Genomic DNA, 1,153,433 nt, shown 5'->3' with positions numbered 1-1,153,433 from the left:
CTGGCTCTCGGCTGGACGAGGAGATCCTCGGCCTCTGCGGCCTTGGCCGAGCTACACTGGCTACCTTTGAAGCAGCGGGTGGCGTTCAAGTCCCTCTGCATTGTCTTCAAGGCGCTGCATGGACTTGGACCCAGACCTCTGCAAGATCTGTTCTCATGGTACACTCCCACCAGAGCCCTGCGATCATCTTCAGCCTATCTGATAAAAGTGCCCAGATATAACAAAGAGAGAACGGGGGGCAGATCATTTAGGGTCGCAGCGGCCAAATTATGGAACAGTCTGCCTATCGACATACGCCAAATCTCTCAACTCCTCCCCTTTCGGAAACGGATTAAGACCTGGTTATTCCCTTAATTTTCCTCCCGTTTGTTACCCGCTATCGTTCATCCTCTGTTGAAGTATTCTCCAGCGCCAGGAAGCCTGCAAGGTATCAGCTGCGCTATAAAAATTCCAAAAATAAATAAATAAATAAATCATAAAACCACTCCTGCACTCCCAGGGCACGCGCTGCTGCCACAAATGCTGCATCCTGGGGAATGCAGGAGTATAGAGATTCAACATCAATTGTGACCAGAATTTCACCAGAAGGATCGAAAACCATATCCTCAATTACATTTAGGATATCCATGGTATCCCTCACGTACGATTTTTGTGTTTTAACAGATTCTCGCAGAAAATAATCTGCGAACTGCGACAATGGTTCCAGAACTGATTGTATGCCCGACACAATCGGCCTGCCTGGTGGTGGCCGGGCAGGCTTATGTATTTTTGGCAAAATGTAGAATGCAAGAGTTCTGGGGTTGGTACTCACCAAGAACTCTGCTTCTTTTGAGGATATCCACTTCTTTTCTCTCGCCTCTCCTACCATTTCCTTTATGATGGTAAGTAATTCTGAGGTTGGGTCTTTGTTCAATGGTTGGTAGTTTGCTCTGACATTCAATAGGCGATATACTTCTGTCTCATAGTCGCAGGTATTTAACACAACTACCGCGCCACCCTTATCTGCGCTTTTTATTGTCACATCTTTATTGTTCTGCAAGCTTTTCACGGCTTCCCAATCCTGTCTAGACATATTTTTGTAGGTAGTGTTCCTTTCTTCTGCTTCAAATAAATCAATGTCTTGTAAGACCTTAGATTCAAAGACAACTATCTCTGGACCAACCGATCCGCTCGGAGATAGGATGTTATGCTCCTCTTGCTCCTCAGGGTTCGGGTGATGCTATACGGGTTCCACTTCCAGATAGATCCGAACTCAACATAACAATCACTGAGTTCAGGACCGATCAGGCAGGGGATAAAGGTCGGGAAGGGTCAGCAGGGACAAAGGATCTGAAAGACACAGGCAGACAATATTAGCAATCTCACTCCCCCCCCCCCCCAAATGCTAATCTCATTTAGGTCTCACTAGGGAATTATATACCTTCAATGCAGATCCTCTGCCAAAAACAATACGAACATAACCATAGATCCAATAGTAGTTCAACGGATCTTATCCTGCTCTTGGAGAATCCTGATTACTTCATCAGAAATCCTCTTTAACAAAAACCCTTCCTCTATAGTCTTAGGTGAATATAAGTTTATTTTGTGCCAAAAACTGGAAGTCACTATCTCAATGTTTCATAGGCTTCCACGGTGTAACAACCGCCGCCATACACAGCAAGTTGAAGCGCTCCTCCTCACCGGGGGATCAACACGCTTTCTCTGTCGATACCAACAGATGTCTTTTCCCCGACCACCTCTACTATGCGTGGGGAAACCAGTGCGTCCACTACCTCCTCGGCAGTAGTCTGCTGCAAAATTCAAAATAAGCACAGCAGTGAATATCCGCCTTCTATACAGTTAGAGACGGAGTTTTTGCAAAGGCGCGAATGTCCGTTAGCTTCACGGAAACGCCTTGAACAATACACAGTCCGTCGGGAAGTGTTCGAGAGACAGAGTAATACTCCTCTCTCCCTACCTGACGGCGAAAGAACCTTGGGGACAGAATGAGCGGATCCTCGCTCCGATACCTTCCCCGGGTTCCACCAGAAAACCGTCTGTGTCAGCTTCCTTCCAATTTCCGATGTAGTTCTCAGGAAAACGATATGAATTACGCACACGCTCGAATGCGCGTTTCCGACTTTTAATGACTCCTCCTTGACCTGAGCTTTCTGGGACTCGTAGTTCCGCTATTTCGCCCGTTCCTCACATCTTGGCAGGCACCTTCGCTGGATCTTGACATAGGAAGGTCGATGGTTTTCTCAAGTTGGTATTGAACCCCTTTTGGGTTTCTTGCAGTTGATTAGCAAAACATTTTTTATGTTTAATCTTTCGTATTGTTTCAAAAAACTCAACCCTACATTTAAAAGAATCATGTATGGGGGTAGGAACGAAGCCTAGTCCTTTGTTTAATACTCGTTCTTCACTATCTGACAGGGTATAGTCTGACAGATTTACCACAATACTCATCACAGTGGTTGTCTGCCTCTGCTCCGAGTCTGTCATGGACAGAAGGTCTGCCATTGGGGGGTGGACGATTGCCATGCCCTCTTCCTCTTCCTGTTTGCCCTGCCCCTCTGTTGGACCCTTGGCCCTGCCCTAAAAAAGAGCGTAGTAAAGTGCCTAGGTCAGCGTTATTTTGTTCTTGAGGATTAAACCGTACTCTGTTGGTTTGAGGCCTATCCTGCTCGTCCTCACTGGACGTGTTGTCGAATGTCCAGTTTGCAGGAGTACATTTTTGTTGCTGTCTGCCACTCCACCCTCTACGTTGCCCGCCTTGGTTGGATTGTTCTGGGCCTGACTGATAGTGTGTGTCAGTAATGTAGGGGAAAGCCCACTCGTGTGTGTATTTTTGTAGGTTTCTCTGGAGCCCCTTGATCTTTTGATTTATCATATAATTCTTATACTCGTTTAGGTCTTCCTGTATTCTGCTTAGGTGTTCTTTGGCATTCGTGAAGGTATTATCGCAACTAATGCTTTCCTCCAGTTCCAGGATTTCCTTCAATAGTTCTTCGCTCAATCGTTGAGCGGTACTAATAATAAGAATTAGCCAATCCCTGGTGCATTTGTTGGCTATGTAGCTCCAGTCTAACCTAAATTTCTTATCATCTAGAACAATTCTAGGTTCTATTCTTGCGAGAAGGCTTGCTGGTGCGGCTCCTACTGTATAATATTCGGACATTAATGCCCCATGTAGGGCTATCCTCACTTGCTTCTTCTTCAAACTGCTCAATTTCTCCCACTCTTCTCTAAATGTGGTATTCGCTAATAGGGGCGAGTCTGAGAGCAGTGAGGGTCCTGCTAGAATTGCGGCTATCTGCTGATCTGTAAATGCTAGACAGTTCTTGTCCATGTTCTAAAATCAATTTTGTATACTGGTGTTTATGTGCAATAGGAATAACCACATAGGCTCGGTAAAACAGCGTGTTGTAGATTTATTGTAAAACAGGGGACTCTTTTATGGTCAAGAAACTATGCTCTCACGGCTGAGCCGCCGTTCACACTATGTCCAACAACAAGGAGCTCAGAGGGAATTGGGGTCATAGGTCGCCCTCCACTCGACAACTTTTCAGAAAAAAGAACCTACACCCTAGGCACTAATCATTTTTTACTTAATGGTGTATCATGTGTCGCAAGACATTACACTGGACTCCCCTCTTTCAATAAATGGGGTAGGAGATACATCCACACTGTGCCTTAATTAAAATATGCCCAGTCCCTATTCATAAAATAACAGATGTGAGACAACAGACAACACACACCAAGGTGTCACGTTAGGACAAAAGAAAAAAGTGTGTGTGAGCGAGATGGCACCTCACGGGCAAACCACCAACGGGACCTGGCAGGTACTCACCAGGATTGCCCTGCTCTCATCATCTTTTGAGAATTAGGGGATGGGCTTGGCAAGACAGGATTGAGCACTGTTACATCCCTCGTAGAAGGGCACAATGCCACACAAATGGATACCTCTTTTCAGTATTGATTAAGATGGAATTCAGGTCTAACTTCCTTAAATTGGTATGGCTACTATACACGGAACCCCAGGCACAGGTAGTAGTCAATAATAAAAAAATTACAGTCTTTGCACTTGGACGTGGAACTAGACAGGGGTGCCAACTGAGCCCTTTACTCTTCACGCTGACTCTGGAACACCTGGCAGCATGGATCTGCAGGGACCCCGCTATTTTGGGCCTGAAATGGGCAGAAAGTTAGGAGGACCACATCTCCCCTTAAGCAAATGATAGTCTGCTATATCTGGTATCCCCCAAAACATCACTCCACAGAGTTCTCAACATATTCACAAATGTTGTCAAATAGTCCGGATACGCCATCAATTGGAGTAAATCCCTATTATATGTCCTCCATGGAAAGCCTCCTTCCCTACATAGGAACTGCCCTATACAGGAAGCGATACCTCGGGGTCTACATAACAGCAGACCCTGGTACTAGTTACAAGCATAACCTACTCCCCTCGCTGCCGAGATTGAAGCGTGATGTGGCAAACTGGAAAACTCTTATCGTTATTTGGTAGAGCAGCAGTATTCAAAATGATGTCATTACCATGCTTCCTCTATGCCTTCCAAAACTTTCTGAACCCGGTTCCGGCAAAATACTTTAAAGAAGTAGAAAGCGTCCAAAGAGAACTGCTCTGGGATAGACATCCCTGCCTATCCTTCTCAAAACTAGTGAAAAGTTGGTATGACGGGGGAAGTGGGCTCCCTGGCGGCTATCAATATCTGCACATACCGACATTGGGATGACCCGGGCTCTAGGATGGATAAATGGCTACTACCTGGTGGTAATTTTAATATGCCTCTTGACTCTAAACCCACCAAAGTTTCCCTGCCTCTGCCAACTAGGCACTCGGTCCAAGTGTGGCATAAGTATGGGGTGGGGTCTGAAACCTACGCAGGCCACTCCCCTGTGAGATTCCGCACAGCTGGTCACCCTGAAGAAAACAAAGGGATTCGACAAATGGGATATGATCAGGATCTCAAGGGTAGGCGACTTATGAAAAGGGGGAGGAGTCATACCATTTCCACTCTCCAACAGGAACATGAGATGGCTGACACAGAACACTTCTGATATCTGCAGGGGAGGCAAGCACTGCCATCACAGATACCGAAGGGAGAGTCTCTCCCTGAGGCCTCTCCCTTGGTGGATAACTCATCATCAGATACATGCAAACAAAGACGGTTTACATATAAAAAACTGATCAATAATGCCCCCGGATCCCTTGTAATGCTCCGAAGACACTGGGAAGTGGATGTTTTGGAACTGGATGAGAATGAGTGGCAAGAAGCGTTGGCCTCCCCTAAGGAAGTCGCGATCTCCGCCCGCTTGCAACTGGTGCAAATTAAGATCCTTCATAGAGTGTATGTCACGGGGTCAACACTGGCTAAAATGGGCAGAACAGATGATTTGGATTGTAGGAGACAATGCGGCCAGTAAGGTATATTTATACATATATTGTGGGAATGTGTACACTTTCAGAAATTCTGCGCGGAAATTCATCAATGCTTCAGGTAAGTCTTTGGGGTATGCATGGACATTGATGCCTAGAGAAGTCTACTAAATATCTGGGAACCTACAGACATGAATAGCAAGGATAAAATATGGGTGACACTAGGCCTGATGGTGGCTAAACGGAACGTGACCAGACTGTGGGGAGCTAGTGCAGCTCCTACAGTGGCAGTGTGCCAGACAGACATTGGTGCATGATGCGAGAAAAAACTGTTTATGTTACAAGCGGCTGCCCCAAAAAATGGGCACAGGTATGGGGCAAATGGAATGAATATCGAGGTAACATCTGTGTCCCGCCAAGTATCCCCTCTACTTATGTTCCAGGTACACCATAAAGAACATAATTCAAATTCTTGAGTATTGAAATGGTTATTTGATCTCTGTAAATTTTGTAAACCTCAAACTAGACTCCATCCCACTCGATTGTTAATGTGAATGTTGCATCACAGTTATTAATGAAAATATTTATTAAAAAAATAACAAACTAAGATGCACATGGAGGGGGATAAGTCAGGGCAGCTCCTGGCCTACCTCCTCCACAGCATAATGCTAACCCAGAACATTACGGTGATTAGGGATCACCTGAACCAGATGCACACTAGTAGGCAGCCATCCATGAAGCCCTCAGGGTGTATTGTTGTGGCCTGTATGATCCCCCGCAGTCTACCCAGGTAGATATTTTCAAGTTCCTGACTGGATGGAATCTGCCTGTACTTGATCTTGCAAAACAACAGTTGATGGGGTGGCAAAGTGGGTCTTCGCCACTAGATTCAAGCAAGCCAGGCTGAAGACGACTGAAATGCCAGAAACCGGTCCTCGGAAGCTTGTTTCCGGTCCAGGGAAGGCATGGCTTGGCAGTTCGGGCTGGACTGTTCCCATGAGGCACAGGGTCAGACTGATTTGCATATGGCCATGTCTGAACTGGGGTGGCAAAGTGGGCTAAAGAACGGTGATGGATTAAACCCAGATCTGTTGACTGGGTGTGAGTGTTTGATTGGTTCAGATGCTCCGTCTATCACCACCCCCTTTTGTACCACTTTGTTTGCCATAAGTTGGCAGGGTATGCTCAGACGTGAGTCCCTTGCTCACTTTGCCACTGGATTCAAGCAAGCCAGGCTGAAGACGGCTGAAATGCCAAAAACCGGTCCTCGGAAGCTTGTTTCCGCTCCAGGGAAGGCAAGGCTTGCAAGTTCGGGCTGGACTGTTCCCATGAGGCACAGGGTCAGATTGATTTGCATATGGCCATGTCTGAACTGGGATGGCAAAGTGGGCTAAAGAACGGTGATGTATTAAACCCAGATCTGTTGACTGGGTGTGAGTGTTTGATTGGTTCAGGTGCTCCGTCCATCACCACCCCCTTTTGTACCACTTTGTACTTGATCTTGCAGCACATGCCGAGATTAACACCCCTTTGGCTGGAACCGTAGATAGGCGGAGTGATTATGCCACGTTTAAAACTCCTTGTTAGACTCCTGTCCAATCTCTACAAGGTATATGAGCCTTTACTTGCCCCCAGGTCACTGTAGCCCCATTGGGCCACCTTAAATGAGTGGAGACAACCGCAATCCATGTGAAAGTGCTTGTTGTTGTTGGGATCACTGGTAAAACCCAACAATGAGTACAAGGAACTGATGTGCTACCATCTATTGTCCGTGCTAGGTATGGATTAGAAAAACATTGGTAAGGTACTGGCCCTCCGCCTGCTGGTACACAGGCTGCATCTAGTGCATAGTGTCCAAAATGTTTTTATCCCTGATAGATACACCACGCTTAATATAGAGGGTTGGAGCTGGCCTGGGGGAGGTGGCTCTATGTAGCCCATCTAGTGCTGAACTTAGAGAAGGCATTCTGTTGATTGGAAATACCTGTTTACCACTCTGTCAAAACTGGGCATTACGGGGCAGCTGCAACAAGACATATGGCATTTTTCTACCGAGCCAACTTTCCGAGCCAGGTTTTGGTAATGCACATCACCCTTTTACAGTGAACAGGGGCGCTCAACAGGGCTGACCCCTTTCCCCACTGCCCATAGCCCTGGCAAAAGAGCCACAGGCCCAGCAACTTTGTCAGGGGTGGTATGCATGGGGAGTTCCACTGGGCGATGAGGTACCTATGGTATTCATTGTTGCAGACGGCATGCTGCTCTATAATCAGTATATCTGCAGGGGAATCCCAGATATTTATGAGAAACTAGTTGATTTGCAGAGTGTTTCGTGTTTTGGTGTTAATTGGGCCAAGTCTTATGTTTTTTCCCCTCTGTACGGACTATCCTCCACAAGAGGTTATGGTCGGGAGAGCAGAGGGTGATGTGGGAGCTACAGGTTGTTGTGGAAATCTGGCCTGGGCCACATCCTCCTTACATCCACAGATGTCTGTTTTGAGCAGTCTCCCAATCACAGTCCAAGGACGTTTCTCACTATCCAAGATGGCCATTTCTTGGCACATGGAACACCAATAGCTGAGATGGGACACCTGTGGAGGGTCACAGACACTGAACCGGAGATTCACCCACTAACCCTTGCTCTGCACGGCATGGGGGCAGCTTGGACACTGGTGACCTTATTTATTAATGCCTTGGTGCACATGACTACTGACCCTCTGTCGTCTGTTCGCCGGCTATAGGACACTGTTATAGGATGAGTACTCATTCCCAAGGAGTGGGAATGCAGTATGCACTACCTTTGTAAAATATCTCATAATGTCAAACTCCAGTGCATTCAATTCAACAACCAGCAAGGGCATGTCTCACACCAGGGGCCCTACACAGAAGTTTGTGTCCTTAGCTCTCTACCCACGATGTCATGCAGGATTTGATACATATGTTCTGGGAATGGCTGAATGCAGTGAACCTGTGGTCCAGAGTCACAGATGTACTTGCCGCAGTGACAGGTTATGTCAACCTCCTTCGTTTGAAGGGGACGCTGCTAGGGATATTCAGGCAGATGAGGGCTCAAAAGGTAACAAATCAAATCATATATTTGGCAATGTTCAGAACATGCCAGGCCATTTCGATGCCACTGCACTCCCAACACTACAACACTTGGGCGCAGTGACTCTCAAATGGGGTAGGGCTGAGGCAGCCGTGCTGCACAGGGAGTAGGTTGTGTGCCTTCACATGATTGTAATTACTAACCTGTAGGACAACTTGCTATACAACTTACAAGATACCCAGAAAGAACCACTGGATGGGTGAAGGACTTTGAAGGCCCAGGCTCACGGACACATGGTCATTGATCTATCACAGGTGGTCCTGACATGGCTTCATGAAGCTGCTGCTCTGTCAATGAGGCAGACTGGCTGCCTGACATCCTTCATTCACAGTGTACGGGGTGGGTCTTAGAATCCACATATGCTAAAAATGGGAAATGTTACAATGGCTTTTGTGCTAGAGTCCATGGACTCACCCCCCCATGTTTGGACTGTGAGGTATCTGGGATGCTGACCATCTAAAGGCCCAGGATCCCACTGTGATCGGTTATCTTGTTATGGTTATAGAGGTTTTTGGAGTTGATCAATATTGAACCATATGGTCCTGTTGTGGTAAACTTGACTCATTGATGAATGTTTGTATGCACAGCCGACCAATCTGCATTGTTTGCTTAATGAAAGATGATCTACATCCATATAAATGTGTTCCCAAAAATGATCATGAGATGAAAGGAAGAGATTGAGTATGATGTTGAAATGTCTTGGAACTCATGTGCAGCTACATACATTGACCGATATGCCACCAAATACAGTTCTCTGGGTCTTTATTTTCTATGTGAGAAATTGTCTTAGTTTTGAAATGTGTGACTTCCTTTCCAAAGGTTTCAGATCATGAATCATCCTTTATGTGCCTGCAGAATTCAAGCCTGATTTTTGTGGACTCTTATTACTCTAGGCCTTTTTAAGAACTGTAGCTCCAAGTAGGACATTTTGAGACCATGTCCTGATTGGACAGGTAGGGACGGCGCATCGGAAATACGCATTGTAATAGAGACGGAACTTGCTCCAATTGGCTCCATTCAACCTTTCTGAAAGTTTTGCGGGTGGAATTTGCAGTCAGAGGAACTGCGTCGGTCGGTAAGCAATGACTTTTGGGCATCATAATACTGCGGTTTGACAAACCCCCATCGACAGTACCACAGAGGCACTTCCGACCAACATTGTAAGGGGCACCTAAATCTTTAAAAAACAAACCATTCTAATTCGATTTTAAAAGTAAACCACTTATAAATCTTAAAATTTAGTAACAATTATGTTACACGTTAAAAACATAATTTCAAATTAACAAAAGCATAACAATATAAATTATTGCAATTCAAAATAAATTCTTAAATATAATATTTAATACATATACTATTATGACTACTATTTATACAAAACTACACATCTTATTATAATAAATATAGATAAACTGTACTACTCCCACGTTAACAATTCATAAGTAATAAAACTAGCTAAAACTTAAAAATCTCCCTCAGTAAATACAATAATAATGAAAGTGTTGGATTGCGTATACGTAGTATTTACTATGCCCATTCCAGCCAGTTCAACAATAACCAAACTATTGGAGTTTAGAGAGAAAATGTACTATTCTCACTCCAGTCAGTACAACAGTATGCAAAATGTTGGATAGCAGAAGGGTAAGATTTACCACTGCCACTCCAGTCAGTATGACATTAGGGAAAGCGTTGGATTGCGGAGGGGTAAAATGTACTATTCCAACTCCAGTCAGTACAACAGTAGTGAAAGTGTGAGATGGCAGAGGGCTAAAATGTTCTATTCCCACTCCAATCAGTGCAACAGTAGGAAATTGTTGGATTGCAGAGGGGTAAAATGTACTATTCCCACTCCAGTCAATACAACAGTAGGGAAGTGTTGAATAGCAGAGGGGTAAAATGTGCGATTCCAACTCCAGCCAGTACAACAGTGGTGAAAGTGTTGGATTGCGGAGAAGTAAAATTTACAATCCCCACTCCAGTCCGTGCAACGTTAAAAATAAACAAAATATCTTGAACAAAACAGAGTTATTCATTAAAACAAAGTAAATAATGAAAAAATTAATATGTTGTGAAAAAATACAAAAATATTTAATATCGAAAATGTTAAAAAAGAAAAATAAAACAATCTAAAAATTGACAAATGTTTTTATTAATAAAATACAGAAATACGTTTCATATAATAATTTGCTTGTTAGTTATTACTTAACCCACATTTTGTTATTACATATTTATAATTTAGTAACTTCCCAACCTATAACCTCACAAGACTCACACCCTGAACATAAAATGTAACTTTTAAAAACAAATTATTTACACTGTTAGTATAAATATTTATCACCAAACTAATTATGATTAAATAAATATTAATTATTAATTCATTACAGTTAATGTACTTCCCACAATAAACCTACCAAAAACACACAACGCACATAACATTTTCAGATGAATAGTTACACAATTAACATAATTAATTATCAAATTAATAATTATTAATAATTTAAATAATTGGTCATTAGTTCAAGGGAATTTAAATTTTATCCTTTACCCCTATAGATCCCACAACCCTTACCTAAAAAATGTAATTAAACACTTAATATAATTATCAATTATTTAATTAATAATAATTAACAATTAAATATAAATTAATTAAAATTAATTATACCCTACCCTTTACCACTATAAACCCCACAACCTGCACCTAAAAATAATTAAATTAGAAAATTCACATAATTATCAATTTAGTAATTAATATTAATTATACATTATTTAAAAATAAATCACTTCCCACCCTTTTCCTAAATAACCCCACAAACTGTAGCTAAAACAATGCACAATTGACATCATTAATTAATAATTATTTAATGTTAATTAACAAACTATTCATTAATTTAAAACTCATTACTTCCCACCCTTTACCCCATAACCCCACAACCTGCACCTAAAAAACAAATTACACAATTAAAATAATAAATTGTTATTTCATTAATGTTAATTTGCTAATTATTAATTAAATACAAATAAATTACTTCCCACCCTTTTCCCCTATAAACCACACTTTTTAACAAATATATAAAATATCATAAACAATAATTAACCAAAAAATTAACACCATATACATTTAAAGAATATAATAAAATACATAACAATAATAAAAAAACAATATTTTAAACAACTATATTTTTGCGAACAATGTTAATACGTTTGGTAGTTTAAAAATCAACATTACTTACCTTCAAATAGATATCCTTGACATTGATATTCTTGCTTACAATATTTCCATGTCACGATATTTAAACTCAATATTTCTGTAGGACGATATTTTAAACTGGATATTTTTTTCTGAATACCTTATAAATTATCCTGGGTCCTATCATCTGATCACAGGCCTTAAATAGAAGTGTAAAATCAGTTTCAAATTCAGATTATCTGGTAACGGCTTGCTTAACTCACTTGCCCATTGATTAGCTAATATAGGCAGTAGGTTCTTCTTTAATCAAAGAACCCACTTATTGGATGCCCTGCCATTTTGAATTAGGCTTGAACTCCCACTAACTTAGGGGGTCATTACGATGGTGGGTGGATCACCACCGCCGGCCGGGCGGTTGCGATCCGCCCACCATCACAAGCCTATTTACCCACCGCCATGCTAATTAGCATGGCGGTGGGTACTGTGGCTTACGGAAAGTCTGTCCGCCACATTTCCGCTGGTCAGATTGCTGGCCGGGCAGGAAAAGCACACAATATGGTGGCGGTGCCTTACAGGCACCCCCATCCATATTATAATTTATGCGGTGCATATGCCTTTCCATGGCAGAGACTCCGCCATAGTAAGGCATATGGTAAATGGCTTTGGTGACCCATTACGGGCCCCTGGAGGGCGGGGGTGGGTGGCGGCACTTGGAGGATACCCATCCTGATTGGCTCCGTGGAACTGCTGCACCTCTGGCAGTCGGTCCCGTTTTCCGTTACGGTGGTGGGTGGACAAAGCCATCCGCCATCATAATGGGGCCCTTAATTCTGATTTACTCTTAAAAATCGCCTTGCTTCCCTAGATCTAACAGAATGCAATTATTGATTTGAAGGTAGTAGATGTCTACTAAGCCTTTTTATATAGGTATACTATATAAGTGTGAGTATCATTAAATGACCACGATGATATATATGTATTGTTCAGACTACAGATGGCCTATAAAAGGTGTCAAATTGTTTATTTTCATAGGGACAGGTTTAGATTAATTTCTCTCACTTTATTCATGGCATGCATGATTACCATATTCAGCAAGATTTGTGGAAAAATGGTCACCTTATTTAAGGACTGGTTTTGCAATCAATTGAAAACTATAAGTAAAAATTATGGGGCTCCAGAATGGAAAGGTAGCAATTTCTTAAAACAAACTCCACTGGAAACATTAGGTGAAATCTGAAGGGGAAATATATAAACACATTTATAACAACAATGGGGGAGATTTACAAAAATGTAGCGCAACGCAATGCAACCCTCGCGAGGCTGCGCTGTGTTGCGCAACAGGGAGGTTGCAGGAGAGCTCCATATTTTTAAAGATATGGCTCTCTCCTCCCCTTTCCCTTGCGCCGGCTCTTATTTCAGCAGCCTTGCGCCATGCACACAACTTAGTACTGTAACGCTAGGGTGTGTGCATGAGTGTAGCATAGGTTTTATACAGGATGGGTACCCTTCCTGTACAAAGTACAATGCTAGACACGAGGGAAAGCTTTTTCCACTTTATATGCATGCTGCACAGTGCAGCACACATGCGCCTACTTGAAAAGGACGCACTTTTATCACGCTAAACTCATTCTACTGTTTTTAGTAAATTGGGTTTAGCATGAGAAAGCTTGGGTGGTTGCATGGGAATGCCCATGGATCACCCTTGGCACGCCTCGACTGCTCAAAGTAACGCAAAACAAGTTTAGAGTTGGAAAGTTAGTTAGGAAAAAAAGATTTTGCGCCATTTTGCGTTACGTTTGTGATGCAAACATCTTATTAAATCTCCCCAAATGTTTCTATTTTTGTAACTTAGATTGTATTGCACCACCTTTTCTATACAAATGTGTGCATTGATCTAAGTAGAGCAAAATATTCAAATATCCCTACTAAATAAATTGTACAATACCTTATTAGTGGAATTCAATTTTAGTTTCATGCTATTCGCTGACCTATAAAACCAACAGTTACATTGTTCACTGAAGACTGCATGTACAAACTCTTAGATTTCTCTTTTCACTTTACAGGCATAGTTTCCTTGTGGTCACTCACTATCTTGGCCTACGAACGATACAACGTGGTATGCCAGCCTGGTGGAGCTCTGAAGTTGAGCCACAAGAGAGGTTTCTTTGGTTTGACATTCATCTGGCTTTTCTGCCTCACTTGGGCTGTGGCACCGCTCTTTGGGTGGAGCTCGTATGCACCAGAAGGAGTGAAAACATCATGTTCTGTCGCATGGGAGAAAAGATCATGGAGCAACTACAGCTATATAATTGCCTACTTCACAACATGTTTCATCATACCAATAACTATCATTGGATTTTCCTATTGCAATATCCTGAAGTCATTGTATAAGGTAGCTCTTTTTTTGTTATTTCATTTAAAAATTATTTGTATTTCATCTAAGTAACAGGTTTGGTTCCTTCAAATTAATCCTACCATGTGGAATGACTCCTAATCTTGTATATTATTTCACATGCCACTAAATGTAACAGATAGCAATGCAAGGAACTTTAAATTACATTGTCATTGATAGTAATTGGAACAATGTGCTAAATGCATGTAAGACTTTGAACATACCATCAAAAACATTGCTATTGAACCAAATATGTTCAGTAATTATTTTGGATCAGTATTTAGAGTTGTATCTTCTCAAGAGAATCCCATATCTGTTTGCTGTCTGTGTGAAGATTACCATTATTTTAGGGCAGTACTAACAAAAAAGGGCTAGCTCTAATCAGTAAGGCTGAGCCTATCAAACAAACAAACAAAGGAATGTGCCAATACTGATAGGGTTATTTAACACGCTTAGTGACATCCAAAAAAGAAAAGGAATTCAAAAATGGAAATGGCTATTTAATAGCTATTTATTTAAATCAGTTTTGAAAATACCAAACATGAACTTTAGTACAAAATAGGAAAATTGCAGACGCAAAATTAAAGGATAAGACACAATAAAATACAATTTATATAGCCACAAAAGTCACACATATCACAGTCATCCAACTTGCATTCACATCCAAACGTACAAACAGGAAATTCAAAAGTGATTACCCAATACAGGTAGAACTAAATACCCGTAGGGGAAATCCAGAGCGGTCTGCTCTAATTGCAACAGAGATTACACAAATGTTTTTCAATCACTAACCACTGAGATATTTTTGTCACAGTCAGGGCTATTAAAAAACACACTTTGAGTGAACATAATATACAAAATATTCGAGTGCGAAACAAGTTAGCACAAGAACACACAAGAGAGCAGACCGAAGGAAAAAAGGCCTACGCGTTTCGAATCCCTATAACTCAAAGAGGGATTCTCCTCAGGGCCAGAAGGCGTGGCTCCTGTATCTGACCCATGCTCTATCATGGTCATCTTGACTTTTCAGAACTGACCCTGGTGCAGCACAATCAGATAGCCCCGGTTGATGCTTTATGACTCAAAGCTGTACATTTCAATATATTCTTAAATATTTATAACTCCAGTTCTACTTATTGTGTTATTGTCATTTTAGTCTTCTTTTGTTCGATACATTACGCTCTCTGTTTATAACCTAGCATGGATTACCTTTGTGTGGTTTTGTTGTCTGCTTTACTGCATTAAATAGATCACAAATACTTTACACATTGCCTCTTAAGATAAAAGCGTGACTGCTCTGTGCCAAGCTACCAGGGGGTGTGAACAGGTTAATTTAGGGTGTTATCTGACTTACCCTGCCTAGGATTGTGGTTCCTGCTTGGACAGGTTACATACCTCTGCCAACCAGAAACCCAATTTCTAACATTGATGATCAGCGATGAGGATGGGACTTGTGTTTGTGCAGTACCTTATAGCAAATTGGTGTACACTACCATCCACATAAAAGACCAATTCGAGTTGATTCCTCCTGATTGGCAGTTTTTCGTCTTCACTCTCTGATTGACATTTAAATTTTTCAAATTCTCCCTGATTGACACTTTGCTTTTCCCTAAAATCATGTCTCTAACTGGAAGTTCTACATCTGCACCTGTAAAAATTGAGTTTGAACTAGCCAAACTCAAGGGGTTACACTGTCGCCCAGCTCAAGGATTTCTGCAAGGACTTTGGACTTCCTATAAAAAACACTACCAGGAAAGTGGAGCTGCAAAATGCATTAATAGCCTGGTCTGAGGCCCATACTGCATTGCTAGAGAACCAAGAGGAGGATGAGGATGAGGAGGAGGATTTGGACCAGCGCCCAAGAGAGTGCCTTGGACTGCTGTCTGTGGAGAAGGGGGGCAACATCCTTCCACAATTGGTGATTCCACCCCGGGCAGGGAGCAGTCTTTCATATAGAGGCCTGTCCCCAGAGGCGCTGGACGACAGGAGGGAGGGAGTTAAAAATGGAGCAGGATAATTCAGATTTTCCACAGGTAGGATGGGTAGAAAATCATGATTTTATTAAAGACACGCAGGCTGATATTATGCATATTTCTTTAATTGATAACTCACAGTAGCAACTTACAAAACAATTAAAATCAATAGTAAACTAACATTCTAAAGTATATTTCATCCTGTGTGAGGTAGCCATCTTTCCTCTTTTTTGCTGTAAACTTTCCGCCACTCTAAATCGTGAATGTAAAGTAACTAACAGAAGAATCCATGATTCCCATCCTAAATGTGGAAAATCTGAATTTTATGACAAGGCATGGAGCCCAATGTTATACATGTTTAAAGCCTTGCGGTAATATACCTAACAGCAGAATCCACAGGTTTAAAATAGAATTTCTAAAATACGAAATCTGATGACCAATCTGCTGCAGCTATAATTAATACCATGCAAACCACCCACAAAAAGGAGGGCCTTTGAAGCAATAGCCCCCTAGCAGAATGCACTCCAAATTGAGATAGATCAATCCCTGCTATTCTCATGACCTCCCTGCCCCATCGAGCAAAGGTAGGCGAAGATACCGCTTTATGCGGGCTCTGTAAGAGATTATCAGTTGAGAATCCGCACTGCATTTCGAACATTCCGTTCTTCTCTCATACTCACATAAACAGCTAACCACACAAATATTCCTACATTCGTCCAAATAAGGATAAAAAATAGTTTGAAACATAGTTTTGGTTCTTTTAGAGATACAGAAACAAACCCCTTCTGGTATAAAGCTTTGACCTGATATTTCCAGAGCTCTAACATCAGAAACTCTTCTAAAAGAGACCAGACATAACAACTTAACCAATTTCACTGACAGATCCCTCAAATTTAAAATTTAATTTTCGCTCCAAGACAGCAACTCCTTATGGGCTTGATCAACATCCCAAAGTGAAGAGTATTTCGCGCCTGGCGGTGCCTTTAAGAGTACACTTCTAAACAATCTCTTGATCACATCATGTTGACCTACTGGCAAACTGTCTATTAAATCATGGCCAGGGGAGATGGCAAACCTAGCGATGTTAACAGCACTATAAGACTTCCCTTAAAGGAAAGATTCAGTCAAATAGTTCACAACCTCTACCACAGGAGTTGAAACTGGATCCAAACCCCGTGCAGAACACCAACCAAACCATCTTTTTCAGGCCAACCTGTATGTTTTTGAAGTCCCAGGTGCCGAAGACTCTTTAATGAGTCTCGAAGCTTTCAGTGATAAGCCCGACACATGCCAGGCTCTCCCGAAATCAACCAAGCCATCAAACTTAAATGATCTTTAAGAGCCAACTCGTGAAATTCCCCCAACGGGTTCGTCAACAGCTCTGGAACGACTAGAAGAAGTACCTTGTTGGCAATCAACATTTCCAGAATGTTTGGAAACCAAACTTGTAAAGTCCAGAAAGGAGTTATTAGCACTAACTCGCCCCTCTCCTTCCTTATTTTCAGAAGCACCCTTTGAATTAACGCAAAGGGGGGAAATGTGTAACTCCGACACATTCCTCAGACCTGCAGAAATGCATCTACTGCTTTGGCTGCTTGATCCAGTCTCCAACTGAAAAACCTGCAAATCTGGACAGTCACTCTTTTTGCAAACAAGTCTATTGCCAGTAGACCCTATCTCCTGTCTAAAGCAACACACCATTCCCTGTTCAACTTCCAATCGCTGACATCCATCAATTGTTTCGAATTCCAGTCTGCAACTGGATTGTGTACCCCCGGAAGATACTGAGCTAGAATCATGATGTTTCTGCTGAGAAAATAATGGCAAAATTATTTCACCAGATCTGCTAGAGCCTTTAAACGAGGTCCCCCAAGTTTGTTTACATATCTCACTGCCCAAATGTTATCCATTAGTCTGATCTTTTACAAAGCTTTTTACTGCAAAGAAGCCTGCCATCAACTCCAAATAGTTGATGTGCATTTTTTTCTCCTGACCTGTCCAATTCTCAGCAGTTGCCAGAGAACCACATCTCGCTCCCCATCCCTGCAAACTGGCATATAATTCTATTACAACATCTGGAGTCGTCCCGAAAATCGTCCTTCCATTCTAAGCCTCCTGATTTTCCAGCCACCACTCTAACTCCTCTCTTGTCTCCAAATCTAACTGAACCCTCTGAGAGCAGCTCACCCCTTTGTGCAAAGTCAGAGTATTTAGCCTCTGGATCCCATGATAGTGCAAGGGACCCGGAAAGATAGCTTGAATGTTCGTTGAAAGAAGACCTAGAACTCTCGCTATCTGCATCAATGTTACCCACTCGCTTGCTAACATTTTCCCTATCTCCTTGCAAATTTTCTTTCCCTTCTCCATCAGTAACCTCAACACACAATCCAACATCAAGAACTGAAAACCCAAGAAATCAGTCTCCTGGCTTGGTTCCAAACAGGACTCCTTTCTGTTTACAACAAAGCCCAAGTCCTCGAACCGCCAAAGTTGTGTGTTCGTGAGCTAAATCCTTGCTCCGTGCCATAATCAGGATATTGTCTAAATAAATGATTAGCCTGATCCCCCTCATCTGTAACCTAGCCGCTTTTGGTATCATTAGCTTTGTAAAACACCAAGGGGCTGATGTTAAACCAAAGGGGAGACTTTTGAATCTCCCCATGGTTCCCTTCTCCCTTCCCAGCTGCTGCGTGTGCTCCTCGCCCCACTGCTGCTCGCAGAGCCTGCCTCGCTGATCCTGGCCCTCGCCGTATCTGCGGGTGCTATCTCTGTATTTGTGCCGAATTACTCTGTTTGTCTGTATTTCTCTCCATTTGTGCCTCTAACACCAGTTTTTTTCTCCCATCTGTGCTGCCTTAATCTTTTTTATCTAGTCCTGTGTTTGACGCTGTTTTTTTCTCTCCCCAGCGCTGTTTAGTATTTCTCTGCCCGCCCCGCTTCCCGCCGCTGTGATCGCGGACACGCCCCCTTTTTCTTCTGTGCCCTCCCCGCTCCCGCCTCCCAGCTGCTCCTCCCTCCCTCACACTTCGCCATAAATGGCGACCGCGCGGACGCGCAGCGGTCACGCGCAGCGGGCGCGCCGATTGTGCGCCAAAGGCAAGCCCGTCTGCGCCCGTCCGCGCCTTGACCGCGCCGAGCGCCAGGACCCCTGGCCCCCACCAACGCAAGACGACCCGACAGATCCACGACGCCGCCGCCCTCAATGCACTCAATGCCGGCCGGAAACCCGCCTGCTGCCGGGCCGCCCCGAAACTCTTCCACGGACCCTTCACCTGCACTACCTGCAAGTTCACCTGCCTCCGAACATGCACCACGCCCGCCAAGACTAACCCCAGCAGCGACCTCAAGTGCATCCTGCTTAACACCCGCTCCGTCCACAGACACGCCGTCGAACTCTGGAACCTGCTCGACACAACATCACCAGACGTCGCCTGTCTCACTGAAACATGGATGAACGCCTCCTCAGCCCCCGACATCGCCATTGTCATCGCCATCCCGGATGGATACAAGATCATCAGGAAGGACCGCGTCAACCAGACCGGAGGAGGCATCGCCATCGTCCACAAGGACACCCTCCGAATCACGACCGACTCCAACAACACCTTCGCCGCCGCCGAACACCTCCACTTCCAGATCCACACCGACCCAAAGACGACCCTCAGAGGCACCCTCATCTACCGACCCGCGGGACCACGCACGCAATTCAGCGAAGACATCACAGACTTCATCAGCCCACACGCCCTCCCCTCCGCCGACTACATCCTCCTAGGGGACCTCAACTTCCACCTAGAGAACAACAAGGACCGCAACACCGCCGCCCTGCTGGACAACCTCGCAAACCTCGGACTCAAGCAACTGGTGAACACCCCCACCCACTACGCCGGCCACGCGCTTGACCCCATCTTCTCATCCAGCAAGTACATCGCCTTCAGCCACTCCACCGGACTTCACTGGACCGACCACAGCTGCGTCCACTTCAGCTTCAGAAAAACTACAACCCACCACCACCCGCAACAGGTTCCTCACAGAAGCTGGAGCAAGATCACCGCCGACCAGCTCACCACCTCCCTCAGCCAGAACCCACCCGCCAGTACACCGGACCCCAACAAAGCAGCCCGTAACTTCACGCAGTGGCTGACAGCCTGCGCCGATGACCTGGCACCACTGAAGAACCCTCCCAGCAAGCCCAGAAGCCAGAAGGCCCCCTGGTTCACCGACGAACTCAAGGACTCCAAAAAGACCTGTCGCACCCTCGAGAAAGCCTGGCTCCTCGACCAGACCACGGACAACATGGCCGCCCTCAAACACGCGACCCGCAAGCACCACCAGCTCATCCGCACCACCAAGAAGAAGTCACTGAAGGACCGACTGGACAACAACGCCCACGACAGCAAGGAACTCTTCAGCATCGTCAAGGAGTTCTCCAACCCCAGCACTGGCAACAACGACATCACCCCTTCACAAGATCTCTGCGACTCCCTCGCCTCGTTCTTCCACCGCAAGATTGCCGACATCCACAACAGCTTCGGCACACCTCCCCCGCATCCAACCGCCGAACCAGAGCACCCCACCACGACCCTCCGCACCTGGACCGCAGTGACCACCGAAGACACAGCCCGCACGATGAACACCATCCACTCCGGATCTCCGACTGACCCCTGCCCCCACCACATCTTCAACAAGGCCGACACTACCATCGCACCCCAGCTACGAGACATCATCAACACCTCCTTCGACACCGCCACCTTCCCAGAAAGTTGGAAGCATGCCGAGCTCAGCGCTCTACTAAAGAAACCAACAGCGGACCCCACCGAACTCAAAAACGTCCGCCCCATCTCGCTCCTCCCGTTTCCTGCCAAAGTCATCGAGAAGATCGCCAACAGACAGCTGGCCACCTTCCTCGAGACTAATGGATCCCTCGACCCCTCGCAGTCCGGTTTCAGAGCCAACCACAGCACCGAGACCGCCCTGATCGCAGCCACCGACGACATCCGAGCCCTTCTCGACAACAGGGAAACAGCGGCCCTCATCCTCCTGGACCTCTCCGCAGCGTTCGACACTGTCTGCCACCGCACCCTAGTCCAACGCCTCGGCAACACCGGCATCCAAGAGAAGGCATTGAAGTGGATCATCTCGTTCCTCGCGGGAAGAACACAGAAAGTCCGCCTCCCCCCGTTTCGCTCCGAGGCCACCGAAGTCATCTGCGGCGTCCCGCAAGGATCATCGCTCAGCCCCACCCTCTTCAACGTCTACATGAGACCTCTCGCAGCCATTGCATGCCAACACAACCTCAACATCATCTTTTATGCTGACGACACCCAGCTGATCCTCTCCCTCACCAGAGACCCCGCCACCGCCAGAACCAGCCTCCACGAAGGGATGAAAAACGTCGCGGAGTGGATGAAGAACAGCCGCTTGAAACTGAACTCAGACAAGACGGAGGTCCTCATCCTTGGACCATCACCCTCCGCCTGGGATGACTCCTGGTGGCCCCCAGCCCTGGGCACCGCCCCCAAGCCGACAGACCACGCACGCAACCTGGGATTCATCCTGGACTCCTCCCTCTCGATGACCAGACAAGTCAACGCCGTCTCCTCTTCATGCTTTCACACCCTCCACATGCTCTGCAAGATCTTCCGATGGATCCAGATCGAAACCAGGAAGACGGTGACCCAGGCCCTCGTCACCAGCCGGCTGGACTACGGAAACACGCCGGAACCACAGCCAAGCTACAGAAAAGACTGCAGCGCATCCAGAACGCTTCCGCCCGACTCATCCTGGACATCCCTCGACGCAGCCACATCTCCGGCCACCTGAGGAACCTGCACTGGCTCCCCGTCAACAAGAGGATCACGTTCAGGCTCCTAACCCACGCACACAAATCTCTCCACAACTTGGGCCCCAAGTACCTCAACGACCGCCTGGCCTTCCACACGCCCACCCGCCAGCTACGATCCGCCAGCCTCGCCCTCCCCGCAGTACCATGTATCCGCAGAGCCACCGCCGGAGGCAGATCCTTATCCTACCTGGCGGCCAAGACATGGAACTCCCTCCCCACCCACCTTCGGCTGACCCAGGACCACCTCGCCTTCAGGAGACAGCTCAAGACCTGGCTGTTCGCGAAGTAGCGGCCCCCCTCCCCCAAGCGCCTTGAGACCCTTCCGGGTGAGTAGAGCGCTATACAAGTGCTGTGATTGATTGATTGATTGCTTCCACTGGAATTTCAAAAGATCCCTCTGTTCCTCGCAAACTGCGACGTCCTTTAGGCCCAAACATGTCAACCAGTCCCCTTTTCTTAAAATATCCCTCAACCTATGAATACCTTCCATCTCAAAGTGGTTGTATTCCATCCATCCATTCAAATCTTTCAGGTTTAGGACCAGTCTCTTTCCTTTGTCCGTTTTTTCCACCAGAAAAAATATTCTGAAGCAATCTGTATGGCACCTTTTTTCTCCAATTCCAAAACCACTTGCTCTACTAACCTTTCTTCCTCTTTTGAAAACCTTAAGGCGGGAGACCGCTTCACCTGCATCAGAAACCCCACAAAATATATTTGATAACCACTTACTGTTTGTAAAACCCAGGGATCGGAAGTAATCTCCATCAATCTGTCCATAAAAAGGGTGAGTCTGCCACCCAATTTTACTTGAATAAACAAGGGGTTGTTTAGCAAACATACCTTGGTTCCGAGTCCTCCTTTTTCTCTAAATCGGCCTCTATCCCTCTGCCTTTGGGGGGTAGAATCCAGGAGAGTAGTATCCTGCTTGGAAGGATCTGGGTCTGTACCCACGGGAAAAAGAGCTTCGTGAGATTCCAGTGCCTTGGCCGGGGAATCGACCCTGCATTCTTCCGGCTGAACCAAAAACCTTTCTAATGTCCTTTTGGACCTTTTGAATGGAATTAAAGGCCCCAGCACAGCAAGCCTTCTCCCTAACAAATTCCTCACCAAAAAGTAAACCATTAGCTTCCAAGCCTGACTCCTTCCCAGCTAACTCAGCCGATTTCGGGTCGATTTTCACAAGTATGTTTTTCCTACGCTCAATACATAAGGACACATTAGCGTTCCCCAATAAGCAGACTGCTCTCTGAATCCATTGTCTTAAGTCAAGGTTATCAAAAGCAGTCTCCTGAACATAAGCCTCTTCATAGAAGTCAAAAATCTTGGTCAAGGGCCCAAGCACATCAAGAAGACAGTTTTGACACCCTTTTAGCCCTTTATCCAGACCCTTTCACACATCGCTTCCAAATGTATTCAAGAAGGTAAGCATCTTGCCATCACGTGCAGGAGTATAGGCCACCTTATTTGAGAGGGAGGGTCTTGGGCACTCTGAGCGGAGTCTTGTCCTAACATCTTTGGGCATCTCTCTTCTTATCTAATGTTCAACGTACTGAGCAACATGCTTAGACATGACCCACTGTGGAGAGAGAGGATGATGAATAGTACTTGGGTCAAACATAAGATCACCCAAAGGATCCATCATGTGATCCAAACCCTGTTGCTCGCCCTTCTCCTTCTTAATCCTTTTTAATTTTAGTCTCATCCTCTGAGGAATCAAAGTCTGAAGAGCATGAAATTATTATATCTCCACTACTGGAAGATTAATCGCAGGCCTTTATAGCCTACTCATTGTACTCCTTAAGAGTTTTAATAATAAACCCTTTCTGTTAAAGGCTTCCTTTGCCTTTAAAACCCTCTCTTTCTCAAGATGTTTTCTCTTCTTGGTTGCCTTTCTAGCCTCTCCAGCAGACCAGGTGTTCCCAGCCATCTCTTTAACAGACCAATATTGCTCCTCATCATTCTAAACAGTTAACTTCCCTTCTAGTTTTTCCATACACTCCTCCAGTTTTTTACCCAACTGGAATGCTAAGGCAAAAACTGCCTTATCTACGCACTCTTGACCCTTGTCCTCCATGCCAGATTCAATCAAACTATTAACTTCCATTAAATTAATTATCCAACTTAACCCTCAAAGTAACCAAAATTAGACCAGCACTCCAAAAAGACTATATCTCTAAATCAAAATCAGTGTCCCTAAAGAGATAAGAAACAACACCTAATAAATTCACTACAGACGTCATCTAATCCAATTTTAAAGATAAGAAGCAGTCACAGAGAGGTACACCTTCAATCAACTCTTGACCCTGACAGGAAAAACTGTGAGGAAAAAACTGTAATTTTCAGCTCACTCGAGTCCCAAAAGATGGCCCTTTATATCCTAATGTAAGAGATTGCAAGTACTCCAATCCAAATTGCCCGCCGGGTCATGTGACCTCTCTACAGTGGCCAAAGGGGTTCAGTCATTCGAAAGGCAGGTAAAAAAGAATTACTCCTATTCATACCCTAATTTGAAACTAATCTAAGTAATAATGTGAGTGCTGTGTTCGCACACGTAGATTTCATTAAAAATGATCCATTCAGCCTCATTCGAGATTCGCACAAGTAAAATGCTCGCGCTCTCGAAAAGGCTTCACGCGCATTGCCATAGGTTTGGAACACGATTAAAACATTTGCCTGCTCCCATTTTAAATTTCAACAAACCTCAATCTCGAGGACAAATGCCCTCACTCTTGAAATACTATTGAGCGGGAGGAGAATTTCTCTCGCACTCTTCATTCCAGTGACAGCGCTGAACTTGCGCGCTTGCCACCAACGAACCTCCCAGTTCAAGCCTCCCAAGGAGAGCCAAAAATAAATAAAATATTCCCAAAACCAAACATCCAGGTCCTAAAATCAAGTGGCAAATTCTTCAGACCAACAATCCAATGTTATAATTATGCGTGGGGCGATAAGCGCCAAGGAAAAACAAATACCACTTAAAAATGGCAAATAATTAAACTGATGAAGTATAAATAAATCAACTAAGGACAAACAAAGAACACAGACAAAAGCATGGCACTTATTCAAAATCCATCCATCATGTTTAAGTCCTCACGACCCACAAAGACAGTTAAATGTAAGCACACAAAACAGAATGAACGTAACTTGGCCATGAGCAGCAACAAAGAAGGAAGATGGCTGCCTCACAAAGGATGAAATAGACTTTAGAATGTTAATTTACTATTCTAAGTTAATTTTAATTGTTTGGTAGGTTACTGCTCTGAGTTAGCAATTAAAGAAATATGCATAATATTAGCCTCCATGCCTTGCCATAAAATCTCAAATTGGAGAAGGAAAGGCATTAGAGGAGAAAAGGCAGGCAATGGAAGAAGAGTAAAAGAAAACCAGGTTGGTCATGGGGCAGCAAAATCTGTCCATGGAGGAGAGGCTCCTCCATGGCCATGGAAGAGAGGCTCATCCATGCCACTCCAGAGTGGTTGGCTCATCAGAGGAGCCGAAAGGTATTGGACTTCAAGACTAAGTAAGTAGAGTCCAGTGGTGGCAAAAATACTGCAGTGTCTTCTGAGACAAGGGTCCACATCCCCAAGGATTTGCCATCTGACTTTGTAGTGGGAGACAACATAGACAGATGGTTTGAGATCTATGACATTGCTGTACAAATGCACAAGGGCCATGAGGAGGATTGGAGAGCTCGTCTCTGGAGGGACATTCCTAGCGATGGGAGGGACACCCTGCTGGCCATAGAAGTGACAGGGTGAGGTACCCCATAATGAAGGAAGCCCTAATCAGAAAGTTTGGTTTGACCCCAAGAACAGATAGAAGTCCAGGGATAGTCAGAAGCTTTCTCAAAAGGCCTGGGTGTATTGTGTATATTCCTTTTGCAAGACAATGGATGACTCGATGAAGGGCAGCGATGTGAAAGATTACCAGGGGTTGTACACTTTGATTTGACAAGAGCACTCGTTTAGTCTTTGTTTTGCAGATCTGTGCCAGTGCCTGGTGGATAGTAAGCTCACTGACCCCTAGGAGCTTGCTAAGGAGGTGGACCGTTGCGTCAGCACCAGGGTCCATAAGAAGGTATCTGGGGGGGGATCAACCCAAGTGTGGGCAGGGTCCTCGCCAGAAGAAGGAGACTGGAACAAAAATAGAAGCAAGGAGTTCTCTAAAGGGCCACAAACTAGTTTTGTGGGTCAGGGCTCCCATCCCTCTACTGAAAAGAAGAAGTGGTATCCTGACAGCATGTCTGCAGGGAAGGCACCCCTGAAGTCTTTTGAGTGTCAGCAGGAAGATTACTTTAAGGGAGATGCCAGGTAACCCAAGCCGGTACAGCCCCCATCAGTGGGCAGTCACTGGGGTTGGCTAGTGTAGTGCTTGGGGAGGAGAAGATCCAGATAGTTTTGGGGACAGTGCAGAGGTTACCCTACTGTCCCTGGGTGACAAAGAGATGGTGCAGAGAACCCACATGCTTGACAATACTAGAAAGTACAGTTAGTGGGTCACCAACATTGGGCCGAGGGTGGAAGCTCTAAGAGACACAGGAGCCAGCATGAAAACCATCAGGTGTCAAATAGTGTCTTCAGAGCAGCTAGTCCCTAATGTGTTCCATCCAATGGTTACAGCTAACAACTATAAAAGCTCCTACCCAGTGGCTCTGGTTGACTTTGAATGTATGTGTGGGGATTCAGGTCTAGTTAAGGTAGCTGTATGTTCATCCATGCCTGAGGATTGTCTGCTGGGTAAATACCTGGAGCATACCACCTGGAAGGAGGTGGAGCTCAGATCCGGGAGAAGGCTGACCCTGAGGGGGATGCCCCGGTACCCACAGGGGAGGAAGTGATGAATTGGGAAACCTGCCTGAGCAGACCAATTAGCAGCAGGATGGGGTCTCACCACAGAGGAATTCTGCAGGTTGCAGAAGGAATGCCCTTCTCAAGAGGGTCTGTGGCAGCAGACTGAGACCCAGGCAGCTTGTGATACCTCTGGCAAGCACCTAATCTACTAGGAGAATGGTGTCCTGTATAGCGAGCCTAAAGTCCCTGAGCCTGGGGCAACATATGTGTTGGTGGTCCCCCAGGGCTACTGGACCTTCCTACTGGGTCTGACTCATGATGTGCCACTGGCAGGTTATTTGCAGCAAGAGAAGACCTGTGACAGGCTTGTCACCCACTTTTACTAGCCTCAAATCAGGAATGGCTCAGAAGTGTACTGTAGGTCCTGTTCTACGTACAAGGAAAGTGGCAAGACAAGGGATAAGTGCAAGGCCCCCCTGCAACCTTTTCCTGTCATTTGCACCCTCTTTGATAGGATGGCCATTGACATCATTGGGCCTCTGGACCCCAAGACATCCATGGGCAACAGATTAATTCTGGTCTTGGTGGACCATGCCACCTGTTTTGGGGGACCATGCCACCTGGTACCCTGAAGATATCCCTTTGAGGACGGTGACTGCACCCACTGTGGCCAGGGCACTGATGGGGATCTTTACCTGTGTGGGTTTTCTCAAGGAGGTGGTATCTGACCAACTTCATATCTTACTATATGAAGGGCATGTGGATGGAGTGTGGGGTAACCAGTAAGTTCTCCTTTCCTTACCACCCCCAAACCAATGGGTTGGTTGAAAGGTTCAACCAAGTCCTTAAAGGTATGATTAATGGTCTACCAGAACACATAAGGCGTACGTGGGTTGTCCTCCTGCCATGCCTTTTGTTTGAATACAAGGAGGTACTGCAGAGGGGGGTGTTTTAGCCTCTTTGACCTTTGGTATGGCCACCTTGTGAAAGGGCCTCACAGTTTGGTAAAGGAGGGCTGAGAGCAAGCTCCCAGCAGGGCTGCACAGGATGTGTGCAGCTACCTCCACAACCAAACATCCCGCCATCGGAAGATCGCCAAGTAGACTCTGTATGCTAGCCAGGAGGACATGAAACGCTGGTATGACAAGAATACTAGTCTGGATGAGTTTCAGATTGGCCAAAAATTATTGTGAGTTATGGAGCCCATACAGCCTAGAGCTCTGCAAGACTGCTGGTCTGGGCCCTATGAGACAAAGGAGCATAAGAGCGATGTCACCTATCGGGTGGACCTCAAAACTCCAAGGAACCCTTTGAGAGTCCTGAATGTTAATTGCCTCAAGCCCAACTTTGAGAGCTACCTGAGATTACCATGCCCTTGGTAACTGATGATGGGGTGGAGGAGGAGATCAATCAATTAATCAGTGGATTTGTAGAGCGCACTACTCACCCCTGAGGGTCTCAAGGGGCTAAGGGGGGGGGGGGGGGGGAGGGCTGCTACTGCTCGAACAGCCAGGTCTTGAGAAGTCTCCTGAAGGTCAACAGGTCCTGGGTCTGTCGCGGGTGGATGGGGAGGGTGTTCCATGTCTTGGTGGCGCAGTGGGAGAAAAATCTGCCACCGGTGGTGGTTCGGTGGATGCGTGGAACGGTGGCAAGGGCGAGGTCAGCGGAGCGAAGCTGGCGGTTTGGGTTGTAGAAGGTGAGTCATTTGTTGAGGTATGTTGGTCTGGCGTTGTGGAGTGCTTTGTGAGCGTGGGTGAGGAGATTGAAGGTGATCCTCTTGTTGATGGGGAGCCAGTGCAGGTCTCTCAGGTGGGCAGTGATGTGGCTGTGGAGGGGGATGTCGAGGATGAGGCATGCAGAGGCGTTCTGTATGCGTTGAAGTCTATTCTGGAGTTTGCCCGTGGTTCCCAGATAGAGGGCGTTGCCATAGTCCAGCCTGCGGCTGACGAGGGCATGGGTGACTGTCCTTCTGGTTCCGGTGGGGATCCATCTGTAGATCTTGCAAATCATGCGGAGGGTGTTGAAGCAGGAGGAGTAGACAGCAATGACTTGCTGGGTCATTGATAGTGATGAGTCCAAGATAACCCACAGGTTGCGTGCGTGGTTGGTGGGTTTCGGTGCAGCTCCCAGGGTGGCCGGCCACCAGCAGTCGCCCCAGGCGGAGGGGGTGGAGCCGAGAATGAGGACCTCCGTTTTGTCTGAGTTCAGTTTCAGGCAACTGTTCTTCATCCATTCAGCGACGGCCTTCATTCCTTCGTGGAGGTTGGTTTTGGCAGTGTCAGGTCCTTGGTGAGGGAGAGGATCTGCTGGGTGTCATCGGCGTATGAGATGATGTTGAAGTAGTGCGGTTGAAATTCTGAGGGTATTCCTGTGGACGATGGCAATTCCTCCTCCCGGTCTGTTGGGGCGGTCCCTGCGGGTGATCTTGTAGCCGTCCGGGATGGCTATGGCAATTTCGGGTGCCGAGAAGGGGTTCATCCAAGTCTCTGTCAGGAAGGTGACATCTGGGGAGGATGAGTCGAGTAGGTCCCAGAGTTCAATGACGTGCTTGTGGACGGAGCGGGTGTTGAGTAGTATGCATCTGAGATGGTTGTGACCTGCCCTGGTGGGGGGTCAGGAGGAGCTGGTGTTCGGTGGCTGGTGAAGCTGCAGCTCTGGCAGAAGGGTCCGTGGGTGAACTTCGGGGTGGCCTGCAAGCAGGTAGATGATCGGCCGGCATTGAGTTTGTGGAGGATGTTGGCGTCATAGCGGTATCGGGCGTCGGGGCGCTCGCGGGGGCCAGGGGGTCTGGTGCTGGGCATGGTCCGGGCGTGGACGGGTGCCAACGGGCCTGCCTTCAGCCGCACCAGCGGCACACCAGCTGCGCGCGGCCGCCATTAAGAAGGGGAGGTGGGTGGGAGGAGCTTCTGGGAGGCGGGTGCAGAACGAATGAGCAAGGGATGGGGCGGGCCGCAGGTGAAGCAGCGCCAGGAAGGGGAAGTGGAAAAAGGCCAAAAATGCAACAGAGAGCCACAGAGAAAAAGAGAGCAGAAAAAGGCAGATACAGTGGAAAAACAGCAGACAAGTAGAAATGGGCAGTATAGAGAAAAACAAAGAGAGCAGGCACAGGAGGCACAAACTCGTGGCAGCAGCGGGAGTGGGAATATGGGCACAGTCAGGTAAAGCTGTGCGGTGTGGGGAGCGACCTGCCTGGAAACAGGGTATGGGGTGAAAGGGGTGAACATTTCTCCAACCTCCAACAGGGTAAAGGGGTGAAAATCTTTCCAACCTCCTATCTTAGGAGTAGGATTGGTCAGTGGAGGGTGTCAGCCTCTCCCCCACACCGGCCCTACATCAACATAGAGATTGCTGCCAGTTACTGGGCCTTCTGTGAAAAATAATATTTAAGATGAGGGCTAACATTAAGAAAGAGGTCTCCAAAATGTAAGCATTGGGGGTTATTGAGCCTTCAAACCGTCCTTGGTTCAGCCCAGTGGTGCTGGTCCCCGAGGCTCCCCTTCCAGGTGTCCCACCTGAACTTCGGTTCTGTGTGGACTACAGTGGGCTCTGTGCAGTCACTAGGACTGACATGCACCCCATCCCTTAAGCTGATGAACTCATAGATCAACATGAAGCTTCCAAGTTTCTCAGCACGCTTGACCTAACGTCTGGGCGCTGGCATATTGCCTTGACCGAGGGGGCAAAAGAGAGGTCTGCGTTCTCCACACCTGAAGGGCACTTCCAGTTCCAAGTCATTCCCTTAGGGTTAAAGAACGCCCCTGATATCTTTCAGAGGTTTGTCAAGCAAGTCCTGGCTGGGTTGGAGAACTTCAGTTATGCCTCCTTATACAACATTACGGTCTTCAGCTTCACCTAGGAGGACCACCACTACCACCTCAAGGAAGTGCTTCAGAGGGCAGGCCTGACTATCAAGGGCAGTAAGTGCCAGATACGGCAGGGGCATGTGGTCTACTTGAGTCAACAAGTGGAGGCTTGGGAATCCCCCCAAGACCCAAGACCTAGATAAAGGTGAGAGTCTTTTTAGGCCTCAATAGGTACTACAGGTGATTCGTCAAGCGGTATGGCACCATTGTGGCCCCCTTGACAGAGCTGACTTCCAGGAAGCAGCCTCAACAGGTGATCTTGATAGAGGCTTGCCGGAAAGCCTTAGATGCCCTGTAGAAGCCATGTGCATGCCACCCACACTCAAGGCCCCTGACTTCTCCTAGGAATTTATTGTCCAGAGAGATGCCTTTAAGCATGGTGTAGGGGCAGTGCTCTCACAGCTAAATTAAGAGGTATTTTTAAGACAAAACTTACTGGTAGTAATGTAAGGGAGGCGCACCTCATGCACATATGAAATCAGATTAGGTCAGAAGGTAATATGTTCAAAGGTCACTAGATATCAAAAATAACCATTTGGGATTGGGGCCACTCGGGATAAATAAGCACCCTACTACCTGGATGCTCAAGTCCACAGGTCCTGCCAAAGCATTCACTGTGAGACACAATATTTCTATACCGATATCTCGGCACTCAAAAGTGACTTTTCTTTTTCTGTATTTTTGCTATTGCAAAATTCTTGGTCACTGCCTCAGATGTTTGATGATCTTGCAACCTCTAGCAACTCTGTTGTTTCCGATACCCTTCCGAATTATGGATAAAGCCTTGAGAAAGTCACTTGATGTGATGAAACACGTGTCGGCTGTCGCTTACCGTGGACCAGGACGAAGAGGACACAACTATTGTTCTAAATTAAGAGGTACTGGATCCCAAAAGCTTTATCAGCAGGAGACTACTTCCCAGGGAACAGGTGTGAAGCGCAATAGAAAAGGAAGCCTTTTCTGTGGTCTGGGTGCTGAAGGAGCCACGGCCATACCTGTTTGGCACTCACTTCCGGGTTCAGACAGACCACAGGCCCCTCCGATGGTTATTACAGATGAGAGTGAGCCCTCAGGTGTTCCATATCCCTAAAGGGAATGAACTTTACAATTGAATGGGGGGCACTAGAGGGTGCATGGCAAGATGGCTGAGCATTAGTGCAGCTCCGCCGGCTACTCTTTCAATCCGACACGTATCCTGACTATAAACAAGGCAGCGCGACATATTGATAGAGGCACAGTGCCTGGGCTTCCTTTGGTACCAAACTGAGCTGTTTGGTGCCCTGCTGAGAGAGAGACTACTGAGACACAAATGTGGAACGACCACAGAGGGAAGTGAACAAGATGGCCACCGTGGCCCGCGATTGACTGATCAGCCGATGGCACTGGCAATCGCCGCATCTACCCTGCTGAGCGTGCGAGGAGGATGGAGGGCGGCTGATCGGCTGGTGGTGTGGGGGTGAGATAGTGCTGTGGCTCTGGTGGAGCAGCGTGTTGTGCCCAAACTTCAATGACCGGGCGGCCTGACCGTGGCTCAGGAGAGACTCCAGATGCAGGGTGTAGCAAAATAGTGAGTAGCAGACTCCGTACCTGTGATCGGATGTGCTGGCTGCTTCTGAGGCGTCTTCCAGAGTGCAGCGGATACTTCAGACAGGAGCCACTGAGCACCGCGGTGAAAACGGTAAAAAGCTAGCCGGCTGGAAGAGCGGGCCTGAGGTAACGTGGGGGCCTCGGCTGTCTGGGGTGCTGCACCCGGATGTTGGCAGCCGGTCACCTCACTGAAGAAATCTGGATTAGTCTGCTGAGGTGGCTGGGGTGGGAACAAGCTGGCAATCTCATACCCCAACATAGATGAGACAGTTGGATCCGGGAACTTAATTAACTACTGCGGTCACCAGTGGCAGGCTGTGGAGGGTGTGGCAGAGCATTGCAACAAGTGAGTTGGTGTCCTACAAATTTGGTGAACACTATTGGCGTGTGAGGAGACACCTGACGCTCCTTTATTGATTCTGCGTGAAATGCTGTGACATGGATGTGTGACTGTGGAGTAAGAACTGGGGCATCGAGTTATAGAATGGCAGCGCTGCAGCCCTAAAGGTAGCACTGTACTACTTGGGACATAAAACACGTATGTGGATGCAGCCTTGTGCCGCTCTGGACTGTGTAGGTGGTAGTGCCAAAGGCCTACAGTGCATAGGAGTGGGCGGACAGGCTGCACACTCTGGGACTGGCACACTAAACTACTTGATCCTCTACTATACTGCCGTGAGGCATAAAAGATGGCACATTAAATATAGCTGCAGCACAGTGCAAATGACACCACAATAATTCGACCCCTTTGGGTACTATATCTAAGTGCATGATCTGATTGAAGGCATGTGGTTCCTGAACATGGTTGGCACGGTAGCAGGCGCTAATTGATACTGCTGTCGGGGGACTACTGAACATGGGCAAGCCCAACAAGACCCAAACGCGTCTGACGTTTGAGATGCACAAAACCGGCAGATCACAGCAAAAGCCGACATTGGACCAGAAGTGGAGGTCTATTGGGACACTGCTCCGACATTGGAATCCACGCTCTTTGCAATGCAACATAGCCTGCAATCTATTGATGGAAACATAGATGCGTTAAACCAATGCATCGATCATATGGCGGTGAAACTTGATAAACAAGGCACTTGTGGGGGTGAGGTTGAACAGCAAGTGCCAACTGGGGAAGATGATGTGCATTCTGTGTCGGACAAACCTTGAATATGGAAAAGGTGCTGGTAGTTATCCAAGCTAAGACTGAGGACCTGGAGGCGAGGTCTAGGAGGAATAACATATGGATAACGGGATTGCCGGAGTCGACCAATGTTGGCAAAATGGAACACTGTTTGTAGAGGGGTTGTTGAAAACAATCTTCAATGCGGACACTCTCTCTTCTATGTTTATTGTGGAGCAAGCCCACCGCTCTCTGGCAGCGTGCCTGATTCCGGGTGCCCCACCACTACCTAATATTGCACGGTTATTGAACTACTGCGACACGATCCTTCGTCTTGCCCGGAAGAAGGGTCAGATCACATATCAGGGGAGCGCACTGGCTGGGTATAGTTTTTGCGGTTTTGCTACGCAAAACTCCGCGAAGTTACAAAAAAACTCCACGGAGTTCCACGAGTGGCGGAGTGCAGTACGAACTGCAGTTTGTGCTGGTATTCCTGCCGCTCAGGTAGAAATTCTACCCGAGCGGCAGCTTGCGCTCGCGAAGTTCGCAACCTCGAGTGGGAAAAAAACTCCGCTGCACATCCCGAAGCAGAGTTTTCTGCACTCCGCGAGCTCTGCGGAGTGCAATGTGCAGAAAACTCTGAAAACTCCGCAAACGGAGCAAAGTTCACCGCCAAGGCCTAGCTTTTTTCCAGATTTCACAACAGCAGTCCAGGCCGCCTGGAGAGAGTTTATCCCTACAAAAAAGCTACTGCAGGCTGAGGAAATCCCCTACGCCATGCTGTTCCCGAAGCGCTTGAGGATTGGATCAGAGGGTGCGTCCAAGATCTTCCCTAATCCGAAGGCTGCAATGGAAAATGCAAAACTATTAAAAATACTTCTGTGGTAAGCCAACACTGACCCTGATGAGAAGGAAAAGGGAGCACTGATTTGGATCTACAAATTGTTCTGTTGTTATTGGGGATGGGCTGTGCTGGGGGCCTGCGTAGGCTGAGTATTGGTGCTCGATCGGATGGCTCCTCCCCCCTAAAGGATGGTAACATGGATCGATGTTTGTACGACATGCTGCTCGGTCGGTACCGGGGTTTAAATCTCACTGTACTCTGAGTACACACTGATAAACTATATATTGGTGCTGTCCTATAATATCCGATGACAATAAGTTGCTGTCTTGTTGCATTATCATTATGGGTGGTTACCTCCCACTTCAATCGGAGGGTTGCTGCACCTAGTGTCCCCTAATAGGAGTTCCCCGCTTGTCACTTTGGGAGTTTTGTGCATTGGGAAGTTCATTAATTTTTTTATGGGCTATCTTTAGCAAGTTGGTGATGCTGAAGTGGGTTGGGGAGTTGTGGGGGAGATTCATGGTGGAGTGGGTGGAGTGCAAGTGCATGGTTCAATAATATGTGGAGTTGCAGGCCCGGGCACTAGTACTAAGTTAATAACATGGAATGTGCATGGGTTAAACAACCTCAAAAAACCTGTAGTGTATTAGCCTACTTAGATAGGCAAAATGTCCAGGCTGTGTTTCTCCAAGAGATACATCTCACTAAACAAATGGACCTAATGTTTGGAACCCTTTGGGCTATGATGAGGGTTGCCTCCTCATTTTCTTCGTACTCTAGAGGATGATATTGGTAAAAAAAGGCACTTCATACACTTATATCAAATCTGAGGCGGATGAACAAGGAAGGGTGCTGCTTGCACTGGGTAAATTGGGGGCAAAATGTTGCTGTTTGTAAACACGTATGGACCCAATGTTGATGACCATGCCTTCTTCAATGATGTCTGGAGGCGCATCTCTTCTTACCCACTGGCAGTGGTAAAATGGGGCGGCGACAGGAATGTTTGCTTGGACCTAAGATTAGATTGTTCCACTGATGCGGAGGGGCATGGCAAACATGCAGCGACGATCTTAGGTGAGTTGATGGAAGCAGAGGGGCTCATAGATATATGGAGGAATCACAATTCAGGTGGGAAAAGAGGGAACATTTGTGTCGACAGTGTATGGCTCGGAGTCTCGATTGGATTACTGGCTGGTCTCCAGAGAGGTGGCCTCGTGGGCCGTTTCCATTAAATACCTAGATAAGACACTTTCGGATCACTCCCCAGTCCTGATAGAATTGAGGGTACCATCTGTTACTAGGTCTCCATTTCAATGGCGGCTAAAGCCATCCTCCCTAATAGATCCAATTATCAGGGACAAAATTGTAGTGGCGATCTGCAATTATTTTTCAGAGAACGAGGGATCGGTGGACAGTGCATGTACACTCTGGGAAGCTTTTAAGGGCACCATAAGGGGGTAATGGGTGGGCGACAAGGGCGCGGGTATTAAAAGATCTTAGGAACCGAATAGGGTCCTTAGTGGATAAGATCAGCAAGCTAGAGCGTGAATACGAAACAAACTCTACCTCTGATACTCTGGCTCATATATGGGAGTTGGTTACCGAACACAATCAAACCGCAGATGAAGAGATATTGTACAGCTCCCGAAGATCCAGAGCAAGGTACTATGGGGAGGGTGGTAGGCCTAGACGCTCAATGGCACATAAGTTAACACTTCCTAAAGGGCAGGAGCACATCACTTAATTGTTAGATACAAATGCAGTTGTCCAGTACTCCACTGCTGAGATTAGCAGAGTCTTCATTGATTTTTATTCAAAACTATATGGGGACAGGCAGACAGTTCCTGGTGATGCAACTAACAAGTATTTGGAAGACATTGCATTGGAGTGGTTATCAAATGGGCAGCGTGAATATCTGACACAACCTTCGATGTGGGTGATGTTAAGGAGGCTATAATGTCCCTACCTACTAGTAAGGCACTAGCAAATTTTACAAGGCATATATAGATGATTTAGCTCCACAACTCTTGAAGGTCTATGCTGAGGCCTATGATTGGTGTACTGCCCTCTTCCCTCAGGGAAGCTTTGCTAGTCACGCTGTTAAAGCCAGATAAGGCCGCAAAAAAATGTGAATCGTACAGACCGCTGTCTCTCATAAACATTGATACTAAAATCTTAGCAAAAATGATAGCATGCACATTGCAGCTGTTGATTCACAATCAAGTTCTCGTTCTCCCTGACTAGTCAGAATTTGTTCCCAAATGCTCCATAGTGAATAACCTTCATACAATCTTTGTGGTATTGCATCAGTTGGACCCCCAGACCCCTGCTGTTGCAGTGCTGCTGGACGCGGCAAAAGCCTTCGACTCATTTAAATAGGGATATATGTTTGTAATCCTACAGAGAATGGGAATGCCACAGTTTTTTACAGTGGATATGATTATTATATACACACCTGGTTGCTAGACTACGAGTCAACGACTGGGTATTTGATGTATTTCCAATTTGTAGGGGTACACGGAAGGGCGTCCCTCTTTCCCCAATGCTTTTCTCTCTGGTGCTGGAACTGCTGGCTTTCAAAGTGAACCAGAAGCACACGGAGGCAGCATTGGGGTTCCGGCAGCGTCCACTTGTTATCTCACTATATGCAGGTGACATGTTATTATATGTCAAAGATCCGGCTATACACCTAGCATCAGTGCTGCGGGAATATGTTGCACGTGAAACACACTCTGGGTTGGGGGTAGTTTGGGAAAAATCCACAATACTTCCATTAACAGACAGCACACAAGAAATTTCGCTAGAATACCTTCTCTCCTGCTCTGTAGACCCTGTGAAGTATCTGGGGGTCTGGGTACACAGGGACCTGGCGGCTGTACTAAATATGAACTACGGTTGTGCAGTCTTCAATATCACTGAATAGGTTGCTCAATGGATACGACTGCCATTGTCATTGGTGGAAAGACTTGCAGTTGTAAAGATGTCAATACCTCCTAACCTACTTTATTTATTTGTTAATGTTCCAATAAAATTGAACATAACATTCTTTAAGTCCCAGCAGACCTGTCTGCTATCATTGGTGTGGGCTGGCAAGCAACCAAGGTGCAGCTGGAGTACGTTAGCATTGCCTTTTGATTACGGGGGATTTGAAGCTCCTAACCTGAGGCACTGTTATCTGTCTGCGCAAGTTTTATACAAGGGTGATGGAGGAAATAGGATGAAGATTAACCTGGTTGATGGCACTGTCCGGGAGTGGGGCGCTCTCGCAGTCCAAACGGGAATAGAACAGGTATGTGCTCTGAATATGCCAATTGCTGTCCATCCATATATTTCGGTTGCTTGTGAGCGTGGGGCCCTGGATATTCTGTAAAGTGTAGGATTTACGAAATTAGGGGATATGTATTGTAATGGTACATTCCTCTCCATGAGTTATTTCCAAAAAGGACAATCATATAAGGCTATGCACTGATTCATATATTCTAGGCTGCGAGCGGCGGTACACTCCTTTTACCCAGACTTCCCGCAGGAACCAAGTGGGTTGAAAGCGTTACAAGTGGTATTCAAGAGGGGTGAAAGTCGAGGACTGATTTCCAAACTATATGAGGTTTCTCAATCTCATCTGCGCTAGATAAATGGAATGTTGTCCTGGAATTCCCCCTGTCACAGGAGAACTGGGAGCACTGCTGCAGGTTTACAGGGTGATTGACTACAAATTGCTACCTCTGGATTATTCATTTTAAATATTTGCACCAGATCTATCATACCCCTGTGCAATTGTTGAAATTTGGGTTAAGGGATGATGATAAATGCCCTAAATGTCAGCAGGTTGGAGTGGTTTTTATACACTTAGGGGCCCATTATGATGTCGGGTGGGTTGCCTCTGCCAGGCTGGTGGAAATCCGCCCGACATCCATTCCCGAATCCCCCCCGCCATATTAGCATGGCGGGGGGGACCTCGGCGGACGGAAAGACCGTCCGCCGCTTTTCCGCCCCGGTCGCCTTGCGGCCAGGGCAGAAAAGGAATAATATTACAATGGGCATTTTACAATGCCTTTCCATGGCAGCATTGAGGCATGCGTTCTTTACTCTGGGGGCCCCCTGTGGGCCCCCAGAGTGAAGGACGGGTGGGGGCTGCACACGGGGGTAATAGGTACCCCCCCATATTTGCATAAACAAAGCGGCAGGCACCGCGCGGTGCCTGCCGCTTTGTTTATGCAAATGCTGAAATGCATTTCTAGCATTGTGGCGCTGCCCACAATGCTAGAAATGCAGGATGTGCCCGCCACTTTGGCGGGCACATCCTTATGCCCCCCACGGGACCCCGGCCCTTATGGTGGGCGGTACCACTCCCCGCTAGGATGACGGGCGGACAAAGTACGCCCGTCATCCTAATGGACTCCTTAGCGTGGGGATGTCCCGCTATCGCAATATTTTGGCAAAAGGTAGTTAGGGCTCTTACAGATATGACAATGGAAGCAGTTGGTTATACACCAGAGGTATGCCTGCTGGGGCTACTAAATAAAATTAAACCATGTAACCGACGCACAGTATCTATAGCCACCCTGTTTGCTAAGCGAGCTGTTGCTATGCATTGGAATTTCAGGGCAGCACCTACTATTGTTAAGTGGATTAATGATCTAGTTTTTTGTTGGGAGCAACTGAATGTATATGATGAAGATTTACCTGAATCCTCTAGGCATAAAGACGTTTGGGCACTACTCACTATGTATTTACTAGAGCACCCTGAAATAGTATAAGAATAGATGTTTAAGGCCGTTAGATGTAACATTGCATTGCCAAGATATGCTAGAATATTGATGCACATTGTCCCACATGTGTTGCATTGCTTTCTCACCACACATGTTCTGCCATGGGGTTGTTGGGATGAGGTTGGGGGAGGTAGGGCGGAGTTTCTATCACAAAAAACAAAATTGAAAACACTGCTGTATAACATGTGATTTTAATCTTGTTGCTATGTTATAGCTTTAATAATTGCAACTGTATGTATACAGCAATTCAATAAAAAAAAGAGAAAAAAAACTTTATGGTGGAACACCATCCTGGAACAGACCAGGCCAATGCTGATGGTCTCTCCAGGTTCTTCTACCTTATGAAGAGAACTCCCAAGGGGTTGGGTACCTCTCCCCACTTTCAGCTGGATAGAGCATATGTTAGACCTGGCATCCTTGGTGTGGTTTCCCCTGACTTTTGCTTTCTGGCCTCCTGTTTTGTTGACTATGTCGTTTATGGTCAGTATTGTATTTCTGTGTATCATTGATTGATAGTCCTAAATCGCTGTGGACAAACCTAGTTGAAAAGCAATTGTTTCTTCCATGGCAGAACCTCTGTCTGTATACTGTCACAATTCTCCACGTTCTGCATGGTCTGAGATACCGCTTTGATATTAATGGGCTTTAGGACTCTGGGCACTTTAGCACTGCTGACCAGTGTTAAAGTGCAGGCACTTTTCCCCTAAAACATGGTAACATTGGTGTATCCACAATTGGCAAATTTAATTTACTTATTAGTCCCTAGGAAAGTGCACTTCATGTGTACAGGGCCTGTAAATTCAATGCTACTAGTGGACCTGCAGCACTGATTCAACGGTGTAACATAAGCCCCTGAGGTAGCCCCCTCAGCAAACATGCTAGGTGGTGGGCCACGGAGAGGGGCCCCCCTCTGTGCACTTTGCAGGGTGCCCTCTCAAGTTTCGTTATGCCACTGCACTGATTGTGCCATGCACTTAAGTAACCCTTTAGACATGTCTCAGACCTGCCACTTCAGAGCTTGTGGGTGCAGTTTTAAACTGCCATTTCAACCTGGCAAGTTAACCCTCTTAGGGAAAAACTAGATCAATTAAGTGTACTCGAACACAACTGCATTGCTGGTGCCCTAAGGCTTCAAAGTGAACTATGTAAATCTAAGTATTTCAAATAATCAAATGATACAACATTGAAAATGGATAGAAACAATAATACAAAAGTAATCAATGATTTGCTTGTAGGTTTCTCGTGTTGTTACAAATGTTGCTTCATACTTGAATACGAGGAAAATATAGCACTCTTTTTTATTATTTCTTTTTTATTGGTTTTTCACATGAATAAAACATGTGATCAACACGGTAACAAAGAACTCAGTACCGCAGTTTACACAATATGACTGTCGATACAGTTGATTTACCAGTGAGTTTCATCAAACATAGACCAGCTTTTGGGAAGTTACGAAGCGCACACATTACGGAGGAACATCCCAATCAAGAAAAATACATATGATATTACAGTACTGCACGGCCAGTCTGACCTGCAGACACCTCCACACTATAGACTAAGGAGCACACTGCATTGCGCAAGGAGGGTTTATGTGGCGTCCGTGCCAGCAGTACAGAGCCAGTTTGTAAATGAGGACCATATATCTTTAGGGCGGGATCGTGCCTTAGGAGCTCCCAATAGCATGATAGTTGATCTCTACAGTATGTGATGTCAGTTATCCAGGCTTTTATGGTTGGGGGGTATTTTGCACCCTAGTGTAGAGCTACTTGTCTTTTTGCTAACAGCAGCAGCCGTGCAGTGTGTCACCTTACCGAGGTTGGAGTATTGGGCACTTATCCTAAAAGTGCCACCAGTGGAGTGCTCGGCAGAGTCTGCTCGGTTAAATTCTCAGTGTAATTAAGTGTTTTTGTCCAGAAGTTAGCCATGGTCCAGCATTCCTAAGCCAAATGTATGAAAGTTGCTTGAGGGGTCCCACACTGCCAGCAGTTCGGGTCAGGTCACAGTCCCATGTGTTGTAATTGTGTTGGGTGCGATGGAGGCGGTGTATATATTTAAAGTGAATTAGCCGAAGATGATAGTTAGGAGACAGATGTTCCCATTGGCTGCAGCAAAAGCCCCACTGCTCATCTATAATTTCCTTTCCAATATCAGCCTCCCATGCTCTGCGTGATTGTGGGACTATGATTGGATATTCCCTTTGTGTGATTGTATAAATGCGGGTCTCCAGCCTTCGGCCTGAGTCTACTGCAATTATATGTTCCAGTGCCGGCAGTGACAGAAGAGTATTGGGAAATGTGTTATATTTAGTCTGGCATGCTGCTCGTAATTGGTAGTATAATAGTGTACCTAGTGCCGGGTGCTGTGTTGAGCTGCACATTTGTTGATGTGTTAAGGAATTGATCCCCTGGATACAGGTCGCCACCATGAATAATTTTGTTTGATTGTGCATGCCTGTGCCTTCCTGTCTATCAATGGTAGAATCAGTGGATAGTTAGCCAGTGGAATAGATGGTGCATATAGTGCATCTATTTTGGCCCGTTTGCAGAGCCCTTCTCAGGCCCAGCGCATGGTTTTTGTGGTGTCGATTTCTTGTCTCAGGCGTTTGTATTTTTGGTTTAGTGCAGTATTCAAGGGGAGTGGTGCCACTCTGTCCATCTCGACTGCCACGTGTGGTTGGAATGGTGTTGGATGTTGCCCAAAATGCAAGAATTGGGCCTGGGCACTGTATGCGTAAAGTGCAAAATTAGTAGCTCTGAGCCCTCCGCCAGTGGTAGTGTAAGTACTTCCCAAGATATCCTGGGCTGATTACCTGCTCATACAAGCTCGATCATGATATTTGCAAAATCAAGCAGCGAGACTTATCTGTAAAGTCCCGAAGTGGGAATCGATTAGACATGGACTGCAGACCTTGCACTGGCTGCCTGTGGAGCAGAGAGTAATGTTTAAGGTGGGTTGCATTGTGTTTAAGGCTTTGGAGGGCAAGGGTCCCATGTTTCTTAGACAACTGCTGCGTAGATATCAACCTTCACGCAGCCTGAGATCCGCCCACAAAGACCTACTTGAGGTCCCCCGTTTTAAAAGGAAACGGCAGGGAGGCAGCAGTTTTCAATTTTTAGCTGCCTCGCTGTGGAATTCACTCCCCCTGACTTTGCGACACAGCAGGGACCTCCTTACCTTTAGGAAGACATTTAAAACTCTTCTTTTTTCTCAGGTTTACTGTAAGTAGCGACTTGTGTCTTTTATATACTGTTATGTTTGACTCTCTCCAGCGCCAAGAAGCCCTCGGGCGTATGTGCGCTTAACAAATAAAAAAATAACATAACAAATAACATAACATGATAGATCTGAGCCGTTTAAAAAATGGTGCCATGATTAATATGGGTATATTCACTAATAGGTACAATAATTCTGGAAGGAGAATCATTTTTGTTATGGTGATGTGGCCTGCCAGGGATAGGGGCAGAGTCTCCCATCTTTGAATTCTGTCTTCTATACAGTCCACTGCCCTGCCATAGTTGACAGTCCAGATTTTTATTGTAAGTTACTGCTGAGCCAGTCGCCCAGGCTATTCGATATTCAGTGTCAAAAGCGAGTGTACATGATGTTAATGGAAGTATAATGGACTTCCCCCAATGGATTGTATCCCCGATATGCCTCCATAGCGTACTAGCTCTTTTGTGATTGGTGCGATATTTCCCCCCGGGTCAGTTATATAAAGAGTAATGTCATATGCGTACATTGACACAATCAGACCTCTGGTGGTAAATCCTATCCCTCGATTAGCATGGCGCTGTCTTAATCTGGCCGCCAGTAGCTCTGTTGCTATAGTGAATAATAGGGGTGACAATGCACATCCCTGTTGGGTGCCCCTGGTAATTTTTATGGGATCAGATATTAGACCATTTACTTTGACTCTGGCAGTAGGCAAGGTGTAAAGAAGCTTAACCTGTGGAATTAAAAAGGGCTCAGTCCAAGCCGACTCAGGAGAGTGAACAGAAATTTCCACTTCAAAGAGTTGAAAGCCTTCGTGGCATCTATTAGTGCTGCTACTGCTGAGATGTGAGGGGTGAGATAATGTAGCAAAGCAAATATTGTCTTCAAATTATTTGAGGTGGAGCGAGCCGGCACGAATCCGGACTGATCCGGCTGTATGATTAATGGGAGTAGTGGTTGTAATTTGTTGGCTGATAATTTAGCAAATATCTTTGCATCTAAATTGATTAGTGAGAGCGGTCAGTACGAGTCGCAACTCAAAGGGTCTTTGTCCGGTTGTAACAGTGTGATGATAATAGCCTCTCATGTGGATTGTGGTAGGATACCGTTCTGCGAGGATTCTTGATATACCTCTAAATGGTGAGGGACCAGCAGCTCTGCATATTCTTAATAAAATGGGGATGTGGGCATCAGCCCCTGGGGCTTTGTCTGACGGTAAGCTTTGAATTACCTGCCTGATGTCATTCGCAGTAAATGATTCATCAAGGTATTCACGATGTGCCCTGTTTAGCCACAAGAGTTCTATCAAATCCAGATATTCTAGGAATTCGGAGTCAGCCGAATCTGACAGAGAGGTATACAGTTGTGAGTAGAAGTTTTTCATTATGTCCAGGACCTCTGGTGGTGTCCGTGCCAGCGGTGCTGTGGGAGTGAGAAGTTCAGTGATAAATGTGTAACTTCTGCGGGATTTTAGACGATTCACCAGTGTCTTCCCAGGCCTGTCCCTTTCGCCGTATCTGCGTGCCTGTGCATAATTGTACAAAAATGTTGTCTCTCTTTCAGTCTCTTCTTGAAAAGCTGTAAGTTTACCTAAGATTTGCCCTAGTACTGAGGATGATGGAGAGTGAAAGTATTGTAGTTCCAAATTTCGGATCTCGCCCTCCAGCCTACCCAAGCTGTTGCGGATGTCTCTGAGTACCCCTGACTATAGGGCTATGTAAGTTCCCCGAATCACCACTAGGCCTCCCATATTGTACCCATAGAGTCCACAGAGCTCATATTGTGTTCAAAGTATTCTACTATGCTTTTCCTGATCTCTTGCCTGAATACTGAGTCAGCGGTACAAAAGGGGGTGGTGATGGACGGAGCATCTGAATCAATAAAACACTCACACCCAGTCAAAAGATCAGGGTTTAATCCATCACCGTTCTTTAGCCCACTCTGCCACCCCAGTTCAGACATGGTTATATGCAAATCAGTCTGACCCTGTGCCTCATGGGAACAGTCCAGCCCGAACTGCCAAGCCATGTCTTCCCTGGACCAGAAACAAGCTTCCGAGGACCGGTTTCTGGCATTCCAGCCGTCTTCAGCCAGGCTTGCTTGAATCCAGTGGCAAAGTGAGCAAGGGACTCACATCTGAGCATACCCTGCCACACTTATTGTGGCCAAAAGCGGTACAAAAGGGGGTGGTGATGGACGGAGCATCTGAATCAATAAAACACTCACACCCAGTCAAAAGATCAGGGTTTAATCCATCACCGTTCTTTAGAACACTCTGAGACCCCAGTTCAGACATGGTTATATGCAAATCAGTCTGACCCTGTGCCTCATGGGAACAGTCCAGCCCGAACTGCCAAGCCATGTCTTCCCTGGACCAGAAACAAGCTTGAGTCAAGCAGTGCATTTGGGGGGATCCGCCAGGTGAAAGGTTGAATGTAGGTCTTCGGAACTAGAATTTGATTATGACAGGAGCATGATCAGACAATGTGCGGGGGTGATTTGTGACTCTGATTACCCAAGAGTGGAGGTCTTTGGAGGTCAACCAAAAATCCAACCTGGACCATCCTTTGTGTCTTTTGGTTATACATGTGCCTTCTCGGACTGTTAGGTTTAGTGTACGCCATGTGTCAATCAAGTGGTGGTCATCGATTATGCTCCGCAGTGCTGCAGCCGCTTGTGGATGATGTGTGTGGGATATGCCTGCTCTATCATCATGTGGTGAGAAAACTACATTGAAGTCTCCTCCCCACAATATTTCAGCATCTCCCAATGTCTGCACTTTGTGCCATACTTGGTTAAAAAGCTCAGGACTATCAGTGTTAAATCCACATATGTTATTAATGAGGACCTGTTGACCGTAAATCGCGCCCCATACTAATATGAAGCACCCCTCGAGGATGCAGACAAAAGTACCAGAGTGAAAGCTAGTTCATGGAAAACAACCAAGTTTACAGAGATTTCCTAAATGCCAAAAGGTTTGACTTAGCTTTGATAAAGAGAGGAAGGTCATTTCATACTTTAGTAGCATTAAGCAGGAAGCTTCTGCCATCTGAGTAGCACACTTAGAACTGGTCACTACCACAAGTTTAGCGGATGCCGATTGTAAAGATCTGACAGACACATATAAGGTGAAGTTCTTTAAAATGTACAGCCTTTTCATACAGAGCTTAGTATACAATACAAAGCGCTTTGAACTGCACCCTCTGCTTTGCAGGCCACCAATGAAGCTTCTTAAGAGATGTGGAAATGAACTGGTACTTGGACATTTTTAGGAGCACCACGTTTTGTAGAGTTTGAAGTTTGTTTAAAACGGGCTGGTGGGCATTCAAATAGAGCCCTCACAGTAATCAATCTTCAAAAGCACCAACGAAGTGACTATGGTTTTCTGTAGGTTAGCTGGAATTAACAGTAAAATCTTCTTAAGAAGACAGGAATTGGACCAGGTGGATGGTAGGCTAAAGTGCTATTAAAGGACTGATTATTAGACAATTCTGCACAGAAACACATTGCTTTGCAGAAAAAAGAAGGCACTGGGCTGCAGTGGACCTTTAAATCAGATTTATAAATAACTGCAATCCCTCCTCCCCTTATACCTGAGGAAACATGTCTGAGAATAGCATAGCCATCAGGAATAGCAGATAAAATATTAGAGCTGGCTGATAAATACGCCCATGTTTCTGTGACAAATCCAACGAGAGGCTATGTTTTTCTAGAAATAGGTTGAATTCAACACTGTGTTTTATTAATGATCTGGCACAAGTGCGAAGGACAAATAACTATCAAATTCAGCCTGCCGGGCAGTATATTCTTTCTGATGGCTATTAGTGTTAGTAGGGACTGGCTGTAGTTTGGATATAAGCAAGTCCACATGCACTACACAACCCTGGCAAATTAAATTGCACTTGGGACTGAACAACATCAGGTCAATCTGGCTGGAGTTTGAAAACTCACTTAAGTTATTGAGAGCTAGCGAGTTGCGCGTTCAAATAACTCTGGAGCATCCCTCTGACCCAGGACTGGCAGGGGGGCTGGCGCTGGTCACGATCCAGACCCGGATGGGGGCAGACGGGCTTGTCTCTTGTGCATCTATTCAAATAGCCCACCATAAGGGGCGTGGCCAAGGACGAGGCTAGCTCCTTCGAAGCAATAGTTAAGCGATATTCAGACCTTACAGTGCCCTAAAAATAGTAAAAAATCAAGAAATCGCAGCTTGACCCATCATAATATACATTTAATGCAAGCTGTAAATTGAAACAACTATAATCAAAGCTTCCATCGGCAGCAGGAGAAAATGAAGAGATCACAATATAACACATCACAATATCCACATAATGAAACCTGACAGTCATAACAATATGCAAGAGTGGTAATGACATTGAGTATTGGCCATTAATCCCAAATCAAAACGGCAAGAGGTGCTGCGATGTACATCAAAAGTACAAAACATATTGTAATGTACACTGAGTGACTTTGATTACAATCAAACTACAGCAATAACATCATGCATAAATTGCCACAAAGAATACCTAATACCGACTGAACCCTTTACAAAGTGCTGCCATTTCGAAACACGGTGAACAGACAGAATATCGAGTTGTGTTGATCGAACTACTAGAATATCGAGTTGCAAATATTGTGATACAAGAATATCGACTGCAAGAATATCGTGGTCCAGAATATCGACAGTAAGATAAGAAATATTGTTTTTATTACTATCGAAGTCAGTAATATTGTTTGTATAAATATCGTTGTTTATAATATCGATTTTTATATTAGTGTGATGTATTTTAGTATGTATTTTAAAAGTATATGATTTAATTTTTTTAAAGTATTGCTTTTTTTTACGTATGTGTAACATTTTTAGAAGTGAATAATTTTATGGTAATTAAATTTTGCGTTTTTTAGTTCTGTAGCAGGCGTGGGTTTATAGGGGAATAGGGTGGGAAGTAATTTAATTATAATAAGGTAATTCATAATTTTAATTTATTAGTATTTATAAATACATTTTTAATAATTAATTATTAATTGATTACTAATTTTTATTAAGTGATTCAATGATAATTATTTTAATTGTGTTTTTTAAGAGTGGGTTGTGGGTTTTTAGGAGAATGGGGTGGGAAGTAATTTAATTATAATAAAGTAATTAATACTTTTTTCATTTATCAGTATTTATAATTATTTTTATTTTTATTTCTTATCAATCAATTAAGCAATCGTGTTTGTGAAGCGCTACTACTCACCTGTAAGGGTCTTAAGTTGCTGGGGAGGAGGGGAGGTGCAGGTTCCAGTCCATTTACTTTACTTTACTTTAGACTCATTTGTATGGCGCCCGAAGGAGAGGCCAAAGTAGAGTAAACTCATTTAGAATAACCAGGTCTTGAGCATTTTCCTAAATTGTGGTAGGTTGGGGCAGGCACACATTTGTTCAGGGAGCTCGTTCCAATGTTTGGGGGCCAAATAAGAGAAGGCGCTGCCACCCATTTTGGCTTTCCTGATCCTCTGGCTGCGGAGCAGGCTACGATTACTGGATCTGAGTTGTCGACCAGGTTGATAGCGTTCAATTTTGTTAGTCAGATAGGCCGGTCCCATTCCCTATTCTTTTGGATTAATTGTGTAATTGTTGAACTTTTTCTGTTACATTGTTGATTCGCATGTAAAGCGCTCTGAAACCTTAGGGTCTAGCCAGTGTAATATAAAACTCTTTAAATAAATACATTTGTGTGGGAATGTGGCTGTCGTAATGAGATATTACAGATGTCTGCAAATGTATCCGCTAGAACCAGGGTTAGCTCAGACATAACAGCTGGCGCTATCGGGTCTTGGGTAGAGCCCGATTTCGCCTGATCTAATAGAGCACCAACCTGCTCACCAGTAATGGTGGGGAAGAATTCCAAACTCGGGGAGCAGGGATTTTCCTATCGTCAACGTCCTCTTCAGGTCCATCAAGGAGGGGGTCTGTTGAAGAGCCAAGTTTTGAAGTTTCTTGTGAAGATGGAGAGTGATGTCTGTCTGAGGTGGAGTGATAGGGCGTTTCGGGCTTTGGCCACGAGGAAGGGAGAAGGAGCGGCCTCCTGATCTGGTCTTTCTGGCACGGGGGACCATGGCATCGGAGAACTGTGCTGATCGTAGGGACCTATGGGGTGTGTGGAATTTGAGTCTGCTGTTCAGGTATGCTGGTCCAGTGTTGTGGAGGGCTTTGTGTGCGTGGGTGAGGATCTTGAAGGTGATTCTAGTCTCAATGGGGAGCCAGTGGAGTGTGCGCAGGTGCTGGGAGATGTGGCAGTGTCTTGACAAGTGAATGACCAGTCTCGAGGTTGTGTTCTGGATGTTTTGTAGCTTGCGGGTGAGGTTTTTGTTTATTTTGGCATAGAGTGCGTTGCAGTAGTCAAGTCTGCTGGTTACTAGGGCATGAGTGATGGTCTTTCTGTGCTCGAGGGGGTTCCATTTGAAGGTCTTGCATAAGAGGCAGAGGGTGTGGAACCTGGAGGATGCGACAGAGTTGATCTGGCGGTCCATTTTGAGCTCGGAGTCCAGGATGATTCGAAGGTTGCATGCGTTCTCCGTGGGGGTGGGTGGGCTTCTGAGGGCAGGGGGCCAACAAGTGTCGTTCCAGGCATCGGGGTGTGGGCCCATGATGAGTACTTCTGTTTTGTCGGTGTTGAGTTGTAGATAGCTGCTTTTCATTCATTTGGCGACAGCTTCCATGCCTTCTTGAAAGTTTTGTCTGGCTGCGTTGGGTTCGTTGGATAGGTTGAGGATGAGTTGGGTGTTGTCTGCGTATGAAACAATGTTGAGTCCGTGGGTACTGGTGATGGGGACGAGTAGAGCCAAGTAGACATTGAAGAGCGTGGGGCTGAGGGAAGACCCCTGGGTACTCCACAGGTGGTTGGTGTAGGGTCCGAGAGGAAGGGAGGGAGTCTGACCTGCTGTGTTCTGCCTGGGAGGAAAGAGTGTATCCAGTCGAGGGTCTTGTCCCAGATCCCTGCATTGCGGAGTCTTCCTATTAGGGTGCGGTGGGAGACTGTGTTGAAGGCCACTGAGTGGTCAATGAGGATGAGGGCTACTGTTTCTCCTTTGTCCAGTAGGGCGCAGATGACGTCTGTTGCAGCGATAAGGGCGGTTGCTGTGCTGTGGTTTTTTCTGGAGCCGGATTGGGAGGAGTCAAGTATGTTGTGCACTTCGATGAATGGTGGCGAGTTGGCTGTTGATGGCTTTCTCAATGACTTTTGCTGGGAAAGGGAGCAGGGAGATGGGTCTGTAGTTTTTGAGGTCGGTGGGGTCTGCCAATGGCTTCTTCAGGAGGGGGTTGACCATGGCGTGTTTCCAGTCGTCAGGGAAGGACGCAGTCGCCAGGGAGCGGTTGATGGTGTGGCAAAGCAGGGGTGCACTGGTGTCAGCGGCTCTGTTGAAGATGTGATGGGGACAGGGGTCTGTGGTGGCCCCGGGGTGGATTGACTTAATCGTCTTCAGTGTGTCTTTGGTGGTGAGGACTGTCCAGCTGCCAATCATTGGTTTCAGGGTGTCTAGGGTGGCTGGTGAGGGTTCAGTGTGTTGGTTGTCTCCGTCGAAGTTGTCACAGATGTTCTTGATTTTGTGGTGGAAGAAGGCATTGAGTTTGTTGCAGAGGTCTCATGAGGGAGGATTGTCAGTATCCTCGCTGATGGGTTGGGTCAACTCCTTGATGATGCTGAAGAGTTCTTTGCTCTTGTGTGCCTGTGTGGAGATTCTGTCTACGATCGCTGTTTTTCTCGTATTTCTGATGAGTTGGTGGTGGGCGTTGGTGGCGGTTCTGAAGTTGTTGTGGGTTTCTGTGGATTTGGAGTTCCTCTAGGCCTTTTCCAGGCAGCAGCATGTGCGTCTGGACTCTCGGAGTTCGGTGGTAAACCATCTGGCTTTCTTGGTGTGTGTGTTGTTCTTCTTGAGGGGGGCTATGGTGTTGGAGCTGTCAGAGATTCATCTGTGCAGGGTTTGGGCTCCGGTGTTCGGGTCATCATCATCCACGGTGGTTGGTGTTGAGTTGCTGAGTGAGGAGGTGAGATGGTCGTCAGTGATTTTGGTCCAGTTTCTTCATGGGAGCAGGTGCTGGGTTCTGTGGATGGTGGATGTTCTGACAGTGAAGTGGATGCATCGATGGTCTTTCCACAGGAGTTCAGTGGTGTGGCTGAAAGGGATGGAGTTTCCTGATGTGAAGAGGGGGTCAAGGCTTTATACTGCTGAGTGCGTGGGTTCGGTCATAATCTGGCAGAGTCCAATGTTGTGGATGTTGTCCAAGAGGGATGCGGTGTTGGGGTCTAGTTGGTTGTCTAGATGGAATTTGAGGTCTCCCAGCAGGGTGGAGTTGGTGGATGCGATGGTTTTTAGGGAGATGATGTCCATGATAGAGTTTGTGGAAGGTCCGCAGGATCCGGGGGGTCGGTAGATGAGAGCTCCTCGGAGGGCGGTGGTAGGGCTGGCACGTATCTTGAAGTGCAGGTGTTCCATCAGGTCTGTGAGGTCGTCGAGGAGTGTGCTCAGGTGGAGGATGGATTTGTGGACAATGGTGATTCCTCCTCCCTGGTGGGTGGGGTGGTCCTTCCGGGAGATCTTGGATCCTTGGGGGATGGCCATGGTGATGTCTAGTCCCGAGCTGGTGTTGGTCCAGGTTTTGGTGAAGAATGCTACATCTGGGGTGGTGCTGTTGAGGAGGTCCCATATTTTGGTGGCATGCTTGTGGAGTGATCGGACGTTAAGGAGGATGCATTGCAGGGTCTTCGGTTGGGTTGTGTACTTGCGGGCGAGTTGTGCTGGGTTAATTTTTAATTGGTTATTCATTTTTAATAATTAATTGATTAATAATTAAGTTAATTGTGTTAAGTTTTTTTAGTAGCAGGTTGTGGGTTTAAAGGGGAATAGGGTGGGAAGTAATTTAATTTGAAGAAAGTAGTTAAAAAAATATTTATTGAATCTGAGCATGCGATTTGAAGTACATAGCCTAGAGTGTCCTGTCCTTATAATTCCAGAGGGAAATCCTCTGTGTACCAGATTCCTCCATAAATACCGCCAGGGCACTCGATCAAAGGCCTTTTCCGCATCCAGGAGGACCACAGCCATTTCTAACTCCTCCACACGTCTTGTATGGTCTGTGGTCCCCCTGCCGGGAACAAGGCCATGTTGCCATGGTGATATAAGTGTAACAATGGTCTTTTGTAATCGAGTGGCCATTATTTTTGAGTAAACATTCGCATCCGCATTCATAAGTGATATTGGGCGATACGATAATGGCACTTCTGGAGGTTTATCCTTTTTAAGAAAGACAACCAGGTCCGTATCCTGCCACGATATGGGTGGGATCCCTCTGTATTGTATGTTCACAAAAAGATCTTGCATAATCTGAAGTATTTGGGGTAGGAATAATCTGTACATTTCTATGTGAATTTTATTGGGGCCTGTAGCTTTCCCCAGTGAAAGAGATTCTAATGCTTCCTGTGCCTCCTCTATAGTTATTTCTCTTTCTAATTCTATAGCAACCTCAGGGTCCAATCTTGGTAGGAGAAGGTATTCCTCTGCTCTTTCGTCGTGTTGAAGCGAGTATTCTTCTGACTGGTATAGCTTAGTATAGAATTCCTCGAATACCGCGATGATTTCTTGTAGTCCAGATACTAGATGGTTATTTCTGTGCCTAATTGTTGCTATGTTATTCCTAGCAGCTTTCTGTCTTGTTCTTAGGGCTAAGAGTTGCACCGTATTCATATTCATATAATTCCTCCTGATAAGCTTGAAACATCTGGGCCACTTTTGTCTGAAAGTATGCATTTATTTCCGATATAGCAATAGCTAATTTAGTCATTTGTTCAGCTACTAATCTCTCAGGACCCCCTTTATTTATTATCTGGATATGTTCTGCTTCTAATTTAGACAACTTACTAATTAATAGATCAACCTGTAGCTTGTGTTGTTTCTGGGTGCAAGCTACAAACCCTATTATCTGACCTCTCAAGGTGACTTTAAAAGTAGTCCAGACCACCTCGCGAGATGCACTATATCTGTTGCAATCAAAGAATTCTTGCGTCCTTTGTTTAATATATACGCAGAATTCTTTATCAGACAGCAACGTTTTATCAAATGACCATAGAGACATTTGTCTAATCTCCGAGGCCCCCCTTAGCTCCAGGATCAGAGGGTTATGATCAGAATATAATTAGGGCAATTTTATAGTATCTAAGTTGCCTATCTGTAAGTGGGAGGCAGGGAAGTAGTCCAGCTGTACAAATTTCCTGTGTGGGTGAGAAAAATATGTAAACCCAGGATCTTTTCGCTGTTTTTCTGCCCATACATTGCACAGACCATGGGTAACTTTAAGTGCTCTAATTGCTTTATATACCTTTGGCTTCCTTCCTACATATGTTTGTTTCTTGGTGTTGAACAGCTCCTGATGTATATTGAAGTCATCGCATATTATCAAACGTTGAGACCAGTTACCTAGTTCCATTTCTAATTCATTCCAAATACCATCATCATCTAGATTAGATCCATAGACATTCACAACTGTTGGCCCATTTGATAGTTCTGCTATTGCCCATCGCCCCCACTTATCTACGGCTGATCGTACTGCCGGCCCATCCCGTTGTCTGGTGGGCATACTTTCAGGCGAGTGGAGGTTGCCAGAGGTACGCGCCAAGGCTGTCCCTGCTCTCCTAGTTTGTTTGCATTTTATATGGATCCTTTTATTATTCGTATTTTATACAATCAGCTGATTAAACTAGTTATAATACACGATCATGAGACGAAAATTTTAGCATACGCAGATGATATTGCGATAATTATGGCAGAACCTTGAACGGCCATCAAAGAAATTGAAAATATGGCAGAAAAATTTGGGGAGAAATCTGGTTATCTTCTAAATAAATCTAAAACACAAATTATCTGTTCTTCGAAGTGTTGATTCCAAGACCCTCGAGAAGTTAAGACAGCTACGTATTTAGGGGTCAAAATAACGGCAGAAATTAACAAAATTTGGGCGCTTAACATTGACCCAGTGCTACAATTAATAACTAGCGAGGTTGGACGCATTAATAATCTACATCTCACAATAATTGGTAGAATAAATGTGATTAAGATATTCCCTAAGATTCTGTATTTAATACGTGCAGTACCATTGGAATTTATCACGACTAAAATACATAGAATTGAGACAATGTTTTCTAAATTTATCTGGGGATACCAAAAGGTACGTCAAGCTTATACATTTCTGACGCTACCTAGAGAACGGGGAGGTTGGGGAGCCCCAGGATACAGCTTTACTACTGGGCTACAGCCCTGCAACACTTTGGATCTCTTTATCATCCTCAAACGGGCGAGATGGGCAAGACGGAGCGCTCTGGAATACCCACTATATATCAATTTGCCATGGGGGGTGAGGCCGTGGGATTATTGCAACAACAAAAAGACCCAAGATATAAAAAAAACTCGATATAAGTACATTGAGAGTTCGCTAAAGATCTGGAAAAAGGTGGAAAAGAATTGTCAAATCAGTAGGTACAATAAGTATACATCACTCTGGCACTCTGATCTTTTGACATCAGCACTGTATGATGGAATCGCCAAAAAATGGGAACCGGTGGGGATTATAGCACTGACAGATCTCTATTCTAATGCGGAAAGAAAATCTTTTTTAGAACTAGTTCAAGAGTTTGGTATACAAAAAACCTCTTGTTTTAAATATCTACAAATCCAAAATCGTATCAAAGGGTTCCCTATAGGGCTCATCAATATTGATCTGCTCCCTATATTAAAATCTTGAAAAATCCAGAAAGTAAAATAAAGGACTTTTATCGAGTGCTATTGTTAAGATACCGGATGATATAGATAAAATAGAATCTAAATGATCTAGTAAGCTGGATGATGGGGACATTTATATAGCTATGGTATTAGAGGAATCACTGGCAGAATATCGACGGACAGAATATCGACCTACAGAAACATCGACGCTGGAATATCGAAGGTAAGTATATCAACACCCTATCTACAACAAGGTAAGAACAAAAATATCGAAACCAAAATATAGATGTTAAAAATATCGTAATTAAAAATATTGTTATTTTTCTGTAAAAATGTAAAGTAAATAATACTTAGAGATAAAATAAACATAGTTAAACATATTTAATAATGTTTAAAATTAATAAATAATACATATAATAAAACTTTAATTAAAATATACATAAAATGTATAATATATACTTACTTAATAATACTTTTTAATAATTATTTTATTTACCTATAAATTATTAAAAAATACTATAAATTACAAATACATCTACACACATAAAATAATAACATAAACAAAAATAAATATTTATATTTAATAAATTAAAACAATTAAATATACTTTCCATATTTTTAAAATTAATTAAATACAACATTATCTAAAATATTACAAACAATATTAAATACATAAATAAATAAAACTACTATTTAAAGTCCCCAAAAAACTACAGTACTGAAAACAATGGATAGCGTAGAACGTAAAATTACTAGTCCCACTCCAGAAAATTCATCAGTAAAGAAAGCGTTAAATAGCGTAGGGGTAAAAATTACTATTCACACTCCAGAGTGCAACAGTAGGAAAAACGTTGGATAACGTAGGGGTAAAAATTACTATTTCCACTCCAGAGAGTGCAACAGTAGGGAAAACGTTGGATAGCGGGTGGGTAAAAATTACTATTCCAACTCCAGTGAGTGCAACAGTAGGGAAAGCGTTGGATAGCATAGAGGTAAAAATTACTATTCCCACTCCAATTAGTGAAACAGTAGGGAAAGCATTGGATAGTGGATGGGTAAAAATTACTATTCCAACTCCAGAGAGTGAAACAGTAGGGAAAGAGTTGGATAGCGGATGGGTAAAAATTACTATTCCAACTCCAGTGAGTACAACAGTAGGGAAAGCGTTGGATAGCGTAGAGGTAAAAATTACTATTCCCACTCCAGTGAGTGAAACAGTAGGGAAAGCATTGGATAGCGGGTGGGTACAAATTACTATTCCAACTCCAGAGAGTGAAACAGTAGGGAAAGCGTTGGATAGCGTAGGGGTAAAAATTACTATTCCCACTCCAGAGAGTGCAACAGTAGGGAAAGGGTTGGATAGCGAAGGGGTAAAAATTACTATTCCAACTCCAGAGAGTGCAACCGTAGGGAAAACGTTGGATAGCATAGAGGTAAAAATTACTATTCCAATTCCAGAGAGTGAAACAGTAGGGAAAGCGTTGGATAGCATAGGGGTAAAAATTACTATTCCCACTCCAGAGAGTGCAACAGTAGGGAAAGGGTTGGATAGGGAAGGGGTAAAAATTACTATTTCCACTCCAGAGAGTGCAACAGTAGGGAAAGCGTTGGATAGCGGGTGGGTAAAAATTACTATTCCAACTCCAGAGAGTGCAACAGTAGGGAAAACGTTGGATAGCATAGAGGTAAAAATTACTATTCCCACTCCAGTGAGTGAAACAGTAGGGAAAGCATTGGATAGCGGGTGGGTAAAAATTACTATTCCAACTCCAGAGAGTGAAACAGTAGTGAAAGCGTTGAATAGCGGGTGGGTAAAAGTTACTATTCCAACTCCAGTGAGTGCAACAGTAGGGAAAGCGTTGGATAGCGTAGAGGTAAAAATTACTATTCCCACTCCAGTGAGTGAAACAGTAGGAAAAGCATTGGATAGCGGGTGGGTACAAATTACTATTCCAACTCCAGAGAGTGAAACAGTAGGGAAAGCGTTGGATAGCGTAGGGGTAAAAATTACTATTCCCACTCCAGAGAGTGCAACAGTAGGGAAAGGGTTGGATAGCGTAGGGGTAAAAATTACTATTTCCACTCCAGAGAGTGAAACAGTAGGGGAAGCGTTGGATAGCGGGTGGGTAAAAATTACTATTCCCACTCCAGTGAGTGCAACAGTAGGAAAAGCGTTGGATAGCAGGTGTCGGTAAAAAATTACAATTCCAACTCCAGAGAGTGAAACAGCAGGGAAAGCGTTGGATAGCGTTGGGGTAAAAATTACTATTTCTACTCCAGAGAGTGCAACAGTAGGGAAAGGGTTGGATAGTGTAGGGTAAAAATTACTATTTCCACTCCAGAAAGTGCAACAGTAGGGAAAAGGTTGGATAGCGTAGGGGTAAAAATTACTATTTCCACTCCAGAGAGTGCAACAGTAGGAAAAGAATTGGATAGCGGATTGGTAAAAATTACTATTCCCACTCCAGACAGTGAAACAGTAGGGAAAGCGTTGGATAGCGTAGGGGTAAAAATTACAATTCCCACTCCAGAGAATGCAACAGTAGGGAAAGCATTGGATAGCGGGTGGGTAAAAATTACTATTCCCACTCCAGTGAGTGCAACAGTAGGGAAACGTTGGATAGCATAGAAATTAAATATAACATACTTATAAATAACTTTTGTATTTAAAATAAATAATCATTTAAATTTAAAACAACTCAACATCATTTACAAATACCCATTAATAATTATTAAAAACATAATTACAATTGAATAATTAATAAACAATAAATTAACAATAAATACCAATAAGTATTAATTAATAAATATTATTTACCAAATAAAAAATATTAAAAATAAATAAAATACAAAATAAAAAATATAAAAAAACAACATAATAATAAAAATTGATCAACTTTTAAAATTAAACAATCACTTTATTTTTTACACCCAAAAATACTTTTCATAAGAAATTAATTATAAATTATTAAAAAATAATCTCCAAATAAAAAATAATAATTATTAATAAAAAAATACCAATAAAAAAAATATTATTACCAATTAGAAACATTAATTACCAATAAAAAAAATTAATTACCAATTAAAAACATCAATTTCCAATTAAAGATTTAATTAACAATTAAAATATTGAATTGCCAATTATTAATTAATTAAAAATAATTTAATTATGTATACCAATAAATAAAAATAAATCATTACCTAATTACAATTAAAATACTTCCCACCCAATTCCCCTATAAACCCACTACCCGCTACAGAACTTAAACGCAAAAATTAATGAAAATTAATTTATAACTCCTAAAAAAGTATAATTAATTTACTATTATTAAATTACTTCCCACCCTATTCCCCTATAAACCCACAACACGCTCCAGTACTAAAACATAACATTTACTTAAAAATAACATTATTAACATATAAAAACAGTACACATATAATAAAATACTTAACAAAAAACATATATCACATACATATTAAATACATAATAAAAAGACATAACAATAATACATATATCAATATTAGTAACATCGAGATTAGTAGCATCGATATTTTTGATATTGCACTTACTGACTTCGATATTACTTACATCGATATAAAAAAACGATATTACTTACCTTAGGGTCGATATTCTGTCCAACGATATTCTTTACCTCAATATTCTTAACCTTCGATATTTCCTACTCGATATTTTTGTAGGTCGATATTGCAGACTCGATATTTAGACTGTTTACCGTATTAGAGATTGAGTCAAAATTTCTTATGTCAGCCAATCTTAAAGCCCAGCAATATAAAACTATTCATAATCTATATTATACTCCCGCCAAGCTATTTGAGTGGGGAAAGAGGCAGACTGATAAATGCCCGAGGTGCCAGATGGGCCCGGCAGATAGTATACACATGTTCTACTCCTGTAATAAGCTGAATCTGTTAAAAGAGGGTTTCGAAAAACTTTGGGGCTCATTAGGATGGCGGGCGGACTTTGCCCGCCCACCATCCTCACGGGGATTGGTACCACCCGCCATAAGGGCGGGGGTCCTGTGGGGGGTATTAGGATGTGCCCACCACAGTGGCGGGCACAGCCTGCATTTTTAGCATTGTAGGCTGGCGGTGTCTATTAGACACCGCAACCATATTAATACTTTTCCGCCCCGACCGCAAGCGACAGGGGCGGAAAAGCGGCGGACGGTCTTTCCGTCCGCCGCGGTCCCCCCGCCATACTAATATGGTGGGGGAATTCACTTGCGGATGTCGGGCGGATTGCCCCCGCCAGGCCGGGGCAATCCGCCCGACATCCTAATGGGCCCCTTAATCTTTATATGTTTGACACTGATTTTTAATTAATAATAATTGCTTATTTGATCATTAATTACATTAATTATGGAGGTACACTTTTATAGAAATTTAGATGTGTGTTATGAAAGTTGTAAAGTTATAGGGTAGGAAATAAAAATTATTGTTTTTGTGTATTAATTAATGTTTTTGATTATACGTATTTTATATTAAATCTAAATGTGTTTGTAAAATGTTTTTTACATTTTTTAGAAAATAATGTTTGTAGTTAATTGTGAGAATTTTTTAACATTATAATAGGTTTATATCTTGTTTTAATTTTTAATATTTTAATATTTTTTTAGTTTTGTGTTACTGACAATTTTTGTATTGTAGTTGATATTTTGTTTCTTTTTTATGTAGAATGTATTGTTCTGGAAATATAAATTTTAACTCTTTGCAATCCAAAATTTACCCCACTGTTGCACTCTCTGGATTTGGAATAATATTTTTTTATTTAAAAGATCCAAATAAAAAAAGATTATTCTTAGAAAAATCCTTAGTTTATTATAGAGAGCACAGTACATCCATCCAGGACAAAGAGCAGTTCTGTATGCCTTACACAGATTCCAAAATGACATCACATAAACAGCATGGCATGTGCCACTAATTGAAAGAATACAGATTCTAACATTAAAAGGGCATTACATGTAAAAGAAAAATGTAACACATTTTCCCTCTTAGAAAATAAAGAAAAGACATTTCTATATTTGTAACAAATTAAGAAACTACATTTCTACATTTGGAAACACGTCTAACATTCCAAACATGACCATCTTGTGTAACAATACTATTGGGATTAACTTTAACAACCTTCACTGGTTTACCAAATTTGTTGTTACCCTTAAGAATAAATCCCGTTTTTTTAATTCTAACAAACTCACCAACCTTAAATTCAGGTGTCCTGACTTTCATACGGATATCATATAAATCCTTACTTTTTTGTTGTTTTTTCTCAATATTGCCAGCCAACACTTCATTGTCAACAACAGAAGAATGAGGCCCCACATTCTTCTTCAACCACCATGGACACAATTTAGAAATTGGATCTCGCCCTTTGAGTAAACGGAAAGGGGAGACCCCCGTTGTTGAATGTGGTGTTATGCGGTACATCCATAACCTTTCCCTCAATTTATCTTTCCACTCAGCTCCAAAACTTCGAGGCCACATAATATCCTGTTTGAGCACCCTGTTAAACCTCTCTACCTGGCCATTACCTTGTGATTCATAAAGAGGAGTAGTGACATGAGTAATATTATGACACTTTAAAAATTCTTCCATTTCATAAGATTTCAGTTCTACCCCATTATCAGATATAATTACTTCTGGTGTTTCTTCTCGAGCAAAAACTTCTTTTAGAAACAAAATAACACTACATGTATCAACACGTGGAACCAATTTTACTTCTGGCCATATTGAATGGTAATCTACCATGACAATGGCAAACCTACAATCGTGTGGCAAGAAATTGTACGGACCAGCAATGTCCAAACCTACTTTTTGCCAAGGAAAACTAGGCCATTTTACTGGAACTAGAGGAGCAGGAAAACACTTAAGAGATTTCTCACTATTCACACACTCAGCGCATTCTCTCACAACTCTATCCACAAATCTATCAATCCCTGGCCACCAAAAAGTAGATCTGATAAGTCTCTTCATAGATGACATACCCAAATGTGTCTCATGACTCAGAGCCAAAAATTTTCACGTAAACAACTAGGAGGAATACATTTACCATCCCTATATACAATGTCGCCTTCCACTACAATTTCATCAGAAATTTTCCAAAATGGATGTAATTCCTCTGCAATTTTATTCTTTTGTGGCCAACCTTCCAAAGTAAATCTAATGACATCTTGTAACAACACATCATTCATTCCTCTATTCACAGATCCTCAGAAATAGACCCAAAATTCTCAGACAACACTTCTGTGATATTGGAAACAATCTCTTTAGGACACGGTTCCTCATGAGCCACGCAAGGTAGTCTTGACAAGCAGTCTGCAACAACATTACACTTCCCTGGAACATATTCAATACTAAAAGAATATTCCTTCAACCTTGACATTAACCTTGCTATCCTGGCTGTAGCATTTAATCCTCCACCTGGTGATAATATGCTAATCAAAGGTTTATGATCACTTTTGATAACAAATCTTGCACCCCAAATATCGTTTCTGAAATGTTCTACACTCCACACACACACCAACAGCTCCTTTTCAATTACTGCATAACGCCTCTCTGTGGCATTCAAAGTTCGTGAAGCAAATGCTACATTCCATGTTTCTTTACCAGATACTTGAGACAAAACACAACCCAGACCATACTGACTAGCATCAACCGTGAGCACACAAATTTTACCAATACAAAACGGTTTGAGAGAAGGAGCCCCCACCATATCTTTTTTATTATTCTCTTAAGCAACCTGCTGCCTCCAAACAAATTCTACATTTTTCCTCGACAATTCTCTCAAAGGTTCCATTTTCTCGGCAAAAGTTTTTATACATTTACTGTAATATTCACATAACCCTGAGAATGAAAGTAGTTTCTCTTTGGAATCAGGTGATGGTGCTTTAAGTATGACATCTACTAACGATTTCTTAGGAATTACCCCTTCCTTAGACAATGTATGTCCCAAATATTCAACTGAATCCTGAAACAATTTACATTTTTTGTTCTTTAAAGTCAGTCCATGATCTTTCAGAATTTCACACACTTTTTCAAGATGTCCTGAGTGCAGCAGATTGTCTGGAGAAAAAATCAATATATCGTCCTGAAAACATTTCACAAAAGATTCTACCCCATCAAACAAATGACACATAGATCTTTGAAAAACAGAGGCCGCGGATGCTAGTCCGAACGGCTTTCTCTTAAATTGGAATAGCCCAAAAGGTGTGATAAACGCTGTCATATGACGAGATTCTTCAGATAACTCCACCTGATGATAGGCTGATCTTAGGTCTAAAGTGGAGAAAATCGTTGCCCCACCCGACATGCTAACAACTTCATTTATATTGGGTAGAGGATGACAATCCACAAGAATATTGGCATTCAAAGCACGAAGATCAACACATAACCTTAAGGAATTATCGGATTTTCGTGCTAAAACAATCGGAGAAACCCACTCCGACGACTCCACTTCCTTAATCACTCCTTCCTGAAGCATGTCTTTTAACAGTTTTCCTAGTTCTTCTCTTACATATAAAGGAACATTCCTAAGTTTTTGTTTAACTGGAACAGCATATTTTTTTAATTTGATCACATTACGGAAACGCTTAAGTCTTCCCAATGAATCTGAGAACACTTCAGGACATTTTTTTCCAATACCAACAAAATCATCTTCCTCAAACTCATTCTCTTGTATCATCATGACAGGTTCTTTGTTGCGAGGATTGAGCATAATCCCTAATTTCCACTGATCACGCCATCCCAGCACATTCACATCTTCCTTCACAACATATAATTTAATAAAAGCCGTCCTTCCCCTGAATATAACATCTGAAGAACATACCCAATGAAATCTATTGCAGAACCATTGAAACATCGTGCTAAAATATCAGGAGGATTCAAATCATTCAAAGACATGATATTCCCATACTTTTCATTAAAATACACCTCAGTTTTGATGGTCCAGGGAGAACCAGAATCTGTCATCAGTTCAAGTGTTTCATTGAGAAATGTCACCACACATTTTGGAGATCCAAGACTATCTTCCACAGCACAAACATCAATGATAGAAACTATTAAACCCTTCTCTTCACAATGGTTTTCTCCCAACTCTCTCACACAGGAAACTCCACTTCCCTTACTTAGTAAATTTCTCTGAGAATCAAAAGTTTTTCTCCTATCATCCTTGCACGCCTTGGCGAAATGTCCAATCCGCCCACACTTGATACATTCGTTTCCTATAGCGGGACAAAATTTGAAAGACGCCACATGGTTGGAGCTACCACATCTAAAACAAACAACATTTTTGTTAAATTGTTGTATGGGCCTTGGTGGAACGTATTTTTTAACAGTACACACTTCATCTATGCACTTACTACTATCACCCTTTGAACTCACATCCTCAATAGTTTTCCTCCACTTGTCAGTTTGCTCAAAAGCTTTAGCTGTTGCAATTGTGTCATGCAGATTAGGATTTCCTAAAATCCATAACTGCTCCTGAGTTTTCTTACTTCTCACATTAACAATAATCTGGTCCCTAATCATTTCATCTGCTAGATTTCCAAAGTTACAAGAAATTACTAAACTTCTAAGAGCAGTAAGAAAATCATCAAAATGTTCTGATTCTCTTTGTGCTCTAGTATAAAACTTATACCTATTAAGCGCTATGCTAGTGGTTGGTTTAAAACGAGTCTCCATTCGCATTAAAGCTTCATCAAAAGTGCCCAAATCACCACTGGCAGTAGGTAAAGTTCTAAACACTGCTTAACCCTCAGAACCCAGACAATGCAATAAAATATTCTTTTTCCTCTCATTTCCCATCCGCTCACCATCTATAGCTTTTAAATATGTTATGAATTCTTCCTTCCATCTAGACCATGGGATAGGGGGTTCACCTTTAGATTGCAAAAATTTACTTCGTGGATCAAACTGCATCATAAATGTTTTGATAAAAATTACAAAACAAATAAAACTTAATAATGTATTAATTGCCTAAGTTTGAACATGAAAATAGGTGAAAAATGATGTTGCCAGAGGTAATCCTTCTTCTTATTGTTGAAAGATGAATAATGAAGATGAATTAGATGTATCCCAGTTCAAAACGATTCCAAATGTTAATTAATATTAATCGCCAAACAAATCCTTAAAAACGATCGAAGAAACAAATCTTACAAAGTCCAATGTTGAAAACGAACTTCTCAAGAGAAATCGAAAAACGATTGCATTTTCCAAAGTAAAATGGCTGCCAACGTCAAATCGTCATCGCGCACGCTCCGTTAGCGTCAGCGCGATGACATCACCATCGTCATCTCTCCAGAGTGCGATGTCGTCGGGAAGAAGCTTGTTCACAGTAAGTTCCACAATGGCACGTAGTATGTAGCGCGTCTTTTAAAATATAGACGTTGCAGTAAGGCTAAAACGTTGCGGGCGATACAAACAGAATATACAGTTGTCCTTTTGTATTTTGGGCAGAAATATCAATCAATGTTCGTAAAGTAAACAAACTGGCCGCTGATATTTCCTCCAATGCCCCAAAGTATTTTCTGTAAAAGTTAAGTAAGCCCGATGCACATAGAATAATGCAAAATAACGAAAATACCTTACTGTTCAGTTCTGTGCCTTATTGTTCTGTTCCATGAGATTAGTAAATGAGGAATTCCTTGTTAGATTAGCGAACAATTCAAAATCATGAAGTAAATCTCCAACAACATTAAAACAAAATCCATGAAATCCAAGAATTGGTACTACTCCTGTGCTCTAATATGTCGCAAGTACCAGTTTCCCTCGTCGCCAATGTAAAAGATCCAAATAAAAGATGATTATTCTTAGAAAAATTCTTAGTTTATAATAGAGAGAACAGTACATCCATCCAGGCAGAAGAGCAGTTCTGTATGCCTTACACAGATTCCAACATGACATCACATAAACAGCATGGCATGTGCCACTAATTGAAAGAATACAGATTCTAACATTAAAAGGGCAATACATGTAAAAGAGAAATGTAACACTTTTGCTATCAAAAACTTTCCCTAGTGATGCACTCTCTGGAGTGGGAATACTAATTTGAACCCCTCCGCTATCCAACACTTTCCCTACTGTTGCACTCTCTGGAGTGGGAATAGTAATTTTTACACTTCACTACTTAACACTTTCCCTACTGTTGCACTCACTGGAGTGGGAATAGTAATTTTTTTCCTTGCGCTATCCAACACTTTCCCTTCTGTTGCACTCTCTGGAGTGGGACTAGTAATTGTTACCCTTCAATATCCAACTCTTTCCCCACTGTTGCACTTACTGGAGTGGGAATAGTAATATTTTCACTTACTCCATCCAACACTTTCCCTACTGTTGCACTCTCTGGAGTGGCAATAGTGATTTTTACCCTTCACTATCCAACACTTTCCCTACTGTTCCACTCACTGGAGTGGGAAAAGTAATTTTTACCCCAACGCTATCCAACACTTTCCCTACTGTTGAATTCTCTGGAGTGGGAATAGTAATTTTTTCCCCTCTGCTATCCAACACATTCCCTACTGTTTCACTCACTGGAGTGGGAATAGAATTTTTTTTCCTGTGCTATCCAACACTTTCCCTACTGCTACACTCACTGGAGTGGGAATAGTAACTTTTACCCCCACGCTATCCAACAATTTTCCTACTGTTGCACTCAATAGCGTGCAAAATGTAAGTTTAAAAAATTAAAAATATTTTAACAATTTATTTGATAATATGTTTTTATTATTAGATTTTGTGTTATTGGTTTATGTACATATATATATATTTTTTTGTATAATTTTTTTTTTTTACACAACACAACGCAATGCTATTGGATATGATCTCATACTGTCTCCACAATAACATCTTTACATTTGCCGGACAATTGTACCAACAAAATCGGGGTACAGCGATGGGTACGTGCTTCGCCCCCAGCTACGCAAATCTTTTCGTCGGCTGGTGGGAGAAGCAAGTAGCCTGGGGGAAGCCATTGACCAATGGTTGGATAGGATTGTACTTTGGTCGCGATACATTGACGACCTCTTTATTGTATGGCGTGGTAACCAATCCTCGGCTGAGGAGTACATTGCCGCCCTAAACAATAATGACTTAAATCTTATATTCACAGGCAACATCAGTGACCGTACTGTGAATTATCTAGACCTTCAGGTTTACATTGAGAATAGCACCTTACTGACCCGTCTCTTCAGAAAGCCCACAGCAGGAAATGCAGTCCTGCATGCAGGAAGTTACCATCCTATAAGTTTGATCAAAAGTATACCCTAAGGAGAACTATTGCGCTTGAAGCGCAATTGTACCACCAAGAAAAGCTACATAGTAGCCAAAAATGAAGCACTAGAGCGCTTCAAAGAGAGAAGGTATAGAAAGGGCGACCTCAAATTGGCTGAAGAGAAGGTACATAAAATTGAGAGGAAAAATCTGTTGATTTCTAAGAACAAGATCCAGGGCATTAATGACACCAATGTACGAATGATCACTAAGTATAATGAGAAATCAGCCAAAATAATTCAAATCTTTAAAAAGAATTGGCACATCCTCAAGACAGATAATGAGCAACCACCCATCACTTATAGGAGATGTCCCTCGATTGGGGATCAGTTAATACACAGCCATTTTACCAATTCTAGAACAGTACAAAACAAACTGGGTATAAATGGCTTCTTTCCCTTTCGAAAATGTAAAGCATGCAAATATAGTGGAAAAATTACCACCTTTGAAGGCAGACCCGGGGATCCGAGGCCTACACGAACAATTGCGGAATTTTTTTACTGTAATTCCGAATACACCATCTATTGCCTAATCTGCCCGTGTAAGAAAAGATACATAGGCAGTACCAAGAACCCCACTAAGAAACGCATATTAGAGCACATGCGGGCTATTTCAAATAAAGATCCAACGTATCCCGTCGCAAGACATTTTGAAGTATACCATCAAACTAACAGGGATCTGTTACAATGTAATTGTATTGATGGGGTAGACAAATATGAAAGGGGCGGAGACAGATTAAGAAAACTTAGGGGCATATTACCAAGGGGTTTATCTCTGCTTTTTTGGCTTTAAAAGCCAAGAAAGCGGAGATAAAATGATCTCCCTATTACCTAGCTGTCGCTAACACCAGTTAGCGACAGCTAGTAGGAGATAGCGACCATCTTGGGCCCCACTTTGCATGTCAGAGAAATGTATCCCTAATGAAATGCAAAGTGGGCGTGCCAAGATGTTAGCGACTGGAAACAGTTGCTAACATCGCTATCTCCTATTACCAACTTTTGGAGATATTCGCACTAAGCACGAATATCTCCAAAAGCTAACACCTGCCCTGAGCAGTTCTTAGTCATGTTATCCAATGGGAGGTGGATAACATGGATAAGATCATTAGCTTGGTAATACCAAGGTTTATCTGCGATAAAAATCGCCTCAGGTCGGCGATATATTTTTGTCTCTAACCAAGCAATAGCGATAATTATCGCTATTGCTTGGTAATATGCCCCTTAGAGCCATGGAATCCCGCTACATCATTGAGCTGCAATGCATGAGTCCGGATGGACTCAACAATGATGAAGAATTATGGACACATCTAGAATAAAAAGAGAGATGCTAACATTAAGAGACCATACAGCAGCATACTTTCTCTTTCTCCCTCTCCATTTCTGCTCTAATTTAAAATAGAATGTTCTAAGAAATTAGGAGAAGCAACAAAAAACTAGACAAGGTTAAAAGCCCATCCAGGGCACAATTATGGAACCACAATTAGGTTGTATATCAATAATACAGAAAGATAACTACAATGAATGTATGAATTTCTTTTTCCTAACGTGGTAACCAATGAGGCATCATACATCGATTTTTATGAATTAATATGCAAATGTTATGTATTGAATTTCCCTCATTTTCTATTTGTTATTTTATATAACTTTTTGGCACACACACTTTTGAATGTAAAAATGTATTGTTGTGAACATTGAAAACCACACTGTAAGATGGCCGCCATAGAAAGTATACCATCGAGGTGGGTGGAAAGTCCATCTTCTATGTCTAATACAAACTATGACGTGTGAAGGGTTTAAAATGGTTTTACTTTACATCTAAAATCGACATTGAAAAAGCCGTGAGGCGAAACGCGTCTGTCGATATGGGGGGGGGAGGCTGAGCACCTAATAAAGCATTTTTGCTTTAACAGAACTTCGTGTGTGCCTTTCGTTTATGAGCAGAAGGGGTGTTTGCTGTCCAGAGAGTATATATATATATATATATATTTATTTTTTTAAATATTACATTTCTATATGTTTATAAAAAAATTTATTAAGTTATTAGTTTATTCATTGTTTTAAAGTAAATATACATTTATATATTAAATGTTATATATGTATGTTTAAAGTTTTTTAAATTAAATTTGTTTATTATTTTTTTTAAATGTACATTACATCTAAGTAATTTTTTAAGTTAATTTTATTATTTAATGTATTTAACATTTTTTATATCAATATATTTTACATCTATATTATTTTTTTGCTATTTTAGTAATTTACATTATAAGGATAGGATGTCGACATTTTGACTATCGATATTTTTGCAACGATATTTTTGTAAGTAGATATTTTTGTTTTCTATAATATTTCTGTCATTCCTTCTATACCACAAGATGAAGGCATCAAGGCTGTAGAATGGGCATTGGTCAATCAAGGTGAGTTATGTGCCAACAAATTCTTACTGTTATAAGTTCTTTACTCCTGCTTGTTCCATATCTACTTTGAATGGAAGGATATCTACTGTAGGAGAGTAGGGTCTGCTATCCTATGGTCACCCCAAATTTTTGCTTTTTGCTTCACTGGTTTATGCCTTACTGTGGCTGTGGGCCTGCTAATCAGACCCACAGCCTGCTGTTCTCTCTCTAAATTAATGCCAATGCACACTAGGTGCATTACGAATTGGAACTGGTTCACCTTATTGGCCCCTGTAACAGTGTACCCCATGTACCCAGGGCATAGGTGTTTCCAAGGCCTACCAGGGGCTGCAGCATGTATTATGCCACCCCTGGCCTGGCCTCCATATTTGACACAACTGGCTGATCACTCAGCTGGGGTAAGACCTCTTACTTAGGTATAGTATATCTATATCTAACTTAAAATGGACACATATGTTCCTATCAGCCACTCCTATGGAAGGCCTCATCAATCCTGGAGGCAGAGTGCTTGGAAATATGTGAGATGGTGCTCTAGCATGAGCTGAGCCTGTCTGCAGCTTTCGGAACCACGTCCTTTAGCTGTTCCATGATACTGCCATACCATATACTCTTAAGTGCATTATGAACCTCGCGGTTAAATGCTATCTTTGGTTTTGCTTTATCAAAACATGTCGAGTAAGGTGTCATACGAATTGGAATACTACCCCCTCACCAATTCTGGCGACGGGGGTAGCATTCCACCCTTCTAGAGGGACACGACATGTACATAACCTGAAACCCGGGTAAAGTTAAACATGAGCCTCAGCATCACAAAATGGATGCTGCCACCACAGACACAAGTCTGACCTCCTGCTGCTGGGAGTCCTTCCAGCGAGGGAGGCTTGGACAAAGGGTTTCCTGCCTTGGGAGGTGCTAGCACCACCCCAGACAGGATTTTGTGTATTGGGTAGGACAGGGCTGAATAGAACGAGACATGCCTGAGGCACACAAGGTGTCCCTGTGCATAAGCCAGTCCAAACCAGTGCTGGGCCTTCCCAGCCCCAGTCCTGGCGCAGAGATGGACAAAAGAAAGGGGGTGTAACCACCCCCCTTCCTGGTCCCACCCAGAGGAGGGACCTAGCAGGTAATCCGGCCCCTAGATTTGGAATAAGAGTAGGAGCTGTGTCCCAAGACTTCAGATCATCCTGAACTCGACTTGAAACTAAGAAGAAAACTAGACTTCGACATTCTGCTGCACAGAAGACTGAATAGAATCTCCCTTGTGGCCAAGGAGTGACCATCCTGTGAATACAGGCACCAACCAGCAACTCGACATCTGCTTTGCTGCCGCCTCCCGCCGGAGCCTGAGCCCAGAGCCCAACAAGACCTGGATTTCCAGACATCTCACAGCCCGATCCACAGTCCCTAAAAAGAAGAGACCTGTGGAGGCATCGAGAGATGTGGGACCGGCCATCTTGAAAGACCCCCGAGAAGCTGACTGCGCAGCACCTGAGGCACCCTCGATGCTGTGCTTTAGGGTTTAAGAAGCCCCACCACCGAGCAGCATTTACACTGAAGATCAGCCCCCCAGCATCTCCACGATCTGCGTGGGGCCCTTTTGCACTTTGCCACTTGACGCATCATCCCAGTCACTAGCCCGTTGGCTGGTGGCCATCTTGGAGACGAAATCTACAAACAACACTGCTGGTCTGGTTGCTCCAGACTGGCCCTCACTCCCCTGAAAAGGAGCACCTGCTCTGACCTTGCTGGTCCGAGTAACAAGCTTTCTTCACTTCCTGCGTGGCTTGCATTAGCCAAGGCCTGTGTGCTCCAATCAAGTTGCCGACACTGCCATCAGCTAAAGCCTTTGTGGGACAGCTCGTGACCGACTCCTGGACGTCCTCAACCTCTTCATGTCCACGTGGCTGCGGAGACAAGCTACACCTCTTTGCCTGTTTGCACCCGACATCGCCTGGTTCCATCCTGGTTCCACGGTAGTCACTGGCTAGTGACTTTGAACATTGTCCCCTCTGCTTTCAGGTCTTCACCTCTTCAGATCCACCCTTGGATCCACCGGAACTCTCCTCGACGACCCGCCTACAGCATCTTCATCTTCAGGCACCATCGACCTGCGTGACGAAACCCGACACTACTTCGCACCTGTGCACCCGCTTCCTGTGGGTGAGGTAACTCAGCAACGCCAGTGTTCCTACACTGGTACACACCTCTAGTGCCTAGGTCTAAAGTTTTTTCCTTCTAGGTCAGTCGGAAGGTTCCTTAAACAGTAACTTTATAACTTTTACGCACCATTGACATTGCATTGGTGCATGCGTGTGCTTTAAGCGCTGCACCCGAGTCCCGTGGGCCTTTCCCGACTTCTTCACTGTTAGTCCCGAACAGCTCCAGCGATTCCCCAGGCCCTAGGCCTATTTCCTTTTCGATTGGTGGTCCTTATACCACTATTTTAGTATATGGTTTAGGTGGCCCCTAGGGCTCATCCATATTGTGCAACTTTTGTATATTTAAACTGTGTTTTGTTTTAACGCATTTGCTTCTGTGCTCATAAAGAGTATAGGGGATATTTGTAGTAAATAAATATATATATATATATTTTCAATATATATCTGTGTGGTGTCCTTTCATTTGGTATTCAAGGGGATTGTGTATGGTAAAACAGCTTGCTTCACATGCCTTTACAGAGTTTAGCCTAAGACTGCTTTGTCCATGCTACCACTAGGATAGCTGGTCTATAAGGTTGACTTACAACCAATCATCATAAGAGTTGCTTGGCATGGTACAAGGTGATCACTAGAACTAGTGAGCATCATTTACCTGGCCAACTTCTCACATTGGTGAGCAGCGGTTGGGATTTGAGCTTGCTGTTGTTTTACCATTACAATCTTTGAGAGTATCATTTGAAAGATCATACAGGTACATGTTAGGTACATATAAAACAAGACTAGTATACTTAAGTTCTACTGAACTTAGTTGTTGTAGAGGATAGGGAGTAGCACACCCTGACTACAACTACTAGATAGGTTTAGTAGGTAAACACCAGTGTAGGTAGATTGCAACATATCCACCCACACTAGAGCAATGTCTTGAGCAGAGTGGTCCACTGGACCTGTCCCTGTTGAGATTGACCCTCCAAAGGCACCATCCAAATTTGCTATGTTAAACTTTAAATAATTGAGGCAGCTGTGTACCTTAAGAGGTCTCAAGACGGGTCCAACCCCTACCACAGACCGCCTCAGAGAGCTTTTAGACCAGTCTGAAGCTCTAAGGACCTCTAAACCAGGCCCCAAAGGGTCTGGAGAAGGAGGCTCTCCCTCTGAAGATGATAACACTGATGCCCCTGTCCCTGTCGTCCAGATAGATGAGGAAAACCAGAACACTGGAGATACTCAGCCTGAGGATGAGGAGTAGGAAGAGGAGGAAGAAGAAAGTGATTCTGATGATGAGAGACTTAGTCAGATGCCAGTCAAGAGACTTAGCCAGGCTAACTTAAGCCAATTTGGGACTGAGTCAGGGTCAAACCCACTCAGACCACCAAGTGGACTTAACCAGGAGTCTAGGAGGAGAAGGAATCACTCAGGTGAATCTGACACTTCCCATGCTTACAGAGGTTCTCATGGTCACTCTAGAAGGAGAATGACAACCCCTCAGAGGAAGGAACATGAGGCCAAAATGAGAGAGGCTGAGCTTAGGATCCAGAAGCAAGAAGTAGAAGTTGCCCTGGCCCAAGAGAAACTTGCTATAAGGTTGACTTACAACCAATCATCATAAGGGTTGCTTGGCATTGTACAAGGTGATCACTAGAACTAGTGAGCATCATATACCAGGTCAACTTCTCACATCTACTACCTACAGAAGAACGGAACATCTATGGGCTTTTTTGGGGCCCCTAGTTATGCCAGCATTTTCATGTCAACGTATGAGGATAGCTACATTGATTATGTATTTAAGATACATCGATTACATATTTTTGATTTGGAAAGAATCTAGGGAACACCTTGAACAACAAATTGTTGACCTGAATCAGAGAATCCTATAATTCAATTCACACATTCCATCCAAAAATCAAGCATTCCTTACTGGAAAGTCCAACTTCAACCTATACCATTCGACCTGTCCACCAAAATCTTCAAGAAGTCAACTGACCGAAAAGTATGCTACTATTCAGGAACTTTCATCCAGCATCATTGATGCAACCTTTGCCATTTTCACAATTTCACGAATACACATCCCGTCTGGATCGTTAAACGCAGCTGCAGATAAAACAGACTGTGAAGCCATCACGTGCAGTTTTCGTATCTAAATTTTCCACGCAATCAACTACCATTAAACGCATCATTACCCAACGTTGGGAACTCTTCCAAACGGAACCAGATTCCAATGGACTCTTTGTGAATAAACCTTTACTTGCTCACACATGTACCCGAAATCTGAACAAAATTCTATTGTCGACTCCCCAGAAGGATGTCACACTCATAAAGGGATGAAGAGGTGTCAACATTGTAGACTCTAAAGCAATGTCATTGTGGGCAATACCATTTCCCACCCACAAACAGACAAATTAACACAGCTGAAACATTTGGCGTATTGCAATACCCAACCAGTTATTCATGCCATTAAGGGCCTGATTCTGATGCAGTTAGGAAAGCATTCCCACCTTGGGCCTAATTCTGATGCGGTTAGGAAGACCTCCTAATGGCATTTGCTCCTTCCAAATCGGATCGGGAACATGTCTTACTGAACGATGGCCCAATTGTGATGCGGTTAGGAACATATGCTCCCCTTGTAGTCAATGGGAGTCCAACCAAATCGTATCAGTAAGCATCCGGATGCATCGTACTTCGTCGGCCGGACTCTCCCGACCCGAGTGGGTTGGAAACCAATTCCAAACTGATTTGGTCGGGAAGCTTTCCAACCCGCATCAGAATCGGGCCCTAAATGTTCTTGTGGCTTAACATACGTGGACAAAACAGAGAGGCAAGTCAAGGTGTGCATCATGGAGTACAAGAGCATGATTAGATACAAGGACAGAAACTCATCTCTTGTGGTACAATGGATGGACCTCTAACATAACAGCGCTCAGTTCAAATTCATAGTGCTGGAAGCCATCACTGTGAACCCTGAGATCAATACCCAAAAGATGTTATTACAACGTAAGACTCATTCGATTAAGCACTTGAACAGTCTAATTCCCACAGGTCTCAATGACAAATGGTTTGTTTCCAAAAGACTTTGAGTTTTGTAGACACCTCTGTTCATGCTTCTCATAGGGATCATAGCATCAGACACACAACTATGTCATGGTAACCTTGGCACATCCAGTTTCCACAGTACGTACTCGCAACTGTAATTGCTTGTTATGAGTTCACAAGCATTAAATGAACTGAGTCGCGGAGCATAGTGTTCAGGTGTCATTAGACATCTACTATGGCAACTCACATACAGTGTCATTGCTGATGCTTGTTTGTTATCAATGTCACTCACTGTAAATCATGTTATATTTTCAACTTACATCAAATGTATATTACGATGGTTCATTCACAATTTCTTAATTTTTTACTTTTTTATGCCAATGTATGGTCTGATTATTCTTTAACATGACAGTCACATTCACTCTTTGTATCCTGAATACATGTTTTCACACAGTGTTTTCTTGTTTTTATTATTTATTTATTTTTTGTTAACGTTTTAGTTGCTCTTATTTTATGCTTATGACGTCCATGATACAGTATTTATTATATTTATTTAAAACATTTATAGAGCGCGGCTGTCGCCTTGCAGGCATCCTGGCGCTAAACAGAGAGTAGCTCCACAGAGGGGAAAAGATAGGGAGGCTAAGAACGAGTGAACTAGAATAGATGGTTTGAACGAAGGTTAAGGGGAGGAGGTTAAAGTAAACAAAGGTTAGGGGAAGAGCCAGGTCTTGATGCATTTTCTGAAGGGAAGGAGTTGCGGTATTTGGCAGATATCCAGGGGCAAACTATTCCATAGTTTTGCCGCTGCAACTCCAAAGGATCTTCCTCCAGTCCTGACCTTGTTGAATCTTGGGACTGAGACAAGGTAGACTGAAGCTGAACAGAGGGCTCTTGTAGGGGTACACCAAGTGAACATAGCTTGCAAGGGTCTGGGTCCGACTCCGTGCAAAGCCTTGAACACAAGACAGAGTGCTTTGAAAGCCACTCGTTGCTTCAGAGGGAGCCAGTGCAGTTCGGCTAAGGCTGCAGTGGCCGAGGATCTCCTTGTCCAGCCAAGGGCTAATTTGGCGGCGTCCGTCTGGACCCTTTGGAGTCGGTCTAACAGAACAGCTGGGGACTCAAGTAGCAAAGCGTTACAGTAGTCAAGGCGACTAAGAATAGTACACCTGACTACCAACGCCCGGGCTTGTACCGAAAGGAGTGGCATAATCTTGCGAAGAGAGCGTAGTAGGCCCGAGCAGGTGGACACTGTTCTCGCAACCTGAGTCTCCATGCTTAGTTGTTGTTTATCATAACCCCCAGATTGCGGACAGTAGTAGCATTGCGTATGGTTTGGTTCAGGGTGGGGGGGGGCATGGGGCAACCTGGAGTATATTTTGTTTCCCATTTAGAATGGAACTTTATGATGTGGATTGATGCAATTTACACCTGACATATTGTTCTGGATATCCTTGACTTAATATTAATTATGTTCCTGGAACTGCGGAAGTATACATTTCATGCTCTGTACCACTATGTTTCAACACAAAATCAATAAAACATGTCTATATTAATAAAAACAAGAACTCAATGGCATCATCTGTGAACCTGGGTACAGAGTACAAGGATGCCAGTAGAATATCATCAATAAGGCAAAAACAACCTGCATATTATTTATGTAATCACAGCACTGTTACTTTCCAACCACAGCCATTTTCTATTTCAACTCTGAGTTGTTGTGTCCAATATATGTAAGCATCTAAAGCTATATTGCACAAAGTTCAAACGTTGGTGAAGATCGAGATAGACTAAATCTTGGCTCTGACTGCCATATAAAGGAACTTTTACATTGCCTTTAAATGTCACATCACATACAATGTTCTCTATACACACAAGGTTGAATTGGTATACTCAACTGACATTCCTAAGTTTAGAGTAAGGCCTTCGTACATTGGTGCTGGTAATTCACATGTCACAAGTACATTGAATGTCATACTGGGCTGTAATCTATAGATAACTGGCCACATATGTGACTAAAATGTATGACTCCGTGGATATCATTATTTTCTAGCTAGCTTCATTTTAACAGCCAGACCAGTATATCAAGTGGGCAATCATTGCTGTACAGGGAAAAGTGTTGTGTTGTGCAGAAATGTGTTTTATAATTATGTGTGAAGTGGTGCGTTGCAAGGGAACAATGCATCTACTTCTGAAGGTAAAAAAACTGTTGTAAGACAAATACTAAATCACTTAAAAGTTAAAAATAGGGGGTGTGCATGGATGTACTGACCCTACACCCTATATGTAAATGCCAACATGTGTCAACCCAAGTCAAGTTGACCAATGGGACCACAACATTTTTATCAGGACTGAGAAGCTATGTAGAATGGCACTGGCACTTTTAGCATCACAAAGGACCAGAGAAACCGCCTTCCTATTTAAATGAAGATAACCTAAGTTGACCCAAGCGACAGATGCTTTTCACCTTCAGACATTCATCTCTCTGCACAGCAAGAGCATAAGCTTTTGGTGATCAGACCTATGAGATAGTTCCACATTTACATAATCTACATGGACATTTACAGATCGGGAGAAGCAACTCAGACTTCCCTCAATGTGCAGAAAGACTCAGATCCTGGAACCTGCCCTGAGAAACTGAGAGCTGTGGGAGAGACCAGCAACAAGAAATATTGTGACTTACGTTTCTAACTTTCTGGGAGCTAGGGCAACACACCAAAGCTCCCTTAGATAGGCACAGATTAGCCTGCTAAGAACTGTCAGTTTGTTGCACTCTGAGCTTCTCTCTTGGCATTCAAAACTACTAGGGGAATTCCAAAACAAAGTATCACACCCTGTGCAGTCCTTGTCAGCGAATGTATGACGTTACAACGCATACATTTACATCGTGGTACATTACATTGCGGTTTTTACAACGCAAGTCGTTACAACGATTTGCGTTGGAGGGTGCTGGACTTAGGAGTAGTATAATTTACTATTCCAACTTCAGTCTACGTACAATAGGGAAGGTGTTGGATAGTAGATTATACTATTCCTTGTCCTAGAGCGCCATCCAGCGCAAGTCGTTGTAACGACATGCGTTGTGAAACCCGAGATGTAATAGCATTGCAATGTAATCCCTGCGTTGTTAACGATGTTTCCCTTGTCAGCTATAGTCTCCTGATTTGCCCACCTACAGGAATCGGAGAACCAAATCATTGACTCAGTTCAAACATGAAACTTGGGAGTGGGAGCACGGCAGCAAATTCATCCCTGCATTGAAGAAAACTCATAGGCTCTAAAATCAGGCTTTGTCCAACTTGAAGTTTTTGGAACCAAGACTCAAGTCTTTGGTGGGAGCACAACAACAGTGTTGGGCCTGCCTCTCTAAGCAGGGTCACCCCCAGATTTTTGCTTTCTGTCACTGACCTAATTTATGTTCGCATTAGTACTCTGCAATTTTCCCTGCTAACCAGTGGTAAAATACTTGTGCTCTGTCTGTAAAACATGGTATAATTGGCCTACACCTAATTGGCACAATTAATTTACTTGTAAGTCCCTAGTATATGGTCTTACTTGTAACCGGGCTTGTAAGTAAATGCTAGTGAACCTGCAGTACTCATTGTGCTACTTACTAAAGTAACACTTTAAAACATCTCTGCCACTGCCTCCCGTAGCAAAGTTTTTTTTTTTTTTTTTTTTTGCAGAGTTTTATATAGCGCGAACTAGAACCGAACCGAATCAGTTATCAGAGCGCTTTACATAGCACCAGTTACGTTACATGAGGACACACTTTCATTTTAGGCACGGGGAGATTAAGTGATTTGCCCAGAATCACAGGGGTTTTTTGGCGTCGTTACCGAGACTCGAACCCCGATCCCCAGGTCAGCCAACCCCTCTCCTCTCTGATTGATCAGATTTATAACATGCTTTATTGATAGATTATTTAGGTGTCATTACATGTACATTTTTCTGGTCAATTGGTTCTTCTTTCGGTTAATCTTGGTCAATGTGACAAAATGATGACACACCTGACAAGAGGATGCCATATGCGTCTCTTAGATGTTATTGGACTCATTGGCATGCGGCCACTTGATGTCACTCCTGCTCGCTTGTAGGCTTGGAAAGGATGCATGCTATTGGCCCACCATTCCATGCAGCACCAGGATCCCTAAGATATCAAGTTCTGTTCTGCAGTTAATTGGGTACATTTTCTACAGGCCATTGACTTTTCAATCTGCTGATGGGTGCAGCATCTGCCCTAGGCATGCATAAATGTCCTGGAGTTTCATCCTTGGGTCTGAAGAAGGCAGTAGCAGTGGAACTCTTGCAAGTTCCTATCCTGAGCCATAACCCCTGCCCCTAGAACTAAGCCAAGCGTATGACGCCAAGCAATGGGGGATGCCTCACTCCTGGGGCGGGGGCTCAGAGTGAAACAAAGTTAAGCCTAGGAAGGGGGGTTACATATGTAGAAGGGGAGATAGGTCTAAGTCCCAACCGGCTATTACCCAGAGGGAAGGCTGGTGTTTCATGCTCAATTATTTACTTATTGCCTTTCACAGGGATTCAAATCAATGTGGTAAAATTGGAGAAAAGAAGCAGCTGCCTTAACCTATTATACGTAAGAAGGGCCTGTGTGCAGAAACAACCAGGTATAACTAGGCTAGCTGTGAATTATTTTTGGAACAGCAAGTCTCCAAAGAGCTCTTTTTTGGATAATTTAATCCAGATGATTAAAAAATGGGAGGTGTTATTATTGAGGAACCTGAGCACTTGGTATGAAGCAAAACAAGCACTGGCAAAGCTAATAGGTCTCGCCATTGGACCTATTGGATTTGCCAGTAGTACATGCTGTACATTATCCCCGATGTTATATGTGATGTGATCAGCTGCTTTTAGCACTGCTGGTGACTGCTGCTGTTAATTGGTAATGTACTCCATGTTCAGGCCTAGCACATAGATATGCGCTACATGGCAGCCGTGGCTAGGTAGGTTGAAAAGAATATTCAAGCACAGGTTGGCCAATCAATAGTATTATCTCCCACTTATAGATGTGCCCCGTCATCCTAGGCTCCTAGAAGACAGTTGGCCTACATGACATAGCCAGCATGATTTGATACCAACGTATACTTTCCGTTGTGTTACTTCCTGCAGGAACAGGTAAACGGAAGCTTGTAGCAGTGTCCTGTGCAGGAGTAAACTCCACTTACAGGGACGTGGGTGGGTGTAATCTTTCACTTTTGCACACTTAGAAATGAATCATTCTCATGTTTATCCCTCATGTCCCTCTTATTTCCTCCTACATCGTGCCTCGTGCTAACACCTATTCAACATCCTAACAAATGTAAGTTTCCCTTTCACCGTACGCCAATCCGGTGCAGCCAAGCTGGAGATGTGATTCAAATGGCATAGTGGCCCCATGACCTCATGTGACCAGGGCGACTTTCAGCCATCCGTGTTTTTTCAGCCAAAAGAACTAGGCATGCTGTTAATTTTCTATCTCTATTTATCAAAAGGGAAACTACAAGGTCCAGCATGCTCTTAGGGCCTGATTATGAGTCTGGCTGTCAACGGACTGCCAGAGTCACGGTGGAGCTGCGGTGGCAGTCCAGCCACCTCCACACTGGTGGCCGATCGCCCCATTACATGTTGGGCAGTCAGAACGCCATTGTACCACCACGACCGCCAGGGATCAGAGATCCCTGGTGGAGGCGCGTCAGTCTTGAGGTCGCAATAAGCTTGGTAGGACCGCCAAGGTCCCACAATGCATATTAGGGGTTTCCTCTCTACCATGGTTTTCGTGGCAGTTCTTCTTCAATGAAAACCCATGTGGAGAGAAAACAAAGGGGCCCTGCAGGCTTCCCTGTTGCCTCTGGGCCAAGGGGTGCATGCAGGGGGCACATGTCGTGCCCCCCTATGTGCCGGCACCTCAGTTCCTGCACGGCATGGACAGCACCAGTCCATGCTGTGCAGGTACTGCCTTTGACGTTCCCAACGCCAAAGAACATTCCGCCAATGACTAAAAAAGTCATAATCTGGCTGGCGGTGAGCACACAGGTTTGGCGGTGTGTGAGCGGGCGGCGGCCTGTTGGTCCCGCTCATACACCACCAAACTCGTAATCAGGCCCTTAGTATCTGCACAAGATGTCCAATAGAGGGTTAATCATATTAATGGCTCACTGTATACATGTTGTTCCATCGTTTAGTAAAATGGTCCTCGCAACCTTACCATCTCCAGCAAAATTTAAATGGAATATACTAACAAACAAGCAGCATTTCTCCAAGCAATTCGTTCAACACAAACGGTAACCTGCAGTATAGCACCAAATATACCGCCAGGAGAAACCAGGTTGCCAGAAATTTGCTGTCTTTCTATGAGCTCATTGAAACGAACACCATCAATTGTAAGACTGAGCACATTGTTGTAACTAAACGGGCTTGTGCAGTTCAGGTTATAGGTGTAAGCATTTGGGAGTATTGCTACATCCATACTGATGTTAGGGCATTAGTTTTATCCACAATAAAACCAAAACTAATTCAAAAATCCGAAATCTTCATTTTTCTGATGAGAACAGTGCCTAGTCTTTTCACATTTTCCAAATCATCTCCCATTTTATTACAAGTCCATCAGATAATACAAGTCAATTGGATAGTCCTCTGTTCACCTGAACCTTAAACTAAAAGGTCTTTGGTTCTCCCGATGGAAGTGAAAATTCCATCTTGTGAGGTTGAATCAGGGTGATGTCCTCTGGCATGAGTTTTTCTGCAGTGTCTTTCCTGAGGTTAGTCAATGGTTTATTGTAATGCTCTTTTTAACTGCTTGTGGGATTTTCAATGTATGATTCTTGTCATCCCTTACTTATTAATGTTGCTAAATCATCATACCTTGCTGAAGTTGGTTACCTGTCTTGTAAAAAGTCCAAATATGTACACACCCATCTTCTATTTTGACCTGTGAAGCACACCTTTTAGTAATACACTAACCGTAGATCCTCGGTATCTAATCCTGAGTATTAGTGGGGATGAGAGGTAGGAAGTATAGGCTGCACCCTCCCTAGTATAAATCTCCGAGCGAGCGGTTTAGGATGTTTCACGCCGCTTTTTAACTATCGCGTTGTAAGAGCAGCAGAAATGAGCGGCAGCTTTTAACTGTCAAGGCAGAGCACAGCGGAGTTTACCTCACCTCACTTCCTGACCAGCGCTTTTAAGCCCACTCTTCGCCGCACCCGCTTCGCGGGTGCCGCTTCACAGGCTGCGGACACCGGACCAGCTGAGCATCTTTGTGTGGCGGTAAGGCGGCTGTGGGCGCGAGGCGTCAGCGGGGCTGCGAGCGTGCAGGGACTTCATTTCCCAGAAGTCCCTGCTAGACCGACGGAGAGCTTCCGGTCCGCTCTCCCTGCTGGCCCGCCCCCCACCCCCCCCACGAGGTGCTTAAGAGGAGTTCCCAACCGCCAACACTTGGGACATTATTTTTACAGCAGCAGCTTTTAACTGTCAAGGCAGAGCACAGCGGAGTTTACCTCACCTCACTTCCTGACCAGCGCTTTTAAGCCCACTCTTCGCCGCACCCGCTTCGCGGGTGCCGCTTCACAGGCTGCGGACACCGGACCAGCTGAGCATCTTTGTGTGGCGGTAAGGCGGCTGTGGGCGCGAGGCGTCAGCGGGGCTGCGAGCGTGCAGGGACTTCATTTCCCAGAAGTCCCTGCTAGACCGACGGAGAGCTTCCGGTCCGCTCTCCCTGCTGGCCCGCCCCCCGCCCCCCCCACGAGGTGCTTAAGAGGAGTTCCCAACCGCCAACACTTGGGACATTATTTTTACAGCGGCAGCTTTTAACTGTCAAGGCAGAGCACAGCGGAGTTTACCTCACCTCACTTCCTGACCAGCGCTTTTAAGCCCACTCTTCGCCGCACCCGCTTCGCGGGTGCCGCTTCACAGGCTGCGGACACCGGACCAGCTGAGCATCTTTGTGTGGCGGTAAGGCGGCTGTGGGCGCGAGGCGTCAGCGGGGCTGCGAGCGTGCAGGGACTTCATTTCCCAGAAGTCCCTGCTAGACCGACGGAGAGCTTCCGGTCCGCTCTCCCTGCTGGCCCGCCCCCCGCCCCCCCCACGAGGTGCTTAAGAGGAGTTCCCAACCGCCAACACTTGGGACATTATTTTTACAGCGGCAGCTTTTAACTGTCAAGGCAGAGCACAGCGGAGTTTACCTCACCTCACTTCCTGACCAGCGCTTTTAAGCCCACTCTTCGCCGCACCCGCTTCGCGGGTGCCGCTTCACAGGCTGCGGACACCGGACCAGCTGAGCATCTTTGTGTGGCGGTAAGGCGGCTGTGGGCGCGAGGCGTCAGCGGGGCTGCGAGCGTGCAGGGACTTCATTTCCCAGAAGTCCCTGCTAGACCGACGGAGAGCTTCCGGTCCGCTCTCCCTGCTGGCCCGCCCCCCGCCCCCCCCACGAGGTGCTTAAGAGGAGTTCCCAACCGCCAACACTTGGGACATTATTTTTACAGCGGCAGCTTTTAACTGTCAAGGCAGAGCACAGCGGAGTTTACCTCACCTCACTTCCTGACCAGCGCTTTTAAGCCCACTCTTCGCCGCACCCGCTTCGCGGGTGCCGCTTCACAGGCTGCGGACACCGGACCAGCTGAGCATCTTTGTGTGGCGGTAAAGCGGCTGTGGGCGCGAGGCGTCAGCGGGGCTGCGAGCGTGCAGGGACTTCATTTCCCAGAAGTCCCTGCTAGACCGACGGAGAGCTTCCGGTCCGCTCTCCCTGCTGGCCCGCCCCCCGCCCCCCCCACGAGGTGCTTAAGAGGAGTTCCCAACCGCCAACACTTGGGACATTATTTTTACAGCGGCAGCTTTTAACTGTCAAGGCAGAGCACAGCGGAGTTTACCTCACCTCACTTCCTGACCAGCGCTTTTAAGCCCACTCTTCGCCGCACCCGCTTCGCGGGTGCCGCTTCACAGGCTGCGGACACCGGACCAGCTGAGCATCTTTGTGTGGCGGTAAGGCGGCTGTGGGCGCGAGGCGTCAGCGGGGCTGCGAGCGTGCAGGGACTTCATTTCCCAGAAGTCCCTGCTAGACCGACGGAGAGCTTCCGGTCCGCTCTCCCTGCTGGCCCGCCCCCCACGCCCCCTATATTACATCATCCGCCTCCCGCAGCGCGGGACGCAGCCCGGGCGAAGACAGGGCAAAGACTGGGCCGTTTGAGGCCGTTCGAGGACGGCCGAGGACTGGACTGGCCTACTCTCTTTTGCCCATCTGGAAACGGCCGAACTGTGGGTGGAGCTGCTAGGAATTTCTAAAATTTATAGAAGGTTTTACTGGGTTAGGTTTTTAGGTTGTTATTGTTAATAAACATGTCAGTTAGGATAACCCGTAGTAAAACTGGCAAGGGAAACACTTCAATCAGTGGCCCTATGGATGACTTCATCACTCGTACTAACCTGGCCATTGATGAGGAAATTTCCAAATTACAGACTCGTGTTTCCCTTGAGTTGGCAGCTGCTAGAAGATTATCGGAGGTAATTACTACCTCAAAAAAATCTTCTCTGGGGTCTATCGCCACTGCTGTTACCCCGGAGCGACCTGCCACTTTTAAGTCACTAGTTTTGCAGGCAGAGGTCCACCAGGTTCCAACTCTACAGCTTGCTCCACAGGCTGTAGAGCTAACTGAAGATGCCGGTGATATTATTTCATCTGTATCGTCTCCTGTGAAAAATGTTTCTTTTAACTTTTCTATTCCAGCATCTGTAAAACCCCTTGCTGATACGCAGGTCATTAGCTCTAATTTCCCTGACCCCGTAATTTTTAACTCATCCAGAACTAATCTAAATTTGGGTACTTTCCCGCAGAGGAAAAAGATCCCCCGGTATACCTACTATGGGAAAAGGGCAAGAGCCGGACAGAAACCAAAATTGCCCACTATACAAAGTCCCAAAAAAATTGGAGGGACTATTCCTAATGAACAGATACAACTAGAAGGTGCTAAGGGGATGTCAGAACCCGTCCAAACCATTAATATACCCCAAGAGGGGGGTCTAATTGCTGAGGGCCAGGAAGACAAGGAAGGGAAGGACGGGGAATTCATAGGCATAGTTTGGGAAACACTTAAGAAACTACTCTCCCCTCTTGCTCATAGACTCTCATCCATCGAAAACAGTCTGTTGGAGATGGAGAAAAGTATTATAGCCTTGGCTACTCTTGGCTTGAGAAGCCTAGAAAATCAGGGCATTGGGGTCGAGGATTCGATCTCACAGGTGTCCTCTTCTATTCCTCTACCTGTAACACCACTGGAACGTCCAGTTCCGAAACCACGTACAGTGGGTGTGAATCAAACTGTTGCATCTAAACCTGCTGTTCCCCCCCGGTCTTCTTGTATTATACCCACTACAAATTCTAATGTAGTCCCTTCTTCAAAACCACGGCCCACAGACTCTCGTCAACAGCACTCCCGGGGTACCTCTGTAAAGAACAATTTTAGAGGGGGTTATATTGATCTCCCCCCAGAGGCTAATGACTATGTGGTTGTTTTGACGGGTGTTTCTGAGCTTGAAAATGATCACCACGAGAACCATTGGTCCCTGAGGAACAAGACAATGCACTGGCTCAATATGAACCGTGCAATTCCTAACGGAAGAAAAAGCAGGGTGCTGATGGTTCGACGTGTTCCTTGGGTGGGCCCTACAAAGAAATCTGTGGTTGGAGATTGTGTAGTGGTGACCTTTGAGGACCCACATACAGCACGCTATATATGTTCCTGTCCCAACGGGGAAGGTTCTTATGTTATCCCTAGACTCTTGTCCTTTTTCTACCCCCCACCCCCTAAAAAACCTTTGAATGATGGATGGTCACTGGTACAGCGTCATCCTTGGAGGACTTACTCCTCTAATTACCAAGATTCCTTTATGTGCTGGAATGGCCTACCCACCCAGAATAGGTTTGGTAGCCTCGAGGAGGTAGACTGACTTATAAGGCATCCAACGCCCAATGTAGAACTAATGGTCTCTGCAACTCTTATGGCAGGGCCTCTTGTAAGTCCTTCTATAATGACCGACTCCAATCATGGACATATGGAAAGCTATTCAACTCCGACACTAGCACAAACTGATAATGTTGAGGAATGTACAGTTGATAAGACTAGTTCTTTATCCAGGGTACTGATTTTGGACGCAGAATTAAGGTTAGACGATCCACAGCAAGATAGTGTAGCCCCCCCCTTGGTACCATCGGTTCCTAAAGTTGAATCTGATCCCCCCGGTACAGAGTCAACCCCACATTTGTTTTTCCTGTCATGGAATATCGCTGGAGTAGGCAAAAATCTGAGAGACCCAGAATGGGCAGATTATGTCGACACCAGCGACTTTTGCCTATTGCAAGAAACTTGGGCACTGGATATTCCACACAGGATGGGATACAAAACTTTTGGCACTAAGGCCACTCAGTCCGCTAGGGGAAGGCCATGCGGGGGATTGATCATATGGCTTAAAATTACTTTAGTCATAAGAGTTGATGTCATAGATACAGGAACCCCCGACATTCTGGCCTTAAAAATTAGATCAACTGAAGGGGGTGAATACTACATTATTAATGTCTATAATAGACCGATAGGGTATTCCAAAGTTTCGCCCACCTTGGAAATTTTGGATACCTTTTTAAAGAGGGTGGTGGGAGAAATCCCTGTAATATTAGGGGGCGATCTAAATTGTAACTTTGAACCGATCCTTGGGATTTCCGATGTTCTTCAAGAAGAAGACCAAGCATATAACATCCCCCAGCTTGACACCGTGAATTATGTCCCGTGTAGCACTCTGGCGGTTCAATTATTGAGGCTAACAGTTGATCATGGCCTCAGAGCGTGCAATGGTCGCCTTTCGTCTGATCTTATAAAACAACCTACCTTTGGGAAATCGAACAGTAGATTAGATTTTATTCTTGTTTCTTTGTCTATTTGGCATTTTATGATTGATTTTAAAGTATCATCGAGGGTAGAGAGTGATCACTTTCCCCTGGAACTTTTTATTGATCCGCACATAATTAGAGACACTTACGACCTGGCAACATGTGAGGTGGTTACTGATGTCCAATGTGAGCAGGCACACATAATTAATAACAACAGACGTGCTTTAAAATGGCCACATCTTTTAAGGGAGGGTAAGACCTTGGCTGCAGTTTATTCATTGTTTAACAGCACTTTTTCACCTCTAGTAGGTCAATCTTTATCTATTGATAACTGTGATCATTTTGTTGAGTTACACAAAGGTTTCTTTGATGAATTGAGAGTTCATATGTCCAAACTGCCCAAGATGAATCAGCAAAATGTACGCGTGGGATGCCATGGGAAACTTTGGTATGACCATGCTTGTAAATTGGCTAAGAGGAACCTCCTTTATGCGATTAAAAACAAAACCCAAGATGATGTTAGACTCGCTAGGGAGGAGTATAAGCGAGTCCAAAGGGTAGCACAGAAAACATGGGAAGAGTCAATTTGGGCTGATATGTTGTCTGCTGCAAAACTTAATGATAACGTTGGCTTTTGGAGGTTGGTTGCAAATGGGGGCCATGCCGGTAGACCTGTGAGGGACTCGTTCATTGATGAAATGACATGGGTGACGCACTTTTCCAATTTGTATAAACCATATGATGACGGTAAGGAAGAGGAGCTCCCATGTCCACTACCACTACCTGTGTGTCTTGATTTTACTTTGGAAGAAACATATAGGGCCATCAATGAACTTAAACATAACAAAGCCCCTGGGCCAGACAAAATATCGGGTGACCTCTATAAACATGTACCTGAAGTTTGGGCACCCTATATTAATCGTTTGTTTAATGCTCTGTCCATTAATTGTAGTTTTCCTGATAGTTGGCGTGCAGCAGAAGTTGTTCCCATTTTTAAAAAGGGAATAAGGTCTGTTCCCTCTAATTACAGACCTATTAGTTTAATGGACACTCTGCAAAAACTTTATGCCAAGCATCTGCTTTTCAGGATAAATGACTGGTTGGAGGACTCGGCCATACTTTCCAAATTTCAGGCAGGCTTTAGGTCTAAGACCAGCACGATAGACCAGGTCTTTAGATTTTGTTGTCTGATTTGGAAGTATGTTTACATTCGGAAAGGACACCTGTATGTAGCCTTTATCGATTTGAGGGCGGCATTCGACCTTGTTCCTCGCAATCTGCTATGGAGATCATTAAACATAGCCGGTCTGCCAGACAGCCTTTTGGTCCACATTATTGAATTGCATGCTAGAAATCACGCAAATATCAGATGGGGTCCGAAAGGTGAACTGACGCGTGATATCCCGATCAAGCATGGTGTCCGACAGGGATGCGTCCTGGCCCCAACTCTATTTTCTATTTTTGTTAATGATGTGCCTGATTATCTCAACACTTGCAATAACGATTCACCACAACTGAATGGAGAGAGAGTGCCTGCGTTGCTCTTCGCGGATGATACCATCTTAATATCCCAAACCAAGAAGGGCCTCCAGGCACTCTTAAACTCCTTCAGCAGTTACTGTGAGACTAAAGGGCTAGAAATAAATATTGACAAAACAAAATGTATGGCTTTAAATCCTATTAGACCGGATAGAGGGAACCTGACCCTGAATGGGGAAACTTTAGGTACTGTAGAGAATTTTACTTATTTGGGGGTGGTACTTGACTCAAAGTTGACATGGAAAGCGCAAATCGAAAAAAGTAAGGTGTCATATGCCCATAATGCAAAACCTATAATCTGTAGATTGAATGCTAGTACAAGTAAAAGTGTAACTCCCGTACTTGAACTTTTTTAATTTAAAATTCAATCCGCAGCTTTATATGGGGATGAGATATGGGGTCCTTGGGCCAGGGAGAGTTTCCAAGGGCTCGATAACAAATTTATGAGATCGATTGTAAAGGTCCCAACCAGCACACCTTTAATACCTCTTCATCTCGATCTGAACTTTAAACGAACCGACCACCTAGCTATTATAAGACCGTTAATGTTCTGGATTAGGATTTGGTACACTCCGGAACTGGTAGATTACAGAAATGGTCTCCAAGAAGTTTTGAATCTGGACTCCTTCAATTCCATTCGGTGGTTCGGGCATGTTAAAAAATGGTTTAACAATCTGGGGTTGAGTTCCTTCTGGGAAAACCCAGAGAATTTACCAGCTCTTGCCAAAAACACAGTAAAAAGAGCATACTGGTGTTTCATGAATGACAGATATATTCATGATAGTAGAACCGGCACCCTAACCAATCATTTTTTAACTTTTAAAACTGAACCATGTTTTGAATCGTTTTTGGACGAAATAGAGCCTCCCCTTGCTAAGACTCTCTTCCTGAAGTTCAGGTATGGGAACCTCATGCTGAAATCTAATACTGAGCGTTGGACAAATAAAAAACTGGATTGTCCTAATAATATAAGTGAGAGATGCCCTATGTGCTCAGATATATGTAAGGAGAATGAGGTGCATATGTTATTCATATGCAAAGCATACCAGAAAGCTCGAAAAAAATGGCTCAAACCAATGTGTGCTCTTTTAGGCACTAGATCTTGTTATATAGCATACAGGATCCTAAAAACTAATACTGCACAGTTTATCGTATTCAGTATCAGTAGGTTTCTTCATTCAGTTTTTATTGTCCGAAAGAAAATGGGACAGGTACTTTGAAGATGGATAGATTCTAAATAGTGAATTCTGCTGTTAAAACTGTATTTGCCTGCTGAATGAATTATGTCCTTGATTTAATTGGTGAGAATTAACTTTACACCTTATTACTGTAATTATCGTTTTAATTGATCTTACACATGTATTATGTTCTAAATGTATGAGTTAATGAATGTATTTATGTGTGTCTTTTATGGCCGTTGGCCGAAATAAAGAAATAAATAAATAAATAAAAAATAAATCTCCGAAATAGGTATCCTACACGCTTAACTGATCCTCCTGTGGATCATGGAGGATTACTAATGTATATGGAGTGAAGGTATATGTAGGCCCTCTTACACCCTATTGGTGTCAAGCTTCATCATTGGTCTCATCCTGGTCCCTACGGAGCAGGATGGGCTCTACCTCCTGATAGTCCCCAATAGGTAGTTATAGTTAGGACCAAAGTTTCCATAGGAAAGGTGTTTTATTGTTTTGCCAATAACTTTGGTGCCACTTGACGAATCTCCACCAAATTTTCACAAAACTTCCCCTTTTCAGTTCAGCTGTTGAAAGTTTCAGGGTGATCTGTCAAGCAATGGCCATGAAAAAAGGGGGGGCTACCAAAACACATTTTCCCCATGTTAAGTCTATGGGGATTTCTAATTTTTTTAGCATGACTAAAGTGCTGAACGGAATTGCACCAAAGTAAGATGATGGTCCAGAAAGCATGCTTTTCATGATTTGGGGTAAATCTGTTCAGGGGTTTTTGAGATATCTAACTTTAAAAAAATATAGTTATTCAGGGACGCAAGTCCTTGCACTGGACCCGCGGATCCTAGTCAAATTTGATTGGCTACCAACACTTCAACCAGGATGTGTTGGGAGACATCTTGGGACTCAGATTGAAACTGGGTCCCAGAATTTTTTTTAAAAATAAAGAAAAGACGGCAGGGTAGGAATACTCGTACCTCAGGGACCCGTCATGTGTGAAGTGGTGCGTTGCAAGGGAACAATGCATCTACTTTTGAAGGTAAAAACACTGTTGTAAGACAAATACTAAATCACTTAAAAGTTAAAAATAGGGGGTGTGCATGGATGTACTGACCCTACACCCTACATGTAAATGCCAACATGTTTCAACCCAAGTCAAGTTGACCAATGTGACCACAACATTTTTATCAGGACTGAGAAGCTATGTAGAATGGCACTGGCACTTTTAGCATCACAAAGGACCAGAGAAACCGCCTTCCTATTTAAATGAAGATAACCTTAGTTGACCCAAGCGACAGATGCTTTTCACCTGCAGACATTCATCTCTCTGCACAGCAAGAGCATAAGCTTTTGGTGATCAGACCTATGAGATAGTTCCACATTTACATAATCTACATGGACATTTACAGATCACGAGAAGCAACTCAAACTTCCCTCAATGTGCAGAAAGGTTTCTTGAAATGTTTGCAGTCAAGTAAAACAGGATGTGCTAAAAAACAGAGGGTGGGTTATGTCCTATGAAAACCTCAAATCAATGTCTGCTGCACAGCATAAATATGGAACCTCACCACTAACACCTCAGAACATTCCTCGATGTGGAAGAAAACATATTGAGGAACATGAATCCTGGCTGGCCTGTTACAGAAAGAGGCTTAAAGGACTCATGCTCTGCCCTTGCATCCAATGACGGGAATTGGCATAAAAATGTCAACTGGCTGGCCTCTTTTGTATGCCAGAGGAACACAAAATGCTGAAGGACTCCTTCGTCAGTGGGAGATCCAGCTTCCCAGTGGGAAGTAGGCTACATTGGAACATACGAGAGCCCTGGAAGGGAGAAGACTCAGATCCTGGAACCTGCCCTGAGAAACTGAGAGCTGTGGGAGAGACCAGCAACAAGAAATATTGTGACTTACGTTTCTAACTTTCTGGGAGCTAGGGCAACACACCAAAGCTCCCTTAGAAAGGCACAGATTAGCCTGCTAAGAACTGTCAGTTTGTTGCACTCTGAGCTTCTCTCTTGGCATTCAAAACTACTAGGGGAATTCCAAAACAAAGTATCACACCCTGTGCAGTCCTTGTCAGCGAATGTATGACGTTACAACGCATACATTTACATCGTGGTACATTACATTGCGGTTTTTACAACGCAAGTCGTTACAACGATTTGCGTTGGAGGGTGCTGGACTTAGGAGTAGTATAATTTACTATTCCAACTTCAGTCTACGTACAATAGGGAAGGTGTTGGATAGTAGATTATACTATTCCTTGTCCTAGAGCGCCATCCAGCGCAAGTCGTTGTAACGACATGCGTTGTGAAACCCGAGATGTAATAGCATTGCGATGTAATCCCTGCGTTGTTAACGATGTTTCCCTTGTCGGCTATAGTCTCCTGATTTGCCCACCTACAGGAATCGGAGAACCAAATCATTGACTCAGTTCAAACATGAAACTTGGGAGTGGGAGCACGGCAGCAAATTCATCCCTGCATTGAAGAAAACTCATAGGCTCTGAAATCAGGCTTTGTCCAACTTGAAGTTTTTGGCACCAAGACTCAAGTCTTTGGTGGGAGCACAACAACAGTGTTGGGCCTGCCTCTCTAAGCAGGGTCACCCCAAGATTTTTGCTTTCTGTCACTGACCTAATTTATGTTCGCATTAGGACTCTGCAATTTTCCCTGCTAACCAGTGGTAAAATACTTGTGCTCTGTCTGTAAAACATGGTATAATTGGCCTACACCTAATTGGCACAATTAATTTACTTGTAAGTCCCTAGTATATGGTCTTACTTGTAACCGGGTTTGTAAGTAAATGCTAGTGAGTCTGCAGTACTCATTGTGCTACTCACTAAAGTAACACTTTAAAACATTTCTGCCACTGCCTCCCGTAGCAAAGTTTTAAACTTCTATTTTGACCTGCGAAGCACACCTTTTAGTAATACACTAACCGTAGATCCTCGGTATCTAATCCTGGGTATTAGTGGGGATGAGAGGTAGGAAGTATAGGCTGCACCCTCCCTAGTATATAAATCTCCAAAAAAGGTATCCTACACACTTAACTGATCCTCCTGTGGATCATGGAGGATTACTAATGTATATGGAGTGAAGGTATATGTAGACCCTCTTACACCCTATTGGTGTCAAGCTTCATCATTGGTCTCATCCTGGTCCCTACGGAGCAGGATGGGCTCTACCTCCTGATAGTCCCCAATAGGTAGTTATAGTTAGGACCAAAGTTTCCATAGGAAAAGTGTTTTATTGTTTTGCCAATAACTTTGGTGCCACTTGACGAATCTCCACCAAATTTTTACAAAACTTCCCCTTTTCAGTTCAGCTGTTGAAAGTTTCAGGGTGATCTGTCAAGCAATGGCCATGAAAAAAGGGGGGGCTACCAAAACACATTTTCCCCATGTTAAGTCTATGGGGATTTTTAATTTTTTTAGCATGACTAAAGTGCTGAACGGAATTGCACCAAAGTAAGATGTTGGTCCAGAAAGCATGCTTTTCATGATTTGGGGTAAATCTGTTCAGGGTTTTTGAGATATCTAACTTAAAAAAAATATAGTTATTCGGGGACGCGAGTCCTTGCACTGGACCCGCGGATCCTAGTCAAATTTGATTGGCTATCAACACTTCAACCAGGATGTGTTGGGAGACATCTTGGGACTCGGATTGAAACTGGGTCCCAGAATTTTTTTTTAAAATAAAGAAAAGACGGCAGGGTAGGAATACCCTGACTCCCCAGATATGGTGAGCTCGTACCTCAGGGACCCGTCAGTGGGGTAAAAAGCATTTTTATTTTTTATTTTGATGCAGACTCATCGGTGGATTCCACGCTTGCTTTAGAATAACCCATGGTTGGACCAGGTCCTAGGGGTATATGGTATATATAGGAGGGGTTGCATGGGGCCAACCTCTAGGGCTTATCAAAATCCCGGGGACCACCACCTCCCCGGGGCAATTTTAATTATGAATGCAGGTGAGCCCACTGGTACCACCGGTAGCCCCGGGACGCCACCTCTCTAGGGCTAATTCCAAATATGTGGGGGGACCTGGCAGACACCCCCTACCCAGGAGACTGTCCCCTTCCCTTTTAAAAAAAAGAAAGACCTGGCCACAGGGGTTACGGTACCCGGGGCTAAAATCAGCCTTGGGAGTAGGGACCACATGGCCCCCGTCCCTTTCAATTATAAAAAAATTAATAAAGGGCATGCCCCGGGGGATGAGACATGGCCCCCCTCCTGTTTATTTTTATTAAAGAAATTAAAAAGTGTCAGGTCCTGGGGATGGAGTCTTTGGGGCCCAAAAATGGGCCAAGGAAGGCGGGCCAAGCAGCCACCCTTTCTAAAAAAGAAAAAAAAATCTGTCAACTTGCCGGAGGCCCCGCCCCCTTTCTCCACTACTCTGCAAACGCACCTCCTGGTGCGCTCCAGGTTGGGGAATTAATTTCCCTTGGCTGCTGAAGGTCTATATGGACAAACAAGACTTCCTCTTACCTCCAGTAAGCCCCACACAGTGGTATGGTTGAGAGGTGGTCAGAGGCCACACACCCTTTCTCCACCACTATGCAAATGCACCTCTCAGCACACTGCTGGTAAAGAGATGAGGTCCCCTTGCCTCCTCGGGGCTTGAGGACTAAACTGTGCTTCTTCCCCAAATGAGTGGTGTACCTCGAGGCATCTTTGCAGTGTGGTGGAGAAAGGGGGCATGGCCTCTGAGAACCTCTCAGCAATCTTTCTGTGAAATTCTTACTGGAGGTAACAGGAGGACTAGATGGCTCCCAAGGACCCTCAGTAGCCAAAGGGACTTTATCCCCTGCAAGTAGTCCACCAGGAGGTACATCTTCAGAGTGGTGGTGAAAGGGGGAGTGAACTTCTCTCAGGTCTCAGCAATGCTGCTGTGTGGGGTTTTCTGGAGGTAGCAGGAGGGGAAGTTGACCCCCAAGGATGCCCTTGGGGCCAAATACCACTCCTGGTATCTCAAATAGGTCCCCCACAGCAGGATTGCTAAGAGGTTTTCGGAGGCCATGCCCCCTTTCTCCACCACTCTGCAAATGCAGTTCATGATGCACTACTGGTTGGGGGATGAAGTCCACTTTACTCCAGAGGAACCTAGGGGGTCACCCTCTTGGTACCACCTGTACCCCATACATTGTGGGATTCCTGAGAGCTGGTCGGAGGCCCAGACCCCTGTCTCCACCACTCTGCAAACACGACTACTAGTTTAAAAAACATAGAAATTCACTGAAAAAATCAAAGGTTACAGGGATGTTTTAGTTAGAAAATGGAACAAGGAAACCTTACAAATTCACTGAATAAACTAAAGGTTACAAAAACGTTGTACTTAGGCTCAGGTTTCACGCGTACAAAACCTGAAAAAATCAGCATAGCTTGTGCACCCACAATACACTGCTTAAGACCTCACATATTGTATCACTGAAGACATCATCCAGTGACTGCGAGTATTTAAAAAAATGTTTATCAGTGTTGGGTGTACATCAGTGGGTGAATGAGTGCCTGTATAGATGATTCAGTATATTCGTGACTGACTGTATAAGTGACTAATTAGGTGTCTCAGTGAATGTATGGGTGAGCGACTAGGCTGTGTGAATGTCTGTATCAGTATGCCAGTTGTTGTCTAAGTGGCTGTATGGGTTAGTGGGTGAGTACGTGAGTGGCTGATGGGTGATTGATTGGTTGTCCCAGTACCTGTATGGGTATATGAGTGTCTGTGTGGGTGGATGAGGGGGTATGTGACTGCCTGCATGGATGAGTGAGAGGGTGAGTCATGGGTTAGTGAGTGTATTTGTGAGGGGCTGTATGGGTGACTGAGTGTGTATATGGCTGCGTCGGTGACAGGATGGATGTGTCAGTGGTATATGGATGAGTAACTGCATATGTGAAAGGCAGTATAGGTGAGTGTTAGAGTATATGTGTGCTTGTGTCAGTGACTGTATAGGTGAGTGAGTATGTGTTAGTATCTGTATGAATATGTGAATGGGTGTGTATAACTGTATACGTGAGTCAGTGGTTGTGTGTTTGACTCTATGGGTGAGTGAGTAGCTCTTTAGGTGACTGACAGTGTGTGAGTGGCTATATGGGTGTATGAGTGGATATATCAGTGGGTGTATTAGTGAGGAGGTGGTGTATGAGTGGCTGTATGTGTGACTGAGTCAATGTGTGTGTAGATCTATGAATGATGACATCATTGTGTAGGCCCACCAATATGTGCCGCTAGGCCTCATGGGAAATTTAGTGCCTACGGCAGATTCCGGACTCAAGTTTTTATATTGGATTAAACAGCCTTGTGAATCCTAGTGCCCAGGAATGGAGGAATCAAAGGGACAGGAAATTATTTCTTTAGCTCGGTGGCGACCTATTTTGTATTTTACTGTGCTACTTCAAAGTGAACAAATGTGATATTTTTTCTTTATCAATATTTTTTATTTAAATTAGTTATAATAAAGTTACAGGGGCAATATAACAACAGTGATGTGAGTACCCTAATGAAGTCGCAGATACCCTGGGGATATATATTTGCAACTAAATCATGAGATAGTGCAAATATATTCTCACTGTAGCTGAATATGGTTCATGAACAGGGTGTTAGAGAAAAACTAATTAGTCATCTAGGGCCAGATTATTCAAGGTTTTGCACCCCCCTCACACCTTGTAAAGGGGCGCAAAGGAGAAGCAAAACCTATGTGAGATTTATAAAGCCATGCAAGGCCACCTGCATGACTTGATAAATCTGGATTAACACAAGGCAGCACAAATCATTTACTTGTGTTACTCTGCCCCAGGGAGGCGGTCTGTTGCCACGCATCCATCCATGGATTGTGGTACATTCCCAGATTGTGAAACAAAGAAAGCTGGACTGTTTCTCAATGAAATGAATGTACTTATCAAGCGAGTGGGTTATGGATGGTGTAGGGTCACGTGGTTTCCTACAATTGGGCATCCATTTTGTTGGATGTAATGCCCTCACACCCTTGCAGGTGTGAGGGCATTACATCTGGGCTGCTCCTCGTTGGATCGGCGGTGCAATACCCAACGGGCGACACCTCAAAGAGGGGCACTTTGGCGGAGATCTTTTATCCAACTGCCGTCAGGTGAAGTGTGGGTGTGGGGCCAGAACAGGGTAGACGTGTTAAGTGAGTTAAAATAAAGCTCGGAGTACCAGGATCAGTTTTATTCTGGGGGTCCCCTGCCTTAATTAAAAGGTTATACAATTGACTGGGACTCGGTGGAATATAATGCTTCCTCTTGCCAGTCTCAGTTCAGTTTGTGCCCTAATCGGTCAACATGTTTCTCGCGCTGCCCATTTGGCTGCGATTCTTCAGGACCTAAATACAAGATTATCACTGTCTACGTAAGGGTGATCAATTGTAAGTATCTGATGTTATGTATATCAGTAATTTACATTTTCTACAATGATTAGTGCTCCGTGTAAAATACCTGTGTTTCCTGCATCTACCTATTGGGTTTAGTATACAGACCGCAATAGTACCCGGCGTGTTGTACAACGGGTTCAGAACTCCAGTGTGGTTCAATTTCGCCTTGTAACCTCTTCTGTGACCTACCCATCAACGCCGGGTCCGGATTTCCCATTAGGTGTGGACCTAGGAATGTGTCAAAATGCAATGCGTCTCCAAATGAGGCATAATGAGGAGAAATATTGTTATTTCTCTTTATTTTTTCCTGTTTCTACTTGTCCTGCATTCTGCAGGACACATAGAAAGAGGAAAATATCTCTGAGGATGGTTTTTATGCAGGGCAGGAAGGTGTCCCTTCTTGCACAAAAACAATCATGCCTACACACACAAGCACTCTTGCACCATAACTCAAGGGTGCCCGCATTGGTGCTAGGCAGCTAAAAGTGGGTGAACAACCTTTACAACGAAACTTTTACAACGCACTACCATTACAACGCGGTCATTACAACGCAAACCATTACAACGCATTGCGCTGGGGGGCGCTCTAGGATAGGGAATAAGTTTAATTTACTATCCAACACCTTCCCTAGTGTCCACGGGGACTGGTGTTGGAATAGTAAATTAAACTTTTCACTATCCAGCACCCCAAAGCGCTATGCGTTGTAATGGATTGCGATGTAAAAACCGCGTTGTAAAGGCAGGTGTTGTAATAGCCTGCGTTGTAACGTCATACATCCCTAAAAGTGTACCAGCACTAGGAAAGGACTGTAATGTGCCGTATAATGTTAAATACAGCATATTCCTGCCCTTTCTTTTTCACGCAGTACAAGAAGATAGCTTGCTGCCTAGCACTGCATGAATAGAATGATAAATATGGGCCCAGGAGAGTACAAGTCCATGGGATTTCATCATTTAGTCCTGTAAGGGTGGGTGTGCAACCTGTACACACACACTGTTTTTTATGGGTTAGTAATACCATGGACATATTGGGTTTAATTTCCATCTTTTTAATAACTGCGCAGTACAGGTCTTCCTCTGAGTGATTACTTTGTAGGTAATGTGCTGTAAGGCAGGATGTAGTAGGTTACTGTTGTGTTCACCTATACAAATCTTTACTTTTCTGGAGGTCATGCCTATATACTTGTTGTTGCAGGGGCACCTAAAGAGGTATATCACATTAGTTGAATTACAATGAGCGTGGCTCAGTTGTTCCCGTGGATAAGACCTAGGTCAATTGTTTTTGTGGGTGTTGTAAAATGATATAAAGGGCCAGTTCCACAGGAAAAATACCCTACAACTTTTGGCATGTGCCATAAGATACATTGTACCTTAGTCTCCTCTTGAGGTCTTGTTTGGACCAACATGTCCCTAAGAGTCATATTTCACTTAAAGGAGAATAAGGGGTTTCATAGTGTAGTTTTCCACTGTTCAAGATACGCCAATGTTTCGTATTGATCTGTACAGGCAAACACAGCATTAACATCCAATGCCAACACACCTTACAGCACAGTACCTAGAATGTAACCACTTATATGAAGACCTGCACTGGACACGTGTCCCCCCAGCTGATAGTCAGGAGAGTTATCCAACCCCTTGGGAGGTCTCATCACTGAGGTTGAAGAACCTGGAGAGACCATCAGTATTGGTGTGGTCTTTTCCTGGATAGTGTTCCACCATAAAGTCCTGTCCTCCTGGCTAGCATCCAAATTCTTCTAGGTGAGTTTCCGGAAGCAGGCGGTTTGGTTGTGAAGGGCCAGCATGTAACTGACCACATCCTGGTGGGCTCTCCTGGGAGCTTGCTTCCAGCCCTCATTTACTAAACTGAGAGGCCCTCTCATAGAGTGCCCATACAGAAGTTCAAAGGGGTTGAACGCAACCCAATCCTGTGGTAACTCCCTGTATGCAAACAAAAGACATAACAGGAGCACCTACCAATTATGCCTCATAGGTTCTGGTAGAGCCATAATCATCCCTTTTAGGGTTTGGTTGAACCTATCAACCAACCAATTGGTTTGGGGGTGGTAAGGAGTGAAGAGCGTCTAGGTTACCCCACATTCCTTCGACATGGCCTTCATGTAGTTAGACATTAAGTTGTAGCCCGGTCAGTTACCACCTGTTTTGAGAAACCCACATGGGTAAAGCTACCCATCACTGTCCTGGCCAAGGTGGGTGCAGTCACTGTCCTCAGAGGGATAGCTTCTGGGTACCGAGTGGCATGGTCCACCAAGACCAGAACAAATCTGTTGTCCATGGCTGTCTTAGGGTCCAGATGCCCAACAATGTCAATGCCTACCCTCTAAATGGAGGTGCTAACAACAGGGAAAGGTTGCAGGGGGGACCTTACATTTCAATAAAAGTGGGTGAGAAGTTGTCCAGGATCTTGTCTTGCCCCAAATAGCCTGCCAGTGACACAACATGAGCCAGACCTTGTAGGAAGGTCCTGAAGCACTGGGGTTCCACCAACACACATGTTGAACCAGACTCAGGAGCCTTAGATTCACTTTACAGTAGACTATTTTCCCAGTAGCAATCAACAAAGGGAGAGATAGGGTTATAGGGCACTCTTAGACCCCAGTCAGTTATCAGATAAACAAAAGAAGAGTGTCCCTCAGAGAAGCGTTGTAGCACGTAAGATTCGAGGCCAGTTGTAAGTGGTCAGATACACAGACCAATTTCACGAAAAAATACAAGATTTTTTCAAGAAACCCTCACTCACCCTAGTGGTGACATGCTTCATCATCGGGTCCACCGGGAGAGATCGAATACCTCCCCGGTGTGCTGCGACGCCAGGAGACTGCGGAGCAGGTTCTTGTGAGGGTAAAGTGTGAAAAAAGTTAAGTGAATTTAAAAATGTCCAGGGTTGTACCAAAAAATCATTTATTGGCTGGTCAACCTGACATATTAAAAATTAACTATGTGTAGGGAGAACTCACCAAGTAGAATATACTTGGGTTTCCCTATTAAAGAGAGGTCAACATGTTTCTGCCCGTGGTATGTGTGACTTTACAGGGCTTTCTTCAGGACAAGTTTGTGAGTGTCACCTTAACAGGTGTGGGCGCGCTAAGGCCCACCCTGCCAAAGGCGGTGAAAGTTAAAAATAGCACTATGTATAAAAAAGGTGCATTAAAAGAAACAAACTAATAAGTCTGGGGAATTACCTCTGTTACGAGGAACCTAGAAGTTTGTACAAGAAGTGAACCACGCCCCATAGAACTCAGGAGGGGGGTGGGAGCGACAATGGCACACCGCCCGCAACGCTCTGCACCCTCTCGGTACCTAGCTGTTCCCTCGCTGGATCTCGTGGATCATCCTAGCTGTTCCCTCGCTGGATCTCGTGGATCATCCATTCTTCCAGGCTCCTGGTCCTCTTGACCACCCTGTTGGGCTGCCATGGACCGTGTGGTAAGGCACACCTACTCATGCAACACTAATATCTCCATGTGGGACCTGAGCTCTACCTCCTTCCAGGCAATATGCTCCAGGTCACCAGCCATCAGACAACCCATAGGCATAGATGGACTCACAGCTATCCTCAAGGAACCTGAGATTTCCCATTTAAAGGGAACCAGAGACACTGGGTAGTGGCTCTCATGGTTGTCGGCTTCAACCACCTGGCGGAACACATTAGGGACTACCTCCTCTGAAGCCACCAGTTGACACCTGACGGTAGCCCCTGTATCTCTCACAGCCTCAACCCTCTGCCCATTTATGGTGACCCACTGAATGTACTTCCTAGTATTGTCAGGCATATGGGTTTTCTGGACCTTCTCTCCGCCACCCAGGGATGCTAGGGTAATCTCTGCATTGTCCCGAAAATTATGTGGGACCCTCTCCTCCCAAAGTGCTGCACAAGCTAACCCCAGTGACTGCCCACTGGTGGGGGGCTGTGTCCTCTTGGGATGCTTGAAGTGCCCTTCCTACTGACAATCAAAGCACTTTAGAGGTGCCTGCCTGCAGACATACGGTCAGGGAACTATTTCTTCTTTTTCTCAGTAGGCGGATGGGAGCCCTGACCCTTTAGAGAATCACTTGTTTTTGTCCCTCCCTCCTTCTTCTGGTGAGGACCCTGTCCACCCTTGTGGGACCCCCCCTCCCCAGATATCTTCTTGTGGACCCTGTTGCTGCACCAGCAGTCTGCCTCCTTAGTAAGCTCCTGGGGTCAGTGAGCTTACTATCAAAAAGTCATTGATGCAGATCTGGAAAACAAAGATTGAACAGGGGCTCTTGTGAAATCAAATTATACAGCACCTGTTTACCTCTCACTGCCCTTCACTCAACTATCCAGTGCCTTGCAAAATTAATCCACACAATAAATTAATGTCTGTTAGGATAGCTTCTGGCTGTCCCCAAACTTATGTATGTACTTCTTTGGTGTCAGTCCAAACTTCCTGATAGGGCCTCCTTCATGGGGGGATACCTCATTCTGTCACCCCCCTAGGGCCAGTAGGGTGTCCCTCCCCTCACTAGGGATGTGCCTCCACAAACATGCTCCCCAGTCCTCCTCAAGGACCTTGTGCATCTGTAAAGCAATCTCATAGGGCTCAAACCATCTGTCTATGTCATATCCCAAAAAAGTCACCAAACCCTTGGGTATGTGGACCCTCTTGTCAGAGGGCACTATAGGATAACTGCTGCCACTGGACTCTACTTGCTTAGCCTTTAGGTAAAGTTCCTTCAGGCTCCTCTCATGAGCCAACCGCTCCAGAGCACGCCTCTTCTCCATGGCCAGTTTTTGTTGCACCATAGCCAATTTCTTTTGTTTCTCCTCCTCCTCCATGGCCAGCTTCTTTTCTTCCGTGGACAATTTCTTTTTTTCTATTGTACTCTTTTTCCAGCCTGAGCTTGGCAAGCTCAAATTTAAATTTCTCTGCTCCCAACTGTCCTCCAGCTGCTCTGGGTACAGGTCTATATATGCTACCCTGCTCCCTACCCTGGGGAGAACCTCCACTCCATTGTCTCACTGCCCCAAAGGCAGCTCTAGATTCTCCAGTGAATCCTGGTCCAATCCACATCATCCCCCATTATCTCCTCCTCCTCCTCTGGGGTCACAGGTGGTGCATCACAGGCTTCAACCCAGGCCCTCAGTGACATTAACAGCTCAACTTTTTGTGAAACCTTTAGTAGAAAGCCCAGACCCCTTGCAGAAATCTTTCTGCTGGATCACAGTGTTACTCTCCAGCTTGACCAGCTCACAGTCCATTTTTGCAGGTGCAGGTGTAGATGTAGGACCTCCAGTTAGTGACAAGATTTTAAAAAATGTAAAACGTCAATCAGAGAGAGTAGGAAAAAAATGGCAATCAGGATCAGAGATAATTTATTCAAATTGATCTTATGTGTGGATGGTAGTGTACTCCAAATTACTGTAATTTACTGCACAAACACAAGCCCTATCCTCACCGATGGTCACCAACATAGGAAACTGGGTTATTAGTTGTGTGGCTTGCACAAGTAATAGGTTCACAATTGTACTTACTGGCAACTCAGCACCGCATTTTAGCACTTGACTGTCTCAGGGTAGAGAGGCAGAGCAGTCCAAGGCCTAGTCAGGGGAGGTGAGGTGGGCTAGTAATTACTATTCACTGGCACACAATAATAACACTCAATAAATATTGTCCAGTCATACTTTTTCTTCAGGAGAAGCACATCACACACACACTACTAAATACTACACAATAATTTACAAATATGTACACTGGCAGGTGGAAAATACCATATAAGACATTGTGTAATCGGGTCACACAAACAAATCAAGCTAGTATGTTGGTTTTGCCAAGGTTTAAGAGCAACAAACCACATGTTAAAATCATCACTGTGTACTTAAATGCAATAGTAAAAAAATAATACTGCTCAATGAATGCACTTATTAATACAGATGAAACATTTATACTGTGAGCAGAAATCAAACCAATTTTGCTTCATTTTTGCTGGCTTTAGGATTATAGGCACTTTACCACTGCTGATCAGTGCTAAAGTGCATGTGCGCTTTCCCTAAGATAGGGCTACAAGGCAATGTCAATAGATGAGGCCCCCTAGGGGAAGCTTTCATAAGTGACACTTGATGGTGAGAAATGTATAAAAGAAATACACAGATACAGGTTTTACACATTCTAAATGCTTTATGGATGGTGAATCAATAAAGCATTTAGAATGTGTAAAATAGGTCAGAGGGCAAAAAGTCAGGGGAACCATGTCAAGGATGGCAGGTCTAACATATATTATTTAAAAATTAGGACATGCGGGTTTGCGTTTTACATGTCCTGGCAGTGAAAAACTCCTAAAGTCATTGTCCACTGTTACAGGGTTATCTCTCCGATAGACTATCACTGCGCTACTTTATTACAGTTAATAAAGTGCTGGCTTCAAATTTGGGTGAAGATAAAGAAATGCTTCTGTGACTCTTTTGAATTGTAATTTACAAACCTCTTCCATTGTAAAGTTAGATTTTAAGTCACAGAATACAACTTGTAGAAAGTTAGGATTTCTATACCCAAATCAACAGTGCCTTTCTAACAGTAAAAAATATCACATGACTGTAGCTGTCTCTTCTGTGATGGGTTGATGATTCCTTCCAGACATGGGGAAAAAGGGGCTTAGGTGGGATTGGATGGCAGGATGTCTGGGGAGGACCTGTACCCAGCACTGAATATATTTAAAAGGGCCATGTCTGTTGCACACACAAAGGAACCCAACACCAGACAACCAAAGTTGTTGTTACCCCATAAAGTTATGAGCCGAACTCAGGAAGGACAGGGAATCTTGTCAGAACCAGTTTGAGAGGGGGCTAGGGGTTGCCTCCCAAACCCAGAAGAAGGACTGTTCTGCTGCGCTGGTGTTAGAAGGACTGCCCTGCTGCCCTCTGGCATGGGAAAGGAAGACTGGACCTGTCCCTTGAATCCAGTACCACCAGAGTGACTCTAAGGGCTAGCTGGCTGGCCTTCTGTGTACGTTACAGGACACAACAAGCTCCATAGACCTGCCCTAAAATAACCAAGCTGACCAGCGTCAACTGGGCCTGCCTGGGCCTGTCTGCGCCCTGTTGCTGGCCTCTGAAGAAGTGAGTCCTGCTCCCCTAGCGGTGTGCCCGAGGTCTTGGACCCTTGGCTGGAGTCAGAGGGTACTCCTCCCAGTGCAACTGAAGGTTTCATCAGAACTGATGCAGCGCAATGCAACCCAGCGCGCTACCTCGTATTGTAGTGTAGTTCCTATTATCCCAATAGGCTCTGCGCATTGGAATAATACCTTCAATAGTATAGGCCTAGACCAGACGTTAACTAGGTCTACTACTGTCGATATTAGACTTAAAGTTTTGGGTTTTGCCAGCTAGCTCAGAGTTCACTAGAAACTTTCTCGAATAGGCAAGGAGGAGTTGAACCTCCCTGGATAGACAAGAAGGGATTTAGTTTCTGACAACCATAGAACATGACAACTTTGCTCTACCCTAATCAAGAGTGTATCTCTAGAGTCGTGTGAAAACAAAAGACGACTTATTTTACTCAGTCAGTACGTGCATGGTATCTCTCGTCTCTGGTCTCGATATTCCAGGCTGCCTGCGAGGGCTACCCGGAAGCGCCGGAGCTGGATTTCTCGGCAGGAAAAAGCAGCGTCTCGTTCTCAGCGCGTCAGGAAGGCGGGGCTGGGCCAGCGGGGTCTGCTCTGCTCTGGGCTTCGGCAAGTCTGGCTGCTCCGATCTCGTCACCACCGCGTGTGTTTGCATAGGGCAATATCGGTAATATTTATACCTTTAAGGTGCCGAGATTGACGTAAGGATGGACATAGATACGTCAATAAGGATGTCATACGACCTGGTCGTTAGCACATTCTTTTGCTGAAGTTCTCGGTGAAATCAAAACAATGGCCGCAGGGTTTTTCCCAGGTCTGTCATAGGTTTGATTTGTTTTGAGAACTCCGTATGCCTTATCAGGGGCTGGAGGAATATCGCTTGTCTAATTAGATGGCAAGCGTTATGACTTAATCAGATAACACGTTCCTGTGCCGTAGTGTGGCTTTATCAGATAACGGTTCCTGCATCATGGGGGTTTTCTGCCTCATGGGATGGCTGCTAGTTAACTTGTTAACCAGAATAGGGTCAGGAATAGGGGGATCGATACAGAACCTATAGGAATACATCACACCCACTCCACGCTAACTATGGACATATTTACGAATCTATGCATAGTAAAACATACTGTAGAGTATCGTGTATACCTTACCACCCCAAAATACATAAATGCATTTTGAAATTATCAAATATACGGAAAAAACAGTCACATGTAATATATGCACTCAAGCTGTACAATAATGCTAAAGTAATCACGCATATCTATACATTATCACTAATTTGTATATGAGAATTTACACATGAAATGGCTCTTAATACAGAAAAAAGTTTCGAGACCATTCCATCACAGAATAATATAATTATGAACATACCAGCGGGCAGCTAATGTCTATAAAGTATCTAAAAATAGAAATCTTAGTTCTCTAAGAATAGTTCTTACTTTAAGCAGAAAATAAGTGTCCCGAAAAATTCGTGAAAATATTTTGGGGCTGCTGAAAAAAAATTGCTGTCCGTGAACTGGAGGGAAAATTGTTCATGGTATTTTGCTATTCTAGTTGAAGGCCAAATTCAGGGAACGCCGTGTGAGAGCTTGCTCAAAAGTCTCTATTTCTGCTCTGGTGAGAACATCATATCATTTAGACTCTCGAAAAAGTTGTCAACAGCTTCCTGGGAGAGTTCCACTAACTCGGAAAAAGGTGTAACCATGCATTCGTGCGCATGATTGTCTCCATTGACGTTTTGATTAGTATTGCTGACAGAAGGTCGTACCTGATCAATGCTGCTTTCATCATGAACTTCACTACCCCTTAATCGTAGTGGTGAAGTTTCCACGAATGCCGTCATCAGGATTGGTAGCCGTTGAGGGCAGCACAAAGCATGAGCCTTTATTGGACTCAACAATGTTTCTGCATCCATTGGCGCATCTGATTGTAGAGTCAGACAGGTGTCTAACACGCATTCTTCTCCGCATAGCAAGCACCTTAATACAGGTAAAACACATCGATGCCACATTGGTCGAAATGAAAGAAACCAAGTCATGTTCAGGTCTCTAAGCCGGGATAGTCTCAGGATTTTTGATATCCGGTCCCGGTATCCAATGGCTAGGATTGTTTCTTCCCTTGTCGCAGGTGTTTTGTCTGTGACATGGTTTGCCATAACGAAATATAAGGACTAAGAATAGGATTCCTGCAATTAGTCCCAAAATGAGGGGAAGTCCGCCAAAAATCGAATGGTCGAAATCTGGAAAAATACCCAGTATGGCTTTAAATGGTGTTAATGCCATCAAAAATACTGTCTTAAATACTTTTGAGACTCCACTGGTATCAGAAATATTTAAGATTTCATTCAGGATTTCTGCGAAATGTATGGAGGAATTAGTTGATAATAAGGAGTGAATCTCTGCAGTCGTCCTTGCGACTAGGAGATCATACGTTTCTTTTGATGACGTGAGTCTGGTCGGCGTCTGAAGAAGCACTGTTTTCATTCTGCTTAAAGTATCTATTCGAATAGAAGTAATTTTCAAGTTGGGCCATGCCCTTGCCTCCCTGTCTGGAAGGGAGCTGGGGAACAATAAGCGTCCACAGCACTTGACCTTCGCAGTCGTAGTTACAAGATAAGGAGTCCCGGGCATAAGACTACAGCATCTGCGATCTACAATTAGAATGTAACTCCCATTATAGAGTCTTTGAAAGAATGGTTCTATCTCTGTTGCAGGTGCGCCTAGCTGGTGACATGAAAGGTTATTTGAGTTCCCTTCACAGGCTCCATGCAAACTAATTCCATTACACAGAAGTGTACCGCTCAGTGACATTGCACAATTATTGCCACTAAGAAACACTTTCTGTCCTTTATTACTGACACATGCATGTGAATAGGGCAAGTTCCATGTTGTTTTAATGTACCCCTTTCCCAATTTTTCGTACATGCCAGCCTGTATATATTTTTGGCAGTATTGAAACCTGAAGGTTGATATTGGAATATTAATTATCCCATGTATTATCCATTCACTGACAGATCGTTCTGACATTGTCACTGGTAATCTCTCGAGTTTCTCAATGCTCATGATTGTATAATCAGCACCCTTCTGGGCCATACTGATTTGTTTATCAGTAAGGTTAAAGATATTGAATAGTGACGTTGTGTTGATTAAACGCCAAGGCACATAGCCTGAACGCAGATTTTGTAACGTCCAGCCAAGCTGTACAATAGAACGCAATTGAGACTGACCGTGTTGTAACAACAGTAAGTCTTGCGATATTATGTCAATTGCTGAAGACACAATGCTGTCCAGAGAAAAAATTCTGGAGGACAGAGTCATAAACCCATTATCCACTACAGAGAGTGATTTTTCCAAATTAATACGGTCAATTTCCCGTATTCTTTCCGCTGTCTCAATTTGAGTCACCTTCCAGGCCTCGTTGTATGCTGCATATACAGAGGCTGCTATGAAACGTTTCGCGCGGTCCCATAATGAAATCACGCAAGTCAGCACCATCAGTAAGTAAAGTTAGGTGTTGCTTAATTTCTGCCAGTGTGGAAGTCTGTAGCCATTGAAGGCATAATTTGCCCACACTGTAGGTGGTTATTATTCCTGGGTGTTGTCTTTGGGAATATCTAGGGTCTGGCCTGGTCATTTTGAACCCCTGTGTTTTGTTCAGGAATCTGTCTTGACAGTTATTAGTATCTGTGGGCCAGATCAACCACTGTTTCCAATCAGGATGTGTTCTGTTTTGGTTTAATACATAATTTACGTCTATCTCTTCATCTGTGGAGCTATTGCTGTTCATTGTTAGTTTTGGAATAGACGGTTTATTTAAGTCTTTGATTTTGGCTAAGCCAAGACAGGTAGTTTGTTGAACAGTGTCATTCAAAAATATAATTTGTTCTGGGATCATGCAGGCTCTAAACAAAGATTCTATACCCTGTACTTGCCATTCTTTTGTACCCCAAACACTTTTTACTTCAACATTTTTGTCCCAATAATCAAAACCAAAAGTATTCATTTGTTCAAAGAATGAGTCTGAATATATCAATTTTGTGTTTGTTATCATGGTCTTTGTCCCTGTCTTATTTGACAATTTGAAATAAAATGTTTCAGCATTACTTGTGTTAAAACCTGAAAAGTATGAATATTTGTCATAAACGGTTCTTGAGCTTCCTTTTGGAGGGGTTGCACAATGTTCCCATTGATTATAATTTAAAACATTTCTAGGTTGTGCAGATCTATGTAGAAAATGGTTACCATAGTGGTTATAACAGTACATACTATCATAATTTGTCGAACCCTGCAAATAATCATGTTTGGTAAATTTAGCAGACATCACTAAGTCAGACATCATATTATTTATACTTTCAAAGTCCCAATCATCAGCAAATGAGCTTGGTTTTACAAAGTCACTCAATGAGATCTTAATTTGGTGTGGATATTTCAGGATTTCAACCGGACCATAAATTTCGTAGTCAGTTTTGTCCCATGCTACCCCACCCGGTATAGGATTGGCTGTGAAGTTGACTGAAGAAAGTTCTCTTTTCTCGACGTGTGAAGATGTGTGTGGTTTGAGGATCAAGTTGATTTTCTGACTTGCTGTGTCCATTTTAGCATATTTTCCCTCAATGAAGCGTCCCAAAGTTAGTACCATGATGAGCCAAAGTATGAGGATAAATGCACCAAAACCCACCCAAAATTCAATCCATGGAGAAATCAGATATGTTTCTTTCAGTTGTTTCAAAAGTACTTTAACTTTATCTTTAAAGGTTTTTGTTGATGGCTGTGTTTTTGATTCAGTGAAGCCTTCAGAGGAATCATCGAAGTTTATGAAGTAGCCGGATGCAGTTCTGTCAATTGTTCCAATTGCTTCAGGATTACTGTTTCTTGCATAGTCGTTTGTTACTTCATTATAGATTGGTGTGTCTCTGCTAAATGTTTTTATTTGGGTTTTCAGAGGTCTAAGTTCCATTGCATTGTTGCATAGTCCTTGTTGTAGTTCTGTAGGCGTTTCGAATGTGATTAGCCTCTTAGATTGAACCTCTGTGTTAGTAGCAAATCTTGGTGTTCTACTACTTCTCGGGAGTCCACTTGGCCTACTATTTGTTATCGGCCACATGTTGTGGTTTTACCAGGTCGATGGATACAACTCGGTTCTCCTTTTTACCAGCAAGCGGCGGTAGTACAACTGATCTTGTCCCGTTGACAGACAAGACAGGAACTGCTTTCCTGTAAGAAGGCCCAAATTCCTTCTTTACCGCGATCTTTTCTCTGACTAGATCCCCGACTTTTGGAATCCAGACAGGTCTTGCTGGGACAGGTGGTGGTTCTTCAGTGGTTGTTGGCTGCTGTTTCAACTTTATGTTGCTCAGGTCTTTTCTTGTTTCGTTTAAGTCCTGCAAAATAGCCAAACGATCTTTGATATCAAAGCATTTTTCCTTCACCACTGAAGTCTGACTGTCGAGATCTAAGACTAACATCCTAGTTCCAAATAATAATTCGTACGGACTGAATCCCTTCAGAGAATTTCTTGGCAAGTTATTTAGACTACGTTGGACACTTATTAGATGTTTGACCCATCCAGCTCCCGAACCTAATATCCTTTCTGTTATAGATAGCTTTATGCCTTGGTTTTTTCTTTACACCATCCCGTATCCCTCAGGAAGGAAGTGAGAAGAGTCCCGCTGTGCTATGCTCACTTGGCCATGTTTCCCCTCAGGCTGGAGGGCCAGATTGAAAACAATGGTCAAACGTAGCATGCTTCTAGCGTATATGCCATTTAGACTCGCAAATCTTTGTATAACAGTCCAGACGTCAGCCGAGTGCTGATGATCTACATTATAAGTGGAAACTAGCCTGTATATGTTAATCGGACGCTTTGCTTTTTACTGTTGATTTTTTCTGGAGTGAAACGACACGGTATTACACCGTTTCTCTCACCACTGCGATTTCTGTTACAGTTTGGGCAGTTCTTTACAAAAATGGTATGATGCAGGCTCATGCCTGGCCACCAGTACCTTGATTGTAATTCTTCCAGAGAATCTTTTAGTTTGAGGTGTCTGAGACCCTCGCCCATATGTGCGTCTGCTATTAACAAGTCTCTCCTGTCCGTGTTTGGAATCACTCTATCCCCCACTCCAGGGATTCGAGCAAAAGGGACGGAGTTTGCATCGATTATGTATGTATAATTGAGTGGATAGTTGATCGGTAGCGCTGAGCAGTCGCCTTTTGATGACGTTTTCACCGCCAACACTGTTTCACCGTCAATATACTTCACTGTACGCTTTTTTCGAGCTACGGAAGCCGATTTAGTTGCTACCGCTGTGGCTGTCTCAGCCAATGAATTCCCTGCAACGTGAACGCCATCACGCTGATGACTCAGTGAGTGTGTCACGTGAGTCTTTGGTAGTTCTTTTTGTAAAAGAGCTATTTGTTCCCAAAGCAGTTTTTGCTTTATTGTTGCACCTGTGTCATCTTTGTAACCGTTTTGAATCCATGTCTGCAAATCGTTGTTATATGATTTGACGCAGTAATATGAATCGGACACTATAAGTGTCGGGAATTCGCGATCCGCATTATCTAGCGCCATTTTCAATGCTATTATTTCAGTCTGTTGTTCTGAATTAGTTTCTATTGAGTGTGTTTTTGTTAATAGAGGTCTTAGTTTACCTCCGCGCCACACTTCTTTTGTAATCTCACATGTGGGGTTGTATGCTTGTTCTCCCCAAACGGAGGGTTGAGCATGTCCGTCTGTATAGATTACACAAGCGTATTGTCGTAAGGGCAGAATGTCGATAGGCAGAGGGAATGTTCTTTCATAGTCTAGATTTTTCAATTCCTTTAGTTCTGGATCAAAGTAGTAGTATACTTTGTCCGTTGTAATTGAATTCACCCATTGTATCCATTCCGGATTCAATGTTGTTGTTGGTAAATTACAAGGTGTTGTTAATGCCTCAAAGGCTGATTCTGCTGTTCTGACTGTGATACGTCTACCGTCCGCTTGATCTTTTTCTCTAGCTATTGCGGTTTGAACTGCATGAACAATGTTTTCTTTAATGCTGAATTTCTTTTCAGCTTCTGTGTACAAGTGTGATTTGAATGCAATTGGTACCTTTTCTCCCTCATTAGAGGTCAGGTATGTGAATCCGCATCTTCCTGGGATGACTCGAATCACAAGATTGCGTGTGTTATCACGTGTTTCTAATTTTGTTTTAATTAACATGTCTGTTTGTAAGGATCTCAAAATTTCTGTGTGTATTTGAGTCCAATTGGTTCTTTTAAAATCTGGTTTTATTAGATCATAAAGGGGTTTGACCCTTTCTGCGTAATTTGCGATGTATGTTCTTCCGAAATTTAGGAAGCCTAGAATTGACTGTAGGTTTTTTAGTGTTCTAGGTGCTTGGAGTACGGCACATTTCTCTAGGAAATTGTCAGCCAGGCTTTTGCCTTCACTTGATAATTCGTATCCTAAGAACAGGACTGTTAGATGGGCAATTCTGGATTTTTTAAAGTTGAATTTGTAACCCTCTGCTGCGAACCCAAGTATTATGGTGTTCACTCTCTTCAAGTGAGTATCCAAGTCATCATCTGTTAAGTATATGTCGTCGACATAAGATAATGCTTCGTCATCATATGTTTGTAGTAATTCTGTTACTCTCGCTGAGAATACCCCTGGGCTATTCTTGTACCCCTGGGCTAACCGACAGAATTGTTTTTGAGTGCCATTTATTGAGAATGCAGACAAATATCTGCTCTCTGGTGCTATGTTTTGACAAAAGAATCCATTAGAGATGTCTAATGTTGTTTTGTATTTTTTGCGCACTATGTTATTCATTAGTGCAGCACTATGCGAGTTTTGCACTGCAAAAGTTTTGCAACATGAGTTAAGGTGTCGGTAATCCAAAACTAGACGATATGAATTGTCTGGTTTGGAGACCGGAAACAAAGGGTTGTTCATTTGTGAGGTGCAAGTTTCAATCACCCCCTGGTATTCTAATTGATCTAGGATTTCTTTTACCTGTTTTTTAGCTTCTTGCTTAATTGGGTACTGTCTTTGTGCAGTAGGTTGTGATTTTAACTGGATTTTGTGAGGAGGAGAGTCCTCATCCCATCCTACATGATTTTTGTATAAAGCAGGAGCTTGAGCTACTGCCCACTTTCTGGCAAGTGTGTATTTTTTATGAATTGGGATATGATTTGAGAAGGCAGGCATAATTATTTCTTCGCCATGAGGGCACTCCCTGACAAACTCTGGTGGCCAGTCTTTTTCAGCTAGAAGGATGTCATAGCCCTTGGAGAGATTATCCCAAAATAGTCCCCTTATTTTTCTAGTCTTATCCCCTTCTATACGTAAAGTTATTTCATATATTTTGTGAGGTTTGCTAACTCTGGTGTCTGCAGTTTCCACTTGAAGATATTCATTCGTGTCCACTGTCTCCAGATGATTCATAGGGACTTTGCGAGCTATGCTCACTTCTGCTGCGCTGTCTAGCATTGTCTGAGCCCATTCTCCGTTTTTCAGTTGTGTCCTCAGTATTCTCGGCATTGTTAACTACCTTGATACTGGCTACCTTCTTTTTTGGAAATTGTAATTTCTTTTTTAGATGAGCAGGTTCCTTGTCTTTGGACTTGGCGTGCTCTTCTCTTTGTTCTGATCGTCCTCTTCTTTCCGATTTCTGCGAGGAAGTCTGAAAAGATTGAGAGGGACGTGTATCGATGTCTTGATATCTATCAGGCTTCTTTATATTATCCCTATTTCTAAGGTTATATCTTTTCCCAGAGGGGTCACTTTGGGGTGACCTGTGTCTCTGGTTCGGAGATTTTTCTCTCCGCCGAGGAGACCTTCCTCTGGACTGGAATTTCTTTTCTTTAGGATTGGATTGTTTGTTTCCATCCCAGCTCTTTTTTTGTGATGTTGAATTATTATTAAAAAATATTTTTTCAGGACTTTCAATCAGTTGTGGTTTTACTGGTATTCCACCTAAACTATCTCTACCTAGTTCCTCATAGGATTTTTCTATAATTCTGGCAATTTCAGCTGGTTGGTCTGCTATATCTGTCTCCTTTAACCTCTGGCGGATCGCCACGTTTGCTGCTTCTCCCTTTATGTTGGCTAATAATATAGCCGAGACCTGCTTGAAGTCTTTTAGTAATTTCATACCAAGAGTTAAAGCGGGTTCTGGACCGTATTCGTCTTGAATTTGTTTTAGCACATCTGGTATTACCGAAATGGATGGAACACCGTGCGTTTTTGTGTAGATGGAAGCAAAGACTGTACCCCAAGTGTCACAGTCCTCCACGTGTGGTGCGATTCCCATTGGAAGACAGATAGTCATAATCCTGTGTTTTTCTAACGGGGTGGTGTCTGGAAACACCGCCTCTATTTGGGTGATTTTTTGTGCTAACCAGAATGGTATTTGTTCCCGTTTAGCTGGTACTTTACCTAGGCAGGATTGTATGTTCTGTGGTGTAATTTTATTTGTGTTCCCCTGGTGAGGGGTCAGCTGTGGAATTTTAATTGCTGGTTGAATTGTTGAAGTCCGCATCACATATTGGACTAATTGTCTATGTAATTTTATTAATTGTTTTAGCTGTGTTAAAAGCTCTGCTTGAGGCATCCCATTGATGTCTGGATGTGGTCTGTATCCGGCTAGGACCGGCCACGTTGCTCCTGGTCTACCTAATGGACCGAGCCTGGTGATGTGATTATTATGTTTTAGGGCGCCATTAAATAAGAGCAGATGCTCTTGAAATTTAAGTGGTACTTCCACCTCCTCGAAAGGAGTGTACTCATTAGGAGGGTCCTCTGTTTTGTAATAGTGGAAGTACTTTGTTACAGCATTTGCTGCTGGAAAATGTATCCATGAATAATATACCTCTGTCTGCCGATATTCGTGTGCCTCAATTATGAATATGACTGTGCCACCTCTAGGTGTCAGTCCATTTTCTATAAGTTTTAAAGTTATAGATTTCCTCTTGATGACCGGGATGAGTATTATATCCGGGTCTGTGTCTAGCAGTACATTATCAGCTGCTGCGAGTTCAGTTGCTATCCTAACTGTCTCTCTTTCTTCATCACTGTCTACCATTTTACCGACAGGAAGGTTATTTAGTTTGTTTGCAGATCAGGTTTCTTATGGAAACAAAGATTAGATGCACAATATTTTGGAACAGTGTATCCTTCAACGTTGACTAAACCAAGGACCATACATAGGAGTTTCCTCCTGCGAGGTCTGGCGGATATTACCTTTTACCCACTCCAGACGTCTTTGGAGTATTATGGGAAAAGGGGTCTGAGTGAAAAAGCACGACTGAGTTACTCTAAATGTCTTACGTTAGTTTTATCGCCCTTCCAAACGCGTTGGGCGCCATGTAGTGTAGTTCCTATTATCCCAATAGGCTCTGCGCATTGGAATAATACCTTCAACAGTATAGGCCTAGACCAGACGTTAACTAGGTCTACTACTGTCGATATTAGACTTAAAGTTTTGGGTTTTGCCAGCTAGCTCAGAGTTCACTAGAAACTTTCTCGAATAGGCAAGGAGGAGTTGAACCTCCCTGGATAGACAAGAAGGGATTTAGTTTCTGACAACCATAGAACATGACAACTTTGCTCTCCCCTAATCAAGAGTGTATCTCTAGAGTCGTGTGAAAACAAAAGACGACTTATTTTACTCAGTCAGTACGTGCATTCTTAGTCTCACCAGATTGTAGAGAAAAGGAAGAGACGGGCGTGTTCAATAAAAGATGTTATTTATTGATCAGTCTCTTTTCTCATACAAGAGAAATGGATCGATATTATTGCAATACTTATGGTTAAGTAAAGTGCATACAATAAAAGCAGAAGTATAAAATAATACTGTAAAAACATTGATATGGTTTCTAAGCCATATGAAGGTTTAAAATGAATAAAATGAATAAAATGAATATATACACATTTACATTTGACTAATCGTACTCAACTGGTGTTTCTAACTACGCCTACCCCGTGTACCTGACCTAAGCCTAATACGTGGGCGGGAATAGAAAGTAGCAGTTTAAGTTAAGTTTGTTTTGCCAAGTGACTGACTAAAGAATTCTCTGCAAGGGGTTATTCAGTTCTGTACCTGGAATCTAGGATGAATGAGGGATGGTATCTCTCGTCTCTGGTCTCGATATTCCAGGCTGCCTGCGAGGGCTACCCGGAAGCGCCGGAGCTGGATTTCTCGGCAGGAGAAAGCAGCGTCTCGTTCTCAGCGCGTCAGGAAGGCGGGGCTGCGCCAGCGGGGTCTGCTCTGCTCTGGGCTTCGGCAAGTCTGGCTGCTCCGATCTCGTCACCACCGCGTGTGTTTGCATAGGGCAATATCGGTAATATTTATACCTTTAAGGTGCCGAGATTGACGTAAGGATGGACATAGATACGTCAATAAAGATGTCATACGACCTGGTCGTTAGCACATTCTTTTGCTGAAGTTCTCGGTGAAATCAAAACAATGGCCGCAGGGTTTTTCCCAGGTCTGTCATAGGTTTGATTTGTTTTGAGAACTCCGTATGCCTTATCAGGGGCTGGAGGAATATCGCTTGTCTAATTAGATGGCAAGCGTTATGACTTAATCAGATAACACGTTCCTGTGCCGTAGTGTGGCTTTATCAGATAACGGTTCCTGCATCATGGGGGTTTTCTGCCTCATGGGATGGCTGCTAGTTAACTTGTTAACCAGAATAGGGTCAGGAATAGGGGGATCGATACAGAACCTATAGGAATACATCACAGTATCGCCACCGCTCACAGCTCCTAATGTGCAGCGCCATCGGAACGGGTGGGGTATGGTGCAACGTAATACAGGAACTTGTATCACAGCACCTGATCAGTGGCTTTGTTGCGGGGATTCTTCATATACACAGAACTATGCGCAGTAAAACAGGACCTCAGTCTATGGGGGTTGTAACTTCCTACCACCTTAGTACCCATAATCCCAAAACCGACAAGCTATAGTGTCTCATTTATTCTCCTACATACTCATGAATCGACAAATGATTAGACAACCCAGAACACAACACTGCAGACTCTCTCAGGAATTGCGGTAGCAAGATATACCCTGACTAGTTTTTGTCCACAATAAGAATTGTCAGAGTCACTGTATAGTTCAAAATGTTTATTTTAACTATCGTGCTCTATAATGCAGTATACGAGGCACTACAAGTAGCAAAATGCATAAACCTAAAACAGTTAGCATTGTTACAATACCATAGAAAAGAAAGGGGGATGTCATCATATACAGACAGTGGAAAATGACTATAAGGCCTAACTACCCTCCCCTTGGTAAGGTTGTTTATTATATAAAGGAAGATCTCTGGGCTTTGTCAGCAGACCCCATACCTTAGAGCCTAGACGGTAGGTTTACACCATAGGAACAGCATAACTCTTCTCCAAGGAAAGGTCTCTCTCCAAGTGGTGTGAACAACATGCATCCCCGTAATATCAAAGCACGAGTTTCCAGCAGTGCAGCTGTGTTTAGCACATTTTGTCTAGATGCTAGGGACTGACCAGATCAGAATAACAAGGGGCATGTTTATCAACCTTGCACATTGTTTTCAGACGAAACTCCAGGAATAAGTAGAGAACGCAGAAAGCAGACAGTTCTCATGTGAAAGGCACAAACAGTGTCTTGCAAAATAAAGTCATGTAGTAACGTGCGCAAAAGCAGCATCATGGCAGCAGAACTCATGATAACTTAGCAATGTTGACAATTACCCTAACGGCCATATAACAGCTTCACCGGAACTGTTGCAACGCAGTGCCTCCTGACACAGGACATTGCAGCAAAGCACCTTGCAGTTCCTGACCAGTGGCTTCTCCTAAACCGACACAGCACATTGCAGATTGACGCAGGATCTCGCATCTCAAGACCAAGTACACAAAGATACATGTCCCATCAAGCCAAGCTCGGTCCTATAGCCGGCACGCACTCCATCACTGTCGGCCTGAACCTGTGGTTTTAGCTCGGTCTTCGCCAACCGTATAACCGCTGTTGCCACTCTGTTCTTTTTGGTGCTATTTTTCAGTACAATCTTTAAAAACGTATAAATCCAGTTCTACTCAAATGTTACCCATAGTTATTAGCGGGTGAGCAAAGTTTCTCATTGACATCTGTTGTGACGTGGGAAGACTATGTTTTATTAAGTTGGTAGGGTTGTCCTTCCCAAAAATTAAACCACTTTTTCAGAAGTGGAAGCTTTTGTTTTTATTTTTGGAGAGGGGGTTTGATATTGCACTGACACGGGCTTTAGGGCCAGTAGACCTCTGCACAAGGGAGAACCTGAAATATGTGGTTAGAGGGTTCAATGAAGGGCTTTTAAGTAGATCCATTTAAACATAAATACCACTCTTTTGGCTTGCAATAGGAAGATGTCTGAACAAACAGTGGTAGCTTTGTAGATTACACAATTTACTATGAGAAAGGTATGCAGATGAAACTGACCTATATAGGAAGAAATGTTTAATAATCATGGCAAGTGTGATAAACTGGCTCAGAGATATAGCCATAGATAAAGAGGGATTTGGGTTTGGATGTTAATTCACCAATATCGTAACGGTGACCGAAATTTACTTTGCGGATGGATAGCTGTATCACATTCTCATTGTGCCAATGTATTTGTTTCTATAGGAGTCCTTCAGTCACTCAAGAATTGACTAAGAAACACATGAGTTTGTATGTCAAAACATGAGCTAATTCAAGCTTCAGAGACCCTTAAAAGCATTTGCAGTGTATAAAGAAGGAAACAAGAAAAGTAGCCATCAAACAGTAAGATAATGAAGGAAACATGAGGATGCATTGCTTAAAAGAATGGATTTTGGTCTACTCAATCTCAGCATGTGACACCAAACAGGTTATCATATTAGACATTGGTTTAGAACAGGGTCAACGCTAGTTCCCTTTTTTTAGGTTGAGCCTGAGCCAGCGTGCATGCGCTACTCTGCGAGACTTAAGACTTATTGTAGACGAGTAGTGAATAGAAGTCCGCCCACTCTATGCTCATGTTTGCCATTGGATTGTGTCATTGTCTGTCCTAAATGCTGGCTTCTGGTTCATCAATAGGCTTTTTAGTCCCTCCTTAGTACTGCACGGTACGTGTTATTTAGACTGCAAGCACTATTTTCTTTAATGAGGTTATGTTATGTTATGTTATGTTAATAATGATTTATTAAGCGCACTGACACCGATTGGTTTCCTGGCGCTAGGTTCTCCTACTGCCTTCTTTACTCCCTCCTTCCTCCTGTTGTTCGTGCCTTCTCCCCTCTCCACCGCCCTCACTCCCATTGTCCGTGTCTTCTCGGCTCCGCCTCCCATTGTCGGTGCCTCCCCCCATTGTCCGTGATGACTACCATTGCAATGCAGTAGGTCTCATGTAAATGCGAGACCTATTGCATTTGAAATGCTTGTTTTCATTAGGGTTGATTTTGTTCAATTGATTAAAACATGGCATGTCCATCATATATACTAAGCAGACTTTCAAACCATACCCTAGTATTGTCTGCATACTACAAATTTGTGGGCATATTATTGCGAAGACAAAGATACTGGGAGTCAATATTTTTGTTAGGGCTAGGTATGCGCTAATATTTTTAGTATGTGCTTTGTATTTTACCATTATAATGTCTACACTTGTATGTATATAAAAAAATACATTATGTCGACTGATGTAATTGTAGACAATAAGGTAAAACATATAGAACATACTAAACATTTTATATATATGTATTCAACCTTCTGGACACAATATATATGCAGCACAATTATTTGCGATCTATAAAGAAGCATAAAAGGGACTATTGATGCTTTCTGAATTACCAGGCTCTTCTGGTCTTGTAAGAGGCACAGAATCATGGAAATGTTTTCTTCTGTCCAGGTAGCACATATAAACATTAGCTGAACATCACAATAAACTGAAAAAACATTGAAGCATTCCATAACTAAAGAAAGCTGGATATAGGAATGCTGTTGATTGTAGGTTTATTCAGTAAAAGAAGATCCCATCCATCAGCTGGCAGGCACAGGCATAAACTGACACTCTGTCCTGGTTACCACTAGTTCTACATGGAACCATCATTACATACTTACAATTCCTTATTACATACATATAATTCTAACATGATATCAACTTACATAAACAAGGCAGAGAGATGGGAACACCACATACATACATTACTAAACAATAGACACAAAAATATGAACATGCACCTAAATCCATCATCAACCACTTGACCCAAATATTCTAACAGTCATTATTCAATTTTACCGATAGAATAGTAAGTGAAGATTATACATCATCTGTTGATTGAAACGTTGTGATCTTATTGTGATGAATATGGCTGCCTTTGTAGAGTCATCCTGAAATACTCTCATTATAATAGAAAATAAACTCAGTTCTGCAATGACGAAAAGCGAGTTTGTCTAGATTTAAGAGTTCAAAACAACTCGGAATATTTGTAGGGATGTTTATATATGGGAGATATTTTAGCAATAGGTGTTTTTGAGTTTTTTTTGGTATGTTTACACATGGAATTGTTGTTCAAGCGGAGTATTCGGTACTTGGTGTACAGAAAAATGGAACACTTGATTTTACTGTGACGTGTATCTCAAATATGACATGAGCATTAAAAAAGAACCATAAAATAAGAAAATCATTGTATCCTTACAAACATGCACACACAGGTGTATTAATATTAAAAAATACATGCAATTAAATTAGTCTTAATAAACTGAGCAGTGGCAGTTATATTTTTTCATTTTAGTGGGAGACTTTGCTCTGATTAGAGTCAAATATGTGGTATCTTTTGCCTATTTAAAACGTTCAGTGTGCATTTATAGTGCATCTTTGAGCATACCATACTTATGCAGTACTAGGAGAAAATAAATCCTAATGGATACTGCTCAGTCTCTGTGCTCTTTATTCGTAGAGAGAAAGTGCAGGGGAAATGGCAAAGGATTTATGGACAATGAGTGTTGTGTTATTGTAAATAACCCCTATTTTAGAAAGCGTACAGTTGAAAAACCATCAAGTATTTTAGTGGAAATATTATTTTACTTCAACACTGCCAAGAATGAGCATTAATCGTATCCTAATTCAAGATGGGACTTGAAAAATTATGAAGTTCATTATTTATAAACTAAAAAATATATTGAAGAGATTATACCAGCAATTAATTGCCCAACTCAAATTATAAATATGTTTTATGTAGGTCGGGTTGAATTATCAGACAAGAATCTTGAAAGAGACACGTTTCCACTACGGAGCCTTTACTAACATTCAATCGAAATCCCTATGATATTTCATGTACAATTTGTATGTCAGTTGTTATTTAAATGTTTTCAAACTAAGATAAATGCATTGTTATTCAATCATTACTTCAAGTGCTGTTCTCCCTCCTGTATATCTTTCGAGGTTGGAGTATACTCTTCACAGTAAACAAAACAAAATTGTTGAATGTTTTGTTGGATTTGTACCAAACCACATATGTGAATATTATGTGTTATTATCAAAATTGTACTCTCGTATCTGTTCTAGGGATATGTTTAAGAGGGAATCCTTTTATAAATAGTCCATTATTAAGTCCCTATGAAACATTCAAAGATGAGAGGGGTTAGTTTCAAGAGAAACAAAGAGAAACAAATTAGTCAGAATTATCTTAACAAATAGGCAGTCATTTACAAAAATAATTCTAATTTGTGGTAGAAGGGTGCATCTGGTGGGCCAAAGAATAAAGACGTCCAAGCACTTCGTCCAGTAGGAAAGGCCCAATTAACAAAGAACTTGCCCTTGGGGATTTGCGTACCGGTTGCCAGTCTATATCAGTAGTAACCTTAACATGGTCTGGGATTGTTACCATCCTAATTCTCCTATGGAGCCTTTTTCCTTCTTTTTCTATCTCAGCACTTCGGAGGGGCTTGTTTTACCTTCTGCCTTACCTGATCTGTTGCATTTCTTGATTTCTATGCTACCCCTCACTCACAATGTACTTTAGTTTGAATGTGATGATAGGAGAAAGACGCAATTGAAAGCGTGAAGGGTTATTTTATTTAGTTAGGATGATAATTTTGCCATTTAACAAGAATGTTCAGTTTAAGAGAAATACAAGTTATTTGATGAGGCCTTGTGTTATGTTTTATGGATGGTGAACTGAGTGATCCTATTCATTATGGAAGCTCTGTCATAGTTCTTGGTTCTCCTTGCTCCTTCAATGAGATTCTATTGCGTGAGTGTGTGTGTGTGTGCGCGTGTTTTTGCACATGTGTGGATATGTGTGTGTGTATGTATGTGTATATATATATATATATATATATATATATATATATATATATATATATATATATATATATATATATATATATATATATATATATATATATATATATATATATATATATATATATATATCCCAGATACTGACACAGGGACTCAGAATTCGATTAAATACTGTAGTTTATTTCCAGGCTTGCTCACACAATGAACGCCATTGCCAGTACTTCATTTTAAAATCACAAACTTTTGATCACGTGGTGTGCTATTTCCATAGCAATGGAAAACAGACTCAGCAACACTTCTTGATTAAAATAAACATGATAAAATTACCATGTCGGAGATTATACAATCCTCTTAAATTTGTTTTTTCACACTAATGATTCATTTTAAAGTTCTTTCAATAAATTTCAAAGCTTTGGAGTCTAACATTTCCTGTATGTTCATTGTACAGTTAATGCTCAAGAATATTTCCTCACTCCTCGATTACCATTCTGTCTGGGGATTTTGTCATGTTATGAATGATGTAATATGTGATGTCATCAGCAGTGCATTGCAGGGGCGCAAGTTATAGTTAGATGTACTACCTATAATGGCCGAATTTCTCTGGTTTTGTACGAGTGAAATGTCTAACTAACTATAACGCCCATGAAACATTTGGTTTTTTTCAGTGAATTTGTAAGGTTTTTTAAATGCTAATTTCTAACTATGACATCCCTGAAACCTATGGTTTTCAGTGAATTTCAGAGGTTTTTTTAATGCAAATTTCTAACTATAAGGTCCCTTAAACCTCTGTTTTTTTAGTGAATTTCAAAGGTTTTTAAATGCTAATTTCTAACTATAACGTCCCAGAAACCTGTGGTTTTTTCAGTAAATTTCTATGGTTTTTAAATGCTATTTTCTAACTATGCCTACATAGGTAGGACATATGCCGAAAGAGGAAGAAAGGCACAGAAAGAAGCAACAGAAATGCAGAGAGGCAACAGAAGTCCAGAAAGACGAAGAAGGGTGCAGAAAGAATCAAGAAATATGCAGAAAGAACCAACAGAGGAGCAGAAAGAGGCCTTGTTGCAAAGTCATCCTGTGCCCCAACTTTTTGCTGACTTGTACTGGTGGTAACTGACCAGACCATGTGCTTTGCTAAAAGACACTTAGAATACAGTGAAAACACCTAGATACACTAGGGTACACTATGGGATGGGGTACCCCACTGATTAGCATGATCTCCCATGTAAGGCCCTATAACATAATAGGTCAGGGAGACATCGAAGTCAGAGGTGCAGAAAGAAGCAAGAGCAGTGCAGAAAGAACCAACAGAGGTGCATATAGAGGTAAGAGGGGTACAGAAAGAGGCAAGAAAAGTGCAGAAATAAGCAAAAGAGTTGCAGAAAGAGGCAAGAGAAATGCTGCAAATGGCAACAGAGGTGCAGGAAGAGGCAGGAAAGATGCACAAAGAGGCCAAAGGGGTACAGAAGGAAGCAAGAGGTGTGCAGAAAGAAGCAAGAGAACTGGAGAAAGAAGCAACTAAGAAATGCTGAAAGAGCCAAGAGAGGTGCAGAAACAGGCAAGAAAGGTACAGGAAGAGGTAACAGGGGTGCAGAAAGAGGCAAGAGCAGCGCAAAAAGACACAAGAGAAGTGCGGAAAGAAGCAAGAGAGGTGGATAACTAGGGAAGAGGGATGCAGAAAGAGGCATAAGGGATGCAGAATCTTGCAAAAGAGGTACAGAAAGAAGCAAGCACAGTACATAAATAACTATCAGAGGTTCAAGAGGGGTGCAGAAAGAGATAGGAGAGATGCACAAATTGGCAAGAGAGGTACAGAAAGAGGTAGTAGGGATGCAGAAAGAAGGAAGAGAACTGGAAAAAGAGGCAAGAGAATTGCTGAAAGAAGCAACAGAGGTATAGAAAGAAGCAAGAGAAGTGCAGAAAGAGGAAAGTAAGGTGCAGAAAGAAGCAACAGCAGTGCAGAAAGAACCAGCAGAGGTCCAAAAAGAGGCAAGAGGGTTACAGAAAAAGGTAGGAGAGGTGAACAAAGAGGCAAGACAAGTACAGAAAGAGGCAAGAGGGTTGCAGAAAGAAGGATGAGAAATGCAGAAAGAAGCACCATGTGTTGAAAGAGGCGCGATGGGTGCAGAAAGAGCAAGAGAAGTCCAGAAAGACGCAGCAGAGTTACAGAAAGAGGCAAGTGAGGTGCAGAAACGGGCAGGAAAGGTACAGAAAGAGGGAACCGGGGTGCAGAAAGATGCAACAGAAGTGCAGAATGAGAAAAAAGGGGTTAGGCAAGAGGGGTGCAGAAAGAAGCAAGTGAGTTACACAAAGAGGCAACAGAGGTGCAGAAAGATGCAAGAGAGGTGCGGAAATAAGCAAGAGAAGCACAGAAAGAGGCAAGAGGATTGCGGAAAGAAGCAACAGAGGTGTAGAAAGAAGCAAGAGAAGTGCAGAAAGAGGCAAGTGAGTTGCAGAAAGATGCAAGAGAGGTGCAGAAAATTACAAGAGAACAGCAGAAAGATGCAAGAGGGATACAGAAAAGGGAAGAAGTGCAGAAAGAGGCAAGTGAGATGCAGAAGAAGGCAAGAGAACTACAGAAAGAGGCAAGAGATTTGCAGAAACAGGCAGGCAAAAGGGTTGCAGAAAGAACCAATTGAGGTGCAAAAAGAGGCAAGAGGGGTAAAGAAAGGGGCAAGAGATGTGCAGAAAGAGGCAAGTGAATTGCAAAAAGAAGACAATGAGGTGCATAAAGAGGAAGAAAGGTAGAGAAAGATGTAAGAGAAATGCAGAAAGAGGCTAGAAAGGCACAGAAAAAAGAGAGGTTTGTGCACCAGTAGTACCAATTTAACACCCACATTTAGCAATAAGTAACACATGACCATTCCAGCTTTGCAAAGGGCCTTCCAACACATTGAGTTTATAGTTTAGCTTCCATGGAAACGAGGAAGACTAAACCTGAGGTAACCACTCCACAACACAAACTATAATACCACATAATTACTCTCTAAAACACATAATCCCACGCCACATAATTCCTATACACTAAAAACCATATACTTTCTATTCACATAATTTCACTGCACAACATACCACATAATTCCACTACACACAATGTACATCCACTCTACACCAAAAAACATTAGTAAAAAACTTTTATATTTACAAAAACAATAGCTTTTACTCTTGCAAATGTGAAACCTATTACATTGCAAAAGCTTCTTTAAATAGTTGTCACGCTTGTAGAGTGATGGAGAAAAGGTGCTGGGCCTCCAACCAACGCTTAGGAATTCCACTGCGTAGAACATGTAGGAGGTACCAGGAGGGCTTCTTGGTCCCTAAAGTCCCTCAAGAGTAAAGTGGACTTCATCCCCCATCCTGTAGTCTGCCAGGAGGCGCGTTTGCAGAGTGGTGGAAAAAGGGGGCGTGGCCTCTGAAGACCTCTTAGCAATCCTACTGTGTAGGATTTACTGGAGGCAACAAGAGGGGTAGTTGGCCCCCAAGGACATCCTTGGGGGCCAACTACCCCTCCTATTACCTCCAGTAAGTACCACACAGTAGGATTGCTAAGTTCTCATAACAGGCCATGCACCCTGTGCCCACCACTCTAAAAACGTGCTCCCTGGCATGCTCTTGGAGAGGGATTGAAGTCCCCTTCACTGCTGGGGTTCCTTAGGAGCCAACTAGCCTACCCCTTACCTCCTAAAAGCCCCACACAGTGGAATTGCTGAGAGGTGGACACAGGCTACACCCCCTTTCTCCACCACTCTGCAAATGTGCCTCCTGGCGGGCCCTTGGTTGGGGGATGAAGTCCCCTTTCCTCATGAGGATCCCTGGGGGCCGACTAGCCCTCCTGTTACCTCCAGTAAGCTCCATATAGCTGGTTTGCTGAGAATGCTCAGAGGCCATGCCCCCTTTTTAGACCACTCTGTAAACGCTAGTGAACGCAAAACACATGTTGGCTGTAGTACTTGGCTGTATTGCTGTAATAATTGACTCATCAAAGGAATAAAAATATAAAGAAAATCACAAGAATCAATACAATAATATATATATATGTATATTATATATATATATATATATATATATTCACTGAAAAAACCATAGGTTATAGACCATATATAGTTAGGAATTAGCATTTAAAAAACCTTATTTTACTCACACAAAACCATTGAAATTCCATATATAGTTAGTTGCACTAACTATATATCGCGCACCCGCAATCCACTGCTGATGATGTCACATATTACATCATTCATGACATGGTCAGTGACATCACTGATGACATCACTGATGACATCTCAAATGACATGACTGATGACATCATCCAGTGACTGTGTGTTTCTGTAAAGTTTAAATATGTTTTACATATTGAAGAATGAGTAGATGTAGAAGTGTCTGGATGAAGGATTTAGTAGGTGCGTGACTGACTGTATGAGTGAGTGATTAAATGTGTCTCACTGAGTGCATGGGTTAGTGACTAAACTGTCTTAATTTGTGCATCATTATGTCTGTTGTTCTGTAAACTACTGCATGTGTTGGTCAGTAGCTATATGAGTAACTATATGGGTTATTGATTGATTGCCCAAGTATTTGTATGGGAGACTGAGTGTGTGTGGCTGGCTGGGAGGTGTGTGACTCTGTGCAGATCAATGTGTACTTGTATCAATGATTGTATAAGAGAGTAAGTATGTGTTAGTATATGTTTCAAAATGTAAGGTGCTCTATGTTTAACTGTATAGATTAGAAAATGGAAGTGTGATTGATTATTTACAGGACTGACTAGGTGTGTGAGTAACTCCATGGTTGAGTGACAGAGTGTGAGAGTCTGTATAGGTGTATGAGTGCATATGATAGTGTTGTAAAGATGAGTGATTGTATGTATGAATGATTGTATGGGTAAATGAGTGAATGTGTGTGTAAACATAGGAATCACTGAGTGCGTATGTAGTAACTAGTATTGGTGTGTCAATGGTTTCAAAAATTATACTCTGTATTTAACACTGGGTGTAACAGAGATTATATTAAAGTGTGAGGAGATGCATTGTATTGTCACATTTATGATATCATCAGTGATGTGGTCATTGATGTCAAATGAGATGTCATCAGTGATGTCATCAGTGATGTCATTTGAGATGTTATCAGTGATGTCATTTGAGATGTCATCAGTGATGTCATTTGAGATGTCATCAGTGATGTCATCAGTGATGTCACTGACCATGTCATGAATGATGTAATATGTGACATCATCAGCAGTGGATTGCGGGTGCGCGATATATAGTTAGTGCAACTAACTATATATGGAATTTCAATGGTTTTGTGTGAGTAAAATAAGGTTTTTTAAATGCTAATTCCTAACTATATATGGTCTATAACCTATGGTTTTTTCAGTGAATTTTCAAGGTTTTGTAAATGCTAATTCCTAACTATATATGGTCTATAACCTATGGTTTTTTCAGTGAATTTCATTGGTTTTTTAAAAGCTAATATCTGTAGCTGTAAAATGTATTCTTCTTTAAATCCAAAAATATATTTTATATGTTTATTAATAATTTTTTTTTTTAATATTTTTTTTTCTTCCCTCCCGCTTCGCGAATCGGGAAGCTTCCCGTTAGCTGGCCTTGATGCCGCGAAATAGTCCGCAAACCGGTAAACGTTCCTTTAACGCAACTGCCGCGTTAGAAAACATCCTGACGCCTCGCGTCCGCATGACGTTTCACGTTGTCGCGTGATACGTCATATGACGTGCTACGTTAGCGAACTGGTACGCGAAGCGAGGCGCGAAGCGCAGGTTCCCGGAAGCAAACCGGGAGGCGGCGCAAAGCGCGTAACGTAAACACAGCAGGTCATGTGACTTGGTAATAACACTTTTCATTGGTTCATTTCACTTTTGGTTTCCTAATGATGTAACACTAGGTCATGTAATGTAAAATTAACACTTTTCATTGGTTGAGAACTATTGTTTTTCACAAATGATGAAAACCCCTCCTTCTTTCCTCACTCTGACTTTCATCTTTGTGAGAGAAAGACCCTTTGTTACCAGTGAGCAATGGCTTCTTTAGTAGCTTCAGCTGGTGCTTCCCCACCACCTCCACCACATCCAAGGAAGAGAGGACCACCTGCTGAAGTTATAATTCAGCAAGAAGAGGAAGAAGAGGAAGAGGAGGAAGAGCAGGAAGAGAGGCAGTTTTTGCCTGAGGAGCCCAGGAGGTCTCACCGGAAAGAAAACTTCATTTGGCAATTTTTTAAATTTCCCAAAGGCGAGAAAAAAGTAAATGCAAGATACGTAACTTGCCTTATATGTCAAGATAGACTGTCCAGAGGGACCGAGAAGAAATACAGTTACGGAAACTACACAATGCATCGCCATATGACTAGGTGGCATCCTAACAACTACAGTGCTGCACAGTTTCGTAACGAACTAGATAATCCCCCTATTATGGCCAGAAGATCTGTTGTACCCGAAGTGACGGGACCAGAGGGCAGGGAGATGGTGCCAAATATACAACTAAGATTTGGGGAAGTAAAACAAGTCTGCGTACTTTGCAATGGATTCATTTGCTACAGAGAAAGTAGCATCACTCTGATCAACAGAGCTATTGACAATCATCTTCCAATTTGTCCGAAACGCCGCAAACAATAAATTCTTTTTTTTTGTTGCTCCTGTTGAGCCCTTTACAATGAATCGTTTTCGTTTCCCCCCCCCCAAAAAACCAAAAAAAATATAAAACCGTTCAGAAAAATTCAAAAAAAGTAAAAAAATGTTCAGAAAAAAATAAAAAAAATATAAAACAACAAAAACAATAAAAAAAAAGTTCTTTTCAGAACTACCTCCCCGTTATTAAAAAATTGGTAGAATATTTGGAACTCTGCCAACCTCTATTTCTCTTAGTTCGCTTCCCAGTTCGCTCGCCGGTACGCGAACCGGGAGCGAACCCAAAAATGTTTTTTTTAAAAAAAGAACAGTAAGTATAAGGGAAGGAAACAGACAGTTATGTTAAAAGAAAGACAGCTATAGGGGAGTAAACTAGAGATACTATTACCCGTAATCCACTGCTGATGATGTCACATATTACATCATTCATGACATGGTCAGTGACATCATCAGCAGAGGATTGCGGGTAACAGTATCCCTAGTTTACTCCCTATAGCTGTCTTTCTTTTAACATAACTGTCTGTTTCCTTCCCTTATACTTACTGTTCTTTTTAAAAAAAAAATTTAGATCAGTCAGAAACAGTGAAAGTAATAGAGACAGAGTGAGTGACCACGAGTGAAGAAGTATGAGAAGAGAGGGACTAAGAAAAATAGTGAAGGAGTAGAGTAATTAAGTAATAGACAAAGGAATGAGCGAAGTAGCAAAGGCAGGAAAGTGATTCTTAAAGAAATAAAGCAGTGGAACTAATAGAAGTTAAATGTGATAGAAATATAACAAAAAGAGTACAAAACATTTACCTTATAATTGTCGTTAAGTTACTCATTTGTTCTTTTTATACTAAAAAATCTGTGAAAGAGAGAACAAACATTTGAAAAATATTAAAACATGTTTTTAATAAATTAGAAAAAACAAGGGAAAAGATTGAAGGACAAATAGTTTTTCAAGAACTTTGACACTTACAGAAGCCTCTGCTTCTCCATGCCCCTACACAGTCCTAAAAATATACATTTTAAACTAATAGTATCTTGATGCAGATGAAGTGAGTCCTATCTTGCAACATTGTGCATCTTTTGCATGACTGCTGCATCGGTTTCATGAGGCATTGTTTTTTTACAGCATGACACATCTTCCTAGATTCATCATTTTATAATTTTGTCGCCTCATACCAAATCTTTTCAACCGCGACTGCGTTACAAAAGTGACGCACAGTGGCGCAAAAGAGGCATACACCTATCATAAATCTGTCCCTAACATGTTAAATAATTGATTCAGGATGACAATAAGGTGTGGCCTATCCAGTGGTTTGTTTAAGGCGAGGCCTACTCAGGGTTGCAGATCAAATTTACACTTATTGAAGAATACAGAGAAGAAAATACATGTGCAGGCCTACCAACCAAGTGTGTCATGTCGACTGCACTCTTGGACAAATGTTAGACCTCCTCTGTCTCCAGGAACAGGCCTAAACCTCATCTACACAATGTGATGTGTAATGTTAAGAAACACAGGTAATATAATTGAAAAACGTGCAATTTTTTTTCCTCATTCCACAATCATATCACCTGTGTTTCCTTTGCTTAGGTATCTCATTGTGGAAATGTAGTCTATCATATGAAAGACTACGTAGAATATGAGCACTGTATGCAACAACTTTGACACTTACAGAAGCCTCACCTTCTCCATGCCTCCTACACAGTTCTACATGTACATCATAAATGCAAACAGAACAGAATTAATTATACATATTAAATGGTTTATTTTTGCTGTTCTCAGAATGTATCAAATTTCACTAAAAACAGTGACTTGAAGGTATTCATCATATAACAGCGGGGGAAAAAAAACACAATCAAAATGATTGTGTTTAAAAAACCCATACAACATAACAAATCAGAATTCAGAACTCCTTAAAGTTAACTTACTTTCCATGACGGCGAAGGATGTCCTATGAACAGCTTACACTCTGTTGTGCTGTTATTACTTTCAACCCGCCACTTTCTGAAAGAAAACCTCCATTGTTTTCAAAAACATGTTACATACAATAAATGACTTCTCGCTCTCTACCACACGTTTCCACAAGGCCAAATCGTGTCTGAGCCATTTATAACTCTTAGAATTCTTGTAAGCCAATCCCGTCATGTTGTATTTCCGCAACTTTCACAATTAAAATATTCAAGATCATTTTCACAATCCTGGACTAGTAATATCTTCCCCTTCTTGCTCAATCATGTTCTACATTTCCTATGACACTGATACTGCTTACTATGAAGCAGACTTACACTACCTTTATGACTACTACAATTATTTAATTCTCTACATCACTTTTAATCACAAAGCAATGTAAAACAGTAGACAGCATTGCAGACTTACATTCCCTCTACTCCATGTTTTGATTGGCTGCTTCAATTAGCTTATAAAAAGAAACAGTTTTTCTGAACTCATTCAAAGTGCACGTATTTCTCCATGACGTCCAGTGTTATGGTAAGAAGTTGTCTCTGTACTACACTTATCCTCAAGGCCAAATCGTGTAGGAGCCATTAGAACTTCTTGAAATTCCTCAGAGCACATCCCGAGATTCTTTCCCTAAAATTTTGGTTTTAAAAACACCAGGTAAGAGTTTTTAAGGTCATACGGCAATTTTTTTGTGAAAATTAAAACAGAATCATTGCAGAATGACCAGCCATTTCTAGACTTTAAATAAGCTGTGTAATGTCCTGATGTTATTGAAGGACCGTCATGATATATAATTGCTACAGTTACAAAAGTCCTTCCTGATATTGACAACTGTGAAGCCACAAAATTTTTAATTAAAGTTGTCAATTTTGTTCCATCAGGCCTACATCGTTGGAACATTAAAATGACATACTGGCCATATGTTCGTATAAATAATGTGGACATCATTTCAGATTTACATTGGCTACACTCCATGTTGTGATCAGCTCCTTTTACTAGCTTATTAAAAGAGACTGATTTACTGTCTGGCAAAGTTAAATATATAAATCTTTCTGAGTCTACACTAGTAGTACTTGATACCCTACAGTTCTCGCAGTCATGCTGCCATTGATAAGAAAGCCCAAACAGGTGATCTACATCTACACCTTCATCATGCAATACATCAAGCATATACATTAAAAACTCCTGACAATCTTGCTGACTATTTTGAGAGAATTGTGTTTGGCCTGAACATCTGTCTAACAGATTTCGAATTTCAGACACACTTTCTATGTTTGTTCTATCAGTGCTACATTTCTCTAACACAGAATTTAACAAACTGCAAAATCTTTGATCAGAATTGACCACAATCTCTTCTTTTACATTTTCTAGAGAAAACAAAACATTAACCACTACATTAGCATAGCAGTTGACACCAGAACTGTTTTCAAATTGAAAACCAACAACATCTTCAACAGAATCCTTTTTGTTTCTGCTTATAATTTCAGGTTCATCGACTTTTCGTCTTTTTGCTACAACCTCCCCAATATTGGTCACATTTCTTCGTTTCCGGCCTACCACACGTTTCTCAAACAAAGGATACTGAGGCAAATGTGGCGCATACTCTCTTCTTAACCTATTGTATTCCTTAACACAATCTAGATCGGCACAAATGTTTGTGACATCACACTCAATCAAGTACAATCCCGATAAAGTTCTAACTCGTGACAATGCCACATATGCCATACCCTCCTTGAACACAGAACTGCCAATATTCACCAATGCACTGTCTACACTTAAACCTTGCGATTTATGGATTGTCACCGCATATGCCAAGCAAACAGGAAACTGCTTACGACGAACATATAAGTCTTTTACAAGCAAAAATCTAGCAGAACAACGACCAATTAGCTGTACTTCCTCAATGCCATCAAATTTAATTTTTAAAAATTCAATTCCATCTCTATTTCTGTATTTCACAAAATCAACAACATTACCCATTGATCCATTTACCAGACCTCTTTCAACATGTAAATTCCTTCTTAAAATTATACGGCAGTTCAAGCACACATTCAGAGTCTTTTCAAAACCTGCAGTTTTAGATATACTCTTCTCTAATGAATCCAATTTTGTTTTCAGATTCTCAGACAAAATAATTGTTGATCCCATGTGCTCTACTCTGTCAATAGCTTCCAGTTTCACAATCTCTTGCTTTTCTAAATGCAACATTTTGTTGTTGAATTTGGCACATTCTGCAAGAGTTGGCATCAAACATATTCCAGATTTCTTCTCAGTAATTTTCTGAAAAATATTCTCAGGCACAACATCTTGGTCTGGATATAAATTTGTCAGTAATCGTGCATGTAAACCTTCTTTCCCATGCTCGGTCACTTTTCCAATTCTAACATCTTGTAGAATAGTCTTGTAAACTTCATCCTTCGCCTGACGCATATTTTCATGCAGTTCAGCATAATTGAAGTTTAACCATATATTGACGTTGCCAATGCTCCCTAGGCACTTCCTGGTATCTTCATGCGTGAGCATTTTGAACACAGGTTGCCCTTTCACTGGTGTCAGCTGCAGAAGATCTCCGAAAACAATGATGTGTTTGCCACCAAATAACACATCATACTCTGTTTTGAGAACTTCTTGCATTCTCAAATGCACAAAGGCAAGCATGACATTGGAAACCATGCTTACTTCGTCAATGATAAGAAGTTTCATTTTCCTCAACACTCTTGAAACTTCAAAACAAGCATCTCCCGATAGCTTGTGATATTGTAATTTGTTGTCATGCTCCACTGGCAGCATCAGTAAACGATGTAAAGTAATACCTTTAATGTTATGTGCTGCCAGTCCAGTTGGATCGGTGACAACACAAGACAGCGATGACTCTGTCCTTTCCTGCAAATAACATGAAATTGCTTTAATAAGGAAACTTTTTCCAGTTCCCGCTTCTCCACTCACGTACAGTCGAACAGGCTTCAACGACTTAATCCATGATCAATTTGCATGGTAACTTCGTCATATATTTTCTTCTGCTCAACGTTGAGGTGTCTTTCCAACTCTTCTAAGTTAACCGCATCCTCCTGAGCATGTGCCATTGCTCTTTCCACTTCATTCATAGCAGTGGCAGCTTCATTTTCGATAACAGGTCCTCCTAGTGGATCCTGACTCGATGAAGCAGAACTCTGACTGTCCTGAGAACTGTCTCTGGCAATCTCCGCTGCAATCGTTGCTTCCTGCTCAATTTCCACATTCAACATTTCTACATATTTGGGAAAAGCAGGACATTCTATGGTCTCCTTGGCAGCATTGAAAGAGTCTTCATAACAGAGGAAATCTCCAAGCAGTTCCTCTTCTGCACGCCAAGGCTTAAAAAGTTGCAAAAGTGCTAAATAGAAAAACTCCTTTTTTTCAGGAGATTCGCCACTCAATTTTCGATGGTTTATCAAGTGGCATTTTCTTTGCTTCACCAGACATCCCTCACTTCCTATTACAGCATACACTCCTTTCTCAGTATCTTCTTTGATGTTCCTCTTGAATATGTAATTTTGCAGAACCTCATACAGACAAACATTCTCGAGGTGACTGCTTCGATTTGGATAATATGTATCCAACATGTTGCTCTTCAAAATGTCTGTACTGTTTGGCTCCTTTTCCGCCAAATACTCAATTTCCCGCACAGGTTTGAGAACTCGATTACGCGTTGCAGCAAGACCAAGACTCGCCCAAACGATACTCCTGGACTTGGCATAGAGACTTGCTGAAGACAACCGGTCAGAACATTCGTAAGCTACGATTTCTCGATGCGACAACATCTTCAGACTGAAACTGTACAACTTCTTGCTGAGGCTCTTTTCATGGGAAATGTCCTCCCACATATCCTTCAATTCTGTCTTCTCTTTTTTGGTGATGTAAGATGTCACATACCGAGCCACAGCCATACAGTTATCAGCCACAAACTGTATATCCATGTTAGCATTCCACATGGACAAAATCACCGGGTTGTAGTCGTTGATGTACTTAGACTCTTCGTTCCTCTTCAAATTGTATGTGTTTTTAGGTGATTTCTTCATCACATTATGTCGCAGCGAAGACATCAAACTGTTCACTCTTCCTTTAGAAATCACCGGTCGTGGAAAGCCGAAACGACATTTGGTGTAGAACTTGTCTTTGTTTCGGAATTTACGACGACAGTACTTTCCACATCGATGGCTTTGGAAACGTAGAACTTTTTCTCTTAGGCTTTTTTTCTCCTTTGCGTTTGGAACAGCACACGTAGAATACTGTTCTATGAAACTCATCACTGAGTCTTCTGGATCCGTTCCAAATTTAGGTGCATCCTTGATCCACAGCAACATATGTATATGAGGAGCACCTCTTGCTTGGTACTCCTTTCTCCAGAAGAAATCCAACACCTCTCCAAGAGGTGGATTCTTCTTATTCATGATGAAAGACATCATACCTTCAAATCTATGATTGAAGTACCTACATACATTGACTGGATCCAAAGAGCACAGTTCTCCGGGTGTCTTGAATTCGATGTTTTCTACGTTAGCATTTGCCTCTCGTAGAAATTCAAGTAAGTCTTCCCAGCCATACTCAGCACAGCTCAGAGTGAGGAACCATGTGGGAGTTCCTAAGTTCCTCAGCATACATTTTAAATCACCATGACGACGGTACCAGTACTCATTAGTACCACGCTGACACGCCATGAGATTAATCAGGTGAGAATCCAAAATACTGTCTTGGACATTGACTTTATCCATAAAGTCACTTGCCGAGATGTTTTGCATGTGTATACCACTTTTCAAGATGTGGTTCACTGCATATGACAGTCCAGACAGATCGCTTTCAAACAGGAGATGAAACAAATAAGGAATGCATTGTCGAAACCTAGCATCTCCTGCATACAATCGCAAAGTCCGGTATTCAGAAGCAGGAATTTGATGAGGTCGCCCATCATATCTTCCTCCCTTACCTGTTGGAAAAAGCTGTGGGAAACACCGAGCTTCCAAACTTTCCTCCCAAACACTAATGGGACTCCCTTTGGCTTGTTTCATTTGAAACAACTCAATAGCATTCCCCATGACTTCCTTGGAATGCAAAGGAGGAACACTATAATGTTCATATATTTCTTCACTAGTACAGGGTTCTACTTTCTCAATTTGACCAGCACACAAATCGCTATCCTCTTCCTCACTTACTTCCTCTTCTGCAACATATACATTTTTATAGTATTTATTATTTTTTTTCAAATACAATGTTGCCCTTTTGACTTTCCTAACATCTACTAAATCTTGCCATATTTTCTTATTCTTTGTCGGAACCCCATTAACTAAGATAACCAGAGGTTCCTCTTCCACTTTTTCTACTCCAATTGTGTTAATGTTTTTCTTGAAATCTAGAGGCAAATAAACAACTCTTCCCTTTAATCCTCTCTGTAAATCTGATGGAGGCAATTTCCCTGTCTTTGGCTCCATTCTTACAATAGCCTGAAAGGGATGGATACTTTGAATCAAAATAGATTCATAAGTATTTAAATCCTTCAATTCAGAAGGAATCTCAACCAATTCCAGATTATTATGAACTGCTCTAGCAGGCATCTGGTTTTGATTTAATTTGTTACAACAATAAGTACACACACGTTGATCCAATCCCAAATCAAAACAATTTTCTACCATCAAGTATGTTGTAAAATCCTTCCATTCACTATTATTTTCCCTTTCACTTTTTGCATATAAATCCACTAACTTAGTCTGATTCTTATAATAAGTGCGTCGACAACACACACAAGTGAAATTTGGCCTCTCACTTGATTTCACCTCAAACGTCGCAATTTCCCTCTGGAAATTATCTGTACTGGAAACCTGTACACTATCTTCCACATTACTCTCTTCTTCTTGGTCAATTTCAACATTCTCCTCTTTACTTCCAAAGTAACAAAACTCAATTTCTTCACATATATTCTTCACATCTATTTCAGAACCATGCAAAAGAGCAGCGCATAATTGTTTAAGCATAATTGCTGGACTCTTAGCATAATACAACATTCTAACTAATTTCCTCACTTTATTATGATGCACTGCTAGCATCCTGAAATGATGAAAAACACTCTGGCATACTCTCCTGGAAAGACAAGCCAGTGAATGACCATGCAAACCTATCACTTCTCTCACTCTGCAAGGATCTAATTCTTGCAACAACTTCATTTTCTGCTTCAAACTTTTCTTATTAAATGACCGTATAAAATCACAAAGCAAATTGATGGAATCCTGTCGTACACTGCAAATACTACTACACTTCCAGGTGTACACAGGACCCTTAGGACGTCTCCCTAAAACCTCATTACCTAACACCTCTTCTATCTCTGTTGTCACAAGTTTTTCTTTTTCAACTGGACAACCATCTTTCACTTCATAAGCTCGACCACTGGTGTCAACTGCATGCACCAAATCATTATCCTGGAAATAACTCTCCTCATTAAAAAATGCCTCACAGCTTGAACTATGCATCCATTCTCCAGAAAAAACTTCACAAAAATTACTACGATTAACTATTCTCTTCCATCTACTATTTCTTTTGAAATCATAAATTGCCTTGTTTAGATTCCTAATTCTATTGATTGTCAAAATAAATAACTTACGTTTAATTTCAAATGCCTGATCAATAACTTTCTCAACTATTTTTTTTCTCTTATAAAAAACCACTTTCTGTTGACCTTTCTTAATATTTTTTAACAAATTGCCAATTATCCTGTTGCGGAACATTCGTTTACGAATGTCCCTAAACTGTTGTTTCCTTCTACTTTCATGCATAGAGTTATCTCTTACTCTAGCAGTAACATTTTTCATTGGCCTTTCCTTTCCATTTGAATTGCTTCTCCTTTTCTGGACTGAAACATTTTCTGTAGTAATATTTTTTTTACCACAGATATTTCTTATGAATGTTTTTGTACTCTTACCCGGTGCTTTCTTGGTGACTTGACAAATCTTTTTGTTAGAGGACTGCTGCTTTTTTTCATTCACCTGCTGTCTTTGACGTTTTGCAGCCTTTCTCACTCTTTCTTTGGTTGGCATGCTGAAATCTTGAAATGATCTGCAGTTGAATCTGTGGTAAAATATAATAAAAAATGTTATTAGCCACTATTACCCAACAGTAAATCAATAACAGTCATCAAAAACTTAACACATTACTTAACATTTTTACATAGAAGATTTTTTTGTGCATGGCAAATTTAGAATACAGAAATAGCAGAAAAGAAATGGAATTTATATTCATTTTACCTGTGCTGTTTTATATGTGAATCTGATCTAATTTTATGAGCATATTTTAATATTTTATTGAAGACACTACACATAACCTGTTTTTGAAGGTGTCTTTATTTTTAAATTAAACGGTTTACATTTTTACTTTTTATTTATTATAAATTTATAAAATAAATGTTTATAGTTCCATAGGCTCAAGCACGTCAGCTTCCCATCCTATGTCATACAATTCTGACAAATCTGCATCCTCATCACGTTCTTCTTCATCCTCAGGATTTAAATCATCCAAAGGATCAACATCCACTGATGTTTCAATTACGAGTTCAATGATGAGGTCGAAATCAATTAATTGCTGATTGTCGCTCATGTTGATGTTGTCTTTATCTTTAAAGAAAGATAACAACAATGAGATGTTGCAGAGTAAGAGACAAATCTCAGAGATTATAATAGTAAAATTGTTTAACAAGAGTAACATTTTGCAGCTATTATTTAACCATGTCCAGCGATGCTGAGGAGGCAGCCGCGGGCTGTGGAGGAAGTTACGGTGGGGCAGGGAGGCGGGAAGGGGGAGGGGCAGGGTGGAGGGACCTAAAAACTGGCATATGGATAATTGCAGGTAAGTACACAATTTAATTATTCAAACGAATTTCGTAGCGCGCACTGCATCGCAAAATGCGATGCTGTGCGCGCTACGAATTTCGTTTGAATAATTAAATTGTGTACTTACCTGCAATTATCCATATGCCAGTTTTTAGGTCCCTCCACCCTGCCCCTCCCCCTCCCCGCCTCCCTGCCCCACCGTAACTCCCTCCACGGCCCGCGGCTGTGAGGAGGTGAAGCCTATGTCCAATTTTTCAGTGAACAGGACTCATCTCTTCTTAACCTTGGATAAACCTCACCGACTCTGTGTCCCCTGCACATAATTAATAATAAAAGGGGCAGATTTATGTTAACTAGCACATCCCCAGGGATGCACCAGTTAACGTGCACCGCTGCTCTGCCACCCATGGTGTGCCGCATTTACAATCAGATAGGACAAAGCTGCGTCAAAACCCTGCGCCTGCTTGAAGCAGGCATAGATCTTGACGCAGGTAGGCTGAAAGCTAAAGCAACAACTAAGGGCCCCATTAGGATGACGGGCGGACATTGTCCGCCCGCCACCCTATCGGAGAACGGGACCGCCCGCCATAAGGGCGGGGGTCCCGTGGGGGGAATTAGGATGTGCCCGCCACAGTGGCGGGCACATCCTGTAGTTTTACCATTGTGACGGGCGGTGCACTCTGCACCGCCCGCCACAATGCAAAAAATGCTTTTACGCATTTGCATATGCAAAGCGGCAGGCACCGCGCTGTGCCTGCCGCTTTGCATATGCAAATGTGGGGGGGTGTGCACCACGACAGTGGCGCCAACCTGGGGGCCCTGCAAGGGGCCCCCGCAGCAATGTCCGCATGCCTTTCCGTGGCGGCATTGCCGCCGCGGAAAGGCCCACACATTTCGCCATCATAATATGGCTGGCGGTGTCCATTGGACTCCGCCACCATATTAATCTATTAACGCCGCGGTCGCAAGGCGACCGCGGTGGTAAAGCGGCGGACGGTATTTCCGTCCGCCATTGTCCCCTCCGCCATCCTAATCAGGCGGAGGGGAAAACAAGAGTGGTTGCCGGTCGGATTGCCTCCGCCTGGGTGGCGGTGGCCACCGCCACCCTGGCGGAGGCAATCCGCCCGATATCCTAATGGAGCCCAAAGTGTCGTGTGCAGAAGTTGCAAAAAAGGAAAAATGGCGTTTAAACCGGTAATGAGCCCATGCTAACTTAACACAGTGTAAAGATATCCAGGATCTACATCAGTTTGGGGTTCACGAACCTGGCAGGTACAAGGCACTGAGGCTTTGCACCGTGCATGTCTCATCCCAAATCATATGTTGTTTGTGAATGAAACAATTTCCCAGACCAAATGCTTTGGATTGGCTACTTCTAAAAAATTAAACACCCCTACTATCCCGGAGTTAGAGGAATATGATGGTTGGAGTCATTTTACTCGGTTGTCCATTAGTGATTTACAGGCCCTACTCCGTAATTCTTCCTTTAACATTTCCAGTATAAATCCAAAAGGTTGGCTGCTTTGGCAACGTGCCTTATCCACGGTTTAATAACGCTGCCTTTTGCTTTATATAAGTTTTCAAATTGTATGAAATATATACCAATAGGTCGTTATGAACCTTTAGGTAGTGGTTTTCTTCATGAGGTCTGGTCGCTTCCATACACATACAGATGTTTCAAAGATGATCAAGAAGTTTATCTGAATGGAGAGGAATGCACTGAGACGCCAGATCATTCACTAATGTGTACGCACATACAGTTACACGGTTCATGCAACAAAGACCGACCAAATATGGCTTGCGTGTTGCAAGGCACGCCAGTTCCTGCTATCATCCCCACGTTCAAGTTGTTGGAAAATGGTAGTTATTTGATGCTCAATAATGAAGATTGTTCTGGGTTAATTAAAAGTATTCCTTTTATCGTAACAGTAAGTGAACGGGTTATTTGCTGCAGAAATGTTCTATTTCCTCCCACACATGAACATAGGGAGTTTTCAATCTGGCCACAAATACCAACCTTGGGAGCAGATTTCAACGGCATGGCAAGAATAAGCGCTCTTTTGTCTCAGAGAGAGGTGGCCTTGAGTTCGGCCCGTGAAACTTTCGTGCTTCACATAGCGAACACCCGTACAGAGGTGCAGACCCTTTTAAATACTGATTCGCCTTTGCATTTCAGCGAGATGGTTCGGACTATCTTTAACGCGTCCTCCACAAAGGCCCTGGCGCATTTTTTTAAAGTTGTTAGCAGTGGTCTCGTGACTTCATTTGAGAAAATCTTTGGAGTCATCCCTGCTTTCTTTCATTCTATTTTTTCCACTTTGTTTGGTGGATTCCCAGTTTTACTTGCATTAGCACCGGACGCTCTTGTGCTTTTTTACATTTTTAAATATGGATGTCCCTCCTGTGCAAGGTCCCGCCCTGCAGCTGCTAACGCTGTTCCGCAATCGCATGCTTGAATATTATGGCACAATGCCGTTGGCGATATTAAGCATGGCATATGGATTATCTTTTCGATTCTCCTACTTCACCTGTGTCCAGCCTGTATTTCACTGCCTGACCTGTGATTTCGATTGGGCCATTAATTTGTGTCTCTGCGGACCGGTTTCTCCTGACGTCGACTTTAATCAGCTGATGAGTCCTATCATTGCTCACAAGTTGGTTTGTCCTGGCGAAAGGATTATGGCTGTGGCATTGATGCATGGACTAATTGGTCCCTGGAATTTACTGGCGGCAACACAGTATTTCTTGGAACAGAGCTTTCTTGAAAACCCACCTAGCTGTCCTCTGATGGTGATAGAGGATCCGGTGCTGGGAGAGCACGTATGTTCTTTTCCGCTTTTAAATTGGATGGCTGAACTCTTTTCGGATGAAGACGGTGACTTCCTATTGGAGGCTGTTGCAGCTTATTTTGCATACACAATTATGTCATAGACCTTTTTCATGTTTGATATGCTGAGTACTAGCATTTCATTGACAATTCATTGACTTATTTGTCAAGTTTTTATTATTTAGCTTGCCTATTGGCTTAAGCCTCGATAAACTAGTTGACTGTTTTATTTTTTCTTAGCATTAAATTTTGCTAGTTTTTAATGTTTTACCTTGCGGACCGTGCACATATAAAGTTGCAATCTGCTCTCATGAGAAGGCACTTCTATTACCTTATTTTGTTCGTTTCCGGATCATGGAGGGGTGTCATGTAGATCCTGGATATCTTTACACCGTGTTAAGTTAGCATGGGCTCATTACCGGTTTAAACGCCATTTTTCCTTTTTTGCAACTTCTGCACACGACACTTAGTTGTTGCTTTAGCTTTCAACCTAGTAGTTCATCATGGTTTACATGAGAATAATATGTTATTGCTCTACTATCTGCTTTGCTTCTTAAACTATATCTGTACAGCGAGTGCTGAAGTTTCAAGAACAACACGATACAGAATTGTTATGAGGTCTGATCTCCACGACTTCATAGTCATAACATAAGTGCAGCTTCTGCCAATTCTGGGCATGAGGCGGGTTTTATATTGCTTTGCCGAACACACACATACACAACACTTGATGCGGTTCACATGAAGAGAGAGCTGGTGTATGCTGATGTGATTCCTTCAAATCTAGGACACTAAAGTATAGGCACGCCCTAAACTAACCCAAAGAGACCTTCTTAGCAAATAATATAATATGTGTATTAGGCAGGGTGAGATATAAGTGTTGCTAACTCTTATTCATTTACAGCATGTTAACATACTGTCACCATTCGCTTTTTATGTACTAGTAACTATGCTGGTAATTTTGCTACTGATAATTGTGGTAGCGTTCTAGTGTTCCTGCACAGGAACAGGATTTGGGGAAACAGAAAGCGGAAGGCAGCCATATTGTTTGCTTGGCGCCGACCGTTCAGCAACAGCTTAGCCCCGGCGCTCCGGAATAAAGATAACTAAAAAGCATTTAAAGACGTACGTTCTCACATTATTACAATGGCGACGAAGATGTGTACTTGTATTATCTAAGATACTACGCCTGAGAAGACGGCATTAGTAAATAAACATTTCAAATACACATGTGTTCTTCTTAACTCCATGTTCTGGTTTGTAATGAATATATAACGACCGAGTGTTCATGAGTTCCACGTATCCTGAGGTACTGTAAGTTCATATTCTGGATTGTCTAAACATTGAGAGTTTGTTATATCCAATGTGACACTGTAGCTAGCTTGCTAAGGGGTTTTTGGGTACTAAGGTGAGTTTTGGGGCACCCTAATTCGCCGAGGTTCCAATCCTCTGTGCACAGTTCTGTGTGAGAACAGAAACCCTGCGACAGGGGCACCCCTGAGCCTTGCTGGAGCTTCATCACACTTGCGATACAACTCCAGCAATGCGCCACCTTTACGGCACAGATGCGTCACGCATCTATGCTGTTTTTGCCCCATGATGCGCCGCATTGTAAATGCAGCACACCATGGGTGGCGGAACAGCGGCACAGGATGACTGCAGCCGCGGGCCGTGGAGGAAGTTACGGTGGGGCAGGGAGGCGGGAAGGGGGAGGGGCAGGGTGGAGGTACCTAAAAACTGGCATATGGATAATTGCAGGTAAGTACACAATTTAATTATTCAAACGAATTTCGTAGCGCGCACTGCATCGCAAAATGGGATGCTGTGCGCGCTACGAATTTCGTTTGAATAATTAAATTGTGTACTTACCTGCAATTATCCATATGCCAGTTTTTAGGTCCCTCCACCCTGCCCCTCCACCTCCCCGCCTCCCTGCCCCACCGTAACTCCCTCCACGGCCCGCGATTGGATGACTGGCACATCCCTGATGATACGCCAGTCATCATAAATCTATCCCTAAGCTTCTTATCTTGTTAGAGATGAACCGCCATATGTATCATCAAAGTTTTTTACATTTCCTAAATAGCGAACTTTAAGGAATAAATACCGATTCTTTACCATTCCTAGTTTGCGATGAGCTATTTGCTAATTACAAATTACCCATTCATTTCCATGGAGCAGGAGGCCCATAGGAATGAACGTGCAATTTGCGATTAGCAATTAGCTCATCGCAAAGTACGAATTTTTCCGAGGGTGCAGGGGTGTCTCAAGAACACCCTGCTGCACCCCTGAAAAAGAAATTTGGGGGCATATGGCGCACATAAATTTTGAAAACATTCCTTTACCTCAAAAACGATTTTCAACTCATAATTTGAAAACACTGCCCACGGGGAAATGACTTAAAATGTCCTCAAGACACATGAAAATGTTTTTTTAAAGCCTTTGCAACTTTTTTGGGTCACTTTTAAAATGGCTAAGTAACTCAAACAGTCAAAATCTAAATTTACCATGCACAGGTGGGAGCATATTTACAAGGAATTTGCTCCACGGAGAAAGGTCTTTTAATTTAATATTGCAAAAATAACATCAGAGACACTGAAATGCCTTATAAAGAAGCATACACCATTATGTCCTTGTCATAAATTTTAAAAGCATTCATTTTCCCCAAAAACGATTTTCAAGTCATAATTTAAAAACACTCCACATGGGGAAATGACTTAAAATGTCCTTAAGACACATGAAAGCGTTTTTTGATTGCCTTTGCAGCATGTTTCGGTCACCTTTAACATGCCTATGTAACGCAAACATTCAAAATCTAAATTTGCCATGCACAGGTGGGAGCATATTTACAAGCAATTTGCTCCACAGGGAAACGTCTTACATTAAAATAGGAAAAATAACATCAGAGACACTCAATTGCCTTATAAAGAAGCATACACCATTATGTCCTTGTCATAAATATTAAAACCATTCCTTTTCCTCAAAAACGATTTACAAGTCATAATTTGAAAACACTCCACAGCTCCTATGCACATAAAAACCCTGTCAGTACTAATACTTCACATTTTCTCCAATTACAATTTCTCAAAGAAACAAAATCTATTTGTAAAACACTTGAGACAAAGCAACATTTGAAAAACACAACTTTCTTCATAATTTTCTCCTTAAAGCACACTATTTTCTATCTAAATTAAAGAAATCTTTTCTCACCTTAGCAAATACTTTGAGTTTCAAAACAGTCTCAGAAACACACCAATTTGTCTTCAGCAGAGCAAAAGGTATGCACTCCAGAGTCTGCAGCTATCAAAAGCACAGAAATGCTGTAATTCTTCACACATATCTCTCATGTCACCCAATCAAAACTCTTCCCTCACTTTTTTTCAAATCAAAACCCTTCCCCCCCTCTGCCCTCTCTGCTTTTTTGCATAGCAACCACCTCTTGCAAGACCTCTGGTGTTTGCAAGTTCACACAACAATGTTGCAATTGAACTCTGAACTCTCAGTGCACCTGCATATCCAGTGCATTCTTCCATTTAATGATTTTTTCTTCGCCACTCAAAATACATCTTTCAACGAACTCATCCATGCACCCTAACTTTCTGTTTTCAGCAATCAAAATCCACCAATCACTGTTACTGCTTCATTAACACAGAAACTCCACAGTTTTTTTCATTTTAAACTCTTATTTTTTCAACTGCCATTTCATTGCCACACTTCATCTGACTGCAGCAGAACCTTCTCTCGCCATGTTTTCTGTCTGGATTGTTGGACATAGTTACATCTATTGGGCTCAGAGGTACGCTGAAAACAGGAATTTACCTAACCTCAATTTACAAGATGTGGAAATTAAGTGGTTTGGCCACAGAGGATTAAAATGTCACCAATTGATACCATTGGTGAAAACCTTTATGCATTTGCCAAAACCTGACCTGTTAATTGTGCACTGTGGAGGTAATGACTTGGGCACTTTGACTGGGGTAGGTCTGGAAATGCTTTTAAAGGACACCTTTGAGCAATTGATGGCACTTTTTCCTCAGACTGCCTTGGTATATTCAAATATATGCCAAAGACAGAAATGGAGGTGGTCGAACCAATTTTGTCCACAAATTGAGAAGTCGAGGAAGCATGTAAACAAATCTGTTTCAGCTTACATGAGAGACCATGGAATGGGCTCCTTGTACAACAATAACTTGCGTTACTACATGCAAGATATCTACAGAGGAGATGGAGTTCACTTCTCAGATGAGGGCAACAGAATTTTCATTCTGAATTTAAGACTGTGCATTGGTACCTACTTATAAGTACCTAAATGTACCATAAACCCAAAAGCTCTTCTCAGAGCTACCCTACATCTGATCACTCACAATTATTATTTTACTCTAACTTTTTTCACTAATTTTCAAGAAAGTACGCTCCCCAGAACGCTTCCCGGTTCGCGAACCGGGCGCTCCCCACGCAAAAGAACTAAAAAAACGATTTTTTTTTTTTGCCCTGCGAGGCCCTTTTAAAGCCTCCACATCAAACCTAGGGGGTCAGGGAGGACCTACTATGCCCCCTTATGGTCATTTGCCCCTTCGCTTTGGCCTCCTCTTCTCTCTCGATCCTACCGAGAGACAAGATGGCGGCCGCTACGGACTGTTTGCAATGTTTACAGACGCCGAAGAACCAATCAGCTTCGCAAAGCTCCGTAACGCAAAAAGTACGCCAAGCGGAGCGCTGTTACAGATATATATCTTTTTTTGAACGTTAATTTCTCAAAATCCACTGGAGCACATATATTGAGACCTAGCAAAGGCACATCGGGCTACCAGTACCTACAATTTCCCCAAGTTTCGTGCAAATCCATTCAGCCGTTCGATTATTATTATTTTTATTTTTTTTTGCCCCGCGGGGCCCTTTTAAAACCTCCACATCAAACCTAGGGGGTCAGGGAGGATCTACTATGCCCCCTTATGGTCATTTGCCCCTTCGCTTTGGCCTCCTCTTGTCTCTCGATCCTACCGAGAGACAAGATGGCGGCCACTACGGACTGTTTGGAATGTTTACAGACGCCGGAGAACCAATCAGCTTCGCTTCACAAAGCTCCGTAACGCGAAAAGTCCGCGAACCGGAGCGCTGCCCGGTCCGCTGTTACAGATATATATCTTTTTTTGAATGTTAATTTCTCAAAATCCACTGGAGCACATATATTGAGACCTATAAAAGGCACATCGGGCTACCAGTCCCTACAATTTTGCCAAGTTTCGTGCAAATCCATTCAGCCGTTCGGGCTAAAAGTGAGGCCAACCGCCCTATGGAAAACTCAATGTTAAAAACACGTTTTGGGACCCCCCTTTTTTCTCGGCCCCCCCTTGACGAAACCCCCCCAAATTTTCAGGGGCTGCTCAGAAACAAAATGTTCCATTTTCCTGAAAGTTTCAGCCAATTCCGTCCACAAACGCCAAAGTTATTAGACATAGAATTTTCAAAAATCCCATAGAGAAAAAATCCTAACTATATATACCTACTGGCGACCGCCAGTAGGTAATATATATATATATATATATATATATATATATATTCACTGAAAAAACCATAGGTTTCAGGTCTGATATAGTTAGGAATTAGCCTTTAAAAAACCTTAGAAATTCACTGAAAAAACTAGATTTTAGGGGTGTTATAGTTAGCTGGACATTTCACTCATACAAAACCATTGAAATTCCTCCGATATAGTTAGTTGTACTAACTATATCTCGCGCGCCCGCAATCCACTGCTGATGATGTCACATATTACATCATTCATGACATGGTCAGTGACATCACTGATGACATCTCAAATGACATCACTGATTACACCATCCAGTGAATATGGTTTGCTTTGTTATTTAAATATGTATTATATATATAGCAATTTGCATTGAAGAATGGGTGGATATATAAATATAAATATCTGGATGGAGGATTTAGTAGCAGTGTGATTGACTGTTTACTTGACTAATTTAAAGTGTTTCTCCAAATATATTGGATAGTGACTAAACTGTGTGAACATCTGTATCACTTTGTCAGTTGTTGTAAAAACTACTTCTCCAGTTGGTTACTAGCTATTTGAAAGTCTATATTAGTTATTGATTAGTTAACTAAGTATTTGTATAGGAGAGTGAATGTGTATGTGGTTCGGTGGAAGGTGTGTGACTGCCCACAGATGTGTGAATTGTTGATTTAGTAGGTATATGACGTTAAGACTACATGTTATAAGGAGTCGCGCGAGCGCGTCGACCAAGATGGCCGCCACCACCGGAGCTCCGTGAGTCTCCCGGCCCAATTAGCCGGTTAACGACGATTTTCTTGTCAGGAACTGTCAAATAATAGCGGCGCTTGCATTTTCTTTATATCGCCTACCTTATGCTTCATTTTTAAGCGTTTTCTTGTGGGGAAGTGCTCCTGTTGGCTTCTTGGTTCCTCTCCCCTGCCTCTGCTCCAGCTTCTGCCGGCTTGCTCTGCATTGGGGGCGGGGTGATCACGAAGAAAGGGCCTGGCTTGGGCCTGGCCACACCCACGACCCAGTTTAGCTGCTGCACCAGTCCTTTTGAAGACCTTTTGGGGAATTTTACGTCCTTTTTCCCTCATATTTATTAAATTTTGAGGTGATTTTTCATTTTCTGCATTTTTCTGACACAAAAGGTTATTTTTTCACCTCAAGATGGAAATTAAAAATGTGCCTACTAATAAAAGGAAACAGCAGATATCCCCTCCTCCAACTAAGTCTAAGGTGGTTGAATCTTCGGAACCTTCCCTTGCCCTAATTTTGGAGGAAATTAAGGCGCTGCGTATGAATACTGATACTATTGCAACTGAAGTGAAAAATGTTCGTAAAGATATGGCTTCTATCTCCATGAAAGTGTCTGATAATACTATCAAAATTCAAGACAATAAAAATACATTGGACGCTTTTACACCTTTGGTGAATCAAATAGTACTAATGCATACTCAACTGCTGGAATTGGAAAACCGTAATAGGCAATACAATCTCCGTATTTTCAATCTTCCTGAAGAGGTTGAGGGATCGAACTGTCGCTTATATCTAGAGTCCTTGCTTCCTGGTCTCCTAAATATCAATTTTCCCGAAAAATTTGAAATAGATAAGGCTCACAGAATTCCCTCACACAGGAATCCTCGCCACACTTAGCCCAGGCAAATGATTTTTAAGGTTCTGCGACACCATCATTTGGTCCTTATCAGGAAAGCAGCAAGAGACATTCCCTCCCTCTTAGTAGATGGCTGTAAAATCTTTATCCATCCCGATTTTGCTAAGGAAACGGTTGCTATTCGCAAGGAATTTTCCTCTTTTCGTCCACAATTGCGAAGCCTTGGTTTTAAGTATGGTCTATTTGATCCCTCTACGATGAGAATCTGGAAAGACACCTGTGAGACGGCGTCCCGAAGAGCCCGAACCGGAGGCCCCCCTCCCCCGCACGTACCTCGTCCGTTTCCACCTGGACTTCAGCCCCGCTGCCAAAACGCCATAGCCGAGACCAGACTCGGGACACCAGCCATAACCAACGACACCCCGCCCTTCTCTCTCCCGCAGGGACCAACCAGAGCACCAGGTCCGGAGGAATCATATCACACTGACCCCGGAAGTCCCGCCCCAGAGGCAGCGTCAGCACAGGATAAAAACGAGGATCGAGGACAACACGCCGTCGGAGTTTCGTGGCAGGACCCTCTGGCTGGAGACTGAGAAGGAGAGCAGACGTGCGACGAAGACGAGTGGACCGAAGAGTGGTGGAGTCCAACGGAGGTGGCTGGAGAGCGGCCGTGACTCACTGGAGAGTTACGGCGGACCGCGTGAGTGCCTTTAACCTTCTTGTTCCTGCTCATTAGGAGTCACTGTAAAGTCCCTGTAAAAACCCCCCTTTCTCCATAGTCTCACCTCCCCTGCACTGTAGATTACTAGTATAGCACTTCACAGTAGCCCCGACCCTCCCCCTCACGTCCCGCCTTGTCACCCTCTCTATTCCTCACCCTTTGTTCCCTCCTCCCGGTACCCTCCTTTCCTCACTGCCTCTTTCCGCCCTCTCTCGCACTTTCCGGGTGACGGTGTACAGTATATGCTACGTTGAGTACTGGATAGGACTAACGGTCCCTTGTTTTTCCCTCTCTTACTGCCCTCCGTGGATCCTCCCCGTCATCGGAGCCGTCCTTGGAGTGCCGGAAGACCCGAGCAGGACCGAAGACCAGGACCGGAGTTCATCGCCTGGAGCCTCCTTATCTGCCCGTTGTGACATTCCTTTTTGTTCCTCTGCAATAAAAGTCCAGTATTGCCCACTTCATACGGCCTCCTCACCTGCTTTTCCGGCCCGCTACGCTCACTCCACCACATCTGGTGTCAGAAGTGGGATTTGCTGGAAGCATGGAGGCCGTAGTCCGGAAGATGGCGGAGTCCCAAGAACAGTTCAGTAAACTGATGGAACAGTTCCTAAAAACCGCGGAAGACGACAGAGGGCAGCTCCACGACATCCTGAAGGGCCAGGGGGTGGCCCACGAGCAAACCATGGTGAAGCTAACGGATGCCCTAGGGCAACAAAGACCGGTGACCTCTCTCCCCTCCGTAGTCCTCCAAAAGTATGTCCCAGGGGAAGATCCGTACTACTTTTTCACAAACTTTGAAAGAATAGCCCAAGCCGCCAACTGGCCAGTGGATCGTTGGGGCCAATACTTGGGGCCACTCCTCACTGGCGACCTACAAGCCGCCTATCAACAGGCTAACATACAAGGCAACACCCCCTATGCGGACATTAAACAGTGTATATTAGAACGTCTTGGAATTGACGACGATACCTATAGGGTGAAACTTCGCCAAGCCAGGGAAAAACCACAAGAGAATCCAAGGGCCCTCTCATTCCGGATCCGAGATCTCGCAAACCGATTGCTACGGCCCGAGACCTCCACCAAGGAGAACATCCTGGAGAAAATATATCTAGAACAATTCCTTACCTCCTTAAACCCGGCCACACAGCGCTGGGTGAGACAGCATTCCAGACTCACCCTAGAGACGGCCATAGAGATTGCTTCTGCCTATAGCCGTGCTCAGGAGCTCCAACGGGGGAAGGAGGAACACCCCCACAGGGCCCCGTCCGCTGTGACCACTCGCCATACCCGGCCCCCACCGGCCCGCCGACCTGAACCAAACCCCCCTTTTCCCTCCCCGGTTGTGTTCCGAGCCCCTACTCCTGGACCCCAGTGTTATTCATGTGGAGGGTTCGGACACATCGCCCGGATGTGCCCGCAGCAGGAGGAGCCGATGGAGGTCGGCTTTGTGAGGAACTATCTGTGCACCCCTCCTGGGTACACACCCCCGCCATTCCACTGCCCTGTGTCAATTGACGGTCAAAGCCTCATGGCCCTTGCCGACTCTGGTTGCCGTCAGAGTGTCCTAAGACCACACGACCTTAACCCCCCGGTCAGTAATCCTACGGGAGTCGTAGCCATCCAATGTGTCCATGGCGACAACAAACAGTACCCAACGACTCAGGTGCGAGTACAACATTCCAAGGACCCCGGTACTTGTCTCACCGTAGGTCTCGTACCCGCTCTTCCAGAGCAAGCCATTCTAGGGAGCGATTATCCGGGACTACCTACACTCCTGCAAGACACCTCCGATTCCCTGGCCCAGTGGTGGAAAGACGCTCCGTATCCCGGACAACCCATTCCTGTGCAGGCTCCCAAACCCCACAAACCTAAAAGTCAGAAAAGAAGAGAGAAGAAGGAGTACGTCGGAGCTTATCCCGCCATCATCGAAGAACACCCTTGGCAGACTGACAGAGAGTTCAGAGCGGCACAGCAGGAGGACCCCCTCCTCCAGGAAGCCTGGGGAAGAGCCCTTGATCACGAGGACCCCTTGCACGTAGGTCCTTATTTCTATAAGAAAAACGGTCTACTATATCGAAAAGGGGGGGGCCCAACAAAACGCACAGTTACTTATCCCCGGTCCCTTCCAGGACAAAGTTCTCTTCCTGGCACACAGTCATCTTCTAGGGGGTCACTTCGGGGATGAGAAAACCAGCCAAGCCGTCCTAGAGAAATTCTATTGGCCAGGGGTGTATCAACGAGTTAAAACCTACTGCCGTGAATGCGTAGTATGCCAGAAAAACAGCCGTCACCGGCCTCCCCGGGTTCCGTTACAACCCCTCCCTCTCATAGACGTCCCCTTCAGCCGCATAGGGATGGACATTATTGGGCCCCTCTTGCCCTCCCGTAGTGGGTGTCGCTACGCGCTGGTCGTAGTTGACTATGCCACCCGCTTTCCGGAGGCCATACCCCTACGACAACCCACTACGCAGAATATAGCAAAGGCCCTGATCTCCTTGTTTTCTCGGGTTGGGTTTCCCAGGGAAATCCTGACCGACCAGGGTACCCCTTTTGTTTCTGCTCTTATGAAACGGGTCTGTGCTGAACTTGGGATTAAGCAGATCAGAACATCAGCATATCACCCGCAAACGGACGGGTTGGTGGAGCGTTACAACGCCACCTTGAAGCAGACACTGAAAAAACTCCTGGGCCTAGAAGCAAAAAGATGGGAAGAGATGCTCCCTTTGGCCTTATTTGCAATCCGCTGTAAAACCTAGAGCAGCACGGGTTACTCCCCATATGAATTGTTGTATGGGCGTCCCCCTCGTACCCTGCTAGACATGGCACGGGAGGCCTGGGAAGATGAACCGGACCGCACTCGTCCACTTCCCGAATACCTGGAAAACCTGAAAAATCACCTGTCCATGATCCGGGACATAGTCCGACAAAACCTAGGGAACACCCAGGACAACCAAAAGAAGCAATACGACAAGGGCACTCGCAGTCGGGTCTTTGCTGTTCAGGATTTAGTACTCCTCATGATGCCCTCGTCCGACCAGAAGCTTCTGGGTCAGTGGCAAGGTCCCTACACTATCCTCCGGCAGGTGACCCCAGTCACCTATGAGGTGGAGCTAGACCCCACACGTGGCACCTCCCAGATATTCCATGTGAATTTATTGAAAAAATGGGAAGGACCTCGTCCGGTGCTGACCGGAACCTGCAGCAGTGTCCTCTTCTCTTTTGACCCCTGTCTAGACCCTGACCTAAACCCCGTACAGATCCAGGAACTGCGACAAACCCTAGGATCCCTGAAAGATGTCTTTTCCTCTTCCCCGGGGCGAACCAACGTCACGGAACATGCAATAGATACAGAACCCGGGAAAGTGGTCCGGCTGCGCCCTTATAGAGTACCGGAGGCCCGCCGGAACGTCATCCGTCAGGAGATAGAAACAATGCAAACGATGGGAATCATAGAGCCCTCAGTTAGCGAACGGAATTCCCCTATTGTGCTTGTGCCGAAACCTGACGGGTCTGTCCGTTTCTGCAATGACTTTCGGGAGGTCAACAAGGTGTCCAGCTTCGACACCTATCCCTTGCCCCGGGTGGACGAAATGATTGAAAAGATTGGGAAGGCAAAGTTTATTTCCACCCTCGACCTATGCAAAGGGTACTGGCAGATACCCCTCAGGGAACAAGACAAAAAGAAGACTGCCTTTTCCACCCCTGAGGGGTTATACCAATTTTTAGTCATGCCTTTTGGTCTTCATGGCGCCCCAGCCACTTTTCAACGTGCTATGAATCGCGTCCTGTGACCCCATTCCCAGTACGCAGGCGCCTATTTAGACGACATCATTATCTATAGTGACAGTTGGCCCCAGCATTTGCGGCATCTTTTCAGCGTCATCTCCTCCTTGGGTTCTTTCGGATTTGCCATCAATCCAGCCAAAACTACCTTAGCGGCAAAAACAGTCAAATACCTGGGGTTTCTTCTGGGGGAGGGGCTGATAAGACCCCAAGAAAGCAAAACAGTGGCCATCCGGTCCCTTCCCTTTCCACAAACAAAAAAAGACCTTCGAGCCTTTCTGGGGCTTCTAGGGTATTATAGGCGGTTTGTGCCCAGATTTTCCCAGAGAGCAGCAGCCCTTACGGACTTACTGAAGAAAAATAACCGTTCCGATGAAATGCTCCGAAACCCCTCTCCCGAAGCATGGCATGCCTTCACGGATCTAAAAGACGCCTTGACTTCAAGTCCTGTCTTGGTGCCCCCTGACTACTCGCTGCCTTTCATCCTGCAAACGGATGCTTCCGATCAGGGGTTGGGGGCCGTGTTATCCCAGAAAGACACCCTAGGTAATGAACGACCCATACTCTATGTAAGCCGCAAATTGTTTCCTAGAGAAAAGCAATACGCCGTAGTTGAAAAGGAAGCCTTGGCCATAAAGTGGGCAGTAGACAATCTAAGGTACTACTTAGAGGGCAGAGACTTTGTCCTCTACACGGACCACGCCCCCTTGGAGTGGATGGCCCGGAACAAAGGTCAGAACGACAGGGTCCTACGCTGGTTTCTGTCCCTCCAGCCCTTTCACTTCCAAACAAAACACCGGAAAGGCTCAGACCAGGGTAATGCTGACTTCCTTTCACGATACCCTCATTCTCCATCCCGTACAGGAAGGACAGCTAGGGGAAGGGGATGTGAGACGGCGTCCCGAAGAGCCCGAACCGGAGGCCCCCCTTCCCCGCACGTACCTCGTCCGTTTCCACCTGGACTTCAGCCCCGCTGCCAAAACGCCATAGCCGAGACCGGACTCGGGACACCAGCCATAACCAACGACACCCCGCCCTTCTCTCTCCCGCAGGGACCAACCAGAGCACCAGGTCCGGAGGAATCATATCACACTGACCCCGGAAGTCCCGCCCCAGAGGCAGCGTCAGCACAGGATAAAAACGAGGATCGAGGACAACACGCCGTCGGAGTTTCGTGGCAGGACCCTCTGGCTGGAGACGGAGAAGGAGAGCAGACGTGCGACGAAGACGAGTGGACCGAAGAGTGGTGGAGTCCAACGGAGGTGGCTGGAGAGCGGCCGTGACTCACTGGAGAGTTACGGCGGACCGCGTGAGTGCCTTTAACCTTCTTGTTCCTGCTCATTAGGAGTCACTGTAAAGTCCCTGTAAAAACCCCCCTTTCTCCATAGTCTCACCTCCCCTGCACTGTAGATTACTTGTATAGCACTTCACAGTAGCCCCGACCCTCCCCCTCACGTCCCGCCTTGTCACCCTCTCTATTCCTCACCCTTTGTTCCCTCCTCCCGGTACCCTCCTTTCCTCACTGCCTCTTTCCGCCCTCTCTCGCACTTTCCGGGTGACGGTGTACAGTATATGCTACGTTGAGTACTGGATAGGACTAACGGTCCCTTGTTTTTCCCTCTCTTACTGCCCTCCGTGGATCCTCCCCGTCATCGGAGCCGTCCTTGGAGTGCCGTAAGACCCGAGCAGGACCGAAGACCAGGACCAGAGTTCATCGCCTGGAGCCTCCTTATCTGCCCGTTGTGACATTCCTTTTTGTTCCTCTGCAATAAAAGTCCAGTATTGCCCACTTCATACGGCCTCCTCGCCTGCTTTTCCGGCCCGCTACGCTCATTCCACCACAACACCTTTTCTAAATCTTTTCATCGTCCTGAAGATTTGAGACTCTTTCTGGCGCAACAAGCTTCACCGTCAATGGACATTCATGATCCAGTTACTTGAAGACGTCTACTCTGATTTCTCCTGACATCTATACTTCTCTCTCTTCACGGGCTCCAACGGTTTATATGGCCATGCTTGAGGAACATGTGTGCGTCTCAATCTTCTTATTTATGTCTCTGTTTCTTGTTTGTTTTTCTTTCCTTCCTTTGTGTTTCTCCCTTTTGTGTCCTTCCTTTTATTACTCTATACGTACAGTTACTTTTTCTCTGTGGCTGTTTATCAGTTCCTCTTCCTTTGAATCTTTTCCTATCCTCTTCCTTCTAACTCCTAATGGCTAATACTCACTCTGTTAAACTTGTTTATCTTAATGTTAAGGGCCTGCAGCATCCAGTAAAACGCACGAAAATCTTGGACTACCTGGGTGCATGCAAAGCTGACATTTGTTTTCTTCAAGAAACGCATGTTGATGATAAGATTTTACACTATATGAGGAAAAAATGGGTTGATAATATTGTTTCCTCGCCTGCGTTGGGGAAGAAAAATGGGGTTGCGATTTTCTTTGCAAAAAGGTTGCACTGTCAGATTCTTAGTAAGTTTAATGACGCAGAAGGTAGATATATTGTAGTTAAGGTAAAAATGTATGACTCAACCTTCTATTTGCTTAATATTTATGGCCCTACGGCTGATGACCCTTCGTTCTGGTCTGCTATAACTACTGAAGTTCTGAAGTTAGGACAAGTTCCTTTGATTGTTGGGGGGGATTTCAATGTGATTATTGATCCGTTATTAGATAGGCTTTCCTCTGCAAAATTCCGCCCTCCTACAGTTTTTTATGCCTTTAAATCTTTCCTTCGATCCACCAAGTTGGCTGATATTTGGAGAATACACTTTCCTACTGAGAAATGGTTTTCCTTTTTCTCTAATTCCCATAATTCTCATTCAAGGATTGATTATTTTTTGCTTTTGCCTTCTTTACTCCAATCAGCTGACAATCCTGTTGTAGGTAATATTGATATCTCGGACCATGCCATAATTTCCTTTGTTTTAAATGTCTCCTCTACATTTACCAAACAAAATAGGTGGCGTATGAACACGAATGTTGTACTTAACCGCATGCGCGCTAGCGGGTTTTCCCGCTGTGCGCTGCGATATGTAAAAACCCTCGTTACATGACAAGGTCAGCTCGTCATGCGCGCAGTGCAGGTAAAGCCCATGATGAGCTGACCTTGTCATTAGCGTCAAAGGGGTTAATGACACGCATAAACCTAAACTATTACAAGCTGTTCAGGACTATTTTTTATTTAACCCTGAAGGTTCAACTTCACTTGTCAATAGATGGGATGCGTTTAAGGCTTACATTAGAGGTACCACAATTTCTATTATGGCCCATGCAAACAAGCAATTTAAATCTAAAGTTAAACTTTTGGACAAACAAATTGCCAAATATGAACGTTTATTTATTTCTTCTAATGACCCTAAACACAAATTTACTCTACAAAAGCTTCGTTATGAATGTAATGCTCTACTCAGTACTAGAGCAGGGATTCAAGTTGCAAAATCCAATGCTAAATTTCGCTTTAATGCCAACTGGTCTGGGAAACTCCTTGCAAATTATTTACGAATCAAAAAGGATAAGACCCAAATAACCTCGATACGTGGTGCTAATGGCCAAGTTGCTATTTCCCATAATGATATTGTCCAAGAATTTTTTACTTTTTACTCTACCTTATATAGTAAACCTGATACCTGTGATGATTCTTTAATTGATTCCTTTTTAAATAAATGTAATTTGCCTCAAATCTCTCCCTCCGATAGATTAACTTTAGATTCCCCAATTACTTGTGATGAGATCTTACTTGCTATTAAATCCCTTCCTAAGAATAAATCCCCAGGCCCGGATGGTATCCCAGCTGAATTTTATAAAGAATTTGATTCTCACCTTTTACCTTATTTAAGTGCCCTTTTTCCCATTTTGGTTCCTCTGGTACTATTTCGGGCTCCTTTACGGATGCTTTAATCATTGTTTTGCCAAAACCTGATAAGGACCCTAACCTGGTCTCTAATTATCGTCCCATTTCCCTAATAAACCAGGATTGTAAGCTTTATGCTAAAATCCTTGCCACTAGATTGGCTCCTATTCTTCATTCCATCATTCATCCAAATCAATCTGTTTTCATGAAAAATAGATACTCTGCAAATAATACCAGAACGCTTTTACACGTTATTGAACAGAGCTCTCACCTTACTTCTCCTGCGGGAGTGATGGCTTTAGATGCAGAAAAAGCATTTGACAAAATTCATTGGCAATTTTTATTTAAAACTTTATTGTCTTTTAATTTTGGTATCCATTTTATTCGTATGATTTCTGCCTTATATTTTGCCCCTACTGCTCGTTTGTTTATTAATGGTCAAATTTCTACTCAATTTCCACTCTTTAGAGGTACTAGGCAGGGTTGTCCCCTTTCCCCACTGTTATTTTTATTAGGAGGAATTGAACCTTTTCTTAATTATGTTCGATGCTGTGATACTATTCAAGGTGTTGCGATACATGATGTCACTGTTAAAACTTTAGCATATGCAGATGATGTGTTATTGTTTATTAGCAATCCTCTCTCCTCTGTTCCCTCCCTCTTAGACATTATTATAAATTATTCTGTAGTTTCAGGTTACAAGTTAAATGTAAGTAAAACTGAATTTTTTCCTTTAAATGCTTTTTGTACACCGGATATGCTACCAAACGCAGATATTCTTTGGCAAAACATTAAGCTTAAGTACTTGGGTATTCTATTTGCCTCTTCATTGCCTGCTACATTAAAATTAAATACGGATTTTATACTTAATTACATCAAAGACAAAACGTCCAAATGGTCTCCCCTTCATCTCACCTGGTGGGGGAGAATGGAGGCTGTAAAAATGAATATTGCACCAAAAATCTTTTACTCTTTGGCTTTGATTCCCACTCAGTTTCCTCTCAAATTTTATATAAATTTTGATAAACTGCTATCTAAATTCCTTTGGTCCAGCAAAGTTCCTCGTATTGCTTACAGAAAATTAAAACTCCCCAAGTCCCAGGTAGGATTTGCCCTTCGAGACTTTTACCTTTACCATAAAGCTTTTATCTTAAAACAAAGTTCCTTGTGGTTTTCAAATTCACATGTGGTCAAGCCTCCAATTTGGTTAGATATTGAAACCTCAATTGTACGCCCCTTTACATTGCTTTCTTTGATGTCAATGTCCTCTGCTTCTAAGGTTGTTCATCGGTCATCTATAATTAAATCTTCTAGATTAATACTTAATGACTTAGACTCTAATTTTGAATTACCCTTACTCTCTACAGTCCACTTGTCTTTATGGCACAGTGCTCTACTTAAACTAAACAGAAATATTAATTTTTGGTCCTCATGGATTTCAAAAGGAATTTTATATCTTAAAGATGTCTTTTGTAACAATGCCTTTATTCCTTTTGAGCAACTACAGTTACAGTTTGGTATCCCGGTTTCTGATTTTTCAAAATACCACTCTTTATGTAACTCTATTTTTGATTCCTTTCCCAATGGTATTCCCTCTTCCACCACTAATGACCTCTTGATTTATCTTAAGGTTGTTACGTCATCCTCCAAAGCTGTCTCTGTTTTTTATAAAACAAATTCTACATTCCAGGGCTCCAATGTTGGTGCAATATCATCTTTTTGGAACACTGAACCTTCCATTTCCCTATCAGATGACTCATGGTCCTCAATATGGCTCAGCAGCATCTACGGTTGGCTTCCGGTGTCCCTTTATCAGACTAATGCTTAAATTTTATTTAACGCTTTATGGACCCCATCTCGATTAAGTCATGCAAAATTGATACCATCTGATGTTTGTTGGCACTGCAAGTCAACTTCTGGATCACTTCATCATATGTTATTTGAATGTACAATTATTATGAAATTTTGGTTGGATGTTTGGAATGTCATTTTGAAAATTTTACCTTTACATGATGATATTTCTTATGCTGTGTTAATATGCAAATCGGTTGCCCTCTCCCATCCTCTTAATGATTCAGAGACAAAGTTATTTAATTTTCTAATTACAGCTGCTTTAAAATCCATTACTTTTTGTTGGAAAGACGCTTCTTCTCTTTCAGTTCATGCTTGGTGGTCTTGGATTACCTTTACAAGAAGAGGAGCTCAGCTGTCTCTTAAAGGCGTTACTCACAATTCACAGTCATTTCAATCTTTTTGGTCGCCTATTGATTCGTATGTTCTGCAATAACGTGATTAATATGCTTTTATGTCTCTTGATGATTAATTTTTTCTTTATTTGCCATCTTTGTTATATTTAACCAACTGGTAACTCTATATGTTATGTTTTTATGATTCTATGTTATCTTCATTCCCCTATCCTCCCATCCCCTTTTCTCCCCTTTCCCTTCCTCTTCATTTTTGGATTATTGCACTTCAATCTTATCAATTACTCATTTACGCATGTACAAATTATTCTTTCTGTATTGTACTTGTTTATTTCTTTTCTTGCATAAAACTTCAATAAAAACGTTTTGAACATAAAAAAAAGACTACATGTTATAACAGTTGTTTGGGTGAGTGAATATCTTTATGGGTGTGGTGATGAGCAAATATCTCTCTTAATAGTACATGTCCAACAAAGTAGAAAAATAAAAGGCAATGTATGTGTCAGTTGTTGTTTATAAATAAGTATACGTAAGACTCACTGATTGTATGCGTGACTGTATAGATAACTGTATACTTGTAATAGTGATTTTATAACACACTAAGTATAAGTTACTATCTATATGAATAGGTAAAGTGGTGTTTGTATAAGAGTATAGCTAAGTAAATGTAAGTATGATCCATTGTTTGCATAAGTGAATAGGATGACTTTATAAGTGAATAGGATGTGTGCTGGTGTGTAATGTCGATATAGGTGTATAAGTATATTTGATAGTGTTCTATTGATCATTGACTGCATGTATGAGTGAATCTGTAGGTAAGTGATTAGATGTGTGTATAGATCTAGGAATCACTGAGTGGTTTTTTAGAAACTTGTGTCGGTGTGTCAATGGATTTAAATATGGTACTCTGTATTTTACAGTGAGTGATGAAAGGTTATACTAGTGTATGATGAGGTGTATCGTCAGGTGGATGATGTCATCAGTGATGTCATCAGTGATGTCACTGACCATGTCATGAATGATGTAATATGTGACATCATCAGCAGTGGATTGCGGGCGCGCGAGATATAGTTAGTACAACTAACTATATCGGAGGAATGTCAATGGTTTTGTATGAGTGAAATGTCCAGCTAACTATAACACCCCTAAAATCTACAGTTTTTTCAGTCAATTTCTAAGGTTTTTTAAATGCTAATTCCTAACTATATCAGGCCTAAAACCTATGTTTTTTTCAGTGAATTTGCAAGGTTTTTTAAATGCTAATTCTAATTATGATGTGTGCGAAACCTATGGTTTTTCTGTAAATTTCTAAGGTTTTTTCAATGCTAATTCCTAACTATAACGTGTGTGAAATCTATGTTTTTTTTTCAGTGATTTTACAAAGTTTTTTAAGTGCTAATTCCTAAATATAACGTGTGTGGATTTCCAAGGTTTTTAAAATGCTAATTTCTGTATAATTTTTATATTTTTTATATATTTATTTTCCAACAAACTGCCTGTGTATATTGTAATACATTGACTGTATCCTGTAATATGCAACGGCACAGCTAGTTTTTATGATTTGGATAAAGTTAAACTGTATAGTCTACATCTTCAATCAAAATATAAACAGTCAAATTTGTCAATTATTTTTTTTTTTTCAACGTGCGCGCACCTCGTGATTTTTTTTTGTAATGGTTTTTTTGCCCTTCGGGGTCCTTCAGAGACCCCCTGAGAAGGCCTAGGGGGTCAGGGAGTCTCTACCCTGCCCCCTTTTCACGTTCTCCACTATTGTTTTTGAATCCATTCTGCCTCCTTTTCACATTTTTAAAAGCTTTTACGAAAATCGGGTAAAATGTCATTTATATGCGACGGTCGCGCAATGTGCACGCATGCGTGCACACACATTGCGCGCACGTAAAGTCATGTGACATGAAAACAACACTTTTGATTGGTTTATAGTAGTTTCTTTTCCAGAATCTTGAAAAACCCCATCCACGTCCCTCGCTATCTCTTTTGGTTTCCTGAGAGAAGGATCTCTGCTTTGTTCCAGCTTTTTTCATATCAAAATGGCAGAACAGCAGCCACAGGATTCTTCTGAGTTTGTGTGTGAGTAACTCTATAGATGAGTGTCCGTGTGTAATAAGATGTATAGGTGTATGAGTACATATGATGAGTGAGTATATATGTATGAGTGCCCATATAGAACTGTTAGTGAATGACTGGATGTGCATGTAGATTTTGGAATTACTGAATAGGTTGTTCTAACTGGAATTGGTATCTCCATTTTTTTGAAAATTTTAGTTTCTATTTTTGAATGTGTGTATCAAGGGTTATATTACCCTTAGAGGAGGTCTGCCACTCTTTCACAAGGATGATGTCATCAGTGATGTCATCAGTGATGTCATTTGAGATGTCATCAGTGATGTCATCAGTGATGTCACTGACCATGTCATGAATGATGTGATATGTGACATCATCAGCAGTGGATTGCGGGCGCACGAGTTATAGTGAGTACAACTAACTATAACGGGGGAATTTCAAAGATTTTTTAAATGGTAATTCCTAACTATAACATGGCTGAAACCTATGGTTTTTTCAGTGAATTTCAATGGTTTTGTAAATGATATTCTTTAAATGTATTAATTGTTATATTTTTTATACTGATTTACTACATTATTTTAAAATATTTATTTTTAGATATTTTATTTTTTAAATTACATTACATATTTTTAATATAAATTGAAAAAAAAATGTTTTTACACCTCTCTGCAACGCAGTCCCCTGACGCGTTTGCAGAGGGGGAACTAATTCCCCTTGCATACTGGAGTTCCCTGGGGGCCAATTAGCCCACCAGGAACCTCCAGTATTCCCCGGGGGATGCATTGCAGAGAGGTGTAATGAGGCCACACCCTTTTCTACACCTCTCTGCAGCGCAGCCCCCGGGCGCGTTTGCAGAAGGGGAACTAATTCCCCTTGCATACTAGGGGTCCCTGTGGGCCAACTAGCCCACCTGGAACCTCCAGTATGCGCCAGGGGGCTGCATTGCAGAGAGGTGTAATGAGGCTATGCCCCTTTTTACACCTCTCTGCAACGCAGCCCCCTGGTGCGTTTGCAGAGAGGAAACTAATTCCCCTTGCATACTGGGGAACCCTGGGGGCCAACTAGCCCACCTGGAACCTCCAGTATGTGCGAGGGGGCTGCATTGCAGAGAGGTGTAATGAGGCTGTGCCCCTTTTTACACCTCTCTGCAACGCAGCCCCCTGGCGCGTTTGTAGAGGGGGAACTAATTACCCTTGCATACTGGGGGTCCCTGGGGGCCAGCTAGCCCACCAGGAGCCTCCAGTATGCATCAGGGGGCTGCGTTGCTTTGCCCCGGGGACGGCGGTCCCCGGGGCAGTGTGGGGGGGGGGATTGGCCCCCCCCCACACTTCTTTATCACTATGCTCCTGCGATTTGGTCCCCCCCGGGGGGTAATTTGAAAACATTGGGGGGCCCTGGGGGTCCTTGTGGCACCACCTTGGCAGGCCTAGGGGGTCGGGGTGTTTCTACCCTGCCCCCGTTTGTTTTTCTGATTACTTGTGCCTCGGTCTACCGACCACAAGATGGCTGCCAACACTTCCTGGTTTGAAGTGCTGAAAGCCAAAGAGCATGCAGCTCGTGCTGATTGGCTGCCACTGTCTGTCAACACTCCAAAACAGAAATTGTTGGCAGCCATCTTGTGCCTCGGTAGACTGAGGCACAAGAAAGCAGAAAAAAAATGTGTAGAACTCAAAAAGGGAGCAGGGTAGTAGCACCCTGACCACCTAGGCCTGCTCAGGGGGTCCCACAAGGACCTCACTTCACTTGGAGCACAGGGGGAAAAGACGGAGGAGACTGCCCCCCACTCAAAGCCTATTCATACAAAAAGAGACTCCTCCTACCGGACACATATTCTCATATACAAGTGACTCTGTGGGAGAACCAATTTTTCGTATTTCCCTTTTTGTAAGAATTTCATTTATTCATATATGTCACTGTGTCCAATTTATAAAAAACACACACACTGCCCATCAACTACCACCATCAAACCCCACATTCCATCCAGTGAAAAAATGTGAGGAGCGAGAGAGAGCACCTCACGGAAGAACCGCCACAAGGAGTTACTGGCTGATGATTACCAGTTTACCCACTTATCATCGGTAACTCTTTCTCACTTATGAAAGGAAGAAGAAAGGAAAGAAACGAATAGTGAAATCAACACATCAACTCACTAAACAGAGAACATAAATAATAACTCCCATTTGTGCACATGTCTCCAAAAACACACACCCCTCGTGAAACAAACACCAAATATGATTCTCATCAATAAAATTGAGAGGCTCGCTTAGCCACTCTGACCTTTATTCTGTGGAAGGAGGCGCAAACACGGCGCTTTACAGGGAAGTGCCTGTTTGCAGTTTGAGACAGCACCTACAAAGCTGAGCAGAGACTTTACATGACTTCATACCAGCCCACTTGGGTTTTAATTTTCCTTATCGGTTGGAGATGACAACTCGCCCACATGGGAATAACATCCTGGCACTACGTATCCCAGAAGGCATGTGGCGGCCACGCCTACCAGGGCAGGGATATATGAATATTGAGTGCACAGGTGAAGTGTGCTTCTCGTCTCCATTTGGAACTTACGCCGCTGAAGAAGAGATTCATTCTCGAAACGCGTCCGGCGTTTCACTCCAGGCTATGGGTGCATGATGAGGGTTTGCGAGCAAGCTGCTGTATCGCAATAAAGAGCTTTAAGAATTTCAGCCTCCTGTGGTCTCCGTTCAAATTGGTTCCTGTTTGTTGGACATATATATATATATATATATATATATATATATATATATACATATATATATTCACTGAAAAAACCATAGGTTATAGGCCATATATAGTTAGGAATTAGCATTTAAAAAACCTTTTTTTACTCACACAAAACCATTGAAATTCCATATATAGTTAGTAGTACTAACTATATATTGCGCACCCGCAATCCACTGCTGATCATGTCACATATTACATCATTCATGACATGGTCAGTGACATCACTGATGACATCACTGATGACATCTCAAATGACATCACTGATGACATCACTGATGACATCTCAAATGACATCACTGATGACATCACTGATGACAACATCCAGTGACTGTGTATTTCTGTAAAGTTAAAATATGTCTTACATATTGAAGAATGAGTGGATGTAGAAGTGTCTGGATGAAGGATTTAGTAGGTGCATGACTGACTGTATGAGTGAGTGGTTAAATGTGTCTCACTGAGTGCATGGGTTAGTGACTGAACTGTCTTAATTTGTGCATCATTATGTTTGTTGTTCTGTAAACTGCTGCATGTGTTCATCAGTAGCTATATGAGTAAGTATATGGGTTATTGATTGGTTGCTCAAGTATTTGTATGGGAGACTGAGTGTGTGTGTGGGTGGCTGGGAGGTGTATGACTCTGTGCATTGGTGAGTGAATGGATATCTCAGTGCTACATGTCAAAGTAAGTACATATGTAAAACACAGTACATGTGAGAGTTGGCATATATAAATAACTGTGCATAAGAGCCAGTGAATGTGTGAGTGGCTGTATGGATGATTGTGAACTTGTATCAGGGATTGTAAAAGAGAGTAAATATGTGTTAGTATATGTTTGAATAAGTAAGGTGTGTATAACTGTATAGTTGAGGAAATGGAGGTGTGATTGATTCTTTGCATGACTGACTAGGTGTGTAAGTAACTCCATGGATGAGTGACAGTCTATGAGTGTCTGTTTACACTGAGTGTATCTAAGGTTATATTAGAGTCTGAAGAGGTTCATCGTATTATCACATGAATGATGTCATCAGTGATGTGATCAGTAATGTCAAATGAGATGTCATCAGTGATGTCATCAGTGATGTCATTTGAGATGTCATCAGTGATGTCATCAGTGATGTCATTTGAGATGTCATCAGTGATGTCATCAGTGATGTCATTTGAGATGTCATCAGTGATGTCATCAGTGATGTCACTGACCATGTCATGAATGATGTAATATGTGACATGATCAGCAGTGGATTGCGGGTGCGCGATATATAGTTAGTACTACTAACTATATATGGAATTTCAATGGTTTTGTGTGAGTAAAAAAAGGTTTTTTAAATGCTAATTCCTAACTATATATGGTCTATAACCTATGGTTTTTTCAGTGAATTTTCAAGGTTTTGTAAATGCTAATTCCTAACTATATATGGTCTATAACCTATGGTTTTTTCAGTGAATTTTCAAGGTTTTGTAAATGCTAATTCCTAACTATATATGGTCTATAACCTATGGTTTTTTCAGTGAATTTTCAAGGTTTTGTAAATGCTAATTCCTAACTATATATGGTCTCTAACCTATGGTTTTTTCAGTGAATTTCAATGGTTTTTTAATAGCAAATATCATAAGCTGTCGAATGTCAAGTACGTGGTAAGAAAAAACATTTTCGTGTTTATGCACACTGATCTGCTTTGAATGCTGCCCCCCCCCTCATTTCTATTAGGAGTACTCTCTCTTTGCAGATAGTGAAGGGTAGTTAATGCAGGCCTTTGCCCCCGTTGTAATCCGTCGTGCCTGCTTCTCTCTCCATTTGATTGATTGTTATCCAAGCATTTACTGTTTTAGAATTGGTTCTCTTTGGTTCATTCTCTATTTACAAACAAGCACAGAGTCGCAATACTCTGTTTAGTCTTTGCAGATAGCGAAAAATCGTGTAAAAAAACAAAAGGAATTGAGCAAAATCAGTAGGCCACTAATGGGATCTCTTTTTGACCTCGCTAAAATAGAAACATTAGGAACAACCCCTCATGACAAATACGAAACTAGTGAGATGAACTGAACTCCACACCATGATGGCTGCAAGACAGCTCGGCTCCGCCACCCACCCCGCCCAAAATAACGATAAACTCTATGCAAATATATACAACACACCAGCAAAGTAACAGGGTAAAACATTTTATTAAACAACTATTTACATAACTATTTTAAACTTTTTGTTGCCCGATCCGGCTAGCTCAATCGATCGAGCATGAAACTCATGCACTCTGATGATTCAAAGTTTTGAAGAGTGCTTGTAACACTGTCTGAAGCCTATTTGCACTTGCTTCATCTTCAATATTCTAAAAGTAAGTGGGGGCTGTTTGAGTACGTTACTGCATTTGTAAACAATGTGATGCGGTGCCACCCTGAACCGCTTAACGGAGGCCCCCGAGGGACGGTGTGATGGCGCGGACTCGGAGGGGGCGCTTGGCTCCGGCCCCCTCCCCAAGTCGTGTTCTTCTGGTGTGGCCTGAGATTGCCCCCGACATAGGTGGCCGGCTCCCGGGATCAAGCGGAACTTTTTGCCTTTTGGTAACTCTTGCATTCTTGACCTTGTCCCACAATCCGTTTCACCTAAAGACACGCTGTAGTGGGGCGCCCCTTTACCATTTCAGTTGCCATTCCGCCCGCTTTTGCTACACTGTGCCTCTTCCGCTATTCAGCTGTTTACCGCCCGCTCTTTCGACTACAACGTCTCGCTCACCATGTAGTTGAGTTGCTCCCGCTCTTGCGGTGCAGCGATAGGCGGCTGCCACAGGACTCTCAAAATGGCGGCCGGCCCTTCAGATTTGGGCGTGGTCCACTAAAATGGCCCTGCGACACCTTGGAACTCGGACGCTTGTCTGCTAGAGCTTGGGCTCCATTGTCGAAAGCGTCCCCTCAGCCTTGAAGATTCTACAAAAGTCTTGGGGGCCCCCGACTCCCGCAGGCTTCTGGTGGGGAGCGGCTAGCATGATTGCTCGTGGAATGGCCACGACGGAGCTACGAAATGGTGGTGCTCTCATGCTAACGCCAGCTTCAGTCTGAAACATCCAGAAACTCTGTAGACTACCAATTCGATCAGTTCCGGTAGCGCCCCAACGTGACCCGGTAGAGAAGAACTTGCCCTCCCCTCTTTGACTGATGGTTCTTGTTGCCTGTCCCTTCTGTTGTCATTTAACAGAACTATTTAGCCTGCTGAAAGGGGTTGTGTTCCGACCGCTGGTTGGTGGAGACATTTTGACTATATTCTTGACCTGCGTTGTCGCGTAATGCGTCATATGACGCGCCGCGTTAGCGCATCCGGAAGTGATCCGGCGCGCAGCGCGTAACGTAAGCATAACAGATCATGTAACTTGTTAATAAAACTTTTCATTGGTTCATTTTACTTTTCTTATTCTAATGATGAAAGGCTTGGTCATATGACCTAAAAATTACGCTTTTTATTACTTTCGAACATTATTTTTTCTTAAACATATGTTATAATGTTCCAGGCTAATGAACTTTCCCGGAAAATTTACAACTGTCCTGCAAGTAAAATATATTCCTTTTTCGAGAAAAAGGGCGTTTCTTCGTCCCATGATGGAGCCGTTGAGCAAAAGAGGGTCGGCCTGCTGTCTTAGTCGCCGATACGCCAGAATATCAGATTCTTATCGATCACTTTATGTTGCAGGAGTAGAAAATACAACAACCCTTGACCATTTATCTTTACTGCGTTCCTGCGTATTATACCTTTTACCCTTCATGTAATTCGAATGCTTTATTTCACTTGCCTTTTACTGATTCTAAAACAGTGACTATTATTAAAAACTTTACCAATGTAAATACTACTACCATGTTTTCTTTTAAAAACCTTTATTGTGAAAATGTCAGTATACAAATACGGGCCTATAACCACGTGGGCCGGCCACGGAGCAAACTGTAATCGTATATGATGAGTAGACATTTACACTGTAGAGGAACGTAACGGGCGGGCCATTAGGTTGCAAGAACTAAGGTGTCTAACAGTTGCGGAATCGGTGGACGTACATTTTATAATTAAAATACGACAGGGCCAGTTACAATAAAATTATCTAGATATACATTTGCGGGCAAGTACCATGGGTGACGTTAATTCGAACTTTCAATAGTACAGTAATCAATAACACATCAGAACTTAATATCAATAGGGATGTCGAAATATTCAATCAATTCTCGTCCCCGCCCGCCATGTGCTTCAAAACTGCATATGTATCTCGTGATTTCAAGGTTCTGCAACCAGTACACAACAACGAGTTACGAGTCCCATTTATTCCGGCGCCATTTTGGGCGAGGACGGGCAGGTCCAGGATATAGTCAAAATGTCTCTACCAACCATCGACTATGATGATGTTCATATGCTGTATTTATTAGAGTAACACTCATCTGTCCACATGAAATTAATTTGCCACAATCTAAACATGTCATTTTAATCTTTCCAAAGTTCTTCTAAATATTTGGGACCGTTTCCCTTGCCTCTGATGCTGTCAGTGCCAGTTCTTTGATGAATGTACTGGCAGGTCGGGGGTTCTCCTCCAAATCTCTCTTTTATGCAGCACTATAATTAATCGGTGCCACCTCTCCATATGACGATGCATGGTATAGTTACCATAACTATATTTTTTTTCGGTTCCTCTGGAGAGTACATCGTGGCAGATGAAGCGTGTAACGTACCGGGAATTTACCTTATTGCATGTAGAGGAAAGGAAAAAAAATTCGAGCTTTCGAGTTCTAAGGTGTCCCAGGGCCATTTTAGTGGACCAGGCCCAAATCCAAAGGACAGGCCGCCATTTTGAGAGTCCTGTTGCAGCCGCCTGTCGCTGTAGCATCAAGAGTGGCCGAAACTCAGCTGAATGGCAACTGAAACGGTAAAGGGGCGCCCCACTACAGCAGACGAGCCTCCACCTGGCAAGGCCCGTTCACGCCGCCTCCCCCCCCCCTTCGGGCACCCCACGCCGTTATTCGGAGCAGGATTGTAGGATGGCCACACCAATGCGGCAACTTACTAGACACCACCTCGGTGCCAACCGAATCTCAGCGCCTTGTGGTGTCTTCTATTCAGAAAACATTGTTGTGCTGCCTTCGACCTATTCGCCGCAAGTGCGCACGCAACTCAGCTGCATAGCTTGCTAGACACCACCTCGGTGCCATCCGGATCTTGGCGCGTTGCGCTGCCTTTGGCCCCATTCGCACATCGGTCCGCTACTGACGCCACCTCACAGGCCAACGGGGCGCCCCACGCCGACTTTCAGCATTATAGGATGGCCACACCAGTACGGCAACTTGCTAGACACCACCTCGGTGCCATCCGGATCTTGGCGCGTTGTGCTGCCTTCGGCCTATTCGCACATCAGTCCGCTACTGACGCGAACTCACAGGCCAACGAGGCGCCCCACGCCGACTTTCAGCATTATAGGATGGCCACACCAGTACGGCAACTTGCTAGACACCACCTCGGTGCCATCCGAATCTTGGCGCGTAGTGAAGCTGCAGCAGCTGCAAATAAGCTTCAGACAGTGTTACAACCGCTGCTCAGAACTCTCAACTATGACACCACCTCGGTGCCATCCGGATCTTGGCGCGTTGCGCTGCCTTTGGCCCCATTCGCACATCGGTCCGCTACTGACGCCACCTCACAGGCCAACGGGGCGCCCCACGCCCACTTTCAGCATTGTACGATGGCCACACCAGTGCGGCAACTTGCTAAACACAATCTCGGTGCCATCCGGATCTTGGCGCGTTGTGCTGCCTTCGGCCTATTCGCACATCGGTCCGCTACTGACGCTGCCTCTAGTGCCAACGGATTTTCTACGCTTTTTATACCCTATGCCGCATAACAGGTCATGTGACTTGTTTATAAAACTTTTCATTGGTTCATTTTACTTTTGGTTTCCTAATGATGGAAGGCTTGATCATATGACCTAAAAATAACACTTTTCATTGGATGAAAACTTATTTTTTTTCCCAAACGATGAAAGCCCCACCTTGTTTCTGGATGCACCACCATCTCGTGGCTCCGTCGTGGTCATTCCGCAAGCAATCATGGCAGCCGCTCCCCACCGGAAGCCTGCAGGAGTCGGGGGCCCCCAAGACTTTTGTACAATCCTCAAGGCTGAGGGAACGCTTTCGAGAATGGGGTCCAAGACCTAGCAGACTAGCGTCCGATTTCCAAGGTGTCCCAGGGCCATTTCAGTGGACCACGCCCAAATCTGAAGAGCCGGCCGCCATTTTGAGAGTCCTGTAGCAGCCGCCTATCGCTGCACCGCAAGAGTGGGCGCAACTCAGCTGAATGGCGGATTTTGACACAGTGGACCAAAAGCGGACGGAATGGCAACTGAAACGGTAAAGGGGCGCCCCACTACAGCAGACGAGCCTCCACCTGGGGAGGCCCGTTCACGCCGCCTCACCCCCCCCCGGGGCGCCCCACGCCGTTATTCAGAGGGCGGCAACATCACCTTGGTGCCATCGTTCTGCTGCCTTGGAACTATTCGCACAACAGACCGCTACTGATGACCCACCCCATATATATATATATATATATTCACTGAAAAAACCATAGGTTATAGACCATATATAGTTAGGAATTAGCATTTACAAAACCTTGAAAATTCACTGAAAAAACCATAGGTTATAGACCATATATAGTTAGGAATTAGCATTTAAAAAACCTTATTTTACTCACACAAAACCATTGAAATTCCATATATAGTTAGTTGTACTAACTATATATCGCGCACCCGCAATCCACTGCTGATCATGTCACATATTACATCATTCATGACATGGTCAGTGACATCACTGATGACATCACTGATGACATCTCAAATGACATCACTGATGACATCACTGATGACATCTCAAATGACATCACTGATGACATCACTGATGACAACATCCAGTGACTGTATTTTTCTGTAAAGTTAAAATATGTCTTGAGTGGATGTATAAGTGTCTGGATGAAGGATTTATTAGGTGCATGACTGACTGTATGAGTGACTGATTAAATGTGTCTCACTGAGTGCATGGGTTAGTGACTAAACTGTCTTAATTTGTGCATCATTATGTCTGTTGTTCTGAAAACTGCTGCATGTGTTGTTCAGTAGCTATATGAGTAACTATATGGGTTATTGATTGGTTGCCCAAGTATTTGTATGGGAGACTGAGTGTGTGTGTGGGTGGCTGGGAGGTGTATGACTCTGTGCATAGATGTGTGAGCAGTTGATTCACTAGATGTATGGGTTCAAAAGTGCATGTGGAAACAGCTGTATGGGCGGTTGACTGTGTGCATCAGTGTATTGGTGAGTGAATGGATATCTCAGTGCTACATGTCAAAGTAAGTACATATGTAAAACACAGTACATGTGAGACTTGACATATATAAATAACTGTGCATAAGAGCCAGTGAATGTGTGAGTGGCTGTATGCATCATTGTGAACTTGTATCCAGGATTGTATAAGAGAGTAAATATGTTTTAGTATATGTTTGAATAAGTAAGGTGTGTATAACTGTATAGTTGGGAAAATGGAGGTGTGATTGATTGTTTGCATGACTGACTAGGTGTGTGTGTAACTTCATGGATGAGTGACAATCTGTGAGTCTGTGCTTACACTGAGTGTATCTAATGTTATATTAGAGTCTGAAGAGGTTCATCGTATTATCACATGAATGATGTCATCAGTGATGTGATCAGTAATGTCAAATGAGATGTCATCAGTGATGTCATCAGTGATGTCATTTGAGATGTCATCAGTGATGTCATCAGTGATGTCATTTGAGATGTCATCAGTGATGTCATCAGTGATGTCATTTGAGATGTCATCAGTGATGTCATCAGTGATGTCACTGACCATGTCATGAATGATGTAATATGTGACATGATCAGCAGTGGATTGCGGGTGCGCGATATATAGTTAGTACAACTAACTATATATGGAATTTCAATGGTTTTGTGTGAGTAAAATAAGGTTTTTTAAATGCTAATTCCTAACTATATATGGTCTATAACCTATGGTTTTTTCAGTGAATTTTCAAGGTTTTGTAAATGCTAATTCCTAACTATATATGGTCTATAACCTATGGTTTTTTCAGTGAATATCATTGGTTTTTTAAAAGCTAATATCTATAGCTGTAAAATGTATTCTTCTTTAAATCCAAAAATATATTTTATATATTTATTAATAATTTTTTTTTAATATTTTTTTTGTTTCGCTCCCGGTCCGCGAACCGGGAAGCTTTCCGTTAGCTCAAATTGATGCCGCGACCCGGTCCGCGAACCGGTAAGATATCAACATAGTGACGGTATCGCGTTGCCGCGTAATGCGTCTTATGACGTACTGCGTTAGCGCACCCGGAAGTGCCCCGGGGCACGGACCGAGGCGCGAAACGCAGCTCCCCGGAAGCGATCCGCGGCGCGTCGCGAAAGCGCGACGTATCGCGTTGCCGTGTAATGCGTCTTGTGACGTACCGCGTTAGCGCACCCGGAAGTGTCCCGGGGCGCGGACCGAGGCGCGAAGCGCAGCGACCCGGAAGCTAACCGGGGCGCGTTCCGCAGCGCGTAACATGAGCGTGAGAGGTCATGTGACTTGTTAATAAAACTTTTCATTGGTTCATTTCACTTTTGGTTTCATAATGATGTAAGGCTAGGTCAGGTGACCTAAAAATAACACTTTTCATTGGTTGAGAAGTATTGTTTTTCCCAAATGATGAAAACCCCTCCTTCTTTCCTCACTCTGACTTTCATCATTGTGAGAGGAAGACCTTTACTACTATATGAGAAATGGCTTCATTGGTAGCTTCAGCTGGTGCACCCCCACCACCACCTCCACCTCCTCATGGGAAGAGAGGACCACCTCCCCAGGTCATTACCAACACTGAGGAGGAAGATGAAGAAATGGATGAGGAGGGAGAAGAACCACAGTTCTTAGAAGAGGTGCCCCGGGTTTCCAGAAAGAAAGCCAGTTTCATCTGGCAGTTTTATTCGATCCCTCGTGGCCAAAAAAAAGTCAATGCGAGGTATGTCACCTGCCTCATATGCAAAGAACAATTATCAAGAGGGACGGACAAGAAATATAGTTATGGAAATCACACAATGCACAGGCACATGACAAGGAAGCATCCACTAAATTACAGCCGGGCGGAAATAAGGGATATGCAGGACAATCCAAGATCAACTCCTGTGGCCAGACCAAGAATACCAATTTCATTAACACCAGAAGAGGCACGGGAAACTGTGCCAAATATACAAGAAAATTTTGGCCACATGATACACTCTTGTATGCACTGTCGTGCGTTGTTAGCGTGTGGCAACATGAGCATCAATGCACTCAACATGGCGTATGAACACCATGATTGCCCTAACCGCCCCCAGTAATTTTATTTTTGCTCCTGTTGAGCCCTTTTCAACGCCTGTTTTTTGTTGTTTCCCCCCCCCCAAAAAAAACCAAAAAAAATATAAAATCGTTCAAAAAATACAAAAAAAACAAAAAATAAAAAAAAATAAAAAAAAAATATAAAACAACAAAAATATTAAAAAAAAAGTTCTTTTCAGAACTACCTTCCCTTTCAAAAAAAATTGCTAGAATGTTTAGCACTCTGGCAAGCTCTATTTCTTTTGGTTCGCTCCCGGGTTAGCTTCCCGGTACGCGGACCGGGAGCTAACCAAAAAAAAAAAAAATAAATAAAAAGAGTAAGTATAAGGAAAGTAAACAGAGAGTGATGTTAAAAGAAAGACAGCTATAGGGAGTAAAGAAGAGATACTGTTTAATAGATCTATTTACCGAAGAAAAGACGGAAGAGGGTATAATTGTGAAAAACAAAATAGATAACGAAGTGAAAGAAAAAAAAAGAGAGTATAACATTAACAAAGAAGAGTTTCTTGGAGAATGTGAGTGAATGTTCAAAATAAGATTAAAACATGAGGAATAACAGAGAGAAAAAATAGAAAACAGAAAACAAAAAATAACAGAAAAAGATTAATTGAAACAGCAAAGAAATGTAAGTAACATAGAGCCATATCATCAACATAGGCAATAAAAGATTTGCAGCTTTTATTGGCAGAAATGTGTCGCTAAAGCTGCTTTTGCGGCAGAAAACTGCCGCTAAAACCACTTTTGCACCAGTTTTCTGCCAATAAAAAGAGCAATAATTTTATTGGCTGTGTTCATAATATGCCCCTTAGTGTGCTTCAACTACACAGAGAAAGCATTATGAACAAGTAGTGATAGAGTAATCAGTCAAAGACACTAAGAGTAATAGAGACGGAGTGAGTGAACAAGAGTGAGGAACTATGAGAAGAGAGGGACTGAGAAAAAGAGTGGAAGGAGTTGAGTAAGTAGGTAATAGAGAAAGGAATGAGGGAAGTAGCAAAGGCAGGAAACTGAGGGTTAAAGAAATGAAGCAGTGGAACTAATAGTAGGTGAATGTGATAGAAATGTAACGAAAAGAGTACAAAGCATTTACCTTATAATTGTCGTTAAATTACTCACTTTTTGTTTTTATACTTTCAATCTGTGAAAGAGAGAACAAACATTTCAAAAATATTAAAACATGTATTTAAAAATTACAAAAGACAAGGGAAAAGATTGAAGGACAAACAGTTTTTCAACAACTTTGGCACTTACAGAAGCTTCTGCTTCTCCAGGCCCCCTACACAGTCCTAAAGATATACATTTTAAACTAACAGTATCTTGATGCAGATGAAGTGAGGCCTATCTTAAAACATGGTGCATCTTTTGCATTGCTGTTGTCTCAGAAAAGTGTCGCAAGACACTAAAATTTTAAATAATTGCTTCAGGATGCCAATAAGATGTGTCCTATCCAGAGGTTTGTTTGAGGTGAGGCCTACTCAGGGTTGCAGATGAAATTTCGAGTTGTTGAAGAGAATAGAGGACATAATACATGTGAAGGTCTACCAATGAAGTGAGTCATGTCCACTGCACTCTTGAACAAAGTCCAAACCTCCTATGTTTCCCTGGACAGACCTAAACTTGATCTGCACAATGTGATTCGTAATGATAGGAAACACAGGTGATGTAATTGAAATACGTGCAATTTATTTTGCTCATTTCACAATCACATCACTTGTGTTTCCTTTGCTTAGGTATCTCATTGTGCAGATGTAGTCTAGCATATGAAAGAATACGCAGAAGTGCAGCACTGCATGCAACAACTTTGACACTTACAGAAGCCTCACCTTCTCCATGCCTCCTACACAGTTCTACATATACATCATAAATGCAAACAGTACAGAATTAATTATACATGTTAAATGGTTTATTTTTGCTGTTCTCAGAATGTATCAAAATTCACTAAAAACAGTGACTTGAAGGTATTCATCATATAACAGCGGGGGAAAAAAACACAATCAAAATGATTGTGTTTAAAAAACCCATACAACATAAGAAATCAGAATTCAGAACTCCTTAAAGTTAACTTACTTTCCATGACGTCAAAGGATGTCCTATGAACAGCTTACACTCTTTTGTGCTGTTATTACTTTCAGCCCGCCACTTTCTGAAAGAAAATCTCCATCGTTTTTAAAAACATGTTACATGCAATAAATGACTTCTTGCTCTCTACCACAAGTTTCCACAAGGCCAAATCTTGTCAGACCCATTTATAACTCTTGGATTTCTTGTAAGCCAATCCCGTCATTTGGCATTTCCGCAACTTTCAGAATTAAAATGTTGAAGATCATTTTCACAATCCTGGAATAGTAATATCTTCCCCTTCTTGCTCAGTCATGTTCTACATTTCCTATGACACTGATACTGCTTACTATGAAGCAGACTTACACTAACTCTATGACTACTACAATTATTTAATTCTCTACATCACTTTCAATCACAAAGCAATGTAAAACAGTAGACAGCGTTGCAGACTTACATTCCCTCTACTCTATGTTTTGATTGGCTGCTTCAATTAGCTTATAAAAAGAAATAGTTTTTCTGAACTCATTCAAAGTGCACTTATTTCTCCATGACGTCCAGTCTTATGGTTAGAAGTTATGTCTCTGAACTACACTTATCCTCAAGGCCAAATTGTATAGGAGCCATTAGAACTTCTTGAAATTCCACAGAGCACATCCCAAGATTTTTTCCCTAAAATTTTGGTTTTAAAAACACCAGGTAAGAGTTTTTAAGGTCATACGGCAATTTTTTTGTGAAAATTAAAACAGAATCGTTGCAGAATGACCAGCCATTTCTAGACTTTAAATAAGCTGTGTAATGTCCTGATGTTATTGAAGGGCCGTCATGATATATAATTGCTGCAGTTACAAAAGTCCTTCCTGATATTGACAACTGCGAAGCTACAAAATTTTTAATTAAAGTTGTCAATTTTGTTCCATCAGGCCTACATCGTTGGAACATTAAAATGACATACTGGCCATATGTTTGTATAAATAATGTGGACATCATTTCAGATTTACATTGGCTACACTCCATGTTGTGATCAGCTGCTTTTACTAGCTTATTAAAGGAGACTGATTTACTGTCTGGCAAAGTTAAATATATAAATCTTTCTGAGTCTACACTAGTAGTACTTGATACCATACAGTTCTCGCAGTCATGCTGCCATTGATAAGAAAGCCCAAACAGCTGATCTACATCTACACCTTCAGCATGCAATACATCAAGCATATACATTAAAAACTCCTGACAATCTTGCTGAATATTTTGAGAGAATTGTGTTTGGCCTGAACATCTGTCTAACAGATTTCGAATTTCAGACACACTTTCTATGTTTCTTCTATCAGTGCTACATTTCTCTAACACAGAATTTAACAAACTGCAAAATCTTTGATCAGAATTGACCACAATCTCTTCTTTTACATTTTCTAGAGAAAACAAAACATTAACCACTACATTAGCATAGCAGTTGACACCAGAACTGTTTTCAAATTGAAAACCAACAACATCTTCAACAGAATCCTTTTTGTTTCTGCTTGTAATTTTAGGTTCATCGACTTTTCGTCTTTTTGCTACAACCTCCCCAGTATTGGTCACATTTCTTCGTTTCCGGCCTACCACACGTTTCTCAAACAAAGGATACTGAGGCAAATGTGGCGCATACTCTCTTCTTAACCTATTGTATTCCTTAACACAATCTAGATCCGCACAAATGTTTGTGACATCACACTCAATCAAGTACAATCCCGATAAAGTTCTAACTCGTGACAATGCCACATATGACATACCCTCCTTGAACACAGAACTGCCAATATTCACCAATGCACAGTCTACACTTAAACCTTGCGATTTATGGATTGTCACCGCATATGCCAAGCAAACAGGAAACTGCTTACGGCGAACATATAAGTCTTTTACAAGCAAAAATCTAGCAGAGCAACGACCAATTAGCTGTACTTCCTCAATGCCATCAAATTTAATTTTTAAAAATTCAATTCCATCTCTATTTCTGTATTTTACAAAATCAACAACATTACCCATTGATCCATTTACCAGACCTCTTTCAACATGTAAATTCCTTCTTAAAATTATACGGCAGTTCAAGCACACATTCAGAGTCTTTTCAAAACCTGCAGTTTTAGATATACTCTTCTCTAATGAATCCAATTTTGTTTTCAGATTCTCAGACAAAATAATTGTTGATCCCATATGCTCTACTCTGTCAATAGCTTCCAGTTTCACAATCTCTTGCTTTTCTAAATGCAACATTTTGTTGTTGAATTTGGCACATTCTGCAAGAGTTGGCATCAAACATATTCCAGATTTCTTATCAGTAATTTTCTGAAAAATATTCTCAGGCACAACATCTTGTTCTGGATATAAATTTGATAGTAATCGTGCATGTAAAGCTTCTTTCCCATGCTCGGTCACTTTTCCAATTCTAACATCTTGTAGAATAGTCTTGTAAACTTCATCCTTCGCCTGACGCATATTTTCATGCAGTTCAGCATAATTGAAGTTTAACCATATATTGACGTTGCCAATGCTGCCTAGGCACTTCCTGGTATCTTCATGCGTGAGCATTTTGAACACAGGTTGCCCTTTCACTGGTGTCAGCTGCAGAAGATCTCCGAAAACAATGATGTGTTTGCCACCAAATAACACATCATACTCTGTTTTGAGAACTTCTTGCATTCTCAAATGCACAAAGGCAAGCATGACATTGGAAACCATGCTTACTTCGTCAATGATAAGAAGTTTCATTTTCCTCAAGATTCTTGAAACTTCAAAACAAGCATCTCCAGATAGCTTGTGATATTGTAATTTGTTGTCATGCTTCACTGGCAGCATCAGTAAACGATGTAAAGTAATCCCTTTAATGTTATGTGCTGCCAGTCCAGTTGGAGCGGTGACAACACAAGACAGCGATGACTCTGTCCTTTCCTGCAAATAGCATGAAATTGCTTTAATGAGGAAACTTTTTCCAGTTCCCGCTTCTCCACTCACGTACAGTCGGACAGGCTTCAACGACGTACATGACCACTCTTTCTTGTCATGACTTAATCCATGATCAATTTGCATGGTAACTTCGTCATATATTTTCCTCTGCTCAACGTTGAGTTGTCTTTCCAACTCTTCTAAGTTAACCGCATCCTCCTGAGCATGTGCCATGGCTCTTTCCACTTCATTCATGGCAGTGGCAGCTTCATTTTCGATAACAGGTCCTCCTAGTGGATCCTGACTCAATGAAGCAGAACTCTGACTGTCCTGAGAACTGTCTCTGGCAATCTCGGCTGCAATCGTTGCTTCCTGCTCAATTTCCGCATTCAACATTTCTACATATTTGGGAAAAGCAGGACATTCTATGGTCTCCTTGGCGGCATTGAAAGAGTCTTCGTAACAGAGGAAATCTCCAAGCAGTTCCTCTTCTGCACGCCAAGGCTTGAAAAGTTGCAAAAGTGCTAAATAGAAAAACTCCTTTTTTTCAGGAGATTCGCCACTCAATTTTCGATGGTTTACCAAGTGGCATTTTCTTTGCTTGACCAGACATCCCTCACTTCCTATTACAGCATACACTCCTTTCTCAGTATCTTCTTTGATGTTCCTCTTGAATATGTAATTTTGAAGAACCTCATACAGACAAACATTGTCGAGGTGACTGCTTCTATTTGGATAATATGTATCCAACATGTTGGTCTTCAAAATGTCGGTACTGTTTGGCTCCTTTTCCGCCAAATACTCAATTTCCCGCACAGGTTTCAGAACTCGATTACGCGTTGCAGCAAGACCAAGACTCGCCCAAACGATACTCCTGGACTTGGCATAGAGACTTGCTGAAGACAACCGGTCAGAGCATTCGTAAGCTCCAATTTCTCGATGCGACAACATCTTCAGACTGAAACTGTACAACTTCTTGCTGAGGCTCTTTTCATGGGAAATGTCCTCCCACATATCCTTCAATTCTGTCTTCTCTTTTTTGGTGATGTAAGACGTCACATACCGAGCCACAGCCATACAGTTATCAGCCACAAACTGTATATCCATGTTAGCATTCCACATGGACAAAATCACCGGGTTGTAGTGGTTGATGTACTTGGACTCTTCGTTCCTCTTCAAATTGTATGTGTTTTTAGGTGATTTCTTCATGACATTATGTCGCAGCGAAGACATCAAACTGTTTACTCTTCCTTTAGAAATCACCGGTCGTGGAAAGCCGAAACGACATTTGGTGTAGAACTTGTCCTTGTTTCGGAATTTACGACGGCAGTACTTTCCACATCGATGGCTTTGGAAACGCAGAACTTTTTCTCTTAGGCTTTTCTTCTCCTTTGCGTTTGGAACAGCACACGTAGAATACTGTTGGATGAAACTCATCACTGAGTCTTCTGGATCCGTTCCAAATTTAGGTGCATCCTTGATCCACAGCAACATATGTATATGAGGAGCACCTCTTGCTTGGTACTCCTTTCTCCAGAAGAAATCCAACACCTCTCCAAGAGGTGGATTCTTCTTATTCATGATGAAAGACATCATAGCTTCAAATCTATGATTGAAGTACCTACATACATTGACTGGATCCAAAGAGCACAGTTCTCCGGGTGTCTTGAATTCGATGTTATCTACGTTAGCATTTGCCTCTCGTAGAAATTCAAGTAAGTCTTCCCAGCCATAATCGGCACAGCTCAGAGTGAGGAACCATGTGGGAGTACCTAAGTTCCTCAGCATACATTTTAAATCACCATGACGATGGTACCAGTACTCATTAGTACCACGCTGACACGCCATGAGATTAATCAGGTGAGAATCCAAAATACTGTCTTGGACATTGACTTTATCCATAAAGTCACTTGCCGAGATGTTTTGCATGTGTATACCACTTTTCAAGATGTGGTTCACTGCATATGACAGTCCAGACAGATCGCTTTCAAACAGGAGATGAAACAAATAGGGAATGCATTGTCGAAACCTAGCATCTCCTGCATACAATCGCAAAGTCCGGTATTCAGAAGCAGGAATTTGATGAGGTCGCTCATCATATCTTCCTCCCTGACCTGTTGGAAAAAGCTGTGGGAAACACCGAGCTTCCAAACTTTCCTCCCAAACACTAATGGGACTCCCTTTGGCTTGTTTCATTTGAAACAACTCAATAGCATTCCCCATGACTTCCTTGGAATGCAAAGGATGAACACTATAATGTTCATATATTTCTTCACTAGTAGAGGGTTCTACTTTCTCAATTTGACCAGCCCACAAATCGCTATCCTCTTCCTCACTTACTTCCTCTTCTGCAACATATACATTCTTATAGTATTTATTATTTTTTTTCAAATACAATGTTGCCTTTTTAACTTTCCTAACATCTACTAAATCTTGCCATATTTTCTTATTCTTTGTCGGAACCCCATTAACTAAGATAACCAGAGGTTCCTCTTCCACTTTTTCTACTCCAATTGTGTTAATGTTTTTCTTCAAATCTAGAGGCAAATAAACAACTCTTCCCTTTAATCCTCTCTGTAAATCTGATGGAGGCAATTTCCCTGTCTTTGGCTCCATTCTTACAATAGCCTGAAAGGGATGGATACTTTGAATCAAAATAGATTCATAAGTATTTAAATCCTTCAATTCAGAAGGAATCTCAACCAATTCCAGATTATTATGAACTGCTCTAGCAGGCATCTGGTTTTGATTTAATTTGCAACAACAATAAGTACACACACGTTGATCGAATCCCAAATCAAAACAATTTTCTACCATCAAGTATGTTGCAAAATCCTTCCATTCACTATTATTTTCCCTTTCACTTTTTGCATATAAATCCACTAACTTAGTCTGATTCTTATAATAAGTGCGTCGACAACACACACAAGTGAAATTAGGCCTCTCACTTGATTTCACCTGAAACGTCGCAATTTCCCTCTGGAAATTATCTGTACTGGAAACCTGTACACTATCTTCCACATTACCCTCTTCTTCTGGGTCAATTTCAACATTCTCCTCTTTACTTCCAAAGTAACAAAACTCAATTTCTTCACATATGTTCTTCACATCTATTTCAGAACCATGCAAAAGAGCAGCGCATAATTGTTTAAGCATAATTGCTGGACTCTTAGCATAATACAACATTCTAACTAATTTCCTCACTTTATTATGATGCACTGCTAGCATCCTGAAATGATGAAAAACACTCTGGCATACTCTCCTGGAAAGACAAGCCAGTGAATGACCATGCAAACCTGTCACTTCTCTCACTCTGCAAGGATCTAATTCTTGCAACAACCTTATTTTCTGCTTCAAACTTTTCTTATTAAATGACCGTACAAAATCACAAAGCAAATTGATGGAATCCTGTCGCACACTACAAATACTACTACACTTCCAGGTGTACACAGGACCCTTAGCACGTCTTCCTAAAACCTCATTACCTAACACCTCTTCTGTCTCTGTTGTCACAAGTTTTTCTTTTTCAACTGGACAACCATCTTTCACTTCATAAGCACGACCACTGGTGTCAACTGCATGCACCAAATCATTATCCTGGAAATAACTCTCCTCATTAAAAAATGCCTCACAGCTTGAACTATGCATCCATTTTCCAGAAAAAACTTCACAAAAATTACTACGATTAACTATTCTCTTCCATCTACTATTTCTTTTGAAATCATAAATTGCCTTGTTTAGCTTCCTAATTCTATTGATTATCAAAATAAATAACTTACGTTTAATTTCAAATGCCTGATCAATAACTTTCTCAACTTTTTTTTTTCTCTTATAAAAAACTAGTTTCTGTTGACCTTTCTTAATATTTTTTAACAAATTGCCAATTATCCTGTTGCGGAACATTCGTTTACGAATGTCCCTAAACTGTTGTTTCCTTCTACTATCATGCACAGAGTTATCTCTTGCTCTAGCAGTAACATTTTTGATTGGCCTTTCCTTTCCATTTGATTTGCTTCTCTTTTTATGGACTGAAACATTTTCTGTAGTAATATTTTTTTTACTACACATATTTCTTATGAAATATTTTGTGCTCTTACCCGGTGCTTTCTTCGTGACTTGACAAATCTTTTTGTTAGAGGACTGCTGCTTATTTTGTTTCACCTGCTGTCTTTGACGTTTTGCAGCCTTTCTCTGTCTTTCTATTGTTGGCATGGTGAAATCTTGAAATGATCTGCAGTTGAATCTGTGGTAAAATATAATAAAAAATGTTATTAACCATTATTACCAAACAGTAAATCAATAACAGTGATCAAAAACTTAACACACTACTTGACATTTTAAATAGAAGATTTTTTAGTCCTTGGCAAATTTACAATACAGAAATAGCAGAAAAGAAATGACATTTATATTTATGTTACCTGTGCTATTTTATATGTGAATCTGATCTAATTTTATGAGCATATTTTAATATTTTATTGAAGACACTACACATAACCTGTTTTTGAAGGTGTCTTTATTTTTAAATTAAACGGTTTACATTTTTACTTTTTATTAATTATACATTTTAAAAATAAATGTTTATATTTCCATAGGCTCAAGCAGGTCAGCTTCCCACCCTATGTCATATAATTCGGACAAATCTGCATCCTCATCACGCTCTTCTTCATCCTCAGGATTTAAATCATCCAATGGATCAACATCCACTGATGTTTCAATTACAAGTTCAATGATGAGGTCAAAATCAACTGATTGCAGATTGTCGCTCATGTTGATGTTGTCTTTATCTTTAAAGAAAGATAACAACAATGAGATGTTGCAGAGTAAGAGACAAATCTCAGAGATTATAATAGTAAAATTGTTTAACAAGAGTAATATTTTGCAGCTATTATTTAGCCATGTCCAGCAATGCTGATCAGGTGAAGACTATGTCTAATTTTTCAGTGAACAGGACTCATCTCTTCTTAACCTTGGATAAGCCTCACCGACTCTGTGTGTCCTGCACATACTTAAATGTAAAGGGGCAGATTTATGTTAAATGGCACATCCCCAGGCATGCACCAGTTAACGTGCACCGATGCTCTGCCACCCATGGTGTGCCGTATTTACAATCAGATAGGAGAAAGCTGCGTCAAAACCGTGCGCCTGCTTTAAGCAGGCATAGGTCTTGACGCAACATTGTGGAGATGGGGCACCCCTGAGCCTTGCTTGAGCTGCATCGCACTTGCGATACAACTCCAGCAATCACTACCTTTACAGCACAGATACATCACGCATTTGTGCCATTTTTGCCCCATGATGCCCCGCATTGTAAATGCAGCACACCATGGGTGGCGGAACAGCGGCGCAGGATGACTGACACATCCCTGGTGATGCACCAGTCATCATAAATCTATCCCTAAGCTTCTTATCTTGTTACAGATGAACCGCCATATGTACCATCAAACTATTTTGCATTTCCTAAATAGCGAATTTTAAGGAATAAATAGCAATTCTTTACCATTCCTAATTTGCAATGAGCAAATTGCTAATTGCAAGTTACCCATTCATTTCCATGGGCTAGGAGCCTCATAGGAATGAAGGTTTAATTTGCGATTAGCAATTTGCTCATCACAAATTAGGAATTTTTCCAAGGGTGCAGGGGTGTCTCAAGAACACCCTGCTGCACCCCTGAAAAAGAAATTTGGGGGCATATGGCACACATACATGCCCTAAGGGCATGTGTTGGCGTCATATGGGACCTTTTGTTTTTTTGAAAAAAAGCTTTTTGAAAAGAATTCACAAATTACCACCAATTTACCACAATAGTTTCCAAATCCTTAATGTCATTTTTTACATATTTTTTGTTTGATACATTGCATTTAAGTAATCGCAAAATTTGCAAATCCTTCAGTGCAATCGCAAAATAAGGAATAGCAAATTTTGCTACTCCTTATTTTGCATCAAACTTGTTTGATACATACCATTTGTCTAATTAACATTCGCAAAGGCCGAAATTCGCAGAATTTTGATCTTTGCGAATGCTAATTAGCTTGATACATATGGCCCCAAGTGAGGCCTGTCTTGCAACATGGTGCATCTTTTGCATCACTGCTGCATTGGTTTCATGTGGTACGTTTTTTTTACACCATGACATATCTGCCTAAATGCATCAATTTGTAATTTTGTCGCCTCATAGCAAATCTTTTGCACCGCCGCTGCATCATAAAAGTGACGCACAGTGGCGCAAAAGAGGCATACACCTATCATAAATCTGTCCCTAGCATTTTAAATGATTAATCCAGGATGACGATAAGGTGTGGCCTACCCAAAGGTTTGTTTAAGGTGAGGCCTACTCAGGATTGCAGATTAAAGTTACGCTTGATGAAGAATACAGAGGAGATAATACATGTAAAGGCCTACCAATGAAGTAAGTGATTTGCACTTTATTTCGCCAGTCATCATAAATGTATCCCTAAGCTTCTTATCTTGTTACAGATGAACCACCATATGTACCATCAAACTATTTTGCATTTCCTAAATAGCGAATTTTAAGGAATAAATAGCAATTCTTTACCATTCCTAATTTGCAATGAGCAATTTGCTAATTGCAAATTACCCATTCATTTCCATGGGCTAGGAGGCTCATAGGAATGAAGGTTCAATTTGCGATTAGCAATTAGCTCATCACAAAATAGGAATTTTTCCAAGGGTGCAGGGGTGTCTCAAGAACACCCTGCTGCACCCCCTGAAAAAGAAATTTGGGGGCATATGGCGCACATACATGCCCTAAGGGCATGTATGGGCGTCATATGGCACCTTTTGTTTTTTGGAAAAAAAGCTTTTTGAAAAGAATTCACAAATTACCACCAACTAGAAGTTGGTGGTAGTTTCCAAATCCTTAATGTCATTTTTTTACATATTTTTTGTTTGATACATTGCATTTAAGTAATCGCAAAATTTGCAAATCCTTCAGTGCAATCGCAAAATAAGGAATAGCAAATTTTGCTATTCCTTATTTTGCATCAAACTTGTTTGATACATACCATTTGTCTAATTAGCATTCGCAAAGGCCGAAATTCGCAGACCTGCATATCCAGTGCATTCTTTCATTTAATGATTTTTTATTGACCATTCAAAATACATCTTTCAAATAACTCATCCGTGCACCCTAACTTTCTGTTTTCAGCAATCAAAATCCACCAATCACTGTTACTGCTTCATGAACACAGAAACTCCACAGTTTTTTTCATTTTAAACTCTCATTTTTTCAACTGCCATTTCATTGCCACACTTCATCTGACTGCAGGAGAACCTTCTCTCACCATGTTTTCTGTCTGGATTGTTGGACATAGTTATATTCACTGGGCTCAAAGGTACGCTGAAAACAGGAATTTACCTAACCTCAATTTACAAGATGTGGAAATTAAGTGGTTTGGCCACAGAGGATTAAAATGTCACCAATTGATACCATTGGTGAAAACCTTTATGCATTTGCCCAAACCTGACCTGTTAATTGTGCACTGTGGAGGTAATGACTTGGGCACTTTGACTGGTGTAGGTCTGGAAATGCTTTTAAAGGACACCTTTGAGCAATTAATGGCACTTTTTCCTCAGACTGCCTTGGTATATTCAAATATATGCCAAAGACAGAAATGGAGGTGGTCAAACCAATTTTGTCCACAAATTGAGAAGTCGAGGAAGCATGTAAACAAATCTGTTTCAGCTTACATGAGAGACCATGGAATGGGCTCCCTGTACAACAATAACTTGCGTTACTACATGCAAGATATCTACAGAGGAGGTGGAGTTCACTTCTCAGATGAGGGCAACAGAATTTTCACTCTGAATTTAAGAATGTGCATTGGTACCTACTTATAAGTACCTAAATGTACCATAAACCCAAAAGCTCTTCTCAGAGCTACCCTACATCTGATCACTCACAATTGTTATTTTTCCTCTAACTTTTTTCACTAATTTTCAACAAAGTACGCTCCCTGGGACGCTACCCGGTACGCGAACCGGGAGCTAACCTCGCGAAACTTTAAAAAAAAATGTTTTTTGTTCGCACATATAAGCCTCCTCAGCCACCCTCACAAAACCTAGGGGGTCAAGATAAGTCTACTGTGCCCCCTTCTACCCATTCTGAACATTATTTGCCCTCCATTTTGTATCTTAATTCGACCGAAACACAAAATGGTGGACTCCCGTAACGCTTAAGGTTCGCGAACCGGGGCGCTTAACGGTTCGCTTACCGGGTCGCTCCCTGGGAAGCGCACCATCAAAAAAGGTGGGAAAGTAGTTCACAGAAAAGCCACTGGAGACAATTTCACCAAATATAGATTAGCTCATACTACATACCAATCCCTACCATTTTCACAAATTTGATTGGAATTCCATTTAGCCATTTAGCCTGTAGACCTCTCTAAATACCGTGAGGTAAATTACTTCACAAAACACATCTGAAGTGTTGGAATTGACAACCAATTAATATGTTACTTTCATTTTCTACTTTTTTTACCTGACATTTCATTGGTTATATACCTGAATATATATAAAGGAAGAGAAGAAAACACAGCCATTTTGACTACTACTTCTTGGTGTACATTTCAATAGGATTTTCACTAATTCCTTCAACTTCTTTCTAAAGGTAAGTTTTTATTTTTAAAACTGAAGTATATTGTGCACTATAAGTTAATATGGTAAAATTTTTCTGATAGTTATATACTATCCCTCTGTAGTAGTTATAGATTTAGATAGACTTCTCTGTTATAGTTATGGATGGAGTTAGGCTTCTCTTGTATAATTATGAATTTACTTACGTTAAATCACATACACTTTTTTATATTCCTACTTCCACTCTGATACTATACACTGCCCAAAGATAAATTCACTGATAAAAACTGCCTATCTAAAATTAATCCCAACAGTGCCCTATCTCTACTAATATATATTTTTTTAATCTAAATTTCAGGCAAAATGGAAGGTGAACAGAAAGTTGAATTTCAAATTGTCCTGCAAGAGAGCAGCCAAGAAATCATTGATGAAAATGATATTGAATTTTTCGATGAAACTTTAGACAAAGAACTACTGCAATGTGTACAAGCAGTAGATAACCTCCTTGAAAATGAGGACATTTTACACCCTCAGAGACTACAATGTATATTCAATGATAATTATGAAATTTCTGACAATGAAATGTTAGAAAGTTTAATAAATTATGAAACACAATCACAATAAAAAAAAATGCTTAAAAAATAAAGAAAATAAAAAATAATCAACAAAACCAACAATCAATTAACATACAGCATTTGAAAAGTCTATCATTCATTTTTCATTGTAGTACGCTGCCTAGAACGCTTCCCGGTTCGCGGACCGGGCGCTACCCACGCAAAAAAACAAAATTTTTTTTATTTTTTTTTGCCCCGCGGGGCCCTTTTAAAGCCTCCACATTAAACCTAGGGGGTCAGGGAGGATCTACTATGCCCCCTTATGGTTATTTCCCCCTTTGTTTTGGCCTCCTCTTGTCTCTCAATCCTACCGAGAGACAAGATGGCGGCCGCTCCGGACTGTTTAGAATGTTGACAGACACCGGAGAGCCAATCAGCTTCGCTACGCGAAGTTCCGGTACGCTTAAGGTCCGCGGACCGGAGCGCTGCCTGGAGCGCGCTTACAGATATATATCTTTTTTTAAACGTTAATTTCTCAAAATCCACTGGAGCACATATGCCGTTGCTATGTCTCAATATATGTGCTCCAGTGGATTTTGATAAATTAACGTTTAAAAAAATATATATATCTGTAACAGCGCTCCGGTTAGCGCCCCGGTTCGCGTACCTGACGCGTAACGGAACTTCGCGAAGCGAAGCTGATTGGCTCTCCGGTGGCTGTCAACATTCTAAACAGTCCGGAGCGGCCGCCATCTTGTCTCTCGGTAGGATCGAGAGACAAGATGTGGTGAAAAACGAACGGGGAAATGAAGGAAAGGGGGCAAGGTAGACCCCTCCTGACCCCCTAGGATTGATGAGAGGGATATTAAAGTGCCCCGCGGGGCAAAAATAAAAAATAACAATTTTTGCGATTTTTCGCCGTAGAGGCGCGTCCCGGTACGCGAACCGGGCAGCTCACCGGGCAGCTAACCGGGCAGCTAACCGGCAGCGTAGCTGTCAACATTGTAAACAGTCCGGAGCGGCCGCCATCTTGTTTCTCGGTAGGTTCGAGAGACAAGATGTGGTGAAAAATGAAGGGGGAAATGAAGGAAAGGGGGCAAGGTAAACCCCTCCTGACCCCCTAGGATTGATGAGGGGGATATTAAAGTCCCCCGCGGGGCAAAAAAAAAAAAAGAAATTTTGCGATTTTTCGCGGTAGAGGCGCTTCCCGGTAAGCGTGCTCCGGCGCACTTACGTTACGGGTTTTGTTTGCGCTGCAGAGCCGATATGTCACGGTTATGCGACGCGTCATGAGGCGTCTCACGTGGCTACGTGATACGTCACGTAATAAAGAATATATTTTACAGATATAGATATTAGCTTTTAAAAAACCAATGAAATTCACTGAAAAAACCATAGGTTATAGACCATATATAGTTAGGAATTTGCATTTACAAAACCTTGAAAATTCACTGAAAAAACCATAGGTTAGAGACCATATATAGTTAGCTGGACATTTTATTGACATAAAACCAATGAAATTCCATATATAGTTAGTTGCACTAACTATATATCGCGAACCCGCAATCCACTGCTGATGATGTCACATATTACATCATTCATGACATGGTCAGTGACATCACTGATGACATCTCAAATGACATCTCAAATGACATCACTGATGACATCACTGATGACATCTCAAATGACATCACTGATGACATCATGACACACCAATACCAGTTACTACATACGCACTCACTGATTCCTACGTCTACACACACATTCACTCATTCACCCATACAATCACTCATACATACAATCACTCATTATTACAACACTATCATATGCACTCATACACCTATGCAGACACTCACACACTGCCACTCATCCATGGAGTTACTCACACACCTAGTCAGTCCTGTAAAGAATCAATCACACTTCGATTTCCTCATCTATACAGTTAAACACAGAACACCATACTTCAGTGACATCACTGATGACATCACTGATGACATCTCAAATGACATCACTGATGACATCTCAAATGACATCACTGATGACATCATGACACACCAATACCAGTTACTACATACGCACTCACTGATTCCTACGTCTACACACACATTCACTCATTCACCCATACAATCACTCATACATACAGTCACTCAATATTACAACACTATCATATGCACTCATACACCTATGCAGACACTCACACACTGCCACTCATCCATGGAGTTACTCACACACCTAGTCCGTCCTGTAAAGAATCAATCACACTTCGATTTCCTCATCTATACAGTTAAACACAGAACACCATACTTCAGTGACATCACTGATGACATCACTGATGACATCTCAAATGACATCACTGATGACATCTCAAATGACATCACTGATGACATCATGACACACCAATACCAGTTACTACATACACACTCACTGATTCCTACGTCTACACACACATTCACTCATTCACCCATACAATCACTCATACATACAGTCACTCAATATTACAACACTATCATATGCACTCATACACCTATGCAGACACTCACACACTGCCACTCATCCATGGAGTTACTCACACACCTAGTCAGTCCTGTAAAGAATCAATCACACTTCCATTTCCTCATCTATACAGTTAAACACAGAACACCATACTTTTTCACACATATACTAACACATACTTACTCTCTTATACAATCACTGATACAAGTACACATTGATATGCACAGAGTCACACACCTCCCAGCCAGCCACACACACACTCAGTCTTCCATACATCCACTCATTCTTCAATATGTAAAACATATTTAAACTTTACAAAAACACACAGACACTAGATGATGTCATCAGTGATGTCATCAGTGATGTCATTTGAGATGTCATCAGTGATGTCATCAGTGATGTCACTGACCATGTCATGAATGATGTAATATGTGACATCATCAGCAGTGGATTGCGGGTGCGCGATATATAGTTAGTGCAACTAACTATATATGGAATTTCATTGGTTTTATGTCAATAAAATGTCCAGCTTACTATATATGGTCTCTAACCTATGGTTTTTTCAGAAATATATATATATATGTATATATATATATATATATACTGAGACAGAGGCTCAAAGTACACATGTGTGTTGGTGCAACTTTTGATGTACCCTGATTGATTTAACCATACGTTCATTCATATACTGAAACAACAGCCTAATGTGACTTTATGAATATATGCCAATGGGGTTAGTCTACGTAATGAATTAGTGATTTATCACAGCATATCTCCTCGGCATTTTAGATTATGGCAGCGCAATTTTTATACATATATTATTTTAACTGTGCAGCTGAGCACAATGGTTTGATTTGGCATATGTAATTATCTGGCTCACATTAATATGAAGGTTGTTTCTTTTAAATGTTTAGTGCTCTAGTATGATTCATTTTAATGTGCTACAGTGGTTTGTTTGCACTATGTGTTTGATTGTTTATGACATTAATAGCCACGATGCACACATCGTTTATAAATTGTTTCTATTCATGAGTCCACCGAATATATGGGATAACTACATTTTTAGTCGTCATGAACTTTTCTATGTCCATGATTTCAAAAGTGTTTATAGGCCGACACCAATATGGCGCTCATTAGATTGAGGAAGGCTGCTGAGTCAGCCGAAACGCGCCTCTCTTTACTGGGTCGGAGGAGACTTCATTGAAAAAAAAGGCCTTCACCTGAATATCCCTTGTGTGCTTGCTCTTTTCCTGAAGTGGAGCAGTGGTTTCTATATATATAGAGAGACATGCAATATATTTGAGTTGGTGTTGAGAGCAGAACGGAAGTTGTACATTGAAGCCTGTGATGTTGCTGTCCCAAAATTATCCACAGTTTTAATCTCCTGATGACAGCCAAATAAATACATTAATTCCAGCAGTGGAGACTGATTACTAAAGTCTTTGACTTGCATTGTTTATTACCAGCTCAACAGAAAAATCGAACAACAAGGAGGAAAGAGAGAGTCAGCAGAAGAGAAGCGAGCAGTGAAAATGGTGCTGGCTATGGTGACTGCTTTTCTTATTTGTTGGCTGCCATACGCAATCTTCGCTCTCATAATTGTCATCAATCCCTCTATATACATTTCGCCAATTGCTGCAACACTGCCAACATATTTTGCTAAGACGAGTCCGGTCTATAATCCAATTATTTACCTTTTCTTCAACCGACAGGTAAGGGCAGTTATGATTTGGACACCTAACACCAGTTTATATATAGCTTGTATTTTTGGGGGGATTGTGCGATTGTTGACTGGGAAAGAAATGTTTACCAAAGTAAGGCTTTGTAGATGTGTTTATTATATTTAGTGATGTATCTCTGAGTCCATTCAGCACTCTGGAGGAAGTGGATCCCATAACATATAGAATAAAGATTTCTTCCAAAAACTGCCTAGACCTGATAGCAAAAAAGCTTATTGCTTTTCCCTGCAGCTTGTTTTCTATAACTCCCACAGACGATGAGAAGTATGGGCAGGGTTGGACATTAAGGACAAGCTCCTAATGGTATAGAGGTCATATGCTCCAGGTTCTAATTCTACTTTCAGTTCAAAAGACATCATTAGGTATCCAGGAAAATGAAAAAAAAAGTTATTTGTAAAGATAACACCTTGTGGAATATGGTGAAGTCCACGGGTAAACCACACAGATATGGGGACACAGTAAGGATTCCAAGGCAGAGGGAAAACTCCTGGCTTACTATGGACAAGAAAGGTCCCCAACTACATCTGGGATTGATGCTTTGCGCATTATGTGTCCTTATTGATGTGAATACTTTCATGGCTGGAAACAAATGGTAATGCCCATAAAAGCCGCAAGTCCTTTAAAGACCCTAATTGTTTTGTACGTGGGATTGAGGGAAACCCTCCGGGGTTTGCCTCAATCCCACCTACAAAACAATTAGGTTATTTTGTCTGTTAATGAAGAAATTATTCCCTCTAATCCTAAATCAGTGTAAAAAATCTTCAAAACGCTCAAGGCTTTTTTTTATATCGGCATGAAACAAAAATAGCAATATCGCAAAGTGTAGATATCCATGATGCAATAATGTGCACCTTCTCAGACACACTTTAGAACTCTTCTATAGTGAGGAAAACTATCACCTGAAGTGCAATCTGAATACTTCTGAAATGGAGACATCCTGCAGAATTTGGGAGGTCATTTGTGCAGCAAATCCACTTTTCTTGCATATTCACCTTGATTTTTCACCTTTTTCTGAACCCTATTTTTCCTTCACTTAGAAATCTGTGTTCTTTTACCTTTACCCCTGCTAACTAGGGGTAAAGTGCCTATTCCCCATTTAAACATGGTTAAATTGGCTTATCTCTGATTGACATTTAATTTGTCTACCAGCCCCTAGTATATGGTATACAAAATGTGCCCAGGGCCTGAAAGTTAAATGGCTCCTGTTGACTCTGGCACCTATTGCATCAATTGTGCCATCCACAGAGTGGGCCTGTAAAACATGGCTTCAGGCCTTCCATGTGAAACCTGATTGCAGCGGCCTAAAAACCTGCTGTCAAACCTGTAAAAAAAAACGTTTCTGACAAGCAAAACACCCTGCTTTAAATATTAATGCACCCCTAAGTTCCACCTTGTTGCCCACAAGGTCAGATGCCAGATATTGAAAATGGGAACATATGTGCCTTTAAAGTTGGCATGTTCCTCCACTCACAAGCCCTCAAAAGCAATTTTTGTTGGCAGGGGTGTAGTAGAATCCTAGAAAATGTCAATGTAGAGATTATAAACTTTAATCTGTAACATTTGACTGTAAACAATTACTGTGAGAAAGTAGTGTAATAGTTTAACTGGATTGGGTCCACCACAAGTAATAAAGTCACTATCCTGTTAGGCTCAGTCAAAGTAATTTAAACCTCAGCTCCACCTGTAACAGTAATGGAACAAAGCAGAAAGGTTTAGCTTAATGAATATGCAGAATGCATTTAGAAATACCATAACAGGAAAAAAATTGACAACATAACACAATAAAAATCTCACTACAATGAATAAATATGGAGAAAAATGTAATAAGCAAAATGGCATAAAATTGACATAAATTCAATAGGAGGTACTGGAGATATGAATTTTTAAATATTTAAGGGAAAACTGCACCAAAAATTAGGAGTGAAGCAATTTTGTCGAACTATAGAAGTCAGGACACAAACCCTGGGAGATGTTTAGCAGTATGCTAGTGATGGAGTCAGAAAACCAGCAGCATCATTCCAGAAAAAGTGCAGTAATCACACCAAAAATGGAACTTTTCTACAGCTACAAAAGTAATTTAAAGACTTTTTATAATATTTATTAAAAATCCAATTTAGGGGCTCATTACAATGTCGGGCGGAAAGCCTCCTCCCTACTCGAAACCGGGACCGACCGACTTGGGGTCGGCGATTCCGATCACCGGACTTCGATGCAACGAGCACTGTTCGGTCGGATTCCCATTGTTTCCTAGGGGAGCTCTTGTTACGCCCAACAACTGGCCATAACCCAGGCTCCTTTGGGGAAATGGGGTGTTTGCGGAAAACCCTGCACCCTGTTCCAGGCACCCCACGGTGCGTGCCACACAGTGCTGGGTTTAACAGAGGGGTCCCTTTGGTAACCCCTCAGCCATCAACCGAAGGCCGCAGGTGCTAGCGGGTCCTGCCAGGGGCCCCCAAGTCACTTTCCGACAGCCTTTCCGTGTCAGACAAGCTGATGTGGAAAGGCTGTTGGAAATCGACATCGTAATCCCAACTGCAGAAACGCTGTCCATAGGGGTGTACTATGCAGTTCCAACCAACCGACCAATTCGGTCAGAAGGGCTCCGAAGCAACCAAGGAGATTCCGACTGTCGGGAGGAGGCTTTCTGCCCAACATCGTAATGAGCCCCTTAATTGCAATGTTAGATTTTTTGTAAATATTCAGGAAACTTCATTTTTTAAACATTACTTTTAACCTGCCTGAACCTCAGTTGCTAATTAGCAGTAACCTACTGACACCTGGTGTGCTAGTGATTGGCTTTAATGAGGTGTGAAAACTGCTTCCAGAGCAGAAAGAATGACTTGAGTATGGATGTGTTTCTTCTCCTTTTAGGAAGACTAGTTAGACTTGACCCAGAAACTTCATTTACTTGAAAAAGGCTGAATAGACACTGTAGAGAAGATAGAGAATAGTCTGCAAACCAACAGCTTAAGCCCCTACCATCATTTTATCATAAGGTTCTCCTTGACAGGCCAGGTAGAGTATATTGGAGACAGGTAATAGAGAACATTGTTTATAATCATTTCAGGGATGTGCAGAGACGATTTCTCTGATTAAACGTTTTCTACAGTTTTAACACTGGGGATCTTCCACCTACTGTTACTTGCCTCAGACCTCTGCTTGCAGATGTTGAATTAACAGTCAGAGAAATGTGGTGGATAAAACACATGTCTCTTCAAGGATTGGAGGTGTAGTTGTTCCTGTCTCCTGTACAGGTGGAAGGTTGACTCTTGGCCACTTCGTTTTGCTTTTAATTATGTTGGTAGAAAGATACACAACCACTCCAATCAGCAGAACTGGATTTGTTGAGGTAAACCATAACGCAACCAAAACACATGCAAACACGACAGTAGACATTCAATATTAAGTAGTTGATGCTCATCTTAGAACGGTCCACAGTACAAACTTCATAAGGGACTGGTTAAGGGATTAATCATATCATGTGCATGCCCCCAGGTATGTACAAACAATTTCCCCCAGGGGACAGAGTGAACATACAGCTAAGAGACTTTCCTTAGTAGCACCTGTGGTTTGTTTCTTTTAGACATGCATTTCATCTGCATATAGTATAACGTGTAGCACCGTATTATGGCCAAATCAAGCAGTGCAGTGCAGTAAGTTGCCTTGCACCAGGTGCAAGGGTGCCTGCATTGTAAAGAGTTTTGTTTTTGTGCAGGAAAGGGCACCTTCCTGCACAAAAATAATCCCCTAGGGCTTTTTCCTCTTTCTATGTGTGCGTCAGAAATCAGCACACATAGAAAGAGGAAAAGAAAGGGATACAAAAACATATTCCTCCATATTATGCCTCATCTGGAGAGGTGTAGGTTTTTGTGCATTCCCAGGTCTACCACTACTGGTAAATCTGGAAATACGTCAAAATCCATGAATATTGTGTGGGAACATTCAAGCAGCGCCCATGGAAATGCCTGAATAGGGCAATGTTGCAATGCAGCGATTTGCGCTGTGCTGCATCATTCGCAATTATATGAAGCCACTCCGGACCCTGCAAGGTGACCTTGCGTGGCTTTATAAATCTCATTTTTAATTCGCGTCACTCTTGCACCATGTTGGGTGGTTGTAAATATGCCCCTTATTTTTCCTAAAACTTTTCTACAAGCACTTTGCATAATACATCCAGTTCTTGTTATTTAGGACGGTATCCTACCATTAAACTCAAACTCCATTTTACTAAATAAATTGCTGTTCTTTATAGCAAAGCCATTTCTTTATTTCTTATTTCCTATGTAATGACAACAGAACGTGAAGCCTGTCACAGTTTTCGACTAGATACAGCATACATATCACATTCAATTAGGTGGCCTCATAATTGAAAGAGCCACAGAAAGCACATTGATATGATTAAGGTGCAAGTTCACATATTTTGCAGTACATATATTGTCATGTTATTTTCATTATTTGTTAGTTTAATTGGAATCATGTGTACGGAAATGTTAGAAGAAATATACAAGTCACACGTTATAAAATGTGGGTCTTTGTCTCGAATTTTTCATAAGTATGCTCGTGTCCCGTATTTTCTGTAATCTTCCCAAGAACTACGTTTTAGCATATAAAACACATCAAACAGGCAAAATCCATTATTGAACCAATTTCAAAGCCAGTGTTGCCATTTTAGTTCCATAGTCCATATTGCCTCCCATTGCCTCTGTCATACAAATGTATTTTCATTTACTGAATTTGCGTATCATGGTAGCAATCAATAATGGCCTGGTCTATTAAGGTCGTTACCAAGGGAGATGGGCGGGTTCAGTGTGACATTGTTCACTCTCCTCCAGGTTGCTCTGGAAATCCAGGTCCACAGACACACCAACAACAGACCAAGTGAGCCGAAAATTAAACCTTTACTGCTAAAGATAATTACCTTGCTGTGCCTTAATAAAATGCACATTTCCGGATTCTTCTAAGAGTTCGTGTCCCTTGGCTTCAGAGAGGGACGATGGACCTCCCCCTGCACCTGAGTAGCTACAGCAGTGCTTCTCTCTAACTGCATAAGGCCTGATCCTGCCAGGGTGCCAGTCGCCTGCATAGCAAAGGCTTCAGATTCCTATCCAACGAATCATTCGTATCCTGTTATTGATGTTGAGAATGCTCATTTTATCCTGAGGAGGCAGTTGTTAATTCCACAGGGGGAGGGTTGCTCTTTGATGTGTTGCATTTGTGCAAGTCGCTATAATAAATGCACCCTAGAGGAAAAAATGTCATTTGATACCTGCAGCATGAATTATGTGCAAAGGCAATTATACGAGGTTCCACATTTCTGTGTGTTTCTAAGCTTTGGCACTAAAATACTAGATTCATTCTGTTTACCAACAAGAAAATATCCACCTCAAAGGGGAGCCTTCAAAATACATTTCAGCAGAGCATGCTATGAGCACAGGTGTTTTCCTGAATCATGCGCATCACAATTTTCCTCTTCACTTGGATACCATGGTGCATCCAATGCGTATAGGCTCCATGAGATGGATCTAGTTCCTGAGATAATGGTGTCAGAGTAACTAACTTTTGTTTCGATAAGGTCATCCATAGCTTACTCTCACTGCATGAAACTCGTTTCTCATCTCGAAGGCTATCACCATGTTCCTTACTATATTAATTTAGTTAACTGCATGTTTGAGAATGAACGCATTGACCTCATCCTCTGCATATTGCCCTATCTTAAATTTCATATGGTGAACCAAAAAGCTGCTGTTTCCTATTAAAAAGTGAATTAATGGTCCCTGTAGTATCCAACATGTAAAAGAGATTTGCCTTGTCAGATGCGAATTATGGATCATCCATTTATCAAGAAGCATATGCTCACAAACAAAAGGAACACGCATATGTTCAATGGCCTTGATTACCAGTGGGAATGTGTTTTCTGAGCCCTGCATAAACCTCTGTTTGCACAGAGGTAGGAACTATAAGTTGGGTGGTATATACTGCATCCGGTAATTACCAAATGCATTAAATATCCCACCCTTTTTAACATATCTGCAGTTCAAACAAGCTGAAATTTAACAGGTGAAATGCGTATGGCATAACATAACATAACATAACATAACATGTACTTTTGTATAGCGCACGTATCACCCGAAAGTCTCAAGGCGCTGAATAACAGAGGTGAATGTTACCCAACTCAATGGTACTCATTTTATCGACCTCAGATGGATGAAAGGCTGAGTGAACCCGCCAGGATTAGAACCTGTGACCATGAGATCGAACACAGGCCCCTACAGTGGATGCATTTGTCCACTGCGCCACCAGACCCAGCTTTTACTGTACCATACAGATTGTAGCGCGGTAAGCCCCACAATCCTCATGTTATTTCCCAGAAACTCATAATTGGGGCTATTTATTGCACGCAATAAGTAATATATCAGAGGCTATCGTTATTTATTTTAAATAAAAAGGACCCAGATTCCGGTAAACTCAGAATAAGAGTCTAAGTCTGCTTTATTGGTCCTCTCTCTGCTTACCTGTCATTCACGACCACCACAATGGTCATACAGTATATATTTAAATGCATCTGGCACCATAGTTGATATTATTTGAGTTTCTGGCCATGTTTAATTTCATTACTTTTGTTTCTTATTTGAAAGGAAAATCACAGGATATGGTCAATGCATTCAGACACTGGTCATCCACGAAAATGTAAATTATTGATTTTGAGCAGTTTTATATCCAAATGCATAGTGGTTATTTACCTTCCTTTCAGTGGATTATCAAGATACCCTGTCTCACAGGATGTTAGATTGCCTTCTTTTGATGGGAACAGTCTGAACAGAAAGGCATATAGTTATTGTGACATGCAGGCAGAGCTCAATTTGAGCCGGTGGTTTCTGGTACTGCGCAGCGTCACTTAATTGCAGGAACCTGCACTTATGACAGCTGCCACATGTTATGTTATAGTGGCTTGTAGAGCGCACAGCTGCCCCAGCAATGGGGCGTCCCGGTGCTGAAAGCAGAAAACTGCACAGCTAGTGTCCAGAAGGCAACTGACAGCTTTACGAAAAGGCAGATAGGTCTTTATACTGCGGGTGGAAGAAGGGAGCACATTCCAAAGTTTCTAAGCCAACACACGGAAGGAGCGCCCTCCAGCATGGACCCTCCTCACCCTAGGGACAGCCACAAGATTCTGTCCCATAGACCGAAGTAGGCGGGAGGGGGTATAAAAGGTATGCATATTGGCCAGGCTACCATGAGAAGAAAAATTCACAATTTTAAACGTAATGCAGAGGGCCTTGAATTCTATGCATAATAAGTAGCCCGTTCCAACTGAATTGACCTATGGTATTGCTTGATCGCAATTTGAAAGGGCCTCTTCAATTTGGGGTCATAATTCCTCCTCCATGCTCTCTCCAGCCTCTTGCACTCTTTGCACATGGAAGTGAGCATAGAGTTGTACCAGGGACTAGATTTGGAGCTGTGGCTTTTAGACCATTTTGCTGGGATAAGGAAGTCGAGGGCACCAAAAATACAGTCTAACAGCAATTTGTCGGCAAAATCTGAGTTGGCTGGAAAACTAGGCAGAGATGAGGAAAGAAGGATTTGGAATTGCGCAATGTTTATGCCAAGGGCGTCTAAGTGTATGCTTCTGAGACGCCCTGCACAAGGGCACAACCCCAGGGAGTGTCATTGGTATAAGATAATAATCTGATCAGCGCATAGGGGAAGGAGGGTGAACAGTCAGGAGAGCAAGATTAGTAAAAACTGGGTCCAATAAATGACCAGCAGAGTGTGTAGGGCCTTGCACTAGTTGGACTAGCTGACATGCCGCAAGGTCGTCCAGAAAGTTGCCCATGTCAGCATCCTGAGGATTGTCCAGATGCAGATTCAGATCCCCAAAAATACTGAAAGTCGCCACTCTCATGGCCAAAGGTCCTACAACATCAATAAGGGCAGTTCTAAGCTCTTTAGACGGCCTAGGCGGGCGATAGATCAATAAGCCCGACAGGGTGTAATTGGCATTAAGTGAGATCTTGAAGTGAACAGCTTCGCACCCCGCGAATGACTCCCTCTCAATGTTCCACGAATAGGAAGATTTACCAATAACTGCAATGCCACCCCCCTAGACCCTCTGTTGAGTGTCTCAATACTAAAACCCAGAGGGAGCGCCAAACCTGGCTCTACCACATTGTCACCTGACAGCCATGTCTCAGTTAGAAAAAGGGCATCGGCTCTTCATCTTGTAACAGGTCGTAGACATCGGCGTGGTGTTTAACTAAAGAATGGCAGTTGAGACTGAGAAGTTGTAAATGGTGGCACTGTTTGTGTAAGTTAAAGATGAGCAGAGAAACAGTTGTTTGGTAATTTAATATTTTATATTCATTAAAAACAACTAATACCTGCCCCCAAGCAATTCTTAAAGCTTCTCGAACAGTCTGAATAGTCAAACTTCAGTGTGAGGGTTAGTAGTTGTGTACCTACAGTGGCAATGTGCGGTGCAAACGGTGGTGGCCTCCTGATGGGGGACCCAGCACCTATATTTTTTTTAATTTAAGCACTGCGTGCAGGACGATACAGTACTCCAGCAACAATGTTTCTGTCTCTATGAGATGTACAGCAAGGTCATGTACAGCAAGTTCATACATGCACCCAAGTAACTTAACTTTCAATGGGCAACAGTCGCTTCTTTTGCTTGTGGCTGCTGCTTTTCGTTAGTCCACGCTTTTATATTGAAGAAGGTCTCACGGTTCTCAGCACAACTCAAACAGATTCACTTAAAGTAAGCCACAGGGTGTGTACAGTGCAACTAGATCACATAAGAACTGCAGCAATAACCTAGGCTGAAAATTCAGGCTCTGAACCCCTAAATGACGTTCGATGTTGGCATATATTGTTTCAAATTTTAAAAAGGCCTGTTACGTAGCTGGCAGTAAATAGCTTACAACTATGTGCTGCTGGAATGCCTCCAATTTACTAACATGCACCATAAATAGTATGATTCTTCTGTTAGCCTGGTGTGCAAAGTATTTAAAAAGTCCTATATTATCAAACAATCATTAATATACTCGTGAGAGAGGCATACAATGTTTCCAATAATGCTGAAATATGCACTGTGTTAGTCCAATCACTTATCTCAAATTCAACTTCTGGTTTACTGGTTCTGGACCCCCTGAGGATAAACTGCTAACATGGAGTTTTTTTTAGACTGTAACATAAAATATGGTGTAAAATGTATCGTGGGTCACAAATATCGTGCCAAAAATATAGTGATGTTAAAAACTTCGTGGGGCAGAATAGAACAGGTAAGAATATGGTCTTTTTAGTTATTTAATATAGCTTTTGAATATAGTTGTATATAATGTAATTGCACTAAATAGTTTGATAGTATTAGTTATTTTAGTATTATTGTTAGGATTATGATACTTGTGTTTAATTTGCTTTAAAAGAAGTTTTCATATGACATTCAATTTTTGTTTAATTTAATTAGAAATTATTAATTTAGGAGCAGGTTGTTGGGTTTGTAATAGGCTAGATTAGAAAGTTTCTTGAAATGCAAATTATCGTTTTTAATTTATCAATCATTGTTATATAATTTAATGTTTTAATTATGTAAATGAATCTTTTTTGTATAGTTATGTATTTTTTGTTATTTTAAAGATGTGTTGATTTTAATTCCTTTTTAATTTTTAACAGTGCATTTAATTGTTACACTATGGTAAATAATTTTATATCTAATAACTGACGTAATGTTATTTGATTGATGTAATATTTGATTTGATAATAATATTTTTTTCATTTTTATAATTGTATTTATGTATGCATTATTATTTTGTCAGTGTTTGTGTTTGATGTAAGATTTTTTAGCATTTGTTAATAATGTTACTTTTTATTTGTAATGTACAATGTTTCCTTTTAATGTTATTTGTTTTCTATTTCATGTATACATATATTTGTCGGTCTGTATTTAAACATTGGAGTGGGAATAATAAATATAGCCCCTCCAAATCCCAACTCTTGTCCTATTGTTGTTTAAATTGGAATGGGAATAGTAATTATGACCCCTCCCAAGTCCAGCACTTTTCCTATTTTTGTTAATGATGGACTGGTAATAGTAAATCAGACCCTTTTAAAGCCCGTTGCTTTCCCCATTTTTGCTAATGATGGAGTGGCAATGGAAAATCTCAGCCCTTCAAAGTCCAACACTTCCCCTACTGTTTCTCAGATTGGAATGAGAAAAGTAAATCTAACCCCTTAAAAGTCCAGCACTTTCTTTACTGCTGCCAAGACTGGAGTGTTGAAAGTAAATATGACCACTCAAAAGTCTGTTTTTGAGTGGTCAAAAGCTGTTTCCCTAATTTTGCTTAAATTGGAGTGGAAATACTAACTCTCACCCCTCCAAACTCCAACACTTTCCCAACTTTACTCAGATTGGAATGGGAATATTAATATGGCCCCTTCGAATTCTGACACTTTCCCTACTACTGCTAAGATTGGAGTGGGAAAAGTAAATCTGACCCCATCAAAGTCCAACATTTTCCCAATTTTAGCTTGCACTGACACTTTGTGGCATTCAAAGATTTCTGAAAAAATACCTAACAGGATTCTCAAGAATTAGTGTCAGTGTTCCAATCATGCAGAAATACATGATTTACCAGCAATAGAAAACATACACATATGCATATAAACACTGCTAGCCCAGAAGTCTCAAACATCAGACTGGTTCTTTACTGTGCAAGCGATTGTATTAGATTCAAGTCATAAACTGTTAGATAGCTTGAGCATTCTGATCTAGATCAGTCTGCAGTAGTGTGGCAATGGATATAAAAGTCAAATGTTTCATTACTGCCAAAGCCATCCTCAAGATTTACCATTTTCACTGCTTGTATTCAATCAAGTATATAGCAATCCCACAACAAACCTTACAAAGGCACAAGCCTTATTTCCATACATGACAACAGTTATTCGAGCAGGCACAGCAGAAAAAATATCTTAGGCTGCTATCAGTTGTTACCTGGACTTAAGGTCTTGCCACCCACAGGCCATGCCGATTATGGTACTTGTGGTGATGAGTGAGGTAGAAAACACTTAGGGCACCATTAGGATGTCGGGCGGATCGCCACCACCATGCGGGTGGTGGCGATCCGCCCGACATCCTTCCCCGCCCGCCACCCAGTTCCTCCCGCCATATTACTATGGCAGGGGGGACCGCGGCAGATGGAAAGACCGTCCGCCGCTTTTCCACCCGGTGAAGGAGTTGAACGGGCGGAAAAGGGTTTCATATGGTGGCGGTGTCTGCTAGACACCGCCATCCATATTAGGGTGTGTGTGGGGACATGCTCGTTGCCGCCACGGAAAAGCATGCAGGAATGTCTTGTGGGGGCCCATTGCGGGCCCCCAGAGACTCCGGGAAGGTGGGGGGTGCACTTGGGGGGTACCTATGGTACCCCCCTGCACTTCACTGTACAACGTGGCAGGCACCACTCGGTGCCAGTGTGGCAGGCGCATCATAATGGCCTATATAATACAAAGAGGAGCTAAGAGGGAGATATGGGTACCTGTGGGATAGCCCTCCACTCAACTGAATTAACTACCAAAAAATCCCTGTACCCTGGACATTGGTTAGTATTCATCTAATAGGCATGAAAACATAATCTGTTGGAAGAAATACTGTTTGAGTCCAACATCACCCCCTCTACATTTATGGTTAGGTGTATGTTCTCTAATGCCTGACCGTCCACATCAAAACACTGTTTGTAACTGCAAGCGGGAGATTCCGGGCAGAGTTCAACTCGACACATCCAATGATGTCTGCCCCACTGAGACAGTACATCCACCCACACTTAGATGATAAACAAACAAAAAATGTGTGGTGAAGAGGAAGGCACCACACTGGCAAACAACCCTCGGGGAGCTTGGCAGATGTTACCAATTCTATGCCCCTTCCTCATCATCGGTCGCCATTCCTTTTAAAAAAGAAAATAGTGACCGAAACAAATTGTGCATAAAGATAGGTGCTGAACAAGAAGCTGAAGCTATCGCTCCTTGATGTGACAAAAAAAGTGATTAAAATCAACAGCCATACCAATTGTACAACTTTATTGCTAAATCTGGTGTGTGCTGGTGAAATAAAAAGGCTGGTAGCTTACTGTCGCATACCACTACCTGGAACCGACATGTTTCACTGCCCTGTGTATTTTATGGCAGATTCATCAGGGTCCACCAATCGGTCACCGCACCAGTGTTGGACATCCTTATTTTGGAAACTGTCGAATTGAAGAACAAGGCCCAAATTAAAAACACTTCCGGAAAATACTCCTCGCATTCATCATATCTTTACATGTGATAGCAAATGAAAGAAGAGCCATTACCCTCAACCAGCCGCGTCCTCTCATACCAGCTGGCCAGGGGAATGTCAGCCCTACTGTAGATTGTTGTATCAATCTGAAAGTAATCAAACCTTAATCAAACACATACTTATGTTGATGGATTATGAACAAAAACCTTATCTAGTGATGTTCAAGTAGCCCATCAATTGCTTACAGCAAACACATGCCCCCTTGTTACATGTATACATATCCCTCATATGACGGCCACATGCCTACTGCACTCTGATTCAACCCAGATGATAGAACCAGTATTCGAGATTGTATTACGCCACATGTCACTATGAAAGAACTCGTGAGGGGTACGTTATCTGGCCCGAATGGAACCCATTACCGGGTGGCAAACAAAGTATCGAAATCTGCGCAACGGCTGTACCTCTCACAGTACACAAGCCATTCACACCGCCCCCAACTCCTCACCGTACAGGTATCGAACCGGGACCTTAAATCATCCCAGGAACGCCGCGGCAATGGTGCACACGCCTTTTGAAGTAACACTGCTTTCCCAAATCCCGGATGTTCCCAATCACGTGATAGAGCGAACGTGATAGAGAGCAACAACCCGCCTCAGTGAATCTTGTGGGCGCCATCTTTAGGCGGAGTCAATCTCTATGTGTTTCTATGTATTACATATCATAACTTTCTATTTGATTCATCCACATCATGCGCGTGTCCATATTCAAAACATAAGGATACTAAACCAAGCGGCTCTCAGCTCGATCAATAATTTTCCACCAAAAAATCTTATTACGGAGTGTGTGGTGCCACCTTTGCATGAAATCATGTTAAGATCTTATCGGTACTATGCATAGTATGTGATGTAGTCTGTTATCCAAACGCAAACGTCCACAATTCACCGATATTTATAGACAGACCAAGTTTGAATGAGAAAGCAACATGCAAGGCGGACACTATACTCAAGAGAATGTTTCCAAAACTACGGCCTTTTCCTTGCTCTCCAAGTTGTTTCAAACAAACAAAAAAAACTTTATTGACAATACCTGAAAGTATTGAACCTTCCATAAATCATTTGAGGAGTGCAACCCTATATATAGAGAAGCAAAAACGGATTTGTAAATAAGGTGGTGCATATATAGTCAAAGCAATGCGTGGCATTAGGCACTATGACCTCTTCAACTGTCAAGGTTAAAACTATTTTATAGCCTAAAAGGTAATTTACTAGGTGCTAGGCCTATAATACCTGTCAGTGACTGAGTTGTAAGAACACAGCCTATCCCTCTAGATGGACAATAAGGGCACCTATCCAGGGAGACCACCAGCTGCCATCAGCTTAAACTGTATAAGCATAATAGAATGCTCAATGTAGGTTGTTCTACCTCACTCTATTCTACTCAATTATCTCGTTCAAGCCCTGTGTGTCACTTCTTTCTCTAAAAATCCATCTGGCTTCCTTGCTTAATAGCACGGCCTCAATGTTGTTCGACCTTCAAAATTCCTTCCCTCCATACCCATCAACCATGAACACGCCTCCCCCCTTCTCGAACATCCCCGTCATATTGGGGACTAGTCGTATTCCCCTTTCACCTGTCTCACCTAGACCCCCTCCTCATCTCACCTCCATCCATACCCTCCCATCCCCCAAACCCACTCCCAAACCCCTCACCTGCATGCTTGTTAACTGCCTCTCCGCTGCCCGACATGCCATAGAAATCTCTGAAACCATCCTTAGCGAATCCATCGACATTACGTTCCTTACAGAATCCTGGTTAACAACCACTCTACTAGCATTCTTGACATACTCTCCCCCCCGGGCTACTCCATCATTAGGAAAGATAGACCCATCCGAAAAGGTGGTGGTGTAGCTATCATCTTTAAAGACTAACTACAGCTCTCCCTTATCAATTACGCCGAATATGCCTCCTTTGAATACCTCATAGCCGAACTCAAAATACAGGGTTCACCCCCATCCGCCTTCACAATATATATAATCCGCCTGGAAATCACTACCCATTCATTGATGAGCTATGCAACCTTCTTACCCAATCCTCAATTTCCAAATCTAAAAACATCTTTCTGGGAGACTTTAACCTCCATTGGAATGATACTAAAGATCCCTCAATCTCCCTCCTCTCTGACCTTCTCGAAATTAACGACCTCAAACAAATCTGTCAGTCACCAACCCATTCCAAACGAGCCAGCCTTGACGCTATCATAACCAGCAAAGATCTAGCCCTCCTATCTAACATCATTCCCATTGACTGGTCTGACCATCACCTTATGCTGTTCTCCATAACCACCTCTGCCTCCCCCCCTTCCAAAACTATTAAACCCATGAAACTGATCAGAAATCTCAGTCATATACCTCCCGACTTACTTGAATCTAAACTTCATGCCCAGCTTCTCGCTATCCCTCCCTCCCTTAACACAAATGAACTAACCGAACAATATAACAAAGCTGTCACTGCTACCCTTGACCTTCTTGCCCCTCTCAGACTCAAAAAACAAAGAAATATCCCCTCCAAATCATGGTTTAACACAGACCTAAATAATGAAAGACGTAGACTCAGACTGACTGAAAGATTATGGAGACACCACCCCTCTCCTTCTAACCTGACCCGACTCAGACTTGCTAGATCGTCCTACAAAAAACACATCTTTAGACAAAAAACTTCCTTCTTCAGGTCACAACTAGATCGAGCTCAGAATAGGCCAAGAGAACTATTCAACATTGTGCGCAATCAAACTACTTCCGCTCCCCCTGTCCCACTGGCCTCGACGACTAGATGTGAAGAAATAGCTATCTTTTTTTCCAGACAAAATTAAACTAATTGAGCAATCCTTCCTCTCTACTTTGATCCCTCCCACCAATCCGAACATCTCTCTTAATATCCCACCCTCCACCATAACTCCCCCTACACCCACTACTGCCCATCAAAACTCTGATCTCCCTCACCCCCCCTTGCCCTCCAATTTCCTTGACTCCAATCACCCCAACTATCTTACTAAAAATAATGCCACGTGGCTTAACTTCCAGCCAGTCACTGAAAGAGACGTCTTTAACATCATTTCCAAACTCAAGCCTTCCTCCCACACCAAAGACCCTCTCCCCTCCAAACTTGTCCAAAACCTCAAACACATCATCACCTCTTCCTGGACCTCTAATATCAACAGCTCCCTTGCCACCGGCTGTGTCGCCACTTCATTGCAACTAGGCCAAATCACCCCCATTATCAAAAACCCTTTGGCAGACCCTAACGACCCTAATAACCATCGTCCCATCTCCAACCTACCCCTTATTTCTAAAGCCCTGGAAAAATGTGTCCTTCTCCAACTAGATAGACACATTGAACACTTTAACTTACTAGACCCCTTCCAATCTGGCTTTAGGAAAGGATGCAGCACTGAAACCGCCATGCTAAACATTGTTGACGACATCCACCACTCACTTGACAATGGTGAATCTAGCCTGCTGATCCTCCTTGATCTCTCTGCAGCGTTTGATACTGTTAACCACTCTGCTCTACTAAATGTTCTTAGAGATCGATTCGGCCTGAATGGTACGACACACAAATGGTTTGTCTCATACCTACAACACCATTCTCAACAAATCAAAATCCAAAATTGCCTATCTAACCCTACCTCCATCTCCTTAGGAGTTCCGCAAGGATCCATCCTCTCTCCCACTCTCTTTAACCTTTTCATGGAACCCCTCACATTCATTCTTAAACAAGCCGAGATCAACTACCACCTCTATGCTGACGACACCCAACTCTATTATAAGATTAAAACTCATGCTGACATCCTTCACCTCAACAACACTCTCATCAAGATTCAATCCTGGTTCCACAGTAACCACCTCAAACTCAACCTAAAAAAACTGAAATTATTCTTTTTTCCCCTAAAAATAACCAGCTCCCCATTCAGAATTGGATCTCTGACCTTAACGCCCTCAACTGCTCCTTATCTTTGTCCTCCTCAATCAAATCACCAGGGATCTCCCTTGACAACCTCCTAACCCTCAAGGTACACATCAATAATTCTGCCAAAGGAGCCCTCTTCACTCTCCGCCACCTTAAGAAAATCAAGCCCTTCATCCCGATCGATGATTTCAAACTAGCGGTCCAATCCCTTGTTCTTTCTCGCATCGACTATGGCAATGCCATTCTCACCGGAATTCCCAAGATCCACCTAGCACCTCTTAAATCTGTGCTTAACCTTGCAGCTAGGCTCACCTCAGACTGCAAGCGATTCAACCACATATCCCCTGCCCTTAAAACCCTCAAATGGCTCCCCATTGAAGGTATATCCACTTACAAAACAGCCTGCATTACACACAAAATTCTCCATCAGAATACACCGACCTACCTCGCTAGCAAACTCACTAAAGCCGGTTGCTCCCGTTCCTTGAGAAGTACTAACACCCTCCTTCTTATCCCCCCCTTCTAAAAAAGAAAACCACCCAGTCTCGATCCTTTTCCGGCAACGCTCCTTGCATTGAAGTTGCGCTCTGAGACCTGTACTTTGCGGTTTCGCAAACGCCTTAAAACTCATTTGTTTCCTGCTTGATGGCAGTGAACCGGCCGTTGGTTAACTGTTGGCGTCTGGACAAGCGCCGGGATGCCCGAGGGTAACTGTGCGCTATATAAAATTTTAAATAAAAATAAATAAATAAATTTGGAATGTACTTCCAACTGACCTTCGCTGCAACCCTTCCTACTCTAGTTTAAAAAAAGAACTCAAACTACATCTCCTCAATAAATACTGGGGACCCTAATCCATATCTGTTCTCTTCCACTGGCTACATCTGTCCGACCCTAGATGCATTCGCCCTCCCTTTCTTTAGCCTTTCTCGCCCTTCCTCCTCGTCACTTCCCCTCCCCATTTACCACCTTCACTCCTCCTTGCTCCTCCCCTTCCCTTGCCCACCCTCACCTCACCTCAGCCCGCATCCCCTCACCCCCCACTTCTGCCCCTACCACTTCTCTTCCTTACCAACCTAACGGACCACTAACCTGACTCCGCAATTTTCCGGCTCTTTTATTTTTCAATTTTGTGCCTTTTTGATATTTTTGATTTATCACATCTTTCACATTTTGTTGTGCTTATTTCCCATATTTATCATTTTGAAATCTGTCAGGCGGAGACCTATATGTTGTGTATTTACATTGATGCTATGTATGTCGCCTGTCTTATTGACCTTTCTTGTCTCTATAATGTAAAGCGCTCTGATACCTCCGGGTCCAGCCAGTGCTATATAAAACCTCTAAAATAAAATAAATAAATAAATAAATTCCCCTTCACTGTCTCAAGTACAGTCCATGTGAAGCTATGCTTCTCCTGGTGACAATGCTGGACCAATTTGGTAGTTAATTTGTCTGCTTTTATTGTGCTTAAGTGTTCCTGTACACAGAGTTTTATTTTTCTCCCAGTGAGTCCAATGTATTGAAGACCGCAGCTACACAGTAATCTGTACACCACGTTTGTGGTGTTGCAGTTGCTAAAATGATTTAAAAACCATTATTTTCCCGCTGCCAACGTCACACTGCTGCATTTCTTGGTTAATGGGCACACGGAGCACATCCCACAAGCATAGTGCCCATTGGGGATGGTTGTAGATTCGTTTCTAGGGGCTACCCGGTCGCGGGTATGGACAAGCCTGTCCTTTAAATTGCCCGACCGTTTAAAGGCAAATCTGGGTGGTGGCATAGAGAAATCTTTATTGGATAGTAAATTCCAATGCTTTCGAATAGACTGCCTTATCTTAGTGGCCATAGGATCAAAAGTCATCACTACTGGCAGGCAATCTTGTCTTTCTTTACTGGTATCCTCAAGTAAGGCACTTCGAGGAGTGTTCAGTGCCCTTTTCCTCGCATTCCTGACCACCTTACGGGGATAATTACGCTGTTCAAGTTTCTTGGTCAGGTCACGGGACTGCTCCAAGAACACATCCGTGGCTGAACAGTTCCTCCGGTACCTGAGAAATTGGCTTAACGGGAGATTATCCCGGAGGGCTCTCGGGTGGTATGAGTTATGTAGGAGGAGGGAATTTCTGTCCATGAGTTTTTGGTGGACCCGGGTGCTAAGGCCTCCCTCTCTCCTTGACTCAACGTCAAGATTCAAATATGTAGCGTTGGTGTGGCTATAAGTCCAGGTAAACTTAAGGCTCTGATCCTGTGAGTTCAACCACATAAGGAACTCCAGCAAAGAGTCCTCAGAACCTGACCATATGCAGAGCACATCGTCTACATATCTTTTCCAAAGGCAAATGTGCCTCTGGAAGGGGTTGGAGCCTGGGTAGACGATGTGCTCCTTGAATTGGCCAACATATATACATGCCAAACTGGGGGCCATAGTGGCCCCCATTGACGTGCCCGAGGTCTGCAGGTAGAGTTGGTCTTTGTACATAAAGTAGTTTCGAGTGAGAGCCAACTCCACACATTCCATGACAAAAGATTGCGGAGTGTCATAGAACCACTGGAGATCCCCCAGGGCGCACGCTGCATCCTAATGGCCCTCACGGGACCGCCGCCCTTATGGCGGGCGGTCCCGTTTTACATCGGGATGGCGGGCGGACAAAGTCAGTCTGCCATCCTAATGGGCCCCTTAATGTGGGCCTTTTATAGATCGATGTTGTACACCATGCAGCGTACCACAACAATGCAGCTGATCACTAATGTGTTATAAATGTTTGGAAATAGAATGCTTAAATACCATTCTCTCAATATTTTTTCATGTGCGCTAGTGTTCCCTGGTATCTGCCCTCTTAACATCAGGGGGGTCATCATATGGGGTGTTATTCACCATAGGTGTGACCTCATTGACCAACATCATCCCCACATCCACAGAAGTCAACATGATCTCATATGTGGAAGACACCAAACCCATCTTCTCCCTCATGGAGGACACCGCCACCACCAGATGCAACTTCCGGAATGCTATGACAAACATCACAAACTGGATGAGATCCAACTGAACATAGACAGGGCCGAAGTTCTCATCTTTGGAAACAACACCTCCTCATGGGACGACAATTGGCAGCCCCAGGACCATCACCTGCTCCCACCAACCACGCCCGCAACCTCACAGCCATCCTTGAGAGTGACCTGTCAATGAAGCCACAGGTCAATACAGTCACTTCTACCTGCTTCAACACCCCCGCATGCTTCCCAAGATCTTCAGGTGGGCCTCCACCAGCACCAGGAAAACAGTAACTCAAGCCCTCACCACCAGACATCGAGACAACAGAAATGCACTTGACAGCGGATCTGCCACATGTCTCCTCAAACGATTACAGACCATCCAGAATAGCACAGTCAGACTCATCCTCGACATCCCAAAATGGACCAGCATCACCCCTACCCAAGAAACCTCCACTGGTTTCCCGCCCCGAAAAGTTGCCAGTACATGCTGCTTATTCTTGCCTACAAGGCCCTCCACAACACTCCTACATCAACCACCTTCTGTCCTTCCACCAACCAACCAAATATCTCAAATCCAGCTCTCTGACCCTCAAACACATTGCCCACATCTGACATAGCGCAGTGTAGGCTCCTAATCCATCCTCACCGCAAAGTCCTGGAACAAACTCCCTCTCCACTTCTGAACCCATTCTTATCTGACTCCTACAGGAAGACTCTCGTCCAGGCCCTAGTTATAAGCAGGATGGACTACTGCAATGGCCTGTTGATCTCTGCAAATGAGGAACAACTGCAGAGATTGCAGGTGATTCAGAACATTGCTGCGAGATTAGTCCTCAACGCCCAACCAAGGTCTACCCCACTCCCCCTGTTGTCAAAACTCCACTGGCTGCCAATTAGACAGCGTGTCAAATTAAAAATATGCTGCACTATTCATAGATGTCTATTTGGCAAGGGACCTAAATATCTGGAAAAAATATTCAATCCCTATACTCCCAGTCGCATTCTGCGATCTAGTGGCCAGCAACTTCTCCAGGTCCCTAGGATAAAAAAAGCTAGGCAGGGAGGACGTGCCCTGTCCTACAAAGGCCCCATTCTCTGGAACTCTTTGCCTTGTGCTCTCAAAAGCACAACCAATTTCCAATCTTTAAGAAATCCCTGAAAACATTCTTATTTGTCGCCTACTAGTTATGCCTCCCATACCTCTCATCCCAGTTATCAGTCTTAGGCTCTTTTGGTAATACTCAAGCGCGGAGATATCCTTTCGAGGATTGACATCCAGCGCTATACAAGAACACAAATAAAACCACCCCGTCAATCACTGACTTCAGGAGGGGACTCAAGACTTGTCTCTTCGACTGATGCTCCCCATACCCCAGTGCCTGGATAACCACCAGGGTGATAAGCAACACTTAAGAAATACAGATTGAGTGATTGATTGAATGGCAGAGGAGACTTTGAAGGTGTTTCATGATACATCCCCGTGCATCTCAGTATTCACGTTACATGTCCACTAACACCATATACACTAGCAATTTGGACATCATGAAGGTTGGTTTGCTGGAATATGCAGCTGTCATGCTCAGTATCTTGTTAACCTAATAACAGTTATGTAAATTGAAAGTATATCACGGTTTTATACTTCCCATACAAACATCAAGATCTATCTGCCCAGGTACATTCTCTGATCTAAAGTTTATTTCTGAACTGTAAACCTGAAATTCAACAGATGCTGAATTGGAGGCTCATCATTTCCCATAAGAAAGCCCAATTGGGAAGCTCTGGTTTAAATATCATTAACCCTTTGGCCTTTAGTAATACGTTAATTACCAAGATATCCCCAACTCTCTGAGCTCACCATAACCATAGATCATAGAAGAACCATACTCTGGAATACCACATGGTGAATGTAAACCTATTTTATGAAATTCCCGTTGCATTTTAGCTAGACATGCGCTCAATATGCCATAACTGAAGCACATTACTGGCCATCAAGTATAGCATCCAACACATCCTCATAAGTTCTTAATCATACCCTTGCACACATATGTAACTAGCCTCTGCATCACTCCCTAAGCTGTTATATTATGCAGATTTGTAGAGCACATCATCACTATAGAGGGTATCCTGGAGCTGAGGAGGCATCAGTCTAGCCACACCTAGGGCCTAGTGGAAGTACTTGAAAAGCAGGTCATAATCTTTTTGAAGGATTCAGTAAGTGAGGAGGAGTCTGTTATGTGTTGTGGCAGGTAATTCCATACCTTAGGAGTGATGTTGGCCAGATGAGCCAGAACAGCCAGATCTGGGTTTCCATATTGTTGGATTTGTGCAAGAAAGAGTATGGACGAGTGAAGATATCTAGAAGGTTTGTGAAAATAGATTCAATTATTGAAGTATGCTGGGCCAGTGTTTTGTAGTGCCTTGAAAGTGTGGGTGAGGAGTTTGAATTGTGCTCATTTGTAAAAGGGGAGCCAGGGTAGATCCTTCAGGTGTGGAGTGATAGGTGAGCGACATAGGAGGTTTAGAGTGATTCCGGCGCAGTGTTCTGAATGGTCTGTAGTCTTCTGGTGAGTTTTTTGATGATCCCGGCATAGAGGGTGTTCCCATAGCCCAGCTTAATTGTCACCAGGAAGTGCATTACAGTTTTCTGGGTGCAGTTTGCGAGCCATTCGAAAATCTTCCTCAGCAGTTTCAAAGTATGAAAGCATGAGGCAGTGACCACATTGACTTGGGCGGTCATGTTAAGTTTGCTGTTAATTATGATCCTGAAGTTCTTTGTGTGGGTGGTGGGGGTGGTTGCCTGTTCTAGCTCCGCTGGCCAACAGGTGGAGTTCCTCTGTGATGATCCCATGGTTTTTGGTGTGTGTGGTGGGGGTGAATGTTGGTCCTAGCTCTATTGGCCACCAAGTGCAGCCAAAAGTGATGTGCTCTTCCCATAGATCAGTCAGTTATTAGCTTAAAAAATGGTGGTCTTCATCCAGTGGGCGATTTCATTCATGCAGGCATTGGACTTGATCTGGGTAATGAGTTTCTTGTCTGTGAGTAAGAGAATGAGTTGCGTGTCATCGGCGTTAGAGAGGATGTTTATGTCATGAGAGAAGACAATGCTGGCTAGAGGGATCATGCATTCGTTGAAGTGGGTTGGGTTAAGGGGGGAACTCCACAGATGAGGTCACAGGCATCCAAGGTGTACGGTGCCAGGCTGAATGACTGGGTCTTTCTAGTTAGTAAGGAGCAGATCAACCATAGCCCTTGTTCTTGGATTCCAATGTCGTGTAGGTTTCGATGAAGATGGGGTGGGAGACTATGTCAAATGCTGTGGAGAGTTCCAGGAGGATGAAGGTTGCCATGTCTCCTCTGTCCAGAGTCATGCAGATGTCTGCTGTGACAGTGATGAGGACAGTTTCCATGGTGTTGTTGGGTCTGAAACCAGACTAAGTGGTGTTGAGGAGTTGGTGGTCGGTGAAGTATCTGTTAATGAATTACCCTAAGACATTGGCTGGGAAAAGGTAGCAAGGAGATTAGTCTGTAGTTGGTGAGCATTGAAGGTTCCACAGAGGGTTTTTTCAGCAATGGCAGGACAGTGGCATGTATTTTTTTCCTCCAAAAAATTTGTATTGGATTTTTCTTTTTAAATAGCAGAAGATCAATCAGTTCCCAGGGCCAGAGGGTAAGAATACATAACAAATCCAGCATGTATGAATTGAGAAATTGCAAACATAATTATATGAATATAGACATGGAGCAAAAGAACAAGGAGGAGGAGAGCACCAAGAAAATACAAAGTAGGATCCAAAACTCTGGCCTAGGCTGACCATCCCTGGAAACCAGCCAACACTGCCAACCAGCCCCGAGCAGTATCTCAGATCCAACTCAGCCTTTTCCTCCGATGGTCATTCTCAATTAGCACCATCTCCAGCCTGCTCATATGTAAGAATTCCTGCCACCAGATCCAGGGATGGGGTGGCTCACTGGCGAGGCAGAATCGTGCCAGAACCAACCTTGCTAAAGTTATACAGAAGATATATACACCCAATAGACAAGGGGGAATAGCTGGTGAGTGCCCCAGCATAATAAGCTTCAGATCTGGAGAGACCGCCATATTGGATATACCACCCATTTTACCGAAGACAGATTGCCAATACAGGCATAGCATGCGGGAAGATGCTAAAACATGAACCGCATTTGCTTGCGCTGTAGGAAGGTAGGATCCTTCTGCATGGATACCCTCACTCTTTGCCTGGTGCTAAGCTGTGTTTTGACTAGTCTGACTGGGATCCTGCTAATCAGGACCCCCGTCTATCTGCTTTCTCCCTAAACTGCTATGTTATGTATTTAGGTACAACCCAGATTGGATACTGGGGTACCCTTGTCAGTCCCTAGTAAATGGCACCCATGTACCCAGGGCATAGGTACCCCAGAGGTCTCCCATGGGCTGCAGAATGTATTATGCCACCCATGAGAGACCATTCAAAATGGAACCACAGGCCTGCTATTGCAGCCTATGTATGTTGGTGCATGCACCACTTACTTAAGATATAGGTTCATGATATCTAAGGGTCACTGCACTTAGTTACTCCTATAGCAGGCCTTTACAATCCTGAAGGCAGGGTGTGAGGTTCTGAGTGAGAGGGTGTCCCTGCATGAGCTGGACACCCCTGCAGCCTACATTGTCCATTCTCCCGGGCTGTCAGTGAAGCGGCCAAATACTAATATAGAGGGGCATTACGTGACCGCATGATGACCATATCAAAAACTGCTGCTACAAACCCTATTGAGTTCGGTGTCAAACATGTTGGAATCATACCCCACCACCGGTAACCGATGTGGAGGTATGATTCCATGCACCAGGAGCGCCCTCCGTGGGGCTCTCTGTGTTCCCGGTACCAGCCTTCTAGCTACGGACAGCACAAAATGGTTCCTGCCGACCAGAGACACATTTATGCCCTCCTGATGCTGAGCCAAGCTCGAGCAGAGGAAGGCAGGACAATAGGCATTCTGTTACAGGGAGGTGTGAACACCTCCCAGACAGGATTTAGGGTATTAGGGCTGTGTGGGTACACATGCCAGTGCCTGAAAGTCTGCATAAGGGGAATATTTGGTGTCCCTGTGCATAGACTAGTTTAAACTAGTCCTGGGAGCCATTTGCTCCCACTCTGGCACAAAACTGGACAAAGGACATGGGAGTAACCTCCACCCTGGCAAGACCCTCCCCTGGGAGGGCCCCCTGAATCTTCCCAACCCTCTCCTGTGGGTACTTAAGGGCTTACCTGGCTGTAGGACCTTAGATTAATGATGGAACTAAAACCACTGCACTTCTACCATCTGGGCACTCTGGACTTCGCTGGACTTCATTTGGGCCTGACTTCATCTCCCTCTCAGTCTGCTGCATCGTCTGTGCCTGTGCACCATACAGGATCCATGTAGGACCTGTGGAGCATCCAAGACGCCTGAAGATAATCTCCCTTGGAGTGAAGGAGTCACTCCTCTACAGACTTAGGCACCGCAACACTGCTGACCAGTCTGCTTATGCCAAGCTCCTGAGGACTCCGAAGTGTTCAACAACACCGGTGATGGTTATCTCTAACTCCCCAGGCCCAAGCTGCCCTCTCACCAAGTTTGAGGTCAGAATCCCTTGTGGGGGCTGTAATAACTGAACCCCTGGGTACTGCATACTTTTGCAGTTGCATTTGCTTGTTGGTGACTCTGCAACAAGTGCATTGGGCTCCACGTAGCCCCAAACACTGGCAACTTGTTGCACCAAGATCTTCAGCCACATCGCCCATGGGCACCGTGGCCTGCTACTTTAGTTTAGCTACTCAAGGTCTTCTCGCGACTCCTGTGGATCCAGTTGAGAGTCATCTTAATTTCCTTGGACTCCCCTAATTGTTCAGGGCCTGCCCTGAGTCCCTGGCATGTGGTGAGTCCCCTGGACCTTGCTGGTCCGGACCATACATTGTCTTGACTTCCTGCATGGGTTGCATTTTAAAAGGCTTGTTGGTGCTTCCACCGAACACCGATCCCTCAGCTCTCGACAACCTTCATGGGACAGCTCGTATCTGACTCCTGGTCATCCTCAGCATTGCCTGGTCCCCACAGCTGCAGAGTCAAGGTCACTGTCAACTATCCTGAAGCACCCAACATCATTGGGCATTTGTCTATCGAGCCCCTGGTCACTTCCAAGTGACCCAGACTCTGTCCCCTCCACTTTCAGGGACTCTCCATCAAGAATCCACATTTGGATTCCTCCGGACACTTTCTCCTCTTCCAGCAGCTGCACTTTCTTGAAGTCCTCCATTGGTTTTGACAGCGGTTTCCGACACCACTTCACACCTATGCACCCGGTTTCCCTGGGATATGTAACTTGGGTACTTCGGTATCCACGGTTGGGGTGGCTCACCAACCTTCTGTCTTCCACTGGGTTTCTTCAGGGTCGACTGGGAAGGGTCCCTAATCTTTAAACTACCTTTTTTTATTTGTATTGTATTATCATTTTTCAATACATCTAAATACGATTAATCATCAAAGCTCCACCTTACCCCACCCTGAACCACCCAGCCCAACACATGTCAACAGTTGTAAACAGCAATCCAGAGAAAATCCTTTTGTTTAGATTGCTCCATCTTACATAAACCACTGAATTCGTAAAAAACTGGAAGAATAGAAATATTTTTCCAACATACAGAGTCTTAAAGTGCTGACTGCTAAAAACCAGCTACATATGCACCTGATGGTGTGTAAAGTGACCTATGAAAAAGTGCAGAGTGCAAGGTGCAAATGGAGCACCACCTTAGGGGCAAAAAAAAACCAATCTTTAAATCTCACACATGTAAAAAACTATTATGCACAAATATAAATATTTATTACTAAGCATATACAGTACTCACTGTAGGTTTAATGAAACAAAGAACCAACGGCGGACTCCAAATGCCGCACTTTCCTCCGCGTGTTCCCCAGTTTAGTTTTTTGAATGTCAGTTGGTGGTTGGTGTGCACAGTCAGCTCCTGCACCCACCGTTGTGGGATGCCACCCGACAAAACAGAACTATAAGAACAATAGAGCGGTGCACTCCCAGGACGGTATCACGTTAATAAAGAAGCTTGATCAGTGTCTTCGTTGAATCAATCTTTATTTTTGATAATCCATGTGATTAGTAAAATACATCAGCCAACGCGTTTCATTAATGAAATGAACTTCGTCAGGGCAAAGTTGATGAAGAATGGAAACTTAGCTATAGCGTTGTATGGTATGGAATCAGCAGCGCTCGGTGTGGTAACTGGCAAATGTGAAGTGGCCTCCTTGATAAGGGCCGGCAAAGAGAAACCTGAAGTGGTGGTCTCAGCGTGTCAACCACCCGTTACGGGTAAGATAGTAGACGGTGTTAACCGAACCTCTCGCAATAAAACTACCATAAGAAATCCAGAGTTTTTTTCCAACAAGGCACCGAGCTTCACACAGGTTGCAAACATATGAGTGGAGTCTGCACCCTGTTTGAAACACCGGAGGCACTTAGTGCCTTTACCCGCCCCCATTTCACACTTTTACTCGGGGTATAATACAGAAATAAACCACGTTTTTAAAACTGGGCTTGCAGGTTAGCTGAAAGTAGATCGGTTTGTGCAGAGCAGAGAGCTAACAGGAAAACATTATGTGTAATGCCTAGTTTCAGCTGCCATTTCCTAGCAATCCTAATCAAGTCATCGGGCATTAAGCTATTAAGGACGCCATAGATAGTACCGATTTGTGGTGTATTTTGCTCAGTTTGTTTCTCCATAAGCTCACATTTGACAAACCCCCCGGACCTCCCTGCCTTTTGTTGTAAAAAGTTCCATATTGATAAGTATTTAAAAAACTCTTTTTGACCAACACCAAATGTTATTTTAAGGTCTTCGAAGGCCATAACTCCTTCAGATGAGTAGAAAGCCCCCAATTTATTGACTCTTGCTTTTAACCAAGTTGATAAGTATTAACCCCCAAATATGTCAGGCAGCTTCTCGTTATTTCTAGTGGGAGGATAATAATTCAGTCTACCAATCCCTAATAATTTGCAGATGGCAGTGAAAGCCTTGTAGGTTCCCATAAGGGTCTTGAACAGTACTCTCTTAAAATATCCGTCTTCTAGTTGTCGCCACAAACATCCCCAAGCTTCTGGGCCGATAAAAAGCTTGAACGCGGAACAAAGTTCAGTCGTTCTGGCTTGGGGGTGGTCCTGCAACAATACAAGGCATATCTGCATGATGGTGGCCCAATAATATAATTTTTAATTCGGGAGCGCCCATCCGCCTGTCTCCCTGGGGAGTGATAAATACTTTAAATACCTTCTAAGCTGGGAATAGGCCCATAAAAACTGTGAAAATAGATTAATATTTTTTTATCATTAATTTTGTAAATTCGAGGGGGATAGCTCTAAAAAAAATATAGGATCTTCGGGAAAAAATCTTTTTCAAAACATTGCACAGGCCCACTAAAGAGAGATGTAGATTATTTAGTTGATGCAATGATTTCTTCATCTGAGAGGCTAAAGGGGCTAAATTCTCCTTGACAGTCGAGTTAGTATTGGGCAGAATATTCACCCCCAGACATCTAGCCTTAGTAACTACTCTGTGGTCTGTCCAGTTGATTTTCTCATTCATGATTATTTGAGTTTTTTCCTTATTTAGTGCATAACCCGAGACCTCCCCAAAATTCTGAGCCTCATGTTCTATTGCCTCAATTGCTTTTGCGGGATCTGGTGTCACAAGTGCTACATCGTCGGCATAAACCATAATTTTGGTGTCAAATCCGTGTCTATGTATTGAGGGGATCCCCCGGTTGATTTCTAGCTTTTTGATGAAGGGGTCAATGTACATTGCAAAAAGCAACGGGGAACAGGGGCAACCTTGGCGGGTCCCCGGTGTGATTGCAAATTGTTCTGTCTGCACCCCATTGATCACGACCCTAGCTTTGGTATTTATATATAGGCTTTAATAGCCTAAATAAAACCAGGCCCTAGTCCCATTCCCTGCACATGATGGTCCACAAGAAAAGTCAGGAGACTCAATCAAAGTCCTTTACGGCGTCAAAAAGTATTAGAGCCATTGGGTCTCCTGTAATCTGTGTAGCACCAAACAATGTAATAGTTCTCCTTATATGGGCATTAGTGCTTTTTTTAGGAATGAATCCATGTTGCTATCTTGAGACTAGTCTTTCAATAACTACCGATTGTCGGGAAGCTACAATTCTAGAGTCAATTTTCGAGTCTCTGTTAATTAAGGTTATTGGGTGATAAGAGCCCATTTCCTGGCGAGGTTTGCCCTTTTTGGGAAAAATAATGATTTTTTTCCAGTGACCAGGAAGAAGTAGGAGCCGAGCCATTCAAAATTTGTTCTACAAATGTTTTAAATATATCTTTAATCTGGTCGATAAAAACTTTATAAAATTCGACCGGGATAAGATCAGTGCCCACAGCCATGCCATCCGGTAAACTGGTTATAAAAGTGTCAATCTCCTTCCAAGAAGGGGAACCTTCTAAAAATGTGCGATCCTCCAGACTCAGACTTGATATCGAAACTGGATCTAAAAAATCATTGATAGCTTTTTATCGAGTTGCTACTGTGCCAGTGCCTTCCTCAGTGTACGAGGCTTGGTAAAACTGGCGGAAAGCTGTTCTAATTTTATCCGGCTCAGAGGTTATCCTGACAGCCGGGTCTCTGATGGAATGTATCCTGTTATTCGTGGTGTGCTGGTTAGTTCTCAAGGCTTACTGGTGGTCAATTTGCTCGCTAAATTCATAAATCTTTTATCGAGCAGCAGCCCATTTGGAAGCAGCTTTTTAGGCTTAAGTTTCACCAATTGAAGCTCTAACTGCTGGAACCTCCAATTGTAATAGCTCGATTTCCCTTTTTAGCTGAACTGCCGCAATAGGTTTTTCTTTAGCACTTGATAATTTCTTTTGGAGCTCTTGTATCTGCTGTTTTTCCCTTTTATACTTCCTTAGTGAGTACTGCAGTGTTTCCCCCATATACACGCCTTAGGGCATCCCAGTTCACCCGATTTGAGCAGAACCATTATTTCTTTCCAGGAAATCCCGAATCCAGCCTTTCATATAGTCGCAATATTCCTTATTAAATATTAAGGCCCTGTCAAAACTCCAAGCCGAGATTTCTTTGCTAAGAGATGTTCCCTTGACCCCTAAAATTAAGGGATTATGATCTGACATAAATCGGGGGATATGCTCAATATTAACAGCCTGAATCAGTGAGGCAAGCACTAGAAAGATGTCTAGGCGGGCATGCAATTGATGAGGGGTGGAATGATAAGTATACCCCAAGTGGTTCGTTCTCAGATGAGACCAAACTTCAATAAACCGTGAAAATGGAATAGATTCCTTAAAGTCTGTACGACTTTATGTTTTCGACCTGTGTAATGCTGTTGGTTAGCCATGTCCCATTCACAGGGTAAGTTAACATTCAAGTCCCCGCATATTATAATGGGGAGAGGCCAGTGAGCCAACTCCCCATTAATTACCCCAGGGTGGTCTGCTCTGCTACCATTGATCGGGCATAAGTTGAAAGAAGGCTTAAATGAGGGCCTACACTCTGTTGAAGCCTATCTCCCATGGGGGTCTACTTTAGTTTGAATGATTTGGAAGATACTTTTACGGCGGGCTAGGATAGCTACCCCTCTGACCCGAGCACTCTGTGAGGTCCCTCCAATCAAAGTATATCCCAGTGTGTTTAAAAGACCAGAGTGTGCCCCTTCATTATGTGTCTCTTGGAGGCAGACACAATCTACCCCCAACAATCGTAAGCCCTGGGAAACCTACTGTCTCTTTTGCAAATCCTTTAAAACACAGACATTAAGTGTGACAATTGTAAAATGCGCTAAATTCAACATAATGGTGTAACTGTTTTTCCATTACATTGTGACAGATAAATATACCAGAAATAACAGAAAGAAAGAAAAAAAGAGAAGGAAAATAAAAAGTAAGAAAAAAAGGGAACGATCCCCCAGAAGCAAAGACCCGCAAACCACAAACCAGAGGCTCACAATAAACCAATCTCAAAGTACTCTACAATAACAACAAAGCATCATTTTTGCACATTTACAACCATGCTTCATAGTGTGGGACCCTGGGCCTACACCCCTCACCACCCAAACCTCTCTGTCCCCCAGGACCCCTCTGCACCCACCCCCACCCCCTCCCAAAAAAGCTGAGCAATCATTACTAGCCTGAATGAGGGATGCCAAAAATAGAAACCTGTCACACGCCCCCACTGTGTTAGCCAAAAACACAATTCAGAAAACAGGAAAATACTGCCTATTTAATTTGAGTGATTCCTGTTTCCCTCCCCAAAGAATAATATCAACTACTGTTTTCAAAGAGGAAAAAAAAAACTAGCTTTGCCCATATATTGCCTTGGTTTCATTAAGATATTCTTGAGCCTTAATTTCAGACGTGAAGCTGCGAGAAGAGCTATTTAAATTAATGTTAAGCATAGCCAGATTCATTATAAAAACTTGGACTCCCAACTGTTGATAAGGAACAAACAGCTGAAGGAGACACCATCTGCGTTCGACTGTAGCATGGCTGAAGTCTGGTCTAAAAAAAATGACACCCCTTCAAAACAATTTTGTAGTTCAGACAAGCATGTTCATAAACAAATTGTCTTAGCAAAAAGTTGCAGAAAAACACCAAAAAGACTCTGGGTTTCTCCCCTTCGTTAGGTTGCTGCTTTTTCCATGTAAAATGGAATCGATGAGCCCTCTGTATCTCTGAATCCCAGTTCCACTTGGGATGGTCGGGAAATGCGCCTTTCAAAAGCTTCACTATAAATCGTCAAGGGTCATCTTCTACTACTCCTTCGGGGATCCCCAGAAGTCGGAGGTTATTCCGGCACTGCCTGTTCTCCTGGTCCTCCAGCCTCCACATGACATCCGTCATGCAAGTGCCTTGGGAGGTACCCGCGTCTTTAAGGAGGTAACGTCAGCTTCCAGGCTCTCAGTAAGGTTTTCAATTGTCGTGACTCGTTCTGCGATGTCTGAGCACGTCTTGTTCAGTTTCACATCCCCCTTGTAACTTTTGGGCCACACCCTTTGCTTGTCTGTTGTCTGTCCGAACTTCTTCTTTAAATTGTTTAATTGACAGCAGGATGGACGACAAAGAGGGTTCTTCTCCTAACTCTGTGCTTGCCCTGGCTCTGTCTGATCCCGAAGCCCTGGGTGGTTCCTCTCCGTTAGGAAAGGTAAGCTGCGAGCCAGAATAATCCCATTTCAATTGGCTGTGACTTTCATGCTGTTTCCCTTTCCATTTGTTGGAAGTGGTCCTCCGACATTGCGAAGTGGCTGAATTGTTCGTGTTACAGCTGCAGTTTGAGTCTGAATGGGTATCTTTGCTTGAAAAGGAGTTCCCAATAACCGAGGAATCTGATCCATCGGTGACGGAAATGAAGGGTTCCCCCACCAGCTCTGGGAAGAAATCAGGCTTAGATATTCCCCTCTAGCTGACGTACCCTTTTCAATGACCGCAGCAGTAGGAATGCTTTATCCCTGTTCTGGTTCAGCCGGGAGCCTCCCAACTTTGGCCACAGGGTCAATAGTTACACCTTTTACGGATGCTTTCAAGCTGTTTGTTCCCTTGGGGTCACCAGAAGCCAGGGGGGTTGCAATAATATCAGGCAGGGCTGCCCCATTGTCCAGTTCAGAACATAGGGGAATTTCTTGGCTGGCCTCAGGGTTAGGTTTAGGGGGGGGGAAGCACGAATCGGGTAACTGCCGTAAGACCACAAGCACAGTAGTTGCTTCAGGGGCTTTATGGGCTGCCCCCTCATTATCTGGATCAGTCGTTCACCTCCCCTTGGGGCTCAAAGTACAGGAGGGGGAAAACAGGTTTGCAATGGAGGGTTGGGAGCCCACTCCTTCTTTAAGCACTGTCCCCCAAATCGCCTGGAGAGCCACTTTCTTGTTACCTCCTCCAGTGTCCCGTTTACCTCTGGCTTTAGAATCCTGTGCAGTCGTTCCAATAGCTCCGGTGCTCACAGGTAAAATTCTCATTTTGGTTCCCCTCGCGCCACGGGCTTCCATGTTGTACTTCTGCTCTGTACTTGCTCATATAGCCCGCCTGAACGCAACGGGTGCCGCAGAGTGAAGAATGGAAATTGAGGCAGCAGTCAGGAGGCAGTCCAGTGAGAGCCTACGGCCGTCCCTCAGCTCAAATCCAATTCCACGGGAAAAGTGCTCACCTCTTCCCAGCGCGAGGAGAAGCAGCTTCCTGATCAGAGGCCAGACTCCAGAGCACATAGCTGATGGTCCAATAAAGGAGAAGACATGGTGCGGGCAACAGGAAACGCAGTGAACTACTCGGGCGCCATCTTGCTCTGATCCAGACACCTTCTCCTCTTCCAGCAGCGGCACTTTCCTGAAGGCCTCCATTGGGCTCGACAGCGGTTTCTAACACCACTTCACACCTATGCACTTGGCTTCCATGGGGTAGGTAATTTGGGTACTTCGGTATCCATGGGTGGGGTGGCTCACCAACCTTCTGTCTTCCAAGAGGTTTCTTCAGGGCCCACTGGGAAGGGTCCCTAATCTATAAATTTCCAACCGCAACTTGCACATTGACTTGTACGGGGCACGTGGCAGTGTTCGCACACTGCAAACACACTCCGTGGGGTCCCTATCTACTCACCTTAGGTGGTTCCTTGTGATCCCAGCAATTCTACATCCTCTTGAAATTTTCCTGACTCGAGTTGTGGTTCTTATTCCACTTTCTTAGTATATGGTTTGGTCTCCTCCTAGGGCCCACTGTGTATTAGTGTTATTTACTGCGATTTCTTTGCTAAAGTATTGGGTGCTTTGTGTCTATCTCCATATGGGAGTTATACTGTAACGTACTAGGTAGTGTTATATAATAAATACATATTTTTATAATTACTGTGTGGTTATCTTTTCATTTAAACTATACTATAAGATTACATTCTGGTCAAACAAGCTGCTTTACACTCCTTCAAGACTAAACCCGAAGGCTGCTCTCCACAGCTACCGCTTTGATAGCTTTCTAAGGTTGTCTGAGACCTCTTAAATCACCATAGGGTTGTCTGGATTGGTGCAAGGTGCCCACTTACATTAGAGAACATCATATAACAGGCCAGCTTCTCACATTGGTGTGCAGTGGTTAGGATTCAAGCCTGCATTGTTTTACCAGATAACTATTTTGTATTGATTAACTGAAAAACCACTAGTACTAGGCACATATAATTCAAGCTTAGAATAGTAAGTTTTACTGAACTTGGGGTTAGGTAAGTTAGGGGTCTAGCTCACCCTTTCTCCAACCTAAATGATTTGAGCTCCCACTAGGTAAGGTAGGTGCAATACCACACCACACTTAGTATGTCTACTAAAGGAGATGCCAGTGGCTCTCTGCTTTCTAGATACAGTGAACTTCCGTTCCAAGAACTGCAAGCACTGTGTGCCTCTAGGAAGATGAAGACAGGGAGGGGTGCCAACACTCAACACCTGGTAGAGGTGTTACTCCTAGATGGCCTGAGGAAAACCCCTGGGTCAGATGAACAGGACTAGGGGGGCCAGGGTATGAAGATTGGGCTGAAGAGGAACCCCTCTTTGACCTAGAATCTAACTCTGAACACGTGGTGCCTGATGGCTCCCACCTGGACCATTCAAACCCCCCAGAAGAGAACACAGAGAGACGAGAGGATGCCCCCTTTGATCCTCCTGTGACGGTGCAGATTAGACCAAGGAGGTCTATTTCCTCCTCTGCAGAGTCCAATTCTTCTAGACAGTCAGTAGGGACCTCCATTTCCAGTTAAGGAAGGAACTCTTTGGATAGGGAGCATCAAATGCCTTAACTTGAGAAAGCTAGGCTCAGGAAAAAGCAGTTGGCCATGGAGAGAGAGTCCCTAGAAGTCCAGAAGGCTAGTAAAAAGTTGGGACTAGAGTCCCATGGTGGCAGCAACAGTTTCCTTAGAGTTAAGGAACATTCCTTTGATAATACGAACCTGAGCAAGAGTGTCCCTCCCTACCATGTTGTGGATGACATCCATAAATGGATAACTGCTTTAGAGAGGGCCTGTAAAGTTCAGAGGGTCCCTCAAGAGCAGTGGGCAGCTATCTTGTGACTCTCCTATGCTGACAAAGGTAGAGATACGCTCCTCGCTGTTAGAGAAGAGGATCCTGACACGTTTTTACTCAGTTTTGAAGTGCTCTCATTGATGGGTTTGGCTTAACCACTGAACAGTACAGGGTTACGTTCAAAGGTACCCAGAAGACACAGAATCAGGACTGGGTTGACTTTGTGGATAGTGCTATTAAGGCTCTGGAAGGTTGGTTCCTTGGCAGCAAAGTGCATGCCTACCTTAGATTGTACAATTTGATTATGAGGGAGCAGATCCCTAATAATTGTCAAAAACAGCTTTTGCTCCAGTACATGGTGGGCTCAGATCCGACTTCTCCCCAAGAATTGGTAAAGAAGGGAGATAAGTGGGTCAGATCCAGGGTTAAGCATAAGAACCAAGGTGGTGGTGATCAGAAGAAAGATACTACTAAAGCCCAAGAGAAAGGTGGGGATAAGTCGAAAGAGAAATCCTTTGAAGGTCCACAAAAGTCCTCCTCTGGGGGTGGGTCCCAAAATCCTGCTTACCCTGGAAAGAAACTGTATTTCTTTGTTTGTAAAAAGAAAGGCCACACGAAGTATGATTCTGATTGCCCAAGGGCCAGCAATAAGGAAAATATTCCTGCTACTACTACTGCACCCCCTAGTACTCCTAGCAGTAACCCCCCAGGTAGTAGTAGCACACCCAAACATTTAGTTGGGTTCTCATGGGGTACTGAAGTGGATAGTGGCCCAGCCAGGCCCCCCACACAGGCCACCTTAGTCTGTGATAGTAGCATGGGGTTTGCCATTTTACTGAAAATCTCTATACTTTGGGCAAGTACAGACAGGAGCCTCTGGTCAATGGTCAGAAAGCTGTAGCCTATAGGGACACAGGGGCTAGTGTCACCATGGTGACGGTAAACCTTGTGCACCAACCTCAGCTTTTACCTGAGTACAAGTACCAAGTAACCAACACTGATGGTGTTAGGACAGATCATCCCATGGCCATAGTCAATCCCAGATGGGATGGGGTCACTGGTCCCAAAAGGGTTGCAGTGTCCCCAAACTTACCTGTAGATTGCCTCTTGGGTGATGATCAGGAGACTTCAGCCTGGGCTGAAGTGGAACTGAAGGCCCATCTAGAGATGTTAGGCCACTCTGAGAAAGTTGGTGTGACCCTTAGGGCGTCAGTCCAACCACAGGGAAGTTCAGGAGTAGTGGAGCCTGAAATAATGGTCCACTTTACTCCATCAGAGAGCAAAGGGGATGAAGAGAAGTACTTTCGCCCCAGACTATATGTAAGGGTCAGCTTACTGAGGGAACTGATCTTACCCCTTGTGAAGGAACAGCCCCAGAGGTGGTCAGGCCTTGCCTGGTAGAGTCACAGAGGGCAGAGGAACGTTCCAAAGAGGTACCCAGTCTGGAGCAGGTATCCTGCCCCTCACTACCCAGCCTCAGTGAGCCTAGGGCTGCAGAGATAAGGGATGTCAGTGGACCCCACAGTTTAGGGAACCCCAGCCTCGTAGTGCTAAACAGGTGGATAAGCCTCAGCAATCTGAGGGATCCTTCTTACCTTAGCTGTCCCAAACCTTCACTGGCCCTCCATTGTTCCCACCAGTAAGGATCAATCAAAAGCTGTAGTCAACCAAAGGTTGACCCCTAGAAAACTATATAAGTCAGTCATAGAAAGAAAGGCCTCCATGGTGGCCAGTGATCTGAGGAAGCTGAGACCAACCCTGTCAGGGCCTCACTTCCCAACTCAAACACCCCATCAGCCTCTTTCGTGGCTCAAACAGCTTACAGGCAGTCCCCCTAAACTTTTGAGAGGATCCAAGATAGAGGGTATGCATGGACCTTCCATATATGTTCACTTAGGAAATAGAGTCTCAACTAGGCAAGGTTAGCCTCATCTCCTTTCATTTGGGGGGGGGGGGGGGGTTATGTAGGAAGGTAGGATCCTCTACATTGATACCCCCACTTTTTGCCTGGTGCTAAGCAGTTTTTGACTAGTCTGACTGAGATCCTGCTAATCAGGACCCCAGTCTATCTGCCTTCTACCTAAACTGTTATGTACTTAGGTACACCCCAGATAGGATACTGGGGTACCTTTGTCAGTCCCTAGTATATGGTACCCATGTACCCAGGGCATAGGTAACCCAGAGGTCTCCCATGGGCTGCAGAATGTATTATGCCACCCATGAGAGACCATTCAAAATGGAACTACAGGCCTGCCACTGCAGCCTGTGTAAGTTGGTTCCCGCACCTCTTACTTATGTTATAGGATCACTATATCTAAGGGTCACTGCATTTAAAACCTATAAGTCACCCCCATAGCTGGCCTTTTCAATCCTAATGGCAGGGTGCTTGGTTCTAAGTGAGAGGGTGCTTCTGCATGACAAGGACACCCCTGCAGCCTACGGTGTCCATTCTCCCGGGTTGTCAGTGAAGCAGTCATATACTAATATAGAGAGGGGCATTACGTGACCGCACAATGACTATCTAAAAAACGGCTGCAACAAACCCTATCGTGTTTAGTGTCAAATATGTTAGAATGATACCCTCACACCAGTAACCAGTGTGAGAGGTATGATTCCACCCATCAGGAGTGCCCTACGTGAGGCGCTGTGTTACTGGTAGCAGCCTTCTAGCTCCACATAGCACAAAATGGTTGCTGCCAACAAGAGACAGATTTCTGCCCTCCTGCTGCATTCTGTTGAAGCAAGCTGCTTTACACTCCTTCATGACCAAGCCTGAAGCCTGCTCTCCACAGCTACTACTTGGATAGCTTTCTAAGGTTGTCTGAGAACTCCTAAATCACCACAAGGGTTATCTGGACTGGTGTAAGGTGCCCACTTACATTAGCGGACATCATATACCAGCCAGCTTCTCACACGCGCCGTCCCACAATGGAAGCATTAGACCATAGCTTCATGATAAAAAGATGACACTGGGTATAATAGCAATTATTAATACATTTAAGGTGATGTACCTTGATATGAGATACGTTCAGAACTGAAGGAGACATCACATTACTATGCCGGACATTGGTCTCAGTAACTTCAGTGCTAAATCAGAAACTCCACTTACTAGGCCTCTGCTGGAACAAGTCATTGACTTGATTAGGTGAAGCCATATAGATTGAATTGTATACCAACCTAATATTTCATATAATTGGCATATTCCTAATACGGTCCAAGCAGGAATTGTCGGGGCAATTCAAATTCTCTTCCTTATGACTGAAGATAAAGTGCTGCAACTGTGAATATCTAAAAAAAAACACACACGTAGAAGGGAAGGGAAGTCTGCTGTTGTAGGCTGACAAAGGAGGAAAATAAATCACTGTCAAAGAATTGTACTAAGGTCAAGAGATTAACACTTCCCTACATCTCCTGGAAACCATCATTGACAACATTAGGAAAGTTAGGATTTTAACCCAAGTATGTGAGCTGATTAAATGGGATGATACCCAGAAATGATCTCTTAAAGGAGCACGAAACATAATGGAAGACATCTAGGGCCCGATATAGGTAATTCTTATTTACCACTTCTTAAATACCGAATTTTACCGATTCGGTATTTAAGAAGTGGTAAATATGAAGGGGGGAGATGTAGGTATTTCCAGATGTGGAAATACCGAATCTTTAAGACTCGGTATTTACCGAATCTGGAAATACCGATTCGGTATTTCCTATTGATTCCTATGGGCTGTGAAGCCCATAGGAATCAATGGGAAATACCGATTCGGTAATTACCGAATCGGTAAATACCGACTTTTGCAAGGGTGCAGGGGGTGTCACTTTGACACCCTCTGGCACCCCAAAAATAGGCATGTGCGCCATGTGGCACACAGACATGCCCTAAGGGCATGTCTGTCTGTCACATGGCTAGGTGTGCATGCACACATGTGCATGCACACCTGAATTCGGTATTTTAACACCCAATTGGATTGGGTGTTAAAATACCGAATTTGTAGGGCCTTTGGGACTCTGAAGAGTCCCACCTACATCTGAGATTTACCGAATCGGTAAAAAATACCGATTCGGTATTTTACAGAATCGGTAAATTTACCGAATCGGTAAATTTACCGATTCTGTAAAATTGTGCCCCTACATGCCAAATCTGTAATACCGGTCGGTAACGGCCGAAAATACCGATTTTTGGCCGTTACCGACCGACCTACATCTGGCCCCAAATGTCTTAAAGCGAGTATGTTTGAATTACATTATGTCAACAATACCCAAACCGGGGACAATTGATTTACCCAATGGAAGAAACTCTGTGAACATGCCACCCAGTGGCCACGGTGTCTACCCCAAACACCAAACGGAGTTGTGTGAAAAATTATGACAGAAAGTAAAACCTAAGCATAGGAAGCAATACCCTCCCCTCCCCCACCATCTTCCTTAGGCTGCTGTAAAAAGTGAATCTTACATCAAGGTTTATGGAAGGACCAGATAAACTTCTGCTATAATACCTCAACTCTGGCAAAAAAGGCAGCTGGAAGAAAAAATGGGATACGAAAGAAGAAGTAAAGATACAGAGGGAGAATAATCATCTTAATGAGATTACAGTGACCTAAAAGCCCCAGATGCAGACAATTCCACTTGAGAAAAGCTTCCACTGAACTCCACTGGACTGACCATCGATGCATCCTCTTCAACTTCTGGAAACTCACCAAGCACCACCGCACTCAACAGATCCCCCGCCGCTGCTGGAGCAAAGTCACCGAAGACCAGCTAACCACTACCCTCGCCCGGAGCCCACCCGCAGACCCGTCCAACCCCGACACCGCTGCCCGCAACCTCAGACAGTGGATTGACAACTGCGCCAACACCCTTGCCCCGCTCAAGAAACTCTCCAACAGCCACACCAGAAAGAAAGCAAGCTAGTTCTCTTGAAGACCTCCAGACCTCCAAGCAAACCTGCCGAAAACTAGAGAAGAACTGGATCCGTGAACGAACACCGGAAAGCTACGCAGCCCACAAGAACGCCACCTGCAGACACCACCACCACCTCATCAGATCCGCCAAACAGACCTCCTTCAAAGACCGCCTAGACAACAACGCACACAACAGCAAAGAGCTCTTCAATAGCGTGAAGGAACTCTACAACCCCAGCTCCAACACCAACGACATCCCACCTTCGCATGACTGTGCGACTCGCTGGCCACCTTCTTCCACCGCAAGATCGCAGACATCCACAACAGCTTCAACGCCATGACCGCCCCGGCAACCAATGAGACCCCCACGACCACCACCAGCACCAACCGCCTGATCTCCTGGACCAGCATTAACAGCAACAACACCATCAAGATCATGAACTCCATCCACTCCGGATCCCCGTCAGACCCATGCCCACACCACATCTTTAACAAAGCCAGCACCACCACCTCACCCCATCTCCGGAAAGCCATCAACATCTCCTTCGAGACAGCAACCTTCCCGGAGAGCTGGAAGCACGCCGAGATCAACGCCTTACTCAAAAAACCCAAGGCGGACCCCAAGGACCTCAGGAACTTCCGTCCCATCTCCCTGCTCCTGTTCCCGGCGAAGGTCATCGAGAAGGCCGTCAACAAACAACTGACCAGATTCCTTGAGGAGAACAGCATCCTGGACCCATTCCAATCCGGGTTCCGCAGCAACCACAGCACCAAAACTGCCCTCATCACCGCCATTAAGACATCTTGACCCTGCTAGACAATGGAGAAACCGCGGCCCTCATCCTCCTGGACCCGTCATCCGCGACATGGTCTGCCACCACACACTAGGAACACGCCATGATGCCGGGATCCAAGAGAAGGTCCTGGATTGGACCAACTCCTGCCTCTCAGGCAGAACACAGAGCGTCCGCCTCCCCCTTCTGCTCCGAAGCCACCGAGATTATCTGCGGCGTACCCCAGGGCTCATCCCTCAGCCCAACGGTGTTTAACATCTATATGGCACCGCTCGCCCACGTCACCCGACTGCACGACCTCAACATCATCTCCTATGCTGATGACACACAGCTGATCCTCTCTCTCACCCAAGACCCCCTCACCACCAAAACCAACCTCCACGAAGGAATAAAGGCCGTCGCCGAATGGATGAGAAACAGCCGACTAAAGCTGAACTCGGACAAGTCGGAGGACCCACACCCTTGGCCTGGGATGACTCCGGGTGGCTGACCGCACTAGGAACAGCTCCAACGCCCACCGACCACGCACGCAACCTAGGGGTTACCTCGACTAGACCCTCTTCATGATGAAGCTTGACAACGCCGTCTCTTCCTCCTGCTTCAACACCCTCCGCATGCTCCGCAGGATCTACAAGTGGATCACCACCAAAACGAGAAGGACGGTCACCCAGGCCCTCGTCATCAGCAGACGGGACTACGGAAACGCCCTCTAGGCAGGAGCCGCGGCCAAACTCCTGAAACAGCTTCAACACATCCGGAATGCCTCCGCACGCCTGATCCTCAACATCCCTCGCCGCAGCCTCATCAGACCTGCACTGGCTCCCCGTAAACAAGAAGATAACCTTCAAGCTCCTCACCCACGCACACAAAGCACTCCACAACACCGGACCAGTGTACCTCAACAGCCGACTCAGCTTCTACACCCCCACCCGCCAGCTCCACTCAGCCGACCTCGCCCTCGCCACTGTCCCCCGTATCCGAAGAGTGACCGCCGGTGGCAGATCATTCTCCCACCTCACCGCCAAGGCATGGAACACCCTCCCCTTCCACCTACGGCAGACCCAGGACCTACTGATCTTCAGAAGACTCCTCAAGACCTGGCTATTCGAACAGTAGCAGCATTTCCCCCACCCCTCAGCGCCTTGAGACCCTCACAGGTAGGTAGTGCGCTTTACAAATAATGGATTGATTGATTGAATGTTTATACAAATTCCCATAGTTGTGCTCAAGAATGCCAGGGATGTTAATTTTTAAGATGACTCAGAGACAAACCAAGGCCTGCACCCACTTCCGATCCTCGGTAGGCGGAGTAACATTGGATAAAATCTGGGTCTTGTTAGAATTCAGCTTGTAACCAGGAACTTCCTTGAATGATTGGGCTGCTGCCACCACAGCCCTTAGCCCAGTAATCGGTGCAGGTGTCAAGACAGCAATATCTGCGTACACAAGAAATTTAACTTCATATTGGTATAGCCTCAAACATTGTATGTCATCATTCCATTTAAGAGATTGAATGAACGTTTCAATGTAAAGTGCAAACAACTGAGGGGAGAGAGCACCATTGCCGGGTAAAATGAAGAATAGCAATAGGGTTTGATAATGGGTCTGCGCAGCATAACCTTGCCTCCAGGCCTTAGTAAAGGCGCCTAACCCTGAAAACAAATATGGAACCCAAACCAGTTGAGTACGAGACCCCCAAAGGAAGGGCCATGAGACCATATCGGAGGCCTTTTCAGCATCCAAACAGATCATACCTACTGGGCTCCATACCGCTGAGGTCACCTCCAACACCGTAATTGCCATGTTTGCATGTAACTTTGTATCATGGCCAAGGATGAAACCATACTGGCTTGGGTCCACCACTTCCGAGATAATTACTGATGACCAATTAGTGAGAATGCGCATATAGATTTTAGAATCAGCGTTGATTAGGGAAATTGGGTGGTATGACCCGCAGAAAGTAGGATCCTTCCCTTTTTTTTTTGGGAAAGATGACAATATTGTCTCTTTCTAAGACTCAGGGATGCTATCTGAACGATCAAATGACTTAAAAAAGATCCCTTAGCACTAGGGCTAAAATCTGTGAGAAGGTGGCATAAAACTCTGAGGGTATCTGGTTGGGACCCAATGCTTTCCTGCTGACCAGAGAGATAATGGCCTCTATAACCTCAACAAGAGTAATAGGTGCCTCTCGCTTAGCGTGCTCGGTAGGGGTCTCTCTAAAGTCTGGATACCTTCGGATAAATCAGGATATCCTCTGTGCAATAAAGACAGACCACTCTAAAGAGATCCTGATAAAACTGACAAAAGACCTCACACACTGAAAAGGGATCAACACCTAGGAACCCATTATCATTCCTAATTTGCTGAATGTTATTCATGCTAGATCTGTCTTTTATCCTGAATGATAAGATCGGCCAAATTTCCTCACTACTCCTGAAATATGTCATCTGTTGAGCCCTATCTTTTTTTGACCACCGTCTCCTGGATGATTTTCCTAAGGGAAGCTCGGAGGATGGTGGACTGTTGCAGAAGTCCGTTGGCCCCAGCTCCGTCCTTCACCCTAACACAATTTTCTAGATCAGATTCCACAGACCGGAGAGTCCATCGGATCATGGTTTCCTCCCCCAATGCCATTGTCTCAGTCTGAGACAAATGAGTCTCTTATAGACATAAGATTTGTGTTCTAAGAATTTTCAGTTCTTCCCGTACAAGTTTCTGCTTTTGTAGTGACTTGACCCACATGAGTTTTCATGATAAATATGCAGCTGCTTACCAGGACCTCCACCTTAGCTAGCAGTTGCCATTACCAAATGAAATCCAAGGGCTTCTCCTCCATCAACAAAATAAGATGTACCAACTACAAGATTCTTTTGCCAGACTGAACTATATATGTTGATACACCATAAGAAACCTTGCTCCAAGTCAAATTGTCAGAAAAAATACCACAAATGCTCAGAAAAACAAACACAGCACCCAAATTCACCACACAAACCACCCCTGGACCCACCCCTGACTCCCATGCAGGAGAGCCAACCCACCTGCCATGCTAAATCTCATGCACCTAGGGCCTAACCCCAGAGCCTGGTTGGTTGTTTAAAACAGGCCCACCACAATCCAGCCCCCGTTCCACCAGAGAATCCACGACTGAGACAGAAAACAAAAAAAGGAACAGACAGAAAGATCACCCCCCAGAAATAGAGCCTTCCATAAGAAGAGATCCAGACCAACCCAACCAACACTCCCTCCTCAAACACCCATACCCTTTCAAACAATGAGAAGAGAATATCCAACCTGGAAGCCCCCCGTAAATGATTACTCCTGGCCCAATTGAAGGCCAAGCGCATTAACAAGAAAGATAACAAGCAAAGCACTCATCTAACTAAGCATACGCATGATTCAGCAAAAAAAGGTCTTCATCCAACACCCAGCTGTCTCTTGGTTAGCAATTCTTGAATTTTGGGACCATCATAACAGTAAAAAGTCTAGCCTTATTTACAAATCCGCAGAGTTCCAGGATCCATAAGGAAAACAGAAGCACCATGGTTCTGAAGTGCCGGAATGAACTCCTGCAGCTGCCAACGCCTCACAACTCTTTGATGACCAAAGTCTGAGTGGACAAAAAAAATCAATGCCACATGCTTTGGCCAGCAGCTGAGGAGTTGCTGCCCAAAAAATCTATTGTCAAAGGAAAAAATTCCCAATATAAATCAGTATGGCCTGAGGGTACCAGGAATGTTTGCTAGGATGCCGAAAAGGAAAACAAACCACCACTGTATCTTACAATCCATATCCCAGTCACTCAGAGCTGGAAATGCCTCTTGGAAAAAAAGAGGACTATGAAGACACAGGGATTGGCACCTTCTGCCCACTCTGGGATCCCTAAAGCCTGCCTTCCACAACACCCAGCCATAACTGGATAATGTCCATTTTTTTGATAACTTGCAAATAACCACGTGGGTCTCTTAAGATGGGGAGCCTTCAAAGCCATTGAGTCCCTACGATAACCCACTCTGTGCTGCAGGAGAAGGTGATAAATGGCCCCTAGCATGCCAAGACAGTAGGTAGAGATCCAGAAGATGATGGGATGACAGCTAAATCATTAGAGCAAGATGGCACAGCCAGGGATGAGCCCCCCAAGGGAGAACGGTTTGTAGGGGTCAACTCAGTTCCATCAGGATCCCATAAAAGTTCATCTTTCACCTCCAGTGGAGCAACAGGGTCAATTAAATCGTGATCGAACACTGCAGACACAAGAACCTCTACTGAATCCGCGGGCAGGCCATCACCCTTATTCCTCCATTGGTATGGAAGAGTGGAAGGAGTGGAGTGCCCAGTTGTAATCCTGGAGGAGTCATTGCGGACATTTAGAAACCAATACTGTGTAGGTTGCCTGCTCAAGACCGTCATCTAGTTCACTGCCAGAAAGGTCAGAAAATGAGTGAAAGGCCTCAGGACCCCCTCCCCCCAGTCAACTCCAAGCTACCTGGACACTGAAGGTGAACAGATGGAAGAGATTGTGTCATGATTGATGGTATCCAGAAAACCGCTGAAGGCTCTAGTACAATAGCCACTGGGACCAGGAAAACCAGAGGAGCCAGTTGAGTGGGTAAGATAAGGATCAGCGGGTACAGCCTGTCACTGCCGGGTATAGCTTCACTTGAACAAAGGGATAAAGTTGTACTGCTGATGCAATCATCTGCCCCTCATCCTGTCCAGGCTCAGTAACTTCAGCAGTAGTTACAGCAGAGGGGGTGGTTTCACCATTAGAAATGCATCCATTGTATGTTGGGTGTGAGGTACTAGGATGTCCCTCCCCAGTCCAGCCGAACCTGATACAACAATGTCCCCGAGTACCTTCTTACTCGGGATATGTCCATGATGGCCAAAACAGGGGAATCTTCTACCTCCTGAACTTTAGGGAGAGAGGTTGTGGGCAGATGATAACTTTCTGCCCCTTTAGCCCACTGCAGTTGTTTATACAGCCATCACCCACTTTAGCTGGCGGTAGACGCTTCTTCTTTAGGTCAGACAGTTGCATGTTTCTAAGCGTCTGGGAAGGTTGGGGAAGAGGTGAAGGCGTTCAGAATAGGTGTGAGCATGGCGCTGATGGGTTGCAGTCCTCAGGAGTAGGCATGGTGAGGGCAGGATTCTGATGGGGCCCCTGAGTGGATGGACTCCATTGTGGCAATGGTTTCTTCTGTGGTGAAGATGGGCAATGTGGTTAGTATTGGATCTTTGGATAAGATCAGGAGGTGTTTCACTGGTCTGCCTGTGGGCTGAAGTTGCTATAAATGGCAGTGATTTTGAGCTGAAGAATTGGGAGAGATTGTTGCAGATGTCCCATGAGGAGGTGATTGAGTTATAGACAGCCAGTAGTGAGATGAAATCTCTCACAATGGCGAACATTTATTTGCTTTAGTTGGTTCTGGCATCAATGCAGTTTGCAGGAGTGGCGTGTATTGTCTTGGCTCATTCTCCATTTGCGCTCCAGTTGTTTGCAGTAGTGTTTCATCAGTCTGAGGTCCTCTGTGTACTATCTATGTACATAGAAATTCAGCAGTTATACTTACCTGAGCTAACTATAACTTACCTTCGACTAATTCAAGAAATAGGAAAAAGTTCAGTGCAACATCTGCTGACTATTCAAACCACCTTTTCGATCCAGCCATATCTGAAGTATAGCCTAAGTCAATTTGAAAATGTTTTGCTTATTCGATTTAGACTAAATACTTTTCATAGGCTGATTTCCTTTCCAAAGCAGAATGACTGGACTAAGAACTTCCCACCATGTCCATGCGACTGTAATTCCTCGCAATCCTCAATCCATATTTCCCTGTTCTGCAAGTTCTATGAGGCTCCATGCAGACGATTGATCATCCCGATACTGAGGCAAATGGGTCTCCGAACTTGCCGCCCAGCTTTCTTAGCACTACAGATGTTAGAAAATGAATTATATGCTAAATTCATTGTCTGTTTTTTAAAATTTTGTGTAAACCACCGTCCAAATTTTAATTAATTAATTATTGTTTTATCTTTTAGTCAAATCATGTATTTTCTTTTTTTTTTTAAAAGAGTTTTGTGTTGTAAATATGTTAAGTTTGTACTTTTATGGTTTTCCTCGAATAATGAAAATCTAATAAAGATTTGACTGACTGACTGACATCATACCGAGAGTTTAAGTATTTCAGAAACGTTCTGGGACTTAAAGATAAATACTAAGCTACAGCGAATTATTATTTTTTCTGTACTAGTAATTTTTCATACTATTTCTAACATAGCTCATCTGAGTGGCTGTTTAACTGTCTGTATCAGTGTGTGAGTGGGTGTCTGAGTGGCTGTATGGGTGTGTGAGTGGATGTGTGAGTGGTTGGATGGATGTGTTAGTGGTTATCTCAGTAGCTGTATGGGTGAGTGAGTAGGTGTGTAAGTGGCTATATGGGTGAGTTAGTCGCTGTGTGAGTGGCTGCATAGGTGTGTGAATGGGTGTATGAGTGGCTGCATGGGTGACTGAGTGGCTGTGAGAGTGGCTATATGGATAAAGGAGTGGGTGTTTAAGTGGCTGTATGGGTGAGTGAGTAGCTGAGTGTGTGCATAGGTAAGGGATTGGGTGCGGGTGGCTGTATTGGAGAGTGAATGTCTGTGTGAGTGGCTGTAAGGGTGGACGAGTGAGTGAGTGTATGAGCAGCCACTCATACAGCCACTAACTCACCCAGACAGCCACTCACTCACCCATACAACCACTTGCACACCCACTCACTTACCAACATACCCACATAAATACGCATTCAAATGCTCTCCGTCCTTGTTAAGGGGAAAAAAAGGACAAGGACGGAGAGCAGACTTCCATGTATTCTTGGCGTAGGTGCTTATTAGGGTGCTGATCTAACTGATATCCTTATTATGGACCGTTTCTTCTCACTCCGGCCACAGCGATTTTCTTGTTGTCATCGCACTCAAATTTGGGCTTCACATCCCAGGAAGTTATAGACTTCCCCATGCATTTGGTCCCTGCACCTTATATGGTGCTGAGCTGATTGATACATCGATCTTGGATCGTCCCAATTATATTTTGAGTGTCTGAGTGCTCTCTATTTTGCCCTCTTCTCCTCTGTTTTACCTTTTTCTGCTTGTTTTCCTGCTCTCTGTTTTGCCTTTACTGCTCGATTTCTCCATTGTTTTGCCCTCTTCTGCTCTGTTTTGCCTTTCTTGCTTTTTTCTGCCCTCTGCTTTGCTTTTTCTGCTTGTTTTTCTGCTCTCTGTTTGGCCTTTTCTGCTTGTTTTTCTGCCCTCCATTTTGTATCTTATGTGCCCTTGGTGCCACCATCTCGCCGGGGCTTTTCTGATATTAAGGATGGGGTAGTGGGTACCCCCCTCCATCGCGGCCCCAGAGCCCCGGGGAATGCCACCTCCCCAGGGCTTAATTTAAACCATAGGAGGGAGGGTGCATGGACCCCCCTGGGGATTTCATATGCCCCCAGGGGCTAACTTAAAAATTCAGCGGGGGTTGTGCGGACCACGGATCCTAGGGACCACCACCTCCCCGGGCCAAATAAATTCATTAAAGTGGGGGGGCATTCGGCCCCCCTCCCTGGCCACATGTGGCTCAAGGAACCCATCCCCCCAGGGCCCGGCCTTAACTGAATGGGGGAGGGAGGCTGCGAGCACACCTCCCCAGGCCAATTGTATCCCAAAGGGACCCAATTCCTTGGGGCCCATCCATGTCTCCTGGTTACCCTGGAGCTCTCCTTGGGCACCCTGTGTGCAGCATGGGGACCGCGATAGAGCCTCAAGGCACTGCAGTCCCAGCCAGCTCCCCATTCCTGCAGGAGCCAGCATTGCTGTTGCACCCTGGGACATAGCAGGAGCCAGCCCTGGGGGTGGCAGTCCCCAGGGTCGTTAATGGCTCCAGGAGCCACATGGCCCCCATCCTTTTACTTGGGGAGGTGGTGGTTCCTGGGCCTCTGTGTGGCCCAGGAGGGGGCACAAGGCACCTCTCCCATTATTGTGTCAGTTTTTGGCAACAGGGAGGTGCTGGTCCCGGTGGCTCGGAGGTCCACAGGCCCCCCATTAGACGTTATTTAGCCCCAGGGAAGTGGTGGTCCCCAGGGCTTGGGGGTCCATATGGCCTCCCCATTCCTGGTTATTTAGCCCTGGGGAGATGGTGGTCCATGAGGCTTATAGAGCTTCGGAAGAGGGGGCCTGTGTGCCCCCTCCTTTTTTATAAATAAAGTTCTGGGTGGTGGTGGTCCCGGGGCTCCAAGAACCACAGGAGGGGGATCCTGTGTGCCCCCCTCCTTTTTGTAAATAATGCCCCCAGGAATTGGCACTTCCGGAGGCTTTTTTTAAAACAAGCACGGGAGAGCGTGCATTTTTTTTTACATTTTCACCGGATTCGTGGATCCGCCATGATTTTTGGTGAGTATTTAAAAAAATCCTTTTTCACCATGGGACCCAAGCACCAGAGCTAAGGGGTCAGGGTATTCCTACCATGCCCCCTTTTCTTTTTTATAGTCTTTTTCAGGGTCTCGGCTGAAGCTGAGTCCCAAGATGGCTGCCTACATTTCCTGCTTAAAGTGTTGGCAGCCACTCAGATCTAAGCACGAGATCGGGATGGTTTGCGGAGCCTTCATGTACCTAGATATACGAATATACAAAAACCACTGAATAGTTTTACACCAAATAGCAAAAAGGGTTCTTTCGGGACCAAGAGCTACCTTTATGCTTATATTTGGTGAAATTCCATCCAGCAGTTCGGTCTGTAGTTGCGTCTAAAATCTCAATGGAAATGAACATGAGAAAAACCCTTTTATTTACCCTCCCTTTTTCTCAGCTCCCACTTGATGGATCACCCCGAAACTTTTCGTGTAGAACAAAAGCCACCGGTGCTCCTTTTTTTTTTTTTCGAGAAGATTTGTCAAACGGCATCAAAGGTATGGGCAAGTCAAAAAAATACTTTTCCTATGGAATTATGGTTCTAAGTACAGCTGCTTACTGGTATCCGCCAGTAGGTAATATTTCACTAGTATTTCTGAAATGTACGTTATCCCCAATTTAGGAAGTCACAAAATCGCATGTACTGTCCCATATGTGGCCAAATTAGCAGTCACATCGCAATTTCTGAAATGGCAAATTCTGATTACCAAACCAATCCCAATTTGCGAATGTGGTCGCAATCAGCAACGCATTTTACATAAATGGGATTCTGTTTCCTGGGTCAGAAGAAGGACCACATACAGAGGAAGTGCTGCCCACGAGAAGCCAGTAGAGCATTTACATTGAGGAGGAAAGACCTGCAGCACAACCAAAGAAAGCTGAGGAGCCCAAAAAGCAACCCAACAACGCCAGAAATGGTTAGCCAACAGGGAAGCAGGAAGCAGGGCAAAGGAAAAGAAAAATAAAGTTCTATGAAAGGGAGTGCTTCATCCATCATGAGCTGCTCTTTGGCCATGTCTTCATGACTCTACTGCGGTACTCTTGGGACACACCCCCACTCTCAACTTAATGGCGGAGACGACTCTTGAGGCAGAGGTACTTGCAGGATTTGGGAGCCTGGACAAGCAAGAACTTCCACCATCACTAAGTAAGTGTGAAACTGATATCATGCTACCTTTTATGCTCTTAAAGATGGTGTCTACATGCATGTAACACAACCTTACTGGAACATATTTGGATGGGTCAGACACTGTAGAACAAAATCATACATGATGCATTATAGGAAATGTAGTCTCAGACATCAACGGTGTAGTTAGTGTCAGATATTATCAGAATAATGTTGTCAGACAAATTAGATAGTGTGTCACATGTAACATTTCCATCATTCCCTTATCTAATTAGGGACACCTGTGTAAGTACTAGATGAGCTGACAGTTGAGGGAGAAGACCAGGACCAGATGGATAAAGTTCCATGTTGAGAGCCCGAGAGTGTGCCAATCAGATCATATGTGCAGTCCAGCAGAGTGTCCATCTCCCCCAGCCAGCAGCAGAAGAGAGGCAGGATATCAGGCAGCCATACATCACTCCTCATTCAAGTCAGCAGGGTGAACAGCAGCGCTCCACTCCACATGGGCGGGATTGCCATCTGAGAAAGCAGCCATCAAGGTCCTAGTTAACGTCCGGCGGGCTGGAAGAGGCTATGATGTAGGTTCAACGCCTACTGCAGAAACAAGTCTGCATGATCAATCATAAATTGAACCTGGGATTTAACACCATTACCAAGCACTTAGCAGAAAATCAGGCCTGCTTGGGCTCTAAAATGGATGATCTGACAGGTGCTTTCACACAACTCTGCACTGAGCTGTCAGAGGACAGAAGACTGCAAAGGCGTAGGGAGAAGAGCAAAGGTGGCAGGATAGATGCCATGACGATGGCCATAGGGAGGCTAGCACAGCCTACCACTACTCTGTCAAAACGAATGGTGGCCCTACAGGTGGAGAAGGGCCACACATTGGGGACGTGTCACGGAGCCTAACACAGATCAACGCAAACTTGAAAGCCATGCAAACTGCCCACATTGCCAGCAGCGTGGGTGCTGAAGGTCCAGACTGAGGTGTCAAGCCACAGCAGCGTATTTGCCTCTGATGCCTGTGTGCTGCACCAGAGTATCAGCCACACTCCAGCCCCTATGCATGGCACTAGCTCCCACACTGGACATCTTTCGAAGAAATGAGTACAGGGTGACATTTTGGATTTATTTTGTATTTGTCCTGTTATTCCCTTTAAGTGGGCCGTGATGTAACCAACTAATAAGTGCACTCAGCGTACGTATGATTATGTGTGACAGACTGGTTGTCTGCCTCGGTTTGTTGAACCCTGGCATTAAAGGGTGCTTTGTTTTGAGAAATCAATTAATGTCGCCTTTTCTGTTAGTATAGTGCAAAGTAATGTCTGGCTACATTGTCCCTGTGCCTTCTCCCCTCAGCTGCTCTGCTTGCCTCGGTTTGCTGCTGGGCAGATGGGCCAAGATCCTCGTCCTCAGAGTCACGTTCCAGTCATCTCAATGGGTAAGCCTCTCCTGCAGGAAATATTGTGGAGTATGGCACAGGTTGCACAATATTGTAGGCAGTCTGGAGCGCATACTACGAGTCCCCCCCACTTTTGTGCAGGCACCTGAAGCGGGTTTTGAGGAGCCCAAATGCCCACTCCATCACTAACCTGGTGCGACTATGTGGTGTGATGTACCGCCTCTCATTTGGGTTGTTGGGAGACAGGTAGGGTGTGAGGATCCATGGCCTCAGGGCACACGGACTGTCACCTGACAAAGAAAAGATATGTGTGAGACAATATACCAGAAATGATGATTGGGCAATAACATATGAGTTGTAACATTGCTTTCCAATAGCGAGTCGGTAACCTTCATCGAACTCCCCACTTTCCAGTTGTCAGTTAATCCCACTGTGCTTGAACATGTAGGAGTCATGGGTGCTCCCTGAGTATCGTGCCACAATATCTGTGATGATATTATGTGCATTGTAGACAACTTGGATGTTCAGGGATTAGGTGTTCTCGCGGTTCCTGAATAGGTATTCCAGGTGGGAAGGGGGACATATGGGTGCATGGGTCCCGTCTGTACACCCTATGACCAGTGGGAATCTAAATTGCAATTTAGCTGTTTTCATTTCCACATCACCCCATGGCAGATAAATATGTTGATGTATTCAGATGAGCATTGCATCTAGGAATCTGCAAAAGAAACACAAGAGTGCATTTTGTGACACCCCTCCAACCACATCCATTATGTTTTGGTGACTGCCACTGGCCAATAGGTTGAGGGAGCACAACACTTGGACATGGGTCGGGACTGCGTTGCTGCGCTGTGTGCTGCTTTCACGGTGTGGCTTTAAGGTTGCTATTAGCACAAGGATAACATTGCTACTCAGCCTGTACTGTTCATATATCACTTCCTTTGTCTTCTCAAACATGGTCAGTTGACTCGGAACACCCTCGCCTCTCTCTACCTCCTCTGCTGAGCAGCCTGTATGCGCATCCTCCTCGCTATCACGTACAGGGCAGTTATTGTGGAAGCCTCTGGTGCATTCTGTACCTGCTTTTACACTTTGGAACAAGTTACCACCTGATTTGAATTGGTGATAAATTGCATATACAACAAGACCATTTTGCAATTATTCGAAATTTGCGACTCAGGCGCAATTAGCGATTCCATATTTGTGAGTCAGAAATTCTGGTAGCAAAACATACTGAGCCGCAATTAGGTAGAATCACTTCTTGTTTTACAAATGCTTTTCGGACATCGTGTACGGCCATTTTAGCATTTACAAAATGATTTGTGACTGACTTGCAAATCGTTCGTACATGTAGCCCTATATCTATTGGGCCTTCCCCAATGTATTTCGGAAAGATGACCCTTCTTCATTGGAGTATTTTTAACATATTTTATGATTGCTATTGACTAACCTGGTTGCATTTTTTTATTTGTTTTCCTTCCTGAATGTGTCAAAGACGAAATTAGCATTGTCAGAGGATTTAAACTGTATTTTGGTCATGTCAAGACTTGATTATTGCAACAGCCTCTATCTAAACATCCAAGAGAGGCTGTTGCGGAGGCTTCAGCTGCTGCAGAATACAGCTGCCATGCTAATTTCCGGCCTGCCTAAATTTTCCCCCATCTCTAGTGAGATTCGGAAACGTCATTGGTTACCGGTGAGACAACGGATACATTTCAAATCTTTGTGCCTTGTTTTTAGGTCACTTCATAATCAGTGTCCTCACTATCTTCAGGACCAATTTCAATGGTATTTACCATCAAGAACCCTGCGCTCATCAGCTCATAAATTAATAAAAGTACCACCAGTGAAAAAGGCTCGGTGGGGTGGTAAGAGCTTTGTGGTAGGTGCAGCAAGACTTTGGAATCAGCTCCCCGCTCATCTGAGGAGCTGTACAGAATTACTCCCTGTCAGAAAAATGCCTAAAACCTGGTTGTTTTAGATCCTCTTTTATCCAGCAACCCTTTTCTTCCAGTAGAGATAGCAGATAGCGCCAGGACACCTTCGGGTAACAGATGCGCTTTACAAATTAATTAACATAACATAACATAATCGGGCACATGTAGAAAATTGTGCTCTACGCCACCCACCACTAGCAGAAAATGCACTGGGGCAGGGCAAAGTTATATAACTTAACTCAAGAAGCAAAAGGGGATTTGTGTAGCTTTCAGTACATAATTGCTGATGCTCTCCTATGTTCATCAGCATCTTTCCTTTGCAGGTGCTGAATTGTCAATCAGAAAAGGAGTTAAAAGCATGAATCCTGAAACGCTGAGGCTTTTTAGTAGTGATATAGAACAAATATTCTAGAAGGCAAAGTTGAGAAAGAATAGGAGGACAAATACATTTTCATACAATAGAGAAAAAATACAAAGAAGCTTATACTGTTAAGCACTGGAGATAGGGTAATGATTATCTGTGCGTGATTCAGCCAGGCAGGAGACTATATGCGTGCACATTTCTCACGTGGACTTTCTAAACTAGAACATAACCGCTCACACTTGGCCTCACACAAAGGTGAGTGCTAATGCCCGTATAAAACCTTTACATTACTCCACCATTTTACTACTTTAATTCTGCAGAATTTAAGATGTCAGCAAAACAGATTATAACAAACTATTAATGCCATGTTTTTGTTAATTTTTACCACTCCATTACTACCAGCTAAATGCTGCTGGTAACATCTTTGGAGTGCACTGATGCTGCAACAAAATTGGCCTGATTCATAGAGTTAAACTTACACTTTTGTGTTAGTTTACAAATTTTGGGGTATTATTTTACGACTGTGGAGGCACTTGTGTCTGTGACTCTCCACATTAAAAGATAGGCCTATCCTATCTTTATGATAGATGATGTCGGCCTCGGTGGCAAGAGCTCCGCAGTCACAAAATTACAATTAGCAAAATTAAACTAAACTTAAACTTGTAGTTTGTGAACAACAAAAAATAGTAAACTTACACAAACTTGTAAGTTTACCTTTGTGAAAGCGCAATGCCTCAGTAATCTAAATAGGATATATGAGGATCTCGAATTTCAGTACTGAAGGCAACAGCTACTGTTCCAGAGAGTTTGCATAGTCCTCAATGTTGCCACATGAGTATGTATATAATTTTGCGATGATGACTAAAACACCTTTAAAAAATATTTCTATGGTCGCCCCTGGCAACAACGTATTATGCTCCAGCGCAAAGGATACCATTTAAAAATGCCACATAGTTCCATTCGAATTCACTTGCTTCAACCCAAGAACGTTTTTAATAATATGATGTACTAGTTTGTTTTGAACTTGGGAGGGGGTGGCTAAGCTTTAACAAGTAAGATAGCACAAGTTTATGACATTAAACCTCAAAAAGGTCTCACAGCTCTTCGTTGATTTCCAGTATCATCGACGTGTGTAGAAAAGGGAACCATGTTCCACTTAGTAAAATCTGTTCTGCTTTCCCCAGTGAAATAATTTCTGTGTGTGTAGTGCTGCAGCTACTAATATGTACATCGCATTACTTCTGTTTTACTTTACAAGAATTTCTATTGCTCACTTTTCTGAAAATGTATTCTGAACATTGCACCAGCCAGTGCATGAACAAACATTTTAAGTGTGTTTTAAGAGGTGCAGCCGTCATAAAAACCTCCTTATCTGATGTGTGGTTCGATCGGAATGCCAAGCGCCTGAGGAGTGAAACTCACACTTTCTGTTGACATTGCCAACTCCTTGAATATAACCAGCTCTTGAAATTTACCCAAATCTCGACACCAATAAAACTTCGCACAGAGAATAAATAGTATTTTAAAAAATAACAAAGTGCAATGACCTCTTTTTATCTTGTCTCACCTTATTCTATTGCTCGCACATGTCACCATTCAGGGCAGGGGGAGTACAGTTACAAGAAAAGTGGCGAAGCGTGTTGTTAAGCCAAGGAGGCTAACAAAGCGCTACGTCACTTTAGAAACGCAGGGCTGCACCATACTCGCAAGAATATGGTGCAGCTCAGCGTTTCCCCCTGCGCTGGCGCTAAATTTAGCTGCCTAACGCCAATGCAGGCAGCCTTGCACTGTAGTGCAAGGGTGCCTGCGTTGATGAGAGTCATTATTGATGTGCAGGAAGGTGTCCCTTCCTGCACATAAACAATCTGAAATGGTGATTTGAAGCTTTTATGTGTGCTGCTTAATGCAGTACATATTGAAGTTGCAAAACGTAATTTTTTTTAAAGGATTGTTTATGTGCAGGAAGAGACACGTTCCTGCGCATAAACAATCATAGGCACATGGAAACAGCAAAAAGGAGAAATATAAACATTTATCCTCGTTTCGCCATGGTAAGACCAGGTTTTTCCTGGTCTTAATTGTGGCGCTGCCCCATATTTACGCCATCCATGTAAATATGGGGCAGTGTCAAAATCAATGGGTGTTGTGGTGGAACACCCACAGCAACACCAATTGCCCTCCACGTTCAGTGGCCTAACACTGCCTTGAAAATAAGGCGGAGCCCGTATCGTCACCACAACGTCTTTAAATGTGACGTGGTGATGATAGGGGATTATAAATATTCTCCTTTTTTGTCTCTACCCATGTCTCTTTCTCTATCTCTTAATCAGTGCAATCTGTCTCTTTTTAGCCTTTGCTTATATCAACTCGGACACAAAGTGCTTGGACGTCCCATCAGCAGTAGTAAGCGCTATATAAACAAATTACCATTACAATATTTGACTAGGACAATTAAAAGCCAAATGTTTAGATTAACAGATTTCAGAAATGGTGACACATCGTGTAGAGGTGGTAGAACTGGCTTTATTAGTAGACAGAACGAGAGATTAAGTGAAGAACACGGGGGGAGGCTCAACTGACTAACTGCCGGGAGCATTTATTACGTAGCAACAAGAAGGTTTGATAACAAACCTTTCCCCGACTGATTCATGCACAGATGATGCACAAACAGGCAATACACAAATACTAAAAACAAAATTAAAATTCAAAATGCATCAACATATGCAAGTTTAAAAATTAGAGAGTATATTCATATTCCTCTATTAATCATGTTACATTTCTGAAATGGGTTGAATAGGAAGCCAGGTAATGGATCAATGAATACACTTGGCCTCATTTATGAAAAGTGTTGCATCGCTGCGTGAAAACAGCGATGTGACACTTTTCAGTGCGTCCTCCTTGCAACACCATGGATGCGCCGTATTTATTGTATGGCTCTACATGCCGCAAAGATTTACAGATACGTCAGTATTCCTGATGTATTTGTAGGCACAAAGGAGATGCAACTCCAGCAGTATGTCCTTTCACATGGGGCAGGCCCCATGTGAATAGGCCTACATCAGTCTTACACCTGCTGTGAGGCACACGTAAGGATTTGCCGCAGTACTGTCCTAGAAGTGTTGCAATGAAATCTCATAGATTTCACTGCAACACTTCTTCAAGTCTTTTCTGCGGGGCAACGCCCACCTTGCATACATTATACCTGACGCAGGTATAATGTAGCGCAGGGGTTTACAAAGTGACGCATTTGCTTAGATGCATCACTTTGTAAATATGTTGCAGTGTGGCGCATATTTTCTGCTAACAGTGCATCACAAAAAGTGACGCACCGGCGGCGCAAGCGGCTCATAAATAGGCCCCAGAATTTCTAAAGCAAGACCATTATTGTAAAAAGAGCCAAGTCTTCAGCTGTTTCCCAAATGACAAAAGGGGAGTGCATTCCAGAGAGCTGGCTCCATAAAATAGGAGGATCTGCCATAATGTCTGGCAAGTTATATTTTACGTATCACCACTAGAAATTTGTAAGCTTAATGGGGGCATCTACTGGGAGTATTCTTTTGGTCTTTACAGCTATCTTAGCTGGGACCAAAGTTGTAATAGGCTTTGAGTAAAACACAGTGGGCCTCATTTATGATAAGAGACACATCGCTGCGAGAAAACAGCGATGTGTGTTTTCATTGCGTCCTCCTTGCAACACCAATGATGTGTCTTATTTACAGTATGACGCATCATGTCGCAAGGAGTTAGAGATACGTCAGTATTTCTGATGTATTTGTAGGCGAAAAAATGACGCATTGCTGGAGTGTGTCACAAAAGAGATGCAACTCAAGCAATGGGTCATTACACATGGGCAAGTCCCATGTGAAATGTGCCTGCGTCCTAGAAGTGGTGCAGTGAAATCTTATAGATTTCACTGCTTCACTTCTATGACACTTTCTTGCGTCTCAATGCCCCCTCCTGCATACATTATACCTGGTGCAGGTATAATGTGGCGCAGGGGTTTACAAAGTGACGCATCTACCTAGATGCGTCCCTTTGTAAATATGGAGCAACAAAGGCGCATTTTTTACACCGCTGGTGCGTGACACACCGGCAGCGCAAAAGTGACGCAACTGCTCATAAATAAGCCCCAGTATTTGACAAGTTACTGTTCCCCTCACTACCTGGAAGCTGGTGGAGAGCTTTCAAGTGTGAGAATACTGAAGTGAATCTATTCAGACCAAGGATTATTCGTGCAGTCCCATTTTGAACAATCTGAAAAATCAGTTAAAGATATTGAGGAAGACTAAGGTACATGACAGTGCCGTTGTACAGTCTAGAAACAACCAGGGCTTGCTCTGTGGCCTTCCTACAAGTAGTGGGCAGTACCCGGAAGATTTTATGTAATACACACAAATTATCGAAACAGATGAAATTCCCCCAGTTAATTTGGGTAGTAAAAGTCAATTGATTATTCACGAAGACCCAACGAATTTCTGGCACACTCTGCAGGTGTTGGCATTTGATCAATTAGTTTGGCCACAAAGCTGGAAACCATACTGGTGTATGTTTGCCAACAGAAAAACCTCACTATTTTGCTGCATCCAGTTGTCCAGTTCAGTTATTCAATCCATAAATATTCTCCTGAACACATCTGCTTTCTAGGATATAGACACCAACACTTGGCTGTCATTCGCATAGGACATCAAACTCAGCCTCTGTGTTCTTTAACTATATTATCTGTTTCTGCCGACATGCTAACTTCCAGATATATCGCCTTATATACAACTCATTCATCATGTAATTTTATTTTCTCATAGATAACTACCTGAATCTTATTTCTATTTAGGACGTAGCCAGAGAACTTCCCAAAGTTTTCTGCTTCTTCTTCTGCCTCCTTAAGTGCTCTTAAGGGATCAGCAATCACCAGGGCAACATCGTTGGCATACGCCAACACCTTTTTTTCTCGAGCTTGTGTCTGAATTGGTAAGATTGCACCATTATTTTTAAGCCTCAATATCAAATGGTCAATATATACTGCAAACAAAAGCGGGGAACACTGACAGCCTTGCAGAGTCCCCAGTTAAATTGGGAATGGGTCTGACAATACACCATTCACACATACCCTGGCCACCGGGTGATGACATAGCAATTTGATGCTTGAATGAAGCCCTCACTGACACCCAACCTTGAAAGGGCCACCCACAAATATGACCCGGAGACCCTGTGAAAGGCTTTTTCTGCATCAAGTAAAATTAGAGCCATTGGCTCTCCTGTTGCACGCGTAGCATCAAAAAGAGAGATAACCCTCCATACATGATCTGTTGTTCCTCTTCCTGGGATAAACCCATGTTGTCAAGCTGATACTACCTTATATATTAAATGAGAATCTTAAAGTTTCCCCACGAATACCTGCCTTCATTGGGTACCACACTATATATATTGCTGCACTCCCCAAATTGTGTTTTAAGAAAATAGGAATCCAATTCATCATGTGGTTATGGTAGTCTTCATTTACTAGAGGAGCCTGGTCAGAGTTCCAAAATATTGCCTCAGGCTTAAAGCTTTCCCCTTTATTTCTACCACTAATGGGTTATGACCTGAAAATATGTGAGTTTTTTTTCTATAAAACAATCATGAATTAGAGAATGAGAAACAAATACATAGTCCAATCGAGTGTGGGAAATATGTGGTCTAGAGAGAAAGGTATACCCTGAATCTAAAGGATTTTGCCAGTTCCATAAATCAACCAGACCATGATCTTTACACAGGTTCCGCGGGGCATAAAACAACCTTAAGTTTCTTCCTGGTATAAACCCAATCCGCTTAAGGGCTCAGGGTCCATCTGACCAGTATATTGATATTAAAACCCCGCAAACATCTACAGGAAGGGGCCTCAGTGTTAATTCCATAGTCACCCATTCAAATACTCCTCAGTCCTCTACAATGCTTCCATAAATTGAGCATATAGAAAAAGTTTCCCCACTACATGACTGGCATTCAGATATGACCCATCGGCCAAATTTATTGGCCAGTGTGCAGGTGAATTGCAAGCTTCTATTATGCACCAGGATAGCCATGCCACATGTCCGAGTGTTCTGTGTTGTCCCCCAACCAGCTTATATCTTAATGGGAACTTCGTTCTAAGGTAAGTACTTTTTAAGTTATGATTTTTCAAAGTTCACAAAAGAAATCACAGTTGTGCACAATTACGCACAATAGAAGTCAATGGGAGAAAATAGGAAAAAGCATAGAAAATCACAGTGGGCTTTTGTGGTTCACCTTCTGGATTTGGTTAAGTAGCAAGGCCAGGTCCAAAGTTGGAGCAGCAGAAGTTTGGGAGCATATGAAATTTGGCTGGAAGCAGGGTGCTGAGGTTGTTAGTAGCAGGTGTGCTATGAAGAAGGCGGCACCTGAAAACACACTGAGAGGAGGACTTAAAGGTAGGTCTGGGGGTTCCTGCTCAAAGGAGCAGGTTGCAAGGGTCTCGGGACCATGGGAGCACAGCTGGTTGATCGTTGCCCAGGCCGGGCAAGCTGCCTGCAGAGCAGATAGGGCAGCTACGTATCATGCCTCAAGACTGTCCTCGTGGTCAGGGGCAGGCAGGTTGCAGAGGCGATTTCGGGACAGCTGGGACACTCACAGAGTGGGTCTCAGGGGTCTAGAATTCCCTAGCTGGGTGTCTGTGTCCTGTTTCACTGGAGTCCAGATTGGACTCTTTCTTCTTGGTCGTCGGTGCAGGGTATTGGTACGGCATGGCTGCAGTAGGTCCTAGTATCCTTCCACACCCACTCACAGACCGATACAAGGAATCATACATGCACTTAGAGTTGTTTAGATAGTGATGTACCCAGTGCGATGCACAGAATCGCTTATGCCGTTATGGATTTTATATGTGCTCGTGTCTGTCTACTTTTATTTTATATATATGTGACATATTGCAACATATTCACAAATTTTTAAAGCACTTTTAAAAAAGATTTTTTTAAAGAAAATGGACAACATTTTGAGAAATCAGGAGGCTTTGAGAAGAGCCTTTGTGTTGAGTGTGTGTATATGACAGCTACACATAAGATAGGATGTAGAGTTTCAAGTTGCTGAGAAACACCATGTTACCTTCCTCTGTGGAGTGAACACCGTCACTTCTATAGATTCCATGCATGTCAAAATTCATATCGTCATTGTAGATAGAGCCTATGTTATGGTCTCTGAGGAATGTAGAAACAGTGTTATTAACATGTTTCCTGGCTTTCTAAATCTATGAAGAGAATTATTTGGACCACTTCCCTTTCTCTCTTTTGCATATGTTGAAGTGCACCAAGGCAGTGTAAAGGAAAAGTGTCATTAATAGTAAAAAGGCATCTTTCATTAGGATTTCCAGCTCTACCCCAGTTAGTTTGCTATGTCATTGCCACCACAGTGCAAAATCATGAGGTCAGGGGGTTGGAAATCTACAAAGATTTCAACCAAAGGAAGCAATTGACCCTACTTTAACCCCCTCTGGCCAATCCAAGTAATGTCCACTGTAGCCAAACTCAAGTCCCTGTCTATGTCACTCTTTCCAACATGCTCTCTAGCTCAAAACACATAGCTGTGGCCCACAATCCATACTCAAACCTTATTTGGGCAAAGTCAAGCAGCAGTAGCAGACAGGAGAAAGCTGGAGCTGAAGAAGACAGTTTTCAAAATGAAAGGCAGTTTCAATGGAGGTGAGGTCCTGGTTTAAAAACATATTTGATTGAATGGTGTATATATGCAGGTTCATAAAATTAGGTCATGTCTTTAAAGGATAAGTAAGTAAGTAGATCTGTGATTAGCTTTGTTAAAAAATTAAAACATTTAATGCAAACAGGGAAACTAATCGAACATTGTCGTGCACACAAATAAGTGCAAAAAGTCACAGCTGAAAATGTTATTTGTGTGGACAATGTAAGAAATAAGCTACTTCGCTACATGGGCCTATCTTGGGAATATCACTGTTCTTTATCTGAAGACTCTTGTTGATGGTGTGGCTCCTCCTCCTGATTTCCTCCAGATGCCATTTTATGTAAGTAAGAACACAAACAAATCAAGACAGTTGTAGTACTGCAAAATAGAGGACACCTCCACATATTCTTCCAATATCTCCAGTGGATGTAAAAAAAAGAGATTAATGGGTGGGAACTTCTTTTGAAGATCAATTAAAAGTGTCATGTCCAATCTAATCTCTTTGTTACAAAGTCACATGATATTTGCGAATGAAAACCAGCATCATCACAAAGACAACATGTAGAATTAAAAAGTGTTTTTACAATACTTTTTAAACATTTTTTATTGTTTTGTTATTCATAATTTGTCAACAGTTATAGGTAACAATAAAGTTCTCAATTACCAGGGAAAAAGTGAGTGCAAGCAATATCATTAGAACTATGCATTATCTTCATGCATGGTATACATTAGCCAGACGATGTTCCCAGCCTGTAGCACAGAAAGTACAAAGTTCCCCAAGAATGTCTAGAGACGGAGAAATAAAGGGAAAAGGGGGAAGGAGTGTGCAACCTAGAGTGGGTAGAGTCAGGGAGCGAAGGGCTCCCTTATTAGAACTCAGAGGCCTCACACACCCAGCGAGCTAGATGTCATGCTTCATCATTGGCCTCTTGCTCCTCGACAGGCTGGCGCTGCAATGCCTGACGGGCGCCACAAGGGCGCTCTTTGTTGGAGATCTTCAGTTCAAGCCAACGGTTGAGTGCATGTGAGGGGGAGAAATAAGAGTGTAGTCTAGTGGGGAATGTGAGATTAAAAAAGGTGAATCAATTCACAAAGATTTTTATTGGCGTGACTGATTCCCTTGAATAAAAGGTGGGAGGGGAGATAGAGGCTGTAACGGGCACAGGGAAACTACCTCGACCCTCAAATCAGGTCGACATGTTTCTTGCTTAATAACGCAATTCTTCAGGACCTAAAACAGTAAGTACTACACAGTGAACAATATACAAGTGAAAAAGGTGAAAAAGAAGCGATACAACCTCTCAGGGTCTGTAAAGGGGCAGGCCAAGAGGTTCTGCATTGAAGGGTAAACCTATAAAAAAAGAATATGAGAAGATTGACCACAAGGTTCATACTGGCACCATCAACTCATCCAGAGGTAGGTCACACTTAAATCTTTCTTGTGAAAATATATACACACTCCAAAGGGGGATTAAAGAGCCTCCGCCTGACCATCCGATAATGTGGAGCTCCCACAGCCGTATCATGCACACTGGCCCTCTCATTCCTTTAAATAACTACCTTGAACCAGTGCGTTTGTGTTTTTGTTTTTTTGATTATTGTTCCCCCTCAGGGTACTTTCCCTCTTGTGCTGCCCCACGGGAACAGACTGCGAGGCCCACTAGGGACTTCCATTAGGGTAAGCATCAGCCTATATTCAGTTGTTTGTGTTGTTGCCATCGTCATTAATTTTACAATTTATCCTGCGAAGGCCCTATTTTCTGATAGGGACTCTGCTTTTTAATCCCCCTTTGGAGTGTGTATATATTTTCACAAGAAAGATTTAAGTGTGACCTACCTCTGGATGAGTTGATGGTGCCAGTATGAACCTTGTGGTCAATCTTCTCATATCCTTTTTTTATAGGTTTACCCTTCAATGCAGAACCTCTTGGCCTGCCCCTTTACAGACCCTGAGAGGTTGTATCGCTTCTTTTTCACCTTTTTCACTTGTATATTGTTCACTGTGTAGTACTTACTGTTTTAGGTCCTGAAGGATTGCGTTATTAAGCAAGAAACATGTCGACCTGATTTGAGGGTCGAGGTAGTTTCCCTGTGCCCGTTACAGCCTCTATCTCCCCTCCCACCTTTTATTCAAGGGAATCAGTCACGCCAATAAAAATCTTTGTGAATTGATTCACCTTTTTTAATCTCACATTCCCCACTAGACTACACTCTTATTTCTCCCCCTCACATGCACTCAACCGTTGGCTTGAACTGAAGATCTCCGACAAAGAGCGCCCTTGTGGCGCCCGTCAGGCATTGCAGCGCCAGCCTGTCGAGGAGCAAGAGGCAAATGATGAAGCATGACATCTAGCTCGCTGGGTGTGTGAGGCCTCTGAGTTCTAATAAGGGAGCCCTTCGCTCCCTGACTCTACCCACTCTAGGTTGCACACTCCTTCCCCCTTTTCCCTTTATTTCTCAGTCTCTAGACATTCTTGGGGAACTTTGTACTTTCTGTGCTACATGTTTGACTGGACGTGTACACTGGACCCCACTAAATATTGTCCAGAATTGGTCCCCCTTTTGTTTTGACTGTCGAGCGTGGGTTGAACTCCCACGGACCCTTCATAGGCTACCTACAGTGATAAATTCGCTGTGTGGACCTACGTTTTAGAACCCCCCACAGGCTGCTAGAACAACCACCCCTTCCTCATCGTTTAGCCTAGGGGACATTATACCCCCACCAGGTTTTGATCCTCTAATCATGGAGGACGTGCCTGGTCTCAGCTTCGATGAAGATGCCATAGCCGAGGCTGTGAGATCGACTCCACAACTCCTTGGAGTAGGAGCGGCTACTGCCTCAGGCACCACTAACGACGATTGGACAACACTCACTGCACTGAAAAAAGAATGGCTGAGAATCTCAGTTCATGGGATTATTATGATGGAATATCTGAGGGCCAATATAGCCCCTCAAGGACTCTTAGTGACCATCATGCCAAGGCTCTTCCTTGAAGATGGCCAGTTTAAAGGTGACTGGTGCCAGGTGTCATGGAAGTGCACCAAGGACCTCTTATTTTTAATCGTTAAGACAGCTAAGAGACTTGCAGATGCGCTGTTGGTCAAAATCACGGCCCTAGAAACAGCTATTAGGGGCACTTTAACCAAAACTCCCTTCAATACCAAGCTGACAGAAATCAACCAAGAAATCTCTGACAATCAAGATTTTCTAATCAAACAAAAGATGACGAAACTCCAAAAGGATTTAAATAAATTTGACAAAATGAAGGTTTATCCATACCTTAAGGAGGGTTACTCCAACAAGAAGAATAGCTACTCCTCTGATGACAATTCAGACAATGGTAGCCGGAGGGGCTCCTCAGGCAGTGACTCTAGTGGTGGTAACCCCACCAATAACACCCGCAACCAGCGACGCCAGAACTGGAACCAGGGTTTCAACCAGGGACAGATGTTTCAAGGACCACCTCCCCAAATGCTACCACCTTGGCAATATCCTTTTTACCCTCAGGGACCACCTCAGTTCTTTCCTATGAATCCTCCTTTTCACGACAGAGGTTGGGGCAGAGGAAGAGGGCGCAGGCGAGGAGGTCAGAAAGGGGTATAGTGGCAGGATCAGTCGACAGCATCAACATCTGTAGAGACCAGGAGCACAACCAGAGGGAAGAGAGCCTGATAGTTAATCTGTCTACTAGAGCCCTCACACCCGTTGAGATCAGAGTGCTGGAAAAAGGGTTGGGCTTTGTCCCAACCCCCATCCCAGATAAATTCCAGGAAATGTGTGAGGTCAAGCAACTCTTCAGAAAGGTACGACTCCGTTCCTTTTTCAATGACAAACCAGACCAAGAAACAATTGACACAGGACTACATAGACCATCCAAATTCACACCAACTGATGGTATGGTCCCTCCTGAAGTTCTGGTCTTTGAAAAAGCGGTCCTTAAGTCTCTTGAGGCTAAACCCAACCTGAGTAGCTTCAACAACCTTAGCCACGCGGAGAGCATGGCTGTGAAATCCCTTGGTAATGACAACACGATTGTCATTAAACAGGCGGCAAAGGGGGAGCCACAGTAATCCAGGACGCCACTGCTTATGATATAGAGTGTAAACGACAACTGGCAAACACTAATCATTATAGGCCACTACCCATAGACCCAACTCCTAGACTCACTACCATGATCACTAGTTTGATTATGGAAGGAGAGGCCAACGAGTGGATAAGTAAAAAGGAGGCAGAATTTCTACTGACTACTGACCCTATCATCCCTTACTTCTACACCCTACTCAAAATACACAAGGGGACAACACCGGTCCCGGGTAGGCCTATTGTATCTGGCATTGGCTCACTCTTGGAACCCCTTTCAAAGTTTTGCGATGTATTCTTCCAACCACTGGTAAAGAGAATCCCATCCTACTTGCAGGACACTAGGGATGTACTATGTCTGATTGAATCTATTAAGGGGGAAGAGGGCGTCGACCTCCTCCTCACATTGGATGTCGAGGCCCTCTACACAAACATTCCCCAACAGGCAACCCTTGATGCAGTGGAGGACACACTCCGGATGGCAGAGTGGACTTCGCCGACACCCATCCCTTTCATCATGGCCTGTGCTAGTATAGCCCTTACGGAGAATTTCTTCCAATATGGGTCCCAGCTATACCACCAAATCCGTGGGACATCAATGGGTACTACCTTTGCCCCCAGCTTAGCATGCATCTACATGGCCACTTTTGAGGATAACATCATTAGATCAGACCTCAACCCGTTTTCTGAGAATATCATTCTCTGGCGCAGGTATATCGATGATATACTTGTCCTGTGGCGGGGGGATCGTGAAAGATGTGATGCCTTCTGCTCTTGGATTAATCTACAGAACACTTTCCTGAAATTCACAGGAACGATTTCAGACACTACTATACCTTTTCTAGACCTGACGATCAGTCTGAACCAAGAGGGACTGAGTACCAGCTTGTACCGAAAGAGACGGATAAAAACAGTCTTCTTTTATACAGCAGCCACCACCCTAAGGCCCTAAAAGATAACCTCCCCTTTGGACAGTTCCTTAGGATACGTAGAAATTGTACCACTAGTACCACTACAATAAGGAATCTGTCCTACTTCAGCACAAACTCCAGGATAGAGGTTACCCCACCAAGCTCATTCGGAACTCACGCAAAAGGGCGCTTAACAATCCCAGAGAGGCATTGCTAGAAACACACCCAAAAGAACACGACAATTTGATTACCTGTGTGACCTGCTTTACAAAGAATTCGACCTTCTTCAAAAAAACTGTGAACAGGCACTGGGGGTTATTGAACACAGGGGAGTTAGACATCCCACGACCCCGTTTTGCCTTCAAACGTACATCTAATCTCAAAGATGCCCTCATCCACACACGCCCCAAAAAACGAACCCCCACCGGTCAAAACACTCTCTGGAATCTACCACCGGTGGTGGGCCACTACCAATGTGGGGGATGTGTTGTGTGTCCTCAGACAATCCAATGCAAAGACATAAAACTGTCTGACACTTTCACCTGGCACCTAAACAGGCATACAAACTGCAACAGTCTCCGTTGCATCTACATGCTCATCTGCCCCTGTGTTAAACAGTATGTTGGCATGACGATGAGACAGGTCAAGCTAAGAATAATGGAACATAAGAGCAACATCCGGTGTTCCAAAACACATACACGCCTTTATGATCATTACTTGCAACACAACCATCATGCTGACAGTATCAAGTGGGTGGTACTTGAATCACACCCCTCGATCACACAACAAGCACTGTTCAGAATTGAGCAACGGTGGGTCCACCGCTTACAGTTAGACACCCTTGGCCTTAACGACTCGGTCCCATGGGCATCCCTGACTAACTAGGGATGATTGCCTCACTACCCTCCACTGGCATCCCAAAACCCCAATTCCCCCCCCCCCCTTCCGGGTCTCCAGATTGACAGTGATGATACCCCTGAGACATCACCACCAATCAACACTGACCCTTCTCTGTTTACCCCATCATGATGTGGATTACACTCACTCCTGAATTAGGGGTGACTGTACGCTCGAAATTCTGTGCAATTTGATTTTTCTTGCCCTGCAGCGTCAGTGCCATTTCCATTGCTCTATTTGGTACGCTATTTCCACCTTTCCAAGAAGGCCGCTGTGATCCCTTCCAGTGCTAGCCCTCATTGTCAGTCTTTGCCTATGCGTGCCTTGTCAGACCGGATCCCTATACATTCTCCGGTTGACACCTACTCCCCGATTTTGCGTGTAACGCACTCTTATCTCTGTGCGCTCATTCTTTGCTTGACCTGGAACGTCATTGCTGCCAACATTGCCTTTCCTGGAGGGTTACTTCCCCCACTCCAAGATGGCCGCTATGATACATCTCTGGGATGGTCCATGTGTGTGTACTCTGTCCACGCGTGCGCAGTTAGCCTGTTTTCCAAACCACGCCCTCCCCGCCTGGCCGCCGAAGTGGAGTGTCGGACAGCATATAACCCTGATACACCGGCACTGCCGTGACCAGCTGTTCCGCGCCTGAGTTCGAGCGCTTCGCGTGTGGGTAGGTTTGCAAGCCATGGGCTGCACTGCCAACAGGTAAGAGTACACTGCTTGCTCCATGCCTTCCCCCAACGGGAGCTAATGTTTATCGTTGGTACTGGCCGACACGGACCACGAGTCGGTGTTTACGATGTTTGGCGAGTCTTTAGAGCAGATGCCCTGGCCTCGCTGACCCGCTCCGGACTGGGTGGGTGCGTGCGGCCGGGATGAGGTGGTACTTCGGGGGCACTCTAGTATGTGCTTCTCGATGGTTACGGACCGACAGTCCTTGAGTACACTGCTCTCGGTGGACACGGTTGCCATGGTGGCGTGCCCTCGTTGCGTGCATACCGATATTTGGGGCCACACTGCACGCTTCCTTCACCCCAGGGGGGTCTAGTGGGCTGGTACCTGGCTCTGAATGCCCCGGATGTCGGGCACCGGTCTTTGGCGGTGCCTCCGCCTGACCACCCGATAATGTGGAGCTCCCACAGCCGTATCATGCACACTGGCCCTCTCATTCCTTTAAATAACTACCTTGAACCAGTGTGTTTGTGTTTTTGTTTTTTTGATTATTGTTCCCCCTCAGGGTACTTTCCCTCTTGTGCTGCCCCACGGGAACAGACTGCGAGGCCCACTAGGGACTTCCATTAGGGTAAGCATCAGCCTATATTCAGTTGTTTGTGTTGTTGCCATCGTCATTAATTTTACAATTTATCCTGCGAAGGCCCTATTTTCTGATAGGGACTCTGCTTTTTAATCCCCCTTTGGAGTGTGTATATATTTTCACAAGAAAGATTTAAGTGTGACCTACCTCTGGATGAGTTGATGGTGCCAGTATGAACCTTGTGGTCAATCTTCTCATATCCTTTTTCTTATAGGTTTACCCTTCAATGCAGAACCTCTTGGCCTGCCCCTTTACAGACCCTGAGAGGTTGTATCGCTTCTTTTTCACCTTTTTCACTTGTATATTGTTCACTGTGTAGTACTTACTGTTTTAGGTCCTGAAGAATTGCGTTATTAAGCAAGAAACATGTCGACCTGATTTGAGGGTCGAGGTAGTTTCCCTGTGCCCGTTACAGCCTCTATCTCCCCTCCCACCTTTTATTCAAGGGAATCAGTCACGCCAATAAAAATCTTTGTGAATTGATTCACCTTTTTTAATCTCACATTCCCCACTAGACTACACTCTTATTTCTCCCCCTCACATGCACTCAACCGTTGGCTTGAACTGAAGATCTCCGACAAAGAGCGCCCTTGTGACGCCCGTCAGGCATTGCAGCGCCAGCCTGTTGAGGAGCAAGAGGCCAATGATGAAGCATGACATCTAGCTCGCTGGGTGTGTGAGGCCTCTGAGTTCTAATAAGGGAGCCCTTCGCTCCCTGACTCTACCCACTCTAGGTTGCACACTCCTTCCCCCTTTTCCCTTTATTTCTCCGTCTCTAGACATTCTTGGGGAACTTTGTACTTTCTGTGCTACATGTTTGACTGGACGTGTACACTGGACCCCACTAAATATTGTCCAGAATTGGTCCCCCTTTTGTATTGGATGTTCCCAGTCTAACAAAATGTATAACGTCCATGTGTCCATGGAGTGAGCGAGGGTTGCCTGAATCTCACGCAACATAATGCATTCTGCGTTAAAGAAAAAACAGAAAATAACCGAGAAGAAGGGGGAAAAAGAGAAAGATTGAGAGGTAAGAGGTAGAGGAGGGGATCTCTCTGGCCACAAATTGGAGAGCACACCCGGAAGTCTGACAGCACATTTACGCTGAATGAGGGTGTTCTACATGCGCCTACAGGTTCGAATTGATAGGGGGCACCGCCTGGTCAGGTAGCAGAGCAGCAAGGTAACTCTGCAGCGGTTCCCAGATGTTCTTAGGGTGAGACTGCACGGGCATGAGCTACCAGAATTCTGCCAACTGGTTATGACAGAAAGCAGCGTCTTTAAGCCAGTCAGCCATCCAGGGTTTCCGCTTGCGGCCCCAGCATATCGCAACCCGCCTCTTAGCAAGAAGAAGAAGCATTACCACCAGCTTCCTGTTTTCAGAGGGTACATTGCACACATAGCCAAGCAGGGCAACTAGCGGGGATCGCTCACAAGCATACCCCGTTATCGCCTCAAGTAGATTGAAGATTTTACGCCTAGTATTCCATGATGGCAGAACATTCCCACGCCAGGTGCAGAAAGGAAGCAACCGGAGCTCTACAACGCACACAGCATGCAGCATCACTCAAACCCACTTTATGCAACCATGCCGGGGTCCTATATAGCCCGTGGAGGAATTTAAAATCAATCAAGCACAATCTGTAATTAGGCGATAGCTCCCTATCCTGCGGGCAGCAGTATTCCCACACTCCATCCCCAAAGGGGGCCCCCAGGCGTTCCTCCTATTTGCGTACTGCTGGCAGGGTGCAGATCAGAGACTCACGCTGCACACCCAAGTACCAGAGGGTGATGAGTTTACAAGGGGACGGTATAGTCAGAAATTCCTCCAGGACGCGCAGTGTCGACGTGCTATTCGGAAAGATTAGTAGGCCTTACGCAACGCAGCTCTAAGTTGAAAATATGTTAATCTATCCAGCAGTCCTGTGTGGGGATCCCCCAATACCCTCTCCATGCTTATGAAGGTGCTGTCAGGAAATGCGTTCTCTAGTGTGTAAAGCTGCCGCCCCCGTAGTCAATGACAAACACCAGTCTCAGCAGTAAAAGAGAATGCGGGGTGTCTGATGAGTGGCATAGAAGGTGCAAACAGATGGTACAGCTGTGCCCTGCGCTGGAGCTCACGCCAAGCCCAGACAGTGCAGCCAACCGTGTCGATTCCCCCCCCCCCCGGGCAGCTTTGTTTCTGGAAAAGTGCCATAAGAAGTAGGATCGGGTCCACCTGATCGCTCTCTGGGGAGGTGTGCTCCATGAATTGAGTAGGGTGAACCCAGTGGAATCCGAACTGGGCCTGTGCGCAGTTGTGATACAGCTCCATGTCTGGGGCACCGGGGCACCCAGCCCACCCTATGTGCAGAGCGCTGGTTGCTGTTTAATTTTAAACTCCCTCACTTGTCACTCGATATTTTAATTGCGCCGCTCACTACCCCTGCGCCGTGTACCTTGTGCTTAATATAGCGCTAGCTCCTTACTTGCATTTAAAGGTGTTTCACCCTGCATTTGCAGGAATTAGGGCAGCCAGGGACTGATACCGGGGACTCTCGCGGACGCCATCTTTGAGAGGGCTTCTGTGGCAGCCGAATTTCGGGCGCCATCTTTGAGAGGGGAATAGTTTCCTCCCCTCACACTCCTCCCACGTCTGGAAAGGGGGTGTAAGAGTGTATTTAAGCACCAGGACGATCGCGCTCAGGTAGATTTGCTATGTGCAGCGCGCTGGTTGCTGTTTAATTTTAAACTCCCTCACTTGTCACTCGATATTTTAATTGCGCCGCTCACTACCCCTGCGCCGCGTACCTTGTGCTTAATATAGCGCTAGCTCCTTACTTGCATTTAAAGGTGTTTCACCCTGCATTTGCAGGAATTAGGGCAGCCAGGGACTGATACCGGGGACTCTCGCGGACGCCATCTTTGAGAGGGCTTCTGTGGCAGCCGAATTTCGGGCGCCATCTTTGAGAGGGGAATAGTTTCCTCCCCTCACACTCCTCCCACGTCTGGAAAGGGGGTGTAAGAGTGTATTTAAGCACCAGGACGATCGCGCTCAGGTAGATTTGCTATGTGCAGCGCGCTGGTTGCTGTTTAATTTTAAACTCCCTCACTTGTCACTCGATATTTTAATTGCGCCGCTCACTACCCCTGCGCCGTGTACCTTGTGCTTAATATAGCGCTAGCTCCTTACTTGCATTTAAAGGTGTTTCACCCTGCATTTGCAGGAATTAGGGCAGCCAGGGACTGATACCGGGGACTCTCGCGGACGCCATCTTTGAGAGGGCTTCTGTGGCAGCCGAATTTCGGGCGCCATCTTTGAGAGGGGAATAGTTTCCTCCCCTCACACTCCTCCCACGTCTGGAAAGGGGGTGTAAGAGTGTATTTAAGCGCCAGGACGATCGCGCTCAGGTAGATTTGCTATGTGCAGCGCGCTGGTTGCTGTTTAATTTTAAACTCCCTCACTTGTCACTCGATATTTTAATTGCACCGCTCACTACTATAAGACCCAGCTAAAGAAAGCCAAGGCCCAGTTTCTGGCGGATACTTTGACCAGGGCCGCCAATAAATCGCAGGTATTGTTTAAATTGGTAAACAACCTAGCCCACCCGCCTAGTGCTGCCTCGACTATTCCCATCTACCAGCACTTGTGTGATTCGGTGGCTGATGCGTTCGAGGAGAAAATTAGGAAAATTCTGAGTGGACTTCAGAGTTCTGCTCAGTTAACATCTTCCTTGCTCTCCCCGATAGAATCACCCGTCATGGTGGCTCAGCTGTCCTGCTTTCCGTGCCCCTCCTTGGAAGAATTTTGCCTTCTGGCAAATGGTGTGTCATCAGGATCACCACTTGATCCTATGCCTCACAAAATCTGGAAGGCTTTCCAAAATGAACTGTTCCCGCCGCTCCACACCATCTGCTGTCAGTCACTAAGTACAGCAGTGGTTCCAGAAAGCTGGAAAATGGCAATTATTAGACCTTTGCTGAAGAAGGCCTCTCTGGACCCCTCAACTCCGGCCAACTACAGGCCCATCTCGCTCTTGCCTTTCATAATAAAGGTTGTAGAGAAGTGGGTCACAAGAACTCTATCCAGTTTCCTGGAAAACAACTCCTGCCTGGACATATCACAGTTCGGCTTTAGGCCGGCGCACGGCACGGAAACTGCATTGGTCGCCGTGTTGGACGATCTACGAGTGCGAGTCGACATGGGCAAATCAGCATTTTTAGTGCTGCTTGACATGTCGGCCGCGTTCGACATGGTGGACCATGCAGTATTGCTGAGCCGTCTGCAGATGACAGGAGTAACTGGCTTGGCTTTGAGTTGGATTACATCTTATCTTAGTGACAGACAGCAGGCAGTGGCTTTACCACCGTATCAATCTGCCACTCATCGTGTGGAACAAGGCGACCCTCAGGGATCGGCGATCAGCCCAATTTTATTCAACTTGTACCTCCAACCGCTGCTCGCTTTGATAAAGTCATTCGGCATATCGGTCATCAATTATGCCGATGACACCCAGTTGATTTTTTCATTTGAGGGCGCCAAGGCAGTGTCAATAGACACATTTCATCGCTGTATGTCGGCTGTGCGCGAACTCGCTCCAATTTAACAGCTTAAAAACGGAAGTGGTTCATTGCTCCTTAGACCGTACACCGCGCCCGCTTCCGGACGACTTTTGGCCTGTATCTATTCCGGGTACGGTAGAGGCCGCTGAATCGGTCCGTAACCTGGGAGTCCTGTTTGAATCCAACCTGCAGCTTGATGCTTCAGTGAACAGAACCATAGCGACTTGTATGGGCCTACTCCGTGCCCTACGCAAGATTTTACCACTCCTCCCTGTAGAGGCTAGAACAGAAGTAGTGCGCAGTTCTATTCTTAGCCGTTTAGATTACTGCAACGCACTGCTTCTGGGGGCCCCAAAAATCTTAATCCTAAAACTCCAGAGGATACAAAATATGGCAGCTAAGCTGGCCCTAGCGCGTCCTCGATCTGCCTCTTCCACTGGAGCATTGGCCGATCTTCACTGGCTGCCTGTCCAGCAGAGAATCTCGTTTAAGGCAGCATGTCTTGTTTTTAAGGCCCTGCATGGACAGGGGCCGACGCCGATTCAAAATCTTTTCTCTTGGTACTGCGCCACTAGATCCTTAAGATCCGCCTCCGCGTTTTTAGTGACGTCCCAAGGATCAATAGAGTGAGGATGGGCGGTCGGGCGTTTGGTTTCACGGCCGCTACTCTTTGGAACACTCTCCCGTTGGCGCTGAGGAGCAGACAGGATCTCCCTTCCTTTAAAAAGGATCTTAAAACGTTCTTGTTCCCAAGAAAAATGTAATGGCAGTCCTGCCTGTAGTACAGACGCAGTCTCAGCGCCAGGATACCCTTTGGGTGGCAGCCGCGCTTAACAAATAAATAAATACATACATACAAATACATACCCTGCTTGAATGGGAGTGCGAGGACCTCCCATGTGATACGCAGTTGTCCGCCGGCCGAGACAAGAGAGATCAAATTCGAACTAAGTTTTTTCTTAAATTCCACAGTGAGGGGCAGTGGAAGGTTGTTAAAAACATATAAAAACTTGGGCAGCACTATCATCTTGGCGTAAGCAATCCGGCCAGGCAATGAAAATGGGAATGGCTTCCACCAATGTAGCACTCAAGCCACTCCATCAGTTTGGCATAATTTTAGCACCAGATCTCTTCAGGGTCTTGACTGATCCATATGCCCAAGTACTGTACCAGGGAATCTGCCCAGCCAAGAGGGAACTCTGATCGGAACACATCTGTAGTTGCAATGAACTGGAGGATTATGGGCTGCCCCAATTGATCATCACCCAGAGAGGCTGCCGAACCGAGTGATCTCACCGATGAGTGGGTCCAGGTTGGTTTCCGGTGGTTAACATATAGAGTCACATCATCCACGTACAGCGATACCAGGATCACTCGAGGCGTGGAATTAAGACCTCGTTGCGCATGATGTTGCCGTATTTGGGCTGCGAGTGGTTCCATAGTTGTGGCGAATAGGAGAGGTGACAGCGGGCAGCCCTGTCTGATGCTACGCCACCTTAATAGGAGGTGAGATCACGCCATTTATCCACAGCCTCGCAGTAGGAGAGGAGTACAGGAGAGGGATCTTTTTTTTTTTTACAAAAAGACTCAGGCCAATACGGGCGAGAAGTTTAAAGAGGTAAGGTCATTCCAAGGTGTCAAATGCCTTGGTGGCATTTAAAAAAATGGCAGCTGCGGGAACAGATGGGTCAATCTCTTGCATGATGGCAAAAAGGGTGCAGAGGTTATGGGACATGCTCCTACCGGGGATTAAGCTGCATTGGTCAGGCCTAAGCACCGTAGGGAGCATGGGAAGTAGTTGGGAGGCAAGCAGCTTGGCAAGTATTTTATTGTCAAGATTGATTATAGATAGCAATCTATAAGAATCGCACCTCATACGGTCCTTGTCAGGCTTAAGAACAGTCACAATCAGTGATTCTCGAAGGGAGGGGGGGAGGAAACCAGGCTCTAGTGACTCCTTGTACATGTGGAGGCGATGGGGCACAAGAAGTGGAGCGAACTCCTTATAGGAGGCAAACGTGAGCCTGCAAGGCCCGGAGCCTTGTCTCCGGGCATCGCCCGTATCACCTCTATCACTTCCTCTTCAGAGAACGGCTCATCTAGGTACTTACGATGAGTGTCACTTAGCCATACCAGTTCAAGCATATCAAGGAAAGTGAGCAGGTCTGGATGTACCTCAGTCTGAATCACAGTGTACAATGAGGAATAAAATGCCATAATTTCTGCTTGCACTGCCTCTGGACCTACAACAGAGGCATCTTCGCCAATCCGTAACTCACTGATATAGTTGTTTGACCAAGGTTTTTTGTAGAGTTCCGCTAGGGTTTTCCCGGCCTGATTCCCTCCCCATACTGGCGGGCTTGAGTCTCCTTGCCTAAGTAGAGTGTCTCTCAATGCGCCGCTTCTTCAGATCCGGTCATCTTGCCCTTGAGCTGACCTAAGATTGCTAGGTGGTTAGAGACGAAATATTTAGATTCCTGCTCCCGTATCTCCCCCTCCAAGCGCCAGAGGTCACCCCTCAGCCTCCGCAGGACCCCGTCTCTTTGGCGATACACTGGCCTCTGATGACGGTCTTGAAGGCCTCCCATAACGTAGACGGGGAGTCCACCGAGCCCTAGTTAATTTCAAAGTACTCAGTAATTACAGATCTCATCTCTTCCCCAAAGACATAGTCCCGGACTGCTCTGGGAGCCTCCATGAAATACATGAAAACACTCTGTGAGGAGCATAATGCAGCTTGAACTCCAGCAGGACTGGCACATGGTCTGAATGGGATCTAGCGAGGTGGGCACTGTTGCACACCCAGGTGTACACAATGCTTGATGTCAGCCAATAGTCGATTCTAGACCATGAGGGTGGAAAGGCGGGATTTTACCTCTAGAGTCTGCTTACCATTCTCCAGAATCCGTCACCTGTCGACTAGACCTTTTTACCTGTCATAGAGTGAATTAGGCAATCTTGTCTATGGAATCAACAACACTTTTAGAAATCCCAACAGCTTCCCCCAAGAACCACTGACCAAAGCTAAGTTTGAAGATTTATTACATAACCAAAAACAACTGGAGATACAAGCACCTCAGCAAGAGGTTCAAAAGATACACTGGGACTAATACAAACATAATTCTACGGAAAAGTCTCAAGCGACTGATGAATAAAACGAGAATCAATTCCAGAATCATCAGACTAAACAAAATTGCTATAACCTGAGTTCTAGTACTCATTGGGATAATAGACATTAGTTCAAATTAGACTGTCCCTACTCTATACTAGGTGACATCCCTACTTACCAACAGTCCATCCTAGCAAAAGGTGTCAGCCGTGGTGACTTCCAAAGAAGTTCACTCACGTTCTCTTGAATCAGGTGTAATTCTCAATCCTAGCTAAGCTCCTTGCCATCCAACCGCTCTCTCTAGCTCCTCAGCCCATCTGCTCTGCCTCCACCCTCGGGGTGCTGTCCCTAATACGAAACCCCAAAATGTGAACGACACGCCTTCAGGTACGCCCTCTCGAAGGTGTTGGTTACAAGAAGTTTTCCGCTATGGCATTCTTCCATCTTTGTCCGTTAAAACGTCCTTGGGTCTCAGACTCTCTGTCGCTTCAAGTTGTATCTTCAAATTCCTGGTCTACTCCTCCATGTCTGAGTCTAACATTTCTGACTCTCATACACAATGGGCCCTTCTACTCTACTATCGGCTTGATGGTGCACCTGCAAAGGAATACATATAATTCGGCTCACATTCTATAAATGTTGCAAAGTTTTCTAAAAGCATCTTTTATAAAACATTTCCACATCTAAATGCTAAGCAAAACTTTCGAACAGGCCTGCATTAATTCTATGAACTAGGCCTCAGGTTGAGTTAAAGGCCCAACATTTTACATTAGCAATCCCTTGTTTCACTAGGCCTCCAACCTTAACAGCAAATGCATTTTCTACTTTAAGCTAGCTGTTCAAATATAAAGGCACAGTTAAATCCAATAAGCAGATATAAATGCACAATAGTGCTCGTTTAAACGCACTTCTTATAAGTGAAAGATTTCATTTTAACGACATTTCTAGGTTATACAGCAAGTGTGGATGTAATTCATAACCCTGGCTCTTCAGATTTCTAATACCAGTTTCTCTAGTTCTCCATCCCACATTGCATCTAAACATGATTAAAGTCCTCTATATGTACGGGTGCTGACTACTTGTACATATGATGCACCCCTACAAATTTCACTGTAAATGGCGCTCTCTCAAGGGTCCAGCTGTCGAAACACAAGTTCCCTCTCTACGGTTCGGGTGACGGCAACACCAGACATCCACCAGATCATGATCATCCTTGGGGACCTATAGCTGTTCAGCTGCCCACGGATGAGATCGACGGGGTCCACCTGATCTGTCCTTCTCAGGGTTAAGAACCACATTAAAATCTCCCCCTTATAGTGTCGTGCCCAGGGATTCTGCCTATCGCCAAACTTTTGCAAAAAAGAAAGGATCGTCAACATTAGGTTCATACACCGATGCAAGCCGGATAGGGCGACCTCCGAGCACCCTGCCTCTACAACATAACGATCCAGGGGATCGCAAATCAGAGCCTGAGCGTGCCACGGGAGTCCCCTTCTCAAAATAATAGCTGTCCCCCTAGCTTAATTAGAGTACCTGCTATGCATTTTTCACCCATCCACCCTGTGCACATGCGTGCGCAGCTTGCATTCGTTAAGTACAACTCAAGGAAAAAAAACAATGTCCACCCAATGGCGCTTAAGGTATGCTGCCATGAGACGCATCTGTCTGCAGTCATTCAAACCACACACGTTCTAGGTCACCGCTTTGAAGGAGGTCACCTGTGCATCATTCTCAACCATGCAAGCATTTACAGAATCAAAATGTGTAGGCATTGGGGCAACCCTCCTTGTGTGGTGATAGGAGGCCAGGGAGGGGGGAGGAGGAAGGAAAGTAGGAGAGAAAAAACCAAATCAGAGAATACCAAGAGTGCATAACCCATTACCCAACATTCCCACCCCCCACCCACTACAGGCACCCACCCAGGCTGAGAGAAAGTTCCCCTGCCCCAAAAGGGCGAACAGTGGCCAATATTATAGCAAAAAATGAGACTCATCACATAGGGTGGCAGTGCTGGGTGGCTGGATAGTTGATACGGAGAGGGACTACCTCTCCTACAGTCAGGCTATCTTGGGCAGTTCTTGGCATGATCCATTAGCAAAGGTCGTTGCTACCAGTAGAGGGCCAAAGTGTTTTTCCCTCTGGTCCTGCCAGACCACATGGGTTTCGTGCTATCCCATTAGACAATACTAATTCAGGGTTCAGTCGTTTTCACTGAGGGTATCATCAGTTGCCCAGTCCTTGTCCTTAGGCGCTGTGGATTTGGCAGGCTGGAGACTCCACACAAACTTGGCAGCCAGCTTAGGGTCAGTGAAGAACAAGGTTTTACCAGAGGGGAAAATGCAGAGTTTCGCAGGCTAAAGAAGAGAATACTTAATGTCCTGTTGTTGCAGCAAGCGCTTCATTGGCACAAACTCCCGTCTGGTGGTCTGGAAGGAGATAGTAAAGTCTAGGAAAAGGGAGATGCCCTTGTATCTACTTTCCTGCAGGTCTCTGGATTTCCGGAGCACCGTATCGTGGTCCCTATAGTTGAGGAGTCTCACAATTATTGGCCTGGCCAGAGCACCCTGGGGTGACCTCGAGCCCAGAGATCTATGGGCACGTTCAACTCTACAGACTTTATATAAAGCGTCACCAAAAAGGGAGCAGAGCATTTCTTCGATGTAGTCCTCAACCCTACTCATTGCTGTAGTTTCAGTAATCCCAAGAATCCATAAATTATGATACTGCAACCTGGCTTCAAGGTCTTCATTCTTTTTTCGAATGACCTCCAGCACCTTCTACATTTATAGCACTTTCTCCCGGGTGGTATCTTCCAACGCGGAGGTGCGCTGTTCAGCCTCAGCAATGCGCTCATCATGATTCGGCACCTTGTCTCTGAGCTGATCCAAGTGGTCGGACATAGAGTCTATTTTGAGGTCAATCGCGGACAGGGATTGTTTTAAGTCTGAAAATATTCATGAATCTTAGGCTCATCGCTGGATGATGCGGCCATGCTGGTCGCAGAGCACTCTTTGGCTGGTGGGTCAGCACCCCAGGGGGTTTGCGGAGTTTGAACAAAATCTTAGGCTGTTTTGCCTCAGATTTACCCATGCTGCTTATCGTGCCTCCGGCACAGGGGCGCAAAATCTGATGAGTGAGTGGTCCCAAACGCTTTCACTCGGGTCTGATACCCCATCAGCGCCACCGTCAACTTCTCTATTGCAGTGTCCAGGTATGGCGTGCTAAGGCTGTGGCCTCCAGCAGCCCCTCACGTCTGCTGGGCCACGTCGTCACTCCACCAGTCACCCCCATAGATCAGAATGAGTACATGTGCTCCAAGCAGGGTTCAAGGTTAATGCACTGTCCTCTACCACGGGTGGATGCAGTCTGCCTTCTATTATCCCAGGTGGCCAGTGGCATCAAGACCGCGTCTACCAGTCCTTTGCCACCTCACCACTAGCCACCTCCAAAGATCAAGGTTAATACATGTGCTCCAAGTGGGGTTCAAAGATTTCGCACCATCATCCACCACGGGGGGTTACAGTCTGCAGTCTATTATCGCAGGTGGTCAACGGCGTCAAGTCCAGGGATGTCGTAACACAATGCGGCCAACCAGATGCCTCCTGGTTTCCGGGGGTCCTCCCAATAGTGGTAAAGTGGTTGGTGCTGGGGGTGAGAGAGAGAGGAAGGGGGGAAAGGGGGGCACGTGACACCTGGTCCCCCCTTGCCAGTGCATGTCTCTCCCTGGCAATTTAAACATATGCTTGCAGGCTCTATCCCAAACAAGCCATTGGATCAGGTGTCCACACGCCGCAATATCAAGCAGACCCTAGCCCCAGGTAGGCGCCACCAAGTTGCGGCCTGCTGCTCTGCGGCCTTCTCAGCACGCCCCAGGCACCAGCAGCAATGTCGCAGCTTCCTCCCGACCAGGCGGTATCCTGGCTGAATTCAACACACCTCAGGCTTTCACCTTCGCCCCGGGACCTGTGGAGAGGCTCACTGCACTCCCTCGGCAATGACCAACCACAGCTTCTGTGCTCCTCAGGGGGCTTCACGGCCCGCAGCTGCACCACGGAGAGCCTAGTGCAGGTTCCAATCCCCGCTGGGGGGGTGTATCACACGGCCAGTCCCCTGCACAGCACCAGCTCCTTACGCCAGTCAGCCTGCCACCAGCTCCCGTGGCTCTCGCTTCGGCACGGCGTCTCCGTCCCAGTCTGGGCTGCCATCTTACCACTCCGCATCACGCTTGCGGAGTCGCTCCGCTAATTTCCTCGCCCTCTCGGGACAGCATCCATCAGCACGATTGCAGACAATAAAATGCTGGGTGCCTCAGGGATCGACCTTGCCTTTGCAGGATATATCAGCGGCCCGATCCGTCCGATAAATGTAGGATAACTTATCCAGCCAGCAGAGCCTCACTACGTGGTAGCCATTTCGCAGTAGGCACACTAGCAACCCCCACCCATTTTTACAATAAAATTACTTACAGAAATACAAGTTTAAACTCTATACTAGTAAAGTACTGATCGCAAACCTTATTTAGAGTATGTGTATATATGTGTTTTACACTTTTTTAAAACACCCCTGACACCGAAAATAAGTATCACGATATTTCACAGCCATTTCACGAATTATAATATATATATATATATATATATATATATATATATATATATTCAAAAATACCCTCACAGGCAATGAGCACGCACTCGAGAGAATCCTTTCTTTACATTTCTTTATTGCACCATAGTACTTGCAGTTTAGATACCAACGCGTTTCACCGCCTACAGACGGCTTGATCACGGTCAATAATCATTCACTCTCACACACCTTTAAGGCGTGGTTGTGCAAAGTCACATGATTATACAAACTTCCTGTCAAGGCTAAAGGATTGTGGGTGATGTAGTGCTTACATATACCGCTAAGATCAATATTAATCGTGTGCACCTAGATGCTTTCACTATTATCTTATCTGTATAGTAATAACAACCTAGATTAACCAATCTCGCCCTCTGGTGGGCTCTTATTTGTTGTTTGTAAGGATTTCTCGCCCTCCAGTGGGCCTCGGTCATTATTATACTCTATATGTCCTTTAGTTTTATGCAACGACAACGTGGAGTTACTAACCACCATTACCCACATATTTCTCAAATGTACATATGCTGTTACTACATTCCAATGACATTTACGGAAGAAAAAAAGATTATTTACATATATACAGTGACATTGTCCCAATTTGATACTACTGCAGCTCAGCTTCTTACTTATTTACAAGGACCAATGTATTTACAGATGAACATAAAGTTCTTCACTCTGGTTCAGACCTTCCGGATGTAAAGTTCTGAAATTCAATATTTGCCGGGATTCCCTTCATCTTAGCTTACGTTCTCTGTCCCCCCTCTTTCATGTGGAACAATGGTTTCCAGTGCATAGAATTTTAGAAGTTTCCAGTCCCCGTTGTGTGACGCTTCCATGTGCTTGGCCACGGCATTGCCCCTGTCTTTATTCGCCGTTGCTTTTATGTGCTCCAAAATTCGTAGCTTCAGCTCCTTCTTTGTGCTCCCAATATATTTTAATGCACATGGACACTCAATCACGTAAACAACGTATTCAGTTTTGCAATTTATCAATTGTTTAATGATCCAAGTTTTGTTATTTGGCAATGTGACTTCTTTTTTGTTCACTGCAATCTGACATGCTTTGCATTGTTGGCATTTCTTGAAACCTTTAGTTTTCAGCCATTGGATGCCTTTTTTCTTTATTTCTGGGTTTTGATGGTGCCTGTGAACTAGTTTGTCCCTCAGACTCGTAGCTCTTCTATATGTCACCTCCGGATGTTTGCCCATGATTTCCCCCACAGTTTCATCCAGATGTAGGATTTTCCAATTTTTCCTTATGATGTTAACAATTTGTTTCGATTCTCTTGAATGGTCCATGACTAGTCTCACTTTCTGATTTTCCGAGGACATCATGTCCTTTTTTTTGGGGTTCGTTTTTAATATGTCCTCTCTTTTGGTCTCATTAGCTCTTGTCCAGCCTTTCATGATAAGTCCTTTCTTGTACCCCCGTCGAGTGAATCTTTTGGCCATCTCGCAACTACTCGTTGCCCAGTCCTTTTCCTGTGAGCATATGCGACGCAGCCTCAGGAATTCCCCGTAAGGGATATTGTTTTTTACCGAGGGCAGGTGGAAACTTTCCGCATGTAGAGTGGCATTTGTTGAGGTTTCCTTCCTGTATAGTGTGGTCTCCACTTTGTTGTCATGAATATAAATGTTGGTATCCAAGAAGGTTACTTCTTCCCGACTGATGGTATATGTAAACCTCAAGTTTGTATCCGTGGAGTTCAATATTTTGAAATATGCCTCAAATTCCTCCGCAGTTCCATCCCACACTATCAAGAGATCATCAATGTATCTCAGCCATTTTGCTATTTTGTTTACATGATGATCATTATCCGGGTGCCAGGCCACCTGTTGCTCCCACCATCCCATCGTGAGACATGCGAACGCTGGACTAAAGGAGAAGCCCATCGCGCATCCCTTGACTTGCTGATAGATTTCTTCCCCAAAGAGAAAGATGTTTTGGGTAAGACATAGTTCAATCATGTCCAAAAGCATCTGGTTGTGCCTGTTAAACTGTATGTTCCTTTCTTTTAGAAAAAATGCGCATGCTTTTATACCAATGCTGTGGTCTATATTCGAATACAAAGCAATTACATCCATTGTAATTAACATGTAGGTGGGTTGCCACGATAGATCTTGTAGATTTTTCAAAAGATCACCTGTATCTCGTAAGTATGAGCTTAGATTCAGTACAAAAGGCATGAGAAAATAGTCAATATAGTTCGCTACCGGTTCCATAAGTGAGCCCTTCGCCGAAACAATTGGCCTCCCTGGTGGTTTTAGTGGGTTCTTATGCACTTTCGGTAGAAAATAAATAGTCGCAGTTACAGGGTGCTTCGTTGTTAAAAATTTACTTTCATCAATATCGATAAGATTTTCACTGCACCAGTCTGTTATTTTTTTGTCCAGATTTGTTTTGAAAATTTGGGTGGGATTTTGCTCCAATTTCCTGTAGTATTGTTTGTTTCGTAACTGAGAATGGGCTTCAGTTATGTAATCTTTTTTATCCAAAATAACAATATTTCCACCCTTGTCGGCCATTTTTATTGTTATCGTTTGGTCTTCCATAAGGTTTTTTAGAGCAGTTCTTTCTTCCATTTTCAGATTATCCCGATATTTTGTGCCTTTGATTTTATAGATATCTTGGATTACTGCCTCCTGAAAGAGGTCGATTTTATTACCTTGTGGCAATTGCGGGTAGAATTTGGACTGAGGCTTTTTGCCACTGAGACCGGCTCCCTTTTGGGGGCAGGCTACTTCTTCAGTAATCACATCATTACCCTCCATGACATCCAAGTTTACAAGGGTCATTAGTGCCGGTAGATTGCTAGCTGTTAGTCCTTGCACCTCCATGGTTGTTTCCGTTTGTTTATACTTTTTCCTTTTTGCATAGTTCGACATTTCCAGATTTTCTTGAAAGATTTTCGCCAATTTAATTTTCCGAATATATTTGTATATGTCTATGCGCGTCTGCGCCATATCCATTGTTTCCGTGGGGCAAAAGTTGATACCATACTTCAATAGTGATTGCTCATTCTGATTTAGGGGACGAGTTGATAGGTTCATAATCACTAGGTCATCCGATTTGTTATCTTCTTGCCAGTTCACTTTAAGGTTTTCTGACGCATACTCCTTGTCCTCGTTCCGATTTCTTCGGAGGAGCCACTTCCTCCTGTTGCCTCTCCTGTTTTTTTTGATGATGCCGGGGCACCTGATCTGGGTATCCACTTGCGTCCTCTGCCTCTGGCTCTTCCTCCTTGGCTCTGATTTTGGTTTTGTTCCCACATTCTTTGGCTGAGAACTAGCCTCATATCCCCTAAACAACAACAGGTGGCCTGGCACCCGGATAATGATCATCATGTAAACAAAATAGCAAAATGGCTGAGATACATTGATGATCTCTTGATAGTGTGGGATGGAACTGCGGAGGAATTTGAGGCATATTTCAAAATATTGAACTCCACGGATACAAACTTGAGGTTTACATATACCATCAGTCGGGAAGAAGTAACCTTCTTGGATACCAAAATTTATATTCATGACAACAAAGTGGAGACCACACTATACAGGAAGGAAACCTCAACAAATGCCACTCTACATGCGGAAAGTTTCCACCTGCCCTCGGTAAAAAACAATATCCCTTACGGGGAATTCCTGAGGCTGCGTCGCATATGCTCACAGGAAAAGGACTGGGCAACGAGTAGTTGCGAGATGGCCAAAAGATTTGCTCGACGGGGGTACAAGAAAGGACTTATCATGAAAGGCTGGACAAGAGCTAATGAGACCAAAAGAGAGGACATATTAAAAACGAACCCCAAAAAAAAGGACATGATGTCCTCGGAAAATCAGAAAGTGAGACTAGTCATGGACCATTCAAGAGAATCGAAACAAAATGTTAACATCATAAGGAAAAATTGGAAAATCCTACATCTGGATGAAACTGTGGGGGAAATCATGGGCAAACATCCGGAGGTGACATATAGAAGAGCTACGAGTCTGAGGGACAAACTAGTTCACAGTCACCATCAAAACCCAGAAATAAAGAAAAAAGGCATCCAATGGCTGAAAACTAAAGGTTTCAAGAAATGCCAACAATGCAAAGCATGTCAGATTGCAGTGAACAAAAAAGAAGTCACATTGCCAAATAACAAAACTTGGATCATTAAACAATTGATAAATTGCAAAACTGAATACGTTGTTTACGTGATTAAGTGTCCATGTGCATTAAAATATATTGGGAGCACAAAGAAGGAGCTGAAGCTACGAATTTTGGAGCACATAAGAGCAACGGCGAATAAAGACAGGGGCAATGCCGTGGCCAAGCACATGGAAGCGTCACACAACGGGGACTGGAAACTTCTAAAATTCTATGCACTGGAAACCATTGTTCCACATGAAAGAGGGGGGGACAGAGAACGTAAGCTAAGATGCAGGGAATCCCGGCAAATATTGAATTTCAGAACTTTACATCTGGAAGGTCTGAACCAGAGTGAAGAACTTTATGTTCATCTGTAAATACATTGGTCCTTGTAAATAAGTAAGAAGCTGAGCTGCAGTAGTATCAAATTGGGACAATGTCACTGTATATATGTAAATAATCTTTTTTTCTTCCGTAAATGTCATTGGAATGTAGTAACAGCATATGTACATTTGAGAAATATGTGGGTAATGGTGGTTAGTAACTCCACGTTGTCGTTGCATAAAACTAAAGGACATATAGAGTATAATAATGACCGAGGCCCACTGGAGGGCGAGAAATCCTTACAAACAACAAATAAGAGCCCACCAGAGGGCGAGATTGGTTAATCTAGGTTGTTATTACTATACAGATAAGATAATAGTGAAAGCATCTAGGTGCACACGATTAATATTGATCTTAGCGGTATATGTAAGCACTACATCACCCACAATCCTTTAGCCTTGACAGGAAGTTTGTATAATCATGTGACTTTGCACAACCACGCCTTAAAGGTGTGTGAGAGTGAATGATTATTGACCGTGATCAAGCCGTCTGTAGGCGGTGAAACGCGTTGGTATCTAAACTGCAAGTACTATGGTGCAATAAAGAAATGTAAAGAAAGGATTCTCTCGAGTGCGTGCTCATTGCCTGTGAGGGTATTTTTGGAAATTGAAATCGGCGGGGCTCTGCCGAGGAACACGCACCGGTGATAGAGCGCCAGGGGTCAACCAAAGCTGAGCCAAGTTGTGGAGATATATATATATATATATATATATATATATATATATATATAGATATCCAAAACTAGTTTGCCTGGAAGAAAGAGGGGCCCTCGAGCAAGGTGAAGGTTTCAGCATTTAATTCTTTCTAAGGAGCGCAGCTTGCGAAATGGATGGAAAAACAGCAAATTCAATGAAAGTCAGCCTGACGCGTTTCGTATTGCTACTTCTTCAGAGGCACTGACTCGAGCTTCAAGGCAGACATCTTTTAGGCAAAACCACGGCAAAAGTGCCCGCCCAAGTGGGCGAGGCCGGTCGCAGGGCTTCATGGTACCTGTAGTATAATGTCCTGTCCTCCTTCAGTGAGTGGTCTGCCTTGGAGCACACTGTTAATGAAGAGGTGAGACCACAGTGGGGTATGCAGAGTCACATCACAACTCTGCAGCTGTCCATTGTCCCCAACAAACGCTCCTTGCTCCCAAATCGGTGGCGTTGTTAGGCGTCTCCGTGGGGGGCTGAAACAGCCCCAGGGCTGACCTCCGCTGCTCAGGCACGCCGCTGCAATATCCAAAACTAGTTTGCCTGGAAGAAAGAGGGGCCCACGAGCAAGGTGAAGGTTTCAGCATTTAATTCTTTGTAAGGAGCGCAGCTTGCGAAATGGATGCAAAAACAGCAAATTCAATGAAAGTCAGCCTGACGCGTTTCATATTGCTACTTCTTCAGAGGCACTGACTCGAGCTTCAAGGCAGACATGTTTTAGGCGAAACCACGGCAAAAGTACCCGCCCAGAGGGGCGTGGCCGGTCGCAGGGCTTCATGGTACCTGTAGTTTAATGTCCTGTCCTCCTTCAGTGAGTGGTCTGCCTTGGAGCACACTGTTAATGAAGAGGTGAGACCACAGTGGGGTATGCAGAGTCACATCACAACTCAGCAGCTGTCCATTGTCCCCAACAAACGCTCCTTGCGCCCAAATCGGTGGTGTTGTTAGGCGTCTCCGTGGGGGCGCTGAAACAGCCCCAGGACTGACCTCCGCGGCTCAGGCACGCCGCTACAATATCCAAAACTAGTTTGCCTGGAAGAAAGAGGGGCCCACGAGCAAGGTGAAGGTTTCAGCATTTAATTCTTTGTAAGGAGCGCAGCTTGCGAAATGGATGAAAAAACAGCAAATTCAATGAAAGTCAGCCTGACGCGTTTCGTATTGCTACTTCTTCAGAGGCAGTGACTCGAGCTTCAAGGCAGACATCTTTTAGGCAAAATCACGGCAAAAGTACCCGCCCAGGTGGGCGTGGCCGGTCGCAGGGCTTCATGGTCTCATATATATATATATATATACACAAAAAAAAGGAGAGAACTCTGGGTAGTTCCCAAGTTTAGGTGGAAGGCAGCTCCTGTATAGAGCGCCCTCAACACCAGCGACACTCTAAATTTGCTCACCTCAAATGTCCGCTTTTCTATTAAAAGTTTTAAGCATAGGATTAGCACAGTGCTATCCACACCGAGATAGAAATGGACAAAGTCTTTTGCCATCTGTACAGCAAAAGTTAAGCATAGGATTAGCACAGTGCTATCCTCACCGAGCTGTAAAATGACAAAAGCCATTTACCACTCCAGGCACAATATTACAGCTTTGGATTGGTAAAATGCCATCCAAGCCAACCTGAAATGAATAAAAGCAACCCCTGACACGTGTTTCGCTGTCATTACAGCTCTTCAGAGAGGTTTAGCTTTGTCCAGGCACAAGGGAGCACCCAGTATAAGTCAAAACAATACCCTTGCAGGCATAGAGTGACGCATAAATTATGCAAAAAAGAAGGAGAGAACTCTGGGTAGTTCCCAAGTTTAGGTGGAAGGCAGCTCCTGTATAGAGCACCGTCAACGCCAGCTACACTCTAAATTTGCTCACCTCAAATGTCTGCTTTTCTATCAAAGTTTTAAAGCATAGGATTAGCACAGTGCTATCCACGCCGAGTTAGAAATGGACAAAGTCTTTTGCCATTTGTACAGAAAGTCTTTAAGCATAGGATTAGCACAGTGCTATCCACGCCGAGCTGCAAAATGACAAAAGCCATTTACCACTCCAGGCACAATATTACAGCTTTGGATAGGTAAAATGACATCCAAGCCAACCTGAAATGAATAAAAGCAACCCCTGACACGTGTTTCGCTGTCATTACAGCTCTTCAGAGAGGTTTAGCTTTATCCAGACACATGGGAGCACCAGTATAAGTCAAAACAATACCCTTGCAGGCATAAAGTGACGCATAAATTATGCAAAAAAGAAGGAGAGAACTCTGGGTAGTTCCCAAGTTTAGGTGGAAGGCAGCTCCTGTATGGAGCACCCTCAACACCAGCGACACTCTAAATTTGCTCACCTCAAATGTCTGCTTTTCTGTCAAAGTTTTTAAGCATAGGATTAGCACAGTGCTATCCACGCCGAGATAGAAATGGACAAAGTCTTATGCCATTTGTACAGCAAAGTCTTTAAGCATAGGATTAGCACAGTGCTATCCACGCCGAGCTGTAAAATGACAAAAACTATTTACCACTCCAGGCACAATATTACAGCTTTGGATTGGTAAAATGTCATCCAAGCCAACCTGAAATGAATAAAAGCAACCCCTGACATGTGTTTCGCTGTCATTACAACTCTTCAGAGAGGTTTAGCTTTGTCCAGACATACGGGAGCACCCAGTATAAGTCAAAACAATACCCTTGCAGGCATAGAGTGTTGCATAAATTATGCAAAAAAAGGAGAGAACTCTGGGTAGTTCCCAAGTTTAGGTTGAAGGCAGCTCCTGTATAGAGCACCCTCAACACCAGCGACACTCTATAGCAGCGACACACTGTATATATATATATATATATATATATATATATATATATATATATATATATATATATATATATATATATATATATTGTCTCTCCAAGGTTGTCCACCTTTGAGTAGCACACGAGCAGCAGCTTGATTTATGTGTAGGTGAGGACGGGGATCCGCACCACACTTCCCATAATGCACAGTCTCATTTGAGCCTTTCATTGGTGGGTGTGTCATATGGAAAATGGAGAAGTAGGTTAGCGGTTGCGCACACCACTTCCGTTAAAGGCCCTGAAGAGAAGCATATGGAGCTTCGAAACGCCTCGGGCAGATCCATTACGGAGCGGCATCTACAAGCGGATCCCCGTCCTCACCTACACATAAATCAAGCTGCTGCTCGTGTGCTACTCAAAGGTGGACAACCTTGGAGCGACAATTTATACGCGGCCGTCCAGCCGCGGAGTATGCACCACCCCGTCATCCTTGGGAGTCACGGAAGTGAAACAACAGCCGTACACGGGATCGAGGACGGGCCCACTTGCGGGGTCCATACAGGACTTGATTATGTGCTTTCCGCACCACACTTCCCATAATGCACAGTCTCATTTGAGCCTCCCATTGGTGGGTGTGTCATATGGAAAATGGAGAAGTAGGTTAGCGGTTGAGCACATCGCTTCCGTTAAAACCCTGAAGAGAAGCATATGGAGCTTCGAAACGCATCGGGCAGATCCATTACGGAGCGGCATCTACAAGCGGATCCCCTTCCTCACCTACACATAAATCAAGCTGCTGCTCGTGTGCTACTCAAAGGTTGACAACCTTGGAGCGACAATTTATACGCGGCCGTCCAGCCGCAGGAGTATGCACCACCCCGTCATCCTTGGGGGTCACAGAAGTGAAACAGCAGCCATACACGGGATCGAGGACGGGCCCACTTGCGGGGTCCATACAGGGCTTGGTTATGTGCTTTCCGCACCACACTTCCCATAATGCACAGTCTCATTTGAGCCTCCCATTAATGGGTGTGTCATATGGAAAATGGAGAAGTAGGTTAGCGGTTGCGCACACCGCTTCCGTTAAAGCCCCTGAAGAGAAGCATATGGAGCTTCGAAACGCGTCGGGCAGATCCATTACGGAGCGGCATCTACAAGCAGATCCCCGTCCTCACCTACACATAAATCAAGCTGCTGCTCGTGTGCTACTCAAAGGTGGACAACCTTAGAGCGACAATTTATACGGGGCCGTCCAGCCGCGGAGTATGCACCACCCCATCATCCTTGGGGGTCACGGAAGTGAAACAGCAGCCGTACACAGGATCGAGGACGGGCCCACTTGCGGGGTCCATACAAAACTTGATTATGTGCTTTCCACACCACACTTCCCATTATGCAAAGTCTCATTTGAGCCTCTCATTGGTGGGCGTGTCATATGGAAAATGGAGAAGTAGGTTAGCGGTTGCGCACACCGCTTCCGTTAAAGCCCCTGAAGAGAAGCATATGGAGCTTCGAAACGCATCGACAGATCCATTACGGAGCGGCATCTACAAGCGGATCCCCGTCCTCACCGACACATAAATCAAGCTGCTGCTTGTGTGCTACTCAAAGGTGGACAACCTTGGAGCGACAATTTCTACGTGTCCATCCAGCCGCGGGGTATGCACCACCCCGTCATGATTGGGGTTCACGGAAGTGAAACAGCAGCCGTACACTGGATCGAGGACGGGCCCACTCTCGGGGTCCATACAGGACTTGATTATGTGCTTTCCACACCACACTTCCCATAATGCAAAGTCTCATTTGAGCCTCCCATTGGTGGGTGTGTCATATGGAAAATGGAGAAGTAGGTTAGCGGTTGCGCACACCTCTTCCGTTAAAGCCCCTGAAGAGAAGCATATGGAGCTTCGAAACGCGTCGGGCAGATCCATTATGGAGCGGCATCTACAAGCAGATCCCCGTCCTCACCTACACATAAATCAAGCTGCTGCTCGTTTGCTACTCAAAGGTGGACAACCTTAGAGCAACAATTTATACGCGGCCGTCCAGCCACGGAGTATGCACCACCCCGTCATCCTTGGGGGTCACGGAAGTGAAACAGCAGCTGTACACGGGATCGAGGACGGGCCCACTTGCGGGGTCCATACAGGACTTGATTATGTGCTTTCCACACCACACTTCCCATAATGCAAAGTCTCATTTGAGCCTCCCATTGGTGGGTGTGTCATATGGAAAATGGAGAAGTAGGTTAGCGGTTGCGCACACCGCTTCCGTTAAAGCCCCTGAAGAGAAGCATATGGTGCTTCGAAACGCGTCGGGCAGATCCATTACGGAGTGGCATCTACAAGCAGATCCCCTTCCTCACCTACACATAAATCAAGCTGCTGCTCGTGTGCTACTCAAAGGTTGACAACCTTGGAGCGACAATTTATACGCGGCCGTCCAGCCGCGGAGTATGCACCACCCCGTCATCCTTGGGGGTCACGGAAGTGAAACAGCAGCCGTACACGGGATCGAGGACGGGCCCACTTGCGGGGTCCATACAGGGCTTTATTATGTGCTTTCCGCACCACACTTCCCATAATGCACAGTCTCATTTGAGCCTACCATTGGTGGGTCTGTCATATGGAAAATGGAGAAGTAGGTTAGTGGTTGCGCACACCGCTTCCGTTAAAGCCCCTGAAGTGAAGCATATGGAGCTTTGAAACACGTCGGGCAGATCCATTACGGAGCGGGATCTACAAGCGGATCCCCGTCCTCACCTACACATAAATCAAGCTGCTGCTCGTGTGCTACTCAAAGGTGGACAACCTTGGAGCGACAATTTATACGCGGCCGTCCAGCCGCGGAGTATGCACCACCCCGTCATCCTTGGGGGTCACGGAAGTGAAACAGCAGCCGTACACGGGATCGAGGACGGGCCCACTTGCGGGGTCCATACAGAACTTGATTATGTGCTTTCCATACCACACTTCCCATAATGCAAAGTATCATTTGAGCCTCCCATTGGTGGGTGTGTCATATGGAAAATGGAGAAGTAGGTAAGCGGTTGCGCACACCTCTTCCGTTAAAGCCCCTGAAGAGAAGCATATGGAGCTTCGAAACGCGTCGGGCAGATCCATTACGGAGCGGCATCTACAAGCAGATCCCCATCCTCACCAACACATAAATCAAGCTGCTGCTCGTGTGCTACTCAAAGGTGGACAACCTTAGAGCAACAATTTATACGCGGCCGTCCAGCCGCGGAGTCCAGCCGCGGAGTATGCACCACCCCGTCATCCTTGGGGGTCACGGAAGTGAAACAGCAGCCGTACACGGGATCGAGGACGGGCCCACTTGCGGGGTCCATACAGGACTTGATTATGTGCTTTCCGTACCACACTTCCCATAATGCACAGTCTCATTTGAGCCTACCATTGGTGGGTGTGTCATATGGAAAATGGAGAAGTAGGTTAGTGGTTGCGCACACCGCTTCCGTTAAAGCCCCTGAAGAGAAGCATATGGAGCTTCGAAACGTGTCGGGCAGATCCATTACGGAGCGGGATCTACAAGCGGATCCCCGTCCTCACCTACACATAAATCAAGCTGCTGCTCGTGTGCTACTCAAAGGTGGACAACCTTGGAGCGACAATTTCTACGTGGCCGTCCAGCCGCGGAGTATGCACCACCCCGTCATCCTTGGGGGTCACGGAAGTGAAACAGCAGCCGTACACGGGATCGAGGATGGGCCCACTTGCGGGGTCCATACAGAACTTGATTATGTGCTTTTCACACCACACTTCCCATAATGCAAAGTCTCATTTGAGCCTCCCATTGGTGGGTGTGTCATATGGAAAATGGAGAAGTAGGTTAGCGGTTGCGCACACCGCTTCCGTTAAAGCCCCTGAAGAGAAGCATATGGAGCTTCGAAACGTGTCCGGCAGATCCATTACGGAGCGGCATCTACAAGCGGATCCCCGTCCTCACCGACACATAAATCAAGTTGCTGCTCGTGTGCTACTCAAAGGTGGAAGACCTTGGAGCGACAATTTCTACGTGGCCATCCAGCCGCGGAGTATGCACCACCCCGTCATCCTTGGGGATCACGGAAGTGAAACAGCAGCCGTACACGGGATCGAGGACGGGCCCACTTGCGGGGTCCATACAGGACTTGATTATGTGCTTTCCACACCACACTTCCCATAATGCAAAGTCTCATTTGAGCCTCCCATTGGTGGGTGTGTCATATGGAAAATGGAGAAGTAGGTTAGCGGTTGCGCACACCGCTTCCGTTAAAGCCCCTGAAGACAAGCATATGGAGCTTCGAAACGCGGCGGGCAGATCCATTACGGAGCGTCATCTACAAGCGGATCCCCGTCCTCACCTACACATAAATCAAGCTGCTGCTCGTGTGCTACTCAAAGGTGGACAACCTTGGAGCGACAATATATATATATATATATATATACAGTGTGCAAACCACTAAAAATGCTCCTCAATAACACAGCATGCACAAGCATATGTCTCTTAAATGGGTGGCTCTTTCACAGTCACAGGAAGTTTATGGTGCAAGGCTGTGTAACTGTGTGAAAGGCCAAGAGGGAAGACAGTTACTAGAGGTGTTACACTGCAAGCTGTGATTTAGTACATAACCTATGAGCTATGGTTACCATGCAGGCTGATTCAGAGTCAATTTGGATACAAAGAAAAAGCATATAGCCAGTCTTACTGTGAGCACTGACAAGCAGCTATCAATAGGGATCAATGCACCTGTATTCCAAAGATGAGGGGGTGTATGAGTGTGTTGTTGCTAGTGGTGGGGGAATGCTTGAAAGAAAACAAATGGTTCTTACCTGACAGACACACAGCTCCACATACCTACTGGTAAACAGCCAACACCACTAAGGGGCCCATTAGGATGGCACGCGGATCGCCCCCGCCAGGCCGGTGGTAGTCACCGCCGGCCTGGCGGGGGCAATCCACCCACCATCCATACAGCAAAGACCCCCCCGCTATATTATGATGGCTGGGGAGTACGCGGCGGACGGAAAGACCGTCCGCCGCCCAGAGGTGACTGCATGCTGCTGCGGAAAGAAGTCTCCCTGCTCACCTTCTGCCACCGGCGTGTGTGTAAGAGGGTCCACCACATGCCGAAGCAACCTTCTCAGGCGTTGCATACTCGCGGTAAAGCAGAGCGCACAATTCAGAGTGGGTGTTGATTGTCAGGATGGCCACGCATCATCGCAGATTTTTTGCACGTTCAGCTCTGGTGGTGTTGGGGGGAGGGGGGTGAACGTCGATTCGTGGCTCACAGCCTGTTAGATAGAAAGCAAGATAAGATTGTGTGTCATGCGTCCATCAAAGGAGAGAGGAAGAGAGAGAGAGAACGAAATGAAGAGTGAGCAGAAGACAGAGAGAAATAGAGAAATAGTGGGAGGAAGAGCGAGAGAAAAGAAAGAAAGTGAGAGGAACACAGAGAGAAAGACAAAGAGAGAGAGAAACAGTGAGAGAGAGAGGAAGAGAAAGAGAAAGAGGGAAAGAGGGTAAGAAAGAGGAACCGAGAAACAGAGCAAGAGTGAGAGAGAGAAACAGAGAGAGAGAGAGAGAGAGAGACAGACAGTGTAAGAGGATGAAGGAGATAGAAAGAGTGTGAGGGAGATAAAGGAAGAGATGAGGAGGGATACTGAGTGCCCACACTGTGTATAAAACCATCACAGCTTACCTTTACACCGCCGCTCTATCTTCAACCACGTGCCGAGACCTAGTGGTACTCTCAAGCTCCATCATCTGAAAGATAGTACAGAATTAGTAATGGCAAAGCAGGGTTGGATTAGGATTCAAAATTGGCCAGGGCACGCAAAAAAAAGTGGCCCACATTTGCATATTGCCTTTCCTCAAAACACTGCTTTGGCGAAATCTTATTTAAAAAAGGGGGGTTGGGGGAGATACCAAAAAATGCACGGATTTGTTTACACTAGTATCTTAAAAACAAGTGAGGCCACTTCTGCTTAGGCCCTCTGCCCTGCTAGGTATGCATACATTAATGGGCCAGCCCGGCGAGAGAAAGAAAGTGACACCTCTGCCTGTTGCTAAATGTGAGGTAATGACGCCTATCTGCCTCCAGAAAGGCCATTTAGACACCCATTGGGCTGCTGGCTGTATCTGAACAACAGCGGCACCGCCCAAATCTGCCCCCCAAACTGCTCCAAAAAGCAGCCCACCGTTGGAACTGGGCACCGGCCCCTCGGGCATTGCACCAGTGCCCGTGTTACCAATCTGACGCTGTGGCAGAGTATATACGAGTGCGTACGCCTAAATAGCTCTGCCGTCTTTCTGCATTCAGGCTGCTGAATCCCATCCACTCTCGCCGCCCAGAGGTATCAGCCCGACCCTGCGCACAAAGGCCTCACTGCTCACCTTTTCAGGTTCAGGGCAACCTCCACATCATGCACCTCCATTCTGCAAGCTAACAGGTCTCACATTTGGTACTGAGTCTTGATATCGCCATGGCAGAGGACATACTAGTGCACCTATCATCATCGCAGGTTGTACACCCGCTCAGTGCTTGCGGTGCTACTAACTCAGTGAGAAGTGAGGCCACACACTCTAAACTGTAAAATATTGTATAGCACGTGAGCCCGGTCTTTTATATTAGCAGGGTCACGTGTCTTGTGATGCCTGTGCTGAATGGGTGTTGTGTGGGTGTATACCAGCCGTGTGGGAGTGGCTGTGGTACTTTTTGATTGGCTTTGGGCTATGGAAAGCTTAACAAATCTGACAACACTGGATGCAGGTGTCTTTGTTGGAGTGCTGTCGTCACCCGGGTTGCAAAAGTCAAAGTGTCACTTTGTGAGCCAAGTCCAACAATATGGCCAACATTTTTGGTACGGGAGGGGGTGGGGTCGCACACTACTCACACACCAGCGGGATCGCCCCTAAGGACTGTGGACCCCGCACCTACGCGCCTGAGTGGTACTAAACCTGGCAGATATTTGGCAGCCACCGGCAACCCCAGAACACGGCCTATCCCTGCTTACGAGGGGTGATACCCCGAAACACGTGTCCAGGGATGGCGAAGCCAGTGAAGATAGCAGAGAATCGAAAGAAGATGCATCGCGGAACACGTAACTAAATTTACCATAGTCCTTAGGGGCGATACCGCTGGTGTGTGAGTAGTGTGCGACCCCACCCCCAATTGTAATGTTTGGTACGGGGAGTCACTGACCTTATATTCATCCATAGTTCTACACAAGAAAGATGGTGGACATAAGACATCTGTGAGGATATGAATGTTTATTGCACATTCAGTGGAGTCTTGCAGCTGTAGCAATACTGGGCCACGGAAAGGGTGAAGTTTCAGTTTTTGGCACATGGCATTGTCAGAGTTAGACTGCTCTAACATATGTACTTATACAATCACTGCGACGATCCTCACGCACTTATAAATTCACTATACACTCTGCTTGCAGTACTCTAATTATGCACTTGTACAATGACTGAGACAAAGTTACATAACTAAAGTTTTTCCCCACTGTCAAAGGTAAGATGGTTGCATACACTGTCCAGAGCACTATGTAATGTGGTAGCGCCTAGGAGCAACATGTTGCATACATAATGAACACACTGACACAGATAGATAGTGGAACGGGGTACAGGCACGTGCGCTCGACTCCTTTTTATTACAGGGTCACATGTCCAGTGACGTCTGTGGGGTGATTGTAAGCCAACCCCCCGGGATGGTTGGTGCTGGCAACATATACAACAGTAATCATTGGATCAGACACAGAGATTCAATCATAAAGGGTCAATGATTTGCACTGCACTACGGTACGGGCACCAGATATGAAATAATACAGAAAAGATTCTATCGTAAAGGGTTCATGACTTGTGGTACACTGAGTTAGGACAGCAGATGTGAAAATATACACATAATATTTTATCATAAAGGATTGTAGTGACCACTCCACAGACGTATTTGTAATTTCAGTGATCATTTATTGGTAACTTCGTCCAGCTATAAAGAAAGGTGCAAGTACGATCTCTGCCACATCACATCTGGCATCGTAACGTTCTCCACCTCTCGAGTGCAGTAGTCAGTACAGACATCCAGGAATGTTTTTAGTCACTTCCACTTGACAAAGTTTGAGGACATAGAGTACAATTCTCTCTGAAATAAATAAAACATGTCTCAATTTAAATTGTGAGCTCTTCTGACCGCAGTATGGGTGTATGGAACAAAAGATAAAACATTTATGGAATATACTGTTGAAATATGTAGGTTTCAGGGTCGTTCGTAGGATCCAATTTCTCGATGTGAAGGCATCTTCAATTTGAAGCTGTACCATTTTTTGTTAAGTGTCTTCTCCTGTGAAATTTCCTTCCACATTTCTTTCAATTCTGTCTTCTCAGAGTTGGTAATATATGACGTGACATAGCGAGCAACAGCAATTGAGTTATCTGCAACATATTCTATGTCCACATCTTCAAAATCACCGGATTGTAATCATTAATGTACTTAAATTCTTCTGTTCTTTTTATATTATATTATAAGTATTTTTGTGTGGTCCGGCGGCCGCCCTCGGATCAATGTCTTTTTGTCTGTTGAATTCTGCCTCAATAATACCACTAGGCGATGACTTACGGTGCACTAAGTTAGTAGTACCTTTGAGACTCAGTGTGTATTACCGTTAGTTGTTTTATGGAAGCTATTGCTGAAAAACTGGGAATATTGGCTTTTTTCACTAGGTTTATAATGAAGTGATCATTTAAATTCACTGGAAAAACTATAGGTTTAAAGAAGATTATAATTACAAATGAGCATTTAAAAAACCTTTGAAATTCTCTAAAAAAAACAGGTTTCAGGGGTGTTATGGTTACAAATTAGCATTTAAAAAACCTTTGAAATTCACTGAAAAAACCAGAGGCTTCAGGGACATTATAGTTACAAATTATCATTTAGAAAACCTTTGAAATTCACTGAAAAAACCATAGGTTTCAGGGACATTATAGTTAGTTGGACATTTCACTCATACAAAATCATAAAAATTCCGCCGTTATAGTTAGTTGAGCTAACTATAACTCGCACCCCCGCAATTCACTGCTGATGACGTCACATATTACATAATTCATGACATGGTCAGAGACATCACTAACCATGTTATGAATGTATATATGTATAAATATATCGAATCAACAACTCCCAGATGCTTTTGGTAAAACAGAGAAACGGACGCTTTTCTTCTCTCTTGAAAAGGCAGGTCATTTTATTTTCAAAAGATTTTCAAGTGAACTGCAAAGTGCAAAAGTAACCCAGACGCGTTTCGGCGAACGCAGTCGCCTTGCTCACTGGAATAAAGTGCATAGTGACACAACATGATTTAAAACACCACAAGCCAATCCGGTGTTTGGAAGTCATATAACCTGTAGACAAACATGGTAAAAAGACTCAATACACCACGCCTAATCCAACAAGGACACTGGCGATACTGATTGTAAAATACATTTAAAACACTATATCCAAAATGTATGACATCTAAATGGCAGAGGTTTCAATTTTACTTGATTTGACAAATAATAACTTTATGAATACATGGAGACTGTTCCATTCAAGAACAATCATATTAACATGGTTATTACAGATGATCAGAATTTTCTATTGAATATAATTTTCATGAACAAAAATATCCTTACTGCATAATACAAAGTCCTATTTCTTATCTGAACTTCAATTAGTGAATATATCATGATTAATTCAATTGCATTTTACAAACAAAACACATATTATCCCCATGATTCGAAAGCTAACAATTTTTTTACAAAAAGTAAACACCCTATCTAAATGATGACTTCCAAAAAGTGCTAGTGCTAAAGTGTATTGTGCATATTACATTTTTTTGTTTTTTAGATTTATAAAAATCCAAAACTAAATCAACCCCAATTTATATATATTTTGACATGGGACTTATCCTGAAATGTCCCAAGATCCCAGCTGGGACCGATTTAAATGGGTTGAGGTGTTGGGCAGAGAGAAAGTGGGAAGAGCGATTAACTAATTCACATTGTGATCTTCCTAACAAATAAAGTAATTATCCTTAATTAAAAATAAGTATGATCGACAATCGATCTCTATTGATAGATTAAATTCTACAAATAAAGGATATTTACCAACATGTATATTTAGAGCAAAGGATTGGAAATTCATGGAACGAGTGCAGAAACCAAAACACTTTCAAATACATTTCAAATTGAGACCAAACTTACATTCCAATAGGTGTGGTAATATTAGTCATGACAAAAACAGTCAATAGATCCGTGCAAGTACGCCAATAAACAGCATAAAACCATTCATTCATAAATATAATTCATAAATTCATGGTAAAACACATATAAATTGACCACAAGACTAACCTAAAAACAATTGATATAATATATATATATATATATATATATATATATATATATATATATATATATATATATATATATATATATATATATATATATATATATATATATATGTATGTATGTATGTATATATATATATATATATATATATATATATATATATATATATATATATATATATATATATATAATGAAAGTATCAATCCATGCTGTAGGAATGGGCCTCTTTTGACATGGTTAGCCCCCACTTTTGGCCTGATGCATGATGTGATTTTGAATGCAAGCGCACTGAGTCCCTGCAAACCAGGTTCCCAGTGCCAGTTCTCTTTCCTAAAACTGTACCACGATTGGCAAAACTTTAGCAACCTGTGTAAGTCCCTAGTAAATGGAACCCTGTTACCTAGGGCATTGGGACTGAAGAGGTCCACTAATTGTGCCAACCCAAGGACCCCTCACCAAGACCATAAACATTGACATTGCAGGCTGCATGTCTTGGTGCAGAGAAAACGGAATAGTCGACATGGGGCACAGCCCTATGTCCCATGCCCACTGACACTGCATGAGGAATAGGTAAGTCACTCCTACTGCAGGCCTTAGAGCTTTAAGGCAGGGTGCACTATATGCAATGTTTGGACATATCTGCATGAGCAGATTTCACCTTACTGTATCTAAGTCTATTCCTGGATACTGTAAGTGCACAAGGAAGCCACAGAAAGTACATAGGCTGGACACTTGTAATTATGTTTCCCAGCTCCATGATGACTTCACTGTACCCTAAGATGTTTGGTATCAAACATCTCATCTTAATAAATCCTCACTGATGCTAGTGCTCTCTGTATTAATTAATCCTGGGCAAAGCACTACGCTGCGCTTGCATAGTTTGCAAAGTTTGTGCTACGTCGCACTACACGAATTGCGCGTAGCACTGTGCAAACATGCGTAGTGTAGTGCAACGGTCATTTTTTGCTTACTCGCGGTTCTCAACGTCAAGTTGGCAACCACGAGCAAGCAAAATGACATCCCGGCGATCACAAGTGTGAAAAATAAATCTCCCGGCGAGCTTCTGAACGCGGGGAGGTCAGGTTTCTCATTGTGAGTGGTCGCGTATGCTCACGACCGCTCGCGATGAGAACCTACCAGTCCGCGTTGAGAAAGCTGCCGCTTGAGTAGAAATCTACTCGAGTGGCAGAAAACAACCGCTTGCACTGTGCAAGATGCAGTTTGCACTGATTTCACAGTGCGGACAAGCATCCGGCACTGTGCAATCAGTGTGAACAGCATTTTGCACAGTGCATTACGCATTTCGCGTCGCTACGCGTATCACGCGAAGTGCACTTCGTGTAGCTACTTTGCAAACTATGCCCAAGGTTAGTATTAATAAATACACACAGGACACCCTTTTAGAGGGTCCCCTGATAACCTACCAAGCACTGGTGTTGTCTGTGATTAATCTTATCCACCCTCCCACCACCAGACATGTTTCAAGCAACTTAAAACATGGATTTATACTCTCCCAGATGATTATGTAATGGTCGTTATCTAGTTTTGTAACCATAACTCTTGCACACTGTTTCTCTAGCGCCAGGATGCTCCTTTCGGAGCGACAGCTGCGCTTTACAAATACACAATACAATACAATACAATGTTTCTGACCTCATGGGATGATAACCAGCGGTCTCCGAGGCCCAGAATGAAACCTGCTCTGGGCGGAGATGCTTCACATCTCCTCCATGCCAGGAGGGCCTGCCAGGATGAGAAGCTTCATAGGCAATGCCGTCTTTGAAGTGGAACCCAGTCATCTCCAGGATACCCTTTCCTGGTCCCCTTTCGGTGGAAGGACAGGTGGGATAATTAGTTAGGTTGGGAGGTGCGCCCACATTCAGCGAGCACCACCCCTAAAGTGGGGCAGGCATTGTGAACACTACTTTTCCAATTCCTCCATCTTGTGATGGTAGGAAATCAACCTATCAGGGTTAGTGTAGTGCCCCTTCCCACAGGAAGGGGTCACATAGAGGGTGTAGCTACCCTAAAGGAAGGTATGCCATTGGCTACTACCTGTCACCCCTTTTAACACCCCTAAATTTAGGTGGCATCCCCATTCCTGAATTTAGATGTGAAAGACTTAAGAAGAGCAATGGACAAATAACAGCTGCTGACCAGAGAACTGAACACCTGCTGCAGAAAATTTGTGTCAAACCCTCCCATGACTTCCTAATCGTGGTGTGATTTCTCATCCTGCACCTGTGAGATGTCCAAGAACCCCAGAGCACCTCCAACCTTCAAACAATTTCCAAGAGTCTCCCATGGGGTAGATGAGCTTCTCCCATGCAGCCTGCAGGCACAGAACAGTGAAGTCTGGGTTCGCGATCTGCTGCTCTCCGGCGACTCCGACACAGCACCGAAGCCAGAAGAGGTACATCAGCTCTGGAGGGTCAGATCTGTCCCCCAATCAAGTGAAAGGACACCAGGTGCTACCAAAGCTGTGCCAATACCCAGGGTACTGTACCCCCAACACTGAACACCAAGAAGAAAGAGTCCGATCCGGAATCTAACTACTCAGGATGTCGACACCAATCAAGGTACTTCGAGACGCCTGAGACCTACTCTGTGAGTGGCCCAGTTGTCCCAGAATCATCCCTGCAACTTGCCTGCCCCTGACCACGAGGGCCATTTTGATGCAAAATTCTTGGCTGCCCTATCTGCTCTGCACCCAGCCCACCCAGCCTGGGTAATGATGAACCAGCTGTGCTCCTGTGTTCCTTCTTTGCAGTGTGTGAGCAACCAACAACTTCAGTACCCTGCTCCCAGACAAATCTAGGACGCCCCCGATCTTACGCTGCTGGAACATTGGACCTGGCCTGGCTACTTATCTAAACCCAGAAGATAAACCTCAAGAACCCACTGAATCTTTTGGTGTGGTTTTCCCTATTTTCTCCCATTGCGTCTGTTGTGCGTAATTGCTCAATTGCGCACAACAGTGATTTATTTTGCTAACTTTGAAAATGTATAACTTTAAAGGTACTTACCTTATAACAAAGTTCTTGGTCTAATTCTTTTTTTTAATCAATGTTATTTTTACAAATTGGTCTCAGATTTCTACTTGAGTGTGTGTCTCTTTTATTGCCTCTTAGTACAACAAATGCTTAGCACTACCCTCTGATAAGCCTAACTGCAAGCCCACACTGTCACAAAAAAGTTTTGGTATTATCTGCTTTTGCCTCTGTATACCAGAAAGGAATCCACTGGACCCTCTGACTTTGTTTTACTACAATATAAATGGGGCCAGCCTCCTACATTGGTGGATCAGTGGTGGGAAAGAAGACTTTGCATTTGCTGATACCACTCTGTCAATAAGTGACCACATGAGTAAACCTAAACATTGTCTTTTGCCTAGTTGTAGTTTTTCAATTGGTCTAATTTTTCAAAACTTCTCAAATTAATTGCTCCAAAAAGGTCCCAACTCTTATAGAAATAATGAATGGAACAGGGAATCTGGCTCTGGAGCTTGAACTACACGTCCTATGCCAGGCTAAAGGCTCTCTGTATATTTTACAGTATCAAAGAGACTGAAATACTCCTGAGGCGAAAAGCCGGGAGAAGAATTGTGCTGCTGTTTGTTTTAATCTTTGTTTTTATTGCTCGTTTTTAAAATCCACCTCCTCCCCTGAGCACTTACTTGTGGGACAGGGCGCTTCCTGAAGCAGACGCGCTGCGGACTTAGCGCTGACGCGCTGCACAGGGTAATCTTGACGCCACTCCCCCAGCCACGCACAAGCCACGCCCACTTTAGCGAGGCCACGCCCCCTCTGACGTATAAAAACTGCGCTGATCACGAGCGTGCCAGAGACTGAAATACTCCTGAGGCGAAAAGCCGGGAGAAGAATTGTGCTGCTGTTTGTTTTAATCTTTGTTTTCATTGCTCGTTTTTAAAATCCACCTCCTCCCCTGAGCACTTACTTGTGGGACAGGGCGCTTCCTGAAGCAGACGCGCTGCGGACTTAGCGCTGACGCGCTGCACAGGGTAATCTTGACGCCACTCCCCCAGCCACGCACAAGCCACGCCCACTTTAGCGAGGCCACACCCTCTCTTCCCTCCCCTATCGCTTCCATAAAAACATGTGCCTTTTCCGGACGCGCAGCGGACGGGCGCAGCGGGCGCGCCGTTTGCACGCCAAAGGCGCGCCTAAGGCAAGCCCGTCTGCGCCCGTCCGCGACCGGCCGGGCCCAGGGGCCAGGCAGAATGGAGAACTCACCAGATACTCCTTCGGTGAACTCCGCGCCCTACAGAACTCCGGCCCATCTCTCCTCGATCCTACAACTCATGCCCGCTTAAAGATTAATAACATTCATATCCATCATGTATCGCAGGAGCCATCCTCTACCCCGTCCCAAAGCCCCAACTCTTTCATTCCGCCCTCATGCCCCGATGCTCGGACTCTCCACTGTTTATACCTTAACACCAGATCCCTGGTAAAACACCAATTAGATATTTTCCTTTTACTTCAATTGGATAGGCCTGACATATTGCTTGTCTCAGAAACCTGGCTTACCGCAGACTCCTTGCCAGATATTCTCGCAGCATTACCATCAGACTATTATATATTGTTCGCAAACAGAAAACCAGGAAAAACTGGTGGTGGCGTCGCAGCTATCATCCACAAAGACCACACGTTCACCACCTTATCCTCTCTAGACCTACCAGACACTGATAACCTGGTAATTAAATCTGATAACGACATAGGAACTATGGTACTAGTTTTGATTTATCGTCCACCTATACCTATGCCGTCCTTCCCAGTCTCCCTTTCTGAGCAACTGGCCGGCTTGACCGTTGACTACGACAAAGTCATGATGATAGGGGATCTTAACTATTGGTATAACCACCTGGAGGCAGGACCTCACGCCTCAGAACTCTTTGAGCTTCTTTCCAATTTAAATTTTTATCAACATGTCCAAATCCCCACCCATGATAAAGGTCATATTTTAGACCAGATCTGGTCGTATAATATCCCTACCTCCAGCCCTACTGCATTACCCTGTATATGGTCCGACCATCACCTGTTGCAATTTTCCATCACTTTGCAGGGCAATTTGAAAACTCCTGCGCCCTTGGGAGGGTTGGCCAGGAAATGGAGATCGCTTAGCTGCCCGGAGTTCTTAACCACCTTGACAGACTCCCTCCCGGTTCAGGATCTGGACATTAACCTGATGGATAAAGCACTTACTGACTGGCTTTTATCTGCCTGTGATGCACATGCCCCCCTAACAAAGTTCTCTCGCGCTCGTCGAATGGACGCCCATAGGTGGTTTTCTACAGATTTAAAAACTCAAAAATTAGAACTCCGCCAATTAGAAAGAAAATAGAGGCAGGGCTATCATGAAAAAGACAGACGCTTATTTACGAAAGCTCGGAGGAATTATAATAGTTCCATCTTAGCTGCTAAGGCAGCCTTCTTCTCTGATAAAATTTCTACGGCTCATAATAAGTCGAGAGAAATTTTTTAAGTAGTTAACGATCTATGCAATGACACCCGCACCTCCCCCTCCCAACCCCCGACTCAATTACTGTATGATCAACTTAACGATTTCTTCAGGGAGAAGATTGATATTATAAAAGCTAGCATTCAGACGACTCATACCAGGGCAACAAGCAAGTAAATTTGCGAAAACCCACACAAACTCCAGTCTATCCCCCACATCGATTTTCCCAAACTGGTGGAGCTTATGAATCGGGTAAAGTCTGGTTCCCCCAATGATCCCTGTCCCCCGCATATACTGAAGGAAGTTTATTCTATACTACCTCAGGGAATCCTCCCACTTCTGAATAATTCCTTATCACTTGGAATAGTTCCAAACTCATTTAAAAATGCTATTTTGGTCCCATTAATTAAAAAGCCAGGCGCGGACGTATCTGTTCTCTCTAACTATCGGCCCATATCTCTTCTTCCGTTTGGGGCCGAGCTGCTTGAAGCACATGTGGCCAGCTGCATCTCTAATTTCATTGACACATCCGACTACCTTGAGCCAAACCAAGCCGGGTTCCGCCAGGCACACTCCACTGAGGCGGTTATTCTTGCTGTCCTTGATACTTTAAGGTCTAACGCCGACAATGACACTCATCAGGCCCTTGTACTCCTGGATCTATCGGCCGCGTTCGACACGGTGGATCACACCATCTTATTACACCGTGTCGAACAAGCCGGCCTTAGCGGGTCGGCTCTCGCCTGGGTCAAATCCTTCTTGAAGGACCAATCCCAGGCAGTCAAACTGGAGAACTTTATGGCACCTAAACTCCCCACTACATGCGGTGTTCCGCAGGGCTCATCATTGTCCCCCCTCTTATTTAACCTATACCTGAAACCATTGCTGCAGTCCCTAAAAAATAGGAAAGTCACCATTTATAATTACGCAGACGACCTGCAACTGGTCTTCCCTTTAAACTCTGCGGACTCGGCTGAAGAATTTCAGTCCACTATGATGCATATCCAGGGCTGGATGGACGAGAATCACTTAAAGCTCAATCCCGGAAAGACTGAGCTGGTACTCCCTGGTAATAGCGCGACTAGCTGGGGCCCTCACTTTTGGCCATCCTTGATGGGTTCCCCTCCTAAGCCTTCTCAGTCGGTGAAGAGCCTTGGAGTTACCCTTAACGCCGACCTTTCTTTGAAAAACCAGGTCAGAACAGTGATTTCTTCCAGCTTCTTTCAACTTCGAAAGATCAAGAAAATCGCCCATCTTCTGACACACTCTGCCCTCATCCAAGTGGTAATTGCCTTGGTTCTCTCTCGCCTTGATTTTTCTAACTCTATATATCTGGGCCTCCCCCTTACTCTATCCAAACGCCTGCAGATTGTCCAAAACCAAGCTGCCAGATTAATATTCAAAAGCAATCGCAGGAATTCGGCGAAACCTTTGCTAGCCTCTCTTCATTGGCTTCCTATCACTTACCGGATCACCTTTAAAGTGGGATGCTTAGTTCACAAGGCCCTTCATGGCAATAGGCCAAGGTTCATTAATCATCTAATAAATAAATATGAACCGACTCGTAACCTTCGCTCTGCCCACCAGTCCCTCCTCAAGCTGCCACTGTACAAGAGAAAACGACTTGGCGGATGTCGATTTGCTTACCTTGCCCCTAAGACTTGGAACGGCTTCCCCCTGTCTCTTCGGACCTGTACTAATCTGGCGAAATTCAGGGGTGCTTTGAAGACTTGGTTATTCAAGCAAGCGCACGGTTAGACTATTTTTTCACCATCTGTCTCCTCTCAGCGCCATGAAACCTCTGGGTGACCGTGCGCTTGACAAATTCCGAATAACAATAACAATAACAAAACGGGCTCTGATGCTATAATAGAGAAGCTTAAAAGGCTTTTGACCAAATTTGAAAGATATAACCCAGAGCTAGCAGCTGCATCCTACGAGGATCAGAATACTGAAGATAATACTTTTGGGGAGGTAGTAGAATCTCTCACCTCAGGCGCAGAGGATGAGCTCTCAGAGGAGGAACTCATGCTAGAGAGATTGGCCAGGAGGTTGAACATAGAAGCTCAACTCCTGGACATAGAAAGACAAAGAAAAGAGATGGGCCTAGGACCCATCTCTGGTGGCTGTAATTGTATAACTAGGGAGAGAGAAGATTCTGTTGACCCTAAACTCTCCGAAGGAGTTGTCCCTAGATATGCCGAGGGTGATGATATCACCAAGTGGTTTACTGTTTTCGAGAGAGCTTGTACCAGTGGGACTCTCTCTTCTTGGAACTCTTATCAGGGAAATGCAGGGATAGACTTCTGGCATAGAGTGAGAAAGATCCTGAGTCTTATGCCCTAATGAAGGGTACCCTGATTGAGGGCTTTGGACTCACCACTGAGGAATACAGGATTAAATTCAGGGAGACTTGAAAAACCCAGAGTCAGTGCCGGTTGAATTTGAAGACTTTTCAGTGAAAACACTAAGTGGTTGGTTAAACTGTAGCAATGTGCATGACTATGAAGGGCTTTACAATTCAATTGTGAAAGAGCATCTGTTAAGTAATTTTTATTACAATAAGAAGTTACATCAGTATCTGGTAGACCTAGGTCCACTTTCTCCTCAAAAGTTGGGAAAGAAGGCCGACCAATGGGTCAAAACAAGGGTAACCAAGACTACCAATGGTGGGGTGACCAAAAGAAAGAGGCCAAAAAGACTCCTAAGCAAAAGATGGTGACCAAAAAAAGAAAAACAAAAATGAGTCTAATAAAGCCCCCAAAAAACTTCTTCAGTAGGGTGGGCCCAGAAACTCTTCACAGCCCTGGGGTGGGTAGCAGGGTAAAAACTGGGATCAAAAAAGGCTTGGTGTCATGACTGTCAGGGACTTCGGTACCGAACTGGAGCCCCTAGCTTTAAAAACAAAAAGAATGCCTCTAGCACACCTGCAGTAAATGCATTGGTAAGCTTCCAGATGGGATCACAGATAGGCCCTGACTATGTCAGAGAGCCTGCTGAGGCAACTCTAGTCACAGAGGGTGGAATGGTTATACCAGCCCTGGCTGTCTGGCCCAGTAACCTGGAAAAATACAGACAACAGCCACATACAAATAGGGTTAAAGTTGCAGCTCTGCGAGATACTGGTGCCAGTGTCACCATGGTGGCTGAGAAACTGGTGTCATTAGACGAGAACTTGCTTGGAAAGACTTTTACAGTCCTCAATGTAGACAATCAGGCTAAGGTACATCCAATGGCATTGGTGTCCTTAGAATGGGAATCATTTACTGCCCAGAAAAGTGTGGTGGTATCTTCTGCAATTCATAAACAATGTCTGCCTGGCAATGATTTTGAGACCTCAGCATGAGCGAAGGTAGAAAGAAAACTCATGCAGCAATGCTGGGAAAACCTGATTATATGTTTGTAAAAACAAGAGCACAGAGTAGAACCAAGAGTGAAAAAGAAGTGTTGGAGCCTAAAATTATGGCCCAACCTTCCGATATAAAAGGCAAGCCATCTGGTAAACCAACATCTGATCAGACCCCAAAACAAGTCCACTCTTTTCAGGGAGAAGACATGTCAACCCCAGAGGAAACTGAGCGCCAGGAGCACAGGCCTTACATAACAGAGCTTTTGGGCCCAGAGGGACCTTCAAGGGAAGATCTGTCCCAGGGACAGAGAACCTATCTCACTCCTGACAGCATGAGGCAGCAAGCTGCTGATCACGAAAAAGAAAGTGTCAGAGGTTCCCACATGATCCTTTGGGAGGAGTGACTCCTATACACTGAGGCCAGTGACCTCAATCCTGGTGCCACTAGGAGAGTGGTAGTACCTCCGAAGTTTAGAGAGCTTCATCTAACATTACCCCATGACATTCCCCTAGCTGGGCATCTTAGCCAGACCAAAACTAGAAGTACGTTGGTGAACCACTTCCACTGGCCAGGAATGTTCTAAAAGGTGATGGAGTTTTGTAACTTCTATGCCACCTGTCAAGCCAGTGGCAAGACAAGTAGCCAACTAAAGCCCCCCCTTGGTTTTACTTCCAGTGGTTGGGGTACCATTTGAGAGAGTTAAGATTGAAATTGTCGGTCCCCTTGACCCTCAAACAGCATCAGGAAACTGATTTATTCTGATGGTAGTGGATCATGCCACCAGGTATCCTGAGGCAATTCCCCTGAGCAGCAACACTCCTCTTGCAGTGGCTAAGGCTCTCCTTGGTTTTCTTTGACCAGGGTTGGTTTTCAAAAGGAGGTAGCATCAGACAGAGGTACAAACTTTATGTGTGATTGGAGTGACCTATAGGCTCTCTACCCCCTACCACCAGCTGACACATGGGCTTGTTGAAAGGTTTAACAAGACCCTGAAAGGTATGATTGGTAGCCTCCCTGAAAAGCTCAGAAGGAGGTAGGATGTCTTACTGCCATGCCTGCTTTTTGCTTACAGAGAGGTGCCACAGAAGGGAGTTGGGTTTTCCCCCTTTGAGCTTCTGTTTGGCCACCCTGTAAGAGGACCACTGTGTCCTGTGGAGGAAGGGTGGGAGCCATCTCAAAGACCCTATGCAGGATAGTGTGGACTATGTGCTTCGCCTTCATTCCAAAATGGCTGAGTATATGAAAAAAGTAAACATAAACCTTGAGGCCAGCCAAGAGCTCCAGATGCTATGGTATGACCAAAAGGCTGCCATGGTTGACCAGGGCAGAGGTATGGGTTTGGAGCCTATGCTCCAAGGACCCTCCAGGACACATAGACTGGGCCAAACCCTATCTTTGAGGGAAAAGGTGAGGTCACCTATTTGGTGGATCCTCGCACATGCAGGAACCCAAGAGGGTTATCCATGTAAACTGCCTGAAACCCTGTTATGACAGGGCTGAACTGACCATGCTTATGGTCACAGATGAGGATCAGGAAGCAGAGAGTGAACCTCTCCCTGACCTCCTCTCTCACAACACTAAAGATGGTTCAGTTGATGGAGTGGTCTTGTTGGACACCCTCACTGCCCAACAGCAGAATGCTTGTTGGTAAGTCCTAAATCAGTTTGCTTCTCCCTGACCCCTGGTCAGACTAACTAGTCCATACATGATGTGGACACAGGTGGCAGCCTACCTGTCAAAAATTAAATTTACAGGCAGTCTGACCATGTCAAGGAGGGCATCAAGGCTAAAGTAAGCAAGATACTGGAATTGGGTGTCATTGAACCCTCAGAGTGCCCCCTGTGCCATCCCAGTTGTTTTAGTACCCAAACCTCATTCCCAGTGTGAAAAGAAAAAAATAGGTTTAGTGTGGACTATAGGGGCCTCAAAGATGGCGGAGTGAGGATCGACGCCAGCAGCTCACCCGGAGCCTCTCCTCTCCTCTCACTCTTCACATGCGAATACCACCGAAAATAAAGCAGAAATAAAATAAAGAACTGAGGCCGATATCAACGCGAGGGAGCTGCGCTGCGCTGTGCCGGGTGCCGGGTGCCGATGGAAAAAGTCAGCGACGGCAGTTTTGCACCGGTGTTCGGAAAAAAAAACAGATACGAATGCGAGGAAGCAAGCTATGCCGGGAGCTATGCCGGGAGAGGAAGTTGGCTCTACGCGGTGAATCTTGACGCTGATGTGGGGAACTGTGCCGTGCTGCACCGGGAAAGGAATCAGTGGCGGAATCAGTGGCGGACTGAAGCTAACGCGAAACCTCACTGTGCCGGGAAAAGATTTGCGACGGCAATTCAGTATTAATGTTCTTTCTTGCTGCTACAACTGAGTCTCTTCGGCAGACGATCTTTGGTCTGCTCAAAGGCTCTGGGCTCCGTTCACCTGGATTTGCACGTCTGAGCCGCCTGAGTCGACAGGCTTTGAATTTTTGGAGACAAGGAAGAATGTTATCAAAGCACCCTCCCAGAACTACGAGGAACAGCAAAAATACAATGAGCAAACCGGCACCTTCTCCTGCTCGACTTATGCAAACACCGTTACAGCTAAGCTCATCTAACCTGACAACAGCAGCGGTGTCTGCCCCCCCTCTGACTCCACAGACTCTGGGCATGTCAGAGAATACTCCTCGGGAAACGCCCGCGCCTGCAGCCTCAACTGTGCCAAACGCCCCAGCTGCTAGTAAGGAAGGGGAGAAAAAGAAGAAAATAAAACTTCCCACTCTTACAGAATCCGCTGGGACGACTGAAGTCTTAGACACGATGGGGGCTCAACGACAGGAAGACAGCAGCATCGCAAAGCAGGTACTGAAAAAGATTAACATTTCTTCGGTTGCGATTGGGAAAAAAATGGGGGAGACAGCAGCTAAAATCACTACCAAAAATGACGCCAAAAACAATATAATGACAAAAGAAAGGGCAGATGAGAAAGATTCGGCAGATATCCTAAATGAGGTCCAAGATATAGACACAACCGCAGCAACAGAAACAGCAACAGAAACAGAAATGCTAAGAAAGCCAAGCACAGACATACAAAATATCTTTGGCGGGGTAGACGCTGATTTAACAGGCTTAGCAACCAGTACTGATCAAGGAACTATGGCTATGGTTCCTATAGCAGACCTAGCTGAAGGCGGGCTAGTGGGAGATTTGGTAAGAGAGTTGATAGACTCTACTGAACAAAGCTCTTTTGAAGATTGCGACGTTGAAACAGAAGATGAGTCAGGGGAGAAGGGGAATAATGTCGGCATAAACATAAAATCAAAAACTAAGAAGGGGCGTGCACAAAGAAACAAATCCAAGGCAAAAAAAAAAATAGTAAACCAGGCTTACTGACAAATAGCTCTATGATAAATAACAGTCAGACTTCGACAAAAGCCTTACAAGACAAAAGCCCGTTAATTAGATGGATGGTGACAAAAGGGCTAGTGAAAAATATGACCCAAAGACTATCTGGAGCAAGCCCAACAGAATTATTCTCTAACAAAACTATACAAAGAAACACTAGCGATGCTAATAAGGATGATGTCAATAATGGGAAAAGCGATCCCTCTACTACTTCACCTAGTTTGTCTAACACGCCACCTAACATAGCATCAGATACTCTCTCTGAACAAATGCCAATACTAATGCTGCATGAGCCGCAAGGTTCTATCATAGATATTCCTGCAACAGAGGGTGAGACGTCTGAGCCACAAATATTCTCCCCTGCTGCAACAGATGCAAATACAACAGAGAATACTGCTCTTTCTATATCTCCTGTGCATTCCTCTTATGAACTTTTATCTCCTCATAATATCTTGGAGAACAATAGCCATATAACTGCCCATACAACTACCGCTGAAGAGGAACCAAACTCACGAGACTCAAATGATGCTTCCCCACTGGATATAATACTTCAGCTATTAAGTAATCAACGGGCCGAGGCTCAAGAACATTATCTACAGCTGAGAGAGGATAACAACAAGGTACAGGTAGCCCTACAAGAATTGACTGGAAAGTTTGGAGGAGTCTCACAAGATATCGCGGAACTACAGCAAAGAGTTGCTGATGTGGAAGAAACAAGTGCTAAAACTACATCCTCATCAGATAAACATGAAACACAGATTGCAACTCTACAACAAAAAGTTGAAGATTTGGAAAATAGACAGAGACGCTCGAATCTAAGAATTTTTGGCATACCGGAAGGGACAGAAGGATCTGATCCGAGGGCCTACCTAGTGGGGCTACTTCAGAAAGCCTTCCCTGATTTAGCGGACTGGGACTGGGACTCACAAATTCAGAGAGCACATCGCCTTCCTCTAATACAGAGAAACAGAGGGGGCCAGTTCCCGCGCCCCTTCTTGGTTTTTTTTGGCAATTTTTTACTTCGTCAGGCTATCTGGCAGAGAGCTCGTCCTAACACCCCGGTAACTTTTGGTGCGATTTCGATTTTTGTCCGTTCTGATCTCAGTAAAGAAACTATGGACAGACGGTGGTTACTACGCAAGCTGATAGACCCAATTAAATCAAGCGGCGCCCAAGCCTTTCTTCAAGAACCAGCACGTCTAAAGGTAATAAAAGGGGGTCGCACCCACTTTTTTACGGACATAAAAGAAGCAGAAGCATATTTAGCCGACACTGCAGCTGGCTCAAGCAAGACTAACTCCAAAACCAAGAATTAGGCACTAACATAAATGGAGACATTGTAAAAGAACTTTTTCTTATTAAGAATTTAGTCATAATTAAACTCAGTTTCAATTGCCAAAAACTACAAGCTTATCTAGGTAATGCGTATAGCAACATTCTAGATTAATATCAAATTTATCTTCTTTTTGGTGGACTTATGGAGTTATGGACTGTCTAAGTGAAGAGAGGGTGGGGGGGGTCCGGTGCTGACCTGCCAACCAGCTGCACATCCAGCGGCAGCAGATGCTGAGGGATGGCTCTACCCCGGCCGGGGTGAGAGCTAGGGGGGAGGGGGGTGGCGGGAGGGTGTTCTCCGCACTTTGGGGGTTTGAGGGTGGGGGAGGTAGAAAAAAAAAAATAGTTTGCAGGCTGAGGTGGAGGAATTAAACAATGATATTGAAATTTTTGTGTACATCAAACGAACCCTCAGAACACAATACATGAGATCTAGGCAATACTCTGATCAATATAAGATACGTTTCGAGAGCAAAGCTCTAATTTTGTCCCTTTTTTTTTGGCTAAACTGATGCATAGATGTATGAAATAAAATGTCTAGCCTGGAATGTTGCCGGGCTAAATAGCAAGAATAAACGAATGCTGATAAAAGAAGAATTAAAAGTGCATAACTCCCATGTTGCCCTTCTATCTGAGACACATATCACAGGGAAGGATAGAAAACTTCTCAACCATATAGGATACGAAGTTATCATTAGCTCAGCTTATGGCCAACCTGTTAGGGGAGTTGCTATACTTAAAGATAAACGATTTAAGGCTGAGATAATACAAACATCTTGCGATAAAAACGGTAGATGGGCTATTGCCCAGGTACGGTTTGAAAATGTCAATTATGTTTTATGTGTGGTATATGGATGTAATACAGATGACCCTACTGTTTTTGACGAATTGAACATTAAGCTATTAGACTGGACTGGAGAACTTATTATTATGGGAGACTTTAATTGCATCATGGATTATAGAATAGACACAACTAGATCTGGGGGATATCAAAGAATGCATAAAACAAGGGCCTCTATACTTGACATATGTCGTATACACAATTTAAAAGATGCTTGGCGAAATCTATATGCCAGTAGGCCAGGATATACGTACTACTCGGCACCCCATAAATTATGTTCAAGGCTCGATATGGCACTTATAAGCGATAACTTATTGAATACAAGCTCTATGACCCTATGCCCACGCATCTCCTCTGACCATAATGCTATAATTTTATCTTTTAAAACAACAGATAACAGAATCACGCCTAGGCCTTTTTCTTTCCCAAGACATCTAATATCGGATTTAGATTATATAACACAACTAAAATTACATCTTACAGAATTCATAAATATAAACTCAAATTCAGCATCACCAGCAATAGTTTGGGATGCCTGTAAAGCTAGTATTAGAGGCTATACTCAGACTTACGTGATTAGACAAAACATAGAATTAAAAAAAAGAATGATACTTTGATGTCAAAAATAACTATCCAAGAGGAACTTTTGTCATCATCTCTTCAGGCCAACTTGCCATCGAGCATAGAAATAGGGCTTAAACTCACGTCATTGAAAAATGAGGCAAAATCTAAATTTATCAAAAAAAGCATAAACAGCCTACAGAAATTTAAAATAAATCAATATGAAGGTGGGGATAAAATTGGGAAAATTCTGGCCTATAAAGCTGCTGAAGATAGAGCAAATGCTACAATTACAAGTATACGGGGGAGAGGAAACCAAGTCTATAATAAACCTCAAGACATTTTGGAACAATTCGCTGACTATTATAAGAACTTATACACTCCAGAAATGACCCCTAGCATAGATGACATACAGAAATATATTGAAAACTATACTATAGATACTCAAAACATCATAGAGAAAGACTCGCTGTCTGATGAAATTACTATGCTAGAACTACATCAAGCTATTGCTTCATTACCCTCAGGGAAAGCAGCAGGGGAAGACACCATACCATTAGAAATATATAAAATATGCCTAAAAGAGCTTGAACAACCCTTGCTGAAAGCAATCCAATCTGTAGGCCTTGAAGGAAAAACACCACAATCTTGGAACAGGGCTAAAATAATATTTTTTCTGAAGAAGGACAAACCGAAAGAAGAAAGAGGGTCTTATCGCCCTATCTCATTGATTAATACTGATGCGAAAATTTTTGCCAAAATTCTAGCTTTAAGACTGGCCCCCATTATGCCCATGATTACCCACCCACAGCAACATGGCTTCATCATTGGGAGAGACACCATCATACATGTCAATACGGCCATAACAGCTTTTGACGTTGCAGGGACTGATGCCACCCCACTCGGTATGATCTTGTTAGATGCTGAAAAAGCTTTTGACCGAGTGGGATGGGATTTTCTGTGGTGCGTACTATCCAAACTAAGGTTTGGGGGGGAATTCTTAAAAAGGCACTGTACGACAAACCAACTGCATTTACTAGCTATGGGGGGCTGGCATCGCTAGATTTCAGGATTTCACGAGGAACTCGACAGGGCTGCCCTCTCTCACCTCTGCTATTTGCACTTTCTTTAGAACCTTTTTTACTAGCCCTTCAATCTCAAACCCAGATCATACAGTTTAAATCAGGACACCAAGAATTAAAAATAACAGCATACGCGGACGACATAGCGGTTTACACGGAAGATGTTGTAGAGGCCCAAAAGGGAATAATTTTAGAAGCAAAGAAATATGGCAAGGTAGCGGGCTATAAATTAAACCTACAAAAAACGCAAATAATAGCTAACTATGCCCCACTTGTGATGGTGCCTGAGATATGCAAAATAGCTACTTATCTGGGAATAAGAATAACAGCCAAAGTACAAGACACCAATAAAATAAATTATGATGAATTAATTAAATCTACTAGGCTACTATTAAAAAAATGGCATAGGCTACCTCTCAATATAATTGGCAGAATTAATTTGATAAAAATGAAGGTATTACCTAAATTTATATACCTATTTCGATCTATACCATTAGCATTAAATAATCAATTTTTTAAGAAACTGGATGGAATATTTAGCAGTTTTATATGGGGGTACAAAAAGGCGAGAAGATCATTAAACCGTATGAAAAATGACATACATGAAGGTGGGCTTAATTTTCCGGATTTCAAATTATATTTTTGGTCTGCTTTCACTAATCGCCTACTTAATGAAGGAAGGACTTTATTTTTTCATTATTTCATGTTAAAATCTGACTCAAATCTATTTTTATTTAGAACTAATGATCCCAATTATTACAAAAGAGTGAAATTTAAGACAGCAAGAGATATAACAAAGATATGGCGCAATATCTTATCTTTTTGTGATACTAACATTTTTTATTCAAATTTACCACTATGGGGAAATCCAGGCCTACCAAATATCTTTAATGATAACACCGGCCACGGATGGTCTAGACTAGGTATTAATACCTTAGGGGACCTATACAATACACAGGGCTTCATGGATTTCAACACCCTTAAGCAACTATACAATCTATCTGAAAATATGAGATACAAATTCTTACAGATACATGATTATTTGATTAATAAAAAACAAATTTTGAATGCTCCAGAATGTGACATCTGGATCTGCTTGCACTCATCAAAAAACAAATCTGTTATAAGTGAGACATATAGAATTTGTATTGCTGTCAAACCTAACGACTGCAGTAAGCTTGCTGATAAATGGAGCAGAATACTGGGATCAAATATAACTTCTAAACAGATAACAAACTCTTTGACGAATATTAACAAGCGAGTACGATCTTCCAGCTTAAGACTCCAACAATTCAGGACAACATGTATGCTATATTACACCCCTGAAAAAATCTCTAAATGGTCCCCCAACAACACTTATAGCGATCGTACTAAATGCCCTAAATGCTCTACTGAAGCGGCAGATTTGATACATATGTTGTTCTCATGCCCGAATTTGAAAACTTTCTGGTGCGAAATTGAAAAAATCTTGCATATGAAGCAGATACAGATACCAGCGTTAACAGCTGTGGCTGTTTTATTAGATATCTATCCAGCTCCACTTCCACATGCCGCTCTGATCACAATATTAATATCTTGTGCTAAACTAACTGTGGCAAGAGCCTGGATCAGTCCAGAAACACCGAAAATCTGGGATTGGTGGGCATTGGTAATTGAAGTACACTCAATGGAGCTTGCTTTAGCAAACATCAGGGGCGTAAAGGCAATAAAATAATATGAAAAAAATTGGGGAACTTTTATAGAATGCTGATGTTATACTCATGAAAATCTGTGTTATTAGACAATTACTATTGAGTTTTAAGATTGGTAACATGAAACTGCTCTTTTCTTTATTATCTCCGTCCTTACTTCCTTTTTTGCCCGCGCCATGTATGATAGACATTATATATATGTATTGTGCTTTATGTATTATTATACATTTTTTTTTTTTTTTTGTTTGTTCTCTGTGTCAGCCTGCTAACAATAAAAACATTTTTTTTAAAAAAGGACTATAGGGGCCTCAATGCAATCACAAAAACTGATGCAAATCCAATTCTTAGGGCTGATTAATTGATTGACATGCTGGAGGTAGCAAAGTATCTGAATACGTTTGATCTCTGACCACTGAAGCCCACACCGACCACAAGATCTCCATTAAGAACTACCACCAGCTGATAAGGGACACCAAAAGAACCTTCATCAGGGAAAAAAATCAACACCAACTCATCCAACACAAGGGAACTTTTCAACGCCGTCAAGCAGCTCACCAAAACCTCATGCGAAGCCACTGACATCACACCCTCCCAAGATCTCTGCAACAAGGTCAGCGTCTACTTCCACCAATCAATCAATCAATCAATCAATACATTTGTAGAGCGCACTACTCACCCGCGAGGGTCTCAAGGCACTGAGGGAGAGGGGGGCCTCTACTGCTCGAATAGCCAGGTCTTGAGGTGTTTTCTGAAGGTGAGATGATCCTGGGTCAGTCGTAGGTGAGCGGGGAGGGAGTCCATGTCTTGGTGGCTAGGTAGGAGAATGATCGTCCTCCAGCGGTGGCTCTGCCGATCCGTGGGACGGTTGCGAGGGCGAGGCTGGCGGAGCGGCGTTGGCGGGTGCGAGAGTAGAACGAGAGGCGGTTGTTGAGGTATTCAGGGCCTATGTCATGGAGTGCTTTGTGTGCGTGGGTGAGGAGCCTGAACGTGATCCTCTTGCTAACTGGGAGCCAGTGCAGGTTTTTCAGGTAGGCCGATATGTGGCTGTGGCGAGGGACATAGAGGATGAGTCGTGCGGAGGCGTTCTGTGTTCGCTGCAGTCGTTTCTGTAGTTTGGCTGTGGTTCCTGCGTAAAGGGCGTTCCTGTAGTCCAGTTGGCTGGCGACGAGGGCCTGCGTGACCGTCTTTCTGGTTTCTGTGGGGATCCACCGGAAGATCTTTCAGAGCATGCGCAGGGTGTTGAAGCAGGAGGATGAGATGGCGTTGACTTGTTTGTTCATCGTCAGCGAGGAGTCCAGGATGAATCCCAGGTTGCGAGCGTGGTCCGTGGGTGACCGTGCAGTGCCCAGCGTAGTGGGCCACCAGGAGTCGTCCCAGGCAGATGGGGATTGTCCGAGGATGAGGACCTCCGTTTTGTCTGAGTTCAGTTTCAACTGGCTGAACTTCATCCATTCCCTGACTTCCCTCATTCCTTCCTAGAGGTTGGTTTTGGCGGTGGTTGGATCTTTGGTGAGGGAGAGTATAAGCTGGGTGTCGTCGGCGTAGGAGATGATGTTGAGGTTGTGTTTGCGTGTTATGGCGGCGAGGGGGCTCATGTAGATATTGAAGAGGGTTGGGCTGAGCGAGGAGCCTTGGGGTATGCCGCAGATGATCTTGGTGGCCGCGGAGCGGAACGGCGCGAGGCGGACTCTCTGGGTTCTGTTGGAGAGGAACGAGGTGAACCAGTCCAGTGCTTTTCCTTGGATCCCAGTGTTGTAGAGGCGGGTTGTTAGGGTGCGGTGGCAGACGGTATCAAAGGTGGCTGAGAGGTCTAGGAGGATGAGGGCGGTTGTCTCCCCGTTGTCCATCAGGGTCCTGATGTCGTCGGTGACTGCGATGAGGGCTGTCTCGGTACTGTGGTTGGCTCGGAATCCGGACTGGGATGGGTCGAGCGAGTTGTTTGCCTCGAGGAATGTAGTCAGCTGTTTGTTGACGGTCTTCTCGATGACTTTAGCCGGGAAGGGAAGAAGAGAGATGGGGCGGAAGTTCTTGAGATCCTTAGGGTCCGCTGTGGGTTTTTTCAGAAGGGCGTTGATCTCTGCGTGCTTCCAGCTCTCTGGGAAGGTGGCTGATGCGAAGGAGTTGTTTATGACGTTCCGGAGGTGGGGTGCGATGATGGCGTCTGCTTGGTTGTAGATGTGGTGGGGGCATGGGTCGGAGGGAGAGCCGGAGTGGATGGTGTTCATGACGTGGGTGGTGTCTTCTGTACTGATGGGGGTCCAGTCGCTTAGGGTGGTGGTTGGGGTCGTTAGTTTGGAGACTGGAGGCGGAGTCTGGGTGTCAAAGCTGTTGTGAATGTCTGCAATCGTGGCGAGGGAGTTGCAGAGGTCTTGTGATGGTGTGATGTCGTTGTTTCTGGCGTTGGGGTTGGAGAGCTCTTTTATGATGTTGAAGAGTTCCTTGCTGTTGTGGGTGTTGTTGTCCAGCCGCTCTTTGAATGATGTCCTTTTGGTGGTGCGGACCAGCTGGTGGTGTTCACGAGTGGCATTCTTGAGGGCTGTCATGTTTTCTGTCGCCCGTTCGTGGCGCCAGGTTTTTTCGAGCGTGCGGAATGATTTCTTTGAGTCTTTTAGGGCGTCGGTGAACCATGTAGTTTTTCTGTTGGTGGTCTTGCCTGGGGGGTTCTTCAGCGGCGCGAGGTTGTTGGCGCAGTTGGTGATCCACTGTGTGAGATTGTGATCTGCGTCGTTGGTGTCGGGGGTGTCGGCTGGTGGGTTCTGGCTCAGTGATGTGGTGAGCTGGTCTGTTGTGACTTTGTTCCAGCATCTGCTAGGGATCTGTAGCCTGCGGGGGGGTGTTGTGGTCTTCTTGTAGGTGAAATGGATGCAGCTGTGGTCAGTCCAGTGTAGTTCGGTGGAGTGGCTGAAGGAGACGTGGTTGCTGGCGGAGAAGATGGGGTCCAGCGTGTGGCTGACATAGGGGGGTGTTCACCAGTTGCTTGAGTCCAAGGTTGGCGAGGTTGTCGAGCAGGGCGGTAGTGTTGCTGTCGTTGTTGTTCTCTAGGTGGAAGTTCAGGTCCCCTAGGAGGATGTATTCTGGTGAGGTTGGTGCATGCGGGCTGACGAAGTCAGCGATGGTTTCGCTGAATTGTGTGCGCGGGCCGGGGGTCTGTAGACGAGGGTTCCTCTGAGTGTGGTTTTGGGGTCGGTGCGGATCTGGAAGTGTAGGTGTTCAGCGGTGGAGAGTGTGTCTTCGGCGTTGGTCGTGACATTGATGGTGTTCCTGTAGATGATGGCTAACCTCCTCCGGTTTGGTTGATGCGGTCCTTCCGGGTGATCTTGTAGCTGTCCGAGATGGCTATGGCGATGTCGGAGGCCGAGGAGGTGTTCATCCAGGTTTCTGTGAGGAGGGTGACGTCTGGTGCTGTTGTGTCGAGGAGGTCCCAGAGTTCGATGGCATGTTTGAAGATCATGACCCTTTATGACAACTTCAGCGAGCCAACTATTGCCTTCACCCCTCTACCCACCACCACCGACTTGCCAACCATCACCACCTGGTACCCCGCATCCATCGAACTTATCACCATCACCATGAAGAAAACTCACTCAGGAGCCACTACGGACCTGTGCCCCCCGCACATCTTCCACAGAGCCTCCACAGCCATCGCCCCGAGCTAGCCAGCACCATCAACTCCTACCTGGCCTCCGGCACCTGCCCCATGGACTGGAAATGTGCGGAAGTTAAGCCCCTCCTCAAAAAACCATCAGCTGACCCAAATGACCTCAAGAACTACCGACCCATCTCCCTCCTCCCCTTCGCTGCCAAAGTCACAGAAAGGCTTGTGAAAGCCCAACTGACCACCTTCATCAAAGATAACTGCATCCTGGATCCCTCCCAATACGTTTTCCGCAGCAACCACAGCACCAAGACAGCCCTACTCGCCGCCACCGATGACATCCGCATGCTACTCGAGCAGGGCCACACCGCAGCCCTCATCCTCCTGGACCTCTCCGCAGCCTTCGACACCGTCTCACACCGCACACTAACCACCAGGCTCCACAAAGCGGGAATTCAGGGGGACGTCCTCAACTGGATTCGATCCTTCCTCTCCGGCAGAACACAGAGGGTCATGCTCCCCCTTTCCTCTCCGAACCCACAGACCTCATCTGCGGAGTTCCCCAGGGATCTTCTCTGAGCCCGACTCTATACAACTTCTACATGGCCCCCATCGCCGCAATCGTCAGGCACCACGGGTTCAGCATCATATCCTGCGCTGACGACACCCAGCTCATCCTCTCCCTCACTAAGAACCTGGAAGACACTAGACTCAGCTTCCAGGAAGGAATGAGAAACATGGCCACCTGGATGAAGGACAGCTGCCTCAAACTCAACTTCGAAAAGACCAAGGTTCTCATCTTCAGACCCTGCAAATCCTGGTGGCCTCCCGCCCTCGGGCCCCACCCACCCAGACAGACCACGCTTGGAACCTCGGCATAATCCTCGACTCCTCCCTCTCCATGAACCTCCAAATTAACGCTATCTCCCCTGCCAGTTTCAACTGCCTCCAGATCCTAAGAAAAACCTTCAAGTGGATCTCCCCAGACTGCAGAAGGACTGTCACCCACGCACTCATCACCAGCAGGCTCGACTACGGCAACGCCCTTTATGCCGGTATCAACAAATCCCTACTACGCAAGCGCCAAACCATCGAAAAAGTCGCCCGCCAGGCTCATCGTAGGGATACCGCGCCACAAACATATGACTCTGCACCTGCGAGAACTCCACTGGCTCCCCGTCGATAAGAGGGTCACCTACAAACTACTCACACACGCCTACAAATCCCTCAACAACATCGGGCCAAAATACCTGAACAACCGAATGAGTTTCCACGCACCCAAGAGTAACCTCCGTTCAGCTGACCTCGCACTTGCAGAGGTCCCCCGCATCCACAGAAGCGGAGCTGGAGGGAGAGCTTTCTCCTACACCGCAGCCACAGCATGGAACACTCTCCCATAAGAACTAAGATGCTCTCCAACCCTGAACACCTTCAGACGGGCTCTCAAGACTTGGCTTTTCGACTTGGCTTTCCTCCCCCAGCGCCTTGAGACCCTCATGGGTGAGTAGCGCGCTTCACCAACCCCTGATTGATTGATTGATTGATTGATTGATCTCACATCAGGTTAATGGCAGGTAGGTCTGATGACCCCTGGAGCCAAAAAAATATCAGCATTCTCCACTCCAGATGGCACTTCCAGTTCACTGCGATGCCACCTTCCAAAGGCTGGTGAAAATAATCCTTGCTGAGCCGGAATCCTTTAGTGCAGCTTATATTGATGATATTGCTGTCTTTAGCTCCACCTGGCAGGATCACCTGATCTACCTTGGGTAGGTCCTGTAGGCTCTAAAGAGTGCAGGCCTCCCCATCAAGGCAAGCAAGTGCAGGATAGGGCAAGGCACAGTTGTATACTTGGGCCACCTTGTGAGTGGAGGCCATGTTTAACCCCAACAACCCAAAATCCACACAATTCTGGACTGGGTAGCTCCAACCACCTAGACTCAAGTCAGACATTCCTTGGCTTGACTGGGTACTACAGGTGGTTTGTGCAGGGATATGGGTTCATTGTGGTCACCCTCACAGACCCGACCTCCAAAATTATGCCCAAAAAGGTTAACTGGACAGTGAGGTGTCAAAAGGCTTTTAACACCCTGAAAGAAGCAATGTGCTCAGCACCCATTCTGATTGCTCCAGAATATACCAATCAGTTCATACTGCAGACAAATGACTCTGAACATGGGATAGGAGTGCCTCCGTTCCTGACCAATGATGATGGCCATGACCAACCTGTTGCTTTCATAGGTAGGAGGTTTCTCCCCAGAGCGCAGTGTTGTAGTGCCATTGAGAGGGAATCCTTTGCTGTGGTTTGGTCACTGAAGAAGTTGAGGCCATACCTGTTTGGTTCTCACTTCCTTTATCAAACTGACCACAGACGTCTCAAAAGGCTAATGCAAATGAAAGGTGAAACCCCCAATCGGTTAAGGTGTCCTTTATTTCTACAGGCAATGGATTTCAGAGTGGAACACAGACCTGGGACGGACCATGCCAGTGCAGATGGCCTTTCCAGGTTCTTCCACTTAGAAGATGAATACTCCCTAAGGAAAGGTTAGTTTCATTCTCTTTCATTTGGGGGTGGGTCAGTGGGTCATGTAGGAAAGTGCCTCTTTTGACACTGGGTCCCTGCTAACCAGTCACTCAGTGCCAGGACTCTTTCCTAAAACTGTACCATGATTAGCACAACTTCAGCAGCCCCGGTAAGTCCCTAGTAAATGGTAGCCCTGATACCTAGGGCATTGGGACAGAAGTGGGTCCACTAGGGCTGAAGCATGAATTATGCCATACTATGAACCCCTCACCAAGATCATGCACACTGCCATTGCAGGCTAAGTGTCTTGGTGCAGAGAAAACTGAATAGTCCACATGGTACGCAGCCTGTGTGCCATGCTCACCTACACTTCATGAGGTATAGGTAAGTCACCCCTACTGCAGGCCTTACAGCCCTAAGGCATGGTGCACTATATCCCATGTGTGGATTTATATGCATGAGCTGATAAGACCCTACAAAATCTAAGTCTATTCTTGGATACTGTAAGTGCACAGGGAAGCCATGGAGAGTACATGGGATTGATATATGTCATTACGAGTTTCCTAGCTTCACTTTACCTTAAGATGTTTGGTGCCAAACATCTTGTCCTAAGAAATCTTCACTGATGCCAGTATTGGATTTATTAATAAATGCACACAGACGCCCCTTTCAGAGGGTTCCCTAAAAACCTACCAAGTACTGGTGTGGTTGCTGACTAGTTTTAGCCAGCCTGCCAGCACCGGACATGTTTCTGACCTCATGGGGTGAGAGCCAGTGCACTCAGAGGCCAGGTACAAAGTCTGCTCTGGGTGGAGGTACTTCACACCTCCTCCAGGCCGGGAGGGCCTGCCAGGGCGGGAAGCTTCAAAGGCGATGCCGCCTTTGAAATGCAATCCAGGCATCTCCAGATAGTGGAGAATGCTAACCTCCCCTTCCTGCTCCTCTTTTGGAGAGAGGAGTGGTGGGAAAATTAGTTAGATTAGGAGGGGTGCCCACATTCGGAGAGGACTACCCCTAAGGTAGGGAAGGCAATGTGGACACAACTTTTCAATTCCTCCATTTTGTGATATTAGGAAATCAACCTATCAGGACTAGGGTAGTGTCCGTTCCCACAGGAAGTGGTCACTTATTGGGTGTAGACACCCTAAACGTGGTATCCCATTGGCTACCATCTGTCACCCCCTTTAACGCCATTAAATGTAGTGTATAGGTGGCATCCCTGGACTCTAAACTTTGATGTACCTAAGAAGAGCAATGGACAAAGACAAGTTGCTGACCCAAGAACCAAAGACCTGCTGCAGAAACTTTCCACCAAACCCTGCCAGCTGCTTCCACGACTCAACGATCGTAGTGTGCTGTATTGTCTTGCAACTGTGAGGCCTCCAAGCACCCTGGATCACTTCCAGCCTTCGAACAATTTCTGAGAACCTAACTTGGAGCAGAGGAGCTATTCCCCAGCATCCTGCAGTCACGAAATCGCAAAGTATAGTTTACCATTCTGGTGATTTGGACAAAGCACCCAAGCAAGAAAAGGTGTATCAGCTCTGAAGGGTCGGATCTGTACCCCCACCAAGTGAGAGGACAACAGGGTTTACCAGAGCTGTGCCATGCCTATACCCAGGGTACCAGACCCACTACACCGAAGACGGAGAAGACAGAGTCAATCCACACTCCAACTACCCAGAATATAGATGCGCACCGATGGACCTCAACACCCCTGAGACCTGCTCTGTGAGTGGGCCAGCTGTCCTGGAATAGTCCCTGCAACCTACCTGCCCCTGACCATCAGGAACATCTCGACGCACAATGCTTGGCTGCTCTCTCTCCTCTGCACCCATCCCTGGGTAATGACAAACTAGCTGTACTTCCATGGTCCCTGGGCCCTGGCAACCTGCTCCCTTGAGTAGAACCTCCTGGACTTACCTTTAAGTCCCTCTGTGCAACGTGTTTTCAGGTAGCCCCCTTTCTTCATAGCGCCCTCTACCAATGACCTTGGCACCCTACTCCCTGCCAAATCTGGGGCACTCCTGATCTTACGCTGCTGTGACATTGGTCCTAGCCCGGCTACTTACCTAAATCCAGAAGGGGAACCTTGAGAATCCACAACGTAATTCTATTCACTTTTCCCTATTTTTCCCATTGACTTCTATTGTGCATAATTGCGCACAACAGTGATTTAATTTGCAAACTCGGAAAAATCGTAACTTAAAAATAACTTACCTAAGAACGAAGGTTTTGACCTGAAAAATATTTTTTTTAAATCGTTGTTACATTTATAAAGTGGTCTCGGACTGATTCTTGAGTGTATGTCTCATTTATTGCCTCTCTGAGTGCAACAAATGCATAGCACTACACGCTGATAATCCAGCTGCTCGCTCATACTACCACAAAAAGACTGTTAGCATTATCTACTTTTGCCTCTGTATAGTAGTAAGTGATCCACTGGACTCTCTGCACAGTATACTTCATTGTAAAACACTTTATAGGGAGCCAGCCTCCTACTCATACACACATTTTCTTCCTCTGAAATGAGAATTGGACAACACAATTGCAATTGATGCATGTCTGTAAACATGCAAGAAAGTCAAAATAATAAAATACAAAGCAGTTTTTGTGTTACCAATTTATGCAGGTACTAAATGCAAATATTTGAAACCCAAGCATGAAGAATGCTATCTTGTCCTCCTCATTACATACCACCAAAACTACAGAATGTAGAAGAAGACAAAACTGAAAAACACAGGTACTATAACTTCCCACAACACATTAATTTATCAACCCCCCCTTTATTTCAAAGTTGTAATGTGTGCTTACATTTTTTTAAATCTAACTGTACTTATTCATCTATAAATGTATAATGACATATAGTTCTATATGCACTCATACGTACACCATCTGATTAAGAGATTTTAAGCAAATATTCCTTGTATATTCGTTATATATATTCCTTGTACTCGTCTCACATCATCAGGAATTCGTTCCAATAGAGACGAGGCGAACCCAGTTGCGTGCTAAATATTTTATTATTCCTTTTCACCCAGCACCGCCGCCATGACGCGTTTCGGTCCCACTCGGACCTTGATCACATCACACGTTACATGGGGCAGGTCACAAATTTAAAGTACAAGCACATAGAGGGGTGGGGAGAAGAAAACAAAAATTATAATAATACAGGACACAACAAAGGGCTAAAGGAAAATCAAAATAATTTGAAAAAACTGCCCTCACTCACACACTATGTGTATGACATGCTTCATCATCGGGTCTGCTTACAATACGCCCCTGCGTAGCCACGCAGGGGGCGGAGCATAGGGAGGGGGAACACAAAAACACACCAAAGACAATCACAGATCAACACAAAAGTGACAAACAGTGATCACACCAAAATGTGTTGTCCCCAAGAACTGGGTAAGTGGTAGACAAAAAGTGCAGTTAGGACGTGCTCGTTAAAACTGGCTCCTAGACACCCGTTTGTGCTTTATTCGTGGGTCCTAGGGTCAGGATTAAAAATAGTGAAGGATGGATAAGTGTTTAGGCAGGACGTCAAGATCCTAAAACACTCCTCCGACCGTTTGAAAGTGCCCTCAACTACGTTTCACGTCGGTCTTCTTCAGGACAGTCTATCTAACATTAAATACCAAAATTACTTTTTTGCACAACTTATCGAGTATGCACAGGCTGAGCACTTCTATTAACAGTGAGAGTATTACAGTGCTGAAATAGTTGCTGAGGTTACCATGCAAGCCGATAGCGCAAGGGAACTGTGAGCGCATGATTTTTTTGAACTGTACGGGCCACGAGAGTTCGCGCCCCGAGTCTGCTTCAATTTTGTTTGTAAAACTGCCAGTACTCGACAATATGATTAATTTGGGTATTTAATGTTTAAACCCTGAAACAATTATTTGGGTGTGAATAAGATCATATATGCAACGTTTGCATTGTACTTCACGTTTAGAACCAAATCACGTGACTAACTTTCTTTTGATTATTATCAACTTAGTAATGTATAATTTCCGACTATACTACAATGTTTATCATGAATTACAGTATTGCAATGTACATGGAATGTTTAAATTAATTTCGCTACCGAGACGACAAACACAGTTAAATCCCCTGTGAGGGAGTCTGTTTTCCACATTCATGATCATGTGACTTTTCACTTTATTTACTCTCACTTTAACATTGTTTATTGCCCGTGATGAAGGAGTAACTACAACTCCGAAACGCGTTGGACATCGTCCCTGAATAAACTTCTGCACTGCTGGAATTGTGGCCACGGCTCCTTTGTTGGAAACTCCGCGTGAATCCTGTGAGTTCTCACCCTGGTGAAAGCGTGTTTGATATATATATATATATATATTCACTGAAAAAACCATAGGTTTCATCCACGTTATAGTTAGGAATTAGCATTTAAAAAACCATAGGTTTCAGCCACGTTATAGTTAGGAATTAGCATTTAAAAAACCTTTGAAATTCACTGAAAAAAACATAGATTTCACACATGTTATAGTTAGCTGGACATTTCACTCATACAAAACCATTGAAATTCCCCTGTTATAGTTAGTTCAGCTAACTATAACTAGCGCGCCCGCAATGCACTGCTGATTGTGTTACATATTACATCACTCATGACATGGTCAGTGACATCACTCATGACATCACTGATGATATCTCAAATGACATCACTGATGACATCATCCAGTGAATGTGTGTCTTTCTAAAAAATACATATTTTTATATATGTATATCTAAAGGTCAATGGAAGAATGAATGGGTAAATAGGTGTCTAAATGGATGTTTTTTGTACAAATGATTGCATAACTGACTTAAGTGTATCTTAGTGAATACATGTATTAGCGAGTAATGTTTAAATATGTAAATATCTGTATCAGTGTCTCACTTTGTCTATAAGTGGCTGCATGGGTTGGTGAGTAGCTACATGAGTGTCTATATGGGTTATTAGTTGTTTTTTTAAGTATCAGTATGAGTGTCTGTATGGTTTGGTGGGGGGTATTACTTAGCGCATAGATGCATGAATGAGTGACTCACTGCTTGTATGTGTTTTGAAGACAGCATGTGTGCAGGACTGTATGGGTGGATGAGTGTGTGTATGGGTGTGTTAGTGAATAAATGACTGTCTCAATAGTATCTTTACGTGAAACTACATATGTTTTAAACTAATATATGTGAGTATTGATGTATATAAGTGAATATATGTGAGAGTGAGAGATTGGAAGAGTTCCTGTATAAATAAGTATGTGTTTCTATAAGTGATTGTTTAAGAGAGTAAGTATGTGTACGTTTCTGTAGAAGTAAGTGTAGTGGTGTCTGTATAGTTGTATATGCAAGTAAATGGATGTTTGATGTATGTGTATGAGTAACTCTATGGATGAGTGTCTGTGTGTAACAGGATGTATAGGTGTATGAGTACATATGATGAGTGAGTACATGTATGAGTGACTATATAGAACTGTTGGTGAATGAGTGGATGTGTATGTAGATGTTGGAATTACGAATAGGTTGTTGTAACTGGTATTGGTATCTCCATTTTTTTGAAAACTTTAGTTTCTATTTTTTAATGTGTGTATCAAAGGTTATATTACGGTGAGAGGAGGTCTGCCACTCTTTCACTAGGATGATGTCATCAGTGATGTCATTTTTTTGTCAAATCTGTTTATTGGCATTTATGTTATTTGAACATTACAACAAATGCAGTGTTGTATGCATCACAACCGTTCGATCGCGCCAAGCATTCTTCCATGTGCAGATTAACATGTTATTTAGGCGCCACAACGTTTCATAGAAATGTCCCAAGGTTTAGAGAATACGCCTGGACGCGTCCACAACATAGGTGGGCCTACGTACCCCGGGCTTGTTGTACAGAAATGAGATTTATATAACAACTGTAGAAAATCCAATTAAAATTAAAACAAACAAAAAGCGGCATGAGCACAGACATACAGGCTATATTGATCCCCTCCCAAACCCTCGTCCCCCCATCGGCTCACCCCGCCCCTCTACACACACACGTGCGCCCCCAGCCCTAGCCGCTCCTGTGTTGCAGACCCATACATCGCAGAGGACAATAGATGCAGCGTCAAGTCAGGCATGGAGCCCGCAGTGCTCCCCCACCACCCAGTGTGCCTATCTAATCCCCGGCTGCCCCTGCGTTCGCGAGCCTTTCTACTGGCTGTAACTCGTTAAGCATGTGTTCCCAGTGCTCAGCAATAAGTTCCCTGCAAAGCCCCACCGTTTCCTCCCTGCGCAGGGCAGTCCATTCGGCCCGGGCCCATGCCTGGAGGAACGAGGTCCATGCCTGTACACTGGGTGGGTCATGCGCCTTCCACCTCTTCGTGAGTAGGTGTACCGCCACTACAATCCCCAGATCTAAGAAGTGGGATGACGCCTTATCCTTGGGCGGTCTCTGAAAGTGATGTAAAAGGTACTCAGGCCAATTAAAGGGAATAGGCGCCCCGTGCAGTGCTTGAGTAGCTCGCTAATGTCCCTCCAGTATGTGCCCAGCCCACCAGAACAGCTCCACAAGAGGTGGATAAGGTCTGCATCCACCTCTCCGCATTGTGGACAAGAGGCATCAGACCTGTGGAAGTATTTGTTTATTACTGCAGGGGTGAGGTAGGCCCTCTGAACAATATAGAGCTGGATTTGGCGAAAGTGATTGTTTCTGGGGATGCGCACTGGGCTTTTAAGAATTTTCTCCCACGCTTTATCAGCTAGTGCCCGTCCTAGGTCCCTTTCCCATTTGCCGTGAAGTGGGGCTAAATCCAGCACCGTGTGAGTCTGCAAGGACGCGGCAAACCAACGTATCAGGTGTCTTCCCCTACCCATTACGTGAAGGTATTGCATGGTCAGGTGTTGCTCAGGCTCTGTCGTGACATCTCCCCAGCCATCATGTTTGCCATAAGAGAGCGATGTAGCAAAAACCCTCCCGGGGGAAGCCCTTCTTCTGAGAACAGCGACTCATAGGGTGTCAGTGTACCATCCCTATATAGGTCACCCAGCGACTGGACATCCGCCTCCCGCCATTGCTCTAGCATGGGGCGTGTAATAAACTCCTCGCCACACGGTGAGCCCTCTAAAGGCACCGCAGGCGCGTAAGGGTGCACCCTTCGTGTGAGGAACAGTGCTCTATGGAAGCATTAGTACGCCACCGCTAGTATTAACGGGGCGGGGCGCGCCGGCACCTTCAGCGGATGGAAAAGCGAGGTGACCCTCTCCAGAGTGTATGGCGGCTCACCCGTGGCAGTGTCCTCTCTCCCCCTATCCGCCAACCAGCGGGCAATCCATTGGAGCTGCACGGCTAGGTAGTAATGCTTGAAGCAGGGAGCGACTAGTCCTCCTCTGTCTGTGGGTAGAAACAGCTTCCCAAGCGCCAGCCGATGCCTGGACGCACCCCAAATGAAGTCCCACATGACTGTGTTAAGTGTGGAGAAAAAGGAAGCCAGTATAAATAATGGCAGATTGGCGAAATAGTACAGGAGTCGCGGGAGCATGATCATTTTGGCAAGTGCCACTCTACCCTTGGGCGTCAGCGGGAGCGTGTACCAGAAGCAGATCTGAGACCTGAGCGCTGTCACCGCACGTCCCAAGTTGCCATCAAAAAGGTCAGCTGGCTGACGATAGATCTGAATCCCCAGATACTTAAAGCTGTCAGCCTTCCACTGGACTCTCATGCCCTGAAGATGGTATTCCGGATCGCCCACCTCCCCGCGAAAGGCATAGAGGCAGGACTTGCCTGCGTTCACCCGAAGCCCCGAGACAGCTGCGAATTGACGCAGCAAACAGGCCAGCTGTTCCGGTATACGTCGCACGTCTCTCACAAATACCAACAAATCGTCGGCATACAGTGAGACCTGATGGGTGGCATCACCCAAGGGGATGCCATCACCCAGAGACTGCCTCGTGGCAGCAGCCAGAGGTTCCATAGCCAGGGCGAAAAGCAGTGGGGACAGAGGACACACCTGCTGAGTGCCCCTGCCCACCACCACTGCCTCCGAGACATACGGCCCCAGTCTCACACGGACCACCGGGTTTCGATATAAAAGATTAACCATTTGCAGAAAGTACTCATCCAGCCCATACCGTTCCAGCACCGATGACAGGTAACCCCACTCCAGGCAGTCGAAGGCCTTTTCCCAGTCTAACACCAGGCACCCTGCTCTAGGCCATTCCTTCATAGCCGCGGCCACCACCCTAAAGTATCTCCTAAGGTCCAGAGATGTGGACCTCACGGGCCCAAATCAGTTCTGGTCTGGGTGGATCAGATGAGTGACCGCTGGCGCCAGATACTCTGTGAGTATTTTGGCAAAGATTTTATAATCAACATTAAGCATTGCCAGCAGTCAGTAGGAGCCCAGGGCCGCAGGGTCCCTGTCCAGTTTGGGTAGTGATACCAGAAATGCCTTACGCATAGACGGTGGGAACGAACCTGCGTCTATCGCTGCGTTGTACAGCTGAAGGAGTCGGGGCGCTAGGATCTCCCTGTTTGCTTTATAGTATTCAGCTGGCAGGCCATCTGGGCCTGGAGTTTTCCCCGTCGCCAGGGCCTGGATCGCGTCCCCCACTTCCTCCAGCGCTGGGGGGGGCATTTAGCACATCCCTATGTTCTTCAGAGACTACGGGCAGCGTAACAGAGCCCAGGAACTCGTCTAGTATATGCCTGGGGCCAATGCCGCGGGCCTCGTACAGCTGGTGGTAGTGATCAGTCAGCTCCCGGAGTATTTCACACTGCGTGTAGACCATCTCCCCTCCCCCTGTACAGATGGCTCCTATCGGGGCGCCATGACTCGCCTTTTGCACTAACCAGGCCAACAGCCAACCAGCCCTGTCTGCCGTGTCATGAGTTCTGGCCGTGTGCGCCGCGTAATTGTGGCATCGCAGCTTTTCCATAAGATCCGCATGCCTACTACGGAGATCTCTCAGCTTGTTCGAATCTCCGCCAGTCCCTTCACCTTCCCTCTCGTATCTCAGGAGCTCCGACTCGAGGCGCATAAGGGAAGCAGACAGCGTCTTGCGGATGTTCCATGTGGCCCCCATGCAATGACCACGAATCGCCGCTTTGTGTGCATCCAATTCCACCATGGGATCGCTCGCCGACCCTGCATTCTCCTTGAAATAGGCTAGAATGGCCGTGCCCAGTGAGGAGCGGAACTCAGCCTCTTCGAGCGCGGCTGGCTGCAGCCTCCACGTGGGTACGGGGGGCCGGTCCACCTCCCAGCTGATTTGGAACCATAGGGGGTTATGATCGGAGTGTGTCCGACCCAGGTATTCAGACCTAGTCAGGAGCGGGAGCAGTGAGTGGGAGCCCAGTATGCGGTCCAAACGTACATGCAGGTCATGGACTGATGAGTAGTATGAGTATATTTGATCTGCAGGATGCTGTACGTGCCATAAATCGTGTATCCCCCAGTGTAAAAGCCAGTCCCCGAATGACTGCGCGTTTGACATTACTGCTGCAGCTCGGAGGGGGGGAGGAGGAGATCTGTCGAGCTGTGCATCCAGGACCATATTGAAGTCCCCACCGAGCAACCATGGGAAGACCTGCATGCGGATTAGGGATGTGATTTAAGCTTGCCAGGAAAGAGGGCTGTTAGGCGCATACAAGGACCCCAGCAGGACCTCCAGACCGTTCAGCCGCCCCCGCACTAGGGAGTACCTCCCCTCTGGGTCCACCAGAACATCTTCACAGGCAAATGGGACACCGGCCCTCACCCATATCAGCGTGCCACGCGCATGCACAGAGAAGGTCGTACCCGCCTCTGCTCAGGGACCTTCATTGGCTCCCTTTGGCCCAACGTTGTTCCTTCAAAACTGGCTGCATGATTTTTAAATCTCTCCATTGCAAAAGCCCCAAATTCATAGATAATCTCATCATCAGGCACACCCCCTTCCGCAATCTGCATTCTGCTCCCAAGCCCTCCTCCAGACACCTGCCTTCAAACGCAAACGTTCTGGTGGCTGCAGATTTGCTGTTCTGGCATCTCACCTATGGAACTTCTTCCCCTTCGAGATCAGATCTTGCTCGGATCTCATGTCATTTAGGAAAGCTTTAAAAACATGGCTCTTTAGACAAGCGTATCACTAATTCCCCCTTCTTCTCACGTCCCCAGGTTCCGTTCTCTGTCTATCTTAGCGCCAGGAAACCAATCGGTGGCAGCGCGCTCAATAAATACTTTTTAACATAATATAACATTAACATAACCATAGATTTGCCCCCTCCCGCGCCTACGGAGCCTGTCTATCTCTACCTGGGGCATGTGTGTTTCCTGAAGGAGTGCAATCCCAACCCCATGTCGGAGCAGGTAGGAGAAGACAGAGTAGCGGCGTGATGTGGTGTGCATACCGCGAATGTTCCAGGTCATTATGTTCGTGTGCGCCATGTACCAGGTCGCAGTATAGCCACCTGAGTCCAGGGGGGAGCCTCAGATGGGGTCCACGGGTATCTTCTCGGGAGGGGGGATCAGTGTGCCACATCGGAAACATGTAAACAATAACTAACATTATAACAGAGTAGGCGAATTCCCAACAGGGCCTACGTCCAAACCTCAGATGGATCTACCACTTAGTAGCGTGTTATCCCAGCGTAGTGGATATGCGGTGGAGTGTGCAGCCAACAATCAAGCTAAGGTACACACCTACCTCGGGCCTGTTAGGCATCTGAGAGGTGCCTGGGGAATGCTAAAGTGAAAAGCGCGCAGAGCCAGTGCGGGCCATCCAATGGGGGCCACTGCACACGCCGAGTACCCAGCGCCTTTCAGCCACTAGCCTGGAAGCGTTACTGTATATTCTAAACTGTGCATGCTCGCTAGGTCGCGCAAGTACATTTAGCCAGCGACACAGTTCAGCAGCGCACCACACAACAATTGCAGAAGGATATGGGATACAGGGCCTCTAGGGACAGCAACTTCTGTCAAGGCACCATAGTTCATTGTCCAATCACACAATGTGGTCAGCCGTCTGGAGCGTCACCACGGGCAGGCCCACGTCCTCCGACATCACTGTAGAGGGGGAGGATGAACCGCTCATGTCCGGGTCATTCTGTAGTTGGAAGCAGACAACGGTGTTCACCACTCCCAGTGTCGCGACCGCCTCAATCGCTTCCTGCCGAGCCAGTCGCATCGTCTCCGGACTAGGCGCGACCTGGCCCAGGCCCTCGCCTCGACAAGCCCCCCTCCTTCTCCGCCTCCTCGAGCACTGCACCTGCCATCCACCCTCTTCCGGGCCCGCGGGTCTCGTCCCCGACCACTGCCCCGTCTCTTCCAGCCAGTCCCAGACGTCCGACGGGGCGTCAAAGAAGCGAGTGCCTTCCTTGGTGACGACACGAAGGCGAGAGGGGAACAGTAGGGAGTAAGGCAGCTCCAGCTCCCTCAACTGTCTCTTGACGGCCATGTATGTAATCCTCCTCCTCTGCACCGTTGCCGTGTAGTCAGGGAAAAACATCATTCGGCTATTTCTCACTTTGAGGTCACTCAGCTTCCTGGTTTCGCGGAGCACCACTTCTCGGTCACGGTAGTTTGAGTAGCTGGAAAAGGAACGGGCGGGCCGAGCCCCGGGCGCGGAGCCTGCAACGGCACTCTGTGCACTCTTTCTACCACAAAGTGTGGGGACAACGCCCCTGGGGGCAGGAGTGCCCGCAACCAGTTGTCTGTGTACTGTTCGGGGGCTTTCCCCTCTTCTCCCTCCGGCAGACCGACCACCCGGACGTTATTGCGCCGTGAGCGCCCTTCCGCATCCTCGGCGCGGTCTTTCAGCATGTGGACCCTATCAATTAAATCTTGTAGTGCCGAGGTATGACTTTGTACCACAGGTTGCAGTTCTTGGACCGTCTGGCGCTGTGTAGCGACTGTGTCCGACAGTTTACAATGGTCAGCATGCAATAGTGTAAAGTCAGATGTGACTTTGTCTATCCAGGCTTCTAAGGACATTTTGGTTTGCTCCAGTGTAGTTCCGATGCACTCCACCGCCGCCAATACAGAGTCCATCTTGGCTGCCAGAACTGCTGCAGGCTCCATGTTGTCCCGTCTATGTTCCTGCGTGGGGCCTAGGTCGCCCGCCGCCTGCTGCCTAGGCTGAGATTTGTCCCTGAGCCTGCCCATCACTAACTGCTGTGCCGTTGGCATCCGCGCGCAGTGTCGAAGTTCAGCACCTAGAGGAGGGGGCACCTCGCCAACTCAGGTGCTGCTGCGGCGGTGTCGGGAGGGGGGCAATTCAAGAGGCAGACCGTCTCCGCCAGAAGTCATGTCGAGAGTCCCTGGGATAGTCCACTGCCCAGCTCAACACTGCTGTTCGCATTCGCGAGTCCCCCCGGGCACAAGCAGAGCTGTCCCAAGCGCAGAATTTGCCTGGCGCGACAATGTTCAAAATGGTGTCCAGCATAAAATGGCGCCCAGGCCCAGGCATGCCCGGTCACCACCGAGCCGTGCGTGTCAACAGGGCCTCCCGCCGCCAGTCCAGTTGCAGCCGCCTCACAGCCACAGTCAGCTAACCCCTCCTGTGTCCTGCGTCCCTCACTGTCTCGCCCGGCACGTCGCAGTGGTATGCCGCTCCAATGTCCAAAAGCCCCCAAAGTCCTGCTGAGATCCCGTGGGTGACAGCCCCCAGTCTGCTGCATGGCTCTCCCTCGGGGTCCGGTCAGCGCCAGCAGCACCCGCAGGACAGCTTCCCTCAGCCAAACATCAGCGCCCGATGCCCGGCGCTCGGGCCGCCACCCAACAGACCCACGGGGGTACAGGATGTCTCCCCTCAGTGCTCAGTGTCCCTGTGGTCCGCCTCTTGCAACTCACCGCAGAAGGTCCCAGTGTCTCTCCCTGCCCCGGCAGCCAGCAGGCCTCCCCTGCCGTGCAGGCGTCTCAGGTCAGGCCCCAACTTCCCTCCTCACTGCGCATTGGTAATGGCACCAGCCGCTCCTCATATTCCGGCCATGCAGTGCCCCTCGCAAGTCAGACGCCCGAGTGGCATGCAGGGTTATGACCACACAGTGTCTCGGGGCCGCGAGGATCCCTGCAGCGGTCTCAGCGGCCGCAGGCACTTCAAGCTCCGCGGCCTCGGCCCAGGCTGCCTCTCCTGATCACAGGCAGGGGTCCTGTCCGACCCTCCCCGGAGCCGCCTGCCACTCGCTTGCTTCCCCAGGGCCTGCCACAGCCCACCACGCACACCGCCATGGCCGTGGATGTCCGGGGCCCGGGTCTGTCTCCGCCCCTTCCCAGCGTGTTCCCTGCAGCAGCGTGGGGGCCACCAGAGGACGCAGAGTCCCCGGCTGAGTTACGCACCTTTAACTGTCTGGCGGCGCCACCGCTGTTCCGGCGCCGAACTTCGCCGCCACCACCTGGATCCGGGATTCACTGCTTCCCGGGGGCTCCGCTGCACTTCCCCACACTGGCTCCGCTCAGGATGGGCACAGGCAAGCCCCACAGCAGGATAAATGCAGGAGTTTAGGGGCCCATTGGACGGAGCCCTACCAAGTCGCGTCTGCCATGTTCGCAGGCTGGCCACGCCCCCCGTCATCAGTGATGTCATGAGTGATTTCACTGACCATGTCATGAGTAATGTAATATGTGACGTCATCAGCAGTGCATTGCGGGCGCGCGAGGTATAGTTAGCTGAACTAACTATAACGAAGGAATTTCAATGGTTTTGTATGAGTGAAATGTCCAGCTAACTATAACATGTGTGAAACCTATGTTTTTTTCAGTGAATTTCTAAGGTTTTTTAAATGCTAATTCCTAACTATAACGTGGCTGAAACCTATGGTTTTTTTCAGTGAATTTCAACGGTTTTGTAAATTCTAATTTTTAAATGTATTAATTGTTATATTTTTTTATACTGATTTACTACATTGTTTTAAACTAATTATTTTTAGATATTTTATTTTTTAAATTACATTACATATTTTTAATATAAATTGACAAAAAAAATTGTTTAAAAATATTTAAATTGTAATATTTGTTTTTTTAAATTTTATATATTTTTTTAATTTATATATATTTTATATAGCAGGCAATAAAATCCTATGGAAGGAAATTCAAGTTACTGGTAAGTATGGTTAAAATTACTTTTCAGGGTCAATGCTGGGCTAAAAGAAGCAGCACTGAGGTCACTCCTGATAACAGGTGAGTAAATCGGAATTCGTAGTTTGGCTGATTTTAGAGGAATATTTGTACGTTTTAAAAATCAACACTTAGAAACTTTTCTGCTGAAAATCACACAATGGATTCCTACGAAAGGAAATACAAGTTACTGGTAAATACGGTTAGAATTACTTTCCAGGGTCAGTGCTGGGATAAAAGAAGCAGCACTGAGGTCACTCCTGAGAACAGGTGAGTAAATCGGAATTCGTAGTTCCGCTGATTTTACAAGAATATTTGTAAGTTCCAAAAATCCACACTTAGAAACTTTTCTGGTGAAAACCACCCAATTGATTCCTATGGAAGGAAATAAAAGTTACTGGTAAGTACGGTTAGAATTACTTTTCAGGGTCAGTGTTGTGCTAAAAGATGCAGCACTGGTTCTCTCCTGATAACAGGTGAGTAAATTGGAATTCGTAGTTCAGTTGATTTTATAGGAATTTTTTTAAGTTCCAAAACTCCACACTTAGAAACTTTTCTTGTGAAAACCACACAATGGATTCCTATGGAAGGAAATTCAAGTAACTGGTAAGTACAATTAAAATTAATTTTCAGGATCAGTACTGGGCTTAAAGTTGCAGCACTGAGGTCACTCCTGATAACAGGTGAGTAAATCGGAATTCGTAGTTCGGCTGATTTTAGAGGAATATTTGCACAATGCTGAAGGAAGGGGGTGGTGTCTGAGGTGACATGTGTGCAAACACGCCCTGTGGCGCGTTTTAAGTTGGGGAATGAATTCCTCTTCATTCCTGAGGTCCCCTGTGGGCCAACTAGCCCACCAGGTACCTCCAGTATGCGCCAGGGAGCTGCTTTGCAGAGAGGTGTTCAGAGGCCACGCCCCTTTTTACAACACTCTGCAACACAGCTCCATGGCGCTTACTGGAGGTACCTGGTGGTCTAGTTGGACCCTAGGGTACCTCTGGATTGAAGAGGAATTAATTCCCCAACTTAAAACGCGCCACAGGGCGTGTTTCCACACACATCACTGCGAAGCCCCGCCCCCTAAATTCACCACTGTGCAAACGCGCCCGTGGCGCGTTCTAAGTTGGGGGATTAAGTCCCCTTGAATACTGCGGGGCCCTGGGGGCCAACTAGCCCACCAGGAACCTCCAGTATGTGCCAGGGGGCTGGGTTGCAGAGAGGTGTAAAAAGGGGCATGGCCGTCTCTGCAACGCAGCCCCCTGGTGCGTTTGCAGAGGGGAACTAATTCCCCTTCAATACTGGGGGTCCCTGGGGTCCAACTAGCCCACCAAGAACCTCCAGTATGTGCCAGGGGACTGCGTTGCAGAGAGGTGTAAAAAGGGGCATGGCCTCATTACACCTCTCTGCAACACAGCCCCCTGGCGCGTTTGCAGAGGGGGAACTAATTCCCCTTCAATACTGGGGGTCCCTGGGGCCAACTAGCCCACCAGGAACCTCCAGTATGCGCCAAGGGGCTGCGTTGCGGAGAGGTGTAAAAAGGGGCATGGCCTCATTATACCTCTCTGCAACTCAGCCCCCTGGTGCATTTGCAGAGGGGGAACTAATTCCCCTTGAATACTGGGGGTCCCTGGCGGCCAACTAGCCCAGCAGGAACCTCCAGTGTGTGCCAGGAAAAATCGGGAAGGGGGCCGCGTGGCCCCCCTCCAAAGGCCATAGTCTGCCCCGGGGATCCTATCCCCCGGGGTATGGGCCTTTTTTAACCCCTTCAGTGCTAATGACAAGGGTAACTCGTCATGGAGTTTCCATTGATTTCAATGGAAATTACATGGACCTACTCGCACACCCCTTAGCATCCAAGTGGTTAAATATATTTTGTAATTAGTAGGGGGGCTGCCTTGCCCCCCTCCTGTGGCCACCTTTGGCCCCGGGGTCTCCATCCCCCGGGGCCGGCCATTTTATTTATTTATTTATTTATTTGGGAGGGGGCCGCGTGGCCCCCCTCCTGGGCCACTTGTAGCCCCGGGACCCCATTCCCCGGGGCTGGCCCACTCCGTTGGGGACCGTGGGGGGTCCCCAAGCCGCCCATCGTCCCTGCCGGCTCCCCGCATCCTGCGGAAGCCGGCATTGCTTTTCTGCATGGGGAGCAGCTAACATGCTGCTCCCCATGCAGAAAAGCAATCTGCTTTGGTTTTTGAAAGAGAGAGCAGGTTTCCTGCTCTCTGCTCTCTCTTTCAAAAACCAAAGCAGTTTGCAATGGTAGGGCGGGAGCCGCAAAGCTCCCGCCCTACCATAGCAAACAGCAGTGTTTTGGGGTTAGGCACCCCGGGCCCATGCAAGAGCCGGCCTTGGGGGGTGGCGGTCCCTAGGGCCTCCACAAGGCTCCAGGAGGGGGGGCCGCACGGCCCCCCTCCCAACAGTTAAAAGCCCTGTGGGGTCGTGGTCCCCCCAATTTTAAAAAATAGTGCCCGGGGAGGTGGCAGTCCCCAGGGTGTGTGGGGGGCTTGAGCCCCCCTCCCCCCCCCACCCCCCAGACAGGTTTGTAATTTTCTTTTTTTTTAAGAAGAAGCCCCAGGGGTGGCGGTCCCCGGGGCTGCAGGGGGCCCTGAGCCCCCTGCACACATCATGATGAAAGCCCTGGGGGGGGTGGTCCCCAGGACTCGGGGGGGGGCGTGTGCCCTCCCGCTATTAAACTTACTTTGCCCCGGGGACCGCAGTGTGGGGGGATTGTGCCACCCACACTGTTTTTTTAGAAAGCCCCCTAAGCAGGCCTAGGGAGTCAGGGTCTTTCTACCCTACCCCCTTTGCGTGGTTTGCATGGTTTCTTTCACTACTTTTGGCTGCCAACACTTACTGGTTTGGAGTGTTGACAGCCAATCAGCATAAAGTTCGTGCTCGGGAGGGTACGCGTATGGTACTTCGTCTATAGATATATCTATGATTTTACTTTTGATTTTCTCAGGAACTACTGAACAGATTACTGAAGTTTTGCTATGTTGTTGCTGTATTTGAATAAACAATATTCGGCTGAAGCTTACCTGTGGTGCAGTCTTCTTCTACATCAGGCAATCTTGTTTGTTGGATAGTTGCGGCCAGCCTGGGTCACGGAGGAAGACCCGATGCTGCTCCAGCATCCCAGCGAACCCGCTAACTATGGATTTGCATCTTAAGACCTGATGTTGCTTCAGCATCCCAGTGAACCCGCTAATCACGGATTTGCATTTGGCACTGGTGCCGGTTTTTCATTGAAAACGGAAGCGGTGGCATTTGCAGCACCTTCATTCCACCATCCACTGGGATAATACAGATTGCTATTACGGGGCAAAACAACACGCTAACCACTTGGTATGACTGGCTGGGACTACAGTAACCATGAGGCCACAGTGAGGGCCACGCCCACCGGGGTGGGTTCTGGAAAATAAAAGTGCCGCCAAATCCTGCTTGTTGTTTTTGCCTAGTCCAGTTCCCCTGAAGAAGTGATAAACGAAACGCGTCGGGATGGACTCAAATATTTAGTGGACTGAAGTTCTGCTATGTTGTTGCTGTATTTGAATAAACAATATTCGGCTGAAGCTTACCTGTGGTGCAGTCTTCTTCTACATCAGGCAATCTTGTTTGTTGGATAGTTGCGGCCAGCCTGGGTCGCGGAGGAAGACCCGATGCTGCTCCAGCATCCCAGCGAACCCGCTAACTACGGATTTGCATCTTAAGACCTGATGTTGCTTCAGCATCCCAGTGAACCCGCTAATCACGGATTTGCATTTGGCACGGGAAGCGGTGGCATTTGCAGCACCTTCATTCCACCATCCACTGGGATAATACAGATTGCTATTACGGGGCAAAACAACACGCTAACCACTTGGTATGACTGGCTGGGACTACAGTAACCATGAGGCCACAGTGAGGGCCACGCCCACCAGGGTGGGTTCTGGAAAATAAAAGTGCCGCCAAATCCTGCTTGTTGTTTTTGCCTAGTCCAGTTCCCCAGAAGAAGTGGTAAACGAAACGCGTCGGGATGGACTCAAATATTTAGTGGACTGAAGTTCTGCTATGTTGTTGCTGTATTTGAATAAACAATATTCGGCTGAAGCTTACCTGTGGTGCAGTCTTCTTCTACATCAGGCAATCTTGTTTGTTGGATAGTTGCGGCCAGCCTGGGTCACGGAGGAAGACCCGATGCTGCTCCAGCATCCCAGCGAACCCGCTAACTACGGATTTGCATCTTAAGACCTGATGTTGCTTCAGCATCCCAGTGAACCCGCTAATCACGGATTTGCATTTGGCACGGGTGCCGGTTTTTCATTGAAAACGGAAGCGGTGGCATTTGCAGCACCTTCATTCCACCATCCACTGGGATAATACAGATTGCTATTACGGGGCAAAACAACACGCTAACCACTTGGTATGACTGGCTGGGACTACAGTAACCATGAGGCCACAGTGAATGTCACGCCCACCGGGGTGGGTCCTGGAAAATAAAAGTGCCGCCAAAACCTGCTTGTTGTTTTTGCCTAGTCCAGTTCCCCAGAAGAAGTGATAAACGAAACGCGTCGGGATGGACTCAAATATTTAGTGGACTGAAGTTCTGCTATGTTGTTGCTGTATTTGAATAAACAATATTCGGCTGAAGCTTACCTGTGGTGCAGTCTTCTTCTACATCAGGCAATCTTGTTTGTTGGATATATATATATATATATATATATATATATATATATATATATATATATATATATATATATATATATATATATATATTCACTGAGGAAGCAAACTGTAACAGGGTAATTTATTTAGGAAGTAGCATTTAAAAAAACAATAGAAATGTATTGAAAAAAAACAAAGGTTATAGGGACGGTATAATTAGGGAATAGAAAAAAAAACTTAGAAATTCACTGAAAAAAGCAAAGATTACAGGGATGTTATGGTTAGGTAGTAGAATTTTTAAAAAAATAGAAATTGACTGAAAAAGCCAAATGTTATAGGGACGCTATAGTTAGGCTCAGATTTCACTTGTACAAAACAGGTGAATTTCAGCAGTTATAGTTACCTGAGCTAACTATAACTTACGCCCCCATATTGCACTGCTTATGACCTCAAATATTTCATTACTCATGACATGACATTGAATTGTACTGAAGATTCGAAACTTCACGCCATGCCTAATATGTGATGCTCAAACAAACAGAGCTCATCAGAAATAAAAGATCATAGTTGTTGGGTATTCTGAGCAGCATTCATCAGAAAATGTCTGTGCCACATAAAAGGTGATGGAAGATGGAGAGAAAGGGTAGGTGTAAATGAGGTTGGTTCAGGTGGCAATTGTTCCTCAGGATGAGCAGTTATTGCTGACAAGGGAATAGATAGGAAGATGGTTAGAGGCACCTGTGGATTTAAGAGTTTTGTAGCATTGGCAGCTGAGGGCAGGCAGGAGTTTGGTGCACACATGAATTAACTGAATCATGAGCAGAGAAGAGGGTGATGTTTGGGGTTGCAGATGTCAACCAGATGTTTGGAAAGAAGCAGAAGTATAGCAGTTATAGCAACTAGAAATAAACAGCGACGGATCCTCCTTTAAGGCGGTGGAGCGCTGCCCCCGCTGCTTTCTAAATAGTGAATAAAGGAAAAAGAAAATGATAATAAAACATGTTATTATCATTTTATTTTTCCTTTATATGCCCGGCATGCCAATTCAAAGGTGGGTTCAGGCCATCATGATTTACACTTCACCGGTCGGAGGAAGAGTGGTACGTATTGCCACAAATGTGCATGTCTGTTTGGCCAGCCGTCTTATGCTGGCCAAACAGACATGTGCACTTATGTTTCTCCAACCCAGCTGTATTCCACAGCCGGTTGGAGAAACATCACAGACTCCCTGTAGTACATATATTTAAAAAAAAATACAATACATAACAAAAATGTTACAAAACATACATATAAAATACATACTAAAATACATAACACTAATATAAACATCGATATTATTAACAACAGTATTTTTGCAAACGATATTTCTGACTTTGTTATTAACAAAAACGATATTTCTTACCTTCAGGTCGATATTCTGGTCACCAATATTCTTGATGCCTATATTCTGTCCCTTCATTATTTAAAACTCGATATTTCTGTTCGAAATTAAAAACTTGATATTTTGTCACTGCACCATTTGCATCGGTACATGAATTAAATTATCTGGACTTGTCTCCAGTGAGCCTACAAGTGAATCAGAACTTTGGCATCCTGTGTTATGGGCATTACCCTCCACCGGCTAGAAAGTGAGGGGTGAATTTCAGATGTACCTCATATGTCCAATTTAAACATTCAGACACCTTAATTCCAAATTGTATAAAGTTCCTCCTACTATATAATCACGTTTTAATGGGAAGATAAAGTGGTTTAAGCCTGGGGATATTAGCACAGACACTGCTAGTTATTTTGATATGAAAGATGGTTATGACATCTGTGCATTGGGCTATGTCTTCAGATCAAAATGAGTTTCAGAGGGCTTTCATCAATGACATTTGATGCATATTCATACACCACTGTAGGTTGGACATCCTCAGACGGGGGAGACAGTTAACTCCCAACAGAATAAAAACTATTTGAAAACTAATGACACATCCATGAGTATTCTCCCATTCCAAAATGTCCCAACTCAAGCAAGCTACTCTGTATTGCAGTACCCAGATCTTATTTTATTCTTGTCACGCCTGCCAGAGTCTACGAATATTATAAACTGTTAATTCACATGCTCCTCTATGAGACTCTCCCAAACACTGATGTGCTTAAAGACCTCTCTTCAGTATCCGTTTTTTGTATTAAGCCTATTATTATACTCCAGGCTACACCAACGCTGTCCTAGCACACTTACCATAGAAGGATAGATGTTCATGAAAATACATCAATTATAGTTGTTCAGATGTGAGCAGCATTTGGACACTGCTTTGTACAAAACAACACATTCTATTGGGAAGCAGCAAAAGCATCCACAGAATACATTGACAGAACACTGAGCACACATCCTACACAGTTCAGATGTTCCATATAGTTGAGCATTACCAAGCTCAAAAGTGTTCCAACCATAATTGACAACAATCATAGTCTACAAAAACACATTACAATTCACACTCATCCAGCACAGTTCAAATAATCTATATAGCTGGTTTATGTTCTTTAGTTACACATTGGAGAGTTAAAACATTCACCAATAGCTGGACAGATTAAAGATGAAAAAACTAGTAAACATATACACTTCAAGCAGAATTTGACAGCCGACAGAAGAGGCAGATTGCACAATTCTAACCCTGTACCATGAATGATAGAGCCAGATGCGCGCTCTGTTGCTGCACATAGATTTAGGGGTCTATTACTTTGTCGGGTGGATCGCCACCGCCCACATGGTGGTGGCGATCAGCCCGACATAATCTCCCGCCCGCCTCCCATTTACCCCCCACCATATTATGATGGCGAGGGTACCGCAGCGGAAGGGAAGACCGTCTGCCGCTTTTCCACCCGGAAAAAAGGTTGAATATGGTGGCGGTGTCTGCTTGACACCGCCTTCCATATTATAATGTATGTGGGAAGCAGCCTTTCCATGGTGAGAAGCGGTACAAAAGGGGGTGGTGATGGACGGAGCATCTGAATCAATCAAACACTCACACCCAGTCAAAAGATCTGGGTTTAATCCATCACCGTTCTTTAGCCCACTCTGCCACCCCAGTTCAGACATGGTTATATGCAAATCAGTCTGACCCTGTGCCTCATGGGAACAGTCCAGCCCGAACTGCCAAGCCATGTCTTCCCTGGACCGGAAACAAGCTTCCGAGGACCGGTTTCAGGCATTCCAGCCGTCTTCAGCCCGGCTTGCTTGAATCCAGTGGCAAAGTGAGCAAGGGACTCACGTCTGAGCATACCCTGCCACACTTATGGCGGCCAAAAGCAGTAAAAAAGCAGGGTGGTGATGGACGGAGCATCTGAATCAATCAAACACTCACACCCAGTCAAAAGATCTGGGTTTAATCCATCACCGTTCTTTAGCCCACTCTGCCACCCCAGTTCAGACATGGGTATATGCAAATCAGTCTGACCCTGTGCCTCATGGGAACAGTCCAGACCGAACTGCCAAGCCATGTCTTCCCTGGACCGGAAACAAGCTTCCGAGGACCGGTTTCTGGCATTCCAGCCGTCTTCAGCCTGGCTTGCTTGAATCCAGTGGCAAAGTGAGCAAGGGACTCACGTCTGAGCATACCCTGCCACAGTTATGGCGGCCGTAAGCAGTACAAAAGGGAGTGGTGATGGACGGAGCATCTGAATCAATCAAACACTAACACCCAGTCAAAAGATCTGGGTTTAATCCATCACCGTTCTTTAGCCCACTCTGCCACCCCAGTTCAGACATGGCTATATGCAAATCAGTCTGACCCTGTGCCTCATGGGAACAGTCCAGACCGAACTGCCAACCCAAGTCTTCCCTGGACCGGAAACAAGCTTCCGAGGACCGGTTTCTGGCATTCCAGCCGTCTTCAGCCCGGCTTGCTTGAATACAGTGGCAAAGTGAGCAAGGGACTCACGTCTGAGCATACCCTGCCACACTTATGGCGGCCAAAAGCGGTACAAAAGGGGGTGGTGATGGACGGAGCATCTGAATCAATCAAACACTCACACCCAGTCAAAAGATCTGGGTTTAATCCATCGCCGTTCTTTAGCCTACTCTGCCACCCCAGTTCAGACATGGCTATATGCAAATCAGTCTGACCCTGTGACTCATGGGAACAGTCCAGCCCGAACTGCCAAGCCATGTCTTCCCTGGAACGGAAACAAGCTTCCGAGGACCGGTTTCTGGCATTCCAGCCGTCTTCAGCCCGGCTTGCTTGAATCCAGTGGCAAAGTGAGCAAGGGACTCACGTCTGAGCATACCGAGAAGGCATGCGGTTTTCTCAGTTGGGGGCCCGTTGCGGGCCCCCAGAATGTTGGAGGAGTGGGCATATGGGAGGTACCTATGGTACCCCGCTACATTTGCTTGCATGACGTGGCAGGCACCGCGTAGTGCCTGCCACGTTGTGCATGCAAATGCACAGTGTGCAGACCCAGCATTGTGGTGGGCGGTGCTGTGTGCACCGCCTGCCACAATGATGTGGATTGGGGATGCCACCCCCATCATGGCGGTGGCATCCTAATTGCCGGTGCGGGACCACCCCACCACTGGCGGCCGGTCCCAGAACCGCTAGGGTTGCCCGCCATCCTATTAGACCCCTTAGTATTCACAGGCAGTAGCACTACTAGAGAGTATGAAAATGAGAGGGAAATGAGGGTGACAAAGGAGAGAAATCTATATCCTGGACGGAAGAGACAGGAGGATGGGTTAATGAGATTGAACAATGAGAGAAGAGTAAAGCAAGGTGTGGGCCTGCCAGCCAAGAGAAAGTACAGATGGTAAAAAGAGAAAAGATAATAACAAGAATATGGAGCAGAGAAAAGAGCAAAAACAAATACAGAAGGATGGTGAGGGTGACAGAGAGAAGCTTGAAAAGAGAAAAAAGTAGAGGGGACATATAAAAGGTGAGGTGGGGGAACTGAGAGAAAGCATGTCGGGGAGAGAGGCAGAGACGAATGGCTAGGTAAGGGAGAGGAGGGAACAGATAGAGAAAAGGAAACCAACACATGAAGAGGTTGTATAAAAAGTGAACAGAGAGATTATGTGAAGGTTCAATTTGTAACTTGCATGTCAGACCTTTCAATCCCAACTCTAATGCACCATATATTTTAAAATATGGTGCTTCTCTACTCTTTCCTTTTCAAGCAACACAGCATAACAACCTTACTTACTGCGCTGTGTTGTGTGAAATGTTGGCAAATATATCCCTCAAAGATTTGGTACAGGTGTCCAGACTTACATTTTGTCTTGAACCTTGTACGGTGCTTTTGGCTAGTGTCCTGCTACAGAAATAACTCATACATACAGAAACTGACTGTTTGAGAAGAAAATGCTATTTTTCAAAGAATGGGGGAGAAATCCATCCAAGGTTCCAGCTTGGAGTAGTTGTCTGGCAGGTCACAGTGCGATACTAGGGGATTAGAGCTCATTGATCATGTTATGCAGGCATTTATAATAATGCTCTATGTTTTCCATTAACCGGAAATGTTGAAATACATTTTTTATAGAAACACTGATTAAAATAAAATTAAATCCCTCCATTCATAGACTATGCCTTCTTACCAGGTGTCCAACAATGAGCTGCTGTAATGCTTTTACCACAGGCTGCAGGAATGATAGCAATGCCCCTGACAGGGCTGGCTGTAGCGCTGGTGCGAAATGATGTGAGAATATATGTTTTGCCCCGCCCCAAGACCTCCTTCTCCAAGTATTCAATCAGTGCCACCCACCAGAGGTGCCCCTCATATCTACATAGACTGGCTCTCATGCTTAGTTAGTTCATTTTATACTGGTACTCATTCCAAGTATGTAGTGTACAGTGTTATATGACACACATATTAAACAGACACAATGGCTTATATAAGTGTGTAAGCCAATGCATAGGAAATGTTACTTGAGACTAGGGCCACTGGAATCATTACATTGTCCAGCTGCTGAAATTTTCGCATAATTATAGATTTCCTTTATTTACCACAAAATCCATCAACTGCTGTGTATTCTGAAGATTTGAGCTGCAATGATTCAAAAGTTACGCAATAACACGTTTACACATAGTGGAAGGCCCTTTGCACAGGGTGACTGGTTACCTTGCTGTTGCTTATTGCAATATTTGTGTGTTAAACTGGTACTAATGAGGTGCATTCCATGCCCACACAGTGTTAACAAGTTTAAAAATGTCAAAATAATTCAGTAATACTATTACAAAATGTGCTGCTTTACCTCACATAATTTGCCTTTCCTTGCTGCATAATTTAATCAACACAGCTGCATTATTTGTATCTAAAGTAACCAAGTTCAACAATCTTAGAATAGAGATCAGAGAAAAAGAATAAGAATGTGAACTCGTGCCTTTTTATTTTCCATGCTACTGTTTGATTTTGGTTCATAGTTCACTGTGCTATATTATGATTGTATCTCTGTCCTTGTGACAAAAACAGTAACCCACTGAGCTGTCCACATAAAAAAAAAAAATTCTTTGACCTCTTTGGTACTTTATTATGAGTCAAAACTCCACAAGAGAAAACTCAGAACTCTCAATCAGATTTTTTTTTCTCAAGCAGATACATTGATCAACAGAGTTAAAGTGACGTTTTTTGCCTTTAGACTGCTGGCACATTAGGGATATAAAGGCGGTGCCTTTAACCCTGCGAGAAGTGTCAAAATGATATCTCCACCTTCCCAGACCTTGGTGAGGTGACACGATCCCCTGAACAAAAACAGAATGCCATGCCCTTGGCTCTGGAAGAAGGAGTTCCCGCAAATGCTGCAACTGCACAGGAGGCCCATTATCAATCTGTATGAGATCATTATGCCAGCAATCAGAATGATACTGGACCAATAGCAGTCTGTGCCAGGTTGGGGACGGGCTGCTGCAGGCCCTTGTGCTCACAGCAGGAGCGCAATGTGCCCCCTGCAGTGAGTGTTAGAGAACTCTGAGGCTGCTTGCAGGGGTATAGCTCGCTCCAGTCCAATGTCCAGAATTACCGATTAAAGGCGTCCATTAAAGAAATATTTACAGACAACGAACAAAAGGCCCAAATAAAGGGCGATCCATGAAATTTATGGACGGTTGGTCACCATAAATAGAGCAGAGGAGCAACGGAGCGGCGAGGCAGCCGGCAGCATCAGGTAAGTCTTTTATTTATTCATTTTTAACAACCGGCGCTCCGCTCTCGTGCATCTCCCGTTCTCCTCCCACACACCCTCCGCCACTTTGTATTTGTATCGGCCGCACTTGAAATGATGTCATGCAGGAATAGAGGCAGAGAACAGTGATGGTGACAATAGTGTCTAGTGGGAGTTAGGAAGCTAGATAGAAGGTAGGCAAAGATACATGGAAACAGCAGAGGGACAATAGATAGTTGAACATATTGTGTGATACGGAAGGGAATTTCCCTTGAAACAACACCTATACAGTATCTATGTCGTAAAGAACATATAAAGCAATTCAAATTGTCTTATTTTCAATGTCTCTGTCACAGAGTGTATAACCGAAGAAGACCACAGATCTCCTAAATAGCACTCCGGATGCTCACTGAACTTTCACATTTTTCGTACATTTAAAAAAAAAATGTTTTCTTCTCTTGTTCCATGTATGTTACAACTACATTTCCCAAACCATATCCAGTCATTACATTTGCCACATACATATACAATTATCACCTCAGTATATCCCTGTCATTTACAGTGTCCAGGATTCTCGTGTCTCTTCAAATGTCCTTGAATCTACCGAGGTCTTGTAGCTGTCGCATTTCCTGACTATCCTTGTTAGTATGATTTGAATAAACACAACCTCAACTCCCCCCTCCCACAACTTCCCAGTCTCATATGCACCGTAAGCATAGGTAACAGTGTTTTCTAATCATTTCAGGCCCATGCAAAATGACATATTACATTGAGATACCACCACTTTACCTGTTCCATATGCCAAGTAGGGGTTTCTTAACTGTCAATCCGATACCTGACTCAACTGGGTTTCTGGGCAATTTCAGTTGACTTCAAGGCCTCAAGCATCACGTCCCCTTCCAGTGCTATTGGTGTCTTGCACAAGCCCCTAAGTTCCTCTCTGCGCAGTGCAGCACTTTCAGCATTGCCCCAATGCAGCAGCTCCGCATGCCAAGTCAATATGGCGGGGGCTTTCGCGGTTTCCATCGCATAGTGAGGACCCGAACAGCTAAGATAAGCGCCAAATCTATAAAGAGATATTGTACCTCATGTTTAGCCACTTGTTTGTTCAGGCCCAGAACACATTCCTCTGCAGTATTCAGTATTGCCTGGTGTGCGGCTGCCCCTGTATGTCCCTAACTGCGTCCCAATACCCTCGCACTTTCGGACAAGTCCACAACATGTGAATTAGGTCTGCCCCTTCTAATAGACATCTCGGGCAACAGTGTTGCGTCTGAGGGAACATTCTATCTAGCTTATGTGGAGTTAGGTAAGCTCGATGTAACACCATTGTCTGAATAAATTTAAACTTTGCGTTCCTCGATGTTTTCCTTGGGTGCTCCAGCACATTCGCCCATTCCTTATCCGTTAGGTCCCTGCCTATGTCCTCTGCCCACACAGTCTGCAATGTATCCAGTGTGATTTGTGTGTGCGAGCTTAGTCCATTGTAGAGCCATCTAATAAGGTGCCTGCCGGTGCCCATAGAGTAAACCATCTTGACAAGGTCGTGGGTGGGGGGTTACTGTCTCTGCAGAGCCCAATGTGTTTTTATATATTGAAGCAGCACTGTGTGCAATAAGTATAAATGTGCCGGGGCCCCGGTTTCATTAACAAAGGTGTCATGGTCAAGCAGCATCCCATCCCAAAACAGGTCAGCTACTGTGCTGATCCGGCATCCAGCCAGGGTGTTAATTTGCGCTTAGTGAGCCTGCCGCTCGTCAGTGGGATCCCCGGCAGCGGAATATTCCCCGAATATGCAGGAGGTGCCTGCGCAAACTGCAGCGCCGCCCTCCAGCATCGGAGCGCCGTGCTTAACAGTGGGGGAGGTCTCTCGAGAGTCTGCTACCAGGGAGCAACGGGACATGTAAGGCCCCATTGTCAATATCCGCATCCGTGTATCCTATTTCTTGCACATTGCGTCCCGCCGTCCAGTACGACAACCATTGCAACTGGCATGCATAATAATATGCACACAAATCCGGGACACCCAGGCCTCTCATGCGTGTATCCACTTACAGTTTTTTAAGACTTATCCGTCGTCTACCAGTGCCCCATATAAGGTCAATAAGCAAAGTGTCCAACATTTTAAACGTAGCATGTGGCACTATTATCGGCAAGTTAGTAAAATAATACAATAATCTCGGCAGGACCACCATTTTTGCCAGGGCCGCCTTACCCATAACAGACAACGACAGTGCAGAAAGTGACGCTGGAGCGCAAGGATCATATGGCTTTGTGCAAATGACCTTCTAACATATCAGCCTGTGTCCTATAGACCATTATACCTGGGTACTTAAATGTGTGTGGGGCCACCTGGAGTCTATTGTCCCCAAAGTCTACTTCCGTGATGTCTGTGTGCTCTGCGAAGAAAAAAGCATGCGATTTTGCAACGTTAATGGCCAGTCCTGATATGTTTTCAAATTGATAAAAAGTCTCATACATTAGGGCCAGGAACATTCGGAGGTCATAAAAATACAGATTAATGTCGTCAGCATACGCCGAGAAAAGGTGCAGTGTTTTCCCTATCAGTATACCTCTGTTACAAAAATCTTTACGCATTTTGATAGCCAATGGTTCTAGGGCCAATATGAATATAAGGGGGAGATAGGGATAACCTTGTCTTGTCCCTTTATGTATGGTGTATTCCTCTGAGAAATGACCACCTTTATGAGCGGGCGCCTTGGGGCCCCATACAGCAAGCGCAGCCAGGTAATATATCCCTCCGGGAACCCAAACTTCTCCAGTGCCTGGAACATATATTCCCATTTTATTGAGTCGAATGCTTGTCTTAAATCCTAAGAAATGCAGCCTGCATGAGGGTACGTGCTCAGAGCTTCTGTCATCAGGTGGTGTAATTTTCTAATGTTTAACGATGTGCTGCGGGCAGGCAGGAAGCCAGTTTGTTCTACATGTACCAGTTTGGACAGAGAGGGCAGCAGCCTATTTGCTAGTACCTTACTTAATTTTTTATATTCTGTTGTTAAGAATGACAACAGGCGGGAGTTAGCCATATCTGTGGGGTCCCTTCCTGCCTTCAGAAGTGAGACAACCAGTGCTTGAACCATGGTGAGTGGTAGGGAGCCTGTTTTCCACGCTGTCTTATATAGTAGTTCTAGTTGGGGCACAAGGGAGTCTGCATATGCAGCATAAAACTCAATCGGAGCCCATCCATCCCAGGGGTTTTGTTCCGTGAAAGTCCCTTCATGGTGAGTCTGATCTCTGACTGGGTAATGGGCCCTGTGAGGCCTTTCTGGGCTGTTGTTGTAAGCGTCGGGTATGTTAAGTCAGATAAAAAGGCCTCCGCCTGCGTGTCTGTGGTGTGGTCCTATACGTCATACAGTGTGGCATAGTATTGTCGAAAGGCTGCGTTAATATCTGCCTGGGTGTTTACCTTTTCACCGGTTACTGTTTTGGCCTTGTGTATAACTACCGCAGTCGGGGTATCGCGGATCAATCTGGCGAGCAGAGTCCCTGTTTTATCTGCCTCACTGCGTGTTTGTCACGAGTATTCATCGGTAGTCAATGACCCGCAATGACTCTAAGAGTTTGTATGTTTGATCCTTGCCTCCTGTAGTGGGCCCTTTTTCTCTTCGTTTGTTACTGCCTCTTGCTCCAGTCTGCCCATATTACTTTCCACCTCCACTAGGGACTTATGGAGTTCCTGCCTGGTTCCCACCGTTGTACTAATCGCTTTCCCACAGATCACTGCTTTAAAAGCATCCCATTCTATCAGCCTGTTTGTCGCCGTGTTACTATTTTTTACAAAGTAATTCTCTATGGTGTCTAGGAGATCCCTGTGAAAAACCGTGTCCTCCAGCAATTGCGGCCACAACCGCCACGTGGGAACCGGGGTGGGCACTCTCCCCCAAGTAATAACTATCTGTAATGGATTATGATCCGAGAAGGTTTTCGGCAGGTACGTGGTTTGTGGCACTTGCATCGCTATGCTATTTGAGCAATATATCCTGTCTATTCTTGTGTGTAGTACATGTACTGGGGAATAGAATGAGTATTCTCGGTGCGTCATGTGCCTCATTCTCCAGACATCACATAATTCCCAACCACGCGCCCAACTGCCCAGCGCCTCGGCTTGTTTGAACACACCAGTTCCACGCAGAGGCAGATCCGACCGATCCAGGGACACATCCATGACTACATTGCAATCTTCTCCTACAATCCATGGATGTGAGTCCCACCTTCCAAAGGCCCGGTCACCGTGTCCCAGTACTTATCTTGATCAAAGTTTGGAGCATATATGTTGCCCAACACTACTGGTTGTTCATACAGTGCACCTTTCACAAAAATGTACCTCCCCATTTTGTCTGCTCGCTGTGCCAGTGCTTTAAACGGCACTACGTGGCGTACCCAAATCGTGGTCCCACTCGCGAAACTAGAGTAAGAAGTGGAGAAAATTTGACCCCTTCATTTCTTGTGAAGCTTCACCACCTCACTGTCCACCATATGAGACTCCTGCAGATAAAATGTCTGTGCCTTGCGGCGATGCAGCTGCGCATGCACCCTGCGATGCTTCTGCGTTGAGCCCAAACCCCTCACATTCCATGTGATTATGGTGTACCTACCCTGTGCATGCATCGTGAGTTGTCTTGCAATTGCTCGGAGCCTAACGCCGTTCCCAAGCCAATGAGGCTATCTAATGCAATCTGGATAATGAGACAGCCCCCCCTAAATACCTCAATACTCGGTCTGGTCACCAAACTATACCGGACCATAGAACTTAACTTAACAAAAAAAGAACTGAAAGTACATAGAAAGCACTTTCGCCATGGGGGAACATTGCTAACCACCGCATGCGATGCATCTCACTTCTCAGAGAAGTTACTACATACTCCTGGACCTAATCAGTGTATTACCCCTCAAAGCTATACCTTACAGCACTGCAATCATCATGTTACAGAAAAAACACACTGCAGTTACAATAGCAATACTTGCGAGGGTACAGTCAGCCATATAGGTCATTGATTAGTTGCGGGGTCGCAGAGGGAAAGAGGGCCACACTTCCTACAGAATCCGATACGTGCGTTGCTTCTTCCGAGGAGGACTTGGTTTCCGTTCTCGTAGCATGTGTGAAGGTGCCTGCTGCGATGATCGCCTGTGATTTGTTCTGTCGTATCTGCTGTGAGGTGATATACCTCTGCGCGGGGTTCTGGTGCGATCTTCCGTTGTCTCGCCCTGCTGCGGCGTTGGAGCTGGGCCGACTCTCTGCAGTGAGTTGAGAGGTAGACATTGCGGCGGAGTTGTGGCGGAGGTTAGTTCCATTACCTCCAACCAGTCTTCCACATCTCCCGGGCTCTCAAAAAAATAAGATTTCTGTTCATGTAATATTTTCAACCTGGCCTGGAATAGAAGCGCATATTTCAAGTTGAGATCTCTCAGTTTCTTCTTGACCGCCAAGAAGAAAGAACGCTGCCTCTGTACCAGAACTGTATAGTCAGGATATAATGAAATTCTTGTGTTCTCGAAGGTTAGCGGAGGTGATTCCCGGGCTTTTTGCAGGAGAATGTCCCTGTCTCGAAAATTTAGTAGTTTCACTATCAGGGTACGTAGGGGGGCCCCCGGTTTAGGTCGCCCTGTAGGAATTCTATGTGCTCTCTCTGTACAAAATTGTGTGGCCAGTCCCTCATTCGTTATGTGATCCCTGAACTACTGCTCCATATAGCGGGCTGCATCAGTTCCCTCACTCCTTTCTGGCAAGCCAATAACGCGTATGTTGTTTCATCTCGCTCTACCCTCTGCATCCTCCACACAGTCCAGTAGGGTGACAACCTGGTCCTGTAGCTACTTTACGTTGGTTTCGTTCCGCATCTGCCACGGGGCCACATCTTCCAGTGACACAGCATTTTCCTTCACCTTCTCCACAAGTTTCGCATGGTCTGCCCGAAGCAAGGTAAGGCCAGTAGTAAGGGTTCCAATCTGCAGCTCTATCGCTTTCCTGGAGTTCTGCATGTCCTGCAATATAAGATCCAGCTTATCTACATGTGCAGGTGCTGCAGTGGGTGGGACACGTGTGAATGTGATAGCTGTTTGTTCCGCTGTGTCTGGGACTGAGTCCGGACCTCCCTGGACCTGTTGCCTTGCCCTGTTTCGCCCCATCTTACAGGTCTGACTAGGGAAAAACAGCGTGTGTACAGTTCACAGTACGTGTCCTGCACGTCTCCAGGAATTCACCAACACGATGACGAAATAGTTGCCTCAGCTCGCCTCTGGCTGTGTCGCAGCACGTTATCCCCCAGTGCAGTGCGGCACTGCCAGACGTATTTCCGTTCGCCCCACAGCATACCAACCAACTCCCCGGGTCCAGCCACCAGCGCAGCAGGGCAAACAACAGCGACGCGGGAGTACCTAGATCATCCACCACGTCTGTGCTCCAGTGGGATACCCAGCAGTGTCAGCACGGGACGCTCGTAGTAGTGCCTCCCCGCTCTCCCCCCTGGTGCACAGCAATTTTTATTTTGCATGTGTTGCTGCAATGGCGGCTGGCGGTGGTGGTCAGGTATCCACTTGCTGAGCATTATACCAGGACTCACTGTGTCTCTTGTCTCTCCCCTCTGCAGCATTCAAGGGGGTCCACTTCCACCACCTCTTCCCGCCTTCTGCTCTTGCCAAGTCAGGCTTTCGCTGTTCTAGCGCTTCTCCTCCTCTTCCGCGCTAGCTATGGGGGGGTAGGGGTCACCATGTATCTAAGCTTACCCTTTGTCCCAGCTATGTCATTCCGGAAGCACCCGTCGCCGTTCCCCGCCGTCTGCACTCCGGCTATCCCAGCGGTAATCGGCGCTAATATTGCATGCAGCAGCAATCAGGTGTCTGTCTTACGTGTTCCAACAGCGCCCGCGCCTCTCTCCCTCACTCAGTGGTGTCGGTGAAGCATTCGCAGTCCGCCACTCCCGTTTAGTTTCTGCGCTGCCCAGACTGTGCCATTGCTTCTCGCTCACAGCGTCTCCTCAGGCTTTCACTCTCTTGAAATGTAGGCCTTTGTGCAGCCGCGGGATCGCGTGATCTCTATCGTGGCTCCGCAAGCCCACCTCCTCCTGATCGCGTCACTCACAGGTCCCGCACGGTCTTCGCCCCAAACGTAGATTTTGGTCCTCTTGTTCATCATCAGCCACTGCATCGTGTATCAGCATCGGCCCCGGCCCCGTGATCACCGAGTGGTAGGGGTGTTCTAGATCCGGGCCTACACTGGCCCTCCACCTGCAGCTGCGCCGGCAGCTCTTAGGGATGGTATCACCGAGGTCACTGCCAGTCCTCTCCTCAAAAGCAGCACTGAGTCTTCGTGCCCCCTTTATCTGAGCTTCCCCGCACTCAAAGTCTCCACCCTACAGCGGGAGATTGATATATTTCAGGATATTGTCTGCCCAGGTCCGGAGCTCTTCTAACAGATGACCGCCATGCTTGTCTGCCAGCCACGCCCCCCACATCTTTTGTACATTATATGTACTGATGGTGCTGCCCTGGCTCTGCTTTCAGTTACATTGCTTTCCTGGTATTAGTCGCTACCTGGCCTTATTTTCCATTGTCAGTTTGTTTTAATCCCTTATTTGCATCTCTTCATTAGATGATTTCTTCTTAACTATAAGCTAGCCATACTGGGGAGGCATGGTTTGTTAACATGTGGTAGTTAAGTGGTGCACTGAATGCAAAGAATGACTATCCTATTTCATGTTGTATTTACCTTCTTCTCTTTCTTTAGGTCATTTCATTTCCAGATCTCACCCTCTCCCCCTGTCCATCTTTTTCTTCACCGCTCTGCTATCCACAAAGCACATTTCTCTTTTGTAACCAATTGACCATTGGCCACTTTGATGACCATATTTTAAATGCCTCCAGGCCTAAGAGTCTTTTGCTTCTTCCCACTCCTAACATGCTATTTGATGTGTCCTGTTTTGTCTTTTAAACTGTGTTTATTATTGTACACTTTCTTCCATGCATTGTAATGATATTGTTGTGATCTAATAATTGCAGATAACACTTGAAGCCTTATTTATTAAGCGAACATGGCTTGTTCTCGAAGTCCTACAAACATATTATAGCAAGAATATTTCACTACCACAATATCATGATGGTACGAATCTATACATATTTCTGTGTACCAGTATTAATTGCATAACCCAACATTATTGTGACATCATTGTTTTCTTGCCCTGCACAGTTCACAATTGTGACTTCTGGGTTCCAGCCTGAGCCCTTCCATAATCTCTGTGCTGCGTTTTTCTGACATCCACGTGTTGAATCTTAGCTTTCAGGGGAATGCATTATTCTCAGTTGTTTATGTCTGATTTTATCTTACCTTGACACTTGAAAAAACACTCAAAGACACAATTAGGAATTATTAGTCAGATTCCTACCCACATATGTGTAGCACGTTCCTCTACACACATTCGGCACTCCAGCACTTTCCATGATTTCCCGATCCCATCTCTCATCACCTATGGATATCTCTTTGGGTAGTGTGTTTTTTTTATTGTAGCTTACACTTTTTATGTTGAACAGCAGCCACATTGGTGTTGCGGACGTTGATTAGACATCGCGCATTTGTGCAGATAGTAGTTAACAATGCGATACAAAAGGGGATGATGGACGGAGCGTTTGAACAAATCAAACACTCACCCCCAGTCAACTGATCTGGGTTTAATCCATCACCATTCTTTAGTTCACTCAGCCACCCCAGTTCAGACATGGCTATATGCAAATCAGACTGACCCTGTGCCTCATGGGAACAGTCCAGCCCGAACTGCCAAGCCATGTCTTCCCTGGACCGGAAACAAGCATCCTGGGACCGGTTTCGGATTCATAATCCTCATCAGCCAGGCTATCTTGAATCCAGTGGCCAAGTGAACAAGGGACTCACGTCTGAGCATACCCTGCCACACTTAGGGCGAACAAAGCGATACAAAAGGGGATGATGGACGGAGCGTTTGAACAAATCAAACACTCACCCCCAGTCAACTGATCTGGGTTTAATCCATCACCATTCTTTAGTTCACTCAGCCACCCCAGTTCAGACATGGCTATATGCAAATCAGTCTGACCCTGTGCCTCATGGGAACAGTCCAGCCCGAACTGCCAAGCCATGTCTTCCCTGGACCGGAAACAAGCATCCTGGGACCGGTTTCGGATTCATAATCCTCATCAGCCAGGCTATCTTGGATCCAGTGGCCAAGTGAACAAGGTACTCACGTCTGAGCATACCCTGCCACACTTAGGGCGAACAAAGCGATACAAAAGGGGATGATGACCGAGCGTTTGAACAAATCAAACACTCACCCCCAGTCAACTGATCTGGGTTTAATCCATCACCATTTTTAATTCACTCAGCCACCCCAGTTCAGACATGGCTATATGCAAATCAGTCTGACCCTGTGCCTCATGGGAACAGTCCAGCCCGAACTGCCAAGCCATGTCTTCCCTGGACCGGAAACAAGCATCCAGGGACCGGTTTCGGATTCATATTCCTCATCAGCCAGGCTATCTTGAATCCAGTGGCCAAGTGAACAAGGGACTCACATCTGAGCATACCCTGCCACACTTAGGGCGAACAAAGCGATACAAAAGGGGATGATGGACGGAGCGTTTGAACAAATCAAACACTCACCCCCAGTCAACTGATCTGGGTTTAATCCATCACCATTCTTTAGTTCACTCAGCCACCCCAGTTCAGACATGGCTATATGCAAATCAGTCTGACCCTGTGCCTCATGGGAACAGTCCAGCCCGAACTGCCAAGTCATGTCTTCCCTGGACCGGAAACAAGCATCCTGGGACCGGTTTCGGATTCATAATCCTCATCAGCCAGGCTATCTTGAATCCAGTGGCCAAGTGAACCAGGGACTTGCTCACTTTGCCACTGGAGATAAGCAAGCCCGGCTGAAGACGGCTGTAATGCCAGAAACTGGTCCTGGGAAGCTTGATTCCGGTCCAGGGAAGACATGGCTTGGCAGTTCGGGCTGGACTGTTCCCATGAGGCACAGGGTCAGACTGATTTGCATATGGTCATGTCTGAACTGGGGTGGCGGAGTGAGCTAAAGAACGGTGATGGATTAAACCCAGATCAGTTGACTGGGGGTGAGTGTTTGTATTGTCAACGCTCCGTCCATCACCACCTTTGGTTTTTCTTTGTTCGCCCTAAGTTGGCAGGGTATGCTCAGACGTGAGTCCCTTGCTCACTTTGCCACTGGAGTCAAGCAAGCCCGGCTGAAGACGGCTGTAATGCCAGAAACCGGTCCTGGGAAGCTTGATTCCGGTCCAGGGAAGACATGGCTAGGCAGTTCGGGCTGGGCTGTTCCCATGAGGCACAGGGTCAGACTGATTTGCATATGGCCATGTCTGAACTGGGGTGGCGGAGTGAGCTAAAGAACGGTGATGGATTAAACCCAGATCAGTTGACTGGGGGTGAGTGTTTGTATTGTCAACGCTCCGTCCATCACCACCTTTGGTTTTTCTTTGTTCGCCCTAAGTTGGCAGGGTATGCTCAGATGTGAGTCCCTTGCTCACTTTGCCACTGGAGTCAAGCAAGCCCGGCTGAAGACGGCTGCAATAACAGAAACCGGTCCTGGGAAGCTTGATTCCGGTCCAGGGAAGACATGGCTTGGCAGTTCGGGCTGGACTGTTCCCATGAGGCACAGGGTCAGACTGATTTGCATATGGCCATGTCTGAACTGGGGTGGCGGAGTAAGCTAAAGAACGGTGATGGATTAAACCCAGATCAGTTGACTGGGGTGAGTGTTTGTATTGTCAACGCTCCGTCCATCACCACCTTTGTTTTTTCTTTGTTCGCCCTAAGTTGGCAGGGTATGCTCAGATGTGAGTCCCTTGCTCACTTTGCCACTGGAGTCAAGCAAGCCCGGCTGAAGACGGCTGTAATGCCAGAAACCGGTCCTGGGAAGCTTGATTCCGGTCCAGGGAAGACATGGCTTGGCAGTTCGGGCTGGACTGTTCCCATGAGGCACAGGGTCAGACTGATTTGCATATGGCCATGTCTGAACTGGGGTGGCGGAGTGAGCTAAAGAACGGTGATGGATTAAACCCAGATCAGTTGACTGGGGGTGAGTGTTTGTATTGTCAACGCTCCGTCCATCACCACCTTTGGTTTTTCTTTGTTCGCCCTAAGTTGGCAAGGTATGCTCAGACGTGAGTCCCTTGCTCACTTTGCCACTGGAGTCAAGCATGCCCGGCTGAAGACGGCTGTAATGCCAGAAACCGGTCCTGGGAAGCTTGATTCCGGTCCAGGGAAGACATGGCTTGGCAGTTCGGGCTGGACTGCACCCATGAGGCACAGGGTCAGACTGATTTGCATATGGCCATGTCTGAACTGGGGTGGCGGAGTGAGCTAAAGAACGGTGATGGATTAAACCCAGATCAGTTGACTGGGGGTGAGTGTTTGTATTGTCAACGCTCCGTCCATCACCACATTTGGTTTTTCTTTTTCAGTAGGTAACAATGACCTTGACTCACCGCTGAACTAGGCTCTTTATTCTCTCGTAGTTCCCCTGTGTGCTTAACACCAGCCTATATGACCCTCGTGTATCCTTATGGGTTCAACTCCCATCCTCTTGTTGACACTCGTCTACGCATGGCATTCACTGGTCTTCCGAGTCTTTTTACCATAGGACTCGCAGAGATTACAAAATCCCAGCACCATACATATGCCTCTCTCTACTATTTCCAGCATTGTCCGCCATTATCAGGATAAATGGGTTTAAGTTAATTTAATTTAAACAGGTTCCACAGGGTTGAGTACAGACCCATATGTATCAATTCACAATTTGTATACCACATTGTTCTTCTAAGGCGGTTGTCAGAAATGTTATATCAGTCTATTGTCTATGTCCGCTATAAGGATGCTTCATGGCTTTTACAAAGTCATTTGCATATGGCTCATCTGATTTTTAGCATGTTGTGAGTATACCGTGAAAATGTCAACCATTTGTAGAAACAGAAGTGTGTAGCATGCTGCTCAGCCAGGATGTGTGTATTTTGGAATGTTGAAGGTTAAGAATGTTGGAATGGTTTGGTCAGTTGCTGTATGGGCTGAGCAGCGCACAGACTGCTCCTTGGGAGGCTCGTTTTGATTTCTACTTGAATAAATACATCTATGAATTTACAAGGAATGGACTCCCCGCGTTTATTTCCATTACAATTGACGACGATTTGGAAAGGTCCTGTGCCTCAACTTTCAAGAAACCTCAAGATAAAGCATCCTCAAGATATATAGAAACTCAGAGGCAGCAGCTCAACTTATCTGGCACTATGAGTCCCACCAGTGACCTCCCACCGGTCGCCCTCAACTCCAGAGTTCTACTTTCAACCTGCAGATCCTGCTGCCTTCCAGTTCCTTCCCACAGTTCCTTCCTGCACACAACTCCATATGTGCCAGTTCCTACTTTCAGATCCCTCTGCCTACAGTTCCTGCCTGCATGCCAGTTCCTGCTTGCATTCCAGTTCCTGCAACACCGGTCGCCCTCAACTCCAGATGTGCCAGCCCTGCTGTGTTTTCCCTGTCTACTGACTGCCTTGCTGCCTACTTTCCCTGCTGTCCAGTCAATTGAATCTACATTACGCTACATTTCCTGCATTCTCAACAGCCTAAGAACATTTCCTGCATTGTTGACAGCCTAACAGTGGACAAGTCTAGCCTATTGGATTCACAGGTAGCGAACAGTTCCAGGAGGAAGTGCACCGCAGGTGAGCCTACCCTCCTCCAAAGAGTGACTGTCAGAGCGACCTTTCATGTGTGCTGTGGCACCTCTTGTGAGCTGGCATATGTTCTCGGAGCACCAGATTCTTAGTTTCTACACATCGGGTGAGCGGGGGAACTTTATTTTCATGTTTTAATACATTTACTGCTTGCCTTCTCACCATGGCAGTTAAACCGTCCTGCCATTTTCAAAACATCGCTAGAGCTTCCCACTACGCGCACGCACACAGCACATGCACTCTCACCTCTGCCTGGCGTTCCTATGATGCCTCCATTCTATCTTGACGTGTGCTCCTCGGCAATGATTAGGTTCACCATGCACGTTTGGAGCACGGTGATGCCGGGAGCCATCTAGCGCGGCGTCACTGTACGTCACTGTACGTTCCTCCATTTTGTCTGGCACCACCGGAGCACTTTGACTTACTATTTTTCTGCCAACCACGTTTTTCAAGCTATTGACAATGTCTTCACTATGTCCTCACCTACATATCAGGTACCTCCATTCCTTTTCTGAGTGCCAATACTAAGGTTTTTCTAGCTTGTGATCGACAATTTTATCTTCAGTCTTCTTGCCACTTGGTTGGACCACAATTTATATCGTCAATGCACCGTGAGTACAGCATTTGCAGTTTCAGTGACTACGTAACAGTGTCACCTAACGGTCATCCACAACCATTGCACCTCTACAAGGAAAATAGAGTCCACTCATTTTAGACACTATAAACACTCTTCTTACAGTGTTTTACCTTACATGAACGTTCCTTCAAAGGTCGCACATCACTTCGCAAGGTACTTTTCCATTTCACTTTAATTCGTCAGTTGCATAATACAATGACTACAGTGTCCACTTTATTTGTTTTATCTTATTATTTTCATGATACCTTGCTTAAAGTTTAAAATGTCTATCATTTTTCACGTTAACCACATTGCCAACTTGCACTTCCTTATATTTATGCATTTTATGCTCATTCATTTGTCACATATTGTTAGTGCTTATTTATGTTACTTTACATTGTGTTACATTGCAGTGCCTATTCACATTACGTAACTTTACGTTGCGTTACTTTACAGTGTCTTCTCGGCAAGCTCCTGCAAGAGAATTTTTCATTGTTCAAAGCACTTTATGTTACAGTGCTTATTCACATTACGTAACTTTACGTTGCGTTACTTTACAGTACCTTCTTCTCAAGCTCCTGTAGGAGAATTTTCCTGTGGCATGTGTCACGATAGCCTACACGCTATTTATATTTGTTACTTACATTACGTTTTGTTGCGGTACTTTTCTTACATATCCCCTGTTCATGGGATCCATGACAGTCTGTACTTTCACCCTACACGGTACCTGTATGTGATCTTACATTTTACTACTGTCTGGTGGATTTATTTTTCAAAATCCACCTAGGTGTACCTCACACACCTCTCGTACATCTTGAAAGTGCTTTTCTTGTCTCTCTCTGGCACTAACTGTTCTTTTCCATTTCTGTTTCTGCTTGCCACCATCACACTGGTCTGGCAAAACGGTGTGCTCCGGTGGTGATTAGAATGTCAATTCCTTACTCTTCACGCATTGCGCCACCTTTGCTACGCACATTTATTCTCCCATTACTTTGCTTGTTTTTCTTTATATTACTCTCTCTCCTTTCTCTCCCCTCTACCATGCGAGATTTGCATCTTTATCAAATCTGTTGCCTCCGTTAAAGAGGGAAGAAGGGTTGGGTTCTTTCTTGATCCATGCATTGCCTTCATTTTCCATACAGTTCTTTTCTTTTGCTCCCTTTCATTCTCTCATTACATGTTTTAAAATGTATCATCCATTCATTACACGTTTCCAAATGTATCATCCTCTCGTTACATGTTTCAAAATGTATTCCTCATCCCATCTTTTCAAGATAGTTTCACTTAATGCTTTGCTTGTAACCTTTTGTTGTGCATCGTTGAAGTTCTTCCTTCTCATTGCAAAGAAGGGAGATGATGTAGCATGCTGCTCAGCCAGGATGTGTGTATTTTAGAATGTTCAATACATAAATTGAGGCAACACCAGGGATGAAGTCACAAACTGGTTACTTTATTTCAAAAGTTCTTTATTGATCTTCATAAAAACACTGGACAACAGCCAACGTGTTTCGTTCCTGTAAAAGGAACTTCCTCAGGGCTGTAAACAACACAAGACAACATATAAATAACCAAAAAAACATATATATATATGTTGGACCCGGCCACTTGGGCTGGTTCACCCCTGAACTTTTTGCTTTTGATGGCGACCTGGCGTTCATGATTTCTGGCTTGGCGCACTTTTTCCCTGGGTCCCAGGGTAAAGTGCGTGCGTGGAGTTAGGTTGGCCTGCCCTCCCATAGGAATGCATGGGGAATATCTGGGTCCCTGGTAGTTCCTGATGTGTGGGGAGTGCAGGCTCGAGTTTGGTATGTGCGGACTCGTGAGATTGAATGCTGTGTGATGATGTATGCGGCATGTATGTGTCTAGTGGGGAAGTGCCACTTCTAGACATTGATGTGTGTGTGCAGTGAGGGTGCTGGAGCGTGATTGGCTGGAGCTGGCTGGCAAGCCTGGCTCCAGGAAGTCTGGATGGGTCTGCCCAGGAGTGAGTGGAGAGATCAGCATGAGTGATGTGAGGGAGGGCTGCACCTGGTTCCTGAATGGGGCTGGGCTTTCCCCACACAATGCTGGCTCCGCCCCCTGTGGTGTGTCTAACGACCCTAGCCTCCCTAGTGAATGAAAGGGGTGGTTGAGCCATCAAGTGTGCTCCAAAACCAGCTGCGACTGGTTTCTCCCCCACCCTGCACCTACAGACAAAGGATTTAGTAGTATAAGAAGGGGCTGTGTCCCCTTACAATTTGTTCTCTTCCAGGATCCTGAGGGGGCTGCTGCTGTTGCTGGGCAGGAGGACCGCCACTTGGATTGCCTCCCTGCCTGGAGGCCCAGTGAGCTGGCTCTGGGCCCAGCCTTGCCCCCCCTGCCTACCTAGGAACTTCGCTGGAACCTTATGGAATTTATAGCGCCTGGGAGCGCTGTGCTTGATTTCTAGCGCTTAGAGCGCTTCACCTTTACTCCTAGCGCTTGAGGGCGCTTGCTCTTGTCCTTTAACGCTTGGGAGCGCTGTGCCTGCACCCCTAGCACCGAGAGCGCTGCGAATTGTCCTTGAGCGCTGGGAGCGCTTTACTTTCCATTTCGCGGCTGCCCATGCCGCTTTTTGCCGCTTATCTGCTGTTTTTATGCCCCGTAGCGCTAGGAGCGCTTTCGGTTAATCATTGCCAAGCCGTCCTTCCTAATACGGGTGCCCACCCTGTGTTGTGCCCCGTGCTTCCACCGTGACAAGAAACCGCCGCCCGGCACCTCCAGGAAGTCAGGCAGGCCGGGGGGGGGGGTACCAGCGGGACAAGCGGAAGCAGTGCCAGACCGGAAGCGGACGGGAGCCCACCCCGTGCTCCGGTCACCAGGGAAAGAACAGGTGGCATAGGCACCCGGGGCACCCGTGAGGGAGGGAAAGCCCCGTGGTGTCCAGAAGGAGTGCCGGTAAAGAGCCGCCGCCCGGAGGAGCAGGCGGGGCTCCGCAAAGAAGCAGAGTCCGGCCGCAGCCCAGCATCCAGGAGAGGAGGCGCGCTGTTCCCGGTGAGTGCTGACGGGCGGGAAAGGGAGGAGGGGGTGCCTCCATTGTTCTCCCCCACCCCGGCAGCATCTTCTCGACCTTGAGTGCAAAGGCACATTGCTGTTGCGGAGCCAGAGAGGCTCGGGCCGCATTCTTGTTTTCGAGCCCAGAGAGGCTCCGGGCTCCGTTGTTACTCAGAGCCACGAGGGCTCCAGAGGAGGCATCATTGATTTGATGTCCCAGAGCGGGACCCTCCAGGTGGCATTGTTGTTCTACGAGCCCCAAGAGGCTCTTGAGGGGCCCAATGGTGACGAGCCCCGAGAGGCTCACAGCGGCATAGTTGTGTTAAGAGTCCAGAGAGGCTCTAGGGGGCAATCAGTTGTTTTAGAGCCCAGAGAGGCTCAGGGGTAGTGATTTTTGTTGAGAGCCCAGCGAGGCTCCAAGAGGGGACAATCAGTTGTCCAGAGCCTGCGAGGCTCCCCCATAGCCTTTGGCCCCATCATTATCTCCACAACTGCCCAGCACTTCGTGGGCAGCTGCCACGTTTAGGCCCCCCTGACATTGGGACACAGGGCGTCCTAGCCCCAACAAGGCCAGAGGGCCTAGGGACTGCCACAGGTTGTGGCTCATGTGAGTTTTGCGCAATTGCTTGTGCTTGCACCTCTGAATGTGTTTTGATGCATCATGTGTTTCCTTCCTTACACCTCTGAATGTGTTTTGATGCATCATGTGTTTTCTTTCCCTACACCGCTGAATGTTAATGCATCATGTGTAATGTTCCTATGCATATACCCCTAAATGTTGGTGATACTTAGGTGGTTGTTTTTCTCCTAGTACAGGTGTTGCTAGTGAAGTCTTGGTTCCCTGCGCAATATTTTCCTACGGTGGTTAGGGTTGCGTAGGAGGTACTTACCCTTTACCAGTAATTACGGGTTGTGTGCTAACTTGTTCTAAAAGTGTTCTAGGTGCTAATTACTATTCCTAAAAAGTGATGATTCCTGACAGTGGTCCAGGTGGCCCTGTCTTGTACATATCCCCTGTAAATTCTGCCCGTGCCTGTTGGCACATTGTAAAATGTGTGTTCTTATCTTATGTGTTTTGATATAATACAAAGGCTATTTTTATATAACCTTATGTGGAGTTTCCTTTGTGGTGGGCCTTGGGTGTTGTTGCTGGGTGCACACGCAAACACTTAACCTACATAGCCTCCAAGTTTAGCCTGGCTGCTCGCGTCACGTTACCTAGAAGGTGAGCAGGGGTTATCTTGGTGTGTGACTCCCTTGCCCTGACGTGGAAGTGGTGGTCTCTGACTGACTCTGGCGCAAGCCTTGGCCAGCCAGAGATCCCGTTTCTAACAATATACATATATATTCAAATTGCACATTTATACATGACAACTATACATAAAAAACACATATAAAAATACAATTGGACATGACTAATCCTTAGACACAACAACACGCCACTAATATATAGCATAACTACATCAAGACTTGAATCATAAAAACGTCCCAAACTTGGGAGAAGCAGGGGTTAAACTAGAGGTAACCCCCCCACACTATTCATATTGTTGAGCCTGTAGAATATGACAGGGCACTCCTAATGTCTCGTAACGCATAATACTATATTTATATTACTCAAAAGGAGAAAAACGAACACACAAAAGAAGAAAAGTCACAAAGGACTGGGGGAAGCGCCCAGCTATATAGAAAAAGAAATAAAGGGGAGGGAGTATTGGTATATCACCCTCACCAAAAAATGCATAGACTTGTATAATGGACCCAGAGTTATGGCCTTGGACGTGATAATTCCGATCCTATTTTCTATTGCAAAACCCAAGATCTGTATGCAATACATAGAAAATTAAATTAGAACATCTTAGTATGAGTAATAGCCATCCTACCACACCTCATAGTCCTCAAACTGGGCTCATGTACGTATGGTTTTTAAAGTACCAATAGTACTGTGTATGGCCCTCCTAACTAGGTTCAATACTTGTTCGTCATATAAGAACAAGAAAGAGTTAAGATAATATATAGCATAGTATAATATACCCATGTCCTCACCTCTATAGTATCCGTACATGGGCGCTGTTCAATAATCTTTTACGCAGGCAAATTCTTCAGGCTCACCAGTACCCAGCCTGTATTAAAATACCATAAATTTCGAAGAACAGGAGTCCGAAGATGGAATTGTAGTAGGGGTACTATATCAATATACCAAAACTTAGAAACAATAAAATAAAATATACTCTTTAATATAAATCAGTATGTAAATTCAATGCACAAATCAAAAAGCAAGGTGGGAGGAGTCCCTATATTAATCAACCATATGTATAAAATACGAAAAACCCACAAATACCTAAGTATAATAGTCCCGCAGTGTATGTGGCAGCTTCAAGTCAAGGCCAAAGTTAGATTGCGACGAATTTGAAATTAGTAATCGACAGGAGGAACAGGTAAAAACACAGGAGTCCACACCATCTAAAATTCAATTATATAACATCAGATCACCCTTAGTATACAGACACGTATGGTTGCTATTACACACATTATAAACATTGTAGTATATACAACTATGTATCATCCACAGTACAGTTTCCCAGAGGGAAATTTCTTTTGATTAAAAAGTGAAACAAATACCGTGGTCCAAGGAAATTAGTTTTGAAAAAGAGTAACTCGCAAACATATTAAGCAGTCATTGGATAAAGTAAAATCCCAAGTACTTACATAAGTAGTCTGTACTGTGGGTCCTTTATTTTATAGTGAAAAACAATGTATAACAACGGGTCAAAAACCGGAGAGAAGCTATCAGAACAACTATGTGCTGTTAGTAGGATACTAACAGCACATAGTTGTTCTGATAGCTTCTCTCCGGTTTTTGACCCGTTGTTATACATTGTTTTTCACTGTATTTAGGGATTATAACAATGCAAGGTCAGTAAATATTTCCCTTATACGCCCTCTCTAACGTATTAATCCTTTATTTTATAACCAATATGAGATCATGATACATCTCCGACGTAGAAATCTAAGGGAAAGGTAACATAAGTATGTCTCATATATCTAATACATAGTGGAAATGTAGTCCGCCTCTCCAGCAAAAAACATATTGCTCCACACCCGCCAAAGGACCATATAAGGGGCTACCTCCACAATTGTCCTGTCCACCCATCAGTCCACCTTCTAACTCATTGCAATTATGTCACATCTCCCCAACAGCTTCATGTTTTGGTGAGCCCCGGATAGACAGTCATTAAGAGGACAAGAGCTACGCATCAATTGGGCTTTATAGATTAAAGTCTGCTGTAGGTTGAATTGTTATATTGTATTTCAGAATGTTGAAGGTTAGAATGTTGGAATGGTTTGTTCAGTTCCTGTATGGGCTGAGCAGTGCACAGACTGCTCCTGGTGGGGCTCGTTCTAATTTCTACTTGAATAAATACATCTATGAATTTACAAGGAATGGACTCCCCGCATTTATTTCCATTACAAAGAGTCACTACCTGCCTTCTCTATATATATCCTGTCACTTACTGCAGCGCGCTGTGTGATCAAGGCCCCAGGCTTGCGATCAAAACGAGTAATTTGCCATATATCGGCTTTAACTTTCAGTTTTTAACAATTTTAAACAGACATAATTTCGCCGTGTATCAGCATACTGAGAACATGATACATTCAGTCTTGTATCGGCTTTCATCATCCATCGTGCAAAGTGAAAAAAGTCCTAATTCAAAAGCAAGCTATAGATACTGACATCATATCATTTAGACAAATTGTGCGCATTATTGAGCAGTGTATCGGCTTATGTACCAATCTGAGTTCATAGGTGTACTGCCACAGTACACCTATGAACTCAGATTGGTGCATTCTGCCATGATACACAGCTGCATGTATAATGTTCTCAGTATGCCGATACACGGCGAAATTATGCCTGTTTAAAATTGTTAAAAACTGAAAGTTAAAGCCGATATACGGCAAATTAGTCGTATAAATATAGTATTTAAAGCTTTATGTATTTAAGGCAGACTTACGACTAATAATTGTGATTTTAAAACTGTGTGCAATGATATGGTGACCAGGCTAAGATAGCACCCATGAACAGGGTTTAATTTTCATGTCCGTCTTCAATGGCAATGTATCTGAATAGGCATTTAAATTTTGCCTCGGCGCGAAAGTCAGTAACAGCGACTAAGGCGAAATGTGTTTGTTTGTTGCTTGAGGCAATAAAGATTTTATGCAACGGTCCCCCGGGAGTGCTGGCTTCTGTTTACAGAATTATGAACAGTGGAGCTTGGATATGTATATATACTGGTCCATGCTATTATATGCCGAAAAGAAATCTGCACTGCTTACCCACTAATTTGGTGTGGGAGTCCGTGATTTCTTTGGAAGGAGTTGGGAGGTCCGTGCCTGTGTGGTTCCGCCTTGCGACTCGGGCGGACAGGACATCTTCTATATACATATATATATATATGTGTGTGTGTATATATATATATTACCTACTGGCGGTCGCCAGTAGGTAGTTATAGTTAGGATCGTTTTCCATAGGAAATCCGCAACATTCTATTGGGAATAACTTTGGCGCCGAATGAGGGATCTGCCTGTAATTTTCCTGAACTTTGCCTCGCTGGGCTCCGCTCCTTCCCTGAAAGTTTCGGGGGATCCGTCAAGCGGTGGCCGAGATAAAAGGGGGGTCCCAAAACGTGTTTTCCCCATGTTAATTTGCATAGGGCGGTTGGACTCACTTTTAGCCCGAACGGCTGAATGGATTTCCACCAAACTTGGCAAAATTGTAGGGACTGGTACCCCAATGTGCCTTTGCTATGTCTCAAGATATATGCTCCAGTGGTTTTTACGAAAATTAACTTTGAAAAAATATATATTGGGCTACATTGGGCTATATATATGTTAGAGCCCAAATGTAGCCCAATGTAGCCCAATGTAGCCCAATGTAGCCCAAAGATGGCCACCAGAGACAAAAAAAACAAATGTAGCCCAAATATCAGTCAGATGTAGCCCAAATATAGCCCAATGACAGAATGTCCCAGAGTGTTCTAAAGAACAACTAGAGCGCTAACAGTCTTACTTATGACAAAAGTATGGCACACCTGAAGTCATCTTGATTGGAATAAAGTGTTAACACTTAAAACATTTAATTTGCAAAGGAACAAAATGAGGGGGTTCATTTTGCCATAGAAATTATGATTAGTGCTGAAGAAAGAAAAATGAGGGCATATTTTGAGTGACTTCTCAAATCCTCTTATATTTCATTAAAAAAATTCTGATATGCAGTCTCCCAATTTGGCCACCAGAGACAAAAGAGCCCAAATGTAGCCCAAATATCAGCCAGATGTAGCCCAACTATAGCCCAATGACAGAATGTCCCAGAGTGTTCTAAAGAACAACCAGAACACTAACAGTCTTACTTATGACAAAAGTATGGCACACCTGAAGTCATCTTGATTGGAATAAAGTGGTAACACTTAATACATTTAATTTGAAAAGGAACAAAATGAGGGTTTCATTATATATCTATATATATATAAATATATATATATATATATATTACCTACTGGCGGTCGCCAGTAGGTATATATAGTTAGGATTTTTTCTCTATGGGATTTTTGAAAATTCTATGTCTAATAACTTTGGCGTTTGTGGACGGAATTGGCTGAAATTTTCAGGAAAATGGCACATTTTGTTTCTGAGCAGCCCTTGAAAATTTGGGGGGGTTCGTCAAGGGGGGGCCGAGAAAAAAGGGGGGTCCCAAAACGTGTTTTTGACATTGAGTTTTCCATAGGGCGGTTGGCCTCACTTTTAGCCCGAACGGCTGAATGGATTTGCACGAAACTTGGCAAAATTGTAGGGACTGGTAGCCCGATGTGCCTTTTGTAGGTCTCAATATATGTGCTTCAGTGGATTTTGAGAAAATAACGTTCAAAAAAAGATATATATCTGTAACAGCGGACCGGGCAGCGCTCCAGTTCGCGTACTTTTCGCGCAACGGAGCTTTGTGAAGCGAAGCTGATTGGTTCTCCGGCGTCTGTAAACATTCCAAACAGTCCGTAGCGGCCGCCATCTTGTCTCTCGGTAGGATCGAGAGACAAGAGGAGGCCAAAGCGAAGGGGCAAATGACCATAAGGGGGCATAGTAGATCCTCGCTGACCCCCTAGGTTTGATGTGGAGGTTTTAAAAGGGCCCCGCGGGGCAAAAAAAAAAAATAATAATAATAATCGAACGGCTGAATGGATTTGCACGAAACTTGGTAAAATATTAGGGACTGGTAGCCCGATGTGCCTTTGCTAGGTCTCAATATATGTGCTCCAGTGGATTTTGAGAAATTAACGTTCAAAAAAAGATATATATCTGTAACAGCGCTCCGCTTCGCGTAACGGAGGTTTGCGAAGCTGATTGGTTCTCCGGCGTCTGTAAACATTCCAAACAGTCCGTAGCGGCCGCCATCTTGTCTCTCGGTAGGATCGAGAGACAAGAGGAGGCCAAAGCGAAGGGGCAAATGACCATAAGGGGGCATAGTAGATCCTCCTTGACCTCTTAGGTTTGATGTGGAGGTTTTAAAAGGGCCCCGCGAGGCAAAAAAAATAATAATAATAATAATCGAACGGCTGAATGGATTTGCACGAAACTTGGCAAAATTGTAGGGACTGGTAGTCCGATGTGCCTTTGCTAGGTCTCAATATATGTGCTCCAGTGGATTTTGAGAAATTAACGTTCAAAAAAAGATATATATCTGTAACAGCGCTCCGCTTCGCGGAGATAAAATTATATCTGTATTACCTAGCTGTTGCTAACACCAGTTAGCAACGGCTAGTAGGAGATAGCGACCATCTTGGGCCCCACTTTGCATGTGAGTGATATTTATCACTAATGACATGCAAAGTGGGCATGCCAAGATGTTAGCGACTGGAAACAGTCGCTAACATCGCTATCTCCTATTATCAACTTTTGGAAATATTCGCGATAAGCGCGAATATCTCCAAAAGCTAGCACCTGCCCTGAGCAGTTCTAAGGCATGTTATCCAATGGGAGGTGGATAACATGGCTAAGAGCATTAGCTCGGTAATGTATGAATATCGCTGAGTTTTCAGCGATATTAATGCATTGCGGTCGTTTTTTATCGTATTTGCGATAAACCTTGATAATAGCAAGGTTTATCTGCGATAATTTCTGACTATGCTTAGCGGTAAAAAAATCGTTGCTAAGCATCGTTAGGGATAAACATCGCTTAACTTTGGTAATATGCCCCAACGTCTGTTAACGTTCGATTCGAAGGAAATCAGGAAGTGTTGAAAAACATTGTCTGCGCCATCTTGCCTTTTTTCAAATGCCACACTTTTGTCGTGCACGGCAGTCATTTTAGATGCCTTGACCAGACCCACTCTGTGCACGCTGTCGATCCTTAGCATGACTCCCCACCCTCGCAAGCATCTCCCCCAGGCAGTGGTCACCCCCGCTCTCTGTCTTATGCATGGGTAATAAACCACCCCCCATCTGCGCTGCTCTTCCCTGAGAATCACACCCTGTGCCCGCCCGACACCTCCCTTTCGCCCTATTCACTACCGCACCCTCTGACACTCCTTTTCCTTTGTGTCCGATTGTCCAGGCCGGTCCTAGGGTATCAGCTAGCCCTGCAGATGTAGTTTATGGCCCCAGCTGTAAAGAATCACCCCTCTTCAAAGGAGTTATAGTAGATCAAGGCCCACACTCGATGAGATCCGTCACAGCAGACGCGTTCCTATTATCTGAAAACCATCCTGTATTGTGATTGGGGAGGGGACCGAGCCTGAAGCGGAAGATTCCAGGGATGACTCTTTGTACATCAAAGTTTTTACAATTATGTGTCACATTAAAAATATATAGCACTCCAACAAAGTAGTAAGATTATAAAACTTTAATAACTTATAAATATATACAAGAAAACAAAAACAGTAATAACATATAAACATTTTTAGGGAAAAACAACGAAGTAGCGGTCGGCTGTGCGAATAGTTCCAACGCAGCACAACGTCCAGATTTCTGGCGTGGGGCGTCGCGGGGGGTGGGTCATCAGTAGCAAACTGTTGTGCGAATAGTTCCAAGGCAGCAGAACGATGGCACCAAGGTGATGTCCAGTAAGTTGCCGCACTGGTTTTGGTATCCTACAATGCTGCTCCGAATAACGGCGTGGGGCGCCCCGGGGGAGGCGACGTGAACGGGCCTCTCCAGGTGGAGTGTCATCTGTTGTAGTGGGGCGCCCCTTTACCGTTTCAGTTGCCATTCCGTCCGTTTTTGGTCCACTGTGTCAAAAGCCACAATTCAGCTGAGTTGCGCCCACTCTTGCGGTGCAGCGATAGGCGGCTGTCACAGGACTCTCAAAATGGCGGCAGGCTGTTTCCTTTTTGGGCCTGGTCCACTGAAATGGCCCTGGGACACCTTGGAAATCGGACGCTTGTCTGCTAGGTCTTGGACCCCATTCTCGAAAGCGTCCCCTCCGCCTTGAGGATTTATCAAAAGTTTTGGGGGCCCCCGACTCCTGTAGGCTTCTGGTGGGGAGCGGTTGCCATGATTGCTCGCGGAATGACCACGACGGAGCTACGAGATGGTGGTGCTCTCATGCTGAAGCCAGCTTCAGTCTGAAACATCCAGAAACAAGGTGGGGCTTTCATCGTTTGGGAAAAAAAAAAGTTTTCATCCAATGAAAAGTGTTGTTTTTAGGTCATATGATCAAGCCTTCCATCATTAGGAAACCAAAAGTAAAATGAACCAATGAAAAGTTTTATAAACAAGTCACATGACCTGTTATGCGGCATAGGGTATAAAATGCGGAGAAAATACGTTGGCACGTGAGGCGGCGTCAGTAGCGGACCGATGTGCGAATAGGCCGAAGGCAATACAACGCGCCAAGATCCGGATGGCACCGAGGTGGTGTCCAGCAAGTTGCAGCACTGGTGTGGCCATCCTACAATGCTGAAAGTCGGCGTGGGGCGCCCCGTTGGCCTGTGAGTGTGCGTCAGTAGCGGACCGATGTGCGAATAGGCCGAAGGCAGCACAACGCGCCAAGATCCGGATGGCACCGAGGTGGTGTCTAGTAAGTTGCCGCACTGGTGTGGCCATCCTACAATGTTGAAAGTTGGCGTGGGGCGCCCCGTTGGCCTGTGAGATGGCGGCAGTAGCGGACCGATGTGCGAATGGGGCCAAAGGCAGCGCAACAATATTTTCGGAATAGAAGACACCACAAGGCGCTGAGATGCCAAGATCCGGATGGCACCGAGGTGGTGTCTAGCAAGTTGTGGCACTGGTGTGGCCATCCTACAATGGTAAAAGTCGGCGTGGGGCGCCCTGTTGGCCTGTGAAATGGTGTCAGTAGCGGACTGATGTGCGAATGGGGCCAAAGGCAGCGCAACAATATTTTCTGACTGACACCACAAGGCGCTGAGATGCCAAGATCCGGATGGCACCGAGGTGATGTCTAAGTTGCGGACTGATGTGCGAATGGGGCCAAAGGCAGCGCAACAATATTTTCTGACTGACACCACAAGGCGCTGAGATGCCAAGATCCGGATGGCACCGAGGTGATGTCTAAGTTGCGGACCGATGTGCGAATGGGGTCAAAGGCAGCGCAACAATATTTTCTGTATGGAAGATACCACTAGGCGTTGAGATGCCAAGATCCGGATGGCACCGAGGTGATGTCTAGCAAGTTGCTGTACTGGTGTGGTCATCCTACAATGCTGAAAGTCGGCGTGGGGCGCCCCATTAGCCTGTGAGATGGCGTCAGTAGCGGACCGATGTGCGAATAGGCCGAAGGCAGCACAACGCGCCAAGATCCGGATGTCACCGTGGTGGTTTCATAGTTGAGAGGCACTTCATCTGCAGTGGGGCGCCGAGATCCGGATGGCACCGAGGTGATGTCTAGCAAGTTGCTGTACTGGTGTGGTCATCCTACAATGCTGAAAGTCGGCGTGGGGTGCCCCATTAGCCTGTGAGATGGCGTCAGTAGCGGACCGATGTGCGAATGGGGCCAAAGGCAGCGCAACAATATTTTCTGAAGAGAAGACACCAAAAGGCGCTGAGATTCCAAGATCCGGATGGCACCGAGGTGGTGTCTAGGAAGCTATGCAGTTGAGTTGTGTGCGCACTTGCGGCGAATAGGTCGAAGGCAGCATAACAATGTTTTCTGAATAGAAGACACCACAAGGCGTTGAGATTCGGTTACCACCGAGGTGATGTCTAGCAAGTTGCCGCACTGGTGTGGCCATCCTACAATACTGCTCCGAATAACGGCGTGGGGTGCCCGAAGGGGGGGGGGAGGCGGCGTGAACGGGCCTTCCCAGGTGGAGGCTCGTCTGCTGTAGTGGGGCGCCCCTTTACCGTTTCAGTTGCCATTCAGCTGAGTTTCGGCTGCTCTTGATGCTACAGCGACAGGCGGCTGCAACAGGACTCTCAAAATGGCGGCCTGTTCTTTGGATTTGGGCCTGGTCCACTAAAATGGCCCTGGGACACCTTAGAACTCGGACGCTCGATTTTTTTTTTCCTTTCCTGTACATGCAAAAAAAGGTAAATGCCCGGTACGTTACACGCTTCATCTGCCACGATGAACTCTCCAGAGGAACCGAAAAAAAATATAGTTATGGTAACTATACCATGCATCGTCATATGGAGAGGTGGCACCAATTAATTATAGTGCTGCATAAAAGAGAGATTTGGAGGAGAACCCTTGACCTGCTAGTACATTCATCAAAGAAGTGGCACTGACAGCATCAGAGGCAAGGGAAACGGTCCCAAATATTTAGAAGAACTTTGGAAAGATTAAAATGACATGTTAAGATTGTGGCAAATTAATTTCATGTGGACAGATGAGTGTTACTCTAATAAATACAGCATATGAACATCATCATAGTCGATGGTTGGTAGAGACATTTTGACTATTTCCTGGACCTGCCCGTCCTCGCCCAAAATGGCGCCGGAATAAATGGGACTCGTAACTCCTTGTTGTGTACTGGTTGCAGAACCTTGAAATCACGAGATACGTATGCAGTTTTGAAGCACATGGCGGGCGGGGACGAGAATTGATTGAATATTTCGACATCCCTATTGATATTAAGTTCTGATGTGTTATTGATTACTGTACTATTGAAAGTTCGAATTAACGTCACCGATGGTACTTGCCCGCAAATGTATATCTAGATAATTTTATTGTAACTGGCCCTGTCGTATTTTAAATATAAAATGTACGTCCACCGATTCCGTAACTGTTAGACACCTTAGTTCTTGCAACCTAATGGCCCGCCCGTTACGTTCCTCTACAGTGTAAATGTCTACTCATCATATACGATTACAGTTTGCTCCGTGGCCGGCCCACGTGGTTATAGGCTCGTATTTGTATAATGAAATTTTCACAATAAAGGTTTTTAAAAGAAAACATGGTAGTAGTATATACATTGGTAAAGTTTTTAATAATAGTCACTGTTTTAGAATCAGTAAAAGGCAAGTGAAATAAAGCAGACCAATTACATGAAGGGTAAAAGGTATAATTCGAAGGAACGCAGTAAAGATAAATGGTCAAGGGCTGTTGTGTTTTCTACTCCTGCAACATAAAGTGATCGATAAGAATCTCATATTCAGGCGTATCGGCGACTAAGACAGCAGGTCGACCCTCTTTTGCTGAACGGCTCCGTCATGGGACGAAGAAACGCTCTTTTTCTCGAAAAAAGAATATATTTTACTTGCAGGACAGTTGTAAATTTTCCGGGAAAGTACATTAGCCTGGAACATTATAACATATATTTAAGAAAAAATAATGTTCGGAAGTAATAAAAAGCGTAATTTTTAGGTCATATGACCAAGCCTTTCATCATTAGAATAAGAAAAGTAAAATGAACCAATGAAAAGTTTTATTAACAAGTCACATGACTTGTTATGCTTATGTTACGCGCTGCGCGCCCCGGATGACTTCCGGATGCGCTAACGCGGCGCGTCATATGACGCATTACGCGACAACGCAGGTCCAGAATATAGTCAAAATGTCTCCACCAACCAGCGGTTGGAACACAACCCCTTTCAGCAGGCTAAATAGTTCTGTTAAATGACAACAGAAGGGACAGGCAACAAGAACCATCAGTCAAAGAGGGGAGGGCTAGTTCTTCTCTACCGGGTTACATTGGGGCGCTACCGGAACTGATCGAATTGGTAGTCTACAGTGTTTCTGGATATTCAGACTGAAGCTGGGGTTAGCATGAGAGCAGCACCATTTCGTAGCTCCGTCGTGGCCATTCCGCAACCAATCATGGCAGCCGCTCTTTATCGTTATTTTGGGCGGGGTGGGTGGCGGAGCCAAGCTGTTTTGCAGCCATCATTGTGTGGAGTTCAGTTCATCTCACTAGTTTTGTATTTGTCATGAGGGGTTGTTCTTAATGTTTCTATTTTAGCGAGGTCAAAAAGAGATCCCATTAGTGGCCTACTGATTTTGCTCGATTCCTTTTCTTTTTTTTTTACACGATTTTTCGTTATCTGCGAAGACTAAACAGAGTATTGCGACTCTGTGTTTGTTTGTAAATAGAGAATGAACCAAAGAGAACCAATTCTAAAACAGTAAATACTTGGATAACAATCAATCAAATGGAGAGAGAAGCAGGCACGACGTATTACAACGGGGGCAAAGGCCTGCGTTAACTACCCTTCACTATGTGCAAAGAGAGAGTACTCCTAATAGAAATGAGGGGGGGGGCACCATTCAAAGCAGATCAGTGTGCATAAACACGAAAATGTTTTCACTTACCACGTACTTGACATTCGACAGCTTATGATATTTGCTATTAAAAAACCATTGAAATTCACTGAAAAAACCATAGGTTATAGACCATATATAGTTAGGAATTAGCATTTACAAAACCTTGAAAATTCACTGAAAAAACCATAGGTTATAGACCATATATAGTTAGGAATTAGCATTTAAAAAACCTTATTTTACTCACACAAAACCATTGAAATTCCATATATAGTTAGTTGCACTAACTATATATCGCGCACCCGCAATCCACTGCTGATCATGTCACATATTACATCATTCATGACATGGTCAGTGACATCACTGATGACATCACTGATGACATCTCAAATGACATCACTGATGAGATCACTGATGACATCATCCAGTGACTGTGTGTTTCTGTAAAGTTTAAATATGTTTTACATATTGAAGAATGAGTAGATGTATAAGTGTCTGGACGAAGGATTTAGTAGGTGCATGACTGAATGTATGAGTGAGTGATTAAATGTGTCTCACTGAGTGCATGGGTTAGTGACTAAACTGTCTTAATTTGTGCATCATTATGTCTGTTGTTCTGTAAACTGCTGCATGTGTTGATCAGTAGCTATATGATTAACTATATGGGTTATTGATTGATTGTCCAAGTATTTGTATGGGAGACTGAGTGTGTGTGTGGCTGGCTGGGAGGTGTGTGACTCTGTGCAGATCAATGTGTACTTGTATCAATGATTGTATAAGAAAGTAAGTATGTGTTAGTATATGTTTGAAAATGTAAGGTGCTCTATGTTTAACTGTATAGACAAGAAAATGGAAGTGTGATTGATTCTTTACAGGACTGACTAGGTGTGTGAGTAACTCCATGGATGAGTGGCAGAGTCTGAGTGTCTGTATAGGTGTATGAGTGCATATGATAGTGTTGTAAAGATGAGTGATTGTATGTATGAATGATTGTATGGGTGAATGAGTGAATGTGTGTGTAGACGTAGGAATCAGTGAGTACGTATGTAGTAACTAGTATTGGTGTGTCAATGGTTTCAAAAATTATACTCTGTATTTAACACTGGGTGTAACAGAGGTTATATTAAAGTGTGAGGAGATGCATTGTATTGTCACATTAATGATATCATCATTGATGTGACCATTGATGTCAAAAGAGATATCATCAGTGATGTCATTTGAGATGTCATCAGTGATGTCATCAGTGATGTCACTGACCATGTCATGAATGATGTAATATGTGACATGATCAGCAGTGGATTGCGGGTGCGCGATATATAGTTAGTGCAACTAACTATATATGGAATTTCAATGGTTTTGTGTGAGTAAAATAAGGTTTTTTAAATGCTAATTCCTAACTATATATGGTCTATAACCTATGGTTTTTTCAGTGAATATATATATATATACATATTACCTACTGGCGGTCGCCAGTAGGTATATATAGTTAGGATTTTTTCTCTATGGGTTTTTTGAAAATTCTATGTCTAATAACTTTGGCGTTTGTGGACGGAATTGGCTGAAATTTTCAGGAAAATGGCACATTTTGTTTCTGAGCAGCCCCTGAAAATCTTGGGGGGGTTCGTCAAGGGGGGGCCGAGAAAAAAGGGGGGTCCCAAAACTCATTTTTCCCATGTTAATTTCCATAGGGCGGTTGGCCTCACTTTTAGCCCGAACGGCTGAATGGATTTGCACGAAACTTGGCAAAATTGTAGGGACTGGTAGCCCGATGTGCCTTTTGTAGGTCTCAATATATGTGCTTCAGTGGATTTTGAGAAATTAATGTTCAAAAAAAGATATATATCTGTAACAGCGGACTGGGCAGCGCTCCGCTACGCGTACTTTTCGCGCAACGGAGCTTTGTGAAGCGAAGCTGATTGGTTCTCCGGCGTCTGTCAACATTCCAAACAGTCCGTAGCGGCCGCCATCTTGTCTCTCGGTAGGATCGAGAGACAAGAGGAGGCCAAAGCGAAGGGGCAAATGACCATAAGGGGGCATAGTACATTGTCGCTCACCCCCTAGGTTTGATGTGGAGGTTTTAAAAGGGCCCCGCGGGGCAAAAAAAAATAAAAATAATAATAATCGAACAGCTGAATGGATTTGCACGAAACTTGGCAAAATTGTAGGGACTGGTAGCCCGATGTGCCTTTGCTAGATCTCAATATATGTGCTCCAGTGGATTTTGAGAAATTAACGTTCAAAAAAAGGTATATATCTGTAACAGCGCACCGCTTCGCGTACTTTTCGCGTTACGGAGCTTTGCGAAGCGAAGCTGATTGGCTCTCCGGTGTCTGTAAACATTCCAAACAGTCCGTAGCGGCCGCCATCTTGTCTCTCGGTAGGATCGAACAGCTGAATGGATTTGCACGAAACTTGGCAAAATTGTAGGGACTGGTAGCCCGATGTGCCTTTGCTAGGTCTCAATATATGTGCTTCAGTGCATTTTGAGAAATTAACGTTCAGAAACAAGATATATATCTGTAACAGCGCTCCGCTTCGCGGAGATAAAATTATATGTGTATTACCTAGCTGTTGCTAACACCAGTTAGCGACGGCTAGTAGAAGATAGCGACCATCTTGGGCCCCACTTTGCATGTGAGTGATATTTATCACTAATGACATGCAAAGTGGGCATGCCAAGATGTTAGCGACTGGAAACAGTCGCTAACATCGCTATCTCCTATTATCAACTTTTGGAAATATTCGAGATAAGGGCGAATATCTCCAAAAGCTACCACCTGCCCTGAGCAGTTCTTAGCCATGTTATCCAATGGGAGGTGGATAACATGGCTAAGAGCATTAGCTCGGTAATGCATGAATATCGCTGAGTTTTCAGCGATATTAATGCATTGCGGTCGTTTTTTATCGTATTTCCGATAAACCTTGATAATAGCAAGGTTTATCTGCGATAATTTCTGACGGTAAAAAAATCGTTGCTAAGCATCGTTAGGGATAAATATCGCTTAACTTTGGTAATATGCCCCAACGTCTGTTAATGTTCGATTCGAAGGAAATCAGGAAGTGTTGAAAAACATTGTCTGCGCCATCTTGTCTTTTTTCAAATGCCACACTTTTGTCGTGCACGGCAGCCATTTTAGATGCCTTGACCAGACCCACTCTGTGCACGCTGTCTATCCTTAGCATGGCTCCCCACCCTCGCAAGCATCTCCCCCAGGCAGTGGTCACCCCCGCTCTCTGTCTTATGCATGGGTAATAAACCTCCCCCATCTGCGCTGCTGTTCCCTGAGAATCACACCCTGTGCCCGCCCGACACCTCCCTTTCGCCCTATTCACTACCGCACCCTCTGACACTCCTTTTCCTCTGTGTCCGATTGTCCAGGCTGGTCCTAGGGTATCAGCTAGCCCTGCAGATGTAGTTTATGGCCACAGCTGTAAAGAATCACCCCTCTTCAAAGGAGTTATAGTAGATCAAGGCCCACACTCGATGAGATCCGTCACAGCAGAAGCGTTGCTATTATCTGAAAACCATCCTGTATTGTGATTGGGGAGGGGACCGAGCCTGAAGCGGAAGATTCCAGGGATGACTGTTTGTACATCAAAGTTTTTACAATTATGTGTCACATTAAAAATATATAGCACTCCGACAAAGTAGTAAGATTATAAAACTTTAATAATTTATAAATATATACAAGAAAACAAAAATAGTAATAACATATAAACATTTTTAGGGAAAAACAACGAAGTAGCGGTCGGCTGTGCGAATAGTCCCAACGCAGCACAACGTCCAGATTTCCGGCGTGGGGCGTCGCGGGGGGTGGGTCATCAGTAGCAAACTGTTGTGCAAATAGTTCCAAGGCAGCAGAACGCGCCGAAATCTAGATGACACGAAAGTGATGTCTAGTAAGTTGCCACCCAGCAAATAACGGCATGGGGCGTCGCGGGGGGTGGGTCATCAGTAGCAAACTGTTGCGCGAATAGTTCCAAGGCAGCAGAACGATGGCACCAAGGTGATGTCCAGTAAGTTGCCGCACTGGTTTTGGTATCCTACAATGCTGCTCCGAATAACGGCGTGGAGCGCCCCGGGGGAGGCGGCGTGAACGGGCCTCTCCAGGTGGAGTGTCATCTGTTGTAGTGGGGCGCCCCTTTACCGTTTCAGTTGCCATTCCGTCCGTTTTTGGTCCACTGTGTCAAAAGCCGCAATTCAGCTGAGTTGCGCCCACTCTTGCGGTGCAGCGATAGGCGGCTGTCACAGGACTCTCAAAATGGCGGCAGGCTGTTTCCTTTTTGGGCCTGGTCCACTGAAATGGCCCTGGGACACCTTGGAAATCGGACGCTTGTCTGCTAGGTCTTGGACCCCATTCTCGAAAGCGTCCCCTCCGCCTTGAGAATTCATCAAAAGTTTTGGGGGCTCCGACTCCTGCAGGCTTCTGGTGGGGAGCGGCTGCCATGATTGCTCGCGGAATGACCACGACTGAGCTACGAGATGGTGGTGCTTTCATGCTGACGCCAGCTTCAGTCTGAAACATCCAGAAACAAGGTGGGGCTTTCATCGTTTGGGAAAAAAAAAAAGTTTTCATCCTATGAAAAGTGTTGTTTTTAGGTCACATGATCAAGCCTTCCATCATTAGGAAACCAAAAGTAAAATGAACCAATGAAAAGTTTTATAAACAAGTCACATGACCTGTTATGCGGCATAGGGTGTAAAATGCGGAGAAAATACGTTGGCACGTGAGGCGGCGTCAGTAGCGGACCGATGTGCGAATAGGCCGAAGGCAACACAACGCGCCAAGATCCGGATGGCACCGAGGTGGTGTCCAGCAAGTTGCAGCACTGGTGTGGCCATCCTACAATGCTGAAAGTCGGCGTGGGGCGCCCCGTTGGCCTGTGAGTTTGCGTCAGTAGCGGACCGATGTGCGAATAGGCCGAAGGCAGCACAACGCGCCAAGATCCGGATGGCACCGAGGTGGTGTCTAGTAAGTTGCCACACTGGTGTGGCTATCCAACAATGCTGAAAGTCGGCGTGGGGCGCCCCGTTGGCCTGTGAGTTTGCGTCAGTAGCGGACCGATGTGCGAATAGGCCGAAGGCAGCACAACGCGCCAAGATCCGGATGGCACCGAGGTGGTGTCTAGTAAGTTGCCGCACTGGTGTGGCCATCCAACAATGCTGAAAGTCGGCGTGGGGCGCCCCGTTGGCCTGTGAGTTTGCGTCAGTAGCGGACCGATGTGCGAATAGGCCGAAGGCAGCACAACGCGCCAAGATCCGGATGGCACCGAGGTGGTGTCTAGTAAGTTGCCGCACTGGTGTGGCCATCCTACAATGCTGAAAGTCGGCGTGGGGCGCCCCGTTGGCCTGTGAGTTTGCGTCAGTAGCGGACCGATGTGCGAATAGGCCGAAGGCAGCACAACGCGCCAAGATCCGGATGGCACCGAGGTGGTGTCTAGTAAGTTGCCGCACTGGTGTGGCCATCCTACAATGCTGAAAGTCGGCGTGGGGCGCCCCGTTGGCCTGTGAGATGGCGTCAGTAGCGGACCGATGTGCGAATGGGGCCAAAGGCAGCGCAACAATATTTTCTGATTTGAAGACACCACAAGGCGCTGAGATGCCAAGATCCGGATGGCACCGAGGTGGTGTCTAGCAAGTTGTGGCACTGGTGTGGCCATCGTACAATGGTAAAAGTCGGCGTGGGGCGCCCTGTTGGCCTGTGAGATGGTGTCAGTAGCGGACTGATGTGTGAATGGGGCCAAAGGCAGCGCAACAATATTTTCTACTATATTTTCGGAGTAGAAGACACCACAAGGCGCTGAGATGCCAAGATCCGGATGGCACCGAGGTGATGTGTAAGTTGCGGACCGATGTGCGAATGGGGCCAAAGGCAGCTCAACAATATTTTCTGAAGAGAATACACCACAAGGCGCTGAGATGCCAAGATCCGGATGGCACCGAGGTGATGTCTAAGTTGCGGACCGATGTGCGAATGGGGCCAAAGGTAGCGTAACAAGATTTTCTGTATGGAAGATACCACTAGGCGTTGAGATGCCAAGATTCGGATGGCACCGAGGTGATGTCTAGCAAGTTGTGCCACTGGTGTGGCCATCGTACAATGGTAAAAGTCGGCGTGGGGCGCCCTATTGGCCTGTGAGATGGTGTCAGTAGCGGACTGATGTGCGAATGGGGCCAAAGGCAGCGCAACAATATTTTCTGACTGACACCACAAGGCGCTGAGATGCCAAGATCCGGATGGCATCGAGGTGATGTCTAAGTTGCGGACTGATGTGCGAATGGGGCCAAAGGCAGCGTAACAATATTTTCTGTATGGAAGATACCACTAGGCGTTGAGATGCCAAGATTCGGATGGCACCGAGGTGATGTCTAGCAAGTTGGTGTGGTCATCCTACAATGCTGAAACTCGGCGTGGGTCACCCCATTAGCCTGTGAGATGGCGTCAGTAGCGGACCGATGTGCGAATAGGCCGAAGGCAGCACAACGCGCCAAGATCCGGATGTCACCGTGGTGGTTTCATAGTTGAGAGGCACTTCATCTGCAGTGGGGCGCCGAGATCCGGATGGCACCGAGGTGATGTCTAGCAAGTTGCTGTACTGGTGTGGTCATCCTACAATGCTGAAATGTAGTGGGGCGCCCATTTACCGTTTCAGTTGCCATTCAGCTGAGTTTCGGCTGCTCTTGATGCTACAGCGACAGGCGGCTGCAAGAGGACTCTCAAAATGGCGGCCTGTTCTTTGGATTTGGGCCTGGTCCACTAAAATGGCCCTGGGACACCTTAGAACTCGGACGCTCGATTTTTTTTTCCTTTCCTGTACATGCAAAAAAAGGTAAATGCCCGGTATGTTACACGCTTCATCTGCCACGATGAACACTCCAGAGGAACCGAAAAAATATATAGTTGTGGTAACTATACCATGCATCGTCATATGGAGAGGTGGCACCAATTAATTATAGTGCTGCATAAAAGAGAGATTTGGAGGAGAACCCCTGACCTGCTAGTACATTCATCAAAGAAGTGGCACTGAGAGCTTCAGAGGCAAGGGAAACGGTCCCAAATATTTAGAAGAACTTTGGAAAGATTAAAATGACATGTTTAGATTGTGGTAAATTAATTTCATGTGGGCAGATGAGTGTTACTCTAATAAATACAGCATATGAACATCATCATAGTCGATGGTTGGTAGAGACATTTTGACTATATCCTGGACCTGCCCGTCCTCGCCCAAAATGGCGCCGGAATAAATGGGACTCGTAACTCCTTGTTGTGTACTGGTTGCAGAACCTTGAAATCACGAGATACGTATGCAGTTTTGAAGCACATGGCGGGCGGGGACGAGAATTGATTGAATATTTCGACATCCCTATTGATATTAAGTTCTGATGTGTTATTGATTACTGTACTGTTGAAAATTCGAATTAACGTCACCCATGGTACTTGCCCGCAAATGTATATCTAGATAATTTTATTGTAACTGGCCCTGTCGTATTTTAATTATAAAATGTACGTCCACCGATTCCGTAACTGTTAGACACCTTAGTTTTTGCAACCTAATGGCCCGCCCGTTACGTTCCTCTACAGTGTAAATGTCTATTCATCATATACGATTACAGTTTGCTCTGTGGCAGGCCCACGTGGTTATAGGCTCGTATTTGTATAATGAAATTTTCACAATAAAGGTTTTTAAAAGAAAACATGGTAGTAGTGTATACATTGGTAAAGTTTTTAATAATAGTCACTGTTTTAGAATCATTAAAAGGCAAGTGAAATAAAGCAGACCAATTACCTGAAGGGTAAAAGGTATAATACGAAGGAACGCAGTAAAGATAAATGGTCAAGGGCTGTTGTGTTTTCTATTCCTGCAACATAAAGTGATCGATAAGAATCTCATATTCAGGCGTATCGGCGACTAAGACAGCAGGTCGACCCTCTTTTGCTCAACGGCTCCGTCATGGGACGAAGAAAAGCTCTTTTTCTCGAAAAAAGAATATATTTTACTTGCAGGACAGTTGTAAAATTTCCAGGAAAGTACATTAGCCTGGAACATTATAACATATATTTAAGAGAAAATAATGTTCGGAAGTAATTAAAAGCGTAATTTTTAGGTGATATGACCAAGGCTTTCATCATTAGAATAAGAAAAGTAAAATGAACCAATGAAAAGTTTTATTAACAAGTCACATGACTTGTTATGCTTACGTTACGCGCTGCGCGCCCCGGATGACTTCCGGATGCGCTAACGCGGCGCGTCATATGACGCATTACGCGACAACGCAGGTCCAGAATATAGTCAAAATGTCTCCACCAACCAGCGGTCGAAACACAACCCCTTTCAGCAGGCTAAATAGTTCTGTTAAATGACAACAGAAGGGACAGGCAACAAGAACCATCAGTCAAAGAGGGGAGGGCTAGTTCTTCTCTACCGGGTTACATTGGGGCGCTACCGGAACTGATCGAATTGGTAGTCTACAGTGTTTCTGGATGTTTCAGACCGAAGCTGGGGTTAGCATGAGAGCAGCACCATTTCGTAGCTCCGTTGTGGCCATTCCGCAACCAATCATGGCAGCCGCTCTTTATCGTTATTTTGGGCGGGGTGGGTGGCGGAGCCGAGCTGTTTTGCAGCCATCATTGTGTGGAGTTCAGTTCATCTCACTAGTTTTGTATTTGTCATGAGGGGTTGTTCCTAATGTTTCTATTTTAGCGAGGTCAAACAGAGATCCCATTAGTGGCCTACTGATTTTGCTCGATTCCTTTTCTTTTTTTTACACGATTTTTCGTTATCTGCAAAGACTAAACAGAGTATTGCGACTCTGTGTTTGTTTGTAAATAGAGAATGAACCAAAGAGAACTAATTCTAAAACAGTAAATACTTGGATAACAATCAATCAAATGGAGAGAGAAGCAGGCACGACGGATTACAACGGGGGCAAAGGCCTGCGTTAACTACCTTTCACTATCTGCAAAGAGAGAGTACTCCTAATAGAAATGAGGGGGGGGGGCACCATTCAAAGCAGATCAGTGTGCATAAACACGAAAATGTTTTCACTTACCACGTACTTGACATTCGACAGCTTATGATATTTGCTATTAAAAAACCATTGAAATTCACTGAAAAAACCATAGGTTATAGACCATATATAGTTAGGAATTAGCATTTACAAAACCTTGAAAATTCACTGAAAAAACCATAGGTTATAGACCATATATAGTTAGGAATTAGCATTTAAAAAACCTTATTTTACTCACACAAAACCATTGAAATTCCATATATAGTTAGTTGCACTAACTATATATCGCGCACCCGCAATCCACTGCTGATCATGTCACATATTACATCATTCATGACATGGTCAGTGACATCACTGATGACATCACTGATGACATCTCAAATGACATCACTGATGACATCACTGATGACATCTCATTTGACATCAATGACCACATCACTGATGATATCATTCATGTGACAATACAATGCATCTCCTCACATTTTAATATAACCTCTGTTTCACCCAGTGTTAAATACAGAGTATAATTTTTGAAACCATTGACACACCAATACTAGTTACTACATACGTACTCACTGATTCCTACGTCTACACACACATTCACTCATTCACCCATACAATCATTCATACATACAATCACTCATCTTTACAACACTATCATGTGCACTCATACACCTATACAGACACTCACACTCTGCCACTCATCCATGGAGTTACTCACACACCTAGTCAGTCCTGTAAAGAATCAATCACACTTCCATTTTCTTGTCTATACAGTTAAACATAGAGCACCTTACATTTTCAAACATATACTAACACATACTTACTTTCTTATACAATCATTGATACAAGTACACATTGATCTGCACAGAGTCACACACCTCCCAGCCAGCCACACACACACTCAGTCTCCCATACAAATACTTGGACAATCAATCAATAACCCATATAGTTAATCATATAGCTACTGATCAACACATGCAGCAGTTTACAGAACAACAGACATAATGATGCACAAATTAAGACAGTTTAGTCACTAACCCATGCACTCAGTGAGACACATTTAATCACTCACTCATACATTCAGTCATGCACCTACTAAATCCTTCGTCCAGACACTTATACATCTACTCATTCTTCAATATGTAAAACATATTTAAACTTTACAGAAACACACAGTCACTGGATGACGTCATCAGTGATCTCATCAGTGATGTCATTTGAGATGTCATCAGTGATGTCACTGACCATGTCATGAATGATGTAATATGTGACATGATCAGCAGTGGATTGCGGGTGCGCGATATATAGTTAGTGCAACTAACTATATATGGAATTTCAATGGTTTTGTGTGAGTAAAATAAGGTTTTTTAAATGCTAATTCCTAACTATATATGGTCTATAACCTATGGTTTTTTCAGTGAATATAGATATATATATATTTATATATATTTATATATAGATATATATATATATATATTCACTGAAAAAACCATAGGTTTCACACCAGTTATAGTTAGGAATTAGCATTTAAAAAAACTATAAAATTCACTGAAAAAACCATAGGTTTCACACCAGTTATAGTTAGGTGGAAATTTTACTCGCATAAAACCGTTGAAATTCCCACGTTATAGTTAGTTGGACTCCCTAAAACTTGCGCGTGCAATGCACTGCTGATGACGTCACATATTACATCACTCATGACATGGTCAGTGACATCACTCATGACATCACTGATGACATCTCAAATGACATCACTGATGACATCATCCAGTGAATGTGTATCTTTCTGAAAAATAAATATTTTTTATATATGTATATCTAAAGGTTGATGGAAGAATAAATAGGTAAATAAATGTCTAAATTGATGTTTTTTTGTGTAAAATTGATTGGTTAACTGACTTATTAAATGTATCTTAGTGAATACATATATTAGCGAGTAATGTTTAAATATTTAAATATCTGTATCTGTGTCTCACTTTGTGTATAAGTGGCTGCATGGGTTGGTGAGTAGCTACATGAGTGTGTATATGGGTTATTAGTTGTTTTTTTGAGTATCAGTATCAGTGTCTGTATGGTTCGGTGGGGGATATTACTTAGAGCACAGATGCATGAATGAGTGACTCACTATTTGTATGTATTTTGAAGACAGCATGTGTGCAAGACTGTATGGGTGGATGATTGTGTGTAAGGGTGGGTTAGTGAATATGTGTTTTTATAATTGATTGTTTAAGAGAGTAAATATGTTTCCGTTTCTGTAGAAGTATGTGTAGTGGTGTGTGTATATAGCAGTATAATCAAGTAAATGTTTTTTTGATAGTTTATTTGCATGTGTGAATTTGTGTGTGAGTAACTATATGGATGAGTATTAGTGTGTAACAGGATGTACATATGATGAGGATGAGTACATATGATGAGTAGGTACATGCATGAGTGTAGGTACATGCATGAGTGACTATATAGAACTGTTGGTGAATGAGTGGATGTGTATGTAGATGTTGGAATTACCTAATAAGTTACCTAATAAGTTGTTGTAATTGGTATTGGTTTCTCCTTTTTTAAGAAAATGTTAGTTTCTATTTTTGAATGTGTGTGTCAAAGGTTATTTTATGCTGATAGGAGGTCTGCCACTTTGTCACAAGGATGTTGTCATCAGTGATGTCATTTGAGATGTCATCAGTGATGTCATGAGTGATGTCACTGACCATGTCATGAGTGATGTAATATGTGACGTCATCAGCAGTGCATTGCACGCGCAAGTTATAGTGAGTCCAACTAACTATAACGTGGGAATTTCAACGGTTTTATGCGAGTACAATTTCCACCTAACTATAACTGGTGTGAAACCTATGTTTTTTTCAGTAAAATATATAGTTAGGATTTTTTCTCTATGGGATTTTTGAAAATTCTATGTCGAATAGCTTTGGCGTTTGAGGACGGAATTGGCTGAAAGTTTCAGGAAAATGGAACATTTTGTTTCTGAGCAGCCCCTGAAAATTTGGGGGGGTTTCGTCAAGGGGGGGCCGAGAAAAAGGGGGGTCCCAAAACGCGTTTTTCCCATGCAATTTTCCATAGGGCGGTTAGACTCACTTTTAGCTTGAACGGCTGAATGGATTTCCACGAAACTTGGCAAAATTGTAGATATTGTTTGCCCGATGTGCCTTTGCTAGGTCTCAATATATGTGCTCCCGTGGATTTTGATAAATTAACGTTCAAAAAAATATATATATCTGTATGTGCGCCCCGGTTAGCGCCCCGGTTCGCGTACTTGACGCGTAACGGAACTTCGCGAAGCTGATTGGCTCTCAACATTCTAAACAGTCCGGAGCGGCCGCCATCTTGTCTCTCGGTAGGATCGAGAGACAAGAGGAGGCCAAAACAAAGAGGGAAATGACCATAAGGGGGCATAGTAGATCCTCCCTGACCCCCTAGGTTTGATGTGGAGGCTTTAAAAGGGCCCCACTTTTTTTTGCGTGGGGAGCGCCCGGTACTCGCACCGGGAAGCGGTCCGGGGAGCGTACTATGAGGAAAAAAGAATGATAGACTTTTCAAATATTGTATGTTTATTGATTGTTCGTTTTGTTGTTTTTTTGTTGTTTTTTTTATTTTTGTGATTGTTTTTCAAAATTTAATAGAACGTCTAACCTTTGACTATCCAAAATGTCGTCATTTTCAGTGAACATAACTTGCAACATTTGAGTGTCTGAAATGTCCTCATTTTGAAGGAGGAAATCTACAGATTGTACACTTTGTAGTAGTTCATGGTCCTGTGATTCATCCATGAATTCAATGTCATTTGGTTCAATGTTTTCTTGATTGGTCTCTTCAAGGATAATTTCAAATGACACTTTTTGTTCTCCTTCCATTTTGCCTGAAATTTGCATAAAAAAATATATATATCAGTAGAGATAGGGCACTGTTGGGATTAATTTAACAGTGAATTTATCTTTGGGCAGTGTATGGTATCAGACTGGTAGTAGAAGTATAAAAATGTGTATGTGATGAAACCTTAGTAAATTCATAATTATACAAGACAAGCCTAAATCCATCCATAACTATAACAGAGAAGTCTATCTAAATCTATAACTATTACAGAGGGATAGTATATAACTATCAGAAAAAGTTTTCCATATTAACTTAAAGTGCACAATATACTTCAGTTTTCAAAATAACATCTTACCTTTTAAAAACAAGTTTAAGTTGTCAGTGAAAATGCTCTTGCAATGTACTTCAGGAAGTAGTAGTCAAAATGGCTGTGTTTCTCTCTCTTTCTTTATATATATTCAGGTACATAACCAATCAAATGTCAGGTAAAAAAAGTAGAAAATGAAAGTAACATTTTAATTGGTTGTCAATTCCAACACTTCAGATGTGTTTTGTGAAGTAATTTACCTCAGGGTATTTAGAGAGGTCTACAGGCTAAATGGCTAAATGGAATTCCAATCAAATTTGTGAAAATGGTAGGGATTGGTATGTAGTATGAGCTAATCTATATTTGGTGAAAGTGTCTCCAGTGTTTTTTCTGTGAATTACTTTCCCACCTTTTTTAAGCGAACGCTTCCCGGTGCGCGCCCCGGTACGCGAACCGGCAGCGTTACGGGAGTTCTCCATTTTGTGTTTCAGTAGAATTGAGATACAAGATGGAGGGCAAATAATGTTGAGAATGGGTAGAAGGGGGCACGGTAGACGTATCCTGACCCCCTAGGTTTTCTGAGGGTGGCTGAGGAGGCCCATATGTGCGGGAAAAAACATTTTTTTTTTCACATTTTTGCGCGGTTAGCGTCCGGTGCGCGTACCGGGTAGCGCTCCGGAAAGCGTAAATCGTGAAAATTAGTTTAAAAAAAAGTTACATTTAAAATTTGTTTAGAGTGATCATAGTTAGGGTAGCTCTGAGAAGAGCTTTTGGGTATGTGGTAGATTTAGGTACTTATAAGTAGGTACCAATACATAGTCTTAAATTCAGGATAAAAACTCTGTTCCCCTCATCTGAGGAGTGAACTCCATCTCCTCTGTAGATATCTTGCATGTAGTAACACAAGTTATTGTTGTAGATTGAGCCCATTCCATGGTCTCTCATGTAAGCTGAAACAGACTTATTTACATGCTTCCTCGATTTCTCAATTTGTGGACAAAATTGGTTGGACCACCTCCATTTCTGTCTTTGGCATATATTTGAATATACCAAGGCAGTTTGAGGAAAAAGTGCCATCAATTGCTCAAAGGTGTCCTTTAAAAGCATTTCCAGACCTACCCCAGTCAAAGTACCCAAGTCATTTCCTCCACAGTGCACAATTAACAGGTCAAGGTTTGGCAAATGCAAAAAGGTTTTCACCAATGGTATCAATTGGTGACATCTTAATCCTCTGTGACCAATCCAGTTGATTTCCACATTTTGTAAATTGAGGTTGTGTAAATTTCTGTTATCAGCATACCTTTGAGCACAGTGGATGTAACTATGTCCAACAATCCAGACAGACAACATGGTGAGAGGAGGTTCTGCTGCAGTCAGATGAAGTGTGGGAATGAAATGGCAGTTAAAATAGTAGGAGTATGTAATGAAAAAAACTGTAGAGTTTCTGTGCTAATGATTCAGTAGCAGTGATTGGTGGATTTTGATTGCTGAAAACAGAAAGTTAGGGTGCATGGATGAGTTCTTTGAAAGATGTAATTTGAATGGTCAAGAACAAATCATTTTATGAAAGATTGCACTGGATACGCAGCTGTACTGAGAGTTCAGAGTTCAATTGAAACATTGTTGTGTGAACTTGTAAACATGACAGGTCCTTCAGGAGGTGGTTGCTATGGAAAAAAGGCAGAAAGGGCAGAGGGGGGGAAGGGTGTTGATTTGAAAAAAGTGAGGGAAGAGTTTTGATTGGGTGACATGAGAGATATGTGTTATGAATTACAGCATTTCTGTGCCATTGTTGGTTGCAGCATCTGGAGTGCATACCTTTTGCTCTGCTAAAGAAAAATTGGTGTGTGTCTGAGACTGTTTTGAAACTCAAAAAGTATTTGCTAAGGTGAGAAAAGATTCATTTAATTTAGATAGAGAATAGTATGCTTTAGGGATAAATTTATGAAGAAAGTTGTGTATTTAAAATGTTGCTTTGTGTCAAGTGTTTTACAAATAGATTTAATTTCTTTGAGATTCATAGCCATGTTAAAAGTGACGCAAAAGTGGTGGAAGGGCCTTAAAAATACGCTTTCATGTGTGTTAGGGCATTTTAAGTCACTTCCCCATGAATGTGGGTAAATAAGTGATTTTAGGTTTCTTGATATGTACAGCTAGAGTTTCATAGGCTGCTTGAGGCATATTTACAAGGCCTTTGAGTCACTTTGGTGTTATTTTCCACATTTTAATTTAAGACATTTCCCCGTGGTGCAAAGTCCTTGTAAATACGTCCCCATGTGTGCTTGGCAAATTTAGACTTTGTTTCTTTGAGTTACATAGCCATGTTAAAAGTGATGCAGAAATGGTGCAAGGGCCTTAAAAATACGCTTTCATGTGTGTTAGGGCATTTTAAGTCACTTCCCCATGAATGTGGGTGAATAAATAGTTTACTTCATGTGTTTAAAAACGTTTCTTGAAGTCAATTAGGTTTCTTGAAATGTACTGCTAGAGTTTTATAGGCTGCTTGGGGCATATTTACAAGGCCTTTGAGTCACTTTGACGTTATCTTCCCCATTTTAATTTAAGTCATTTTCCCGTGGTGCAAGGTCCTTGTAAATACGCCCCCATGTGTGCTTGGCAAATTTAGACTTTGTTTCTTTGAGTTACATAGCCATGTTAAAAGTGACGCAAAAATGGTGCAAGGCCCTTAAAAATACGCTTTCATGTGTGTTAGGGCATTTTAAGTCACTTCCCCATGAATGTGGGTGAATAATTAGTTTACTTGATGTGTTTAAAAACGTTTCTTGAAGTCAATTAGGTTTCTTGAAATGTACTGCTAGAGTTTCATAGGCTGCTTGGGGCATATTTACAAGGCCTTTGAGTCACTTTGACGTTATTTTCCCCATTTTAATTTAAGTCATTTCGCCGTGGTGCAAGGTCCTTGTAAATACGCCCCCATGTGTGCTTGGCAAATTTAAGTACTGACAGGGTGTGCTTCTACATAGGAGCTGTGTTGTGTTTTCAAATTATGACCAGAAAATCGTTTTTAAAAAAAAAGAAATGCTTTATTGTGAGTAATGTACATTGCTCTGTTGCATACAGTCCTCATCTTCTGCGTACTCTTGGATATGCTAGACTACATCTGCACAATGAGATACCTAAGCTGAGGAAACACAGGTGATGTGATTGTGAATTGAGCATAAATATTTGCACGTTTTTCAATTACATTACCTGTGTTTTCTAACATTACGAATCACATTGTGCAGATGAAGTTTAGGTCTGTCCAGAGAGACAGAGGAGGTCTGGCCTTTGTTCAAGAGTGCAGTGGATATGACTCACTTCATTGGTAGGCCTGCACATGTATTATCTCCTCTGTACTCTTCAACAAGCCTAAATTTCATCTGCAACCCTGAGTAGGCCTCACCTCAAACAAACCTCTGGATAGGCCACACCTTATCGTCATCCTGAATCAATCATTTAAAATGTTAGGGGCAAATTTAAGATGGCCGTGCGCCTCTTTTGTGCCGCTGTTGCGTCACTTTTGTGACGCAGCAGTGGTGCAAAAGATGCACCATGTTGCAAGATAGGCCTCACTTCATCTGCAACAAGATACTGTCACTTTAAACTGTATACATTTAGGACTGTGTAGGGGGCATGGAGAAGCTGAATCTTCTGTAAGTGTCAAAATTGTTGCATACAGTGCTCACCTTCTGCGTACTCTTTGTTATGCTAGACTACATCTGCACAATGAGATACCTAAGCAAAGGAAACACAAGTGATGTGATTGTGAAATGAGCAAAAAAAATTGCACGTTTTCAAATTACATCACCTGTGTTTCCTAACATTACGAATCACATTGTGCAGATCAGGTTTAGGCCTGTCCAGGGAGACAGAGGAGGTCTGGCCTTTGTTAAAGAGTGCAGTGGACATGACTCACTTCATTGGTAGGCATGCACATGTATTATCTCCTCTGTACTCTTCAACAAGCCTAAATTTCATCTGTAACCCTGAGTAGGCCTCACGTCAAACAAACCCCTGGATACGCCACACCTTGTCGGCATCCTGAACCAATCATTTAAAATGTTAGGGGCAGATTTATGATGGCCGTGTGCCTCTTTTGCGCCGCTGTTGCGTCATTTTTGTGACGCAGCGGCGGCGCAAAAGATGCGCTATGTTGAGACACATTTACAACTTGATGCATCTAGGCAGATGTGTCACGGTGTAAAGTCCTGTGCCACATGAAACCTGCGTCAGATTTCATGTGGGCGTTTTGTTGCAGGGTGGGCATTCATTTGCATGAAAGCCCTGTAAAACTAACACGGTGAAATTTAGAGCATTTCACTGAGTCAGCTTTATGGCACTGCTGAATCAAATCCTTACGCCTGTTTGAAACAGGCATAAGGAGTGACGCACCATGCAATGTGTGGCTTGCCCCTGTGCATTGTAGTAGACATGTCGCGCTTATGACGTGATTCCTGCAATGTGCCGCTTTTGCGGCACAGATGCGTGACGCATCTGTGCTATTTTTGTTCAATGGTGCTCCACATTGTAAATGCGGCACATCATGGGTGGCAGAGCAGCAGCGCACGTTAACTGTTACATCCCTGGGGATGCGCCAGTTAACATAAATCTGCCCCTTTACATTTAAGTATGAGCAGGGGACACAGAGTTGGTGAGGCTTATCCAAGGTTAAGAAGAGATGAGTCCTGTTCACTGAAAACTTGGACATAGGCCTCACCTCCTCAGCATCGCTGGACATGGTTAAATAATATCTGCAAAATGTTACTCTTGTTAAACAATTTTACTATTATAGTCTCTGAGATTTGTTTCTTACTCTGCAACATCTCAGACAACATCAAGCATGAGTGATAATGAGCAAACTGTTGATCTCGATATTATCATTGAACTTGTCATTGAAACATCAGTGGAAGTAGATCCCTTGGATGATTTAAATCCTGAGGATGATGAAGAACATGATGAGGATGCCGATTTGTCAGAAATGTATGACATAGGGTGGGAAGCTGACCTGCTCGAGCCTATGGAACTATAAAGAGTTATTTTTAAAAGTTACTGGAAATGAAAAGTAACCATGTTAACCGTTTCATTTAAAATTAAACACAACTTCAAAAACAGCTTGTGTGAAGTGTCTTTAATAAAATAGTGAAATATGCTAATAAAATTAGTTCAGATTCACATATAAAAGAGCACAGGTCAAATGTAGAAGCATTCTATTTCTTTGCTACTATTTGTGAGTTTTAAATTTGCCAATGCACTAAAAATTATTGTATGTAGAATTGACAAGTAGTGTGTTAATTTTTTGACGACTGTTATTGATTTAATGTTTGGTAATAGTGGTTAATAAAATTTTTTATTATATTTTACCACAGATTCAACTGCAGATCATTTCAAAACTACCCTATGCCATCGAAGCAAAGAAGCTGAAAGGCTACAAAACGTCAAAGACAGCAGCTTACTACATGCTTGCAGCAGTCCTCTACAATAAAAACTCGTCAAGTCACCAAGAAACCTCCGGGTAAGACAACGAAATCATTCCTAAGAAACATTTGCAGAAAAAAAAATATCACTACAGAACATGTTTTAGTCCAGAAAAAGAGAGCCAATTTAAACGGAAAGGAAAGGCCAATCAAAAATGTTACTGCTAGAGCAGGAGAAAACTCTGTGCATGGTAGTAGAAGGAAAAATCAGTTTAGGGACATTCGTAGACGAATGTTTCGCAACAGGATAATTGGCAATTTGTTAAAAAATGTTAAGAAACGTCAACAGAAAGTGGCTTTTTATAAGAGAAAGAGAAACATTGAGAAAATTATTGATCAGGCATTCGAAATTAAGCGAAAGGTTTTTGTTTTGATAATCAATAGAATTAGGAAACTAAACAAGGTAATTTATGATTTCAAAACAAATAGTAGATGGAAGAGAACAGTTAATCGTAGTCATTTTTGTGAAGTTTTTTCAGGAGAATGGATGCATAGTTCAAGTTGTGAGGCATTTTTTAATGAGGAGAGTTATTTCCAGGATAATGATTTGGTGCATGCAGTTGACACCAGTGGTCGAGCATATGAGGTGAAAGATGGTTGTCCGGTTGAAAAAGAAAAACTTGTGTCAACAGAGGCAGAAGAGGTGTTAGGTAATGAGGTTTTAGGAAGACGTCCTAAGGGACCAGTGTACACCTGGAAGTGTAGTAGTATTTGCAGTGTGCGACAGGATTCCATCAATTTGCTTTGTGATTTTGTACGGACATTTAATAAGAAAACTTTAAAACAGAAAACAAAGTTGTTGCAAGAATTAGATCCTTGCAGAGTGAGAGAAGTGACAGGTTTGCATGGTCATTCACTGGCTTGTCTTTCCAGGAGAGTATGCCAGAGTGTTTTTCATCATTTCAGGATGCTAGCAGTGCATCATAATAAAGTGAGGAAATTAGTTAGAATGTTGTATTATGCTAAGAGTCCAGCAATTATGCTTAAACAATTATGCACTGCTCTTTTGCATGGTTCTGAAGTAGATGTGAAGAATATTTGTGAAGAAATTGAGTTTTGTTACTTTGCAAGTAAGTAAAGAGAAGAATGTTGAAATTGACCCAGAAGAAGAAGGTAATGTGGCAGAGAGTGTACAGGTTTCCAGTACAGATAATTTTCAGAAGGAAATTGCCACGTTTCAGGTGAAATCAAGTGAGAGGCCTAATTTCACTTGTGTGTGTTGTCGACGCACTTATCATAAGAATCAGACTAAGTTAGTGTATTTATATGCAAAAAGTGAAAGGGAAAATAATAGTGAATGGAAGGATTTCGCAACATACTTGATGGTAGAAAATTGTTTTGATTTGGGATCGGATCAACGTGTGTGTACTTATTGTTGTAACAAATTAAATCAAAACCAGATGCCTGCTAGAGCGGTTCATAATAATCTGGAATTGGTTGAGATTCTTTCTGAATTGAAGGATTTAAATACTTATGAATCTATTTTGATTCAAAGTGTCCATCCCTTTCAGGCTATTGTACGAATGGAGCCAAAGACAGGGAAATTGCCTCCATCAGATTTACAGAGAGGATTAAAGGGAAGAGTTGTTTATTTGCCTCTAGATTTCAAGAAAAACATTAATACAATTGGAGTAGAGAAAGTGGAAGAGGAACCTCTGGTTATCCTAGTCAATGGGGTTCCGACAAAGAGTAAGAAAATCTGGCAAGATTTAGTGGATGTTAGGAAAGTCAAAAAGGCAACATTGTATTTGAAGAAAAACAATAAGTACTACAAGAATGTATATGTTGCAGAAGAGGAAGTAAGTGAAGAAGAGGACAGCGATTTGTGTGCTGGACAAATTGAGAAAGTAGAAGCCTCTAAAAATGAAGAAATATATGAACATTATAGTGTTCATCCTTTGCATTCCAAGGAAGTCATGGGGAATGCTATTGAGTTGTTTCAAATGAAACAAGCCAAAGGGAGTCCCATTAGTGTTTGGGAAGAAAGTTTGGAAGCTCGGTGTTTCCCACAGCTATTTCCAACAGGTCAAGGAGGAAGATATGATGAGCGACCTCATCAAATTCCTGCTTCTGAATACCGGACTTTACGATTGTATGCAGAAGATCCTAGGTTTCGTCAATGCATTCCCTATTTGTTTCATCTACTGTTTGAAAGTGATCTGTCTGGACTGTCATATGCAGTGAACCACATTTTGAAAAGTGGTGTACAGATGCAAAATATCTCGGCAAGGGACTTTATGGATAAAGTCGATGTGCAAGACAGTATTTTGGATTCTCACCTGATTAATCTCATGGCGTGTCAGCGTGGTACTAATGAGTACTGGTACCTTCGTCATGGTGATTTAAAATGTATGCTGAGGAACTTAGGAACTCCCACATGGTTCCTCACTCTCAGCTGTGCTGAGTATGGCTGGGAAGACTTACTTGAATTTCTACGAGACGCAAATGAAAACATTGAAAATATCGAATTCAAGACACCCGGAGAACTGTGCTCTTTGGATCCAGTGAATGTATGCAGATACTTCAATCATAGATTTGAAGCTATGATGTCTTTCATCATGAACAAGAAGAATCCACCTCTTGGAGAGGTGTTGGATTTCTTCTGGAGAAAGGAGTACCAAGCAAGAGGTGCTCCTCATATACATATGCTGCTATGGATCAAAGATGCAACCAAATTTGGAACAGATCCGGATGACTTAGTGATGAGTTTCATAGAACAGTATTCTACATGTGCTGTTCCAAATACAAAGGAAGACAAAAGCCTAAGAGAACAATTTTTACGCTTCAAAGCCATCGTTGTGGAAAGTACTGTCGTCGTAAATTCAGAAACAAGGACAAGTTCTACACAAAATGTTGTTTCGCCTTTCCACGACCGGTGACTTCTAAAGGAAGAGCGAACAGTTTGATGTCTTCGCTGCGACATAATGTGACGAGGAAATCACCCAAAAATACATACAATTTGAAAAGGAACGAAGAGTCCAAGTACATCAACGACTACAACCCAGTGATTTTGTCCATGTGGAATGCTAACATGGATATACAGTTTGTGGCTGATAACTGTATGGCTGTGGCTCGGTATGTGACATCTTACATCACCAAAAAAGAAAAGACAGAATTGAAGGATATGTGGGAGGACATTTCCCATGAAAAGAGCCTCAGTAACAAGTTGTACAGTTTCAGTCTGAAGATGTTGTCTCATCGAGAAATCGGAGCTTACGAATGTTCTGACCGGTTGTCTTCAGCAAGTCTCTATGCCAAATCTAGGAGTATCATTTGGGCGAGTCTTGGTCTTGCTGCAACGCGTAATCGAGTTCTGAAACCTGTGCGGGAAATTGAGTATTTGGCGAAAAAGGAGCCAAACAGTACAGATATTTTGAAGACCAACATGTTGGATACATATTATCCAAATAGAAGCAGTCACCTCGAGAATGTTTGTCTGTATGAGGTTCTACAAAATTACATATTCAAGAGGAACATCAAAGAAGATATTGATAAAGGAGTGTATGCTGTAATTGGAAGTGAGGGATGTCTGGTCAAGCAAAGAAAATGCCACTTGGTAAACCATCGAAAATTGAGTGGCGAATCTCCTGAAAGAAAAGAGTTTTTCTATTTAGCACTTTTGCAACTTTTCAAGCCTTGGCGTGCAGAAGAGGAACTGCTTGGAGATTTCCTCTGTTACGAAGACTCTTTCAATGCCGCCAAGGAGACCATAGAATGTCCTGTTTTTCCAAAATATCTAGAAATGTTGAATGCGGAAATCGAGCAGGAAGCAACGATTGCAGCCGAGATTGCTAGAGACAGTTCTCAGGACAGTCAGAGTTCTGTTTCATTGAGTCAGGATCCACTAGGAGGACCAGTTATCGAAAATTAAGCTGCCACTGCCATGATTGAAGTGGAAAGAGCCATGGCACATGCTCAGGAGGATGCGGTTAACTTAGAAGACTTGGAAAGACAACTCAACGTTGAGCAGAGGAAAATATATGCCGAAGTTACCAACCAAATTGATCATGGATTAAGTCATGAGAAGAAAGAGTGCTCATGTACGTCGTTGAAGCCTGTCCGACTGTACGTGAGTGGAGAAGCGGGAACTGGAAAAAGTTTCCTCATTAAAGCAATTTCATATTATTTACAGAAAAGGACTGAGTCATCGCTGTCTTGTGTTGTCACCGCTCCAACTGGACTGGCAGCACATAACATTAAAGGTATTACTTTGCATCGTCTACTGATGCTGCCAGTGGAGCATGATAACAAATTACAATACGACAAGTTATCTGGAGATGGTTGTTGTGAAGTTTCAAGAGTCTTGAGGAAAATGAAACTTCTTATCATTGACGAAGTAAGCATGGTTTCCAATGTCATGCTTGCCTTTGTGCATTTGAGAATGCAAGAAGTTCTCAAAACAGAGTATGATGTGTTATTTGGTGGCAAACACATCATTGTTTTCGGTGATCTTCTGCAGCTGACACCAGTGAAAGGACAACCTGTGTTCAAAATGCTCACGCATGAAGATACCAGGAAGTGCCTAGGGAGCATTGGCAACGTCAATATATGGTTAAACTTCAATTATGCTGAACTGCGTGAAAATATGCGTCAAGCGAAGGATGAAGATTATAAGAATATTCTACAAGATGTTAGAATCGGAAAAGTGACCGAGCATGGGAAAGAAGCTTTACATGCACCATTACTGTCAAATTTGTATCCAGAAGAAGACGTTGTGCCTGAGAATATTTTTCAGAAAGTTACTGAGAAGAAATCTGGAATATGTTTGATGCCAACTCTTGCAGAATGTGCCATCTTCAACAATAAAATGTTGAATTTAGAAAACCAAGAGATTGTGAAACTGGAAGCTATTGACAGAATAGAGCATATGGGAGCAACAATTATTTTGTCTGAGAATTTGAAATCAAAATTGGATTCATTAGAGAAGACTATATCTAAAACTGCTGGTTTTGAAAAGACTCTGAATGTGTGCTTAAATTGCCGTATAATTTTAAGAAGGAATTTACATGTTGAAAGAGGTCTGGTAAATGGATCAATGGGTAATGTTGTTGATTTTGAGAAATACAGAAATAGAGATGGAATTGAATTTTTAAAAATTAAATTTGATGGCATTGAGGAAGTACAGCTAATTGGTCGTTGCTCTGCTAGATTTTTGCTTGTAAAAGACTTATATGTTCGCCGTAAGCAGTTTCCTGTTTGCTTGGCATATGCGGTGACAATCCATAAATCGCAAGGTTTAAGTGTAGATAGTGCATTAGTGAATATTGGCAGTTCTGTGTTCAAGGAGGGTATGGCATATGTGGCATTGTCACGAGTCAGAACTTTATCGGGATTGTACTTGATTGAGTGTGATGTCACAAACATTTGTGCGGATCTAGATTGTGTTAAGGAATACAATAGCTTAAGAAGAGAGTATGCGCCACATTTGCCTCAATATCCTTTGTTTGAGAAACGTGTGGTAGGCCGGAAACGAAGTAATGTGACCAATAGTAGGGACGTTGTAGCAAAAAGACGAAATGTCGATGAACCCAAAATTATAAGCAGAAAAAAAATGGATTCTGTTGAAGATGTTGTTGGTTTTCAATTTGAAAATAGTTCTGGTGTCAACTGCTATGCTAATGTAGTGGTTAATGTTGTCTTTTCTCTAGAAACTTTAAAAGAAGAGATTGTGGTCAATTCGGATCAAAGATTTTGCAGTTTGTTGAATTCTGTGTTAGAGAAATGTAGCACTGATAGAATAAAAATAGAAAGTGTGTCTGAAATTCGAAATCTGTTAAACAAATGTTCAGGTCAAACGCAATTCTCTCAAAATATTCAGCAAGATTGTCAGGAGTTTTTAATGTATATGCTTGATGTATTGCAAGATGAAGGTGTAGATGTAGATCATCTGTTTGGCCTTTCTTATCAATGGCAGCATAACTGCGAGAACTGTAGGGTATCAAGTACTACTAGTGTAGACTCAGAAAGATTTATATATTTAACTTTGCCAGACAGTAAATCAGTGTCCTTTAATAAGCTAGTAAAAGCAGCTGATCACAACATGGAGTGTAGCCAATGTAAGTCTGCAATGTTGTCCACATTATTTATACGAACATATGGCCAGTATGTCATTTTAATGTTCCAACGATGTTGGCCTGATGGAACAAAATTGACAACTTTAATTAAAAAATTTGTGGCTTTGCAGTTGTCAATATCAGGAAGGACTTTTGTAACTGCAGCAATTATATATCATGACGGTCCTTCAACAACGTCAGGACATTACACAGCCTATTTGAAGTCTAGAAACGGCTGGTCATTCTGCAATGATTCTGTTTTAACTTTTAAAAAACAAAATCCTTTTGACCTTAAAAATTCTTACCTGGTGTTTTTACAACCAAAATTTTAGGGATAGAATCTCAGGATTTGCTCTGAGGAATTTCAAGAGGTTCTAATGGCTCCTACACTATTTGGCCTTGAGGATAAGTGTAGTACAGAGTAAAAAGTTATTTTTGAGTTTTAAGTAGTTCCTGAAAAAAAAGAAGGTTTTCTTACAGAAAGTGGTGGGCACGGATTAGTTAAAGGACAACAGAGTATTTCCCAAAGCAAACGGTGTTCTTACCATAACACTTGACGTCATGGAAAAATAACTGCACTTTGAATGAGTTCAGAATAACTGTTTCTTTTAATAAGCTAATTCAAGCAGTCAATCAAAACATGGAGTAGAGGTAATGTAAGTCTGCAATGCTGTCCACATTTTTTGAACAAACTTTTGGTTAAAATGTCTTTTTAAAATTCCAACTATATAAACCTGATGAAAGTAAGTTTTCAACTTTAATTACAAATGTTGTGGCTACACAGTTGTTGATTTTAGGAAGAACATTTCTAACTGCAGCTATTATATGACATGATGGTCCTTTGACAACATCCGCTTATTACACAGCTTATTGAAAATGTAAAAAAAGCTGATGTTTCGGAAATGATTCACATTTGACTATGAAACAATGTTGCCTTTTGACTTAAAAATATTCTTACTTTCTGTTTTCAGAAGAAAGAATTTAGGGTAGGTAACTGGCCTATAATGATTCTAGGAGTTGATATAATTTTATGTACTGTTTTAAATTGCTTTGTGATTAAAAGTGATGTAGAGAATTAAATAATTGTAGTAGTCATAGAGGTAGTGTAAGTGTGCCTCATAGTAAGCAGTATCAGTGTCATAGGAAATGTGGAACATGAGTGAGCAAGAAGGGTGAGATATTACTAGTACAGGATTGTGAAAGTGATCTTGAATGTTTTCTTTCTGAAAGTTGCGGAAAAAGAAAATGACGGGATTTGCTTAGAACAATTCCAAGAGTTATAAATGGCTCTTACACGATTTGGCCTTGAGGAGAAGTGCGGTAGAGAGCGAGAAGTCATTTATTCTATGTGACATATTTGTCAAAACGATGGAGCTTTTCTTTCAGAAAGTGGTGGGCTGAAAATAATAACAGCACAACAGAGAATAAGCTGTTCATAGGACATCCTTCGACGTCATGGAAAGTAAGTTACTTTTGAGGAGTTCTGATTTCTGATTGGTTATGTTATATGGGTTTTTTAAACACAATCATTTTGATTGTGTTTTTTTCCACGCTGTTATATGATGAATACCTTCAAGTCACTGTTTTTAGTGAAATTTGATATATTCTGAGAACAGCAAAAATAAACCATTTAACATGTATAATTAATTCTGTACTTTTTGTATTTATGATATACATTTAGAACTGTGTAGGAGGCATGGAGAAACTGAGGCTTCTGTAAGTGTCAAGGGAGGTGAGTAATGTACATTGCTCTGTTGCATACAGTCCTCACCTTCTGCGTACTCTTGGATATGCTAGACTATATCTGTACAATGAGATACCTAAGCTGAGGAAATACAGGTGATGTGATTGTTAAATGAGCAAAAATATTTGCACGTTTTTCAATTATATCACCTGTGTTTCCTAACATTATGAATCACATTGTGCAGATGAGGTTTAGGCCTGTCCAGGGAGACAGAGGAGGTCTGGCCTTTGTTCAAGAGTGCAGTGGACATGACTCACTTCGTTGGTAGGCCTGCACATGTATTATCTCCTCTGTACTCTTCAACAAGCCTAAATTTAATCTGTAACTCTGAGTAGGCCTCACCTCAAACAAATCTCTGGATAGGCCACACCTTATCGGCATCCTGAAACAATCATTTAAAATGTTAGGGGCAGTTTTATGATGGCCGTGCGCCTCTTTTGCGCCGCCGTTGCGTCACTTTTGTGACGCAGCAGCAGTGCAAAAGATGCACCATGTTGCAAGATAGGCCTCACTTCATCTGCAACAAGATACTGTCAGTTTAAAATGTATATATTTAGGACTGTGTAGGGGGCATGGAGAAGCAGAGGCTTCTGTAAGTGTCAAAGTTGTTGCATACAGTGCTCACCTTCTGCGTAGTCTTTCATATGCTAGACTACATCTGCACAATGAGATACCTAAGCAAAGGAAACACAAGTGATGTGATTGTGGAATGAGCAAAAAAAAAATAACGTTTTTCAATTACATTACCTGTGTTTCCTAACATTATGAATCACATTGTGTAGATGCCTCACTCAGTCTGTATCTGACACTCTTTCCTTCACTTCCTCTGTCTCCTCTCTCCGTCACTCTCTTTTCCTTATTCACCCTTTCCTTATATAGTTTACCTTACTCACTTTCTTTTAGTAGCTTACACAACTTCAATTTAGTTTTCACTTCTATCCTTCTTTTCTGTCACTGAAAGTATCTTCTTTTTTTTCTTTTAGTAATTTACTCTATTTTAATTTCTTTTTGTCTCTGACTGTCTATCACCGTTTCTTTCTCTTTTTTTTCTGCATGTTTATCTCTAACTTTATTTCTTTGTAAAATTGGATGATTGTCAATCTTTTCCCTTGTCTTTTCTAATTTTTAAATACATGTTTTAATATTTTTCAAATTTTTGTTCTTTCTTTCACAGATTGAAAGTATAAAAATAACAAGTGACTAAGTTAACCACAATTATAAGGTAAATGTTTTGTACTCTTTTCGTTACATTTCTATCACATTTAACTTTTATTAGTTTCACTGCTTCATTTCTTTAACCCTCAGTTTCCTGCCTTTGCTACTTCCCTCATTCCTTTCTCTATTACTTACTTACTCTACTCCTTCCACTCCTTTTCTCAGTCCCTCTGTTCTCATAGTTCCTCACTCCTGTTCACTCACTCCGTCTCTATTACTCTCACTGTCTCTGACTGATCACTCTTTCACTACTTGTTCATTATGCTTTCTCCCTGTAGTTCAAGCACACTAAGGGGCATATTATCAACACAGGCGATAAAATTATCGCTGCTTTTATCGGCAGAAAACTGCCGCAAAAGCGGCTTTATCGGCAGTTTTCTGCCGATAAAAGCAGCGATAATTTTATCGCCTGTGTTGATAATATGCCCCTATGTTATTTACATTTCTTTGCTGTTTCAATCATTCCTTTTCTGTCACTTCTTCTTTTCTGCTTTCTGTTTTTTCTCTCTGTTATTCCACATGTTTTAACCTTAGTCACTGTCATACATCTTGTTTTATTCCTATTTACTTTTGCTCACTGTTTTCTTAACACTTTCCCTCAGGATTGTTCTTTTAGTCCGGTTCTATCCCTACCTCTCATTCCACATCCTTTACTATTTTTCTTCTTATTTTGAACATTCACTCACATTCTCTAAGAAACCCTTGTTTATTATTCTTCTACTCTCCTTTTTTTCTTTCACTTCCTTATCTATTTTGTTTTTCACAATTATACCCTCTTCCATCTTTTCTTCAGTAAATAGATCTATTAAACAGTATCTCTGTGTTACTCCCTCTAGCGGTCTTTCTTTTAACATTACTCTCTGTTTCCTTCCCTTATACTTACTCTTCTTTTTTTTTTTTTTAAATTTTTTGGTTTGCTTCCGGTTCGCGTACCGGCGCACGAACCGGGAAGCGAATCAAAAGAAATAGAGGTTGCCAGAGTGCTAAACATTCTAGCAATTTTTTATAAAGGGGAGGTAGTTCTGAAAAGAACTTTTTTTTAATTATTTTTGTTGTTTTATATATTTTATTTTTTTTTATGAACATTTTTTTACTTTTTTGTATTTTTTGAACGATTTTATATTTTATTGTTTTTTTGGGGGGGGAAGAAAAGAAAATGATTCATTATAAAGGGCTCAACAGGAGCAACAAAAAAAAAGATAATTTATTTTCTGGGGAGTTTTGGACAATTATGATTGTCGATAGCTCTGTTTATTAAAGTGATGCTACTTTCCCTGTAGCAAATCAATTGTCCGCAATAAACGCACACTTGTTTCCCTCTCCCAAACTTCATCTGTATATTTGGGACCGTCTCCCTCGCCTCTGGTCCCGTCACTGCCTCTACATTTGATGTTCTGGCCACAGGAGGGGGGTTATCCTGCAGGTCACGTACCTGCGCAGCACTATAATTTATAGGGTGCCACTTCTGCATATGGCGATGCATGGTATAATTGCCATAGCTATATTTCTTATCTGTCCCTCTGGACAGATCTTTTTTGCAGATAAGGCAAGTAACATACCGGGCATTTACTTTCTTTTGGCCCTGGGGAAATGAATAAAATTGCCATATGAAATCTTCCTTTACATGGGAAATTCTTGGCTGCTCAGGCAAAAACTGCCTCTCCCCTTGCGTCTCTTCCTCTTCTTCCTCTTCTTCCCCCTCTTGCTGAATGATAATCTGAGGAGGTGGTCCTCTCTTCCTAGGAGGTGGTGGTGGTGGTGGGGGTGCACCAGCTGCAGCTACAAGACTTGCCATTTCTAAGTAATCAAAAAAGGTCTACCTCTCACAAAGTTGAAAGTCAGAGTGAGGAAACAAGGAGGGGTTTTCATCATTTGGGAAAAAAAATAGTTCTAAACCAATGAAAAGTGATATTTTTAGGTCACATGACCTAGCCTTACATCATTAGGAAACCAAAAGTGAAATGAACCAATGAAAAGTTTTGATAACAAGTTACATGACTTGTTACGCTTACGGTACGCGCTGCGCGCCGCGCCCCGGATCGCTTCCGGGGCGCTGCGCTTCGCACCTCGGTTCGCGCTCCGGAGCACTTCCGGGTGCGCGAACGCGGCGCGCCATAAGACGCATTACGCGAGAACGCCATACATCGCGATTACGCGACGCGTCACTATGTTGTTTTCTAACGCGGCAGTTGCGCAAACGGAACGTTTACCGGTTCGCGGACCGGGTCGCGGCACCGAATTGAGCTAACGGGAAGCTACCCGGTTCACGGACCGGGAGCGAAACAAAAAATAATAATAAAAAAAAAATACATAAAAAAATTGTATTAAAAACATATAAAATATATTTTTCGAATTAAAGAAGAATACATTTTAAAGCTTTTGATATTTGCTATTAAAAAACCATTGAAATTCACTGAAAAAACCATAGGTTATAGACCATATATAGTTAGGAATTAGCATTTACAAAACCTTGAAAATTCACTGAAAAAACCATAGGTTATACACCATATATAGTTAGGAATTAGCATTTACAAAATCTTATTTTACTCACACAAAACCATTGAAATTCGCATATATAGTTAGTTGCACTAACTATATATCGCGCACCCGCAATCCACTGCTGATCATGTCACATATTACATCATTCATGACATGGTCAATGACATCACTGATGACATCTCAAATGACATCACTGATGACATCACTGATGACATCTCAAATGACATCACTGATGACATCACTGAGCACATCACTGATGACATTATTCATGTGATAATATGATGAACCTCTTCAGACTCTAATATAACCTTAGATACACTCAGTGTAAACAGACACTCCCAGACTGTCACTCATCCATGGAGTTACTCACACACCTAGTCAGTCATGCAAAGAATCAATCACACCTCCATTTTCTCAACTATACAGTTATACACACCTTACTTATTCAAACATATACTAACACATATTTACTCTCTTATACAATCCCTGATACAAGTTCACAATGATCCATACAGCCACTCACACATTCACTAGCTCTTATGCACAGTTATTTATATATGTCAACTCTCACATGTACTGTGTTTTACATATGTATTTACTTTGACATGTAGCACTGAGATATCCATTCACTCACCAATAAACTCATGCACACAGTCAACCACCCATACAGCTGTTTCCACGTGCACTTTTGAACCCATACATCTAGTGAATCAACTGCTCACACATCTATGCACAGAGTCATACACCTCCTAGCCACCCAGACACACACTCAGCCTCCCATACAAATACTTGGGCAACCAATCAATAACCCATATAGTTACTCATATAGCTACTGATCAACAAGTGCAGCATTTTATAGAACAACAGACATAATGATGCACAAATTAAGACACTTTAGTCACTAACCCATGCACTCAGTGAGACACATTTAATCACTCACTCATACAGTCAGTCATGCACCTACTAAATCCTTCATCCAGACACTTATACATCCACTCATTCTTCAATATGTAAGACATATTTTAACTTTACAAAAATACACAGTCACTGGATGTTGTCATCAGTGATGTCATTTGAGATGTCATCAGTGATGTAATCAGTGATGTCATTTGAGATGTCATCAGTGATGTCATCAGTGATGTCACTGACCATGTCATGAATGATGTAATATGTGACATGATCAGCAGTGGATTGCGGGTGCGCGATATGTAGTTAGTGCAACTAACTATATATGCGAATTTCAATGGTTTTGTGTGAGTAAAATAAGGTTTTGTAAATGCTAATTCCTAACTATATATGGTGTATAACCTATGGTTTTTTCAGTGAATTTTCAAGGTTTTGTAAATGCTAATTCCTAACTATATATGGTCTATAACCTATGGTTTTTTCAGTGAATATATATATATATATATATATATATATATATATATATATATATATATATATATATACGTAAGTAAAGATTTACCATACTTAACTTCACATTCATGCACCTAGAAAATATATATTTTCAAGACATACTATACATACTATTTATTTTCAAGGTATGTACATGAAGAGTTAAGAATAGTAAATCTTACCTTTATCTACTTACCTTCGCAATAAGATGGTAGTCGATATTCTGGCTAGATAATTTTGTTTACGATATTTTTGTACCACATAATCTGACACACAACTGGATCTTGGCCTGCTTCATATTTAAGTTCAGCAATTGCTGCCACTATTTTGCATATATATAATATATATGATGTCAATGGGCTTCAAACTTCAAGTACTACCAAACGTAATGGGCAAAAGAAATTATTAATTTATGTATGTTATCAGTACCTGACCAAGTTAAAACTAAACATTTAACAACTTAAATCTGCTTTTCTCCCATGTGCATGATAGCACTCGTGGGTAAATTGCCAATGGGTTCGGCATCCTTCTTTTCATGAGCCTACCAGTAAATTGATATCTGTTCTTTCTTTCACATATTCAGAAGCTATTACTTTGGGTGATTTTGGGGGATAGTGCCTTACACTACCCAATGCATGCCATCTTTATCTACTTTTGAAAAACTTGACCTTCACAGAAATGCTGCTGGTGAGATTCAGTACAGCATCCAGAGGCCTTACCAATATTTTCCTGCCATAGCTTTTATTCTCCAACCTCCACTCTTTGCTTAGTAGAAACATTCAGCATGTTGTTACACAGGACCTGTTACTTAGTCTGTAAGCACTATTTACTTGATTGAGTTTCCCTTACTGCAGGCCGGACATGCGCTGCTTCAGTTGAAACTTGTGTTTTTTAAGCAGCACGGCCACCCCCGTAACAGGGGCGCCTGCTCTCAATCACTATAACCCAGCATTATCACCATCACCAACACCACCACAAATACCACCACCAATACCACCACCAATACTACCATCACCACCACCACCACCAATACCACTGCCAATGCCAATTGCACCACCAATACCACCACCACCAATACCACCACCACCACCAATACCACCACCAATACCACAACCAACAATACCACCACCAACACCACCAATACCACTACCACCAATACCAATCCAATACCACCACCGCAAATACCAATACCACCACTAATACCACCAATACCACCAACACTAATACATATACCACCACCACCAATACCAATACCACCACCACCACCACTAATACTACCACCACCACTAATACCACTACCACCACCACCAATAACACCACCACCACCAAAACCACCACCACCACCAATACCAATACCACCACCACCAATGCCACCAATACCACCACCACCAATTGCACCATCAATACCACCACCACCAATACCACCTCCAATACCACCACCACCAATACCATCACTAGTACCACCACCACAACTAATAACACCGCCACTACCACCACCAATACTACCAATACCACCACCACCACCATTATCATAAAATACCACCGCCACCAATATCGCCACCACCAAAACCACCACCAATAACACCACCACCACCAATACCACCACCTTTGCCGCCACCACCAATACCACCACCACCAATGCAACCACCACCAACAATTCCACCACCACCAGTAACAATACCAATACCACCACCAATACCACCACTAATACCAATACTACCAACAGTACTACAACCAATACCACCATCACCACCAATACCACCACCAATACTACCAAAACCACCTCCAACACCACCTCCACCAATACCACCACCAACAACCCACCACCACCACTAATAACACCAATACCACCACCAATTCCACCACCAATTCCACCACCACTAATACCAGTCCCACCACCACCAATAATAATACCACCACCAATACCAAAACCACAACCACCAATACCACCACCACCAATACCCCCACCTCCACCAATACCACCACCACAAATACCACCAATACCACCATCACCAATACCACCAATACCAATACCACCGCCACAAATTCCACCACCACCAATAAAAATACCAATACCACCACCAGCACCAATACCTCCACCTCAGCGTCTCTCGCTCACTAGTAATAGCAGGGGCACTGTATGAGGCCAAAGCTGCAGCCAAGACCATCTCTCCCTCCCCCCATATCCATCATAAAGCACAGCCAGCCCTGCACCAGGAGGTGAATCCAGGGCCCTACTATAGCTGAAGTGTTTTTTATTCAGCCAAAGTCAGCAAGAGTTTAAGCTATTAGTATTGTGAATGACAATGTCATTTATTTAAGTTTTAAAACCCAAAACATAAATAAAAGGCTTTGTAATTTACAATGCAAATCGCTCAAACTCGTGTGAATGCGAGACCTATTGCATTACAAATGCTTGTTTTTAGTAGTGACACAGCTAATGCAATTTCGTGACTGGGACTGTATGACAGCAACCTCCCAATTTGTGACTTTGCCTGGATGACAACAATACCTGCCAGTAGAACAGCATGATTTAAATGAGAGTTATCTACTACCTTTATAGGGTTGCATCCCTAAAATAACACTAAGACCCCGGAGCCACTTCTATTGATTTATCTAAAGAAAAACTCATCAAGCTCCCTGAACAACTGCAGGAAGGTGATAATGTATGCTACAGATGTGTGCTGCACTACCAAAGTATCTAATTCTTCCAATTTTCAACGAGGGCTATTTTGAATTGTGAACTCTCTTTCTGGTCCTAGCCCACAATAATCAAATGCTATTACCTCAAAGGCTGTCTCTGATTAACAATCTTCTTTCTTCAAATAGTCAACAAAATAATAATAGATGCTTTAGAAATTTCTTGTATTATATTTCATATAATATGGTCTTTGGGTATTTTCTAATCTCTTTGCTGCGCCTCATTCTTGATGATCTTAGTTCAGCAACCAATGGTTTCGGAGTTGTTCTTGCCCCTTGGCTCGCTATGGTACTCTAACCTTTCTTGTATTTTCCTGCACTTGTCCTCCTACAAGTGTTTTACCATGTGCTCTATTCCAGGGTGGCTCCAACACAAAGAAATGATGGAAGGGAAGCTTGAACTAATCTTAGCCACTGTTAATTACTCTGGGTCTCACTCCAGTGCATCTTGTTTTGATTTATGTGCCACCCAAAACAGGGAGCAATCACATACTAAACAACCTCAGTCTTTCACCAATAAGAACAGCCTAGACCTAACTGATAGGCTGCATCCCCTTTGAATTGGGGCAAAACCAATTGGAGAACAGTTTCAGCCTTGCTGTTCCGCCTGAGTAAGGTGCAGCTCGCCCCCTATTATCATGAATACTCTTCCTCCCTACAAATGGCAGCCCTTATTATGTATCTTATTTGTGTGCTGTGGATTCTTATTTATTACACTAATTTGCTTATGTGTAATGTTTTGGCACATGGGTAAATTTTTTCATACATACCATATACATATGTAATGTATGTAAGTAATAAATGGTCCTTGCTGCAATTGAATTATTATTTTCTCCATGTTTTCTCGATGTGCATTTTCATGCACCTCATGGGAAATCAAAACCTCACTGAACATATTTACCCTGTGCAAGCTAGTGCAAAAGTCCATGCTTTCTTGAGGACATCACCATGCAAGGAGATGAACTAAACTATAGTTGCCTGATATCAGCAGATATCTGTGCGCTGCTCAGGCGATAGGAGAGCCCAACCTTTTATAGTTGTGCTGAACGGATGCAACACTTCTTCAGGCAGACTGTGAAGCAGGTTGTCATTTAGGCTGTATGTACATAGCTTGGTATACACATTTTATTCACTTTTCTAATGTTTGCCTTTGCTAAAGATCATTAGAGAGAAGACTGTGCTTCTTTGTGTGTGTGTGGGGGGGTCTGTGTGTGTGGGTGGGTGGGTGTGTGTGTGTGTGTTGTTTGAACATGAAATACCTTGACAACAAGACATGAGACAAAAGACTTTTAGCAAACCAGGAAAAGTTTGTTTAATAAACAATATGGCCTGGAGCACAGTCACAGGCATAGGGTCTGAGGACTGCCTCAATTTACATTTAGTCTAACATAGACTTATATAGGGTTCATTGAATGTTAATAAATGTTTTTGTAATCCTTTTTGGGTGAGGAATGTGCACCTCTGGCTTTGGAGACATAAATTAAGGTATGGGATGAGGAATCCAGATGGGCCTCAACCTTGCGCGGACACAATGTGGCCAGTAGGTAATGTGTTCAGATGTCCAGTATGGGGAGTGAGTGATCACTGCGTGTACTGTGTGCGCGGTATCTTGATTGGCTAAGTGTTCCTAACTTCATGTGGTATCTGACTTTATGGTGTTTTTGGAATAAGCGTACCCCTCCGGCCATTTGTGCTTTATTGGGGCTAATCTCCCTGGACCATTGTGGTGTAGCGGTGCTTATCTTTGGGATTCATCAGGGACTTCCTGTTTGTGCGTTTATCTGCCAACTACGTGCCACGCCACTGATGTGTCAATCGGTGAACTCAGGCCTAGGTCTCAGGGCCTGTCTAACTACGTATTTCTGAGTCTGGGTTGACGTGGCATTCACAACTGGCCAATTCGTCATTCTGCAGGCATTCTGCAGCATAGATAGAAAGAGGGAAAATCCTCTTGTGATTATTTTTGTACAGAAAGGTTTCCCTTCCTGGACAAAAATAATCATCCGGCAACGCAGGCACCCTTGCACCATGGTGCAAAGGTGCCTTAGTTGACGCACAGCAGCCCACTGCGCACAAGCGCAGGGGAAAAGGACAGGAATGCGCTGTATCTTATATATACGGCACATTCCTGCCCTTTTCTTTTGTCGTAGGGAAGTGCAGCAGGAAGGCCTGCTGCGCTGCCCTACGGCAAAACCTCATAAATGAATCCCTGTGTTTTTACAGCAGGAAATCCCCAATTGCACAGAGCCACACACAGACAAAAACATGATGAAAACAGGTAGCAATGACATGCACAATTCGGAAATCCATGGGGGAAGCGAGGAGAATCCATTCGAGAATAATTCCTGCTTAAGGGCACCTTCCCACTCACACATGTCTCTTTGTAAACGGTGCAGTGCTTGGATGGCAAGAGATGTCCCATTATCTAGGTCATTACCTAGGATAAAATTGAAGCAGGATGCACCAATCTCGGCACGCACCCCTCCCCCCATCACGGTCATTAAGTCTAACACATACTGATGCTGCATTACCATGAGGAGGTTTGCTCTCAATTCTTCCTTGATTGAATGAAGGCCAAGCTCAATGCTGTTCACTATTTTAAGCATTTCCCATCTGGTGATTTAAAACAAGTGGGCATTAGCATTTGTCTGTATGGAGAAGAAGGGTATGGACCCTCCTTCCTTGTAAGTCTGAGAACAGCCTAAATTCTTCTGGAATGTCCTTGTACGAAGCCTAGCCCAAAAAAATTGCAGTTCTTTTTTAACAGGTCTGATGCAGCAAGGTTGTCTTCTTCCTTAGCAGGTGCTGGTACATGTCTGATAGTTCTTCTCTGGTTATGACCAGGTTGGGGGTGACAAGAGAGCAAAGTTTGTGCCATCCTAGGATGAGCTGAGTGTAGGCAAATGTGCCGCACTGCCAGTACACATCTAAGGAGGTGCCCCATTACATATCCGAAATGTGCAGGACTGTGTTACAGTTTTCATTCATTGCCAATGGAACAATGGAAGTGTTCCTTTACCTCTGAAACATAAGGCATACAGTGTAATTTTCCATTTTCTATTCCACAATTAGGGCTTGCTCCTTCCCATCTAGCCAATATATCCAGTCGCCTCCTGATCCTAGATTTTCTGACATGGGGTGCCTATGCTTTTGCTCAACCCTCCTCTATGAGACCTGTGTCCTTTCATATCATCATGCTGGATGCCCCATCACAGGAACTCTGTGTTGGGGGTCCACTTGTTGTTAAAGGAGACTATTCCGGATAAGCTAAGGGCCACCTTTGGACCACAAATGGAGGCAGGAGTGGATTAATTTGTGCATTAAGTTGGGAGTTTTGCTACCTCCAAGAATCTCTCCTCTGGGAAGTCTTGGGTGTCCTTCCTGCTCATCCTGTCTATCTCAGTTTGAATATCGCTAGGCTCAGTGAAAAGGTCTAGAGCCATTGGGTTAGTCTCATCTCAGTTCACATTCACTACTACTCTGTGGGGTTCTACCTTATTGGGCTGGATTTTGGCCCTGATTCTGGGTACTAGTGGAGAAGGAATTTTGCTTCTTTGGCAGCTACCTCTTGGGACAGATAAAGTCTATCTGCTCCTACAGCATGCAGTATCAGCAAACAAACGAAACACTGATGTCTTGGAGTCCACGTGGTCATGTGTTGATACCTCATGCTGTGTAAAAGGGCACTGTGTAGTGAATGTGTAATGCTAGTGTTTGGGTTGGTATAATTATAAGTGATGTTATGTTATGTTATGTTAAAAATTCTTTTACCGCGCACGTTCACCGAAATGGTTTCTTGGCGCTCATAACAGATGCGGCAGGCAAGGGCCAAAGTTTACTCAAATGCAGCTTTGAAGAGGAACGTTTTCAATGTCCTGCGAAAACATTCATAAGAAGGGCAGTGACGGAAGGGGAAAGGGAGGGAGTTCCAAAATGTGGGGGCTAAAAAAGAAAAACGGAGGCCACCATGTTTCTTGCGATGGATTTGTGGGATGCACAAGAGATTGTCAGCAGAGGAGCGTAAATTTCGTGTTGGTATGTACCGCTTTAGATTGGAAGAAATGAACGCAGGTGCAAGATTGTAAAGGGCTTTGAAAGTAGTGCATCCAAGTTTAAATGTGCAACGTTTGGCCACAGGAAGCCAATGAAGGCTCCGTAATAATGGCGAGACGTGCTGGTGCTTAGGCTGGTGGAAAATTAAGCGGCGGCCTGATTTTGTATCAGTTGAAGCCTCTGGAGCTGATAGGCGGGGATCCCCACGTATAAGATGTTAGCGAAGTCAACCCTGGAGATGACAAGAGCCAGGATGACTAAAATGAGTGCATCTCTGGTGAGAAATCTACAGATCTTGCGTATCCTGCGTAGATGGAAAAAGCAGGATGATGTAACCGCAGAGATCTGAGATTTCATGGATAAATCACCAGAGATGACTACACCGAGGCTTTTCACAGAGTTGACAGGGCGGGGGGAGACCCCAAGAGAGTGGGGCCAAAAGCTATCATTCCATGGGTTGGCCGGCCCACCCACCAGCACAAGTTCCGTCTTTGTAGGATTTAGCTTGAGCTGGCTGTGAGCCATCCAGTCGGAGATGTCTAACATAGTGGTTTGGAAGTCGGTGTGGGAAGAGGGAGAGGTATCAATAGGAAAGATCAGCTGCAAATCATCTGCATAGTTGAAGATTGTTGCAGAGGATTTGCGGAGGGAAGCCATAAGGGGTTGCATATACAAATTAAAAAGAAGAGGGGATAACGCTGAGCCCTGGGGGACTCCACAGAAAAGAGAGGAAAAAGGAGCAGAGAAAGTGGAAAGATGTACAGCTTGGGAGCGCTTGTCAAGGAAAGATCGGACCCAATCAAGGGCCACCCCCTGGATGCCGGCGTTAGTGACACGGTCGATCAATATAGAATGATCGACCGTGTCAAAAGCCGCCGACAGGTCTAGCAGGACGAGGGCTTGAGAGATGTTATTATCAGCCCCAGTTCTTAAAGTGTCCATGACGGCAGCAATAACCGCCTCAATAGAATGAGAGGGGCGGAAACCGGCCTGTTGAGGGTCCAAAAAGGATGAACTCTCAATAAAGGCGCTCAAGCAGCGAGTGACATGGGTTTCCAAGATCTTTCCTAGGTAAGGGAGCAAGGAAATAGGCCTGTAATTACTCAGGACCGAAGGGTCTGCATTAGCTTTCTTTAGAATTGGCAGCACCACTGCCTGTTTGAAGAAGTCAGGGACTACTCCAGTGGCCAACGAGGTGTTGAGAAGTCCCAAGGCCGGGTCAGGGCAGGCCAAGAAAATTTCTTTGAGGATATGGGGAGGGCAACAGTCATTAGGGGACCCGGAACTAACTTTGTGCAGGAGTCTCTGAAACTCAGTGATAGAGATGGGGGGGAAAGCATCCAGATGCTGAGGATTGTTGGGGGGTAGCGGGAATGAGAGGGGCGAAGAGGACGGAGGAATATTGTTTTTGATGGTGATGATTTTGTCCTGAAAGTAAGTGTTTAATGCATCACATAGAGACTGGGTAGGCACAGGGGGGAGAGTGACCCGGTCCGGAAGGGAGAGCTCATTGACGATAGAAAAATATATCTTTTGCCTTGGAAGCAGACTCCTTTATTTTGCGGGAGAAATAGGTTGTTTTGGCCTCGAGAATAGAGGATTTATAGGTTTTTAGATGGTTCACGAATTCAAGCTTGAGGAGGGGAACATAGTTATGGCGTCATCGGCGCTCGGCTTGACGAAGAGCCAGTTTGTCAAGTTTTAACTGACCAGTGAACCATCGCTGAGCGTCATGAGGGCGCAAAGCTTTTATGGTTTTTAGTGGGGCTACAGAGTTGCAAGCCGACAACAGCCATTGTTCGAGGATGGAGGCTTGATGGGTGGCTGAGCCGGAGAGCAAGGGGATTGTAGCTGCCAATAAGGAGTGTAGTTCAGGTAAGTTAGCTTTCTTCCAGTTACGGGCTGAGATATTTGTTGTACGGGGGGGCGGGGAATAGATAGGTCAACAGAAAAGGATATAAAGTAGTGGTCTGACCAAGAGCAGGGAGTCACCAAAGGGGGCGAGATATCAAGGTTAGCCGTCCAGACCTGGTCCAATATGTGACCCTTACAATGAGTAGGTGTCGAGATAAATTGCCGGCAATTCATGCTTGTAAGAAGATCCGAGAATTCTTCTGAAAGTCGGCATTCCCGAGGGTCGGAGGGCCAATAATTAAAGTCTCCGATGATGATGACTTTGGCGTTATTAATAATTAATTGGGAGATGAGAGCCCCGGCCTGTTGTGGAAAAGAAGGCATATAGACGGGGGGTCTGTACATAAGGACACAGGTCAGGGAGGACCTGGTGGAACTGAGTTTAATTACAAGAAATTGAGTATTGGGGATTGCAGTGCAGGCTAAGGTGGAGAAAATATGTTCTATGCGAATGATGGCTGCGACCCCACCACCAGCTTGTCCCCCTGGACGATTGGATTGTATGATGTAATAGCCAGTGGGGATGGCAGCAAGGATGTCGGGAACTGAATCGTCTGTTAGCCAAGTTTCTGACAGGAGTAAAATGTCTCTAAAAAAGGGAATCCCTGTTATTGTAGCAGACTAGAATCGCTGAAATGAGATGAGGTGGGGGGGGGGATTATATAGCACTACTCTCAAATTTATAAAAATAATGTACAAAATTTATTTATTTCGGTGCTACTAAATCTTGACACCTTCATCAGGACATTTGGAACATTTGACTCCGTATCTATAAATAAATAAATAAATATTTATAGATACGGAGTCAAATGTTCCAAAGATTTAGTAGCACCGAAACGCCGCGTCGAGGACTTTTTTATACTTTGACTGTTTTTTAGATTGTGTTACCAGTTTCTGGTAGTATTTTTAACATTATGTTTTAGATTGTAACCCATTTGGGAGGCCATAAATAAATTTTGTACATTATTTTTATAAATTTGAGAGTAGTGCTATTTACTTCTGTGTACTTTAATGCTGTGCCTGGATCTAGGTCGAAAGGTCATGTTGTTATAATCCTTATTATTGTTTAAGCAAGAACTTAGATCCACTCTGTTTCATATAATCCCCCCCTCATCTCATTTCAGCGATTCTAGTCTGCTACAATAACAGGGATTCCCTTTTTTAGAAACTGTACATACCCCATCCCTGATATAGACAACAGGGGTACCTCCTTTTCTTTGAGACAGGAGTAAAATGTCCACAGCACTGTCATCTAGTAGATGAAATATTTCCAGCTGATGTTTCACCATAGACCGGGTATTAAAATACAAAACGGTCAAAGGACGCGTCCCCGGTGATGGGGGGGTATAGAGCCGAGGTGCGGGTTTGGGGGAAGGAGGGGAAGAGTCAGAGATCAGTAATGCCGGGGAAATCAAAATGCCACAATCCTGAGCCGCCCTGGTGGCACAAGACGATAGGGGAACTGCATGCCAAAGGGCATATAGATCGGCAGAAGAGTAGGTAAAAGTTCTGGGCAGAGTGAGTGGCCGCTGGGCGCGGCTGGCCGCGGACGGGCGCAGACGGGCTGTACTTAGGCGCAACTTCGGCGTGAAGTCGGCGCTCCCGCTGCGCTTCCACCATGTCGCCATGTTATATAGATCCTAAGTGAACCACTAGACCGCTAACCTCCGATGTGTAGGTGCAGGGCGGAAGTGGTAGTGAGAAAGCGGAAATGGCGCTCGAGAAGGCGGCCCTCCGCACAAACGGCACTATGCCGGGGCGGAACGGGGCCTGGAGCGATAAGTAAGCAGGTGAGAAGCACTCACAGAAATGTGCAATCTGTCACAGTTAAAAACATTACACATAAGGTTTTACTAGCAAATTTTAAAAACGAGCTATTAATCAGCTATCAGATAAACTGGCAGGATATGTAAGAGATCCCTGTGCAAGCACTGTCACAGTTTCTGAACCGACTCCATTTGGCCAGATGGCTCTTTGGCAGTCAATAGGTGCAGCAGCACAACTAGACAGAGGGTACATAGAGGTGTTAAAATACATTGCTGATATGGATCCAGGGGAGACGTCTGTGGTACTCTGGTTATCAGGAGTTTTCGTTTAACAGTTCAATCAAAAAAGTTCACAGTGCAGTTCATAAGTATGAGTCACACACTTTAGATCCAAGTTGGGGTGATGACATAGCAGCTGGAAGGTAGTACACTTGATGGTTCGATTGCAGTCCTGTTCGATAACACCCTTGGTTCATTTGTTAAATCAGAAAAACATTGCTTGTGCACCATAGTTATGACAGTTTCTTTGGGGTGCCTGTATTTTTCTCAGATGTGTGTACTCCACACTCCATTTACTCAATTATTTTGTGGGACACTGGAAGGCAGCCCCAGTCAAGGTATCTTTTTGTTGGTTAAAAGGTGGCTTATGGGTAATCAGGCAGATGAATCTATTTAATGAGTCCTTACACTTAAGTCTTTGTATTGGTATTTTATGGAGTGTTCTTGATTATAGGGATGGATATATCAGTTGTTATCTAGCGCTTTATGGGCGTCGCCAGTTTCCTGACACCCTGTCCCTCCTGATGTGTGTCTGGGGGCACCATTAGTGTGGGTAACTCTTAGCCAACATGTGCGTGGGACTGTATAAGGAGGGGGAATGCCACTGTCAAGAGTTGGTGATTGCAACGTGCCCCAAGATCATTTGTGTCTCCTCATGTGGCATGCAAAGGCCACCTCCCTTGAGGCGCCAGATATCTCAGTTCCACCCTATCTCTAGAGGCTTCTCTTTTTGGGCTAACTTTGGACTACTTTGGTTGGGCTTTGGGCATTTCCCTAGATCACGCACAATCTACTATTTCACTTATCATGAGGCAGAGGGTTTCGGAAAGTCACTCCATGGCTCCCATGTACCCCTGAACGTCGTCTTTTGGTGTCCGAGGTCGGGGCTTACTGCTTTTTCCTAATGGTATCTGTGAAGCCTGGAGCATTGGTATAATTGCTAGGCCTGACATGGGGGCGAGCGCATTCTATGTTATACTCTCTGATGGACTTTGTGGCCTCCCCTATCCTAGGCACCCCCCTCTTCCTCGGACCAACTCTTCCCATCTGTGTTTTGATCTGCGATTCAAGGCTTGAGGTTAGGGACTTCAAACAAGCGGGTGTTCTCCTGTCGCTTTTGTTGGAGTGGTATGGCAGGGTGACCAGACTTTGGATATTGGAAACACCTGAAGGAAAGAGCAGAAATCATTGCAGAGATCATAAGAAAGTGGGGAGTCTGGGGCCAATGCCAGGAACCCTTGCTGGACTTTAACTAAGGGTAATGACTTGACAGGGACTGCCTCACAACTCGGGATGTTTGGCTAACCTGACAAACTTCTCGACCGATTTGCCATTATGTGGGCACCTCATTACTTAGTGACTCTTGTGCACGTGCTGTGGAGGTTGTGGTATCTTCACTGTCCCAGTGGTACGTGAATCCTGGATTCCGCCACTCGAAGACAGCTTAATTTTAAAACTGAAAGGGGGCCTCCATCTGGCTGGAGGCTTCATGATTTTGGGGGCACTGTTGGAATTACATGCCATACAGGAAACATGGGTCAGAGGCTGAATGCCCACGAATGGGGATCTTTTCACCTGGGTATTAGAACCTGTTCCATTTGGCTTTGGATGCAGGGGCCTGGCTGCCTGCTTTTTAAGTACTTGGTCTAGGAGCCACCCTGCCCCCTCATCAGACTGCCCTCCCCTGCGGTGTGGCCAGCCAACCCCACCCGGGGATCAGAAGCAGAGTGGGGCCTTGGTTCCTACAGGCACCCTTAATGGTGGACTTTAGACAAAATGCCAGATCGGCAGAACACATATAGCAGCCTTGAATCACCAGATTCCTATCATTGTCACATTTGTCCTTCTTTTGGCTTTGGTACAGGACATTCTTGTAATGTGGTTGAATGAGTGGTATTTTACTCTGGGCTTACATCTTACTGCACATTTGGACTCTGTGTTTGTGTGAAGGCATTACCTCCCCAGACAGTTACCCCTCTATGCCAAAGGTTGTGGCCCTGGTCCCTGTTGGGCTGAGACCCCTTTCTGTGGTTGCTGTTGCCACTCGTTTGTCCAACTACCTGATCCCTGTTGTGGGGATGCGGTGGCTAACTGGCCTCTCTGTGGCAGAATGTACGGTATATTCAGAATACCCTGGGCTTGGTTTTGTGGGTTAGGATTTTGTGATGGCTGACTCTGGCCAATCAATCTCTGTTCGTGGTACGCTTTTAACCGTCTGCCAGGTGTCCCATCCCATGGCAATAGTAACATTTCCTACGGTCCGGTTGCTGCCAACCTCCCTGACCTCCACTGCTGTAGCTGGGTTGAAACCTTCTGGGGTTTTGCAGTGGAGCCCCCTTTAAGACTGGTACAATTTGCATGTTCGCAGCCAATGCAGCCGCCTCATGGACAGTCTCTTTCAATTTGTGTTGGACCAATTTAGCAGTGTTTCTCTGGGCTTGCTCCTGTTTTTCTCTATCCCTCTCTTGTTTCTTTTTTTGGTAATGAAATATAAAGGCTTTTATCTCCCACCAGGGCTTGGTGTCTAACCCAACCACATTGTCCAATCCACTTTGTATCTCAGTGGGCAACATTTTAATAATATTGTAAAAGAATGCGAATTGCGGGCCCATATCAGGCCACTGCTATCCTTTCTCCTGTCCCCATCGTTCCCTCATCCTATCAGAAAATCAGTTATAGTCTCCCCTGGCATGATAGTCTCTGCCATTAGCTTTCCTACATCAGAGCTGTCAGGAAACATCTCCCTCAGGGGTGTCCATATTGAGAGCCTGTATGAACTGAATGCAGCCCCCTCATGCTCAGTGTTTATCAGTGTAATTGCTCTCCAATAAGACTACTTAGTAGACTATTGATATCTCATATCACTAGGTGTATTCCTGCAATGTTCTTCTTTATGCTTGAGATCCATTTCCCAGCTCCATCCAGTAATGGCGATAACTTTGTCCTTAGCCCTTCCCTGTCCATTTGAGCCCATAGCACATGGATGGTCCCTGATGTGCCCTTCTGTAGCAGTGGGTACATCTTTGCTTTGGGCAACTCTACTGGTTTTTCCCCAACATGGTGTTCCTATCTTTTTAGGCATTCCTGCATTTAGGGGAAGTTCCAGTTGAGATCTTCTCCATGCCAGATGCAGTCTTCCCTATGGCCATGTCCTCTGGTTCGAAGAATCCCTCCTTCAGCGAGAGTCTATTGTACTGATCTTTTCCCTCGGTCCAGCGGGCTAACAGGTTGCGAAATGGCCACACATCAGTCTTGCCTTCTTCTCTGGCCACTATCTCCTTTGAGGTCAGTCTAGCTATAGCATGCAAATGGGTGGAATAGCTTATTGCTTTGCAGCAGCTCCCCTTGTGCATTCTAAAAGGTGCAAATCTGTTATTCCAGGCTACCGTGGTCCCTGATTTCCCGGATTGCCCTTCTCCTTTGTTGAAAATTTGGTGACACTTGGATCCCAGCCATCATTCTCTCATCTAATTCTACTTCTAAATTTTCCCCAATCGGTGCCCTGTGCTTCCTCATGTAGGGGGCGCACTGCTCTGTGTTCTTTCTGTGCTTTCCGGGTGCAAGCTCTTTCTCTTTCCCTCCTTAGCTCGTGCCTTTCTTCTACATCCCACCTAGGTTGCCTCCTTTGCTCTGAGCTATGTGCTGGTTTTTTTGTCGAGCTTTGCCCTTGAATTCACTATCTGCTGTTTCCTCGGCTATCTGGGCAAGTCCTGTAGCTCCACCCACGTCGCTCATGTGTGCATACTAAATCAATGAGGGTGCATGTTCGATGCGCTGCTGAGGTTTTATGTCCCTGGCGGGACAGGCGGGGGGGGGGGGTCAAACCTCTGAGGGCCCAAACACCAGACTGGGATTGCTCTGGGAGTGCTTGGGCCTGCTGACCTGTTAGTTTCTCATGTCTGGGCCTAACTGTTCGTTGTTCAGTGGGAGGCCAACTGACTTCTTAAACTGATGGATTAGAGTAGCCTAATGCAGGCAGAGTGAGCAAGATCTCCTCCATGCCTGCATATGGTGGAGAAGGTGCTGATGCCCTGTTTGCTATACGTAGTGCAGGACTGTTTGTCTGGGCCTCCTCGAAGATGGCCCATAATAATGCCTCCCTATCTTTCTTTTAAAATGTGTATTTGGTTTGCTTGTATATTTTCATGTAGTCAGGTATGTTCGTCCCAAAAGTTCCCTCCTTTGGGAAGGGAAATGTATGTGCCATTGTGTGCGTGTGTCCTTCTTGCAAACCTTATTTGTTTTTTAGCCTGTGTGGGGAAACAGGTCTGCATGTGTTTTAATTGTGTCTCCATGATAGGCTTGGTAGTTTTTGAGGACAAGATACCTTAGCTTCTTTGTTTTATAGACTCTCTGGTTTTGATCTGAATCAAGGGGAAAATATACATGTGGGTTTACTGCTTCTAATTATGTAACTACAAGCTCAGCGCTATGTATGAAAGCATCGGCAATTCAACATGAACATTTAATAAACACAAATAACAATGCATTTGAATGGTTACAACATAGAAAAAGTGCAATTTGTTCAATGAAAACTGTATCTGAACTGTATTGACTTCTGGCATCAATTGCAGTTGGTGAGAGATAGCAGCATCTTCATATGAAACATTGAGTCATCGACAAAAACAGAATACTTCGGATGAAGCACAGTTTGCAGTAATTTAACAGCACAACGACATCACACATATACCTCACATCAACAATCGCACCCTGTATCACACTCAGGGGCTAAGAGTGCCATCTGTTTCACTCCCAGTGGTCCAAGCAGCCGGCACCTAAAAAACTGACAGAGAAAAAATTATGACTTTGTCAAAACAAGCCTTGCAATGCAATCGGTCTCGCCTTTGGGACCTTATATATATTTAGCTATGCAGCACATTAGCCTGGGTGCTGAAACATCCACTGTTCTTTAACATGGAGGGAAAGTAAGCACCAAACTGTGTGACACGCCAGGAATGGGAACACATGGAGAGAAATATTGCCTTTCTGCGGAAAATGGTACAGCCCAAAGCTCTGTTTTTAATATAAAATCAGGGCCTTTGGTGGTCATATCACTGAAAATACAAGATTTGAAAAAAATATTATTGTCTACAGGTTCTTGTGGAAGACAATTTCTATGGACTGGAATCTAGAGAATGCTAAAGTGATTCTGGTGTTTTACTGACCTCTGCTGGTCGTTATCTATCAAGAAAGTTAAATAGAGGCAGTTGCCAGAAAAATTAAAAAAAGAAAGTCCCTCAGCAGAAAGCAATTCTGGTATTTTACTGACCTCTACTGGTCGTTTTCTAACAAGACAGTTAAATAGAGGCAGTTGAACAGAAAAAAAAGTCCCTAAGGGAAAGCAGACAAGTCCTAGGGTGATCTCCAGAGCCCACAAAGTACATACACATATAAGTATATACTAAAGCAGTGGTTCCCAAACTTTTGACTCCTGAGGACCCCCATTGACTCACCACTGAAAATCGGGGACCCCCATCAATTTGTATGATTTAATTTTCAAACATTAAAAGAGTAATTCGAAGGGAAAAAAAACACATGCACACAAAACAAATACTCGAATTACTAAGGATTTTAGTATTTTATATTGAAAGAGTTTGCAAAAAACAGAACATTTTAATGGGAAGGTTGGTGCTGCATCTCCGTGATTAAATTTAAAATGGTTAGTTTTATTTCGCAGTACAAGGCTCCTGCCAGGGCCAGAGATAAAACCCAAAGCAGCGCTGGCAAATGTTTTCAGACCAGTCCCCATACAGTGCACACCAAGTGCAGTGACTGAGCCTGGGGGCTTTGGGAGGCTCTCCCCCCAAGAACATGTAGGATGCAATGGTGCATTCTACAACACATTTGCCATTATGTATTGTTAGAACTGGCTATTTCTGGTAGGCTAAGGCTGCCGCCAAAGCCAGGCAGAAACCACCATTCTTGTCAGGGCACGGGGGTCACACGCCAAGATAACCCCTGCTCACCCCCTTGGTAGCTTGGCACGAGCAGACAGGCTTATCCCGGAGGCAATGTGTAAAGAATTTGCGCACGCGCACAACAGCAACAACATCCTAGGCATACCACAAAAGGAACTCCACACAAGGTTATATAAAAATAACTTTTGTATTGTCAAAACACATCAATTAGAAATCACACATGTACATTGTGCCAACTGGCACGGGCAATATTCACAAGGGATTATGTACAAGACAGGGCCTCATGGGCCACTGTCAGAATCAGCACTTAGTAGAAATAGCACTTTTAGAACATAGAATATAGGATATAAATTCACTGTAGCACAAATTAGCAAGTATAGCACACAACCAGTAACTACTGGTAACAGGTAAGTACCACCTACGCAACCCTAACCACCTTTGGAGAATGTCACACAGGGGACCAGGACCTCACTAGGACCACCTGTACTGGAAAGAACAACCACCTAAGAATAAAATACATTTAGGGGTATAAGCAAGAACACATTACACATTGTGCATCAAAACACATTCAGAGGTGCAGGGAAGGAAAACACATGATGCCTAAAACATTCAGAGGTGTAAGGAAAGCAAACACATGATGCATAAAAATACATTCAGCGGTGTGAGAACAAGGCACATGATGCATCAAAAACATTCAGAGGTGCCAGAACAAGGAAGACACATGATGCATAAAAACATTCAGAGGTGCCAGGACACAACTCAATAGCGCAAAAACACATGAAGCCTAAAAACATTCAGAGGTGCAATAAAACCACACAATTGCGCAAAAACTTACATAAGCCACAACCTGTGGCAGTCCCTAGGCCAACTGGCCTTGTTGGGGCTAGGACGCCCTGTGTCCCAATGTCAGGGGCCTAAACGTGGCAGCTGCCCACTAATTGCTGGGCAGCTGGGAAATAATGATGGGAGCCACGCAGGCTCTGCACAACTGGTCGCCCCTGAGCCTCTCTGGGCTCCAAGCAAAGAAATGCGCCTGGGAGCCTCTCCGGCTCCCACTCAATTATGCCCCTTGAGCCTCTCGTGGGCTCTCGCAACAAATGTGGGCCAGGAGCCTCTTGGGCTCTAAAAGTTAATTGTGGCGCCTGAGCCCCTCGTGGGCTCTCCAAGACAACTTGTGGTGCCCTTCTGTGGGAGTCCCCCCTCTGGGGACTCGAAAACAGCGGAGTGCCCCGGGGCCCTCGTGGGCTCTAAAACAAATGCGCCCCTCTGGTTGGAGTCCCCCCTCTGGGGACTGGAGCTCACAGAAAAATGCCCCCGGAGCCCACGCTAACACCACAGAGGGGGGGCGGGCACCGGCAATGTGCCCCGACTCCCCCCCTCTCTTCTAAGCAGCACCGGGGACCTTAGCCAACACGGGACTCACCGGGGCATTGCAGCGGCTGGGAGGAGGAGAGCCCCCGCTCCTCGGGACTCTCTGGTGCTGCGGCCTGGACTCTGCTTTCGGTGTGGGGCTACCCTCTCCTCACGGGAGCCCCGCGCTATCTCCGGGCGCACTTCTCTCTCCTCGGGCTGCTCCTGTGAGGGCGGGACTTCCGTCCTGACCCCTAGAGGTTCCGGGTCGCCGCGGGCAGCGCGGCGGCCCTTCTCAGGCAGGCGGGCAGGTGAGGACTCCACCGAGGGGTGGGCTCCCTCTCTTAAATCAATAACAAAGCGAGGTAGGCACTCGCTAAATAATTCAATAAACGGGGTGGCACCCGTCCACAAGGATAAACCAAAATCGATCAAGACGCAGGGTGGCACCTGCGCACTCGGCACACAAAGGGCAGGAGCGCTTCCCACATGGGATAACCACAGCGCTCTGCCAGAAAGTTAAAAGTAAAGTGCTCCCAAGCGCTACAAAGGCATATGCAGCGCTCCCAGTGCTAGGACAGGAAAAACAGCGCTCCCAAGCGCTAGAAGGACAGATAAGGTTCCAGAAAAGTTCTTCAGGGGATGCAGCAAAGTCCTGGAACCAAGAGTTGGAGAAACCAGCCCATCAGCAAAGAAAAGTCCTCCAATCCCCCCAGACAAAGCAGGGGGGTCCCAGCACAGGGTCCATCTGGTATCCAGGGGCTGGGCAGGGCCCAGGGAGGCAAGCCTTCCCCTGAGCCCAAACAGCAGTACGCCCCTGGCAGGATTCAAGTCAGAAACAAGAACATTTTGGAAGGGGATACAGCCTCTTTTTATACAGCAAAATCCTTTGTCTAAAGGGTGCAGGCAGTGTGAGAACCAGCTACAGCTGGTTATAGGGAACTCCTTTCAGTGTGAGGGGCAGAGGCGACAGCCGCCCAGCAGGAGGTGGAGCCAGCATTGTGGCAGGCAGGCACAGCCCTATTCACTCCCAGGTGCTATCTCCTCCCATCACTCTAGTTGCAGATGCAGTCATTCAACCAAGGGTTGACTCAGACAACCTCCTGGGGGCTCCCCAGCCCCTGTCACCCTCAAACCAGACAGTCAATCCACAAGCAGGCCCAGGCACACTCCTGGAGCCAGGCGCCAGCCAATCACGTGCCAGCAGACTCACTACACACGCACACCCATGTCTAGAATTGGCACTTCTACACTAGACACATTCATGCCGCATACATCATTACACAGCATTCAATCTCACGAGTTTGCACATACCAAACTCGACCCTGCACTCCCCACACATCAGGAACTACCATAGTCACACATATTCCCCATGCATTCCTATGGGAGGGCAGGTCACTCACCACACATACACAGAGAGCTCACACACTTTACACTGTACCACAGTGAAAAAGTGCGCAAAGGCCTAAAATCACCAACACCAGGTTCCAGAAACAGGCTAGGAAAAAGCAAAAAGTTTCAACATGTATTGAATTGTATTAGCTTTTAAAGAATAGTAAATGATGATCTTACTATGCACCAGGATACAACAATCTTTGTTGGGGTTCTTCAATGATACCCTTATTATCACCCTTCAACAGTGCCTCGTATTTCTCCATAGCACACCTGTCACATGTATTTCATTTGTTTTATAGCATCTGTCATACCATTGTAGGCTGTTAGAGCACTTTACATCACACACATATGTAGACAATGAATCATACTTGTAAATCAGTGTAAGTAAAATGTTACATAAGGTGAAGAGGACTACAAGGCGTAGGATTCACATATCATTCATACTGGTAGGCATTTTTAAAGAGTGCTTGGTCTGGAAAAGCACGAACTCAGGACTCAGAACATAACACAGTGGTTAGCATTGACTAACAATAAAAATGTATTTCCACCCAAATAAACTCATTTAACAGTATCAGGATAATAAAAGACTGGGAAAAAACATAACATACTAACTTGTACCATGCAGTATGTAAGCAGCTCTTTGATGGCCGTTTATAGGTCACTGTGCTAGATTATGATTGTCTTTCATGAGCTGCAGTGTAACAAAAGCAGTAACCCACTGACCTATGCACATAAAATACTGTTTTTTTAAATGCATGGTACACGTTCTTTGCAGCAGGCATATTAACCCTCTGTGCTAGATTAGATAAGTCAAACCTGCCACTGGACAAAACTCTCATCTCTCTCCAGCAGGTACATTAATCACTGGTGTTATCTTGACACTTTTATTGTTGCTCAAAAACTGCTAATTCTACAAGGAACTTTGCAGTGCTTTTAGAACTGCTGCCTGCGGACCCCCTGGGAGTGTGTCACGGACCCCTGGGGGTCCACGGACCCCAGTTTGGGAAACACTGTACTAAAGTATATACAAGAGGTCTTGAATGCTCGACCAAAAATTCCTTAGCCCGCTCCTAGCACATGCTGTTCTGTGACCAGGGGAAGCTCTGCACGGTACATGGGACTAAGTGAGCCTGATGGCCTGTCAATTTAGTCTCCGGGACAAAGATAATAACAATAGTAGGACAAAAGAATAACTGGAGAACCACAGGTCTCTCTTGGCCAAACACAAGTTACATCTAATCTCCCAGGTCCAAATAATTTCCCCTAAATGTCCAAATCGCACCCTCTATTGTCAAGTAGTTTTCACGAATTATTAAGAACTGCATGTTTGTGTACAACATAATGGTGCCAGACTGATTCTGTGCACCCCCATAGGATATGTTGTCCCTTAGACCAGCTAGCTCTCAGGGCCATCATAAGCCCCCCTAAACCTAGACATGACGTACAGCTATTATGCAAATCCTATCCTACATGTCTAGGGTGTATGTGAATGTTCTGCCAAGAATCACCTTACTGGATGATCCAACCCCATTACGTGGTGGGTAAGAATTTCGGACCCTGTATTTCTCACGAGCTGGACACCCCTCACGGAGATGTTATTCAGCTGCTAGGCACAAGTATCAGCCTGTAGAGAACTCTCGATGTCAGCAGAAGTGTCTCCTATGAAAACACCCAGTATGAGATGTTTATTTATAGAAGAAGGCAACCTTGCCTTGAGCTGAGATTGTAATCAGGACGCCATTGTTTCATGTTCTACTGATAGCTGTGTTAACCATATGTACAATAATAACAAAGATTTAAGGCAATATGATAGTATTTTTGTGAAGTTGGCTAGTGTATGAAAGGTTGGCATTTCTAGGAAACTAACCCAAAGTATCACAAATGCAAATTTTGATGTAAAGAAGTGAAGGCAACTTTAAGAAAGAACTGTGTCCATGTAAAATGGCAAAATTTCCTTCTAGGTCTAACTGGGGCACATGACAGTTTAATGAGAAATCCAGGTAGGCGTGACCTTACGTGAACTCAATGTGGCTAGTGGGTAACATGTCAAGATGTCCAGCATGGTGAGCATGTGATCACTGTGTGTACTGTGTGTGTTGTCTTGATTGGCAAAGTGTTCCTGACTTTATGCGGTATCAGACTTTATGGTGTTTTGGGAATGTACATACCCCTCTGGCTATGTGTGCTTTATTGAGGCCAATCCCCCTGGACCTTTGTGATGTTGCTGTGCCTTTTTTTGGGATCAATCTGTGATTTCCTGTTTGCGCATTTGTCTGCTGGCTAAGTGCCACCCCACCTGTGATCTGTCAGTCAATGACCTTGGGCCTGGGTGTCAGGGCCTACCTTACTACATCATCGAAATTCCTTTATTTAGCAATCTGTCAATTGCATATAAAGTACATAAATATAAACAATTTCATCATCTAAAAGTTTTATTATAAAAGATACTTTCCATCTATAAAATGTAAAACAAGTGTCATTAAAAAACTGGATCCATATAAAATGTTAAAACACATCATCAACTTTAGCTGTTCTCTAAAAAAGCAGGTGTCACCTGAGTTCTCCTCAGCCTTAAAGCTGACCACAGAAACAACGTGATACAAGCAAGCCTGGCTGAAGACGGCTGGAATGCCAGAAACCGGTCCTAGGAAGTGTGTTTCCGGTCCTGGTAAGGCATGGCTTGGCAGTTCGGGCTGGACTGTTCCCATGAGGCACAGGGTCAGACTGATTTGCATATGGCCATGTCTGAACTGGGGTGGCAGAGTGGGCTAAAGAATGGTGATGAATTAAACCCAGATCTGTTGACTGGGTGTGAGTGTTTGATTGGTTCAGATGCTCCGTCCATCACCACCTCTTTTGTACCGCTTTGTTCGCCATAAGTTGGCAGGGTATGCTCAGACGTGAGTCCCTTGCTCACTTTGCCACTGGATTCAAGCAAGCCTGGCTGAAGACGGCTGGAATGCCAGAAACCAGTCCTAGGAAGCTTGTTTCCGGTCCAGGAAGGCATGGCTTGGCAGTTCGGGCTGGACTGTTCCCATGAGGCACAGGGTCAGACTGATTTGCATATGGCCATCTCTGAACTGGGGTGGCAGTGTGGGCTAAAGAACGGTGATGGATTAAAACCAGATCTGTTGTCTGGGTGTGAGTGTTTGATTGGTTCAGATGCTCCGTCCATCACCACCCCCTTTTGTACCGCTTTGTTCGCCATAGGTTGGCAGGGTATGCTCAGACGTGAGTCCCTTGCTCACTTTGCCACTGGATTCAAGCAAGCCTGGCTGAAGACGCCTGGAATGCCAGAAACCGGTCCTAGGAAGCTTGTTTCCGGTCCAGGGAAGGCATGGCTTGGCAGTTCGGTCTGGACTGTTCCCATGAGGCACAGGGTCAGACTGATCTGCATATGGCCATGTCTGAACTGGGGTGGCAGAGTGGGCTAAAGAACGGTGATGGATTAAACCCAGATCTGTTGACTGGGTGTGAGTGTTTGATTGGTTCAGATGCTCCATCCATCACCACCCCCTTTTGAACCGCTTTGTTCGCCATAAGTTGGCAGGGTATGCTCAGACGTGAGTCCCTTGCTCACTTTGCCACTGGATTCAAGCAAGCCTGGCTGAAGACGCCTGGAATGCCAGAAACCGGTCCTAGGAAGCTTGTTTCCGGTCCAGGGAAGGCATGGCTTGGCAGTTCGGTCTGGACTGTTCCCATGAGGCACAGGGTCAGACTGATCTGCATATGGCCATGTCTGAACTGGGGTGGCAGAGTGGGCTAAAGAACGGTGATGGATTAAACCCAGATCTGTTGACTGGGTGTGAGTGTTTGATTGGTTCAGATGCTCCATCCATCACCACCCCCTTTTGTACCGCTTTGTTCGCCATAAGTTGGCAGGGTATGCTCAGACGTGAGTCCCTTGCTCACTTTGCCACTGGATTCAAGCAAGCCTGGCTGAAGACGGCTGGAATGCCTGAAACCGGTCCTAGGAAGCTTGTTTCCGGTCCAGGGAAGGCAAGGCTTGGCAGTTCGGGCTGAACTGTTCCCATTAGGCACAGAGTCAGACTGATTTTCATATGGCCATGTCTGAACTGGGGTGGCAGAGTGGGATAAAGAACGGTGATGGATTAAACCCAGATCTGTTGACTGGGTGTGAGTGTTTGATTGGTTCAGATGCTCCGTCCATCACCACCATCTTTTGTACCACATGTAAAATGGCAACATTTCCTTCTAGGTCTAACTGGGACACATCACAGTTTAATGAGAAATCGAGGTAGGCGTTACCTTGCGTGAACTCAATGTGGCTAGTGGGTAACATGTCCAGATGTCCAGAATGGTGAGCATGTGATCACCGTGTGTACTGTGTGTGTTGTCTTGATTGGCAAAGTGTTCCTGACTTTATGCGGTATCAGACTTTATGGTGTTTTGGGAATGTACATACCCCTCTGGCTATGTGTGCTTTATTGAGGCCAATCCCCCTGGACCTTTGTGATGTTGCTGTGCCTATCTGTGGGATCAATTTGTGATTTCCTGTTTGCGCATTTGTCTGCTGGCTAAGTGCCACCCTACCTGTGATCTGTCAGTCAATGACCTTGGGCCTGGGTGTCAGGGCCTACCTAACTACATCATCGAAATTCCTTTATTTAGCAATCTGTCAATTGCATACAAAGTACATAAATATCAACAATTTCATCATCTAAAAGTTTTATTATAAAAGATACTTTCCATCTATAAAACGTAAAAAAAGTGTCATTAAAAAACTGGATACATATAAAATGTTAAAACACATCATCAACTTTAGCTGTTCTCTAAAAAAGCAGGTGTCAACTGAGTTCTCCTCAGCCTTAAAGGTGACCACAGAAACAACGTGATACAATAGTACACAAACTGGCCCCCAAGCATTTGGATGAAGTAAAGTGCTACCCAACATTGTCTAAAATTGTGTCTCCAGACAAGAGGTAAAATAGATTTTCTCCTACGCTCTTCATGAAATGTACAAAAAAAAGATCCAGGTGTAAATCCAATTGTAGGGATGAAGCATCATATGGGCACGGGGTAAATCGTGTAGTGAGTGCCTTTTGCCCGGGTACCTCAGCAACAAAGGGATGTAATTTAGTCGGAACCTAACTAGTATGAAGCGGTGTTGTAAGTTGGAAACCTGTGCAAGATAAGAATGCATGTCCTGAGGGATGGAGGGAGACAATTGATAAAGATTCACTGATGGTTCCAGGTGGTAGGCCTCCCTTCTTTTCTGCATAGCTTTCAGGCGGAAAGCATCCTGCTGCTTCGCTTTGGCAATCAGCCTACAATTAGTTGTTTTTTTTATAGAGTTCTGAAACGTCCAGTGCCCCTAAAGTTGCTTTTACATAATTCATCCATTTAATTTAATCAGCATGGTCCAACATTAGGCAATCAGTCAGAATGTTTTGGTTTAATTTTACAGTCTCTCTCCTCCAGATGGAATTTGTATAATATAATTGGTGCTAAGCATATTATATCACAAATAAATGGAGCTCCTAATTCAATGTGGCAATTATTAGAGCATGTCCGCGGGCGGAAGAAGAACCTTTTGTAAAAATAATTCTCAATGCGTTGCAGGGTATCAGCATTAGTTATTCTCCAAATCCCTGCTCATAAGTGGCGACTGATAATGCTTTGGCCTTTAACACCTTCAGGATTTCTGGGATTGGTTTAGAGCCCAGTTTCTTCATAAAGAAGAAGATAGCCCTTATACTCTTTTCAAAGGATAGGCCTCTATTTCGTACCATACTATTACATATTAAGTTTTCATCAAAACAAATCCCCAAATACAGAAAGGTATGAACAACCTCCAGTCTGCATATTTCTATATAAAATGATGGTTGTTTATTTAACAGCTGTCCTGCCGCTAATATTTCTGTTTTTGCCTCAATGACTCTGAAATCCATTTGCTCCATAAAGCTAGTGTAGGCATCAATTAGGGTCTGCAATGCTCTGCATGTTATTGCACCTCACTTGTGAACTGTCAATCAGTGGCCTTGGGTCTGGGTGTCAGGGCCTACCTAACTACGTATTTCTGAATCAGGGCTAATGTGGAGTTCACAACGGACAAATTTGTCAATAAAGATCCAATTTCGTTTTTATAAATGAATGTATTGTTATTCATTCATGTGTGTGTGTGTGGGGGGTTGTGTGTGTGTGTGCGTGTGTGTGCATTCATAACCAACGCTGTGGGGACCAGTTCAGTCCTCATAGAATGGGTTAACCTTGTCCAGTGCCAGACAAACACTATCTTTGGGAGGACCAGTGCATCAGGATGACCGGTCCCCGTGGTCTGTTTAGGTACTTTCGAGCGAGTGAAGGGGAAGAGGTGTGGCGCCGCGGCTAGGGCAACTGACTCCGGAATCTGGGGATCACGGTTCGATCCCCGGCACCGACGGCAGATTAGCCCAGCACCATGTGACTCTGGGTAATAGCTTACTTAATCTTCCAGACGGCGCATAGAGACCCTTACGGGTGATTGTGCGCTTTACAAATGTGGATTATTATAATCAAAAAAATGTAGGGGCCAATTAGGATAGCGAGTGGACTTCTGTCTGCCCGCCACCCTAGCAGTGCTGGGACAGGCCACCAGTGGTGCGGTGGTCCCGTACCTGCAATTAGGATGCCACATCCACTGCGGCGGTGGCAACCTCTATTCCCAGCATTGTGGCGGGCGGTGTTCACAGCACCACCCGCCACAATGCTGGGAATGCACGGTGTGCATTGTCATGCACAAGGTGACAGGCACAGCGCGGTGCCTCCCACTTTGTCCATGACAATGAAGGGGGTACCCTAGGTACCCCCCATGTGCACTCCCCACCCCCTTAATAACCTGGGGGCCCGCAAGGGCCCCTGACAGCAAAATCTGCATGCCTTACCGAAAGGCTGCTTCCCGCACCCATGCTAATATGGATGGCGGTGTCTAGCAGACACCGCCACCATATCTAGCCCCTTTTCCACCCAGTAGACTGGTCGACCTGCGGAAAACCGGCGGAGGGTATTTCCATCCGCCGGGTTCCCCCCCCGCCATACTAATATGGCGGCGTAAATGGGTGGCGGGCGGAGGGTTATGTAGGTCGTTTCGCCATGCGGGCAGTGGCGATCCGCCCTACATCGTAATCAGCCCCTATGAATGCAGTTATATTTGCCTTGGTCCACTTTATAACCTAACCTACTATCAAAGTGGGCATGGAGTTAGAACAGTAAATACACACTTCATTATGGTCAATGGCTGGTCCTCATAATATTAGGTATGTTATGGGGAGGCGGGGTGTGTGTGTGTGTGTGCTGACTTTTGGGTTGACTAGAGTGGGCCCCACCTCCTGATACGAAACTGGTTTCTTGCATGTTTCTTCAAATCCCTATACTTCTCTTATCAGTGAAATAGACTATTGTCGAGCTTGTGAGACCCTTGTCTTTTCTCTGTGCACGACCCATAAGCTATAAATGATGGCCCTGAAGTAGAGAGATTTACTACTTGCAACCAAAACCTTGCCACGCATCACTATGGCACTGAGGAAAGCAAAACTATGATGAAAGGAATGTTTGATTTCATCTCAACTACTGGTAATTACTATAGACCACATTCAGGACCATGATTCTTTCCACTGTTTCACCATGGACATCAAGCATCACATGAAAATTAGTTTTAGTCCTGCTCCAACAGGAATAGCACATTCTAAGGTGCAGGGTCATGCCCCTCTGAAAGGGCACGCAAGTAAGCCCAGACAAGTTTGAGCCATGTTGGTCTTTATCACTGAGGTGAAAATTCCATTTTCTCCGGCATATTTCAAATTCGAATGTATGCTTGATTACTTGACCCAAGCAATCATAGTTCTGGGCTAATTTAGCATCCTAACTTAAATACTATTATATTTGTTGAACAAATTCGGAAAGTAGAGTGCATGTATGGATATACGTTCAATTCAACAGAAAGATGATAAGCTTTTCTTTACCTCTTAAATCCTTGTAGAAAAGTTGCCATTTATATCTTGGTTGGAAATCAAAAGGGATTACATTTCAGATATCTATACAGTTTCTTAAAATCGACAATCAGTGTAGATAGAGTTGTAGTGTGACTAGCTATAATTAGTGATCATCTACAGTACAATTCAAGTTAATATATGTTAGCTACAAACTTCAATTTCACAACCTAGTAACGTTTGTGTTTTGAATAATGCTAGTTAGACAGCAACTATATGCTTCCAATGAAGATGATTATCTTAAGTATCAAAGTGGAAAATTACCATTCTCATGCAAATAGCTTAAAGTAAATATTTGATATTTGTTGTGTCTAGAGAAAACATAGCGATTTTTTCTTAGGGAAATTCTGACTACCCAAAATGTATTTTCAAATGTGCAAAAAATTCAAAGAAATAAGTGACGAAGGATTGAGTGCTGGCTTTATTAAACCGCTCCTCACTTGCAAAAAGAATGTTTGTAATATTTTAAGTATAGGCGGAAAATTCGTTCCGCTCGCGAAATTTGCGATTTTTGGCAATTTCACGATCCGCGCATCGCGCAAAATTGCCAAAAAATCCGCACGTTGGCGGATTCTTTTTTCTTGTTAGCACTTCAAAAATACAATCTTGCACGCGCGGCATTGACTTACAATGATTCTGCGTTCGCTGATGAGTTTTCCTCCCTGTTCGCGTGCGCTGCGAGATTTTGGTAGCTAGCCTAGCGACGCCGCGATCGCAAACACGTCATTGCGACCCAAAACAGGTAATTGGGAACGTGAACACGTCATTGCGACCCGAAACAGGAAATTGCGAACGCGAACACGTCATTGCGACCCGAAACAAGAAAAAGGCATCGCGAGCAGGCTGGTTAAGTGGAAACAACATGTTCGTGACTGTTGCGACCGCATGCACAGGTTCTCGTTCCCAAACTGGTAAAAAAATCTCACAAACTCGCGGATTTTTGCGAATCGCGATTACGAATGTGCGCAAATTCGCGTATCTCGAATTTGCAAATTACACCCATGTTTATCATTTTTAGAGTAATCATGCTGGATTGCATGATTCATAACTCAAATGTAATCTAATTTGATTGTGCAAACCAACTCAAGATCCATATGTGTGTGGATGTGCTTGAGTGAGAATCTATGTATGAGTGAAAACTGAGTGTGTATATGTCCCTTCATTTACCCTCTCATTAGCTTTTACAAAGATTAGCATTACATAAAACCATATTCATATATAGTTTGTCAATTGCTTTCATTCTATAAAGTGTAAGTAAAAATTCAACAAAACACAGTTCTGTCTGCAGCTAATACAAATAGTTTCCCTATGCCATCCAAGGACTGGAAAAGAGAGCTGACCTACCCAAGTCTATCACAAAGAGAAATATTTTTCTTCAAGAGGTTTAATAAACATTAAGAAAACTAGGTAACATGTATGCATTCTTATGACTGAGTACATACTATGCTATTCATTTCATTCTATTTGATATAGATTTGATATAGAGCGATGTATGGCTAATGAATAATCAAAAATAAAACTGTTATCTCTAATCCATCCATTGCCAACTTGATTAAGAGGATGCATTTATAACATGGTTTTATTTTGGTTAAATCTTTACAATGTATAATTGCTTTACGATGTATATTGCACGCCAATAACATTGCATCCACTACATTGTCATATAACTACACTGTAAGCAAAGGTAAGAACAATAGGAAAATACAGTAGTAAAAATAATAATTAAATACTTTCCATGATGATGTAGTGATAGACATCATTGACCTTCACTATGGTCGTCTTTATGATTTAATTATCAGCCCCAATAAAAACTGGTTTATAGGGACAGCACTTTATCCGGTCTGATAAATAAGGGCCATTATGAGTTTTCCCATTCAAATAGAAAAAACGTTGAGTTTGGTGATTTCTGAACCAAAATCCATATGTGCCAGTCTGTACAGGGCATTTTCCTTGTTAAACAGCAAGAGATGCAGCAAGTACAGCTAACATTTTTATTCTGATCTCAGATCTGGGATCAGAATGAAATGGGCTGCTCATAATCAGGGCTATAATATCACACAACTGTACAATTTTATAATAATGACAATTAGTTTACTTGGCATGTAGTTAAGCATGTTCTGTATTGTGAAATCTGTGTGCGTGTATAAGAATGCACTGTATTGGTGGCTTTCACTAAGTTTCACTGTTCCATTCTGCTAAACATTGCCGGGGTAAATGAGATTCTAGTATGACTTGTTCCTTTTTTTAAAGTTACCATTTCTCGCAAGGAGGATTCATTACTTCAGTGAGCTAGCAGGCCCTGTGATTACAAATGATCATATGCAGCCTATGCTTTTTGGTTTCTAGTAGACATTTTTCCTCTTGGGAAAACTTGTTGGTAAAAAAAAGTCTATCAAACTTCATATATCTGAGCTTGAAAGCTTAGTCAAATATTCAGTTCTTGCCAATACGTTTTCTCGGGTTTACCTATGATTACCTTTACTTAGTAGATAATTTTATGAAAATAGTACATACGATTCATTATGTTACATTTATTGTGCTGCATTCCAGAGAAGATGACAAAGTAATAATAATGTATTAATCTCCCTATCAGTGTCAAGGATGAAACACAAACAAATAAACATGTTAGCACTTTAAAAAAAATCTGTTTAAGTGGAATTGAAATAAATACATTCAATCATATTTAATCCATATTTATTTACATTTTGAAAGTGTAATTTATCTTGTTTAATTGCAAGGCAGTGTCTTCAAGTTAGATGTTCCAATTCGACAAGTGATATCAAGTAACAACTGTATTTTCTACTATTTCATCTACAGTTTCGAGAGTGTGCTGTTGATTGTATCACCTGTGGCCACATTAGTTTGGTGAAATTGCAAGAAGATAGCATCTGTTCAACTGCTCCTACTGAGTATGGCGCACCCTGCAAAATCAACCAGGTGACCCCTGCTTGAAACAGACAGAAAGACAATGAGATACAACAGTTCAAATATAAATATTCACACTACAGTGAAAACAGACAAAACAAGAAAAACAAAAATCTTTTTAATTTGTTCCGAGTTTATAACTACTCTAATAGCTGTATTTTTTTATTTTGTTTTGTCTTGACCTGAGAAAATTCACTATGTGTTTATATATGTATATAGAGATAACTCTAATCACTAGTATATGCAGTAGACTTTTGTACTCTCTACCATTCCTATGTGACTCTTAGAGTATATCCATTTGTATCCCTTCCTTATGTATATAGAGATAACTCTAATCACTAGTATATGCAGTAGACCTTTGTACTATACCATTCCTACATGACTCAGAGTATATCCATTTGTATCCCTTCCTTATGTATATAGAGATAACTCTAATCACTAGTATATGCAGTAGACCTTTGTACTCTCTACCATTCCTATGTGACTCTTAGAGTATATCCATTTGTATCTCCTCCCTGAGTGACTTTACTACTTGTACATTTGCAATTTTTCTTTCTGTTTGTATCTCTTCCTTGTGTGACTTTACATCTTGTACATTTGCAATTTTTCTGTTTGTATCTTTTATGTAACGCATGTAATCCTAAATCCTTATGTTTTGCAACTGGTTCTTATGTAAAGCGCTCTGACACCTTTGGGTAAAGTTCGTGCTATATAAAATCGCATTAAATAAACGTTTATACTCACTATGATAACAATGCATTGTTTAATTAGTGAATAGTATCATAATATATATCACTAGTACAATTCAATGACTAACGTGTTTTTTCGAAGCAGGTGGAAGAAAAGAAGAAAAACAAAATTTCAATTGATATGCTACCTTAGGCACATTGAAATTGTAAATCACTTTCAACTTATTGGTGCCTTATTGAGAAACAATGTCAGCTGCACTATGTGAACTTCAGTCAAATCACTTCTTTTGTTCACATTTCTTCATCATTTGCTTAAAACTTTAGGCACCCCAAAAGTAATGTTTTCTCACTGACATGCTTTCCAAAGCACAAGGCACAATATAGTTGATGAGAAAGACCTGAGGCTGGATCACAAAATATGTTTGATATCCTTAGTGGTAAATGAAAGCAGCACTTGGTGGAAACACCTCTTCACATTGTATTATGAATGCAGGTTTCTAGATGTGGTTATGTGCAAGAAGAATGTGCATGTTTGCTATGTGGCATTTTGTGGTACTGATGATGTGTTCTGTTGTTTTTGAGCTACTGTCTTTTTTGCTACATTATTGCATTTGATGTTGTGGTGTTGTAGTATGGTTGTTGTGTTTTGCAGTTGTGTTTGTGGTGCTATTCCCTGTTATATTGTATTTGTGTTTTAATGTTGCTTTGTTTATTTTGTTGTATTATTGTCTGTTGTTTATTAGAGATGTCAAGAGATACAGCTACATTTCCATTCAAAAGCAGCACATTCCTTTAAAGTGCCCATGACTAGCAACTAATTGCCACTGTTTAAGATGGTAAGGTAGCTTTTCTCCAGCTATTTAAGACCCCAGTTAACCTAAAACTGTGGCAGCAACCATATCCTAAATCAATGCTTGCAGTCCTCACTTTGTTTGTAATGGCCTCAGATGTTTATGGTTTGTGCATTAAATAGTAAACACTGTTTAATGTGGTGCTTAAGTATTTCAAAACAATATTACGTCTCACACGTCCTCTGGTTAGGGTGGGCCTTAGCGCGCCTATACAGCCGAGGTTTAGTTCTTTTGGTCCTGACGAATGCCAAGTAAATTTACACCATAAATGGCAGAAACATGTTGACCTGACCTCACCTAAGAGGAAGTAGTCGAACAATCTATTTGGCCCCCTTCCGACATTCTGTTTTTAATATGTCTGATTGATCACCTAATAAAAACTTTTTTGTGACACAATCTAGACATTTTAATTTAAATAACACTATCACCACTTCACTTGTCACATCACAAAAACCAGCTGTGCAGTAAATCTGGCATCGAAGCACAACGGGGAGGCACTCGGCTTCTCCCGGTGGGGCCCAATGATGAAGCATGTCACCAACCGGGTTGGTGAGTGAGGGCCTTCTATATAAATCCAAAAGATTTATATTTCTATCCCCATGCTCTCTCTGTTATGCTACCAGTAACTACACTCTTTTGTTGTTTAAACCCCAAAACAATATTACCTTCATTCCTGAAACAAAATTAAATATCTTTTATTATCATCTGCTTTTCTCAACTGCCATCAGTGGATCCCAGACAATTATTGCATGGTTACAACTCTTTGTTCTACAGTCATAGTTTCCTATTGTATTCTAAAAAATACATGTGGGGTCATTTCAATGTCCTTTTTTAAATTTCCATCACAGTAAAGGTTAGTCTAGCTGCAATAGCCTTTCAGACATCTTCTTCAAATAGAGAAATGACTAACCATTGTGAAATATCTGAGATGTTGTTTTAAATGACAATTTAAAAATAGTTGTGCTTCCTATAAGCTGTGAAGTGTGCTAAATGAAATTTTAAGTGACTTGTAAAGGTAGTCATTCATTGGTCTCCTTTTTAATGTATAAAAACTACCTGATTTAGTCTATTTTACAAAGCTCTGAGCAAAACCTTTCAAGAAATTCTTCACAGAATCATGTTGTTTTCACAATGGTTTACCACAAGTGGAAATGAAACTGCTCACACTAATGCAAGAATGGTAACAATATGCTGTTTTGTTGGACTAGAAAGTACTACTGCCACAGGGTTTGAAAAATCACAAATTTCCCAGTTTCCCCATAAAAACATTCATGAATAGAAATTGTAAGTCCCAACTGCTGGACTCGGCCCTTTTTCTGCAGGGTATTCACCAAACATTTTGCCTTGACCCTCCTGTTTTATTTACTTGTTTTTGTTGGCTTTTTAGACTCTGTGCACTTTAGTCCTGCTAGCCAGTGCTAAACTGCTCGTGCTCAATCCCTAAAACATAGAAAAATTGGCTTGCATCTTATTGGCATATTTCATTTACTGATAAGTCCCCAGTAACGTGCTATAACATATACCCAGGGCTGGTATATTAAATTGTAACAGTGGGTATGCAGCACTTAATGTGCCACCCACTTAAGTAGCTCCTTAAAACTTGCCCAGGTCTGCCATTGCACCCTGTTAGCATATTTAAACTACCAATTCGACTGGGCAAAATACAAACTTAACAAGCCTTAAACACCTTTCTTATTATATTTAAGCCACCCCTAAGGTAGGCTTTAAATAGCCATAGAGTAGGGTGCATTGCATTTAAAAAGTTGGACATGTACTTTTAAGTTTTACACTTCCTGGTAATGAAATACTAGCACATTTGACCTTCCTTTCCCATTAGATAACTTTGGGTTACACTATTACATATACTAAGTAAATTGAAATTGAAAGGAATTTATTGAGTGCCCGATGACCAAGCGGTTTCTTGGCGCTAAGGACGGAGGTAAGAGAAGAGCTACTCACTCAGCGAAGGCTTGTGAAAACAGTCAGGTTTTCAACAATTTGCGGAACTCCATGTAATAAGCCGTAGTTCTAAAAGTAAACGGTAAGGGGTTCCAAAAAGCAGGGGCCAGGTAGGAGAAACACCATCCACCATGTTTCTTCCTTTTGAAGCGGGGGACACGCAATAGATTTTTAGTGGAGGAACGAAGATCACGGATGGGAATGTAAGGCTTGAGTTTGGTAGACACAAATAAAGGGGCAGATCCAGATAATGCCTTAAAGATCAGGCTTAAACAGCGAACGTTCAGTGAGGGGTAACCAGTGAAGGGATTTAAGAAAGGGAGTGATGTGATGGAATTTAGGATGTTTAAAAACTAGCCTTGTGGCTTGATTTTAAATAAGTGTTAACCTTTGATTGGGAGGAAAGTCATGTTTGATGTCTGGGAAATTGTAATTTAAAAGCCTCTTTAATGGTAAAGTCAGATTTTAAGTCACAATTTTAAAAAAAATGGCACTTTTAAAAAGTTTACATTTTCCTGTTATAACTATTTGGTGTCTGAAGCCTGTTCCTGGGTCACATGACTAGGAGTATTTGGCTTTTGTATATTCCTCCTAGAGAGCACACAATCAATGGATCGGGAATGTCTGAATGGGCCATCTCTGGCAAGATGTGGAGCAGAGCTTGGCACAGCCCCACTTTCAAATCAGTAGGGTGTGCCTTGCCTTCACACACAGAACTTCACGCTAGATGTTTGTGCCTGCAGACAGACTGGGGCCTAAGTAGTGAGACAGGAAATTCGAAGCACTTTTGAAAGAGGAACCTCTATAAACTTCTCCTACTACTAAGGAGGCACACGGTATAGAAATAGGACCCTCAAACCCACTCTTGAAATCCCTTCTGGACCCGAGGAAGATTCAGAAGAAGGACTGCTCTGCTGCCTGAGTAAAAAGAACTGGGCCTGCACCTTAAACCCAGGACCACCAGAGTGACAGCAAGGGCTATTTGGCTGGCTTCACTATCAGAGCCTCAGAGCCTGGGCAATTGCTTTCTGCCTGCTGTAAGTCCTAATTCCCAAGTGGTGCCTCCCAAGTCCTGGACCCTTGGAAGAGGGAATAAAAGTGTTCTGTCAGTCCAGCTGTGGACCTATTCAAAAAACCGACACAGCATAATGCAACTCGGCGCAGCTTTCACAGCTCCTCTTCAGAACTGACACAGCATGACACAACTCGAAGCAGACCCCGCATCGCAGCTCTCGCTGCTCCTCATTGGCACACCACAAAGCAACTTGATGCAAATCCCTACATCGCTCATCTGAGCCAATGCTGTGCAATGCAGTATCCTGCATCGCTGCTCGGAATTGCTGCTGCATGGTTAACACCCTGCATCAAGGACATATATACATTTTTCAGTGGGCCTAACCTGGTCCCTGTATCTGGCCCTGCTGCTGCACGGTGCTTCACCCTGCATCAAGTGCAGATATACATTTTTCAGTGGGCCTAACCTGGTCCTTCTATCTGGCCTGCACTCCATCGTGATTGTACTAAACCTGTGACTTTGTCCCGGTCCAGTGTGAACAGATAATCACAGTTGTCGCTTTGAGCTTTTAAGAGTTATTTTTACATGCATTTTTAAAGTTTACAACTGGTTTTACTGATTGGATTTTTGTTATTTTGGTGTCAAATATTTTATTAAATTGTACTCTGTTTTTTTTCTAAATTTGTGTGGAACCTTCCTTGTGTTGTGTTTTCACTGTTTCACTGTTTGTGTGCTGCATAAATACTTCACACATTGCATCTAAATTAAGCTGACTGCTTTTGTGCCAAGCTACCAGAGGGTTAAGTACAGGTCAATTTAGTCATTTTTTTTTATTCACCCTGACAGAGATTGTGGCAGTTGCTCGAGCAGGGTCGTACACTCCTCAACCAACAATCCAATCAATTTCTCACATGCACGTTTTGCCTCTTTGGCAAAAAGGTAGGTGCATCTTCTTGACTGGTTAATTTATTTTGACACAGTTCGGGTGCTTGGTGGGAGAAGAGCTGATTAGAAGAGTGGATTCTGCTATCTGATTCAGTAAGATGTTTATGTGCACTGGATTACGATAATACTTGACATCCGAGAACAAAACCTGGCATTCAATTATAATATGATGAACTACATAACAAAAGTAACCTAATCCTGTGTTATTGCGAAGCTGGAGTGGAGTCTGATAAGATCTTCTGCAGAAATGCCACTCGGCATTGAGATTATGGCAACCCTGTCTTACACAAAGCTGCTTGTATTGGATTTATTGGCACACAAATAAGAATAATTACACGGACGTCTGCGTAGGAGTCGTGATGAAGGATGCTACTGCACTTCGAAAAACATATTAGTATTTTTGTAAAGGGCACGTTCACCCTCTAGGAGGGCATATTGGCGCTGAATAACAGAGGCGCATTATTACCCAACACACAAATACTCACTTTATCAACCAACACGCGTTATTAGAAGTTGGAGACGAAGCTGGACACCAGATGGAAATCCCAATGAAGAATCCACTTACTCTTAGCAAATGGTGAATCATGCCAGGTAGGAGACATAGCGCAAAACACACAGCCGTAGCAAAAGAAATGCCAAATGGCACATTCGAAATACAAACAATGGGGACAAATGTAAAACTCTAAGGAGATGTGTTCAGGATTACTCTATACTTGAGTTTTTAATAAAGTGTCTCCTAAAAAGGCAATTCGGAAATTACACACATGTACAGACGAATACCAGAATCTAAAGGATGGACCAAACGCCGCCTTCCTCGCACTTTCACCCTGCACCATCGAGGGAGTACTCAACCAGGGAATCATGCTGTGTGTATGTAGGTGCATGTCCAGCTACTGGCAGGGCATCAACAAGAGAGGGACACTGCACAGGACACACGCCAGACTCCGGGACACATTTGCAAGTCTCTATTGCCACTTCTAGTGATGTTCCTGTGGCGATATGGGCTGCGCCTTATTCACAAGGCAGCGGTAAGCCATTTAACATGGCTTAACGCTGACTTGTAAATAAGGTCCTCACCCTTTCACACACTACTTAGCGGGAAAGGGGTCAGCAATGTGTGTTGTGGTGGGCGTTCCAGCGCAACATCCATTGATTTTGACGCTGCCCCGTATTTACCATGGTGGCGTAAACATGTTGCAGTGCCAAAATTAAGGCCAGGGAAAACCTGATCTTATCCCGGCGTTTTTGAAGTTTTCATGTGTGCTGCATTGTGCAGCACACATAGAAATAGCAAAACACCATTAATTGTTCATGTACAGGAATGTGTCCCCTCCTTGACATAAACAATCATTTAAAAAAACGAAGTTTTGTACCTTCTATGTGCAGCACACATAGAAGTTTCAAAATGCCATTTCGCATTGTCTATGTGCAGGAAAGGACACCTTCCTGCATATGAACAATCATTACCCTCAATGAAGGCACCCTCGCACTACTGTGCAAGGGTGCCTGCGTTGGCGCTAGGCAGCTAAATTAGCGCCAGTGCAAGGTAAACGCAAGCCTGCACTGTATTCTTTTTAATGCGGTTTAGCTCTGTGTTTCAGAAGTTGGCATTAAGCCAAGGAGGCTAATGCCGCACTCCACCACTTCCTTTTAAATATGCCCCGCCAAATGAGAAGTTTTGAGCCCCTGAACTTGACTCCAAAACCAATCCTTATTACATCACTTGGACATTGAGAGCATCCTGCACCTGTTGACAATTAAATGTTGATTAAGATTCAGCCTAACATAGGGTGAAATAGGCACATGCACCTCTGTTTCCCCTTCATGAAGATACTGGCGGTGCTCCATTTTCTGGCTACAGGTGAATTTAATGCACCAGCTGGCATTCTACATGCATGTGATGGCCAGTCCACCTTTCGTCAAATCCTCAAACAGGTCCTGACAGTAATACTGAGATTAGTGCTGCAAAAGTTTGTATCTTCACAGATCCCCACACAGTTCAAAAGCACAGTCCTATGTAAGTTAGGGCTTCCCTAACATGATGAGGCACTATAGTGTAAGAATTTTGTAACAATTTTGCAGCGATACCACAAAGGGAGCCTGAACAGATATTGCACAATTGTAAAATGCAATACACCATCAATGTGCAAATACTGTGTAATGCGGATTCGTTAGTAAAGTATTGTTCTGCCCACTATCCACCCACAAGCCACGATCCTAAGAGACAGCAGCATTCCAACAGCTATGGAAAGATGGCATCACCACATGTCATGGCTCCTACGTGACTACAGAGTTTACACCTCACGTTAACACACACAAATGGACTTTACTGTCAAAGAAAAAGCAATGATTTTGCAGTCACTGTGACAGGACTGTCACTGGAAAGGTACCCACGTAACTCGTTTGTCATCAAGGACTATGTGTCCATTCATAGTTTCCACATGATAGCATTTAATTTTATCAGGTAGATCTGGACGTCTGGAGTCAAAGTTCCCACCTCCGAGAATGGGAGATCAAATACAAAAATGGAGACACTAAGAAATAAGGTATCCACCAAAGAAACAGGTATACATTGCTATGTCTATCCAACTCTATAATCTCTTCTCGTGCCTACGACAGGGAGGTGGCAAAGTACTGCAATACGATTCAACATTGTCTAGTAAAGACTGTGCAAATGCAATCCACCCATTGAATCCCCTGGATTGTTTTGCTTTTACAGCACTCAGTTTTGGACTTTTACTGTGAGCGAGTCTCATCAATGGAGTCTCACTGTAAACTCTGTTATAAAAGATTCAGAATGCTAACCGCCAGTGTCTACCTTTTAAAATAAGGTCTGCTACTGCATTGCTTGAGTAACAGGCTCTTGGCTGGCTGCACGTGAACATATGAACAGGTGAGCACACGTGCACACGTATGCTGCTTGAGTGTGTGAAACTACCATCCATCTAGATCAGCCCAGTATCTGGGCACCAGTAGCCTTTCATGGAAGGGACCCATTCAAGGATTGATGCTGACATGGTGTAGGCCTTTTAATGTGAGTGGGCATTCACAGTGTAGTTCACACCCCGTTTAGGAGGCCACAGGACAGCGAATGGCTACTCTGCCCAACAGTGGCGGTTCAGCTCTTCTACCAGTGCTATCCTGGGGCTTTTCCTACTATGGCTCTGCAAACCTGGCCTGCACTTTCACTTTCACGCTCTCATGGAGTTGGAACTTCTTTTCAGAAGTTCTAGAGTGCAGGGTTCCCTTTTTGATTGTCCTAAAGCTGCAGTGCATCATATTAAAAGTAGAAGAATGACTCAAGTGCACTTTAAATTGAATGTGTACAGCTTTATTGACAATAACAAAAGTGACTAATCAAGATCATAAAAAGGCTTTATTAATAGGCTTGAGTTAATGGTCAATGATTTCATAATATGATGAGGGTCACTGAAATGTTTTATTGACAATTACAAAGTTAACAGTGAGTCATAATAGGCCTTAAAGAGTATTGTTGTGAGATGCTACCATCAATAGTGATTTTAACAGTGCAGCATTAGTTTTGTATGACATATTTCTGCTTTTTGTAATATCCAAGCCAGTAGGCCTGTCTTTATAAAACTACACCCCAGTGTAGTGTGTCTAGTATAGGTGTGGGGGGGGGGAGATTTTGTGGTTGCAGGGTTAAAGGCTAACTACTGGTGTGAACTGTCACCATAGGTGTAGCCAGGGTAATTTCATCTACCTACTCGTACTTTTTTGTGAACTAGTGCATAGTGTTCCGTAGTGTGTGCACAATAAAATTGCTTTCTTTTTTTATAAGTAAAAGTACTGACTGGACAATGACTTCCTGGGTGTTGTTTGTTGTGCACCAGCAAACTGGGGTACTAGCCCACACCATCTGCCCTGCATAGGCCTTGGAGTGCGCTGCTTTACTACCCTGAGAAAGTCAATTGCTACAACGGCACACTTGGTTCACAGTAAACGGAAGGTTGCTGACCTATGGTCTGATTTTGATCTCAAAGAAATACAAATCCCATATGATTTAATGGTATTTATATTTTGGCGGATGGGATACCTGTCACATTGTCCCAGAGTAACCTGTCCGCTGACATCCACATTAGGCCCTTAGTACTTGTGAAGGACTCCCATCCACCAAGGTGGAGGAGCATTGCCCCACTGCCTTCCAGCACGGCAAAAAAGGAAAAATAAAATGATAATAGTGCGATGTTATTACCATTTTATTTTTCTGTTCTGGGGTAGTTTTGTGAGGTGGGGCTAGACTGCGTAGGGGGGAGGAGTGGTGGCAAACTCCTAAGTGCGCATGAATGTTTGGAAAAGCCCTCTGGGGCGGCCAAACATTCATGCACACAGTGCATGTTCTCCACCCAGGCTGCATTACAGCCTGTGTGGAGAACTTGCTCAGGCACCCATTCCCCATCTGAGCGCCGAACCACAGCATTCACACCAATCACAACGCTGCATTGCAGCATTGTGATTGGCTTAGCGGGGCCTATCCTGCTTCCTGTTCGAACAGAATCCCGGAAGAGGACGGAGAGGATGGAAGAGAGGCGGAGGCCGGCCAGCCGGCCGGCAGATAAGTGTTTTTTTTAATTATTTTTAATTATTTTTCTCCCCCTACTTCCTCACCCTCCCCTCCACACTCCTGCTTTGCGGAGCTGCTGCGACTCGTCCCACCCTTCGCAACTAATAACCCACTTTATTAAAATGATGTTAATACAACAAGTATATAGGTCTACTGAAATACTAATCATGATTTGGACTTCTGGATTCATGCGTACATATCCTTAACACTGTAACACACATGCCAGCCTTAAAGTAATGCCTGGTATCCTTCTATTATAAAACATATGTCAAAATACTGAATAAACAGCTTGTAGCCTTGAGATGAGTGCCATCTTTAGCAGATATCAGCCAACCTCAGTGCTGCATGAGTCATGTCAAATACAACTTAGCTCATGCCGGTGTACTCACTACAATGAACTTGATAAGACTATGTGATTTGGAATATCCTTTAAGAACATGTCTCATGGCACCTCTGCAGGAATCTGTTATGGCTAGTGAACATGCATACCACCTAGCACAAAGCAGGATCCGTAACACCCTCAAGTGGACCTTCACCCTCTGAAAGGGCTTTTCCAATATCTACATCGTAGTGGTGGTGCACTGCCATATACACCTGAGATGGCCTGTCATATTACACTGGACCACTGGTCCATTTGCGCGGCACAACAGGGCACAGAGGCAATGTGTACCCATGCCTGGAAACATAGCACAACATGTCACTGAGACAATGTGTACCCATCCCTGGAGAGGGAGAGGAGGCCAAAGCAGACTGCAGTGATGAAGATGAACAGCCAGAGATACTCAACAGGGACAATGAAACTACCCAACAATATTCAGGAATGAAAACCAATTACCATAATATGCAATGGTGCTCACTGACCCATGCCTGACTCTCACCCTGACTCTATGCCTGGGCATCTGCAGCATAATCACATGCCAACACTCGCATATAGATCTATCAACTAACCATATTATAATACAATCTAACACATTCCGACACTTCTTCAGTCCCCTGAAAAGAAAAACTGTCACTTAACCAAACTACAACACTGTCTAACATAACATAACATGAGCTGCCCACTTAACTCCAAGTTCCCAATAAACCAAGAAAATATTTCTTGGGATTTTTAGCAAGCGATCCTGTAGGCCACTTGAGCTGAGCACTGACAGCACACCTCCTTGGTGGCCTGAGCAGTGAGACAGGCTGACAAGCCTGTGGATGGAATATGGTGAACAAGTGTGGAGAAGGTGTGGTGCTGCTGTGTTCAATGTCTTAGGTTGGGCTTTGGGGGCCTTGTAGCAGGGAGACATTTTAAGGCATGGTAAGGTGGGCAGTTGCCCAAGGGCCTCCACCTTCCAAGGGGCCACTGAGGAAGTGAACTTTCCCTCTAGCTTCAATCTTTCTATTATTCAATATTAGTTGACATCATGGGGCTTGAATTTGAAGAAAATGAGAAAGAAAAAGTTGGTTTGAATAGGGGCCCCTAAAGTATTTCTTGCCCGGGGGCATGGCCAAGCAACATGGCAGAGAAAGCAAAAGACACACAAAATGGCCGAGAAAGCAAAAGACACACAACATGGCCAACAGGACATTTTAATAGCGGGCGAGAAGACTCAGCAGACATGGTGGTTGCCTCCCCTGGGTCGTTGGGAGGCACCATCTGTCAAAAAACGACCACCCCCTTTCTTCGCGGACTGTCTTGAGCCTTGGTGGAGGCTGACAAAACTGCAGCATACTGAGGATCTCCAGAGTAGATGAGGCCGGTGCTGGGATGCCCAATGAACCAGGTACTGCAGGTTGGCGGTCTGGGAGGACCTGGAGCATTGTGACGCAGTGGTTCCCCTCCCACTCTCTTTGGTCACCCGGGAAAGCTGGGTGTGGCTCTCAGGTGTGGATTGACCGGACTCCTTGGGGGGCCTCCAGGGGTGAGTTGGGCCCACTACTTCTGCCGCAGCAGGCACTTGTCTTTAGGCCCCACTACCGAAAACAGAAGAGGCAGCAGCCTGGTTTCATTGCGGACTGAGGGCGGTGCTCATGAGCCCCTGAACTTCTCAACTGCCTACTAGATAAACACCGCCTCGGATTTGGCATTCGGGGAGCTGCTGATGGGGACTCCCCCACCCTCTTCCCTCCTCAGCCACCCTGTCCACCTCACCTGGCTCTCTGGCACAGAGGGCCTGCGCTAAACAGGAGCGGGCCATAGTGCAAGCATAGAGTGCTGCTGTGCCCCTCTGGAGGACGTACTGAGGCTGGGGGTGCAGAGCGGCTGCTTCGTCCATAGACCTGGACATTTGTTTGACAGTCGCACGGTACACGTGAGACGCGGCGCAAGGGGTGAGTGTGGACCTGACCAGTGGCGGCAGAATCGGGCGGGACCGTGCCCTGTGCCCTCATTCATCAAATACAATCACTCAGTATAATACCACCCAGCAACAACCTCATAGGCTAACGAGACAAAAAGGTTCAGACTCTGAATTACAAGAGCCGGACGACAAACCGGAACCATCTAGACTTGAGATCCTTGCCGCAATTCACGGCTCCCGTACAGTCCTGGAGACCAAAATAGAGGCTGTAGCCATCGATGAGAACCTTCTGTGTGCAGATCTGCGGAAAGTCCCTGACAAAGTACACACGTTGAAGGCAACATCTAGGTTCTCCAGGGGAAGATGTCTGCCCTGAAAAAATAGGTCACCCAGATGTCAGCTACCACAGTGAACATAGAGCGAAGGGTGGAGAATGCGTACGGGAGCTCCAGAAGGAGCATTATCCTCTTCTGGGATTCCCGAAAAAGCAGAAGGCAATACACCTGAGCTATTCTTAGAACAATGGATACGCAGAGTTCTGCAGCCACAGGGCCTCTGGGGATACTTTGTGATAGAGCGAGCGCACAGAGCTCTGGCACATATGCCGCCATCAGGGTCTCCTCTCTGAGCATTAATAGCCGAAATCCTGAACTACAGCGACAGAGATTGTATACTCTGAACCATCTGAGAGAGCCCTGCCATCCAGTATGAGGGAGCCCAAATGCCCATTTATCTGGATTATACGACATTGGTCCAGGATCAATGCAAGACCTTCAATGTGGCGAAGCAAAAGCTCTGCGCCTTAAATCCTAAATATATTCTACTTTATCCGGCAAAACTCAAGGACCTATTTCAAGGAAAGTCACATTTCTTTAGTACCCCATTGGTGAAGATAGCACCATGCACGTGCGGAGTGTGCCGGAGACTGTACTTGGCACAGAGGGGAAAACCACGAGGACTGACCTCAACCCTGCAGTGGGCTCAAAGATTGACTACATACCACAGAGTTTTAGAAACGGCTCTGATATTGAAATGAACCTAAGATCTTTGACCAACTGTATCCTTGATGTTGATAGACTGCTGAGAAGCAGACATGGGACACATCTGGCATTAAAGTGTACCTAGGGGGGAGGTTTGAATAAGCATCCTGTATTTGGGCCACAAAAACGTGAGGCAGACCCTACACACTGAGATAAAGGGAACAGTAAATGCAACCACGGGATGGCTCGGGAGCCCATAACTGGGGGGTGGGGGGGTTGTTTCTTTATCTCTCTCTTTATCCCTTGTTGGGGAACTCTGTACATCGTCCCAGTTGGACGGTGAGAGTCGATGTGCAAGTCCCGGCACATGGAGTTGCTGGAAGGAAATAGACCACATGTTAAGCTATTCGTGTCGGCGGGTGAGGGGATTGTTTAAGGCCAATATTTTGGCCATTGAGTTGTGAATGTTGTTATATGGCAGGCAAGACACATGACCATTTTCCAAAGGAAAGGAGTGCATGACATTACAGTCACCAGTAGATCATGGGTAGCACCTACACACTGTTGACCTGGAACATCAGGGGTCTGGGCACCTACAAAAAGTGTTAGAGAGTGCTGTCATTTCTTAGATGACACAGCATAAACATTGCACTTCTGCAGGAAGCTCACTTAGATGACCCAGGGGCTGAGTGCCTCAAGAAGATATGGCATAGCCAACTGTATCACTCCTCATACTCCACTTACGCAAGAGGAACATTGATATGGGTAGCGCCTGGGGCCCCATTCTCAATGACTTACACGGAAGCAAACATAACAAGAAGATATGTTTTATTGCAGGGCTCCCTCAACAGTAAACCAATTACCCTCATTAAGACTTACCACCTAATTATACTGACCCAACATTCTTCCAGACAAAACAAGATTTACTGATTCAGGACACTGAAACCCCAGTTTTCTGGATGGGGACTTTAATTGTATCCTGGATGGGGATTTAGGCAGGTCGCCCCCAAAGCACAATACCAAACCACTTATGATGGCCGAGTTGCAGAGTGTAATGACCAACCTGGGAATTACAGACATATGGAGGCAGAATTACCCAACACAGAGAAGGTATTTATTTATTTATATTTTATTTAGCCATTTGTAGGGCGCGACGAATCATCCCCAAGGTGATCTCTCGGTGCCTGAGAGCATATCAACCTATTACACATGCCACTCCGCAATGCACAATACATACAGCAGAATAGGTAAAATATTGGGTTCAGATCATATACAAGTAACACACCTGGGACGGTTTCTAGCCAACCACTACTCAGTCAGTTGTTGAATGGAGCCAGGGAGGGCCAAGACAGACCGCCAGATGTTGGAGGTTACAGTCGGAGGTTCTCAAAGACCCCATAGCAGGGGACTTACTAGCACAAGGTATGTCAACTTATTTCACAATAAATTGGGAATCCACTGCCCGCAGGGCCACAGACTGGGAAGCCTTCAAAGCAATTTTACGGGGAACGTGTATGGGACTCACATGTGGGATGCGTCAGCAATTGCAAGCTGACCTACACACACACAAACTGCGACTAGCTACACTTCAAAGGGAAGACCTGCAGTCTCCTACTATACAGAGGGCAGAACAAGACCTCATAGGCAGATCGAAGAACTATGGCTTAGACTCGACAAATACACATTAAAGCAGTACCGCCAGAGACTACACAGAGAAGGGGACAAATCAGGCTGACCCCTGGTATAGATACTCCCTAGGGAAGCCCCTACCAAAATGATACCATACCTCAGAACCCCGGAGGACACACGGGTAGTCACACAGCAAGACATAGCAGATACATTCAAATCCTACTTATAAACCATATATTCCCCAGACCCCAATGTCATACCGGCCAGATAGATCCCTTTTTTAGAAAGCCTGACCAACCTGTAATTAACAGTGTAAGGAAAAGTCGAGCTGGAAGCTCCCCTGACACTCAAGGTGTTGTGTTTAGCACTAGCCATGCTCCCATGCTTCAAGACCCCTGAGGGAGAGGGGTTCACTGTAGAATTCTATCAAACTTTCCAAACAGAGGTGCTTGCTCGCCTTTTAGATGTTTTTAACAAAGCCAACAAAACAGGAATCATCCCAACGACCATGGGGGAAGGCGAAATATGCATGATTCTGATGCTGCGACGAGAGGCAACTAACCTGGCGGCATTTCGCCCAATAACGATTATAAACTCCGATATAAAAATGTTAACCAAAGCATTAGCCAATCGTCTGCCCCCGTATATGGCCCAGCTAGTCCATGAGGACCAATGTGGATTCATCCCAGACAGGCACACCGGGATGAATATCAGGCGACTAACTCACAATTCTACATGAAGTGTTCCAGCAGAAATGGCTATGGTCTTGGTCGAACTAGCCAAACCGTTCGACACAGGTGATTGGGGATACTTATTGGAGGTCCTCAAAATTACGGGCTTTGGGCCACTTTCCGTGCTTGGATCAAGATCCTATATACAAGTCCCACTGCTAGAGCCTGGGTAGGTGGGACCAGATTGGGCAATTGGATATTGGGCCGTGGTATTAGACAGAGTTGCTCCCTATCGCCACTACTGTTCGCTCTCGCAATTGAGCCATTGGCTATCCAAGCCCAAAACCAGTTGAGACTGTACAGCATACATTTAGGCAACGTCCACCACGTCATATCACTATATGCATTTGATGCCTTATTTTATGTCTCATCGCCCCGAATCACCATTCCGGAGCTACTGCACCTGATGGAGGAGTTCGGAAATGTGTTGGGCCTCCGTATTAACCACATCAACTCACTCGTGTTCCCTCCGGCTTCGTTTATTGGGACCTCACCCGCCGGCCTCCCATCCCTGGGTCTGCCCTGGGCACTGACCTCATTCATATACTTGGGTATTCAAATTACGCACGATAAAAAACAACAGCTGCTACTCAATATGGTTAGAGTAGTGGAAGGTCTTAAAAAAGCAATCTCTTTGGGGAAGACGCTCCCACTCTCTCTAATGGGCAGGCTAGCCATTTAAAAAATGGTTCTACTACAAAACTCAACATGCCCCATACCTACCACTCTTTTCAGGCACCGAAACTCGCTCCTCGTCTCACTTTTATGGGCAGGAAGTTGCAGCACTGTGGCATTAACCACACTGAGTGGGCCCTATGAGAGAGGAGGGCTAGAGGTCCCACAACTTGATCTCTATTACTATGCCACGAAACAGTGGTCCCAAACTTCAATATCAATTTTACAACATAGATACAAATAGACCAAAATTGGAATCTTTGTTCAATGTCCAGCCGGACATATTTTAATAATAAATACACTCAGATGTGGCAAAATATCTGACAATTTCCAAGTGGGACACAAGCCTGTGTCCAGCTACCACATATACACAACCATAGAAAAACAAACAAATACAAGGCAGGAAAAAGTCTGTAAATTGATCAAAAAATTAGAACAGACAATTATTAATTAAATACACTTTCTGTGATTTCACAATAGAGAAATATGCAAATCATCAAGTGTAAGGTGTCGACGACGTTTCGATCCTTATTTAATTCGGGACCATCATCAGGACATATCAATACATGCCTTTACTAAATATTTAAAAAGTTGCCATACATAAATAACACCAAAACATACATTGAATGAGAACAACACAGTGCAAACAAAAATGGGAAAAAAGAAAGGGAAAAAATCCACAGATTAGTACATTTCAGAATTACCATTAGTATCAATTCATTTAAAAGAAGAAAAAGTAATCACTGTACGCTGAAGTCTATGCAACTCAAAGTGTAAAATTGCAGGGACTCAGAAACACAATTAAGCTAACACTGTAAACCAGAATCTATGCATCTAAGAATTTACGGCTATATAGGCATCCATACGCGAAAAGTTTAAATATCAGGGCTCCTGCAATGTGTTTGAATAATCTAATATATAAGGAAATTAAATTACTGTATTTCAGTTTGGAGTTAAACGCTAGAGTAGAACACAGAGTGGTTCTAGGCCACACCTTTAGAACATAAAGTAATTAAGCGCCACGTACCTCGAGTTGTATTTAGCTCTCCTAATGTTATTTTAGGCAAGGTTGACCAGTTTACATCTAAAAAGGCATAAGAGCAAGGCTGTAAGACCGGGGAAATATAAATGTGTTGTTCTCATTCAATGTATGTTTTGGTGTTATTTATGTATGGCAACTTTTTAAATATTTAGTAAAGGCATGTATTGATATGTCCTGATGATGGTCCCGAATTAAATAAGGATCGAAACGTCGTCGACACCTTACACTTGATGATTTGTATATTTCTCTATTGTGAAATCACAGAAAGTGTATTTAATTAATAATTGTCTGTTCTAATTTTTTGATCAATTTACAGACTTTTTCCTGCCTTGTATTTGTTTGTTTTACTATGGTTGTGTATATGTGGTAGCTGGACACAGGCTTGTGTCCCACTTGGAAATTGTCAGATATTTTGCCACATCTGAGTGTATTTATTATTAAAATATGTCCGGCTGGACATTGAACAAAGATTCCAATTTTGGTCTATTTGTATCTTTGTTTTTAAATTGATATTGAAGTTTGGGACCACTGTTTCGTGAAATATTGCATACTCCCAAGGTCCCAGACCTATTGCTACTTTGGGTTCCCCTTGTTATATATAGTACTCTATTACTATGCAGCTCACCTCCAACACGCGGCCCGATGGCTGTAGGAGCCCCCAGTTCGCAAACCTGATTGCTGGATTATGGGACGATAATAGATGGTCTCCCTGAGTTACTAATGGAGGGTAGTGAGTTCCCGCAGGAGGCCTCCTACGTGGTGAGGCATACAGCCTCAGCCTGGCACCGATTCACAGTAACGGCGCATGGCTGTGCTCCGTTTCATAGAGAACTCCGGTCTAGAATCTAAAGCCAGTAAGACAAATGACACATAACATGTCCTTTCAGGAGTGGCGGGTGGGTGGCTGCACCCAATGGGGCGATCTCTACCCGGATGATCATTTCATATCATCTGAGGCTGCGTGCGCAGACTTTAATCTAGGCCGGGGTCAATTCCTACAACATGCGGGACTGGCGGAGGTGGCCAGGCACTCCTGGCCCACTTACCCGGTGACCCCGCCATCCTACACTCTTGGGATCCTTCTCATGTGCGGTACGAGCAGACACTTGATCACATTATTATAGAAGGCCATGCGCCTAGATGCAAAAGATGCTCTTCAACAAGCCATGATAGCCTGGAATTGAGAACTAAATACCCCATTAGAGGAGACTGAATGAAAGCAAGCCTGTGAAGAAACACATACCGTATCTAGTAATGCCCATTTTAGAATACTACATTACAATTTCTTACAAAGAACATACTTAACCCCCATAGATCTTCATTAGATAGACCCGGCTCAGCCGGACACATGTTCACGGTGCAATACCAGAGGAGAAGACTTCCTACACGTGGCCTGAGGTTGCAACACAATATACTCCTTCTGGCTCTCAATAGTTGAGAAACTGGAACGGGTGACAAACCTACACATCAAACTGACTCCCCAGTGTTGTCTACTAGGGCTGCTCAAATTACCCCTAAAGTGCAAGATGACTTATAAATTTGGACAACTAGTGATGGTGCTAGTTAGATGCAGAGCATTCATCATGTGGCATTCCACACACTCCCCTACATATGACAAGTGGCATATCGATGTAGCAGAGTGGGCACAGGCAGAGGAGGTGCATATGAGGTTAAGCAGGAGAGATGGAAAGCTAGAAGAAGACAATAACTTTTGGAGAGCACTGATAGATAATCCCCTAGCCCCCCATCTGAAGTAGAGTCTGATATGGAGTCGGATGCAGAGGCGGAAGAAAATACAACCCAGAACAGCGCTGAGGGAGCGCAAGGGGTGAACATTCCAAATAGTTCAGATTAAAAACATATGAAAAAGGCTGGATCAGGGAAAACAATACACAAATGGTCAGAGAGGAAAGGGAAGACATTGAATATTCAGAAACTAAAACACTATAAGGGCATGTACTTCTTATTATTACACTTGTACGTAGCACTGTGAGTTCATACATGTGTAACTTGCTTTCAACCTGCCAGTTGACTAAGTTAATAAATAAAAATGAAAATAAAGTTAATTTAAAAACAAGCATATGTCTTGCCCAGGGCTCCCAAAATCCAGGAAACAGCGTTTACAATGCACCTTTTTCAACGCAGTACCTTTACCACGCAACTTTTACAACGCAAGTCGTTACAACGACTTGCGCTGGGAGGCGCTCTAGGATAGGGAATAGTTAATTTACTATCCAAAACCTATCCACGGGGACTGGAGTTGGAATAGTAAATTAAACTATTCACTATCCAACCCCCAACGCAAGTCGTTGTAACGACTTGCGTTGTGAAATTTGCGTGGTAAAGGCATGCGTTGTAAAAGCATGCGTGGTAATGACATACATCCCCAAAATCCTTAAGATGAGACTGAGCAAGAAATGCATCTCCTGGCTGCCAAGCACAGATATGTGTTATTGGATTATGTTAGGGCAAGTAGACCCTTGCCTGCTTCTGCAGTGTGTCCTGGAAGACATCTGTGCGTGGCTCATCTTCTGGGTTGACTCTCTCACTGCCTGTGCCACAAGGTTTCAGGCAAAATCTGTTATTTGAATCTATGACAGAATATCGAGAATGCAAATATCGACAGACAAAATATCAGCTCTGGAATATCGAAGGCAAGTATATCGACACCCTATCTACAACATGGTAAGTACAAAAATATCGATGTTAAAAATATCGTAATTAAAAATATCGTTTTTTTTCAGTAAAAAAAAGTTACATTAAATAAATAATACTTATATATAATCTAAACTTATTTTAAAATTTGTTATAATGTTTAAAATGAATAAATAATACATATTTAATATTAAACATTTAATTAAAATTAAACATGCAATATATAATATATACGTAATTAATATATATATATTTATTAAATTAATTAAAAATATTAACAAATAATATAAATTAAAAATACATCAACACTCATAAAATAATAACATAAATAATAATAAATAATTATATTTAATAAATAACAACAATTAAATATACTTTCAATATTTTTAAAATTAATTAAATACAACATTATGTAACATATTAAATACATAAATAAATATAAATAATATTGGATAGCGTAAGGGTAAAAATTACTATTCCCACTCCAGAGAGTGCAACAGTAGGGAAAGCGTAGGATAGCAAGTGGGTAAAAATTACAATTCCCACTCCAGTGAGTGCAAAAGTAGGGAAAACGTTAGATAGCGGGTGGGTAAAAATTACTACTCCCAGTCCAGTGGGTGCAACAGTAGGGAAAACGTTGGATAGCGTAAGGGTAAAATTACTATTCCAACTCCAAAGAGTGCAAGAGTAGGGAAATAGTTGGATAGCGTAGGGGGAAAAATTACTATTCCCACTCCAAAGAGTGCAACAGTAGGGAAAGCGTTGGATAGCGAGTGGGTAAAAATTACTATTCAAACTCCAGAGGGTGCAACAGTAGGGAAAGAGATGGATAGCGTAGGGGTAAAATTACTATTCCAACTCCAAAGAGTGGAACAGTAGAGAAAGAGTTGGATAGCGTAGGGGGAAAAATTACTATTCCCACTCCAGTGGGTGCAACAGTAGGGAAAGCGTTGGATAGTGTAGGGGTAAAATTACTATTCCAACTCCAAAGAGTGCAACAGTAGGGAAAGAATTGGATAGCGTAGGGGGAAAAATTACTATTCCCACTCCAGAGAGTGCAACAGTAGGGAAAACGTTGGATAGCGGGTGGGTAAAAATTACTATTCAAACTCCAGAGGGTGCAACAGTAGGGAAAGAGTTGGATAGCGTAGGGGTAAAATTACTATTCCAACTCCAAAGAGTGGAACAGTAGAGAAAGAGTTGGATAGCGTACGGGGAAAAATTACTATTCCCACTCCAGTGGGTGCAACAGTAGGGAAAGCATTGGATAGCGTAGGGGTAAAATAACTATTCTAACTCCAAAGAGTGGAACAGTAGGGAAAGAGTTGGATAGCGTGGGGGAAAAATTACTATTCCCACTCCAGAGAGTGCAACAGTAGGGAAAGCGTTGGATAGCGGGTGGGTAAAAATTACTATTCCCACTCCAGTGGGTGCAAAAGTAGGGAAAACGTTGGATAGCGGGTGGGTAAAAATTACTATTCCCACTCCAGTGGGTGCAACAGTAGGGAAAACGTTGGATAGCGTAGGGGTAAAATTACTATTCCAACTCCAAAGAGTGCAACAGTAGGGAAAGAGTTGGATAGCGTAGGGGTAAAAATTACTATTCCCACTCCAAAGAGTGCAACAGTAGGGAAAGCGTTGGATAGCGGGTGGGTAAAAATCACTATTCCCACTCCAGAGAGTGCTACAGTAGGGAAAGCGTGGGATAGCGGGTGGGTAAAAATTACTATTCCCACTCCAGTGAGTGCAACAGTAGGGAAAGCGTTGGATAGCGGGTGGGTAAAAATTACTATTCCCACTCCACAGGGTGCAACACCAGGGAAAGCGTTTAATAGCGTAGATTTTTATTTTAACATACTTATAAATAATTCTGATATTTGAAATAATGTATAAATAAATTTTTAAATACATCAACATCAATAAAATACAATTACTAATTAATAAAACCAATGAAATTTAAAACAAATTGACACTAAATTAACAACAAACACCATTAAATAATAATAATTAAATATTACTCACCAAATAATGAAAATAATAAAAAAAATATTTATCATAAAACATTTTTTAAATGTAAATTACTATTAAAATTTAAGAAACAATATACAAAATACTACAAAAATAATAAAAAGTTTACCAATTAAATAATGATTTTTTCTAGTTATTAAAAAATAATTACGATTTAAAAATATTAATTCCCAATTAAATAAATGTTTTATGTTTAAAAATAATTATTTGCCAATTAATAATTAATGAATACATTAATTATCAGTAAAAAATTTGTTTAAATAACTAAATATTTACAATTAAATTACTTCCCACCCAATACCCCTATAAAAGCACAACACGCTCCAATACTAAAACATCACATTTAATAAAAATTAACAATAATTACCAATTAAATAATTAATTTATCAATTAAAATAATTAATTTCCAAATAATAAATAATTACTAAATACATTATACATCCAAAAAAATTATGAATTACAATTAAATTACTTCCCACCCTATTCCCCTATAAACCCACAACCCGCTCCGGTACTAAAACATAACATTTAATAAAAATTCCCTTTAATTACCAATTAAATAATTAATTTATCAATTAAAATAATTATTTGCCAATTAATAATAAAAATAAAAATTAATTACACATAAAATAATCATTAATTATTTACAATTAAATTACATCCCACCCTATTCCCCTATAAACCCACAACCCGCTCCGGTACTAAAACATATAGTTTACTTAAAAATAAATTTATTAATATATAAAAAACATAAAAATAATACAAATATCGATATTAGTGACATCGAAATTAGTTACATCGATATATATGCTATCGATATTACTAACTTCGATATTACTTACATCGATATAAATGAAATCGATATTACTTACCTTAGGATCGATATTCTGTCCAACGATATTCTTGACATCGATATTCATGACCTTCGAAATTTCAAACACGATATTTTGGTAGGTCGATATTTAATACTCGATATTTTGACTGTGTACCCTGTTATTTGTGTCTGCCTCCATCTGGAATGGTGTTGTTGGTGTTGTTGTGTCTCAGACAAGACTGGGCCGTTTCTCCAAGAAGGCCACTTTGATGTAGATGCATTGCTGGTACAGGACTCTTTCTCTCCTGCTCACTGTTCTATGAAATGTCACTTGCAACTGACACACTCTGCTATAGACTTCACTTGCATTTCACATGATAATGCTAAACTTCGACTATTACGAACATCATGGGTGGAAATGACATCAGTGCACAAACTTGAATTATGTTAACAAACACTCTTCATATGTTCCTATGCAACAGTTGTAAATGGAATTCGAACATCCGAACATGGACATCCGAACCCTGATGGACAACGGAGAAACAGCGGCCCTCATCCTCTTGGACCTCTCCGCGGCTTTCGACACTGTCTGCCACCGCACCCTAGTGCAGCGCCTCGGCAACATCGGAATCCAGGAGAAGGCACTGGAATGGATCACCTCCTTCCTCAACGGAAGAACACAGAGAGTCCGCCTACCACCGTACAAGTCAGAGGCCACCGAAGTCATCTGCGGCGTCCCTCAAGGATCCTTGTTGAGCCCCACCCTCTTCAACGTCTACATGAGCCCCCTCGCGGCCATCGCACGCCAACACAACCTCAACATAATCTCCTACGCCGACGACACCCAGCTGATCCTCTCCCTGACCAACGACCCCGCCGCCGCCAGAGCCAACCTGCACGAAGGGATGAGAGAGGTAGCCGAATGGATGACGACCAGCCGCCTGAAACTGAACTCAGACAAGACGGAGGTCCTCATCCTGGGCTCCTCGCCCTCCGCCTGGGACGACTCCTGGTGGCCCCCCGCCCTGGGCACCGCACCCAAACCGACGGACCACGCACGCAACCTGGGCTTCATCCTGGACTCCTCCCTCTCCATGACCAGACAAGTCAACGCCGTCTCCTCGTCATGCTTCAACATCCTGCGCATGCTACGGAAGATCTTCTGGTGGATCCCCACCGAGACCAGGAAGACTGTCACCCAGGCCCTCGTCACTAGCCGACTGGACTACGGCAATGCCCTCTACGCCGGAACCACCGCCAAGCTCCAGAAGAGACTCCAGCGGATCCAGAACGCCTCAGCCAGATTCATCCTCGACATCCCACGAAACAGCCACATCTCCGGACATCTGAGAGACCTGCACTGGCTCCCCGTCAACAAAAGAATCACCTTCCGTCTCCTCACCCACGCGCACAAAGCCCTACACAACCAAGGCCCGAGCTACCTCAACAACCGAATCAACTTCTACACTCCCACGCGCCACCTCAGATCAACCAGCCACGCCCTCGCCGCCGTCCCCCGCATCCGAAGAGCGACAACAGGAGGAAGGTCCTTCTCCTACCTGGCCGCCAAGACCTGGAACTCACTCCCGACCGACCTGCGCCTGACCCAAGACCACCTCTCCTTCAGGAAGAAGCTCAAGACCTGGCTGTTCGAGCAGTAACGGCACCCCCCCCCCCACCTAGCGCCTTGAGACCCTACGGGTGAGTAGTGCGCTCTATAAATGACTTGATTGATTGATTGATGGAATATTCGCATAGCTTGTACAAAGCTGTGCGCCTATAGTCTTCTAATGGAGTATTTATTATTATTATTATTAAAATTTTATATAGCGCACAGCTACCCTTGGGCATCCCGGCGCTTTCTGGACTCAGTTAAAAAAACAGTATGTTTAGTGCAGTTAAGCAGGGAAGAGGTAGGTTTTAAGACCTTTGCGAAATCGCAGTGCGCAAGTCTCAGCGCGCAATTCTAAAGGAAGCAAGTTCCAGAGCTGTGCTGTGTGAACTGAAAACCTTCTCCCGCCTGTCCTAGCCCTTTTAACTCTAGGGACTACAAGAAGATGTTTTTGATCGGACCGCAGTGTTCTACTGGCTTTATATGGGACCACTAGATTCCTCAAAATTGGAGGGCCCTTCCCCCGGAGGATTTTGTGGGCAGTGCAGAGTGCCTTAAATTTCACTCGTTCTCGCACTGGCAGCCAGTGCAGCGCCTTCATGGCAGGTCGGGCGGACTGTGATCTAGGAATGCCCATAAGTAACCTTGCCGCCGCATTCTGAACCTGCTGGAGTTTGTCTAGGGAGGATTCCGGAGCACCCAGGAAGATGGAATTGCTGAAGTCTAACCTCGATATAATCAGCCCCTGGATTAGTAGCTTCCTTGAAGTTACCGGCAAGAGAGGGAGGATTTTACGCGCTGACCGTAACAGAGCAAAACACACTCCGGCAGTCTTCTTGGCGTGAGCCCTAAACGACAGGTCTTGCTCTATCCAAACCCCTAAGCTCTTAATCACCTCTTTAGAGGTGGGAAAATCTCCCATGCAGCTCGGCCAGCTGGTCAGAGGGAGCCGGGGGTTTTTACTCCCTAACAGCATTACCTCTGTCGTTGACCCATTCAGCTTCAGGGCTGACTCATCCATCCAGGTGTGGACTGCCGACAGGCAGGAGTGAAGTAGGTCAGGATTCTCTACCAGTTGGGATAAGGTGACCACCAGCTGCGTATCATCAGCGTAACTGACAATCTTGATGGCATAGGGGGCCACCACAACCTCCAGGGGGGCCATATAGACATTAAATAATGTCGGGCTGAGTGACGAGCCCTGTGGCACACCACACTGGAGGGGGATAGTTTTGGAGCGATGTTTGCCCTCCCACACCTGGTACGACCGTCCGGAGAGAAATGACCTCAGCCATTTCAATGCCACACCTGACACCCCAACCTCAAACAGCCGTTGAATCAACACCTGATGGTTCACGGTGTCGAACGCCGCACTTAGGTCCAGGAGGATCACTGCCACTGAACCCCCTGAATCCAAGATGCGCCTGGTTTCATCGACGACTGCGAGGAGGGCCGTGTCGGTGCCCTGGCCCGGACGGAAGCCGGTTTGTGAGTCTCGGAGCAGACCATTAGCCTCCAGAAAACCCGACAATTGTTCATTCACTAACCTTTCGGCAATTTTGCCAATACCCGGCAGCCGAGAAATGGGCCTAAAGTTTGAGAGATCCTCAGGATCTAGGTGTGGCTTCTTTATCAGTGCTTTTACCACTGCTGTTTTCCAGCTTGGTGGCACCGAACCTAGGGCAAAGGAGGCATTCATCAGGTCCGTAACCGGGGCCGCAATGGAGGCTGCTGCCTGTTTAAGGAACTTCATAGGCACAGGATCCATTGGAGACCCACTTTTCAGGGATCCGAGGACCTTTACCACCTCCTCCTCCGCTACTGGGCTAAATGTATCTAGATTGGGAAGTAACCCATTGGGCCGAGAGGTTATATTAATGTTATCATTATGAAGCGACATCCGGGGCTGAGGCAAGGAGTTTAAAATCTTTTGAATTTTGGATTGAAAAAAATCTGCGAGCTCCGTACACTTATGTTCATCATAGATGACCACAGGCTCGGGGACTTTAAGGAGTTCTTTGACCACTTTAAAAGTCTCTCTGGCAGAATTTGCGGCAGATTGTATGCGCTCTTCAAAGAATTGTGTTTTTGCCTGTCGAAGAGCCAATTTGTAGCCCCTCATCGCTGCACGGTACTTCTCCTGCCTAGTTGCCTCCCAGTTCTTTCTCCATAGTCTTTCCAGCTTTTTACATTCCTTCCTTGAGGCTCGAAGCTGGGCATTATACCATGGGGCAGAGCCAATTCTCTTTTCCCTCTTTTGGACCTTCTTATTAGGGATCAGCGCGTCAAGCGAGGCCGTCAACCATTGATTGAGATCAGCATCTCCCTTGATAGGGTCACCATCAAGGGAGAGAGGCGTCTCTTCCAGCTTGGTGGTCCAGTCGTTTATCGACAGCCTGGACCAGGCTCGATCCACCACATAAGCCTGTTTGGCAGTAATCAGAGGTGAGTCAACTAGCCAGAGTGCTGATACCAAAAAGTGGTCAGACCATGGAAGAGGAAAGGCTGGCCTCACTACCAGGCGGCGAATGTTAGAGAAGAGAGGGTCAAGTAGATGCCCTTTCTCATGCGTAGCCCCTATGTTGGCTAATGCCAGCTCACAGGCTGTCAGATCGCCCCACAGGTGTTCAGTGAACATATCTGCATTGTTGTGAATGTAATTGGACCTCCCTCCTCAACATTTGTGCATGCTCCATGTCCATGTGCCTTTAGTGTAATATTATTGCAGACAGATGTTTGGACATATAGGACTGCATCATGGATGGTGCTGTATACCCACCACAAAACGTTGCATGTATAGACAAGCCATGGATGACTACCCTACCTAGGATTAGGTTTGTGGAAAACTCTACTAAGCTATCACTCCTCCAGTGGCCAGAGTTTCATGACGATGCTTTGACAGGAGGTTTCTCACTCTTCCTCTGGATTTCACCGAAGCACTGTTTTCACTCCTCTACCATCTGAGGCATTGACCAAAACAGTGACACAATTCTGCCCCCAATCTTCCCAATTGTTGTGGACATCAGGTGAGCCAATATATTGGGTTCCCCCATTGTGTCCTAATCCACAATGACCAGCAGCTCCGTTTAGGTTAATGTAAGTTTACCTGGTGCCATCGTGCTGATATGAGCTGATATCAAAATGTGTATGAATGTGTAAAGTTGTGATTTCTGGAGCCAAAATGTCTGCCAGGAGTCTTGCAGATGTTGTTTGCTGCAATAGTGTGAATACATGTGTTGTGATGGCAGGAAACGGTTATCTAGGAAGTAGTATGTGTACTGAGCTAATGCTGGTGATGGTTATCTGTTTCTAGCACTATATTGAGCAAGCACATGTGCAGTAATAATGGACCTGATGTACAAAGCAGTTTTTATGGTCACAAACACTCCCATTCAGATCTTGCAACTGCAAAAATGCTTTTTGAAATGTACTTAACCCATTTAGGAGCCTGTAACTTTTTTCTGCCTCATGATGTGGGTTTAGGAATGGGTAAAAAAATCGCTATTTTGAAGGGATGTGTATGAGACGTCACTTCCATCCCTATGTATCAATGGTTTAGGAGAAAAATAGGGCTCATAAACCATTGAAAAGTAACTGACCCATTAGTAACCCTTTCGCAAGATGGAAGGGTTCCCTTTTCAAGAAATACTTTAAATTCATATTCCAGCATGCACATACGTTTCTGGTGTACTTGGATATATAGCCCCTTCAATGTGCCATACACATCCGCCTAAAATATATTCTGGTTTGCATTTGGCATTACAGCAGGTAACTTAGTACTCCAATTCTCATACCACAGGCCACATGTAAGTGCAAATTATTAAGAAAGACATTTGTACCTGAATGCTATATACAAGCTGTTTCTGTACCATAGCCAATGCTCTCAGTCATTAACTTGAGCATTTTGGGGGGGAAATTACGCTATAATAAAGTTCTTTGCAATTACAAATATTTAAACCATTCACTTTATTGGTGCAAGTAAAGTATTTGATCGTCCGTGTTATTGCTAAAATACAATAGATAATAATGCCAAAGGCATAAATAAAAAATCTCTGACAATCTGACATTAGAGACTCTACTAAATGCTATAAATACAAACACTTGACAGAATTCCACAGACCGCCAGAGATCATTATGCACCAACTTTCAGGTCACTTTTATGACACTCTCATGTAAACTCACAAAAACTAATCAACTCTGATAATATGACTTGGGACTCCATGCCACCCTATCCACCCACCTCTCACATCTCTGACTCATCTAGAGTGAGTGGGGTGGTAGTTTTCCAAAAAACACTGCTGCTGGGTCTGCAGTTGAGAAAACCATTGGCTGAATTCAAGGGTCGCATATCATATCATAAAGCTCTTACGTCCCTATGTGGCAGAAATAGAGAACAAATCTCATGCATGCTTTGGGGAAAAATGTCCAATGAGTCAGTGACATTGTGTTTTTATGTTTTAGGACAGACTCCTGCTTTAGACACATTGGATGCCTGTCATCGCTGTTTAAACAAGCACTAGCAAAGTCATTAGTTCTGGCGTTGGGTGCCAGCATTTGGTAATTTGTCAATGCTAATGTTGTTTTGTAGTGCTTTTGTCAAAAAATATATATATTGTTGGGGAGCTACACTCTCCAATAATAAAAAATAACAAGCATTTGCAATGCAATAGGTGTCGCATTAGGAAAGTTTGAGCTATTGGTATTGTAAATGACACATTTTTTATTTATGTATTGGTTTTGAAAATAGCGAAATTAATAGCTTTGTCATTTACAATGCCAATAGTTATAACTTTCGCAAATGTGACACCTATAGCATTTGTAATGCAATATGTGTTGTATTTACGTGACTTAGATGTATTGATATTACAAATAAAAATGGCTTTTAACTTTTTTTAATAATTAATACTTAAATAAAAGTTATTGTAATTTATAATGGCAATAGCTTAAACATTTGTAAATAACTTTTGTGAAGATTATGTTCAGTGTGTTTTATTGTGACGAAAATCCAAGAACAGAAGTGAAATATTAACATCTTTTTGTGACATTTGTAATAAAGCTTGAGACATTGAGAGAACATATTTGAACCAATTGTTGTTGAATGGTTGCACAGATTGATGCTGTGATGGCGCTGAGTGATGTTGTGGTGGCGACGAGTGATGCTGTGGCGTTCAGTGATGCTGTGGTAGCGCATAGTGATGTTGTGGTGCCCCTGAGTGATGCTGTGGTGGAGCTGAGTGATGCTGTGGTGATGCGATAGATAGATAGAGTGAGTGCGATAGATAGATAGAGTGAGGGCGATAGATAGATAGAAGGAGGGCGATAGATAGAGGGAGGGCGATAGATAGAGGGAGGGCGATAGATAGATAGAGTGAGGGCGATAGACAGGTAGAGTGAGGGCGATAGATAGACAGATAGAGTTAGGGCGATCGATAGATAGATAGAGTGATGGCGATAGATAGGGTGAGTGCGATAGATGGACAGATAGAGTGAGAGTGATAGATAGACAGATAGACAGAATGAGGGCAATAGATAGAGAAATAGAGGGCGATAGATAGAGAGATAGAGGGCGTTAGATAGATAGAGTGAAGGCAATAGATAGAGAGATAGAGGGCGATAGTTAGAGTGAGGGCAATAGATAGAGAGATAGAGGGCGTTAGATAGAGTGAGGGCAATAGATAGATAGATAGAGTGAGGGCTATAGATAGATAAAGTGAGGGCGCTAGATAGAGTGAGGGCGATAGATAGAGTGAGGGCGATAGATCAAGTGAGGGCAATATATAGAGTGAGGGCGATAGATAGATAGATAGATAGAGGGCGATACCACATCATCCACAAGACCATCATGTACTGTACTCATGTCTATTTAGCTGACATTTCTAGCAGGTCTCAATTCACAACCAGGACTTTGCCAGACAAGAGACAAAATCCAAGAATAAACTCTCAACACGTTAAAAGCACCTTTCCTTTCGACTCATCCAACAACTCCCCTTCTTTCCGGCAAACGATCTATGACTAATCTAGGACACCGGTGAGGTACATTGCGCCACTACCTTTGGCTATGTTCTTGCTGTGCAGACACCTAAATACACACAGAGATTACTTCTTAACAGAAGGAACAGTTCTGAGTCCGAAGCAATTGGATGCAGAAGTGCCACAGAATAGGTCATCGAGATTTCAGGTTTTCCTTTGTAGGGCAGACTCGACCCCTGCACATTTGTAACAAATGCACGCTGATGCAGGAGTGGTGGCTGCAATAGATGACTTCAAGCAGCAGGTTAAGGAGGATAACCATAGGCCCAGTCCCAGCAAAATTTATTTCTGAACGGATAGATTTAAGATGTTATTAAGTCTTCCTTCCCTTAAAAAACCTTCTCCTACCGCTTGTAATTATAGAGCATAGTAAAACCATACAAAATTATCAATAGGCTCTACTACGTTAAACAAAATAGTCAAGTTTTTTAAATCCACTGGGTATAGCAATATTAATTTAGTTTATTAGCGCTTTTAACCTAGGCACAAAATAAAACAAGCTGCTTTTCGTCTCATTTCACCGTGGGTGTATCAAGTTCCTTGTAAGCTACATTGGCCGAGTTCACACTGCATTACTTATGGCACAGTCACAGTGAGAGAAAAGCGCAGGTGCGGAAGTGCATGCCCACATGCAGTGCGTTCCCACTAAAAGAACTATGGGGCATATTATCAAGCACGGGCGATATAATTAGCGCCGCTTTAGCGGCAGACAACGACCGCTAAAGCAGCGATAAGCCCATTATTGACACTTTAGTGGCAGTTTTCTGCCGCTAAAACGGCGATAATTTTATCGCCCGTGCTTGATAATATGCCCCCTATGCTTTCTCGATGACCTATACTCGTACCAGCCAGCCTGGTCGGCACTTGGCCACATTCCTCACCTCAGGTAAACCACAATGCCTGCACCATTTTCTCAAGACAACATGGCACAAATGTAATATAGCACTAAATTGTGTTCGAACCTTCCACTGCAGCTCTCGTTACTTAATCTAATTTAGAATTTGTGAGTTTCTCGAGCTTTAAAAAGGATGTCTGCAGGGAATCTCTGTTCCCAGAGACAGAGGTGTGCACGTTCTCGCACGCTGATCGCCGGCCTGGAGCACTTCTAAAGCACCTACTTAATTTCTCGCAAAAGCAGCGCATGTGCGCTGACTCTAGCGAGACCTAAAAATAGTGGCTTCAACAAATAAATATTGTTTGTTGTCAGAAAGCATACATTGCCGTTGTAGTCCCTTGCACTAAAGAGAGCTACATTGTGTGCTGATGTGCTCCTTGTGAAAGAGCAGAATGCTCTTTGCCAGCCTGGCCCCAACCCCACCCATCTTAGCTAGAATCCGCATCTTGACCTGTTCTCAGGACACCCCCGTGCCGCACGACCCCCAGCTGTGCGTGTGCCCTCGCTGCTGCTCAGTCACGTTTTGCCTGTTTGCTTGTTTTTCCCTAGCTCATTGCTGGGACTGCCTCACTGTTTTCCCCTGCTGTATCACTGTAATTTTGTGCATTGTATCCTGCCTGTCTCCCCTGGTTAGCCCCGCTCCCCGCTTCCCGCCGCCGTGATCTCGCGGCCCCGCCCCCTTTTTTCTGTGTCCTCCCCGCTCCCGCCTCCCAGCTGCTCCTCCCTCCCACTTGTCCTTAAATGGAGACCGCGCGGCGCAGGTGAGTGTGACCTGTTCTCAGGACACCCCCGCGCCGCACGGCCCCCCAGCTGTGCGTGTGCCCCTTGCTGCTGCTCAGTCACGTTTTGCCTGTTTGCTTGTTTTTCCCTAGCTCGTTGCTGGGACTGCCTCACTGTTTTCCCCTGCTGTATCACTGTAATTTTGTGCATTGTATCCTGCCTGTCTCCCCTGGTTAGCCCCGCTCCCCGCTTCCCGCCGCCGTGATCTCGCGGCCCCGCCCCCTTTTTTTCCGTGTCCTCCCCGCTCCCGCCTCCCAGCTGCTCCTCCCTCCCACTTGTCCTTAAATGGAGACCGCGCGGCGCAGGTGAGTGTGACCTGTTCTCAGGACACCCCCGCACCGCACGGCCCCCCAGCTGTGCGTGTGCCCCTCGCTGCTGCTCAGTCACGATCTGCCGTTTTGCCTGTTTGCTTGTTTTTCCCTAGCTCGTTGCTGGGACTGCCACACTGTTTTCCCCTGCTGTATCACTGTCATTTTGTGCATTGTATCCTGCCTGTCTCCCCTGGTTAGCCCCGCTCCCTGCTTCCCACCGCTGTGATCTCGCGGCCCGCCCCCTATTTTTCTGTGTCCTCCCAGCTGCTCCTCCCTCCCACTTTGCCTTAAATGGAGACCGCGCGGACGCGCAGCGGGAGCGCCGATTGCCCGAACCCCCGCCTGCTACTGAGCCACCCCGAAACGCACCCACGGACCCTTCACCTGCCAAGCCTGCAAGTTCACCTGCCTCCGGACCTGCACCTCACGCACCAAGCCGAGCACCAACAACAGCCACCTCAAGTGCATCCTGCTCAACACCCGCTCCACCCACAGACACGCCATCGAACTTTGGAACCTGCTCGACACAACTTCACCAGACGTCGCCTTCCTCACAGAAACCTGGATGAACGCCTCCTCTGCACCCAACATTGCCATCGCCATCTCAGACGTATACAAGATCACCCGGAGGGATCGTGTCAACCAGACTGGAGGAGGCATCGCCATCGTACACAAGAACACCATCCGCATCACGACCGACTCCAACGACACCTTCTCCGCCGCCGAGCACCTCCACTTCCAGATACACACCGACCCAAAGACGACCCTCAGAGGCACCTTCGTCTACAGACCCCCGGGCCCACGCACACAATTCAGCGAAGACATCACGGACTTCATCAGCCTGCACGCCCTCCCCTCCGCTGACTACATCCTCCTAGGGGACCTCAACTTCCACCTGGAGAACAACAAGGACCGCAACACCGCCGCCTTGCTGGACAACCTCGCCAACCTCGGACTCAAGCAACTGGTCAACACCCCCACCCACTACGCCGGCCACACGCTTGATCCCGTCTTCTCATCCAGCAAGCACATCACCTTCAGCCACTCCACCGGACTTCACTGGACCGACCACAGCTGCGTCCACTTCAGCTTCAGAAGAACCACGACCCACCACCACCCGCAACAGGTTCCTCACAGGAGCTGGAGCAAGATCACCACCGAGCAGCTCACCCACCCGCCAGCACAACGGACCCCAACGAAGCAGCCCGCAACTTCACACAGTGGCTGACCGCCTGCGCAGATGACCTCGCCCCACTGAAGAACCCTCCCAGCAGACCCAGAAGCAAGAAAGCCACCTGGTTCATCGACGAACTCAAGGACTCCAAGAAGAACTGCTGCAGCCTCGAGAAAGCCTGGCTCCTCGACCAGACCACAGACAACATGACCGTCCTCAAACAAGCCACCCGCAAGCACCACCAACTTATCCGCACCACCAAGAAGAAATCACTGAAGCAACGACTGGACAACAACGCCCACGACATCACTCCTTCACAAGACCTCTGCGACTCGCCTCGTTCTTCCACCGCAAGATCGCCGACATCCACAACAGCTTCGGCACACCATCCACGCACCCAACCACCGAACCAGCGCACCCTACCGCCACCCTCCGCACCTGGACCACGGTGACCACCGAAGACACAGCCAGCACAATGAACACCATCCACTCCGGATCTCCAACCGACCCCTGCACCACCACGTCTTCAACAAGGCCGACTCCATCATCGCACCCCAACTCCGGGACATCATCAACATCTCCTTCAACACCGCCACCTTCCCAGAGAGCTGGAAGCATGCCGAGCTCAGCGCCCTACAAAAGAAACCAACAGCGGCCCCCACCGACCTCAAGAACTTCTGCCCCATTTCGCTCCTCCCTTTTCCTGCCAAAGCCATCGAGAAGACCGTCAACAGACAGCTTGCCGCCTTCCTTGAGACGAACGGATCCCTCGACCCCTCACAGTCCGGTTTCCGAGCCAAGCACAGCACCGAGACCGCCCTCATCGCAGCCACCGACGACATCAGAACCCTGCTCGACAACGGGGAAACAGCGGCCCTCATCCTCCTGGACCTCTCTGCAGCGTTCGACACTGTCTGCCACCGCACCCTAGTTCAACGCCTCAGCAACACAGGTATCCAAGAGAAGGCACTGAAGTGGATCGTCTCGTTCCTCGCCGGAAGAACACAAAGAGTCCGCCTCCCCCCGTTTCGTTCCGAGGCCACCGAAGTCATCTGTGGCGTACCGCAAGGATCATCACTCAGCCCCACCCTCTTCAACGTCTAAATGAGACCTCTTGCAGCCATCGCACGCCAACACAACCTCAACATCATCTCCTACGCCGACGACACCCAACTGATCCTCTCCCTCACCAGAGACCCCGCCACCGCCAGAACTAGCCTACACGAAGGGATGAAAGACGTTGCCGAGTGGATGAAGAACAGCCGCCTGAAACTGAACTCAGACAAGACGGAAGTCCTCATCCTGGGACCATCGCCCTCCGCCTGGGACGACTCCTGGTGGCCCCCCGCCCTGGGCACCACTCCCAAACCAACAGACCACGCACGCAACCTGGGCTTCATCCTGGACTCCTCCCTCTCGATGACCAGACAAGTCAACGCCGTCTCCTCATCATGCTTCAACACCCTACGCATGCTCCGCAAGATCTTCCGATGGATCCCGACCGAAACCAGGAAGACGGTCACCCAGGCACTCGTCACAAGCCGACTGGACTACGGGAACACCCTTTACGCCGGAACCACAGCCAAGCTACAGAAAAGACTCCATCGCATCCAGAACGCCTCCGCCCGACTCATCCTGGACATCCCCCGACGCAGCCACATCTCCGGCCACCTGAGGGACCTGCACTGGCTCCCCGTCAGCAAGAGAATCACGTTCAGACTCCTCACCCACGCACACAAGTCTCTCCATGACCTGGGCCCCAAGTACCTCAACGACCGCCTGACCTTCTACACGCCCACCCGCCAGCTACGTTCCACAAGCCTCGCCCTCACCGCTGTACCACGCATCCAAAGAGCCACCGCTGGAGGAAGATCCTTCTCCTACCTGGCGGCCAAGACATGGAACTCCCTCCCCACCCACCTTCGACTGACCCAGGACCATCTCGCCTTCAGGAAACAACTCAAGACCTGGCTGTTCGAGCAATAGCGGACCCCTTCCCCAAGCGCCTTGAGACCCTTCCGGGTGAGTAGTGCGCTATACAAATGTTATGATTGATTGATTGATTGTCAACCATATCATGCAGAATTATCCTTTCCAAGTGTTGCGAGGGAGACAAGCTCTCTCTAAATTGAATCCTGGATGGTTACCTCCCCTTAATATTATTCCCTTGGATAAAAAAAAGGAGGTGGATTCCAGAATTCAATCTTACCAAATGAAATACGAAGAACGGTATGATTCAAAGAATTCTGCAAAAAATCAAAATGTGGAATATTGGTGAATGGGTTTTAGTCAAGAAACCTAGGCTGCACAAAAAAGGTATTAGTGAATTCATGGGTCCATTCATGATTACTTGCAGTTAAAAAAATGTTGTAACTATGCAGAATGTTTGCAAGTGGAATATGTCTAGACTTGTGAAATTCAATGGTGTTAGGACTTCACCTTCTTCACGTTTTGATTGTAATCCACCTGCTTCTGCTTTACCCAGTTCTGGTGTAGTTCATTCTAGAAGGTTTCCTCAAAGATCACATCGTGTTCCTGCACGTTTTAAAGATTTTGATTGGAATGCATCCTAATTGTTTTTTCTCTCACCTCTTTTACCTTATGTATGTTTTCTCCTGGAGTCAGCAGAACTGTAACAAATAACAATTCTAGGCATGTGCAACTTATTACAACAGCTATCACTCAGAGAGGAGTCAGTCAGTGGCTGAAGTGCCGAATTGTGAGATATTGGGTTGCTGGTTGAGTGAGATGTGAGCGCTTCTCAAGCAACAGCTACCATCCATGTCAGGGTGAACCACAAAAATCACTCAATTAACCTGTAGTTCTCTCTCTCGTGGATTGGCACAAAAGCAGTCAGGCTTAACTTAGAGACAATGTGTAAAGTATTTATGCAGCACTAAAACAATAATAAAGTGAAAACATCATACAAGAAAATCCCACACTAATTTAGAAGTACACTGTAATTTTACACCAAAACAACAAAAATAGTTTTTGGAAGTTTTAATTGAAAAATAGCAGCTAAAAGATCAAAGCACTGAGACCGGGGCAAACTCGAAAGCTATTGTCGACAGCAATGGAGCACAGGTCGTATACACAAAGTAGATTGGGCCCAGTCTCTGCTTACCTTTGGACTTAGAACAATTTTCCAGGAAAAATAACTGAGAAGATAAAATTCAGCAGGGCAACACAGACACCAGTGTCCAAAGAGAAGGTGTTGTCATCAGGGAGGCACTGGCGAAGTTGTGGTGCAGATCTCTACAGTCGGACTAAGGGCATGGTTTAGATCATGGCAGATCTAGTGCCGGTGCCACTTTTCTGTAATTTTCTCTGCCTGCCAACCAAGCAATCCGCCCACTCAATTTAGATGCTGCCAGGTCTATAGACGATAGTCCGTCCGAGTCCCACCGTCTCTGTCAGGATTTACCTCCCATGTCGACAGCGCCATAAGAAAAAGTGGCTGTCAGAGGGAGTCCAGCCAAGATTTCCCCCAAATCAATCATGATGTGCCTTCCCACTGACATAACTGTGGCATGGGAACCTCCATGCCTGAGTTAGCGATTTTGAAGGCATACAAGGTAGAAACTTACCATTTTTTTCTTTTTCCACTTCCATTTCCATCATGAACCCGATCATCCAAGTCCTTCCTTTGCTGTTACTACTTCACCAGGAAACAAGTTAACCCTGTCATCGCTGTACTCGATAGTAAGCTTTTTTTACGTGTTTCCTTTTGAATTGTCTGTTTACATTTGCTCTGGACTCGTGAGTTTTCAAATCTCTCTTGCAAGCAATATTTTTCTAATGTGTAATGTATATGTGTGCAATGTTGTCGTTTAAGAAATGTCTTGATTATTTTGTCAAAGTTTGTGCAAGCTTCTATCATGAGAATGGATACTTAAATTTGGACAATAGGCAAAAATCATAATGTGTTCATACAGGTGTGTTTAATTCATTTAGTAAACTATACAATTATAAACATATGCATTACACATATTTGTCATATATAAAATTTAATTTAGTAATTGCACCAGACAAGGTAAAATGTTTGTTTAAAAAAAAAAATAATGTAAAATCAATATTAGTTCCAAACTGATTTCCTTTTTAAATTCATTAATGTAACATTTTCCCTTGTCTAATGCATTTCCTGTATTTTGTAAAATGCGATTTTTTATTTCAATGTTGTATGCTTTTGTGTTTATTTTCACAAATATTAAGTTACATTAAATACACCTGTATTAACACTTTAAAATAAAAATATCAATGAATTGCTTTGGTGTTAAGTGTCAATTACTATGTTGTATGCTAACACCAACATTTTAAGGTCCGTTACATTTCTTGTTTATTCTAATCCATGGATTGTTCAAATATGTCTTTTTTTTAATTACATGTATTTTCTGTTATAAATGTAAGTAACAATTTGCATTTCACATTTGCATCATAAAAAATCTTTTTTTAAACAAATGTTATTGAATTTCCAAAACAACAAGAAAAGTTAGGTCATACAGCCATACTTATTACAGTATGGATATTTTTCTCTGTTTTTCCACCTACACGACAATATGTTGTTCATATAAGAATCCACATCCTATTAAAGAGTAAACTTACATTGCATGGCCAATCAGGTGGAGGCTGTGTTTGTCTCCTGCAACACAGGAGTCATCATTTAGTAGGCTGACATTCGCAAACATTTCCCATCAGAAAACATTTTCCCTCCCTCCACCCTCGGTCGTGCCATGGCTCCTCCTGTCATTGGATGTAATAGGTATCCTAATACCTCTGCGTCAAAAGTACTCTGTTACACCCTGTGCATCTGTGTGTTATCTCAGAGCTCTAAAAGCCTGTAGCGCTATCTTGAGATTGAAATCCAATGAAATTTTAATTTATATCGTGCACTAATACCCAAGGGTGTTCTAGGTGCGATATACATTCCCAGGGTGTTGATGTCATGATCCCTACTCAGCTCAGTCTGGTGATAATTAGGGGGTGCCCAGCATTTCTGCCGGTGAGGTGGGATCAGGGTGCTGCAACGCCTCCACTAATGTCTCTCAGGCCCTAGCTGCATATAAGGAGCCCTGCCCTTTCCTGGCCTCTCAGAGCTTCACTTCCCCCTCGTACCCTACCCATCATATCAGTTTTTTTTCTCCATACCGCTTCTCTGGGGCCCAGGAGCCCTTCAATTCCTGCCTTTTTCCCTCTTTGCTAAGAGTGCCAAGTCATAAGCCTACTCGTGACCTTAGTCTTAGTAGTGTGTGGGACCCAGTGTAACAGACAGTAACCAGGAGTGCATTGAACCTCTCTATCAGTAACCTCAGCCAAGACTCCTGTAATGGCCTCCCAGTAATCCACCAACCCCGGGCATTATCAAAACATGTGGAGGAACTCAGGGCGAATATCACCACAGCGGGGGCATCTCGCATCCATCACAGCAAAGTGCCTATTGATCACCCCTGGTGTGACGTACACCCTGTGCAGCACACATAAATTAATACGCTTGAATCTGGCATTTCTAGATACCTTAGGCATACAGGCAAGGGTCTCCCAATCCTTTTCCGTGATAGGAATCCCCAAGACCTCCTCCCAGCGTGTTCGGAGATTATCTAGGAGAAAAAACAAATCGCTTCATAGTATTCTATGTAAACAGGTGAAGGCCTCATAAGTTCCAGAAGAAGTGACAGCATTGGCACCCTCTGCACGTAGTGGCAATAACATGACCCCCTCCAATGTTTGCAGATCACTGCCGTAAGCACACCATGTAAAAGGAAGTGACCCCGAGGTAAATCTGATCGTCCCCGAAACTCCTCAAATGGGAGCTGCAGTTCGGTCTCTAATAGGGCCCTGACTGTTGTTGCATCCACAGTTACCCAATCCACCAGTTCCTACCAAACACCCCTGTGTGGGAGCTCTGCCAGAAACTTCAAAGGGATATCCAGAGAGTAGGTTACTCGTACTCTCGTCTTTGGAAGTTCCTGTTCCAGCACCGGCGCAGGTTATGAAATCCCATGGTGTCGCCAGTGCTAGGAGTGTGCAGGCGCATCAGCACTCACGATAATCATTGAAGATCTGGACATGGTGGCTTAATTCTCTCTCAAGGGTGAGTCTGCTCGCCATCAATTGTGTGAGCCATTGCAACTGTGTTGCTAATAGTAGGTCTCAGAGTTCAGGAGGGCTAGTCCCCCCTCTGCTATTGGCCTCTGCAGCATGTTGAGTCAATAGTACTACTTTGGACCACTGTGATGACACAAAAGAATTCCTCCCCACAGCATAAGAGGGCTTCGACACTAAGGGTTACCAGTGTTCATCTATGGGGGTAGCTAGGTTACCCCCACCTTCATAGTCAGCATGCAAGTGTCCGTTCTGTTTCACAGGGTTACCCTTCACCCGGGTATCGTGGCTCCCTTGGGTCCTCGGCAGCACAACAGGGACTGTTTCCATGCAATTCTCACATAGGGGGCTACCTCATCCCTCTAGGGTCTCAAGATCGTCGTCCCCACACAGGATCCCAAAAGGTGACACCCAGCCACAGAGGCCAGTCAATAAGCAATGATGGTCGTCATCCCTATTTGGTACTACCTCCTCTGGGCGACAAATGTTCTTTCAGCTCAGTAATGCATGCGTTCTCCCCCTTCTAACATGGGGGGGGTCCCACTTCACTGCCCCACCAGCCTTCTTTCAGCTCCCTCGTATCCCGAGGTCAGCCGCTGCTCTCATGGCTGTGCAATTAGCAGGAGTCGCCTCACTACGGCCCAATCTTCAGCCATGCTCAAAGGGGCCCTCACCGCACTGCAGGCACAACTGTTGATTTGCGATTGCCTAGCTGAGACCGGGGGCCCAGGACCTCAATCCTCAGGCAGTCACTGTCGACTGCTCGATCATTGTATAGGGGAAAACACCCCCCTCATCAGGCAGGGCCTACACACTCTACAACTGAGTCTCACTAGGTCCTTTCGAGTCCCCAGGTGATCTCAAACACCGCCGCTCACCTCCCTCAGAGCTGGGCTAGATAGTCCCTCAGGGGCACGATCATGGAGGTCCCGACTGGCTGCAGCTCACCACCACTCCCCCGTCACCTCCACATCCCTGCAGGACTGCTCATCAGGCCTCACCAGCAGTGTCTGAATCCTTTTTCAAGTGCAGGCCCTGCTGCACAGGTCCTCCCTCGGTTTGCCGTCGAATCGCCCTGGCCAGGCCGCTGGTTCCCCGGATGTGCACCGAAGTTCTCGAGCCTGTCTCAGCCCCTCGCCAGCAAGACCTTCCAGATCCCCGCCATCCGTGTATGCTCCTGAAGTGTCTGTGCCGGGAGTCGCCCTCAAGGCTGCACCAGCTGCCAGATCCGGGACACAGTGCTGAAACCAGCCCATCAAGGCCATCATCCTGGGAGCGCCGTCAGGCTGGCTACATGAACTTTCTCAAAGGTGCCATTTATTGCATCAGCTCCTACCTACAGGGAAGTCTAGGCATGCCACAGAACTCCAGGGGTCCCTACCATGGATAGGGACTCCCTAGGGTCAGTGTTTACACAGGAATCAGTCAGATGGGGGAGTACTGCCCAGGAGCCCTGAAATCCGCAATCAACGGCATCGCCGTTCTACCGCCCCTCCCATCATAAACATTTTTAATAATCAATGAATAGTAAATGAATAATAATGTTTAGACAAAGTTTGTCAAATATTTTTTTTTAATTCACAAATGAAATCATTCTCTCTTTAGCTCATTGTATATAAAAAGCAAATAAGAATTACTGGGTCATGGGACAACACTTTGTGGCTTTGTTGCCCTCAACTTGCCTCGAAAACATTGTCCAAAGGGTAACTTTCTCAGGCAGGGGCATCTATTGGGAACAGAGCAGGCACCTCAAGGTTTTTCTTGGGAGGGGTGGGTTTAGTCTTGGTATGGGTTATGGACAGGTAAGAGGGGAATTTGGCGAGGACAAAGCGTAGGAGGGTTGGTAGAGGATTGGGTTGTGAAAGTAAAGGGAGCTGGGGTGGGTGATGAGCTTGTGTCTGTATGTCTGGCAGTTGCATGTGGGCCTGGTATATAATCTGTATGTTTGGATGTGTGTTTCTTGGCTGGTGTCTGATATTCTGGTGAGTGTGTGCTCTTGGTTGGTGTTGTTTTGTCTGTAGGTGTGCTTTTGTGTGAGTGTATTGGTTTCGATTAGTGTGTTGTGGTGGTTGGTGTGGTTATGGTTCTTATGGGTGTGGTGGTGCTTGTGGGTGTGGTGGTGCTTGTGGGTGTGGTGTTGGTTGTGGTAGTTTTGGGTGTGGTGGTGGCTGTGAATGCGGTGGTTGTGGGGGTGGTGCTGGTTGTGGTATTTGTGGACCTTCAGGATGTGGTGGTGGTTGTGGGTATTATGGTGTTTGTGGTTCTTGAGGGTGTGGTGGTGGGTCTGGTAGTGGTGATAGTTGTGGTGCTTGTGGATGTGGTGATGGGAGTGGTGGGTGTGGTGCTTGTGGGTGTGGTGGTGGTTGTGCTAGTTGTGGGTATTGTGCCTGGTAGTGCATGTGGGTAGAGTGCCAATAGTGTGTGTATATTGTTTGTATTTCTTTGAGTGTTTGGGTTTTTGTGGGTGTGATTGTGCTGAGTGTGTCTATTGGAGTGAGTGCCTGTAAAGAAGTGAGTGTGCTTGGGATTGGGGTGGGCATTTGGAATAAGGTTGAGGAAGGGACCTGAGTTGGGCAGAAGGTTGGGCTGGTTGGCTGGCTGAGGTGAGTGATGAGACTGCTATTTGTGCAAAATAATTTCTGCATATCAGACATTGAACTGTGAATGGCATCCAGAAATTGAACCATTTGTTGCATTGGGCAGGATAGCCCCTGGATGCCATTCCTTATAGCAGTCTGGCCTTCAGAGATGATGTGTAATAGATTGATAGCCGCTCACTCAGCGCAGCCAAGGTGACGGAGACTTCAACCCTGTTAGGTTTTGGAGTTTGGCCAACTGGGGGAGGAGCAAGAGGGAGGTTGGAGATGTGTCTCTGAGTGGTGGACAAGGATGAGGTTTTAAGAGTCCTGGTAGGATCCACCACCAGTAGGGACTGGTCACTTGTGGAGGCCACTGATGACGATGAGGATGTTTGTGGCCTCCGTTCCAGTCCCCTCACCCTCCATGCCACTGTGTCCATTTGGTGTCAGATGTCCACCACCAGAAACACAGTGGCCAGCTGCTTCTCCTCCTTCTCGGCCAATTTCTCCTTCGCCTGCTCTTCAAGATGCTGTAAAGACATGTAGAATAGTTTCATTGTATCCGTGTAAATATGACTGATCATGAAATGTCTATGTATGATCTTTTATTTCACGTTTATCTTCTTTTTATACACTTGAGAAATTCTGCCTCAATTAATGTGAAATTTGCATCCAAATCTCCATGCACATGATCAGAGTTCTTCATAAAATATTATAACAAATACATCTTCTGATAGATTTATCTAATATCATATGCCAGTCGACTGCTAGATTCTACTGAACACAGCTATAGCCGGCATATAATATTAGAGAAATCTATCAGAAGATTTAATTGTTTATTGGATGCTATGGAGCAGTGAAACAGAAGATTTGAAAGGAGAAATTTGGAACATATTGATTGGCGCCCTGATGAAGCGAAACCTTCGCGAAACACGTGTTGGCTTGGCTGTATTTGTTATAATATTTTATGAAGAACTCTGATCATTTGTATGGAGATTTGGATGCAAATTTCAAGGACATTTCAATTTGTTATATGTGTTTTTCTCAGCACATGAACTACCATATGGACTATTCCCTGTGAGGAAAACGGGGAGTTGAGAATCAGCACCGGGCCATTTTTCTATTTTCCTCTGTGTGAATATCATGACTGATCAAGAAGTTCTTACTCAAACATATTAAAAATTCTGTATTTCAACTGCTTCCTGCCTTTTAAACTTTGGTTTACTTAAATCATCATCTCATGCATGTTGAGAGCATCTTCAGAAACCATTTGGTCACACTTTTGTAATTTTCTATTATTGCTCCTAACTTTTTTTGAACATTTTCAATAATCATTATCATATCTCTCCCGGAACTGTGTTGCACTTCTGAATGGTTCTAATTTGTTGTTTTGACTAGTAAACTTATGCTACAAAACGTTTATTAAAAAACAAAAATACATTTGTACATTGAGTGTACAAGGCAAACAAAGTGAAATTTAAATTTCATTAAAAAAATATATGAATACATGTGTGCTAATATTTACTGCAATGTTGTACGAATATTTGTATAAACTGAAAGCCTGTTTACTTTTTGGGCCATGTCACAATGGTAAAACTGGCTTGACTCCTCTTAGGTATTTAGAAAATTTCTAAAATATAATTGTTTTGATTCAGTACTTAAGTGGCTTATGAATGTATCACCCTCCCGCCCCATGATTTTACTTAAGCTGTTGAAGAAACCTCCCACAAAAGTCTTTTATTATTTTTAGTTTCAAAACACCTCTACAGCATAAGGAAATATATATGGCTAGATACATTTCTAATCCACTTTAGTATAGAGATAAATAATTAAAATGTCGATATAAACTAGCCTGATTAATAGTGTAATTATTTACCTTTTTGAAAATGATTCCCAAAAATGAATCTGCCTTTCATTTTATTCGGAAATCGGTTCAACATTACAGTATATATTAAAACACAATCATTCATCTATATAATATAAATTGCAAATGCAATTCCTAATGAATAAATTATTCACTTTGTTGCATTTCAAATATACCTAAAAAGTCATTTTTTGTATCTGACTTTGAGTTTTGCAGATGGGGTACTCCAATATATACATGGCGGAACTTCCATCCAACAAGTTCCAAGTGAGTTTTCATATATTGCCCTTGGAATATGTTGGACAGTATATCTGTTACATTAGTGACAGAACATTCCATCTCCAAAAACTATTCATTATTGATTTTTCATCTGGACATAACTAAGGACATGAACATTAAGTTTATTGCTATGTGTTACTCTGTCACTAATGTGTGCACATTCTTTTCTGTCTGTTTAAAAAATGTATGCCTATGGAATTTATTTTTCAAAAACAGACTGGCGTACATGCACGTTTGAAAATGAGTGAGGTATCGTGCAAAATTGAATTTATTTACATAATTTAACATGTATTATCATAAAAAAAATATTTTCAAATATGTTTTCAATCATAACTTTACCATTTCAATCTCATGTTTTCATTAATTTTGGATCACATCTGAAACATGTTTTGTTGATAATACTGCCTCAAAGATTTGAAGTCTGGAACATCCACTGTATCATAAGTTTTTTTATGCTATGTCATTTGCAATAGGGGGAACGTAACATCCTTGCAAATTGTGATGGGTCATCACACCTGACACAAATAAAGTTATGGCCTGTTTGGTACAACTGTCCTTCACAAATTCGAACAAACTAATGTGTAAATAATTTTAGAAAGGCATGTATCTGCTCAATACAGTCCTTTGTGAGTGATCTAAAATATATTGGTATCATTGTGAAACTATTTATTTCAATAAATACATCAGTGATACACCTTGTGCAAAGCTTAACCCTTCAAGAACTCTTCTTGTGCGTTGGTCATGTGTCAACTTCTATGTTGATGCCAACATTTTTTGCTGGAACAAAAAAAAGTTATTTAATTTGACAACACTAGAGAATTGTACCCCCTTCATGCTGCTGTCTGTTTTTCAATTGCCCATCAAGTTGGGGATAGGCTACCACAAGAATGCAGGTCATTAGGAGTCAGGGTGCAGTGCACACGCTTTGATTGTTGGGGGGACTGGCCAAGCTGGACTTTGGCTGACTTCCTGACACAGCGTAATAGGTTCTACTATCTCTTCCTGCAGTGAATGCTGCAGCACTTCTGGACCCCCATGGTAACTACCTTCTTGGCAATGACCTTCCAGATGCCCTGCTTCTGGTGGGAGTTGACCTGCATGGATACAAAAAAGAAAAGGAATTCTTTGAGGCTTTTTGTTAATTTTTTTTTAACCTGATACAATTTAGAAAAATCTATCACAAGTCTTATTAAATATTCAAACAGCATAGCTTTTGCAAATTATTATTATTCTTTTTTTATAATAAAAAAAACAGAAATACATTTTGTAGCAACCTGTTGAGCAACCGCATCTCTTGTTATGCTCTGTTGTTACACATCCAGCCCCATGACATCATCCAGGCTAAGTTATTTCAATGCAACTTTTTTTAAGCATGTATATATTACCTACTGGCGGTCGCCAGTAGGTAGTTATAGTTAGGATTGATTTCCATAGGGAAATCGTAACATTCTATTGGGAATAACTTTGGCGCCGGTGGACGAATCTGCCTGAAATTTTCCTCAACTTTGCCTCGCGGCGCTCCGCTCCTTCCCTGAAAGTTTGGGGAGCATTTGTCAAGTGGGAGCCGAGATAAAAGGGGTCCCAAAACGTGTTTTCCCCATGTTAATTTCCATAGGGCGGTCGAACTCACTTTCAGCTCGAACGGCTGAATGGATTTTCACCAAACTTGGCAAAATTGTAGGGACTGGTAGCCCGATGTGCCTTTGCTATGTCTCAAGATATGTGCTCCAGAGGATTTTGAGTAATTTAGGTTAAAAAAAATATATATATCTATAGGCGCGCCCCGGTACGCGTACCGGGGAGCGCACCGGGCGCGCTACGCGACTTGCGCACTGAAAGCTGATTGGCTCTCGGGTGTCTGTAAACATTCCAAACAGTCCGGAGCGGCCGCCATCTTGTGTCTCGGTAGGATCGAGACACAAGAGGTGGCAAAAACAAAGGGGGAAATAACCAAAAGGGGGCAGGGTAGACCCCCCCTGACCCACTAGGTTTGATGTGGGGGCCATAAAAGGGCCCCGCGGGGCAAATTATTATTTTTTTTTTTCGATTTACGCTGGGGGAGCGCCCGGTATGCGCACCGGGGAGCGTACCGGGGAGCGTACCATGGAGAAAAAAGAATGACAGAGTTTCCAAAAAATGTAGTATTTTTTTATAAATTGGAGGTAGTTCTAAAAAGAACAGGTTTTTTTATTGTTTTTGTTGTTTTATATTTTTTTATTGTTTTTTTGAATTTTTTTTACTTTTTTTGACTTTTCTGAACAGTTTTATATTTTTTTGTATTTTTTAAGGGGAGAAACAAAAAACAGGGAATTCTAAAGGGCTCAACAGGAGCAAAAAAAAAGGCGGAAAAAATTAATGTTTTCTTGGGCACTTGTGGTTATCCCAAGCACGGTTAATAAGTGTGATGCTTTGCTCTCCATAGCATATCGTTTGTCCACAAAAAATACAAACCATTTTCAAATTGGAAAATTTTGGTTGTATAGTGGAGCATATCTCCCTAACTTCCGGTCCCGATGGGGTGGGAACATTAGTTTGGGAGGTGCTGGCAGAAGATTGGACAGGGTTTCTGGCCAGTTCCCTGAGCTCTGCCCTTCCATAGTTATTTGGATGCCTGCGTCGCATATGCCTGATCATCGTGTGGTTGCCAAAGGAGTATTTTTTGTTGGGATTCCCCCTTGACAGCTCCTGATGACATATTAAGCAGGTTGCCTTAGGCGCATTTACTTTTTTCTTGTCCTTGTGGATTGAAAAAAACTGCCAGATGATGTGCTCTTTAGGTTTGTATATAATATTGTCCTCTCGGACGAATCTCCTCTCCTCCTCATCCTCATCTTCCTCCTCTTCTTCATCTCCACCACTGTGAAGTTGTGGTGGTCCTTGTGGTGGTGGTGGTGGTGGTGGTCCAGAAGCTCCAGCAGCTGCAGCTAATGTAGCCATTTTCTACTGAAATAACTGCAGGTCTACCTCTCTCAAAGCACAAAAGTAGAATGAGGAAAAAAGGTGGGGTCTTTCATCATTTAGAAAAGAAAACAGTTCTGAACCAATAAAAAGTGTTATTTTTAGGTCACATGACCTGGCCTTACATCATTAGGAAACCAAAAGTAAAATGGACCAATAAAAAGTTTTATTTTCAGATCACAGGCACAAATATGGTGACAATCACATAGAGATGCTGCAACATGCACCTCCAGACAACAAATGGCATCAGATTTCACGCGAAACATACAGACCAGGTCAGCCTTGGAGTGGAACAGCCACAACCATCACACCCGACGCACTTACGCTACGCGCCCCGGGGCGCGCTTCGGGGCGCGCCTGTAGTCGTGCCCCGGGGCGCACCCGGGGCCATGTAGCGTAAGCGTGTCAGGACGTTGCGCGATCGTATGCGCTCGCGTGCTTCCGGGTGCGCTTACGCAGTGCGTCATATGACGCATCACGCGTTTACGCGAAACGTCACGATGTTGTTTTCGTTCGCGAGAATAGCGCTAACGGGACGCTCACCGGTACGCGCCCCGGGGCGCACCGCAACATTGCGCTTACCCGTGCGTTCACCGGTACGCGCCCCGTGAGCGCTCCAGGGAAAAAAATAAAAATCAATTTTACAAAAATTACATAATTATACAATATAAAATTCGTTATAAAATGTTTTACTTTTTATACCTATAGAGATTTGCTATTAAAAGACCTATGAAATTCACTGAAAAAAACATAGGTTTCACACCAGTTATAGTTAGGAATTAGCATTTAAAAAACCTATGAAATTCACTGAAAAAACCATAGGTTTCACACCAGTTATAGTTAGGAATTAGCATTTAAAAAACCTATTAAATTCACTGAAAAAACCATAGGTTTCACACCAGTTATAGTTAGCTGGAAGTTTTACTCGCATAAAACCATTGAAATTCCCACGTTATAGTTAGTTGGACTCACTATAACTTGCACGTGCAATGCACTGCTGATGACGTCACATATTACATCACTCATGACATGGTCAGTGACATCACTCATGACATCACTGATGATATGCAGGCTCCAATTTCCGAAAATACCCATACTGGGTATTTTCGGAAATTGGAGCCTGCATATATATATATATATATATATATATATATATATATATATATATATATATATATATATATATATATATATCACGAAACAGGCGGCGTTCCAACGAGCACTCAGCAATCCAACACAGGAGTCAAAGGTCGTATGCCAAAGAAAAGGGGTTTATTAAATCATAAACCTTGCGACGTGTTTCGCGCTTACAAAGCGCTTGTTCACACAAAGTTTGTAACTTTCAATCGTGCTTTATGGACACAAACACTTCCGTGTACAAGGACATGAAAAGAGGACTGAACATATCATGCTGTTCCCTGCCCCCCCGCAATGACATTTTCACATTCTGTGTCTTGCTCCTGCACCGCAGTTCCCAGACTTCATTACGTTGTATTCTGGGAGTTGAAGTCCTGCCCCACACTCGGGACTTCACACAGGTGCGTTGGACTTTACTGCAGGGGGTGGAGCTGGCTTGCATCAGCAAGCATTTGAAAGGAGGGACTTACCTGCAGCATGTGATACCATTTACAGGACGCTTTGGGCGCTGAAGAAGGCAGAAGGCTGCCGAAAGGCATTCGCAATTGTACAAATAAAGAAGGCTTCCTACCGTTTCCTCCTGGGTCTCTGTCTCTTTTCTTGGGAAGGAGTTTTGTGGATCAACGGCAGCGTCACCCAGAGACGCTTTTCAGAGACCCCCACCTCGTTTTGGGCACCGGCTTCACTGGGACCTGAACTGCTGCAGTTCGTTTTGTTTCACCAGCGTTAGTTGGAAAGGCTGGAAGCCCGCCATTGACACCGGGGAGAAAGAAAGCAGTTGTGGGATTATTAATCCCATGCTGGGGAGAGCACATTGTGGATCAGCCCCTGCTCTACATACTCTCTGGACAACTTGGTTGAGGTGGTATTGGGGGACCGGAGGAGGCACTCGGCAATTTGCACACCAAAGCAGGACTTTCCATCTCAGTGTTCCTTGAGGCGCATGCTGTTCCCTGCCCCCCCCCCGCAATGACATTTTCACATTCTGTGTCTTGCTCCTGCACCGCAGTTCCCAGACTTCATTACGTTGTATTCTGGGAGTTGAAGTCCTGCGCCACACTCGGGACTTCACACAGGTGCGTTGGAGTTTACTGCAGGGGGTGGAGCTGGCTTGCATCAGCAAGCATTTGAAAGGAGGGACTTACCTGCAGCATGTGATACCATTTACAGGACGCTTTGGGTGCTGAAGAAGGCAGAAGGCTGCCGAAATGCATTCGCCATTGTGCAAATAAAGAAGGCTTCCTACCGTTTCCTCCTGGGTCTCTGTCTCTTTTCTTGGGAAGGAGTTTTGTGGATCAATGGCAGCGTCACCCAGAGACGCTTTTCAGAGACCCCCACCTCGTTTTGGGAACCGGCTTCACTGGGACCTGAACAGCTGCAGTTTGTTTTGTTTCACCAGCGTTAGTTGGAAAGGCTGGAAGCCCCCAATTGACACCGGGGAGAAAGAAAGCAGTTGTGGGATTATTAATCCCATGCTGGGCAGAGCACATTGTGGATCAGCCCCTGCTCTACAGACTCTCTGGATAACGTGGTTGAGGTGGTATTGGGGGACCTGAGGAGATTATTTGGGGTATGACCCCACACTCCCACCCCAAAAGTGGCAGTGGATACCACTCTATCCTTGTATATATCTACCATCTCCTTCAGAGGTCGGTTACCCAGTTTATGGGAAAAGCTGGAAATTCCATGACAATATCTACTCATCTTTGATCTCGCTTTTAGGACCTGCAGGGACCAGGTACTGTTTTCTGAGAATAAAATGCCCAATTAACAGAAGGAATTTACTCTGGGTATCGGGGAGTCCCTAATGAGGAAAGGTCTGCAAATTTGTTCGTTTTTCCCACATGCCATAGTATACATTTTAGTTTTGTTAAAGACCATTTTCTTGGCTACCATAAAGGCCCCAAAAGCATTCATCAACTTCTGCAGGCTGATGGATGTCCAAAATATTAACACAGGGTCATCGGCATATAATAACACAGGAGTAGGGCCGCCAGCTACACTTGGTGCAGAGCCTGAAGAGCACCATCTACTCAGTTAATAAAAAGCGAGCACAGAAGGGGAGGCAATACACATCCCTGTCTGATTCCCCTCCCGACCCTATAGGGAGTGGAGAATTCGACATGGTGCCATATGGGACCTTAAATGATAAAGTCCCAAACAGATGTGCAAGGAAGCACAAGCTCTCCTCCCAGGGCTGCGAGGGAAATCAAAGTTGGCCAGAGGATGGAGTGGTTGACCAAGTCGAAAGCACTGCTTAAATCGGCGAAGCATAAATAAAGGGATCCAGATACAGCCCCAGCATACTTTTCAATCAGAAACTCCAGGTTTACATATTGCTTGACCATCCATCCCGAGGCCCTTCCTAAATCCAAACTCTGCTTCTGATAAGATGGAGTTACTATGCGCCCATTCCTCTAATCTCATTAGTAGTGTTTCATTCATCAGTTTTATTGAAGAATCTAGATGAGATATCGGGTGGCAACATTTGGAATCTGAATGTTCACCCTTTTTAAAAATGGGTACGGTTATTGAGACAGCCCAAGAGGAGGGAATCGTACATTTCGCTGCCACATTAAATACTTGTGTCAAAATGGAGTCCCATAAATCTCTGGCTGCTTTGAATGCAACAACTGGCACCCCATCTGGGCCTCCTACTGTTATGTTTTATAGGGGACCCCAATATAGGCCTGAGTATTTTCCCAACCTTTCGCCTACATTTACCGTACCTTTACACTACATAACAGGTTTTTTGTATTGACATATTACCTACTTAAGCACTGCATAAGATATTGTGTGGCTTTCCCCAAAAACTAACCTCATTAATTATTCAAGAAGATTGTCAGAATCACAGCAGGATTACCATCCTCTGCATAATAACTGTGTAAAGGGTCATCCCTTCCGTCATCCACAACCGACATGACACAGCAAGGTAGAATCCCCAAGGGTACCTTTTGGGTATATATACACCATATATACACCATGATGGAAAGCGACCACAGCCAGCAAGTTATCAACATCAACATAATACGTCCAATATCTAAATCTTTCCAGACAATACCTGGAGAAATCTGTTCTGTTCATTATACGAAACTAACATGGAAACCTACAGACACGGACAAGATCACTGCAAGGGCAAAAAAACTGGTGATGGAATGCATGGTCGAAAAAAGTTTAAATCCCATTGAACAATGGGAAAACTTTACAAAGTAGTCACTAATAACATACCATCTGTAATCACCCAAGTAAGGAAAAGTTCATATTGTAAAAAAGGGGAAGATGCAGTAAATATTATCTTTTTACCTCATGTTATAAGGAAACTTAGAAGTCAACGAAACAGACTGAGAAGACACTAAAGTGGACTTCGTCTAACAAAGATATCCGAGCCTCATTGGCGAATATTAATTGTAAACTAAGGAAACTGATATGGAATGAAAAGAACAAAGCAAGACAGGACCTATGGACAAAGATATTTCATGCAAGCTCAATGGCAAATTCAAGGGAGTTCTGGAGACTTATTAACGGCTTATCTAGACCAAAGAATCTGGGAATTGGATCATGTTTATCCGAAGAAAAATGGGTAACTTTTCTACAAACTCATCTCAATCCAAACCAACGGTCTTTGATACAACCTAAAGTCGAAAGTTCTATAACAAAGAATTGCAAAGAAGGAGTGAAAGATGTGACTATAACTCCCAGCCAAGTGGCAAGATTGATAAAAAAACAAACAGATGGCGCACCCGGGCCGAATGGCATTCCCTTTGCATTATTTAAAGAATCGCCCGACTTCTGGTCTGATCATCTTACAGCTGTTTTTACTGATGTGGTCCAGAGAGGGGAAATACCAACCTCGTGTGAAGGTTCGCTTATAATTCCAATATTTAAAAAAGGCAACTGGCAACAGCCAGAAAATGACCGTCTAATTACCTTACAGGATTCAGATGCAAAGTTGTTTGCCAATATCCTTTTAATGAACTTAACGGAGTGGGCAAAAGAAGTGCAGGTAATACCCCCAAACCAAACAGGCTTTGTCAAAGGCCTTGGTACAACAACAAATCTTTTAATCTTAGCAATATTAATTGAAAAGGCAATAATTGCAAATCTACCTTTATATTTGTGTTTTGTAGATTTTAAATCTGCCTTCGACTGTGTTGATCGCGAGCTTCTTTCGACCAAGCTTGCAAAACAAGGAATTCCAGTCAAGCTTTTAAAAATGATTAAACTTTTGCATTCTGATACCTGGGTTAGAGTGAGGATGGGTAATGGCTCAACGGTAACTAAAATTATTCCAACATCGAATGGGCTTAAACAGGGCTGTGTGTTAGCTCCCCTACTTTTTAACTTATTTTTATTCGATCTCACCTCTGACCTTAATGATATCAACGCCCACCCACCAAGGCTGGCTCAAACTCCGATATCAAACCTGCTATATGCGGACGATGTTGTTCTAATGAGTTATACAAAGGTGGGGATGCAACGACTGATCGACGGTATATCTAAATACTCCAAGGAAAATGGTATGCACATTAATGACGCAAAGACTAAAATGATGGTAATCACCAAAAATGTTCGATTAAAGCATGCGCATGACTGGTTTTTGGAAGGTAAAAAACTGGAACAAGTAAATGATTACAAATACTTGGGAGTAACTTACTGTGATAATGGAAAATTTGTTCATCAGAAAAGTGAAATTACAAGGAAAGCGAATTCCATTACCGCCGCATTTAGATCTATCCAGAAATCCATTGGAGATTTGTCTTATCGCCCCCCATTAAAATCAATATCAGCTAAACTATTGCCTTCCCTAACATATGGGAGTGAGGTGCTCAATGGGAGCGATGCAGAGATTATAAATATTTCGGTAGCAAAACCCTATCGTCATTTATTTTCACTCCTTAAGAATGCCTCACAATCACAAGTAAGGTTGGAATTTGGTCTGAAGGACCAATCTTGTGCAAGAAAAGGAAACATAATGAAGGTGTGGAACAGAATAAAAAATGATTATGACAACGAAATGTCCCGCCTTCTTTGGCAAGAAGTAAGCACCAACCGTTCCCTAACTATTTTCGCCTATTTAAAATCTGCAATCAAGGACTATGGTTTAGCTTCTATTTGGAACAACACGGTCAAACAGGAGAGCTTCAAAAAGACAGTAAAGAAAATCACGGATTATCTTTCTCTCATAAAGGACAAAGATAATTTCACTAAAAGACACCATGCGTGGCCAATAGTAAATGGTTTTAAGAAAAAGAAGATCCAAACCTATTTGGAAACATCATGGACCAAAAAAAATAAACAAATCTTTATGAATGCTAGGGTTGGTATCTTTCCAGGCTCATGTCATTTAGCACCATGGAAAAGACCTGAAGAATTCGGGGCGTGCACGCTTTGTAAATCGGGTCAAGAAAACATCATACACCTAATGTGCCTTTGCCCGAACCTGGAAGTCGAAAGAAAAGCTGTACTTCAGAAACTATTTAATGAACGTGGTATAAGGACCTGTAGACAGGCTCTTATGGCAAGCTTAGATCCCGAAGACCTAGCTATTAATTCAGCATTTGTGAAATTTCTTATATTGGCCAAGAAAAATTTGGACGCTTGTGTTTGAATTTTGTGTAACTACTCTCAAGATGATTAATGGAATAATTTTAATGGGTCAGAGTACTTTTTATTGTTTTATGAGAAGTATTTGAATATAAGCGATGCATCAATATTTAAGTATTGTATAAAAAAAATTATATCCATTTTGTAAGATTTTAATTAATCAAACAAATAAATAAACATGAAACATACACCATATATTTGCCAGGGAAGTAGAGGAGAAAGACTTCCATGCTGACACACTGACGTGACACACTGAGGTTCCTGCACGCAGACACTCCAGCTCGCAGTGCTCTGACATCCCTCGTGGGGTGTCCATCCCGAGACCAAGACGGGGTCCCACAGTCTCTCACTTCTGTTAATGGGGTTGGCTTCAGCCTAGGGGATTCTTGCTTTACACCTAGATACATGATGGGTACTACATGATGGGTAAACATAGGTACATCTATTTAGGGTTGCTTCGTAGGAGTACACATTATTATTGTCATGTATTTATATGCTTGCATATATCAATACCTTTAGCACTATGGTAGAATCCATGGTGCTTAATATCGTTTATATGTGTGTCTGCCTTATGGTTGTTTCAGCACACCTATTTTACACTAGAATGATGCAGTTCAATAAGTACCTATTGAAAATGTCCCCACCATTTATTTCTATGTATCTCTCGGAGACAAAGTGAGCCCGAGTGAGTGAGCAAAAAGTACTGTACTGTTTCCATGATGGGATAGAGGTGCCATGTTCAATAGTTGCCAGGAACTATTCTCTCTTTGGTAAGAGGAGTTTTCAGTTGCACTGTGAGCTAGCTAGGTATACAGGCGAATATACCCGATGGGGGTGTCTGGAATCAGTCTGGACACCGTTCACACAGTTTATGTTGTCTAAACGTGCAGATCCTATATAGGTTTATAGGAACTACATGACATTGCGCCGCCAACGTTGGTTTGGTACATATTTAACGGTCAAATCTGAGTAGTTGAGTTATGCTTTTCTCAGTGACCCCTACTCACATTATTCCAGAGATGTCTGGAGTGGGAGAGGAAAATCCACCACAGCTGAGTAGGCATATGCAATGTATTGGATGTAGGTTTATTTAAGCTTGAAGGACAAACAGTTCCTATTGTGCATAAAACCTTATCGCAGTTTCCTTGAAATATTTCAATAATGACTGACGAAGACAACACTGCGCAGGCACAACGTGCGAATGCAGTGGAGTAAGGAGTACAAGAAGGCAAAATAAACATTTCAGAAAATGTCAGAATCGCCCTTACTTTAAAACTAGCAGACTATGGATGTAACAGCTAGGGGTGGCCCAGTAATTTTTGTGATTGAGACACATGAATCATATAGAACTGATGTATTCTATTCATGGGTTGGATTCTGTTAAAAATGGCCCTTTTTGCAGGGTTACCCCAAACATTTTGCTTCTTCCTCCTTTGTTTTTCCTGACCTGTGGTTGTTGGCTATAGGACTCTGGGCACTTTACCACTGCTGATCAGTGCTAAAGTGCATATGCTCTCTGTGGAAATTGATATTGTGATTGGGTATCCATGATTGGCATATTTGTATTACCAGTAGGTCCCTAGTAAACTGCACTGAGTGTGCCAGGGCTGGTAATTCAAATGCTACTAGATAGCTTGCAGCACTGGTTGTGCTACCCACATGAGTAGCCCTACAATGATGTCTCAGGCCTGCCACTGAAGTGCCTGTGTGCAGTTTTTTAACTGCCATGTCTACCTGGCCAGTGCACCCACTGGCCAGGCCTGACCCTTCCCTTTTTGTACACATTGGACACCCCTATGGTAGGCCCAAGGTACCCTCCTGAGTAGGGTGCAGTGTATGTGAAAGGTAGGACATATACTAGCGTGGGTTACATGTCCTGATAGTGAAATACTGCCAATTTCGTTTTTCACTATTGAAAGGCTATCTTGCCCATCGGCCAGAATGGGGAATGCTGTGTAACATGTTTAGCTGCATATCTTCCAATAGGAGTGAGATGGAAAGCCTGGTATCCCTGAACTCAGAACTTAATAACACATCTTTTAGTAAAGATGGTTTTTAAATTCCGTGTTTGGAAATAGCACTTTTAGAAAGTGGCTATTTTCTTGTTCAAACTTTCTGCATGCCTCTGTCTGTTTGTGGATTGACTGTCTGGTTTGAGAGTGGCAGGGGCTCGGGCGGCTCCAGGAGTCTGGGTGAGTCAGCAATAGGCTGAATATACCTATCTACATTTGGAGGGGTGGGAGGAGTAGCACCTGGGCCTGAATAGGGCTGTGCCTGCCTTCCACAATGCTGGCTCCACCTCTTGTGGTGCTTCTGATGACCCTGGCCCACACTAACAAAGGAAGAAGTTGTGCACTGGCAGAGTTTACCCAGAAATGGTTTGGACCGGGTCCAGGACCCCTCACACATTGAGAACAAAGACTGTTGGGGTATAAATATGAGAGCAGAACCCCTGAATTTTAGACTACTTTGGCACCAAGGAGGAACATTTGCTGAGGAGAAAAGCTGAAGAGCTGAAGGAGAAGTACTGCCCTTGCTGGGTGTCTGGGGTCGGCCTACAGTTGCTATTTCTGTCAAAGGAAGAACAAGGGACTTTGCTGTGTTCTGTGTTCCCCTGCTTGACAAGGACTTTGCTGTGTGCTGTGTCCTGAAAAGAAAGTCTCCAATGGCCTGAAAAGAGCTGGCCTCCTGTTGTGGAAACACAGGGATATAAAAGTTTCAAACACTACTTCGTGATCAAGAGGAATCCCTGCCAAAGAAGATCAGCTGAAGAGACTGAGGAGAAGTACTGCCCTTGCTGTGTGTCTGGGGTTGGCCTCCAGTTTGCGGTTTCTACCACAGGAAGTCTGGTTATTGCATTGCAATACTCCTCTCTGCACCATCCTGAGTGAAATTCGTTTGTGGAGAGGAAAATCCATGACTTTAACAGCAAGGGTATTAGGCTTGGGTGGTTGTTGGGTCAATCACCTATGTGGGGTCCAGAGGGTACTAAATAATATGCCAAGATGTTCCCTAGGAGTTGTCACCCCTTACGAGGTCCTAACTTGGGACGAGAATGTCTGGACCTGATCTCGATTATGAAAGCACAGTGGCGGGTGAAAAACCTTTTGATATCGATCAACATTTGGCTGATTTATAGAATCTTAATGAATTTCGGGTACAACAAAGCAACGTGCAAGTAAAACGCACCACCACTGGTGCAGTGAAATCAGTGACGGCAAGACCTATCTGGATCCCAAAAGTTAGAGATCTGGGCAGAGACAAAATTGTGGACAAGAAAGAATTTGGGCCACACAGAAAGCCTGTACCTGTCCTGCCTGTTGAAGGAACAAGAACAATGCTTCTTCCGCCTCTTGCCAGAAAAAAAGAGAAGAGATTTGTCTCAATTGACACTATGTCGCTGATCCTGAATAACAGGCCACGTGGGCTCCTAGGTAGCTGCAGCTTACCTCTTTCTACTATACAGGAAGTTCAGATAGAAAGATTTATAACATTGTACGAGTCTACAATACGAAGTAATGGAGTTACCAACAATGAAATGGAACTTGTGCCTATTGAAACAGAACAAAATAATTCATGTGAATTGCAAATATCAATTTGGCCTAACACCGACATCTACATCAATATGCCTCTACAAGAGGCAATGTCAGTTCATCAAAACCTGCTGAGCTACCAAAGATAGATCGCACTGCACCTGACTACTTCATTGATTTCTACACCTTTTCTATGGATCCAAATGAACCTGAGTCACCACCAGCTCCAATTTCCCACAAAAACAACTTCATGATTTTTAGAACTTTAAAAAAAAGACATACCTTGTTTCACCATGGCTACAACTCTGGATAATAACAGGAATATTATTCCTACTATTTTGGATAGGTTGAGTGACTGTCTTTTCCTTGATTGTGAATGGACACTATCTCCCAGAACGCTCTGCAGTATCAAATATGAACTTGGTGCTGAAACCTCATTCATCATCTCATTATGAACAAAAAGACCTGCCTATGTGAACATTACAGTGGCTCCAGTTCCTGATGAAATAGTGTGGGACAGGGATTCATCTGATGTATTTGGTCCCACACAACATTTAAAAATACCACATGTATTTAAGATTTTTTTCAATGTACCACCAGCACATACTCTGATGATTGGTATTTTGAAACTGTGAATAATATGTTATCTGATTTAGAACTGTCTGCAACATTTTCAACAAATAAAATGTTTGATGATTCTTCTGATTTGAACGAAATGTACCATTATCAACAATATGGTCGTCATTTTTTGCATAAAACAAGTGCACCACGTAATGTTTTCGCATAATACGTATGGGAACATTACTTAACACCACTGAAAGGTAGTTCACATACGTTTGCACAAAGGTTTGCTTATTTTTCTGGATTTAATACATCAGATCCATGCACATATTATTATATGCTTGCACCTTCATCTTCAAACAAAAGTATGCTGACTAACACAAACAGATATATATTCAGCGTCCTTTATTTCCCAACTGTCTGGACAGGGTTTTGGCCTATGGAAAGACACTATAGACATAAAACGGTCTGGGGGACTAAAGAAAGGCAGGTTCGGGGAACCGAGGCACTATTTAGAGCATGCCTCATACCACAACAAATGATTTTCCTGAACAACACTGTGCAACAGACTTCCTGTCTTGGGTTAGCCAAGTGTAAGGATTTGAACATACCCCACATTACCTCATGTTCACACTTCGAGGATTGGCAAAATTACACAGAAAATGGTGAGAGTACACTACATGACATTATGCAGGGCATTTCATACTTTTCACCAGACCCCAATTGGAAGGATGGTTAGTTTGGCCTATCGACACATAATAGGTGTCAGTCAAGATTCAGGGGACCACCGAAGGGTTTAGTATTAATAGGCCTGACTTCCGCTATGTACAACGAGAACATACGGGGGTGGTGATATCATACAGTGTTGGGAAGTGTTAGATTTGGGGGTCTCTAGTTGGCAGAGGTAGGTACCTTTGACCAAGTAGGGACCCTTGCGTCTAGTCAGGGTAAGGGGGTACACTCCTAAAATAACTCTTGCTCACCCCCTTGGTAACTTGGCACGAGCAGACAGGCTTATCTCAGAGGCAGTGTGTAGAACATTTGTGAATACATGCAGTAACCCAGTGACAACACTAAAGATGGACACCACACAAGTTGTAGTATAAAAATAAGTATTAACACAAGACCACAATACTGTACTTAAAATTAGCTTAGTTCTGTTAAGATGTAAAATGTGACACTTTGGGTTCAATATACCTTAGGATGCGTAACGCTGTACAACGAAAGTGTTGCAGGGAAGGTGATGTGTCAGTTTCTTACACGCAAGAACGTGATGTGTCGGGTCCCTACTGATGCATAGGGGATGTGTCGGTTCTTTTCTGCAAGGGTAGGTGATGCGTTGGTTTCTTACTGTGCTTCCGTGGCTATGCGACCAGCATCGCCGTGATGCAATGAAGATCCGGCGCAATGAACAAAAATGGTGTCTTCTCTTGGATGCGTCACGATGCGTGCATGCCTGACGGCCGTTCTGCGACTCAACGATTCTTCTGAGCCGCAACAGGCCCTGCAACACACTTCCCGGTGATGCAGCAGCGTCTGGTGCGACATCAATCCTCTTCTCTTGCGATGCGAGGTGCTTCGGCGATGATGCCACAGCTGCAGCAGTGGTGACACGCTTCTCTGTTGAGGTGGCGGCATCTGATGCGATGCTGATCCTCTTCTCCGGCGATGCGACGACAGCGGCTGCGACGGCGACACGCTTCTTCTTCGTGAGTTGCGCTTCCAGCTCCTTGTGACACGCTGTCCCTCAGAAAGCCCAGCACAACTGCAGGCACTTCCAAAGAACTTTTGGGGAGCTGGTGGTGAAGTCTGTTGTCCCTGAGACTTCAGCAGGAGTTAAGCTCTATCACAAGTTGAATAAAAGTAGCACAAAGTCCTTTCTCCTCTCTTTGGCAGTCAGGCAACCACTGCAGGCCAATCCCTCACGCTTAGGGATAGTCTCTCCTCAGTCTCTCCTGTTCCTCTTCTCAGCAAAGGTTTCTTCTTGTTTCCCAAAAGTGATCTAAAGTTCTGGGGTCTGGGTCCCCATATTTATTGTCTTTGTTCTCTGAAGGCAGAAAGGCCTTTGCCTAGTCCAAACCAGTTCTGGTCAGCCCTGCAGCACTCTGTTGACATGACTCCTTCTTTCCTTTCACAGTGCAGGGCAGGGACATCAGACTCACCACAGGAGGTGGAGCCAGCATTGTTGAGGGAAGGCACAGACGTATTCAGGTCTCAGGTGCACTCCTCCCACCCATCTGCAGGCAGATCTCTCTATTCAGGCCTGTGCTGACTCACCCTGTCTCCTAGAATCCCCCAACCCGTCACTCAAACTCCAGACAAGGAATACACAACCTAGCAGAGGCAGGCTTGGATAGTTAGGCAAAAAATACCTACTTTCTAAAAGTGGTATTTTCAAACACAGAATGTTAAAACCAACTTCACTAAAAGATGTATTTTATCATTCTGAGTTCAAGCATACTAAACTCAAATTTCTACCTAATTCCCTGAATCAGTTTGGATTATAAAATGTAATAATCAAACTGCCCATTCTGGCCTACGGTGATAGGTAGCCTTGCAATGGTGAAAAACGAAAAAGGCTGTAATTCAGTATTAGGACATGCCACACACATCAGGGCTTGCCCTACCTTTTACCTACAATGCACCCTGCCCTTGGGCCTATCATAGGGGTGACTAATATGCAGAAAGGGCAGGGTTTAGGGACTGGCAAGTGGCTGCACTTGCCCAGTCAACATGGCAGTACCAGACTGCACACAGGCTCTGCAGTGGCAGACCTGAGACACATTTTTACAGGCTGCTTCCGTGGGTGGCACAACCAGTGCTGCAAGCCCACCAGCAGCATTTGTTTACAATCCCTGGACACACTCCGTGCACTGTACATGGGTCTGACAAGTATACCAAATAATCCAATCATGGAGTCACTAATCCATACATCAATTTACAATAGGGAGAGCATATGCACTTTAGCACTGATCAGCAGTGGTAAAGTGCCCAGAGTCATAAAACCAACAAAAACAGGTCAGACAAAATCCAGGATGAAGGCAAAAAGTTCAGGGATGACCCTGCAAAAAGGGCCAAGTCCAACAGGAAGTTATGCCTAGATTGGCTAAGAACTTCGACACTGTCTCAGTTGAAATAGCACTTGTCCCTACTGTCAGATGACATGGATCTCGGGGTATTTTTACTAGGTCCCTGAAAGCCACGTCAGAAATGCTTTGTATATGCCACATATAATGGAATTTGGAAAATCTCACCAACAGGAAGTTGCGATTAGATTGCGTGAAATTGACAAAATTAACTTGGAAAAGGCTTTGGCTGTGGTTGACAATGGCATGACCACACTAACATCCAGGATTTATTCATTGGGCAACATTGTATCTTCTGCTATAGATATAATGGAACAGGATCTGTCCATTTTACAACACGGATAATCACAGTTACATTCTATTATGTTATTAAGCTGGATGCTACTATCCCTGAGCTCTGGTGATATATATCAACAGACCGTCTCTGTTCTCTGCATGTAATTTAACTGAAAAGCAGATAACAACGGCATAAAGAGATGCGAAATATACAATGCTGCGCATTGGAAAATGAATTACTAACTAGGACACCACCAGGTAGGCAGGTATGAAGCAATGGATAGGGAATTGATCAATGAATCTTGGGAATTACCATATAGATTTAGATGCAGGAACGGGGACAGTGAAGTGTTTCTCAGCAGTAGAGATGGCGAGAATTCTTTGAGTGGATCTCTCATTTGCCAGGACATTATGATTCACGGGCCTGTAATAGTTCAGTAGCTATCTTATCCTGCCATTTAAAAGGTTTCCCAGCTACCGTGATTAATCCAGCATTCAGGCTGCTCTTGAATGGGAGTTACTTAATACTGAATGATCAAGCTTGTTGTGGAATGCTTTCAGGCATCACATATCTTGTCATTGTAAGTTCAAGGGTTACTTGTTGTATACAAGTATTTTTACCACCGACCCGTACAGTCAGGGAGGCGCCACTATGGCCTTCATTGAATGTTTCCTTTATACAGTTTGATACTCTGTGCCAAATGAAAGCCATGCTTTTACAGAAAGATGTTCCCTTAACCTCAACTCGAGAGACTTTTGATCTTCAGGTTGCCAGGTCCTCCATTGAGATACAGGCACTGGTACGAATGAATTGCCCTTTCCATTTCGGAGAAATGGTACACCGTATCTTTAACATGTCTGATACGAAGGGTATATTACACCTATTTAACACCAAAGGTTCTGGACTGTTAAGCTCCTTGCAGACAGTCTTCAGAGGGATTTCAGCTTTCATACACTTCGTATTCGGAAGCTTTTTTGGAGGGCTTCCACTAATCCTGCTTCTGCTAGTGGGAATGCTGATTTCCTACTATGCAATGGATGTCCCAGCCACCAAGGAAATAGAATAGACGCTCTTGGAGCGACGTTACTGTGATCACATGGTACTCTATCTTGGCCCACCTCGACTTTGGGATCTAAGCGAGTCTTGGTTTCTATTATTTCGACCAGTCTGGATTGACTGTGTTCTGCCTGTTCTCCGCTGTCTATTCCGCAGACAAGAATGCGTGTTGGAGCTTTGTCTCACACTTCCATCGGTTGCACCACCAGAAGTGGATGCATTGCGGGACCCGTTAACAGCCCACATACTGCAGTGTCCTCAGGGTTTTCCAATGCTGATGTCGGCATTCTTAGAGCCACCACTGGACGCTTCAGCTCCTATTGGATTTGATACTGGCTCTACCACAGGCACACAGGCTTTGAACACAACAAACGTTGCCCCAGCATCGGCTGTGGGAACTGAGGAAGATCTTTGCTCAATTGAGCTGATCTGTGAGGTGTTACAGGGACTGTCGTCTGCAAAGGAAAGCAGCAATGATGTTGCATCTCCCACACAGGGCACATAAACATTTGGCTCTCCGTGTGCTGGAAAAAATTGCCTTTTTTCAAAACAACCAAAATTGGATTTTTTTTCCTTTTCTATACTAGTACTGAGCTACATGACTTTCAGACGTACTCAGTGGCTCAGACAATATATATAAACATATTTTGAAGGATTATTAGAATTTTTTTTTAAAGATTTTATGAACTTATAAGCATTTTTAAAAGCCTTTTTAACAATGTTTACGTGCTTGGTTAGAAGGGCATTCCCTTTTTAGTATGTTGTCTGGTCGGATGAGGATTGGGTATTATGTTTCAAAGGGTACCCCAATACAAGCCTGAGTATTCTCCCAACCTTTCCCCTACATTTACTATACCATTACACTACATAACCAGTTTTGGTGCTGACCTTTTACCTAGTTAAGCACTGCATAAGATGTTGTGTGGTTTTCCCCGAAAACTAGCCTCATTAATTATGCATGAAGATTCTCAGAATCACAGCAGGATTACCATACTCTGCATAATTACTATGCATGAGGGTCATCCCTTCCATCATCCACGACCGACATGACACAGGAAGGTAGAATCTCCTGAGGCTACCCTTTGGGTATATATACACCATATATTTGCCAGGCAAGAAGAGGAGAAGGACTTCCATGCCAACACACTTACGCGAGATGCTGAGATTCCTGCACGCAGACACTCCAGCTCGCAGTGATCTGACATTCCTGGCAGGGTGTCCATCTTGAGACCAAGATGGAGTCCCACAGTCTCTCACTTCAGGTAATGAGGTTGACTTTATCCCAGAGGGATTCTTGGCTTTACACCTACATATATGCTAGGTACACTTAGGTAAATCTTGTTAGGGTTGCATTATAGGAGTACACATTTTACTGTCATGTATTTTATATACTTGCCTGTATTCATTGTTTTTGCACAATGTAGAAATCTACAATCCTTTTACTCTGCTAGTGCTTCTAATCATGTATATCTGTTTCTGTCTAATGGTTGTTTCAGCACACCTATTTTATACTAGAATGACGCTGGTTCAATAAATACTTATTGAAAAACGTCCCAACCGTTTATTCTGTGTGTCTCTCTGAGACAAAGTGAGCACAAGTGACTGAGTGAAAAGTATTGCACTGTTTCCACGATCCTGAGGGATCAAAGTTGTTATGTTCAATAGTTGCCAAGAACTAGTCTCTCCTTGGAAAGAGGGGTTTCTAGTGGCACCGTGAGCTAGTTGGTACACAGGCTAACATACCTGGTGGGTGTGTCTAGAATCAGTCGGACACCAATCCCACAGTTTACGCGTCGCAAGGTTTATGATTAAAAAAAAACCTTTTCTTTGGCATTCGACCTTTGACTCCTGTGTTGGATTGCTGAGTACTCGTTGGAACGCCGCCTGTTTCGTGATAGATATTCCGGCTGCTCCGCCGGACACGAGCCACCTCTTCAATGCGTTTGGACTGCTGGTAGGAGCGTGTGTGTGTGTGTGTGTGTCTGTAATTTTACATTGTACAATTTTTAAACTTTTTGTAAATTAACAAAATGTTAATTTAGTAATTTTTAAATGTAAACTGTACATATATATATATATATATATATATATATATATATATATATATATATATATATATATATTACCTACTGGCGGTCGCCAGTAGGTATATATAGTTAGGATTTTTTCTCTATGGGATTTTTGAAAATTCTATGTCTAATAACTTTGGCGTTTGTGGACGGAATTGGCTGAAATTTTCAGGAAAATGGAACATTTTGTTTCTGAGCAGCCACTGAAAATTTGGGGGGGTCGTCAAGGGGGGGCCGAGAAAAAAGGGGGGTCCCAAAACGCGTTTTTCCCATGTTAATTTCCATAGGGCGGTTGGCCTCACTTTTAGCCCGAACGGCTGAATGGATTTGCACGAAACTTGGCAAAATTGTAGGGACTGGTAGCCCGATGTGGGTATGCACCTGTTACAATGCATTCGTTACTCCGCACTACCATTACAACGCGACTTTTATAACGCATACCATTACAACGCATTGCGCTGGGGGGCGCTATAGGATAGGGAATGGTATAATTTACTATCCAACACCTTCCCTAGGGTCCACGGGGACTGGAGTTAGAATAGTAAATTATACTTACCACTATCCAGCACCCCAAAGCGCTATGCGTTGTAATGGTATGCATTGTAATGGTCGCGTTGTAATGGTAGGTAGTTGTAACGGTATGCGGAGTAACGTCATACATCCCCCGATGTGCCTTTGCTAGGTCTCAATATATGTGCTCCAGTGGATTTTGAGAAATTAACGTTCAAAAAAATATATATATCTGTAAGCGCGCTCCGGGCAGCGCCCCGGTTCGCGTACCTGACGCGTAACGGAACTTCGCGAAGCGAAGCTGATGGGCTCTCCGGTGTCTGTCAACATTCTAAACAGTCCGGAGCGGCCGCCATCTTGTCTCTCGGTAGGATCGAGAGACACGAGGAGGCCAAAACAAAGGGGGAAATTACCATAAGGGGGCATAGTAGATTCTCCCTGACCCCCTAGGTTTGATGTGGAGGCTTTAAAAGGGCCCCTTTTTTTTGTGCATGGGGAGCGCCCGGTACGCGCACCGGGAAGCGGTCCGGGGAGCGTACTATAAGGAAAAAAGAATGATAGACTATGATATTTTGAAATATTGTTTTTGTTGTTTTTTTTTTTATTTATTTAAGTAGCAGTATTAATGATTATTAAATATAAATGTATTTTTGGAATTGTGCACAGTATACTATAAGTCTGACTTTACATTATAATCAATTTGGTACTAGTTTATGAATTACATATAAAAATGATTAAAGACTCAAACAATTTTTTAATATTACATATAATTTTATTTTTCGGATTTTTTTCAAAATTTTATAGAACGTCTAACATTTGACTGTCCGATATGTCCTCTTGTTGAGTGAACATAACTTCCCACATTTGACCGTCATCATAATGAAGTAAATGATCCACAGATTCTACACATTGTAGAAGTTCATGGTCTCGTGATTCATCCATGAATTCCAAGTCAATGGGTTCAATTATTTCCTCATTGTTCATGTGTAGGACAATTTCAAAGGAAACGTTCTGTTCTCCTTGCATTTTTGTGCTGAAATTTGAAAAAAAAAATATATATCAGTAGAGATAGGGCACTGTTGGGTTTCAGTTCAGACAGGTACTTTTGAGGCATGAAGTAGTACTATTAAAAAGTGCCTGTGAAAAAGCCTATGTAAATTCATAATTATACCACAGAAACCTAAATCAATCCATAATTATAATAAACAAGCCTTTCTCAATGTCTAACTCTTACAGAGGGATAGTATATAACTATCTGAAAATGTTTTCAAATTTATAAAATAATATCTTACCTTTTAAAAACAAGTTTAAGTTGTGAGTGAAAATGATCTTGCAATGTAGTTCAGGAAGTAGTAGTCAAAATGGCTGTGTTTTTCTCTCTTTTTTTATATATATTCAGGTATATAACCAATCAAATGTCAGGTAAAAAAAGTAGAAAATGAAAGTAACATTTTAATTGGTTGTCAATTCCAACACTTCAGATGTGTTTTGTGAAGTAATTTACCTCAGGGTATTTAGAGAGGTCTACAGGCTAAATGGCTAAATGGTATTCCAACCAAATTTGTGAAAATGGTAGGGATTGGTATGTAGTATGAGTTAATCTATATTTGGTGACATTGTCTCCAGGGTTTTTTCTGTAAATTACTTTCCCACCTTTTTTAATGGAGCGCTTCCCGGTGCGCGACCCGGTACGCGAACCGGCAGCGTTACGGGAGTCCACCATTTTGTGTTTCGGTAGAATTGAGATACAAGATGGAGGGCAAATAATGTTCAGAATGGTTAGAAGGGGGCACGGTAGACGTATCTTGACCCCCTAGGTTTTCTGAGGGTGGCTGAGGAGGCCCATATGTGCACGGTTAGCGTCCGGTGCGCGTACCGGGTAGCGCTCCGGGGAGCGTACTTTTTTGAAAATTAGTGAAAAAAATTAGAGTAAAATAATAATTGTGAGTGATCAGATGTAGGGTAGCTCTGAAAAGAGCTTTTGGGTCCTGTGGCTGATGTAGGTACCTACAAGTAGGTAGCAATGCACAGTCTTAAATTGAGGATGAAAATTCTGTTCCCCTCATTTGAGAAGTGAACTCCATCTCCTCTGTAGATATCTTGCATGTAGTAACGCAAGTTATTGTTGTAGATGGAGCCCATTCCATGGTCTCTCATGTAAGCTGAAACAGACTTATTTACATGCTTCCTCGATTTCTCAATTTGTGGACAAAATTGGTTCGACCACCTCCATTTCTGTCTTTGGCATATATTTGAATATACCAAGGCAGTTTGAGGAAAAAGTGCCATCAATTGCTCAAAGGTGTCCTTTAAAAGCATTTGCAGACCTACCCCAGTCAAAGTGCCCAAGTCATTACCTCCAGAGTGCACAATTAACAGGTCAGGTTTTGGCAAATGCAAAAAGGTTTTCACCAATGGTATCAATTGGTGACATTTTAATCCTCTGTGGGCAATCCACTTGATTTCCACATTTTGTAAATTGAGGTTAGGTAAATTTCTGTTATCAGCAAACCTTTGAGCCCAGTGGATATAACTATGTCCAACAATCCAGACAGAAAACATGGTGAGAGGAGGTTCTGCTGCAGTCAGATGAAGTGTGGCAATGAAAAGGCAGTTGAAAAAATAAGAGTTTAAAATGAAAAAAACGGTGGAGTTTCTGTGTTAATGAAGCAGTAGCAGTGATTGGTGAATTTTGATTGCTGAAAACAGAAAGTTAGGGTGCATGGATGAGTTCTTTGAAAGATGTAATTTGAATGGTCAAAAAAAAATCATTTTATGAAAGATTGCACTGGATATGCAGGTGTACTGAGAGTTCAGAGTTCAATTGAAACATTGTTGTGTGAACTTGCAAACATCAGAGGTCTTTCAGGAGGTGGTTGCTATGCAAAAAAGGCAGAGGGGGGAAGGGTGTTGATTTGAAAAAAGTGAGGGAAGAGTTTTGATTGGGTGACATGAGAGATATGTGTGATGAATTACAGCTTTTCTGTGCTTTTTATGGCTGCAGACTCTGGAGTGCATACCTTTTGCTCTGTTAAAGACAAATTGGTGTGTTTCTGAGACTGTTTTGAAACTCATAAAGTATTTGCTATGGTGAGAAAAGATTCATTTAATTTAGATAGAGAATAGTATGGTTTAGGGAGAAAATTATGAAGAAAGTTGTGTATTTAAAATGTTGCTTTGTGTCAAGTGTTTTACAAATAGATTTTGTTTCTTTGTGTTACATAGCCATGTTAAAAGTGACGCAAAAATAGTGCAAGGGTCTTACAAAAATGCTTTCATGTGTCTTAGGGTATTTAAACTCACTTCCCCATGAATGTATGAATATAATTGCTTTACAAGATGTGTTTAAAAACGTTTTTTGAAATCAATTAGGTGTCTTGATATGTACTGCTAGAGTTTCATAGGTTGCTTGGGGCATATTTTCAAGGCTTTTGAGTTCCTTTGATGTAATTTTTCCCATTTTAATTTAAGACCTTTCCCCGTGGTGCAAGGTCCTTGTAAATATGCCCCCATCTGTGCTTGGCAAATTTAGATTTTAATTCTTTGACTAACATAGCCATGTTAAAAGTGACCCAAAAATGTTGCAAGGGCCTTAAAAAAAACGCTTTCATGTGTCTTAGGCCATTTTAAGTCATTTCCCCTTGAATGTGGGTATATAATTGATTTAGATGATGTGTTTAAAAACGATTTTTGAAAACAATTAGGTTTCTTGATATGTACTGCTAGAGCTTCATAGGTTGCTTGGGGCATATTTATAAGGCCTTTGAGTCTCTCTGATGTTATTTTTCCCATTTTAATTTAAGACCTTTCCCTGTGGTGCAAGGTCCTTGTAAATACGCCCCCATCTGTGCTTGGCAAATTTAGATCTTGATTATTTGACTTACATAGCCATGTTAAAAGTGATCCAAAAATGGAGCAAGGGCTTAAAATAAACGCTTTCATGTGTCTTAGGGCATTTTAAGTCACTTCCCGATGAATGTAGGTATATAATTGATTTAGATGATGTGTTTTAAAACGTTTTTTGACATCAATTAGGTTTCTGGATATGTAGTGCTAGAGTTTCATAGGTTGCTTGGGGCATATTTATAAGGCATTTGAGTCTCTCTGATGTTATTTTTCCCATTTTAATTTAAGACCTTTCCCCGTGGTGCAAGTTCCTTGTAAATATGCCCCCATCTGTGCTTGGCAAATTTAGATTTTAATTCTTTGACTAACATAGCCATGTTAAAAGCGACCAAAAAATGGTGCAAGGGCCTTAAAAAAACGCTTTCATGTGTCTTAGGCCATTTTAAGTCATTTCCCCTTGAATGTAGGTATATAATTGATTTAGATGATGTGTTTAAAAACGATTTTTGAAATCAATTAGGTTTCTTGATATGTAGTGCTAGAGTTTCATAGGTTGCTTGGGGTATATTTAAAAGGCATTTGAGTCCCTTTGATGTTATTTTTCCCATTTTAATTAAAGACATTTCCCCGTGGTGGAAGGTCCTTGTAAATACACCCCCATGTGTGCTTGGCAAATTTAGATTTTGATTATTTGACTTACATAGCCATGTTCCATACAGTTCTCACCTTCTGCGTAGTCTTTGATATGCTAGACTCCATCTGCACTATGAGATACCTAAGCAAAGGAAACACAGGTGATGTGATTGTGAAATGAGGAAAAGAAACTCCACAGTTTTCAATTACATCACCTGTGTTTCCTAAGTTTACGAATGACATTGTGCAGATGAGGTTTAGGCCTGTCCACGGACACAGAAGAGGTCTGGCCTTTGTTCAAGAGTGAAGTGGACATGACTTACTTCATTGGTAGGCCTTCACATGTATTATCTCCTCTGTACTCTTCAACAAGCGTAAATTTCATCTGCAACTCTGAGTAGGCCTCACCTTAAACAAACCTCTGGATAGGCCACACCTTATCGTCATCCTGAATCAATCATTTAAAATGTTAGGGACAGATTTATGATAGGTGTATGCCTCTTTTGCGTCACTGTGCGTCACTTTTGTGACGCAGCGGCGGTGCAAAAGATTTGCTATGTGGCGACATATTTACAACTTGATGCATCTAGGCAGATGTGTCATGCTGTAAAGTCCCGTGCCACATGAAACCGATGCAGCAGTGATGCAAAAGATGCACCATGTTGCAAGACAGGCCTTACTTCATCTCCAACAAGATAAGAAGCTGAATCATCTGTAAATGTCAAAATTGTTGTATACACTGCTGAACTTCTGTGTACTCTTTGATATGCTAGACTCCATCTGTACTATGAGATACCTAAGCAAAGGAAACACAGGTGATGTGATTGTGAAATGAGGAAAAGAAACTCCACATTTTTCAATTACATCACCTGTGTTTCCTAAGTTTACGAATGACATTGTGCAGATGAGGTTTAGGCCTGTCCACGGACACAGAAGAGGTCTGGCCTTTGTTCAAGAGTGAAGTGGACATTACTTACTTCATTGGTAGGCCTTTGAAATGTATTATCTCCTCTGTACTCTTCAACAAGCGTAAATTTCATCTGCAACCCTGAGTAGGCCTCACCTTAAACAAACCTCTGGATAGGCCACACCTTATCGTCATCCTGAATCAATCATTTAAAATGTTAGGGACAGATTTATGATAGGTGTATGCCTCTTTTGCGTCACTGTGCGTCACTTTTGTGACGCAGCGGCGGTGCAAAAGATTTGCTATGTGGCGACATATTTACAACTTGATGCATCTAGGCAGATGTGTCATGCTGTAAAGTCCCGTGCCACATGAAACCGATGCAGCAGTGATGCAAAAGATGCACCATGTTGCAAGACAGGCCTCACTTCATCTCCAAAAAGATAAGAAGCTGAATCTTCTGTAAATGTCAAAATTGTTGTATACACTGCTGAACTTCTGTGTACTCTTTGATATGCTAGACTCCATCTGCACTATGAGATACCTAAGCAAAGGAAACACAGGTGATGTGATTGTGAAATGAGGAAAAGAAACTCCACATTTTTCAATTACATCACCTGTGTTTCCTAAGTTTACGAATGACATTGTGCAGATGAGGTTTAGGCCTGTCCACGGACACAGAAGAGGTCTGGCCTTTGTTCAAGAGTGAAGTGGACATGACTTACTTCATTGGTAGGCCTTCACATGTATTATCTCCTCTGTACTCTTCAACAAGCGTAAATTTCATCTGCAACCCTGAGTAGGCCTCACCTTAAACAAACCTCTGGATAGGCCACACCTTATTGTCATCCTGAATCAATCATTTAAAATGTTAGGGACAGATTTATGATAGGTGTATGCCTCTTTTGCGTCACTGTGCGTCACTTTTGTGACGCAGCGGTGGTGCAAAAGATTTGCTATGTGGCGACATATTTACAACTTGATGCATCTAGGCAGATGTGTCATGCTGTAAAGTCCCGTGCCACATGAAACCGATGCAGCAGTGATGCAAAAGATGCACCATGTTGCAAGACAGGCCTCACTTCATCTCCAACAAGATAAGAAGCTGAATCTTCTGTAAATGTCAAAATTGTTGTATACACTGCTGAACTTCTGTGTACTCTTTGATATGCTAGACTCCATCTGCACTATGAGATACCTAAGCAAAGGAAACACAGGTGATGTGATTGTGAAATGAGGAAAAGAAACTCCACATTTTTCAATTACATCACCTGTGTTTCCTAAGTTTACGAATGACATTGTGCAGATGAGGTTTAGGCTTGTCCACGGACACAGAAGAGGTCTGGCCTTTGTTCAAGAGTGAAGTGGACATTACTTACTTCATTGGTAGGCCTTCAGATGTATTATCTCCTCTGTACTCTTCAACAAGCGTAAATTTCATCTGCAACCCTGAGTAGGCCTCACCTTAAACAAACCTCTGGATAGGCCACACCTTATCGTCATCCTGAATCAATCATTTAAAATGTTAGGGACAGATTTATGATAGGTGTATGCCTCTTTTGCGTCACTGTGCGTCACTTTTGTGACGCAGCGGCGGTGCAAAAGATTTGCTATGTGGCGACATATTTACAACTTGATGCATCTAGGCAGATGTGTCATGCTGTAAAGTCCCGTGCCACATGAAACCGATGCAGCAGTGATGCAAAAGATGCACCATGTTGCAAGACAGGCCTCACTTCATCTCAAACAAGATAAGAAGCTGAATCTTCTGTAAATGTCAAAATTGTTGTATACACTGCTGAACTTCTGTGTACTCTTTGATATGCTAGACTCCATCTGCACTATGAGATACCTAAGCAAAGGAAACACGGGTGATGTGATTGTGAAATGAGGAAAAGAAACTCCACATTTTTCAATTACATCACCTGTGTTTCCTAAGTTTACGAATGACATTGTGCAGATGAGGTTTAGGCCTGTCCACGGACACAGAAGAGGTCTGGCCTTTGTTCAAGAGTGAAGTGGACATGACTTACTTCATTGGTAGGCCTTCACATGTATTATCTCTAAGCATGGGCGGATTTTGCGGATTCACAATCCGCGAATTTGCGTATTTGCGTATTTGCGTATTGCGACAATACGCAAAATCCGCGGATTTGCGTATTTATTTTTGGGTGTGTGTTCGCACGGGTTTCTGCAAGTTCGCGAGGGTTTTGTACAATTTTGCAAATTGCGAACTTACTTGTCGGGTCGCCAGTTTTGCGAACTTGTTGTTTCTACGTGCCCAGCCTGTTTGCAAGGCTTTCTTCATCACTGCCACCCTCTGTCACCACTGGCACTCTCTTTGGTCACCCATGCCACCCTCTGGCTCACCCATGTCACCCATGTCACCCTCGGTGTCATCACAGCACCCTCTGGTTCACCAGTGTACATTATTGGGGCAAAGCAAAGCACTGCCATCCTCTGTCAACACTGGCACTCTTGTTCACCCATGCCACCCTCTGGCTGGCACACCCATGCCACCGTCGGTGTCATCACAGCACCCTCTGATTGACCAGTGAGTGTACATTATTGTGGCAAAGCCAAGCACACCTGCTAAGTACTTTAAGTTTTGCAAACAACAACACCTTCCCTGCCCCAACTGACATTAATGAAGGCTGGCACCTGCTTGTCTGCTCCCTTTCCTTTTTGTTGCAATAACAGGATGCAATGGCATACTTGTAACTATTCTGTGACTGTCAGAGCAGGGTCACACAATAGTTGCAAGTAGGCAACCGGATTCTGGAGGGCCCCTTCAGGAAGCACTACAGGTAAATGGTTACAAATGATGAGCTCGAACTTTTGCACCTGCTCGTTGGTTTTGCTTTTGCAAAACTCGTTTTCCGGTAATTTCGCCCTATTCGCGGGGCGCGGCGGCGTGCGAAATCTACCCTGGAAGCCGCGAACTCGTGCGAGTTACCCCAAGGTTGAGTATGGGCGCCGCCATTTTGTTTGCGTGACGTATTTCCGTTTCCGCCCGCTATGTGTAATCTCGCGCAATGAGCGCCTTGCGAATGCAAGTTCGCACGAATTCGCGAGAGAAATCGCGTGCGAACTTACTTACACGCACGTGTTCGGGCCGCCATCTTGTTTTTCATTCATTCCTATGTGTCTGGGCATGGTGTTTCTATCCTCTGTATATCTCTGCCATCCTTTGCTTGTTTTAATATTTTTTTGATCTATTTAACTTTTTTTCTATCCCTCTATTTTTCTAGGTCTATATTTTTGTGTTTAAGGCTACTTTTGTTTACTTTTCAACTATTTTTTTAAACTTTTATTTCCTTCTTCCCTACTCTTATTCTTTTTCATTTTGTCTCCTTACTGCTAACACCTGCCCAGAACATGGTGAAGACAGCTGTCAAGCTGCCCAAGACGGCCCCCGCAGCCCGTGCACGGCTCCCGTGTGGCCGTTTAAGGGCGGAAATGGTGGTGCCCAGGGAGATCTTCAGCCCTGAGGAGGTGGGCTCATTCGTTTTTTATGTGCAGCGCCGTCTCCCCAGGACCATCGCGGCAGGCGGCAGGATCGCTGCTGGTTATACCAACAGCCAGGAGCGACGGAAGCGGTGGGGGCAGGTGTGCCGGGCCCTTTTTGACATCACGGGGGTCCAGCGCACCTACAATCAAGTGACCCACCGCTGGACCGATATCCTGGACCGGGAGCGCGACCTGCTAGACATTCTGGGAGTGGAGGTCCCCAGGCTTGGTGAGTAGTAGTAGCAATTTTTTCATCACTCACTACTCTGTTTTTTCTCCTGCTCTGTGTGACTGTGTTATATTGCAAATGTTTGCTTTTTTTACAAACAGCAATAATGCTGCTGATTACATTGATAGGAGAGGTAAATTAATATTTCAAAATCTTCTGTGTATTTCAGGTGCACTGTTCTCCTTCTCTGTGGCGGTGCCACTGCTTATTTGTTTTCTATTTTGTGTTCATTTAATTGGGCTGAGTAATGTATGAGTGTACTTTACAGAACTGCGTAATGCTAGACACAAAGGGGCAGATTTACAAGCCCCTTGCGCCACGTTTACGCTGCCTTACCTGACGCACAGCGACGTAAACGTGGCGAATCCATGTGAGTCATGTACAACGAGATGCATCTAAGGAGATGCGCCACGTTAAGGCCTGGGCCTGCGCCACAATGGGTGCGTTCCCACGCAGGGGGGGGGGGGCGGTCAGGCAGCTGTGCGCCTCGCAAAAGTGCCTGCGTGAAATCTACAAGATTTAACGCAGGCACTTCCGCGACGCTGCTACGTCAATTCTTTATGCCTGCTTGCTTGAAGCAGGCGTAAGGACTGATGCGGTATGTTGAGTATTGGGCAGCCCTGAGCATTGCTATAGTTGCATCGCGCCTGCGACGCGACTCTAGAGATGCGCCCCTCTTTCGTCACGAGATGCGTCATGCATCTGCCTACCCTTGCGCCAGGGTTTGCCGCATTGTAATTGCGGCGCATCTGCCGTGACGCAAGGTTAGTTTTGCGTTACGCATTTGTTCTGGTGCACATCTGGAGGTGTCCAGCTCAGAACTCGTAAGTATGCCCCTAAGTGTCAGATTAGCAATTACCTGCGCATCCCTGCAAAGTGTGCGGCACGCCAGCACCACCCATGGTGCGCCGTATTTACAATGCGGCACACCATGGTCCCAAAACGTCACCGAAGCGTTACGCATCGGTGCCGTAAAGGCGGCTCATTGATGGAGTTGCGTTGCAACGATGGCGCAGCTCCAGCAATGCTGCGTCAAGCCGTAAGTCTGCTTCATGCAGGCGCATGGTTTCAGTGACGCATCATTGTCCTAAATGACTGATTGAAATTTTATATATTCCCCATAGCCATTTTTAGCATGCGTTCCTGCGCAGGAACGCCCTCCCTTGCGCTGGAACGCTCCCTTATGGCGCAGGGCTTTAGAATGGGATGCATCTCCCATATGCGTCACGTTGTTAATATACACCACACCATGGCGCCTCTCTTGTTGTGGCGCTGCGTCACAAAATTGACGCAAGAATGGAGCAAAAGAGCTGCAAGGGGTTTGTAAATCTGCCCCTAGAGTAGAGGCTCAGGTGCAGTCCTTCCTTTGTAGCCCTCTTTTTGGCTGAAATAGTTGGTTCTTGTTCTTTCTAAATGTTTGATTTGGTTGACAAGGACATCGACAAGCAGCAATCATCAATGTTTTCTGTTCATTCTTTCATGTTGTACGTCAGGTCCGCCCAGGGCAAGCGGACAGAAAAAGCGGATGCAGTGGCTCCAAAGGAGGAGGATGCAGGCCAGGGCGGCGAGTGCTCCTTTGCTGGCCCCAGTAAGTTTTCATTTAAATATAGAGGACCTAAGGTTGTCCAAGCGTTCCTAATTTAATTTTTTCGAAATAGTGTTTAGATAGGAGCAAAATCAATAATACTACTGTTGCAGGGACAATTCTCCACAAACCTAACTATGGACACCAAAGACCAGAGTAATAATATTTCAGAGTGGCGTGTTTGGCACACTGTATAAACCTGGTAGTGTCAGCGGCACGGACTCCTCCTTGCAAAAATTGCAAAACCTTTCGCTCAGTCACTCTAGTCTGGAGGACCAAAAACCACAGAGTCTATTCAAGTTTAAAAGCTTTATTAAAAGTTGAAGTAAACACATATATTAAAATAAAGTTAGTTGGAAATGGAAAAGTGCTTGGTGCTGAGTTGATGAGTAATGGAACACATTTCTTGTGGTCGTTCCGAGCTTTCACCTGGTTTGAAGTTGATGTTGCTCTTGTCCTTAGAAGTCCAGTTTCTGTCTGTTCAGAGAAAAATGATGTGTGTTAAAATTAATCAAGCATTCATCAATTATGACAAAAAAATGCAGCAAGACAACAGCTTTCCCTGGAAGGAGGGACATTTTTGTTTAGACTGGAGTAGACAGTCAATTACTTTTTCTGTTGTTTTCACATTCTTCATTCATAGACCAAATACTAGTGAGTGGTGTAATCTAACATTCTTAAATCTACTTTGTAGGTGGAACATCTGGTGGCGGGGCCAGCTCGGATGTGGTAATAGTGATCGACTCCGAGTCCGAGGATCACTCTGGGGAGGAGGCGGCGCAAGAGGAGTCGGACCAAGAAGTACAGACTGTGAGGAAGGAGACAGTGGTGGTGGCGGGTACAGGTAAGCTGGATCATGGTACTATCTGACTCTTAGATAGCATATGATGTGTATCTACAGAGAGTAGACGGTCACTGGATGAACTACGAACATACTATGAAATGTTTCCGGGGGGGGGTGCAACATCATCACCATCTCCTGAGTCCTACTCCTGACATGATTGATAGTGTGGTTTGTGGCCAAGGGCCGCACCGAAGGGGGCAGGGTCAGTGGGGGAGGGGGGTGGATCTAGAGCAACAAAAAAAATATGACCATGAAATTGAAATCATGCCCCTGCAGCGGATGCCTTCGTCCACTGAGCCACCAGACCTGGCATACACATTACACACATCTTTCTTTCTCTCTCCCCCTCCCTCTCTCTCTGCCTCCCTCCCTCATCCTCCCTCTGTCACCCTCTGGCTCCCTCCCTCTCTCTCTCTCTCCTTCTGTCTTCCTCTCTCTCTGTCTCTGCCTCTATCTGTCTGTCGGTCCCAGGCTGCTGTAATTACCATATTGTAATTTGTCACTGGGCCAGCACTGGATGGACCTGCGATCCAGAGGGGGGCAATCGCGCCCTCTCTTGCCCATCCCTGTGGACGCCCATGATATTGGCCTGAATAGTTTCTTTTGTACTGCGCTGGCTAGTTGCTAGTTGTACTGTGACACAACTTCCTGCTGAATCATTTTGTGTTAATCATATTCTTAAAGAGCATTGGTTACAGAATATGTTTTTCTTTCTTCATATAGTTGGTCATACTAAAACAAAACCTACAAGGAGTATGCAGGCTGTACTGGCCCGGCAACGGAGGCTGGATGCAACTGTTGCCCAATATCGGCGGCTGGTGGAACTGGAGGGGGACGACACGCAGTCCAGTAATTCCAACGTGACATCTGCATCCTCCTCCGTGACCCCACGTTCTGCCGGTCAGCGCAGTGCTCCAGCCAAACGGAGCCGTGCTGGCAGACGCCACCGCCGAGCAGCAAAAGCTGCACCTCACAGTACTGTAAAGGCTCGCTTGCGCCGAGCAATCCGCAGAGTGTCGGACCTGGAGGCGGAGGTCCGGAAATGGAAGGAGTACCAAAATTTGTTGGAGGGCCTCCGTTTAGATCACGCCACCCTCCGGGAGCAATACGATGCCCTGGCCCTAAGGCATGATGCCCTGGAGGCCAAAGTTAACAACACCATGCATCCCTAGAGTGTCCCTTGCCCCTTTTTTAGAGACTTTTGGGGGTTGGGAATTGGGAGTTGGGTTTTTTGGGGACTTTTGAGGGACTATTTATTTGTTGGGGTTAGGGAGGGTCTTGCGGGAGATTATTTTGTTAGGGATATAAAAATATACTTTTTCAAACTTTATCTGAGCATATCTTTTTTTTTACTACTTTTGAGCCTGGTGGGTAGTGGTTTTGCAGTAAGTTCGTTTTACTGAACACTGTCATCGTGTTGGTTCACGTGTAATTGGCCAAATGTTTTCCAAAGTAAATGCCTGTCACAGAGTTTGTTAATTGAGGAGTCCTAGGACTTTACTACTAGTACCACTGTCACTCTCTCGCCTCTCCTAATACTCCATTATACTACCTCCCATCCAAACGCTTATCTTACCTGTAATTTGTGTTTGAGGGCTGGCTCCACCTGGAATTCACAGTGTCCTAAAGCGTTCTGCAGCAGGGCCCCAACTGGAGTTTCCCGGCGTGGATTTTCTGCAAAACAAAAGCAATCAACATTAGAAATATGGTTGCGGTGCTCACAGACCCCAAAATCCTAGAAGCCCCACAGACAGCACCCCTAAGACAGGCAAGCGAGCAATAATAACTCCTAAACGTTCACGTGTAATAGGCCAAAAGTTTTCCAAAGTAAATGCCTAAACAATTTTATCCCTTAATAGACCTTGCCAGCAATGGCCCAGCCAAGACCCGTAAACCCAAACGCAAAAAAGTCACACTTAGCAAAATGTATTTAAATGAGGACTCACTACTTCCAGACAGTCCCTCTTTAGGGGACTCGTCAACGTAAGTTTCTTCATTGTGCAGAATCCAGGCATCAGCATTACGGGAAATGGATAGGGTGAGTCTGGAGGAGGAGGATAGACGACCAGGACTGAGTTCTTGTCAACTAACTGTTGTGAACCTGAGGAATGCTGCGGCATCAAAATCAAGACAGTTCTGTTGATGGGCTTGTTGTTTGATTGATTACAGTTTTGTTGTGAATGTGATGAAGCACTTGCTAAAAAAAGAAAGACAGACACACAGGAATAAAAGTGAATAAGGACTAATATTAAAGTTAATGGATCATTGACTCATTTTCAGAACTCGCTGTCAGGGAAGCAGAGCTCGTCCTCAAACTCTGCAAATTGAGTCGGTAGTACTTCTGGTAACTGAGGAGAACTTTCCTCAGGTAGGTCGGTGTCCTCGTCTTCTTCCTGCGTGCATTCTCGTACTTTGTAATCTGGTGGTATGAAGTGCTGGTTCATCTTTATCATGGTGAGCCGCTCCACATTTGCGGGCAAGAGGCGGGACCTTTTGGAAGTCACAATGCCACCAGCAGAACTAAAAACACGTTCTGAAGACACGCTTGCGAGTGGGCAAGACAAGTAATTGATAGCCAGGTTGGTGAGCTCTCGCCATATGTTTCTTTTCCCATGCCAATACGCCAATGGGTCCTCAGTAATATTGACCACTGTTGAGTCATCCAGATAGGCCTGCACCATTGAAAGAATGTCCTCCCGGATTCCTGTACTTTGCACTTCTTTGTCCTTTCTGGGACAAGGAAACCCTAGCTCACTTAGCCAATCCGCTTCAGACATATCGCCTGGGCCTGGTGCAGATGATACGGTTGCTGGTGTGGTTAACGGCTCAGAGGAAAAGTCACTCACTTCTGCCACAGGCACAGATGCAGAAGTGTTTTTTTGGGACGCCTGATGGCCTGCTGATTCACTAGTAGTACTGTCTTCTCCTACAGTTTCCTTCCGCTCTCTTTCAAAACGAATGGCTGACTGAACTAGCCAACCTTTGTACTCTGTAACATCTGATGTTTCAAAAGGAATTATTACTTTGCCAAACAATGACTTTTTGTAACGTGGATCCAGAATAGTAGCACAAATGTAGTGCTGTTGTTTCTTGATATTTACAAGCCGTTTATTGCTAACTAGGCGTTGTATTAATCTCTGCGCCAACTCATATGCTTCATTCTTTCCAGCATCTTTTAATTCTGAAGACACCACCTTGACTTGGTGCTCGAGCTTCAGCAACAATGGGATAGCTTTGCTCAAAGAACAGTCCTCCCTGCTGACGTCACGCGTGAAGACCTCAAAAGGACGAAGCATGTCTGTCAGGCTTTTAACTAGCTGCCATTGCTCCACCGCTAGCATAATTTCTGTCGTATCACCACCCAGGTTTTAGAAATACTCATTGACTACTGGAAACAGCTCATGCAGACGCTCAAGCATGTAGAAGGTTGAGTTCCAACGTGTTGCCACCTCCTGGATAAGTGCTTTCACTGGCATTCTACGTACATTTTGCTGGCGCCTCAGCTCCTTCCGGGCCTTAAAAGAATGGTTGAAATGTGTGCATATTCTTCTGCAGATGGTCAGTATTTGGTCGACTGCAAGTTCTTTTTTCAAGAACTTTTGCACGACAAGGTTCATACAGTGCGCCAAACACGGCACTCTGAAATAGTAACCGTTCTCCATGGCCTTAACTACATTGCTACCATTATCAGTAGAAACATAACCAACCTTGCAATTTCTTGGGGGCAGCCATTGCGAGACCTTTTTGTTAAAGTCATCCAAAATGTTGACTGCAGTATGACTTTTCTCCATGCCAAACATGGCTAATGTTGCATGTTTACGAGCACCCTTAAAAATCTCGGCCAAGTCACCACCTGCATTTATCTGTTTTGCAACCCCTGAAAAAGAGACCCAGTGTGCAGTGATGCACATGTAATCAAGGGCTTGGCAACTGGTCCACATGTCTGTTGTCAGGTGTATAGTGTGAACAGCACTCTTCTGCAAAGCTGCCCCAACCAACTCAAGCACCTCTTTATGTAGTGCTGGAACAGCAACCCTGGCAAAATAGAACCGGCTAGGAACCTTCCATTTAGGGGCCAGTGTTGCCACGAGTTCAAGAAAACCCACACCTTGGACAAACGAAAAAGGGAGAAGGTCCACCGCTAGCATTTTAGCCAGCTTAGTGTTATACAGGCGTACAATTGGGTGGTTGCGTTGAAATTGCGCATCTGAGGAGAACATGGCTGAAATGGTGCGCTGGACAAATTTACTGGATGATGCTGATGCCTTCTTCGACCCACTTCTGCTCAGTGTTGACATTTTCCGCATTGGTGTGTCTCCCAGACTCTCAGTGTGCCTCCTATGTGTTCCGGAGGGTGTGGTGCTGCCAGGGGTACTGGGTGCAACCGGACAAATGTCTGACGCTTCTTCTACCTCCCCGTCATCTTCAGATGAAACACCTAGTATGGGTATATTTTGGCCACTTGCCCTTTGGGATTGCTTTCCCTTGATGTTTGCTAGGTGCGCAAACTATACGACAGCGTGCCTTCTTTGAAGATGACCTATCTGGCCTCCGGTTCCATAGTTGGTACCAGTTTTACCACGGCTAACTCTAGTCTTACAAATGCAACAAACGGCTATGTTATCATAGTTTGCATGGACACTAAAAAAGTTCCAAACTGGGGACTGGAAACTTCTGGTTTTGCCGCACGAGATGATACTGCCAATGCCAGATGAAGCAGGGGTGGATGAGCCTTGCAGACATCTACTAGGTTGTGCAATTATTGCAGCAACCCTACTTGAGGGAGTCGAGCTGGATGGAGTCCCCCTCTGGGGAGAAAATATGGGAGCTGTAGGTTTTGTTGAACTTGTTGTACTACTTGACTGCGTTGGTGGTGCTACCAGTGCCACGTCGCCAGGGTCACGCTCAGCATGACGTCGGGATAGGATATAAATGTCTGTCTGCTGCATGGCCGGTGTGGCTGGAATGACGTGTGTGATGACTAGGTCATTGCTGTCATCCTGTTCATCAACATCAGAATGAACCACTTCATCAAGTCCGGCGTTCGGATCCATAAGTATGAGCTTTCCGGGGCCCTTCCTTTTAACTTTTGATACCTTTCGCAGCGAGTGGTGTGCCTCCCTCTCAGACGTCGGAGATGGTTGCCAATCTAGATCCAGATCATCTGATGAGGCGGGGCTTGAAGAGGAACTTCTACACACACTCCTTGATCTTTTCCTTGCTGGGGAGCTGGGAGAAAATGAATCATCAGGAGGAGTGCCTTCGTCTTCCTGACATGATACCCCGGCTCCAAAGTCAATTTCCTCCTGTGCCCCTACTCCTAGAAGAAGAACCATTGTGGGCACTTGCACCGCTCCATGCGCCGCTACATGGGCCTCTTCACTGACCTCTACTTGCAACTCTCCATGGACCTCTCCTTCTCGGCCTTCTCCTTCTCGGCCTTCTCCTTCTCGGCCTTCTCCTCCTCGGCCTTCTACTTCTCGGCCTTCTCTTTCTCGACCTTCTCCTTCTCGACCTTCTCGACCTTCTCCTTCTCGACCAGCTCCTTCTCGACCTTCTACTTCTCGGACAGCTCCTTCTCGGCCAGCTCCTTCTCGGCCAGCTCCTTCTCGGACAGCTCCTTCTCGGACAGCTCCTTCTCGGACAGCTCCTTGCGCATGTACTTGTGCTTGTACTAGTAGCCCATGCAGTTGTTGTTGCGGCTTTGGTTGTTGAATAGTACTTGTGAGATGAGTTACAACCTGTGTTGATGGTGTGCTGTTACTTTTTTGCGATGAGCCAACATCACTGGTCGTTGGTGATTGAACCACTAAACAGGCTACCTGTGCAGCACTCATGGTGGGCCTTTGTTTTTTCCACAAAAATGTAGTGGTTGAGCCACCAGTCTCCTTGGTAAGTGGTGCCACTTGCTTCTTCTTCTCCTTAGTAGAGACATTTTTCTTGCAAGAGGAGCTACGGGCACCTCTTTTTGGAGCCATCTTCTTCAGATGTCGGAACAACAGGCCGCAGCAGGACTTCTTCCTGGCACTGATGCTCAACGATGATGCAGAGTTATTGACTTTGTGCACCTAAAAGCAAACGAAGACAGAGGAACATCAGTAAATATATGTTGCATATGTAGCGCTTCAATAAATAGTTTGCAAGTAGGCATTTATGAATACACACATGCACACCACACAATATGGAAATTTCAAAATTAGGATTTGCTAAATTTTTGGGAAACAGGAATTTAACATTGATCCAAGAGAGCACACACAGAGAGGGTTATAGTTTCATGTACCACTGACTCCCCCTGGGCTAAATGGGTGAAAGCAAGGCAAAATGGGTGCAGGCCTATGGCACAAAGCTCACTGCCTGCCTTCAAAATGGCCACTTGACCCCCATCCACATGGCCAGGACCATGCCTCAAAATGGCCCCCACCAACATAGCCAGCCCCCAACCCCTACTCCAAAAAGTCAAAAAACACAACACCAATCAAATCACCACAATCCAATGCCATCCATCAAGTTTCAGAAGGTTTATGCTGCCTGCTGGTGGTTTTCTGGTGCGAAATTGCAATTTTTGCAATTTCGCGAGTGCGAGATTGTTGCTTCACGACGCGAACGTGGCGAATAACCAGCAAAATCCGCGAACAGACGGATTCTGGGCCCCCTGGGCATGATAAAATCACAGCACACTGGGTGCAGGCCTATGGCACAAAGCACACAAACTGGCTTAAAAATGGCCCCTAGACCCCCACCCACACGGGACCAGGCAATAAACTGGCCCCCACCCACATAGCAAGCCCCCAACACCACCCCAAAAAGTCGTAAAACACACAAAAATCACAACAATCCAATGCCATCCATGCCCTGGCCAGAATAATGTTAAAATTAAAGAAAACAGTTGTATCATGCATGCACCCATAACTAAGCCTGGTAGTTTTCAATTCATGTGCAGAATTGTAATTTTTACAATTTCCCGAGTGCGAGATTGTTGCTGCCCGGGACGCGAGCAGTACGAACACAGGCAAATTTTTTTTTAAAAATCCGATTTTCGGGTAAGTTAGAGGCCCCCTGGGCATAATGAAAGCAATCAGAGCAGACTGGGTGGGCATAGGGCAAAAAACACACTGCCTGACTTCAAAATGGCCGATTGACCCCATCCACATGGCCAGGACCTGCAGGACCATGCCTCAAAATGGCCTCCCACACATAGCCAGCCCCCAAACCCACCCCAAAAAGTCGAAAAACACACACAAAAATCACAACACACAAACAACATCAACTTATCAACTTACTTGTAAATCAAATTTCTAATCAAAAAGTAATCCATAAGGCCTCAAAGCCAAATCTCCAGCAGCATGCACAAAAAGTAATCCTTCCCAGTCAAGATCGAATTCAAAGTGGCCAGGAAATGGACTAAGCAATGGGAGGAGCTTGCTGGACAGGAAGAGGAAGTTGGAGACTGGGTCACTTCCTTCACCCCTCCCCAATTGTAATTTTTGTAATTTCGCGAGTGCAAGATTGTTGCTGCCCGCGCCGCGGCCCGCGAGCAGTGCGAACACAAGCAAAAAATCCGCCGCGCGCGGATTTGCGTATTTTCGCCACATCCGCGAGAGTTCGCGGATTGCGGATTTACCGAAAATCCGAAAAATCCGCGAGCGGAACGGATTTTGCGCCCATGCTTAATTATCTCCTCTGTACTCTTCAACAAGCGTAAATTTCATCTGCAACCCTGAGTAGGGCTCACCTTAAACAAACCTCTGGATAGGCCACACCTTATCGTCATCCTGAATTAATCATTTAAAATGTTAGGGACAGATTTATGATAGGTGTATGCCTCTTTTGCGTCACTGTGCGTCACTTTTGTGACGCAGCGGCGGTGCAAAAGATTTGCTATGTGGTGACATATTTACAACTTGATGCATCTAGGCAGATGTGTCATGCTGTAAAGTCCCGTGCCACATGAAACCGATGCAGCAGTGATGCAAAAGATGCACCATGTTGCAAGACAGGCCTCACTTCATCTCCAACAAGATAAGAAGCTGAATCTTCTGTAAATGTCAAAATTGTTGTATACACTGCTGAACTTCTGTGTACTCTTTCATATGCTAGACTACATCTGCACTATGAGATACCTAAGCAAAGGAAACACAGGTGATGTGATTGTGAAATGAGGAAAAGAAACTCCACATTTTTCAATTACATCACCTGTGTTTTCTAACTTTACGAATGACATTGTGCAGATGAGCTTTAGGCCTGTCCACGGACACAGAAGAGGTCTGGCCTTTGTTCAAGAGTGAAGTGGACATGACTCACTTCATTGGTAGGCCTGGACATGTATTATCTCCTCTGTATTCTTCAACAAGCCTAAATTTCATCTGCAACCCTGAGTAGGGCTCACCTCAAACAAACCTCTGGATAGGCCACACCTTATTGTCATCCTGAATCAATCATTTAAAATGTTAGGGACAGATTTATGATAGGTGTGTGCCTCTTTTCCGCTGCTTTGCGTCACTTTTGTGACGCAGCGGCGGTGAAAAAGATTTGCTATGTTGTGACATATTTACAACTTGATGCATCTAGGCAGATGTGTCATGCTGTAAAGTCCTGTGCCACATGAAACCTGCGTCAGTTTTCATATAGGTGTTTTGTTGCAGGGTATGCATTTATTTGCATGAAAGCCCTGTAAAACTAACACAGTGAAATTTAGAAGATTTCACTGAGTCAGCTTTATAGCATTGCTGAATCAAATCCTTACGCCTGTTTGAAACAGGCATAAGGAGTGATGCACCATGCAATGTGAGGCTTCCTCCTGTGCATTGCAGTAGACATGTGGCGCTTACGACGTGATTCCTGCAATGTGCTGCTTCTGCAGCACTGATGCGTGACGCATCTGTGCTGTTTTTGCTCAATGGTGCTCCACATTGTAAATGCGGCACACCATGGGTGGCAGAGCAGCGGTGCACATTAACTGGTGCATCCGTGGGGATGCGCCAGTTAACATAAATCTGCCCCTTTACATTTAAGTATGAGCAGGGGACACAGAGTCGGTGAGGCTTATCCAAGGTTAAGAAGAGATGAGTCCAGTTCACTGAAAACTTGGACATAGGCCTCACCGCCTCAGCATCGCTGGACATGGCTAAATAATAGCTGCAAAATGTTACTCTTGTTAAACAATTTTACTATTATAATCTCTGAGATTTGTCTCTTACTCTGCAACATCTCATTGTTGTTCACTTTCTTTAAAGATAACGACAACATCAACCATGAGTGATAATGAGCAATCAGTTGATCTCGACCTTATCATTGAACTTGTAATTGAAACGTCAGTGGAAGTAGATCCCTTGGATGATTTAAATCCTGAGGTTGATGAAGATCATGATGAGGATGCCGATTTGTCAGAATTGTATGACATAGGGTGGGAAGCTGACCTGCTTGAGCCTATGGAACTATAAACATTTATTTTTAAAATTTACTTGAAGTGAAAAGTAAAAATGTAAACCGTTTCATTTAAAATTAAACACAACTTCAAAAACAGGTTATGTGTAGTGTCTTTAATGAAATAGTAAAATATGCTCATAAAATTAGATCAGATTCACATATAAAACAGCACAGGTAAAATGTAGAAGCATTCCATTTCTTTGCTACTATTTGTGATTTCTAAATTTGACAATGCACTAAAAATTATTCTATGTAAAAATAACAAGTAGTGTGTTAAATTTTTGATGACTGTTATTGATTTACTGTTTGCTAATAGTGGTTAATACATTTTTTTATTATATTTTACCACAGATTCAACTGCAGATCATTTCAAAATTAAAGAATGCCTTCGAAGGACAGAAGGCGAAAGGCTACCAAACATCAAAGACAGCAGGTTAAAAAATTATTGCAGCAGACCTCTACAATAAAAACTTGTCAAGTCACCAAGAAAGGTCCGGGTAAGATAAAGAAATCATTCATAAGAAACATTTGTAGAAAAAAAAGTAGTACTACAGAAAATGTTTTAGTCCAGAAAAAGAGAAGCAATTTAAACGGAAAGGGAAGGCCAATCAAAAATGTTACTGCTAGAGCAGGAGATAACTCTGTGCATGGTAGTAGAAGGAAAAATCAGTTTAGGGACATTCGTAGACGAATGTTCCGCAACAGGATAATTGGCAATTTGTTAAAAAATATTAAGAAAGGTCAGCAGAAAGTGGTTTTTATAAGAGAAAAAAAAATTGAGAAAGTTATTGATCAGGCACTTGAAATTAAGCGAAAGTTATTTATTTTGATAATCAATAGAATTAGGAAGCTAAACAAGGCAATTTATGATTTCAAAACAAATAGTAGATGGAAGAGAACAGTTAATCGTAGTAATTTTTGTGAAGTTTTTTCAGGAGAATGGATGCATAGTTCAAGTTGTGAGGCATTTTTTAATGAGGAGAGTTATTTCCAGGATAATGATTTGGTGCATGCAGTTGACACCAGTGGTCGAGCTTATGAGGTGAAAGATGGTTGTCCAGTTAAAAAAGAAAAACTTGTGACAACAGAGGCAGAAGAGGTGTTAGGTAATGAGGTTTTAGGAAGACGTCCTAAGGGACCTGTGTACACCTGGAAGTGTAGTAGTATTTGCAGTGTGCGACAGGATTCCATCAATTTGCTTTGTGAATTTGTACGGACATTTAATAAGAAAAGTTTGAAGCAGAAAATGAAGTTGTTGCAAGAATTAGATCCTTGCAGAGTGAGAGAAGTGACAGGTTTGCATGGTCATTCACTGGCTTGTCTTTCCAGGAGAGTATGCCAGAGTGTTTTTCATCATTTCAGGATGCTAGCAGTGCATCATAATAAAGTGAGGAAATTAGTTAGAATGTTGTATTATGCTAAGAGTCCAGCAGTTATGCTTAAACAATTATGCACTGCTCTTTTGCATGGTTCTGAAATAGATGTGAAGAATATTTGTGAAGAAATTGAGTTTTGGTACTTTGGAAGTAAAGAGGAGAATGTTGAAATTGACCCAGAAGAAGAGGGTAATGTGGAAGATAGTGTACAGGTTTCCAGTACAGATAATTTTCAGAAGGAAATTGCCACATTTCAGGTGAAATCAAGTGAGAGGCCTAATTTCACTTGTGTGTGTTGTCGACGCACTTATTATAAGAATCAGACTAAGTTAGTGGATTTATATGCAAAAAGTGAAAGGGAAAATAATAGTGAATGGAAGGATTTCGCAACATACTTGATGGTAGAAAATTGTTTTGATTTGGGATTGGATCAACGTGTGTGTACTTATTGTTGTAACAAATTAAATCAAAACCGGATGCCTGCTAGAGCGGTTCATAATAATCTGGAATTGGTTGAGATTCCTTCTGAATTGAAGGATTTAAATACTTATGAATCTATTTTGATTCAAAGTATCCATCCCTTTCAGGCTATTGTACGAATGGAGCCAAAGACAGGGAAATTGCCTCCATCAGATTTACAGAGAGGATTAAAGGGAAGAGTTGTTTATTTGCCTCTAGATTTGAAGAAAAACATTAATACAATTGGAGTAGAAAAAGTGGAAGAGGAACCTCTGGTTATCTTAGTTAATGGGGTTCCGACAAAGAGTAAGAAAATATGGCAAGATTTAGTGGATGTTAGGAAAGTCAAAAAGGCAACATTGTATTTGAAAAAAAACAATAAGTACTATAAGAATGTATATGTTGCAGAAGAGGAAGTAAGTGAAGAAGAGGATAGCGATTTGTGTGCTGGTCAAATTGAGAAAGTAGAACCCTCTAAAAGTGAAGAAATATATGAACATTATAGTGTTCATCCTTTGCATTCCAAGTAAGTCATGGGGAATGCTATTGAGTTGTTTCAAATGAAACAAGCCAAAGGGAGTCCCATTAGTGTTTGGGAGGAAAGTTTGGAAGGTCGGTGTTTCCCACAGCTATTTCCAACAGGTCAAGGAGGAAGATATGATGAGCGAACTCATCAAATTCCTGCTTCTGAATACCGGACTTTACGATTGTATGCAGAAGATCCTAGGTTTCGACAATGCATTCCCTATTTGTTTCATCTCCTGTTTGAAAGCGATCTGTCTGGACTGTCATATGCAGTGAACCACATCTTGAAAAGTGGTATACAGCTGCAAAACATCTCGGCAAGTGACTTTATGGATAAAGTCAATGTGCAAGACAGTATTTTGGATTCTCACCTGATTAATCTCATGGCGTGTCAGCGTGGTACTAATGAGTACTGGGACCGTCGTCATGGTGATTTAAAATGTATGCTGAGGAACTTAGGAACTCCCACATGGTTCCTCACTCTCAGCTGTGCCGAGTATGGCTGGGAAGACTTACTTGAATTTCTACGAGAGGCAAATGGAAACATTGAAAATATCGAATTCAAGACACCCGGAGAACTGTGCTCTTTGGATCCAGTGAATGTATGCAGGTACTTCAATCATAGATTTGAAGCTATGATGTCTTTCATCATGAACAAGAGAAATCCACCTCTTGGAGAGGTGTTGGATTTCTTCTGGAGAAAGGAGTACCAAGCAAGAGGTGCTCCTCATATACATATGCTGCTGTGGATCAAGGATGCACCTAAATTTGGAACAGATCCAGAAGACTTAGTGATGAGTTTCATAGAACAGTATTCTACATGTGCTGTTCCAAACGCAAAGGAGGACAAAAGCCTAAGAGAACAAGTTCTACGCTTCCAAAGCCATCGTTGCGGAAAGTACTGTTGTCGTAAATTCAGAAACAAGGACAAGTTCTACACCAAATGTCGTTTCGCCTTTCCACGACCGGTGATTTCTAAAGGAAGAGTGAACAGTTTGATGTCTTCGCTGCGACATAATGTGATGAAGAAATCACCTAAAAACACATACAATTTGAAAAGGAACGAAGAGTCCAAGTATATCAACGACTACAACCCAGTGATTTTGTCCATGTGGAATGCTAATATGGATATACAGTTCGTGGCTGATAACTGTATGGCTGTGGCTCGGTATGTGACATCTTACATCACCAAAAAAGAAAAGACAGAATTGAAGGATATGTGGGAGGACATTTCCCATGAAAAGAGCCTCAGTAAGAAGTTGTACAGTTTCAGTCTGAAGATGTTGTCACATCGAGAAATCGGAGCTTAAGAATGTTCTGACCGGTTGTCTTCAGCAAGTCTCTATGCCAAATCCAGGAGTATCGTTTGGGCGAGTCTTGGTCTTGCTGCAACGCGTAATCGAGTTCTGAAACCTGTGCGGGAAATTGAGTATTTGGCGGAAAAGGAGCCAAACAGTACTGATATTTTGAAGACCAACATGTTGGATACATATTATCCAAATAGAAGCAGACACCTCGAGAATGTTTGTCTGTATGAGGTTCTACAAAATTACATATTCAAGAGGAACATCAAAGAAGATATTGATAAAGGAGTGTATGCTGTAATTGGAAGTGAGGGATGTCTCGTCAAGCAAAGAAAATGCCACTTGGTAAACCATCGAAAATTGAGTGGCGAATCTCCTGAAAAAAAAGAGTTTTTCTATTTAGCACTTTTGCAACTTTTCAAGCCTTGGCGTGCAGAAGAGGAACTGCTTGGAGATTTCCTCTGTTACGAAGACTCTTTCAATGCCGCCAAGGAGACCATAGAATGTCCTGTTTTTCTCAAATATGTAGAAATGTTGAATGCGGAAATCGAGCAGGAAGCAACGATTGCAGCCGAGATTGCTAGAGACAGTTCTCAGGACAGTCAGAGTTCTGTTTCATTGAGTCAGGATCCACTAGGAGGACCAGTTATCGAAAATGAAGCTGTCACTGCCATGATTGAAGTGGAAAGAGCCATGGCACATGCTCAGGAGGATGCGGTTAACTTAGAAGACTTGGAAAAAAAACTCAACGTTGAGCAGAGGAAAATATATGACGAAGTTACCAACCAAATTGATCATGGATTAAGTCATGAGAAGAAAGAGTGCTCATGTACGTCGTTGAAACCTGTCCGACTGTACGTGAGTGGAGAAGTGGGAACTGGAAAAAGTTTCCTCATTAAAGCAATTTCATGTTATTTGCAGAAAAGGACTGAGTCATCACTGTCTTGTGTTGTCACTGCTCCAACTGGACTGGCAGCACATAACATTAAAGGTATTACTTTGCATCGTCTACTGATGCTGCCAGTGGAGCATGATAACAAATTACAATACCACAAGTTATCTGGAGATGCTTGTTGTGAAGTTTCAAGAGTCTTGAAGAAAATGAAACTTCTTATCATTGACGAAGTAAGCATGGTTTCCAATGTCATGCTTGCCTTTGTGCATTTGAGAATGCAAGAAGTTCTCAAAACAGAGTATGATGTGTTATTTGGTGGCAAACACATCATTGTTTTCGGTGATCTTCTGCAGCTGACACCAGTGAAAGGACAACCTGTGTTCAAAATGCTCACGCATGAAGATACCAGGAAGTGCCTAGGGAGCATTGGCAACGTTAATATATGGTTAAACTTCAATTATGTTGAACTACATGAAAATATGCGTCAGGCGAAGGATGAAGATTACAAGAATATTCTACAAGATGTTAGAATCGGAAAAGTGACCGAGCATGGGAAAGAAGCTTTACATGCACGATTACTGTCAAATTTGTATCCAGAACAAGACGTTGTGCCTGAGAATATTTTTCAGAAAATTACTGAGAAGAAATCTGGAATATGTTTGATGCCAACTCTTGCAGAATGTGCCATCTTCAACAACAAAATGTTGTATTTAGAAAACCAAGAGATTGTGAAACTGGAAGGTATTGACAGAGTAGAGCATATGGGATCAACAATTATTTTGTCTGAGAATTTGAAATCAAAATTGGATTCATTAGAAAAGAGTATATCTAAAACTGCGGGTTTTGAAAAGACTCAGAATGTGTGCTTAAATTGCCGTATAATTTTAAGAAGGAATTTACATGTTGAAAGAGGTCTGGTAAATGGATCAATGGGTAATGTTGTTGATTTTGTGAAATACAGAAATAGGGATGAAATTGAATTTTTAAAAATTAAATTTGATGGCATTGAGGAAGTACAGCTAATTGGTCGCTGCTCTGCTAGGTTTTTGCTTGTGAAAGACTTATATGTTCGCCGTAAGCAGTTTCCTGTTTGCTTGGCATATGCGGTGACAATCCATAAATCGCAAGCTTTAAGTGTAGACAGTGCATTGGTGAATATTGGCAGTTCTGTGTTCAAGGAGGGTATGGCATATGTGGCATTGTCACGAGTCAGAACTTTATCAGGATTGTACTTGATTGAGTGTGATGTCACAAACATTTGTGCGGATCTAGACTGTGTTAAGGAATACAATAGTTAAGAAGAGAGTATGCGCCACATTTGCCTCAATATCCTTTGTTTGAGAAACGTGTGGTAGGCCGGAAACGAAGAAATGTGACCAATAGTAGGGAGGTTGTAGCAAAAAGACGAAAAGTCGATGAACCCGAAATTATAAGCAGAAAGAAAATGGATTCTGTTGAAGATGTTGTTGGTTTTCAATTTGAAAACAGTTCTGGTGTCAACTGCTATGCTAATGTAGTGGTTAATGTTTTGTTTTCTCTAGAAACTTTAAAACAAGAGATTGTGGTCAATTCGGATCAGAGATTTTGCAGTTTGTTGAATTCTCTGTTAGAGAAATGTAGCACTGATAGAACAAAAATAGAAAGTGTGTCTGAAATTCGAAATCTGTTAGACAGATGTTCAGGTCAAACACAATTCTCTCAAAATATTCAGCAAGATTGTCAGGAGTTTTTAATTTATATGCTTGATGTATTGCATGATGAAGGTGTAGATGTAGATCACCTGTTTGGGCTTTCTTATCAATGGCAGCATGACTGCGAGAACTGTAGGGTATCAAGTACTACTAGTGTAGACTCAGAAAAATTTATATATTTAACTTTGCCAGACAGTAAATCAGTGTCTTTTAATAAGCTAGTAAAAGCAGCTGATCACAACATGGAGTGTAGCCAATGTAAGTCTGAAATGTTGTCAACATTATTTATACGAACATATGGCCAGTATGTTATTTTAATGTTCCAACGATGTAGGCCTGATGGAACAAAATTGACAACTTTGATTAAAAATGTTGTGGCTTCACAGTTGTCAATATCAGGAAGGACTTTTGTAACTGCAGCAATTATATATCATGACGGTCCTTCAATAACATCAGGACATTACACAGCTTATTTAAAGTCTAGAAATGGCTGGTCATTCTGCAATGATTCTGTTTTAACTTTTTTTTAAAAATTGCCTTTTGACCTTAAAAATTCTTACCTGGTGTTTTTAAAACCAAAATTTTAGGGAAGGAATCTCAGGATTTGCTCTGAGGAATTTCAAGAGGTTCTAATGGCTCCTACACAATTTGGCCTTGAGGATAAGTGTAGTACAGAGTCAAAAGTTATTTTTGAGTTTTAAATAGTTCCTGGAAAAAAAGAAGGTTTTCTTACAGAAAGTGGTGGGCACGGATTAGTTAAAGGACAACAGAGTATTTCCCAAAGCAAACGGTGTTCTTACCATAACACTTGACGTCATGGAAAAATAACTGCACTTTGAATGAGTTCAGAAAAACTGTTTCTTTTTATAAGCTAATTCAAGCAGCCAATAAAAACATGGAGTAGAGGTAATGTAAGTCTGCAATGCTGTCTAGATTATTTGACCAAACTTTTGGTTATAATGTCATTTTAAAATTCCAACTATATAAACCTGATGAAAGTAAGTCTTCAACTTTAATTACAAATGTTGTGGCTACACAGTCGTTTATTTTAGGAAGAACATTTTTAACTGCAGCTATTATATGACATGATGGTCCTTTGACAAGATCCGCTTATTAGACAGCTTATTGAAAATGTAAAAAAAGCTGCTGTTTCGTAAATGATTCCTATTTGACTACGATACAATGTTGCCTTTTTACTTAAAAATATTCTTACTTTCTGTTTTCAGAAAAGAGAATTTAGGGTAGGTAACTGGCCTATAATGATTCTAGGGGTTGATATAATTTTATCTACTGTTTTAAATTGCTTTGTGATTAAAAGTGATGTAGAGAATTAAATAATTGTAGTAGTCATAGAGGTAGTGTAAGTCTGCTTCATAGTAAGCAGTATCAGTGTCATAGGAAATTTGGAACATGAGTGAGCAAGAAGGGTAAGATATTACTAGTCCAGGATTGTGAAAGTGATCTTGAACGTTTTCTTTCTCAAAGTTGCGGAAATACAAAATGACGGGATTTGCTTAGAAGAATTCCAAGAGTTATAAATGGCTCTTACACGATTTGGCCTTGTGGAAACGTGTGGTAGAGAGCGAGAAGTCATTTATTGTATGTAACATATTTTTCAAAACGATGGAGGTTTTCTTTCAGAAAGTGGCGGGCTGAAAATAATAACAGCACAACAGAGTGTAAGCTGTTCATAGGACATCATTCGACGTCATGGAAAGTAAGTTAATTTTAAGGAGTTCTGATTTCTGATTTGTCATGTTGTATGTTTTTTTTTAAACACAATCATTTTGATTGTGGTTTTTTTCCCCGCTGTTATATGATGAATACCTTCAAGTCACTGTTTTTAGTGAAATTTGATAAATTCTGAGAACAGCAAAAATAAACCATTTAACATGTATAATTAATTCTGTACTGTTTGCATTTATGATGTATATGTAGAACTGTGTAGGAGGCATGGAGAAGGTGAGGCTTCTGTAAGTGTCGAAGTTGTTGCATACAGTGCTCACATTCTACGTAGTCTTTCATATGATAGACTACATTTCCACAATGAGATACCAAAGCAAAGGAAACACAGGTGATGTGATTGTGGAATGAGCAAAAAAAATTGCACGTTTTTCAATTACATTACCTGTGTTTCCTAACATTACACATCACATTGTGTAGATAAGGTTTAGGCCTGTTCCAGGAGATAGAGGAGGTCTGACATTTGTTGAAGAGTGCAGTGCACATGAGTCACTTCGTTGGTAGGCCTGCACATGTATTATCTCCTCTGTACTTTTCAAGAAGCCTAAATTTCATCTGCAAAACTGAGTAGGACTCACCTGAAAGAAATCTGTGGATAGGCTACACCTTATCAGCATCTAGAAACAATCATTTAAAATGTTAAGGGCAGTTTTATGAAGGCTGTGTGCCTCTTTTGCGCCGCTGTTCCGTCACTTTTGTGACGTAGCAGCAGTGTAAAAGATGCACCATGTTGCAAGATAGGCCTCAGTTCATTTCCAGCAAGATACCGTCAGTTTAAAATGTATATAATTAGGACTGTGTAGGGGGCATGCAGAAGCTGAGGCTTCAGTAAGTGTCAAAGTTGTTGCATGCAGTGCTGCACTTCTGCGTACTCTTTCATATGCTGGACTACATCTGCACAATGAGATACCTAACCAAAGGAAACACAAGTGATGTGATTGTGAAATGAGCAAAAGAAATTGCACGTTTTTCAAATACATTACCTGTGTTTCCTAACATTACGAATCACATTGTGCAGATGAAGTTTAGGCCTGTCCAGGGAAACAGAGGAGGTCTAAACTTTGTTCAAGAGTGCAGTGGACATGACTCACTTTATTGGTAGGCCTGCACATGTATTATCTCCTCTGTACTCTTCAACAAGCCTAAATTTCATCTGCAACCCTGAGTAGGCCTCACCTGAAACAAACGTCTGGATAGGACACACCTTATTGCCATCCTGAAACAATCATTTAAAATGTTAGGAACAGTTTTATGATGATTGTGCACCTCTTTTGCGCTGCCATTGCGTGCCTTTTGTGAGACAACAGCAGTGCAAAAGATGCACCATGTTCCAAGATAGGCCTCACTTCATCTGCATCAAGATACTGTTAGTTTAAAATGTATATCTTTAGGACTGTGTAGGGGGCCCGGAGAAGCAGAGGCTTCTGTAAGTGTCAAAGTTGTTGAAAAACTGTTTGTCCTTCAATCTTTTCCCTTGTCTTTTCTAATTTTTAAATACATGTTTTAATATTTTTCAAATGTTTGTTCTCTCTTTCACAGATTGAAAGTATAAAAATAACAAGTGACTAAGTTAACGACAATTATAAGGTAAATGTTTTGTACTCTTTTCGTTAAATTTCTATCACATTTAACTACTATTAGTTCCACTGCTTCATTTCTTTAACCCTCACTTTCCTGCCTTTGCTACTTCCCTCATTCCTTTCTCTATTACTTACTTACTCTACTCCTTCCACTCCTTTTCTCAGTCCCTCTCTTCTCATAGTTCCTCACTCTTGTTCACTCACTCCGTCTCTATTACTCTAAGTGTCTCTGACTGATCACTCTTTCACTACTTGTTCATTATGCTTTCTCTCTGTAATTAAAACACACTAAGGGGCATATTATGAACACAGCCAATAAAATTATTGCTGCTTTTTTTTTTTTTTTTTATAAACTTTTATTCAGTGACAGTACATACACACAGCTCCATGCCTATAACCCGGAGGCCGGCAGCAATGTAAGTGAACTTCAAGATCAGCATGGTAGGACCGGCAGGTCAACGGAGCAGGAGCCCCACAGAGAACAGTGGACACCCTGCCCCTTCTCCACTGTTTGAGCACGCATACCCTAAATTCCATGACCTACCCATCCTAACCTCGCCCCCCCCTTTTGGAGCCCACCCAGTCCCACTGTGTGATATGTGTGTTGGTGTGGAATGTCTGTCTGTCCCCTGAAACCTAGCGTATAACTTCTCTTACAACCACCCCTCCTGAACTTACCCCCTTCCCCCCCTTAACTACCCCTGTGCTTGCCTCTGCGTGAGTCCCGAACCTATGCCTCCACCCTACCCGTCCTCCCAAACCGTGACCTACCCTCCACCCACTCCAAATCTCAGAGCCCCCTGTGTACTGTGACGACCCGCCCTGCAAGTAACACACTGGGAATAGCGGTCAAAGGACATACTAGGAGGTTCTTCCCATCGCCCCCGGAGATTCAGCCAGTTACGTGTCCAGGTCTCCACTAAGCACTTAACCCACAAGAATAGAGCCCCGAGCCTCAGTGTCCTCCACCCCCATCAGGTTCTCCTCCTCCTCATGCCCCGAATCCGTATCAGACTTTTTGGTAGAATATGTTAGGTACTGGTCCCAGAAATTTTTCGGTCTGCTGCGAGGGGGTAGAAGCTCGCTATAGAGCTGTGACTGCGTGCACCCATATAGCATATCTCTGGACCATCCATCTTTGGTCGGAAGAGGACCTCGCATCCAACATCGCGCCACCAGTCGGCGGGCCATTATGAGTCCCAGGTCTGCAAGGCGACGCATCGCCGGTGGGAGAATTCTGGAGTGTCCCAGGAGCGCCAGCGCCGGGTCAACCGGTAACTCAGTCTCCAGTATGGAGCCCAGCTCCCCAAAAATGTCAGCCCAGAATCTGTTGATGCCCGGGCACGTCCACGCAAGATGCATGAAATCCGCAACTGGAGAGTGGCAGCGCTCGCACTCCGCCGATTGTCGGAGGCCATACCTATGTAGGCGTTCAGGGGTGTAATACACTCTTTGGAGGAATTTAAAATGGATAAGTCTATGTCGAGCATTAATGGAAACCTTTCTGGTATTGCGGCAACAGTATTCCCACATAGAATCGCTTATTTCTGCCTGCAGATCCCGTTGCCATGCCGATCGGGCTTTGGAGATAGTGTGTTGGCCGCTACGCTGGCCTATCCGATACAACCGGGACACCAGGTGACTAGGGGATGGCGTCTTGATAACGTATGTCAGTTCCGGGGTTTCAGGAGGCTCCTGCATGGTCGCGCCCAACGTGTCCCGTAATGCCGCGCGGATTCTGTGGAAATGGAAGCGCTGCATTAGCGTAGCAGACGGCCTGGATTGCGCCAGCTGTGTCCAGGTGATCGCTGTACCCTCTTTGAAAAGGTCTCCCAGTTTGAGGATGCCCAATTGTCGAAGCGCGCATAGGACCCCCCTCTCCCGTAGCGGTGAGAGCCACACAGCCCAGTCAATAGGGACTAGTGGGGAATACAATAGGTCCTGTCCGTGACTCCGAGCCAAAGAATGCCACGCATGATTAGTCGCTGTTATGGAATCCAATGTACCAACCCGGCGCGAGGTCGGTTCAAACACCGTGGCCGGAGGGGGGAGAGGGGCGGCAAAAAGGGTTTCAAGTATCACGTGGGGGATGTTACGATCCCCGTGAGTCCATGTATGCAAATGTGTTGCTTGCGCAACCCTATAGTATCTCTCTAAGTCGGGCGCACCTAATCCACCTTGCTCATATGGGAGCGTCAGGATTTGCCACTGTATCCTCGGTTGCTTGCCCCCCCAGGCCAACCGCGTGAGAGCCTGGGTCAGCGTCTTGAAGAAAACCTTCGGTAAAGTCACCGGGATGGTGTTGAACAAAAACAGGAACCGGGGCAGGACAATCATTTTCATCAGGGCAATGCGATCTGAGAGTGAGAACGGCAACTTGCACCACCTGTCGATATCGTCGGACAGTCTGGAATAGGCCACCCCATAGTTTTCCCTCACTAGAACGTCTGGGTCCGGGTGCAACTGTATGCCCAGATACCGAACCGGGTCGTCCGACCACTGTAGTGGATAATCCATCTCAAACTTACTCGTTGCCGGGGTCAGCGGGAACGCGACGGATTTGCTCCAGTTAACTTTCAATCCCGATAACGCACCGAACTGGACTACTTCCCGCAACACAGAGGAAAGATTGAGCTCTGGATCCCTAACATAGAGGAGGGTATCGTCAGCATACGTGGATATGCAGATCTTGTACGTAGGGAAACTGATTCCCTCGAGACTATGGTATTCCCTCAGTGCGCACGCTAGAGGTTCAGCCACGAGTGCATATAGCAGTGGTGATAGAGGGCAGCCCTGCCTGGTGCCTCTGCGTATTGCGAAGGCGTCCGACACTCTGTTGCCCAGGCGAATTCTAGCCGATGGTTCATAATATAACGCACCTATCATCTGCAGGAAGGGTTCTCCCAGGCCCAGCTTCCGTAGCACTCTGGTCATGAAGGGCCACTCGACGGAGTCGAACGCCTTTTCCATGTCCAGAAATACAGCTAGCGCCCTACTCTTCGGTTTTACATGTTGCATTGTCCCCAGTACAGTGCGTATGTTATAGGTAAGGCTCCTGGTGGGGATGAAGCCAGCCTGCTCCGGAGCAACTAGTTCCGGGACTAAGAGAGCAAGACGTGTCGCCAGGACTTTGGCGTATAGCTTGGCATCGACGTTTATCAACGAGAGTGGCCGGTATGAGCTCCGTTCTGTCGGGGGCTTTCCCGGTTTAAGGAGAGTAATAATGAGAGCCTCTCGCATGGTCGGCGGCATACAGCCATCCTGACATATGCCGTCGAACAGAGTCGACAGGTAGGGAACCAACTGGTCCCCGAAGGCCTTGTAGAAGCCGACCGTCAGCCCGTCGGCTCCCGGAGCACTGCCCGTGCTCATGCTATTCAGGGCATCAACTATCTCTTCCCTCTGAATAGGCATCATCAGGAACTCCCTCTGCGCGTTTGATAGCTGTGGCATTTCAATAAAGTCTAAATAATCATCTATTGCCCCATCCATGCCGGTAGTTTTAGCCTCATAAAGAGTGGAGTAGAACAGTCGAAACTCTTCTAGAATCCTCTCTTCGTCGGTCAGGAGCTCGCCCGTACTCGACACCAACTCGCCAACTGCAAGCTGTCGCCTTTCGCTGCGAACCATGTTGGCCAGAAGAGATCCAGGTCTCCCACCCTCGCCATAAGTGCGAGCTGTAGCATATTTGCCCAAGTGTTGGACCTCCCTATCGGCTTCCTCATTGTATTCCGTTACTAGCTGTTTAATAGTAACTAGTGTGTCCCCGTCAGGGCCAGCCTGCAGCTTCTGCTCCAGCTCTGTCAGGCGCGTCTCCAGGTGTTGAAGCCGCTGCCTAATGGATTTAAGGACGCTGGAGTGTTTGGCCATAGCAACACCGCGCACATATACCTTGAATGTCTCCCACAGCGTTTGGAAGTCATCCACAGAGCCCAAGTTGATGTCAAAGAAGTTCTGGATCTCCTCTGCGAGTTCACCCCGAAACACTTCGTCAATTATTGCTGCTTTTATCGGCAGAAAACTGCTGCAAAAGCGGCTTTAGCTGCAGTTTTCTGCCGCAAAAGCGGCTTTAGCGACACATTTCTGCAGATAAAAGCTGCGAAACTTTTATCGCCTATGTTGATAATATGCCCCTATGTTATTTACATTTCTTTGCTGTTTCAATTATTCCTTTTCTGTTACTTCTTCTTTTCTGCTTTCTGTTTTTTCTCTCTGTTATTCCACATGTTTTAATCTTATTTTGAACATTCACTCACATTCTCTAAGAAACTCTTCTTTGTTATTCTTCTACTCTCATTTTTTTCTTTCACTTCCTTATCTATTTTGTTTTTCACAATTATACCCTCTTCCATCTTTTCTTCGGTAAATAGATCTATTAAACAGTATCTCTGGTTTAGTCCCTATAGCTGTCTTTCTTTTAACATTACTCTCTGTTTACTTCCCTTATACTTACTCTTCTTTTTTTTTTTTTTTTTTTTTGGTTCGCTCCCGGTTCGCGTACCGGGGAGCGAACCGGGAAGCGAACCAAAAGAAATAGAGGTTGCCAGAGTGCTAAACATTCTAGCAATTTTTTTATAAAGGGGAGGTAGTTCTGAAAAGAACTTTTTTTTAAATGTTTTTGTTGTTTTATATATATATTTTTTTTTTCTGAACATTTTTTGTTTTTTTTGTATTTTTTGAACAATTTTATGTTTTTTTTGGTTTTTTTGGGGGGAAACAACAAAAAACAGGTATTAGAAAGGGCTCAACAGGAGCAAAAAAAAAATTATTTTTTGGGGCGTTTTGAGCACTTGTGGTTTTCATATGCTCTGTTTATCAAATTAATACTCATATTTGCACATGAGAGTAAGTTACCACAATAAAGACACACTATCTTCATGTGCACAAAATTTTCTTGAATGTTTGGCACTGTTTCCCATGCCTCTGGCCCCGACAGAGTTACCTGTGCCGATCTACTGGCCACAGGAGTTGTTGGGTTGTCTTGGAGGTCACGCATCTCTGCCATGCTGTAATTCAGTGGATGCCACCTCTGCATATGACGGTGCATAGTATAGTTGCCGAAACTATACTTTTTATCTGTGCCTCTAGATAAATCTTCTTTGCATAGGAGGCATGTCACACTCACATAGCGAGCATTCACTTTTTTTTGTCCTTGAGGAAAAGAAAAAAACTGCCAAATAAAACTATTTTTGTGGTGAGATATCCGGGGCTCCTCACGTAAAAACTGTCTTGGCTGTACTTCCTCTTCCTCTTCTTCATCCTCTTCCTCCTCTGTGTTGGGAAGGAACTGTGGAGGTGGTCCTCTCTTCCTTGGTGGTGGTGGTGGTGGTGGGGGTGCACCAGCTGCAGCTACTACTGAAGCCATTTTCTACTAAGCAAAATAGGTCTTCCTTTCACAAAGTTGAAAGTCAGAGTGAGAAAAAAGGTGGGGGCTTTCATCATTTTGGAAAAAAAATAGTTCTAAACCAATGAAAAGTGTTATTTTTAGGTCACATGACCTAGCCTTACATCATTAGGAAACCAAAAGTGAAATGAACCAATGAAAAGTTTTATTAACAAGTCACATGACCTGTTACGCTTACGTTACGCGCTGCGGGCCGCGCCCCGGATCGCTTCCGGGGAGCTGCGCTTCGCGCCTCGGTTCGCGTACCGGAGCACTTCCGGGTGCGCTAACGCGGCGCGTCATAAGACGCATTACGCGACACGTCGCGCTTCCGCGACACGTCACGATGTTGATTTCTAACGCGGCAGTTGCGCTAACGGAACGTTTACCGGTTCGCGTACCGAGTCACGGCACCAAATTGAGCTAACGGGAAGCTACCCGGTTCGCGGACCGGGAGCGTACCAAAACATAATAATAAAAAATGTTTTTATTAATAAACATATAAAATATATTTTTGATTTAAAGAAGCATACATTTTAAAGCTTTTGATATTTGCTATTAAAAAACCATTGAAATTCACAGAAAAAACCATAGGTTATAGACCATATATAGTTAGGAATTAGCATTTACAAAACCTTGAAAATTCACTGAAAAAACCATAGGTTATAGACCATATATAGTTAGGAATTAGCATTTAAGAAACCTTTTTTTTACTCACACAAAACCATTGAAATTCCATATATAGTTAGTTGTACTAACTATATATCACGCACCCGCAATCCACTGCTGATCATGTCACATATTACATCATTCATGACATGGTCAGTGACATCACTGATGACATCACTGATGACATCTCAAATGACATCACTGATGACATCTCAAATGACATCATTGATGATATCACTGATGACATCACTGATGACATCATTGATGACATCTCAAATGACATCACCGATGACATCACTGATGACATCACTGATCACATCTCAAAAGACATCACTGATGACATCACTGATGACATTATTCATGTGATAATACGATGAATCTCTTCAGACTCTAATAAAAATTTAGATACACTCAGTGTAAACAGACACTCACAGACTGTCACTCATCCATGGAGTTACTCACACACCTAGTCAGTCATGTAAAGAATCAATCACACCTCCATTTCCTCAACTATACAGTTATACACACCTTACTTATTCAAACATATACTAACACATATTTACTCTCTTATACAATCCCTGATACAAGTTCACAATGATCCATACAGCCACTCACACATTCACTGGCTCTTATGCATAGTTATTTATATATGTCAACTCTCACATGTACTGTGTTTTACATATGTACTTACTTTGACATGTAGCACTTAGATATCCATTCACTCACCAATACACTCATGCACACAGTCAACTGCCCATTCAGCTGTTTCCACATGCACTTTTGAACCCATACATCTAGTGAATCAACTGCTCACACATCTATGCACAGAGTTATACACCTCCCAGCCACCCACACACACACTCAGTCTCCCATACAAATACTTAGGCAATCAACCAATAACCCATATAGTTACTCATATAGCTACTGATCAACACATGCAGCAGTTTACAGAACAACAGACATAATGATGCACAAATTAAGACAGTTTAGTCACTAACCCATGCACTCAGTGAGACACATTTAATCAGTCACTCATACAGTCAGTCATGCACCTAATAAATCCTTCATCCAGACACTTATAAATCCACTCATTCTTCAATATGTAAGACATATTTTAACTTTACAGAAACATACAGTCACTGGATGTTGTCATCAGTGATGTCATCAGTGATGTCATTTGAGATGTCATCAGTGATGTCATCAGTGATGTCATTTGAGATGTCATCAGTGATGTCATCAGTGATGTCACTGACCATGTCATGAATGATGTAATATGTGACATGATCAGCAGTGGATTGCGGGTGCGTGTATAGTTAGTACAACTAACTATATATGGAATTTCAATGGTTTTGTGTGAGTAAAAAAAAGGTTTCTTAAATGCTAATTCCTAACTATATATGGTCTATAACCTATGGTTTTTTCAGTGATATATATATATATATATATATATATATATATATATATATATATATATATATATATATATAACAAAATTTGAAGGGTGCCAAACAAACACCACATACCAATCTTGTGGTGCTGTATTATTTAAATCTGTTTCAAAATACACACCATAGTATTTCTATGTAAAAACAAACATACATAAACTTCACTTCAAACACTACACCTCACTCAGTTACTAAAAGGGATATTTTAGCCTATGTTCAAGAAAATAAATATCAGTTATGATTTAATTTTCATTAAAAACATGTACCTGTTCCTGTGTTAAGCCATACAGCATGCTGTACAGGGACAGAACCTCTGTAGCTAGCCTCTCCAACTCCTCTGGCGAAAGGTTGGCAACCCTGTCTCCTGTTTTTCCAGGCCTTATAGCTCCCACAGGTAGGCAACAGCAGCAATAGTTGAGGAGGTGTACTTAATGGCACTGTTAGGAGGCAAGTGAAATTGTTCAGAAAAGACTGTCTGTGGAAAAGGGTACATCCATTGGCTTTCGTACGTTGCATTCAAAGATATTAGCCAATGGTTGTGTCCGTCATGGAGTTTCAGACCTCTACCCGGTAAATTCAGCTGACTTCAATCTAATTCCAAATGTCCTAATGGCGGGGTCAGGCATCTTCCATTTTAGATTATAAAATGATGTGTTTGTGAATGTTAAGTGTGTCACCACCACGCAAAATGATGGGTAGTTTGTTTACATATACAAAAAGCTAATGTTATTTGTTTGTTTTGCCAAAAAAGGATTATGTAGTTCTTTACTGTGGTAAAATGCGATAGTTGTGCGGTTATGTTAACACTTCATTGATGGATTGTTTTATATAAAATATAGAATATGTAAATAGTGCATTTAAAATGTATTATTTAGGCATTTCTTTAAAAAAATAGGTATGTAAAATAAAAGTTTAAAAAAAGAAATGATTAATTAATGTTGTGTATAATTATTAATATTTGTTGCCGCATACTAAATAAAATGTGTGTTTTATTTGAAATAAAACACACTTACTTACTAATCTATGTAGACATATGAACCCAGGGAGAGTGAGAAGACAACAGTCTCAAGTTCTGAGATCATTTCCAGACCTTGCCACCATGGAAGAATGGGATATAATAAAAATATTCAGATTAAATAGGCAAACTATTATTGATTAATGTCATCTACTGGAGCCACATCCTCTGTCTCACAATAGGAATCCCACAGCAATAACCACACCAATAGTGAAATTAATGGCAGTACTCCATTTTGTGGCCACAGGATCATTCCAATGCACTGTTGCATGTATCTGATGGATTGTCACAACCAGGTTTCAGTGGAGTGCTACAAGAAGTTCTTTCTTCAGTGTGGAGACACATCAATAGTTTTATACAGTTTCCATTAAATGAGGATTTGCTAAAGTGAATGGAGATTTGTATGCTTTGGGTCACCTACCACATGTGGCTGGAGCAATTTATGGCACACATATTGCCTTTCTGGCAACAATCAACTGAAAATTAGGCTAATACAATCTTAATAAATACCATTCAATTATGGTGCAAGTTGTCTTTGTATAAGATATGTACATCCAAAGTGTGTGTGTCATCCACGGGATCAACCCATGTTCACTTTGTACTTCGCCACAGCAGCATATAACTGCAAATGTTGAAATGTTTAAATGAAGATTACATGGAATTGGAATAAAGACATTCAGTTTTTCATTCTAACTAAATTAAATACTAGCTTTTGATTTGTGGTATTTGTTCTTTTTTGTCGACTCGATAAGCTGTATTCGGCAGGTTTAAAAACAGCCACAAAAGTACAATCGATAAATATTTAACATAAAAACAAATCCTTAAAACAAAAATTAAAAAGGCAGCCCTGGTCCGCCCATTATCATATCTAATACTTTTCCTGAGGTGAATTGCACCCCTTATAAAAAGAGCAACACTAAAACATACCAAAGAATGGCCCAGTGCAAATAAATAGCTAAATGCATTTTTATAGTTTCCAATATTCCGTGGAAGAAAAAATTGACTTACGGCAATAGCTCTTCAGATTCTTATAGAAGATGCACAACAACATAAAGTGATGAGTGCTTTCCTTACACCGACCATCACAAGGACAGAGCGTCATGTCCGGTGGGCAAATATTCATATTAGGAAAGGCAACCAAATGATGGAATATTCCCACTCGTAACCTAGTGAGGATATAACAGTGCTGTATAATATTTACACAAGACAGATAGTAATGACAACCCTTCCCACGGTTGAATGACATATACAATGCAATAGTGGATTTCTTCAACTCTTCTTGCATCCTGTAATCCTATCTGTATTTAAGAAAGTTTACCTTAATAAGACTCTTATTAAGAGATAAAACACTAATTGGATCTTGCAAAACAGATATACTAAAGTGCGTAAAGGTGCATTCACATATGAGAGCTAAGGAATATTAGAAACATCCAAGGACAGACAGTCTAAAATAATTGATTTCATAAAACCTATCTCCTCTCTAGACCATTTAGAGTGCCAAAGTAATAAAGGTTTTAATAAAAGCAGATTCTACAAATATTGCAGACCAACCTCCTTATGGGCAATCAAGGATGAAGCAGAAACAGGTAAACATAACAGACATTTTTGGAATTTATTTTCGTTTACCTGGAGGAGATTATTTGGGGTATGACCCCACACTCCCACCCCAAAAGTGGCAGTGAATACCACTCTATTCTTGTATATATCTACCATCTCCTTCAGAGGTCGGTTACCCAATTTATGGGAAAAGCTGGAAATTCCATGACAATATCTACTCATCTTTGATCTCGCTTTTAGGACCTGCAGGGACCAGGTACTGTTTTTTGAGAATAAAATGCCCAATTAACAGAAGGAATTTACTCTGGGTATCGGGGAGTCCCTAATGAAGAAAGGTCTGCAAATTTGTTCGTTTTTCCCACATGCCATAGTATACATTTTAGTTTTGTTAAAGGCCATTTTCTTGGCTACCATAAAGGCCCCAAAAGCATTCATCAACTTCTGCAGGCTGATGGATGTCCAAAATATTAACACAGGGTCATCGGCATATAATAACACAGGAGTAGGGCTGCCAGCTACACTTGGTGCAGAGCCTGAAGAGCACCATTTATTTTATTTATTTATTTTATTTATGGGATTTTTAGTGCGCAACTAATACCCTAAGGTGTCTAGGCGCAGCGAGATACTCTGGATTACAGCACAAATCAGAGCACGTTCTCATTGATTGAAAAGCCAAGTCTTCAGTAATTTGCGGAAGTTAATAAGGGTGGGAGCGGTTTTAATGTGCAAAGGAAGTGAGTTCCAGAGCACAGGAGTTGTTACCAAGAATCGTCTGTCACCCCAAGTAGCCGTTCTTATGCGGGGGACAGTCAAAAGATAGCAAGCTGCTGATCTTAGGTTCTTTTTGGGGATGTACACCTGAAAAGCCTCTTTTAAAAACTTTGGTCCTGTCTGGTGAATGGCCTTATAGGCTATGCAAAGAGCTTTAAATTTGATCCTGCTCTCGACCCTTAACCAATGGAGATGGCGTATGGCTGCAGAAGTGGAATGTCGCCTAGGGATGTTAAGCAGGATCCGTGCTGCCATGTTTTGGACGGACTGAAGCTTGTGTAAGATATATTTGTGTGTACCAAGAAAGAGAGCATTTCCATAATCTAATTTTGAAAATACTAAGGTGGTAACTAGCGTTTTTCCTGCAGATACTGGTAAATACGGCAAGAGTTTTTTTTATTTTCTTCAGTACAAAGAAAGTAGCCGAAACCACCTTATTAACATGGCATCCAAAAGATAACCTATTATCAAAAATCACCCCCAGATTTCTGACTTTGGTGGCTGGCACCGGGGGGGGGGCCCATCTGACTGGGCCACCATGTGTGAGACCATTCTGGGGAAATTGTGCCGAAGGTCATAACCTCAGTCTTCTCAGCATTAAGTTTCAGGCAGTTACCGTGCATCCATGATTGTACATCCAGTAATCCCTCCTGAAACTTAGCTGCTACCACGGGACCATTCTTGTGCACCGCCAACACGAGCTGGGTATCATCGGCGTAGGTGGTTAAACGCAGCCCATGGGATTTAATGACCCTCGCTAAGTCTGAAACATAAATGTTGAAAAGTGTAGGACTTAACGAGGATCCTTGAGGGACCCCACAAGGCAATTCAGTAGTGGGCGAGTAATAATTGCCCAGCTTTACTGCCTGTCTACGGTTGGATAAAAAGGAGGCTATAAGGTCTTTGGCCAGATGATTGATCCCAATGGTTGCGACACGGTCGACCAAGATGGTGTGGTCGACCGTGTCAAAGGCCGCCGACAGGTCCAATAGAATAAGAACTGCAGCTCCTCCTGAGTCCATAATCTCTCTAATTTCGTCCGAGGCTTTTATTAGTGCTGTCTCAGTTCCGTGTTCCCTCCGGAACCCGAACTGAGTGTCATCTAAGAGTTTATGATGTTCAATAAACTCTGAGAGCTGTTTATTCATAATTGCCTCTATGATTTTGGACGTGAAGGGAAGGCAGGCAATAGGCCTGTAGTTGGACGAAATAGTGGGGTCTAAGGAAGGCTTTTTAATTAAAGGTTTAACAATGGCCTTCTTCCAGCTTGCTGGGTAGACACCAGATTTAAATATGGAGTTGCATATTTCAGTTAGCGGCTGTGTAATAACGTTCTGTAATTTATTCATTGTAGTAGGGGGGCAAGGATCGAGTGGGGAGCCTGATTTGATCTTACAGATCAGCGCACTGATCTGATCTTCAGTGGCTGGTTGAAACTGATCAAAGGAGGAATGATTGGGTACTGGATAAATGATGGGTATAGCATCAATTTTTCCTGCCTGTTCATTAGAGAAAGTGGAATAGATGTCCATCACCTTGGTTTTAAAGAAAGTAGCTAATGAATCACATAATTCCTGCGAGTTCTCAATTATAGGTCCAATTGGACTGGAAAGAGAGTTCACCACTTGAAAGAGCATCCTGGCTGAGGTGTGTGCTTGCTCAATTTGGCCAGTGTAAAAGAAATTCTTTTGTGTGTTAATAGCTTTTTTGTAAATTGCTAGAGCGCTCTTATAATCTTGCTTGGCAGAGGGACTGTAATGTTTCCTCCATCGCCTTTCAAGATTTCTACAGTACTGACGCTGGAGGCGCAGTTCCTCTGTGTACCATTGAGCAGATGGAGTAGCTCTATTGGGGCGATAACATTTTTCAGGTGCAACTTGGTTGGCTGCCTTTAAAATCCATTCCTGAAAAGTAGTGGACATGGTCTCAGTATCACCTATGTTTTCTGGAATAGATGACATCAAGAGATTAATAAAATGCGGCATATCTGCCTTATTCCACATCCGTGCCCCCACTAGCGGGCAGACTTTAATCTGGGAAGGTTTGAGTGGTAACAGTTTGATCCTAAAAATTATAGCTTGATGGTCAGACCATATCAAAGGAATCTACCATCTACTCAGTTAATAAAAAGCGAGCACAGAAGGGGAGGCAATACACATCCCTGTCTGATTCCCCTCCCGACCCTATAGGGAGTGGAGAATTCGACATGGTGCCATATGGGACCTTAAATGATAAAGTCCCAAACAGATGTGCAAGGAAGCACAAGATCTCCTCCCAGGGCAGCGAGGGAAATCAAAGTTGGCCAGAGGATGGAGTGGTTGACCAAGTGGAAAGCACTGCTTAAATCGGCGAAGCATAAATAAAGGGATCCAGATACAGCCCCAGCATACTTTTCAATCAGAAACTCCAGGTTTACATATTGCTTGACCATCCATCCCCAGGCCCTTCCTAAATCCAAACTCTGCTTCTGATAAGATGGAGTTACTATGTGCCCATTCCTCTAATCTCATTAGTAGTGTTTCATTCATCAGTTTTATTGAAGAATCTAGATGAGATATCGGGTGGCAACATTTGGAATCTGATTTTTTACCCTTTTTAAAAATGGGTACGGTTATTGAGACAGCCCAAGAGGAGGGAATCGTACATTTCGCTGCCACATTAAATACTTGTGTCAAAATGGAGTCCCATAAATCTCTGGCTGCTTTGAATGCAACAACTGGCACCCCATCTGGGCCTCCTACTGTTATGTTTTATAGGGGACCCCAATATAGGCCTGAGTATTCTCCCAACCTTTCGCCTACATTTACCGTACCTTTACACTACATAACAGGTTTTTTGCATTGACCTATTACCTAGTTAAGCACTGCATAAGATATTGTGTGGTTTTTCCCAAAAACTAGCCTCATTAATTATTCAAGAAGATTGTCAGAATCACAGCAGGATTACCATCCTCTGCATAATAACTGTGTAAAGGGTCATCCCTTCCGTCATCCACAACCGACATGACACAGCAAGGTAGAATTCCCGAGGGTACCTTTTGGGTATATATACACCATATATACACCATGATGGAAAGCGACCACAGCCAGCAAGTTATCAACATCAACATAATATGTCCAAAATCTAAATCTTTCCAGACAATACCTGGAGAAATCTGTTCTGTTATTTATACGAAACTAACATGGAAACCTACAGACACGGACAAGATCACTGCAAGGGCAAAAAAACTGGTGATGGAATGCATGGTCGAAAAAAGTTTAAATCCCACTGAACAATGGGAAAACTTTACAAAGTAGTCACTAATAACATACCATCTGTAATCACCCAAGAAAGGAAAAGTTCATATTGTAAAAAAGGGGAAGATGCAGTAAATATTATCTTTTTACTTCATGTTATAAGGAAACTTAGAAGTCAACGAAACAGACACTAAAGTGGACTTCGTCTAACAAAGATATCCGAGCCTCATTGGCGAATATTAATTGTAAACTAAGGAAACTGATATGGAATGAAAAGAACAAAGCAAGACAGGACCTATGGACAAAGATATTTCATGCAAGCTCAATGGCAAATTCAAGGGAGTTCTGGAGACTTATTAACGGCTTATCTAGACCAAAGAATCTGGGAATTGGATCAAGTTTATCCGAAGAAAAATGGGTAACTTTTCTACAAACTCATCTCAATCCAAACCAACGGTCTTTGATACAACCTAAAGTCGAAAGTTCTATAACAAAGAATTGCAAAGAAGGAGTGAAAGACGTGACTATAACTCCCAGCCAAGTGGCAAGATTGATAAAAAAACAAAAAGATGGCGCACCCGGGCCGAATGGCATTCCCTTTGCATTATTTAAAGAATCGCCCGACTTCTGGTTTGATCATCTTACAGCTGTTTTTACTGATGTGGTCCAGAGAGGGGAAATACCAACCTCGTGGAAAGGTTCGCTTATAATTCCAATATTTAAAAAAGGCAACTGGCAACAGCCAGAAAATTACCGTCTAATTTCCTTACAGGATTCAGATGCAAAGTTGTTTGCCAATATCCTTTTAATGAACTTAACGGAGTGGGCAAAAGAAGTGCAGGTAATACCCCCAAACCAAACAGGCTTTGTCAAAGGCCTTGGTACAACAACAAATCTTTTAATCTTAGCAATATTAATTGAAAAGGCAGTAATTGCTAATCTACCTTTATATTTGTGTTTTGTAGATTTTAAATCTGCCTTCGACTGTGTTGATCGCGAGCTTCTTTCGACCAAGCTTGCAAAACAAGGAATTCCAGTCAAGCTTTTAAAAATGATTAAACTTTTGCATTCTGATACCTGGGTTAGAGTGAGGATGGGTAATGGCTCAACGGTAACTAAAATTATTCCAACATCGAATGGGCTTAAACAGGGCTGTGTGTTAGCTCCCCTACTTTTTAACTTATTTGTATCCGATCTCACCTCTGACCTTAATGATACCAACGCCCACCCACCAAGGCTGGCTCAAACTCCGATATCAAAACTGCTATATGCGGACGATGTTGTTCTAATGAGTTATACAAAGGTGGGGATGCAACGACTGATCGACGGTATATCTAAATACTCCAAGGAAAATGGTATGCACATTAATGACGCAAAGACTAAAATGATGGTAATCACCAAAAATGTTCGATTAAAGCATGCGCATGCCTGGTTTTTGGAAGGTAAAAAACTGGAACAAGTAAATGATTACAAATACTTGGGAGTAACTTACTATGATAATGGAAAATTTGTTCATCAGAAAAGTGAAATTACAAGGAAAGCAAATTCCATTACCGCCGCATTTAGATCTATCCAGAAATCCATTGGAGATTTGTCTTATCGCCCCCTATTAAAATCAATATGAGCTAAACTATTGCCTTCCCTAACATATGGGAGTGAGGTGCTCAATGGGAGCGATGCAGAGATTATAAATATTTCGGTAGCAAAACCCTATCGTCATTTATTTTCACTCCCTAAGAATGCCTCACAATCACAAGTAAGGTTGGAATTTGGTCTGAAGGACCAATCTTGTGCAAGAAAAGGAAACATAATGAAGGTGTGGAACAGAATAAAAAATGATTATGACAACGAAATGCCCCGCCTTCTTTGGCAAGAAGTAAGCACCAACCGTTCCCTAACTATTTTCGCCTATTTAAAATCTGCAATCAAGGACTATGGTTTGGCTTCTATTTGGAACAACACGGTCAAACAGGAGAGCTTCAAAAAGACAGTAAACAAAATCACGGACTATCTTTCTCTGATAAAGGACAAAGATAATTTCACTAAAAGACACCATGCGGGGCCAATAGTAAATGGTTTTAAGAAAAAGAAGATCCAAACCTATTTGGAAACAAACAGGCCAAAAAAAAGAAACAAATCTTTATGAATGCTAGGGTTGGTATCTTTCCAGGCTCATGTCATTTAGCACCATGGAAAAGACCTGAAGAATTCGGGGCGTGCACGCTTTGTAAATCGGGTCAAGAAAACATCATACACCTAATGTGCCTTTGCCCGAACCTGGAAGTCGAAAGAAAAGCTGTACTTCAGAAACTATTTAATGAACGTGGTATAAGGACCTGTAGACAGGCTCTTATGGCAAGCTTAGATCCCGAAGACCTAGCTATTAATTCAGCATTTGTGAAATTTCTTATATTGGCCAAGAAAAAGTTGGACGCTTGTGTTTGAATTTTGTGTAACTACTCTCAAGATGATTAATGGAATAATTTTAATGGGTCAGAGTACTTTTTATTGTTTTATGAGAAGTATTTGAATATAAGCGATGCATCAATATTTAAGTATTGTATAAAAAAATTATATCCGTTTTGTAAGATTTTAATTAATCAAACAAATAAATAAACATGAAACATACACCATATATTTGCCAGGGAAGTAGAGGAGAAAGACTTCCATGCTGACACACTGACGTGACACACTGAGGTTCCTGCACGCAGACACTCCAGCTCGCAGTGCTCTGACATCCCTCGTGGGGTGTCCAACCCGAGACCAAGACGGGGTCCCACAGTCTCTCACTTCCGTTAATGGGGTTGGCTTCAGCCTAGGGGATTCTTGCTTTACACCTAGATACATGATGGGTACTACATGATGGGTAAACATAGGTACATCTATTTAGGGTTGCTTCGTAGGAGTACACATTATTATTGTCATGTATATTTATATGCTTGCATATATCAATACCTTTAGCACCATGGTAGAATCCATGGTGCTTAATATCGTTTATATCTGTGTCTGCCTTATGGTTGTTTCAGCACACCTATTTTACACTAGAATGATGCAGTTCAATAAGTACCTATTGAAAATGTCCTCACCATTTATTTCTATGTATCTCTCGGAGACAAAGTGAGCCCGAGTGAGTGAGCAAAAAGTACTGTACTGTTTCCATGATGGGACCGAGGTGCCATATTCAATAGTTGCCAGGAACTATTCTCTCTTTGGTAAGAGGAGTTTTCAATTGCACTGTGAGCTAGCTAGGTATACAGGCGAATATACCCGATGGGGGTGTCTGGAATCAGTCTGGACACCGTTCACACAGTTTATGTTGTCTAAACGTGCAGATCCTATATAGGTTTATAGGAACTACATGACATTGCGCCGCCAACCTTGGTTTGGTACATATTTAATGGTCAAATCTGAGTAGTTGAGTTATGCTTTTCTCAGTGACCCCTACTCACATTATTCCAGCGACGTCTGGAGTGGGAGAGGAAAATCCACCACAGCTGAGTAGGCATATGCAATGTATTGGATGTAGGTTTATTTAAGCTTGAAGGACAAACAGTTCCTATTGTGCATAAAACCTTATCGCAGTTTCCTTGAAATATTTCAATAATGACTGACGAAGACAACACTGCGCAGGCACAACGTGCGAATGCAGTGGAGTAAGGAGTACAAGAAGGCAAAATAAACATTTCAGAAAATGTCAGAATTGCCCTTACTTTAAAACTAGCAGACTATGGATGTAACAGCTAGGGGTGGCCCAGTAATGTTTGTGATTGAGACACATGAATCATATAGAACTGATGTATTCTATTCATGGGTTGGATTCTGTTGAAAATGGCCCTTTTTGCAGGGTTACCCCAAACATTTTGCTTCTTCCTCCTTTGTTTTTCCTGACCTGTGGTTGTTGGCTATAGGACTCTGGGCAATTTACCACTGCTGATCAGTGCTAAAGTGCATATGCTCTCTGTGGAAATTGATATTGTGATTGGGTATCCATGATTGGCATATTTGTATTACCAGTAGGTCCCTAGTAAACTGCACTGAGTGTGCCAGGGCTGGTAATTCAAATGCTACTAGATAGCTTGCAGCACTGGTTGTGCTACCCACATGAGTAGCCCTACAATGATGTCTCAGGCCTGCCACTGAAGTGCCTGTGTGCAGTTTTTTAACTGCCATGCCGACCTGGCCAGTGCACCCACTTGCCAGGCCTGACCCTTCCCTTTTCGTACACATTGGACACCCCTATGGTAGGCCCAAGGTACCCTCCTGAGCAGGGTGCAGTGTATGTGAAAGGTAGGACATATACTAGCGTGGGTTACATGTCCTGATAGTGAAATACTGCCAATTTCGTTTTTCACTATTGAAAGGCTATCTTGCCCATCGGCCAGAATGGGGAATGCTGTGTAACATGTTTAGCTGCATATCTTCCAATAGGAGTGAGATGGAAAGCCTGGTATCCCTGAACTCAGAACTTAATAACACATCTTTTAGTAAAGATGGTTTTTAAATTCCGTGTTTGAAAATAGCACTTTTAGAAAGTGGCTATTTTCTTATTCAAACTTTCTGCATGCCTCTGTCTGTTTGTGGATTGACTGTCTGGTTTGAGAGTGACAGGGGCTCGGGCGGCTCCAGGAGTCTGGGTGAGTCAGCAATAGGCTGAATATACCTATCTGCATTTGGAGGGGTGGGAGGAGTAGCACCTGGGCCTGAATAGGGCTGTGCCTGCCTTCCACAATGCTGGATCCACCTCCTGTGGTGCTTCTGATGACCCTGGCCCACACTAACAAAGGAAGAAGTTGTGCACTGGCAGAGTTTACCCAGAAATGGTTTGGACCGGGTCCAGGACCCCTCACACATTGAGAACAAAGACTGTTGGGGTATAAATATGAGAGCAGAACCCCTGAATTTTAGACTACTTTGGAACCAAGGAGGAACATTTGCTGAGGAGAAAAGCTGAAGAGCTGAAGGAGAAGTACTGTCTTTGCTGGGTGTCTGGGGTCGATTCAGAAAAGTGGGTGGTGATGAACAGAGTGTCTGAATTAAGCAGACCACTCTTACCCAGTCCAAAGATCAGGGCTTGATCCATCACCGTTATTTAGCTCACTGCCCCATCCCAGCTCAGAACCTGGCTATATGCAAATTATTCTGTCCCTGGCCCAGTGCATCATGGGAACAGGGCAGACCAAACTACCAAGCCAATTCTTCACCAGAAAGGAGACAAGCTACCGGAGACCGGTTTCTGGCATTTCAGCCTCGTCGGCCCGGCTTGCTTGCATCCTGATGGAGCAGTGAGCAAGGGACTCATGTCTGAGTATACCCTGCCACACCTATAGTGGCCAAAAACGATTCAGAAAAGGGGGTGGTGATGAACAGAGTGTCTGAATTAAGCAGACCACTCTTACCCAGTCCAAAGATCAGGGCTTGATCCATCACCGTTATTTAGCTCACTGCCCCATCCCAGCTCAGAACCTGGCTATATGCAAATTAGTCTGTCCCTGGCCCAGTGCATCATGGGAACAGGGCAGACCAAACTACCAAGCCAATTCTTCACCAGAAAGGAGACAAGCTACCGTGGACCGGTTTCTGGCATTTCAGCCTCGTCGGCCCGGCTTGCTTGCATCCTGATGGAGCAGTGAGCAAGGGACTCATGTCTGAGTATACCCTGCCACACCTATAGTGGCCAAAAACGATTCAGAAAAGGGGGTGGTGATGAACAGAGTGTCTGAATTAAGCAGACCACTCTTACCCAGTCCAAAGATCAGGGCTTGATCCATCACCGTTATTTAGCTCACTGCCCCATCCCACCTCAGAACCATTTCACAGGGTATCTGGGGTCGGCCTACAGTTGCTATTTCTGTCAAAGGAAGAACAAGGGACTTTGCAGTGTTCTGTGTTCCCCTGCTTGACAAGGACTTTGCTGTGTGCTGTGTCCTGAAAAGAAAGTCTCCAATGGCCTGAAAAGAGCTGGCCTCCTGTTGTGGAAACACAGGGATATAAAAGTTTCAAACACTACTTCGTGATCAAGAGGAATCCCTGCCTAAGAAGATCAGCTGAAGAGACTGAGGAGAAGTACTGCCCTTGCTGTGTGTCTGGGGTTGGCCTCCAGTTTGAGGTTTCTACCACAGGAAGTCTGGTTATTGCATTGCAATACTCCTCTCTGCACCATCCTAAGTGAAATTCGGTTGTGGAGAGGAAAATCCATGACTTTAACAGCAAGGGTATTAGGCTTGGGTGGTTGTTGGGTCAATCACCTATGTGGGGTCCAGAGGGCACTAAATAATATGCCAAGATGTTCCCTAGGAGTTGTCACCCCTTACGAGGTCCTAACTTGGGACGAGAATGTCTGTACCTGATCTCGATTATGAAAGCACAGTGGCGGGTGAAAAACCTTTTGATATCGATCAACATTTGGCTGATTTACAGGATCTTAATGAATTTCGGGTACAACAAAGCAACGGTACAACAAAGCAACGTGCAAGTAAAACGCACCACCACTGGTGCAGTGAAATCAGTGACGGCAAGACCTATCTGGATCCCAAAAGTCAGAGATCTGGGCAGAGACAAAATTGTGGACAAGAAAGAATTTGGGCCACACAGAAAGCCTGTACCTGTCCTGCCTGTTGAAGGAACAAGAACAATGCTTCTTCCGCCTCTTGCCAGAAAAAAGAGAAGAGATTTGTCTCAATTGACACTATGTCGCTGATCCTGAATAACAGGCCACGTGGGCTCCTAGGTAGCTGCAGCTTACCTCTTTCTACTATACAGGAAGTTCAGGTAGAAAGATTTATAACATTGTAAGAGTCTACAATACGAAGTAATGGAGTTACCAACAATGAAATGGAACTTGTGCCTATTGAAACAGAACAAAATAATTCATGTGAATTGCAAATATCAATTTGGCCTAACACCGACATCTACATCAATATGCCTCTACAAGAGGCAATGTCAGTTCATCAAAACCTGCTGAGCTACCAAAGATAGATCGCACTGCACCTGACTACTTCATTGATTTCTACACCTTTTCTATGGATCCAAATGAACCTGAGTCACCACCAGCTCCAGTTTCCCACAAAAACAACTTCATGATTTTTAGAACTTTAAAAAAAAGACATACCTTGTTTCACCATGGCTACAACTCTGGATAATAACAGGAATATTATTCCTACTATTTTGGATAGGTTGAGTGACTGTCTTTTCCTTGATTGTGAATGGACACTATCTGCCAGAACGCTCTGCAGTATCAAATATGAACTTGGTGCTGAAACCTCATACATCATCTCATTATGAACAAAAAGACCTGCCTATGTGAACATTACAGTGGCTCCAGTTCCTGACGAAATAGTGTGGGACAGGGATTCATCTGATGTATTTGGTCCCACACAACATTTAAAAATACCACATGTATTTAAGATTTTTTTCAATGTATCACCAGTACATACTCTGACGATTGGTACTTTGAAACTGTGAATAATATGTTATCTGATTTAGAACTGTCTGCAACATTTTCAACAAATAAAATGTTTGATGATTCTACTGATTTGAACGAAATGTACCATTATCAACACTATGGTCATCATTTTTTGCATAAAACAAGTGCACCACGTAATGTTTTCGCATAATACGTATGGGAACATTACTTAACACCACTGAAAGGTAGTTCACATACGTTTGCACAAAGGTTTGCTTATTTTTCTGGATTTAATACATCAGATCCATGCACATATTATTATATGCTTGCACCTTCATCTTCAAACAAAAGTATGCTGACTAACACAAACAGATATATATTCAGCGTCCTTTATTTCCCAACTGTCTGGACAGGGTTTTGGCCTATGGAAAGGCACTATAGACATAAAACGGTCTGGGGGACTAAAGAAAGGCAGGTTCGGGGAACCGAGGCACTATTTAGAGCATGCCTCATACCACATTAAATGATTTTCCTGAACAACACTGTGCAACAGACTTCCTGTCTTGGGTTAGCCAAGTGTAAGGATTTGAACATACCCCACATTACCTCATGTTCACACTTCGAGGATTGGCAAAATTACACAGAAAATGGTGAGAGTACACTACATGACATTATGCAGGGCATTTCATACTTTTCACCAGACCCCAATTGGAAGGATGGTTAGTTTGGCCTATCGACACATAATAGGTGTCAGTCAAGATTCAGGGGACCACTGAAGGGTTTAGTATTAATAGGCCTGACTTCCGCTATGTACAACGAGATCATACGGGGGTGGTGATATCATACAGCGTTGGGAAGTGTTAGATTTGGGGGTCTCTAGTTGGCAGAGGTAGGTACCTTTGACCAAGTAGGGACCCTTGCGTCTAGTCAGGGTAAGGGGGTACACTCCTAAAATAACTCCTGCTCACCCCCTTGGTAACTTGGCACGAGCAGACAGGCTTATCTCAGAGGCAGTGTGTAGAACATTTGTGAATACATACAGTAACCCAGTGACAACACTAAAGATGGACACCACACAAGTTGTAGTATATAAATAAGTATTAACACAAGACCACAAACGAAAAAAATCCACAATACTGTACTTAAAATTAGCTTAGTTCTGTTAAGATGTAAAATGTGACACTTTGGGTTCAATATACCTTAGGATGCGTAACGCTGTACAACGAAAGTGTTGCAGGGAAGGTGATGTGTCAGTTCCTTACACGCAAGAACGTGATGTGTCGGGTCCCTACTGATGCATAGGGGACGCGTTGGTTCTTCTCTGCAAGGGTAGGTGATGCGTTGGTTTCTTACTGTGCTTCCGTGGCTATGCGACCAGCAGCGCCGTGATGCAATGAAGATCCGGCGCAATGAACAAAAATGGTGTCTTCTCTTGGATGCGACACGATGCGTGCATGCCTGACGGCCGTTCGGCGACTCAACGATTCTTCTGAGCCGCAACAGGCCCTGCAACACGCTTCCCGGTGATACAGCAGCGTCTGGTGCGACATCAATCCTCTTCTCTTGCGATGCGAGGTGCTTCGGCGATGATGCCACAACTGCAGCAGTGGTGACACGCTTCTCCGTTGAGGTGGCGGCATCTGATGCGACACTGATCCTCTTCTCCGGCGATGCGACGACAGCGGCTGCGACGGCGACATGCTTCTTCTTCGTGAGTTGCGCTTCCAGCTCCTTGCGACACGCTGTCCCTCAGAAAGCCCAGCACAACTGCAGGCACTTCGGAAGAACTTTTGGGGAGCTGGTGGTTGAAGTCTGTTGTCCCTGAGACTTCAGCAGGAGTTAAGCTCTATCACAAGTTGAATAAAAGTAGCACAAAGTCCTTTCTCCTCTCTTTGGCAGTCAGGCAACCACTGCAGGCCAATCCCTCACGCTTAGGGATAGTCTCTCCTCAGTCTCTCCTGTTCCTCTTCTCAGCAAAGGTTTCTTCTTGTTTCCCAAAAGTGATCTAAAGTTCTGGGGTCTGGGTCCCCATATTTATTGTCTTTGTTCTCTGAAGGCAGAAAGGCCTTTGCCTAGTCCAAACCAGTTCTGGTCAGCCCTGCAGCACTCTGTTGACATGACTCCTTCTTTCCTTTCACAGTGCAGGGCAGGGACATCAGACTCACCACAGGAGGTGGAGCCAGCATTGTTGAGGGAAGGCACAGCCGTATTCAGGTCTCAGGTGCACTCCTCCCACCCATCTGCATGCAGATCTCTCTATTCAGGCCTGTGCTGACTCACCCTGTCTCCTAGAATCCCCCAACCCGTCACTCAAACTCCAGACAAGGAATACACAACCTAGCAGAGGCAGGCTTGGATAGTTAGGCAAAAAATACCTACTTTCTAAAAGTGGTATTTTCAAACACAGAATGTTAAAAACAACTTCACTAAAAGATGTATTTTATCATTCTGAGTTCCAGCATACTAAACTCAAATTTCTACCTAATTCCCTGAATCAGTTTGGATTATAAAATGTAATAATCAAACTGCCCATTCTGGCCTATGGTGATAGGTAGCCTTGCAATGGTGAAAAACGAAAAAGGCTGTAATTCAGTATTAGGACATGCCACACACATCAGGGCTTGCCCTACCTTTTACCTACAATGCACCCTGCCCTTGGGCCTATCATAGGGGTGACTAATATGCAGAAAGGGCAGGGTTTAGGGACTGGCAAGTGGCTGCACTTGCCCAGTCAACATGGCAGTACCAGACTGCACACAGGCTCTGCAGTGGCAGACCTGAGACACATTTTTACAGGCTGCTTCCGTGGGTGGCACAACCAGTGCTGCAAGCCCACCAGCAGCATTTGTTTACAATCCCTGGACACACTCCGTGCACTGTACATGGGTCTGACAAGTATACCAAATCAGCCAATCATGGAGTCACTAATCCATACATCAATTTACAATAGGGAGAGCATATGCACTTTAGCACTGATCAGCAGTGGTAAAGTGCCCAGAGTCATAAAACCAACAAAAACAGGTCAGACAAAATCCAGGATGAAGGCAAAACGTTCAGGGATGACCCTGCAAAAAGGGCCAAGTCCAACAGGAAGTTATGCCTAGATTGGCTAAGAACTTCGACACCGTCTCAGTTGAAATAACACTTGTCCCTACTGTCAGATGACATGGATCTCGGGGTATTTTTACTAGGTCCCTGAAAGCCACGTCAGAAATGCTTTGTATATGCCACATATAATGGAATTTGGAAAATCTCCCAACAGGAAGTTGCGATTAGATTGCGTGAAATTGACAAAATTAACTTGGAAAAGGCTTTGGCTGTGTTTGACAATGGCATGACCACACTAACATCCAGGATTTATTCATTGGGCAACATTGTATCTTCTGCTATAGATATAATGGGACAGGATCTGTCCATTTTACAACACGGATAATCACAGTTACATTCTATTATGTTATTAAGCTGGATGCTACTATCCCTGCGCTCTGGTGATATATATCAACAGACCGTCTCTGTTCTCTGCATGTAATTTAACTGAAAAGCAGATAACAACGGCATAAAGAGATGCGAAATATACAATGCTGCGCATTGGAAAATGAATTACTAACTAGAACACCACCAGGTAGGCAGGTATGAAGCAATGGATAGGGAATTGATCAATGAATCTTGGGAATTACCATATAGATTTAGATGCAGGAACGGGGACAGTGAAGTGTTTCTCAGCAGTAGAGATGGCGAGAATTCTTTGAGTGGATCTCTCATTTGCCAGGACATTATGATTCACGGGCCTGTAATAGTTCAGTAGCTATCTTATCCTGCCATTTGAAAGGTTCCCCAGCTACCGTGATTAATCCAGCATTCAGGCTGCTCTTGAATGGGAGTTACTTAATACTGAATGATCAAGCTTGTTGTGGAATGCTTTCAGGCATCACATATCTTGTCATTGTAAGTTCAAGGGTTACTTGTTGTATACAAGTATTTTTACCACCGACCCGTACAGTCAGGGAGGCGCCACTATGGCCTTCATTGAATGTTTCCTTTATACAGTTTGATACTCTGTGCCAAATGAAAGCCATGCTTTTACAGAAAGATGTTCCCTTAACCTCAGCTCGAGAGACTTTTGATCTTCAGGTTGCCAGGTCCTCCATTGAGATACAGGCACTGGTACGAATGAATTGCCCTTTCCATTTCGGAGAAATGGTACACCGTATCTTTAACATGTCTGATACGAAGGGTATATTACACCTATTTAACACCAAAGGTTCTGGACTGTTAAGCTCCTTGCAGACAGTCTTCAGAGGGATTTCAGCTTTCATACACTCCGTATTCGGAAGCTTTTTTGGAGGGCTTCCACTAATCCTGCTTCTGGTAGTGGGAATGCTGATTTCCTACTATGCAATGGATGTCCCAGTCACCAAGGAAATAGAATAGACGCTCTTGGAGCGACGTTACTGTGATCACATGGTACTCTATCTTGGCCCACCTCGACTTTGGGATCTAAGCGAGTCTTGGTTTCTAATATTTCGACCAGTCTGGATTGACTGTGTTCTGCCTGTTCTCCGCTGTCTATTCCGCAGACAAGAATGCGTGTTGGAGCTTTGTCTCACACTTCCATCGGTTGCACCACCAGAAGTGGATGCATTGCGGGACCCGTTAACAGCCCACATACTGCAGTGTCCTCAGGGTTTTCCAATGCTGATGTCGGCATTCTTAGAGCCACCACGGGACGCTTCAGCTCCTATTGGATTTGATACTGGCTCTACCACAGGCACACAGGCTTTGAACACAACAAACGTTGCCCCAGCATCGGCTGTGGGAACTGAGGAAGATCTTTGCTCAATTGAGCTGATCTGTGAGGTGTTACAGGGACTGTCGTCTGCAAAGGAAAGCAGCAATGATGTTGCATCTCCCACACAGGGCACATAAACATTTGGCTCTCCGTGTGCTGGGAAAAAATTGCCTTTTTTCAAAACAACCAAAATTGGATTTTTTTTCCTTTTCTATACTATTACTGAGCTACATGACTTTCAGACGTACTCAGTGGCTCAGACAATATATATAAACATATTTTGAAGGATTATTAGAATTTATTTTTTAAAGATTTTATGAACTTATAAGCATTTTTAAAAGCCTTTTTAACAATGTTTACGTGCTTGGTTAGAAGGGCATTCCCTTTTTAGTATGTTGTCTGGTCGGATGAGGAGTGGGTATTATGTTTCAAAGGGTACCCCAATACAAGCCTGAGTATTCTCCCAACCTTTCCCCTACATTTACTATACCATTACACTACATAACCAGTTTTGGTGCTGACCTTTTACCTAGTTAAGCACTGCATAAGATGTTGTGTGGTTTTCCCCGAAAACTAGCCTCATTAATTATGCATGAAGATTCTCAGAATCACAGCAGGATTACCATACTCTGCATAATTACTATGCATGAGGGTCATCCCTTCCATCATCCACGACCGACATGACACAGGAAGGTAGAATCTCCTGAGGCTACCCTTTGGGTATATATACACCATATATTTGCCAGGCAAGAAGAGGAGAAGGACTTCCATGCCAACACACTTACGCAAGATGCTGAGGTTCCTGCACGCAGACACTCCAGCTCGCAGTGATCTGACATTCCTGGCAGGGTGTCCATCTTGAGACCAAGATGGAGTCCCACAGTCTCTCACTTCAGGTAATGAGGTTGACTTTATCCCAGAGGAATTCTTGGCTTTACACCTACATATATGCTAGGTACACTTAGGTAAATCTTGTTAGGGTTGCATTATAGGAGTACACATTTTACTGTCATGTATTTTATATACTTGCCTGTATTCATTGTTTTTGCACAATGTAGAAATCTACAATCCTTTTACTCTGCTAGTGCTTCTAATCATGTATATCTGTTTCTGTCTAATGGTTGTTTCAGCACACCTATTTTACACTAGAATGACGCTGGTTCAATAAATACTTATTGAAAAACGTCCCAACCGTTTATTCTGTCTGTCTCTCTGAGACAAAGTGAGCACAAGTGACTGAGTGAAAAGTATTGCACTGTTTCCACGATCCTGAGGGATCAGAGTTGTCATGTTCAATAGTTGCCAAGAACTAGTCTCTCCTTGGAAAGAGGGGTTTCTAGTGGCACCGTGAGCTAGTTGGTACACAGGCTAACAAACCTGGTGGGTGTGTCTAGAATCAGTCGGACACCAATCCCACAGTTTATGTTGTCTACACGTGCAGGTCCTATATAGATTTTAAGAACTACGCAACATGGCACCACCAACTTTGGTTTGGTACTTATTTAAGAGTCAAATCTGAGTAGTTCAGTCATACTATTCTCAGAGACCCCTACTCACATTTCCCCAGAGACGTCTGGAGTGGGAAGGGAACTATCCACCACAGCTGAGTAGGCACATCCCATTTATTAGCTGTACGTTTATCAAGCTTGAAGGACACATTGTTCCTATTGTGCATAAAACCTTATCTCAGTTTCCTTGAAACTCTTCCTTGAAAAACCTTTTCAACAATGACCGAAGAAGGCGATGTTGCCCCAGCACTACGTGCAGGTGCAGGAATTGAGGAAGTACTAGAAGTGAAAATCAACATTTCAGAAAATGTTAGGACTGTCCTTACTTTAAAACTAGCAGACTATGGAGTCACAGCTAGGGGCGGAACAGTCACATTTGTGATTGAGGCACACAAATCATATAGAAAAGAGGCATTCTATTCATGGGTTATATTCTCACCAGCAGATGCACAATCAAAAACATTTCATTCTTACGCTGAAGATGAACCACCAGATGAATACTGTCTGTATGAGGACATTGAAGTTCCGCTCACCTACCAGGAGCACATAAACTGGTTTGAAGGCGCCCTCCCCCACACAATAGACAAAGTAAAATCAGGTCTGCTTGGAAGAGAAGGAGCCACTTGGCTAGTCCTTACAGCTTACACACCACATCCAGACATTGACTCAATGTCAGTAGCAGACTTACGGCCACTTCATAAAGAAATAAGAAATCTTTACAGAAACCTGACACAGTTCATGATAAGAACACTCACACTTCAGCCAAGAAGAGCTACACAAACAGGACAAATTCAGGGATCTACAACTAAAATTACACTACAAACGCTATACACAGTTGTCTACACGTGCAGGTCCTATATAGATTTTAAGAACTACGCAACATGGCACCACCAACTTTGGTTTGGTACTTATTTAAGAGTCAAATCTGAGTAGTTCAGTCATACTATTCTCAGAGACCCCTACTCACATTTCCCCAGAGACGTCTGGAGTGGGAAGGGAACTATCCACCACAGCTGAGTAGGCACATCCCATTTATTAGCTGTACGTTTATCAAGCTTGAAGGACACATTGTTCCTATTGTGCATAAAACCTTATCTCAGTTTCCTTGAAACTCTTCCTTGAAAAACCTTTTCAACAATGACCGAAGAAGGCGATGTTGCCCCAGCACTACGTGCAGGTGCAGGAATTGAGGAAGTACTAGAAGTGAAAATCAACATTTCAGAAAATGTTAGGACTGTCCTTACTTTAAAACTAGCAGACTATGGAGTCACAGCTAGGGGCGGAACAGTCACATTTGTGATTGAGGCACACAAATCATATAGAAAAGAGGCATTCTATTCATGGGTTATATTCTCACCAGCAGATGCACAATCAAAAACATTTCATTCTTACGCTGAAGATGAACCACCAGATGAATACTGTCTGTATGAGGACATTGAAGTTCCGCTCACCTACCAGGAGCACATAAACTGGTTTGAAGGCGCCCTCCCCCACACAATAGACAAAGTAAAATCAGGTCTGCTTGGAAGAGAAGGAGCCACTTGGCTAGTCCTTACAGCTTACACACCACATCCAGACATTGACTCAATGTCAGTAGCAGACTTACGGCCACTTCATAAAGAAATAAGAAATCTTTACAGAAACCTGACACAGTTCATGATAAGAACACTCACACTTCAGCCAAGAAGAGCTACACAAACAGGACAAATTCAGGGATCTACAACTAAAATTACACTACAAACGCTATACACAGTTATGGGTAAAATGCCCACTAAACGTGAGCAAATGCCATTCTGGATAGCTCAAAAAATAACACAGCTAGAGGCAGTATTTCCACACACCAGCCCTCAAGAAAAACACAGAATGTTAACAATCTGCTTGCCAATGATGATAGCTCCCCAGATAGAGGATTGTACCTATTGGGGTACAGTTTTTGCTGCCATATATACTAGAACTCATGGTATCCCGTCATTAGAAGTAATACCAGATTTATTAAGACAAATACAGAATGAGTATGGAGCTGAACCTGCTCTGAACTTAGGGATGAAATTATTAAGTGATTTTGCCCAGGTATCAGCTATCATACTAGATAACATTAAAGGGGATGCAGCAGCAGTTGTAATATGCCAATGCCTGCAGCCCAGAATTCTGAGGACTCAACTTCTGAATGGGGAATGAGCTCTTATGATGCTAGACAGCGCTGCAGAAGTAACAATAGCTCACCAGAATCTGATGGGAGTTCTGATGACAGCAGAGTTGAATGAGCATATAACGGTGGAAACACCTGATACAAGAATGAGTTTCCTACATAGGTTACATGAGATAACACTCCAAATGGAGGGTGACAAACCCAGAAGAATTTAAGGTCTTTTTTGGGAGAAACTGACTTTTGGCTATGACATCCTTTTAGCTGAAAGAGATTGGCCACCTGTAATTGTTATGGATTGTCCAAAGGGAGAAACAGTAATTTTACCGGCTTTTTGCAACCTTGTTCCAATATACTTAAAACACACATACGTGCAGGAGTGGGCGGTAGCCCTTGCTCCAGCAATATATCGCAACCATGTTGGGTGGGATGCTGAGTCACCTCACCGTACAATCCCAGTTAAAACGACTCCAACTCCGCAGAGTCAATACCCAATAAAACAAGAAGCGAAAAAACAGGTCAGGCAACTCTTGGATCAACTTGAATACCAATTTGTAATTGAAAGTTGCATCTCTCCAATGAACAATCCTTTGTTTCCCGTAATAAAACCCGATAATTCATACCGTCTAGTTTTAGACTACAGACATCTGAAAACATGCACAAAACCATTTGCAGTACAGAATGCACATAGTGCCACATCAATGAATACCATTGTGCCCAAAAAATACAAAATAACACTGGATAACTGAAATGGATTTTTCTGCCCAAATATAGCACCTGAAAGCAGGTATTTGACAACATTCTCAGCGCTAGGCTCACCAGGTCAATTTTGTCGACTCCCCCAATGGTATAAGAATAGCCCTGGGTTGTTCTTCACTAGGGTAACAGAGTTACTTCAGAACTTGGATGAAGAGGCATTGTCCTATGTAGATGATATTTATCTGATGGATGATGATTTAAAGGATCACTTGGCTAGGTTGAGCAACAACATTTGGGGGTTTGCCTCGGAGGGCTAAGAATTCAACTTTCAAAAATGTAAAACAGCCCACCTCAATGTCCTAATTTTGGGATATGAGTTATCAAGTGAAGGTAAAAGCCTGGCAGCTAACTTTTTAGAAAAGTGTGCACTGCTCGAATGTCCTAAATCACTGAAAAACGTACAATCCATATTTGGATTCCTAAATTTTGGCGGAACATACATTTTAGATTACTCAGAAAAAGTAAAACCTTTCTACAACTTAATAAGACCTGATTCCTCAGTTAGGCATTGGACACAGGAACCCACAGATATCCTTTATTCCCTACAAGCTGACATGATAGCATCAAAACACTTGCAAGCACATGTAAATGTCGCAATCTGGTGATTCATGTTATAGCGGGTCAATCTGGGTATACTTACCTAACCTTCAATGAAGGAGAAACAATACCCGTAGTATAAAAATAACACTTCTATACAAACCCTGAAATGGGCTTTGCTTCTACAGAAAAAATCCTGACAGCAGTACAGACAGCTGTAGTAAGAGAAAGAGCACTGGCTCAGGGAAAACGAATAATTGTTGTTACTCTGGTTCCGGCCTTAGAGGCTGCTACAAAGGCAAGCGTTCCTAATGCTAAATCCTTACACCCAAGATGGATACAATGGGCTAATTCTCTCACTGCAACGGATGTAGAATACAGATATGACTCTAGTCTAAAAACACAAACATGCCTGCAATATGAACAAGAATATCCTTTCCCAAATGAAATAATGTCTCTAGATCAGATGGATCTGCTCAGCCCACCACAGGAAGTAAAGAGCAATACAGCGCCGCTTGTGCAATTGTGAAGGGTCTTTTGCAGGATGGCAAGTTCCATCCCAGCAACACGAAGACACAGTCTCTAGTGGACCGCACGGCTCAGCTGGCAGAACTAAAAGCCCTGTTACTGGCACTAATAAATACGGATCGAGAATTCCCCACACTGATTGTATACTATTCTTTTTACTGTGTCTAGTCATACAATTAATATCTTCACTACTGGGGTCAAAATGAGTTTAAAGATTCAAAAGGTGGCGCAATTAGGCATAAAATGCTATGGTAACAGGTAGCTGAGTTGAAAAACAAACTACCAAGAGCTCAGGTGAAACACACCCTGAGTCATCATCGTGATGGCGTTCATGTTGAAGAGAATTCACTGCCTGATGAAGCCACGAAGGGGACAGTACGAACTGCTGCCACAGCTGAAATCACTCATTCAAAAGCGAGAATAGACGGACAGATAATGCTAGCTGCCATTGCTTCATGCAAAAACAGTACAGCCTCACCGAAAGGCTTTCCACTCAAGTACTCCTACAAATTAGATGCAAACAACACTCCGTATGCGCACATTCTTGGAGTGGGGGATAGAGTTATAACAAATAAGGATCGCAGATTAGGCTTAATACTAGCTGCACACAAGGGACTGGGTTCTGCACATGCAGGGATTACCCTATTTGAAAAACAGGGGACCCCTACAATAATAGGTTTGCTATATGTAGGGAAACAACACTTTTGAAAAAGATACTTATAGCAAACATTCAATTAATAAGTGCCAACCCTCTCAAACACACAAATGGATAAAACAATTGCAAAGAAAACGACCTTGAATATATTGTTATAAATGTAGCAACACATTTGATATTGATATACAAAACTTTTAATTAGGTATAGATAATCATATTCCTTGTTCTTATTTCATTAAATATATTCATTTCAAATCTGATAATAAATTCAGTGCAAATAAATTGGGTGATAAACAAATTACATGAATACAATAAAAAACACAGAACATAAACATATACTACACAAAGTCACACTGGACCGGTCAATATTCTATTGTAGTGGGCAAAGCGGTTGGTTTTGACTACACGCGTTTCGGCATTCTGCCTTCATCAGGTGACCGTCATTCGCATATACACTGAACAGGACAAAAAATAGTTTTTTATATCAGGTAGGTTTGAATAGGTGATAGAATTTTCTATGGTAACCTCATCTGGCTTTTACTTCCATTGATAATTTTTGTCGAACATACAGATGACCCATAATCAAGGCCGATGGTAATGTGGGTCTGAAAGAGGCTCCAGTAACAGATCAGGATATTTCGTAGGATAGAATCATAAACGGTACTAAATGGTCGATAGTTCAAATATGCCTCAAAATGGGTGAAAGCAAGTCAAGGTGAGATCGTGGTCCAAACCGGGGGAAAGAAATGCTGGCACGTTTTGGTATTAAGCACGACAGTTTTCTTAAAATGGCAAAAAGGACCTTGTTGGATGTGGGAATAGCGATATGGAACCATGCAGATTAGGCTGTTTTTGATATTCCTTCGTATAAACTTGCATCCTCCTCGGCCAGATCCCCCGGTGGTGAGCTGTGTCGTATCAACCCAATAGCAGCAAGAAAAAAAAAAAAAAATAAGGGATTACCACAACAGTTTCATTATTGAAACAACGCTTTTGGTGGCCTGGGTTAACAAAACAGATGAAGAATTTTGTCTTAAAAGGCAACATCTGCCAGCAGATGAAGGGTTTCACTGTGGCGCGTCCAGCACAGACACCTTTGCTAATATCAGACAGACCACTCGCTTGTGTCTATTTGGACCCCCTGCAGCCCCCTACAATATGATGAGGCTAACAAGTATATCTTGATGGCAGTGGATTCATGCTCCAGATTCCTATGGGTATGGCCTCAGCGCTCGGCTGACGCTCAAACTGTTATAAAAGATGTTTTAGTCTTTATAGGTACATACGCAGTAGGCACATTACATTCTGACCATGTCCCGCGTTTAGCTCTAGTGCTTACAAGGAAGCCATGGGAAGTTTGTGTGTTCCATTGCAGTACTCCTTTCCGTACTATCCAGATGGAAATTTGGTTGTGGAGAGGAAAGACTGAGACTTAAAGCAATCTTTAACAGCAAGAGTATTAGGTTCGGGTGGTAGTTGGATCACACTTATACGGGGTCCAACAAGCCCTAAATAATATGCCAAGAAGTTCCCTAGGAGGTGTCACTCCTAACGAGGTCCTATTTGAGACGAGAATGTGGCTACCTGGCCTCCATTATGAAAGCACAGTGGCGGGTGAAAAATAATTTGGCATCAATAAACGTTTGGCTGTTTTACAGGATCTGAATGAATCCCATGCACTACTAAGGAACGGCAAGACCTGGCTGGATCCCAAAAGTCAGAGATCTGATCAGAGAAAAGATCGAGGACAAGAAGGAATTTGGGCCATCACACAGAAAACCTGTACATGTCCTAACAGTTGAAGGAACAAGAACAGTACTTCTTCCGCCTCTTGCCGGTAAAAAGAGGCGAGATTTGTCTCCATTAATCTGATCAAACCACACTATGTGGCTGATACTGAATAGTAGGCCTCGAGGGCTCCTGGGTAGCTGACGCTCTCCTCCGCTACCATACAGGAAACTCCGACAGAAACACTCAAAACATTTGAGGGTTACCAATACAAAATGATGGAATTTCCAACAATGAAATGGAACTCGTTCCTCTTGAAACAAAATTTCAAAACACTAATGAAAGACAAATATCGATTCGACCTAACACCGAGATCTACATCAATATGCCTCTACATGAGACATCTGCCAGTTCAACAAAACCTGCTGAGCTGCCAAAAATAGATCGAACTGCATCTGACTACTTCATCAACTTTGATACCTTCTCTCTTGATCCCAGTGAACCTGAGACAATGCCAGCTCCAGTTTCCCATAAGCAACAAATTTGTGTTTTTTACACTTTTCTGAAAAAGACTTAATTAGTATAACTTGGCCCCCGCTGTGGATAATAACTGGAATGTTGTTTTTTCTGTTCTAGCTTGGCCTAGTGACTGTTTTTTGCTTACTCATGAATGGAAAATATCTCCCAGAACACACTGCAGTATCAAATGTGAGCTTGGTCCTGAAACCTCCATCATCATCTCATTGAGATCAAAGAGACCTGTTTTCCGGGAACATTACAGCTGTTCCAATTCCTGATTGTATAGTTTGGGACAATGTTGATTATCATGTATTTGATCCCACTGAACTTTTGAAAATACCACATTTATTTAAAAAATTTCTAAATTGTATCATTACCTCCAGTACATTTTCGGAAGTTTGAATTTCTGAAACTATAAATAATATGTTGTCTGATTCTGAACAATCCGCTGCATTATCAAGCAATGAAATGTTAGAGGACACATCTGATTTTGACACTATGTACTATTACCATCATTATGGTCATCGCTTCTTACACAAATCCAGTATACCACGTAATATTTTTACATACCACCAATGGGAACATTGCCCGACACCACCGAAAGGTAGTTCAAAAACTTTGCAAATAAATGTTCTTATTTTCAGGGTTTAACACTTCTGACCTGCCCTCATATTACTTTAAGGTTGCACTTACACCTGTACCAAAAAATACGCTAACACCAAACAGATTTATTCTGCATCCTTTATTTCCCAACTGTCTAAACAGGGTTTTGACTTATGGAAGGACACTATAGACATAAAATTAGTCTGGGGTTCTAAGGATGGCAAGTCCAGGGAACATAAGCACTATTTAGAGCGTGCCTTATCCCACAGCAGATAATATTTCTGAATGACACTATGCAACAGACTTCCTGTCTTGGACTAGCCAAGAACAAGGATTTGAACACAACTCGGATGCCCACACCTTCACACATCAATTTTACATCACGTGGAGGAGATACAATAGATGACATCATGCAGTACAATACTTCAGACCCCAATTGAAAGGGATGGTTAGTTTGGCCCACACACACAAAAAGATGTCAATCAAGTTTCAAGGGTACAACCGAAGGGTTTAGTATCCATAGGCCGGATCAATGATATGTGAAGAGAGAACATCCTGGGTGGTGACATCATACAGTGTTGGGAAGTTGTGCCTCGATTGGCTAAAACCTCAACACTGTCCCGGTGAAAAAGCACTTATCTTTACTCTCAGATGGGGTGGATCTAAGGGATTTTTATTAGGTCCCCAAAAAGCACGTCAGAAACATTTCTTATATGCTGTCTATAATGAAATCTGTAAAATCTCTGAGAGACTTTGTGAAAATGATAGAATTAACCTGAAAAGGCGTTAGCTGTAGTTGACAATGGTATGACTACATATACATGCAGAATTTATTCACTGGGCAACATTGTATCTTCTGCTATAGATATACTAGAACAGGACTTGTCCATACTACAGCACAGACAATTCCAGTTATGTTCTATTATGTTATTAAGCAGGATGCTGCAATCATTGCGCTCTAGTTATGTTCCTTGGCGATTTATCAACAGTACGTCCCTATTTTCTGCATATAATCTAACTGAGCAGCAGATAACGATGGTGTTAGAAATGGGAGTCTCTAGTTGGCAATGGTTTGCACCTTAGTCCAAATAGGCACCCTTGCTTCTAGTCAGGGTAAGGGGCTACATTTCTAAAATAACCCCAGCTCATCCCCTTGATAGCTTCGCACAAGCAGACAGGCTATGACAAAAATCCAGAATACTGTAATAAAAAATAAGTCTTTAAAATGGTAGAAAATAGTAGATGGTAAATGCTACACTTTACCCTCAAAGTACCTTAGATTTGTCACGCAATGCAAACAAAAGGGTCGCAGGGAAGTTGAGGCCCCATTCCTTACACTCAGGGCAGTTGATGTGTCGGTTTCTTACTGCTGCACAGGGAAGGCAAGGCGTTGCTTCCTTACTGTGTGGGGAGTTGATGTGTCATTTCTTACTGCGGCCCGGTGACCATGCAACAAGATGGCGCCTCGATGTGGTGCGACGATCCAGTGCGATGTGACAAAATGGTGTCTTTGATGCGATGCAACAATGTTGGCTACGATACGTGCATGCCGGACGGTCGTGCGGCGTACTCAGTAACTTCTGAGCCGCGACAGGCCCTGTGACACACCTCTGCAGCGGCAACACGCTTCTCCGGTGATGTGACACGCTTCGCCGATGATGCGACGTCACGCTTCTTTGGCGATGCGACGGCAACTGCTGCGGCTGCGGCACGCTTCTCCTCGTTGTGTTGCGCTTCCAGCTTCCAGCTACCAGTGACACGCAGCCTTCTCAGAGGGCCCAAACAACAGTAGGCACCTCTCTGCAGGTAGAATTCCCAGCAAGGGAATTCAGGGGAGCTGGTGGTGTAGTCTTGTATCCCTAAGACTTCAGGAAGGAGGCAAGCACACTTCAAGCCCTTGGAGATTAGTATTCATTATTTTGAAAAGTTCACAAAAATCCTTTCCCCTTTCCTTGGCAAATAAAGTAACCACTGCAGGCCAACCCCAGAAACAGCACACAACACAGGGGCAGTCTCTTCCTTCAGCTTTCTTGGGTCTTCTCCGTGGGAAAGGTTTGTCTTGATTCCCAGAAGTGATCTAAAGTTCCGGGCCCTAATATTTATACTGCAAAATCCTTTGTCCTCTGAAGGCAGAGGGTACCTGTGCCCGGGCAAAACTAGTTCTGTGCAGCACCCTGGCAGGAGGTGGAGACAGCATTGTTGAAAGCAGGCCTGGCCTAGGTTGAAAGCAGGCCTGGCCTAGGTAGCTGAAAGGAAATCTCCTCCCCCTACTCTCTATTCTATGAGGGCTCAGGTCAGTCTCTATTCAATGCAGGTCCTATTCAGCCCATGCCCTGCCCATCAGACTGCTGGAGTCAAAGCCCTCTCTCTAGCCCCCTGTCACTCACAAATCAGACATGGAATATACAAACCTAGCAGAAGCATGCTGGATAGTTAGGCAAGAGAATACCTACTTTCAAAAAGTGTTTTTTAAACACAGAATGTAAAAACCACCTTCACTTAAAGATGTATTTTCACATTCTGAGTTCAGGCATACTAAACTCGAATTTCTACCTAGTTCCCTCAGTCAGTTAGGATGATGAGATTTTATAATCAACTGCCCTTTCTGGCCTATGGGAACAGGTGGCCTTGCAAAAGTAAAAAACAAAATTGGCTGTAATTTACTATCAGGACATGCCACACATATGTGTCCTACCTTTTATATACAATGCACCCTGCCCATGGGGGAACCTTGGGCCTACCTTAGGGGTGACTAACATGTAGAAAAAGGAAGGTTTTGGGGCTGGCAAGTGTGTGCACTTGCCAAGTCATCATGGCAGTCGCAGACTGCACACAGGTTCTGCAGTGGTAGGCCTGAGCCAAATTTAACATGCAGCTTCTGTGGGTGGCTCAATCAGTGCTACAAGCCCATCAGCAGAATTTGATTTACAGGCACTGGACACACATGGTGCACTGAATTAGGGTCTGACAAGTAAATCAAATAAGCAAATCATGGAGTCACTAATCCAATACTATACTTTACAAAAGGGAGCACTTGCACTTTGGCACTGAATAGCAGTGGCAAATTGCCCAAAGCATATAGACCAGCAAAAACATGGGAGGCAACAGCAAAACAAGCATTTGCAATGCAATAGGTCTCGCATTAGGAAAGTTTGAGCTTTTGGTATTGTAAATGACAAATATTTTATTTATGTGTTGGTTTTGAAAATAGCAAAATTAATAGCTTTGTCATTTACAATGCCAATAGTTGTAAGTTTCGCAAATGTGACACCTATAGCATTTGTAATACGATATGTGTTGAATTTACGTACCTTAGATTGTATATAATAGTGTGCACATTCTTTCAGAAAGACATGCTCCAATATAACTGAAAGTAAACTTGAGCATTATCTCCACAAGAGAGGGGCATACAATAGACCTGCCTAGTGCCATATATCCACTGATGGCGCTATATAAATGCAGCTAATATCTGTATTAGGCATGCTTGTAAATTGTATAATAGCTCACAAAACAAAGGAGTGCTATGTGACACCTTCAGACTCATTCTAGCACTTTGAAGTTTTGTATTTTCCATTGCAGGAATAGGCCTTTAAAAACATGTTCTATTGGGTTAAAGAAAACAGGACTGTCTGCATGTGTCTCGCCTGTCAGGGAGCACTTGACATCAATGCAGAAAGAGGCATGAAGCAGCAGAAAGAAGGACTGCAAAAGAAGCTTGGAGAGCGGTAAAGAAAGCAATGCACTGGTGCATAGGTACATTATAGGAACTTTCAGTGCTAGGTGGAGGGTACGCACATCACGTAACTTGCATAGAAAGTGTAGTATGTAAACACTGACTGACACCCGGAAGCAGTACTCTCACACAGATGCACAAGGTGGTACTCACACAGAGGCGGAGAGTGCGTCTCCATTGCGGCGGTCCTCACATACAGTTTGGATCAGGTTCTCACGCACTGCTAACTAGAGAATACTAGGTACTCCCTGCACACCAATGTAATGGGTTGGGTAAGCCTACTGTGGAGCGAGGGTTGCGCCACGCCAGAGTCGGCGGTGCCTACGTCCAGTTGGAATCTGGTACTCACGCACAGACACCCACAGGCACCGCGGTGAGGAGTCACTCAGAGGTGGGGGCGACTGGCATCACTGTACTGCCTGGAGTACTTACATACTATGCGGTGAGGAGACACTCAGAGGTAGGGGCGACTGGCATCACTGTACTGCCTGGAGTACTTACATACATACAGGGTGAGGTACTTACTGACACACAGGGTGAGATACTTACGTACATACAGGGTGCTGTACTTACATATACATACAGGGTGAGGTACTTACATATACATACAGGGTGAGGTACTTATATAAACATACAGGGTGAGGTACTTACATATACATACAGTGTGAGGTACTTACATACATACAGTGTGAGGTACTTACATATACATACAGGGTGAGGGACTTACTAATACAAAGGTTGAGGTGCTCACATACGCACAGGGTGAGGTACTTACATACATACAATGTGAGGTACTAACATATACATACAGGGTGAGGTACTTACATATACATACAAGGTGAGGGACTTACATACATACATACAGGGTGAGGTATTTACTAATACACAGGTTGAGGTGCTCACATATGCACAGGGTGAGGTACTTACATACATACAGGGTGAGGTACTAATATATGAACAGGGTGAGGTACTTACTAATACACAGGGTGAGGTAATTACATATACATACATACAGGGTGAGGTACTTACATACATACACAGTGAGGTACTAACATACAAACAGGGTGAGGTACTTACATATACACACAGGGTGAAGTACTCACATACATACAGGGTGAGGTACTAACATGCAAACAGGGTGAGGTACTTACATAGAAATACAGGGTGAGGTACTTCTATACATACAGGTTGAGGTACTAACATACAAACAGATTGAGGTATTTACATGCATACAGCTTGAGGTACTCACATGCATACAGGGTGAGGTACCTACATACATACAGGGTGAGGTACTCACATACATACAGGGTGAGGTACGTATATACATACAGGTTGAGGAGCTCATATACATTCAGGGTGAGGTACTTACATTCATACAGGGTGAGGTACTAACATACACACAGGGTGAGGTACTTACATTCATACAGTGTAAGGTACTAACATACACACAGGGTGAGGTACTCACATACATACAGGGTGAGGTACGTATATACATACAGGTTGATGCGCTTACATACATTCAGGGTGAGGTACTTACATCCATACAGGGTGAGGTACTTACATTCATACAGGGTGAGGTACTAACATACACACAGGGTGAGGTACTAACATACACACAGGGTGAGGTACTTACATTCATACAGGTTGAGGTACTAACATACACACAGGGTGAGGGACCTACATACATACATGGTTGGTTACTCACATACAGGGCGAGGTCCTCGCATACATAAAGGGTGGGTTACTTACATACATACAGGGTAAGGTACTAACATGCATACAGGGAAAGGGACTTGCACATACATATAGGGTGAGGTACTCAACCAATGACATACAGAGGCACCTATGCACTCCCATTATACCAATGTAACTCACTAAGAGGTGGGGACTTCATACATGATTTTACTCTACTCACACACTGACACCCGGAAGCAGCGAGGTACTCACAGCACTCCGGTGCCCGCTGGCACCGCGGGCACGGCGTCCAGACCCAGGTGCATGCAGCGCACGGTAGCCTTGAAGCAGAGGCAGCGGCAGGCCCTCGTCCCTGGGGGCAGGAGGAGCAGCAGGGGCAGGAGCAGCAGGAGGGCCGCCGGGGTCCCACACTTCGCCCGCATGGTGCTGGCGGCAGCCCCCGCTCCAGGTCTGGGGAACAGCTGGACTCCGGGACTCCCAGCTGTGGAGAAGGGACCCCAGACCCGGCACATCGGGGTTACGTTACATCCCTTCCCCGCCTTCACATTACTGTTCATAAGACCCTCACGTACAGCCCGGCAGGCTCCCTGCCCGCCGAGCTATCACCCCCAATGTCTGGATTTAATTAGCCGCCAATCTCCCTCGACAATTTGCATGTCACCTCCCTCGAACTTCGTCCCGTTACCTAGCACGCCCAGCGTATTATCCCAAACTCTTTGAGGGAGCGGCCTCTGCCTGGAAAGTAGAGTTTGGATGAGTAAGAGGCCGGAAGAGAAAGGGGGAGGGGGGCTAAAGGGGGGATGAGGGGGTAGGGGGTGGGGGGGCTCAGCTTTCATGCCACTAAAATCCCAATGGTCATGTTTTACAGCAGATGCAAGTACGTGTTACGCAGTGGGGAGATGCGTCTTAACATCCAGGCACTTTAAAGGGTCGAGAAAGGGGTTTCCCACCTCCCTGCACTATTCCACCTCCATCAGATACTCCACAAGTAACAAGGGTCTAAATCCGGAGCCGCAATTCATGCTCCAGACCCAGGGCTAAAGGCCCCGTCTAAGCCACTCTCCGGAGGTCGCTGCGAGCAGCTGCTGTCGCTAGCGCCTAGAGACCTAAGTCTGTGCTAAGTAACCCGACGAAGCTCCACGGCTGGTGGGAGTGGGCTTTAGCGGAATCATGCACGGTACATCCGCCATGGTGCACACACCCTTCAACTTTACGGGAAAATGGGCTAAGTACGTTTTTTCAGTGCTTAATTTGTAAAAAAAAAAACAACAAAAAAGCAACACGGGAGAGCGAGGGGATGGGAGAGGGTAGATGAGAGAGGAAGAGCGAGGTTCAGAACTGCGCACAAAGCCTCCTCCTCCCGCACGGCACCGCATGATGAATGCCGCAGAGATAAAATGTCACGAATTTTAATTCCGCGACGAGTGCAGAATGATTTTAAAATGAGAGCGAGAAAGCACCGATTTTGACATTTGCCCGTCCCCTGCTGTCTCCCCTCCCCGCCCCAACCCGCGGATTCATCATATTTCGAGGTGTCTCCCATGCCTCACCAGCACACTTACCAAAACCAGACTGTACTGATGCACTGACTCCTCTTACGTTGACCTGGACATGCCATGGCCTGGGTACTTCGAGGCCAGCGTGCCCTCTATGGCCCTGTTAGGCCCGTCGGCCAGTACTTCCGTGGACTCGCTCGTCCAGGCCTGTCCCGCCTCTGACAGCTCATCCCAGCCCGAGCTCCCTCCTCGCCCCAGGGCAGGAATGTGGCTGGCAGTAATGCCGGGGATTTGCATGCAGCACTCCCAGTGATTCGGGCAGAGAAGCCTGTCAGTCACCCCCAAGCCGGTCGCATCAGAGGCGGCAAGACTAATTGTGCGGCGAGATTAGAAGCCTCTTCGTGTTTACATAGGACAGGCGAGGAAGGGGGATCGCCGTCGACAGGGAAGGCGAGCGCCACTGGGGACAGCTGAGGGCTGGAAGTCACCTGCCTAAAGAAAACAAGATGTGCGCGCGCACTCATGAAAACGAAACTTAGCGTGGGGGCGGGACTTCCGTCTTGTGCGCGAATCAGCGCCCACGGAGTTCCTGGCCCGAGTAGCAGTGGTGACGCGGGGCTCCCATGCCCGAGGGAGAGCCCCACGGAGGCTACAGAACAACGGATTGGCGGTAAGTGGGACTGTATTCGGGAGGGGGGGGGCGCGTGTGTGTATGTGTGTGCGCGCGTGTGTGTGTGTGTATGTGTGCGACGGCGGGGGTGTCTCTGTATGCGTGCGTGTGTGTATGTGCGCTCGTGTGTGTGTCTCTGGTGAGGTAAGGGGGAGAGCATGTGTGTATGCAGTGTGTGTATGCAATGTGTGTGTGTGTGTGTGCGCGTGTGTGTATAAGACGGCGGGGGTGGGTTCTCTGTATGTATGGGTGCGTGCATGGATGCTCGTGTGTGTGTGTCTCTGGGTATGCGCATGCCTGTTGGAGCTTCCGAGGCAGGAGATGGGCACGGCGCCGTGCGCGCCCACGAGGTGCAATCTGCGCTCGTGCACCCTCTCTTGTCCACATTCCCAAATACGGCTGACAATAGGTCTAGAAGCAGACAGCAATCAAAGCTTTGCTTTGAATGCAGATCTGCTCGACCTAAAAATGGAAGGGAGACCCACAGCAATCGTGCCAGTTCTAACACGTGTCCCCTCCAGCTGAAATGTGGCGAGAGTTACCCACCACTTGGGAGTTTTCTTCTACATTAAGGCAGAGAAATCTGAACAGACCATCATCAATGGCGTGTTCTGTACCAGGGCGGTGTTTCACCGCGAAGTCCATCCCCTGTAGGGAAATAGACCACCTCAACAGCTTTGGATTCTCACCCCTCATCTGCATCAACCATCTGAGGGGCCTGTGATCTGTCTGAACCCGGAAGTGAGTCCCAAACAAGTATGGTCTCAACTTCTTCAGTGCCCAGACCCCAGCGAATGCCTCACGCTCAATTGCACTCCACCTCTGTTCCCATGGAAGTAACCTCCTACCGATGAAGGCTACAGGTTGGTCTAGGCCCTCCTCATTCCTCTATGAAGGAACAGCCCCCACACAATGCTCTGAAGCATCTGTCTGTACAATGAACTCTTTAGAGAAGTTGGGCGCCAGAAGCACGGGTGCTGTGCACATGGCAGTCTTCAGGGCATCAAAAGCTTTCTGACAGGTGTCAGTCCAGTTCTCTTTCTTGGGCTGCTTCCTGGAAGTCAGCTCTGTCAAGGGTGCAATATTGCTGCCATACCCCTTGACAAACCTCCTGTAGTACCCAGTGAGTCTAAAAAAGGCTCTCACCTCTGTCTGGGTCTTGGGGGGTTCCCAAGCCAGGATGGTATCAATCTTGGGCCTTAGGGGCACCACCTGGCCGCTCCCCACCTGGTGTCCCAAGTACATCACAGCACCCTGCCTGATCTGGCACTTACTCGCTTTGATCGTGAGGCCTGGTCTCCGCAGCACCATTAACACCTCCCAGAGGTGGCGCAGATGTTCTTCCCAACTGGCGCTGAACACTGCAATTTCATCCAGGTAGGCGGCACTGAAATCTTCCAGTCCAGCCAACACTTGCTTGACCAACCTCTGAAAGGTGGCAGGGGCATTCTTCATCCCAAAGGGCATAACCCGGACTTCTCTTTTGTCCCATCAGTTAAGGCGATCTGCCAGTACCCAGACGTTAGATCAAAAGTGCTGAGGTATCAGGCAGCCCCTAACCGATCAATGAGCTCATCAGCTGTGGGGATAGGGTGCGCGTCAGTCCTGGTGACTGAATTGAGCCCTCGGTAGTCCATACAGAACCGGAGTTCTGGTGCGGCATCCGGTGCGGCAGGACCTAGACCACTGGGCTGGCCCAGGACTGTTAGTGGACTCAATCGCCCCTAACACAAGCATCTTGGAGACCTCTTCCTTCAAGCAAGCTCTCACCCTTTCAGTCACTCTGTAAGTTGTGTGCTTAACAGGAGGACTGTCCCCAGTGTCTACATCATGGACACACCAATCAGTGACACTGGGAGTCAGGGAGAACAGATCAGAAAACTGTCCCAACAACTGGCGACATTCATTCTGCTGCTCAGGGGTCAGGGTGGAAGAGAGGTTTACACCATCCACTGACCCATCTTACTCTGTTGCAGACAGGAGGTCAGGAAGAGGCTCAGTCTCTTCCTCCATTCCATCATCTTTTGCTAGGAGCATGCCCACTTCGGACCTCTCTAAGTGGGGCTTCAGGCGGTTGACATGCAGAACCCACAAAGGGTTCCTGGGAGACCGTAAGTCCACCAAATAGGTGATATCACTCTTGCGCTCCACCACCTCAAATGGTCCGGTCCACTTACCATTGAGTGCACAGGGCTCCATGGGGGCAATGACCCAAACTTTCTGACCAGGATGAAGCTCAATCAGAGTGGCATTCTGATCGTACCTCCACTTCATCTCTTCCTGGCTGTCTTCCAGATTCGCCTGAGTAAATTGCCTGAAATGCCTAGTTTGGTTTCTGAAGGCCAGCATGTAGCTATATACATCTTGGGGAGGTTTCCTGGGAGCTTTCTCCCAGCCTTCTTTTACCAAACAAAGAGGTCCTCTTACAGGGTGACCATACATCAGTTAGAAGGGACTGAACACCAAAGACTTCTGTGGCACCTGTCTGTAAGCAAAGAGAAGGCATTGACAGAGGATGTCCATCTTATGCCTAAAGGTTCCTCAAGACTAATAATCATGTATTTGAGGGTTTGGGTGAATCTCTCAACCAGCCCATTACCTTGGGGGTGGTAAGGAGTTGTGAACTTATAGGTTACACCACACTCCAGCCACAGGGACTTCATATACTTGGATATGAAGTTGGTATCATGGTCTGACACCACCTCTCTCGGGAACCCCACACAGGGAAAAATCCCCATCAACGCACGACTCACCATGGAGGCCGTCACCGACCGGAGAGGGATGGCTTCCGGGTGGCATGGTCCACAAAGTCCAGGATGAACATGTTGCCCATGGCTGTCTTGGGAACCAGGGGCCCCACAATGTCAATGCCTACCTTTTAAAAGGGGGTGCTGACCACAGGGAATGGCTGGAGAGGAGCCTTGTTCTTCCTCCCACTCTTACCACTTGCCGGGCAAGTCAGACAGGTCCTGCAATGAGAATCCAAACACTTGCGCATTTGGGGCCAATGAAAGTGGGTGACAAGCCTTTCAAAGGTCTTGTCCTGCCCCAAATATCCTGCTAAAGGTACATCATGAGCCAACCCCAGTAGGAAGTCTCTGAAGCGCTGGGGTAACACCAGCACACAGGCTGACCCAGGCTCAGCAACCTTAGGCTCGCTACACAGGAGACCATTCTCCCAGTAGATCCAATGTGATTCAGACTGATCACCTGCTGCCTGGTTTGCAGCCTGTTGCCGCAATCCCACAAGAGAAGGCACTTCTTATGCTCCTCACAGACCTCCTCACTGGAGGGTCCTCCTTCTTGCTGCCAATGGGTAGCTCAGGCAGGTCCCGCAGTTCAGCTACCTGCTCCCCTGTAGGTTCCATGGCATCCCCCTCAAGGTCTGCCTCCTCCTGGACCTTGGGAACGGTGGGGGTGGGTTTCCCGCACCACCAGCCTCTTCTCTTTAAGGCAGGCACCTAGGCCACTCTTTCAGACTCCAGGTCCTCTTGAACACCCTTACTGGCTGCCATGGACTGAGTGGTCACACACGCCCACTCAGGCTGACCCAGCATCTCCAAATGAGCACTTCACTCCACCTTAGCCCAAGGGGACCTCTCCAGATCATTACCCAACAGACAGTCAACAGGCATGGCTGGCCTCACAGCTACTTGAGGAGCACCTGAGACACCCCCTCCCCCCACTCAAAGGGAACCCGAGCCACCTTGCAGTGGCTCTCTGTGTTGTCAGTGGCAATGACAGGGTAAAATGCATTGGGGATCTCCTGCTCTTCAGACACCAGCCAACAACTGACAGCTGTCACACTGGCTCCGGTGTCTCTAAGAGCCTCCACTGTATGGCCATTGATGGTCACCCACTGCCTGTAATTTTTAGTGTTATCAGGCAGCTGGGTCCTGGGGACCACTTCATTGTCTCCTAAAGAGACTAGGGATAGCTCTGCAGGACCCCACCCACCTTGGGCACCCATCTCCTCACCCAGGGCTACACTAGTCATCTGCCGGGGCGGTGCACCAGTGGGTACTGTTTTTTCTCCAGGGGGCACTTGGGACCATAGAAACAGTGGCCCACCTCACCACACCTAAAACATTTAGGGGGTCCCCATTGAACAGGTTTACCTGTTTGGGCCCCTGACTTCTTCTCAGGGGGAGGTTGGGAACCCTTCCCTTGGGGATTACTTTAAGGCTCTTCTGGATCTCCCTCTGTTTGTCGTTGTCCCCCCCCATGCTTCTGCTAGGGACCCTGCCCACCTTTGGCAAAGTCTCCCACATGACCCTTGTGGACCAGAGTACTCACTCAGCGGTCCGCCTCCTCAGCAAGCTTCCTAGGGTTAGTCAGCTTGCTATCAATAATGTGCTGGCGCAGCTCTGGAAAACAATTACAGGACAAGTGCTCCCATGTAAACAAAGCATGGAGCTCCTGATAATCATTCACTTTGCTTCCCCTCACCCAACCATCCAATGCTCTGCAAAAAAAGGTCACATATTCTACTCAAGTGCTAGACTACAGTTTCTTACAATTCTAAAATCTTTGTCCATAAAGTTCAGGGGTCAACCCATACCTGGACATTAAGGCTTCCCTCATGGACACATAAGAACTCCGCTCCTCAAAAGGCAAATCCAATAAGGTATCCCACCCATCACTGAAGAACCACCACCACAACCCCGCTCCCCAATCCTTCTCAGGGACCCGGTGGGCGGTCATAGCTACCTCATTGGCCTTAAACCATTGCCCAATATCTTCAATCTTATGAAACTCCTTAATGACTTCCTTGGGAATAAACACTCTTGTTTCTACAGACAAGGATGGTGCGCTGTCACCAAAGGGAGACATTTCTAAACTTTTAGCTGTCAATTACAATACCCTCAACATCCACTCATGCTCCAAATGCATTCTTTTTTACTCAAAGGCCATCTTCTTATTCTCCAACTCCATCTGACCACATAGTTGGAGCTTGGCCAACTCCATCTTATGCACTCTATCTCTCTCCCTGTCCTCCAACTCTCTTGGGGACAGGTCCTTTGAAGAAACACTGCTGCCTGCTCTGGAAGGCACTTTCCTCCGTTCCAAGCCCACTGGCCTCTCTAGCTGCCCATCTAAATTATCTGCCTGCTACCTAGGCTCTTCAGGATGCTCACTGGCATTCCTAAATTCTACCCAGCCCTTCAGTGCCTTTTGGTATTGCTCTTTCCTGGTAAGGCCTTTCATAGAGATTTTATATTTCCTGCAAGCAGCTTTGAGGTAAGACACAGTGTAAGTGTCAATCCTATCTTCTTCAAAATCAATGTCAATAGATGCAATGGATGCTGCTTTGCTCAGGCGAAAAACAGTTGGCAGTTCTCAAAAAGCAAAAAGAAGTTCCAAGGAAAATTCTACTAAAAAGGTTGTGGTCGCATTATGGTCTGCACTCACTAGTAGTGTACACCAATCACTGTATATAAGTCACAAATGCAAGTCCAAATCCTTACCGCTGCTAACCAGTGTTAGAGATGGGAGTCTCTAGTTGGCAATGGTTTGCACCTTTGTCCAAATAGGGACCCTTGCTTCTAGTCAGGGTAAGGGGCTACACTTCTAAAATAACCCCTGCTCACCCCCTTGGTAGCTTGGCACAAGCAGACAGGCTTATCTCAGAGGCAGTGTGTAAAGCATGTGTGAACACATACAGTAATACAGTGAAAACACTACAAATGGACAACACATCAGTTTAGAAAAATAAGTAATCTTTACTAGACTTAACACAAGACCAAACGACAAAAATCCACAATACTGTAATTAAAAACAAGTCTTTAAAATGGTAGAAAATAGTTTAGTTCAATGTAGATGGTAAATGCGACACTTTACTCTCAAAGTACCTTAGATGCGTCACGCAATGCAAACAAAAGGGTTGCAGGGAAGTTGATGTGCCGTTCCTTACACTCAGGAGAGTGACTGTGTCGGTTCCTTACTGCTGCGCAGGGGAGGCGAGGCGTTGCTTTCTTACTGTGTGGGGAGTTGATGCGTTGTTTCTTACTGCGGCCCGGTGATGATGCGACAAGATGCCGCCTCTATTCAATGCGACTATCCTGTGCGATGCGACAAAATGGCATCTTTGATGCGATGTGTGCACATCTGACGGCCGTGTGGCGAACTTAGTAACTTCGGAGCTGCGACATGCTCCTCCGGTGATGCAACGGTGACCTCTGCGGAGGCGACACGCTTCTCCAGTGATGCGACACACTTTATCGGTGATGCAACGGCAAATAGCTGCGCCGGCGCGCTTCTTCGGCAATGCGACGGCAACTGCTGCGGCGGCAACATGCTTCTCCTCGCTACATCGCACTTCTAGCTCCCAGCAACACACAAACTTCTCAGAGGGCCCAAACAACAGTAGGCACCTCTCTGCAGGTAGAATTCCCAGCAAGGGAATTCAGGGGAGCTGGTGGTGAAGTCTTGTATCCCTGAGACTTTCGGCAGGAGGCAAGCACACTTCAAGGCCTTGGAGATTCTTCTTCAAGATTATGAAACGTTTGCAAAGGTCCTTTCCCTCTTTCCTTGGCAAATAATGTAACCACTGCAGGCCAACCTCAGAAATAGCAAACAGCACAGGGGCAGTCTCCTCCTTCAGCTTTCTTGGTTGTTCTCCTTGGCAAAGGTGTGTCTTGATTCCCAGAAGTGATCTAAAGTTCTGGGGTCTGGGCCCCAATATTTATACTGCAAAATCCTTTGTCCTGTGAAGGCCGAGGGTGACTGTGCCCAGCCAAAACCAGTTCTGTGCAGCTTCGTGGCAGGAGGTGGAGTCAGCATTGTTGAAAGCAGACCTGGCCCAGGTAGCTGAAAGTAAATCTCCTCCCGCCAATCTCTATTCTATGAGGGCTCAGGTCAGTGAAAGGAAATCTCCGCCCCCCACTCTCTTTTCAATGCAGGTCCTATTTAGCCCAGCCCTGACCATCAGACTGCTGGAGCCAAGGCCCTCTCCAGCCCCCTGTCACTCACAAACCAGACATGGAATACACAAACCTAGCAGAGGCATGCTGCATGGTTAGGCAAGAAAATACCTACTTTCAAAAAGTGGTATTTTCAAACACAGAATGTAAAAAACACCTTTACTAAAAGATGTATTTTAACATCCTGAGTTCAGGCATACTAAACTCGAATTTCTACCTAGTTCCCTGAGTCATTTAGGATTATAAGATGTTATAATCAAACTGCTCATTCTGGCCTATGGGAACAGGTAGCCTTGCAACAGTGAAAAACGCAAATGGCTGTAATTCACTATCAGGACATGCCACACACATCAATGCACCCTGCCCATTAGGGTACCTTGGGCCTCCCTTAGGGGTGACTAACATGTAGAAGAGGGAAGGTTTAGGGATTGGAAAGTGGGTGCACTTGCCAAGTTGACATGGCAGTCTCAGACTGCACAAAGGCTCTGCAATGGCAGGCCTGTGCCACATTTTACAAGCTGCTTCTCTGGGTGGCACAATCAGTGCTGCAAGCCCACCAGCAGCATTTGATGTACAGGCCCTGGGCACACAAGGTGCACTGTACTATGGCATGATAAGTAAATCAAATAAGCCAATCATGGAGTCACTAAACCAATACAACACTTTACAATAGGGAGCACTTGCACTTTGGCACTGAATAGCAGTGGCAAAGTGCCCAAAGCATCTAGACCAGCAAAAACTTAGCAAAACCATGGGAGGCAACAACAAAAAAATGGAAGGGAAATCCACTCCAATGGTGCCAGGTCTAACAGATGGCAAAAACTAGACGAGTTATCTTTTACTGTGGCAGAGTCACCATCCACAGAATGGTTAATCCATGGCCAAATAACACAACCAGTCACAACTTTCCAGTTTCAGTATTGCTTAGAACAACAACAAGTGGGCAGATATTAAGCGCTGGGTAGGGAATTCTTCAAGGAATCTTGGGATTTGCCGTACAGATTTTGATCTAGGAGTGGGGACATGGAAGTGTTCCTAAGCAGTACTAATTGCGAGAACTCTTTAAGTGAATCTCTCATATGCCAAGATATAATACTTCACTGGGCCTGTAATAGTTCAGTTGCCAACTTATTCTGCCACTTGAAAGGTTCCCCAGCTGCCGTGATTAGTTTGGTATTCAAGTTGCTTTCAAATGGGAGTTATTTGGTGCTGAATGATCAAGGTTGTTGTGGGATGCTTCCGGGCATTGCAAATCTGTCACTGTAGACTCCAGGGTTATTTGTTGTATGCAAGTACTATTTCCACCAACCCATGCAGTCAGGAAGGCGCCATTATGGCCTTCGTTGAATATTTCCTTTATACGGTTTGATACTCTGAGCCGAATGAAAGCCATGCTTTTACAGAAAACCATGCCCTTAACCTCTGCCCGAGAAACTTATGATCTTCAGATCGCAAGGTCTTACGCTGAGATACAGGCACTAGTACGGACAAACTGCCCTTTCCAATTCACAGAAATGGTACAACGTATCTTTAACATGTCTGATACGACGGGTATAGTACACCTATTCAAGACCATATGTTCTGGGCTGTTACGCACCTTTCAAACAGTATTTGGAGTTATTCCCAACTTCATACACTCTGTATTCGGAAGCATTTTAGGAGGGCTTCCTCTGATCCAGTTTCTAATAGCTGGTTTCCTGATTGTCCTTTTTCTGCTACGCAATGGATGTTCCAGTAACCAAGGAGTTGGAAAAACGCTCTTGGAGCGCTGATACCGTGATCGCATGATACTCCATCTGGGCACACCTCGTCTCTGCAAAATGAGCGAGTCTTGGTTCCCGTCGTTCAGACCAGTTTGGATTGACTGCATTTGGCCTGTCATTCAACGCCTATTCTGCAGACAAGAATGCGTGTTAGATCTCTGTCTAACAATTCCATTGGTTGCGCCAGCAGACGTTGATGCTTTACTGGACCCGATAACGGCCCATGTTCTGCTGTGTCCTCAGCTTATTTCCATGTTGATGTCTGCATTGATAGACCCATCACAGAATGTTTCAGCTCCTCTTGGAACAGTTCCGGCTCATCAACAACTACTCAGGCCTTGGATGGCACACAGGCTTCCCCACCATCGGCTGTGGATCATGAAGAAGAACATCTATGCTTGATTGACCTTAACTGCAAGGTGTTGCAGGGATCGTCGTCTGCGATTGCAGGCAACAGTGATGTTGTGTCTGCCAGCCAGGACACATAAGCATTTGGCTCATCGTGTGCTGGGAAAAATTTGGCTTTTTCAAAACATCCAAATTTGGAATTTTCAACAAACAGAAACTTTTGCTAAAGCTGCATGGCTTTCGGTCACTCATAGTTGTTTGACCTATATTTACGACCATTTTTCAGCAAAACTTCTACTGCTTCATTTTTAGCATTTTTTTACATATTTTTTAAACGCAGTAATACTTTAAACTAATTAGTTGTTTACGTACAAATGCCTAGAAGTGCATTAGATTATAGTATGTCGTCCAGTCAGATGAGGAGTGGGTGTTATGTTACATATAGGTACCCCAATATAGGCTCAGGTAGCAACCAACCCTTTCACCTATATTCTCCCATACCATTACACTACATAACGGTTCTTGGAACTGACCTTTTACATAGTAACGGTACTACTAACAGGACAACGGCTTTTCTCCATAATGCATAAGGATTCTCGGAAACTCAGCAGGACTACCATCTCCTGCATAATAACTATGTATAAGGGTAATTCCTTCCGTCATCCTATGTCCGACATGACACAGCAAGGTAGAACCCCTGAGGGTATCACTTTGGGTATATAAACACCATATCTTGCTGAGGTAGTCATAGGAAGAAAGAACTTCCATGTCGACACACTGACGCGAGACGCTGAGGTTCTTGCATGCAGGCACTCCAGCTCGTAGTTGTCTGACATCCCTTGCAGGGTGTCCATTTGGAGACCAAGATGGGGTCCCACAGTCTCTCACTTCAGGTAATCGGGTTGTCTTATCCTAGAGGGATTTGTGGGTTTACACCTACATACACTTAGGTTCATCTAGTTAGGGTTGCATCGAAGGACTACACATTTTACTGTCATGTAATTTATATACTTGCCTGTATTCATTGTTTTAGCACGTTGGTAGAAATCTACCATCTTTTTACTCTGCTAGTGCTTCTAATCATTTATATCTGTTTCTGTCTAATGGTTGTTTCAGCACATCTATTTCACACTACAATGACGCCGGTTCAATAAATGCTTATTGAAAAACGTTGCAACCGTATTTTCTGTGTATCTCTCCAAGACAAAGTGAGCACGAATGACTGAGCAAAAAGTATCACATTGTTTCCACAACCCTGAGGGATCAGAGATGTCATGTTCGATAGTTGCAAGAACTATTTTCTCCTTGGGTTTCCAGTGGCACGGTGAGCTAGCTGGTACACAGGCTAACATACCCGGTGGGGGTGTCTACAATCAGTCTGTACACTAATCATACAGTGTCTGTTGCCTAAACGCGCAGGTCCAATATTGGTTTATAGGAACTACATGACAGGAGGGAACCTTCAACACTAACATACTAGGGACATACAAGTAAAACAAATATACCAATCATAATAACAATTTACACAGGGAGCACTTGCACTTTGACACTGATTAGCAGTGACAAAGTGCTCAACGTGTCTAAGCCAGGAAGAATTAAATCTAGCATACCATCCAAAATACAGGATGCAGAGGCAAAAAGTCAGGGGAGACCAGGCCCAGGATGTCAAGTCTAACACGTGTCCTCTTCAGCTGAAAAGTGGGGAGAACTACCCACCCTCTTGGGAGTTCTCATCACTAAGATGAAAGAATATGGGCAGATCATCAGCATTGGCATGTTCTGTAACAGGGTGGGGTTCCACCGGGAAAGTCCTTTCCCGATAGGGAAATGGACCACTCCAACAGTTTTGGGTTCTCACCCCTCATCTGCATCAACCATTCGAGGGGCCTGTGGTCTGTCAAAACCCGGAAGCGAGTCTCAAACAAGTAGGGCCTTAGCCTCTTCAGAACCCAGACCACAGCAAAAGCTTCTTGCTCAATTGTACTCCTCCTCTATTCCCTGGTAAGTAGCCTTCTACTAATGAAAGCTACAGGTTGATCCAACACCTCGTCAAGAGAACTGCACCTACACCATGCTCTGAAGTATCTGTCTGCACAACAAATTCTTGGGTGCACATGCATGGCAGATTTCAGGGCAGCAAATCTGTCCAGATCACTTTGTTTGGCTGCTTCCTTGAAGCCAGCTCAGTCAAGGGGTCATCAATGGTGCCATACTCTTTAACAAACCATCTGTAGTAACCAATGAGACCTAAGAAGGCCTTACCTCTGTCTGCGTTTGCATCCCAAGCCAGAATGGTGTCAATCTTAGGCTGTAGGGGTGCTACCTGCCTGCTTCCTACCTGGTGCCCTAAGTACACCACAGACCCCAGCCCTATCTGGCACTTAATGACCTTGATAGGGAGGCCTGCCTTCTGCAGAGCCTTCAACACTTCACAGAGGAGTTGCAAGTGCTCCTCCTAGCTGGAGCTGTACACTGCAAAATTCATCCAAGTAGGCGGTGCTGAATTCCTCCAGCCCGGACAGTACATGGTTGACCAGTCTCTGGAACGTGGCAGGGGCGTTCGTCAACCCAAATGACATGACCCAGAACTGTTAGTGTCCATCTGATGTTGAGAGTGCAGACCTCTCTTTAGCCCCATCAGTTAAGGCAATCTGCCACTACTCAGATGTTAAGTCAAACATGCTGAGGAACTTGGCAGCTCCCTACCGATCAATGAGCTCATCAGCTATGGGAATGGGATGTGTGTCAGTCCTGGTGACGACATTGCTCCCACTGTAGTCCACACAGGTGAAGCAGCTTTTGGAACCAAGATCACTGGCCAAGCCCAAGGGCTGTTGGAGGGCTCTATCACCCCTAATGCTAACATCTTCGAAACGTATTCCTAGATACTTGCCTTGACCCTCTCAGTCAACCTGTAAAATCTGTGCTTCACAGTCAAACTGTCTCCAGTGTCCACATAATGGACACACCAATTGGTGATTCCTGGGGTCAGTAGGTACAGGGAGGTGAATTGTCCCAGCACCTGGCGACAGTCCCTCTGCTGCTCTGGAGTCAGAGTGGGAGAGAGGATTACACCATCATCTAACCCATCATGCTCATGGGCAGACAGGATGTCAGGAAGACGCTTGCTCTTCTCCTCCGTTCCATCATCTGTTGCCAGAAGCATAGTCACTTCAGACCTCTCAAAGTGAGCTTTGAGGCAGTTCATGTGCAAGAACCTCAATGGGTTCCTAGGAGCCTGCAAGTTCACCAGGTAGGTGACTTCACTCTTGCGCTTCACCACTTCAAATGGCCCAGTCCACTTGTCTTGGAGTGCACAAGACTCACTGGTGACATTATCTACACATTCTGGCAAGGCTGAAACTTTTCCAGAGTGGTATTTGGCAGGGCAAGTTTCCTGAAGAGATGCATCTGGTTGCTGAAGGCGAGCATGTAGCTTAATACATCATGGGGAGACTTACAGAGAGTTTTCTTCCCACCCTCCGTCACCAGGCTGAGAGGTCCTCCCAAAGGAATGGGCATTCTAGCAATTTCTAACAATTTAAAGGGACTGAACCCTAAGGATTTCTGCAGTACCTTCCTGTAAGCAAATAACAGGCATGGTAAGAAGACGTCCCACTTAAGCCTCATAGGTTCTGTAAGACACTTAATAATGCCTTTCAAGGTTCGACTCAATCTCTCAACCAACCCATTTCCTTGGGGATGGTAAGGAGTGTTGAATTTGTACATTACACCACACTCCTCCCATAAAGACGTCATATACCTAGATATGAAGTTGGACCGTGGTCAGATACCATCTCGCTGGGGAACCCCACAGGGGAAAAGATCTCAATCAATGCATGGCTCACCACAGGGGCCGTGGTTATCCTGGGAGGGACAGCTTCCAGATACTGGGTAGCATGGTCGAGCAAGACCAAGATATACTTGTTGCCTTAGGCTGTCATGGGTTCCAGTGGCAAATTAGAAAAAAGAATACACACAAATGTCCTTCTTTTCTGACCATGCATGCTCTTAATACTTGAAAGAACATGCCCATCATCACAGACAAAGAAGCAGGACGTGAGTTTGCGAACACACGTCGATCCATAAGTCGTATTACTGGCACATTTCAAATTCTTGCATCTTTATTGATAATGTTTCAGAGGTATGGTTTTAGACATGGGCTCACCTGGCAGTTACGGACGATACATGTTTGTGTAATGCTTTTTGTATCACTCTGGTTTACTACACACTGGAGACCGTAACTCACCTGAGTATGTCACTAACTGGATACACTTGGTTACGTCTTATTGTTCCAGTGTCAGCGCCATTAATACACAGCGTAACTACATCATCCAGTTACGAAAACACTGGCAAGGTTTGTTTCTGTCGCAACTAGAACTTTATTGGCACACTGAATAAATATACTAACATTCATGCACGAACTGAGCACTGAATATATGGTGGTGGACTCCCAAGCGCTTCAGGAGTCGATTTCTCATTTCATTCTACTTCTCCTTTTAGAAACACAACCCCTGATGAAGGGCTAAATGAGCCCGAGATGCATTGGGATTAACAATAATTTGATTGATACATGCCATGAATGTATTCATGGAAAAATGATTTACATTGGGAATCTTAACATTTGAAAGAATAAATGCATTTTTGAATGAAGAAATTCAATATGAAAATTACAGTTCAGTTGGTTATTATAAATTATGAGCAAAGGGATTACTGTACTCCATTTGGAATCCTGCAGTGCATCAAAGGGATGTTACACCTTGGGGTGATCGCAATGCTTACTTGGGTTCTAGTGGCTTCACAAAATCAATGCCCACCCACTCGAAGGGGGGCTCACAACAGGGAAATGTTGGAAGGAGTCTTGCACTTCCCCCGCTCTTGCCACTTGCTTGGCAAGTCTGACAGACCTACAATGAGTATCCGTGTGCCTTCGCATGTAGGGCCAAAAGAAGTGGGTTACAAGCCTGCGAAAGGTCTTGTTGTGCCCCAAATGTCCTGTCAAGGGCACATCATGAGCCAGACCCAGGAGGAAGGCCCTGAAACACTTGGGCACCACCAGCACATTGGCTGACACAGGCTCAGCAATTTTAAGTTCACTATATAGGATACCATTCTCCCCCAAAAAACAATTTGACCCAGACTGGTCACCTGCTGCCTGGTCTGCAGCCCGTTGCCGCAAACCAACAAGAGCAGGGCTCTCCATCTGCACCTTGCAGAACCCCTTCCTTGTAGGACCCCCTTCTTGCTGCGAATGGGTCAGGTCAGGTAGGTCTCTCAGTTCAGACACTTGCTTCCCTGTAGGTTCCAGAGCATCTCTCGCAAGGTCTAACTCTGCCTGTGCCGTGGGAACTTCTGGGGTGGGTTTCTCATGCCCCAACTCCTCCGCTTCCTGGTAAGCACCAGGGCCACTGTTTCAGGCTCTAGGACCTCTTGATTACCCTTACTAGCTGCCATTGCCTGAGCGATCACATACACAGCCTCAGGCCGACCCAACATCTCCAATGAGCCAGGCGTTCCACCTCCTTCCAAGGGCAACTCTCCAGTTCATTGCCAAGACAGTTGACAGGCATGGATGGACTCACAACGAGGTTGAAGGGACCTGAGACACCCCCCATTCAAAGGGAACATGGGCCACCTTACACAAGCGCATACATTTGTCTGCAGCAACTACAGAGTGAAGTACATTGGGGATTTCCTGCTCTTCAGACACCTATTGACACCTTACAGATGTAACACTGGCAACAGTGTCTCTCTTAGAGCCTCCACCCTCCTCCCATTGATCCTCAACCACTGCAGGTACTTCTTATTGTTATCCGACATACAGGTTTCCTGGATCATCTCACTATAGCCTAGTGAGATAAGGGTCTTCACAGCTGGCTTCCCCCTTCAGTAGGAACCAACTCCTCCCCCAGCACTACACTAACTAACCCCGGTGATGGTGCACCAGTGGGTGACGGTGTGGCCTTGGGATACTTGGGATCCCCACGCTTGTGACCCTCCTGACCACATACATAACACCTGCAGTTCCCCAATTACCTGGGTTACATCCCGGGCCATGGCTTCTTACCTCAAGGGGGAGGGACTGGGAATCTTTACCCTGGGAACTATTTTGGGGCCCTTTAGAGAACTTCTTTTGTTTACCCTTGTCCCCCACACTCTTCTGCTGGGGATCCTGCCCACCCTTGGCTGGGTTTCTCACATAACCCTTGTGGAAACTGGTACTCATCCAGTGGTCTGCCTCCTGAGCAAGCTTCCTGGGGTCAGTCAGCTTACTATCGGGTAGATGCTGGCACATCTCTGGAACACAAAGACTTGACAATTGCTCCCATGCAAATAAATCATAGCGCCCCTTGTAGTCAGTTACCTGGCTGCCCTTTAGCCAACCATCCAGTTCTCTGCTAAAGAAATTCATACATTCCACCCAAGTGTTAGACTCAAGTTTCCTAAAACTGAGCCATAAAGCCTCCTTCATATTGGGATAAGTGAGAGTACCCGCATCCTCCAAATGTGTCAGTGTGTTCCTCCCATTGGCCTCAAAGTGTTTTCACAGGCCCCCCCCCCCCCCCAATGTTTTTCTGGGACCTCATTCATGCAAAGTACTGCCTCATAGGATGCAAACAAAGCATAAATATCCTCCCCCTTCTGGAAGTTGTGCACTAGATCTTTAGGAATGTAGACCTTTCCCCCAGACTGTACTGACAGTACGCTGCCACCATTGGAAATGGACTTTGCCTGCTTGGTCCTGATGTCCTGCTCCCTCATGCTCAACTCTTGTGCCAAAAGCAATTTTTTTTCTTCCAATGCATGAGCATTCTCCTCTGCACGTTTTTGGTTCTCTATGTCATACTTGTGCTTCTTAAGCTCTCTCTGATGCTCTCTCTCCTGTTGCCTGTCCTCCAGCTCCTCTGGGGACAGACCTCTAAAAGATATGTGGCTGCCAGGCTTGGGGGGCCCTCCCCGCACTGGCAGATCTTGAGCCAAAAGCTCCCTTTGCTGGCTCTGTACATCCAGACCCACATCCTCATTTCCATTCTCCCAAGCTTCTCTGGCTTCCTACCAGGACCCTAATGCCTTCTGTAGCTCCTCCTTCCTAGCAGAGCTCCTAATGGGACATCCAAAGCTCTTGCAGAATTTCTTTAGTTGATGTACTTTGTAACTACTCAACATTTTAATGTCAAACTCCAATTTTGCAGCCTCACTTGCGGATTTACCACTGAGATACATGGTGCATGGATACTTCAAGGGTTAACAAAAATAGCAACAAAAACACAATATGTGGTCTGCACAATACCAGTAGTGTACTCCAATTAATGTGAGTCAAGTAAAACTACAAGTTCAATCCTCACCTTTGACCACCAATATTAGAAATGGGGTCCTAGATGGCACCTTTGTCAAAGTCGGAACCCTTGCTTCTTGTCAGGACAAGGGGATTACATACTTTAGATAACCCCTGCTCATCACCTTTATAGCTTGGCATGAGCAGACAGGCTTATCCCAAAGGCAATGCGTTAGAAATGGGGGTCTCTAGTTGGTAATGGTATACACCTTTGTCCAAATAGGGACCCTTGCTTCTAGTCAGGGTAAGGAGCTACACTTCTAGAATAACCCCTGCTAACCCCCTTGGTAGCTTGGTACGAGCAGACAGGCTTATCTCAGAGGCAGTGTGTAAAGCCTTTGTGAACACATACAGTAATACAGTGAAAAACGCTACAAATGGACACCACACCAGTTTAGAAAAATAAGCAATCTTTTCTAGACTTAACACAAGACCAAACGACAAAAATCCACAATACTGTAATCAAAATAAGTCTTTAAAATCGTAGAAATAGCTTAGTTCACTTTAGGTTGTAAATGCAACACTTTACTCTCAAGGCACCTGGGATGCGTAACACAAAACAAACAAAAGGGTTGCAGGGAAGTTGATGCGCCGTTCCTTTCACTCAGGGGAGTTGACGTGCTGGTTTCTTACTACAATCCAATGTGATGATGCTCCGGTGCTGTTAGAAATGGGGGTCTCTAGTTGGCAATGGCTTGCACCTTTGTCCAAATAGGGACCCTTCTTCCTAGTCAGGATAAGGGAGTTACACTTCTAAAATAACCCCTGTTCACCCCGTTGGTAGCTTTCATGAGTAGTCAGGCTTATCTTAGAGGCAGTGTGTAAAGCATTTGCACATAACCAACAGTAACACAGTGTAAGCACTACAATAGGACACCAAAACAGTTTAGAAAAATATCCAATATTTATATACAAGACAAAAATTATAAAAATCCTCAATACAGTATTTAAAAAATGGCAGTTATCAAAATAAGCTTTAAAAAACAGTTCCTTGATGTCGAGAGCTCTGTCCGAGCTATCGCGGCGTGGTGAGCAAACAAATCCAAACAGTTCGGGCTGACCGCAGCGTCGCGGGCCAGCTACAGTATCAGGAAGACACGCAAACAGTACCTTTTAGAAACGCAGGGCGCTGGCGACCTCTCTGAGAGTTTCTGAAAACACGACGTCCGCAGGCATTGGTTCTGGAGGTTGGTGCAGGAGTCGCCGGAGCCCTCGAAGCCACACGCGTTGCAGGTCGATCTCCTCTCTGTTGAAGTTAGGAGCGCTGGCGTCAGCAGGCGTCGGGAGCTGTGGTGCGAAGTGCAGCCGTGCGGTGCCCTCAGGTCGCGTGCGAGCAGCGGCTCGGTTGCTGCGTCAGATGGTGTTGTCGGTGAGACCAGGGTCATGGAGCAAGATGAAGGCGGTTCTCGTCACGGTGCTAGAAGGTCACGGTGCAAGCAGTGGCGTTGTTGCTGAAGTGCTGTTGTCGGCTGACGACTGGAGTCGATGGCTCCGGCGTCGGTAGGCCAAGGCTGCGGTAAGGGATGAGGGCGGTGCGCCATGTAACTTTATAAGCGGTGCCCTCGAACCATAGTGCAAGCAGCTGTGTTGATTTCGGTGTGGAGCGGGGGCGGCGGGGATACCAAGGCGTTGTCGTGAAGCCAGGTGGTGTGGAGTGCGGGACCCACAGGCTGCGGTGCGAGCAACGGCTCGGTGGTGGTGTCAGCAGGCATTGTAGGTGAGACCAGGATAATGGTGCGGCATTGCGGCGGTGCCCTCTGTGGTGCCAAGGTGTCGTCATGAAGCAAGGCGGTGCAAAGTGCGGTGCCCACAGATCACTGTGCGAGCAGCGGCTCGATGGTGGAGTCAGGAGGCATCGTTGGTGAGACCAGGGTCACGGTGCGGCATTGCGGCAATGCCCTCTGCGGTGCCCTCAGGACACGGAGTCAGCAGCGGCATCGTAGACGTCGTCGGGTTGCTTCTCTTCTGTTGTAGCACAAAACACACAGTCCCCAGTGCTGAGGGCAGAAGAGCTTGAAGTCTTTGCTGTTCCTGAGACTTCTTGAACAGGGGCCAAGTTCTACCTCATACCGTTGGAGAAACGCACAAAAGTAGATTGCAGAAAGTCGAGTCCAGTCCTCTCACTGCCCAAGACAGAAGCAGCCACTGCAGGCCAACCCAGCAAAGCACACAGCAAAGTGGTAGTTCCTCCTCACAGCTTCCCCAGCTCTTCTTCTTCTCAGTCTTCTTGATCAAAAAGAGTTTTAAAGTTTAGGGGTCTGGGACCCAATATTTATATCCCAAAATCCTTTGCTCTCTTAGGCAGAGAGTGTCTGTGCCCAGCCAGAACCAGTTCTGCCTTCTCTGGTGTGACTTCCTGGCAGGAGAGTTGGAGACTGCTTTGTCAGAGGCAGACCAGGCCCTTTGAGGTGCAAGGAAATCTCCTCCCCCTTCCCCAATTAAAGCCCAGGTCTATTCAGCTCTTTCCTGAATCACCTAGACTATCTGAAGCCACTCCTTCTCCCCAGCCTTCTGTCATCCAAAACCCAGATAGGCAATCCACATTCCAGCAGAGGCACACAGGATGATGGAGCAAGATAATACCTACTTTCTAAAAGTGGTATTTTCAAACACAGAATATAAAAATCACCTTCACTAAAAGATGCATCTTTAGATTCTGAGTTCAGGCATACTAAACTTTATTTTCTTACCTAATTCCCCGGGCCAGTTATGTTCATAAGATGTTATAAAAAAACTTCCCATTCTGTCCTATTGGTGCAGGTAGCCTTGCAATAGTGAAAAACAAAATTGGCTGTAATTCACTATCAGGACATGCCACACACACCAGGGCATATCCTACCTTTCACATACACTGTACCCTGCCCACAGGGGTACTTTGGGCCTACCTTAGGGGTACCTGCCGTGTAAGAAAAGGGAAGGTTAGGGACTGGCAAATGTGTGCATTGGCCAAGTCGAAATGGCAATTACAAAACTGTGCGCAGGCTCTGCAATGGCATGTCTGAGTTACCTTTTCAGGGCACTCACGTGGGTGGCACAATCAGTGCTGCAGGTCCACTAGTAGCATTTGATTTACAGGCCCTGACACTCTCAGTGCACTTTACTAGGGACTAACAAGTAAATCAAATATCCAAACATGGAAACACCAATACATAACACGATTTACACTGAGAGCATATGCACGTAGCACTGATTAGCAGTGGTAAAGGGCCCAGAGTCCTGAAACCAACACAAACAGTCAGGAAAAAATAGGAGGAAGAAGCAAAAAGTTTGGGGATAACCCTGCAAAAAGAGCCATTTCCAACAGGTGCGATGCAACAAAATGGCGTCTTGGTTACAGTGAGACAACGTAGATGCAATGTGTGCATGCCCAACGGCTGTGTTGCGATTCGGTAAACTTCTGAGCCACGACAGGGCCTGCCACACGCTTCGTGGAGAAGTGTGGCTCACTGGTTAGAGGAGGCAGACCTGGAGGCAGAGGTCAGCCCGGGACCAGGGTTCAATTTCCGGCTCTTGAGTCCTAAAATGTCCATGGACTCGACAATTCTCGCTCCGGTGCCTACTCGATTCACGGGTTCACACTCTGGGCAATAGCTTGCTTAATCTCCACAATGGCCCCTCGCGGCGGGATGCCTGGCTTTCACCTTGCGGATACCCTGCCGGGGTTATCTCACAGGGGAATACCAGGACGGGTGCCCTAAGCAAGTGCTTAGAAACCGCTTGGTGATTTGCGCTATATAAATTCCTGTACATTTACATTTACATTTACATTCTCCGGGGATGCGACGAAGACCTCTGCGGCGGCGGTCTGCTTCCCCCGGTGATGCGATGCGCCTTGGTGATGTGATGGCGACAGCGGCGGCACGCTTACTCGGCTATATGATGACAACTGCTGGGGCGGCAACGCACTTCTTCTTTGTTGAGTTGTGCTTCCAGCTCCCAGCGACACGCAGTCTCTTCGGAGGCCCAGCACAACAGCAGGCACTTCAATTCCCAGCAAGGGAATTCTGAGCGGAGCTGGTGGTGAAGTCTTGTATCCCTGAGACTTCAGGCAGGAGGCAAGCACAGTTCAAGCCCTTGGAGATTCTTCTTCAAGATGATGAAAGAACAGTCCTTTTTCTCCTTTCTTTGGCAATGAAGCAACCACTGCAGGCCAACCCCCAAACAGCACACAGCACAGGGGTAGTCTCCTCCTTCAATTGCCTGGTTCTTCTCCTCAGTAAAGGTTTGTCTTGATTCCCAGAAGTGATCTAAAGTTCTGGGGCCTGGGTCCCCCTTTTTATACACACAAATCCTTTGTCTGAAGGTAGAGAGTGTCTGTACCTAGTCCAAACCAGTTCTGGGTGCATTCTGCCAGTGCACAACTTCTGCCTTTGTCAGTGTGGGCCAGGTCATCAGATTCACCACAGGAGGTGGAGCCAGCATTGTGGAAGGCAGACACAGCCCTATTCAGGCCCAGGTGCTATTCCTCTGACTACTCACAATGCAGAAAGGTCTATTCAGGCTTGTGCTGAACCACCCTGTCTCCTGGAGCCACCCCAGCCCCTGTCACTCACAAACCAGACATGGAATACAGAACCTGGCAGAGGCAGGCTTGGGTGGTTAGGCAAGAAAATACCTACTTTCTAAAAGTGGTATTTTCAAACACAGAATGTAAAAACAAACTTCACTAAACGATGTATTTTATCATTCTGAGTCCATGCATACTAAACTCTAATTTCTACCCAGTTCCCTGAGTCAGTTGGGATTATAAAATGTTATAATCAAACTGCCCATTCTGGCCTATGGGAACAGGTAGCCTGGCAATAGGGAAGAATGGAATGGGCTGTAATTTACTATTAGGACATGCTACACACATCAGGGCATGTCCTACCTTTAACATATAATGCACCCTGCCCAACGGGGGTACCTTGGGCCTACCTTAGTGGGGATTAATATGTAGAAAAGGGAAGGTTTAGGGACTGGCAAGTGGGTGTACTTTCCAAGTCGACATGGCAGCCCCAGGCTGCACACAGGCTATGCAATGGCAGTCCTGAGCCATAGGTTACAGGATGCTCCTGTGGGTGGCACAATCAGTGCTGCAAGCCCACCAGCAGCATTTGATTTACAGGCCCTGGGCACACGCAGTGAACTGTACTAGGGTCTGACAAGTAAACCAAATAAGCCAATCATGGAGTCACTAATCCATTGCAATACTTTACAATAGGGAGCACTTGCACTGAATAGCAGAGGCAAAGTGCCAAAAGCATCTAGACCAGCAAAAACATAGCAAAAACCCAGGAAGCAACAGCAAAAAATGGAAGGCAGACCCACACCAATGGTACCAGGTCTAATAGAATGTGTAAAGTATTTGTATCCAAACACACAGTAACACAGTGAAAACACCACAAATGGACACCAAACCAGTTTAGAAAAAAAGTATCTTTATCAAAACTTAACAAGACCAAAACGACATAAATTCAACATACATGTATGAAAAATATGACTTTTAGAATAGTTACTTCCAAAATAGCACTATAGAACCAAAAGAGCTCTACCTGAGGCTATTTCGACATTGTGACAGGTGCAAATCAAAAGTAAGGCGCTGACGGTGTCGTGGAGGTGAGGTGTCGGTGCCGAGGCAAAGCCTTTTCCCTTCTGCCATGGGGGAGGTGAGGAATCGAGTCCTCAAGAAGGAGAGGTGTTGAGTCCAGGACAGGGAAGTTAGGCGAGATCGGCGGCGAGGCGCTGTGGCATTAAAGAGTTTGTGAAGTCACACTCGTTGGTTATCATCTCCGCAATAATGGGATGCAGGCACTGGCGGCGGCGGAGTTAGGCGAGATCAGCGCTGTGGTATTAAAGCGTTTGTGAAGTCACTCTCGTTGGTTATCATCTCCGCAATAACGGGATGCAGGCACTGGCGGCGGCGGAGTGACCGCAGACATCGGGAAGGCTGATAACTGCAGACTTTGAAGGGCAGTGGAGCTGTGGTGCAAGCGGGGTGTTGCGTTGTGTTCTTCAGGAGCGATGTCTCTGGCCTCGTTGCAGGTTGCGTCGTCACTAATGGCGTCACTGACGGCATCTGAGTTATTTTACTTCCTTTGCAGCACCTACCATATAATTCTCAGGGTCCAGGAAATGGAATTGGTGCCTTTTTGAGTGCAGGAGTCCACAAAGGAGTCCAGGTGCTGGTCAATGGGTTGCAGGTGAAGTCTTTGTGAGACTTCAGAAGAGGAGGCCAGTACACACGCCCTTGGAGATTCTTCTTCATGCAGGTTCACAGAAAAGTTCCAGTCTTTGTCCTTTCCTTGGCAGAAGCAGCAACTGCTGGCCAACCCAGCAAAGCACACACAGCAATTGGGCAGTACTCCTCCTTACAGCTCTCCGGCTTCTCCTTGGCAGAGGCTACTCTTGAGTCCAGAAGTCATCTAATTCTCTGGGGTTTTAAGGTCCAATACTTATACCCCATTTTCTATTGTTCTCTTTGTGGCAAGGGTCTCTGAGCCCAGTCCAAACCAGTTCAGTCCTCTCTGGTGCAGTATGACCACAGGGGATGGCGACAGCATTGTGCAGAGGAGACATTGCCTATACAGGTGCAAGTAAAACTCCTCCCACCACTAAATGCAGCCAAGGTCTATACAGCCCAGCTACGAGTAACCCGGGAAAGGTAGGACACACCTCAACCCCCCTTGTGGCTGTGTACAGTGAATGTACATCCCTAGCTCCTGTCACTCCAAAACCAGACAGTCAGTCCACAAACAGCAGATGCACACAGTATGGGTTATTAAGAAAAGTCCTACTTTCTTAAAGTGGCATTTTCAAACACACAATCTAAAAACCATCTCCCTAAAAAGATGGGTTAGGTCAGAAAGTCTAAACTCCATTTCTTTATCTTGTCCCAATGGAAAGTTATACTTGTAAGATGTTACCAAGCAACTCAGATGTTAGCCTATGAGATAGATTGCCTTTCAATACTGAAAAAGGAAATACACAGTATTTCACTATCAGGGCATGAAACCACAACTGGGACATGTCCTAACTTTTACATATACTGCACCCTGCCAATTGAGGTACATTGGGCCTACCTGAGGGGTGCCTTACATGGAAGAAAAGAGAAGGCTAGGGCCTGGCAAGTAGGTGCACTTGCCAGGTCGACATGGCAGTTTAGAACTGTGTATAGAGACACTGCAGTGACAGATCGGAGACAGATTTATAGGGCTAACCATGTGGGTGGCACAATCAGTGCTATAGGCCCACTAGCAGCATTTGATTTCCAGGCGCTGGCACCCTCAGAGCACTCTACTAGAGACTTCCAAGAAAATCAAATATGCCAATCATGGATAACCAATCATAATATTAATGGACACAGGGAGCACTTGCACTTTGAGACTGATTAGCAGTGGCAAAGTACCCAAAGTATCTAAGCCAGCAAAAACAAAATCCAGCATACCATCAAAAATACAGGAGGTAGAGGCAAAAAGTCTAGGGAAACCGCGCCAAGGATGCCAAGTCTAACACTACTCCATCGACATAACCGTATCTCAGTGCCCTGTGTAGGGTGACCAACCATCCTTAAATTTCACAGATCGCCCGTTATTTGGGCTTATTGTCCGTGAAGAATTCTTTCACGGGCGCCTTTTGTCCGTAATTTCAGACTTTATTTATTTATTTTTATTTTAGGGGTTTTCTATAGCGCTGGCCAGACCCGTAGGTTTAGGAGCGCTTTACGACAGTCATCATGCAGGAGTCATACAATCTAGCAAAAAGTATACATATTAGCTCAAGACGCTTTGAAGGTCTCAGCGCAATGTACCACATTGATGCATGGAGGTCAAGTTGTATTCAAGTTGTGTGCCTGTTGACTTACATCGAGCCTCCTATGGGGAGGGGTGATATAGGCACCTCCCCTTGTGGAGGCGCGGAAGAAGAAGACTTAATGTCCCAATAGCTGAGAGCAGCAGTGTGCTGGTTTGTGAACTTCGACAGCAGCTATCGGTTCGGGAGAGAACGATTGAGGAAGAGGTCTTTGAGCTGTCTCTTTAATTTTACAAAGGAGGTGATAGTCCTGATATGGACTGGAATGGAGTTCCAGATTTTTGGTGCATTTCCAGTGAAAGACCGGGCTGCGGTTTTTTGTTTGCGTGTTTTCATGGGATGAGTAGAATAATGGTGCTCCTGTGGTTCCTTGCCTGGCCGGCTTTCCTGAGTTTGGAGGCTAGGTATTCTGACTTCCCTGTGTGCAGGGCTTTGTGTGTAAAGCAGGCAGTTCTGAAGCTGGCTCGCATTTCGACTGGGAGCCACTTTAGTTCTCTGACCACCGCGTTTTGCTCAGAGCAATTTACCGAACTGCGCTGCGCTGTGGCTCGCGCTCGCACTTTTAAAAATACCTCTTTTGTATTTCTGTTTACCTGTGTTCTTTAGGCCCTGTTTTTATCTGCGTCATTGCTGCGACCCCCCTGGCCCTCACAGCACTATAAAACAAAGTAAAGCACCGCTACTTAGCGGGTCCGGGCTCCCGGGTTCCTCGAGTCACGTGATTATTTCGTGACGACGCCATCTTGGGAAGGCTGGTTCCTTCCTGCTGGGGGTTAGCGCGCTAGCGCTTGGTCTGCCACTCGCCTACTTAAGGTGAGCTTCTACTCGGGGTCAGCCTGGAGAAGGTGACCACCGCGTTTTGCTCAGAGCAATTTACCGAACTGCGCTGCGCTGTGGCTCGCGCTCGCACTTTTAAAAATACCTCTTTTGTATTTCTGTTTACCTGTGTTCTTTAGGCCCTGTTTTTATCTGCGTCATTGCTGCGACCCCCCCTGGCCCTCACAGCACTATAAAACAAAGTAAAGCACCGCTACTTAGCGGGTCCGGGCTCCCGGGTTCCTCGAGTCACGTGATTATTTCGTGACGACGCCATCTTGGGAAGGCTGGTTCCTTCCTGCTGGGGGTTAGCGCGCTAGCGCTTGGTCCGCCACTCGCCTACTTAATGCTTGCTTCTGACGTAGCGGTCTAGCGCAGCGGTCGCGCCTTCGCTACGCCTGAGTCTCGCCAGAGTCCTGCCCGTCTGCGCTCGTCAGCGCTAAGGCAGGGCTAGGGCAGGGGACTCTGAACTCCTTAGAATGATATCTGCAGAGAACCTGCGTCGTTTCCGGCATCAGGTATGTGATTCCTGTGTCGGCTCTCTGGATCCTCTTAGTGGTCCTTTTCAATGCCCCACCTGTCCTTTTAAACTCCCTATGCCATTGTGCATTAATAGTTTTCAGCCTAAGCCCTCGGCGGTCAACTCTTCTACCGATATTATAGGCACAGTTAATCAATCCACCCTTAAAGTGATGCACTTGAATGTCAGATCATTGTCTTGTCACTCCCAAGAAGTCTTTTCTTTGATTTCTGATGACAATCCGGATATCTTTTTCTTTACGGAAACTTGGTTACATGGCCAATCCATGGCAGTCATTAATCTAGCACTTCCTGCGGGCTATATTATGCACTCTCTCCCTCGCAAGGCCAGAGGTGGAGGTATCGCAGTTGCGGTAAAAACCTGCTATCCCTGCATCTGGAAACCTATCACCATAGCTGGCTGCGAGAGTGCTCTTTTTAACATCTCAGTGAATCCCCATTTCACCTTCACGGGACTTCTAATCTATAGACCACCTGGGCCTGACATCGCCTTTCGTCAAAGCCTTCCGGAGGTGATTTCCTCTTTGGCTTTAAAAACTGCCAACTTTACGATTATCGGCGACCTCAACCTGCATATGGACGCTCCTTTTTCCAACTCGGTCCATAGCTTGCTGGCTGATTTAGAGGCGTTCCAACTGACCCAAATGGTACAATTTCCAACTCACACAGGCGGCCATCTATTAGATCCCGTTTTGACGAATCTCTCTACGAATATTTCAATGCTCCATCCCAGACCTATGGCATGGACTGACCATCATCTTATTGAATTTCGTATTACTACCTCCTTTTCTCTTCCTAAGAATAACTCTTCTGCTAGCCTTAGACGCCCCTGGAGAAACTTAAATCTAGAGCATTTTCATCAGCTCCTGCTGGAATTTCATCCTTCGCCCCCTACTGAAGTTTCCAGCGGCTACGACAGTTTCTGTGAGTGGCTAAATCACTCATTAGACTTACTTATCCCGGTTAAGTGGTGCAAGACTAGATCTAGTCCCTCTAACCCCTGGTATAATGATTCTCTTAAAACACTCAAAATCTCCTGTAAAAAGGCAGAACGCGCGTGGCGCAAAACTTATGATACTGACCTCAAGGCAGCCTATAGGGCCTGCTCTAGAGTGTATCATCGGGCTATATGCACGGCCAGGGCTGCGTTTTACTCTCAGGAGATAAAGAATAGCATCAACCCTACTAAGGTCATTTTCAGGGTGTGTAAGGACCTTACTAATAAAAGGACTGATACTGCTGCTCTTCAACCTTCTAGGACAAACTGTGAGGACTTAGCCTCATTTTTTGTCGAAAAAGTGGAGGCTATCTATAAGTCATTCGCTCAGCTTCCTATTGTGGAGACTAGCCCTACGTCCCTGGTTCATAAACCATTATTGACTATTCCTAGTCCGACATTGGATGAATTCACTGCCCTGACGACTAAAGTTAAATCCGGCTCCCCAGACGACCCCATGAGACCCAATCAATTTCGGGAATTTGCTGAAGGCTGCTATCCTGCTTTACATGGCCTTATTAAATTGTCCTTCAGCTCGGGTAGTGTTCCTAAAGCTTGGAAACAGGCGACGGTCATTCCCATTCTTAAAAAACCCGCCCTCGACCCTACCAAACCTGAACACTACCGACCTATATCTCTCCTTCCTTGGCCAGCTAAACTGGCAGAAGCTCATGCTAATGCTATTTTATCTTCTCATTTGCAGGAAGCAAATATATTGGATATCTCCCAAAACGGGTTTCGTGCAGGCCACAGCACAGAAACTGCCCTTCTGGCTGTGGTGGAACACATCAGGCATCTGTTAGATCTGGGCCAGACGGCGGCACTGATCCTTCTGGATCTTAGTGCCGCATTCGACACTGTGTCTCACCAGATTCTACTACATCGCCTGATGGAAGCGGGAGTCGGAGAGGTGGCACTCGAGTGGTTTCGCTCCTTTCTTAAGGATCGTGCCTTTAAGGTTTCTACGCCCCCTTTTGTTTCTGCTTCTCGCCCCATACTCCAGGGTGTCCCCCAAGGGTCAGCCCTAAGCCCTACCTTATTTAATTTATATGTTCAGCCATTAGCGGAGGTAGCCCACAGTTTTGGTCTCTCCTTAGTGTCATACGCCGATGACACGCAGTTGGCGGTGGCACTTAATGGCGACTCCAAGATGGATGCCCCCACTTTTCAGTCAGCTCTAAAAGCTGTGGCAGGCTGGATGGCGAACAATCGGCTCCAACTTAATGCCTCTAAGACCGAGGTCATTATTTTTGGTAGGGAAACTGAATTATGGGGAGATCAGTGGTGGCCTTCTGATCTTGGCCCTGTCCCCTCCCCTGTGACGGAGGTCAGAAACCTCGGGGTGTGGTTTGACAATAAGCTTTCTTTCACCTCCCACACAAAACGTGTGGCCGGCACTTGTTTTGGCACTCTGCAATGCTTACGACCAATCTTTAAGTTCTTCGATGCGGAGACCAGACAGATCATTGTTCAAGCCCTGGTTCTTACCAGACTGGACTATGCTAGCTCCCTGTTTTTGGGCCTAAACCAAGCTGAGCTATCTCGCCTTCAGAGGGTTCAGAATGCGGCGGCCAGGATGCTTGTTGGACTTCCAAAGTTTGTCTCGGCTCGTCGGACCATTCAGGACCTCCATTGGCTGCCAGTGGGGCAGAGAATTAAATTTAAAGCCTTGTGCTTGACTTTTAAAATTCTTAAAGCAGCCTCCCCTCCTATTCTTGCACATACGATCCAGCATTATGTCCCTGCCAGGGCTCTTCGCTCTGCCGGAGCTAATTTGGCTATGGTGCCGCGTTTTAAAAAATCTAGGATGGGCGGTCGCTCCTTTTCAGTGATGGCAGCATCCCTTTGGAACTCTCTGCCTGCTTCATTGCGCTCCATTCCTGAGTTGCTTCCGTTTAGGAAGGCACTTAAAACCTTCCTTTTTGCCACAATCTAGACCCATTTCTTTTCCATTGTTCTTCCTCACCTCCCCTTCTGTCGTGTTGTGTTATTACTCTCCAAAGCGCCGGGACGCCACTTTGCTGCGGCATCTGAGCGCTATACAAAAATCATATAACATAACATAACATAACATAACATCTGTGTGCGGGTGAGATGTGATCGTATTTCTTAACTCCGGTGACCATTCTAGCTGCTGTTCTGAGGGGAGCCAAGTGGGATTTTTCTGTACCTGTGAGGATTTCCTGTAATCGAGTCTAGACAACACCAGCGATTGAGTCGCTTGTTCGAGGTCCTTGGGAGGAATGAAGGATTTTATTTTGTTGAGTAGTTTCATGTTGAGGAAGGTGCTTTTTGTGGAGTTCTTGATGTGTTTTGCCATGTCGATTTTTGAGTCTAGGGTGATTTCCAGCGATTTTACAGAGTCAGCCAAGATGAGTTTGCCCTTGAGAGCATCAACAGCTTTTAGCCAGTCTAAGATTTGGGGGTTCTCTTCTTTGTTGGAAATGAGGAGGATTTCCGTTTTGTCCTGGTTGAGTTTTAGATGATTTATTGTTAGCCAGTGTTGGACTTCTCAGAGTGTTATTGAGTCTCTGAATGTCATCAATGGAGGAGGTTTCGAGGTAGATCTGGGTGTCATCTGCATAGCGGCGGAAGGCGATGTTGGCTTTTTTGAGTATGTTGGTGAGGGGTTCCATGTAGATGTTGAAAAGTTGCGGGGAAAGTACTGATCCTTGGGGGACACCCCTGCTGATGGGGTGTAAATCAGACGTGAAGTTTTTGATTTTTATTCTTTCGGTGCGTTTGTGGAGGAAGGAGGAGAACCAATGTAAAACCATCTCATCCACACTTACCCTTTCTTGAAGGACCTTGATGAGTCGATTATGGTCAACCGTGTCGAAGGCTGCCGATAAGTCCAGGAGGATGAGTAAGCAGCATTGGTCTGTATCGAGTGACTTGTGGATATCGTCCATGACGTTGAGGATCACGGTCTCAGTCCTGCAGCCTTTTCTGAAACCCGATTGGTGGGGGTCTAGAAGGTTGATGCTGTCCATGTGTTGAGTCAGTTGTAGGGGGACACACCTTTCTAGGATTTTGATTAGGAGAGGGAGATTGGAGACGGGTATGAAGTTGTTCAGATCATTGGTGTCCAAGCCTGTTTTTTTCAGTAATGGTGTGACTTGGCCGACTTTCAGGCAGTCTGGTATGTCTACAGTTCTTAGGGAGCTATTTATAATTTTGCTCCAGAGCGGGGCTAGGTAGAGTTTAAGTTTTTGGGCCATTTGGGTGGGAATAGGATCTAGGACGTGAGAAGAAGGTTTGGAGGAGGATATTAGATTGACTATCTCTTTTTCCGAGATGGGGTTGAAGGATTTCCAGTGTTCTGGGGGGTGTTTGGGTGTGCGGTCTTCTGTTCCTGGTGGCGGGATCTTGTGAGGGGGACTGAGGTTGTTGTCCAGTGAAAGCTCGAGCTTGGTGATTTTGTCTTTAAAGAAGTTTGCGAAGTTGTCACACTGCTCTTTGGGGGCCTGACCTGGGGAAGTAAGGGGCTTGGAAGTTTGCTGCCTGATGAGGTTGAAGAGTTCTTTGGCCCTGTTTTTTGCATTGTTTAGAGTGCGCAGAAAAATATGGATTTTTTGTTCTTTATGTGGTTGTTGTACTTCGCGCAAACTGATTTGAGTTGACCGTGGAGGATTTTGGAAGGGTTGTCCTGCCAGAGTTTTTCTGTAGCTCTAAGTTGTCACCTTTCAGCATTGATATCTGTGTTCAACCAGGATCTGGATGGAATGTTCCTGACTCTTTTTAGTTTCAATGGGGCAAATTGGTCCAGGATGAAAGTCATATTTGTGTTGTAAAGGGAGGTGAGTTCTGATGTGAAGAGATCCTCTGTGAGGATGGGAAAGAGAGAGCTTACCTTTTCTACTAGGTCAGCCAAGAGAATCTGATTTAGATTTCTCACTCATTTGGGGGGGGGGGGAGTCATGCATGAGGAATTGTTCTCGGGTCGATTTGGTTGATGTGGAATAGGATGATGTGGTGGTTGGACCAGTCAACAGGCAGGATGTGGCTGATCGTGATTGTGTCTCCTTGGGCAATAATGTCATCTAGGATTGCTCCTCAGTTGTGTGTTTCCTCTGTTGTGTGTTGGGTGAGGTTGTTGGTGTGGAGGAGATCTTTCAGGGTTTGGATTAGCGAGTTGTTTTTTCATTCCAGTGTAGGTTGAGGTCCCCAAAAATTATGTTGTTTGCGTCACGGAGTGTGAAATTGGCAATCAGGTCATACATGTGTTCGCCAAATATGTTGGTGGTGCCTGGTGGATGGTAGAGATGACAGAGTAGTGCTTTTTTGTCCCTTGTCTTAATGTTGGCGGTTAGGTAGTCAAAGGAGTTATAGTTGAAGGTGTCAGTTTCCGTTATGGAGATGTTGTTCTTGTGAATGATTGCTATGCCTCCTCCTCGTTGGTCCTTTCTGTCTTTATTAATGATTTTGAAGCCTAGTGGAACCTGCATATCCATGATTGGGTAAGAGAAATAATTTAGCCATGTCTCAGTGATGAACGTAATGTCAATGGCATGTGTAAGGATTGATTCTGCCAGCTCTGTTGCATGTTTGGTGGCTGATCTGCAGTTTATGAGCTTGCAGTCGGTGGAGGTCTCCTCTTTTTTAGGATTCTTCATTAGGGGGGCCCTGGGGATGTTTATGAGGAAGGTAGGGGTTCTTGGGGATCTCAGAGGGGAGAAGTCTCTCCTTTGCTAGCGGCTCTATATATAAGTAAAAATAGATGAGGGGAGAGAGGACACCCCTGCCTGGTGCCTCTCTCAATTTGAAAACTATTTCATAAACTGTAGTTAATGAGTATTTTTCCCGTAGGAGCCGAGTAGATGTTTGCTGCTGCCCTAGAGAAGTTTTGACCTGAATTGTTCTGTTGAATGACTTTTTGTAAATATAACCACGGTCAAAAGCTTTAGCCGCATCAAATGTGAATGTTGCAATAGGTACTTTCTCATGGGCGGCTATATCAATAGCTCCGATCAGTTGATGTGTGAGGTCATGCAGCTGTCTCCCTCTAATAAAACCCTTATGATCTTCATGTATAAGCCTATCTGAAAAAGAACCAAGTCTTTTTGCTAGGACCTGGGTAAAGATTTTATAGTCTGCGTTAAGGAGCGAGATCGGTCTGTACGACTCACAGTAGGAGGGGTCTTTGCCAGGCTTTAAAATCAAACTAATCATGGCCTCGTTCCAGGATTTAGGGATAGAATGACCCTCAGAAAAGATACTGTTGAAAACATCGGTAAGTTTGGGGGCAAGGTGATCTTTCAGAGCTACATAAAGTTCATTTGGTATAGCGTCAGGCCCTGCTGCTTTACTTTTTTTTAGGTTTTTTACTACCTCTAACACCTCATTTTCAGTAATTTTTGCATTTAGAGTTTCGTAGGCATGTACATCTAGTTTCTGGATTTGTGATATAGTTAGATAGATGTCCATTGCTGTTGGGAGAGGTGATAGATCCTCCTCATATAAGGACTGAAAAAAAGTTTGAAAGCTTTTTCAATACCTGCTTTGTCTTCAACTATCTGTCCGCTGTTTCCCTTATGAATAGCAGTTATCTTATTTCTATTGGAATCAGTTTTTAGGTTCCAGGCTAAAAGTTTACCGCTATTTACCGCTATTCTCGCCATATTCGTAGTTTGACAGAGAACTAGCTTGCCATCTCTCCCTTATCTTTTCCTCCAGGAACTCAGCCAACTCCTGTTTCTTAATCATAATTTCGTCTTTCAGAATGTTTTGCTCTAACTCTGAGGTTTAGATTCTAGGTTTACATGTATTTTTTGTAAATCTGCCTCTATTTTTGAAATTTTGGCCCTCCTTAACTTATTTTTACCTATTGCTATACTGACTAATGTTCCTCTAAGAACGGCTTTATAAGCATCCCACACTATTATGTCAGAGACTTCGCCCTCACCATTTTCCTTAAAGTAATTTTCCGTTGTTAATCTTAAATCCTCAATAACATGCTGGTCTAAAAGGAGAGACCGATCCAGAGTACACCTTCTCTCGCCCAGGACTAACTCAGATTTTATTCTTAATTGGACTAACGAGTGATCCGAGAGATGAGCGGGCAGATGTTTAACACTCATGACGTTATTACTTAGGAGTCTATCAACCAAGAAATAATCTATCCTTGAGGAGTGGCCATGTCTGTAGTTTCTAAAAGTAAACCTATTGGTTTGATCCCCTCTTATTTTCCAGATATCTATTAGACCTAAATCATCTTTGAGCCTATACAAAACTTCTCGCATTTTGGGTAAATTTAGACCTTTGCCAGGAGGGTGTCTATCTAATATAGGATCAAGCAAAATGATATAATCACCTCCCAGTATAATTGGTGTGGTCTGAGACATCAAGTGTACATACAAAGATTGAAGTGGTGCGGGATCATCTATATTAGGGCCATAGTAACCCACTACCGACAAGACACTGTCTCTAGTTTTTATGTTTGCTATGGCCCACCTTCCTCGAGAATCAACAAGTTGTCCTACCATCATACACTGTGATGATTTCTTGATAATAATAGAAACTCCCTTTATATTGCATGATTGATTTGTACAGACGGACTCTCCTATCCATCTCTCATGTTTTATGGCATCAAACCACTCATCTCTAAGGAGATGTGTCTCTTGCAATATGATTATATCACTTTTCAACCGTTTAAGATATTCAAAAATTTTTAAACGCCTTCCCCTTGTCCTTAAGCCGTTCACGTTCCGTGTCACTATTTTCAGATCAACCATAGTATTTGAGATTTTTTCTGCTGCTATAGAGACCGACCGTGTTTGCTAAACTATTTACATATCAGACAAAAAAACATTTTTTTCAAAAAATTTCCCACTGCTCCCCACCCAAAAAATATTCCAACGTGTGTGAAAAAGAAAACTAAAAACTTGTGTTTACCCCCACCCTGGAGAACCCTCCCCATTGTCATTGAGCAATCCTAGTTGCCCAGTTTGAGAACCGCAAAATCAAGACAGCAAATTTGATTTCTAACAGTTAGGCTCGTAATATTTATCTCTGTTTTCCTTCATTCTTTCCAAGAATAGCTCCACTTCCTTTGTGTCGCTGATATTATAGGTTTTATTTTGCCACAATATGCGTAAAAGAGCAGAAAATTTCATCTGAACCGTGGCGCCTTCTGACCTGAGATCCTGCATATATTTTCCCAGGGCCCATTGTCTATCAGCCGTTGCCTTGGATATGTCTGAACGAATTTTGTAATTATATCTTCTGTGAGGGGGCCAGAGTTTAATGCCTTATTCAAAATATGTTCTTTTATTTAATAAGACTTAAAATTGACCGGAACTCTGCGAGGGTTTTTTCTATCTTTGGACCCTCTGTATGTCCTCATCCAGATCTTTTTCATCCATGTCCGGTATGAAACTTTTTAGGAGATTTACTACGTAAGGTCTGATATTTTGCCCTTCTTTGCCTTCCGAAATGTTTTTAAAAAGTAGATTGTTTCTCCTAGAGTTATTTTCTAGTATCTCAATTTTGTCTCTGAGCTCTCTCTCCGTTAATGAAACTTTGTCAATCTCACTCTGACAAAGCCTAACTTCGTCTCTAATTTGTTCGAGAGACGTTTCAACCACTACCACTCTGTCTACCAAAGCATTAACCTTGATCACAAGGGCCTCGCAAGTAGCCTGAATTCTTTCCTGGTTTTTCTCAGACTTTGCGAATCCCAATTTCATCTCCTTCAGCATTGACGCCACGAGATCACCGATATTACCCCCTTCAGAGGAAGCTATGTCTTGACCACTGCCTTTGTCTTTGGAAGGGTTACTTTGCTTTGAGGGTCCCTCAGTTTGTGGGGGCTCTTCTATTACTTCTTCCATACTAAGCTCTTTATCCTCTCCTAGATCAATTGTCATAAGGGCTTGATATTTATTTGGTGACTCCATTTTAGTCAGGGATGGCGAAGACATCTCTTCGAGTGAACCACCTCTCAACGCCGGCTTTTCCTGAATTCTAAAAAAGGAACGCAATGAGGGAGTCACTTTTAATTTTGGGCCCTTTTTTAATAGCTCTTTTCTTGCGGTTTTTGCTGTTTTTTACAAGGCAGCGGTAAGCCACTTAACATGGCTTAACGCTGCCTTGTAAATAAGGCCCCCTTTCGCGCAATGCGTAGCGTGAAAAGGGTGGGTAGTGTGTTTTGCCGTGGGCGTTCCATCGCAAAACCCATTGATTTTGATGCTGCCCCTATTTACAAGGGCAGTGTAAATAGGAGGCAGCGCTAAAATTAAGACCAGGAAAAACCAGGTCTTAACTTGGCGAAACAAGGAGAAATGCTTTATTTCTCCTCGTTTTTGCTTTTTCCATGTGTGCTGCCTTGTGCAGCACACATGGATAAAGCAAATTGGCTTGGATTGTTTATTTTCAGGGAGCTGACCCTTCCTGCACACAAACAATCTTTAAAAAATGTCCTTGCTGCTCCCCAACTTTTATTTTCTTGTCAATCCTTGTGTTATTTCTTAACATGCTATGTAGATATTGTTTGGTACTGAATGGTCTCATGAGCATTGTTAATAAAAAGATTATTTTTTTATTGCATTTTGTAACTTCCATGTGTGCTGCATGCAGCACACATACAAGTGACAAAACCGCATTTCAAGATTTTTATGTGCAGAAAGGGGGACCTTCCTTTACATAAACAATCTTCCCCTACACGCAGACACCCTTGCACTGTGGTGTAAGGGTGCCTGCGTTGGAGCTACACTTCTAAGTGTAGCACCAGCACAAGCTGAAATGTAGGGCTGCACCATATTCTTGTAAATATGGTGCAGGCCTGCGTTTCTGAAGTAGCGTAGCGTGTCGTTAAGCCACGGAGGCTAATGACACGCTCCGCCACTTCTTTTGTAAATATCCCTCTTAGTATTTGATATTGAAAGAATTTGAAAAAACAAACATTTTAATGGGAAGGTTGGTGCTGCATCTTGGTGACTAACTTTTAAATGGTTGGTTTTATTTCGCAGTACGAGGCTCCTACTTCTGCCAGGGCCAGACTGGAAACCCAAAGCAGTCCTGGCAAATGTTTTCAGACCAGTCCCCATATGGTGCACCCCGAGTGCAGTGAGTGTGCCTGACACCTACAAAGGGGGATTTGGGAGGCTCTCCCCCCCCCCCCCCCGAAATTTAGAAAACAATGGTGCAGTTGACAACACATTTATAATTATATATTGAATTGAATTAGCTTTGAACTAATAGTAAATGAAGACCTTACTATGCACCAGGATACGACAATCTTTGTTGGGGTTCTTCAATGATTCCCTTATAATCACCCTCCAACAGTGCCTCTCTTCTCTCCATAGCCCATCTGTCACATGTATTTAATTTGTTTTATAGCAACTCCCATACCATTGTAGGATGCAAGAGCACTTTACATCACACACATACAGAGACAGTTAATCATAAGTGTAAATCAGTGTATATAAAATTTTCAGTAAGGCAAAGGGGACTACAAGGTGTAGGATTCACATGTCATTTATACTGGTAGGCATTTTTAAAGAGTGCTTGGTCTGGAGAAGCACAAAAAACTCGGGATTCAGAACATAAGACAGTGATTAGCATTGACTTTAACAATAGAAATGTATTTCCACCCTAATAAACCTTTTTAGCAGCATCGGGATCATAAAAGACAGGGAAAAACCATATGTTACTAACTTGCGCCATGCAGTTTGCAAGCAGCTCTTTGATGACAGTTTATAGGTCACTGTGCTAGATTAAGGTTTTCACTTATGTACTGCACAGTAACAAAATAATCTTTGTGACAAAAGCAGTGACCCACTCACCTATGCACATAAAATACTGTTATTTAAAATGCCTGGTACATGTTCTTTGCAATAGGCATGTGCTACATTAGATAACTCAAAGTTGCTACAGGACAAAACTCTCACCTCTCTCCAGCAGGTACATTAATCCCTGAGATTATCTTGACACTTTTATTGTTGCTCGAAAACTGCTAATCATACAAGTGCAGTGCTTTTTAAACTGCTGCCTGCGGACCCCCTGGGAAAGTGTCAGGGACCCCTGGTGGTCCATGGACCACAGTTTGGGCAACACTGTTGTAGAGCATTGGAAACTGTTAAATAGCCACAATGCTGCAGGGAAACTATGCCAGGAATGTCCTCAGGTGGCGGAGGGAGTGGGAAGAGCGAAGGAGAGAGAAGGTAATAGTGAGAGGAGAGACAGACAGAGAGCGAGAGGTGGATGAGAGATGTGGATTAAAATGTGTGTGTAATGTGACACAAAGAGTGAGATGAAGAGAAAAAGTGTGTTTGTAAGAGTGACATTGTTATGTGTATTTGGGACATAGAACACCTGTGACCATCCACGGACTCTTAAATTACCTACCATGCATTGAAGGACAGAGGGCCCGTCGTGAACCGCCCACGCCCCCTGCATGCACAAATCTGTTGGGGAGAGGGTGATGGGCGTGCCTTCCTGCATAGTGCTTTCTATGCTTTTTATACCTGTGCGAGGGGACGGGATGTGCCCCTGTGTGTGAGTGCAGGCCTCGCTGGGGAGCGCAGGTCAATGCAAGTCAGAATGAACAGAAATTCAATTCCTATACTTTCATGTTCACTGTTAAATTGCTTAACATATCTTAAGAACGCTTTTAATTGCAGGTCTTATCTTTTTTTTAAGTTGAAGCACATCTCTTTTATTGCAGAAGCAAACTTGGTTCTTTGCAGGGAGCAAATTATTTCTGGGGTATTTATTGTGCAGTCTGAAAACCGTTATCTGTTTTGAATGAGGAGACTGCATTCCTGACCACACATCTGAGGGAGAAAACTTGATGTCGGTCTGTAGGTCTGGTGTTCGGGAGAGGGGGTTGTTTTGCCCTGGGGTTGGGTGCATTTGTTCTGTACATGTATGAGAGGGGTCTGGATGCACCCCTGGTCGTGCTGCCTGTGCACGGATGGGGCGGGATGCGTAACATCTTGCCATTGGCTGGGTACCAGGTCTGTCAGAGGCTACTGGGCAGCAACTTTGAGAGTGTCCTAGGGTGGGGCTCAATACTACTGCACACAAAGTATATCAACAACTGCTCTTTCACCATGTGACGCTCTCGGGATGTGGGGTGGAGTGGTCCTGGCCTCCTCCAGAAGGCGGGTGGGGGGTTCCCATCTCAGACACACCCTGGGGAAAGATCTGCACTGTGTTAGACCCGCGTGGAGGTGGAGGTCTGTATATTGTAATGTAAAATGAAACTGTGAACATATTTATAATGTTATCACTGCTTGTCTGATAGATACTTTTTGGGACATCTAATGGTCACTTACAGTAGGGCTGAGACAATAATAGTGACCGGCACCAATAAAGTCCTGATTAGAATAAGAAGGGTTATGCCAGATGCCACAGGTCTGATCTTTTTATTATGAAACACCTAAACAAAAGCAGAAAGCCCGGCATATTTATTGTGCAAAGCAAGGTTAAAGCCAATAGGCCATTCAGGGAGTATTAATATTATTACGCTGTCTATATGCTATGTAAAATACTAATCCATGATGACCGCCTTCACCGATATTTGAAATCTAACTTTACTTTTGTATTGGAAACATATGCCCTCCACGCTTAAGGGGCAGCATTTTTTTTCTTTCTTCTTTTAATTCTTTTAATTTCCATAATGTTGTTGCCTTTGTGTGCTTTATTGAAGATGTGTGCGTGGGGGCAAGCAGGAAGGAGTCAGTGGGTGGATATATGGATGCGCGAGTGCAAGGATGAGTGACAGACAGCATTTGTGTGTCAAGATAGTGAGTTCCTAAATTCACCGGTGAGCGGGAGACACTTTCAGTAATAAGCCAGACCTATTAGCAATTAGCATTGCGGACAACCTCTTAACATTTTCCATCCTGTATTCTGTGCAATGGAAAAAATGCAATATTGTATGTACCAGAAATAGGATGAAAAGTTCAAAACAAGGCCTGCACCAGGTACTGGCACCAAACATGGAACAATCTGTGAGGTTTGTGCAGCAGTGCAGCTTGTTGAAAAAACCCATACCCATGCTGAACATTAAATTCTCCCCTGGCACCCCAAAACCCATACCCACCCTGAACCCTAAAATTGCCACCTGGGGAGCAAACATAGTCTGCTTACAAGAAACACACGTGGAAGTAGGTCAAATGCATATTTTAAAAACACTCTGCTATAGATTAATTTGCGCATCCACTCAAGGTTTCAAAGTGCACATTTCGCGGTGGGGCTCTGGATAAAGTCGGTGATGTGTGGCATAACTCAAGATGGGCATAGAGGGGATGCCACAATGAAATAGGGCCCCTTGGTCAATGGAAGTAACAGAAAAAAATTAATTGATTCCCATCCATCTTAGCTTCCTTGCGTCGGAGTGCCTTATTTAAGGTTTACCAATAGAATGTTGTCACAGCTGTGACACCCCTTCCCCCACCACCAAGCGCACCTGGTGATGTCGCGTAGGGCCACTGCACACGTAGCCGAATGTATCATGTGCATTACCCAGGCGGGCTGTGCGCCTGCTTTGAGTGCACTTGGATCACGTTCTGTGCATTAGGGAATCGAGTGCTGCGCACCCCGCCCTTCATTCCCTTAGGAGTCACGTGGGAATCGCTGCCCTGATGATGGCAGCACTTTGCTGTTCTCATTATTATTAATATCGCTGTCGAACAAGAGCCCTGTGGGAAGAGGAAACATTGCGGGAATCTCCGAGAGCTGATGGGCTGACATTAAGAGACTCGCAGGGAGTGGGGCATAAAAGTCTGAAGTTATTGAACCTGAAGCAGTCACATTTTTCATCAGAAGTTCGCAAAGGGCACAGTTTGAGCTGCAATAACCAGGTCCAATGAGTAGAAAATGCCTGGTAGCTCACAGCTGCCCTTTCAAGCAGTACTAGCGCGAGGCAGTGGTGTGCGGGGCTAGCTGGCGGTTCCATGCTGCGGTACAGCTTCACGGTGCAGTGGGTAAAATACGACAAATACTCAGTTGGCTTTAATATGGGTCAAATGTTTGGTTTCCTATAATTGCATCAGTATTAATCCCATATTATTGAATGAACTAAACACCAATCTGTCATAGGCGGCACTAACAAAATTAATTTTTGGAAGGCTCTTTTGCAATACATATTTATTTCACTGGATGATTATTTGTTCGGTAATTGTGCTGATGACACATTACGGTTTGATTTTTGAGCCGCGTGTGCAGATTTGACTGATCTGAAGCATTTATGGAGTTATTTAGCCGGAAGCGCATCTCCTTACTGTGACTGAGTTCACTGAGGTGTGTTCCGTCGACGGATTCGTGGTGATTGTGAAGTGCTTGCTCCTTTTTTTCCGCTGAGCTTGTGGTGGACATAAGCCACCGGATTTGGAACCTGTTTGGTCAGTCAAACCAATCACAGCTTTACTGTTGCCAGCAGCAAAGTCAGTTGCATTGACGGCAGATGTCCTTACTCACACCAATAGATATTGGGTGCAAAACATAACGGTTGTCTTCATCTTGGGCTGAGCACAATCTTGGGTTGGTCCTCATAAGTTAACAGTTGTCACACAGTTGAGCCTTAACAAGATAACCAGCGCAATAATTGGAAACAGTCTCGCGGTCGCGATAATTGGAAACAGATGGCGCTGCTGTTCGCTCCCGAGCACCCTAGGCCAGGGGAGAGAAGGCGGGACATGCACCCGCATTGGGCCAATTGCGTGCTGTCTTTCTTAGAATGTCGCAAGCAAATGCTAATAGCGGGAGATTTTTCAAAAAGCCCACGCACGAGCTTGTGTTTTGATTTTCAAGCCCTTACGAAAAGCCTTGCAGGCAGCGCATGCGCGCTGGCTCAGGCGAGCCCTAAAAACCATGAAGTGCACAATTGTCTCAACCTAATATAAACTTATTTTGACTTGTCTTGTGTCGGTTCTTTATTTACTTTTGTAATATTGCGCAGCCTCCTCTGATGTGTCTGTAAAACGTACTTTTATCCCGATTTTTTTCCCTGAATTTTGACCTTCAATGCTGAATTTTTACCCTTTGTCCTGAACTTTTACACTCACCATCCTGAAATTGCACCCACGCCAGTTGATCACCCTAGCCCTGTGGCCCATTGCCATACAGTGCTTGTGGTCCTTATTACTATTTGGGTGGAATAAAATGGGGTGTTCACCTAATAAATACCTCAATGTCAGGGACAAATATTTGTCATTTGTGAAAAATATATCTATACTCTCAGGTTTCAACGTGAAATTAAGGCAGAGCACGCAGGGTCGGGATCTATAACATCACATTGGTATGGTTAACCTTTTTTCCCTAACCTCTAATTATTCTCAGCAGGTTTCACCTAATTCACGAGAAAATATGCAAGGGTGTGATACTTCTACCAAGACGTGAAGCCAACTCTGTATCGGTATAGTAGTAGGAGCTCCTTTGTTTGTATTAGAGTTGCGTGAACAACGTAGATAAACAATACGTTTGCAGCCGAGTAGTGAAAGTGTTTTGCATTGTGCGGAGCTCTGTTTTGAAGCGCACTCAGGACCCTTCTGTCGCTGCTGACGAGTGAATGAGCAGGCAGAGGTCGCCCCCTCTCCTCCGCCTCCTCCCCCGGCGCTTACCCAGCATACCGAGCGCTGGGGTTTAATACCAAGATGGCTGACAGCGGTATGGAGGAGTACGAGAAAGAGGCGAGCTGCGTCCCCGTGTTGCACCCCGAGGTGAGCGAGGTGGTGGCCTCCCGCCGCGTAATCCCTACCCTTGCCCGGTGACGGCATCCCCCGCTGGCAGGAGGGGCGCTGCTTAATCGCACACCCCGCGTGTTTGGGTTAGGAGCTGCCGCAAGCTGCGAGGCTCTTGTGGGGGCGGAGGAGTCCTATGTGTGTGCATCCGCTGCTGGGTGCAGGGCATGGTGTCAGGGCACCCATATAGCAGCCGGCCCTCCCTCACCTGGGGAGGAGCCGGGGATGAGGCCAGGTGACAGCTGTGTGTATGGGAATTAAAAAGGGCACCGAGTATCCACTCAGCTGGTGTGCCCTCCATCCTTCCTGTCAGCTGTCCGCATCCATGGGCCTCCCCATCATTTGAGCTGAAATTCTTAAACGAAAAGCGCAATCATCAATCCGAGGGGAAAATGTACGGCTTCCTTTGTGGTGGCTGTCCAAATAAAGTAAAAGATACACGATAGAGCTGTTGGACCCATGTTTATTTATGTCTGCGTTAGACCAAACAGTACATCCTCCTTCCTTTCTTCTGCACACAGGGAGGGATCTCCAATTTTACTATCTGCTGCAAAAACGATGCTTCGTACTGGACGATGATTCTAGTTGCGTTTCATATATTTCACTTTTTTGGCCATGCCTTGTCATTGTTGTTCCTTGTGGCCTGTGAAAAAGGTGCTGGTGCTACTGACTCACAAACACCGATGACCCAGATTGTTTCCCATGTACTTGTATGCAGCCTTTGTTTGTAGTAAAATGTCATAATGTGGTGCGATCACTACGCACTGCTACTCACACTGATAGTCTTTAAAGTATTTTGTTGTTTTAGTACTTTTAGGAGCAGTGAAATGCATCAGGTAGCTTGTAACGGACTAAGGCAGTGCTAAATGCGTTGTTAGTAGTTCCTTTTTTTAATCTTTGCAATCATTTTACTGCCTTCTTCCTCTCCCCCGCCGGCCCCCATAACTGTTTTTCTCTTCTTACTCATGACTCCTCCTAGGTAGAATAAAGGTCTATCGTTGTACGTTGTTCATTACACTAGGGATGTTTGTTTGGTGTTTTTTCCCATCGCATTCTGACTAGCTGTGTACTTCCGGTTGCCATAACTATATCATATAGCTCGTTACCTGCCAATAAGGTGCGTGACTTATCATTAGTGCACATGCTACGAAGGTTTCACTGTACTGTTTAAAGTTAAGACAAAATAAAGGTATGATTACACACCTCCTATCTGAAATTCTTCTGTATTATGCTTCCTTCCTTTTAGTTTTGATGATTACACAGGGATTCAGTGAGCGGGGTCGTACCACTTTCTACCCTATAAAACATTATGATCAACCATCATTAATCTTGCTGTCTGTTACCTTGTGATATAATAACTCACTGTACAAATCATATTTATCAAATGGTTTGTTTTTATATAAAAATTTAGCACTTTTTATTATCGCATGGTGTGATCACTAGAGCAGTAAGGACGATTTGATTCTTACTTTTTCCCCTTAGTTACATGCTTCAAATGTGCCCATTTTGTGCCATGATTCCTGAAGCCTGCTTCTGTTTATTTTTCTCCCCTGGGTCACGTGTCAGTATTCAAATATCCTACATTCATCTTCTGTGTTGTAATAATCTGTCTGTGCTAGATGTATTTTTAGTGTATCACGTTTTCTTTTTGATATATATATTTTTTTCCCTTTAGTAGTCAAGCATACATGCTTCTTATTCATTCTCTTTAATTTTCCATGCATGACACCTAGAACATAAATTTCTCTGGAGGCCCTACTGCTCTTTTGTTACATTTTGGTGGTTTCCTCTGACCGTCTCGGCTGTGTCTTTCAGTTCTTGGCATCTGGTGTCATTGCTGCCTCCAGGCAACTTTGTTTTGCCGTTCCTTCATACTTTAAGTCTGCTTGTTGTAATTTTGCCGTTCCTTCATACTTTAAGTCTGCTTGTTGTAATTTTGTTCTTTTCATTCTATTTTTAATGTAACCTAATGATCTTAAATAATCTTTTGAGCCTTAACATAGTCTCTAATTGTGAAAGAGAAACTTTGGATATGACCAGTAGCCATGTCTCACTGTTTGTATGCGCCATTGTGGGGGGCCTCATGACGCTGAGAGCCTCCTCTTTACACCTCATCTCGGATTTAGAGAAAGGGGCCCCATGCTACAGTCTCAAATGATTCTACCTTGTTCTCTAAATGTATCGTGTGCAATGGCATACTGATCAAACTGGTCCCTGCTCCGTCTTCTCTTGTGTCTCTTCTCCTTGATTTCAACACAAATATTCTATGGCCCAAGTGCCCTGTGTTCTGTTTGTTCTTCAGCAGTTCCCAAATGCTCAGAGGGTACTGGAGCTGGTACCAGCTGACCTGTTCCTTCAGGGCCTGCACAATGCTGCAGGCAATGGAGAAGCAGATCAGCCGATACAACTGGGCGCTGACATTGGCAGCACATTACCTTTTCCTCCATGCCCCCCAGCATTGTGTGGGCAATGGATGAGCATTGTTGTTTTTTTTACATACATGTGTAACATATATTTTTAAAATCCTCACTCATGGGCAATTTAAAGGCTCAATGGAGACACCACTGCATCACTTGCAAAGGGGGATGGGGATTAAGTTGTGGTATCACCCTTCCCGCGAGCATGGCAGTGGGGCTGGGGGAATAGGTGCAAATCGTACCCCTAACCTAGCGCAACGTGGAAGGTAGGAATTATTATATAACCCCTCTGCCATTGGTAGGACAAGGGTGGAAATATCTTTTTTTCTTTTTTTTTTTTTTCATTTTTAGAGCGCGCAAATACCCGGAGGTGTCTCGGCGCTAGTGCAGAACTGTCCCTGAGGAGGTGGATTTATGCTGGGAAGAGCCATGTTTTTAATATTTTCCTGAAGCTAAGGAGGGTCGGGGCGGTTTTGATGTGGAGGGGCAGTGTGTTCCAAAGTTTAGAAGATGATATGGTGAAACACCTGTCACCCCAGTTGACTTTTTTTGTTCGAGGGACTTTCAACATATGTGCAGAAGAAGAGCAACGTGTTCTTGGGTGCTCAAGGGGGTGGAAAGCTGTTCTGAGGAACTGAGGACCCACATTGTTGACAGCCTTATATGTGATACACAGGGCTTTAAATATTGTCCGGCTCCTGACAGGGAGCCAATGTAGTTGGCGGATGTGGGAGGAAATGGATGTGAATTTGGGGATGTTTAAGAGTACTCTAGCCCAGGCATTCTGGAATAGTTAGAGTTGGTTAAGGACTTTTTTCTGGGCGTTGAGGAAAAGGGCATTGCAGTAATCAGTTTTTGAAAAAAACAATGTACTAATCAAGGTTCTACCGGCTGAAGCTGGAAGGTAAGGGAGTAGTTTTTTTAATTCTTTTTAGGATATAAAAAGATGAAGAGACCACTGAATTGACATGATGCTGAAATGTCAATTTGTCATCAAAGATGACTCCAAGGTTGCGGACCTTGGTGACAGGTTGAGGGGGGTCTCCCAACTCCGCTGGCCACCAGCAAGGGGACCAGATGGGGTCCAGCCTCCCGAATGTCATCACCTCTGTTTTGTCAGAGTTTAGTTTAAGACAATTAGATGACATCCAGGAGCTGATAGCCCTCATTCCCATTTGGAAGTTTGCTGCCACTGATGTACCGTTATTATGTATAGAGAGCACAAGTTGGGTATCGTCAGCGTAGGTGGTAAGGGCAATTCCGTAAGATTTTATTACTCTCGCTAAGTCCGAAACATAAATGTTGAATAGTGTCGGACTTAGCGAGGAGCCCTGAGGGACGCCACAAGGGAGGGTGAAAGTCTGGGAAGTGAAGTGGGCCATTTTGACTGTCTGGGGACGATCAGCCAGGAAGGATGCGAGGAGGTCTTTCACTTTGTTTTTAACTCCTATAGCTGAGACACGGTCGATCAGGGTGGCATGATCGACTGTGTCGAAAGCCGCAGAAAGATCCAAAAGTATCAGTACCGCAGTTCCCCCATTGTCGAGGGTCATTCTGATTTCGTCTGCTGCTTTTAGTAGCGCGGTCTCAGTTCCGTGACCCCGTCTGAAGCCAAATTGGGTCTCGTCTAGTATGTTGTTCTTGTCTAAAAAGTTGGATAGTTGTGAGTTCATCGCTTTTTCAAAAATCTTAGCAGGAAAGGGAAGACATGCGATGGGTCGGTAACTAGCAGGAAGGAGGGGATCGAGAGTGTGTTTTTTTAGGAGCGGCCTAATGATGGCCTCCTTCCAAACTGAAGGGTAAATGCCCGTATCAAACATGGCATTGCAGATAGACATCAAGGCAGAGGAAATGGCTTCCGGAATTCTGTTCAGAATAGAAGGAGGACAAGGATCAAGAGGTGATCCTGATTTGGTACCCAGGATGAGTTGATGAACTTGTTCTTTCGTAACAGCTTCGAATGATGAAAAACAGGGTGTGTCGTTGTTGAAAGGAAGATTGGATGAAGTGGCGGCGGGAATTAGAGTGAAGGCTGAGAAAATATCAGTTACTTTTTCTTTCTTCATCTTAAGCCCTTCAAGGGGCGGGGAAGGTACAGTGGAGCTCCAAGAAACTAATAACCCCTTCTAGTCAGACATGAAGAAGACCGGTTCTGAGACTCGAAATTTCAACAGAATTGTCATAATTCAAGAATCAAAATGTAGTGATTTTGTTATTATAATTTATATTTCTCCTGAAAAAACTCAAATTAGTTCATGGACAAACTTAGATAATCACACGTTTCATGACTAATCAGTACATTGTTTCTTCCTCGGGGCCAAGTTTGTGTGAAAAAGATTATTGTCCCCAGAGATATATGAATGTGACATCCAGATTAGTGATGCAAAATTTATAAGTAGGTCCAGGAGTTAAGTCATATGCAAAGTTTATGCGATTTCTTAATTGCAATTTTGAGGTGAAATATATCCCTATTTTGATAACCGTCACACACAAGTTAGTTTACAAATCAGTGGTGCCCAGCCGTAGGAGCTTGAAATGTGGTGTAAGCGGTAATTATACTCTGGGCACTTGTTCCTTATTTGAGAGCATCCAGATGTTCCTTCCCTTTCCCAGTCACTTTTCAAAGTCCAAGTAGAAGAAGCCTGCAATGATGATGGCAGAATTTGTAGGATTTACGGGATCTTTAGAACCTTCAGCAGCAGACTTGGCACTCCATTCTTCCCCTTTGAGTGGATCAGCAGCATGTATATATTGCTTGTTGCAGTGCTGCTTGTCTTGATTTGGGGAATTTCTTCTAGAAAATCCATTTGGTGATGCGGAACAGAGAAAATGAGTGAGGCAAGCCTTTGCATAGCAAAAGGAAAGGAGAATAGATCTGCTGTGGATAAACCATAGCCCAAAGCGTCAAAACCTAGAAGTGTTGTTGAATTCTTTCTATCTAATCTACGAACCCAGCTAAAAGCCAAGCAAAACAAGTTAAGGAAAGTAGACCGGGAGTGAAGGGGTGGCTTTGAGACCAAAATTCATCAACAGTCTGCGTGTGACTCCATCGTCCTGTAAGTTGTGCCAGTAATTTCCAAGAATCAAGAAAATGGGGTAAGTGTGAAAAGCTTAGAGGATAATAGTGGAAACATTTAGGGCTTGGACTAAGCCGTGATATTGGAAAATATGGCCTGAATGCCTGAATTCATTTAACTGTGAGCGGAGCCAGACATATTGAACTATTTCAGACCAGAATAATGCGTCTCTGAGCTGGTAGTTAAACAAGAGGGGCTACCTGAAAAACAGAGGCCTTGGTTTTGGAGTGGTCTGGGTGTTACTACATTTGTTTCTGGCTACCAGGTATAAAGGGGGTACTATCAGACCACAGGCCTGACCAACCAAGGCAAAATATTGATAAGTTTCTTCTGCATGTCTGCTGGGGGAGATTGTGGAAGCAGTATCAACAAAGGGTATACTTGGACTACTTGTTTTTAGAGACAAGCGGGGAGGATGTTAATCATAATGACGAGATCACAATTGGTCACCCTGGCTTTTGACACATTTTATCTTAATTATCTAGTGTTGGGCGGTGAAGGAGGGGGGTGTGGTGACATGGTGGCGGGTGAAGCATTAGCAGATTTATCCACCTTGATCATATCTGTTAGTATTCTTGGACCTGACAACTGGTATCTTTTGAATTTACCTGGCTGAGCAGTCAGCAGTAAAAACAATTCTATTCTTTCGTCAACCTACTTGATGGATACAAATACTGAGTCTCACACTGCTTTACAGAAAGGAAATACTTTGTTTGTTATCAACTTTAATAATGTCAAGGAGAACAATTTCACAATTTTTACACCGTCTCTTGGCTCGGCCCTAGTAGTAGAAGTCTTCGATGTTAGCAGCTCCCCAAAGCAAAATTGATGCTAATGCACACATGGGCAAGGCTATATATTTAAGACGTAGTGCGATCCACAAAAAGAGAATCTTCTCTAACAACTCGGCAGACTATGTCTAGCACTGAGAAGCAACAAATCCGGTTTAGAATGAGAGAAACAAATGGGCAGCAAGTTACATCCAGTATAAATAGAGATCTGCACCTACTGGAGCATTTAAATGTACATGCGAGGACAAACGCATTAGCTTCCCCATGGAGTACAGATGATCTTTTTTTTCTTCATTGGCAGAGACATCAGATGTAGTAGCACCATAAGATGTAAATAGAGAAGAGGAGATAGAAGAGGAGGGCCCTACAACACCACTCACTATATAATTAAATCCACTCCCTCCCTGGTGTTTTTAGGGATAGCCATGACCTTTTGATTTTACTAACATTAAACATTTAAAAATGCTTACTTAGAATGGGCTTCACCATCCATTTTCATCCATTTGTCTGTTGTCATTTGCATGTTCCTTAGGCCCACTACAGCACAAACCATAGGGCAGTGGGTCAGCCCACATCCGCAATTTGCTAAATTCTGTTTGAGTGATGACATTCTGCTCTTTGACGTGGAGCACATGTACACACAAAGTTGTTCTCTTTAGTGTCAGGGAATACTATAGCACTGCATGCTTTTTGAAACCAAGTAAAGGTTTTTTTGTTATGGCCAGGGCTGGCAGATTCCACAAAAACAAAGTTATACAAAAACAATGTTAGAACAAGCGTTGGCGAAGCCTAAAGATGTCTGTCAGCACCAGACTCGTAGCCTTTGCCATTGTTAGCTGATCAAGGAATAATATTTGAGCTGATGGTTGGGTACAGGACTCCAGATTGGGACTGCGCACCTGCAATCCACTTGTCATTTGGCTAGCTGAGTAAAAAGGGGGCACTGGCTCTGCGTAAGTAGTGATTATGTGAAAGGACATTAATAAGAGGGGTCAAAAGAGTAAATACCCGCCCCTCCGCACCTAAACTGAAGCCCATGTCATTGATTATTTCTGGACTCCTTCTTCTCCGTCACGAGGAAACATAGCTTGTTTTGCAACTTCCACTTTGGCACATTATCAACTGCTGCTAACTTGCAACTTAGCAATCAAAATATGAGTAGGTGAATTGGAAGAAAATTGGGGCATTGGAGTAAGTATCATTAGGTTCAGTGAATACTTCAAGAGTTCAGATTGGTCAAATGTCAGGAGTTCAGCACAAACTTGTAACCATTTTTTGGTAGTCTGGAAGGAAAACATAGTTGCCAAAAGCATTGATATACATTTTATGGTGGAGGCACAGCATGTAGAAACTCTACACCAACATACCCTAGGATGCAACCCTTAAAGTGGTGGAGGATATATTGCATTCTGAAACCTAGTCATCTCCAACTTCAGTTAACTTTATCATGGAGTGTGCCACCATTGCAGTGAAAGGAACATTTCTTCCAGTTTGGAGACAACCTATACCACCAAATGCAAGGTACTTCCATATGCCTGTGTCTTTATATGGCCCAGTTCGAAAAAAGAATATATTCTTTGTAGCGAAAATCCCTACACTAAGAACATTTTGCTGTGATGTTGCTATATTGAAGATATTCTAATCTTCTGGAATAGAGAGGCTAATATGTGTCAGAGCTTCACTACATGGATCTACTCTTTCAATCCTTACCTGTGTTTCACAAATTGATTTCAGATAAGAAACTCACTTTTTTTGGACTTCTGCATTACTCTCAATAACTTTAGCCTTTCTTCCACGACATAAAAAAAGCCACAGATTGTAACACCCTTTTGTTGTATGATAGTCATTGGCCCTGAGGGATAGCCTCCTCAATGGACAGTTCTCAGGCTATGCCACAACTCATCCGATCACGCCTCCATGGTCATGTACTAACCAAGTATCTTCAAGCAAACATTATCCCGAAGGGTTTACAGGGTCAGAACGAGCCTGCTATCTTCATTGACGTCCCTAAATTTAGGGAGGGTTTCAGCTACGTCGCCAACAACTGCTCCAGGCACTGGATGGTGCTTGGGGTAGAGGCAGCTATTGAATACGTAAAAAAGCTAACCCAGGAAATAGCAGATCTAAAAAAGGAAATACTGGAGGATAGTGCACTCTCTAACGCAAGGGAAGCATTAGAGTGGGCTGAAAAAGCTTTGGCCGAGTTTAATACAATAACTCTAAACAGGAAACTTGATAAACTGGCAAAAGATGTAAGAAATTACGAGAAAGTATACCTATCCTTACTTGGATGACGAGTACTATCAGCAAGATAGCCAGGGTTTCTTTTGAAACAGAAGTAGGCAGGGACCAAGGAGGTTTAATACCTTCCCGTATTCCTCTTTTGGTAGTGGTTCTGACTCTGACTCTGAGAGACCTTCCACGAGCCGTCAGGGGAACCAGGGCCGACAATTTCTTTTAGGGGAAGGCTATCGCCAGTCAAACAGGGGTGGCGGTACGGAACAAAACTGGGACCGCCCAAGGGGATGGAACCGGGGCAGAAACACGCAACGAGGCAACCCGCGGGTGAGGTTTTTCTCTTCAGAAACACACGGGGAGAACTCAACACTCAGGCAAACGTACAGATGGTGAGAGCACTGACACCCACCACTGCAGACAACCTCATACCCCCGCAAACCCCTCTTTGAACTAAATTCACCATACAAACGAAAATGATGCCCAGATACTAGGGGACTCTGCCACTTAACAACTAAGTGATGAGAACCGCACCTTTGCACCTAACTCACTTAGCGTGGCAGGTGTTGTAGACGTCTTGAATACCACCATAAGAACTCCAGTGGATGTTGCTATACCCAATCCTGAACTGAATGTTCTGACTATGGCACCATTATCAATCTTTCAAATTATACCATGTCTTTGGCAGAAAGGGAAGTATTGAGCAAAGGGCTGTTCTTCGTCCCTACCGGTATACCTGATTCCTTCACCATCAAACTTGAGATGCAAAAAATCTTTAGAAAGATCAGACTCGAGTATTATTTCAGCAAAAATGTGTATAAACCTCGGACAGCTGCAACACCCTTCAAACCACCTTCCACTTTCACGCCTGGAGCATACTTGATGAGCTAACGAATACTGGCCTTTGAACAAATCGTCCTCCAAGAAACAATGGAACTGCTGGAAGAACGGCATTACATAAAACACGATATCAGCAAGGAAGAAAAACTGGCACTGAACACTCTACGCCAAAACAATGCCATTATCATGAAGGTAGCGAAGAAATGTGGGGCGGTAGTGGTGCAGAATGCCTCAGACTATGTGGACGAAATTGAACAACAACTGGATGCGAGAAAGTTATCTCCCCACACCAAGGGACCCCACGCTGTAGGTCAAGTACCTCATTGAAAAACTAACCGAGGATGGACTACAGAGAGGCTTCTTGAGTTCACCAGAGAAAGAGTTCTTGATTAAAAAAGAACCAAGAATCCCAACGATAAATATATACCCTACCAAAAGTGCACAAACACCTGTAGAAGCTGCCAGGGAGGCCAATTGTTTCGGGGTGCGGTACGGTTTTGGAACCCCTCCACCAATTCATCGACCATTTCCTGCAACCTTGGGTTCCGGAGACTAAATCATACATAAGAGACACAATGCACGTTATCCAATTGCTGGAAGGCCAGGCGTTTGACATCCAAACACAACTACTCGTGACCCTGGACGTTTCATCCCTTTACACATCAATACCACAGGCCAAGGCATTGGATGTAGTACGATCCACCATGGGTAAATGCCTAAGGCCGCACTGGATACCGTCAGATTTCCTGATTGCCTTGTTAGAAATCGCGATGAAGAAAAACTATTTATTTCATATTCAGAAACAAGTTCTACTTCCAGTGTAAAGGAGTGGCGATGGGGGCCACTTACGCAACTAGCCTGGCTAACATCTTCTTGGACGACTATGAGGAGGAACCCCTATAAAGCCATGACAATCAGTTTATCGAGTCATAGCAGTATGGAAACGATACATAGATGACGTGGTAATGATTTGGTCGGGCACAGAGGATGCACTCAAAGAATTTGGGCAATGGCTCAACAACAGAACAAGTGACATCCAGTTCACCATGAAATACAACCGTGAATCTATTGATTTCCTAGACCTCACATTCTGAGTTGATGAAGGCCTCTTGGACTGTGACCTATACCGGAAGCCCACAGAAAGAAATACGCTCCTCAAATATTAGTCGCACCACCCAAGCAACCTACGGGACTAATTACCTTACGGGCAATATCTCAGATTAAAGAGGAACTGTACACAAAGGGAGGATTTCGTCAGGGAAAATTCTGCCGAAATGACTAAGGGAGCCTGGTTATCCAACAGGACTGCTAAAACGCGCCAGGAAGTGGGCGTGGTATTGCCCCCGTGATCAACTACTGCAAACAAGAGAAAAAAAGATCAATAATGAGAACATTGTATGTGTAACCACATTCAACTCCAAAAGCAATGGTATAAAAAAAGATAATCAAAAAATATTGGAACCTGGTTGCCAACGAGTTGAACACCACGGAAAATCCCCTATTTGCCTTCAAAAGGGGAGAGGGGTTGGCCTAATGGCTAAGGCGCTCGACCTCGGACCTGGGGATCTGGGTTCGAGTCTCGGTAACGACGCCAAAAAAGCCCCCTGTGATTCTGGGCAAATCACTTAATCTCCCCGTGCCTAAAATGAAAGTGTGTCCTCATGTACCGTAACTGGTGCTATGTAAAGCGCTCTGATAACTGATTCGGTTCGGTTCTAGTTCGCGATATATAAAACTCTGCAAAAAAAAAAAAAAAAAGGGGGCAGGAACATTAAAGATAATGTAGTCAAAGCCTACCTGGAGCTACCAAAGTTACCAGAATTGCGGAGCCAACTAGGACTTCTACCGATAACTGGGCACTACAAATGTGGTTCATGCAAAGCGTGTCCATCAAGCATTGAGGGGACAACATTCACATATAAGAATCAAACATACAAACTGCCACTGTTCACGAGCTGTAACAGCATGAATGTGGTTTACATCATTCTCTGTCCCTGTAATTCACCATATATTGGACAGACCACACAGAAGATGGAGACAAGAATTCTCCAACACATGAGTAGAGTCAGGTGCAAGGTGTAGGGAGCCCCCCTCGTGGAACACTTCATGACCCACAATCACCCCCTGAGAGCATTAGATGGAGGGTGGTGGAGAAAATCTGCCATCACCCCAGAGGCGGCTCAATTTCCATGTCCCTAAATCTGAAGGAGTGTAGATGGATTCATTCCTTGAATTCAGTGGCGGCTGGCCTCAACGAACACGAGGAGACTGCAAAACAGATAGGCCTATTATAGCCAATTGTACACTTTGGCACTCAGTAGTCCAGCAGGCAAAACCAGAAGCGGGGCACGTAACTATCCCAGTATGCTGCCTTATGGTAACTGCCCACATGTACATAAATGTCTGCATAAGGTTTAGCCAATCCATGTATTCTGTGCCAATTCTACACTTTTGTACTCGGTAGTCCAGCAGGCAAAACCAGAGGCGGGGCACGTAACTATCCCAGTATGCTGCCTCATAGTAACTGCCCACATAACTGTCTGCATAATGGTTAACCTATCCCTGTATTCTGTGCTAACACTCACTAGTCACTCTGGAGCAACATGTGATGCAATAAATCTTCATGTATGTCATAATTGCTTACATGTGCTATGTTAAACTTTCTACAATCCCTATTATTCCGTGCTGACAAGTTTTAGTGACTCACAACATGTTCCAATGATATAACTGCTCTTGTGTACCATGATGTGCCCTTTCCATAACTATTGATAAACACCATGACAATCATGCCATAGTCTTGAGCCCGATAATAATTTTTTAATGATTACACTTCATTTATGCACCATGTAATATCTTTTCAATAACTTAACAACTCTTTTTGTAGAATCATGCGAGTCACTTATTGTGTGCACCTTGCCCAGACTGGAGAGTAACTGTGGGATAACGCCATGTGAGTCACTGCCATCGTATAGGCTTGGCTGCACTATGTCCTGTATAAATACTCTAACACTGTTAAGAATAATCGTGCAGGCTTGTATGTATTACAATTCGCATTCACACTCCAACACTGTTAAGGATGATCTACAACGTTTAACAGCCACCCGTACGTGACCATACAGTGACTAATGTTCTTGCATATTTCTGTAAATATCTCTTGCTATTCGCATACATCCGGCTCCGCCATGTGCAGGGACCAGAGGAGAACGGAGCACACTGATTTCCAATTCAGTAGAGAGACTTGCCCCGTTGCTTAGCAGCGGGGGCTCCCATGAACAAATGTAGCGTGCACGCTGACTTCACGTCGGCGCTCTCTCGACATATGAGTCATCCATCACCATGGAGACTCACTGACGTTTCGCAGCGGCAGCACAGAACGGGTTCCTATTTGCCCCCCGTCACAAGACCGATTGATTCAACACAGTCAAGGTGAGCAACCACTGCCCCCCCAGAACGAGTCCTATCATCTAATTAGGTCACAACAGAACCCTTTAGTCATTCTGAATCGGCTCACAGGCAGTTTCTAGAGGTAACGTTTAATGCTATGCACTCCGTTAAGTCAGCGCGCTAAGCCAACGCGCCACTCTGCAATTTGAATGCCTAAATCCCCACTCTGTGCTATATTGTATGCACTTGTACGCTGCTTATGATTTCCCGCATTTGCAACAGGACCGCATACACTCCACACGGCTATCCGTATTACCGGTTAACATTAAGCGCTTTGCTAGGCCATCACGCCACCTAATTCCCAATGTGCAGTAGTAGTTCGTACATCTAAACTGCCAACACTACGCGGCAGTCTTTCCTAATCCATGCCGTAGCACTATGCAATTCTGGCTTATTCAACTCGAAGCGCACTCTTACATCCCAGCGCTCCACGGTACACTTAATTGATCTGCATGGGTCATAGTTGGCCCAACATCAAACTAGTTGGTATACCTTGCCACCATTGTAAGAATCGCGGTTACGTGACATGAAATCCTAAACTGTACACCCTTCTATCTCCTAGAGAAACTGACGCCTGGGTCCACCTTGATTTTACCACCAGGGCGTCATGGCTTTTGTTGCCACCGCAGCTAAGGTCCTGTCCGGCTTACCTGGGGTGAGTTGTCCGCCCTGCCTTCCAAATCATAACTCCTCTTCTTAATAAACAACCAAACAAGTGAACACTTGCCTGTTTTCATCTATAGGCTGTCACTGCCCCCCCGCTGCCCCCCGCGCCCTGTCCTGATGGAGACCCCTAATGGAGCACACTATGGGTTAAAACATTGACTATCACACAAGGCCCAGATAGACCAAGGTCTTGCACATCAAAAGGAGCATTATCAGTCAACAGAGTTATTGGTCTTACATAATTATCTGGCCTATCCCTCACATGTATATAAAACTTTGACCACACTGTATATATTGCACACTCATTGAGCACTGAGCACTTATGTCACATGATCATCTTTTTTATATGTAAATATTTCACTATATGTTGACAGCCTCGATCTACTACATTTGTGAATATATATGAATGATTTAATTCTGATAAAAACAGTAGACAGTATCTTGAGTCACATTTCACTTGTTTATAAAAAAATTGTTTCCTTGTCCAGACGTTTGAGATACGGTTGCTATAAATTGAAATTAGGAAACACAGTGCGCTGAAAACTAACCACCTTTAACCCGACAGAACCCTCTTTTTTGCTTACTTATGTATACCCAGGTTCTGAGGGACACAGGGTCACCCCATTTTTGCTAAACTGTGCCACAACTGCAGCACCACAGCAAATTTTGACCAGCAAGCCATAGCCCGTACAGATAACCCGAAAGAGCGGCACTATCCATAATACACGGTCAGCCTACCAATCAAAAAGGCTGGGAATAAGCACCGTGCAGCACTCTTAGAATCACAGCCCAGGCAACCGGATGAGAAAATCATGTGGGGGCACCCCTAAACCCAATTCTCATAACATTCAGAATATCATACGCAAATGCTGGTTTGTCTCACAAACAGGTTCTCTCAATATCCATGTACCCGGTTTTGAATTTAAACGGACTAGCAACGTATGAATATCCTAGTACACACCAGACCGCGTAAACCTTCTATAACTGAGCAGCGCCATCTATGGGATCTTCCTCCTTTCACAAGTTACTACTCTTGTGGATTATGTAGAATTTTTCATCTTACAAAAGCTATCAAGGATATCGTGTTAGACACAACACATACCTGGACCTAAGGAACCACACTAATTGCACCACCAAAACTTGTGTGTATATGACAACATAGACTTTTCATTTGGAGGGCTGGGGGAATGAGAGAGAAATTATGTAGGAACCCGTTTGCACTCTCCCTTAAAATATCATAGCTGCAACAAAGCAGACATACCCCAGTATGGCTCCCAAATAGGGGAGCCAGATATCCTCATTAATGAGCCTTTTTACTCAATTTAGGATGATTTGTGTCCCAATGACTGGAGATATGACCCAGGGGAAGGGGGGTGGGGGTGGGGGGGCTTATTTCCCAAAAATAACGGGGTGGCCTCACGCATTCCCTGGGTGTCTTGCTTCATCATTGGCCATCCGGCGCTTGCAACATAATATTATAGTGGGGGACAGCCCTTTTTGGAGATAGAAGGACCATTCCGGGATTAGCTGGAGGAGTGTGGGGGGGTCCAGACACCTAAAAACCCTGTGCGACTACCCATTTTCAAATTGGGCCATTTATTTATGGGTGATGTAGGGGTGAATAAAAATAAGTATTGGACACTTGATGAAAAATTACGCAGCTTGTGTCCTATCAAGGTCAACATGTTTCAGTCAACAAGGGCCCCCGCAGCCTCACTGAGACAGGGCATCTCTGTTTAATTTATTGTGTCTTTGCCACCCCTCAACAGGTGTCTGACCTAGACTGTGGGCTGTGCCATGCTACTACTTCTAAGTGTGGGTGACATACTGTTTGCGAGCAAGAGTCTCTCATAGTCTTTGAATGTCACTTATAATTACACTGAAATTCTGAAAATGTCAACCAAAAGCAATCTGAAACCTTGGCAGCTATACATAGGTAAGTATAATGATAGACAAGATGGTCTAGTGCTGATTACCACTCAGGCAAAACACTGGGGGTAGAGTATTTGTACTTTGAGAAACCTTGTTAGGCCCCACTATGCAGACATGTATATTGTTTTGCCAACTTTAATTTGGTACATATTTCTAATTTTATCTCTGGATACCTATTGATTACGTTGTAGGTAAGCTTATTCTCAATGTGTTAGGCCTGACTAGGTATGGTGTGAGTCAATGATTAACGATAGGCTTGATTGGTTCATTAGGATAGGTTATGGCAGATGAAATTTCACAGAATACTGTATTAGACAAAGGGGTATTGGTTACACATTTGACAAACCCTAGGTGTGGAAGATATGTACTGTGATAATCCTTGCTAGACCTATTAGGCAGACTTGCCAGGTAGGTGTAGTTATTTGCAAAACACACAAGATGATGGACGGAATGTTGCACAAAGGCAAAACATTCACACCCAGTCACAGATCTGGGTTTAATCCATCGTTATTTTGCTCACCAAGCCACCCCAGTTCAGACATGGCCATATTCAAATCAGTCTTGACCCTGTACCTCCTGGGAACAGTCGTGCCCGAACTGCCAAGCCATGTCTTCCCTGGACCGGAATCAAGCATCCTAGGACCGGTTTCTGGCTATCAGAAGTCTTCAGCCAGGATAGCTTGACTCCAGTTGCATAGTGAGCATGGGACCCACGTCTGGGCATACCCTTCCCACATAGGGTGAACGGCAAAACACACAAGATGATGGATGGGAATGTTGCACAATGGCAAAACATTCACCCCCAGTTTCAGATCTGGGTTTAATCCATCGTTCTTTTACTCACCAAGCCACCCCAGTTCAGACATGGCCATATGCAAATCAGTCTTGACCGTGTGCCTCATGGGAACATCCAGACCGAACTGCCAAGCCATGTCTTCCCTGGACCGGAATCAAGCATCCTAGGACCGGTTTCTGGCTATCAGCCGTCTTCAGCCAGGATAGCTTGGCTCCAGTAGCGTATTGAGCACAGGACCCACGTCTGGGCATACCCTTCCCACATAGGGTGAACAGCAAAACACACAGGCATAGTTATTTGCCATGTTATTGTCACAAAAAAGCATTTCAATTCTGCCTACACAGATATATAGGTAGAACATCCTTCGGTCAGCATTTTTCTGTCTGTTCAAGTATCATTCATGTTCTGCTTTCCAGGTGACTGAATACTACTTTGGGCAATGGGCACGGCAATTTTTACCCTTTGCTTTTTTTGCTCCGAGTGCCTGCATTTTGTCTGCTCAGGTGCACATCTGCCAGTAATTGAGTGCGCTTCATAGTCTGGCTTTTACCAACTCTTTGAATTTTCCTTTTTCCTTTTATTGAACTCCTTTTGTTTCTTTCCTTCCCATCTTTTAAGACCATCCTGCAGCTCCCAAGAGAGTCCTAACGGGCAACTTGCCTGCTGGTCATTTATTTTACCTTCGGTGTGCTGCATCCAGTGCATCCACTGTTTCTGCACTGGGCAGCCATCTCGGAGTGGTATTGTCTATTGTATATAGTTGTTGTACCGTTCCATGCGGGCCACCGTGTTCCAAAGCTACCTTGGATCAGTACAACAGTGACCTACTATACACTTTAATGTTTGAAGATGGCAATCTAGTGCGAGGTTTACTGAGTTGCTATCTTAAAATGTTTTGGTCCTAGGTTACCATGGTTTTTCCTGCTCCAAAATGGCCAATACTTTGCTTCTTAACGTGTCAGTAAAGTTGGAACTTTAAAATCAGAATATGCTATTTACAAAACCATAGCATGATGGCCGTCTTCTGCCATGTTAAATTTAATTTTCACCGAATTTAGGCAGTGATAGATTTTCTTTTGAGCTACTTTTGTCTGTTTGGTTTATCTTTCATAAGCTTGTTGAATGTGTTTCTGTTTCATTGTGGATGGGTATCAGTGGGTGGATACATGGTTTCACGAGTGCAAGGACATGTGACATTGCATCAGTGACGACCCGTTGAGTGCCTAAACGTATTAGTGAATGAAAAAGCAGCTTAATTTATAAGCTAGACCCGTTGACACTGTCGATGCTTTTTGGATAATGTTTTTTTTTTTTGACGTTTCACTAAACCGAGGAAAGAGAGGCATAACCCTCACTCTGTTCCTGACATACAATGTCGAATTGTGTTCAAACTACTGTGCAGCGTTGGGGTCTGACTATAAAGATTTTATAATACCTTCTAGATTGACAGTTCACATTATTATTTAGCACAGTAGTTCTGCTTTTAAATGCAGATTATGTCATTACACCCGAATGTGAATGCTAAGATTAAACTTAAATGTAGAATGTCAATTTGTTTCCCTTGGCCAAGGCAGGTCAATTTGGCAAATTAGTAAACCGGACGCAACCTATTTTAAGACTTTTTCCGGTTGCTTGAGTTTCCTTTCGTTTATACCATTAACATGATTACCCTGCTTGCCTGCAGCTTTTTAATTCAATTCAGTTTACGTTTCTAAAGCACCATTGTTTTCCCTAAACATTGCACAGTCTCTATGTCCCGTTAGTTGTCTCCATCTTGACATGCTGACAGAGGCTTAAGAACATCATACCAGAAGAAGTAGGGAAAACGATGCACAGCACATATTCTCCATAATCTCATTTAATTCGCCAAATGGATGAGTAAATGCGAGACACAAAATGTGAATTGTATAAATAGAGCTGCAACCTCCAAATGCTATATAATGAAAGCAAAATGGAGGTGCAGTAATACAAAAACTAAATTTATCGGAGCAAATGCTTAAAAGAATAGCTATATTAAAAACTGTATTTGTAAGTGGAAAATGTTACACAGACTGCAACATTGGACGTGAGTTCCAAGAAGTGGAAGGTGTATGTGACACAACACACATATTTAGGTTTGATGTGTAATGGCGCTTGATCCATTCATAGCGAACATGTCGTACTCTATGCCTCCTCTAAAGGGCTTTGTGTCAGCCTCTTTCAGCCATTGGCTTGAGGTATTGGCAATTGCAATTTGGATGAGCCCACAGGAGCATTTTATGCTCACCATATTTCTGTTGGCTATTTGAAAGTAGGCTTCCACTTTCATTGCGTGAAGAACTATTTAACATCTGAAAAGTGCACACTTTAATCATTCATTTAATTGTCCATGCATTGTATACCTAAAACATCCTTCTTTTTTTATTTTTTTTATTTGCTCTACAGCTGTCTTTTTTGCTTTTGTTCGCTCTCAAGAACAACATGCAAATATATCTGTTGCCTTTGCCAGCATTTATCTATTGCATTGCAAGATTGGAATAAAATGAGGCAGACTGGAAAGACCAGTTGAAAGGGCAAGGTTATGGAATATTTAATTAGACAAGCAGTTTTATATTCTGATAGCCTACTAAAATTTGGTAGAAATTTCATCAGATGAAAGAAACAATATGTGTCTACAAGTGGCAAATATGACAGAGGATAAGGCTGTTCACATAGAATGTGGTATGCAAACCTATTTTGTTCCTCTTGTGCGGAAAAGGGAGTTTCCCTTTATTCAATGTGGTTCGAACTTGTGCTTCTAAAAAAATCTGTAAAACTTAAATTGTTACTTCTGAAAAATAACATAGTGATTTTAGTGTTTTGCTAACATTTGGTACAAAGGCATAGTTTTTACATGGACTGCTTTTAACGTAGGGGTGTGGAATTCCTATAGAATGATACTCCAGACATTTTGTTGGGCTCAAGGACAACAACTTTTCATGATTATTCTGGCCACTGGTCAAGTTAGCCCAACCCCCTGCAGCAGAGATCTGTGGCTGTCAGTTTACAGTACCACATTATGAATTTGTGAAACAGGATTTTGCCACTTAAGCAAGATTTGTATCCGGTGTTTAATCAGTTCAAACTTGTAGATATGGCTTATTAATTATAAGCCTTTACTATCAGGTCAGGCACTCTAAGGAAATGTGGTGAGCTCAGCTTGCATCATTGGCAGTGGTTCCAGTACAACATTTTGCACACATGAGGATACTTATAATACCCCTCGAATGGTTGCTGATTTTAAGCAAATCTACACATAGTCCCAAAAGCAAAATTGATGATTGTTTACTTTCAAAATTAAATGTGCACAACACTTTTGCAACTTGAAAAAAAATTGCTATACCTCTGTACAACTTGAAATACCATTTCTGTCTGGCATCATTTGGTAACACTTGTTTGATACAATTGAACTGAATGTTGCCGTGCGTTTCTCTGACTGCCAGCGATTGATTTTAAAATTGCTTTAGTCACTTGGGAATTGGATTGTTTTAAAATTATCTGTGCATAGAATTGTAGAATTGGAGCTGAAAACTGAAAAAATTCACTGCTTAGATGGCACACCCCTTGCCCGCTCTCCAACCCGAGGCCTCAGCCAATCAGCTGCAAGGAGGAGGAGCTTGAGGCGGGGCTAGGTATATTATGCCTGTCCTGTCACAGGAGTGCGGCGGGTGTACCGACGGTGCACCAAAGGCGGGCCAAAGGCAAGCCCGTCTGCGCCCGTCCGCGCCCAATCGGACCGAGGGGCCACGCACTATGGCCAATTTACCACCTACTCTTCAATGAAGCTTAGATCATTAGCGCAAGTCTGCCCCCCTTGGACCCCGCTACCCATAGTCGCTTATTGGCTAACGGCGTCTTACAATCTCAGGCGATTCCTGTCCCCCCTCCCGTTCCTAGCTCCTATTCCCCCTCAAACGCAAAGTCCACATCGGCAAGTTATACCACCCTTCGCTTCTTTTACCTTAACACACGCTCTCTGGTAAAGCACCAACTGGACATCTTTTTGCTGCTTACCTCCAATAAACCCGACGTTCTCCTTAATACTGAAACGTTTTTAACTCCTGATTCCCTGCCCGACATCCTTGCAGCACTTGCTTCCGACTATTACATACTGTCGGCTAATCGGCCTCCTGGGAAGCTGGGTGGCAGTGTCGCTGCCATAATCCACAAGGACCATAAATTTACCACCATGACCTCCTTGGTTCTTCCGGAGGTCGAGAATATTGTTGTCAAATTTGATACAGACACAGGGTCCTTCGCACTAATACTTATCTACCGACCCCCTCAGGCAATGCCCACCTTCCCTATCTCCCTAAGTGAGCAAGTGGCCGCCTTAGTCGTAAATCATGCCAAGGTCCTACTCGTCTGAGATTTGAGCTATTGGTTTAACGATGCCGCGGGCGGGCCCCATGCTATAGAACTCTCCAAGCTCCTTTCCAACTTGAATCTATCCCAGCATTTACATACTCCCACTCATGAAAAGGGACACATTTTGGATCAAATATGGTCTCACAATCTCTCCTTTTCGATGCCTATAACCACCCCTTGCATCTGGTCAGATCACCACTTAATACAGTTTTCAATCTTCATTAGCGGCCAGTCTAAGGCCACCACTTTGGCGGGTGGTATGACAAGGAAGTGGAAATCCTTAAATAATCATGATTTCATTAACACCTTGGCTAGTTAACTACCCACCTTCAGCCATGAAGTAAATTCTATGGAAGAGAAGCTCTCAGAATGGCTATTGTTGGCATGCAATGCACACGTTCCGCTTGCTAAATTCTCCCTCGCCCGCCACTCAGACGCTCACAAATGGTTTTCCACCGAGCTCAAAGAACAAAAACTTGAGTTACGCCAAATAGAGAGGAAATGGAGACTCAGATATTCCATTGAAGACCAGGAGCAATACATGATAGCTCGCAGAGAGTATAAAAAAGCAATATTGGATACTAAAGCAGCTTACTTCTCTGCGAGAATACTAAATGCTCACAATAAATCTAAGGAAATATTCAAGATAGTGAATGATTTATGTAATGACGATAGAACATCTACTCAGGCACCCACCCAAGAGCTCTGCAACTCCCTGAATTACTTCTTTCTGGACAAAATTGCTACTATTAAAGCCAGCATACCCAATAGCGCCAGCTTGGAACCTCTGGAAGACATGTCCAGCAACAACTCCACATTGGACCTCTTTCCACCTATCTGCCCCAGTATACTAGCTAAACTAATGACCCGAGTTAAATCTGGGTCACCCAATGACTGCTGTCCACCTCATGTCCTAAAAGACATTTTCTCTATCATGCCTCACAGTGTACTCCATCTCCTTATTGAGTCACTCACTCAGGGTAAAGTCCCTTGCGACTTCAAAAATGCTACGGTTGTTCCCCTCATTTAAAAAACTAGGGGCTGATCCCGCAAATCCCTCTAACTACCGCCCTATATCACTCCTCCCCTTTGGGGCAAAAAAACAGGAAGCCTATGTGGCTAGTCATTCCAACTTCATTGAACTATTAGATTACTTGGAGCCTAATCAAGCCGGCTTTCGACCTGTGCACTGAACCGAGGCTGTGATTTTGGCAGTCCTGGACACTATCAGAGCAAACGCAGACAGGGGTATCCATCAGGCTGTAGTGCTCCTGGATTTGTCGGTCGCATCCGACACGGTCAACAATAACATTTTGCTGAACCGTGTCGAACAGGCCGGCCTGCGAGGACCCGCATTGAGTTGAGTTAATTCCTTTGTCGCCGACCGCACTCAAGCAGTAAGGCTCGGCACCTTCACCGCCCCCAAGCTCACCTCCACTTGCGGGGTCCCTCAAGGCTCTTCTCTGTCCCCGCTATTATTCAACCTTTACCTCAGGCCCCTGATACACTCTTTAAAAAACTGAAAGGTCATTTTTAACTATGCTGACGATCTGGAGCTTATATTTCCACTGGACTCTTAGGACTCTGCTGTTGAGTTTCAGGCCACCATGCTTCACATCCAGCGATGGATGGATTTGAACCACCTGAAACTCGACCCAGGCAAGACGGAATTAGTGCTATCTGGGAAAAGCGAGACCAGCTGGGGCCCGCACTACTGGCCGATAGAACTTGGGCCCCCTCCCACTCCTTCCTCTGTGAAAAGTCTTGGGATCATAATCAATGCAGATCTCTCACTTAGAAGACAGGTGGGAGCGGTGATTTCCTCAAGCTTCCATCAACTGCGTAAAATCAAGAAGATCGCCCACTTGCTGATATACTCAGCTCTTATACAGGTGGTGATAGCTTTGGTACTCACAGCTTGATTTTTCGAATTCTATCTACTGAGGTCTACCGGCTTCTCTATTAAGACGCCTGCAAATTGTTCAAAATCAAGCAGCTAGACCTATCCACAAACAACCTAAATGGCTCTCAGCCAGACCCCTGCTGGCAGATCTCCATTGGCTACCAATTGCCCAGCGGGTGGCCTTCAAGACTGGCTGTCTGGCCTTCAAGGCCCTACATGGTAAAAGCCCCAGTTTCATCTACAGTATGATCTTAAAGCACGCACTTGTACAAATTCTCCGATCGGCCCACCTCCACTTGCTCACCATCCCTTCCTTTAAACGGAAGCGGCAAGGAGGTTGCCGTTTCTCCTATCTTGCCCGTAAGTTTTGGAACTCCCTACCCCTGACACTCAGGAGCTGTGATAGTCGCTTGGGCTTTAGGAAAGCTTTTAAAACCTGGCTGTTTGAGCAAGCATATGCATAGTCACCCTGCTGCGACATTCTTTACGATTAGCGCCATGAAACTATGGGTGACCGTGCGCTTTAGAAGTTGTTATTAACATATCATAACAAGTTTGTATTTTAAGAAACCAAGACTAATAATAGATAACATTCTCAGCAATAATTAACCTCTAATGTAAATGCTCAAGGGAATTTGGCTTTTAGATAGGGATGTATATTTTTTCCTTGACCGACTGCCGTCTCAGTGATAATATGCTACTGATGATGCTTGGCCTGGATCCATGGCACACAGTGGACATGTGAGAAAAGGAAGGTTGTACTCTTACCAGGTCAGATATGGACAGATGAGAATGCAATTAAAGAACAGAACCTTTGTTTACATATACAGTCGTGTAAGATTGACAACATATATCTTTCCTGTTGCAACCTACAAATATTTCTAGAAAAATCAGTTGATATTCTCGCCCACACTGTTGTGTATTGTTGTTTTACTTCTTCTTTTTCTTTAAATGAAGAATGCATAACCTTATTTCAGTGAGTTCACTTCAGCAATGAACGCTTAATTTAATTCAAAGAAGGATACTGAATAAAAGAGTACAGAGCGCATATCTCAACAGGGAGAACATAATTTGCTTTTCTTTGGCCTTTAATGATCTCTTCTATTATCAGACACATCACTTGGTGTATGGGAAAATGGCAAAAGTAGGTCCATCCAGCCTATTTAGTTCAGAGACTCTCATAGCAGAGAACACATTCAGCCAGACATAATATAAATGGAGCCAGGAGAGGCGAGATGTGAGGGATTCTCTCAAATTCTGGAATTACAGTTTTAGAAAACGTATGCCTTCTAAAACCTTAGACTTTTCTTAATACCAAGCCAGGAAGAGAGCCTAATCTTGTTTAAATCTGGTAGGTTAACTACACTAGAGGTAATCTTTTTGTTGACCACAAAATACTTGGTTCTCCCATGATGTTTAAAGCATTTTTCTCCACACAGCCCAAGTTCGCGCTGTATAAAACTGCGAAAAATAATGTTATTTGTTCTTGGGATTTCCATTAGCATAAATGATCTGGTCACCCACGAATACCTGTGATTTATGGGAACTGGTGTGTGAAGAGGGATTGTGATCCTGTCTGATATTTAGGTCCTCAACTAAACAACCAGTAGATGAAATGGCATTCCACTTTTTATAGTGATATTAGTGTTTGAAAACACCTCTTTCCAAAATGCCCTGTCACACTTCTTTGGGAAATTATCTAGTCACATATTGTTACCATATATGTATGCGAGTCAATTTGAGTTCCTTCTATTAGAGAAAAAGTAAAGTGTAGGGTCGCAAAACGTTTATGTTGGTGATCTTTGGCAAAAAGTGTCTCATAAATGGTAAAGAACTTGAAACCTGAGGTTGACTTCGTCATTGATACATTGGCGTAGTTTAACATAAGCAAAACATTGAATCTTGTTCAAATTGCTGGTGTTACAGATAACTGTGGAGACTTTTCATATTCAAGAAGTTATTGTTGTATTAGTCAGTGGAATGTTTACATAATGTCACTTGATGGATGTGTACTAGAACCTGGTGGCTTGGTGATTCGCTGGAGGTTTAGAAGTTGCAGTTTTATGTCGGTGAGCGATGGGCCCCTATGAAGATGTATCTTCTCTGTCTCCTGCATGTCTGATGTACTCCAGATTGGCAATAAGTGAAGGTCCTGGAGAAGGTACCCAACAATAAAGGAACTGGGTGTGTGTTTTGTACTGGGGGAATCTGGCGAGGTAAGGTAGATGAACTGTACCCAGCAAGAAACTTACTTGGAAAAGTAGGAGTGTTCCCATGTGAAAGTGAGAGGTAGAGAAGAAAATTAGGGAGATGCCAGCAGGTGTTGGAAGAGGTGCAGGCCCACTATGGTTGCATAGTAGGCCGGTATCGGCTGTGACATAGGAGAGCAACACTGGCCAGAGATGTCTGCGGCCATTTTGAAATAGGTTTGATGACAGCCAGCATTGGATTCATTGCACGTAATGGAGCCAAACCCCAATCATCTGAACCCAAATATTTGATTACCAATTTTTTTACCAAAATAATTTGTCTCCAGCATCTCCTGTTGAACTAGATGTTAGAGACTACACTGCTCTTGAGGAAAACATAATTTAGCAGAGTTATAAAGAAAAACAATTGGCAGCATAAAGTACTGAGTTCTATATCAAATATAGGGCAAAAAGTGTATTTATTACAAAATAGTCAAAATGCGATACGGAAACAAATGCATGAAATGCCAAGAAGACCCAGTTACCGAGATACAGATGAATGCAAAATCATAAACCGCAATAATCTCTAGATGAGCAAAACGTAAGTAAAAATTCTTAGTGTCAGACTCCTAAAGAGTACTGACAGCATCCCAATTTAAGGGCATAAGAGGAGCATGGCAAGTTGTCTATAAATAAAATAGTAAAAAGAATCTCGTGAAAAACAAAAACCTAAAGGTTTTTATAGACCAAACACGCTAAGGTTTTTATAGACCAAACACGCTATTAGTAGATTCTGCAAATTGAGCATGGTATGACCATGGTTAGGGTTGCATTAGCAAATCAAAAACAACAATGTAATATTCCAAAACTTTAGTACTAACCCATTTCTAAGGATAAGGGAAATCTTTTGCCTTCTGTTTCAACAACTGCACTCCGAAGTCGTACAACACAAATAAAACATTTCTTAAAGAATGGGTTATAACATTAGCACACCTACACTAACACAGCAGAAGTCCTTAAAAATGATACTTTGATTACACAATGAAACTTTGTTTACAAAACACACTTTCTAACAATTTATACATTGCTAATACATTTACATCATTCACTTGGTGCGCAGAAGAAACCAGAGGAAAGATGGCTTTGCAGGGGGACACTAATTTGGAGGGGTATTGAACAGGAGCAAGCTGAATAGAGCAGCTCAAACTACATCTGTTTTATAAATGGCGTATTACACGAAATTGTGGGATATTTATTCATAGAATTATTTACACTTCTAAGTGACCTAGGTAACTCGATCCTAGTGCTTAGTGCTGATTAACTCATCTGTTAAGACATTATGCATCACAAACCCCCCCCACTAATTATCAAAAATTTGTTTTTGCGTGCTGTTTGCACATTTTGCATTTTTTTAAAACGCTACAACACACGCAAGATGGGGGACTGCTGCTGAGATCAGGTTTGGCAGTCAACTTGGGGAGCAGAGTTTATTGAGGAACATTTAAATAATGTGATATGCACACCGTTTTAGTTGATATTGTATCAGTAGTAAAACAATATCATGCACACTGGAGCAAAATGTGCACAAGAGGAGCGATGACATAAATAGTGTGAACATAAGTAGCAAACACCCTCCCCCAGCATTTTGTGTGTGCAGGCATATGTTCTTCAAATAGTATACGATCATTTATTCATTAGTTGTGACAAGGCCTGGTGCCACCACAGGAGAATCCACATCTTATTCTACTACCTGTTCGAAGACGAGCTGTAGTTCTTTTTCATGTAGAACGGTGCTTTGGAGCAGGGTTAGATAGATGTGTGTAGTTCACCTAAGGATCGTTGTATGTTGTTTATGAGCTCGTGAGGGGTGCTACCCTCAATATACTCTTCAAATCTACCAAAATTGTGTGTAACATGAAACTGCGGTGTTTAGTCATATATTTGTTTATCTTTAGCAAACCGTTTTAATTATTTAAGGTTGCCGACTGCCACTGCTTTCTGAACCAAAGCTACAATAATTGTACGCCCCAAATAAAAAAATATATATATTTTTTAAGTGCAGTGGAGAGTATTCTCCCTTTCTGGCATGATCGCTTTTCCTTTATTTGCTCTCCTTAAAACAAGTGAACCATAAAGCAAATACATAAATCTCTTGATACACTATAATTTCCTCTGAACTGCCACATTGTAACAGCCAAGAAATGCAACATGACCAATGGTTAAATAGTTTATATAGGTAGTCTCTACACTTTGAGCTTTCTTTGAAATTTTCAACTTTACGCAAGAGGTATTAATAAGTCTGTGTATGGCGTGGCTTAAGAAGGGACCCATGTTTACACGTCGTTGCTGGGTTCTGGGGCCCGCCGGCCCGTGATCTCGTCATTCAGCCCTCCCAGTTCCCCTCTGGCCTGCACAGGTGATTGTGGAGTTGGCCCTTGCTCGGCCTGCCGTCGACCTTCCAAGATGACCACTGCCACCCGCTTGGACGAAAACTGGAACCAAGCATCAGGTGAGGAGGGCATGCTGTTGATGGCGGGAAGCTTCTGTGGACCCTGCTAGGCTTCCGGTATAGGTCTGTGGTGGCGAGGAGCTGCTTATGTCTTGCAGGAGTGCTTGCTGGTGGGACACTCTGAGGTGTCGGCAGCTCCTTTGATCCTTGTGGCCTCCATTCTTGGGTGGGCCGGAGTGGGGGGGGGGGGGGAGACTATTATCCTGGCTGTAGCGCATTTCCCCTGGAGGAGACTGTTTAGGCGGGTGAGGTGGTCAAACTACTGTGGCGTTTGCCCCCTTCTTGTGACATCCTACTAGGAGATGGCGGTAAGTGGCCGGAGTGTGAGGACTTTGCCTGGCAACTAGTGCCAGAAGGGTGAGGCTGGAAAGTTGGAAGGGCGGTTTATTTTTGTATCACACATACTTTTGGAGGCTTTGCCCCTGCCCTGACAGCAGCAGTGAGCCCCGGAGGTCTTTGGCTGCCTGGACCAGGGCGATCCTGCACTAACCAGTGCAGGCCAAGGACTAAAGGGGGTGCTCCATTAAGGATCTCCTGGGAAGTTCTCAACAACCTGTGGAGCCCTCACCTCCTCCAGCAGATGACGCTGCCCAGGGGATGTGGGAGGGGAGGCGCATGGACTCCTCAGCCATCCGAGGGGATTTTCAAAAGATAATGGCGGCCTTCACTAAGGAAATGGGCCTCTTGAGGCAGGACTTTTTCAAATCTCTCAGTGAGCTTGATCATGTGGTGCAGTGCCTTGACACCTGAGTTGACAAAGGCAGAAGGGTCCCACGAGATATTTCAGAGCGGGTGGCCAAATTGGAGTAGAGATGCCAATAGCTCACCAATAAAGTGGAGGATAGAAAAAAATCGGGCCAGGAGAAAATAACATTTGGTTAAGGGGTATTCCTGAAACCGTCTCCCACTCAGACCTGATGGTTTAAGTCTTTGCCTTGTTACTGAATCCCCCTCCAGCTTCGGTTGTTGAACTAGCTCTCACCCACAGGGTGTTCAGTGTGTTTCAGTACAAGAATAAGCTCACCCCCAATGTCCTTACCAGGATCCATCATTTCTGGCAGAAAGTGGATTTACTGTGGAGGGCTCGCCAGCAGGACCAAATAGTTTTTCGGAGATCCACCTTGCTGTTTGAGGATATTTCCCGCCAGAAACCAGCAAAACGCAAATCTATGAAAATAGTGACTGATTTCTTGTGAGCTTACAAAATCCCTTACAGGTGGGGATTCCCTATCCATTTCCTCTTCCACTGCAATGATCGCCAGGTTCTCTTCTGCACTAGACAGGAGGCCATGGACCTTTTTCAGCAGGGTGATGATCCACGCAAAGAAGGGGTCCACCTTCAATCCCTTCAGTGCCATGGCAATGCCAGCAAACCCATTGATCCAGCTGCAAGAAGGCACAGTGAATGGCCTGGGGGCGGCTTAGTCCCCGTGAGCTACCTTCCCAGCGTGAAGATCAATGAGGTGGTGTTTTGACTGATGGGGGGGTGGGGGGGGGGGGGGGGAGGTGGGGGGTGGGGGAGGAAGGTGGGGGGGGGAAGGTGGAGGGGGGGAGATGGGGGGGGGAGAAGGGGGTAGGGGTTTTGCCGAATGGCTTCTCTTTGTCTGTAGGTGGCATTCGGGCACCTTTGTTTGGGCAATGTTGGTGGTGAGGCTGGGGGTGTCTTCCTTTTGGTTAGTTGTTGGAGGGGGTTGGTTCCACTCTCTGCATTGGGGGGGCTGCTTGATGGCGTGAGTGTGCTGTGGGTATGGGGAGTGAGGGAGGATTATACTGCCTTGGATCTTAGACCCGTCCCCTTGAGAGGAGTTGGCCTGAATATGGTGGGCGACCAGTTCATGCCATTTTGGGGGTAGAGGAAGACCTCTGACTTCTCCAGGCCATACAGGCCACTATATTGTTGTTCCACAGCTGCCCACCCCCGGGTTTGATTTCTTTTCATTTGTTATTAGTTGAGGTTTTTCAGCTTCCTGTTTCTTTTGTCCTACAGCAGGGAGGCAGTGGGAGACTTTGTATAATGAGCGGAATTGGAGTTAGCATGGTACACTGGGTCTAAAGTGGGTAGAGCACAGGGCTTTTATGGGACCATTTCAGATGCAATGGAGGACATGTCAGGGACTCTGATGGTGGCAACCCTGAATGTGCAAGGTATAAACTCGCCATTGACATGTAAATCCTTACTAAATTGGCTACCTGTCAAGCAAATCGATGTGGACCTCCTACAAGAAACTCTTCTCTTGGCAGAGGATATCCGGAGGTGTTGATTTCGATATTTTACCCAACATTTTTACTTTAATGCCCACACGAAGACGGTCAAAAGACATCCTTGAGGCTGGACACAGTTAAACGGGACAGGGAGGGTCGTGTACTCCTAGTTCACTGTTTACTTTGGGATAGAGACATCACCTTGGTGTCGGTTTATAGCCCAAATGACTGCAAGGACCACTTCTACTCCTGGTTGTTCCCCTTCCTGTCTGCCTACTCGGGTGCTGAAATCCTTGACTTGAATGTAGCTCTCTACTCCGACCTGTATCGGTCCCACTCTGCGTGGTAGACGCTTCAACTTCCAGCATCCCTGATACAGGGCCTCACAAACTTTCAGTTCCATGATATGTAGAGATTCTGTAATTCGGCCAACAGAGACTTTACATTCTATTCCTATGTCCATAAGTTCCACTTGCGGATTGACTATATTTTTGCCACCCATACTATCAGTGTGATGGTGGAATCTTCTGAGATAGACGCCGAGTGTTGTCTGACCATTCCCCGGGTTTATGCTACTCTGTTGTTCTGCCTGTTGGTATCATCCCCTGACAGGGTGTGGAGACTGAATGAGGTGGCCTTTCGAGAAACAGTCCTTTGAGACAATATTCGGGACGGCCTTGAAAACTATAGAGAATGACATGGGGAGTGCCGACTCTTTGGAATGCTGTGAAATCGGAGACTCTGGAAGTAATTCCTTAACCACAATAATGCATTTCTACGTCTTGCTAGAGCTAGGCGCCTAGCGCTGGAGGCTACTATTCACAAACTAGAACGTGAATTCAAGCGCTCGTGCAGTAGGAAGACCTATTGCGCTTTGTACACAGCCAGTGGGGAGCTGGAGGCAATACTAGCTAAGGACAATGCCCGGAAAAATTTGGTGATGAAGCAGTTGTACTTTGAATTGGAGGATTAAGCTGATAGGCTACTCGCCCACAAGCTGCGCGTTCAAAGTTCCCAAAACTGTATAGCTCTGGTTAAGGATGAAGAGGGGTGGGTTAAACAGAGACTCCGGGCATCCTGCAGGCCTTTATAGATTATTATGCCCCTTTATATAGAGGAGAGGCCCGAGAACCTTCCCTGTCAAGATTCCTGTCTTTCAGAGGTGCACTTTCCGGCTATAGAGGCCTTCCCTGTGAGAAGACCTTGAATGCCCTATTATAGAGGCGGAGATCCTACAGTCAATAAAACTGCTCCCCAATAACAAAGCGCCGGGACCCAATGACTTTCTTAACACATTTTATAAGGCTTTCGCTGGACTTCTGTTGCCTTATCTTATGAAGGTTTTTTGACTATCCAGGAGGTCACCCCAAGATGATGGATTCCATCTTGATCTTAATTGGAAGCCTGGAAAAGTTCAATATGAGTCCGGTTATTACTGCCCCATCGCCCTCCTTAATAGTGAGGTTAAAATTTACGCCAAGCTTACATCCCAGAGATTTAATGATGTATGGAGGAATCAGATCTTTAGGTTTTATTTGTAGCCATCAGACGGGGGACAGCACACTCTTGGTGATCAATGTGATTGCTTAGGCAGAGACCACGAAGACCTGATCCTCCTTCTCTCGCTTGATGCAGAGAAGGTCTTTGGGTTGACTGGGCTTTCTTCCCAAACTCTGGATGAAACAACATTGGGTCCCCCAGATAAAAAAAAGTATGTCTAGCCAATTATGTGAAACAAACTACTAAGCCTCGGATACATTCCAGGCTATCTCAGTCGATTCCACTGACCTGTGGGACACGCCAGGGTTGCCCCCTTCTCGCCCATGGTTTTTGCACTGATGCTGGAACCCTTGTTCGAACATATTCAGTCCAATCTCTTCATTATGGGCCTGCACACAAAAATGGGCCAAGTAAAGATGGCCTTGTTTGCAGATGCACCTTATGCTTTTTGTTTAATCCAGAAACTTCTTTGCCCACAATAGTCGAAGAGTTAGAACATTTTTATGTGGTCTAGGGCTTTAAAATTAACCATCACAAATCCACGGTAATGTGTGTGGCGTGGAATGGGGACGAAAGCGAAGCAGTGGCACTGAAATATCATTTTACGGTCTCCCAGACTGGGATTGAGTACCTAGGTGTGGTTGTCCCCCAAGACTCTGCTCTTTATAGGTGCATTGTACCCCACACTTCTAGACGACTTGTTTAAAGATCTTTCTAGTTAGGGCAGTTTAGATCGGTCATGGATGGGACAAATTAACAGTGTCAAGATGAATTTCCCGTTTTCTGTATCGGTCTTGATACCTTCCGTTGGAGACCCCTGTCCATAATGCTTTTATCTGGAATAACAAACCACCCAATATAGCCAGAATTCTTCTTATGCGAGGTCCACTGAAGGGGTTTGGGAGTCCCTGATTTGGAACCCTCTATTCTGGCAGCGCAGCTGGTGCCGGTTTTTGCCTGGTGCTCCCTGGAGACCAACATACCATGGTCCCATCTGAAGCTGGACCGTTCTCTACTCCCATTGCATCACCTGGTATGATTGCTTCCCGCCCCCACCCGTGTACTGCATCTTGGGGCCTTGTGCCTATGCAACTGAAGTGACACTACACTACTGGGTAAGAGCAGTTAGGACACACGGGGTGTTAGTTCTGGCATCCTTAGGGCTGTCTTCCCCTCCACTTTTTGCCTTTTACCTCCTGGTTATGCTGTATTCTTTTTTGGGCCTTAGGACTCTGAGCACTTTACCACTGATAACAAGTGCTAAAGTGCATGTGCTTTGCCCCTAAATCTGATGACCTTGGTGTACACCTGATTGGCATATTTGTTGTTCTTGTAAGTCCCTTGTAATGTGGTAAACCATATACACAGGGCCTGTACTTCAAATGCTACTAGTGGACCTGCAGCACTAGTTGTACCACCCACATAAGTAGCCTTTAAACCCTGTCTCAGACCTGGGACTGCAGTGCATGTGTGTGCAGTTTACTGCAACTTTGACTTGGCATTTTAAAGCTAGTTGCTAAGCCTCAAAATCTCCTTTTATTACATGTAATTCACTCCTACTAAAGGGCCTTTGTAGCTCTATGGGCAGGGTTCTATGTAAGTTAAAGGTAGGTCATTTACCTTTTTATGTTTTACATATCCTGCTAGTGACAAACATCCCGTTTCATTTTTCCCTTTAATGAGGACTACTCCAATCATAGGCTTGCATTGGGAATTCCTTAATACATTTTCATGCTGTAATTCCTGATTAGAGAAGAGTAGCTTTTTCGTGTTTCATATGTTCGAAGTGGTAATGATACATCGTCCTACTGGTGAAGTTGGATTTAACATTACTGGTGGACATTTCTCTGTACTTTTTTCTGTGTGCCTGACAGCCTGTCTCCAAGACATGTCTGGAGTAGGTGACCGCTACATTTTGTGCATTCCCTCTAGACAGCCACAACACAGGAAGGATAGGTGTGTCCGAGTACCTATCTACATACATATGCGTTCTGATGGTCTTGCCTGGGCAGGATGGAAGGGAGGGGCTAACACTTCATTCGAATAGGCTGTGTACTGTCCCCACTCAAAGGACTGATTACCTACCACAAATAGCCTGGCTGACAAGGCTTGGTTCAAAGGAATACATGCAGTGGTAGAAGTAGGCGGGATCAGAAGGGCACGGCGTGCCCCTACTTTTTTAATTTAACACAGTCCGTTCCCCTACTTCTTTATTTTAGACATGCTTCCCAGGATGGCAGGAATGGTCCGAATGAAAAAAATATTGCCTTATCGTCCAGCCCTGTGTTGCACATTAAGGAAGGCGTCTGCAGTTGCAAAGACCTCCTCCCCCTTTGTGTCTGGGGGCAGGGGCCTGTAGAAGCAATCAGTTAGCACGCGAAACGCTACCTTTGGTGGCCCTGCTGCTAAGTGTGATTTACACCTCATTTAGTGAGGAGGCCCCCTGCCTGCCCCTACTGTGACCAATACAATGGTCACATCAGGATGCATTTTAGGCACCACCCTTGACATTATCTGCCCTTTATTTTCGGGCTCACACAGACTGACGCCACAAGGAAAGAATAAGCACACCAGTGTAGAATTCCTGCCAGACTACGCCCAAACCTTGGCGCTGTAAAAAAAACAAGCATTTACAATGCAATAGGTCTCGCATTTTCAAAATTTTGAGCTATTGGTGTTGTAAATGACAACCTTTTTTATTATTGCGGGTTTTTCAAACATAAATAAAAGGCATTGTCATTTACAATGCCAATAGCTCAAAATCTCGCAAATGCGAGACCTATTGCATTGCAAATGCTTCTTGAAGTTAATCTTGGCGCAGAATAGAAATGAAGTGCCAGTGATACTGCTGACATTTCTACCAGCCAAAACTGATGCACTCTGGAATGGAAACCTCAGACAATTTGGAAAGTCATCTGTGGGCCACCAAAGCTCTACAATGCCATATAAGAGACGGATAGAATAGGCAGCCACAATTTTACCGGGTACATCTATATTTGCGCTGTGCCCCCACATGCTACACTTTGGAATAGATGCCCTAGTTACAGCCCTCGTTGGAAGGTATGTTCAGCTCTCACTTATAAGGTGTGTTCCCAGGTATATCCTGTAGCATGTAGATGCTAGTAATATTGCCCAAATAAGGTGTACCAGTGTGTGCATCTCCCATCGCATGTGATGCTTCGTCTTTTGTTTCCCCCAAACCACTTATTTTAGTCTTCCAGCCTGCTTGAACCCCTTTTGTGGAGCTCCCTCCTTGCCAACCTGTGGGTAGTCATCTCTCTAACTTCATTCTTTAGGCTTGAGAACTCACCTACTGACAACTGATAACATGGGAATACCTCTCTTACCAAACAGTGCATCAGCAGGTGCAATCTTTAAATATGTAATTTACTCTTAACTGTATGTTTCCCATGTTTACCTGTCACTCACCACATATATAATATCTTTGTATGCGAGCAACTAGCGGATACATTTAGTAAAACACATTTCAGCACTCTAGCCTGCATTGCACCAGGGAACCAACAAATGTGAATCAAAATACAGAGCAAAGTTATAGAAGCTGGCATTATATGCACAAGCACATCGATGAAGATAATCACGTATATTCACGGAGATTTGCTATTTGCTCTCCCCTGAGGCGGAAAGCCGGGGGAATCTTTCTTTACCTGCTATACTTTGGAATTTACACACGTCGCTGATTCACGAACGGCGCATTTTTAAAAAACTGTAAAATATTTTAATAGGCTGCTTTTTTAACCTATCCTACCTCGTGGGTGAGATTGCTTCGCCAGAGGTCTTCGCTCAGCTTCCAGGCACAGCGCGCTGCAATCAGGCGCCCTGACCTCACCTGACCCTCCCTAGGCGCCATCTTGGAGAGGGAAGGTCAGCGCTGCAGTGGCTAGAACCCTCCCGCCCTCCCAGGATACTTAAGGCAGGGCAGAGGTTTGCGCAGGTAATTTGCTATTTGCTCTCCCCTGAGGCGGAAAGCCGGGGGAATCTTTCTTTACCTGCTATACTTTGGAATTTACACACGTCGCTGATTCACGAACGGCGCATTTTTAAAAAACTGTAAAATATTTTAATAGGCTGCTTTTTTTAACCTATCCTACCTCGTGGGTGAGATTGCTTCGCCAGAGGTCTTCGCTCAGCTGCCAGGCACAGCGCGCTGCAATCAGGCGCCCTGACCTCACCTGACCCTCCCTAGGCGCCATCTTGGAGAGGGAAGGTCAGCGCTGCAGTGGCTAGAACCCTCCCGCCCTCCCAGGATACTTAAGGCAGGGCAGAGGTTTGCGCAGGTAATTTGCTATTTGCTCTCCCCTGAGGCGGAAAGCCGGGGGAATCTTTCTTTACCTGCTATACTTTGGAATTTACACACGTCGCTGATTCACGAACGGCGCATTTTTAAAAAACTGTAAAATATTTTAATAGGCTGCTTTTTTTAACCTATCCTACCTCGTGGGTGAGATTGCTTCGCCAGAGGTCTTCGCTCAGCTGCCAGGCACAGCGCGCTGCAATCAGGCGCTCTGACCTCACCTGACCCTCCCTAGGCGCCATCTTGGAGAGGGAAGGTCAGCGCTGCAGTGGCTAGAACCCTCCCACCCTCCTCTACCCAGCCACGAATAAAAACATGGGATCATCCCGTCCGCGCAGCGGGCGGGCGCGCCGAAGGCAAGCCCGTCTGCGCCCGTCCGCGCCGGAACCGGGCCGAGGGCCACGACCCCTGGCCCAAATCCTAAAGATCCCCTCAGGGTCTACACAAAGGATGCTCTGAGTAATCTTAGACCGCCAAAGAACCATGCCTGCACTATATTTGATTTCTGTAATATGGCAAGCAGAGTTGAAAGATGCTGTCCTCACTGCCAGTTTATGACATCAAATTATGGTGAGAATAATCTCACAAAACAACATTCTAAAAACAAGAATGTTGCCATGGCCCTCATCAACGCACGATCCCTATGTAAACACAGTCAGGAAATCGCTGACTTAATAATAGATTTTCAGTTAGACATTCTCTTTATAACAGAGACATGGACGGATGACTCGTCCGACCCGGACGTCGTCATAGCCACTCCTAAGGGTTACAAAGCCTACAGACAAGATAGACCCAGAAAGAAAGGTGGCGGGATCGCCATTATAGCTAGAGAAAATCTTGAGGTCACAGTGAATCAAACACCGGACATCTCGTGCGAGGCTTTGATGTTTGCAATCAAACTTAGCCCGCACTTCAATTTCAAAGGGCTTCTGTTATATCGGCCCCCAGGAGTCAAAACGGGCTTTCTAACCAGTTTTAGCACACTTCTGGAATCTCTGGCCTTAGAGGATTCAATCACAGTACTAGGTGATCTGAATTTTCATTTAGAGGATAATAATAATAAGGAGACACGAGCCCTCATCGCGGATATGGAAACCCTGGGGCTCCAACAGTTGGTCACATCCCCCACTCATCGAGCGGGACACATTTTAGATGGCATTTTTTCCAGTGTCCAGGGGTTCCATGTACTGGATATTCTACCTATGCCTTGGACAGATCACTATGCGGTTTTCTGTACCTTGGCAATGGATAGAAGCCCAGTAAAAGCTACCATTCCCCGCCAGGCTATCTCTTTTAAAGCGTGGCATAATATCAACCAGTCGGATCTAAAAAACCAACTGGACAACACCCGCCCGCTAATCTCGGCTAACTCCAATATGTCCATACAACAATTCCACGACTGGGTGGGACAAGCCATGAATTCTTTAGTTCCTATTAAGAAAATATCTAAGAATAGGTCTACCCCAACTGCACCGTGGTATACGGACGAATTAAAATTACAAAAACAACAGAACAGACATTGGGAAAGACAATGGAGAAAGACTTACAGCCCAACGAGCAAGACTCGATATAAAGATGCCTTGATAATATATAAAACTATGATCATAAAGGCAAAAAAATCGTATTACATGACGCAAATTGAGCAGGCAAAAAATTCCAGTAAAAAAGTATACGATATAACTAAAGCTCTTTCGGGTAATACCCCCGACCTGACTCCACCCCCTTCTCAAGACATGTGTGATGCTCTGGCCAACTTTTTCTTTACTAAAGTCAATGTTATTTATCAAGCCTTTCCAGCTAAAACCATCTGCACCAAGGCCCCTACCATCACTCTTGAGGTTCCAAAATCCATCGTAGCACCATCCTTTACTAATTTTACTCCACTAACCGAAGACCAGATATTAAACATCGTCTCGACAGTTAAAACTGGATCCATGCTGGATCCCTGTCCACTGTCCGCTCTTTTACCTGTGATGGACACGATTATACCAGTTTTGACACAAGTATGCAACTCCATCCTGCTCCCAGGGATATACCCCCATGACTTAAAAACTACACTGCTTAAACCACTGCTAAAGAAACCTGGAGCCGATAAGTCTGAGTTAAAAAACTACCGGCCTATTGCCAGTCTTCCGTTAATGGCCAAAGTGGTGGAAAAGGCCATGAACATACAATTATCTGAGTATATAGAGACACATAAAATGCTAGATGACACTCAGTACGGTTTTCGGAAATACGATGGGACCGAAACCGCCCTCATCAAAGCATCAGATGATGTTAGATTAATAAGAGAACAGGGCGGGACAGCAGTTTTGGTATTGCTGGACCTCTCGGCGGCCTTCGACACGGTCGACCATGGCATCTTGGTCGACCGTGTCGGGAAGATGGGCATCTCCTCCATGGCAAGTGATCTCCTCGCTTCATTTCTCACTGAGAGAACGCAGGCCGTCACTCTTGGCCCCTTCCAATCTGTCAAGTTGTCACATCCATGTGGGGTACCTCAAGGCTCATCCCTAAGTCCGACACTGTTTAATATCTATGTGTCGGACCTGGCCAATGTCATCAAGGCACATGGGATGAGCCTAACTTCCTACGCGGATGACACTCAATTGGTTATGGCCATAAGAGGTGACGGAGAAGAGGTTGCTAAACGATTTCAGAGAGGACTGACAGAGATAGGTGAGTGGATGGCCGTAAATTGCCTAAAACTCAACTCAGAAAAAACTGAGGTTATGGTTTTTGGACAACTTTCACCGGATTGGCCCTCCTCTTGGTGGCCCCAAACGTTTGGTGCCCCTCCTAAACCGGTGACCAAAGTAAGAAACCTGGGAGTAATCTTCGACGATCGTTTAAATTTCATGGATCATGCCATTAAAGTGGCCTCCACAGCCCATTACAAACTACGCATGATTCGGAAAATAAGCCCTTACCTCCCAACAACTGCTATTAAAACATTGGTGAGCTCACTAGTCCTGACATCATTGGACTATTGCAATGGGCTCTTCCTTAACTCCCAAGTCAGAGTTATAAAAAAACTGCAGACCATACAAAATGCGGCAGCTCGCCTGCTCCTTGGAATCCCAAAGTTCGCACCTCTATCAGATGCAATAATAAAACTACACTGGCTGACGATTCAGAACAGAGCCAGATTTAAATCTCAGTGCATAGTTTACAAAGCACTAAATAAACAGGGCCCGCATTTCTTAATAGACCATCTGTGTCCTTACCAACCAACGCGTCAGCTACGTTCCGCCAACAGCAACCAACTGGTGCCTCGCACCAGGACAGTCATGTGGGGAGATCGACGTTTTGTGGTAGCTGCTTCCAAACTCTGGAACACTCTGCCTCAGGACATCAGATCATGTCCCACATTGTTCCAATTTCGCAAAAAACTGAAAACATGGCTGTTCAACAAATAAGTTTCATGGTATGGGGTACGAGATCAGAGCAACTAAGCTTAATAACACCGAGCTGGCAAATTAATCAGCGCCAAGACACCTTCGGGTACACGCTGCGCTTTATAAATGCCAAAAAATAAATAAATAAATAAATAAATAACATTTGAGGTGTGTTTAACGATTCAAAAACATTAGCTTTGTCAGTTTAAAATCACATGAATAAACGGCCGGTCAACTAGAGAGGGCCATCAGAATAGTCATAGTTTATGGAAGGTTTAAGGAGGCGTGGGGAGACTGATATTAAGTGAGGGTGTGGAAATGGGTCACACACTGAAATTCTTTGAGGATATTTTGGGTTGACTGCTCTTTATTCAAAGGTTCATATGCATAGCATTACACGGATCCCATTAAGGTTGTAGGCCATGATTTTCCTGCTTGACCCACAACAGTCATGTGATCTGTCTGCCCACGTGCAGCTGTTAGTATCTGTAATCTAGGCCCAGATCCTATGTGTCCATAGATTCTTGGACCCCGACCTGGGTTGTGTGGAGTAAATTCCATTGACCCGGGTGTTTATCTGCTAGTTACAAAATAGGAGAAAATGTACAGATCTGTATACGGACCTGTGTGCATTCACCGTGGGATATATACCGGACCACTGGAATTATGCAACAATGAAGAACCAAATTATGCAACTGGGTTGACTAAATTATGCAGCAAGAAAAGGCATGTTACGTTATGCGGTGTAAAGCGGCACATTTTGTGGAAGTATTACTACATTATGATTTATTTTTGTGCATGTTAATACTTAGAAAAGGTTCCACCTCCTTCCCAACAGTGTAGCACTCAATTACTGAAATAGACAGAAGGTGACCAGTCAACTTCTGCGAAGCCCCCCACGTACGCAAACATGTCTGCGTGTTCTTTTTAGTAAATTTTGATGCGTTCTTGATAGAAACAGAATTTTGTTTTGATAAAATCTGCAAATTATGGATTATGCGGCTAATCCATAATTATGTGGAAAAAACACGCCCGCAGAACTGCATAGTTAAACCTGCCCGGAATATAAAGTTGAGGTCAACTAAATTACTACTTAATCCAGTTCATTTATGCTGGCTACTGGAAGTAAGTGATTGTGCTGGTGTAGAGATTTCCCTCATAATTATGAATATGCTGCACTTGCATAATAATTGATCATCTCTGGCATAATATACAGCTGTGACCCAAAACAATTTTGGTTCTTGTTCGAGCAGATGTGAGATTCGTAAGAGACCGCACCCAATGTGGTATCGAAAGTGTTCGACATATTAGAAAGCTCAACCAATCAACTTTAGTTACTGATTGCAGCTTTCAGATGATATAACAGTGGTACTAACGCGGAGAAATTTACACCACAGCAGTATTCATTAGTGTTAAAATACCTGCATGGGAAACGAATAATGTCACAGGATGCACTGTGCTATACCGCATAATTTCTAATTTTAATTTAGACAAGTATGATATATAACCCGGAACTCCTTCGTCGTCCTAAGCTGCTGTAGCACCATAAGTCAGATTAGTGACCTCTTCTGCTGTCCTTCAGGCACTGCTTACCTAATGCATCTTGGTCGTGGTTTGCGACACTCGTAGTCACCCTCAGTTGCTTAGAGAGACCAGCAATAGCCTGTAATCAAATATATTTAAAGGTGGGCCGCCGGGAATAATGGTAACTAGTCCAGCTGCATTAGTATAAACAGTAAATGCACTCTGGGATCTGTAGTGCTAACATTAGCACTGCAAATTGGGTCTGCTTGTAAGTCCGTAGCGCATTGTCTACCCTTAAATATGGTCGGTGGAATTTCGGTGCCGTTTTACCTGAAATTCACTATTTGTCATCATAAAATGTTATTGGTCTAATCAATGTTATCTTCCCCAGCCCAGCTGTGAAACAGGAATATATTGAAGCTGAGTGTAATTTGCAAAAAGCGCAGATAGAGTATTGCGTTACCTTGTAGCATACACACAGCGCTTTTACCACTCTGGGTGTGTGGGGGTGCTCCAACACTTACCCACAGGCATGCCTGGCAGGCTGTGTGGCTGATAGGGTGTGATCCTTGTTTTGATCCCTGTTTTGATCCCACGTGGGAAGTGCTTCCTTGTCATGCATGATGACCTCATAGGTGCGGGTACCCAGTTATGAGACGAAGGATTTAGCAGTGTGTCTAATGGATGAACAGTGAGAGAAAAGTAGCTTAGCCAGTGCCTGGTTAGGTCTTGGCTAGCCGCGCGAAGCGCGTCTCCGCCGGAACCTTTTGTCGGCGTGTGTGCTTCCCAGGAGACAATCCTGGCCACGCGCATGGCGATTTAAAACTGCCACGCGCACGCGAACGCGCGCTGTGGCCAGGCGCTGTCTCCTGGGAAGCTCGAAACACCACACACGCATGCGCATACACACAGATACACACACACAAGCGCCCATGCACGCATGCATGCACATACATACATACAGAGACACACACCCCGCCCCCACACACACACACACACACAAGTGCACCAAGGCCCCCCCTCCCCTCTCCCCCGCCGCCGTCACTGTCGCACACATACATACACACACGAGCATACACACACACACACACACACACGAGTGCACCAAGCCCCCCCAGCCCTTTTGAACTTACCTGGCCAATCTCGGGGGACTCTGCTGTCAGCACGCGGCACGCAACCTCCTGCTAGCGCGGCCCCGGGGCTCTCCACCGCTCACAGGAGCCCCGGGGCGCGAGACGCATTGACTCCGCCTGCCTCCTCTTCCGGTCCGGACGTGGCCCCGCCCCCGTCACAGGCGACCTTGCCTGACTTCTGGTGCGGCCGCGGCGGGATTCCGGGGGGCATTTTCTGTTGCTCCCCCTCCCTAGTCACCACGTAGACTGAAATCCATATTTTACCCAAAAATGATCTTCCATGTTTCATGAAAAACATTTTACGAGAATTACATTTACTGTGGCATCTGGGTTTTGAAGTCACATTGATTTTTGTGAAAACAATAGCTAAACATCTAATACAATGATTAAGTGCATTAGTATAAATATACAGCTAATGACTCCTCTTCTGTGGAAATAATGATATCTTACAAGTAAAATTCGTATCGCCAAAAAAAGAAGATATTAGTTCACATACAGATACGATTGTATCCCAGCAAAAACAGTGTGGATGTATTAAAACAGCAGTTTAAATACGAGTGCAAGCCCGTGTTGGATGTGACTATGAGTGTGTGGGTGGCCAGTGGCTAAAATGGAAAAAGTGCAGACTGAGTGTGCAGATTAGTGAGTGCAGTGAGTGCAGAGCAGTGAGTGTGCAGAGCAGTGAGTGTGCAGAGCAGTGAGTGTGCAGAGCAGTGAGTGTGCAGAGCAGTGAGTGTGCAGAGCAGTGAGTGTGCAGAGCAGTGAGTGTGCAGAGTGCAGAGTAGTGTGCGCAGAGTAGTGTGCGCAGAGTGCAGAGTAGTGTGCGCAGAGTGCAGAGTAGTGTGCGCAGAGTAGTGTGCGCAGAGTGCAGAGTAGTGTGCGCAGAGTGCAGAGTAGTGTGCGCAGAGTGCAGAGTAGTGTGCGCAGAGTGCAGAGTAGTGTGCGCAGAGTAGTGTGCGCAGAGTGCAGAGTAGTGTGCGCAGAGTAGTGTGCGCAGAGTAGTGTGCGCAGAGTAGTGTGCGCAGAGTAGTGTGCGCAGAGTAGTGTGCGCAGAGTAGTGTGCGCAGAGTAGTGTGCGCAGAGTAGTGTGCGCAGAGGGCAGAGTGCTGTGCGCAGAGTAGTGTGCGCAGAGTGCAGAGTGCGCAGAGTGCTGTGCGCAGAGTAGTGTGCGCAGAGTGCAGAGTGCTGTGCGCAGAGTAGTGTGCGCAGAGTGCAGAGTGCTGTGCGCAGAGTAGTGTGCGCAGAGTGCTGTGCGCAGAGTAGTGTGCGCAGAGTGCAGAGTGCTGTGCGCAGAGTGCTGTGCGCAGAGTGCTGTGCGCAGAGTGCTGTGCGCAGAGTGCTGTGCGCAGAGTGCTGTGCGCAGAGTGCTGTGCGCAGAGTGCTGTGCGCAGAGTGCTGTGCGCAGAGTGCTGTGCGCAGTGCGCAGAGTAGTGTGCGCAGTGCGCAGAGTAGTGTGCGCAGTGCGCAGAGTAGTGTGCGCAGTGCGCAGAGTAGTGTGCGCAGTGCGCAGAGTAGTGTGCGCAGTGCGCAGAGTGCTGTGCGCAGAGTGCTGTGCGCAGAGTGCTGTGCGCTGTGCGCAGAGTGCTGTGCGCAGAGTGCTGTGCGCAGAGTGCTGTGCGCAGAGTGCTGTGCGCAGAGTGCTGTGCGCAGAGTGCTGTGCGCAGAGTGCTGTGCGCAGAGTGCTGTGCGCAGAGTGCTGTGCGCAGAGTGCTGTGCGCAGTGCGCAGAGTAGTGTGCGCAGTGCGCAGAGTAGTGTGCGCAGTGCGCAGAGTAGTGTGCGCAGTGCGCAGAGTAGTGTGCGCAGTGCGCAGAGTAGTGTGCGCAGTGCGCAGAGTGCTGTGCGCAGAGTGCTGTGCGCTGTGCGCAGAGTGCTGTGCGCAGAGTAGTGTGCGCAGTGCGCAGAGTAGTGTGCGCAGTGCGCAGAGTAGTGTGCGCAGTGCGCAGAGTAGTGTGCGCAGTGCGCAGAGTAGTGTGCGCAGTGCGCAGAGTAGTGTGCGCAGTGCGCAGAGTAGTGTGCGCAGTGCGCAGAGTAGTGTGCGCAGTGCGCAGAGTAGTGTGCGCAGTGCGCAGAGTAGTGTGCGCAGTGCGCAGAGTAGTGTGCGCAGAGTAGTGTGCGCTGTGCGCAGAGTGCTGTGCGCAGAGCAGTGAGTGCAGAATGCAGAGTGAGTGTGCAGAGCAGTGAGTGCAGAATGCAGAGTGAGTGTGCAGAGCTGTGAGTGCAGAATGCAGAGTGAGTGTGCAGAGCAGTGAGTGCAGAATGCAGAGCAGTGAGTGCAGAATGCAGAGTGAGTGTGCAGAGCAGTGAGTGCAGGTGCAGAGTGGTGTGTATTGGCAATGTAAATGACAATGCCATTTATTTATGATTTAAAGAAAAAAAAAAGAAATGTCATGAGCAATGCCAATAGCTCTACTTTTAATGCTGCCGAGACCATTGCATTGTAAATGCTTGTTTTATTCTGTTGTTGAGTTTTGTTGTCATGAGTCAAATGCCTGCACGCACACCAAACTGAGGAGCATATTTACGAGGACCTTGCATCCTGTTTGCACCACGGAACGTGGTAAATGCACAACGCAAATCTCCAAGTCATATTTATGAAGCTACTCATAGCCACTTTGCATGGCTTTAAATGTTTTCATAAATATGGAGTAATGCGACACAATGCAAATTGCCACTTTGCCTTCCTCTGCACAAGGGATGTGTTGCGGTGGGTGTTCCCATGCAACTCCCATGGATTTTGATGCATTCCTAAATTTACAAGGACTTGTAAACCTGGCAATGTATCAAAATCTTACGCCTCCCCAAGGGAGGCTCAACAAGGAGAAATATCTTTATTTCTCCAAGTTGTTTTCTCTTTCTATGTGTGTAACTCACATAGAAAGAGGAAAAAGCCTCTCAGGAGCGTTTTTGTGCAGGAAGGCGACCCTTCCTGCACAAAAACAATCCTGCATGCAACAGGGTGCCTGCGTTGGCGCTAGGCTGATAATACGGCGCCAGCACAGGTGGAAAAGACCAAAATGGACCGTCTTGGATAAATACGGTGCATTCCTCCCCTTTCCCTGTGACGCAGGGCAGCACTGTGCCACCATTTCCGTATATATACCTCTAAGTTCGCAAACTTCAGTCTTTCTGCTTCATGCACCAGCAGTTTTAACATGTGCTGCCTGCTTTGGGGCCACTGCAATTATGTAGCAATGGATGACAAAATTATGTTTCAGTGTTGGCTAAATTATGCAACAAAGAAAGGCTGCAGCGTAATGTGTGGTACATTTTCTGATACTTTATTATTTTGACTTTTTTACACATACTAAGATTGGATTAGATTAAAATATTCGTAACGCATGGCTGCCCCGGCAATGAGGCGTCCCAGCGCTGAAGCAGGACTGAGTGGGGAGCAAGCGAGGTGTTAAAGTTGAGAGAAAAGCCAGGTCTTCACAAACCGTCTGAAGACCTGGTGGTCAGGGTTGCTGCGGATGTGAAGAGGAAGAGAGTTCCATAAGGCGGGGGCCAGTCGCCTGAAGGAGCAACCGCCAGATCTGGTACTTCGTATGCGTGGAATTTGTGCGAGGAGCAAGTTTGCCAAGCGCAACGCTGGCTGTGGGGAGTAGAGGGCGCACAGGTCGTTTAGAATATCTGGGCCGATACCTGTCAGAATCTTGTGCATGTTACAGAGCGCCTTGAAACGAACACTGTGTACGAGGGGCAGCCAATGCAAGCGAAGGAGAAGGTTGGAAAAGTGGCTGTACATGGGGAGGGCGACGATGGCGTGTTCGGCAGCGTTCTGGACCCGCTTTAGTCTGTTCAACACAGACTTATTAGAGCCCAAGAGAAGCTCGTTGCAGTAGTCCAATTGTGCCAGTATAGAGGCTTGGATGATCAGCTGGCGCGTTTGGGAGTCAAATAGACAAAGGATCGGTCTAAGGCCATGTAGTAGCCAGAAACATTTCCCAGCCACTGATTTGGCATGCGTCTCAAAGTTGAGATCTTTGTCAAGTATAAAGACCAGATTTTTAACTGCGGCTTTAGGGGCAGTGGGTGCTCCAGGGGCCAGAGCCCACCATTCATTGTTCCAAAGATGGGAGTCTTTGCCAATCAGAAGAATATCAGATTTGGCAGAGTTCAGCTGCAGGAAGTTAGCTGTCATCCACTCTTCAATGGCCAAAATGTCTTTTTTAAATTTAGCTCTATCCTGGCTAGGATTGTTAGACAGGGTGATCACCAATTGGGTGTCATTAGCGTATGACACCAGGGAGATTCCCCGTGCTTTATCCATCCATGCCAGAGGGCTCATATATATATTAAAAAGCATGGGGCTCAGTGCAGAGCCCTGAAAAACCCAACAGCGGAGTAGGTAGACACACGAGGCAAAATGTGGAGCTATCACTTGGAGAGACAGGTCTGCCAGGAAGGAGGAGAACCACAGTAAGCTTTATTGCCAATCCCCTCCAGACGGAGGAGCATGATTTCGTGGGAGACTGTGTCAAATGCTGTGCTCTGATCCAGCAGACCCAGAGCTGAGGTCCTGCCGGCATCCAAGGCGGATCTTAGTATTTCTACAACTGTCAGCAGTGCAGACTCATTACTATATTGTGGTCGGAAACCGTTCTGGGAGCTATCAAGTATGTGATTGACTTCTAGAAAGTGGGTTAACGTCGAGTTCACATGCGTTTCCAGAATTTTTTATAGAAATGGAAGCAGTGAAATTGGACTGTAATTTTCTGGCTTGGATGTATCCAATGTTGGTTTCTTAAGTACGGGAACCACTTTTGCATGCTTCCAAGATTTTGGGACCACCCCTGAGGCAAGGGATAGATAGAGCAACCCCAGACACTCAGGTAGGAGGCCCTGTTGAACTTTCCTGAAAGCGTCCAGTCTTAAGGGGTCGTCTGGAGATCTTGATTTAATTTTGGCCACTAATCTCTCCAAGTCTTTAAGGAGGATATTGGGTAATGATGTTAGAGACGATCTCAGGACCAATGTGTGTGTTCTTCTCGATGGCGCTGGGAGTGGTGGCTTGGTCGAAATTATGGTAGATGTCTTCAACCTTCTCCATAAAGAAATTTGCCAACTCTTCTCATTGTTGGCTAGAGGATATAATGCTGCCTGATTCCGAGAGAGAGGTGACCAAGTCCTTCAAGAGAGAGAATATGGTTTTGCTGCGAATGGTACTTGTGGTGATCAGGCTGGAGTAGTAGGCTCCTAGTTTTGCCCACTAGTTTATCATAGGATTTGATAGCTGATCTATACTGTAATTAAGCCTGGGAGTCGTATGAGCTCCTCCATATACTTTGCAGAATCTTGCTGTTCTTCCTAGCTAGGGTCCGGACCTTTTTAAACCAGGCGTTAACCCGGGAGCCCTTAGATTGAGTGAGTTTAAGAGGGATGCAGGTGTCCAGTGCTTGGGTTACCCACCTGTGAAAGAGCACATCGGCCTCTTCCATGTTGATGGCTCTATCTAATGGCTTTGTGCTCAAGGCTGTAAGGATGGCCTCCTGGTTAAGTTTATGCCCAGGCAGTTTCGGTGAGGGGTACTGGTTTGGCTGGGGCTTAGGGCCAGTTAGCATTAGCCGCATTGGGATGAGGAAGTAATCTGTCCAGATCATGGGGAGAGGTGATAGGACTTCCAGTGACTCAAGGTTTAAGATAATAGGGTCAAGGAAATGTCCGGCTCTATGAGTAGCGCCGGGGGCCAGTCGAGTCAGTTGACAAGCTGTCAGGTCCCCTAACAAGCTAAGAATGTCCGGGGATCCTTGCATCTCTAGGTGAAGGTTCAGGTAGCCAATAATATTGAAGTTGTCAGTCTGGAGAGCTAGTACTGTGGTAGTATTTACCAGGGCTTCTCAGAAGATTTTGGATGGACCAAGTGGACGATAAATGAGGAGGCCAGAGAAGGTGAAGTTTGCACTTAGTGTGATTTTGAATAGTGCACTCTCACGGTCCGGAAGATCTTGGGGGATAAAGCTACATGAGTGGACTGATCTGTAGATGGTCGCAATACCACCCCCTCTCCCCCCAGTTCTATTTAGACTGCATATAGCATACCCTGTGGGGACGGCAAGTGCCGGTATAGCCACAGAGGCCTCGGAAAGCCAAGTTTCTGTCAGAAAGATATCGATCCTAGAGAAGGTCGAACACCCCAGTGTGGTGTTTAGGCCGGGATCGACAGTTGATACTCAGGATAGTGTATATCAAAGTCCTAGGACCTGAGAGTATGGGGAGCCCAGGAGGGTTCAACCTAAAAGTGCATTCTCCACAGAGGGTAGGACAGTCATCTGGGGCCCAGCTGTGGGTTCCACAGGCATCCACCCCATGTAAGGCACGTAGTGCTTCACGGGAGTAGGCTAATCTTTTGTGCTTTGGGTGAGGCAGAGTGCCTGGCTCCTGGCGCTGTCCAGGCGCAGACGGGCTTGCCTTAGGCACGACTTCAGCGTGCCAGCGGCGCGTCCGCTGCGTGTCCTCGCAGCGACTTTCATTAAATGCCACGGGGGCTCAATAGGCTCCACCCGGACTAAGCACTGATTGGCTGAGAGCCGACCAATCAGCCCGAGAGACTGCCAGAGGCAGGAAGTGAATGAAACACACGAGGAGTAGAGAGAAATTTGCGTGCAGGTAGGCTTAATAAAACATTTAAAACTTAAGTCTCTGCAAAGCTTTTGCCTCATTAATACCAGTTTAACACACAAGTGCAGCAGTGAGAACGGTCAACCTTTGTAAAGGGCTGTCTACTTCACAGCAACACAAGTCACGTGTTTTGATCCGTTTGAGCTGCAAACTATTTTTGAGTTAAAACCATCACATTATGCACCAATTGTTTAATATGTGACAAATATGGCAGAGCTAGAATTATGTGGAAAGAATTTGCAAACTAGGATATTTTGCCATTCATGTTTGAACTTCCTCAGGCAGTCTCTATTGGATGGTATTTCTAGACACCTACAGTGCCTGTGCAGAGACCAAGGATGAATTTGTCTAATAGTGATTGCAGAGGATATTAGTCTGAAGAGGAGAAAATAACTGATTGAGATAATCCGAGGACCACTACCTATTTCTGACTCAACCACTGTTTGAGTCTCATAATTTCAGAATTGATACATTTGGAATTCTCATTGCTAACTAACTTGAGTAGTAATTACACAAACTACTAATATAATAATTGCATCTCATTGATCTGATGCATCTGCAAAACCAACCGGTCTGGGTTGTTTTAGGTGTATATATTCATTTTTGAATGCTCTTTCCAGATGCAATAACAGGAAACCAGGACGCATCTAATGCTGGCTTCATGACATGTTGTGACGCACATTAAAAAACGTAGGACTACAATTTTGCATTGACCGAGGGGCACAGAATAATGTACACAACCGTGCTCCCCAACATGTGGGGCCTCCTGTCATAGACTTTAAACCCACATTTTATATTCAGAAATAGTTAGTTAATAGTTAGAAAAAGGGAGGAGGAGTGCTAATGAAAGTACCCGCATGGCTCGGAGACAAATGGCATATTGGTCCACTTATAAGCGTATTTGAGACATTCTGTGATTGAAAATGTATCCCACATTGTAAATGTATTTTAATATCATTAACTCAGATATTGAATCTCAAATAAACGTGTATCCATTGTTTGTATTAAATAACATTATAAGCTGTAACTGGTCAGTGAAATGCCAAACATACAAAAAATTGGTATGGTTTGCTCTTTTTAGCCACACCTCTGACTCTGTCCACTGACCCAATCCTTTGAATAATCCTGCCTCCTGTTGCTCCACCCACAGTTCCCCTACTTTTTTTTTCTCCCCACTTCGTCCACTGGATACATGTGCACTTCAGAGAGCTGCTTTGAAGTCACCTCATAATCAAAGGCACTTTTGGATATAAGTACTGGGTCTCCGACCCCCTAAAATCAGACACTACTGGACTTGTACTGGAAGCTCTGCTGTACTGCTTATTGCCCTGCTTTCTGCTGCTCTCCGACTACTGACGGAGGGCTGGACTCAAGGCTTGTTGGTTTGCCTCCTGTTGCTTGAAACTCTGAGATATCAAAGTCTCTACCCCTGTTCCTGTGCCTGGCACATTGGAATTGGCTCAGCTACTTGCAACACGGATTTCGATGCATCTCCTGTCTGTGTGTAACATAACTGTTGTGGTAGAAAAACTGGAACATGGCATCAGAACCAGTGCTTTGCCTCTAGACATCGATGCATCGGACAACGTATCGCCACCTCAGCAGCTTGGTGAGATCAACGCATCCCCCTCAACTGTCTGTCAGAATCTGGCGCATCGCTTGATGCCTCTTGACTCTGGCACCCATCTACGGAACTGCGGAATTGCCTGCACTGCTTGGAGAAGATCGATGCATCTCGTTTGCGACCATGAAAAGTACTTTTTTCACTGGGACCTGCGTGGGTCCTGTAGCCGGCTGGTGCTCCATTGCGATTGGCCTTAACTGTGCCCCTGTCCAGCTTGACCTAAAGTAGCGCGACTTGCTTCTGAGCTCTTTACTGCATTTATTCCTTTAAAATTCAGTATCACAACCTCTTTTCATTGGATTTTGTCATTTTGATCTTGTTTTATGTATAATATAACCTATTTTTATAAACCTGTATGGAGTCTTTCTGTGGTGTATTCATTGTGTTACTCTGTGTGTTGTGTGGGCTTCGACTCGAAACGGATTTGTTTGCTGCAGCGGAGATTTTTAAATCCCGGCTGTTTTTTACTGTCCAGGACATGACGACCTTTGGATTGCGTGCTCGTATGATATCTTGGGGTGGCACATTGCTATTCAAGGTTTATTTTAACGGTCTATGACATGACGATATAGTGAGAGTGTGTGCTCGCCTCATTACATCGTGGTTCCACTTCATTTTTAAAGGCATCACTTACTGAAAGGTGTGAGCCACGCCGGACTTTGAACTGTGTCAGGTCTACGTTTAAATCTTTATATTTGAGTCGTACCGGGATAATGGAAGTGCTGTGATTATTACAAATTTTAAAGCCTGAAGAAGGTGGTTGGACCTGCAAGACCACCGAAATGCGTCGCCCCTTGGTCCCTTTTTAATAAGATAAATTGGTTTTTGTTTTTTCTTTTTGAAGGCACTAATGCTTGTGATAATTTGTCTCATTAAGCTTTTAATTGTGTAAGAATATTGACTTGTCACGCACTTTTCTGTTTTTTTTAATCTTAAAAATTGTATTTTGTTGTGATTTTTAATGTTGTCATAAACTCTTAATGTACAACTAAATGAAACACTTACTACATTTTTGATCAATTGGCAAATTTTGGAAATTCCCACTTAAAGAGTGAATGTGCATCAGTTGTGGTTTGGGGTACGTGGACTAGAATCGGCAGTGTTGTGGTGTATGTAAAAATTCCCAAAGGGATTTAATTTTTAAAACATTGAGTCTATTGGTGTCCTGTCCCTTTGGCAGAGTAGGACCCCTCTCTGTTTTGTTGATACTGTGTTGCAAAACATACATTATACATTTCCTCTTTTAGATAAGCTTGACTTCTCAGTGCCAAGTTACCAGATGTTGAGCACAGGTTATCTTTTAGTGTGTATCCAGCTTACCTTGACTAGAGTGGTGGTTCCTGCCTGGCCTGGGTGCATACCTCAGTCAGTCAACTATGAATCCCATTTCCAACGTAGGGTTGCTACATATCCTTCCCTTCTGATACCAGTTTTAGGTAACCTGACCCCCTCACCCCCCCTACCCCCCCCAAGATGACATATTGAGGTTTTCGGTCTTTGGAGAGAAATTATACATTATGTATTGCCCAATAATATTACAGCGGGGCTTCTAAGACAAGAGACCAGTGTGCCAATGATTTTCAAGTCCAACTTGCAGACCTTTATCGAGTCATGCAACTTTTACACTGGGCCCGTATTTCTACGGTGAGGGAAGGAGGGACGCAGCAGATGACTGGTATTTAGGATACAGCTGTACCGTGCCGTGAATAGATCTGTTGCTCTATCAGATATGTCTTATGTGGAACATTGGTCCTAATCCCTATTTCTCACACTGACTGAGTTGGACTGGATTTTGATATGCAAGGTCAATTCCCCCAAGCTCATGTTACAGTGGAACCTCCCCCCAGTCCATTTAAAAGCAGTATATGGCACAGCTGATGAATGCTGGAGTACTGCCAAGGAAACGTATTTGCATATGTGGTGGGAATGCCCGCTGGTGCCGTCATTTTGGGATCGGGTGTTTAAGTGCATTCCCAACATCAGCGTTCCTCGGTCACCTCAGTCTTCTCTTTTAGGCCACATTGATGGGGTGGACCTTCCTACCCCTTCTAAGGTAGAGGAAAAGTTAATCAAACCTCTCATCATGGTGGCTCGTCTTGCAATAGCTCAGAGCTGGAGGAGCACTGCATCGCTAACTATAGACCAGTGGCGGGTGTAGGTCGGGTCCATTTATGCGTCAGCTAACCTGAGGGACTATGTATGCACGTTTGAAAAAGTATGGACACCATTTATGACATGTTAAATGAGTCTTGATTCAGCCACCTCTTTTGCTGCGGCAAAGTCAAAGAAGGCTGTGACAGTGTTAGTTCGTGTCATGTCCAGCAGAGCCAAATATGTGACTAATCCTGCCCAACCATTCTTGCCCTTGGGCAGCTTCAGCTGGTTCTGAAAACTCTCTGTAGACCAGTTATTGTTTGGAATAAATGTCTTTCATGTTGCTCCGTAGCATTAAACTAAGCAATGAGAAGCAGTGTTTAATAAAGTACACTAAATTTAATAAAGCATTATAATAAAGATCATACTGTCACAAAGAATAAGGTTGACAATCAATTGTAAAAGGTATTGATTCTTAAACTCCTTTAGTTTATAGAAAATTGCAGCACCTGATCAGGTCTGACTTCAAAGAGTTTTAGCCTCCTGTTATCACCTTGCACATCTAGCACATCATGCCACACCATGTAACACACCATACAACATACATTGAGACCATATTAAGAAAAGGGGCTTTGGATCAGCCCTCATCAGCCATTGACATGTTTGGGAGATCTCTCCCATTCTCGCGGCCACGGGATTCAAGCAATTGTGCTTTTACTTTTTGTATAATTATGTTTTTTATGCATTTGTTACTTAATCTGTTTTCTGCTGCGTATTCTGCAGATTTAAAAAAAAAAACTTGTTTCTATCTCAAACGGCTCAAATGTTACTAAAAAGGCATCAACATATGTTTCTGCACAGTGGAAGTCCCTATGCAAAGCTTGACTGGCCACCTGTTGTTTATTCGCTATATTTGGGTGTTAAACGTGTCTGATAAGGTGCAACCAAGGACCACACAGCATTAACATTAACAAGTGTAAAAAATGACAAAGTAACTCTATCACAAAATGTGCTGCACTTTGCTGGATAATTTGCCTTTTGCTGTCTCAATATTTCCTCAACCCTGCTGTATGATTTGACCCTCCACTGCCACTTAATTCCAGTGGCCCTGCCCATAATACATTGGCTATATGGATTGTCCGAATACTTTATGCTCAGTCCACAGCATTTTTTAAATGGTTACATTAGCATTTGCTTAGCATGAAAGTAAAAATAATGTTTAGGTTGTCTAACAAAAAATAACCAATTAGCCAATCCTATCGCCATCCCTCCTCTTCTGCCCCGCCACACTGTAGCTAAAGCGCAAGGCTAAATTAGACTCCTATCATAGCATTTAATGTGGTGCAGGACTGCTCCGTTGAGCCACACAACAATGCAGCCCTCCCTGCACACATACTTCTGCTTCTGACTCTGCCCACTGCCAATATGAGGCTCTAATGCATTGCATTTGGAGCCCTGGTGTCATGGATAAGTTCTTGCCTCGTCCCATACATTCTCATGACCAGAAAAATGCTTTGTGATCTTGCCACCGTTCCAACATGGCTGCAACGAAGATGCGCTATGTCACTTTCCTTCGTGTTAAAGCAGGTAACACAATGTGCATATCTGGTAGCCATATTTGATAGGTGGCCACAACTGGTATCATAGCAGGCCTCCAGTTACTCCTGTGGGAGGTGATCCAAAAGTCTGGTAGAGCCAGAACTAGTAAAGTGTAGGGGCTGGATGGCGCAGCCCTTCCAAGGTATGAGTAGCTCCTCCAGGTCAAAGCAAAGTTCCTCAGATTTGTTATTTGCCGTTCTGGCTTGGCCCGCAGAAGCTGCTTTGCAGTAAGCCAATCGGAAAGGTACTAAATATAACATATTCCTAGTTTAAATAATAATTATGACACTTTAATTAAATTGCCAATAACCGTAGAACATCAAACCAGGGAAACTGATAGGTAGCTCAACATTAAGTCTTGCAAATTATTGACATATAATCAATTTGGAAAGAAGTAGCAATTAACATTTTGTTAGGAGGCTGTGGACAGTGAAATGCATCAACTGCTTGAAATTCCATAGAGTCTCGTATGTAATTTACCTACATTACACAAGAACACAATACAGTACCCAGCCTTTTAAATTTTAAGCTATTACATAAAATAAAGTGATGGCAGGTAGATTGGTGGCAGAAGTGTCAGCATGACTGCAGTTGTTCTAAGTTCCTGTTCTTTTGCGCATACTGAGGCTCCATAATACTAGTACCATGGCTGGCTGTCTTCCCTCTGTTTCTCTTTTCAAGCAGTCCTGATTGGCCCGTGCCGATGATTGTGGTATCTGAGCTCCCTGGTTGATGGTCTCCTTTCCTGAGGGACCCTGAGGATTAGCGAAGTATGGTTTTTAAGATTAAACACCCAATTTACAGGCTTCGTCATGGGGAAATCCTGATGGCTCTTCAAAGGTCATTGGGTCTTTGCTACCGTTTGTGAATTGGAGCTGGAACACTAACATAAACAATGCATATATCATCAACGGTTAGAATTTTAAATGTTCAGTCAATAAAAATGAGAGGTTGGTGGATTATTTTAGGGATTAGTATTGTTTTGTCATCCTTATTCAGATTAGTCGGTTTACAGAAATGTCAATAAAGATTAATTAGTGACAGCATAAATCAACACATAGTGTTACATAAAGGAAAGTGTCACTAAGCTTGCTAGGGAACCTAACTTACTCTAAATAGAACCAATAAAGAGTCCATTTTGGAAACGAGCATGAGTTAGAATATAAGAAGAACTTCCCATAAAGAGTTGTTTTGGACACTCAACCGAATTCCCTACAGCTCAGTAGCAAGCGTCAATAATAGAATGATCTCTGCAGTAGCATTGATCAGGGAAAGGGTCTTTGGAGAAAAGGAAATAAAGTCACCTTTAGCAGTAGCTGTTGGCAGCAAATCAAAAGATCAACTCTCTAGGAGAAGAGTTGCAAGGCAGAGGTGATGGATCTGGGTCTACTTCTAAGAATGCATCAAGTACACAATCCTCCTCCTCTCTCAGGCACCGTCATTGGGAAATATGAGAGGTGAACCCATCAGTGGCGAATAATGGGTATTGATCCAAAATGCCTTGGTTCTGATTTTGAAATTGTGGCATTGCATTCTGGAATTGATTTGCATTAAACTTTGGCATCCGATTTCAAGTAACTGTGGGATTCCCAATTTGGGTAGGAGCAATGGGCACCATTTGGGCTTGATTTTACATGGGAGTCTTACTTTGAGAATTTTGCATTCATCCGCCAGCATTTTTAGGATTAAATTGACATTTCGTCTTAACAAGTGGTAACCTTTTTCATCAAAGCTATATCTGTTCGAGATCCCACACCTGCAGGAACACCCCTTTCACTACCATGGGGCATTAGCTTCCCATTCTGATTTCCTGTAAAGCCAGCCTGTGGAACAACCACTCCTTGCATAATTCCCTTACTTCCTGCAAATTAAGGGTTCTGGAAATCTTTCATGGCTAATCTGGTCTGAGCCAACATTAATTTCTCCTTTATTTTTTTCTGCTTCATGTTCAGTTCATTGCTGCAATATTTTGCATAAAGCAAGATTTAATCTAGTGTTCTTGGCTGCCAGAAGATAACACTTTGCAAAATGTGAGCACTAATTTCAGGTTTTAATCCTCGGACAAACTGAGACACAAAAATTCCCATATCCTTGTCTCTAGGATATTTATATCCACTGTGCTGTTTAAACACCTGGAACAACCTTTAGTAATACACATGAACTGTCTCCTTCAGCTCTTGTTTGGTTCTCTTAATCTTTAACCAATCAGTGTCTCTGGGAGGACTTTTTCCTTACAAAAAGGTAATTGCTGCTTCATATTTTTCCATCACCACGTGCGATGGTGCACCAGTTCCTCTCTTTCCTCTGGATTTCTGCTTTGGGCCACTGCACTGCTACATTGCATTCTGCCCATAAATCAACTAATGTCCAGAAACGCATCCAAATCTCTCCACAACACCTTCGAAATCATTTTGAACCTCTCCACTTGTGAATACGCTTGTCTCTCAATTTCAGAAAATTGTTCATAAATGCTGTCAAATCACCTCTGTTAAAGGGGACATGTACATAGGTACCTCCAACTACTTCCTTCAGTGGCTATGCAGCCGTCTCATACAACCCATCCTGTGTCTTTTTGTGCTTCTTTGCCCATCTGTGTTCCAACTATTCCACATCCTTCCATGTGCGTATGCATTTTACTAGTTCAGTAATGTACAAATGCATTTCTGTAATTCACATGTTTTCTATTGCCTGATCATCCAGCTCAACCATGCCTATAGGTACGATGCAGGCTCCTATTTTTAGAGAGATCCATATCATATTTCTTTACTACTTCTACCAACCTATCCTAGCAGCTCTCAGAGTGATCTCCCTACACAGGTAGATTAACTCATGCCTTTTGTGCTGTTCTAGATGCTGAAACTTCAGTCAACCCTTGATCAGCTATTCCAGATCTATTTTTAGTCTGGGGTTATCCAATGTTTGGTCTTTCTTGTATCTATATATTTTGGAGGCTCTGTAACTTCTGCCTTTTTCTATAGTAATCTCTTCAAATAATGCTGGTAAACCTCCATCCTCATTGCCAATTAAATCATTTGGAGCCAACAGAGTTGTAATGACTACGGTTCTTCCTCCATCTACTAGAGCCTGCACATTTTGTGGGGTCTCCAAAGAACTAGCTGTCTATTTTGGGTTGTTGGTACATTTCCAACAACTTGTGTCGTTAAGACCCCTGAAATCTTCTCATTTTGGGGTGGTGCAGTAGGAACCACTCGTGATACAACTGGATCAGTATCAAAGGGGACCACAGCTGTTTGTCTTCTCACAACTGGTGGGGCAATTTGTAAGATCTGTTAGTCGTTCGACTGGAAGTGGATCTGATTCCACTGGCGCTGTTAATATTGTCTCTCCTGGGTCACTACGTTTTTTCAGTGGTGGTCAGGAAGACAGCATCTGTTCCAATATTTCATCTCCCGAATCAGTATCGGACTCCTCCCCTTCTCGCTTAACCTTATCCTTATCCTTCTTCGTATTTTCTGATGTAAGAACCTGATATAATCTGGTTCCTTCAATAATACCTTTTCTCGATCATGCTGTTCTTATTCTAGTAGAGCACTTCCAAATTTTTACATTTAATCTTCCTGTCCTGCTGTGATATTTTTCCTTCTCTTTTTCCCCTCACAACCTTTTCCTAAGCTTTAAATGCCTCAAGGTGCATAGGTCGATGTGGTGGCTTCATCTTGTACAATTTTCCCTTCAAATGAGCTAGGATTCTGGTATTAAATGTCCCATATCTTGGAAAACGTAAAGCACTCTCATTTTTTTGTAGTTCTCTTATTGTTTTAGCCTTAGACATGAGTTGAATCTATCCTCGGAGTACACTCTGGAGGTGCAGCCTTCCCTTTTCGGACAGGAATAGACAAATCTCCTTCACAAATTCCTTAAAATTCTTTAAGCATTTTATAATGACAGTTGAATTTTCTAAATTGTCCCTTAAAAGCAAATGTTTTTATTCTGTTTGATATACGTCAAATATTGCGTTCACCAATTAAATGACCGCTTTAATTTTATGCAATTCTTTACCAAATCCAAAGACCCAAATCAAATCAACAATGTCCAGTCACAGCGCTGCACAGAAAACCCATATAGTCAATAACCGCACGTACCCCTATGATGTTTGATACACTCCCCGCAGCAGCTCACCCTCCTCCGTTTTCTAAGCTTCCACAGACTCGTTCAATTAACCTCTTAAATAACTTATTTTTTGCTCTCCTTCAGGAATATTAAGCATCACAATCACTCAAGAACAATCTGCACATGCAAGTGACTTCTCGGCCAGCGAAAACTCACGCAAATGAAGGCAGCTTCACCCATTTGTGCAGTTATGTTCCACTATTATTAACCGAGTTTAATCAAACACAACAGCTTGTCCCTACTGTTACCCGTGAAAGTGTTGGTACCTCACATTCCACATCAACTTTTCCTGCAAACGAGTTTGAACATTTGTTATTAACCTGGGATATTTCTACTTCAATGAGCCTGAAATCAACGTCTCCTCTTCAACAGCTCTTTAATATTTCTTTTTAATCACTCAAACCACCTGAAAGGGAAAAGAGACAACCACTAGACTTACAACTGCTTCGAAGACCGTCAACTGCCAAATCGCAACCGCTTGTCCAATCCGTCTGGATCTGAACATTATAACTGGAATCAAAGAATATTTTAAAATAGCTTGGGTACCATTTTTTAAAAGCTCCATTCAGAGTGTGAACCAGAAACTGCGGGAGCCTAAGGATTAGCCAAGTATGATTTTAAGATTAAACACCCAACTTGTAGACGTTGTACTAAGGAAATCCTGGTGGCTCTTGAAAGGTCAATGGACCTTTACCACTGGTTGTGAATTGGAGCTAGAACAAAAACATAAGCTATGCATATATAATCGACTGTTAGAATTTGAAATGTTCAGTCAATGATTTGAGGTTGGTGAAGTTTTCAACACCTTTATTTATCTTAAAGGATTAGTATTGTTTTGTCATCTTCAATCGGATTAGTTGGTTTACACAAATTTCAATAAAACATTGATCAGAGACAGCATAAATCAATACACTGTGTACCAAAAAGGAAAGTGTCACAAAGCTAGCTAGGGGACCTAACCTACTCTAAATAGAACCCATAAAGAGGCTTTTCGTAAAAGAGTGAGAATATAAGAACTTCCCCTAAATAGTTGTTCTGAAAAAATGTGTTACCTGTAGAAAAGTTCTCATGAGAACCTTCTTACCTAAGCTAAAAGATGCGCTATAAGTTTCAGTGTGAAGACAAAGGCTTGTCAGAGATGCGGAGGCGTACTAGCAATAATTTTCTGATGAACACAAATAAAATGTCCAAATCAATATTTATCGTAACAGTCACAGCAAGTCTTATTGTATTCAGGTAGATGCCTTAATGGGTTGAGAAAACTAAATGAAACACAAGTTTGAAGTTAGCATTATAAACAAGTTGCTGGTGCTCAGCAAAAATTTCTAAATAAGCATCAATTAAGCTGTGATTAAGATTCGAGAGAAAAAGGCTTTGAGGCCTAACTAAAAGTACACATTCAAGAATGATGGCTTAGTACAAAACATTTTTTATACATATTCTATTTCCTATATATTAATTATGAATGCAATATTTTGTGTTTATTATACATTAGAAGGATTCTTTCACGTTATGAAATGGACACGTTGTGTCTACGTGTCATTTTATATATGATAACATTTTTGCAGCACTTTAAACACTTTCTAAATTGCAGTTCTAACATGGTCTGCAAGTCGAATTTTTATTTTTGAACTTATTTCCTCCACACAACAATGAAACTGAATGCTGCTGTGGTCCTCCACTATCTGAAGTGTTTAGTTAGCTCGTGAAGTGTTGGTCCAAATAACAAAAAACACAAATATTTCCAATGAGGTGTTGACTTGTCTGTAATGGAGCAGATTTGTTGCGGATATTTAATTCGACCACAGTCTATATCCATGTGTGCACTGGTGGGAAAATAAGTTCTTGTTTCTGGACAAGGTTGGTCTGTGCGGTAATAATAGAGGACTTTGAGCATTGGCAATAGTTTGCTAACTGATAAAACAAGCGTTGGCAAAACCAATAAGTCTGCTTTAATGTACCAACAAATCCAAACACGTATATTCACAAATGCTCTGTGCTTGCATTGTAAGCACAAATGTTGTTTATCACATTAAAACCTGTCCTACCAGCTTTGCAAATGCTGGAGAAAAAGTAGCCAAAAAATAGCTTTCTATGTAGAATGCAAATAGGTGAATAAGATCTGAATGTGGCAAACCTAGTTGAGTTTATTTTTCAGATGTGAAATAATCCCTTCTACATTCTAATGGAAGTATTTCCTGGAGGGCATAATGATAAATAACCAGCAGATAGCAAGAGAGTAAGGCATTAATACTCTTCTGGGTGGAGTCAAGCCAAAGCCCACTCAATGCATATTTTAAAGAATTGCTAAAAATATCACCTAGAGACATGCTGTGCTGTTAAGCCAGGTGTGAAAAAGAAGCTTACCTTCCATAAATAGGCTTTCATCACGAAAAAAATGCAAAAACAACAGTTGATGGACAGAATGCAGAACAATGTCATACAATCACCCCAGTACAGAGATCTGGGCCTAAATCCATCGTTTTTTTGCACTCCACACCACCCCAGTTCAGACATGGTCATATGCAAATCAGCCTTGACCCTGTGCCTCATGGGAACAGTCCAGCCCGAACTGCCAAACCATGTCTTTCCTGGACCGGAATCAAGCATCCTAGGACCGGTTTCTGGTTATCAGCCGTCTTCAGCCAGGATAGCTTGGCTCCAGTGGTGTGGAGAGCATGGGACTCACGTCTGAGCATACCCATCCCACTCGGGGTGACAAATGCAAAACAAGCATTTACAATGCAATGGTTTTGCCCTTGTTAAAGTGTGTGCTTTTTGTATTGCTTTTGACAAATGGTCCTTTCTAACTTCTTTGAATTATGTGTAAAACGTTGATGTGTTTTACTTTACACAGAAATATGGAGTGCCTCTCTGGAAAACACCCTCTCTGCACACGCCCTCTTTACACATGCCTTATCTTCACTTGCCCTCTCTACACACAGCCCTGTGCAGAGAGATCATATGGAGAGAGGCATGTGCATAGAGGCCGTGTGTTGAGAGGCTGTGTGCAGTGATAGTGCATGTTGAGAAGGCATATGCAAAGAAGAGTGGGGAGGATACAGAGGTAGGGTAGGAAGGCGAAAATGCAAGGAGTGGGAGGTCAGAAAATAGTGGGAGAGCAAGAGAGAGGACAGAAGGGAAAGGGAGGGCATGTAGGAGGGCAGGAGTAAGAAGGAAGAGAGGTCAAAAGGAAGAGAGGGCAGGAGAGAGAGGGAAGGCAAGAAGGAAAATAGGCAGAAGGGAGAGGGAGGGCAAGAAGGAGTGGGAGGACAGGAGGGAAGGTAGGAGTGTGTGAGAGAGGGCAGAAAGGAGAGGGCGGCAGGTAGGAGAGGGAGGGCGGGAAGGAGAAGGAGGGCTAGAGGAGGAGAGGACAGGAAAGAGAGAACAGGAGAGAGATGGAGGACAAGAAGGTGAAAGAGAGCAGAAGAGAGAGGTGGAAAGGGAGGGCAGGAGGGAGTAAGAAGGCAGAAAAGAGAGGGATGGCAGGAGAGAGAGAGCAGGAAGGAGGAGAAAACCCAGTCCACTACCAATGAAGGAAGCACTGAAATCCCAAAACGTCAAAGTGCAAAAAAATACACGCCTACTAAAGAACCTTGGGGCCATATTTATGAAGGCCTTGCGCCACCGGTGCGTCACTTTTTCCCATGTTAAAAGTGACGCACCAGCGGCGCAAGGCCTTCATAAATAAGGCCCCTTGACTCTTGACCGTTAAATGATGAGCTCCTTTTTTTCTTGGTTAAATACTTTATTGCATGCTAAAAACCCTGGCCTTTTATGTTCCAAGTGGAGTCCATAGGAGAGTTCATGAGGACAGTTAAACATAGGAGCGGGGTTCCAGGACCCGAAAAACAAAATGCGTCGGATGTTCTCCTTTGCCACTAATAACGAAAAGCAATTCATCGAAACCAGATCAGGAGGCATGAAAGTGCGAGCATCAGTCTCTAGTGTGGCCCCGTGAAGGTACCGTTTTCCCTTCTGTGTGCAGCCAACATTTGGGTGTAGATACGTCATTTGGTTCTGACCCCACCCCTCCATTGAGGATGAAATTGTATAGCGTTGTCAGTATCTATAAAGAAACCAGGTCATTTCCTTAAAATGGAAACCGGCATCTCAGCATTTTCTTTGAACTAAAAAGCATGGCTGACAAAGGAGAAGGGTACATAGTGCAAAGCTATAATCGGCTAGAACACATGCCAGATGAACTGAACGAAAGAAAGAAACACACACCAGGGCCCCAGGAAGAGCTTTGTTTTTTGTCGTGTTTTCCAAGTAAAAAGAGCACTTGTAATTAGGAGTTAATTCATGTAAACAAAACTTCGTGAGGCCATAAATCACATTGTTATGTTTAACACCCTCTCCCTCTCCCTCTGCCAGAACAGCACCACTGCAGGGCCTTTCTGAAAGAGGGTGGAGGTGATAAATGAAATGTAAAAAAAGACATTTCCTCCAAGACATAAAACACCCGAACGCGCACAAAGACACAAGTGCATGCAGCGTGTGTATATATCACAAACTCATATTAAAAATAAACAATTAATAGCAATACAGCTCAGCTGTAACATATGTAATGCAGGCACTTTATAATAAATACTTTGAGTGAGGGTGTAATGTGTGCACATAATACACACTTACACACAAATGCATTTTTGCTATCGGAGCTGTTCATCTTTAAAACTTTAAGCTGATTTATTCAGCCTTAAGACATAAAGCTTTCACATAACCAAGAAGCATGTGGCATGCTTACCTGTGAGCGTGCTGCGTGCGTCCTGAGCAGGGGGGCACCTTTGCCGGGAGTACCTGTTCTGGAGAGCAGACAATAACAACACTCAGAAGTGGAATTAGGAGCGCGACCTGTTCCAGACAAGCCTACTACGACCCCCACCCCCAGTTTGTGAGAAGAGCCCAGAAGTGGAATTAGGAGCGCGACCTGTTCCAGACAAGCCTACTACGACCCCCACCCCCAGTTTGTGAGAAGAGCCCAACCCAGAAAAGAGCGCCCCCGGAGCACCTTCCTGGATGCTCCTCCCTCCAAGACCCCCAGCCCCCAGGACCGTGCACTGATGGACACGACTGCGAGAGACGAGTAGCAAATGGTTTAGGGGCATTTTCAGGGTTTGCAGGAACTAGCCTCTAGGTGTCAAGGTCTGAAATCGGTTCCATATGCCCTTTCCAGGGGGGACCAGCATCACAACATGAGCTTTCCTGCCATTTTTAGAGGATCTTTCTCCGCACAGTTTTGCTTAACCCACGAAATAAAGTTTCTTTTCACCTTGTCCCGCTCCAGAATCGATTGACTCAAACGCACGAGCGCTGCAAATCTCGGCTGGTAGTCCGAGTTATTTATTATATTATAATGTTTTCAATTTATTGTCAAAGTCCTGCTGTGAAAATGTGCAAGTAGGTGTGCGAGATTCAAAGAGGCGCCGGAGACAAGTTATGTCAACGTAAATATTGGCGAGGGTGGGTGCGGCTTGCGTGGAGGATGGTTTCTGGGGGCGAGACGCTGGCTTTTGGAAGGGGTTTCAGTTTAGTTGCTACCCTGTTACTTTTTCTACGATCCACAGTCAGATGTGAGGATGTCTGCTCTATACTTCGGCTTCAACAAAACAACGGCATCGGGACCGGCTGCGGCTCGGGGGAATGTCCTGAAAAATAATGGTTACCTGTTGTCCTTCATGCGGCCCTGGGTCCTAGTGCCTCCCACAGGGCTCGTGGCTCATGCTGGGCGAGTCGGGCTTCCCTCCTCCGCTCTCGGCTGGCAGCAACTCAAGCACGCACCCCGAGCCGCCGCCAATGCTGCTGGAGGAGCCCGGGAGGAGGCGCGGCTTCTCCCCCTCCCATGGAGTCCCGATGGCTGAGCCTGGCCGCCATACTTCTTGTGGGCGGGAGAGGACGAGGGGGGCGGGAAAGGACACGGACGTCGGGAGGGAGGCGGGAAACGTGGGGACGGCGGGAGGAGGGACACAAGGCAGGACAGCAGCAAGCACGGCCCGGCCGGAGGAGACTCGGGGGCGTTCCCGGCGTCGCGTGACGTCGGCAAAAGGCAAAGAATCTCGGGAACGCCCCCGTGTCTGGTCCGGCATTGATGGACAGGCCCCTCGTCCAATGGCTAGGCTCCATTTATGGAGCCAGCCAATGAATGACGAGGGCCGACCCAAAGCCACACTACAGTTCTCATAAGATTTCTCCTGCGCAAAAGCTGCTTGCGCAGCTTTTTGCAGTCGAAACCTAAACAACAGTTGATGGACAGAATGCAGAACAATGTCATACATTCACCCCAGTACAGAGATCTGGGCCTACATCCATCGTTTTTTTGCACTCCACACCACCCCAGTTCAGACATGGTCATATGCAAATCAGCCTTGACCCTGTGCCTCATGGGAACAGTCCAGCCCGAACTGCCAAACCATGTCTTTCCTGGACCGGAATCAAGCATCCTAGGGCCGGTTTCTGGCTATCAGCCGTCTTCAGCCAGGATAGCTTGACTCCAGTGGTGTGGAGAGCATGGGACTCACGTCTGAGCATACCCATCCAACTCGGGGTGACAAGTGCAAAAACAACAGTTGACGGACAGAATGCAGAACAATGTCATACATTCACCCCAGTACAGAGATCTGGGCCTAAATCCATCGTTTTTTTGCACTCCACACCACCCCAGTTCAGACATGGTCATATGCAAATCATCCTTGACCCTGTGCCTCATGGGAACAGTCCAGCCCGAACTGCCAAACCATGTCTTTCCTGGACCGGAATCAAGCATCCTAGGACCGGTCTCTGGCTATCATGTACATGTACATGTATTTATATATGTACATGTATTTATATATATATAGCGCAAATCACCGACCCGGTATCTAAGCGCTTGCTTAGGGAACCCGTCCTGGTATTCCCCTGTGAGATGCCCCGGCAGGGTATCCACAAGGTGAAAGCCAGGCATCCCGCCGCGAGGGGCCGTAGTGGAGATAAAGCAAGCTATTGCCCAGAGTCGCAGAGTGTGACCCCGTGAGTCGAGTAGGCACCGGAGCGAGAATTGTCGAGTCCGTGGAATTGTTTGAGCCCGAGACCTGCCAGCCGTCTTCAGCCAGGATAGCTTGACTCCAGTGGTGTGGAGAGCATGGGACTCACGTCTGAGCATAATAGTCACGCACTAATAGTTAGTGGCCTACTTAGCAGAGGTGGTGTGGGCTAGCAAACTAAATTCGCTGGAACACAACATCATTCAGTAATGGATTGACCCCCCAATACTATCCATTAAATATCAAATATATACATCCACATTACAGCACTAGCTTGTAATCACAATACCCACCATCAGTACCAGATACACCATCACAATATAAGGGGGTGTTATTTTAAATGAAACAGGCCTACTGGCTTTTTCAGGGTGTTGCCACATAATAGATCAAATTAGTCACATGCCAAGTTGCAATATGGCATTACCAATGAAATCAATAGAAACAGTACTACCAGTTGTAAGCATGCTTTAGAATGATAAATGTTTATTGTTTAATATCCATGTTGTCAATGAGAATTTTAATTGAAAGCAATGTGCGTTTGAGTCTTTCTTCCCAATCTATAGGCCATATAATGCAGCCATAGTTCCAACCATGTAGGGTTCCGGCACTCCAGAGGCCAAAAGCAAAGGCTCCATCTCTGGCAGTGCTTAAAATAGAATGAAACTTTTCCCAGCGTCATAATTTCTAGGCCCCAGGAGACCTTGGGTCAGTTTTTGTAATACATTCCGGGGGTGAGCAGGTTATGCTGTGCTGCCTGCCACCTCCAAACACACTTAACAACTTGGTGATGCCCCTACTCAGTCTGGGTCCACCACAAGCAAAGGAAAATTCACGTTTGCTTACGCAGGACATTATGGGGTACTCCATGCGCCCCTAGACCCTTGCTCAACTGCAGCAGCAGGTTCGGAAACTAGCCACACTTCTGATGCAGGTTGTGGTGCACCTTCTACCACCTCCCTCCAGACACGGGTACGGTGTGGGGTGGGTGAGGCATATCTCATTGCTCCCAGAGCTCTGGCCACCCCAGGAGCATTGGATTGTGGTGGCACTTGCGACAAAGCCTTGTTTTTCTTCTGCACACACACCCCCTCCCAGGGGAAATATTAACCTAATATAACACAATTGCTGCACCAACCCACAGGCCCTGGACAATACCGGGGCAATTTTAGTATCTGGAGGTGAGGTGCGATCCACCCATTTTCTTGTTTTATTTTAAAAGCCAAAATCTCAAAGCAGCATATTTCTGGCCCCTTTGAGGCGATTTTCTTCATCTTTGGCTTGTGTTGCTCCTGATGCCCGGGCCTAGTTTCCAGGAGCATTTACATCAGGTCTCCCACCTGTGCTCTAAAGGGTTATATTTTGTGGGGAGATGCATTTTCTGGCTGCATGCTGCAACCTTGCCCTCTGCCTGACTCCTGGTCTAGGCTCTCTTTTTTGTTCCAGTGGGCCCGAGCTGTCCCAAACCAGGTGCCGTGTGACATACTAATTATCAGATAACGATTTTGTTGCTTGACCTGCTAATCATAAGAAGAGTGAAACTGTACTTTAGGAAAGGTTTCGCTGAAATGTGTAAGACAGTGAAAACACCACAGATGTTCCAGTACGCACTACAGACCTACATTGGAATGCCCACTTCTGTTATAAGGCCTACCCAGGTGAGCACTAATCATTGCAGAGTCCCTTCTATGAATAACTTACTATGCGCAGGTACTGAGCTCTGCACAATGGTAGCCTCACACGCGCAATCGCATTTACATTTGCTCACAAGTATCTGACCATTGCCCCTTACAATAGCTGTGAAGAAGTGGCATTATCTTAAAAGGTAAACACTGTTGTTAACACACTCGGTCTAAATACTGTGAATTTACCATGAATAAGACTCGGGTAGTGAGATTCACAATAAAAGTCCAAAAACCGGGTAGTTGGGCGGAAAATAATGGTGGAGTAATTGGGCGGAACATATTTTCTACAGAGAATATGTGGGAAGCTGTAACAAAATCTAGTGAAATTGGTTGTATGTGCACCTAACTCTCTTTTGCATTAAGTTAAAGGCCAGACCACAAGCAAGAAGCTAGTGCTAATTGTACACCAATAATTGTGAAACAAGACCAAAACAATGCTTTAACATTTATCTCTAAACTTGTGGTAATGTCAAGACAACTGGTTGTGAATGGTATTTCTGAATTGTGGTGTGACAGCAAAGCATTCAACAGTCTGTAAATGACTTCAGTAGAGGGTCGTTTTTTATTTCTCCCAAATGGCAATTCAGCAGGGCTCCACTGTACTTGAACGGTAAAATGTTGTCCTGAAATTGCTTTCAATGCTGCCCTAAATAATATTTAAGCTTGTCCTTGTTGCTTGACACCACTTATGGCCTTATAATGACATCTCTGATATCAGCTGGTAACTCTTCCACAGTGTTTCTGTTACAGGGAGTATAGCTGCTGGGAGGAAGGTAGTGATTAAAAGCAACAAGGATCACAAGCGGGGCCCTGAGGGTTGCCTTAGAAATGAGGATTTTCTGGAGGAATCCATAATTTGAGTCCCAATTCTTCACAATATTTTGCTTTTAGGCTCACCGTGCTTGTGGCAGGCACAGTCCTTAAGTGATCAATAAGAGGTAGTAAGGAGTTTTTATGGTTCAGGAATGTATACTGATACTTGTTTAGTAAAGGGTATTTAGGGTTCAAAGAAGGGTAGCATTAAGGGGTAGTTAGGGTTTGCAAGGTTTAGTGATGGTAGTGCTCTAAAGGGTTCTCAAAGTTCAGGTGAAAATAGCGTGAAGGGTAGCAAAAGGTTGTAAAGTTCAGGGATGGGTAGTGTTAATGAGCAGGTAGTGTTTTTTTTTTAGGGGTCAAGGAAAGATAATATCCAGGAGTAACAAATGTTTTTAGGTTTCAAGGGTGGATAACATTAACGGGTTTGTAGAGTGCAGGGAAGGGTAGTGTTAAGGGGTTTGAACGGTTCAGGTAAGGGTATGATTAAGGGGTAGTAAACAATTTTAGGGTTGCGTAGGGCTTGGCTTTAAGATACAGTATGGGGTTTCTAGAGTTCAGGGAAGTATAACTGTAAGGGTTAGTAAGGATTCCTTGGGTTGAAGGATGTCGTTTATAGTGTTTGTATTGGAGTTTGAGTTGGCAAGGAGTTTGCCTAGTTCAGGTAATGGTAGGGCTAGAGAGAATTATGGGGTTTTAGGATTCAGTGAAGGGTAATTTAAAGTTACAGCATGTTAAGTAAATTAACTTAAAATATATTTAATTTACTTCAATTATTTTATATTAGTTTTTTAATCTTTAAAAATGAAATAAACTAAAATCAATAATTAAATCTTTTCGGAGCTAATCTTAAAAAATTATCTCCCCAGCTCATATCATAAAACTAGGAATTTGGAAGAAAAAAACACCATTCTCTCCAATGGTGTAATGTTAAGGCGTCACTAAAGTTGATAGAAAGGGAAGGTGGAGGTGTTTTGTACTGTAATAACACATTTCTCGTGACTGCCCTAACTTAACCCGTCTGCCCTGCTGCCTGAGAAGAATAAACACCATAATTATTTATTATGTAGGAGGCCTGTATCTTTTCAGTGGCATGTCTTTGACGTGTGGTCTCTGAGGTACTCCTGAATGCTCTTTTCCTAGTTTGATTGCATAAGGTTAGACAACAGCTGCACTATCAAGCCAGATCTAAACAGGCAACTATTAATGCACACTTTTTGCCTCGTCTCTTTTCATCCTTTTTAGGTCGCGCCTAGCTCAGTGTGCATGCGTTGCTCTAACGGAGGCTTATTGTAAGCACTCCAAACTTCTCTGTGTGGGTTTGACTCCTTCCACACATTGGATTGGCCTTTGCGTGTGTCTTTCAATAATGAAAGCATGCAAATGGCCAAAGGCGGGTGCATGTCCCACCTCCTTTCCAATGTGTCACTCCCACTGCGTTTTGGTCTCTGGAGCGAGCAGCGGCACACAGGGTGGCAGCTGCATTCCTGGTGGGTCAGGTTAGATGCAACGTGCCGTGCTTTCGTTTTTGCTTGTTTTATACAGTTGTTCGGCAGTGGGTTTGAACAGTCCGGTTCAATTCTAGGCGTATTTCAAACATAGAAGGGATGCAAAGTTTTGCGAGGTGAGAAAAGCTGATCATTGATATGCAAGCAAGCAGTGGAGCGGATGAAGGGACAGAGAAGGATAGGCTACACATTTCACACACTATTGACTTGTAAGAGGAAGTTAAAGTTCTTCATATTGGCAGCACAGCACTTTACTGCTAACAGGCAGATATCAGCGCATCTAGCTATTTATAGCCATTGTCATTCTTGGCATTGAGGAAGTGATTGTTTTTCACCAAATCGCAGCCCTTCATAGGACACATTTTCTTCAGTCTCACTCCATGCCTATCACTCTCCTCCCTGCCCATGACTCACACCACACAAGGGCCTACACAATATGGCGTTCCTGTGGGACGTCCTAAGGGGTTTTTGTTTGCGTACATCTCAAACTCCATGCACCCTTTCCGTGATGTTTGCGGGTAACCTTTCGGGCCAGGTGGCTCAACGTACAGCAAAGAATCTAAAGCAGTTCCAGGGCGTGTCCGAGCCATTCTGTGTCTCATGTGCCAGCGTATTGCTGACGTGTTGCCTAACCTATTTATCTAATATGGCGCAAAACAACGTGTCTGACCACCGCAGCCGATTACACAGTACATTAAACAAAATAAACCACATAAAGAGCAGCTCCGCCGTTACTGAGGCTACTAGGAATGAGGAAACTGGCACTTTACTAAATGATCGATCATTGCGGCATGAGCGCCCTCTTGTACAAGCCCCACTGGAATGGGAAAAGTTAGTTCACTGTTAATAAGATGACTACTCCATGCGCCTGAATGCCCCCTGAGCTTGGCCTGTGGTGGACAGAGCGGAAAGCAGTATTCTGGCTACTGGCGGCTGTGGCTTTAGAATTTGCATATTTGGGCGCTTGCTCACGTCAAATTTTGAGTAACTTGCTCCTAACTTAGAAACCTCCTCCCCTGACGCCTCTACAGTTTCTCACTCGTCTTCCTTCTGAACCTACAAGTCTCAGGTTGCTTAGAACTATTGGCTTTAAACCCAGGATAATGTGCTGCATGGCTAAACAATTGGAAAGCCAAAAGGTGAGACCTGTTGGCTATGCCAATGCTTGTTGCACTGTTTTATTTGTGGCCTCATTTATTCCATATATTTACAGCGAAAGTAAGACGTCAAAAATACCCGACACAAACCATGTGCTAATTCATTCACGCATTAATGTGAAACTTGTTGGCTTTGCTAATGCATGTTGTTCTTATTACTATATAAATAGTGAGTAAGGAGATGAAGAGGAAGAGTGAAGAAAAAGGGAGAGTGGGTGTTGCATGATTGTGGATACAGATACATATGAGGTAGACAGAGTGAGATTGGACTAGGTGAGAGGATGGATAGTGAGTCAGGCTATATGTGGCAAGAGTGTGTGCATCTGTGTATCAGGTGGTGAAGCAAGAGAGTTGAAAGTCGCGATAGGAGGCGGCCTAATCTGATTGGCAGGGACTGGAAGAAAAGGATAAATGGAATAGCGAAGAGCTGGGGTGTTAAGTCAGTGAGTTGCAGGCTTAGGACTCAGCGGAGCAGGCAGCGGATAAAAAGAGTGAAGTGCATGTGGGCGTATTTCTGTTTTGAGACTTATAACACGATTTGTGCAATCTTTACATTTCTAATCCTCTTCAATTTTTGGTTCTGAGATAAGTGAATTGGTGTCTAGAATGTTTGACTAGGGAGCCTTTAGCTGCTGTTGCAACAGCGCAGTCTGGAGATCTGCCTTTGGTGATAATTTAATATGTAAATGCTTTTGTTATTCAATAGAGTTCTCAAAATGACTTCTTTATCTTTCGCAGGAAATAAAGTCGCAGAGCCACTATACCCACGGTTACAGTGAATCTCTTGGACGCAAAAGCCACGTCGATGATTACAGCACCTGGGATATTGTTAAAGCTACACAGTAAATTTTTTTAAATATTTTTGAAATTGCACTGCATTTTCGATGCATCATTTAAATTTCCTGAGTTCTTTACCCAGGTTGAGGTCTATTAGTAACACGTTTATATATATATATTACATATTAGATTTATGCGTTACTGCTGTAGCATAGGCTGACCCTATTTGGATACTCAAAGTGAACTAAGTTAATGTTTGGTAACTTTGTGTTTTCTGGTGTTCAGTAAAAATATTTAATGGAACGGTCAATTTTTCTGTTCTGTATGCAAACTGTGATTTCTATTGACAAATAGAATAGAAAAGCAGTTGTGCAATGCTAAGTTTGTTTTGCAATGAACCCCGCTCTGCATCACCGGTGTAATAAGGAACCTCGATCATTGGACGTTTCCCTCTTGTAAAATGTCACTTTCAAACTCACTATTTAATTTTCATTTTAGATCGTCCCAAACGGAGTAATGCGCAAAGTTTACAGTTAACATATGTTGATATTTTTCTGATCATTCTTGATAAAGTAGCGTTATGTTAACTCCATAATTAATGTTTTACAGATGTGACATTTCGTCAGATGTGACAGTTCGTTAGGTGTGACATTTCTTTATGAGCATAAAACCTAGAACTTCTGTCTAGATGACATAGTTCATTGTACATCGCCGTTTCTCCTTTTCTAAGAAAACTTTTGCCTCTTCACCTTTGATTGCTGTGGCCCCTTTTATTTGCAGTCTTTCTGACTTCAAAACCATTTTCCTATTTCTCTTCTCCCTACAACCACTCTTCAAATACTTTATGATGCGTCACTGGAGAAAGTTTGTTTCTTTTAAATTCCTTTGTTACTTTGCCTCCTCTTTTGAAATTCACTGAATTTTGCAAAATCGATTGGGATCTTATTTCTTTGTTTGACCTGAAGGGAGTTGCCAGTTCGTTGTGTAGAAAGGTGATCTATTTCAGAATGTTCTCTCCTGGCATAGTGCAATAGTGCACATTAGAAAGACTAACACAATTTTCAGGATACTGAAATTCCTAACCTCTTAAGGAGCTGTTGTGTAGTTCCTAGGAGTCCCCCAGGACCTGCACGTTTTGGATGGCCTAAACTGAGGGCTTGGTGTCCCAACTGCTTCCGGACACCCCCACAGCGTTTAGACCAGCTAGCTCTACAGTGCCACTACCACCTCCCTGTATCTTACGGTGGTGTAGGTAGTTTCTGGCAACCACTGAATATGACAATCCTGATTGCTCAGGGTTCATGGAAATACTGTAACAGTACGTTTTGCTCATATACTCGTGCTTGCTTTCTCTCAGAAAACACACAGGATGGCAATTAGGACGTTTCAATAAGAATTTATTAGTCCAGCGACGGCCTTGTGTAAAACATATGTGCTGCGACAATCAGGAAAAAGAAGCATACAAAAGAGATTGCTAGTACCAATATAGTGAATAGTAGATACATTTCTACAATAGTGCTAGTAAGATGAACAGAAACAGTTCCGATAAAAATAGTAGCACTTGCATATTCCTAAAATGCGCGCCTTAAGTAATTTTGCTAAAATGTGCCTAACCTGGATGGGTAGGTAGTGTTAGACCTGGCACCATTGGCGTGGGGCTCCCTTCCATTTTTGCTGTTGCCACATGTGTTTTTGCTGGTATTAGATGCTTTGGGCACTGTGCCACTGCTGTCCAGTCCCACAGTGCTAGTGCTCCCTATTGTAAATTAATGTATGAATTTGTGATTCCATGATTGGCTGGTTTGGTTTACCTGTCAGACCCTAGTACAGTGCACCAGGAGTGCCCAGGGCTTGTAAACCAAATGCTGCTGGTGGGCTTGCAGCACTGTTTGTGCCACCCACAGAAGCGGCCTGTAAAAGTGTGTCTAAGGTCTGCCATTGCAGAGCCTATGTGCAGTTTGGTACTGCAATGATGACTGAGCACGTGCACCCACTTTCCAGTCCCTAAACCTTCCCTTTTCTTCATATCAGACACCCCTATGGTAGGTCCAAGGGCAGAGTGCATTGCAAGTATAAGGTAGGACATGCCCTGGTGTGTGTGGCATGTCCTAATAGTGAATTACAGCCATTTTCGTTTTTCCCTATTGCAAGGCTACCCGTTCTCCATAGGCCAGAATGGGCAGTTAGATTATTACATCTAATAATCCTAACTGACTCCGGAAACATGGTAGAAATTCGAGTTTAGTATGCCTGAACTCGATAAAATGCATCTTTTAGTGAAGTTGATTTTAACATTCTGTGTTTGAAAATACCACTTTTAGAAAGTAGTTATTTTCTTGTCTAACTATCCAAGCCTGCCTCTGCTAGGTTGTGTATTCCTGTTCTGGAGTTTGAGTGACCGGGCTGGGGGATTGCAGGAGACCAAGTGAGTCAGCCCAGTGGTGAGTAGAGAGATCTGCATCCAGATGGGAGGGAGGAGTTGCACCTGGGACCTGAATAGGGCTGTGTCTTCCCTCCACAATGCTTGCTCCACCCCCTGTGGTGCGTCTGATGTCTCTGCCCTGCACTGTGAAAGGAGAGAAGGAGTCATGTAAACAGAGTTCTCCAGGACTGACCAGAACTGGTTTGGACTCGGCAAAGGCCCCTCTGCCCTCAGAGGACAAAGGATTTTGGGGTATAAGTATTGGGACCCTGATCCCAAAAAATTAGATCCCTTTTGGACAAACAAGAAGAAACCTTTGCTGAGGAGCGGAACCTGAAGAAACTGAGGAGAGACTATCCCTAAGCTGAAGTGCTGCTTGGGGGGGATTGGCCTGCAGTGGTTGCCTGACTGCCAAAGAAAGGAGAAAGGACTTTGTGTGCACTTTATTCAACCCTTAAAGGATCTCCAAGGGCTTGAGAGAAGAGCTTGCCTCCTGCTGAAGTCTCAGGGAGAACAGACTTCAACCCCCGGGCTCCCCAAGAGTTCTTTGGAAGTGCCTGCTGCTGTTTTGGGCCTGTTGAGGGACTGCGTGTCGCAAGGAGCTGGAAGTGTCTCGCAACGAAGAAGTGGTGTGTTGCTGCTGCTGCCGTCGCATCTTGGTTGTTGCTGCTGTAGCTGTCGTATTGCACCGCATCGAGAGAAGCGTCTCGCAACGAAGGAGAAGCTTGTCTTCGTCGCTGCTGCTGCCGACGCATCTTGGATGTCACCGCTGTAGCTATCTTATTGCACTGCATCGAGAGAAGCTTCTCGCAACAAAGAAGTGTGTCGCTGCTGCTGCCATCGCATCGTGGATGTCGCCGCTGTAGCTGTCATATTGCACCTAATCAAGAGAAGCGCCTTGCATCCATGGAGAAGCGTGCCGCCGTCGGAGCTGCTGTCGTCGCATCACGGAACAAGGGTGTCGCCGCTGCAGTTGTCGCATTGCGCGGAAGCGTCTCGCGACGTCGGAGAATAGTGTCACCGCAAAGCTGTTGTCATCCCATGAATGAATATTGTTTTGTAGAGCGTGAACTTAACCCAAGGGCGTCAAGGCGCTGACTGCAGAGCAACAAGATGCTGTGAGAGGGGGAACATGCTCAAACTGACATATCCAAGAAAAGCCGAGTCTTTAAGGCCTTACAAAAAAGCAGAAGGGACACCTGACTAGAAAGTGCTTCTGGGAGGGAATTCCACAATTTGGCGCAGCCGTAGAGAAGACTGCCACCCCATTTGACCTTCTTAAACCTAGGAACTGTCAGTAAGTTTTTGTCCGAAGACCAGAGAGGCCTGCTTGGAACATAGTGATGGACCATCAACTTGATGCCCTCTGAACCAGAGCCATAATAGGCATCATGAGTCAGGCATAGGATCTTGAAAAGAATCCTATGGTCCATCGGCAGCCAGTGCAATAGCTTAATCAAGGCTGTAACTGAGTGATGTCTAGGAAGGTTCAGTACCAGCCTGGCAACACTGGACAAGGGTGTCGCTGCTGCAGCAGACTCATTGAGTCGAGACTTCTCGCATCATCGGAGAAGCGTGCCGCAACAAGAAGACAACATCTTTATTTCTCTGCACCAAAATTTCAACGCATCCCCATCATTGCAACACTTTTGTGTTGCCCTGTGTGTCGCATCTTCAGGTACATTGACTCAAAGTGTTGCGTTTTAAGATCTAAAGAGAACTAAGCTAAACCTACCGTTTTAAGTACAGTATTGTGGATTTTTGTCATTTGTGGTCTTGTGTTAAGTCTATATAAAGAATACCTATTTTTAATATACAACTGTGTGGTGTCCATCTGTAGTGTTGTTACTGGATTACTGTATGTGTTCACAAATGCTTTACACACTGCCTCTGAGATAAGCCTGTCTGCTCCTGCCAAGCTACCAAGGGGGTGAGCAGGTGTTATTTTAGGAGTTTCCCTCCTTAACCTGACCAGAGGCAAGGGTCCCTATTTGTCACCAGTACCTACCTGTGCCAACTAGAGACCCCCAAATCTAACAGGTAGGTGTATGTGCGTATCTCTGTGTATCTGTAGCCAAGAAACCCCTAGGAAAGAAACAGTACCCTCACCTGATGGTTGGAAACGAAGGACCCCATCTCTGCGTTGAGGATGACGACCCACAAGGGATGTCAGACCGCTGCTCCTCAGAGATTCGGCATGCAGGACTCCCGTCTCAGCGTGGAAAGAATTCTCCTCTAATTTGTGGGGGGAGTGAGGGTCTTTTATACTAAAGTGGTCACTCTAGGGTTTTTTCTATAATCCATATTTTTTTTAAACACCCATGGATGTTTTGAAAACAATCACCAATGCTTTTCTTAATAAGTTTGATCATGCAGAGCTGGCTGTTAGCCAAGGATGAAAGAAAGTGGTGACCCTTATACAGAATAATTCTGCCGTGCCTGGGGACATGTTTATGTATGTCAGGTACAGGGATTATGATGGAATACTTAGAGCCTGGCATCGAGGAGACAAAAGCAAGCTACTAGGTAAAAGGTCACCTGCTTAGAATCGTTATTGTCGTGTGGATGGGACAATGTATATAAAAATGGGGTATACGTCGATGAGACTATCCTAAAGACATGACAGAGCTGAATAGTTACAAATTCAGTTTCTCCTGCAAAGTTGCTGTTGGTGGAAATGGTGGTGGACAGGGAGATATTGTTGTACTTTAGCTGGTAATCAAAAGTCTAAAGAGAGCATTGTAACAATCCAGAATATTCTACTATATTTGTGTACCACAGCTGTGCTCCTTGGATGCTGGGCTATGCTTTTGTTCATTATCAACCTCCCTTATCGGTCTGACTTGTAAGGTCAGACCTCATAAAATACCTCTTGTTTGGGTCTGGGAGAAGATCATAATCCTCTACTGTTGACCACTCCTTGAGGATTGTATTTTGTGGAGTATCTGACGAGCAGCAACAATAAACCAACACAATTCCTTTCTCATAGAAACCAGAAGGGGAAGGATATCTCTCTCTTTGAAGAGTATCTTCTTTAACCTATCTTTCTCTTGTCTTTCAAAGCACCTGAAACAGTAATTCCATCCATTTGGAACAGAGGATCTGTCTGCCCTTTTTACAAGCAGCTTCAAGTTCCAAAAATCATGGAAACGTGATAGTCTGTAAATTTTTCTTAGTACCCTTTGAAACAAAGTACTGTTGACTAAAAATCTAGCATGGGCCAAATTAGACTCTGGCATGGAGGCACTTAATGTTCACATTGATATGCTTTACTTATCTCGTTATGTTCTGTATTCAAGTAGCTGCTGAGGAGTCGGGTTTGAATTTAAGAAAATGTCTACTGATCAGATGATTGTGGAGAGTTAGTTGGCATCGAGTTGAATTTTTTTCCCAAAGAACCCGCATTATGTGATATTTTAGGTCTCCGCTTTAGACGGCGCTCGTGCTCTCTCGAAAAGAGACCTGTTGTATGTACTTTGGGAGCTTCAGCCTGCCCATCGAATTGCCATTTGCTGGCTCCATCGTTGCTCTCCCATTCTTTCTCCCCATTTGTCCATGGCGTACATTTGTCATGCCTCTTCCTCTGTTTACTCCTCCCTGAGAGCAGAGCCCAATTACACAATCCCTTCACTGTCTTTCATTTTATTACCAATAAAAGAACTTATTTCTTCTTTGTTTACAACCCTCCTCAGGAGTGCTGGTGTTTTTTATTCGCTCTGAGCGCCTTTTTTTTTTTTTTTTTAAATTATTCCGTCCTGCTTTTCATTCGCTGCGTCCATTATCGGCTAGGCGAGGGAAGTGCGGGGGCAATAGGTCACGTTTGGGGCATGGTTTCGCCGTGGGAATGTCACTAAATTACAACAGCTTTGTACTGGTGGCATAAGTTTGTTGTTTCATTGCGCACCGCATGGCTATACTACCATGAAATCCTGTGGGGTGTCACTTTCCGCTGCTAGTTGATTCCCTGCTCTTAGTTATTGCTGTTCATTAAGGCAAATAGTGACTGCAAGGTAATGCGAGCACTGATAATATCGACAGTGATTGCTCTCTGTTATCTGGAAACCGAATTAAATTTCCATTGCAATGCAATATCTGGCCAGCTGCAACTGCGGTGAAGGCTTTATTTATTATTAGGCAATGTTTGCTCGCTGCTGCCACCATGTGTTGCAAATGGTGAATTTCTTGTTACGAGCACCACGCTCCGGGAGCGAGTGAGTGGTACATTTTCGGACAATAAATAATAATAAATCTATAATTTCTAGATATGTATAGATTGCCCTCTTGAAGTTAGTGTCCGTAGGTTACAGGTGCTCCTAAACTATTGGCGTGCTTGTGTATCTGATGCATTGAGAATGAAGACTTACAAATAAAGCATTGACTCATGATCGAGCCAATTATATTTACAAGTGAGGTTTACGCATTTAGGGCCAGATGTAGGTAGCCAAATACCGGTCGGTAACGGCCGAAATCAGCCGTTACCGACCGGTATTTGGCTTTTGACATGTAGGTGGCTCGGAATTTACAGAATCGGTATACTTACCGATTCGGTAAATTTACCACTTCGGTATTTTTCCGAATCGGTAAATATACCGATTCTGTAAATCCATATGTAGGTGGCACAGTTTGCAGTGCCACAGGCCCTTAGGAATTCTTATTTTACCACCCAAAATACCGAATTCCAGTGTACATGCACATCTGTGCATGTACATCTATGCCATGTGACACACAGACATACCCTTAGGGCATGTATGTGTGCCACATGGCACACAAGCCTGCAATTGGGGTGCTACAGGGTGTCAAAGTGACACCCCGTTCCCCCTGCCAGGATTCGGTATTTACCGAATTGGTATTTCTCATTGATTCCTATGGGGTTCAAGGCCCATAGGAATCAATGGGAAATACCGATTCGGTATTTACAGAATCTGTAAATACCGAATCTTACCGAATCGGTCATTGAAAAATAAGAATTGCCTCCTTCCTATTTACCTACTCTTAAATACCGAATCGGTATGATTCGGTATTTAAGAGTCGGTAAATAGGAATTACCTACATCTGGCCCTTAGTGTGCACTGAGATTGAAGCCAGCCTTTGTAAGCAAACATTTCTGTATTTTCGATTTTTCATGCCCACCTGAACATTGGAGAGGCGATTTAAAGTACGCATACTCAAATATTCAATTGTAAATTGCAATAAGGCCATGTGCAATTTTTAGAGTTTGTGTGGTGTATATTATTTACTTTTTATCCCCCAACTGACTTTTTAATTTTGCTGTACATTACATTGCTGTGTTTCGTTTGATACGTGGAACCGGGATAACAGAGTGGTAGGTTGAGGCTAAATGTGAAATAATGGTCTTTGGTGGTTGCTCTGTGTCCCGTGACTGTATATTTTTATGTAAACAAAAATGCTCCTTGGTGTACCGTGTGTCATGCACAAGAGTGTTGTTGTGGAGTTCTCTGTGTGTACTAATACAGTTGGCATAGTTGACACAGGCAGAATACATATTGTATGTTAAAAGAACACGAAGCATTAACAAGGAACATAAAAAATTAATGCCAGTCGATTACTGAGCACTTCATACAATTGCTTTGTTTTCACCCCCATAGCGCAAACACCAGCCGAAGGTATTATTGGAGCGCTTTACATGAGCGCCAGTTACTTTATTCAAGGACACATTTTCATCAAATATCTTTATTGTGCAGTGTTTCCACACCATATAAAGTACACAGCATTAAAAAACAGTAAAAACAAAAATAACATTGATCTCATTAATAAGACCTATTTCAATCACTTTTAAAACATTTAAAACCGTAACTAACATAAAAAATCGCTCCATTAAAAATGATTTAATTATTTTTCAATTCTGAATAACTATTATAGTATTTACCCACGAGAAATCTGAGAAGGACAACAACAATAAAGTGGATTTTTATAAAGTGCTAAGTGACAACAAAAATAAATACAATTGCATCTTGACTTACCTCAAGGTACCCAATCTATGCAATCTCTCCTCCATTTCAAGCGGCCCAAAAGAATATAGCTATTGCAGAGCATACAAATGGGTCACTGAGTTTTTTTGAGGAAATAAAGGTCTGGGTGGCATTGTTTACTATTGTAATGACGCAGAAGAGGGTGAATGTACCTTGTACTTTGTTCTTTATAAAAACCACAGGAAAATATTATGTGGATCAGACTGCTCAGAAATGCGTCTCATTGGCACGCTGTTCAGTTGCTTACTGAATACCTCTTTAATAGAAAACCCATCATCAAAGGAATTAAATTAAGTGGGAACCTCACCAAGTTGAATCTATGTTGTGGATTCCCCACAGTCTAAATACGAGAATTCCTCCTTCAAGGTGGGAGGGGTCACTCGATATAACAATGCAGAGGTTTTAAAATGTTTTTCCTCCTTTCTTTCGTGCTGCCTTTGATATAAAAAATTCCATTTATTCTCGTTTTTTGAACATTTAAGGCAGCCACTAGGATTTGTATGTTACTCTGCCAGGCCCAGTGAAGTCGGTGTTGATTTTACGTACTGCAACCAAACAATCTTATAAATGTTATCAGGCAATAGAAATCTCTTATGATGGTTTGAGTTAAATTAACAGTAGCCCTCCTCCAAATCAAATGCCATAACAGGATGGAAGCAAGCCTAACAGCATCCGACAGATATGGTGCGCCAAGTTCGGTATGGCAGTTATATAATTCAAGCCGCTGCGAGGAAGGGCCAGTAGCTTCTTGAAAAACCTGAGGTCTAAGTGTTGCAAAGAATCTATTGCCACTATCTCACAAACTGTGCCCCGTACTTAAGTGCGTATGGTCTTCACACTGTATACCTTTTACTGTCTTGATATTTAGCCATGAAAGGTTTTTGTCAAACATGACCCCTTGAAAGGGTAAGGTGTCCACCACCTCCAGCCTTCTAGACCTTATTTGGAAAGGTGGGCGTTTCTTGAAACATGCCTCTGTCACCAATACTAAGGATTTTGATTCATGAAAAGTTTGGACCTGCAAGTGAATTAAACGCATGTAGGCCGCTATTAGTCTATGTAAAGCCACCCCTGCTTGCTATTAAAAGAGCGTCATCTGCTTACACTAGAATTGGAAGCGGAGCTGCATTAAAAAAGGGGTTGTCTGGAGTAGAGCCTAAGACTGCAGCATCTACCCCTTTCCTATAGATCAAGGACAAAAAGGGAGCGAAGACACAACCTTGTCTAGCACCCCATGAAATCTGAAAGGTTATTGTGCACTCCCCGTCACTGCCATAGCGCACACATGCAGTAGCTTGTGAATACAAATGAAATTAATGATCTCTAAATCTATACCCATCTCCTCCCTTATCAGCCATAATTTGGGGTGAGGCACACAATCAAATGCGGACAATAATTCCATGAAGGCCATGAAAATCTGCCCTGTCTTGGCCGCCGTATATTTGCGATTGTCAGCCTGAAATTCAAACATTGATCTATCGTCCCCCTACCCCTTTGGAAGCCATACTGCCCTGATATCAGGATATTCTCATCATGGACCCAATCCTCCAGCCTATTCAGCAGTAAGCATCCCATCAATATTGCATTACTGTCTAATAGAGAGATGGGTCTACAATTCTGTGGTAGAGACGTATCTCCTTTTTTATAAATGGGGACTAATATAGTGCTTCTACAGGAGGCTGGGGGCCCATCTTACTTAATGCATTAACATGTTGGTCAACAATAGAGACCATAGTTCTTGGTGCTCTAAAAAAAAGTTTATAGGCACTCCATCTGGGCCTGGAGTCTTAGCGGTACTACGTTGGGCTAGCCCACATCTTACTTCAGCCCACTTGAATTCCATATACTCAGTAGGTGCTACCTGCATAATATCTGAAGAGGCCAAAGCACCATCTATGGACCCAAAGATCTGTCTAAAATGAGCCACCCAAGCATCCACACTAATGCGTGTCCAACGTTGGGTCACAGTCTTCTTTAAGGAAGGAAGCATTTATCACATTAAAAAAATCCCTACTATTCTTCGTGATTGCCGCATGAGACAAATTCCCCCATGCATCCTCCCTCAATCCTTTTACCCCGTGCTGCCCTATACAATATGTGCAGTTCCTTAAGCTGGCCATGGTCTCTGGGTAACGCTTTGATGGCACTGTGCAGATTTCTTAGGGTCTTTGTTCAAGCATCGTCAAACCAGTGGATTGGGAGGTGGGGACCTCTTTAGCAGGCTTAGTCCGAATCTAGTTGGACTTAATTTCTCCCAGTGAGTATATCAGAGAAAAGTGTTGATAGAAATTCCGGATGTAGATCGGAATCCAAACGCATCAGTACCTCTTGTAACACTTTCTCGTTGTTAATTTTATCCCATTTTAACTGAAAACCATTTTTTCTAGCAAGAATTGGTTTGGTACCTTTACTGTTGCCAGTGTGTTACCGCCCTCCCAGGTCATATATACGGCTCCCGGTTTTATGGTGTTTATTTTTTTAACATTTCCGTCCGTATTCATCCATATTTATTTTTTGGCCATTTTATCTGTATTTATCCATATTTATTTTGTGTAGAAATTAAGTTATAAAACTTCTACATTTCCATATTTATTTAACTGATAGATACGCACTCATACTTATTCTTTCGTGATTTAGCTATTTAAGCTGCCAAATATTACGCAACCATACATTAGCATTATACCACAAATGTATGTTGACATATGCCATTATTTATAGAAATTTCATCCTGTTTTTTTAATTTCCCATGCTGTGCATCTGCTCAGCTGTTGGGCTACAATTCGTGAAAGACAGCACAGAGTCACTTAAAAGATGCGCAATTTTCTGTATTTATCCACTTTTAAAAATAACTGCAGACAGAAAACATATTGTTTTCTGTCTGTATTTATCTGTAAAAATCCGTAAAAACAGGGAGCCCTAATCATATATAAGAAGAAAATTGCGTGATCACTGTGTGCAAAGAATTTGGAGTCAGCTTGGATAATTTTCCCATGCAGGTGTTCAGAGGCTAGGACAAATCTATAGTTGACTCGTGCTCATTGCATACACATGTCTTCACAAAACCTAATGTAACGGGATCTACTGTGTTAATTATCTCTAAATTTCAAATTCATAACATCCTATTTAACTAGTTATCATAGTCCTGATGCTTAAAATGGGCAATTACATCACCCTCAACGTACACTAAACCACAGATAGTATCCCTCGTATGCTTACAAGAGTGGACATTAAAATCTCCTACCCACAAGATAGTAATGTGTTTTTAGAGGGTGCTCCGCACATTACCTCAATCTCTTTTTCCAATGAATCCACCACAGAAGCCATATTCCCACCACAATTATTGGTATTTAAATTAATCAATAGCCAGTCCCAATCTCCTCAACCTTCACATAGCCAAATATGGAAATAGGGACTGGGGCTCTCAAACGTTTTGATCATTAACCCCTTTAGTGCTGCCGTCGGCCGTTGGACGTTGCGAGCACTACCTCCGTAGTGCTGCGCACGTCCAACGGCCGACGCGGCCCCACCCGTTTCTTAGAACGTTCAGCACTGGCGCTGAACGTTCGACGCAAGAAACGTGTTAAAGACCGCATGCTGATATTAACTTAAGGTCACTCACTGTACCTCCTCTCGCTCTACCTGCTGGGGAAGGGACTGCTGCCGTTAGGAATGACCGATACCCACTCAAAAATATTGGGCCTACTGCCCAGGTCTCTGGAAACATAGGATATTCTGCTTCAAGACAATGGTTTTCCACTCTACATTGCCCAGCTTTTGACCAAGACCTGCTACGTTCCAAGGTGCTATTTTCAAATGTGAATTAGCTGCCCTTATGGACTTTGCACCTTTCTGATTTATTGTTTCATGTTATTTGGCCAAGTGAGTATTTGACTCAGCCAGTCAGTCACAAGACTCCAGGTCTGCCAGAGGGCTGAATTTCAGGTCTGCTAAAGCGTACATTGAGGGAGAGAGGAAGGTGAAGCATAGCAGTAAACCTGCCCACGGATTTGTGCAACATTGGTCTAAGGGGGCTACAAAAATAGTCTAATAGGAGAGCAAAAATCTGTGTGTCTAGAGATGGGGAACCGGAAGATCCTTTACCAGGTCCCCAGTCACCATCTGATCATTTAAGTTGTACAATCTCCAGATGCTTCTTTAATGGAAGGACCTACCCACTCTTCTTGCCATAATGATAGGTCTATTTAGACCACCAACCCATCTCACATGGGAAACATCCATTAGTATGCGGACATTTCTTTGCGTACCATTACTGCGCATGCGTTAGTACTCATGCGATGTAACAACGCGTCTCCTTTAGTACGCGTGCGGTTACCTTGCATGCGTACTCACAACGCATGCGTAGGGGGCGGGCACCGCTTTTGGAGGTCGTCACAGCGGCAAGTTGCTCCCAGGGTCTGCTACTTCTGCTTTTCCGGGTGCAGGCGAGGACATAGGAAGCCCACGACGGAGGAAGCCGGAGGAAGCAGGAAGGGGGGTAAAATTGGAACCACGCGTGGAAAGAGGTAAGTGGGGCTGTGTAGATGCTGTGTAGGGTCATGCAGGGTTGTGTACTTGTGTAGGGTTGTACACTTGTGTAGGGTTGTACTGTTTTAGGGTGGTGTCATGCAAGGTAGTGTTTGGGAGTAGGCACTGTTGTGTAGGTGTAGTGTAGAGTAGTGTGTTTGGTGTAGGGTAGTGTAGGGGTCGTGAAGGATAGTGTTTGGGAGTAGGGAATGGACTGGGTGTAGGGGCAGGGTCGTGCTAGGGTTATTGTTTTAGGGTTTAGGGTAGTGTTGTGGGGTTAGTGTAGTTTTTTTTTAGGGTTTAGGGTAGTGTCAGGATGTTGTGCAGGGTAGTGTTTCAGTGTAGGGACAGGTCTGGGGGTAGGGGCAGGGTCGTGCTGGAGGTAATGTTACGGTTTAGGGTAGTGTTGTGGGGTTAGTGTAGGGTCGTGTTTTAGTGTTTAGGGTAGGGTCTGGGGTTGTGCAGAGTAGTATAGTGTAGGGGGTCGTGAAGGGTAGTGTTTGGGAGTAGGGACAGGACCTGGGGTAGGGGCAGGGTCGTGCTGGGGCTAGTGTTTTAGGGTTTAGGGCAGTGTTGTGGAGTTAGTGTAGTGTAGGGTTTTAGGGTTTCATCTGATAATTTGTCCTGCTCTAGCACTAATGTGCTGTGTTCGAGGCATGTGGGCTGCTAAATTCATATCTTTTGCATAGATCGCCGCCTAGTGTTGGGTCCGGATGATCGCACATTGTTGTCCTGGAAGAGTCTTCGAAGTATCCTGAGATAGGTGGCTCCTCCCCTGGACTACAGTGCGCATGGGCATCGGCTCCATCCCCAGATTGTTTTTTTCCGCCATTGGGTTCGGATGCGGTCTCGACGTCTCTCTGTCGGAACCGAGAAAACTTACTTCTTTAAGGCCAAAAGGCCTTCGTTACCTACGTCGGTATTGTTTGCGTACGGTCTTGAGTTTCTCCCGTCTCTTCGAGTCGGAATCTGCGGAGTCGAGTTACTCTTCGGACATCGAGGCCTTCTCATCGCAGCAAGACCACGACTTTTTCAACATGGACCGGAGCCCGTTTAAATACTGCCCCGTCTGTGGGTCCAAATACCCACATATCGACGTGCACCCGGTCTGCAATAAATGCCTCTCGCCTGACCATAACGAGGAGAACTGCATGGCCTGCTCCAAGTTCAGGCCGAAGAAAACGCTCAAGCTTCGGCGCGCGGTGCGCCTCGAGGCCCGGCGGGCGGCCCCGGCACCAGATAACATCTTCGACGACCCAGAAGAAGAGGGCCTGAGCCATCATCTTCAAATTTCACCACTGGCGGCGGAGGTCGAGGCCGATCCCGAAGAAGACGACGGGGACATAGGCCAAAACCTAGAATACGTCGACGAGGTAGGGGACGACGAAGAAGTTTATGGGGCCGCGGAAGATAGCTCAGGGGATGAGCTATGCCCCGACAGTTACACAGATCAGGCTCAGGTCACGGGATCGCCACTCGGCCTTACCCAAGACCCTGCACCGCAAGCCACGGCCCCGCCTTCAGGCCCGGCCACGGACATACCTGCGGGCGCTACGCAGCACGTATCGAAACCGAAACTGAAACCATCGGATTCGACTGCGCCTAAAATGGCCGACGCCAAATCGAAACCGAAACTGCCGGATTCGAGCGCAACTAAGATGGCGGACGTTCCATCTAAACCATCAAAGCCTGCTACATCATCGGCTCCGTCGACCTCCGGGCCACCGAAGTCGAAGAAGACTGTCGACTCGACAGTGCCGAAGTCATCGGCGGGGGATGCGTCCTCAAAGAAGGTCGTCCGTCAAGGGTCGACCGGGGCGGCGCAGGCGAAGTCCACAAAAGTCGTCGACAAACATTCGGTGCCGACAGGGGCACCGTTGGACGGACGCTTGGTCGAGGCGGAGTCTACAAAATCCCTCGGATCCAAGAGCGGAGGCTCGACTCATAGGTCCAAGGACTCCGTGTCTAAAGCTGCGGCATCGACGTCTAAGCCTCCGAAAGAGCCACAGAACGTCGGGGGCGACGGCCCGCTGGCGGCCTCCTTGTCGGCGCCAGGTGCCTCGGCGAGTGGCGCGTCACAAATCGCTAGTTCACTGCAAAGGATTCGTGAGAAGGCTACTGCGACGTCGGCTTCCGCGCCGTCGCATCAGAAGTCGCTAGACATGCCTGCAAAGCCTGCTGCCAAGCTTCTATACATTCTGCCACCTAAAGAGGCACCAAAAGCCTTTGCACCAAGGTCGGCGCCAAAGACATCGGAATCTTCAACGTCTGGTGGAAAATTGGCTCAGCAACACGACTCAGAGGGAGAATCTGAGCGTTATATCGACGCGGACACAGGCAAATTGACCCTTTATAAGAGGAAAATTACTTCCCAGCCAGTGGACTCCTATGTTATTCCACTGAAGAAGAGAAGGCCTGCACAGGACATTCCTGCCCTGGTTGAACCTATCCAGCCTCCGCCTAGGAGGAGTCCAACACCTTCCCCCGACCAATCAGGGGGAGAGGAGGGGGGACAAGATGACCAGTACAATTGCCACATCAATGACCCTGATGCACAACAGGATTCCTATGATGACACTGGTGACCAGGGAAGCCAACAAGTGGGGCAGGACCCACAGCTTTTCAGTGCACGTGCATCCCCAACAGAGGATTCTGCAGGTTTTCATGCACTAATTGAGCGGGCAGCTGCTAATCATGACGTGGACATGCATGCTGACCCAGTGGAGGAAGATTTTCTGTTTGACACTTTTTCTGTCTCTGAAAAGACAGTTAAGACACTTCCTATGCTCAAAGGTGTCCTTAAACATGCTGCGGAGATCTTTAAGGAGCCTACCAGAGCGAGAGTGGTCAACCCACGCATCGAGAAGAAATACAGGCCGGCACCTGCAGACCCAGCATATATTCGGGGACAGTTGCCTCTTGACTCTCTCTTGTGGTCGCAAATGCCCGCAAACGGGCGAACTCCCAGACGACGGGTGAAGCTCCTCCCCCGGACAAGGAGTCAAAAGTGCTTGAGGCAGGGGGCAAGAGAGTGGCTGCGCAGGCTGCCAATTTCTGGCGTATAGCAAACACACAGGCGCTATTGGCACGTTATGATAGGGCGCATTACGACACCCTAGAGCAACTTTTGCAACACCTACCTACGCAGTTTCAGGAGGGTACCAAACTGCTCATAGAGGAGGGAAAACTCATCTCCAACGCAGCAATAAAGTGCGCACTTGATGCCGCAGACACAGCAGCTAGGGCTATTAACACTAGCGTCATGTTAAGACGACAAGCGTGGCTACGCATATCGGGGTTTAAACCAGACATTCAAACAACCATACTCAACCAGCCCGTCAATCCTGATAGACTGTTTGGTCCTGATGTTGACACCACCCTCGAAAAGATTAAGGACAACGAGACGGCTAAGTCTATGGGGGCCCGTCAGTCACAACAGTTCAGGGGGAACACTTTTCGTCGCTCAGGTGCACGCGGTGTTACCCGGGGACAGATGGGTCAACAGTCACAATTCACTAAGGGCGGCGCACAGTCCTCGTACCCCAAGCAAAATAGAGGGGGTTATCGAGGAAACAGCACCAGGGGCCGAGGCAGAGGAAACAACAACTCCCGTTCCTCTGCCGCAAACAAACAGTGACTCCCTGTCACTGCCCCCCGATCATTCAACACCTGTCGGGGGGAGACTCCAGCAGTTCCTGCCGGTCTGGACAAACATCACCACAGACAGGTGGGTAAGACAACTTATCCAGTACGGTTATTGTCTAGAGTTGACATCCACTCCACCCAACATTCCACCAAGGCAACGTCCTATGTCCGCAGAGCACTTGCACTTATTGCAGCAGGAAGTAGTGGTGATGCTGCAAAAAGGTGCAATCGAGCTCGTGCCAGTGGAGGAGGAAGGCACAGGAGTCTATTCACTGTACTTCCTTATTCCAAAGAAAGACGGCTCCCTAAGGCCCATTCTGGACCTGCGCCCCCTCAACCTGTATATTCTGTCAGAGCATTTCCATATGCTTACACTCCAACAGATTCTTCCCTTGCTAAACCAAGGGGACTTTCTCGCAACCTTAGACCTCAAGGATGCCTATTTCCACATACCACTACACCCGTCCCACAGAAAATATCTCAGGTTCACCATCCACGGCAGGCATTATCAGTTCAAAGTCCTACCCTTCGGGGTGACCACCGCCCCCAGAGTGTTTACCAAGTGTCTGGCGACTGTGGCGGCGCACCTCAGGAGGCAGACCATACATGTCTACCCCTACCTGGACGACTGGCTCGTTCAAGCAAAGTCGGAACAACAGTGCGCCGCGGACATGTCCGCAACCATTCACCTCCTTCACAGTCTGGGCTTCTCGTTGAACTACCCAAAGTCGCACCTTCAACCAGCACATGTGCGGCAGTTTCTGGGTGCAACAATAAATACCCTGACTGCTATGGCTCAGCCAAACAAGGTCAGGATAGACAGCATCCAGTCTCTGATCCAAAAGTTCAGACCGCAACACTCCCTTCCAGCGAGAGTGTTCATGCAGTTGATAGGCATGATGGCCTCCTGCATCTTCATAGTCCCTCACGCAAGGTTGCATATGCGTCCGCTCCAAGAATGTTTAGCAAATCAGTGGACACAAGCTCGGGGACAACTGACAGACCTAGTGTTGGTTACCGGTCGGGCATACAACTCTCTGCATTGGTGGAATCCACACAACCTTTGCAAGGGCCGACCGTTCCAGGAGCCGGTGCCACAGATTATCCTAACCACGGACGCATCTCTCCAGGGATGGGGAGCTCATGTGCTCAATTACACAGTGCAGGGACTATGGACGACGCAGCAACAGAAGATGCACATCAACTATCTAGAACTGATGGCAATCTTCATGGCGCTCAAGTCCTTCAAGGTACATCTGTGCAACAAAGTCGTGTTAGTCCGGACAGACAACATGACAGCGATGTACTACATTCAGAAACAGGGAGGCACCCACTCGCCACAGCTGTCTCATCTGGCTCAGAGCATGTGGAAGTGGGCCATTCAAAGGAACATTTTCCTCATGGCAGAGCACCTCCCGGGCAAGGACAATCAGATGGCGGATCTGCTCAGCAGATACAGCCACCAGATGCACGAGTGGGAGTTACATCCATCAGTACTCCGCCCGTACTTCCAGCAGTGGGGTCATCCAGAAATAGACCTGTTTGCCACACAGGAAAACGCAAAATGCCAACACTTTGCCGCCAGGTTCCCTCACCCACAGTCGCAGGGGAATGCGATATGGATGAACTGGTCAGGCAGATTTGCGTACGCTTTTCCCCCAGCACCTCTCATACCGCTGGTGGCAAGAAAGCTAAGGCAACACTCGATGACACTCATCCTAGTTGCTCAAACGTGGGCACGCCAACCATGGTACACCACGTTTCTGGAACTCTCAGTGGTGCCGCATCAAAGGCTGCGCCTTACACCCAGGCTCTTGACGCAGAACCATGGCGACATTCAGCATCCAGATCCGCAACAGCTCAACCTGGCGATCTGGCTCCTGAAGTCCTAGAGTTTGGCTACCTTCATTTGCCTCCAGAATGCATGGACATCATCAAAGAGGCAAGGAAGCCCACTACCAGAGCATGCTATGCTGCAAAATGGAAGCGTTTTGTCATTTACTGTATGGCCAATAACATCAACCCGCTGGATGCATCTATTCCTAACATCATTTGCTATCTGTTACATCTTTACAAGTGCAATCTAGCGTACGCTTCCATTCGGATACATCTATCCGCCATAGCGGCTTATCTTCAGAACAGGCAGCATCTCTCTGTTTTCAGGGTGCCTGCCATTAAAGCCTTCCTGGAGGGTCTGAAACGAGTCATTCCCCCGAGAACACCACCAGCTCCGGTGTGGAACCTCAACGTGGTCCTCACCAGGCTGATGGGCCCACCTTTTGAGCCACTGCACTCATGTGAACTCCAGTTCCTCACATGGAAAGTGGCTTTTCTCATTGCTATTACGTCACTAAGGCGTGTCAGTGAGCTGCAAGCGCTCACAGTCCAGGAGCCATTCATACAAATTCATCCAAACAGGGTGGTACTACGCACTAACCCCAAATTCCTTCCGAAGGTGGTGTCACAGTTTCATCTCAACCAAACTATTGACCTGCCCGCATTCTTTCAAAATCCACAATCAGTAGCGGAAAGAATGCTCCATACCTTGGACGTTAGGAGGGCGTTGATGTACTATATTGACAGGACACAACACTTTAGAAAAACCAAACAACTTTTTGTTGCCTTCTCACCCCAGCACAAAGGCAACCCTATTTCCAAAGCAGGAATAGCCAGGTGGATTGTTAAGTGCATTCAAATCTGTTATCAAAAGGCAAAACGCACTTTAACAATACCCCCCAGAGCGCACTCCACACGCAAAATGGGGGCCTCCATGGCTTTCCTGGGAAACATTCCTTTGGAAGACATTTGCAGAGCAGCCACATGGGTTACACCGCACACGTTTACCAAACACTACTGTGTCGATGTGCATTCCAAGCAGCAAGCAGCTGTAGGACAGGCTGTTCTCAAGACACTTTTTCAGGTTTCTGCAGCTGGCACGGGCAACCGCCGTTAATGGAGGGACTGCTATGTATTCTATGCAAAAGATATGAATTTAGCAGCCCACATGCCTCGAACTGAATATGCTACTTACCAGTATGCATCTGTTCTTGGCATGTAGGGCTGCTAACATTCATATCGCCCACCCTCCTCCCCGGTGCCTGTCGCAGCTGCAGATACACTCTTGCATTCAATCATTAGCATGGACATCCTTTACACTTTTCACTCCATCTCTGCCACAATGGCTAAAAACAATCTGGGGATGGAGCCGATGCCCATGCGCACTGTAGTCCAGGGGAGGAGCCACCTATCTCAGGATACTTCGAAGACTCTTCCAGGACAACAATGTGCGATCATCCGGACCCAACACTAGGCGGCGATCTATGCAAAAGATATGAATGTTAGCAGCCCTACATGCCAAGAACAGATGCATACTGGTAAGTAGCATATTCATTTTAGGTCGAGGACCGTCGCACTGCGTAGCAGTGGGCGGAGCCGAAGATTTTAGGTTGCTTAGAGGGGGCTTGGAACCCGCCCCTCTTCTCCATTGGCTGGACTAGTAAATGCTGGCCAGCCATTGGAGGAGAGGGGCCTCACTCCCTTTAAGCTCCGTCTTTTTGCAATTCGGGAGCGTGTTTTTTAGGTTCTTTCTATCTGTGACGTCATCCGTCACTCAAACCTAAAATACTCGCTACCAGTCGCAAAATGGCAGCACGTTTCTCCGAGGCCTTTCTGCCTCTCCTCGGAGAAAGATGGTCGTGTCATGGCGTTGTCTGGCCTTCTTTACCCCTCCCGATGCATGGTCTCTGCCTCGGATGATGCACCTCAGGCACAGGCTCACAGCTGTTATTATTCACACAGCTCTGATGATGCACCTCAGGCACGGGCTCACAGCTGTTATTATTCACACAGCTCTGGTGATGCACCTCAGGCACGGGGCTGACGCAGTTATTATTCATGGCCGTATCAAGAGAGAGAGAGGACTAACTAGCTAGTCCTTGTCCCCGTGGGTTTATATGTATCAACAAAGAAGACTAGCTACTTATGACTTTATGGGTTGGACTCTGACTCGTTTTGTCAGTTGGCACCTTGTTGGTGTATTCATGAAGCCCTCACCCACCAACCTAGTTGGTGGCATGCTTCATCAGCGGGCCCACCCAGTAACACCTAATGTGTCCCGGGTGTGCTACACCACCTGATTACAGCGGAGCTGGTATATTGCTGAAAGTGCAGTGTTGGGGTTTAGTAACGTGATAGTTAAAACGACTTGGCGGGGGTCCCAGTACCCGAGGGTTAGTAAAATTGTAATAACTGGGCCACCGTCAGCGGTTACAAATAAGGCAAGAGGATGTTAGGTGGTGAGTTACGACTTCCTACATCCATTATCGGTCGACATGTTTCAGCCAGTGCCTTAGGATTAATCTGGCTTTCCTCAGAACCTATTAAAATGGTGTTGGTGCAAATTAGTGCCCATAGTGTCTGGCATCAATTCCCTTCTTGAGCCGCTTACAAGATACTACGACTACTTCCTCAATCCCCTAGTGCAACAAACCCCTACCTACATTAAGGATACAAAGCACCTTCTTCATGTGATCAACGACACACCCTTCGATACCAATACCCAATTACTGGTTGGATTAGACATTGAAAGCTTATATACCAGTGTCCCCCAGGACACAACCCTGCAAGTACTCAGGGACATCCTCATGCAAACACCCTGGCCCTATCACACTCCCAGGGAATTTCTCCTACAATGTGCAAAGCTCGCACTTAAGGAGAACTATTTCGAATACGAAGGAGCTTTCTATCTCCAGACCAATGGAACATCCATGGGCAGCGTTTTTGCCCCCAGCGTTGCGGGGTTGTACGTTCATCATTTTAAGTGAACCCATATTGCAGCCAACACCAACCCCTTTGCGAACCACATCCTCAAATGGCGTCGATAAATAGACGATATTCTCATGATCTGGCAGGGGTCCCAATCAACCCTGGAGAAATTCCTCACATGGCTGAATAACAGAGACCCTTACCTGAAATTCACAAGCACCTCTAGCGCAAACCAACTCGCCTTCCTAGACCTAGACATTACGGTCAAAGAAGGAGCGCTCGTCACCACCACGTACTATAAACCAACTGCCAGAAACTCACTACTCCACTTCACGAGTTTCCATCCCCGCCCACTCAGGGAAAACCTCCCCTATGGACAATTTTTGCGCATACGCAGAAATTGTAGCAGCATCGCAGACTACAAAAGACAATCCTCCGACCTGGCCCATAAACTCGAGGAACGCGGCTACCCCAAAGCCATCATCTCCAATACCAAGAAAAGAGCTTGGAACCAGAATAGAGATGCCCTCCTTGAAACCATGGAAAAGGAACGCCAGGCACAACCAATCACCTGTGTAACTACGTACAATACAGCTTCTAACGAGGTGGCCAAGCTGATCAAAAAAACTGGAAGATCATAAACTCAGGCCAAAGACAGTGGGACACCCCGAGGTTTGCCTACAAACGGTTCCACAACCTAAAAGACCCACTAGTGTCCACCCGCCCGAGAACACAGACCAGACCTGAACCCAACACCATTCTCAACACGTGGGGTCTGCCAAAAATCACCGGCCACTTCCCGTGCAATGACTGTAGTGTGTGTCACCTCACTAAACACACCAAAACCCTGGAACTTGAACCCAACAAAGTCTGGACCCAAAGCAGTCACACCAATTGCAATTCACGCAATGTGATATATCTCCTCACATGCACATGCGGCCTGCACTACATAGGCATGACCACACGCAAAATACGCACCAGAGTAACGGAACACAGAAGCGCCATCAGGTGCAAAAAGAATATCAGCAAACTGACCAACCACTTCATCACTCACCACCACACCTCGAATGATCTAACTTGGACTGTAATTGAACAGTTGCCTGAAAATGCGGTGGACAATGAGAAAAAACTGCTTAACAAAGAGCAAAGGTGGATTTACCGCCTCTCCTCACAAAATGAAGGGTTAAACGATGCCATTCCTTGGAACTCCATCACAGGCTAAAAATGCATTATTTACGTAATTTCCCTGACTTTAGAGACATGTCATGTAACACCGCGCATGCGCCTGTTACACATGCCCAGACAACTCCTTAGCAAATGCGCCAAACTGAATCCAAAGCGCCTGCCATCGCGCAAGCGCCTGTTGCGCGCATCACGCCCAGGGAAGTATTTCTACCCTTACTCCCCCATCCAGGTGACAATCATTAACACGCCTATATAAACTGGCAGGCAACCTACGCCCTGATCACCGGACTGTGAAGACAGCGCTACAGGTACGCGGCAGGCTCTGATCAGAAAGACTGTGAGTATGACGACCCCTGGACAAAAACCTTGGGTAAGCACTTTTTCTCCCTACAGGTCTCCTAACTCCCAGTGGCCAACCATTTCTCCCCACAGGGTCATGCCCTTGTTGCTTCACTCCAGGAAGCATCGGCTGCTAATTCTCAGCATAAGAACAGTTACCTTACGCCTTACACATCACACTGTATATCATTGTGTGTGATTCCCGTGTTCTAGTTTCACCACGCCTAAATTAGATGACGATAATCACCCTAACGGTACCACCAGTACCGTTACACTTTGGCCGACTTTAGTCTACCCACCTTGCACTTTAGCTTCGGCCGTTTATTGTCTGTGTATGACTTTAGGCAACTTGCCAAGTGACTCTTTTTACCTATATCTTTTGTCTGTTTTAATTGTTGTATGTGAAGGTATGCATGAGCAGGGAATCCCCCTCTCACACCTAGAAAAACACCTTAGCGAGTGTAACACATAGTCTGTATTGCAGTTTCCGGCCAAAGTCATCGAGAAGAACGTCAACAAGCAGCTGGCCGCCTTCCTCGAGACGAATGGATCCCTCGACCTCTCGCAGTCTGGCTTCCGGGCCAACCACAGCACCGAGACCGCCCTCATCGCTGCCACCGATGACATCCGAGCCCTGCTCGACAACGGAGAAACAGCGGCCCTCATCCTCTTGGACCTCTCCGTGGCATTCGACACCGTCTGCCACCGCCTGCCACCGCACCCTAGTGCAGCGCCTCAGCAACGTCGGAATCCAGGAGAAGGCACTGGAGTGGATCATCTCCTTCCTCGCCGGAAGGACACAGAGTCCGCCTTCCCCCGTTCAGATCAGAAGCCACCGAAGTCATCTGCGGCGTCCCTCAGGGCTCCTCGCTCAGCCCCACCCTCTTCAATGTCTACATGAGCCCCCTTGCGGCCATCGCACGCCAACACAACCTCAACATCATCTCCTACGCCGACGACACTCAGCTGATCCTCTCCCTCACCAACGACCCCGCCACCGCCAGAGCCAACCTACACGAAGGGATGAAAGACGTAGCCGAGTGGATGACGACCAGCTGCCTGAAACTGAACACAGACAAGACGGAAGTTCTCATCCTGGGCTCCTCCCCCTCCGCCTGGGACGACTCCTGGTGGCCCCCCGCCCTGGGCAGCGCACCCAAACCGACAGACCACGCACGCAACCTGGGGTTCATCTTGGACTCCTCCCTCTCCATGACCAGACAAGTCAACGCTGTCTCCTCGTCTTGCTTCAATATCCTGCGCATGCTACGCAAGATCTTCCAGTGGATCCCCACCGAGACCAGGAAGACGGTCACCCAGGCCCTCGTCACCAGCCGTCTGGACTACGGCAACGCCCTCTACGCCGGAACCACCGCCAAGCTCCAGAGGAGACTCCAGCGGATCCAGAACGCCTCAGCAAGACTCATCCTCGACATCCCCCGGCACAGCCACATCTCCGGACACCTGAGAGACCTGCACTGGCTCCCGGTCAACAAGAGAATCACCTTCCGTCTCCTCACCCACGCTCACAAAGCCCTACACAACCAAGGACCAAGATACCTCAACAGCCGCCTCAACTTCTACACTCCCACCCGCCAGCTTCGATCGACCAGCCACGCCCTCGCCGCCGTCCCCCGCATCCGAAGAGCCACAACAGGAGGAAGGTCCTTCTCCTACCTGTCCGCCAAGACTTGGAACTCCCTCCCAACCCACCTCCGCCTGACCCAAGACCACCTCGCCTTCAGGAAGCAGCTCAAGACCTGGCTGTTCGAGCAGTAGCCGACCCCCCTTCCCCCGCGCCTTGAGACCCTCCGGGTGAGTAGTGCGCTATATAAATGCTTGATTGATTGCAGTTATTATTCACACAGCTCTGATGATGCACCTCAGGCACAGGGCTCACAGCTGTTATTATTCACACAGCTCTGATGATGCACCTCAGGCACGGGGCTGCCTGCAGTTATTATTCACACAGCTCAGATGATGCACCTCAGGCACGGGCTGACAGCTGTTATTATTCACACAGCTCTGATGATGCACCTCGGGCACGGGGCTAACGCAGTTATTATTCACACAGCTCTGATGATGCACCTCAGGCACGGGCTGACAGCTGTTATTATTCACACAGCTCTGATGATGCACCTCAGGCACGGAGCTGACGCAGTTATTATTCACACAGCTCTGATGATGCACCTCAGGCACGGGGCTGCCTGCAGTTATTATTCACACAGCTCTGATGATGCACCTCAGGCACGGGGCTGCCTGCAGCTATTATTCACACAGCTCTGATGATGCACCTCGGGCACGGGGCTGACGCAGTTATTATTCACACAGCTCTGAAGATGCACCTCAGGCACGGGCTGACGGCTGTTATTATTCACACAGCTCTGATGATGCACCTCAGGCACGGGCTCACAGCTGTTATTATTCACACAGCTCTGATGATGCACCTCAGGCACGGGGCTCACAGCTGTTATTATTCACACAGCTCTGATGATGCACCTCAGGCACGGGGCTGATGCAGTTATTATTCCCACAGCTCTGATGATGCACCTCCGGCACGGGGCTGACGCAGTTATTATTCCCACAGCTCTGATGATGCACCTCAGGCACGGGCTGACAGCTGTTATTATTCACACAGCTCTGATAATGCACCTCAGGCACGGGCTGACAGCTGTTATTGTTCACACAGCTCTGATGATGCACCTCAGGCACGGGCTGACAGCTGTTATTATTCACACAGCTCTGATGATGCACCTCAGGCACAGGCTCACAGCTGTTATTATTCACACAGCTCTGATGATGCACCTCAGGCACGGGGCTGACGCAGTTATTATTCACACAGCTCTGATGATGCACCTCATGCACGGGGCTGCCTGCAGTTATTATTCACACAGCTCTGATGATGCACCTCATGCACGGGGCTGCCTGCAGTTATTATTCACACAGCTCTGATGATGCACCTCAGGCACAGGACTGCCTGCAGTTATTATTCACACAGCTCTGATGATGTACCTCAGGCACGGGCTCACAGCTGTTATTATTCACACAGCTCTGATGATGCACCTCAGGCACGGGGCTGACGCAGTTATTATTCACACAGCTCTGGTGATGCACCTCCGGCATGGGGCTGACGCAGTTATTATTCACACAGCTCTGATGATGCACCTCCGACACGGGGCTGCCGCAGTTATTATTCACACAGCTCTGATGATGCACTTGAGGCACGGGACCGACGCAGTTATTATTCACACAGCTCTGATGATGCACCTCAGGCACGGGCTGACAGCTGTTATTATTTACACAGCTCTGATGATGCACCTCAGGCACGGGGCTGAAGCAGTTATTATTCACACAGCTCTGAGTGCAGAGTGCAGAGTGCGTCGGTTTGTGAACATATATATTTTGAATATTTTACAGTATCCGGTTGCCACCAAATTTGTCAGGGCCAAAGTGCAGGATTAAACTAATCTGTACATTTCCATTCAGGTGATCGTTTGCTAATGCCTGGTACTCATTTTAGGTTTCACCTGTATAGCACTTGCACTGTGCTTGAGAAAACGATTGTGTTTAATATAAACCCACAAGGGACTTATATCCTGCCTCACTCTCTCACTATATAATACTCACTCTTTCACTTTTTACTACTCGCTCTCTAATACTCTTTACTAATAACCCTCTCCTACTCACTATCAACTACTCACTCTACTACTTACTCTGTGTGTGGGTGCTAATGCAATAGGTCTCGCATATGCAAACGATTAAGCTATTGGCAATGTAAATGACAATGGCATTTATTTATGATTTTAAAAAAAAAAGTCAAGAGCAATGCCAATAGCTCTACCTTTAATAATGCCGAGACCATTGCATTGTAAATGCTTGTTAATACTGCTTTGGAACTCATTTCAGAAAGTTACCTCAAACTGGAACAGAGCGAATCATGTCTTGCATTAAGAAACTGCCACCATGTATTTCCAAAGAATTTCCAAAATGCAGATGAACCTGAAAATCGACTTCTACATTTAGTCTACTTTTGCAAGTTAGTGCGGAATGGTGGTTCTTTAATTCTACTGCCCTTCATTGTTACAAGCTGCTTATGGGTTGGATTGGTGTGGAAACGCCCTTTTCTGCTTTTTAGGTAGAGTTATCAGTGTGCATGCGTTGTCTGTAAGACCTGCTGTAATCACTCTATGGAGTGTAATCTGGCCTGCTTCTTGCAATTGGTTAATGCGTGCATCGTTTGTTTTCTCGCTCCTTATTAGTTAACGCTCTGATACACAATTTCTGTTTTTTTGCCAGGCTCGACCGACCAATTACAGTTCCCTTACACTCGTAAATGTTGTGTTATTTGGGGACTAGTTGTTTATTTAATTTAATGCTAGTGTGTGGCACAGCACATTTTCACTTTACTTTAGCTAGCTGCAGCCCACTTTAATTTGTTTCTGCATAGCTCGCTTTCATTTTAAGTACGGCTGTGCATGGCGCGCCTTCGGTTTAGGTAGGGCTGTCGACTGCTTTTGTATCCTTGTCAGATACCTTCTGTCAACAGTGTGTCTTGACTGCAAATTGTATTTGGGCATTTATAGTATGCAGCGTTTAAATATTAGCAGTCAATATGCAGCGTTTGTATTTTTCTTTTGTTATTTGCAGTCAACTCTGCTTCAGACGCACAGCGCCTTCCCCCACCCCATGGTACCCTTTGCACCAGCAGAAGCTTAGTAGTAACACTCTGCTGACATGTGCACAGACCTTATTACCACACAATATTTCTAATGTTTTGCTTCTAAATGAAATTCAGAAAGGAGGCACTCCCCAGGAGTAACATTACTAAACACTGCAGCGTGATTTTGCGTGGTGTTTGTTCCACTAAATGAACTGTGAACGCACTGATCACTTAAGTCTTTTTCATATAAGTGCTGGACAAGGACCACATTTTAAAAACTTTCTGCTTTCTCAACTCTTAGACTTGTAAATACTGTATTTTACTGTACGCATCAGGAAGGACTCACAGGACCCAGCACATGGTTGCATAAGCACAATTTTCGTATTGGTCATTGTGTCATTCTTGCACCTACGGCATACCTGCTCTCCCCACTCCTCATGGAATGGACTCCTTCGGTTAAAATAGTAAACTGTATGTATGGTATTTATAATCTAAGTAAATTATTTCCATTGGGTTTGAAGAAAGAAGTATTATTGATCCAACTGTATTGTGCAGCTCCAAACAACTTGACCACTTGCCCATATGGGAAGAAAAACAAAATATGAGTTTTCAGTAAAAAAACAAAAACATAGTACGAATCTGTCCTTATACTAAGAGTTGCAAATGCACATTTAAGTATGTTTTTTTATCTGTGAATATTTTAAATCGCTAAGTATTCAAATGGTTTAAGCTTGGATGTTCCCCCCCAATTTAGGTTGTATTAATAAGCACAACAATTCATGCGTTTGCACTGGGGCTGCGGAGTGGAGTATATTATTTTGTACTGGTCAACCCTGATAAATGTGTATATACGTGAATACGCTCTCATCTGATGCTTTTTCCAAATAGGTACAAAAGTAAATATAATAAAAGAAATGTAATCTAATTACCAGTTTTTCTTTTTAAGGGGAGAGTGTGTGGAGCAGATAGGAGCTGGGGATTCTGTGCAAATCACTTAATCTCCCTGTGCCCAGGGACAGCGCCTGGATACCCTCATGGGTGATAGGCCGCACTCTATAAATGAAATAAAATAATTTATTATGCGGACATTGAAAACAGAATACATAATTTTCTCAGGTGGTCATATAATATTTATTTGGTTTTACAAACTTAAGTAAGGATAATTTGTACAGGAATATAATAACTCAAAAGCATGGATAAACATTGTGTGCAGTATCCCTGTAAATGTAACCGCAAACTGCCACCTAATGCTAATCGTAGGTATGAATCGGAAGCTTGCAGCTTTCTAATGCTGTAACCTGGTCACACCTGGTATAGTTTTAAACTTGCATTTACATTAAGTCCACTCTCAAGCAGCACTTTGTATCAATCGTGTGTCTTCTAGTCTTAATCCAGTGCGTAATTTACACTTTCATGTGTTGAATGCAAATTTAGGACTATGAAGAAAACGAGAACTGAAGTGAAGTTTAAACAAGCATCTGCAATGCAATAGGTCTCGCATTTATGCGAGTTTGAGCTATTGGCAATGTAAATGACTATGGCTTTTATTTGTGTGTTGGTTTTTAAAACATAAATTAATGGCTTTGTCATTTATAAAGCCAAAAACTTAAACTCTTGCAAATACGAGACCTATTGCATTCCAAATGCTTGTTTTTTTTATTTTCCAATGTAATCTGATTCTGCCAATGCTAGAAAAGAAATTACCACAAACATCTTTCAGGTAGTCATTGTGCTTCCTGAGGTAAGTTTACCTTTTCTATCTAAGTGAGTAAAATATATCACTAACATAAGGGTGTTGCTCTACCTCTCATAGTAAACACCCTTCATTAGAGAGCGCCTTACTTTGGAATTGACTCATGAACTGAACTGGTTTGGAGACTTATGCTCATACATGGCAGTTATACATTCCCCTGAAGAGTCACATGTATTCCATTAAAAAAAAAAATGTTTAATGAGCAACACGTAAATAATGCGAGTCTTGTAATTTTTTGGGTAATTTCTGATTGTCTTCATGGCTAGAAGCAACTATTGGGTATAGTTCACGTATGTACTATTGCGTATATATAAGGGAAACAATTGTGCTTTGTTTTTGACATATTAGTAGTACAGTGATAATTTCATATACATTTTTGCTTGCAATGCTAATCTTTTTTTTCTTCTTTTTTTTAAAGGTATGGAATATATGAACGATGTAGAGAGCTGGTGGAGGCAGGATATGATGTCCGACAGCCAGACAAAGAAAATGTTACTCTCCTGCACTGGGCTGCAATTAACAATAGGATTGATCTTGTCAAGTAGGTATAATTTTTCTTAAAAATGGCGAGGAAAAAAACTATATGAAATTAAGTATGCTGCTGGAGCATTTTCCATTTTAATTTGGTTTCTCTATTTGTTCAAGTATTTGAGTATTTTATTGTGTGATATCATCTTTCAGTGACTTCAGTGCACTTGTCAGCCTTGTAGTTGACATTTATGTGACATTGTATGAGGAACTAATTGGTGAAACCAACATAGACCTGTCCCCTGTGAATTAATGGCAACCTAGAAGCAAGTCTCTTGATCGCCTGTGGAATTAGTTTGGTTTCAGATGCTTGGTGGTGGTATCCTATTGAACCTGCCCATTGTTTAACTGTTGGACTAGGATTCGAATGCTTCTGGGACAATGGTATGTTCTTGCAACATTTTGTTAACTGTCAAAGGACTTTTTCACTTTAGGATCTAAATTGGTCTTTTTTTCACAATGAGGAGAAATCATAACAGATCTCTTACTATTTTAATTCCCAAGAGTTTGCAACATAAGACCTTATAGTTTGTGCTTCTGCTGAAAACTCCCAGTCTAGACCCCTAGGACACAAACAACTATTGCCCTTTCACTATTTTTCCGTCTAGGGAAAGATAATAGAGAAAATGGTATTCAAGGATTTATCTAGGTACCGTATGATGAAAACCCAGTGCCCATGGCAAGACTGGGTGTCGTCCAGGTTGTGGCTCTCAAACAACTCTGGCCCAACACTTGATGAAGTCAAGCTGATCATCAACAATGGTGATATGGAAGTGATCCTATTGAATTCACCCCATACTGCATTTGAAATGCTGAACTGTGGACTGCTCAAGGAGAAGTGAGGTTTTGGATTGATCCTTCTCATTCTTGTCAGTAATGTTTGTCATTGATCCTTCCTACTTTTAAGTCAAATAAATTGATGGTACCATGTGTGATTATTTGTAGATATCAGTCTTTCTAGTATTACTTAATATTTACGTCCGGTTGTTTTCTGCCTTAATAACTTTTGGTTGTTGTAGCCTGTCTTATACTGACAATTCTCGGCTAATAGTTATTAGGCTGGGCGAAGTAGTTCTCTTTTGAGCTATCAGCATTTTCATTTGAATTCCCTTTGAATTTAGATCTGTCTACAGTGGTGTCTGTCTAGCTGTTTTCTAAGGGTAGGAAGGAGACTTATACAATCGACCATAGTTGATTAGACTCACATTTGAGCGTGGTTGTGAAACAATTTCTATACATAATTTGGTAGATCCCATAGTGGTGCACTACCTAGACCTCTCTCTGGATCAACAAGTCCAGGACACTTGAGGCATGATCCAGATGTTCAACGTCACTCCTGGATCTCGGCGTGGGTGCCTCTGTGACTTACTGACCTTTTGGGCTCCTGCATCCTGCTTGTCGACCGTGCCAGACAGCAAATGGGGTACTTTAGTGAGATCTCAAATCTCGGAGGGCTCAGCAAAAAGGGAAAATGTCCTTTTCTATTCAGGTTTTGGAGGAGACTGCAAAAGACCTGCACTTATGGATGCTTGCCACAGTTGGACTAGCAGCAGACTCCTCTTCCTACCTCACATGGACTGTCTTCGTTTGTGACACATGTAGCACTGCTAGGTTGGGGAGGTCAGCTTGGAGGGATGAAAGTCAGAGGACACTGCTTTTTGGCAGAGACTCGGTTCCACATCAAGGTGTTGGAGTTGTGGGCCATCAAACGAACAACACCACTGCAATGTGGTATTGTAACAAGCAAGCGATGTGTGGTCCTGTACCACAAGGCTCCATCCCTCTAAAACAGGGCACTTCCCTGGTTGTGAACTACCTGTTTGAATCTTAAAGCACCAGGACAGAGGAACTTCACCTGTGACTCCTATCAGATCATGAATAGCCATTACACAAGTTGGCACAGGACGGCTTCCAGCAATGGGGAGAACCCGGACTCGATTCCTCCAGCCCCGGCGTGAACACAAACACTGGCGTTCCCAAAAAACTGCAGTATACAAAATGTGATGGATGGAATGCTTGAATGAATCTAAGCCATTGGGAATTACTCTGGCCGCATCCCAGTACATCGTTATTTTACACACCATGTCAACCTTAGTTTGGACATATGCATATCAGTCCTAATCCTGCTACAATCGAACAATTCAGCCTGAACCAGAACACAAACACCCTAGAACCTGATTAGGGCTCGTCATCCGGGTATAGCTTGGTTCCAATGAGACATTGAGCAGAGGACCCACGTCTGGGCTGTAGTAGCAGTGTATGCAAAATAATGATGTGTCCCTAGTAATAACCAGTGGTTGATATTAATTCAAGAATTCCACCCATCCCTTTTTTGTATACTTATGTGTTGCCGTAAGTAGGACAGGTATGCCCAGATGTGGGTCCCATGCACACTGTGACACTGGAATCAAGCTATAACCAGCTGATGAGGCCTAACTAGGGGGATACCGGTCAAGAATGGCCTGTATTTCGGTACATTGAGTACCTGGCATGGCATTTCGGCTGGACTGTTCCCATTGGAGGGTGTCAAGATTAATTTGCATATGACTGCTTCCAAAATGAGTTGGCATGGTGTGCAAACTAATGATGGACAGAGATGTGGTCCTCCTTAATTACCAGTGGCTTGTATTAATTCAAGCATTCCATCCATCACTTGTTTTGTATACTTTGGAGTTCTCAACAAGGCATTCTGCTCAGAGTGGCGCTCTGGACTCTTGTATGCATTCCTGCCTCTCCTGCCCAGCATTCTTAATGAGATCTGAACAACCGGACCCAAGTTATTCCATAGGTTAAAATTGGACCAGGAGTATGTGGCACCCAGAACTTAAAGGCATAAGCATTTGTCCTCTCAACAGGCTGCTGCTTCAGGAGGATGGGTGCTGGAATAGGTATGTGTCCTTGTGTGTTTCCCACAATATGGACCCATTACAGGGAAAGCTGTCTTGCTTTCCGTGTTGTCTTTAGCCCAATAAGAACTGTTAACGGTTATTTTTCTGCTCTCTCAGACTTTCTGTATTTATTGGACCAACCATTCTTGTTTGTCTCCTTTTGTGGTGTGTTTCCTTAAAGATTTAATTCATATCTTTCCAGCTAAACCCTTTATGATGCTTTAATGGCACCTTATTTTGAGGCCTCACATTCCTTATGTGTACTTCATTTGAGCCAATGCACAACTGCCCTTTAGTCCTGACTCTCAAAACAGTCTTTTTCATTATGATGAATACTGCTCTGTAGATAAGTGAGTGACGGACTATTTTTGTCCAATCACCCTACACCAACTTTCTTTTCGAACAAACTGGTTTTATGGACCAGAGCAGTGTTGTTGCTGAAGGTGGCCACTGACTTTTCATATCAGTCAGCCTATTACTCTTCCAGCATTCTTGCTCCACCTCTCCCCCTAAAAAAGCAGAAGATAGATTCCTCTGTTTGGACCCCAAAAGTGTATGGAGCTTTTACATTGACATTACCAAGGATCATTGGATGGACGATCAGCTCGGGGAAAAAAAAAGTTACGGTGTTGTAGAAGCGGACGATGTCACGATGTATAGTTCTTTTTAGTTCTTACCTAGGCAGTGCATGTGCGCTTTCTCTCTGAGTCATGCTGTATCTATATTATGGGCTTCGAGCACCACCCAACTTTTTCATTGGTTTCTCTTACTGTCCTTCATAAATGCCAGCTTTTGTTTGGTGAAAGCACTTAGTCCCTCCTTTTGGATTTTTGTAGCCACCCATGAGGACTGCCCCTGTAACATAGGCTCTTACTCTTTCCTTTATTTATGATACTCTGCGAGCAGTATTTTTTTTTTTTTGCCTGCCTCTGCTCTTGTTAGTGGCGTCCTTTGATAGTTCTTGCAGCAGGGCTCCAGAGTGCAGCCTTGGTGGTTGCATGACACCTCGTACGGCAGCTGTTGGGGCCTCTCCTCTGTTACATTGGGGGCTGGCCTGACGTTAGCCCACCCATGCAGCTCACAGAGCTGTACGGAGCTTACATGTACCAGAGAAGCTTGCAGTGACTAAAGGCAAAATAATGAAAAGACTTGTTGTATTAGTGGAGTGTTTTTCCTTTTACTGCACTTGGTGCCTGCACACTGGACCTCCGGGGCTATATCTGCTCCCGTAGTCTCGCCCACAGCGTTTGCAAACTGCGGCCCTTCCCTCTCTCTCCTTGAGACATGCTTATGGTCCACTATCTTGGCCATCCCGAAGCAGGTGCCGAGGGGTACCGTGGTCAGCAGCAGTGTTTGCAAAGCTAACGCGTGCACATTCCAAAGTTTTGAGGTCTTTGAAACCAACAAAAAGAATTGTATGACAGACAAATCTATCAGCACTGTATTTGTTGGTAATTGTATTTTATTGGAATTATATAGTGGTTACTACCCCGACATGGGGGTCGGAAGGGCTCCGAATCGGATTCGGGTTTGCCGAATTCGATCCGGAGCCCTTGTTTCAGACCGACTTGCTCTCAGTTCTGCACGATCAAGTACGATGCCTGGAAACCGTTAAGGCTGACCGAATCTGTTCCGAAAGGCATTCGGACAGGTCAAGCCTTTCTGGAGCCGATTCGTACAGCTCTATGGACTCGGTTCCCGAACGAGCGAATATGATGACCAATTCGGACAGCCTTTCCGAATCTGTTTACCTGGAACGAAACTGCTGCCAGAATCGGTCTTTGAGGGCCGTAGCTGGCCCCCCTTCACCCGGTGCCCTCCAAATCGGCCTGTGGGGGTACCCATAGGTATCCACTTTCCAACCATGCACAGTGTGGCAGCCACGATGGGGTGCCCGCCACATGGTGCAAGGTTTTTCCCACCTACCGTTTTCTTCAATGGGCTCCAATTGAAGTCAAAGGGTGTCCGACCGAATCGTATCCGGATGCATCCTACTAGTTGGGTCGGACTCCACCAATGCGAATCGTAATGAAAGCATTCCTGAACTGATCCGGTCGGTATGCTTTCTGAACAAGATCGGAATCGGGGCCAAGGTGTCTACTCCCTTATTATTGACTCAAAGCCATGAATGCCTCCATTTAGATGATTGTGACATTGCCCCTCGCTCTCAATATTTGATATCAACACGTTGTATGGGAGCCACTAATGCGAGCAGGGACCCAGGATAATCTGCTGCATGGCTAAACACTTATAAGGTTCCAAAGGCGAAACCTATTCGCTATGCCAATACTTGTTATTAAGATATGCTACACATTGGCTAAGAAACAGCTTCTAAAAAGGTCTGAGGACTTACCGGATTTTATTTGTAGTATTTTTTTAAGAAACTTCTTTTGAAAGGAAGTTTATCTAAGAATTGTACTGCGGTGTTAAACTGTTTCGTAATTATTACATCTGTTGAGTATATTGTAAATGTTCATTTATGCGCTTTTTTAAACATAATAGTTATTTACAGCAGAAATAAGACTTGTATAGGTGCTGAGACAAAAATTGGTGACAATCTGTCTAGTGTAATACTATCCTAAATATATGGATTTATTAACTTTGGATGTGGGTTCCGTATGCAAGATTCGTATGGAAAAATGTTGTAATGGAAAGCTAATCGTAGATCAATGGGGCCCTGATTCAGGGCTAAGGAGAGCCGAAATACCATGGATTTTTTCTCCCCCCTGATTGAGTTGGTAGGTTTTCCCAAACCCATTTTGTGAATGTGGGAAAAACCAGACCTGTTTTTTAAATTTATTTTTTCTGCTCCCTTTTTTCTTATTGTTCCGAATGTCGACTGTGGCTGAAAAAATTGTATAAGACTTTAGCTGCTACAGCAACTAAGTTTTTTTTTTTTCTCTGACTCTCTGCCAGAAGTTGCATTTTTCCCCGATTCCTTCCACCCCGCCCAGAGACACCCATGTACATTTAACACCTGCTCAAAAATACATATTAAATGTATACGTCAAATCCCATAGAATTGGGAATTCCAAGTGGTTTTAAGATAGTAAAAAATGATCCCACGTGGTAATTACCATTCATTTGGATTTAACTCTTAATTTGGCTGTACTGGAATGGATTTACTGCATAGGAATGGTACATTTCCATTACCCCCCCATAACAGCACAACAACACTCTCGCACTCACTCTCACTCATAATTGGGGCCTTTGTGGTTAATTATGTTGTCCTTGTCCAATAATTATTGGTAATTTGAAATGCAGAAGTTAATTGTGCTTTTTTAATTATAGGTACTACATATCGAAAGGCTCTGTTGTGGATCAGCTTGGAGGAGACCTAAATTCCACACCACTCCATTGGGCAACAAGGTGAAAGTTAAAGCATGTTTTAAATCTTTGATGTTTCATAATTATTTTAAAATGCAATATGATTAACTTTTTTTTTTAATCGAGGAAATCCTAAACAAAGCAGCAACAGGTGACTTTCTAGTGACAGAAACCCTTGAAGGGCCTGCTTTTTTTTACTGTGTAAGAAACACAACGGTGTGAGAGAAATACACAGTTGTGGTAGAGGCAAATAAATTATCCCTCAACCCTCTCACCTATTTTCAAGCAGAGCTAATGCTCTCTTATGTTTCTGAACAGAAATAAAATAAAACCTTTTCTGACAAGTCTTCTCAAGGTACTCTTGCATAGTGTGCAAAAAAGATTTACTGGCATGCAACCTGAGTTATTAGCAGTGGTTGAGATTAATTCAAGCATTCCACTCATCACTTTTTGTTTGTGTAGTATTATGAAAGGAGGCAAGATGGCTCAGGGAGTTAAACTCTTCTTGAGGATGCCTAATGTGATCTGTGGATCATGAAGATTGATCCCAACAATGCTACCTCTGTCCTCCATCTTTCTGAGTTTAAGAAATTGAGCACTATTAAATGTTGTAAAAGTAACAGTTGTCATAAATAGAGCTTCTAAGTAGGAGATGTGCAGAAAAGCCCACTATAATAATATGCACTTTTATTATTATTTTGCAATAGCACAAATCTTACACACACATTAATGTCTGCCTCTCCCTACCGGATCCCTAAGCACGGATCTACTCCACATCCACCAAGAATTAATGATTTTTTGTGGGGGGTGGGGATACGCTTGGCAATTGGGCAATGCTCCCCAGCGGCAATAACTAATTTAGAGAAATTGCCTCTGAATATCAAAAGTATGCATAACCCCAATTTCAGAGGTGTATAAATAACCATTCAACAAAACCAATAACCTCATTATCTTGTACACATTTAAAAAATAAATGTTTCCCTCAATCCCATTTTTTCAATCATTAAATTTTGCCGTATCAATTGTGTCATGGTTGATATGCCATGAAAAAATAATTATAAGCTGCATGCAGCTCAGTTGTTGGCTCTGGGTCTTGTGTGTTTTTGGACAACCAACATACTATATATTTCACTGCTACCAGAAAGGTCTAACAAACTTAATCATACACTACCTTTGTAAATCGTCCATTGGGTCAAAAAATTGCAGGTGCAAACATTTTCACCAGTTGATTATTTGTCCTGCTTGCTTGCTTTGTGGTTTGTATTTCAACAATTAATTGCTTTGGGAAAACCAAGAACAATCTACACAAATTACCCCTTGCTTCAGTATAGGTCTCAAACGTATAGATTTCAGAGTTAGCACATTAGTTTCACACGTTTTCGTCACAAACTTCAAGTGGGTAAAAAAACACAAACAATTGGAAAATTGATAAACAGTTAAAAACTGGTTTAAAGGTTTTTCTTTTACCACTTTGCTTGTTCCTGAAGGCTGGGAAGGTGTTGAGCTTAGAGCAACAGGACTTTTGTGGGTGTCATTTTTAGAAAGAAAAAAAAACACTTTTTTGCAGAAGAAAACCTTTGCTATACTTTGGCTATTTTCTCGGTTCCCTCAAAGGGAGTACACCTGGTTACCTTAAGAATCCACAAGATGTGGGGAAAAAAGGATGCAAATTTGCCCTGGATTTCGTTTGTGGAAAAATGTTATGGAGGGTTAAGCACAACCTACTACAAACATCAAACATTTAGCTCCACATTGGGGCAGAAAAAGCCTCGGCAGCTAAGAGATTACGTTGTAGTGACTGGGTTTCTTCTTTACCCATTGTTCCATTGCATTTAACCCCTTCGACGCTGATGACGAGCTGGGCTCGTCATGGCGTAGCCTCCTCGCACGCTGATGACGAGCCCAGCTCGTCACGTAAAGTGCGATTTAAAAAATCTCAGCGTACGAGCGGAATTCCGCCCGCACGCATGCGGTTAAAGCATGAAACTCCAATTAGCCTTCAAAATGAATTGTCCAAGTTCTGGACAGAAATCTTCCTTATCTGACAGTTAGGATCCATTAAGGCAGCCAGAGATGTTTACGTGTGGGCCAATCAGCTTTCTCTTTTTATTTTATAATTCCTTCCTCTGAAGAGAACGGTTTCTAGGTCTTTCTGTGCTAGGGATAGTTCACTAAAAAAACACTTTATCCTGCACAGTTGAAGCTACTAGCTTAGACTTTGAACGTCTGTCCCTTCAACGGATTTGATCCAGCGGCTTACCAGCAATAGGTAGTCCAACACAATGTACTCACCTGGGCCCATGCACACATTTACAACAACTTTGCAATAACTCCTGGGGTCATGTTTTATAAATGTCTTACCATATCAAGATTAGTTATTTCTGGTTCTTAACTAATTTTTCACTGACCAAAAAGTTCTTTCCTCTGGTCGATGGACTATTAGTTGAACTAGTTGATGGTGAAGTGACATAAATCAACTTACTTGCAAATATTAAATGATCACAGAGTCGGATGTATTTTAAATCTTTATCTAAGAATATATTCATATGAACCACTTACAAAGTACAGAAGAGTCTCCGTCTATTCATTAGGAAGGAAGATTCAATAAATCAATTATTAAATGCATTCATTTTTACTACGCAATGACTATGCATGGAAAGGAGAGGATAGAGAGAAAAGGACATAGGCATATAAACAGACATATAATTATGGTAAAGTATGGTGTGAAAAACAATCCCCTGGCCAAGGAGCAGGGAAGGGTCCCCCAAGGAAAGATCTGTTGACCAAAGGCTTCAGGACAGGACAGATGACCTCTCTATCACCGACGCTTGCGTAGCACCCCTCTCTTCCTCTTTGAGATTTTTCTGCGATCCTCTTCTAAATTAATTAGCTTAAGATATATGGTTCTGAAATTCGATTCTTCTTCAGCATCCCTCGTCACTCAGACAGCATCTTGAGCTCTGCAGCATTTAGCATGGACGTCTCATCGGGCAGCATCCCGGTCTCATACTCTCTAACTAGCTAAGGACTACCTCAATTGTACCCTACAATATTCATGTACCTCCCAATAATGTTTCAATATCATGAAACTCCTAACTCTGATTGGACAGGCAAGGGGAGGTGATAATCGCACCATGCTGACATTTTAATCTTTTCAGTTAGCCCTTTGTTAATAAAACCATCCCCTTAATTCTTTATTCAAACCTTATTTCCCATCCACATTCACATTCACAGTATTTTTGCAACATTTATAATAGCTTCCACAGTTTCTGCCATCCCGGTGAACTCTTCACCACTTTGTTCCTGGGCCAGGACACTCAGTGGCCTTGGCTTGTATTCAAGTTTGGAGTCATCGTTCCGGAGTCACTCTCAGTAGGCATACGCGGACGAACATTTTAGTCACATGATTCTGCTTGCTTCTGTCATACTCGAGAGGCCCAAAGGCGCACTAATAATAAAGTCAGAAAGACAGGTGTTATTTTCCAGAATAAATGATTTCACTGTATACCACCTTTTTCTATTCTAACCCCATTTACTTATTGATACTTTCCCCGCGTTCGCATTAGTTAAATAACTTGTTTTAGTTTCCTGCAAAGAAGATGCCAAGCATGGGAGTTCAAAGCAGCCATCTTGTTAGCAACTACGCAAGCAATTACATCCAAGCGAAAGTACGTCATACTACGTAGATGCAGTAGATGCATGCGTACTAAAGATTTTCAGTTAGCGGCCATTTTAGAACCTCACTCGAGATACCAGTTAGTTAAACACATAGGCTAGCTTCTTCTTCCTTAGTGTAGTCTGTTGGGCATATTAATTTACACAATACAAGGTTAATACGGGGTTAAGAGTTACATGAGAGCAAGTCTTTTTTATGAGTCCTTGCTCCATCAGATCCAGAAGGATTATGGTTCTCATTTTGAAATTAAGAGGTTCCTGCTAGTTGACACTGTTCAGTTAATCCTAGAGTGTGGTAGAGCCAGTTGCTATTCTCACTTGTTCAGCATGCTTTCCAGTAAATTTGATTTAAGAAGTATTTTTGGATAAGCTGTTGTACATACCTCAAGTTTGTGTGGAGGGCCAGATTACCCAGGACAAAGCTCACTTTTTTGTTCTTTACTAAAGATCTGTCCACAGGCATGCATTTAGCTTTTCTGAATTTCCAGAGCATGTTCCTGTTAATGGGTTAGGGTAGCTTTCTAGTACCACAATACATTTGTTCCATGAATGCTATCCTCTGGATTTAAGATTGGAACTCAGTTAATTGGTGGGGGGCACTGTTTGTATGTAAGAAATTAACATGTTACTTAGTCCTAACTACGTTCTCACCTTTTCCTTGTTGTTTAGTGATAATTTTCAAGAAATTTAAGAGGGGTAGAAATAACGGGGAGGTAACAATAACCATTGGTAGCAACTCTGCTCCACTTAGTCAGAAGTAATTAACTACTTTTACAATGCTCCCTCACGCAGGATGTGCTTGCCTCCGGGCATTAAACTCGCTCAGATGTGGGAAGCGTGCGCGTCAAAGGTGCGCCTAAGGCAAGCCAGTCTGCCCCCGATTGGCACCAGGGAAGCTGTCTGTTTGATCACGGGCAAACTTTGTTTGACTTATACGAGGCAGGCCTTCATGACCCTCTTGCCCAAGGAAAGGTGCAATGGTGATAGATTAGCAATCCTGGATGGGGGAGGAAATTAATGAGATGATCAGGAAATCCCAGGTGGACTGTCTGTTCATCACCATAACCTGGGGCAAGGATGAATCTGGCCTAGATTTTTGCTATTGCAACACCACCAGGCTATGGGGTGGCGAGAGCTGACGGAAGCGCAAGGGGGGGGGTGCCATTATTTTCAGAGAACTGCTGAGCTGCTTACTAGAGAATATCAACACTGCTGTTGAAGGTTGTGTGGTGGGGCACTTTAAAATAAATTAGCACTGCTGACTTATCGTCCGCCGCATCCCAAATAGGAATTAATTTTTAACTGCCACCAAGTTCTTGAGCCTGTTATTGTTAGCGATAACCTCATTATTGTGGGAAATGTCAATCTTTACCTGGAGGAAGAGGGGGACCAACGTACTAGGGCTTTCCTGGATCTCATGCGCAGTTTCAGCTTGACTCAGCGGGTCATGTTCTTGACTCATAAAGCTGGTCATGCATTAGACAGGATCTTTTCCAAACTAAAAACCCTGATAATGGGTGAGTGTCTGCCATTATCCTGGTCTAATCACAGTATGGTTTAATTTACAGTTTATAAGGCACACATGAGGGAAAGCTCCCATAGCACCATGAAAAGCATCAGGAACTGGGGGAAACTGGAGGTGGGGGAGCTCACTAACTCACTTGAAAAGCCTAAAGACAAGGTTCTGCGAGGTCCAGGTGCACCCTCAATGAACTTCAATGAATAGGTCAGGTCCGCCGTGGAAGTGGTGGTGCCTCTGACAAGTGTTGGCCCAAAGGGTAGGAAGAAACAATCGGCCCTGAGGTTTTCTAAGGAGCTCCGAAGGCAATGTAGAAGGCAAGAGCGGAAATAAAGATTGGCTCCAGAGACTAGCAGAGAAAATTACACTGAAGGAGCTCACTTTCAAATACAAAAGTGAGATTAAAATAACTCATTCTGCATATTTCTCCCTTAGGTTAAGATCGGCCATCAATATCCTAAGAGAACATTTTAATACTGCACGCATTCTGATGTCCCCTCCCACGTAGCAGGGGGTGGAAAGCTCCCAAGTCTTCTGCAAAAAAAAGTAGCAGTATTCTTCAAGGATAAGTTCATGAAGATTGATGCTGATTTTTCCACTTATCACCAATAGCCCTGTAGATTCTGGGATATTGCTGCCTCTCTGTGAGGAAGGTGAAGCTCCTGAGCCTTCTAACCTCAGTTGTTTAGCCAGGTTCTCCCTGCTCCTAATATTAACATCTTGTTAGGTGGCACCACCTTGGGTTCTCCTGATGACCGCTGTCCCCCCAGGGTCCTGTGGTTGGTTCCGGACCCTATGGCTAAGGCCTTGAAGATTTACTGGGATGTCCTGGGCTTGGGTGTATCTTTAAGGCTGGAAGGAGTCTGTTGTCGTTCCTTTAAAGAAAAAGCCAGAAGAGACTATAAGTAATCTGAAAAACCTGCACCCTATTTCCTTATTGCGTACTAAGATATTGGGAGAAGCATTTAAACCAGGAACTAGATAAGTACCTATTAGTTCAAGAACTCCTGGACCCCTCTCAGAATGGGTTCAGGAGGAATCATAGTACTGAATCGATGCTTAGATCTACCTCTGATATTATTCGGAGGCAGGTATATCAGGGAGGCACAGCAATCCTGGTTCTGCTAGACTTGTCAGCAGCTTTCAACACCGTATCTCCAGTGTTGTTGGTGCAGAGGCTGCGACAGGTGGGGCTGAAAGATGTGGCCCTCAAACTGTTGAAATCTTTCCTATGGAACAGAACAATCAGTCACCTGCGGAGACTTCAGAGCAGCACCCTTTCAGCTTCCCTGTGGGATTCCCCTAGAGTCATCATAAAGCTCCATTTTGTTAAACTTGTTTGTCTCCCCTCTAGCAGACGTTGTATGTTCTTTTGGTTTCTAGGTATCTTCCAATGCGGACGATACCCAGATCATCGTGTCCATCTCTGATGACTGGGATGAGGTGGCGGACAGGTTTAGGGCTTGTATGTGGTAGATCAGCAGATGGATGAGGGAAGAACTGTCTCCAAATGTGTTGGGAAAAACTGAGATCTTTGTGTTTGGAGCGGACACCTCCATCAGTTCATCGTTTTACTTATTCTGTGTCAAACCAGGGAGGCGAATAGCAGATTAGATCCTTTATACTTTACTCACTTTCTTAACATAAAGGCTTAGTTCCAAAAGCTTAGCCTATAACCACATTAACCAAAACATTGCAGGCTGCTACTGAAAACTCCACTTGGTCTCATGGTAAAAGTTTGGCTTTGCTTTTGTTCAAAGAGGCCATTCCCCTCCTCTTGTCTTTGAATCACACGTTAACATGCTATATTATTAGCATCCTGGTTGATGCTGAAAGATATATGTTTGTCAGTCCGTTCTGAAATGTCTATTTCCAGGATAAAATGGCAAAATCTATGCATGCTGAGCTAGAAAGTGTTCAAAGTTTAACACAGTATAACACTTTAGAGTAGTAAAACACCATTGAAGTTCACAAACACAACGTTTAGGTGTTACCTGCCTGGTGTGCTTTTTTTCAGATTTGGGGCGATTACTTGTTCGAAGAGTAATTAAATTGTTTAGGAGCTTATAATTGTGCAGCAGTTATACAAAACAGATTGAGCTTCAGTTTAAATATACTTTGGTGCCATTTTAACATTATTTGGCCATATAGTCAGAACCTTCAGTTTGAACCGACCGTGATATTAAAAGATTTGCCGTTTCGGTTGTTCTGGCATTCATGTGAGCGGCGACCTTTTGGATGCCAAAGCGTATGCATCTCTTTAAAGAATGTTTGTATTTCAAGCAAATTTCTTTCGTAACATTATTCTCAGACATTTGTTTAACTCTGTACTCCAGTGTCCCTAACTCTCTTTTTTCTAGGCTTCAAACATATATGATAAAATAGGATTTTCTTAATGTGACCATCAAGATTTCTGAGGTTTTATTCAGACCATAGAGCGGATTCTTAAATTTTGCCCTTGGCTTTCTATGGGAAAACGTATCGGCAAATAACATTTAAGGGAGTACACAGCATACTGTATTTTCTTCTAGATTTCTTAAATTATACTTCATTGTGAAATTCATCACTCAACAATCTCTTTGCTTGAGCCCCCTGCTGCCTTCCAGTTTTGTTTTTTAGTTTTCAGGTTGTACAGCAAATTGGCAATGAAGCAAGTGGAGCATAAGGATGAGAAGTAATTCACCTATTGAGTGCCCTTCTTTTCTCTTACCACCCATCTTTTCATTTACTTAACAAATTACATCTAAGTAACACATTAACTCTTTTGCTGTGGGCTCAGTATGGAGAGGAGTAGTAAGCCACTACAGGGATGTCTTGAGTTGGTGTGGGAGCGTAGCCGACGTGACTGGTATCTGTCGTCTTTGATGGAACTGAATGCTGGTTTGGCTGACCTTGCTGTGCGGTCTTCATCTGACTCTCTCCTGCACTGTTTTGCCCACTTGTGTGTTCTGTTTTGCTTCGTCTTGCTTCCCTTGTGTTGGCCTGCACCCTTTTGCATTATTTGCGCCTCTCCCCTGTGTTGTCCTAGATGATGCCCGCCCACTGCACGCAACTCTCATTTAGTGCCCATAAAATGTTCCCGGAATTTAACGCCCTTACTGTACCACTGCCTGCTACTCTGCATGTCATGCATTTTTCACTAGGTATCCCAGCTGATTTCTAGAGCCCTCTCCTTTTCCATTCTCGTTGTGTTTATGATGTGCAAAGTTAATAGTATATATTTTTTTCCAGACAAGGCCACCTATCCATGGTTGTACAGCTCATGAAGTGTGGTGCAGATCCGTCTCTGATTGATGGCGAAGGATGCAGCTGTATTCACCTTGCAGCTCAGTTTGGGCATACCTCTATTGTTGCCTACCTCATAGCAAAGGGGCAGGTAAGGGCACTCTAAGTGAAATCATTTAAAATAGGTGGCGTACCTTATGTTAATGGAACATTTACTTTTAATGACTAATTTCTTCTGTAATGCAATGTATGCCTATGATGGAAATGTTTTCGTGATCTTATTTCCGGCAGTCCGAGAATAAATATACATTTATTTATTTTTTAGTTAAATCATTTTTGTTGATATAAAAAGAAAGTACCAGAGTAATACTTAGCATAAGTTGAGGAATTAGCATTATAATATGTATACAGATATAGCAATAGTAATAAATACGCTTAACTGAATGCCAAAAAGACAGAAGTAAAAATAACCTTATGCATTAAGAAGAATAAAAAGGGATTAAAGGTACTTATTAAAACAAGTAATAGGATTAGATATATATATATTTTTTAATAAGATTGTGAAAGGAAAAAAGAAAAGAAAGAAGGAGTAAGAGTGGTAAAAAGTAATTTGTGTAAAGAAGGGTGTGAGGATAAGAAAGAAGTAAAAGGGAGCCATAGTAAATCTGATTTAATTTTCTGAGATGGCGTTAGCGCAGAGACAGTAGAAATTCTATGTTCATTACAAATAAGATTCCACCATGTTAATGTACATATTTTAAGAATTATCTTTCCAGCAAGTTAAAATTATAAGAAAAAGAAATAGGCAATAGAAAAGGGGAATGAATGGAAAGGATAGAGATTAGTGAGAGGGAATGAAAAAGGAGTAAGGAAGATAGAAAAAAGAAGAGACAGATCAAGAACAAGAAGCCTTACTGAAGGAAAAAGATGATGAGGAGTGAGACAGGCATGTCAGCAACAGCAGAGGAAAAAAAGACCATGTTAAACGAAGAACATTCCAACCAATACAAGATGGCGACGATTCTCCTGGTGTGTAACCTTACCAGTCCTATGTTTATTCCAATCACTGGGTGTATGAAAATGGGAGTATCAGGTGCAAACTTTACCGTGACCAAGCCTTACGGCGAAACGCGTCGGCTTTTGTAACCATTAGTTGCTAATAAACTAACTTTGAAGCATCTCGGAGTGTCCCGACCCTTTCTGAACCCAGGAGGTTGGCAGGAAACGTATTGAGATATATATATATAATAGGACAAAATAAATAAAAAACAAAAAAATAAAATAGGACAAAATACGACTACCTTGAAAGACCCTTCAGGAAAAGACTTCATAATCAAAATAACTTGTGAATCGACATTTGTAGTATACATGTTGAGATGTCACTGCGGAAAAGAATATATAGGCAGCACAAAATGCCCTTTAAAGAAAAGGATATTGGAACACATCCGGGCAATACAAAATGATGACAATACATATGCCATGGCAAAACACATCAAACAACATAAAGGAAAAACGTGGCAGGACATAAAATATCTGGGACTGGCAACAATTCCTAAACAAGAACGTGGGGGTGACAGACTACAAAAGTTGAGAAGACTGGAGTCTAATCTTATAATCAAGTTTAAAACGATATATCCAAAAGGGCTGAATGCAGATGAAGAAATGCATGTTCATTTGTAAATAACTGAGAAATGACATAACAAGGACTAAATTATATATGGCATGTTTTGATCGCAGAATGAACCGCTGAGGTTGTTTGATGTACCTAGGTAACAAAATAGAGGGCCTGTGATAGATATATACAATACATTTGAACTGGACAAAATGTGGGGTAAAGGGCACTCAGCCCTAGTAACAACCATATCTATTAAAGGACACCCATAAAATAGTTGCGCTTAACTAATAGCACAATTGATAATTCTTGAGAAAAGCAAATAAGTAATAAATATCCTACTAAAGGATAAAACGTATTCAGGGGGTGTCTGTTTTTTAGAACTCTCCCCACATTAATGTCCAGTTTTAAATGAATTATAAAACGTAAATACGTAAATCATTGAAACTAATTCACAAAGAAACTACAAGGCCCCTAATGCATCACCACTGAAAGGAAAGGGTGAAAGTATAAAATGTGGAAATTGAAAAAGGACTAATTGTAGAACACTGCCGTGACCAAGAACGTTTGTTCGAAACGCGTAGGAGTTTTGCAAGAGACCTGTGAGAATAACTCATAATTTACTGCCAAGAAGTGTGCCGCGTGACCTTTCTTGTTTTTGATATATATATATATATATACATACATACATACATACATACACATATATATACATATATATATATATATACATACATATGTATGTATGTATGTATGTATGTATGTATGTATGTATATATATATATATATATATATATATATATATATATATATATATATATATATATATATATATATATATATATATATATATATATATACATATATATATATATATACATACATACATACATACATACATACATACATACATACATACATACACTCCATAGGTGTCCCGGTGATGGTTTGCAGAAACATCTTTGATTTGGCCGGGTCTTCAAATTAGCAGGAGGCACCTTTGTGGGTGATTTTGCAGAGACAGGGATGTAATATAGCCCGCCGTAGAGGGCTATACCGGCTATTAAAGGCCCCTCCGAGCCGAAGGCCTTTAATAGCCGGTATAGCCCAGCTACGAAGGGCTATAAGGCTATTAGAACATTCTGCCACTAGAGGGTAGAATGTTCTAATAAAAAAAAAAAAACCTTATGGGAGCGTGAGGGGATTGGAATCCCCTCAGGCTCCTTGAAGCCTTTGTCCACAGCCAGAGCTGTGAACAAAGAAACATTGGAATGTTGGAGCTCCAGGCTTATACCAGCCATTATAAGCCCGGAGCACTCCATTGTTTTCAGTGGAGCTCCCAACATTCCAATGTTCTAATATGCCATAGCGGATGTTCAGAGATCTCATTTGAGGACGTGGTGCCAAAAATACCTTAGGTCTAGCGTTGGTTGCATTAGAAGGTTCTGAGAAATAAAGATGTTGTGACCAGACTAAACAAAACAAGGTTTCTCTCTGGCACTCTTCAGTACTTGCATTAGATCCGTGAATTCTAAGAAGATCATTATTATACCAAGCGGTTTGTTAGAGTGAGGTTGAGGACGACCAAGACGATGTGCTATTTGGATGTTTAAAGGAGCAGAAGACTGAAGACTTAAGAGTTCAGGTCAAAATTTCGTCAAGAAGGAAAGGAGGTCAGGGCCTTCAATATTCTCCAGTAAACCATAAATACGTAGGTTGTTCCTTCTGTTAAAATTTTCGAGATGCTTGGTATGAAGCTTAAGTTTTTGCATTGCTTGTTCCAGCAGAGGAATTTTAGGCGTCCAGTCTTGGATATGGCCCACACGCTGTTCTAACTCGGTGAATTTGCCTTCCATGTTGATCCATCTATCCTCAATTAACTGCATTTTCTCGTTGGTGGCACTCATAAATGGTTTGAGAGCACATAGTTTATCCAGAATTGAATCCAGGACCGGGTTTGAAGATGACTGAATCAGAGATGGAGGGTCGTTCTTGACTCTTTTTGGCTTGGTGCCAGAAGAGGATCTCCTGGAGTGGTTAAGCGAATCGCTGGACATTTTACTGATGCGTGTTTGACGACGAGGAGGATTTTTAATAGGAGAGAGACTGCCCGTAAAAGTATAAGAGAGAATTTGTGAGATACCACCTCACCACAGCTGTGAATACACGCACTACACCTCAGGAACAGGCACAAAGAGAAATAGAGGCAACTTTGATTCCACTGCTATTTGTGCTATGGATGTGTAGTAGATTTATGTAAAGACATATGAAGGTTACAAAAACACAGCTTTAAATCCTTTGCTCTGTGGGCACCAAATGAACACAAGCTCCAATAGTGGATGTATTAGTCCAGCAAATTGGTTCCTTATGTCATGTCAGCATTGGAAGATCCCTAAGACCAAGTGGTGTTGAAGGTTTTTATTGAAAATCATAGAGGAAAATCCACATGATACTGGTTTGAAACAAAACCATGGCAGGAGTCATGAATACATGGGGGATAATGAAAATAGTGAGAAGTGAAGAAAAACTCACCCAAATATCACCATTCAAACGAGGGACATGAGGCGAAAATGGCGCCGCTCGCAAAGACTTCGTTGTGGTGTAGAATGCCGAAAAACGGGGAAATTGATACTCCCGTCAGCTCAGAAGCATGTCAGAACAATATTCTTTATAAGACCCACTTTGAAGGCACTGAGCATGATCTCAATGCGGTTAAAAAACCATTCCGTTGCTCTGTGAAAAGACTGAGTTCAGCAAGCCGCCGCCATCTTATCTGAATGCGTAAACCACACCCCTCCCTGCATATACATTTAAAGTGGTCCTCAATAGCAGTAACCTAGTTTAAAGGATGTGGGGGTTTTCAAGGGTGGGATTTGTACCTGGTAAGCATTTCGATTTGTACTGACAATTATGGGGTAAATGAGGAAGATATAGCTGCCAAGGTTTTAGAGTGCCAAGTGTGACATTTTCCTAACTTCAGTATAATTATGAGTGACATTTCAAAAACTATGAGTAACACTTAATCGCGAGCAAAATCAAGCAATGAATACAAGGGAAATGCAAAAATATCAGAAATTACACCCCTTTGAGCAACGGGAAGCTCTAACTTAACTGCTGCACAACATAAAAATGATTGTTAAACCGCTTTCATTTATCAAACTTGCAGAAAATAGATAAAGCAGTGTGGAAACGTTCATAATTTAATTATAATCAGCTGATTGAGTACCAGACTCACTCGACTGGCGTTACATGAGCAGCACGGCTGCATTGGAAAGCTGCGAATGGGAGGCTCTCATTTAGATCACAGCTAGGCAAGCTTCTGATTTGTAAAGGTCTGTGCCACTTCGAACTGTGCAGTGGTCAGTCACTGTTATAAATGCCAATAGACCAGCCTGCTCTCCATGCCACTGGAGTCAAGCTAACCTGGCTGAAGACGGCTGATAGGCAGAAACCGGTCCTAGGATGCTTGATTCTGGTCCAGGGAAGACATGGCTTGGCAGTTCGGGCTGGACTGTTCCCATGAGCCACAGGGTCAAGGCTGATTTGCATATAGCCATGTCTGAACTGGGGTGGTGTGGTGAGCAAAAAACGATGGATTTAGGCCCAGATATCTGCACTGGGGTGAATGTATGACATTGTTCTGCATTCTGTCCATCAACTTTTGTTTTTCACAATAGACCAGCCTGAGGCAGGAGACGACACATCATGACCATAAACATTTGCATCTTCACTTGGTCCACTCTGATCTACCTCTAAAACTGTGCCAAATACTTAGTTGCATTCCTTCGAGTAATCTCCTTGCACAGATATGTTAACTCATATCTCTTGTATTGATCTACATGCTCAAACTCCAGGCATCCCTTAATTATTTCCTTTAATTCTACTTTCAATTTGGGAATGTCCAATTGTCGGTCTTTTCTGGCATCGAATTCCTTTGGGGGCTCTGTGACTTCTTTCTTCTTTTCTCTAGTAACCTCCTCAAACCATGTTGGTAAATATCCACCCTCATTAACACTTAAGTAACTAGAAGCTAATGAAGTTGTAAAGACTAAAGTCCCTCCTCTTTTTACTAGAGCCTGCAAAGTTTGTGGGGGTCTCCACAAAACTAGCTGTGAATTTTGAGTTGTCAGTATATTTCCAACAACTGATGTCACTAAGATATCTGGCCTTTTCTCAATCTGGGGTGGTATGCTTGCAATTTGAACATTCCCATTTAGAACTAAAGCTGGTAGTTGTCTCACAATTGGTGGAGCAATTTATAAAACTTGTAAAGATCATTCAATTGGAAGTTGATCAGGGACCACAGTAGAAGTAGCTATGGTCTGACTATCACTTGACGCTCCTTGGTCAGAAAAAACAGCAGGTGGTGGGGGTCGGGAAGACAACTTCTCTCAAATCTGTGTCTAACTCCTCTCCCTCTTGTCTAGTATTAACCTTACTCTTTTTTGCGCCTTCTAATGTAAGAACCAGATATAGCCTGGCTTCTTCAATAATGCCCCTCCTCCATGTACGCTGTTCTTCATCCCATCGAGCTTTTGCATAATTCTGCATTGGTCTTCCTGTTCTTCTCTGATATTTCTCTATTTCCCTTTATCTTACAACTCTTTCCCAAGCATTAAAAGCCTCATACTGCATGGACCGAGGAGGTGGCTTCATCTTGTACAATTTTTCCTTCAAATCATCTAGGATTCCGGTTTTAAATGTCCCATACCTAGGAGAATTCAAAGCACCCGCTATTTCCTGTAATCCTACTCCATTGTCGAAGCCAAAGACATGAACTGAAACCATGTCATAATGTATGCCAGAGTACCCTCAAGAGGTGCCTCCTCACCTCTGCATACAGGAATAGTTATATCCCCTCTTACCAATTATTTAAAATCCTTAAAACATTTCACGATGACAGTTTAATTTTCGAAATTTCACGTTAAACCAGATGCTTTGATTCTGTCCCATACATGTCAAATTTTATTTCCCCCATCAAACGTCCACTATCAATTTTATGTGACTCCTTAACAAATCGAAAGTCTGCACTCAAATGCACAATGCCCAATCACAGCGCGGCACTGAAAATCTACTAGCCAATGGCAGAGCAAAAGCACACAAACCGTCCAATTCCAGTGCGAAGCACTGACTTCCAATCTCACTCCATGCAGTAGTCACCCTCCTATATAATATTCTTTGCATTCACACACCACTTTCAAATAACTTCCTTAAACATCTTCTTCTTTTCTCTGCTAAAGGAAATTAAGCATTACTACGACTCAAGATTTTTTTACAACCGCAGTGACTTCTCGACTAGCAGGAAACACAAAAATCAATGTAACTTCACCAGTTGCACCGTAAGGTTCCACTAACATTAACTAAGAATAATCAATCACAACGGCTTGTTGTATGTAATGTTACAATTCAAGTGATGGTACCTCACACTCCACATCTAAAAGAATCTTTCGAATTCAACAAGCCTGAAACTCAACTTCTTCGACAACTTCTCGATGCCTCGATCACTCACTCACTCATTCACTCACACAACACTAAAGAAAGACACTCACAACCACAGCATTTCCAACCTATTAATTCACCTTCAAAACTGCAACCGCCAAACTAACCACCTTCAAATTCGCTCTGCCACAGCATCGGGATCTGGGCACTGGAAAGTGAAACCGTGGATTATTATAGCTTGGGTACTATTTTTAATGCTCCATTTAGGGTGAACCCCATATCCTCTGCTATCAAAAATGTGTTTGCTCCCAAGGAATGGCAAAAATAGGATATTAAACCAAACATCCCAACTTACAGCTTGGACCCTCGAAATCCAGACGGTGCTTGACAGGTCGAATGGACCTTTTGCCACTGTGTTGCGAATGGAGCTAGGACATAAGTACTGGTCAAATATATCACTAACTGTCAGGTTCTATAGTTTTCCAGTCAATGACGAGAAGTTGTAGATGTTTCCAAAACCTTTATGTTCGAAGCACGTGGGCTGCTGAATTCATATCTTTGCATAGATCGTCGCCTAGTGTTGGGTCCGGATGATTGCACTTTGTTGTCTTGGAAGAGTCTTCGAAGTATCACGAGATAGGTGACTCCTCCCTTGGACCATAGTGCGCATGGGCATCAACTCCATCCTTAGATTGTGTTTTTCCGCCATTGGGTTCGGATGTTATTTTCTACACTCCAGCTCGGAATCGAAACTAACTACTCCCTAAGGCCAAAAGGCCTTCGAACTCGACGGTATTGTTTTCGCTCGGTACCCCTCGACTCCATCCAGATTTTCATCTTGATCCGGTCGTCGACACGGGCAGTTGGGCTTTATCGACGCCACGTGCGATTTCCGTCGATGGAAAGGAGTCCTTTTAAAAGGTGCCCACAATGCCACTCAAAGTTCCCACATACTGACAAACACACAGTATGCAACAAGTGTTTGTCACCTGAACACAAAGAAGAGGATTGCCCGGCGTGTGCCCAATTTCGATCCAAGAAAACTATCCGGAATCGACGGGCTGCCAGGCGAGAGATGCAGAAGTCGGCACTGGAACCGGAGAATATCTTCGAGGACGACCAAGAGCTTCCCGAAGCTGCCGACTCCGATCTCGAGATCGTCACCGTTGAGGACCAATCGGACTCCGATGACCAGATCACGCCGGGCAAAAAACTGTGAGTACCCAGCCCCCCACTCCACTCAGCCCAACAAAGAAGGCTCCGGTCGAAGCATCGAATGTCTAAGCCAAGATTGAGACATTCCTTCGGAGACCCCACCTCTCGGCCTGGCTCTGAAGCACAAACAAACGCCTTCAGGTAGCCCAGGCCCGAAGAGAGTCATCGAGCCAAAAAGAGTTCTCCAGCCAAAGGTCATCGAACCAAAAAAACTGGTAGACCCGAAGGGCGCACAACCAAAAGAGGTGGCCCGACCGAAGATCATCGACCCAAAAAGTAAGGTCGTCGATCCAAACGGTGTTCAGCCTAAGAAAGCTGTCGACGCCGAAAGACCATCGGCACCGAAACCCTCGGCACCGAAGAGTCATGCCGCAAAAACACTCTGCACCAAAAGGCTTGGCACCAAATACAATCGTCGAGCCCAAAAAGCCATCGGAACCGAAGACATCGGAACCGAAGAAAATCGTACAACCGAATAAGGTCGTCGATCCAACTGATACAGACAAACCTAAAAAGGCTGCGGAACACACAAAAAAGACAATCACCCCAAAGAAACACCAGGCTTCGGACAAAAAACGTACCGAACCAAAAGCCCCGGTCAATCCAAAACAAGTTGCCGAGCCTAAAAAGGCCGCCGATCCAAAGAAAGACTCTAAAGCCAAGGAACGCGTCGAACCAAGAAAGGTTGTAGAACCTAAATCAGCTGTCGAGCCCAAAGGAGCTACGACACCAAAAAGCAACGAGCCACAGACTCCAAAAAAGGTTCATAAACCTAAACCCTCGACGCCAAAGCCACAGACTGTCGAGGAAGAACTACTCCACCCACATCCAGTGTCCGAAGAGCAAGCTAAATTATATATCGATCCAGATACAGGCACGTCATAGTCTACCACCGAAAGAAGAGGCCTTTACCACAAGTCACTTCTTCTCCAGTTCCTCGAAAAAAAAAAGACTTTGGCACATCGCCCTCTAGGCCTTTCACTCCTCCTCCTTTTCTGCCTGATATGCCTTTCGTTCCTTACTCTCCCACACACTCTGATCACAATGAGGGAGAGGACGTGGGGGAAGATCCTCAATACAATTATGATGACACTGGGGATCCTGATCAACAAGATAACACATGGGTTGACCAAGATGATGACGAGCAACAGCCCATCCCAGATACTACCCCATACACAACAAAACCGTCACCTACAGACAACACAATCATGTTTAATCAGCTTATAGATAGGGCAGCTAAATATCACAAGGTAGATCTGCACACTGACCCTATAGAGGAAGATTTCTTGTTCGACACCTTCCCCACTTCTGAGAAAAATGTCAAAACTCTTCCAATGCTTAAAGGGGTCCTCAAGAACGCGCAAGATATCTTTAAAGATCCTGCTAGGGCACGAGTGCTCAACCAAGAACAGAGAAAAAATATAATGCAGCACCAGCAGACCCTACTTATATAAAACAACAGTTGCCTTTAGATTCTTTAGTCGTTGCAAACGCTCGTAAACGAGCCAATTCGCAAACAACAGAAGATGCTCCCCCTCCTGATAAAGAAGCTAAAATTTTAGAAGCATCAGGAAAGAGTAGCTTCACAAGCTGCTAATTCTTGGAGAATCGCTAATACACAAGCTCTATTAGCGAGATATGATAGAGCACACTACGACCAACTCGAAACTCTAATGCAACACCTACCAGAACCCTTTAAGGTGCAGGCCAACGACCTTATTCAGGAAGACAAATTCATAACAAACGCCTCCATCAAATGCACGCTAGACGCAGCCGATACTTCGGCTATATCTATCAACACCAGCGTTCTACTGCGCAGACACGCATGGTTACACATATCTGGATTTAAGAACAAGGTGCAATCCACCATCCTCAATCAGCCAGTAAACCAAGACTTTCTGTTTGGCCCTGCAGTTGACACCATTTTAGATAAAATGAAAAAAGACACTGAAACTGCCAAATCAATGGGGGCGCTTCAGTTCCAACAACACGGGGCTCCTTTTGTCGCTCCTCATGTAGAGGTGCAGGAATGGGCAGCACTTCACAAAGCTCCTCCACCTTCAAGTCAAATACCCAGAACACTTTTAACAAAGGCTCCAATAGAGGAGGTTACAGAGGAAACAATAATAAGGGCAGAGGACGTGGAGGCAATAACACCAGAGCCTCCACTGCCACCAAACAGTGACTTCACCACACTCCCTCCAGAACACACAACACCTGTCGGAGGCAGAATCAATCAGTTCCTACCTGTCTGGAACGCAATTACCACAGACAGGTGGGTGAGACAAATTATCCAGTATGGTTATTGCCTGGAACTCACTGCTACTCCACCCAACATACCACCCAAACACCGTCCTATGTCCAAAGAGCACATAACACTGTTACAGCAAGAGGTCCAATCCATGCTACAAAAGGGCGCCATAGAGCCAGTCCCTTTTCAACACCAAGGAACAGGAGTATATTCTCTATACTTCCTAATTCCCAAAAAGGACGGGTCGCTCAGACCCATTTTGGACCTCAGACCTCTGAACCAACACATACTATCAGAGCACTTCCATATGATAACCTTACAACAAGTTCTGCCACTGCTTCAGCAGGGCGACTTCCTTGCCACATTAGAACTCAAAGACGCATACTTCCACATTCCTATACACCCCGCTCACAGGAAATATCTCAGGTTCACAATACAAGAACAACACTATCAATTAAAAGTTCTCCCCTTTGGAGTAACTACAGCTCCAAGGGTGTTCACCAAGTGCCTAGCTGTAGTTGCAGCACACCTAAGGCGGCAACACATCCACGTGTTTCCCTATCTCGACGATTGGCTCATAAAAGCCAAGTCAGACATCCAATGTGCAAGTTATACGTCTCAAACCCTCCAGCTGCTGCACAGTCTGGGTTTCTCAATAAATTACCCAAACCCTCCCACATACAACAATCAGTAGCTAAGGCATATCCCAATCCAGTCAGGATAGCCAACATGCAGACACTAATCCAAAGATTTCAGCCACAACGCTCCCTACCAGCTCGAGTGTTCATGCAACTCATAGGCATGATGGCCTCCTGCATATTCATTGTCCCCCATGCCAGACTTCAAATGCGTCCATTACAAGAATGCCTAGCAAGGCAGTGGAACCGGGCTCAAGGACAACTAATAGACCTAGTGTTGGTAGACAGTCGCGCATACAACTCTCTGCAGTGGTGGAATCCACAAAACCTTTCCAAGGGGCGACTGTTCCAAGAGCCAGTTCCACAAGTAGTATTGACAGTGGACGCATCACTGACAGGATGGGGAGCCCACCTACATCAATACACAGTCCAGGGACTCTGGACAGCCAAGCAAAAGACACTGCATATCAACCACTTAGAGTGGCTAGCAGTTTTTCTGGCACTGAAAGCGTTCCAAAACCACATATACAACAAAGCGGTGTTGATCCGGACGGACAAAATGACAGCCATGTATTACATCCAAAAACAGTGAGGGACTCACTCTCTACAGCTTTTCCACTTAGCGCAGAGCTTATGGAGGTGGGTAATTCCAAAGAACATCTTTCTCCTAGCACAACACCTGCCAGGGAAAGACAATCAAATAGCGGATCTGTTAAGCAGACACAGCCAACAGATACACGAATGGGAGAGTCATCCTCAAGCTCTCCAACCATTCTTCAAAGAATGGGGGCATCCATAAATAGATCTGTTTGCCACAAACGAAAACTCCAAATGCCAGTACTTTGCCGCCAGGTTCCCACATCCATTGTCACAGGGCAATGCGATATGGATGAATTGGTCAGGCAGATTTGCGTACGCTTTTCCACCAGCCCCACTGATTCCGCTAGTGGCACACAAACTACGTCAGCAGTCTCTGACACTGATCCTGGTTGCTCCAACATGGGCCAGACAACCATGGTACACAACATTCCTAGAACTCTCCGTGGTTCCACACCAAAGACTGCGTCTATCGTCACATCTCCTAACTCAAAACCATGGAGAAATCAGGCACCCAGATCCCAACCAACTGAACGTAGCGATCTGGCTCCTGAAGTCTTAGAATTTGGATATCTCAATTTGCCTCCTGATTGCATGAACATTATCAAAGAGGCAAGACGCCCAACCACTAGAGCATGCTATGCAGCCAAATGGAAAAGATTTGTAATGTATTGCAACAATAACCAATTCAATCCATTAGACGCTTCAATACAAAACATTATCTGTTACCTGTTGCATCTTTAAAGATGCAATCTAGCATACTCTTCAATAAGACTTCATCTTGCAGCTATAGCAGCTTACCTCCAAAACAGACAACACCTGTCTCTGTTCACAGTTCCAGCAATGAAGGCTTTCATGGAAGGGCTCAAACGGATAATCCCTCCCAAACATCCACCTTCACCGGTCTGGAACTTAAATATAGTACTTATCAGACTTATGGAACCTCCTTTTGAACCACTCCACTCATGTGAACTGCAATTTCTGACATGGAAGGTGGCTTTTTTAATTGCCATCACTTCACTCAGACGAGTAAGTGAGTTATAGGCTTTAACTATTCAGGAACCTTACATGCAAATAAGGTGGTACTACGTACTAACCCTAAATTCATGCCAAAGGTCATTTCCACTTTCCATATCAATCAGTCCATTGAACTGCCAGTTTTCTTCCAAAACCCGCAGTCAGTAGCTGAAAGAGCCTTACACACACTAGATGTAAGAAGAGCTCTGTTATATTACATTGACAGAACTAAACCATTCAGAAAGACAAAGCAACTGTTTGTTGCTTTCTCACCACAACATAGAGGTAACCCCATCTCTAAATCAGGAATAGCTAGATGGATAGTTAAATGCATTCAAATATGCTACCACAAAGCTAAACGCACTCTAACAGTACCCCCAAGAGCACACTCCACGCGCAAAATGGGGGCATCCATGGCTTTCCTGGGAAACATTCCACTAGAAGACATCTGTAAGGCAGCCACATGGACTACAATACACACTTTCACCAAACACTATTGTGTAGATGTGCAAGCAAAGCAGCAAGCTGCTGTAGGCCAAGCTGTCCTCAAAACTCTTTCTCAAACTTCTGCAGCTGGGACGGGCGTCCACCGCTAGAGGAGGTACTGCTATACAGTCTATGCAAAGATATGAATTCAGCAGCCCACATGCCTCGAACGGAAAATGCTACTTACCAGTATGCATCTGTTCTTTGCATGTAGGGCTGCTGACATTCAGATCGCCCACCCTCCTCCCCGGGGCCTGTCGCAGCTGCAGGGTTTTCTTTGCATGGCCATCTTTACTCTCCTATACTCCATCTTTGCCACAATGGCGAAAAACAATCTAAGGATGGAGTGGATGCCCATGCGCACTATGGTCCAAGGGAGGAGTCACCTATCTTGTGATACTTCGAAGACTCTTCCAAGACAACAAAGTGCAATCATCCGGACCCAACACTAGGCGGCGATCTATGCAAAGATATGAATGTCAGCAGCCCTACATGCCAAGAACAGATGCATACTGGTAAGTAGCATTTTCCTTATCATTAAAGTAATAGTATGGTTTTGTTATCTTTATTTCAGTTACTCCAGAATACAGAAATATAGAATAAAATATTGATTAGTGACCGCATGAATCAAACTGAGTGTTCCATAAAGGAGAATGGTCACTAAACTAGCTAAAGGAGCCTAACCTGTTAATTTAATCAATTCAAATATTTATTAAGATTTGGAACTCTTATGTGGTCCACATAAAATACATACAAAATAATACAAGAAAATGGAAAAATAGCAGCAATCATTCCACAGACCGAGGACAGAGTAAAATGGCAAGATGAAGCCTAAAAAGTATAAAAAATGTACGTGTGACAATAACTGTCGACATGTTAAAATATCAAATAAAATGCAAAATTCATCGTCAGCAGAGTATTTGATTTGGCAGCAAACAGAATTTATAAAGCATATCCTATACTAACCAGAAAGCAAAACAGTAGCAACAGTACATGTGCAAAAAGACGCAATCCAGTATCTTACATTATCTGAGACTTTAAACTAGCCGCAGAACGGAAGATGAAAGTAGAGCACAGCATCTCCCTCTTGTGCAAACAGCAGCAAAAACAATATTAAAATACCCACATGAACTCCTTAAAAGAATTAAAAAGTTTTAAACGCACATTGCTTCATTTTTTGGACAAAATAGAAAGTCACGTGCAGAAGTTACATTTTTGACACCATTTTGTAAGATCATTGGCCGAAGACAACGACGGCGGCTCAAGGTCATTGAGGGACATGCAAACAAGACGTGGTCCAAGGTCTGAGCACTCAAATTGCAAAGATTACAAATTATTCCATTGGTCAGATTTGGGGACCAGTGTGCAGTTACATCGTTTTATACATGTATTTTAGCAAGGTTTAGATGCGTTCTAAATTGATTCTTACACATTTGAAGCAAGTACATTTTCCTATGTTGTTTTTTTTTTTTTTTTTTTTTTTTCGGAATTTTTTCTGTGAAGGTTTATCTGCATTCCAAAGTGACGTTCTAATATGGTGTGCAAGTCAAATTTGCTTTTAATATGTATTACTCATAATGCCATAGGAAAAAGTGCAAAATAACATGGAATATTATTTTTTAATTGAACACTTTAAAAGATGAACCTAGATGCGGATTAACTTTTGTTGTGGAACACTAGGTGGTGCTGCTGTTCTTATAAAGCAGTTCATGTTGTTTCCAGAAGTCCTGGTTTGAGTAGTTTTCAGAAATGGTAATCGATCGGAAAAAACTTACCTGCACCTCGCTGTGTAAGCAGTTCAAATTCCAGCGTAAACCACGAGTAACATTACAAATGCGTGTTCCGCAAGTAATGTGAATTTGTAAGAGTCGCACCTGCCACTGTGCTGATTATAACCTATGTAATGCAGCAGTCTATTACGTAGTGGGCGAGTCAAAAGGTGTGTTTCAATAAGGAGAGTTTCAAGAGATGCCATGCTTCGTATATTTAGTTTCCGTAGGCGGTGGTAACTATGGTCAAGGTGTATGCAAGGGGCAACTGATTATATGGTTCCAAAGAAGATCCCCGTTTCAGTTTTAGAAAGGACGCTTTTGAAAGAATGGGTTGGAAGTTTACTTGCTGTGTTGGGCTCACTGTTGAAGGAAAAGGAAATCTTCAGGTTTTAATCAGCAATATAAAGAAACGTGTGCTACTGTGCTCTAGACATGGAGCTGGTGTAAACTGCCTACATCTCGTTTTATTTATTCAGTTATGAAAAAAACTACATTGTTTTGTTGATTTTGAAAAGGATTGTGCTTGCTTATTCAGTACACTGAATGAAGGGACTAAGACCAGCTGTTGTGATAGGCCCCTTGCACAATAGAGTGGGTTGAGCCGTGTATGCTGATCGTGTTGTGCAGAGACTGACAAACCACGAAACATGATCCAACCAGCGAAGATCACATGCCACCTATCTGCCAAGCTGCATTCTTTGGAGGATATCTACCGTTTGGCAGGAAGGAAGCCATCAATAGATGCAATTACAATAGAATATATTGGAAGCCTGCAGGCCCATTCCACAGGCAAATACGTAGTGGAAGGAAACATTGCAACACCTTTTATACCAACTTGAGTTGTAAGACGGTGAAAATCCAGACGTTTGGTACCTAGGTGTTTTAAAGCGAACGTTTGACCAGTAGGAATGCCCTGAATTTAAAGTGTGATACTTAGCACTTGGGCCTTTGTGCTCTTAGTTGGCCAAGCCAGAAGAGGCCTCAACTGCAGAATGTGTCCTTAACAAACAGAAGGCCTTTTCCGTTGTCACCATTCAAGGAAGTTAGCAGACATCCAATCTTCAAAAGGACAGTCCTGTATGTTCCCGTATTACTTGATGATCGTAGTACTGAGGACGGACCATCAGCTTACAAGGTGTACTTTCCCAGAGCTGGGCCTTTAGCCATGCAGTACTGAGCTGGCTTCAACATTACAGGCAACAAGATACAGTGCAGTGAGAACTGCAACAACTAGAGGCCGTCTTGACAACTGTTATTTTTGGTGGTACAGTTTGTCCGGAACTGGTCTCACTGCCAAGCTGGGGTCTGAGTCGGCCTCAATTCAGGCTAGTTGCCCCTGTAAATCAAGGTAGTTGGAGAGCTACTTAGCCGTATGTTTTTCCTCTCACCTTTTATTATTTGATTGGTATCAAGAACTCCGAAAAATGATCTGCGGTATATCCATCATGGGTACAGAAGAGATGGACGATCATCAATAGCAAGACATGTAAACCCAACAACGGGGAGAGCAACATAGCTAACTGTTTGGGGACGACATGGGGGAGGGGTGCGAAAGGGAGAGAACAGAACTAGACAGGGTGAGAGAGAGTAGAGAGGAAAGAGGAAGGAGAGAGAAGAGAAGAAAGTGGTATGAGGTAAGTGGAGAGAGAGGGATGGGGAAGGTGTGGGACAGAGGACGGTGAGCTGTACAATCGGGTGGGACCCGCAGGCAGCCTTGTGGCAGGGAGGGGACCAGGAAGGGGCAGGGAGGGATGGAGGTGGGAGCGGGGAACCCAAAGTAACCATAATAGGCCCAGTGCATGGTCAGTTCTCCTCAGGAAAGGATACCAAATACAGAGAAACAAGTCCGCTTTGCCCAGAAAGTTGTAGATTATTATTTCGTAGGAGTTTGTTTTATGCATGGCCCCCATTCCTCGTGCGTTGGCAGCTGTGGGGAATGCCAGTGTTGCAGGATGCATGTCTTGGCAGTCAAGGGCAGCGGTGAGTAAGCGCTGAGCATCGGGTGACAACTGGGGAAGATCCGCCAGCTCGTGAAGGAGGATTAGTGGGCCAAGGAGGAGCGTAGGTACATCAATGGATTCTCGTAATGAGGAACCCAGTGTAGTCCAAAAGGGGCGGTTGGCGGGGCAGTCGAAGAGGGTGGACTATGTCACAGGACTTGCAGTCGTACCACCAGCATGAAGAGTGGGACAACTGTCCCGTGGACTAGAGCTGCATCGGTGTCCAGTGATAACCTTGGAGTATCTTAAAGAGGCTAATCTGCATCAAGGCCTCCCGAACCCCTCTGCCCAAGTTCTCCAGAAGTTGGACCCTGTGCTCCTCATTGTAGTCCACTTGCAGACGGGCCTGCCAGGTTGCCCTTAGGCTCGCCGTTTGCGGTGCAGAGTGTAGATGGCGAATCGGAGACTGTAGATCCAGACATCACACCCTTGCATTGACCCCAGGTATTGAAGTATGCAAGTACTGGGGAGTGCGGAGGATGGATCAGGGCTGCGGGCCAAATTTGCTGATCAAGCAATAGTGCATATATACGTATCGCCACTGCTGCACTAGCGGCAGACCAAATTCGTCCTGTAGCGCCACAAATGTCTTAAGCTTGCCGTGGAACAGCAGGTGAGCGAGGGTGTGAATCCCCGCCACTTGCCAGGGGACCCAATTGATCATATCCCCCAACGTGGATGACATCATTATTTCAAATGGGCACTTGGTCAATCGGGCGTACGTCCATCGAGAGGAGCTTATGGGTTTATGCTCAAGTTTTGTACATGGCCTGCAACAGTCCCGATGGTGGATGGGTCGGGAAGATGGAGGAAATGCAATCCCGGCGAGCCCACCTGTCAGGCGGTTCTCAATCGTGACCCATCATGGAGGATTCTCAGACCTGAATCTGCATGGATGCCAGTTGTGCTAGGTGAAGGGCATGCAATAATGTTCCACGGATGGGAGGCTTAGGCCCCCGGTGAATCTATGGGCAAGGAGTCTCCTGACGGCCAGCAAGGCCTCTTTGACCCCCATATGAAGTCTTTGATAGCTCTGGTCACCCAGCGGAGTACTGAGAGAGTCATCAACAAGGGGAGCATGCCCAACACATAGTTGAACCACGTAAGGGTCAAAGTCTTTACCGCCTGAGTCCGACCCCACAGAGAATTGTTTTTAAAGATACTTCTGTCCAGATCAGGTTTATTAAATAATGATGTAACCGTACCCTTTTTCTAGAGAGAGCAGCATCAAACCAGAGGTCAGAGAAGATTTGATGACATTACAGATGTGTAACCCGGTGACTGGGGCCAAGGCCTGGTGAATTGCCTTTGGACAGGGGTCATATGAAGAAATGGGTTTGGGTAATATCAAAGATGACCTCTAATGACATCATTGGTAGAGCAGAGATGTCTATATGTGCCCTGCACACTACCATCACAGATAATGGCCTGTCTCAGGATTGAATGATCAATGCTGTTCAAGATCCTAGTGTTGTTTTTACTTTGAAGAACGAGGCTGTGTTAGCTCAGGTTCGTGTGATGCAGTGACCTTGGAGCCACGACATGAAGGGAAACTATTGAGTCTGTAATGAAAAAAAAGTAATGGTATAAACAACTTTTCGTATGAGCAGATCCACAAGGATTTTAATGAAGATATTCCAATGTATTGTGTAGTAGGTCAAGCTGTAAGAAGCCCTGTGATCCATCACTATCGAGGATGAAAAAAATGTCACTAGCATCATCTCCCCTGCCCCCCCCAAATGAATAAAAACAGAATCTCTTAGAAGCTAGTCAGCAAGCCACCCCACCTAGGGGTGGTATAGAAACGACAGATGTTCTAGCTCTAGAGTTTAAGGCAAATGCGTGTCAGCAAACACTTTTGTGCATGGGGCACTACTTCCCAAGAGAGCATCGTTGTGGGGTTCTGTTGTAAGTAGATTAGGTAGGCAGCAGGACAAGACTAGATAGAACACTCTTAGGTACGATGGGAGGTAGGTAAGATAGGAACACTAAGAAAGGACTACTGACACCAAGTAGCCATATTGAATGAAGTATTATTTATTCAGAGTTTCATATAGCGCGAACAAGATCTTTACAGATATCAGAGCGCTTCACAGCAACAGGGGGTGAGGGCAACAGGAGGGTGACGCAACATAATATTGGGTACAGTATAATATTCAATAGCATGATTGGATAGCAGTCAAGTCCTGATAAAATACCAATAAACAATTAGGTAAACGATAATATAAGACGGTGCAGAGTCCTTGATCCAACTACAATAGAGATCAGGAGAGCTTAGGCTATAGGGATGGCTTATACCAATTTCTAAGAGTTACAGAGAACAAGGGGTAGGGAACATCAAGTTTCAGCAAGCTAACGTGTACAATATAGTAATAGGTAGTGAGTGAGTAGCATAATAGGATCGTAATCAAGTAGGCATATGATATCATTAGACATTAGACAATCAGGTAGCCAATGATGCATAAGCGGTGCAAAGTCTCAGATCAACAACAATAAGGTTCAGGTGAACTTGGCCATAAGGATGGCTTTCACCTCTTTCTTGAAGAAGGCAGTGGAGGAGATAAGCCTGGTTTCAGGAAGGAGTGCATTCCAGATCCTGGGTGCCATTCCTGAGAAGGAGCGTTTGTAAGTTTTTTCCTTCCGGAATCTGCGAGGTTTCATGAGTAGATTTTTTGTACTTCTATTGGATCTCGAACCTCCTGATATAGTCAACTTTTGAGAGAGGTAGTTGGTTGCCTTGCGGTGTATGGCCGAGTGTGTCATAACAGCAATTTTCAGCTGTATTCTGGCTTCAAAGGGCAGCCATTTCAGGGATTTCAAGTCAGGGGATATATGAGAGTGTTTTCTTGAGCCAGTAATGAGTCTCGCGGCAGCGTTCAAGGAGGCTCTTAGGGGTGCAGTTGTTGCTAGAGGGAGTCCGCTGAGGGCCACAATTCCATAGTCTATGCGGGGGATGACTAGGGCTTGTACAGCAGTTTTGAAGTCTTTGGCAGGGAGGAAGGGTTTAAGTTTCCTCAGTGTGTTGATTTGGAAATTAGCTCCTTTCGTTGCTTTGCTAATGTGCTGTTGCATGTTGAGCTTTGCGTCAAGTGTGATGCCTAAGGATTTCGCAGAATCCACGATGGTGGGTCGGACATTGAGTGCTGTTAGGTGATTGAGCCAGATTCGGGTGGTGGTAATTTTCGCAGGGGGTGATATCAGTAGGAACTCAGTTTTCAGAGCATTTAGTTTAAGGTGATTATCGGCCAACCACGATTGGGTGTTTCTAAGTGTGAAGTTCAGGAGTTTGATGTCATCCGGGGATTGTACCTTTAGGTAAAGTTGAGTGTCATCGGCATACATGTGGAAGTGTACATTGGATGCTTGGAGCAAGGTGGCAAGTGGTTCCATGATGAGGTTGAACAGTGTGGGTGAAAGGGAGGATCCTTGTGGAACGCCTAAGTCTACTGGCACAGGTGAGGACAGCACATTGTTGATCTTGAACTTCTGAGACCGGTTATGTAGGAAGGAAGAGAACCATTTGAGAACAGTCCCGGATAAACCCATTCTAGTGTTTAGCAGCTCCAGTAGGTTCTCGTGTTTGACCGTGTCAAATGCTGATGAGAGGTCGAGAAGGATGAGGAGGCATGAATCATTGCGATCAAGAATTTGGAGGGCGTCGTCAATTATGTGTGTCATGGCCGTTTCCGTGCTATGTTTCGCTCGGAAGCCTGATTGATGAGGGTTGAGGAGGTCAAACTGGTCAATGTGTTTTGTTAGTTGGAGTTGTACACATTTTTCCAGCAGTTTGGCCAAGGTGGGAATATTGGTGATAGGGCGGTAATTGTTTAGGTCAGACGGGTCAGCTGTAGGTTTCTTGAGTATGGGCGTGACTTGCCCCACCTTGAGGGAGTCAGGGATGAGACCTTGTTGAAGGGAACTGTTAATGATTTTGGTCCAGAGTGGGAGGAGAATGGGGGTGAAGTCTTTTACAGCATTAGCAGGTAGGGGGTCTGTGAGGTGATTAGAAGGCTTCAAGGTGCCGAGCAGTTTGTGTATTGCTTCTTCAGAGTAGGTGTCGAAGGACGTCCATGATGCGCTATTTTTAGGTTGAGTGTTAGGCATTCTGATGTGGCTAGGGTTTCGGTTTACATCGTTGAGGTCAATTCTTATGTTGTCGGTCTTTAGCTTAAAGAAAGCAGAAATGTCTTCACTGTGTGGGATATCGCTTGTTGTGTTGTTTGATTGTAAGGGTTGCGGCTTTGTTTGAGTTTTGACTAGTTCGAACAATTAAATATAGTATAAATATACAACATATCTTCTCCCTTTACAAATAAAACAAAAATAAAAGACTCAAACACATTGTAAGAGTTAAAGCTTGGAAAACACGAAGATGAAAACATATAACATATAGGAGGTCAGCGACCTCATGGACTTCCAGATCACGAAGGAAGAGAATCCGGATCAAGATGAGAATGATGATGAAGATCATGATGACCACCTTCTCCCCTTCGATTGACAAAACATGAAGAGCCAGTCTACTCTCTACAAACAGTCATTGTGGCCAGCAAAAACGGGAATAGACAGTTTACTTTCTCCATTCAGTGTTTGTCCGTCGCTGCTTACCGCTCATTGTTGAAGATAGAACAGTTCAACAAGTGCCTCAATGGGTCAAAATGTCTAGGTTCTGGTTCTTATTCTCGGGTTATGGGCCTCTAGTTGTCATTCGGGCTCTGGGTTACCTTTTGAATTTTATTCCTTTTGTGGACAAACTGTCTTAGTACTGTGGGCTATAAGCCTGGTTCAAATCGCGGAACATTTATCCTGGCTCAGAGAACCACCTTGTCACGATTTTCTATCGTGGTACTGGAACTCTTGTCCGTCACGAATTTCGGTTGTGAACGCTCCCGGTACTGGGACACCCTTTGTCCACTCCCTGTACTTATTCTAGGAAACCCATTGTCCCTTTCTGGATAGGTTGGAACCTTTGTTCACTTGTTTTTTGTCTCTGGGACCTTTGCCCCCTTTTGGAACCTTTGTTCACTTTTTTTATCAGGGACATTTGTCTCCTTTTGGAACCTTTGTTCACTATGGACCCTTTGTCTCCTTAGACCCCAGGACTCTTCATCTAGGTCTCGGGACACCCTGTCGTGGCACTGGGGCGTTTGCCCACTTCCACTTGAGACCACTGCCAGATTCTGTGACCTTTGTCCCCGTTGTGGGCTTTCTGTACCGGCTCTCCATCATGATTCTGTGACTTCCACTTAAGACTACTGCCGGTTCCGGGACCTTTGTCCCTCCTAGTTCTGCCGGTCCTTGGACTTACTACCAGTCCTTCATTTTGCCTGAATTGAAGTTTGAGTCCCATTAAATTAGCATTTCACTTGCCATAGTTTTCCCCAGGTCATTGTTGAAAACCACTTTCCAAATTTGCAGTTGCGTTTCTTTTCTTGAGGTGTATATTCTTTTAATCCTTTTGAATGGTGGCATCACCTTTTATGAGTTCCCGTCTGATTTTAATTTTTTTTTTATATCTCTACACTTACTTAATAGCAACACTCTCTCAAAAGCAGGGATTAGATACATTCTGTCGTGATGCTGAGTTAACTATACTAATCTTAAAAATTTTGCTGTAAAAGATTTTGCTGTAATGCTAATATTACTGTTTCTGCACTCCTCTTCGATGCCTCATGACTGTATGCACTTCAGCCTGTTCACACATAGGTATTGAAATATTGCTTTTACCTCATCGTACTTTCATCAGTCTTTTATAAGAAAAGAATTCTAATTAAATACCTTGAAAATCCACAAGATGGCAGTGTTGTCTTTGAAATGTAGTGAAAATTCAATAAGGCTCGTTTTTGGTATTAAGTCAACTTGCGATATCCTATGCAAAACAGCGTTAACAGGAAGCACTCTGTTTGACCTCACTTCCCAATCGTCACATACACATGAAATTCCATCGGAGCACGAGAGAACTGAAGAACACACAGGTACGGCAGTCACAAAGCAATTACTCACAGATTACGTTTCCACCTTTTAAATGCTTGTGAGAGCGGCTGGCTTTATCCCCTTATCATTCTGAAATATCGCTGCGTGGAGTTGAGTTCCAGGAGCCTTTAACAGGTTTCTTCTGTCTAATTAATTACTGCCTTACTTTGGAAACAAATCACAAAATGGCCGCTCACGTTGCGTGCAATTGCGGAGTGACGCGCTATGAGTCTTTCTTGGGTCACAGGTCAGAAGGGGAATGATGCAAAGACGTTGGATAGCTTAATGATGACTCTGCTTCTCCACCAGAACCCACGGAGGTTCTACGACGTCCTCATTGCAGGAGTGGCAGCACCTAAAACGGATCACTTTGCTAGTACTATGCTGAGATGTTGAAAGGCACCGAACGGCAAATTCCTGTGAGCTCCAGGTATTTTCCTTTTACTCCGTGCTAAAGTTGGGAGGCGAGGACCCTGGTCAAAAAGGAAGATCATCCTGGAGTGATTCTGAAGTCATTGGATGACTTCTCCTGCAATTATCTGGGGACGTCATCCCAAACCATCCTGAAGTCTGCCCACAGGGGAAAAAATGGAAATGGGATGACTCTTACTGTAATCACAAAAACTATTCTAGGATGGTGTTCTGATGACTCTCTTACTGTAATCACAAAAACTATTCTAGGATGGTGTTCTGATGACTTCCACTGGCAGGGAGTGATTACCTTTTACAACTCCACGAATACTAATTGACAACTTTAGGATGAGTGTGAATTACTCCAGGATGGGCTCCAGACAATTTAAGGATGATTGTGGATTATTCCTGGATGATCCTATTACTGCTTTAGGATGGAAGTGGATTACTCTGGAATGATCCCATGATAATTTCAGGATGAGTGTGAATTACTCCAGGATAATTTAATGAGAACTCAAAAATGAGCATAGATTCTTTAGGATTATATTAGGACAACTACAGAATGAGCGTGGATTACTAGACAATGACTACATAAGGGCTTTAAGATGGCTATGAAAAACTCTTGCAGGTTTTTATACCAACGGCAGGCCAAGTGTAGATAGCTCCCAGGTGATTTAATGAATAACTTAGCGTGGCTGTGGATCAATAATAAATCGTTACGGGCTGGGTTACACCTTAAAATTCCATGTTACAAGCACATTAGCCGACTGCCAGTATTCCCTTGCACGGTCCCACTATTAGTTTAGGAATATGGATTTGGTGGTAGGGAAATATTTAGAGGATCACCTCCTCAATGAACCTTCCTGTCAAAAACAGGCCTCTTGGATGCAATATGCCCTCTTTATACAATACCATGAATTATTTGCAATGCCATGAGTTCTAAAGTAAGGCCTAGATTTACAATAGTGTCACTTAACGCAGCACAACACTCAAATTTGCTGCGTTGCATCACAGGGAGAGAGCAGGAAAGTGCCATGTCTACCCCTCTCCCTTGCACCACTGCACCATTAGGCAGTCGAGCACCATGCACATGCGTTTGCACTATGGTGCAAAGGTGTCTAGCTTAGATTTTTTACTGGAAGGGCCCCCTTGCAGTACAAAAAATACTATGCCTAGAAAAACCTGAAAACTTTTCCCATGTGGATGAGTGTTGTAACATATCAATTTGCTCTGGTTTATAAATCCTGAAAAGATTGTGTGTCAAGTCTGCATTATAAAGCTTAAGCAAACCAAAAACAATACTTCCATGAATCTGGTCCCAATTATAGCATCAATATTCTCCTACTCTGGAAAGATTATTTTTTAAACTCTACTGTGAGATGGGTTCACTGTACAAAATAAATCTTAGAAAGATTCCTTCTGGCTAGCTTTGTGCTGTAGCAAGACCATATGCATACAAAAGTTGTGGCTTCAACAATGTTATATTTTGCATTCAGATAAGATTAACAACTTGGGCAGCTACTCCCATACTCCTGACTCACTGGGACTTGCCTTACTTTGAGGTACAGAGCATTAGCTGAAGCTGTTTAATGTGGTGACCAGTGGCAAAAGACTGAAAAAAGTAATAATTAAATGAAAAAGCATCAAAGGGGATGTGTTAAGATGTAATTTTATTGATCTAAAACACACCTTTGGCCTCATAGGAGCCAGGATACTGAACAAGAGAACAGAGAGAAAGTCCAGGACACTGTTCAAGAGGGGGAAAATGCTAGAATAATACAAAAAGAACAAAAAGGCTTAATGAAAGCCAGCAACTTCAATTTTTGTTTTTAGATTCAGAGTTTTCTTTAGTCCTCTTCCAGTATTGCAAATCTTTATAGCCAGCTTCCTTCTCATAGTTCTGTTTTCCAGTGATGGCCAGCCTTTATCCGTGCACATAGACTTCAAAAGAGTCTGGAGGAAAAAGAAATTAACATACATCAGTATCATGTTAACACCACTATTTTAGGTTTTTAATAGGACGGGGCTGCCTTTAAAATATTCCAATCCATTTATTTCATATAGTGTGCCCGATGAGATATGCTTACAAGGGTTCATAAGTTTAACATTAAGGTTACTTGGTCAAAGAGGTAATGGTTAGAGCAAGGCATCGATGAAGAGGTAGGCAGGAGGTAAAGAAGACTCACCTGTCCAAGTGAAGAAACTGCTGCTGTTCACCAGACGCTGTCACACTTCCTCTGCAAACAGAAAGCAATCAATACCAGATTTCATTTACAAAACCATCATGGAGGCAGCCATGTTGAGCCTGAACTCTACTTACAGTATTCTTATTTGGAAAACAGTCTAAAGAAATACCATACTGACCAGAAATCCAAATAGGAGCTTACAACCAAATGCTAGGAACTGATCTAATTATTGGGAGAGCTGAAATTAAATCCCAACTCAAGGTTATGCGCCAGATTTGCATGTCATTTGTAGCTCAAATTCTCAATGAGTTACAACCCCTCCCCCATTGCTCTTTTGCAGACAGCTGTTAGTTAAGTGTGGAGGAGTCTGTGTACAATAATATGATCCAGGACCACATGTGCAAACATATATTTTAACACTGTATGTATATTCATGTATTTTCATAGTCCTAAATCAATCAGAGTGCAAATTGTGCCAGTAGTGGCTGGGTGTGGTTCTGCTTGGGCAACAGAATCCCCCAATACCAGTTGACAAGTGCAAACAGAGCCATGAGGCCATGCTTAGTAAGAGCAAGGCAAGTTTGTCCCATGGCACTTTTCACCGGCATGGGGCACTGACCACATAACTTAATGGACTCATGATTATAAGGAACAGGGCACAACTCTGTGATTCAGACCATGGACAATGGATATATAATGTCAGGTCACCAGTTGCTATTTCTTTTTTCAGGTTGTAAGTTGCTTAGTCTTACTGGTTGAGAAAAACTTGGGGTTCACTATATATTAGCACATGGACATACGTTAATATTTTTGCCAAGATAGCATGAGAAAGGTAATGTTATTGCTGCAAGAGTTCAAATATTTTTGTAAGACTAAATCTCAATGCACAGCCAAGGTTGCAGTGGCTTTCACATGGCCAACTAATGGTGCAGGTCAGAAATAGACATCTAACACATCTAGAGACACGAGAGAGATATCCTGTGTGTTCTTTTCCAGCTTGGGGAAGTGATAAGTTCGGCAGTTAACAGTTGACGGATTCAATGTTGTCCCTTTACAGTTGCATGGCTGTGGCACCAAGCCCCTTCACCACTCATTCAAACAAATATGCCTCTGGAAATACTATCAGGGCAGAGTGATAGCTTTCCAGGATACCAGTGATCCATCTGTTCCATAACTATCAAAGCATTTCAAATTTGTTGAACAAGGATCCATTCTGCAACCTTCTTTCAGCATATAAAACAGGTAATACTGAAGATGGATATATTCTATGACACAAAAGCTGGATCACTAAAAACAAGGCCCTAAACACCCAGTATTAGACAGAACAAGGCTCAAGGAGAGCAGGGTGCAGGCATTGTCAGTCACGCCCACTCCTACTGCAGACAGGGAGCTGGGTGGAGTCAAAGTGCGGATAAATTGGTCAGTCCGTGACAAGAATGTGGTTTGCGTTCAGTCACAGATCTGCCTAGCAGTTCCCGCATTCCCTTTGTGTTGTCGACTTACCTGCTCGGTCCGGTTGTCCTGCAGTCAGGAATTCGTGGTACTTTGATTGGACGTCTCTGACATGTTACGGCTCCGACACGCGGGCTTCCTCTTACAGTTCATTGATCTCTTCTTCCAGGTTCCTGTCCGCATCCATGGTCCCTCGCCGGAGGTACCTGCTTGTGTAGCTAGGGTTCTTCGCGCCCGAGTTTCTTCAGCCTCTCGTCCAGTACAGAATACAATGAGAGAAGAAAGATATATTTAACCAAAGAATCCTCGTCTATCAGGTACATGGTAGGATGATGAGGTTATATATGGTTAGAAGGACATAGTTACTTATCTGATTTATCTGATCCACGGAGAGTGGGTAAATGGCTATTCTTTTGTTTCCCTTATTTAACACGGGCTGGATATAAAAAGAAAATAGATGTAAGTTAGTTTCCTAATTTCTTAAGGAGAGGCTATATTCTTATCTGATTGGTTTATAAAAGAAAGAGAGTAACCCTTGAACCCACAGGAACTGGGTATAGTACAGTAAACAGAAGGATTGTTCCCTGGGTCTTTTTATATTTGTCTATTAGGACAATTCTACAGCTCTTATCATAGGTAAATAATTCCTATGTGCACCAAATTAAACTTAATTCTCACATTCAATTCCCTCACATTCATAAGTAGAACCACAAAAGGCAGAAAATATAACAATGAATCACTAATTCCACATGTACATTCTATTGTTTTATTAAAAAGGTTTTACCCAAGACTTTAAAAAATATTCTTACAATTTCACACGTTGTTTCGCATAAACATTTCTTAATACAGTGCCTAATGCTGATCAACACGTAATCTCAAACAATTTATATAAACAATCACAATTACTTTAAAATGTATTGAACCAAAACGGGCAGAAGCAGCGACTGGAGAAAAGCATCAATAAAGATACATACAAAAGTTCTTACACAAAGGCTATAAGGAAGGCAAGCCCTAGTACACTGTACTTTACCAGTGCTCCTGAGTTTTCAAAGGAAGTGAAGAATCGGCAGGGGGAACACGACAGGAGTCGGCAAAGAAGTTCAACGCTGGAATAAACCAATTGTAGGCAGGAATAACGTGGTTTTATCGATTACAGAAAGTCTTGCTTGCAGCAACGCTTGCGCGCTGCCAAAGCTCAACCTAAAAATGCATACTTTTTAACCATACGAAATAAAAACAAACACTTTAGAAAAACATATACAAATGATTTACATTACGTAGAAATATATTGCAGGATTTCCCAAACCATTGACGATAACCATTAGGTCGATTTTGCTGGGGTTTGTCACAGCAGTTAAAGTAGATGAAGTAACTAAAATGGGGAGATGAATGGTAAGGGTATGTGAAGCACAGAAAAGGAGAAGAGGCGAGGCTAAAGAAGACTCGATGTATTAAAAAGGAGTACAGGCAGAAAAGTCGGAGCTGAGGGGGGGGGAGAAGGGAGGCTGAAGAGGAGGTTAAGACCGAAGAATGCTGGCAAGAAACAACTAAGTGGAAGTGAAGGAGCAAGAAGAATGATTAAAAATGTACCCGGTGAAGAGGAATAAGGTATAAGAGGCAAAATGAAGGACATTGTAGGGTTAGGAAGGACTAACTTGTGAAGTTTGGGAAAGTTAAGTGTAATAACCTACCTTTTAAAAAAAATGTTTTAATGAGTTCATATAGCGCAAACTCGACACAAAGATTTCAGGTATCAGATCGCTTTACATGAGCACCAGTTTTGTTACAGAGGGACACATTCATTTTTGTTAGGCGCAAGGAGATTAAGTGATTTGCCCAGAATCACAGGATGTTGAGCGTCATGGCTGAGACTCAAACCCAGTTCTCCAGCTACGAGGATGACCGCTGTAGACGTAAGACTACATCCTCTCACCTCTTGTTAGTAGTACTGAGAGTTATTCATGCCCCCTAACACACATACCACCGATGCACCGGAAGTGCTTGGCCTCAGCGATCTCTCATATTAAGGGTCAGTATGGTGGCTGCCCCTCCCAGGCCTTCATTTCCTACCTCAATATACCCTGTGGCATCCACCTTACAGGTGTCTGGGAAGTGTTTTCCATTTCTCAGTCTATCCCTTTAAATTTGAACAATTTATCTTTTACAGCCATTCGGAGGGACGCAGGGCCCTTGGTAGAGTGGAGTAGAGTGGCACGGAGTGGCATAATGGGAGCTGCGTAGAGCTTTGTAGGGTGGAGTAGTGTCATAGAATGACACAGAGTGGAGTAGAGGGTCAGTTGAGTTTAATGGAGGAGAGTATCAGAGGGTGGAGTTGAGTGGCCAAGAGTGAAGTGGCATAAAGTACAGGGGTGCAGAGTAGATTGGATTGCATTCATTTTGAGTAAAGTGGTGTATAGTGCATTGGCGTAGAGTGGTGCAGAGTAGATTGCAGTGGTGCAGGGTACAAAGGAGTAGTACAGGATAGATTGCAGGATCGTAGAGTGGTCCAATGCGGAGTAGAGTGGTGCAGAGAGCAGTGAAGTAGAGTATATTGGTACAGAATAGGGTGGTGTAGAGTGCAGTGGCACAGAGTAGAATGTTGTATACTGGTGTAAAGTGCAGTGGTGCAAAGTAGTTGGCATAGACGCAGTGTCAAAGGGTGCACTGGGGTTGAGTATAGTGGTGTAGAGTGCATTGGAATAGAGTGCACTGGTTTACAGTACAGTGGCATAGCATAGACAGCAGAGGCATAGAGTGGTGCAGGGTAGAACAAAGTGTCAAAGAGTGGCTTAGAGTGCAGTGTCAGGGAGTGCAGTAGTGTAGAGTGCAGTGACGCAGAGAAGAATAAATAGAGTGGCATAGAGTGCAGTGACAGGGTAAAATGGCATAGAGTGCTATAGCAGAGAGCTAAGAAGCATAAAGTGCAGTGAAGATTGGCGTACAGGCTATTTGGATTGAGTAAAGTGGGGTATAGTAAATTGGAATACAGTGCAGTGGCATAGAGTGGAGTGGCACCGAGCAGATTGGTTCAGTGTAGAGTACAGTAATCCAGAGTAGATTAGAATGGCGTAGGGCAGATTGGCATAGAACGCACTGGCATACAGTGAAGTGGTAGAGAGTACAGCCCGCTGGTGAAGAGTGGAGTGTTACGACATAGGATGCCATAGAGTGGAGTGGCACAGAGTGAAATTGTGCATAGTAGAGTAGACATACACCTGTAAGTAGAATTTAGCATGCTTACTTCCAGGAAGAGAGTCATATGTATTAATTTCATAAATGCATAACAAGTCTGCCGAAAGTACACTACCATCCATTACGCAGGAGACAGGCACTGAAGAGTGTGTGTGATCACACATTGTACAGAAGACATACGGCAGGTCAGCCCAGCACCATGTGACTCTGGGCAATAGCTCGCTTAATCTTCCCGACGGCCCCCCAGCGCCTAGAGACCCTTACGGGTGATTGTGCGCTTTACAAATGTGGACTTTACTTTACTTTACTTTACTTTACATACACTGCCAGAAGCGCATTACAACACATTATACAGCAGACATACATTGCCAAAGGTTCATTACAACACATTACGCAGCAGACAGACATTGCCAAAGGAGCACTACCACACATTATGCAGCAGGCAGACATTGACATGGTGCACTACCACACAATATGAAGGAGACAAAGATTGAGAAGGTGCACTACCACACATTATGCAGCAGGCAGACATTGCCATTGACATTGATACATCACAAATCAATTCCATATTTGGAAGGGATGCTTACAACATGTCCCTTCCAAATACTGAATCGGTATGGGGGTCACAATAAAAACAAGCTTTGGCAAGTCCTACAATTGCGCCTAGGTGAGAGCTATTGTCTTTGCCACTGTCCTTTAGCCATGTTGTACAGCAGCGTGGCTGCTGTTTAGCATGGCTAAATGTTAATGGAGTGGCGTAGAGTGGAGTGGCACAGAGTCAAATGGCATAGGTGGAGCTAGACAGTGTGGCGGGGATAGAACAGGCATAGAGTGGCGCAGAGTACAGTGGGATAGAGTGGCATTGTGTAGAGTGGCGTAGAGAGCCATATAGTGCAGTAGAGAGGCATTGTGTGTAGTGGCATGGGGTAAAGTGGGGTAGAGTAGCTTTGAGTGGAATTGTGTGGCATAAAGTAGAGTGGGGTGGTGCAGTAAAGTAATATTGGAAAGATGAAAGGCTGAGTTCACCACACAAGGATTCAGATTGCTCCTAAAGCCGTGGCGCTTAACAAACTGAGTTATCCCTCACTGCACAGGTTCAACTTCATGTACTACTGCAAAGGTAGCCGGCTGAAAATAATCTCACGTAAAATGCAGTTAAGGGTTTTAATCCCAGTATGCATAACTCAGGCTTTCAAATCACACAATATTGGTAGTCACTTATGTGACAATGCTTGTGGTGGTCGACAGAATAAAGAACTTAAAGAAAGTGTAAGGATATTTTGCTAAAATAATAGCTACCTAGAAGTTTGGTAGTGGAATGTCTCTTGGTACGTTTTACGATTACTTCTAGGGTTGCCACCTGGCCAGTTTTGTACAGCATGGCCGTTATTATAATCTCCCTGCCGGAACAATAGTTAGGAAAATCCCCCATGCCTGTATTTTTCCCTTATCAGTACATATTTTAAACATTAAATCATGTAACGAGAAAACCATTTGAACTGTGTTCTACAACATCATTCATGACCCAAAACGACAATTAAGGTATACAAAGACAGAAAGGCTGTGTTCCCAACAAATACTGGCAATTTCATATAAAGTTCTAGTTAAGAATCGTAGGTGACTCTCAAAACATGACGAGCTGGGCTGTATTTTTCTCTGGGAAAGGTGACATCCCTTTTACCATAAGGTGAATAACTAAGCTCACAAAAAAGGGCCACTGCCCATTCTGCAGAACCAGGCAAACAAAGATGTGGGCTCTCAGCCATGCTGCATAACCAGGCTAAGAAAAAGCAGGACCCTGGCAGAAGCTGTATAACATAGGCTCAAATACAATATAGCAGGGCTTAGCTGCATAGAACATATTTAATTCATGCTACATACACTCGATGTGGAGCACTGATCTGTGCCAGACACAAGAGCTCACATTTATATGGGGTCACTGGTGCGTGCTTCATACTCTGGCTTCACCCACAGAACTAACCTATGTTACACAGGAACATTTAGGGGGATAAAAGAACAATAAATAGTGCCACTTTTTTGGTTTGCGTTCAGTGAAGCAGCCCTGATACCAGGAGTAGGGGCTAGAGGAGCTACAGAAGGACATCATCACAATACAAAGGTTTACTTTTTGCTTTTATACACACTTTTTCCAATATAAAAATAATTATTTGGGCCACCACCCTGACTTACCTCTCCTCTCGTGAAATTTAAAAGGTAATTTTTTTTCCTTTCGCTTTATAAACATAATTAACTTTTTTTAGGGCATCTCAGTGTGTTTTTGGCAGAGCGGGAAGAACTGCTCTTTTAATTGGACGGTCCCCAGTTCGAGTCCCAACATCGCTTCCTTACCTGTATTGATTCGCTATATAAAACAGATCGGACTGTTCAATATTTTTTCAATGACTGTGCCCTTTATGTTATCCTTTACCCATAAGGCACAATGAAAACTAGAGACTTGTGTTACTAGCTTGTCACTACTAACAATGTGCCTCGATATAGTTCCTTGTCCGGTTGCAGTGCTCTTCTGGTTTCAGTTTCACAAAAATACAGTGATTGCAATAACATTATTCATCATAGGGCAGCAGTATCCAGGTCACAGGGAGTTCACTAATAGAACCAGCATAGCCTTTCCACGTTAGGTGAATGAAGTTCAATTTCCACCACTCCCGCCCTCTGTCTTTCTGTCTCCCTCCGTCTGTCTCCCTCCCTCGCTCTCTGTCTCCAGCTCTGTCTCCCTCCTTCTGTCTGTCTCCCCCTGACTCCCTCCCTCCGTCTCCCCCTGACTCCCTCCCTCCGTCTCCCCCTGACTCCCTCCCTCCGTCTCCCCCTGACTCCCTCCCTCCGTCTCCCCCTGACTCCCTCCCTCCGTCTCCCCCTGCCTCCCTCCCTCCGTCTCCATCTGCCTCCCCCCGACTCCCTCCCTCTCGCTCTGCCTCCTTCCATCTCCCTCACTCTGCCTCCTTACATCTCCCTCTCTCAGTATCCCTCTGTCTCCCTCTCTCAGTATTCCTGTCTCCCTCTCAGTATCCCTGTCTCCCTCTCAGTATCCCTGTCTCCCTCTCTCTGTTTCCCTCCCTCTGTCTCCCTCCCTCTGTCTCCCTCGTCCGAGTCTGTCCCTGTCCGAGTCTGTCCCTGTCCGAGTCTGTCCCTGCCCGCGTCTGTCCCTGCCCGCGTCTGTCCCTGCCCGCGTCTGTCCCTGCCCGCGTCTGTCCCTGCCCGCGTCTGTCCCTGCCCGCGTCTGTCCCTGCCCGCGTCTGTCCCTGCCCGCGTCTGTCCCTGCCCGAGTCTGTCCCTGTCCGAGTCTGTCTCTCCCTGTCTGCCCCTGTCTCTGTCTGCCCCTGTCTCTGTCTGCCCCTGTCTCTGTCTGCCCCTGTCTCTGTCTGCCCCTGTCTCTGTCTGCCCCTGCCCCTGTCTGTCCGTGTCTGCCCCTGTCCGTGTCTTCTGCCCCTGTCCGTGTCTTCTGCCCCTGTCCGTGTCTTCTGCCCCTGTCCGTGTCTTCTGCCCCTGTCCGTGTCGTCTGCCCCTGTCCGTGTCGTCTGCCCCTGTCCGTGTCGTCTGCCCCTGTCCGTGTCGTCTGCCCCTGTCCGTGTCGTCTGCCCCTGTCCGTGTCGTCTGCCCCTGTCCGTGTCGTCTGCCCCTGTCCGTGTCTTCTGCCCCTGTCCGTGTCTTCTGCCCCGGTCCGTGTCGTCTGCCCCTGTCCGAGTCTGCCCCTGTCCGAGTCTGTCCCTGTCCGAGTCTGTCCCGGTCTGTCCCTGTCCCGGTCTCCGTCTGTGCCTGTCTACTATGAGTACCCATGGTTTAGGAGGTCAGCACACCTGCTGACGATCGCTCTGCAGCGACTCGGTCCACCCCGCGAGTCACCTTTTACATTTTGGTGTGTGGGCTCAGCATTATATCATTCTGGAGGTGGGTATTACCATAGAAAGAGATAAAAGTAATAGCTGGCATTTACCATAAAACATATCTGCCAGCTCTCCCCGTGCTGGATGCACAATCCAACGTTGACCTGAGAAAAAGGCAATACACTGAACCTATGTACAGAAGCGGGAGACAAATGAATGGAATAGTGAAAGGAATGATTACACCTGTATTACTTAACTTTGCAACGGAATCCTCCCCAGGGGGCATACGTTCTTGAAAGAGTGAAATGAATTATGTTTTGGGTAACTGCAAACCCACTCACCTAAAAGCATGCACCCCATGAAAGACTGAAATGACGAATGAATGAATGAACCTGTAATGTGTAACTACAAACTGAATCACATGGAGGCATACATGAAAGAGTGATACGAGTGAATGAATAAACCTCTATTGTGCAACTTCGCCCACTTACTCAATCACTTTGAGACAGGCGCTCTTTTTAACAAGTGAGTGCACAGACTGCTTAAAAAGATGCGCATGGAATATTTTCTCTAGAGAAGAATCTTTGGTAGTCTGCGGCGCAATGAGCACACATGTATGTCATGCATTCTGTTACTGCTGGTATGTTTTGGGACTTCTCCTCGTGTAATTTGTGGGAGCTGCTAAGAGCGCTAAAAGTAATCCTAACAAGCATGGCAGAGCTGCCGGCTTTGGAGCTGTAACTAGGTTTGAGTTTCGTAGGCTCAACACCCTGTGATTCTGGCGCAAATCACCTCGTTTGCTCGTGCCACCCAAAAAATGCATGTGTCCATCTGTAACGCAACGTGCGCGTGTAAAACGCTCCGATACCTTCAGGTTGAGTTCGCGCTGCATAAAACTGCCCCCCCTCCCCCTCCCAAAAAAATAAGACAATCCCAGAGCCGAGCCGTGCCCCACAATCATTACCTGCTCCCTCCTGCTAGGATCAACAATCTCCAATTATTTCGTTTGCAACATCTTCCTGCAGCAATCCGGATAACCAGGTCTCGGATATCACAAATAAATCGCCATCTCTGAACCCCCAAAGATCTCGATGGCTCTCACTTGCCCTCGCCATCACAACGCTCGCCAAACATGGCTTTCCACTGCAGAACTTCCGGCGTGACCGGAAGTGCGTGGGGTTAAAAAAATCTGACCAGACCTTATTCTATCTCAATTGCACTTTTAGAGACGAGTGCATGTGACAGGGTGAGGACATCCACGTCTGAAACAGTGCGAAATAGCGATTTGGGCATTTGGCAGTGTTTGGGGGGCTTGTTTGAGCTGCATTTCGGGCACCAAACAAACTTTACACACTTTCTTCCTCTTCACCATATTGCATTATGGGACATGTAGTTTCAATTGTAGCCCCACGTTATTAACGCAAATCCATGAGAATCGGCACAGGAAAACATAAGATGGAAATGACATAATTGACGATTTGCTAGATATTTTTTAATCTTATGCCCAAAAATGTTGTTGATCGTTTTTCAAGTATGAGCAAGATTTCTTTTCTGCGCGTTTTCTGTAGCGGACAGACTTGCCGACCTTCCCGATTCAGGCGGGAGACTACCGATTTGAAGGCAAGTCTCCAGTCTGCCGATTCATGCATCTAGAAAACCGATGGCAGCACGTAATTGAATAATGTGCATCTCTTCTTTCATTCGAGGAAGTGGCAACCTGAACCAGCAGCAACAAACTGGAAAGAGTGGCTGACGGGGAGGGGGGGGGGGCACCTCTAGATGCATGAAGCCGGAGGTGGGAGACTTGCCTTCAAATGGGTAGTCTCCCGCCGGAATCGGGAGGAATGGCATGTCTGCATTGGGTACGTTCATGCAGACTTGTTCATGACGTTCACCTTTTGACGCCAAGAACGATGTCAAAATGTAAGGAGGTTCGACTATTGTACTGAGGCATTGTGTTTAACTGTTCTTAGGTAATTTGTTTCCTTGCTGTGAGCAACCCCGTTTCAGTGGCGTTGTCTTGTGGGGCCTGTTTTTACTTTTAATAATAAAAGAATTTCTTTCAACTACTCGCTTTCATCGTGGGTTAATCTCGACACAACACAGTAGAGAATGACAGGGATACCTTGTGGGGTCTACACTAAGAAATCTTCACTTTGAGAATTGTGACCAGAAGGCTTTGCAGAGAGTGGGTGCAAGTCTTGAAGGGCGAGACGGAAAGTCACACTCAAGCACAAAGCCTGCTGGGCACTGCAAAGGCTACACACAGGAGGTTCTGGGGGCATGCGCGTGCAAGCGTGCCACCCGAGTCTGCCAGGCACAGACTCTATCTGTAACCTGTCAGCTCTGTGGGGGGATCCAGGCAAGCGGGTAATTTCGGAGGCCAATTCCTGCTCCCAGAGCCAACTGGGCACTGCATCTAAGGCACTGGCAAAAGGGCATTGTCAGAGGTCTCCCAAATCTTTGGTCAGAAGGGTGTGTACAGTGCAGGCTCAAAGGCCACATCCTAAGCACTGAAGGCCACAGCCATTTCAAGTACTTTTAAACTATATAATCACAGACCTCGAAAAAGCACTGGTTTATGTTTTTTGTTAACATTACTACAATCATAAAAAATCCTTTTTAAAACTCTAATTACCTCGCCGGCCTTGTAATGAAGGCAAGCATTTGTGTTAAATGTTATTATTTTCTGCTAGAAAGACTAATAAAAATCGATGTAATCCAAAAAGCTCTAATTAATGCTATAGTTATAATCTAAAAATGAAAACAAAAATTGGCAATTCCGATAGATATAGTTTATAAAGGAAAGGGTCTATTCAGTCATTCATGGGATTAGGCACGTGGACTGCATTTATGATAATTTACTATCACTCATCCTTGCCCTCATGCATCCATCCATTCATCCACCCATTCTTGAATTGACACTTACACGCAGGCACAAACCCAACATGTGCAGGTAAATTAAAGGAATAAAAGTAGAGAAAGAATGAGTGCTGCTGACTAAACACAGCAGGTATATGCTTCAAAAAACTCAAATTCAGCCAAACACGTGATGACTGACTTGCAGTTGTATTGTACATACATGGTTTGAAGTTGCTGGATGATCGCAATGTTTAGAACCAATATGGTACCCTGAAATGGCAAAACAATTAAACACTATGGACAGTACCGTTCATGATGGGCACCTGGTTAATAGGCAGTGGATGCATGTGACAACACACTGTAGATGAAACCAGCAGCCTGCTAGCAGGGTCTTGGGAACTGTAATGTGCTAAAGAAAATCCAGTCCTGGAACGGAAGCTAGAAGTGCAATAATATATATACTTTAAGGAACAACACTTCGAACAGTCAGTATGTAGTGAAAGAATATATTGTTCTAAAGTACTGGAGTACACTTTATATTTATACCTCACTGTGTTATAAATGAGACAGAAGGTGTACCCTTTGCGACGAACTCTTAACCGTTTCACTTCCACAAAGGGGTGTGAAAATACCTGGCTTGTCCCAAGTTCACAGAGGGAGAGTGGAATCCGCCTGCACTCTGACCTGCAGGACGCCCAACCCTTGAGAGTGCACAGTATTGTGGGGGACTGTATATAGAGTGGCAAAGGGACTCACCCAGTGCACTAAATGGAATGAGTGCCAGCATTTCTTATTTTTATCACTATGAGTACGGGCACGTCTTCACTGCCCAGAAGAGTACTGGTACTTCGGAAAGGGTAGGCGCATTGGGTACTAGTGCTGGTGAACAGACAGGGCCCTTCTGTAGCCCTGAGCTGAGCCCCCGCTGAACTATTCAGCGTAGGCTCATTTGCATGATGCCCCTGTGTTAACCATCACTCTGTGTTGCAAACACAGGAATCGAGGCAGCCAGGTGACAGCGCAATTAAGAAAGTCATGGGAGGTAAGCAGGTTAAAGTGTACTTAATTCCACCTGAGTCTTTTGTGTGAGTGCCTCATTATGTCTTGGCGTTTGCCTGTGAAAGTTTGTGTGTGATAGAAAAGCTTGAGAAAGGGAGAGATAATTTAGATTCTCGGGAGGTATATTAAAGGTAATGTGTGGAATGCTTTTTGTGTGCACGTCTGTTTGTTTCTTTATGTGTGTGTGCACGCTCAAGATTACATAGTTTAGTACCAAGCAATAACAAATAACAGTATTGTAACTGCGAATATTACAAAACAAGAACGTGTTAAAATATCATTGTGTTTGACTTTCGTTTTGTGTAACAACGCATCTCTCATTTAATAGGTGCTGCAACTACTGTAAAAGTCATTATGTATCGGCATGTCTTGCCCCTAGTCCTGCACCTAGCACCACCCACCGCCACATTTAATTGAGTCCTTGCACTATTTTTCCCCATTTAAAGCACTAGACTCAACCTCTAATAACGAGGGTGGGTGGCTCAGAGAAAACAACTTTGCTGATGAGGATGGGGGTCTGATGGAGCAGGATGTGGTCTTTGGGGTCTGATCAGGGGATGTGGGGGGTAGGCCCCTGACAAGGGAGAGCTGAACCTAATACCAAAGTAACCTCACAGCACCTGAAATTGTTACTCACTGTGATAAAAGGCCACTTCACTGGCCTGCTTTTGCTTAACACTTCCCGAACTTAATTGGTTGTCGAAAGTCGTTCATTCACAGCCCACTAAAGTAATAGGTCAGCTACCACGCTATGCAGCATATGTCTATTTTAGATACATATTTCACAGTATAATTTATCTTTCCCTAATGCATAATGTCGTCTGAATCTTGTACTTCAGTGCTGCCAAATTCAATCATCCCTCACTTTTGTGCCAGATTTCCATCATTATTAATATGTATTGCTATTTTTCACAATGGATTCTTGTTTTTACCCTTATTCAAGACAGTACTGAAACGACGGGAAATTAACTTGTGACTCTTCTTACAGGCGGTTTTCTAAACCAAATTTTCGGCATATTTACATATACTAGAAATTAAATGTGATATTTAAATGTTCTCATCGTACAGTAATTAGCAAATAGTTCTGAAATCATGCAACAGGTTCACCTTTTAGGACAAAAATGACACCCTAATTGAGAGCATGGTCCTAAAGTAATCAGTAAATCAAGAGAAACAATGTTATCTTAATGAATAGAACTGTCCTTGTAAAATCATCAGATACTCATTTTCGAATTATCCTCAAGTCATCAAGAGCAAGCACATCCTGTGAAGTAATCAGATAGTTATTTTCAAGTCATCCTGAAGTCATCAAGCTGAGTTTATAAACTCTCCTGATGACTACAAGAGCTTGATGATGTCTGAAGATGAGAAAATGACTTCTAGTGTAGTTGGATGATCATTCAATGACTCTGGGATGGCTTCTAAAGTCATCCTGTTTGACCTGGGGAGGCAGTCTCCTCTGTTACCAATACTTGTACTTGGATTAGATATCGCCCGTTTTCCAGGTGAAGTAAGCTTACAATACTAACAGCCAATGAGGAATTGTTCTGGCAGATTTAAAAGAGTTAAAAGTTTCTTTCCTTATAGGAGAATTTCTTTGAAATGACAGTTTCTTTACCTTAAGATTCTTGCTGCAGTAACACCATTTCTTATTCAGATTTCTGTTACTTACAGTTGCTTAATGCTTATTTTCAAGCGTTTCACAGGATTAACTTGCGGCTTGTTCTGTTGACTTCTCCTTGTAGTTTGCGTCTAATTTCATCAAGCTTTCTTGTCTTACACCGGTTTTTAGTTGTTTCTCTTCTTGTTACAGGCCGCAGTAAGGTAGGTTCTTGTTTGTGAGGTCTTGCTCGTGCTGCGCAGTTCTTCTTGGTCTTCTTCTTTGGTCTGCTCCTCTGGTCTGGTCAAAAAGGGGGTGGTGACGGACAGAGCATCTGAACCAATCAAACACTCACACCCAGTCAAAAGATCTGGGTTTAATCCATCACCGTTCTTTAGCCCACTCTGCCACCCCAGTTCAGACATGGCTATATGCAAATCAGTCTGACCCTGTGCCTCATGGGAATAGTCCAGCCCGAACTGCCAAGCCATGCCTTCCCTGGACCGGAAACAAGCTTCCGAGGACCGGTTTCTGGCATTACAGCCTTCTTCAGTCCGGCTTGCTTGAATCCAGTGGCAAAGTGAGCAAGGGACTCACGTCTGAGCATACCCTGCCACACTTATGGCGGCCAAAGCGGTACAAAAGGGGGTGGTGATGGACAGAGCATCTGAACCAATCAAACACTCACACCCAGTCAAAAGATCTGGGTTTAATCCATCACCGTTCTTTAGCCCACTCTGCCACGCCAGTTCAGACATGGCTATATGCAAATCAGTCTGACCCTGTGCCTCATGAGAATAGTCCAGCCCGAACTGCCAAGCCATGCCTTCCCTGGACCGGAAACAAGCTTCCGAGGACCGTTTTCTGGCATTACAGCCTTCTTCAGCCCGGCCTGCTTGAATCCAGTGGCAAAGTGAGCAAGGGACTCACGTCTGAGCATACCCTGCCACGCTTATGGCGGCCAAAGCGGTACAAGAGGGGGTGGTGATGGACAGAGCATCTGAACCAATCAAACACTCACACCCAGTGAAAAGATATGGGTTTAATCCATCACCGTTCTTTCTTATTCAGATTTCTGTTACTTACAGTTGCTTAATGCTTATTTTCAAGCGTTTCACAGGATTAACTTGCGTCTTGTTCTGTTGACTTCTCCTTGTAGTTTGCATCTAATTTCATCAAGCTTTCTTGTGTTACACCGGTTTTTAGTTGTTTTTCTTCTTGTTACAGGCCGCAGTAAGGTGGGTTCTTGTTTGTGAGGTCTTGCTCGTGCTGCGCAGTTTTTCTTGGTCTTCTTCTTTGGTCTGCTCCTCTGGTCTGGTCAGCGCAGAATGTCGCCAAAATGTTGTAAGTAGATTAGGTAGGCAGCAGGTTATTAAGATAGATTTATTAAGTTATACAGCAGAGCAGTAAACCTCACAGCTGACCAGACCAACTGCCAAGGCTGGAACCTTCACATGCTAGATAGAACACTCTTAGGGACTATGCAAGGTAGGTAAGATAGGAACACTAAGAAAGGACTACCGACACCAAGTAGCCATATTGAATGAAGTATAAATATACAACAGGTTCCATGTTGGAAAGACACACACGCTCTAAAGAGCTTGAGGGTTGGTCCTGTAATAAGTCTGTGTCTCTGCAACAGCAGAGTTCCCAGCACCAGTCGAAGAAGCTCTGGCCCCTTCCGATCTTCATGCAGTGCTGCCCCCTGTCTGTCATGTAGTCCCGAACATGTACGCCCAGCTGCTGATATAGGAACGCTAGTTATCCATTGGTGTTTGAATGTACTAATACATCGTCTCCCTGTAACCTTTCTCATCCCCTTCTAATGTGAAAGATCTCACCCTCTTTAGAATCCTAATTGCCCTCATTAGCTGCCTGGTGGATTTATTCACGTCATTTGGATCTACTACTGCCTTCCATAGATGGTCTACCTCCGGTGACTAAAATGGTACCACCCACTGTAAGCAACTGTGTACATGCTCCTTGAAAAATGATTAAATTGACGGGTCTATTGTGCATAGGTAAAACACGTACATGTTGCATGAGTTGACCATCTCCCACTGGTTATCGCAGCCGTGGTTCTCATTTCCTGGGTTTAAAAGCATATATGCACTTCCCAATAGAGTGTTGGGTGGTCTGCTGGGGGTTGCGTGCTAGTGAGATGCTTTTTAATAATGACTGGGGATAGAATATCTTAAGGGTTTTTTGTTCTTGTTTGTAGCTGGTCTGCGTTGCATCCATGTTCATTTATTTCTTCTAACTTGCATTTTTTGCCTTTTAAAAGGATGTCGACATGATGGATCAGAATGGAATGACACCATTAATGTGGGCAGCCTACAGGACACACAGGTGATATATGTTCAGTCTTGTTTAAGTTTAGATGGACATTATATTCTGTCTATTGTTTTGCAGGTATATACTTGAATGGATTTTGTGTGCAGTATGGAAGAGATAAATTCTGAAGTGTGTCTCTGTTATCAATCAGTCCTTTGCTTTTTAGGTCTCGCCTGAGACAGTGCTGTCTCTTCGAGACATTTAGCAAGTGACTTTTAAAAGTGCCACCAGAGGCTTTTGCTGGCCTACAGCTTGCGTTCACGAGCTTGTGCACGTGCACAGCTGCCATCTGTGTTTTTATTGCTGTAATCAGGCTCCTCTGCTTGCACTACTCCCTCCCTTTTCCCCCTCCCTCCTGGTCAGCTTCATTTGTGTCTTCTAGCTGTGAATCATGCTCCTCTGCTTGCACTCCCCCCTCCGTTCTCCCCTCCATTCTCCCCCTCCTCCTTCTTCTTCAGTTTCATTTGTGTCTTCTATCATTGTGAAAGCTCCGGCTTCCACCAGGCCCACACACCATCAGTCGTCAGTGCACGCTTTCACCAGGCACACACGCCACCAGCCGTCAGTGCACGCTTCCACCAGGCACACACCCCACCAGCCGTCGGTGCACGCTTCCACCAGATACACACACCACCAGCCGTCAGTGCACGCTTCCACCAGGCACACACACCACCAGCCAACAGTGCACTCTTCCATCAGGCACACACCACCAGCCGTCAGTGTACGCTTTCACCAGGAACACACACTACCTGCCGTCAATGCATGCTTCCTCCAGACACACACGCCACCAACAGTCAGTGTACACTTTCACCAGGCACACACACCACCAGCCGTCAGTGCAGCCGGCAGACTCTACTCAGTTTCTTGGTAAATATGTGTTCGATGCCTGGGAGGGAGTGGGTCGAGTTTCCTTAAACCATGCTGAGTATGCAGGTGCAATGCATGAACTCCTGTGTGATTGAGTCGCTGCCTGGGGCTCACTCACTCCACACTTGTAAATTGCACCTGCACCAGGCTTTTTCTCATTTCCAGAGTTCGGCGCATGCGCACTGCTTGGCAGCCCCCACACCACCGGGAATGACTGCTTCCTACAACCAGAATGGAAACCACATTCAGAGCGATGAAAACAAGTTCATTTGATGCAAAGAACTGTTAACAAAAACCATGTCCAGCTATTGTAGATCTGGCACCTTAAACAAAACCACAACAAAAAACAAACAAGCATTGGCATAGCCAAAAGGTCTCGCTTTTTGGACCCTATAAGTATTTAGTTATGCAGCAGAATATCCTAGGTGCAAGAACACCAAATGTTGCATGGCTAAACACTTATAAGGTCCCAAATGCGAGACCTATTGGCTAGTCCAATGCTTGTTTTAATTATACTAAGCGAGTGCAGAATGTGGTGAATGCCTGAGTTTCTGGGAGTTGCATTATTCCAACCAACTGTTAATGCGGACTCCAACTAAGCTGTGGCATTGTTTGTAAGAGAAATGACTCTTACGGTTCTTCAGCAAAGGTGTATTTTGTGTCTACTACTCTTAGATTTCTTGCTTTGATGGCTTGTGTGGGTTTTTTTCCATCTGCCTGACGGAACGATTTCTGGCTCTGGTAGCTAAACAATTGACATCTATATTTTGACCCACGTTACCTACAGAAAACCCATAGCTTTTCATGTTTGGATCCGTGTAGGTAACTCTGTTTTTAATAAACGTGTGCACTCGACGTGTTGGTGTATGGTGATGTTTATGTGACTGAACAAGAGTGGGTGGGTTTTATGTAATGTAAAATATCCTTGGGGCAGATGTGTTACATGTGAACTCCTTGAGTGGGAGGGGGAAAATAAGGTGAGAGAGATTCCAGATTTCTCCCTTGAGTGCTGGAAATGGAGTAAATCCTCTCTTGCCTTATTCATTAAAGAACTACACAACTGCAAAAATGTGTGTTAAGGTTGCAGGACCATGTGCATTGAACCTTGCCAAGAAATTGAAATTGTAGGTTGTAAATTGGTGTTCATCTATGTTGGTTAGAATGTAATTAAGAATGCCCAATCAAAAGTTAACAACTTGCTCCAGCATGTTCTTGCTTATACATGCTCACTTACGGTAAATATTTAATGTTAAACTGTATTTGAGAGAGTGCCTCAGACCACCAATCTTACTGGCTACAAAAGTGTTCTATTTTATTTACTGCTTGGATAGCTTTGTTCTTAAAAGTATTTTTATATTTCAGTGTGGATCCCACGCGACTGCTGCTCACCTTCAATGTGTCTGTGAATCTTGGTGACAAGTACCATAAAAATACAGCGCTTCATTGGGCTGTCCTTGCAGGAAATACTACAGTAATTAGCCTTCTTCTTGATGCTGGTGCTAACGTTGATGCTCAAAACATCAAGGTAAAAATGGTCTCTTTTCTTTTGTTTAATGACTGACTCATAGGTCTGTACATGGAATCATCCTACTACTTTCAGGTCCAATTCATGAAAAAGCATGTATGCTGTTTTTAAAAGGACAGTCACCCAGCAGGTTTTTCGATGACAAAGATGAACAGCCAGTGAAATGTGCTTTGAACTCAAATGCCGTATTAGAAAGTGGGCCTGTTTTAGAAATTTGCCTGAATGTTTTATATTATGAAGCTCCCGATTTGTAAAATAACATAATTGTGGCGTGATTAAACTTGCTAGTTGTATGCCAAAACATTCAAAATGTGATCTGGAATGTCCCACTGTAAACAAGATTGCATGGTGGCATTACACGTCCTCCTCGGAGATTGTGGGGAATATTAGAAAGGAAAAGACATCAGAAGTTCTGGGGCATGGTGTCGAAAGAGCTCCTTCCCACAGCCTAACCCATGGGCTCATGCTGCACTGCCCTAGATGTGGGGCATTTACTTAACTCAAGAAATACTTGCTTGCCATGCGGAATAAGATTAGGAGTAATAACAAGAGTGATGATTTGGCATCAAATAGTCACCGTTCTCTACTTCAATACATCAAATATGATTTTGTTAGACTTATCAAGTAACAGTAGCAATATTTTCTACAGCCTTACTATCAAAATAGGAATTGCTATTACTATTCGTAAAAGTACTCCGTTTACTGAGCTCAGAAGAATAGAAGGCTGAGAGGGACTCTGGAATTCAAGTGTGTGTCCTAGGAGTCACAGCAAATTAAGTTATGAGTGTTTAGCTCACTGAGCTGTCTTACCAGCGAAGAAGATAAGTATGCATGAAACTCAAATCCTAGGTTTCGGAATAAGTCACTTTAAAGAATGATGGCTAAGAGTGTTCCCCGTTTCGTCTCCCAGTCTCATAGCTGCCTCCGGTTATGTTTAACGAGTGACTCTTGTGCTCCGTCATGACTTTCAGCTTGAGGGGTACTACTAGGGCATATTTCCTACCCATTTCTTGCAGTCGCCTCTTGACTCCAAGGAAAGAAGCCGTCCTGCTTGGCACTACCATGAAGCAATCTGGGAATATCAGTACCTTTTGGTTACCACAGTTGAAATTTTATTGGGCCATAGGTGCTGTCTAGAGGGCATCCCGATCCTTGAAGTGTAACAACTTAACCACTATTTACTGCGGTGAGGCTCCCTGCCAGCAGGCCGGGACCCTATGTGCCCGCTCTATGAAGAAGAGAGACAACCTCTGTGGGGCATAGTGGTAAAAGTCCTCCATGTAGGCCGTCTCTCACTTTCATCCACTATCCCTCCAAGAATCTCAATGTGTCCATCTGGTTCTGTATCCGCTGTGTCCATGTAGAGGTCTTTAGCTAGATTCTTGAAAACTACGGCTCAGTTTGGGTCACCCTTCCACCCAACTTTCGTTGATCATCTGTCAGAAGCCCCATATTGATCACCACTGTGTCCATTTTATACTAGAGATTCTCTTTGGATGTTCCAATTGTCCCCAGCATTGCATCCAATTTACTTTGCATTTTGTCTGTGCCTCTCAGTAGCTGAAGGTCTCCTGGTGGTACTGGATCCTGTAACAGAGGGGTAGCCTCTCCCACCTTTTGCGAATCTGGGCTGTCTTCTGTAATCTCAGGCGTGCCATCAGCCTGTGTGGGGTTCTGCGCCCCTAGGCGCTGTGTATGTGAACCAGCTTGTCTCCAAGTATTTCTCTATAACTTGCCCTTTTGAAATAGGCCTTACCGGTGAAGTGGATGCACCAGCCCACAGTCCACCAAACCCGATTGATCGGACTTGCCCGGCATGCATAGGAGCAGCAAGTACACTTGCAGTGGGTGAGAGTCAATTTTGTACCAGGAAGGCATTTCACAACTGCCCTTGGGTCTGTGTTGGTCTCGGGTAGACCGGGGAAATTTCAACGACTGCACAGCAACCCTCAAATGACACACGTTTCTGTGTACGTTGATATCTGGCAGTTTTGCCACTCCAACATTGTGGTTAGTGAGGCAGTAAGATGGGGACAAGGCAACCAGGAACCACCCTTCTAGATGATTAAAGCACTTCTCCCCCACCAACAACACCATCATCACTTATGGCATCTCATGTGTCCCATAAATGGTTCCAGGCCCAACCTTGGGACAATACCATGTTTACCTCATCCATAGAAGGGTGGGGGCAGTAATACGAAAGAGCACCTGTTTTCTTTTCTAAGTTCATGGCTCAAATAGATCATCTTTGAGACTTCTGCACCACACTTGCAGTCTCCACTGGGCAGCCTCCCCTCCTCGGGTGTCACTGCGCTGCTACCTAGGGTGGCAATTTTCTCATTGGGCTATTTCACTGCTTCTCACCTCTAAAAGGGTGCGGGCCCTACAGCGTCACATTGGGACCAGTTGTCCACAAGTCTCCGTGTCAGCAAGGCCCCTCAGAGGACATATGGAGGATTGGACACGGACTGGCGATTCAGGGGAAGAAAAGAATGAAACATTTCCTAGTAACCATGACGGAAAGTTTCAATTCTATTAAGGACATGGAGGCGAGGATTATGCTGTAACTTTATTTATTCCTTCAACAAAAAACTAGCACTCCCATGGTCCCTTAGACAGTCCATAACAACCACCAATCAGCTCCTTCCGTCATCCCTGAGGGCGAGTGCTTCCTGTGGCAATTCCTCTTTCGAGACTACAGCCAGAACAACTTTTCATCAGCTCATTCGTTTTTGGCACCCTCGGGAACCTGAAACAGATCAACCAGAAGGAGCATGACTCTATTCTCCGAGATTCTGACAGACAAGTGCGAACAAAGCATAATTATCTGATAACCCAAAGAACACGTATCCAGAAGAAAACACAAATCAATGCATACATACTTATACCATATGAGGAATCAGCATCCAAACGGTAAGAAACATGTAGCCATAAAAGGGTGGGCAAAGGAGATCGTTAGAGCCCTGAGAGGGAATAATCCTCGCCTCCGCATCATTAATAGAATTGAAACTTTCCGTCATGGTTAGTAGGAAATTTTTCATTCTATGTCAGGACCGGAGGCAAGGATTATGCTCGTTCAAAGCTTATCCATCACCAGCGAGGCCATATCTATGACTGGTTTGAAATGGAATCTCTTGAATATCGAATCCGATGACCAGTCAGCGGCGTTCAAAATATCTTCCAGCCTGGGTCCCAGAGAGAAGGCTTTTGATGCCATGGCTCCTCGCACCGAATGGGCACCAAACTGCGAGACGTTTTTGCCCGCATCTTGCATCACACATCAGACCCATCGTGCTATAGTCAGTGGCATAACCGCTTTGAAGGGCTTCTGCAAGGAGATTAACAATTGTCGTTCTCCCGGAAGACGGGTCTCCTCCGTCATACTTTCGTATTCCTTAAGGCATCGGACCACCCACAGTTTGGGCGAACCATCAAAAGCTGCATATGAAATCACCCTAGAGTCCATCTTAGTTCTGCGGACAATATGGAAGGTAACACCCTGCGGGGTGTAGACTCGACCTGATCTGTCCAAAGCCCGAACATCGGACACCCTGCAACAAGAGAACCTGCAGGGATTCCTTTTCCACGTAATCCATCTCCATGCTTTAGAGAAAAAGACTTCCCCACCAGGACGTGCACCTAGGAATGGCAAAAACCAATATGCCTAGAAATTGTTTCAAGGCTAACCGCCACCGCACCCCTTTACCTGTCCTTACTCTACACCCACGTCCTTCTGTTCCGTGGAAAACGGCCTTTACAATGAAGGCTGAACGAGATGCCTTTACAACGAATGCGTTACAAAGACGTCTTTACAATGCCTACCTTAACAACAAAAGTTTCTACCATGAGTATGCCTTTACAACGGTCTCCTTTACAACCAATTTTGTTGTTAAAGCATAAATGGTATAGGCATAGTTGTAGTAAAAAATAAGGTAAGGTATTATACTTAAGTGTCTGTGTGTGTGTATATATATATATATAGTGTGTGTGTGTCTCTCTCTCTCGCTCATATATATATATATATATATCGTGCTCAGAGGGGAGTGTCCAACAGGTAAGTTGCACTCAGACAAAGGATAGCTTTCCCCAAACAGCTTTTATTATCTGTCAAACAGCACCACTTGCCAGCAAGTTATAAGCATGTGACTGCAATCCTGACACGTTTCGAGTAGTCCTCTTTTTCAAAGGATGAAGCAGTCAGAAAGCGCATGTTGGCTCTCACCTCCATTTTTGAGCACGATATATAGCCCGGTACCCGCCTCTCTTCACATCTGACTCCAGAGCGGCTTCTACATGGTCCGTGACTTCACGGAGGATCAGGAATGCACTGTCTCCCTGACCCCTGCCCGGCTGATGATCGTTTTAGGGGGCTGGAACGTCTGGGGACTGGAGGAAGCTTTCAATGATTTTATTCACTGGAAATTGACATTGTTTTCATCGCTACTTTGCCCGCAATACGCATAAATCCACATGGACTCACCCCGCATGCAGCACTTACCTGGGAAATGCATCCTGGGGCTTGTGGTCCCTACGAACTACAAGGAGTGAGCAGTTAGTAATGAGGGGGTGTGGCGAATTCCAGCCAATGGGAATGCGGCAATGACAATTTAAAAATTTAAACGTGAAGCAAGTCTTCAGAAATGTTTGGCATCTGAGGAAGACCGGTGTGCGGTCGAAATGCATTATGCCTTTTTATCAAATATTAAAGCTTCCACCAGATTCCCTGCTGTGGCCTCTGCTTCTTTGCCTGTCGGAGGAGTTTGCTGTTATATATATATATATATATATATATATAGACATTTGAGGTGAGCAGATCTAGAGTGTCGCTGGTGTTGAGAGTGCTCTTACAGGAGCTGCTTTCCACCTAAACTGAGACCTACCCAGAGTTCTCTCCTTCTTTTTTGTATATATATATATATATATATATATATATATATATATATATATATATATATATATATATATACACACACACAACAAGGACTTCTTTGAACCTGCTCGCAAAGTTGGTGTTGAGGGTAGGCATGGTATTATAGGATCACAGGAGGTAGAACTCCTAAATAGTTTCCTCCTTTTTCTCTCCGAATATCCCTTGACACAATGAGGTTGGATTGCCTAATAACTTGCTACTCAAAAAAACCTTTTCCTTCCCGAATTACTTGCTAATTGGTATCATGTTCATGTACTTGTCGGATTTCACAGTATAGCGAGAAACTACAGTTTTGCACATTTTTGCGTTATTTGCACATTCAAACTTCTTATTTGCACATTTTTTGCGTTATTTGCACTGTAAATTGGGTACATCAACATGACCCTCTTTGCTGATTTATGCATTTGCACTTTATTGTAAATATTGCTATGCTGTGACTAATCTGTATTTGACGCATGATTACGAATGAACGAATTGTTTGGTGACAGGGTATCCAGGTTGATATCTGGGATTTCACCGATTTTACTAGCACAGTAAATCAAATCTGAGAATAGACAATATCCAACTTTAAAAACAAGCTCTTTACAGGAGTGAATGTCTGGTATTGGTGACCTAGGTCCATACGTTAATTAAATGATAACATGTTAGTGATTCTAACTGTATATACCATGTTATGCGAACCCTCATTTAAGTATTTTACTTTTATAAAGTGGTATTTTACTAGCATATTTTAATGAAATGCCAAATTTAAGGACAAATGCGAGTTCTATCTGATAGTATGTCTTCTATGTCCTTGTTACACATACACATTTTTTTAACACGTGACATCATTCCAATGTTACTGGCACTTTAAAAGGTTGCACCCGCACATTAAACATTGTCAGGTGAACAAGGCTCGTGGAGCCGAAACGTCTTTGACATATCCGCACTGAAAATAAACTGAAGAAAAGATTTCTGTGGTCCGTGTCCGTGAGTTTTTTTGGTGTGCCCTGGCTGGTTATCCCGGAGCGGGGCGAAACTGCGGAGTACTGAATGAATATATATATATATATATATATATATATATATATATATAATCCCAACCTGTCAATGGACGACAGGCTACGGCAGGGTGCAGACCTCGAAACGCCACATCAAACGGTCAGCAAGGCTCAAGAATGCATCAACTCCAGTGAGTAAGCAGGAAAACGTTTTTATTTTAGATAATGCGTTTCACTCCACAAGGGAGCTTGTTCACATAGGGACACTCAAAAAAAGTGTAGGTATATATACAAAACATAGGGAGGGGCTTATTTCAGGGAACACGCCCAAAAAGAAGAAATAGTGCAAATGAGAATTTTAAAGTGGTACACGCATGACCGTAAGGTATATACAGAGAAAAAGGGCAGTTACAAAAATGAACACTTAGTAACAATAAAGCATGTGGAGAAAATACAATAATTAGACACATGATGGTAAATGTAACAATGAATTGACTGGCAAAATATGCTCAGACACAGACTAAACGGATCGCAACCTCTAATGAAGGTACCACATTGGGCCACAAACAGATATCCTGACAAAGTGCCAAATATTAATGAAGTGCCAAACAAATAGGACCCAAAGGAGCAAGGGATTTAGTCAATAATATAAAATTGATCAATAGTGTCAGCAGAGTCAGGGCATGGTGCCTGAAATACAAATGACCACATTGCTGTTGAATAGAAGACTGCCACATCAGCTATGAACCCCACAATCATTTGAGTCATGCAGTGCAACAAAACAGTGATAAACATAGGATATAGATATGCCTCAAATATTACAAAAAAAAGTGATAATGAAAAAAATAAAGAAGACAACAAGAAAAACAGCCCAACCAAAAGAAATTTGTTTAATGTCAAGAAATGGGAAGATAAAAAAAGAAAAACAAAGAAAATAAAGAATGAGGCAAAAGGATAAGTGCTGAGAAGAGCAAAAATATGATTAGCACTAATGCTTAATCAAACAAACATTTTTTTCAAGAATCAAAACAGCATCAAAGTAATTGATTACTGATAAAAATAAGCCACAAAGTGCCACAGCAACTAGAGCAAGAACCAAATTAGTCACAGTCATTGGAAAGAAACAGATAGAAACCAAACTCGAAACCAATTGCAGAACAAAATTTAGAGGAAATTTTTCAGATCCTCCGTCAAATTAAGACCATTAGGGGCCTTGGTGTCGAGTGACATGATAAGCTGTGATTCACGCTGTCTCAGTAGTCTTTCGCGGTCACCACCCCGACTTGGTTGGGGTACCGAGCACAAAACAGTGTATTGTAAATCTTTTACTTTCTTCTCATGAAAAGCCTCAAAATGTCTAGCCACAGGGTAATTGCTGTCACTGTTAACAATAGCTCTAATATGCTGGAGTATTCTTTGGTGAACGGGCAGCTTAGTGCTACCAATGTACTCCAGGTTGCAAGTGCATTTGAGCTTGTAGACAACAAACTCTGATCTACAGGTTAGATATTCATTGATCAGGATGGGTACATCACTGAACGCAGTGACATATTGAGTGGTGTTAGTGGCAAAATTACAGGCACGAAAAGATGTGCATTTAAAGAAGCCCATTTTGCTGGTTTTAGGTGGATTTTCAGGTGCTGCTCTATCCAGAGCATCACGCATGGAAGGCGCACGTCTAAATGTAATGGTAGGTGTTTCAGCTAATAGAGGGCCCAGAATAGAATCAGTCAGAATAATAGGCCATTCGGTGCCAATGATGCGCCTTAACTTACGCTCCTGTGAGCAGAAAGTAGTGATCAGTCTGACCGTACAAAGAGAGGTATCCTGTGAGCTGTTAGTGCTAATAGTAGTGGGATCGCTAGATGTAAGAAGCGAAGCACGATCCACTTGTAAAGCCCTAGCTAACGCTTGATCAAGGATGGCTCTGGAATAGCCTCTCTGTATGAAGCGCTGTCTAGATTCCTCAAGGCATCTTGTAAGAGATTCCTTTTCACTGCAGATTCTGTGAATTCTAATGAATTCACCATACGGAATACTGCGAATGGTATGTGATGGGTGAGAACTGCGAGCATGCAAAATGGAATTGCCCGCAGTACTTTTACGATGCAATTTGGTCTCAAGTTTGTCATCTTTGATATATAAATGCACATCAAGGAATTCCGCCTCATTCACACTCACATTGGCAGTAAATTTTAGGTTCAGAGAATTGGCGTTACAGTCAGATACAAATAACAGTGCCTCTTCCTCCGTCCCCCTCCAAATGATGCAAATGTCATCAATATAACGCCAATAATGCTCAATGTGAGATGACCAATGTGCGTGTGTGGTTCTGAGCTCGTGCTCCTCCCACCAACCCACATGAAGACATGAGTAGCTGGGGGAGAAACACGAGCCCATCGCCACCCCACGCAATTGATGATAGGTGTTATTCTGGAAACGGAAAAAATTGGAGGTTAGGCACAACCTGATCATTGCAATAAGCATAGCATTATGTTCTCTGAAACAAATAGCACGTGTGTTGAGATAGTATTCACATGCACTGATACCATGGTGATGATTGATAGAGGTATAGAGTGATTCAATGTCCAAAATTAAAAACAAAAAATCACTGCACCACTGAACGGTTTGGATCTTGGTTAGAAAATCTGTAGTGTCTTTCAAGTAGGAAGGGAGACTTGCAACATGGGGCTGGAGGAAAAAATCCACATATTTAGAGATGTTCTCTGTCATACTCCCTATGGCCGATATGATGGGACGGCCTGGTGTAGGGGTGATAAGTTTATGGACTTTAGGTAGGAAGTACAAACAAGGTGTAACAGGATGGTCTTTTGTTAGATAGTTGCACTCCTCCTTGGTTATAAGATGGAGTCTTTTCCAAGTGTTCAGTTGTTTACGTATCTGATTTTGGCTTTGGACCATAGTAAATTGTGATGACAAAATGTAGCATGTAGAATCAGATAAATGTCTCTGAGCTTCCTCAATATAGTCAGAAGTCTTCCATAGAACAGTATTACCGCCCTTGTCGGCACTCTTGACAATCACATTGTGGTTAGATTTAAGTTTGTTGATTAACAAGTTATATTGCTGGTCATTGTACTTAACTTGTCTGTGTTTGCCCAAGATCGATCTGTTAAGGGCTTTGAGTTCAATGATGACCCGATCACTGAAAATATCCACAGCATCACGTGGCATCAGTGGAAAGAATGTCTATTTCGGTTTGAAGGGTGTAGGTACTGTTCGATTCACATTGACCACCTGGCTGACAGTTGGAACAGGTTGAGAGGAGTCATCAAAAGCTAGGTCATATAGATTTTGCAGGCCAATGTTGTCATGTACTTGGAGCTGAGGTGCCATATTGGTAGAGATTTCACTTGTCACACCTTGTTTGCGTCTGGCCTCAAGTTTGAAGTACTTGATAAGTTTGATCTTTCGTACAAATTTGTAGAGATCTATCCGAGTTTGATTATAAGAAAATCTATTGGGTGGACAATATGAAAGGCCAAGAGATAACAGCTGTTCTTCAGCCTTTGAGATAGCAGTGTCAGTAAGGTTGATGACGGTATTGTCGACAGTGTCAATTATTTGCGCCAATTCCTGTTGGTTCTTCCTTGCGAAGTATTTTTGTTTGTGAATCCTCCGAATATATATATATATATATATATATATATATATATATTCACGCTCCAAGGTTGTCCACCATGTGAGTAGCACGCGAGCAGCAGCTTTATTTATGTGTAGGTGAGGACGGGGATCCGCTTGTAGACGCCGCTCCGTAATGGATCTGCCCGACGCGTTTCGAAGCTCCATCTGCTTCTCTTCAGGGGCTTTAACGGAAGCGGTGTGCGCACCCGCTACACTTCTCCAATTATATAACTCGCCCTTCGATGGGAGGCTCCAATGAGACTTCTGGGAAGTGTAGTACGGAAAGCACACAATCAAGTCCTGTATGGACTCCACTAGTGGGCCCGTCCTCGATTCCATGTACGGCTGCTACTTCACTGCCGTGACCCCCACGTTAACGGGGTGGTGCATACTCTGCGGCTGGACTGCCGCATATAGATTCACGCTCCAAGGTTGTCCACCATGTGAGTAGCACGCGAGCAGCAGCTTTATTTATGTGTAGGTGAGGACGGGGATCCGCTTGTAGACGCCGCTCCGTAATGGATCTGCCCGACGCGTTTCGAAGCTCCATCTGCTTCTCTTCAGGGGCTTTAACGGAAGCGGTGTGCGCACCCGCTACACTTCTCCAATTATATAACTCGCCCTTCGATGGGAGGCTCCAATGAGACTTCTGGGAAGTGTAGTACGGAAAGCACACAATCAAGTCCTGTATGGACTCCACTAGTGGGCCCGTCCTCGATTCCATGTACGGCTGCTACTTCACTGCCGTGACCCCCACGTTAACGGGGTGGTGCATACTCTGCGGCTGGACTGCCGCATATAGATTCACGCTCCAAGGTTGTCCACCATGTGAGTAGCACGCGAGCAGCAGCTTTATTTATGTGTAGGTGAGGACGGGGATCCGCTTGTAGACGCCGCTCCGTAATGGATCTGCCCGACGCGTTTCGAAGCTCCATCTGCTTCTCTTCAGGGGCTTTAACGGAAGCGGTGTGCGCACCCGCTACACTTCTCCAATTATATAACTCGCCCTTCGATGGGAGGCTCCAATGAGACTTCTGGGAAGTGTAGTACGGAAAGCACACAATCAAGTCCTGTATGGACTCCACTAGTGGGCCCGTCCTCGATTCCATGTACGGCTGCTACTTCACTGCCGTGACCCCCACGTTAACGGGGTGGTGCATACTCTGCGGCTGGACTGCCGCATATAGATTCACGCTCCAAGGTTGTCCACCATGTGAGTAGCACGCGAGCAGCAGCTTTATTTATGTGTAGGTGAGGACGGGGATCCGCTTGTAGACGCCGCTCCGTAATGGATCTGCCCGACGCGTTTCGAAGCTCCATCTGCTTCTCTTCAGGGGCTTTAACGGAAGCGGTGTGCGCACCCGCTACACTTCTCCAATTATATAACTCGCCCTTCGATGGGAGGCTCCAATGAGACTTCTGGGAAGTGTAGTACGGAAAGCACACAATCAAGTCCTGTATGGACTCCACTAGTGGGCCCGTCCTCGATTCCATGTACGGCTGCTACTTCACTGCCGTGACCCCCACGTTAACGGGGTGGTGCATACTCTGCGGCTGGACTGCCGCATATAGATTCACGCTCCAAGGTTGTCCACCTTATGAGTAGCACGCGAGCAGCAGCTTTATTTATGTGTAGGTGAGGACGGGGATCCGCTTGTAGACGCCGCTCCGTAATGGATCTGCCCGACGCGTTTCGAAGCTCCATCTGCTTCTCTTCAGGGGCTTTAACGGAAGCGGTGTGCGCACCCGCTACACTTCTCCAATTATATAACTCGCCCTTCGATGGGAGGCTCCAATGAGACTTCTGGGAAGTGTAGTACGGAAAGCACACAATCAAGTCCTGTATGGACTCCACTAGTGGGCCCGTCCTCGATTCCATGTACGGCTGCTACTTCACTGCCGTGACCCCCACGTTAACGGGGTGGTGCATACTCTGCGGCTGGACTGCCGCATATAGATTCACGCTCCAAGGTTGTCCACCATGTGAGTAGCACGCGAGCAGCAGCTTTATTTATGTGTAGGTGAGGACGGGGATCCGCTTGTAGACGCCGCTCCGTAATGGATCTGCCCGACGCGTTTCGAAGCTCCATCTGCTTCTCTTCAGGGGCTTTAACGGAAGCGGTGTGCGCACCCGCTACACTTCTCCAATTATATAACTCGCCCTTCGATGGGAGGCTCCAATGAGACTTCTGGGAAGTGTAGTACGGAAAGCACACAATCAAGTCCTGTATGGACTCCACTAGTGGGCCCGTCCTCGATTCCATGTACGGCTGCTACTTCACTGCCGTGACCCCCACGTTAACGGGGTGGTGCATACTCTGCGGCTGGACTGCCGCATATAGATTCACGCTCCAAGGTTGTCCACCATGTGAGTAGCACGCGAGCAGCAGCTTTATTTATGTGTAGGTGAGGACGGGGATCCGCTTGTAGACGCCGCTCCGTAATGGATCTGCCCGACGCGTTTCGAAGCTCCATCTGCTTCTCTTCAGGGGCTTTAACGGAAGCGGTGTGCGCACCCGCTACACTTCTCCAATTATATAACTCGCCCTTCGATGGGAGGCTCCAATGAGACTTCTGGGAAGTGTAGTACGGAAAGCACACAATCAAGTCCTGTATGGACTCCACTAGTGGGCCCGTCCTCGATTCCATGTACGGCTGCTACTTCATTGCCGTGACCCCCACGTTAACGGGGTGGTGCATACTCTGCGGCTGGACTGCCGCATATAGATTCACGCTCCAAGGTTGTCCACCATGTGAGCAGTGAAGTAGCAGCCGTACATGGGATCGAGGACGGGCCCACTCGTGGAGTCCATACAGGACTTGATTGTGTGCTTTCCGCACTACACTTCCCAGAAGTCTCATTGGAGCCTCCCATTGGCGGGTGAGTTATATGAAATCGGAGAAGTGTAACGGGTGCGCACACCGCTTCCGTTAAAGCCCCTGAAGAGAAGCAGATGGAGCTTCGAAACGCGTCGGGCAGATCCATTACGGAGCGGCGTCTACGAGCGGATCCCCGTCCTCACCTACACATAAATAAAGCTGCTGCTCGCGTGCTACTCATAAGGTGGACAACCTTGGAGCGTGAATCTATATGCGGCAGTCCAGCCGCAGAGTATGCACCACCCCGTTAACGTGGGGGTCACGGCAGTGAAGTAGCAGCCGTACATGGGATCGAGGACGGGCCCACTCGTGGAGTCCATACAGGACTTGATTGTGTGCTTTCCGCACTACACTTCCCAGAAGTCTCATTGGAGCCTCCCATTGGCGGGTGAGTTATATGAAATCGGAGAAGTGTAACGGGTGCGCACACCGCTTCCGTTAAAGCCCCTGAAGAGAAGCAGATGGAGCTTCGAAACGCGTCGGGCAGATCCATTACGGAGCGGCGTCTACGAGCGGATCCCCGTCCTCACCTACACATAAATAAAGCTGCTGCTCGCGTGCTACTCATAAGGTGGACAACCTTGGAGCGTGAATCTATATGCGGCAGTCCAGCCGCAGAGTATGCACCACCCCGTTAACGTGGGGGTCACGGCAGTGAAGTAGCAGCCGTACATGGGATCGAGGACGGGCCCACTCGTGGAGTCCATACAGGACTTGATTGTGTGCTTTCCGCACTACACTTCCCAGAAGTCTCATTGGAGCCTCCCATTGGCGGGTGAGTTATATGAAATCGGAGAAGTGTAACGGGTGCGCACACCGCTTCCGTTAAAGCCCCTGAAGAGAAGCAGATGGAGCTTCGAAACGCGTCGGGCAGATCCATTACGGAGCGGCGTCTACGAGCGGATCCCCGTCCTCACCTACACATAAATAAAGCTGCTGCTCGCGTGCTACTCATAAGGTGGACAACCTTGGAGCGTGAATCTATATGCGGCAGTCCAGCCGCAGAGTATGCACCACCCCGTTAACGTGGGGGTCACGGCAGTGAAGTAGCAGCCGTACATGGGATCGAGGACGGGCCCACTCGTGGAGTCCATACAGGACTTGATTGTGTGCTTTCCGCACTACACTTCCCAGAAGTCTCATTGGAGCCTCCCATTGGCGGGTGAGTTATATGAAATCGGAGAAGTGTAACGGGTGCGCACACCGCTTCCGTTAAAGCCCCTGAAGAGAAGCAGATGGAGCTTCGAAACGCGTCGGGCAGATCCATTACGGAGCGGCGTCTACGAGCGGATCCCCGTCCTCACCTACACATAAATAAAGCTGCTGCTCGCGTGCTACTCATAAGGTGGACAACCTTGGAGCGTGAATCTATATGCGGCAGTCCAGCCGCAGAGTATGCACCACCCCGTTAACGTGGGGGTCACGGCAGTGAAGTAGCAGCCGTACATGGGATCGAGGACGGGCCCACTCGTGGAGTCCATACAGGACTTGATTGTGTGCTTTCCGCACTACACTTCCCAGAAGTCTCATTGGAGCCTCCCATTGGCGGGTGAGTTATATGAAATCGGAGAAGTGTAACGGGTGCGCACACCGCTTCCGTTAAAGCCCCTGAAGAGAAGCAGATGGAGCTTCGAAACGCGTCGGGCAGATCCATTACGGAGCGGCGTCTACGAGCGGATCCCCGTCCTCACCTACACATAAATAAAGCTGCTGCTCGCGTGCTACTCATAAGGTGGACAACCTTGGAGCGTGAATATATATATATATATATATATATATATATATGACACACATCCCTATATTTATTATACATATGTATATGTGTGTGTGTGTATGTATGTATATGTATATGTATATATATATATATATCTATCTGTGTGTGTCTGTGTGTATATATATATATATATATATATATATATATATATATATATATATATATATATATATATATATATATATATATATATATATATATATATAGGGTGGCAAGGATATTTTTTAGGGCTTTGAGTGTATCTTTGGGCGGTAAGTGTTTTTTTAGGGTTTTTGAGTGGATATGGATTTTTGGGTGGTGAGGTTGCACAGAATTTATTTTTTTTAAAGCTGCCATCTTGAAATTCTTGAGTCTGCTGTGACTTGAGTTTTCACACGGTGGATAAAAATGTGCACAGGTTTAGAGGGCCACCCTCACAGGTGTCTGACCCCAGGGAGTATTAAGGGAAATGCAGAGCATGGAAAAGAAGTCCTTCAGCAGAAGAAATTACAAACTGTGCGTGACTCGAGCTGCAACAGAGTCTTGCAAGCAGCAATTTTAGGTGCTGGTCACTTTTGGCTCGTGGGTTTCATGCTGAGGAAAGAGAAACAAGCATTTGCAATAGGTCTCGCATTTACGCAAGTTCAAGCTATTGGCATTGTAAAAGACAATGCCTTTAATTTATGTTTTAAAAACTAAAACTTAAAAAAAAGCATTGTTATTTACAATGCCAATAGCTCAAACTTTTGTAAATGCGAGACCTATTGCATTGCAAATGCTTGTTTTATGGTGTGGCTTAACAGTTCTCCTGTCATCATACAGTTATGTGAGCATCACCAGAGAGAGGGTTTGGATCTGCCCCCATGTTGGGAGCAAGAAGCACATGTTTTGTTTGGGCAGACGTTTTGTGCTTTCATAAAAAAGTGCTTGGGCTCCATGCAGCTATGATCATTTTTGTTTATCCAGCTGCTTCATCTTGAACTTTCAGGGGCACACACATGACAATGGATTGCTATAAAAGTTTCTTATATGACTAGATAATTTATGTTGTTTTTCTCTGCCAACAGCACAGATGAGTGGAGAGCAATCATTAACCTACATGTTTCTTTAGGTCAATTGACCGTTTACCCTATACCAGTATTATTCTACAGTTCTTTGCATGCAGTCAAACACATATCCACTCCCACGCTATCTATTTGTAATGCTTCACATAACCATACAGCATTTCTTTAAAGCCAGATGGCATTGCCAATGGTGGTTACTTAAATAGTTTCAGAGATTTTCAATTTTTGAATAACTTTTGTTTTGTTCAGTAAAGATTTGTTAAGGGTTTTTCGAAAAGGCATAAAAATGACAGGAAGTTTATTCTGCAATATACATAAAATAAGAACATGGCACAGGTCCGATAAATGCATTAATAAATGCCTCAAAATTTATGATAAGATGCCAACAATGAAAATTGTCCAAGGCATCATACCGATAAACGCATAAGATATACAGATTGATATGACAGCAAAAATCATAGAAAATCATGTGTAATATGCAGCAGCGATAGAGTGGGTATTTACTTCCACAGTTGGTGGGTACTGCATGGGGGGCTATGGTAGGGTGGGTCTTATGTGTCTGTGTAGGGGGAGTGACCACAACAGTAAGATAGCACATGCATCTATGATGTTAAACTAAACTCGCGAATAAAAGAATTTAGAGATTTCCAGATTTTCTGAGATCTATTCGGGTGCCCCAGGAGCTTATGTTGGGAGGTGTGAATGCTTCTTAGGTAAGTTACCTAAGCACACTCAGTGATGTTACTAAAAAAGACCCACAATTGCTAGATGGATTACATTACCTGTGCCTTTTTGTATTGCCCTTTCCTTCCTTTAATGATGACTTGTTTTATATTGCACCTCATACTGTGCTCCTGTGTTTTTTAAGTGCTGTAAAAATAGGTTTCAAAGTAGCTAGGACCAAGGTGGAATTGGATGCACTCTATACTGTATTTCGATCAGAGATACATAGTGTGGCTAATTGTGTCACCGCTCACATGTTCTGCAAGCACCCAGGTTCAACTCCACTAAGTTATTTAGTGATAGGAAACATTGCTGTTCAGTAAATTGCAAGCTTTGTGACCAATAACTAGCTTATTTGTGTGTGCAAAAGCCATTTTGCCAACCGGAAAACCTTGTCTCGCTCATAAAATGGATTCTGTAACACGTACCAAATTTTGATTTGGAAGGTACGTGTAATGTGCGTTCCTTTCCCATTATAAGTTGATATGGTTTTCGACTGTTATCCCACTTGCAAACTATTGATCAGTTATAGACTTCCAAGTTGGTGGTAACTGATTTGAGAAGGGGAATGGCTTTGCCCTTTAACCATTTGGGATTTAGGGATGACATGTTTTGGGAAAGCAGACAGTGGTCCAGAGGACCACTCCATGCTCTTTCTAAAGTTTTCAAAAGAGGATACCCTTTATTTTTAAAGCAACCTCAATTTCTTTAAGCATCTTGTGCTGCTTTAAAAAAAAAAAAAGTCTTGAAATACAATCACAGGAATGATTGTCTGCCTTTCCTTCCATGCCACAATCCCTGTAAATGCTGGTTACAATTTGCGACCTGCCTGATGAAAATGAATTAGACAGATTTGTTAGGGATCCTTATTAGGCTCTACAAAGTTCATTATGCTCAAGTGAGGTGGAGGGACCAAGGAGAGCTCACAAACAGCATACTGATCACGAGAGGGATACGCCATTGGTGTCTGTTAGCTCCAACTCTGTCCTCACTATACATAAATGACATTGCCGACTATCTCTGTGACTGCATCCTCGATTCCCCTCCAAATTAACAGACACCCCTATGCAAGCTCATCTGTTTGGAGATGACCCCCTTATTGTTACTCAAACCTCAGTGGGTCTGCAGAATCTCTTAAATAATTCTCTGATTTCTGCGACCATCACTTCTTGGAGGTGAACACTTTTAAAACAAAGTATGTGATTTTTAATCCTCCCAGATCATTTAGAGATGGTTTCACGATACTTGGCACTCTACTGCAGAAGGTGGGGGATTTGGGATCGGAATAGTGTAAGAAGCTGGTTGTGTATAGGGTATGCCACTAGCTCGATATACCATGCTCAGAGTCCAAGGGTTCCCCAAAAGTGTGCAGGGCTCAATGTAAAACCCCAAGTGCTCCATTAGTGGAAGTGTCGGCGAGCAGCCTTAACCTAACACAGAGGAGTGCAAGACATTTATTGCACAACATTGACCAATAATGGACACACGACTCAAAAAGGAGATCCATACCAATTTTAGTAATGTAAGCTTTGTTTTTACTTTTATTTTAGCTTCAAGATGATCGCAATAAGCTAAGTACATTTCTAAATAGAAATACTTTTCACTTTCAAAAGTCGATACTTGGAACAATTTCTGAGCAGTTCAATGGTATCCTATGGAGGAAAACAATAATATGGTTATACGGGTAAGTATAACACTTACAGTTCCATTCTTTGGGAACCAAAAGTCTGCAAGGGGCAAGTGTCAGCTGAGTACCAAAACTGCACACCCACTGGCACAGGGGCGGCCGGGTGCAGAGGTCAAAATCAGAGTTCAGCCCACTGTGTTTCGATGAGACTGGGCTGCTTGGAGCCACCCTGCTTGCAGGCAAGTAAATCGGTTGCAGGGGCCAAGCCTTGGGAGTTTGAGCAAGCACAGGGGTTGCCACAAAGCAGTACCAAACCTACACCACCAGCGGCACAGGGGCGGCAGAGTACAGGGTGCAAACTCAACGTCGGGCACCCAATGCTCTTCATTGAAGACTTTGCTTTCGATAAACAGGCTGCAGGCATCGCACCGGAGGTTGCAGGAGGGATACTAACGACAGCAGGGGTAAGTAGAGATGTAGGAGGCTGTGGGGGCACTGTCGTTCTAGCTTCTCAAGGCCCAGGGGCTTCAGGTGCAGTGTTGCTTTTATGGTTTAACTCTTTTTATTGAAATCAGCTCGAAATCAAAAATCACACCATATACATTCTGATCGTGTGCCATTGAAAGTGAAACGTACAAGCAATTAGAAGGTTGGCACAGTCACATTACAACATACAAAGTACAGTCAGCCAAGTGTTGGCATATGGTATGAGGGAATGAAACAAAGACCCCCCCAACTAAGAACTCCCTCCCTCCTTCCCCCCCTCCCACCCGTCCAGTGCTCCTTTCTATCCCTATCCTTCCCTGCCACTCTCCCCTCCTGTGTCTCAATAATTACGCCTGCCTTAAGGGTCTGTTTCTTTCGGCTCCGTGAGTCTCAACAGTCTTAGATACCTTGGACATGTGATTTCTCTAAATCCTGTGATCAAGAGTGACCTAAATGGTTGCCAGAGCTCTTCATATCTATCTCCCTCCCCTGCCATAGTGAGTGATAATTTCTCCATTCCAAGTATATGCCACAACCTGTGCAGCCAGCCTGTAAAGGTGGGTATGTTGGAGGTGCGCCAATGTATGAGTATATTTTGCACCGCGGCGCCTAGAGCGATGGCCATTTGTCTACCTCTATGGGAACGTAGTGGGTATGTTAGGGGGTTAGGAAGCCCTAGTATGACATATGCTGGAAAGTGCGGGAGCTCTGTCTGAAAATGTTTATCCACCTCGTCTAACACCTGCATCCAATAAGGTTGAATTTGGACACAATCCCACAGCAGGTGCACCAGGTTTCCAACTTGGCCACAGCCCCGCCAACAGGACGCCTCTCTACTACGGTCCATCTCATGTAATCTTTCCCGAGTATAATACCAGTATGTTGTTACTTTCGTGAGTGTCTCCGTTAGCCCCATGTGGTAGGCGGAGTGGCGTGCCCTGTAGTAAATCTTCTCCCATTCCTTGTGACTAAGGACCCTACCCAGCTCTCTTTCCCATCGCTCTCTGCCTGGGTCGTGTATATGTGTCTGTGTTGCCTGCAGCATCTTATGAAGATCAGATATGAGTTTAGTGTCTGATGTGCGGGAGATGAGCCACCGTTCATATGGGAGAAGCAGTCTGTCTGCGCTTGCACGTACTTGTGGTTGCAGTGCCCAGTGTCTCACTTGTAGATAGCGTAACAGTTCTATCTCTTGGAAGCCATACTCTTGTTTGAATTGGGGTAAAGGAATGATCCCCTCTGCTCCATAGATGTGATATAAGAATCGGCATCCCGCAGACCGCCAATGTGCAAAAGCCGTCCCTACTGTGCCGGGGCCAAAGTCTGGATTGTCCACCAACGGGGTGAGGGGAGAAGGGAAGGTTGTAAAATCATGGGCAATGTTAGTGGCGTCCCACACCTCCAGGGGAACTTGTGTTATAAACGAGGCAAAAAGATTAGGGGGGTGGGACTTGCGAAGGAAGGGGATTTCTTGCAGTGGACGACTGGCCACTGCTTGGTCTTGAAAGAGCCAATGTTTCTCCGACTCCCATTTACTCCATTCCACAAGGTAGCGCAATTGCGCCACCTGGTAGTATTTGTGGAAGTCGGGTATCCCCAATCCTCCCATCTCTGGGGCAAGCGTGGCCAATGATCTCCGCATGCTAGGTTTCTGGCCCTGCCAGATAAATTGGGCAAGTTCGGCTTGTGTCTGCCGGGTCCATACAACGGGCGGTCGTAGCGGAAGAGCCCGAAAAAGATTGAGGATTTGGGGCAGAATGGTCATGTTGACCGCTGCAATCCTACCCAACCAGGAGAGTGGGTAGTGTCTCCACCGGTTTATCTCTCCCCGGATCTTCCCTCGGAGTAAATTGTAGTTGGCTGCGACCATGGCGGGGAGTGAGGAGGCCAATTGGATCCCCAGGTACGGGACCGTGTCTGATGCCCATTGGAAAGGAAAGAGGTTCTGTAGGTAAGATCTTGTATTGTAGGGGGAGACAGTGAAAGATCTAAGGCTATGGATTTATCCGTGTTCATTTTGAACCCAGACACCTTAGCGAAGGCGTCGAGGTCGGCTAAACAGGCTGGGAAGGCAGTCCTTGGAGCGTCTAGTGAGATCATGATATAGTCTGCGTAGAGACTGATCGTGTGGATGTGGCTGCCAAACTTGATCCCTGTGACTGTCCGGTTTTGTCGTATTCTCTGGGCGTGTGGCTCCATGTATAAGGCGAATAAAAGGGGCGAGAGTGGGCACCCTTGCCTCGTGCCCCTCTCGATGGGGAAACTAGCAGAGCTGTAGCCATTCACCCGCACTACCGCCATGGGAAATTTATAGCAGTTAAAGATAAAGGTACGGAATTTCTCCCCAATCCCCACTCGCTCCATAACCTGCTCTAGGTAGGGCCAATGGACGCGATCAAAAGCCTTTTCGGCATCTATTGCCAACATCATTCTCTCCCCTGGTATTCGGGTGGCTTTCTTCATTCGGTGAATGAATCGTTTGGTGTTATCTACTGTCTGGCGTTAAGGGATAAAACCTCCTTGATCTGGGTCTATAAGTCCAGGTAGGTGAGGGGCCAGTCGGGACGCCAGGATCCCAGTGTACAATTTAAGATCCACGTTTAATAAGGATATCGGCCGGTAGGCCCCGCATTTAGTCCTATCCTTTCCGGGCTTCGGAATGACTGTTATTGAAGCCCGTAGAAGGTCAGGCAATATTGCTCCTCATTCCGCAAACGTATTGAACAGGCGTGTAAGGATTGGGGCGAGCACCGCGCAAAACTTCTTATAAAAAATGGCGGGGAAGCCGTCCGGTCCCGGCGCCTTCCCTAATTTAAGTCTGGAAATGGCAGCAATGACTTCTTCTTTTTGAATGTCCCTCTCAAGATATTCCGCTTGAGGAGTAGTCAAGGATGGTAGCGTGACTGAGTCCAAAAAAGAGGTGGCCTCCGAGCCATTCAGCTGGTTGCCAGTATAGAGGGTGGCATAAAAGTCTCGTAAAGCCTCCGCAATCTCCGCATCCTCCGAGACACAAGTCCCGTCGGGCCGGACAATCTCCTTGACCTTCTGTTGCTGACGTGTTTCCCGTAACCTATTAGTCAATAGGCGGCCGCACCTGTCTCCCCCCCGCTCCCCCACCCTAAAATAAGCATGCCGCAGCCCTAGGGCCGCAAATTCAGCGCGATCCAGATCCAATGCCGCTAATTGGTGCCGCATAACTTTGAGTTGTCTCCACACCCTTGGGGCCCCTGTTCTCTGGTGCATTTGCTCTAATTCGCGAATGCGTTGCGTGAGCTCTTCGTGTTTGTGTTGCCGCTCTCTATTGTCCGCCGTTGAGAGGGCTGTAAACTCCCCTTGGATCACCTCCTTCAGCGCCACCCACTGTGTCGCAGGTGTCGTATCTGAGTTGGCATTATGAGAAAGGTAGTCGCTGATTGTGTCTTGAATGTGCTTCACAACATCCGCCCTGTGCACTAGTGCGTCTCTAAGGTGCCATACTCTTGTGGGGTAAGCTGTAGGCGGGAGAGTGAGTGTGGCAGTGACTGGTGCGTGATCCGAAAGTGATGTAACCCCTATCTCAGTTGTGGTCGTGAGCGAGCAGACCGGGCCTGAGGCTAAGAGATAGTCTAGTCTGGCGTATGTTTTGTGTGCTTTAGAGTAGTAGGAATATTCTTTATCCTGAGGGTGGAGCCTACGCCAGAGATCGTGTAGGTCTATGTCCTGCAATCGTTCTAGGCTGCCAGCTGAAAGCGCGCCTGCCTGGTGGGTGCGTTGACTGGATCTGTCCAAGACATTATCAAACACTAGATTTAGATCACCCCCTAAGATAATGTGTCTGTCTGGTGTGGCCTCAGTGAGAGCTGATTGCAGGAACTTTTCCTGTCCGTCATTCGGGGCATAGAGGGACCCAATGGTAAACATGAGACCTCCCAGGACAAAACGATATGTCAACAGTCTCCCCTTAAGTTCCGCACTTTTATGCAATACCTTTACCTTGAATCGCTGCACCACTAAAATCGCTACTCCCGCTGTATTGGTGGGGCTAGAAGAAAAGAACTGCGCGGGAAATTTACGAGAGCGCAGACAATAGCAATCATGCGTCAATAGGTGAGTCTCCTTAGGTAAGCATATGTCAGCTTGCGTATTTTCCAGACAGGACAGGATAGGATCACTCGCCGCTTAACAGGATTATTGAGACCCCTCACATTGAGGGTCAAGATCTTAAGAGTGGTGGGAGGCATGACCGCCTAGGGACCAGAGCAGGCTAATGTGTGAGGCACGGCGAGTAGTGCCATAGGCGTAAGCATATGCATTGTGTATAGGAAGTTTACGGCGCCACGTGGACAAGGGCTCCGGGAGCTGAAGACGGGAGCGGAGCACTGAACACCCATCCCCATTCCCCTTCCCAACTCCTCAAAAAACACCCCCCCTCCCTTCAAAAACCCAACAGTTCAAAGGTCCAAAGTCCATCACCCTCAGGGGCAATCAGGAATGTGTTCACTTGGGGTAAGACAGTCAGATCAGAACACTCTTCCCTCCCGCCGACAAGCCAGCATATGTAGTGAACAGTCTGTAGCTGCAGACGTCGAGGCCCTTCAAGTCAATTGGGGTGAGTCTATGTCAGCTCTGAAGCTACCGCTTCGACCGCAGCTCATTGGCCATCTGCTATCTCGGACGCCGGGGGCTTCCTGACGCGGCACCTACTGCCCTGTTGGCGCCACTGGGGACCCATGGCTGTAGCACCCCCTGAGCGGGCCGGTTGGTCCATCCTCCCCCTCAGTCGGGTTTATCTCTAGCAGGCGGCAGGCTTCCTTCAATGAGCGGATCTGATACAGCTTGTTTTCAAGCTTAAACACTATGCAAAATGGGTGGCCCCAGCTGTAAGGGATTTGAAGCGGTTGTCGGTGCGCTGTGAAAGGTTTGAATGACCGTCGTTTCTGCAAAGTATTCGCTGACAAGTCTTGGAACAAGACCGGCATTTGGTTCCTGAAGGATATGGGGTGCAGCTGTCTAGCTTTCTGTACAATGTCCTCCTTTGTGCGGTAGTCCTGCACACATACCAGGATATCTTGCGGAGGGGCCAACATCCCTCTCGGGGGCCCCACTCTGTGCACTCGGTCCAGTCGAAGTTCTGATTCTAGTGGACGACCCAAGATGTGGTTAAAAAGTTCTCTAGTAAAGCCGAACAAGTCTTTGGTGTCGTCAGCCAATGTCACTCCCCTTATTCGGACGTTATGTCGTCGAGATCGGTTCTCCAAATCTTCCACATGGGACTGCAAATCTACCTGCTGGTCGTGGAGCCTCAGTATCTCCTGTTGTAGGGCCTCGATGTCCGTGTCGTGCCCATCTGCTTTGGTTTCTAGTGTCATTACGTGCTCCCCTATCCCGTTGACATCCCTGCGGATCTCTTTGACGTCCTCTGCAAATTCTTTTTTGAGGGTGTGACTGTCATCGCTCAATGCCGTGAACAATGATTCTATGAAAGCTTTCGTGATGGGCTCTGAGCCCTCCACAGTGCCCGTGGACGGGCGTGTGGCCGTCTTGGTCATATCTTTGGATGGTGGGGTCACTTGGGCCTTTGCAAACAGGTCCTTAACCGTCTTGTCCTTACGCGCTCACACCGGATATGGTACATATAGCTCGTGCTGGGGTCTCCCTTCCTGGATCTTATACCTGGCCCTGGGCGCATGCACTGGCGCACCCACTGCTATGCGGCTACGCTTAATGAAAGTCTGTGGGTCGTTAGTCACGCGTTTGGTAATGAAAGATCAGGGCGTCGTATCGTGCCAAGCAATCCAATGGCCCCTTGCCTTGGACCGGCCTGTTGCTCACTCCCTCCATTCACCAGGCTAGCTCATAACAGTCTACCGTTAGGGAGCTCAGGCTACCACTCCTCCCAATCCGTTCTTTGCTCTGTTTGCCAGCAACCCCTCGTTCGGCAGGCCCTTCCAGCGTCCGCCAAGCTGCCCGCAAGTCCCCGGGGCCAGACACTCCACTCACCGTCTGTATCCCTGGGGCCACACCACCAATCCTGCCCACCTGAGTTGGAGCCCTTGTCGCAAGAAGGCGATGCCGCTGCACTCTTACCGCGTTTCCAGCGAGCCTCTCTCCACCCCGGGCATCAGGGTCTCTGCTATCCTCCTCCACTGGGCACAGGCGTCGTCCCCGGTTCCTCCCGCTCTGTCTCTTGAGACCTCCGGGTCGCGTTGTCAGCTGTCCCCCTCCCCACCGAGTTTCCACAGTGGGCACCAGGCCCAAGCTCTCCAGTGGCCTGCGCCAGGCCCAGGGCGGCGGCGCAAAGTCTGGCTCCTGCACCAATGACCCCTGCGTGGCAGAGCGGGGCCCTTCCTCTCCCCCTCCGATCTTTTGACAACGTGGGTCTGCCCCGCAGTTGCCAGGCACTTTCAGGGGGTTCACAAGTGGTCCCAGCCGCTCCACCGGTACGTCTCACCTCGGTGGCTGTCTGCTACTTGTAAAGTGAGCTCTTCTAGCGTCCGCCTTCGCTCAATGGTCCCCAGCAGTCGCTCCGTGCCCTTTTGCTGTGTGGGCCCCTCTGCGTCTTCCAGTCCCCCGAACCGCCCTCCGCACCAACCTCGCAGGGGCTATGCTGCCACTCGGTTCCTCAAGTCATTCGCTGCCGCCTCGGGGACCGCTGGCTCTCATCCGCTCCTTCCTGTGTTGGAACTTTCCCTCCGGCCTCTCACTAGGTCGCCCGGGACCACTCTGGGACGCTGCAAGATGGCGGTTCCGACGCTCTCCACCGGGGCCTCCGCTCAACCGCTGCACTGACCGCTCACCGGGGGGTAGTCACCTCGTCCACCGGCGTGGGTCCGTGCCGCGTTGCTGATTATTCCGGCAGGCTTTGGTGGCGCTGCGTAGTCTCTTCGACCCACCGGGCTCCCCGGGCACTGGACTTTGCCACCGCCACGCCTAGAATGGCGGCTCAACCGCAGTCTTCTGCCGTCTCTGCCCCTCCGCTACAGGAGACCGTCTCCACCTCGAGTCGCCACACTCCTTCCCGTCAGCCACAGTTCACGGAGCTACCTCAACAGGATTCTTATTCCGGCAGCGCGACTATCGCTGTCCGGTCGCGTCCTCCGGTCTCTCCCCCGGTCTCTCCCCCCTCGGGCCTCACAAGCCACCTGTCTGCCGATCGCCAAGCGTCTCACAAGCCACCTGTCTGCCGATCGCCAAGCGTCTCTAAAATACCTCTCCGGTGTTTATTTCGCCCTCCACATGGGGCACAGCTGTTTCAGGGACACGAGACTTGGTGTGTGAATGCCGACCGCTGCTATAACTGCGTCATAGCCGGTGCTGCCGTAAGCAGCTGGCGGGAGCTCCGAGATAGAGCGTCTTCTCACGCCGCCATCTTGGCTACGCCCCCAGTGTTGCTTTTAAACGTCTGAGTCTTCTTACCAGAGCTGGTCGCAGTCAAGGGATTCAGGTTGCAAGCGTTGTCATAGAGTCCAGGAGGGCTCAGCTAATGCTGGACCTAAGGTCAGGATCACTGGAGAACCTGTTCTGGATCGTGGTCCACCTGGACACGGGCCATACGCGTTGGGTGCAGTGTGGGCAGAGTGGACAGGGCTCACAGATCTGCAGGGCACCAGAGTCCTTTGTGTTGGATTCTTGGGGACAGAACCACTGTCCTCAGCAGTTCTGGTCTTTTGTAAAGTTCAGGCAGTCTTCCTTGGGTTTTGGTAAGTTGATGGCTGTCGGACAAGCGTTGTTTCCTTGCAGGGTCTTAAAAGCTGGAGACAGGCCAGTAGAGCTGGGGCTGAGCTAGTAGTCGTCTTCAAGCTTTGCTGCGTCCTTCTTCGTCGTTCGCAGGTTACTAGTTTCTAGGTCTGGGGGAGCCACGAAAATACTAAATTTAGGGGGCATCAATGTCCAGGCAAAACATGGGGGCTAACCAGGACAAAAGAGGCCCTTTCTTGCAACTAGTTAACTAATTTTCCTGGATATCACAAATATACAAAAGTTGTACCATCTTGCTATACAGAGCCTCAGTAGTCCTAAAAAGGTATAAAGCTACAACACCCAGATCTGTTTCACCAGCCATTGAGGTATACTGCGCCATGGTGCAGAGTGCTGCTCTTTATAGAGCAGAAATCTGGGGAATGCCAAATGCCAGAGAGCGGACCAATTAAGGAGAACAATATTTTAAGGTCACTTTTTTAGTTTACCACAAAGTACTCCAATTAGTGCTTTTTAGGGCTCGCCTGAGCCAGCGCATGTGCTGCTCTGCGAAACATTTAGTGCTTTTTAAAAGTGCTACCACACACTTTTGCTGGCCTAGTGTTTGTGGTTACGCACGCGGGCACGTTCGCAGCCGCCAGCTTTCAGGAGTCATCTGGCTCTCCTCCTGCTTGCTTTCTCAACGCTCCTCCGCCCCTCCCTCGCGTTAATTGGAAACATATGTGCAAACGCGCTGCTTTCACTTTCGCCGCGGCGGGCTCTCTCGCGCGCGCACCACTTTCGAAGCCGGACTTGTCTTGGTATAGTTAAAAACTTGCATTCTACAGTGAAGTCATGAAGCATTATTCTGTAAATTTGCATTGCTTCGCAAGATTTTCCAATTGAATTGAAAGCATAGTTTTTTTCTAACGATTCTCACTGAATAGACTCAAAGAAGTACCGTAAATATACTGCTATGGTTTTGTCCCGAGGTGCTGCTGCGGTAATCAACTATTATTGGCTCGAGCCTAAACATGCTTTATGCAAATGAAGCATCTCACATTAAGCAACGCTCGAGCAGGCGTTCCGTCATTAGCAGTTTCTCAAATGTCCTTCTCAAAAGCCTTACTGTCAAAAACAGATGCAAAGCGAAAGTATTCCTCGGGGTGCGCCGATTTGCTATTTACCAGGGAGGTTACTGACATTAGCTTCTGAGCGGTACACTTAATGTATTAGCCCAGCTGGAGGATGCAGATTCTGAGTGCGGAGCAGCACTGAAGTCAACCGACGTGTCTCATATGACAGTCCTCAAAAGCAAACCCCAGGCATGGGTTTCCTGAAAGTCAATGAATTCAGCTTTCACAGGAGAGCCGACAACTGCAGTAATTAATCATTGGGGCTAAACATAGTCTAATGGCCAGGTGGTTTGTGGAGTTTTCATTTCTGGTGTGGGCGTGACCTGAGACCCGGCCTATTGATCGAAACTTGTCACTGGCTGCACTTTCCGGGCAGTGGCACTTGGTGAATTTTTGACTGAATTGTATGCAGGCGCCTCTCTACTCCATGTACTCGGACTTTACCCGCAGGCCACAGCCCAAAATGGAATATACCTGCTGACCGATTGTGGAATCTTTCTGCCGAAGGGTCCCCAGTGTAAGTTACCGAGCTATTTAATATGTTGTGTATCTGATGGGTTATACGTTACTGTATGGTTTCTGAGCAGCGTTCACAAGTGGGGGTGTGGGTGGGAGAATTTGGGTCGTTGCTGTTTTTATTCAGTGCCTACTCTCATTCCATACAGCCTTATTGGGAGGCAAACTTTCCTATGAGAACTATTTTGTGTCAGTTCTTGCTGCAATGTATGTATGCCCTGTGCCAAATATCCAGACGAGCTGCATGGGGCTGTTAGGGGGAAGGGGGAGGTGAAGGGTATGCCCCTCTATTTAGTCCAGAATATCAGGTTTCTGACTGGCTCGTCGTTCTAGGAAGGCAAGGTGTGCTTTTTTCGGCACAGGAACGAAGCCCCTCGCGCCGCACAGCATGTAAGAACTGCACGTTGAACCCACTTTTGGGTTCATATATATGCAGGTACCGCTGATTTAGTTTACATTAAAAATAGTTTATTTTAAAGTGTTTTCGTTGAAGCTCTTTTTGGAAGGAGAACTGCCCTCTTCAACCTCGATCAATACCTTGATGGCATCTTTTAAAAAGGTATTTCTTTCACCATAAACCCCTAACAGACTTCACAAACACGCACCACACACACAAACACAGAAGCATCACATTGTACATGCGAGCAATCCTACACAAACCTACTGTCTCCAACACATACACACATCCCTTCTCACACAAATGTCCCGTACCCACAACCCTCTCCCACATATGCACGTAAGCAGCCTTCCACACATACAAGAATGCTTCCACACATACAAGCATGCTTACACACATTATCTCGCTATATAGAAACTCAGGCACATATACACAAGCTCTCTATATAGACACACAAACACACACAAATGATCTCCCTATCTAAACACACGCATTCAAACTCCCCATAGATATCCAAACACACACGACTCCCCATAGAGACACCTAAGCAAATCACACAACCTCTCTGTAGACACCTAAGCACACATTCACGCAGACACACCCACAAACATGCATGCAAACCCCCACACATAGATAAACTCTCTTCCAGACACTGAAGCCCACACACACCCACGCGCACACACAATCACTATGAGTAGTTTTGATTTACTTCTGGCTGCACCAGCTCTCTCTTCATTGAGCCCTTCCTTATTCAGCAGAGCAGCCAGGAGGAACCTGCCTGCTAAAGGGGTTCTCTGCTGTAACCATCCTGCCTCACCGCCCCAGTCACAGCTGATCCACAAGTGAGAATTCCACACACAAAATGTTATTCACATGTACCATTTAGCAGATAGTTAGGAATCTCACAATTTGCCTTAATCTTGGCTTTACTATTTTTTTTAAAGCTTTTTATTTTAACATAGAATTTTAAGCACATTTCAAATCCCATTTGATTTCATTACAAAGTCTATGGAAAGTCTAAGGAAGAAGCCAGGTGAGTAGCTGTAAATACTGCATCAGGTACGGTGTGTAAGAAGCTCACTGCTTTCTAATTACAGTTGTTTTGTTTCAAAGCCGGAGGTTGTGGGTCCGTTTTGTTTGCTTTCACAAGATGCCATACCCTAGTCATACTAATATCCAATTGCTGCAAAGGGAAATACAAATAAAATATCCAATGCATTCATTCTTCTAGCTTGGATGACAGGGGAGAGAGTGATGGTAGTAAATGGGAGGGGGCGGCATTTTTCAATTCTTGCCTAGGGCGGCAAAACACCTAGAAACGGCCCTGAATACTTGCTCTATTTCCTTTCCTTTTTCACCAACTGGCTTGTGGCCACCGGTAGTGAAACATTTGCATAGCCATCTACTTTAGGCAACATGATAGCACGGCCCCGTTGATTCTGGTTGGCAGCAGAACACGTACGTAGCAGGACTTGTAATTGTAAAAGGTCTTCGATAACACTTCTAGACTTTTTCAAGGGCAGTAACTTAACATAAAAAAGGATATTTCCATTGCCTGATACAGGTTTACCTCAAAGTACACGCCATACACTAACAGCTGACTCTTATTTCGTTTTGAAAGAGGTCTCGAGGACATGACAACTAAATACTGGTTTGACTAGTTGATTTCAAGAGTAGCAGCAGGATATTGTGACTTCCTAACAGACTCTAGGCTGGCATATTTGAACTGATTCGCCACACTAGTTGCACTAGCAGCAGTTTTTCCTTTAACCTATATTAGAAAAACATAAGTGCCTTTAGTTGGTTTTGAAATAGCTATCGTACAAATGCAAAGTGATGACAGATATTCGGATTATGCATTCGGTTGTTACATAAAACAATTTCTCTTGCCCTCTGAACAAGTTTAAATGTATTTATTTAGGAAAAACAGTCACTTGTTTTGGGACATTGCACTCGGAATGCATTTCCTACCAGTGAAGAATATAGTGCGTCCTCTGCAAAAATAAATACATCTATACTTCTCGTATTGGAATACACAGTTATTTCCCCTGTTTGAATGAATCCTCTTGATCAAGGACCATAGTTTCTGAGCTTTAGAAATCGCATCTCAGCAGAAGAAACACGTTTTCAATACTCAAAAGAAATGTTTCTCAAGGTATGCAGTGCCTCACCCACACCAGCTGGCATGGTTCATCAGGTTTTCACCTTCACACGTGCTAGGTGGGCTCCTCAAGAACTCCTGGAGACTTTTGGGAGGGAATACACTTGCTTTCCAATGATGGGGGCTCACCTGGCTCAGATGTTTGGAACCTTTAGCCTGGGACCCATACAGCGCAGAACTACTGGATATACTGAGCCTTATGATCCATATTTCATGTTTTAGGGATTTTGTGTAAACTATGGTGGTGCCAAAATGAACGTCCTAGATTCACTACGGGGGACTTGCATCACATCACATACATTTCTATTTTGCTTTCCAGAAGCAATCCCCATATTTTTGGGGTTTGCTTTTCCTAAATACATATACTGAGCAGACTGCCATGACACTGCTATAGACTCAAAAAATGAAGGGCGGTTCACCCGGGTCGATTGAGGGCCTGTTTGTGACTGATTTATGCCACGGTGTTTAAAATGGGTGTGAAAAGCAATATTGCTGTTCAGCTATGAAAAGTTAAATAAACTATTGCCCAAGTTTGGAAAGTAAAAGGAGGCTACACCTCTCCAGTATTTGGCTGGTCAGCTGGCAGGCATAATGTTTTCTGTATTGGGATATACAGCCTCTATTAGATTTGTACTTTCTCATTTCTGATTACATATTTGTTAAAATGTAGTTTTTCTCAGTTGTGCTTTCCTCATAAACAGTTCAAGCTTTTTTAAGCTTCGGTGACTGAGTTTACTGAAATTTGCATACAGGTCTTGAGGCTAGATTCTTAATAGACAGCCACGAAAATGTAATTGTAGGTCTACCCTTAAGTTAGGAAGCTAGCTGTTTTTATTGTTTTTTCTCAGTTTTCTCTCTCACATTGTTTTAAGTGTATTGGTTTTCTATGAAGTGCAGTTGCGGAGCGCATTACTGCTATTTGAATTTCCTCAAAGTGCTTTTGGAATCTTGGCACCCTTCACAGTTCTAGGAGTTTTACTGACCAAGTCACGGCTTGCTGTTATGTATTTGGTAGTCATTCCTATTTCTTAGAGGTGACTACTATTGGATAGTAATCTGCGAGGTTAGAATACCAGTTTTGTGGATGCATAACTCAATAGGAGTGGCAATGCCACTACAGCATCACTCAGGGCCAGCACAGGACCACTCAACGCCACCACAACATCACTCAGCACCACCACAGCGTCCCTCAGCACCACCACAGCGTCCCTCAGCACCACCACAGCGTCCCTCAGCACCACCACAGCGTCCCTCAGCACCACCACAGCGTCCCTCAGCACCACCACAGCGTCCCTCAGCACCACCACAGCGTCCCTCAGCACCACCACAGCGTCCCTCAGCACCACCACAACATCACCGCAGCATCACCCCGCGCCACCGTAGCATCACCCCGCGCCACCGCAGCATCACCCCGCGCCACCGCAGCATCACCCCGCGCCACCGCAGCATCACCCCGCGCCACCGCAGCATCACCCCGCGCCACCGCAGCATCACCCCGCGCCACCGCAGCATCACCCCGCGCCACCGCAGCATCACCCCGCGCCACCGCAGCATCACCCCGCGCCACCGCAGCATCACCCCGCGCCACCGCAGCATCACCCCGCGCCACCGCAGCATCACCCCGCGCCACCGCAGCATCACCCCGCGCCACCGCAGCATCACCCCGCGCCACCGCAGCATCACCCCGCGCCACCGCAGCATCACCCCGCGCCACCGCAGCATCACCCCGCGCCACCGCAGCATCACCCCGCGCCACCGCAGCATCACCCCGCGCCACCGCAGCATCACCCCGCGCCACCGCAGCATCACCCCGCGCCACCGCAGCATCACCCCGCGCCACCGCAGCATCACCCCGCGCCACCGCAGCATCACCCCGCGCCACCGCAGCATCACCCCGCGCCACCGCAGCATCACCCCGCGCCACCGCAGCATCACCCCGCGCCACCGCAGCATCACCCCGCGCCACCGCAGCATCACCCCGCGCCACCGCAGCATCACCCCGCGCCACCGCAGCATCACCCCGCGCCACCGCAGCATCACCCCGCGCCACCGCAGCATCACCCCGCGCCACCGCAGCATCACCCCGCGCCACCGCAGCATCACCCCGCGCCACCGCAGCATCACCCCGCGCCACCGCAGCATCACCCCGCGCCACCGCAGCATCACCCCGCGCCACCGCAGCATCACCCCGCGCCACCGCAGCATCACCCCGCGCCACCGCAGCATCACCCCGCGCCACCGCAGCATCACCCCGCGCCACCGCAGCATCACCCCGCGCCACCGCAGCATCACCCCGCGCCACCGCAGCATCACCCCGCGCCACCGCAGCATCACCCCGCGCCACCGCAGCATCACCCCGCGCCACCGCAGCATCACCCCGCGCCACCGCAGCATCACCCCGCGCCACCGCAGCATCACCCCGCGCCACCGCAGCATCACCCCGCGCCACAACAACCTCACCCCGCGCCACCGCAGCATCACCCCGCGCCACCACAACAACCTCACCCCGCGCCACCACAACAACCTCACCCCGCGCCACCACAACAACCTCACCCCGCGCCACCACAACAACCTCACCCCGCGCCACCACAACAACCTCACCCCGCGCCACCACAACAACCTCACCCCGCGCCACCACAACAACCTCACCCCGCGCCACCACAACAACCTCACCCCGCAGCACCACAACAACCTCACTCTGCAGCACCACAACAACCTCACTCTGGGGCCAGCACAGCACCACTCGGGGCCAGCACAGCACCACTCGGGGCCAGCACAGCACCACTCGGGGCCAGCACAGCACCACTCGGGGCCAGCACAGCACCACTCGGGGCCAGCACAGCACCACTCGGGGCCAGCACAGCACCACTCGGGGCCAGCACAGCATCACTCAACGACACCACAGCATCACTCAGTGCTTCTTACACTTTTTAATTACAACTTCTCATCATGCTGCACGGCAGCCACACTTCTCTACAGCACAGCTTATAAAATTGCCAAAGTCAATAGCTCTACCTAAACACGTATAAGGCCCCCCAATGCATTGCCAATAGGTCTTGCCTTTGGGACATTATAAATGTTTAGTTATCCAGCACAATATCCTAGATTAGACAACATCAAGTGTTGCATGGCTATTCACTTACAAGGTCCCAAAAGCGAGACCTATTGGCTATGCCAATGCTTGTTTTATTTGTTACAGGTCTCAGGAAGGTAGGGGACATAGCTGCAATAAAACCTTTGCTGTTTTGGATTAGGCTGTCAATGAAAAAAAAGAAACATAATGTTCGAGGCATATGAGCTGCAGATTGTACACTATGCATAGATCGTCACCTAGTGTTGGGCCCGGATGTTTGCAGTTTGTTGTTGTTCTGAAAAGTTCTTTGGAAGTCACGAGATAGGTGACTCCTCCTTAGTACCATATTGCGCATGGGCATCGGCTCCATCCCCAGATTGTTTTTTTCCGCCATCGGGCTCGGATGTATCTCCTGTGCTCCGGTTTGGAACCAAATTTCCTTTGGCGCGCAATCCTCACCCATTTCGACGGTATTGTCTCGATCGCGATCTACCACGCGATTCTCAACTAATTTCGAAGTCTTCGATTCCGGTTGTCGACGAAGGCCTTTTGGCCTACCTAGGCCTCACTTTCTGGCTCATGGAAAGGACGTCATTCAAGAAGTGTCCTCAATGTGGGTCGAAGTTTCCCCACACCGACCTACATGAGGTGTGCAACCTGTGCCTTTCACCGGAGCACGAGGCCAAAGACTGTTCGGCATGTGCCTCATTCCGCTCCAAGAAGACGATCCGGGACCGACGAGCTCGAAGAACTATGGCTCGCTCGTCAGCTCTGATTCCCGACGACATCTTCGATGAGGGCGTGAACGTGCCAGAACACCAGCACGCCGAAGAGAGTATCGGATCCTCAGATGCCGAAGACACCGACGTCGAGGTCGTCACTCAAGTTCAACGGGTCGTAAGTAAGACCGTCGACCCCACCCCTTCCTCGACACCATCTAAAAAGGCTTCGGTCACACCCTCACCTTCGGGCTTGGGTGCACACCGAGAGACTGCTTCTAACGCCCCGCCTTCGGCCCGGGAAAGAAGACCACAAAGCCTTCCGGCGGCTCGGGCTCGAGCCAGCCTACTTCCGGTGCCGACCCAGTATCGACACCGAATAAAAAGCCATCTTCCTCTTCCACCTCGACCGTTGCTTCGACACCCAAGCATACGGCGCCGAAGACTGGCAGCGGTTCGACGACACCGAAACCGCACTTGGAGCCAAGTAAAAAATCCACCAAAGCTCCAGACTCGCACGCATCGGAGCTGAAAAAAACCTCGGAACCGAAGAAACAGGTTCCCATAAAAGACACTTCGAAAGGGCACACTCCTAAGCTAACTGCCGACTCCATGCCTAAAAAACCTATGGAGCCGAAAAGTTCGACGCCAAAGGATTTACCTGGCTCACAAGAGCTTTTTACACTGGATCCACAACAAAAAACCCTTGTAAAGGATCCCAAAACTGGATAATTGACTCTCAGCTCCCAGAAGAGACCACTTGAGGCGCCAGCACCTCCTCCCCCGGCAAAGAAGAGCGACATTGCAACCTCTCCATTAAGGGTCCCTTCTCCTCCACCTCCCCATACTGTTCCTACTCCTACACCTCCTCCACCACAGCATTCACCTACACCATCTCCTAACCCAGACGATGATGTACACACAGATTCTGATTATGAAGGTGGGGGTGCACATTACCCACCACACACTAATAGTCCCCCTCAGTCACCTAATCCATGGGATGATTACAACACCCCTGATGTGCCTTATGTCCCACAGGATGATGTCTATCCTTCCAGACCTTCTCCGCCAGAGGACACCATAGGTTTTAACCTGCTAGTCCAGAGGGCTGCACAATACCATGGGGTGGACTTATACACTGATGCAGTGGAGGAAGACTTCCCATTAGGCACTTTTGACAACACACAAAGGTCTACAGCCATCTTACCAATGCTTAAGGGCCTCATCAAGCACGCAACAGAGGTTTTTAAAGACCCCGTTAGAGTTAGGGTCCTCAATCCCCGCATTGAGAAAAAATATAAAGCTGCCCCTGCAGACCCAGCTTATATTAAAGGCCCGGCACAATTTGATTCTTTAGCGGTATCCAATGCACGTAAACGTGCTAATTCCCAAACAGGTGAAGTCTCACCACCAGACAAAGAATCTAAACTCCTTGACGCTTCTGGCAAGAGAACTGCGGCACAAGTGGCTAACATCTGGTGCATTGCCAACACTCAAGCCTTGCTGGCAAGATACGACAGGGCACATTACGACTAACTACAGTCCCTAATGCAGCACCTACCAGACAAATACTAAAACAGGGCTAATGAACTTATCCAGGAAGGTAAAAATATCACTAATACTTCCATCCGCTGTGCCCAAGATGCTGCAGATACTGCCTCAAGGGCAATCAATACCAGCACCTTACTACGCAGACATGCTTGGCTACGTATTTCAGGTTTTAAACCGGAGGTGCAAAACTCTATACTTAATCAGCCATTTGTTGAAACACACTTATTTGGCCAAATGTTGACGTGTCTTTGGAAAAAATGAAGAAAGACACCGACACTAAAAAATCTATGGGAGCCTTGCAGCAGCAAGCTCCCAGACATTATTTTCGTCGCTCATCGTACAGAGGCAACACAAGAGGCTACTCCTCAGAAAGTCCCTCCTCTTCCTACAAAACCCCTGGCCAATCCACATTCACCAAGGGCTACCAGAGAGGGTTACAGGGGTAGCAACAACAAAGGCAGAGGCAAAAACAACACCTCCCGCTCTTCCTCCACCCCTACCCAATAACTTTCCTCCCCTTTTCCCCCCAACATTCCAATCCTGTGGGGGGGAAGACTCCAACAGTTCCTGCCTGCATGGATCAACATCACATCAGACAGATGGGTGCAACAAATTATTCACTCAGGTTACGGTCTAGAATTAACATCTACCCCCCCAAACATACCACCCAAACAGCGTCCAATGTCACAAGAACATCTGTCACTGTTAAAGCAAGAAGTAGTATCTCTGCTAGAAAAAAGTGCAATAGAACTAGTTCCTCTGCACCAGCAAAACAAGGGGGTTTACTCTCTATATTTTCTAATCCCAAAGAAGGACGGCTCTCTAAGGCCTATTTTAGACCTCAGACCGCTAAACATATACATACAGTCAGACCATTTTTACATGTTCACACTCCAGCAAGTCTTTCCTCTCCTTTAACAAAATGACTTCCTGGCTACTCTAGACCTCAAGGACGCATACTTCCACATTCCCATTCACAGAGCTCACAGGAAGTATCTCAGGTTTGTAATAGACGGGCAGCACTACCAGTTCAAAGTACTCCCATTCGGAGTCACAACAGCAACAAGGGTCTTTACCAAGTGCTTGGCAGTGGTGGCAGCGCATCTACGAAGACAGCACATCCATGTCTTCCCGTACCTCGACGACTGGCTCATAAAAGCCAGCTCACACAATCAATGCGTAAAACACACTCATACCACCATCCACCTGCTCCACGACTTGGGGTTCACAATAAACCTCACCAAGTCTCATCTACAGCCATCCAAAGTACAACAGTACCTAGGTGCCACAATAAACACCTCAACAGCGCTAGCTTATCCCACCCCAGCAAGGATAGCCAGCATACAAACTCTCCTAACAAAGTTTCAGCTACAACACTCACTCCCAGCACGAGTGTTCATGCAACTCATAGGGATGATGGCCTCTTGCATCTTCATAGTACCCCATGCAAGACTTCAAATGCGTCCGCTACAAGAGTGCTTATCAAGTCAATGGAACCAGGCTCAAGGTCACTTAACAGACCTAGTATTTGTAGATGGTCGAACTCATCGCTCTCTGCAGTGGTGGAACACCAAAAACCTTTCCAAGGGGCGACCGTTCCTAGAGCCAGTTCCCCAGATAATCTTGACTGCGGACGCATCTCTCTCTGGCTAGGGAGCCCACCTACTGCAACACACCATGCAAGGTAGGTGGACACCGCAACAAAAGTTACTCCACATCAATCATCTGGAGTTACTAGCAGTATTCCTAGCACTAAAAGCTTTCCAGAAGCAAGTAGCAAACAGAGCTGCGTTAGTCAGCACGGATAAAATGACTGCAATGTATTACATACAGAAGCAAGGAGGCACGCACTCCCTGCAACTATCTCAACTAGCACAAGAAATATGGAGGTGGGCCATACCTCAGAACATATTCCTTCTAGCCCAACATGTCCCAGGAGTACAAAATAGTGGATCTGTTAAGTCGTCAAACACAACAGACCCACGAGTGGGAACTTCATACGCAAGTTCGTCAGCCATTCTTTCAGATGTGGGGACAACCTCAAATAGACCTGTTTGCCCAAGCTTCGCCACCAGATATCCACACCCACTGTCCAAAGGCAATGCGATATGGATGAATTGGTCAAACATATTTGCGTAAGCTTTTCCACCTCTACCACTTATGCCACTAGTAGTACGCAAACTACAGCAGCATTCTCTGACCCTCATCCTAGTTGCTCCAACGTGGGCCTGACAACCGTGGTACACCACACTGCTACAACTGTCTATGGTACCACACCAAAAACTGCACCTGTCTCCACACCTCTTAACACAGAACCGTGGAGAGATCAGACACCCGGACCCAGCTCAGCTCAACCTTGCGATCTGGCTCCTGAAGTTCTAGAATTTGGATATCTGAACCTTCCCCCAAACTGCATGAATGTCATTAAAGAAGCTAGAATTCCTACCACTAGGACATGTAATGCAGCCAAGTGGAAACGATTTGTAATATATTGTCATAACAACAACATTAATCCCTTAGATGTGGCTATTCAACACATCATAGGTTACTTATTGCATCTTCAAAGATGTAACTTAGCCTATACGTCTATTAGACTACATCTTGCTGCAATAGCAGCATATCTGCAAAACAGACAACATCTATCTCTGTTCAGAGTGCCTGCCATTAAAGCTTGTATGGAAGGCCTTAAAAGAATAATTCCTCCCAGAGTACCACCTTCACCTGTATGGAATTTAAACGTCGTTCTCACACGGCTAATGAGGCCTTCCTTCGAACCCCTGCACAAATGTGAATTACAATTTTTAACCTGGAAGGTTGCGTTCCTAGTAGCTATTACCTCCCTGCGCAGAGTTAGTGAACTACACGCACTAACCATTGAAGAACCCTTTTTGCAAATGCATCAAAATAAGGTTGTTCTGCGTACCAATCCAAAATTCCTGCCTAAAGTCATTTCTCCCTTCCATCAATCTGTGGAACTGCCAGTTTTCTTCTCGCAACCACAGTCAGTAGCAGAAAGAGCTCTTCACACTTTAGATGTCAAAAGAGCGTTGCTATACTACATAGAAAGAACACAACCCTTTCGTAAGACAAAACAACTTTTTGTGTCTTTTTCACCACCACACAAGGGCAATCCCATTTCAAAATCTGGAATAGCTAGATGGATTGTCAAATGCATACAGATTTGCTACCACAAAGCTAAATGTACGCTATCTGTTCCTCCTAAAGCCCACTCTACCAGAAAGATAGGGGCTTCAATGGCATTTTTAGGGATCATTCCCCTAGACGGCATCTGCAGAGCAGCCACATGGACTACACCGCACACATTCACAAAACACTATTGTGTAGATGTGCAAACAAAACAACAAGCTAATGTGGGCCAGGCTGTTCTCAAAACATTATTCCAAACTACTGCAACGGATAGGGGTGGTCGCCGCTAAGAGTGGGTACTGCTATATAATCTATGCATAGTGTACAATCTGCAGCTCATATGCCTCGAACGGAAAATGCTACTTACCAGTATGCATCTGTTCTTGGCATGTAGAGCTGCAGAGTTGTACACGCCCACCCGCTTCCTCGGCTACCCTTGTATGTTCCAGTATTATCTTAATTAGATACAAATTACACGGGCATCCTTCCTGTACTTGCAAAGCTCCATCATTTCCCTAATGGAGAAAAACAATCGGGGGATGGAGCCGATGCCCATGCTCAATGTGGTCCTAAGGAGGAGTCGCCTATCTTGTGACTTCCAAAGAACTTTTCAGGACAACAACAAACTGTAAACATCCGGGCCCAACACTAGGTGGCGATCTATGCATAGTGTACAACTCTGCAGCTCTACATGCCAAGAACAGAAGCATACTGGTAAGTAGCATTTTCCTTTGCTTGACTTGTGCTGCAGAAATGATGAACATGCAGGAGGAGATATCCATTTTGAACAAGATGGTGACCAGGTATTTCTGAGGCCTTGGTAGCATTAGCCAGGAAAAGGTAAATTTACACATCATACAAAAATAATTTCAAATGCAATAGCACCATTTCAGTGTGTACATGGACATTCAAGAGTAAATCCATTTCACATGTTAATAATGGTAAAAACAAAACGAAAATTGCTTACCAACTCTAACATAAGGTATTAGCAAATAAAAGCTCAGAATTATAAATACTTTGACAAGCAGATCATGGTCTCCCCACCAAATGTAAAGATACCTTCAAGTGAGGAACTGGGGTAAGAGAATCCCCATAAATGTAACTGTTTCTTTTTCAGGCATTAATTTGACTTCTTTACATTAATTTTGATGCAGATGTATTTTATTGAATCCTTAATGCTATATTGTACTTTTTTGCTCCTTGTTTGTACTCTAGTGTCCATTATGGCAGGCGGAGAAAAAAGACTTCCATATTCCGTTCCCAGATGACTACTGTACACCAATAGTCATTTCACCCCATAGCCACCTTCCCTTTGCTTCTTTTAACCCTTGGGGTTTCTTGCTCTTTTAGCCTCACCTTCCTTTGTCCTACTAACTCTCTCTGGATTCTTCATAACTAAACCATTGATCCAGTATCATTCCTGCCCACTGCTCCTCAAACTTAGTGGCATGTCACAAAGTTTTTCTTTACTGTCTATTATGGATGTTACTAGCCACTGAAAAGCCCCGTGCTCACCCTTTTTATTGCCCTTAATTAGAATTTGCTAGCCCTCGAAAGCAGACATTTTATTCTAGACAATCTTGACAGACTACAGTGTATTTCCCCTAATGCATTTTTTTATTGTTTTATCATGAGATAGTGTTCATTTTTTCGAATCTTGCTTTAAAACATGCAAAGTATTTAATCCATAGTTATTTCAGGACAGTTCCTTGTTGTTGAAATTAACCCATGACTGGCATTCAATCCTTTATTATGATGGCTGTCATGGTTTTCTAATTTTTAATACTTGCAATAAGGGTCCATAACCTTTACTGGACAATGAGAAATGTTTGAATGTAAAGCAAAATGATGAGCAACATCCCGAACCACAACAAGATGTATTCATATGAAAGTATTGGTAAAACAGTTGAAAGAATGGCAGAATGCTTTTTGCAGCACACTTTAGGCCAGCAACACTGGTTGTAATTTGACTTAAAGATCAATCTACCACATGCTAAGGCTATCTGTTAGGCTTTGAAGATTTAGGGCTCTCCTCCCAATTAATTATTGGAATAATCCGGGCCATAGAGTGTTTTTGAGCACATTAGATCAGTACCTTGGTAAAAAATTAATTGATCTAAAAGACCACTTTGTAAATGGGATGGTGGCATACCCCAATGCTATCTTTAGGAAATGTAACTACTAATGATGCTTTTTAAGTGACAAGTCATTATCATTGGTAAAGCATGCAAGTCAATAAATACTGGTACACAAACAATGTTTGATGTTCTCCAATAATTGTTTGGATAATTCAGTATCACGTTTAAAGTAAATTTGTGAAAACATAACATTTCAATATTTTGTTTACTTTTACATTGTGCAAATTTAGCTGGCTAAAACAGAGTGCCTTTGAATTTCATAGTGACATTACAGCTTATGTTTTTTATTGAATTACATTTCACATGTATTTGAACTTTTAGGCAAAATTGAGATAAATGGGCTGATTTAGATCTTGGCGTATGGGTTACTCCATCACAACGGTTACGGATATCCCGTCGACTGTAATATAAATCCCAATATAGCCTATGGGATATATATTTCGGTAGATGGGATATCCGTCACTGTTGTAACAGTGTAACCTATCCGCCAAGATCTAAATCAGGCCCTATGTGATTTGCCAGTTATCACTATTGCTAAACCAGTTTTGCATATTGTTACTGCCAGACAAATGGTAGAATTGGGATATGAACTCAGTTCCTCTGATTGCAAATTCAGTAGCTTAGCAAACCACCAGGAAGAAGTACTATGGCAAGCAAGGGTGCCACAAACCAATGTTTTACATGGAGTTCATAAGAATTACCAGAAGTGTAAACAATACAGATCGCAACAAGGTCGGTAGCAGTATAATATAACAGAGCATTGGCAACAGGTTTCTAAGGGGAACAATAATTAGTGAGTTATTCCTTGTATGGAGTTATTAGATTCATCCATATATAACTCCTCATGGGGAAGATGTGGCTATCCTGGTTTTGCTAGACCGGTCAGCAGCCTATGACACCATATCTCCATCAGTGTTTGTGCAAAGACTGCGGCAGGCTAGGCTGAAGGATGTGGCCCTTAAGTTGTTGGGAGTTCTTCCTGTGTTATATAACAATCACAATCAGTTGTGAAGACTTCATAGTAGCACTCTTTCAGCTTCCACGCGGGGTCCATAAGGGTCGTCCCTAAGTCCTACCTTATTTAACTTGTATGTCGCACCTCTGGCGAAACTGGTAGGCTCCTACGGTTTCCAAGTGTTGTCCTCTGCAAACGACATCCAGATCATCATTCCCATCTCCGATGACTGGAAAAAGATAGCGAACAGGTTTCAGGCTTGTATGCAGGAGATTAGCAGGTGGATGAAGGAGAACTGGCTCAAAATAAATAGGGAGAAAACCTAGATTGTGCTGTTTGAAAGTGGACAGTTCCATCTGCACTCCCCGCTGGTGGCCAGAAACACGGAGTACTTTACTTGCTCCAGTGATAGCAGCGAAAAACCTGACGATGATTTTTGATAACATCTTGACTTTTGACACTCAGGTCAAGTGAACAGTGAGCGTCTTGCTTTTGGGTGATTGGGGTCTTGAAGAAAATGCTGCCTCTTCCGAAAAAGCTTGGGGTGTCAGTGGTCATTGCACTCATCACCTCCCACTTAGACTACTGCAATGCCCTGTATCGGAACCTCAATCAACTATTGTTAAACAAGCTCCAAATCATTCAGAATGTGGCCAGATGCTTGGTCCTGTGAGTACCCAAACACTCCTCTGTTGGGGAATGTTTGAGATCTCTTCACTGACTGCCTTTTAAGAAGCGGGTGACCTTTAAAGCGCTTTGCTTGACACATAAAACCCTCCGCTTTCAGGGTTCTAGCTATCTTAGGGCAGCTCTGAATTGCTTTGTTTCTGGGAGACCTTTGGGATCAGCTGGATGTTATGTGTCTGTTCCGCGATATAAGAAAGCCAGGTTGGGGGGACGTGCTTTCACAGTGGAGGCTGCTAGCCTATGGAACTCCTTTCCTGAACATATCAAGAGGCTACATTCGCATCTGTTTTGGAAGCACGTTAAAATGTGGCTTTTGTCGGATTAGGCTTCAGTCTGGGTGGTGATATAGAGGCTCTTTGCCTGCTTCGGATCGTCACTGTTCCCTTTCTTCTCTTCTGTTCTTAGCGCTTTGATGCCTTTTGCTCTAATGCACTCCAGAAAGACTACAAATACAAAACTTTGCACACCTAGGTTAAATACTTTCAAAGTGTTAGAAATCTGGGCCCACTAACCAGTGTTGATACAGCTTTCAATTAGGATGTCCGTTTTCATGATTCTCGTGTAGGCATATTCTACCTTGAAAACCTCTGTGATACTATGCACTCTTTCCAAACTCAGTAATGCCCGGAGTAGAACATTGTATTGCATTGTAATTGCATCTGCCTCAGAAGCACGTTACATGTTTCCATAGGGCCCCTGTAATGGTATGTAAAAATCCAGAATTTCCCAGATAGATTTTGCCTTTTTTTTTTTTTTTTAAATACCCAATTTCCATGATTCTCATGTCAGCACATTTTGAAAATGTCATTTTAAAGTTCCATAATATGTTGGCTATTACATTTTGCTGTTGTTTTTCTCTTTGGCAGGGTGAATCGCCCCTTGATTTAGCAAAGCAGAGAAAAAATGTTTGGATGATCAACCATTTGCAGGAAGCAAGACAAGCAAAAGGATATGATAATCCTTCATTTCTCAAGAAGTTAAAGGCTGATAAGGTGAATAATTAGTACTTTTAACAAAAACGTATTTTTGTGTTTTTAACAGACTTGTCCTTTGAGCTTCCCTTTCATGTTAATGGTTTCCAAATAAAGAACCTTATCTTTACGTTAGTCACTAAATGTTTTATAGACTATTTTTAGCATTGCCACAGATAGACTACATTAAGTAAGAAGATACAGTGTTAGGACAGAGTGGAATATCACTATACTAAAAGCGGTCTTAACTGGTGGCTTCTTAATATTTTTCATTTTGTCCAAAAGCACCACACTTTGATGGTATATTTTAGTTGGGTTGTATTTTCTTTCTTTTTTTACGTTTGACTACTGTTAATCCTAATTACTATACTACTTTTCTATGAATTTATTGTTAATGCATTATTTATACTAGAATTGTTTGATCTTGATTATAGCCACTCTCTCATTGTAAGATTTTGTGTATATTTTTTCTCATCATATTGGGGAAGAAATGTTTCTTCTGCCAAACAAGATGGGATGTTATCGACTAAAAGAGTTTAAATACTAAAACTTCTTTCCTAGCATGAAAAATCAATTTGTATAATTTGGAATTTGGGTTAGGTATACTGTCTTTCTGTTTTAGCATTTTTAATTGGGTGGCACTGCTAATGATACAATTGGAATCTGCTTTAAAGTTTGTGTAAGTAGTAGTCTTTTAAGCTTCTTAAGTATATCTTTTCTGCCCCACTGAGAGCGGGTAGAGTGGTTATCATTTCTTTTTTATTTTTGGTATGGTCCACATAATAGTCTGTGTAGTTAATTGTGGTGGACGTAGCTGATACGCTGTATGATTGTGCAGTGCATATCAAAGTTTGTGCTACTTTTTACTTTTGGTTGTAGATGGATTGTATAGAATTTTCTTTGTGTTTGTGTGCCCATTAGGGTATATTTCTTGGGGATGGTTTGGGAGGTAGGGGTGAACGAACCATCAGCAGTAATGTGGCATGTCTTACAATGTAAGCACACCTTTATACGTTTTGGGGGGAACATCATTTCTTTATTACAGACATCAGAGTTCTTTGGAGGAAAATGTTAGATGTCCCCCTTGAGTGCCTCCTAAGTGATAAAAAACCATGCACTGTAATGATGGAAATCCGTTAGGAACTAACTCTATCATACCAAAGCGCAAATTTGAAATGTTTACATTCTCAGGTTTTTAACATTATTTAATTGTTTGGAGGGGCATTTGACAAAATGATATGTGTATGACTTGGCAGCATTTCTCCCATATTTCAGTAGGTTAACGCTCATGGTTTCTTATACTTTATGTATTTTGGGTTGAAAGTATGGCTAGAGGATACCATTGAGGGCCGGCTATCTGTAAATATCAGTCCATTATCCACTTTTTTTTAAGTTAAGGCAACTACCTCATTATCTAAATCGCGTTTGGGGCATAGCCTCTCCATTTAAAGGGTATTTTCCATGCTGGGACATAGAGCATAAATCCAGTAGAAGTTTGTATGGATGAGACTTACACCTATAATTTTTTAGGCATAAATGGCTTCGCATATATACAAAGCAAAAATCTGAGTTGGAGTAGAGCAGACAAGCGAGGTAGATGCTACAAAAGGAAATAAAAAAAGAAGGTAGACTTAATAGGTGTGATGGTCTTGTCTTAACTTCAGATTGAAAAAAATTACTGTGTGGTCAGGCAGATTTCTAAATCCTTCCACTGTTCAAAAAAGGAAGCCGAAGTTTGCTCGCCCTGTATAGCATCATATGAAGGTTCATGGTAGTGAGAATACATTTGTGTGTGCTGTTGAATTTATTTTTCTTATTTTTTCCTTTTTATTATATGTTAAAGGTTCAGGGGTTCTGCCTATGGAGGCCAGTAAAGACAAAACTCAAGGTAGAGAATTTATAGGTTTGCTTTTATGTTTAGTCTGTGATCCTAACTTGTTGATTTCCCCATATATCTTGATGATATTTATAATTAAAAAATTAATATTGGTTATCGGAAAATGTTTTACATAAAGTGGATCCCCATTTAGTAACATGCTACAGCTTGAATATATGCAGGAAATAAAAGGATTGTAGAAATGATATGGTAATTTAATCTTATTGAAAAGAATGAAGAGTTAATGAAGTAAAATTTCTTTCATCAGGAATTCCGACAGAAAGTGATGTTGGGTACTCCTTTCCTGGTCATTTGGTTGGTTGGTTTCATAGCAGACCTTGACATTGATTCCTGGCTCATTAAAGGGCTAATGTATGGTGGTGTTTGGGCTGTGGTACAGTTTCTTTCAAAGTAAGTATTGTTTTTTTTTCTTCAATTAAACTGTGCCTTATCGCTTAAAAAGCAATGTTCTTGTGTGTATGTTTCCCCTTACTAAAAATGCCTTTGAATGTATAACTTGGCTGTGATATTTGCAACTCAGTTTGGGAGGCTGTCTTGGCTAATGTTGTTAAATTAAATAGTGTCTCTGTGAGTTGTAGGATGTACTAGTTTTGCAAGCTTTCAAGGGTTGCAGTGCACACCGTTTTAAAACTCTTCCTTCGTTTTGCCATTTGCATTCACTTGTCTTCCTTTCGCGTGCTGCCTGGATAGCGCGGTTGCCCTGGTACCACGCAGTTAACAGTGCTTCTATGGGGATGGAGGGGAGTTTCCCTCCATATCCAGGTGCACAGCATTATTTGCGATAATCATCAAATGTTATCAACAGTTGTCGAGTTTCAATGATAATTGTTCCTTATAATCCAGAGATTTATCGTCATCTTATTTATTTTTGTTGTTCAAATCACTTGTGCGACATGTATATTTCAACAGTTTCTCATGCCCAGACATGCCCATCCGAACCTTTCTCTGGACACGCCATAAAACATAAAACATCCTCTGTTGCGGAACTGCAGTTGCCCAATGCATTTCGGGCTATAATCATTAGCCCTTCCTCAGGGGTTCACTACAAATGAAGAAAACATCGCCATTGAAATGTGGCCTCAAACCGCTATATTCGACATTGCATATTGTTTTACACAAACTGCAATACTATCTTCTCAGAATCATCCTTGTTAAGCACTTTCCCTCTAAACGCGGTGCGCTGTGCTACCGCTATCTCGCTTAAAAAGAGCCATCATTTTAACCCCCTGCTCTTCATATTAAGATGTTAACCCTTACATTCCCTACAAATCCTTCAGTAAATCACCAATTCTCCCGCCCTAAAATTTTCTAATCTTTTGCCCGATCTTAGACCCTCAAAACATACCTTAATTAGCTCATACCTTCGCATCCTCTGTTCATATCTATCTGTTCCAAATGGTTCCCTTTACGAGGCAAATGCTAACTGCCTCTAAATTAACCCATGCAACTTAGACACTCCCTCAAGTTTTAAATTACACCTATCACAGCCACCCTACAATAGTCTTATTCACGCTAATGACTACGTAGCCCACAATACACCTCTACGTTGTGTCACGAAAGTGTCATCCAGTATTTTCCCCTTTCCTTTGCAGCCTCGAGCAATTCAACTATACCCCGCCCACCCTGTAGTTCTAAATCACTGTGCTGAAGCAAAAATAATACATTTTAACATGACAACGTTATACATTTGTGTGTTTTAAAACAAATTACAAGATTTGTGCAGACTATACAATGTCTATTAAGTCCTGGTGTTGAAAACTGTAAGCGAGTGAAACCAACAGTCCGATCGCAATGAACTTCCATTTCTGAGGCGCTTATCACACAAGTGTAATCACGTCCTTTATGGTTTGTTTGCAGTTTATTTCTCCATGGGTGCAACTTGCAGTAGGGCAAATTAATACAACATTTCAAGGGTTGCAGTGCACACCGTTTTTAAACATCTTCCTTCGTTTTGCCATTTGCATTCAATTGTCTTCCTTTTGCGTGCTGCCTGGATAGCGCGATTGCCCTGGTATCACGCAGTTAACAGTGCTTCTATGGGGATGGAGGTGAGTTTCCCTCCATATCCAGGTGCACAGCATTATTTGCGATAATCATCAAATGTTATCAACAGTTGTTGACTTTCAATGATAATTGTTCCTTATAATCCAGAGATTTATTGTCATCTTATTTATTTTTGTTGTTCAAATCACTCGTGCGACATGTATATTTCAACAGTTTCTCATGCCCAGATATGCCCATCCGAGCCTTTGTCTGGACACGCCATAAAACATAAAACATCCTCAGTTGCAGAATTGCTGTTATCCAATGCATTTCGGGCTGTAATCATTAGCCCTTCCTCAGGGGTTCACTACAAATGAAAAAAACATCGCCATTAAAAAGTGGCCTCAAACCGCTATATTCGACATTACGTATTTTTTTACACAAACTGCAATACTATCTTCTCAGAATCATCCTTGTTCAACACTTTCCCTCTAAATGCGGTGCGCTGTGCTACTGCTATCTCGCTTAAAAAGAACCATCATTTTAACCTCCTGCCCTTCATATTAAGATGTTAACCCTTACATTCCCTACAAATCCTTCAGTAAATCACCAATTCTCCTGCCCTAAAATTATCTAATCTTTTGCCCGATCTTAAACCCTCAAAACATACCTCAATTAGCTCAAACCTTTGCATCCTCTGTTCATATCTATCTGTTCCAATTGGTTCCTTTTACGAGGCAAATGCTAACTGTCTCTAAATTAACCCACGCATCTTAGACACTCACTCAAGTTTTAAATTTACACCTATCACAGCCACCCTACAATAGTCTTATTCACGCTAATGACTACGTAGCCCACAATACACCTCTACGTTGTGTTACGAAAGTGTCATCCAGTATTTTCCCCTTTCCTTTGCAGCCTCGAGCAATTCAACTATACCCCTCCCACCCTGTAGTTCTAAATCACTGTGCTGAAGCAAAAATAATACATTTTAACATGAGGACGTAATACATTTGTGTGTTTTAAAACAAATTACAAGATTTGTGCAGACTATACAATGTCTATGTTTGAGGCATGTGGGCTGCTGAATTTATATCTATGTATAGATCGCCGCCTAGTGTTGGGTCCGGATGATTGCACATTGTTGTCCTGAAAGAGTCTTCGAAGTATCACGAGATAGGTGGCTCCTCCCCTCGACTACAGGGCGCATGGGCATCCCCTCCATGCTCAGATTGTTTTTTTCCGCCATTGGGTTCGGATGTACTTCTTAACTCAAGTTTGGAATATATATTAGTTACTCTTTTTCGAGGCCAAAAGGCCTTAGGGGCGTCGGTATTGTCTTTCGTTTGGTGCCTTTTACCTTTCCAGGTCTTTGAACTAGACTTCGGAAGACTTTTTGCCTTTCGACACCAAAGGCCCCTCGACGATCGACGATGGAACGGAGTCCATTCAAGCGCTGCCCCGTCTGCAACTCTAAATATCCACACATCGACGTGCACCCGGTGTGCAACAAATGTCTCTCAACGGACCACGAGGAAGACAGCTGCATGGCCTGTTCGAAATTCAGGTCGAAGAAAACTCTCCGTCTTCGACGCGCTGCACGACAGTCGGCCCGAGAATCGGCACCGGACCCGGAGAACATCTTCGGTGGTGACGACGAAGAACATGTACAAGAAGAAGATCCGGAGCACTCTGATCCTGCGTCGGAGCCAGACTCCACCTACAACGAGGACGAGGAAGAACTCTACGTCCATGATGAAGACATCGTCGAGGTAGGGGACGACGTACAACCTATCGGAGCCGTCGATGACGACTCAAGCGAGGAGCTAGGCCCAACTGCAGTAGGGGGGCCTCATAAAGACTCTTCCACGGCTCAGGTCGAGGCATCGCCGGAAGGCCTTAGCCAAGATCTTCAACACCGTTCTCTAGTCCCGCCTACGAACATTTCCAAAGAGCCATCGGTCGATCGACCACACTCAGTGGACAAATCGAAACCAAAAGACAATAAAGCGAATCCGCCACTGGTTAAAAAAACGTCGACTCGACGACTTCAGAACATTCCAAGTCGAAACGTGCGCTCGACCCCTCGGGGTCGAAAGGGGGCGTCGAACCGAAGATCGGATCGACTACGCCTGTGTCTGCAGTGAAACACGTCACGTTCCCGTCGACGTCCGGCTCCAAAGATGGCGGCTCTTCCGGAGGACTCGAGGCCCTAAAGTCCATCGATCCGAAGACGAAGAAGCCACTGTTGGTCAAGGCCTTCGACCCGAAGCCAAAAGTTGGATCGAATGACCCGAATGCGTCGAAGCCCAAAGGCGTTCCTGCTGCGCAGCAACGGCTCGATTCGACGCACAGCCTCAAACGCACTGAACTGTCGAAGTCGGTCGAATCAAAGGCACCGACTCCATCGAAGAAAGTCAGTCCGTCGCCGATGCTTACGGCGCCGATGAAGTTCGGACTACCCCCAACAGCACGGCCTAAACATGTTCAACATACACAGGCTACCGACTCTTCCAAGTCGACGTCGGTTGCCGCAACCACTCAGCCTCAGTCGGACGACGTTGTGTTCCAGCCATCGTCCCACGACAACCAGTCGAAACTTTACATCGACTCCGAATCGGGTAGACTCACCATTTACAAGCGTAAGATCAGGCCTGAAGCACCTATGGAACATTATAGGATACCGCTAAAGAAAAAGAGAGACTCTACCATCTCTCCTGTTCTTTTTGAGCCCATGCAATCATATGGTCAAGACTATACCTACTCTCCCACAAATGTCACTGAGGATGTGGAAGAAGGGGACAATGAGGACCAGTTTAACTATCCCATGGATACCGATCAAGATGTGTCCCAGCCGTGGGCTGACACTGTGGACCCTGCTGAGCCACACACCACCCCTGATACTCTTTCATATGCTATCAAGCCTTCGCCTACTGAAGATACTGCTGCGTTCAACGCACTAATTGAGAGGGCGGCACATAACCATGACGTAGATATGCACGCTGACCCAGTGGAGGAAGACTTTCTTTTTGATACGTTCTCCACATCAGAAAGGTCTATAAAAACTCTGCCTATGCTCAAAGGTGTGCTCAAACATGCAAGTGACATTTCTAAAGAGCCCACTAAAGCAAGGGTGGTGAACCCAAGAATTGAGAGGAAGTACCGGCCTGCGCCTGTGGATCCTACCTACATCAAGGGACAACTCCCACTAGACTCCTTAGTGGTGGCTAATGCTCGCAAAAGAGCGAACTCTCAAACAACGGCTGATGCTCCGCCTCCGGACAAAGAGTCCAAGATCTTAGAGGCCTCTGGAAAACGTGTGGCGGCTCAAGATGCTAATACTTGGAGAATCTCCATTACCCAGGCCCTGTTAGCAAGATATGACAGGGCACACTATGACACGTTAGAGCAGTTACTGCAACACCTGCCAGATGCTTATAAGGAAGGGGCAGAAATGCTTATACAAGAAGGGAAGTTAATCTCCAACGCGTCCATTAAGTGCGCGTTGGATGCAGCCGACACAGCAGCTAGAGCCATAAATACTAGCGTTATGCTCAGGAGGCATGCCTGGCTCCGCATCTCTGGATTTAAGTCGGAGATCCAAACTACCCTGCTCAATCAGCCAGTAAACCCCAACTTCCTGTTTGGTCTGGAGGTGGACACCACTCTTGAAAAGATTAAAAAAGACACTGAAACTGCGAAATCCATGGGAGCTCTGCAGTCTCAGCAGTTCAGGGGCGGTTCCTTTGGTCGCTCCGGTAACAGGGGAGCCTCAAGAGGACAAGCGTCGCAACAAGCCCAGTACACAAAGGGGGGCACACAAACCACCTATAACAAGAACAATAGGGGTGGATACCGTGGGAACAGCAGCAAGGGCAGAGGACGTGGAAATAATACCAGGTCCTCCACCGCTAACAAACAGTGACGTCTTGTCACTGCCCCCCGACCATATAACACTGGTCGGGGGGAGACTCCAGCAGTTCCTGCCAGTCTGTGAAAGCATTACCACGGACAGGTGGGTGAGACAACTTATACAACACGGTTATTGTCTAGAACTGACCTCCACTCCACCCAACATACCCCCAAGGCACCGTCCTATGTCCGCCGAGCACATGCACTTATTGCAGCAGGAAGTCATATCCGTGCTGCAAAAAGGTGCCATAGAACTCTTGCCTTTAGAACAGCAGGGTACAGGTGTGTACTCACTGTACTTCTTAATCCCAAAGAAAGACGGGTCTCTACGGCCCATTCTAGACCTCAGACCTCTGAACCAATACATCCTGTCAGAACACTTTCACATGCTAACGTTACAGCAAGTTCTGCCGTTGCTCATTCAAGGAGATTTCCTAGCAACATTAGATCTAAAGGATGCCTACTTCCACATTCCCATACACCCCAGTCAAAGGATATATCTCAGGTTCACCATCAACAACCAGCATTACCAGTTCAAAGTCCTGCCTTTCGGGGTCACTACGGCCCCCAGAGTGTTTACAAAGTGCTTAGCAACAGTTGCCGCGCATCTTCGGCGGCAACACATCCATGTCTATCCGTATCTGGACGACTGGCTTGTACAGGCAAAGTCAGCCCAGCAGTGCGCCGACCACATGTCCCGCACAATTCACCTCCTACACAGTCTGGGATTTTCGCTTAATTACCAAAAGTCCCATCTTCAACCCGCACATGTACAGCAGTACCTAGGCGCGGAAATAAACACGCTCGCTGCCACAGCGCAACCAAACTCAGCGAGAGTCAACAGCATGCGAGTGCTCATTCAAAAATTCGGGCCACAACACTCAATCCCGGCGCAGGTGTTCATGCAACTAATAGGCATGATGGCCTCCTGCATCTTTATAGTCCCCCACGCGAGGCTACACATGCGTCCGCTTCAGGAATGCTTGGCACGCCAGTGGAACCAGGCTCATGGACAGCTGAAAGACCTAGTGTTGGTGACCGGTCGTGCATACAACTCTCTGCATTGGTGGAACACACAAAACCTTTGCAGGGGACGACCGTTCCAAGAGCCTGTGCCACAGATAGTACTGACGACGGACGCATCTCTCCAGGGCTGGGGGGCGCATGTCCTCCACTATACAGTGCAGGGGCTATGGACACCGAAACAGCAGAAAATGCACATCAACCTATTGGAACTGATGGCAATCTTCATGGCGATGAAGGCATTCAAGTTGCATCTCTGCAACAAAGTCGTGTTGATCCGGACAGACAACATGACTGCCATGTATTACATCCAGAAGCAGGGAAGGACACACTCCCCACAACTGTCACGCCTAGCACAGTGCATGTGGAAGTGGGCCATTCAGAGGAACATGTTCCTCATGGCGGAACACCTCTCGGGCAAGGACAACCAGATGGCGGCTCTGCTCAGCAGACACAGCCACCAAATGCACGAGTGGGAGATGCATCCCTCAGTGCTCCAGCCATACTTCCAGCCGTGGGGTCATCCAGAGATAGACCTCTTCACCACACACGAAAAGGCAAAATGCAGCGCCTTTGCCACCAGGTTCCCACACCCGCAGTCTCAGGGCAATGCGATATGGATGAACTGGTCGAACAAATTTGCGTACGCCTTTCCTCCAGCACCACTCATACCGCTGGTGGCACGCAAACTGAGGCAACACTCCATGACGCTCATCTTGGTTGCTCCAGCGTGGGCAAAACAGGCATCGTACACCACGTTCCTAGAACTTTCCGTGGTTCCCCACCAGCGCCTAAGACTCGCACCCAGTCTCCTCACTCAGAGCCATGGAGACATTCAGCACCCAGATCCGCAGCAGTTGAGGCTTGCAATATGGCTCCTGAGGTCATAGAGTTTGGCTACCTCCACCTGCATCCTGACTGTATGGACATCATAAAAGAGGCTAGGTGTCCTACCACCAGGGCCTGCTACGCGATGCTTCCACGCAAAACATCATATCCTATTTGCTGCACCTGTACAGGTGTAACCTAGCGTATAGTTCCATCAGGATACATTTAGCAGCAATGGCGGCTTATCTTCAAAACAGACAGCACCTATCCCTTTTCAGAGTGCCAGCCATTAAAGCATTTATGGAGGGACTAAAAAGGGTCATTCCTCCAAGACACCCGCCTTCGCCGGTTTGGAACCTCAACATAGTCCTCACCAGGCTCATGGGCCCACCATTTGAACCTCTCCACTCTTGTGAAATACAATTTCTCACATGGAAAGTGGCTTTTTGGTCTCAATTACGTCACTACGACGAGTTAGCGAGCTGCAAGCCCTCACTATTCAGGAACCTTTCATTCAAATTCATGCTAATAGGGATGTGCTGCGCACCAATCCCAAGTTTATGCCCAAGGTAGTTTCACAGTTCCACATTAACCAAACTATCGAACTACCTCTGTTCTTCCCAAATCCTGATTCAGTGGCACACAGAGCACTACACACACTTGATGTTAAAAGGGCTCTCCTGTATTACATAGACAGAACTAAAGACTTCAGGAAAACTAAACAACTATTCGTTGTCTTCTCTCCACAACACAAAGGCAATCTGATTTCTAAATCAGGTATAGCCAGATGGATTGTTAAGTGCATCCAGATCTGTTATCAAAAGGCTAAACGCACGTTAACAAGTTCCCCCAAGAGCGCATTCCACATGCAAATTAGGGGCATCCATGGCTTTCCTAGGTAACATTCCTCTAGAGGACATATGTAGAGCAGCTACATGGACCACCATACACACATTCACCAAACACTACTGCGTGGATGTACACTCAAAACAGCAAGCTGCTGTAGGTCAGGCTGTTCTCAGAACTCTCTTTCAGACTGCTGCAGCTGGCACGGGCAACCGCCAATAAGGAAGGTACTACTATTTATTCTATGCATAGATATAAATTCAGCAGCCCACATGCCTCGAACGGAATATGCTACTTACCAGTATGCATCTGTTCTTGGCATGTAGGGCTGCTGACATTTATATCGCCCGCCCTCCTCCCCGGTGCCTGTCGCAGCTGTAGCATTCACACTCATTCTAACGCATGGTCATCTTACTATATCACACTCCATCTCTGCCACAATGGCGAAAAACAATCTGAGCATGGAGGGGATGCCCATGCGCACTGTAGTCCAGGGGAGGAGCCACCTATCTCGTGATACTTCGAAGACTCTTCCAGGACAACAATGTGCAATCATCCGGACCCAACACTAGGCGGTGATCTATGCATAGATATAAATGTCAGCAGCCCTACATGCCAAGAACAGATGCATACTAGTAAGTAGCATATTCCTAACTCCTGGTGTTGAAAACTGTAAGCGAGTGAAACCAACAGTCCGATCACAATGAACTTCCATTTCTGAGGTGCTTATCACACGAGTGTAATCGCGTCCTTTATGGTTTGTTTGCAGTTTATTTCTCCTTGGGTGCAACTTGCAGTAGGCAAATTAATACAACATTTCAAGGGTTGCAGTGCACACCGTTTTTAAACATCTTCCTTCGTTTTGCCATTTGCATTCAATTGTCTTCCTTTCGCGTGTTACCTGCCATAGAAGCACTGTTAACTGCGTGATACCAGGGCAATCGCGCTATCCAGGAGTTTGAGGGTCATGTTGTAGAGCTAGAGATGAGGTGAAATTGATGCGTACTACAGTTGATCGAATTGTGGCTTTGTTCCACTCACTGGAATGGGGCAGACAGAAGGCCAAGCTTATAGAAATAACCTGTGGATTGTGTATATGTGAGAGGGATATGAGGGTGAACACCCAGAGAAGTTCTTGGAGGACTGAATCCGAATGCCCATCCCTGGAGAAGACCTATCTGCCTGTTTTGTGATTGAAAGGATCCACAGAGCTCTATTACAGAGACCATCATCTGAAGTTTCCCTCAACTATTAGATGCCAGAAACCTCAATGAAGGGTCCCGAGACACAACCCTAAAGATGGCCAGGGAGAAGACAGATATATTTTGAATCATACCAGATCAAAGGCCCTGCTTTTTGACACTCCAGAGTCTGCCTGTGACTAGGTTGTGAAAAGGAAGGGGTTGAAACTGCAGGTCTGCACCCAAAACAACCCCATAGTTGAAGGATCGACTAGCTGGAGTGCTGCTACACAAATGACAAGGAATCGTTGAAAGGAGAATGAAACACGATCCATGGGGCCAAGAGATGATGGAGAGGAATGAGAGAGCAGCGATTCGAGCTCGGACCAGAAACAAGGGTCACTGCTGGATGGGGTGGGAGCCCACCCTGACTAAGGGTCCTTTACAAGATATACATGATGTATATACTTTGGAGTGTGTTGAATTGTAGGTTTCAACTTGCTTGAGTCACATAGGAGTACTAAAACTATGGGGTGCACCTAAATGGTTTATGGTTAATATTTATGCACTTGACTGTTCTTTCTTCTTTTAGGAAGTGTCAAAAATTGTTTTCTTTTTAATCGCACAAGATATTAGCAATGACACCGTGCCTGCCAGTGCAGCCCCTAGGTACCATCACAGCGACATCGCAACTATTGACGTCATCGCGAATATTGGTGGAAATATATAAAAAGTGTTAGTGAATCATTAATACTCATTGTTAAAGATATTGAGATTCTGATAAATGTGTTTATAGAGTTATTTAGATAGTGAGTTATCTACTGTGATGTTTAGAATTAATGATCTAGTTAGCAAATATTGAATGTGGGGGTGGCTATTGAATTCCTGGTTTGTTTTCCGTTATCGCGACGTGTCCGGGGGGGATCACGATTACTTACGTCATCGCGATCTCCGGACTCACTGCCAATATATAAAATAGGTTTTAGAGGTGGTTTTTATAGGAACTCTCTAGAAAAAACATGACTTTAGAGAATACTGTAAGAAGCTTGGGGAGAGGAGCTGGCCTAACGGCTAGGGCGCTCGACCTCGGACCTGGGGATCTGGGTTCGAGTCTCGGTAACGACGCCAAAAAACCTCCTATGATTCTGGGCAAATCACTTAATCTCCCCGTGCCTAAAATGAATGCGTGTCCTCATGTTACGTAACTGGTGCTATTTAAAGCGCTCTGATACCCGATTCAGTTCGGGTCTAGTTCGCGCTATATAAAACTCTGTAAAAAAAAAAAAAAAAAAAAAGCCTCTAATTTGTAAAACACTGCAGGTTGTGTGTATTTTAGACTTTATGGAAAAGGCGCGATCATCGTGGTTAACAACGTCACCGCGATGTTCCGAATAACCGCGAAAACGGAAAATAGTGCAATGTTCAGAATGGATTTTTTTACATATTATATTTGGATGAGTTAGTGGCCATTGAATGTCTGCTTTTGTTTTATGCTTTCGCGACATGCCCAGGGGTATCGCTAATTACTGACGTCATCTCGGTCACCAGAGTCACAGCGAAAACGGAAAATAGGATTTAGAAATGGTGGTTCTAGAGATACTCTAGAAAATCCTGAGTTTGAAACGTACAGTAATAAACCCCTGGTGTGTAAAATACTGTAATATGTGTGCATATATGTGTTCTCACTTCATGGAAACGACGCGATCCTCACGGTTAACTCCATCATCGTCACGTCCTGAATAAAACGGCCAAAAATAGGCCGGAAGGAGGGTTTTTAATGAAACTTACTAGAAAAATAAGAGTTTAAAACATGCTTTGAAAGAACTATGTATACAGTAATATTTGTTGGGCAATGTCAGAATGGATTTTTTTGCATCTTATTTTTGGATGGGTTTGTGTCATTGAATGTCTGCTTTTCTGTTCTGTTTTCGCAACATGTCTGTGGGGATTGCAAACATAAAAAACGTAAAGAAAAAAAGTTTATTAATCCACTGAAGAAAATTTCAAGCCTATAAAAATACCCCTCATAAAGGCTTTTTAAATCGAACATATAATTTAAAAACCCTAAAAATTAAAAAAACTAAATCATATGTCACATATCACATGGACTTTATAGTTGGGGAATAGAATTTGTAAAACCTTTTAAATTCACTGGAAAAAATAAAGGTTACAGGGGCGTTTATAGTTAGGAAATATAATTTTAAAAAACTTAGAAATTCTGTGAAAAAACAAATGTTACAGGGGTGTTACAGTTGGGCTAATATTTTACTCGTACACAACCAGAGAAATTTTGCAGTTATAGTTAGTTGAGCTAACTATAACTCCCGTTCTCGCAATGCACTGTTTATGACCTCCCATATTACATCATTCATGATATGGTCAGTGACATCACTCATGATATCTCAAATGACATCATCCCTCGAATGCATGCCAATGTTTTGGTGAATCACAACTTTACGACATGCTGTGTAACTACTGTCTAATAATTTATGGTATCATGAGCAATGTTAATAAAAAGATTTTTTTTTTTATTTCATCATCCACAGAATCGGACACACCCACTCACACCCCCATATAACCTTTCATACACCCACTTCAACTTCCACACTAACATTCTCATGCACAGTTATACATGCTCTCTCACTTATTCAGGCAGATACTAACACATAGTCACTCACCTATACAGTCACTGACGGAAGCACACACTCACCCATACCACCACTCTCACAATCACTCACACAGTCACTTGTATTTCCCCAACACTCACCTATACTGCTTTTCACATATGCAGTTACTCACCCATATACCACTGACTCATTCATCCACTCACCGATAAAGCCATACCTACACTCACTCACCCATACAGCCCCTCTCAGACACAATCGCAAACCCATACAGCCACTGATTCACACACTCATTCATCCATGCAGGGAGTCGCACACACCCTAATCCACCCACCCACACACACACACACACTCAGGCACCCATACAGGTATTCAGGCAACTAATCAGTAACCCATACAGCCACTCATGTACCTACTCACCAACCCATGCAGCCACTAACACACCAACTGACAGACTACAAGCATTCACACAAATTCGTCACTCACCCAAACATTAACTGAGACACATATAATCACTCACTTATTCAGTCACGCACCTACTAAATCATCCAAAAAGGCACTCATACACCCACTGATTCATTAATACACCTTGGTGTATACATAAATATATATGTTTGAGGCATGTGTGCTGTAGATACACATGCTTTACACACTCCTGCCATCTAGTGGTGGGGCCGGATGTTTGTAAGTCGTTTTTCTTCGAAGAAGTCATTTCCAGTCACAAGGTAAGGGGACTCCTCCTTTCACTGATAATGCGCATGGGCATCGACTCCATTGTTCGATTGTTTTCCCGCAAGAGGGTGAGAATGGAGTGTAGTATAGAGATGTCCATGCGTATTTAATGTGAATAATAACAGCCATAGGTGTCTGGGGAGGAGGGAGGGCGCATGTGAATGTACTGCTCTACATGCCAAGAACAGATGCTTATAGTGGAAGTAACAATCTGTTTGAGGCATGTGCTGTAGATACACATGCTTTGCATAGACTGCATAGCAGTATTCTCCCAAAGCAGTGGCTAACTAGTGGGTGTTGCAGTGGTTTGAAAAACTGTTTTACCACTGCTTGTCCTACATTAGCTTGCTGACACATCCACACAATAATGTTTGGTAAATGTGTGTGGTGTAGACCATGTATAGCTGTCTTACATATATCAGCTATGGTAATGTGGCCTAAAAGGCCATAGATGCTCCAATTTTGTGAGTAGAATGTGCTTTTGGCGGTATAATTAAAGTTATTTTAGCTTTAACATAACATCTTTGAATACATTTAACAATCCATCTAGAAATACTAGCTTTAGAGATAGTATTCCCTTTATGAGGTGGAGCAAATGCAACAAAAAGTTATTTTGTTCTGCAAATTATTTTTGTCCTATCAATATAGTATAATAGTGCTCTTTTGACATCCAGTGTATGTAGAGCTCTTTTTGCTACTGAATCAGGCTGAGGGAAGAACTCTGGTAACTCAACTGATTGGTTAATATGAAAAGCGGAGACCCCTTTTGGAAGGAATTTTGGGTTTGTTCGAAGAACCACTCTACCTTTATGAAGTTGAAAGAAGGGTTCTTCTAAGGTTAAGTCCTGCAGCTCACCAACACGTCTTAGTGAAGTGATGGTAATGAGAAAAACAACTTTCCATGAAAGAAATTGTGATGCACGGTTGTGTAAAGGTTCAAAAGGTGGACCCATAAGCCTTGTGAAAACCATGTTACGGTTCCAGACAGGTGCAGGTGGTACCCTAGATGGTAGTATTATTTTAAAGCCTTCCGTAAAGGCTTTAATTACTGGAATGTTGAATAGGGATAAATGTTGTCTGTTTTGAAGATATGCAGCTATTGCTGCAAGATGTAATTGAATGGATGTGTACATGCAAAGATAACAAATACTATTTTGTATAGGTGCATCTAGTGGATCAATTGTGTTATTATGACAATATATCGGGCAGGAGTATGCAAAGCATTTGAATTTTCAACTCTACATGCTAAGAATAAATGCCTACAGGGTAAGTAACATAATCCTTAACATTCATAAACTTTTTAGAAACCCTCAGTCACCGAATAATGTCATCAGTAATGTCATTTGAGATGTCATCAATGATGTCACTGACCATGTTATGATTTAATGTGAGTTCATAAGGAGTTCATTGCAGGGGCTTGAGTTATAGTTAGTACAGCTAACTATAGCTGCTGAATTTATCTGGATTTGTACGAGTGAAATATCAGCCTAACTAGACTCCCTGTAACCTTTGGTTTTTTCATTGAATGAATATATATATATATATATATCTATATATATATAGATATATATATATATATATATATATATATATATATATGTATAATCTCCCCACGCACAAGTTCAAAACGGTTATTTTTCCAGTGAACTCTGTAGAAAGAGGATTGAGAACCAGTGGTGCTCTTCTTTCGGGGAATGGCTGAAGCTTCATCTTCTGTCCAGGATGAACATCCAGAACCTGATGAAGTGGAAGATACACTCCTTCCAAGAAAGCAGAGTGTTGTCTGGCAGTATTTTACAATACCTTCAGGGGAAAAGAAAATTAGAGCTAAATATGTGCAGTGTTTGAGGCAAGCAGTTATCCAGGGTCACTGTGTGCAGAGAGGGTTGGAAATAAATGTTAGCAAAATTAAGTACACCGCTTTCAACCTCTGTCGTACAATGGGTGCTAATACCACCTTGAACAAGTCCCCACTAGAGCAGGTCCATCTGTTTGAGTATCCTGGCATCACACTGAATGAGAAGTTAGACTGGGCGCCACATATCTCGAAACGAAGGCTTCAATTGGAGCAATGTGTCGGTGGGCGGCTGAAGGTCAACCCGGGCTCCTTTTTCAAAGCAGTCACTCCGGTGGTGCAGATATGCACCTATCAAGCACTGGGTGCTGCTCTTTGCGTTGCCGTGTTCTGGGGACATAAGGTCACCTCAAAACCCCTAGAAATAGTTGAGAAAGGGTATCTGAGGCAAGTGCTGAGCCCTCCGGTTAGCACTCCCCATGTCCAGTAAATGTTAGATTTGGGGCTCAGGCGCATCTCAGAAAGAATTGCATTTAGACCACTAGTGTACTGGAGAAAACTCTGGGCTACTCCTGAATTGCTTCACTACCGCTGGGGTCTAAAGAGATACTTAGTCTCCCAGGGGGTGGAAATATTTCCTGGATTAAATATGTTCTATATGCACTGTTCAGCATGGAGTTAGTTAAACTCTGGAAAGATATTGTGGGGACTGATTTACTCACCAGCAAGTTGGAGCTTATAGGTGTTTCAGGCCCTTAAATCTGGTATGCTCATGTCAAGACTGGCCCCTGGGTCCTTTGACTGACTCCTTTTTAAGGGTGAATGCCTTTTATACAATACTGAGCAGTTCTTAGATGAAGTAGAACCAAATCTGACCAGAAAACGGTATGTTTAGTTTAGGCCACAACCAATTTGATCAAACACATTGAAATGGGTGAGTTCAGATAGACTGGCTGAGATAGTCTGGGTGTCTTGTGGCCACGATGCAGAAACAGTGGCTCACAACTTGTTTTTTTTCTTCTCAGTATGGTAGGGCCAGGGCCAAGTTGATAATTCCAATTTGTAGGAACCTGGGAACCCTCCATTGCATGGGGGCCTGCAGAAGTTTACAATCAGATACCAGCCAGCACATTTTATTTGCAGTCCCTAGGTATTTATTTGCTATGTGGCAAATGAGAAGAAAAATGTTTTACTACTTGCTGTTAATTAATATTAATCTGTTTATATGACATTTGTAGGCCATTTCTATTGCTTTTCTATATTGTATACATTCACATTGAGTGTATTTGTATGCCTCTTTTATGACATATTGCCGAAATAAAGAGCATTGACTGACTAACTAATTGATATACATTTTAATAACTTTACAAGTACATTTTATTACCACATTACAAAATAATTTAAATCAAACCATAAACAAACATAACACAACTTATTTAACTATTTAAAATATACCTTGTGCACAACTACTCCAGATACATGCAGGTATATCTTTAGGTTTAAATCTTTTTATTCTGTAGTATACAAAGATAACCATCACTGCGATACATACACGATAACCTTGGCTATACATGCCCGGGGCAGCTACAGTGCAGTTGAAATGAATGGTTAACAAAATGAACAACTGAACAGTGAACAAAAAAAAAGGAAACTTCTACAACCCCGCCCCCTGCCTCCCCCACCCCTTCCCTCGTCCACTGGGTCATCTTTGATCAGAAAGTAGGTCTATTCCATGTCTGCGAGCCCTGGTCAGCTACTGTGTAAGATTCAGGAAGGTGTAAGAGGCGTAGATACTTTGGGCATGTTAATTAATGGAATTCGGAGGCAAGCGGTGGTAAAAACGGTTGCCAAAGTTCCCAAAGGGCTGAACCCTTCCCTGCTAAGGTAAGGGTCATCTTCTCCAACCCCAAGACATGCCACAAGCGTTGTAACCAACCTGAGAGGGTGGGGGTACGAGAGGTTCTTCAGTGGACTAGAAGGTTTTGAGTTGCTGAACCCAATGCTATCGCTTTCTGGTGGCCTCCCCTAGATTTGAGCGGGTATGTTAATGGGTTTGGTAGGCCTAACAATACATAGACAGGGAATCTCTGCAGTTGGGTGTCTAGGTGTTTATCCATCTCATCAAGGACCTGGGACCAGTATGGCTCTGTGTTCACAGTCCTACAAAAGGTGTACTAGAGTGCCCACCTTCCTGCATCCTCGCCAGCAATCGGTGCTTTTGCTAGGATCTGTTCTGTGATGCGCTCAGGCGTGTGGTACCAATAGGTGTTCAGCTTCGTTAATGTTTCGGTTAGTCCTACATGGCTTGCCGTATGTTGTGCCTGGTAGTACACTCCATCCCACTCTTTGTGGCTAAGTGTATGACCAAGATCCCGTTCCCAGCGAATGCGACCTGCATTGTATGCATGTGTGCGCTCGGAAAGGAGCATTTTGTAGAGGTCAGAGATTAACTTTTTGTCTGATGTGCGTGTTATGAGCCATTTTTCATAGGGAGTAAGGTGGCGTTGTGCCTGCGATCTAAAGTGTGGGTGTAAAGCCCAGGAGGCGAAGCTGCAGATACCAAAGCCTCTCAGTTTTAGGGATCCCATAAGTTGCCCTGACTTGTGGAAATGGGAGTATGCCCTCAACATCAATAATGTGCCCCAGACACGGCATTCCGTGGAGCGCCAATGCACAAAGGTTTTCTCACCAATTCCTGGCTGAAAGTCTGGGTTATCAAAGAGTGTGGTAAGTGGGGAGGGGAAGGTAGTGAATTTGTGCTTGGTGCTAGTCTGGTCCTACGTTTCCAAGGTCGCACATGTAATATGAGAAGCGTAGAGGTTGGGGGGGGGGGGGTCTATGTACCCTCCTAAGGAAGGGGATCTTCTGTAAAGATGTGCCCGCTACCGCCCAGTCCTGAAACAGCCAGTGTGTCTCCGACTCGTTATGGCTCCACTCAACTAAATGGCGCAGCTGTGCTGTTTGGTAATAGAACAGGAGATCGGGGACGCCCAAGCCACCTTCCTCGGGCAGTAGGGAGCAGATGAATCTTTTTAGCCGGGGTTTGCGGCCTTGCCAAATGAAATGAGAGATATCTGACTGGACCTGTTGAATCCACCCGGACGGAGGTCTCAGGGGGAGGGTCTGGAATAAATAAAGTATTTTGGATAAAATGGTAATTTTAATGGCAGTCACTCTGCCTAACCAGAATATCGGATAGTGTTTCCATCGCCTCAGTTCTGTGCGCACAATTGTGCACAATAGTTGAGACTATTGCCGGCAGGGAGGAAGCTAATTGTATACCCAAGTAGGGGACAGTGTCCTCTGACCATTGAATAGGATGCTGGGCCTGGAGACACAACAGCGTCTGGGGTAGCAGGGAAAGATTAAGTGCAACAGACTTCTCGACATTAACTTTAAACCTTGAAGCATTCGCGAAGGAATCTAATTCCGACATTAAAGCCCCCAGGCCTGGCGCTGGGTATGAAAGTGTGACCAAGACTTTGTCTGCATACAAGCTAATAGTATGAGTGTTGCCTCCAAACCTTTATCTTGGTGATAAGGGGGTGCTTCCTGACGCTCTGGGCCATAGGCTCCATATATAGCACAAAGAGCAGGGGTGAAAGTGAATAACCCTGCTGTGTACCCCTGCCTATGGAGAAGCAGTATGACGTGTATCCATTGACGTGACGACCGCCGTCGGGAGATGATAGCAATTGAAGATAAGGGTCCGCAGGTTCAGACCCAGCCCAGCCCAATCCGGGACCGGACCTGCTCCACATATGAGCAATGGACCCTATCAAAGGCCTTCTCATCGTCGATGGTTAGGAGCATGCACTCTCCCTTCGTCCGGGAGGCCTTCTCTATCAGGTGGAGGACTCGCTTGGTGTTGTCGCTCGTCTGGCGCTTAGGGATGAAACCCGCCTGATCCGGGTCGATCAGACCCGGCATATAGACTGCTAGTCTGGAGGCTAAAATACCGGTGTCTAATTTAAGATCGATATTAAGGAGGGATATAGGCCGGTACGCCCCACAGCTAGTCTTGTCCTTCCCAGGTTTAGTGATGACTACTTTAGCGGCTTCTAGCATGGCCTCCGGGATTGCCCCAGGGATCACAAAAGAGTTAAATAGGTGAGTTAGGAAAGGCGCCAACACAGGACAGATCTTCTTGTAGAACCCCGCCGTCTGGTCCAAGTGACTTGGCGAGTTTGAGTCGCGGGATGGCTGCTAAGACCTCCTCAACTCGGATGTCCCTTTCTATGTGGTCAGCCTGGCCCCAAGTTAAGGTAGGGAGTTGTACATCCACTATGTAAGTTGTGCTGACGTGCTATCTAGTGGTTGCGCCCTATAAAGCTGGGCATAAAAATCTCGGAAGGATTCCGCAATACCAGCGTCGTCCGTCACTAGTCTGCCCGTTGAGTCACGGATCTTGTGAACCCCTTGAATTTATCTGGTCTTGCGCAGCTTGTAAGCAAGCAAACAGCTGCATCTGTCCACCCCTGTGTAGTACGAATGGCGTAGATGTATGGCTGCATATTCCGCGCTATCCAAGTCGATAGCTGCTAGTTGAACACACAGTGCCCGCAGTTGATGCCAAATCCTAGGTGCCCCAGTCCGTTGGTGCATTTGTTCTAGTTCTCTGGGTGAGATCTGCCCTCTTCCTCCTACTTTCAGCGTTTAGTTGTATTTGCGCAACTCTGTCTGGGCGTTGCAGAAGGGTATCTCGCAGGCGCCACTGCCGGGAAGTACGCTGGAGCGGAGGGAGTGTTAGTGTGGCGATGACGGGGACATGATCCGACAGGGAGGCCATCAAAATCACCACATCAGAAGTGAGATCCCAGGGGGCCTCAGAACCGAGTAGATAGCCAAGCCTGGCATAGGTTTTGTGCACGCTCGAAAAGAGTATCGCCAGAGATCCACTAGGCCCAAGTCTTTTAGTCTGCTTAGACCTTGTTGTGAAAGTGCGCCTGACATGCCCTAATGTTGACCCGAGTGTTCCATGGAGTTGTCAAACACCAGGTTCAGATCACCCCCCAATAAAATCCTCCTTTCAGCTGTCGCCGTGGCCTCTGTTAAAGCTTCATGTAGAAACCTCTCCTGGCCCTCGTTAGGCTCATATATGGATCTGATTACGAATGTCTGACCCCCAATGGCTAACTCCCCCTCGAAACCCTCGGGAGACTAATAGAGGCCGGAGGAGAAGAATTGCATTGGGAACATACGCGACTTCCATCGGTGGCAGTCACGGACAGTAAATGCATCTCCTGTCAGAGGCAAATTTCAGCTTTGCAGTTTTACAGGTATGAAAGGATCGCCTTACGCTTGACTGGGTTGTTTAGACCCCTTCCATTCAAGGTAAGAACTTTGTGTAGTGGAAGCATCTAGTGACCAGTTTGGGAAGATATGTCAGGGCAAGGTTTGTTTTCTATAGTTTCTTATGGAAGAATTCTAATCACACATGGTTTCATTTTATAGTTTTTATAATGATGTCGCTATAATCGTGATAGTGAGTAGAAGAACAACCAACACATGTTTCACCCCTTTACAAGGTCTTCTAGCCTGGGGCTTCCTCAGGGCTGTACAAACATTAAGATAAGTTTCAAGAAAGTGGAAAGGTTGTGTTTAACCCCGAGAAGAGTGAAAGGGGGAGGGAAAGAGGGGTAACCATTGGCATGAGAGAGGAAGAGAAAGGAAGAAAGAAAAGGGGTAAATTGTTAGTTTAATATGTTAGAAAGTTGGGAAAGCGGGACAAGATAAGAGGGGGAGGAGAGGGAAAGGAAAAGAGCACAACGACAGAGAGGTTTTAGTTGTATGTACACTGAGGTAGGGTTTTAATTCATTTAGTTGGAAATTGGGATCAGCCAGAGATTGTTCGGAATAGGTTAGCATACAGGTAGAGGGATAGTGGAGCCATTGTTGGAAAGACCCGGTGGAGGAAAGGAAACATGCATGTTCAGTTTGTGATAGCAGAGGGGGTCCAGGGATAGAAGGAAAGAGAGGACAGGTAAACAAAGGGCATGAGACATCTGGAGTAAAACAATTTTAGAATCATACGGTTTCATATACAATCAGTCGAATTTAAAGAGATTCAAGAGGGTGTAGTTACTACATGTTCAGTTCAAGCGAAACAATAGCAACAGACATAAAATGAATGTAAAATGCAAGTTGTATCATTAGAGATCATTTGCAATCAGGTCAGATATGGACATATTATTAAGAGTTATACATAGATGTAGTAGGTATATGCATGATCCATGCGTGCAATTGCCCCAGGATTGGTTTAAATGAAGATGCAATGAGAACGGACAAGATGAAAAAACAGGCAAAGGCATTGATCATAACAAATTTGAAGATCAGAGTTAAAAGGCGCATACAGTTGTTCCAAAAATAGAAAGATTAAACGTGTTTTGGCCCCCAATGTCGGGTTACGAGTGGTTGGAAGATAAGATGTACAAATTTCAAATATGGCCAAATACATGTGAAAGGTGCACGAGAATAGTATTAGAGTTGTACAGGGCAAGGGGTACGGAAACGGGCGGAATCGAAGAATTGGGAGTGAACCCAACAATAAGGTAAAATAACATTTAAAAAAACAATTGTGGCAGTGCAACAGATTACATGAAAAGGTAGGACATATCTTATAATAATACGCTTAAAATTCGACGGTGGGTAGTAAATATGTTTACGTTTGATGTTTTCACGAGGTGGTGTCCCGATATGAGGCAGGACAGGCATGGAGATGAGAGAAGAAGATACATTTAGCACTGGATAGGTGCAGAGCAGTATGGTCTATTATTGGAGGAGAACCTCCGGTGAAACAGCGTGCGTGGTTGCAGATAGGCGGACAAGGCTACTGTAGCGTTTATTGTACGTTATGATACAGAAGGTCCAGGCTGGAGTCTTGCAAGAGCAGTAGGATGGACCAGTTTGCAGGGAACTAGCTGAGGATTAGAGCCTATTCTCCCGGGGTGCACATAGTCGCAGGCCTCAAGGGATAGGCATCGGGCGCCGGCCTGCGCTAGCACAGTTAAAGGCAGTGGACGAGGTACCCCCAAATAAAGCAAATAAATTCCCCAAACAGTCAAAACATTTCTGATTACGAAAAACCAGAATTTGAAGGATGGTCAGTCATCCAAGGATGACCAGCAGGAGTTAACAGGGGGTCCATTGTGTGTCCAAGTACTGTCCCCCTTCATCCACTGCCTCAGATGCAATGTTTGAGAGTGGGATAAGCATCCCCAATCTGTTGCTTTAAGAGTGCATCTTCGCTAGGGCCTCCGGCATGGATTGCAGGACAGCCTGTTGGCCTTTCGTGATCTCCACCTGGTCAGGGCGCCGCATCCACCGCCTGCGGCCTTGTTGTTTCCAGCCCGATGGAGATTCGCCAGATCCGGGGGTAGAGCTCCGTCGCTCATAGTCATCCTGGGGAAGCTCAAACCCCAGTAGCCGGCTGGCTTCTGTGAGGGAGGGCAGTGGGAGTAACTTGCCATTGAGGCGGAAGATGAGGCGGAATGGATGGCCCCAGGAGTAGGAGATGCCCTGTTGGCTCAAGTGGGCCGTGATCGGCTGAAAGTGGTGTCGCTTCTGAAGAGTGAGAAGGGCCAGGTCTTGGTACAATGTTGGTGCCTGATCCTTAAACGTGATGGGATGCATGGCCCTTGCTTTACTGAGTATTGCTTCCTTGGTCTTAAAGTCTTGGACGCAAACCAAGATGTCTGCCGGTGAAGCGTTGTCAGGGTGAGGTGGACCAACTCTGTGGGCTCGGTCCAGCTTGATGTCCGTTCCGGGGGGGGGGAGGGTTACCGAGGATGTGGTTAAACAGCTTACTTGTACAAGTAAGAGCCCGTCCATGTCTGCAGTGGCCTCTCCTTCCCTGATCCGGATGTTGTACCTCAGGGAGCGATTCTCCAAATCTTCCTGGTGGGCCTGTAAGTCAATCTGCTGGCCTTGGAGACGTATAACTTCCTGCTGCAAGGTTGTTAGTTCAATGTCTCTGCCATCCCCTCTGTCCTCCAGAGCCTCTACACGCTCACCAATGCTATCTACATCTCTCCGTATTTCTTTGATTTCAGACGTAAGATCCCTTCTGACTATTTGTAAGTCCTCGTGGAGGGTCGTGAACAGTGACTCTAGAAAAACTCATGTCACGGGGTCCTCCCCAGAACCTTCTGCTTTGGCGTGGGCTGCCTCTCCCATCCTAGAGTGCTCCATCGTGTCACTGCCTGGCTGGTGTGCTAATAGGTCTTTCAGGGTTTTGTCCTCTTCCCTCGCGTGGAGGACATAGTCTCTCCCCCACTTGTATCATCAGGCTTCGCGTGTAGCAGGTTGAAGCGAGCACCACTCAGCTAGGAAATCCACCAGGCCGCATGGATAGGAAATGGCAGGTGCGTTCCCTCAGGCGAGGTTATCGAGCGCCAAGAAATGGCGCCACCATAGGCTCCTCCACACCAGGGGGCTAGTGCCGGACCGGTGCGATGGGCAGTGGCGCAGGCTTTCAATGCAGGCTGCTCACACGGGCAAAGGAGTCACATCCCAAACTGCTGGGCCGTTGGGCCCAGCTAGGACGCTGACGTGCAGCATGTCGCCGTCAGCCTGGGTGCACCTGATTCAGCCTGGCAGGCCCGCTTGGGATATCACAGGAGAGTGGGCACCCAGGTGTGCAGCGACGCAGGCTCTTGGAGCTCCCCAGCACCAACGTTCTGAGCAGCGTCCAGACGTGGTTACCCTCCGACAATAACTACTCTGGTCTCTGTACCTCTGTGGAATCCCACGATGCGCGTGAAGGGAGCCCAGCGGGGGGGGCCCGCCGGGTTCTGCGTTGGAAAGGACCTCCGGTGGGGAAGAACACATACACCGAGGGTGTGTATGGGGTGCAAGCTGGGAAAACGCGGCAATCCCACAAGCCGCACACAGGCCTGGCTGGACCGCCTCCGCAGGCCGCCGCGTTCCACTCTCTGCGCCCACCCACTAAGGGCTGCCGCGCTCGCTTTCCTAAGGCTGCGTGATACGTCTTGTGGTGAGCTGCTGGGCTTCCGAACCTAGTCTGTGGCACGCCTCCGAATTTTTCAAAGGCCTCACAGCGCACTTCCGCCGGGAGTCATAAAGGGGCCTGGTCTTCCCCGCTGAGGTATCTCAACCACCGGCAGCGTTAAGGGAACAAGGGGGCCCAGTAGTGAAGCCCATTCCCGGAATTATCTCGGTCCTGGAGATGTGGCCGAAGCGGGGCACCACCCCCGGGTTCTATCCGGGAGGCCTAGCTCGTGGCCACATCAAAGAAAGAAAGAACCCCTGCCACTAATTAAACAGTCCTAAATCAGGATCTTTGATAACTGTACACCTCAAAGGACCAATGTGCAGTACCCAGTTAGACCATTGCAAACAAGGAGATCGTGTCTAATTTCTTTTATTAATACATTTTGTTATTTTTGTTATTTTTTTCTTTAGTTGATGTACACATACTTAGTTTCTCATCAACAGATATAAACATATTATCGTACAAAATTACAATCCATAAAATGGGGTCATAGTTTGCAGTGTAGTCCCACAACACCAGGTATGACTAATCAACTTTCAATCACTAGCATTCATACAAAATCATTCATTCTTCATATCATTTAATTAAAACTCTATTCAGGAAACATAAAAGCCTGGGTGGAAGTAGGGATGGAGTTAATCTTCCACAGTAGGGGTAGAGGGTTGATCAGATGGACAGGAGGCTGATCCCGATGGATAAGGGTGGATCGATATCTTCAACGTAGTCAAACGCATACGCGCGTTTCGGTGAAGAGGCCTGGTCAAGCCTCACCTTCATCAGGGCAAGGGGATACCGTGGGGTGGGGGACACCACTATAATATAGATGAAAAAACTATTATAGGATAAGTGAGAAAACAATAGAGAAATCAACAAGTGCATAATCATCAAGTAATTTTGTTCAATAACTTTTTGGGCGATACATTTTCAACTGGTACTAAACACATGGGTCCCACAGGAGATAATAGGGGTATTTATATCAATTAATCTTTAGGGTTAAATAACCTCAGGTAGCACATAGGGACAGGGGAAAAGAAACATCATCAGAGTCTATACATTCATCATTCATTCGTTTCTGCAATTGCGAAAAGCTCAGGTTTGGTTATCAGAACCTCAAGGGGAGTGTTTCAGTAGGATTAGATTCTGTCGTATTTATACCCCCAGCTAATAGCGTGAATGGTAGATAAACCGCTCTGGGCAGATGGTCATGAGTGGGAGGGGGGCTCTATTGATTATCTATCGTTTAGAACCATAGATGAAGTTCGCTCTTTGTCAGTAAAATTACCTGTGGGGTATCAGATCATGTCAAGGTCTAGACAGGAGTTTATCATGGGTGAGATATTTATAGAGGGTTTCCTTCTCTGGTAGCGACGATATCGCCTAGGAGCTTCAGGTAGTAGCGATGTTTTCTAGGAGGAGGATAGTCGTCTAGGGGTACAAGGGAATATCAGCATAGCATTAGATTAGGGCATCCCTTACTCCTAAATCAGTATTGGCAATCAGACGGGGGCGCAGATATTTACCTGTAGGGCTGACGGCAATATAGCAGTTCTTATGGGTAGTTAACTTGCTTCGAAAATCCAGTAAGGTATGCAGGTAGAATATCCTAGTTTAATAAACAAAAGAAGCCAGGCTGTTTAGCGCTAGTGCGGTTTGAGATATATACAATCAAACAAACAGGTTGTTATGCTAGAGTTCCCTCATCATGTAGGCGAAAGCGCCAGAGAACAGTTTCCAAGGGTCTAGATCGCACAATGGGGGCAGCCTTTTACCTGTGTGTTATGGTACCGTTTCCGTTATGCTCGCGATCCGATGGGAAATTAGATTTTAGGGTCCGGTTCGGAGCTGTGTCAAGATCTCTGGGTCTCAGTCTAGAAGAAAGGAAACAACAACACAAGTGTCGTTTTACAAGGGGCCCTTCTCGTTAATTAGCGTCTCGGGCTAAAGGCGCGGAGGGGTTACATTCGCTGCCTTTGTTTGCAGACTGTTCAAGGTCCTATCCGGATGTATGCCCTAAAGTTCGTAGTGGGTTCTCACCTGATAATGTGAAGACTCCAGTTTGGTCAGGTCGCCGTCCTAGTCGGTCCGACTCGTTCGCTTTCCTTCCCCGCTTTTAAGCGGTTTCTTCCACTTGATTCAGCTTAGTAGTGTTAGGGATAGAGGGCGGACTAGTTATGGGGAATCCCTTCTACATATTCCGCACGGCATAGACAGAGAAAGCAGACTGGGGTCATTCCCCTGCAGGATCGCAGGGGGCCAATCGGCGGTGAAAAAAAGGCGGGGAATATGTCAGAGAGAGAAGCTCCTCCTGCGTCAATGTCACATCCTCTTACAATGTGTGTTCAATTCCAGTGATCCCTTCAGGCACACGTATACCACGTATAGGTCTACGATATTCGATTCAGGAGTATTCCAAGTCTCTACTGGGGAAGGTGGAAGATGCATAAGCAGTCCATATTGTTAAACAGTTGTATGTAGTGGACGGAATCCTAGATCATGAGACCCCATTTTTGGCATGAGGGGGCCTATCAACAACGGTAACAAGCGGGTCTCACATTTTATATGATGGCTTGGGACCACGGGCATTCCTCATTTAGGCCTTTCTGGACGGATTGGAGCAGGAATATCCAGAACACCTCGCATTTCTTTCTTAGAGTGGTGGGTTTAACGCCGCTGTTGGGTTGGATCTTTTCCAGAATAAACCATCTAAGTTCTTTCTCATGGTGGTTGTTGTCGATCCAATGGGTCACAATGGGTGCTGATGTCCTTCCATTTCTGATGTTGGATTTATGTTCTCCTATACGTAGGCGGCATTCTCTGCCAGTTTCCCCTACGTAAGGTAAGCCACACGGGCATAGGATCACATAGATCACATTCGATGTACGGCAGTTGGTAAGTTTTTTGTTTCGTGCAACAGAGAAAGTGCGGCTGTTTATGGTGATGGAATCCCCTATGATGGCTTGCGGGCATGCCTGGCATATGCCACGTTGATGGTTGCCATAGACTGGGTCCAGGTTTGTAATGCCAGATTGAATAGCAGGAGGGGCTTCCTGGAGCTTGCCTTTCACTAGGTGATTTTTTTAGATTTTTGTTCCTTTTAAAGGCAAAGATAGGTTTGGCCAGGGGAGTGCCGTTGCCTTTTAAGTTGAGGAGGTGCCAATTGGAATTAATAGTCTGTCGGACCTTGTGGTTTAGCTCAGAATGTTTCACAATACATACCAACTGGTCCTTGCCATCCCTCTGTTGGGATCCAAACATGTCTTCCCTATGGGTATATCTCGCTCTTTTAAAGGACTCCCTGATTAGTCTGGGGGGATATCCTCTATGCTTGAGTTTAGCTTTCAAAATGTCTGCTTGTTGTAGGAAGTCCCCTATATCAGTGCAATTTCTTCGGATTCGTAAAAATTGACTATAGGAGATGCTATCCCTTTGGGACCTAGGATGAAAGCTATCGTATTGTAGCAGGGTATTCCTGGCCGTGGGTTTGGTGTAAAGAGAGACAACGATTTTCCTTTCTCTATGTTCTATCCAAATGTCCAGGAACTCAATTCTAGTTTTACTAGAGTGTAGCGTAAAACGGAGATGGGGGTCTGCTGCATTCAACCATAGGAGAAATTCGTTTAGAGATTCTTGGTCCCCCTCCAAATGAAAAATATATCGTCAATAAATCGTGACCACATATTGACATTCTCATTGAAGGGGGCCAGCTCATTATAGATGTTAATCTGTTCGAATTCTCCTACATAGAGGCACGCAATACTAGGGGCACAGCTGGCACCCATGCTGACTCCTTGTACTTGTTTGTATGTCGTGCCATTAAATTCAAAGAAGTTTTCATACAGGACTGCTTCAAGGCATTGAAGAATGAAGTCTGCGTTGTGGATGTCCGGGGAATTATTTAGGATTCCTTCAATGGTGTCCACTGCTCCCTTTTGGGGAATATTCGAATATAGGGATTCTACATCCAGTGTTACTAGAATTTCCCTATCTACGGAAAAGGGGGTGCCTTCTACTCGTTCAATGAAGTGGCCGGTTTCTCTATCAAACGATTCTAGGTTACTCACCAACGGTTTGAGAAATTTATCCAAGTATTTAGATAACGGTTCGGTTGCAGCCCCAATGGTGGAAACAATAGGTCTTAAAGGGGGGTCCATGCTGTCCTTATGGGTTTTAGGGACCCCATAGATGATAGGCAGCCGGGTAAAACTAGGGGTAAGGTACTCCCCCTCCTGTTGACAGATATAGCCATCTTCACATGCTTTCTCTACAACACTCAAGATGTGGGATTTCAGTTTAGGTTCAGGATTGCGGATGGTCTTGGTGTAATAGTCAGGATCTGTGAGGAGGGTCGTCATCTTGTTAATGTAGGATGGAGTGTCAAAAATGACAATCCCTCCTCCCTTATCACATGGTTTTATAGTGAGACTCCTGTCTTTTTCCAATTTCATTAAGGTTTCTTTTTCCTGGAAAGGTAAATTGGGATTTGGGATCGGGACGTATTGAATTATTTTTTCTATTTACCTCACCACAGCCTTTTCAAATATTTCCACCTCTCCTCCTACCATTTCAAGCGTGGGAGTGAACATGGAGGGCGGTTTCAGCCCAGACGCATTCAGGTTTTCATTCAAGGACGGACGATCCGTGAAATATTTTTTGAGGCGGATTTTTCTGAAAAAGGATTGTAGGTCTTTCATAAATTCGAACTTGTTGAAATTGGCCGATGTTACAAAGGAAAGCCCTCTAGTCAATAGGTCAGATGAATGGGGATCTATCAACTCCCGCCCGAGGACGAGAACCAACCAAGGCAGGAACTACCGTCCTGCTCAGGGACAGCCCCAAATGTACGTTCAAACCCGGCAACAACAATACTGGAGAACGTAAGGGGCATCCCAGTATTTAATCTCTCCAACAAGGAAATATATCCCCATTCATCTGACCTATAGACTAGAGGGCTTTCCTTTGTACCATCGGCCAATTTCAACAAGTTTGAATTTATGAAAGACCTACAATCCTTTTTCAGAAAAATCCGCCTCAAAAAATATTTCGCGGATCGTCCGTCCTTGAATGAAAACCTGAATGCGTCTGGGCTGAAACCGCCCTCCACGTTCACTCCCACGCTTGAAATGGTAGGAGGAGAGGTGGAAATATTTGAAAAGGCTGTGGTGAGGTAAATAGAAAAAATAATTCAATACGTCCCGATCCCAAATCCCAATTTACCTTTCCAGGAAAAAGAAACCTTAATGAAATTGGAAAAAGACAGGAGTCTCACTATAAAACCATGTGATAAGGGAGGAGGGATTGTCATTTTTGACACTCCATCCTACATTAACAAGATGACGACCCTCCTCACAGATCCTGACTATTACACCAAGACCATCCGCAATCCTGAACCTAAACTGAAATCCCACATCTTGAGTGTTGTAGAGAAAGCATGTGAAGATGGCTATATCTGTCAACAGGAGGCGGAGTAACTTACCCCTAGTTTTACCCGGCTGCCTATCATCTATGGGGTCCCTAAAACCCATAAGGACAGCATGGACCCCCCTTTAAGACCTATTGTTTCCACCATTGGGGCTGCAACCGAACCGTTATCTAAATACTTGGACAAATTTCTCAAACCGTTGGTGAGTAACCTAGAATCGTTTGTTAGAGATACCGGCCACCTCATTGAACGAGTAGAAGGCATCCCCTTTTCCGAAGATAGGGAAATTCTAGTAACACTGGATGTAGAATCCCTATATTCGAATATTCCCCAAAAGGGAGCAGTGGACACCATTGAAGGAATCCTAAATAATTCCCCGGACATCCACAACGCAGACTTCATTCTTCAATGCCTTGAAGCAGTCCTGTATGAAAACTTCTTTGAATTTAATGGCACGACATACAAACAAGTACGAGGAGTCAGCATGGGTGCCAGCTGTGCCCCTAGTATTGCGTGCCTCTATCTAGGAGAATTCGAAAAGATTAACATCTATAATGAGCTGGCCCCCTTCTATGAGAATGTCAATATGTGGTCACGATTTATTGACAATATATTTTTCATTTGGAGGGGGGACCAAGAGTCTCTAAACGAATTTCTCCTATGGTTGAATGCAGCAGACCCCCATCTCCGTTTTACGCTACACGCTAGTAAAACTAGAATTGAGTTCCTGGACATTTGGATAGAACATAGAGAAAGGAAAATCGTTGTCTCTCTTTACACCAAACCCAGGGCCAGGAATACCCTGCTACAATACGATAGCTTTCATCCTAGGTCCCAAAGGGATAGCATCTCCTATAGTCAATTTTTACGAATCCGAAGAAATTGCACTGATATAGGGGACTTCCTACAACAAGCAGACATTTTGAAAGCTAAACTCAAGCATAGAGGATATCCCCCCCAGACTAATCAGGGAGTACTTTAAAAGAGCGAGATATACCCCTAGGGAAGACATGTTTGGATCCCAACAGAGGGATGGCAAGGACCAGTTGGTATGTATTGTGAAACATTCTGAGCTGAACCACAAGGTCCGACAGACTATTAATTCCAATTGGCACCTCCTCAACTTAAAAGGCAACAGCACTCCCCTGGCCAAACCTATCTTTGCCTTTAAAAGGAACAAAAATCTAACAAATCACCTAGTGAAAGGCAAGCTCCAGGAAGCCCCTCCTGCTATTCAATCTGGCATTACAAACCTGGACCCAGTCTGTGGCAACCATCAATGTGGCATATGCCAGGCATGCCCGCATGCCATCATAGGGGATTCCATCACCATTAACAGCCGCACTTTCCTTGTTGCACGAAACAAAAAACTTACCAACTGCCGTACATCGAATGTGATCTATGTGATCCTATGCCCGTGTGGCTTACCTTACGTAGGAGAAACTGGCAGAGAATGCCGCCTACGTATAGGAGAACATAAATCCAACATCAGAAATGGAAGGACATAAGCAACTATTGTGACCCATTGGATCGACAACAACCACCATGAGAAAGAACTTAGATGGTTTATTCTGGAAAAGATCCAACCCAACAGCGGCGTTAACCCCACCACTCTAGGAAAGAAATGCGAGGTGTTCTGGATATTCCTGCTCCAATCCGTCCAGAAAGGCCTAAATGAGGAATGCCCGTGGTCCCAAGCCATCATATAAAATGCGATACCCGCTTGTTACCGTTGTTGATAGGCCCCCTCATGCCAAAAATGGGGTCTCATGATCTAGGATTCCGTCCACTACATACAACTGTTTAACAATATGGACTGCTTATGCATCTTCCACCTTCCCCAGTAGAGACTTGGAATACTCCTGGATCGAATATCGTAGACCTACACGTGGTATACGTGTGCCCGAAGGGAGCACTGGAATTGAATACACATTGTAAGAGGATGTGACATTGACGCGGGAGGAGCTTCTCTCTCTGACATATTCCCCGCCTTTTTTTCACCGCCGATTGGCCCCCTGCGATCCTGCAGGGGAATGACCCCAGTCTGCTTTCTCTGTCTATGCCGTGCGGAATATGTAGAAGGGATTCCCCATAACTAGTCCGCCCTCTATCTCTAACACTACTCAGCTGAATCAAGTGGAAGAAACCGCTTAAAAGCGGGGAAGGAAAGCGAACGAGTGGAACCGACTAGGACGGCGACGCGGCACGGCGACCTGACCAAACTGGAGTCTTCACATTATCAGGTGAGAACCCACTACGAACATACATCCGGATAGGACCTTGAACAGTCTGCAAACAAAGGCAGCGAATTTAACCCCTCCGCGCCTTTAGCCCGAGACGCTAATTAACGAGAAGGGCCCCTTGTAAAACGACACTCGTGTTGTTGTTTCCTTTCTTCTAGACTGAGACCCAGAGATCTTGACACAGCTCCGAACCGGACCCTAAAATCTCATTTCCCATCGGATCGCGAGCATAACGGAAACGGTACCATAACACACAGGTAAAAGGCTGCCCCCATTGTGCGATCTAGACCCTTGGAAACTGTTCTCTGGCGCTTTCGCCTACATGATGAGGAAACTCTAGCATAACAACCTGTTTGTTTGATTGTATATATATCTCAAACCGCACTAGCGCTAAACAGTCTGGTTTCTTTTGTTTATTAAACTAGGATACTCTACCTGCATACCTTACGGGATTTTCGAAGCAAGTTAACTACCCATAAGAACTGCTATATTGCCGTCAGCCCTACAGGTAAATACCTGCGCCCCCGTCTGATTGCCAATACTGATTTAGGAGTAAGAGATGCCCTAATCTAATGCTATGCTGATATTCCCTTGTACCCCTAGACGACTCTATCCTCCTCCTAGAAAACATCGCTACTACCTGAAGCTCCTAGGCGATATCGTCGCTACCAGAGAAGGAAACCCTCTATAAATATCTCACCCATGATAAACTCCTGTCTAGACCTTGACAGGATCTGATACCCCACAGGTAATTTTACTGACAAAGAGCGAACTTCATCTATGGTTCTAAACGATAGATAATCAATAGAGCCCCCCTCCCACTCATGACCATCTGCCCAGAGCGGTTTATCTACCATTCACGCTATTAGCTGGGGGTATAAATACGACAGAATCTAAACTACTGAAACCCTCCCCTTAAGGGTTCATATAACCAAACCTGAGCTTTTCGCAATTGCAGAAACGAATGAATGATGAATGTATAGACTCTGATGATGTTTCTTTTCCCCTGTCCCTATGTGCTACCTGAGGTTATTTAACCCTAAAAATTAATTTATATAAATACCCCTATTATCTCCTATGGGACCCATGTGTTTAGTACCAGTTGAAAATGTATAGCCCAAAAAGTTATTGAACAAAATTACTTGATGAATATGCACTTGTTGATTTCTCTATTGTTTTCTCACTTATCCTAAAATAGTTTTTTCATCTATATTATAGTGGTGTCCCCCACCCCACGGTATCCCCTTGCCCTGATGAAGGTGAGGCTTGACCAGGCCTCTTCACCGAAACGCGCGTAGGCGTTTGACTACGTTGAAGATATCGATCCACCCTTATCCATCGGGATCAGCCTCCTGTCCATCTGATCAACCCTCTACCCCTACTGTGGAAGATTAACTCCATCCCTACTTCCACCCAGGCTTTTATGTTTCCTGAATAGAGTTTTAATTAAATGATATGAAGAATGAATGATTTTGTATGAATGCTAGTGATTGAAAGTTGATTAGTCATACCTGGTGTTGTGGGACTACACTGCAAACTATGACCCCATTTTATGGATTGTAATTTTGTACGATAATATGTTTATATCTGTTGATGAGAAACTAAGTATGTGTACAACAACTAAAGAAAAAAATGAAAAAAATATCAAAATGTATTAATAAAAGAAATTAGACACGATATCCTTGTTTGCAATGGTCTAACTGGGTACTGCACATTGTTCCTTTGAGGTGTACAGCTTTCAAAGATCCTGATTTAGGACTGTTTAATTAGTGGCAGGGGTTCTTTCTTTCTTTGATATTGCCTAAATACCCCCTCCCTGCCTTGAATTGTGTATCCCCCGGGGAACCCCCTTCTATGTTCTAGCTCGTGGCCACGCCCGGTAGCCAGGCTCGACCTAGACCAAGGGGCCAGAGTCCCAGTGTCCCTCGGTTTCCTCCACTGCCGATAGTCGGTGTGGGTCAAGCGCTCCTGCTACCAACCTCAGGAGAGCCGTAGTTGTGCGGGTCTCTCGCCCCCACACGGCCCGCAGCCATGCAGTCCCCAGAGGATGTGCATGCTCCGGCCACCACCTGGCACGATGAAAGACTGGGTTGAGCAGCACTCCAGTGCCGGAATCCCTCCGGTGGCTGCTCCAACGTCTTCCGGCTAAAATGCAACGGCAGGCGGGAGCTCGGAGCACGGCGTCCTACTTCGCAGCCATCTTGGCCACGCCCCCCCAGTTATATCTTTAGACCAGCAAGCACAAAACAAAGTGTTGTCTGGAAGCATTTTGTAATACCTTCATGGCAAAAGAAGGTTACAGTTAAGTATGTGAAGTTTTAATATTTGCGACAAACAGTTATCCATGGGCACAAACAAGAAATATTCACATGTGACAAGTTCCATGTGGAAGCACTTAAAAACAATTCATGAAAGGGTCAAGAACCGGATGTTGTGGTAGAAACCAGGTTCAGAAGACAGTCCTCCTCTACAGCACCCTGTGGAGAACTATCATCAGCTGTGCTCATTACAATACCAGCTGCCTGCAAAGGTTTGAGGGAGATGGTTACTCACTGTGCAAAATTTTTATTATTTATTATTTTTATTTAGAAGTTTTCTATAGTGCTAACAAGACCCGAAGGTAGCCGAGCGCTTTACAGTAAAAGGCGTGACAGGGTGAACAAAAACACATGTAACAAGTAGAAGCAGTCCTCGAAAGACAATATTGGGGGAGGGAAAGTTCGTAACAGTGAGACTTTTGGTATAAGGATACATAGATAACACATAGTTCAGTGGGAGATCCTAGTTATCTGGGACCTAGGGAGCGGATGAGGAACAAGGATTTGAGTTGGTTCTTGAATTCCGCATAGGACGGTATAGTTCTGATATGCGGAGGGATAGAGTTCCATATTTTGGGAGCATTTCCAGTGAAGGAGCAGTCCGCAGTTTTCTTCTTTCTGGTTTTTGGAAGGATGAGCAGCAGGGAGTTGGAGCTTCTCAAATATCTGCTTTGGCCTGCTTTTTTGAGCTTGGTTGCCAGGTATTCTGGTTTACCGGTGTGGAGGGCCTTGTGGGTTAGGCAGGCCGTTCTGAAGGTGAAACGCATTTCCACCGGAAGCCATTCAAGTTCTTTAAGTGCTGGGGAGATGTGGTCGAATTTTTTTGCATCCTGTGATCATTCTTGCTGCCGCATGTAGTGTTGTTTTTAGTGGAGCCAGGTGTGATTTGGGGATACCTGTAAGGATTGAATTCCCATAGTCCAGTCTAGATAGAACTAGAGATTGTGTGGCTAGTTTAAGATCCATGTTTGGAATGAAAGGTTTGATTTTGTTCAGCAGTCTGAGGTTGAAGAAAGCACTTTTTGCCGAGTTCTTAATGTGGTTTGTCAAGGTTAGTTTGGGGTCTAGGGTGAAACCCAGAGATTTGACAGAGTCAGTTGGTGTGAGAGAACCTTTAAGAGCATCGATCGACTTCAGCCACTCAGTGACTTGAGGGTTGTCTTCTTTGTTTGAGATGAGAAGGGTTTCGGTCTTGTCGGGATTGAGTTTCAGGTGGTTTTTTGTCAGCCAATCTTGAACATCTTTTAAGACAGCATTTAGTCTATGGATGTCGTTGGGTGAAGAGGTTTCCAGGTAGATCTGCGTGTCATCCGCGTAGAGGTGGAAGAGGATGTTGGCATTCCTGAGTAGTTTGACGAGCGGTTCCATATAGATGTTGAAGAGCTGAGGAGAAAGTACTGATCCTTGGGGGACACCCTTGTTGACTTGCTGTGTTTCGGAGGTGAAGTTCTTCAGTTTTATTATTTGCGAGCGGTTGTGGAGAAAGGAAGAAAACCAGTCAAGAACTACCTCGCCGAGGCCAGCTCTTACTTGCAGAGTTTTGATGAGGAGCTTATGGTCTACCTTGTCGAAAGCTGCGGATAGATCAAGGAGTATGAGAAGGCAGAACTTGTCGGCGTCAAGAGAACCGTGAATGTCGTCTATGATGTTCAGCATTGCGGTTTCTGTGCTACGACCTTGTCTGAAGCCAGATTGGAGGGGGTCCAGGAGATTGATGTTATCCAGGTGATGAGTTAGTTGCAGGAGAACGCAGCGTTCCAGTGTTTTGGCGAGTAGAGGGAGGTTAGATATCGGTCTGAAATTGTTCAAGTCAGTAGAGTCGAGGCCGGGTTTTTTCAGCAAAGGGGTGACTTGTCCCATTTTTAGACAGTCGGGGACCACTCCGCTTTGTAGGGAGCTGTTTATGATTTTGCCCCAGATAGGTGCTAAGGTGAGCTTGTTGACAAGTGAGGGGGGAATGGGGTCTGAGATGTGAGCTGATGGTTTGGAGGTCGAGATTAGCGAGATTATCTCTGTTTCCTGCACGTGGCGAAAGCTTAGCCAAGGGAGGGGTTGGGGGGGCCGGAAGGGAGGGCCTGAGGGATGGTCGTGTTGCTGATGTCTAGAGATAGTTCGATTTTTAGGACCTTGTCGTTGAAGAAGCTGGCGAAGTTGTCGCATAGTTCTTTGGACGCCTGCAGGGGTGAGGGCAGAGGCTTGGATGTTTGATGTCTGATTATGTTGTAGAGTTCCTTAGGTCTGTTTTTGGAGTTGGCAAGTGCCTCTCGGAAGAAGTTGGATTTCTTGTTTTTGATATGGTTGTTATACTTCTTTCGGGCTGTTTTTAGTTGTAGGCGAAGGATGGTTGTTGGGTTGTTTCTCCACTTTCTTTCTTTGGCTCTCAATGTTCTTCTTTCTGCGTTGAGGTCCGAATTGAACCAGGTTCTAGACGGGGTGGCACGGCTTCTTTTGAGCTTTGGAGGAGCTAGATTATCGAGAATGGAGACTAGCTCAGAGTTGTACTGGTCAATGAGATCGTTGGTCGAGAGGTGTGGAGTGTTGTCTGGGAGAAGTGAGCTTATCTGCCCTTCTAGAACGTCTAGGGGGACTTGGGAGAGGTTTCTTGACCATTTGGGTGGGTCTTGGGGAGGTTTAAGCGGGATGATGGGGTGATTAATGTGAAATAGGATCATATGATGATCTGACCAGTCAACGGGGAGTATGTGGTTGATCGTGATTGAATTCTTTTCTGCAATGATGGCGTCCAGTGTGGCTCCTTTGTAGTGTGTCTCCTCGGTGCAATGTTGAGTGAGGTTGTTATCTGCGAGGAGGTTGGATAGCGATCTAATTAGAGGGTTGTGGGTTTCATTCCATCGGAGATTTAGGTCACCAAGAATTAGGTTTTTGGAATCGCCGAGAGCGTCTTGAGCGATCAGGTTGGATAGTTGGTCTCCAAACTCATTGTTTCTGCCCGGGGATGATAGAGTAGATGGCAAAATAGAGAATCATTGTCTTTGGTTTTGATGGAAACGGATAGACATTCAAATGAGTTGTATTCAAAGGGGGAGGTTTCTGTGATGTTCCAGCTGTCCTTGTGGATGATAGCAACTCCACCTCCTCGTTGTTCTATCCTGTCTTTGGAGATGAGGGAGAATCCCGGTGGAACCAGCATGTCTAGGCAGGGGGGAGATGACTTATTTAGCCAGGTCTCAGTGAGGAACGCAACATCTATGTCGTGTGTAAGGATGGCTTCAGCTATGTCCGTTGCATGTAATGAGGCCGATCTGCAGTTGATTAGGAGGCAGTTGGTGATTCTCTCCTGCATGCTGGTTGTTTTGTCTTTAGCTTCTCTGGGTATGGTGGTGAGGACTGGTAATCTTTGTCGTTTGAGGGTGAATTGATGTTTCCGGTAACCAGTGATTACTTGGATTTTAGATTTAGGTGAGACTGAGATGGGAGAGTCGTAGGTGTGGCTAGTAATGTTGCTTCTCTGTATGACATAGGCGCTTCTGATCTGAGTGGTCTGGTGGTCAGGTGTTTTGAGCATGCTGGGATGTGAGATGAGGTAGTGGTCTGGGGCCTAGTCCATGGGGCTCTGGAGAGTTCAGATTTTTTGGGACTGGAAGCCAGGCTCTTGGGATAGGGATCGATCGGGTGAGCGTTGAGGGCTACTGTGGGCCCCTGGGTGATGATGTCGTTGGCGAGGAGGGGCGTTTGGGGAGGGGTATTGGGAGGTTTGGAGGGATTATATTGTGCATTGTGGGGTACTGTGGGTCCCTGGGTGATGCTGTCCTTGGCGAGGAGGGGCGTTCGGGGAGGGAGTTTAGGGGGAATACAAGCTATACTGAGGTTGAGGAGGATTTCAATTAAGCCTTGGGTGATGGAGTCGACCTGATTTTCCAAGGCTGTGAGCCGCTTAGTTGTGGAATCAATGGGGGGGTTGTGGGCAACTGCAGTGGGGCCGAGCGAGTTGTAGTACGGGGGAGTGGGTTGGGAGATAGGGATCGGGGTAGAGGGCGGGGGTGGTGTGGGAAGAGGGCTGGGTGAGATATTGGACATGGGCGGGAAGGGGGGAGGGTCGGGAGGAGGATAAGACGGTGGGGGTTTGAGAGTAGGGGGGAGATTCGAGGGGAGGCTCGTTGGCTGTGGGCTGCCAGTTGACCGGGGGGTGATTGTCCTCGGGGGTGGGAGGTAGCTGTGGGGGGTGAGGTGGTAAGGGAGGGTGGTAGGGGGTGAGAGTTGGCTTTCCTGTAGGTTGTGGATGGGTGGGCGTGGGGGGTGGGATGTGGCGGGGGGAGGGGAGCCTGACGGGCTGTATGTGGATCGAGGGGGGTCGTGTCGCGGTCTTCTCTGTCTGTAGAGGGAGTGGAATTGCAAGCTTGTCGCTGTAAACATTTATTCTGTGGGTGCATTTCCCCTATTTTACTGTTCTATACTCATACACCATAAATGATGTGCTGTTGAAACTCATCATTGAAAATATTGTAGGAGAAAAAAAAACCGACTACACAGTGCTTGTATGTGTAAATGGGTGTGTGACTGACTTTATGGGATTTTGAGTGGGCCTGAGAGTATATGTGTGGGTAGGTGTAGAAGTACCTGTGTGAATGGCTCTATAGGTGTGTGCGTTCATTTATGAGTTCCTGTATGGGTGTGTTTGTGACCATATCATTTAAATTAGTTGTATACATTTTTCTAACTTTACAAATACATGTTAACACATTGCAATACAATTTAAATGCAAGTTAACAATTGAGCATAACATACCTTAATTAACTATTTACAAATACAGTAAAACACCTAAACCTGAACTTCTGATCAACTACACTAATTGCAGTGCTGCTGTCTATTCACTTTACCTCTCCAAAAATGTCAGTTTTGATGAAATGCCAATGTGGGACCAGTGAGTACTGGTATCGTCTTCATGGTGAGATCAAATGCATGTTGCGAAATTCAAGAACACCAACTTGGTTTCTAACCCTTAGTTGTGCAGAATATCCATGTGATGACTTTTTGAGAGAACTAACTCTAACATTAAAGTCATCAAATTCAGGACACCGGGAGAACTTACGGGCAGAGTTGTCTATTTCCCAACTTTGTGATGTGTAACATCAGCAGCAAGCAATTATCAAGAGACACTGGTAAAAGGTATTCTCATGGAACAAGTTCCATATGTAAACCTGTTAAAGGAAATCGCATGGTGTGTGAGGATGCAAGTAGAGGAGAACCACACTCACCATCTGCAATAGTTTTGGGGGAAATCTTCAAATGTTCAGGAAATAACAGTACCAGCTTTGTGTATTATGTTAACTGAAATGGTAACATATACAATTTAAACCAAACAATAAACGAGTGAACATAAGTTATTTAACTATTTACAAATACACTTTTGTACGCAAGAACTTCAGATAGATGCAGGTATGTCTTTATCCTGATCCTGTAATACATAAGCAAGAAGAGATAGAACCTCCTAAAAAGGAGAGTAATGTTTGGAAACATTTCAGTATTCCTTTGGGAGAGAAAAAGTTTAGTGTCAAGTTTGTCTAGTGCAATGTTTGCAGCAACTAATTAACGAGACAAACTGGGAACAAGTGTTCCCATGAGACAAGTTCCATGTGTAAGTACATCAAAACTATCCATCAATGCATGTAACATCGAACAATGTGGAAGAAGGCAGGTGCAGCAGAAGAACAATAATGGTCTGCAGCAGCCTTAAAAGAATCATTGTCACTTTCTGTCATAACTGTTCTAGATGCCCCTGGTTCTAAAGAGGTCGTCTGTGGCTGCATAACTAGATACAGTGAATAATCACTGTTGTAAATTATTTTTTTCGTCCCCGTTGAGCCTTCATTTTTTTTTCACAGACTGAAGTCAGTTGCTTCTTCCCAGTTGTCTTCCAATACCCCTATTAATGCCTTGTTTATTTTCTTCCTGAAAAAAAAATATGAAACTGTTAGTGCTGCAGGACCACTACTAGCATTTAATTGTAGGCCCTGGGCACACATAGTATACTCTACTAGAGATATGCAGATAAATTAAATATCCTTATTGTGATGAAGTCAATCAAGCCATGTTTACATTAGAAGCACATATACTTCACCACTATCTAGCAGTGGTAAACTGCTCACATTCCTTGGGCAAACTGGGTGCCTCAGTTTGTGATTGGGTGTCTTAAAAACTGTATGGGTCTTCAAATGGTTATGGAAGTGACTGTATGGGTTCGTAACTGATTTTGTTAGTGGGTGGCTGGGTATGTAGCTGTGTGTACAAGTGGCTCTTAGTATTGAATACATAAGTATTGTGTCAGTGGATGTGTAAGTGATTCTGTCACTGGGTGGATGTGACAGTGGCTGTGTGGTTTTCTAAATGGGTATGTTTGTGGTTGTATAGGTGGGTGCTAGCTGTATGACCGGATGTAAGTGTGTGTGTGTGTGTTTAACTGACTGAAACTTAAAAGTGCATGTCTTACATTTTAACTACAGAGCACCCTGCCCATTGGGCTACTTGGGGCGTACCTTAGGGTTGGCTTATGTGTCAAAAAAAAAAGCATCCGCAATGCAAGAGGGGTCCCATTTGCAAGAGTTTAAGCTATTGGCATTGTAAATGACAGTCTTTTATTTATCTGTTTTGATAATTAACACATAAATAAAAGGCATTGTCATTTACAATGCCAGTAGCTCAAACTCTTGTAAATGCGAGACCTATTGCATTTCAAAGAAGCTGCTGCCATTTTCCCGGGCTGCTTGGAAAGTGAAAGTGAAAGCGTGCGTGGTGCGCTGAATGTTGCAGGAAAGTATGTTGTGCCTGCAGTAGGTGAAACTCATCAAAGAAAATAGTGCTTACAGACTACATAAGATGTACCGTGTAACAAACGAAGTAAGAGGGACAATCCTCATGGGGGGTACAAATGAAGACAAGGCGGTACTAAGGAGAGACTAAAAATCTTCTTAACAAGTCAGAAGCCAGCTTTTAGGAAGGACAATGACACATGCCAATGACAAATATGGGTGGAGAGTGGGCTCGGCTTCAAGTCTATACTTTATTACAGCCAAGTCGAAGTGGCAGTAAAGTGCACACACAGGCTCAGCAGTGGTAGGCCTCAGTCAGGTTTAAAGGGCTACTTGTATCTACGACTCAATTAGTGCTGCAGGCCCACTACTAGAATTTTATTTACAGGCCCAGGGCATAGGTAGTGCACTCTACTAGGGTCTTAAAGATCAATTAAATATACCAATTGTGGACACGTCAATGAAACCATGTTTAGGTAACAAGAACATACACTTTACCTCCATCTTGCAATGGTAAACTTCTCAGATATCTATGGCGAACTGGATGTCTCGGTGACTATATGGGTGTCTAAATGACCATATAAGTGGATGTAGAGATTAGTAACTGGCTGTTTTAGTCCGTGTTTGTCTCTGTAACTGTGTCTGCAAGTGGCTCTATTAGTAGTGGAAACATTAGTACTGTGTGAGTGGATGTGTAAGTTATTCTGTCATTGTCTGACTAGATGTGACAGTGGCTGTACGGTTTTCTAAATAGGTACGTTAATGGCTTTATAGATGGGCAACTTGCTAAATAACTGGGGGTTTGGGTCTGTAAGTGCATATGTACGTGACAGAAACTTAAAAAAATATGTCTTAATCTTTTAACTAAAGAGCACCCTGCCCATTGGCTACTCAGGGTTGACTTGTGTTTACAAAAAGGAGACTTTAAACATTGGCAAGGAATTTTACATGCCAAGTTGACCTGGCATTAATTCTGTACACACTGTCTTTGCATTAGTAGGCCCAAGACCTGTTTAAAGGACTACTTGTCTAAATGTGACTAGGAGTGTCAGTTCTTAAGTACATACCTGAATGAGTGTTGCAGTCCCTTTGGGTGTGCATTGGATATGTACGAAACGATATCCGCATATGCATGACTGGCTCTCTTAGTAACTCTATTGGTCTGTAATTGTGTTTGTAAGTGACTGTATGGATTGCTTACTGGCTGTCATAGTGAGTGTTGGGGTATGTAACTCTGTGTGCAACTGGTTCTGTTACTGCTGGATACATACGTGATAAATAAGTGATAAATACTTTGCAGTAAATATACAGTTGTAACACAGTTTGGATTGTAATTGTATATGCACTTTGTTTCGATTGACAGTACTGTTACTGGGTAATGCAATGCTTAGGGAATACAGTACATATACTTTGAATGGGCTTTTTATTAAAATGGCCAGTACATTACTTTCAGATTACTTTTCTTACACAGTGTAGTATACCTAGATACTGCACTGTAACTGCCTCGGTCACTGTGTGACTGGGTATGTTAATGGCTATATGCTATATTGTGCTTAGGTGTGTGAGTCACAGTATGGGTGGGACACTAAATGCATAACTGGGCATATGGGTCTCTAAGTGCGCATATAACTCACTGAAACTTCAAAGTACATGTCTCACCTTTTAAGCACATAGCACCTTGTCCTATGACCTACCCACGGCCTACCTTTGGGGCGAGTTATATGTACAAGATGGGGGAGTTAAGGCTTGGCAAGAGGTTTTAAATGCAAAATCAACATGGCAGTAAAACTGCACGCACATGCTCTGCAGTATCACACCTGAGACATGTTTAAAGGGCTACTTATCTGGATGGGTGACTAGGACTATCAGTACTTGAGTACTTATCTAAGTGACTAAGTGACCCTATCAGATTCTCTGTGGGTGTGCAAGTAACTATGTCGCTATATGACCGGCTCTCTTAGTAACTCTATGGGTTTGTAAATGTGTATGTAAGTGACTGTATGGATTGCTTACTGGCAGTATTAGTGAATTTTGAGGTATGTAACTATGTGCAACTAGCTTCATTACTATCAGATACATAAGTGGTGTGTGAATGTATGTGTAAGTGCCTTTTTTGCTCTCTAATTGGGTGTGTGAGTGGCTGTATGGTTTGTGAGTAGCTGTATGGTTTGTGAGTAGCTGTATGGGTGGCTGACTGGGTGTATAAGAGTTTAAGTGCATGTGTAACTGACTGAGTACTGGGTACATGGATGCATGTACAGGTGTGTGAGTGGGTATGCCAGTGTCTGTATGAGTTTGTAAATAATTAGATAAGTGTATAAACAGTGTAGGAAGCTTGCCCTGTATATACTGTATATACTGTACCAAGGTGGGGTATAGTGTGCACGGAGTCCAGTGGAACACAAAAGGTAGGCTGAGGTAAAGTAGATAGCACCTCACTCTCTATTTGTGGTAGTGTAGTCGATCAGTAAGGCTTTCAGAGGACAGTGTTAAGCATTTGTTGTACATGCTCAGTCAGCAAATTAATTCACACACACAGACTGAACTTCAGAGCAAATGTTTTTGTATAAAAAATATTCCTTTAGTTATTTGATTTCCTAGAACCGAGCAAGCCTGGCACAGGTAAGTGATAAATACTTTGCAGTAAATATTCAGTTGTAACACAGTTTGGATTGTAATTGTATATGCACTTTGTTTCGATTTACAGTACTGTTACTGGGAAATGCAATGCTTAGGGAATACAGTACATATACTTTGAATGGGCTTTTTAGTAAAATGACCAGTACATTACTTTCAGATTACTTTTCTTACACAGTGTAGAATTCCTAGATACTGCACTGGGACATTTCCTGTAAACAGGTAAGTAAAAGGGTTTTTGTTATTTAGTAAAATTGCAAAAGGTTTTCATAGGTTTTCCAACCCCACACTTAAAAACGTTTTTATAGAAAAATAGTCAATGTTATCCTAGGGAGGAAAATAATGTAATTGGTTCAAAGGTAAGTACTTTGTTGTGTGTAGTGGTATTTTGGTGGTAGACTCAGTGGTCCCCCAGGGTCAAGGATGCACTCGTGTTGCACCCTCAGATGCACTAGGGCGGCCGGGTGCAGAGTGCGGAGGCCCAATGTTATCCAATTGTGGGACTCTGGTTGGTGGCTGCTGACGAGCAGGCCACTGGGTTGTGGGAGCAAAGCTCCTGGACTTAAGCTCAGGGCTAATGGGGGTTTAAGCCAGCACAAAAGATGGACCCTCAGCGGCACTGGGGCGGCCGGGTGCAGAGTGCCGATTTGGCATCGGAAGCCCTATAGCTTTCAATGGGGCGTCTCCGGTTTGCAAAAGCACGGCATGCTCTGAGACGAAGGTCTTCTGGGTGCGACCACCACTTGGAGAGGTATGTTTGGGATTGTTTTAGGCACAGTCGGTTGGGCCACCCATGGCCGTGCATAGGGGTGCCTTTAAGGGTCGCATCTTCTTACCAGCTCCTGGTCACGGTTGGGGGGACCTTCCGGTTTGAGGCTGCAGGGGTCAGCGGAAGGCTTGAGGCAGGTCCCCTAAATACTGTATTTAGGGGGTGTTTTAGAGGTCTCGAGGTCAGTAACCAACAGGCTACTGACCTTAGGGTGACTACACCCTGGGTGTGCTCACCCCACGTGTGGGAGTGAGCACGATCCCTAATCCTGATTGGGGAGTGCCTGCCATCTGCAAGATGGCAGCCACTGAAGAGTGGGCTTCACCTCACCTCCCCCACCTGAGGGGGTGGGGTTGGCATAGGTGGGACACTTTCTGGGCTGGCTAATTGTTTCCACCTGTCTTCCCGCCGAAAAAGGGGCCTGCTCCTGATAGCAGGAGAGGCTGGGGGTTGCATCACAAAGGCTACCAGGCCGAAGCTCCCCTGCCACAGATGGCCCTTCCTGGCCTGAGGGAAGTGTGAACACCTCCGCTCAGGAAAGTCTTTTGTTTCTGGGCTCAGGGAGCAAAGGCTCCCACACTAGGGGTTCAGAAACCTGTCTCCTGGTGGCAGGCTGGCATGTACCAGTCAGATAACCCACCAGAGGCTGGTCATTTTTCAGGAGGCATCTCTAAGATGCCCTCTGAGTGCATTTTTAATTAAATCCTGCCCACAGTGTGGGTTTATTGTGCTGCGAAGTTTGATACCAAACTTCTCAGTTTTCAGTGTAGCCATTATGGTGCTGTAGATTTCGTAATGACAAGCTCCCAGCACCATATACTCTTAATGGTAGCACTGCACTTACAAGGATGGACTTAGACACTGTAGGGGTACAGGTTCATGCACTTGTACCCTCACCACTGGTATAGGGCGCCCAGCTAGAGGAGTGAATGTTCTATGCCAGGGCAGAGGGTTGTAGGCATGGCACAAAGGGATGTGTGCCATGTTGACTCTTCACTTTGTTCTGCTCCAAGACACACAGCCTGCAAAGGCAGTGTGTGTGTGTAAAGGTACAGGACCTCTAAGAGTGGCACAATAAGTGCTGCAGCCTTTAGAGGACTTCCCTGGTTACATTGCCCTGGGTACCTGTGAGACCATTTGCCGGGGGCTGACCTGTGGCACGAGAGTGCCAATTGAGTGTACAACGTACCGTTTTGGGGAAAGAACACATGCCCTGGGAACCTGATTGGCAGGGACCCAAGTCAAAGTGCATAAGTAGACTGGCAAAAAGTGTGGGGGGGGGGGGTTACTCTAACAGAAACCCAGCTTCCTACAGATGGGGAGTAAATGGGTGTGTGAATGGATTTATAGGTGTGTGACTGAGTATGGCAGTCACTGTCTGGCTATATGAGTAGGTACATAAGTGCTTTTATGGAACTGTAACTGGGTATGTAAGTGTCTTCCTTACTATGTGCGTGGGTGAAAATGACATGCTAATAAAATTACTTACTATAAGCAAACAACCACATTTAATTGCAAACACATTCATTCATACTGGTTTTATAAAAGTACTATAACTTCAGTATACCAATTCCTCTCTTATTTCCTACTCATTCTCTTGTTAATGTTCTCATCCAAGCTACCTTCTGTTTTACCTTCTAGTATAGTGGCTAGTAGCTACACATTTTCTTTCATCTTACATACACTCACAATGTTTTATCTAAATACACTTTTTTATACTTCACCCTAATTAACATCCCTTTAAATGTTTTTTGGTGTTATCCAACTTTAATTTCTATTTCTGTTAACCTCTGTTTTATATCTATATATATATATATATATTTTTGCAGCAAACGTCCCAATGTGAGAGGAGCGACCAAAAGCTGGTGCAGGCGGCGAGGTTCGGGACACCCTCGCAAAACAATGGTATGACTTATTGGTTTATTCCTTGTGCGCGTAGGTGGGGAACCTACAAGGAATAAACCAATAAGTCATACATTTGAGGTGGTGTGCGGCGTCTTCATTTGAAGAAAATTTTGCTGAAACCATATATATATATATATATATATATATATATATATATATATATATATATATATATATATATATATATATATATACACATACATGCAAGGATATAAAAGAATATGGAGGCAACAAAAATGATTGCACTGTAAAATTCAAACAGAGCAGTTTGGAAACATTGTTAAATATATATATATATATATATATATATATATATATATATATATATATATATATATATATATATATATATATATATATATATATATATATATATATATATATATATATATATATATATATATATACACACACACACACTTGGATATTTATGTGAATCATATTTATATTACAATTTTACCAGTAGGCAACTGAATCAGTACCACATAAGAAAATAGAGAAATTCATTACTCTAGGAGGGTACCCCAAGCTACTGGACCTCATCAAATCAGAATGTTAACATGCATTATCCCTGGCCACGACACCTTTTGCATCAATAAGCATATTCCATCACAAAAAAATATGAAGCTCATATGCAATGGAAATTTATGGATATGCTTATGAGTTATTCAAATGTAACAAGTGCATTAGCACGCACATTTATATCATTATATTATTCTACCTAAAATAACAGTGTAAGATGTACAATAATATAGGGGTCAGAGCACTTTATAATATAGATAATCAAAAAGGTCCAACCTCAAGTAGTTAACTGTGAGTCCAGATATTGTTGGCATACACAGTGTTTGTTAAAATACCCCTCACACACCAAAAGGGCCCTTGGTGTCATGCTTCAACATCGGGGTCTTCCCGTTCCGCTGCGAGACGGGGCGTGCTACGACTAGCGACTACGCTGGAGCACCTTAAATAATTGTGAGTGCTATGTGAGTTGGAGTGAGTGTAGGTAGGGTCAGGGGTGTTTGGAAAAGTGAATCTAAAATGATACCTGGCTTTGTGAAAGCAAAAAACTATTTTAGTCACAAGCTGGTATCGTTAAAAAAGGTGTAGCGGAGACTGATAGGCTTGACAATGAGCTTAATCTCCTGGTGGCGTCAACATGTTTCAAGGCAGAATGCCTTTTCGTCAGGACGGGGTCTGATCCCTCTGTCACTCACTAATGTTGATTCACAGTATGTGCAATGTGTATATACAGGGGAAGATAATCTATACCTATGTGGTATGTATTAATTCCTATAGTGTACAGTCCTATCAGTATTGCTGAATAGTGGGCTGTCACAAGCAGGGGTTAATGCCCCATGAGCCAATAGGGATGAGGGGTAAATGGAACTTCCATTAGGCCACGAATAGTTCTCGCATCCTCCCTCGTCCTCGGACTTGAGGCCAGTCGAGTAAAGATTGAATTACGGTCTAAGTGCTGCCAATCTTCAGGGCTATTTAATACTTATTCTACTGTTTGTATACTGTATATTTAATTCAAAGTAGCTCAATCCACATGCATATCGATCTCATACCCTCAATATCTTGCATCAGCCGATGCGTGCATCACCTAAAACATTGAGTTAAAGTTATCCAGGCGCTGGTGGGCCGTCAGGGAGATTAAGTGAGCTATTGCCTAGAGTCGCATGATGTTGAGCTGAGCTGCCGCCGGGGATTGAACTGTGAGCCCTTGCGCGGAGGCAGCCACTCTGGCCGCGGCGCCACACTCTCTATTGCCTAGCGGGGAGGTGCAATTGATTTGCAGAACCCTAACAACATTCCCAAAAAGAACATGGATAACCTGGAGAACATAAGCTGGGGTGTGACATTAATGCACCAACGGGAACTGGCAATAAATGCAAGACTGTGTTTTGTACAATTGAAACTACTACACAGGGCCTTTTATAATAGAAGCATGTTACTAAAATGCATTTAGCTGAGACTGCTACTTACACGAAGAATGGGACTGAGGAGGACACTTTCCGGCGCATTATATGTTGGTGTCCGGTTATCCAAGCTTACTGCAGGGGCATAACAAGGGAGTCATCTGCAATATTGGACAATGAGATTGCAAATATGACTCCAACATTTGTTTTACTGAGTATTTCAATAATGATTTACTTCTAGAGAGGATGCTGTTCTTCACTTTGAGGCTCATGAATGCGAAGAGCAACATTTCCCTGAGTGAGGTAACTAGCACTGCATAGTGAAATTTAATTCACAAATGCAAATTGAAATGTGAATGGAGGTGAAAGAGTTATGTATAAAAGTTGGGGGTGCCCTCAGAAATTTGGAAATGTTTGGGACCAATGGAGAGCCCGGTATGGCCTTTATTTGTATACATATTCTAGCACCCCTTCACCTTGCAACATTATTGGGTCATAAATATCTATGAACTTGTAGCCCAAACTGCAGAGATTTCTAGGAGTCATTTTCTATCTCTAGTGCTTTCCAAAAGATGATTTTAAGCCACTAACCAAGGCGTCCTATCTGCTTTGTCCATTTTCTCTAGTTAACCTCATTGATTACTACTTGGAATCAGTTATCCCTGGCTTACTTTTGAGCCTAATAGATCTAGTTATCAGATCTTCAATCCGTTTGTGAACACTCCTCCCAAAACAGATTTCAGACTCAACACGATTGTCAGTCCCTTTTCAATGACTGGATTATCTCATACTTAGCAGGACAGAAACTAAACAAATGGTTAAAGAGCAGTTGTGTCAGTCTGAAAAAAAAGTCTTACTGTTTCGTGGCCTGACCTATTATGTATGCAGTCAGGCTTAGGATTGACGTGGCTTTATTTATATAATAATTGTTTTTTTATATAACAGAAGTTGGGAAGGAAAATGGATAAGTGCCAGTGTCTGTTTTTATTATTTTACCTGATACTTAAATGTGTTTTGAAAACAAATATTCCCAAAATGTTTCATTTGAATCAGGATTTAAAAGTTGATGTTAAAATTGGTGCTGGAGAATACAGTTCTGGCAGGCAGGGGGCTTACATTCAATTTGTTTTGTGAACTGATCGTTACACATCATTAAATACATTTAGAACTTATTAGCATATATGTTTGTACTTTATGTGCAGCTGTTTATAAGGTATACATTGTTTTGTCTTGCTTATTTCACAGTGCCTTTTTTCTATTTTGTATTGTTGTGTGAAATATTGCTTTGTATATTTTTTAAAGTTTGGAATTGCAGACCAAAGAATGAGCCATGAGGTGACTTGAACTTTACCACAACACATTATAAAATGTATACTGATGCTCTATCCTTTTTCTGTTTTGCAGGGCATTCTTTGACCACTCCATGCACAGTGCTCTCCCTCTTGGAATTTACCTGGCAACTAAATTCTGGATGTATGTGACGTGGTTTTTCTGGTTTTGGAACGATATCCTTCTGATAAGTGTACTGCTTTTATTAAGCTCTTCAAATACATTTGAGCTTACATTGCAAGGGCAGAAGGTGAATTGAAATGTTCACAAACGAAAGAAAGCCTAACAATGTTTAAATCAATTGCCACTGCAGAACATTTTGTACTTGTTTTGTAAATTATCATTCAGTGTTTTTTGAAGTATATATGTTGTGGTTGTATGTATATGAATCTGATAGTTCTTCCACTGAAGCAATGCAGGTCGGTGGTGTGTAGAAAATTGGTGGTAATCCACCTATTCTGCATGGAAATCCCTATTTTTTTACTTTGAACCCTGTTTTTGACTGATATTAGGGCTTTGTGTATTGTGATAACTGCTATTTGGTATAGGTAAAGTTGGTGCCATAGATACCAGGGTTTAAGCAGAAAAAACTATTGTGGATAACCAGATCTTTATTTCTTAAGTTGGTAGGGTTCACATTGTCCCAAAAAAATATCTCATTTTCTGACTTGGTATGATTACGACATAGGTAAAAGAAAAAGGGCAATATCAGAATATATGGGCATTTGGTGTGGTTTGGTTTGATATTTGGTGAGGATGGAAATGAGAATGTGCTGCATGTATCCATTGCAGATGTGGAAGCTCTGCAATTTTGTGCCATCTAGTATTTGGTTTGGATTATTGAACCTGAACCTTCTGATCAGTTTCAGTGAATAAAATCACGGTATCATGTTCCCAGTGTGACACAGACTCTTCCTTCCTGTAATATCAGCTATCGCTAGAAGGTCTTCAGTTGTTTGCAACCTCTGCTTTTTACCAGTGACAATGACAAGTCTAAATTCTGGGCCTATAAACACTGTAAATGCATGAAGACAATTCAGCTGTAGATAAAAGGTGTTGAGCTCATTGTCCAAAGTTGGCTTAGGAAGGCTCCACTATGTCCCTTCATACAACATTTGAATGTGTAATTTGACGATGACTCTGAAAAGGGCAGGGAAGATTTGCATTTGAAACAACTGTTATAATTGATGTGGGTGAGGAGGAACAGTGTATTGCCATTAGAAGAAGTATGAGGGTCCAAATCTGTTTCTCAAGAAATATCTACAGAAACCGACAGGGCACTGGACCGAGACTCTTTTTCAGACTGCACCTTGATTACAAATGACAAAAGCCTCTTGGGATGCTTTTTGCCTTATGGTCTATTATTTTTTATTACAATCAACTTTGAAGCTAATCTGATAAAGGCTGGCTCTCCTACTCCAAAAAAGGATTGACCCTTGTAATAGGATCAGTTTCAACAAGAGCCTCAACCCTAAAGGTTGATCAAAGCTTACGGTCTAATTTATCTGAAAAGGAATTAGACTTCGAAGAGTAGATCGACCTGGAATGGAGGTTCAAGTTGTGGTTGGATTAGAATCAATAGTTTTGGTGGAAAAGACAAAAGTCTACCTAGAAGGGGTAAAGAATACATTTTACTGTGTTAGTTCACAAGTTGCCGAAGATGTAAGAAAAATAGCATAGTCAGACATAGGAAATCTTCCACCTAGACAAAATATCAGGCAGTGCAGTATTTATAGTGTATTGTAGAGTTGTGGCGTTATAGAGCATCCTTCCCTTAGGCTACCTTCCATTCAGTTGCAGCCAAGAGAGTCTGAAAAAAGGATATGATGAGCAGTGCTGATATAGCTTTTTCCTATGAGCTGGGGAATTTGCCTCTTCCTAAGAAAAGTAACCTTACTTGAGCGAGAAAGCCCATTATGCACTGGAACCAAGCTATACCTGGCTGATGAGCCCTAATAAGGGTGAAACCTGGCCTGGATTGCTTGTGTTCCAGTTCAGTGATTAGCTAGCCTGGCAGTTTGGGCTGGACTTGTTCCCATTGGAGCAGTATCAAGATCATTTTACATATGGCAGAGTCCAAACAAAGGTGGTATAGTGGGCAAAAATCGATGGATATGGATAGCATCTCAAGCGATTGCCAGTGGCTGAGATTAATTCAAGCATTCCATCCATCACCTTGTGTTTTTCACCAAAGATGCCTGCATTCCCAGAGCAAGCCGATTCTAAAGCGGACATAATACAACAAGATGCAGGTAAAAACTGGATGAAAATAATGCCTTTAACAATTAGCTGCTGAGTTCCAGCCAGCAGGAAGGTTTAGGTATGCAGCCTATCACCAAAAGAAACTTTAGCCTACCATTGCATTATTCAACACTTCACTGCACTGTTCATTACAGTATAGCTGTGTTGGCTGGTTAAGAGGATTAACACTTTCTTTAAAGCATACATTGAGTACCATCATTAGTCGCACATTGGGCACCATTTCCAAGTTTAGCCTTTTTTCCTTAACCTTTTTTCACATCTGAATTTTCTCTTTGTACATCTGCCGTTCCTTGCTAACAGTGTTGCACTTTTCTACAACTTTGGAAAATCATGGAAATCTGACCCAGGAATAATCAAAGCCACAGAAGAACAAAAGAAGAAGGTAAAGTCGAGATGCTTTAATGAGTTTTCCAAAAACATTGAGGATGGTGTTGTGAAATACAAATGTACAGCTCCAAAGTGCTATTACAGACACTGGAAAAAACAGTGAACACCTTAATAATCGAATGATTAATCATTCATAATTGTGTTCTTTCATGCGTACTCTCACAATGCACGAGCATCACATCTGTTGTCACTATGCATGCAGCACCTTGTTTGAGAAATATTGCTTATAACTTACTGTTAACTGTTATAGATGATATTCCGTCCTTGGAGGTGCACAACTGTTTGGGGTATGCGTGTTATTTTTCTATTTAGTGTGTTTGACTTCTATGTTTGGGGACTGTTGCAAAGCCTACAAAGATTGTTAGAAATATTCAGTTAATTGATCCATTTGAAATAATTAATTCATTGATCCAACAGAACCAGATTTTTTGTAATTTAATTGGCCCAGGTTTAGAAGAACATAAGAACACAGGGTGACCCTGTTAAGTGTTACAACTTATTGACAGAACGTAAAGCAATCTTTCTTGTTTTATTTGGTCATTTTCTTTTATGGCATGCCTTGCATTTCACAACTTGAGATATATGGAATATGTAATTTTAAGTTCCTTTATGCTTTTCAATGCCTATTAAAATTTGATCTGCTATTGACTTTTTCCGAGGGCTTAAAAAATGGTTCTCAAGTTATGACTTTGTTAGCATTGGTTCTTATATTTGAAATAGCTGCATTTATATTGTTACACACTCACTCGTGTTTAACTTGTAAAAACTGCCTTCCATCCCTGCAGACCCTTCAGTTCCAAAGATTCAGCCATATGCTTCTGAATTCTTCACTGTGGTACTTATCTGATACCCCTGTAATAGGCAAAGGTTTACTTGTAGAAGTTGAGTTGTTTGACATTTCTAACATCCTATTTATCTCCTTGACAGCATAAGACACAAAACAGCTTAACTTTGCTCCTCGGTGTTTGGGCTTTTCTTCTTGCTCCATATCTTACCCCATTAAATATTGTAGACATTTGGAGTGGACGGGAGATGAGACAGAACATTAGGTCTTTGGCATGAGTCGCACACTGATATGGTTAAATCCAAATATGTTTATGCCAAGGTCGAGAAGATAGAGCACCTGAGCCACTTAGATCCTCCTCTCCTCCAACTGCCAATGCATCTGACCCCAACATTACAGGTCCTACTATAACAATCTAGTACTACTTAAAGATTCTGCAAATGCAATGGATACCACACACCGTCCCCTCTACAAAATCTGACATGTGCAGATAATCCTTTTAAACCAGTCCAGTGCAAGAGAAATGGGACAATGATGTCCAATTTTCACATAGTCTTGTAAATAAACAGGCTTCTTGCACACACGTTGACTCTTCTGTTTGGAAAGACCACCAAAGAAATAAGAGCCTCTTGATCCATCCATTTTAGTCTTTCTCACATTGGTTTCGTTCAGCCAAAGTGCTGGCTCAGGAATAGGGCTAGCAAGGATAATACCTTGCTACCGTACCATGATTCTAAATTCTATGTTCATCCATCTTAACAACTTTCTTAAACATCTTCATGGGTTTACTGAGCTTCAAAACCTTACCCTCTATGTGAAGACATTTTGTTTTGACCCGATCACCAGCTTTTACATTGATTGCTGTAACTACTTTGCGTTTATCATAATTCAGCTTTCTTTTCAATATTTTTAATTTCCTTTTCCTCCCAAGTATTATCACACAACTCTTCACCCAACATACTCAGTTGTCTATCATTCACCCACCTGGAGTACATGACTCAGTTAGCAAGCCTTTTTCTAAATAACACAAAAGGAGTAACCCCTGTGGTGGAATGCGGTGTCAACATATATAACCTCACCTTTCTTCATCATTTCATCTTTTAAATTCAAACCATGCCCACAGAATGTTGAATCGACTCCTTTACCACTTTTTTAAACTTTCTATCATACAATTGGATTCAGGATGATACAACGCTGTCTTCCTATGCCGGATTCCTCCTTCATTTAGAAACGTTTCCATAAATTTAGACGTCAATTGCAAACCATTGTCTGGCAACAAAGTAAATGGGAAAACTTCTCCCCCAAATAACTCTTCAAGGAAATCCACAATATCTTGTGTTTCCATTTAATTCCCAATCTTTGCTTCTCGCCAGTGTGAATGCCTATAGATATAAGTAATTATCTATTTGTCCAAAGAAGAAATCCCTAATGGGACCTACAATATCTAAGGTAGCATCAATCCATTATCCTGATGTAGGTTCCAGCACAACCATACTTTGACTCCTGCACTTCAAAACCTTGTCATTATTGCCACAATCCAAATACACTCTAATCACTCTTTCAACTTTCATATCCATTCCTGGCCACCAATACCCTTCTCTAAGTCTCCCTTTAGTTTTGGATATGACTCTTGTGAGCATCATCAACTAACCTATCCCTCAACTTACTCAGAGGAACAAGCTTATTGCCCCCCATAATCAGCCTCAACATTCCAATAACACTTAAACTCATCACTGCAACCATCCTTACTCTTCAGGTCATCATTAAACCATACGAGTAACCTTTGCAAGTCATTATCCTTTTTAAGTTCACTTCTCCATTCCTCCTTAAGGATGATCACACCTGTAACCTTACATACACTGACCTCATCCTGACATATAATCATCAAAAAAATCACTGTTACAATTTTCTTCCTCAGAGTGGGACTTGCACAATCTTGAGAAGCAATCTGCCTAATTTTCTTCCTCAGAGTGGGACTTGCCCAATCTTGAGAAGCAATCTGCCTCTGAATTTGTCACTTTTGGCACATAACGATAACACAAAATCGAATTCTTGAAGAGCAACCATTCACCTCTGAATTCTACTGGATAAGAAATCGACTCCTTTTTGGTGAACATTTTTCTAAGGGGCTTATGATCCATTTAAACATTATAGCCCCAGGCAACCTTTCTCAGTTTTGACAGAATAATTGATTTCTGCCACTCTCAAACTTTGTGAAATAAAATGGTTTTCTCTGAACCCTTTTGCAAAAGTATAGCACCCAATCCTGTAGAAATGGCATCTGTCATCAAAACGGTCTCTTTGCTGGGTACGACTACCCACGCTTGAAGCGGTTTCCAAACTCCCCCCCCCATTGCTCCTCACATGCTTGAGTCCAACAAAACTCTACACCTTTCTTTAGCAAACCTCTCAAATGCTTAATTTATTAGCAAATGATGGAACAAATTAATTTTAATACTCTGCCGCCCCCAAAAACTTCAACAATTCCTCTTTATTCTGCGGACTCTGTTACGAAGAGAATACACAAGTTGAATACCATGCCCCGTAATCATATGCCCCAAATGTTCTATTTCTGGGAATATTAAACTTACACTTCTCTAATTGTAAAGTAAGACCACCCTCTTTCAACCTTCTCAATACCTCACGCAATCTCCTATCACGTTCTTCCGCACAAGAACTAAAAACTAAAACGTCATCTTGATAAGTTTTAACTCCGTCGACACGCTCCAACACATGTTCCATGACTCTTGTCATACATTATGGCAAGTTCATGGTTTGCCCCTTCCCATTACAAATAAATGCATGTTATGAAGATCCAGTGGCTGGGTGTGCATTTACCCGTAATCTTGTACCAAACCAGGACGTGGGGCAGCCGTCGTCGCCTTGGTGAACAGGACAGACGGCGGGGTTGCTGGGACCCATTACTAAGTTAGCCTGCAGCATTGGGTGAGCCCAGAGCTGCGAGACCGGCCTGAACGACTCTCGTTAGTTGAGGCGTCAACGGTCCATATTTACTACTATCACTGCACCTGGGGTGTCTGTGGTCAACGCAATTTGTGCTTACCTAGGAAGCATTGGGCACCTCTTTTCTGCTCTTCCTGCCCTCATTTCTGTTGTTTTTGCCTCGTCTGGGTTGGAGACGACTTGATCCGTATATGTAGTGTGCCGCCGGTGCTACGTGTGAGGCTGGCTGCTCAAAATTACACCAGGTGCCCTCTGCTGGTATCTGGTGGAAATGGCTCCACATAAGAAATAAATCGGCAGGATAGAAGATAAAATAAATGCTGCCAGGTCTAACATGTGAGCAATAAAAATGCCCTGGCAGTTGAAGTTCCAGCAGCTTCAGTATTCATTACATCACCATAACATAGCAGGGACAATAATAACTTTGCAGGAATAATACTTGCCCAGCCTTCAAGTTATTTGGCTCCTAATTTAGCAATCAGCCAATCAGTATTTTTAAAGTGCACTAATTACCACAGGGTTATCAAGGTGCTGTGTTGGGCAGAGCTATTTGAACATCCAGGTCTTAAGCAGCTCTTGAATTCGGCAAGGGTGGAGGAGTTTCGGAGGTGGATGGTGAAGTCCATGCCTTAGCAGCGAGGTGGGAGAAGGCGCATCCTCTGGCTCGAATACGATGGATTCAGGAGACGGTGGTGAGGGCCAGGGAAGCAGACCACAGGTGTCTGGTGAGGTGGTGGAAGGTCAGTCGTTGTTCAGGTATTCGGGTCCCATGTTGTGGAGGGCTTTGTAGGTGTGCCTGAGCAGTTTGAAATGGCATCTCTTCTTGATGGGGACCCAGTGCATGTTGAGGAGGTGGGGGTGGGGTTAAGTTGACTCGCCTTAGCATTTTGCAGAAGATTCTTGCCGCTGAGTTCTGGATGGTTCAGGGGTACTTGAGGAGGAGGGTGGTAGTTCTGCTGACAGGGCGTTCCCGTAGACTAGTGATGAGAGATTGTGTGACCGTTCTCCTGGTGTCTGTTGGAATCCATCTGAAGATCTTGCGGAGCATTCTGAGGGTGTTGAAGCAGGTGACTGCTACTGAGTTAGCCTGTTGTCTCATGGAGAGCTCCTGTCGAGGATGATGCAGAGATTGCGGGCGTGTGTAGTGGGGGTAGATGTTAGTCGGAGGGCCACTAGGTGTCGTCACACGGTGAAGGGGGTCTTCCGAAGAGGAGTATTTCGATCTTGTCTGTATTGAGCTTGATGCAGTTGGTTCTCATCCAGTCGGCGACGTCTAACATGGCGCTCTGGAAGTTCGCTCTAGTGGAGTCTGTCTCTTTGGTGAGGGAGAGTATGAGATGGTTGTCGTTGGCATATGAGATTATGTTGAGCTTGTGGATATTAGTGGCATCATGTAGACGTTGAACACTGTGGGACTGAGAGAGGAACACTGGAGTATGCCGCTAATGATGCTTTTGGGGAAGGAGCTGTATTGTGGGAGGCGGGCTCTGTGTGCAGCCGGTGAGATAAGAGAATAATAGCTTGAGGGCTTTTCTGTCTGCAGATGCGGAGATGGTGAAGTCTTTGGATGAGGATGTGGTGGGAGAATGTTTCGATGGCCTTTGACAGGTCGAGGAGGATCAGGGCTGCTGATTTGCTGTGGTTAATGATGGCTCTTACGTTGTCCATGGCAGCTATAAGGGTGGTTTCTTGCTGGGTAGGAGCGGAATCCAGATTGGGAGGGGTCAAGCAGATGGTTTGATTCTAAGTTGTCCGTGAATTGGCTGTTGTTTGCTTTCTCCAGCACCTAGGTTCGGGAAGGGGTGGTGCGAGAGGGGCCAGTAGTTCTTGAGGTTGGGTGGTTCCGCTGTTGGTTTTTTCAGAAATGGTTTTGCTTTGGTGTGTTTCCATGATTCCAGGAATGTGGCGAATCTAAGCACTTAGTTGATGCTGGTGAGCGGTGGTCCAATTTCTTTATGTCCGAGATTGAAGACGTGGTGAGGGCAGGGGTCATTTGGAGCTCCAGAATGGATGGAGGATATGATGGATGTTGTGGTTCCGGTGTCAAGGGGTGTCCAGTCGATCATTATGCTGCACATGGCTGTTTGTGCGTGTTTATAGCCCTACAAAAATAAAAGGACGCAACTGGGTCCCTAACCCACTGTGTTAATCCATACTGCGCTTGGCCTCTACCATGATAGTTACCACCCCACTGCCTGCTTCCTAGTGTGACAGGGGCTCAGGCCTGGTTTGATGCCCTCTCCAATCACCTAATACCCTAGGAGCTCTGTCAGGGACATTACCAGAGGCCTTCTAGACAGGTTGCCCACCTGGACGGCTTGCCTACCTGTTACATCCACTGGATCTCAAATTGCCTAATTCCCCACGACCACTATGGGCAGACCAGAGTACCAGGAGTCAATCCCGCCCAACCTCACCAGCACCGCGAATATCGAATCGGATGGAATGTAGTGACCTGCCCATCCCCAAGCTAAACTAGATTACATGCCATCGAGACCTCGTGCACATCTGTCGAGTCCTGCATAGAGGAAATTTGAGTGGAGTTCAGACTCCTCCATGAAGACTAGCAGAAATTAGCCTCTCGGGTCACTGATGCTGAACGTCGCCTCGCTGAGATGAAGCCATGTTTTGCAAATCAAGACCAGCCCACACGGGATCTCCTCAATTGAATGCAAAGACTGGAATATCGTGTGAAGGACGCCGAAGGGAGGGCACTGGGAAACAACATACGAATAGTGGGTCTCCCATAGGGTGTTGAGGGATCTCAGACAATGGTTGAATTTATGGAGGAATGGGAGAAGCTCTTCACACCAACCCAGTCACAATTCCCACATTTCTCAATGGAAAGAGTACACCGGGTACCCTGCTGCAGACTTCTGCCTAGCAACCACCCTCCCTGTTTAATGGTGGCAAAGATACTCCATTACAAAGATCGAGATGCCATCCTACAGGTGGCTAGATGCACAGCTGCTCTAAAATATGAAAATTGACGCATATCGATAGTCCCACACTACACAGTGCTGACTCAGCAGCAATGCTCCTCCTTTTTGAAAGTGAAGCGCTGCCTCCGACACTTAAATGTTCAATACTCTCTTCTATTTCCAGCGAATTTGAAGGTAATGCATTACCAACAAGCTCACTTCTTCACTGAGCCGAACTAAGCCTGGGACTGGGTGGGAACCACTTTGAGTGCAGCCATCGCCCCATCCCCCGCAGATAGACTTAACTCATCCCAGCCCGGCAGGCGTAGACACTGAAGAAATCGACCTCGAAATAGGCCTGGGGCACCCCTAGGCTGTCCTCACCTCATGCACTCTGCCAGAATCAACATTTGGTAATAGACTCATCACTTGCTCTCGGACAACAATCCTTGTGGCCCCAGCATACTGACTCCAGTGATACCGCAAGCGAGAATAACTTGTTTCGGCATGAGGAGCTTTTGTTAGGCCCAGTTACAAAGCCACAAACAGCAGATGATCTACTATACAGATTCCCCCTGACCGCCCGGGGACCCCTGACGTCCTACCTCGACTTGGATTGCACGTCTTCAGCTTCTTTTTCCAACATTAGTGGCTCTCCAGGAACACCCCTGTTTTATGTACTGCCTCATAGAGCAAAGTTTTGAGCATGCTGCCCTTGGCTGCAGGCTCTGGTTTTGGTTACAGTTTTGTTTGTTACCTGTTGTTATTATTCCCATTGCCCAAGTGACCAGTGATACCCTTCTTGTGGGCCGGAATTGACAAATGGGTTCCCTTCCCTCCCCTTTCCTTTCCACACGTATCTAACATTGATGTCTCTCCCAGGTTGCCGATCTTCGGCACATGCTTTGGTCTTGCCCCAGCATAGCACGTTTTTGGCACGCAATACATACTTCATTAGCCACTTTCACAGAACGTACCTAGTAAATTCATGTGAAGCTACTGCCTTAAGTATTTTCTACAGACAAAAAATCACATGGTTGGGGTGCGCTTCTCCGACCTCTCCCTCTTTCTAGCCATTCAGCTACTAACCATGTACTGAAGAGCCCACCACCCCCCCAGCTCTCTCCCGATGACGCAAGGCACTGCTTAGATGGGGCGACGCAGAAAGTGCTGCACTGCATTGGAAGGAGGTATGTCGTGTACGCCGGTAACCTATAGCTGCTTTCTGGGATACGATGCTTATTCAGTACAAGGAAGTGGCTCAAGAGAAAGGAGATGGCTCTTCCCTCTCCCCTCCCCCCTCCCCCCTTCCACCCCCACCCATAAAGGCCACAGGTCCCCAGCTACCCTCCCCCTCCATCGTAATATTCTAAGCATTATTCCATTATCGCTTGTGCTTTCCCTGGTTTCTTTTTCCAAGTTCTGCAACCCATCCCCATTTTTCATTGGGTCCCTCTCATCTTTCTATGACATGCAGGGAGGCAATTTTTCTTCTCGATGGGGAGCCAGTGGAGGCCTCATAGGTGTTGGGTCATGTGCTCCTGGCGTGGTGTCCGAGGACCAGTCTCGCTGCGGCATTCTGGATTGTCTGGAGCCTGTGCAGAAGAGACTTGTTGGTTCCGGTGTAGAGGGCGTTGCCGTAGTCCAGTCTGCTGGGGATGAGTGTGTGAGTGACTGTCTTTCTGCATTCTGGGGGGGCACACTTGAAGGTCTTACGGAAGGGTGCGGAGGTAATTGAAGCTAGTGGAGGCGACTGCGTTGATCTGGCGGTTCATGCAGAGGGAGGAGTCGAGGATAATGCTGAGGTTCCGGGCGTGGTCCATAGGGGTGGGTTGGCTCCAAAGGGCAGAGGCCCACCAGGTGGTGGTCTAGGCAGAGGTGCAGGGTCCGAAAATGAGGACCTCGGTCTTTTCTGAGTTTACCTCGGTCTTTTCTGCCATAGAGATAGGTCCATATAAACAGTAGCAAGGAACTGCACTTCCTCTTTCTTCGGGCGAACAAGGGTATCCGGTTTTCCGATCAGTAATCTTGCTTCTGGTCTGACCCTGCGAAGGCAAAGAGATCGCCTCAGAACACCGGCGAACCAGCCAGATGTACAATCACAAGGAACAGCAAGTTTCAATGTACATCATGGAGGCAGTCAAATCAGGTATCATGGCAAACACAGGGAAATCAGGTATCATGGCAAACATCTGAAAACAAGCATCTTGTTCGATTAAAAAAAGAAAAGAAAAATGTAATCATAGAAATATTTATCCAACAGATACTGGAGAAAGTACACCAGGAGGGTACAAGGAGGCAAAGTGCAATGAGAGGGAATAATCCTCGCCTCCGCGTCCTTTATAGAATTGAAACTTTCCTTCACGATAGCTAGGAAATTTTACATTCTATGTCGGAGGCTCGGATTATGCTAGTTCAAAGCTGATCTACCACTAGCGAGGCCATGCCTAAGACAGGCTTGAAATAGAACGCCTTAAAAACAGAGTTCGAGGACCAATTCGCTGCCTTGAGGATGTCCTCTAAATGACCCCCTGGTACAAAGGCTTTGGACGCCATGGCACGCCTCACAGAATGTGCCCCAAAGGTGGAGGTGTCTATTCCAGCTTCCTGCAGTACCCATCACACCCAGCGTGCAATTGTAGCAGATTAGACTGATTTAAAAGGTTTCTTTAACTACAGAAAAAGTTGTGAGGTCCCAGGGGGGCCATACTCTTCCGTCAGTGTTTCATAAGCCTTGAGGCAGTGTACCATGCACAATTTGGGATGACTGGGGAAGGCTGGATAATGCACAACCCTAGTATTGGACTTTGTCCGTTGGCCAATTGTAAAAGACATGCCCTCCGGCGTGAAAACATGAAAAGATACCTCTAGCGCTCGCCCATCTGATACTAGTTTGCAGGAGATAAGACAAAAAAGCAATGCCAACTTCCCTATCAGTTGCTTCCGCGAAAGATATCAATAACAGGACTGTAATAGTCGGAGGACAGTATTTACATCTCATAAGGAGGCATACTTCGGGCATGGAGGAAAAGACAGTCGAATACCTCTCATCAATCTACAAACCAGTGGGTGCTCACCCACCGGAATCTCATGCAGAGGCGCATGACCTGCTGAAATAGCAGAGCGGCTGGCATTAATTAAACGGTAAGTCCAGCACTTCTCAGCCAGCTCCTACAAGTAGTTCACCACGTGAACGACCCCTACCCCCATGGGATCGTAACCCCGTAACTTGACCATGGACTCCGAATATGCTTTTCTGATAAGGGAGGTAGCCCTCCGAAAGGCCAGGGATTTCCCAGCGACCCCTTTAATCTTCCATACCATGAGGGCCTTGAACCAGAGGGTGCAATTAACGGTTCGAGCTCGTCAGCAGAAGAGGAGTCTGGGGTAGTTGGATTGGAAAATCCATAAAAAGTTTGTGACTAGAGCCGTGAGCCTGGGAATCATGAAGAATGGGGAAAGGCGTACCCCCGAAAAAGAGTACAGTCCTGGAGAAATGTCAGTCGCCTCCGCGAGAGGGTCCGGCCTCCAACTGAAAAAAAACATGGTAGTTGGTGATTGATGCGCAACGCAAAGAAATCCACTTGACACGGACCCCAATGATCCATGAGTCCATGTAATACCTGGGGGTCCAACTACCAGACACTAATTTGCAGGTGCCTGGAGTTCCAGTCTGCTGTTTGGTTGAGACACCCTGGGAGATATTCCACCGTGACGGACCGATTGTGCCGGAGACAGTAGTTCAAAAATAATTGGCCAGATCAACCAGAACCTTGGACCTCGTGCCTCCCAGGTGATTGATATACCGCACCGCGAAAACATTGTCCATCTTTAAGAGAATAGCGCAGGGCGCCTTTTTGGCTGCTAGGCTCTGGATCGCAAAAGAGCCCGCCAGGAGCTCCAAACAATTGATATGGAGAGACTGTTTGTGTTTGGATCACTGACAGCCCTGGTGTAAATGTTGCATTTTCAGGCGTTGCAGCTCCCGATAGTGAAGAGGTCCGGGGAAGATCGCCTGGATCGAGGCCAACAGGCCGACGATCCAAACCTAATGTCTCAGGGAGAAGGTGCCCTTTGCTAAGGTCCAGCGCAGCTCCCTGCGAATCATGCAAATCTTAGGCTGGGGTAATTGCAGGCATTGGTGCAAGGTGTCGACTTCGAACCCCAGAAAGGTCAAGCATTGTGTGAGAATGAAGACCGACTTCAGATCGTTCAAAATAAATCTGACATCCTGGAGAAGGGATTGAGTCATTCGCAGTTGAGAGAGCAACACCGACTCGTCCTGGTGCATCAGGAGGATGTCGTCATCGAGATAGACTGAGGCGTACGCCTCGTGCCCTGAGCCATTCCAAAACCGGTCTCAGCAGCTTGGTGAAGCACCAAGGAGCGGATGACATGCCGGACGGAAGCCAAGTAAACTCGTAGAACCGATTCCTCCATTGAAACTGCAAAAATCGTCTGTGTAGAGGAAAAATCACACGGTCAGGGAGGCATCCTTCAGGCCGAGCCTTACCATCCAGTAGCCTGGTACAAGAACGTCCCTGGGAAGGTGGATCACTTTAATTTTTAAATGGCAGTAAACCACCCACTGATTGAAGTCTCATAGATTGATCACTGGCCTGAGACCCTTTCCTTTCTTTTCGACCAGAAAAAGAATGCTGATGAAACCCCGGGGATGAGGGGAGGCATGAACGATGGCTCCTTTTTTGGAGGAGTTCCACCACCTCCCTGTTGACCAACTGCGATGCTTCTCGTGAAAAAAACCAAAGGGCGAGGGCAAGACCTTTGACGCGGTGTGCCATGGACCTCTATGTGAAACCCAGAGACCGTCTGAAGCACCCACGTGTCTTGTGTAATCTCCGCCCACTTGTGAAGAAACCCCTGTAGCCTTCCCTCCCACCTCTGGTAGGAAAAAGGGGTAAGCCTTACCTGTGACACCTCCTGGTGCGTTGTTGGGTCCTTGGAAGCCGCCTTTCCCGCCACTGCCCTTGCCGCGACCTCTCGAAGGGTAGAAGCTTCCGAACGGCTTCTGGTCCTGCCATTGCAAGGAGCGTTTAGTCTGGAGTCTGTGGGGGTTGGGATTGGACGTGGGGCCGGAGGAGCACCCCCTACCTCTTCCTGCCCCTCCAAAAATTTGCTGGCTGAACACATTACTAACGTATTGTTGAGCCTTGTCAAGGGAGGAGAAAGGGTTTACAAAGCGGTAAAGTTCTTTACCGAATGGCTCTCCAAAGAGGCCTCCGTTCGCCACAGGGCCAGCCTCCGTGGTAGCCAGTTCACTGGGTTCAATTTTGATGAGCAAAAAACATCTGTGTTCCGCGGAAAGCGCACAGTTTAAGTTTTCGAGGAAACAGAGCCATTTAGGCCCAACCCAAGAGTAATACCGGGCCAATCAGATGGCCAGTCTCTGTGACATCTTCCGCTATGTCGAGAATTTTTGTTAGCGGCTCCAGGACATCTAATAGCTTATCTTGGCAAGACCGCCAAGAGCAGTCTAGACCCTTTTTTGGGTCTTTGATACATTTCTTGATGAAGGTCGTAATTTTCGAATCAATTTCGTATGAGCCACCTTATTCGCTAGTGCTGGTTGGGGGCATTCCGCTCTCAGATGGAAGCGGACCTACTGGTCCATCGGCTTGCTAATGCGGTTGACTTCGTATGACACCGCAAAAGGCGCAGGTATCCGGTCCTCTGAATGGGGGCGATATATTTCTTCAGGGTTTAACATTCCTGAGGTATCAGTGGACTCGGTGGCTTGAGGTTCCTCCAGCTGGGATTCTTGGCGCCCCCTTCCGGGCGCCAGGGTCTTCTCGGACCGGGCTTATTGTCTGAGTCACCGTCTAGATCGGTGTTCGCCCCCGTATTATCATCTGCCTCATCTTGAGGGCAGGAATACTCCTCGGGGGGGTCTCTCCCGGTTGGGCATCCTCTTAAACGGCTGTCTCAAGGCGCCTCTTTTAAAAGGCCAGGCTCAGCCGTTTGAAGGCATCCAATGAGGAGGCTTTAGGGTGACCAGCGCGCCCCTTGCACTTGCCTGGGTTCCTGGGGGGTCTCTAGTGCCAGAGGCGGCCCCGTCTCTCCCTGACGAGGGCACATGCGTCCTCCTAACAGTCAGTTCAATAATTCAACGTCTTCAGGGCTCCAGCGCCGAGGACACCACCCTCTCCAAGGATGCATCAATCGCTTCCACTAATTCAGCATGAACAGGGAGCAAGGAGGACAGGAAAGGGTACAGAGAACGCTCCTCGGATAAACCACACACTGGAGTCAGTGACAATGCAATTGAAATCCTACAACAGCGAGAGGAAGTAGAAAGCCAGCCGAGCGTCACTCGAAACTGTCACCAGCGCGCGTGACCCCCGCTTAGATAGTCGGAAGAGTCAGCGCAGCGCAATGTGTGGAATGAAAAGAATGCAAGAGGGAATCCCCTCTGCTGGGACCAGCGCGAGAGTGTGCCCCGACCTCTGCCGAGTACGGAGCACACCGCACCTCAGAAACAGGACGTGAGGGATTCCCTCGCTGTGCGGAAGCCCCCGCGAGTGCCCGCCCCTAGCGGACACAGAGAGCATCGCACTGTGTCTGACACTGGACGAGAATACTGCCAGTGGGAACAGTTTCCCAGGCTCTTGGATCCTGCAAGTAACTCGACAAGAAGTATTTTGCAAGCGCAAATAACGCAAGAGGCAAGATAACAATCAGGGCACCTGACATGCCACGCAGGTTCGCCTCAGTCTGGGGCGAACAACCGGACCCCTGCGAAACAAATAGCGCGAGGACACCAGATGGCGTCTCGCTATCGAGCAACCCACAAGGGACCATACTGAAAACCGGGTAGGCAAGCAGCAAAACATGCACAATGAAGCCAAAGAAACAGTAGTAAGGAAAAGCACTTAAATGGCTGCTGAGCAGCGAAGAAAGAGGAAGTGCTATTCCTTGCTACTGTATTTGATAGTATGTTTTTGGACAACAAAATGAATATAGATGTAATTCATGTAATCAAGAAAAAAAGTTTTCTCTTATAAAACGCACTGATAGATACATAATTTTGAATTTTACAAGTTGATATTTGAAATGGTTTTTTTGAAATAAGCCATTTTGGTTTTTATATGTATGAATTATGGTTTTAAATAAATAACCTGTGTACGAGTACGATTGTTGATTGTTTTCTGTAGTGATTGGGTTTTTTTTGCCATTACTGCGACGTATTTTAGCAACGTGGATAATAATCTGTGGCCAGTTTTTCTATGTCCCCTCTTTGTTGTTATAATACCTCGAGTTTTTGTTCATGTTAATATTAACATCTATATCACATGGTCCAAGTTGGAGGTAGGTTTTTATAACCACTTGTATTTTCATCTTGTTTAAAATCTGATCTCATTCAAAAGGGAATTATCTCTTTTTTGTGCTCCACAGACCCGTCCCTTTTCTAAAGTATTAGGGTACCTCCCTTATTTTGTTGGAACTAGAAAATAAGATGCCATTGTTGCTATGTCTTAGCAGTTAATATTTGGGCATTCAAAAACCTCTAGTGATGCTGAAGATCTAATTAGCACCTACATTAATTCATTGTAAGCATTACTGATAGTATTTGAAAGTGCAGTAGCCTTTTTTATGAGATATTTGTTTGAAGTGGTGACATTATTTAATAACTTTAATCATTTCAGAAAAGAGCAAAATGGGAACATTAAGTTATCCTAACATTCGGGGGGGCGTGGCTAGCCGAGCAGCGAGATGGCCGCTCAGTGAGTGAGCTCCACCGGCTACATCTAGAAATCCTTTATTGATCCTTCTTCCAGCCCTTGCGGACCCCCGTCACACCTGGGGATTGACCACGGTCATATAGAGATCCTGTGGCCGGAGTTTGAGGTGCGGGAACCCCCGGACGGCGAAGGAACCGACATCCTACACGCGGCTGCACTGACCGCCGGAGACGTCCCGCGACCGTGGAGCTGGGGCCTGGCTGCGGAGGGCTACTGTGGGCCGCGGCTTCGGAGGCCCTGAGAGATCCGGTACAGGAGATCGCTGGGTCCGGCGGCGGCGAGGCCACCTCGGCGATACACTCTGGCGGACCCCCAGCTGCTTCGAGGGGATATCCGATAGCCTGCTGAAACGGTGAAGACGGGGGGTTCCTTGCAGAGGTACTGAGACCGGCTGTGATCCTTCCGGAATGCCGACCGGCTCCCTGTGACCGTTGCAAGATCAGCGGCGCTGAACCGACCCGTCTGGTGGCTGGGACGAACCTCGCACGGCGATCATCTGCACTTACATGAGGTGAGGCGGAAACTTTGTGGAGGCGGTGCGGTACGGCCGCCTTTTACTGCGGACACACTGCCCTGCCGGGGGTGCATCGAGCCCACCGAATCAGGCCCGGACGGCCAATCACGCACATTCCACCCGAAGGGATCGGGGGTTCGGGGGCCACCCACTGTGACCTCGGCCCCGTAAAGTGGACATATCCTGGGCTGGCTTTGGCGCGCAAACCGGATAACTGCGACTGGGACTGCCGCCATCTTGTTGCCTGACTACACTCGGAGCAGCATTCAGCTGGTGGAGGGCGACTGGAGGGGTGATATGCCTGTGACCGGAGTGCCTGCGTGTTGAACTGTGCTCTTTGCTGCGGGAAGGTTGCTGGTGGGCGCGACAGGTTCTTAAGTGCTGCAAATACACAAGCGGTGCCGAAAGAATTGCTTGCTGCCCGGACACGGCCATAACCATGGGTAAAGCTGAGGCCAGGCAGGCTAAAATAAGCTTTGATAATAAGAGGCCACCAAAGACCCCTACACCTGATATATCTGGAGGTGAGATGTCGTCACAAGGTGCACCGGCGGAAATAGATTTTGGGGCACTTATGATGGAAGTTAGATCTAGCTTGAGGAGTATAGATACCAAACTAGATGCCATGTCGGAACAGTTAGAATCAGTCAAGTCCAAGGTGGGCGCGCACGAGACCAGACTGGATTGTTTGGAGAACAGACAAACTGAGTGCTGCGAATTTCAACAGCAGGCTAAGAAACATATTACGAACCTGGAGAAAGAACTGGACAATCTGCGCGCTAAATCAGATGATTTGGAAGCGCGCTCCCGAAGATCCAACGTGCGCATCACGGGTATTCCAGAGACGGCGAACACAGGCAAGATGGAGGCTTTCGTGACTGACCTACTCCACGAACTCTTTGACCCGGCCCTATCGCCAGTTTTTACGGTTGAGAGGGCTCACCGGTCGCTTGGGAAGAAACCGCCGGTGGGTGCGCCGCCGCGTCCGATACTGGCCAAACTGCTAAATTACCAGGACAGAGATCTAATATTGCGGCTGGCGAGGGAGAAGGGGAGGATAACACACAAAGGGAATGACATCTCCTTTTACCCGGATTTCACCCCTCTGGTGCAGGCGGCCCGCAAGGAATTTCTGCCAGCCAAAAAAGTGTTGCTGCAGTCTGGCGTGCAATATTCCCTGTTATAGCCGGCAAAGCTGAAGGTGCTACATGACAACGAAACGCACTTCTTCACTGATGCGAAATCCGCGCTCAAATTTGCGAAACACATTGCTGGTACGGGAGCTAGACGGAAGTCCCCCAGGCTGGAGGATACGACTGAACAACTCAGTGACAACGACTAAATGAGTGCTCCCCGTCTGTTGCGCAATACCACTATCCTTCCTGCCCTCACGTCTTGGACTGCTGGTCGGTGACATCCCTGCACCTTTGGCTGGTGCAATGGACCTGGAGAACGTGTGGGGTAAGACACTGCTCTATTACAAGCTGCCCATTTATGCTTGCCCGGACCTTGCACCGCAAATGGCAGTGACTGTGGTGGGATTGGTCGACCCAGAGGCGGGGGTTACAATGGGGCCACGGAGACTTACTACTTAAATGTAGCCACCCCGCTAACACGGGGGTGTAAGCTTGGTGCACCACGTCCCCATGGGGTGCATCCCATTGTTTCTTGAGTTGGGGATCTATCACGTTGTGCGTGCTTTCTTAAGGGATTTGTCACAACCTGATTGGGGGGTTGGTGAGGGTGGGGGGAGGTGGGGGGAGTTAATGAAGTTGTTGTTTGTAGATTTTAATTGGTGCACTGAGAACTGTTATATGCGTGCATTTTCACACGCAGGGGCACGTAACGTGCGGCGGGCTGGTCCTGACGAAACCGGAGGGATGGTACTGTTGGATGTCATGACCAACTGTTTGTACTTCTGTGATGGGGGGGGTTAAGCTGTGGACCTGGAACATTAGAGGCCTTGGGGACTACAAGAAAGCCCGGTTATTGCACAGTACGCTGGCCCGACATAATGTGGACATTTGCTTTTTGCAAGAGACTCACCTCAATGCCGTCCCTTCGCCTAGACTGAGAAATGCTAGGTGGTCAATGGTGTATTCTGCTATTTACTCTCAGTATGCGAGAGGGGTGGCTATACTAGTGCGCAGAGGGCTGGACTGGCGTGAACACACATGTGTGCAGGATACGGATGGGAGATATGTTATCCTAAAGGGCACCTTGCAAGGGCGCCCGGTGGTGATGGCTGCCATATACGGTCCAAATGTGGACGATCCAGACTTCTTTCGGAATTTATGGGCACGTATTGCTTTGCTTGATTGCCAATCGGTGATTCTTGGGGGCGATTTTAATGTTGTGCTGAATGATGTCATGGATCGTAGGGGTGTGGGTAGACCTACACATACTAGAGCTCGACAGGCTGTCCTGGATATAATGGGAGAGGGGAGACTGGCAGATGTGTGGAGAATTAGACACCCCGGGGAGAAGGTGGGGACTTGCTTTACGTGTCATCAGTCTGCTTGGTCGCGATTGGATTTCTGGCTGGTGTCACCTGAGGTGGCTACATGGGTGAGTGCAGTTGACGTCCAAGCTAGATCCCTGTCAGACCATGCCCCATGCATGCTTGAGCTGTGTCTACCTGATACCATTCACAGGGAGTTCACATGGCGTCTTCCCCCACATGCCCTAACGGATCCAGTGTTTGTCGAAGAGATCAGGGAAGACATACTTAAGTATTTTGCTGAAAATACGGGATCAGTGTCATCAGAGGCCATTGTATGGGACGCCTTTAAGGCGGTGATACGGGGTCAGTGCATAGCGAGGAAGGCGGGGGTGTTACGGTCCATTCGCACTACACTAGCACGGTTAGAACGTGAATTGAAAGACCTTGATGCGGCCTTTTGCCGTGACCAATCCTTGCAAACTGCAGGCGATTTCAAGTCCAAGCTCCTCGCCTTTAATGAGGAAGCGGAACGTGAGGTGAGATTCCTGGGGAAACAGGCCGAGGCTCGGAGGTATGGGGAGGGGGATAGGCCCAGCAGAACCCTAGCGAGATTGATAGCACCCCGTACACAATCGCATTACATACATGCTATACATGACACTGGAGGGTCCCTGGTTCTTGGCCAGGAAGCAGTACTACACGCCTTCACGGACTTCTACGCGTCCCTATATACCACCAAGCTGTCCGAAATTCCGGCTTCCCTAGAGAGCTTTTTGGATTCCATCGCCCTGGTTTGGTTCAATAATAACCACAGACAATATATGGACCTCCCAGTGACAGTTCAGGATATACTTCAAGTGATAAAAAGCATGCCGGCCAATAAAGCCCCTGGCCCTGACGGTCTGACTACGACCTTTTATAAGACATACGCGGAAGAACTGGCGCCGAAATTGCATTCGGTGTTTGTTGAGGCCCTTGAATTGAACTCTCTTCCGGACTCCATGCATGAAGCCTTAATAATTACACTACTAAAGCCTGACAAGGATGAACTGTTTCTAGACTCCTATAGACCCCTATCCCTGATTAATGTAGATTCCAAAATCTATGCCAAAATAATTGCGGATAAATTACAGCCAATGTTGCCGATCATCGCACTTCCCGACCAATCCGGGTTCATACCTGGTCGTGCCACGTCCCATAATCTCAGGACAATATTCTCGGTCCTACATTACTTACACCCCTCTGTTCAGGCTGCAGTGGTGTTCCTTGACGCCACTAAGGCGTTTGACTCCTTGGAGTGGCCTTATTTGTTCAGGGTTCTGGAACGGATGGGATTCAGTAGTAATTTTATAACCCTCATCAAACTCCTTTATTGCGAACCTAGAGCCAGAGTGAGTGTCAATGGCCTCGTTTCCAAACCCTTTGCGATCTCTAGAGGGACCAGACAGGGATGCCCACTGTCCCCTCTCCTGTTTGCCATTGCAATGGAACCGCTTGCGGCCAGAATACGACAACACCACACTGCAAGGGGTATTGGGTTTAGCTCACGGAGTTTACTGATTTCGCTATACGCGGATGATGTGACATTGTATATCATCAATCCCAGGGACAACATGAATCCATTGCGGTTCGAAGGCCTTGCAGGAGTGTCCATAAACTGGACGAAGTCTGTTGCATTCCCCCTCACAGATGAGACAGGTCAGCCGTCACCGGACTACCCCCTGCGTTGGGAAACTGACGCGGTTAAGTACTTGGGGATTTGGATTAGTCGAGATACACAGGAGCTGTGGTCTCTGAACTTTGGCAGAGCGGTGGACTGGCTTGAGAGGAAGATTGAGGTCTGGAACAAATTGCCCTTATCCCTGGTGGCACGTATAGCATTGGTGAAAATGGTAGTACTCCCCAAATTCCTGTATCTGTTTGTGAATGTTCCGCTGCCCATGACTGCGCATTTCCATGCGAGAGTCCGCTCCCTGTTACTCCAACTGGTTTGGGCGGGGAAACAAGCGAGGGTCGCCTGGAACCTGCTCACACTCCCGCTGAGACAGGGAGGCCTCGGTGCTCCCGACTTCAAGCTCTACGCCCTATGCGCTCAGGCGCAGTTCCTACATTTCTGGGCCTTCCCAACCCCTTACCAACCGCACGTGGCGGTGGAACTAGCGGTTGCTGCCCCGATGCCACTCCGGGTGGCGCTTTATGGTAAAGTCAAACGACCCTCAAAGGATGTGGACACTGTGGAAATGCTTCGCTGGTCTTGGCGCGAATTACGAACCAGAGCGGGCCTCTCCTTGCTTTATGCGCCAGCTATACCCCTGCGGGGCAACCCGATGCTGCCTTGCTTGAGTACTAGAGGGGACACACTCACGTTCCGGGGGCGGAGGCTGCACACCTTTGCGGACATCTATCCCGAGGGTACTTTTATGGCACTGACTGCAAATAGTGAGGACGAGCCTGATTCCTTTGCTGATGCACTGCTGTATCACTCCCTTCGGGAATCCTGTAAGAAATTGGGGCCCCAATTTCCTGAGGAACCAACGGCGCTAGACGCCCTCCACAATCTACTTTCCAGACCTTCCCCGAAAAAACTAGTGTCCAGACTGTACAACTGCATGCAAGAGCAGGCCCCGGTTGCCATATCCACGGCCCGTCAGGCTTGGGATGCAGACCTGCTTGACCCTCTGACGGACGGACGACATGTGGGAATATTGCTGCACGCAACTCACAGCCCTGTCTCCAAACTATCGTTTAAGGCTCATCCACTTCAAGTTTCTGCACCGATATTACCGCACACCGGCTCTACTGCACCGCATGGGCATCCGAGAGGATGCAAGTTGCTGGAAATGTGGCGGAGCAGACGCGTCCTTCCTTCATGTGGCGTGGAGCTGTCCCAAGCTGGAAGGATACTGGTTAGAAATCTTCACTGCCATTAACCAGATTCTACATAGGGCAGATGCACCGTCACCGCTCCTAGGCTTGTTAGGGTATGTCAAAGACACGATCCCTTGTGATAGGAAATTGCATGCATTGCTCCTCCTATACGCCAAACGGCAAATATCATTACACTGGGGCAGGACAGTCCTCCCAAAATACATAGACTGGGTGAAAGATGTGACATACGGACATGCACAATTAACTACTTATTGGGAAACAATGCCCACTGCTTCCAGGCCTCATGACATTTGGGAACCCTTCTTGTGTTGGACCAGGGAGCGGGCAGGCTCGGACGCGTCTGATGGTGCTGCGGATGTAGGTGTGTCGGATGATATGGGATGAGAGGGGTGCGGAGTACATGTGGACCTACTGCCTCTGTGTCTGATGCCAATGTGGCCTCCTCTGGGAGGTGAGACGTGCCCTGATGCCAGGGTCCGCATCCGCAGCCAGAGGATGCGGTCACCCCCTAACTCCCCTAGGCCACTTGATCCTATAGTCCCCCCCCCCCCCGCCTTATGACCCCGTGCTGGGGACCTGGCACGTGCGCGGTCATACACCCACAGTCTCTGGACATTCGCACACGGCTGCCCGGCGCGTGAGCGCACTGCCCCACTTGCGAGTAGGTATCGATTGCATGATGTTTCTCAACTGCACCGTTGTTTGTTGTTCGAGTTTTTCTTTTGTGTGTGTGAACTGGTTGGGTGACAATAGTGCTGGTAGATGCATCCTTTGGATTTGCCGATTCCACAGGCTGTGCTCTGATGCCAGCTTTGTAACGGCCTCAGAACCTTCATGTTCACTTGTTTGTCTACAGCACTGGTAAAACGTGAAAAGTAAGACCATTGATCATGCTAAAAGTTACACTGTTCGGATGCGTGTAATTCTTTGCTTTGTATGCCCCCTTTGGGGTTCACGAGGACCGCTGTGTTGGTTCCCCTCAGACTACTGCACTGCTGGATATAAGATGTGATTATCATAGCGGCCTGCCTCCGGGTTGTTGGCGTGACGCAGTGTACCTATTGCCCTTTTGTCTGTACAATAAATGTCTTACGCAACATTCAGTGTGCATGATGTCTATTTGAGTAAATAATGCCCATGCAAAATTTGGATTTGGAAACTGGACGCAAGTATTTACCAGACAGGTTCAAATGTGCATATACCCGTTTAGGCAACAAATGATATGCTGTCCAGATGCAAATTGCCTAGTTTATACCACTGCATCAACACTTTTGTTTATTGTCCTTAAGTTTGATTTTCTTGGCCATATTATACATATGTTTTATATGCAGTCTAAGATCTGATTCTGTATGTACACGCCTCTCACAGTGATTGTTTTGCATATTATTTCTTCTATTTTTGGAAAAAAAGTTCCCTAAACCCAACAGCGGTTCAGAAATATGCTAATCCTTCATTTAAACACAATAAAGCCTTATATTTTCATCTTGTGTGACTAATTGCAACATAGTTTCCTGTTATCAAATCATTCCATCAGACAGTGAGGCAAAATATATTATTTTTCTTTCTATTCGCAGACAATAGTTGAACTTGCAGAAACAGGGAGTCTGGACCTTAGTATTTTCTGTAGTACTTGTTTGGTGAGTATGTCATACTGTTCTGTCATGTTGTCCGATGCATTGATAGTGTAACTTAAAATTCTTTATTTTTTTAAATAACTTTTATTGTTATTTGTTCATCAGAGCAATAATTGAGACATCATAATTTGGCCCATTAACAAATAAGACATTTGTAGCATATTCTCCATCTTATCCTTATGTTATGAGTTGAAACAAGCCTTTTAAATCCACTGCCCCCCCCCGCCTTCTCTCTATTTGAAAGTGGTCTAGCAATGGCTCCCTTTTGTGTCTGTAGCCTATGCTCGGAGCAGAACTGGTCCAAATGTGTTTTAACTTGCCAGTTGGAAGCGTATGACAGATCGGAACTTGCAAAAACCCTCAATGCCGGTGCTTTGTAACTACATTGTTATTGGAACATTTTACAAGGAACTGATAACTTACTTTTAAGGGTATCTGATGTCAGTAAGCAGTGACTTTGAACTGTATTTGGTAAGTGAAAGAAGTAATTCCATTCCACAGGGAGTGTAATGCGGTAAATGTTGACTGTTGAACTGAGTGTGTAGAACAGAGGGCGATGAGTGTTCAACTGCATCAGCAGGTGATGATACTGTGCAAGGAACTCCTGAATATGTGCTGATAATGAATGAATGAATAAATATAAAACTTTTAAAACGCGAACTTAGCCCGAAGGCATCAAGGCGCTGCAGACAGGATCAGTATATCAAAGTTCACTGATTACTAAAACTCAAGGATTAAGGGAGATGAGGGCTGGAGCAAGAGAAAGATTTCCTAAAGGTAGAAAGTAGTTCCAAATTGGAGATTGAGAGAGGAAGCAGATTCCACAAGTTGGCGCCCAACAGAGAAAACGCCCTGAATCCCCCCCACCCCCATCTGGGTTTCCTGAACCTAGAAACTGTTACCCACTGGCAGATCTCAGGTTCTTGCTCGGGATATATCTGTGAAACAGTTTATTAATGGCTTCAGCACCCCTGTTGTGCAAGGTCTTGTGTACCAAACACGGGGCTTTAAACACAATTCTCCTCCCAAGTGGGAGCCAGTGAAGGCTCCTAATGGTGGATGAGACAGAATGAAATTTAGGAAGACCAATCATCAGCCCAGCCTAGCCGCTGCATTCTGCACCAGTTAGTCGATGCAGGAGCCCCCCATGTATTCCTAAATAAAGGGCATTGCAGTAATCCAACCTGGATACCACAAGGGCGACCACTGCCTGTTTCCGAGCTGAGAGGGAGAGAAAACGAAAGATCTTCCCAAGAGTCCTTATCATCCCAAAGCATGTTGTGACGGTTCTATTTATTTGTGACTTTAACCCCTTCGGGCTGATGACGAGCTCAGCTCGTCATGGGCGTAACCTGCGCTACGCTGATGACGAGCTGAGCTCGTCACGTAATGCGGATTTTTTAAAATCGCAGCGCGCAGCGGGAAAACCGCTAGCGCGCATGCGGTTAATGACAAAGAGGAGTCTACAATAATGCCTAGATTCTTGGCACTTAGACAGGGGACAGGGCAGGCTCCTAGAGAAACAGGCCACCAGGCCTTTGACCAAATATCCAGCTTGTCTCCAAAAATTATAACCTTAGTTTTATCCCCATTGAGTCTAAGATAATTCTCCACCATCCATGCAGCCATCGCTTGCATGCAATTATTAAAATTTGCTGCTGAGACACTCTCTATGATGGAAATCAGCATCTGAGTGTCATCAGCGTAGGATAGGCCTTCTAAACCAAAAGACCTAACCACAGCAGCAAGCAGGGCTACATAGATATTAAAGAGAGTCGGACTCAATGAGGATCCCTGAGGTACTCCACAAAACAATTTCTTTGGGGGCAGGCGAAAATTGACCCATCTTAACTATTTGTGACCGATCCGTAAGGAAAGATGACAACAGGTTAAGTGCAGATTCCTCTATGCCAATTTCCTGGAGCCTACCAACCAGCCTACTTGGGGAGATCGTATCGAAGGCTGCAGTCAGGTCAAGGAGGATCAGCAAGGTGGTGTGACCAGCATCAACCTGTTGCCGAATGTTGTTAAATACAACGGTTAGTGCCGATTCTGTGCTGTGCTCCCTCCTGAACCCATGCTGCGAACCATCGAGCAGTTGGTATTCCTCCAAGTAGCAACTGAGATGGCGGTTAAGATGTCTTTCCAGGATTTTGGCAGGGACATGCAACAAAGAGATAGGCCTATAGTTTTTAGATTCAGTTGGATCAAAGGAGGCCTTCTTGAGCAGGGGTTTTACCACTGCAGTTTTCCATGCGGTGGGAAATTGGCCAGCAGAGATGGCGGAATTGATGATAGTCGTTAGAGGAGATATAACTACCTCTTTTCCCAGTTTTCAGGACCTTAAGAGGACACCATTCAAGTGGGGACCCCAATCTAATCCCACTTAACAGCGATTCAGTTTCTTCTTGAAGAATAGGAGGAAAAGATCGTAGGTGACGGTTCCCTGTAGGAACTTTCACTGAAGCAAGAGGAAGAGATGTTTTAGCCTTCCCCAGATTTGAATTCTCTAGGGAGGTATAAATGTCCTTAATTTTGGAATAAAAAAAGTCTGCCATTTTATCGCAGAAGTCCTGGGAAGCCTCTGTGCTGGCACTAGTCACAGGGACTAAAAGGGAGTTGATAATAGAGAAAAGTTCCCTAGAGGATATAGTAGCTTCGGTCATGTAAAAAAAAATAAGAAACCTTTTCCTCTCTAATAGCTTCCTTATATTCCCTTAGCCGGCTTTTAAGCAGTTCCCTTTCTACTCTCAAAGTCCATCCGCCATTTTCTTTCCTGCTGTCGGCAAACCTGCCTGAGTTTCCTTAATCTCTCGGTAAAAAAACCAAGGGGCAGAAGGACGTTTTCTTGCCTCATAATGCTTTTTAAGGGGGGGCAAAAGAGTCCAAGGCCGTTATCAGCCAGCTGATAAACTCGTTGTACATGTTATGTTATAAAAACGTTTATAACGCGCTCTATTACTAACAAGTATCCTGGCGCGGAAAAAGAAGTGGCACAAATAGCAAGATAGCGAGATGGGGAAGACAGTTACATGATCTTATTAAACAGATGAGTTGCACATTAACATCGACATAAGAAGAGGGGCAATATTTACCGAGTTGATCATGAAGAGCCTCCTTACTAACCCGTCTGAGATTTCTCTTCCATTACACCCTATTCCTGCCACAGGTGTCCAAAGCAGGTGCTGCCATTACAAGGGTAAAAGGAATAGCGAAATGGTCAGACCAGGTGAGGGGAAAAGGATCCAGAACCATGACCCTCAAGTCATTGGAAAAAATCCCATCAAGGATGTGTCCTGCCGTATGTGTGGAACTCTTCACTAACCGAGGAAAACCACAAGATTCCATGACTTCCAAAAAGGCCTGTGTTTCAGGGCACACCGTCTTCTCTAACGTAACCTTTGAATGAGCTAAATAAGGCTCTATTTGATTACTAAAAATCTGGGGAAACAGGGCTCCGAGTCCAGGAGGTGGGTAAGTAATCACTCCACTAAAACTTTGTCAGAACTTTCAGGGAAAAATAAAGAGCCTGATAGGCATCTGTGGAAGATGTAAGGTCCTCTGTAAAGCAGGAATAAACATCTTTATACATTGCCCCTAAACCTCCCCCCAATTTCCCCTCCCTATACTGTCTCACAAGGAGATACCCCGAAGGAATTGCCTCTACTAGATCAGGGCCCGAGCAATCTCTGGCCCAGGTTTCTGTAATAAACACCCAATCTGGTTTTTGACGGGACACAAAATCATTAAATTCAATGGCATGTTTAATTAAGGCTCGAGCATTAAGAAGATACCCAGTGAACATATGATTTACAGGGGCAGAGTTAGGCTCACCAGATCCATCCTTAATAGAGTCATGGCCAGCCCCTAGTGGAAAGGACGCCTCACAATTAGCACATGTAAACCAGTGAACATCCTTTACAGTCAGCGTGTTATCAAACCAGCAGGCCCCCTGCTCCTGAGGTTGCAAGTCCAATAGCTGTTCCCTGGAATAGATCAAACGATCTTCTGCATTTAGATGGAATTGGCCAGGGTTCCTGGCACAGGGCGCAGACTTGGCGCCTACGGGCTTGCCTCTGGCGCGCCTCCAACCTGCCAGTGGCGCTCCCGCTGCGCGCGTCCGTGCCAGCATGTTTTTAAATTGCTGGAACCAGGAAAGACTAGAGAGCGTCCCGCAGCACTGATGCCAGAAATGCGGAAGAGGGGCCAAAACAAATACTCACTTCCCTCCACATCAATCGGCAAGCCGTGGTGGACCGGGGAAGGAGAACAAAGGCCTAAAAGAGCCCCCGACAGCAAAGCCCAAGTTTAAATGTCCCCAGCAGCAAGGTAAGGAAGAGGCACCAAGTTCCGATTTTAAAAAGATTCAAAACCGCTCCCCTAATAAAATGTAATGCAATGTCCTATTCCCTGGAAAATAAAAATAGCAACATCAATTTAATAGTTTTAAAACACAGTAGCAGAGAAATAGCAGTGTGGCACCTCGAACACTGAAAACCACTGTCTGCAGCGCGCCCGGCCCAGCGTGTGCTTAAATAGCTGGAACCGGGAAAGACTAGAGCGCGTCCCGCAGTGCTGATGCCGGAAATGCGGAAGAGGGGCCAAAACAAATCCTCACTTCCTTCCACATCAAGCGGCAAGCCGTGGTGGACCGGGGAAGGAGAACAAAAGTCTGAACGAGCCCCCGACAGCAAAGCCCAAGTTTAAATGTCCCCAGCAGCAAGGTAAGAAAGAGGCACCAAGTTCCGATTTTAAAAAGATTCAAAACCGCTCCCCTAATAAAATGTAATGCAATGTCCTATTCCCAGGAAAATAAAAATAGTAACATCAATTTAATAGTTTTAAAACACAGTAGCAGAGAAATAGCAGCATGGCACCTCAAACACTGAAAGGGGTGTGAGAAAAGGAGGTATCCCCAACTAGAGTTCCTAAATTGGGATCATTACGTGTTTGGAAGGACAAATATTTAGGAACAAGTGTTTAAATAAACATGGACTGACAACAAGTGTAACTGGCAACAAAGATTACTAAATATGGAAAACCAATGCAAAGGAACATATCGAAAAGATATTTTATTCAAAAATATATATTTATTAGGGATCTGGTTTTTAACATTCAATGTCGATCCAGCATTAATTATCAAGGTGTGCATTTTATGCTTATTGTGCATCACAATACGTTTCAATGTATGTAAACATTTCACAAATAGATTCAGAAGAATACAAAAGATAATATATATACAATAGGGTAAATAATGTAGTCACAAAAACATGGCTAAAGGTAATTTGACATTGCTACGCGCGTTTCGGCGATAAGCCTTCATCAGGAAGCCATGATATATGTTCCGAGTGTACCTATACAAAATACATGAGAGATCCATATCAGTGTCGAGTCCTAATAATTACATCACATATACATTCAATACTTTTAATCTAATATTTCCAACCTATCATTAAAAACAAGGGACAACAAAAATCTTAGTATATTCATCTATATATCTATGTACAAAGTTACACACACTTCCTCGAACCATCTTATGTTTACAGCTCAAATAACATGAGGTAATGGATTTTTATATGATGGAGCAAAGGTTCGCGAGAGTCCAGAGAGACCTCTTGGTCTATATCTGTATTTACATTTACAATTAAAATAGTATGTGCCATATACGGTAACCTAAGTCAGGATAGAAGACTGGGAGGGTGGAACGAAGACGTGGAGGGAAACGGTGAGCAGAAGGGAAGAGAAATGGGGGGGGTTTGGGGGGGGTTGACAGGAAGTGTGTGTAACTTTGTACATAGATATATAGATGAATATAATATATATTTATGAATAAAATATCTTTTCGATAATATGTTCCTTTGCATTGGTTTTCCATATTTAGTCATCTTTGTTGTCAGTTACACTTGTTGTCAGTCCATGTTTATTTAAACACTTGTTCCTAAATATTTGTCCTTCCAAACACCTCAAACACTGAAAACCACTGTTATATTAGATAATAAGAGGCAACAAATCTGTGTATATCGGCATCTTGGGTGAAAAATTTGAAGGCATAGTACTGTGGGCTTTGAGAATGAGGACGTTATTTGTGAAAAGCATTGGGATGCTGCGTTGATTTAATTGCAGTTTTCTGATGCACGAAGAAGACCCAATGGGTTGTCACGGCACTTTACTATAGAGTAAAGTTTCCATCTGTGTACAAGCATCTTACTAAGGAAGAGTTACAGAATGGGTAAGCAAAGATCTTATTCTGATCGAAGGAATAAATAGCTACATAACAATTTAAGGTAATATCTCCACTTTGATGTCAGTGAAACCGGTTCTTTACAAAGTTCCATGATGTCAACATTACTATTTTTTATCATTGGAATTAAAGCAAGCCTACTATTTTCATGTCCACCAGCTCTCACAGTGTTTTGGCCTGGATTTTACTCTCGGGTAGAATAGAGAAAGAGTTCCAGACTTGAATACTCTTAATATTTTAACTCCATTAAGTCAGTTTTGTTTTGCATTTGATAAATTTATATATTGGTATTAAGCAAATCTACATTACAAGGATATTATTGTACTTGTGGTTCATGCTTTGTACAAGAGATTACAAATAGTATTGTGTCAAGACCATACAATTTTTCCTAACTCCACCAGGGAAACCAGTAGTTGGACAAACGAATAACAAAAAATGAAACCTAGTTGCATTATACCTGACATCAGCAGAGGTGTACATCAACATTTAATGGGTGAAATGTAAACATTTATCCCAAACTGATGTGAATCCAAGGACACCGATCCATGTTTTGTGAATGCTTGAGGTATCAGTCTGTTTCAAGGTCTGAAAATGGTAGGCAGTATATCTTTAAGGGAAAAGCTAGTATTGCTTCTAGGTTGGAGGGGCAAGAAGGAATTGTGAATAAAATATCCTAGTGCTCTAAAGCTGTTGATGGCTGGAGAAGATGGTGCTGACAATGATGATGCTTGGGACATAAGTATAATATCCTAGTGCTTTAAAGCTGTTGATGGCTGGAGAAGGTGGTGCTGACAATGATGATGCTTGGGACATAAGTATAACATTGTCAATAGTTTTAGAAAGGTTGAGGGAAATAAAGTGTTTCTTTCATAAGATCACCTTGAACAAGGAGATGGTAAAGGCAGTGCACGAGGTGCTGCCTGTGTTTAATTTAAGGTGGGACTCTATAGTCAAAAAACTAGACAGACTGAAGAAGGGATTGTGTTCTAAAATTAGTGCAATGTTCTGAGTGGGTTTGCACCAGTGGTGATTTTGCCACCAAAGGTGTAAAGATACATTTGCTTTTGTTCGTGCATTTTGGAGAGGCCCACTACATCCTCATCCTTATTTTTTACACCACAGCGCCTATCCCTATTTATTTCTGATTTCATTGCCTCCAACTGTCTCCTGCCTCCTCAAGGATCTGGTACCTCATCAATTGATCGCCGATTAAAGGACAACAGCGTATAGCTCTATTTTCTTGCTGTTTTCCTAACTAGAATGCCAAGAACTAGATTGTTATTTGGAAAATGAATACCATTTCAGTTGTCCCCTGCATATGTATTATAAATGGAGAATGGTCACATGTTTTATGTGATCAGAAAGTTTATAAAACCTCTTCACTTTTCTTATCTATTTCTGCTGTATTAAAGAAATGCTTTATAAAAAGAAAATCAACAAGTCAATGTGAGTGGATAGCCAAACACTGTTAGTCAGATGTTGGCTACTCCAAGAGAATGCAGCTTTTGTTGGAATGAATCCGTCATCCACATATCACAAGGTAAGGCACAATTCTCAAGTATAGGTAATTAACATAATATGACACCAGTACAGGGGTTCAAATGTTTTCGAATGACGTTTGGGTTAGCTTCAGATGTGCCGGTTTTGAAAAGACAGGTGCATCCCAATTTTTTTTTTTAACTGGAGGCTACCATTTTACAGGTTCATATTGTGATGTTCGAGGATTATGAGGCGTTTGATGTTTTAAAAGTGGTTACGAGGCAGTTGTACTGAAATTCCAGAAAGAAACATGTCAGCTCAGGTGTTGTGAGTGTCTTAAGTACAAAGGTTATCTTTGCGTAGGCTCTACTTAGATCCTCAAACCAACAGAGAACAGTTAAAGGAATTGCAATGTGAGTGTTTGCTTGACAGTGAGCGTACATTACAATGTTTTGTATTGACCAGCCAGAGTTGGTGCTTTACACTGCAGGAGGAAAGACCTGAATAACTTTTAATTCACATCCTCTAAAAAAGTTTCTCTATCCTCAGTCTTGGCCTCTCTTTAATATACTTGAGACTACGTACAGAACACAGAAATATGCAACTAGCCACACTTAGTTATCATTACTGTAACCACCTTCTGGGTGAATGCTTACAAATTTTACCCAACTTTTCATAACACACCACAAAAAATGTGAAAATATGCTCAGATGGTAAAACTTTTTTGTACACTTCGGATTTTTCAAGGCGCTAATCATGCAGTGAATGTTTATTTTAACCACCGTAGATGCAACACTTATGAAGAGGTAATAAAGGAAACAAATAAATTACATGGTATACGGCCACTCTGAAAATACATGCTTTCTACATATAAGCCTGGGTTCACTCCCATCGATCCTTTTTTAATGTATACAAAAGCCATTTTATTATCTGATTTTTGTATAATTCAGTTCCCATGGTGCACTAGCCGAATATCTTAATTTACGCATTTTGAATGCTCTCGCAGGTTTTTCTCTCATTCAAACTTTCTGTGAAATTTGTGAATGCAAATTTGCAAACAACTGTTGGGCTTTCCAGTCTTTCAAATTCACATATTTTAGTTTATTCCTGGACTGCAACTGATATTATTTGTTGATGTTTTGAACATTGACTCATTTGTTATGCTTGAATTGACTCAAGTTGTTGGACGCTTTTTCTCCTTTGGCAGATGGCCTCTATTTGGCTAATATTTCTCAACAAGTGACAACTTAGTCTTAAAAAAACAAAAATTGCAAGTTCAGAAAGCCTAAACTTGTGACAGTGTCATGTATTACATTTAATATATGTAAAATATTGTGTATCATTCAAAAAATACTTTTTTCTAAACTTCGCTATTGTTGGTATTGTGTATTTTGAATGTGTGAATAACTGAGCTTCACAGCACGCTTTCAAACCATACGATTGGGCTTTGACCATAATACTTGTTTTCAAACTATCCGTTTTTTCACAAATCCTAAAAAAACGCAAATTTTTATGTGAATTGTCCTTCAAACAAATTTAACTGCAAGAGTGCAGCAAACATTGGAAAGAACTTTAAAGAAACATTTATTTCAAGAAGGCCATATGAGAAATGTATGTATTATAAAGAACATTTGATAGAGATATCTAGCTGCAGATTTCTTATCTTTCAATTTCCCAGGCATCAGACTAGATTCGGAAGATTTTTCTTCGAGGAGTATCCATGTGCACCGGTTGGCTCCGTGTGACGTCGGCTGCATCATACGCGCTGTTGTGACGTCTGCGTCACCTGTATAGGCATCATCTCAGCACAGTGATGTCAGTTCTTTTCGGGCCAGAACCAGCGCAAATCCGCAAAGAGAGCTACCCTCTGTCACTTTTTGACAGGCGCTTTTTTTTTAAAATGTTTTTATTTGTTTTTCCTGGTTAATACAATACAACCATATTGAACACATATAAAATTATGCACAGTATCCTCCCATCAGAAACCTTTTCAAGTATTATACAGTCACAAATGCACATTTTTCCAACAGCTGAGATCAGACTTTTCATAGCTAGTCTTGTGTCTGTGGGTCTACTCCGAGTCTGAACTATTATCCTCATGATCTGATGGTGGTTCACAGATATTACCTCTGTAAGTGTTCCACGCCCCCCAAATTTTCTTCCATATTTTAGGGCAGCCTCTGCTGCTGAACACTGCCCTTTCCGCTATCATGACTGCATCCATGTCTCCTCTCCATGCCGCTAAGGTCGGTCGCTCTATTCCACCCCATCTCTGCGCTATATTTCTCTTAGCCATCCTCATACCCAGTGTCGCCCAGCCCTGAACGTGTAAGATCATTGGGTTCCCATATATTTAAGAGGCAACGCCTGGGTTCCGGTAGTAATGAAACTCCCTCTGACTGTCATTTCGTTCTTAACACCTGTGTCCAGTATTCGGCTATTCTGGGGCACTCCCATATGGTGTGATAAAGGGTCCCTTCTTCACCAGATACCCTCAGATAGTAGGGATGATCTATTCTCTATCTTATGTAAAGTGCTTCTAGTGTGATAGGAGTGGTGTAGTATGCGCAATTGTACCAAACGGAGACGTGAGGGAATGCCTACTTCTTTCGGGGATGCTAGTGCCTCCTGCCATTCAGATTCATCAATCTCCCCACAATCGCAAGACCATTTCTCCCTTAGGGTTCCCGTTGGATCAGGCAGATTTTTTGCCAGCTTACGATACATTAGGGAGGTCGCCTTCTTTGGCATGTAGTCATTTGACGGGCTTTTTAAAAAATGTTTTGTCGATCCCTTGTTTGTGTGTAGGTTTTTTCCCTCATGTCAAAGAAGATTTCTGGTTTCAAGCCGTGCCCTGCCTGCCACGGTGCCATGTCGGTGACAAACCCACACCTGGTTTGTCTCTGGTGCCTGGAGCACGATCACGACTCAAAGTTGTGCTCCGATAGCTGTGCCATGGCTCCGAAAGCTTTGTGGGAGTGGTCCCAGAAGGCGCTTGGCACTGTCATTTTCCCTGGAGGTCTCGTTTTCCCTGGCAGTGTTGTTTTCGGTCCCAGTTGAGACGAAGGTCCAGACACCATTTCAGGAGTCTCAAGTCTTCGTCCTCCAACTCGAAGTCTTCGAGTCAGTCAGGTAAGAAGCAGAAGGAACCTAACAAGTTAAAGTGTGCTTCGACCTCTCCCCGTCTGTCGGCCAATGCGATGGAGGAGTCTCAACACTCTAAGCCTCATTCCTTGGAACCTGCGCCTCGGTCTACTCCACCCTTCCCAGCCTTCAATGCAGCCGGAGCAACCCCAGCCCAGGTCAAGGAACTTTATGATGCCATGTACCTCATAGTTGGGTGGCCTGACCCTACTGGCGCGCTGTTGGGCTTGGAGGCTCAGAAGGGGCTCCATCAGTTTCTACACTGGCAGGTCCGGCCCGGCACTGATGACCCTACCCCCACATATCCAGCGATGGATCTGGACCAACACTAGTCATACCATTGCAATCTTCTCCTGCGCCGAGAATCCCGTCACCCCAGTGTTCACCAGCTGTGCCAGCCTCGGATCACCGCCTACCAGCGCCGCTAGAACTTTAAGGTTCTAGGTTGCTTCCTCAACCATATTCTGAAGGGCTTGGAATGGAGGAAGATTGGGAGGGGTCGCGGGACCCTTTAAAAGACCATCCTTATCAAGCAATGGATTGGTATTCGGAATTAAGTGAGAACAGCAGACTGATACCTCTCCTGATTCTAGCCTGCTTTCTCCCCCTACCAAGGCTACAGAGGAAGGAGCTGCATGTGCTATGGTGGTGAGAAGGGCAGCTGAGGTTCTGGACCTTCAGCTCCCTTCAAGACTTCAATTCAATGGAATTCAAGACAAACATCTTGACAGAGGTCCTGCAGCTCGGTGTCTACTCCTCTAAACCCCTCCTGCCTTTCAACGAGGCCTTGACTGATGCCTTTTTGGTAACCTGTTCCAAGCCCAGCACACGGGCTCCTGTGAAAAGGACAATCTCCCACTGCAATCGCCCTGCACTGGACGACCCAAGATTTCCAACCGCTCTTCCCCTGAGAGCTTGGTGGTCCAAGCCTCTACCTCACAAGACACGTTGTCTTCCTCACCCCCGGATAGTTAATCGTGGAGGCTGGATAGTTGGGGTAAGTAAAGCTGGTGTTCAGACACCACCTCGCCATTTGTGATACTGCAACAAACAGGGTGGGGTGGCATTGTGGATCCTTTGTCGAAAGCCCCTGTGTCTCTGGACGTGGTTGGAACAGCTGGGCATATCCCTGGTAGTTTAACACCGGTCAGGCTCTGATCGCCAGGGCGGACGAACTCAACAGTCGATGCCTAGCAGATCACGATTGGCGTCTCTTCTGGGAGATGACACAAGCTCTCTTTCAACAGTGGGGAGAGCCTTGGTAAGATCTGTTTGCCTTCACCGATAATACACTATGTCAGCATTTTTGCGTGCTAGAGTTTCTAAGGCGGCTCTCGCTCAGAGACGCTTTTTATCTCGAATGGAGCTCAGGCCTCCTTTCCGCCAATACCACTCCTGTCCAGAGTGCTCAAGAAGATTAAGAGGGATTGGGCCCAAGTCTTCTTGTGGCCTCGGACTGGGCACAGTGAGCCTGGTATCCCGAGCTTCTCCAACTGAATATCGATCCTCCGATCAGGCTGTCCCTTCGAGAGGATCTTCTGTCGCAGCAGCAGGGGAGGCTCCTCCACTGAACCTGTTAACTCCACACCTTCTTGTGTGGCGATTGAGCAGCGGCAGTTCGACCTTCATCTTGAAGTCTGTAATGTTATTTTGGCAACCAGGCATCCCTCTACCAAGACCCTGTTTGCTTACCCGTGGCACCAGTTTGTAAAATATTGTATAGGTAGGCCTATTGATCCTCTCTCTGCTTCCCTTTCTCACATTTTGATTTTTATTTTGCCCCTTCCCCAGAAGGGCTCTGCACTGGGCACTCTCAAAGTGTACCTTTCGACCTGTCTGCCTTCCAGAGGCTGCCAGACCAACCCTTATTATTACAATCTCCCATTGTAAATTAAACAAAGGACGTGTACATGTTCCCACCGTCTCCTTTTATTATGCATCATTGGGACCTTAATTTGGTTCTTACCTTTTTAATGTGCGCTCCATTTGAACCTTTTGCACATTTTCCCCCTCTGGCTGCTTACTACCAACATAATCTCATTGTGATTAACAAAAAATGAATGTCTTTATCTGTAATGAAACTGGTGCTAATGTAAAGCTCTCTGATACCCGATATCTCTGGTCTAGTTGGCGCTATATAAAACTGCAATTACATCTGCCAGGAGGTTGCGCGAATTGCAGGCTCTGTCATCCAAGCCGCCTTAGCTGACCATCTTTCCCTGATAAGTTGGTGTTTCGCACTAAGGCCCCTTTCTTACCGAAAGTGGTGAACACCATTCCATGTGGGGCAGTCTGTCACCTTGCCCACTTTCTCCTCTTCTCCGCACCCCTGTAAAGAAGAGGAGCAACTCTATCGCCTGGACCCCAAAAGAGCATTGTTGTTCTATCTTGATCACACTAAAAAGTTCTGGGTGGATAACCAACTCTTTGTGGGGTATGTTAGATCAAAGAAAGGTTGTGTGGTGCAGAAGAGGATTATCTCGCAATGAGTCGTCCTCTGCATTTAAATATGCTATGCTCTTTCCAAAAAGCAGCCTCCTGAAGTCTTAAGAGCTCATTCCACCAGAGCTACGGCTGCTACCATGGCGTTGTAACGTGGAGTTTCAGTCCTCAACATTTGTCAGGCAGCAGCGTGGGCATCCGTGCACAGGTTTACCAAGCACTACTGTCTGGACAGTCAAGTCCGTAGGTATGACCTTCTTGGCCACTGTCCTGCAGGATTTCTTGATCTAAACCTGTCTGCAGTCCCTCCTCCTGGGATGGTATTGCTGTGGTTTCTATTCAGTGATCAGAAATTCTTCGTCTAGATGGCTCTATCAGATGAATGAGGTTACTTACCTTCGGTAATGCCTTATCTGGTAGAGACATGATCTACCCGCAGATTCATTACTGACCCACTCACCCATCCTCACTGCACTGCAGATAGGTTTTTAGAATCAGGGCAGTTTTATTTCAGGACCCTAGTTGAAAAAACTCACCAATGTCAGTGTGCTTCTGGTGTGGAAAGTTGTGAAAAGTAACTGGCGTCAGCGCGCCAAAGTGGTCCCTATATCGGTGACGTGGACATCACAACGGCGCCGCCAATGTTACGCAGGGCTAACTGTTGCCAATGTTACGCAGGGCTAACTGTTGCCACCTACCAGCACGCAGGGGTATTGCTTGAAGGACAATCTTCCAGATCCAGTCTGACACCTGGGAAATTCAAAGGTAAGGAATCTGCAGCTAGATCATGTCTTTGCCAGACATGGCGTTACAAAAGATAAATAACTTATCCATTTTTACTCTTCATATTTTCTTTATTTTCAAATATAATCTGTTTCCATATTAGGCTACTAAGCTTGGACTTAGAATACAGGACATGCTTGTTTTCTTACATAACATTCCTGCCATTTTACCCATCACGCATGTGTCTTTTGCACACTGTACCACATACTGTAAGTGTATGTTGATGATACGCCCACATGATATGTTTTTATACTTTGTACAGTCACATAATATCAGTCAGAATTTAGTTTATTTCCTCTGTGTTAGAAGCAAAACTTTCTCTGCCATTTATTTCCATAGGAGCATAGATGGCATCACAATCCTGAGTCAAGATATGCCCTGAGATCCACGCCAGAGCATTGAAAGGGGTGGATAAAATGGAACATTCTAATAGTCAGGAGGATCACTGGTTCCTCTTGATTTACTCATAAAAAGGGAGGCTGCTACATAGTTATTTGAGCTTTTTCAAATGCTATACAGATCGAGAGCATTTGTTCCTTTATAATGAAGCTGACTAGTCAGTATCTTCAAGGTGTAACTGGACATAATTGTTTAATATTTTAACAAATGCTATAAATAAGTGTCTTCATTATGCTTGTACTTGATAAATCACCATAAAATGTTGTACAAGCTAACACACCCTTTAAAGTAAGTTCCCTCAAAACAAATTAATACCCAGTGATTAAGTTGAATTATTGAGATTTTCTGTGGTCTTTCTCTGCCTATCCTTCACACACCTCCCCTTTATCCTGTTCAATCAGAGTACATTTTTTAAGATTGCGCTGTCTCTTCGAGACCTGCTGTACGCAGTTTTGTGTGCTTTAACTTCACCTTTGCTTTTTATTAGCTACTTGGATTGCTTTTCAAAATATCTTGGTTTCTACTGGTTTGTTGCCCCTTTTTGTCGCGATTTTCTCTATTTAGCTACCACCCACAGAGCAGCGCCTAAATACTCAGTAGCTTTCCACTGGAGATCTTATCTGTTAGCTCAGGCAGACTCTTTTTCTGTTAGTTTCCTTCTATTCAAGCAGAGTGGTGTGTGTGCATATCTTTGCCACAAGGCTGTGTGAACAAGTGGAGAACCACGTCGGACCATGAGATGGTGCACCCAATTGTCGCCAGCCTCTGTCAGCAGGTTGTTGCGTGACCATTACAGTGCCTGACTCTCTGATAAAACTTTTACCACCTTGGTTGCGTGCGAGCATCCAAGAAGCAGCGTGCTCTACTTGACGGCACCGTGTCTAAGTGGACAACGGGGTCGTAGTACTTTAGCAGAGTTTGAGACTACTTTGGCATTTATTAATAAGCGATTTTTCATAAGCGCAGTCATTTATCATAAGGGCACTTTTCACGACTTCTAAAGATGTGCCCCGCCCTCTCAGAATTTTTGTGCATGCTACACTGCTCCTCCCTTGCTGTGTCACTTCTGCCAATTACAGCTCCCTGCTCTTGGCTCTGTCATTACAGCCCCCATGCAGTGTGTGCACTGCGAAGCGAAGGCGGCTCAGCCCGTGACTCTTTTTATGCTTTGTGTCCCTTCTGCCACTTAGCATGCCCTGCCCTCTCCTGCTCAGTGTGTTGTGGCTGTAGTGGTTTTGCTAACCCCACCTCCCAACCCAGTTGGCACTGTTATTGCAATCCCCGTTCTGTGTGTGGGCTTGGTCAGGTAGGCGTTACTGAGGAACTTCCACTTATGATTCCCTTGTTTGCCCAAACTCTGCCCCTGGCAGAAGCAGTTTCAAGTTGAATATATGTGTTCCTCATACCCAGCAGATGCCGAGATGCGAAATGTCCATCAAGCTAATTAATGTTCTCTAATCATAACTGATTGGCACATGCAGTGGTAGTTCGGCAGTCTCAAGGCAAGCAGAGATGCAATATTAATGGATGTTGTTTTCATTCTGTTAGTGTCACAGCGCGAGTAATAAAATCGCTATAACGTCCATTTACCGCTTCATTGTAGGTGACCCACGACTGCCTGTTTACTGTCTCCGTTCCTGGGGCACGTTCGCATCAAAGAGTCCGCTAGGGTCGCATTGATACTGCCAGGACCTTCTTGACATGACGGTTGTTCTGAATGGACAGATGGTGCTGTCCTCCCTCGAGTGCAGAAGTCATTTTGTGGCTATTCCCACAGCTTTATTAATTGCCCTGATAGACTGGTTCATTTTACCAGGCACAAGTGACTCCAGAGTGCCTGCCATTGGTGGTTTAGGGCTCACAATGGAAGACTCGTTCAGAAGGGGTAAAGGTTCCACTCTGTTAATCAATAGTTTTGATTGCAATGACCGGACTACCAGGCATTGCCACCTCTTTTAAGCTATGCATCCTTCTTACTAACATGTGGCTTCTTGCAGATTTGGGTGTGGGCCGAATCATAGATGTTAATAAACTAAGATGGCAGGGGTAGCGGAAGTGACATCACACACTCTTTGGCCTTAATGACATCACATTAGGAGACACCATATGACTACTTCTGACACCACAGCATGGTGATTAGTGTGGCAAAGCACTGCTATGGAAGCTCATGGTCCCCCTTGCTAATTCGGCACCATGTCAAGGGAAACAGTGGTGTGGTGCTGTCTAGCTGTGCTAATCGAGAACACAAAAACAGTGAAGGTAAAAAAACACAGACTACTTTTTCAAGTATCTTGGTTTCTTGGTCATGCAATACATGATACAGGGAATGGACTTGCAACCCATTTCTTTGGGTAGGCGTGGTGTGCAACTCTGATCTGAAGGAAGTGGCTTAGTTAAACAAAGGTGAACACAATACTTCGTGCTCTAGGTGATTTCACACAAGATGCATATACTTAGCTTTCCAATGGTTTCTGGAGGGACGGGGAAAGAGAGAAAGGAGAGCAGTATAGGAAACAGATAAGGAAAAGAAGGATAGCAGTTCTGACTACCAGTAAACCCTGTTGATGACCCTGCAATTGTAGGATCTAAATAATTACAGGAACACTCCCAATGTGGGTGTGCTCCTCCCATCATTTAGCTGAGATCTACTCACACACACAATTCTTACTAGTTGGGCTAGCCATGATAAACCGCATAGATTTACACAGGGAGTGCCGGCCATCATTCTCTGTGTGGTTTGATCAGCTGTTACTAACCATTAGTTGTGTTTTGGCTGGATCATGAGGCTGGTCGTCACTTTTATTGTACCACTACTACCCATCAAAGTCTAGTACTCTCTCGGTGAGTAACCTTTAAAATCATATATAGCATCCATCAGGAGATTTGACCCGGATCTCTAGCACAAGAAATCGTGCTATCAGTCAGCTAAAACAGACTAAAATTCACCAGCTCTAGTGAGCTGTGTCCGCCCTAGGCCCTGAGCACTGTTCAAGGTCTCGCACATGGTCACATATGATCTTAATGATGATATTACATCACTATTCACATATTTGATGATATCACTAAAATGACAAATGAGTTCTCTTTTCTTCATGTTTGCTGACAGTGGAAATATAGCTGTTTAATTGAGTAACCATTGCAGGAACATCTACATGTTTTGATAGTGCAACCTTCCAGCTAATTTTAATGTCTGAGAATGTGTATTGGTGGAGATTCGCAGACCACAAACATTACCTTTAATCAGTGAAGACATTGGTTATGAGTGATTTTTATTGTCGAGTGCAGAACACGGGATAGTGTTAAGGCTTTATTGTTAACTACTGCAGTACCTTGTGTTGATTTTATTTTCATGCAGCCTTAAACACTGATCTTGAATAAGGGATTAAACTGGGCTTTCTCGTCAGCCTGAGACTTGCTACGTATCCTGTTTTTACACTAGTGCTCCATGTTTGACAACAGTGAAGGGCAGATTTTCGGTCTAAGTCCAGTTTTTACTGTTCATCAGAGGATTTGCGTTTGAAAAACCGGTATTAAAAGAAAAGTAAATTTACCATCATACTGCACAACACCAAATACCATTCAACCTACTTACACTCCATAAAACATAATGCTGCTCCATATAATTCCAGTACACTCAATACCAAATAATTACTATCCACATAATTCCACTGCACACCATGCCACATAATTCCACTATACAAATCCTCCACACCATACCACACAATTCCAAGCCACACAATTCCACAACTAACAACTCTAGTCGAACCCACATAATTCCACTACACACCACATGCATACACTCCATAACACTTAGGTAAAACACAGTTCGAGGCATATGGGCTGCAGATGGTACATTTATGAATAGATCGCCATCTGGTGTTGGGCTCGGATGATTGCACTTGTTTTTCTCTTGGAGAAGTCTTTTGTCGTCACGAGACCGATGACTCCTCCTTTGGGTGCTAGTGCGCATGGGCATCGGCTCCATCCTTAGAAGCGCTCCGGATCGACTTTGAGAAAACAGTTCTATTTCGGCACGTATTCCCTTTCCAATTCGACGGTATTGTTATCGAGCGCGAGTACATTTCCATTTTGACGCGCTTCAACGTCAACAACAAAATTTCCAGCTTCGACGTCGACAAGACCGGGAGGCCTATCTCAACGTAGTCCAGCCCGGAGTCCATGGAAAGGACTCCATTCAAAAAATGTCCAACGTGTGGTGCTAAGTTCCCACACAAGGACCTACACGAGGTGTGCAACCTCTGCTTATCACCTGAACACGAATCCAGGGACTGTGAAGCCTGCGCGGCATTCTCCTCCAAGTCGATGATTAGAAACCGTCGAGCCCGAAGACACGAGGCGTCGAGAATGCAGTCAGAGGCAATCCCGGAGCTTTTCGAGGACCAGCACCCCGAAGAGGAAGAAGAACAGGAGGACGAGTCGGAAGCGGACGAGTCTGATGTCAAAGAAATCGATGTTCATCAAACCGTGAGTGGCGACGTCCCTTTACCAAAAAAACGACCCCGCTCGGTGTCGACCCCGCCTTCGAGCCCGGTCAGACAACCGAAAAAAGTTTCCGACGCCCCGCCTTCGGGCTCGGCAACGAAACCGAAACACTCGGCCTCCCACCATGTTGGATCTGAGAAGCGGTCCACCTCGACATCGACACCGAAGCTCCATACCAAGGAAAGCTCGAAGTCGAAGCATTCCATGTCGAAACCGAAACAGGCTTTGACCTCAGACTCCCTCAACACCGAAAATATCGGATTCGAACTAATTTTCGGTGCCGAAAACACAAATTGACAGTCAGAAGCAAAAGCACCTTTCGGAACCAAAAACTTCGGTACCGACACAAGAGCATCAAACGGATCCAAAACAAAAGACTTTGTTTATTGATCCGCAAACTGGCAAGGTGGTGACAAAACTACCTAAAAAGAGGAAGAATGAACAGTTGGACGACAAAGCTCCTCCTCCTAAGAAGAGAACAATGGGGACGAATACAACTCCTCCCCTTTCTCCACAACCTAGAGACACATCATTTTCTCCTCTTCCTCACACTCTGCCAGCTATTCCTTTTACATCACGCCCATCTACACCTCAAACACATGTAGAAAGTGACACAGGGGAAGGGGAACTTCCTAGGGATGATGACGACACTGTCCCAGAAGATTATAATGTAGTGTCAGATAATGATAACGACCCTGAACTGTATCCCTCGAAACCTTCACCACGTGATAATACAGGTTTTGCACAGTTAATTAATAGGGCAGCAAAATACCACAAGGTAGATTTACATGCGGAACCTCAAATAGAGGATTTCCTTTTAGAAACACTACCTGCTGCACAAAGAACATCAGGAACACTACCAATGCTTAAGGGTCTCCTCAATCACACATCAGAAATATTCAAAGACCCTGTGAGGGCTAGAGTACTAAACCCAAGAATTGATAAAAAATATAAGGCAGCCCCAAAGGACCCAATATTTATTAAGGGACAAATACCTCTAGACTCGCTAGTAGTCACAAACGCTCGTAAAAGAGCAAACTCATTAACTACAGGAGAAGCTCCTCCTCCTGACAAGGAGTTAATAGATGCCTCTGGCAAAAGAGTAGCGTCCCAAGCGGCAAACAGCTGGCGCATAGCTAATACACAAGCGCTACTTGCACATTATGATAGAAGTCATTATGATGAGTTAGAAAAACTCGGCGTGGCTTAAGCGCCGACCGGGATGGCTGCGTGAGCGAGTTGCTCCGCGCCAAGTCCCGCACTTTCTCCTGCAAACCCGAGCCCCGGGGCACCTGACAGCGGACATTGAGGTCCTGGAGGATCGCTGACCTCGTGGGCTGCATCCGGGCCCCGACTGACCCCTGGTCGCTGAGCGTGGGCTGACCTGGCGACTGGCCCGGTCTGGCCGGATCCAGACGGCAAGATGGCGGCGCCGCATCACTGAAGCTGTGAGGCGGCGAGAGGCTGAGGGAAGGCGCCTGGGGGGCTGCCCCAGGGCGGTGAGCCGGGAGGCGGACTGCGGGTGCGGACCAGAGAAGCAGCGCTGACTGACGCGGCGTACGGGGGTGGTCGGCGCCCCACCCCCGCTTGATTCCCCGGCTGGCTGGAGAGCCGGGCCCCGGAGTGCGCTGGGAAGGCGTAGGCGCGGCTGGAGCGCAGGGTCGCCGGGCCGCTTCGACCGCAGCAGCGGACGCCGCAGAGGCGCAGTGGGGGACGACGAGCGGCCGGAGTACTGGAGTGGGAGCCGCCCGTGGCACCTGGGCGTCCCGAAGGGCGGATTGGCCGAGCGGCGGCTGGCGGCCTGCTCACTGGTACAGGGCCCGCCCGGCGGCCGGCAGGGGTGAGCTGCATTCTACGGCCCTGCCTGGGACACTGGGCACTGCTCCGACAGAGCCTGCGCCATGAGCCTGGGGATGACAACGCTTCCTGAAGGAGGATAGCAGGACCTGCAGTGGGGCCTGGTGCGAGCTCCCACTGCCTGCCCAGAATTTGCCGGGGGATTGTCTTGCTCTCTTGTGCTGATACCTGCCTATCCCTGCTTGCTGAATCTGGGGGGTGCCTCCGGCCGATAGCGGCCGCCCCTCTCCTGGCGCGGGTAGTGGGCTAACTATCGCAGGCCCGGCATGGACAACGGGCTGGGGCAGGGCCCATTCTGCGCCTGTGGCCGACCCATCCCTGAGGGCTTTGAAGCAGAGGCCACCAGGTCGCAGAGAAGAACGGCGAGTTAACCGTGTGCTGGTGGGACAGCTGCCCAGGGCGATTGGACACCTGGTTAGAGGCACGAGAGGGTGAGGCCGGTGGGGCAGTGTGTGGGCCCTGCAGTGCGCTGAGACCGCGCGGACCGGTGCCGCGGGCTCCACCTGCCCGGTGGGACGACCCCTGCTATCGGTCTTCTAAGGGGGCTTACTCCCCTGGCATCCGCACTTTGATGACGCACTGAGGATATCGGCGGGGCTGCACGGAGTCCATTTCTGGGCTGGCGGTTGGCACCGGGGCGCAGAGGACGGACAATTGGCACAGTCTGGAGATTGGGGAGCTGCGCGCCTTGTGAGCGGCCATTGGGATACGCCTGGTGGCCCTGGAGACGGGAGAGACGGACGGACTGCAGCCGCCGGCCGTCATTGCTAGCGGCGGCTTGAGTGGCACGATTCCCGTTGTCAAGATGGCCGCGCAGGGGACTGGCCTCGCTGCGCCTCCTGAGCGAGGTGACGGGGGGTCCGAGGCCGCAGATGGCGATCTCCCAACGGGACCCTCGCCGCAGGAGATGCGGCTGAACCTCCGGCTTGATGCCATTTTGGCCGCGATCACCACCACCAAGGATGAGCTGCACCAGGATATTGCGCAGGTGGCGACCGGGCTTGGCCTGTGAGAGCGGACCATGCCAAGCTCTCTGACCGTGTGAAATCCAACGAACAACTGCTCCAGGAGCTGAAACCGGCGGTGGTCACGGCGGAGCATAAACTTGACGACGTTATCCATCGATTGGCGATTCTGGAACGTCGGGCGGAGGACGCGGAAGGACGCAACCGCCGGAACAACGTGAGGGTGGTGGGGCTTCCAGAGAAAATTGAGAAGGGCGATGCGGTGGCCTACTTGGAGGACTAGTTCCGCACAGTAGTAGCGCCGGAGGGCCTCTCCCCCTTCTTCTCCCTGGAGAGAGCGCACAGGGTGCCCGCGAAGCCTCCCCTGGAGGGCCGACCGCCCCGACCGATGGTGGCCAGACTGCTGCACTATAAGGATCGGGATCTGCTGATCCAAAGGGCGAGAGATCGTGGGCCCTTCCAAGTGGACAACAGCAAGGTGACGATCTTTCCGGACTATACGCAGGAGGTGCAGCGGGGCAGAGCTTCTTTTCTGTCGGTGAAGAAAGAGCTGAGAGAGGAAGGGATTCAATACTCCTTGCTTTTTCCGGCCAAGCTGCGGATCGTCGTTGATGACAGGACTCACTTTTTCCAAACACCCGATGAAGCATGGTCCTGGCTGGAATTGTATCGTGCTGGCACGGATCGAGCACACAGGCCCGCCAGGGATCGTGAGCCACCGGTCAGGGTCAGGAAATCGCAGCGCATCCGCTCCCGGAATAGGCGCCAACAAGCCGAGCGAGAGGCGCAAATGCTGGCTGATAGACAGAGGGCGTTGGAGGCCACGGCGAGCATCGCGGGCTCACAGCGAGAGGACGCCTCCAGGGGCTCGGCTTCGGAGGGTGAAGGTGAGAAGACCGGTGATGAAGACTCGGAGGTGGGGGGAGCGCGGGGGCCGGAGGTTACCCCACAGACGTCAGATGGTATCTTCAATGGGTGAAGCTCGTGGCCGCTGGACTTTTGGTAAGGCCTGGACGCTCCTGACTTCTATTGGACTGCCAGGTATGGGGCTGCATTGGCAGTATGGGGCTGTGGGCGCGGGGTGGTTGCTCTGTCGTCCTGGTTCGGGGCTCCATAGTCCTCGTTGGACCCTTAAGGTATTCTGTGGTGTCGACCACAGATTAGTGTGATGTGTTGGGTGTTTGAGGTTTGGAACGGGGCCGAAGCTGGGTTACTAGGCCCTGTCCTGGGGAGGGGGTGGGTGGGAGTTATGGGGTGTGTTTTGAAGGGGTTGCGCAATTGCTGCGATGCGGGTCACATTTATTGGCGTACGCCACTGTTGGGATTGATGCTCTATGGGGACGTTACCTAATTTGAAATGTGTCACATGGAATGTCCGGGGTATTCGAACTATGGTTAAGCGCCACAAGGTACATGCCTACTTGGTGAGGCGGGGCGTCCAGATAGCGATGCTTCAAGAGACTCACTTGACGCAGCAGGAATGTGGGGCGTTACAGAGGAGGTGGCGGGGTCAGGTGTTTGGCACGACTTACTCAGCGTTTGCTAGAGGGGTGTTAATATGGATCAGAGCGGGCACGCCATTCCAAGTCACGAGCCAGAAGATCGATCCGGAGGGTCGTTATGTGGTGGTGGAATGGAGGCTGTGTGGTAGGGAAGTGGTGCTGTGTAACATCTATGCCCCCAACGCTGATCAAGCACATTTCTTTGAGGGTTTGTCGCGCTCTCTGGCGTATTATTTGGCAGGCCCTATATTGCTGGCGGGGGATTTTAACTCCATTTCAGATGTGCTCTTGGACAGGTCACACCCGCCTTTGGTAGACTCCCCAGTGCGCAGACTTGCGACCCATCGGCGGGACTGGCAGGAGAAGTGGGGCTTGGTGGATGTATGGAGGGCGCAGCACCCCGAAATTCGAGATTACTCCTACTTCTCAGCGCTGCATGATCTGCATGTTAGATTGGATTCGGTGCTGTGTTGCGCGCATCTAGCGAAGGTGGTGGTTCACTCTAAGTACTTGGCTAGAACCATCTCGGACCATAACCCACTGCTGATTTTTATGCAATGGCGGCAGGCGAGATCGGCGGTCCCTTCGTGGAGACTTCGTCCGGAGACGCTGGATGACCCGGCGTTCTGTGACACGGTCCGACAGGGCATTGACGACTATTTCACGGTCAATGCTGGGTCGACAGCGACTAGAGCGAATGAATGGGATGCGATGAAAGTGGTGGTGAGGGGGGTATGTATGGGGCGGTTTTTGACTGTGAGAGGAACGGTGCTGGATGACCTCGCGAAGGCGGAGGATGTGCTGAGAGGGGTGGAACGGCAGCGACCCGAGAAACCGGAGCTGCAAGACAGTATATTACGTGCCAAGGAGGCGGTGGCAACTGAGACGGAGCGATTGCGGTGTTATGATTATAAGTTGTATGCGGTGAAAGTGCATGAGGAGCGAGATAAAGTGGGCACGCTCCTAGCGAAGTTGGCTGATCCGAACCCTAGAGGTTGTCCGGTTATGAGTGTGCGACAGGAAGATGGGGAGGTGGTTTATTCGCAGTCAGCGGTCCTGGGGCGCTTCCAATCCTACTACACGAGTCTGTACACCAGCCACCTCGAAGTGGAAGCCGCGGACATTGGCGATTATTTAGATCAGATCCCTTTGCCGGTATTGGAGGAGGAGGAGGCCCGGGATCTGGGGGGCCCTGTCACCCTGGCCGAAATCAGAGGGGCGATTAGTCATATGGCGAGAAACAAAACCCCTGGGGTAGATGGGTTGCCGATAGAGTTCTACGCCAAATTTATGGATGTGTTGGCACCCAGACTGCAGGTTGTGTATGCGGAGGCGAAACAATTGGGGCGGTTGCCTGACTCTATGACGGAGGCGCTGGTAGTGCCCCTGCTGAAGCCGGGCAGAGATGCTTTAGATGTCTCTTCTTATCGTCCGTTGTCTATGCTGACTGTAGATTATAAGATCTTGAGCCGAATCCTGGCTACCCGGCTCCTACCACTGATGACCTCTTTGGTGCATAGGGATCAAGCGGGATTCATCCCCTCTAGGAGCACTTCGATGAATATCCGTTGGCTGATTGGGGTCATTGATAGTGCTGCCATGGCGGATCCAGGCCCGGTAGTACTGACGGTTGATATTGAAAAGGCGTTTGACAGCTTGGAATGGGAATTTTTAGATGGCGTGCTGTTGAAGTTCGGGGTTGGGGATGGGTTCCGGGGCTGGACGAGAGTGCTCTATTCTTCGGCGAGGGCGCGGGTGCGGCTGGGGACCTTGGTCTCCTCGGCTTATCCGGTCTGTAGGGGCACGAGGCAGGGCTGCTCGCTATCCCCCCTGCTCTTTGCTCTGGCAATGGAACCACTAGCGGCGCAGGCGAGAACGGGGGTTGTTTTCGACGGGATTGCGCAGGGACTTGACTCGCATTTTATCTCGTTGTACGCCGACGACTTGTTACTGTACCTGGCGGACTCTGGAAGAGCTCTAGAAAGCGCGGTGGACATGTTGGGCAGGTTCGGGAGGCTTTCAGGCCTCAGGGTGAACTGGACTAAGACTTGTGTGTTTCTGCTGCGAAAGACCACGCTCTGCCCGCGGCTCACGAGACCGGTGGTGTGGGAACCCTCTTGTTTTGTTTATTTAGGAGTGCGCATCTACCATGACGCGGCAGACCTCCTCGAGGGAAATGTGGGGCACTGTATTAGGGCGCTGAGGGGCAGTATGGACTTTTGGGCCTCTCTTCCGCTGTCTGTACTGGGCCGTGTGACCCTGTTGAAAATGGTAGCACTCCCGAGGCTCCTCTACTATTTTAGAACGCTGCCGGTGTGGATCCCGCAGGGTATCTTTAGGAAGCTGAAGACGTTGGTTACTGGCTTCCTCTGGGGCCACGGTCGCAGACGGGTGGCATTGACCACCCTGCTGAGACCCAAGTGTGAGGGAGGGATGGCTGTCCCGGACTATGAACTATACTACCTAGCAGCACAGCTCCAGGTCCTGACGCAGAACGTGGCCAGAGAATTCAGGGGGCCTGAAGAAGGCCGGGGGGTCGGCATTCAGAGGCATGTCTTGTCGTCTATCGTGATGCAACAGAGACTGGCCAGTAGGGACCTCACGATGGAGGAGTGGACACTCAGATTGTGTTGGAACAGGAACCTGAAGAGGGCTGGGAAGCGCCGGCCATACGCACCGGAGATTCCGCTGGGAATGCTCACTGCCTTACCGCACGGAGGTGATTGGTCCCAATTGTTAGAGTGGGAGGGCCTGGGCTTGCAGATGGTGGGAGACCTCTATGTGGACGGGACGCTGGCCCCGTTCCAGACCCTACAGGAACAGTTCGGCCTGCCGAGTGGCACCTTCTTGCTGCATGCGGCGGTTGTCGCGGCTCTGCAAAAGCATTGGAGGGGTGGACTGGCTGAACCGGAGGTGACAGCGGTTTGCCAATATGTGGTGATGGCAGCGGGCACCGTCAAGGCGGTGACCTGCCTCCACAATAGGATGTTACATGAAGGTCTGGCCCCGTTAGCTGAGTTGAAGTCGCGTTGGGAGACCAGCATCGGTAAACAAATCCCGGATTCCGTATGGGGTCAGGTGCTACACAGGACCTGGAAAGGGACGAGGAATGCGAGATTCCAACAGGTGCATTATTTTGTGCTCCATAGGGCGTATTTGACCCCGGAGAGGTTACGTAGATACTTCCAGGTGCTTAATGCCGTGTGCCCGCGATGTCTAGAGCCTGAGGTGGATCTTGACCACATGCTGTGGGGTTGCCCGAAATTGGGGGACTACTGGTCTGAGGTGGGGGGCCTCTTGAATGCCGTCACGGATCGGGAGGTGGACTTTGACATGGCCGCATGTCTGCTTCTTTGGTTCCCGCATACCAAAAAGACCAAGGTTACGAGCAAATTCATTGGGTTGGGACTGGTATTAGCACAGCGTGAAATCACGTGGCATTGGAAGTCTAAGGAGGGGCCGTCTGTACGGAGATGGTGGAATGAACTGGTGAAATGGTCGGGCTGTGAGAGTGTGTTACGAATGCGCCAGGCGACTAGAACTGGTAATGAGAAAAGCTTGGAACTGGCACGGCCCTGGGAGCTGGTGGTGCAGGCGTTGAGGGACTACCTAACTGAAGGCGAAGAAACTGATCAGTTATAGGCAGGGATTCCGTGTGACTACTTGCCGATCAAACCTTCCTGATAGTTGTTGCCCTGGAGCAGGAGAGGGAAGGTGGCACCCGCATCAGCAGCAGTTGGGGGGGGGGCACTGAGAAGGAGTCGTAGGAGGGGGTGGTTGCCGGCTAGCGGCAACCTCCCAGAACCGGATGGCTCAGGAAGGTAATCGTAATGATATGGTGACGTGGCATTGGAGTGGCCTAGGATTAGATGGAGGGGGTGGGTTGGTTGTGTTGGGATAAAAGCGGAAACGGAGTATTACACTTGAACTGTGTCTCGAATAGGGCGTGCACCGAGGTACCTCCAGTGAACTGACTCATTGAAGCGCCGCCCAGCCTCCGGGATGTGGGCTAATTGGCTGTGTATTGTATTACTATCGCACTGCATGCTGGATACCATTGGTGTGGGGGTTGGCTTGTTGGAAGTGTTTCCTCCTGATTCTGCAATAAAAATATATTTCACAAAAAATGATGAGTTAGAAAAACTCATTACACATCTCCCTAAAGAACATCAAATAAAGGCAGGTCAACTCATACAAGAAGGGAAGATAATAACTAACACTTCCATTAAGTGCGCCTTAGACGCAGCAGACACTGCAGCAAGATCCATAAACACCAGTATAATGTTAAGAAGACATGCATGGCTCAGAGTCTCAGGGTTCAAACAAGAGGTACAAACATCCTTATTGAACCAGCCTTTTGATGGGAAAACACTTTTCGGCTCAGGCACAGATGAGGCGCTAGAAAAGATGAAGAAATATACAGAAACGGCTAAGTCAATGGGAGCATTGCAACAGCCAACTCAAAGGGGTTCCTTTCGTAGGTCCACCTATAGAGGCGGATCAAAGAATACAGGCACAAGCCAGCAATCAACCTCTTTTACACCAACATCACCCAAAGGTAATTCTAGAGGCACTTACAGAGGTAACAACAACAAAGGTAGAGGCCGCGGAAATAACAACAACCGCAACTCTCCTACCACAAAACAGTGACTTCATACAGCTCCCCCCCAGACCATATAACACCGGTCGGGGGACGCCTATCACAGTTCCTACCTGTCTGGGAAAACATCACATCAGACAGGTGGGTGAGACAAATTATCCAACATGGTTATTGCCTAGAACTCACAGCTACCCCACCAAACATCCCCCCCAAACCGCGTCCAATGAGTCAAGATCATCTAACACTGTTAAAACAGGAAGTACTATCACTACTACAAAAGCATGCCATAGAGAAGGTTCCACAACATCAACAGGGAACAGGGGTACACTCTCTATACTTCCTAATTCCCAAAAAAGACGGGTCTCTAAGGCCAATACTAGACCTCAGACCTCTCAATGCATACATAAATTCGGAACATTTCCACATGCTCACGCTCCAACAAGTACTTCCTTTACTGAAGAAAGGGGACTTTCTTTCTACACTGGATCTAAAAGACACTTACTTTCATATCCCAATTCACAAAGCCCACAGGAAATACCTCAGGTTTGTGGTAGGACAACATTATCAATTCAAAGTCCTTCCGTTTGGGGTAACAACAGCACCAAGGGTGTTCACAAAATGCCTAGCAGTGGTTGCAGCTCACCTAAGAAGACAACAAATACATGTCTTCCCTTACTTGGACGACTGGCCAATAAAAGCCAAGTCACAAGAAGAATGTCTTCAAAACACACAAAAGACAATTCAGTTGCTGCACCAGCTAGGGTTTACGGTGAACTACACAAAATCCCACCTGCAACCAAACAAGGTTCAACAATATCTAGGGGCTACTATAGACACAAAATCCTGACCGAGGGCTGTGCGAACCTTCAACGTTTCTGGAAAGACTCACCTTCATCTACGTTGAGCCCAGCTGCCTGTTTGCTCCCCCTTGCTGAGTCCTCCCGCCGCCGCATCGCTACCACCTGCGGTCGCAGTTGGGAGGGACTCGGTATCCCAGGGGCCTTTGCACTGGCGCTCCTGAAAGCGCGTCACCATCTTGCGCCCGGAGGCGCTACAAAGGCGGGGCTCGTCCGACCAGGAGTGCATCACTTTTCACAAAATCCTGACCGAGGGCTGTGCGAACCTTCAACGTTTCTGGAAAGACTCACCTTCATCTACGTTGAGCCCAGCTGCCTGTTTGCTCCCCCTTGCTGAGTCCTCCCGCCGCCGCATCGCTACCACCTGCGGCCGCAGTTGGGAGGGACTCGGTATCCCAGGGGCCTTTGCACTGGCGCTCCTGAAAGCGTGTCACCATCTTGCGCCCGGAGGCGCTACAAAGGCGGGGCTCGCCCGCAACGCGGGACGCGAGCGGGACGCCCGGACCAAGGGCGGGCCCGTCTAAGCCCGTCCAAGACCACCCAGGACCGGACCGGCCCACCCCTCTAACAACTGCTTCGAAAATAGTAAGGACCCTGAACATTAAGTTTGTAACTCACGTTGTACTTTAACTACACCGTTAAATATCGTGGCTCTGTGAGATTTATTTCCGGTCAGGGGTCAATACCTGATTCGTTTGAACTATCCAATCTCTGTTGCAGAAAGAGAACACTCAAAGACTAAGTACGGCATAACGTCTATTGTCCTTTGTCATGTCGGCTAAGGCTACTCCCAACCTCTTAACTCCGCAGGGGAGGGCAACCGTCAAAGGACCATTAGACGCCTATATAACAAAGAGGGTGGCTGCTATAGATCAGGAGATTGCCCTGGTAGAGAGACGTTTGTCCTTTGGCCCACAGCCAATCACACCTTCTCTTCCAGAGGATAGTACAAGGTTTTCACCTTCACACACACAGATAGGTAAATTACCAGAATTAGATGTCCCGCTCATTTTTGAGGAGCATTCGCCTTCACACATTTCAATCACCAGCCCTCACTTTAGTGAAGCACCTTTGGAACTGTCCTCAGACCTTTCCTCAATTGAACCTTCACTACTATTACTACCTGCACCAACCCCCAAGAGGTCACCTGTAAAGCAACAACTTGCTAAACAACCTGTAAAGGAAAATTTGAAAAGAAAAAGGGGCCCATCCCTGAAGGGGAGAATAGCGAAAGTCCCTAGAATTTCGAAAAAATCCATCACAGGGAAACCCCCCCCTCATTAATAAGAGTAAAGTTCAACAACATCTCGAGAACATAAATGCTCAACATGCACCGGTACAGCTGGATGGGACATTTCCGTGCACTCTGGAAAATATAGAGCATTTAATGAAAACATTAGTTCTCTCATTGGTAGAAAGGGTTAAAAGATTGGGTTCTGACCTGGCTAACCTATCTGTGGTATCTACTGAAAACACCAAGCTACTGAGTGAAAACACCAAACTTTTGAGTGAAAATACTACTCTTTTGAAAGAACTAACACTCAAAATGAAAGCTGATAGCTTAAAGGACCCCCTACTGAAAGAAGGCGAGCGACCTGATAAAACGACTCCTGCAATTAACGCAACTAGGTTAAATCCCGCATTACACCATAAGGCGAAGGAAAATTTAACTAACGAGAAGGCCAAAGACCCTGTCCCACCAAAGCAACCGAGGCTAGACCAGTTAAAACCAGCTAAAGATCCCACATCCGTCAATCATCCAGGGGCTACGGGTCTTAAACCTTCCGGAAATCAGGATCAGGTTGAGGGCCCACCCAACTCTGTTCATAAGATTACACCATCTTATAGAGCTAAAACAACTAGAGAACCAATTAGAGAACGACCCCCCCAGAGAAACATCAACACCCGCAATCATATAGACTTGCCTCCCGATTCTGCCCCTTTTGTAATTCTACTTACAGGTGTACCTGAGCTCACAGACGGCACACGGGAAGGATATTATGATTTAAAAAACAAGGTCATGCACTGGCTTAGAAATAACAGACCATTACCCCCCCACCTGGATGGGGTGACAGTGAACGTGAGGCGCTTGTGGTGGGTAGGACAAAGGCCAAAGGACATCCCAGGTGATGTCCTTCAACTTTAAAGATTTTAGGGTGGTAACTCACATCACCGATTGGTTTGACATGCGTGGAGCTAATGGTATCTCCACAAGGGACCTGAGTTATTTCTATACCCAGCACTTAGTAGCACCCCAACACGATGGATACTCTTTTGACAACTCCTCTCGGCCCCCCTTTGTTCCTTCTTTACTAGATATAAACATCGAACCGAGGAGACCCCATTGGCACATCCCGAGGCCAAGACCACACAGAAGAAATCCTAGTGCCTGGGGGGGGCACGGTAACTTTGCCTCGCGGCCTGCATATGTGCCCCATTGGCATATTCCGCTGGCTAATAGATATGATGCTTTGTCAGGTCTTGAAGATCTGGACTGACAAGCAACGCTCCCTGAGCATGATGGGAATTCCTTTCTAAATAAAACATCAATATCCATCCACAACCGGCCAGAAGAAGAGCCAACACCCAATGACATAGTGAGCTCAAGGGCATCTGAAATAGCCTTAAACACCTGGGGAGGGTTTTTGCCATCTCCACAACCAGGAGAACTCCTAGCGTCAAAATACCCTGAAAGGAGTCACCAACAATTATCCCTAAAAGCACAAAATCAACTTTCACCCGTGATTATGGATATATTGCATACTGACTCCCCGCATATCCTAGACCTAACTGGGAACCCTGGATCTAACCGTCAGGGACCTAGTAACAGCCCTCATACCTTACTTTCATGGAATGTAGCTGGCCTAGGAAATCAAATCACCCATAAACCCTGGCTAGAGACTATACAAAATCATGCCATACTATGCTTTCAAGAGACCTGGCTCTTGGAGGAAATTCATATACTAGGCTATCAGACCTTTCATTCACCTGCCTTTCCTTCAACTCAGGGCCGTAACAGGGGGGGTCTCTGTATCTATGTCTCGACTACGGGGGATGTGAAAGTCCGCAATTTTCATTCCAGTCAGTTTTTCCAAATACTTTCTTTTAAGTGGGGCACTTCACACAGTATTCTTTTGGTGAACTTTTATAATAATATGCTAACCAACGAAATGGAACCTACCATGGCAGAAATTTTGAGCTGTATTAATTCACTGGGAGAAGAAGCTACAGGGGAAAATTTGATCGTATGGGTGGGGGACTTCAATTGCACTGTTTGCCCGTCAAATGAACTAGGTTTGTGCGGCCTGTCAGATTACGGGGAGGAGGGTCCCATACATTTCGCCCACACCAAGATGGGGTCTCTTTTCAACGACATTGTATTTCATTTTGATTTTTCATTTGTCAATCATGTATGCTCACCACCAGTTCCCTTTGCACCGACTTTTAATGGCAGGGGTTGTAACTCGACGATAGATTTTGCCCTAATCACACCAACTACATCTGGGTTTATAACCCATTGGGAAATAGGGAAGGAGCCACTGAGTGACCACTATCCATTGATTTTCGGTGTAAATTTGATAGGGCATAGGCCAAGGAGGGCAGGCATATGCACCTATCCTCACGAGGTTAATTTAACCAAAGTCAATGGATATGTTGTTAAATGGGAAAAGATTATACCAGCAATTTTTCTTAAAAATCTTTTTTCTTCGTGCACCGCCGATATCTCTGCAAGCCTAGATGAAAATAATGATCCTATTACCATAATGGCTGCCTTTTCAAATATACAGCATTCCATAAAAAATGCGCTGGTTAGAATACCTAAAGGGAACATTAAAAAACTACATGGGTGGTTCAATAACAAATGTACCACTGCGTTCAAAGAACTAAAAAGAGCTTTACGCTCAAGCCCAAAAAACTTAGAATTAATACGCCAGACTAGGAGACTATATAAACTTAATATCAAAGAAAGGAAACAGATTTTGAAAAGGGAGGCTTGGGAGTCGCTGTTGGAGGCTTCAAGCCAAAGGAATAGCTCTGCTTTCTGGAGGGTGGTAAGACCTTTTACCAGTCAGGGGATCACGATAACACTTTGGATGTAGCCATTACTGGCGAACTGTGGGCAAGTCATTTTAGTAAACTGTACAATCATCTTACCCCTGGGGAAACCCTATCATCAGACGGGGTGGGCCTACCGACAGAAAATTCAGCCCAAATTAGATCTACAGATAGACCTTTAGAGCATGCGTCTGTCAACCCATATCCTATTGACTTGTCCTTCACCGTCCAGGAAGTCCACGATGCGATCAGGGAAAGTGCTCCAGGTAAAGCTCCTGGACCGGATTGCACTCCGGTGGACGTCTATAAAGCAGAGCCAGACTTCTGGGCCCCCCTACTCACAAATGTACTTAATATGGGAAATCAATGCGGGTTTGTTGCCACCTGGTCGGATGCCATTGTGTTTCCTATCTTTAAAAAAGGTAACCGAGATGACCCCACCTGCTACAGGCCAATATCTCTTTTGGATGGTCTTATGAAGGGGGCAGGAAGAATAATTTTAAAAAGAATCCAACTCTGGGAGGAAGAGCATAATGTAATCTCAAATTTCAATACGGGTCAAAGGGTTTAGGGGCCATAGAACAATGCCTAAACCTGTCCCTACTTATTTCTAAGTATTCACATGCCAAACGCGGAGGCCTTTTTGTAACCTTCATCGATCTTAGCTCTGCGTTTGATTGTGTTGACCACGCTTTTCTGTGGTCAACGCTAGGCGAAATAGGGATCGATGATTGTATTATTATGTTTATCAGGGAGCTTTATAAAGATGCAGGGGCCAGAGTTAGGTATGGTAAACAAGGGGAATGCTCGGAGAAATTTGACATTAGAAGAGGGGTGAGACAAGGCTGTATTTTTACTTTTTATATTAATTCTATTGGCCAGACTCTCTCAACCCTGCCTTATGACTATCCCACTGTTAATGGCTCCCCGGTGCCCATCTTATTATATGCCGACGATGCGGCTATCATGTCTAGGACCAAAATTGGTCTACAGCGCGCAGTTAACAGGTTCACAAGTTACATGTGGGAAAGAAACTTAAGAGTAAACATCTCTAAAACTTTCACGATGTCCTGTACCCAGAAGACTATTAGAACCCCCTGTACCATATTCCTAGATAATCACAAAATAGCTATAACAGATAAATTCTGTTATCTTGGAATCTTGTTTGATAGATGGGGCCGGTGGAAGGCGGCTATAGCTGCCAGGAAGCTGGCCTACAGTCGACCCATAGGTGCGCTGCGCGCCTTTGCCGGTAAAATTGGTGGTAAAATTGGTGGTAAACCGATTAAAGAATTAATCCAGATCTACCGAGCAAAGTGCGTAGCTACGGCTACCTATGGTGCAGGCATCTGGGGCATCGAGAAAGTTCACTCCCTACAAAGTTGTGAAAATCGATTTATCTGTTACCTACTGGGCGTGGCAAAAAACTCCTCCACATTTATGTCACACATTGAGGTAGGAGTCAATTATCTTAGCGATACCATCAAGATGTCCCCCATCCTGCTTTGGCACAAGGTTTGGTCTACACAGGAATGTGTTTTTAATAGAGATCTCATTAAAGACTGTTTGGCTTTAGACGGTGTAACCAATATTAAGTGGTTATCTCATGTGAGATCTATGTTTTCCGATCTAGGACATCCAGAATTTTTTGATAATCCAACAACTCTAGAAGGGATAACTAGGCTAGCACTGAAAAAAATGATAACCATCCACCTAGAAACTGTTAGATGGAATATTGAAAAAGCTAAAAACACAGTGCTAAGCTACCAGACAATAACACCAACTGAGGGATTACAATCTTACCTCGTCCTGGTACAAAATCCCTATCCTCGAATGCTGTTGACCCGGTTACGTCTTGGCACCTTCTTCCGCCTGGTCACTTTGCCTAACCTTAACGATTGGTCCTCCCCGAAACTAATATGTCCCTGTGACAGTACTTCGTCACAGTCCAATATTCACATTATGTTTTTCTGCAAGCTATACACGTGTCCCAGGAAACAATTCCTGTTGCCCTTCCTCAAACGTTGGGGGGTTAGAAAATGTAGATCAGCATACACGAAAATGTTACAGCTAGAAGAAAATCATGTTGTTTATGCTGTCTCTTGCTTTCTAAAATCGGTTATAATATTTAGAAACTCAATGTATTAATTGTCCCTCTTGCTGCAGCCCACCCAGGCCCTTAAATGAAATGTTTGTTTTTTAATTATTGTTCTTATGAATTTTTTATGAAAAATGTTTTTAAGGATTTAGTAAGCTTTTCTCACTTGCATTGACTATGTACATGTCATTTTTATTATTGTATGTATAAATGTCATATGAATGCTTTTATGATTTTAATTCAAAATCGAATAAAGCTTACTTGACACAAACAAAGCCAAAGTATACCCCAATCCAGTCAGGATTCAAACAATGATTTCATTGATTAAAAAATGTCACCCACAACACTCACTAACAGCACGAGTGTTCATGCAACTATTAGGGATGATGTCATCTTGCATACTGCTAATACCATATGCCAGACTACAAATGCATCCGCTGCAAGAATGTTTAGCAACACAGTGGAATCAGGCTCAAGGTCAGATTACAGATCTGGTGTTGGTAGACGACCGCACACACCGCTCTCTGAAATGGTGGAACACAACAAACATTTCCAAGGGGCGGTCGTTCCTAGAACCAACTCCACAAGTGATACTAACAGCGGATGCATCGCTCACCGGATGGGGAGCGCATATGGAGAAATATACAGTACAGGGAAGATGGAGTGTACAGGAGAAAAGACTGCACATCAATCATCTAGAACTACTAGCAGTGTTTCTAGCATTAAAAGCCTTTCAAATGCACATTCTCAACAAAGCAGTCCTGATCAGAACAGACAACATGACAGCAATGTATTATATTCAAAAACAGGGGGGGACGCACTCTCTCCAACTATCCAGACTAGCGCAGGAAATTTGGAGAAGGGCCATTCCTCAAAACATCTATCTGTTAGCCGAACACCTACCAGGAGTTCAAAATCAGATAGCAGACATCTTAAGCAGACAGTCAGAACAAATACACGAATGGGAACTGCACGAACAAATACTGCAGCCATTCTTCCAAAGATGGGGACAACCAGAGATAGATCTCTTTGCCACTCATCAGAACGCAAAATGCCAAAGCTTCGCATCCAGGTACCCACACCACCTGTCGCAGGGCAATGCATTATGGATAAATTGGTCCAACAAATTTGCATACGCTTTTCCCCCTCTCCCACTAATTCCATTAGTGGTTCGAAAACTGCATCAACAATGAATGACCATGATACTAGTAGCACCCACGTGGGCACGACAGCCGTGGTTCACCACGCTCCTGCAACTCTCACAGGTGCCACATCAAAAATTAAGAATTTTACCCATGCACCTTACACAGAACCATGGAGAAATAATGCACCCAGATCCCAAACAACTGAACCTAGCGATCTGGCTCCTGAGGTCCTAGAATTTGGATACTTAGATTTACCTCCAAACTGTATGGAAATTATTAAGCAAGCGAGACGTCCCACCACCAGAGCATGCTATGCGGCAAAGTGGAAAAGGTTTGCTGTATACTGTAACAGTAACAACATCAACCCTCTGGACCCATCAACAAAAATATTATATGCTACTTACTACACTTACAGCAATGTAACCTTGCTTACACCTCCATTAGAGTACATCTTGCAGCTATATCAGCATACCTGCAAAACAGGCAACATCTATCCCTATTTAGAGTGCCAGCAATTAAAGCCTTCATGGAAGGCCTCAAAAGAGTCATTCCACCAAGATTACCACCTTCCCCGGTCTGGAATCTCAACATAGTACTCACCAGACTAATGGGAGCACCTTTCGAACCTATGCATAGGTGTGAAATACAATTCCTTACATGGAAGGTGGCCTTCCTTATAGCCATTACCTCCCTCAGGAGAGTGAGTGAATTACAGGCATTGACAATACAAGAACCATTCCTACAGTTACACCAGAATAAAGTGGTTCTTAGAACAAACCCAAAATTCTTGCCTAAAGTAATTTCAGCATTCCACATCAATCAGCCAGTGGAACTACCAGTCTTTTTCCCAAAACCACAGACGGTAGCAGAGAGGGCCCTACATACATTAGATGTCAAAAGGGCAATATTGTATTACATAGAAAGAACACAAACATTCAGGAAAACCAAACAACTATTTGTAGCGTTTTCCCCAACACACAAGGGCAATTCTAGCTCTAAAGCAGGCATTGCCAGGTGGATTGTAAAATGTATACACATATGTTACATAAAAGCAAAGAGAACATTAACGGTTCCTCCTAGAGCTCATTCTACACGTAAACTAGGGGCATCTATGGCATTCTTAGGAAACATTCCCCTAGATGACATATGCAAAGCAGCAACTTGGTCTACACCACATACCTTCACAAAACACTACTGTGTTGATGTGCAGGCAACACAACAAGCCAGAGTGGGCCAAGCTGTATTAAAAACTTTATTTCAAACTGTTGCAACAGACACTGGTGACCCCCGCTAGGGAGGTAACTGCTGTATAATCTATTCATAAATGTACCATCTGCAGCCCATATGCCTCGAACGGAATATGCTACTTACCCGTATGCATCTGTTCTTGGCATAGAGGGCTGCAGAGTGGTACATGCCCTCCCTGCCTCCCCGGAAACCTTTGTCTGTTCCAACACTATCTTATTTAGATACACTTACATGGGCATCTCATTCTGTATTCAATTATACTACTCTATCTAACCCTACTATGGCAAAACAATCTAAGGATGGAGCCGATGCCCATGCTCACTAGCACCCAAAGGAGGAGCCATCGGTCTTGTGACGACAAAAGACTTCTCCAAGAGAAAAACAAGTGCAATCATCCGAGCCCAACACCAGATGGCGATCTATTCATAAATGTACCACTCTGCAGCCCTCTATGCAAGAACAAATGCATACTGGTAAGTAGCATATTCCTTCTGGTACCCAAGGAGGGCAAAGGGGGCCTACGCCCTATCTTGGACCTACGGAACGTCAACGGCTTCCTCCGGAAGAAGAAGTTCAAGATGCTGACATTGGCTCAGGTTTTGGCTCCCCTAGACCCTGGAGACTGGATGGTAGCGTTGGACTTGCAGGACGCTTATATTCACATCCCCGTGCTGCCGACTCACCGGCGTTACCTGCGGTTCACGGTAGGCCACGAGCACTTTCAGTTTACCGTGCTCCCTTTCGGCCTTACCAGCGCCCCACGGGTGTTCACGAAAGTGATGGCGGTGGTCGCAGCTCATCTGCGCAGGTTAGGGGTTTCAGTCTTCCCCTACCTCGACAACTGGTTGTTGAAGGCGGGCTCGCCCCAGACAGTCGTCAGCCACCTCCAGACTACGGCCGACCTCCTGCACCTGCTGGGGTTCTCCATCAATGTGCCGAAGTCACACCTGTATCCCTCTCAGAAGCTCCTCTTCATCGGAGCAGTTCTAGACTCGGCGCAGTTTCGGGTTTATCCTCCCGAGCAGCGGGTTCAGGATATTCAGGCTCTGATTCCGATCTTTCAGTCTTTATCCCGAGTCTCGGTCAGGTTGACACTGCGGCTTCTGGGGCTGATGGCCTCCTGCATCCTTCTGGTGCATCACGCCAGGTGGCGGATGCGGGTTCTGCAGTGGGACCTGAAGTTTCAGTGGGCCCAGCATCAGGGCAACTTGTCCGACCATGTCTTGATCTCGGAGGGCACTGCAAAACAGTTGCAGTGGTGACTCACGGACTGCGATTGGGTCAGCGGCAGATCCCTCTCCCTACCCCAACCGGAGCATGTAGTTGTGACGGACGCGTCCCTCCAGGGCTGGGGGGGCCATATGGGAGAGGCGGAGATCAGAGGCCTCTGGTCTCCGGCGGAGTCCCAGCTCCACATCAACCTTTTGGAGCTGCAGGCGATCCGGCTTGCACTGAAGGTATTCCTCCCCTCTCTCCGGGGGAGTGTAGTGCAGGTGTTCAATGACAACACCACCGCCATGTGGTACTGCCACAAACAGGGCGGGGTGGGGTCGTGGACCCTGTGCCAGGAGGCTCTGCGCCTCTGGCAGTGGCTGGAACATCAGGGCGTGACTCTGGTGGTTCAACACCTAGCAGGTTCTCTGAACGCCAGAGCGGACGAATTTAGCCGTCTGTGCATGATGGATCACGAATGGCGTCTGAACTCGGACGTGGCGCAAGGCCTCTTTCAGCAGTGGGCAGAGCCTTGGTTAGATCTATTCGCCACAGAAGCGAACACGCAATGTCATCAGTTCTGCGCATTGGAATTTCCAAGGCGGCACTCGCTCGGCGACGCTTTTCGTCGCGAGTGGAGTTGCGGTCTATTGGACGCCTTTCCGCCTATACCACTTCTGCCCAGAGTGGTGAAGATCAGACGCGACCGGGCCCGGGTTATCCTTGTGGCTCCAGACTGGGAACGAAGATATTGGTATCCAGAGCTACTCAGCATGTGTGTCGATCCCCCGATTCGTCTGCCTCTTCAGGAGGACCTTCTGTCGCAGCAGCAGGGGACGGTCCTCCACCCGAACCTGTCCAGTCTCCACCTCCAAGCTTGGAGATTGAGCGGCGACAGTTGAGGCCATTTGACTTGACTCCTGAAGTCTGTAATGTCATTCTGGCAGCCAGGCGTCCCTCCACAAAGTCTGTATACGCCTGCAGGTGGAACAGATTTGTGGCATGGTGCACAGCAAAGCCTGTGGATCCACTCTCTGCCCCCCTTTCTGAGGTTCTCCTCTTCCTTCTTTCTCTTGCTCAGCAGGGCTCTGCTCTGGGCACTATCAAGGGCTACCTTTCTGCCCTTTCCGCCTTCTTAAGGCTACCTGATCAGCCATCTTTGTTCAAGTCCCCAATTGTATATAGGTTTTTGAAGGGCATCACACACGTTTCCTCCTGTTCCATTTGTGATGCCCCAGTGGGACTTGAACCTTGTACTCACTTATCTGATGTGTGCTCCCTTCGAGCCACTTTGTAACTGTCCGCTCTGTCTTCTTACCCTTAAGACTGCTTTCCTGGTTGCCATCACCTCTGCCAGGAGAGTGAGTGAGCTCCAGGCTCTTTCTTCAAAACCACCTTTCCTTTCTGTCCATCCGGACAAGGTTGTGTTGCGGTCAAGACACTCTTTCCTGCCCAAGGTAGTCACAGCCTTCCACATCGGGCAGTCCATCACCTTGCCCACCTTCTTTACGCCTCCGCACCCCTTGAAAGAGGAAGAGAGGCTCCACCGTCTGGACCCAAAACGTGCGCTCTCATTCTATCTGGATCGCACACGCCGGTTCCGGGTGGATGACCAATTCTTTGTTGGTTACGTGGGCGCTAAGAAGGGACGGGCGGTGCACAAATGGACCATCTCTCGGTGGATCGTGTTGTGCATCCAGGCTTCCTACTCCTTGGCTAAAAAGGAAACTCCTGTTGGGCTGAGGGCCCATTCCACTCGGGCCACGGCGACTACTACTGCCCTGGGCCGGGGAGTCCCCTTGCAGGACATTTGTCAGGCAGCTACGTGGTCCTCGCTGCACACGTTCGCGAGACACTACTGCCTGGACAGCCAAGTCCAGAGGGATGGCTTCTTTGGCCGTTCCATCCTCCAGGACTTTCTGGTGTTATTATTGGTTTGCAGACCCACCACCGGGGTTGGTATTGCTGGGGTATCTATTCTAAGGTAAGAAATCTATCACTAACGTGTCTTTCAGATGCACAAGTTACCACTTGTATAACGATATATCTGTAAGAGACATTAGTTAGTGATAGATTCCTTACCGACCCGCCCATCCTCCCCGTTCTGTGAACCGATATCTAGGGTTAAGGTCATCCCCTTTCAGGGCCCTAGTTTCATGGCACCAGTGTTGGCTCTATCGTGGCTCTGCGTTTCTGGCGCGGAAAAGCTGTGTATAAGAACTGACGTCCGCACGCAGAGGCGGCGTCTAAGTACTCCGACGACATCATCACGGCACCGACGACGGACGCGGAGCCGCGGACGACGCCTACCGACGCGCATGGGTACTGCTACGCATAAAATTTCCGGATCCAGTCTGACGCCTGGGGATATTCTAAGGTAAGGAGTCTATCACTAACTAATGTCTCTTACAGATATATCGTTGCACAAGTAGTAACTTGTGCTACTGCCCCTGCTCCATATCCAGCACCCAAATCGAAGGCAAAGGTCAACATTCCACCTCTGGGTCCCAGTCGCAACCGAAAAAACACTTCGAAAGCCCCGCCATCGAGCCCGGCTCCGAATAAAATACTCAAGCCTTCCAGTAGCTCCCTAACGAGCAAGCCGCACGTGCCAATTCCACCAGCTCCCTCGGCACCGAAACCGAAACAAGTCCCGGCTCCGAAACCGTTGACTTCTAAAGACAAAAAAATGAAGCCAGCGTCTGTCACCTCGAGGACGACGAGACCAGCTTCTATACCGAAACCTACAAGGCCTTATTCCGATGCGCTCAAGCCCTCGAAACAGTCTACGACTCCGAAAACATTACCTTCTGTGCCGAAATCTACGCCAAAGGACACATTAACAACTAAGGCTAAAGACAAGCAGCAACCACGCCCGGAACCAAAAAAATCGGTGCTGGCAAAGGTTACGCAAGGAGAAGACCTTTTCCTACCTGATCCTCTACAAAAGATCTACATTGACCCAAAAACGGGTCATGTATCCACTACACAACACAGGAAGGGGAAGTCCAACACAGCATCTACACCTGCAGTGCCTGTCAAGAAGAAGGACTCTGTCACATCTCCTACGCACCCTTCTTCTCCTATAATTCCTGCTCCTTCATCTCCGGTTCCTCTTAACATTTCACCTCAAAATTCTCCTGAAAACTCTCCTCCTCATTCTTCACCACATACACCTCCAAATGATGATAATAATAATAATAATCCACATTTGTATAGCGCACAATCAACGGTTAGGGTCTCTAGGCGCTGGGGGCCGTCGGGAAGATTAAGCAAGCTATTGCCCAGAGTCGCATGGTGCTGGGCTAACCTGCCGCCGGAGCTGGGGATCGAACCCTGATCCCCAGATTCCAGCGTCAGTCGCCCTGGCCGCGGCGCCACACCTCTCCCACAGATGAGTATAGCATAGGGGGAGGGGTAGACCCAGATGAGCTTTTTCCCTACCCTATTGATGATCCAGATTGGGAGTACCCAAACCCACAAGATTTGCCAGATATTCCTCACCCACATTCATATCCATCAAAACCTTCTCCCCCAGAAGACAATATTGGTTTTGGGCACTTACTAAATAGGGCTGCCATCTATCATGGGGTCACCATGCATTCAGAAGAGGCAGAGGAAGACTTTACTAGATACGTTTGAACAATCACAAAAGTCTGTTCAAATTCTGCCTATGATTAAAGGGGTCATCAAACATGCTCCAGAAGTATTTAAAGATCCTGTACGTGCTAGGATTCTAAATACTAGAATTATGAAAAAGTACATGCCTGCTCCTGATGATCCTGCCTACATTAAAGGACAGCTAACCTTAGATTCCCTAGTCGTGTCATATGCTAGAAAAAGTGCAAACTCACAGACATCAGGTGAAGCACCACCCCCTGATAAAGAATCTAAGGTGATAGATGCTTCAGGCAAAAGGATAGCTGCACACGCTAGCAATACATGGCGTATAGCTAACACACAAGCCCTCCTTGCAATATATGACCGGGCTCACTATGATCTGTTAGAGACACTACTACAACATCTACCTGACCAATATAAGGCGCAGGCAAACAACCTTATACAAGAAGGCAAGTTAATTTCAAATGCCTCAAATCAAGTGCGAACTTGATGTAGCAGACACTGCATCTAGAGCTGTAAACACTAGTGTCCTACTTGGACGTCATGCGTGGCTACGCATTTCAGGATTTAAGTAGGAAGTGCAAACTACAATCTTAAATCAGCCATTCAACCAACCTCAATTGTTTGGACCAGAGGTAGACACAGCACCTGAGACACCGATACAGCCAAATCTATGGGAGCTTTGCAATCCACACAAGCTAGAGGCTCCTTTCGTTGCTCCTTCTATAGAGGAGGCTCCAAACAAACTGGAGCAAACAATACAGCTTCCTTCAAATCCAATACACAGACATCCTCCAGTAAAGGATATTTTAGAGGAGGCTATAGAGGCAACAACAATAAAGGAAGAGGTCGAGGTAACAACAATAATCGAACCTCTCCACCACAAAAACAGTGACTTCCCTCTGCTCCCCCAACAGCACTCCACTCCTGTGGGGGCCAGACTAACACAGTTCCTACCTGTCTGGAATTCCATCACAACAGACAGGTGGGTAAGACAAATTATCCAGTATGGCTACTGCCTCGAACCTACGGCTACCCCTCCACACACCACCCAGGCAGCGTCCAATGTCTGCAGAACATCTTACACTGCTCCAACAAGAAGTCCTATCACTTCTTCAAAAGGACGCAATGGAAATAGTTCCATCAAGGAACAGGGGTTTACTTGCTGTATTTTCTAATACCCAAAAAGGACAGGACACTAAGACCAATTCTCGGCCTCCGGCCCCTCAATCACTATATACACTCCGATCATTTTCATATGATCACTTTACAAGTGCTCCCATTGCTGCAACAAGGCGACTCCCTTACAACACTAGATCTAAAGGACGCCTACTTCCACATTCCTATACATCCTTCTCACAGGATGTATCTGAGGTTTGTACTGGAAGGACAGCATTATCAATTCAAAGTCCTTTCATTCCGGGTAACAACTTCACCAAGAGTGTTCACAAAGTGGCAAGCAGTAGTAGCTGCACATCTCAGAAGACAACAGATATATGTCTTACCAGATCTAGATGATTGGCTCATAAAGCCAAGTCATTCAATCAGTGTGTCCAACACACATCTCAGACAATTCAAACATTGCACGACTTAGGGTTCACAATAAACTACATCACTTACAGCCCTCTCGTGTACATCAGTATTTAGGGACTACAATAAACATGTCTACAGCTCTAGCGTATTCCAGTCCAGCAAGGATACAGATCATTCAAGCCTTAGTCACAAAGTTTCAACATCAACACTCTCTCCCAGCCAGAGTGCTCATGAGACTAATAGGCATGATGGCATCTTGCATCTTTATTGTACCATATGCAAGACTGCAAATGCGTCCGTTACAGGAATGTCTAGCACAACAGTGGAATCAGGCTCAAGGAAACTAATAGATCTGGTATTGGTGGACAGCTGCACACCTCGCTCTCTGCAGTGGTGGAGCACCAAAAACTTGACAAAAGGGCGGCCGTTCCTCGAACCTGTTCCACAAATAGTACTTACAGCAGACGCATCTCGCACAGGATGGGCAGCCCATCTCCTACATCATACAACTCAAAGGCAATAGACCATTCATTCAACAAAGATCGTTCCATATCAACCACCTAGAGCTGCTAGCAATATTATTAGCGCTCACAACTTTACAAGTACAACACAAAGCTGTCTTAAACCGGACGGACAACATGACAGCCATGTACTATATACAAAAACAGGGGGGGACACACTCTTTACAGCTGTGCCAGCTTGCACAGAATATTTGGAGATTCCACAAAACGTATATCTGTTATCAGAACACCTTCCAGGAGTTCACAATCAGATAGCAGATCTGTTAAGTCGACAGACACAACAAATTCACGAATGGGAACTACATCCGCAAGTTCTTCTACCATTGTTTCACAAGTGAGGTCACCACACACGAAAACGCAAAATGCCCAACCTTCGCCGCCAGGTTTCCACACCCGCTGTCCAAGGGCAATGCGATATGGATGAACTGGTCAGGCACATTTGCTTACGCTTTTCCGCCACTACAACTAATACCACTAATAGTGAGCAAGCTACGACAACAGTCGCTCAAACTGATTTTAGTAGCTCCTACATGGGCACCCCAACCGTGGTATACAACACTGCTAGAACTATCCCTAGTTCCACAAAAAAAAGTCTGACACCATCCCTGCTAACGCAGAACCATAGAGAGATCAGACATCCAGACCCAAGCCAACTGAATCTGGCGATCTGTCTCCTGAGGTCTTAGAGTTTGGTTATCTTAACCTACCACCAGACTGTATGAATATCATTACAGAAGCCAGGAGACCTACTACTAGAGCTTGCTATGCTGCCAAAAGGAAAAGATTTGCCATTTACTGCAACAATAACCAAATTGATCCCCTAGATGCTTCCATCCAAACTATCATTTGCTACCTTCTACATTTACAACGATGTAACTTGGCATATTCATCTATACGCCTACATCTGGCAGCAATTGCAGCATATTTACAAAAAAGACAACATCTTTCTTTATTTAAAGTGCCTGCTATTAAAGCAGGAAGGGTTAAAAAGAATCATTCCTCCCAGGTTTCCACCCTCTCCAGTGTGGAACCTAAACATTGTTCTTACAAGTCTCATGGGACCTCCTTTTGAACCTCTACACAAATGTGAACTGCAATTCCTCACATGGAAAACAGATTTTCTAGTAGCTATTACCTCTCTTAGAAGAGTTAGTGAGATTCAAGCTTTCACTATACAAGAACCATTTTTACGATTACACCGTAATAAAGTGGTTCTCAGAACATCCTAAATTCCTTCCAAAATTCATTACTCCGTTTCATTTATTCCAATCTGTAGAGTTACCGGTGTTTTTCCAAAACCCAGACTCTGTAGCAGAAAGAGCTCTACACACCCTAGACGTTTAAAGAGCTCTTCTCTATTATATAGATAGGACCAAATCCTTTCGCAAAACAAAGCAACTGTTCGTAGCTTTCTCTCCACCACATAAGGGCAACCCCATCTCTAAAGCTGGAATTGCAAGGCGGATTGTAAAATGTATACAAATATGCTATCAAAAAGCAAAACGTACATTAACAGTTCCTCCTAGAGGGGGGGCGCTAGAGGGCGCACTTGCAGAATGGCCGCACCGATGTGAGGCTCCTGCAGCCAGGAATAAATATCCGGCGTTTATCCTACGTTTTCACCGCCTCTGCTCGTCGAATCTACGCTATATGGGAGAAGATATTCAGCCCAGCCCTCGGTGAAACTTTCAGCCTGCAAGTACATGCCTGGCCGGAGAAACGACCGCTGAAAGATCTGCCCGGCGGGAGACTCGGAGCGGCTGGAGGAGGAGACCGGCCTGCCACGCTAAGCGAGACCGCGGAGCGACACGAGGCAGGAAGGCCTCGCGCAGCGAATCCAGACAGGGCCCCGCAGAGGCGCTTGCGGTGAGTAAAGTGCACCGCATGCCGAGAGCACCCTATGCGAGAACCAGCACTGCTGACTGGGTAGGGGCTAATGGACTCCCCGCTGAGACGCCACGATAGAAACAGTGCTGTGAGTGTCGGCAGACGACCGGGAGGAGAGGCAGCCATTGCGAACTGTGAGGGAGAGAAGCAGAGGCTTGGAGAGCGCGAGCACGGACTGCGCCCCTCGGACCCGGAGCAGATGTAAGCTGCCTGCACTTGCGGAGCGGCGAGGATTGGGGCACTATTTCGTGGCTTCTGTCTACCTTTATGCCTACTTGCAGGCCTGCAGGCGGGAGATGAGATGCGGAAATGGTGACGAGTTTGCGCCTCTGAGGCCATTTTGAGCCCCACCGCCCTTGCAGACTTCATTTTACAGACTGTACGATCTTCCCAGCGCTACGAATTTTGGCTAATGATTGTCTGCGTTGTAGATGTGCCCTGAGGTGGCCTGTATACTATCGTTCCCTGAGTGGTGCCGCGAGGAGCCCAGACGCTTATACTTCAGCCCCACACTTCGCCTTCGGGCTCTGGGCGCAACGTATACTGGTGGACGCTGACACGGAGGTGGCAGCCAGCGTTGCGCTTTCCCCCCAAGATCATGTAAGCTCCCCTGCTTTGTACTGTGGCCCGAAGATACATCAAAGTAACGGCGCAATCAAGCTTTTACCCAAGAAGAGCGGGAGTGCCGCTTTGATTGGCAGGCATAAGGGACCCCAGCCGCCTCCTGTTCATAACGGTGGCCACATCTGCTTGATTACTACAGGCTTTTGCCCACCTTTCATCATGAGTAAACCGGATAATAGACAGCCAAAGTTGACATTTGACTCGGCCACGACCAAAAAGGGATTGCGGAACACGCAGGAAGCGGGCAGCTCCCAAGGCCCTCCTATGACGGACGCTGAAAACCACCCGGCCACCTCAGACTTTCAACAGATGATGCAAGAGATGAGACAAGGATTTGCTACTATTGTTGATAAGGTGGATAGGATGTCGTCAAGAATGGACGCAATCGTACATAAAGTGGATGTCCATGAAGAGCGTCTCACGACTGCGGAACAGCGCATATCGGACAATGATGACACCACGGCTACACACACGACCCAAATCGCAAGAATGGACAATGTGCTCAGGGTAATAGCCGCGAAAAACGAGGAGTTGGAAGCCAGAAGCCGTCGCAATAATATTCGCGTGATAGGTGTGCCGGAATCGACCAACACGGGGCGCATGGAAGACTATGTTGAGAGGATACTGACTACAGCGATTGGCCCGGAGGCGTTCTCCAAACAATTTATTGTCGAAAGGGCACACCGGTCACTTGCGCCGCGGCCTTCTGCCGGTGCCACCCACGACCCATCATTGCCCACCTCCTAAATTACCGGGATCGGGATGCTGCGTTGAAGGCAGCCCGCACCCATCACACGCTTTCCTGTGACGGAGTCAACTTCTCCATCTACCCGGATTTTACACCTGTGGTGCAGGAGCAACGGCGAAAATTCTTGGAAGTCAAAAAGAAGCTGCGAAACCTTCAAATAGACTATGCGCTCCTGTATCCTGCCAAGCTGAGGCTGACTCACCAAGCAAAACAGCATTTTTTTACTAACCCGCAACAGGTCGAGGACTTTGTGAAACAACTTAAGCGGGAACGCGCGGAAAATAGAAGACATGGAGAAGACAAGCAAGAAGACTTTCACTCAGCTAACGAAGATGAATGACACTATGCATCGATTACGCGATCCCTGCTCCTTTGATTGACGGGCTACGACGGGGCAAGATGTGGCCCACACTACTGGTTGGCCGCATACTGCAGCTGATGACTAGACGAGCAGCGGACGATGGTGGTAACGTATTCCAGGCACCCCCGCCCCACATACCTGAACCATGACTGGTATGGGTGTCGGACACAGGGCCAAGGAGTGGGGGGAGGCTGAGTGCGCTACTAGACTGCACCCCGAAGGGTATACCCCATTGTATTTACTGCAACTGATGCAAATGTTGGGGAGTATAGGCGTTATTGAGGGTGGTGGGAGGGGGGGATTACTGGCAAGTTGGGGTTGCTCCAGTGGGTGGGGGGTGGGGGCGCTACTGTTAGAGCGCATTGGACTGTTGATGATGATCTTCCTTTTTGTAGGACCCGCTCTACTGTACTTTCTATGCTGGAATACATTTGCTGTAGGTTATGGTCAGTTTCTAATGTACCGTATATTAGTTGCTGTGCTTCATTCATGTGCGGCTGTACATGTAAAGGCTCGTTATCTCAATCCCTTTGCTGTATGTATGGACAAGGAGGGGTACTCACTGACTGCTATACTATGTATTTCCATGCTAGACTTTTTACGAGGTTACTGTCAGGCATGTTCGAGCCCTCACGCATATTTACAGAGACATGGCACTGTGCAGTACGCGCCTTGGAGGAGCGCAATGTGTTATGTATCCTGCATGCTTGGCCATTTGTTTGCAGCATGCCACTACGGTGTCTGCAAGATGGGGGGAGGGGGGGGGGGACTGTTTGGTTACAATGGTTTGGTTTACTACTGCTTGTAATATCGAATGCAAAGTCACTAATTGGTGAGTTGATTTGGTTACCTTATTTTGTACGAGACTTACGGCATGCTATACAGGTTACACACACAGGAATCAGACTACTTATGAACACGGGTGTACATCACAGAACCTCATTAGTTACATATAGGCGAGATGTATCGAGGACGATGTCATTGGGGATATAGCCACACGCTACTGATGGGTGACACTGACCTTAATGTTTTAACTTGGAATGTTAGAGGGCTCGGAGATCCTAGGACGCTACGTCAAGTTCTATCTTACCTGGATAGACACTCAATAAACATAGCCTTTCTACAGAAAACGCATTTTAGCAGGGCCACCGCTCACACCTTTGCCAGTAGATGGGCATTGCATGCTGTGTTTTCCTCCTACTCCACATACGCTAGGGGCACGGCGATTCTGGTTAAGCGGAACACACCGTTTGTCATGGCTGGCTCCAAAATAGATGATCAGGGACGCTACTGTATGCTGTGGGGCAGACTGGGACATACGGCAGTCACCCTGGTATGCTGCTATGGACCTAATATTGACGACCCGAGATTCATCACTGAGCTATGGGCGGACATTGTGGGAGCGGGCCCGCACCAAATCATCTGGGGGGGGACTTTAATACGGCCCTGGACCCCACATCGGACAGGTCACTCCCATCCCCGCACCACTACACCAAGACACATGCGGAACTGCGCGCGGTAGTTACCGATTTTAGCTTAATAGACACTTGGAGACGGCTACATGGAGATATGAGGGAAGGCACACACTTCACCGCACACGCACGTTCATGGGCCAGACTGGATTACATCTTCCTGACACCCCAACTATACACATCCCTTCACAGTGCACACCACCTCCCGAGGACCTACTCGTATCACTCCCCTGTGAAAATCACTCTGCGTTCTGCGGACCTGGGCCCCCCCTCTACTGCTTGGCGAATGCGCCCCTCGCTGCTGCTAGATGACACGTTTCAGGAGGAACTTCGAGACGAATGCCTAGACTTTTTTCTGTTAAGGATGTTGAGACTATTTGGGACGCATTTAAAGCAACGTTAAGGGGGATTTGCATCGCTAAAGGGTCGGGGATGTTGCGAGACATTACCACCCACATACGAGCTCTCGAGAGGGAGCTTAAAGATTTGGAAACGATATTGGCTGCTACCCCCTCGAACTCTATGCTACTTACGATCCGAGGCAAGGTCTCTGAATACATGACCGAGGCGGCACGGGAATCTAAATTCCGGGGCAAGTACTGGACGGCTCGCCGCTATGGGGAAGGTGACCGTCCTGGGAAAGCTCTGGCTTCCACGATCAAATTGATGCGCGCGCCTAACATCATACTTGAAATAGAGGGTCCGGATGGGGTGGTGGTACGGGACACGACGCAAATCCTTAACTCCTTTGCTTCCCACTACAGCACGCTGCATGCGTCCTCTAGAGAGGGAGGACTGCAGTTGCAGGATTATTTGGAGGACGTTACACTGGGCTGGCTCAGTGATGCCCAGAGAGCCTTCCTTAGCGCGCCTTTTGAACTGGATGAGGTGCGAGACGCCATTATGGGGATGCAATCGGGGAAAGCCACGGGTTTGGATGGAATCCCGATAGAATTTTACAAAACCTACATCGACTTTATGGCCCCTGTACTCCGAGAGGTATATGAAGATGCTCTAGAGGTGGGCCACCTACCACCCTCGATGAGAACTGCTCTTATTATCTCTCTCCTTAAGCCTGGCAAGCCACCAAATATGTGTGACTCGTACCGTCCCTTGTCCTTACTAAATTGCGATGTTAAAGTGCTAGCCAAACTTATTGCCAATCGCATCAGCCTTCTACTTCCAAACTTGATACTCCCTGATCAATCTGGATTCGTACCGGGCAGGGCTACCTCCCACAATTTGCGCACTTTCTTTTCTGTCTTCAACTCGGTGCATGAAGACCTGCCTATGGCGGCCGTTTTTCTGGACGCCACCAAGGCGTTTGACTCCCTGGAATGGGACTATGTGTTCCGAGTCTTGGAGAGAATGGGATTCCCGGCGATTTTCATCGCCTGGATCCAACTCTTATATGAACGCCCTATGGCCACAGCTCTTATCAATGGCAAACTGTCTACTGCATTCCCCGTCACGAGGGGGACTAGACAGGGATGCCCCCTTTCCCCACTCCTCTTTGCGATCGCCACGGAACGCCTAGCCGCTAAACTGCGACAACATCACAAGGATAGTGCGCTTAGATGTTTTCAGCGTCAAATCTTAATTTCGCTGTATGCTGATGATATTACTTTATACATCCGAGATCCTAGCGTAAATCTTAACCCCATCCTCAGAGAATTCGTGCGCTTCGGTAGGCTGTCAGGAGTCCAAATTAATTGGAGTAAGTCCTGCATCTTTCCGCTTACGCCTTCTACTGTGCAGTTTGACCTGGACTTCCCTCTTGCCTGGAGCGAAGGTGATTTTAAGTACCTGGCGATCCACATAGAGCAGAATAGGGAAGAGCTTATGCGCGCCAACTATGGCACTGCCATGGATCGCATAATGGACAATGTGGAGCGTTGGATCACCTTGCCTTTGTCGATGGCTGGCAGAACCTCCCTGATAAAAATGGTAATCCTCCCGAAACTGTTGTACCTCTTTATGAACATCCCGTTCTACCCGGGTAGATCCTTTTTTATCCAGCTCCGCTCTGAACTCATTAAACTAGTGTGGGGGGGAAAATCGCCTCGGCTCAAATGGGACACCTTAACGCGCCCCTACTCACACGGCGGCTTTGGGGTGCCCGATTTTGAATTATACTATCAAGCGGCACACGCCCATTATGCCTACTTTTGGGTACACCAGCCCAGATACATGCCCCAACTAGCCGCTGAACACTGGTTAGCCCACCCTATCCCTATTGAAGGTGCACTTTACGCGGTGGTTTCTGGTAGGGACAAGACACCTACGACTGTACTGAGCACGGTCACTGCATGGACCCGATTACTGGCTAAATTGGGACTGACGTTATTATATGCTCCGTCATTGCCGTTGAGCTACCATCCGGACATGCCCCTATTACAGGAGCCGGGTTTTTGCAAAATACTACAAAAAATACGAGTATCGACCTGGGGTGATTTATACCGCGACGGCACATTCTGCACCATGGCACAATTATACGAAGGGATACATCCCACCCCGCTCGAAGTGTTCCTTTATATCCGGCTCCGCCAAGGAATGAAAGCACTTACACCTGACTTTCCACAGGAACCGGAGGTGTTGGCTCCCTTACCAACCCTGCTCCAACTAGATGCTCCATATAGGCTGGTATCGACAATATACAAGGCAGTACACACACAGATTGACTACATGACTCTACCAGCTAGGCAAAAATGGGATCAGGAGCTTGATACCCCTCTCACGGACAGGCAATGGGTATTTTCTCTGCAGCATACAGAGCGCATCTCAGCTAGTAGTAGACATAGAATCATACACTATAAATTCGTACATCGATTATACTATACTTCAGCCCGAATGTGCAGACTGCAGCTACGAGACACGGACACATGTGATAGGTGTCATGCCACGGGGGCCGACTTCTTACATCTCGCCTGGGCGTGTTACGCAGTCAACCAATACTGGGCTCAGGTAATAACAGCGCTTTCTGAGATGACTCACACTACGATAAGCCCCTCCCCGGTTCTGGCACTATTGGGATACGTGGAACTCATACAAGCGACACATCGCAGATTTGTAGCACTGGCCCTCCTAGTGGCAAAAAAGAGGGTGGCGTGTCGGTGGGGCAGGGGCAGAGCCCCTAAATTTAAAGACTGGATGAATGATCTCATATATTGTCAGGATCAATTAAATACATATTCGGAATTATTGCCGATTGCTTCTAGGCCATGTGACATCTGGGCCCCACTGCGGGGATACCTTGCCGGAAAAGATGCACACTCTGTGGAGGGGACACCCACCCAACGGTCCGCCCGGCCCTAAAAAGATAGATACGACGGTGCCCAGTTTATGCGAGGTGCTGCTGTATGATTAATATTGAGGGGTGGGGGAGATGCCATTGACGACTGGTACACCCTCGCACACCATGCTACGTATCTTGACCCAACTACAGAGGCTGCCCTTAATGCCCGCTGAATACCTTTGAATTGCTGAAGACTCTAAAGATCTACGCTAAGCAGAAGTGAGACAGCAGTGCGTAACGACTTTTTATTGGCCCTCTTGCCTCCTTTGATAGATGTTCCTATTTTGATGTGGCTGTGAGAAATGTACTATTCCGTTATTCCTGAAATGTCTTGATTGTAATGTACCTGTGCCTCACCTGTGAAACAGTAATGCTTTTTCTGATGTAAGTTTGTATGACCACAAAAACTTACAAAAATAAAGTAAAAAAAAAAAAAAACTGTTCCTCCTAGAGCGCACTCCACACGCAAACTAGGAGCCTCCATGGCTTTCTTAGGGAACATTCCCCTAGAAGACATCTGCAAGGCAGCAACATGGTCTACAACACACATCTTCACTAAACACTACTGTGTTGATGTGCAAGCGAAGCAGCAAGCAGCAGTAGGCCAAGCTGTCCTAAAATTCTCTTTCAAACTACTGCAACGAATACAGGTGACCACCGCTAGGGGAGGCGCTGCTGCACAATCGATGCAAAGTGTAGAATCTGCAACTCATATGCCTCGAACGTTTTTTTTTTTAATGCTACTTTACCAGTATGCATCTGTTATTGGCATTTAGAGCTGCAGATTTCTGCACGCCCTCCCGCCTCCCCGGGACCTGTATCTGGTCCAGTTTCATCTTAATTAGATATACACATGGACATCCCTTCTTTATTTCTACTAACTCCATCATTTCCCATCGTGGCGTAAAACAATCTAAGGATTGAGCCCATGCGCACTATCGTACAAGGGAGGAGTCACCTATCTCGTGACTACAAAAGACTTCTTCCAAGACGACAACAACATGCAATCATCCGAACCCAGCACCAGGTGGCGATCTAATGCAAAGTATAGAAATCTGCAACTCTACATTCCTAGAACAGATGCATACTGGACTTTTTCCTTTCTTATAAGGGAGCAAAGTCAGCCAATCAAAAGATGGTTAAGATGCTAAACTGCATGGGAGGGACACCCACAAGAAAAGGAAAGAAAAACATTGAATATAAAGCAAGCAAATGAGTGGGCGGGCATTAAGCCTACTGTATATTTTTTGTGTGGCTGAAGTGCTGTGTTAGGTGAAACAGGCCTTCTCTGTCTACACACCCAGGATGTGGAAAGACAAAACTCTAGTGATGAAAATTACTCTAACTCTTCAGTTTAGCAGTGAATTGAAGACACACTTCTTCAAAGAACATTACATCTTGATGTATTGAAAAGTCCACTCCCACCTTATAACCAGCAACCATCCCACAAAGTTAAGCTTTCTAATAATTTCTTTTGCCTTTCACCCTGTAGCGTGCCGTACTGCCTCCAGCAAGGTTGTACTATGCAAATACCACATACATACATACATACATACATGGCTAGCATACCACACTGAAACACAGTGACATAACACTGCATTCTGTGTTTTAAAATACACCATACAAATACATTACTAATAAAAGCTCCCGAGAGTTCTTTGGAAGTGCCTGCTGCTGTTTTGGGCCTTCTGAGGGACTGCGTGTCGCAAGGAGCTGGAAGCGCGACTCAAAAAGAAGCATGTCGTCGTCGCTGTGCCTGCTGTCGCAACTCTGAAGGAGGGTGTCGCCGCTGCACCGCATTGGAGAGAAGCGTGCCGCAACGAAGAGGAAGCGTGTCGCTGCTGCTGTCGTCTCAACTCCGAAGGAGGGTGTCGCCGCTCTAGTTGTTGCACTGCAACGCATCAGGAGAAGAATCTTGCAACGAGGTCGGAGCGTGTCGCCGTCGCTGTGCCTGCCGTCGCAACTCCGAAGGAGGGTGTCGCCGCTGGAACTGTCACATTGCACCGCATCGACCAAGAGCACCTCGCATCCCCGAAGAAGCGTGCCGCCGTCTGAGCTACTGCCGTTGCATCTTGGATATCGCGGCTGTAGTTGTCGCATCGAGAGGAAGCTTGACGCATCGTAAGAGAAGTGCATCGCCGCTAGAGCTGTTGTCGTTGCATCGTAAGGGTGTTGCCGCTGCAGTCCACGCATCGAACCGAGGATTTCTCGCATCCCCGAGAAGCGTGCCGCATCTGGAAGATCTTCATGTCTTTATTTCTTTGTATCTTATGTTTGTCGCATTTCCCATTGCTGCGACATTGCTTGTCATGGACGCGCAACGCAACCTAAGGTACATTGACGCAGAGTGTCGCATCTAAGAACTGAACTGAACTAAGCTTAAATCTACCATCTTAAAGTAATCATAGTGTGTATTCTTGTTGTTTATGGTCTTGTGGTAACTCTTTATAAAGTCTACTTATTTTTTATATAAAACCTGTGTGGTGTCCATTTGTAGTGTTGTCACTGGTTACTATATGTGGTCACAACTGCTTAACTTACAACACCTCTGAAGTAAAGCCCTTCTGCTGGTGCCAAACTATCAAGGGGGTGAGCAGGGGTTATTTTAGGAGTGTAATCCCTTATCCTGACTAGAGGAGAGGGTCCCTATTTGTCACACGTACCTACCTGTGCCAATAGAGACCACCAAATCTAACATTGGTAGTCAGAGGTGAGTATTGTGGATTTGCATTTGTGACTCATGTACAGTGACTGGTGAACACTACTTAGTGAGTGCAGACCATAACGATACCACACACTTTTTGGTAGATTCCTTTTTGGATTTTTGTTCTATTTTTGAAAGATGGCTGATTCAGTTGTCGTGGGAGAAACAGAATCATAGCCTTCATTGAGTGTGAATGGGAAGAAGAAAGGCTAGAAAGCTACAAAGTAAAGCAGCTGAAGTATTTTTGCAAGAAATTCAAGGTTTCCACTGTTGGGTGCACCAAGAAAGAATAATTCTACAAGGCGCTGAGGGCCTGGGTAGAAGCAAAGAAACACCATGAAATTGAGGAGGGGGATGACCATGCAGAAGTACAACAGGAAGAACCATTAGGCTCAAGAGGAAGGAAAGTACTTTCCCTTGCAGGAAGCATTGGTTCTAACAAAAGTCTGTCTCCAGAGGAGTTGGAGGACAGAGGGAGATCAAGGAGGCATGAAATGGAGATGACCAAGTTCAAGGTGAATAGGCAACTGGAATTAGAAAATATAAGGTTAGATCTTGAAGAACAGAAAATGCAGTTTGCTAATGAAAATGTTTTGAGGAGTTGGAGTTTAAAACCAAAAGTTTAGAAGTTACTCCCTCTGGTGGCAGCTTACCATCAGTTCATACAGAGAGTAGAGTGTATATTCCCAAGGATGTGGTGAAAGAGTTTTACAAAAATGATGATATTGGTCAGTGGTTCAGAGCCTATGAGGTAGCCATGTCTTCCCACCGGGTCCCTGAGAGAGATTGGGGAGCGGGGTTGTGGGGAAGGTTCCTTAGTGAGGGGCGGGATACATTGTTAGACTTGCCTTCTGAAGTCCACAATGCATACAGCCACATGAAAGATGCATTGATGTCTAGATATGGTTTGACACCTGAGCTCTATAGGCAGAGGTTCAGGAAATGCAAAAAGTTAGAAAACAGTACTGGGTTGAATGTCACTTTCTTTTGCAGAGCATTGATGGTTGGGTAAAGGGCAACAAGGTTAATGATTTTCAAGGTCTCTTTGATTTGATTGCATGGGAGCACTTGTCTGATAATTGTTTTCCAGAGCTGCGCCAGCATCTGATAGATAGCAAGCTGACTAACCCTAGGAAGCTTGCTGAGGAGGCGGACCGCTGGGTGAGTACCCGGGTTCACAAGGGTCACATGGGAGACTTAGCCAAAGGTGGGCAGGGTCCCCAGCAGAAGAGTGGGGGGAACAAGGGTAAACAGAAGGAGTTCTGCAAAGGGCCCCAAAAGTCGTCTCCAAGGGAACCCCATGAAAGGTTCTCAGCCTCCCCCTGAGAGAAAACAAGGAGCCCCGACAGGTAGTCCTGTTCCCCAGGGGCCCCTGAAGTGTTACAAGTGTGGTGACCTGGGTCATAAGGCGAATGATACCAGGTGCCGCCTGTTTGGTAAACAAGCACCCACTGGTGCTCTGCCCCGGCAGATGGCTAGTGTAGCCTTGGGGGAGGAGATTGATGTCCAAGGTGGGTGGGGTCCCGCACAGATGACCTTAGTCTCTTTAGGAGACTGTGAGATGGTCTCAGAAGCTCAGCTGCCCAGGAACACTAAGAAATATGGGCAGCGAGTGACTATCAATGGCCAGAAGGTGGAGGCTCTTAGAGATACAGGGGGCAGTGTGACAGCTGTCAAGTGTCACCTGTTGTCTCAAGAGCAGATTGTCCCTTATGCCTTTTGCTGAGTTGTTAATGCCGACAACACAGAGAGTCATTGTTCTATGGCTCTGGTTCCCTTTGAGTGGGGGGGGGGGGATCTCTGGTACTCTTCAAGTAGCTGTGAGACCCGCCATGCCTTTTGACTGTTTGTTGGGAAATGATTTGGAGAGCTCCCCTTGGGAAAAGGTGGAGAAAACAGCTCACTTGAAGATGGTTGGACTGCCTGACTGGGCATGCATGACCACTCAGTCAATGTCAGCCAGTAGGGGTTCTCAAGAGGACCTGGAGCCTGATAGGGAGGCCCATGAACCTGCTGAAAGGAGAAGTGGCGAGGGGCGCGGGAAACCGGCCCCCGTAGTTCCCACGGCCCAGGAGGAGGTAGACCCTGAGGGGGATGCCCTGGAGCCTACCCGGGAGCAAGTAGCCGAACTGGGGGACCTGCCTGAGCTGACCCATTGGCAGCAAGAAGGAGGTTCCTCCAGGGAGGAATTTAGCAAGGAACAGAGAGAGTGCCCTTCTCTTGTGGGCTTGCGGCAACAGGCTGCAAGCCAGGCAGCAGGTGATCAGTCAGGGTCACACTTGATTTACTGGGAAAATGGTCTCCTGTATAGTGAGGCTAAGGTTGCTGAACCTGGGTCAGCCCGTCTGCTGGTGGTACCCCAGAAGTTCAGAGCCTTCCTACTGGGGCTGGCTCATGATGTGCCATTAGCAGGACATTTGTGGCAAGACAAGACCTTTGAAAGGCTTGTCACCCATGTCATTGGCCCCAAATGCGCAAGAGTTCTGATGCTCATTGCAGAACTGTCAGACTTGCCAGGCAAGTGGAAATAATGGGAGGAAGCACAAGGCTCCTCCCCAGCCATTCCCTGTGGTCAGTACCCCCTTTGAGCGGGTGGGGATTGACTTTGTGGGGCCACAGGACCTGAAGACAGCCATGGGCAACAGGTTAATCCTGGTCATGGTGGACCATGCCACCCGGTACCTGGAAGCCATACCTCTGAGGACAGTGACTGCCCCCGTGGTGGTACGAGCATTGATGGGAATTTTCTCCAGAGTGGGATTTCCTCGTGAGGTAGTGTCTGACCGGGGTACCAACTTCATTTCCAAGTATATGAAGACCCTGTGGCAGGAGTGTGGTGTGACTTATAAGTTCGCCACTCCTTACCAACCCCAAGTAAATGGGTTGGTTGAAAGGTTCAACCAAACCCTAAAGTGCATGATTATCGGTCTTTAGGAACCTATGAGGCATAAGTGGGACGTCCTCTTACCATGCCTGTTGTTTGAATACCGTGAGGTGCCACAGAAATCTCTAGGGTTCAGTCCCTTTGAGCTTCTCTATGGACACCCAGTCAGAGGACCTCTGAGTCTGGTTAAGGAAGGCTGGGAACAATCTTCCTGGAAACCTCCCCAGGATGTATATAGCTACATGCTGGCCTTCAGGAACCAGACTAGCCGTTTCAGGCAACTCGCTGAGGCAAATCTGGAAGCAAGCCAGGAGGAGATGAAGCGCTGGTATGACCAGAATGCCACTCTGGTAGAGCTTCAACCTAGCCAGAAAGTGTGGGTCATGGTCCCAGTGGAGCCCTGCGCGCTCCAAGATAAGTGGACCGACCCATTTGAGGTTGTGGAGCGCAAGAGTCCAGTTACCTACTTGGTGGACTTGCGGTCTCCTAGGAACCCCTTGAGGGTCCAACATGTCGGCTGCCTTAAGTCCCACTTAGAGAGGTCTGAAGTGGGCATGCCCTTGGCCACAGATGCTGGGATGGAGGAGGAGACTGAGCCTCTTCCTGACCTCCTGTCTGCCTCAGAGCAAGATGGGTAAGTGGATGGTGTTAACCTCTCTTCCACCCTGACCCATGAGCAACAGAATGACTGCCGCCAGTTTCTGGGACAGTTTTCTGATCTGTTCTCCCTGGTTCCTGGTGTCTCAGATTGGTGCATCCATGATGTGGATACAGGAGACAGCTTACCTGTGAAGCACAAGTCTTACAGGGTAACTAACCGGGTAAGGGCTTGCATCAAAGAGGAAGTCTCAAAGATGCTTGCGCTTGGGGTGATTGAGTCCTCCACCAGTTCTTGGGCTAGCTCAGTTGTCTTGGTCCTGAAGGCTGCGGCGCTGGGCGCCACACCCAAACTCCGGTTCTGTGTGGACTACAGAGGGCTTAATTCAGTCACGAAGACTGACGCGCACCCCATCCCTAGAGCTGAGGAGCTCATTGATCGGCTAGGGGCTGCCCGGTACCTCAGCACGTTTGACTTGACGTCTGGGTACTGGCAGATCGCCTTGACTGAGGGGGCAAAGGAGAGGTCAGCATTCTCCACACCAGATGGGCATTTCCAGTTCTGTGTTATGCCCTTTGGGATGAAGAATGCCCTTGCCACCTTTTAGAGGTTGGTCAACCAGGTGTTGGTTGGACTGGATGAGTTCAGTGCCGCCTACCTAGATGACATTTCAGTGTTCAGTGCCAGTTGGGAGGAACATCTGCACCACCTCTGGGAAGTGTTGGTGGCGCTGCGGAAAGCAGGCCTCACGATCAAGGCGAGTAAGTGCCAAACCTGGCAGGGTTCCATGGTGTACTTGGGACACCAAGTTGGGAGCGGCCAGGTGGCGCCCCTACAACCCAAGATTGAAACCATCCTGGCTTGGGAGCCACCCAAAACCCAGACAGAGGTGAGAGCCTTCTTACGTCTCACAGGGTATTACAGGAGGTTTGTCAAGGGGTATGGCAACATTGTTGCACCCTTGACAGAGCTGACTTCCCGGAAGCAGTCCAAGAAAGTGATCTGGACTGACACCTGTCAGAAAGCTTTTGAGGCCCTGAAAGATGCCAAGTGCACGGCGCCCGTGCTCAGGGCACCCAACTTTTCAAGTGAGTTTATCGTTAAGACAGAAGCTTCAGAGCATGGTGTGGGGGCTGTTCTGTCACAGATAATTGAGGAGGACCTAGATCAACCTGTAGCCTTTATCAGTAGAAGGTTACTTCCACGGGAACAGAGGTGGAGTGCTATTGAGTGTGAGGCCTTTGCTGTGGTCTGGGCACTGATGAAGCTGAGACCATCCCTGTTTGGGACTCACTTCCGGGTTCAGACAGACCACAGGCCGCTCAGATGGTTGATGCAGATGAGGGGTGAGAATCCAAAACTGTTGAGGTGGTCTATTTCCCTACAGGGTATGAACTTTATGGTGGAACACCACACTGATACAGAACACGCCAACGCTGATGGTCTGTCCTGATTTTTCCGCCTTAGTGAAGAGAACTCCCAAGGGTAAGGGTAGTTCTCCCCACATTTCAGCTGGAGGGGACACGTGTTCGACCTGACACCATTGGCGTGGGTCTCCCTTCCATTATTTGCCTCATTTATTTTTGCTGGTGTTAGATGCTTTGGGAACTGTGCCACTGCTATTCAGTGCCACAGTGCAAGTGCTCCCTACTGTAAATTGATGTACTAATCAGTGGTTCCATGTTTGGCTATTTGGTTTACTTGTCATACCCTAGTCTAGTGCACTGAGTGTGCCCAGGGCATTTAAATCCAAATGCTGCTGGTGGGCCTGCAACACAGGTTGTGCCACCCACAGAGGCAGCCTTGTAAAATGTGTCTAAGGTCTGCTATTGCAGAGCCTGCATGCAGTCTGGTACTGTCATGCTGACTGGGCAAGTGCACCCACTTGCCAGTCCCTAGACCTTCCCTTTTCTTCATATCAGTCACCCCTATGGTAGGCCCAAGGGCAGGGTGCATTGTAAGTATAAGATAGGACAAGCCCTGATGTGGGTGGCATGTCCTAATAGTGAATTACAGCCATTTTCGTTTTCCACTATTGCAAGGCTACCTGTTCTCCATAGGCCAGAAAGGGCTGTTAGAGTTATTACATTTTATAATCCTAACCGTCTCAGAGAACATGGTAGATATTCGAGTTTATATGCCTGAACTCAGAATAATAAAATACATATTTTAGTGAAGTTGGTTTTAATATTCTGTGTTTGCAAATACCACTTTTAGAAAGTAGGTATTTGCTTGCCTAACCATTCAAACCTGCCTCTGCTAGGTTGTGTATTCCTATGTCTGGTTTTGTGAGTGACAGGGCTGGGGAATTCCAGGAGACAGGCTGAGTCACCTGGTGGTGAATAGAGAGATCTGCATCTAGATGGGAGGGAGGAGTTGCACCTGAACCTTGAATAGGGCTGTGCCTGCCTTCCACAATGCTGGCTCCACCTCCTGGGGAGTGGCTGATGTCTCTGCCCTGCACACTGAAAGAAGAGGAGTCATGTAAATAAAGTGCTCCAGGACTGTACTTGCCTTCCACAATGCTGGCTTCACCTCCTGTGGGGCATCTGATGTGCTTGCCCTGCACTGTGAAAGGAAAGGAGAAGTCTGGTAAACAGAGTGCTTCAGAACTGGTTTGGACCGGGCAAAGGCCCCTCTCCCCTCAGAGAACAAAGGATTTGGGGGTATAAATATTGGGACCATGATCTCATGAAATTAGATCACTTTGGACTACAAGAAGAAACCTTTACCGAGGAGAGGAACCTGAAGAAACTGAGGAGAGACTATTCCCAAGCTTTGCTTTCAACTTGTGAAGGATCACCAAGGGCTTGGAAAAGAGCTTGCCTCCTGCTGAAGTCTCAGGGAAAACAGACTTCACCCCCAGCTCCCCAGAGTTCTTTGGAAGTACCTGCTGCTGTTTTGGGTATTCTGAGGGACTGCGTGTCGCAAGGAGCTGGAAGCGCGACTCAATGAGAAGAAGCGTGTCGCTGTGCCTGCCGTCGCAACTCCGAAGGAGGGTGTCGCCGCTGGAACTGTCGCATTGCACCGCATCGACCAAGTGCACCTCGCATCCCCGAGAAGCACGCCGCCGTCTGAGCTGTTGCAGTCGCATCTTGGATGTTGTCGCTGTAGTTGTCGCATCGAGCGGAAGCTTCACGCTTCGTGGGAGAAGAGCGTCGCCGCTGAAGCTGTTGTCGTCGCATCGTAAGGGTGTCGCCGCTGCAGTCCACGCATCGAACCGAGGACTTCTCGCATCCCCCAGAAGTGTGCCGCATCTGGAAGATCTTCACATCTTCATTTCTTTGTATCTGAACTTTGCTGCATTTCCCATCGCTGCAACATTGCTTGTCGTGGTAGCACCACGCAACCTAAGGTACATTGACACAGAGTGTCGCATCTAAGAACTGAACTGAACTAAGCTTAAATATACCATCTTAAAGTAATCATAGTGTGTATTTTTGTCGTTTATGGTCTTGTGGTAACTCTTTATAAAGTCTACTTATTTTTTATATAAAACCTGTGTGGTGTCCATTTGTAGTGTTGTCACTGGGTTACTATATGTGGTCACAACAGCTTAATTTACAACGCCTCTGAAGTAAAGCCATTCTGCTCCTGCCAAGCTACCAAGGGGGTGAGCAGGGGTTATTTTAGGAGTGTAATTCCCCTTATCCTGACTATAGGAGAGGGTCCCTATTTGTCACACGTACCTACCTGTGCCAACTAGAGATCCCCAAATCTAACAGCTGGTTTAGGGAAAAAACGTTTTAAAGACACTTTGAGACTGCTTTAAAGGTTTTTCAATGCTCCATTAAACTCCTTCTGTCTTGGGCATCAGTACTTTTTAAGTTTTTCCTGAAATAATGCACCCTGAGATTTAGTTTTGATTTTGATGTGGGGCATTGTTCACACCTATCCCATTATAAGCCATACATAGCTAGTATAGAATAAAAAGCGAATCTAGAATATTTGAGATTTACATTAGATCATAAAGTCCGGTGTTGCATCTAGATGTTGCGATTAAGGACTCTACCATTAAAATCCATGTCCCACCAAATGAATTTGTATGCCATCGTTTGTTTAAAATGTTTAAAGCTTTACTACCACTGTTTTAAGATGTCAAATTTTATGAATAATGTTAGCATCTGTACTTCTTGTAATTTATATTGTGGATCTCTGATGAAGTCTAAAACAAATTAAAAAAATATTTGAAAATATTTGCATCCCATTGGCCAGGACATCAATCTTTATCACCTATTACCTTCATTTCCACATGTACACTAAGAATCCTCAGAACTTTCTTTGACTGCAGAGATGCAGGAAGTGAGTGTAATATCACATACTGTCTGTAAGACACACTGTCCTGGAAGGAGGACAGTGTACTTGTTTGAGTGGAGGGTGGGGGAAGGTACTCCTCTTTGAAAATGGACCCAACCCTAATTCATTCTTGAGATTCACATGGCCTTGAAACGTTCAGACAAGTCACTACCCTGACCAGGAATGCAAAAAGTATTCTTTGACACTGGAATGCCCTTTGTCTCTCGGGTAAATCAACTTGACCACCACGGACCGTAAAAAATAGAGATGTGCGACAGGAGTAGGTAGGGTAGATTTAATTGGGTGTTCAGAAATTTCCAGGGTAGTAACTGTGAAGTCATTCTGTTACCTGTCCCAAAAGAGTTTAACATATTTACGTGAGCAAAACATGTGACTTATGTCTCAGCGGAGCCCAGAGTGGACCAGCCCAAGCTTGAGTTTAGCTGGTGTCCAATATGTTTTTTGAATGGTCCTTATGATACTCAGAAGATTTAATAGTTGTTAATGACTGGGTGTGTGAAGCCGTTTTACTGACTCAGGATATGGATGTTCTTGACTGTCTAGGAGCAGTACTGATACTCACTTTGGCGGGGTACATTCAGCAACACTTCATATGCCACTGTAAGCTTACTACTCCTTGTGCATAACACTTTGAATCAGTTGTATTTATTATGGCATGGGCCCATTGGTTCTTAATATTGCCTGGTGACATTGTGGTTCCTTCAAAAAGAACAGTTGATGGACAGAATGCTGAACAATGTCATACATTCACCCCAGTACAGAGATCTGAGCCTAAATCCATCTTTTTTTGCTCCCCAAGCCATTCCAGTTTAGACCCAGCCATATGCAAATCAATCTTGACTCTGTTCCCCATGGGAACAGTCCAGGCCGAACTGCCAAGCCAGGTCCTCCCTGAACAGGAAACAAGCATCCTTGGACCAGTTTCGGGGTTTCACCCCTCATGTCGTTTCTGTGGCATTGGCATAATGGCTTTGGCCCATTAAAGGTCCTTTGAGCATAGGATTATACAATGTTATATAGAACAATTGATAACAAAGGAGCCGGTGTAGGCATACCAGCAGACCACTCTGTTTGCCCTTTTAATACTCTGTGGAGGTATTTCCCTTTTACCATTTCTAAGTGTCATTATATGTAAAGATGAGTGATTTCATTTTCCTGATATTATTGAGGGTGTATTGTAATTTTGTATATGTCAAAAACAGTAAGGTTAGAAAAATAGCATGATGGGATGTGACTTCTCGTTAGCATGGTACCTCTGTTTTGTGCGTTTCCTCTTTTGAGGTTTTGTCTAGTAGACTGCAAAAAAACAGCTTTTTTAGGCAGAATCCTAGTTCCTTTATTCCTCAAATAAATTTGCTTAGTCATGTTTCAACTAAGGGAAACATGTTTTAGAAGTAGGTCAATGACCGTTGATGAGAGAAATGTAGTTGTATTACGATTTTGACATAGGTGACTCTTGGTTACTGCCAGAGATTGTGAGGGTGGAGGACCGTGTAGATTCATCTCCTAGTTTTTTTGTGTCAGCAATACTTCAAAAGAAATTTCTAGTTATAGTACTGATTACTTTTACATTGCCTAGTTTGTCAATTCCCCTTAAGATCTTTGGTCTTATGTTCATTAAGCCTTTAGTGTAATATCTTCTGAAAACTCAAGGTCTTCTAAAAATACCATCACACTGTCCTACCTAGACGTTTGTATCAATTGAATACACTAAGACCTTCCTATTTTACGATCAGTATACTAGAAGTGGTAGCTACGCTTAGTTTTGAGTAATGTAGTTTGAAATCTGTCAATATAAACACAAATAGGGACAGCAAGGTGTGTTCATGTAGAGGTCTGCGTATCGTAAATTATTCAGCAAGTTTACTATTGATGAGGTTTCCTGACCATGGATTATAGCAGAATAATTAATATATATGCCCTTAGTAATTATATTGATCCGTTTCACATTTGTCCACTTTTCAGAATATGTCGGCAATCTAGACGCCTGCTTCTGATTTTCTTTAACATTAATTATTGTTTGGAGACTGGAAGTGTGTTTAACCATTGCTGGCTCCTATTTAAATCAGTACCAATCTAAAAATTCCTGCTGTGATGCATACATTTGCAGTCATTGCTTTCTTACTTATGAGATGTAACCTTATATATGAGTGCATAAAGTGGAATCTGACTTAAACTCTCAATCCAATATTAACATCTTTAATGGCAAGAATTATAGATCTTTCCTTAAACTAATAGGTCTCCTACCTAGAATGTTTATTGGAAATGGCCATCAATGCTTTAGCTTGTGTGGTAGGTTTATAGTCATCATGTATCATTACTTCTATTCCCAAATTGATTCCACTTTCTTTCCAAGTTGTCATTTTTGTAATGTTTATTATAACTATCTTCATTAACATTTATTTAACAGATACGGAAGCCAGTGAGGTCCAAGCATTGTGGTGTATGCAATAGATGCATAGCAAAGTTTGATCACCACTGCCCTTGGGTGGGTAACTGTGTAGGTAAGTGAATAAGATATTAATTTCTAGTGTTTTCTAAATTTTATCTGCTAAATGTTCAGAACAATGACCACTGCAGAAAATGAATTTTATGGCATTGCATTTAATTTCAAGTTTAGTACTTCTAAGTAGCAAGATCAAACTCATTAGTCTGTTGTTCTGCATTAAGATTTTGCATCTGCCTCTGGACTGGGTGTGTGTTGAAAAAGCCAATACTTGGCATCAGATGAGCAGGAAAAACTATCTCTCTCCTGTATTCTCATATTCTGATGATTTCCATGTCTGTTAGGTGGTGCACATAATTATCCTTGAATCGGTGTACAGCAGCTGTACACAAACTCTAAGCTGTCTTTGAAAGGACTTGGGGTAAATCAAAAAAGAAAAGGGATCTAATGGGTACCTTCTTCTGGAATTTTAACAAGGCCTATCAGCCATTTAGTTTTATTTTATAAATGAGAAGTGTGCCTGATAGCAAGAAAAACCTTAAAAAGATGCAGTGTGGAAGTAAAGAGAAACTTTTTGATATTGTAAAGATGAAAACAAAAGTGTGGTATTTAACATGCTCAAATCAGGATAAAAAAGATAAAATCATTTCTGACGAGGTTTGAGAATAGCATAACCTAACAAGAATGTATTAATTTTGATTAAAACCGCAGTAGTGCAGTCTCACACACAAGCACAATATTTCATAAATAGTATATAATCAATATCAATGAAAGAAAAATTCAGAAAGTTGGAAAGCGTTTAAAAAGTTTTGATGGACACTTTAACCGCAGATTCCTCACCTTCAGAATATTTCCAGATGCTATTCTGCATCCTGAATATTCTTTTAGTAATGCTCCTCTGTGCCGGTAGGATGTGCCATATGACTCCATATTTACTTCTTAATGCTCTGGAAGTGACTAAACAGAGCCACATCCAATCGCCATCACTGTGCACTAATATACGTTCCTTTCTTTCCATGCTCTTTAATGCCGATCTGGATCTTTGCTCCCAGTTAGATCAGTCTTCTGACTACACCAAAAACCTTTTTCATCGTGTGCTAGGGAACAGTGTCCCCACCTAAAATTGCAGGATTCAAGCTGTGCTGAGATTGCAGGAAGCAGATGTGTGACTTAGATGACACAAGGTAGATCTGTAGACCTCTGACCTCCTGGTCAGAATATTGCTCTCTTCCTCTCGCAGCTCCACCCTAGAGTGCCAGCCCCCAGCACTACAAGGTTTGGTGTTTGAGGCGTCTGTGCTTCTTCCTGCTCTTCTCCTTTCCTGTGTTTACTCTTGCCTTCTTAATCTTCATTCTGTCCCTTCCTTTGTTACCTTTTTCCTTGTCCTCTTTGCCTTTTTCCTCTGCCTCTCAGCCTTTTTCCTTGTTCCTGTTTTTCTTTACCGCTCCGTTTCAGTTTTCACAGCTGCTGCCCCACGGCCCCTCCCTCCAGCCTCCCAGCTGTCCCGCCCTAACATCGACTCCTACTTAATGGCGGCCGAACGCAGCAGGCGTGCCAAAGGCAAGCCCATCTACAACCGTCCGTGACGTGACCGCGACCAGTGCCAGGGTCCTTGCTCCCCCACCCACAAGTGCTACAGCTCCTCGGCTCTCTATGCACTCAACACCGGCAAGGACAAGAACTGCAAGCTTTCTTCACCAATCGACAACCACTGACCCTTCAGCTGCTGACACTGTTGCCACTCCTTCGCCTTCACCAAGACCCAGGACCCACCGCAACCCTCCCACTACAACTCCCCGCACACCAAACCCTACAATGCATCCTCCTCAACGTCCTCTCCCTCTACAGACACTCCATGGCAATCTGGGGCCTCCTCGACTGTGCATCCCCAGACGTCTCCTTTCTCTCCGAAATCTGGACGAACGCCGCCTCTGAACCTGACACCGAGATCGCCATGCCCGAAGGCTACAAGATCACCCAGAAGGACTGCCCCAACCTCTCCGGAGGAGGCATCGCCATCACTCACAAATCCAATTTCCAACTGAGCACCTACACAGACGTGCCCACAGACCTGATGGAACCACTTCACTTCAAGATACAGATCAACCCTACCATCACCCTCTGAGGCACCCTCATCTACAGACCCCCGGACCCAGCGTACCTTTCTCCATCACTGACATCACCCCGCAAGCCTTCACCTACACCGACTACACCTTACTAGGGGACTTCAACTTCCACTTCTACAAACCTTCAAGACCGCAACTCCTCCTCCCTCCTGGACAACCTCCTCAACATTGGACTCAAACAGATCGTTCCTGAACCCACGCACTCAGCAGGACACATTTTCACAGCAGGAAACTCCTTCACCTTCAGCCACACTTACAAACTCCCATGGACGGACCATCATTGCGTTTATTTCTCCTTCATAACTAACATCACCGCAAACAACCAGTCCCGCTCCACTGCAGGAATTAGACCAAGATTTCTGCAACCAGCTCACCACTTCCTCAGCAGCTCTGCTCCCACCGCCACCAACGACAACCCAACCACCGCCGCCCGAACCATGCACAATTGGATCACTGACCGCGCCAACACCAATGCCCACCACACCACTCTGATCAAGAAAACCACCAACCCATATGCCAAGAGAGCCAGCTGGTTCTCCACTCAACATCAAAACCACAGTAGACCATGACCACTTCAAAGCAGCCACCGGCGCCCACTACAAGCTCATCAGATACACAAGGAAGAAAGCACTCCAGGACAGACTCTCCGCCCACGCACACAACAGCAAGAAACTCTTCGACATCATCAAAGAGTTCGCCCAACAGTGAGACAACCGACATCCTCACTTCCCAGGACTTCTGCGACAGACTGAGCGAATTCTTCCATCACAAAATCAAGACCATCTATGACAACTCCAACGACAACCTACACGTGGAACCTTCTCCCGCCATTCCCTACACCACGCTGCCTACACTAGACAGGTGGACCTCCCTCACCATCTAAGACACCTTGAAGACTATGAAGCAACCCACTGCGGGGACCCCACGGACCCCTGCCCCCTCCACATCTACCACAGAGCCACTGACATCAAATCCTCCGAGCTTCGGCGTATCATCAACCGCTCCTTCGAGACCGCCTCCTTCCCCGACGACTGGAAACATGCCTAGATCAACTCTTTCCTGAAATAACCCTTGGCGGACCCACCCGAACTCAAAAACTTTAGACCGATCTCTCTACTCCTGTACCTGGCAACAGTCATCAAAAGATTTCTCAACCACCAGCTCACCTGCTTCATAGATGAAAACGACAATCTCAACTCTGCCCAATCCGGATTCAGGAAAAATCACCTCACCGAATCCGCCCTTCTCGTGACAGAAGACATCCGCTTCCTCCTCTACAGAGGACAGACTGTGGCCCTCATCCTCTTGGACCTCTGCAAAGCCTTAGACACAGTCTCTCACCGCATCCTAGCCCACAGACTACAGGACGCTAGAATTCGGAACAAGGTCCTCGACTGGATCCGCTCATTTCTATCCAGCAGAATGTAGCAGGTCAGACTCCCACCCTAGGATCCTCCATCAGCCCCACACTGTTCAACGTCTACATGGCCCCGCTCGCACCCATTGTCAAATACCACGTCTCAACATTGTGTGCTACGCATGCGAAACCCAACTCATCCTCTCCCTATCCAATGTACCCAACACCTCCAAACACAACTTTCAAGAAGGAATGGATGGTGTTGCCAGGTGGATGAAGAACAGTTACCTACAAATTAACTCGGATAAAAACCGAAGTACTCATCATGGGCCCCCACTCTGATGCCTGGAACGACACCTGGTGGCCCCCACCCTCGGGAACCCACCCTCATCCACTAACCACGCACGCAATCTCAAGTTCATCCTGGACTCGAAACTCAAAATGGACCGCCAAATCAACGCCGTCTCCTCCTCCTGTTTCCGCACCCTCCGTCTCCTACATAAGACCTTCAAATTGGTTCCCCTAGAGCCCAGGAAAACAGTCACCCACGCCCTTATCAGCAGCAGACTGGGCTACAGCAATGTACTCTACACGGGATCAGAAAGAACCTCACCTGCCAACGTCCAGAACGCTCGCAGACTAGTCCTCAACCTACCCCTGCCACTGCCACATCACCCAACACCTGCGGACACTACATTGGGTCCCCGCCGAGTAGAGAATCACCTTCAAGCTTCTCACCCACGCGCACAAAGCCCTCCACAACACCGGACCTGCATACCTGAACCACCGCCTCTCGTTCCATGCACCTCAAATAACCCTCCGCTCAGCCCAGCTCTCCCTCGTTATGGTGCTGTGCATCAAGAAGACCAGAACCGGAGGCCACTCCTTCTCCATCCTCTCGGCCAAGGCATGGAACACCCTCCCTCTCCACGTCCGAAAGGCACCAACACTCTCCAAGTTTATGATGGGCCTTAAGGCCTGGCGAATCACTGTGAGCTGACCCCCTCACCCCCTTTCGGGTAAGTAGTTGCGCTCTACCAACCCTTGATTTATTGATTGTAGTTCTTGGCCTCAGACCGCGACTCTGTCGTACAACAAGTGTGCCTTTATTAACCCTAAGATTATTCTGCACCAGGATGCTAAACTAAGCTACATCGCTGAGCATAAGAAGAGGTTGTGGCCAAAGCAGAGTTTCAGCTCCCTTCAGGATCATGGTCCTGGTCTTGAGGTCTCTCCTGTAAAAAGTCAGCTCACTGCTTGAAGTGTTTTGGTAAGTCAAAGTCTACGCAAAAGCGTAAAAAGTCCAAGTGGGATTTAACTGTATTACATCTCTCAAAGTCTAGCGAGAAGATTTAAGGATGTCATGATAAAGATTGCACTACCCAGATGTTTCCTGTTTCTGATCCCGTCCCGCAATTGGTCCTAGTACACTCCAACTTTCCTGTGTAGTCATCTGCCCTGCATCGAATAGGTGTCTTCAGTCAGACGGTATTTAGCAGAATCCCCCACATTACCCCTGGAAAGAGTTTACCCCCTTTCAACCTGCAACGAGGACTTTACTGACTCCCATACTGATGTCTAATCTTTCACCAATGTTGGCATCTGTTCCTTCTGTACTGGCAAGAATGACTGCCAATGCAGAACAACGTACATTCCAGATGCAGGTCATCCAACCCAGAAAAGACATAAGTCTGTTGCAGTCCTATGTTGCGCTACTATTGTAAAAAATTGGATTTTTATTTGGGAGGGGTGACTCATCTGAAAGAATAATTACAACCCTTTTCAAAATGTGCCTAAGGTCAACCCCTGTGTAGCTATGACACAGAGCTGACAGACTTAACTTACCTACTGTCTCTGTATGTCGCACACAGAGTTTAGCAATAAGATATATTTTTTCTCCCATACAGATTGATTCTCTAAATGCAGATTCATTCGCATTGTTTACCTTAAACTGGTTTGTTGATAATATCAATCTAAATCTATAGTCAAGGACCACTGTTCTTATATCATATATACCCAGGTCCTTTTGATTTTGCGGGTGACACCCCATTAATCTAATAGACTTAACTTAGAGTAATGTGTTTATGCACCACCAAAACAGTAATAAAGTAAAAATGCAAAACAATAAAAATTCCAAACTGAATTGGATAAATGTAGCTAAATTAAATAAACAGAATGAAACCATATGCTGAAAATCCAAGAAGGGCAATGATAGTCAATGGTCCCTAGTTTCCTCCTACATCTAACACTAACATTCAGTGTGGGCAGGCACTTTACCCACCATAAACCCAAAGACTAAAGTTGAATAGAAAAATCAGAGTGCATCAACAACCAAACAGTGGATTCACATGAATTGTTTTGCCATCCTGTTGCCGTCCTCTCAAGTGTACTCCGAGTATTGTATGAAAAGCCCAGAGACAGAAGTCTGGTAGGAAAAAGCACTGTTCTTCAGAAAAAAGGCTGTGGAAATGCATGAATTGTTTTGGCATCCTGTTCTTTGCCTTTGAGTTGTGCCCCAGTGTGTATATCTAAACCCAGCAGACTTGTCAACCATGATTTGATACTGAAGCTGGATTTGCATTGTTGTGTCAAAAAACGATGCGCACAACCCGCACCCTGCATATTTAGTGAAGGTCAGATGAGTCCTCTCTACCCATTCACATCAACCGATTGTTTGTTCATGGGAGACATTTCACACCAGTTCAAATGTTAGTCCCTGGCTGGGTGAAGGTTCAGAGCAAATGTTAATTAGCCTCCAGGAACTCCAGGCAGGGAAAAGGTAACTTTCTAAAAGATGCTTTTTCTTTAAAAAAATTAGGCTTTACAAATAAATGCTTAATTAATTAAGGACAGCTACCTCGTGCTAGTCACTGTAAGGAAATGTTAACATGACATTTGTACATGCTCTACTTTTTAAATAACTATGCTCCCTGCCTTGCGGGCTACAAGACCCACCTAAGGATTATTTATTAATTTTAAAAAGGTTTTTTCTTTTCAAAAACTTTTATTTGGCAGGTCCAATTGCAGGATTTAAACTGCCGCAGTCAGGCTACATTGATAGACCTGAAGACATGTTTTACACTTTTACTAATAGGTAAGTTAAGTATACCAATTAGGAATATGCCAATTTAGCCATGTTTAAGGGGGCGTAGAAGCCCTTAACCACAGGTTGGCATGGTTAAAGTACAGAGATGTAAATCTGTAAATCTAGCAGAAATATAGGGTCCAACAAAAGGTGAAAAATACAGGCTGACCACACAAAAAATGTGGATTTCCTATACCTATGAAATCGCAAAAGCTCAGCCAGTGGTTATACAAATAGATTCCTATCCCAGACCTCATCTTCAACGCCAGTGTGATCACAGGATTCATACTCTTGTTGGCTCCATTTCAGACCCAGTGCAAGAGGCCAGTATTCCTCAGGATGCTGTTGATTGATGAGGAAGGGGACAGATTGCTGCCTCTTCATTATACTGATGATACATTGTGTTTAGACTTGAACAACGCTAGAGGGCTAGACATCTTCTGAAATGGATCTGTTAGCTCCACTTGGGCCACTAATGGAGATAAGTGCTTCATTTGTGGTAGTGGTATGGAGGACAGCCAGGGTTGTAGGATCACTGAGATGAAAACAAATCTTTGTCTTTTGTGTAGGCACACCCAAGCATTAGTGGCTGAGACCAGCAATATCTTGCTGGTTGTCTTGGAGGACCAGAGGGCTTCATTGGCCAGAACAAGTCATGATGGTCAGTATGCAGCCAAGTATGTGCTCTGAGCTGGCTTGAACACTACAGACTACATTGACAGAGCTATTGGCACCAGTGTTGGGCTCAGAAGAGATGCCCTTCTATGTCTTTAAGCTCTTCTGAGATAGAACAAATTTTGCACTGGAACGATTTAAGGACAGTCATGTGACTATACTATTTCTGGGACTGTTGACACTATCCGAACAATTTCCTCACAAATACTGAAAATTTAGGGACTATTCCAAGGGGCTAGCTTACAGAGAGCACACGCCCTCCCAGCGTGTACTACGGCAACCAATCCAGTTCATTAGAAGCTTCAAATGCAGCACAGGTAGAAATTATTCAAACCATCAGAGGCACCGGTTCTCAGATTCTTATTTCCCTGCTGAAGCAGCCAACAACCTGCTTTAGTTTGCTCTCTCAGAAAGAGGCAGAATACAGCAATTACTCTTAATCTGAAGATCCGTCATGTCGGACAGATGGCGCCTATATATTGGTGTTATGCCCTTCTCTTCATCCCCCCACTTTGCCTCTCTCCCACACTAGAACAACTTTTGGCAGAGAAGTTTGCAATACTTATGCAGGAGGTCACCCTTCTGTTTTCCAAGGGTTCCATTGAGTGGGTACCAGCTTCTGAGAAGTGGCAAGGATGGTACTCTTCACTTCCTTGTTCTTACTGGGAATGGAGGCCTCATGCCTGTTCTTGACCTCTGCCCAATGAACACCTTTCTGAGGAAGGATATGTTCATAAAGTGCTCATTCGGCTCAGATCCTGTGAGCTCTAGAAGCAGGAGGCTGGATGGTGTCCTTAGACTTGCAGGACGAAATTTCCATATAGACCTCCTACAGCAAAGTGATGGCTGTGATCGCTGCTAATCATCAGAAGTTGAGATTCTACGTATTGCCGTACATAGACAATCTGTTGCTCAGGGCTGACTCCGTGGTGGCTGAAGGCTGGCTCTCTGCAGTCAGTTGTAGACCACCTCATGAAGTAATTGGGTTTTACCATCAGTGAGCCCATGTCCCACCTGAGCTCTAGACAGCTAATTCTATTCATATGAACAACTTTGGACACTGGGGCATTCAAGGCCTTTCTTCAGCTGTACTGAATCTGGGGCCTTCAAGATATGATCCCAGTGTTTCAGGATCAGGCCTAAGTTTCAGGGAAGATGGCTCTGAAGCTTCTTTGTCTCCTGTCCTTATGTATCCTCCTTATCCTGAACACCAGGTGTCATACGTGGGACCTGCAGTGAATCTTTCCTACTCTATTTAGATCTTGAAGCAGAAGGTACTGGATCTGCATTGGTGGCTGACAGAGGCTAACCTGATCCACAGTAAACTACTCTCCCTTTCCTGACCAGAGCTCATAGTGGTGCCATATGTTGCTGGTGGATTGGACGAGGACATCTGGAAAAGGTGTAAATCATTGGCCTCTCATATCTGACGGAGAGCTGGTTCTATGTCTATCTTTTGCAGCATTCTGCGATTTGTCTGGCGCTAAAAATCTTCCTGCCACACATAAGTAGGAGCAGGTGCAGGTCTTCATTCATAGAAAACACTACTGCCCCGTGGGACTGCAAGGTGCAGTAGAGTTGTGGCCTTGGTGTCAGGAGGTGCTACTCCTTTGGGTGTGTCTGTCTCAGTAGAATAGCTTTCTGGTTGCCATCAACTTGGCTCGGTTCCTTGAATGCCACAACGTACAAACTGAGATGCATCACTTGGCAGATCACATGTGTCACCTGAACCCCAGGGTGGTGCAGGGCATCTTCGATCAATGGGGTATACACTAGCAAGACTTACCTTGGCACTCATTCTCATCACCCTAGGCTGAGCCAGTAGAGGGTGTTTCCCAGAGCTCTGGAGCCTTACTATTTGTCCTCCATTCAAGCTTCCACTCCGGCAAGACCTCTGCCTCAGCAACTTTGTAGATTCCTGCATCAGAGTTTCCACAGTCTACACCTTCATGTGTGGAGACTAAGCAGCAGCAAATAAATACTTTTGACTTTGCGACTGAGGTGGTAGATGTCATCCTTGTACCCTGATGCCCTTCCACTAATCTGGTTATTTGTCAGCCGTTTTGGCTTTGCTGTGTTTACCTGACCAACCATCTTTAACTCAGCAGTTGTGATGCATTTTTATGAAAGGTTTGATGGATACACCCCCCCCCCCCCCCAACTACCAACCATTTGTTCTACCCCAATGGGATTTGACCTTGTTAATGACATTTCTCATGCGCACCATTTGAGTCTATGTATGACGGCTGGTTAAGGCCCCGAACACTTCCTAATTGCAGTTATTTCTGTGCGACGCATGAACGAACTGAAGGCACTTTCAGTGAAGCACCCCTACACCTCTTTTTGCGCACAAATTTGTATGGAGGACCGTGATGCCTTCCTCTTAAAGCTTGACTCTCTTCCATGTTGGTCAGTGGACCACTTTGCCAGCGTGTTTTGGCTTGTCTGGGCTTTTGTCGTAATACATGTGTGACATTCAAACCAGGACTGATTGCATGCCAACATGAGAACACTTAGAGTGTCTGTATGTGTTGGACCCACTTAGAGGCTAGAAAACTATTTCAAAATGTAATGCTAAAAGCATGTGCAAAATCACCATTATTATTTTAGATCTTATTTTCAAAGCTTTGAATTAACATTGTTCACACTAAAAACAGCTGGAATTGTGTGAGCACTGAAATCTGCAGGACTATGTTCAGTTATCAGATGTGCAAGGCCATCTGTCTCAGATAAATCAGGCTTGGAAGGAAATCAAAATGGCAACATTTGCTTTCCTTCTGTGTGCTTCTGCACCAGAGGCATTGCTAGTGTTCCGGAGAGATGATACAAGGAGCTGCGCAGATGTTCCCCCTCCTCTCTCCATAGAGCATCATTAGTGGAAAAGGTATAAAGATAACCAAGAATGTGGCTGGGGTAGAACTACTGCTATCTGACATCAGGCCCAATGTCTTACCAAGCAATGCAGATATAGGTACATGGCTTACATATAAATAGTTAGGGAACGCTAATAATAATGGAACTAATATTGTAGCCAGGAGCCTGCTAACATATATGTAGGTATTTGTTAGGGACAATACTAATCTAATAGAGAAATTCGAGATTACTGTAATAATTATCATCCTGATGCATAAGGTTAATGTATGAAAAGTGCATAAAAACCTTTTATTATAAAAATACAAACAGCAGTGTGTCTCTACTGTTTCTAGGGGGCAGGGTAGTATTTTAGTATTTTATATCTATATACAAAACTGTCCCTCAAGATGAGAGATACTCTTAAAACGCCTTAACTGAAGGAGCATGACTTTTAGTGAGGAGTGAGAAATACATGGCAGTTGTGCTTTCTCTGAAGAGGATGTGCGAAGTTTAATTCCTTATGGGGCATAGGCGATGTACTAGGTTGTGCCCCCTGACCGTCTCACTCCTTGAAGGAGGTCGAGAGACTCCATTGATTTAACCCTAAGAGACACTGAGCTTTTTTTACAATCGTACAAAGATTCATTGTGTGCATGACCAGCTCTTTGTGAGATTTCCGCAGGCAAAGAAGGGCCTGGGCGTGCAGAAGAGGACCCTGGAGAGACGGATAGTCCTCTGCCTCAAAATCTGGTGTGCACTGGCCAAGAAGCAGCCCCTGGAGTCCTGCAGACCTGTTCCACCTGGGTCAAAGATGTTGCAATGAGTGGTGATTTTTTTAGAGCTCGAACAGGCTGCAGCACAGATATTGGTGCCAGGCCTTGAAAAATCTACTCGCCTACTCACTATGGCGAGTCAGATTTTGTCTGTTTGAGCTATTTTTAGCACCTACTCGTCCGTTCTGATGAGTGAATTTAAGCTGGAAGGAACAGGTGTGTTAATTCAGAAAGTGAATGAGCAATAATAAAAACTCCTTTAAATCTTGTGTTTACCTTGACACATTTGCTGACTGTTTGACAGAGGTCGAATGTCACTTTCTCTTCTTACTAATTGTTTCTGATCTTATCCTGGGAAACTGTTTACTTTTCTTTCTCTTATTAGAGGTTTTTGTCAAGTGAGCTGTCTGACAATCATCGTGAAACAAAAGGCTTTAATGTGTCAGTTTTTTTCTAACACCCAACATTTAAACAGCTTGGAAATGAATCATTTAAAAATAAATCGGAATTACGAAAACATTTTTGGGTTAATTCAGAAGTGTGATGCAAACAAAGATTTATATAGGAACAAAGCAAATCTGAACACTCTGCTTGGTGACAAATATGTGTAGAAATTTGATTTCCAAACATTATACACAATATAGTTTTATCAGTAAAACCATGGCAGTGGGAAATGTTGTGCTCATTTCAATGGAAGATCTGCTGATTGCAAATAAGTGTGGTATCACTTCATTCTTCTGGTTTGTATTTTTTAAAAGTGATAGTTCTTAAACCTGTTTTGAGAAACATTCCTGCCCCTGCCCTGATGACGTGTAAACAAAAACAAGTTCCCAACAGGTATTATTGAGAGACAATTTCAATTATGTATGCTTAAAAACATTACTGAGAACAGAGACAAGGAGTCAAAATGGATTTTGGAGAAAGGTGGTATTATTCACCAAGGACAAGGGGTATTAGGTATACATTTACAGTTAGGAACAGCACTGTAAAGATTAGATCTTCTGACAACCCAGTGGCACTTGGTGCAAGGTGCTATATACAATTTAAAGTGAAATAAAAAGGTGCAAGTGCTTAAAAAACAGCATTTGGTGGCGCATAGAGTATATAGTGTACATCAATTACAGCTTCAATTACAATACAAGTTACAATCACTTGGAAAGGGTTAGTTTCTTGTAAGAGCTGAATGTGTCATATGCGTCTTTTAATTCAAGCTGTGTGGTCGACGGCGTTTCGATCCCCATTGGTCGGGATCGTCATCAGGACGGGGTTGTCGATAAATACAGTGAGGAAGCCAGGCAGGGATGCGTGGCTTGTGGCATTCGGGGGAACTTGGCGCCGATAGCTGGTCGCGGTGAGGTCCTGGGTCTGCTCACGTAGTTGGGCAGCGTCTGAAGAATTGAGGGCACAGAAGGCGGAGGCTCATCTGGCAAGGGCAGTCAGCAATGAATGTTATCGCATTCATTGCTGACTGCCCTTGCCAGATGAGCCTCCGCCTTCTGTGCCTTCTGTGCCCTCAATTCTTCAGACGCTGCCCAACTACGTGAGCAGACCCAGGACCTCACCGCGACCAGCTATCGGCGCCAAGTTCCCCCGAATGCCACAAGCCACGCATCCCTGCCTGGCTTCCTCACTGTATTTATCGACAACCCCGTCCTGATGACGATCCCGACCAATGGGGATCGAAACGCCGTCGACCACACAGCTTGAATTAAAAGACGCATATGACACATTCAGCTCTTACAAGAAACTAACCCTTTCCAAGTGATTGTAACTTGTATTGTAATTGAAGCTGTAATTGATGTACACTATATACTCTATGCGCCACCAAATGCTGTTTTTTAAGCACTTGCACCTTTTTATTTCACTTTAAATTGTATATAGCACCTTGCACCAAGTGCCACTGGGTTGTCAGAAGATCTAATCTTTACAGTGCTGTTCCTAACTGTAAATGTATACCTAATACCCCTTGTCCTTGGTGAATAATACCACCTTTCTCCAAAATCCATTTTGACTCCTTGTCTCTGTTCTCAGTAATGTTTTTAAGCATACATAATTGAAATTGTCTCTCAATAATACCTGTTGGGAACTTGTTTTTGTTTACACAACATACCCATCCCAACGTGGTTTATGGGTTTCCTCCTGTTCTTCCTATAACCTGCCCTGATGACAGCACGGTTAATGAACTAAGAGGCTAGTCAGTGGTCATGCGTATCCTATATGTGGCTAGATTTGTATTCTTTATGGAGCAAATATTTAGTCCATTAAATCAAACAAAAGTTTTTTATTGTGCAGCAGACATGCTGAATTTGTGTATTTGATGGTGCTCTCATATGTGGCTCCATAACTAAAAATATTTGCCCAGTACCACATGATTTGAAACCAGTTTATGGGTCAAGAGCATTATAATTAGGTTGAGTGGATTATCTAAGTCACTAGACCTGCAGGTCTAGTAGCATTTTATGATTTTTCGAGGCTGTGGTGCATATGTACACAAAACACTACTGCCTTGACAGTCAGGTCTGACTGCAAGGTCATGTTGCCGGTTTGGTTCTGCAGGACTTTTTGGTCGGAGTCAACTTCCCAGACATCCACTTTTGGGAGATTCTGTTATATCTATTATGAAGATGAGGAGTCTGCGATTAGAAGTATCCATCAGAATAACGAGTTACTTACACCTTTGATCATTCTCTTTCTGTTGGATACTTTATGAAACTGACGATTTCTCAAAGCCCTTCCACCTCCTGGTCCTGTAGAGTGGCCCCTTAGACTGTTTGTTCTATGCTCTATATCTGAGGTGCAGAAGGAGAAAGACACAAAAAAAGTACCTCAGCATGCATGTCTGGTGCTTGTATCTGGCTTTTCTCCATCACTTTAGGCTTGGTGTGGACTCACCGCAGAGCCATACAGCATCCCTTACTGGCATTCAGTAGCATTGTTGGAAGAATTCTTCTGGCACCTGGGGATATCCTAAAGGTGAGGAATCTGTTGGTAGATTATCCACAAGAAAGAGCATTACAAAAGGTAAGTAACTTGTTTGTGTTTTGCACATCCATCGTTGAGTTTGTAATATAATACAGAGGTTGGTTTGCATTCAGAACCTTTTAAAGACCAACATCGCCTCACATAAAATCATGCTGGACACACAAAACATGTTTGTATTCTTGCTAGGAAAACTTGCACAGGCAGCAGAGCACAACTGTACATACTGCTGTACATCTTGGATAGATTATGCATCAAAGGGAGCCATCAGGTTTGAGACTTTTAATCCTACAGGTTTTAGGTCCAGCTCAAGGAAAATTACTTGACTTGAAAGACTTTTCTTAACATTCATCAAGGACCTTCAGATTCTACCTTCCACTCTGTTCAGAAACGCATATCTTGGATGTGATTAACAGTCAGTTCTGTACAGAATAGTTGAAATCATAAACTGGTCACAGACCTGAGGAATGAAAGTTGCCTTTTTCAATAATATGTATGTGAGGACAACTCCCACATTTTTGTAAAAGGGAACCGCTTCCAGCTTTAACCAAGCAAGTATCATCTAAATTTGGATTTTCTTGAGTTCTTAAACCTCATGATCTTGAAATTCTCTGTGTTGCTCTTCAAATAATGAGTTAGATTGAACAGCAAACAGTCCATATTGGAGATTAACAGGTGTTAGAGGTAGGACCATGACATAATTTGCATACAACTGTACATTTATATCTTTGCCTTTAGTAGTTGATTGAATTTCATGTATATGATTTAATTTCTCCGGTAGGATATAGATGTAACCGGAAAATAATAAAGCCGGAAGCAAACTTCCTCCTGTTAGATAGGGGTATTTGCCCGGTCATTCCTCTATTTGACCTATATGTTCTCTGGTCCAGTTGTTGGTATTTTGAGCCATAAGTACCCTAAGCAATCTCTGCAACGTCGAGGGCAGCTAGTTTGTCATAATGTTGCCCTATCAGCTTCATTAAAGACTGTGTCGAAAAATCTGTGAACATGTTACATATACCGGCTGCCCCTTTCTTCCCATATATTTCTCATAAATTAATTGAATTGTTGAAATTATTCTGGGAGAAGCGTACTAGCTCTATCAGAAATATTCCCTGATAGTTCACTCAGGTTTGAACATTTGCCACAGAAAATGCTGCAAATAATTTACTAATTGCGTCAAACAATGTAATCTGTCTATAATTTTTATGTTTTTATTGTTATGTTTGAAAATGGGTATCCTTCTTGTGATTAGGAAGGGTAATACCCCTCAATAAGAGGTAAACCATCTTGTCTTGAGATGGTTTACCACTTTATTCGCTTTTACTAAAACTATGGGTTTGGCGACAAGTTCAATAGCCATGATTGCCTGCACTTCTCTTTCTGAGAATTTTATTACTTCTTTAGAAGAGTTTAAAAAGTCCATTCATCTGGAGGGGTTGCAACTGCTATATTTTAGCTTTTTGATCGAGTGATTGTGGCTAAAATACCAAAATTATGTAGAATTCTGTGGTTGTAGGTGGAAACTGCATTAGGCATAGGACATGAAATTTGATTTACATGTTTTTCTTTAGCCACCACGTCACTGATTTTCAAAATGCTGTCTTAAGATATTAATTTTTGTGGGCTAGTCGGACTCTTGCTTTAAAAATTGAATATGTGTTAGTTTATTAGATCCCTGCTATAGTGACATTCTTCACCTGTGGAGTAATTGCGTTCTGGAAGCATTCTTCTTCCAGCTGATTTATTTATTCCAATATTTGCTATGTTGAGTAATTTAGGTTAAATATTAAGTAATCCTTCTAACGCAGCAGACATATCTTATTCTGAAAGGTGGAGAATATGTCTCGGTTTCTGCAAAAAGCAGTGAATTTAATTCAGAGATAGAAGTACAAGATCCAATTTTTTTTAATTCTTTTTGCCATGAGAAATTCTCTATGTGTAGAAATCCTTTGCTGGAACAGATTATGTACTTCAATTTTGTGTCGACAACCCAGTTCTCATCATGAAGGTCTGTTTTCACAACTGTAAGGTTACATATTTGAAAAAATGATGAGTAAGAGATAGCTACACTGGGGCCGATAATGGTGTATATAGAACTAATACCGCCTTGAGTTCTACCATTTAGAATAATAGACCTGAGCAAAGTTATATCCGATATCAGTTACTTGGCCCTGGAACGTGCTTTATGTATACAAATGATAAGCTCAGGTATCACCCTAGTTGCGAGTTGTTCAAATCTTTCAACAACTTACAGAGCTTGCTCATAATTTTTGTATTGAAGTCACTTGTTATTGTTAACTGCAGCTTATATAGCGCCAAATCACTTACAGGTCTCAAGGCTCTTTTGACAGAAGAAGCTAAGCTAACAAAGGAACAGATACATGAAGCTATACCACTAAGTAAGGCTTAAAGCTTCTCTAAACAAGAGTGTTTTTAAAGATTTCATAAACTGCAGCAAGTTGGATTCTTTGCGAAGGGATTCAGGAAGTTTGTTCCAAACTTGTGGGGCAACCACCGAGAAAGATCTGCCACCTTTCGTAGCTAGTTTATAGCGAGGACAGGACAGCAGTTGAGTGTTAGAAGACCTTAATGATTGTGTCGGTCTATAGACTCCAATGCGTTCTTTAATGTAAGTCGGTGCTTGGCCATAGATAGCCTTATGGGCAATGCACAAACTCATGAACTCTACCCGTTGTTGTATGGGGAGCCAATGTAGCTTACATAACAGCGGCGATGCATGGGTGCGTCTAGGTAGCCGAAAGATCAGCCTAGCTGCATCATTCAGGACTACTTGCAGTCTATTTATCAGAGTTTTGGGGAGACCCAAATACAGGGCATTCCCGTAATCTAGTCTCAAAATGATTGTAGCTGAGACAATTGTCCGGAGCGTAGAGGGGGAAAGCAAGGGGACTAACTTGTGTAACTGTCTGATTAAGTTAGTGCAACTCCCAACCACTGAGGAGATCTGGCTGACCATTGACAGCTCATGGTCGATCTTAATGCCAAGACTTTTTACGTTAGAGCAGGGTTTAGGGGTCGGGCCAAGGTCTTGCGGCCAAAACAAATCACCCCAAGGGGATGCCTCAGATGAAACCACCAGGACCTCTGTTTTTTCAGGATTGATCTTCAGCGAATTTGCTGTCATCCAATTCACCGTATGACTAAGTATTGTTTGAGCATGGGTCTGTGCGGATGCAGTGTTCTCGATGCTAAATAACAACTGAGTATCATCCGCATAGTTAAAGGTTTTACAGCCCATGCTAAGTAAAGAGTCAATTAGAGGCTGCAAATAAAGATTAAAAAGGAGTGGGGACAGGGCAGATCCCTGGGGGACTCCACACTTCAGGGTACCCAGATTTGATATGCAGTCCTCCAATTGAATCCTTTGAGATCTTTCAGAGAGAAAGGATTTAAGCCATTTGTAGGCTACATCTTGTATCCCAAACGCAGCCAATTTGTCCAAGAGCAGGGTATGGCTGACAGTATTGAATGCCGCTGACAGACCTAATAGTATCAGGGCACTCGGTTTTTTACTGTCAGCCATACCTCTGAGCTCATCAAGCACCGAAAGCATCACCAATTCGGTGCTGTGATGCGCCCGAAAACCTGCTTGGCGTTCATGGAGAAGATGGTGTGACTCCAGGAAAGATGACAGGGACATCAGAACATGTTGTTCCAAAATCTTGGACAAGAAAGGAAGCTGAGATATAGGCCTATAATTTTTTAGGTTGATGGGATCAGCCCCCGGCTTCTTTATTAGGGGCCTGACTCGAGCTTCTTTAAAACTAGATGGAAGCTGGCCGGAGTCTAATGATTTATTTAGTAGTGAGACAAAGTGACTACCAAAAGCAGGAAGCGCCATACGAAAAATACTAGGAGGACAAGGATCTGCAGGAGAATCAGATTTTGTTCTTTTCATGAGCTGTCCTAAGACCGTGGAGTCGATCGGGGGAAACTTAGAAATGGTATGTAATGGCGGAGGAGGTTGGGGATGTGGGAGAGAGGGATGATTACTGGAGGTGTTCTTAATATCAGTCAAAATAGTTTGTACTTTGTCGAGGAAGTAGTTTTGAAAGGTGTTACAATCAATAGGAGATTCTGATCTTTCTACTTTCTTACTCAACTCTGATAAGATCTTGAAAGTTTCTTTTTGAACATTGTCCACATTGTTGATTCGGGATTCATAGTACTCCGCTTTAGTTGACTGAATATAACTTTTATATAGTTTAAGAAATGATTTATAATGATCTTTATCAACGGAATCATTTGATTTCCTCCAACGTCTCTCTAACAGACGTAATTTAATTTTGTGTTCCCTCAGGGAGGAATTGAACCATGGAGCTCCCTTTGCCGTTCTATTTATCTTTTGATTTCTTTCAGGTGCTATTTGATCGATGGCCTGACCAAGATTTTGCATAGGATAGGTATATTCTTGATCAAGGTCCCCATGCATATCATGGAATTGTAAGTTATTAAGAAGGGTGACCGACAAAGTTTCTGAATCAATTTTCTTCCATTGTCTAACTTTTTTGGATTTAAAGGGTGGAGGTTGAGGCGGAAGGCCATCTACAGGATTGTCACAATTTATCCTGTAGTGATCTGACCATATGCAGGGTATAATATCTGTTAGCACTACAGCCGGGTCAGAGGTCCAAATAAGATCCAGAGTGTGACCTTTGATATGTGTAGGTGCCTCCACTAATTGTTTACGTCCAAGTGGGGTCATAGTATTTTCCAACAGTCGCGTTGCTCCCTCTTTACATAATTTGTCCCAATGGACATTAAAATCTCCAGTTATTAGAACCTTTTGATACCGTGTAGAAATGTCTGAAATAATTGGGTCAATAGGTCATTAAACATTACAGTGGATTTTGATGGACGGTAAACTGTAAGGATGACCCAGCAGGTGTTTCTCAGTGTAATCTTCACCCCGAGTATGTCCGCTAAATCCACTGTTTCGGCCATTAGTTTAGTAGCTGTCGGATGTTTTTTTAAAAGAATGGCTACCCCACCCCCACGGGCATTGTCGGCCGATTATGCTAAATTGCATCATAGTCATTAGGTAGAGCGGCAATAATATCAAGTAAAGAGTTATCGCCCAGCCATGTTTCTGTGAGGGTTAAAATGTCGATGTCAATTTTCAAGGTGGTGTTTTTGTAGTGATCTAGTGTTCAGGCAAGTTAACCTCAAGCTGGGGTGACGCCCGTGGTACTCCTATCAGAGGACAATATACTAGACTCTTTTAACTTAGCTAAGGTAGTTGAGGTAATGTGAGAGTACTAGTATGTAATAGGTGTAACTCACCCGAGTAGTATGTCAATCGACATGCAGAGGGATAGGCCCTAGTGCCCGGTTGTGCGCGGACGGGCGCAGACGGGCAGGACTCTGGCACGACTCCGGCGCAGGTCCGGCACGTCCACTGTACGCGTCCGCTGCGCGGAGGCATAGCCGACTCCTTTTAAGCACTACTAGAGCGCGTCAACCGCCCGGCCCACACCCAATATGGCCGCCAAAGCCAGGAACCAACCCTCGGCGTCGATGCTCGGCCGAGAGCGGTCCGGTGGCAAAGGGAGGGGGGGAGGGGACACAAAGCACAAGGGAGCAAAAGGAAGTCTCCAAGCTTAATTAAATTAAGCCTCAATAATTGCAAAGTTTAAAATGCACAATATACTAAAAATGCACAAAGTAAAAGGAGAGACCTCCCGGCTTCCGCCTCAGGAGGGGGAAAAGTTCTTCTGTCAAATTCGCTCGCACGGTCTCACTAAGCCCCTTTTAAGCGCTACTAGAGCGCGTCACCCGCCCGGCCCACACCCAATATGGCCGCCAAAGCCAGGAACCAACCCTCGGCGTCGATGCTCGGCCGAGAGCGGTCCGGTGGCAAAGGGAGGGGGGAAGGGGACACAAAGCACAAGGGAGCACAAGAAAGTCTCCAAGCTTATTAAACCAAGCCTCAATAATTGCAAAGTTTAAAATGCACAATATACTAAAAATGCACAAAGTAAAAGGAGAGACCTCCCGGCTTCCGCCACAGGAGGGGGAAAAGTTCTTCTGTCAAATTCGCTTGCACAGGCTCACTAAGCCCCTTTTAAGCGCTACTAGAGCGCTTAAATTTGTTTGCATCTTCATTAGACAATATTTACTAGCTTCATTAAAGATTTCCAGTATTTTATCATTTTTCTCCCAGGGGAAGATTCAAATTCAAAGTAGAAGATGCTTACACGCATTAGAACCTTTAATTGATCAAAAGGCCTCCATGTTGACAACTTTTTGTTGAGGCTGAAGTCAGCTTATCGAAAACATAGTAGCCTGACAATTTTCAGTGACTAACTGCCCAAGTTTCTTGTAGACTAATTGCAGATAAACTAAGGGTTTTCCATAATGATTTTTGCTCTTACTCAAGTATTTTAAAAATGCACACGTCCTTTGTATGTACTTGACTTTTAAATATTCATATTTAAGAAACACACAGATGTAGAGCTTAGTGCTTATGACTCCTGTTATGGATTAATGTAACACTAATCCTGTGGGACTAATTCAAAAGTGACACTGTCATAGGTGTTTTAAAAGGAACCCAGAGTAACTCGGATTTATTCGTCATACCAAATTTAAATTAAGAAGACAAAACACAGGACTGATATAGTTTGCATCTTGTAATGTTTTGACTCTAATTAAGTGTAACAATCAACAATGTAAGTGATCGGTGATTATATGTGTGTGTATGTATAATATATATATATATATATATATATATATATATATATATATATATATATATATATCTTTTAATGCGGGGTCGTGGGAGACCTGAATAACAATAAAGAAGCCTTATCCATGCACACTTCGTGTACGTGCCTCTTCTTTTTGGGAGCAGGACTTTTTTCTTTGATATATATATATATATATATATATATATATATATATATATATATATATATATATATATATATATATTCACTGAAAAAACCATAGGTTATAGACCATATATAGTTAGGAATTAGCATTTACAAAACCTTGAAAATTCACTGAAAAAACCATAGGTTATAGACCATATATAGTTAGGAATTAGCATTTAAAAAACCTTATTTTACTCACACAAAACCATTGAAATTCCATATATAGTTAGTTGCACTAACTATATATCGCGCACCCGCAATCCACTGCTGATGATGTCACATATTACATCATTCATGACATGGTCAGTGACATCACTGATGACATCACTGATGACAACATCCAGTGATTATGTGTTTCTGTAAAGTTTAAATATGTTTTACATATTGAAGAATGAGTGGATGTATAAGTGTCTGAATGAAGGTTTTAGTAGGTGCGTGATTGACTGTATGAGTGAGTGATTAAATGCGTCTTACTGAATGCACGGGTTAGTGACTAAACTGTCTAAAAGTGTGCATCAGTATGTCTGTTGTTGTGCAAGCTGCTGCATGTGTTGATCAGTAGCTATATAAGTAGCTATATGGGTTATTGATTGGTTGCATAAGTATTTGTATGGGAGACTGAGTGTGTGTATGGCTGGCTGGGAGGTGTGTGACTCTGTGCAGATCAATGTGTACTTGTATCAGTGATTCTATAAGAGAGTAACTATGTGTTAGTATATGTTTAAAAAATGTAAGGTGTTCTGTGTTTAACTGTATAGATGAGAAAATGGAAGTGTGATTGATTCTTTTCAGGACTGACTAGGTGTGTGAGTAACTCCATGGATGAGTGGCAGAGTGTGAGTGTCTGTATAGGTGTATGAGTGCATATGATAGTGTTGTAAAGATGAGTGATTGTATGTATGAATGATTGTATGAGTGAATGTGTGTGTAGACATAGGAATCAGTGAGTGCGTATGTAGTAACTAGTATTGGTGTGTCAATGGTTTCAAAAATGATACTCTCTATTTAACACTGGGTGTAACGGAGGTTATATTAGAGTGTGAGGAGATGCATTGTATTATCACATGAATGATATCATCAGTGATGTGATCATTGATGTCAAGTAAGATGTCATCAGTGATGTCATTTGAGATGTCATCAGTGATGTCATCAGTGATGTCACTGACCATGTCATGAATGATGTAATATGTGACATCATCAGCAGTGGATTGCGGGTGCGCGATATATAGTTAGTGCAACTAACTATATATGGAATTTCAATGGTTTTGTGTGAGTAAAATAAGGTTTTTTAAATGCTAATTCCTAACTATATATGGTCTATAACCTATGGTTTTTTCAGTGAATTTTCAAGGTTTTGTAAATGCTAAATCCTAACTATATATGGTCTATAACCTATGGTTTTTTCAGTGAATTTCATTGGTTTTTTAACAGCTAATATCTGTAGCTGTAAAATGTATTCTTCTTTAAATCCAAAAATATATTTTATATGTTTATTAATAACTTTTTTTTTTTATATTTTTTTTTCTTCGTTCCCGCTTCGCGAATCGGGAAGCTTCCCGTTAGCTGACCTTGATGCCGCGAAATAGACCGCGAGCCGGTAAACGTTTCTTTACCGCAACTGCCGCGTTAGAAAACAACATCGTGACGCGTCCCGTCCGCATGACGTTTCGCGTTGTCGCGTGATACGTCATATGACGTGCTACGTTAGCGAACTCGTACGCTTACCGAGTCGCAAAGCACAGGTTTCTGGAAGCAAACCGGGAGGCCCTGCAAAGCGCGTAACGTAAACACAGCAGGTCATGTGACTTGGTAATAACACTTTTCATTGGTTCATTTCACTTTCGGTTTCCTAATGATGTAAGACTAGGTCATATGATCTAAAATGAACACTTTTCATTGGTTGAGAACTATTTTTTTTCCCAAATGGTGAAAATCCCTCCTTCTTTCCTCACTCTGACTTTCATCATTGTGAGAGAAAGACCCTTTACCAGTGAGCAATGGCTTCTTTACTAGCTTCAGCTGGTGCTTCCCCACCACCTCCACCACATCCAAGGAAGAGTGGACCACCTGCTAAAGTTATAATTCAGCAAGAAGAGTAAGAAGAGGAACAGTACGACCTAGATAATCTCCCTATTATGGCCAGAAGATCTGTTGTACCGGAAGTAACGGGACCAGAGGGCAGGGAGATGGTGCCAAATATACAAACGAGATTTCGTGAAGTAAAACAAGTCTGCGTACATTGCAGTGGATTCATTTGCTACGGAGAAAGTAGCATCACTCTGATCAACAGAGCTATTGACAATCATGCTCATGTTTGTCCGAAACTCCCCAAACAATAAATTCTTTTTTTTTGTTTTCTTGCTCCTGTTGAGCCCTTTACAATGAATCGTTTTCGTTGCCCCCTCCGAAAAAAAAACAAAAAAAATATAAAACTGTTCAGAAAAATTCAAAAAAAGTAAAAAAATGTTCAGAAAAATAATTAAAAAAATATAAAACAACAAAAACAATTTAAAAAAAAGTTCTTTTCAGAACTACCTCCCCGTTATTAAAAAATTGGTACAATATTTGCAACTGTGCCAACCTCTATTTCTCTTAGTTCGCTTCCCAGTTCGCTCCCCGGTACGCGAACCGGAAGCGAACCAAAAATATTTTTTTTTTAAAAAGAACAGTAAGTATAAGGGAAGGAAACAGACAGTTATGTTAAAAGAAAGACAGCTATAGGGGAGTAAACTAGAGATACTATTACCCGTAATCCACTGCTGATGATGTCACATATTACATCATTCATGACATGCTCAGTGACATCATCAGCAGAGGATTGCGGGTAACAGTATCCCTAGTTTATTCCCTATAGCTGTGTTTCTTTTAACATAACTGTCTGTTTCCTTCCCTTATACTTACTGTTCTTTTTAAAAAAAAAATTTAGATCAGTCAGAAACAGTGAAAGTAATGAAATATAAAAGACTACGTAGAATATGAGCACTGTATGCAACAACTTTGACACTTACAGAAGCCTCACCTTCTCCATGCCTCCTACACAGTTCTACATGTACATCATAAATGCAAACAGAACAGAATTAATTATACATGTTAAATGGTTTATTTTTGCTGTTCTCAGAATGTATCAAATTTCACTAAAACAGTGACTTGAAGGTATTCATCATATAACAGCGGGGAAAAAAAAACACAATCAAAATGATTGTGTTTAAAAAACCCATACAACATTACAAATCAGAATTCAGAACTCCTTAAAGTTAACTTACTTTCCATGACGGCCAAGGATGTCCTATGAACAGCTTACACTCTGTTGTGCTGTTATTACTTTCAACCCGCCACTTTCTGAAAGAAAACCTCCATCGTTTTCAAAAACATGTTACATACAATAAATGACTTCTTGCTCTCTACCACAAGATTCCACAAGGCCAAATCTTGTCAGAGCCATGTATAACTCTTGGAATTCTTGTTAGCCAATCCCGTCTTTTCGCATTTCCGCAACTTTCAGAATTAAAATGTTGAAGATCATTTACACAATCCTGGACTAGTAATATCTTCCCCTTCTTGCTCAATCATGTTCTACATTTCCTATCACACTGATACTGCTTACTATGAAGCAGACTTACACTACCTTTATGACTAGTACAATTATTTAATTCTCTACATCACTTTTAATCACAAAGCAATGTAAAACAGTAGACAGCATTGCAGACTTACATTCCCTCTACTCCATGTTTTTATTCGCTGCTTCAATTAGCTTATAAAAAGAAATAGTTTTTCTGAACTCATTCAAAGTGCACGTATTTCTCAATAACGTCCAGTGTTATGGTAAAAAGTTATGTCTCTGTACTACACTTATCTTCAAGGCCAAATAGTGTAGGAGCCATGAGAACGTCTTGAAATTCCTCAGAGCACATCCCGAGATTCTTTCCCTAAAATTTTGGTTTTAAAAACACCAGGTAACAGTTTTTAGGGTCATATGGCAATTTTTTTGTGAAAATTAAAACAGAATCATTGCAGAATGACCAGCCATTTCTACACTTTAAATAAGCTGTATAATGTCCTGATGTTATTGAAGAACCATCATGATATATAATTGCTACAGTTACAAAAGTCCTTCCTGATATTGACAACTGTGAAGCCACAACATTTTTAATTAAAGTTGTCAATTTTGTTCCATCAGGCCTACATCGTTGGAACATTAAAATGACATACTGGCCATATGTTCGTATAAATAATGTGGACATCATTTCAGATTTACATTGCCTACACTCCATATTGTGATCAGCTGCTTTTACTAGCTTATTAAAAGAGACTGATTTACTGTCTGGCAAAGTTAAATATATAAATCTTTCTGAGTCTACACTAGTACTACTTGATACCCTACAGTTCTCGCAGTCATGCTGCCATTGATAAGAAAGCCCAAACAGATGATCTACATCTACACCTTCAGCATACAATACATCAAGCATATACATTAAAAACTCCTGACAATCTTGCTGACTATTTTGAGAGAATTGTGTTTGGCCTGAACATCTGTCTAACAGATTTCGAATTTCAGACACACTTTCTATGTTTGTTCTATCAGTGCTACATTTCTCTAACACAGAATTTAACAAACTGCAAAATCTTTGATCAGAATTGACCACAATCTCTTCTTTTACATTTTGTAGAGAAAACAAAACATTAACCACTACATTAGCATAGCAGTTGACACCAGAACTGTTTTCAAATTGAAAACCAACAACATCTTCAACAGAATCCTTTTTGTTTCTGCTTATAATTTCAGGTTCATCGACTTTTCGTCTTTTTGCTACAACCTCCCCAGTATTGGTCACATTTCTTCGTTTCCGGCCTACCACACGTTTCTCAAACAAAGGATACTGAGGCAAATGTGGCGCATACTCTCTTCTCAACCTATTGTATTCCTTAACACAATCTAGATCCGCACAAATGTTTGTGACATCACACTCAATCAAGTACAATCCCGATAAAGTCCTAACTCGTGACAATGCCACATATGCCATACCCTCCTTGAACACAGAACTGCCAATATTCACCAATGCACAGTCTACACTTAAACCTTGCGATTTATGGATTGTCACCGCATATGCCAAGCAAACAGGAAACTGCTTACGACGAACATATAAGTCTTTTACAAGCAAAAATCTAGCAGAACAACGAGCAATTAGCTGTACTTCCTCAATGCCATCAAATTTAATTTTTAAAAATTCAATTCCATCTCTATTTCTGTATTTCACAAAATCAACAACATTACCCATTGATCCATTTACCAGACCTCTTTCAACATGTAAATTCCTTCTTAAAATTATACGGCAGTTCAAGCACACATTCAGAGTCTTTTCAAAACCCGCAGTTTTAGATATACTCTTCTCTAATGAATCCAATTTTGTTTTCAGATTCTCAGACAAAATAATTGTTGATCCCATATGCTCTACTCTGTCAATAGCTTCCAATTTCACAATCTCTTGCTTTTCTAAATGCAACATTTTGTTGTTGAATTTGGCACATTCTGCAAGAGTTGGCATCAAACATATTCCAGATTTTTTCTCAGTAACTTTCTGAAAAATATTCTCAGGCACAACATCTTCGTCTGGATATAAATTTGTCAGTAATCGTGCATGTAAAGCTTCTTTCCCATGCTCGGTCACTTTTCCAATTCTAACATCTTGTAGAATAGTCTTGTAAACTTCATCCTTTGCCTGACGCATATTTTCATGCAGTTCAGCATAATTGAAGTTTAACCATATATTGACGTTGCCAATACTCCCTAAGCACTTCCTGGTATCTTCATGCGTGAGCATTTTGAACACAGGTTGCCCTTTCACTGGTGTCAGCTGCAGAAGATCTCCGAAAACAATGATGTGTTTGCCACCAAATAACACATCATACTCTGTTTTGAGAACTTCTTGCATTCTCAAATGCACAAAGGCAAGCATGACATTGGAAACCATGCTTACTTCGTCAATGATAAGAAGTTTCATTTTCCTCAAGACTCTTGAAACTTCAAAACAAGCATCTCCAGATAGCTTGTGATATTCTAATTTGTTGTCATGCTCCACTGGCAGCATCAGTAAACGATGTAAAGTAATCCCTTTAATGTTATGTGCTGCCAGTCCAGTTGGAGCGGTGACAACACAAGACAGCGATGACTCTGTCCTTTCCTGCAAATAACATGAAATTGCTTTAATAAGGAAACTTTTTCCAGTTCCCGCTTCTCCACTCACGTACAGTCGGACAGGCTTCAACGACGTACATGAGCACTCTTTCTTGTCATGACTTAATCCATGATCAATTTGCATGGTAAGTTCGTCATATATTTTCCTCTGCTCAACGTTGAGTTGTCTTTCCAACTCTTCTAAGTTAACCACATCCTCCTGAGCATGTGCCATGGCTCTTTCCACTTCATTCATAGCAGTGGCAGCTTCATTTTCGATAAGAGGTCCTCCTAGTGGATCCTGACTCAATGAAGCAGAACTCTGACTGTCCTGAGAACTGTCTCTGGCAATCTCGGCTGCAATCGTTGCTTCCTGCTCAATTTCCACATTCAACATTTCTACATATTTGGAAAAAGCAGGACATTCTATGGTCTCCTTGGCAGCATTGAATGAGTCTTCGTAACAAAGGAAATCTCCAAGCAGTTCCTCTTCTGCACGCCAAGGCTTAAAAAGTTGCAAAAGTGCTAAATAGAAAAACTCCTTTTTTTCAGGAGATTCGCCACTCAATTTTCGATGGTTTATCAAGTGGCATTTTCTTTGCTTGACCAGACATCCCTCACTTCCTATTACAGCATACACTCCTTTCTCAGTATCTTCTTTGATGTTCCTCTTGAATATGTAATTTTGCAGAACCTCATACAGACAAACATTCTCGAGGTGACTGCTTCGATTTGGATAATATGTATCCAACATGTTGCTCTTCAAAATGTCGGTACTGTTTGGCTCCTTTTCCGCCAAATACTCAATTTCCCGCACAGGTTTCAGAACTCGATTACGCGTTGCAGCAAGACCAACACTCGCCCAAACGATACTCCTGGACTTGGCATAGAGACTTGCTGAAGACAACCGGTCAGAACATTCGTAAGCTCCGATTTCTCGATGCGACAACATCTTCAGACTGAAACTGTACAACTTCTTGCTGAGGCTCTTTTCATGGGAAATGTCCTCCCACATATCCTTCAATTCTGTCTTCTCTTTTTTGGTGATGTAAGATGTCACATACCGAGCCACAGCCATACAGTTATCAGCCACAAACTGTATATCCATGTTAGCATTCCACATGGACAAAATCACCGGGTTGTAGTCGTTGATGTACTTAGACTCTTCGTTCCTCTTCAAATTGTATGTGTTTTTAGGTGATTTCTTCATCACATTATGTCGCAGCGAAGACATCAAACTGTTCACTCTTCCTTTAGAAATCACCGATCGTGGAAAGCCGAAACGACATTTGGTGTAGAACTTGTCTTTGTTCCGGAATTTACGACGACAGTACTTTCCACATCGATGGCTTTGGAAACGTAGAACTTTTTCTCTTAGGCTTTTTTTCTCCTTTGCGTTTGGAACAGCACACGTAGAATACTGTTCTATGAAACTCATCACTGAGTCGTCTGCATCCGTTCCAAATTTAGGTGCATCCTAGATCCACAGCAACATATGTATATGAGGAGCACCTCTTGCTTGGTACTCCTTCCTCCAGAAGAAATCCAACACCTCTCCAAGAGGTGGATTCTTCTTATTCATGATGAAAGACATCATACCTTCAAATCTATGATTGAAGTACCTACATACATTGACTGGATCCAAAGAGCACAGTTCTCCGGGTGTCTTGAATTCGATGTTTTCTACGTTAGCATTTGCCTCTCGTAGAAATTCAAGTAAGTCTTCCCAGCCATACTCAGCACAGCTCAAAGTGAGGAACCATGTGGGAGTTCCTAAGTTCCTCAGCATACATTTTAAATCACCATGACGACGGTACCAGTACTCATTAGTACCACGCTGACACGCCATGAGATTAATCAGGTGAGAATCCAAAATACTGTCTTGGACATTGACTTTATCCATAAAGTCACTTGCCGAGATGTTTTGCATGTGTATACCACTTTTCAAGATGTGGTTCACTGCATATGACAGTCCAGACAGATCGCTTTCAAACAGGAGATGAAACAAATAAGGAATGCATTGTCGAAACCTAGGATCTCCTGCATACAATCGCAAAGTCCGGTATTCAGAAGCAGGAATTTGATGAGGTCGCTCATCATATCTTCCTCCCTGACCTGTTGGAAAAAGCTGTGGGAAACACCGAGCTTCCAAACTTTCCTCCCAAACACTAATGGGACTCCCTTTCGCTTGTTTCATTTGAAACAACTCAATAGCATTCCCCATGACTTCCTTGGAATGCAAAGGATGAACACTATAATGTTCATATATTTCTTCACTAGTACAGGGTTCTACTTTCTCAATTTGACCAGCACACAAATCGCTATCCTCTTCCTCACTTACTTCCTCTTCTGCAACATATACATTTTTATAGTATTTATTATATTTTTTCAAATACAATGTTGCCCTTTTGACTTTCCTAACATCTACTAAATCTTGCCATATTTTCTTATTCTTTGTCGGAACCCCATTAACTAAGATAACCAGAGGTTCCTCTTCCACTTTTTCTACTCCAATTGTGTTAATGTTTTTCTTCAAATCTAGAGGCAAATAAACAACTCTTCCCTTTAATCCTCTCTGTAAATCTGATGGAGGCAATTTCCCTGTCTTTGGCTCCATTCTTACAATAGCCTGAAAGGGATGGATACTTTGAATCAAAATAGATTCATAAGTATTTAAATCCTTCAATTCAGAAGGAATCTCAACCAATTCCAGATTATTATGAACTGCTCTAGCAGGCATCTGGTTTTGATTTAATTTGTTACAACAATAAGTACACACACGTTGATCCAATCCCAAATCAAAACAATTTTCTACCATCAAGTATGTTGTAAAATCCTTCCATTCACTATTATTTTCCCTTTCACTTTTTCCATATAAATCCACTAACTTAGTCTGATTCTTATAATAAGTGCGTCGACAACACACACAAGTGAAATTTGGCCTCTCACTTGATTTCACCTCAAACGTCGCAATTTCCCTCTGGAAATTATCTGTACTGGAAACCTGTACACTATCTTCCACATTACTCTCTTCTTCTTGGTCAATTTCAACATTCTCCTCTTTACTTCCAAAGTAACAAAACTCAATTTCTTCACATATATTCTTCACATCTATTTCAGAACCATGCAAAAGAGCAGCGCATAATTGTTTAAGCATAATTGCTGGACTCTTAGCATAATACAACATTCTAACTAATTTCCTCACTTTATTATGATGCACTGCTAGCATCCTGAAATGATGAAAAACACTCTGGCATACTCTCCTGGAAAGACAAGCCAGTGAATGACCATGCAAACCTATCACTTCTCTCACTCTGCAAGGATCTAATTCTTGCAACAACTTCATTTTCTGCTTCAAACTTTTCTTACTAAATGACCGTATAAAATCACAAAGCAAATTGATGGAATCCTGTCGTACACTGCAAATACTACTACACTTCCAGGTGTACACAGGACCCTTAGGACGTCTCCCTAAAACCTCATTACCTAACACCTCTTCTATCTCTGTTCTCACAAGTTTTTCTTTTTCAACTGGACAACCATCTTTCACTTCATAAGCTCGACCACTGGTGTCAACTGCATGCACCAAATCATTATCCTGGAAATAACTCTCCTCATTAAAAAATGCCTCAAAGCTTGAACTATGCATCCATTCTCCAGAAAAAACTTCACAAAAATTACTACGATTAACTATTCTCTTCCATCTACTATTTCTTTTGAAATCATAAATTACCTTGTTTAGCTTCCTAATTCTATTGATTGTCAAAATAAATAACTTACGTTTAATTTCAAATGCCTGATCAATAACTTTCTCAACTATTTTTTTTCTCTTATAAAAAACCACTTTCTGCTGACCTTTCTTAATATTTTTTAACAAATTCCCAATTATCCTGTTGCGGAACATTCGTTTACGAATATCCCTAAACTGTTGTTTCCTTCTACTTTCATGCATAGAGTTATCTCTTACTCTAGCAGTAACATTTCTCATTGGCCTTTCCTTACCATTTGAATTCTTTCTCCTTTTCTGGACTGAAACATTTTCTGTAGTAATATTTTTTTTACTACACATATTTCTTATGACTGTTTTTCGACTCTTACCCGGTGCTTTCTTGGTGACTTGACAAATCTTTTTGTTAGAGGACTGCTGCATTATTCCATGGTCCTGCTGTCTTTGACGTTTTGCAGCCTTTCTTACTCTTTCTTTGCTAGGCATCCTAAAATCTTGAAATAATCTGCAGTTGAATCTGTGGTAAAATATAATAAAAAATGTTATTAACCACTATTACCCAACAGTAAATTAATAACAGTCATCAAAAACTTAACACACTACTTAAGTATATAATATACTGAAGCCTATCTCCAATTTTTCACTGAACAGGACTCATCTCTTCTTAACCTTGGATAAACCTCACCTACTCTGTGTCCCCTGCACATAATTAAATGTAAAGGGGCAGATTTATATTAACTAGCACATCCCCAGGGATGCACCAGTTAACGTGCACCGCTGCTCTGCCACCCACGGTGTGCCGCATTTACAATCAGATAGGACAAAGCTACATCAAAACCCTGCGCCTGCTTGAAGCAGGCATAGATCTTGACGCAGTTAGGCTGAAAGCTAAAGCAACAACTAAGTGTCGTGTGCAGAAGTTACAAAAAAGGAAAAATGGCGTTTAAACCAGTAATGAGACCATGCTAACGTAATACAGAGTAAAAATATCCAGGATCTACATCAGTTTGGGGTTCACGAACCTGGCAGGCACAAGGCACTGAGGCTTTCCACCGTGCATGTCTCATCCCAAAACATATGTGGTTTGTGAATGAAACAATTTCCCAGACCAAATGCTTTGGATTGGCTACTTCTAAAAAAATTAAACACCCCTACTATCCCGGAGTTAGAGGAATATGATGGTTGGAGTAATTTTACTCGTTGTCTATTAAAGATTTACAGGCCCTACTCCGTAATTCTTCCTTTAACATTTCCAGTATAAATCCAAAAGGTTGACTGCTTTGGCAACTTGCCTTATCCACGGTTTAATAACGCTGCCTTTTGCTTTATATAAGTTTTCAAATTGTATGAAATATATACCAATAGGTCGTTATTAACCTTTAGGTAGTGGTTTTCTTCATGAAGTCTGGTCGCTTCCATACACATACAGATTTTCAAAGATGATCAAGAACTTTATCTGAATGGAGAGGAATGCACCGAGACGCCAGATCATTCACTAATGTGTAGGCACATACAGTTACACGGTTCATGCAACAAACACCGACCAAATATGGCTTGCGTGTTGCAAGGCACACCAGTTCCTGCTATCATCCCCACGTTCAAGTTCTTGGAAAATGGTAGTTATTTGATGCTCAATAATGAAGATTGTTCTGGGTTAATTAAAAGTATTCATTTTATCGTAACAGTAAATGAACGGGTTAGTTGCTGCAGAAATGTTCTATTTCCTCCCACACATGAACATAGGGAGTTTTCAATCTGGCCACAAATACCAACCTTGGCAGCACATTTCAACGGCATGGCAAGAATAAGAGCTATTTTGTCTCAGAGAGAGGTGGCCTTGAGTTCGGCCCGTGAAACTTTCGTGCTTCACAGAGCGAACACCCGTACAGAGGTGCAGACCCTTTTAAATACAGATTCGCCTTTCCATTTCAGCAAGATGGTTCGGACTATCTCTAACGCGTCCTCCACAAAGGGCCTGGCGCACTTTTTTAAAATTGTTACCAGTGGTCTCGTGACTTCATTTGAGAAAATCTTTGGAGTCATCCCTGCTTTCTTACATTCTATTTTTTCCACTCTGCTTCGTGGATTCCCATTTTTACTTGCATTACCAGCGGACGCTCTTGTGCTTTTTTACATTTTTAAATATGGATGTCCCTCCTGTGCAAGCTCCCGCCCTGCAGCTGCTGACACTGTTCCGCAATCGCATGCTAGAATATTATGGCACAATGCCGTTGGCGATATTAAGCACGGCATATGGATTATCTTTTCTATGCTGATGTGATTCCTTCAAATCTAAGACACTAAAGTATCGGCACGCCCTAAACCAACACAAAGAGACCTTCTTAGCAAATAATATATTATGTGTATTAGGGAGGGTGAGATATAAGCAGCCGCGGGCCGTGGAGGGAGTTACGGTGGGGCAGGGAGGCGGGGAGGGGGAGGGGCAGGGTGGAGCCCTCTCCACCCTGCCCCTCCCCCTCCCCGCCTCCCTGCCCACCGTAACTCCCTCCACGGCCCGCGGTTGCTTATAAGTGTTGCTAACTCTTATTCATTTACAGCATGTTAACATACTGTCACCATTCGCTTTTTATGTACTATTGACTATGCTGGTAATTTTGCTACTGATAATATGTGTACTTGTATAATCTAAGATACTACGCCTGAGAAGACGGCATTAGTAAATAAACATTTCAAATACACATGTGTTCTTCTTAACTCCATGTTCTCGTTTCTAAGAAATATATAACGACCGACTGTTCATGAGTTCCACGTATCCTGAGGTACTATAAGTTCATATTCTGGATTGTCTAAACATTGAGAGTTTGTTATATCCAATGTGACACTGTACCTAGCTTGCTAAGGGGTTTTGATTACTAAGGTGAGTTTTGGGACACCCTAATTCGCCGAGGTTCCAATCCTCTGTCCACAGTTCTGTGTCAGAACAGAAACCCTGCGACAGGGGCACCCCTCAACCTTACTGGAGCTTCATCACACTTGCGATACAACTCCAGCAATGCGCCAACTTTACGGCACAAATACGTCACGCATCTGTGCTGTTTTTGCCCCATGATGCGCCGCATTGTAAATGCAGCACACCATAGGTGACGGAACAGCGGCACAGAATGACTAACACATCCCTGGTGATGCGCCAGTCATCATAAATCTATCCCTATGCTTCTTATCTTGTTAGAGATAAACCGCCATATGTATCATCAAAGTTTTTTGCATTTCCTAAATAGCGAACTTTAAGGAATAAATAGCGATTCTTTACCATTCCTAGTTTGCGATGAGCTATTTGCTAATTACAAATTACCCATTCATTTCCATGCAGCAGGAGGCCCATAGGAATGAAGGTGCAATTTGCGATTAGCAATTACCTCATCGCAAATTACGAATTTTTCCGACGGTGCAGGGGTGTCTCAAGAACACCCTGCTGCACCCCTGAAAAAGAAATTTGGGGTCATATGGCGCACATAAATTTTGAAAACATTCCTTTACCTCAAAAACGATTTTCAACTCATAATTTGAAAACACTGCACATGGGGAAATGACTTAAAATGTCCTTAAGACACATAAAAGCATTTTTTGATTGCCTTTGCAGCATGTTTCAGTCACCTTTAACATGCCTATGTAACGGAAACATTCAAAATCTAAATTTGCCATGCACAGGTGGGAGCATATTTACAAGCAATTTGCTCCACAGACAAACTTCTTACATTGAAATGGGAAAAATAACATCAGAGACTCTCAATTACCTTATAAAGAAGCAGACACCATTATGTCCTTCTCATCAATATTAAAACCATTGCTTTTTCTCAAAAACGATTTACAAGTCATAATTTGAAAACACTCCACAGCTCCTATGCACATAAAAGCCCTGTCAGTACTAATACTTCACATTTTCTCCAATTACAATTTCTCAAAGAAACAAAATCTATTTGTGAAACACTTGAGACAAAGCAACATTTGAAAAACACAACTTTCTTCATAATTTTCTCCTTAAAGCACACTATTTTCTATCTAAATTAAAGAAATCTTTTCTCACCTTAGCAAATACTTTGAGTTTCAAAACAGTCTCAGAAACACACCAATTTGTCTTCAGCAGAGCAAAAGGTATGCACTCCAGAGTCTGCAGCTATCAAAAGCACAGAAATACTGTAATTCCTCACACATATCTCTCATGTCACCCAATCAAAACTCTTCCCTCACTTTTTTTCAAAGCAAAACCCTTCCCCCCTCTGCCCCCTCTCTGCTTTTTCTGCATAGCAACCACCTCTTGCAAGACCTCTCACACAACAATGTTGCAATTGAACTCTGAACTCTCAGTGCACCTGCATATCCAGAGCATTCTTTCATTTAATGATTTTTTCTTCGCCACTCAAAATACATCTTTCAACGAACTCATCCATGCACACTAACTTTCTGTTTTCAGCAATCAAAATCCACCAATCACTCTTACTGCTTCATTAACACAGAAACTCCTCCGTTTTTTTCATTTTACACTCTCATTTTTTCAACTGCCATTTCATTGCCACACTTCATCTGACTGCAGCAGAACCTTCTCTCACCATGTTTTCTGTCTGGATTGTTGGACATAGTTACATCTATTGGGCTCAAACGTACGCTGAAAACAGGAATTTACCTAACCTCAATTTACAAGATGTGGAAATTAAGTGGTTTGGCCACAGAGGATTAAAATGTCACCAATTGATACCATTGGTGAAAACCTTTATGCATTTGCCAAAACCTGACCTGTTAATTGTGCACTGTGGAGGTAATGATTTGGGCACTTTGACTGGGGTAGGTCTGGAAATGCTTTTAAAGGACACCTTTGAGCAATTGATGGCACTTTTTCCTCAGACTGCCTTGGTATATTCAAATATATGCCAAAGACAGAAATGGAGGTGGTCGAACCAATTTTGTCCACAAATTGAGAAGTCGAGGAAGCATGTAAACAAATCTGTTTCAGCTTACATGAGAGACCATGGAATGGGCTCCCTGTACAACAATAACTTGCGTTACTACATGCAAGATATCTACAGAGGAGATGGAGTTCACTTCTCAGATGAGGGCAACAGAGTTTTCACTCTGAATTTAAGAATGTGCATTGGTACCTACTTATAAGTACCTAAATGTACCATAAACCCAAAAGCTCTTCTCAGAGCTACCCTACATCTGATCACTCACAATTATTATTTTACTCTAACCTTTTTCACTAATTTTCAAGAAAGTACGCTCCCCAGAACGCTTCCCGGTTCGCGAACCGGGCGCACTCCACGCAAAAAAACTAAAAAAAGGTATCTTTTTTTTTGCCCTGCGAGACCCCTTCAAAGCCTCCACATCAAACCTAGGGGGTCAGGGACGATCTACTATGCCCCCTTATGGTCATTTGCCCCTTCGCTTTGGTCTCCTCTTGTCTCTCGATCCTACCGAGAGACAAGATGGCGGCCGCTACGGACTGTTTGGAATGTTTACAGACGCCGAAAAACCAATCAGCTTCGCAAACCTCCGTAACGCGAAAAGTACGCGAAGCGGAGCGCTGTTACAGATATATATCTTTTTTTGAACGTTAATTTCTCAAAATCCACTGGAGCACATATATTGAGACCTAGCAAAGGCACATCGGGCTACCAGTCCCTACAATTTTGCCAAGTTTCGTGCAAATCCATTCAGCCGTTCGATTATTATTATTTTATTTTTTTTTGCCCCGCGTGGCCCTTTTAAAACCTCCACATCAAACCTAGGGGGTCAGCGAGGATCTACTATTCCCCCTTATGGTCATTTGCCCCTTCGCTTTCGCCTCCTCTTGTCTCTCGATCCTACCGAGAGACAAGATGGCGGCCGCTACGGACTGTTTGGAATGTTGACAGACGCCGGAGAACCAATCAGCTTCGCTTCACAAAGCTCCGTTGCGCGAAAAGTACGCGTCCTGGGACGCTGCCAGGTCCGCTGTTACAGATATATATCTTTTTTTAAACGTTAATTTCTCAAAATCCACTGGAGCACATATATTGAGACCTACAAAAGGCACATCGGGCTACCAGTCCCTACAATTTTGCCAAGTTTCGTGCAAATCCATTCAGCCGTTCGGGCTAAAAGTGAGGCCAACCGCCCTATGGAAATTAACATGGGAAAAACGCGTTTTGGGACCCCCTTTTTTCTCGGCCCCCCCTTGACGAACCCCCCCAAAATTTTCAGGGGCTGCTCAGAAACAAAATGTGCCATTTTCCTGAAAATTTCAGCCAATTCCGTCTACAAACGCCAAAGTTATTAGACATAGAATTTTCAAAAATCCCATAGAGAAAAAATCCTAACTATATATACCTACTGGCGACCGCCAGTAGGTAATATATATATATATATATATATATATATATATATATATATATATATATATATATATATATATATATATATATATATATATATATAATCATAGATAAGACACTGTGCAATTCCCAGTGGTTGTATGCAGTGATTGATAAAATTCATAACATCGTTTGCATATGCCAGTGTGGAATCCCTTGACGTATAATTACACATAACATTCAAGATTGTTTCGACCCGTGTGACTGTTAGGCTCTCTTCAGGATGAAGTCATCTGACTACCAGGCCTACACATAGGAGAAACACAATAAAAAATAACCTTTCTAGGTCCTGTGCTTTTGTATACTGTAAACTTCCATTATGCTATCAATGTGTAACTTGACACCTAATAGTGATTTCTCTTGTCTAACAGTAAGAACTACCAGGTATTCAACCTATGTGTAATAAAAGGGAATGAAAATAATCATCCAAGTACACAACACCTCAGCACCCGTGTATAGTTTGGTGGTTTATGAGCGTAAGAAAAGACCATTCACCAACACTATGCATGCAAGGTGACTCAATCTAAAAAGGTGACAAAGTGGGACCTTGAGTTATCAAAGTGCAGCATGTCACAATGCACAGTAAAACTTCTTTTATATGGGAAATGTGAGAACTGTTAATCATACCATTTGTGAGAGGTCCAACACAACTCATTATACACTACGTATAGAAGAGCAAACAGTTAAAAATCACCTGTATTCCTCCTGTATAAATCACGCTGAATAAAAGAAGCTGTGAGAGTTAAGGGGGCACCTCTTTAAGAAGCAGATGAACTAGAGAAGTTGAAGAGTAAGGCAGTAAGAACAGAATTGCATGGTAAGCTGCTCACAGAATACTTCAAAGCAGGTGTTATTCTACTGGGGTTACAAGTCAGGAATATTCCCATAATTTTTACCCATAATGAGGAATTCAAAAAGAACGTTAGTTACATAGGAAATAAGTGTTCCCTCCATTAGTTGGTACTGGGGATATATGGATATATATGGCATTGGAGGAACTAAATATTTTCAAACACCTGATCAGTGATTTGGAAGAGAAAATTAAAACCAACAACGCTATAAGAATGTGAAAGCAGCGTTGGTCACATTACAAGAATTCCATTTGCTCTAATTAGATCAAAAGATTGATAAGGTGCAAAAAGACATGGCTAACTTCAGTATGAAACAAGTATATCCGTATCTGAGACCACATTTCCACACTTTAACTAGCTCTCAATCAGATCCAAAAAACGACATTCTTTGACTCCTCTATCAGTTCAGATGACCAAGAACTCTCGGACCATAGTAACAGAGTCCTCAATTCTATACAGAGCAGTACCCCTGGACATTTTGCAGAATTGGGCCCACAACAAAGGAGGGAGAAACCTAGGGGCAGAGTCTGAGAGCATGGAAGGGGGCGGCAGGGCAACACCTATGAGCCAGGGGAAAGACATGCCCTCAATCAACACTACAGCTGGTGAATGTTGCTGAGACTAATAGATCTCCAATTTTCAGTATCTCTAATTATGTTCTCAACCATGATAAGACCAATATTTTGAGCGAGAGACTAGGTTTTGTGCTAACAGACAAACAAGATTTCTTTAAATTAAGGGGTGAATTATATTGATTTTTTAGAACTCTTAATTAAGGGCAAACCAGATACCCAGATTGCAAGTGATTAAGGGTTGACTTTGTCATTCTAATTTAACCCACACCCAGCCATCTCTTAAGCGTGGAAATCTTATTTGAAAATATGATCTTGAAACAAGTGAAAGAATTGGAAAAACTGAAAAGATGTATTCCATGCAACATCTCTAGATGTGAAAGGGAAGCTGTCAATAGCTTAACACATAACCCAAAGCTAACCATCAAACCAGCCAACAAAGGTGGTATTATCATAATTCAAGGCACTCAAAAGTATTAACAAGAAATACACAGACAACTTTCAGACCCCACACATTACCTAAGACCCACTCGAGAGAATTCAGAAAGAGATATGGGTATTGCTACCAAAGCTCTACAGGAGGACAGTCGTAATGAACAAGAATTGCCTTCCTTAACAACCCCCACCCTAGGAAACTGGTGATATATACCATGCCCAAAATACACAAGAATGTGTCCAATCCCCCAGGCCACCCCATCGTATCTGGATGTGGTTCCATTCTAGAACCTGTTTGCCGATTCATTGACCAATATAGCAGAAATGCTAATCCCAAATCCCAAATTACAACCGTATGTCAAAGACAATACACAGTTCATTAATGATATAGAGGTCAATTACATGTAGCACAATTAATTACTGAGAATTAAATCAAAGGGGGAGAAAACCAGGGAGACATTTCTTTTGTGATAAACATTGTATTTGAGTTAATATACATATTCGACATATTAAGTTTCATATGTTCAAACATATGGGGGGGTAGCACTGCGTTACATTGAATGACATTTAACCTGTCAGATACTGTGCACAAGTTCTCGTGAGGGGTTGTGACGGTGCAAGTGACACGTGAGGAAGTATGTACAGCAATGATGGCGGGCGCAACAAAAAACAAGTGGAGTTAAAATTTACATATTTAGGATATCCGAACAATAAATGTAATGAATACAAAGATAAACAAGAGGGGTATCCTTGGAAGGGGGCGCCAAGAATTCCGCTGTAGAAATCAACGGCGTTTCGGCCTGTAGAAGTATTAGGCCATCATCAGGACCAGGTTACAATTACTTATATGGCAGCGCTGAGATGAGAAGATACATGTATCTCTATACATGTGATCATTCCGTGGTGGACCAAGCAAAAGGAACAGATAGGAGAGAGTATGAGGGTTGTTTAAAAATTGAGCCCAAACAGGGGTGGGGAAAGGATAAAAAAAGAACAATTAGAACGCCACTGACAATTACCGCGTGATTAGGCTCAAATAAGGATTGTGCGAGAAAACTCGCTATTTCACACGCAGGACGATGACTTACGCGGGAGGGTGCACTTCCAGAATCCGGGTGTGGTGAGGTCCAAGTTAATTAGGGAGAGGGCCTGCGGATGTGTTGCTTGGTGGAAGGGAAGAATGAAGCCAGGTGCGGAGTGGGGAGGGTCAGGGGGTGGCACAGGGGGAAAGGTGTGTCCGTAACTTACTGGGAGGGACGGCAATTGGGGTCACGGGAGAGTCAACAAGGGACTCAGGGCATTATTCCAGTCACGATAAACCCAGGGGCTGCTGGTGTGTTCACCTGAAAAGTAGAAGCAAGAACAAGTGGGGGGTCCTGTGTGTGGGCAGTTGAGGCCCCTTATTGGTATTCCTACCGGGGGGAGGGCGAGGGAACTGCCGGCTGTGAGTAGGGTGGGGGGGCGAGGATCACCTCCATGGACAGGCGCTTAAGGAGAGGTCTGTCGCAATCAGGGAGGACTGTCGGCCAAAATTGCATAGGCCAACGAGAGCTGAACACTTGGAAAATGGTAGCGAGCTACCGGTAATCCTAGGAGTACCCCGGGAGGATGTGCTCGCCGAGGAAGGAACAGGCGGTTTTAAGCACTTGATCAGGTGGCATTTAGGAAGGAGCCGATCCTGAAGTACGAGCGAAGCGTAAACAGCACTCGAGGGAGAGGGTAGCGGGCTGCACTTACTTGATGGAGTCAGCGGGATGTGTGGCAAAGCTCATCACAGGGCGGGCAGTAGTCCGGCTCTGTTTGCATTTCAACAAAACTGCTGGGTATGTACACAAGAGAAATCACGTGGGGCGCGCTGACCAGGGGACACTAGAGCACATGCAAAAAATTAGAGGGGAAAAAAGAAGAAAGACTGGTGGTGATCGCATTGGTGATTTGCGAATGGAACATACAAATCCATATTTATGCAATACTTACATATGTACATTGGTATTTAGTATTTTAAGGTGTAGTTGTCATAATACTAGTTGGAGTGTTCGCAAACCCACTGGGAGAACCTCAGGAGCTTTGATTAGCGGAATACGTTATGAAGCGACAGTTTGGCATAACATTAGCAGTTGTGAATGGGACATATAACACCACAATTATACAATAGTCACAAATGTACATTAGTATTTAATACTTCGAGGTGTGGTTGTCACAATAACAGTGGGTCTGAGCAACCCCACTGGGAGAAACTCAGGAGTTTTCAATGGAGGAACCCATTATGAATCCAAAGTTTGGTGGGAACAACATATGGAAAGCATAGTATACACAGGATACTACGGCTGACTCATAAAGCTTGAGTGGTCTATGAATGAAGATCGTTACCACCATGTAGAGTTAATGGTAAAAAGTAGATCAACAAGCCACAAAACTGTGAAAATAGGAGTAATTAAAGAGAGAAAAAAGGCAAAATGGTAGGAAAACTCTGTGTGATCAGGTATGTCCAGTGAATTTATGGATGACTCATGTCAATGTGGTATTCCATTCATCCAAAGTGTTCAAGCCATGTTCAGTGGTATTGCAGCTGACTATCCAGTGGCATTCACATCTATTCAGGAGCCTCCGAATGTCACTACCCCTGGTGGTCAAGGTCGGTTGGTCGATAACCATCCAGTTAGAGTCAGTGTCATTATGGTTGTGTTCAAGGAAATGTGTGACAAGGGGTGCTGTCAACACACCGCATCTTATGCGGCTGCTATGTTGAATTATTCTGTCCTTGACCATTTGTGTGGTTTGGCCAACGTATAGGAGAATGCAGGGACCGCGTATTGCGTAGGTGACATTTCGGGATCAAGAGTTGGTAAGAGATCTTAGTTGGTGTTTCTGTCTGTTGTGCTCAAAGCATTTCGTGTTAAGTGAAGTGGAGCATGCTGTGCATCTTTATTTGTAGTGTCCAAGTAGAGGCGGAAGGCCCCATGGGCCCCTTACAGATTAGTCTCTGGTGTTTGTTTTAGGCCATGTAATGGCATGTACCAGGTGGTCGGAAAGGTTTTTTTCCCTGCGGTATGCGACCAATGAAGGTTTGCGGAATATGTTTAGAGGGGCTAGTGTGTTCCAGCTTCTGTTAATGGTTTTTGAAAGTTTGTTACTGGTAGAGGAGAAAGTTAAAACAAAAGGAATGAGTGAATTCACCCTCTTTTCCTTGGGCGTGAGTAAGGTGTCCCGATGGTTGTACCATGCATGTTTAGGCGCTCAGGATACCAGTTCTTTGGGTAGCCGAGGGCAATGAGCTTTTCAGTAAGGAGTGCAGCTTCCCTGAAAAAATCCTTCCTCCATTTACAGTTGCGGCGGATCCTTAAAAACTGTCCAAAGGGTAAACCATTGTGTAATCCCTGTGGATGGTAACTGGAGTATAGCAGTAAGGTGTTTCTTTCGGTCGGTTTCCTGAATAAAGCTGTTCCAATTTTGTTGTCTTCTACTTGTAGTGAGAGGTCAAGGAAGGGTAAATGGTTGTTTTTAGGGTCAATCGTGAACTGTGAGTGTTGTTGGCAGATATGTAGCCAATCCACGAATTGGAGCAGATTCTGTTTATTTCCTGTCCAAATGAGCAAAATATTGTCTATGTAACGACGCCAGAAGGAAATGTTGGTCCTGTAAGTATTGAGGTCGGTGAGGCACTTGGTTTTCCCACTACCGGGGATAAGAACTAAAATTCAACAAATTACGGCACTGGCAAGGTCCAATGATATAACAGACAAAGAAGCAATTGACCTAAACAACAACCATCCCCGCACCCCTGCGCTCTGTCTAGAGAGAGGGCAAAAATGGCCCAATTGCATTTAATTTTCTTTTTAATTAGTTACACAAACAAGAAATGCATGTCATTAATAAAGAATGGCTACTGAAAAAAACCTTTCCCAAACCATTATTTAAAAGGAAATGGACTTGGAGGCATTGTTACCCAGTTGGTTTCCTTTCAAAGAATAACACAGAAAACTTGCAGTGTGCCTTTAAGAACCTCACAATGCCTCCTGTATCCTATAATGCCCCAAAGGTGACAGTTAGGTCAGTTCATTTTTCTGGCTTTTACTGTTAGAGCACTGAGTTCTACCTTTTTTGAGAACTTTTTCAAAAATAACACTTCTTGATTCTACTCCATACCTGGAGTACAAACAACCCTTTTTCTGACAAAAATGTTTTTTCCCCTCAAGAACTGCCTTCACTTTTCATGAAATGTCCTTCCTCTGGAAAAAAGAAGGCTAAGACCGATCCTCACTCAGTCTGTATTGTGTGCCTGACAGAGTCCTATCATACTGACACCTGTCCTTGCTGCCATATGTTATCCAGGCGCACCCTCAAGGACAGAGAGATCTGGCTTCATGGACTTCAAGAGAAAGGACCAGCAGTTTCATCAAGAGGCCATGGGGAACACCATTCTTCCTCCAAAGAGCTTTCATTTAGTCCAAAATATCCACACAGAGAAAGACATCAGAAAAGATGTTCACGATCAACAGCAAGAGGTATGGCTTCGAGAAATATCACAGTATGTTCCCTGTCGATGTAGAATACACCGTTAAATGTGGGGGCAAGTCATCGATTGACATCTGAACACACTCTCCACTTGACGTTGAGATTCACATTGTTCGCAAGGAGACACTATCTGTCGACGCAGAGACATTCACCGACCCCCGAGGCATTAATCGCCGTCAAGGTCTCATGGAACGCTTTCTAGACAACCATCACCATGAAGGCCGCTGCCGTCGTCGACGGACAGGAGACCTTCATCCATGTTGAAGTCAGTCGACATCGACATCGAGGTCTGTGTAGGAAGTTTGTACAAATGTTAATTGAAAAGCAGGCATATATCCCATTGACGTCGAGATACAAGCTATCTCATGCTGCAGAAAGTCCGCAATCAAAGTCAACAGAGGTCCAATTTGTATCAGCGGGCTTGGCTGAATCTAGACATCTCTCTTCTTCTAGATCCAAGCCACAGTCACTGTTAAACATCTCCCATGGTTGTTGGAAAATCTACAGAAAGGCCTGTACCTCAAACCTCTGATTGTGAATACTCACAAACATACTCTCCTTCAAGACTCACACCACATATGCCAGCTCCTAAACAGACACCTTCTCTGAGGTTCTTGTTGGGTATGTCATCGGTCCCTCCTACGATCTCTCCAAGAGTTACACCACAAAGGAGTACACAGCCTATATATATCTCCTTGTTGGTCCTATATGTCATCGGTCTAGATCTAGGACAACTTCTAAAACCAGATCATGATCTAGAAGATCTCATACCTCATAGGAGAAGATCATCTTCCTGGTCTACGACTTTGTGCTCCTCAGTGAGAGATTATTCTCCTTCAATATCAGACACACCTCCAGCAAGAGTATCACCAGTGAAGGATCTCTTGACTTTCAATTATGTTTTGATTAGAGGTGCCACCAAATTTATCTTGGGAATTCCTTCTACTACAACCACTTAATCTGTTATCTATGAGAGTTGGCATTATAGAACGGTCTTAAGATCACTTCTGGCACTGGTACCTGTACTTTTAGAGCTTGCAATGCAATTATTTCTACCTCCAGCATAGCTAAGACCTGCCCCATCTGGAAACCTTCAAAAAATACAAAGCTCTTGTCCAGGACCCTTTATTTCTCAGAGCGGATCCTTTTTATTTCTTAGAGCGGATTAATTTCCTGATTCCGTGATAGTGGCTGTCACAGGGAATTCTCACTATACAGCTTTCTCTTCTTCTTTGATCCCATCTGACAAAGAAAGTAAGCAGATGGATGCCATTGGCAAAAAGGTGTGTGAATTATCTGCATCTTGTATGAAGGTAGTAGGTGCTTTTACTTGGGAGGTACGACAGATCCCTATGGAACTCACTTTTAACGGAAAACTGCATAAGGAGGACAAACAAGATTTTCAAGAAATTTTGAATGAAGTAAGCCTGGTGTCTAATCAAATTGTAAGTGGGATGCGTTGGATCTAGCGGTGCATGGTTACTCACACGTTATCTGTGCAAGGAGGTCATCTTGGCTGCATCTCACTGACTTGAAACCAGAGACCTATAAAAAAAGCCAAAGGGGTCCCCAAAGGTTTGCAGTATGGAGTGGGACAGTGAAAACCAAGCCGAAAAAAGAACCCACTGCCAATAAATTCTCGACAAAGAGTCATACAGAGGATAGAACAATACAAAACTTGTTGCTGTACCAGATTTCTATTTCTTTTATCTATTTTTAATTATATACGAATAATCAATGTTTGAAACATAAACGTGTGTGTGTGTCTTTGTGTGTATATATATATGTGTATATATATATATATATATATATGTGTATATATATATATACATATATATGAATATAGTATTCAATACCCCCAAACAACAAAGGGAAATTCCCTTCTCAGTATCAAACAGCACACATACCACTTCAAAAACTTACATACCATATATAAAAAGGAAACATTAAATAACAGTAATTAACCTGCCATTCTCAGGTAACATTTTCTTTGGTTCTCATGCGGACTAGATTATGTCCAGACTTAAGACAGAATTTGACAGTCTCAAGGCTGTTTGTCTGGAAAAGAAGGAATTTCGCAGAAGGTACAGACCATATGACAGGAGATAATTTCCACAGATCGTTCAAATGCCTCACTGGCAATAGCATCACCATCACCTCTAACATCCTCACATATCATCTAGAGGGAGAGAGCCACAGCAGCCTTTAGCTGCAGGAAAGCTTCCTTCTAAACAATGAGTCATCACTTCTCCATTACTCAAACCAATCTTTGCTTTGCTCTTATGCAGTTTTAAGTATAAAATGCAAGAGAGCAAAGCTTGGATTGGTTCTGGTTAGGCTGGCTTCTCCCTCGTGGGCCTAACCCGTGTGGGATGATAGAGCATGACCAATCGCTATGTGCTTTTATTTGTAAATCATACAGTGATCGGTCATGTCCTTTAACGGTGACGGCATGCCATCGCAATGCTCTTCACCTTTTCCACTGTGCCAGTGGCTGCATTGGGCTTGAGGGGAATAGAGAATAGCAGTCACCTTATTAAGTGTCCTGCAGGCCCCGTACTCTGAGTACGTGCTTACAGGCCTGGTTGTAGAGTCTGGTACAGGCCTATAGGACTCTCAGCCATTGCCCTGCGGCATCATTTGGATGACCGCATGTACTCCCGGTGAGTGTTAATTAGTATGTCTGTTGTGGAGAGTTAACGTTATGCATTACTTTTAAAATGCAGGAGAATCTATAGTGTGGTGATATCTGGCTTTCTGCAGCTCGTCAGTGCCGGTCGCTCAACCCGCCGCGTGGCCCCTCCCGAGGTCACCCGGTCCCCCTGCCGCCACCGCCTGCTCGTTTGCCGCCTTGCTTTCCGCTGTGTCCCTGACTGTGTTTGTATTTCTGCTGTCCTTGTACTTCTGCTGTGCCCCCGTTTTTGCCCGCTGTACCCCTGATCATTGTTGGGACATCTGCTGTCCTTGTACTTGTGCGGTGCCCCCGTTTTTTGGCCGCTGTGTTTAGCCCCCTGGCCAGTGTCTCTGTACTTGTGCTGTGCCCCTGATTGTCCGCCGTTTTTTAGCCCCCTGCCTTTGTTTGTATTCAGCCCTCCAGCGCTTCTGACGCCGTTCCCCGCTGCTCCAGCCCGCTCCCTGCCGCTGCTCCCCCGCGGCCCCGCCCCCTCGCCCCCTCGCCCCCTCTCAATCTGGTCCCTCTCCCCTCTCCCATTCGCCACCCCGCTCCCACATCCCAGCTGCTGCTCCTCCCTCCCTCCGCCCCCCCCTCTCCATTTATGGCAGAGTCCGCGCATACGCGCAGCGTCCATGCGCAGCGGGCGCATCGATTGTGCGCCGAAGGCGCGCCAAAGGCAAGCCCGTCAGCGCCTGGTCCGCGCCCAGCGCCAGAACCCCTGGCCCCCGCAGACGCCAGCCCACCCGCTGGACTTATGACGCCGCCTCCCTCAAAGCACTCAATACCGGCCGGATCCCCGGTTGCTACCGAGCCACCCCAAGACGCACCCATGGACCCTTCACCTGCCAAACCTGCAAATTCTCCTGCATCCAGACCTGCACCGCACCCGCCAAGCCGAGCACCAACAGCAACCACCTGAAGTGCATCCTGCTCAACACCCGCTCCGTCCACAGACACGCCGTGGAACTCTGGAACCTGCTTGACACCACATCTCCAGACGTCGCCTTCCTCACGGAAACATGGATGAACGCCTCCTCAGCGCCCGACATCGCCATCACCATCCCGGACGGATACAAGATCACCCGGAGGGACCGCGTCATCCAGACAGGACGAGGCATCGCCATCGTCCACAAGAACACCATCCGCATCACGACCAACTCCCGCGACACCCTCACAGCCGCCGAACATCTTCACTTCCAGATACACACCGACCCCAAGACCACACTCTGAGGCACCCTCATCTACAGACCCCCGGGACCACGCACACAATTCAGTGAAGACATCGCAGACTTCATCAGCCCACACGCCCTCTCCTCCGCTGACTACATCCTCCTAGGGGACCTCAACTTCCACCTGGAGAACAACAACGACAGCAACAACACCACCCTGCTGGACAACCTAGCCAACCTCGGACTCAAGCAACTGGTGAACACCCCCACCCACTACGCCGGACACACGCTTGACCCAGTCTTCTCCTCCAGCAAGTACATCTCCTTCAGCCACTCCACCGGACTCCACTGGACAGACCACAGCTGCATTCACTTCAGCTTCAGAAGAACCACGACTCCCCACCACCTGCAACAGGTTCCCCGCAGAAGCTGGAATAAGATCACCGCCGACCAGCTCTCCACATCACTGAGCCAGAACCCTCCCGCCAGATCAACGGACCCCAACCAAGCAGCCAACAACCTCACACAGTGGATCACCAACTGCGCTGTCAACCTCGCACCTCTAAAAAACCACCCCAGCAGGCCCGGCAGCAAGAAAGCCTCCTGGTTCAACGACGATCTCAAGAACTCCAAGAAGAACTGCCGTACACTCGAGAAAGCCTAGCGCAAAGACCCGACGACAGACAACATGACCGCCCTCAAGCACGCCTCACGCAAACACCACCAGCTGATCCACAACACCACCAAGAAGACAGCATTTAAGGAACGAATAGACAACAACGCACACAACAGCAAGGAACTCTTCAGCATTGTCAAAGAGCTCTCCAGCTCCGGAAACAACATCACCACTCCCTCTCAAGACCTCTGCGACTCCCTCGCCTCGTTCTTCCACAGCAAGATCGCCGACCTACACAACAGCTTCGGTGCACAGACCACGCACCCAACCACCGAACCAATGCCCCCCACCACCACCCTCCGCGCCTGGACCCCGGTCAGCACCGAAGACATCATCCATACGATGAACACCATCCACTCCGGTTCACCTACCGACCCATGCCCCCAACACGTCTTCAACAAGGCCGACTCCGTCATCGCACCCCAACTCCGGGACATCATCAACTGCTCCTTCAACACCGCCACCTTCCCGGAGAGCTGGAAGCATGCCGATCTCAGCGCCCTGCTGAAGAAACCATCTGCAGACCCCACCGACCTCAAGAACTACCCCCCATCTCGCTCCTCGCATTTCCTGCCAAAGTCATTGAGAAGACCGTCAACAGACAGCTTGCCGCCTTCCTCGAGACGAACGGATCCCTCGACTACTCGCAGTCCGGCTTCCGAGCCAACCACAGCACTGAGACCGCCCTCATCGCAGCCACTGACGACATCCGAGCCATGCTCGACAACGGGGAAACAGCGGCCCTCATCCTCCTGGACCTCTCCGTAGCGTTCGATACTGTCTGCCACCGCACCCTAGTGCAGCGCCTCAGCAACATCGGAATCCAAGAGAAGGCACTAGAGTGGATCACCTCGTTCCTTGCCGGAAGAACCCAGAGAGTCCGCCTCCCCCCGTTCAGATCCGAGGCCACCGAAGTCATCTGCGGCGTACCACAAGGATCATCACTCAGCCCCACCCTCTTCAACGTCTACATGAGCCCCCTCGCAGCCATCGCACGCCAACACAACCTCAACATCATCTCCTACGCCGATGACACCCAGCTAATCCTCTCCCTCACCAACGACCCAGCCACCGCCAGAACCAACCTACACGAAGGGATGAAAGACGTAGCCGAGTGGATGATGAACAGCCGCCTGAAACTGAACTCAGACAAGACGGAGGTCCTCATCCTTGGATCAACACCCTCAGCCTGGGACGACTCCTGGTGGCCCCCTGCCCTGGGCAGCGCACCCAAACCAACGGACCACGCACGCAACCTGGGCTTCATCCTGGACTCCTCCCTCTCGATGACCAGACAAGTCAACACCGTCTCATCATCATGTTTCAACATCCTACGCATGCTCTGAAAGATCTTCCGATGGATCCCCACCGAAACCAGGAAGACGGTCACCCAGGCACTAGTCACCAGCCGTCTGGACTATGGAAACACCCTCTACACCGGAACCACAGCCAAACTACAGAAAAGACTCCAACGCATCCAGAACGCCTCCGCACGACTCATCCTGGACATCCCCCGACACAGCCACATCTCCGGACACCTGAGAGACCTGCACTGGCTCCCCGTCAGCAAGAGAATCGCGTTCAGACTCCTCACCCACGCACACAAGGCCCTCCACGACCTGGGACCCATGTACCTCAACAACCGCCTGACCTTCTACACTCCCACCCGCCAGCTACGATCGACCAGCCACGCCCTCGCCCCCGTTCCACGCATCCGAAGAGCCACCATGGGAGGAAGATCCTTCTCCTACCTGGCAGCCAAGACTTGGAACTCCCTCCCCATCCACCTCCGTCTGACCCAAGACCACCTCTCCTTCAGGAAGCAGCTCAAGACCTGGCTGTTCGAGCAGTAGCGGACCCCCCTCCCCCAAGCGCCTTGAGACCCTCCGGGTGAGCAGCGCGCTATACAAATATCTTGATTGATTGATTGTTCATAAGGGATCACGTATTTTTTAAAATATGGAACATTTTTAACAGGGTTGTATATTTGTATGTATTGCATTGGTTTTAAGTAACTATGCAAATAAAGTTTTACTTACTTACTATAGTGTGGTGCTACTGACACGTGACGTAATTTAAATAAAAACATTAAAAAGCATTGCAACAAATGGTAGATTGATGATTATAGAATATCTCCGTTCCCACTGAAAGGGCTCAGCTAGTTAATGCCGGTTCTGATGGCTGAAGAAATGTGTTTGTTGCAGTGCGTTGAATCACAGAGATAAAAACAATGGTTTGTGGATCTCGGAGGTAGAAGCCTTTACAGCGAGCAGTGCATTTTAACAGCATGGAGTATACCATTACATTTCCGTGCACCTGATTTTACAAATTGTTTTACAGTCAAATTGCCTTCTAATCTGAACCAGGTATTTTCGTTACAAGCAGGAGATAGCCTAACAGCCAGAGCTGCCAACTTTTACTCTGGGAAACAGCTTCTACCCAGTATCAGGCTCAACATCCTGTCATTCTGAGTAACTCGCGCTCTCTTGTGCCGTACAAAATAAAGAAAACGAATCTGACCTTGTATCATGTGAACTTGTGCTCATTCCAATGTTCTGTTCCTAACTCACGCAGTATAAAACTGCAAATATTAAGGAGCTGCACTGTTATCTCCGGCATCAGCATTATTGAACACCCGGTGAATTACCGCCGTGTAGATGTTTGGGTTTAGGATATGTACAGTATGTGGTGCTCCTGAAAGGAGTCATATAGAAAGTCTTAGGGTCTGAACTCTTCCACAGCACTGTGAGCATCTTGCACAATTAACAAGTGTCAGCTTCTCACGATGCACGATAGTAACAGCTTCCTACACTACTCACAAGAGCGAGTTCCCAAAACCACACAACACAGGGAATACGACGTACCTTGTACAAATGTGCACATTCGTTCCTTGACCTCTCTGCCGAGACTGTGACCAGATTTGTCGATTGTGTGTCAATTATGCTTGTGTTTTTGTGCGAAATGGTAAAGGAATAAAAAAAGGGACTGAACACAAAGAGACCACATTTTTGATCCCGTAGTGGTCTTTGTGTTCAGTTAAATTGCAGCGCAATTGGGCGGAGCGCTTAACAGGCATGCACGCCCATACAGTTTTGAACAGCGTTAAACTTTGGAGAAACTTGGATTAAAACAGCGAGTACGTTGGAGTGCATCTTACTATTCTTTCATGTTCTTCACAGGAATAAAAGGGCCATAAAAAAAAAGGCTGTGGCAAGGAACAGAGAAGCAGTGTTAGTATAGTGGAGAGAAGGAAGGGTGACCCAACTGTGCTGGGATCTGGTGTTAATTTGTGAAAAACCGAAGAAATAAAATGTGGGGCCCAAAGTTTTCTTAGGATCCTGTCACTGGGACTGCCGCGGCTAGGGTAGCTGAATACCACAGCTGCCCATCTTAATTTCACCGCTTACTTTTGTCTTCCACCATTCAATACTTCCTGTAACTTCATCTATCTCTTACAGGCCCCTTTTGATCCCTGTTTGCTCCTTTTGTCCCTGGTTCTCTCTGCATCTTTTTGTCTCATTTTCTTCCTTTCTTTCTCCATCTCTGGGTCAAAGTCTGATGACAAAAATAAGTCCCAGCTCCCAAAAATGAGTTCTGGGCCATCAAAAGGGAAATAGGAATGTATTCCTATTACTTTCAAGTACAAAAGAAAGGACTGAAACTGGAGTTCATACCCATCTTAGATATGTGGGTTCTGAACAAATACACAGGAAAAGAAAAGTTCAGCATGCTGGCTCTTCACCAGATCTACCCACAACTGCATCAATGAGACTGGATGTTTGTTGGATAGATCTTCAGGATATTTACTTTCACATCCCAATTCCCACGAAACATCAGAAACATCTGTTTCAAAGCAGGATCTCGAATATTTCGGGACAAAGTCCTACCATTCGGCCTAAAATCAGCTCCATGAACATTCTCCATATGTGTGGCTGTAAAGGAGTGCACTTAAGGAAACAGAAAATCTTTGTCTACCCTTACCGAGACGATTGGCTAATGAAAGATTTCTCATCATTAGAGACAAAGAACCAATATCTACCCAAAAAGGGTTTCCCAGGGCCAGCCTGAAGAATGGAAAAAAGTAGCAGTATGATTGGTTGAACAGCCATGTCTTTAGACTTTTGCGAACGTTTGCAAAGCTTGTTTCATTGTGAAGGGATGCAGGAAGAGTGTTCCACAGACTAGGGCCAAAAAAAGCAAAGGAGCAGCTGCCCATCCGTGAGAGTTTAACCCTGGGAACCAAAAAATGTTCCTTGAGTCGTGGAGCGCAGCAGGCGTGTAGGTTGGTAAAGCTTGGCTAAGGCTTGCAGGTATTGGGGAGCAGTGCCGGACTTGATCTTAAACAAAAACCTCAAGGCTTGGAACTTGACACAGCTTTCTACCTTAAGCCAATGGAGGTCACATAAATAGCTTGAGATAGAAGTGTTTTGGGGAATCTGACACAGTAGTCTGGCCGCAGCGTTCTGTACCACCTGCAGCCTCCATAGCACATCCTGGTTAGCCCCTAAATAGAGGATGTTACCATAGTCCAGTCTTTAGGTCACAAGCTCCTGGACTACGGTTCTTTGGGTGGATCAGAGGAGCATCCAAACAAATTTTTTTACCCACTTCAGCACAGCAGGTAGCCGCCACTTTTACTGCTTGCTGACTCATAGACAGCTGATCGTCAATAATAAAGCCCAGATTACGGACTTGTTGAGTGGGCTGGGGTCTGGCTCCCATTTCGGTAGGCCAATGCTGGGGGCCCCATAGGTCTTTATTTATTCCCAAGATGAGGACCTTGTACTTGTCGCCATTCAGTTTAATCAGATTAGTTTGCATCCATGCTGCAATTTTTCTTAGGCCAGACACCTTCTCTGTGGAAAGCGAGAAGATAAGTTGGGTGTTGTCTGCATATGAGAAGAGGGACAGCCCGGCCTCCTCTGCAATGATCGCCTGAGGCTTGACATAGATATTGAATATCAGCAGGCTGAGAATAGAGCCCTCAGGTACCCCATAGGGAGAAAAATGAGTTTTTGAAGTAGTGGCGGAAGAAAATATTTGAAACGTACAATTGGTAAGAAAAGTTGTCAACCAGTCCAGTGCTAAGCCAGAAATACCGAGGGATTGAAGGGATTTATTAGCACGGTGTGAGACACCATGTCAAATGCGGCGTTTAAATCAAGTAATATGAGGGCCGTTGTGTCCCCCATATCCAAATGATGTCTCAGCATTTCCATAACAACTAATAGGGTTGTTTCTGAGGAAAAACCTTCTCTGAATCGGGACTGGGAGTCGTGTAAGAAATCAGAGGATTCAACAAACTGGGTGAGTTGAGAATTTATGCTTTTCCCAAATTTTGGAGAATATCAGAAGTAAGGAGATAGGCCTAAAGTTGGATGGTTGGGCGGGATCAGTGTTAGCTTTCTTCAAAAGTGGAAGAATCATAGCGTGCTTCCTGTCAGGGGGAACAATTGCTTCCTGCAGGGAGGCATTAAGAAGGTCCATAGTTAATTCGAGAGAAGATGTATCAAGTTGCTGCAACACCATGGTAGGTAGAAGGTCGCGAGGGGAACCTGATTTGATGCTACCAATGATTTTCTTAAGTAAATTAATATCTAGGAGCGACCAAAATTCTGTTTGTTTATAGGTTCTGCCATAGCAAGACTCAGGCCTGGATTTTTGCTGCATAGGCATGACTGTCTGAGAGCTGCTAAGCATGGAATGAATATGCTTTACTTTGTTCACAAAAAAATTTGCGAGGTCATTGCACTGTGATCTATCTAGGGCGGGGGGCGTGGGCTGACTGTCGGAGCCCGATAATATTTTAACCATTATGAACAGAGTACGGGAGCAGTTCTGTGCATTGGAAATGGTGGATGCAACATACGTTGTACAAGCTGATTTACAGAGGGCTTGATATTCTATTAAGGCTTTTTTATATTTTAATTTAGAATCGGTTGCATAGTTTCTCCTGCAATGACTTTTTTCTGTTTTTAATTGCTCCGTTAACGAAGGGACAGGGGAGCGATGATTGTGTGTCTTTTTGATTGAGGTAGGAAGGCAGTCATCGACTGCTTTAAGAATCCAATTATGGATTGTGTCTAACAAGAGGTTGAGACTTGATGAATAGAAGGGGCACTATCTGAGAGGAGCTTATATCCAGTTTGCTCCAATTCCTAGTTTTCTGCTGTGTTCCAGAAGTAGCTGTGTTTAAAATACGCTGGAGCTGTGCAATGGAATTTAATTGCATAGTGATCTGACCAGTGTATAGGGAGAGATGGCAGACCATGAATAACAGACCGGTTGGAAAAATGGGATCCAGTAGATGACCTGCTGTATGAGTGAGGTCTGTGTTACAGAGCAGCAGATTCATTGCTGCAAGGTCAGAGATCCGTGTACTGCTGGTGGAGCATGCAGAGTTATCAAGATGGATATTAAGGTCACCTAAAATAGTGAAGTTGGCTGCTTTAAGAACATGAGAGGAGATTAACTCCGGAAAAGAAGCAGCCCAAGGGGTCCAGGGGGGGCAGTAGACAAGAATACCGGCTAAGGTGAAGTGAGGGGTCATCACAAGTTTAAATAAGCCTACCTCGCATCCCGTGAAAGGTAATGCTTCTAATTTGCATGAATAGGATCTTTTAAAAATTATGTCAATGCCACCCCCTATCTTAAGTTCTCTATCTTTCCTATCTATGGCGTAATTAGAAGGTAAAGCAGAAGCCACATCCGGGTCCGAGCTCGTGTGCAGCCATGTTTCGGTTAAAAAAATGGCATCAGGCTGTTCGCTACTTAACAGGTCAAAGATGTCCATTTTGTGCTTGGGAAGGGAGCGATAATTAATATTCCAAAAGGTGAAAGCCATTTTGGAAGACATGCTGCGTTGTGAGGAGCAGTTGTCCTGTGGGGGAGAGGCGGTAGCCGTAAATGAGCTACTCACCTCTCTTGGAAGTAATTTGGAAAATTTGAAACTGCAACAGGAGCACTTGGTAACCTCATCCAATGGATCGAGTTGATCGCACTCAGACTGGGGTATACTGCGATAATTCTGCAGCTGTGCGAAAGAATAGCTTATTGGGGCAAGAGGTTTTGATGATTTTTGGCCAGGGGTTATGGCCCCTGGTCCTGTCGGGGCATGGATGGGCGCAGACGGGCTTGCCATTGGCGCCTTCGGGGCGCCTCCGGCACGCCTGCTGCGCGTTCTGCAAGGCATCTGGTTTTATCGAGGGAGGTAGGGACCACTAGAACGCCAACCTCCCTCGCGACCGGAAGTAGCCTAAATCCGTCAACAACAAACAGGAGAAACCTGCGGTGGACCTGGGATAAGGCAATAAGTGTAAGTGACGAGGTTAAAAACAAAATGAAAAGCAAAGTAGGCGAGAACACAATTTAAAACAAAGTCAGGCAAAGTTTGAGCACACAAGTGTAAGAGAGGCAAATTCAAACTGGGCTCAGGCTGTCAGCTAGCAAGTGTAGCGAGTGTTTAGCTCACTCGCACGAGTAAGCTAAACTCCAAATCAACGAGTAAGCTAAACTCCAAATCAACTTCTGAAAGTCTACATACTTTGCAGCACTTCAGATTGATTGATAATTGTCTTTCCTCCAATCATCCACAAGCTCGCCATCCATCAGCGAGACAAATTTCACCTTTACTGGGGTCAATGGTATATGTATAGTGTTTAGGGCTCTGCATGGAGAAGGTCCTAAGCCTCTACAGAAGAAACTGGTTTGGTACACTCCCACTAGCAGACTCCGCTCCTCCTCTGCGTGCTTGGCGAATGTCTCAAGTTTCAACAAGGTTCGAATGGGAGGGAGGGCTTTTAGTACTGCTGCTGTGAGGCTATGGAATGAACTACCACTTGAAATTAGACGATGCAGCATCTTGTCTCTGTTTAGGAAAATGGTCAAAATGTGGCTGTTCCCCAGAAACTGATCTCTTGTCTTTAAGTGCTGTCTAATCGGGCTCTACCCTCTTCTTTCTATGATGGTTTGCATCTCGTACCATAGCGCCAGGGTACCCTAGGGTGTTTGTTGCACTTTATAAATGTTATATACAATACAATACAATACAATACAATGGCTTCGTGCATATTCATAGTCCCCCACGCAAGACTACTCATGAGGACCAGTAAAATCAACTATCCAACTACTGGGAAGACAAACTGACTTTATCTCAGGCTGCAAGTCAGTCTCTCCCATGGTGTTCTCAGCGGAGGAACCTGCTGGTAGGAGTGTTATTTCATCAGGATGTACAAACTAAGACACTAGTCACAGAGGCCTCTCTCCAGGGATGAGGTGCTCCTATGAACTCCCTTCAGACCTAGGGAATTTGGTCGGACAAGGAAAAGACGTATTGCATCAATATTCTAGAATTGAGTGCAGTTTATCTGGCTCTTAAGTCCTTCTTTCTGTCGATAACAGTGAACTTTCTCCTTGTTCAAACCGACAACTCGACAGCTATGCATTACCTTGAGGGACTCAATCACCCGTCCTTTGGCTTTCGAAGCCCAAGTCATTTGGAAATGATTAAGAGCTAGGAACAGCCATTCATCTCACCAAGGACCCCATCACCGCCAAAATCAACCTCCATGAAGTAATGAAGGCTGCCGCCGACTGGATGAAGATCAGCCGTCTGAAGCTGAACTCGGACAAGATGGAGGTCCTCATCCTCTGCTCCAAACCGTCAACTTGGGACGACTCCTGATGGACAACAGCACTGGGGGCAGCCCCGACCCAAACCGACCACGCACGCAACCTGGGAATCATCCTCAACTCAACGCTCTCAATGACAAAGCAAGTCAACGCTGTCTCCCCCCCCTGCTTCAACACCCTCCGCATGCTCTGCAAGATCTACAGATGGATCCTGACAGATACAAGAAAGACAGTCACCCAGGCCCTCGTCAGCAGCAGACTCGACTACGGAAACGCCCTCTACGCGGGAGCCCCGACCAAGCTCATCAATAGACTACAACGCACCCAAAATGTCTCAGCACGACTTATCCTCGATGTACCACGACACTGCCACATCACCCCCCACCTGAGAAACCTGCACTGGCTCCCAGTCAACAAGAGGATATCCTTCAAGCTCCTCATCCATGCACACAAAGCACTCCACAGGACCAGCCCAGCCTACCTCAACAGACGGCTCTCCTTCTACACCCCCAACCGCCAGCTACGCTCTGCTGACCTCTCACTCGCCACCGTCCCGCACATCCGAAGAACAACCACCGACTGGAGATCCTTCTCCCACATCTCCGCCAAGACATGGAACACCCTCCCACTGAGCCTACGACAGACCCAAGACCTGCTGACCTTTAGGAGGATACTAAAGACCTGGCTGTTTGATCAGTAGCGGCCCCACCTCCTCCCCAGCGCTTTGAGACCCTCGCGGGTATGTAGTGTGCTTAACAAATGACTGATTGATTGATTGATCTCCCAGGGTTCAGTATACCCCAGCAACCTTTCTCAGTTGAAATTTCCACGTAAATCACAACTGAATTTAAAATGATGAGGTCTTGAAAGACATTTTTCAGGAATGGTGATACCCTCAAATCGACTTGTTTGCCAAGATTATGCATCCAGGCTCAGGTAAATGTTTAGAGCTTCTCTTGTTTTCAAGGCCGTGCTTTGTGGTGTGGGTTTGCTATTCTATTCAGTGTTTATGACTATTGATGAGGGTCCTCTGGAAGAGAAGGAAAAACTTGCTCACCTTTAATCCTAGTTCTGTTCTAGGAGAATCCTCTTCAAGTCATAAGCAGCCCTTCCACCTCCCCGGATGGAAACTATTGCAGCTCTCAATAAATTATGTACATAGGATTCCTAATTTCTGTAAAAATCATGTGACCTACCTGTCACGTGTGGGGCATGATGGGATACAGAGGATACCATGAGGTTCTTAAGGTCACAGTGCCAGTTTTCTGTGTTGTTCTTTGAATGGCAGCCTATTGATTAACAATGCCTCATATTACCAAAGTTGAAATGAAATGTAATCTGGCCATTCGTGCCCTGTCTATAGGTGCATAGATATACTACATACATGATATATATATATATATTTTTATTTTTAATTTTTTTTATTTATTACCTATTGGCGGTCGCCAGTAGGTAGTTGTAGTTAGGACCTATTTTCCATAGGAAATTCGCAACATTCTGTTCCCAATATCTTATTCCCAATAACTTTGGCGCCGATTGACGAATCTTCGCGAAATTTTCAAAACTTATGGCCCGCTCCGGTCCGCTCCTATCTTTCGGGGTGATTCGTCAAATGGGGGCCGAGACAAAATGGGGGGGGTCCTTAAACGTGTTTTCCCCATATAATTTCCCATAGGAAACTTTAGACACGGCTACAGCACGAACTGCTGAACGAAATTACCCCAAATTTGGCAAGTTTCAGAAAGAACCCTTTTTGTTAAATGGTATAAATCCGTTTAGTAGTTGCTGAGAAAATCAAAAGTAAAAACACATATATATCTATTGCCGCGCAGGATCCGCGCACCCTCCCGATCACGAGCTTTATGCTAATTGACTGTCAACACTCCAAACCAGGAAGTGTTGGCAGCCATCTTGTGCCGCCGTAGAACCGAGGCACAAGAAATCAGTCAAGTGTGCAAAATCCAAAAAGGGGGCAGGGTAGAAACAACCTGACCCCCGAGGCCTGCTTAGGGGGTCCCACAAGGACACCCAGGGCCCAAAAAAATTATTATTATTTTAAAAAATTTACAAAATCCGCGCAGGGTGTGCGGATCCTGCAGAGAAAAAAACAAATCGATGCCCGCACTTCGTTAATATTCAGCCCCCGGGTGGGCCAAATCCCGGGGGCAAAATTAGTATTGGGTTGGGGTGGCCACCCAGCTCCGGGGACCACCACCCCCCTCCGGACTTAACTAACATAATTGCGGGGGGCCTCACAACCCCCCCTCCCAAGCCCTAGGACCGTCACCCCCGGGGCTTATCTGTAATATTTGCGGGGGGCTCACGGCCCCCAAGCAGCCCCAGGGATCGCCACCCCCGGGGCTTGATTGTCATTTTTTTTTTAAAAACTGTCGTGGGGGGGGGGGGCTCAAGCCCCCTCACCTCCCCGGGTCCCTAAATATTAAAATTGGACCACCATCTCCCAGGACTTTGTGAATTGTGGGAGGGGGGTTGCGCGGCCACCCTCCTGGAGTCTTGTCATGGCCATGGGGACCGCCACCCCCAGGGCCGGCTCCTGCAGTGTCCCGGGGTGCTCACTCCAGGGACACTGTAGTTTCCTCGCGGCTCCTGCCCTGCCATAGCAAACTACTTTGGTTTTCTCTCTTCCAAAAACTGCTCCCTCTTCCAAAAACCAAAGACGATTGCTTTTCCATAGGGGAGATGCATTTTAGCAGCTCCCCATGTGGAAAAGCAATGCCAGTTCACGAGGGACGCGGGGAGCCGGCGGGACCGCGGGGGGATTGGGGAACCTCCTAAGGTCCCCAACGAAGAGGGTAAGGGGATGGGGACCCGGGGGCTACAAGTGGCCCGGGAGGGGGCTTCGCGGCACACCTCCCCAAAATTTTAATTCAAATTTTTTTTTATAAAAAAACAAAGGCCGGCCCCTGGGGATGGGGTCCCCGGGGCCATAAGTGGCCTGAGGAGGGGAGCAACGCAGCCCCCCTCCAAAAGAATTAAATTTAAAAAAGGCCATGCCCCGGGGGATGGGGTCCCCGGGGCTGTTTAAGGCCTCGGGAGGGGGGCTACGTGGCCACCTTCCAAACTTTTTTTATTAAAAAAATAAATAAATTAGGGGGCAGGCCTTGGGAGATGGAGTTCTCAGGGCCAATAAATTAGAAAAAGAAGGGGGCCACACAGCCCCCATCATAAACATTTTTATAAAATAAGACCGGCATCGCACCGGAGGCCACGCTCCCTCCTTGCAGCACTCTGCAAACGCGCCACCCGTTTGCAGATGTGGAACGAATTCCTCTTGAATACTGGGGATCCCTGGTGGCCAGGTTGCCCACCAGGAACCTCCAGTATGCGCCAGGGGGGTGCGCTGCAGAGAGAGGTTCTGAGGCCACGCCCCTTTTTACAACTCTCTGCAACACAGCTCTGTGGAGGTAGCTGGTGGGCTAGTTGCACCCTTGGGACCCTTCAGATTCAAGGGGAGTTAATCCCCCAACTTAAAACACGCCACAGGGTGCGTTTGCACAATAGTGAAGGGAGGGGGCTGGGCCTGAGGTGACATGTGTGCAAACACACCCTGTGGCTCGTTTTAAGTTGAGTAATTAATTTCTCTAATTCCGCGCAAGAGTATTGCTCAGCAAAAGTTTTCAGCCTGATGCCTGGCAATTCAAAGGTAACGAATCTGCAGCTAGATAGTCTCTACCAGATAATGCGTTACCGAAGGTAAGTAACTTGTTCTTCATCACTGTGGGGCTGTGAATCTATTTTTATTTTTCAGCAAAATATGTATGTTCAAGGCATATGAGCTGTAGATCATACGCCTTAACATAGATCGCCATCTGGTGTTAGGTCCGGATGTTTCCACTTTGTTTTTTTTTTCAGTAGTCTTTGCAGTCACGAGGTAGGTGACTCCTCCTTTCGGTGATAGTGTGCATGGGTATTGACTCCATCCCCAGATTGTTTTTTTCTGACATCGGGTTCGGATGTGTATTGTTGCGGTTCGGTATAGTTTTCGAACCCCTTCGACGCGCAATCCTCTACCCTCGATGGTATTGTCGTTCGATCGCGGTTTCCCATTCCATGCGTATCGTGTACACTGTAAAAACCTTCGATTAGGAACTTCGAGGTGGGCTGTCTGGCCTACCCGTGCTGACCACGCCAGCAGTCGATGGAATGGACTCGGTTCAAGCTATGTTCCGGGTGTCGTGCTAAGTTTCCACGCAGAGACTTGCACGAGGTCTGCAACCTGTGCTTATCCCCAGAACACGAAGAAAAATCCTGCGAAGCGTGTTGATCATTCCGATCAAAGAAGACCATCCGTGATCGTCTGGCTCGACGCCAAGAGATGCAATGCGGCAGCGGCTCCGTACCGGACATCTTCGGCGAAGACCTAGAACACCAGCCTTCTGCCGAAGAAGAACTGGTCTCCATGTCTGAAGCCGACTCTGACATGGAGGAAGACCTGAAAGTCACTCCGGGTCAACGTACCGTGAGAACAGATCCCCTTGTGCCCACTCAAACAAAATATAAGGCTCCAGTCGGCACAGAGAAAAAGATTCAGATGCCCCGCCCTCCAGCCCGGCTATGAAACATAAACACAAGCCTTCCGGGCTTGGGCTCGAGCCGGCCCCATTCCGGTTAAACACCACCTTCGGCACCGAAACATAAGGAGAAACATGTGCCACTTCCCACGCCGTCGGCACCGAAGACACCTTCGCCACCGAAAACCTCGAGATGAAACCCTCCAAAACAAAGGACTCCGAACCTAAATTGTCCAAGCCTAAAGCCTCGGAGCTGAAACGCTCCACAGCTAAAAGCTCAGAGCCAACACTCTCCGTGTCGAAAAGTTCGGAGCCGAAACATGCCACTCCGAAGACTCTACAGCCTAAACCACCTACAACTAAGCATTCGGATTCCAAACACTCGATACCCAAAGACACTAAGCCCAAATCTTCAATGCCGAAATCCACTCCTAAAGGATGAGATACTCCTTCCAAAGAACTTCCATCAGAAGATTCACCTCTGATTCCAAAATAAAAGACTTAATATTGATCCGGAAACTGGACACCTTCTGGTTATTCTTCCTAAAAAAACGGACTTTAGACCTCCCAGGAGATGCCCCTTTACCACTGAAGAAAAAAGATATGGGTGCTAACCCTTCTCCCCCTTACATTCCTCCTTCTCCTCCTCCTATTCCCAATGTACACATTACACCATCAATTTCACCACCTCCAATGTCACCTGACTCGCCTTATGACGATTTTGGGGATGGGGATGACAATCATCATACCCCACAAGATCCGGACAACCACATGGCACTGATCCTTGAGATGATTATGATAAGGATCCAGATCAACCTAATGACCCTGGCCTGTATCCCTCCAGACCTTCCTTACCTGATGACAACATTGGCTTTGCACAACTTATCAACAGGACTGCCCAATATCACTCACAAAGGTCTACTAAAACTTTACCTATGCTGAAGGGCATGTTAAAACATACTGACGAGGTATTCAAAGACCCAGTTAGAGCCAGGATACTGACACCTAGGGTGGATAAAAAATAGAAGCCCGCTCCTACATACCCTGTATACATAAAAGGTCAGTTACCTTTAGACTCTCTTGTTGTACCTAACGCCCACAAGAGAGCTAACTCTCAAACTACAGAAGACGCCCCTCCTCCTGATAAGGAGTCTAAACTTATTGATTCCTCTAGCAAGAGAGTAGCAACACAGGCCGCTAGTTATTGGCGTATTGCCAATGCTCAGGCTCTGTTAGCACGCTACAACAGGGCCCACTATGATGAGTTGGAAAAACTCATTAAACATTTACCTGAGGAATATAAAACTAAAGTTAACAACCTCATTCAGGAAGGTAAGCTCATCACCAACACTTCCATAAAATGCACCCTAGATGCAAGGGACACATCTTCTCGTGCTGTCAACACTAGCATACTGTTGCAGAGACACGCTTGGCTTTGAATCTCTGGATTCAAGCAGGAGGTACAATCCTCCATACTTAATCATCCCCTTGATAAAGAGCATCTTTTCGGGCCAACAGTATATACTTTATTAGAAAAAAATGAAGAAAGACACTGAAACTGCAAAATCCATGAGAGCCCTACAATTACCTTCTAACTGGTGATCCTTTTGTCGCTCCTTTTACAGGGGTGGCTCAAAAACACTATCCGAAAATCCCTCCTCCTCTTACAAAGCGAACAACCAATCTAACTCTTCCAGAGGCTAATTTCGAGGAGGTTACAGAGGAAATAATAACAAGGGAAGAGGCAGAGGTATGTCCACCCGCACTTCCCCTGCCAATAAACAGTGACTTCTCTCCACTACCCCCGATCATTCAACTCCTGGGGGACGTTTCTCACAGTTCCTACCTGTCATGTATTCATTCACCTCAGACAGTGGGTAATACAAAATATCCAACATGGTTATTGCATGGAATTTACCAGCACTCCACCAACAATCCCTCTGAGAGAGCGTGCAATATCACTAGAACATCTCACCCTTTTAAAACAAGAGGACCGCTCTCTGTTAGACAAACATGCAATAGAAGAGGTCCCATTACGTCATCAAGGGACGGGAGTGTACCCCCTATACTTTTTGATTCCAAAAAAAGACGGCTACCTCAGGCCCATACTGGACGTCCGACAACTAAACCTCTACTTTCAATCAGACCACTTCCACATGATCACCCTTCAAGAGGTGCTCCCATTGCTTCAGTAGGCGACTTTATTTCCACTCTAGATTTAAAGGACACCTACTTCCATATTCCCATTCACCCAGCTCACAGGAAATATCTCTGGTTTGTGGTGGATGGACAAAATTACCAATTCAAAATCCTCCCATTCGGGGTTACTACAGCACAGTCTTCACCAAGTTTCTAGCAGTAGTCTCAACTCATTTAAGAAGACAGCACATTCACGTCTTCCCTTACTTAGACGGCTGGCTAATAAAAGCCAAGTTGCAACACGGCTGCATACACCACACTCGCAAAACAGTTCAGCTGATTCACGACTTGGGATTCACTGTCAACATGACCAAGTCTCCTCTTCAACCCTCCAACATGCAAGCGTCACTAGGAGCCACAGTAGACATTTTCAAAGCTCTAGCGTACCACAACCTAGTCCGAATACGCAACATGCAAACCCTAATATCACAATTTCAACCGCAGCACTCGCCACCAGCCCAAGTGTTTATGCAGTTGATCGGAATGATGGCGCCTTGCATTCTATTTGTTCCCTACGCAAGACTCAAAATGCATCCTCTACAGGAATGATTAGCACCTCAGTGGAACAAGGCTCCAGGTCAGTTCACCAATCTGGTTTTGGTGGACAGCCGCACTTATCGCTCTCTGCAGTGGTGGAATACATAAAACCTTTCCAAGGGGTGGCCATTCATCGACCCGGTTCCACAGACAGTGCACACAGCAGACGCATCCCTCACTGGTTGGGGAGCTCATCTACAAAAATATACCATTCTGGGCATGTGGACTCTATAACAAAAACAACTCCACATAAACCATCTAGAGCTGCTAGCAATTTTTCTGGCATTGAAGCTTTCCAGATACATCTAGGAGGCAAAGATGTCCTAGCTCGCACAGACAACATGACAGCAATGTACTACATACAAAAACAAAAAACGGGGGGAGGGGACACACTCTCTACAGCTTTCACACCTAGTTCAAAGCATATGGAGATGGGCCATACCTCCCAAAAATATATCTCCTTGCAGAACCTCTCCCAGGAGTAAACAATCAAATTGCATATCTGCTCAGTCATCAAAGACAACAGATCCACGAATGGGAACTAACCCTCAAGTTCTTCTCACATTTTTTCAAATGTGGGGCTAACAAGACATAGATCTGTTTGCCACACACCTCAACGCAAAATGCCCAAACTTTGCGTCCAGGTATCCACCCCCCATTGTCCAAAAGGCAATGGGCTAAGGATCAATTGGTCAGGGATATTTGCTTACCCTTTTCCACCTCTCCCGCTAATTCCATTACTGGTTCGGAAGCTCAAGCAACATTCCCTCGCAATTTATTTATAAAGTTTTATATAGCGCAAACTAGATCCCGAAGGATATCAGAGCGCTTTACAAGAGAGGCCAAGAGTGTAATGACAACAACAAATTAGTAAAAGACTGGGATCATTGCTACCACATGGGCTCGACATCGCTGGTTCACAACCCTGTTGAAACAATCAGTAGTTCCTCATAAAAAACTACACCTCTCCTCCAAGCTTCTCACTCAGAACCATGGAGAGATAAGGCATCCAGATCCCAGTCAACTCAACCTTGCGATCTGGCACCTGAAATCATAGAGTTTGGCTACCTTAATCTCCCGCCAGACTGCATGAACGTCATTAAAGAGGCTAGATGCCCTACCACAAGAGCATGCTATGCAGCAAAATGGAAACTATTTGTAATTTATTGTAATAAATATCAAACCAATCCACTTGATGCTTCAATTCAAAATATCATTTGCTATCTGTTACACCTACAGCTGGCTAACTTAGCATATACTTCAAATAGACTGCATCTTGCTGCAATAGCGGCTTACCTACAAAAGACAACAATTGTCCTTGTTTTGTGTACCCGCTATCCTAGCCTTTATGGAAGGACTCAAGAGAATCATTCCTCCTAGACTTCTACCTACTCCTGTGTGGAATCTTAATATAGTCCTTACTAGACTCATAGCTCACCATTTGAGCCTTTGCACAAATGCGAACTACAATTTCTCACTTGGAAGGTAGCCTTCCTCATAGTCATCACATCTTGGTGAGCTCCAGGCACTAACCATACCAGAACCATTTTGACAAATTCAACAAAATAAAATGGTTCTTAGGACTAACCCCAAATGTTTACCCAAAGTTGTTTCTACCTTTCATCTCAACCTGTCTGTTGAGTTACCCGTGTTTTTTCCTCAACCAGACGCAGTGGCAGAACGTGCTCTTCACAGTTAGATGTTAAGAGAGCATTACTTTATTATATTGAAAGAACTAAATCATTTAGAAAACCAAACAAATCTTTGTTGCTTTTTCACCACCGTATAAAGGCAATCCTATATCAAAAGCAGGTACTGCACGGTAGATAGTTTAATGCATACAAATATGCTACATTAAGACTAAACGCACATTAACAATTCCCCCTAGTGCCCACTCTACATGCAAACTAGGGGCATCTAGGGCATTCTTAGGAAACATACCACTAGATGACATCTGCGAAGCTGCAACAAGGTGTACACCACACACATTCACAAAGCACTATTGTGTAAATGTGTTAGGAAAACAACAAGCTAGTGTGGGTCAGGCTGTTTTAAGAACACTATTCCAAACCACTGCAACAGATACAGGTCAGCCACCGCTTGGGAGACAACTGCTGTGTAGGCTATGCTAAAGCATATGATCTACAGCTCATATGCCTCGAACGGAAAATGCTACTTACCCAGTATGCATCTGTTCTTGGCATATAGAGCTGTAGAGCCAAATGCGACCACCCGCCTCCCTGGGTACCTTTATCTGTTGCAGTATTATCTTAACTAGATACACTATTCATACATGATTTAAATCAAAATGGTTTAGGCTCCCTTGTGGGGTGCCCCAGGGCTCATCCCTGAGCCGCACCCTATTCAACTTTTGTCGCTCCCCTGGCTCATATGATCAAAACTCATGGTTTTGAATTGTATCATACGCAGACGTCACGCAGATTATCATATCGATCTCAAGCAAAAATCAGGATACAGCTTTGAATTTCAAGGAGTGCATGAGAAGTGTTAGCGAATGGATGGCTGAAAACTGCCTTAAGTTAAGCTCAAATAAAACAGATGTTTTACTTTTTGGTAAGGACGTAACGTTCTGGACCTCAGACTGGTGGCCATTTGAATTGGGGACTGTCCCCGTCACCAAGGCCAAAAACCTTGGAGTCATTATGGATGCCACGCTATCCTTCTCCCAGCATGTAAAAAATCTTACTGCATCTATTTATTACACTATGAAAATTCTGAGGAAAGTGCTTCCATTTATACCGACAAATCTGCAGAAAACTGTGGTGTTATCGAAACTCGATTACTGTAATGGGCTTCTGGTCGCAGTAAACAAATCGGTTGTAGCTCAGCTACAGGTACTTCAGAACTCCACTGCAAGATTGCTCTTTGGATTAGCCAAATACTCGTCCGCTAAACATGCTCTCAACACTCTGCACTCACTACCTATGCAGAAGCTCATAAGGTTTAAAGGCTTATATATTGCCTTTAAAGCATTACAGAATTCATGTCCATGTTGCCTGATAAAGTGCTTCAAATGGCATACCCCTGCATCTACACTTCGGTCGACCTCCCTGAAGCTGGTAATAGAGCCTACTTTCCGTCTCCAGATATGAGGTGGTAAAAGTTTCTTTAGTATCACTACTGGATGGTGGAATAAGCTACCATTCTATTAAAAGAATGCGTCTGATCTATTGTCCTTTAGGAAGGGACTTAAGACATGGCTCTTTACTCTGCAACTCCGCCTGAGGACTGGAAATATAACGTCTAGTGTGTTGTGTGCCTATTCTGCAAGTGCCTAGACGCCCTCGGGTAGTAGTGTGCTATATAAATATTTAAATAAAGAAATATTCATGGACATATCTTTCTACTCTTACTAACTCCATCATCACCGTTACGGCAAAACAATCTGGGGATGTAGTTGATGCCCATGCGCACTATCACCGAAAGGAGGAGTGACCTACCTCGTGACTGCAAAGACTTCTTCTAACAAAAACAAAGTGCAAACATCTGGACCCAACACCAGATGGCGATCTAAGCTAAAGCATATGGTTCTACAGCTCTATATGCCAAGAACAGATACATACTTGGTAAGTAGCATTTTCCTTCTTACCTATTTGCTCGGAATACCCGCTTATTCTGTTCAATAACTGATTATTTTTTTTCTTTTAATGGAGTGGATGTGTCCCTACTGCCCCATTTAACAGGGAAAACACTGAACCTGCCCATCATATGTGAGTGTCTATTTTCATGCTGATAAGCATGTTTAATGCTTCTTAAGGAATATCATTGTCACAATAATCAGTTATGTTTTCAATCCTTGCCCAGATTGGCATGATTGATTGCCATACCTTATAGAATTAATGGGAACATTGTATTTATTTATTTCTACCACTAATCTGGTTCTTTTGTCTTTGGTATCTAATTAACTAAACATGTACATTTACAATTTTAATACTGAACCTCTCATCTCTAATATTTATTTTTAGGAGCGGGCAATCATCGCTACTTCATAGGATATTTGTTCTTTTTACTCTGTATGATATGTTGGATGATCTATGGTTGCATTTGCTGTAAGTATATTCTTTTAGGATTTTGCAGTTACAAGCTAATCATTTGTCAATAATCCAGCATCACAAGAAGTTTGAATGTACGATGTTGCTTGATGGAAACAACAATGAAAAACCTACTTGTGCTGTGTTTTTGCCATACCATAAAATTGTCATTAAGTGAACATCTTTATTGCCATCTTATTGGGATTAGCCATTTAATTTTCTACCTTTTCTTAATTTCAAAGTATGCAAACTTGTTATATCATATGTGTACTGTATTACCTTGTCTTTGTGCACCTAACTTTTATAACAGTGTTGAGCTATGCGCCAGAAGCAGCGACAGTGTTCAACTTTTGCATTTGGTTCTGGCTTGTCATTTGGGTTTAAGATCCTGTTTCCTGTAAGAAATTTGTTTAAATCCACTCTTTTCTTTTCCCTCATTTTATTCAAGTTCATGGAGTTAGAATGTGCTCAGTGTTAGAAGGGTTTGTTTGCCAAATTCAGTACTTAATTTACTCCAATTTTTCATTTAATGCAATCAACACTTATTTAAGAAGACTCTTGTGCATGCTTTAATAATCCAACTGGTTAAGTAACTCATGGACAAGATGTCTCCTTTTTTCATAATCTCTTAGCTTTCTTGTGTATTTGTGTCAATATTTGTACTCTCTTTCCTTCTAGAAGATCACCCTTATAGAAGGGAATTGAGTTTGATAATAACCTCCCACAAAATGTGGTACTCTATTTTCGACTCGTATCACTCCTTTGTTGCTTGCTACAAGCGCTGCTGATCAAACATACGCGGCTAGGTATTGTTTCAATAACAAGTTGTTGCACCATTCAAATTTTACAGCAGGGCATTTGTGCAGTTCTGTTTCTCTGTGTGATGCCATGTTCATTGCTGACACCTACAACAGCTCAGTTTCAGTATTTCTATGTAGGGCTTAAGCTAGGGGTAGATCTGCTGTGTCTTTGTTATTGCTAAGCCTGTGATGTACTTTTTAAGTCTTGCCTACTAGTCACCTTTTAGCTGTTTGTAGATGAAAGTACCTTGTGTACACTACCAAAAATATTACAGTGGGCGTATGTATGTGGCATTTGTATCACGCAGACCAAGACAAAAAAGCAGCTGAGCACTTTACGTGGTTCAAAGGCAAGCATACACTCAACAAGTAAGATACAGGAGTGGACACAGGTTATTGAGTTGTAACTGCATTGTGGTGTTATGTTCTTTAAAGAGGTCCATTCGATAGTCTAGGAAGTTCTTTTTTACCTGCCGTAGTGCCTAGAGGCTCCTTTTGTTGCTCAAGCTATAGAGTTGCACCACCACAGCCACATCCACTCCCAACAAAAAACAAACCCAATCCACCTACATAAAGGGTTATTTCAGAGGTTCCTTTAAAGTAGGGGACAACAAGGTAAGGGGCAGGGATGCCTCCTCACACGGAGCAGCAGCCACTGCAAAGCAGTGACTACCCAATCTCTCCCCTCACCCCCCAACCTCACAACACCTGTCGGGCAGACTTCAGTTATTCTACCCACCACAGTCAAGTGGGTACTAATCATCATCCGACATGGCTATTTTCTGAAGCTCATTTCCACACCACCCAACATTCCACCTTGTTCTCACAGTAACATCTCACACTTCTCAAACAAGAGGTCCAAGCCCTCCTTCTCAAGGGGGGCCATAGAATCTGTCCCACTACAACAGCAAGGATCAGGAGTATATTCTCTATACTTTCTGATCCCAAAAAAGGACTGGTCGCTTAGACCAATCCTAGAGCCTAGACCTCTAAACCACTACATCCTATCAGAACACTTCATATGGTCACTCTACAGGATGCAATTCTACTTCTCCAACATGGCGAGTTTATGGCAATGCTAGAGATAAAGGACGCTGACTTTCACATACCAATACATCCTGCTCAACGCAAATACCTCACATTTGTTATAGCAGACAAGCACTATCAATTCAAAGTACTTCCGTTTGGGGTCACTACTGCGCCTCCGGTGTACACCAAATGCTTGGCAGTGGCTGTAGAACATCTGCGAACACAAAATATCCACGTATTTCCATACATGGACAATTGGCTGATCAGGGTCAGCTCACAAACTATGTTAACAGCACACTCAGGTGACAATGAATCTACTTCACAGGCTGGGGTTTACTATCAATACCCCAAAGTCTCACCTTCAACCTCTACAAGTTCAGCCTTACTTGGGAGCAATCTTAAACACTCAGTAAAGATTAGCCTACCTGTTAGAAATGGGGGTCTCTAGTTGGCAATGGTTTGCACCTTTGTCCAAATAGGGACCCTTGCTTCTAGTCAGTGAAAGTGGGATACACTCCTAAAATAACCCCTGCTCACCCCCTTTGTAGCTTGGCACAAGCAGACAGGCTTATCTCAGAGGCAGTGTCTAAAGCATTTGTGAATACATACAGTAATATAGTGAAAACAATGTAAATGGACAGCCCACCAGTTTAGAAAAAGAAGTAATCTTTACTAGACTTTACACAAGACCAAACAACAAAATTCCACAATACACTATCAAGAATATAACTTTAAAATGGTAGACATAGCTTAGTTCAATGTAGATGGTTAATACAACACTTTACTCTCAAAGTACCTTGGATGCATCACGCAAAACAAACAAAAAGGTTCGCAGGGAAGGTGGTGCGCCATTCCTTACACTCAGGGGAGTGGATGTGTCGGTTCCTTACTGCTGCGCAGGGGAGTTGATGCGCCGCTTCCTTACTTCGTGTGGAGTTCATGCTCGGTTTCTTACTGCGCCCCGCTGCAATGCGACAAGATGGCGCCTCAATGTGACGATCCAGTGCGATGCGACAAAATGGCGTCTTTTATGCGATGCGACTACTTGGATGCGATGCGTACACGCCCGACTGCCGTGCAGTGATCCGGTGGGCCCTTAGGCCGCGACAGGCCCTGCGACACGCTTCTCCGGTCTTTTGACGGCGACCTCTGCGGCGGCGACATGCTTCTCCGGCGATGCGATGCGCTTCTTCGGTGATGCGTCGGGAAACAGCTGCGGCGGCGACACGCTTCTTCCTCGTTGCATTGCACTTCCAGCTCCCAGCGACACACAGTCTCTAGAAATCCCAAAAACAGCAGCAGGCACCTCTCTGCTGGCAGATTTTCGAGCAAGGAAATTCAGGGGAGCTGGTGGTGAAGTCTTTGTGCCCCTGAGACTTCAGAACAGGAGGCAAGCTCAGCTTCAAGCCCTTGGAGATCTTCTTCAAGATGACAAAGTACACACAAAGTTTCTTTTCTCCTTTCCTTAGCAATAAGTAACCACTGCAGGCCACCCCCAAACAGCACTCGGCACCGGCTACCTTGCTTTCTCTTCTTGGCAAAGGTTTGTCTTGATTCCCAGAAGTGATCTAAAGTTCTGGGGTCTGGGACCCAATATTTATACTACTAAATTCTTTGTTCTCTGAAGGCAGAGAGTGTCTGTATCTAGTCAAAACCAGTTCTGTCCTCCTTGGTGCAGCTTCCTGGCAGAGGGTGAAGACCACATTATTGAAAGCAGGCCTGTTCCAGGTAGCTGAAAGGAAATCTCCTCCCCCTACTCTCTATTCTATGTAGCCTCAGGCAAGTGAAAGGAAATCTCCTCCCCCCACCTGCTATTCAACCCAAGTCCTATTCAGCCCAGCCCTGACTCATCAGACTGCTTGAGCCAAACCCTCTCCAGCCCCCTGTCACTCACTAACCAGACATGGAATACACAAACCTAGCAGAGGCACACTGGATGGTTAGGTCAGAAAATACCTACCAGAATGTAAAAATCACTCCCACTAAAAGATGTATTTTAACATTCTGAGTTCACGCATCCTAACCATGTATTTCTACCTAGTTCCCTGGGTCAGTTGCGTTTATAAGATGTTATAATCAAACTGCCCATTCTGGCCTATGGAAACAGGTAGCCTTGCCATAGTGAAAAACGAAATTGGCTGTAATTCACTATCCGGACATGCCACACACTCCGGGGTAATATCCTGCCTTTCACATACAATGCACCCTGCCCATAGGGGTGACTAACATGTAAAAAAGGGAAGGTTTAGGTACTTGTAAGTGTGACTGCACACAGGCTCTGCAATGGCAGGCCTGAGACACACTTTACAAGCTGCATATGTGGGTGGCACAATCAATACTGCAAGGCCACCAGCAGCATTTGATTTAAAGGACCTGGCTACTCATGGTGCACTGTACTAGGGTCTGACGAGTAAATCAAATAAGCCAATCATGGAGTCACTAATCCATAACAACAATTTACACTAGGGAGCACTTGCACTTTGGCACTGAACAGCAGTGGCAAAGTGCCCAAAGCATCTAGACCAGCAAAAACATAGCAGGCAACAGCAAAAAATGGAAGGGAGACCCACACCAATAGTGCCAGGTCTAACACTACCCCAATCCCACTCGAATTCAGAACTTTCAGTAGCTTTACGACAGTTCCAACCAAACCAAACACTCACAGTAAGGACTGTCATGCTTCTGCTAGGAATGATGGCTTCATGCATTGCCATAGTTCCTCAAGCAAGGTTACACATGTGCTCTCTACAGCAATGTCTCGCTCAACAGTGGTCTCAGTCACAGGGTCACCTTGAAGACCCAATGTTGATGGAGTGCTAAACTCATCGTTCTTTACAGTGGTGGAACACTTATAATCTGTTAACGGGGCAGCCTTTTATAGACACTATTCCTCCCATCACTTTCACCACAGACCCATCAAACACGGGTGGGGTGCCTACCCACAGGGCTTGATAGAAAAAAGGTCTGTGGGATGTCAAACATCAATCTCTACACTTCTCTACACGTCAACTACCTGGTGCTTCAATCAGTATTTCTAGCACTGGAAGCTTTCCTTCCTCACCTGTCACACAAGGTTGTCCTTGTCCGGTTGGACAATATAATCTCATGCATTATCTACAAAAACAGGAGGGGACATGATCTTCACAACTATCACACCTGTCTCGGGCCATATGAATTGGGCTCTTCACCACAACATTCATCTGCTGGCGGAATATCGATTTCGCAACCTGATCAACAGGATGCAGCAACAGACCCCTTAGTGGGAACTCGACCCACAATTCCTCCTACCCTACTTTCAAAGGTGGGTGTCCTCAGATCAACCTTTTTGCCACAGCAAAAAACTCAAAATGCCCAAACTTCGCCTCCAGATACCTACACCCACTATCCAAGGGCAGCTCATCATGGATTAGTTGGTCTGGGATATTTGCCTACGCTTTTCCACCTCTCCCTCTCGTTGGATTTCTGGTTCGGAAGCTCAGGAAAACCTCTCACTATGATCCTTGTAGCTCCCGCATGGGCACGTCAGCCCTTGTTCACAACACTGCTAGATCTTTCAATAGCTCCACGCGAGAAGCTCCCCAACAGGCCAGATCTTCTCACTCAGAATCAAGGACAAATCAGATACCCAGACTCTAAAATGTTCAACCTTTCAGTTTGGCTCATAAGGTCATGGAGTTTGGCTAACTTAACTTACCACCATAATATATAAACATTCTCAAAGAATCATGCAGACCCACATTAAAGCCTGTTACTGCCAGTTCAAACACATTGCCCCTAATAAAGCTACAGTGCAAGACATTATCTGCTACTTACTTAATTTACAGAAAGCAAATTTAGCTGACACTTCCATAAAGTTACAACTTGCTGAAATGGATACCTATCTCCAAAATAGACAGCATCTCTTATTCAAAATCTCAATTATCGAAGCATTCATGGAAGGACTCGGATGAGTTATTCCATCCAGGGTTCCTCCAGCACCCTCTTGGAATTTTAACATCGTTCTTACTAGACTCGTGGGTCCCTCTTTAGAACCTCTTCACTCATGCCCTCTGCATGGGAGGAAAATCCTTCCGCTATTTAGCCACCAAGCTTTGGAATGCCTTACCGATCCAGCTCCGGATGGAGCCATCGGAAACTAGGTTCAGAGCCAAACTCAAAACGCATTTATTTCCCACAGATTAACTCTATTACCTGATCTCTGGCTTCTGGACGGGTTGAATTTGCAGTCAGCGCGGGGACACACAGTTTTGTGCAGCCAGGCGCTCAATAAATGATTATTATTATTATTATTTCCTTCTTGGAAAATTGAATTGTTAGCTACCATTACCTCACTTAGATATGGTACTGAGTCAAATACCTATAGGCAAGCGTGTTCTTTGTGCCAATCCTAAATTCCTACCTAACAAAGTCTCACAATTTTACCTTAATCCTTTGAGCTGTGAGTTTTTTTCCCTCACCCCGATTCTGTTGCAGAAAGAGCTCTTTATACTCTAGATGTAAATAGAGCACTCATGTTATACATATATATAACAAAAACTATCCGGAAAACAAAGCAACACTTTTTAGCCTTTTCTCCACCTCATAAAAACAACCCAATATCCAAATCAGGCATAGCCAGATGGATAGACAAATGTATTTAAAATTGCTACATTAAGGCCAATAGATCTTTACATATTACTCCCAGACACATTCCACTCGTAAAAAGGGAGCCACTATGGCCTTACTTGGAAATTTTACATAGCTGACACTTGTAAGGCAGCTATATGGTCCACACCACACACATTTACCAAACACTACTGTACGAACGTTTTAGCAGGCCAACAAGCCAGTGTGGGTCGGGCAGTGCTACGCACTCTTTTTCAAACCACTGCAACTCTCGCAGGCTAGCCACTGCTTCTTGGAGGGACTGTTTTACAGTCTATGCAGAGCATGTGTATCTACAGCCACACAGGCAATCAAACAGATTGTTACCCAGTAAGCTTCTGTTCATGGCATGTTGTGGTGTAGATTCACATGCGCCCTCCCTCCTCCCCAGACACGCTGTGGCCGTTGTAGTTACGTTATATGTTTATCTGATATACTTACATTTAGCATGGGCATCACTTTTCTTACACTTACCTTGCAATCCTTTCTCACCCGCCTGCGAGAAAACAATCTAACAATAGAGGCCATGCCTTTGCAATATCACAGAGAGGAGGAGTACCTCGGTCTTGTGACTCAAAAGACTTCAGAGAAAAACAACTTGCACAGCACCTGACCCAGCACTAGATGGCAGGAGTATATAGAGCATGTGAATCTACCACACAACATGCCACGAACAGATGCTTAATGGGTAGGTAAATAATCCTTTTTCACTGAAGAAGAGATAGAAGGCATTGCTTATGTCTGGCGGGTGGGATAGGAGGGTCAAGTAGGGAATGATGCGGTGCTTAATTGTCTTGGAGAGTATTCTGCCTCTGTTGCTAGCTTTGTTGATAGTGTTTGTATAGTACTTTGCTTTGACGGATATCGTGTTTTGCCACTGTACAAGGTAAGAGATCATATTGGATCCTCTCTCGCCAGCCAGATAAAGGGGATATTCTTTCTTCTCATGCTTCACATTGCGTCTTCAGCACTATAGTCTAGGAATCTCACATGTGCTGTTAAAACCAAGGCTTGTCTTTCTCATTCACTAATCTTGGAACAGAGGTCTTCAAAGTTTACTTTGGTCTGTTTGATTTGTTAAACAAGTGTATTTTTACTTTCTTTGAGGGAGACCTATATCAATCACTGTCTTGTTAATTTTATGTTTAATTGCCTGCGTAGTGGCCTCTCCACTCTCCCGTATCTTGTCTAGTTTGTCGGGTTATGGCCTTTCTGGTCATCTCCAAATGTTTCATCATCAAACTCATCACAGTTCGATTCTACTCCCTTTCAGGCTCTGTGATGCATGGATTTGGCAAGTACTGTAAGGGCTACATAACAGAAGGGCTTCGATTTTGGGTGGGCTTCGGAACGCTCTTAAAAGAGCGTTCTCTTGCTGTAATATTGTCGATATAACTGAACTTTGATTTGGACCCTGTGATCATAAATTGTGCTTGCTCACCTACATTTCCAGACCATCCAAGATGAGCCACCCATACATTTTATAATCTATGTTCATAAGGGAAATCATTTTCTGCATTGCCTTTCTCATATAGTGGATATAAAACTGAACCTTTCTATAATTCTGGTAGTATTGCAGTTTGAAAAGCAACCATTATGTCCAAAACAGAGGGTCATCTTTAAAAACGGCAGTTGGATGACCATTGACACCTGGGGGAACTGTCTGCTTTGCACACCTTTATTACCTTTGTAACTCTTTCCTTATTGAAACTTATTGCCATTAAATTTGTAATAAGGCATTCCATCCGCTGAAATTGCAGCCTTACATGGTGCTATTGATTTACCTCTGTCTTTAATTTAATGCCCAAATATCAACTTTCAATGCAGGCAATTCAGCCTGCTGGCCACTCAGTAAGTCAAACAGTGTAATTGTCAGATACAAATTAAAGTCCTGTGCTATGTCACAATATTCTATAACTAAATCTGTTATCAGTTTAAGGAATGATTTATATGTCTTGGATATTTAGATGCACATTAATTATCAAGTTAAAACTTGGAATTTTGAAAGAATATAGATTGAAAGGAAGATGAATTAGAGGGCATTTGCTCCATTTTTAATTTCAGAACAGATGAAATATAGATATATACACCCCCCTCCCAGTGGGCTGCCTACGTTTTTAACTTTTGACAGCTGAGATTTGATAATGCTAGAAACCTTGTGGCATCAACAGATCCATCTGTCAGATCTGCTGTTTTTCCTACGTGTAGCAAATACCTGTTTCACTAAGGAGCATTTGCATTGTCATCTTCCTATATGTCTTAGCCCTTCTACATTCCAAGTTAAAACTGTGAGTGTTGTCTTATCTGGGTTTACTTTACCGTACAGACTCCTCTTGCAGTCGTTTAATTTATTAGAGATGTGGTGCTGTAGCAGTGGCTAGCCAGCTCAAATCCTTTGTATTTTTCAAATGTCCCCAAGAATCTCCAAGATCTACTGTTGGAACCCTTTTCAAAGGCCCCATGGCAAGCTGAAGTTACTGGTCTGACTGTCGGGGTTAAGGCCTTTTACTACATGTGGCCCGAGGCCCGACCTACTATGGGTTCTGAGTAACTGAGCCAAATACTACTCCTTTCAGCACTTGACTTTCCGTGGTTGCGTGGGTCGAGCAGTCCAAGGTTCTTCGAGAGGAGGTAGGTGTTTGACATACACAAAACTCACAGTACAAGCAGGAACTGCAATATGCGGATTGTCCATACAAATACTTGTCTTTATCAAAAAAATTGTATTTTAATACAGACATGCACTTTATAGAGGCAACACACAAAATAATATCCACAACATTTTAAAAGGTCAGTGTGCTAGCATCATCCTGGGTGTTATCCCGGAGTCCTTCTGTCCCCTCCAGTGGGGCAGGTTATTCACCTTTTGTTAATGTAGTCACGTGTCGGGCCTCCTCGATCTTGGATCAGCCTGTATCTTTGTTGGTCTTCCTCTCTGTGGGTTCTGCGGTAGTCGGTAAATGTTCTTCACTGCATCCCTGGTACAACGATCCAGGGCGAGAGCCCTGCCTTCTTGATGGCCTTCTCCTGGCAAGCGGGAGTTGCTAATTTAGCTTGCACATGAGCGACACCCCTAGATTTACGGTAGCCTCCTCATGGCCGACTGCACTTGCACAAGGGCGATGATCTTCGTTTCACTGTGAGCCCTTCATGGTACACCAGGGCCAACAACTTTAATAGAATGGTTGAACAGCCTGCCCTCTCGCAATGGTCCCAACAGGAATGGGCAACTCACACTTGCCTCTGTGGGATCTACTTGGCAGGATTCCAGCTGGACCTCCACGGTATGTACCATGGACAGGCTCACATACATCGCAGCAAGCATACGCAAGGATTATGCACTGCCCGGTGCTACACACAGTTTCCATGTAGGCCAATTGCAAGTAAAGTACACAGCAGCAAATCTTTACATAATTGGCCCAGTAGGCACCACTCCAGTGACACAGATAAAAAGGCCTGTTCACACTACTGATTCTGTAGTAGGGGATCTCTGTGTATAGTCATAATCTAGTGAATAGTCCCGCCTATGTGAGTGGACCCCGGAGCAATCAAAAATAATCTCTTAAGGTGTCGAAAAATGCAGAACTGCACAGACACTTAAGAGAGAATTAAAGACAGATAATGCAGCCTATATCCACAGGCTACACTGTCCAGTACTTCAACTAGAAATTCCACCAAAAATCCACAAACAGCAAAGCCTGTCCAGATTTCCCTTGCTTTAACAGCAAAAACCCTCTGGAATGATAGAGAGGAAGACATGGACAGACAAGCCCCATAGGCTGCCATTATGTGGCTCAGAACAGGATACTGTGCCTTTAAGAGAACTTTCCAGAACTTCACAGTATCCCAGAATGCACTGCAGGTCCCTTTTACTTTCAGTTCTTTTTTCCGGCTCCTGCAAGCAGGACTCTGGAGCATTGAGCTCTCCCTTTTCATGGGTTTATTGGTGATTTTTTCACTTTTTTCATGAAGCACTTTGCTGTTTCTTCCTGTTTGTCTTTGGATGCACTCTTTAATTGTCAAATATGCCTGCATTATTCGACAAATGCCCTGAGTGCTCCAGGAAGAAGGCCAAGTCTGACCCACACGAGGTGTGTATCATCTGCCTTCCTTCATCCCATGTCCCAGAGGAGTGTGACATCTGCCAGGGTTTCCCTAGCAGGACCCTGAGGGATAGGATGAAGATCAGGCTTCAGGGCCTCGAAGACAGAAGACGGATGGCACAAGGTGGGTCTGGAGGGGCTTCATCTGCCCATGCTGAGGCCTCTGGGGGGCTCCCCAGGGGCAGGAAGACCAGCAAACGTCCCCATTCTCCGTCGGCGTCGATTGCACTGACCACCACGTCGAGAGGGATGACTGCAGTCTGTTCCCCGTCTCCCCAGGACTCTGGGTCGAAGCGACATCGACGCTCGGCGTTGAGGGAACTGAACAGACCGCCGTCGAAGTCTTCGGTGACGATTTCGTCGTCGTCGTTGAGTATTCGACGTCGAGAGGCCCGGCGTCGGCGCTCGCTGTCGAGGCGACACCACCGTTCGCCGTCGGCGAAGTGGAGAAGGTCGTCGTCGAGGGGATCCTTGACGTCGAGGCGTAGAAGGTCGCCGTCGAGGCGTAGAAGGTCGCCGTCGAGGCGTAGGAGGACGCCGTCGAGGCGTAGGAGGACGCCGTCGAGGCGTAGGAGGTCGCCGTCGAGGCGTAGGAGGTCGCCGTCGAGGCGTAATAGGTCGCCGTCGAGGGATCGGCGCTCGCCGTCGAGGGGCCGACGCTCGCCGTCTGGTCGCCGTTCTTCGACGCCGGGAAGACGCAAAAGGAGTTCTGGCGCCAGGAGTCAGTCTGGCAGGCGTCAAGGGCCTATGGAAGACTCTCCAAAGTCCCAGCCTAGTAAGGAGGGCGGGTCACCGGGCTCGGTGTACTCTGTTGTGTATACCCCTGCTAGGCCGAAGACAGTTATGCCTCCTCCTCCTCCGTTACCGAGAGGTCTTCCTCCGCGGGCTCCCACCCCGCCTCCACTTCCGCCTCCTCCTCAGCCTCAACCGCAACACCAGCTGCCGGCTGACAAGCCTCCTCCGATTCCTCCGTGGACAGGTTCGTTACCAAGATTTCCGACTCCTCCTAAGGGAACCCCTCGGCCGAGGAACCGGCAGGGCGACCGAAGCCGAGGAAGTCGCGATCCCGCTCCGGACGGAGAGGGAGGTCGCGCAGTCGTCACAGATCCTCTACAAGGTGAAGACGGCGCCACAGGAGGTGCGGATCACGGTCCTGCACAGACTCTTCCAGAACCAGGTCCTACTCCCCGACCTTGTCAGACTCCCCGGGGATGAGGGTGTCTCCCGTGGATGACATCAGCACGTTCCAGGATGTTCTCCTGAGGGGTGCAGCAAAATTGGGAATCACGGTGACGGCTCCAACACCTACGATGTCCGTGATTTTTGAGACACTTCACAAGAAGCATTTGTCTCGCCCTCTACTACCGCTCGTGCCAGGATTGGTAGAGCCAGCGGAGGAGCTGTCCTCACGCCTGCAGTGACGAAAGCCGCTCCATCCCGTCTTCTTAAGAAGTACAGGGCTCCGGATTCCGACCCGGCTTTTCTGAGGGTTGACCCTGTTCCGGACTCCGTTTATAGTGACGGCAGCCAGAAAACAACATTCTACCTCTCCGTCTTCTACCGTGCCTCCGGATAAGGAGAGCCGATGGATCGACTCAAATGGCAGGAAGGCCTGTGGGACGGCAGCTACGGCCATGAAGACCGCTAGCGATACGGCTTTGCTGGGGCGGTATGATCGTGCCCTGTGGGAATCCCTCCAGCAGTTCACGGAACTCCTGCCACGAGATAAGAGGGAGGAATTCCTCGAAATCCAGAAGGAAGGGATGCTGGTTTCGAACCAGGTCATCAGCACGGCTGCTGATGGTTCTCTTTTGGCGGCCCATGGTTACTGTCATGGGATCAACCAGCGACGCCATGCTTGGCTCAGGATCACATCACTCAAGCTGGAGGCCCAGCAGCGAGTGGCTAATCTACCCTTCTCGGGGGAAACTCTGTTCGGAAAACATGCGGATGATGAGATGGCCGCATGAAGGCGGAGGCCGAGACTCTGACAGCTGTGGGCTTGGAGAAGCCCAAAGAAAAGAAAGCCTACCGCCCATTCCAGAGACGGTTTGGGGTGCAGGGCAGAGGGCGAGGACAGGCTTCTGGACAGCAGCAGCAACAGCAGCAATTCCGGAGGCCCTTCCAGAAGCGCCAGAAGGATAGAGGAGGTCAGCAGTCCTCTACTGCGAACAAGGGCGCGGCGGGGTCTCGACCCTGAGCTGTTACTTCCCCCTTCATCCGTTACCCGCTCCATTGGGGGGAAGCGTTCGATTTTTTTCTGGCAGAGTGGGGAAAAATTACTCAGGACAAGTGGGTGCTGGATATTGTTTGCAATGGATACAGTCTTCGGTTCACCAGCCCGCCTCCATCAATTCCTCCGGTCAGCTCGCAGTTTCAGCTGCGCGAGCTCCAGGCGGAGTCCGATATCCTGTTAAGGAAAAGGGTAATAGAAGACGTACCTCTGTCTCAAAGAGGAAGAGGTCTGTACTCCCGGTTCTTCCTGGTCCGCAAAAAGGACAAGAACGAGTTCAGGCCCATTCTGGATTTGCGACAAGCAAACAAGTGGATTCGCAGAGAGAAGTTTTGCATGCTGTTGTTGCATCAGATTTATCCTCAGCTGCAACAGGGAGACTGGCTGTGTGCCATAGACCTACAGGATGCATACTTCCATGTGCCCATTGCATACAAACACAGGAAGTTCCTGTGATTCCAAGTCGGCGCCAATCATTATCAGTACACAGTACTGCCATTCGGACTGAAGTCTGCGCCCAGGACACTCTCAAAGTGCATGGCAGTGGTAGCCGCACACCTAAAGAAGAACAAGGTGTTTGTCTACCCTTACCTGGACGATTGGTTGATCAAGGCCTCCTCCTTCTCGGAAGCTCAAGCGCACTTCCAGAAGACGTGCGTTCTCTTGAACAAGCTGGGGTTGCACATCAACATGTCCAAGTCTGTCCCGACTCCGGTCAAGTGCATCCCGTACTTGGGAGCCTCCATCAATACGCTGTCAGCAAGCGTGTCTCCTTCGGAGGAGCGACGATTATCACTCCTTTGGAAGGCTCAGGCTCTTATGACCACTCCATCTACAACAGTGAGGACGGTGTTTTCTCTACTGAGATCGATGGCCTCTTGTATCTTCCTCACCCCGCACGCACGGCTGCACATGAGACCATTGCAGGAGTGCTTGGAGGATCAGTGGGATCAGAGGAAAGGGTCTTGGGACGACAAGATACGACTGTCTCTACATGCTCTTCAGTCTCTGAAGTAGTGGTGTTCGGCGGAGAATCTCCTGAGAGGGGTTCCCTTCTACAAGGACATTCCCACGCAGACTATCGTGACGGATGCGTCTCTCCACGGCTGGGGGACACACTCCGGAGACTTACAGATTCAAGGGACGTGGTCCCAGACGGAGTCCACGTACCACATCAATTTCCTGGAACTCAGAGCTGTCCACTTGGCGCTGAAGGCCTTTCTTCCGTCCTTCCAGACCAACTCTCTGCTTGTGCAAACGGACAATACGACCATGATGTATTACCTCAACAAGCAGGGGGGCTCGAGATCGCGCACCCTGTCGCAGGAGGCGCAGGCGATCTGGCACTGGCTTCTGGCCAGAGGACTGACGATAACGACTACCCATCTACCAGGTGGACAGAATGTTCAGGCAGACGCAATGAGCAGACTGATTCAGGAAAACCACGAATGGGTCATAAACAACGAAGTACTAGGAGAAGTCTTCGCAAGGTGGGGGACTCCAGACGTAGATCTGTTCGCCACCGCCGAAAACAGCAAATGCCGAGACTTCGCCTCCAGGTACTACCAGCCGGGGACGCTGGGGAATGCGTTATGGATCAACTGGTCGAACAGCTTTCTGTACGCTTTTCCACCCATTCCCCTGATTCCGACGGTGCTCATCAAGCTGTCCCAGTCCAGGGCTCGGATGATACTGATTGCCCCGGAATGGCCCAGACAGTGGTGGTTCACGGACCTGCTTCACCGGTCTCTCCTTCCTCACATGAAGCTGCTGTGCAGGCTGGACCTTCTCACGAAGTTCGGGGGGCAGATGTTGCACCCCAACCTCTCGTCTTTGAGTTTGGCTGCATGGCTCCTGAGATAGTGCAATATGGCTATTTGAATCTCCCAGAAGATTGCATGGACATACTGAAGGAGGCTAATCGACCTTCCACTAGGACTTCTTATGCTTACAAGTGGAAGAGGTTTTGCATCTGGTGCAAGTCCAAGAACTATGACCCGACGACATGTAAGGAAAATGTCATCCTTCCATATCTTCTTCATCTGCCGCAGTCTGGCCTTAATGTCCATTCCATTAAGGTTCATCTGGCTGCATTGACTGCCTACAGAAAATACCCTTCACAGACTTCCTTCTTTCAGATCCCTGTGATCAAAGAGTTTTTGGAAGGCTTGAAGAAAGTGTTCCCTCCTGTCCGGCTTCCTTCGCCTTCATGGGATTGAATGTGGTGCTGTCCAGAATGATGAAGGAGCCTTTTGAACCTATTCATAAGGCTTAGTTGCAGCAGCTGTCCTGGAAGGCTGCGTTCCTCATGGCCATTACATCGGCCCGCAGGGTGAGTGAAATTCAGGCGTTGTGTTGCCAAGAACCTTATACTGTATTTCATGCTGCTAAGGTTGTTATGCGTACTCACCCTAAATTTCTTCCTAAAGTTATATCTGACTTTCATGTTAACCAGACCATAACTTTGCCTACGTTTTTTCAGAATCCTTCCTCTCCAGCGGAAAGGTCCCTGCATTCCCTGGATGTCAGGAGGGTGTTGAAAATTTTATCTGGATAAAACCAAGGATATTCGTAGGTCAGACCAATTGTTTATCAATTATGGATCAGTCAGGACAGTCTTGCTACCTCTAAACAGTCCATTTCTAGGTGGATTGTGTCCTGTATACAGTTGTGTTACCAAAAAGCTGGTAAGACCTTAGGGGGTAAACCTAAGGCTCATTCCACCAGGGGCAAAGCTGCCATGACTGCTTTGCTCCGTAATGTTCCAATTGCAGAAATCTGCAAGGCGGCCACTTGGAAGTCGGTCCATACCTTTGCTAAGCATTACTGCCTGGACACTGATGCCAGGGAAGACGCTCAGGTTGGGCAGGCTTCGCTGCGAAATCTGTTCGCACAGTAGTGTTGTTATTTCTCTTTTCTCCACCGGCGCTTTGGTGTGGGGATGGTCTTGCCATTCTATTCACTAGATTATGACTAAACACAGAGATCCCCTACTACAGAAGGAGTAGTTTCTGTCCTGTAACTCCAGTACTGTAGTAGGGGTATCTCTGTTATAGTCAAAAGCGCCCGCCCTCCTCCCCGGTGGAGAGAGATATTCATGTAAGGAATGCTACAGGTCTGGCGTGTTACGCCTTCAAAAAGAACTGAAAGTAAAAGGGACCAGCAGTGCATTCTGGGATACTGAGAAGTTCTGGAAAGTTCTCTTAAAGGCACAGTATCCTGTTCTGAGCCACATAATGGCAGCCTATGGGGCTTGTCTGTCCATGTCTTCCTCTCTATCATTCCAGAGGGTTTTTGCTGTTAAAGCAAGGGAAATCTGGACAGGCTTTGCTGTTTGTGGATTTTTGGTGGAATTTCTAGTTGAAGTACTGGACAGTGTAGCCTGTGGATATAGGCTGCATTATCTGTCTTTAATTCTCTCTTAAGTGTCTGTGCAGTTCTGCATTTTTCGACACTTTAAGAGATTATTTTTTATTGCTCCGGGGTCCACGCACATGGGCGGGACTATTCACTAGATTATGACTATAACAGAGATACCCCTACTACAGAACTGGAGTTACAGGACAGAAACTACTCCTTCTTACTAAACACAAAATTGGTATGTTGGCACCCCTGCTCTCTTATCACTTGACTCTTGCAAGGGCAGTAGTCTACTATCTCTGTGGGTCGAGCTTGGTGCCCCCTCCCGGTTTAACAGGAACACATTACAATGAGACAGACCATTGTCATCTCAGGCATGCATGATCCGTGTTCTCAAATGTTCAAAAACAGCACCAGGGATCTAAATGTACATGGATTTGCACCACTCTGGGCAGGGGTGCACTATTGTCACGATGAAGGGGACTTTTCAGTCCCAACAATTCCGTACACTGTGGATGGTGTGGCTTGTGTGGATGCCACAACGTTTTCTTAATACAAATTCATTTACATTTCTGTAATGGGAAGTTCTGGAGTTTGTCATTAACAGCAGAAGACCTACCACTCATCTACCAACAGAAAAAGAGTTGGTGTGCTTGTTTTAATTGACCAGATCAGGCCAAAACTGTGACCATGTGATGTGAGTGTATAGTAAAAACGGTCTTCACCTGGTAAACTTTTGGCGTATTCCTGTACAATAGGCCCACCAACACGTGTGGGTTACTTTGGGTACTGTTTTTAGAAGGAATGGTTGGAAATAATGGATAGGGAGAACTTAAGCCGTTTGTTAAACGTTTTGCAGTTTTCTTTTAGAGAAAAGCAAAGAAATTGTGGGTTTTTGTTTCTTTTTATACCCATAATTTCTGTGTGCTGAAACCTGCTGAAATTCATATAAAACACTCTGGATTCCACTGGGTCCTCAGGGTCCCCACATTTTTAGGTCTCGCCTGAGCCAATGCGCTTGTGCATTGCTCCGGCGAGATTATAGTAAGCGGAAAAGAAAAGTCTACCAAAACGGCTGCGGATCGCATACAGTTCATGTGATGTATGCATGTGCACACCATCCCCAGCCACATAACACACCACCATTTGTGCCCCCCCGCATCAGACTTGAAAGGAAGCCGCTTGCACACCCCCATTTATCTGTGCCTCGGCATCAGACTTCAAAGGCTGCTGCTCCCCCGCCACCCCACATGCACATCGCGCACCACCATTTGCCAGCATGCGGCCGCTAGCGCTTTCATCCCTATCACTCCCCCCTCTCCTACTTCCCCTCCCACCTCCCAAACAGCATCGAGCCGCGAAGACTTGAAGGGAATCTGCTCCCAATCATATGCTTCACGCTTGTTTTCATTGGTTGTCCGCTCAGCCCGACTCCAGCGCGTGCTCAGTGACACGAAATGGCTTCACTTGGGTAGAAAATGACGCTTCAGCAGTCTGGATTACCAACATTTATTAATTTTAGTCTGAGCGAATTATTTATAGAACACACATAAAATTGTATACGCACAAGGTCCTCATTACGAACAGACCGGTTTTGATGCAGTATTTATTGTACCTGAAAACTAACGACAGTGTTGGTTAAGTCATAATTAGCATGAATTACAAGTTTTTCCTCTAAAATTGGGCTTCATAAGTATATTTTGGGCCGCACCAAAATCTGCTTGTTAAAGTTTGCAAAGCTCATTACTTAATAGAGTGTTCCTCTATTAACGCTTAACACACGCACTCACAAACACACGCACTCACAATGTAATTAAGGGCGTGGCTTAAAAAAAATCTGGCCTTAGCATACTTTGCTGTTTCTGTCATTGCATCCAAATATATAGTACAACAAGTAACATCATACCTACAAGTCAGGACTATTGGCTGTTAGTTGCATAAGATACATAAGCAGCAACTATGGCTTGTTTTTAGTTTGCAAAGCTCATTACTTAATAGTGTTTTCCTCTATAAACGCTTTCCAAGAGAGTGGTGAGCGCATTTGACTGCACGTCTATGGCACGATTGGACAACATTCATTTGGCACAACATTCATTTGGCTTTTAGTAGGGATAGCGGTTCTTTCTTGCACGATTGTGTGTTTCCGAGGATGGGGGCCTCCGGCTGCAGCCTTCCGCCGCTGGCTTTCCCTCGTTTTAGTTTGCAAAGCTCATTACTTAATAGAGTGTTCCTCTATAAACGCTTTCAAAGAGAGTGTGCGAGCGCATTTGACTGCACGTCTATGGCACGATTACACAACATTGATTTGGCACAACATTCATTTGGCTTTTAGTGGGGATAGCGGTTCTTTCTTGCATGACTGTGTGTTTGCGAGGATGGTGGCCTCTGACTGCAGCCTTCCACCCCTCCCTTTGCCCAACAAGGATGGCCGTGGAGGGGAGCAATGGACAAGGACTCATTCCCCTCCTAAGAATCAACGCTTGCGACCCTTGGCGCCAGATGGAAGCCACGTCTGTTGCAATGTTGACACAACTGGCCATTAATTAAAGAGTCTGGCCAAACGACAGGACGATACGAGAGGTACATTTCCCACTTCCCCCACTCGGTATTATACACTAATATACACTGATAACCGAAAGACACTTTCAATATGTTTCTTAGGATGGATTTTTATTTATCCATCATATTCCTGGAGGATTTTAAGCTCATAAGCTACTAAGGCAACAAACAATCCTTCGGCGCTGCTGGCATTCGTGTTGAAAGACTTTATGGGGACTTCAAAGCGGCGCGCTGGTTCTGCTTTCACCCACCGCTCTTCCTCCCCCTCCATTTCAATCAATCACGGGCTCCAGCTACACACCCACTCGCAAAGACACGCACTCGCAAAGACACGCACTCGCAAACACACGCACTCGCAAACACACGCACTCACAAACAGGGTAGCACTTTGATGTCCCACTTGTTTGACAGCTTCTTTAGAAGAACTGATGATGGTGAAGATGTGGTGTCATGGCAGAGCTAAATATACAAACAATATCCGGGCAACCTCCTCAGCAGTAAATCAGCAAAGCTTCTCCCATTTAACATCGGAGCACTACATTCTCACAGAAAGAGCTGGTCTTGTGATCTTTCTGAAACTCTAAAGGTGGTTGTAAACCCGCAGGCTTTGCTCACGTGCACACATTTCCACATTTATTGCAGAGCTTATACGATAAAGGCTGCAGGTTGGGGTGCTCCTTTCAGCAAGGCTTTAAGTGGGATGAACTGGGGGGGTCTCTCAAAGTGGCGTGGTCAATGTAATTAAGGGCGTGGCTTAAAAAAATCTGGCCTTACAGATATCTATCGCCCTCACTGTTCTTTTCTCCTGCTCTGATCTGCTGTTCTCTTGCACCCGCCTCCTTCTTTAACTCCCTGTTCTCATCTCTTGTGCTGATCTGCTGCTCTCTTCCACCCGCCGCCTCCTTTAACTCCCTGTTCTGTTCTCCCGTGCTGATCTGCTGCTCTCTTCCACCCCGCCTCCTTCTCTAACTCTCTGTTCTATTCTCTTCTCCTGTGCTGATCTGCTGCTCTCTTCCTCCCTACCTCCTTCTTTAACTCCCTGTTCTCTTCTGCTGTGCTGATCTGCTCCTCCATTCCATCCACCTCCTTCTCCAACTCCCTGTTCAGTTCTCTTCTCCTGTGCCGATCTGCTGTTCTCTTCCACCCCACCTCCTTTTTAACTCCCTGTTCTCTTCTCCTGTGCTGATCTGCTGCTCTCTTCGACCCCACCTCCTTCTTTAACTCCCTGTTCTCTTCTTTTCTCCCTCTTCTGATCTGCTGCTCTCTTCCACCTCGCCTCCTTCTCTAACTCCCTGTTCTCTTCTCCTGTGCTAATCTGCTGCTCTCTTCCACCCCACCTCCATCTTTTACTCCCTGTTCTCTTCTCCTGTGCTGATATACTGCTCTCTTCCACCCCCACCTCCATCTTTTACTCCCTGTTCTCTTCTCCTGTGCTGATATACTGCTCTCTTCCACCCACCTCTTTCTCCAACTCCCTGTTCTCATGTGCGGATCTGCTGCTCTCTTCCACCCGCCTCCTTCTTTAACTCCCTGTTCTCTTCTGCTGTGCTGATCTGCTGCTCTCTTCCACATACATCCTTCTCTAACCGCGCACACACACATACAACCACACACACATACACATACAACCACACACACATACACATACAACCACACACACATACACATACAACCACACACACACAACCACACACACACAACCACACACACACAACCACACACACACAACCACACACACACAACCACACACACACAACCACACACACACAACCACACACACACAACCACACACACACAACCACACACACACAACCACACACACACCCACACACAACCACACACACAACCACACACAACCACACACAACCACACACACAACCACACACACAACCACACACAACCACACACACAACCACTCACACAACCACTCACACAACCGCAAACACACACGCAGCCACACGCAGCCACACGCAGCCACACGCAGCCACACACAGCCACACACAGCCACACACAGCCACACACAGCCACACACACAACCACACCCAAACAACCACACCCAACCACACATACAACCACACACACTCACACCCAACCCCACACACAACCACACACAACCACACCCAACCACACACCCAACCACACACCCAACCACACACCCAACCACACACCCAACCACACACAGATACAACCACACACAACCACATGCACAGTGGAGAAGTGGGGCTCAATGGTTAGAGCGGCAGACCCTGATGCAGAGGTCTAGCCCGGGACCAGGGTTCAATTCCCCACCTCGGCGGGTCTTGGGCTAAAAAATTCCACGGACCTGATAATTCTCGCCTCTGTGCCTATTCCAATCATGGAGTCCCACTCTGCAACTCTGGGCAATAGCTTGCTTAATCTCCACAACGGCCCCCACAACGCTAAGGATGCCTGGCCTCCACCTTGGGGGTGCCCAGGAGTGGACACCTCACAGGGAAAGCCAGGATGGGTTCCACAGCGGTATTCATACAAGCGCCTTGAGACCCTTGCGGGTGAGTAGTGCGCTATACAAGTATCAATTTACATATGCACACAACCACACACACATCTATCGCCCTCACGCTATCTATCTGTCGCCCTCACGCTATCTATCTGTCGCCCTCACTCTATCTATCTGTCGCCCTCACTCTATCTATCTGTCGCCCTCACTCTATCTATCTGTCGCCCTCACTCTATCTATCTGTCGCCCTCACTCTATCTATCTGTCGCCCTCACTCTATCTATCTGTCGCCCTCACTCTATCTATCTGTCGCCCTCACTCTATCTATCTGTCGCCCTCACTCTATCTATCTGTCGCCCTCACTCTATCTATCTGTCGCCCTCACTCTATCTATCTGTCGCCCTCACTCTATCTATCTGTCGCCCTCACTCTATCTATCTATCGCCCTCACTCTATCTATCGCCCTCACTCTATCTATCGCCCTCACTCTATCTGTCTATCGCACCACCACAGCATCACTCAGGGGCACCACAGCATCACTCAGGGGCACCACAACATCACTATATGCTACCATAGCATCACTGAACGCCACAGCATCACTCGTCGCCACCACAACATCACTCAGCGCCACCACAGCATCAATCTGTGCAACCATTCAACAACAACTGGTTCAAATATGTTCTCTCAATGTTTCAAGCTTTATTACAAATGTCACAATTTTTTTTTAATATTTCACTTCTGTTCTTGGATTTTCGTCACAAAAAAATACACTGAACCTAATCTTCACAAAAGTTATTTACAAAAGTTTAAGCTATTGCCATTATAAATGACAATAACTTTTATTAAAGTATTAATTATTTAAAAAAATTAAAAGCCATTGTTATTTGTAATATCAATACATCTAAGTCACGTAAATATAAAACATGTTGCATTACAAATGCTATAGGTGTCACATTTGCAAAAGTTAAAAGTATTGGCATTGTAAATGACAAAGCTATTAATTTTGCTATTTTCAAAACCAACACATAAATAAAAAAATTGTCACCTACAATAACAATAGCTCAAACTTTCCTAATGCGAGACCTATTGCATTTATTTATTTGTTTATTTATTTATACAATTTCTAAAGCGCACTACCACCTAACAGGCATCTTGGCGCTAGTAACTCCGAGACCATTCAACACAGGAGGGGGTCAATGCACAGGCCTAGTTCTTAGGGAATAGCCAGGTTTTAAGGTTCTTCCTGAACGCAAGCAGCTCCTTGCTCTGTCGCAGTTCAAGAGGTAAAGTGTTCCACAGCCTGGCTTCAGCCACCCCAAATGTTCTGCCCCCTCCTCTAACTTTGTTGAAGCGTGGTACTTTTATTGACATTCCTCTCGAAGAACGGAGCTCTCTGCCCGGAACGTACCACTCAAACATTTGCTGAAAAGAAGTTGGTCCTTTTCCATGCAAGGCTTTAAATACTAGACACAGAGATTTAAATTTAACTCTCTGTGTCACGGGCAGCCAGTGCAGCTCCGTCAGTGCTCCAGAGGCAGAGGTCCGCCTTGACCAGCCTAATACCAATTTAGCCGCGGAAGATTGTACCCGCTGTAGCCTGTCTAGCAGAAATTTAGCATTGCAAATGCTTGTTTTAAATGTCTGGTGGTAATATGTTTCTCTGGGTGCCAGCTGACATTATGACCCAAGTAAACCATACACTGCCTATGGACGTTCCCTGTTGAAAAACACTCCCTGATGCCTAAAATGTGGATCCTTACTCAAACACAATGATAACCCATGTGTGCCTGGTACTCCACACTCATGAAACCAGGGGGTACACAGATGTGGGTCACGCTTTGGCAGGTGTATTGTCCTCCATGAGGGGTACTGGATGGAAATACCATTCCTTGAAGAACAAATTCTAACAATCTGACAAATGTTACGTTAAGCACATTTTTCTGCCCAGCCAATCAGTATGAGAAAGGTATGGCACCAAGCATTAGAAACCTTAGACTGTTTAAATGATACAAGTACATGGTTGTATTATGTTTCCATCCAGCACAGGGGTGATACCTACAATCAAAAGGCAACTGACATTTCACTTTCAGCTTTTTTCCAAATTTCTCAAATGCACTGCACCCAGCTATTGCCTAGCTGCAGGGGCTCACAGACGCTGCCTCCCTCGATCCCCTGCAAGCGTGCAGCTTGTTGGGCCCAGCAGCAGGGAGAACATGTTTCCTGGAGTGTGTTAAAGTAAAAATAATATATTAGCAGGAGACAGTTTCAAGGACCTAAAGAGTGTGCTATAACCACTCGATGCCTGCAGGCGACCACCTGTCCTGATCCACCCATCCAGCCTCATCCATGTCTGCAGGCCAACAATTGATCCTCTTCTACCTCCCGGCCTGCCAGACCCGAGGACTGGGAGGCCGGGAGACTGTGTGTCCATGTGTTGTGGAGTGAGAAAACAAGCCGTGCACCCTCTGCTGTACTCTTGCTTCCAACTTTCTGTGGCTCAGCCAACAGGTAAGCAAATGAACCTGGGCTAGCTGCTTGGACAGACAGACGCTGCCCGTAGCGAACGGCTTGCTGGACCTTGGGTCTGGGAGACACTGTCGTCCATGTGTTTGAGAGTGCGAAAAGTTTAATAACAAGAGGTAAGCCTGCACAGCCCCCTACTCTCGACTCTCATGGCTCGCTTGACCTATCCCTGGTGCATACCGAATTTTGCAGGTGGGCGAAGCACTGTCCCTAATGCCGCTGACCAAGGGACTGCCTCTATCGCACTCAAGCATGCAACTCGCCTGATGCAGGGACAGTGAGGAGACACCTATTTCTCTCTTTAAGCCTACGCTGCCCTTCTTCTAAGCTGCTCGGCAGACTTCTCTGCCTGACTGGCCCCTGCTGCTACGCTATTTGCAAGCGAGCAGGTCATCTTTTTTGTGTGTACTCTAATCAAGGGACCACTGCCCCTTTCATTATGCCTGGAGCTGCGTCGCTCGTGGACTCAAGCTTGAGCCCACAGACCGGCTAAATGGCCTTGCGATCAGCCCCTTGTGGCTAGCTCCCGCCCACCGTCTTCTCTTGTCATGACTTGCCTGCTACAGTTATAACTGCATATGAAGCCCACTGTGTTCTGGCTCCAACAGTTCCCCACCTCCTCCGGAGCCCCCGATACAGCAGGGAGTGATCCTTAAGTGAACTGTTGCCCCTTTGACCCCTCTACTGCAATTCACATCAATTTGTTAAAAATCAGCATATCTGAGCCAACTGCTCCACTACGACATCTGTCCTCATGATGGCCCTCACTACCAAAGAGCACCCCCCCCCCTGTTCACTTGCCAGTCTCTGCCTTATACGAGGAACGCTCAGCACAGAGTGAATGGTTATCTCTCCTTGCTCAGAATAGGGGACTCCCTATGTCTATGGTGCCTCTGATATGGGTGTTCTTTGCGCTTGATAATCACCCTAGCCTCTGAGCTGGGCCTACCCTGCACTGCATCTCGTTTGTGCCACTGAACTGGTGATTCTTTGTCTATGATGATCTCTTCTGACTCTGAATTGGGGACTACCTGCATTGTGTTCCTTTTGTATCTGATCTGGGATTTCCTTGCATTGACAACCACCTCACGCGATTAATAAATACTGCCCACAATAACACGATTGCCTACTACCCCACGTAGAAGCGTAAGCATTTCTACATTAAAACTTGGTATTGTACGCCTATTGTCATCTTGCGCGTATAGGATTGATTGGATTGAATATCTTTATTCGGTAAAATTTGTTCACCATAAAAGAGTACATATACACAATAAAAATACAATTCCCCCGCTAAAAACAATAATAATATAACAGTATGATTAATATAGACCTAGGACAAGCATCCTCAACAGTCACTAGGTTAAGTAGAAGAACCATCAATTACATACAATCAATCAATTGGTAGCCTAGAATGCAGCTTCAGTAACCTTGAGCGCGTCAGCCATGCACTACTCAAAATTTTTGCCACCCCACATATCATGGCAGTGGATGTTGAGTCAGTAGAAAGTACACGTAAAGCCAAACTATGACACCTCAACCCCAACTCCCTGCATACGGGTTTCAGCCAGATCTTCCAAGCCACTTTGTAGGCGGGACAGGCAAAAAATAGGTGGGCCACAGACTCCTTAGGTGCTGCGCAGCCAGGGCACGAACTCGAGGGGGCACCAGAGTTGGACCACCTCGCGGTAAATTCATGCACCGGGAGGGTCCCATACCTTAGTTTTAAATATAGCGCTCTGTCTAAGGGTTTGGTTATCAAATCAAAAAAGGGTTCCAGCTTTCTCACCCATTTGAATTCTAAAAACCGATCGGTGAGTGAACCCCCAACCATTTCGCGTAATGCCTCGCCCTGTACCCAGTCCCAGTATAGCTTCTTGATCACTGGTTTGGGCGGCGGCATTTGTGACTCCCATGCATCTCTCAGACCCAATTGGAAAACCAGGTCTCTCAGATTGTTCACCCATCCAATCTTATTGCCAGTGTCAAGCAATAGTAGATCATCCAACCCTTCAGCATATTTGACAAGCTCCTTAGTCCTTCTTAAGCGGACCCAGAAGAGCAATGGGCGCAGCCTCACTAGGTCCTTAAGGGCTCGTCTACCCAAGTCTAGTCGCAAGGGGATCAGCGGGGTAGAGGCGGGGAGAGCCACCACCTCCCTCAAAAACTTATTTTCCGCTAAGGAAAGTTCCGAAACATTCTCGAACCCCCAAAGCTCAGAGCCATATAATGCAGCCGGGAGTATCTGACCCTCATAAATGGCCATGGTCGGGGAGACAGGTTTGCTGGTTGACTCTCGAAACTCACTCAGAATCACCCCAGATACTCTTTTGTGACCAAGTAACATTTTGGCCTGATGGTCCTTCCAGTTCATTCGACCATTTATCCGCACCCCTAAATAGTCAAATGAATCGACCATCTCCAGGGGGGCCCCATTGAGCGAAAAGTTATTTTTAAATCTTTTGGAGGGTGAGAAGGCCATCAACTTGGTTTTCGAGGTATTGATGGTTAAGCCTCTATTTATACAGAAGGAGCTGAATCGATTCAAGAGTTTTTGCAGACCCACAGGGGATTTGGAGATCAGTATAGTGTCATCGGCGAAGAGTAGGGAGGGGATTCTTTCCCCCGCCAGGGATGGGGCATCCGACTCATCCCCTCTCAGATGATCCACCACTCCATTCACAAACAAGGAGAAGAGAGTCGGAGCCATAACACAGCCCTGGCGTACTCAACTCCTCACAGGGACCCTATCAGTTAACTGTCCCTGGGTACCCCATCTGATCCTCGCGTAGTTCCCCTCGTGGAGCTTTACAATTAAACTCAAGAGTCTACCGGGGAAGCCCATCCCTCCTAGGATCTCCCACAATTTAGCCCGAGGGACCAGGTCAAAAGCTGTTTTAAGATCTATGAAGGCCATATATAAACTGCCCTTTTTGATGGTAACTGTTTTCCAATAGATAACAAAAAAGCGAAAGACCTGGTCCATCGTGCCTACCTTTCGGCGGAATCCAGCTTGAAAGTGGGAGAGGATGCTAGCCTCCTCCATCCAAACGCCAACCCTTGAGATAATAACCCTGCCAACCACTTTCTGAATTACATCTATCAAACTGATAGGTCTGTAATTGGCAGGGTCATCTCTTGCCCCCTTCTTAAACACTGTTACCACCTCAGCCCCCTTCCAGGAGTCAGGCACAGGGTGGCCCCTTGCAATCAGATTCATTATTGTTGCGATTAAGTTGGCCCAGGCCAAAGGTTCCGCAATCAAGAGGTCCCCAGGGATCCCGTCCTGACCGGCCGACTTCTTGGGAGTTAAATGTCTAATAGCCACTGCTACTTCTGAGGTCGTAAATGGGAGCTCGTCCTCCCCTATGGGATCCACACCCCCACAGCTGGCTACCCCGAGGCTATTTGTGTCCTCATTTCCGCCATATAGAGCTGAAAAGTGATGAAACCATTGCTGGCTAGTTATATGAGCAGCTAGTGGTTGTGATCTTCCTTGCCTAGCTCTATTGATTAAGTCCCAAAAAAGATTCGGGTTCCTCCTACTCACGGCATCTGTTAGGTCTTGCCAATGCTGTTCCTCCCATTCTCGTTTAGCCAGCGCTAATACTTTCAAATAATCCTTCCTAGCCGCTCTAACTAGTAAAGGATCCCTTGAAAGTAGGGCTTCTGTCAGGTTTTTCCTTTTGCCCTTGCACAGGTCCGAATACCAAGGGTTGCTTGAGATGGGGGGTATGATGTTCTTCCTACGGCTTTTCCCTTTGGAAGTAAAAAAGTGACTTACTTGCTCAATTGTGGCTTTATAGACTGTATCAAGGGCAGTGGGAGGGTTCAGGCTACTCCCGTTTTCCCGATCCCAACCCTCCAGATCCAAGTACAGGCCCACCACAAGGGATTTAATGGTCCCTAGTTCGTCCTCCTTCAAGTTAGCCTTATCCCATTTCAGTCTGCGATTGTTGTTATATGGGATAATCTCTTTAGTTATCTTCGTGGGGGCACTCACCCTCCTATCTTTAAAGTTACCCCACTTAAACTTGCTACACAAGGGATTATGGTCGCTATCCTGGGTTGGTACCACCTCCATATCAATTAGGTCAGTCCACAAGCTAACATCCATTAGGATGTAATCAATTCTGGACGGTCCTATGAGCCTATTAAAAGTCAATGCACCTGCCTGGTCGGACGTAGTCCTACCGTTAAGAGCTCTTAGCTTGTGATCCCTGGTGAGTGCATTAATTTGAATTGCCCTAGCAGACCATTTTCTAATGGGGGGTAAAGATAGAGTTGGGATGGACCATTTCGAGTCTTCTTCTTCAATACCTAGGGGATCATCTCCGAGGAGGGGTTCAAACGTACAATTTAAATCCCCCCCACAATGATTTTAGCTGCAGGAGGACAGTTCGCTAAAGCTGAATCTAGACTTGATATAGTTGATGAGATGGTATCCCCTGGGGCCCCTCGGGCATACACATTGAATAGTTCAAGCCTACATCCCTCAGTGTGACCCCTAGAGGAGAGATGCAGTATATCCCTACACTCCGAGTCGTGGTGGATCACATCCCAGTCTAAATCGATTTTTATCCAGACCGTGAGGCCTCCCGCCGGACTGCCCTTCCCTCTGCTTACTGCTGGGGCAAAAAAGGTGGTATAACCCGGTTTGTTTATGGGTAGCAGGCTCCAGGTTTCCTGAAACAGACAAACATCGAACTTCTCGATGAATGTATGCCATTCCGGTATATCCAACTTCCTTTTTAACCCCGCTACATTCCAAGATAACAGGTTTATTACCCGTCGACCCTTGGATACTTTGGTATGGACCCCCTTACTCCCCCCATCATTACCCACCTTGGTCGTGCAGCTACCCACCGCCCGGATCGGAGATTTGGGGTGTACAGTGCAGCCAACCGTACTAACCGTACTCGTGGCTACCAATGGAGCCCCAATGGTACTGATGGAAGCGGCATTTTGAACTACAAGGGATCCCTCCAGCCATGTACCTTTACGGCCACCTGACCGCGGAGCCTCCACACCTGACTGACCACCTCTCTCCCCCTTAGACTGTGAACATCAATCGCAGTCTTCCAACCCAGAGAGCTGCGAAAATCTATTACAAATGTCCAAAGGGGTAAAAGGTCTTAGATGTTCCATCCTAGTATCATGGTTCATTGTGTGTCTCTGGGGTACTGTAATCCAGGCAAAATGGTCAACCGCCTGGGCAGGGTACTGCCCGTGCTGAGAATTAGTGTTACTATATGGTAAAGGGGGGATTGGTCTATAACGGTGTAACTTGTTTTGGTAATTGGGGGGAAAGGCCTCTGACCTAGGATAGAAATAAGTTAGTGCCCGAGGGATGATACGAGTGTCCCCACTTCCAGTGGGCCAGTTTAGAATGTAATCTACTGCCCGAGGGTCTCTGAAGTTGACCACCACTATATCCCCTTCAATATCTTTGCGTCTGCTACCCAGCCAATTGATCCGCCTGACATGCACTATATCCCCATCTATATTATGTGCTATGGGCCTATATGTCCTCAACCAGTGTATGATTTTATTTTTTAATTCAGCGTATCCCTCCTTCTTATTTCCTGCTAAGGGTGGAACCCCGGTCAAAACTACCACAAAGGGCACTGCTTCTGGGGGAATTTCCACTTGCGGCCCCTTGTTTACTAGGCCTCTAATATATCTACCTTCCCCGTGTTCATCCCGTTTGTTAGTTGTGGGGGCCTTCGACACTAACCTTATAGGGTCACCACCCGTTGCAGTTACTGGGGTATTTGTATGATTAGGAAGGGGTGGGTTTTGAGGGCTGGGCTCAGCCCTACCCTGGGGCTGTGACTTCTGTTTAGTCGGCTGGGGTGGGGCGATTGGGGTCTTAGCAACATTGTTAGTAGGTAACCTAACTGGAGGTATGGGATTCACCACCCCGCTCCCCTGGGCTTTGGTTAAAGTAACCATGCTGTTTATAGCAGTCTCCAGGATTGTCAATCTGATTTCAACTTTTTTTATGGTCTCATTAATAGGTAAGAGGAGAGATCTCAGTAAAAATTCCAAGTTCACTATTAATGTAGGGGGAGATAGAGTATCTGATGCTACGACCCCAACATTACTATCAGAACCCACAACCTGAGTGACTATTTCAGGTGAGTTGGTTTTTGGCGGTGGTGCCTCAGCTGATGGAAAATCCGGCACCTCTAATAGTACACTCTCATTTGTAGTGAGAGTTTTTACCCCTTTACCAAAGTCAGAATGCGGGATTTTAGCTTTACCTAGGGACGCCCTTGATTTCCTCCTTTTTTTACTAGGTGGTGGGCGGTGAATCTGGGCAACAACTAGTTGCTTAAGTTGTGGTTTCCTCGGCTTCGCTGTAACAGTGGTACTGCCGGGACTTGGAGTGGGGGAAACAATTACAATGTGGTCTGAAGACAAGTAGGGTGTGGGGGTACAATCACGCAACAAAAGAGGGACACCTTCTTGGCTGGCATTTTCCCCACTAATATCGAGTAAACCTCCCTCCCGGGCCAAAGCTAGAGGAACAATGTCAGTAAGGGATCTATTTTTCAGACTCTCGACTGAACGTCGCCGTTCAGCTCTTCGCTCAGCCAAATTAGAGTCCTTGTCACCCTCACACAGAACCTTAGGAAAGTAATTGTCCAGGGACCCATTGCGTAGTCTTCCTCTTTTCCCAGGGGTTCCCTCTTCAGACAGCATAGCCATTCACCTGCCTGTAGCACGGACAACTGAGCTACAGACATAAATGGGTGGGCCCAGCCCAGTCTCCTCTGGCCTACGAGGGCCTCAGAGGGCCCGCCCTTTGCCCGGGCTTCGCCCCGAGCTCCGTCCCGCGCGCGTCCCGCTACGCGAGACGGGTGGGCTGTTTATATCCTCCTAGCGGTGGGGGCGGTACCGCTGCGGGAAGAGGCTTCAGGTGTTGGGAGTGCCTCGCAGTCCCGCAGCGGTGTGGGCGGTAAGGGCGGGTCCTTGTGCAGACGGTGGCAGCTCGGTGTCCAGAGCCGTGTCCCAGAGGAAGGGAATCAGTGGCGCGCTGTGTCCTTTTCCCGCAACGGAGGCAGGAGAGATTGCACCCAACAGGTCAGCCCACGTTTCACGGAGTAGCACCCGCGCAGCGGGTGCTGCGAAATATATATATATATATATATATATAGATAGATAGATAGATAGATAGGATAGATATATAGATATAGATATATAGATATAGATCTCTATACTACTATTATAAAGAGAGAACACGCACCTTTGAGCCAGGTAAACTCGGGAACCACAGCGCCAATCCACACACCCGATACATTGTAGAAGTTGTAAGGGTGTGCAGATGGACATAGGCTATAAAAAATAAACGTACATTTAAAAAAATAACTTAAAAAAAAGTAGTGCCCTGAAAGTAGCGCAGGCCGCGACGCTGCTCTGGCCGCGACGTAGCGCTGGCCGCGACGTGCGTGATGACGAGGAGCGGCGGACATGGAGCGGCGGTGAAGTGAGGAGCGCGGGCGCGTCATGGCGAAGAGGAGCAGCGGTGAAGTGAAGATCGCGGGAAGGAGCGGCAGCTCAGGTAAAGTATAGGCTCATTGAAATCAGGGCGGGAGGGAGTCGGGACGGGAGGGAGTCGGGACGGGAGGGAGTCGGGACGGGAGGGAGTCGGGGCGGGAGGGAGTCGGGACGGGAGGGAGTCGGGGCGGGAGGGAGTCGGAGCGGGTGTGCACAGAGGGACAGGCGGGAGGGAGTCTGGGCGGAAGGGAGTCGGGGCGGGAGGGGGTCGGGCGGAAGCGTGTGTACTGCCCTCGCTGGGGCGGGCTGCTAGTGTATGTATGTATGTATGTATATATATATTCACTGAAAAAACCATAGGTTATAGACCATATATAGTTAGGAATATGCATTTACAAAACCTTGAAAATTTACTGAAAAAACCATAGGTTAGAGACCATATATAGTTAGCTGGACATTTTATTGACATAAAACCAATGAAATTCCATATATAGTTAGTTGCACTAACTATATATCGCGCACCCGCAATCCACTGCTGATGATGTCACATATTACATCATTCATGACATGGACAGTGACATCACTGATGACATCACTGATGACATCACTGATGACATCACTGATGACATCTCAAATGACATCTCAAATGACATCACTGATGACATCATCTAGTGTCTGTGTGTTTTTGTAAAGTTTAAATATGTTTTACATATTGAAGAATGAGTGGATGTATGGAAGACTGAGTGTGTGTGTGGCTGGCTGGGAGGTGTGTGACTCTGTGCATATCAATGTGTACTTGTATCAGTGATTGTATAAGAGAGTAAGTATGTGTTAGTATATGTGTGAAAAGTATGGTGTTCTGTGTTTAACTGTATAGATGAGGAAATCGAAGTGTGATTGATTCTTCACAGGACTGACTAGGTGTATGAGTGCATATGATAGTGTTGTAATAATGAGTGACTGTATGTATGAGTGATTGTATGGGTGAATGAGTGAATGTGTGTGTAGACGTAGGAATCAGTGAGTGCGTATGTAGTAACTGGTATTGGTGTGTCATGATGTCATCAGTGATGTCATTTGAGATGTCATCAGTGATGTCATTTGAGATGTCATCAGTGATGTCACTGAAGTATGGTGTTCTGTGTTTAACTGTATAGATGAGGAAATGGAAGTGTGATTGATTCTTTACAGGACTGACTAGGTGTGTGAGTAACTCCATGGATGAGTGGCAGTGTGTGAGTGTCTGCATAGGTGTATGAGTGCATATGATAGTGTTGTAATAATGAGTGACTGTATGTATGAGTGATTGTATGGGTGAATGAGTGAATGTGTGTGTAGACGTAGGAATCAGTGAGTGCGTATGTAGTAACTGGTATTGGTGTGTCATGATGTCATCAGTGATGTCATTTGAGATGTCATCAGTGATGTCACTGACCATGTCATGAATGATGTAATATGTGACATCATCAGCAGTGGATTGCGGGTGCGCGATATATAGTTAGTGCAACTAACTATATATGGAATTTCATTGGTTTTATGTCAATAAAATGTCCAGCTAACTATATATGGTCTCTAACCTATGGTTTTTTCAGTAAATTTTCATGGTTTTGTAAATGCATATTCCTAACTATATATGGTCTATAACCTATGGTTTTTTCAGTGAATTTCATTGGTTTTTTAAAAGCTAATATCTATAGCTGTAAAATATATTCTTTATTACGTGACGTATCACGTAGCCACGTGAGACGCCTCATGACGCGTCGCATAACCGTGACGTATCGGCTCTGCAGAGCAAACAAAACCCGTAACGTAAGCGTGCCGGAGCACGCTTACAGATATATATATTTTTTTTAACCTTAATTAGACAAAATCCACACGTGCACATATCTTGAGGCCTTGCAAAGGCACATCAAACAAACAGTCCCTACAATTTTGCCAAGTTTGCTGGAAATCTATTCACTTCATTTTTTTTTTACTGTTTCTCTTGGTCTTTCCCTTGTTACGCTTACCGGGACGCTACCCGGTACGCGAACCGGACGCTCCAAAAACACAAGATGGCGGACTCCCGTTACGCTGCCGGTTAGCTGCCCGGTTCGCGTACCGGGAAGCGCCTCTACCGCGAAAAATCGCGGGGGACTTTAATATCCCCCTCATCAATCCTAGGGGGTCAGGAGGGGTTTACCTTGCCCCCTTTCCTTCATTTCCCCCTTCTTTTTTCACCACATCTTGTCTCTCGAACCTACCGAGAGACAAGATGGCGGCCGCTCCGGACAGTTTACAGTGTTGACAGCTACGCTGCCGGTTAGCTGCCCGGTTAGCTGCCCGGTGAGCTGCCCGGTTCGCGTACCGGGACGCGCCTCTACGGCGTAAAATCGCAAAAAATTCTAAATTTGTTTTTTTGTTTTTTGCCCCGCGGGGCCCTTTAATAGCCCCCACATCAATCCTAGGGGGTCAGGAGGGGTCTACCTTGCCCCCTTTCATTCATTTCCCCCTTCGTTTATTTCCACCTCTTGTCTCTCGATCGTACCGAGAGACAAGATGGCGGCCGCTCCGGACTGTTTAGAATGTTGACAGACACCGGAGAGCCAATCAGCTTCGCTTCGCGAAGTTCCGTTACGCGTCAGGTACGCGAACCGGGGCGCTAACCGGAGCGCTGTCACAGATATATATATTTTTTTAAACGTTAATTTCTCAAAATCCACTGGAGCACATATATTGAGACATAGCAAAGGCACGTCGGGCAAACCATATCTACAATTTTGCCAAGTTTCATGTAAATCTATTCAGCCGTTCGAGCTAAAAGTGAGTCCAACCGCCGTATGGAAAAATGAATGGGAAAAACGCGTTTTGGGACCCCCCTTTTTTATCGGCCCCCCCTTGACGAAACCCCCCAAATTTTCAGGGGCTGCTCAGAAACAAAATGTGCCATTTTCCTGAAAATTTCAGCCAATTCCGTCCACAAACGCCAAAGTTATTAGACATAGAATTTTCAGAAATCCCATAGAGAAAAAATCCTAACTATATATACCCACTGGCTATTGCCAGTAGGTAATATACATATATAAACATATATAATCTGCATATCTATATAAATATAAATGCATGCATACATATACATATATGCATACATATGCATGTTATTTACATGAAAGTTTTAAAAACACTAATAAAAGCAAAGCTAAAAAGCCACCTCATTACAAACAGAATGGCTTTAACTTAAACGAGGGCGAGATCTATTGCATTTTCAATGCTTGTTTACTTTGGTTCTATCAAGAAGGCATTCAGATGTGTCACACATTTGCCATAAATTCTGAATGTTAGCACTCTAGTTGCTCATTAGATCACTGTAGTAAAGCTAGTGCTCACCAGGGAAGTCTGCTGCTAATCATGGTTTGCAGCCATTTTCCCGCATTTTTTATCCCGCAGACTTTCAGTCCGCATACCATTATCCCGCAAGGTCATTGACCTCGCATACCATTATCCCGCATTTTTTCAAAACGCATGTGCATTTATCGCGCATGCCTTTACAAAGAATTACGTTTTAAAGGCATGTATGGTAAATGCATTTGCGTTGTGAAAACCACGATGACGAGAGAGGTAAGTGGGTTTGTGTTAATTTTTTCGTGGGTTAGTGATTGTGTAGTGTAGTGTTGTGTAGTGTAGTGTTGTGTTAGTGTAGTGTAGTGTAGAGTTGTGGTGGTTGTTTAGCGTAGGGTCATGCTGGGGGTAGTGTTTTAGGGTTTAGGGTTGTGTTGTAGTGTTTGCGTAGTGTAGGGTCATGCTGGGGGTAGTGTTTTAGGGTTTAGGGTAGTGTTGTAGTGTTTGCGTAGTGTAGGGTCATGCTGGGGGTAGTGTTTTAGGGTTTAGGGTTGTGTTGTAGTGTTTGCGTAGTGTAGGGTCATGCTGGGGCTAGTGTTTTAGGGTTTAGGGTAGTGTTGTAGTGTAGGGTCATGCTGGGCATAGTGTTTTAGGGTTTAGGATAGTGTTGTAGTGTTTGCGTAGTGTAGGGTCATGCTGGGGGTAGTGTTTTAGGGTTTTGGGTAGTGTTGTAGTGTTTGCGTAGTGTAGGGTCATGCTGGGGTGTAGTATTTTAGGGTTTAGGGTAGTGTTGTAGTGTTTGCGTAGTGTAGGGTCATGCTGGGGATAGTGTTTTAGGGTTTTGGGTAGTGTTGTAGTGTTTGCGTAGTGTAGGGTCATGCTGGGGGTAGTGTTTTAGTGTTTTGGGTAGTGTTGTAGTGTTTGCGTAGTGTAGGGTCATGCTGGGGTGTAGTGTTTTAGGGTTTTGGGTAGTGTTGTAGTGTTTGCGTAGTGTAGGGTCATGCTGGGGTGTAGTGTTTTAGGGTTTTGGGTAGTGTTGTAGTGTTTGCGTAGTGTAGGGTCATGCTGGGGATAGTGTTTTAGGGTTTTGGGTAGTGTTGTAGTGTTTGCGTAGTGTAGGGTCATGCTGGGGGTAGTGTTTTAGGGTTTTGGGTAGTGTTGTAGTGTAGGGTCATGCTGGGGGGGTAGTGTTTTAGGGTTTTGGGTAGTGTTGTAGTGTTTGCGTAGTGTAGGGTCATGCTGGGGGTAGTGTTTTAGGGTTTTGGGTAGTGTTGTGTTTGCGTAGTGTAGGGTCATGCTGGGGGTAGTGTTTTAGGGTTTAGGGTAGTGTTGTAGTGTTTGCGTAGTGTAGGGTCATGCTGGGGGTAGTGTTTTAGGGTTTAGGGTAGTGTTGTAGTGTTTGCGTAGTGTAGGGTCATGCTGGGGGTAGTGTTTTAGGGTTTAGGGTAGTGTTGTAGTGTTTGCGTGGTGTAGGGTCATGCTGGGGGTAGTGTTTTAGGGTTTAGGGTAGTGTTGTAGTGTTTGCGTAGTGTAGGGTCATGCTGGGGGTAGTGTTTTAGGGTTTAGGGTAGTGTTGTAGTGTTTGCGTAGTGTAGGGTGATGCTGGGGTGTAGTGTTTTAGGGTTTTGGGTAGTGTTGTAGTGTTTGCGTAGTGTAGGGTCATGCTGGGGGTAGTGTTTTAGGGTTTAGGGTAGTGTTGTAGTGTTTGCGTAGTGTAGGGTCATGCTGGGGTGTAGTGTTTTAGGGTTTTGGGTAGTGTTGTAGTGTTTGCGTAGTGTAGGGTCATGCTGGGGGTAGTGTTTTAGGGTTTAGGGTAGTGTTGTAGTGTTTGCGTAGTGTAGGGTCATGCTGGGGGTAGTGTTTTAGGGTTTAGGGTTGTGTTGTAGTGTTTGCGTAGTGTAGGGTCATGCTGGGGGTAGTGTTTTAGGGTTTAGGTTTGTGTTGTAGTGTTTGTGTAGTGTAGGGTCATGCTGGGGGTAGTGTTTTAGGGTTTAGGGTAGTGTTGTAGTGTTTGCGTAGTGTAGGGTCATGCTGGGGTGTAGTGTTTTAGGGTTTTGGGTAGTGTTGTAGTGTTTGCGTAGTGTAGGGTCATGCTGGGGGTAGTGTTTTAGGGTTTAGGGTAGTGTTGTACTGTTTGTGTAGTGTAGGGTCATGCTGGGGGTAGTGTTTTAGGGTTTAGGGTAGTTTAGTTGTTTAGTGTATGCTAAAGGCATATTCGTTCTAAAAGTTTTCGTTATTTTAATTTGCGGCCTAATAGTACATGCAGGATTTTTTTTGCGGACTGATGGTATGCGGGATTTCGTCATATATTCGCTAATCATACTTTCTATGGCAAAATGAACCCCCTCATTTTGTTCCTTTTTAAATTAAATGTTTTAAGAGTTACCACTTTATTCCAATCAAGATGGCTTCAGGTGTGCCATAACTTTGTAATAAGTAGGACTGTTAGCACTCTAGTTGTTCTTTAGAACACTCTGGGACATTCTGTCATTGGGCTATAGTTGGGCTACATCTGGCTGATATTTGGGCTACATTTGTTTTTTTTGTCTCTGGTGGCCATCTTTGGGCTACATTGGGCTACATTTGGGCTCCAACATATATATAGCCCAATATATATTTTTCGAAGTTAATTTTCGTAAAAACCACTGGAGCCTATATCTTGAGACATAGCAAAGGCACATCGGGCTACCAGTCCCTACAATTTTGCCAAGTTTGGTGTAAATCCATTCAGCCGTTCAGGCTAAAAGTGAGGCCAACCGCCCTATGGAAAATTGCATGGGAAAAACACGTTTTGGGACCCCCCTTTTTTCTCGCCCCCCCCCCTTGACGAAACCCCCCCAAATTTTCAGGGGCTGCTCCGAAACAAAATGTTCCATTTTCCTGAAAATTTCAGCCAATTCTGTCCTCAAACGCCAAAGTTATTCGACATAGAATTTTCAAAAATCCTAACTATATATACCTACTGGCTATCGCCAGTAGGTAATATATATATATATATATATATATATATATATATATATATATATATATATATATATATATATATATATATATATATATATATATATATATATTCACGCTCCAAGGTTGTCCACCTTATGAGTAGCACGCGAGCAGCAGCTTTATTTATGTGTAGGTGAGGACAGGGAACCGCTCGTAGACGCCGCTCCGTAATGGATCTGCCCGACGCGTTTCGAAGCTCCATCTGCTTCTCTTCAGGGGCTTTAACGGAAGCGGTGTGCGCACCCGTTACACTTCTCCAATTTCATATAACTCACCCGCCAATGGGAGGCTCCAATGAGACTTCTGGGAAGTGTAGTGCGGAAAGCACACAATCAAGTCCTGTATGGACTCCACGAGTGGGCCCGCCCTCGATCCCATGTACGGCTGCTACTTCACTGCCGTGACCCCCACGTTAACGGGGTGGTGCATACTCTGCGGCTGGACTGCCGCACATAGATTAACGCTCCAAGGTTGTCCACCTTATGAGTAGCACGCGAGCAGCAGCTTTATTTATGTGTAGGTGAGGACGGGGAACCGCTCGTAGACGCCGCTCCGTAATGGATCTGCCCGACGCGTTACGAAGCTCCATCTGCTTCTCTTCAGGGGCTTTAACGGAAGCGGTGTGCGCACCCGTTACACTTCTCCAATTTCATATAACTCACCCGCCAATGGGAGGCTCCAATGAGACTTCTGGGAAGTGTAGTGCGGAAAGCACACAATCAAGTCCTGTATGGACTCCACGAGTGGGCCCGCCCTCGATCCCATGTACGGCTGCTACTTCACTGCCGTGACCCCCACGTTAACGGGGTGGTGCATACTCTGCGGCTGGACTGCCGCACATAGATTCACGCTCCAAGGTTGTCCACCTTATGAGTAGCACGCGAGCAGCAGCTTTATTTATGTGTAGGTGAGGGCGGGGAACCGCTCGTAGACGCCGCTCCGTAATGGATCTGCCCGACGCGTTTCGAAGCTCCATCTGCTTCTCTTCAGGGGCTTTAACGGAAGCGGTGTGCGCACCCGTTACACTTCTCCAATTTCATATAACTCACCCGCCAATGGGAGGCTCCAATGAGACTTCTGGGAAGTGTAGTGCGGAAAGCACACAATCAAGTCCTGTATGGACTCCACGAGTGGGCCCGCCCTCGATCCCATGTACGGCTGCTACTTCACTGCCGTGACCCCCACGTTAACGGGGTGGTGCATACTCTGCGGCTGGACTGCCGCACATAGATTCACGCTCCAAGGTTGTCCACCTTATGAGTAGCACGCGAGCAGCAGCTTTATTTATGTGTAGGTGAGGACGGGGAACCGCTCGTAGACGCCGCTCCGTAATGGATCTGCCCGACGCGTTACGAAGCTCCATCTGCTTCTCTTCAGGGGCTTTAACGGAAGCGGTGGAGTCCATACAGGACTTGATTGTGTGCTTTCCGCACTACACTTCCCAGAAGCCTCATTGGAGCCTCCCATTGGCGGGTGAATTATATGAAATTGGAGAAGTGTAACGGGTGCGCACACCGCTTCCGTTAAAGCCCCTGAAGAGAAGCAGATGGAGCTTCGAAACGCGTCGGGCAGATCCATTACGGAGCGGCGTCTACGAGCGGATCCCCGTCCTCACCTACACATAAATAAAGCTGCTGCTCGCGTGCTACTCATAAGGTGGACAACCTTGGAGCGTGAATCTATATGCGGTAGTCCAGCCGCAGAGTATGCACCACCCCGTTAACGTGGGGGTCACGGCAGTGAAGTAGCAGCCGTACATGGGATCGAGGACGGGCCCACTCGTGGAGTCCATACAGGACTTGATTGTGTGCTTTCCGCACTACACTTCCCAGAAGCCTCATTGGAGCCTCCCATTGGCGGGTGAATTATATGAAATTGGAGAAGTGTAACGGGTGCGCACACCGCTTCCGTTAAAGCCCCTGAAGAGAAGCAGATGGAGCTTCGAAACGCGTCGGGCAGATCCATTACGGAGCGGCGTCTACGAGCGGATCCCCGTCCTCACCTACACATAAATAAAGCTGCTGCTCGCGTGCTACTCATAAGGTGGACAACCTTGGAGCGTGAATATATATATATATATATATATATATATATATATATATATATATATATATATGGAGTGCGGGTGTGTCAACTTTGGTCTGGCAGTGGAGCAGTAAATATATATATATATATATATATATATATATATATATATATATATATATAGAGTGCGGGTGTGTCAACTTTGGTCTGGCAGTGGAGCAGTAAATATATATATATATATATATATATATGTAAATATATTACATATATATATATATATATATCTTCCGATTATCATATCAAGTTCGGGAGCCTACTGCTGTGTCAATGTCGTGCCGCAGCATCAACATGGAAAGAGATGGCCCCAACTCATACTGCATTACATTTCCACCGAACCTCTCCAAACACGCCACTTAAAACTTCAAGCACAAAATCCTCAAAGAGCATACGGAGACGCTAATAACAAACATCTTCTACAGTCCAACACACGGGGGCCATAACATGGGCTTCATCTTCTACACTGAGAAACCGGCCAAATGTAGAGAACTTTCTACAACACCCTCACTTAACTAATACTACCAATGTTCCTTATGATTCTAAACTCTCCATATCCCCATCCCAGAACTTCAGAGAACTGTCCATAACCCTTTACAGAAATGGGAGCATCCTAATGCAAGCCTCTGAACAAAACCTATCCATTATTGCCACTTCCCTACTCTCTGTGCCTCCATGCCATCCACTCCCACCGTCACCCCTCTACACTCTTCGAGAAAACCCACGCCTACACCACCTCCTCTACTAGCTGAACCCTTTTCTCCCAGTCCCCCGCACATTGTTTCCACCTCCACCCCTCACAGCCTTGTCCATTCCCAGATGCTCTGAAACTTTGGTTTCGCTTCCAGATTTTCTTTACCTCTAAGTCCTCCAAACCACGGCAGGTGGGATTCTACCTTAGCCTCCAGCTCAACTCCGACGAGATTTATCATATTCCACTCCTCCCCACAGACCCAACCGACTCTACGCTAATCCCTATAATAGCCTGTCTAAAACTTCTAATCAACAATATTCTGGATGAAATTTCGTTACTACGTAAGGACGGAAAGATTAGACACATCCTGTCCCAACCTCATGCATCTGTGGCGAGCTATCCCCCACCTACACTCATCACCACCTAAAACCTAGATGCACAACAACAGGAATGTCAAAGCAGGAAGTCAAAATGCTAAGCAGCACATATGACAGTGCTCCTAGCCAAACCTCCCCCCGCAAGATTTCTGTCTATCTGAAAAACACGTAGATTCCTCACCTTAGAACTACCCCCAGGCGTCAGACTGGTTCCTGAAAGTTTTTCGTCAGCAGTACCCCTGCGCGTGGTTAGGCGGCGTCGTGCAGCTCCGCGTGCGTCGTTGGTGCCGTGATGACGTCATCGGAGCTACTTAGACGCGCCCACGCGAGCTGGCGTCAGTTCTTTCTTTTTCAGCGCCAGCAAGTGCAGATCCGGGAAGAGCAAGTATCCCCAGTTTTTTTGACTGACTTTTTGAAGGCCTTTTACCTCATTTTTTTGAGTCGTAGGGATGCCCGGTTTCAAGAACTGCGGGGACTGTCATCGCATGATGTCGGTGACCCAAAGTCGGGCCCCGTCTGCCGGGCCATGGTGCCGAAGACTTTGCGGGAGTCGGCTCCGCGTTGCTGGAGGTCCCGGTCCCGTGGGAAGTCGAGGGACCGGTCGCGGAGTCGTTGTCATCACCACTCCTCTGGATCCATGTCTTCGCACTCAGGGTTAGGTAAGTCGAAGCATTCCAAGAAGAAGTCAAAGAAGCATCGACGCTCTTCGACTTCCCCTTGCTCATCGTGTGATGCGGCTGAGGGTGCCAACCCCGCAGCTCTGGCAGAGCCTGCGACGTCACCCCCAGTCTACCCCCCCTTCCCTGGTGCGAGGGCCACACCTGCCCAGGTGCAAGAGTTTCTTGCAGCCATGGCCCGACTCTTTGGGGCCGTCTGTGACCCGCCGGCACACCTAGGGGCCCCGCGGGCCCGACGGGGGGGTCCTGCTTTACCATCTCCGGTGGTTCCAGTCCGGTGTCGCCGGCGCTGCAGGCCCTACAGGTATCCGGGATCGGACCCCAATCGATGACGGTTGACCTTGTGACACCTCCACCGGTGCCCGTTTCACCGGTACCGCTTCCGACGTTGCCCCCTCCTAGGGACGACGTCGTCTCCAGCTTATCGGCGTCGCTCGATGCCGATACCGACGTCAATGGGGCCTTTCATGCCTTATGTCCGTCCTCATTATTTTGAGCCTGTTCCACAGACTTCAAAGGAAGGGGAAGACTGGAAGGGGTCTGAGGACCCTCTAGCACAGGACTGTGCTTATGATCAGGACTGGGCAAAGGATTTGGGGAGGCCAGTGGTCTTGATACCTCACCTGACCCTGGAATGCTGTCTCCTCCTTCCGTGGCTACGGAGGAGGGAGCCAGTTACACAGTGGTGTTGCGTAGGGCAGCCAAGGCTCTCCACATCGAACTCGTGGCAAATCGCACAGCCAATCACCCATGAGTGTATCAGGGCTAGGTTCTTGCTGGGCTCAGTCCCAGTCCCTTTCTGAATTCTGGAAGAGCGGATGATGTTCGGAGGTGGAAAGCAAGATCGTTCCAGGAATTGGCGGTGAGGCAGGTGAAGGAGCATCCTCCACTGTAGCTTCGGGAGGTGTGGGGAGTGCATGTGAGGGTGCGGAAGGCAGAGCGCAGGTGTCTGGAGGTTTTGGTGGAAGTTCAGGCTGTGGTTGATGAATGCTGGTGCTTGGTCATGGATGGCCTTGTTTGAGTTTATCAGTATCTTGAATTGCCATCTTTTCGGTATTGGGAGCCAGTAGATGTTCCTGAGTGGGGGTGATGTGGGTCCATTTGAGAAGGTCAAGGATGAGTCTTTGACTGGAATCTCTTCAGGAGTTGTGTGGTGATTTCTGCATAGTGTGTTGCCGTCCTCCAGCCGGCTTGAGTGGCGCTTTTCTTGGCGTTGACTGGGAGCCATCTAAAGATTTTTCAAAGCAAGTGGAGGGTGTGGAAGCATGGGTAGGAGGCTGCGTTGGTCTTGTGTTAAATGTTTACTGTCCAGAATGATGCCAAGATGGGTGTGGGTCTGAAGGTATTGGGCCACCAGGTGTCATTCCGTGGGGAGGTGGTGTTCCCAAAAATTAGCACTTCCGTCTTGTCCGTTTTGAGTTTCAGGCAGTTTAACTTCTTCTAGTCAGCAGCACTGGTCATGCAGTTGTGGAAGTTTCTCCTAGAGGTGGTGGGGTATTCTGAGAGCAGAGGATGAGCTAGTTGTCATCTGTGTAGGATATGATGTTTAGGCTGTGGGTACTGACTATATTGCTTCAAGACTAGTAAGGCTACAGCTCACTTCCTAGGACTGCAACTGCCGGCCCCCCTGAGAGATACTTGCCAATTCTGGCATTTTCATGGCTTCACGAGGGGCTTCTCGTTTTGCTAACAGCCACAATATCAGCCTCAGACCAGAGGCATCCCAACCTGCTGGTTAGACAATATTGAGATAGAAGTAGTGGAAAGCACTTTAAATTTGCCCAACACTCCAAGCCTGCAGACGCGGTGAGTGACCTGCTTTCTACCGTCCTGGAAGCCCATTATTTCGCCCCAGTGGGTCCTTCAAATTGTGAAAAAAGTTACTCTTCTCTATTTTCAGGCTCCAACCCTTATTCCCCATTCGCCTCACCTCCAGACAATCTCCATACTACAGCAAGAAGTGGTAACACTCCTGCATAAAGGAACTGTGGAGCTAGTGCCAGGGCAGGAAAAGGCTCAGGGTTGTTTCACACGTTACTTACTAATACCCCAGAAGTATGGCGGTCTGCGACTGATCCTGGACCATGACATTTGCGTTGGAACTTTGAGACTGAATGGTGTCGCTCAACCTGCTGGATGCATACTTCTATATTCCAATCCTGCGTTCATACCGGAAGTATTTGAGGTTAGTGGTGGGATTTACACACTACCAATTTGCGGTATTTCCTTTAGCTTGACATCAGCACCTGTAGTCTTCATGAAGGTGATGATGGTTGTTGCAGCCCATCTCAGAAGATTTGGTATCCCCATTTTGTTCGTATCTGGATAACTGGCTATTCAGCGCTGGTTTTCCAGAGGTGGTATAGAGCGATCTGCAGTTTCAGCATCCCTGCTGTTTGACCTGGGCCTTTCCATCAACAAGGCCAAACCTCACCTGTGGCCCTCCCGGCGAGATTTGGGCTTATTTGATAAATGAGGACTGATCAGGAAAACGAAGAAAGGCAGATAGTACTGCCTTGCAAGTCCAAAGATAAAACAAACAAAAGGACATTGGATAATCTTCCCTTTAGTGTTCATCCTGTTTCCTTTCACACAGCTGTTCCGCGCTACCATCGGAGCGCTCTTCGTGTGGGTAGGTTTCGGAACCTGGCTGCTCACACTGCAGGTACCTTACCTTTCTGAGCAGCCCCACGGGAACAGTCTGCGGGGCTCATTAGATACACTCCCAGGGTACCTTACCTTTCTGAGCAGCCCCACGGGAACAGTCTGCGGGGCTCATTAGGGACACTCCCAGGGTCTCCCCGTTAGAGCAGGACCATTAGGCCTGCCTTCTTACTGACCCAGTGAGGTTGTATGTTTCTCCTTTTTGCTGTCTTTTACTGTGTAGTACTGAGCACTCGAGGTCCTGAAGAATTGCCAGTTAGGCAAGAAACATGTCGACCTAGTTAGAGGGTTGAGTTAGGCAGCTGTGCCCCTTGCAGTCCCTTCCTCCCCTCCCACCCTTTTAACCAAGGGAGTCAGCCACGTGAATAAAGACCCTTGTGGACTGACCCACCTTCTTTTAATATCACCACTCCTTTCACGACTACACCTTTACCCAGACCCCTCACACGCACTCAACCATTGGCTGGAACAAAAGAACTCCAACAAAGAGCGCCTTTTTGGCGCCCGTCGGACATTGCAGCGCCAGTCTGACGAGGAGCAGGAGACCAATGATGAAGCATGACACCTAGCTGTCTGGGTGTGTGAGGTCTTCTAGTTCCAATAAGGGAACATCTTGTCCCCTGCCTTACACACACATACTTTTTATCGCTCCTCTGGGGAACTTTGTACCTTTTTGTGAATTTCCCTTCACACAGGTAACAAATTTGGACGGTTTGAATAAATTGACATGGTAGGACTGTGAGCATCCAGTTTGGTATTCTTCACTTCTTAAGGAAAATCGAAACACGATAGTTGAAAACATTTTTATATATAATACTGCTACTTAGAATATTACACTACTTAAATATTGTCTATGCTGTAGCCCACAAGAGACCTATTTACAACTACAATGTGTACAAAATCAAGTGGCCAGAATGTATCTTGCCCGGAAATCGGACCATATTTATCCTGTGCTCCAACAATTTCCTTGTCTTCCAGTAAAACTGATCACAGTGCAGGTAATTTACATTTTATTCTCTAAGTAGTTCTGAAGGATCATGGCTCCGAATGCTTACTAGCTTTCTTCCAACTGTAGATGCCTAAATGTGACCTAATATCGGTTAGAGGAAACATTATTGTACAATCCAGATAGAATCACAAGAAACAGTGAGGGAGATCGATCCTGGCACTGTGTGCTCAACTCTATATTGTGTTGTATGTAGAACCCTGGGTACTCCTGAACTCCATCTTGTTAAAGAAAAAGTGAAAACCTCTTCATTGAAATAAGCGCTCTAAGCCCTCAGCTCACATTCTGGGACTATTCCCTTCTCATTCACCGCTATTTCAAGTGACAGGTAACCTTCATTATAGAATGACCAACACAGTTAGCCTCAACATGCCACGCCAGACCCGAAACAGCCTCTGGTCACCTTCTTTGAGGAATGGGCCAGAGTTACCCAATATCTTCGTCTTGACATTTCTCAATAGCATTATGAAATGGCTCCCATTTAAAACTAAGAAATAGAAAAAACGGAGCTTAATATCCAATTTAAATGAATGGAAAATGTTTTTACCTCTATTCTGCTTTATAAAAACACCCAACTAACTGGAAACAGTAGAATCTAACTTTAGAAATTACATTGTGAGAGTAATGGCACATCTTTTCCACTCGGTCTTATTAGATGCTTGGTAATATTGTAAACAAAACGTTAGTTATCAACAATGACAAAAAAAAAATTTAAAACAGATTTGTTGTGGTGGGTCTGTTAACCCCTAATTTAAGTGTATGTTAGTGTTTTTTAAGAATGTAAATTCAACAGAAGTTTTGCGAGCGAGTTTGTGGGCATCTGGCCGCATGAGCTGCCATCTATGTGTTGTATTGCATGATAAATTGAGTGTAAAGGTTTACATGTTAACATATAGGAAATTCCCAAAATCTGTGTGAAAGGGAGAGGAACATTTGGACTCGCCTCATTTACAAAGGAGTGATGCAGAGCGTATCATTTACATGTGTATTTTCAGTACAATATTTTTGATGGTTCTTTTCCTTTTCTAGATTGGGGCATTCACTGTGAGACAAATTACACAAAGGATGGATTTTGGACCTACGTCACGCAAATAGCCACATGTTCACCCTGGATGTTCTGGATGTTCCTAAACAGTGTTTTTCACTTGATGTGGGTGGCAGTGTTGCTTATGTGTCAGATGTACCAGGTAGGGAAGTATTTTAATGAAGCCTGTTTTTGTATCATATATTTGATACCTACGTTTTCATCTCAAAATCCTATGCCTTTATTGGATCGTTTAGTATATTGTCTTTTTAGGGCTTTGTATTAAGGAGGAATGTGTTGTAGCAGTGTTTCCAAAATGAGACCACTGGAGGCAAAAACTGACGAGCTGAATTACTGAAGATTCCACTTATGGCCGACTTTCAAAAGAGTGTTGTCATGGCAAGGCCATCATCAAAGCGATGTTTCGTAGAAAATTAGATATCTGATACCGCTGTGATAGCAGCATCCGTCATATTAAAACGTTTGTGCCCTAGCTTGAGACCTTGACTCTCCTTTATCACTTTTCAGTTAAAACAGGGTTACAACCCCTTTAGTTTTTGGAATTTCCCATGTCTATTGAACAGAGTCTTCTAAGCTGCCTAACTTGATCACCTGCATGAGCGATCTCTCATCTGCCTCTCTCACAACAGAAACTGTCAGTGGATGTAATAGTACTGTCAGAGGTACTCATCAACAAGGACCTGGCGTTCTGTACCCCTCGTATTACCACACAGCCTCTGGCAATTCAGACTTGGGCAGTTATAAAGGAAGCAAAAATGTAGGAGTGCACCACTCATTCAGTTGCTTGCCCCCCCCTGCTACCCCACAAACCTAGCTGTGGCAGACAAACCAATCTTACTGTCACTATTGTTAGAGTGTTGTCCCAAGTTGAATTTTATATACAGTTGGCATTAGAGTAAGGGTACCATACCTTTAAGACTTGCAGGAGACCCCTTGCTCCCATGATGCACCACAGGTGGCAGTTTGGTCAGTTCATTTTCCGGCTCCTTCTATGAGGATCCTGGAGCTTGAGCTCTTCAGTTTTTTGACTGAAAGTGATTTTATTTGAGATTTTCTCAGAAATCTCAACATTTTCTGACTTCTAAAAGCCTATTCTACTGGTTTTTTGGTTTTACCATAAATGTTTCCAGTCAGAATGCCATCCTTATTCAGGAAATGTCCTTCCTGTGGCAAGAAGATGGCACTGGCAGATCCACACTCAGTGTGTATTGTGTGTCTTCCATCCTCACACAATCCTGACCAGTGTTACCACTGCCAAAAGTTTTCCAGGTGGACTATGCACGACAGGGAACGCATTAAACTTCATGCTCAGCTGGAGAAGAACAGAAGCTATCATGGAGGTGACCAGTGTTCCCACTAATGTGCGCGGCTGCGCGCCAGCGCACCTTTGAGGCACCGAGCGCGCAATGTCCAGTCTGAAGCGCGCACACGTTCTGGCCGCCGCCCGCTTTTAAAGCGCGAGCGGCGAAAAACGCCAATTTACCAGTTGCCTGATGCCTTTGTGAAAGTATTCCTGTTAAAATGACAGCGCCAGTTACGTGCTGCAGTTAACAGGAATACTTTCACAAATGCCCTCAATCAGCCCGCAGCCTCTCTCTATTCATAAAAGCATCAAGTTCAAATGTATTAGGTGTGCTTTACACCTCGTGCTTTTGGACTTGCTTCATTTCGTTTCTAAATAGAGCGCGGCTGGGTGCTGATTGTGGCCCATTGTGAAAGGATTCCTGTTAATTGCAGCACTGTCATGTGCTGCAATTAACAAAAATATTTTCACAATGGGCCACAATCAGCACCCAGCCACGCTCTATTTAGAAACGAAATGAAGCAAGTCCAAAAGCACGAGGTGTAAAGCACACCTCGTGCTTTTGGACAAAGTGATATGTTGATATGTTTATTAGTTTAAATGGTCAGATCATGCAGCAGATCTTGCATTATGAGGCAAATATGGCAGAGCCATAATTTTTGAGAAAACATTTTCAAACCAGGATATTTTGCCATTCGTGTTTGAACTGCTGTTGTGGAAAAAGGGAGTAGTGCTGATGACAGAAACTCCATGGCTCGGAGACAAATGGTTTGTGTTTCCACATTTTATCGTATTTGGTACATTCTGTGATTAGAAGCATATCCCACTTTGTGAATATATTTTAATGTCAATAACTCATTATAACCTTAAATAATCATGTGTATCCATTGGTTGATTAAACTGGGCAGTGAATTGCCAAACAAATATTAAAAATTGGGATGTCTGCGCATTCTGGCCACACCTCTGGCTCCACCCACAGATCCAATCCTTGGGTTATTCCCGCCCTTTGATTCTCCGCCCACTGTTCCCCTACTTTTTTTCCCCCTCTTCGACCACTGTGAAGACTCAGCATTTATGGACCTGTGATGTGTCGCCACTGCGGGCGCCGCATGTGCCACCCATTTACGGTGCTGGGCTTCCGCATAAGGGAGCTAGCCATTATTGTATCCCTAAACTTGGGCACGTTGTCAGTTTGACATTGACTACACGTAGATGGGCTCTAAGTTTCTTTTAAAAAATATAGCTAACATTTGGACCTATACATTTTATTTGGTATAAATTAATTGAATATGTGTAAAATTTAGCAATGCCCGGGGAATTCTAGTAAAGGGAGCACCCATTGGCGATTCACTAGCGTGTGTGATTGATGCATTATTTATGAATAACTTTGACGTTGTGCTTTAACTTTGGATAAAAGTTATCATGAATTCTAGGACCAAGAAGCCAATATTGGTAATTATGTGTGCTACAAATAATCCCTAACATACACTGTGCATACAGTATATTTAATCTGGTGCTTTAATTATAGGCTGTTTTAAAGTATTCTGATAAAAATCGAATCGTGCTGAAGACAGCCTTGATTGGTGTTGGATCGAGGACCCGGAAGTCTGCACACCTAGCAGACAAAGATAAAGCACCTTGTCAGAAAGTTTAGCGTTTTCCCTACAGGTGGTGTTTGTTGGCCTGTGGCAGGGTCAGTCACATGTTCTGGATTCCTGGCATTTAATTGAGTCTATCCCAGTTCTGCGCCCCAGTGTTTCTTGTGCCTCACCTGGCACACATCATGTCGGAGGATGGTGATGATGTTAACATTTTGCCCCCCCCCCATGAAAAAATGTCTGAGGACGCCCATGGGGCCAACATATTTGTCCTGGTATAATTATGGGACACTGGGACAATTTCAGCTGCACCAGCACTTTTCTGGCCTAGTTCCGAGCAGCAATGCCGGCCAGGGAAGAAGCTGAGAGGATTCCAGCTGCACGCATTACATAATCCGAAATTAAGGGGCTATTAGGCCCCCATGCAAGCAGCGGCTCAGATAGCTAGGTTCTTGACAATCTCTATGGTGGATGGGAGTCCGGCCCTATTACAGTGGTAGGGCCCTTGCTCTGTGAGCGCACTCAGAAGTCAGGAAGGTAAGTGCTTAGGGTTTGCAACCAGAAGAGCGGAAGCATTTTCACTATTATATACAACTTGATGCAAAAAACAACCATTGACAACGCCAATAGTCTTGTCTTCTTGTAGGTGTAATGTTACTTGTATTATATATCCGGATGGAATGACAGAAGCAGCAACATATCAGTAGGGTGGCACACTATGTGATGCACATATATTTATCTTAATTGCTTTTAAGCCACACCCTTAATTGCATCAGTTACGCCCCTTTGAAAGATCCCAGAGTATTTTCATCCCACTCAAAGCCCTGGTCTACACGCACGGTCAGGTTCTTGGCGCACATAGCCTTGGCTGCAGCGCATAGAGACCTTACTCTGCCGCACACAGAGGAAAATAATTAGAGGGAACATTGGAGGTGACCATGGAGACTTCAGACCACCTTCTTCAAGCAAAAAACACCAAAAACGGTGACATACCACCTCTCCTGAGTCCAGAAACAAGAAGGTGACAGGAGATTCGTCGTCGAAGAGACGCAGACACTCTTCAGCGTCGAGGGACAAATCGCCATCTCGACGTCGAGATTCTCCGCCGCATGCAAGTTGGCAGGGTATGCTCAGACGTGAGTCCCTTGCTCACTTTGCCACTGGATTCAAGGTAGCCTGGCTGATGAGGGATATGAACCCGAAACCGGTCCCAGGATCCTTGTTTCCGGTCCAGGGAAGACATGGCTTGGCAGTTTGGGCTGGACTGTTCCCATGAGGCACAGGGTCAGACTGATTTGCATATAGTCATGTCTGAACTGGGGTGGCAGAGTGAGCTAAAGAATGGTGATGGATTAAACGCAGATCAGTTGACTGGAGGTGAGTGTTTGATTTGCTCAAACGCTCCTTCCATCATCCCCTTTTTTATCGCATGCAAGTAAGTCGGCGTCGAGGCACAGCACTTCGGGCTCGAAGGCTGAGTGTCCTGAGAGATTTGAAAAAACTCCATCGACGTCGAGGCTTCCGTCAACGTCGAGACACTCTCTGCCACCCTCGAGGGGGTTGGCGTCGAGAGTCACGACAGCGAACATCTCGACGCAAGTGGGCTTGTCGGCGTCGTCTAGGTCCCATCACTCGATGTCGAGAAGATAGACGCCAACACGACGTCATGGGAGATCGATGTCGAGGTTCCCAAGCCGACGTCGGAGGTCGACGCCGAGGTCTCCACATCACCGTAGGCGATCGACGTCGAGACCACCGTCGAGAGCAGGACGGCGTTCCCATAGCAGATCAACTCGAGCGACGCCGATGGTGACACAGACTTCATCGACGTCGAGGCATTCGACGTCGAGGCAAAAAATTGCAGCGGCCACAGAGGAGACCTGGCGTTAGTCGAAATCCAGGTCCAGATCGTTATCTGGGGCCCAGTCATCATCCCCAGGACTGCATGTTGTGCAGATTTCACCGGAGAAATCTCCCAGAGCTGGAGAGAAGAGGGCCTACGGTCTTTCACCCCGATGGCTGCAGGGTGCCAGTACAGATGACCGCCGAAGTCCGGGCTCGGACTACTCTCGCACATACTCGCGTTCCAGGACCTCTCTTCAGAGAAGCGCTCCTGCTAGACCCTCCAAGTCTCCCCCCAGAAGACCAAGATGACCTTCCACGCACTGATCACGGTCTAGGGGTCGTCACAGCTGTCATCACGACCGTCCCCATAAGAGAAGACACACAAGATCACCCACATGGCCTTCCTCCACAAGGTCCTTGGTCCGGGACTACTCTCCGACATTCTCCTCAGCTCCTCCCTCACGGGTGCCTCCCATCGATGACATCGCGACTTTATCAGATGTCCTGGGTAGGGGTGCGAAGAAATTAAACATCACTTTGCATACCCCTGTAGTTTCCACGTCCATCATCTTTGACACCCTACACCATCGTACAGCTCCTAGACCGCTGCCGCCTTTGGTGCCAGGATTCTTGGAACCAGCTATGGCCACATTCCTCACCCTTGCTACGGTGAGTTCCGGCCCATCCAAGATTGCTAAAAAGTATACGGCCCCAGCCGAGGATCCCTTATTTCTCAGAGCTGACCCATCATTGTGGCAGCAGCCATGAGGTCTCATTCAGCGTCTGCATCATCTTCTGTCCCCCCGAAGAAAGACAGTAAGAAGATGGACTCCTATGGCAGAAAAATGTGCAATACTTTGGCTTCATCCCGAGTGCCTCAGTCCTTCACGGGTGATATGACAGGTTGGGACTCCCTGTCAAGGTTTACTGAAAAGCTCCCCAAAGAAGACCGGCAGGACTTCAGCGAAATTCTGCAAGAAGGTGGGCTAGTAGCCAATCAAGTTATAAGTTGGGCAGCGGACGCTTCAGATCTCGCCGCACATGGTTACTCCCATGGCATCTGTTAACGGCTCTCAGCCTGGCTGCGTCTCACAGGCCTCAAGCCTGATGCACAGAAAAAGATTCTAAACCTTCCGTTTAATGGCTTCTCCTTGTTCGGGGCTCACGCCGATGAGGAGATAAGCAAGATGAATACAGAGCTGGATACTGTCAAGGCTGTTGGTCTGGAGAAACGAAAGAAATTCTGAAAACGCTTTAATCAGGGCGACAAACGTTCCTTCCAGCAGAGGGTTCAAACCCCTCAATGGTCCTCGCAGAGGTCCCAATTCCACCAAAAGCGCCCTGGAAGAGGAAGGGGGAACAACAAGCAGCAACAGTCCACCTCTAATCAGCCTCCCAAACAGAGAGGCATTGCTTCCTCCGCACCAGTTCGCCACTCCGGCAGGGGTGAGTATTGTTTTTCACCTGGAAGAGTGGGAAACCATAACAAGAGACAAATGGGTGCTGAATATTGTGCAGCATGGTTACTTGCTGAGTTCAAGTCTCCCCTCCGCAAGTGCCCCCACAATTGAAGTGCCTTCCTCAACTTCGAAGTCGGCTGTTACAGGACGAAGTGTCTCCTCTCCAAGAGGGCCATTGAGGAGGTCTCACCTCTCCAAAGAAACCAGGGGGTATACTCTCGGTACTTCCTAGTCCAAAAGCGAGGAGTAGCCAAAGAGTACAAACCTATCCTCGACCTGCGCCTGCTGAACAGGTTTATAAGAAAGGAGAAATTCCAAATGCTAGCCCTGCATCAAATCTTTCCGCACCTTCACCAGGGAGATTGGATGTGTCCCATCGACCTGCAGGACGCCTACTTTCACATTCCTGTCTCAGTGAAACATCGCAATTTTCTCAGGTTTCAGGTCTCTCGCCACCACTATCAGTAGCGAGTGCTGCCGTTCGTACTCCGATCCGCCCTGCGGATATTCTCCAAGTGCATGGCGGTGGTGGCTGCCTTCCTCCGCAGGCGGAAGATCTTCTTCTATCCATACCTAGACGACTGGCTCATGTAAAGTTCCACACCTGCGCTACTCCAGAGCCATCTCTCGTACTGCCTCAACCTGCTGCATTCAATGGGGTTGCAAGCCAACTACAAGAAGTCAGTCCTCAACCCCACGCAACAGATACACTATCTGGGTGCCTCCCTGGACTCTGCAAAAGCAAGCGTGTGTCCTTCGGAGGAGAGGCTGTCATCAATGCTTCTAGAGTGCCACACTCTTCTCGAAACTGCACGTCCCACAGCCAGGTAAGTGTCCTCACTGCTGGGATCGATGGCCTCGTGCATCTACATTGTGACCAATGCAGGACTTCACATGCGGCCTCTACAACAGTACCTCGAAGATCAATGGTCACAGACGTCAGGTCACTGGGAAGATCGTGTCTCTCTCCATCAAGCTGCAAATTACGCCATCAGATGGTGGATGAAACGTTCTCACCTTCTACAAGGGGTCCCTTTTCATCAGATGCCGCCAACACAGACAGTGGTCACAGATGCCTCAATGCAAGGCTGGGGAGCTCATATGGGCCAGCTTCAGGTACAAGGTTTCTGGTCCGAGACAGAAAGAAGTTATCACATCAACTTCTTGGAGCTACAGGCGGTCCATCTTGCGCTCAAGTACCTGTATCCATCCCTTCAATCCAGCCACATCCAGATTCAGATGTACAACCCAACACCAATGTTCTATCTAAACAAACAAGGAGGCACCAGATCACGAGTCCTGTCTTTGGAAGCCCAATCCATATGGCAGTGGCTGCTGTCGAAGGGTCCCTCAATTGTCGCAGTCCATCTTCCAGGAACCCTGAACGTGCAGGTAGAAGCGCACGACTGGGTGCTCAACGACGACGTCGCTCAGGATGCCTTTCGGCAATGGTGAGTGCCGGACATCGATCTGTTCGCAGACGCGGCAAACACGAAATGCCCTGTCTTCGCGTCCAGATTACCCCAGCAAGTATCACGGGGGAATGCACTTTTGATCAGCTGGTCGCAGACATTGCTGTATGCTTTTCCTCCACTGCCTCTGATCCCGGCAGTCATACAGAAGTTCTACAGGACCAACACCAGAATGATCCTGATAGCGCCAGAGTTGCCAAGCCAGTGGCGGTACCCGGATCTCCTTCAACTGGCAGAGGTTCCACACCGGAGGCTGCCCGCCGCCCGTACTTGCTGACCAAGAACGAGGGGAGGGTATTTCATCCCAACCTTCCCTCTCTCCGATTGACTGCATGGCTCCTGAAGTCAGCCAGTACGGACATCTAGACCCATCGGCTGACTGTATGAACATCCTTACAGAAGCAAAGAGACCCTCCACCAGAAAGTCTTATGCTTTCAAGTGGACGAGAGTTTACCTATGGTGTAAGGACAATGCTCTTGATCCAACTAGAGGTCAGGAGCAAGTGATTCTTCCATTCTTACTGCACTCGGCGAGGTCAGGCCTGAAGTACCCCTCCATCAGGGTCCACCTAGCCGCTATCACAGCTTATAGAAAGTCTCCTACCCAGACCTTATTTTTCCGAATGCCTATAGTCAAAGGCATTTTGTTGATGGGCTCTCCTTTCGAACCTATTCATAAGACATCTTTACAGCATTTGACCTGGAAGGCTGCTTTCTTAGTAGCCATCACTTCAGCCCGCAGGACGAGTGAGATTCAGGCGCTGCGCTGCAAGGAGCCTTACACTGTGTTCCACGCCAATAGAGTGGTGCTGTGGATTCATCCGAGCCTCCTTCCTAAGGTGGTCTAGGATTTCCACATCAGTAAGATTATCACACTGTCCACATTCTTTCCTCAACCAACCACTCCCCCGGAGAGATCTTTACATTCTCTAGACCTCTGGAGGGTATTGAAGTTTTACCTTGCTAAAACCCTTCCACTTAGGAAGTCTGACCGGATCTTTGTCAACTATAGTTCTACAAATACCGGGCTGGCTGCTTCCAAAATATCTATTTCTAGATGGATCGTCTCCTGTATAGCCTTGTCCTACCAACTAGCCAACAAGACTTTGCAGGGCAGACCACGAGCACACTCTACTAGAGGGAAAGCATCTACCACAGCTGTCCTTCGCAACATTCCTATATCTGAGATTTGCAAGGCGGCTACATGGCGCTCAGTACATACCTTTACACGCCATTACTGCCTAGATTCGGATGCACAAGCTGATGCCCAGGTGGGGCAGTCCTCTTTGAGGGATTTGTTTGCATAACTGCTATTTGAATGTGATGTTACTTCATGTTCTATATGCTCTGTTGCTCGTCCGCGAGACTTAGGGTATGGGCTTGCTACTCTATTCATAGATTATGACTATTGATGAGTATCCCTGGATGAGAAGGATTGGCTATTTACCTGTAATCCTAGTTCTCCTCCAGGGGTATACTCATCAAAGTCATAAGCGACCTACCCACCTCCCCGGACGAGCATTCTCTTGAAGTTATTGTATATTGATTGCAGATCTTCTCGGGTGCATATGCACCATCAAAAAGAACTGACCTAACTGCCTCCTGTGGTGCATCATGAGAGCAAGAGGTCTCCTGCAGGTCTTAAAGGCACGGTACCCCTACTCTAATGACTTAAAGGCAAGGTGTCAGTTTTTCTTTGTTTCTTAGTACTCTGCTGCAGCCTACAGGCAACTGCCTGCAATTACAAGCTTTCTTTATGGCAATAAAGCATTGTTGTATGACAATTGTTACTGCTTCCTCTTTTCCTTATGGGTTTGGAAGGTATAGGTACTACAATGCAAACCTATGTAATTTCACAATGTTTGCCATGTTGGTAACATTTTAGGTTGCATGTATGTTTTCACATATGCATATATACGTGTATATATATATATATATATCACTGAAAAAACCATAGGTTATAGACCATATATAGTTAGGAATTAGCATTTACAAAACCTTGAAAATTCACTGAAAAAACCATAGGTTATAGACCATATATAGTTAGGAATTAGCATTTACAAAACCTTATTTTACTCACACAAAACCATTGAAATTCCATATATAGTTAGTTGCACTAACTATATATCGCGCACCCGCAATCCACTGCTGATGATGTCACATATTACATCATTCATGACATGGTCAGTGACATCACTGATGACATCTCAAATGACATCACTGATGACATCACTGATGACATCTCATTTGACATTACTGATCACATCACTGATGACATCATTCATGTGATGATACGATGAACCTCTTCAGACTCTAATATAACCTTAGATACACTCAGTGTAAACAGACACTCACAGACTGTCACTCATCCATGGAGTTACTCACACACCTAGTCAGTCTTGCAAAGAATCAATCACACCTCCATTTCCTCGACTATATAGTTATACACACCTTACTTATTGAAACATATACTAACACATATTTACTCTCTTATACAATCCCTGATACAAGTTCACAATGATCCATACAGCCACTCACACATTCACTGGCTCTTATGCACAGTTATTTATATATGTCAACTCTCACATGTACTGTGTTTTACATATGTACTTACTTTGACATGTAGCACTGAGATATCCATTCACTCACCAATACACTCATGCACACAGTCAACCGCCCATACAGCTGTTTCCACGTGCACTTTTGAACCCATACATCTAGTGAATCAACTGCTCACACATGTATGCACAGAGTCATACACCTCCCAGCCACCCACACACACACACTCAGTCTCCTATACAAATACTTGGGCAACCAATCAATAACCCATATAGTTAGTCATATAGCTAATGATCAACACTTGCAGCAGATTACAGAACAACAGACACAATGATGCACAAATTAAAACAGTTTAGTCACTAACCCATGCACTCAGTGAGACACATTTAATCACTCACTCATACAGTCAGTTATGCACCTACTAAATCCTTCATCCAGACACTTATACATCCACTCATTCTTCAATATGTAAGACATATTTTAACTTTACAGAAACATACAGTCACTGGATGTTGTCATCAGTGATGTCGTCAGTGATGTCATTTGAGATGTCATCAGTGATGTCACTGACCATGTCATGAATGATGTAATATGTGACATCATCAGCAGTGGATTGCGGGTGCGCGATATATAGTTAGTGCAACTAACTATATATGGAATTTCAATGGTTTTGTGTGAGTAAAATAAGGTTTTGTAAATGCTAATTCCTAACTATATATGGTCTATAACCTATGGTTTTTTCAGTGAATTTTCAAGGTTTTGTAAATGCTAATTCCTAACTATATATGGTCTATAACCTATGGTTTTTTCAGTGAATTTCATAGGTTTTTTAATAGCAAATTTTTATAGTTTTTAAAAATAATACATTTTAAATCGAATTTTATATTGTATAATTGTCATTTTTTTTTTTTTTATTCTTTTTGGTGCGCTCCCGGGGCGCGGACCAGTGAACGCACGGGTAAGCGCAATCTTGCGGCGCGCCCCGGGGCGCGTACTGATGAGCGTCCCGATAGCGCTATTGCCGCGAACGAAAACATCGTCACGTATTGCGTAGCTGCCACGCCTTGCGTCATTTGACACGTATCGCGTAGCCGCGAGATGCGTCTTATGACGCACCGCGTAAGCGCACCCGGAAGCGCATACGATCGCGCAATGTAAACGCCCTGATGCGCTTACGAAACACGTCCCGGGACGCGCCCCGGGGCGCGTAGCGTAAGCGCGTCAAACCATGTGACCTTAAAATAACACTTTTCATTGGTTCATAACTTTTTTTTTTTCAAATTGTGTGAAACCCACCCATTTCTCTCACTATTGCTTTGTACTTGGAGAGAGCAAGAGCTGTTCTGTGTACTGTGTTCATCTCCTACTTTTCTGATCTACAGCAATGGCTCCAAGAGAGTCATCCAGCAGTGATTCCGACGGATTTTTAGATGAGGACCCTCCTCAGCAGAAGAAAAAAAACCATTTCATCTGGAAATTCTATGACATCCCTGAAGGACAAAAAAAAGTCAACGCTCCAAAAGTAACCTGCAAAATATGTGGTAGTACTTTATCCAGAGGCAATCCTCTGAAAAAATATAGTTTTGGAAATGCTAATTTAATCAGGCATGTGAAAAGAAGACACCCTAACAACTTTGCCAGGGAGAGTGTCAGAGAGCTGGCACGGAATTTACCCACAGATGGCGGCAGCACCTCCACTGGTGGAGCAACACCTTCGGGACCACCCCGTGGAAGAATGGTCCCTAACATTCAGCCGGTGTTTGCAGGCATCAAATTTCTGTGCACGGAGTGTGACGAACTGCTCTGCTATGGGGAGCAGAGTGTTGAACTCATTGCCATAAAGAAACAGCAACACCGCTGCCCTGCCAGTCCCTAAATTTTCACATTTTTTTGCTCCTGTTGAGCAGTTTTGGAATCCCTGTTTTTGTTTTTCCCCTGACAAAAATCCAAAAAAAATATAAAATCGTTTTAAAAAGTCTAAAAAAATATAAAACAACAAAAACAAAAAAAAGTTCTTTTCAGAACTACCTCCAATTTATAAAAAAATGCTATTTTTTTTTTTTTTAAAAGTGTCATTTTTTTATCTCCATGGTACGCTCCCCCGTACGCTCCCCGGTGCGCGTACCTGGCGCTCCCCCCGCGAAAATCGATTTTTTATTTTTTATTTTTTTTTTTACCCGCGGGACCCTTTTATGGCCCCCACATCAAAACTAGGGGGTCAGGGGGGTGTACCCTGCCCCCTTTTGCTCATTTCCCCCTTTGATTTTTGCCACCTCTTGTGTCTCAATCCTACCGAGACACAAGATGGCGGCCGCTGCGGACTGTTTCGAATGTTTACAGACACCCGAGAACCAATCAGCTTGCCGTGCGCAAGTCGCATGGCGCGCCCGGAGCGCTCCCCGGTACGCGCACCGGGGCGCGGCTCTAGATATATATCTTTTTTTAAACCTAATTTACTCAAAATTCACAGGAGCACATATCTTGAGACCTAGCAAAGGCACATCGGGCAAACAATATCTACAATTTTGCCAAGTTTCGTGGAAATCCATTCAGCCGTTCGGGCTAAAAGTGAGGCCAACCGCCCTATGGAAATTAACATGGGAAAAACACGTTTTGGGACCCCCCTTTTTTCTCAGCCCCCCCTTGACAAACCCTCCCCAAATTTTCAGTTGCTGCTCAGAAACAAAATGTTCAATTTTCCTGAAAATTTCAGCCAATTCCGTCCACAAACGCCAAAGTTATTAGACATAGAATTTTCAAAAATCCCATAGAGAAAAAATCCTAACTATATATACCTACTGGCGACCGCCAGTAGGTATATATATATATATATATATATATATATATATATATATATATATATATATATATATATATGTATATATATATGTATATATGTGTATTTATTACCTACTGGCGGTCGCCAGTAGGTATATATAGTTAGGATTTTTTCTCTATGGGATTTTTGAAAATTCTATGTCAAATAACTTTGGCGTTTGTGGACGGAATTGGCTGAAATTTTCAGGAAAATGGCACATTTTGTTTCTGAGCAGCCCCTGAAAATTGGGGGGGGGGGGGGTTCGTCCAGGGGGGGTCGAGAAAAAAGGGGGGTCCCAAAACGTGTTTTTAACATTGAGTTTTCCATAGGGCGGTTGGCCTCACTTTTAGCCCGAACGGCTGAATGGATTTGCACGAAACTTGGCAAAATTGTAGGGACTGGTAGCCCGATGTGCCTTTTGTAGGTCTCAATATATGTGCTACAGTGGATTTTGAGAAATTTAACGTTTAAAAAAAGATATATATCTGTAACAGCGGACCGGGCAGCGCTCCGGTTCGCGGACTTTTCGCGCAACGGAGCTTTGTGAAGCGAAGCTGATTGGTTCTCCGGCGTCTGTCAACATTCCAAACAGTCCGTAGCGGCCGCCATCTTGTCTCTCGGTAGGATCGAGAGACAAGAGGAGGCCAAAGCGAAGGGGCAAATGACCATAAAGGGGCATAGTAGATCCTCGCTGACCCCCTAGGTTTGATGTAGAGGTTTTAAAAGGGCCCCGCGGGGCAAAAAAAAAAATAATAATAATAATCGAACGGCTGAATGGATTTGCACGAAACTTGGTAAAATATTAGGGACTGGTAGCCCGATGTGCCTTTGCTAGGTCTCAATATATGTGCTCCAGTGGATTTTGAGAAATTAACGTTCAAAAAAAGATATATATCTGTAACAGCGCTCCGCTTCGCGTAACGGAGGTTTGCGAAGCTGATTGGTCATTCTGTCACTGGGCTATAGTTGGGCTACATCTGGCTGATATTTGGGATACATTTGTTTTTTTTGTCTCTGGCGGCCATCTTTGGGCTACATTGGGCTACATTGGGCTACATTGGGCTTCATTGGGCTACATTGGGCTACATTTGGGCTCCAACATATATATAGGCCAATGTAGCCCAATATATATTTTTCAAAGTTAATTTTCGTAAAAACCACTGGAGCATATATCTTGAGACATAGCAAAGGCACATCGGGCTACCAGTCCCTACAATTTTGCCAAGTTTCGTGGAAATCCATTCAGCCGTTCGAGCTAAAAGTGAGTGCAACCGCCCTATGGAAATGAAGGAAATGAATGGGTAATTTGTAATTAGCAAATAGCTCATCGCAAACTAGGAATGGTAAAGAATCGCTATTTTTTCCTTAAAGTTCGCTATTTAGGAAATGCAAAAAACTTTGATGATACATATGGCGGTTCATCTCTAACAAGATAAGAAGCATAGGGATAGATTTATGATGACTGGCGCATCACCAGGGATGTGTTAGTCATTCTGTGCCGCTGTTCAGTCACCTATGGTGTGCTGCATTTACAATGCGGCGCATCATGGGGCAAAAACAGCACAGATGCGTGATGTATCTGTGCCGTAAAGGTGGCGCATTGCTGGAGTTGTATCGCAAGTGTGATGAAGCTCCAGCAAGGGTCGGGGGTGCCCCTGTCGCAGGGTTTCTGTTCTCACACAGAACTGTGGACAGAGGATTGGAACCTCGGCGAATTAGGGTGCCCCAAAACTCACCTTAGTAATCAAAAACCCCTTAGCAAGCTAGGTACAGTGTCACATTGGATATAACAAACTCTCAATGTTTAGACAATCCAGAATATGAACTTATAGTACCTCAGGATACGTGGAACTCATGAACAGTCGGTCGTTATATATTTCTTAGAAACCAGAACATGGAGTTAAGAAGAACACGTGTATTTGAAATGTTTATTTACTAATGCCGTCTTCTCAGGCGTAGTATCTTAGATAATACAAGTACACATATTATCAGTAGCAAAATTACCAGCATAGTTACTAGTACATAAAAAGCGAATGGTGACAGTATGTTAACATGCTGTAAATGAATAAGAGTTAGCAACACTTATAAGCAGCCACGGGCCGTGGAGGGAGTTACGGTGGGGCAGGGAGGCGGGGAGGGGGAGGGGCAGGGTGGAGAGGGCTCCACCCTGCCCCTCCCCCTCCCCACCTCCCTGCCCCACCGTAACTCCCTCCACGGCCCGCGGCTGCTTATATCTCACCCTCCCTAATACACATATTATATTATTTGCTAAGAAGGTCTGTTTGTGTTGGTTTAGGGCGTGCCCATACTTTAGTGTCTTAGATTTGAAGGAATCACATCAGCATACACCAGCTCTCTCTTCATGTGAACCGCATCAACTGTTGTGTATGTGTGTTCGGCAAAGCAATATAAAACCCGCCTCATGCCCAGAATTGGCAGAAGCTGCACTTATGTTATGAGTATGAAGTCGTGGAGATCAGACCTCATAACAATTCTGTATCGTGTTGTTCTTGAAACTTCAGCACTCGCTGTACAGATATAGTTTAACAAGCAAAGCAGATAGTAGAGCAATAACATATTATTCTCATGTAAACCACGATGAACTACTAGGTTGAAAGCTAAAGCAACAACTAAGTGTCGTGTGCAGAAGTTGCAAAAAAGGACAAATGGCGTTTAAACCGGTAATGAGCCCATGCTAACTTAACACGGTGTGAAGATATCCAGGACCTAGATGACACCTCCCCATGATCCGGAAACGAACTGAATAAGATAATAGAAGTGCCATCTCATGAGAGCAGATTGCAACTTTATATGTGGACGGTCCGCAAGGTAAAACTTTAAAAACTAGGAAAATTTAATGCTAAAGAAAAATAAAACAGCCAAGTACTTTATCGAGTCTTAAGCCAATAGGCAAGCTAAATAATAAAAACTTGACAAATAAGTCAATGAATTGTCAATGAAATGCTAGTACTCAGCATATCAAACATGAAAAAGGTCTATGACATAACTGTGTATGCACAATAAGCTGCAACAGCCTCCAATAGGAAGTCACCGTCTTCATCCGAAAAGAGTTCAGCCATCCAATTTAAAAGCGGAAAAGAACATACGTGCTCTCCCAGCACCGGAACCTCTATCACCATCAGAGGACAGCTCGGTGGGTTTTCAAGAAAGCTCTGTTCCAAGAAAGACTGTGTTGCCGCCAGTAAATTCCAGGGACCAATTAGTCCATGCATCAATGCCACAGCCATAATCCTTTCGCCAGGACAAACCAACTCGTGAGTAATGATAGGAGTCATCAGCTGATTAAAGTCGACGTCAGGAGAAACCGGTCCGCAGAGACACAAATCAATGGCCCAATCGAAATCACAGGTCAGGCAGTGAAATACAGGCTGGACACAGGTGAAGTAGGAGAATCGAAAAGATAATCCATATGCCGTGCTTAATATCGCCAACGGCATTGTGCCATAATATTCTAGCATGCGATTGCGGAACAGTGTCAGCAGCTGCAGGGCGGGAGCTTGCACAGGAGGGACATCCATATTTAAAAATGTAAAAAAGCACAAGAGCGTCCGCTGGTAATGCAAGTAAAAATGGGAATCCACGAAGCACAGTGGAAAAAAATAGAATGAAAGAAAGCAGGGATGACTCCAAAGATTTTCTCAAATGAAGTCACGAGACCACTGGTAACAACTTTAAAAAAGTGCGCCAGGCCCTTTGTGGAGGACGCGTTAAAGATAGTCCGAACCATCTTGCTGAAATGGAAAGGAGAATCTGTATTGAAAAGGGTCTGCACCTCTGTACGGGTGTTCGCTATGTGAAGCACGAAAGTTTCACGGGCCGAACTCAAGGCCACCTCTCTCTGAGACAAAAGAGCTCTTATTCTTGCCATGCCGTTGAAATCTGCTCCCAAGGTTGGTATTTGTGGCCAGATTGAAAACTCCCTATGTTCATGTGTGGGAGGAAATAGAACATTTCTGCAGCAAATAACCCGTTCACTTACTGTTACGATAAAAGGAATACTTTTAATTAACCCAGAACAATCTTCATTATTGAGCATCAAATAACTACCATTTTCCAACAACTTGAACGTGGGGATGATAGCAGGAACTGGCGTGCCTTGCAACACGCAAGCCATATTTGGTCGGTGTTTGTTGCATGAACCGTGTAACTGTATGTGCCTACACATTAGTGAATGATCTGGCGTCTCAGTGCATTCCTCTCCATTCAGATAAACTTCTTGATCATCTTTGAAACATCTGTATGTGTATGGAAGCGACCAGACCTCATGAAGAAAAGCACTACCTAAAGGTTCACAACGACCTATTGGTATATATTTCATACAATTTGAAAACTTATATAAAGCAAAAGGCAGCGTTATTAAACCGTGGATAAGGCACGTTGCCAAAAAACCCGCAATCCTCTGCTGATGATGTCACTGAGCATGTCATGAATGATGTAATATGTGACATCATCAGCAGTGGATTACGGGTAATAGTATCTCTAGTTTACTCCCCTATAGCTGTCTTTCTTTTAACATAAGTGTCTGTTTCCTTCCCTTATACTTACTGTTCTTTTTTTTAAAAAAATTTTTTGGTTCACTTCCGGTTCGCGTACCGGCGAGCGAACTGGGAAGCGAACTACGAGAAATAGAGGTTGGCACAGTTCCAAATATTGTACCAATTTTTTAATAACGGGGAGGTAGTTCTGAAAAGAACTTTTTTTTTTTATTGTTTTTGTTGTTTTATATTTTTTTAAATATTTTTCTGAACATTTTTTTACTTTTTTTGAATTTTTCTGAACAGTTTTATATTTTTTGGGGTTTTTCTTGCAGGGGGCAATGAAAACGATTCATTGTAAAGGGCTCAACAGGAGCTACAAAACAAAAAAAAAGTATTTATTATTTGGGGCGTTTCGTACAAACTTGCATATGATAGTCAATAGCTCTGTTGATCAGAGTGATGCTTCTTTCTCCATAGCAAATGAATCCATTGCAATGTACGCAGACGTGTTTTACTTCATGAAATCTCGTTTGAATATTTGCCACCATCTCCCTGCCCTCTGGTCCCGTTACTTCCGGTACAACAGATCTTCTGGCCATAATAGGGAGATTATCTAGGTAGTTACGAAACTGTGCAGCACTGTAGTTGTTAGGATGCCACCTAGTCATATGGCGATGCATTGTGTAGTTTCCGAAACTGTATTTTTTGTCGGTCCCTCTGGACAGTCTATCTTGACATATAAGGCAAGTTACGTATCTTGCATTTACTTTTTTCTGACCTTTGGGAATTTTAAAAAATTGCCAAATGAAGTTTTCTTTCCGGTGAGACGTCCTGGGCTCCTCAGGCAAAAAGTGCCTCTCTTGGTGCTCGTCGTCCTGTTCCTCTTCTTCCTCTTCTTGCTGAATTATAACTTGAGCAGGTGGTCCACTCTTCCTTGGATGTGGTGGAGGTGGTGGGGAAGCACCAGCTGAAGCTACTAAAGAAGCCATTGCTCACTGGTAACAAAGGGTCTTTCTCTCACAATGATGAAAGTCAGAGTGAGGAAAGAAGGAGGGATTTTCATCATTTGGGAAAAACAATAGGTTCGAGGCATGTGGGCTGCTAAATTCATATCTTAGCATTAGATCGCCACCTAGTGTTGGGTCCGGATGATCGCACATTGTTGTCCTGGAAGAGTCTTCGAAGTATCCTGAGATAGGTGGCTCCTCCCCTGGACTACAGTGCGCATGGGCATCGGCTCCATCCCCAGATTGTTTTTTTCCGCCATTGGGTTCGGATGCGGTCTCGACGTCTCTCTGTCGGAACCGAGAAAAACTAACTTTAAACGGCCAAAAGGCCTTGTATTCTTCGCGTCGGTATTGTTTGCGTGCGGTCTCGAGTTCTTCCGTCTCTTGGAGTCGGAATCAGCGGAGTGCTTACACTCTTCGGACATCGGGGCCTTCTCATCGCGACACGACTGCGACTTTACAGCATGGAGCGGAGTCCGTTTCAGCTCTGTCCGCTCTGTGGGTCCAAATACCCACATATAGACCTGCACCCGGTCTGTAACAAATGCCTTTCACCAGACCATGACGACGGCAACTGCAGGGCCTGTGCAAAGTTCAGGTCCAAGAAAACACTCAAGATTCGGCGCGCGGTGCGCCTTGAGGCCAGACAAGCGGCCCCAGATCCAGAAAACATCTTCGGCGACCAAGAAGACGAGGACCAGAGCCATCATCTTCAAATCTCCCCGCCCGAGACGGAGGTCGAGGCAGATCCGGAACACGACGACGGAGTCAGGGGTCAAGGCCTTGAATACGTCGAGGAGGTAGGGGACGTCGAAGAGGTTTATGGGGCCGCGGAAGATAGCTCGGGGGACGAGCTATGCCCCGAAGGTTACGAAGATCGAGATCGGGTCACGGGATCGCCTGTCGGCCTTACCCTAGACCCCGTACCGCAAGCCACGGCCCCGCCTTCCGGCCCGGCCACGGACAAACTTGCTGGGCAGGCCTTATCGAAACCGAAACCTACGGTATCGACTACACCTAAAATGGCTGACCCAAAATCGAAACCGAAACTTATGGATTCGAGCACACCTAAAATGGCGGCCGTACCAACGAAAACGACCAAACCCGCTGCTTCATCGACTCCGTCGACCTCCGGGCCACAGAAGTCGAAGAAGTCTGTCGATTCCACAGTGTCAAAATCGGCGACAGAGGAGGGATCCTCTAAGAAGGGTGGTCGGCACGGGTCGACCGCTGCGGCGCCGTCAAAGCCGGCAACAGCCAGCGAAACGGCTCCGGTTCCGACTGGGACTCCGTTAGTCGGACGCGTGGTGGAGACGGAGCCGAAAAAGTCACACGGATCGAAGGCTGGTACATCTGCGCATCGGTCCAAGGACTCTGGGTCGGCGGCTGCGGCATCATCGTCAAAGACTCAGAAGGGGCAACAGGACGTCGGATCCGAGGGCAAGGTCAAGTCCTCCTCGTCGACGCCAAAGGCCACTGTAAGTGACGCGTCCCTCGTCGCCGCTTCACTACAGAGAATCAGGGAGAAGGCCTCTGCAACGTCGGCTCCGATGCCATCGCCACAGAAGCCGATGGACACTCCGGTGAAGCCTGCGAATAAACTTCTCTTCCTTCTGCCGCCAAAGGAGGCGCCGAAGGCCTTTTCAACAAAATCGGCGCCGAAGAAGTCGGATTCTTCGACGGCAGGGGCGTTTTCAAGTCGGGTACTCGACTCAGAAGAGGATTCTGAGCGTTTTATCGACGCAGACACGGGCAAATTGACCCTTTACAAGGGGAGAATCACTTCACAGCCAGTGGACTCCTATGTCATCCCCCTGAAAAAGAAAAGGCTTCCTCAGGACGCTGCAGGCCTCATGGAACCTATCCAGCCTCCTCCAAGAAGGAGCCCTACTCCTTCCCCAGAACACTCTGAGGGTGAGGGATATGATGAGGATGACCAATACACTTTCCCCATCAATGAACCAGATGCACAGCCGGATTCATATGATGACATTGGTGACCAAAGCACTCAGGATGTGGGGCAAGACCCACAGCCTGACCCACAGCCTTTCAGTGTTCGTGCCTCCCCAACAGAAGATTCTGCAGGTTTTCATGCACTCATTGAAAGGGCAGCTGCTAATCATGATGTGGACATGCATGCTGACCCAGTAGAAGAAGACTTTTTATTTGACACTTTTTCAGTCTCTGAAAGGACCGTAAAGACACTGCCTATGCTCAAAGGGGTCCTCAAACATGCTGCGGACATCTTTAAAGAACCTACCAGGGCGAGAGTGGTCAATCCACGTATCGAAAAGAAGTACAGACCAGCGCCTGCAGACCCTGCATACATTCGGGGACAGTTGCCGCTTGACTCCCTGGTGGTCGCAAATGCCCGCAAAAGGGCCAACTCCCAAACAACGGGTGAAGCTCCTCCCCCGGATAAGGAGTCCAAAGTGCTAGAGGCAGGAGGCAAAAGAGTAGCTGCACAGGCTGCCAATTTTTGGCGTATTGCAAATACACAGGCACTCTTGGCACGTTACGATAGGGCGCATTACGACACCCTAGAGCAAGTTTTACAACACCTACCTCCGCAGTTTCAAGAGGCTACCAAACTGCTTATAGAGGAGGGAAAACTGATCTCCAACGCAGCCATAAAGTGTGCACTTGATGCCGCGGACACGGCCGCTAGGGCCATTAACACTAGCGTCATGCTGAGACGACAGGCGTGGCTCCGCATATCGGGGTTTAAACCTGACATTCAGACAACCATACTTAATCAGCCAGTCAATCCTGATAGACTGTTTGGTCCAGATGTTGACACCACCCTAGAAAAAATAAAGAAAGACACCGAAACTGCTAAGTCTATGGGGGCCCTACAATCACAACAGTTTCGTGGCAACAATTTTCGTCGCTCAGGTGCACGTGGAGTCACCAGAGGACAGATGGGTCAACAATCACAATTCTCTAGAGGTGGAGCACAATCCCCGTACCCCAAACAGAACAAGGGGGGTTACAGAGGAAACCGCACCAGAGGACGTGGCAGAGGAAACAACAACTCCCGCTCCTCTACCCCAAGCAAACAGTGACTCTCTGTCACTGCCCCCCGACCACTTAACACCTGTCGGGGGGAGGCTACAGCAGTTCCTGCCCGTCTGGAGAAACATCACCACAGACAGGTGGGTGCGACAACTTGTCCAGTACGGTTATTGTCTAGAGTTAAAGTCCACTCCACCCAACATTCCACCAAGGCAACGGCCTATGTCCGCAGAGCATTTGCACTTATTGCAGCAGGAAGTAGTGGTGATGCTGCAAAAAGGCGCTATCGAGCTCGTGCCGGTGGAGGAGGAGGGCACAGGGGTATATTCCCTGTACTTCCTTATTCCAAAGAAGGACGGATCTCTCAGACCCATTCTGGATCTGCGTCCCCTCAACCTGTATATACTGTCAGAACATTTCCATATGCTTACACTACAACAGATTCTTCCCTTGTTAAACCAAGGGGACTTCTTAGCAACCTTAGACCTCAAGGATGCTTATTTCCACATTCCACTACACCCGTCCCACAGGAAATACCTCAGATTCACTATCCAAGGCAAACATTATCAGTTCAAGGTCCTACCCTTCGGAGTGACCACAGCCCCAAGAGTATTTACCAAGTGTCTGGCGACAGTGGCGGCGCACCTCAGGAGGCAGAACATCCATGTCTACCCCTACCTAGACGACTGGCTCGTTCAAGCCAAGTCGGAACAACAGTGCGCCGCGGACATGTCGACTACCATTCACCTCCTTCACGATCTGGGCTTCTCGTTGAACTACCCAAAGTCGCATCTTCAGCCGGCACATGTCCGGCAGTTTCTGGGTGCGACGATCAATACCCTGACGGCCATGGCTCACCCAAACCAGGTCAGGATAGACAGCATGCAGTCTCTAATCCAAAAGTTCAAACCACAACACTCACTTCCAGCGAGAGTGTTCATGCAGTTGATAGGCATGATGGCCTCCTGCATCTTCATAGTCCCTCACGCACGGTTACATATGCGCCCGCTCCAGGAGTGCTTAGCAAATTAGTGGACACAGGCTCAAGGGCAATTAACAGACCTAGTGTTGGTTACCAGTCGGGCATACGACTCTCTGCATTGGTGGACTCCACACAACCTTTGCAAGGGCCGACTGTTCCAGGAGCCAGTGCCACAGATTATCCTGACGACGGACGCATCTCTCCAGGGATGGGGAGCTCATTTGCTCACGTACACCGTGCAGGGACTATGGACGACGCAGCAACAGAAGATGCACATCAACTATCTGGAACTGATGGCAATCTTCATGGCGCTCAAGTCCTTCATTGTACATCTGTGCAACAAGGTAGTGTTAGTCCGGACGGACAACATGACCGCGATGTACTACATTCAAAAACAGGGGGGCACCCACTCGCCACAGCTGTCTCATCTGGCTCAGGGCATGTGGCGGTGGGCCATTCAGAGGAACATCTTCCTCATGGCAGAACACCTCCCGGGCAAGGACAATCAGATGGCGGATCTGCTCAGCAGATACAGCCATCAAATGCACGAGTGGGAGTTACATCTGTCAGTACTCCTCCCGTACTTCCAGCGGTGGGGTCATCCGGAGATAGACCTGTTTGCAACAAAAGAAAACGCAAAATGCCAACACTTTGCTGCCAGGTTCCCACAGTCGCAGGGGAATGCGATATGGATGAACTGGTCAGGCAAATTTGCGTACGCTTTTCCGCCAGCCCCTCTGATACCGCTGGTGGCAAGAAAGCTAAGGCAGCACGCGATGACTCTCATCCTGGTTGCTCCAACGTGGGCGCGCCAAGCATGGTACACCACGTTCATCGAACTCTCAGTGGTGCCGCATCAAAGACTGCGCCTCACGCCCAGACTCTTGACGCAGAACCATGGAGAAATTCAGCATCCAGATCCGCGACAGCTCAACCTGGCGATCTGGCTCCTGAAGTCCTAGAGTTTGGATACCTTAACCTGCCTCCAGAATGCATGAACATCATCAAGGAGGCAAGGAAGCCAACTACCAGAGCATGCTATGCTGCAAAATGGAAGCGTTTTGTCATTTACTGTACAGGCAATGACATCAACCCGCTAGATGCATCTATCCCTAACATCATTTGCTATCTGCTTCATCTTTACAAGTGCAATCTAGCGTTCACTTCTATTCGGATACATTTATCCGCCATCGCAGCTTATCTTCAAAATAATTCAGAAAAGGGGGTGGTGATGAACAGAGTGCCTGAATTAAGCAGACCACTCTTACCCAGTCCAAAGATCAGGGCTTGATCCATCACCGTTTTTTAGCTCACTGCACCATCCCAGCTCAGAACTTGGCTATATGCAAATTAGTCTGTTCCTGTCCCAGTGCATGATGGGAACAGGGCAAACCAAACTACCAAGCCAATTCTTGTACTGGGAAGGAAACAAGCTTCCGGGGACCGGTTTCTGCCATTTCAGGCGTCGTCGGCCCGGCTTGCTTGAATCCAGATGGTGCAATGAGCAAGGGACTCACATCTGAGTATACCCTTCCACGCTTATGGTGGACAAAATGAATCAGAAAAGGGGGTGGTGATGAACAGAGTGCCTGAATTAAGCAGACCACTCTTACCCAGTCCAAAGATCAGGGCTTGATCCATCACCGTTTTTTAGCTCACTGCACCATCCCAGCTCAGAACTTGGCTATATGCAAATTAGTCTGTTCCTGTCCCAGTGCATGATGGGAACAGGGCAAACCAAACTACCAAGCCAATTCTTGTACTGGGAAGGAAACAAGCTTCCGGGGACCGGTTTCTGCCATTTCAGGCGTCGTCGGCCCGGCTTGCTTGAATCCAGATGGTGCAATGAGCAAGGGACTCACATCTGAGTATACCCTTCCACGCTTATGGTGGACAAAATGATTCAGAAAAGGGGGTGGTGATGAACAGAGTGCCTGAATTAAGCAGACCACTCTTACCCAGTCCAAAGATCAGGGCTTGATCAATCACCGTTTTTTAGCTCACTGCACCATCCCAGCTCAGAACTTGGCTATATGCAAATTAGTCTGTTCCTGTCCCAGTGCATGATGGGAACAGGGCAAACCAAACTACCAAGCCAATTCTTGTACTGGGAAGGAAACAAGCTTCCGGGGACCGGTTTCTGCCATTTCAGGCGTCGTCGGCCCGGCTTGCTTGAATCCAGATGGTGCAATGAGCAAGGGACTCACATCTGAGTATACCCTTCCACGCTTATGGTGGACAAAATGATTCAGAAAAGGGGGTGGTGAAGAAGGGTATACTCAGATGTGAGTCCCTTGCTCATTGCACCATCAGGATTCAAGCAAGCCGGGCCGAAGACGCCTGAAATGGCAGAAACCGGTCCCCGGAAGCTTGTTTCCTTCCCAGTGTAAGAATTGGCTTTTGTAGTCTGGTCTGCCCTGTTCCCATGATGCACTGGGCCAGGGACAGACTAATTTGCATACAGCCAGGTTCTGAAACTGGGATGGTGCAATGAGCTAAAAAACGGTGTTGGATCTAGCCCTGATCTCTTGACTGGGTGAGAGTACTCTGCTTAATTCAAAGACTCTGTCCATCACCACCCCTTGTTGTAAATTATTTTGTCCACCCTAAGCGTGGAAGGGTATACTCAGATGTGAGTCCCTTGCTCATTGCACCATCAGGATTCAAGCAAGCCGGGCCGAAGACGCCTGAAATGGCAGAAACCGGTCCCCGGAAGCTTGTTTCCTTCCCAGTGTAAGAATTGGCTTTTGTAGTCTGGTCTGCCCTGTTCCCATGATGCACTGGGCCAGGGACAGACTAATTTGCATACAGCCAGGTTCTGAAACTGGGATGGTGCAATGAGCAAAAAAACGGTGTTGGATCTAGCCCTGATCTCTTGACTGGGTGAGAGTACTCTGCTTAATTCAGAGACTCTGTCCATCACCACCCCTTGTTGTAAATTATTTTGTCCACCCTAAGCGTGGAAGGGTATACTCAGATGTGAGTCCCTTGCTCATTGCACCATCAGGATTCAAGCAAGCCGGGCCGAAGACGCCTGAAATGGCAGAAACCGGTCCCCGGAAGCTTGTTTCCTTCCCAGTGTAAGAATTGGCTTTTGTAGTCTGGTCTGCCCTGTTCCCATGATGCACTGGGCCAGGGACAGACTAATTTGCATACAGCCAGGTTCTGAAACTGGGATGGTGCAATGAGCTAAAAAACGGTGTTGGATCTAGCCCTGATCTCTTGACGGGGTGAGAGTACTCTGCTTAATTCAGAGACTCTGTCCATCACCACCCCTTGTTGTAAATTATTTTGTCCACCCTAAGCGTGGAAGGGTATACTCAGATGTGAGTCCCTTGCTCACTGCACCATCAGGATTCAAGCAAGCCGGGCCGAAGACGCCTGAAATGGCAGAAACCGGTCCCCGGAAGCTTGTTTCCTTCCCAGTGTAAGAATTGGCTTTTGTAGTCTGGTCTGCCCTGTTCCCATGATGCACTGGGCCAGGGACAGACTAATTTGCATACAGCCAGGTTCTGAAACTGGGATGGTGCAATGAGCTAAAAAACGGTGTTGGATCTAGCCCTGATCTCTTGACTGGGTGAGAGTACTCTGCTTAATTCAGAGACTCTGTCCATCACCACCCCTTGTTGTAAATTATTTTGTCCACCCTAAGCGTGGAAGGGTATACTCAGATGTGAGTCCCTTGCTCATTGCACCATCAGGATTCAAGCAAGCCGGGCCGAAGACGCCTGAAATGGCAGAAACCGGTCCCCGGAAGCTTGTTTCCTTCCCAGTGTAAGAATTGGCTTTTGTAGTCTGGTCTGCCCTGTTCCCATGATGCACTGGGCCAGGGACAGACTAATTTGCATACAGCCAGGTTCTGAAACTGGGATGGTGCAATGAGCTAAAAAACGGTGTTGGATCTAGCCCTGATCTCTTGACTGGGTGAGAGTACTCTGCTTAATTTAGAGACTCTGTCCATCACCACCCCTTGTTGTAAATTATTTTGTCCACCCTAAGCGTGGAAGGGTATACTCAGATGTGAGTCCCTTGCTCATTGCACCATCAGGATTCAAGCAAGCCGGGCCGAAGACGCCTGAAATGGCAGAAACCGGTCCCCGGAAGCTTGTTTCCTTCCTAGTGTAAGAATTGGCTTTTGTAGTCTGGTCTGCCCTGTTCCCATGATGCACTGGGCCAGGGACAGACTAATTTGCATACAGCCAGGTTCTGAAACTGGGATGGTGCAATGAGCTAAAAAACGGTGTTGCATCTAGCCCTGATCTCTTGACTGGGTGAGAGTACTCTGCTTAATTCAGAGACTCTGTCCATCACCACCCCTTGTTGTAAATTATTTTGTCCACCCTAAGCGTGGAAGGGTATACTCAGATGTGAGTCCCTTGCTCATTGCACCATCAGGATTCAAGCAAGCCGGGCCGAAGACGCCTGAAATGGCAGAAACCGGTCCCCGGAAGCTTGTTTCCTTCCCAGTGTAAGAATTGGCTTTTGTAGTCTGGTCTGCCCTGTTCCCATGATGCACTGGGCCAGGGACAGACTAATTTGCATACAGCCAGGTTCTGAAACTGGGATGGTGCAATGAGCTAAAAAACGGTGTTGGATCTAGCCCTGATCTCTTGACTGGGTGAGAGTACTCTGCTTAATTCAGAGACTCTGTCCATCACCACCCCTTGTTGTAAATTATCTTCAAAATAGGCAGCATCTCTCTGTTTTCAGGGTGCCTGCTATTAAAGCTTTCCTTGAAGGCCTGAAACGAGTCATTCCCCCAAGAACACCGCCAGCTCCGGTGTGGAACCTCAATGTGGTCCTCACCAGACTGATGGGACCACCATTTGAGCCACTGCACTCGTGTGAACTCCAGTTCCTAACATGGAAAGTGGCTTTCCTAATTGCTATTACGTCACGGAGGCGTGTTAGTGAGCTACAAGCGCTCACAATCCAAGAGCCATTCATTCAGATTCATCCAAATAGGGTAGTGCTACGTACTAACCCCAAATTCCTTCCAAAGGTGGTGTCACAGTTTCATCTCAACCAGACTATTGACTTGCCGGCATTCTTCCAAAACCCACAAACGGTAGCGGAAAGAATGCTCCATACGTTAGACGTACGGAGGGCGTTAATGTACTACATAGACAGAACACAACACTTTAGAAAGACAAAACAACTTTTTGTTGCCTTCTCACCACAACACAAAGGCAACCCTATTTCCAAAGCAGGAATAGCCAGGTGGATTGTTAAGTGCATCCAAATCTGTTATCACAAGGCCAAGCGCACGTTAACGATACCCCCAAGGGCGCACTCCACACGCAAATTGGGGGCATCCATGGCTTTCCTAGGGAACATTCCTTTAGAGGACATTTGCAGAGCAGCCACGTGGGTTACACCACATACCTTTACAAAACACTACTGTGTTGATGTGCATTCCAAGCAGCAAGCTGCTGTGGGACAGGCTGTTCTCAAGACACTTTTTCAGGTTTCTGCAGCTGGCACGGGCAACCGCCGCTAATGGAGGGACTGCTATGTATTCTATGCTAAGATATGAATTTAGCAGCCCACATGCCTCGAACTGAATATGCTACTTACCAGTATGCATCTGTTCTTGGCATGTAGGGCTGCTAACATTCATATCGCCCACCCTCCTCCCCGGTGCCTGTCGCAGCTGCAGATCTACTATTGTATTCAATCATTAGCATGGACATCCTTTACACTTTTCACTCCATCTTCTGCCACAATGGCAATCTGGGGATGGAGCCGATGCCCATGCGCACTGTAGTCCAGGGGAGGAGCCACCTATCTCAGGATACTTCGAAGACTCTTCCAGGACAACAATGTGCGATCATCCGGACCCAACACTAGGCGGCGATCTAATGCTAAGATATGAATGTTAGCAGCCCTACATGCCAAGAACAGATGCATACTGGTAAGTAGCATATTCATTCTCAACCAATGAAAAGTGTTCATTTTAGATTATATGACCTAGTCTTACATCATTAGGAAACCAAAAGTGAAATGAACCAATGAAAAGTGTTATTACCAAGTCACATGACCTGCTGTGTTTACGTTAAGCGCTTTGCAGGGCCTCTCGGTTTGCTTCCAGAAACCTGTGCTTTGCGACTCGGTAAGCGTACCAGTTCGCTAACGTAGCACGTCATATGACGTATCACGCGACAACGCGAAACGTCATGCGGACGGGAGGCGTCACGATGTTGTTTTCTAACGCGGCAGTTGCGGTAAAGAAACGTTTACCGGCTCGCGGTCTATTTCGCGGCATCAAGGTCAGCTAACGGGAAGTTTCCCGATTCGCGAAGCGGGAACGAAGAAAAAAAAATATAAACAAAAAAAATTATTAATAAACATATAAAATATATTTTTGGATTTAAAGAAGAATACATTTTACAGCTACAGATATTAGCTGTTAAAAAACCAATGAAATTCACTGAAAAAACCATAGGTTATAGACCATATATAGTTAGGAATTAGCATTTACAAAACCTTGAAAATTCACTGAAAAAACCATAGGTTATAGACCATATATAGTTAGGAATTAGCATTTAGAAAACCTTATTTTACTCACACAAAACCATTGAAATTCCATATATAGTTAGTTGCACTAACTATATATCGCGCACCCGCAATCCACTGCTGATGATGTCACATATTACATCATTCATGACATGGTCAGTGACATCACTGATGACATCACTGATGACATCTCAAATGACATCACTGATGACATCACTGATGACATCTCAAATGACATCACTGATGACATCATGACACACCAATACCAGTTACTACATACGCACTCACTGATTCCTACGTCTACACACACATTCACTCATTCACCCATACAATCACTCATACATACAGTCACTCATTATTACAACACTATCATATGCACTCATACACCTAGTCAGTCCTGTGAAGAATCAATCACACTTCGATTTCCTCATCTATACAGTCATCTATACAGTTAAACACAGAACACCATACTTTTCACACATATACTAACACATACTTACTCTCTTATACAATCACTGATACAAGTACACATTGATATGCACAGAGTCACACACCTCCCAGCCAGCCACACACACTCAGTCTTCCATACATCCACTCATTCTTCAATATGTAAAACATATTTAAACTTTACAAAAACACAGACACTAGATGATGTCATCAGTGATGTCATTTGAGATGTCATCAGTGATGTCATCAGTGATGTCACTGACCATGTCATGAATGATGTAATATGTGACATCATCAGCAGTGGATTGCGGGTGCGCGATATATAGTTAGTGCAACTAACTATATATGGAATTTCAATGGTTTTGTGTGAGTAAAATAAGGTTTTGTAAATGCTAATTCCTAACTATATATGGTCTATAACCTATGGTTTTTTCAGTGAATATATATATATATATATATATATATATATATATATATATATATATATATATATATATATATATATATATATATATTCACTGAAAAAACCATAGGTTATAGACCATATATAGTTAGGAATTAGCATTTACAAAACCTTGAAAATTCACTGAAAAAACCATAGGTTATAGACCATATATCGTTAGGAATTAGCATTTACAAAACCTTATTTTACTCACACAAAACCATTGAAATTCCATATATAGTTAGTTGCACTAACTATATATCGCGCACCCGCAATCCACTGCTGATGATGTCACATATTACATCATTCATGACATGGTCAGTGACATCACTGATGACATCACTGATGACATCTCAAATGACATCACTGATGACATCACTGATGACATCATCCAGTGACTGTGTGTTTCTGTAAAGTTTAAATATGTTTTACATATTGAAGAATGAGTAGATGTACAAGTGTCTGGATGAAGCATTTAGTAGGTGGGTGACTGACTGTATGAGTGAATGATTAAATGTGTCTCACTGAGTGCATGGGTTAGTGACTAAACTGTCCTAATTTGTGCATTATTAAGTCTGTTGTTCTGTAAACTGCTGCATGTGTTGATCAGTAGCTATATGAGTAACTATATGGGTTATTAATGGATTGTCCAAGTATTTGTATGGGAGACTGAGTGTATGTGTGGCTGGCTGGGAGATGTGTGACTCTGTGCAGATCAATGTGTTCTTGTATCAATGATTGTATAAGAGAGTAAGTATGTGTTAATATATGTTTGAAAATGTAAGGTACTCTATGTTTAACTGTATAGATTAGAAAATGGAAGTGTGATTGATTCTTTACAGGACTGACTAGGTGTGTGAGTAACTCCATGGATGAGTGGCAGAGTGTAAGTGTCTGTATAGGTGTATGAGTGCATATGATAGCGTTGTAAAGATGAGTGATTGTATGTATGAATGATTGTATGGGTGAATGAGTGAATGTGTGTGTAGACGTAGGAATCAGTGAGTGCGTATGTAGTAACTAGTATTGGTGTGTCAATGGTTTCAAAAATTATACTCTGTATTTAACACTGGGTGTAACATAGGTTATATCAAAGTGTGAGGAGATGCATTGTATTGTCACATTAATGATATCATCATTGATGTGACCATTGATGTCAAATGAGATGTCATCAGTGATGTCATCAGTGATGTCATCAGTGATGTCATCAGTGATGTCATCAGTGATGTCATTTGAGATGTCATCAGTGATGTCACTGACCATGTCATGAATGATGTAATATGTGACATCATCAGCAGTGGATTGCGGGTGCGCGATATATAGTTAGTGCAACTAACTATATATGGAATTTCAATGGTTTTGTGTGAGTAAAATAAGGTTTTGTAAATGCTAATTCCTAACGATATATGGTCTATAACCTATGGTTTTTTCAGTGAATTTTCAAGGTTTTGTAAATGCTAATTCCTAACTATATATGGTCTATAACCTATGGTTTTTTCAGTGAATTTCAATGGTTTTTTAATAGCAAATATCATAAGCTGTCGAATGTCAAGTACGTGGTAAGTAAAAACATTTTCATGTTTATGCACACTGATCTGCTTTGAATGCTGCCCCCCACCCCTCATTTCTATTAGGAGTACTCTCTCTTTGCAGATAGTGAAGGGTAGTTAACGCAGGCCTTTGCCCCCGCTGTAATCCGTCGTGCCTGCTTCTCTCTCCATTTGATTGATTGTTCTCTTTGGTTCATTCTCTATTTACAAACAAGCACAGAGTCGCAATACTCTGTTTAGTCTTTGCAGATAGCGAAAAATCGTGTAAAAAAACAAAAGGAATCGAGCAAAATCAGTAGGCCACTAATGGGATCTCTTTTTGACCTCGCTAAAATAGAAACATTAAGAACAACCTGTTGAAAATAGCAATGTGTATGTACATAAGCGGCGTCCATTTGTGTTCACAGTACCCCTTGTTGATTGTTTGAATCGAGCATTGAATTGTTCGAAGTTGGTTCTCTTAAGGATCTTCTCTGCCTGCAAACGAGGAAGAATAGGAATATTCTCTCTCCCTTTGCAGATAGTGAAGGGTAGGTAACGCAAACCTTTAACACGTCGTGCCTATTTCGTTCCTCATTGATTGATTGATTGTTTGCCCAAACATTGACTGTTTGGGAATTGGTTCTTTTTGGAGGTATTCCCTGTTTGCAAATATACGTAGGAAAATCTTTGCAAGTAGTGAAAGGGTAGGTAATGCGGACCTTTCTCCCCCGTTGTAATCTGTCATGCCTATCTACTCCCCACTGATTGATGCACCTGTTTCACCCGGACCATTTACTAGAGATACGTCATCTGGCCCGACCAGAGAGCACCCCTAGTGAAAAGGACATATGCAATAATAACGAAGTGATCACTGTATCCTGTTAACAGAAACTTTAGCATGAAACAACCTGGAAAGAAAAGAATAGGAAAACGAAAATCAGTAGGCCACTGATGAACTTTTTATTAAATAACAAACAAAGAAACGATAACAATACGTAATGATAAAACCTATTATTGTCCTAGAAACAAGAAACGTTAGAAGTAAGCCTGTAATAAGAAACCTGAAAACATCGCCCCTCACTGCCCCAAAACCTGTCTGTCCCACTGCCTGCCACGGCCAAATAACGGCAAACTGGGAAAGATAGAAGTCAGCAGACATCCGCCCCATTCTAGAAACTTCCAAAGGGCAACAGGTTTTCGGCTACGCCCAGCCGGAAGCAACACATATAAGGCGGGTCCTGCTGCCACGCCTCGGCCAGGAGATCATCACGTAGGGTGTAGCCGGAGGAGAGGCCGAGGCCAGCGGGACCCGGCCAGGGGGATTGACAACGCTGGAGAGTTGCAGGGGGGGGAATGTCCGTGTCCTCGACCCTCCCCTCTCTCTCCCAGTCCGGCCGCGGTGGCCCTTGAGAGTTGCAGGTAGTCCCGCCACATTCTCTACCGGTCCGGCCACCAACGGCCGGGGCCGATGGGATCCGGCTGCAGCCGATAAACCAAGGAACCCGTTCATGGGGCCAGAGCAAGGGGCGTCCGGCCGACATCCACCGGAAGCCCGGCCCAAAGACGGACGGGACATTTCTTCTTTCTTGAATAATTGCTGCAACAACCCTGGGGGGGGGATGTCTTGCACATGCCTCCGACCCCCCCCCCCCCCTCGTCCTCATCGCCTGGTCCGGCCATAACAAATCTCAAGCGAGACGCCGTGGGGTGCACTGGGAGGGAGAGACGGTGCGAACAGGCCTCTCCCGCCTCCCCAGTGGAGGCTTCCCACCTGCACCCTCAGCGCTCCAGGCGCCCGGAAAAGGGTTCTTCCACTGTGGCGATGCTGCAACGTCTCGCCCGGCAGGGTGGAGCCCGTCCGCTCATTTGACCCCGCGATCGCCAGTAGCTACCGAACTCTCAAAATGGCGGTCGACCTGGCAAGAGCGGGCCCAGCATAAAGAAATGGCCCGGTCACTGGTTGACTCCACCACCGTAGTCCTCCACGACCTTGAAGATTCTAGAGGAGCCGCGGGAGTCTCCGACCCCCGCAGACACCCCCGATGGGGAATGACTGCCATGATCGCCCGTGGAGTGACGAAACTGTATCCGCGGGACGTCGGCACTCCCATGCTGGCGCCAGCCTCACTTTGAATGACTAGAATCCTGCAGACCTCAGTTCCGGTGAAAGCACACTGTGACCCGGTAGGAAAAATTGTTGCACCCCCTCCCCTTTTTGACTGATAGTTCAAACCACCGATCCTTTCCTTTGCCCTTTTACCAGAACTTTGGACTGCCTCCCCCTCTTTTACATTTTCTAGAGAAAACAAAACATTAACCACTACATTAGCATAGCAGTTGACACCAGAACTGTTTTCAAATTGAAAACCAACAACATCTTCAACAGAATCCTTTTTGTTTCTGCTGTGACCCTGCTACAGCACAGGCATTGTCCCCAGCAGTAATTCTGCAATGCCGGTAAGTATAGCTGTGGTGCCTACTGGACTCACTCACCCCCGCGGTGCCCCACGCCGTTATTTGCTGGGCGGCAACTTACTAGACATCACCTTCGTGACATCCAGATTTCAGCGCTTTCTGCTGCCTTGGAACTATTCGCACAACAGACCGCTACTGACAATCCACCCCCCGGGACGCCCCACGCCGGATACCCAAATCAGTGCGGCACCCAGGCAACATCTTCTGAATTTTCATAATTTGAAAGAACTAGTAACATGTCCTCATCAGGAATTTCCTCATGAAAAGTCTGCAATGATGATTCTTGTAACTCTATGGTCTCCAAACATTCGATAAATTCGCCATCAAGAGATTGATCAAAAAAATCATTCAAGTCATCTCCTGCTTGTGAGAATATTTCATTATTGGTGCTGTCAATTTCAATAAATGTATTGGATAATTCAAAAGAAATTGCCACGGTCTCTTCGTTGTTTAAATATTTTTACTGTTTTTGTTTTGTTGTATATATTTATAAGTTATTAAAGTTTTATAATCCTACTACTTTGTTGGAGTGCTATATATTTTTAATGTGACACATAAATGTAAAAACTTTGATGTACAAAGAGTCATCCCTGGAATCTTCCGCTTCAGGCTCGGTCCCCTCCCCAATCACAATACAGGATGGTTTTCAGATAGTAGGAACACGTGTGGTGTGACGGATCTCATCGGGTGTGGGCCTTGATCTACTATAACTCCTTTGAAGAGGGGTGATTCTTTACAGCTGGGGCCATAAACTACATCTGCAGGGCTAGATGATAGCCTGGACAATCGGACACAGAGGAAGAGGAGTGTCAGAGGGTGCGGTAGTGAATAGGGCGAAAGGGAGGTGTCGGGCGGGCACAGAGTGTGATTCTCAGGGAAGAGCAGCGCAGATGGGGGGAGGTTTATTGCCCATGCATAAGACAGAGAGCGGGGGTGACCACTGCCTGGGGAAGATGCTTGCGAGGGTGGGGAGCCATGCTACGAATCAACAGCGTGCAGAGAGTGGATCTGGTCAAGGCATCTAAAATGGCTGCTGTGCACGACAAAAGTGTGGCATTTCAAAAAAGGCAAGATGGCGCAAACAATGTTTTTCAACACTTCATTTCCTTCGAATCGAACGTTAACAGACGTTGGTGCATATTACCAAAGTTAAGCGATATTTATCGCTAACGATGCTTACCAACGAATTTTTTACCGCTAAGCATCGTCAGAAATTATCGAAGATAAACCTTGCTATTATCAAGGTTTATCGCAAATGCGATAAAAAACGGCCGCAATGCATGAATATCGCTAAAAAGTCAGCGATATTCATGCATTACCGAGCTAATGCTCTTAGCCATGTTATCCACCTCCCATTGGATAACATGGCTAAGAACTGCTCAGGGCAGGTGTTAGTTTTTGGAGATATTCGCGCTTAGCGCGAATATCTCCAAAAGTTGGTAATAGGAGATAGATATCTTGCATGTTGTAATGCAAGTTATTGTGGTATATGGAACTCATACCATAATCTCTCAGTAAAACAGAAACTGATCCTTTTGGGACCGCCTGAGAAGGCCTAGGGGGTGAGGGGTACTCTACTTTGCCCCCTTATCACGTTCCGAACTATTTTATTTTACTCTCTTCTGTAATTACACAAAATAGCAGCGATAAGATGCATCAGAGACACACAGTGAGAGAAAGGAGGCCGGAGATGAAGAAGAGATGTCAAATACACATTGGAGATAATATAGTGGGAGAAGGGAAGTAAATATGAGTAAACTTACCATGTAACATAAAAATGTTGCACTCTATACTATAAGTCTCATTTTATACTACAATCACTTCGCTACAACCTCATAAATTAAAAATAAAAATGAATAATGTCTCAAACAATTTTTCATTTCTAAATATAAATTTATTCTTCTGAATTTTCTAAATTTGAAAGAACTAGTAACATGTCCTCATCAGGAATTTCCTCTTCAATCATCTCATCTGGAATCTCCTCATTAAAAGTCTGCAATGATGATTCTTGTAACTCTATGGTCTCCAAACATTCGATAAATTCGCCATCAACAGATTGATCAAAAAAATCATTCAAGTCATCTCCTCCTTGTGACAATATTTCATTATTGGTGCTGTCAATTTCAATCAATGTAGTGGATAATTCAAAAGAAATTGCCACGGTCTCTTCATTGTGAGCCATTTTATTTTGAAATTGCTTGCTGTAAATTGCAGAAAAAAATAATCACTTTCATTTATCGTTTTTAGTAATACATAATATAAAACTAACTTTATCAAGTATTTAGTATAACAGAAGGACTGTAAATAAATAACAGAAAACATTTTTCAAATTATCTTAAAGTGTACAACATAGTTCCCCTTACAAATTAACAACTCACCTTTTTAAAAGTAGGAGAAGTGTTAGTACTGTGTAAACCAAACACCAGAAATTGAGCACCAAAAATTCCTCACAAATGTACCTCAGACAGTAGTATCACAAAATGGCTGTGGTTTCCTCTCATTTGAGATATACATAACCAATTAACTTTCATCACACACAAATACAAAACCAAAGTAACATTTTAATTGGTTCTAAATTTCAACACTTTCAAATGTGTTTTCCCCATGCAATTTTCCATAGGACATTTACATACGTCTACAGCCTGAATGGCTGAACGGAATTACACCAAACTTGGCAAAATGGTAGATCAAACCTAAGAGGTCAGGGAGGATCTACTATGCTCCCTTATGGTCATTTGCCCCTTCGCTTTGGCCTCCTCTTGTCTCTCGATCCTACCGAGAGACAAGATGGCGGCCGCTACGGACTGTTTGGAATGTTTACAGACGCCGGAGAACCAATCAGCTTCGCAAAGCTCCGTAACGCGAAAAGTACGCGAAGCGGAGCGCTGTTACAGATATATATCTTTTTTTTAACGTTAATTTCTCAAAATCCACTGGAGCACATATATTGAGACCTAGCAAAGGCACATCGGGCTACCAGTCCCTAATATTTTGCCCAGTTTCGTGCAAATCCATTCAGCCGTTCGATTATTATTATTATTTTTTTTTTTTGCCCCGCGGGGCCCTTTTAAAACCTCCACATCAAACCTAGGGAGTCAGCGAGGATCTACTATGCCCCTTATGGTCATTTGCCCCTTCGCTTTGGCCTCCTCTTGTCTCTCGATCCTACCGAGAGACAAGATGGCGGCCGCTACGGACTGTTTGGAATGTTCACAGACGCCGGAGAACCAATCAGCTTCGCTTCACAAAGCTCCGTACCGCGAAAAGTCCGCGAACCGGAGCGCTGCCCGGTCCGCTGTTACAGATATATATCTTTTTTTGAACGTTAATTTCTCAAAATCCACTGAAGCACATATATTGAGACCTAGCAAAGGCACATCGGGCTACCAGTCCCTACAATTTTGCCAAGTTTTGTGGAAATCCATTCAGCCGTTCGGGCTAAAAGTGAGGCCAACCGCCCTATGGAAAACTCAATGTTAAAAACACGTTTTGGGACCCCCCTTTTTTCTCGGCCCCCCTTTGACAAACCCCCCCCAAATTTCCAGGGGCTGCTCAGAAACAAAATGTTCCATTTTCCAGGAAATTTCAGCCAATTCCGTCCACAAACGCCAAAGTTATTAGACATAGAATTTTCAAAAATCCCATAGAGAAAAAATCCTAACTATATATACCTACTGGCGACCGCCAGTAGGTAATATATATATATATATGTATTTTCTGTATGCTCGGGGATCCCGCACATGGGCAGGGATTATTCATAGATTATGACTTTGAGTATACCCTGGATGAGAACTAGGATTACAGGTAAGTAACTAATCATTTATTCACTCCTGCTTTGGTCAATAATGAAGTTAAGGGGGTGTCACTGCTACCATGCGCACCGACTAGGGATTGCCCACTAAGAATGATTTCCTGGAATATTGCAGGACTACGGGGACGCCTGGAGAATGACGATTGGGTCAATTTTATCGACTCATATGATATTGTCATTCTTCAAGAAACTTGGTCAACTATTCCATTGTATAGGTTGGGTTATCTGAACTTCTCAAAACCAGCAATTAAGAGCCCCAAGGGTAGGGCCTCTGGTGGTCTTACTATTTGGATAAAAAACACCTTGGGCTTTCATGGTAGGGAAATACTGGTGGAGTGTGCGGACCTCTTATGCATTAGACTGACTAAATCTAATACCACTGATATCCTTTTAGTTGATGTCTATGCTCGTGGTCATCAGGGTGGGAAAAAACAAGCTGTCCTGGACGATCTGGATCTTCTATTCAAGAATCTTGGGACCAACCAGATCGTAATAGTAGCAGGAGACTTGAATACTCCCATCGAGCCCATCTCTACTTTGGCAGAGGATGTAGGCTCTGAGGAGGACATCGTTTGGGCAATCCCCCCACTTACTATTGCAAAGGGTGTCAGGGGCACTGAGGCAGCCTTACATTGGCTGGGCTTTTGCTTGGAATGGGGCCTTAGGGCCGCCAATGGGCGTACACGTTCTGATTGTCTTGGGTCCAACACTTTCGACAACGGCTTGTCTTCTAGCCGTATTGATTATATATTGATTAACATACAGTATTGGTCCATTGTGCAAGACATGGTGATAGAGCCTCGCCCAGAGAGCGATCATAATCCCCTTTCGCTTGAGGTTTTGGTCCAAGGTGTGGGGGCACCCGTTAGGAGCACTAATAGTCTAACATCTGATGTTATTTTGTGCGATAACAGGCGCCGCGTGAAATGGCCTAGGGTGTTGGAGGATCCCACACTTATTTCATTGATTGAGGAAAAGGTACGGGACGTATGGAATAGAATGCTTTTGCTATCCCCAGTTGGTAATCCAGATTCCACAATTACCAATCTTCATGAGGAGTGTTTTTCGACCCTCAAGAACCTACTCACGAAACCATCAAGGTCTGTTAATACCAGAGTACACAAAAAATGGTATAACAAGAAATGTAGAGCCGCCCACAGTGACCTATTAGCTGCCATAAAGGCCAGGAACCTTGATGTCATAAGGATAGCAAGGCAATACTATAAGCACACTATCCAGGCTGCTAAACGAGAGTGGGATGATTCCTTTTGGCTTGACCTTCTTGGTGCATGTGATTCCCCTAATCCAACTGATTTCTGGCTGATCTTAAGGAGGGGAAAGGATCCTGCTGCCCAGATCCCGGTAAACCATGTTTCTGCTCAAACATGGGTGGATTTTTATACCGCTCAATTTAATGACCCTAATGTTGCGGAGGTATCGCCGACAAAACCCGCTGTCCCACCACTACTATCACTGACAGGAGACAGTCTCTTGTTCTCGGAATCTGACACCGCACTTGCCCTCGAGTTAGTTCAGTCGGGTAAAGCTCCTGGTATTGACACTATTCCCGCTGACCTTTTTAAACTTAAACCTGACCTATGGATTCCCTATATCACCCTACTGGCAAATAACATAGCTTCAGGGGCCGAGATCCCTTTTTCATGGAAGGGGGCAGAAATCTTGCCAGTACATAAGAAGGGTGACCGCTCCCTCCCCAATAACTATCGGCCCATTAGTTTGATCGACTCAGTTCAGAAAATCGTGTCGAGAATGATCTTGGCAAGAATTCTGGACTGGATCGACTCAAATAATGTACTTTCCCCTATGCAGGCGGGTTTTAGGTTTGGGACTAGTACTGTGGACCAAGTTTTTCGGTTTACACTACTCTTTTGGAAGGTGGTCCTGTTGGGCGGAGGTATGTTATTTGCTGCATTCGTTGATCTTAAGTCGGCTTTCGACTTAGTGCCAAGAAAAAAGCTGTGGGAGGCTCTTAGTCACATGGGTTTTCCGCCTGAGCTTTTGATTTTAGTCCAGCGACTCCATGAGGACAACTATGCCCAGGTTAGGTGGGGTAGTCAGGGGCAGGTGACCAAACGATTCCCAGTACAACGAGGGGTGCGTCAAGGCTGTGTCCTTGCCCCTACGTTGTTTCTCTTATTTATTAATCAGGTCACACATTTCTTCCTCAACACCCAGTCGGATGCTCCTAAGTTGGGTGGTCGAAAGTACCCCATGTTGATCTTTGCAGATGACACCCTTCTGCTTTCTAAAACAAGAGCCGGACTCTAGGTAGCCTTGAACAGATTCTCTGAGTTCTGCACTTCGAACGACTTGCAAATAAACGCGGACAAAACCAAATTTATGGTTTTTTGCAAGAAAAATCCCCCTAAGTGCACAGTCTCCTTAAACGGAGTCCCGATTGAGCAGGTTATGACCATGACATACCTTGGAGTGACCCTAGATCATCGTCTCACTTGGAATCCCCAAGTGGAAACATCCAAACTCAAATTCAATAGGTTGGCTGGCAGTTTGATTCGTGAACAGAGGAATTCGCTAACTAGGTGTGTTACCCCTGTTCTAAAAATTTATGACGCGAAAGTTGTCTCTGCCACCCTTTACGGAGCCGAAGTCTGGGGTCATAAAAATCTTTCCAGTTTGGTAACTGCTCAGAACAGGTTTTTACGGAATCTGGTTAGCCTCCCCCAGTCTACCCCTACTAAACCCCTACTATTGGACCTTGGTTGCAGACCAATCGACGAGATGGCCCAGTACCGACTGGTGGCCTTTTGGCGCCGTCTCTGGTCCACTCCCGAGCTTGGTCTGTTTACCCAAGAGTTGGAGGAAGTTAAACTGATGTGGGGGGCACAGTCATTACAATGGTTCGGGGTAGTGAAAAATACATTGAACCTAATGGGCCTTCCAGAGCTCTGGTCTAACCCAGGGGGGTCCAGATTCCCATCCAAACATGAGTTTAAGGCACTCTTCTGGGCCTGGAGAAAATCTATTCTTGTAAACCAATCATGTGACGTTAATCTAACTGGCTCCTTCTTAGTGCACAAGGATGTCCCCTTGTTAGAACAGTACTGGGACCTAATCACAAGTGTATTGGATCGAAAACTTTACCATCAGTTTCGAGTTGGCACTTTGCCCATCAACACTTTTAGAGCAAAATGGGACAAGTGTGTAGGAAACAACTGCCCCTGGTGCCCAGACCAGGAAGAAAGTATGGGTCACTTCTTCTTTGGTTGTCCTATCTATGGAGCACCAAGAAGCAAGTGGTTAAGACCGATTTGCTTGACCCTTAATAGTAGAGGCTATCAAGATGCACTTCTGAAACTTCGTACTATTAGATCTGAAACTGTAGTGGTATGTGTTGCCAAATTTTTGAAATGGGCATGGCTTATTCGATCCAAAAAATTGGGTATCCCCGTATGTTGAAAGCCTTCTTTCAGTCACACATAGTATTCTGTATGTTTTTTCTTAGCGGTATCCATTTATGTGCATTTATTTGCGTCCCATCTGTCTTATTATACACAATTATGAAGTATTTTTTAATTGCTCCTAGGAATGAAATGTGTATACTAGTATCTTATTGTAAAATGTTTTTTAATATGTATGTATGATTGTACACTGTCTTTTATGAATCTTTTATTCGAAATAAAGACTTATCGAATCGAATCGAACTAATCCTTCTAGTAGCTGGGGTGTGATTGAAAACAGGAATTGGCTGCCATTCTGTCCCTTAATACAGATTCTGATGTCTCTTCTGGTAAACCCTGCAAAAGATGTTTGTTGGTCGATAGAACTTCCATTGGACATACAGAGTACCAGATGATGCAGCTAAATATACCATACTACTCATTTCCAAGCCTGTCCTCACATACAGCATTTAGTGTAAGCCGTAAATACAAACTTTATTCACACACAGGCAGAAGCAATAAATCTTCCCTCGCACAGAAACTGTTCAAGTTTTCTTAGTCCAACAAGCTCAGCTTAGTCAGCAACTGCTCCAGATTACCTCACATACAGAATTACAAAAAAAGCAGCACTGCATGCTTCCTTGAAAATAGCACACATGGAGCAGCAATGGCAGAGAAACTCCCAGTTACCACCACTGCATTCCCCTTACCCAACCGCTTGGTCACCTAACGCCTAGACAACTCCCTGTCCCATCGCCATCATTCTTGTAGGAGTCCACCTTTCTGGGTATTTATACGGATATGGGGGTTTCCCCTCCTTAGCATGGAAACTCGCTCTGTCTGCTTTTTTAGTTTGAGCCTACCCGACAGTGGTGCGAAAGACCTATTATGGGCTTACCAAGAATAAACGATTTTGCAGCACACCCATTGGTTGGTTTTACTGTGACTCTTAATTGCTTGGTTTCTTTTGGATGGCTTTCCTTGTTTAAGCCTTTGAATCGTTGTCCCTCCCTTGGAGCATTGCCTATTTACCATCTAGTTGACTGATTAGTTGGCTTCTATACTCACCTTTAGGGATCTATTTTTTTTTTATTTAAGCACTTCGTGAGAGTGCATGTGTTTCCAGCTGTCTTCTTCATGAGCTCTTTTTTCTCCCCTCCATACTGCTCTGTCTCCCCTTACGATTCTCCCCTACTTTCTCCACATTGCACTCTTCTTCTTGTTTGTCCCTCAAGTTGCTTCACTCACTCGCTCATTTACTTTTCAGTGCTCTTGCACTGCGCTTTATACGAGCAATCTTGTACCACTATGATTTATTTACCAATCCATCTCGGAGCAGTAAAAAAAAAAAGTTTGACTTTTGTGTGCATGTGTGCTGAACGCCTGCGTGTGACTACAGTATGACGCAGCAGACGCAATGCTGTACAGCGTGACAAAAAATAATTGGAAAAGGTAACCGGTCTGGTAGAGGAGACCTATTAACTTTGACAATGCTTGTTCATTGGTGCAGCCTCCCATGGTAGTTGGGAGTCTCTCTTCCTCCATCCATTTTAGTGTTTTCCAATGTGCAATGAAAGCTAGGAGGGTCAGAAAAATCTGAAAATGCTCCTTATGCCAAAGGGATAAGAGAGAAAATGAGCTTTGGGGATTAGCAGAGGCTCATCAGCACCACAAATGAAGGTCATATTCATTCAAATTTAAATAGCCGAATCCTGGTGGTACTTCAGGGGTCGTTAAATCAAAACGAGTATGAATTGTTTGAAAATGTGAGGATGATTTGATACGTGGCCTTAGTTTGAAGTCTTCCATAACTTAATCAAGGGTATGACAAGGGGGACCAATTTGCGAAAGACCATGTTGAAGCACTGGAAATTTGTTCCGATACAATCGCTACTGCATTTGACAAAACTTTCTGACTGTTATGGAATTCCCATGACTTCCAGTAACCTGCAAAACCTCCTGTTCCTAGTTTTTGAGGAGTACTCACTTAGGTATCCTCATTTGTGACACAAGTCTGCAGTTGCACCTTTTACCTGAGTTAATTTTTTTCATGATGGGACCGATATTTTTCCTAGTGGACGAACTACATCACTTGAACTCCATTAAATATTGCAAAGTTACTTTCCACCTTGTAAACAACCTTACTCGTGCAGCTCCCTTGACCAAAGGAATGTCCAGTCATTGCTAGGGTAGCAAGCGTCTTGTAGAAGGGAACTGTGAATGCTCACAAAAGTACAAGTTTATTTGCGTCTCACCTACCTTTACAAGACCTGTGTGGATCAACCACACATCTGCCTGGCTCTAAATTTAAAAATACTGGAGGAAAGCAAGTATCATCAAACTGTTTGTGATGAGAAATGTGGCAATACCTTTTTTTTTGTCTTGGGTTTCCCTTGTGGATTTATTTATTTGCGCACGGAAGTTAAGTGCACAAAAGGCTGTGTGAAACAAGGCCAGTATGGCTTACTCAACAGACATACTACAGGTTTGATTTTCATAAAGCTATTGACTCCATGTGGTCCAGAAACAAACTTTGGACATAATGATGATATTTCTCTTTGGTTTCGAAGAAAAGGTAGTACCCCCTGTAGTCGGGTGCTCCTGAATCTTTTCAAATACCTGTCATTTGTCTAAACCTCTGTATGCCGTTGGTTAATCCAATAGTTAGTGAATATAAACATGGCTCTGACAGTAGGTGTCATACAGTAGGAAACATGTACTCCTTATTATGTCCTGTCTTTAACAGAAATCTAGGTGCTCCGAGTATTAAACACATGGGGAGATGGGAGAAAAGTTTATGCGATCTTGCTCACTGCCGCTGCAATTTTATGAACATTTGTTAAGGTGTGGCTAATTAGATCTTCAGTTTTGATATCTTACTTACCCAATAGAAACTTGCTTCTTTTTACAATTGCTGGAAAAGCATAAGCAACTTTCAAATGAAGATGTGTGTGGGCGGTCACAGTGGTAAACTGTTTATTGCTCAGATTATAGGGCACAAAGTTAAGAACTTGTGTATTGAACTTTAAGATCCTCTAATATTTCTTTTCACAGATTTCTTGTCTAGGGATTACAACAAATGAAAGGATGAATGCAAGAAGGTACAAGCACTTTAAGGTTACAACTACATCGATTGAAAGTCCATTTAAGTAAGTAGTACTGTGAATGAGCATTACGATCCCATTAATGTGCTGTTACTTCCCCAATTATACTTTCTCCAGCATAATTCAGTGTATTGTAATGCAGACATACTGTTCTGTGCTGTAGCATTTAGATAGTGTTTATCCTACAGCATGGAGCAGTGTGTGATTGGCAAAGTGTTGTATTTATTTTGATTCTATGTTGGAAATGTTCTGGTGTCATACATGAGTTTCCAAAGTGGGTGTGTGTAAACAAATTGGGTTATTGGTTGAGAAGGGTGGAAGCCCCACTCAGGCAACAACCACAGTCCTAGTGAACCACAAAAGTCACTGGATTAACCTCTGCTTAAACCTCTGGTAGCTCAGCACAAAGCAGTTATGCTTAACTTAGAGGTAATGTGTAAAGTATTTAAGCAGCACACAAACCGTAATAAAGTGAAAATGCAACACAAGAAAAACCCCAAATCAATTTAGAAAAATAGAGTAAATTTTAGATAATAGAATGTTACCAGAATGACAACCATCCAATCAACAGAATCTGAGTTATTAAATTCTTACGTTTTTTTGTGTGTGAAAATAGCACCTAAAAGCATCATTAATGGTCTTCTGGTCGGACTAGCCTGGCAAAAGTCACAAGTTAAGGCAAACCATGATGGAGCACAGGTTGGATAAAAGTACCAGGTTAGTCCCACTGACAAGTTATCTTTTAGGGTCCAGCACAAAAAGTTCCATTAACGGTGGAGGGGAAGGCTGAGTATCTCAGAATGTCGACGTTGTAGCATGGAGAGCAGGTCAGCGTACTGAACGGTCGTCACTGTAGCTTCCCGTATGCGGTCGTCCGGACTGTTGTTCCTGTACTGCAAAGTGATGGTCTTGCATTTGTGGTCATTGCAGGTGGCAGAATCGTGCTGCGAATGGGGCTGTTCAGTGTCACGAAGATCCCAAACTTCAAGATTTGCTCTTTTTCTTCAGGATGAATACACTCGGATTCCAGCCAAGGGTCCTGAACCTGGCGTGGCACTTCTTGGGGGGTGTCTAGGATTCATGCCAGCTGAGGCCAACAGCCCTTAGGAAGGTCCAGTTGCAGCAGGTCAGCTGGGCAGTTGCAGGGAGGTCTCTGAAGCTTATTGTGTCTCTGTAGCTCAAACAGGAAATCATTCAGCTGGCCCTTTGAGTCAATCTGGTTAGCCTGGGATAAAGGCAAGCAGATCCAGCCTTTCTTCTCAGACACCAAGGCGGTCCTTCAGGCAGCAGGGCAGTTCGTCTGTAACTTCCACAGGTCTAGGAGTGTTCTGATGAGTGGCTCTGGATGCCCAATACTTACAACTGGTGCCAGTTTTGTGTGGTGAACTCCCTACCCTACCGCCACATCTGGTTCTGGAAAGTTCTTCTACTGTCAAGGCTCAAAACTGTCTGGTGTTTCAAAAGATAGGACAGGCATCGTGTCATATTCCTCTATGTGGGTAGGAAGCAAAATCCTTGCAGTCTGAGTGGAGCTGGGTACAGCCCATCCACAGTCATCCTGCCAAGATGGCCCATTTTCCTCACACCTAAGCCCCCTTTGTGTCACTGTCTGGGAGAAAAACACTAATTCTAAAAGCAGAGCCAGTCAGAGTCATATGACCCAGATCACTGGCAGAAGACACAAATGGTTGGGACAAGAAAATGTTAACTTTTTAAAAGTGGCATTTTCAGGATAGTGACTTTAAAATCCAACTTTACCATGAAAGAGGATTTTAAATTGCAATTCATTTGATTGTAAACAGCATATCTCTATCTGCTCCCAGTCTAAAGTTATCACTTATTAAATCCAATAAGATAACCCAGTATCAATGGGAGATATTTTCTTTCCAGTAGTGAAAAACGGCTTTTGGAGTATTTAACTGCTGGTACATGTAAAACTTTAGTACACAAGTCCTACTTTTTAAACACAATGCACCCTGCCCTGTGATCCTTTGGGGCCTACTGTTGGAGTAGGCATGGCAAAGGGTTTACTCGGCCTGGGGTAGGCCTGGTAAATGGTTTACTTGGCCAGGTTGACTTGACAGTTTAAAACTGCACTACGTGCTGCAGTGGCAAGCCTGATTCATGTTTTAAAAGTCCAATTTAGTGGGTGGCACGAGGAGTGCTGCAGGTCCACTGTTAACATCTAATATGCAGGCCCTAGGTACAGATAGTACCATATGTTAGGGACTTGCAAGTAAATTAAATGTGCCAATTAGGTGTACTCAAATGTTACCAGAACGTTAGCACTAGTTAGCAGTGGTGTAATGTAAGATGGATATCTAGAGTGTTGCTTGTCACCCATGAGGGTATTCACCTGCTGTTGTAAAGTGCACAGATAAATAAAAATTCATAATTCTCTTGGGACAACCAAAAGGTTCTCAACCAACACATAAATTCATATAATTCCCAACATACAATGGGCCAGAAGCACACCGTCCTTGCACACAAAGTTAAAAACTGACCCTATTTGCCAATTATAATACACACACTCATAACTACCAAAGGTATATGAAAAATATATATATTTATTAAAAAATAATTTGTCTACTAATTTTGCAATTCTAAAAGATCATAGATTGATCAGATTTACAAAAATATATTAAAAACCACAGTACCATACATGTGTAATTTATGAGAGACACAGAAAATGTGCAATCTATTCATCACATCACATTTAGGTTGTTCCACATGGAATTAATTTCATTTGTCTGTTCCAGTGTCCATCAATAAAATCATCTATTGGGCATGAACATGTTCCTTGGATACAACCACAGAAGTAAGAAAAAAGGGGTTGACTCGTTTCGGTGGTATCTCTTGATAACAGCCACCTTCTTCATTGTTGTAAATCTGATCAATCTATGATCTTTTTTAGGATAGCAAAATTAGTAGACAAATTGTTTTTAATAAATATATATATTTTTCATATACCTTTGGTAGTTATGAGTGTGTGTATTATAATTGCCAAATAGGGTCAGTTTTTAACATTGTGTGCAAGGACTGTGTGCTTCTGGCCCATTGTATGTTGGGAATTATATGAATTTATGTGTAGGTTGAGAACCTTTTGGTTGACACAAGAGAATTCGTTTTTTTTATTTACCTATGGTACCCCTTCTCTTGGGTAGTGGGGTCGCTCCCCGTATTGATAAGTAAAGTGCTCAGAGCCAGGGCCGCACTAACTTCCGGGCTTTTTGGAATGCTGCCGAGCTGGGGGCTGATTTCACTGCGGTGGGGTCTGATTGTGTTGGAGACCTGCGTGTGCTTTGAAACAAACAAAGCAAAATGAATATCGTTCAGCACATGCAGGTCCCCACCAACGAAATCAGCCCCCAGCTCAGCAGCATTCCAAAACGACCGGAAGCCAGTCCGTTCCTGCACAGAGCCCTTGAGCCAACAAAACTAATTCAGCAAAACAGGAGGGGTGAAGTCAAAAGGTTTAGGGGAATAACACATCAACAATGTCAGGTCTAACAGCGTGGTAGCATGTGAATAAGGGAGTTTGTTTCCTTTGTGCAAGTTCCATATTACAGACGTGATGCAGAGGCAAAAATAGATCTTGGTAGGCCTACTGGCTGTGTTCCACTGAGAGAATGGTACACAGTCAGTGTGGCCCCAGAGATCACCCTTTGGAGGTGGTCACAGGAGTAACAAAGAAAGGCCTAAAAGAGAGGGTAGTCTTCCACCAGTTAAAAATGATGGAGTTGTTTCAACTCATGGCCATATGTTTAACTAACACAGTCTCCTGATGCTAGCCAAACTGTCTGAGGACTTTTTCTTTTTGGCAATCGAGTACACTCTCCTGGACTTTGCTATACATAGTAAATAAAGGTAGCACCCTGTTACAAACAGGGATGTGTAATTAATGCCCAGGATTTAAATTATTATTTTTTTTAAATAGGGTGGGGACTGGATTCTCTTGGCACTGGGCTCCATATTCTACCTTCTGTAGCTAAAACTATATTTATATCCAAAAGGACCACGATCCCGAATTCTGTAGTCGCCACCATGTCAAGTGAGGGGAAATCTGGATTTTGTTTGGTGTAGTTGTGACATATGGGCCATTACAGAGGGTATAAATCCCCCATTTGTATTCCCTAGGTGTGAGAAACACTATTTGATGCCCAGGAGTAGGACCCAGTGCAAGAGGAGCTGACCTCCTAAACCATAGCTTTTTTTCAATTCCACGGCTGGTCTCTAATAGGCTTTCTGCCCACTTGAGCAAGAAGGGAGGAGGTGAACCCTCCAATGAGGGCAGAAATATGTCTGTCCCGGCTCAGGCCCCATAACCTATTCAATTTCTCACTTTTTCCTTTGATTGCTTAGTGTCCTTTCTAACCCCCTCCTCCCTTTCCTGGGATGGGGAGATTGGAGGTAAGCACCTCAGTCTGATGCCTGCGAGGGTTGAAAGCCCACCTAACAGGGAAAAAACTAAAAGGAATTGGGTGGGTGCTGGATCTTCTTGGCATCGGGCGGGGCCAAGAGAACAATGTTTCTGGGTTAGGAAGAATGGGGGTTTATCCTCTCTCTCTGCAAGCCCATATATCAAAACTTGACCCAAAGAAATCCTAGTCTCCTATAATTTGCCATAGGGAAAGACTGCAGTATTCAGCCATTCGGTCAGTCTGCATCCAGTGAACCGTACCAACTCTGGTTATTTCTGAAACCCAGCGGCCCTAGGGAGTCCAAGATGGATCCCGTAGCGTTTTCTTACTCAGAATGGGTACTGTTAATGTTAAAATTATGCCTAATGCACCCAATTTCCCCTTTCCAGGTGGAGTAGCTGCAACATTTTTTCTCAGGGTAGGTTGGCACCCATGAAAACCCTATTACACTGGGAATTCTGAAATCTAGGAAAACCAAATTAAACCACAGTGGTTTGGCTTGCATGTACCCCGCAGTTTTTCTTACCCAAAATTATCAAAGTCGGGGCCAAACATTATTTTACTCTTTTTGTGACAGAAAACTTTGGCGCCTTTAGTAAATAGACAAAGTCTTACTACCCTGTGTTTTCACATTTCTCTTGATTGCAATGCTACTCCAACCCAAACCCCTAAATGTGTGGGTGGGCCTATTGTACATCATGGGAATGGTCAAAACTGTAAGCTGTTTAAGACCTCATTTACACCACTTTAACTTGAAACGGCCGTAGTCCCTATATAATTAGGGCCCTAATTTTTTTTTTTTTTTTTTTTTTTTAGAAGTGTAGGAATGCTGGGTGGTAGGACTTCTGTTTATCCCCACAGATGTAGGAAGTTGCTCTAACATAAATGTGAGGAAAATCTGTCAGTTTTGCCTACATTTGACATTTGTATAGCATTCTGCATACAAAAAAAGTGTTGAGATCTGTATAAGATATACTACCTTGGACTTCCCTGTGTGTCTAGTTTTCAGAAGTGTCCCATATTAGTATGTTGCCCTAAGACTCATCCAACCTATGGCCAGAATACCATATCTTCCCACATTGCCAAAAAGGCAAAAATTCTAAGTAAAAATCGAACCATCTCTACATTGCACAAGTGGGGAACAGTATTCATCAGAAGTGTGAGAATGCTAGGTAGAAGCACTTTTGTTTATCCTTGCAAATTCTGCAAATTATCCTTTATGAAATGTTTACATGGCATTCTGGGTAAGAATGAGTTGTGCGATCCATGTAAGCTGCACCTTCCTGGTCTTTCCGGAGTATCTAGTTTTCAGATGTGTCTAGGTGTGGTATGTTTCTTTTGGTGTCCATGACCCTGGGCCCAACTACCAAAGGCATCCCTCATGGTTTTAAAGATTGAAATTCCTAGTGTAAACGTTGATGCCTTCTTGGTGCTTCTGGCAGCCTTGCCCACTGTGGGAAATCGACCTAACCACACAACTTGGGAGCAATTTTAATATGGAGTAATGTGGAACTAGAATACTTGCTATTATCTATTTCGTTTTTGGCCTCCAGATGTAAGTCAACGTGGATGAAGGAATTCATTTTGGTAACCTACTTCTCAATCGCATATTATGGGTAACCCCTAATTCAGAGTGGTACAAATGACCACAGTTCATTAACTCAGATTCTTGGGTAAATTTAAAATTAATGCATAGCTTCATTCATACTAATTTTTAGTGCATTGGATTTTACCTTAGAAATGTATGCATGATCGGTACACAATAAAAAATAGGTAATAGCTGCAGCTCAGCTATTGGTGCTTGGTATTGATCAAAAGAGTTTGGCGTACAGGCCTGCATGTTACTTGTGTATATCTGCTCTTGAAAGAAAAACAGTCATATATAAACATTGACACCTATTTCAACATTTTTCCCAACTGTCATGGATTTTTGATTTCAGGGATTCGTTTCTTTGGGAAGACCATGAGCAATTGACTCCTTCTAAAATCAGAATGTTGTCTACTTTTCAAAAATGAGCAGCTTCCTGGAGTCACTCATGAGTTTACACCGATTTTCCCTCACAAATTGCCCAAGCAGGTGTGAACTGCAAATATAGGAATCATTGACTCTCACTTAAAAATTGCCGAAACTGGTGAAAATTTTTTTGTTTTTTTGTTTTTTACAACTCTGCCTTTCCCTGTAAGCTGTGAAGAGGGTGATGTAAACATAGCCTTTGATTTTTAGAAGATTTACTTTCTGACAAAGAACTTTAAAAAAAAAAAAAAGCATTTTTAGAAACAAATGCTATATTTTGTCAATTGTTTTCTGTTCTTTCAAGGGAAATCCACAAACCCCTGAGTCATTTTAGAATATCCTTTATGTGGCAGAAAAGGGTTCAGATTTGGGCGGTAAGACTTTTCAGCCAAAACGTTATGGAGGCTTAAATGCGAACTGCACCAAATATCAAAAAAGTGCTCAGACTGGGGAGGAAAAACCTCAAAATTTGAGGGGTTGAATTTAGATTGCATTGTTTTTAAAATAGTAGTGTTTTTTGTTGTGATCCCAACTATGTTTTTGTTAGAATTTTTTTTGAAACTGGACGTTATCCTGTTTCTTTTTAACTTTGCCATTTGTAGGAGAGCACTAGGTGTTTGTTGGAAGTAGCATTCTTATCATAATCTGTAGTAAGTCCTCAATAACTGTAATAGTCAGTATGGATGTAGTTCTGCATGAATTTTGTTTTGCACATTTGAACCTCAATTTAGGAGGGGAATCTTAGTCTCTTAGAAGAAGTGATTAGTTTGAACTTCATAATATTTCCCAGAGAAGATACTGCAGAAACAGTGTGTTCGAGGCATGTAGAGCTGCAGATCTCACACTGAGCATTAGATCGCCACCTGGTGTTGGGCTCGGATGATTGCATGTTGTGGTCGTCTTGGAAGAAGTCTTTGTAGTGACAAGATGGGTGACTCCTCCCTTTAACGATAGTGCGCATGGGCATCGACTTCATCCTTAGATTGTTTTTTTCTGCCACGATGTTCGGATGTAACTTTTCCGCTCCGGTTCGAATTCTACTTTTCCAGTAGTTCAATGCGTAAAAACTTTACTACTAAACAACTTTCTATATCAATAACTATCGACTCGACATCATCCCATTGATTTCGGTCGTTGACACGGGCCGTTGGGCCTATCCACGCCGTGAGGCCTACAACTCATGGAAAGGACGGGCATTCAAGAGATGCCCAGAGTGTGGAGCAAAATTTCCACAGAGTGACCATCACAAGGTGTGTAATCTGTGCTTATTGCCAGAACACGACGAGTCTAGCTGTACAGCTTGTGCATCCTTTCGATCCAAGAAGACCATTCGAGATTGGAGGGCCCGTCGACACGATATGCAGAGATCGGCTCTGGAACCGGTGGATATCTTCGACGAGGGTCCATGTGCCCCATAGGAAGATTCCGATCTCCAAATCGTATCTGAGGCAGACGAATCCGATGACTCCATACCTTCGGGTCAACGCGTGAGTACTACTGCCACTGCCCCCGCACCTACACCTAAATCGAAGGCAAAGGTCAAAACTCCGCCTTCGGGGCCAAGTCACGACCGAAACACTGCTTTGAAAGACCCGCCATCGAGCCCGGCTCCGAAGAAAATATTAAAGCCTTCCGGTAGCTTAGGGACCGGGCAAACCACACGTGCGATACCACCAGCTCCCTCGGCACCGAAACCGAAAGAAGTCCAGGTTCTGAAACACACTCTGAAACCGTCGACTCCTAAAGACAAGACGGCTCCAAAAACAATGAAGCCTGTTTCCGACGCTTCCAAGCCGACCAAAACAGCTTCCAACCCGAAATCTTTGGTGACGAAACCCACAAAGCCTACTTCCGATGCTTCCAGGCCCACGAAACAGGCCTTGACTCCAAAGACAATACCTTTGGTGCCGAAAACTACGCCAAAGGACTCTATACCAGCTCCTAAGGCTAAAGACAAGCTACAACCATGCCAGGAACCAAAAATATCGACACCGAAAGAGGTTCCTCAAGAAGAGGAGCTTTTTCAGCCTGATCCTCTGCAAAAAAGGATCTACATTGATCCACAAACAGGACATGTCTCTACTATGCCACACAGAAAGAGGAAATTAGATACAGCACCTACACGTCCAGTGCCTGTCAAGAAGGATTCTGCCACATCACCTATGCACCCTTCTTCTCCTGTACCCTTTCCTTCAACTCCACTTCCTTCAAACTTTCACCTCAAAATTCTCCTCCTCATTCTTCACCTCCACATACACCACCTCAGAATGAGGATGAGTATACCATAGGGGAGGGGTGAGACCCAGATGAGCCTTTTCCCTACCCAAGTGATACACCAGACTGGGAGTACCCAAACCCACAGGATGTACCAGATATCCCAGATCCACATCCATACCCATCCAAACCATCTCCTCCAGAAGACAATATAGGTTTTGGACATTTACTTAATAGGGCTGCCATATATCATAATGTCACAATGCACTCAGATGCAGAAGAAGATTTTTCGCTAGACACTTTTGAACATTCCCAAAAGTCAGTTCAAATACTACCTATGATTAAAGGGGTCATTAAGCATGACCCAGAAGTGTTTAAAGATCCTGTACGAGCTAGGATCATTAATTAAAGAATAGAGAAAAATTATAGGCCTGCTCCTGGGATCCTGCCTACATTAAGGGACAGCTACCCTTAGACTCCCTAGTCGTTTCAAACACTAGAAAACGAGCAAACTCAGACATCAGGAGAAGCACCACCTCCTGATAAAGAGTCAAAGATAATAGACGCTTCAGGCAAGAGAATAGCTTCCCAAGCTAGTAATACATGGCGCAGAGCTAACACACCGACCCTCCTCGCAAGATACAACAGGGTTCACTATGATCAGTTAGAAACACTTTTAGAACATCTACCTGACCAATATAAAGCACACAGCATCTAGAGCAATAAACACTAGTGTCCTACTTAGACGACATGCATGGCTACACATATCAGGATTTAAGCAGGAAGTGCAAACATCTATCTTAAATCAGCCATTTAACCAACAACAATTCTTTGGTCCAGAGGTAGACACAGCACTTGAGAAAATGAAGAAAGACACTGATACAACCAAATCTATGGGAGCTCTGCAGTCCACCCAAGCAAAGGGCTCCTTTTTTCAAGCTCCTTTTATAGAGGAGGCTCCAAAGAAGCTGGAGCAGCCAATTCGGCTTCCTTTAAAACCAACACACAAACATCCTCCAATAGAGGATATTTTAGAGGAGGCTACAGGGGCAATAACAACAAGGGAAGAGGTCGAGGAAATAACAATAATCAAACCTCCCCTAACACAAAACAGTTTCTTCCGTCTGCTTCCCCCACACCATTCCACTCCTGTAGGGGGCAGACTAACACAGTTCCTACCTGTCTGGAATTCCATCACAACAGACAAGTGGGTAAGACAAATTATCCAATATGGCTACTGCCTAGAACTTACAGCTACCACTCCACATATACCACCCAGACAGCGTCCAATGTCTACAGAACATCTAACGCTGCTCAAACAAGAGGTTCTCTCATTGCTCCTAAAAAACGCAATAGAAATAATTCCATTACAACATCAAGGAACAGGGGTTTACTCGCTGTATTTCCTAATAACCAAGAAAGACGGGACACTGAGACCAATTCTAGACCTCAGGCCCCTCAATCTATATATACACTCAGATCATTTTCATATGATCACTTTACAACAAGTGCTCCCATTTTGTTGCAACAAGGCAATTTCCTTACTACACTAGATCTTAAGGACGCCTACTTCCACATTCCCATACATCCTTCTCACAGGAAGCTAGAAGTTCAAAGTCCTTCCATTCGGAGTCACAACTGCACCAAGAGTGTTTACAAAGTGCCTAGCAGTAGTAGCAGCACACCTCAGAAGACAACACATCCATGTCTTCCCATATCTAGACGATTGGCTTATAAAAGCCAAGTCGTTCAATCAGTGTGCCCAACACACATTACAAATGATTCAAAAATTGCACAACTTGGGATTCTCAATCAACTACACCAAGTCACATCTTCATCCCTCTCATGTACATCAATACCAAGGGGCTACAATAAACACAGCTACAGCTCATCCCAGTCCAGCCAGGCTACAGAGCATCCAAGCCTTAGTCACGAAGTTTCAAACACAACACTCTCTCCCAGCCAGAGTGTACATGCAACTAATAGGCATGATGGCATCATGCATTTTTATTCTTCCATATGCAAGACTGCAAATGCGCCCAATGCAGGAATGTCTAGCACAACAGTGGAACCAGGCTCAAGGACAACTTACAGACCTGGTGTTGGTAGACAGCCGCACACATCGCTCTCTGCCGTGGTGGAACACCAAAAACTTGTCCAGAGGGCGTCAGTTCCTCAAGCCTGTTCCACAAATAGTAATTACAACAGATGCATCCCTAACAGGATGGGGAGCCCATCTTCTACACCATACAACTCAAGGAAAATGGACCACTCAGCAAAAAAAATTCTACATCAATCACCTAGAGCTGCTAGCAATATTCCTAGCACTCAAGTCCTTCCAAGTACATATACAGAACAAGACTGTCTTAATCCAGACGGACAACATGACAGCCATGTACTATATTCAAAAACAGGGGGGGGGACACTCTCTGCAACTGTCCCAGCTCGCACAGAACATTTGGAGATGGCCCATTCCACAAAAGATGTATCTGCTAGCAGAACACCTTCCAGGTGTTCAAAATCAGATAGCAGATCTTTTAAGTCGGCAGACACAACAGATTCACGAATGGGAACTACATCAGAAAGTTCTTCTACCATTTTTTCACAAGTGGGGTCATCCAGACATAGATCTGTTTGCCACACACGAAAACGCAAAATGCCCAACCTTCGCCGCCAGGTTTCCTCACCCGCTGTCCAAGGGCAATGCGATATGGATGAACTGGTCAGGTAGATTTGGGTACGCTTTTCCGCCACTCCCACTAATACCACTAGTGGTACGCAAGCTAAGACAACAGTCTCTCAAGATAATCCTAGTTGCTCCCACATAGGCACGACTACCATGGTTCACAACTCTGCTAGAGCTCTCAATAGTTCCACACCAAAAACTGTGTCTAACACCATCCATACTAACGCAGAACCATGGAGACATCAGACATCCAGATCCAAATCAACTGAATCTAGCGATCTGGCTCCTGAAGTCTTAGAGTTTGGTTACCTTAACCTACCACCAGACTGTATGAATATCATTAAGGAAGCCAGAAGACCTACTACTAGAGCCTGCTATGCAGCCAAATGGAAAAGATGTGCTATTTACTGCAATAATAATCAAATTGATCCATTGGATGCTTCTATCCAAAATATTATTTGCTACCTTCTACACTTACAAAGATGTAGTCTAACATATTCATCTATAAGGCTTCATCTTGCAGCCATTGCTGCATACCTACAAAATAAACATCTGTCATTATTTAAGGTACCTGCTATTAAAGCATTTATGGAAGGATTGAAAAGAATCATTCCTCCTAGGTTACCACCCTCTCCAGTGTGGAACCTAAACATTGTTCTTACTAGGCTCATGGGACCCCATTTTGAACCTTTACACAAATGCGAACTGCAATTCCTCACATGGAAAACAGCTTTCCTTACTGCTATTACCTCTCTCAGGAGGGTAGGTGAATTTCAGGCTTTCACTATACAAGAACCATTTTTACAACTACACTGTAACAAAGTGGTTCTAAGAACAAATCCAAAATTCCTTCCTAAAGTCATTACTCCTTTTCATCTAAACCAATCAGGAGAGTTGCCAGTGTTTTTTCAAAACCCAGACACTGTAGCAGAAAGAGCTCTACACACCCTAGACGTAAACAGAGCCCTCCTATATTACATTGATACGACTAAAACAATTCGAAAAACAAAACAACTGTTTGTAGCTTTCTCACCACCACATAAAGGCAACCCCATCTCTAAAGCTGGAATTTCTAGGTGGATTGTAAAACGCATACAAATATGCTATCAAAAAGGAAAAGCTTACATTAACAAATGGGGGGACAACCTACCTGTAACGCCGACACCGCCAGGAGTCACGAGAGGGGCCAGGACCAAACGCCGCCACCGCCAGGAGTCACAACACGCTGAGCATCACGCCGCCGCCACGGGGACTACATTACCCGGCAGGCTTAGCGGCAGCGCGCAACTCACACGGGACCAGAGCGCCTGAAGGCGCATTTAAACAGCTGAGATCCCCGTGTCGCGGGACGCCGGGCGAAGCCCGGGCCAAGGGCGGGCCCGTTTAAGCCCGAGCAAGGAAGGGACGGACCAGACCACTAACATCTCCAGTACAGGCACAAGGTTAGTGTCGAAGTAGAGTATTATTGTGTGGCATTTTTGGTTGGGAGGACTAGTAATCTTACATCATTGAACATGGCGACTCCATCAGAGGCAGCCCTTAATGGTAGAAGGTCTGCAGGAGGCTCTTTATTGGGAACACTGGACAATTTCTTGATTAGGGTATCGCCAGCCCTTGCCAAGGATATAGAACTTACGGAAAAAAGACTATCCTTGGACACCCTGTTTGATAAACGTTCCTCTTTGGGTAATTTGGCAACAGCTAGATCACCGTTACCTCGGCAGAAAGACATCCAGGGAACACTCCCTCCCTCGGGGGTGGTGGAGAATATTTCTTCTCCACACCTAGATCTTACGAACGAGCTGTCTCCATCTATGTCTTTACTCCCCCATCCTGGTGCTCAAAGAGTCCCCTCACCTAACATCAAAACACGCTCAGCCTGTAATTCAAAATCAGGCCCGGCACAGATAGAGGGGGGGTTGGTAGCTAAAAGAAAATGTCCCGGTCCACCGATACAAGCTGAGGGTAGGAAAGCTAAGTGTCCAAAGAAGACTGCCCCAAAGGGGGTCGTAGCAGTAACGTCATCTGGTAGCCAAACTCAGACTGTATCACCTATTATTGAAAATCATGGAGGGCTACAGGTACCTGTAAGGAACGAGTCACATCCTGATCTGGGCCAACCATTTTGGAAAAAACTGGAGGGAACTATTAAAAAACTATGCAACCCAATATATGATCGGTTGGAGTCTATTGAAAATAGACTGGTGTGTCTGGAACTTTCATTATCAACAGTCCAGTAGCAGGTTGGGTCACGGCGTAGTGTTCCAAACCTACAACGAAAAACACCAACAGTCCAAAATCCACCGGATTCTTCCAATTTTGGGGAAACCAGCGAGGGGTCCAGAGTCCCTGAGGCAGATAACGCGGCGTCTTCCTTGCCACCACTGCCACCTACACTGCCTGATACTGGGAACATAGTGGGGACGGAGCAAGGGCCTCATGCTGCAAAGAATAGACCAACAGTTCCTTCACTAAATCCATCTTTGGGGCCTGTAACAAGTACCGTGGGGCCTGTAACAAGATCTGTGGCTACCCTACCGACTATTGATCTCCCACCTGAATCAGCACCGTATGTGGTAATATTAGTGGGGGTACCTCCAGTAGCCCAGGGCAACCGAGAAACTTACGGGGAGTTGAAAAATAAGTGTGTCTTTTGGCTCAACAAACACCGCCCATTACCACCGAACATTCTTTCAGAAATTCTGTTTGCTAGGAGAGTGAACTGGTTGGGAAGGAGTCCCAAGTCTTCCGAAGGGGACTGTGTTATTATTAACTTCAAAGACTGGAGAAGTGTAAACTACATTTGTAGCTGGCCACGATCTAATCGGTTCCCTCAGATACAAACTATCCCCCTATCATATTTCTATGGCCCCAGGGTACCTATTGGAAGGAATGCTTTTAAATCGGCAGAACAAACTAATACACACCCTCTGGGCAATTTAAGGCTGTTCAATAGGTTTGAGGCTTTGTCGGGGTTGGGTGAGTGTGATTGACGCTATGTCCCCCAAAATATTGCACTAAGTGTTGTCTCTCCAGATATAGGGGAGGATGGGTGTGAAAAGTGGGTAGCTGAAGCGACTGTCAATGATTGCAGATGCATAGAGAAAGGTGCCTGCATCCCAGTCACGACAGGTACCGGAAACATAGTTGAGATTTTAGGAGTGGGAGGATTTTCTAGGCGGAATGAGGAATTTCAAGCACCCGTGAGTTCTCCCGTATTAGGAAGTTTCGTTTCTGACCATGCTGGGGTGGTATGTCCGACATCGTTCATTTCATGGAATGTGGCGGGTGTGGGGACCAAACTAAACTCACCCGCATGGATGGAATTTATCGATAAATTTGACATTTGTCTGCTACAGGAGACTTGGGCGATTGATCCTGTGTTTAAAGAGGGTTATCTAAATTTTTATGTCCCCGCAGTTAAAAGCCACCCAGGTCGCCCTATGGGGGGTCTAGTTATTTGGGTTAGGCAAAGTCTTAACTGCTATAGCCACTTACTCCCTGGGTCAAATTGCGATATTCTTACTGTAAGGCTTTCCTTCCCTTCGAATCTGAAAGTTGACATTTTTAATGTCTATGCTAGGGGTCTCCCAGGAGGCAAAAAATCCGAGGTGGTAGTTGCCTTGGATACAATGCTTCAGGCAACCCCTGGAAATGTACTACCAATAATAGCAGGTGATTTTAATACCACTTTCGAGCCATTGGGCCCCGATGATATGCACCTGACGGATGATGAGGATAGCAGATGGGGAGTTCCCCAGCTAGACGTTAACCCTATAAGTAAGTGGACTGAGGCTGCAATCCAACTGAAAGGCCTATGTATGGGGCACCAGTTGAGGGCAGCTAATGGCCGCACACCTGCGGATAGAATGGGCAAAGCAACGTTTGATAATGGTATTCGAGCAAGCCACATAGATTATCTACTTGTTCCGCTCAAGCTGTGGCACACCCTTCTTGACATGGAGGTAGTGGACCGCATCGAGAGTGACCATAACCCTATCTCCGCTGTGTTTAATTTGGGTCTAAACATGGTGGATGAAACGTCCAGGGGTCCCATCAAGTCGAACCTAGTTTTAGCTAATGATGAGCGACTCTTAAAGTGGTCCCAGGTGGTAGAACATCAGGATATCATTGCAGAAATTGAGGAGGGTTTGGAAGGTGTCCTGGCGACTATGGAAGTTGAACCTAATGATGGGCTCCCGTATAGAGCTTTTATGGAGGCCCATGACATTTATTTTAATAGTCTGAAAAGCTACTTCTGTAAGACCCGGAGAGGAAAAAGTGTCCAAATTCGAAGACCAGAGAGCTGGTACGATGGCTCCTGTCGTAAAGCTAGGGGGGGAGCTATCTAAAGCACTAAAATCAAAGGACCCAAGTGAAGTTAAGGTGGCTAGAGCCAACTATAGGCACAAACAGTTTGTTGCTAAAAAAGCATGGGATGAGGCTAGCTGGCAGGACCTTAAAGAAGCTTGTAAAGCTAAAAACCCCAAAGCTTTTTGGGACTTTTTTAAATGGGGTAGGGATGGACAACATGAGTCACCCCAAAATAATGTAGCCCAAAGCGCATGGGTCGAGTACTTTAAACCACAATACGCCGCTAATGAAGTAGGAGGTATAGAAGGAACAAGGGTCCACATTTTCTACAATGAAGTAGTATTCACAGTAGGAGATGTGGACAGAGTGTTAGATCTGGTGACCACGGGCCGCGCACCTGGAATGGATTGTGTCCCCGCTGATTTGTTTTTATACAATAAGGGAAGATGGCGCTTGTATATTATGCATTTGGCAAATGCCATTGCCCAGGGGATGGAATTCCCACTTTCATGGAAATGCGCGGAAAGAGTTCCGGTGTTTAAAAAAGGGGACAAGTCGTTAGCAGGTAATTACAGGCCCATTAGCCTGATCGACTCTGCCCAAAAAATCATGGGACGGCTGGTTTTGCGAAAAATCCAGACGTGGATGGATGACAATAACATCTTGAGTCACCTCCAGGCTGGGTTTAGACCCAAGACCAGCACTATAGACCAGGTCTTCCAATTTATTCTATTTTGGCGCACTGTGATTTTGGAAAAAGGTATCCTATATGCCGTCTTCGTAGACTTAAGGGCGGCTTTTGACTTGGTGCCCCGCAAAAAATTGTGGCAAGTGTTGGAGGAATTACGGATGCCCCCTGAGCTTTTGTGTTTGGTCGTCCGGTTACATGAGGATACGTTTGCTCGGGTACGGTGTTGGGGCCAGGGAGATGTCATGGAACCCTTCCCCGTTGGGCGAGGGGTGAGGCAGGGTTGCGTCTTGGCGCCCACCCTGTTCTCTCTCTTTGTGAACGGGGTAGTGAGTTTTCTCTCCCTGGTCCCGACCGATTCCCCTGTGATGTGCGGCGAGCGAGTCCCGATCCTCATGTTCGCGGACGATACCTTATTAATTTCCAAAACTCCCAGTGGTTTACAGCGTGCTCTTAAACGCTTAGAGGACTTTTGCCTAGAACGGGGTTTGGAAATAAATATAGCCAAAACCAAGTATATGGTCCTTAAAGACCGTAAATCTACTGGGTGCTCCACACCCTATAGAGGGAGGATATACATGAATAATTCCCCGCTTGATCAGGTCGAAGCTTTTACCTACCTGGGGGTTACCCTTCAGAAAGATCTGGGTTGGACTAGCCAATTAGAACTAGCAGTCCTTAAGCATCGCCAGCAGGCAGGTATCCTTCTTAAAAGGTTTAAATCTTCTGAAACAAAACCCATTAGGCCACTGCTAGAAATATATGGGATGAAGGTACTTAGTTCGGCTCTTTATGGGGCTGAACTATGGGGTTTCGAAAAACTGGGGAGCCTGACACAAGCAGAAAATGAATTCCTTAGAAAAGTAACCAGCGTCCCGATAAGTACCCCGCTGCTACCTCTGATGTGGGACCTAGGGAAAAAATCTGTTCAAGATCTTGCCTTCCTGCGCCCGCTTTTGTATTGGTGCAGGATATGGACCACAGAAGAGCTTCAGCACTATGCAGAGGGCCTAAAAGAAATAATAGCTAAAGATTCCTCCCAAAAAATCCGATGGCTAAAGGCCATAAAGTCTTTGCTAATTAGCCTGGGGATGAGGGAACTTTGGGATGACCCGTCTAATGCAGTTTTTCCCTCCAAAAAAGATTTGAGAAAAAATATTGGGAGATGGTCACATCAAATGCAAGAACGAAGGGTCTATCCCTGCACCTTACAGGTCGCTTCCTTGATTTCAAGGGATACCCTAAGCTGGAATTGTATTGGGATACCATCGAAAAGCAGTTGGACCGTAAACTCTATTTTCAAACTAGAGTAGGCTCCCTTCCAACAAGGTCATTCACAGCTAATTGGGTAGGCGAAAGTCATCATGATAAATGCCCGAGGTGTAGAGAAGAACAAGAGACGATAAGTCATCTCCTTCTTTTCTGTCCTCTCTATGTAGACCCCAGAAAGATGTGGATTAAACCAATATGTAAATTAATAGGTATCCGCAGACATGAGGAGGCGCTACGAATCTTGTGTACAGACCCCAATCCCCCAATTGCCATAGCAGTGACAAAAATTTTAAAATGGGCATGGATAATCCGGGTAAGAGCTCTATCAAATGAGATTGAGAATTCCATCTAAACTGTTTATCTATATTGTAAACGCTGGGATTTAACTGGGCCATGAGCTGTTATATACCATCTGACCCACATTTGATGAGTTTTATAAATTTTAAGGATGTGTTTTTAGCTATGTGATATTCGGCAATTGTCCTTTGGTGTTTAATCCTCTTTTAAACATATTTATTGTATAATCTTTTTAATGACTCTTTTAATTAGTAGAAAATGTGATTTTATGTCTCACTTTTATGACTTAATTGTCGAATAAAGTTTATTTCAATTTACATTAACAATTCCTCCTAGAGTACACTCCACAGATACAGGCGACCACCGCTAGGGGAAACACTGCTGTATAGTCAATGATCAGTGTGAGATCTGCAGCTCATATGCCTCGAACGGTAAATGCTACTTACCAGTATGCATCTGTTCTTGGCATGTAGAGCTGCAGATTCCCACACGCCCACCCGCCTCCCCGGTACCTGTATCTATTCCAGTTCTATCTCAATTAGATATATACACACGGACATCCCTTTTTTCTATCTCTACTAACTCCATCATTTCCCATCATGGCGAAAAACAATCTAAGGATGGAGTCGATGCCCATGCGCACTATCTGACCCATCTTGTGACTACAAAGACTTCTTCCAAGACGACAACAACATGCAATCATCCGAGCCCAATACCAGGTGGCGATCTAATGCTCAGTGTGAGAATCTGCAGCTCTACTTGCCAAGAACAGATGCATACTGGTAAGTAGCATTTACCTCTTTTAGATTGATCACCAGATATCTTACCTTTGTTGTTGAGGTCCTTCAATGTAGTCTTTATGCAGATGGTCAATGCAGCAAGTGCATTTTTACTACTTTTGTTATGTTTGGTATAATGGCTCATTTGTAGGCTGTTAGACTGAATCAGATCCTTTTGGATTGAGAGCGATAGGAGCACAAGACACCAGGTTGATGGGGAGAAAGGGGAGATTCTGACATTTCAAATGAGAAACGTGTAGGGATTGTGTTACAAAATTGGAAAAGGTCAGTAGGTGCTTCATTATATGTAGCAGCAAGATTAAGGGTTCTCAGAGGAGTGATACGGTGGGTAGTCTGGGGCTCAATGTCTTCAAGCAGGATGACTGGTAAATGGGGCATCTCTTCAGGCACTTGTGTTTGCAGATCTTTAGTGGACCTGATAGTTCATGGGTATTTCTTATGGATTTGAGCTAATGTGTCGAGGCAAATATTACCCTTGGACTCTTGTGATCTGAAGGAGATTTTTGTCAATTTTGAAGGCCCTCAGTTAAGGGGTAAACAGCTTTTTTTCAGCCAGGTACGCTCAAAGGAGCGCAGCCTTAGTTCTGGACAGCTTGAGCAGCATATCTAGTTGTCTCCTAACATCTGCGAGTTCCTCTTCCTTGTGGTGGCACAATTTACGACGAAATACAATACTATGCCAGCCGTTTTACATAGAAGTGTTGACACCATCATTCAGGTATAATCAAGCTGCTACTTCTAATCAATTCTTCTGGTCCTGCCATTTGAAATCTTCTGCGACTGAGAAATATGCATAATATCTACACTTTTAACATGAAAGAAGATACCTTAATTGTTCTTTCTTTTGTTGATTTCAGATGCTAGGCCTAACGTGTTCTCTTGGGAAATGTCTTAGCTGAGTAGTATCATGTGTTTCTATTCCATTTAAGTCTGTATTCTGGTTATGAATTGTTTTCCGTTGCTGTTGAGAATATGCTGATGCTCATTATTGAACTTCCACAGTTGTGCAATTGAGAATGTCCATCTGAATACAATACAGGGCAAGATTTATAAGTATTTTAAACTTTTCCTACTGTGAAGAGGAAATTTGGTGCCAGATTCCAATCATGGAATAGTTTAGCTTGTGACATTTCATTCTTTTTCTGTTTTTGAGCTCTCACCAGTAGCCCAACCTATGTTATTTAATTATTCTATTTATTTGGTAATGATTGTTTATTCGGGAAACCAAGCTAGATCAGGTATTCAATTGTGGAGATTAGCTGGTGAATTTGTAATTATTCTGAAATAAAATTACTTCCATAAGGATTTGGTCATAAACAGATTTAATTTAATTTACTGAAGATTTGTTTTTACGTGCTACTTACATAACACTTTAGGCCAGTAATGTTGAAGGAGGTGTGAGGTATAGAAATATTGCTAAACTGTGTCATATTAGAAATGTAGCAGTAAATACAAGATTTTCTGTTGTGCACTTCTATCTGGAGATTTATCGCTTCTTGAATCTATCCTGAAGCAAGACTTGATCTGGAAACATTTGCAGTGTCTCTTCTGTCCTGGTAGCTGGAGCCACAACTCAGTCTTAGGACTGTAATCTCCCAGGATATAACGTCCGAGTCATCTAAAATATCACACAAATATCAGTTCTTTTTTTCTGCACCCTTCTGAGGGGGTCCGAAGCTGCTCTTCTGGAAATGTATTTCAATAAATTATATATTGCAAAATGCCCCCCTCCTAAAGCTGGCAGGATTTAAGCAGTACTACTCTTGTGGTAACTCTTGGACCCCATGACATCTGTTTGCGGTTTCTGAGCAACAAGCATGACTCCAAGTATTGCAAACAATGCAACGGCATAAACACCAAGTCAGTTGAAGAGTGGAGGCTACATTTTTGGGGGTCATGCCCTGGGATGATCTCAGAGGTAAGGAGCCCTGCTCCAAATTTCGTGTCTGGTCCCACTCCAGCTTACCTTCTGCCAGATCCTTGGAGTGGGCCTCCTCCAGAGGGAGTGGAAGGTTTTTTAAGAGTGCTCGAGTTGTATAGGAGCAAACCCTTATCTTCCAGACGCTGATCACATTTCAGTGTCCGGTCTGGTCATCCACAGTTCCATTCCCGAGCTCTGGCCTCATCATCCACAGTCTCATATCCTAGCTCTGGCCTCAGCATTGACTTAAGTGCTGGATTTGCTAGAGGTGCTGACACCCAATTCAGCCATAGATCTGAAATGAAGCCTTCCAATGTGCTTTTAGCCATCCCAGAACCTGGTGATGACACTGCAGATCACAGCCTTCACCCAAGCCATGCAGACCTTGACTCGAAGGAACTCTAAAGTGGTTCACTCTGATGCACCTCACGACCCCCAGTCAGCAGTTGGCCGCAGGAGGCCTTGCCAGCTGCTATGCCATTAGCACCCGCCCTGTCTTTGGATCTGTTACACACTCTGAATTTTCAGACGACTAAGGCCATCGTGGTCAAATTCAGACATAGAGTACAACTGTTTTTGGTGGAGGCCCCAATTAGACATTTGCTCCGCAATTAATATTTTGGCAGACTTGGGGAGCTCTTTGTTTTGGAGTCTGGTTATATTCAGATACATAGTGTCATCTGTCACAAGGACAATGATTGCAGTAAGTCGGGACATCGTCTTCCCCCACCAGCACAGATACAGTGGACTCTGTGTCATGATACAGATTGCCATCTCCCGTCATGCTTGATTGCGCTCCACTAGATTCTTTTGTGATGTCCCCATGAATCGTAATGGTTGCACTCCACTGGGTTCTTGGGTGATGTCCAAGCAAACCGTACGGATATCCCATTCGGGGCTCACTATTTTGGTGAGAAGGCCTACTGCGTTGTTTCAGGCAGGAGCTCTTCTTGCTGCCCAGACAGTCTTGCACCTTCTGGTTATTCTTACCCCCAGCATCTTGCTGGTGCCTTATGCACAATGGTGCATTCATGTGCTCCAGTTGTGCGGTAGCGATTTTCCTGGGTGAGTCTCAGGATATCTAGTGGTGCCTGGTGGTGGATCACCTCACATGCAGGAAAGTGTTTTGCCCTGTGTCAGCGATAGTCATGGTGATGACTTATGCTTCTTCCTTCTGAGTTGGGCAGTCATCGATTAAGGTCCTTTCTTCTCTCTTAGTTGAAAGTCTCATAACGACCTTCTTGAACTTTGTGGGATTCGCCTGACCTTGAAGATGTTCCTGCGTTCCATTTTTCATCTAGTCAGTTCAGGTCCTAACACACACAGCACTACTGCAATGTAGTATGTCAACAAACAGAAAAGCTTGAGCTCATGTCCCTGTGTCTGGAGGCTCTGAGGCTGTGATCTTGGGCTCAGGCTCACAAAGACTCCCTGGCATCATCTCTGAATATGCAGGTCACCGATTTCCGTATGGACCACCTTCACCCAGAGGTGTTCCAGCCCATCTTTTCACCTGTGAAGACTGCAGGGATGGCTACTTTGCCAGATCTGTGTTCCAGGACTTATTGGGTTGATCATCTCCTCGGGCTACCCACCTTGACAATACAACTTCAAATGGTGAGGAATCTGTAAGTAGAAGTATCCATACGAAGAATAAGTGCACTTAACTTTGTTAACCATCTTTCTGGTGGATATTACATCTCACTGCATATTCCGTGTCAATTCCACCTGCCTCCTGTTTCTGAGTGCTGGTTCCAACAGTTCACAACAAAGCACTTCAATATATCAAGTAACAAATAATAGAGTGACTCTTTTTTTTGCTCCTCTGCAATGTAGTCATTCTTCTATGAGAGTTGCCCTTTCAGAACCATATCAACTACTTTTCCCCTTTATGTGACCTATTAAGAAGACACCCTTGGTCCGAGATCCCATGATCGTTATCAAGTGGCATATGAATTTTTTGGCAGCTGTGAGGAAAAAAACAGTCTAGAAAAACCACTAGAGGTAAAATAATGCACAGGATGTGACATGATAACTGTGTCGACTACAAAATTGCTGTTACAGGTAAGCAATTGGTTTCATTCCGGTTATAGTTCTCTTACTTGTTCACCAGGTAATAGCTAGCATTAACAATGATTTTGCTGAATCTGAGAAGTAGATGTTTTAACTGATTTTCCGGAGTTATTGCTTAATGGTGATTGTGTGAGTAGCTTATTTAAACTTGGGTACCTTACAATTTGGTTGATTGGGATCCCTTTCTACCTGTGCTCTTCCTAAGCATTCTTCTATGCTTTTGTTGTATTACACATTTCGTAGTGTGAAATTGAAATATATGCTGTGCTCCATTATTCTAATACTTTATTATTAAAACTATATATTTTTCCCTTTTAGCCATGGATGTATAAGAAATATTATAGACTTCTTTGAATTCAAATGCTGTGGTCTCTTTCGCCCTGTTATTGTGGACTGGACAAGGCAATATACGATAGAATACGACCAAACTACGGGATCAGGATACCAACTGGTGTAGCCTCGGAGTCCTCGTGGGATCATATCATACCTAAGTGGTGCCTGAACGTTTCTCTACTCAATCCGCGCCCCTTAAACTGTAGCATGCTATTTGTGGGGCCAACTAGGAATCTTGCGATACCTTCTCTTTGTCAGGATTTTATTAATGAAAGACAACCTGGACAGAACCATCTGCCAACACTGATAAAGGAGGAGGAAGATCACAATGGGATTTTAAACGTTCTTAATAAGGAGGCTATTTGGAACACGTTTGACAGAAATTGTGTGTACATCGTTTATTATTTTTTTATTTAACACCTTTATCACGAAATATGACTTTTCAGTATTGACATTCTAAAGTCACACTGCAGTAAGTGGGGGAGAAACGACTCCAGTTCCTGTTTGAATAGCCCTACCGGAATGACAACCTACTGCCCGGAAGTGAACTCTGAAACTTGAGCCAGACACGGTGGCGTCATTTCATTCCTGTAATGTGATCATATGCCAGGGCACCTTGGTGTTGTGAGTGTGTGTAAAAATGTGCTTCGGAATTAAGCAGTACAGTGCTAAAAGATCATGTGGTTTTGTTGGGCGCCCTTAGTTATCCGTTAAATTGGTGAAGCAGGCCTCACAAGGAGAGCCGTTGACAAACACATGTGCGGCCTACGTTTTATAGCGATCACCTGTCAAAGCCATCTGTTCTGTCAATGCTATAACACACGTGTTACGAGATTGTATTCTGAAAGTAACCCGTTGCATGGCCATGAAGCTCCTTGCAGCTATTGAAGCTTGCTTAAATATGTCTTCATTTCATATCACTACAACCCGTTGGGTTTGCAGTTCTTAAGTCCTCTGGTACATTTTTGTCATGGAGGTGAAAGTTTCACTTTTTATTTTAATAATTATTAAATCTTTTATCACTCAATGGTTCCTGCGGAATTGTCATCCTCGTGGAGAAATTAATTTAATCTCCTCCCCCATTGATCAGTGCCTTCTGATTGATGTGTGAGAGATGAAATGGTTACTTGTCATAACAATGATTTGTTTTCAGTGCCTATCTTTATTCTTCTTTTGCTCTTAAGTCATTTAGATTAATCCTGTTTGAAATTGATTGGTATGAAATGCATTTGTTATCCATGTCACGCTCTTATATCTGTTTATACATATTGTATGTGCAGTCGACAAGTCAGACACACATAGCCAAAGTCCCCCTTAGGGCGCAGTAAAAATGTTACCTTGCACATTCTGCTGGCACATTTAGTGTTGTTTACTCCGGATTGTGCGGAAGGAATACAGATGCTCTTAGAGTTTTCACAACACTTTGTCATGTAAAGACTTACCTTTTGACTAGGTTTACTTTTTTTTTTTATATGGTCTCCTAAATTACCCGCACAGTTATGCCAAGTGTCACTTGACCCGTTTCTTGTACATATATTGAAAAGGATTATGATTAACATTTTGTTTTTAAAATCAACTTCATGTTATTTGTTACACTTTTAAATATGATTGAAAGTACAACATAGCTGTCCATATTTAGGAAAGTAGGCACCGTTCTCTGGTGCGTTAGGTCCGTAGCCATGCCTTGTGAAAACCTACATTGTCTGCATGTTTCAAATGCAGATGTCCTTGTAACAGTCTGTTAAATCGGAGGGAGAGCTCTATATACAGGAAGGCAATGGACCCTTTGCTCGCTGCTGAAGAAGAGTGTATCCTCCCTGATTGCTTATCGCTCTGATTTTGCCGCTTTTTCCACTACCTGAATTTTTTTTTGCAGCTAAAGCAGGCAATAGCTGTAGGAATAATGTGGGAAAATAGTTACAATGTCAAGTAAGACTATATGCAAAGTGGCAGCATTCAGCTTCTACAAATTCTCTGGTTGAATCTGTGCTATAGAAGTTTGCTTGGAATTACATTTCCATAGGTAGAGCCAAAGATATGCGATGTGAACGAGTAGTTTCAATAACATAGACAAGGAAGTTTAATCCTTAATGCGGTTTCATATCAATCAAAGACGTGTGGCCATTGTTACTCGTATCAACAACCCAAAAATTAATCACTGGAATCGAATTATATTTTGTTCACATTTGTATCAAATGTATCTGGCTGGAATGGGGACCCTAATTTAGGATGTCTGGCGAGGAAGCTGTGTTCATCGGTTAGGTAAAGAAAGTATTTTATCATTTGTTGAAACTACAAATGCCGAAATGGCAGGTCTAAATATTTAGAACGTGCATTCCAGTGGGGTTTTTGGTTAATGGATGCGTTGCACTGATAATACTTTTTTCACTTTCTTATACACATTTGCTCAATTATTTACTGCTCCTGAATATTGTTTACAGAGCCACTGAGATACGGATTATTCCTGTAATGCTGTAGAAATGGTAGTGATTCGAGAAATCCTATTGGGAAATCTCCTGAGAGCTGGTCTGGAGACCACTGTAAAGAATGTGTATCTGTATATAAATAATTTATCAAATCTGTTTGTCTATGTGGATGTATGTGTTAGTGTATACAAAGCTGCTTATTTAATTTTCATTCACTCAGTGTAGGAGATAACAAGTGGACTACAAGTGATGCTCAATATGCTGTCATTAGGCATTATACCCAATACGGTCACTGCATGTTTATGCTTGGCATAATAGCATTCCCTGTAATGTTTTGAATTGCAGGCATTTAAGCAACCTAGTGGTATTGCCGCCCCTTGCCTTAGGAAGAGGAGCAGTGAAGCTGTAAATATTTGATGTTCAGTATTTGCAAGTAGAGATTTATTTCCTTATTCCTTTGATGGCACAATAAATGAATTGTTTGCAGTATCACACACCAAGACTTACAGAAATGCATAATTAGTGTAAACAAATACCACCCTCAAGCATCACCTTTGTTTTCCATAGTTATTGTCTCCGTAGGGATCGAGAGGTGAAGACCGGCTACAAAAGATGTCACTCCTTCACAAACAGTTTATTAGCATAATGGATGAAATGGGGATACTTCAGTGAAAATTGTCTCACCTGCTTGTGTTTTTTCGTTTATCAGTGTTCAAAACAAAAGCATGCAACATTGATCTCAAAGTCCTTTATTTTAACACTCTGCAAATTGTTTTATAGCATTACTCTCAATATTTATAATTTCCCATTACCTTTTGCAGTCAGGTAATGAAAATAAACCTGTGCAAATCTTATGGAGTTGGTTGTGGTTTCCAATACGTTTCTGCAAACAGTTGTACTTGCTCCTGAATATAAATTAAAATTGACTGCCTCTATTTAAAGCACTGTTTAGTCTGTCTTTTTGAAATTGAAACGTGAACTGTGTGAGCATAATGTAAAAATCAAGTAGGAAATACTAAAATATTTTCTGATAGACCAAGGTAATTTTCTGGCTTCTAAATATTTGAATCTCTATAAAAAAATATAGATAGAGGCCTGTAAAGCTAATTCATTGTGAAACCATTACACTTTGATAAATTGTACAAATTCTTTATATTTAATGATCAAATAATGTGATCGCTGTAACTAAATGTATCACTTAAAATTTGGATTGTAGTGGGCCAAACGTTTAGGAAACAATGTGCTCACTTTACTTCAAGAAATTGTAGGACTTTCAAGTATTTCACCCACTTGTAGATTATTGACATATTGTAATATGCCCCCTTGACAGTCAGTAACTAAATGGACTATTTTCAGTTTACATGCCAAAGATACACAGAGATGTACTGGTGTTGCCAGCTGTGATGTAGGCCTTGGCAGACTACGCATCTGATGGTCCATTACTTTTCCCACGCTACCTGATGTATACACTTGAGAACATTATCCATTGTATAGGAAAGATTTGTTTCTAAACCTTCACATCCTGGCTCCTCTAAAAGCTTTGAAATTTAAATGTGTGTGTGTACCTGTCCACAGAGCATGTCACTTACAGAACTTTTAGTTGTATTTGGGAACAAGGCATGACAGTTCCTAGTGTGAGATCAGTAACTCTCTCACAGACAAGGCACTGGATCAATGTGAAAGCAGGTTTCATAGATATAATTAATGTTGGGAAATCCTGCGGCAAGTGTAAAGACCAATTAATCTGCAGTAGAGGTTGCATGTCTAGTTCCCTCAATTATGAGCCTCTTTCAGTTTCCAAGAATTATGCTTTCTCTCACCCCTGCCCCAAGTACCTGCAGTTTTCTCCACTTGGGAAAAGAGAAACAAAATATCTAGGGTCTGGAGCAAATGCAAGAGCCTTAACATCTCTATGCTGTTGTGTTGTACATAGATTGTCACTGCATTCTTGGTCCAGGAAACTGCTGAATTAAGGGAAAGCCTTATTCCCCTAGAATTTTGTTCATCCTCCCAAAGCAGGGATTCAACAAAACCATGCCCTCTCTCAAAATGACTGCAGGTAGGTGTTGAGTTTTCTGATGAGTCTTCTGATGAAAGAACACCAAGCCTCTCTCCATCACCTGACAATTGAAAGATGATTTATCTTTAAAGTTAGGACTTTATCCCTTCCCATTCCAAACTCACTTGGGTGCCACATTTGTGGAACTCTTCAGGCTGCAGAACCCATGCAAAACATGTTTGCTGCAGTTGTATTTGAGGCCCCAAAAAGATTGGATTCCAGCAATACCATAATGATGAGAAGCGGATTTATACGGAGACTTTTACATAGCTAAAACATGAACCTGTTTTGGGGGGGTGAGGGTGGGGGGAACTCATGGAGTTTCACACAGGAATTCCACGGAGTTGCATAAAAACTCTGTGATCTGGTGGAATTCGGCATGTCACGCTGCTGGCTTTGATTTTTATTGCCAGAAGCTGGTGCCATACTGTAAAACCCATGTGAGTGGCACCACGGGGCTCATCAGAGGGCACTGATTGTTTCTGCCGCTCAAGTAGGTTAAGGTTTAAGTACTTTATTTGATTTAAAAAAAATCATAAAAGGGTGAACTTACCACCATGCAAGCGGTATTTACATCGTAAAAACAACACAAGATAAACTTTAAATCAAGTTAAAAATTAATATCATGCTCTACAAAAGTAGCAGAAAAAAGGTTTAAAAGAAAAAGAATTAACAAATGATGTGAGTTCTTGCTTGGGACACATTAATTTTGACTCATGATAAAAGGAAAAAGTTTAAAAGAATAATGATTATACAAACAAAAAGGCTCGTTATTTTTTACGCATAATACAAAAAGACACTCAAGTAGATTTTCTATTTGAGCTGCAGCTTTCTCAACACAAACAGTTGTGACTTCCCACGACCGCCCATGTTGAGAAATCCCACTAGGAGGCTTTCTAGTTCCTGAAAATCACGCTAGGGGACGCAAATTCTTGCTTGCCAACTTAACTTAGTGTGCTAGAAAAAACTCCCCTACCTGGCAGTTGGCAGACTTTTGTCAGAATGTGGAGCGGGCAAAACTCCACAAACTCTGCCGGCTGAGCAGGATTTTCCATCCCGCTCTACCTATTGTACATGTGTGGAGAAAAATTTGAAAGATAATATAGCCTAGGCTATAACCGGCCATTAAAGGCCCGTGCCAAAGGCGAGAACCTTTAACAATGGACGGAGTGGGACTTTAATGGCCGGTGGATGCCAGCTACGTAGAGCTATAAGGCTATCAGAACATTCTGCCACTAGAGGGAAGAATGTTTTGACAAATAAAACAAAGGCCTCTCGGAGCCTGAGGTGATTTAAATCCCCCTGGCCTCCAAGAGGCCTTTATTCACAGCAGCAGTTGTGAATGAAAAAAAAATTGAATGTTGCACTGCGGGCTTCTACTGGTCTGTAGAAGCCCGGAGCAGTCCATTGTCTGCAATGGAGTGCTCAACATTCTAATGTTCTAATTTATATATGTATCTGGCAGGTAGGAGGGTTTAAACTCAGTGGAGCACAGCACCCTCCGAGCTCAACAGGCTTAAGAACTAGAAAGCTGTTTCACTCCTAATTAAATTCACAAACTTGTTTATCCTTAAAACTTTATAAGGAAATTACCTTGGTGGATTTTTTTAAATTGTGAGTTGAAACATACATCTTGATTAGACCTTTGTACTCCATCACAACATCCTCTTCTCCCGACTCCAAAACCTAAGAGTTTTTGTGGAAGATATGATTATCAGTAATAATAAGCCTCCATGCTTTGCATTGTAACATAAAACTATTACTCAAAATTCCTTTTTTATCATATAAAGTTCGCACGTACCTAGCTGTTTGTCTGATATGTTAGAAAATGTCTATACCCCAGCCTTTGCATAAGTAATATGCATATCTGCCTTATGAACATTTGACAGAAGAGGACTGGGTTCTCATAACAAAAAGGGACATGATCCTTCTGCCATATTACGCGTAATGAACTGTCAATCAGGTTCTGTTTGCTAGTCTAACATCATCCCTACTTTGTTCAATTTAAATAAAATTGAATTCTCCCTTTACGAATGTTTGCCTTTTTATCAAAAACCGTGTGATTATACAAGAGGACTTCAAACTTGTTTATTATGATTTAGTGGAAGACCTCATTAAACATATTCACATGCTACATATATGGTGAAATAACATAATATTGCTTTTTTGTCAGCTTAGCTTTGGCAACTGGGTCTAGTATGCTTTTCGCTTGCATTTAAGATGGTTAAAAAAAAAAAAAAAAAAAAAAGGTAAAGACAATATTGTTTTGCATCTCCCTGTCATTTCATTTCTTGATGTATCCCCTTTTTTCGTGTTTGCAGTTGTAGACACATTCCTCTTGTAATCTCTTAACATGTTAAAGTTTACTCTTTTAGGGAAAACGTTAGAATTCTGTATATACAGTAGCCGTCCATCAAGTAGCATCTTTCATTTCCAAGTTTACAGTTGTAAGTACTGACAGTGTTGTTTCAACTCCTATCAATACAAATTGTTGATAGTAGCAATGCTGTTGTCTGGGTACCACCCTCTTATTTGTTCTCTTGTTTTTGTGCTTTTGATTTTTTTGCTGTTGCAATGTCCTTCTCGCCTTCTTGAGGAACTCGGTCCACGTCTCAACTTGCTTCTTTCTTTTATTGATCTCTTCCTTTTTGGAAACTTCAATCTCATACCTGTAGCATCCATTTTCTCCACAGCACCTCAGTTCTTAAAACACTGTTCAACTCACCGCCGCCGCTATCTAGCAAGCCTCACTTAATTCATGCACCCTTCCCAATTCACATTCCTTCTGACTCCTTGCTTGCTTTCCACAACTTAACTCTTGCACTCCTTTCTCATGCCTGTCTAGTGGTTCTTTTTAAGCGTTTTAATTTCTGAGCAGCTGACTCGGTCACCTTTGCAAAGGAGATCTTGAGAAATGTCATCTCTTTCACCTCCTCCTTTTGAGAATGCTTTCTAAAATTCCCCCGTTGATTCTCCCCACTCTCTGGCACTGTATGCACAAGTACTTTAAGTCCTCAATCTCTCTATTATTTAACCAGCACAAAATATTGCTCCATTCTGAACCTAGCTTTAAACTGTTCACTGGATTTTACTATGCCTTTTTTTCCTAGTAGATAATACCAGATCCTATTATCATGCCTCTCAATCCCACTTTTTGTCGTCTTTCTTTAACTATCTACTCAACTCTAGCATCCCTGATATTTTTGCCAGGATTTTTCAAACTGTTATAGGCATCACCAACTACTTAGTAGATAAATTGATTATTTTGTTTACGCATGTGCCACATGTTCTACTCTTTCATCCTACCCTCCTTCTGAGTCATTCTAATTTTTCCTGATCCATTGATAGAGCGTGCGGGACCACTAGCTCGATTTACCATAGTCACCTGGGCCCATATACATTAACACATTGACCTAGTAGTCCTGCATTTCTATTACTTACAGTCTATCAGTACTTTGAGTCCTTTTAGGACTTATACCGGTAAACCATGACTTACCAATCCTTGTCACTTATGCTAGAAGTCCTAGGGATCGAAAAAGGAGTTAGAATAATGGGTAGTTATTTTTTTAACAATTAGTCTAAATGCTTACCTTTCCTGAAAAGAACCACAGACTTGGGAGAAGTTTGAAACACTTTATCTATGCAAGGTTTTCTGAGTCAAAGGCCACAATACAGTGACCACAAATTTTACAAGCAAGAATATAATCAATAGGACATAAAGTTTGCACGAAATCACAGTAACACTTTTAGACATGGGTACCTGGGAAGGGGGAGAAAGGGAAATAGTACTAGGACATACCACATGGATTATATTTACCTAGAATAGTGCAAGGACCAATCCTGGCCACGGGCTGGGGCAAAAGACAAGGCTCCCAACTAATCAGGTGCCTACTGGTCAAGCCAGGTGCAGTTCAGGACAGATGACTTCCGCTAAGTGCAACGCCAGCGTCACACCCCTCTCAAGCAAAATTTGGTACCCCGACTGGGTAATCGATAATTTCCCCCAAACACCTCCAATTTTCTGACAGAGTGCTCTGCCAGCACCACTGCTCTCAATCTTCTATAGCGTGCGTTGGGTCAGTGACAGGTCAGCTATTCGGACAAGTCGGACAAATTCTCTATCTAAACCTACCTTAGTTATAGCATTTCCAGGGTAATGTACCACCCCTAAATGTTTAAAACCTATGGGTTCCCCTTCAGTGATTGGTCAGAAAGATGAGGAGAGGTCATCGCACCATACTAAGATAAGATAATTCTTCATTAAGATGTATTGATCAAGTTCCCGCCCATAATTTATTTTCTCATGATTCTATTCCACCCAGCAATATTGGTATACAAATTAAATACATTGTATTTGTTTCAGTCTTTTCGCTTCCCCTTTAGAGGTCAAATGAGCAGGTTCCCAGGAACATCGGGGGTAAGAAGGGTGTTGGCAGTCATTCAATGACAGTGACTGCATGACTTTCAGGGACTCTTTACGCAGGCGCAGCTTTTTCAATATGGAGTTTTGTGTCACTTTAAGGCCCAAATACGAGCTAGTAACAAAGTCAAAGAGAAACATATTAGAAAACAAAATATAAATGAATGCACTGTATACCACTTATCTCGACTCTAACCCCATTGCTTTATTTATACTATGGCATTAATAATTAAGCAGAACGAACACGTTTTCGTATAAGCAGCAGCATGTGCTTTAGTATGAGTAAGCATGAAGCGGCCATCTTGGCACTAGTGCGCCAAAGCAAGAAGTTTCCCACCAAAGCAGATACACGTCACAGCACGTAGATGTGGCGAACGCATGCGCAGTAAAGTTCCTGCGTTTTCGTCTGCCATTTTTAGGACACTCAGGTTACTGTTAGTAAAAGCACATAGACAAGCTTCCCCAGCTCACTAAATATGTCGTGTAATGCAAATAATAATGAACAAAACATGTTGATTAATATGTTAAATGTTATTTCGAGAGGGCTGAGTACGAGCAAGTTTCGGTATATGTGAAACCTTGCTCCATCATCCATGAAACAAGTGAAGGTTATGGCTATCTTTTTTTATTTACCAAGTTCTTTCTCATAGATTCTTGCCATACCCCATCCTCGTCCACATCTGATCGGTTCATACCTTTATTTTCTGCTCAATCTATAGCTCTTTGAAACATCATTGTTCTACCCCTGCCTAAAATACGTTCTAATGACTTGTTACTTACAGCTGAACCGCTCTTGTAAATTTCTAAGCTTTCTGGGTGTGATATTCACTTCCATCCAAATACCTTGAATCCTATTCTCTACTCTCCCCAACCCTAACTTCTTTTATCTTGACTGCTGTTTGACCACTATAGCGTGTAACATTTCTCTTGTTCACTAATGATGTTGCTGTCATTTGACATTCATAATTATCTACTCCTCATAGTCTATTGGCTACTTTTCCAAAGCAAAACTGGTACGGCCTATTGAGTGCTGAATGATCTAACTATTAAAAACATCTGCAGATCTTGCCCCTCTTCCCAGATGCTGCTTTGTACCCTCTCGCAGTTTAATATCTTTCGATTCGATGTCAGTGTTCAAACAAATGTTTTCCATGTTCATTGATAAGCACAGTATTTCACAAATTGATTTGGGTTTCTTTATTGAATAAGTAATTGGATTTCAAGTATGTGATTCTTCAGTTGCCTATGTGTAGAGTGTATTTTGGCTCTGCAGTTTGAGCTTATTCCATGCACTTCATCAGAAGTATGTACAAAGATTTCTTTAAAACAGAGAAATGATAAAATTACATGAATGATCAATTAAAAGCGCACATCAGAATCATAAGCATGTAGATTTGACTCTACAAAACCTAGATTACTCCCCATGTCTTTCTAGTTGCCTTCACTCGTTATACATACTGGCAGTGTAGCCAATCAAGTCATTTATAAAGCAAGAGTCTGTAGTGAGACATACCTGGATGATAACTTGGCTAACTGTAAACATACGTTTTTTGATGGGGACTTCGAACCGCTGAGGCCTCACCATTTGAATATCCCAGGCACCAGACTGGACCTGGAAGTTTTCTTTACAGTTGCTTCTGTGATCTGGTAGGTGGCACCATTGGACTCTGTGATGGTTTGGACCACCTCCGAAAGTTAGTGGTGGTTCCACATATAGGCGATGCCCCTGCGTGCTCATGTAAGTTCCTTTCTTTCTGCAACCACCTACTTCGATTTAAAGCTCCGCTTTTTAATTGTCAGGTTTATTTTTACTCTCCTTTTTATAGACAGTGTGCCAGGGAATTGTCTCCCATGAAACCTACAGGCTTCAAATCGTGCTGTGACTGCAAGAAGCAGAGGCCCTTAATACATCCACACAATGTCTATGTGTGGACTTTAGGGTTTAGGCCCGATCCAAAGTTGTGAGACAAATGCTCTCTGATGCACCTGAAGGCCATCAGGTAGTAGGCTTCCGAACTAAACTTTGTAAAACACAAGAGAGGTATGTTGCAATCCAAGAATCAGACCCTTTTCATGATGCAGGACTGCTCTAACTTCAAATCCTGCTCTCGCTGTAAGTCTGTCTAAGGAGAATCCGAATACTAATGTCCAAGGACAGCTCGCCTATCTAAAAAAGGGGATTACCTTTTGTTCAACTGCCCTAAGTGGTATTAAAGTTTGCTTACCAAGAAACAATGAGAATGCACTAAACAGCAACTTTTAAAATGAGCGAGTCTTATCACATTAGATAAAAATTAATAATGTCTCACTATATGTAGAGATTTAACCACATTAATTTTATGATGTCCAATTCGTATATTCCACATATATAAAATTACATACTGGATCAAATACATTCTTCCCACAGTCCAACCCTTTCTTTTATATATATATATATATATATATATATATATATATATATAAAATTTTACAAATCTTTTATTTTTATATGCTAAATACATGCAAAAGTCAATACTACAGCATTTAGTTGCATAAAACGAAGCCATCTCCGACGGAGGCCCCCCCACTGTATCATATTGATTTAAATAAGTACTGCAGCCATTTCGTGGAGCCCGACCTCTCTTTCAGGCCCGGGAATGAGGGTAACTGATATGTTCTCCACTAGAACGGGTCTCTGTGCCTGATAGTGGTGGCACCCCATGTAGATTGTGGCATGAGCTCTTACGTGGCCTCCCAAAGATCTAGGCCAAAGTGCTGTCTCCGTGGACCCCATACTTTAAATAATTTTTTGGGGAAACCCCCTGCTTAGGTAAGTGCTATGTTCAGCGGCCATGTAAAGGTCCATCCAGCTTGTCCATTCCTGAATTGTACGATTCTCCACCGCACCCCATTGTCTAGCCACATCTCTCTTGGCTACCAACAAAACCCAGAGAGGCGAAGAGTAGTTGGATGTTGACATCCACCTGCTCTGGATCCCCAAGAGGACAAATTCAGGTTCGACCAGGAATGGCATCCCCCGTATTGTCCCTAACATCTCAATTATAGCCTGCCAATAGACATGTATCGCAGGGCAAGCCATATTGTGTAAAAAAATCGCCTTTGACATTTATTCAGGTAGAGCAGCATGGCGTCTCTGATCTGCTCATCTTGTGTAATTTCTCTTTATCGTTGTATATTCTATGTAGTACCTTATATCGAACAAGACGCAATCGTGCCCTGATAGCAATCTCTCTGGGGTGCATTAATGCCGCCTCCCAATCTGTCTTTCAAGGGCCCAATGTAATTTTCCCACACCTCTTGCAGTCCCCCTAATCTGTCTGGCATGTTATTGTTGATAGTTTTGTATGTTAGAGAGACGGCCTTTTTGACGAGTTCCTCCTGTAATAATCTTCCCTCTAATGAGGCGTACACCAGTAGGTTTGTGCACTGTATGCACTCTGCTCGCCATGCATGTCCCAACTGCACACATTTGATGAATTGGGATTTTTGTATGCCATAATCCTGGCTAAGCCTGGGCCAAGTTTTACGTTCACCTTTGTCCATAATGTCTCCTATCGTGGAGATGCCCAAGAGATCTCAGGCTTTGAACCCCTTCAGTTTGCTCAATTCCTTGAAACCTCCCAGAGCGGCATGGCCTTTGTAGCCCGGTTTACCTATCCTCTTGCTGTCGTTGGTGTCACTCTTGCCTCTTGTCTTGCAGGCAGCAAATGGGAGGTTCCCTTCCGGACAAAGATAGTGGAGATGCATATGAGGCGCCGTGAGTTCTCTCTCTATATATTCATTTATGGGACAAGGTGGGAGGCCCAAAAGTAGGCCTCAATATCTGGTAGCACAATCCTACCATTGTAGGGGTTTCGCTGTTGTGATTTGATTGCGATTCTGGGGTGACCTCCCTTCTGTAATAAGGATCTGAGTCCATACTCCGGCGGACAGTGGATCACCCGAGTTCGAGGTTCCACGCTGCTGCGCTGGTTATCTACTCTAATTTTTAATGTGTTTTGCATAATAATCGGCACCTTTTAAAAAAGCAAATTGTATTTGGATGCATTTTGTGTTGCTTGGGGCATATTTTAATCTCTTTTAACAACTGTATTGTGTGTATTGTGTGTATTTTGTGTGTATTCTTTTAGCCTCAACTCATCTTTCGGGGGTTCTTAATCTCAGGCTCTTGGGTTGGGTGACTTAAGGGTCTTTTGCTCTTACCCGGTCCACCACAGCTTGCCCATTGTTGTGGAGGGAAGTGAGTATTCTACTCGGCCTCTCCCCCGCATTTCCTGCCTCAGCGCCACGAGCAGCGCTCTAGTCTTTTTCCGATCCCAGCTACTTAACCACATGCTGGCCCGGACGCACAGCCTAAGGCAAGCCCGTCTGCGCCCGTCCGTGCCAAGTTTGCGCCAGGAACCATGCACATTTCCCCCAAACTGCCGATAAACGCTGTGTCTACTCCAGGGAACAGCTCCTGGAACTGCAATCTCAGGAGCAGCGGGTTGGCAGTCCTGTTAACTTTCAGGCTCTGGATGGTAGTAACAGGTTTAAATGTGCTAATTGTGAGGCGTCTCTTACAGGGCGCAGCTCACTATCCTGCTAGGGACAGTTGTTGGCCCTGCCCCGTTGAAACACTCTTTTACTGGATATCTTCTTAATGGCAGATCCCTTGTTAAACATGCCACTGAATTTAATGGCTTCGTGTCTCTTCGAAAACCCGATTGGGTCTTTATTACAGAAACCTGGGCTAGAGACTGTTCAGGTTCAGACTTAGTGGAAGCAATTCCTCTTGGGAATTCTTTTGTCAGACTTGATAGGGAGGGGAAGGTGGGGGGGGGGGGGGTTTAGGGGTATTGTATAAAGACATTTACTCCTGTCTTAAATAGACCCTCACCTCTCCTTCAGACCCCTATCAGGCCCTTAATTCTTCCTGGAGGTTCTTGAAACTGAAAGTTTCAATGGTTACCTACTTGCTTCCTGGACCCAGAGCCCCGTTTTCACAGAGTTTTAGTAACCAAATAGAGCCCTACTTAGCTAGGACAAAGGTGATGTTTCTGGGTGATTTCAACTTTCATCTGGAAAAAACGCTGTGCCCTGAAACGCAGGCCTTTTTGGAAGTTATGGATTCTTGTGTTTTCCCTCAACTAGTGAGAAAACCTATGCATACAGCAGTACACATCCTGGATGGGATATTTTCAAATGACCCTAGGCTAAAGGTCATGGACCCTATTCCTCTCTCATGGTCCGACCATTTTACCATTCCCTTTACCTTGGAAATGTTAGTATCTCACCATGTCCCCAACATCAAGAATAGGGTGGAGTTGAAGAGAAACCTCAGACAGATTAGCAAGGAGGCTCTCCTTGACAAACTTAGCAATTACTGCTGCTCCCCCTAAGCCGATATCAATGTCTATGACGAGTTTACTAACTGGTTAACAACAGCCTTGGATTCCCTTGCCCTATTTAAGAAGCACTATGAGGCAAGAAAACGCCTCTCTGCCGCTTGGTTTTCTGAGATACTGAGAAAGCTCAGGCAGGTCTGTCGACATCAGGAAAGAAAGTGGCAGATGGATCCCACTATAGCAGAAAGGGATCTGCATAAACTCAGCCTAAGGGAATATAAGCAAGCTATTAGCGAGGAAAAGGTCTCCTACTGTTCAACAATGACAGAATCCATTAGATTCTCTAGGGAACTTTTTACCATGCTCAATTCCCTCTTAGCCCCCTCGACCAGTGCTATTACTGATGTCTCACAGGACCTTTGTGACAAGATGACAGGTTTCTTCTATTCCAGAATCAAGTACATTTACTCCTCCCTGGAGAAGTAAAACGCAGCGGGAGTTAAAACTAATCCCCCTCCTGATCATTTGGTAGTACCCCTGGTGGACTGCCATTTGCGCTTCTTTCACCCTATCCTTCAAGGGGATACTGAGCTGTTTAGCTGGATCAGATCTGGTTCTCCTCTCGAACCCTGTCCTCTTAAAATTTGGAAAAAAGGAAGCAAGGCTATTGCACCTCCCCTAACCGCTATTCTCAATACCGCCATCTCCTCAGACCAATTCCCCACCGCATAGAAAACCACGGTGGTAAAACCTCTTTTAAAGAAGGCTTCTCTTGAGCCGACAGAGTTAAAAAACTATCGGCCCATTTCCCTGTTGCCCGTTCCAGCTAAGATCGTGGAAAAACATCTTAACTGCCATCTCAGCTCCTACTTGGAGGAATTCCATCTGCTCCATGGTTTCAGGAGTGAACACAGTACGGAGACGGCATTAACCGCAACATTTGACAACAGGTTGACGCCGGTCACACTATTCTACTGATCCTCCTAGACCTGACGGCAGCCTTCGATACGATTTCTCCATGTAGACTGGTTGGCAGGCTTCGGGAAATTGGGATAGAGGACTCGGCACTCAATTTGCTTTCATCTTTCCTCACGGATCGTTCACAAATAGTCAAGATGGGCCAATTTCTTTCTGCCCCGAAACGACTGTTCTGTGGAGTCCCCCAGGGATCCTCATTGAGTCCTACCCTCTTTAACATCTATGTAACCACGCTCGCCACTGTGGTTAGGTCTTTTGGCCTAGAAGTCCTTTCCTATGCTGATGAAACTCAGATTTTGATTTCCATCACTGAGAGTGTCTCAGCCTCAGCAGTAAATTTCAAAAACTGTATGCTGGCAGTGGCTGCATGGATGATTGAGAAATATCTTAGACTGAATGGGGATAAAACTGAGGTTATAATCTTTGAAGATGAGGGACATTTGGTCGAAGGCCTGGTGGCCTGTCTCTCTCGGATCTTGCCCCTCCCCCTGTCTTAGCGCCAAGAACCTAGTTATCATTGTTGGAGCCTCTCTTTCATTGAGTTCCCAAATTAACAAAACTGTCTCTACCTGTTTTGGGATGATACGAACTCGCAGAAAGATCTTCCGCTTTCTTTCCCTTCCAGCTCGGAAACAGGCATTGGTGGCCCTTGTGGTATCAAGGTTAGATTACTGCAATGCCTTTATTTAGGGATAAACAAGGGACTCCTACATAGTCTACAATTGGTGCAGAATGCCGCCGCTAGACTTGTGTTGGATCTTCCTAAATTTCATTAAGTTTCAGCCACTGTCAGAAGTCTTCATTGGCTCCCGCTGGGGAGGAGAATTGTGTTCAAAGCCCTGTGCTTGGTTCACAAGACTGTCCACAATAGGGGGTCAGAAGGCAACAATAAAATGTCCCAAAGATACCTTCCCGGCAAGAATTTGAGATCTGCTAGTAAGAATTGGGTAATAGTTCCCAGGGCTAGGAAAGTCAGGTGCAGGGGAGGGGATTTTCATTGATAGGGGCTAATTTGCGGAATTTGCTTCCTCCCCCAATTTCCACTCTGGAAACCTATGAAGAACTTGGTAATTTTCGTTCTCAGGGAATACTTACTAATATAACAAGAACTTGGCACAGACTCTGAAAATATGAAAAAGACATCTTTATTAAATACAATTAAGTGAGGCTACGTCACCCAACTGCCTTAGCAATTGAATGAGGCAGTCTGCTGAATGGTCTCAGCACAGACCTTTTATACCATTTATTATGCCCTAGGCACACATTTTCTCTTTGAAGTACATTATTGTTGGTCACTCCCAGGACGTGCACACAAAGCACTGTATGATGACAAACCCACTTTTCAGTTTGTCCAGCCCAAAATTAATCGTCAAACAAACCCATAATAAACATTCTTCTTTAGACAAGCTGGACAAGACCCATAATGAAAAGGCCCGCAGCCCACATCATAAATAGACCATAAAGAAGGAACAGAAACAGATAGGAGCAAGATAAAGGGGTGTGTGCGTGTACAATAAACATTGCAATGTCCTGCTCTTTGATCTCTATCTGACCAGCTGCCTAACAAGGAACTGGCTCAACGAGGTCAGCCTCGGGCAAGGGAGTCAGCTTTCGCCAGGTCATGCAGGAGTCAGCACAAACCCATGCTAAGGTTATGTCCTTAAATACTTGTTCTGCCACAGTGAGGGCCTACTGTAAGGGCAATCCACAAAATGGCTGCCGTTCACAAAATGGAAGCCAAGGGTACCAGGACGAAAATGACGATTTCGAGGTGAAATCGTTACTGGAATATGACGAAAATGCTTGTACATAGTGTACTAGCCATTCTCGGTCTTTTGATACCAAAATCGTCATGCTACGACAAAGTTTATTACACGAGTCCAGAATTTTCAGTACCACAGACGCTCCTTTTGCCCTTACATAGGCAATAACCTATACTCACGCTAGTCTGAGTCCAGGTCTATATTTATCAAATCATCAAGATGTTGCTGAAGCATAATCCTATTACTTAGCGACTCTCTCGGGACAGGTCTCCTTACACACGCAGTAGCACAAAGGCCATATATGGCAGGACCAAATAGGGAATGCCTCTATCTGTAGTATGTGGTACAAGACCACACACCCAACAATTAGTGATGTTCACTACTAACTGGTGTCGATGCAGAAACTGTACAACAAGAATTATCAGTAAACGCTGACCTCCTAACTAGTCCATGTTCAGGTAAAATCTGGAAAGTATGCAAAGAAGTAGAAGTAGGAAGAGACATAGGTTGGGAGGGGTACAGATGTGAATTGGGCAGCAAAACAATCCCACCCATAAAAGACAATGCCATGTTTAAAAAAACACTAGAAAACACGTCATTAAGAACATATAGACAAAGTATTGACCGCTATTACAAATGAATCATAATTTTCCACAACCCTAAGCAAAAGGTAAATCCTAAAATTATCTAGTAACATTTTAGGTCTTCCTATGCCTTTCTGTAATTCATTATATGTTCAAGTGAAACAGTGGTGACCCTCATTAATGCTCTGAGGTGAAAAGGGGATACTCTTTCACAGAAAATGGACTTTATTCTGCTTTTACTAAACAGAATACTACTTTAAAATAATGCCAGCAGAACAATAAAATCATTCTCCTAACACGTAGTCTATACAATCACACGGAAACCTCTTGTGAAACCAACTATGCCCAGAGTCTGTTCAAAAAGCCTCTCTGGCAGACTTCTATTGTCCAATCAAGTCTGCTCCCGTTGTTGCATGGGCCTTTGGATTCAGGCCTCCCATGCTCTTGATGTTCAGTATCTGTTGGAGTGCCCTCCTGGCAAACACTCATAGCTCATTCACAAAGTCTCAATGTCTCAAGGCAGTGCACCGTATCTCTCCTCTGCGGCAGACACTACAGATATTGTGCGCTTCATTGGTCAATGGGCACAGATCATCTCGTGCAGACCCGGGACCATTCTCAGACTCCAACACTCATCATTCAGTGTCAGAGGACGCTCAGGCCGCTCTTTCATGGGCGGTACAAAAGGGGGTGGTGATGGACGGAGCATCTGAGCCAATCAAACACTCACACCCAGTCAAAAGATCTGGGTTTGATCCATCACCGTTCTTTAGCCCACTCTGCCACCCCAGTTCAGACATGGCTATATGCAAATCAGTCTGACCCTGTGCCTCATGGGAACAGTCCAGCCCGAACTGCCAAGCAATGTCTTCCCTGGACCGGAAACAAGCTTCCGAGGACCGGTTTCTGGCATTTCAGCCGTCTACATCCCGGCTTGCTTGAATCCAGTGGCAAAGTGAGGAGGGGACTCACGTCTGAGCATACCCTGCCACACTTATGGCGGCCAAAGCGGTACAAAAGGGGGTGGTGATGGACGGAGCATCTGAGCCAATCAAACACTCACACCCAGTCAAAAGATCTGGGTTTGATCCATCACCGTTCTTTAGCCCACTCTGCCACCCCAGTTCAGACATGGCTATATGCAAATCAGTCTGACCCTGTGCCTCATGGGAACAGTCAACCCCGAACTGCCAAGCAATGTCTTCCCTGGACCGGAAACAATCTTCCGAGGACCGGTTTCTGGCATTCCAGCCGTCTACAGCCCGGCTTGCTTGAATCCAGTGGCAAAGTGAGCAAGGGACTCATTTCTGAGCATACCCTGCCACACTTATGGCGGCCAAAGCGGTACAAAAGGGGGTGGTGATGGACGGAGCATCTGAGCCAATCAAACACTCACACCCAGTCAAAAGATCTGGGTTTGATCCATCACCGTTCTTTAGCCCACTCTGCCACCCCAGTTCAGACATGGCTATATGCAAATCAGTCTGACCCTGTGCCTCATGGGAACAGTCCAGCCCGAACTGCCAAGCAATGTCTTCCCTGGACCGGAAACAAGATTCCGAGGACCGGTTTCTGGCATTCCAGCCGTCTTCAGCCCGGCTTGCTTAAATCCAGTGGCAAAGTGAGCAAGGGACTCACGTCTGAGCATACCCTGCCACACTTATGGCGGCCAAAGCGGTACAAAAGAGGGTGGTGATGGACGGAGCATCTGAGCCAATCAAACACTCACACCCAGTCAAAAGATCTGGGTTTGATCCATCATCCGGTCCCAGGATGCTTGTTTCCGGTCCATGGAAGACATGGCTTGGCAGTTCGGGCTGGACTGTTCCCATAAGGCACAGGGTCAGACTGATTTGCATATAGCCATGTCTGAAATGGGGTGGCTGAGTGGGCTAAAGAATGGTGATGGATTAAACCCAGAACAGTTGACTGGGGGTGAGTGCTTGATTTGCTCAAACGCTCCGTCCATCATCCCCTTTTGTATCGCTTTGTTCGCCCTAAGTGTGGCAGGGTATGCTCAGACGTGAGTCCCTTGCTCACTTGGCCACTGAATTCAAGATAGCCTGGCTGATGAGGATTATGAATCCGAAACCGGTCCCAGGATGCTTGTTTCCGGTCCATGGAAGACATGGCTTGGCAGTTCGGGCTGGACTGTTCCCATAAGGCACAGGGTCAGACTGATTTGCATATAGCCATGTCTGAAATGGGGTGGCTGAGTGGGCTAAAGAATGGTGATGGATTAAACCCAGATCAGTTGACTGGGGGTGAGTGCTTGATTTGCTCAAACGCTCCGTCCATCATCCCCTTTTGTATCGCTTTGTTCGCCCTAAGTGTGGCAGGGTATGCTCAGACGTGAGTCCCTTGCTCACTTGGCCGCTGGATTCAAGATAGCCTGGCTGATGAGGATTATGAATCCGAAACCGGTCCCAGGATGCTTGTTTCCGGTCCATGGAAGACATGGCTTGGCAGTTCGGGCTGGACTGTTCCCATAAGGCACAGGGTCAGACTGATTTGCATATAGCCATGTCTGAAATGGGGTGGCTGAGTGGGCTAAAGAATGGTGATGGATTAAACCCAGATCAGTTGACTGGGGGGTGAGTGCTTGATTTGCTCAAACGCTCCGTCCATCATCCCCTTTTGTATCGCTCTTTCATGGGCACCAGAATGGAGTGCCCTTTTGCCACTCGTGGATCCTCCGGTGCACTGCACTACTGTTGAAGCAAAGGAAAAAGGGGTGCGTGTGTGGCCAAAAACTCAGGCCAAGGGGCTCAAGGGACTGCACACTGTCAGAGGTTAACCAGCACATAACAGGCGCTGTTTTGCACTGCTCAGGGGACTGCACACTGTCAGAGGTTAACCAGCACATAACAGGCGCTCTTTTGCACTGAAATCTCAAGGGACTGCGGCAAAACCAGCTCCTTCTTCTTTTCTGATGTTGAACGCCTTCTGATGAAGCAAGTGCGATGCTTTAAACAGTTCATTGTACAACAAGGGGACTGCAAACAGGTGGCCTGCGATCTTCAAAGGAGTGGCCACACGCCATGGGACAATTCTGCGTTGAAATACACTGTCATTCTTAAAGGCAATACAAAAACAAAGGCAATAGGCAAAACAGTGCCTCTAGGCTCTTCAATTGGGTTTCCGTGTGAGAGCATATCTTTCATCATCATAGCGACATGGGAATTCTATCTGAATGGATGTCCTCACACATAGTGGCATCGTGTAATTGGGTAAACACATTTTATCTCAATTATTACATATAAGTTTTCCTAAAA

General features: G+C 44.7%; 1 protein-coding gene and 1 pseudogene across 2 annotated transcripts; both read left to right on the top strand.

Annotated features, from left to right (window-relative positions):
• The window catches only part of LOC144770630 (parapinopsin-like), a 449,353-nt pseudogene extending 21,390 nt beyond the window's left edge, over positions 1 to 427,963 (top strand).
• A 179,648-nt stretch (positions 427,964 to 607,611) lies between these two features.
• On the top strand, positions 607,612 to 1,135,968 carry ZDHHC17 (zDHHC palmitoyltransferase 17). 2 transcript variants are annotated; one of them, XM_078674257.1, is made up of 18 exons: positions 607,612 to 607,810; positions 678,070 to 678,173; positions 707,809 to 707,931; positions 714,098 to 714,175; positions 722,559 to 722,703; positions 764,438 to 764,502; positions 766,717 to 766,879; positions 809,970 to 810,095; positions 811,918 to 811,962; positions 812,219 to 812,361; positions 861,293 to 861,395; positions 863,739 to 863,861; positions 885,716 to 885,778; positions 951,282 to 951,375; positions 1,019,106 to 1,019,189; positions 1,065,249 to 1,065,406; positions 1,109,519 to 1,109,613; positions 1,132,587 to 1,135,968. In XM_078674257.1, exons 1-18 carry the CDS (start codon positions 607,745 to 607,747, stop codon positions 1,132,723 to 1,132,725), a joined length of 1,917 nt encoding a protein of 638 aa, XP_078530383.1. In that variant the 5' UTR covers positions 607,612 to 607,744; the 3' UTR covers positions 1,132,726 to 1,135,968. The 2 variants fall into 2 exon arrangements, with proteins under 2 accessions (XP_078530383.1, XP_078530384.1); XM_078674258.1 differs by lacking the exon at positions 811,918 to 811,962 and having other exon boundaries at positions 861,293 to 861,393; positions 863,737 to 863,861.
• Positions 1,135,969 to 1,153,433: the final 17,465 nt, after the last annotated feature.

Source organism: Lissotriton helveticus, chromosome 1_1, assembly GCF_964261635.1.
Source record: "Lissotriton helveticus chromosome 1_1, aLisHel1.1, whole genome shotgun sequence".
In the NCBI taxonomy this organism is placed as follows: Eukaryota; Metazoa; Chordata; class Amphibia; order Caudata; family Salamandridae; genus Lissotriton; species Lissotriton helveticus.
Note: the sequence above shows the minus strand (reverse complement) of the source record. Positions and strands in the feature narration are given on the sequence as shown.

Coding starts and splice junctions, on each gene's coding strand:
- ZDHHC17 (XM_078674257.1), top strand. CDS start 607,745: ATGGCTGACAGCGGTATGGAGGAGTACGAGAAAGAGGCGAGCTGCGTC. Junction 678,174..707,808: donor GATATTGTTAAAGCTACACA/GTAAATTTTTTT, acceptor TTTTTTTTAAAG/GTATGGAATATATGAACGAT. Junction 810,096..811,917: donor AGAAGTTAAAGGCTGATAAG/GTGAATAATTAG, acceptor TATATGTTAAAG/GTTCAGGGGTTCTGCCTATG.